Raw genomic sequence first — 1,153,433 nt, 5'->3', positions numbered from 1 at the left:
ACCACATTTGTGACTTACTATTTGCATAAAGGACCCAGTTCAAGAAGCAGATCCCTGACATTACTCATGCAAGTAGGGCCCTGCAAGTCCTCACTACCTTTTATTTGGCATTTTTTGTTTTATTTTATTTTATTTCCATGAGATTACAAGGATGCTTAAGGTAAGGATGCACCTCCATGCTCTGCAGAAGCAGGTCAGTCATCTGAATATTCAAAGCTACTTTTCAGCACATAGTAAGTGCTTAATGAAAGATACTAATTCTATTTTTTTTCTCTTTTCTTCTGCCTGCTTATTTTTCCTGCAATTAGGTACTCTGTGTAAAAAGCTTCACCAAGGAATCCACTGCAGGTTTCACCAGCAAGATGTTTGACTCATCCTACAATGATGGCACTGAGTATTTTAGCATCTTATCTATTCTCAGTTTGGCTTTTTCCACTGCAAGGATAATTAGAACTTACTCTAAAACCCCCAGATCCTGGAGCAAAGAGGTTGCCACCTCTTCTGAAGTTGATTTTGTCTGTTTTTTTTATTAATTTTAATACAGGAGGGCCCTTGGAAATATGACTCCATGGCACCCTAAAAAATAAAAAACTGGAAGAGAAAATGATTTAATTTAAAGTAAGAACATTGATCTGTGCAGACCAGCCTCCTGACTTTTAATGCTGGCCATATTGCAGTCATGCTAGGCTGGAATGACAGACATGCTCTACTTTTACCATGGAAAAACTTTCCCTGACTGCAAAGGAAGAAGTAAGATTTGCCACAAAATTGCACAGCAATCTAAGTGTTTAAGACTTTCTCTAAACCACTCAAAACCATCTCCTTTCTGTCTGACATTTCCAGTGTGGGCATTTTGCAAGAGAATACTTTTAATATATAATTTAAGGTGGTCAGGTAAGTCCCTCTTACTATATGTCAAATAATAAAGGTTTAAAAATAAAACCTGCGGTCATTTAGGGGTTTTGACTGACCTTCTGTTGAAATAGTTTTATCAGAAAACTGCCTTAATATGTGTTGGTGATGTAAGGACACATCTTCAGCTGGTAAAATCTGTAGCTCCACACATGGCAGGGGGTCTTTGCCAAGACACAAATTTCCCCTGATGATTTTAGAACTCTTTAATTCTTTAATAAAGGATCAATTTGATAAAAGTTTAGCAGAGATGTGAGTAGCAGAGAAAATAAAAAAATGACACTGAAATAGGAGAAAATATTTTACACTTAAGAACCCTTGGCATGCTACACAGTACTATTTGATTAAGTGAAGTTGTAATACAAAGACAAGGATTAATCACACAAAAGAGCAACATAATTAATTGCAAAAGCTAAGGGAGAATTTCAAGAAAGATTGCATCCTCTCATTTAGCTTACAAAAATACAATTAGTAATTATTACTGATTTCCTGGAGAAAGTCCAGAACAGAATTAAAAATATCTTGAGTCACAGAGAAGTTCGTGGGTCCATGGGGACACACAGGCTGGGCTGAGGGAAGCTTATATTTGTTCAGCAAACTTCTTGTTTTTAAAATGATCTGTGCTGAATTACATATCAAGACATTCATGATTTGGTCTATGCTAGGACTGGGGAACTCTTATTTTTAAATGACCATTATCTATTTTAAATAAAAAGTAAATCGGATTCCTGCCTGAAAATTTTGTAAGAGCTGCTGTTACAAGTAATACTTAAAGGTCATTGTTACCCAGAAAAATCATTACAAGCAATCAGAAAAGCCATGAGCAGATCAATTTTATCTAAATTATTTTAGCTCACATGGGGCAAATTGATGTATTTCAGAGGAACAATATCCTTTAAAAATCTATCTACCTGGGATCATCTGACCAGCCTTCACATTTGTTCCAGGCTGCATACACACGAGTTCTGCTCAGCCACAGGCACCAAAGCAAAGCTTGTAGTTGATGTTACCCATGCAGGGGGCTTGTTTCAATTCCTCCTTTCCCAGGACAGAAACAGCTCCTGCATAGGAGCTGCTGCCTCTGCAGGGATGTGGGAGGATGCCACAAACACAGAATCACCACACACCTGAAACAGTTTTTAAACACCCTTTTAAAGACCAAACCCTCCCATTTGGCTCTTTTATCTCCACACTCGCTTGCAGCCTTTACTTCCACAGTGAGTGGCAGTAAATATTGATATAAATTTATATATATCAATATTTATATATGAATATTATATATATATTCAGCAGCCCTGGGGTCAGCAGGCAGTTTTCCAGTCGACTTTGCTAGGAAATGAATCATACCATAATGACATGACTGGGGATGACCAGCAAATCACCCAGCCTAGCATCTCAGATTAATGAAAAATGCTCAGGATGAGGAATTGTTGTCTACTGATAGTAGTGGGAAAATATTAATTGATGTCAGCTAAGAATCTGGTCAGGCAGTTTCCATGTGCATGGAATATGCCTACAGAACAACACTGGTGTAAACACCAACAGATTCAGATAAAAAAACAGAAAACAGTTAGTCTAGGAACACCAAGACTGCAGTGAAATGAACCCATTGCCTGGACTTTCAAGCCAAGCTGCATGTGAGTTAGCTTTCAGACTTGCTTCAGACACTACCTTCAAAGGCACTCTCAGACAATTCTAATGGTGTATCTCTATAACACTGTTAAAAAAGAAATCAGTGCCAAACTTGATCCTAAATTCATAGTGAAGCTTGGCCCACTGGTTACAAAGAGCTAGATTGTGGTCTATAGCCCTAATGTTTTGCTGCTGATGAGAGATACCCTCTGCTTGAGAGAACCTTGATGGGAGCAGAGCCAGCACAGTCAGGCATGTGTCATTGACTCTCACACAGACCAGCAGAAGGGATAGAGAGGGGGAGAAAAGGAGCAAGAACAAATTATTTTGGGGGCTATTCCCTAATGGGAGCAATCTGAGGAACTCTAGGGTTGTTGTCGCCTACTCTTTGGGTGAATATGGTATAAAATAATCCCCAAAACCTGGCAACCACAAACACTTTCATGTGCACCTTTCCCACTGAGAAGAGTCCAGTTTGTTGTTACCCAAAATTATTTTATTTCACTGTAGCCAAGCGTCATCCTTTGCTTACTTTCTATGCTGCTGTTGAATACAGGAACAATTTATACATCATCTGTGGTTCATGAAAGCAAAGACAACCCATTTAAAGTTCCAGGACCACAAGTGTCTCCAGAAGGATGTTGCTCTGGAAGAGCAGAATTGATGTGATTCTTTTTTCAGGCGAAGAACAGATGTGGTAGTTGTTGTAGTCATCTTAGCAAATGTCTATGTGAAGTGGCACTGATGAAAACACAAAGTATTGAGCAATGAACTGCTTCATATAGAAATTGTCAGGGAGATTCCTGTACTTACAGGGAGGTGGACTGGGTATTCTAATAGATCTTTTCCATCTCAGTTTTTATCACCATGATTCATGCTAATTGTTAGTGGGAAATCACTTAGTGTCAGTAAGAGAGGTGACACATTCATTTCTTTTTAGTCATTGCACATATATTGTATTTGAGGTGAAAGAAAGGGTTTATTTCTCTTCTCCTTTCCCCAGAAACATGTTTGGATTTCATGCATAAATAGTCTTTCTTCCCTTAATCTGATTCACATGACAGTATGCATTTGCATAAAGCTTCTTCTTGGGAAAACCATTCAAATCTTAATCTAGAGAGAGCAGACATGTCACAGAATTATGTCCTGCTTTACAAGACAGCTTTTTTTTTCCTTTTTCTGATGCATTATTTGTAGCATATGCTAATTTATTATAATGGTTATTAAGAGCACAAGGCCTTGCCTTTCAGCTTTCCGCATTTCCCCAGGCATACCCTAACATTCCTCTCCTTTCAGCTGTGCTCATCTTCTCCTGTCAGGAAGTAAAGAACAATTAATACATACTGCAGATAAAACTGTTCACACCAACCCACTCATTATTTGTTGTGGCTACAGCTCCAGTGTGCTTTGTGCTTTCTAGACACCCAACCTGGATCTGCCCCAGCAAGAATGTGAATTGTAACATACCATAAAGCTGCTCATTTTTACCACACCACCTGTGGCTGGTCAAAGGGACAGTTAGTTTAGCCTAAAATGTATTTTTGGGCCAAATAAAGCTCAGATTCAGACCTGGCACTTTAAATTCTTCCAATCTCTGCTTCAGAGATGCCAGTTGAGAGGGGATGAGGAGTTAAGTCAGGATAGCAATTGCTCCTGCTGGCTTTCTACAGTCATGAGTTAAAATTTTACACCTGGCTGCTCTACCTGGGAGCCCTCTAGACCAGGAGTGAGTCTCCCTTTTCACTTCAAACACAGCCAGGTCCTGAATCAAGAAGGAAACTTTCAAACTCCCATCCTACCTCCTTCCTAAATTCCATGTGGAAAAGCTCCTACCTATGGGGGAGTTCATACTCTAAAGCTTTGAGCTGCTAAATCAACAGAGCTATGCTGGGATTAAGCTAAGGCCTGACTCTCTCTCTGGCTTCCATTTTGGCCCCTTTTTAGTTCTGGGATTCATGGCAATATCATTCTGAACTCTGACCTGATGTAATGCATACAATAACTCATATCTGTGGCTATGTAACTGAAGGAAAAGAGACCCAGTCTATGCAATCTCAGTTTTGAAAAAGTGTAACCTAGATATATTAATTATATATATATAAAAATTATTATAGATATAGAGATTATATTTCATTCTAATCTTTATAATCTAGATGTATTTTATGTTTTTTAATAGATTATAAAATTACACTAGTCATTTTTATGAAATCAAGTTTATTTTGTCCCAATCCTGAAATAAAATTCTAACAGAGCCAGTATCAATATTTTGCCTCATGATAAAATATGATATGTTTTAGAAAGCCAAAATCTATAAAAAATTCTCTAAGATGTTACTTTCCATGGAGTCATAAAGTCTCAAGTTGAAACAATTTTTACTATCATAACTGAATTTTAAAGTGTCTTCTTGGGAAAGAGAAGCATAGATAGATGTTATATCAACATTAAATCAACAGTTAGAGTAAGAAGAAATTAACATCCATTGAACAGAGAGCTGGAATTGTGTCAAAGGGTTTGGTGACACCATAAACCACAAAACCACAAGCCAATTTTCCTCTCCTATGGCAAGATTTTGAATTTGCAGCTCAGCTGAAGTGGCTCCTGGTGATCTAACAGAGCAATAAACATAGCAGTACATCACTGTACTATGTGCATGTTTAGATACCCACATAAAATAATTTCAAATAAGTCAGAGGAATGCAGGTAGGTACTTTCCAATGAAATAAGTGAAGGTAACACTTTAAATCAAATTGTCAGTATATTAAAATCACAGATATTTTTGCATCATTCCACTTAGATAATTTGTAATGGTAATGGTTTCCAGAAGGGAGCCCTGTATTTTCAAAATGCAGCAACAGTCCCTAATTATCAGGCATATTTAAAGTGCATGCAAACTAAAGAAGGTGAAGGTTAAATATTATGTTGAAGATTTAGTAATTGGGAAATGAGTCCTTCAAAGAGGGAGAAATGATTCCGTGGGAGGCAAGTATTGTCCTTCTGCTGCTCAGTGCAACCTTTCCATTCCTAATTATTCCATGTTGAGTATTATGTTACAAAAAGGAGAAACCATTATGTATGTGCAGATCTAATTAATTTCTTAAGGACAGTGGTCTGTCTCATCTCCAAAGAGGTGCTTTTTGAAGGAAATGAGAAGTAAGGTAAATCAGAGAATTCCTCCATTATGAACAAATAGGCATTGAAGTTTACAATTCCGAATCACTTTGGTACCCAATACTGCAGTATTGAGTTATATCTCCTTGGTTGATGGAGATAATCAACCACAGGAAAACTTTGTTTAGCTTTTTGAATCTGGAGAGCTGTCATGACCACAAAATGCAGTGCTGTGCTGCTCAGACAGAGCTAATGGCTTGTCTGCAATCAAGTCATTCTGCTCAACAGAGACACAAATATACTTTGAAAGAAGAAGTGCTCACATACTTACCACACTTCCAGATTCCTTACACCCCATGGATCTTCCACTCCTTGATGAAGCTGGGGTTTTATTTGATGCCTGCAGTGTGTTCTGTCGTAGACTTGCATGTAGAGAGTGCACAGACTCCTCAGTAAGGAATTCTTTCCTTCTGCATCCTCCTAGTCTAACTTCATTCAAGTCCTAATGAGGAATTAGATGAAGAAAAGAGGGGGAAAATTCACCAAAAGGGAGCTCCTGATAAGCATACCTCAAACATATTCCTTTGTATCTCCTGTAGTGAATGTGTACCCAGCCCTTATGCATAAAGAGATATGATAAACTAACATCTTTCCCAGAGGAGCTAAGGCCTCCACTAAGGTTCAGGCTGGATTTCACCCCATCCACTCAAACTTCTCTCCTGTTTTTGCTATCACTGCAGCCTTCACAACTGTAGAAGATGATGTACAGGAGTGAGAGTGCCAATGAAAGGAAGAGCTACTGGAGGTAACCTTTTTTCCTTCCAACATGCTGGATCTGCAAAAGATCTGCATCATTTCCATTTAAGGAGTGTGCATGTCTACATGTTGTTCTCAGTCTGTCCTATTCCACAGGGTAAGATCCAGTGGCTGAGAGACATCTAGGAGATGGTGACAACGCTATGCTATCCCTAAATTTTCTTTTATCACAGTATATTCCTCTCTATCCTTTGTTATTAATTTATTGTAGAATAGGGAAAAAAAATACCTGAACCAAAAGACAAAATTCTCAGTTTAAGAGTTCAATCTCTTAACTTTTAACTCTTAGTCTCTCAATGGGACTGAAATATATCACATCCTAAGGCAGGAAACTTTTGGAGAGTGTTGTACACAAGGGCAAACACTGACAAAGAGATGGAGGGGTCACCTTTACTCTTTGCACCGTTCTGTCTTTATTGTTCCAATTCTTCATGCAAAATCCCTGCTGTGGAAAGATTCTTCTGCTTTTAGTATGCTGTGGTTAACAGAAGAAAAGTGTGGCAACGAAAGACATTTATCTCCCACTGCCCAACATGCTTTCCCACTCTGTCTTCATATTCAAACCCACTCCAAATTGCTTTTTTATTCCTCCTGTCCTGTACATGAAGTCAAACTGAGATTCATTTGCAGAATGGTTTGAGTAACCACTGCTCTAAAGCATAGAGGGACCCAAACAATAGTACAGCTGTTGAGAGACTTGCCTGTTCTTTGCTAAAGAGGTGCCAGGGAACAGTGTCTGGAATAGGATAGCTGAAATGAGCAATATGACAGTGAGGCTCAGAAATCTATTTGTGGATAAGTCCCTAGAGCCATAGAATAATGGCAACACTGTAGCAATCCCTAAAGATTGATCTTCTCACAAATATATATCTACTATACCAGGAGAGCAGTGTCTGCTGAGACTGCTTGTGCTGCAAGAGGGCACTGATCTTTGGTGTAACTCTCCCAGAGGTCTCCCAAAGCTAAAATGAACCTGTAACTACCAAAAATCACATAAACCTGCCTTAGTGACCAAAGTAAGGTCTTGGGTTTCTGGGGTGAAGAACGGCTGTTTTTTCTTGCTAAGATCACTAACAGCTGAAGAAACCCAACAACCTTTTTTTATGAGCCCCTAAGAGCTTGTAAAATGGTATTAGCTATTATCATAGTTAATATTGCTTGATGTGGAAATATAAACTTGGGAAAACAAGTACTAAAACATTTGTGTAAATGTAACTCCTGACATTTATGTTTATTAATTTGCTTTTGAACAGTTTTCCATGTTAAAAAAGAGATTGATTACTCTGAATGTGGAAAATACCACGTTGTCACTAATATATATTATTTAATTACAAAAGCAATAGAAAAAGGGTTTTAATATAATTCTCCAGCACAATTCAGTATGCAAGATTTTTAAAAAATCTAACACACACTTGACAAGAAACAGATATGTTGAAAGACATCAATAAATGTACTGATTAAGAGTTTGAGACACTTGCTTTAAAAATGTGGAGCAAATGCCGACTATTCTAATTACCTGAGACATGTGACGTCAATTGCCCTTAATACTTTAAGAATGACAGATTACAAATGAATAGATATTAGGGCTTTCTGCTCTGTTGCTTGCTGAAGAATCTGTTGAAGGACAAGTACTTGGATATGTCACCTTGTGTCTGGGGAGGGGAGGGGAGAAGAATGAAAGGATGGTGATGGGAAAAGTGAGATTATCTCAGTGTTGCATTCTTTCCTAAATCCAAAGTGGGAACTGATTCTCGAAGAGAAAACAATGCTTTGTGTTTTTCAATTAGAAATACTTAAAGGTGTATGTAGCTAAGCTTCAAGCATTAGCTTCCCTTCACAGCTCTGAGGAGTGCTAAGAAACTGCACAGACCATATTTCCCATATAAATAAAAAGAGGAATAATTTCTCTTTAGTGCTGGACATTGTCTGCTGATCAAGTTGTTTGCTGCTTTCAAAAGGCTCAAAACAAGAATTAAACCACTAATGATGTTAATACAAACTCTCAGTTAAACAAATATTATGTCTTTTTTCTAAGCAAGTCTGTGAGCATCTTTGTCCTCAAATAGAAAAGGCATATCCAGGATCCAGCCCTGCTCCTCTACAGTCAGGAAGAGTAGGCTCTGAAGTTAGCAAGTGTGGTGTTTCCTTAAAGTAATGATTTTTACCTGGAAACAGACTGTGAGGATTACACTGTGATGCCAGAATTAGCACAGCAATCTAGTGTACATCTCCTGCCTAAAATAAGCCATAATTTGCTTCTTCCAGCACGTAAGCCTGGTAAGGACCCTGTGCTGTTGCATTTTACACACAGCCACGGGAGGCAAAGAACACCCAGCAGAAGTGACACAACAAACACAGTGAGTGCTATGGGAGGAGGTCCTCTCAGGACAGGCACACAACGAGCTGCAGCCCATGGCAGGGCACAGGGTGACCCTCCCCTGGCAGAGGGTCCCACGGCAGCGGGGCCAGAGCTGACCTAAGTGCCACAGCCTGGTCTTTGCTCCTGTGTGACAGAAAAGGGGCGTGCATTCCCCCAGTGAGCAGTGCTCATGCATGAACGCCTTCCTGCCACTCTTGACACAACCCCATTGAAACTGCTGACCTCGCCAGGGAGGTATTTATGACATGTTCATTACCCAGGGTCTCAACACCTGGAAGAGAAAAGGCTCTGGATTCTATTACCAATCCTCTAAGTTGTCCTGTTTCACTAATTACTTTTAATTATCATTTATTACAAATAATATAGCTATTTCTCTGCCCATCTTTCTTTCTACTCAAAATGCAATATAGAAAAATTATTTACTCTAAGTCACCAAGTAAGAAAATGAGACAATATTTCTCTTCAATTCCATGAGAAAGAAAATTGCTTTAAAAAATGCTTTATGCATAAAATAATAATGTTTATTTATGTAAATACATATTGGCATCTATTGTCCCCAACACAATTAACATTCATTTTCCAGAGAATAATTTACAGGCAGTGACTGAATACAAAATGCAGCTCTTGAGAAGGAAGATTTCAACAAACACAAATAGCAATGCCCCAAAATATATCAGCATGGTTAAGAAACAACAAAACCAATAAACCACTGATAGGCATTATAAATTCAGCAGTGGATCAGTTAATATCAGAGTCCTTTGAACACATTTACCCTGTCTGGATGTTAGCAACACAACCTCCCTTGTAGATACAAAATGCCATTTAAATAGAGGCCTGTTCTCCTGTGGCTTTCCCGGAATTTAACCCAAGATGAACTCTAGCTAGTACATCCATGCTGCTATCTGGTACTCACACTGCACATGAGACTAATGATAAATGGTTCTGTAAGGATTTTTTTTCTGAAAGACCAATCCCTTTAGAGTGAAGAAAGTAAAACAGCAGCAGACAAAAAGCACACATTTTGAAGTCTCAAAATACTGACTCCTTATTTCCCCAGTGATATGCCTAGAAAAAATTGTGGGTAGCAGCAGTGCCCAAAATTTTTATCAAAAAAATTATGTGGTTTTGCTCAGAAATACTTATTAGAAGTACTCAAAAAAAAGAGGACTCAACATTATTTGATGGTGTTCTCCTGAAAACATATAAGGTAAGAGAAAAAGGAGAAATTTAAAGGCAACAGGACAGTACCCTCTGCCAGGACCAGAAAATCAATTGAAGCACTTACTATAAAACACTTACTTATAACATGAAATCAGTGAAGAGGTAGAAATTGAACTGGAGAATTGACTTCTCATCCTCTCACTTTACTCCCTCCCTGAAAACAATCACAAAAATGTGAAGCAATTTGGCGCAATGGCCCATTCTCCTGTTAGACTCCTTAATGCATTTCATTTCTTCTAGTTATTCTTAAGTGCTTCATTAGACAAACAATTATATGATTCATGCACATCTAGGAGAGAAAATATTTTAGTGAACTATTACAGTTCTAAACTCTACATTCTTATGGTCAAAACCACAGGGAGACAGGACAAATTTTCCTATAAAACCACACAAAGCTTTTCACTTTCCCTAAGGTATAAGAACTAGATGTAATTACAATTAAACCTTTACTTGAATGAAAATATTTCCATACTGCTTCTGTCCAGGTGTGACCAACTCATTGGTGAAATAAGAGTTCTGAGACAATTGAAAGACTTCAAGAGACTGAGCCTACAGAAAACAAGGTAACTTCCTTCAACAAAAAGCATCACAATGCAGCTTTTCAGAAAGAAAATTCCCAGCTTGAAGATGTTCCAAAGCACATTTTCTCCCAAGAGTGCTTGCTAAAGGAAAGAAAATACAAAAGGAAGAATATTGCAAAAGAGAAGAAAATCCACCTAACTCGAACCACAGCCATTTTCTTGTCTGATAAGTCCAAAGCCAGGTGGCTAGAATAAAAGATTGGTGTTTATCTGTTAGAAGATCTGGGGCTGATTCATTCTATTTACTGCAGCAAGCTCACCTGTGAGGCTTTATAGATGCCTTGGGGGAAAAAAGCTCAGCAGGGGTTAACTTTTTGTTGTGGGGGAAGAAAGGAGAGGTGAGATTTGAGTTTTAATTGATGCAAGGGGAAATCCCCTCTCTTTTATATACCTGGTTCAGAGAAAAACACAGGTAATAACAATAATAAAAAAAAGTCTTAGGAACACAATTCTTTAAGTATTTCCAGGTCATCTTGGAGGTGGGGGAAGGGAGTTATCATTATAAAAGCTTCCCCTGAGGTTCAGTAGGGAACTCAGTTTGTGAGATTTGTAGGAAGCTTTAACTTGTGTGAAATCTGTGAGTTTATTGCTTGAATTAACTCTGAGCTGAGGAATAAAGTACACTTAATGCACTTTTAAAGCACTGTTTTACTTCCCCGTTTGTTTCTATAAAAGGATGCTTTCCAAGCTGATCTGTGCAGTATATTTGTCCCTCTGGGTTTTACCTTAATTTGCTTGCTTGATCCAGAACGAAGAGACTTGAGTATCTGGTCCCAGAAGTTATTCTTTCATTGTCTACTGCTGTCATTTCTGTCTTGCTTTTCATTTAAAAGATTCCAGCTTCCAAGGTTGCAGTTTTCAGGTACTAGAAACCTAAAATGGCAATGCTTCTCCACAGTGTAGTAACTGCAAAGATAAAAGAAATCAGTTAAAAAAACCAGAACAGTAGTTTTAGTCCAATCTGCAGTTGATGTGGGATAAAACACCAGCCTGTTTAAAACAAAAAGTGAGAACAAAAAAACCCCTAACTTTTACATATGGCTGCAAGGCAGTTTATTTTGAGCAAAAAAACCCTCTAAAGCTATTCCAAAACTACTTGCTTGTAGAGGCAAGGTTTTTCTGCAGCAGTAGGCATGTGGAGGTGTGTTGCCCTCTGCTCTGCAGGGTTAGCAGATCTGCTCCCACCAGCCCCCTTGCCCATCAGCTGAAACCCCCATGGATTTCTTCACTGTCTAAAAAAATATCTGAAAACTTATACTGCACTTTCTGGACAATTTGATCAGAAAACACTGCAGGCAAATAATAATGTTTCATATTTGCAAATTTGCCTTTTTTTTTTTTCTGCATCTAGCTCCTTGTTAGGGTAGGCAGCTGCCTACTTTGTCTACCCTTAAAACTGGTCCTGACAAATGCTGTGTTGTATTCCAACTGAGCTTACAAAGTTTACAGAATAACAGGGCTACTTTAATGTGGCAAATGGAAGGGCCAGAGATAGGCCAAAATTGCTTTGACATTTAAAAAGTCCAGTCCCTTTTGCTTTACACTTTCACTTAGTGCTGGAGTTGAGAAGCATTTAGAAAAATAAAGCTTCACAGTTTCCTGTTAAATCTAACTATTTCATACTGTGTAATTAATTGTGCCCTTGCTCTTTCAATCCTCTCAAACTGAAATTAATAACATTGTGGGAAGCCATGACTTTCACAAAACTGACTTTTCAGTTTAAAAACTGAAGAAACACTGATTCAAACAAAGTGAGAAACATAATAAACATCCTGTCTGGGTAAGAAATGAGCCTGTTTCTTCATCTCTTGTCAGCTGGAGCCTCTGAATTCCCCCACCCTGGTACATCTCATGAAGTGAGTAATTTGGAGTACATGACTTGTGCATGTACAGTATGGCAACACAGGAACCTTCTGGCTCCACAGCACTTATGTACCTTCATCTATTATGCTCTGTCAGCTGCACAAGACACAAAAAAATAACCAGTTTAACCTTCCATCCCATTTAATATCCAGGATCCATTGATGATGGAAAATTGAGGACTGAAGTAATTTGTCCTTAGTCCATCTATTCGTTTCACAGAGTGGGAAAAGTAGCTGCATGCTGTTGATTTTACTGTACTGTAACTCAAAAAGGAAATACTACTGTGGTTTTTTCTTACTATTTTTCTGCAGTCTGGCCTGACCTGAGCCACACAGCTGCTGGCAACAGCACAAGGCCAAGCAGTGGGATAAAACATGGATGGCAAATGTTCTTGCCACTGCTTGCCACACAGGTCTCTCCTTTGGGGTCATCCTGTCTCTGGAGGCACATGCCAAAAGGAAACAAACAAAGTTCACTGCTGCAGTGTCAGATCAAAACCCATATAGATCCTAAAGGTCAGAAGGGTGATAACTCCGCAGAGCTGGCCATCATAACCTCATCACACTGTAGAAGGATTGAACAGTATAATCCTAATTCAAATGCCTGGTGTTTGGCCCTCTTATTCCCTAGTGAAGCAAACAAGAAAACAAAAGAAACCTGAAGTTTCTGGGGAATGTGGGCATGCCAATAAAATATTCATACGACCAAATATAAACCCTGCATGAAGAAGGTACAAAAGAAGTTGGGAATTTTACCACCAGCTCTGGTGGTAGCAGCTGTGCCTGCATTGGGGCAGGACAAGATATAGTTGGTTTTTTCCCAGGACAAACTAAGCAAGGACTAGGAGTCCAACCAGCTTCCTCCAAGAAGCCCCAGAGAGCTGCACCCAGTGCTTCCCACCAAGAGGACTGGGACATGGCCAGTGCTTCCATGGATATGGGCAGGGGTCTCTCGTGGGTGCTGCGTCACCAGTCCCAGCGGATTGCGGCGCTGACCGGGGATGAGATCTCCTGTCACTACCTTGGCTCTGCACCTGACTGAAGTGATTTTTCCTGGCATCTGCCTGTATGTTGAGTCAAACCCACCTGCAAACTTAAAGTAGAAAAATGTAGCTAATAATCAACCAAATCCTTTCAAAGAGACTGGAGGGCAGGAAGAAGGAATAATTGCAACATGAATAATAGCAAAGGGAAGAAAGTTTTGGCTAAGATCTAAAAAGGACTTGTGAGATGAGTATTTGCTGTGGTTAGTGAAGTATCTGGCTGCCTGCATGGGTTTACTACCCTGAATTAAATACTGAGGATCTTCACAGAAGTTGCTCAGAAAAATTAAAGCAGTTAAAAGTAGCTGTTCAACCTCTGGGAGTAAAGTCCTAAAAGCCACCTGTTGGAGGAGAGAACTGCCCAACCTAAAGTAGTAAAGGCCAGTATTTCTAATTTGTAAAGAGAACAAATTCTATCAGAGCAATTATCACTCTTTTCTTCATCTACAAATACACTGACACCCTTACACTGACCTGAACGTGCCTGTGGAGAACACTAACCTGGATTTAACCAAAGCTGTTCCCAAATTGCAGGTAAAAAGAAATTCAGAAAGAAATGTTGATCTGCCTCCTCCATTTGTTGTTCTTTAAATGAGGCATGAGCCTGCTTTTAATGAGTAACTTGAGAGACAAAAGGAGGGCTCTTAACTTAGGTGGGAAATTCTCAGGAATTCAGGAGCAAAATCCTGCTTTTCAGTGAGGTGAAACTATTTTCTGAATTTTTACCCCAAGATAGAACAACTCATACATTGAAAGTCTGTATTGCTTAGGGAATCAAATCACTTGCTACTGCTCCTGTAGTAATTTCCCAAAACAAAACATATTTGTCTTTTCCATTAAAAAAAATTTAAGATACTCAACACACATGCCATGCTAAGGGAATTCTTGTTTGCAAAAACAGAAAGAACAAAGTGAGATCCAAAATACTCCTCGTGGTAACATACAGGAAAACAAAACCTCTGTTCCTCAGATATTTTGATGTTTTGGACAGAAAAACAGCTAACACAAATAATTTTGCTTTAGCTCACTGATTATCTTCTCAGAGATTCCAAACTCTATGCACCAGGAGTCCATTTATGCACTGCACCAGCTTTTGCTGTTTCCTTTTCCCCTGTCTTTCAGAGTGATCCCTATTTATCTTAATTCCTACATGTCTTTTCTTAAAGTTATTGTGTGGGAATATTCTGGGGCAGGATGTACTTGCTACTTTGAACCAGAGATTGAACAGAGAGTGCCCAATTGCTATTTTCTTGGCAATATCTCACTATCCCTACAGAAATAATAGGTTTATTGGATGCCTAATAGTCATTGCTACTGTTAATGATATTATTAACATATTTTTATGCCAGCTATTGTTATTTATACCATCTTGATAAAACCTTAACCTGTGTAAATTAATAAAGTAAAAATGCATACTATTGTACAGCACACCCTTTCAGTTTCCCTTCTCTTGGCTGCTCTTTACCTACTGGAAGGATGCAGCCAAAGGATATGGTAGTGACAAAAAATATTTCTGAGGTGGGAAAATCCTTCCCCACTGGGAGAATTCTTTGCCACAGCTGGCTGTAGTAGAAGACACCTGGACCCAAAAAACTTAGGACATTCAAGAAAGTCCTGTATTTAGAATTTTTCAGTAGTGTTATGATGTTATTTTCTGACCTGCAGGACATTTATGGGCTCAAATCTGCACACACAAGTTGTTTTAATCACAGGAGTACCATGTGAAGCATGTGCAGAAATGTTTCCATAAAGTCACTTTATACACTGCCTTGTAGCTGCTCTCATTTTCTGAACACGAGCCAGCTGAGGGTAATCACCTTCCCATCTTACTTCTCATGAAAAAGATATTCCAAGGCAGTAAGTCTCAAATTATATATATATTTTTTAATGTGAAAACTAAAAACCCTTTCCAGGAAAAAAGGGGATCAGGCTGAAATCTGTTAACAGTATGACTGCTTTTCACAGAACATTTTGCAGAGTCCCTCTCTCTTCTCCTTCCTGACTGTCTCAGACTATGGGTTGAAAAACATAGCTCTGAAGTTGGATTCCAAATGACAACATAAAGGAATGAAACAGAAATCCCTCTGGCACTACTCTACTATATTAGAATATTTTAGAACTAGAGGGGAAAAAAGAATTGTTCATCTAAGAAGGAAAAGGTAAGGTCATTTCAGAGGGACATTTTTTCAGAAAGTGTAATTGAGTTTTCATCTATTAGGCAATTTAAAAGCCTGTGATCAATTAAAGATATGATTTCTCTGTGGTTGCATAATGGTAGGAAAATCGATTTCTTAGACACAAGACTGCAAATGCTTAACCTGGGTTACTGTGCTGTGTTCCCTGACAATCCTCTGGTGAGACTGAGTTTTTGAAGCAATTTTACTTTTTGCTGTGCTGTTCTTTAGATGTGAGAATCAAAGTTGTGCAGTCCTAAAGTTACAGGTGTGAAGATCCACTCCTTGTATCCTTCACCCCTATAAACACTCATCAGATTGAGAAGGGCTGGTGACCAGTTTTTTATTTTGGTACTTTTGTTAGCAGTCTAACAGGAAAAGTGTTGGGGTTTGAAATTGTTCTGTGGGGATTTAGACACTCTCTTCCTTCTGTGGCATTTTATGGGTAATTTGGTGGTATCTCAGAGGATAAAACAATTCACTGTGGATTTCTAATGAGCTGGTTATCTTATTTCCCTTTGCAAATCAAATTAAAGAAACAAACAGGGAAATACCCTCTTTGAAGGATGGCAAACAGACAAAGTATATAAAAGCTGATATTAGCACTCCTACATTTAGTTCCTGTGACTATAGACATAGACATTAACCTGTTTAATATGAATACTGTCTCAAAAAATGCTGGTAATAAGAGCTAAACAGTGCTGTATTTCATTTCATTCCTGCTGATAGCATTTATCAGCAAAATCTGGATTTAAAACCCCCCAAAATATGCAATTTAAGCCTCATCATAACTGGACTGCTGAGGAGGAAAGTGAGGGGATTATCTGGAGCCTGGAAGCACAAATATAAGAGTGTATTGTCAGCATGGGATATAGGCCTTTTAGCAAATGGTAGTGTAAGCTTCAGCTGACAGGCCTTTTCACAACTGACAGATGAAAATATGAAACTTAAATTCTTCATGACAGATAGCTGTGCTGAATGAAGAGGCCAATGGGACAGTGCTGGGCTGGGGGAGAGTGACAAATACAGGCCCAGTGTCTACAGCTTGGGATGGCTCTTTGTAACTCACACACAATTCATTCCTCAAGTCTCTCCTATTTTGCCAAGCAAACTGTTATAGCAGACTGGGTTTTTTTCCCTCTCTTTTTCTTTCAGATCAACATCTTTTTTTTCAGTAGATGAATGCCAAGTCTTAAAAGACAGGGGTGGAAGATTAAATTTAATGTGCAGGCATGAAAGATGTTTCCTGGATGCTTCTCCATTGGACTTTTCCACCCAATCTAACACACTGCTATTGTAGGAAGATTACTCACTGGATTATGAACTGTGCCTAATCCTCAGTGTTGCAGAGCTTTGACAAAATTCTTTAAAAATTGTATTTTGAAATCACTGCTCCTTTCTGTCAGCGCTCCACCTCTCCAGCCCTGCCTGCTCATGTGGTTGCATTCTCAGCCAGGATGCTCCTCTGTGCAGGATGGGACTCCTGGCAGGAGATGGAGGTCCTGGGAGTAGAGCCCAGCCCAGGCCCTGCCTCCAGATGTGGTTTTGTAGCAGGAAAAGCACAGGGAAAGGTTGTGTGCAGTCAGAGGGGCCCTGTGCAGCTTTGCTTGCAGAGCCAGCCCCAGTCCTGCTGCCGAGCTGTCTCATGGCTCCACCAGGGGTGCCTGCAGCACCTGCCCACAGGGAGGTCACTGTCCCCTGGCCCCAAGGGACTCCTGAGGTGCAGCTGCCTTCCCTGGACCTGCAGCTCCTGCAGATGTTGCTGCCTCATCTGCCAGCAGCAGTTTCCAAGTCTCCTTCAAGCCATGCTCTGTCCAGGACGTGGCCTGTATGGTTGCCAGACGGTTTCCTGGCAGGAAAGCTCCTTGGCTTGGTGTCCTGCAGGGCATCACATCAGATGATGGCATAGGTCTCCTCTGGCCCTCAACTCTATGAAAAAGAAGAAAACAGCCAGGCAGGTTTTGTTGGTTTGTTTGCTTTTCCTTTGCAGAGGGAAGTGCCCAGCTATGGAGCTGTTACGGTCTCTCCTGTGTGCTCAGCCTCCTTACTGGGCTATAAAAGGGAGAGATGGGAGCCAAAAATAACAACACACAGTATGGCCTCTGGCCAATCCCAGAGTCATTACCTCCACAGAGTTCCCTCTGAAATCAACGGTGTGTAGGATCCAATCCTTAGTATTTGTCTTCTTTTATACAATTTGTAATTAGCAATACAAAAAAATAGAAAGCCCTAAGGTAATATGTTAATTCTTACCAGATGTACTGTATGTATCTTTATATGCTAGAAGCCTGGCAGGACTGCAGTGTCACAACAGACATTTACTGAAGTACCTGGGGAAATGTAACAAAAAGTGTTAGTAGAAAATGGTCTTTCAGCTAAATTACCTAATATATTTGCTAATGGTATCTGATTTAAAAGCCATAAAAATACTAAGTTAAAAGCACATTAGAAGATGTGGTGTATTTATAAGTGTTTGTCACCTTGGCAACAAAAGAGAAATTCCAAATCTAACACTAGCTTTCATGGGCCAAGACCTTTGAAAATTGATAAATACCCACTCTTTATAGCAATGATTTTCTCTCAGTGAAGAAATGCCCCACTGTAAAAGGAAGTTCTTCATTGCATAACAAGATTTGTGATAGCTTTCAGCTATGCTTTTGCCCTGTCTACCTGCTTAATATAATTCATAAAGCCTCGACAATGAAACCAATATGTTTGTAAATATGGTAAAGCACTGATCTTTCTGAGACCAATTTTTTTTCATACAAGCCAGGTTTCTTAGAATCTTCCTGAGCTCTGGGTCAGTTTGCAGATCTATAGCTCTGCTCTGATGGCTGTGATGGGGGCTCTTTTTTCCTGCCTATGAATAGCTGTGCCACAAGCACTAAACTATGCATGCCTTGATAAATGAAGTACCAGTTTCAGCTCTGCTTTCCTACATAATATATGGTCCCATAAAACTGCATTTTAAGACTAAAAGGAAAGCTATTTGCTCACTTGTAATGCAAATGTTTCCAGAATATTACCTCTGCATACAACTGAGTATAGATCCTTATTATGTTAATTCTCAAAGCTTCACTGGTTTGCCCACTGATCATGGATGAAGATCCTAGGGACAAATCTACACAAAGAATTGACAGTAACAAAAAAAAATATTCATGCTGTCCCGTGGGCCCCCCCAACACTGAAAAGCTCGGTTCTATGTGATGACAAGAAGTTTCCCTGAGGAACAGGGAGTCAAATTAACCATGAAAAAGAATGTCCCCAAAACTAAGCATTACCCAGTGTAATTGCCCTTTACCTGTATCCTCACATCTAAAGAAACTGACTAAACAACTTGATCACGAAAACAAAAGCAAAATCTGTTGTATGTGGGTAATTTCTCAGCAGAGGTGAAACCCTATGGATTCAAAGCTCCAAAATGCCTTTAAGGATTAGAGAAGCCTTTAGAGAGCTTTAGGTAGCACTAGATTAGATGCTGCTGAGCATCTCATACCCCTCTTTTTCTTCCTATTTCGTAGATGCTTTCATTTTTCTTCTACTGTTGATTCATGATGTTGACAATTGGCTAAATTGAATTGACAGCTGAATTGTCCATGATCTCAGGAGACACTGAGCCAAGCTGTGCAGAAACCCTATATTTGTTCTTCATTTGAATCAAGTATCTATGGGAGAAGGGAAATTATCAAGATGAATCAAAAATTTGGATGGAAGGAAGAACTTTTCATTTCAGAGTTGTTCAGGACATATCAGTATTAGTGTATAATTCTGCTGTCTTGAGTCTAAAGTTTGGGGATTTTTTTAAACAGGAAATTTGAAACAACTTTTTTCTAGTCTGATTTAGATTTCCCTGTGCAAGTGGTCATGCTTAACTAATTTTCATCATAAGAGCACCTTGCTGTTGTTAAAATTAATGAGGACTGAGAGTGTTAATCAGATTGGACCTCCAACCTTGCCAGTGTTTCAGTGGATTGAAGACCAAGCTCACAGCTCTATCCATCTCTATCCATCCATCCATCCAGTTGTGCCCCAACACCTCCTGAGTGAACATCTCCAGTGAACCATAGAACTGACCCTTGTGTTAGGGAAATTGCTTTTTTAGCAAAATACCTGCAATTTATATGGAGCTGGTAAAGCTTCTATTAAGGCACTGGTTAATAGATGTGGTCGGAGCTATTTTTCAAGTATTGATAATAGGGTGGAAAAAGGGTTTCAATTAACTGAGGTTGCAAGAATCATACAGATAGACATGTGCTCTTACACTCAAGTGCACAATTTTCACTGATTGATAAACCTAACACACCACTTGAGACTATATTCTAGTTACATCACTTCACCATTAAATTCTTCATTTACCCCCAAATGAATAGATTAACATTAAGTAAACTCTATTGAAAAATTGTACATTTCAGTGAAGCTTCAATATAAATTTGTATCATAAAAGAAGATTACAATGTACCCTTTGAAAATCATTATTTAAAACATACAATTCAAGTTTTCTATGGACTAAGTGTTTCAGATGTTCAATAAATTTATGCAAATCTGCAAAAGACTAGCTAGACCATGTATATAATATATATATATGTATATAACATACAAAAATATAACACATTTTAATAAATTATTAGTGTAAAATTAATATTAGAAAGTGATTAAACTGTATTATTATGGTGATAACCCACATTATTTTAGCAAATCTGTATTCACGGTTGCTTGCAAGCTTTTCTTGCTCTTATGTATGTCTCAGATTGGATTTTCATTTTGTTCAGAATAAATAAGGTAGGTCATATGGTTCTATCTGTAGAATCAGCATTTTATATACTGGATAAAAATTACCATATTATAAGGACATTCCAAAAAGTCACTGAAAATGCAGAGTAGATGGAATTGCCTTAAGAAGAGGTGTAAAATCAGTACTGTTAAAGGATTGTGAAGACTGTGGGCCAAATTTTGAGGAACATGGAGTTGTGAAAACCAGATGGCTAAAACCCACATTGCAATGCCTCAAAGAATCAGGACTTCAGTACACAAGGCTTGGCTGCCTGCAGAACTAAGGACCAATTGCTACTTGCTTTGTGCTTTTAAGAGATGGTTTTCCATTGAACCCAAAAGGCAGCTATCATGAGCCCTTGGTGAATATTTGGAGCTCCTCAGGATTATTAGCAGTAGGAAAAGATATGATGTTTCTAAACAGTCTTGTATAATTTAGGAATTCTTAATCTCTGACAGCATAGGGGAGATCTGTCAACTTCTTTCTCTTTCTTTCAATATTAAAAATAATGCACTTTTTTTCAATTCTCTTTTTAGGTTTTGGTTTAAAGTCCTACAACTGAAGAGCCAGCCTTTTGGATGTATTCAGTTACACTGTGTCAATAAACCATGCATGTGATAACTGGTTGGGATATATAATTCTAAACTTAGTCACATTTTTGGGAATTGAGGAGTCATTGTTTCAGTTGCCTCTCAGACCTAGATGTGATTGTTTAAATTTATTTTTCCTCATGGTTTACACACCGCCTGCATAAACACTGAACATACAATTTCAAACCTTATTGTTTTTCCTTGGTTATACTTCAGACTGCAGCCACTTCAAACCACTTCTGAGTGAAAACACAATGGCAAAAATGGACTTTTCCCTCCAGATGACAAGGCAATGAAACACAAAGAACAAAAATCTACTTTTTTGAAGTACTGACTTTTTATATGGCCCATGAATCATCTACCATTAATGTGCAAGAACTTTTGTGAAGATGGTGCCATAGTCAGGCAGAATGATGCAATGGAAAGGATCTAAATGTCCCAGCATTTCTGAGACTTTGTTTTTTAAATAATTGTTGTTGTCTTAACTTTAAATATATTATCAGTTTCCTCAAAGATTGGAAATTGTTCTGCTGACCAAAGTTATGTATCTTCCTGGTAAGCTAAAACTGTTGACTTAAAACATAAATATCTGTTCTGAATGGTTTTAATAAAATCTGGATAACTACAAAAGAAAAAAAAAAATCTAGATTTGCAAGAACATGAAAACAAGATTATAAAACAACTGTCCAGACCTCAAATATCTGACCTGCAGAAGAGCTTAGCATTGCCATTTCTGGGTGTTTCAGATTTTTCAAAATCAGGCCCAGAGCCTGAATAAGAATGTCACCACAAGACATTTTCATGCTATTTGCAGATTTTCTTTACAATACCTCCAGCTTTTGATTGTGCTGAAGGCTTAAAAGCAAATCAGAGAAAAGACTCCCCTATTGTGTATTACAAAAGATACAAGCCAGAAACAGTAAAACTGAGAGTACTGTTTCCTAATGCACTCCTTCACTTGACAATCAGTTTAGATCTTTTACTTTCTTTCTCAGCCAACCTCAATAACCATGTACTCAAATCTAACTTTTTTTGCTGTAATACACTGCTGTAGGTGATCCTAATTTACTTTGTATGGTAGAATAATAATTACTATTGTATTAGCCTGCTTAATGGTATAGTTTATCTGTACAATAAGTACTGTACAAGGAAATATTTAAACTTATCTCTGTGTGTACAATGTAGACAAAAGGATTTTAATATACATTCTCAATAAAATAATTGTTTTTTTAGATTCATTTGACATATGCTCACCATTTACTCTGATGCCATTTGTGTAGCAGGTGTTGCTGATGCTTCTATATTTGCAATGGGGCTAAGAAAAATAGTTAAAAAAGATTTATGTTCTTTGAAAAGCAGAGTAGGACAATGAGATTTTGTTTTATATTGTTTTCTTTAAAATATATTTTATAGAAAAATATTTTTCTATAAAGTTCAGAATAAGTTCCTACCTAACAGAAGCAAAAATAACTATCAATTTTTCACAGTTGTACATACAGTGGCCCAGAGCTGGCTGGGCCAACAGCTACACTCATGAGAGCTGGTTGGATGAGTGGAATTAAGATCAGGACTTGCCCAAATTGCTCCTGTGGCTTTGATTTGACACACTGCACCAACTTCACTTGGTAATCTAAGATAAAAAGAAGACTAAGATATAAAAGGTCTCAGGAGTGTCCTTGTTCAGAAAGAAATTGATGCCTCTGCTGGTGGCACAGTGTTTCTTCATTCATTTCTGTGGAAAACCACTTGATGATTCATCACAACCTCTATGCTTGGTGGAGAAGACATGGCAAGCAAATGGGAGCTCTGAGGAAGAGGTATCCTCTGTTTTGCAGAGTGGATGAGGAGGAGCTTTGGGCTCTATGGGTTTCTCCATGCCATGGGCACCACTGTCTGTTTTCCAGCAGCTGGCAGCACAGGAGCTGGGGGGTTCAGTGTGGTGGTCTCACTCATGCACTGGCCCTGCACTGCATCTCCAGGAGCTACACACAGGCTTCAGGATTAAAACATACCTTAGGCACCTTTCATTAACTGCATAAGTCTATGTGATAAATAGACCCATCTTGTTTTCCTGACATGTTTGCAATGAGGATGTGTCTGCCAGCATAGGAAGTAAACCAACTGCACAGCACTTCTTCACAGGCCAGGGATGGGCCACACTGGGGCACAGGAGCAGTGAGAAGTGAATTGCAGGGGCAGAAACCAACATACCTGGACTCCAATTGCACACTGAAGGGACTGGGAGGGAGGGAAAGTGGGAACCAGCAGTGAAAACAAAGGCAGCTGAGGTGAGAAAGGAGGGAGCAGAGGTGTTTGACTGAAGGAGAGCCTGAAGAAAAGTAAGGATAGGTGATTCCCTGAGTTTTTGTTCAATTGTGTATGTCTTCTTTTTTCCCCTCAGTACACAAACCAGTAATTAAAAGGCTGATTAATTTGCAATAAATTAAATTGAAATTCCCTGCATTGAGGCCGTGCTGCCTGTGACACTGCAGAACAGCTGAATGACAGCCAGGCTGGTGACAAGCAGATCCCAAGGGGCTGGAGGGGCAGTGAGTACACTCTTGCCTTCCAGCACAGCAAAGCCAACACCAGCAGCATGCTCTGAGTGATGCACACTGCTGGTGCCAGCTCCCACCACATACACTCAAGAAGCTCCTGGGGGGATTGCTGAGCTCTTAAGTGAGCTAAACAGACACATTTTAATGCCCTGGAGGAATTTTGCCAAAGAAGTGTGGCCAACAAGGATGACTGCTCTTACTTGAACTTATAAGACATTATTTCCATCTCCTGCCTTCTCATACATAATTATGGGCAAGTCCTCCTAATATAGTCACAGATGAGATAGGTCCCTTCCATTTACATTTCAGGGCTGGTATTTAAATCCAGGTGCTCTGAATCTCCACCTTGAACAGCCCATCTATGTATTTTCTGAACTGAAAGTACAGAGGGGCTGTCTGAGGAAGTGCCCTAAGATGAGGCTGGCCTCAAGTTTGGTGGCCTGACTCCTGCTCTTGAAATAATCTAGGTATCAGTTAAGTCCCACAGCTTGCCAGGATTGCTAATGAATAACCCTGCTTACCTATCAGAACATCAGAAATAATGCTTAATAATCATTCCCAGGCTACAACATTTGATTTTATTTGGGTTGAACTTCATCCTGGCCCCACCTTAGATATGTAAAGGTAGAAGCATATTTGAGGTGGAAAAAAAGGCCTACTCTGTTCACCAGATTCCTAAAGGTCATACTAACCTATGCAGTGACTACCTCCTGTTGAGGCTACCACAGTGTACTGTTCTCAGGGCAGCCATGGCAGGATAAATGAAGTCAGGTCTGCAGTAACACAAAAAAGATACTTGAGAACAAAACACCATTATTTCAAAATATGATAGGAATTCAGTCATTTATGCATAGGCAACTGATGCTATTTTGGAAACCTTGGCATATATTGCCCCTTCTCCAGTTGCAGTTGGGAAGGGCCAGGGTCTCCCAGGTTACATCAAGTGGCCCTGTGTTCTAGGGCATCTCAACTGACCTTAGAAATGTTTGTTTAGGCAATTGAATTCTACCTTGACAATCTTGACACTTGCATGGAAATTCAAGTCATGGTGAAAGGTACCTAGTGATGAATAGCATTGTGGTTACCCTTTTTATGTTCAGAACATCCTTACAATTTGCATCAAGGTTCCTCAATAAACATTCTGCTGATACAGCTACATGGAATATACAGTTATCCCAGGGCTACTTGGCTTTGTAAAATCTGGTTCTGGCTGTATGTGGTACTCATCCAGGGTGTAGAGCTGAGAGGTCAGAAATCAAGTGGCCAGAAAATGAAAGGGGAACAATATTTAGGAAGCTTCCTGCATCCTATACAGTGGAAGAGTCAAAGGAAAATAATGGTGAAAATTTGTAATGATGGACTGAGAGGAGAAGAAAGATGATACCAGAAATGGTAAACAAAGGCAGGAAATAGCCTGCTGGTGGTGTTAGTTCTTGATTAGGAGCCCGTTAAGTTTTGGCTAGAGGGCTAAACCCAAGGAGACATTTTGTCAGCCCCAATGTGGAGAGAAAACAGAAAGACAATAGAACAATTAGACAGAGGAAGAGAGCAGAAGTGAATAAACATATTGCCCCTATTACAATGACACACAGCTAGAGCTTTGCAGCAATACTGCCCAGCTGCCTTTAGACTGAGTGAAAATGAGAAAATAAATCAAACTCTCTTCTGACTGTCAAAGGCAAAGAGAGAACTGTTTCTATTTCAGCCACTGGTAACCCGATAGCTTGCCACAGCATATTTCACATAAGGAAGTCTGCAAAGCAACATCTAAGTGCTCCTTGTGATTAATATTCCTTATGATCTGCAGCCACCTAATCGCATCCTGACCCCAGAGAGGGTCAGCTCTGAGAAAGGATGGCTGTGGGAGCAGGGTGGGCTACCAGGAGGTGCTGGGAAATGATGGAGCATATGGAGAGAAAAAGAGGACCTCTGCAGACATGAATAAATAAATAGTGGCAAACCAAAGGCACTGACCTCAGGAATAATGCCATGGGTCCAGAGCTGTGCAGAGCTATTGAAAGAAGAAGGACAATCCGTTCCTCACTTCCAGATGTACTGAATGTAGGATATGTTTTTTTCCTTCAATTTAATCCAAAAAAACTACACCATGAAATGCAGCACTGTCCAGACACATACAACACTACCTCTGAAGAGATTTCTGGGATGCATTAATCACTGCTTGGACTGCCCAATTTGCTACAGGACACATATTCTGTACCATAGAGTAATTCACACAATCTGAATTGTAACAATGCTAATAAGCTTTCCTGAGGTTTATTTTTGCCCCAGGAATTAGATGCATTCCTGGATATCTAACAGCCTGGACCATAAGACCCTCTCTGACCCAGACAAGCTTTGCAGGCACCAATGATCTGAGACAGATGTGTCTAGGCTGGTGGGCCATTGGATGTAGGTCTCTGCCCAGATTTCACATGATATTGATCCATGATTGCATCAAACACATACAATGCCAATTTCCTTTGCAGCACAGGGTTTTTCTGAATAGGCACTCTATGTGCCTGGAACCATGCAGACATCCAAAATAACAGTTTACTCAATATATCTAAAACACTTCATATGGCTTTGAGATTTTTTTTCAACAGGATGCCTTTGACTGCTTATAAGCAAATTAATTTCCATTATTTTCTATTGTCTCTTCTTAATCTTATCTTCAGAATATGCTTTCAGACATTAAAGCATCCAAATCAAAGAAAATGGGTCCAGGCATTGAAATGACTAATAGTCCACCTAAAAAATCTGGAAATCTTAATGAGTGTACTACGCACAATTTTTGTTTCACCTTGAAGGAGAAAAAAAGGCTTTAATTCTGAAAAAAGGGTTTATTTCCATTTTTCATTTATGCAAATTACACTCTGAATAAATAAATCTACATAATCCACATCTCTGCTAGACAACTTGCAGCAACATTTGCCAAGAGAAAGACAGGCTTTTCTGATACTAATGCATAAAACATGCTGAATAAAAAAATTAAAACAAATCATATTGTGTAAATAGCTGATGTGCAGCTCTGGAAAGAATAATAGAGGTACTGATGAATTACTCAAGATTGTCTTGTTCAATTATTTCTAACATGTAACCAGTTGGGGTATATTTAAGTAAAGGCTTTAATATAGACAGTTGTGTTCCAAACCACTGAAATCTATAGGAATTTTTCCCCTTTAATTTCCAGGCAACAGGCATGTAGATCTCTCTGCTGAAGCACCCACTACTGTCAGGCTGTTGGTCTTGGAAAACCAGCATGTAGCTGATGTGCTGTGCAGGGGCTGCAGGTCCCTTATACTGCTTTGGGAATGTAGGGAGGGCCTTCCCTAATCCTTGATCTGTGTGTCCTGTGTCCATGTGAAACACATGCTTGGTGACTGTAAATGTTGCTGCCAGTCTTGGGACTGTCACAGGGGAAGGATCCAACAAAAATCACTGTCAGTATTCTCTTCAGAGGTATCCCCACTCCAGCTGCATAGGGTAGATAGTGAAATGCAACTCTTCTTCTTTATGGTCCATCCAGAAACTATCAAGCTCTGATCATACTTGGAGCTTGGACAACCTTCTGTAAATTTTCCATATTGGAAAATCTGTTCTGGACAGCTGAATCCTTATGCTATTTTCCCTAAAGAATTAAAACTATTCCATGGGGCTGGGTCCCCCAAAAGGCTTGAGTATTATGAATTGAATCACCACATTTTTGCATGCTGTGATGCTTTGTGGAATTTGAAGATATCTTTTCTCAGTGCAGAAATGTGAGTTTCTCACATGCTTCCTGGAGACAGTGAAGTTTGGGATATACAAAGCCTGCAGACTGGAAGCTACATAAGAAGGCCAGGAAAAAACCTTAAGAAAACATGATTTAATCTTGTGCCTCTGCTAAGAAATCCCAGCCATAAGATTGTAACTAAAAATAGTGGTTTCTAACAGCTATCTACAGGAGAATAAGTTTTTTCTGTTTGCCTACTGTATAGTCTGGTTGTTAGGAACATATATTTGGGATATGGTATGTCATACCCATCCACCACCTGCCAGGAGAAACTCCTTGGTAAGCTATTTGCTGTTGCAGACTGAGTTGTTCACTTGTCAAATCTGCTCCACCATGAATGAAAATACCTGAATATACTTTGGAGGGGTTTGGTCTCCAAACAATGAACAAACAGCCTGTTGGTTGTGATACTCAGCATTCTCACCAGGTCAAATCCAACCTGGACACAGTGGAAATCTGGAGGTAAGCCTTGTTGCTTTGCCTTCTGGCAAATTTGTTCCTGCAAGATCTAGCAGGCTGGTTTGGAGAATGCTTCACAGATCAGATCCTTCAGGCAACAGAGGACAGGCATACCTTGATGAGAGAAACACAACACTGCAGATATCTATGCCCTTGGAGACCCTACTAGCAGAGAGTTAAAGGGTTTGGGGAATTATAGTGAGGTCTGCATTCATGCATCCATCTCCTAAAAAGGCTGGACAAGTTAGTGAAATTCCAGGCTTACAAAACCTGGGATATTTGATTTAAACCAATGGATTTAGAATTTTTATTTTAAAAATCATTATTTTAAAGCCATTTTACAAGTTAAATAGGTAAAACAATAGCCAAGCTCCTTATTTAATAACTGAACTCCAGAAACCACAAATTTAAAAGAATCATCAAAAACTTTGAGATTTATAATAAAAGGAGGAGAATTTGACACTACAGATTTTTGAGGCAACACAAGATTACTTTTGGCTAACTGATTTTGGTGATACAGGAATGCTTAGCTCCACGGGTGGAAATGCATAGGAGTCCTTGATTTTCCTTGTTTCACTGTGAAGTGGCTGGCCATATTCCCTTGGGAAGTACAAATTCTTCTTTTCATGGGCATTCCAGGGCTTCCTAACCAGCAGCTTGGCAGAGAAGGAATAGAAAGAAGGAGTAGAAAAGACTCTTTACAGCAGATATGTAGGGAAAGTCTGTGAAACAAGTTCAGACTGCTTCCTGCTTCAGAGATACTTGAAGCTACTTGTCCATTGGAGTTTCCAAGTTACATTCTTTCTTAGATAATCTAGGTGCAACTGAGTATCTCATTATACCCCCTGTAATCCAGGCTTCGCAGTTCAGTCAAATTCTAAATTAGGCAAGAACTAGAGGGCTTGAATATGAGCCTTAGTAACTGAATGATCATGGATCATTGCAAGCTTTTGATGTGACAGACCCCTATCCACCTTATGACTTTATCTTGTACTCTCTTAGAGCAATATAACTATTATTCTAAAATGCACGGCTCGCTGAAAATCCCAGCTAAATTGTAACTAGATTTTCCATACTGATCTACTAAAGCAGAGTTTTCATAATTTCAGTCATCACTGTCAGTCAGTTCTTCTGTCACAAAAAAACCCTAAAATGTGACCACTTGATTAGACCTTTCAGCTGGCAGAGGGCTCATTTCCCACCTCGCCTTACCTGTGGCTGCATGCCAGAACATGCTTATGATGGGCTGAAACTCATTGATATATGAATTCCCACACCAGTTTTCTGGTTCCCCTGACTTTAAGTCCAGGACACAGCATAACCCAGCTGTGCAAGTCATTGCCTTGTGAATCAGCTTCTCACAGAGCAAGGGAAAAATCCCAGCTCCTCCACTAAACTTGCAGTATTGTTGTAAGATGATTGCTGGGAGAGAAGCCACCAGTGCTGCCATGCACTCAAACTTGTTCAGGCTAGTAAGTGCTGAACTTTGACTTTGTTAAAATCATCAACAGAATTCAGATTTAAGTGAAATGAATACACTTTGGAATAATAGAAGCCCATAGCATTTCTACTTTTCATGTAACAGCCTAAACTCTTAGTGAATAGCTCAGTCAAACCCTCTCAAGCTGCTTGCTTGTTTCTCTGTGATGGACAAGGAATTTAGAAGATAAAAAATTATTTTTAAGTTTTCATGGAACCACAGAAGCAATTAGGTTCGAAAATACCTCTGGCATCATTGAGTCCAACCAGAGCAGGGCACTGAGTTTCCTTAAACACCTCCATGGAAGGCAGCCAATTCCAACGTCTCATCACTCTTTCTGTGCATGAGTTCCTCCTAATGTCCAAACTAAACCTCCCCTGGCGTTTTGAAACATAACATTTAAAAGCCACAAGGCAAAAAACTGCAACACCACCACTCCAGACACTGAGATTAAGGCAGATAGAAGGCTGATACTCGAACGCAGAAACAGCCGCGCTCAGCAGCGGCCTGTGCGGTTTGGTGTGTGTGGCAGGGAACTCGCTAATCCTCCCCACAGCACCAGGCAGCGGCGGCGGCGGCGGCGCTCCCCGCGGGTACCGGGCCGGGCCGGGCCGGGCGGGGCCGGCCGTGCCGCCATCCGCAGGGCGCAGGCGCGGCCGCAGCCGGGCCCGCAGCCGCGCAGGCGCGGCGGCGGCCGCGGGATCCCAGCAAGCTCGGGGCGGCGGGACGCGGTGCGGGCCCAGCATGTCGGAAAAGAAGCAGCCGGTGGATCTGGGGCTCCTGGAGGAGGATGACGAGTTTGAGGAGTTCCCGGCCGAAGGTGCCGGGCGGGGGCGGCGCGGGACGGGGCGCCGGGACGCGGCAGGCCGCGGCCTGCAGGCGGGACGTGCGCGGCCTGGGCCGGGCGGGAGCGGCGGGGGGAGCGGGGCCGAGAGCGCCGGGCCTGCCCGCGGGCGCTGCTGTGCTGCCGCTCCGCAGGGCCCGGCTGCGCCCCGGCGGCTGCCCCGCTCCCGCGGGTCCCTGCCCAGCCCCGCCCGGCAGGGGCTGCAGCCATCGGAGCCCCTGCAGCGCGGTCGTGGTGCCGTGCCCGGCTCGGTGCCGCTGTCACGGCGCTGGAAGTGCTGTGTCATTGTGCGGGAGATACTGGCTGCTTTCTGGCACTGGAGATGGGAATCGCAAGGGAGAGCGGGGATGAGGGCTGGAAACTGAGCGCAAGGTGGAAAAACGTGTGAAAATGAAATACTGCGCTCTGCAGTTACTCTGAGTCTCTTTACCTATTGAAGCACGGATATGTACATGCTAGTTTGCTTTTCATACAGATACGCTTAATAAGGAAGTTAAATTCAATAAAACAACTCACTGTCTCTTGACAGAGATGGTCTTGGGAGCATCTCTATTAGGGCTTCCCTATAACGCCCTTAATTCTGGGATTGCCTTAAGTTGTGGAACATGAGAAATTATATATATATATATATCATCATGAATGTAACATCAGGATTTTTTTTCTCTAATGTGTTTATTGCATGTGGTTTCTCTGTGGCCTTAAAAGCCTTAGGTGTTCTGAACCCTTTAGTACTGCTAAAATTAATATTTTATGCACCGAGGAAGTTCGTGACATAGTTAGGATATTAGCTAAAGTAAACTTAAAAGATCATTCTTTCTTTTTCATAAGTGTTTCCTAAACAGGAAAAAAAAAGTTTCTTATTTAATGTCAATTCAATATTCACAATAGGGGAAGTGTCTGAAGTTTCTGGAGCTTGGATTGGGCAGAGCCCTGACTTGCTGTTACAGAAGGTGAAATTAGTTTTGCTTGACTCTAGCTGTAATGCTAAAGCAAAGCACTGTGCAGGCTTTCTGGGTGAAACAGAGACTTATTAAAAAGTTACCATCATCAGGCTTCTAAATATTCTTTCCTGAAGAAAATAACCTCTAAAGGGGTCCATTTGAATCCTTAAGTATGGTCATAGTTTTGAGATGTTGAGTCTTCAGACCACTTTGTTATCTCCAGTACTTAGGAAAGAACTGTGATAACTGGGCTCAAGCCCATTCCAAATTATTGTTCTTTCAAATTAAAGCATCACTTCCTAGCAATAGAAATATTACCCAGTTTTTATCCAAAGGAAATTAGATAATACAAATCTGTGTTAAGTGATGAAAACACAGATTTTTGGTGTTTATTCCAACCTAAAAATGTACTTAATTCATGAAATCAATTTATATATCAAAACCAGACATACCCAATTTTTATAGGATACTTTGAAGTATAGCATAAGTATACTATAGTAGATGAAAATACATGTAAATGAGTCACTTAAGAATTTTTTGTATAGTACATTTCAGAATATTAAAATGCAACATTGATAGAGCAGGGAATAAAAAACTCTGAAAATTGATTTTTGTTTTCCAAGTGCAAAATAAAACAATCACTGATCAGCATATAGAAATATATTTTTAAGGAGTTCAGTCATGACAAGCTTATAATTTTGGTGTATATTAGTAATACTTAATAGTGGACTCTCAAGTGATATTAATACCTTCAATCCCAGATAATGCTCTACCTTTTTTAACTTTTGTTTACAAAGTAAACAAACAACAAAAAAAAAGTCACAGGCCTATAATGTAGCAGGGAGTAATAACTGTATTGTACAATTGTGGGGTAATAGTATCAATATACAGATGATATAGAATCTTGTCTAACAGAGATGAGAATGTTATTTAGGCTTTACTTTCACTCTCCTCCCCACACCAGCAAGGAAGGTGACATGGGCCTTTCTGGCTCCTCTTTCCTCAGTGGATTTAGAGCATCTTTTTGCAGCCTCCCCTGCTGATCTTCTGTGACTGAAGCTGCAGTTTGTTGTGCTGGATATGAGTTGCTGGCAGATTTTTTTTCAAGTTTGTAGGTAGAAAAGTTTGACACTGTGTTAATTTTAAGTTGGTTAACCTTTGTTTTTTCTCTCTTCAAAATCCAGATAACCAGTAGAGTTTTTTTTGTTTTGGAATGGAATATAAATTGGCAAGGGCAAAGCTTGTTTGGGATCCTTCTAAAGGATAAGCCCTTCCCTTTGAGCGACTAGCAATACAACCAAATAAAGCATTTTTGTATGCAGCATTTTTTCTTCACCTTCCCAGTTTTTTCCTTTGGCTCTCACAGCACAATTTCTGTGCTCCTTCATCTTTTCCCATTATATAATTTATTTGAGTAGGGAAATTTAATTGTAATGCCTTCCACACATGTGTCTTTAATCAGTGACAAATGGATTTTCCTGTCCTGGTGAATCTCAAATATTAATTTTGTTGCCTGTCAGTGTTAGAAGAAGGAGGAGAAAATGCAAAGACCAGGCTTCATTCTTGGAAAGCTGGCTGTTCACAATGAAATAGTTTTTGATGTTTTACCCCACTAACTTTGTCCCCTGCGTCCCCCATACCTCCATGAGTGTTTAATGTTATTTAGGCATTAGTCCTCAAAGGTTTCTGTGCTTGGGCAGCAGATGGCTTACTAGAATAGAAGGGGAAGAACAGTGTTATCTCTTTAAATACACTAATAGACTTTGAAAAATAAAAAGTTGCAAGTGTCAGAATTAGAGGCTTCTCTTTATTTTTAACATTTGAAAAACTGTGTGTCATTGAGTAGGAATAAACTGAGAAACAAAAAAAAATCAAGTAAACTAACTTTTGTTTTCATAGTGATTCTGAGCCTCTTATTTTTATTATTTTTCTAAATTTTTTAGCTTGGTTTTATTTTTTTTTTAATAGCGAAGCATTAAATGTGTGATCAGTAATTTGTCAAGGGTGGTGTACCAGATAACTTTATTATAGGAAAAATACAGATAAGGTTAGTAAAGGGACATAAAGTATTTCCCTACAAAGGCAAGGCAGCTTCTGCTGTCTTGGGAACTAGAAATAGCTGATTAAAGGTATCAAGTGGTTTTTGCAGATGCTTGTCTCAATTTGCCTTTGCTTCTGCATCACAGATAGTTTTATGTCATTTGTCCATAGACTGGCTGCATCTGATTTGAGGGAACAGAGAATGTGTCTGTGTTTTGGCAAAAGCATCTGATGCATATTTAGTTTTGTAATCTGAAAAAGGTGTTTAAATACAAATCTGAAAGGATGATGCTACAGTTTATCTATAAGTATGCAAAATATCTCTTAGGAATGTTTAATCTTGCAAGCCATTATGTGTGTGTAACGATTTTTTTTTCAACAAGTTTCATTTTTGTTGTAATTGCAGAAATTGGGAGATGTTTTAGATCTTTCTGTCTCATAAACACTTGAATGTGGTCCAGACTTCTCTGTTAAATTTACCAGAATTCCCTGTGGCTGAGCTAATTGGTCAGTAAGACATGGTACCAAAGCAGTGCAGCATACAATATTTAGACCTCCTTTTCTGTCTTTAGATTGGACTGGTTTAGATGAAGATGAAGATGCACATGTGTGGGAAGACAACTGGGATGATGACAATGTAGAAGATGATTTCTCCAATCAGTTAAGGTAATTTTATTTAAACTTACTGTTCCAGAAGAGAGGTAAAATACTTAAAATGGAGTTGATTAGTTAATATCTGAAAGCTTGAAATCTGCTTACTTGAATAAAATAAAAATCTGAAATGGAAATAAATGAAAGCTCAACTTCTTGCTTTTCTATTTAAAGCCTTAGATTTAGGGATTCCAGAACTCTGGAGTCTTGTAATGCTGATCAGCATTTCATTTTTTAATAATTCTACTGAAATGCGTCTTAGGGCATTGTGGTGACAGAATTTTGCTCTGTTGTGCAAACAATGCAAAGATCATGGAAAGCTGAGACACAGTTGACACTGTCAATTTAACAGGAGTGGGTCCTTTTCTAATGACTTTTCTATGTGTGTGTGAAAGTTCTGAATTGTACTGCCAAGATTTATGGCAAGGCATCCAAGATTATCCCTTTGTGCTCTGTGCTGTGCAAAGTGTGTTACCGTTTTATGTCCGTGCTTTAAAACAGCACTGCTGTTCTTTGTCCAAATGGGCAAATTTTCTGGAGATTAGTGATCTGTATTATGTTAAGGTTCTTTCCTATGTGATGAACATACTGTTTATGAGCAACAATAGCAAAGTAATTGTTAATTACATGCTTTAAAAAAAGTGATAGCAATTTGTGTACCTCTAAACCAGTTGCTTAATCCTCTTTGTCACTTGTAGTTTCAGTAATCCTTTACTGATGCATAATTATAACTTAAATTGTTTCAAGCATTCAGAACAAAGCCAGATTTTATAATTAATCCCTCAGTATGTTGCATGAGGAGCAAACTGTCAGTAATACAGCCTGCTTAAACAGTTCCTGGGTTGATTTCCCTTGTACTCCAGGAAAAGCAATTATTCTTGTGTCTTCTGCATAAAAAAAGTGTTGGTATAGTTATTTTATATATGGTTCAAAGACTGCTAAATGGTAATATTGGAAAACATGAAATGAAACAGATTTTCAAGAAATAGTATATTTCTTGGTAGATATAGACAGACCTTCTGTAACTGGCCTTAGTTGCAGCCTGTGGTGTTGGTGACTGTATAGTGGTTTGCAGTGTTGCTGGTTGTAGCATGTTTCTTTCATCTCTAGAAAGCAAATGCTGCAGTCCTCCACTTTTAAAGTCCTACTACTAAATGTGCAAACTAACCCAAAATATTTGTAGAGCTTTGTACTTCTGTATCCAGATACACATATGCTAAGACTAGGGGATAAAACAGGGTGCATCCTGGCTGGTTCAGAGGCAGGTGAGAAGCAAAGTGGTGACAGGGCAGGAGTGATAATGGCCAGGATGGCAGGAATTGTTCCCTGCAAGGTGTATTGCACCAAGACATTAATAAAAATTCCAGACTGCACTATTCTAAAAGAAAAAAAAGCAACATACAATTGTTTTGGAAGTATATGGATTTAAGTAAAATAGAATAGTGAGCTTGCTAAAGTTAAAGAAATCTTGAGAATAATGTATAAGATTCTTGAGAATTTGTATAAGATGATATTTTAGTTATTCTAATGAGTTTGGAGATGTTGCAGGCATATAGGTGGTGCTTTGTGCCATATGGTGGGTGCCATATAGAGGGCAATAACTGTGATTAAAACAAATACTTGAACTTCTCACTGAGAAGACACTTATAGTGATCTAAGATAAAAAACTGGGGTTCAAGAACTACAGAGTAAGTAAGGTTGAGGTTATTGGTCTGAATCAAAAAGCAGTTTTTGATTCATACCAAGACATTGCTATTTAAAAGGATTGTATATTGTGTAATATATTAAAAAAAGATCAAGCATCTAGCAGTATTGTATAGGTGTTTCAATATATCTGTCTCTTTTCTATACAGAGCTGAATTAGAAAAACATGGATACAAGATGGAAACATCATAGTTTTTGCAGAATATGGAGTGGTTTAACACTGAACTGTGGATAGACTTTATTGAGAAAAGAAGAAAAGATGGAAAATGAGAAGACACACTTAGTTCATTATCTGCTTGGATTTATTATTGTTTTGTATAAAAAATAAAGTTTTTAATCTTAGCCTAGTCATACATTCAGCCTCTACTCACCTGGTACCTTGTATTTTGGTTTTGAAATGTCTTGTGTGGCAGAATTCACGGACTTGCCTAAAAAGCCAGTAATGGTCTGTCAGTGGCTGATGCTCTTGCACTGGCTGGCTGCTGTCATGGGGAGCTAAACAGGTGTAACCAGAATGAAGACTAATGAATATTGCTGTCACAGGAAATAAAATACTTGTGTATTCCAATTAAAATGCAGCAAGAGATGGAAAGCAGTATTAGGGAGGGATAAAGCTTGTTTTGCCTCAGCATTTTATTTCATAATGACTTGGGGTTTTTTTTCTTAGTCATTTCGTGTGAGTGCTGGTTTAATAAAAAAGACTTCAAAGTGTCTTGCAACAGCAGAAATCCAAACTCTCCAATCTGGCCCTATCATTTCTCAGGACTGTTAAAGAGGAGACTTCTCTGGAGGCGAAAGTTCTGTTCTTGCACTTATTTAATCCTGGGAATCTCTGCTGAAACTGCCTCCAATTTGCCAGTTACAACAGTTCATCTGTATCACACAAACATGCCTGCTGAGAACGGAAATCAAACTTCCAACTCATTTCATGGAGGCCAACCAAGATTTGCCAGAAAGATATCGCAGCAGTGACTGGATTCAATTACTCTCTGAACTAGAAAACAGAAAGTGGAAATTACCACACCTATTACCACTTCCATGAACACTCCCCAAAGGAGCTGTTAAAGCTGGTGTATGCAAAGACAGAGGGATATGGCAGCCATGGCTCCAAATTAATTTAGGGTTTTTTAATAAAGGGGCAACTATAGTTACATACTCCTGGAATTTGAATGAGCTACTTTTTAGGTGTTCACTTAGAAAAACAGAGGCTTGTTACTTAAATTTAACTTTCAGAATAAAGGTATGGTTGAGGGACATGCTGTTATTTAAACTTGTTAACTAAATAACTGAGTATCTTATAATACGTTGATTAATGCAAAATGTGAGGAAGTTTCCCCTCCCCCAAATTATTAGGGGGTATTGTTTTAATGGTGAAGGGAAAATTCAATGCAACCCTTACTGCTTTCTGAAGATAGCTATGTATAGACTGAGAACTTCATTGCCATCTGAATGGTTCTGCGAAACTAAATGTTTCAGATGGTGTTGGATGTTGTCAGTTTGTCCAGTTCTGTGCTGCTTGGGAAAAGAAAGGGAAGGTTTTTCAAGTAGGCTTGCCCTAGTAATTTAAAATTGTTCACATGGAGATGTGTGGCTCATGCTGTCCCCTGCATTAGAATACAAGTCCTGGAGTTCATATTTTGACACTTATCAAGTCTATGTATTGAGTGGCAAAGAGCAATACAAATGTCCTCAGTTTAGTGTTGGGAGTTTAGGAAAAAAATATGTTGAGTACAGTTCTGGGATTGCTGGTATTATTAACACAGCAGTACTGGGAAGTTGAGTAACACAACTGACCAAAAGAAGAAGACAAAATAATTGTGGAGATGTCTGGTGCAATCTGGATAGGGACAGCTGCTTTCCATTACAGGACTCTGGAAACCTGACTAAAGCAGCCTTGTCCCATTGATTGCAAGCAGCAGGAGAAAACTCTGGAGATGGAAAAGCATCTTTGCTGCAAGAAGGCTTTGTTTTTGCTGAGCCTCGATTGTATTAGTATCTTTATCTTTCCCTCTTTTTCACAAAACCAGAATTGTAAGAGAAGCCTAGGCTGAGGCAGTGGCTCTGCACTCTCAGAGTTTTAACCTTCAGCTGCTGGACTGATATGAAACCCCTAGCTGGAAAAAAAAAAAGAAATCTGCTTTGAAGGTCAGTTTGCTGATACTATCTTATAATGCTGTCTGCTTAAGAGAATGTATTGCAAAGGAGTAAATAAGTCACATGCAAAGTGCTACAGGAATGTAGCTTACTGCAAAATCAAACATTTCATGGGGGCTGATGGCCTGTGTAATTACCACTGGGTTTTTTTACCACTAGATTTTCTCTCCTCAAGTTTATTTTGTGGTCACATGGTTCCTTTTATACTTTCTAGTTTAAATATGGCTTGGGAACCTTTCTACTTCTGATTTCTTTCTAAAAATTTTAAAATTCAACTGGTTTTGAGACAAGCTAGAGATTTTTTTGCCCATTTTGGTTCACTTTTGACAGCTTTGGTGTTCAAGAAGGAAGTTGAGGTGGTTGGCTAGAATGTCACAATATAATTACCCTAATGTACCTGCTAGTCACCTTTAAAAGGAGCTAATATTCCCATGTGCTTGTAGACTTGTTTTTTAGATTGGTCTTGCTGGGAGAGGTTTCCTTCAGAGGTCATTCCTGGAGGTGTTGTAATGATCCCTGTTAGCTGAGGAATGAATGAAGTGTGGGGACAGGAATACTTTGGGGTTGTGAGGAGAACCCCCTGATAGAAAACAAAGATTTTGGAAGGAAGATCTGCAGCCTGTCAGGGGTGGGAATGTGTTGAAGAGAGGGAGGTTTGGCAAAGATCTGAGCAGAGGAGAGGTTGGGCTTTCTGGTTAGGAAAGTAGGACAGCACGTGGAGTGTGTGTGGTGATGGCTGGGTGTGGGCTGCTGGGTAGTCTCTGTTCCCTGCTGTAGGAAGATGTAGGTTGCTGTTGTCCCGTGTTTGGGGACCTGTCCTCCTCACTAGCCCATCCCTCAGCCAAGCTGTGGGACTCTTGGCCAGTATCCTTATCTGAGCCAGGGTATGTGGCACACATCTACAGCTCTCTACGTGCTGAAGGAGGGGGTGTTTTGCAGCGTGGGGAGGGTTGACTCGCTGTGACCTAGATGCTGAGGATGTCTCAAGGCAAAACACTGTTCAGCTAACTTGGAGAAAAGCTCTGGAACGTTCATGATTGCCAATGTTTGGCACTCGTGCTTTGCCTTGATCCTGGAGAAACCATACGCACCTGAGAAGAAATGCAGAGTCACAGATAAGCACACAAAATGGAGAGCAGTCCGAAGTAAGGCTGTTTGGGAGGCCTTAAATTCAGCTCTTTTGTTTCAGAACAGAGACTTTGCTGTTTCCCCCTGGTGCCTGCCTCCCTCTGCTAGCTTGTGCAACAGCACCAGCAGCTTCCCCACGCCACAGTGCCCTGTCCTGCTGCACCTTGTCCACGTGGTTCTGGACAGAATGAGTAAATGTGGGTCTCCATAACACAGCAGTCTGCCTGTTTTGCAATTGCTCAAATACATTTTCCACTGTCCTTGGGAGAGGGAGAAGTGTTTTTCCCTCTTTGAAGTGTACGGTTATTTGAAGTGTGAGACCCCAGGACCTCATCTTTCACTGGATTTGGTAGTATGTAAAATGCTCTGCACGTTCAAATGTTTCTTTAGCTTCAGTTACTGCTGTGCATATTCAGCATTTCTGCCAATCAGGATTTATGGGGTACCAAGTCAGCCACCCAGAAAAAGAGGCACATGCATTACAACCTTTGCAGCTTTTGTAAGGAATGAGGCAAAGACTCCACAAATGGCTACCTTTCCCTGCTAGTTTTATTTTAACCTTTTTTTTTTTTTCTCATCCTGTTTTTTCTTGAACATTAACAAGGACTAATAAGTCCCCTAAGGGAGGGAGTACATATAATAAAATATGTGATCATAAAATTAAAGACTATGAGAATACATATATATGGGAAAAGGAATTTATATTGCTGGGAGCCTCAGTTCCAGCATTTCCTATCTTTTAACTGTCTGACTTCACAGCACTAATAATAATCTTTTAATGCAGGTATGATTTTTTTTTGTTTGCATAATGATACAGCTAAATTTGATTTAATTTCAAGGCATGCAGGGAAATAAGAAGATTGATGCCCAGAAAGTTTTTGTGGTGGAATTTTACTAAAGAATAGATGTTATGTAACATTTCAAACACAGTGAGATCCTTCAAGATGAAGTGTGTGATATAAATGTAAAATATTTGCAAACTATAATTTAGCAACCGTTTTAAAATCACAGTCAGTATTCCAACCTCTTACATGTGGCGGGTGAGATCCTTTGTTAACTGCGAGCTAAGGGCAGTGAATGTGAGATTCATTAAGTAATTATATAGGAACATTAATTTCAAATTAATTTCAACAGTTGTTTTAGACATTAGCAACCAAATTAGAGGACCAAAGGCAAACAGTAATGCAGCTTAATACTTTTAATAAAGGCATTTGAAGTGATTTGCATAAATCGGATGATAAGTTCTCATTTAATGGGCTTCCAAATGCCCCCGCCTCCCCTTCCCGTTCACCTTCGAGTGTTTCCAGGCTGTGTGTGCTCTGCATTTACCCAGCTCTCGTTACATCGTGCTTTTCTCAAATCCTTCCTACACTGGCTTTATAATAAGCAGTCAGACTTTCTGGAATTTGTTACCGTGAGCTGGAACCCTTTAAGGCTTCTGAATGTACAGCGCTGGGAGGCATGGGAAGGGAATGGAGCCACTACTGACAGGGCTCCTAGGAAAATAAATGGTGGAGAACAAAAAAAGCAGATTAGGTTATTGGGGGATGCTTGCCTACAGGCAGGGCAGGGAGATGAAAACCAGCCCATCAGCAAGTGAATGGGTCACATGTAAGGGATAATGACCAGCCCTTTTCATCTTTCCTGCAGTGAGCTCAAGGCTCTTAATGAAAAGGAACAGGCTTTGCTCTGGATTTACGCTGCACCTGATGGAGGCAGGCAGCTCGGTGACTCACCCGGGAGGCAAAAGCAGCCCTGCCAATGCTCCAGCCACCTCACCTGCCTTGGGTCCCTCCCGCCAGGAGGAAAATCAAAGCCCTTCTTCAAGAGGGAGCTGTAGTAGATGTAAAGGGCAGAGAAGGGCAGCTGGGGTGGGTGGGCGATGGGCTGTGTTTCCTTTCCTTGTGGTATTGGTTTGCAGTGTCCAAATAGGATGTGGTGGAACTGTGCAGTGCAAGCCTCTAGCAAAGATTCCTCTAACATAAGGAATTGTCCCAGTCACCAGGCTGCTCAGTGATACTGTCCAGCTGGCAGTGATGTTTGAACCCTGTTTTTCAAGACTTGGGTAACAAACTGATGCTATCAGCCACTTCTCCCTCAGGAAAAGCAGTGGGGTGGCTGGGTGGTAACAGCATATCCAGAAAACAAAGGTGCAATGATTCTGTTTGTACTGCTTCCTTACACCAAAGAGATCCAGTTCAGGCCAGAAATGCACAAAGAAGAGTTTGATCAATCTTACTCTGAAGTATTTGAGATGCTAGTTTTCCTCCTCCCTTCCCCAGCTGCCTGCTGTGCCCTCTGTGCAGGTGAGCATGAACTGGCAGAGCTGAGACCCAAGCACATTCTTTTTTTGGCTGGCAGTTAGCCATGGAGGAGGATCCCAGAAGGATATGAGGGCAAAGAGGAAACCATGGCAGCAAGATAAAAAAGCCACCTGTTTTCTTTCTGAAGGTTAAAAGGGGAAAGGGGAAAAATCCTTCCTAAGCAGAAAGAAGCATCTGAGAGGGTATGTGAGCACATCACAGGTTGAATCACTGTACAGGGCAATTCACTCCAAATTACATGTGTGAAATGGCAAGACCTCGAATGTAATAAGTCACGTAGATGGGTCCATTTCAAGACTATTGCTTCAGTAGCTTTTTAGGGTACATTATTTTTTTTCTCTCTCTCTCTTCTTTTTTTTTTTTTTTTTTTTTTCCTTTCCCTGGGGCATATTAAAATTGCAGAGGATGCTGTGCAAAGTGGACTTTTCCAACAGGTTATCTTAGTTCTCTGGGTCTCCTGCTGCAGGGCCCAGCTCCTGAATACTCAGTGCTGCAACCAGATGTGTCTTTTCAGAGCCAGGTTCCAGCTGTAGCTGATCCCTGGTACCTCAGATGAGAAATGGGCTGTGCAGAAGTGGCAGAAATGGGTACTAATGTGTGTTGCCCAGAGGAAGCCTCAGCTTCAGCCTAGGAATGTGATCTCCTCCCAGCCTCTGACACGGCATTTCACACATGAAGTATTAGCTGCTAAGAAATTTAAGGGATTTCACTAAAATGAGTGCTGGATTCTGTTCCTTGCTCTGCTACTCTATAATCAATGTCCATTAGAAGAGAGAGCACAATGGTGTTTCATTGCCTGTGAGCACGAGTAAGATTACCATGGTAGTGTACATGCCTCCCAGGATGTCATTCCTAGGCATTTCTAAGCTGAAGCTTGCCTTGTTAGAGCCTGTCTGCTCCCTCTGTAGGTGCTTGCTGTCTGTACCACAAAGAGGGTCTGGCATGGGGTAAGCCAGCCTTAGAGGAATTAAAGCAGTTAAAAAAGTTATTAAGAGTAATAAAACCAATGAGTAGAGTTTTGATTGGAGTTGATGGAGTTGAAGAAACTGCATGACTCATCTTAAAACGAATATATATATATATATTACATTTATAAATAGGCTTCTTTATTTTTGTGGTTCCTGTGAAATATTTAGCCATTGCTGTTCTTTTTAAAAATAATTTTGATGTTACACAGATATCTAGGGCTTGCAGGTTGGGCTGTTTATTGAGAAAACACACCCTTTAGCAGTAGGCTTCTGTCAGAACAGGCTTACATGGTGCTTTTACAAGCACAGCATCAGGCATGGCCTTCCTACCCTGAAACTGTCAGTGAGACTGAAACAATACTCAGGACACTCTGCAGGAGAGAATGGAGTGGGTTGTGATGGCCATTGGTAAAAGACCATAAATAGGGGATGCTCAGGGTCAGGCAGAAGGAAGTAAAGAGGAGTCTCCTGAGTGAAGAATTTAGGAGGAAGCAAGGAACACTGGTTCTGCTTCAGCGGACAAAATGGACTGAACCCAGGTTGCATCTGAATTGAAAAGGCTGATGTGAAATGAGCTCTCTTCCTAACCTGAAAGGCATAGGGAACTCAGCTTGTTTCATCTAGGAGACAGTTGAATGGTGATCTGATCACAGTTCTCAAGCTCCTTTCTGAAGAAAATTGTCCCATTAGGAGATGGGTTTTTAAACCTCACTATAAAGGTAGAGAGAGGTTGAGAAACTGGAAGCTCAAGTTAGACAAATCTATATTGTATGTTTTTGTAACAACTGTTGAAGCAGATTCTGAACTGAACCACTCTCAGATTTAGGTCTGCCCACCATGGAACTGGTAATCAAGATTCTTCCTGATGCTTTGTGATGGTTGAGAGAGACATGGGAGAGATGCAATGCAGGAATGGCAGGATGGAAATATGAGTATGTTAAAGGGGATAAGGACAGATGAGTGTTTCAGTCTTTCCTCACCATAGCTTTCCTGTCTTGCTTCTGCTCAGCACTGCAATGATTTTTGCTGTGTATTAATGGTGTGTGACGTGAGTTCATGTTGTGCCATCTCTAACCTCTTCCATGACAGAAGGCACTAAATCAGGCAATTTGCCTCCCAGGTCTTTGTCTCTTCCTGGTTTTGCTTCTTTGATGTCCCAGGATGTTTACCAATTTCACACTGATGTGGGATCAGGACCTGGAGCCTGAGAACATGGGGCAGAACTGATCTTGCAGCCATGGACCCAAGGAATCACCACAGGGTTGTTTGTGGTGTTTGTGGAGCTATTTCCCAGGCCTCACTGGACTACTGGTTCTTTCTTTATGTGGGGGCTATGGGTTTCCTTTCCCTCCTCCTTCAGAAGGCTGCAGAGACACAGATGCAAGGTCATCACTAGATTCAAATTCCTTATAAAGTTTCAAAATACCGAGCAAGTATTCTCAAATATTCAATATTTCCAAAGAGCTGGAGTCCAGTGGCTGGAGTCTATCCTGCTGGGACCATATTGTGGGCTTCAGCTCCGAGAATTGGGAACACAAAAATTATTTTTCCCCTAGGAATTCATATTAGCAAGAGCACTCAGGGAGCTTCCTCCTCAGTTTTGTGAAGCCAGTTCCAGCAGGTAGAAGAGTCTCATGCTGGGCTCATGTTTGCCATTCCCACAAAGATTTTGAAAGCAAGAGGAGTCAAGGAAGAACCACATAGCTAAGTCAAGAGAGATTCCCCACAGTAAGACTGTTGTGCATATTGACAACATAGCACAAAGCTGTCACAGAACAAAACCATCTTAATACAGGGAAGGTGCCACATGCCTGAAGGGCAATTTGAGAGGTCAGAGCAGAGACTGTGCCCAGAGGTGTCAGCTGCAAGGAGAGTCTGGCTGGGAGGAGCATCCCTGCATGCCACTAGTGCTGCTAGCAGGTAGACACAGGGGTCCTGTTTTGAGTGGGAATGTGGTTGTGGAGAAGCATTTTCACCTTCATGTGTGGATATCTCCATGGTGCAAGTGGTGACTTTCATAACCACGAGGAATGACCAGCAACAGAGATGGTTGAGGCACTTCAGCATCAGCTCTGTAGTGAGCACCACTAATCCTCACCACTGATGGCTCTTACTGAAGCTTCAAGTGATTGGAGAAACTGCCCAATATTCATGGAAGAAGTTGAACCTCTTTAATCTACCTCTGGAAAATCTTGAAAACAGGTATATTGATTCGTTTGGGAGGGGATCAAATACTGTTTAATGAGTTTGAAAAAAGAAAAGTGTAATTGTAGAGACAGCAAGAGAGATGTGAAAATGCAGAAGAGCTAAACCCCTGAACAGCCACTGAACTGAAGAGGGTAAGAAAGAATGATTCCAGGCTGTGACCCCCTCAAAGGCAAAGGATCCAGTGTGTCCCAGGGAGGTACATGTTGCATCAGGATGAACACTTGTGCTCCCCATGCCTGAGTGCTGTGTTTCACCAGTGCCTGGTATGCAGAGCAGCACCAGGGCCTGGGCTGTGCCTCTCTGTGTCAACATACCTGCTTTAGAAAGTGATGGCAAGCTCCCAGTTGGATGTCCTGTCTGGAGAAACCTTCCCATGGGTAGATACTCCTCCTTCAGGAGGGTGTTCTGGTTTTGCTTGCTTTGAAATGCTGGAAATAGTTGCTGGTTTTCCAAGGACACTGTGTTGCGCAAGCTGTTGCATATCCCCACCTGGGCACACCCTGTGGCGTTAGCCACAATGTCTCTGTACAGAAATTGGTTTTCAGAAAATCTTTAGTTCCTGGAGCCAAGAGTGTCTGCAGGAATGTGACTTCTTGAGCTGCAGTCAGATCTGTGATCAGGATAAGCAAAGAGAGCAGGAGTCTCCAGGGTTACTGACAGCTCCTTATCCAATGGAGGGAGTAGCTGGGTGGGTGGAGGTCCCTTCCACACCCCTGCCACCACCCACCACCCACCAGTGGAGGCTCTGTGCTCTGGGTGCAGGAGTGGCAGCCAGAGCCAGCAGTGATTCCACCAGGCAGGGTCTTTGCCACTTGTCATGCTGAGTTTGTGAATTCCTGGGTTTATGGTGAGGAAATGGTAATAAATGGAAAATCCTAATCCCCACTTCCTTTTTTTTAATTTTTTTTTTTTTTTAATCCCACACCACCTATTCACCTATTTCTGCTATTTTAAAGAATTCATAATCTAGAACCTTGTTGGTCATTTTTATGTTATAAAGTTTGCTGAACTTATAGCAGCACTGTTCTCACTATATTTCAATCACCCAACACTTAGGTATCTGAAATTTGTACCTTCTCATAAAAGATGCTTCATCTTCTACTTTCTTCTGCCAAAATAGTTTTTCCTGGGTTGCCATAGCTGTCTTTTCATTGGGTGTGAGACCACAGTGGAGCTTTGATCTCAGTGCAACCCAGATGGGTCCATATATTGTTACACCTCCCATGGACCCCACATCTTCCAATCTGCCATCTGCCCTTCCACTTCCATTAGAGAATGTGGTGCATGTATTTGCCCACAGATTTTTTCATTTCTAGTGTGCAGATTAAAAACTGTCCCCTGCTCAGAAATGGGAGAAATTATGGGAAGGAGTGTTGGGCTGGAGGAAGGGGCACAGAAGTCCAGGACCCCAAGGAGCAGAGGAGAACTGCAGGCTCCCCTCAGCTCCCACTCTGAGCTGGTGAAGGCATTGGGGTGGGGAGAAGAAACAGCCAACCCTGAGCAAGGTTAGCACTAGCACAGCACACCACTTTCTGTTTTACTACTACCACTGTCACTCTTATGATTTGCAAATAAGGAAATTACATGCTATTAATGATCAGAAGAAATTGCTATAAGACTTTCCAATTATAGTGGTCTTTTATGTTATTGGAGGCCAATGTTCCCTTGCATAATCACCCATTGCTTCAAGGGCTTTGAAGTTGCATTTCCATTTCAATTGACATAAAACTGACCAAAGACAATATTATAGTCACAGGCTTCTGTTTATTTTCATCAGGAATGCATTAGCATTTCAAGGAAGTAAAATCTGCCCAAAAATCGCTGGATGATCACCAGATCAATGCTCAAAAAGACTGCAAAGTCACAAGGTGGAAATTCACACTCCCAGTAATGAGATGGAGGTTGAGTAACAGCAAAGAGAATGTCCATAGAACAGGAGGTGTGCACAGCTGCATTCCTACAAGGGCCAGCAAATCACACACATGGTGTCAGGGAGCTGGCAGTGCTGATTTTTCTAGAAATCCAGCAATTTAAGTAACCTAATCAAGTGTCATAATTAATTGGGTGTTCATTTCCTCTCTTGGAAAATATGGAGGGTAGTCATTACTTGCTAAAAACAAATTAACCCTCCCCACAGAGGATGTTTCTCCCTCTTTCCAACAGAATTCCATTGGCAACCTGTATCTGGGGGACACAGTGGGCAGCCTTTTGGTCCTTAAAAAGGGGTGCAGTGCACTCCCACACAGAGGGATCCCTGTTGGGAGGATGTTTCATGACAGCATCACCATCCATCAGTGAGCTGCCCTCGATGCCAGAGGGGGATGTGTGTTGGGAAGTGATGGTGTGTGATGTCACTTTCTTCTTTGCTGCATTACATGCCAAAAAGAAGTCTGAGTGCAGAGGTGCCCAGGTGTGCCCCTCACACAGGTGGCAGGCGTGGCTGTTGTGAATTCCTGCTCCTTCCTCCCAGTAACACCTGCAAAATGCAATCAACACTGTCTGGAAGAGTGCAGCTCCAGCAAAGGGATTCACCTCTGCAAGTGCACTATCCAAACCACAGGCAAGTCCAGTGGTGTTAAACACTTCCCATGTCACACATAGAGAGCCAAGCATTACTTCTTTGATGTCCTTTTAAATAGCTTTTCTTGGATTAACCCACAAAAGAGATAACACTGTCTCCTAAAGTTTGGCAAAATGAATATCTCAGTCCATAAGAAAAGGTTTTGCAATTTTATTTTAAGTAGCACTTGGAAGTTAGTTTTGTTTTCGAAAGAAGTGTAAGCAAAGTTAAAAAGCTGTCATCCTCATAAATCAGAATTTCTGACCTCCAAACATACAATATAGTTTTCAGTGAAGAGATTTCTGTGTGCTCTGCAGAAGTACTTCTCCAGGCAGTTCTACTATTGTGCCAACTTACAGTAATCATTGTAATCAGACAAACCAATTACAGAGCAGCAACCTACTATACACATAATATTCTAGGTTTATATTAAGGATGTTCTGTTAAAATTGGTAAAAGTCCTTTAGTAAGAAGAAAAGCATTCATCACTATTTTTTTTCTGTGCTTCATTTTAGTGAGGACTTAAATGCAGTAGCATTTATATTTTTTTCACCTTAGAAAATATTTGTACTCTACAATAATGCATTAAAGCTTTGAGCCTGAAAACACTAATGCACAAGAGTGACTTTATTTATACATTAGCAATATTTTAGTCAAATGGTCTAATGTTTGCAGAACCAGATTCTCAAAAATAATGTACTATTTTATTTTGTATTACTATTGGTTCAGAAATTAATGGATGCTTTATTTAAATCGGGCATTGTAACTTGGCTGTTTTATGCTATCATATTGTTGGAAGAAACATGTAAATAAAATATAAGGGAATGGGAATTGAAAATAGAGGGAATGAAATGAGCACACATGAAATGTTCAAGATGTGAGGCACACCTGCTTCAGTCTGAAATGTCCCAGATTCAGAGCAGAGGCAATTTTCAACTTCTTCTCTGACCCAGGATTTAGTAAAACTCTTGATCTGTCTTTTCACAACAAAAAAAAAATCCTTTCATCATTTTGCTCTCCATCAGCCTCAGAGGTTAAATCTTCCCTTTCAGCTCCGATTATCACAGATGTGGCTTTGTATGAGTGTGGACCCCAGGCTTATCCAGGACTGGCCTTTGCATTCAAACTCAGATACCTTTTATTCTAAAGTTCACAAAGACCAATTTGTTTAATGCTCTGGATATTAAGTGTAGTCATTGCAGAGAGTAGTTGGGACTTTTTAATAGAAGAGTGAGCAGTCTGTGGCTTCAGTCAAGATGGAATGAAGAAGCTGAGGTGGACAAGCAATGCTGCTAGAGGAAAGACAGATAATTCTACACACAGATATCCATATTCTTTTCTGGCAGTAATCCTTTAGACCTTTTATTAAAGACGGTATTGTGCTGGTAGTGGGAAAATACAGCACCTACCTCCATCAAAACTACTTCTTGACTCTTTTAGGATTAGATTTTGACCCCAAAGTTCAGATACACTTTGCATTGCTGTTTCTGTTACCCCTGAGTTCCTGGTGTGGTCTTGTGCCATCGTGATATCTACAGGAGAGGTCCCCAGGTGCTGACTGGATCCAGTGGGTGCTGAGTTGGGTGAGCTGTAACTCAGAGCTCATGTAGGGCTCTTGGGTGGTTAAGCAGTTTCTTCCATCATTACCATAATTTACTGGTAGAAAAACAAAACCCCTATTAAAAAACCCAAACAATCATATAGCTAAATAAGTTATATCCTGTCCTGTCACTTTATATCCACAATCCACAGTTTCATGCTTGAGCCACCAAGGTGTGGAGACCAACCCTTCTCACACACTCCTGTGGCAATACATGGACATTTCACTCAGAGGAGCACCTGGGAGTTTCCCAAAAGCAGCAGAGCTGGTTGTGTAGGGAGGCTAGGAGTAGAAATGCCAGCGAGAATGAGGTAATGACAGTCACAACCCTCCACCCAAAATAGAACATCAGTTGCACAAACTGTAGTCACCACAAATGTAACTCCTTCCCTGGCCTAAGATCTTCACAGAAATGGAGAAGAGACAGAAAGAGACCCCTGGATGGGATATTTCATGCTCACCAAAATGGGCTATTGCTTTCCTGAGTAAATGCAATGTGGACTTGTTGAGAAACAGAGCTGAACTACTTCAACTTCTACATGACAAATGATTTTCTACTGCTTCATGACCCACAGGAACTCAGCTTACCCCTGTGAAGACCTGGGCATCTCTTTTATTTATTTATTTATTTATTTATTTTCCTGTTTTGGCTCTCTGTGGTTGTCCAGCTCTGCTTTCCACTATAAACATCCCTGTCTAAAACTTCATTATAAACCTTGTGGTTCATATGTATTTTTAGACTAACAGCATTCAAAAATGGTATCAGCCTTTTCTTCCTAAATAGACCCCTTTTACACAATAACTACCATGCATTTTTGGTTGTGAATATGTAAATAGGTGAAAAAGAAAATGTATCCACTGTCACAAAGAATAACATTGCAGCCTTAAACTTCAGATCCATTCAGAATCATTTGCTAACATTTGGTCCACCAAGTTGAAGTTCCAAAATTGCCTGTCTTGTGCAATTTTCAAACATTCCACCTGCACAGAGTGAAGAAAAAATAGCTATTTCCAAGAGAGAGAAAACTCCATTTAACATGTTTTACAAAGTACTAAATAGCTTTCATATTTCAGATGAAGAGCAGAGAGTACATCCTCTGTGCTTTACTTACTGAGTACTTACAATATTGTCTATTCCACATTGTCTAGTTTCAAAGACACTATAATATTCTGCATTACTATGGTTATTTATCAAAACCAAAATCATGTACTTATTTATGAGTCAGGAACTCAGTGGGGAAAAATTTAATTTTGCTTTTAATTTCTTAATAAGAAAGAATTTCCATTGAAATAGTTTTGAGAGGCTAAAGCTTTCTCTAGTCTGCTGGTTAAATACAATTGGGAATATAAGGTGCTTTGGGTATCATTAAAAAAAAGCTGAATATCTATTCAGCTATACCTAGTCTTAGGACTGGTACTGCTTTCTTTATTCTGGGTTTTCTGCCATTAGTGTTTTTTATTGACACAGGAGATTATTTTTCCATATGTAAAGACTTTATGGGATGTACTTCATAAAATAGAACTGCTATTTAATCTGACAGGTGAAGGGTGACTCCCTACAAAGTCTATTTGTCTGCACAATTAGTCACATTTTCACAAGGAAAACCTGATTTATACAAATGAAAACCTGAACTACAGAGGAGAGTAAAGAAAAGGCCCTGTAAGACTTGTGCAAGAGAATCTAGACTCAGTGGGGGGCTGAAGGTGTAAAATTATTTATTTCAGATATTTGAGCTGAGGGCTGCCCTTACAGTTTGCAGAAACCTAGCCCATGATCATGGGCAACTGCAGAGCATACACATCATTTTAATTTATACTACATTCTTCCAAGAATATTGATGATTTATCTCTGGTTTTTGTTAACAATTGTGCTTACAACTTTTCTGAGAAAGAACCATGTTTTCTCATCATGATTAAAAATTCAGAAACCTCAGGCTACTTTGTATTTGGTACCTAAATACCCATGATTCCTAAAATATCTGAAATATTCCTATGCCTTTTAAATTGTTAAAATCAAACAAAATTTCCTTCAAACTAATTAAGGGTTCCACCTGAAATTTTTGCTAATTTGCAGTTGATTTGTATGTGATGCAGGGTACCTTGGATCTGGATACAAAGGATTGTGTGATTTTTTTCTGTGGACTTGATGTGTTGGAACCAGGTCAAAACTTGTAGTCAGCAACAACTGATGTTAAAAAATAGGGAAATTTTTATGGCAGAAAGAAAGCAGCCTTTTGAATGGGGGATGCCTAATTTGTGGATATGACACAGTGCAGACTTCCTTGCCATATTTCCAGCATTTTGTCCTGCCCTCTGGGCTTGAACTACCAGGAGAACAATTTGTCTTGTGGTGTTTGGCATTTGTGCTGCTGATGCCAGAGTAAACTAAGGAGAGAGAAGGCAAGTGGAAATTAAAAGCCTGTCACATGGGACTCAAAAACTAAGGTTAAACTTTAGATGTCTTTTGTTTTAGCTCTTCACTTCTCTCTAATATGACCTCAAATACACCACAGCTACTCGTGAGGGTAGGTCTCTGTGGTATTTGCCAAAACAACCAAAATCACACAAACAGAGGAGGTAGATTAGATGGAAGGACTAAGGAATAGTCCTGAACCAAAAAAAAAAAAAAAAAAATTCTGTGATGTTAAAAGACACCTGGAAATTAAAAACACATTATTGATCTACCAGTACTGAGTAAGTGCCACAAAAGCACCAGCTCAGTGAGAAACAATGAAGATGATGATTATGTGCTCTTTGTGAATGGGAGGGTGTTTTGTGGCAGTGCAGGAATCTCCAGCACTGGTGCTGGAAAGTCAACAGGACTTTTGTTCCCAGTGTACTGAGCAAACACCAACACAGGGTCTGCACCATGCAGAAAACATCTCCCAGATCAGTTTCCAGCATCTTAGGAAAAGTTCACAGCCAACTGCACAGAAATAGTAAATATTTGGCTGCACTTATGGTAATTTCTCACTGTCTGCTCCCTCCGTGTCAAAATGATTATGTATATTCTTCAGAGTCAATAAAGTTACTCAGCTCCAAAGCCAAAAACATGTGTTGAAAAGCCGAGGTTCATTAAAGGCTCTTTTTTGATTCCAGCCATTTCACAGACATTTTCCCTGAGCTGTGGCAAGCTTCCAGCATAGCTGAATCCAAATGTTGCTCCTCTTACAGGCACATAGTTTGCCAAGACTAAGGTTATTCCTTTTCCTTGCAATGCAGTGTTTCCTACTCACCACTGTTATTTAAAAGGAACCTGATGGTACTAGCTTGGCTGCTGCATGTGAAAAAAAATTCTGATCCCTCAGTTTTGGGAGTTTTGATGTGTTTTATTTGCACATCTCTAAGCATTATTCAATTTTCAAACAATCCTTTTGGTGCTGAGAAGTCATGTAAACTGTAGAAATGAATTGGCAAGATTTTAATTTGTAGCAAGTAATTTGTCTCGTCTATAATACACATATATATTATCAGGTTGGAAAGAGGAGCCTTCTCAAGAAATCAGAATCAGATTTATCAGCTCAGTTTCAGAGTCATGTTCACTTGCTTTATTTGCATAGCATACCAAAGAAAATCCAGCTCTCCTGCTGTTTTCTATTTCCCAAGAGCCCCCTTCACCCCTCTCACCAGTTCTCCCTTTGCTAGTCCCATGGAAATAGAAAATGGTGTCAGCATATTTTGCTATGCAGAAAGGTTGTAACCTTCCCCCCTGGCAATTCCCATGTGCAGCCACGGGAGTCTAGATAGACACATCATTGCCAGAAGGGCATTTCTTCCTAGGGGCTTATGATCACTGCCTCTCTTTCCTGTCTTAGCCATAAACCTGCACAAAAAAAAGTCCCAGGTCACAGAATATTCTGAGCTGAAAGGGATTCACAGAGATCATCAAGTCTAGCTCTACCTACCCCAGGTAAATAGGATGCTTCTCTCTTGCTTTGCCTTCTCAAGGCCCCAGTCTTGGTAAGAGTCACAGGGCAGAGTCTGGTGACATGGAGGACAGTGTTGTGCTGGCTCCTTTTGGGGCACACCAGTCAGTGGGGCTTTTGGCTCACATGAAGAACAACCCATGTCTGGGATATTCGATGTTACAACAAAGTGAGATTCCCAGACCATCCCTTTAATGCTGTCCCATTTTTCTTGCTGCACCTGGAGCTTGTATCTTGGTTTTACTGGAATTGTAACTGGTGTCAGGACTCTGCAGCCACAGCATGGCTCTGCTAACTCTGCTACTGAGCCATAGAATGAGTCCTTTAAATAAGGCTTGTGAAACCATCCTAAACTGGAGAGCTGTCCTTCATCTTGTGACAGCAACAGGCTCATCACAGTGTCTCCATTGCTGCAACACCTTTTGCATTAAAAATTAGTTTGGAGCAATGAGACAGCAGCAGCCATGTTGCCAGTGGGTACAATGAAGCAGAGCAGAGGGGTGAGTGTGACAGAAGAATGACTGGAGATGCCAGGCCACAGCTCTTCAGGTATTTTCAGAATAATTTTTCTGGCTTTTATTTTTGGGTTCCTTAAAAAAATAGCTTTTTGCTTGTCTGGAGCTTCTGCTTCTCAGTCTCTGGAGGCTGTGCTGCTTCTCCTGTTCCACGATGTGTCAAGCAGTGCATGAAATATCACAATTACCCCAAGGGTGGCAGTCCCTGGGGAGACCTGACAGCACAGTTCAGATCAGCAGAGACTTTGAGTTATTTTCAGCTAGCTTTAAAGATCATCCAGTAATTCCCTTTTATATTCTGCAGATTCTGATCAAGATTTTCCTCTTGCAATTTTTTAAGTCAAGAGCAAAAATCAACCCTTATTTTCTTTTACAAGCAGGAGCAAGAGGACTCTTCATTTCAGTGATGCAATGACAAACTATGAATTAGGTCACCAGGCTTTAGAAGTGGTAGCCCAAAGGAAGTGTATCTGATCTATGTTTCAGATTCAAAAAGACAAGACCCACTGCCATTGATTTAAAGGTACTTTTAGATATCCTTTCCCTGGTCTCTTCTTTGCCTCCTTCTTCCACAAGGCATTTCCTCTCACCCGACCAACACCACTACAGATTGTGAAGATTTCAGAGTCCCTGAAATGCATTGATTCTTCTCAGTCCTTGACAGGGAGGTTCAATCAAGGGTGTCTGTGCAGGCTCCATCCCAGGAGAGGTTAAAAATCTGGCTGGGTAAAGCTCTGACCAACCTCATCCCATCTTGAGCTGACCCTGCTGTGAACTGGAGGCTGGATTGAGACCTGCTGAGATCTCTCTTATCCTAAATTATCTGGTGGTCCCATAGAGTACATCAGGTAAGTATAATATGGTCTATTTAAAACTGCAAAAAGTTAGAGGTTTACTGGGACCTAAGAAAAAACCTTGGGTAGAAAACCAGAAAAAAACCCCATTTCTCTCCCTGTGAGAGGTAAGTGTTAAATGTGTGGACACACAGTGTGTCCCTCTTCATCCTGGAATAGTAAGCTACTCCACAGTCTAGCTGTATAGGGTTTGAGCACATAGCACTGGCACAGAACTTTGGAAGACCTTCCTCTGGCTGTAGAGGTTATCCCACAGAGTGGCACTGCAGAAGAGACAGAGCCATTCTAGAGTTTACCATTCTTGTGCTGGATATCTGCTGGCACCTTTGTTCTAGTACCTTGGGCACTGCCACCCTTTGGGCACCCCGTGCGCCTCCAGCTGCAGGCTGGGATGAGAAACCCAGGTCTCTGCAACAGATGGGTCAGGATGAAGCCCTGCAAGGATATAAGGTATAGGATATAGGCTATAGGATATAGAATATGGGATATAGGATCCAGCTGTATTTGTATCCTAAGAGAGGCTGGAAGGGCAAGGAAAGGGAGACCCAACTCTCAACATTGGCTGTGAGGCTGTTCAGAGTTTTCAGCAATTTCTCAGAGGATGTGGCCATGTCAGTAATTTGCCAACATCAAATAGCTACTCAGAGCAGCATGGGCTAAGGATGACAGAGCTCTAAACCCTGAGAAGCTTCAGATCTGAATATGGGACATGACACTGAAATTTGTGGTTTGTGTAGCTTCTTGTGATTTTTTTGCTCCTATATTGCAACTACCACATAGCTGGTATGATTGCTAGCAGAAATAGCAATTTCTGGACTTGTGGAAACCCTGATACCATTAGGATGTTTTTCACTGTCTCTATCATAAAGGGATCAGATTTGTAACCAAATTCAGTGTTGCCAATTTTTATAAATTTGTTGTGACCATGAAAAAAATATGTTCTACTTACAGCTCTGAACTGCTCTGGCTGTTTCAGAACTATAACTTTTTGTTTGAATGAAGTGTGCATTTTGAGTCCTTACTGCTGGAGATGAAAGCTTGAGGTCCAATAACCTGTGCAAAGACCAGCAAAACAGATGTGTGACAACCTATGCATTGTCTCCTTCTTGCTTCTAATTTTGTCCAGACTCAACTCACTGCTGCCTATGCTATGTTATTGCCTACAGGATTTCTTCCAGCTGTTGAACACAACTGGAAAATCCATTTTTCTATTGATGGTGCCTGCATCCCAAGAGCCATTTGTTACCATAACACATTGCTGAACATTGTCCTTCAACTCTGCTGCCAAAGAAAGGGCTTGGGCACACCTGAAGTGCCTCTTTGGCAAAGCCAGCTAGCTTGGATTAAGAGCTGAGGATGCTGATCTGTGCTTACCCAGTTAGCTTTGCTGGTTAAAGTCAGGGTAACTCCTTTCCACCCACACATGGTAGGATGGGCACAGCAGAACTGAAAAGGAACCTCAGTGTGTGGCCATTCCCCCATCATTAAAGCTGAATGGAAGTCCTGGGCAAAGTTCTCCACACAGGCACAGCCTTATCCTTCCTTCACAGCAGGGAGGTGATGTCTGGTATTTTCCTCTTTTGGATGCTGTAGCAACTTATTCTGTAGAATTTCCTTTCTTGCACTCAGGAAACCTTTTTAATTCCCTAGCTTAGCACTCCATTATAATTTTACTGTGGAAGGAGGTGGCAATTTTTGTGTCAGGGTTGCTGGGCACAGAGTAGGATCTGGGTGATAATGCAGATACAATAAAATGAAGGTATCAGATAAACACCTTTGCAATATCTTTAGAATTATCTGATATCCTCCTTCCACAAAATGAGGGTGTTTCCTCAGTCCATACTTATTGATCACTCGTGTTCACTGACACCCTACTGGCCAGAGAACTGCCCAAGAGATCCCAAGGGCACATGCTTACAACAACAGCACTTAGTGTATGTGCTGTGTGGGCAACTCAGGCAGTTAAACCATCCTGGTTATCATCCCTTTCACTCACCCCCTGCCATGAAAAACCACTGAAAGAAAGGAGAGGTGGGGAGAGGGAAGGGGGAAGGGGAGCTCTTGCAGGAGTTTTCACCTGGATACAGTTGCTATAGGAACCACTTACAGAGCATCTCAGTGCCTCCACTATACAAGGAAATTTGCTTGTCCTTAATAGTAGGCAAAGTGATTTACCCATAGGTGTAGACATTTGGCCTCTGCTGACCCCTAGCAGGACAGGATTTCCTTGTCCAGGGCAGGAGGGACCACCAGAATTTGCAGCAGGGGAAGAGGGTCTACTGTTTAATGGAACAGGACATGGAAAGAATGAAGCTCCCTCTGCATCTGCAAATGGCCATGGTGATGCTCAGAGGTTAATGGACAGAAGTGGAGGTCTGTGGTGGACAGGAAGGGTGAGAGGAAGCCAAGAGATAGGGACAGAAATCTGGAGTTTTATTGCAAAGGGCTCAGGAATAGAAAAATTGTATGTAAGCTCTGGAAGAAATTGAGTGGAGGAAAAGATGAGGAAAGAAATCAAAGCTGTAGGAGAGATGGGTGGCATTAAAGGCACGAGCCTTGGCAAGTGAAGCAGCATTAGTGGAAAGTGCCCAGCTTGGTATTTGTAATGTGCACTGGGATCCTGGGATGAAAGACCTAAGTAGAAAGAGCAATACTGTGTCCTTTAATATAATTTTGATAGCTTTTGCAATAGCTATTAGTTTCAGTCCTTGAAACCTCATCTTGATGAAAACTGCAGCGGCGGCTCCGTGTCATTATCCCGCTGCCGGGTGTACATTTGTACTTGATGGTGTGGTACAAGTGCAAAGATTGCAGCTGCTGGAGCAAGGGCTTATCAGCTCTCTATTAGGGCAGCTCTTGACCCTTGGTTTGTGGGGAACAGTTCATTGGAGCCGGGAACAGACCGCAGACAAAAAGTTAATGACCTCTTCCCACCAGTTCAATGGGAAATGTAACAGCAAATGTGACATTGCTGGCAGAGCCTGTGTCAGAGGAGAGCAGTACTAATCACTGCAGAGCAGTGAGGGGAGGATGTGAGGCAAGGAAAAGATTAAACCAAATTGCGTGAAGGATGCCCAAGTTCAGCAAAGCACTTGAGTAAGCTGCCTAATTTTAAACCATAACTAGCACAAAGTATGAGCCAATTTGGAGTGATCATAGAAGGAACAATCTAAGGATGGATCAACAGAGCAGTGTCGCTTAGCAGGAGCTCAAATGAGCAAAGAAGAGCAGAGTCAAACTTTAAAATGGCTCAGAGTAGGCAACAAGTAGTGAGCAGAGGTCAGGTGAAGAAGTGCAATGTGACAGAGGAGGAAAGTGGCAGCAATATGAGTGAATTATAAGCTATTATGATAAATGACAAATGGATTATGGTAAATCATCTTGATGGCCTATTTGTAGGCTGCAAATCAACAAGGAACCTATTTACCATGAGATGCACTTTAACTTCACAAATTAATGATATAACCCTAAACAACTTCTGCTAAATGCACCACTTCACAAAATTACACAATTTAGGTAAGGAAACCTGAATTTCATATGTCAAGTAATATAAATACAATCTTTATATAATTGTATTTTTTCAACTATATGAATTTAAAAAAAAGCACACACAAATTGAGCAAATGAAAAGTTTATAGACTTTATGCTGTAAACGTGTGCTGCTTATGCACTACCAGCAGAACCTGGATTGAAAGTTTTTCCTGTAGTTAGCTCTGCAAAGGTTTGCCACCATGAAGCTCCTGATCTCAACAATTACATATGTTTCTAGGTAAGTCTTTATGCATCCTTTCAAAAATATCCTGCCACTGCTGCCCATATTTTATGCCTGATCTCACAACAGGCTCAAAAAAGAGCATTTGGTAAAAGCCAGGAGACTGTTTTACACCAGCAGTAGACATGCACTTCAAGTGGTGGTACTTGAAAAATACTGGCAGTGGTGGTCTGATCCCATCTGTCCTCTATACAGGCTACAAGTCTCCAAAAAGTGCTGTTTGTGGTTAGTGGATTCATTGGTTTGAGCTCAGAGCTCTCAGAAAACTGTGCCAACCATTTCTCCTGTGATCTGGGTGGGTAATACACACATCTAACAATCAGGTCCCACAACCAATCTCCCAAACATCAAGGAGAGAGGAACAGATTTTAAATACCTGTAAGTCATAAAGGGCAGGAGTCAATCAACAAAACACAATCACTTAATGGGCTTCTGTAGCCAGAGAATAGGATAGGGAAGAGAAAAAGTGGAGAAGCATTCAAAAATGCCAATATTCAAGTTAAAGAAATAGGCTGAGCTCTGAGTAAGGATGGCAAAGACCAGTTGAAAAGTTCTACTACTATGTGTCAGGCCAAAGTATATTTTGCAAGGGGAAAAGGTTGTCATAGGAGACAACACCAGCCAAAGCACTAAACTAATTCTAAATCTCACCAGTAGGGAAAGTGCTCTTTTCACTGGGACAGCAGAGATTGGAAGCAGGAAGAGATGATGGAAACATCCCATGTATTTCAGTGTGGAAATGCTCCTGACAGCCAGGAGGAGGATGCTGGGATTGAGGAACTGGAGGAGAGGCTAGTGGCAAGAGGGGTGCAGCTGCTGCCCCTGTACTTGGTCCCTGAGCATCCTTCAGCCTGAGCAGACTGGCAGCTCCTCCCAGGCAGGAGAGCTGCTCCTCTGCCAGGCAGGGATTGCCTTCCACAGGCTTCTGGGAAGAACTCCGTTGCATTAAAGCTCCTCCTCTGCTCTGCTAATTAACTGTTGACCTGATTTCTCCTCCAAGAGATCTGTTCTTCCGTTATTTTTATCATCCTTCCTTCTGGTTATTCTGGATGTGTTTTATATCCATACAAATTTGGGAATCCTAACATCCCAGGGACCTGGTGATGGCAGGGAGATCTGAAGGCTGACTGCACACTGCAAAGAACAAGCATTTCTACATTTTCTAGTTCAGTAGTCCCCCTTATTAAAAATTTTAAACTTTTCTTTTTCTGTCTTTTTGTCAGAGACAAGAGACTTTCCCACTGTAATTTCTCTCATACATACCTTCCTCTACTGCCTCCTTTTCTTGTGGCTCCTCTTTATGTCTCCTATTGAAAATTGACCCCATTTTTCCATTCTGTCTTCAGAGGTGAGTTTTGACAGCCTGCCTCCTCAGCTGTCTCTGGCTGGCAGGTTCCCCTTCTCTTCTGAGTTGGAAGGAAGAAGAGCTCTGCCCATCTTTGCAGATGGGGCTCCTCTCCTGCTTTTAACAGAGGCTCTATGTCTGAGTGTGCTGTTCCCTGCACAGCAAAGCTCTTGTTTGCTTTTTGGCCCTTAGGCTGGAGTCTTCCCTGTGCTGTCAGAGATGGTGTCCATCTCCCTCTCTCCAGTTGCTAGATTTGGTGCAAACACTGTAGGATCTAAGAATCACTGTGTCTGCCTTCCTCCCACCCCAGTGTGTGACATTTTGCCTGTTCTAAACCAAAATTTTTTATTACTGCATTGCAATCTCACTGGCTTCCCCATGCTTCAAAAATTATTATTATTGCCAGGGTTGAGGGACATAATAATATCCAACACATTGCCCCACAGGATTTTTATCCTCAGATGTAAATTCCCAGCTCCACTGATAGATTTCAACTTATTTTCAGAATTTTGTTCCTTGTAATATTTATAACACCACTTCAAAACTCATGGCAGCCCAAAGAAATAGATTTAGTAAAATTCCAGTTGTTCAAATGAACTAAGATTGGCATGAAATCAGTGCTAAATAGTAAGAGATCATGTCAGAAATATTCAGCATTTTAGGTTATCTTGGACTAGATTACATAACATTTTGAGCATTTCAAAATTTTGCACTGTTGACAGAGTGGGCCACAACTTTGTCTAGTTCTGTTTTTCTTTTTTTCTCTGGGAATAAGGCCACATAAATAACAATAGATCCAAGCCATTTCTTCCTGTAAAATAAAAATGAAGCTGAAACCAATTTTTTTTCCCATGAAATCTAACAGAGAAAAAATATCATGATTGGCAAAAGATTTTTCAGTCCTTTCATCACGTGAAACCTATCTCTTGAGGCTAAGATGTGAGACACTGATTTATTTATTTATTTATTTATTTATTTAAGGAGCCTGTCCAGCTACAGATCTTTGACAGGCTTGAAACACTGCAGCAACCTTTAATTTAGTGAAATTATTTCCAGTAGGGAAAGTGGCTGGTCATGTGCAGGACTCAAATTAGAACCAACAACAACACCCCCCACCCCCAGGAATCAGGATTCATAATACCATCCAGGCTTGGCTTAGCTCTGAGACTGATTTCTGTTTAAGCAGCAGCTGCTCAAATAAGAAGCTGCCCTGAGGAAAGATCTTTACTAATGACTGTGCAGGTTTTGGGGTTGGGGTTTGTTTTTTTCTTCTTTTTTCACTTCAACCTCTTACCTAAACAACTACCTGCCCTTATGGTGGATGATTATAATAATTATTGGAAAACAATTGAAGTGTGATCAGGCTTGGAGGGTGGTAATTGAAATATTGACAGGTGTAGCTTTGTGCCAAACAGGAGTTTTTAAGATCAACTGCACTTTGAAGGACTGCCAGCTATCATGCTTATGATAAACTCTTTAATTAACTGTTACAGATTTACTACAAAATCTACAGAAAGACCATAAAAAGACTCACTAGAAGAAGCTCTGAATCTCATACAAATAATCTTCTCTTAAGGAATGCTTTAGTACATTTATTTTAATATCAGTTTCCCTGATTATTCCACCTTTTAATTTACAAGGATGATACGTAAAAAAGCAAAAAGTTTGTCTATCTTCTCTGATAATAAAATACTAATGACACATGATGTTATCCCAAAACATCACTGACACGTGATATTATCATAATAGGGTCATACTGAGGTAATCACATCATGGAGCCCCAAGTAGGAAGGGTACAATATATTCCCAGACAACTATGCCAATGCCAAGGGGATGGCTGATTTGTAAGGATTCCATGGGTTTATCTCAGACCAAGAGGGCAGTTGTTGTGAATTACTGAGAAACTAACAATATTAAAAAGTATGTTTTTTGTTGAAGTATTGTTCCTAATAGAATAAAGAGAAGTGTTGCCAAGACAGTAAGAAATATATATTCCTTAAAACTTCCTGGTAGGAAAAAAGTACTTTCTGGAAGGATATCCTGAAAAGATGCTAAATTTGAACTTCCTCCTGGAGCATTTGCTCTTTATTAAAGGTAATTTTGTCAATTATCGTCCAAGAGAAGATTTAAACACCCAATCTTGCAAAAGTTTCCATAAATATAACCTTTTGTGAAGCATGAGATTGAAGACAGACACTGTCCATCATTTTGGACCCTATAAATGGTGTATGTACTTTTCCATCACCTGGTGAAATAGGATCCATTATTCAGCCAGCAGATAAAACATCCCCAAAAAAGGGGATGTGATCAGGTGTCATAAAGGAGCAAAACATGGGGGCAGAGAACTGCAGTTCAATTTGCACAGGTAAGTGGCTTACATATACACACTGGATGAGCTTCCTGCATCAGCTGAAGTACCTTTGTTCTTGCAATTGATATTTCTGAGTGAGCTGATTATTTGTAATTTAAGGCTAGTGATCTTCAGTGAACATTGTGAGTAATTGAACTCTCTGTTTAACTGCCAGTATAACTTCTACCATCTCCACAATTAAGTTGGTTGTTTGGAAGCATCTCTGCAGTAGCATTTGTTGGTTCATTTCTAACATTTAGAGAAGGGAAAAATTCAGGAAAGGCAAAACTTATGGGGCTTTCCCCTCTATAAAATCCCTTATATTTCTAAAATAAAATGTAGCTTTGAATGTTTGATTAATGCCACTCATTATTTTTTTCCTATGAATAAAAATACCTGCCCATGGCTTCAGAAACACCTCACTTTGAGTGGATTGAAAGTCTCTGGATTTTAATAACATTTGCACTACATCATTACAAGGTGACTTGGAAAAAAAAAGGAAGTAAAAAAATTCTGCAAATCCTGTTTGCAGCTGGCAGAGCAGGTTGCTTGTGCATTCTGATGTGTGGGTGACAGGACAGACATGTTTTGTACCACGTCACATGGAGTGCATGCTGTGGGACCTGATGTGGGAGATGCTGCACCAGCCCACAGCCCTGTCCTCCTCACAACATGATCAACTGCACGGCTAAACCCCTGCAGGAGCCTCTTCCTGTGCCTGGCAAGCTGGAACAGATTTGCTAGTCAGCACCTAAGTCTTTCTCCAGTATGTAAATGTAATTCAGACATACAAAGTCTTCTCATCCTTCCTTTGATCCTTCTCACAAGTACTTGGCTGGAAGAGCCCATGGGAAACAGACCAGGTCAGCTAATGTTCATTCAGTCCCTTCTCTTCAGTTTGCTCTTCTTACCTGTTTTGGTTGCCAGTGGCTATAAAGTACATCTTCAGGAAAATCAGTAATGTAAAGCACTAAAACCAGTGTTTCAAAGCTGGGCAGGGTCTCGAGACCCTGGTTACATTTATTCCAGCTCATAACTGGTTCTAGAGTGGCTGCAACTTTGATTTTGAGTGTCAGAAGCATATAAGTGTTCAAGGACAGGTTGAATAAGGCTTTGAGCAACCTGATCTAGTGGGTGGCATCCCTGTCCATGGCAAGGAAGGTTGGAACTAGATGATCTTCAAGGTCTCTTCTAAACCAAATTTTTCTATGCTCCTATGAAGTTTAGATATTTAGGATAGGATAAATAAATAAATAAATAAATAAATAAATATCTAGGATATTTATTTAGGTTGCAAACTTCAGCCAACACACAATCAAAGACATTGGCTTCTGTACTTTGATGGCACCTTTCCAGTGTAGGAAAGTGTTTTATGGTACAAGTTAAAGCTCTTTTTGTCCTCCAAACATCTCACAGACCTCGGCTGCTGTTTGAGTGCACTTGGTGCTTCACACCTCTGCAATGCCTTTCTCTAAAGTGTGTAGTGCAAAAAAGACCAAACAAGACTAAGCTTGTGATGAAACTGAATTTTTAAAGTGGAACAAATCATATCATTGTCTGACTGGACCATAAGACATAAAACTGCATAGTAGCTGTACCTATCAATATGTGGTGAGCTCTTAATTCTCATTTAAAACGCACAGGAAAGAATCCAGAACAATGGAAAGAAATTAAAAGCTTCCAAATAATATACAGTGTAGAAGATGAGGGTTCAGAAATAACATCTTTTAATTGATTAAATTTTCTGGAAAGATTTAAATATGTCAGAAAATGAATACAACAGGGATACCAAGAAACTAAAAAAGGCAATACTAAACAGAGCTCCTTGTGGCAATTTGGAAGGAGTTCCATCAAACTACAGTGCTCTTTTAGAGCTGACTCCAACCGGAAGATTGGACATCTGCATATAGAAGGTAGCCTTTTTTTGCAAAGGTAGAAGAGTAGGAAACTCATGAGTACTTTGTAAATATTGTTCTTTTATGGTCATGTTGAGTCTATCTACTTACCTAACTACCTACATACCTACCTATTTAGTAAACAAGAGTGTACTTAATAAAAAGACAGGATGTTGATTGGAATACTAGGATGTTGTTGAAATAATTTCAATCAGTGTTTATTTGAACAGCACTAACAATGATTTTTTTTTTAACAAGCAGCTCACAGTCTAAGAGTATATACAGAAAGCCCTGATCTAAACAGCCATAAGAGGGGTAAATGCTCCAGTTTATAGCACGTGGCTGGGGATGCACTGCTGGGAATGACAATAATGCTCACAATGCACCATGCCAGCCATGCTGGAAGGAGAAGGACACAGGGGGGTGAGGACAGGGGAAGGCAAGCCTCTCCTTCCCCAGTCCTCCTCCCTTGAATCCAGTAAACTATTATCTGACTTATTTGTCCCTAATTTTTCCATTCTTAAAAACTGGGCTAAATCTCATTTCCTACTGCCATCTAACAGTGTTACCTTCAGCACCTTATTAATATGGCATGGATCAGAGCATCACTTTTAAAAATGACCACAGAAAATGACTAGTGATCTTACCAGATTTGGGTTCTGTTGGTCCTGTTGGTCAGTAGCTCACTGGCTTTGTGTCTCACTTTGTGGAATAGCCTTTCTGGTCTTTGTGTAACTGCTTGATTCACTGGTGTTGCAGGAGCTGCTGAAAAATGCATTCTCTGTACCTAGAAAGAACCTGTATAAATATTCTCAATAAATAAATAACAGTTGTCATTTTCAAAATATGACAATCTCCAGTTGCCTGTGCTTAAATTGAATGACATGTCATTTATCCTAATAGATGTGAATACATGTATAGTACATATGAGTGAGTCACCTAATTCTTATTCACCTCAGCCTTGGTCTCAGTTGGGGGCAAGTGCCTCTAACAGGGTTTGGATGGATCAAATCACAAGCAGAAAAATCTTGGTCAATTATAGATGCCTAAGGCTAAAAGGGCTAAAAGGTCTTTTTCTCTTCTTCATTTCCCACCCCCCCCCCCCCCCCCCAATCTCACCAAGCACAGGATGCCCCTCCTATCCACAGGTTTACTAAAGGAACAAGTCAATCTCTGATCTGTGGAACTTCTGTGAATATCTCTTCTCCCTGTAATTTAACGTGACTCAATTCTCCATCCTGATAATACAAGTGGTGAGAAAAGCTTCTAATCCTATTGGCATACCCTCTTGTCAGCACCTCTTTATTTCACTGCTTTAAAGGCTCAACATGTTTTCATTTACAATAAGCACTAAGATAACGGCAGGTGCCCTCTCTAAAAGCAAGGTTAACTCACCTGAGATGAATTCTTTTATTGCAAACAAAAGCAACGCATGAGCAGGAAATACAATTAATACAGGTGCTTCCCTGAAACTCAGCAAATGCCATTTGTCTTGAAATGACATAAATCCCCATTATATAAACAGGCCCCAGAGGCTTGATTTGTATTACTTCTGGAGAGGAAGGATTTAAGCAAAAGATAAATGAAGTGGTGATGGTGGGGAGAAAGAAATCCTTATACTTAAAAGGTATTTATTTGACAGTAAAACTACCAGTGTGCTATTTTGTGACTTTATTTAAAAATATGCAAATGCCTGAACAGAGACAAAAAATCCCAGTCTAGATGGGATTTGCAAGTTAACTGATTTGTACTGATGATGTGTAATATCCTGTGTATTTGCAACACAGAATTCAAGCTTTAATCTGACACACAAATCTGATTATTTGCGGTTTGGTGATCATGTCAGATCCTTGTGAACACTGCCAGATGCTGAGCACCTTGGGTCTCACAGCAGCAGAAGGATGCTCCTTCCCAGCTCTCTCAAGGAGGATGTTGCAGGGTGCAGCCTGAGCTCTTGCTCCAGCTCCCCTTGCAGCTCCAGGAGTGCAGCTCCAGGCATTCTGGAGGCAGGGATCAGGGACAGGTCCATGGACCTGCCTCTGCACCCACCACCTCCAAGTCTACTGCTGTCCCCAGGGATTCTGGAGCTCAGGATGCCTGGTGAGTGCATGCCTATGCCCTAGAGATGGACTTTAGGCCATCTCCTGGGCACCTCAGATGTTTAGTTTGTGATTGACACTGAGGCACTATGTTCTAAAACAAACTAGAAATATGCCAGCAAGGAAGCAGACAGGGAGGGCAGCAGGAGGTTCTGCTGCTGAAATATTCTGTTTTCTTTCCTTCACTGCCAATGACTTATACTGAGCAACCTCAGAAAACAACCTTACCTCCCCAAGACTCCTCATGCCCCTTTCCTCTGCTGATTTTATCTGGCTAATCTTTCACTCCAGGTAGACCACAGGACCAGGGTTTTAGATTGAACAGCTATTGTGCTCTGGACAACAATCTGTATTGCATAGTTTTCTGAGAAATGTGTGTTGCTTTCCTGAGACCCTGTACCTTTCTTCCCTTTGCAATTACCAGGATGAACTCTTGGTACTTATAAACAGGTAGGAGGAAGGTATAAGGCTGTCATCATAGCTGTTTACACTCTTTTACACTGTTTAAAAGGCCACTTCAAAATAGAACTTAGGTAATAATTTCTCTTACCCATTTCCTTTGTAATTCACATGTAACTACCTGAAAAACAGACTCCGAAATTACCTAAAACAAATAAACAAACAAAATCTGGAAGAGAGAAATTGTAATACTTAATAGGATCATCAGACAAACGACTGCAATTATGTTGACAAGTATAATGCAGTGGTTTAGATATTCAACAGTATCATCACCAAATCCAGTACCCCCTCTTTCTTCACCCAAATGCTTTGCTTTGTCTAGTGAGTGCTCCCAATCAGTTTTTAACAACTGAGGCTCTGATTTTTGCAGCCAGTTCTGCTTGGTTGGATTTATACAGCCCTGGGGAAACTATTGCCCTCAGATTAACTATGACCCCAACAGGTGTCAACCTACAGAAAGAAAACTGCATCATCTGGGCCAAAGCTGAGACACCAAGTTGGACTGATGTCTTTCCTCTTACCTATATTCTTACAAGCCAATAACTTGCAGTATCATGATGTCAAAGGCATAAAAGTTTATTATTTCAGCCCACATCTCTCCAGGCTTGAGCCCATTGCACACCCCAAATGTCTTCCATTGCCCATTGGAGCTTTAAGTGTCAGAAAAATACTGGATCAGTCCTTTTCCCTGAAAATTCAGTATTTATTCAGACAGCTACATCAACATTTAGCAACCCCAGTCTGCAGACACTACCTTCATCAGGAATGACAAGTTGACATTGTTGTATGCTCAATTAAACCTTCTCTTCCTTTTTAAACAAATGCATTAGGCTTCTAAATTATGTGCAAGCTTTCTTGTACACTTTGACTACATTAAACTTCAGATGCCAAACTACAGTTGTAAACCTTCAGTTGGTTATTTGGAAAAGAAAGACTTTTTGCTTTTTTTTTTTTTTTTTTGACAGATATTTAAGTAAAATTAAAATTACTTTAGAGCTTTTTCAATTTTCTAGAAAATGTGCAACTTCCCAGAAAACAATTCTTAAATGTATGAGGTATAAAACAAACTATGAAAGCCCTACTTTCCAGAAGTCCCAAGAACAAGCAATTCCAGTTAACAATGGACATGGATAACCATTACATGAAAATCTAGCCCTAATGTTCAAAAATAAAAACTGCTTTGGAAACTTTATCAACTACTCAACTCTATATTTGGATGGCAAGTGTGTCATTTGCACTTAATTGCTCCTTTCTTACAACCAGTCTCCCATGAACAAGCCCTTTCCTTTATGTAAAACCCCACCAGGGTCAGCAAATGATTTGCATCTAAAAATAGAGGTGTAATAATTTGCAAGAATTATATTCTGGACTGGCTGACTGGCCTGTGTATGTAAATATCCTTTTGGGAAAATCAAACATTTTTATAAGAAAAGCTATTTCTACTGAAAGCCTTTAGGATTTTTATCATGTGATAAAAGAAAGCTTAACCCAGCAGAAGCATCAAGCTTCTCCTGGTGTTGTTCTTCTTGTCTAGGGTATTGTAACTCTTTCTTTAACAGAAGTCAGACACTAGCAAGCATCTTTTTCTCAAAAAAAAAATGACTTCTAATTTTCTCTTAAATGGATGGGTATTTTTTTCCAAGGAAAAACAATGGACAGCCTACCTGCATGAATATCTGTCATGTCCATTGCCTCCACCATGGTGTGGTGGTTTCACCTTGCCACAGTTCAGCCTCTGAAGCTGGAGATTCCAAACTCGTCTGCTTGCCTGAGATACCAAATACTGAATAGGAAGGGCTGATGCAAGAGTAATATAGAGGTGAAGTGTTTTAGATGCATTGACTTCACTGTAGGAATCAGTCACATTCCTTGTCTTCCCATCCCACCTGAGAAAATGAGACAAACCTCTTCTCTCATGAGCATTGCATTGGGCTAAGGAGGAAAGTACACTTTCAATAATGATTTGACATCTCCACCACTTTGAAGACTCAGAAAAATTCCTCCAGAGGAAACAATAAGGAATCATCCCATCCCATCCCAATGATTCTTCAGTAGCTGTTAATATGGTTTGCAGCCACTGGCTTTAAACGATGTACAGAGAGTCAGAGATGAGGATTTATCTGTAGTACATGTAATTTTCAGTTTTCTCCTCCTATGAAATATCCTCCAAGCTTTGGATTCACAAGAGATTGCAGTTAAAGAAGGTTTCTCTTCAGACAGCACAGGAGCAGAAATCTCTTGCAGGGCCATGCTTTTCATCATTGCCAGAGGGCAAGACCTTCAAGCCCACACAGCAGAAACACAAACCCTTCACTAACCTTACAAAGTCTGTGGTGAGCCAAACGCAGAACAATGGTGTTCTCCTGCCACAAGCAAGAGAAAAGACTCTGTTCTCTAAATGAAAGAGCAAAGAACTGCTCAGGGTTGCGTCAGAGGAACCTCTTGACCCAAAGGGTGATACCAGACAAGACTATGGGATCCACCACAAGGAATGTGTGCAGCTAAAAATTTTAGTAATAAAAAGACCAACCAAATCTTAAATAAAATCTTGCATACCCACACTCACAAACTCCAAAAGTCCATAAGAAAAACAAGAAAAATCCTCTGCCAAAATGTTCTTATAATAGACCTGGGAATGTATTTTATTTCCTGCAATCTCTAAAAGACTCCCAGAGATCAAGGCATACGTATTTGAGACTCCCAGATTTTCAGGAAGATTTGGGTGCCTTTGAGACCCAAAGGATGATAATATTTTATATATCAATGTTTTGATTTGAAGTGTTTGCAACTGAAATAAGAAACCTAATTTGTTCCCTTATGCCAAAATTTTCTGTTAGATAATTTCAAGTTGGAAAATTTACAGTCCAGACACACAAGCATTTAAAAATGCCATGTTTAGGGATTAATTAGAATGGATCTGGAAGATAAGAACACTATTTCAGTTTGGGTACTGAAAGAGGACTGCAAATTCTGCTGGTTTGGAGAGAGGGGGGAAACTGCATGGTCTGAATGAAACACTGAAAGACCAACAGTGACTGAAAAATTGAGAGCCAGAGGAAAACAAGGCTGTAGACAAGACTTTCAGTAGATGGGTCGGGCAACATCAAAACAAGTTAAATAATTGCTAAGGAGGGAGTGGAAGTAGCAGATATTTGAAGCAGGACAGGTCATTTGCCATAATATTGGATCTGATTGGATAGAATAAAGGCAAAGAAAAACAAGGAGTTTGAGATTTAAAAAATCATGGTTTTCTCGGATTACTCTTCTACAGCTTGAAAATTATAAATATGTATGTCTTAGGCATGATGTGAAACTTATCTACCAACTATTTGTGAAGAAATTAGACTGAGAGGCACTATTATGTCAATAAAAAAATACACTTTGCATCTTCAAAAACGTTTTGTTATTTCTGGATATGATTTGCTGATGTGCCTGATCCCCAGCTAGTATTGCTCTCAGTCAAGTGAACTTCACTGTAAAAGTTTGATGTTTTTTGAAAATCACACCTAATAACCTTTCAAAAGTTGCAAGTGAAGTTACTTTAAATCTAGGGAAATGCAGTACGTGCAATACAAGTTGTCAGGATTAGATATAAACACTGTACATGCAGATAGAGAGACACAAATGCTCATTTGCAAACAGACAGAGCCTGCACCCAGGTGCTGGTGCTATTGAGCTGCTGTGGTAGATTTGGCATTCTTATCCATTCTTGCCTCAAAGTCCAATTGTCCTCACAATTGTTGTTCTGATTATTTATCAGAGCACAAAAGTAATATTGTTCTCTGTGTCACTGTACTAAGAGATGTTTTTCATGCAGGAGATAAACACATTTCCTTCCTTTTAAACTCTCTCTTCTCCCCTTCACTTTGTTTATAAGCCAAAACGTATATTAAAAAGTTATTTGTCCCCCTATTCTTCTAGTTTAAAAATCATGGGTTGTGGCAGATCTTCAAGCCTGATTTGACTCCTATGCCAACACCACTTCATACACTGCACAAGCAGAAAATAAATGGTAGTTCCCTGGTGGGATTTTTTCCATCGTGGCAGATTTTCTGAGTGTGCAGAAGGAACATGAGCATGCCCATTGCAGTGTCCCTGCAGCCTCCAGCAAGGGAGCAGGATGTGGCAGAGGGGCCAGCATGTCCCAGCCACAGCTGGGGTGAGCTGCAGCATGCTGGAGCTGTGGGGAAGCAGGAGGCCAGGTCTCTTCCCAGACCCTCTGCTTTCAACAGGCCTTTCAAACAAAGCCTTCTGCCTGCCCTTAAACATGCTGAGAATTCTGAGGCTGAATGCCATCCCTGTAAACTCTATTTTACATGGGGGATGCACATAGGTCAGAGCCACTGCCAAATTTCCAGTCTTCTGTGAATGACATCAAAGTGATAGATGTCACATGAAAGAAAAGATAACTAGAATGTGCCCTGCATTCAGAACATGCAGAGAAAATGTGAAGAGAGGTAGTAGCTAGCTGGCACTATTTTCATAATTATAAGTAAATAGGCTTTTAGCATCAGCAAAGCCCCCATAATCTAATACTCATAATCTAATCAAAGACCTTGTGAAAAACAGATTCTATATCCATATGATGATGTGATGACCTATAAAATGATGATAGATGTTCCTAGCTGACATTGGTAACTAGGAGAGAAAACCAGGTTTACTATGTGAAAATGTAAATTCTTTAATTATACACTGATCTGTCCACAGAACCCTGGAGTTGCAGTTGTTAAGTCTGTAGATTGGTTGAATCTAAATACTTAAAACAGGAAATACATTACAATATAGAATAGAATAGAATAGAATAGAATAGAATAGAATAGAATAGAATAGAATAGAATAGAATAGAATAGAATAGAATAGAATAGAATAGACTATTTCAGTAGGAAGGGATCTATGATGATCATCTCTTTCAACTACCTGACCCCTTCAGGGTTGATCAAACCTTCAAACATGTTATTAAGGTCATTATCCAAATGCCTCTAGCTCTAACAGGCTTGAGGCATTGATCACTTTTCCAGAAACCTTTTTCCAGCATTTGACTGCCTTTTTTCCAAAGCTTCTAAAACATCATTGCTGAAAGTCTATGCCAACAGAGGCAACCCATCTCCCATCTATTTTCTCAGTAACAGAGAATATTAGCAAAAAATTTTGCACCATAGCTAGCAGAAATCAATCTTGCCTAGCACATGAGAAGCAAGCTAAGACTGGCAGAAATAAAGGACCAGCATCTCTAATGTTATCATGATCTTTCATTGCAAAGACAGCATACCTTTGGATGCAGTATTCTGCAAAATAAATATGTTTTAAATCTCAAAGGTTTAAAGACAAGACACACTTGGTATACACTTCTCTCTCACACAGCGAGTTTTGTACTATTCACGCATTGTTTGAAGATGTGAGATGCTACAGTGATATGTAACTGGCAAACTATTAAAAAATTGCCTCCACAAAGATTTCAAAATATACAGTAATATATTGAAACAAAAATGAAAAATTAATAATGGGACTAACAGACTGTGTTGGGTTTGTGTGGCAAGGTTTTTGTAGCAGGAGGTGATAGGGATGGTTTCTGTGAGAAGCTTTCAGGAGCTTCCTCTGTGTCTGATGGAGCCAAAGCCAGCCAGCTCCAAGACAGACTCACCACTGTGGTGATGCTTCAGAGATATCATATTTGAAAAGGGGGGAAACAGCTGGACAACAGCAGCTGAAGAAAGGAGTGAGAATATATGAGAGGAACAGCCCTGCAGACATCCAGGTCAGGAGAGGCAGGATCTGGACCAGGAAGTGGAGCTCAGATTCTCCTGCAGCCCTTGGTGCAGACCATGGCGAGGCAGCTGTGCTCCTGCAGCCCATGGAGATCCACGGTGGAGCTGAGACCCACCTGCAGACTGTGGAGGACCCCATGCCAGAGCAGGTGGGTGGCCAAAGGAGGCAGTGACCTTGTGGGAAGCCCATGCTGGTGCAGACTCCTGGCAGGACCTGTGGCCCCAGGGACAGAGAAGTCTGTGCTGAAGTTGGTGTGCTGGCAGGAGCTGCAACCCTGCAGGGATCCACCCTGGCTCTGTTCCTGATGGACTGCACCCAGTGGGAATGAGTTCATGAAGAACTAAAATGCATGGGAGAGAATCCTGTTGGAGAAGGTAATGGAGGACTGTCTCATAGGAGGGTTCCCATGTAGGAGCAAGGGAGAAGTGTGAGGAGAAAGGAGTGGTAGATGCAGTGTGTGATGAGCTGACCTCAACCCCCATTCTTTATCTCCCCTGTGCCCCTGGCGAGGAAAAGGTAAAGAATTTGGGAGTAAAGTGAAGACGGAAGAAGGGATGGGTGGAGGAAAGTGTGCTAAGATTTGATTTTAGTTCTCATTATCCTATCTGGTTTGATTGGTAATAAATTAAACTTATTTCCCCAAGTCAAGCCTTTTTAGCTCATGACCATAACTGCTGAGTGATTTCTCCCTGCCCTCATCTCAACCCATCAGCCTTTTGTAATTTTTTCTCTCCTCCAAACAGAATAGCTTTGGTGGGCAGTGGGTGTCCAGGCAGGGTTAACCCACCACATGACTTATCTTAAAGTCAGCTGGGGCTCAGATTAACGAAGGGGGGATTTCATCTATGGGAAGTATATATGAAGGAACTTCAGGTCTTCCTTCCTTTAAGTACAGAGTGTATATTTAAACGTACCAAATATTTCAGTGTTTGTGTTAAATCCTCTTCACTTCTTTATTTCATAGCCACAGTCTTTCTATTTTCCATTTGCTCAAAGGAAAAAAAAAAAAAAAAAGAAAGGAAAAAAAAAGAAACTTTGCGTTTAAGAAATCCCTGCTATCCGGCACCATGCAATTAGCATATATGAATAGGAAATGAGTTCCTGCTGCTCTGGACCATTGTTAATCCATATTGATGGGCTAGAAAACATGACATCAACTGTAAAATCCAAGAACATTCCTTAAAATATTCAAATGCTGTACCTGGTCCTGTATTCACTCTGCATCTCAAAATCTCATTGACTTTGTGGGTGCCTGGAATGCAGGAGGAATGCAGGATTAGGTACACATACGTGTGGTATGCCTACCTTGACAGCAAAAACAGTTTTTGATTCTGTCTGAAATTTTCTGAGACACATATTCAGGTCAAAGGAACTGGACAAAAAAACCACACAAATTTTGTACAGCTGCTGTTTCTTCTGGGCCAGATGCCACCGTGAGCTCACTGGGGCTGTGTTTAACTGCTGCTGAGGTGGGACATGCACACTGAACTTTGCAGTGCTGAGAACTGTGAAGATAACCACATTTTGAACTCCATTACTAGATCCACACATGCTTGCTCATTGATCTCTCTTATTTTTTACAACCTTTATGCAAACTGATAGCATGTAAAATTTGTCTTTAATGATGGGAGAAAAATATCACCATAGTGATGGTTGAGACACTGAGCAATTTCATATTTCCAGGGAAGTTCTCAAGAATTAGTGCTGTGGAAGTGCCCTGAGAGCTGCTGAGTAAAAAAGAATTAGAAGTCATCCCAAATGGTGTCTATTAGAGCAGCCCTAAGGTTGGTCTTAAATGCAGCCAAACCCAAAATTAGCCCTTATGGCACTAAAGATAGAAGTGAAGATGTCACAATCACATTCAGTTTCACCATTCTTCCTCTTTTTCTTCCTCTCTGTGCAGAGAGAAGTGTCCCCTTTCAGCCAGAAAATTGTATCTGTGTATCTTTGCCTCCATGAAAAAATGCACATAGAAAAACCCTAATCCATAAAGAGATGCACTCTGAGTTCAGATCTGTCTGTAAGAGAATATCTGAGCATTCCTGGAGTCTCCAAACAACTGGATCTACCTATCTAGTGTCAGCCCATACATGGTTTGGGCTGGCTCAAAGGTTTTCTCTCAAAGCCCATTTACTTAAATTGTTGCTCATAAATTGTTGGCCTTATCCAATTTAATGGCATCTTCTGAACCATTATCATTGAGAAGGAAAGTGTGTGTCTTTTCTCTCCCAACAAATAAAGGCTCAAAAGTTTCAAGCACCAGCTAGACCTTTACTTTTCAGACCAATCTTTCTACCCCCAAAAGTCAAAGCCATTAGTCCATTTTAGAATTTGCAGGCTGTGAAATGTCATTCTAAAAAGAACAACCTTTTTTTGAGATATTGGAGCACAAAAGCTGCCTTATAAAGGTATCATAGTACCACTGATAATAGCTTTGGCAAAGACCTTTCAGGTCACTTAGTCCAAACCTCAGCAAGGAAAAGTTATACTAACCTTTTGTACAAGCCTTGTTTTGAACACCTCAAAACCAATGCAACTCCAGGACTGAAAACTTGGTTCCAGCAACAATTCCCTTCTCCTGTAATCCCCTAAAATTCACCCTCTCTTTCTTTGGAGTTAGGCCTCCAGTCTCTTTTTTTAAAAATTTTTTTAAAAGTTTTTTAAATCTTCAACAGCACAAAATGTTTCTTTTCAGAATACTTGTCAGTTTTCACCTTAGATGAGTAGGTCTAGATTGGAATCAGTGAATCAGTGGGTTCTACAATTTTTATGGGGCTGTTTTCACTCTCCTATCATTCTGCTGGGCTTAAACTTTTTAAACTGATGCTTTCCTGCATCTAAGTGATTTCTTTGAGGGTACAGAACTCAAGCTGAAGGATCCAACAGTTTCCAAAATCAACAATAACAAGAAACATGATGTTAAGATATTTGGGTGGTGTTTTTTGGCAGAGGGAGCTTAAAATACAAGAGGGACAACTTTCTGTGGAAAAATAAGCTTTTTTAATGGGAAAGAAACCTGTTCATCATAATATTGTGTTCTGTAAAAGCTGAAAAGAGTAGGTTGGGACAAGCAAGACAACAGGACCATCTAAAAAACTCTCAGGCTTTGGACAATGTGTCCTGAGTTGAAAATGCCACAAAATAAATGTTGGCATCAGGAATAAAATAAGCTTGGTAGTTCTCACTTTCTTGGGATACCAAACTAAGTCTCAAATAACTCTGCTGCAGAATGGTAAAAGAAAATTTCAAAGTATTTCAAGGGGAACAAGAAAATCTTTAACTAGGAATCTTCGCTTTTAATGGACTTTTCTTGTGTAGTCTTGTGAATAAAGCATAGCGATTGCAAATACTCACTGGTTATACTTCTAGAACAATTATTTAGTTTTCTGTAATCACCACATTGCCAATCAACTAATTAGTACTGAATTTCACCTGAAACATCAGAAGAATCAATTTTGTCATGATATTTCAGTGTTTTTTCTAATGCATCAGCCATTAAGTGGAGAAACATGGAGTTTAATCCTACCTGAAGGATGGAGCAGAGGTCAGTGGGTCTGCAGGACTCAGAGCCTCTGATGCAGAGGATGCTGTGGCTCTGGAGGTGGGTCACCTGCCAGTCCTCATCTGCCAGAGCCCTGCCCTGTGTCCCATCCCTGCAGGCAGGTGGGCAGGCACAGGCAGGATGGTGCTGCTTCCATCTGCCCATTTCCTCGTTGCCACGACAACCCACCAGAAAGTACCTCAAGAGCTGCATCACCAAACATGACAGAGCCATGGCAGGAGGTGTGTGTCACTGCAGCCTCTGGCTGGGGCAGGCTGTGCTGGCAGTGCTGTCCCTCTGTCCCCATGGTGGGGCAATAACTGCACCCTGCTCAAAGCCAGACTGGGAGCACCAGACATGCAGCAGCTGGATCCTTGTGCTCCTAACTGCAGACAATAAAATGTCTTCATGAGGTTGTGTTTTCTACCCTCCCTATCTAAACCTGGGGTGAAGCCTATGTAAAATGAGAATTTTCTTTTATTCCTTGCTCCTTTCTTGGGTTAGCATATTCTTTCTTCCTTAATGTTATTGGTGTCTTTCCTGTTTTCAAAACACATCTTTAATTGAATTATTTTTTTAACTCTTAACAATGAGGTATCTTTATTAGATATTGGATTCTTTGCTTTGTGCTCTTGGCTGTGTTTTGGAAATGAAGGCACAGCCTACCACTGTTTCTCAGTATGTTAAAAGATCAAAGCATCACAGAAGCTGTGTCACATAGTGTATTTTCTTGCAGTGTGTGTTATTAATTTTGTTTTTGTCAGCAAAGCGTGTCATTTCAAATCAGGAGAGGAAGGGACAGCTTCCCCCCAAGTAGGTGGCAAGGCTGCCATTGGTATGTTAGACAGTGGGGGAGTTTTTCCCATCCAACCTTTAGGAAAAACTGGGGAAATGAAAGCCTCTGTAGTCATTACCAGATATCAACTCCTAATTTTAGCCACTCAGCAGTGTTTCTGAAGGTAGATGATTGCTTTGAAAGGCCATTGTGATGTTTCCTCAGCCTTTCAAAAGCAATGTATTATTTTTAACTTGGGGCATTTTATCATCTTCTTGAACACCAACCTGCCTGGATTTCTCCCTTATTATGACTCCTACACTGGAAACATTTTCTTCTCTCATTATTTGAAAAGCAGAAGTTTCCAAAGCTTTATAAATAATTCATGAGAAAGCATGCCTGCCATGTGTGGGAATAAATTGTATGCGAGATGAAGAGTTCAGAGGGTACAAAAATTGGAACAAACAAGTGCAGAAGATGCTAAAACCAGGCTGGATTAGTGGATAATCTCTACCAGGCCAATAAAATGCAACAGAGAGAAAAGCAGAGAAAATGGGCTTGAAGTGATGACCTAACCTGGAAGCAATTTGGGGCCAGGACAGCATGTAACATGTGTGTACAACATCTGAGTACACTCTGTGTAGAGGAGGAGTGTAAACTGTTGTCTATATATGAACCATAATATGGCTAACCACACTCATATTCACTTCTAATGAAAACCAGCAAGTTGTACCTTTTACCTCCCTCACAGTAAAGGGGATCATGCAAGAGGATGTTGAGAGATATTCTCATTTCAAAAATTAGAAATAAAACAAATCATTAAAAAAAAAAAAAAAAGAGCTACTTTAAAAAAAAGGTGGTTTTTTTTTGTTTGTTTTTTTGATTTTTGTTTTTTTTTTTAAAGCTACCTTGATTTGGGTGCATTTTAACTGACTCAGCATGCAGGAAACTTTACAGACGTGTTAGCCTTTGGAAGAAGCATTTTCTTTTTCTTTGTCCATGCCATTAGAAAAAAAAGAGTTGAAACATGGATGTCCATCCACTTCTAAAGATAAGGAGAGGGCTCAGTGCTTTGATTTGAGATTAGCCTGAAGTACGAGTGATGCAGTTCTTTCCTTACTAATTTCTAATACATTAACTCCATGAAAAAAATGTGTTTTTTGAAAAACATTTTCAAAAGTCATAATTTACAAAGTGTGTGTTGGGTGCTGGGATTCTTGGCTCAAGGACACCAGTCCCTTTTGCCTTTACCATGAACATTTTAGGCACAATAAGAGTGGGATATCTCCCTGCAGTGATGGATGGGGGCATCCAGCCCAACGAGGTAGGAGCTGCACTTGGTAGTGAGTGACCACTTGAGAGAAGGCTGTGTGACACTCCAATCCCCCCCAGGACTAATTTCCTGGCTCAGGACAGTGAGAAATCTCTGCAGAGTCCTTGTGCAGCAGAGGTTCCCATCTGAGTTTCTTGACCTGGTAAGATGAGGGACATTTTAGGTCCTACAGTTTACAATTAAGAATATGCAGAATGGATTATGCATATTTCCCAGGGATTTTTAATGTAAGAACTGAAACAAGGTCGAGAGCTGCCAAGCTATTGACAGGACAGCCTCAACAGGAAGCTCAAGGTGTGCCTGGGAGAGGCACAGGTACTCCTGCCTCCCTTTCCTCTACCTACCAGCTTCACCCTGTGTTGAGTGACATGCTTCTTGAATCCTTCAGATAGACTAGGTCCCAGCAGAACTCCCTCACTTGATGAAGGAGCCCTTGACACATCTGAATGGGATGGAGAGCCAGTTCCAGCTCTTCAGGGCTGCCCTGGGTATGGGGTTTGTCCCACAAGTATGCTGTCACTGACAACATCAGCTGAATTAGGCCCTCACAGGACCAAGGTGAAGAGAAAAATGCATTCTGTCTGGAGGAGCAGTGGGGTGCCAAGGGGTGCAAGCTGAGAAGGAAATGTGAGGTTCATGGGTTAATTTCAGGCTGTCAGAGAGAGGTGTTTTGGTTAATATCTGCCTGGGCTCCCACTATAGCCAGTGGAGATAACTGGGATAAGGCATGCCAGACAGACACCCATTTCCTTCCACTGACTATTGCCATTGCTTAGACAACTTTCTTGAATGATACTTGACTTCTGGTTACTTCTAGATGGCAAAAATGAAGATAACTGTATCCTCTTCTGGGTATCTGAAAGCAAAAATAAAGAAAGGAGGTACTGAGGCATGTCTCACCTACTCTAGGAGTTAAGTGGCCACTAGAAATAGGCTTTTTTGGCTCACAGCATTTGCTTTAAGTAAATAAGCCTATTCTGCCTAACTCTTGCTTCCAGCAAGGCTGTTGTATTCACTTCCTGATGGCAGGCCAGAATACGTAAGGCAAAGAGAACACTGAAAATCTGGCCCACTGAGCTTTAAAAGAACTAGAGGTCCTCAAGAGCCAGTGGACTCAAGTGCAGAGACATGTGGAATGCATTGCTAAGATGAGCTTAGCATACTCCTGTTGTCAGTATGTACATCACCTTTGACACTGCTTGACAAAAACCCGTCTTCTAAAACAGGCACGTTCCTTCTCCACAGCTCATAGAGATACAGAAACTGAAATCATATTTTATGAATGGAAAATGAAATTAGCCAGAAATTACAGTGATAAATGTAGCTTTAGAAAATCTTAATTCACTTCAGTTGAGTGATTAACTTCTGCCACTCCACAGTGCTCAGTTATTGCAAAGTCATTTGGTGACATTAAACAATTAAACTTTAGACCTGGGAATAATTTTGCAAATCTTTATAGAACCATAAAGTTCATTATTGTTTTACATGCTTGCAATGAAATACAGTGCACAACTCCAGCTGTTTGCTCTAGCATAAAGCCAGCCTCTGGATAGAAAATGATAAGCTCTGGGCAAACTACCAACTCTCCATCAGTCCAGCTCTCCCAAATGGTTATTCTCTGCAGGGCAGAGACTTTATTTGTTTCTTATAGTGAAAAGTTCCTGCAAAATAGTCTCTGCTGCAATAATCTGACAAGAGTGAGAACTGTGGGCAACAGTGGTCAGAAACAATCCTGGTGCAAATGGGCTCTTGCTGGGGCCAGCTCTGCTGCTGGCGAGCACTGGTTTCCTGGGTGGTGGTTTAGAGGCTTCAATTCACTCACCTGGCATTCAAAGCACTGGAAATAAAGGTGTTTTAACTTCTCTTTGCAGCATTCAGCCTGGTGCCTTTCTTTGTGTCATTATTCTACCACAACAGGAACATTTTCATTGTAAATAGCCCTATTTCTGAGCAAGAAAACTGGGGCCCTTAAGGAAGAAAATTGTTGTTTTACTAAAAACACATGTGAAATGTCATGATTTCTCATTTTTTCACCACCAAATTACCATTTTGTGTGACACACAACAAAACCAGAACATATGTATGGGTGTGAAAATGGGTAATAACACAGCAGAAAAAATGTAGTGAATGTTCTCAGTGATTTTTCAAGACTCTGCTCTTTTTAACAGAGTAGCTCTAGTACACATTAAACTAATAAGCAATATGTATTTGATTTCCATAATGTCCTTGTTGACAGCAAAGGCAGCTAATTAGTGTAATTGATATTTGTATTTACTTGGCTGTTCCCTTGTGTAATTTTGGAGAATTGCTGCTCATGCTTGTTCTCCAAGTGCGGGGTGTGGGGACTAACCATGACAGTGGCATTAGGTGTTTTAGGGTTGGAGGAGGATTCAGTGAGGCTACAAAGCCTTGGTTTGTCACTGTCACTATTGTGACAAGCTGGGGCTTTGTGGCCTCAAGATAAAAACCTCCCATTGTCCACCCCAGCCACCATCCCCACATGCCCCTACCTCATTCCTGTGGCCACCATCCAGGGGCTTCAGCTTGGAAACTAATTTTTGAAGCCTGGAAATGCTCATTTCCAAGCAAATGCTTATTTCCAAACAGAAGCTTAATTTTAATTTTTTTTTCCAGGTTCTGGCTACCAAATGTTATTTATAATAAGCTGCAAGGCTACAGAGGTGATACCAGCAAGGCAACAAATCGCTGCATGACAGTCCTACTTACTGTAGCAAGAAACAGCTTTTCTCTGTGACCGCATTTCTAATTGGGCTGCAAGAAATAGCATTAGAGCAGTGGTGTATGAGAAGAATCATATTTGTATGAGGCTCATGGCTTGCTGTGGCTCATCCAGATACCACTTTACAACTTCAGTCATCAAATCAGCAGAACCACAACAGGCTCTGGTACAAGCCAAAGGGGAAAGTGCCATTGTAAAACTGAATACATCTGCTTCCATAATAGGACTAATTGCATATTGCATCGCAGAGCTAAATTAGTAGTGAAAACAGTTATAAAACCAACAGACAGTGAAACATGACTCACCAAGCAATTGCTGCCAGTTCGGCGAATTCTCATTGGCCCCAGTTCAACAGCCCACACCTGCATTTTCTGAATAGTAAATATATAATAAGGCATAATTACTAGAAAAATACGCAGCACTCCAAATGTGACAACACGCTACTTGTTTATTGGGATAGTGAATAGTATATAATAAGTTTGACCCAAAGTACTTCTGAGCCACCTGGGGTCACAACGCCGAGAGGAGACAGACAGCACAGTCCTGAACTGTGCCATGCAGGAGAGGTTATCTGTAACATAGCTGATGGCAGATTCCAGCTGACACACTGAAGTGATACAAACCTCCCCGTGCTACTAAATCAAAGGAGAGTAAATAGGAAGAAAACATAAACAATAATCACTGTTTAAAATCCCAGATATTTATAGCCCAGCTTAAAAATTCAAGCTGCAATCACTTGGGATGTCTCAGCTGACTTTACTCACAGCAACAGCTCCCTCAATAAAAAACAGATGTGGAAAGTGAACTTCATCTGTTTCTTCTGCTTATGGGCCCTTTCTCCCCTCTCTTTCCAGGGGTTTTTGTGACTGTGCTGCCCAAAACTCTGTGTGAGAGGTGGAAACTGGGTGCAGGGAGTGAGGTGTGTGAGGTGTGGGATATGTGTGGGATGCGTGGGGCAAGTGCAAACCTCAGAGCTGGTGCTGACTGCCAAGGATAGAGCCCTGCTCAGGCTCTGGGGATGGCAGTACCTGGGCACTGCTCCAGGCTCAGCAGTGACTCCTAGTTTGAGCAGGGATTTGGAATGACATAGAAATATTTGGGTCCTGCTTTCCCTCTCTCTCATGAAATTCCTTCGTCACAGATTTCTGTAGAGCGTAGGTGGAAAATCTTTGGTTTCCTCCATCTTTATCAGACAAAAGGCATTACAATGCTCCAACTGCTTCTTTCAAAGTCTGTTTTTACACCTGTCTCTGGACATAATGGGGGCGCAGCTCTAGAACAGGCACATTAGCATTTCTTGCCTCATCTCCAGGGCAGCAGCTATTACTGAAAAAGAAATTCAGACATCTAAATTCATTTTGCGTTTCCACTAGTGCTTCTACATGTAGCTCACAGAACTAATTTCTGTCCTGCAGCTCAGCTTTCAGAGGTGCTGGAATCTCTGTCCTGAGCCACTTCAGACTCACAAGTAGTGTGACCGTGATCAGGTCATTTGATGTCTCAAGTCACTTGGTGAGCAGCTCTCAAATTTAATTTGGGTGCCTTGAAGAAACAGCTCTCCCTGCTTTCAGCAGTCTGATATGGCATCACTACCTCAAACTAACCTGTATTATGCTTTTTACTCCCATAAGCACTTGAAACTTTTCCTTGAGCAGACAAAACTCTTTATTATTTCAGGGTTGTCCCCTTTAGTAGAAAATAGAGGAGTTTTTCCTGTGCTTCAGGGCCATGTGTGCTCCAGCTGAAACATTTGACTGTTAACAGGAGCAGTAGAGCATCCCCACATCACTGGGTTCTGGGTCTCCAAACAAACCACTCCCTGTGCATCTCCCTCCTTCACCTTGCCACATTCCTAATGGAGAACAACAAAAGGTTGTTGGGTGGGTGCCCCTTTAGCTGGACATGGTTGGTGCTGCTTCTTCACAGGTTTGAGGACCATCTGGAATCAGGGAGTTTCATTGCTTGACAGGGCACAGGACATTTTGCAGTACACCACATCTCTGCCATGACTCAGAAAAATTAATCTGTTTCAGTAGTGTACAAATCAAAAGCAGATATAAAATCAAAGGCTCTGTCTATGGGATGATACTGACCTGCATAGATACATCATTATATATCAGGGTTTCCCAAGCATTTCTTCTCTTTCTATCCAGAAATTTTGTCTTGGAAGGATTTTATAATTTCTAAATTCTAAAATTGTCCGTGTTTATCAGGGATTTCCAGGGATCTGGGAATATCAACTGGCACCCACACTGATTCAGATCTACTGTGCATGTACTGAACTGTATGTAGTCTGGAAATGCCATACAGGGATAAGATAGATTATTCCTGCACAGAATAAAGCATCTGATTAAAACAATCAGGGATCTATTAGTGACACAACAGGGCTAGGATTTCACTCCACATTTTGATAAAACATTTTAGGAAATAGGATTTTGCCTATGATAGTTTAATTTGAAGGAATATTGCCTACAGTAGCTTTTTTTACTTCTAGAGATCCAGGTTCAGATTTATGTTGTAGAACTATAGATCTTGCTCTGGTCCCACCTCTCTAAACTGGCTTTTAATTTCCATACACACAATTTTCAGGGACATAGTCCTGCTCTGGCAAGCTCAGATTAGAGCAAGAAGAGATTTTATAGTTCAAGACTGAAAGACATCAGGACCACCATGAAGAGAGCAGCTTGCCTCAAGTTTTATGCTGGCAATTAGACACAGGAACAAAAATTTTCTTAGATCTGAGTTAAAACTGTACTACCAGGAAGTAAAAATGAAGAATGAAAGGGAAGGGAAAGAATGCTTCAAGTTCGTGCTTCAAGTTCTTCCTTGGTTTAAGACACTGAGAAATAACTATAGTGTAAGTGTAGGTCAGCCAGGAGCCTAAATCCAACTAAGATGTTAATCCATTCATGTACTGCAGGGGAGAAATTAGAATGCAGAACAGAAACACTTATCTTACTGTGTACATTCAATCTGAACATCTTAAACTTTAAACATTTCTTGCTCAATGTCAGTTTTCTTCTCCTTTGTATGTCTCTGTGTGGGGCGCTCGCACAGATTTAAAGCCACTTTTCTCTGGTAAACTTTTAAGAGCTTAAGTGTCAAACATTATGCAAACAAGTATTTCTGTGAAGCTTTGGAAGATATTCAGAAAGCCTTGTTATCGACTTCTTGTTGGCAGGCTCGTTGGTATTGCTTAAAACCCAGTGCCAGCCAGCACTAACAAACAACCTTTTATTCCTCCACCACATCAGTTCCTCAGAGCTGAATATTTCTACTCATATGGCAATATTTTAACAAGTTGTTGAGTTTTACTTCAGTGTAACTTCAGCAACCAAAGAGCTGCACTTTTTCAAAGTTTCAGAGGAATGGAATAAATTTAGGTTAAGTAACGATGATTATTCTAGGCAAAGATTTCCTTCATTTAATCTTCCCATAACCAAAAAATGCAAGCAGCATTACCACTCATTTTTTTAAAAACTAATGAATTTCCAAGGGAAATTAGAGAATGAATCCTAAAGCATTTGGATTAAGGAATCTAATTCTACAGCCTCTTTGCATATGAAGCAAAAAACAGAGTGAATGAGAGCCACATGCCATGCAGTTCCTCAGCCAGCCAGATTTACTTTTCATTCCTCTTCTCTCTGGCCAGAACTTCTGTTTCATTCTCTGCATCATTCTTGCTGCAGTAAAGTTGTTTTTCTCTAATTTTCCTAGGATTGTTGTAAATCCAGACCTGTATTTAAGCTTTTGCAGTCTGACTTTTGTTCCTGCTCTTGACTTCTGGTGCCAGGACTTGGCCTTCCCTACAGAAATTATCTGAGTGCTCATTCACCAGCAGGTAAGTCCTGGGTGCACTTTGCATGAGGATACACTGTCTGCTTTGCTGTTGAAAGAGACCTTTGCATGCCTACAAAACACACTTCCTAGCACAGGGTACTCCATCTTTCAAAGATTTCCCCATCTCCTTTTAATTTGGAAGCGTTCCCAAGGAAAGTCAACAAACCGAGACCAGATGTCAGTCCCTCAGACCTCAGACGTGCAGTAGGAAACCAGTGAATGATGTTTTACAACAACTATATATCTGAAGGACACTACTACCACCCCCAAGGCCCCTTTGCTTTCCTACAACACCTCTACAGCAAGTCCATCCTGCCTGTATAACCTCCAAACTGGGCAGTTGTCTTCAGACATTCATGTTTTAATATTTTGGTACTGCTGCTGGACCAGCCAGTCTTTCCCCAGTTACAAGTTAGCTTGACTCTATAAAAGTAATCTCAGGATCAGATAAAAACAGACCATGCAGAAAGAGAGGGCAAGGGGAGGAGGGGTTCTTTTTGGCTATGCTGCTGGACAAGGTCTAAGAGGTCTGGTTTTAGTTTATCACCAGACCTAGGTTTGCCTGGGTGTTGTTTAGGACTTTATGCATTTTGTACTGATCCTTTCCACTGGTTTGGATATGACATGAGTAGCTCTACCTTAGCTCCCAAATTGCCAAACAAAATTGCTTCTCCACCTCCTGAACCCACGTGCCACATTGTCTATTCAAACCATAACAAGTTTGAGAAAATAAAAGATGTTTTGGTCAGAATCAGTGTGCCAAATTTTGCTTGTGAGATGGGATCTGCAGGTCTTTGACAGGTACTGTGTGATCCCTGATCTTCCCATAATGTTGAAGCATGGGAGGGGGGTGGTGGGAGTGAGGATGGAGAACCAGGGACCTCAAGGAGCTCTACACCTGCCACCAAGGAAACTGTGAACTGCAGCCAGAAGATATTTGTAATGTCATTTCGAAGTGATGTTCAGGTTCCCAGAAATTTGCTTCTCTTCAGAGACATTTGCCAGACAGCAGAACGTGACAGCATCCTTCTAATAAACTGCTCCTGCAAATTACTCACCCAGCTCCCCCATGTGTGCCTGTGTGCACACATATTGGGCACTGAGTGTCTTTATTTAGGGATATGTCAGGCTGCATCTTGAATCCCTGAAATATGATATTGAAATTCTGGAAACTAGGACAAAACCAGAAATGGGTGCAAACACAATTAGAATGTATGGTGTGCCGTCTGCATCTTTAATAAATGTTTGTCTGCTCTGAAATACAATTAACATGTAAGATAATGCAGTTTACCTCATTTAGCTCTTCACTGGTTTATAAACAAATTCTGCCAGTTAACTGTCCTTGTTAAGCAGATGCTCTCACCATACATGAGCTAAAACACACCGCAGACTGCAAACTGGAACAGGTGCAGGGATTATAATAAGATGATGAATTTGTCAATTTACCAGCTCTACACGTTGACAACAAAGAATGCATTTTATTTAAAACACTCGACATTGAAAAGCAGTTTTTTCCCTTAGTCTGGCGGGTCCAAGGTGAAGGGAAAAACATGCAATAAAACTCCATAATGCATTCTAACTTCTAATGCTGGTACAGAAGGTATTTCAGATAAATTCTATGTACTCTATACTAATTAAGAAAGCCAATTATGCCATCGATTTTGAAATGGAAGGATTACTGAGAACAACATAAGGAGAGATTGTGATTATTCTAAGGAGGTGTTGTGAGCAAAGAAGATGTGGTAAAGAGGAAGCAGTATAGGGAGAGCTGCTGAGGGAGAGGGCTGTGCATAGCATGGGACAACCTCCAGAGAGAACAGACTGCTTATGGCAATATTTTATTCACTTCACAGTTGATTCCAGTGTTGGTTTTGTGTTCACCCAAATTACCATCCAGTCTGATGTCCACAGGCATCCTGTGACCAAACAGTGTTCATGGGCACCTCTCCAGTTCAGACACACCAGCAAAGGTAACAGTTCTAAGTAGCAATCTATATCTTTGATCACCTCAACATCTTCAAAACTGGGTTCTTGTGCCCTGATTTCCAACATTCCATCAATGCTTCCTGCTCAGTCTTGCTCAGAAGCATCCTGAAGGACAGTCGTCTGTTGTCAAAAATGTCTTCTTGAACCTCATGCTTTTGCTTTTCTAATTTTAGCTCATGTTGGAAGACATTAATTGCTATTAATTGTTTAATCAGTTTCTATGATTTTACTTAGCTCTTCAAGAAAATTCAGCTCAGGTGAAGTTTTTTCATCTTTGCTTTCCAGTTAGGGCTGGATTCTCACCCAGCATAAATGAAGAAGTTGAAGGAGTTAAGCCAACATATATTTCTAGGGAACATCATGGCTGTATTATAAATAACAGCTGAAATGTTAGTATTCTCAGCTACTTTTTCCAATAAATTATGCTAGGTTTGAGTGTAGATAATGAAAGCCTGGAATCAGCCTGGGTGTAAAAGGGTAAAACTCCTTTGACAGCAAGAACATTGCATTTGGTTACCCCACAGCTGAATTCAGCCCAGTCAGTTCAGCTTGGCATTATCAGTGGGAAGATGTGGCTGTGAGTTCATGAAATGTCACAGCCTTATAGCTATAAAGGTGACACTTTAAATTGTCTTAAAGAATAAGTGTGCATTTAATTTACATTTAACAGGATGGTTACTGTATTTCATTTAAATACTAAATCAGTCTGAGGTTTAGTATATGCACTAAGGTTAAAGAGTTACAGCAACTGGGGAGAATGGGCCAATTCACCTCTGATGAAAGGGTGGGTGTTGGCTCAGTGGAGCTACAAAAGGGAAAACATTTTGGTTTCTTTTTTTTTTTTTTTTTTTTTTTTCTCAGAATCTTTCAGCACAGAACATTGGAGAAGGCCGAGACAAACTAAACACTTTCTTGCTCATGTTTCCATCTATGTGGTAAATCTAAAGAAAGATTCTTTTCTACTGCTGACACAGTATAGAAGCCCAAGGAAGTTGTGGCTGTATTCTTCAATCACGTTTCAGCTGCTGATGCACCTTTTGAAACTGCATATCTGGGTCCTAAAGGCACAGGATAAACAGCCAGAAATACACAGGGTTTTGTGGGTTGGTTTTTTGGGGAGGTGGTGGGGTGGAGGGGCAGAAGGAAAGCAAGATTATTCATTTTGGGGTGAAATGTCAAAGTGTAAAAAGTGATTGTTCTAGAATAAAGCAAACTCCAAAGCATTTCTCAGAAATGGAAATAGTTGATTGATATGCATATTCCAGTATTTCAGTCTTTGAACTTAATAATATATCATTTGATTTTATTTTAATATCATTAAGCCTATTTTGTTGCAACATGAAATGAAAACTCTTACAAAGAGTCACCTTTCTGGGAAATGGAAGTGCTGTGTTCTTAGAGGATAGAAAGATTTATTTTGCTCGCTTATATTTGTAAACAGATTCTCATCAAAGGTCAGAAATTTCTGCAAAATATTTTTACCTTTGGCAGTTTTAGTCAGGGAAACCGTTTGCCACTAGCTTTGGCAAGCAGAATATTATCAGGGTACACAAGCTAATTGTTTACATGCACACAGAGGATGGATGTTTTGAGTGAAATTGTGCCTGCAGTTACTTTAACTTACTGCTAGAATTCTATGCAGAAATGTTCTTCTTCCCTTCACCTTCTTTTCTGCCAGATTTCAAATGTTGCTGGATATTAAAGGGAAAAATGGAGAGGAAGTAAAAAACATCCTTTTCTCCTTTTAAAGGCAAATGTCATGGCTTTGTATTTGAATTCTTTCTCTTTAAGGAATTTAAGGCTGAGGATTGCTATTCCTGGACAAAGCAGCAGTTGTTCTACCCCAATTGCATCATTTTAGCAAGAAATGAGAAATGTACCTTTACAGTTTTTGAAAGTGTATACCAAAACCTCAGAAACAAGAATGTGACAGTAGAATCTTCCATCTAAAGGAGACAAAGGAAAATTCTCAGTACTTATACACAGATGAAACAAGCTACTTTGGGACTATTGGCTGTTTGTTTATGTTTTACATAAACCTACATTGCTAGACAGAGAATATCAGATTAGATCATACTTTCTTTGTAAATCTGAGTTTTGCTTTGATTCCTATATTTACTTGTGTATGTGACAAAAAGAGTATAGCAGAGAATAAGTTCAAGCTCTTGGCATTGAAGTGAAAATTGTCATCAATTGAAAGTATGTTACAGGCAGTTTAACTGATAAAACAGTAAGTCTAAGATGTGTTTGATTAGTGCTTCTTTTTTATACCTTTGGATTTACAGGAGGTAGTAATAATCCTGTCAGCCACTGATACAAATCTTGACCGTTTTAAAGTTCAGGATTGAGCAAGACAATGGAGGGACAGGCTTCACTAAAGCCACTGAAAAAACACACACAGTCACTTCACTGGAACCAAAGTTTCATCTGAAGCTTGGTTCAGACTGATCTCTAACACTACATCTTCTGTGTCAGCCTGACAATTAAGGCTGCATTTTTTTCTATTTATAGGATAAAGCCCAAAGTAAAAGCACTTCATGCAAATATCATAAGGAAGTGATGTATTAAACAGAAGAGGTTTTTTTAAACTCTTTTGGCCTTGGACCATAATAGAAAGTTTGGGAAAACAGTGCATTTACATACAAGGTGACATTTTTTTGCATTCTCTGGGGATTAAACATCCAAGGATCATATTTGATTTGCTAGCTGGAGAAAAAGTCCTATGGTTATTGAGAGTTACTTACAGTCATTCCTGCTCTGTAGAGTCTGTAATTCTCACACTTTCACTTGATGGTATGTGGAAAGTCTTCTAAAGTGGTTTACCTTGACTAGATTGTCTTTACATATATACATATATGAATATATGCATATATATGTGTGTGTGTGTGTAACTCTGAATATATATATGAATACAAAAATAAATAGGACTCAAGCTATTTTCGCTTAACTAACCCTGAGAAAGTGTGGGGTTGCCTGAGACTGAGAATCACCAATTCTGTGTATGGTAAATAGCTTTTCCTCAGCATGATCTGGAGATCATCAACCTTTGACGAACCCCTACATTGTTTGGCAGCTCACCCCATGCTCAGTGCTGGCTCTGTGACTCTCACTGTGCTTCCCAGGCAGCAATTGTTCGTGAGGCAGCACCTCACCCTTGCAAGGCAGATAACTGCTACAGAAAGGCCTTGCCAGAGGGTTTAAGTGCCTTGTTTGAAGTGGCAAACAGGGGCCATGCCTGAGTTGGAGCCCAGAGCTCTTCCTTCTTGTCCCTACCTTCAGCCCTTAGACTTTCCAGTGCCAAGAAAGAAGATGGATGATGTGGTAAACTTCTTCCTTAGCAACTTATTCTGAATTTTTGAACTTGTGTATCTTGGTGAGTAGCTGTCAAATTAAACAAAATAGGAGTGGAGGAGGAAGCATTAGATGTCAGAGCCCAACTTAATCTGCTTCCATTTAGCCTAGTTCATGCACTGACATTTCCAGACAATGCATTCAATTTTTTTATTCTAGAAATGAAAAAGCATATTTTCCTCTTTCAGCCTGTGACCTCGTCTTTTGCTGATGACTTCAGTCATTGTTTGTAATAGTCAAACCCCTGGGGCAGAGAACAGAGTGATTCATTGGTACTTGGGCCACTTGGATTTATAGACCACTAAACAGACTGAAATTATTCTTACTTGACTCTTGCAGGAGACAGTCTTCAAAACTAGAAATGTTGCCAAACCGAAGCCCTAGATCCAGATTCAGGTTTCAGTGGGCAGTGCAACCTGTTTCCATAGCAGGATGAGATGTATAGCAAACTTTTGGAAAGATCTCTGTTATGATTAGCCAAATTTATGAGCATTCACTTATGAAGGAACCCACCACTATGTAAATACTAGACAGCTTTACTAACAATTAAGGCAAAGCTTGGTGTAAATCTCAGCCAACATATATATTCTAGACAGACCATAACTCATTACTCAAAAATGGTACTGGCTTAAAATTCTGAAGTGTCCTCTGCCAGCAGCTGCTGACCTCTGTAAATTGTCACCCTCCCTGGTGGCAGCTTATCTGGGCACCCCCACACCCACTTCATCAGCAGCTTTGCTTGTCTGGCTCCTGTAGCCACATGCCTGGCACTAGAGTAGGCTTAAACAAAGGGCAAGCTTTGGTAGCTCAGAGTGCTGGGGTGGGTGACCATCCTACAGCACCATCCCTTCTTTGAAGTGCCATCTTCTGGGAGATATCAACTAACTTGTTAATGAGAGAAGGCTAAAGCCAGGATTATAAACTCAGCTTCACCCAAATCTGAGCCAGCACTGCTTTTCATTTTGCAAACCAGGACCTGACAGGTGAGGATTTGCAAATCCAGATCTCCTTTGATTTTTTTCTTTAATAAAGATAGGTCAAATGTAGGACTCGTTGCTACCTCTGAGGAAAATTTTGAACTAAATTGGAATTAGCCTGACCTCCCTTCTGGATTCAGCTTTGCAAAACCAACCTCTGACAGACAAGCTCTTGTGAAACCCAAACATCTCCAGTTTGGTCATTTCTGCTATGCTTATTTCAATAGCTCTTTGCCAGCTACAGTGCTTATGATAATAAGAATAACAGAAACCAAAGTGAAACCACAAGTTAAGCTGCTTATTATATAATTTAATTAGACTCCACTGCACTTTCTCTTCCAATTCCCAACTTACAAGGGTTGAATTGTTAGGTACATTTTTCACATTGGGATTCTGAAGAGTTTATTTTGACCTGGCAAATGATTTTAAGTCTGAGGAAAAGCAGGTCAAGCAGTGGTGAAATAAAATAGGAAGTATGCAGTTTCTTCTCACCAAGCCTGGTATCTGCGTGACTCCAGCACACAAAGAGCTGGTGTGAATTTCAGGTCCTGTGCCTGCCTTAAATCAAGGCATTTGCAGAAATTAGTCATGACATGGTTTACCCAGTGGTCTTTGCTAAAGCAGCATTTTGGGGGGGAACTTTTGCATCAGATGCTCATAACTTATTGGCTTCATGAGGTCACATGTACCACTGAGTTAGGAAGGAAGCAAAAAACATGTAGTTATTAGCAAACCCCTCACCTTCTTCCCCCCTTCTCCTGTCCCCCCTCTCCTCCGCCTTCTTCCCTCTCTTTATGTCTCTCCTATGAGCAGTTTCCTTCTCAGTATCTGCTAAACCTGCACAGGCAGGACAAAACGGTCCCTCTTTCTCTCACAATGTAAGGACAGTGTTCCCTTTCTGCGAGTACATATATTGATTTATACCCTTTCAAGCTGATTGACTGATTGTCCCATAACACACCATTTAACTTCTGTGTCGCCAGGACATTTGTTGTCTCCCCTTCATTCTTCTTTTCCCCCCACTTTGGCTTTAAAGGCCACATTTTCCAAGGGGGAGACAATCATGAGAAATAATGTTTTTTTGAAAAGGGACTGATTGTCACTGAAACCGATACGTCTGTGTGATAACAAAAACTGTCATTGCCTCACATGGAACATGTGCCCCAGGGACTGGGAAGAACAAAGAGATCCTTAGAGAGGAGCAGCGAGCCATGTGCGTCCTCTCATCTCTGTGGCACCAGGCAGAGCCCACAAGCCATTTTTCTCATACACCACTGGGACAGACAAATGAAGGAAGCATTTGAGCAGTTTCCATTTAAGGAAGGAGTTAAATAGTTGAGTCATTCTTTTCAGCTATGTTATTCCTTCTGCAGTTTAGAGTACCCAGTTGCTAGAGGAAGGACCAGGAGAAGCTGTCTCTTCTGAAAGCTGGGGCTGATCCTGCAAGTTCTCCATTTATTGATAGAAATATCATCTTGGGAATATGGTTTTTTCTCCTGTTTTCTTCCTAAGCACCAGCTCTTCAATTCTCTGGAGGGAAGCAGGTCACCTTCTTCCCATGTTTGCTTTTTTAGCAGACTGAAGCCATAAAGAGAACTTTTGTTTCCTGAAGTATTTCCTAGAGAACAGATGAGAGCAATATTCTGAGTTTGTAGATGGCAAATGTCAAGCTTACTGCCATCTGTTTAATCAACTGATCTGCTGCTATCTGCCAGCTATTAGCTGTTAATTCACTTTACTGCATCAGCTGCACAGTGTCACCACTCACATCCTTTGTGTTACTTTTCTCTATTATCATGAGATGCAAAATGAATAAGTTGCAAAATGGTAACTGCAATCACATTTGAAAATGGACCCTAAGCAAAATTAAATAACATTGGCTGTGCTGATCAATGATCACTATTAAGGCTGTGCAATAAAAGCAAACACAGCTCAGCTCTAGTTGGAAAAAATAGGACCCTGTGGGCCACTCGGAGGTTAGTAACTTTTCCCTCTGAGGGATTCTGTAGGCATTCATTCCATCAGCTCTATTTTCCACAGTTTACCTGACAATAAAAAACAGGGCTTTTTTTACTGATGTACAATGTGACTGAGCTCACAGACCAAGATGTGGCAGGTCTGTCTGCAGAAGTTTACATATCCAAGCTGAAGGGACAGGGAGATATGTCTGGCTTGCCTAGGCTGAGCTGGAGACACAGGACTAAGGTGAAGCTCAGGTAAGTCTCAGGTTCCCATACCTTGGGAAGTGTGTCATGGTACTGAGGTACAGATACCATCAGAGGCTTTCTGGCTGCTTGAAACAGAAAGTACCTGTTGCAATTTCTGCTGCTGGACAGTGTAACTGATACTTTTGCCACTGCTGAGAGTGCACCTAGCAAAAAAATATCTTAGGAACTGGAGACAATTATGTTTTCTAAATTTGCTTTCTTACTGAAATCAGGAATCAATACTGAAATCAGTACTGAATCTTATGAATTACAGGACATGAAATTAACTATTTCATTGACAATGAGATGGATCCTCTAAGTTTTCAAAGTTCTTAAATACTATTCTTCAGCCATGACTTCAGTTGGCTTGTAGTCTGTGAGAAAGATCTGGAATCCCAAGACCTTTGAGAATTGAAACTAAATGAGTATAATCAGGTGAGAAGCAGTAATTCAGTATAACATAAGAGAAAAAAAATTCTTCAGCAAACCTGTTGCTTGTCTTATTTTCTCATATGGTAAAATCTCCAAGAGGATATTATGGCTCATTATAAGATTGTGTGCAAAATGAAATATAATCCTGCACTTATTTTCTACATTGCAAGTCCCAAAGTTAAGTTATGATAATGTTCAGCAGCAGCACTTGCTTACTGTTGTCAAAAGGAATAAAGAGAAATGTTTATATTCTGCTGAGAACAATATAAAAAACTCTATCTATGTAGGGGGTTAAACCCAGAGATCTTAAACATGTGCACTAGGAGAAAAGAACAGAGTGAAAGGCCTTTGCATCTATGCTTGTACAGAATGCTGGAAGGTGTTCATCTAGAGCAGTCACAGAAAATCTTTCCAATGGGCAACCCAAACCCACAATAAAAATGATCTATTAAAATCAAATAGAGTTTGTGCATCTAGCCCCATCCTGCTGTTTTGGAGTGCCAGCAGAGCTCACATGGCCACACTGGGGCTGCACTGGAGCTGCCCAGGGCAGCTAGATGGGAGCTCTTGGCTCCCCCTGCAATGCTGCTAGACAAAAGACCATTATTCTGAAAACTTCCATGCTGTAGACAGAAAAACAACAACAAGGCAAGCTGAATGGACATCAAGAGCAATTAAAATCACAGGGCATATGAAGTACTATTGATTTTATCTGTTTCTCTATTAAAATTGCTTCAGATCGTGTTTGTTTACAAGCAGTTTTATCAGAACCAGGTAAGGTTATTTATAAATTAAAAAGCAGAAGTGTGCTCTTCACAAAAGCTCTCAGGGCATGAGAAAGTTCCTTCCCAAAAGCTCCTAAGCCTTGGTGGAGTGCATACCTGAGAGCTGGAACCAGGAAGGGGAAAGCACAGGATTTTATGTGAATGAGAATCAGAGATGTTTTGCTTAAATCCAAATGGAAGGATTGGTGAAATAATTTTGCAATACCATAAATAGAACGTTTGTTCCATGTTGTGGGTTTAAAAGCAAATCTAGGTTGCTGCACATAGGTAAGTAAGTCAAACAAGGCTTTGTTTTGTCTCAATACCTACAGAAAAGAGGGAATCAACTCTGCTGTTGCCTATGGCTGTAGCACCCATATCTCCCTTTCATCAGGACTTGCTGATTAATGAGTACACAAGCCCAGTCAGAAAGCAGTTTGTGGTGCTGGACCAACATCCAGCTCCCTCCTCCAAGCCATAGGTGATGCCACCAGTGTCCCACCATAGTCTACTCGCCATGGGTGCATGCCAGACAAAATGTCAGTCCTTGCCCTGAAGGGCTCATGGCATCAGAAAGCAGACACAAGTCATACAGAAAAATTACATGAAAAAGAGTCCAAACCTTCAACTATTGGAAGTAGTGCCCTCTGTGAAGGCATGGTCCCATTCCCACCTGTGCCACTGAGATGTTCCTCTGAGAGTCCAAGGTGAGATGGAAGAAGTTCAGGTGTAGAGAAACTGGGCTCTATCCTCTTACACACATTTATTTATGAATTTGCATCTATTAAAAAAAACCCAACAAACCATTCCGAACTTGCTGGCAGCTGCTAATCACAAGTTGACTGATTTTTTCTCTTAGATGCACTTCTGCTCATTTACCTCTCCTTTAAAATCCAGCTCTAGGTCTGGTGTTACCAATTATCCCCTACACTTTGTCTTGAGTATTATCTGCAGATAACACTATCATCTAGCCCTGTGATAGATGGCTTTCACAGCCTGTCAGAATTCCTCATGCTGAATCACTCACAGGAGAAGATGCCTGTACTAGCCTTGCTATGTTATGGTTTCTGAATGACTCTGTGCATGTACAAGAAACACCCTTCCAAAACAAGCAGCTTGTGTATCCTATAAAATTAGTTCTAAATCTTACATTACCCTTCTAGCTCGTCTATTATTTGTGGGGAAGGTAGAGTTTCTTCTTACTCCTGTCTGTCTTCCATTAAACTAAAGAAGTCTATAAATCAATAATAACCTTTTAGAGATGAACCTCTTTGTAATTATGTCTCCAAAGCCAGGTAATTGTTTGCATATTTTTATAGAGAAATAAAGAAACATGTGTTCAGTACGACTGAAACAGAAAAAAAAAAAAAAAGAAGAAAAAAGTAATTGAAACTGGTTATCAGAATTCATTACATTCACACTTTTCATCAACATTTTATATTACTCTTAGACAATTAACTTCTTTTGCACAAGAATCAAATCACTCAATCAAACAACAGTACACACACGGGAGAAGGGAAAGTACAGTCTCTCAATTGGGATCTGATTTGGGTTTTATTACAATATGGTCTTTATTAAGGGTAATAATCTACAACCTCTGAGTTAAGGGAATGGTTGATTTGAGTCAAATCAATCTTTGTGTATCTCTCTGATGCGTCACTGACATTTCCCAACAGGAAGGGGCTAAGAGCCCAAACGGGAGTGATCTCCGATTAAGAAACAACACAGACATCTTGAAGGCACTTGGTTTGTAGAATAAGATGACAGCAACCAGAGCGCCCTGGGGCACTTTTCCAGGATGCCTACTCCCTGTGTGCCAGCCATCTGGGTTCATTTAAAGTCCCCCCAGCCCTGCATGTGTGTGTGCACACACGCATGTGCCAGGGGAAGGTGGGGAGCAGAGCTGGAGGGGTGTTTCAGGTTGCAGACTTCAGTGTGGGCTGTGCTGGGGGCTAAACCCTCCCTCCTGGACCTCCTCAAATCCACCAACATCATCTGCTGGTCCCTCCAGAGGAGCAATTTCAGCAGGACCAGCTGCAGGGGGTATGTTTAGCATATCTTTTATTCAAAGTGAAAGATGTTAAGCAGGAAATTTCAGGAGCCCTCTTGTTCAGAGAAAGAGAAAGGAGGATCAGGGGGAGAAAATAGAAACTGGAAAACATCCATGAAATTAGTCCCAAATCATTGCCTATACTGAGCATTTCCTGACAAGCTGTCTGTCATATATTTGCAGCAGGTTATGCAAAAGTCTCTGGTGCCAGTAGCACATCCACATGACGAATGCAAAAACTCAGCTACCACTGTTCAGAAACTGCATCCGCCAATGTGTTTTATTTGGAATTAATTTTAAAAAGAAGCATAATAATTTTTGAAGGGAGAACTCACATAGGATATGGCCAGCAGACAGCTTCAAGCCTTACATTTCCTCTCCTTATTACCCTGGATTTTAATAAGTGTATCAGCCTGAACAGACGTGCTGCCCCAGTCCCTCGCCTCTCAGGCAGTTCAGCAGGGGCAAATAAGGTTTGACATGGCTGGGGACTCTCCAGGAACTGCACAACAGGGAGGGATGGGAGGGCTGGAACTCTGCAGCCTCACAAGGATGAGAAATAGGCAGAAATTCACCAAGATTAAATCAGTTCTGAAGATATAAAACCAGAAAATCCCAGGAAAAGAAATCCAAGTGGATTCATATCATGCTAGACTGATTAGCACGATACCAGGATGAAAGAAGGACCATGCAGACCACATATACTGGACATACAGTATTGAATATATAGCAGAATGAGAATTTTTCTTTGTGCTTTTATGCATTAAATAGTAACATAAATTGAATAAACTAGATAATTTTGATAATGAATTTTCAAATTTTATTTTTAAATGTTTAATTTTAAAATATACAGATTACTTCCAGAATTTTCAGACTGGTTTCACTGAATTTAGTGGTTTTGTCTTCACCAATCACACTCATAGGGCTGAATTTAAGAAATACTGTGCCAGCAAAGAATAGGGCTGTGACAGTAGCTATAGCTACAGCGTGTGTGGCACAAAGAAATGACCCATCTCCATGCAAGAGCAGCCCAAATTATATATTACAGAAGACAAAGCTTTTTAATATCCCAATGGATAAAACACCTACAGATAAAGATCAGTGCTGCAGCTCTTCCCAGAAATGGAAGGTGTTTCTTGGTCAAAATTTTGTTGTCTCTGTGTTTGTGCTGACACCAGATTTCCCAGTTTCAGGTGAGATCTGCAGCTGGTGGCAATGGTTTTACAGACAGGTTTGTACTTCTGGTTGGGTCACCAGCATATCTCCTTGACATGTTCTGCAGGATAGATGAACAGGAGAAAATATCCAGCTCCTTCTGCCCTTTACCACTCTGGCTGATGGGGACATCCACCAAACCCACCACATCTGCAGAGCTGCAGAGAGGCCTCTCCCCCATGTCTGGGCTCCCAGCAGCCACCTCCTAGCAGCCTCAGCTCACCAAATTGCTCGTAATCAGCTGCATTATGTACTGACTCCAGCAAAATATGGTCAAAGAAAATGGTAGCACATAAGGAAATGTCCTCCTGGGACTTCACAGTAAGGCTGTGTTTGTGTATTCAGGTGTATATGTGTGCATTTTCTGTCTGAGCCAACATTAAAAAATGAATGAAGGAGGATTTAGCCAGATACTTGCTGAGGTGTGTCCAACTTTTTTAAGCAAGAAGGTAAAACCAAAAAGAACTGGGGAATTACCTTCTGGTCCCATCTGCATCCTCTGACACCATGTAGATGAGGAGAAGGGCCAGCTACCTCAATCTGAGCAAAATCCAACAGGAGAGCAGATTGCATGAATTCTGCTGACCAATCCTCTGGCTAATTTATTATTCTTTCAATGTTAATTGCATTTTATATGGCCTTTCTAGAAGTCTTTAAGGAAGTAAAAGCCTGAATTTTTTGGTGCAGCATGAAGATAAGAAACAGTTACTGCTCCTCAAAGTGTGGAGCTAATGGCAACACATTAGAAATAGTAATTGTGACAGAGGCACAAAGGAAGAACCAGAAACAATACACAGGTCTTTGTAATCCTGTTTCTCTGCCATATCAGCTGGACCATATTGAATAGCCCATGAAAATTAAAAATGTTTGTAATGAGGTGGTGCTAAGAGAAAAATTGCAAATGCATTCCTTGAGTAGCCCCTCTGAAGCTGGTGGAGTTGCCCTAGGGATGAATTTGGTCAGGTATATGTCAACTGGCCTTAAGACATAAATTGAACTTCTACCTTTGCCAAATGAGCGAATATACACACACCATTTATTGCCAGTTCTGTTGGTTTAAGAGGTGCTCTGTGTTTCAAAGCTAACATTTGTACCACTTGTTGCTGTGGTTGTCTCTTATTAACACAGCAAATAGCTAATGAAAATCTATGACCTTGGAAAAAACCAGCTCATAAGTTAGGACTTTTAAATAAGTCTGCCTGACATGTACACACAGCATGGTACCCTGCTACTTTTTGTTTTATTCAGTCAGCCCATTTATAAGGACACAAAATCATGGGGTACAAAAGTTGCAAGGAAATTTTTTTCCATGAGGAAATAAGCCTGGCTCAACTGCAAACAGCTCATGCTCTATTTAAAGCCAGGCAGTATTCATTTCTTATGCCAGAGAACCTGATTCATCCCGGGTGTAACTCCACAAACACCAACAAACTTCTACTACAGAATAATTCAGTGCTTTAAAATCTTGTTTAATTTATACAGGTTTCAGTTTGGCTTTAAAACCATCAATTTCCACCACCTTTCCCCAGGACCAGGTGCCCCTGTGCTGGCTCCCTCAGCAGAGCAATAGGGAGATGGATGAAATCTATTTCCTTTCCTGGGTGCTCTTCCTCCAGGCTCCTGCTCAGCAGAAAGTGTGACATCAACCTGCCTATGATAATAATGTGACCCATCCAGCAGTCACGTGCATCCCCAGTTCTGGGCAGGCATTTTCTGAGATCACACTTCTTTCAAGAAAGCTAATTTGTTTTTAATAAAAAGGTGACAGCTCTTACATAGGTCACTTTAGCACAGTTTTGCATTGCTTCACGTGCAAGGGTGCACTCCTGTAAAGCAAAAATAAACTGCATAAAGTTCATTTAGCAACATCTCCCTGTCCTGCACCAGGGATTAGATTAGCCTATAACATTTAAACATCAAAAACATGGATTTTCTGGAGTGTCCTTTACCTTCCTTTGATCTTGAGTATAACGTGTCCATCTCATAGCAGGAAATTTGTGTTGTGAATGCCCACCCTGAAGAGACCACTAACACATGGAAACATGGACCACTGGCAAGGGGATTGTACCCCAGCTGTAATCACCAGACTTTTCCTAATGGGAGCTATATGGGTTGGATTTGTAGAAGCTCCTCCCAGAATAATTAAAGCACTGAGCTGTTAGGATTTTTTTAAACAAGGTTTCTGGCTCTTTACAAAACATGTGTGCTATATATCCTTAAACATGACATGTTTTCCTCAAGGAGTTCCTTGTCAAGAATCTTTGTATTTAATAGTGGGTGATGATGAGAATATGCCCTAAATGAAACGTAATTGAAAATGAGATTATGTAACTTTACTTCCTCCATAAGTAGACTTTCCCTTGACATATTGTAGTCAGGGTTTGCATTGAAGTCTTTAGTGTTAAGCAAACTGACAATACAAGATTCCTTTAAGAAATTTAAAAAAAACCACTGAGATCTGATTAACATCTGCTGGTTTTCTGCAGCAGGAGGAAGCAGAGCTGTGTTCCAGAAGAATAAACTTAAAAGAATAAAATCCAATGGTGACAAATTAAAAAAAAAAAAAAAAAGAGTTAGTTTAGAGTGAAAATCCTGATGTCACTCAAATAAATCAGACATCAAAACAAACAAACTTTAATTTACTAATTACCCTATTGGCTGTCAAATAAAATTTTAGTCACTCATAGTACAGCTGTATATCCTCCACTTAAAGAAAATGGACAGAGTTTTTGTTTTATTAAATACAGCTAAACTGAATATTTTTTTTACATGCAGGCTTGAGAATGAGGCAATATTTTGCTTGAAAGTTTCCATGCCCTTCCAGCAAAATACAGAGTCTAATTAACTGATTCTCAGTGAGACTTCAGTAAGAGCTTGGCTGGCAATTCCTCTTCAAACCAAAAAGTAAGAGTCAATTTATTATTTTAAATAATTCAAGAATGCCTACACTTTAAATGTCCATATGTTGTCTAAACAATAATGGAATTCGTTACCTACAAAATACCAATTTCCAAAAATACTATGGAATAAAAAAGGTGCACTACCCTTTTGCTATGGATTGGCTGTGATTCCACAAGTGATATTTCTGAAAAAATCTGTCTGTGGGGAGGTCCCTTTTACATATTTTTTTTTAACTCTTGAAGACTTGTGATTTACAGTGCTGAGTGGTTACATCAGCAAAAAAGTATTCTTTTTTCTTGCAAAACTGACAGAAGTTACTATGAGTGAGTAGTTTTGCTCACCATGTTTATTTGCCTTGCTAGGTTTAGTTGAATTAGTAGGGATTTTTCTCATATAGCTTCTTTCTGAAAATGATGCTGGTATCATCTCCATTTTTCCCATCTTTGCCAGGTGAATATCACTTCTGTCCTTGAGGGCAGACCACGTGTGAATTAAATGATCAGTAAAAGTAATTACAGTATCAACAGGAGCTAAGCCAATGCTGCTGCTCCCATCTCAATTTTCAGTTAAATCAAATCACTTTAGGAAGTGTCTGGGGATGAGATTTAAGCATCTGAGATTAGAAATGGAGATCAGAAATATCTTTTTGCTGGGGGTAGTCCCTTCTGGCCATGTGTTACATACATTACATACATTGCATACATCCATCCAGGTGGAAAGAGGCATCAGTTGGAGTAAAGCTGTTGCTCCTGCTGTGCTGTAGAAGTTATGATAATGCACTTAAAGGAATCACAGCAGTGGTTGAATGGCCAAGGAGAGGAAAGAAACAAAACAGCTATTGATTTTTGAGCCAAACAAATAAACAACACTAAAATGATGCTGCTACAGCTTTCTGATTCAGATCCTGTACCTGAGAAACTGTAATATTGGGGTCAAGCCTTTGTGAGAGTGAGCTGGCCTCTGATCTGAGCACAAGTGCACCAGGTTGCATGGAAAGAGGAGGCAGTTCTGATAGCAAGGGTCATTGTTTTACTTCCTTCTCCATGGGGCAGCTAAACGTGGACAAAAATTCTTTCTGATAAAGTGGATTTGCATATCTGTGTGTCTGAACATTGCAAAAGATGAGTAGAATGACCTTTAAGTTCAGGGAGGGCTTCTTATTAATGTTTTTTCATCTGCTTAGGTTGGTTTATTGACCACAGTTTCATTGGGGTTTGGGACTGTCAACAAAACAGAATTTTATTCACGTGAGAACTAAAGAGGACCCCTATCAAATATTCCTTAGTAAACTAATAATTCCACCAGTGTATCCCCTTTTCTTACAGTTTGCATGAGACATTATAATTCTCTTACTCTATTACAGGATAATTTCAATTTCCTAAAAGGTTGGGTCTGAGGCTTGGAGAGGAAGCAGGACACAGGCAGCAGCTGCAGGGGGTGGAGTGCAGCCATTCCAGCCATGGAGCCTCATTCCTGGCTAGTTGAATGCCAAGAAGATCCTGCTGAGGCATTCCATGTGCAGAGCAGTCTCTTCATGCTAATGTGGTGGTAAAAACACATGTGAATGGGGCTGCAAGTGCTGTGAGAGATTAAGAGTCTGGGGAGCTGGTACCTGTTACTGAGAAGCTGGGGCCTTCTGTGATCTCCTGGCATCAGTTTTGACCCTTAATGTCCCAATTTGGGTAAACAGGACATCACAGTAATGACTCAAATAACTCCAGACAGCACGGGCTTGATCTGCAAAGGCACAGTTCAACATGAAGGGCTGGGACAAGCTCTGTCCTCAGACTCCACACCAGGACTATGACAAGTTTGGCTTCAGCCTGACAACAGGGGCCAAGGGGCAGTGTCAATGTGCCCAGGGCTCTCCTGGTTCTGAGGCTGGCTGGCATGGGATGGCTTGTGTCCATGCTATTAAACTGTCAGTACCCCCCAGACAATTTAAAAGGCTGAATGATTGATTTCTAGTGCCTGGAAACATTCTTCAGGGCTATTTAATTTATTGGTGTGGACAGAGTCAATGTGAGCCAACAACCAAGCCCAGACAAGGAGCTGCAGTCCAGCTGTGTGGAAGGAACATCATCAGCTGTCCTTAGCCAGGAGGCAAGGGTGGGGAGATCAGAGGTATTGCTCCAATTTACTACCACATTCCTGTTTTTCTGTGTTTGATAGCCCTTACACCCCTATATAGGCAAATTTTGCACTCTTGTCCTTTGGGACTCACTGGTTGTGAGTGGAGAAATATTGCCACCTGTGAGCAGTCAGGCATCTCTGTGTTCCTTCCATGGGATAGAGATTGAGTCCATAATAGCTAAGAAAATGCTTAGGCACATATACATCTCCAACTAGATTGTTGCTGTTAAAATTTAGAACAAACACCCTTGACATCAGAGAACCAGATTTTTAGTGTCAGTAACAAAATAGGTTGAAAAATGTGGAAAACTCACAAATCTCCAGCCATATAATAATTTCACTGCATGCAAATCTGATTAATAGTTTTTTAACTAATAAAAGGAATAATGCATTATGATGCAGGGCAGTTTGTCAACAAATTCTTATCACAAAGATATCAAAGCCTAATATAGTGCTTTCTCCACTAAGATGTAATTTTTTAGCAGTCCCAGTGAAGCCCTCCAGCCTTTTCATTTAAATTAACATCCAATTATTTTATTTTATTTGAGCTGGTCTGTTCCTTGGACTCTTCTTATCATGCACATATGCCATTTTCCAGCCTGATTCTCCCTTGTAGTATTCAGCTGGAAGCTCTTCCACTGAAGCCACTACCTAGGCGTGGTGGAAACGGGCCACAAAATAGCCAGGATCAGACAAAACACTGAAGTATTTGAAAAGAAACTGAATAGAGAAAAAGAATATTACTGGCTGAAACTGGGGTGAAAGTTTTGCTGTCTCTTTCCTTCTGGAGCCTTTTTGTCCAGTGTTTGCTCTATTTTTATGTTGTTCCCTGCACTGCTTTATCCTTGCATCCCCAAGATCCCTTTAGTTCTGTCAATGCTTCAATGTCCTTTCCTGCTCTGTACAGTATATTCTTTACTTTTCCATTTTCCCTTTTGTTTACCAACCCTCATGTAGCCTTAATGCTTTAGAGAAATTGACGTAAAATTCTTTTTTGTTGCCTGTGGCTCATTTTCTTTTTATGACTGCCACATTTTCTACTCCTTATCTGTATTTGTATATAAACATAATCTTGGATTCCCTTCAGATATAAGAGGGCAGCTAGCACAAATGGCCAGCAGAGCTATTGAAAAGCCACCACAGGACATAGATCTGTATGAAAGAATACACTGCTTTTTGATACCGGTAGTTGCAAGGTCATTAATGGCAGGAATAGGAGACAAACAGTGTTAATAACAGGCTAGTGAGGACCTGAAGGATCTTCGTGCTTCCTATGAAAGCTTTCAGGATTTTCTTCAAATCCTTCCCTGACAGGAAAGGAATGAGAGGACTGGGAGATTTCTCCCTCCCTGGCTGTTTCTTTGGGACACTGCAGCCAAGGCAGGATGCCGTGAAGATGAGTGTTTCCTACCTGGCCGATGAATATGTGAGACATGGACCGTGGTGGCAGTGCAGCTGCCTTTACCTGCCCTCTTCTACCTGCAGTCTCTGAACCCATAGAGGATTTAGATCATATCTTCCAGGGTAATTGTTCAGATCCTCACTCAATGGGGAAAACAGAGAGGTTATGAGAGATTAGGAGGTTGAGAGGGCACCTGAAGATGTTATAGTCTGTTTGTTTAGATACTTGCTCTATTAAAGCTTCCTAGTCTCAATACTCATCCACCTGGATGGGCATGAGTGAGGTGGCTCATTCCACGTGACTGTGAACAAGAATCTGGCTCAATGGCATAATTAATTTTTAAACCTGGGAATAGATTTCCCCCCAACAACAGTAAAATTAACAACAACTACTTGGGATCTGGCTTTCATTTCTGCTGTTTACAAGTTTAATTTAGGTTGGGTCAGACCTCTGCAAACTTAAAAATGAGCAATTGCGATCAGCTGTTCACTGACCAGCTGATCAAGAGCTGCTTGCTAAATTAGGGGAGAGGAATAATTAGCTTGTCAACATTTAAACCCCAGAACTCTGTAGCAAAAGGTTGCTTTGAAGGATTCCTATCACCATATTTATTGACCTTTAAACTCTTCATCTCTTCTGTCATTGATGTTTAATCGAGTCACTTAGGCTGTCAGGCTAATAACTAAGATAATGAAGTAGTCTAGGACCTTGGTTTACTACTTTGTTATTCTAATGCTAATTTTAGAATGCTAAAAATAGGTTCACTAAAAATAAGACATTGTGGGTGGGTTTTTCTCCTGAAACAATTGAGCTTCTGTTACTTCCCTTCCCAAACTATTAAGATACCATTAGATTTCAAAGAGGTTATTTTGTAGTAAAATTTAATTGTAATTTTTGCTGTGAAGGGCTTTGTAAACCAAATTTCTGGACAGGTTATATTTGTGGAATAAAGAAAGATGGATTTATTACTTGTTTACAATTCTATATTGCTAAACATGAAGAGAAAATAACACTTATGTCAAAGTAAGTGCACCAGGAAGGTGAATCATTTTATTAAAGGACAATATATTTAAAAAACAAAGTCACTGAAGCAGGAGTGATTGGTACTAAAATGTTTTAATAGTATGCTGATTGCATGGAATGTCTGTAAGGACAATTTAGGTTATTCAGACGTTTACCTGAGCTGCTTTTTTTTAACCTTGAGTTGCTCAAAAATTTTTTTAAGGGTGATTTTGTTTGGCAAATTTCTGTGTGCACAATACCTGAGCTTTAGATAATATTGATATGGCTGCAATTTCTTTATTTACCCCTTGGTTCCTGGTATATATTTTTGCAGCCATTTCAATATATTTGTATTTTGGTATAGCTAGCAATAGGCATAGATGAAAACTCTGTGTGGAAGCACTGTGCAAAAAACCCCACAGTACTGATACCAGAATCTGAGAAAAAAAAGAGAGCATCTAAGTATGTTTTTAAGAATACTTGCTTTACACATGTTTTTCACAAATCACCTTCTCAGAAAACCTTCCTCTTTCTTTTTGGTTTTATATGCAGATTCCCCCCACCACCACCCCTCCTTCAAACAAGAGCCCCATCTATTCAGATATTCTGTTATGTCCAGATTGTTAAATCAATTCATGAGTTTTTGCTTTTCTTTTAAAATAAAATAACTCTTTTTCTTTGCCTTTCCTTTGGACAATAATGTGCCCTTAAGACTCGTAAAGGGTTCTATGAGATTTTAGACAATAAAAAACATTGAGGGGTGTGTTTTTGGGAAAATGTATTGGAGACTGTTTTACATATTGGGAAATTGTGTTTCAATGGGATTTTGCTTAATAACAATGAAAGAAAATAAATTGCTTACATTTTTTTTCCCCCAAGGTGTTAGCTCATCTTCATTTTAAAATCCTCTGTTTGCTTTACTCCACCAGTTTGAACCTACCAGCTTTGCAGCCATAAGGACACTTGGCTATTTTATTTTCTCTGAAATTCAAGTTATGCAGACAGCCTTAGATGTCCTATAGCCTGACAAATTTCCTGCATTATTACTTTGGAGGGCACAGCTGACTGTGTTAGATAGGGGGAATAATGCTGCCACTACTCCCTGAGCCTGTCAAAATCTCTGTTTTTCGACAAGGAAGGGGCTTTCTTTCCAACCCCCTACTGACTCGTGTTTTAATGCTGTGTGCTCTGTCCTCCAGGCTGAAAACAAATCAGTTTTATTTGTCTGGTAACTACTGTGCACATGTTAACATGTGCACACACGAACAACAGTAATGTCTTTGAGGCTGGTTACATTATTTACTGCACCTTCATACAGGACTTAAACCTGGTGGCTCCTTTAGTGCTAAATAATTCAGAAGAACTGCTATGATCTGGCATGGTTTATTCCATCTTCCGGGACACATATTTCATCTTGTGGATCCCTGGCATTGAATGAGACAAGATTTTGCTTCTAATGAAAAATCTTTTCTGGAATTCCTTTATGATTACTCCACACCAGAAAGGCTGTCAAAGGCTTCATTCAGAAACAAGACTTTCATCCAAATAAGCTAACTCATGCTGACCTCCTTCAATAGAACATCCTACCAAAAGTACATTCTCCTGCATCACAGTACCTTCTGACCATGCTTTCCTCCAGCCCTGGCTGGAGCACCTGTTGAAGCTGAAAGACAGCATGGAGCATCAGTCCTACTTTTCTATTTTAAGTCCATAGCAATCCTTCTGTTAGCTTTGAGCTTCCTGAGTTGCAGTTTTGGGAATGAGACAGTTCTGGGTTAGAGTCAGTATCAGAGATAACCACACTTCACAGGCATTCTGACTCACCCCATGCTCTTGGGATTGCTTACTGAACTTCACACTGATAATCTGATGCTGCTCCAGTGCCTGTTTTTTAGCTGCTGATAGAAAGCACATGGGAGCACACTTACCTGGGAAAGCAGTTTCTGCATGTCAACACATATCTCAGTCACAGTTTTGGGGAATATGTAGCAGAGTGTTTTAGCTAGTCCTTCCCACAGAGAGAAGAGGTGTTTTGTGTCATCAAGTGCACCACACATAGATCACAGCACTGCTGTAGCCAGTGGACTTGAGGGTTGCTATTTCAAATTAAGATACAACCTTATAGAAATACATATACATATATGTCCACTAGTATGCCAAGAGAATAATTCTATTCCCATAATTTTCAAGAGGGGTGTAGTATTCTACCAATTATGAATTTTGATTTTCCAGAAGATTTTCTTTATGCAGAAATGTTATTTCATCTGCATCTCCAAGATATTCCTCTGATGAGCATTCTCTCTACTCACTAACTATTATTCTGAATTTGTTCTTGGCAGATACCTGCTAGCATCTGAGTTCTCATTGCTCTGGGAAAAGCCACTGCACTGAACTTTAAGAGCTGCTTTGGCTCATAGACAACCATTGCTACTAGAAACTTGCTGCAGATTTCCTTAGGCAAATCTCCTGGTTGCCTCCAGGCATTTCTCTGGCCCCTGAATCCTGCCCTAGATGGCAGTAGTAGGACAAAGAGAGATGCAGAGCACTTGTGTCCAGTGGGTGCCCTACCTTGGACATGGCCCTGCAGTATTGCCTAAGCTGTGTTCTCAGTGAGCACATGAAAACAAAAGCTCATTGATGTTGCATGGCCAGCTGTAGCTTGTAGGCACACTAAAATGGAAAAAGACCTCAGTATTTCTACTCATATTCAACCAGAGCCTATTTTTCAAGGCATATTAAGATTTCTCTTGCTAGTTATCTTCTATAGAACACAATTATATGAGCTTGTCATTAACAGAGAGACCTCCCTGCCTGATGCTGCCCCATTCAGGGCTGAAGGTGCCTGCACACCCAGCTGCAAACAGCACACACTGGTGCACTCAAGACTTGGGCTAGTGCTGCTTCAGCACTGCCCTGAGTAAACACTGCAGCCACTCACCCAGCCTCCTGTTTTTGCATTCCGGGATATTTCAGGAACACATTTGAGTTGCACGCTTCACCGCAGCTGTATTGACTCTGAAAGAGAAATGGTGGCCTTAAAAAACATTCTACATCTCTAACCCACTGAGGGGATTTCCAGATTGTGAACTGAACTTCTTGGTGTCAGAGATATTACTCTTTGGCTACTCAATATACTTGGATGAGTTGCCTGTTTGCTGTGCCCTTATGGGCTTTGTAAAAATTTTCCTTCCATTTAGAAAATACCTTCATTACACTCTAGGTGCCTGAAAAATATTTTGCCAAGCGACTAAAAACTTCAAAGGAAGCTAGAGTCTTTGACACAGAAGCCTTTAGTGTGAGATGTAGCTTTGCTTTTATTTGTACATTTATCTTATATATGTGTAAATATGTCTGTGCATACATATATGAAGACATTTATTTTAGAAGGACTTCAAATTATTTAATCAGGTTTTTTTTTCAATATGGATTCTTGTTTTATGGTTATGCTCATTGTACTTGAAAAGCTTATTAAAAAATGCTACCAAAAATGACAATTCTGAGTTTTTAATCTCACACATTTTAAAAATAGCTGCTTTTCCCTTTGTGGGAATGCAGTGGCATTCTGCCATTGCCCATGCGCACAGCTGCCTGACTGTGGGATTTGTTAAACAGGAATAGCTCACACACAGTCTCAATGACTGCATGATTTAACAAATTTGACTCAGAGGTATGAGAATATGAAAACAGTGAATATGCAGCTGATGTGTCACAGGGGATAAAGGTTTTGCTAGATACCACAGTAGTGGCACCACATTTTCCTGACAAGAGCATGATGACTGCATTTTTGGGTGTTTGAGTAAAGAAAGGGTTTGTATGTGCATGGAGAGATTGGTTTTCCCTGGAATAGTTTGAAGTCCTGTAGGTGCTGAGCTCAGCTCACATAAGATTTTTCTCAGAATGCAAGCTGAGAGTTGGCTTTATGTCCACAAGTCAGTGTTTGTTCTCTTCTCTGTGCCAAATCCTTCCATCTCCTGTGTACTGAATTGATCATTGGTTGATTATTTTGAAAACAATAATTTGAGTCCATATTTCAGCCAGCAGTTTCTTTTTTCTTCCTTTTTCTTCCTCCTCCTCCTAGTTAGCCACCCTTTGCCTCTGTGTGGTGACTTGCTGTGTTTGGCCCTGGACATGTTCCAGGCTGTTAATGACACCCTTCCTACCTCAAATGATTCACCCTTTGCTTCCAAAATGGGAGGTCATCTCTTTTCCTTTCCTACTGAGTCTCATATAGTGCTGCTGGAGAAAAACTGTCAGCTATATTTAAGTGGTATGCATGGTTATATTTCACCAATGTTTGAACAAGTCTTTTCAGGATTGCTCCAGATGAAAGCACACGCTGTTTATTCCTGTTATTATTGCCAGAAATGCAACCAAAAACTTTCATTTCAAAGTGGATGCAGACATTGCTCCTTAAGCAAATTTCTGGCATGCCATCCAAAGGATCTTGGTGTTACTTGTCCTCTCCAGCCTGCTACTGGAATAGAAAAGCTTGGCTGTAGCATCCTGAATCAGATAATTTCCAGAGCAGCCTTGATTTTCCAACTGCCACCTCTCAGAGCAGGGCCATGCCACACCCTTGTAGGGGAAAGGACTTTTTGAAATTCTGTTGCCACTTCCCATGCCATCAACTGGGCATACAAATACAGAAGATAAGAGATTTTCCAGGGTAAGTAGGATCCTTTTAAGATGATATCTGACAGCCATGCGATTTTTTAGAACAAAATTTTTGGTCGATAGATCTTGTGGCAGAAAAGTTTTAAAAAATTTGCTAATCTCAACAATAGGCTCTCATGAATAAAAACACCCACTTCATTAAGCAGAACCACAGTGCCATGACTCCCAACTGTGATTTAGTAAGAAATATTTCAAAAGTGTGTGTCAGTGTAATATCTAAACACTCTTCTGGGAATATAAAAATGCAGAGACCCACTCAGAAGGACAGTATATCAATTCAGAGATGAGAAGTCATATCATATTTCATCAAATATAATTCTATTCATGTATTCAGTCATACCCCACTGCCAGCCATTGTAGGAAGTAACAAATGTGTTATTCAAAAGTCTAGAGGCTCCTCCTGGAATAAGTGAATAGCACTGGCTCAAACCCCACTCCAAAATTCTGGGCTCACTAAGCAGCCTCCCAAGGGGCCCTCAGAGGATGCCATCTCACTGTGTGTGACTGCAGAGGTTATGCACCAGGGGACTTGCATGGGGGAAATGGTGCTTGGCTTGGGAACACACACCCTGTCACAGCTGGGGCCACATGCCAGTGTCACTTAGAAGGAACATTCCTGTAGGGAAGTGCTCCTTCATTGCATCACTTCCCATGAGATGAGTAGTTTTACAAACTTAGTCTGATGATGTCTGACTTGCCTTGAAGTCCTTGAAGAGAGCAGCCTTCTGCTGTTCTGCCAATTCCCTGGACCAGCCATGGTAACCTGGAGCACACAGAGGTCACTCAGCTCTGCCCCTCTTCTCATCTCTCTTCCCTTCTGGAGCCCTGCCAGTGTTAGGGGCAAGCTACAAACTCAACTTTTGAACAAACCCCATATGCTTGTAACATGCTTGGAAGTTCAGGAGGAGTTGGAAGAGCAACAGGAGAACCTCAGGGTTGGGACCACTGCCTAGAAAAAAGGTGATGTGATATTGTTGGACAGTCAACAAATAGGTGATCAACACTGCATGGCTGTGCTGAATCAAAGGAAGCATCTCATCAGATTTCATTGCAAATCTTGAGAAGGCATGGCAGGTGAAGCAAGAAGATGGGACTGCTGCATCACACCATTTGTTACATCCCTTTTTTCAAATCCCACCAATATATCCAAAAGGTATCTAAAGACCAAAAGTAGTTTAACTCAAGCTTGGTGCAAACTATTAGGAAAATAACTGCAAAAAGTAGTAAATTTAAGATCAAACTTTAAAGTGTTCAGAAATGCAAAATTGGACAATGGGAGAACTAAAAGTTTAGAATTTTTTTAGTAGTATAAATTTTAAATATGTTAGCACAGAAGTCTTCACATTAAAAGAGGGCTAATAATGCTGCTAATTCTTGCAATTTTATCATGGATTTTAAGCACTTTAAAAAATCTAATGATAACATAGCTCTTCAAACCTCATCTTTAAAGATGAAGGCAAACAGCACAGAAAATAAAAAATCTTATATTGTTCAAGGATTTAACTCAATTAATTTTTATTGGCCATAGTGAGTTAAAACAGGATATTGCAACTATGCACATACCTGCTTTTGTTATGAAAGACATCAGGTGTAAATACAGAGGTCAAAAATCATCCCTCATTCTGGAGATGGATCAAGATGTAGAGATTTTGATCCCACTTATTACAATGTTTTAGATCCCATTTATTGCAATGTTCCAGATCCCATTTATTGCAATTTTTTTCCTACTTTAATGAAGTAATGGAAGTAATTTCATGGGCTCTAAGCCTTGTCTCTGCTTGAATGCAAAGAACACAATAGTCTCCCTTAACCCTCAACATAAATCAGGGTAGTCTTCCAAAAGAAATCAGCCAAATGATCAAGGAAAAATGATTAAGTGGTTTCAGCAGAGGGATTTATATGTTTTCCCTGCTAAATAAAGAATTAATGGGGATGGAGTATCAGCAGCTGGGATCTGCCAATATATTTGCTCCTGGTTTAATGACTCTTCTGCAGAAGTAATGGGGAGCCCTTCTCATTACTATTAAAATTCTCATTGACATCAAAAGAGAACACCATTGGCAAAAACTGAGTGGTTTTAAAAATCCCAGTAACAGTATTTTCCAATTAAACTCAATTTTATTGGCGAGTTGTGCACTATCATGTAATATAATAGGCACAAATATATTTCTTTGCTTAGGGTGTGGGACAAGAAACTAGAAAGGGAAGATTATTTACTTTCTGGGATGATGAAGGACATTTCCCATGTAAGGTGGAGCACTCTGCACTCTATTTTGTCCATCTGCTAAAGCAACATTCACTATTTTGTTCTGCTTTTCCTAATTCTTCTTTACATCAATACCAAACCAAAGTTTGTTTATTTTGTCACCATAACATCTTTACCCCAGACAGAAACACACCTAAATAACCCCTGTGAGTGTGCTGCCAGGGCTGCTCTGTGAGTGAGCTGGCAAGGATGCTGTGGGAGGCAGGCAGCCAGGACACCTTTGCAGGGATGCTGCACCTCCTCCTCATGCTCTGCCTGTCTGCCCTTGCTCACCATGGGACACGACCTCCCACCTGGATGGTGGCTTTTGGCTTCCAGCAAACAGCACAGTGGTGAAGAAGCCCTTTGGTTGCTTGACCCCATCCATGGACTGAATCCATCCAGGTATCATCACCCACCAAAAAATTGTTTATTTATTTCACATCTTGTACTGGCCCCATGGCAAAAGCTGTAAATACTGCCTTTTATCCCTCTTAAAAGTCAGATGAAATGGGAATGTTGTCTTAGTACATTCAAGACTGAACTCCTTGGAGAGAAAAACAAAACATGTTTTGCCTTCATTTATTAAGAGCTTTCTCCAATATGTGTGAAGGGCTCTTTATTTTGCAGAAATATGAAAAGGAAAAGGTCTGTGGTCCATAGCTCTGCTGATGTGGAAGTGCTCATATCCTCTGCCTGTCTCAGAGCAGCAGGAGTGTTGTTTAGTAATCTCTCCCCAAGAATGGAAATTTCTGCATCTCCACTATATTTAAATCACTTTTGATGGGATGAGTGGGAATTCAGGTAAAGGATTTGTGTTCAGCTATTGGAAGTACAAGAGATGAGGGAAGATAGAGAGGACAATTATGTCCATTGAGGGATAAGGGGGCTGGGCAGGAGAAGTTTGGGCTGACCAGGTATGAAATCAGGACTGCAAAGTGTGGGGCTCAGACTGATGCTCATTTCAATACAAGATTTACTAAAAATATATAAAAATATATAAAAATATAAAATGAGTGGGAACTTAAGGAACTTGGCATTTCTCTGTTTGAAAGGTCTCCACAGTTTGGGATAACCAAGACATGGTTGACATGAAAAAGCTACTTCTGGACTGTTGCAGAGCTTTTGCTTTCTCTTTTGCTTTAGCTGAATTTCATCAGCAATGCCATAGCAATCTATATGTTGGAATTAAAAGAATATATTTGCTAATTTGCTCAAACACAAACTGGTAACTCTGTTTCAAAATACAATATCCTTCTATTCTTGGGGCAGAAGAGTGACAGGAAACAATAAGAGCACAGAAATATGCACCATCATTCTACTATTTTGCTTTTAAATCTCATTTTAATATTTTTCAGTTTTTGTTGTCTGACTTATCTGCACACATTCTCTCTCCTCCTTGTTTCTGAAAAGTGACCTTTGGGTACAAACTCTTTTTCTCCTCAGCAACCATTAGTGCTGTGAGAAGAGGTGGACTGGGCAGGGATGCTGCTATGAGCCCCAGCTGGTGTGACAGCCCCAGGCACACCTCTGCTGCCCTTTCCTCTTCCACACCTCCATTGCACAGCTACAGATGCTGCTCTTTGTTTTGGAGATGTCCCTGTTCTCCAAGCACTGATGTCCTGTCATTTACATGAGGTGAATAGAAACACTGATTTCTTTTGTTGACTTAGCCCCTGCTGCTCAAGTTTGGGAGTCAGATTGTGGTTGGAAGTCTCCATGAGTAAGTACTGGGCTAAGGAAAAGCTCTTTGCATATTGCAATTGTAAAGGCTTACATGGAAATTTGAGTGATTGTACACACTTACAGTTACTAATTTGTCCTAGTAGGTAAACAGAGATGTCCATGGTCAGGGAACAAACAGGTTTACACATCCTGTGTGGAAAACTGAAGCTGCACCCTTCTTCCATTGTTTGCTATTTACATTATAAAAATCTAATTGACAGTTAAGATGCCAGAGGTTAAAAATATTTTGCAAACTGAACCGAAAAAACCCAACTGTCAAGAGTTCAGGTAGTTTCTGTTTCTTTTTTTTTTTTTTTTTACATGCTGTCAGTAGTACATTCACACTTCAAGAGGCTCCCATATAAATATTTGCTTGCAAATGCCACCAGAAGAGAAAACTACATAGTGAGTGCTGATGCTTTGAATGAGGACCTTAGCCTAAATTGGTTTTATATAACCTGCTTTGGTAAACCTGCTGCCTCATTTCCAGATGATCTAATTTATTCTTTATCATCCAAATATTTGTGAAAAAAATGTTTACTTCTAATTTTGAATAGGCCCCTATATTTTCAAATGTCTTCTGAAATATTGTGTACTTAGAGGACTTCATCCTCAAATGTTGCAAAACAGAATAACTACAGTGAACTTGAAGGAGGGAGCTTGGTATAAATGAAGATCTGGCCAGCCTGACTGATACAAAGAATGAACTGCTTTGTTTTTAAACTGTTGGTAAATTAAGTTAAACTGAGATGTAGTGGTAATAATGCAGTTAGCAATTGGCTTGTAAACTTTACCAGATTCTTATCATAATAGCTGTTAGAAGGCAAATCAATAGTCTTCACTGATGACTTAAAAATACATTCTGTAATATCTTCCTCCCTTAGTCATGGATGTTCTGAGGTTCAAGGTCTGAAAAATTAACTTTATCTTCCTGGTGGACCCCTCTCTGAAACCCCAACTGTCTAGAGATCAAAGAAGATCCCTTGTCTGTGTTGTCATTTTGAGTGACAGATCAGCAATGTGTAATTCAGTAGATCAACCCCTACTATGAAAATAATAATACATCTTCCTTAGTTAGATCGGTAAAATCAAAGTGATGGTCTAACACAACTTAATTTCATCCTTCAGAAAGAAGTCATTCTTGAGCTCCCAATAACCTCAGAGATTTTTTTTTGCAACTCTTTCCTAATTAACTCTTTCACTGCCCAAGCCCGTGCTTGTCTTTTATCACTATACCATGTATTTTTGGGGTTTTTTTGCTTCTTTTTCCCCTCTTTTGCTTCTTTCCCCCCTCTTTGATAGCTATTTTAATGAAATAGCTCAGAGGAAAATTTACACATAGAGGCCACAAGGAAGCAGTGAATTTTTGTGTTAGCAGTGTCATGAAACAAAATTTCTGTAAAATCTGCCAACAATGTAAATCAAATTCTCTCTGAAGGTCTGCGTGTGTCCCACAGAGTTCTTCTTGGGACCATAAAAATACATTTCTACTGCTGCAAGGGAAATCTGGTAAAGCTCAAAACTGATGAAGGTGAGAAGCACAAAAGAGCTTTTGGGATGTAACTGGGAGGTGAGTTGACAAGGCATTTGTGGAGGACCACATTTCTGTTTACAGGGAGAAAAAGGACACAATCTCCCTTTTGGCAGCTGCTTTTCTTGCCAAATTTGCAGTTCAGTTTCTCCTAATGTTTGCTTTTGGACATACTTAATCCTGACAGTAGAGGAGATGTAAATATTTGAATGTACACTTGGAAAATTTCTATCACATTGGCACATGTTGTCTAACATTTGCAATCCCAACATGTACAGCAGCTGGTAATTTCAGGACAGCCACATGGCATCAGCTGGTTTGCTCTGCAGCAGTGACCAGCCCCTGCTGCTTCAAAGGAAGATGCACAAATCCTTGCAATAAGCTTTGACAGCATAGTTGATATCTAAGGTGGCTTCCATCTCATTTTGGATTGTTAAGGATGGTTCATGAGATGGCACATAAAGGATCAGAAATTTTGAGTTTCTTGCAACTCTAACACTGCTAAGGAAGTATGGGAAGATCAGGCACAGAGTATCTGTGAACTTTGGCATGAATAATTTGTTAATTTTCCCCTCCTCAAACTAAAAGGCTTGCCAAGGCTGAAGCAGAGGCACCTCTCCTGCATTACTAGTTCTGATTGTTTGCTCTGCCCCCTTTCCACTGCAACCTGTCCACATGAGCCCCAGTTTTCACCACCTTTCCAGTTTCCAATCACCCATGCCTGCAGTGGCTGGGAGGAGGAAAGGAGCAGCAGCAGACACAGGGTGTGGTGTTTCTCAGTCCCTCGGGACAGACTCTTCACCTTTGCTCAGTGACACCACAGACATGCTGTACAATGGCAATATGTCATGTCAGCTGGATAATAAAGTGCCACAACCAAACTTGAGGCAGGGCACAGGATACTCTTTGTCATTCCCCCCTGCCCTGTCTGATGCTGCAGGTAGAAATGTGTGTTGCCTGTGATGCACATTGTGTGAACTGCCTGACATCTGAAAGAGAGGTGGGATGATAAAACCAGCATTATCACCACATTAATCCACTGCTTTGCTTTATTGATGATGTTTCCTCACTGGATATCCTTCCACAGGCATAAACTGCTCTGGCATTTTCAGACTCCTAGACCTAAAATACCAGGATATTCACTTCCATCTGATGAGAACAAGAGGCTGTTTCATGTCAAAACATGGGATTTACTCAATTTGCCCCATTGAATTAATGTCAGGATTTTATGTTAGAAGTTCAGGATGCTTATTAACTTATGGGGGAAAAGACAAAAGCTCTATTATATACCTTTACTGTATTAAAAAACCCCAACCAATCTTTGATGTGTTCAGCATGCAACTTTTTGAAGTTTCAAATAGTACAGCAGGCGAAGCGTGGAGCACAGTGCCTTTGCTTTGGTCCCTGAGTCTATTGACCTGTGATCTCAAGCAATCAGCAACTAATAAAAGCAAAATTAAGATACTGGAACAGATTTTCTTATAAATTTAGGCTTTATTTTTTGTTTGTTTTAGCAGTCTCAGAGTCTCAGCAGCATCTGCATGCTAACAGAAATAAAACTGCTATCAAAGGGAATAGCAAGCTGTACAATCAGAGAGTTTAAAACCCTTCACATTCATTAAAAAGTATTTGAAAGAAGATAAATCTTCCCTGCATGTCAGACAGCCATCTTTTCTGCTTTATTTTAAAAGCTGCTTCCCAGAGATCTGAGAGTAAACAAGCATGCAAAGACCTCTTTAACTGCACAATTTTTACTTTTTTCCCCCTCTCTAATAAAATAGTGTTTATGACTTCATACACAGGACTGGAAAGAAAAGGATGTGACTAACAAAGATTAAAGGTATAAAATCCACAGGCTACATTTAAAAGTAACTTTGAGAATCTTTATTTAATGTTGTATATGAAAATAAATTATTTCCCCTGTCTGTTTAAACCAAACCATTGCAACCTCCTTTTTTTTCTCCTATTTTTGCACTTAGATAACTTTATTATTTGGTATCAGCTTTTATCTGAATCTAATGAAAGTTTGGCAAAGCCTAAATACAACATATCCTGTGTTAACTGAACATACAGCATCAAATTATAAGTTTTAGAAACAGTTTCAGCAAGAAGAATAACCAGCTTTATGCAGAGAACATTGTAATAAACTTTTTCTAATTTTCTGGTGTTAAATGTGATGACTAACCAAACTGATGGTGTGGCTATTTTCATAAACACAGATTATTTAGAGAGAAAAGGGAAATCTTCAAGGACTGTAACTGTCATCTTTCATTGGTCTAACTAAGGCAAGAACAATTTACATCAGCAGTCACAGGGTTTTCTTTTCAACTTGCTTACCCACAAAATCATAAAGTGCCATTTCTGTACTCTCCACAGAGAAGGAAGGACTACATATTCAATATATTTACTACATATACATTAAAAATGCTCTATTAGTTTAGTTGAAAGGAGACATAAACCCCATTTTATATATTTTGTAATTATGGCAAGTGACTTTGTCCATTCCCTGTGTTCAGCCATGCCTCCTAATCAGGAGCTATGATGCTCTTCACTCCCTTTGCTATGTGTCACCTATTTTAATATTGCTGTCAGCTCCAGATTGTCCTCTCACCTCCTGTTTCATTTGCAGTTGCCACAGTTGGGAGTATCTCATGCTGAGACATCCTAATTCCACTCCTGATGCCCTCTGACCTTCCAGCTATGATCTTCATGCAAAGCAAATGCAGCCTATATGATCAGGAATTATGCATTTTCTTGCCTCATCTACAGAAACAAAAAAGCCTTTGGATGTAAATATCTACACATTTTTGAAAGCCATCTTTCATTTGCTCTGAAAATAAGTAAATTCCTAATGATTGTCTGATACATTTTTGAGCAGCAAAATTCTACAATTCACCAATTAGCTTATTACAACAAAAAAACTAATTTTTGGGGAGAATATTCAGAGAACATTATCTGAGGATATCACCTAATTTCAATTTCTTCTCTTATAGGCTTTCAACATGACCCCAGGACACTCTCTTAGGATAAAATTTCTGAGACTGATTTGTACATTAAGTCTTGATCTAGAAAAGGGCTTATGTGATTAAAATGGAACTTAGGGAGGTTTTAAGTACCTGTGACCAAGACTGAAATCCTGCCAATTCCTGCTCAACTACAGCTTAACCTCAGAGGCACTGAAGAAACATATGGGTCTGAATTTTTTATTTTTTGTTAAAATGCTTTAGAGGCATAAGGTACTGCAAAACACATTAAACCATTCCAATGCACAATATTGTCCTTTAGCAATGTATATGGAAAATAAATCCTAATGAAAGGTCCAGTGGTTTGACTACAGGAATGGGGTACCTGTTTCCTTCTCCCTCTGGGTTTGTAACTGATAATATTAGTGATGTTCAATTAACAAGGCTATGGTATTCAGATATTCCCAGGCCTAATTTCTGATTATTTTAGTAGGAGCTGACAGCCCAGAAAATTCTGAGGTTTATTCTTTGCATGCATATTCTGCTTTTGAAGATGTGATTTAGATATTTTGGCAATGTGACTCGTGGTATCACTGGATCTCAGTTTATCATCAGTGAAAAGGGTCAGAGGTCCTTCCCTGATGACTGAGGTGATATGCTTGGGAGTGTATTTCAAAACATTTAGCTCCTAGGTACTAATGCAAATCTATACTAAATTAGTTCTGGTTGAATTGTATTCAGCTAATTTTATGTTACATTAGAAATAATTTTCAATGCAGAACAGCCCCAGGATGTGTGAGGAATTAAAATTGCACAATGGGAAGTGCTGGAATTGCCATAAAACACATGCCTTAATATTCCAGTTCTTCTTTGAAATTCTAAAGGAATTTGGGCATTATTATTGCCTTTTTTCCTTAAGCTATTAAAACAAATTTATCAAAAAAGCAGAGCAAACATGCTATATGTCAAAAAAAGGCTCCTTGAGAGCTTTCAAACATCTGACAAGATAGTGCATTTTTTGTGCTATGTGACAGTTATTTGTGCAAAGTTGTGTGCTGGTCACAAGGAATGATGAATACTGTAGTTTTTAAGAAATTACTATAATTTGCAAAATGTCTCATTGCTGGTCTGTAGAATTTATAGAAAGAATAGGAGTCTAAATGTTGCACATATCCTCCTTATGTGAAGAGACACTGACCTCTGATACAAACACATTCTTAAAACTGGAATATTTCTTTTTACTTTTACATACTTGAAGTTGAATTTGTTTTGTTTTCTAGGTATTTTTTTTTACTAAGGAAGAAACTACTTTTATTATTTTATGCATAAATTCCTCCCTGTTTACTTGTCCACTTTAGTTTAAAATAACTCTTAACAATGAAGTTTTGGGAACAATTTTTCTTTGGAAATTGTTTCACAGTCTCACAGATACTTCTGCTTGAAATATCCTGAATAACTTACTCCTGTTATTCCTTCCAAAAATGTAATTTGCTAAAATAATCACATTAGCTTTTAATCCATGCAACCATTCCCTTCAAAGGCTTTTCAAGGTAACAGGCAGTGATTAAAGCAGCTCTCTCCCCTCCTCCCTCTGCAGCCACTCACACATCTAATTCTTCATTTGCTCTCCAGGATTTCCAGCCCCAGGTGACCATCAATACCAGGGAACACTCTGAGATAATCCTGGAGCTCAGCTTCAGGCTAGGCAGTCTTTGCACACCTTCTGCAGAACTCCTGATCCATGATCACTCAGTGAAAAAAGCATTGTCTTGACAATATGCAATCCTTTGCAGAGCCAGTTATTCAGATTACATCACTGCTGTGTTAACCCTGCTTCAGATTAAATATTCTTGCCTAATTTTTGCTAACTTAAGCAACTCCTGCCTGCATGTTCTCCTGTTTAGCAATAGCCACTCTCAGCTGGCAGTCCTGGCTCTGCATCTGGGAGACTTTTTGGCTTGCTGTGTATACTGAGTTGGATGTTTGGTTTGCAGGGTTTTCCATATCTGAGCTCAGCTGTGTGGTTTGTTTAGTTCTTGGAGACTGGGGTTGGCCATCTGAATTCCTAGGTCTTGTGTGTCTGGAGCAAACCAGTTTGGTTTTACAAAAATATTCTCTGGTATGACAGGCTCTTGAATAGCAATCAGTGTTCAGCAGCAATGACAGACAGCAGTATCCACAGGAACTGGGTAGTCTATGGAGACTCAAGTAATTGGCATGCTAATGGTAAAAAAAAAAATTAACTCATTCTAGGAAAATGAATGGCATGGACTCATGAATGGTACTTTTTTTTTGAAAGGTTGTGATGTCAATATCAATAATTGGCCCTTGGAATATTAACATAATGGAAATATTAGCAATGGCTGTGTTCCACAGGGAAGAAAACAATCTGTCACAAGGAAACATAATGGTAAACTAGTCACAGTATAATGAAAACAACATATACTTAAAGCCTAAAGGCTTATTTGTATGTTATAATTACTACTAAACCTCTTACTGTATAATTGCTAATGACCTAATCAAGTGTTTGAATTATAAGTCCTCTCCACGACAGCAAATTAAGACATTTTGAAACTGGAATTTTTTTAGGGCAGGCAGCTATATCTGAGAAAGGGCATGTGTACCACATCACACTAGCCCTCCCAAAATTCTGGTCTGAGGATATCTCAGGAATGTGAAGAGACATTAGAACCAGGATTAGACCTCTCAGGCATTTGAGATGAAAAATAATTAAATGTCTCATCTTATAAGGGGTCACATGGTGTGTAACATCTTTCTGTAAAACACATGGCAATCTATGACAATTATACCATATAATCTTCCCTTCATTGGTCATAGCATAACTTTTATTTTTTGAAGTTATTTATCATAATATATGAGTATTTTCTAATTGTTTGAAATGGCCTAGGTCTGAAATGACAGGATTTTCCACACCTTGCCAGCAGGAAGATATCAATAAAAACAAGTAATTGGATTAAGTTTTATGGTGTTTTCTATAAGCTAACTGATAAAAAAGGTCTTCACTTGTCCTGTTTCCAACTTTCTATAGGAAAGGAGATGCTGGTTTCCTCAGGAGCTCTACTTGCTTTACCAGAAGAATCCTCTGTTACACATAAATTAGTCTGTATAAACACAAACCACGTTTGAGAAAGTGACTCCCAAAATGCTGATGTCTGACAGCCATGCAGCCAGTGGGAGCAAAGATGTATAGCACTGCCGTTTTTCACAGAGGGAACAAAGGGACAAGCTAAGTTACTATGTTTCTTCTTTGTTGATATTGGACACTTACTCTGGACAAAGTGATCCAGAGGAAGATAAATAAAAAGACTTTGATTTTTCAAAATAGTGACTTTGAATTGGCCGGAAAAGAAAAATAAAGAAAGCCAGTACCCTGTTACCACATGCCAGGAGACAGTGGTGAGTTTTTATTTTTATAGCACATTCTGGAAAACATCAGGGAAGGAAAAAAAAATAAAACAGAATCACACAATTATAATTCTCTGTATTAGGAACTAAATTTTTGTATCACTTATTTTATGTTACCCTTTAGGAGCATTTGCACATTTTAGATAATTTACAATATGAACAATTAAAGATATTAATAAAGAAAGAGATCAAAACACGTCTGCATTTCAATGGCAGGAAAATATCAAAGTGAATCGGTCTCAGTTTCTTAGCTTACACCTTCCAAAGAGATCTTTGATGTTTCTGTTGGCTGGTAGTGAGCCTCTGGGTGCATGGGAAGCTCTCTCTGTGTCTGATTGCAGGACTGGGACTTCATGTGGTAGGTCTTTGAATGTTCACCACTTTACACAAAAAAGGCTCTGGTCTGCTGCTTACCACAGTGTAACCAATGCGAGTCTAGAAAAAGGGAAAATGGAGGAACTGCATAATTTTCATCCTCATGTCCAAAATAGCAAACCCATTGAGATGACAACTCTATAATATACCTTCTGTTAGTTTCCAGTGAAAGTGGCTTCTGAGCTTTTGTGGAAACCTTCATTCTTTCTTTTGAAGTTTATAAAAAGCTCTGTCATTTCCATATAGAGATCTGATCCTGAATGACCTCTGAGACCTCAGTGCACCGCATACACGGGTTCTTCTGCCCATTTGGAGACCATTTTGCCATTGCCTTCAAGATTTGATGTTGTAAGAAAACAATTTTTTGGGTCTGGCTAGCTGGACCAGGCTGTTAAAATCAGTCTGACATTTCACACAGAGTGGTCCTTATAAATAGCAAAAAGCAAAAGCTGAGGCTTCTTGAGGCCAGGGAGGCAATGAGCCAAACTGGGGCTGCACAGATGTATGGCTACAGGTGATCATCTGGTGTGATGATGGAAAGGCCAAAGTGTGCCTGAAAAGGGCACATCACAACAGCTCCTCATTACTGGACACAGCTATTAGCACCTATTTATAATTTCATGGAATTAAGTCTCTTTTTAGAGTCTTAGACAGCAGAGAGTTCCCTGCTTGTTTTGAACAAGGCAGCTCTGACATCAGAAGAAATACAACCATATTTCCCAATGCTGAGGCTGTAGCAGTGCAACATCCCTGTCTCATCAGTATGATCAAACACAACATGGATTGTATAAAAACTGTAACCAAACGGCCTGACACTTCACAAGAGTTATTTTGGAGTGATTTGCAAAGACTGCAACCAGATCTCTAGTATTTTTTGACAGGTCAAAATTTTAATTTATTAATTAAAATTATAATTTTGCCTTCTACAGAAACAAATAATTACGTGTTTTAAATCCTGTTTGATTATAAAACATCTAACACAACCAATCTCAGCTGGAGTCACTGATTCTAACATAAAATTAATAAATGATAACACCAATAACAAAGAATGGCTGGAGACCTAGACTGGAGCACCCAAATCCTAGAAACCCATGGGCTTTAGGAAAAAGTGGAACCAAAGAGAACAAAGAGTTAAAAGCTCCTTTGAGGAAATAAAAGTGTTTGTAATCAAACTCAAAAAGAAGGAGGTCAGTAGCTGATGAACAAAGTGTTCAAAAGAAGGGGAAAATGATGAAGCAGTATAAAAAGGGAGATTCTTATTTCAGGATGTATGCACAGCAATAGAGTCTTTCCATCTCAGGCAATATAACATTCTTATTACTCAAAAGTAGCCATTCTTTCAAAGCATAATAAAAATTACCCACAGAACACAATTCTAAGTTACAAAACCCCCCAAACTTCAGCAAAGTTATCTTTTCTTGGATCCAGCAGCTAAAATTCAAACACAATTTGTGGATTCAATATAGTTTTACTCTAGTAAACGTAATATAATGGATTCTTAGTATTCATAACAAAAAATAATAATCTGCTTGGTCTTGAGCACCTTAATGCAGCAGCATTTTGTAGTGGTGTCTTCAAAAATGTAATTATGTGCAGTGGAAAAGGACATATCTTTTTGTAGTTTTAGACTTATTGCCTTTTGATTTCTTTGAAAGTCAGTCTGCTCTTGTATTTTTGAGAAAGTCAAGACTACTAAACTCATTTTTTTTTTCTAGAGTAATCCTTTTCTTACAACAGAAATACCATCTTCTTCAGGAAGCAAATAGCTTCAGTTGTTTTCTGTGTCCCCTCAAATTCTTATGCTTTCTGCCCTTCATCCCTTAAACTTTTGCTTGCTTTTGTCTGATCAATGTTTTCAGATTAACTTGATGGAAATTAAATATGATATCCCCCATCAGATACCCACTAAATGCAGCTGTGTCAGAAATGCCATTGTTGTTTACTGCTATAATTCCATTATGTAATAAGGACTAATAGCTGCCTTTATTCTTAATAACATATCACGCTCTTTGCTCCTGCTTTCTGTTTTTTCTCTGGTGACTGATAGGTATTGTAGGACACCAAAATCAGTCTAAAGACTGCGTGAGTGGTATGGGCTAAAAGGAGCAGGTAACCTTTCACAACAATTTTGTGCTTTTCTTTTAAGTTGACAAAGTGTGTGAGCCTGTACAGAGACAGTGAAAGTACCAGCATTTTGAAATACATTCCCCGTGCTCATGCTCACTACTTTGTCCTGCAGACACTAAAACTCAAGTACAAAAACTTCTGAAGGGATTTCCTCACCATTGCCTGTATGAACAAATTATTATCAGTTTCCAAGGCAAAATTTGACATTTGTATCACCTGAATCCATTCCAGCTGGACTAGAGAAAACAGCGAAAACCCGAGCAAGGTGAAAATGGCTCAAATACCCTTTGCTGTGTTCACATTCTGGTATTTACTGATGAGTTTTTAGACAAGGAGACATGATCCTACATATGAATGTGGATTTGTCTAAGCAAAGCTCACAGCAAATAATCAGAGAGATTCCAGAGTTCGTGGTTATTCAATTGAGGAGACAACTTTTGTAAATTGCTTCCTGAATCAACTATGACTACAGATGTAAATGAAGAAAACACCTCTGTGCCTGCATTCTGTAGATAGGGATCAACTACTATACCTGTCAAAACATCCAATGTGGGCAAACATCAGCTTTGCCTAGAGCTATAGACTATACAGAGTTTGGATCAATGGCTCATTTTTTCTTAAGAGTGTTCTCCACTCCAGCAAATACTGCTGTTGGCCTCAGAAGGATTTTCAATCATGTGATTCAAGGCCATTAGACCTACTCTGGAGAATGTGATTAGTTTCTTCAACTAAGTCTTGCTCTGGATTTCCTTAGTTGAAATCTGAATTCTAAGCCACAGCTTATGTTGTCATACACCCTTGGCAAAAATTGCCTGCGTGGGGCCTTAAGGAAAATACACATCACAAAACTGACCCAACAAATAAACATGTTTGTGACCTGAATCTACTTTTGCTTTCTAAAGGCCAGTTTGAGAGGGCTGCAAAACCTCAGACTCCCCTGGTTCATTCATTGCAATTGTTGCTCATAGTTGTGGTTGTTTTCCTTCAGACACTCGTTCTCCTTTTCCTGCTTCGTGGCCTGTTTTGCACAGTTCACTTGCTCAGGCAATGGAAATAACTTCCCTTGGAAAACAACACTGGAGATCTGCAGCTCAGAAATGTCATAGCAGTGCAGAAAGGATTGCAAAAAACATTAATAAGAAAACGACAAGTTTTCAGGAATATTCTTCAGATTGAAAAGTGGTCCTTTACAAATTTGGATGCACTGAAGATAAACTGAATTTCTCAGAACTACCAATAGATCTCTGTAATGGAAGATTATTTTTTTATATTTGCTTTGCTTCAATGAGAAATAAGATTTACAGTTAATGATGACTTTAGAATAAAACTAAAGCATTGTTTTGGTTCGTTTCTTGAAAAGTAGTGAACATTAAGAATTTAGAATTAATTAATCTGTAATTTAAAAAAATCAAACCTTTCAGTTCAGCCTTTGGTTTATTCTTTATAACTTTGTTCTTCAACAGCAGTATCTTTAACCAGTTTTAATTATGCATCTATTAAAAACCTTTTCCCTCAACTTGCAGCTAACCCAGCCTGAAGTCAGCATTTCTTCCAGGCATGAGATGAAAGCAATCATGTGTATGTAACTTCCACTCTGAAGAATTGTAAGGATATACTGCAGCACATTAAAACTCCACTAAAGTTTTAGTTTCCACTAAAAATGAATGGTGCATATAGTCGATGCAACCTGTTATTTTTCACTTAAAAAAACTGTGCAAAGCTAAAGGTGGGATCAGTGATCTTTATTCACACTACTTCCAAATTCAGGAGTGCACTACACTCTACCATAAAATATTATGTTTGAGGGTACTGATCATCATGAGGCCTGAAATTCCTGAGAAAATTATTAAGAAACAATGTATTTATACAGAACACTGCCAAACCATGAGTGTTGTAATAATATCTGTAATGTGGAAGTTTTTTTAAATCTGGGAATCCTAACTTTTACATCAAAAGTTGCATTCAACTAAATTTTTCTATTTTCTCCAGTAGAGTAGAATTGATATTTCTTTTTCATTTGCAAATATAAATTTGTAACCCACTTTCACCCTACATCTGCAATTAGTTCCAAGTTAAAGAATAGTTGCAGGAATAAAACTGGGTACTAGCTGAAGCAAAAGACAACAAAGAAATCAATGGTTTTTATAAATCCCATTTCTAGTTGGAATGCTTTCTACTGTTGCACGATAATTTCTACAGCACTATCAAAAAGCATTTTCCTCCAGAAACTTTAGTTCTGTTTTGCCAAAGTAAATATTCTTAATCCGTTGTAATTTTCTGTCATTCTCTAAGGACCAACATACCTCTGCTTGAGGCTGATCAATGATTGTTTCAAGGAATGTCAAGACTTCTATATATATTCTGTGCAGGCATTTACCTTTCTAGAAGACTGAACATACAAAGCATTTTAATTCTGACAAAAATAGTGCATTTAATCTGAGCTATTTTTTATAACCCGCTCCTTTCTTCAAAGCAAGAGGAATCTCTTATCTAGTACTTCAACACAACAAGCAATCACAGTTATTTTTCTGCTGTTCTACCGCTTTTAATTGTAACTACTTACATTCTGTCTCATAAAAGAAAATAATGCAATAAAGAGAAAATGATATTACACAAATAACCTATCCATCATACAACTGGGAAAAAATAAAGTTTTTTTCAGCTCTTTATATTATACGGTTTTTTCAATTGGCAACAGATTAACCCATCTCACTGGGCCATAGTATTCAATGGAGCTGACTGGCTCAAAGTGACTTTTTTTGAAAGTCTGAGCAAAACTGATGCAGTCATCCTGAAGAACAGCATGCAAAGGATGTATTTTCAATGCTAAACATCTTTTCAGACAGTTTGCTGTGGCATTCACCCTATTCTGGAACAAATGGATGAAAACTAATAGAGAGCTAATACTTGTATCAGGGAGGTGCCTTTTTATTACTGCATGCCAGTAAAATGATCTAATTTGGATGAGATTAAAACTTTGGAAAATTTGGAAAAGTCTGCAGATTGGCAGTAACAGTTTGCTCAGGGCTGGTACTGAAATTCTTTAAATATTTGTTTTACATTGAGTCAGCAACTGAAGGATGCTGGCTCCCCACATTTCCATAGAAAGGCTACTCTTTGATGTTGTTGGATAATGCAGCACTTTAGATCCAAACTGCAATTAGGGAATTTCTTTTCTGCTTCACTGCACAAGAGAGGATAAAATGGTCCAATTAAGGCACAAGAGAAACAAGTCAGAACTGATATACTAGGTTACAGAAACAGAGTTTGTAGTAAGAAAACTGAGGCAGAGGAAGAGGAGTCATAGAAAAGTCTTAGAATGGCAAAGGACTTCAAGCACTGGGCTAGGAAAGGAAAAGTGGTGAACAGAAGAAGGATGAAGTTTCAGGTACCCAGATTAGAAAATAGTCAGATTGAGCAAGGCTGCTCAGTGGCAGAAGGAATGAAAGGGGGCAAAAGGAAATGAATGAGAAAAAGAGAATGAAAGAGAAAGGCAATTGGCCAGAGGAGTAGGTTCATGTGGAGCAGCTGTTGGGGAAAGACCAGGATATTTTCTGCACCACAGCATAATGAGTTAGGAATAAAAAAAATCTACAGACATCAAGCAACTGAGAGGCACCAGCATTTCTGCAGATATTTCCGATGCTTTCACTGCCTGTCGTGTACCCAACTGCAAGCCACACTGTGTGAAAATTTGTTCAGTGTCCAAAATCCCTGCTGGATCAAGTCCTCTAAGGAATGTCAATTCCTGGTCCTGAGACTTGCAGAACCACACATGGTGGCTTCTCTGAGGTTGTGGTACCTCCTGATTTGATTGAGGGGGAAAAACCAAAAAACAGCTCTGGAATAACGTTCCCAACTGTTTCACCACATGTATCTGACACAGAGAAGTCAGGATTTCTCTTCAGGTGTCAGAGGTTACAAAAAACACCTGACTAGGCATTTCAGGATCACTTACAAAAGCTGGATGCAGGTTAGTTAAGCAAAGAGAACCTGAGGTACTGACCTCTGAAAAGTTGGCAGGAGCTTTTGCAGTCACCTTCTGATATGCAGCAAGTAGTTTATGAGTAATGATTAACAGATTCCATATATCAACTTTAGACCATGTAGCTGTGGTCAGAATAAATGGTCCATGTTAATGATTTACACAAGCATTTCAAACTCCCTGGCACCAAAGTGAGTATCTTTGATTTTAGAAACAAGAATATAGAAGATCTGCCTGAAAGGAATCTGAAAGCTCAGCTATTGTGATACTTGACCTAAGCATCTAAAGTTCCTCCCTGAAACAGAAAGTGGTACCTTAGAGGCTTAGGCTGAGATTGTTTTTACATAATCACTCATGGAGTATTTTCTTTCCTCCAGAGAAAAAGCTCTGACTGGGACTCACAAGATTTTCAAAAGGTGTGATTTGCTAAGTTTCACTCAGAATGTGCCAATGCAAAGTTAGATAGGCACTTCCACAGAAGTTGATCAGGACTCATCTCCTCAGCTCTTGTCCAGAAATGTACTTAACAACAGACTCTGCAACAGGCACTGCAGGTCAGCAAACTCAGGCCTTCCAGAATTAAAAGGAAACATATTTTGGAGCTGAAAGTAATTTATATTGATGCCCAAATTTTACAGGATATGGATCTCCTACTTGATATCAAGTGCAACAAAGAAATACAGATAAGGCTGTTAGTTTGCTTACTTTTTAAGAGCAAACAAACCAAGACCAAAATCTCCACTATATACCTAGGGAAATATTTGGGAACCAATGCAAGATTGACAGAGTGGGAGATAAGTATTGCATTTTGCCAATCACCCAGTCAAGATGTCTTAAAGATGTGTCTCATCCACTGTAAGACTTGCAACTATAAGAGTTGCTGCTGCAAAATGCTCTTCTATATAAATTTCCAAATGATGTAACAATACTTATTGGCTCCTTTAGGCATCTCTTAAAGACACAATTCCTCCAATAAGCCATAATATTAAGTAGCCACCAATACTCTTCTGAAGTTTCAAATGTTTTTTAGTTTCAACTTCTGTGTGGATCTCATAAAGCCCAGTTTCAAACAGGCAAAAAAGAAACTGAGTGGATTCTCACTAAATAAAGTGCCAGTCCCTAATGGAAAAACAACCAGCCTGTACATCTTCAGTTCTGGTTATCACCTTAGCATGTGATTCATGGCTGAGGATTCAAGAAGGGTAATCAATTCCTGGCAGCAAAAGGAGCATGTATCCTCTCAATAAATGCACCCTACTTATTTGAATTCTACCTGGCTGAATCTAGTAATGAGTCTCACAGTGATTGCATATGCTCTGTACTGACAGGGATATTCTAGAAAAAGAGGAAAGTACACAGGCTTGAGTGCATTTTATGACTATTTTTCTGATGCCCCTGCAGAAGGCTAAGGCAATGGATTCTCCAACCAGGCAATGAATATTTCTGTGATGTGCACTTTATGCCACTCTATATTAATAGAAACAAGAAAACAACACATGACAAAGTTGTTCTCCTCACCACAGCAGAGATGAACATTTCTTTTTTCTCTTTGCAAATTTTCCTTTCTCTATCTGGAAAAGGACACTTTGCTGACTCACATGTGATTAGCTCTGTTGCTGTAGCAGAAGCAGTGCAAAAGGAGAAAAAAAGATTAATTCTTTTCTGCCTCATACACCTCTATCCACCCACAAAATATAGTAGAAGATAAATCATAATCCCAGGTGGGAATTTTCCTACTGATTTCAGCAAGCATAGCAGGGGATTTTCTCTATCTGTTGTTTAAGTCTTGCTAACTACAGAAATAGTGGATGAAACAACTAAAACATTTGTCTCAGTTAAACTTTTAGGAACTTACTTGAATGCCTTGAAAATCTCCTTCTGATATGTAAAGTGTGGACACTTGGCTAGAAATCTCTGAGACATAAAAACACAAAAGTTGCACATCTCATTTTTACTAAGTCACCACTGATAATACAACTCATCCTGAGAAACATCTTGCCTGCTTCATGAAACCACAGACTCAGATGGCTTCTTCCCACCTCACCAAGGCTAATTCCAACCAAACTGAAAACAACAGGAAACAAAAGGAAAAGAGAAAAGAGGAGGGAAACAATCTACCAAGCAAGCAGCAATGCGAGCAGAGCAACCTAGAAGGTCTGATCTCCTGTGGATTCTTCTGGAGCTTAAAGAGATAAGTAGCTGGGCTGATGTGTTCCTCTGGAGTTAGGCTTTCCTAGTGCCCCCTTAAATAGGAATTCTTTGAAATCAAGAGATAAACCTACAGTGCAGTCAGTTCTTCAGTGGAAGCAACAAGAATTCTTTATTCCTTATCAGGCTGCTGGTTTTTACAAAATGTAGAGGAATATAATTCCTCTGAGAGTGCTGCTTTTTTCTCAGGCCTGTTTGAAACTGGATGCTAGCTGCCTTTTGACCAGATGCATACAAAAGCAGTGTGACCTGCATTTCTTGGTAATGAAATTAAAAACAAGTACTCCAAATAATTAGAAGTTACCATCTTCCCTAGGTAAACACACTTGCTATCAGTGGTTCCAATCTTGTAAGTAATTAAAAACCTTTTGAACTTTTGCCTCAATCCATCTCATTTTAACAAAACAAATACCAAAAGCTGGCACAAGCTGATAACAGAGAGCTGTAAATACCATAAATACCGAGGTAGGTGATAGTCTTCAGCTTCAAGCAAGGCACTGAAACTAATAAAAACTCCACTTGGCTTTAAAGGCCTTTGAGATGGACCATCTTTCTTGTGGAAAAATAATAGCTCACAGTGGGTCCTTTGGAATGTGTATTAATACTTAATAAATACTTTATCTCCATGGAAAATAAAAAAAATTATGGGGTTTGGATGGAGAATGAAAGAAAATATTGAGTTTCAAAATTTTTTATATTTTTAATCATGTAAGTTTGTTGAAGCTAAGAGAAACTCAGTGCTTTATACAAAACTCTGCAGAGGTTCTGTTACTTTCTGCAAAATTTTGGCAAATCAAAGTCCAGCAGTCCTGTTGCACACAATGCAAGTTCAGCATATGCAGACATTCGCACTTACACTTTAAACACCTACAAATATTGTTAAATGATGCCTACACTATTCTGAGAGTAAAGTCTGATTGAAATAATGTGTCTATTCAATGAATTTAGCAACAGATTTCCATCTATCTTGTTAGGGGTAATACTTTATATTCTAGGTATTTTGGTGACTAAAGTTAACTTCATAAATAGCAAATTAATATAATATATTAAAAATCTGATCTACTAGTACTTTTTATTTTGCAGTGATTGACAGATTTATTATAATTTTTCCCTCTTCATAAATGCTTCAGTACTGAGATGATTTAATCCCTCTTTTGGTATTTTAACCTGGAGTTGCAATTTAGTTTAGGTAATAAATAAAACTGCAGAAAAAATAAGGTAATTTACCTCTTGATAAACCTTCCATCTATGAATAATGGCTAGTGAGTGTGCAATATGCCTGGTACTGGTTGGGTTTGGTGTATGGTGAAACAATTCTGATGGAATTGTTAGGATCTGCTATCTGCACTTATGCAAATTTTTACTGGTCCAGAATAACAATGATTTTATGCAGCAGAACAGTTCAGCACTTGACATGCAAACACAACTGTTTTAGACTTTATTTCTTTTACATCCCTCTTTTTAAAAAATCCCAAGAAAATATAGGTAACTCCTATATCTGTAATATAATTTGCATTCAGTACTTAGCTTATAAAATGTGATACTTAGCTTATAAAATGTGATACTATTAGTGCACAGTATGATAAATATTCTAAGCATACACAACTTGCACTAGGTGATAAAATATTCTGAGCATGTCCTAAAATGATTCTCTCATCAGAGATGGCTTGTTACCTCCACCATCAGCAGATACTGATAATTAATCAACTGAAATGAATCTTTACAGAATAAACAAATCTGTTATACATGAAGGATGATTATGTTCTTTTGGCTGTGAAGATTTTTCATAACTTATTCATGCCAATGATGTGTCTGACTTACGAAGTATTTTTCACTTATGAAATAAATATAGCATCTTTCATTTGTCCTGTATCCCCTCTATCTTTGGGGCTTTACCAATGTAAATCAGCACAAATCTACCACCTATGCTGATTTACACCAACAGAAGAATTAACCCCTACTCATCATCAGCAACAATGTTTCTTTAGTTATTTCAGGTGCATTTCTAAACCATAGCTTTGGTAAAGCATTTTCAGCAGTTTCATTTTTACAGCAATGTCTGAGTAAATGCCATTATCAGCTGTAGGACAGAATCATAGTTGTCTCCTTCCAACTTTGTGAATTCCACTCTCCTAGTAGATGTAATACACACACTGGGAGACAGTGCTGCATTTTGAGATGGGAAAACTGTGAAAATATGCTACTATTTGTAAGGATTTTAAAATGAATTATTCATACTTCAACATGCTGCTTTTATATTCACTTTTCATTGAACTATTTCAATGACCAGTTTGTTTTTTCATTGACAGAAACACTGATAGAAAATCAATTCTAGACATGCATGTAAAAGTATTTGAAAACCTTGTTTTAGGAAAGAGAATAAGATTATGTTTAACTGATCTTCTCAAAAATCACAAATAAACAACAAAATTAAAAATATGTGTGACTTTAAAAAGTACAACAGCAAAAAAAAAAATATATATATTGACAATCATTAGACAATGTTATAAAATAACCAGAAAAACAGCAAATATATTTGAGGAAATCGTGACCTGCAGTGAATATCCTTCAAACAGAAGAATTGTGAATGATTCATTCAGAGTGAGTCATATTTTATTAGAGAAATTCTCACGGTTAGGTCTACTGTGCAAGCACAAATTCCTGGCAAAGAGCCACTAAAACTTACATGCTAACTCACATCAACCAAACATCCTTTATTAAGAAAAAAAATCCAAACAAACCAAACCAAAAAACACAGAAAGAACAAAAATCCACACCAAACCCTTGAGCTAAGGAAGGGGATACTGCTTCATTCCTTTCCTTAAGATTTCACTGAAGAAGAGAGGTCAATAAAGAGTTTCAAGAAAAAAGATCTGCTCAGGAAAACTTTGTGCTCATTTCTTTTTAACATCCAGCTCTTTAGGATTAAGGTTCCTTGGTTTATTTGGCTATCATCTGTACTTGTAGGAAGATGTACTTGGTGCCAGTTCTGTGGTAAGTTAGCATACAGGAAAATATCCATGCTGCTGAACATACAACCTAACACAGAAGGAACCATCTGGAGGATAGTTTCTATGTTGTGAGGCAGAGAGAAGGTGTACTGAGGCAAACAGCTCAGTAATTTGGATAGCAGCACAGATCTTGAGGTCCTTGGGTCAGTCTTCACTTTGTTGCAGCCTTTCACCAAGACAGTTTCACCAGATCTGTCCAGTCTGGCTTGCCCAGCTCCAGTCCTTCCAGATCTCTCCTGACACTCTCAGATCTTTCTAGAACCAAGAAGATATTTATTTGCCTTTTAGCTACATGCTGCAATGCCTACATTTTAGGCATATGTCTGCCCATACAAAATCCAGAACTTTGTTAGAGAAATCATAGAAATACTAATCATAGTTGTAAGAGAAACAGTAACAAATAAGATTCAAAATAGCCAGCATACAGAGCTCTGCCTGACACTGTCCATAAGTAAATGTTAATCCTTTATCAGTCATTTAGCAAGCCTAAAAATCACCATTCCCAGGCTGTTGGAGTTTCCAGAGTAATTGTCAATAATCTCAGTGAAGATCATATATGTCTATTGAGATATATTGCCCTGCTATACAATACCTCATTAAAACACCAAGTAGTGAATCAGCTCTCATTCTGTCTTCTACATGAAAACTATCAAAATCTAATTTTTCACCTCAAGGACAGTGTCCAGATACTTAGTTGTGGCTTCTTTTGGAAACAAGCTACAGCTCTTCCTGCAAAACCCATCCCTATGTGTACAAATTCAAGATGCCTTATTAGAAGAAAGCACAAGAAGGAGGAGCTAACTCTAGGCTGTTTCTCTTTGTAGAAGGGAGCCTTGAAATGTCTTGACTTTTCTAAATAATTGTATGGTTTGTAATGAAAACTGACTCAACTTCACCCTCATCTTATTATATTCTACTATATAAAATAGTCATGTCTCTCTCCAGTCCAGCTGATCTTGGGTTCTCCTCTTCACAATGATATGTCTTCACTAGGAAGAATGAAATATGTTCCTCCTCTCTTCCCCAGAGCACTCTGAGGCTTTGTGGTTAAAATATACTGAAATGAGTATGACACATGGACTTGAGCCTAACCTCAGTCAACAATGGACTTTGAAAACAAGTTGATTATGTGACCAGGGAGAATGCTGTAGTCCATGTTATATTGCTTGTCATCTAAAACATCAACAGTATTAGCCTTCACTGCCTTTCCTATGAAGATAAGGAACTTGGGCCTGTATGTGCATGTTGGTCATGATCAGAGACCTTCCAGTCTTGTCAGGACCAAGGCAGTGCTGAAGGCATGCTCAGGTCTTGGGGAGGGCTCTTGAAGAATGGGAAATGAATGTAGGCTAGATAAAGGACATTTTTTGAAACACTGGAACAGGTTGCCCAGAGAGGTGGTAGATGCCCCATCCCCCAAAATATTCAAGATCAGATTGGATGGGGAATCCACCCATCCAAGCTGATCTTGAACAAACTGAGTAAACTGGTCTGATTGAAGATATCCCTGTTTATTGCAGAGGCCTGGGACTAGATGATCTTCAGAGATCCCTTCCAAAGCAAATCATTCCACGATTCTATAATTCTATGTATTAAAAGAGGTCAGGTGCTGATGTAGTTAGGGAATAGTTGAATAAGGCTTTCCAGGACTATCGTTTTCCCCTTGTCTCTCTGAATTTCACCACCAGTCTACTTGAAACATAGGCAGTTTCTTGACTTGTGCCTTTCCTTGGCAATTAGCTCAAGACCATGTGTGAATATAACCTGAGAATTCTAGTAATTTTCTTAGCAGTCTTGTCTGTTTTCACAAAAATAAAGCTCAATAGGGCTGACTTTCAGGCTCATATCTAAATATCCTGACTTATGAATATACACAGAATGTAGTATTTGTATTCTAAGACAATCATTATGCTATTTTCTCTATGTAATTTCTCTCTTCTTAGTGGTGTCATTAAAATAATCTAAGATTGTTTTCTATTGTTTATAAATGGACTGCTGTTATCTATTCATTTATGACAAGGTGACATTATTTACTTATCTAGTTTGCAGATAAGCACTACATAATGTTTCTTTCTTTTTTTTATTTTTTTTTTTTTTTGGTGTTTCTTTGAAAAAGTGGGGTTGGAGGAAGGCTTCAAGTCAGCTTTGATCTAACTGCTATTTTCTAGGTCAGGGAGATGCAGCAAGAAGAGAAAAGCTGTGCTGTCTCACAGAACAGCTGAGCACCTGCAATGGGCACACATATGTGGGGCAAGTAGAAGAGAATCCAGCAAATGGGACGTTTTTACAAGAAGCTGTGGCTGGGAGGCTGCTGAGAAGGGGATATATCTGCTGCTGGGCTTCACAGGTGATGAAGAAACCTCCAAGGGACACAAGGGAGACTACAGTTTGCTCAAACACCAGAATTAGTTAATCCGTTGGACTGAAAAAATAAATACATTCCTCACAGATTTGTAGTTGGCAAGTTCAGGTTTATTTATGAGTCGTTACAAATTTTCTAGAGAGGGGATGCATTTAGGAATCCTTATCATTCCTCTACTGTCTCTCTAGGACAACTAATAGCAATTAAAGAGTTAATTGATTTTGGTTTATAATATAGATGTCTCTGGGATCCTTTGCCTTTTTAGCATCTTTACAAAACTCAGTTTAAGGGAAAGTGCTGAAATATCTACCTCAAAGCTATGACTAACTTGATACAACATTACTAACTCTAAAACTTGCCCTGGAGCTGTTATTGTAACAACCTTTTAGTCACAGGCACGTGGCAAGCTCCCGGCCTCCACTGCCGGCCTCGGTCCATCCAAAATCCCTCCAGAGGCCCGCGGGCACCTTGGGCACAGCCCTGCACGGAGCGGGGCTGCTTGTGTGTCATGCTGACTTGGAAACCAGCGCAGCAATGACAACATTTGGTCGAAGGCACAGCTCGCTCTAGGCGCATCCCAGAATGATGCTGGGGATGCTGCAACTGGATGAAACGTCCCTCGAACATCCTTGGGGGGAGCAGCACTGGGCAGGACAGCAGGGTTTGATCAAAGTGAAGGTGTTGCCATCCTTCTGCTACCCGCCCCGGTGTCCTCCGAACACTCCAGGGGGATTCCCCGGGGTCAGCAGCGCAGTCACCCACTGGTGACACTGTCACCGCCAGGAGCTCGGAGTCCCCATGTTCCCGCTGGGCCACCAGCGGCAGCCGCGGAGGAGCCGGGAGGGCAGCTGGGCCCTTCGCTGGCATGAGGCGCTGCTCGCCCCGCGATGCGTGCCCGAGGCCGCATCTCCCGCCGCCTCGCCCGGCGCACAGCGGGGCCGGTCCGGACCGCGCCGGGCGATCACGGGGCCGCGGCGGGGCCGGGCGGGGGCGGCGCCCCGTCCTTGCCTGCGAGAGCGAGCGGTGACGGCCGGCGCTGGCGGGCTGGTGCGCAGGCGGGGAAGCTGCGCGCCGCGGTCGGAAGGGAGGGGAGCGGAGGAAGGAAAGGGACGGGAAGGGGTGGCCGCGCCGGGCACAGCATGGCTGCCAAGGTAAGGCACCGCCGCCGGCGGGCGGGCGGGCGGCGGGCGGCGTGGGGAAGGGGCCGCGGCGGGGCGGCAGCCGGGTTTGACCTCGGGCCTGTCCTTGAGGAAACGCGGCGGTGGCGCCTCCTCCTCCTCCTGGCGGCTCGGCCGCCGCTCGCCGCCGGCCCCGGGGGAGCGGGAGGTGGGCAGCGGGCGGCCCGCGGCCGGCGGGGCTGGTGCCAGCGCGGCGAGGATCCGCGCTGCCCGCGCCGGCAGCGGCGGGCCTGCGCTCCGCGGCGATGCATCACCGGCGCCAATGACACTGCACGGCGCCTCCCGCGGCCGGGGCCGGGGCTGGGGCCGGGGCCGGTATCAGTGCCGCTATCAGTGCCGGTAGCAGTGCCGGTAGCACTGCCGGTAGCAGTGCCGGTGTCGCTGTCGCTCTCCCCGGCGAGGGCCCGGGCAGCCGTGCCCTGGCCCGGCCGCGGCTCCGCCGAGCGCATTTGGGCCCAGCAGCGCCCGAGTGAGAGCCCCGCCGTGCCCCTTGCTGCACAGGTACAGATGCATAGGGATACACGCACACGTGTCGTTCATGGACACACACCTGCTTGGGCAGGACATGCAGCGGGTTCTGCGGACGGCGGCTGGCAGGTCCCGGAGCGGGCACAGATGCTGGCCCTGTCCCGCTTGCAGGCCTTAGCGCGATACTCCCTTTTTGATTTTTCTCCCATTTTCTCCATGTATCTTTTTTTATCTTCTGTTATCATATCTGGCTGTCATTTCCAACCGTTTTTACTTCTCAGTGCTCTCCTGTCAGGTGGATACCTGCCATTTATGCTTTTTTGCTGATCAGAAGGATAAACATAGTGAAATAATTTATTTAATTGCCTAATAATATACTCCCATCCCAGAAAAAAATTTAGCCATTTGCTGGATCAAGGCCATATCTAAAGGGAGATAAAATTAAATATAGCGTTGGTATTTCAAAACTTACTACTTTTATTAGGTTTCATATTTGAATAGTGACACTTCAGAAAGAAATTACTCCATGTCGTTCTTTTATTGAAGTCAGTGATGAAACTTACATACACAGAGGAAACATCAGGAAATAAGGCTTTCCCAAACAACTCAAGGCAGCACATGGCTCAGTGTGGCCGGAGTTATTCGCTCCTTTATTTCAGCTAGAGTAGGACAGAGCTGCTTTGGTCAGCACCTTTCTCAGTAAGAACTGAGGTTATCTGAACTGCAGGCTGTTTTAGTGGATTGAGCAATATTTGATCCCTCATTGCTAGTGCCCTCAGGCATCCCCAAATACTGTGTTCACTATTTGCGAATCTCACCTATCTAGCCCTTTTAAAATTTTTTTGATTGCCCAGTGGTCCATTCACACATATCCGTTGCATCTTACCAAACTATTGGTGTGTAAAGACTTAAAAGCCTTCTATTCTCTGGCTCTTTGAACCTTTTACATACTTTCTTTTCTCCAAGCAGTGGCTTGTGATCTGCAGTCCATTTGAACCTATGCTAGTCAAGTATATTTAAAAATACTGTATGTGTAGTTAGTGTTTGTCTAATTGGGTAAACACGTGTGCTCCATGCTACACATTTCCATGGTATCTTTTTTCTTTAAGCTAGATTTCTTACACAGTTCAGATCCCCAAAATCTACACAAGCATATGTTGGAAAGACTCAACACTTAACGAGACACTTAATTGAATATTGTATATGTCAGGTTACATCAAGCTTGGCAGAGAGATACCCAATAAAAAGAATAATGACTTAATTGTCGTGTCATAAGCATTCTTGGTGTATTGCAAGGCAGAAATACAGCTCTTTGTACCCCAGGGTGTACAGTCCTCACATAGCTTCCAAGGAATCCTTCTGGTTTGTAAGCCTAAACACGTTCTGAGAGACTTATGTTAACAACAAACAAGCAAACAAAAACTGTGAGCAGCTAGAATGGATTAATTATGTTACCTTGCAAGACTTCAAGAGGGTTTTTGTCTTTTTCAGTTGAAACAGTTAAACACAGGTGAATTTCTGTTTATACTGAGGTCAGTAGCAAAATGTGCATTTTGTACTGTCTGAGCTTAGGTTCTGCAAACACACATATGAATAACTTTGCCACGGAAAGAGCTCCTGGGCCTGAAGTTATTCGCATGTGCTTGCAGGCACGGGCCTTGATTTGTGTTCTAACTTCCTCACTGATGCATCTCAGTAATGTTTGCCTTTTTCACCTCAGCCAAACAATGGACTGGTGAGTTAAATGCTTTTTCTATAATTTCTTTAGTCATTTTTTCCTTGCCGGTACCCTGCATGACCGCTTCCTTTTATTTTTTAATTATACCCTTTTAGGCATATGAGTTTTTGAGATTGGATGTAATTGGTCTTTGCTTGCAAGATTTCAAATGTTGACATTTTAATCAAACTCTAGGAATTCGGTCTCTCAAAAGGAAAACCCAAATGGGATACTGTTAAGGCTGCATAGTTAAGCACTCAGGTATTAATAAATGGGCAATATAGCCCTATTTAATTTCTTTCATTGTATATAGCTCAATGTTTGCAACTTATACAACATTTTAAACAATGTGTGTTACACATCAGTGGCTTTTCTTAAACTTCAAAAACATTTTCTGAAATGTTTTGGGAAAACTCCACTGTAAATTATATTCACACAAATTTCCAGTAAAAACCAGAGGTGAGATTTTCCAGTAGATTTTTACCCCATTGATAACTAAATTACTGTTCTAGGTACTGGCTTCTTTTTCTGCATTGTGCAAAAAAAGAGGCTGTGTGGAACATCTTTATGGCAATGCAGGTACAAAGCACTAATGTTTTAGCTAGTGTGTCCTGCTTATTTCTTCATTTTGAGTGTTTAACGATGCAATCACAATGTTGTTTTTCTGCCCTTTAGCCAGATAGTTCTGAAAAGAATTGACATAGTCTAGCTAATGCCCCTTGCTGTTCACCTGGTGTGTATTTTACAGCAAAATTAAATGTTTGTGTTGAGTGAATGTCAGTTACCCTTGATCCCTATTCTGCTACAAGTTCTGGGCATAGCTGTTGTCTCATGCATGTGCAAAGTGTGACGTGCTGTCTTTTTAAAGTTCTACTGCTTGGTAAAATATAAATGTATTTTCCGTAGAGGTTCTAAGGTATGTCTCAATGAGACTTCTTTCTGTAGTTGATTTTGCTTTTGCTACTATCTGTTCAACTTAAGGTCAAAAATTGGTATTTATAATGGATGCTAGTATAGATAATATTTTTGAACTTTTTATTTCATAACCATTTTAACTGTCAAAACAGTTAAAAATTGCATTAATGAAAATTCCAAACTCAAAATTTTGGTAGATAAATCAAAGTCTAGAAAACTGTAAGAACAGTGGCTTACCATGGGAGCACTTCAACTCCATTAAACTTTATCTCTGGATAGCATGTGAATAAACATCACTAATTGTATGAACAGTGTAATAATGATACAGGAGTTGATTTTGAAACATTGTGGAATATCTCTGTTTCTAATGCAATTGTTTTTTTGTGTCTCGTGTGTGAATTTTTATCCATTGGGCATGAACTGGTTGCCTGTGCTACCCAGAATGTATAAGTAATTTTCAAATTTTTGTCTTATTAACAAAGTGTTCACAAACATTGCATGCTAAAAAAGCAAGCTGTAAAATGACTGTTCAAATGAAGGCATGAACCTTACATCAGTACCCAATGGGACTGCTTGCATGCTTAATTTTAAGTGCATGTGTAAGTCTTTCAAAGAACAAATGTGTGTCAGAACCACATCAGTAAAGTAACAAAAAGAAATTTGTTGCTAGCTTATGTGACAATATTTGGGACATTTATAATGCAAGGTAAATAAATTTGGTTATGCAATTTTCATGTATTTAACTTTTTTTTTTTTTAAATTCTCTTTTCTCTATGTTTTTCTATAACTATTTCTTAGGGAAGCTGTGTCAGTGGAATTAAATGTTGTTTCTGGTTACTGCCACATCTACATTTAAAATCCTAAATCCTTGTCACATCAAAAATAGTTAGTCCCTAGGCATGGGCTCCTTGTATGTCTTGGTGTTACTATAGTCAGAGTTCTCACACTGAGCACCCTAGTCCTGCAGATGCATCACCTCAGCTGTATTAATTGGAGTTCTGTGAGGGATTGATACCACTGGCCCTGTCTCTACAAACCTTTTTGTCTGCAAGTGCCTGCCCTGGATGATGTGGATTAGTGAGGTTTGGGTAAGCAGTGGTTGAAATGCAGGCACAATGGCAATGCAATTCTAAATAAACGTGATTGCAAACAGCACCAAGTCTATTAGATGCTGACACAACCATGCCACTTTGGTTATTTTGCTGCCATGCACACCCAGTGTGTCCCTTTGTGCATCATACAGCTCCATTTTGCCTCTTTGTTCAGCTCCTAGTGTGCTTATCTCTCCTGTGCTAGCATAGTGTGGAGTGTGCCTGGAAACAGATTACATTCACTCTTCTTGCCCTCAATCGTGCCATTCTTCCCTTCCTCCAGCAAAATGGAAGAGAAGAATTGCATTGCATTGGACATGGATTTGTTGGGCCCTCAGAAAAGAAGAGGTGAGGGATTCTGGCATCATGATGGGCTCCTGTGTCCATGAAAGGAATGGAGTCCATTGTGGACAGGCTCCAGCCACTCAGTGAGATCAGTTTTGGAGAGGAAAGTGGTTGGTGAGTAAGGAGAGAACAATCTGTTTCCCTGAAGCACCTCTGAGTTTATGTACTAGAAATTTAATAGTGTTATGGCACTTAATGGTACCATGGTAATTTTTTGGATGTGATAGCACTATGTAATATCCACGTGGAAAGTCCTGTTGCTAGTCTGTACAGGTCCAGCAGTGCTTGCTCATGCATAGTTACATTTTGGATCTGTGCAGAAATATGTAAATTCTTAAACACTCTATATATCATAAGACTCTTCTTTCCACTTTCCCTCAGAAAAAAACCCTGTGTATTTATGCTGCTTATGACTTATTACTGCATCTTGATTTCTTAAGAGACCAAAATTTGCCTGATAGAGGGACATTGAATTTGTATGAGTGCTGATAACTTCAGACTTTTTCTAAGTACAAAGTATCATGACTGATGACTGCAGCTGAAACAGAGTCATTTACTGCACTGTCCTGCCTGTCATAGTTCATGTGTTTAGTTTCATTTGGTTTCTTTTACTGCATAAATCTTTGCTTATGATGCATACCCTCAGGAGACTGATTGAATCCTAGTCTCAGAAGACTCACAGCACTCTACAGGGCCCACTGGCAAGAATAATCCCAGAAAAGACACTCATGGAGCAGCTCAGCTGTGGAAAATGTCCATACAGCTCTCTTCTGCAGTGGACGCTGAGTTACCCTGAAAAGCAGCTTTATTACATTGGGGATTTTGTCCCAATTGTGTTTACCTGTGTCTTTGTACTACTATTTCCTCTCTGGCCCCACTTTTTCTTATCCAGAGCAAGGTGGGGGCAAGAGGAGGTGGTGGAAGAGGTTGCTCTATGTCTTTAGTATGTTAGGTACTGATGGCATCACATGTTGCAACTGCCAGTGGTTTTGGCAACTTTCTGAAACTTGCTCCTTTCCATTATGGTTCCCCTGTAAGAGGAACTGCAGGGTGACTTTGCTTCATGCCTGTGAGAGGCCTACTGGACCCAACAGTTATGTGTATACCTTGTCTTTTGTGATGCCTGCTGAAAAGTATTTTAAGTTATCTGGATTTTATCACGTTGGGAAATAATTTGCTCTTCCTATGCAGCTTTGTGTCCCAGGAGGTTAGAGAAGCTCTTCCAAGTGTGCCTCAAACCGCATGTTAAAGGCACTCCTCCTGGAGCTGTGTAATGTAGACAAGTTTACAGCCCTGAGGGATAACAATGTCTTTCTGACCAACTTGTTTAGGCCAATATCTATTTTATTTGTCTATGTTGTCCAAGGAATATGACATGGAGGTATGTGATACTGTATTTCCTGGAAGATGGCATGAATGTGCTGCTAATTTTTAGCTTAATTTTTGCTTTCAATCTATGGAATTGCCTCTGCTTTGGCTGTAGAATGGCTTTACCACACTGAATAAAGCCTGTGTGTTTGTTTGGTGCCAAACCTGAACTTGCATAAGTCACTACTTGACTGTACTAATCATGCTGGTTTTGCTTTAGCTACAACATAATCTTCAGGAACAGAGCAACTGATGTTTTGTGCTGCTAGATAACTATGGCTAGTAAAATGTAAGGTTGCATATTTTCTGGTGCATTTTCTTTCTGAAAAGTATCTATATCTCAGTCATTTGCAGAGAGACAAAGAGGTCCTTATAAAAATAGTCTATATTCAATTGCTTTGGAATAAAGCAATTTCAACTGAAACTGTGTTAAAACACTTAAAGGAACACTGTAAATGCATTTTTCATAAGTTTTTAAAATAGTGTCATGCTATTTACAAGATCTTAGAAACAGGCAATTGCAATTATGTTCTTTACCAAAAATGTTACTTGACCTGAACAAAATCCAGTGTGTTAAAGGATGAAATTGCTCACAAAGAATGGGTTGTTGGCATTTTTCTTTTCTCTGAAGAGGAAAAGAAGAAACATTTGAAAGAGAAAGTGGCAAAGTGACTGCATGTACACCAAACTACATGCATTTAGAGAAGAAACAGCTTGTTGGGAGACTAATCACATTCCTCTTGTTGTGGATACATGTGAGATCCCTAAACATCTGCTGCTGGATTCATGTATTTATGGCATCTTGCATGCCTAGGCAGCCTGCGAGAGGTGATTTTATGCTGACCAGTATGGTCACTCTTTCAGTCTCCTAGGAGATCCGCCATACACTCTGGCCATGTGAAAAAAGGATGATTTTTTGGTGTTCTTTAGATTGACATCTCCATGCTTAACTTTTTTACCCACTGGACTTTGGAATTAAGAAACTTACCAGAGGTGTCAGGAATCAGTACCAAAACAGTCAGTGTGCTGACTAGGGAGCATCTAAGGCAGCCAAGTGGGACATGATAGAATAGGGATGAAGAAAGGAAAGTCCCTGGAGGAACTTTAAACCACAAAGTTTACACCTCTGTTTCAGGCAGGGCCATTCATTGTCTTGTTATAATGCAACAACACAAGGACTGGAGGCAAGAGATGTGGGCCAGAACCTGGTTCAGTTTCTAGAAATTAGGGTGCCCAGATGGGAGGGGGAAGATTTGGGTTTCTGATGCCAGCAGTGTTGATGCATTTTGCATGAATGATGCCTCCAGCTGCCACAGTTTCAGAGGGTTGCTGCTTGGTGCTCACTGCCAAAGTGCATTAGGCGTGTTGCATGTGTGGTTACTGGTTGCTGGGTGCCTGGTCAGCGGGTCTGAAATGTCTATACATGCTCAAAGCAGGGCTGCAGCAGTTCTGGATGTGGTAAAACTTCTGGAATCCTAAAACCTTAAATTGCATGTGACTTTCTGCTTGCAGAAATGGAATGGGTTTTGCATCATGCTGTGACTAGAGGTAGTGAAGCGTGCTAATGGGTCAGACCCTTAGAGGCTGAGCAAAGTGGAATTTGCAAATACACAAACACGTTTTATTTGTAGAGAGTGCACGAGATGGGCTGATTTGTACCCACACATCCAAACTTTTAAAAATACTTCTAAGATCTTAGTATCATCAATACTTCACAGCTTTAGGATCTTACTGGTTCTTTTTTGAAAGCCAGGGCTAGGCGAAACCAGATCTCTGGGACTGGTTCTTTTCCTTCCTGATACTGGGCTGATTGTTTCTCTGCTCTGATGCCAGGGCTGAACTTGCTGTAGCTGTTCTATTGGTTGGGTTGGTGTGGAGAGGTACCTTGTTGTTACCTAAATTGCCAGGTCACTGCAGATTTTAAAAGCTGGTGCTAGCTGTGAGGTTGTGATTTCACTAAATAATGATTCAGTGGCAATACTGGGGTAGTGTAATGGTGTAGGGGTGGAGTGAATAACTGACTGGACAAAAAGTGACAAATTTTTTATTTTTCTTTTTCAGTATATATAAATTGGTTTTGTTTGCATCAGAACAGATCAGTTCCCTAATACAGTTTCGAGCAAAGCAGCTTAAAGAGTTATGTGGATGGCACCAAGCACAGAAATACCTTAAACTGGAAACTTGCAAAGGGTTGTTTAGTGTGACCACTATAGGACTATTTACTGCCTTGCATTTATAGATACTTCTGCATTTTCCACTGCTCAGCAGAGAAATGAGAAAGCAGGGTTTTTTACTGTTGGTAAGTGGTTTGTCTGTTGCCACCCATGGTTCAGGCTGGGATAGCCATAGAGGTTGTAGGGATTTTTCCCTGAAGGTAGGAGGCATGGTGCAAGAATGCAGCCATGCAGATGTAATCATAATATTGCATAGACTAAATTGTGAAATTGTCATAGAACTAATTGGTCAACTAATTACCCACTAGTTATTTACATGCCAGTGGGCAAAAATTTAAATTGAAAGAAGGAAAGTAAAAAATGGGACTGAAACACCAAGAAAGCTGTCATAATTTTTCCTTTAAATATTTATAATCAGCTCTTTTAAAATATTTTGTCCTGTTTTCTCTGTATAGCCAAATACCAGGACTGATAGAAATGTTTTTAAAAGAAGTTTTCTGAGAAACAGAAGTAAAAAAAATAAGACTTCCCTTGCAAACAGTTTCTACTGTTGTGTTCTTTTGTTTTTGTTTTTTTTTTTAAGATGTGTCTATGATTGGCTTATTTAGGTATTTAAAAGTGACCTGACTTTATTGTAGAAGGAGTAACTGCCACTTGCTTTAGGCAAGTTTGTGGTTGGTTTTGCCTTGATTAGCCTCTCTGGTCCCTACATGTTTTTCTAGCAGTGCTGATGAGCCTTAGCTCAACACCACACACACAAGATTACTGCAGCCTTAGTCTGTAGAAGTGGGGCAACTGGTGAATTCTAACTCTGAGAAATGAAATACTAACTCTCCAGAAATTTGGGAAATTAAAGGATGACTTTGATGACAGATGACAAAGGTGAAGGAACCTTGAGTGCAATAATAAGTTTTATTTTCCTTTGGTAGTTTTTGAATGATTGATACATATGTGAATTGTTAAGCACTTTGTCATTTTATGAATAATCCATATTAAAAGATATAAAGGTCAAAATGAAAAACAAAGCTACAGAGAAGTTTCATGTATTTGTGGTTTAGGTTACTGTTGCCTTTATAACTTATGACCTCCATATGCCCTTGGTCTTGCTCCCTGTCAGCCAGTACATGTTAGCATCAATAATATTGATTTATCTCTTGAGCAGAAGACCCCTTCTCAGAGGCTGTGGACCAGAGTCAGAGGAAGGGTACTCTAAGACCTTTTTGGGAATTTTTCTTCGTGGGTTTTTTTTTTTTTTTTCTGTACTCTGCACATCTCCATAGTCTTTTCACATTTTTGGCAGTCATAGTGTTCAATATTTTAGGTGGCTGTGATTGCAATGAACAGAACAGGTAACCACTCTTGAGACTGTTAATTCTCGCTCCACAAACTGTCCTTGTGACACATGAACTCTCCCCAGCCCTATTAGTGCTGTTTCCATTATTACTAGTTCTCTTTGATGAAAACCCAGGTGCAAATAATGAAAAAAATTGTTAACACCACATCTTATCGCATACAACTGTATTAATTAAATTTGATGTGATCAGTCATATATCTATTCAGACCTGTAAGATTACTTTTTGTGAAGTGCAGTGCTTTGCAGAAAGCTGATAATGAATGTATTCCAGCACCTCATTTGGGACAGGATTGTCTGGCAGCAAAACAGACTGATCAGGGAGGCAGATAGTTAATGATATGTTGTAATTCAAAGAAGAATCCTTTAGAAACAGAGCATTTTAAAGCTCCTTAAATGCTTTTTGACCAGCAGATATTATTTGATAGAAGGTGCCAGATTACAGAATTAAATTCACCTGCTAAGGTCCAAGTTTTGGTGAGCTGGCAATAATAGTCATAAAGTTGTAGTTATCTGTAGAACTGTTGTTAGATTATATTGAGATTAGCCACAAATTATATAGCTGCAACTTGATTGTGTCATCTTTTCAAGACAGAAATATCAAAGAATAGTTTTACTTGAAGGGTATTAGCATTACACTTAAAGGGTGCAGTCTTTAAATTATTTTCTAGTCTTCAGGTCCCACTGTGAATCAATCCCCTGTGACAATAACGTACCCTGTAACTCTTAATGTCTATTTTTTTAAAAAAATCCCATCAGTTTAAAAATTTCAAGGCTTTTAAAGGTTATTTTTGCAATTATGGGGACCTATCAGAAGAGTAATACATGTGCTTTTTACAGCTATGATTGTTATGGCCTTGATGATTAGGGTAATTGAAGGATTGCAAAGAGTAAATTTAATTCCAAAGGTAGAATACCCAAGATGTTGTGTAACTAGATGACCATAGTTATTAGCCAACCTTATAAATACATAGAAGCTGATTTGGTTTTCCTTCCTCCCTCAGAAGAGTAGACTGAGGAAAGACCTCATCACAGTCTGGAACTTCCTTGTGAGGGGAAGAGGAGGGGTGGACACTGATCTCTTTACTCTTGTGACCAGTGACAGGACCCAAGGGAAGGACTGAAGTTGTGTCAGGGTGGTTTAGGTCGAATATTAGGGAAAAGTTCTTCACCCAGAGGGTTGTTGGGCACTGAAACAGACTGCCCAGGGAATCACCAAGCCTGATAGAAGTTAAGAAGTGTTTGGAAATGCCCTCAGGCCCTTGATGTGACTCTTGGTGATGGTCCTGTGCAGGGATTGGACTTGATGATCCTTGTGGGTTCCTTCCAGTTCAGCATATTCTGTGATTCAGATGTTTTTGTGTAGTGTTTAGTATTCTGAAGTATCAAGAACCATGGCTGTTGAGCATATCTAAAAGATATCATTCCTGCACAGGGATATAAGTGTTGAGAATCAGTCTGAGTATTTCCTATATAGTTGGACAAAATACTTAAAGTCCAACTTACAGTTGGACTTAGACTAAAAACATTAAGAAAAGAATGAGAACAGAGATTTGATGTATTTGAATTTCACTCATTTCCCCAACAGAATTTATTCTTTCTCTATTTATGACACTGTGATCTTGTTGGTACTTCCTTTGTAATTGAAATTGATTTGCTGGAATTCAGATTGTTATATAAAATGCCATTGACCAGAGATTTTTCCATGCTAAATTGTATTTGCCTTTTTGTATCTTTCAGTTTCTGTAGGTGAATACTACTTGGTCTTTATTCACTGAGGATTTAAAAATGTTCTCTACTGGAGCCAAGCTTCATTTCTGTCTGAGAAGATAAGTTTGAACTTAATAGGAAATGGAAGGTTCAAGGAAGGTTCTGTGGCAGGTTTAGAGCTGGCTTTGCAAGGAGATGAGGAGAAAAAATTAACTAGCACTCGTTGTGCTTTGTTTTTCTTTCTGACATTGTGTACAGAGAAAAATGCCTGTAGATTTCAGAATATGGAAGAGCATACATTTTTCTACCTTCCTCCTGATGATATTTGCCCACTGCTTAAAAATGCACTTAGTCAACAGGGCAGGATGCTTTCAGAAGGATGATCCTAAACCAAATGCCAATCATCCAGCTAGTAGGAGGAAGAAGTTCTAATTGTCTTTATATTTTAGTTGCTGTTCCTTATCCCAGCTTCCCTGAACTCTCTCAGCCAGCAGGATCATCATTTTTGGGGGGTTTTGAGTTTTTGCCTCAGCCAATGGATATTTAATTCTGGGAAGTTATCAAAAGTGCCCACTTCATCAAAGTAAAGCAGTAAATTAGAGTAGTTTTAAAGGAATAAATTAGAGCAAATTATTCAGTGTTGGAGTAGCTTGAGCGGCATCTGACTACATCTTTCGTCAAAGGTTGATGGGTGTTAATCAAAATGCAGGTAACATATCCAAAACATGAAAGGCCATCAGCAGGATCATGACATCAGATTCTGTGTCTGTGCATGCAACTCTGGTTTAAAGGTCTGTATTCAAATGTGGAGACACATGGTTTCCTATACTGAGAAATTAAACCTCTTAATTCCTTGTAGTAGTGTATGTTTATGGTGTAGCTTTGCTGCCTTTTTTTTTTGTTGTTGTTTGTTTGTTTGATTTTTCCCCCCAGTTCTTTTATGTCAGATTCCCTCTATATCTATTTACTCAACTCTGGGGTCTTGTAGGAGAAAGACTGAGATATTGCCTTGTATCAGTAGCAGGGCAAGAGTCTCCCTACGTAAAAGACTTAATTGGAAGATACTTTCTGCCATAGCAGTCATGCATTATCATCTGTCTTTGTTATGTGACTTCCCTCTCATATCTGCCCATTGCATGATGTGTGATATGTAGGCCTTATTTTAGGATAGAAGAGGTCTGAAAATTTGTATTACTGAATACAAACAGCAGACTTCATTACTGTTGTCATTTTTCTGTGCCTTGGAAATACAACCTATTTCCAGTCTTCCTTGGATCCTTGTCTACTAAAACCTCTTGGTCACGTATTTTATTATTATTGTAGTTCTTTATCATGTTTGACAATTACTATTTGATGAAACATCACTGATTTAACAGATCTTTGACAGAAGAAACCTTTAAGTGAGGCACTGAGTATGAAAAGCCATTAGAAAAACATGGTATGTAAAAATACTGTGTCTGCATGATTCCTTCTCTCAGCCCATTGTGCAGTCTGAATCTGACTAGAGAAATCTTCACGTGTTTAGGAGAAGAAATTTTTGAATAATTTCACATTTCCATTAAAATAGTTTTTGTCACTGACATCAAGTCAGCCTTCCTCCTTCCTGTCACTTCACCTGTCTAAGACTGCTTGCCATTGTGTGTCAGTCTAACTGGAAACTACTTTCTAAAGATCATGAATTAGTCCCATGTTGCTGCTGTTCAAAAGGAAGAAAAACATGGCAACAACAAACTTTATAGAATTGCTTTTAGTGTGTTCACAGACCTAGATCAGTCACTTGGTCTGAATCTTTGCTGTCAAGACTAACTAGTGTGAAGCAGCAGGTTCAGTCTTTTCTGCATTGTGAAGATTATACGGCAGAAGTTTTGAGCCTCTTGTGTCTCCATGAAGAAAATAGTAATGTAAAACTCCTAATGACTGTAAACCTCCTGCAATTTGCTTTTGGTTTTCCATTACAGGTAACCTATAGATTCAGTATCTCAGGTATGAGAATAGCCCAAACCAGAATACTTAATTCTCAACTGTGCAAGCATTCAAATCCTGTATAATTGAAATAACACTTAGTAGTTCCTTATTCTGTGTGCCTTTGACAAGTTAAAGATAATATATCAACTTTTTCCCTTTTCCTATGGATGTGTGGGGAGAGAAACAAATAAAGAGAACACTGAACTCTTGAAAATTATGGAAATGCCTTAGCAAAATAAGCACAGAAGCACTGCCAAACACACTTGTTTTTCACCAGTGTTTTTAGGTTTAAACCTAAAAACCTTCTAGGTTTAGGTTTTTTAAGTTTTATACAGAATGTGTGCCTACAATCTTTTGTAGCTTTGAAAACCTGGGGCTTTGTGTTGTGTATGACCCACCATTTGATCAAACAGGTATGTGCAATGAAAACCAGTGTGCAATCCTCTGACTTCTCTGTTCACTGCAGACTTTCTGGGGTAGTGCAGGTTGTGAAAGCTGTGAGGTGTGGTCACTGATTGATCATCCAGCTTTTTTTTAAGGTAAAGCATTAATTTTTTTATGTTTCAAAATGCTGGATCAACTGGTCAGAAAGAGTTTTTTGGAATTCTGCTACAGTTTTGACTGTTGGGGCTAAGAAGTAGAATACTATGGGATGGCAGACATGCTGTTCTGAATTCATTTGGTGATGTTAGGGTGTTGACATCAACCGAAGTATCCAAGCAATGAAATGGATGAGCTCCTGGTTACTGACACATTAAAAGAAAAGTGCTAGATTTTTCTCTAGTGTCTTAAATACTGCTCTATGTTTGTTAATACGACATTTTTATAGGCAAACTGCAGTGCCCTCAAAGCAATGGAAATTACTTAGAAAAAAAAATGGTTTGATGCTTATTTTTCCTCTTTTAAAAATGCTTTCCTGAAAGTAATTTTAAGGATTTTACCTTTAAATTCCTGTCTTTAAATCAAAATGTTCAGTTTGACATCATCATCATTATTTCCACTGCAACCAAGTGATCTCAAAAGACATTCAGAGGGCAATGCAGCAGAAGTAAATTTAATGTTTTAATGAAACAGTTATTGCTTTATGCAAATATCTATGATAAAATAGACTCACAGATGAGAAGCCAAAATCATTCAAGCTAAAATCAGAATAGTTTGTAATTAAAATGCTGAAAATGTTTCTGCAGTTTCTTAAGGAGATGAGAAGATTTTAATTATTGTTGTCAGGTATCTTGCAACTTAGGTTAATTATGGAGAGTTATTGTGAACTCTTTAACAATTTTGACTGAGGTGTGGCAAGTCAATGGCAGATATACCCCTAAGATTACAGTGACAGCATTGCATAAACAATATAGTTCTTCACTGGATTATTTTATATTCCCTGAAACTGTAAATTATTTCCAAGTACCTTCTTTGATAGCTTCACCTTTCAGTTCTGATCTTTAGCAAGAATGAAGGTCAGGCAACCAGAGTGTCCTGTGGCAACTGTGTAATCTGCTAATATTTAAACATCAAGCAGTTGTTTGTTGTTAATATTGAAGGTAAGAATTGTGAAATAAAATGTTAAACTGCCTTTACTTTGTACTCCCTGTGTTCAGGGAGATTATGTAATAATTTTAAACTAAAGCCCATATGGTGCTAGTTGAGCAAACAGTGATACCTTTGTTTATAGGCAAAAGAGAGCGTGTTTGCAAACACATATTTTGGCATATGTGTTTTGAGATGACAGGTAAAAATCCTTTAAGGGAGAGGGATACTTTGTTAATGTGGAAGTCCAGTTTTTTGGTAGTCAAGGCTTATTGGCATGTTTATATGGAAAAGGTTGATAGTTACTGTGACTCAGCTTTCACAGACCATGGCCATGCTTCCCATGACCCAATATGTCACTCTGTTGAGTGCTGCAGGGATAGAAAAAAAACCCCCAATAAATAACACCCTTTTTTATTTCAAGTAGCAAAGTGTTATCATTTGCCCAAATATGTGCTGGAATGCTCCTGTTATTTTTGTTATCTATGGGGAAGAGTTCCTGACCCCAGGACTTCAGCTTTTCTTTGAGTCTCACATTTACAGCCTTTTAATAATTTTATTTGGTGTTTGTGATTTCTTTCCATTGTGCAGGTGTCATTTGCTCTTTTTAAGGTTGTAGATTGGATCCATATACACATAAGGGTTCATGCCCACTCCCACACCCTTCCCAGTTTGCTGTGCTGATGAGATGTAGCATTTTGAATAGAGCTGAATAGGTGAAATAGATTATAAATATGATCTTGAAAAGTGAACTTCTGTCTTCAAAGAATAAAACACCACACTGAAACAAAACACATTTACCTGTCAGTTATTCCTACATAATTCCTGTCATGCAATTATTAGTCGACATGTAATGTATAGGAACTTTTCTCCAGCACATTTCCTTTATTTGCTCATTAACAAGCATGAAGTCACAAATTACAGATTACTCTAGCAACACCTTAAGATGCTGCCTATAGACTTTACAGAAGTTTGTGGGGACTGATTGCACACAACCAAATTGTTCAATTTTTTTGTTATTATAGAATTAGTAGTTGCTTAAGAGCAGGTCATTCTGATCTTGCTTACTCACTGGGACCTTGTGTTGACATCTGGGAGAGAAAATTATTCACAACCCTTTTATAATGTTGTTCAGGGTGTCTATTCTTGCCCTTGTTGGTTGTGTAATTCATGAAGGTGTGAGGTGTAATATGGAATGCCTGTTCTTAGGTTTTCTTGTACTATATGATGTCAGGTGCAGTTGAAAACTCTCAAGATGTTTCCAGGGAGTGCAGCATCATACCATTATTTTGAATCTTTGGATTGTGACTTTTCTTGGTGGAAGGACCTCTTTAGGCTGTTATAGCTGCTTTGTGCTATGGCAGGGGAAAGTGAGTGTTTGGGTGGTGTATGGTGTCTGAAGCTTGAAGCCAGGTGAAACAGGAGTGATTGTCTCCATTAAAGCTGTGAACTGTTGGGAGCCTTGAGCACCCTGAGCATGGGAACCTTGGAGAGGCTTGTTACTATCCTGTATGCTGCATTCAGAGTTGGATCTCTCTGGACTCACTGTTGCTCTGCACAGCTGTGAGATGATGCTTCCTGAAGGTGCCACCTCCTGAGAGCCATGGTGTTAAAAGGCCTTTTGTCTTGTCACCTACCCATTGCTTTATCCTGGCTGAAATGCATACTTTATGTTAGTAACATTAAGTCCCAGGTAAGATTCATGCTGCCCTAATAATCTGCCAATTCTCCCTTATAGTTTGTGAATGATAACAGTATCATTCAATATCTTCTCTGTCTGCCTTCTTCAGAAACTGCTTTCAATTCTGCTTGTCCTAGTCTGGAGGCTGACTACAAACAGTTTGTTCCTAACTCCATTTTCTGATAAGTGCTTAAAGTTTGGAGGGGTTTGTATTGGCCACATTATGGTGCTTTTTCCTTTAGTTAAATGATTTTGCTGAGCAGTGGCAATGCCTAGCTATTTTACCTTTGTATTGGGGTAGTACTATCGTCCTTCTATTTTCCAGGTCTTTAAATACAAAAATTGTGGAAGTACACAGTCTAAATGTATTTTTATGTAATATTGATTAGCTAATCTTGGAAATTTTTGTAGCAGTTTTTCTTAAGATATTGCTTGCCACCTTGGTTTCTGTACCTACTTGCAAGTATTGGACAAACTGGAAAAGGTTTTTCCTTTATGTATATAGTTAGTAACTGTGTGTTGGTCCCCATTCAGTTTGTGTGCCAAAATACTATGGCTCAATGGGAATCTCCTTGTGTGAGAACCATCTTATGAACAAGCCATCTGCATTTGTTCTGTGACTTTGAAAGTAGGATCAAAGCTAGAAGGTAATTACACAATAAAGTAGGTTAGCTTTGATGCACTTGGGGGAAGTGAGGCTTCCCCCTCCCATAGTGCAGAAGACTGAGAATTACCCCGAGATTTATAATGATGATGGAGTGAAGATGGATGTGAGTGGTTTTGCCTGAGATATGCTGTCTTTGTGAGCTAACAAATTCATTTGTTTTCACCAATCTGTGGAACAGACTCAGCACAACTTTCTGGTTTCAACAGTGTTTATTCTGTATCTCTTCATGCTGAACCATCTGAAAAGATCCTATAGAAGACTGTTGATTATTGTTAATAGCATTCATTTATCTTAGCTTCTCTAGGTGTTATTAGACAAAGGAGTGCAGTAACTGCTGCTTAGTGTAGGGTTAGACTTTTGCAAAGAGTAGTTGAAATCATTGACTGTGAGGATCAGAACAGTTTCTAGAAAAGAAAGGTTTTTGTTTCAAGGCTGATTGTGCTCAGCTGGTCAGACTGGCTGTACCACCTTCTTGGTAGTTATCAACTTCTCTTGCAGTTCTTACCCTAAGCCTTTGAGCAGCTATGCCAAATGCCACCTGAACTGTATTTTCCTAGGAGAAATACTCGGTTTACTGTTGAGAAGGTCTGTTGAGAAGGTTTTTTGATCTGCATTCAGTGCCAGCTCTCCTTACAGTTGTCTGATTTTCTGCTTGGTGAGCTGGTCCACATCTTGCTTGAAGTCGTCCTTGTCATGTCAAGTTCTGTGTAGTTGACTTTTCATTGTAGATCAGTCAAATTCTTTTACTGCAGAAGGAATGGCAGTTCTTTAGCTGAGGTGAGAATATGCATGTTGGACTAACAGAAAATGCTTATTGGGGCAGCTAAAACAGTTCTTGCACAGATGCTGATGCAGAACACTTGCAGCTTATGATATGGGTATGATGATGGAAAGTGACCGAGGAGAGTTGCTAGGTTAGAAGAATTATTATATGTGTTTATGGTAGTATTAGTCTAAATGTGGAAGACAGGTAATTCTCATCTACATGGAAAGGTTAATTGTATTAAAATAAAAACTGGAGTGCTCTTTTAGCGTAATACTTTAACAGTATTAATGGGCTTCTGGTCTGAATTCAGACTTGGCCAGTAACTGTGCTTTAGCTGGTTTCTTATATTCCAGTCACTCATTTGAACAAGAATGTAAGGTCAAACCCCAGTTTGATCTCCTTTGGAGTTGCACATTTGAAGTGTATCTGTATACTTTTAGCCAGAAGGAAACATTACGATGATCTAATCTGACCTCTTACATAAATTGGGCCACATGTGTTTGAGTCTTACAGGTGGACTCAATAACTTGTGATGAAACTAAAGAATATTTCTACAAGACATAAGGTTTTGATTTTAATTTGAGGTCTTTTAGTGGTATGAAATACATTGCATTCTTTAGTTGTGTTTAAGAATGGATGAACTTCTGAAAAATAATCTTAATTTCAACACAAGTTCCAAGAGTTTGTGATCACTTGTTGAGCCTTTCATCAAACATCTTTTCTCTGTACATGACTGTAGATGACTGAGCTCACTGCTGTCAGCCCTGCCACAGCTCTGGCTCTCTGCTTGGAGAAGGACTGCTGTCCAGCATCTTACCTGCTCAGTGTCACAGGGTTTTGGAAGATGCTGAGGTGTAGGGGGTCAGCCTTACCTCTGTCAACTTTTTCCTTCACATCTCAGTTGTACTCAGATTAAACCAAGAGAAAGAAAGAGTATGAGCTGTTTATCTCTTTATCTTCGGTGAGGACTTGCTGTTGTTGCAATAAACTTTCTGGAGTATTGTAGTAATTCCCAATTCCTGGATCATAAGCACCTTTCTACTCTATTCAGACTGTGGCTTCTAAAGTGATCTTTGCCTTAAAGGTGAAAAGATCAGATACTATATTTTTGCCATTAGATTAATGTTATATGGATATTAATTATGATTTTCCTTTTTCTTTTTTGCCCACCCATCCTGTTGTTCTTCACTATCCTTTTTCTTTCTTGCCCACCTGTGTTGTTCTTTACTGGATGGAGCACACTCACTATGTTATTAGTCTTTTTGTGTCTTTTAATTTCATGTGGTCTTTCACAACCTGTTTCTTCTACTTTGTGTGTGACAAATATATTTAATAGAATTGGTTGGAAATGCAATATAATCTTCTCTGACTCTAAATGGATTCTGTTTTCTTGTGTTGCACAGTTATATTTTATGGAAAGACTCTGCATTTAATTTTGAGTAGGAAGTGACACTGAAAATGCATGTCTCTGTAAACTGAGTATAAGTCAATGAGGAGAAAGATCTGCTGGAGAAAATGGGCTGAAATTAAGGTCAAGGTGCAAGGGACTCTAAAGATATGATGAGCTGCAGCCTGCAAATCAGTCTGTGTTACTGTCTCTCACAGAGTTTTCCCTTTCTCTGTGTGCCCTTTGTTGAATGTTTTTAGTAATGGGAGGGACTCAGTGTTTTAAGTGCAATTCTTTTATTGCCTGTTCTGTTTCATTCTTCATATATAACACACATGTACACGCACTGTGTTGCTAAAGACTTTCAGGTGTCCACCTTAGGAATGAAAATCCCTGCTGATATTTTCTATACATTATCCCAGTCTTTCCTGTAGAGTGTTCTAACTTGATTATAGTCCTTCACTTCAATTGATGTACTCTGTTGTCTCCTGGGTTTTTTTTAATAGTACATGTTGTTTGTTGGAGGGCTTTCTCTGGTGAACCTTACTTAATAGAAGTAGCTGTGTCTGTTACATAGTATTTATTTGTAAAAAGCAGTGACAACATTATTTCCCTCAGATCTCCTTTATCAAATGGCTTCTTATGCCGCTAGAGAGGCGTTAGGCCTGCCAGCTCATCGCTGGTTTTATCTTTATGGAGAAAAGATGGGAGTAAAATGGAGAAGACTTTCCAGTAACAAAACACATCACCTAAACCCAGTTATGTGGGAGTCAGTGAATATCACTTGAGATGACTGGAGGAGAAGCAGCTTTTGTCTGTGGTTCACTTTCCATCAAACATGCTACCTGTCAGCTTGCAGTCTTGTTGGCATCAGGTTACTGATGACATAGCAATTTACAGAATGGTATGGAAAGTGATATTTTGACCTTTTTAAGAGTGGGAATCTTCTAGTAACACCTGTCATCAGGATCTGTTTTTAAGGTTGTGTGTGCAGCTTCAGCCTTGCCCATATCTGAATATGGATGAAAAACTGAATTAAATACTTATTTTAGCCTCTGCTATGGCTGCATTAGCATCAGTCTTCCTGAAGTTCTCATGTAATGTAATAGAGGCTCTTTTCTTCAGCTGGGACCAGATGCACCTTTCAGAATGCACACTGGTAGATGTCACAAGGATGCACCAATTAGCATGGTGTTAACCATGCCTTTCCTCTCCTGTTTGCTGAGGAATGGAAGAAGGTGGAAGTAGACTGTGGGAAATGGAGAAAAGCTGTGGTATGCAGTGCTGTTTGGGTTTCCAGTCTGCAGCTCTTCTCTGCATTTATTGACCTAACCAACTTCAACCTGTCTTTCAGTATGTGGCTTTAAGAAATTGACAGTTAAAAAACACCACTTAGCTTTCTGTGATGGTATAAAGTTTACACTTTAAGACAGGTGAAGTATGATACTGATTTATATTTGCTGGCTAAAGGTGTTTGAAGTGTCTTTCCTTTGCCTGTATAGTGGTATGACTCTGGACTGAAGTGACATAGAAATGCTATTTTTTTTCTTTCCATGGAGTTCCCAGTTGCTCTAGACTATCAGATTTTTTCAAACAGGGTTAAATTAAATCTCTGCTCACAATAATTATATTAAGGACAGCTTGCATTTTAGAAAACACACATTTTTGCATTCTTTGCTCCGTAACTACACTTCAATCTTTTGTGACTGTTTTCATGTAGATTTCTGTGCAGGCACAGAACTGGGACTCTATCTGTGGGCTTTGTCAGTTGAGTTAGCATAGGTGTGGTTTTTCCCTTTTAAAAAAACTTCTAGATTTTTATAAGACACCTTAATCATACACTTTTCTTAAAATACTCTGGGTTCTGGTTTGTTTTTTTGTGGGGATTTTTTGTTCTCCTTTTTAGGTTTTAAATGACCCATTTAGGGTGAGGACAAACTTACTGAAGTTTCATCATTAAGTGTATATGTGAGGATGTAATGCTGTTGTACAGACTTACACAGACTCCTTCAATTTTCTGCAGTAGGTCAGTATGCTTCTAGAAATGCATTTGTCTTTACAGTCTATCATTGCTATAAAGAGTTAGGAAACTGAAGTAGTGTTTTATTGGTAGCATTTCTGATGTTTCATTCTTAAATGAAGGTAAGATTGTCTGTCTTGTTCTTTGGCTGTTTATTCCCCAGTGCAAATTTTTTTTGGAAATCCAGGTTTGCTTGCAAAGTATTTGCTTTTTTAATTTTGAATTGATTGTTCTGAATTGACTTGTCAGATGAGGTTTATTTTGTTAGCAGGCAAGATTTTATCAAAGTGTCCTGAAGAAGGATAGGGAAATTATAGTAGGCACAGACTGAGGAGACCCATCCACCTACTGCCAAAAGCAGCAAAAGGATTGTATGGTATATCAACCAGGATAATACTGATAAACTTAGTCCATAGTGGGTTGAATATTTTTGTGTCAGGTTTTTGAAAAAAAAATCTAATTATTTTTGGCTTGTGTTGTTAAATGTAACTTAGATTTTAGTTTGAACTTGTTAATTTGATCTGTAGAAAAATCTAGATACTCTGCTTTCTGAATTAATCTCATTAAAAATATCTACACTGTGAGTTTAAAATGGTGTTAGTAATAAACTAAATAGTTACATTGAAATTCAGTTTTTTAGGGAGCTGCTTTCTTGAACAAGTTTGTGAATCTGAGTATTTAATTCTTGCCATTTATCACTTAAGGACTGCATCTGGTACTTTATCTTTAGGTGAAAGGTGCTGAAAGTGTAAAGATCTATGGTAAAAATTGTATAATGCTGAATCCCAGCAGAAATATGCTATATGGATTTGATTCTTGGATGTTTATGACTTGTTAATGTATGCTTGTGTAAGAGTTGCATAAGAAAAGCAGAACAAAAATGTTGAATAACCTTATGTAAGTGTGAAATGCATAAAATGAGCATGGCCAAATAAAGCAATTTATCTAAGATGAACATTTATTTTTATCACTCATTCTGTTGTTTATGTTCTTGTTTTTAAATGACACTTTGACACCTTTTGTGTAAGTTATGCATATTAATGTAATTGTATTTACTTGTAGGTGGCTCTAACCAAAAGAGCTGATCCAGCTGAGTTGAAAACAATATTTTTGAAGGTATGTATAAAGTAAATATTTTACTCTCTCTGCTTAAATTTTTCATATCTTTTGCTCCATTATTACAGCATACAACTCTTGATAGTTTTTTTTCCAACCACTAATCATTCACCGTATTATTACCATGTTAGACTTAAATACCATTATCAGAATTGAACAATGCTCACCAAAAAGTCAGATATATTCCTGAGTGATTATTGTACTGACTCAGAAGAAGTATTGCTATCTTAGAAAAAACCCACATTGTTCAGAGAATGTGGTAGGAGTTTCACTATTGTTCCTACATGTGGAAAAATGTTCATGTAGACATCTTACTGTTAGATGGTTTGGTAAACTTTCTTCTTCCATTCTTGCCATCCTTCCTTCCTTTGGTTATCTCTGCTTTTGTTATTTGTAGAAGTGTTGGGAAGACCATCTTGTGAAGTGCTGATCATATTTATTATTTAACTGAAATTCCTTCTCTTTTGACTTGCTGTGGAAAGCATGCAAGCAAAGAAATTACTCACCTACTTGCTAATATACTTGAGAGAAGTGTGCTTTAGTGTTTTGCTGAAAACTGGAAGGTGATTCTCCAGCCCTACTCTGTTCTGGTGAGACCCCTCCTGCAGTGCTGCATCCAGACCTGGGACTCCCAACATGGGAAGGATTTGAACCTGTTGGAGTTAGTCCAGAGGAGGGTCACAAAGATGATCAGCTTACTGGAGCACTTTTGCTTGAAGACAGACTGAGAATTGGAATTGTTCAGCCTGGAGAAGAGTTGGCTCCAGGGAGATTTTACTGCAGCCTTTCAGTACTTCAAGGGACCCTACAAGTAATCTAGAGAGGGATATTTTACAAATACAGGGACATTTTACAAAAACATGTAGTGATAAAACAAGGGGGAATGACTTTAAACTGAAAGAGAGTAGGTTTAGGTTAAGGAAGTAAGGAAGAAACTCTTACTGTCAGGTTGGTATATGCCCAGAATAATTAGCCCAGAGAAGCTGTGAATGCCCCATCCCTGGAAGTGTTCAAGGCCAGATTGGATGGGGCTTTGAGTAACCTGGTCTAATGGAACATGTGTGTGCCTATGGCAGGCAGGTTGGAACAAGATGGTCTTTAAAGTCCTTTCCAACCCAAACTACTCTGTGATTTTGTGAAAGTAGCTTTCTTTGACCCATTTCCTAAATTTAAATCACTATTTCTAGCCTTCCTAAGATTTATTAGTCCAGTATCTGAGTAAGTTTGTTGTTCTGGTATTAAAAAAAAACAAGTAGAAAAATTTGTGGTTCTGAAGAGTAAGTATGAGGTAAATGCCACAGTGCTATTAGAGAGTTGTTATATCTGAATTATTTCTGTGGAGGTGTTGAGGGCCTGAGAGAGCTCATATCTTTCCACTTTCTTCCCTCCATCTTTGCTCTCCAGCATCATGCCCCACTCTGCAAGTAGTTCTTGGTATTTTTTCCATTGTCCCTTGTGAGCTATTATTAACAATATGTGTAGGTGTCACAATGTATATTGCCTGTATTTATAGTTTTATTATATGTCAGTATTTATAGCTCTGAAATCAGATTTTCAGTTGAGAAAGTCAGGATTTAACTTCTTAAGTCCTGGAACTTGTGTCTCTCAGGAGAGCAAAAAGACTCTTGGAAAAGAAGGGATTATGTGGTTTGCAGAGGAACATACTTGTAGAGCAGGAGCACAGCAGCAGAAAAAGCAGACAGGGTGCAGACCACTAACCTGAGAAGACAGGAACATAGTAGCAGCATTGAGGAAGTAAATAAGCACACTGGAGAGAAGGCTGATTGCATCTGAACTATGAGGTGATCCTCAGCTGGAGAGTGGGGAGGTTGGTTAGTTGGTTTGCTGAGAATAGTGTAAAAATTGTTTCCTACCTGCCTGTGGGTGTTCATCTCTCTTGCATTTCTTAAGATTGTAGCTCCCTCAACCTTCTGATTTGGTGGATTGAATAGGTTGTAGTTTAGCACACTGAATGCCACCTCTGACTTCTTTTTCTTCCTCTTTTGCTTTCCCTTCCACTAAAAAGAAGGGATCCCAGTAAAGTGGAGTAATGAAATACAAGCTAAATGTTTTGTTCAGTGTAATGCTGAATTGTCATGTGGCTTACTCCCAAGAAGGAAAAATGATGAGTAAATGTGTTATGTTATTTCATGGTCTACAGATGAGTGATACTCAGAGTGTTAATTAAGCTTCTCCAGACTATTTTAAGTGGTGAAGCCAATACAGTTGCTTCTGCAGATTGTGGAATGTTCACTTACAAAATAATTTGACAGTCATTCTTTCCTACTTCAATTAAGAATTAAAGAATATGATTGCCATTTAGGAATGGTACCCACAGTGTAGAAATAAATGTGAAATTATCAGTTTCAATGCTGTGGATTGCAGTCAACTTTTAGCACATTTAGTATGTCAAATCCCCAATAGAATGTTTGCAAATCTTACTTAAAATGGGGTTAAACTTGTTATTACTTGACTATCTAAAATGTATGTAAATAAGTTACCAAAAAGCCATTAAGTACTATTATATAATATCAAATTCTCTGTGGGTATAATTGTCAAAGTGGGGGGAGATAAAATTGTAAAGAACCAATTTTTAAATGTTGCTCCTCCAAAACGAATAGAATTGATGTTTTTTTCTTTTTGTTATGATAATTTCCAAGAGTACTTCTTCTAAGTCTTGTAATATAACCCCTAAGAGATTAGATTTTAGTCAAAGTGATCAAGCTGACATTTTTCAAGGTCATTTTCTATATGTAGTATAGAGTACGTGATTGGATTTCAAATACTCCTGAGCAAATCACAATGACAAGAAACAGGGGGACACTGAAACCTTGTGCTGTTTTCTGTTATTGAGTGCCCTAGCAGGGGGTGAGCCTGGATGAAAAAAAAGAAATATAGAAGCATAGGCTGTCTGACTTATTTGATTTGTTTCTCAATAGCAGCTGTGTTAAAAGTTTCCGAGGCTGGGATTTGGAATGGTTCTGTCTTTCTGCAAATGATTACATTGAAATCAATTGATCTGTTAGTTCTTATAAAAGTATACAATTCAAAATTCCTTGCAGTGTAGCAAGTAGAAAGCATGTGTTACAGTGTCTATTGAAACAGGAATCCTTTAGCACTAACCAATATATAGATACCAAAGTGAGTTATGTTTTGTTGGGCTTGCTTCTCTGAAGCCTTGTTTCCTGAAGATACTGCTTTACCTAAAAATGGTATTTATATAGCACTAGAAAAAAAAATAATCTACTTACTGTAACATTTTGGCATCCCTCTGAGAGTTATATGCCTACAGCAGGTGTAACAGTACACTGCAGGCACCAGTATGAAATGAGAACTGGCAGTTTTTGTCCCTTAGCAGAGCATGGTAATGTGAAAGAAAACGTGTTTGAAGTACACTACAAAATAGCCATAGACATCTAATTTATTTATTATTTTAGTGTAGATAATGCTCTGTGGGAAGCTGCAGTGATAGTTTATCATCCTACTTTGCCTTAAAAAAAATTAAAAAGAGAAATCAGCAGTTTCTTTCCTATTCTCAGTGCACATTTGTTACCCTAGGATAGACCAGTTTCCCTTAAAACTAACACACAGTTCTGCATATCTTGTCTGAGATTTCCTCTTAATGATTATCCTTACCCTTTCACTTTCCTTGAAATATGTTCTTCAGGGTTGATTTCATATTTGATCTTCAGAAAGTGAGGACTTTAAAATTTGAGGAATGGCCTAGCAATGAGGGTAGAGGTGGTAACAAATGAAATTTTATGCATTTATTTAGATGTTATCTTCAAAAATGTAAATACTACTTTTATTTGTAACATATTACTGGCGACTTCACATGGGAGCAAATATGCTTGGGTCTGTCAATAGCTGTTTTCTGGAGAAGCATGCTAGTAACTGTGTGCAAAGCATGGATAATGTCTGGCAGTGTCAGAACTCTTTCCTTATTTCTGTAATGTGCTGAACTGTCAAAGTTTGTGTTTTACTGCTACATTTTTTTCTGCAAATGCTGTTCTTCTGCCTCCTTTCAGCAATTCAGCAAAGGAGAAGTGTCTGTAGGTTCTCTTTTCCTTAAGGACCAGCCGTGGCTGGAGGTGATGCAGTGGAGTTCTTCAGAACAGCACCCTCAGGTGGACATTCCTGTGGGATCATTTGCTCCACTGGCATTTTGTGGGTGTCACCAACCCTGTCACTCACCCCAAAGTACAACAGCTGAACGAAGGAGTTGCTTCACATAAATAAGATATGCTGCAGTACCCTACTGCTGTCAAAGTTCCAGTGGGCCTGAGATGCCACATGTGTGCTTGCAAATGTACTTGTGTTTCTTTTTCTACTTCAGAAACATATTCAGTATGGAGCATTTCTAGATTACTATGGAGAAATAGTTGACATGATAATCCAAAAATCCTGTGTCAGCCATTGGTTGTCTGGGAAGCTGAGCCTGCAGCTGCTCAAGTATTCCCTTCTTGCTCTTTCCAGTTTGGGTCCAGGCTGTAGGTTCACTGGAGCAGAGCTGTCATCTGCTGTAACAAAGGCCTGCTCATGGTTGGAAATTATGGGGGTGGTAATAAATGCCTGGAGAAGGATGTCTTGAGGCACTAAATATTGTATTCATTTAACAGTATGCAAGTGTGGAGAAGAATGGAGAATTCTTCATGTCTCCTAATGACTTTGTCACACGGTACCTGAAGATAATTGGAGATGATTTGCCTAATGCAAACACTGTACAGCTCCTTGCAGGTGTGGTGGATCAGACAAAAGATGGGTAAGTGGTTTTTTGTGGTTTTGGTTTTGGTTTGGGGAATTTGTAATTGATTGGTTGATTTTTGTCTTTTTCTGTTGTTCCTTGAAAAAAATATAAAACCATTTTTTCAAACAGTCTGATCCTTGAACAGTGTGGGGAGTTGTTTTATTTTGTTTTGTTTTCCCCTGCAGATCCATAAAGGAATACAGTATCTTTTAAGTGAGAAGAGTAGAAACATTGTTTTCAACTGCAGCTACCATTTAGTGGTGCAAACAATTTTCTGTCTACTATGTATTTTTAATTCATGGAACCTTTCATGTTTGTTGGCTGGCTCCCCTAACTCCTGCTTTTCTTTCCTTCCCTGAGTCTTTCTGTCTCTGTTTACTTTATGTATCTGTCACAAACACATTCAAATAGAAATCCAAAATAAGTTTAGATGGTGTAGGAAGAGATCCTAGAAAAAAGTGCCCCTGCTTTGTTTTGGCATGGTGCTGTTAAAGGTTTTTGCTGCTGTGTTTTTCCTTCAAGAGGGAGGAGCAGCACCTAAGGTATTTAGGGAGCCACTCTGCAGTCTTGGAAGACAGCAGTGAAGTTGGTTGCACATGGTTTGCATTTGAAAGGCCAACTTTGCCAATAGGCAAGATTAGCTACCCTTCCATCTTCCTTCCCCTACTTTAATGAAATCCTAGCATTTGCTTTTGGTACTTGCCCAGGCAAGCTGTCTCTTCATGCCTGTGAATTGTTGAATGCTCCCTTTAAAGTATCTTTAGAGAAACTTGAGAATAATTAGCTATGGACTTGAAGTGTGTAGTTGTGGCATTTTTAGAAACCAGAAAACTTCAGGCATGACTCATATCAGTGGGTGCAGAGAGTAAAATGTGAGATAAACAAAGCATGAGTAGAGAATGCAGTCTTCGTAGAGAACAGATGCAGGATACCTGAGAAGTTTTGCAGAACTTTCTGTGCTCTCTTTTCAGTTCAGTCAGTCTCATGTATTTGGCAGCTGGGCACCTTAAACCTTGCAGATGAGTTAATGTGATGATTGCTGCCCCAGTAAAAGGATTCTGTAAAAGTTTATGTTGGTAACATTGATGGCATCAAGAAAGCCATGGCTTCAGATAGTGTTTGCCTGAAAACATTAAACATTTCTCAGATTTCTTCCCTTGGTTTGATGCCTGCAAAAACAGCATTTTCCAAATTACGTGGCTTCAAATCCGTTTTGTAATAAGAAGATTGAGAACATAATCCATACCTTGTGATTTGGATCTCCCTCACAAACAGAAGCTGGTGTCAGGAAGAACAAAATATGAAACTGTAGCCTATGTGAACTTGTTGACAAGTTGAGATTTCGTAACTTGGGTGATCTTGGAAGAGTTTTGTGGTGTAGTATCGAGGCTTCTAATTGCTGCTTTCTGCCGTGGGTAAGGACTGTTTCTGTAATGCACACTGTGCAGTGGCAGCTGGTAACGTGTCTTTGGAGAGTCTCCTCTGCTATTCAGACTTTCTGTTTAGCTAATATGTGAAAGAATGGAGAAAGTTTGGAAAGTGATTGTCATCCATCTCTCTAACATGGCATTGTAGCATTTTTTGCCACGTGGCTCAGTGTTTGTACCTTGTTCACCTGGTGTTTAGAGTTATTTGCAGAGCAATCATCTGAGGCAAGGGTCAGCTGCTTTTTGGTTCCTGTCATGAAAACTCCTGAAGACAGTAATAGGACTATTGGTCTTCTCCTATTGAATACTGCCAGCTTGGCAGTCCAGAGCTCCCAGTTTTACAGTGAAGCACAAATCAGCTTTTGTTGGTGTTCATTTTTAATAGGCTTGTAAGTGTTAAAAGACTTACACATGGTTAAGGTCATGAGAGTCTGTTCAGTAATTTAATATTTCTTCTGTTATAAAATAGAAGGTATTTTGCAAGAGCAGTGACCAGTTTTTTACAGTGTTGGTGACTTAAAGTAGTGCAGTTCTGAAAATACTGTAGGCTATTTCCAGAAGAATTTATACACTCACTGTCTTGGATCCCTCTTTAATTCTGAAGAAGCATCTGTTGTTCATGACTGTTGAGCATGACCACTTGTCACTGAAAGGGTCAATCTCAATTCAATAAGTGGTTACTGTTAATCTCGTGTAAGTCTAGCCCAATGCCTGCATTGCCAGAGATTAAGGATTTGAGGATCTACCTGAGCTACTGTTGTGACAAAGGTATGAGACCTCTTAAGGGATACTCTGTTGTTCAGTGAATATCTGTTGCCATGGGAGCAAGTTTTGCCTCCATCTTAAGCCAGGGCAGAGGTTTGTTTATTTGATGGGAGGCTTTCCTGCTGTTCTCTTATGGAGGCATGTTTTTAAGGTTTCCTCTATGGAAAGGAAATACTTTCCTTGCTGATGGCCTGACAAACCTTTCAAAGTAGTCAACTGGTAATAACATAGATTTTAATAAGTGTTGTATTGCATGGTTGTTATTGATATGAAACAGATTGAAGAGGCTGGTTCTTGGCCTTAAGCCTCTCACTTCTAACTTAGTTAAAAAAAAAAGAAAAAAAGAAAAAAAAAAAGGCTTCCTTTGGTCTCAGCTGGATCAGAAATTTCCCCAAAATACAGTAGTTTTCTAAAGGCCTATCAGCAGCAGGCCAGGCATTTTCCATCCTGCCTACTGTAATTTCAGATTTTTTGTTGTACTTTTAAACATCTGCCTAACAAAATAAGTATTTACTGCACGTCTCTGTTTGGACTGTAGTAACTAACACTTTACTGAGAAATACCATATACTTTATTTTTAGAAAGGACAAAGTATTCAAAAATAACACTTGGAAATGCCAGCATTTTCCATTATTATTGAATATAAATTTATCCTCTAATGCACCAATTTACACTATACTTAGTTTACCTAGCTTGCAGTGTAAAATAATAGATGTAGCTTCAATTTGTGTCCCATTATGTTACCATGTTTAAATTGCTGATACAGTAAAAACATCTGCATTGATTTCTGAAGAAAACCTCTTCATCATTGCATTTGTATGTATTATTACAGCAGGTGATGGCTTTTTTTCTCTGTGTGGCTGCATGCAGACTTTCTCTGGTGGGAATGTGTTGTGTCCATGGGGTGTCCAGATACCATGGGTGTGAGCAGTGAATAGTGCTTTTGCTGCACCATACCCAGTTGTTCTGTTTAGACTGATGCTCTTGTACGTGGATGCTTTTTAAATATCAAAATTTGAGCCTTCCTGAATAAATTGTGCAGTATTGGCACTGGTAATTGAGGATGTGAAGCTGAAGGAAGACTTTGGCTTATTTGAGTGGAATATCTTCAAAGCTGAAATAAAATTTCGTAAACATTTCAGCTTCCTCTCCTTGTGGTGTTCAAATCACTAGGTTTTTCTCTGCTTTTGTAACATAAATGACTACTTGTTTAGGTATATGAAATAACTCTTAAGTAGTATATTGAAGTCCATGTTAACATGTGCTGTTTAATGACACCTAATGATATTCACTGAAGGGTTATGCTAAACCCAAAAGGGTGATGCTAAACCGGAGAGAAAACGTGTTACCCAGGCAACTACCCTTGTGCAGTATAGAGAAGTGAGCATATGGCTATGTAGTACACATTTTTTCAGCTTCTTTAAGCATTAAGAATCACACGTGTAATTGACTGAAAAATTACTGCTCAGTTACTGTATTGTATGGTCATAATAGAAGTAAATGAATACGTCGTTGTTAGAATAGATCTGTTGGGAATCACTAGCAGGCTAGTCTACTTAGGGAGCAAAAATACAATAAGAAGAAAATAGCTGGTTTAATTAACATGTAAAAATTGGGTTAATTTGAATTCAGCTGGCACAGCAGATATTAATGTCTCTTCTTTAACAGTCTGGCTAGAATTACACAATTCGTACACTTTTAATCTTCCTAGTTCTATGAATAATTGTTTTTAAAACTGAATATAGGGTTATTTTAAGCATTTATCTGAGACTTACTAGGGGGGTTATTGCTTCCTAGTACTGAAAAAAATGCTTCTACCAGTATAAAATCTTGTAACAGTGTTAATACATGTAGTTTTAATCAAACCCAGGCCTAGTAACATAAAATATTCTCTTAACATGGTGCTGGGATTCTGCTGGGATACATGCTGTATTTCTCTTCTATATGTGCTGTCATCACTGTATTGTGATCTATTGATAAGGATATGTGCAGGTTATTTCATATAAAAAGCATCTTTACCAAAATGGTGTTGGCAGAGATTTTACATTTATAATTCAAAACAATCCTACTCTAGAGTCATCTGCTTGTCTTTTTTGTTTTTTCTCTTTGTGTGTATTATAATCTTTGGGACAGAACTCAGTGCTTTGGATCTGTTTACTGCTCTGTCCAGTACGTAGCCAATAATAATAAATGCTAATAGCCTTTTATGGCACTAAGTCACATTGTAACAGACGTATTGTATTGTAACAGACATTAAATTTGTGTAAATGCAGAGCTGAGTAGGTTGTGATATATTGGTTTGAAATTGAAGGAAATGTTACTTTTGAAACGAATTACTTTGGCTTAGTGGGGTGGAAGTTTTCTTCCTTTGAAAGACAGTATCTGTGTAGTCTGTGTAACAGTGGGGAGTACTGGGAGCTCCCAAGGTGTTTAAAGGACTGATGGATTGCTCGTGTGCTAACATGTGCATGTGTAACAAGGCACAGACTTCTTTGCCAGTAAAGCTTAAGGCATTCTTATATGTTTGCTGACATCATTAATTGTGAGTTTAATCTTAGGAATACCTGAGGAGGTTTCTTTTTATTGACTTCTCGCACTATGTTATAATTTATGGTGACAAGCTCCCAGAGTTAATTATTTGTTAGACCATTTCATAGTCTACATTTCTTTTAATTTTATTTATTGCATGTATTTTGAGGAAGGTAGTGTAGAACAGCTTTTAGACCTTCTCTGTTTTTTTAAAAATAAGTCCTCTTTTCTTCATCTTCTCATGTTTTTGTGTTCCTCATGGAGGTTGGCTTGTTACCCTGTGGATGTTTGGCTGCTGATGTGCAGCAAGCTCACTTCTAGTGTTGATCTAGGAGAGCCAGTAGATGTAATCTTTTTACACTTCAGCAAAGCTGAAATACTGTCTCCCATAGTTCCTTCTGGACAAAATGTCCAGCACACAGCTGAATAGCCCTGTGGAAATTGCTGTTTAGTCATGGATCATCATACTACTGTATGATTCTATGCTATACTAGTATAGTATCCAAGTACTGTACTACTTGATGGAAAATTTATTTTTTCCAGCTTACTCAAACTCTTAGTTCTTCACTGGTATTGCATACTGAATAGAAGTTTTCATTGAACTGGCTGCAGTGTCACTTTGGATCAAAGTCCTAAGGATGTAGTTAGTTTCTGTTAAAAATCCCCTGGGTTTTTGTATGTTTCTTGACATTGGATACACTGAATTTTGTGCTTTTCAGAAATAATCCTGGTTCTCCAGCTGCTGCCACATGAACCCATTAAAGCTACATGCCTGCTACACTGCCATAAAACAGCTTGAGAGACAGCAATCTGAACTATCCCACACTGCTAGCAAGCCCTGCCACCACATATTTGAAGATGATTTTAAACTCTATAGCCTAGATGTTAAAGAAACAGCAAAACAGGAGAATAGTTGGCCTTTGCCTCTTTAAGAATAAGAGTTTGATTTCCTTTTGAACTCTTGGGTATGATGCAGAGAAATCAGAGTGTTCAAGGTCTTTCCTGTTATCAAACCTACTGCTGGAAACAATGCCAAGTTGTCTAATTATGTATTTCTGCTTATGAACTAACTTCTGGAAGGACAATTCTGCTTTTATCTATATGCCCTACTACTGTGCTAGCACATTAGGAATCTGGCTGTAATGATGAATTTGAATAAACTGCTCTTGGGCTGAGGAAGAACATGCAGACTACTGATTGAAATTTGTGACTCAACATGCAGGACTGGAGGGCTGTGATGGATGACTAATAAGTTGCTAGCAAAGGGATAACACATTCTGATCGGTTCCTCCTGAAGTGAGTGGCAGCATGTAGGTCTTGAATGGATTTGCTTTCCAAAAGTGCTAAGTACTGAGTCTTGAGGGAAGTTACTAATGTCTTTATTGGCTTTGTCTTGCCAGTGGAGGGAGGTAGGCTCCCCCAGAGGGCAGTTCAGTTAGACATTAAAGCTGAGGTGAGTGGCCATACTGAGTGTTTTGCTTGTTTTATGTTCTGTTGGGACTTGCTGAGAAGGATAATGCCTTGTTCAACAGACATTTCTGTTTAGTGATATAAAGGCTTCCTGACAGCATTTGGGATAGGGCATTTTAGGATAAATTTTAATCCCTACAGAATACATTTTAAACACATTTTGGTTATGGTCTTATTTCTTTTGTATAATCAATATTGTATTTCAGTTTTCTGCAATCAAGTTGGTTTCATAGCTATTGTTTTTTCCTTCATCTTTTAGGTTGATATCCTTTCAAGAGTTTGTGGCATTTGAATCAGTCCTGTGTGCTCCAGATGCATTGTTCATAGTAGCCTTTCAGCTGTTTGACAAGACTGGCAAAGGAGAAGTTACTTTTGGTAAGACATTCTTTGTGCATTCTTAATGTAAAAATTCCTACCTATGCCAAACTGTTTCACCTTCTGTTACTGTAGGAGACAGTGATTGGTAGTGGAATTACACTAATGCCAAGCAACTTTGTGTCTGCACTTTTTAAATCATTCATTTGTGCACAGTATGAAGCCAAAGTCATTGTCATCATCATGGTTTTCCCTGGAGGTCTGGTCACTTCTCTTTTTCTCTTCCCCAACATGCTTGTACTGGTCCAGGCCAGCAGTGATAGGTGACTGTAGGAAATGATTGTAAAACTGCCAGGAAGTTGCCAGAAGACCTGAGTGAATGTTGGGTTTATTTGGTTATTTTTTGTTTGTTAATATATTTATTATATTTCAAGCTGACTTTTAAGGCTTAAAACTGTATTCTGTGAGATTTTACAGTAAAGAATTCATTATTACATTCTCTCTGCCATTTCTTCCCCCTTGAAAATTCAGCTGAGCATTGGAAGTGTGATGTTTGCCCTAGTAATGAGATACACTCAGGCCAGTTTAAAACTGATTAAGAGGATTGTTTATTTCTAGATGTCCTAGGGATAGCTTTTGAGATCTTCAGGACTATCTCCCACCTGCCTAATGAGAAGAGCCATTCAGTATGAAATAAGTATTTAGAATTTTGCAGTTTAGAATAATTTCTGATATTGAGCTTGCACTTGAAAAAGTATGGTATTTTTTTTGCTGAGTACCTACACTGGATAAAATTGCTGTTTCCAGTCTGCTATATTGTTATGGTTATTCTTATACATGGTTATTCTTATACATCAAGTTTTATTGTTTGGTTGTTAAACAGTTCTAAGAAAACGGAAAATTTGATGAAATTGACTCTGTCTTCCCATAGTATATGATTCACACATCCATTGTGTTTTACAAGTCTTTCCTGCACATCTTAATGCTCATTTAAAAATTCCTTCTCTTTCCATTTGAACTAACAATATTCTGTAACCAGTGCTTGAAGCATCACTGTATTCGTTCTACTGTCTCCAAAAAGATTTGCTGTCTATTCTTGTGTCTATTTTGGTTTTTTATTATTTTGGTAGTGTGATGAGGGTGTGAAAGATGTGCCTTATGTGTGCAATATTTCCAAAGTTACTAAAGATGCTAAAGGATTTTCAGAAAAAAATTCTGCAGATGAATGAATTATTGATGAATGGATTATTTTGTGCCTAACATTTTTGTGTGTGTGTGTGGACAGAGAAGCAGTGAGAGATGCCATGCTTTTAAAACAGGAGGGAATGCATATTTTGCTAGCATTTTGTTCCAGTGAAGGCAGACCAGAGTTCCTGGAATGCCTGTGATGTGCAGTTTCTTGTCTGCGTCAGAGCCCGTGGTTGCTTGGAGCACTCATTAATAATCTAGGAAGAACTGTATTCGTTTGATCTGAATGCTGAATCAGTCCAACTTAACTTTTTAGCTCTTGACATTCTTATTCCTATTTTTCCTGCTGTCAAATGCTTCCCTTGGGGTTTGACACAGCGAGTCAAAGGATTTGTTTGGCATTTGATGTCCATTGAAGTCCTTCTAGTGATGAGAGAAAATCCCATGCCAGACTGTATTTAAGGTATTTGAAAGAGGAGACATCCCAACATTGGTAGAACCTCAGATAGCTTTTGTTTAATTCCTTCATCTGAGATCCCTTTTGAAACTGTAGATGTGTTTGTAACTTCTGTGTAGTACCTTGTGGCTACCACCCCAGCAAATGCCCAGGCTGGGGAGGATGGAGGAGCTGTCTCAGTGTTGTGCATTCTCAGCAGAGATGGTTGACCTTTAGAGTTCCTTATTTTCTATCATGAGGACGAAAAAAGAGTTCTATTTTCCTGCTACTATGAAAAAACCCTAATATTTTCATCAAAACATTATTCAAATACTATCCTGTAACTTGGCCACTCAATGCCTCAGTCATGTGTCTTTGAGGCTAATTATGAGATCTTTTTCCATTGACTTGAATGAAAATGGTATCAAGTCCTTATCAAGATTGGGAGATTTAAATAGAGGTTTTGTATGCTGTGGAATTACAGTGTGAAAGGAACAGAAGAATAGGGAAAGGATAATTTTTCAGTATACTGCTGTTAGGTGCAGTATCTCAAGGCTCTCATTTTAAGTTTGTATCTCATTTTATTGTTGTAAAGAAACAGCATGTGTTATCTGTGCAGGCATTGTTTTTCTGTACACTAAAATAATGATCTAAATATTTTAGCTTATAACAAGCAGAATAGTTCCCACTAGTGAATTCCAGTCTTACTCTTTCACAAGTGCACTTGGCTTGGCATCTTTGTTAAACAAATTAATAATGAGCTTTATGCCAATGAACTTTTACACCTGAATGTGAGATCCAGACTGTGGATATTCAGAGAAATGTTCTGGGTAAACTGTTTAACACTTTGCACTTAATTTTCTTGAAAAATGCTGCACTTTTACTTTAGCTTCTGGGTTGGAAATGTATTTGCATTTTAGCCATATGTTGACATCTACAATTTTAAATGTTTCATTTCTTTCAAGTTGCAAGTTAACTGTACCTGATTCTTTGACAGAACTATTACCTATTTAAAAAGGCTGATCTGCAAGCACTGTGGGTACATGGGGGGGTGGGGTGGGAAGTATTTCTAGTTTATTGCTTTTTGAGATGAATTAAATGGCCACTAGTAAATTAGTGGCTAGTGGCTGATTGAGACTACACCTGGCCATTGCATCATGTTGTAGATTTACTTTCTGCTGAAGTGTCAAAGCTTTGACAGTTTGTAAGGAGTTAAAGCTCTCAGCAGGAAAGTGAGAGGAAGTTTAGCTGGCTTTTAAATTCGAGGCAAAGAGCAAACCATTGCTTCTTACTGTTGAGTGTTGACAGGCACATAAAAGCTGATAATGTAAGTCCAGGGGTTTAAGAGACTTAGTAGAGTTGCTTTTTTGTCGTATGACTGTATTTTAATGCCTCATTAAAGAAGCAGAGCCCTTTGAAATTCTTTACTAGATGGCATTTGAAAAAAAGGTGACATGGTTGGGTAAAAAAGTGTTTAAAAACTAAATAATTTTAACCTTCACTTTAATTTTGGTTGGGTAAAATAAATTATGGTATCTAACAGTCTTGAGTGGTGAATAACACAGCAGTGATACCCAGGAACTGGAGCTTCCCTTTTCTGATACCAGTTCTCACAAGCCCTAGTGAAAGGGCAAAATAAGTGTTGTCCATGTTGATTTTTCTGAGAGAGTAAGGAAAGGCACAATAAGAGCTGTGGTTGCCTGAGTCTGTGCTGCCAACCATTACTGAACCTGCTTTAAAGATTTTAATTCTGATTTGTATTAAAGTAGAGTTACCCACCAGACAGAATTCTTGCTCTTGTACTTAATGAAATGGAGCTGTGGTATAGTGTGTGGTTTTATGGTTTTGGTTTTCTTTTTTAGAGGTCCTCTAATTCAATCTGAAGCTGTTTCAAAATGGATGCTCTGTTGTGCTGCTTTGAGAAATTTGAGTATGCTATAAAATGTCAGTCCTTTAATTAAAAAAACCCCCAAAAACAAAACAACAAGCAACCTCCCCTCAAAGCCAGGAAAAAATATGAAGGAAATTGGGAACCCAACCCCCAAATTTTTGCTTGTTAAGTGTAGCAGCTGCAGATTTGAGCATTGTAGTTTGCTTTTGTCTCTAAACAAGACTTTATTGGCATGCAGACAGCAGCTGCTGTGGGTCTCTGCTTTTGCTATTAATTATATCAGTGCATTTCTTAGATACACATGCTAATTAAGGATACATCTTACTAAGTGCTCCTGTTTGCTGATACCTGATACTTGAATTGCCGGAATACTTGTTTGTAAACTTTCTAAAAGGACATAGCTCTTAAGAGAGGTTTAAATAGCTCTGCAGCTATTGTGATGAGCTTCGGAGTTTTTCCTTCTATAATAATGCTCTGATATTTTTTTAATATGCAAAAAATGATTGCAGGAGTTTCATAATTGCTTTAATGACCAAAGAATTAGCTTCTGATTGTGTGACATAGCTCTTGCTTTTGTTACAGAGGATTACTTTTTTAATGCTTTGCACTGCAATTGCTGGTGTGCCTTGGTTCTTCTTATGGAATCTGTAACTCTTTTTATGTCTTGCACAATACCTAGCTTGGTGATGCCCAGCCTGGTACACTGAATACCATGTAAAGCAATGAAAAGCTAAATCTGAGCCAAGAAAATAAGTTGCTGTAGCTCTAAGCTTTGATCTCTTGATAAACTGCAGTATTTAGTGTGTATCAGTGATACTTCCATTGCTGGTTCAAATTGCCTTGAAACCAGTCGTAGCTAGTGATGTGTTAGCTTAGATGTACAGCTTCACATATACAGTGAAACATCTGCTGATTTATAAATGACAGCTTCCTAGATATGATGGATCCAGAGGCAAATCTACAGGTGCAAAATATGTTTAATCTCTGATGTTTTTTGTTACTTGTACAATATTGGATTTTGTTCAAATAATTGCCATTTTTAATTATAAGAGAATGTAAAGTAGACTTATTAGTATATTTATTGTCTTCAGAACATTTTTAAAGTCTTCTCCAACTATTTTTCGAGAATTTAATTTCTAGACATATGTCAACTTGGCAAGTTTTTGTGTTGCTTTTTTCTTTTAACTAAAATGTTATGTAACCAGACAGACCTGGATGCAAGCATCTTAAATAAAAGAGAGCCTGTTTAGATACAAAATGAATCTGTCATTCTAAATATTAGGAGAAGCTTTGTCCTATTACACTGTTTGATTTCATTTGGTCTAGAAAATGCAGCTAGGTTTTCCAAATCATCCTGAACTGAAATTCAGTGTTTTGTTTCGTTCTTTGTTGTTGGTTTTGTTCTGTTGTTTTGTTGGGGATGGTAAGACAATCATCAAACAGTTCAGGTTGGAATGGACTGTGGCAGCCATATGATTCAGACCCTTGCAGCACCACCAGCAAGACCAGTTGCTTGAGGGGAAATATCTAATCAATGTTTTAAATCATCTCTGAGGCTGGAGACTCTGCAGCCTCTATGAGCAAGCATCTCCCAGTGTTTGATCATTATTATAGTGGAAAACTAAATTCCTGAGGCCTGGTTGGGATCTCCAGTGTTCCAGCTTGCATCCATTGCCTCTTGTCCTTCCACTGTGCATCTCTGTCTTCCTTCACTGTTGGGTAGCTGTAGACAGCAATGAGCTCCTCCTTTAGATCTGCCATCTCCAGGCTAAGAAAACCCCATTCCATGAAGCTCTCTATGCATGTCACATGCATCATCCCCAGCTGCCTTGTATGGAAAAAACAGAAATGATATTCTTTTCTTGTTAGCAGGTTGTGCTGTTTACCTTGGTCAAAGTGATCCAGTTTTTTGTTGTTTTTCTTTTTAAAATTTATTGTTATTATTCAGGGCAAGAGGAATAAATGTATTTTTAATGCCCACAGGGGGCCTAGTACTTTTTAAACTTGAGGTCTTAGACTGTTGGCAGTTTGTTGCTAACTTCTAATGAGGTCAGGAAAGGTAATTAAAAAAATGTAAGGCTGTTGCCAGTGAACTGAAATTATGGATAGCCACCGATCAAGTAGAAATATTTTTAAGGGATTGCATTCTGGAAAATTTCTACAAACATTTTAAATAAGCAAATTATGTCATATTCCATGTGTAAATTCATGTTATTCCCCCTTACATACAGTGGAGACAGAAGAAGCAGACAAGGTTGGCTCCAGAGTCTTACTTGCTGAGTGTGATGGTACTTTTGGAAAGAGCAAAGAACCTGTTTGGTTTTTTTTTTTGTGGGGGTAGGTTTTTTTTTTGTTTGTTTGTTTTGTTTTGTTTTTGTTTGGGTTTGTTTGGTTTTGTTGGTTTGTTCTTTTTTTTTTTTTTTTTTTTTTTGGGAGGGGGTTTGTTTGTTTTTTGGTTTTTTTTTTTGCAGTGTTTAGCACAGGTAACAGAAGTGCACATGCATCTTAGTCAGAAATTAGGGCCAAGTTGAACAGGATGCTGTATGGATATGTCATAAGAAAGTCAATTAGTAGTTTTCAGAAGTGACAAGAGCATAACCAACCAGAAGGGGGAAGGTAAGAGTGTTAAAAAGAACAATTTCAGCAAATTTGTGAAACTGAAGCTTATAATGGATCTTCTGGATTGGGAAAAATTATAAATGTGCAAGCATGTGCTGTGTGACAATATTTTCATTAATGTGCAAGCCTGCTCTGTCCTTGTTGAAAACTTTGGCTAGGGTAGTGAATTATGTTCAGTAGCTAGTGTCTCTCTCCTGAGACAGAATGCATGCTGAACATTTTTTAGGATTGGTACTGGACTTCATAGTTTGCTGCAGGCAAATTGGAGTCTCTGGTTGTTGTTTTCTTTAAAGTTACTTGACAACATTTGATAGATATTTATTTATCAATACTGGTCTTCATCTCACCTCTGTGTGCAACAGGTGCTGTACAGCCTTTGCTGCTTCTTCCAGCCTCACAATGATTGTGGCTCACATCTGAGCAGCAGTGACCAGTTTTGGTGGCAGGCTCCAGCCTCCTGCTTCCCCACCCTGCTGTGGCTGCCTCTGAGGATGCTGGCACTGCATTGGGGCTGTCACAGTACACTCCTTTTTAATGCCTGAGGGTGTGCCTAGTTAACCAATGTGTTTTCTAAGAGCAGCTCAACAAGGATCATAAGCTTTTGCTTCTCACTGTTGGGCTCCAGATGTTGGTGTGTTATCTGGAGGTGAAAATTTCTTTGTGAGGGTATCAATTTATATATGTATATGTAGACTTTTATTGCACTTCTTTAATGCTCAGCTTTTTTTACAAAAAGAACTACCCTGATTTTTGGAACTTTTAAAGTGATATATTTTCTGAACAACTGAATGTAGGTACATGGGAATATCAGATTGTCATGTGTGTGTTGTAGGGTATCTTGTCAGAGATCTGAAGAACTGCTTGGAAGATATTCCAGTTCAGTGGGTTAAAAATCCTCTTTTTATTGAAGACCAACTGTAGATTTGCACAATTTACTGTAATGGCTCCAATTTTAAAAGATAGAGATAACAGAGAGCACTTCCAATTGGTGGGATAGTTCAAGAATACTTCATGCTCAGATGGCTAAAATATTGTGCTTTCTACTGCTACTTCATGCTAGTTAAAAAGGAAAAAAATAGATGTGGAAAAAGGTGGGAACAGGACAATTTGAGAGTCAGTTTCAGCTGTATGAGGTCACTCTTTGGTTAACAGAGTAACTCTTTGGTAAGCTGAGGGTCAGCCATCTGTAAATCCTGTTGGAAAAAAAAGCCCAACATGAGTAGTAGGCAGCACCTGGGGAGGCACCAAAACCTTCACACCAGAATATATTTTGAACTGTGTCAGGAGCAGCATATCACTTTGTGCTTGATTTTTCTTAAGGTTTTTTCCCATCCAATTTTCAAACTGGCCTGGAATTGCAGATGGGAGAGTAGAAGCTTCAGCAGGTTCTAAGAGCCAGAAAAGTGTTTTGTTATTACAGATTTTAATATGAAATTTCAGATAGCAAAATACACATATTTTTCTGGTGTGTGTAATTTAGTTTTCTAAATTGGAAAATCTGCTGTTACCTAGCAGTTAATGACTATTTTTTCCTAACATTTGGAACTCAGAACCTGATTTGAGAAAAGGATAAAAGAAAACAAAACTGAAAATATATTGGAAGTGCTCAAAGTGAAAATTACAGTTTAGATAGGTTTGAGGGTAGATAGTTAGACATTTTAATTGAACTAAAATAGTTTTATACTAATACAGCACTGTTGTGGGAGTACATTTTGTGGTGTATTTGAAATTGAGGTATGTAAGTGAGAGAAAATGTATGTTAATGCTTTGCAGGAAAGTGAATTTTTTTTTTTGTATATCATCTGTGTAAGCATAATAGCTGTTAAAGACATAGAGCTCTCAAGTCTGTGCTGGAAAGTAAAGTGTAAAGTTCAGGGTTATTTCTTTGAGTCACGAGTTTGCTTTTATCACTTTGGTTAGTATATTAAATTGCTGTAGGAAACAAAGATGTGAATCCTGAAGTAGTTTTTTATTGCTGGAAAACCTCAGTGAAATTAGCCCATGCCAGTGTGGAAAAAAAAAAAAAAGTGTTGATTCTGTCTGGATTCTGAAAGTCGTGTGTTTTTACATCTCCATGATTGTGATAACAGAAATGAGTCCAAATGATAATTTAATTTGTCCACATGGGACACTGAATTGGTTATTCAGTTAGTTAAACACGAGCAACACTGGCTTATGTTAAGCAGCAAAATTCATCACTAGTCCACAGTTGGACTGGCTCAACATTATTAATTTGGTTGAAATTCCTTTTTTAGTTTTTGAGTTAAATGTAGTCTTTGGGATTTTTTTCTGGATTTGGAGGAACCAGTCCTATCAAAAAATAAACTGCCATTTACACACACAGTTATCAAAATAAGTGAATTCTGGGGGTTTTCAGGTGTTTGTATACAAATACATATGTGCAGCCACATTTTTCAGGTGTGTGTGAAATTGATATTAGTCTAAATGGGTCAGGTGGACTAAGGCAGGGTTTTGCACTCTTTTGAATGAATTTTTTCTGGAATGGTAGTGATATCACATGATAGAGCACAGATAAATTGCACTGGCCTGAGCTGCTTTTTTCAAGCCATCCCCGCCTTTCTGAGTCGTGTAATACACTCCCATTATCTTCAAATGATATGCTCTCTTTCTACTCTGCCAACTTCATTTTGAGTGTTCTAGTACTTTCTTTGTAATATTTTAAAGAAGAAGTAACCTAATTTAATTTTTTAAAACTTTTTGTAATTCGCAATTGCAAGAAAGGTTGCCCATGATTTGTGAGGAATTAAGAGGAAGTGAAAATACAGCATTAGTTTATTATTTCAGGGCTTCTAACCTGTGGATAAAGGTGGCTGTGACAGCCCTTCCTGCTCTTAATGCTTTATTGAGGGAAGTTGGAGGTGTGAGTGCCTTTCCTTTGCTGTCCTTAGTAATGAAACTATTCCAACATCAGGGAGATGAGGAAGGTGATTGTAATGCTTGTACTTCCAGACTGTTGCTCCTCTTCTGCATAAATGGGGATAAATGGAAAACCAGTCAAGTACTTGCCTATCATTCCATATCTTATCTGAACTTATGTGATGTTGACATGCTTTTCCTAGAATAAAAGTCATCATTATCAAGGATGGAAATAAATTCAAACTTGCTGTGAATTTGAAGTTCACGACAGTTAATAAAAACTCAAGAAAACCAACCAACCAAACAAACAAAACCAAACCAAAACAAAAAAAGAAACCGACACCAAAAAAAACCAAAACAAACCACCAAACAAAAATAAGCCAACCAAAATCTTGGATAAATCCCAACAATTCCAGTAAAACAAGATAGTACATGGTGTGATTCTTGGGGTTGCTCTGTTCAGGGCCAGGAGATGGACTTCAGTGATCGTTGTGAGTCCCATCCAACTCAGGATATTCTACTATTCTGTGATTTTTCTGTGTCCAGGAGCAGCAGGAGCTGGCTGCTCCACCAGACTGACACCCTGTGTGAATGAGGCTGGTTCCTGAGCACAGCTCTCACTGACAAGGGCTGCAGTCCCACACTACCTGACATGGGCAGAAAAGCTGGTCTGGGGGCAGTGATCAGGGTCAGCCAGACATGCCCATAGGGGTGAGGCAGGTCCAAGATAAGGCTGGGAAGTTAAATCAGGGGTTGGGGTCACTGAGGTGTTGGCATCCCTACAGCAAAGCTCATCAAGAGAGATTAGGACCTGAGATGATACTTCTTCCAGCTCTTCCTCCTTTGATGCCTGGACACATATTCCTCATGTTTGTACATGAGGAAGAAGTTGTCTTGGGGAAGAAATTGCAGAACCTGGTGGTGTACTCAGGAAATTACCCTCTCCAAAACAAAATACGTAGTTCTTATTCTTTACAGAAGTTGCCTTTACAAATATAGGGTAATATAACTTCTTCTCAAGTCCCAGGGCTTTGGTACATATTTTCTATACTGTGTTCAAATAATTTGTGTAAAGGAATAAGATATATAAAATGTATAGATTTTATATAAAATAGAGCTGAGGATAACAGGTTTTCTGCAAAAATGTTGTGACTATTTTGTAAGATCAGCAGATTTTTGCAGATGATCATGAAATTGTTGAGTTTCTGTTGAGAATGTGTTGACTTTACTGGCTTAATGATGACAGCATGTGAAGAATATATTTGCAAAATATATTTGAAAAATATGCTGGAAAAATAAGTAATTTAAAAGAATTTCAGATTTAATTTGTCGGATACTTAGGTTCTATATCCACTAAAGATTTTAGTAGCTTGTTCTGTTAAGTGACTTTCCTTAGATACCAAAATACAGTGGAATAATGACTTCCAGAGTTTTTCTTTTAAAATCTAAAATATATGTCCAAATTTCACTTGAAGAATATTGGTGGTCCTTGTTGTGTCGAGAGTGTCTGTAGTTATTCCAAAGCATGCTTTATTTCTGTTTTACTTCTTAATCTCAGGAAATGGAATGCCATAGGAATGAAAATGGAATGGAATCACAGGAATGAAAATGTGAATGCAGCATGCTTGTTTGTGCAAAAAGCATTTAAACATACACATCAGTACACTGCAGAGAAGAAGGTCCCCAGGACTTAAAGGACCAAAAACCCCCACTGTAAATCAGCAGGCAGATCATCTTGAGGGAAGATTAAACAATTCTATCATACAGTGTGATCAGAAACAAATGGCAAGGTATCTTTTTTTTAGTTAGAGACTGTGGAGGGACAAACAATTATTTGTTTTAGAACCTTGCAATTTATTTAAAATTGAATGTCAAAGTTGAATTTTTAAAGAGTTTGATAAAAGCAGCAGCATGGATTTCTGAAAATGAATGCTTAAAATCTTCAGTCTGTTGTTTATTTTGCTTTCTAACAGCTCTGGTTCAAACAATGCAGACACACAAATGGTTATATCTTTTGCTAGCTTTAGATTGATTTTGTGTAACAGCACAACACCTCTTGACAGTGAAGTATTAGCATTTCGCTTTTTCAAAACTAAAGCAATTAAACAGTGTTCTGAACTGGATTTTAAAGCTTTCATTTGTCAGATACTTTGATTTAATACTTGTTTAGGATCAAAGCAAAATTGCCCAGAGAACTCCAGTCTCTGTTGTTGGAGGTATTTGCAGAATCGCAGATTGGGTTGGGTTGGAAGGGACCACAGTGAATCATCTGGTCCAACCTTCCTGCTTAAGCAGGGTCATCCCAGAGCACACAGCATGGGATTATGTCCACATTGTGTTTGAGTGTGTCCTGTGAGGGAGACTCCACATCCTCTCTGCTTCAGTGCTCAGACACCCACACACTAAAGAAGTTCTTCCTTGTGTTCAGGTGGAACTTTCTGATTAAACAATCCTGGGCCCTATTGAACCTTGGGGAACACCACTAGTGACTGGCCTCCAACTAGACCCTGTGCCACTGATTGTGACCCTCTGGCATTTCAATGTTCCCTTACCCTGATGTCCTGAGTCAGAAATTCATGGGAGGGAAGGTTTTTGAACCTCATCTGACCATGACCCTGAGCAGCCTGTTCTGGTTGGACTTTGACTGGTGGCTGGACTCCATGAAATCCAGATGTCCTTTGCATTACAAACAATTCTGAAACAGGTTCCTTTAAAAAAAAGTCTAAACAGACATCATAACTCCTGGCTATGGAAACATATCTCACCTTCTCTGTGTTTTGATGTGTTTAGTTAAGGGACTTGTGGATAGCTGTGGAACTTCCAGCTGCAGGTTTAATGCAAAACTGCATTTTTTTCATTGTCCATTTTTTATTTTAATACTGGACTTAGATGATTAGGAGATTATACTCTACTGAACAATAACTTGAGATGAGTTCTGGTACATAATTGGATACCTTTTTCTGGTTTAACACTTCAGATTTTTCATGTAGTGTGAATGGTTTTTAATGCCTGAATTGGGCAGTCTGCCTTCAGATGAGACTTGAGTCAGTGACGTGGTGGATGGATGGGTAATGAGACCTAGCTAGGGAAGAGGAATAAGATTCTACACTGAGCATATGAGTTTGTGCACCATAAATAGTTGCAAAAATGAAGTATGGGGTATGTGTAAAAGGTGGCAAAGAGGATACTATGTCTCATGCCATCAAAAAATCAGTAGAAGCATAGTAGGCAATCTTCCAGTCAGCTGCCTGCACTGTATAATCCAACATGCATTCTGTCAGAAAAGCATCTGGTAGTAGTTGCCAAGTCATATTGACATCAATATACAGTATGATTGGGAAAAGATTAAGTTTTGTGGATTCTCTTACTGTGTCTACAGTAATATGGTAGTCTGTGTTTTCCAGGTCATAGAAAAAATTAACAACTTTAATTTGGGCTGTTTAGAGCAATACTTGTACTTACATGAACTTCTGAGACATGCTTGTGGTCTTTAATCTCTAAAACAGACAAGAGAATGCAAATGGTCTGGATAGAGACCTTATTATATTCCTAATTGGCTTGATGAGGTTTCCACTTTCATTGCTGTGCGCTCCTTTGCCTTTTGTAATGCCAATAATTAAACATTGTATTTAGTCTGAGGTTACCATTCTTTTCACTTCTTGACATTTGGACATGTCTGGGTAATGTGCCCTTGCAGCCCAGAGAGCCAAATGTGTCTGGGCTGCACCAAAAGCAGCGTGGGCAGCAGGGCAGAGAGGGGATTCTGCCCCTCTGCTCTGCTCTGGTGAGAGAGACCCCAGCTGGAACACAGCACCAGCTCTGGGGTACTAGCTCAGGAACAACATGGACCTGTTGGAGCAAATCCAGAGGAGAAAAACCATGATTAAAGGGATGGAGCACCTCTCTTCTGGTGAAAAGTGGAGAGAATTGGGTTTGTTCAGCCTGAAGAAGAGAAGGTTTTGGGGTGACCTCATTGCAGCCTTCCAGTACCTAAAGGGAGCCTATAAGACAGGACAAAGGAGAATAGTTTTAAACTGAAAGAGAGTACATTTTAGGTTATATATATGTAAGAAATTCTTTACTGTAAGGGTGGTGAGACATTGTAACAGGCTGCCCAGAGAAGTTGTGGATGCCCCGTGCCTGGGATTGTTCAGGGGCATGTTGGATGAGGCTTTGAGAAACGTGGCCTGGTAAAGGGTGTCCCTTCCCATGGCAGGGCAGCTGAAGCTAGATGATCTTTAAGGTCTCTTTCAACCCAAACCTTTCTGTGATTGTATGTTTCATCTTCTTGAGATGGAATTTTAATTTTGGGCTCCAGCCAAGGAGGGTTTACAGGATACAGAGCTGGTGGAGCAAAATACATTGTTCCTTCAAGGTGGCTAATGTGTGATAATAAATTAAAATAAAATTACAGGGGCATATTCAAAGGAAATTCTGCAGCTTTCAAATGTTAATTTAAAGTAAGAATTGTGTGGACCCTTGCCCCATCAAAACAAATTTGAGACTCATTTTATTCTAGCTAAGCTGGTGCTATCTCTTACCATTCATCAGGTAGGAATGTACCTTTTTTCTCTGACAAAGGCAAGTCTGGAGTCCAGACAAACTCAGCTTTTAGTAAATGATGATTTGTTCCTAATTTCATCCTCACAGTATCAGTGCCTTGCTCTGGGCAAGGTGGAGGTGGGGTGAGAGGGAAAGAGGAAGCAGGTGAACATTTGATTTCTCTGTGAATGTCTTTATTTCTCTGGAAAAGCAGTGGCCACTGCCAAAAAGAGACAACTTTTATTTCTTCTTTTATGCAGGCAAGACAGGCTGTCTTTTTCATGCTGGTTGCCTCCTTTGAAGAAAGTCTGGCAGAAAGTAGGAGCTTTATAGATGTGATCTCCAGTGACATGTGGCAAGGTGCCTTGAGCTGTGTCAGTAGGAAGCACCCTAAATGAAAGACTTCAAGTAGAGGGATAGAACCTCACCCTGAACCAATAGACTTTCTCTCCCACTGCCTTGAGAGCAGAATTTTGCTCCTGGAGAATGCTGGCAGACAAGATCCAAGCTGGCTGTGATGGAGCTTAAGACATGAATGAACAATGGGGCTGTCCTGGGGGCATCGACTTTGCTTGGAGAAAATTCTCATAGGACATTAAGACTTGGAATTATGAATTTTATGAATTTGAGGTTAACTGGGGTTAGTCTTTCTGTTTGTAAGTTAAATCCAACTTGCTCTTTCACCACTGATTTCCTGGCATCAGTGAGTGCTGTGTTTTTAAAGCTGAAAATACAGACTGGGTTGTGAGATGAGAAGAGGTCTGAAGTTTCATTTCTGCTCTCTCTGTGAAGCCTTCTTGCTTTAGAACAAGCTATTTTTGTGGGTTATACCATCTGCAGGGCTTTTGGATTGGTGCAGCAAGACACCTGCCCTTTTCATCTCTTTGTGACTGTTTTTTTTCTATGTCTTTATTCTTCATTTACTTTGGCTCTTCCTGACATCTTTCTGGCTATCAGCAGTGCCACTTCACTCTCATTTTTTCCTGCTTCCTTTCCTAAAAGAGGGATTCCGCTCTGGTTGGATTTCCCCAAGTCAAGGAGCTGCTGTGCCTGCCTGGCATGGACTGAGCCAGGAGCTGCAACTCAACATGCACAGGAGACACGACCTCATCCCCCCGAGGAGTCAGCTCCCACCTCTGCTTGTGGCACTGCAGTGAGCTGGAAGGTGGCTCCCAGTCCTGCCTGCCAGGCAGAAGCTGGCTCCAGTGGGTGACTCCCAGCTTGTTCTGAGCACAGACAAGCACTAAGCTGTGCTGATTTCCTCAACCCCAGGCACCAGCCGTGCTTGGGAACTGGCTTGCAGCTCTGCTGCTCCAGAGACAGACAGGAGCTCGTGGTTTGGACTCCTGGTCTTTCTTCCACACAGCGTGAAGGGAGCAGACCAGCTCCTGGCCCAGCCTGAGGGTAGGGAGTGACTCCTGGGAACCATCTCTCTAAGCTCACAGGAACTCACAGGAGACAAGAGCTGCCTCTTGGCCTGAGCTGCTGGCAGAGTCATACAGCAATTAGGAAGGCATATAGCAGCTGGGAACCTCTAGCCTTGAGCTTGTCTTCAGAGCATATCTTTGCCCTATTTTTTTGGCTGAGATAAAACTATCAAATTGAAGTGGGCTCTCTCCTCATTGGTGTTTTCATTACTTACAGTATATGCTGTCTACTTGCAGAAACGTGTTGTCCTTACTGCTGATCCTGTGTCAAATAGTTGCTTCTTCATGGAAACTGCTGTGTATACCAAGTGTGTAGTAAACTGTTGCCCAGTTGTGACTATGAAATATGAAGCTTGTATTTAGGTGTGATCATACTTGTCATGCTGCCCCCTTCCTTGTGGAAGAGATTTAGGCTTAAAGTCTGCATAGTGCTGGTGATAAGTTTTTATTCCTGCCTGTCATTCCCTGTCCTGCTTGTCACTGCTCTGTAAGTAACTCCAGAAGAGAGGGTCTTGATATAACAGTGTTTTTGTAGTTGATTTGTTTGAATGTGGGAAACTCTGGGAAAAATTCAAAAGACTGAATTGTAGTGACAAAATTTTCATTGCTAGCAGCTTGAAAAGATTATGCTGAAAATATGTTAGCTTTAGCCATCTTTTTATAAATTATCCTTTAATTTTAATCTTTCCTTGTTAGAATTTGAAGCTTGAAATTTCTTTTAATTAAATGCAATATTTTTCAGAAACTATTTGTAAAGGTGATGATTTGGGTGAGCAGAAAAACATTGGGTTTGCTGTACAATATGTTACTAATTTATATGAACAGGGTTGCTTTCCTGTTACAAAATATCCTATTTGTTTATATGTTTGTCTCTATTGTGATTTTATTTTATTACTAAATGAACATTCTTCTTTTCTTCCCAGAGGATGCTAAACAAGTTTTTGGCCAGACCACGATTCATCAGCACATTCCTTTCAACTGGAATTCGGAGTTTGTACAGCTGCATTTTGGAAAGGATAGAAAAAGACACCTAACATACCCAGAGTTCACTCAGTTTTTACTGGTGGGTCTAATACAGGATGGTTTCTCAAGAGTAATAAGAAGGATGCAAGAATTTCAAGTATTTGCAAACTTGACAAATACCATGCTTGTTACAAAGCTGAAATATATAGCAAGTGTAGGCTTTTACAGTCAGAGTGCTGGACTTGTATAATATGTTGATAAATAGGATGTGCTATTGGTAAAACAACTGATTCAGGGTAGCTGGGTTTTTTTCTCCTTTTCCTTTGTTTTTGCACCTGTATGCAGAAGGTTATTTTTTTTTCTACAGAGTTGTGTAGACTTAGATGTGAAATTAAAAACCTAGACTTTGATGTCTGAAAATCCCCTGTATTTTTTAAATATACAAGCCAAAGAATGTTAAATAACAGTATTGAACATTTTGAACTCAACTTGACAGACTCTTATTAAGAAGTACTTACTCTACTGTCTATAAACAGCATGTTTATCAAACATATATTTAATTCAGAGATTATATCCAGTAATATTTTTACAAGCCATTTCCACATACTTTAGTTTGATCTTTTTTGAATTAAGCTTGTCTTAGAGAGGGAAAATTTGCTTGTATCATATAAAAAATAAATTCTAGTCTTTGCAAGGAATTCTTGGCTGTTCATATTTCTGAGTATTTTGTTACAGGAAGTAAAATATTATGCTAATAAAATAATAAACTGATCATCTGTATTTCAGCAGTACTGTTAAAAATAGTCTTCAGTAGGAAAAGAGGTGAAACATGTGAGTTTCTTATTTGTATTCCTCCTGAATACTTAATGCCTGTATTAGTATTTACACTAGAGAGTTTTAAGATGGGAACCTGCTTCAAGACTGCAAGGTTTCTTTTTTCCTTGTTTACACAAGTATGTTAGTTCACAGTAGGAGGTGGTATCATTTTGATGAGGAATAATTAAGATAATGCTATTGAGACAAATGTTTCAAATTGACTTTGTAGAACAGAGCCTAATTAACTTTGTATGAAGAGGACGTCAGGTATCACATGATTAAATCATATTTCCTTAGGCTTGTATTGACTATTGTAACTCCTAAGTAGCTAGGACATAAACCAGTTTTGTGACAGAAATAGGAATCAGAATCTCTTTTGAATGAAAAAGCAAATGTGCTACTTGATTAGGAAAAAATGCCTCTGGCAATGTGTTCTGGTATCTCCTTCCAACTACAGAATAAGCCTTGGAAATGTATCCTGATATTGGTGGTTTAATGTCACAGTTTTAACAAAGTGCCAGTCCTGTTTGCTTCATCTGTCTATTTGTTTAGAGATCTGAGGAAAACCTGTAGAAAAACCTCAGAAAAAAAGTACTACACTTTCTCACAATTAAAAAAAAAAAGAAAGAAAAAAGAAGGATGTGTGCATGCAAGGATTGTTGAGAGAGCCTAAGAGAGGTTAGAGTCACAGACCTAAAAGAACTTGTAATGTTCAGGCTGGGTATTTAGAAGATTTGAGTTCTTTATCTGGGTTCTTCTGTGTTTTTAACTTGAATTAGGAAAAACAAGCACTGAGGCAGGAGCATTCTAACTTTAGAGATTAGTCCTAACTATTAGGCTTTCTCATCTTGTGGAGGGATATTCCTCTTATCTAAAAGGGCTTTTCTTGGATGGGGTGATACTGTGGGGATAATTGATTGTGATGGAAGATGTCAGTGGTCCTAATGCACCAGCTAGCCCTTTTGGTGATGGTCCATATAGGTCAGAAACATGGGAGGAGGAGCATAAACCAGGAGAACAAGGATGACAATTCTGTGTGTCTCCAGAGAGGTGAGAGGTACTCAGGAAAAGTACCTGAGTACTTTTAATGCTTTTAATGCTGCTGATAAAGATGCTCTCAGCATTGGTGCAGGCAGCAAGGATTTTCAAATAAATTAATTGTCCTAAGACTGCTGGGGCTGCCTATTATCAATACAATCTATTAGGATGCTCAGTCAGTCACAGTAATTGGATGCATCTGTTTACCCACTTTCTAGAACTGTAAATCCTTGAATCATATAAGTTTCCCTGCTGATTCTTGCCTTGCAGCATTGTATTACAGATGCTGCAGTTTGGGCACACAAATGGCTCTCAGCACAAGGTGGAGAGTTACTGTTCACAGGCATGGAAATCTTCCTTTAAGCTGTGTAACCTTTGGTACTCAGCCTTTCCTTCTGATATTCTGCCTGGGCATGAGTCAGTCTTTTTTTGGTCTGATGTCTGGACCTTGGACCTTAGACAGCAGGAGACCACAGTGGATACCAAATTACCTTTCGGCATTCCTGATGTGTGAATGCACTTTACATTGCACTTAACGTGGACCAGATGGTTCTGTAAGGCGCTTCAGGTACTGCTTTGTAAATACAATGCAATTTGCAACTTTTAATGGAATAATCTAGCTGGATTCAAATTCCTTTACATTGGGTCCTATTATATCACATAAACTTGTTCCATGATCATTATCTGTTGCAGCATTTGGACTAATCATCACTTCTGGCAAAGCTCGAGGTAGTTGGAAGATAACATTAGTATGTTTTATCCATGCACAAGATGGATCTCTTGTGGCTTTAAATATGAAGTGTTTATATGGGATTCTGAATATTTATATCCTGCCAGCACTTTTTCTGTCTGCAATAACAGAGATGCCTGAAAGTATAGCCTCCAAACTCCTTGGCTCTAATACAGTTAACAATCTATTTGCATCAGCCTAGAGCTCAAGGTGTGTTGCTTTACCTTGCTCATTTGCTACCTTAAAATTATCTCATCTATCTATGTCTGTATCCATGTATGTGTTTGGATATGGTCATGTTCCATCATCACTTAAGTGGCAAGTCTGCCTTATGAAGAGCAACATTAGCCTCTTTCTCAGCATGTGAAATCTATTCCACACAATGAATGATAACATATGCTTATATGTGGGCCTGGTAAAACAATTTCTGCATTGTCTGGGAATGTATTTATGCCCAGAATATTAGTTGATGAAATAGTACTCTCTTATAATTGAACCTTGGGATCTACTCCAGTGGCAAAGACTGTGTTGAATCTGATGACTTGTAGATCCATTGGGATGGAATGCAAACATAAATTTTTATCTAAGTGGAAGGTAAAGAAGCTTTTAATGAGCTGTAAGGGAAAGCTGAGGTAAAATCTCTTGATTGGAAATAATTTCATTAGAATTCTGGTGCCATGATGTACAAATTAATTTTTCACAAAGTCTTATGCTACCCGGGGGAATTCTGGACTTCCAGCATCAAGGAAGATGTTTGTTTTCTATGTATATCTAAGTCTACAGAAAGTCTAGTTGGAGAAGGTTCTTTAGGATGTGTAATTTGTATTGCAAAGTAATGAGGATTGTATTTCTTTAAACCTTAGTCTGTCTAGGTAAAATAATATGGGACTGAAATAAAATTTATGAATATAAATAAAATTATAAAATTATTGCAAATCAGCATCTCTGAAGACTACAGCTTTGCTTTATTGTTTTTCAGTTTATTTTAAGGTGGTTTTTTTTAATATTAGCTGCATATACACTACATGTTGCAAACATCTCATAGAGAATTTCCTGATAAATTGCCAGTAGCTACTGAACTCATTTTGAAACATAGTTATGCTGTGAGTTGTCTCAGCTTCAGGCATGGAGGCTGAGGGAATGTATAGCCTTTCTTTTGAAGTCAACACTTTAAGGAGTTTATTTCATTGATATGTGCTGTGCAGTGATTAGAAAAGTGACATATGTCTGGTTTGTTTGTGACAGACTTTGTAGGTCTGTCTGGAATTTAGTTCTGAGTTTGTTACCGTGTGATTATTCTCTGTGTTCTTGTGTGCCATACTGCTGCCATCCATGGTCATGGTTTGGGAATGTCCTGTGGCTGAAGATCCCTGTGCTTCTTTCTTCTTGATGTAACTGGAAAATGTGTAGCACTGCTCAAAATAACCATAGCCTAAAAAGTCTCTACCTTTCTGAGGTCAGTCTTCTTTATCCATGTGCAGTGTGTATAAACCATTTTGAACTGGAACTTAGTTTCTGAACTAAGGAGGAGGTATGAATAGGGAGTTTCAGAAAACTGACATTATCCCATTCACAGTTTTGTCTTGCAGTCTGTCTACAGCTAAATGGCTCTTTTCTGGCTGACAAGAAGATGGGTAAATGGCAGCACAAAGACCTTGACAATGTGTTTAACCAAGTGGGATAATTTTCTCCAGTGGGTTCCAGTTTACCAGGGAAATTGGAAAGAATCACATTAGTAAGGAGTGGATGGGGTGTTTTGGCTGCTTCTCAGCTGTAGTACTAGCAGCCTTTTTGCAGGTACCTGAGTGATGACAAGAAACATGCCCTTGATGCACCTCTTTGGAGCACGAACCCTGCTTTGTCCTGTGGCTGAGACATTACTGTCAGCCAAGGTCACATCAATGGTCACTGATGGATCTACACAGAAAGGAACATATTGGACTTGTGCAAGTGCTGTCCTTTTTTTACTGCTTTTTAATGCTAGATTCTGCCAGTGAAACACTGCCAGCAGTTTCAGTGGTTAAAACAAATTGAATGAGGGAAGGAGAAGAAAGCAACATTCATTGTTTCCCATGTAATCCTTCTGCTAAATACAACTTTTTTTTCTGATGGTGCTTCCATTTAATGGCAAACATTTTTGTTCATTTGTTCATATGTTTCTACCTGCTATATGATGAGTATTTGGGATACAAGCTTTTTTATACTTAATACCTCTGCAGAGCTCTCTGCCTCCCAAGTGTTAGCCTATCTCAAGCTGACTAAGTCTTTTTATGTTTTTGTGCTCATCTCACCATAAGCATTCCAAAATTGCTTCCTTCAAAATTTCTGTTGAAATGATAGTCTCAATTGGAGTGAAGTAAGAACTTGCATGGCTGCATCCAGCCAGAGTCAGTATTATTGCTGAATTGTAACACTTCAACTTAAGGGTCTATAATATAAAGAGAATGTGGCTGAACTGAAATTGTGCCACTTCAAATTATAGCCCCCACCAGTGTTTCCCATCAGAGAAATTTCAGATTAATTCTGGAGTGAAACATTGATCAGTCTTTTCCCCCTCTGCTTAATATATTAGGAAATTTTCATCATACAGTGTACAGTGTTATAATTAGAAATTAGGACCAAAATTAACAAAGTCAGAAGGCTGAAATAAAAACACAAGCATGGTTTGAGTGGCAGTATGAACTGAGTGAATAGAAGGAGGGAGGAATGGCATCTGCAGGCCTGCCTATGGCAGGTCTGATCCTACTCTGAATTTGCCTTTTGCCTTTCACTCTTTATTTCCTTGAATGCGGCTGTGACACAAATACCAACTTACAGGAGATCATATGTACTGTGAATCCTTCATGATGGTGATTCTTGACTAGCTCAAGTCTTCGATTAGTATTATAAGGTGCATATTTGCAAATATAATGGAAATAGTTGGGTAGTGTCATGGTCCACTGCAAGACTTGCTCAGTATTGCTGACATGGTTTTGCTCTGACTCTATTTTCTTAATAGCTGACTATGAATATGTAATCAGAATAAGCACTGTTTTTCCAATGAAAAAGTTTTTATAATCCTTGAAAGTTAAAAGGAATATATGGCAATGTTTTGTGTTCCTCCATTCAGTTAAAAAATACAGTTGGGAAGTCTAACTACATCATCAAAGATGTTTCATTTTTTTCAAGCATGTGGAACTGAACAATAATTCATATGCAATATCCAGTTACTATCTGTGCAGGATTATTCCTTTTAAATGACAAAAAAAAAAAAAAAAAAAAAAAAAAAAAAAGAGAAAGTTGCCCAACAGTAATTTAAGAAGAAAGGGTGAAGGTCACAGTAGGAAAATATACAACTTGAGAGCTTATATACCTTTTTACTTCTCTTATCTCTCAGTAGTACATTTGAATCACAAATTAAGATTATCAGATGGTTTTATCAGGTGTTTATGCCTGTTATTACTACTGAAACACTGAGAACTGATCTTTAATCAGTCATGTAACAAGGAGTTCTAAATTAAACTGGTGTTGTCTTATGTAAACAAATAACTTTATGTTTTAAATGAGGATACTCTCTGGGGGAATCCTTGCCAGATTAGTAGGTGTCTACATGGAAATCTCAGATGATTTCATTGTCCTCGTTCAGGAAATAGTGAGTGCTTTTACAGAAAGGATTTTGACCTGCTGTGACACATGCAATAAACTGGATAATGCACATCATGAAAAACTTTAACGTTCATGAGTGGGAGATTGTCTGCACAGGTATGTTGGTATGTGTTCTCCATTTCTCAGTTAGATGAATTGGATGACAAATGTCCAGACAGCAAAGAAATCATGATGTTGTCCTAGGTGCTGAGGTCAGTAACAGAGACCATAGGAAAGGCTGAGTACAAAAGTCAGAAATTTACATAAAATATACATGCCAATTAAAATTAGATTACATGTAGTCATATTTTGTTAGGTATGATAGTCTTGTAGGATTGCATTACTTATATTAAATGTAACTGTTAAGGTGATTATTTTGAAGCTGACTGCTTTTTTTTTCCCCATATGTTTTCAGGAGATACAATTAGAACATGCAAAACAAGCCTTTGTACAGAGAGAGAATGCTCAGTCTGGAAGAGTCACAGCTATGGACTTCAGGGACATTATGGTCACCATCCGGCCACACATGCTGACACCATTTGTAGAAGAATGTCTAGTAGCTGTGAGTAGTTCTGGTATCCCAGCTGGCAGACCTGGGTTACAGATGTGGGATTCCTTTTCTTATGTACCTTGACCACTACAGGATGTGTAATCCAGCTTGAGGATGCATGTTTGGAAGTCCAGCAGTTATTATCTACACTTATGAAAATTAACTGTGATTGCTGAATATGTGTCCTCAATGCTCTTGGTTTCCAGATAAAAAGACAAAGCATGTAGATGGACCTTAGTAATGGCCTACAAATGTAGAGCTTGCCTTTTCCCAGCCATTCCATCATGGTAGACTGCCAAATATCTTTGAACACCATTACATCCCACTTAGGACATCATCCTCAAAGAACTTGCTTTGTAATGTAAATTCTAAGCTCCTGAGTGTAATTTCCAAGTACCTGGGACAATGAATGAACTCAAACATCAGCTAAGGACATTCACTATATCTTGACTGATAGTTGACACACTTGACTGTATATTTTGTCTCAGTTTGGAGTGCATAAACTGAGTTAAATACTGCAATTCTGCAATTTCACTGAAGAAAGAAAAGAGGTACATTTGGTTTTTACCACAGTTTATAATTTGGGAACTTGCAGAAGCACATTTCAAGTAATCCAAACCTTGGCTATATTCAGGTTTGAAAATCTTCTTAAAGGTCTGTTCTGCTTTGACTTGCAAGGGAGAGTTTCAGAGGGGTGTATGAAGTGAAGTGCAAACTCTGTCCAGAATATTGGAAGATGCATGCAGCAAGAAGCATAGCCAGAAGATTTAGGGCCTGACAGTGAGACCTGGTACTTTCTTCCATGGTTCTCTCACAATCTTGTTACCAGCCTTCCTGGGTCATATACTTTCTCATAAAACATCAGATATGATTTTTGATTATCCCTCAAGGTCAGTTAAATTTTGGTAAGCTTATGCATATTTTTTTTTGGGAAGTTTGCTTGATCATTGATCTTAGAACTTAAATAGTAAATTGATCCAATAATTTTTTTCTGCATGCAGAACCAACACCACTTTAAAACAAAGGTTTAGGCTCAGTTCTCATTTGAAAATGAGGAACTGTTTGAAGGTTACTGTTCCCATTATGTTTGACTGCCTGATATAAGCCTGAGAGCTTACTGCTGGTTTTCCATGACTTGAAATGCCTGTGAATTTAAAGGTTTCAGTTGACCTTTTTCAGAATGTTTTGGTTTTGTTGAAATTTTCTATATAGTAATATGCTTTACATGTAGAAGTAGATTTCCTCATTACTAGAAATAAGCCAACTTATGAAACATTTCCAACTGAAGTAGTACTGAAACTTGAACTTTTTAAATTACTGCTGGTTATGTTGTTATAATCCTGCATATGTATTTGTTTAGGTTTGTGGAGTGGGGAGAGTTTTATATTCTGGTCATGATTAGTTTCAGTAACATAAGAATCTTTCATAGTTTAAAGTTCTTTATTTTTTTTGCAGGTTTTTTTTTTTTAAAAGCAAGCCAGTGCTACTGTCACTCTTGTAAAAGAATATTGTTTGAAAACTTTTATTTCAAGGTTTTCTTAGTCTTTTAACAATCTCTTTTCTCTTTTCCCCTTTTACTGTCTGTACTCTAGGCTGCTGGAGGTACCACTTCCCATCAGGTCAGCTTTTCCTATTTTAATGGATTTAATTCTCTCCTTAACAACATGGAGCTCATTAGAAAGATCTACAGTACTCTGGCTGGAAATAGAAAAGATGTGGAAGTCACTAAGGGTTGGTAGAAATTTATAGTCTGGAAGTTTCCTTGGGTATTTGGATGGAGGGAAGAACTCATCTGTGTGCTTTTAAATCAATGGTGGGGGGGGAAGCTGCCTTGTTACCATTCCTTGGTTTGCCACTCGGTTTTGTACAGTCCTGTTGGAGTCCACCCTCCAGCTTTTTCATTTTGTTTCAATCAGAAAAAGGTCCTAGTAAACTGGTGGTGGGGGCAGGGTGAGGAAAGTATGTAAAGATACTTAAAAGTTTAAAAAACTTCCTAGGACTCCTGCCAAATTGGCAGCCTATTAAAGTGACCTTCAAGGGTAGTTGAAGAATTCCATAAACTTGTATTGGCGGCACAGTAAGCTGATCTACAAGCTTGGAACAAGATGTTATCTGCTATATCTAACCACTTTTATAGAGAATTCCCTGTGCAACACCAGAGTTTCATTAATGTGGCCTCCTGGGACTATGCATGAAAAGTTCCACATCTCTTGACTCCTGTTTTGGGGGTTTTTCTTTGTTTGCTTTTTATTTTATATTTTTCCCTCTGACCTGCAGCTGATTGATACCGTATGTCAAATATCCTAAATCCTGCTGGTAGCACTAAGCTTTAAGACCAGAGAGTTGTACTTACTTGCATGGAAGACAGAGCATTTAAAGCACACACTTATGTAGTGACAGAAACACTTCTATATTGGTAACTTACTCCCCTTTCACCCTCCCCAACCAGCTTCTTGTACTTTATACTGAAATATAGTGCAACTTTGGGATGCTCTGGATTATTTCTTCTGGTTTGATTTCATTTAATTTTGTATTTTTGTTCTGTTGTAGAGGAGTTTGTTCTGGCAGCCCAGAAGTTTGGTCAGGTTACACCCATGGAAGTTGACATCTTGTTTCAGTTAGCAGATCTTTATGAGCCACGGGGGTAAGTGGAGAATTATCTATCCTCCTCTCTTTCCTCTTCTTTTCTCTACTTCTTGGAAGGAGTGGGAGGTTGTTTTGGGGAACAGGAGAGTGTTGTGTAGTGCCCATGTGCAGGTAATTTTTAGTGATCTGAAAACCAGCCTCTAAGCAAACACTACTGTGAATTACTTTCCTCAGGCGCATGACGTTAGCTGATATTGAAAGAATTGCTCCTCTGGAGGAAGGGACGTTGCCCTACAACCTGGCTGAGGCTCAGAGACAGGTAAGAGCAGAAGCCAACATGATGCTATTATTTGTTTCCAGTGCCAGGTAAATAGACAGCCAACCTCTTCCTGTTGTTGTCATCTAAGTTACTTTTCTCTTGTGCTCTGTAATAACTCTGAGGAGTAACATCTTGTTAGGATTTATTTTTTAACCTATGTCACGTTCTCTCCATCTCTTCTTTGTGCCCCTTTCTCTTGGGCTCCATTTTGGCACGTCAAATTTAATTTACTTTGGAAAGATAAAATGCATAAGGGTGTCATCCAGCCATTCAGTAAATATTAGATGCATGACTAATTAAGTTGCTTATGTTTTGTGATTCTGTTGTTCTGTGTTCTTTTTAATGAGGAAAAGAGACTTTTTACTTGGAATATGGATGGTAAAATTCGGCATCTAGCCTATGAAATTGCAGCCCTTGTTCTGAGCACATATGCATGTTCCTGGCTTCACAGTGTTCTCTGCTTTGCTTTATGCTCTGCTGAATATCAAAGTGGGAGAGTTTATGTATAGACTAACATCACAGTTTCAGTAGAAGCAATAACATTCTCTGCATATCCAAAACCTAAAGGATATTTTCTTTCAGTGGTATAACCACACAGACTTTTTTTTTTTGGTTTTGAGGCAAAAGGAAATAGGAATATTCTTTAAATATCAAACCTGTTGATCTTTTAGTTTTCATATCATCTTATCATATTTTGTATTTTCATTGACAAAGTTTCTATACAGATAGATTTAAAACTAACCCTTCTGTTTCTCTCTGTCTCTATTTTAAGGCAGTCTTAACTTTGTGTCTTGTGAGACTAAGGGTTTTTTGTTGGTTTTCTTTTTTCCTGCTCTGGGTCTGTGCAGAGACGCCAGTTTGACCACAATGAGTTGATCCAAGCTACATTTTTAGGACTACCAGGCCATAAGCCAGGCCTCTGTGTGTGTGTGTACACATGCATCTCTTTTCCTTCTCTTTTTTCTTCTCCTGCCTCCCCTACATGTGAACACCCCCACCACCACTCCAAGGCAGTATCTGGGGTGGTGGTTTTCTGTTTGTTTGAGCAGTGAGTAAATGGTAATGATGCTGGGGTGAATTCAAATGAGTTGGCTCCTAAAAGCTCACCATCTATTCCTAGAAGACTCCTAAAGGAGTTAAAAGCATTTGCATTGGGCTGGATATCAAGTAAGTTACAATAGGTGGCAGTAAAAGGTAGACAAAAATGAGTGATGAAAGTAGCAGCTTTGACACTTTTTGCTTTGGGGCCACTGTCTCTGCTACCATGATTTATATTGTTCTGAGGCAAGGACAATAAAACTGTTTAAATCTTACTATTTCTTCTTAGTGTATGTATCACTTTTCTATTTTTTCCCACCCAATTCCTTTCTAATGTCAGCTACTTGATGATGAGAGTGAAATGACTTTCACCTACATTGATATCTTCAATTTCTTTCTGGTCAACTCCAGCTGTGTTGGAATTAACTAAAATGTAAACACAGGAAAATGCATCCATATTTTTATTTTGTTGCTTTACTTGTAGTATCCTGTAAAGAACATACTGCAGAAAGTGCTAGCAAGAAAGACTTAATGCCCCTGCAGAACTTTTGTTTTCTTTATTATTTTCTTTCATTAGATAGCAATTTTGAATCCAGAACCCTTCTGAAATTTTTTTTTCACTGGGTTGAATCTAGCACTCACAGACTCTGAACAAAATAAAATTGTGGGGGTATTTTATGAAACCTTATTTTTCTTTAGCTAATCTTTGTGAATGCTTGCATACTTGTTTTGGTAGCCTGGTAAGTAATAGGTGTACCTGGTTTTGGTGACAATAGAAATAAATGCCAAGCTGGAGTTGCTTTCAGCTGTAGAAAATTAATGACTTAAGAGACAATGTGTAAGCCCTCATTTAGACCACATTTAGACCATTGATTTTGGAGTTGTATAATTTTGTTGTAGTATCTATTTTCTTTGATATTCCAATCTGAAGAGGCTGCCTTAGAAATCAGTGGAAAAGAAGTAATAATTGAGAACAAAATCTCTAGTGTATTGTGGGATTTTTTCCAGGTATCCATATACTTGTATCTGTCTGATCATGAAACGTTCTCTTGGGAAATGAGATGTTTTGATTATTTTTCTTGTCTTTCCTTTTGTTTTAAATCCTGCCTTGACAGAAAGCTTCAGGCGATGTGTCTCGACCTGTTCTCATCCAGATTGCAGAATCAGCGTATAGGTTTGCCCTTGGTTCCGTTGCTGGAGGTTAGTCACAGCTGAGCAAAAGAATATTCATCTTCACTGTTTGGGTTTTTTCTTCTTTTCTTTTGTCCTTCTTCTCCTCCTGCCTCTCATTTGAGTGTGGGAGGTTTCTCACTCTTTCCCTTGGAGCTGTGTCTAAGGGATGGGATGACTGTAAGATTGAAGGGGAAAGGATAATCTGGTCTACAAGAATTTTGGAATTCATGAGCTGTTGGAGTTTCCAGGTGGTGTTGCTATCTGATTTGTCCCCAAACAAATTTCAGGAAAATTAAATTAATAATGAGGTAGGAGTGGAAAGTGCATTTGGTTAAAACTGTGGGAAGTAGTTTAATGTATCCAGAATATATAATGAAGAAAAAAAATATAACTAATATGTTAGATGTAAATGTGAAAGTTGACAGTTACAGTCAAACAGTGCAAATGCAAAATCATGTCTTCTTATATCTTGAATTTTACTTGCAGCTGTTGGAGCCACTGCAGTCTACCCAATTGATTTAGTGAAAACTCGCATGCAAAACCAGCGTTCTACAGGTTCTTTTGTGGGAGAGCTCATGTATAAAAACAGCTTTGATTGCTTCAAGAAAGTGCTACGTTATGAAGGTTTCTTTGGGCTTTATCGAGGTAAGTTTAAAAGCTGTTGTATATTAATGATAAGATGCTATTAAGAGTTTTGTATGACTGGAATTTTAAGTCTTTTTAGTTCAGATTTCAGGTTTGCTTCTTCTCTGTTACAGGGGAGGATTTGCGAACTTCTCAATAATTAAAACTTCACTGTAATGAGAACATTTCTGTACAAGCTCTCTGTCCTTTCCCTTCTCATCTGCCATAGGGAAATATTAGCAATTTCCTACAGCAAAAATATATTGTTAGTAAAGTTCTAATTTCCTTAGCTGTTCTTAGTGTCAAGAATGTTTTGTCCTGTTTGGTAAGAAGTTACATCATCTGTGGTTTTTTGTTCTTTGGACTACTTTTTGTTGTGTTTCTTTTGAGACAAAAAGGTCTCTGTGAGCCAGTTGTAATTGCTTCAGTAATCATTGGAAATAGTCATCTTTATCAAGTTTTATGTATAGATTTTCTTTGGCTATCACTGGAGTCAGCCAGAGTGATTCACTGGGTTTCAGCCCACTTAGCTTTATCTGTGTAACCAATACACCCAAGTTACAAAGTTACCTGTTCCAACCTGCCTTTGTAGACAGTGGAGAAAGCTCCAAAATATATTGACCCTGTTCAGGATGTAAATCATCCTCACTTTGGATATCTTAAAAAGTTCATGAAGTGAAATGGTGGTTTGTTTTTTTGTTGTTGTTTTTTTGTTTTTTGTTTGTTCTATCCTTGTCCCAGTTGTGGCATCAGTGGTGTCAGTTCAGATAACTCAGGAGGAATCATAATCAGGAACCTGTAACAGAGTTAAAGTAAATCATATTTCTGTTGTCCCAGTTTTTGGGATCTTTTATCCCCCTTGCCATTGTCATAGGGGAGAATTGCATGCTTGCATTACAGACTTCATTTTTAGCTAGCTTGCTTAGAAACTTCTTTTCACTTGTAAAAATAAAAATATTTTAATGAAAGAAATTAATTGTTAAAAGGTGTTGAGTAAGAAATGAAGAACTGAGGATTTTGGTTACATTGTTATGAACTGGCAAAGCTATGTTCACCTTGAAAAAAAGTAACAGTTCATAAGACAATGTGGGAAACAACGTTAAAACTAGGTGGTGTGGTAGGTGTGCACACTGTAGCATATGACCTGGGTTGCTGGGATTGGCTAAGTAGCTCCTCTGCAAAATGCAGGCTCTGTAATTATTTCAGCATAATAGGAGATGGGAAGACTCTCTCATTACATACTGAGTTTGAGGACATTTTTAGAGTAGACATAATAATTTAATAAAGACTACCGACATGGTCTCTATTTTGTAAGGATTTATAGCAATCAGTCTTTCCAAAGTCCCAAATTACCTAAGGAACCAAATGTATTCCTTGCAAATTTTTGTCTGCTTCTTCCAGCGTCCTGAAAGAATAAATATGCAGAATTCTACTATTGCCTCCTTCAGTCTTACTAAAATTCTGAAGAACAGTGATTTTTTTTCACCTGGAAAAAAAAAGAAAAAACAAAAAATCAGAAATGTCATAAATGCATGTACTTAACTCTGTTTGTTTGTCCTGAATTTTGAATGATTTTTTTCATTGCCAGGTTTAGGGAACCTTAGGAAACTTTATCAGTATAACTTGCCCTTCCATTCCCCATCATCTTCACTAATTTTCAGTTTTCCAAGGAATACTGAATAGTGAAATCTCAGATAGTTTGGTGGAGCTGAACCTCTAAGACCAGGCCAATAATCTAATTTCTGGATCATATACTAGAGCACCATCATTTTAGAGGCAATTTGAGACCTGTGCATCTACAAATTCTCTCTTTAATGAACACCCTGACTTAGCTCTTTTTAAAGAGGCAAATAGAGAAAACTGCTTAAAAATCTGGAGCTCCCTCTGTGCAGTTCTGTAAATTTGAACTTTCTAAGGAGATGTTGCAGAAGGTTACGGAGCTGAGTGCAGAAAGAAATTTCCAGTTAAGAGGAAAGGGCAAGAAGATTTGAAAGGAGCATTTCATAGATTAGTGTAATTACCCAATGTAATGCAGTAAACATTTAGCAAGAGTCATCTTATTCTTGTCTTGAATCCTACACTGGGTAGGACACACTACAGAGTATATTACTTTTTGCTACTCATCAGTCACTGCTATTCCTTCCTCAACTGATTTGTTCAGGGTTAAGTCAATGTGAATGGTTTTGTCCCCACTGAAGGAGGGAGTAATCATTGGGAGACTTCTCCTTAGCTGAACAGATGCAAAAGCTTTTTAAAAATTGTACTAGAAACATTTAGAGCAGTGGTCTCTTTGTCATGATGCACTTCAAGGAAGAAAGTGGAAATTATAAGCCCCACTCTGAACTCAGCCATTTCAGATGATATTTTTAATAAAAGGCTCATATTTCCATCCAACAAAGTGAACTGATTTTTCTTTTTTGTATCACTATTTTTTCCCAAATTTGGAAACCATGTTTTAAACCACCATCTCAGATAAGGATAAATTACACCATCTTGTGGATATATAGAGAGCACTAAATTTGATTTGATGTCAGTTTGGTTCTAAGTATAATCAATGTTTCCACTGAAAAGACACTTGGATTTAAAAAAAACAAAACAAAACAAACATGATATGAACCTCTGTAGAGTCTTTATAATAAGCATTGTATGAATGCAGTGTTGTTAGCATTTTTTTAAAGACTTCATGTCTGAGATAAATTTTTCATCTGTCTCTCAGCATGGCTGAAAAGAATGCTTGTCTCATATACCAGGAATTTACTGTTGTGTCTATGTTTATACCTGAAGTGCATATTTAGAAACTCACAGGTATTTTTATATATGCAAATTTAAGAAAATTTTGAAAGCTGTCATTTGGCAAGGTCTCTTCCAACTGATGAGGTCACCTACATGTCATAATAGAATTTTAATCAGAAGTCCACCTGATGAGTCACAGAATGCTTCACAGACCTAAGCAGTGCATCCAGTAGAGATTATTTCACCCATACTTGGTAGAAGTTTCATGGGAAATTTAGTACCAAAGATAAAATGTGGTTTAGGAAAATGTTTGGTAGCTATGCTGTTAATGCCACTTTGCCTAGAGGATGGAAAAGACAGGGAATGCTACTGAAGACCCTGTCATCTGTGTTCATTAACTGTTCAGGAGCTCGTTTGTTAGTTTTATTTCTGTTGATGGTGCTTCTAGCCCTGCAATGACTCCAAATGCCATCTAATTTAGACTTTAATGATTTGTTCATCATCCAACTTCATTATCACTGATGGGCTCCCATGCTAATGATGCAAAAAGACTGTGGCAGAAGCTTTCCTTCCAAATTATGCAATGGAATACCATTTATATAGACTGGAATTATAAGCCTATTGTACCCCAAGTTCTGTCAAAGCACAAAATTTTGAGGAAATGCCCCATTTCCAGTTTGCGGGAGCTATATTTGAATGGCAACTGTGATTAATTGTCTAGGTTATTGTGTGGATCCTGTAATGAAAAAATGTGTCAGTATTCCATTACTTCCTTTAAGATTCCTTAATGATTTCAAATATTTTATCTAGACCGAGCAACAAAACCTTCAGTCACTGTTTTTTCCTTATATAAAGGGAAAATCACATCTGTTACACAGTGTGAAGCTGAAGCTTCTCTGTTAGATATCTAAAAAATTACTTTGGCCAAGTAAGATTTTTATTTCTCGGTGCCATCAATACAGCAGGGCTGGACAAGCTGTTGTGTGTGTATTCCCAATGAATTTAGACTGCTTTCAGAAAATAACTTGTAGGGTGTCACAAACTGAATGCAGCTTTTAATGCTCTCTCTTGCACACACCTTCCCCTTCCCTGAGAGCCCCACTATGACAGTGTGTCAAATATGAAGTGGTACATTGTAATTGCTGCTAAAAAGCCTTGGATATAAAAAAGGCACTGAATAATGTGTTTACTATATACTATACTGCAGGCTGCCTATGTGCAAAATGTAATGCTCTGATGTTATAAAAGGCATGCATTTTTAAGGCACTGTCAGACATTTCTAAGCCTGTTCTCCATCTGTGTATGTCATATTGCTGATCTGCTAATGCATAGTAACTCTGAGAAATTCCCACTGTGTCAAGATAACCCCAATAGAAACATGACATTTTCATATGGGGCCTTTGATGTGCTTTCTTTCTTTCAAAACTTAGCATCTTTATCATGTTTAGAAATTTTTCGACAGTATTTCAGGGCTCCCATCAAAACAATAAAGAAAATAAAATTTAATTTTGATGGTCATAGCATATAGAATGCACAGGTGCCACTTATGAGATAGGTATGAGATCAAATGAAGGGTCCTTCTGCCTTTTTAAGATGCTGGAGACTGTAAACCTAGCTGGTACCTGCTGAGGCTATTAAACCCAGTCTTAGAATTCGTGCTACCTTTTATAGAATATTGTCTGCTATCTTGCAGTAGATATATACAGCATTATCTGCAATTAAACTTACAAAACACTTTTATACTATAAATTCATGTGAAGTATAGGCAGGAAAAGAGAAAAATGTTCTAGGTTTTGGTTGTTCAGTTGGGTTTTTCAGGTGTTAGGGTTTTTTTTAACTGCTACCTATTCTATTTAATCTTTCTCTTCTCTACCTCGAAGTTTTATGGAAAGCTTTGAGTTGTAACAGTCCCATTCAGATTTGAGTACAAAAGGAATGAACCAGATGGAAAAATACTTGTGCCAAGATAAACCTGATTTTCATATGACTTTTCAAGTGTTTTTACAAATAGTAAGTTTTAGGAGCTGAAAAATGGTTAAAGGGACATCTCCAGATTGATTCAGAGAAAATGGATTTGATTTGTCCTGCTAATGTTGTTTCTAAGATTGGAGGTTTATCAACTGAGCTATTTTTATAATTTTCACATCTTTATATTTTAGAATGACTTGAAAGTCATGATATATGTAGCTTGGGTGTACTAATATAGGTATTTGTGATTTTAAAATTAATGACTTTTGTGTTTGGAATAGTATCTGTTATATCAGACCTTCTTAATTTTACTGGACTTGGCTTAGGATTCAGTAATATGCTTTGAAAGTATATGGAACATTTTTTAAGTCTCTGAAGATATAAAGTCATTTGCCATAATGTTTATATAAAGCCACGCATGTCCTATAGCAAGTTGTAAATATTATAGCAATTACAAAGAAAATTTTGTAATGGAAAAAATCCTGTTTGTTTTATATTAAGTGTTTCCCTCATAGTGCTGCAGATAATGTAATATTTAATTACATAATTTTGAATGGCTTAATAGTTTTTCATTGAGGTCTGGTTTCAAGTCACAGGTACAAGTAAAACTTTTTAAGAAACTCAGATTTTGAAATTTAACTTACTCAGCAGAATCTCTTGGTTTTGAGCAACTGAATATGAACTTAGTGCTACTGTATTTTTTAAATTTGAATATTCAGTCATATGATCATAATGCAGCATAGTTATCTTGGGTAAATGTTGCATGTATATGTACATCAGCTGTATGAAGACATCAGTATATAAATATGGTTGGGTACCACAGACCAAATGGTGCTTTTCTTCAATGTCTATTCCTTATCAGGAGCATCAGTAGGAACCAGCAAACCTGATGGATGGTAGCAGGATCGAAGAAAATACTAAACCAGAGCATATGCATTTTTCTCTGTGTTATTCTGATATTTAGTTCTTTAAGAAAATGCTATTCAGCAGGTTTACTTTTAAAACTTAATTGTTCGGTTTTTTTCAACAAAATAAAACCATGGAGAAGTGAAATGTCAGGCTTTGTAGAAAGTACCCAAACTGTGCTGCCTGAGCTGCTAAAACAAAGGGTTCTGCACCAGGAGCTCTAGCTGGGGTGATTTTCTCACATTTTTGAATGATGTCTTAATTTCATTATGCTGATGAATGCTTGCAACACCATTCTAGCTTCAGCCTTTGTTGGTAAGCTTTGCCTATTTTTAGGCTGTGTCATTCAAATGTTTGCAAAATATCGACCATTCACTTCAAACAAGTGAAGCTGACAGTCAGAAATTCACACTTCCAGTTCTGTAGCACATCTCTTCTAACAAAATAAAATAGAAAATTCCATACCTGGGTAGAAAGCAACATAACTTCCTTTGTTTTAAGAAGTGATGATTTAGCTGGGCAAAGAGCTCAAAAAATGCAGTCATACATGCTTGAATGTTTTCCATTATTTTGATTCCTATCCCCTTCAGTCCTGCTATCTAATGCCATTGTCTTTACTAGAAAAAGGTACTGGGGTTTTGACTTTTGAATTGGATGCATTGTGTATCTCACAAAATTAATTAGAAAGTCTTGATTTTTATGTGAAGATAATAAAACTCAGTTTAGTACAGTACTGAAACATATTTGGTAAATCTGTATTAGTGTTTAAACATAAAATGAGCTAGTATGAATTAAAAAGAAAAAGAAACAAATATGTATAGACAGTGGTAGCAGTTGAAGTGGTGGCACCAAGTTTGTTCTCAAAATTGAATGTTTAAGTACTCTCATTATATATAATAAGACAAAATTGCTGTAAAAATGGCTTGTTTCTAGGTGCTGGTCTCTACATACATTTGTTGATTTGTTTATTTAATACTGAGTTACTCAATGCCTTGAATTCTCTATTTCCATGTTACAGGTTTGTTACCACAGCTATTAGGAGTAGCACCAGAGAAGGCCATAAAACTTACTGTAAGTTTATAAATGGATTTTTTTCACATTTGTCCACATTGTAAAATGCATCAAATTACAATTAGCAACTATTAATAGCTGACTTGTGAACAGTACAAGTGGCACACAAGTCTCATCCAGAGGTGTACATGCACATTTTAACAATCTTACTGAAAACTTTTTTTTGGACTCACTCCAAAATTATAAAAAGCTTATTCAACTCGTTCAGCTCATCTTCTTGTTTGTAAGCAGCATAGGCCTTTGGTTTCACATCTTATCAATTCAGAATAGTTATTTATTGGAGGGCTTTTGTTTTTGTATCTCCATGTGGCTCCTGTATGCATGATTCTAGTGCAGCAGGAAATAGTTAATATGAGCATGTAGTGAGTTGTTGATAAGAAAGGTACTTGTCTGTGGGATGTTTTTTTCTAAATGTTTTATTTCTGTAATTTTGTTATTTCTTTAGAGTTTGTAAGGCACTTAAGAATTTCTTATTATAATCCAATCATGATATATTGTTTATTCACTGATAAGGTAGTATTCATTGAAGCTAGTAGTATGCATTAGAAAAAAGGCACACAATGCAACTAATTGAATTGCCATTGTGCTAAAGCTTAGTATTGAATATTCTGATATTAATTTGACATTTTATTTAATTTTTTTAATATATTGAGTGTTTCTAAAATATGAATGTATTTTGTAATTTTCTGATTTTTAAAATTGCCTTATTAGTGATGATTTTTTTTTTTAGTAGTAAGTATTTGAATTATGCTGCAAATTCTTGTTACAAGGAAGAACATAGCTTTATAATATTTTATATAAAATCTAAGACTGATTTCTGTGATATCTTTGTAGTTTGGGAGCTTAGTGGGTGTATTTGCATTTTCATTTGCACAGAATTTGCAGCTGATGAGTGTTTTCTCTGACCTTTTAATTTATCAGCTTTCATAAATGTTTGTCTTTTAAGGTTAATGACTTTGTGAGAGATAAGTTTAGGACTAAAGATGGATCTGTCCCACTGGCTGCAGAAATTCTTGCTGGTGGCTGTGTAAGTATCTTTAATTTCCTTCATATGACATTCGTGAAAGTGCATTTAAGATTAATTGTGTGGACTAAGGCTTCTGTTTAACTACAGATCCGGTTCAAGAGCAGACTCTCCTAGAGCATCTCAGCTCTTTCCTAGATAGGCCAGCCTTGATGAAAGGGTAAATGTTTCTGTGCATCGTGCCTTTTAACTGTGCTCTGTAATTCTCACAGCTTAGAGTTTGTTTCCTTAATAAAAAATGTGTCTTTATTCATGTTGGCTGTAACTTATGGCCTAAAGAGGATTCATGCTAACCTTTCCAGAAGTTAATAATTACTTACTACTTTGTGGCACCCACTCTACCACGTCACTTCTTTCCTGATGTGCTATTGCACCCACTAATTTTCACTTTTTGCAGTGATACTGGCTTTTTGAAATGGCAAAGACTGCTCATGCTTCTTTGAGTTCATAGGAGACGTAGGCTGTGTAATGTTAACTCAGTGCATAATGCATTCCTGAATGTAGGCTGTATTTAAAACCCACTAAGATTTTAAGAGTGTTTTCCTTGCACAAAGTAGTATCTTAATGAACAACTGGCATATTACTGGGTAAATGATAATACTTCACTATTTGGTCTAGTTCTGTCTGTTCATATTACAGCTTACTGTATCTGGTGTATTGATTTGTTCAAGCAAATGTAAATACTTCAGGAAAAATGAATAGTTGTTCAAAGACCAGTGCGTTTTGCAGATAAAGAGCACTGTTTATTTAAAACAGCTTTGATCACTGGGGCAGAGCAATGTTGGTGTAGTTTTAATCTATCTTTGTTTCTGCTGTCATAAGACAGATGAGGTCACATTTTCAAGCAGCTTCTACCTGTGTCGAAAACTACAGCGAGCAGCAACTTTATAAAAAGTGCTTGCGTGTTAACCTCAGTAGGTGCAGAGATTTGTGCTGTGTGTGCTTGCAGAAAGTGAACTACGATTATCTGAGCCTCAGGGTGCAGTGGCTCGGTTGCATTGCAGGCTGAGAAGCCCTGGCTTTCTGTAATTCTCAGATGGGGCAGGATTTGGCTGCTGTCTCACTGCTCCTTCTGTTTGATCACTGACCTGTTGTAGACTGCCAGGTAGGATCCCCTTGTTCTGTAACTTTAGGAGCATTCAGGGAAGAAAAAAAGAAGGGGAGGGAGAGAAGAATGTGGGTCTCTAAAGCCCTAAATAAAAAGCATGCTGTAAATGAAGGAAAAATGCAATAAAGCGCTTGCAGAGTAAAAAGCATTTGCCCTTACACTAATAAAAAGTCTCATGAACATAACAGCCATAGAGAATTCAGCAAAATTTTCATTTAAAATGTCATTTGATCTAGAGTTTTTATTTTACAGACTGCTGTGAATTTTTTAATGCAGTACAAAAAGCACTCTTTACCGAGACCTGTCATTCATGAGAATGCTGCAGCAAGATTTTTGCCAGCAGTTCATTGTAAACTAAGGATCTGCTTTAAGAGATAGGTGGTTTGAGATTTATTTCAAATGTGCAGTAAATGTTGGCTTGTCCTAAATTTATATTAACAGTGAGATGCTGCATGAAGTTGTAGCAGTAAACGTGCAGTGGCAGAATGCCCTGAGTTTTCTTTTAACTGTACTGCTCCACTTAAGGGCATAATTTGGTGCCAGGTAGATAGGTTGCAACTTGTCTCTTCTGCAGGTGGTCTTTGGGTTCTTTTGTAATTTTAAACCAAATTCAGACTAGCAACAGAGACTCTCATTATAGTGGTGCCTAGGCATTTTGGGGTGAATTTTTCTTTCATGGTGTAAATATAAGTGTTAATATGAGATGGCAATGACATGCTTTTTCCTCTGGCTTTCAGTATTGTATTGGCCTAACTTTTTGTGCCAGCTTAAGCCATTGTGAAACCTGTGATTTCACTGTGGAAGCAGCACGGGCAATGTTGAATGCTCAAAAATAGTCAGTCTTGGATGTTTACCTTATTTTACAATGTAGTAATCACTTATGTGGGAGGCAAGAAGACAGGAGGGCATGATGTGTTAAAGTCTAGAAAGGGGAAGTCAGCTAAGATGAATTTTCTAATACACCTGCCCTATCACCTTTCTGCTTTCCACATATAATTCTCAGCTGGGATTGTTTTACAAACACAGATTTAAATTTTTCTTCTGTTTCTTTTGAGAGTATTCATTGCTTATGCAAGAGCTGAGTGCTGGGATGCATGCAAGTTTGCAATGTTTTAAATAGCAGCCCTGTGAATATGGTATAGTAATAATACCTCAGAAAGGGAGAACAAGCAGATACTTGGATAGTTTGTGCTGTTCAGTAACACAAAGGGCTTTGAAGGGTCAGTATCACCTGAGTAGCTCCACTCTGCTGTTTGCCCAACCATTGCCAGGCGTTGACTTTTAAGTCTCCAAGGAGTTCACTTTGCATCATAATTACTGTGAATTAGTACACATGGCTGACTTTTGCACTTGTAACTAAAGCTGATTGTTTCATTGAACAAGTCTTTTTCTGTTTTGTAAACTGTTTTCTCTCCTAAAAAAAAAAGAAAGAAGAAAAGAAGAAAATAGATCTTTTATTTCATGACCTTGTGACACTTAATTCAGTTAACAGCCTGTTTCATAGCATTTTATTACATGAAGATGAAAGCGATAGGTTGGTTGAGATTTTTTTTTTTTTGAGACCCCCAAGAACACAGTTTAAAGTATAACCTTTATACTGAGGAAGGCTGTTATGTAAATTACTAACACAAGATTTCCATCTCCTTTGTTTGTAAGAAATTTTCCTAATGACTATAGTATTTGTTACCCATAAAAATGCATGTAGCTTTCAGATTTGCACAATGCCTGACACCCACCACGAACTCTGATCTCTGCTGCACATTTCAGACTCACATCACTCATGCAAATCCTAGATATCCCTTTTCATTATAAGCCTAGTAAAAAGCTTCAGTTTCAAGGCACGGTGTAATGATGCTGTAGAGCTAAGATCTGCTGAGCATCTGAACCACAAAGCTGACTTAACCTTATTGAATTAAAATGGGCACAGACATGCTAGGTTTGATTTCTGCTAACACTATAACTTACCTTTGGAGTTCCTTAATAAAAGGATGTGTAAGCTGTAAGTACAACTTGAAATATATATTTTTTTTTTACAGTGGCAATAATTTTGACATTTCTGGAAGCTTTATTTCATGGTCTTTTACTTGATTTTATATTTAAAATAAAAATAATTTTAAGTCATACCAAATTTAGCTGCTTGATTTTTTAATCTTAATTCACTTATGAGCATCTGTTGAAAGTAACCTGATTTTTTTAATCTAACATTATATATTTTTCTTATTTTTTAAATTTATATTAATACATTCAAAACTCTCTCTGTGAAAGTGTCAGAAATACTATATTTGGGGTTTTGAGACATTACCTTTAATACTAACTTTTTAGGTGACAGTCATTTTGCTTAATATCTTAAATTAAGCAATTCAACATTTAATCAAGTTTGTGTAACTGGGAAGGAGATACAAATATAAAAAATGAAGAGCTATATAAAACATAAAAGAATCATAAGAAAAACAGAAGAAGGATTATAGCATGAAAAGAAATCACTATGTAATGTATATTGCCTTGTCTGCATATATTAATACAATGATATTGGTAAGTAGGAGGCGTAATTTTCAGCAAGAAAAGAGAACTGCGTTTTGCTTTATTAACCTTTCCTTCTGCTCTCCCTTCTCCTTCTGAGCACAGTCTTTTCCTTCCCAGCTGCTCAGTGTGTTCACTATTAGCCAGCTTAAATAATGTAACACAGTACAATTGCAGATCCCATACAGATCTGCTTTTGTTTAAATTATAAAGGCAATTTTAGGCGTATTTTGAGAGACTTTATATGTATCATAATAAAGTTAAAATGTATTGGACCTGCTTGGGCAGCCTCAACTCTGCTATGGAACATAAAAATTAGATATGGTTAAGATGGAGTACAAAATCCTGCCCAGAATTAATTTTTATAAAAGAATGTGATGTGGAATTCCACATGAATTGTGCCAAATAACAGATCCAGTGCAAATAGTTTTATTAAGCTACTTTAAACATTTATTTTATGTTTCAGAGAGTAATAAAGATAAGTCCACATCTGAGCTACATTTTCTTTGTGGCATTGCAGTGGAGACAGAGGATGTATAAACTGTATTTCCCACATTTAGATCTCTTGCTTGCAAAAATTCAGATATTTGGAAGTTGTGGACTAAAGGAGACTGAAGGTGCCATTCTTGCTTTCATTATTAGGAAACCTAAATATGTTAATGCAAGGGAAACTGAGCTGTAAGTAAAATTAAACTGTATATAAACTGTATGTATTAAACAGTATGTATGCCAGGGGAAAAAAATACCTGCATGTATATGTGGGGAAAAAAAAGAAAGCAAACAACTGCTGTCACACAGAAAAGTTTTGATCTAGTTTACTGAGATAGTTAAATGAAGATGGTCATCTTGATGATTGCTCTTGTGACCTTTGAGTACAAATGGCATATGTTTCTTGAACACTTAGCAGATTTATTCTCAGAGGTCTGTTCTCCCTGTGGTTGAGGTTCCATTACTTCAAGGGGGAGTTCTACCTGCTTGTGTATGCCCAACTTTCACATCTACTTTAAGGAAAACTTCAGAATATCCTAATACATGCTTTTTTCCCTTGATTAAATTTAAAGCTTTTTTTATTTCTTTGTGCATAAAATTGATGTTATTTAATAAATTAATTAGATTTAAATTCTATTTAACAAAATTAATATAATATAATTAAAAAATATCTAATTAATTGCAGTATTGTTCTCTGAACCACTGCAATTGTACTTATTTTCAGCATGCTGAAAATCATGTAAACTAATTGTAAATTTTTGGTAAAAAACTCCAGCTAGGTCTGGATTTAAATTTTACTTGGCATTTGCAAACTCACTGTATTTCAGCACTGCTTTGTTTTAATTGAATCTGATAAATTTTCATCTAAGATTTAAGCCTTGTCATGAGGTTTGGGAAGACAACATACAGTAACATGATAGCACTTTCCAAGAGGTTTCCAAAGGTGGGAAAGCTGCTGGTGTAATGTTCCTGCTTCTCTTTGACCTCACACCATATTTCTTGCAGGTTTGGATGCTTTTAAAATAATAATAAAATAATAAGTTTGCTGAAATTTTCACCTAGTCATACCTATTTGGACTGGTCTTTCCCCAAATCAGTAATGAATTTTGCAGAACTTGATTTCACTTCATTTTGAATTTTCCTTTTGCATTTTAACTTTTTTTTTTTTTTTTTTCCCAAAAAGTATTTTTTTCATAACGAATTGGAGATACTTTCCCATTTTGCTTTCCCTCTCCTCTTTCTTTTCATTTCCTTTCCCCCTGAATAAAAAGAGAGAGAGAAAATTTTTCAAACTGAGGGGATTTTTCAAAAACAAGGAGGAATCCCTAGCTTTAGGTTCATAGTTTTCTGATTCCACAACAAAACAATTTTGAATGCTTAAAAGTGCATTTTTCCCCAACAAACTTACTTAATATTAATTCAATTTGAATTCTATTGGTTTTGCTCTTGTTATATTAGAAATAATGGCTGCAAAGTTTTACATGAATGCACACTGCAGTTTAAACATGGATTTGTTTTGACAATTTTATTTTATTATACATCCATTTCTCCTTTTACTTCTTTTACTGGCAGTAAAATATTACAGTGTTTGCCAGTGAAGGTTCAAAAAAAAAACCCAAATCCAAAAGCAGCGGCTCAAACTGAAATCAGGGATTAAAATCTAGCTTTCTGTGAGAAAAAGGAAGATATTTATGATGTCACAGTAATTTATGATGTGACCAAGAAATAATGGGTCACAATTTTAATACAGCTACCATGCCTTAGGATTTGAAAGGTCTGTAAATCATTAAATGATTCTACAGCTAGTCAAAATAGACAAGTAGAGCAGACAGAGCCAAACATTAACAGATTTGACAGGTCTGTAAGTTAATTGCTTTTATAATGCCAATCAAGTAGGCTCCACTTTGATTTTTTGGCTAGGCTTCTGAGAAATGAATTGCCTATAACGTGGAAAATGTCCACAATTTTAATTTTTTTTCTCCTTGCAGACTTGGTCAGTGCTTATAAACAAACTGTACTCCTGTTTGTTTCTATTTAGACAGGTCTTTAATGTTCTTTTGTAGGACAGTCCTCACAACTTGTATCTAATTCTTAGCAACCTGGTGCAGTAGCAGGAATGTACTTCTGTTCAGACTAATTGCAATTCTATTTATGAGCACTTTTATGTGAGGATTTGACAGAGCTTGCTTTACATTTTATGTACACGTGAACATTAACAGGACTGTGATTCTAGCAGCGTTCACTGTTTGAGCTGCACAAAGTAAAACCTGAGCCAGACCAAGGGAAGGCTGTCCTCAGAAGACAAGAAAGATTAGCTAGAGAAAACCAGAATTCTACCTGAGCAGCATGAAAGCTGTTTCTGTGATGGGCTGATCAGGGTATTGAAAAGCAGATGATTGAGGGCTCAGATAATCTCGTGATCTGGAGGAAAGGTATTTACTATATGAACTCCCATTTTGCTAAAGAGCATTATCAGAATGCTGTGTAGATAAGACCACAGAGGAGAGAACACAAAATAGCATGAGGTGGCTTGTCTAGATTTTTGAGGCCTGGCTTTATGGAATGAAAAGGTAACATAGAACCAAGCTTTTGAGAACCCAGTGTGCTTTGTTCTTGAATACAGTACCACATAATTAAAGTTGTCACCTTTGAGATCTATAAGAAAAACAGTAATTTTGGACTGCTGTCTGTTCCTTGGGAACTTTTCTGGTAACAGAGGAGTCCAAATCCCCTCTGCAGCAGTTTGGCATAATTCATCTAATGCTCTTGGGACCTACTGCTATACAAACACCAAGACTTTAAGAGGTGTTTTGAAGCCCTGCAGTGGCACTCTGTAAATCTGGCTTCTAAGCCTTGTTTTGTTGTAGAGTTGGCATGTGGTTTTGTGGTAAATCGTTGGACAGTTCTGTGCTTTAGTTGCCCTTTATTATACAATGAGGGTAGTAATTCTTCCATTCTTGAAATCATTGGTTCATTTTAAATTTAATTTTTTTATGACAAAGGGCAATCTTTATTTAGTGTCTGTACTTTAGGAACCTTGGCTTTAATTAGGATTAATGGATGCTAGGAAATGCACAGGAAAACAAACTGCATCTGGCAACTGACAAGGAGCAAAGGATTGGGACAGAGTATGATATGCAGTAGGACTGAATATGATAAAGTTGACTAAAAATCTTGGAATTTGCACCTGCTTGTCTTTTGTAGATTAAATAAGTAACCAAGATATTGTAGACAATTTCTTTTGCAGAGCTTGATTTTTGGTAATTGTATAATATATTGCTTATGTATTTTTATGATTGCCATTAATTGCTATAATTGCTATCCCTGGGTGATATTGTTGAAAAACACTAACACTCTAGTAGCAGTAGCAATCTTTTCATCATCCATGAAACCATAAAAGGGAATATTTGATAAGTTGGATGGGATGAAAAAAGATCTAGGCTGAGCCTAAAAGCTGTTACAGAGATCAGGGAAGGGGCTACAATTTGAAATAGGTAATAAGGTTAATTAAAGGAACAAGAACATTTGATGGTCAGTAGCACTGAAAGGAAAAGAATCTAGTACTTTCTTCTGGAATGAAAAACACTGAATTTCCTTCTTTAATTGCAGGCTGTATTCTCTTCAGAACATACACCAAAGCTTTCAAATGGAGATGTGAAAGCCCGAGGACAGTTGTGTCTGGTGTGCTCATTTCTTAGTTAATCTCATAAGGGCACAAAAAGCAGTTATATTAAAAAGAACAGGAATTTCTTCTCTCAGTGTAATGAGGGGAGTGAAAATCTGTTTATTTTCCAGTGAGTTTATTGCAGAGTGATTTGAACATGAAGAAATAGAAAACATTTTGACTTCTTAAACTGAAGTGTTGTTAAGTGGTTGTTACTAAACCGACTTTTTTTTAGTTACAGAGTGGGGCTTTATTTCTCCATGGACAAAAAAATAAACCAATCCTCAACTATTTCTACTTTTTCCTTCTGCTCAGTAAAGGAGGAAAGTACCAGGAGATGTGATCGACAGTAGTGTATTACTGTGCAAGACTATACTGCCATCGAGAGGTGTTGGGTGATATAATACCAATTGCAGAGTCAAAGAATTGCAAAAAATGGGGGAAAACACTGCTTATTTTTAAAAATTCACATGTGTATGGGTGCTTAATTGACTGACTTTGTTGAAACACATTTAAAGCCATGCAGATTTCTAGTTAGGCATGTATGAATTGTGCTTGGATGACAGTGATATTTCCCTTTTATTTTCTTGCTGTAAATCAAACAAGAACAAAACTGCTAGTGATTAGGTCAAATGTTAAATTCTTTCACAATAATATGTGCCCTTTGTGGGCCCTTTGAGATAATTATCTATGCAGTACCTCTGGTTATCTGTGCCTATAAATAACTCAAAATTGTAGTTTTTACTTTAATCATGTGACAATAACTGAAAAGTAACAGATTTACTTATACAGTCAGATCATTTGTTTAAAAAATGATTGGAAGATGTGATAAGGATTTCAGAGTTAAGGGTATTCAAGTTTGCAACTTCAGTACAGAAAAATTTATTTTATTGGGAACCGTCTGTATTAAACAGTTGATGTATTTGATTTTTCTGACACTTAGAGGAAAAATCATTAAGCTTGAGCAACCTGAGCTTAAATGGTGTTTATTTGGGACAAAAAGAAAAAAAAAAAAAAAAGTAGTTTTCAAATTCTTCCCTTTGGGAGTTTATTTCAAAATTTTATAATTAAATACATTTTTGACTGCAAAAGCTAGCAAACCAGAAGGAAGTATTCTTCAATATTTGGCCCAACAAAATGAATTGACAGGGTGACACAATGTGCTGAGGATGTTTTTTCTGGGCTTTTTTTTTTTTTTTTTCCCATACCAGTTTATACCAGTACCTTGAAAAGAATGAAAAAAAAAAAGTCAAATTGATGAGATTTCTTTCATTGCATTCACTATGCAAAAATGGAGAAAGAAGACAAAAGCCATGCTATTGTGATTCAAGCTACTTCTTTGGAGATGAGGATATCTGGAGACTCTGACAAGTTGTAAATGTTTGAGCAGAGGGGAAATGCACTCAGTGGTCATACAATTAAACTGCTGCCTCAGAACCCCTGCCTGTAAAACCAAATTCATTGTACTTTCCTCACGGAAGCACTGGGAGGAAATAAATTAATATTTATGAGCTGCTTGCATTACTGTGATGATGAATAACACAATAGGAGTTACCAGGACTAGATAAGCAAGAAATCATTTCATTAGGGAGTACAGTAGCCATCTCCAGTTCACTTCCCCCCTTTTTGAGAGGGGAGCTGCAGTTACCAGCACAGATGCTCAAATAACAGAATGATCAAAGCTCCCCACCAGGTGACTGTGCTTGTTACCACTGGAGCTGCCTCTGCACAGGCTGATAAACCAGCCTTCCTCTGCACCACGAGGCTGGCAGGTGGTAGAAGCCTCTTACTGAGACCTCTGTCAGGTATTGTCTGGCTCATTGCTTTCAGTTATTCACCGTTTGATTTTTGGAGTGTATCTTTGATCCAATTCAGAGCATGGCAGAGGTTGTTCAGGGAGCTCTGGGCCGGTATCTGGACCTGGAGTGTCTGGAAACACTTCACTGGAAATGACCAGTGTCTCTCTTCAAACCTGCTGTGTCAGCAGCAAAATTGGTAGTCCCTTTAATACTGTGCATGCAGATCTCAGTGTTTTTAAAATGTTGGATGTAGCAAGCTTGGTTGTATGAAGTGGATAAATAATAGCATCCATGTTTTTAAATAGCAAGCTGAAGCAGAGGAAGTCCCATGTGATTTAGCCAGAGCAGAGAATGTCTAATGCTGGAAGTGTCAGCACAGCCAGGTTGGACATGCAAACACAGGCAGTTATATGTGCTAGCACCTGAAGTATTTCCCATGGTTGTATTGAAATAATTTTTATTTAAATAATTTGCCTTTATTCTCCTCCAAAATCAGAGATATCTTTCTACTTCTCTTCTTTATAATGGTACTTACTCATAAACACTTTTATAGATTTTTAAATTGTTCCATGTCTTGGTGCACTAATAGTAATAATAATACTAATTTTGTACTAATAGTTTATTTTGTTGTAATCTTTTAAAATTTAATACGGTTTTCCTGTAGTGAAAATTAAAGGAACATTTCTCATGGAGTCATGGCACAATGAACTGCAGGAATATCATACTGAGGGACTGTAGTTTAATTCTGCTAATAGATCAATTGTTACGAGTTTTTAAGTGATGTCTTTTAGAGAATGGCTGCTGTATAACAAACTTTCAAATAAACATTATTACCTGCAATTCAGATTTTGTAATTTTTAAGAAGAAAATATATATATGTTGGCATGTGAAAATGCCTAATAATTGTAATACCTAGACCAAAATTCTTATTATATAGGAATATGCAATTCATCAAATAATCTTTCCAGGATTTTTTTTATTTATTTTGAGACTTTGCAAGATGAGTAGACAAGTAAAAGAAAGAATTTTTTATTTTGAATGCTCACTTATTTAACGTGTTTCAGTTTAAGTGCAAAACTGAAATCAGCATATGTGCCAAATAATGTATCAGTCTAATTTTTGATGGCAAGAAGAATAGCAGTTTTATATATACCAGGATTCTGGTTTGGTAAAAGCAGTTAAATTAAATTATGCCAATTTGAAAGTCAAAACCAGTTGAGTTACACAAGAGTATGCTTTTCCTGGTCAAAATAGGAAACACTTGGGATATTTTGGGGGTTATGTAAAGACTTTAATTTTTAACCACATTGTGTATGCTCACTCTAAGTGGTAGACAAGAATAGTTGTTCGTATGATTTGCCATTTCTTCAGCACATTATTTGAACCATATTACTGCATGTATTTTTTATTTCGAATGATAGTTAATCTGAACTGCAATTAATTATTTTAACACTGGGATAATTTTAAAAATGTGTGCATGTGGTGTTTGCATTCTAGACATCTCTACATGCAAGTGCTTTTAAATTCTTATTTTATTTTAGTCATTACCTTCTAGAACAAAAGAGTTGTTTTGTTGTAGGGAGGGCAAGGGTTGCCCTTTGCATAGTTCGTGTGATTTCAGAACCAGAGAAGAGTGTAGCTGTCATGCCACAGAATTACATACTTTACAGAAGTTGGAATGACATTCTGTTGAGTTTGAGCCAAGAGGAGTTTGAATGAATATTTTTTTAATACACTTAACTAACCTTCACATTACATTTTTTTCTGCTTGCAAATTTTTAGCTCAGGATCTGTCAGTGTAGCAGAAAGGTTATGCCCTAAGTTGCATATGATGAATGAGATGAACTTTACAAGAACCAGAGGGAGTCCAAAATGCTTGCTTGCCACCATTGTGTTTTAAAGCAGACTTTCAGAATCAATTAAGTGGTGTCTTCCCAAAAAATGGAGACTGACACATTGAAAACATTTAACTCTTCTTGATTAATAGAGTCCTTCAGTCTGTATACCTTCTTTTCTTTAATACCTGGTACCTAAATAATGATGTAGAGCTCAGACTTTTGAATCAAACAGCATTTAATGGCACTGAAACTGGTAGTTCAGAGGGTTTTTTTACAAAGCACAATATACTCGCAATTCTGTTTATTGGAATCTATGTGTTCTTTGTTGCATGAACTCAAGCCAAAATTGGAAAAAGTTTCTGCCAGATTTCTACTCTTCAACAGTATGCTTTCACTTTCTATACACTGCACACATCACAGCTGCTTTACTAGTTACTAATATTTCCTTTTACTTCATTACTTGTGTTACAGTGTTCTTGGTTTGTCAGTATTGCATAACTTGGTGTTGGTGAATGTGTTCTTGCAAAAAGAATTGAGCTAGCATCTCTCTGATGTACTGCAGTGTCCTGCAGTGGCTGACCTGCTTCCTCTGTTTTTCCTGACAACTCATCTCGTGGGGGAGTAGGTTTCTTAACTTGTGAGGTGCACTAATATAAACTCTTGACTGCTAATAGCTTAACCGAGTGCAGCAAGATTGGAAATGTCTTTCCTTGAATGTAACAGCATCCTCATGACAAATAATGCAGCAGGTCAACATGTTGATTTCTGCTTTTAATTTCAGGCTGGAGGTTCTCAAGTAATCTTTACCAATCCACTGGAAATTGTCAAGATTCGATTGCAGGTGGCTGGAGAAATTACTACTGGTCCACGAGTTAGTGCCCTCAGTGTATTAAGAGACTTAGGTTTCTTTGGTCTCTACAAGGTATGTTTTCTTAAATGTTAAAAATAAGCCTATTAGAAATCTTTCAAATCAACATATAATTTCATTGTTCTCACAAATCCTCATAGGTAGGTACAATTTTGATTATGTGATATTATATCTTCATTTTTGATTAAAGGAAGAAACTGTCTCATTTTTTGAGCATATGGTTTTTGTAAATCTTACTGAGAATTCTTTTCTCACTTCTGCAGGTTTAAGGTTCTTTGAATATTAGTTTGTGATTCCTGATACTCTGTCTGCTCTAAAAATAAGCTTATTTTCATCTGCTACATGATATAGAGCTTACAGTTTTGGAACTTTGCTTTTGCTCTTCTGTGTTTGATTCAGTAACTTTCTCAGATGTCATCATTCATTTGGTGATGGGAATTAATTGCTACACAATAATAGTGAAGAAATACAGACAGTGGGAGCCCAGCATAAAAATAAACTCCTAAAGCAAGCTTTCTCTTGCTTCTTTAGAAGAGTGTTTCCCCAAATAATACCACAAAAAGCTGCCTTTTTGAGCATATGCTACAGACTCTACAGTTCTGCTTGCTGTATTAATTGTCTTCACATAGATACATAAATACATTGAAGTCAAGTTAGGTTTAATGATGGCAGCAGGAATAAAAACATCTTCTGAATGTTGGATCTAATGGGATATATGCTACAAATAATTTAAAGGATCAACATAGTTTTAGGATGTCTTCTGCTTTTAGATGGAGATTAGATATGGGGGAATATGAAAGGTCTTGAAGTACTTTGAGACAGCCAGTACACTCAAGAATTGAAACAAAAGCTGTAATGAATACCATATACTTCATAGCACCTTGTGGTGTTTTTTCAGACTCTGCAGCCTACAACTCGGGGAAAAAGCTTGCTAACTTCCAATATATCCCAGGATTTCCAGTGAAGCAGGCATATTCCTGTGTTTCTTATTTACATCAGTGCTGCCATAAATTGAAGAGCCCCAGCCCCCTTCCCCCCAGTATTTAAATTCCATCTGCTTTTTTAAGCATCTAGTCTTTTTAAATTGTCCTGTTAACATTACAAAGAGAGACCCTGCCCACGAGAACGTGTCTGTGTGTTTTGGCCTGGAGAGAAGTTGCAGGTCTGAATAGGATTTAATGGGGAGTAGTTTTTCCCTTTAAATTGACTTGCTAATTTTTTAGGTGTTTTACTGAAGCTGAGGCTATTGTATAAAGTCCTAGTAAATGGCATTATGGTGTTGATCAGATTAACATTTACAATTGAAAATAGGAATTTTGTAGAGTCTGCCTCCCTGAGGCTGTGCAGGAATGAAGGTCAGCTACTGACTTTTACTTGGACTAGCAAAAAGAAAACGCAAAATGAGAAGCAGTGATGAACTATTTTACTAAAGTAGCAATTTTTGATTTTTTTTTTTTCTCCCTGAATACCCTGCTCTTGGTGTTTAAGCAGAATTTGCTACATTTTTCAATTTTTTTAAATGGCATTAATGTCTTGAGTTGTATCATGAATTATTTCTATCCACTAGAGTAAATACTGGTGGATATTAGTCAGCACTACACATGAAGAGGAGCTAGTTACAGCACTGTGTTGCATTGAAACAGATAATTTAATCCCAAGACACAGTTTAAGTGCTTCATTTATTGAGTCCATTTACCTCCACAAAAAACAAACAAACAAAAAACCGAAACAAAAAACCACAGGAGGGTTTGGGCTTGTTTTTACTCAGCTGTTGTCTCTGTTTCTGTCTCTCTCTACCTCTCCACCCCACTTCGTGTCCTTTTGTATGACATTAGGATTCTTTGCCTACAAAAAACTTGAGTGATTTGACAAAACTAGAGAATTTAGCTAGGCAATGACAGGCACCCACTGAGCACAGACTGTGTTACAAGGCTTGTGTCCAAGGGCACCCTTAGTCACACCTGGGTCTGTAATTGGCCAGGTTTGTGCTGTTTTCTACCAAACATTTGGCACTGCAGCCAAAATAAAATGGCAATCCTATCTGCCCTCTTTCTGTGTGCCAGTCAGAGCAATGGTGCACCCCCATGATGATCTGGAACAAGAAAGTCATTAACTCCTCCTCCTCCTCCTCCTTAAGGCTTAGTTAGTTTTGAACCCAGACCAGCTCACTCTGTAGCTTCTCAGGATGGTTGTACCCAGTCAAAGGGAGGAATGGCTGTGGCATGGGGAGCCAGTCTGTCTCAGAATGGTTTTAAACTGCCTTGAGGTGCTTGTGGAATAGCAGTGTTGGAGGCAAAAGCAGCCCTCTCCTATACTTGAATGCTGGTGCTGGAGCAGGCAGTGTTTGTGAGGCCAGGCAGATATTAATAACTCATTGCATCAGTCACAAGCCCCAGTAAATGTTGCCCAGAGATATCAATGGTTTTAAATGAATTTCAGATGAGACTAGACTTGGTAGGTGCTGCCTTCTTTGGTCGTGCTTCTAAATTAATTTACTAAGTATAATAACCAAGTGGACATCAAATAATAATGAATCTTGTACTAATGAGAATTGAAATATCTTGGTATGTTTGGAATGTTCATACTCTTAACAAGTCAAATTAGCTTTAACCTATGAAACAGGAATGAGGATTTTATGACTATCTCAGTACTTCTCATGTTGTTCATTTTAACAACTCTAATTTGCATCTGAAGTCTTTGCTCTGGCTTTGTCTCTCCTGTCTCTAGACACAAGACTTGTATGTCAAGCCCTTAATATACTTATTTTAGTAGATCTAGTTATGATTCCATAGATACTGCTGTGGAAGAACAAGAATAGATAGTTTTTCTAGAAAATAGTTTTATTTGGTAACCTTGAAGTTTCTTTGTAAGCTTAATGGGTCTTCATGTAAGCTGTTTAAACGCTTGTCTATCTTAGCCATGACTTAAACTTTAACTGATTGACTTCCTTCTGCAAGTGTTGAAAGCAGAATTTTAGACTTTTAATTGCAGGAATTTTAATTTGAAATAAATAAATGTCTTTTTTGGTTTTAAGTTTTCTTTACCACATGGCAAGGATTGCAGTGAAAATTCTCCTTTCCTAGTTCAGAGAAAAGACATCCCTGAAAACTGTTCTTACCACTACAGATCCATGTGGCATGTTCTGCTTGGCTCCCATGAGTTTTTTATGCTGAAATTCAGGTGAAAATGTGTAAGAGTCCCATATACTAGTCAGCAAGGAAGAATGTATTAATTATAAGTGCAGCCAGAAGATGTGAACAGTTAGTCTTAGCTTCACGAGGCAAATTCCTGCATGTCTTAACAAGATCTTCTGCTTGTTATTTGAATCCTTATATTTTGTATTATTTTCTACCTATGAAGCACTTCATGTGGATTTTAAAATAAAATGCCTTCACCCCCTGATACAGGTAATTTCAGTGCTCCTGTCTTGCATTAACAGAGAAAACCAAGGCACAGACAGATAAACCTTATGTCTCATGTCAACAAATTAACAAAGGAAATGCTATGTAAACCCTTTTTGCATCCAGCTGAGTGAACCTTGTATTGATTATGATCATAATTATCCCTGCATTCTAAACCAAATTAACATCCTTGGAGGATCACTGAGCAGAAGCTGGATTGCACAGTTTTGGTGCTGCTCTGTATAAATGAGAGTAATATTCTTTAGGGTCATTCATTGGTGTGCTAATGTGCCACTTTACTGTGCTACCAGCAGAAACAGTTCACAGTAGTACTGTGCTGAGATCTCTGCTCTGTGCTTTCTCTACTTGCAGACTTGATGTTAGAATAATTTTTGTTGAGAGCCAGTCCTGGAGGTCACCTGGGAGACCTGGCCAGGTGTTTGACCACCTTGATGGTTTAAAAGCAAACACAGAAAAGAAAAAATCCCACACCTCTTTTCTTATGCCTAATTGAATTGGCTATGTTCAAGCTTCTGATCCTTCAACTGTGCTCCTCCAAGAGTAGTTTTCTTTCCCTGCACTCTCCTTTAAGTGAGCAGTAAAGTCTCTCCCTAGCCTGCTTCTCTTGGAGCTGAGCACAGTGAGTTCCTCTTTTTTGTGCCATGGACTACACAACTGGCTTGACTGAACTGGACTCATTTCAGCATAAAAACATCTTTCTTGTATGGAAGAGACCAGAACTGGACACATGGTTGTGGTCTCAGTGGTCTCAGCAGTGCTGAATGAAGGGCAATCATCACTTCCCTTGCACTCTTGCTACTATAGCCCAAGTGTGTCTGTCTGACTTCTCTGGAAAGAAGCATTGCTGACCCATACTCACCTTAGGCACAGTATCCTCCAGACTTTTTATCCAAAAATGCTTTCAGCCTGTATTTCCATCCTATGAAGGTATGTCTGCACAGCAGCCTCTCACCATAGCACACTAACTATTTCCCCAGTTCAGCATCATCTGCTGAGAGTGCAGCTTATGTTCCACTGGTTTAGCTATGGGATATGATGACAGACCATCTCAAAAACCAGGCTTTTAGTCAAGGTGACAATATCCATTGCTGTCCCCTTACCCACAGGTCTGGCAAACTGGTTGGTCAGCTGTGATTTGGTTGTTCTCAATATCTCTTTTGCTCTTTATATGCTTGGAAAAGGCTTCCAGGGACATTTGCTCTATAAACCTCCCAGGAGCAGAGCTGTGCCCAGACATCTTGTAGCTCCCCAAATCTTCTGTCTTACTCTTCAAGATGGGTGTGATATTTGTCTGTTCTAGTTACTAGAACCCCCTGTCTGACTTGACCTTTTGAAGGTAATAGCAACCTCACAACGTCATCAGCCAGCTATTTTGGCACCACTGGAGGTATCTGTTCTGGTCTCAGGAATGTGTATGTACAGATGGCTCCAAGTGCCCTGTCTGCAGGTAATGCAGATTTTCTGATAAACTTGTGGAGCTGAGAGGTCTGGGGACAGTTTTTACTGGTAAAAAGCAAGACAGAAATAATTTCTCTGCCTTTTCCATGTACTTTGTCACTAGGTTTCCTGCCCCCATTGTGCAACTCCCTCACAATTTATTTACTTACCCTTTTGCTGCTGATGTGCTTCCAGAAACCTTTCTTACTCCTCCTTCACATCCCTTACTAGATAGATCTCCAGCTGATCCTTGGCTTTTCTGTCTCAATTTCTGCACACCCAAGCAGTGGTTCTGTATATCCTGGGTAGCCCATGCCCACCTCTGCTTCCCCTTCATTTTCTGCATTTGAGTGCAATCATGAGTTCCTCTGTGCTGTTCAGCTGACTCAGTTGCTCAACCTCCTGCACAGTGGAATAAACTTTCCTAATGCTTTGAGAAGACTGTTCTTGGTGGACCTTTGTAACTCTGAAAGTTTTTATCTGGGGGAAAATTTCTATCACAGCAAATAGAGGTCTGGGTCAGATAATTGATATCCCCTTCTTTTCCTTCCTCACTCAAGAACTAAAGAACAGTAGGTCTGGGATCATAATAAGTACAATTTACAGCCAGTGCTTCCTCTTAGACTCCCTGTGCCTTCACTGGGTGGTCAGATGTCATTTCGTAATGATATGCAGCTTAGAAATAAAATGCATGTTAATTCCAGCAATAAAAAGATTTGACACATACAGCTTGTTAAGCTGACTGCTGGGTTGAACCCCTGTAGCTCTTTAAAGCTAGAAAGCAAATATTTTTTCTGTCTTTGTCTAAAATTCTGAACTACTTGTTTAAATAAGTATTTTAAAACACTGTACTTCTCAAAATCCAGATGCTGCTGTGGGGAGGCACATAGCAGCACTTTTGCAGAGGGAATTTATTTCCTCTATTTGTGTTCTTTCTGCCAGTAATAGTTACTGTGAAAGCACCAGGGCATGGAAATTTGTGACTAGTAAATTCTTTAGCTGCAGATACTCTGTAGATGACAGGTATTCTTAAAAATTTAGACAACATATTGCAGTCAGGAAAAACATCACTTAAAGTAATGCAAAATATCATTTGTGTTGGCATAAATGGGAAAGGATACTTTTCTGGTTTTCAATATTTTTAATAGATTTTATGTAATTCCTAGTCACAACTGAATATTGAAGTAATCATCCAAGATTAAATAATAAATTTTCTGTCTTCTGCCTGTCTTACACTTTAACATGAATAAAGTTCTGTTAAAGTCAGTTGAATTTATATTCTGTTGGTTTTGAAAGACATCTTTTGAAAGACAGTAAATAATAGAGTGGTAAATGATTCTTCAAGGAAAGGGTACTTTTTTTGTGGTAATGTTAATTTTTATAATCACTACAAGGTATTTAGCTCAAATTTGTGCTTTGGCTGCTATTGCCAACACAGTTTTCAATTCCAAAACTAGTCAGAAAAGCCTCCAAAAGTCTCCTTTTCCCCCTCCTCTCCCTTCCCCCCAAATACTCCATAAACCAGCTTCTGATGTGTTGACCTGGAAAGTGTAATCTCAAGTGACAGGATGTGTACCAAGCTCTCACCTGGTTCCTTTGATAACAGCTGAGCTATTTCATGTCATGAAGCTGAGGGTTTACAGCAGGATGATAAACATGTGAAAAACAGCAGTAAAAGTTTTGAGTTACATTTTGCATCCACCATGCCTATTTGTGACTGTTCTTATATAAGAGAACCTGCTTTTCAGAAATTTCCTTTGAAATTAACAAAAAAATGCCCTTCCAACTAAAACAGCTATATTTTTTTTTTCCTGCAAACTGAATTGAAATTGCTGGTAGAGTATTTGAAACTACCATTTTATTCCTCTAGCATTATGTTCTAAGTGAGTTTCATATTTTGGTTGGTATATGTGAATAAAAACCTATAGTAGCTTTAAAGGCAATGCCGTTTTACTATGGGAAAAAAAAAATGCAGCCCTTGAAAGCAAATACCAGTAATATTTGACTGGCTGTTACAAAACCTGTTAGGTGCTGCTAGGGCTTCGATTCCAAAGGGTTAACTCTGTAGTAAAACCCAAAAAGAATGCAAAATGATCAAGAAATGACATGCTGCCTATTGTTTGTAGCTATAGGATCAAAATAACAATTATACATGCCAAATAAATTCTAAACCTGTAAAAGAGAAAAAGAGGGGGTGGCTGTAAGTACAGGTGCCAGAAGCATTAAATAACTCTGGCAGACAAGGTGCACCACTGTTGTCTTGAATGCTGCTAGGTTCCCCCAGTCTGGCATTTTTCCCCCTGCACCAGACAATGTGCATTCACTGCAGGAGACTAGGCTAAGCCTGCGTCTCCCAGACCTGCCGGCTCCTTCTGCCCAACCCGACACAGAGGTGCCTTTGTCAGTATAATTACCCTCCCCTTGTAGTAGAAATAGTTTGTTTAGAGCCTTATTTGCAGGTAGAGCTGGTATAAGCAGGAATTAGCATGCTAAAGAACCTGCCCCAGCACTGACTTGGGTTTATTTATCCAAATCTTTGACAATCAGGGTTTTTTTTCCCTCCGTTGGTTTATTCAGTGAGATACTATCCGAGATTAAGAGCTTTAAGGTTATTAAGGAGGTTGAAGGTGGGAGCCAGCTGGCTGTTGTGCGGGGAAGGCGCATGTCCCGGTGTGTAGGATCTCCCAATTTCATGCCTGGCAGCTCTGCGCCTCGGCTGCCAGGATAAACTCGGGCGGATGCTCCTCGGCGCTTTCTGGGCACTGATTAAAGCTCCCTCGGGCTTTCAGCACGTTGTCCACATCAAAAAGGTGCGAGGAGTAAAATAGATGTTCCTTTTGCTTTTGGAGATATTGTGGCCGATCTCCCTAAGCCTCCTAATTGGCCTGGGCTGGTTGCGGATGATTAACTTGAAGTTAAATGGGGCCTGCTTTTAACCATGCTTTCCCAGACTTTAAACGGAATGATGGGGGGAAACTTTAGACTGTTGCAATGCTGGCCCAGAGCCAAGCTTGGTTATTATTAAAGTGGATCCAAGTTTTGATCCAGGTTTTGTTTACACTGAGCCAACTAAGTTGATGGACATCCCTCCCTCTCTGCATACCTGAATGTATATCATTAGTGATATTAACAATATGCCACTTCTGCCCCATGAAAAAGAGCTTTTTAATGAAGGGGGAGGAATATTAGCAGCTCAGGCTGAACTGAGAGTTGCTTGCATTTGGATTTTATTGATTTCTGTAAGTTATTTTAACTGTATCAGGGTATTTCAGGGTATGCAAAAAATGCAAAGAAAAAAAAATGTGTGCAGCTTTTAATGACAACATTGCAAAGAAAATAGAAGTAATGTGCCCTGAGGGCAAAGGCAGCAAGGAGATTTGCTCTGAGGAAAAGCATGCTCTAAAAATAAATCTTTGAAGAAACCATGTCAGTCTGTGAATGTTTCAGTAGTGAGTTTCATAATTTTTCTATTAAGTAAATACAGTGCAGACATTTGATCTTTAAAATGTTGGATTTTTTTCATGCAGAGGTTGGTAAAACCCTAATTTTGTCTATGTGAAGATTAAAGGTAAATTGTTAAATGGGCTTCTGTTGCACATGAGAGTCCAGGGTCCTTGTATCTGTTGAATACGAAAATTTCACCTTCTCTGTGTCCTCAAGGTAGAGCATAAGGGGCAGGGCAGCACAAGCAGCAGTGCTTTTTGAGCTCCCTTATGGAATTTTGCTTAGTGTCTCTAGGAAGGCATAACAAGAACCAGTGATGGGCAGTTTGAGTCAGACATCCAACTGAGTGAGAAGCCAGAGGGTCTGAAGAGCAGAAGTCATTAACTTCCAAAGGGGGTGTCAGGGGAAGTGGTCAGTGCTCAGCCTGAAAACATCAAGAAATAAGCTGAGAAAGTGGTGGGAAGCACTGGGGGCTGGAGCAGAGCCTGCTGTGCTTCCTGTGTTCAGTAGATGAGCCTGTGACACACAGAAACTCTGACTACAAGATCTAATGGCTTTTTTAGATAGATCTTTATTTTCTCAGAGGCATTGTCTGACTGCAAACTGCTCTAGTAGAGTCTCCTGAGAGACTTGCAGGACCTGGTTATCTTGTGACACATCCTGCTGCCTTTCCCTGCCTTGCCTCGTGGGAAGGCAACTTTATGTTTCTTCTGACACCTTGCAGCTCTTTTGTCTTTGATAACCAGCATCCGACTCGGATAAGTGCTGTATTTTAACTGCTATTATAGTGCAAGCTAAGCTTGCAGATGTGTCCAGGCATATCATTGGATTTAATTAAATTATGTAGATATTAACATGTCCCCTGTGAAATGTCTGGCATTGAGCCATGTGCTGGTAGACCTGTGAACAAAAGTACAGTAACAAGGGCACCTCTTGAGGGTTTGTGGATGAACCTCAAGCAGTTTCAGCAGGTCTCCACCCTTCCTTCAAAGAGAAGAGGCTTAGGCTCATCCATGAACCATTTCTTTCTCATGCTTGAAAGATTTTACCCATTTTCCCAAGCCACCTCTTGTTTGTGCTTTCCTTCTGGTCTTAGTCCTGGCAGGCTCTGGTGTCCTCTAAATCTCCATTCTGAGGAAAGGCAGACTGCAAATCCCTTTTGCTGCTGGAGCATGGATACTATTGGATATTTTATTTTGATTGACCTTCCCTGGTGGCCTTTTTGCTTTTCCCCCTGCTTGAAAAACATTACATTGCTTGCCACTACCCCAAAAATTTCCTTTCCTGTTCGCTTTCCTCTTCTATTTGAAACCTGCTGTATTGCTGGTAATTTCATTGGCTGATTGGGCTGCTTCCACAAATTGATAACAAGGCAAATTTAACAGTAAGAGATGAAAGTTACTGAAACAAACTGTATCCCAGATAATTTGTACTTTAAAATTCACAAGCAAATCATGCTGTTACTGTTCTGCAAAAGATGTTATGCTGTTATGCCCCTACTCCCTCAATATATGTTGCATTATCAATTATAGTGCCTGCATAGAGGTATGGACTGTTTTCCCTTGAGTGTTAAGTGGTAATGAGATGTAACAGACCTATTCTGTGGCTCTTTTCAAACACTTCCACTACAGGTTCATGGCTACAGGGTCAACTATTTAAAGTTCTCCAAAGGTGTTATCAGGGTTTGCTCAAACACATGGTATTTTCTCCATTACCAGTATGTAACTACAGTACCTCAAAGTAAGGGAGAGCAGGTAAACAAGATACATACAATGACAGAAATTACTGAACCAAGAAACAACACAGAGACACTCCTCAGCAAGGTGAAATACATTAATTTCTCAAAATTTTAAGGGAGAAACTGCTTTTCCTATAAGCCCTTTGCAGCAAAATGAAAAAATGCAATGTTGCTCCATTCTCTGGTATTCATGGCTCATCATGGTAAATTTGCTCATTTTCAAAATTTGTTCTCTTTTTCAAACAGGGTGCTAAGGCATGTTTTTTGCGTGACATCCCCTTCTCTGCCATTTACTTCCCCTGTTATGCTCATTTGAAAGCTTCATTTACAAATGAAGATGGGAGGGTTAGCCCTGGAAATCTGCTCTTGGCTGGATCAATAGCTGGTAAGTGCCCAGATTTCTTTTTTCATGGTTCTATACTGCTCTGGCAGCACAATAGTTATGGCAGTGACAACAATTTTAAAAAATGCTCAAAAGGACAACAATACTGTATTTTGCAGCCTTTTGCAGGAACAACAGAGTTACTATGCTGTAGAGTGAGTTGAAGGTACTGTAAATTCCTGGTATAATCATAATGTTCAGGAAGCAAAAGAAAGAGAAAAGAAAGTATTTTGGTGATGATTTTTTTTTTTTAATAATTTACCATCATTCCTTGTGAAGTTACTGTGCTGGTTTTGGCTGTGTCTCACTGACAGTGTTTTGTTGAAATAATTTATAAACTATAGCATTCATAAAATTCTTTATGATCAAATGATTCTTGAATTTTGGTACATATAGTCCAGAAGCCACACTAGAAGTACAGCTCTCCAAACACAGTGATATAACAGGTGACAGAATGATGACAGTATTTGCTTCCCTCAGTATCCCATTGAAGTTACTTGGCTTCTTGAGGATTTCACCTTTATAATTTTTTTAGTATTAGAGCAGAAGATCTTGAAAACATTGCTGCAGTGCTACAGGTTGATAATTCTTCACATACTCAGATATGACAGAGATGCAGAGGGTGATCTTGAGCACTTGGTTGTTCTAGTCTGCTCCATGGCAGACAGAAGAGTCCAAACATGCTTAACTTCTCACAGATGAATTTAGCTTGAATGTGCCAGAGGCTAAAGGAGAACACAGGGGCTGTGTAAGCCTCAGCCTGCCCTTGTGTCTGCTGCATGGCTGGTTCTCACCTTCTGCACCCAAAGGGGATCAGCACTTGGTGGCTGTGTGCTGGAGGGGGCAGCTGGAGAGTCCTGCTCCTGCAGTGTCCATGGTTTCCCCCCCAGGAAACAAATAGACTTGCAAATTTGTGCAATAGGACCTTTAGGGGAGGGTGTAGCAAGCAGGAAGGCTCAAATCAGGTGGTATTTCCACCATGCTTATTGGGGTCTGCTTGGTCTCTCCAAGCTGCAGCCAAGTTCCTCTTCCAGCATGGCCCCTGGCAGACTGCTGTGACCTGCCAGGTGAGAAAAATTATGGAATGGCATGAATCCAGTACAGAATGGTGGTTTAGCAATGTTTTCTCATTTAATTGTAAGCTTTCTCCTCCCTGAGAAAACTTCTTGGTCAAAATTATGCACAGGGTTGTGTCTTTTGTAGAACAAGGCCCTTTTTTAGCCAATATCTGGTCTTAGAGAACAACTAAAATTGGTTGGTTTGTTGTGTTGAAGCATATTGATCTCTATTCAATAGCTCATAGTCAAAACTAATTGAGCTGGCACTATCAATGCCAGCTGTGTTCCAGTGAGTGCTGCTCAAACGCCCTTGTCCTCTCCCCTCCCCCACCCCATTCCAAAGCCAGGCTCCAAACCCTCCAGCAGGAGCTTTTACAGCCAGCTCATTTCTTACCCATTTTAATGGAACAAAACAATTCTTGAACTTTAGATCATATTTACAGACTTGAAACATAAGATGGCATTTTTAAGCCAAGTAATTTCTTAGATTTTCCTATTTTTCTCTTTCTAGCCATTGTCAGGTGATTGCAGACCGAGATAACCCTCCCTTTGAAGTTCAGGCACAGAAGCAGTCTTTATTGTTGCTGATATGGCTCACCAATCTAGCTATAATGTGAATTTTATCCAGTGCTTCCTGTGAATCCCATCCTAGGTTAACTCTCATGAGCAAATTGCAGTGTTAGAGATACAACACTCTACACTGTTTATAAAAACAAGAAATTTGCTTTATTGGGTACATGTAAAGCGTGATGGGGGTGCACGTGTCCACTGTTTTGCCAAAAGAAAGTCAAGGGAAAGATAGAACAAAACACCCACCACTTGTGAAAAGCTGGCTTTGGTCTCTGGGCTGATGTCTCCTCTCCAGCCAGGGATCTCACCTGGTTGTCAGACTTCAGATGTGTACATGAGCTGTGACTGCATGTGGGGAACTCCTGCTTCCCACACCCAGCCCGTGGTGCTGGGGTATTCATCTAGCCATACCCAGATGTGCACCTGTGTGCTCTGCCAGTGGGTGTTGCTTGTACTGCTTACATTATCTTCATTTCCACTGTGGTTGGGGTCACAGGCAGCACATGTGTCATCTAGTTTGATCTGCTTCTGTTTTTCAGATGTCTCAGCCTGTTGTGCTGTAGCATATTCTGAAATGATTCTAAAACCATCTGCAGGATCTCTCCTTAATTTGCTCTGTTTGCTTATTGCCTCCATGAAGTTCCTTCTCCTCCCCTAGCTCCTTTTTATTCTTGTCAGCTCCTGCTGGGCTATTTGTCACATTCTGATTGTAAGCTTCTCTTGGCAGCAATCTGTAACTTCGATTTGTCTGTAAATGCTTTTGTCCTATACACATAGTTCTAAAGAAAGGATTTTAAGTATCTCAAGTGCAAAATATCCTCAATAATTTGGAGTGAGTGATAAGGAGATGGAAGTCACATGTAGTAAGCAGAATTCTTTCTAAGTAAGTTCTTTGGTTTTCTTGAAAACACTGATTATTTTTTGAAGGGCAAAAGTCTGGCTTCAAATTGAAGACTCAAGCAATACCCTGGTGTGGGTAAGGCTAAGCAGAGGAATTTCAGTGTTTCTGGAGTTCAGAAACCTTGAGCAGGGTTTAGTGCTTGCCTGTCAGACAGCCCATGCTTGCACCGAGTGCACGCTCAGTGTATGAGTTTTTTGAGGGGGACAAGAAGGGGAGGAGGAAATCTTTTGGTGATATGCACATGATTTGATCTCTTGGAGCAGTCTGCAGTAAAGGTACTCTGGAGCTTGAGGCCAGACAATACTGGTTTGGACAAAATTTGTTACAGAATTATTAAGCTGGGAAAAAAAAATGAAAGGAGATTTATGCATCTACATCTAACCAAGTTGGTTTGGAACAGATGCAGAATGGAAAAGTTATAAAACCATAAGAGACAGTGTCTTCTGAGTACAGTCTTGATGCTTTTCTTTGCTTTTTTTTTGGCTTTTTTCCCCCCAATTCTAAACATGCCCCGTTTGGATAGGAATGATTTGAGAAATACCACCCATTGGTAATTTGCTTTCAGTTGATTATCTGCCAGGGTAAATTTAAATCTTCCTCCACATATTCTGCTGAGGATGTCAGCTGTGGCTTTGCAGCTGAGCAGTCTGCCATTCCTAATGAGAAGAATGACCCTTTTTGTAAGCCTCAGCTCCCAGGCAGTGCTGAGCATGCATGGCATTATCTGGTTCCCAGTGACATTGCTGTGTGAGGGGTGTTTGTGTGCCTGTGTTTGTGTCTGTGTACAGCCTATTCTAGCACAGTGTATGCCAGGAACCACAGAGAGGAATGAAAAGGAAAGGGAAATATCAACCTTCCCTCCAAAAGCTTTGTGTTTATTAGCTATGCAAGTTTCTGATTAGCACTGGAAACTCCAATCTGTGCCTCCCAGCTTGCAGGAAGCATATAATATGGTTTTTCCTCTGGGAGAAGCACTCTCTGGCTTAAGCCACAACAACAACTCTTGTTATTTGCTGTTTGTTCTCCTTCCTGGGCTCTGCTTAAATCAAATGTGGCTGGATTCTCCTATGTAAGGAGGAAAGACCTGCTTCCCCCTGGATAAACGAGGTGTGAGGCATATGTGCCAAGCCAGTGGTACCCACCTGATGACTTTTGTGTTGTGCAGGTATGCCTGCAGCCTCTCTGGTCACCCCTGCAGATGTGATCAAAACAAGGCTGCAGGTGGCAGCCCGAGCAGGACAGACCACCTACAGCGGTGTCGTGGACTGCTTTGCCAAGATCCTGCGGGAGGAAGGGCCGAAGGCTCTCTGGAAAGGAGCAGGAGGTGTGTAAAAGAGCTTTGATTGCCAAGTGATTTCTAATTGTGGCATTTGTCACTAAAGAACTCTCTTCTTTTCTTTCAAGCTCGTGTGTTTCGATCTTCTCCTCAGTTTGGTGTAACTCTGGTGACTTATGAGCTACTTCAGAGATGGTTTTATGTGGACTTTGGAGGAGTGTAAGTATGTGATGCCTGAATATAGCAGGGATCCTGAAGTTACCCCTGGTTCTGTTGGGTCTTGATCCTCCTCAATACATCAGGGACTTGCTGGGAGATGTTGTAAAAGCTTTGTAAATATTATTTCAAACACACTTCACTGGTGGATGTTGGGATGCTATTCCAGTACCCATTTCTTAGCAAGATATTACCACATTTTATATCACAGTTTCAAGCAGGGGACCTATGTTAGTGTAAACAGAGACAGTGGGAGGCTAAATAATGGGCTGAGGATGTAAATGCAGGAAAAATGTGATGCTTGCCAAGTCAGGATACATTCTGCATTAGTCCTCATTATTTGGTGGAGGAGCTGTGTCCCTGATTAGACAGGGCATTTGACATCCAAAAAAGTATAGTGTTGTCCCCAAGGTCAAAACCAATTTGTTGGAGCTTCAGCTGTGCCTCCTGCCTTTGTTGACAATGCAGGTGGATGTGCCTGTGGCTGTTGAAGTTAATCCCAGAGCAGCTGCAGACTCTATGCATCTTTGGGGACAGCAGTTTGAAAGCAACCACAAAAATTACTTAAATTCTGCTCTGTTCCTGGATTGGCTGCTGTAGCAAAGACCTTTGATCCCCTGCTACCTCACACTAGTTTTGATTAATGCACTGCAAATTTTATCTGGATTTGATTGTAGTCAATCAACATGAAGGCTCCTAACTGTTCAGGAAGGTTTTAAAACAGAGTATTTCTTCTTACATTGCAGCATTTAATTTAGTTACTTACAGGAAAGTATACTCATATGTCTCATTAAATTTACTTTATGGAGGAGATTTTTGTGAATACTGATTTTAGTCTATGAAAGTTAATTTATTATTTTTATTATTTTGCAGAAAACCAGCTGGATCAGAGACAGTTCCTAAATCTAGGATCACGCTCCCTGCTCCTAACCCTGACCATGTTGGTGGTTATAAATTGGCAGTTGCCACTTTTGCAGGGATTGAAAACAAGTTTGGACTTTACCTACCTCGGTTTAAGCCATCGCCACCTACCTCAAAGGCTGCTGCAGCAGTAGGACCCTAAGTTCATTGCTGTAGGGTTTTTGTTATTAGTTGGGAAAGAGCCACTTTTCTAATTGGTTAATACTTCATTCTTTTAGCTTCTCATCATATAAAAGATTAGCTTCATTTGAGTTTTAAGGTAATTTTCATCTTAAATGGAATCATTTGTCTTTGTGCTTCCGTAACCAGATCACTGTGAAATTCTTACCAGTTGTTTTAAGTTTGGGACCATGAATGTATTTGTCCACATCTGACATGTGCTTGTGTTGGGAAGACACTAATTTTAGGTTCTGTTTATTGGGGAGGGCTGGGTGAGAGCTGTGAACCAGATCATTTTACAGGCAATGCCCAGTTGCAGATGACCAGGGCAGATGTCACTCAGATGGAAAACTCATGGGATATCCCGGCGCTCAAGGCAGAACGATTCGGACTGCGCCTGTAAATTGGGTTTGAACTCGGTGCGTGTCTGTAGAGGTCAGCAAACCTATACCTGGTACCTCAGTATGCCAGCACAGCTTCAACTTCTGAAATCTGGACACGCACAAGTTCTGTTTCTGGATTGTATTATGGAGCTTTTATGTGGAACATGTTTTTGTAATGGAAACCACATTTATAAATGTTTAGCCGTTGTATTACGTTACTGGTATCAAAATGCTCAAAAGAAAGTGTTATTGTCCATAGTCTTTGCACTTTATGGCAGAACTTTTGGCATTCTACTACACATACAAGGAAGTTTCATAACTAGGTGCCTATCTTGGGTTGCTGGTGTTTGGAATTCAGTTTGTATATGCACTTCTATAGTAAAACGCTGCTTGTTTAAATAACTGCAATAGAAAATTCATGCACTGTATCAATGGTACCTGCCTTAACTGCTGGCTTGTAATTGGCAAATAGGTGGTTTCAGATTCTTATTTACTTCATTGAGTCAAAAGAGATTAAAATAGTCTAAAATAAAAGAATTTTACTTAATCTTTGGTGCCTTGCACAGTGTTTAGAAAATTCTGTATTTATGAAGATAGAAATAAACTTTTCAAACAGATGCACACATGGTATTCTGTTACAGAAATAGCACAGTACATCAAATGTCTTGTTCAACTTCAGTGATAAAGTCAAGTTAGGATGAAGCTAATATTTGCACTTGGAGGCTATAAAAACACCTTCAGCTTGAGAAGAAATTACTACAATTCTCCTGCCTAGAAAAGACGTCTCTTGGTGGAGATGTCACTCAGGAAAAAAGAGCAAGTTTCTCCTCAGTCAGAAGCCAGGACTGAAGCTTTGCTATTTTGATCTTTACTTTTAGAGGGAGGTTATGAACAGCCTGATCATCTAGTCAGTTGATCACTGCTGGGTGATCTTCTGTGTTGGGTGTCTTCTGTGTTACCTCTCAAGATGAGGAATTTGGCCTTGCTTGTCTCCTTGGAGAGGGGAGTGTGAGGGGAGAGTGCCTTCAACTTTGGCTGTAAACTGAGGGAATGCACAGACGCAGCATCTCTGCAGAAGAACGACTTTGCTGTGCAATATCACACTGTGCTGTAATTTGTGGAAATACTGAAATGGAAACCACTCTGATTTTGCATTTGTATTTGGGTCATCATGAAAATTATTCTCTTGGACTAATTTATATTTTGAAGTTACTAGTGAAATGGAGCTCGGGGGTAGGAGTAGCAGCTTCACTTGTACATGTGAAGGTGAGGGGAGATGACATTTACCTGCAGCTGTGTCTCGAGTCTGGCTAAACCAGAGACTGCACTGGGCTCTGACAGACAGCAACTTCTTCCTCCCAGCCCTGTGTATCCGAGTCTCCCCAGATAACAGCTCCCTCATTTCAGAAAGGGGGAAAAAAGCTCTCACTTGTGATAACCCTTCAAAATCAACCATCAGGATTTTTGGTTGAAGCATATCACAGAAATAAAACATTCTCACTGGGAGCTGCCTGTGCTTCACACATAAGAGTTTAGACTGTTTAAGAGCTGGTTTTATACTTCATCCCTCAGATTTGTCTGACATACCATGTCAGGGGGTTCTGTGGGAAGTCAGCAGCTCCAGGGAAATGTCTGAGTGCAGAGCTGCACCTTTTCTCTGATCCAGGAGAGGAAATGCCTGGCCACTGGATGGGCTTGGCTGGCAGCTGCTTCCTCCTGGTTCATTCTGGAGAGGGACATTCAGGCTGACCCACCAGAGCACGTCCCTCTGCTGCCTGACACCGAACCCCAGAGCTGCCGGGGCTTTGCAGCCAGGAGCGGAAAGGGAATTAGAGCTGGGTTATTGTAGGGCTTGCACAACTCCTTGGCTCGTGTCATAAAGACCATTCATCGCTTGTGTTCCACAAAACCAATTTCTCTGCCTCCTGGTGCCCTCTCATTCCCAGACCTGGTGGTATATTTATGACTTTTCTTTATTCTGGGGATGAAGGGCAAAGCTCCCATCCCAGGAACAAAGCACAGGCACAGCTCTCCTATGGCAGATCCATCTCAGAAGGCCACAGCTTTCATCTTCTCTGAGCAGGGCTGGACTGATGACCCCACCCCACCCATGGTGGCTTTTCCCTTCACCATTAACTTTCCTGGAGGATTGTTCTCTCCTGCCCATCTCTTCAGGGTCAGTAGACAGGAGAGGTAGGGGCAGAAGTGTTAAAGAGCCCATGGCTGCTTTGTTAGCATGAAGCTGAGTTCAAAACATTCCAAATTGTCCTGCAGCTCTGCCCAGAGATCTTGGGGAAGATCTGTGCCCACAGTCAGCTTCCTCCAGACACAAAAGGATGCATTCCTGCTCTGAAAAACTTGCAGGCCAAGGAATTGTCAGACTGCCTTGCAAACAAACAAAATGCCCTGAGGACAATGTTTGTCCTCTCTTGGTTTCTGGGTGAGTTATGCAAATGGGTAAAAAGTAACCTCACTTGCTTCCTGCACTCCAACTAACTCTCTGACAGCACTTCTAGAAAAAAGAAATGGCCAGATACTGGTGATGTTACCTGTCAGACTGAGAGTGGGGCAGGGGTGTCCCTGAAGCAGCTACCTTGTGTGTTTGTATTTCTTGGTCCAGCAGAAGACAGGAGATGCTGTTCTGCCTGGTCCCCAGGGAATGGGTTGGGTTTAAGCTGACTTAATATTGACAGTTTGCAGGGATGTTTTTGTGAGCAAACATACCACAGGCTTCAAAAATAAATTGAGCAGGTTTTTCTAAATCTGCTAAAAATACAAAACCTGACAAGCAGCTCTGCATCATCTTAGGAGGGGACAGCCTGCTTGGAATGACCTTGTCATACATGTCAGCCTGCCGCTGAGATCCTCTCCAGTGGCACAGGGATGATCAGGAATCCTCCAGCTTTGCTGTTTAAACACTGCTGTGAAACTCAGACTCTGTTTTTTGTTTAAATATTTGCCTTTTATGCATAAGCTAGAAGGCAATTTTCAGAGATAGTGATCATTTGTAAGTTATTGAATTGTTGAGAATATACAAATCTCAAGACGTTTGTATTTTAAGTGTCTCCAGACACCTTTGAACACATCAAATAACACAGAAGCTGCCTGGGATGAAGTGGTTTCTTTAATGTCACGTGCCATATGGTGGTTCTGCTTTCTGCATGGTGGGCAGCAGATAACTCAGGCTGTGTGACTGGGCAGCCTCCCCTAGTGCTGAATGGGGGGATGTCATCAAAGTGTCTGTTGCCCTTCAGAGAGATGACATTTGAAGTGTAGTAATAATTTTAACTGCTCCTTGCACTGTTCCTTATCACACCAGGAAGCAGTCCTATTGCTAGATTCATTCCAGCTGCTGTAGTTGCATTGCCTGCCCTTCCTCACACCCTGGGCTGTGCAGACACTGTGTACCAGACATGGTGGTGTTACTTCAGAAGTACCTTTGCTTATGACTGAAGGACAACCGGTCCTGTAAGCTTCCCAAGCACAGGTGGCTACTCTATAGCACCCTTGGGCTCTGAGTCCTGCCTTAGGACTGGTGCTGTCCTGGTGACAGGTGTCCTTTGTCACTAGTCAGTGGAGACCATCCCACTCCCTGTGGGATGCTGTTTTGCTCTGTGAGAGGTTTCCATTCTTCTGCTGTGTGTTCTTTTTATCTACAGTTGCTAAAACTTCAGAGCTTTTTCCACCTGTCTTGTGTGAAGGAACCTATTCCTCATTGTTTCCATAGAGATGCAGGCTTTAGTGTGAGATGATCATATTCTAGGGTGTGGTACGGACTCTGATGTTTTCAGAAGTAGCAAATGTTTGGGGCAATTTTTTTTTTTTTTGTGAGATCCAGGAGGCAACACCTTCCATCTTGTAAAATTTATTATGGAGCACTTGCAGACTGTGGCTGCAGCTGCTGAATTGTTGCAACCCAGCACTGACTGCATTTGTCCTGCCTGCGTTTTCTCTTTGGAGTAATAAGCTACAGGTAATTCTGTGGAGTCTAATCTCAGCAGCAAAGACTTGCTCTGACAGCCTTTCCATGGACATATTTGTGGTGTTCCCAGACTTTTTCCACTTCCAGCTTTTTCACTTTCCAGCACTTGGTTCAAGTACTGTTATTTACATGATGGACCTGGCATTCTAGCCCCATGCTCAGTTTGTGTATCCTGTCAAATTCCAGGTTGGCCAATGCTGTGCACATGTATACCCTTCAGTATACCCTGGCTATCATCTTTTGCTGGGTCTCTTGAACAAAGTACATGTAATAAATATGAAGAATCCTGCTTCACCTTTCCACCTTTCAGCTAATGCCTTCAGCTGCCTCCCCCAGTGCCACCTGTCATGTCTCCCCATGTCCTTCCATAGCTCCTTTCAGAACAAATCCAACATCATTCCTCTGCCTCTCACCTCTGCTGGCATAGCTCTGATCCTTGGCATTGAAATCAAGGGAGATTCTGGACTTTCCTTCAATAACTACGGGGGAGTTGTCCCTTCCACATGTACCTCACAGTCCTCCATCCTAAACCTCAATTTAACTTCTTCCTGCCACTTGCCTACTTCTGCTGTAGTTGGGTTTGCTTTTCTGACCTCTGTAGTTTGGATGTGCTCTCCAGCTCAGTCTGAGCACACAGTTTATATCCTTCACAGAAAGCTCACTTGCAAGGGCCCTGAAAGAGCCAGGCTGTCTTCTGACCTGTTCCACACCCAGAGCAGTCATGGCAGCATCCTGGTAGTGCTAGAGCATAGGACATAACCCTTTATGTTCTTCCTTCTATTCTCGGGATGTTCATGGGCAAAAGAGACAGGAGAAGATGATTTCTTTTTGCTCAAATTAAAGTATAATTTTATATTTATTTCCTTAGTGGACAGATTCTGAGTAACATTTTGTCATATGGGCTGTTTTAGAAAAGTCAGTGAAATGCAGCTATTTGTTTAGCAGCAGAAAAATCAAACAAACAAGAACTGTTGGAGATTCCTGGAAGGGCAGCAACAAGGGCAGGTCAGGAACTCCACTGCAAGATAATCATGAGCAGAAGGCAAGTAAATGCCTCTTGCTCTCGTGTGCTTTTCCATCTGCTTCAGTTGTGTGAAATGGCTCTTTCACATTATTTCTCTGTGTATACAAACCTGATAATTTCTGTGGAAATTCAGTTTTTTTCCTTGCTCCCTCTGTGTACTGCTGAAGCCCATACACAAACACAAAAAAATGCCCTTCCCATTACATCACAGGCACCCCCAGATAGTGTCCTCATACTTTGTGATGTGCAGCTACTTCTCTAGATAGAAGGGTAGTGGGTTTCCCACCTCTGCCTCCCATGACAGCAATACTTTGCTATGTATTCACCTGGGCACATGTTCCTGGTCTTGTGATCCACTGAGAACTAAGTGTGCCTCCCCCTGTTCCACTCAGCACCACATCTGCCTTATCCATGTACAAAGACTACACTAATGGTTTTTGAAAATAAAACAGGGCAAAACTGGGGAAAAATGAGAGATGATATCTGAACTGCTCCTTTACAGTCATCTCACCTGGCTGTTAGCATTCACCTTTAAGCTACAGAAGTGCTGCAAGTGCTACCCTGGTTCTTCAGGACAACTCCCAAAGCACCCAGGGAAGCAGCAGAAACACAAAGTTCTCTAACACATGGCTTCAGTCTCAGGGAGCCACCTGAAAATGCTTGATGTATCTCTGCTGTATCTCTTCTGGGAGCATCTTCTGGGAGAAGATGCTCCCCACAGCCACTGGCAGGACACTTCCATGGACACTGGGAGATAGTTGCAGGTTCCACCATGAAGATGAAAGTAGCCCATGCACTCTCACTGGGAATTGCTTTCAACCACCAAGATCAGGGAAATGCAGCTTTTCCAAAGGATTCATTTTCTCAGCCTGCTCTGGCTTTAGCAGTGCAGACTTCCAAGTGGTTCTGGATCAGGCCACAGCCTTGAACATGATCAGAGGATGTGTTCATTCCCCAGTATGACTGCCCAAAGATGAGATGTGACAACAAGACAAGAAACTTAATGTACAAGATCTTTTTTGTCAGACTCAATGAGTTTCTTGCTAAAGTGGTTCACTTCCATGCCCCCCACTGCTAAACCCAGATGTCAGAGCTGTCCTCTGGCTCAGCAGTGTTGTGACATGGGCATATCAAGCAGCCTGACCACCAACATCCATCTGGGCCACAGCACTCAAAGAGACCACTCTGCACTCTTTCTTTGCTCAAGCCACAAGAGATTGTCATAAAGGAGCCTGTTCCTTTGTCCCCTGTCCCAACCTGTCTCTCAAGTATGAGGAGGTCCTGTCTCTCCTGTTCCTTTACTTTCAGCACATATGGCAGCATGCTGCAGTTCTGCATGTGCATGTGTGTGCAGGTAAGCATGCTAGGGATGGAGGGAAAATAAAAATTAGCCCAGAATGACACCCATTAGTGCTTGCCCATGTAAAATCTGTAGCAGAGTTTGATCCATTGAGGTCTATTACTGGGCAGTCCCAATGCCAATGTATCTATTTACAAAGCAGCTGTCTGAATTTTCTGTGAGTCAGGGCAGTAACATGTTCCCAATGCCTCACCAGTGACTGGTAATGAACATGTTGAGCACTGCTGGCAAGGAAAGATCAACCACACTGCAACAGAACAGGCCTGATACATTTTATTGCCAATACTGGTGTCATACTTGGGAACCACGACCCTTTGTCAGACTGTTAGTGTTAACTTGCATGACAAGTACAGTGATCAACTGTATCTGAAATATAGTTATAGTGCCTAGAAATAATAGGCATCTTAAAAAAAAAAAAAAAGGAAAGGGAATTCATTCCATCCACTCAAGCCAACCTTTATAGATCTTACATCTTAAGCACAACTGATGTACTGTAATTGTTACGTGGACTTTAATGTAACCTCTACAGCAGCACACAGACAATGCAGTTCTCTCGTTATGCACATGCTTTAGGATCGTTTATTTTAATGCTTTCAAATAAATATGTTCCATGCAGCACACCGCAATAAATAAGGAGCAGCAACTTTCGTATAGTACATCCATTCATAATGTAAGTCACCATGTGATACACCACATCTAAAGTCTTTGGCCCAGTCCCATACAGTGAAGCACACCACATCTGCACATAATCATATCTGGCTTCATATGGATTTAATAGGACTATGCCAGAAGGGCAATGTGAGCACAAGTTTAACTAGGGGTTCCTAGCTATTAAATACAGCTACTAAGTAGTTAAAAGGCAACAACTAAACCCATAAAGGGTTGATTTGTCTTTTCTTTCTTGCTTTTCAGACAGAAATATAAAGTATGAAAACGCTCTGGATATTTTCAGCCTTGTGTAAAGCAGTGTGATTAATATGGAACGCTTTGAGCAATACTGGCATGTACACTGGCATCAAAAGCCACAGCAAGACTGACTGTGACGCTGCACACTGGCAGTTCTGGCGGGGGAAGCTGCTGTTCTGGCGCTGCTCCTGTCCCGCTACGCCGCGAGCTCCACCGCCCCCTCCTCCTCGCTGTCCGCTCGGTTGGCGCGGATCTCCACCAAGGTGCGGGCGAAGCGCGTCCACTCGTCGTTGTGGGGAACAGCCAGCTGCGGGACAAGCCAGCACAGAAGAGATTAACACACTGCTGCTGCAGGAGTGGTTCTTGCTCTGGCCCAAAACTGAGGCACCTCCTTGGAGGAGAGCTCCTAGCGCGATCCTGCCGCGTGTGCAAGCGTGGCTGTGCACAGTGAAGCACCAAGGCATGTGCTCACCAACCCGCTGGGGCCGGTACCTGGGAAGCATGGCCAGGTTCTCAAGGCACATCTGGCAGTTTCCTATTCAAGTACCAGCCAGGCCAGAAGGAGCCTTTAGTCACTGGCAGAGCAAAAGGCTTTAAATTCTTGATTTTGTGGTGTTACTGCAAAATCTACCCCTTGGTTAAAATATTTCAGACTTTATAAACTAGAGCAAGGTCCTTGATCTCTACATGTACACACATGTATGTTTCACTTTACATGCACAAGCTGGCCATTGGCAGTCAGCAAGGCTGTGCCCAAGTGTAATTGTTTGCAGGACCCAGGTCAGTGTGCACAAGGTAACAGAGCTTTTAAAACACTGTGCTGAAACTATTTTCCTGAAGTTCATTAAAGCTTTAAGTAGTAAAGTAAGTATATTTTATTTTAGCTACCCTCGTCTATGTTAAGGAATTCACAGTTACAGGAAATGCATTACAATGGAAATCTTATACCAATGGGATACTGCATTACTAGCCTGATTTTTTATATCATCATGCAAGATCTATTTCCATTTAATACCATTGATGTTTCTAATGAAGAACTCTTGAACATTAGGCTTCAAGAGGAACGTGTAATCTAAATAGCTGAACTTCCAGACAAAATGCTTTAGTGCTATGGCAAAATAATACTGCAGTCATTTCCAGCTGGATCCAATACTGAAATTTCTGGAAGATAATGCAAGCTGGGATTGAGATAATTAAAAAGAAAAAACAGAAACAAAAAAAAAACCAAAAAAACCAAAAAACAAAAAACACCAAAACAAAACAAAACAAGCACTTTTCTCAACTTTGTTTTCATTAAGCCAAATTCCAGAAAACAGCAACAAGCATCCACATGATCCATGCAAGTTTTTACTGCCCTCCTGAAGTGCTGTGATCACGTCCTGCATATAATACAAAATAAAAACTGTTTCAAGACATTACACAGTGCTTGGTACTGAAGAAGGCAACTTTTTTGGAAACTGTAGGAAACTATAATAAACTGCTGTCCACCTTAGCAAATGGATGCCTTTGGACTGAAGAATGGGTATAACCAAAGCTAATCCTGTCTGTATTCAATCTGAACTGATTAAAATCTTTTAATACACCACAAGAAGTGTCAAGTAGATGGTCAGATAATTATGTCCATGTGGCACTAGTAGAACCTAAGTGCCCATGGAGCATATGGTACTGGAAAACAGTTAAATTATTGTCTTTTCCTTACATCTCAACTGGATACACAGAACTGGATAATAAGAAAGGCATCTTTTACATGACCCAGCTGGGAAAAGAGCTTGTATTTATATCCAAGATAAACTGTGTGTGAAAGCTCCACATACACTGCTGCAAGTGCTAATCTTATGGACAAGAATTTGCAATACAAGATCTAAACATCTCCATATCTCACTGGTGATTATCAGGCTTTTTTCAATTATTTTTTATCTAGCTTTGCCTCCGTATCCAGTATTTTGCAGAAAACACAGTGTGTTTTTTAACACTTCCCATGTATTATACATGTATCAGTGACATTATGAAGGGCTGGTGTGCAAGTTTGGGTTTTTGCCTGTTGAAACACCAAATATAATACAGTTAGCATTAACTGAGGCTATGGACTGAGAAGTGCAACCTGTGAAAAAGCCATCTCAGCCCAGTTAATATAGGCATCACTGCAATCTCTGGGTTTTCCCTTCTTTGTCTTCCACTTCTGGCATTTTTCTCCTTTACTTCTTTCAGGAAAGGAGACCAGAGCTACAAGAGTAAATAATTTCAGACAGCTGTCTCTCACACTCACATGCACAGATGTGGCTCTGGGATGGCCTATATTTGAAAGACCACTCTCTTCTTTCAAAACCCTTCAGCAAAAGAAACTGGAACACCAGAAGAGAGAGTACCTGTAGCACACGTTTGGTGACTGCCACACACCTCTACCAGCTTCTGTATAGTACTAAGGGGCAGTGCAGAGACCCTTCTATCAGAGATGGAACCAAAGCCAGCTGTGCAACCATCTCCTTGTTATTATTACATCTCCTAAAAGATTTCATTTCTTCTGATGGGTACAGCACTACCATTTGTCAAACTCTTGAATGAAATGAGTCTCACTGATTTCAAGCAGAAAAATATTTAAAGTGGAGCAATATCCTAAGCAAAGGACTTTCTGAATTTAATAAAGCATCACTGCTCCTTGTCTTCTAAAGTCTTTAACATCATTACATTGTATTAAGTGGTTGAAAAAGAAAATATGTCATTCTAAAGAAAACTATTAAATCTATTTATGACATTGAGATAATTTAATTGCCTGGCACGGCCACAGACAAATAAAATCAAAATCCAGGCTATTAAAACAACTTGGTATCTCGAAGTGTCTCCCTAGGAATACATGTATCACATGCTTTATTTTTAGCTGATACTGTTAGCAAGGTCTGGGCCACTTCTAGTGACTCAGTTCACCAGACAATTACTTATTGAAGTCAATAGCTTTAGAGGAAAAAGTATTCAGTGCCCACATGAAATTCCTTACAACTTCATCTTATTTTTACCTTATTTAATCTCATGCACTGCATCAAGCTTTCAACAAGGGGCCAATCCTGCTAATAGACTGTTAGTAGAATAAACCTCTCTAATATAAATTCCTCAGGGATGCAAAGGGAAACCTTGGCAACAATAAAGTCAAAGGAAAAATTGTCTTTTATACTCCAAACCCCTTCTTTCTGCAAAGGCCCCAATACTAAACCACAATAGTTATACAGGAAAAGACCACAAATATAAACAAAAGTGTCCACAAACTCCAATTCAAATTCTTCTCTGGATTAATGCTCCCCTTCCAGTCATTTTCCATTCAAGCTCCTTCATCTGGGCACACCAACACCCACAAGTGCTGGAGACCTGGGTCTATCTGTGGGATCTCCTTCTCAGCTTTTCTGCACATGTTTTTTCTGAAAATACCAAGGCAGAGGTGGAAGAAATGAGGAGATATTCCACAGAGGAAGGGCAGAGGTTTAGAGCTATCTGGGTGTTCCTCATGTGGCAATTTTTCTGCTCACTTCCAGTTACTAGAAAACAGCATGTGATAACTTTCCCATCAGGATAGAAATGTTCACCAAAGCATAAAAACTTATTATAACAACTTACTTGGATCAGAAGGTTATTTGAATGAACTGATGCTAAGGTATGGAGCAGAACAAGAACATAAAAGCTATTAAGTGTTTTCCTCTGATCCCTTTACAATGAAACACAAATGCTACCCACACCTAATTAATTCAGTGAGTTGCTTTAGCTTTAACATCATAGTATGCTTAGGCTGCATCAGACAGCAATTCTAATGAGGAAAACCAATACTATCTACAAAAAATGGCCACCAGGATCTTCCTGACAAGCACCTGTCCTTGCCTTGCAGATGTGTCACTATTCTATCTGATTTATTCAGTACACAACCAAACTGCATCTCAGTGCTACCCCAGAACCCTTGAATCTTCTGAGGCTTCTGTTTCTTGGGAGATCACTCTAGCCAAGCACTTTACTCACCTGCCAGCTTTCCTGCCCTAAAACATGCCCTGCTCCCCACTAGGACTGACCAAGGAGATGGTTTATGTGTGTGACAGAGTGCTCCCCTACTGAGGCTCACCAGGGAGCACAGGCAGCATGAACTTCACCAAAACCAGCCTCCTCCACCTTCTCATGGAGCCAGAGACTTCCTTGGATTGCAGACCTTCCAATCCATACACCAGAGATTTGACAAACACAAGCTGTATTTCTGTGATTTCCTAGAAAATATGCAACTTCATTGAACACAACTACTCTGAAACAGAACTCAGGAAAAGGAGATGCTCTGACCAGACAGCCCTTGATGCTGTCCTCTGAGTCAGTCAGTGCTGGGCTCCCCCAGCAGGCAGAACAGGAACAAAAAAGCCAGGACATGAAGATAAAAATCAGCATAATTTTCATTTTCAGATACATTAACACCTTCTGGTATATTTGCTCTTTAAAGTTAGGGAAAAGAGAAAAGGAAAAGGAAAAGGAAAAAAGGAGAGAAGGAGAAATTTAGAGATAAAGCCCCCCAAATCTTTGAATGTGCCTTTTAAAGGAATCTATCCAGATGGATGTAACAAGATATTACAACATATTTCAAGACTTTTGTGTATTTCCCTCCTATCCATCTTTTTTATGGCTGAGAGTGTTTCAGCTGAATTTGTTCAAATCCCTGTATAGCTTCAGTTTCCCTAAAAAAACACTTTCCAGCCAATGAATTATTCATTGAGGATATTTCACTTTATTTCTGGCTCCTTGCCTTCCCTGATGCCTCTAAATCTTTGGGATGGGAGTGGACAAACTCTTCCTGCCTTCATCCCCACAAGCTCTTGTCCATCACAGCTCTCCTTTGAGGGCAGTGAACTCTTCTGAGAAGGAATCAAAATGCAATTTCAGCAGCAGCAGCCACTTCCACTTTGGATGAAACAGTGTCTGTAAGCTCAAAGGGAGCACAGTTGTCTATGTTGAACCTGTTCCATTTCCTTTTAATGACTGTACCTCATGGGTTTATTTACCTGTCACTGAGACACTGGCTCATAACCTGCAGCACAGAACACTGCTGAAATAATTGTGTGATCCCAGTTTCGTAGTCACAGTTTTTTTTTTGCTTCACCTAGAGTTCAGAAGCCTCAAAGCCAAAGCAGCTGTGGGAAGGAGCTCCTCAGCAGGGTCAGTGGCAGAGGCTGCTGTGAAGGGGCAAAGCAGCACAGCCTGTGACACCTCTGGCCCCCCGTGCCACGGTCACAGGTGTAAGTGGACACGGGCAAGGAGCAGCTCCTGCCGGGCTCGGCAGATGTGCCGGGGCCGGTGCCACGCACTGTTTCCAATTACCAGTTTGCAGACGAGCCGGCATGGTGGTCCAAGAGACACGCCAAGGGTGATAGCGGTTCCCAGTTCAAGAATCTGTGACCCATTCAAACGTTTTGTTGAGGCACAATGCTTTCTTATTTTTTGTGTTAAGAAAGCTTCTTCTGATCTAAATTGATGGTGTTCGTAGAGCTAATCACTGTGCTCCAAAAGGTCAGACACGTTCTGATTAACACGCATCTTTTGTTAGTTCCATTTGGGTTTGTTTGGAGGCAAAGGGGGATCTTATTTTAGACAATTCTGTTTACTTGTCTCTACTTCCACAGAGCTGTATATCCCATAAAAATGCCTATCTAGCAGGGAAAAGAAAAACTATATAAAAATTAATGATCTAAAATTGCCTGTTACTATTACAATTTTTTAGAAGGGCAAGTTAAACACTCTTTGAAAAGATAACTAATTAAAACTTAGAAAATACTCAGATTAATCTGAGCTTGTGGACAACAGCAAGTCCTGGTGAACTAGTGACTAAAATCTCAGGCTTCACACTAAGTTATTTGTGTATGTGGCTTATCACCATTTTAATATTCCTTCAATTCAATTTAACAAAATCATCAAATAAACATAGCTTCAGGCAAATGTAGATTTAGCTGAATTTTCTCTGAGCTAAATTTATTTCAACCTATATTGTCTGTATCTCTAAGCGCTGAGACCTGCTGCAAATATTTTGAGCCATGGATTAACATCTGAATGCAGTTATGATATTGCAGGTAAAAATGTGTTTCATGATGATGAACTATAACTACTTGAACTTGATGATTTCTAAAAAGTAGAACAATCACTTGGTCTCATTTTCTGGATAAAAGACAGCACTTGCAGAATGAGGATCGCAATACAAACAGTAATGAACGATTATAGTCCCACTTTCAGAACTGATCCTAACTTCTGGAGTTCAACAGATGGCTTGTCACTATTGTTGAGGTGAAAACAGACATGAAAATGTAAATATTAAATATCTTGATACACACATAGAGCAAGCAGGAACACACCTATTCTGGCTCTGGTCTTGCCCCCCAGAATCAATTACAGGCTGCCTTTGATATTTTTCTCAACCTATATGGATATTTTATTTCCTGAAAAAGCCTATATTTTTTCAGGCAACACCCTATGCCACACACATGGATGGAAACAAAGTGGGAGGTAATATGCAACGAAATGGCCACCAAAGTAACCAAGAGCACCCTTTCCACATAACTAAAGTACCACTGTGTTTAACTCTTGGGAGAGCTGAGCATCACTGTTAACAATGGATGAAACCACTGGCAGGAACTCAAACCCCACATACTGCATGCAGATGATTTTAATAAGATACAGTGTTTTCACCACAAAGGATACACTCCAGAGTAGCTCTATATATATTTGTTTACTTAATTGAAGGGGTGGAATACCATAGGCAACCTAAATACTGCATTTATTCTATGCACAGCAGTCAGTCTAGTGTCACAGACACAATATACACCACCCTTCTATGAAGTTAATTACTTAGCCCTCATCTAGATTAATGTCTGTTGTGATTTATTTCTTTGCCATTCGCCAGCAGGGTCTGATTTAACTAGTGCTGCCTTAGTAAAAAAAAAAAAAAAAAAAAAGGCAAAAATACTAGCTTATATCAAAACCCTCCAACTTAAACAAAAACTGAATTAATTTTCAGCAAACTCTGACTTTTTTTTTTCCCTAAGTAGAACAGTAACTTCTGAATTGTTGATACCAAATTATGTTTTGAATACCAAACTAACAATAGTGTTATTTTAATAATTTATACTTAATGTGCAAAGATATGCTGTACAAAGGGCCTACATAGGAACTGAACATTTGAATGCCCATTAATTCTTTTCTAAACTTAGTCCTCTTTGTCTGCATCAATCTTGATGCCAGTCTAACAGGAGAACAAAATAAAATGTAGCTCGTAAATTATACATACATGACACATAAATGCATGTTAACAGAACATTAAGACTGCAGACTGTAACACTTCAAAGGTAGGAAATGTCAAAGTTAAGACTAACTCGCTCAATCTGAGCATGTTGTTAATTTTGTGTTGTGGTACTGTCTTTAATAAAAAAAAATAAAAAAAGTAAGAAACAACAGAAACTGTGCTAGAAGCAAACACCAATTATGGAAAACTTCAGCCTGAAGGATTACAACTTAATAGGGCACATAGAAAAGAAAACAAGGAAGTGGGAAGTATCTTTAATTGTAGACAATGCTACAGTTCCACCTCTAAAACCAGAGTTGGCTTAGGCTCTCCTGAATTAACCAGCAGGAATGATGTCCAAGCTACCAAACAGATTATGTCTCCATTAATGAATTAATGAATCCAAGTGGTGCACTTGATATCAACTACAGAGGACAAAACATTCAGTAGTCATCAGTAATGCTGAAAGAGTTGACTTCAAACTGAAATTTCAGTAACTTTATTGAATTTATTAAATAAAATACTAGACTGACCATAAGTTTATAGCTTGTTCTTAAGCCCACTAAACTGCTTTCACTGGTCATATTGGGAGGAGCCAATGCTCCCTTGTGCATCTCCCTCAAGGGATACTTTCAAAGGCAGAGAGTATTGGCCTGTAAGTCCTTGGAAAAAAAAAAAAAAAAAAGAGGTAATGAGCAGAATGAGTGGAAAGAGCATCTGCCATGCTTGAGGAAAGCTCACAATTTTGCTTCAATAGAGGTGGTGGTGCCCTAAGCAACAGAGCTCTTGCAGTTCCTGCCATTCCACTTCTGTAATGCCATCAGTTTGCAGGTGGATTGAGAATAACAGTGAGGCATGCTGCCTGCCTTCACCTCCCATGGGGATCTCAGCCCTGCTCCAATTGTCATTTCCCAAAGTCATTGAAAAGTCCTGGAATTTTATTTCTATGCATTTCAGGACATTTAACATTTGGAGCTCAGGGATCAGGACTCCTAACAAATTATGTTATCAGTTGGCATCCTTGCACAAAAAAGCCTAAAAATACCAAATTAACTAAACTAGAAGGTAAGGAGCCCTCGACCTGTTCTTTCCAATATCTACCTTTTTTTTTTTTTTTTTTTTTTTTTACTGTCAACTGCATAGATTGGAAGAATGGGCCCATCGTTCTCACTTGAAATACCAGAGCCTCAGCTTGTGCAGTAGCTGCACTGGCAAAGGTGCCTCTCTGGAAGTTCAGCTCCATGAAGGACTGTTGCCTCAGGGAAAAAATAAATCAAACTCAGCTCAGCTTGCTTCCCATCCAGACCAAGCTGGCCATGTTCATGCCATGATTCATGCCAGGAAACCTGGCAGAACAGGAGCTGTAAAGGTCTTCTGCCACAGCTTTCTGGCTCTCAGTTGGCAAATATAAACTTATAAACTGCTTAAAGATTTTTTTTAGTCAGCAGGGAGTTGCTGCCTTCTCTGAGGTTTTTTACACATTTGTCTGTAAGAGTTCATCCATCATGAAACAGCAGTGTGTTTCATTTTGTTGCTTTTCTTTTTTTTTTTATTATTTCAGACATAGATTCTTCCATCACTTTAGGCACTACAGTATAGATGTCACATTTAAATTAAACACAGAAAATAGAATTTTAGCAGCAGAACAGGATGTATTAAGGCTCAGAGTTATCCTCAGTTTATATTTTAACTGTTACTTCCCAAGTCATGAATATAATACTTTTTAATGTTCAAAATACAGACCATTCTACAATCCATAAAGATTAACAACAGTTAAGGATTCTCAAAATGAAAGCTGCTACTGTATGTGACAGGTTGAAACCACAGAAGCCCCCTGAAAAAAAATTAATTATACAAAGCAGTTCTTGTCTCAGAAATGTTTTAACACTACAATGATAAGTCACAGACTTCTATGAAATTTGCAAATTGCTGCACACAAACTGAGCTTAAACTAAATTTCATGCTTGGCAATTTTCCTCTTCCATACTTTCTGCTACTTAAAGCTATGGACACTTTTCAGTAACATTTATTTTTACATCAGAAAAGGGGTAAAAAATTTCAGAGTAAATGTGACCCAACAGACTAGCTGGTTATTTAAAATACATAGTCTGTGACATTAGCAACATGCATTGACTGCAGCTGTGCTCCTCCCCAGTTTTCCACAATACAGGGTTAGGATGGGGGCAGACCAGCTAAAGCTGAGACCACAGTCTCAGCTACAGCTACCATAGAAAGCCTGGACCTAGATTCTTTTTTCCACTAAGCCTCTTGACAAGTTTTCAGGAGAAGCAGTAACTGAGGAACTAGCAGTGAAGCCCCCAGCAGTGCCCATGTGGACAGACGGGTATGTCTGATCTGGGCTTCCCTTTGCTCTTTTTCTCTTGCCCTTTACAGTGCTTCCCAGCTCAGCAGGAAAATACCAGCAGGAATACTGTCACATAGAGCTCTCCCTTTTCCCCCTCCTGCAGGCTGCACTGTGCAGAAAGGGAATGATCTCTTACAGATTCTCTTCTGCTGCTCTCATCACTTCGTTATCTGAGTGCTTTCCAATAGTGCATTAAGCTACATGATTAACTCCTGTCACATGTGGCTTGTTCTCTCTGATCCTCTCTGCAGGGGGAGGATCTGGGTCTTTGCAAAGGAAAAGGAAACATAAGACAGCTTTAAAAATAGTGTGCAAATGAATAAAAAGGACTAGGGCCAGAGTTTTGTTGGTTGGTTGACTGTGTTTCTTAAGATTTTTATTTCACATGATAAAAAGTTGAATACTGCTTCTAAAATATATTTGTATTGTATTGGAAACTCATGTCTTTTTACCCCATGAAATTCTCTAGGGAGCTGGTAAACTGTCTCTGGAGAACTGCTGAAGTATTTCATCATAAGCAAGTGGAAGCTAAGAATAAAGAATCAACTGAATTTTTAAGATGACCATTTAAAACCCCCACCCTTTCTCTCTGTTTTAATTCATTTTAATTTAACCCATTTAATTTCACTGTCTGATCAACAAATGAGAAAAAAAGGTACTTTCATTAAAAATCTGACACTTCCTCCTTTAATTTTAACAAGCAACATTTGGATAGTAAAATGGAAGTAGAATTTTGTGTCCATTTATCTAGAGAGAGAAACAGAAGTAACTGTTGTTGCCAGCAACAAGCAAATATCCAGGCATGGGCAGCAGAGTGACCCTGTACACCAGGTGGGGCCCACTTCTGCATCATGCACAAGCACATCACAGAATCCTGGGGACAGGCTCCACTTTGAGAGGATGTTTGTCCCACCATCTCTACCCACTCTGGGACTTCAGCATTCTGATAGTTAAAAATACTCTTTTAATTTTTGACTCGAATACACAGCCAGCTTGCAGCCACATGCACTAGTGGCAGCATGTCCTCAGCTCCACTAGGTCTTCTCCTCTGGCCCCAAGCACTCAGCAAGAACATGAAACATCTATATTGCACATCCACATCCCCCTCAGACACATTTCAAGAGCTCTTTTTTAAGAATAAAATACTTTTTTAAACTTAAGAGTAAGGGATTTTGCACACACAGTGCAAGTAGAATATGACCTGGAAGAAATAAATGGGGAAAAAAAAGGAAAAAGAAAAAATAGAAGGTGGATGAGAGGCTGCTTTGTTTACAACCAAAGGTGCAAAGAGCATTTGCAAAGTTTTGATCTTTTAAAAATCAGTTTTATGAAGTTTTATGCTTTTTAAGTCTGAAACCCATGATGAGGGAGACTGAGAAGGGCAGAGAGCCAGTGATGCCACATGATACACAAGAGGTGGCAGAGAAAGAGAAGCACAAGGGCCAGGCTGGTACTGGAGATAAAGATCTCCAATCCTCAGCTACCAGCCTTAGGTAACTCAGATTAATTAGATCATGGCTCAGTTTTCCCTCTTGAAAAGTACTTCCCTAATAAAGATTGTTATTAGGAACATAAGCCTCCATTTCAGCTTCCAAAGTATCCAAACAGAGTGAAATAACAAGGTAACTCATATCCCTTTCCATTTCTTATCAGACTAATACAACCTCACTGACAAGCAAACAGCCATCAATAGGTGTGTATAGGGAAATTTATACTCAGAGGTATAAACTTATGCAATTCTTTGTATGGATGTAGCTAAGCCTTATTTTAAACTGTTAAAAACTAGGCTTTAACTTATCAACATAACATTGTTTTTCTACAGAGGAATAAAGCAGTGCTTACATAAAGACCTCAAAGCATTCACAGTAACCTAAAGTAATGAATATTGTAATGAGAAACACAAGTATTTAGGGTGATAATGACTGGACTTTGCTCTACTTAGATCAGCTCACCCCCTATGGAGGCTACCAAAGCTTAAAGATTTTATCACCCTAGTAATCAGCAATGGGTAATGGCCTTCATAAAACACAGTAATTAAATTGACTGATTTCAAACTAGTGTGTTTTTTTCATTAGGGTGTTCTTATTTAACCTACTTCAAAAATCCCTTTGTGAATACAGACTGTATCAGTCAAAATTGAAATTATGAGGGACGAGAAGCTTGTTCTGCTCAATATTTCAGATATTATTCAAGTAAAAAGCTGAATTCCTGGTATTTTTGTAATCTCTAAATGCTTCCAGTTTTAAAATCTTTCAACTTATAAAACTGGGGGAAAAGAGGAAGCAAATCAAAACCTTTACATTTTAGTTCTTTTAGTTCTTTACATTTTCCAACAACTCTTAAGATATTCTGCTTTGTTAAAATATGTTTTTAAAAATCTCTGAGGCCAGGGTTCTAACCACCCTAGAAGAAATATCAATTAATTTAATTATCCTTTATGCCTCGATTGTGCATGTTGTTGTAACTACTGTGTCTTACTTAATCTTTGAATGTTTTTGAATAAACTTGGTTGTAAGCACAACCCCTTAATATTGCTCAAATTTGCCTTCATGATATGTGTGTGAGCCATTTTTCTGTGTTCCAAGAATACTTGTAACTCAACACAGGTTTTCAAATCAAATATTTTATGGCGAGTCTCAACTCTGCATTTGTGGCAAAAATATTTCCCAACTCAATATATGCTCTACAGAAGCTTTATGATGGCAAAAGCAAACCTACTGGAAACTCTGCCTGGATAACTACATGACACAAAACATAGCTTCATATTTCTCTCTCTGAGCTACAGCAGTTTTTATCTGCATGAATGAGATGCTGGATATGTGTTTTCTGTACAAAATCCATAGTGAAACACGGGGATCACAAGACAGGAGTACAAAGTACAAATGCTTCCCTACTCTAGACAGAAAAACAAGTGACTCAGTAGTCATGCTGAAATGTGAGAGCTGGTCACAAACATACTTTTGTTTCTGTCTAGAACCCCAAGAATCTCAGAGCAGCTGTTAAAAGCTGCTGAAATCAAAGGAAATTATTTTATAGGCACCAGTGGGATATCCTTACTGTACAACTTCATCCACATACTTCAGGGCAGTTACCAGCTCCTCCCTCACTGGTCATGCACTTGAAAATGAGATATGGGATTAACACCTATCATGGAGCAAATGGGGAAGTACACAAGGAACCTAACACAACAGCCCTAAAAACGCTTCAGGCAGTATTAACTCTGAAACATAACAAAGTTACATAAACATCCATATGATTCTGATTTCACTGCAAGGAAACAAGGGCAGAGGTAATAACTGTACAAAGAATCCCAGGTAACTGCTGTGTTGGCAGAGCCAGCTTCCCTGGATGGTCTTGAAAAAGACTTTTTCTTACTTCTGTCCAGCCCACCTGTCATACTAGTTGCCTTTTAAAAGCACCACTAGAAGTAACTGTCTGAAAGACTGCCAAAGAGATGCAACAGTTTGTCCTGTAACCACTTTAACAGAATAATATATTGCATTAAACTCCTTGTGAATTCTGTGATACTATGCTGTGAACTTATTTTATATTTTATTAAAATCAAATAATAAGTCATTGACTCACAGTTTCTATCTATGTACTCACAGTGCAAGCAGAATATGATCTGGAACAGATAAATGGAGAAAAAGAAGAAATAATAGAAAGTGGATGAGAAGCTGCTTCTTTTACAACCAAAGGTGCAAAGAGCATTTGCAATAAGCCAGGTAAGCAACAAACATGGTTGTTAGAGAATATTTATGACAGCAGGCACTGTGTAACATCACTGAAGCGTGCACAACTGGAGCAAGCTTTCTAGAAAATGTGTCTGCAAAACAGACATGCAGTTAGGTCTAACTATCAATCACCTGATCATGTGAACAAACCTATAGGCAGTGGTCCATGTTCTGTTAAAATCAGCTTCTACAGAAAACTTGCTGCCCAGTAAATAAGCCAAAAGGCCACAGAAACTAAAATACATTATACAAATGATCACAATGATAACATCACAACTACAGCAAAAGTATGAATATTTAGATCTTATGGAGACTAAAGTGTATTTACAATGATTGGTAATATCTACTAGCTAAGTTATTTAGCTTGAAGATCCCATCACACTGAAACAATCAGATTTTTTGCATGTTTGGGTTTTTATTTCATTTTATAATTCACATTCTTTAAAACAGTGCTTACTGATCCACAAGAGCACATCTATATGGACTGTTTAAGTCTGCTCTCCACTGGAACTGTGTATGTGTAACTCCCATTAATGCTAATGGGCACAAAGCACACGCATAGAGGAGAAAATAGACCCCTCACTGTGAAAATAAATGTGTTCAGTTATTTTCAGATGCGATGCCAAAATCAAACAACTAAAAGTACATAGTCAAAGGAGATAACACTATATAGCCTAACTGGAAGTGTCACCCTTATTTTTAACTCCCTGGTCATGGACCCTGCCATGTTCTTCATGTGTCTGACATTTCTTGTTGTCATCAAGACCATGACTGGATAATGTATCAACATGGGCCAAAGTGAAAACACAACTGAAAAACAGCCCCGATCCCACACTGCTTACCTTCACAAAGGATGCAAGGTTAGGCCTTATGTCTTATGTTTTTCACTTAGGTCATATGTTTTCTTTTTATATCATATGGGTTATTAACAGCAATAAACTTTACAGCTCTCTAGGATAGTTCCTTAAAATTGTGATGAATATATCAAAATTAAAATTCCTACTACTTAATTTTTTCCTTAATGGTTGATAGCCTGATGCATTCTGCTCTGATCACAATTCACAGAGTCAATGCTGTCTAATAAACAGGTAATAAAAACTGTTTATCTAGTAAGGTGACATTAAAAGATACAATGCTGTATTAAAATACAAATACAGTATTTTTTTCTGGTGGAACCAGTGCTTTATGAGTTTATAGCTGATCTAACATGACATTTGGAATAGTCAAAAGAAAACAAAGGTTTTTAAAAGGGTGCAGTAAAAGTGAAGCATTAATGGTTTTGGTGAGTGTATTTAGGGTCTTTGTAAAGTGACCTGCTGACTTTCTAGTAATCACATCCATCTTCCCAAATCAGGGAGATGCACCTTCAAACAAGTGGATGCTACTGAGTTATCAGCCAGGCAGAGATGAGTTCTTCCAGTGATGAGGCCTTTTCAAAAGCTGATGTTATAGGAGATGAGGAGGGTGCTGTTGGTGAAAGGTCAACTTACACATCTTAGTATCAGGATTTGCAACAGTGCTGGGTCAAAAATGAAAGTTAGCTGCTGTACAGTCTAGCTCCCAGCTCCTCAACCCCAGCCACATGCCCACTCATCTACTCTCCCATGAGTCAATTCATGGAGAAAAACAGCCCAAACAAAACAAACCAACCAAATAAATAAATAAATAAATAAATACTTCTCTCCTGATTGTCTCTCTCTGCACAATGTGAGTGATGACAAGCACTGCTACCTGCACAAAAACTGGGCAGCAAGGGATGCAGCTAAGGATGGCTGGGAGAAGAGCTTTTCTTTTTAAACTGTCAGCCCAGCCCCATCAGAACCCAGAATCAAACCCCTGCAAAAAGGACAGTCAAAGCAGGACCCCAGCTGAGCCACAACCTAGCCAGTGTCTGCACAGTGAAGTAAAGCAAAATCCTTAAATGCTGCCATATTTCTGTGCCAGACATTTCCAAAAATGCATGTGCACTGTGAATCCCTTGTGCGCCACGCCTGAGGACAGCTAAGGATGGAATCTCTCATCAAAGAGCTCTTTACAGACTGGCTTAATGACCCAAGAGGCTGCTGCTCACTGTTACATGTCCTTGGTTCCAGGCTCTTGATCTTGCAAGGTATTTCTGCATCTCACTTCAGTGTTTATAATGAGAACACTTGGGCTAGAGAATATATGACCACCATTCTCTTTTAAACCAGAAAAAGGCATTAACAACACAGCAGCCCCAGCAGTGCTGCAGCCCAGATGACCTCTCCTAAATTTCATGCAGGAATTACTGCAAAGACTGATACTGCCTGACTGAACCAGGCGACAAATTAATGAGCTCCTTCATTCATTAGAGGAGGATTGGCAGTGGTCTGTCAGGGGCCATGTGGATAGACATCCATTGGTTTATTTAAGCATGTATGGAGCTGAGCTGGAGACACTGAGGCTCTGCATGGGCAGGGTACACAACATTCCTGAAGCAGAACCCTTTATGTAACACTGAACTGGACTCACACAAATCAATACAGTTGAACAACTCTGTTTTATTTTTCAAGTAATAGAAGCCTGTCTTTATTTTTTGAGTGTATCACTGTGACTCATTTTGCAAGATGACGTCTTATTATGCAGAGGAAAGGTCAAAAACTTCAATATTGCTACTTCTGCATAGAACACAATTTTCTTCTGGGTGAGTTTGCAGAAGTAAATAGTTCTATGAATGATTTGGTGCATGATATGCAAAAAGAGACATTTCTACAGCCTGTCTAGACTCTCAGACAAGATCAGACTGTGCTGTCATCAAAGACATTTCCACAGCCTGTCATATCATTTGAAAGACAGAACAGTCATGCAAAATGAAAAATAAATAAAAACAGCTGACCTGCCAATGTCAGAGTGGAAATCTGAGCACAGTAACCTTAGACAATTTAGAGATTATGCTAACAACATGGCAAGAAGTTTCAGCAAACATTTGTGAGGAAGGGCAACTCCTGCACTAGTGAATGAAATCCAAAAATGTGAGTCATGCACAAGCAATTTTGCTATGGGCCATAAAATCACTTTATGAGAATTACAGATAATTCTGTATGCATTCTATAATGTTTCCCTACTGTGTAGAGATGGGTATCTCAATATCCTATCACAGATAATGATGGAAAACAAATTCTCTACATAAAAGCTGATTGCTCAGAGATTCACCCTTAACTGTTCCAAGGGATTGTAATGCTGATGGAATACTTTATACTGCATTCATCAACAAAGAGTTAGATTCATCACTGCCAAACACACTGCAGTTTAGATGCTTGATATAAGATGTAGCAGAGTGAATTGAGAGCAGCCTTAGACACAGAGTATGCATCCTGCTATAGTCTATCACACATGCACCTACCATCCTTCAAAATGACACTTCTCATTTCCTCCTCTTAGTATGTTTTGCACATATTCAGACATATGAAGCAGTATCAAAAGAACAGATGCACTCTGTGCATATCATACTGACAAAAACTTACAGCAATAAGCCAGTCATAAAATAAGAGATACTGGAGGATAAAAGGTGAATCCTTTAGGACGAATTTTAGAAGAGCACTGCCTCTTTTCACACCTGAATTTTTTTCTTCATGTTCTTTTAACTTTTTCCAACTGTACCTACAGGATCATTATAAAAAAAATAGCTTGAAAAACACTGGAAGCTTTCAGAAGAGACTTCTCTCATGAGACTTCAACAAGCTAATTCTTTTTCAAGGTAGCTTTACGACTAACACATTGCAGGCAACCCAAATTCAATGAGGATTCCGCTGAAAGAATATGACGGATTTCTTTCTTAAACTTAGATGTGGCAGTCTCCAGCAGCTGAGCTTAAAAACAAAACACAAAACCCCAACAAAACAAACAGACCATGAAAGAATCCCAAAAGAAGATACCTCTCCAACATCATAGACCCATATGCGGCCTTCTGAGTCACCAACTGCTACCTCCTTCCCAGCCTGAGCCCAGCGGACACGGTTGAGGGCAGACGCTCCTTCTATGGTGACACTGGCTGTGGGAACCTGTTGAAACAATAGCAACAGGAAGGACAATAAAATCACACTGCCTACAAACCCAGGGGTCAGTTTTGAATGTCCCAAATGAGTCAAAGTCCCTGGGCATCGCTGGAAGAAGTAAACAACTCGCATTGGGTTGGGGTGAGAAAAAAAAGCAAAGGGGTTCATTGTTTCTTTGATCACATGTGCTAAAAACAGACGAGTAAGACAAGAGTAAGAGATTGCTTGGAATTAACAGTAAAAGGCAGTAAGTGAAACAAATTTTTCCTCTTTAGCCCTGGAAACATGCAAAACCAAATATTTTTTCTCAAAAGTCACTAACATGACCAAGAACCAGTTGAAAGCAGGATTCTGTTTCAGTCCTGCCTTGGCTTCTGACTCAGGCCCAGATAACCTGACAGTCAGCAGACACATCTCTGTATTCATGCTGACACATCCTTTAAATCCATACTCACCTCTGTGGCTAGATGCAGAGGTTGAAACTTAGGTATTCCATCAGAGAAGTCCTGAGCTAATCACTTTAGAGTGAGGACATGGCAGAAGTAAGAACAGCTGAGCCAACATTTTGGAACTCCTACAATATATTCCACAATTCTCTTTTACATCCTCAGGATATTACTTCTGCTTTAAGTACACCTGGATGCTAATTCCTAAACCCCCTCCCTGCCCCAAGTCAACCAACTTAACAGGTGATCCACAAGAACACATAAAGATCCTGGTTAATGCGTGGGATGAGTAAAGCAATAAACATGATCTTAAGAGAAGCATTTGCCATGTATGTTGGAATGAGGGCATTCAAAGATGCTGCAGGAGGGAGAAACTGTGTGGGTGTTTGTCCCAGATAGGTGAATCACTCAGTTGATTTAGGTCACCTCGTATGACAAATGACAGCAACCTGCAAGCCTATTAATGCTCCACCCAACTGCCTTTAATAGGAGAGAGAATCTGCCTAAGCAAGGAGCCTGAAGCTTGGCATAACAGTCTTCCAAACAAGGTTTTTTAGTTTCAGTGCCTTTTAGGTCAAGGCAAATGGGATAGGATAGCTGCAAAAACAACCCCTCCACCAGATACTTCTGGTGGGAAAAGATTTTGGTTACATTGTGAAATGACAAGGGAGCGTCCCAGGATCTATAAATGGGCATAGAATGTACAATAGTCTAGGTAAAAAGAGGTAGTAGGACAAGAACCAGAGTCCAGGCTACTCTGGGAGGAGTGACAGGTACTTCTTCTGTCCTCACTGGCAACATAGTGCAGCAGAGGAAGGAAGAAAGAAGCTCGAAGGTCATATTAAAGCCTGGCCTGAACATTGACAAACTGGCAAGATTAACAAAACCAGTATTTTGCTGACTTCATCTCGGTTCTCTGACCGTAGCTTTACATTTTTGTTGTGAGACAAGTCCAAAGATCCTGAAGAAAAATAATTTAAAAATGAACACTGCATGGCTCCGATGCCAGTCTCCTCCTCAGCTCTCATGCCTGCATTGTGCCACAGCAGATGAGTGACAGCAGGAAGCCAAACCTCTGCAGACTTGCTGAGAGTCTCGTTTCAGCCGCAGTGCCACGCCAGCAGCCGGACAAGGACCGGGAAGCAGGGCTGCTTCCCTTGACTCTGCCCAGGGGGAGGCTCCTGCTCCTCCTCACCAGCCCTGACACCAGGCTGCCAAACCAACTGGCACCTCCAGCACAAGGATCCTGCCAAAGCATCACCTCAGCAAAGGGCTTCACAGAAGTGTCCTGAGCCCCACACAAGAAATGCAGGAGGATTTTGTCTGCAGAATGATGAATGATGTAGAAATAAAGCTGGATAGCAATCAGAAAGCAGATATCATCCTCCCCCCCCCTTTAGGAAGTCATTCAAATGCAAATAATTATTGGACTCATCTCCCCATTGTGCAAGGCCTAGGTCCTGTCCAAGGCAGCATTACCCAAAAAAGCTGGCATGAACCAACTCCTTGTCCCAAGTCTGTTACCTAAGAAGAGTCAATGGCCTTAAGCTGACATGGAGTCATTGATCCATGATAAAAATCACAGTAGAAAACAAGCAAGTTTTAATGCTGCAATCACCGATTTCTGAAAAGAAAAAAAAAAAAAAAAAAAAAAAAAAAAAAAAAAAAAAAAAAAGACAAAAAATCCATCCAAAATCAATTTCATAACATTTGGGAATGGGTTTTTTCAAACAGTTAAATGCCAGATTTTAGAGGACTAAGCCACTAACCAGCTATGTTCCTTAGAAAACTGTAGATCACAGATATGTATTTAAAGTACAAATATACAGTGTATATTTAAGGCATTGAATTTTCACAAAATCTTTCAGGAGGCTGTAATATAAAACACTAGAACTGGGGTTAGGTTTAGGTTTTGTTTTTGGGGGTTTGCTTTTTGTTGTTGTTAGTACAGCATTCTTTCAGTGTTCCACATAAAAATAAGCAGCATGAATGCCGCAGACACAAGGCACAGCCCATACTTTTTTCAAAACCCGATGGTTTTGAAAAACTCTGTTACTAATCCACAAAGCTATATAACAAAATAAAAAGCAATACTGAAACAGTCTTCAAAAATCCAGAGAAAAAACCTTTTCTCCAGTGATATGGAGAAAAATATAGTCAAACCATAGTATCTTAAAATAGAATTGACTGCTCTCAGTAGTGATAGTTTAAATTACACGACTATTTTAGATTTCAAGGTTAGAGTTTATTTATAATGGTGACATTATGTTTTTAAAATCATATTTGAAATACTTTATAAATTGTCTGAAGTTGGTGCTTGTCAGATTTTAAACATTTTTGAAATGAAATTTTAACAGATAACAGATTAAGAAAGATGCAGTCAGAAAAACCTGTATGATAAGAATATAGCTTTTTATTATTTTTTTTATTGCCTATGTAGTATCAAAACCTACTTACAAATACATCTGTTACCTGTTTCTAGATGTAGACACCATCCTCACACTTTAACAGCTAAGGTTCAGCATGCAAAAAACCTGAGAAAAATCTGAACAGGATATAACACAGAAGAAATAAGCGACTTTGTAAGTCAGTTTCGTATCAGTTGATACATAAATAAAACTCATCAAGCACCAAAAGACCTTCTCCAATCTTGATCAGAAAATAAATGTCACAGATACATAGGTAAAAAAACAGTATTTGTAATCCTTAAGTTGTTTGCAAACCTCACTACACTTATCCATAAAAATAATATTCAGTTTGCAGAAGAATGATGGAATGGGTAAGGACTTTTTGCTTTTCAGCTTTTTTTTATATGCATTTATCAGGTATGAAATAAAACGTGATGAATTTCCTTGCTATTACAAAAATAATTTCTGATATGCAGAAATAAACATGAAGTACACCGATAGTCTTGCAACTTTGCAAAGAGATTTTGAAAATAATTATTACAGAGATTAAATCTTTGGTACAGTCCAATGATCTAAGTTATTTGATCAGAAAGAATCTCAGGAAAAATGTTTTCAATAAATCCCGAGAGCAACGTCAGTGGAAACCTTGTTGCAATGCAAAAATTTGAAGGTAGCATATTGTAACTAAACCCAGGTGTTTTCTTAATTTATTTTCAAAATAATACCTAAATATTCATGTGGCTTATCCCCCAAATTAAACAAAGCCAGGACTCATTAATAACAATCACATATAGTTCTTACAGAGATTTTTATCAACAGCTAGCAGTTAAACACAGTAATAGACCTGTCATTTTCTACTGTCTTCACAAATACTTTGACATCACATATCTGACATCTAAAAGTAGTAACGATCTAAAATATAGGTGTTTTGAGATCTCTTATTACAAAGGCAGAAGTGCTGACAAGGAGTTTTTCTTAACAAATAGCTGTATAGACTTAAACGGCATAATCAATTACAGAAATCTGGAAAATTATTAGCTAATTACGACCTACCAGATAGAGGGTAAAAGCAAGCAACGATCACTTTCAGCTACGATGCTTAGAAGAACTGTTTGCAGTTCTCTGTTTCAGAGATACTTTTGTTGCTTCTCCCGTATAACAAACTTCACACCTATTCAGAACCTGCCAGTTTATCATTTATAAAGATTTTTTTTTTCATTTGTTTCATCACTGCTCAGTAAGGAAACCAAATGATTTTTCTGTGTCCAGAGACCCAAATTTTATTCTCATAAAAACACAAAGCTCGGATACCATGGAAATAATTCCAGTCTGATCCTTACAGGAGAGCTGATTTTGACCCCTCAGAACGGAAATAATTTGTGAAATCAGGGGGTGGCCTTGCAAGCAGAATAAAAGCAGGATGAAGCTTGAAATTAATTCTTCTTTTTGATGTTTCTATATATTTATATGTAAACACACTGAAAAACACCCAGTGGTTTGGTACGTACAGCCTTATTATTGATGGGAAAGGGATCAAGCAGTCCAGACTAATTTTTTGGAAAGAAATTATGGTCTCCTTGAGTAAAATGGCAAAACATCAGTTGATTTCAATTTAAGCCCTGGTACATAGGGGGGAAAGGATTTTTTTTTCTTCTTCTCAAAATGCTGGGTTTTATGCTCTGTGTTTAAGCCTGCATTAATGAGAACACCTGAAGGATATGTCCCTCCCTTCCCAAAATAAATTCTTAGGAGACTCCTCCTGCATATCCTCCAGCTGTATGTGCTCTAATTAAAAAGGCTGCACTGCTTCCTGCTCAGGGCACTTCAAAAGGCCTCGCTGCTCCCCTTGACAGTGCACTGCCCCGTGCTGGTTCCTCTTACCTGTCCACTCTTATTTATGGCAAGCACCACTCACTGGAAGCCATAAACTGTGCCCATATTTTACTCTGACTGAAATGCATAGCAGGTTTATGTGAAAAGTATATTAATGATCCAACCAATATTTGAAAAAAAAAAAATTAAAATAAGACGTATGGAGGAAAATACTGTTGCTTACTCTTCCATCTTCTCTTTTTCAGACATAAAAAAGGAGCTCACCAGCTAATATGTGACCTTTTATTTTCTTACAGTCTGTTTGTTCTTAATTTTAACTTGCATTAAGTAAAAACATGGAAGATTTCGTGTGTGGAAAAATAATTCAATTTTGCTGAACACTTATTACTAGCCATCAATGATTGACCTCAGGTGATGACAGGTTTTCTGAAAATCATTTTTGGGTGAAACCCAAGTTCAGAAAGAACAGTATCAATTTAAGCCTCTGGTGTTTTTAAAAAATTGAAATAATAAAAGAAAAAAGACTGGGGTTTGGCAAATTTAGAAAGATGCTTTTGAAAAAACACAGTGTATCAATCTCGATCTTTGCTAAAAGTGATCTAATTAATCTTTTCCAACCATTGAAATTCAAAGAAAAATCCTTTCCTTTCCAATGGACCTCACTATTTAGCTAATAGCGGTGAAAACTCAGTTGTTATTTGCATTTGTACCTTTACGTTGCCCAGCAAAGTTTCAAGAAAAAAAAAAAAAACGGGTGAGGGTGTAAAGCCCCAAATAACAGGTGAGAGAGATGCCCTGTGCTTGAAGAGACTGAAGCAGGGTACCAAGCGACTCAGAGGCAGGATGCGAGGGGAGATGCAGGGGCACACGCTCAGCGTCTGACACGCTGGAAGCACTGGCACGGGGCTTCCAAGTTACAATCCCCAGAGAATTTGGGGCAGAGGATGATGAATTCAGAGGGAGAGGAAGCCTCGCAGTCCCCGCCGGCAATCAGTGGAGGGGTGGCCGGGCTGCCAAGGTGTGACCCCTGGGAGAGAGCTGGAATCGCAAACCTGGCGCTCGGAGCATCGTGCGCCAGAAACGGGGTGCGGGGGGATAACAAAAACCCGCAGAACGGGCGCGGTTTTAAAAGTGCACCTTAAAATAACAGAGGGGGAAGGAGCCTCCTCCCCGAGCCGGCACCGCGGCATTTAATTGCGCTGGCTTTGTGCCGGGGGTGCCGGAGCCGGCGCTCCCGCCCCTGACAGGTACGGAGCGCAGCAGCCCCGCCGCAGGGGAGGGAGCGAGGAGGCGGGAGCGAGGGAAGGAGGGACGGCAGGCGGGGGAGGGGGACGGGCGGGCGCCCCCGGCAGCGGGACCTGCCCTTCCTCACCCTCCCCTCCCCGCCGCGCCCCGGGGCCGGGCGGCGGCCGACGCCGGCTCGCCCCCGCCCCGAGGGAGCGCGGCGCCCCTCGGAGCCCCGGCGGGGCGGATGGCGAGCGCCGCCCGGCAGGACCGGCCCTCGCGGGGCTCAGGTCTCGCCCGGCGCCCCGCTGCCCGCCCGCCCGCGCCTTCCCAGGGCCGCCGAGCCGCCTCACCTCGGTGTCGTTATTCAGGTTCCACAGATCCAGGCGCCCCATCCCGTCCACGCAGGCGAAGAGCGCGGGATGCACTGGCGACCACATGACATCGTAGACATAGTCGGCATTGTCTTCAAAGGAGTAGAGCGGCTTGTTGTGCTGTAAAGCAGAGAGCGGCATGAAGACTTCGTGGCGCTAGTGCTGCCTGGGGCTGTCTGGCGAGTCTAATTAAAAACTTTGCACATTTACAAAGTGTCATAAAACTTCCCCAGATGAAAGGTCCTCCGAGAAGGGCGGGACTGCGCTTTAATGGGGCAACAACTGTCCGGTGGGATAAATGAGATGCCCGGTGTGAGGGGTGTGGGACGCGCGGATGACGGGGCGGGGGGAGCGCCCGCGGCCGCTCCCGCTGCCGGCCGGCACCCCGGCGGCGGGAGGGCTGCGGGGGGCGGTGCGGGAGCAGGAACAGGAGCAGGATCAGGAGCAGGGGCAGCGCTTCCCCCGAGCCGGGCGCGCTGGCGGAGGCCCCGGTGAGGATCGGGCGGCGGGAGCGGCGCCCCCGCGGCCCCCCGCGCAGCGCGGGCCGCGCCTGACACCTAGCGGCGGGCGGCGGCAGTGCAGCGGCCCCGCGCCGCGCCGGCTCCGCAGGGACGGACGGACGGACGGACGGACGGACGGACGGAGGGAGGGAGGGAGGGAAGGAGGGAGGGAAGGAGGGAAGGAAGGCTGTCATCTGCGGCAGGCGGGGAGTCGGAGGGAAGTTAGGAAGTACACCAGGAATAAAGTGTAATTGTTCCTCATAAATTATTCATCGCATCTGGCTTGCCTTTAATTTTTGCATAATGGCTTCGCTAATCCCCGATCAATTAATGGAAAATGAAATTTGAATGATAATGAAAACTCCAGAGATGAAAGAAATTAAGTGTTCTCGTGGCTTGTGACAGAAATCTAAACAATGGGGCTTCTCCGAGGGTCTCCCTCGGTGCCTCCCTCCTCCTGCCGTTCCCGTGCGGGATGAGCGCTCCCCGGCCCCGGGAGCTGCAGCATCACTGCATCCTGAGTGCCCAGGATGTTCTACACTCCCGTAGAACACCTCAGTCAGGTCCCTCTGCGATGAACCCTCGTGCATTTTACATAGGAAACATTGTCCGTAGTGCCTCAAAGCATAGCCATGAATTATTTTTCCGGAAAATGGAGTGACTAATCGCAATTATTATATAGCTTGCGTCTCGTATATTATCAATTTAAAGCAATAATGCAGTCGGTTTGACATCTATTCACAGACGGGTCCTTGCTAGGTGTGGTTTTTGTCCCCTTGCATCCCATGGTGCTTGGATGGATGTTGAGGCTGGCAGCACTGCAGGGACAGCACATGGGACAGGTGTGTGTCCATTTATATGCTGCTATGTCTCTAAATACTGATGAGGTGTGTTGCTGTTGCAGCACTGTATTGTAGACAATTCCATAATATTTCTGGCCATTACAGGTATCACCAAAAAAAATACTGGAAGTATTCAGAGATTTAATTTCATGACTTCGTCATTTGAAAACATACTGAAAATAAATAGGGATTTATTCCAGAGGCTGGATTTTACTCTGCTTGAAAGATCTTTAATTACAGGATCAGGTCTCAAATTTTTGTAACAAGCCTAATGGTTTTTGTCCATTTCTTAAGCCTAGCAAACATTTTGTGTAACAATGAAATGAAATTGGAGCTTGGCCTTATTACCTCGAATTTATACAGCATTCTAATTTTTTTTCCAAGGCTGGGGTTTTGCAAAAGAAAATTTAAAAATTGCAAAAATATTTTCATTCCCAAAGTCTTTTTATCCAAACACATATATGTCTGTTTAATATATTATCAGTGCAGTTACTTACATGTGTTAATGGAATTACTTACACACCTGGCCTTAAGCTTTTCCAGGGTTTAGGGCCAAATGAACACCAAACTTTTGAAGTGGCAGAGGTATTCCACAGGAAATTTCAAAGTGAATCTTTACAACAGTGAGCTAGGAAATGTTATTTAGAGAGGGTTACATGGATTCCCAATGCTGCACTATGGATTTTCACTGAAAACATCTAATTTAGGTTCAAATATATCAAGTGTCTAAATACTGGTGGGCATTGAAGACAGTAGTATACCAAAAGAAAAAGAAATCTGGTCAACTGCTAGATGGATGACATTTTTCTTATTCATGGGAAAAGTACCACACATATAGCACTTTAACATGTAATGTCATGGGAGAAGTAACAAAATTCCACAGAAGTTAAGGGTCTATTAAGATATCAATCAATCCAGGGCAGATTTCAATCAGCATTTCCTTTTTGTCAGCATATCAAAACTTGTTTTGCTCTTGAGTAGGGCACTTTTTATTTGTTTGGGTTTTTTTAGTTCTGTTTATTTTCTACTTCATGCCTAAAGACCATGGCATTAGAAGAAAGGGTCAGGAGATTTGGTGCTAGTTGATATCTTGCTGTACACATGTTGTGTAGTCTCTGGCAAATAGCTTTGGCTGATGTTCCTTGTTATCATAATAAAAACACTTTCAAGGTGCTGGGTGCAAGGTGAAAAGCCTCAAATACCAAAAATCAAATGTCTTTATCATAACAGGGAAAATACTCAGTCAGATAGAAAGTTAGAGGGAAAGTGTGGACAACACAAGGAATAATATGGTTTTTGAGAAAGGTCTCAGACACACAAGGAATGACACACAAATTAATGGAGAAGAATAGGGTGTGGAGCACAGCAAAAAAATTGCAGGATTGTGAGCAGCCCAACCAAAAGGCAAGATGAGCAGCAGTGTGGTTGGGAAATCAGGGAGAAATCATATGGTAGAAATCAGGCAGTGGTAGTGGAACTGAGCTACACAATCATACTGCCCCTAATGTCACTGTCCTCCCATCCTGACTAGCTGTCAGTGAAAAAAGAGAAAGTATTTCCCGTATACCATCTTGTCTTCCTGCACTTTTTAACCAGAGAAGAACACAAGAACTGCATAAGGTCCACCTTGCTTTGTGTCCTGTCCTCAATATTAACAGTGTTAGTATTTTCTTAAAAGTTGACATTTCATCCTGATCTGAGAGCAGTTATTTTGATTTCATTGTGAAGACTCCATTTCTTAGTTTGTGTACAAATGTTCACAGAATTTCCTTACTGTGAACCTGCTTCCTTACTCCTGGCCCAGGCCTGAAGATCTTGCAATGCAACAATCTATGAGTAAGGACTGATACCAACTGCTTTTAGAAAATGTTGAAATGTGGAACCATGTACAGGTCACTTTAAAGCAGTTTTAAGTTACCAAAACTTCAGACCTCCACAATCCATAACTAACATATGGCTATTATTATAAAACAACTGAAATTTAAACTTGATGAGCTTTCATTCTTAAATATCAACCCATCTGTTATTCAATAGAACAGAAGAAATAGTTTAAAGCAGTATCTTTACAAAAACTTGGGCTAAATCTACTTATTACTGAAAAAGAAGAGTGTAGGGTGAAAATATGGCCCTAAAGAATCATTGGAGTTTTGCCATGGATTCCAAAAGGCCATGTTTTGAGAATTTAGTGGAAAAGGCAAAAAGTCACTTCCAAAACGTGTGATTTTTTTTCTCATTTATTTAAACATGTTATCAATCATTTATCCTCAGTGTTTTGTATAGAGGCACTATTTAAGAGGACAATGAAGAGTGAACATTTTATGTACCCGTTGGCTGTCTAGGATGTAATACTTGTCTATGAAAAAAGAAGTTCACCTAAATAAATTCTACACATTTATATAAAAGAGGGGTTTTTTTACACATATAAATTTGACCAGTCTATTCCACTTATTTGCATAGAAGAATTTTCTTTAATCCAGGAGGCGCCACACATAAAGTAGCTAATTATCCATATAAAGGAATGTATACATATCCACAGGTTTTAACTGGCATCTGACTTCTGAAAAGCCATGGAAAAAACTATTGGCTTTGCCCATTTTATGAAACGAGCATCTTTTTACACGTTGCCACAATTTCTGTGTGTGTCAGCTCCACTTGAAGGTACTTTCCTAAACTGTACATTCAGCAGTACAGATGTACCACACACTCTACTGTTTCCACTTCTTTCTTTCTACTCAATTGTCTTCTATTCTAAGGATGATAAGCCAAACACCAAACTTCTGTCTCAGTGTTAGCCATCAGTGTTGTGCAGTATTCCAACTTGATTTAGGCTGATTTGGTTTTTCTAGGTGTGCAGTAAATATGACAGATTGATTAGTCCTTGGCATAGAAACTTTCTGAACAAGCTAATGTTGTTTGTTTAGGTTCAAGCTCAGGCTTTCAGGCACTTGGAAAGAGCGGAGCTAGAGTGGTCCTGAGCAGAGTGTCTGTTCCTCTGTCTGGCCCTCGAACAAACCAGGGAATAGGAGTTGGGAATGAGATGATCCTTACTGACCCTTCAACACAAACCATTCCAGGATTCTATGAAATTGGTTCCTATGAGACCAAGTATTCTGTAAATAGTCTTTATTGATTAAAAAAAAAAAAAAAAAGCCCAAAACCACAATGGGCAAAATGGTGTCAAAGAAAGACACCTCTTTCAGCAGAGATAACACATAGGGAAGGTGCAATCTTCTGTGTTTCTTTAAAGTGAGTGCTGCAGTGTCACCCTGACTGGATGACGTGAAAGAAACTGGGACAGGGCATAGCTTCTGCTCAGGATAGGATCTGAGCTTGTTCAGTGTTTTATAGGCCCAGTCTTCTCCATCATGAAAGAGACCTCAATATTTTGCTGAATCCATGCTCATTGTTTCCCTTCTGATGGTGCCAACTCAAAACATGCAGACAGTATAGCAGAAATTAAAAGCTGCCAGGAATATTGAGGCAAATTCTCATCAAATTGGCTTCACTGTGGTTTTGACTTTCCCCCCCTTCAATGGTGTCCTTGTTGGGACACCAGCAATTAGCTGTTTAGGGTTACTTGTCCATTCCTCTTGTGGTGAGGAGTTAAGTCCTCTGCTCTGCAAGGCTCTACTGCTCTTGCAAACCTTCATGTTCTCTCTCCATTTGTACAGAGTCAAAGAGGCCCTGGTTTTCATTCAGACTGACTGATCTTCACAGGAATTTTGCCAGTTCTGGACTACCATGTTTCTTCCAAATCTGTTTTCCAATAGTTACAGTGATCTAGGATTATCCAGTAGCTCCTACTTGGATTCTATACTTGTGGGACTTAGTTCAGTTTATGCTTTTTAAAAGTTACAGTATTCCCAGGAATTGTTACTAGATGTCATAAATGACATCCCTCATGGCTCAGCAAAGCCTGTCAGCATTCCCACAAAGGGTATCATTATCCTACAGACCCCAGTACTACACAATTCACAATTTGTAGCCTGCTCCACCTTTTCCAGAACTAGCCAGACCTTCAAGGGATGTCAATGGGAAAAGGGGGATGTTCAGCTTTAGCCACCCAATGTTATTGGCTAACTGAAGTACTCTGAACTGAGTTACATGAGTAAAACCTGCCTTAAAATTCCTTCTGGCAGTCAGTTTCAGTGCTGAATTGCAGATGAGCCTCTGGGACTCAACATTTCACTGGGCCATGACCTATCTGTATGTTGTGTCACCTCACTGTTGGATAACTACTAGGTCACTGAATCAAGTCTAAACTGACTTGATGGGCAAGATAACAGGCTTAAATTTTAGACTCAATAGCAACAGGGGGAAAGATACGAGTGTGGAAATGATCCCTGCACTCTTCACAATCCTTTTGTTTAAGTGCTGTAGTGTTGTTACACTGATTGGGCTTTGGCATTTTAAAAGTTGTAGACAGACAAGGCAGAAAACTGTTCACTTTTAGAAATTATTGTTCTTGAAGAGATGCTGAAACTTTCTTAATTGTCAATAATAAAAGAAAGTCCAATATTTTTGCATAAACATGTGGGAATTATTATGGATGGAGGAGGGGACAAGGGTAAGGCCGAAAGGAAAGGGGCTGTGAGAGCAGACCAAGTCTGGAGATAACCTGATGATTACATTTTTGTGGTTTCCTTCAAACTCAAAGCACCACGAGTGAGTATAAAAGAAGGAAGCAAAGGAAAAAAGGTCTGATGATTGGCACAGGAGGTTTTAATGAGAACTGATCTTAATGTCTAATACTATGGTATGAAGAAAAAAATAAAAGAACTTGGAAAATCAGACAGCACTTGTCGTTTAAGAGCATCAGAAATTCAAACAGCACAGCCTTTGAAATCTGTGGAGATAGCCTGGAAGCTAGTTTTACTGACAGGTAAACTTATGTGGTTAATCCTTCTTAACTCTTTAAGTACTGAGCAGAGGTACAACACATTCTGGCTGTGCTGCTCTACTTCAAAACTTCTCTTCTACCATGCCTTTCCACTTACCCAATGGAAAAAGACCTTTTTATTTTCTAAAGAAATAAAGCAGAAAGCATGGCATTCCTCTTCACCACTGCATATTAGCTGAGGAACTATTTTCAGTGTGTTTGATATAAATGTGCATTACGTGATGCCTACTGTAAATTTAAATTATTTAAAAGATTTGATTGCAATGGATGAACTTTGAAAACATCAGAATGTATATAAGGCAGACTGGCTTAAAGTGTTGCCCAGCTCACTTTTGTCTCTAGTTCCTTCTGGCCAGGCTGGTGTATTCTCGTTTCTGCATTTTAGAACATCCAGTTTAATTCTTAATCTGGAGCCCCTCTTACTCCACAATTACAAAAGTTGTGCCTATGGGTTTCCACTCTGTGAGGTTTAATATTCTCTGTTTCACTCACCCACATCAAGCTGGAGGCAAGTGCAGACAGCAACACTGGAAAAGCCTATACAGGTATCTGCCATTTGTTCTGTATTTCCTCAGACTGCTGACTTCATCACTAAATGGTAATCAAGTTTTCCACCTTTTATTTAAAACATGCTCTAAGCAGGGCAATGCTTCTTCCTAAATTACCAACTATGCATTTATGTCAAGAGACTTATTTAGAAATACTTATTGTTTCCTTTTTATTGTTTACTTCTAAAAATGGCTCAATTTCTTTTAAGAAGCTCAAAACACTATAGAAAGCCTTACTGTCCTTGCCTAGCAAACTGGTTCACAGTTTCTGTAGTTCATACTCCTGCCTTTCTATTACAATATTCCTGGATTTTTTTTCAGAGCAGCTCTTGAGGGATTTGCTGAGAAATATAAGCAAGGCATATTGAGAGAAGTATGACCAAATCCTGGTCAGAGGAAACACAGAGTGAAACACTGAAGTGCAGATTTGGTCTCCTACTTCCAGTTGTCACTCCCTGTTTATATCCCACACAGGTGGGACAAGAAGCAGAGGTGGAGAATGAGTGAGATGATTTGGGAGAAGCTGGATCAGTGCTTTCCTGTCATTGTCTTCTCACTGCAGGAGAGGCAGTGGCATGCACTGAGGTGCTGTAGGTATCTCTTCTGGGGTCAGTGGGACTGGTCTCCCTGCTTTGGGCCTCAAATTGTTAAAGAGAGGTAGTTCAGCTCAAATTGCAAGGCGAGGAGAGGAGTGGGATAATGTAGCTGTGGTTTGGTTGTTTCCCACCCCTGTGATTCTGACAGGAACATACAGTATGAGGCCTCTGAAAATTCAATTTTTCTTTTTAATGGAAAATGCTGCTTCATCGCAGGGTACCTGGCCCAACATTGCGTGTGTGCTCAGTGAATTGCCAGGCTTTCAAGTGACCCTGCTGCTGCAGTTCAGCTGCCAGCAAGCAGAAGCATGAGGAACATGGCAGGATGGCTGACACAGCCTGATGTTACAGCCCTGTCTGCTAAACAGTCAAGATTAGTATTTGTAGCTGCTGCCCCCAGGATGCCCGCAGAGCTTTCATGGGTCAGCAAGCAATGATTTTGAGACTAATTATTATTGAGGACGACTTCATCTTGTAGGACTTTGAACACAGTTCCTTTTTTTTCCACTGATAACAAAAGTCACATGGCAGAGAAATGATGGCTGCCTGAAGCAGGTGGGAGAAAATTTCCATTAGGGAAGAAGTCCTGGGCTTTATATACTGATAATTGTCCTGAAATGCTTCACTGTTCCATGTGTGCTTGATCCTCCAGTGTAATTCTGCAACAGAACTGTCAGTGGGAGGTTTGCATTTTGATTTCAGGGAAAAAAGGAATGATGACTTTGTTTTGCACAGATTATATAAGCTCCTGAAATCCAATTCTGCTTTCCATGTGCAGATAGAGCTTTCACTGCTACAGCTGGATTTATATTAGGGTTTTCTGAAATACAGTTTAGCCCACTGAGTTTTTGAGAACTCAGTATTTTAGATAACTGCTTTATTTGTGTGTGCCCCATTCTTCATGAAATGTATCACAAAGAAGCACCATGTGAGTAAATTAAGTATGTTGGCCAGCTGATTAATATTTTCCTAACACTTATTAAATATGGCTACACAAAAAACCGAAATCAAGAGAAGTATTTCAAGTGAATTACTTGGGACTGATTTTGAGCCACCTGACTTCACTTTGGTTTTGCTCTTTAAAGTTACCTAGAAAATACCTTTTTATTTTTTTTTTTTTTTTTAAATACTGCTGGATGAGAGCCAGACCTCTGGCTCCAGAGGCAAAGGGCAAAACCTAAAAAAATCCTGTCTGAACAGGCAACTCCACCCTCTTCCCCAAGTCAGCTTGGCCTTTTGACAAAAAGTGTGCTCTGAAGCAAATTCATTCATTGCCTTGTTTTTGGACCAAACTCAAGATTCTGAACTCACACCACAGAGAGACCATTTCCATGAAATCCCAGCATGCTATTTTATCACCCTTTGTCATTCCCTATAATGAGATAAAATTAACATTTGGACAGTGATTGATCAAATTAATAATTTTAATTGATTTTATCAAAGAGAAAAGAAGGAGCTTTGTGTGGTAATGCAGCAGTGAGGGAGACCATTCTAGCCAGGTATCTAAAATAAGAAGAGTGAAACTGTCCCCTGAGACAGACATTTGAGCCCCACCAAAATCAGTCAGAGGGAGGAGTAGTAAAGGATTCCATAGCATTCTGGCTGCAAATCAAGGTGCATATGTGTATGTGTGTGTGGTGTGGGATAAAGAGGCTGATTCCTTCCTGGCAGTGGTTTGGGAGAAGCCAGAATAAGAAGACAGACTTGGGACCTCAGAAGTGCTGACGCGTCTGCCAGTTTAGATACGGCCTGGGGCTGTCCAGATGCAAGAAAGCCACCAGAAACTGCAACTGATCATCTGCCAGACTTGGGCTCCTGCATACTCAGTGGTGGGCAGGAATAGCGGTGTCTCCAAGAGATGTCTAATGTATGCAGCACAGCTACTTCTTTCCAGTGCCTGCATAAGAAACCAAAGGGTGAAAGCTCTACATAATAAAAGATCCAGGAGGATCCAGGAGGATCCAACTTCATAAGTAAGAGTCATCTAAAATGCCTTTAATGATAATAGGAGAAGACATGGCCCAAAGGTGACCATAAAGTGCTCTGGTTCATTCTGCAACGCTCTTTCCCATCACAGTAAATTTGGACTATTAAGTGGATCTTATCAAATCCTAACAGCAGGGCTTCTGGGGAAGAGCAAAGGTACCTGCCTGTAGTAACACCACCACACCACATGCTTCTTTGCATTATTATAGAGGAATCCTTCAGCTGGACCTTGGAGGAGATGGTGTTCAGCTCTAGGCGAAATGAAAACCAGTGGAATCTGAAGTTACATGCTGATAGGAAGGTATGTCAGGTAAAATAATTTGCTTGAAGAGACAGGAGGACTGATCGTATCTAGGTTGTCAACAAGCACATTGGCATAAGATATTCAAGATACAGAGATGTGTATGTGAAGGCACATAGCATAGAAATGAGAATGTTTGCTGTTTAAAATGTGATTTCTCAAAAAAGCTCAACAGACTGCAGACTGGAACAGCACAGCATACCAAAAAAGAAGAGCAACACGTGAAGGCATAAGAAAAAAAGAGAAAGGAGGGGAATGAGGAAGGCACTGCCACTGAAGCACGTGCTAGTAGAGCAAAGCATAGACACACAATGGGTAGTCACTGAGGGCACACATGACCTCTGGCTCCATTACACCCTGCTAATGGTTATGTGGTGGCCCTACTACCAGTTTGCTCACCTCTGAGCTTCTTCTGGTTATGGCATTACCACCATTATTTAAACATTAGGCAGAGGGAGACAAGCATGGATATAACATGCTGTTACAATTATTCCAATCTCTGCCCATCTGAGCATGACTTAGGCATAGGTGCAGGAGGAGAAAACTAGTCATTAGCATCTCCAGTCAGGGGAAGGATAAGAGCTAAAGAAAATATGTGAGGGATGAAAAAGATAACAAAATCCAGCTGTCTGTCCAGATCCTTATTAACCCCCTTAGCAGCAAACAAGCCACCTTCTAGGCTTTAGCTGAAACCAGCTTATGTTTTGCTATGTTTTAACAATTCCAAAACAGCTTCCATCTCTTGACACAATATCAAAAATTTGCTCTCCAAAGAGCAATTGCTGTAATAATAACAATACTTACATTTCATTATTTAACCTCATGCTATTCATTCATGAAGATTAGTGTTTAATTAATTAACAACACTTAGCATTTCCACTTAGCACTTTACCTCTTCAAAGCGTCATACAGACACTACCTAATTAAGGGCAGAGCTCCACAGACACTTCACATCAGGACTTCCCTTTGACAGCTCTGCATCCAAGACTTGCTTACATAGTATAGCACACGAATTCAAGTTGAAAGTCCTTTTAACTTCATCAGGAGCCAGATAATGCTGTGGTTATCAAGTAACTATCTTTGCAAATTCTGTTTATTTTCCTGTTGCTTCTGGTTGCTTGCTATTCACACAGGGATCTAATTTTTGGCTAATGTGATGGATGATAATATGAACCTTATATTAGTGTTATCTACAAAACACTTACTCATCCACCAGTGAAAATCTTATTCTCAGTCAGCTGGTTGAACAGCCTTTAGCTAGAAAATGTGTTAACCACAAAAACATCATAAAATGTAAAGCAAGAGTTTTTAAAGAAGATGGTGCTTTCAATCCATCAGTCAAATGCCTGCTATGAAAGTGCCTTTCTTGTAAGCACCCCAGGATGCTACACAACATCAATAGACAATATAAACACAAAGCTTTTATGGTTCACTTTACAATTGGACATTGACTCTGAACCTGTGAAACAGAAAGGAATTGAATTTCATGACCAAAGAGGATAATGTGCACAGGATTAAGTAGACAAAGCTGGTAGAAGCAGGCAAGCAATATGGCTTTGGATGCTGATAGGGAGATTAAATTTACAAATAAGAAACTAAAGGAATAAACCAATTCTGACTAAAATCTTGTTAGCCAGCAGAAGCACTTAATACTTCATATCAATCTGCTATTTTTTTTTCAGAGCCCACTGATTGACTGAGCCTTGACTGTGAGAACTGAACAAAGAGAGCCTTAAATATGTAGTAGCTCCAGCCAAGAAAATTATTCAGACAATATGGAAATAAACTTCTGATGCAGTTGAATGGGGAGAAAAAGAAAACATTCATCACAATTCAAGAACTTGTCTAGTGTCTCCGAGGATGTTTTCACAGGGCAGTGGCTGGCAGGGCAGCAGCCTGGGGCTGCTGCTGCTGCACAAACCTGCTCCAGAAGAAAGTGAGTGATCCAAAACAGCAGTGTAGCTTCCAGCTCTGCGTGGTGATGTGGTGTGTCACATGTACATCACAGCTCGCCCAACTCGGTCAAACAGCTTTCTCAGGAAGCCCTTCTTGCCAGATGGGCCACAACTTGATAGATATCAGAAATTTAAATGGTTTGGTTCTTTGAAAACTGATTGCCTTAAACAAAATCAGACCCAACCATTCTGGCACTGAAATATTCCACAAGGATAACTGTGTATTACTATCTGCAGTGTCTTTGTGCCTAAAATGTGCTGTGTTAGTGTTACTACTAACTTCTAAAATCCCAAGAGTTTAAAATAAAAATCAGGCTTTGTTATCCCTTAATGCAATTTCATTTAAGCTGCAGATGAATGAGACCCTTATTGCCATATTCAGCTTCAAGCTGACAGTTAAACACCAATCCAAGACTTTTCTGTACATGTGTGATTGGAATTCAATACTTGCCTTTCATCTTCCCTGCACTTCCCACAAATTCTTCTCTCCTTACTCAGCTTCAGCTACAACACTGTAGTATTGCCTTGCTCCCTGTCACCACTGCCCAGGACTCCCTTGTCTCACACACCAAATGGTCTATCTGGCCCCGGTGAGCCAACACCTAATTTATCCATCCCTTGGCTACCCTCCCTGCAGCCTTTGCTAACATTTACCACCTAGGAAACCATCCCAGACTCATTCCAGCCTGCCATGTCCACTCCTCTGGACTACTTTTGCATTGGTTAAGGCTAGTGATGTACATAGTTACATGTGAATTAGGTAAATCATGGATCCTTCTCATTACCAGTTTCCTGAAGTATAATGCTCAAGACAAAACCAGCAGCTGTGGTCACTGTAATTCAAGTTATCATCTAGGTAACTGCTTCTTTTCCCAGCATAAGGCTGTCACATGAGCCCTTCTGATCACTTGCATATTTACATTTGCTGTCCATCTGTTCTAGCATCTCTAAGCCCTGATGTCTTGCAGGAACACATGCTGAGAGACTTCCTGACTGGGGTCAGCTTCCAGTACTGGAACTCTGCCAGGTGCAGCTCAAGATGTGAACCAAATATAGGCATAATATCAACTTGGTTAAGGCTAGAACCTGACATTTAGACCACAGTTCTCAACTCTGGTGTACTCTGGTTCTATACTCTGGTGCATTAAAAAACAACAAAAAAATTAGATTACTTATAGAATTAGGATTTTACATCTCAATGTCCTGTTTGACTCAGCCTCTACAATAAACCAGGTTGGTCTGTTTAGTCTGTCCCATGGAGTATTGGGGTTTCAAAGTTTCACAGGACTGTGACATTTCTGCTGCTCTCTCTGAAAGAGGTTACAGGCAGATATCCACAGAGTAATCAGCAACAGATCCCTAGTGGTCAGTCATAAATGTAAGTTCCAGCATGAACTTCCTCCCTGCTTCAAATGTCTAATGTCATTGGGACTTTTTATACCTTTTGGCTATCACAGCCTCCTCCAGCAGTGAATTTCACAAGTGATATTGATTGCACTAAGTTGTATATGCACTTCCCCTGTTGCTTCATCAGAGGAAAGTGTCCCTGTTCCTGTACCACCATGGTGCATAGCATTACCTTGCAATTCAGCCTTCACAGGGAGTGCTGAATGGATTGTTTGATGGCTTGGAGTATAAGACATCCTCATCTCCTTGCCTTGTGAAACTGCTCAGCACTAGAGTTAATACTGAAATGAAGGCCCCCTAAAGTGCAAGGCATGCTCCAGGGAAAATATGATTGAGGGTTACATTAGCTATGTATTTTACTTACAAGTCTATCACAGTGCTCATTCTAACCACAGCCTTTCAACTAATTGATCCTTAGGACTTGATAGACAGTATTAAAATATTTCTGACAACAGCATTTTCACAAGTAGCATTACTTGTCCCAGCCCAGCTTGGATTTCTTACCTTTGTGGTCCACAATTTTACTGTCCAGTCAAACGATGATGTGACAAAGAGATGGGAAAAGTCTATTGGACCCACTGCCATGTGACAATTGATTCCTGTGACAGGTCCTTGGTGGCCTTCAAAAATTTCACCAATGCCAGCTTTACTGCAGGAAGAAGAAAGATTTACATGCAGAGAGATTTACTACCTAATGATTTAACATAACTTTACTATTAGGTTCCTGCTTACTTTTGAAGTCCTATTTAACCTGCAAATCCCTCTCCTTCTGCTGAATCTCTCTCCTTTTGCTAAGGCCTTTGCCTGCAGAGGTTTACTCCAGTGGGCAAAATTAATGTTCAGAATCAAGCACAGAGAGAATTTCTCTTACTTCTGAAAACTTACCTTAATCATTTCTACATACACTGTCTACTCCTGTAGAATGAAATAACATTTCTGTATAATTATAAAATAACTCTGAATTGTAATTATGCTATAGCTTATGGCTATGAGTAAGCCATTATCACAAGGAATAACCATTAAAATAAAAATGCAGATATGTTAATGACTTATCATGAGCAATTCTTTTTCTCTTAAATATCTAAGATAACTTTTCATAGCAGTCAATCAAGTCAGTAGGAAGCAAATGCTTTTTCACAGAAAGTGAGGGAACTGATCCTGTGATCAGGTATCGTACAGTCATTACTTTGAACAAGGGGAGATGTGCATTTCATCAGCCAGAGACTAGAACAGCTATTAGGAAGGAAAAGTACAATGCTGTGTAAGAGAGGATGTGCAGTTTTCTTCTTCCTGGAAGCAAATGATGCCAGATCAGTTGTCAGTGCTGTCTCACACCATACACAGAAAAGGGAATTATGAAATTACCCTTTTAGCTAGATTATAGAAAAATTGCTAGTGGAAGAATATACATTAAAAATAGCCACAGCTCTGATGAGCCTGTCATCCCTGTGCCAGTGTGAGTACAGTGTACTGAAAGGAGATATGGACCTGTGCCAGAGGAAACTGGTCCCTCATCCAGTGGGGCAGTGTCCCTTCACATCTCATTCATATATTTATATATATGTATATAAATATATATATAAAACAATATTTATGAAACTTTGTGGATGTGTAATAGAAGCCCTACAATCTTAAACCACTGTATCAATGTCTTTTTGGTCAACATAAACTCAGAATATGATAAAATATGAAATCAGAGAACATCGGATACTACTGCTGGAGATGAGCTCCAAGTCCATCAGTGGAAAAAGTTTGTTTTTTACAAATGCCAAGTTTCTCAGAGATAGAACTACCACTGGAGGCTAACAGAACACAATAGATCATGTAGATTTGCAGGGTGCAAAACGAGGAACTTGCAGAATCAGACTACAGCCTGGGTTATTTTATGCATGAGTGAGAGAGCACAGGATTCTCTAGAACCCATGTGGCACACTGTGGCTGCATCCGTGTTATTAAAAGAACCAGGCCCATGGTGGCTTTTCTCTGATTTGTCCCTGTGGAGACTGAAGATGGAGCTCAGAATGATGAAAAAAAAAGCAGATTATCATCTGATATTGGTTTAGGCCTGATTACTCTGCAACAGAAATGTCTCCTAGGACCTCATTAGATCTGTGCAGACATAGACACCTGCATCCCAGCTAGGTGTATAACCTGTATACAGCTGTGTAAATCTCCATCTCATCTCATCTCATCTCATCTCATCTCATCTCATCATCTCATCTCATCTCATGGGTGTGAAAGAGTTGTTTCTGAGGACCCAGCCATCTTCTCTTCAGGCACATGACTGGAAAAGGTAAAGGAAGTTAACCTAAAAGTAATCATTGCTCCCCACCAAGTACACAGGGAGCCTGGGGTAACTGCTCCAGTGTAACAGGCTGTAGCACAGATGCTCAAAGTCAGGCAGCTCCTGTGCTGGTCACAGGAACAGTACAGACATTGTTGATCCAAGAGAACAAAAACATTGACCACTCTCTACACACACTTGGCTATCTCTCACTGACACAGGTACACAATGCTTTATAAGTACAAAATGCTGAACTTCACCTTCCATGACGACAGGCTGTGTAGACTGTTCCCTCTTCACTGCCCACGACAAAGTTATTGACATCTCCAGTTGGGAAAGCCATTCCTGTGACCGCCACTGGTTTGGACTTATTGTACACCAGCTCCATGCTCTCCTACCAAAACAAGTTTTTGTTATTATGCTGGGATGCTCCTTTTGTTAGTCTGGGTTGGGGCTTTTTATAACTGATTTCTAAATATTACATGGGATAGCAGGAGAGGAATAATTTGATTCAGTCACAGGACTTTGGTTTCTATATAAGATTTAAGAAGATGCAATGTCACCAACCAGGATGCTCCTGCCATCCCCAGTGCTGTCTGTCACACATATGAGACTGTCAGGAAGGCACTGGTCTTTTTTGCATCATCTTAAATCAACCAGAGATGACAGGTGAGAATTTAAAATCTAATGGTGCAGAAACTAAAGATAATACCTTAATGGTTACATTTGCCAGCCTCAGGCTTTAATAAATCATGCAATACCCTTCTATTTACATTCTGGAAATCAGTTGTCAGGAAGCACATATAGTATTGTGTGCATGTGAGGCATTTATTGCACTACTGTGTCATTTGTCCCTTTGCAGAACAAAAATTGAAAGTTGGGGTCCTGTCAGTATCACCATTCTAAGCATTGCTTTTTAGGGATTTTCTGAGGTAACCACAGACACTCCCTCTAGACTCCACCATCAAGCTACAAACCAGCAGGAATGTTTTCTGTTTTCATTTGGTAGCTATATTTTAAAGTAAATCAACATGCCCATTTTTGCAATTGCAAATACAATCACCATGCAAGTTTGTGGCTGTTGCAAGATGCGTATGCTTTGAGCAGATTTTGCACAACTTTTTAGTTTTTCAGCCTAAATGATGTAACCCAAGAATCCACAAAAGGTCTGAATGATTTCACCATTTTCATTTTTAGCTATTTAAGTGGTTATCTTCTCTATGTTTAAAAAGTCTATGCTGCTGTTTCTCTAGGGCCAAAGCCTGTAGGGCTTTTCTCAAAAGGGCTTTTTTGCTGTAAAGAAAATGGGTATACCTGTGGGAGGAGACCAGTGCAAATCCACAGTTTAAAGAGAAATACTTCTGCTTTGTTTATGCTTTTCTTTGAAATAAATTTGATTTTATTATAAAGGCAAAACAAGGCATAAAACTTGCATTGGAGACCACCCCATATTTCTGTAAAAGTGTGAGTGGGAGAAGAAATTCTGTTAATATGGGAGAGAGACCATATATTTTTGTTACAGTCTTCTGGGGTGAGATCATCATTTAGTGTCTCTGCATGGCCACAGACTGTGGTGGACTCTCTGCTCCCAGCACCCACACCATGACTATACACAAGTGCTCTGGAGCTGTGTCTTTGGAAAGTTTCAGACTGACACACATCACCAACACTTCACTCCTCCCAGTTTAAAGCTATGGCATGCAGCTTGATGTCAAGTCCTGGGCCTTTCTTTTCTAGATCACCATGAGCCGTGTGCCAAACTTCAGTGTAATGTGGGGTGTGTTCCCATCCTTGTTGAGAGCCAGTTTTGGAGCAGGGAAATTCCATTTGAGTGATGAGGCACTGGAACTCAGATGTTCACAGATTTGTGCTTCAGACTTTAGTATTCCAGTAAGTGAATATGCAGGGATGGGATTTATCTTCTTGATGTTTAGGTGAGAAACTGTGGAAGGGATTAGGGTGCCTGAACATAGATGCCTGGGCCATTTTAGATGCCTCCATTTCTACTGCAGAAGAGTCATGGTTTCTTACAGTCCCAAGACACAACTACCAGCCCCACACTGCTGCCTCACATAAACAATATGGTCAAACTTTGAAGTTGGCCTCACTTTGAGTAGAGATGTGATGACTTCCAGAATCCTCTTCCACCCTAAGATGGAAGAGGATTCTTCCATCTGGGAAGTTCCATGTCCCAGGGTGGGTATCTGAAATGGCTTTTCACAGTTGGATGGAGTGAGTCATTCTCCAGATGTACCAGCCTCTCTCTACCTCAACTGCACAGAAAATTTGAATTTCTAACTTAGAATTGACACATCAACTTTTAGAGGGCTGAGGTCAGGATAGAGGAGTCCCACCTCTTGTGTCAACACTGAAAAGCAAATAATTCAATAGCAATTGCACATTAGTGCATGATTAATGTAATCATTATCAGGAGTTTTTATGCAGCATTTCGAAACAAAATCAGATCCCATGATGTTTAGTAAAAATGATATTAATTTTTTTTCTAAGAAATTGTGTATAAAAATGAGTGATGTGTTAGAATAGAAAATGTACTTTTTCAGAAGATAGCACTTAAAAGATGCTTCCTGTACACCTCTTTCAGCATTGGATTCTTTGTTTAATTTCCATTATTATAATCACTAGTGGTTTGGGCAATTTTCCTGTGTTTCCTTTCATTTCTGATACAAAGGAGAGGAGGGGGGAACAGACAATAGTAACAAACATTTCAGAGGGGGAGAATTAATTCAAAAACTTCTGATTTGCATTGTTTGCTCCTTTGGTTACTGAAGGCTGCCAGCAAAATAAGTTTCTGAGTTTCTGACTGTGTGCCTTGGAAACCTGCAGTGCCTTGGGTGTGTTCAGCAGCAGTGCAATCTAGTCCATATTTGTTAAACAATGCTGTAGAATAAGTGCAATTTATACCACAGGCGACTTCTGTAATTACCGTGCTTTAAAACGGACGATTTCATTTTCACTTGAAACTGACCCACGTATTAACGTATTACAATAATTACATGATTTGTGGTAAAGGAAATGGGGTTTGGCTCTTAGCAGAGACTGCTGGAAGCAAGCTGTACTCTTTCAAGTGCATCCATTGGCTTTAGTTTGTATAGGATGTGAGATTTTGGCTTTTAGGAGCTATGTTTCACTACCCAGGTATCCTGCTCTACCAAAGACAATTTTCCCCCATGTGTAGGTGAAAACAAACCCACCTGTGGAGTTGAAAGCATGTCCAGGCTCCAGGAGCACATTTTGCCATCCGTAGAGACAGTAATAAGATTGTGTGCATTCTGTGTTCCAACTACATTCACACAATACACAGGATGCTGAAAACACAGAACACTGGAAGTCAGAGAGCCATTCTTACATTTTCACAAACAAATTTCTAATGTCTCATATGTTATTTTAATAAATGATTAAGTAGTCACACAATACTTGGAAAATATAAGACTCAGCTTTTGCCAGATAGGAATTGTTTTGGTTAGGTTTTTGTGTTTCTTTTCCATTTAAATTTTAAGAAGTACATTATGGAGGTGGAAATGTTTTCAAAGTTTCATTTTCCTCAAAATAAAACAGCCCAGCTGAGTAATGCTGTGAAAATACCAAATTATGTGGATGAGATTTCACCCACAGGGACATGTGTCATTCTACTGATGGCTTTTGACACTGAAAATAACCAGCAGAAAGAGGAAAACTGTCGAAATGGAATCAAAATGAAAACTTTATTCATGAAAACAGCTGCATAAAACTTGAACTCTTTCAGAATTTGGCTCGCATGCTAAATATTTGCAAATGTACTGCATTTGAAGAACATAAACGAGCCCATCAATTGTGGATGATCTTCAGAATTTGCCAATACACCTTTTAAGATCTGTCATTATAAGTGGGGAGTGACTAAATTTAGGGTGTTACACGTGGTTCACCATAGTGCAGTCATTCCATGGAGGCTGAATTCCAGTTATTATGCATAATGAAACTTGGCCTGCTCCTTTTCCAAGGAACCTGGTAAGATTTTGAGCCTAAAGTGTCATCTGATATCTGATGGTGACATACGAGGGATGGGTCAAGTTCAGCAATATCCAGAGTGCAAAATCTGTCTAAACTGAACAATAAGATTTAATTTCTTTTGACTAGTACAAGTGATACTGCTAAATTAAGGGTTAGATGTATAAAAAAGTCAAGCCAAGAAAAGTTTAATTTCTCTGCTGCATTTACCAATAAATAGAAGACCTGCATCTCCAGAAAGAAAAAAAGCATTTTTCTCTAATACTTTGCTTAATTAAAGAAAATTAGGACCAACTTCCAAGAGATCCCTAAGGAACTCCTAAGCCAACTCCATGTAGTGTTAGGAATGCAGCATTTGGTCCTGCTGAAAGGAACTGCCACTTATGTCAAGATCCAGCTGCAGGTCACCTACCCAGCCAGTGGGGAATGGCAGAAATCCTCAGGGCTCTGGCTCTCTCTCAGGTCTGATGGGCCCAGTAAATGTGCCCTCTCCAAGAGCAAAAGGGGCAGCACCTGTACACACAGTGTCTGTGCCCACACTGAGATGGACTAAGCAGCTGCTGCTGAAATAGTACCTTGTGCTTGGAGGCAACCTCTACACACCAGTAAGTCACAAGGTCCATTTGATGCCAATTTTTTCTTTTCTCTCAAGATTGTCAGGCAGCCGGTTTCTCCCAGATCATCAAATGGACCCCAACTGGTCCCTCCCGTGTCTCACACTTTTTTCCTCATGTCACAGACCTTCTTGCTGCTTAGTGTTAGCTAATGACCCCAGTGCTAAACACGATTGCTGCATACTGATGTGTGAAATAAGCATAGACCTATTTTTTCATGGTCTTTTGACCTCCAGTAGTGCAAAGAGACAGAGTGGGTGGGAAGCAAGCAGTGGAATATCTAGAATATTTAGTGTGGGGGAAAGAGTGAGCCATGTCTTTCCAGCAGCACCTCAGTGTGTCAGGGCTGGCTTTAATCAGGGCTACCAGCCATCAATTTCATGCACAATAAAACTCATGGCAGAAATGAAAAGATGTAAGGAAAGTGGATGAAAAAGACAACCAACTGTATGTAACAGAAAGTCTAAACAGGCTCCTTCCTTTCAGAGGGTTGCTGCCAGCTTGCTTTTATTTATCTTGGAAATGAAATCATCATGCAAAAAGGTTTTGTCTTAATTAAAATTTCCTGTTGTCCCAAGTGCAGATGTGTGGTGGGTGTGAAAGGAAATTAGTGAGTAAGCTGTGGGTAGAATTCTCTTTCCTGGTGAATCCAGACAGTAATCAGTGATACAAATTTCAGGAAGGTTTAAGTCAGGGAAAACAACATAATCTATCTGTTTCAAATAAACAAAGCAAGACAGAGAAAGGAGAAAAATCCTTTTTTCCCCCATACCGCATGATTTCAAATTAAAAAAAGACTATTCAGGTCACGTATCTAGCAGTACAAAAAGTAACATCCCTAACATAGCATTGTCTTAATTTTTTTTTTTTTTCTTGGCAGCAAGGATTCAAGCCAGCCTTTCGCAACCAAGTTTTTTGCAGCCAAACCATTTAAAGTTTATGTAAGTAATTCCTATGTACTAATATAAAGTAAGCAACTCTTATTGCAAAATCTGAGCACTCCTTAAAACATCATGCTTTCTCATGTTAGACTGTGTAAACACTTATTTATGCCAATCCATGACAGCACATAAAGTGCCCATCTACAACTGAAGATAATTTATTTATATTTTTCAAAAGCAAAATATTCCATATTGTTCTATTGCAATAATAAAGCTGCTTTAATAAGTAATTCCAGGAGGTACAATTTTGCCTTAAATGATTTTTGAGTGTAAACAAATTACTTCCCATTAATCTTTGCTTTTCCACTAGATTTTGAGTCCCAGTTGTTCAATTTTCAGTGACAGTCAGCTTCTTGCCACTAGTTTTCTGGTCTGCTACATCTCTAAATTGCACTTCCAGGAGAGACTGTTTCTTTTCATGCAGATTGAACAACATTACTGGCAACAAAATGAGCAAAAACATTAGGGAAACGAAAAGCAATGTTGAAGTTGCAACCCATAGCACAGATCATTAGATAATTACATCAACATTCATGATAGTGGAAATTTAGGGAACAATACTTGTATTGCTTGGGCCACTAAGCATATCTGTGCACACCTGTAATTTTTAATACAAGAGACTTGCAATCATAATACTGGCTCCATACTGAATCTTTATCAGTAATTCACATGGCATGGCTTCTGAGGTTGTCTTTTAACTCCAGGGATTTACTGTCAGAGTCAACTGAAAGCTGAACCTTGATCTGCAAATTCCAAATATCAGAATCACAGAATTGTAAAAGCTGGAGCTGCAAAAGCACTATCACTTTGTCTGATCCTTCATTCTGCTAGAGCAAGATTACCAAGTTCCTTATGTTACAGAAAATCTGTGTTTTTCTGCACTCTTATATCATACTTTTGCATTTTTTTTCCTTTTCACTTTCCACTCAGGAATTGCCCTAAATTCAATCCCAGGATGAGCTACTCCACCTTCCATCTCTCCTGAAGAGTCTGCCCAAGCCCAGACTCCAGTGGAGGAGAGCTCAAGAATGCACAAGGTGTTTGTGCAGGATGGGCTGGATGTCAGTGCCATAGCAGAGTGAGGCCACTTTAGCAGGCAACCCAGGCTTGTCTCTTTCTCCAGCACAATATGAGTACTTTGCAATGTAAGAGACTCTCCTATCACAGACATCATCCTTGGAGCACAAAGTCTCTTCTTTCTCAGCATTTTGTGTTACTGCCCTGCCCTTTTATCTTCCAGACATCACCAGAGCTCACTGCCACCATCATTAATTATCTGCAAGAACCTGTGTGTGTCAGCAAAATGCTCTCCTGCATCATTCTATTGAAACAAACTCTCCCTTAGTGTTCAAACTCTGCCCTGTGGCTCTTGTCTGGAGCAGAAGAGCATGGCAGGGATTTACATATTGCTCTATTAGAAAACAGAAGCAAATTGCCCCACTCTTCCCAAGGGCATCAGTGTCTACTTATAGGAATCCACAATGAGACCCTCATAGGTGCCTAATCTGGCTCAAAGGAGAAATTTGTGTACATCAAGACAAAAATAATGACTTGAATGACCTGCCACTTTGGCAGCCTCCACAGTGGTCTGTCTCTCTTTACAGACAATTGGGACAAGAATCACAGTGCCACTGTGCTGGCACATAGGTGCCTCACTCAAATGTTATACTCAATCCTGCCTTCTTCCTTGGAAAGGAGAATAATGTCCTGACTTGACTGTATAACATATGATGGTTATGCACTTACAGGAGGTGGTTGTTCATGTCTCATATCTACTTTTTTCCCTTCAAAGGCCACACTTCTGTTTTCATCTGTGTGGCAGCTAGCATTGTAGACACAAGCAGGCAGCTGCCTTTCCCTGCTGACCATCTCCTCTAAGGAGCAGAGGAGGTGATTTTTATGCTTACCGTGTGAGCAGCAGCAGATAAGGGAGTTCTCTGAACTGGAGTGCGCCTGTGGCTGCGGTTATCCCACAAGACAATTTGGCCAGAGTATGTTCCACCAACAACCAGGTTTGGGTGAAAGCGAGCAAAACAGACTGACATCACGGAGGACTGGAGGAAAAGAGGTAGAGAAGAGAGGGGTTACATGGTCAGCCATCTTCAGCTCTCTCCCTAGGGAAGCACACTATAAGTAGCATTTTGTATTTTAGGAATCACTGTATGAACTTTATTCACACTCCTTGCACACCAGCAATTCTACTAAAGCCAACAAACACATGCAACTTTGACCCTAAAATGTGTTGTTCCACTAGTCCTAGGGAAAAGATAGGATGAGTCTGAGCATCATGCTAAAAACCTAAGATAACCTCTCCATGACAGTCATGGTAAAGTGCTTAGTTTCATTTTCAGAAGTGAGAACTTAAACTAACCATATGCCAACCAGAGAACAGCATTCTGGCCCATGATATCCCATCAGGGAGAGCTGTTTCTTCCCCTGTTTCTCCTCTAACTTTTAACTCAGGCAGCTTGAGGCAAGTCTGTGAAATACCCTCCAAAGTTCACCTCAAGGTGTGCAGTCTTGAGAGCATCAGCTGACAAGCTGTGTCTCATTGTTGGATAAATGACTGATTACTCTGCTACCAAGGTCTTCTAACAACAAAGGAAACAACACTTTACAAATTCAGTTTTTCCTCATCCTAATGGCAACTGAGTTATCTTTGTATATTTTCTTTAGTTGGGGATGCTTGGGAGCCAGACTGATGTAATTCTTGATAGCCAGACTGGCTACCTGATAGAGTGCCCCACAAGCCAGTATGGATGTTGTTATCTATCCTAACTACTACTTTTAAACACCTTTAAAATAACAACAGCTGAAGTCCTCAAGGGAACCTTCATATGCCAATAAGCTACAGTCAAGATCAAGAACCAGTAACTACTTCAAGTCTTCCATGCTCTTCTTAAATAATTATTTCCTATTTATATAATTGGTTCTGGATGTTATGTCATTGTCTTATGCAAATCCTTTTATATATTTTAATGATTGGATATTTTGTAGTGTTGGTATTCCTATTTGAGAATACTCTTCACTCAATGACAAAGGGTTAACTAAATTACCATATTCCATTTGTATAAAAACCATGGCAGACATTTAAGCAAGCTTTGTTGAATTTGTTCAGCTGCCAAGCTAAACTAGACCCAGTGTCTACCCAGGTAATGGTCCTGTCTCTGGGAGAAGTGGATAGGGCTGTAAAACCTTTGACATAGGCAGATGTGTTGAATCGTTTTCTTACTGCTCCTCATGATGATTTCTCTAGTGGCTAGAGACTGATTTGAACTCACAAGAGACTTGAAATCCTTTCTGAGAGGGCTAGAATAAATTATGCTAACTCTTGATGCCTATAACTAGGTTAATAAGAATAAAGTAAAATGGGAAGTTTAAACAGTTTTTATTGAAATCATGTGTCTGCCTAATATAAATTGTTTAAAGCCAGATTATATGCTAAGTGAACTTAATAGATATACTTACAGCATACAGCAGTATATTTATTACTGGGTTCTTTTTTTACTTTATCTTATTAGGATAATCAAGGCAATGAAAAAAGCTGCCATTAATTTTTTTTTTTTGCTCTGCTCTCTCTGGATCCTCTTGGCTGTTCACTTGACATCTTTATACTTCCCCCTCTTGACTAACACTTCTGCATACAATTCTCTGATGTTATATAGTCTAGCACCTAGTGACTAGATGATTAGTGTACATAAATGCCTATTTTAGTCCATATGTAAGTGTGTTAGCTCAGCAATTCCATGATGGTCAGTCATAGCAATGACAGGTAGCATCCAAACACCATTTCCAAAGGACCTGGCTTTACAGAAAAGAAACTCCACCCCTAAGGAACAGGATGTAGGTACTATTAAGAGGGGTTTGAAACTCAGCTACACTGCAGCTGCCATCCAGTTTCCACAGATTTCCCCCACACATTATAATTAAAACGACCCTACAGCACATGTTCTACATTTTATCTCTTTGTTTAATGGCTTGTTTTAATCAACCCCTCTCATTCCTTATAACTAAGCTGACAGATATTCTTACATGAAGTGAAATAGCCAGATGATTTTAAAATAGTACAGCTCCACCACTGTGTACACCCCACAGCAGCTACAAGGCTCCACATGTATTTTAAGAAACCCCAATTCAAACAGCCATTCCACAACAAAGTTCCCAAGTTTGTCCCAAGCAAACTTGGGAGACTCTAAAGCAGGGCAAAGAAGCCAAGTGGACAGTGTATTTTTAAAAGTTCTGCTTTCATGGTTAGCGTGTTTTTGCATTTAGAATGCCAGAATACAGTTGAATGGTCAGGATATAAACTGCTAAAGTGTGTTTTTCATAAAGTTCAGAAATAGCCTACAGACATGACAGGGGCTTGAGCTCCCTGCACTGCTTGTACTTTTACATCTTGCTCCAAAGCAGTTTGCAGTCTTCAAAAGGTGAAATGTTCACATCCTTCTAATTATGTCAGCATTATTTTTCTATCCAATAAAAAATTCTGTCAAATATTAGGATTTAACAATTTAAAGATTCCATTCCACAGCACTTAATATAGTGATTATTTTCTTAAAATTAATGGCAGTACTCAGATGAGTAAGGGCTCTAAGATCAAGCCCATTCATTTAACAACTTGAAAAGCATTCATTTCTTAGTCTTAATGGGAGAGAGTGGCTGACAGGTCTCCAGTCTGTCTGAACAGCTCTGTGCTCAAGGACAGCAACAGAAACCATACCCTGTAAGCCTCTTCTGCCCCCAGGCTGCCTCTTGTTTGCCTGCTCAAGTAGTCTTGCTCCTCAGAACAGCTTTGCCACTGACTTCAAAGAAGGAGGAACCAGCACATGGTCAGGTTTTTAAAATAACTGCATATCCTTGGTTGCACTTCTACCACACCCTTCTAGGGAAATCTCACAGCACTTTCCAATAGCAATGGTAAAGCTTCCCAGTTTTTCAGATATTGTATACTGTAGGTGCTTAGTTACTTGTTGCAGAGGACAGAAGCAGCTAATTTCATAGTATATGGCAAGAGCACATAAAAAAATGTAGGAGGAATCATGTCAGAAGTCAATTCCACAGGGAGTTTAGTGTTCACAGTAGAAAAGTAGCATTTAAAGCTAGGAGATTCCCAGCATTATCTTTTTATGGATGCCACAAAGCATCTGTTTGAGCAACAGATGGGATCCACAAGAGACAAGCAAAATCTCAGTCTCTGGTCATCTGGATTTCTCTGAATTGCACTGTGCAGTGAATCATTTCAGTATTAACTCCAGCTTAATGCACAGGTGTTTTCTCCTTCTATGCAAATATGGTCTACTGGATTTTGCTTTTTCTGTCTCTCCTTAACTTTCTCAGTGGCTATATTAAAGTATTCCTGGTACTTCTGGCTTTGTGATCTTCCCCCCAGGTGTTGCACTCCTAGTGGGGCCACAACAGTGGTGCTGCTGCCTCATCCCCTGAGCACAGGTGAGCAGATCTCCAAGGGCCAGAGAGGCAAACCTGAGTTAGTTCTACGTGGGAGCACTGCCAAGCATAAGCGAGAGCTCAGGATGCTAAACCTGGGGATTTTGCCTGGCAAACAACCAATCCTGCTAAAGCTTCTGCTCCCAGCTGCTGCTGCAAACATAATTAAGAAATAAAACATGAGATGGCCATGCCCTTGTTACAGCAAAGAGAGGGCTGGGTCTCACAAGCAGAAGTGGTGTCCAGCCCTTAGAGAGGTCTCAGTTGAGGGGAGGAAGGCAGCACTCTTTGCCCCCTGCCTTGGTGGGGTCAGGTCCCCTCAGCCCATGGGGTGGAGCACTGTGGATCTGCCTCTGCCTCCCTGCTCCTTCCCTCCTTCCCTCCCTCCCTACTAATGCACTGATCCAAACAGGCCCCCAGCCCTCTTCAAGTGGCTGGCAAAGCTGTTTTATATTTTAGAAGCTTAATACAGCCCAGATTTGGATTAATGGTGGCATATCCCGTCAACCACAGGTACACGTGCTTGGGACAGACAGCCATTTAGCTTCTCCCCACTGGGAAGCCTGACCTCAGCAGCCACATCTGATGTGTGCAAGGCCCTGGAGACTCGGCTGTCTCTGCTCATGTCCATACGCTGGGATGGCACTCTGCCCAGCCACCAGTCAAACAAGTTCACAAAGACCTGGGTGCTAAATAATAATAACTCTCAATAGGCAGTGACTACTGCCTTCAGCCAGAGCTCTTCTGCAGGAAACCACCCCCGGAGCCAGCATTGCCATACTGGTGCCATATGCCTACGCCTGACACCAGATGTATCTCAAAACAATACTTTGTCAGTGGGAAGAAGCAATCCAAGGAGTTCACAGGGATTTCTAGGCTCCAGAAGACCAGGTTATTTTGCAGCAGGCTCTCAGGAAGCTCCTGGGTGTATTTTCTAGCTGAGCACATGCATGGGATAAAGCACTACCATCAGTGGCATGCTGCTGTGGGTCACTCTGACACAAACAACTGTGGGCAATGAAATCAACTGCAGCTGAGATCATAGAATCATAGAGTTAGAAGAGACTCATCAGGATCATTAAGTCCAACTCCTGCAAGGACCCATTAAGAATCACCTTGTGTTGAGAGCCTTGTCCAAACACTTGAACTCTGTCAGGCTTGCTGCTGGAACACTCTCTTGGGGAAGCTTGTTCCAGTGCTCAATCACCCTCCGAGTGAAAAACCTTCTCCTGATATCCAATATAAATCCCTCCCAACACAGCTTCATGCCATTCCTTGAGTCCTGTCACTGGTCATCACAGAGAAGAGATCAGTATTTGTCCCTCCTCTACCTCTGAGTGAGATCTTCCCCCAGTCTCCTCCAGGCTGAACAATCCAAGTGACCTCAGCTGCTCCTCACATGGCTCTCCTTTGGACACCAATAGTTTAATGTCCTTTTTGTAAAACTGCGCACATTATTCAAGGTGAGGCTGCCCCAGAGCAGAGTGGGACAATTCCCTGCCTTGCCCAGTTGGCAATACTGTGCCTGATGCACCCCAGGACACGGCTGGCCCTCTTCCAGAGGCAGATCCTTTTCCATGCTTGAGGGACTGAGAGCAGAGGGACAAAGCTGTGGTACTACTCCTTAGCTAAAACCATGAAAAGGTACCATAATCATAGTCCTTCATCTATAGCAACTGAAGAACAGGGACTGAATCACTGATTGCTTATGTCTGCCCTCCTGAGGAATAAATAAATATAGAGGGAAGCCAGAAGTGCACATGCAACCTACTCATAACATTTTGTTCTCAGTCCTGCTCATCAAAAGCAGCATTTACAGAGTCTAAGCACTCACAGTCCCTCAGAGAACTGCCCAGCCTTCTTCTGACCAGGCAACCAGGAGACCATTTCATTCCTGCACTGTTATACACATGTATATCTGGCCCCCTACATCATAGGGATGATATACTGTAAATGTGGATTAAAAACATCATCCAGAATTAAAACAGCAACTGAATTATTAAATAGAACCCCTTTTTTTGTCACCAGTCATGGGCTGAGAATAATCATGGAAAGCAAGGCAGTATCAGATCTGAACACTCTCTGGTTTAGGGACCTTTCTCTGGTTTTGCATCCCAAAAGTGCAAGATATCTTGAAAGAGGAAAGTTTAGGGTGACTTTGCTCTGGCTACAGAGATACCTGGTATTGTACACTGAAATAGAGCCTGTGTTCCTTCCAAGAGTCCAGTTTATTTTTAGTACCTGCTAATGTGAATTTGGATATTTCCATGTTTCATGTCACTGTCTCAGTATAATTAGGAGTAACAAGAAAACAGCAGAGAGAATAGCAACAGAATTACAGCTGGTTTTGAAATTAAATTTGAGAAGGAAGTTAAAACATGATTTATGTGTACAAAAACTTTAACCAAAGAGGTAACCTCTTAATTCTAAAAGCTTCAAATTCCAAGACTTCTGTACTGCTCTCTTCCAACTATCTTCCTATTAAACCGTGAAATAACATCTGAAAGATTTTGTGTGAGAGATTATTTGCGGTACCATACAAAATTTGTCTCTACTAAAAATAAAATAAAAGCAGTTGACATCTTTCATATATTAAAAAAAATAAATAAAACCAAACAAACACTTCTTCAAACCAAATGTCAGAACTCTGTTTAATTAAAAAAAGGAAGTTTATACTTGGTTATGGTGTGTGTCGACATCTACCCCTTTGATTTACAGGAGTATGGAAGGGAAAGAACAGATTGCTTTATTCAAGAGAAAGAAAGGAGGGAGGGGGCCCAGTGTGACAGGAAAGAGTGTAGGCTGTATTAACTTCAGTGCTTGTTAAAACATGAAGGATTAATGGTAGAAAGGGAGGGAAGAATTGTGAATGTCTCCAGCTTAGGATCTTCAAAAATGTTTGGGGATTCTAAGAATGTCTCACCAGACCACATGAAAGCTGCACAGAGAGACTCAGCCACACGACTGCTCTAAATTCAAAGCTGGTATTGCTCCACTTATACCATCAAACCAATGGAGCTGAAATGTAGCCACAAATTAAATTTATTTTTATTGAAAAAGTACTAAGTCCTTAAAAAGAAGGAAAAGAGTATGTCAGGAAATGCAGCCTTTCTTAGCAGAGTTTGCAGTGTAGGTAAGTCTGACATCTAGCCTCAGTGCTGACATCTGAGTATTGCAGTAGAATCAGAGCACTCTGCCCAAGTTTGCAGAAAGGCAATATCCAGCCTTATGACTTCATTTTAAATAGAGTAGAAAACTGAAGCTTTCTGCTTTCATCTCTGTAACTGCAGGTTCAGCCCATGTAACTACAAGGGAAAAGTAATCAGGAAAAAAGTCCACAAAGTGCCTTTGCAAAAGGAATCTACACTTCAGTACTTCTGCAAAGTGCATTTGCTGTTATTATTAATTCAGCAGTGTCATGGTGACTCGGAAAAGCAGCAAAATTGCTTGCTGCATTGCAACTGTAGATAATCCTGATATTTCTCAAATTTAACACGGGGACATCCTGCATGCTTTTATCCATGACTGAAATAAAAAACTGATTCAGTAACCCTGAATTACTGCACACACATGCAAGTCTGAGCATACAGTCTTTGCTGAGCATCATACTGTCTTTGTCAGACTGAAGATGAGATGATTAAAGCCTGGAGAAATAAGGAGTAATTTCATAACAATGGCACACCAAAATTAAGTTTTCTTTCCACCCAACTACTTAGTGCTAAGTACCCAAATATGTTTTTTTTTTCTCTCTGATTAGGACCTAGCTGCTTATCAGACTCAGATTCAAACAATTAATGTCTGTGTGCCTGCATGTTGGAGAAGCAAGCACTTCCTTGGTTTGTCTATTTTATTTAGCTCATGATGCTCTACAGTTATTCATGGGCACTCTTAATTGTTTTGATTAAGTTATTGACAAGCTTGAAGTGATGAGTGCACACCACCCTTTCAGACCTGGAGCCTGAGGACATGTGTCTGTGGGTGGAGTGCAGAGACCTTCTGCCGTCCCCGCTCATTCCAGAGGCTGGCCACAATTTGGAGCAGATGGTAAGTGTCAGCTCGAGCATGGCAGCCTGGCATGCAGCTTGCATCCAGCAGGGCTCACTGGGCTCAGCTGAGCATTAGCCAAAGGCTTCTGGCCCAGAGCTACTGTACATGTAGGGTCATGGTGTCACTGCCTGCCACCAGTGCTAACTATAGCTGCAAGTTTTGTGGCACAGAGACTACTTTATTATGATTGCTTTGTAACAAAATCCCTACTAAAGCATCTCAGTCTGATGAAGGCCTCTAGAATTGAGCAAGTAATGGCATTACCTGAAAAATTTACTTGGTGGAATGGTTAGAAATGCCAGATAAGCATCTTATTTTAAGCACTGCAAATGAAATCAGATCTAGAGAGGCACATACTCAAAACGTCATGCAAACCAAAGCCTTCTGTAAGTGTTGCATCTAAAGCATCCCTGAAGGTGAAGACACTTCTATCTAGAAATTACCTGGGGAACCAGGCTGTGAGAGAAAAATCCAGGAATTTTGAACATTCTTTCTGAATTACTTCTGCCCATTATGTCTCTGATATTATCTGATACAGAACATAGGTGTAATCTTTGCAGTCAGCCCCACACTCATGAAGTGCCCCAGACATTTGTCTCAAGATTGAAGCTTCTTAGTGCTGTACACTTCTCCAGGCAGAATGTCCTTCCTGCTGCAACAAGGACCAGGCCTCAGGAGTGAGGCTTGTGTCCCTATCCAAAGGGATTCCCATCTAACACTGTGCAGCAGTAGAAGAGAACCCCTAGAGACTGAGCTTAGGCTGGAATTCTGGTGTCCTGGACTGTTCTCCTCACAGTGAAAGCACAACAGATAATCACTTGATGGCCAGTTCTGGAAATACCAGGATGAGACTTTAGAGAGCCCACAGAGATAGCAAATTCCAGATCTAGGGACCAGGAATAGAAACAAAAGTTATTCTTAAGCTGTGGTGACGGTTTTGTGGTTTCTATGGCAGCAGTTTCTCAAACCAATGCATTTGATCAACCAAACTATGTGAAGCCACAGATGAATTAGAAATGAGTACAGATGCTGCAAGAACAATTATCTACAACTCAGCCTGTGAAGCTGGGTGTAGTAATCACAGCTGCTTGCAAGAGAGTCACAGATAAATCTCAAGTGTCCAAATCTCCACAAGAAATGCAAAGGCCATGAGAACTGAGGCACAGTCAGAAAATTGTATATATTGAACCAAAAACACTTTAAAGCCCCAGGCGAGGAAAGAACTTATTTAAGTCTGTCTTTTCTCAGGTGTCCATGAACTTAATTGTAATTAATTCTTCTAAGTTCTCCATGATTTTAATGACTCCGAAGCCTGTTCAGAGCCAAGCAAATCAGCAAGTGCTTTCCTAAACAAGCAATTTTTAAATTCAGGCTTTCTGAAAGCTAATAAGCTCCATTCTGTGAGGAAAGAAGGATGCCTGATGTTCAGATGGTCCTGGGAAGACTCTGTGGACTTAGACACAGCCTCAACTCAGAAGACTTCCACGTCAATATCAGAGACAGGGAAGGGAAAATGAGTATGAAGTGTCAGAGGCAGACTCACTGGAATGCCAATTTTTGGAAGCACATCTAGAGATTGTCTAGTCCAATCCCTTGGTCAGGGCAGGATCAGCTGGAGCAGATTGTTGATGACAGTGTGTAGCTGGGTTTTCACTGTTTCCATGGATGGAGAGCCCATCACCAGCTTGTGTTGAGTTTCTCACTAACCAACACCCCCAAGTCCTTCCCCTCAGGGCTGCTCTCAATCCCTTCTCAATCCAGCCCGTATTTGTGCTTGGCATTGCCTCTCTGCAGGTGCAGGACCTTGCACTTAGCCTTGTTGAACTCCATCAGACTTGCAAAGCCCCACCTCTCAAGCCCTGGAAGTCCCTCTGGATGGCATCCCTGCCCTCCAGTGTGTCAGCAGAACCCCACAGCTGGCTGTGGTCAGTGAACACACTGAGGGTGCTCTCAATCCCACTGTCCACATTGCTGGCAAAGATGTCATAGAGTGCTGGTCCCTGACACCTGGGGACACCATTTGTCACTGGTCACCCCTTGGACATTGAGCCATTGACCACAACTCTTTGAGTGCAACCATCCAGCCAATTCCTTACCACTGAGTGCTCCAGCCATCAAATCCATGTCTCTTCATTTGAGAGACAAGGATGTTGTGCAGGACAATGTGAAATGCCCTGCACAAGTCCAGGTAGATGAGGTCAGTCATATGAAGACTAACAGGCTTTTATATTTGCCCAAATCCATCACTTTCACTGATGCACCTTTTATAAGCAGTGTCACTATGTAATTGGAAAAAATTGTAAATAATTGAAAATTAATTTAACATTGCATATAAATGTGGAGACTGAGAGGCACAATAAACAGCTATCTGTGGAAACACAGAAGATACCACAGCCAAGTCTGTATTTAAGAATGAGAGTGGAAACATGAGTTGTTTTCACACTGTTCATATCTCCTCCCGTAAATTACTGCAGGGATTCTGGTATCAGTAGCCTGACTCTGCACCCACAGAGCATTAGGAAGCAGCTAAGATCACAGAAGAATTAATGAAAAATATAACAGACAATTTTTAATTCCCCTTTCTCTGAACAAACATCAGTTTTCTGAAAATTCACATCCTGCTTTCATCACCTGCAAGGCTATGCTGCTTGGTTTCTACAAGTTTTTTCCATAAGTAGTCTTGTAGAGGAGAAAGGATTGAGATAAGTGTTTTCCAGTCTCAGGATGAAAGCCTTAGTAACACTAAATCAGCATAGTTGTGTCATCTTACAGTTGCTGAGTCCTGGAGGATCAGAGGACCACCCCTTGCTCAAAAAACAGCATCCCTGAGTCATTCACTCCCACCAGTGATGGGACATTTCATAATGCATCTTTATCTTGCCAGGAAGAATGGATTTATCCCAGAAAACCAATGTTGGTAGTTCTGCACAACTCTAGTCTAAATTTGGCTTAGACTATTTATTTACAGATGTAAACATGAGATAGCAAATGTTAAACATGTTTTTCTCTCCAAGAAATGACTGATGATTTAGTATATGCTCATGAACTGTATGGAACTGAAGTGGGACTGTTATTTTTCTTAGCTACAAAAATACTAAATGGTGTTATAAGAGCAATTGAATTAATCACAGGTCCTAACGTGCTCTGGCACATTCTGTAGAAGAGATAATGAAAACACTCTGATCTTTCCAATATGACAAATTGTTAAAGGCATATTGCTTCTTGTATGTAGGACATTTGTTTGTCATTTTACACTAAAATAAATGTACTTCAACTTTTCTTTTTCTTTGCCCCATGGGAAACATCTTCCAAGGATAATATCAGCATCTCAGCCCTGCAGCACGTGCTTCTGCTTTCCCTCTGTGGGAAGCCAGGAGTGTTAATCATCGTTAAATCAATGCTGTCCATATACAAAAGTTCTTTTTAAGGAAGTACTTGTCAGTCATCCAGCCACGGGGGCAGAGGGTGGAATACTGTTGATTTTAGACTTAAGGCAGTGGACACTTGTATCCTGGGCTGTAATGATGGATTCCTTGGTTTCTGGGGCCTTTTACAGCAATTTAGAAGAGTAACTGTTTTATATTTTGTGCCAGGTAACACGAAAAGAGGCTTCACTCCTCACATAGAGCTCCCACAGAGACAAATATCATGAGGTGAAATAATTTTCTTGAATTTGGACCAAATGTACTCTTCATTGTAAGTAGCTTGCACTGAGAACAGTTACATAACCCAAACAGAAAAGTCATGCCTATGGCTGTTTATCCATCATTTGCAGTGCAGCTAGGGAATTGCATGGTATTTTACATCCTTTATGGAAAAAAAAATCAGCGGAAGGATCTCAGTGACTTATTGATTTCACATATATTTCTTGTTCACCTAAAACCGTTTTAGCACTGGGGGTTTCAAATATATAAAAAATATATGAAATGTAATGTTCATTTCAACAAAGGAAAATTGGGTTCTTTTTTCCCTTCCTTCCTTTTTACACTAGGTTATGTTGAAATGTAATCAAATCAACAACTTCTAAACTATAAAGCAACCCCAGGAACAATTGCAGGATTTGGTGATTTTTTTTTTTCTCTGCAGTTTTGGGATAGTGTGACAAATCTGCATTTTTTTATCAACAGAGATTTTCAAAATTCTGAGTCGAACGAATAATGTCATGTGTTTGTAAGTATCAATAATCTAAGCCATCTGCAAAGGAATGGTTTTGCAAAGGCATCTCTTTCAGGACACTGTGGATTTTGTCACTGCTTGAGGTTTTGGCAAACCATCAATATCACTATAATTTTCTCCTATGAAATATAGTTTTTGACTGAGATATTTTTTTTCCCTTAGCTAGCTAAAGTTTAAAAATATTGCATGTCTAACTCGGCAAATTCAAAAGTTAGGCTTTCTCTGAACTGGACATTAGATGCCAGTAATTCAGAAAGGTATAATGCAGGTTATCAGTGGAATAAAGAAACTTAAAAAAAATTAAAACTGAATGCTCACTGTTTCACATAGCCAACATATTCTTTCTATTTGGTCTGAAAGGAAGATTATGGAACTTTAGGAAGAGAAATGGCATCTTTAAGTACAGGTTCATTACAAATCTCTATTTTCACACTTGCAAAAAGCACAATGCTATTGCTAGTAGTGACAGTTCATCATTTAAGTGTATCACATCTACCCCTTCCAAAAAGGGCTTAGATGTGAGAACTGCCTGAAATTTTCTATCCAAGACAAGCAAGGTTGTCACTTCCTAATTATTTGATTTATAATTGAAATCTCCATTTCAAACGAGGAAGATGATCTGTGTTAAGCCTTGCTCTAAGCAAAGAAGCATTCTGTTCCTAGCAGACTTTGTGTGGATAAACACAGTCCTCAAATAATTCAGAATGCTAATCACTAATAGGGGAAGTACACCCACCTTTTGTATAAGCAGTCATTTCACAAACTGACATGGTGTACAATTATTTTGTTATACAAAATGGCTTTGATGGGTGTGTTGCTCTTCAGGGTTCTGTACAAGACAGCAAGAGACCCAAGTCATCATGGAAAAACCAACTTTGGTAAGGGTTTGTCAAGACACAGTTAAAACCCAAGGGAAGGTACAGAACTTTGTAACATCCCTTTGTCTAAATAATGGTGCTTACTTGCTGTATGACCTCACCTGGAAGAAGGTTTCCTTCTCCCACTCTTGTTATGAAAAATATAATGATTTGAGTTTTGTGGAAATAAGTCAGGTTTAAGAGATTTTAGGACTGAAATGTGAAGGGCTATGTGGCAAACATGGCATGGTTTTGAAGTGCAGATGCTTATAAATTCCATGCTAACCGCTGTGGCATTTCAGCCACAATATACATTTTCACATTTTCAGTATCTTTTCTGTCCTCCCCCACTGCTGTCTTTGACAGGGCACAGGAGACTCCATCCCTTGTACATGTGGTCCTCTTTGTCCCCCTCTACAAATCACCTGCATGCAGGTCTTTCCTCTCACCTAAGACACCAAAAACCATTTTCCAAGTACTACCCTTAGTCTTTAGATGTGTGAGTGTAACTTCTACTGACTCACACACAATCTCTCCACAAGTATTGGGGCACTAATCTTAGGCCAAGTGATAGTTACTTTTAATCAACAAAGGCTGGAAGTGATGTAACCTCCAATGGGAAGAGCAAAAAACCACAACTGGTATCAGCTGAGAACCGAGGGAAGAATCTAAAACAAAAGTCTAAGAAACAAGACATGGGCTCTTGCTTACTGACATCTTCATAGTATAAACTGTGCTCTGTGTTTCCACGTTCCAAACAGAAACGTGGCAGAGGACAAAAGTTTTGAAATAGGAACAGAGTAGGTATGTCTTTCTATGACAAACTGTAGCTGAAACTCTTCTTCTCCCCAGTCATACATAGAATTAGAACTTGCCCCTAACTGTAATTCAAAATGGCACAAGTATGCATCTGCATTAATTATTTCAGTGTGCAGATAACCATGTAGGCACAAATGTAAGAGCAACAGAGTGTCCCAGAGAAAAGGCAGAGCTTTACACAGCTCCCCAAAGATCATCCTACCAATGCTTCACAGGAGGAAACAAAACTGAAATGAAAAGAAAACAGCTCCTTTACCTCTGAAAAAGCCCTTCTTGGTATGATTGACAACTTTTTGGTATGTGCTATAGAAGTCAGCAACAAATTTGGGATCCTGGGTGCTGAGGCATTCCCACTATGACATCTGCCTCAGTATCTTCACAGGCAGACATTCAGAGGCCCATTTACCAGTGAACTACCATGAAAAAAAAGCAGAATCAGATTCATGTTTAGGATCATAGGGTCATGGGGAAACTCGGGTTGAAAAAAACTTTCTCTTCCAAAGAAGGGGTTTGTGGTTTTTTTGGAAAAATTTGCAGTCAGCTCAAAACCACGTCTTCTCTGACATTTACAGCCCTTTGAAGACTGTTCACAGGTACCCTCTCTCACTAGAAACTGAGGAATTAGGTAAGTCAGCTCTGGAACTTGACATGCTGGATTTTTTTGATTGATTTTACTTAAGAATGTGAAGCTTAGAGAGACTTCAGGGTCTTTCATTTCTTGTATGTCTCTGAAGAACTGAATCCTTGCTTGAAACTTTGTGCCAACAAAGTGAGGAAGTTTTTGTGGAAAAGCAACATTATAAATACAAGAGAAAATTTTATTCATTTTTAAAGTATTCCAACTGTACTTTTTGGACTTTCCTAAACTTTTTGTAGTATTTCTTTTCTTTAGAAGCTCTGGAGGGACTGAGCTCTAGTCTGGCTTCCACAGAGAAGGAAACTCAAGGACAAGAGGAAAAGGAGGATATTAGTCATTCAGGCTTTTACCTCAGCCTGTTCCACACACAAGTCTTGTGGATTTGGGCGCTCAGCACCTTTAGCAGGCAGGCTGCTGGAGCAAAAGGCACATCTAAAGGAATTTATGTTGATTTTGAAAGAGCAGACAACAACAAAGGAACCAAATCAGGGGGAAAAAAATGAAGCAACTCTGGCCAATATCAGCCACTAAATATAGCCCTTCCCTTACCTCAATGCATCTAATTCTAAGATATGCATTTATGACTCCATCCATTTAGTTGAAAAGGGAAAGACCACACCAGGATAAGCAATGAAGAGTGGTCAAACACATAATTTAATGGCAGTGTATGGAAGCCACTACAAAAAAGCTAGGGGAGAATGAAACATTTTGTGGTGCAGCTGAGTAGCTGATTTCTCTACCCAATCCACCAATATTTTCCAAGCATGGACAGCTTTTTTTGAAATTAAAATAGAAAACACAAATCCTCTCTCCCACAAAAAAACTGACAGTTTAGTAAAAAGATGGAACTAACCAAGTAAATCTGACTGCATAGCATTTTAGGAAAAGGACAGAAATAGCTGCATCTACTGAAAGTGATATACTGCTGAAATACTTTTGTGATTATACTTAAAGTCAATCTAACTCCTTGAACGAACTCTTAAACGGTTACTGCTTCCTCAAATAAAAGCTACTTCATATGAGCTCTCCTTTTTTAAAAATACACTGAATGTAGTTGTTTCTAAGTGTCAGATCAGTACTTCTCACAACCTTTTTGAGACATTTGGAAAAGACATAGTTGACAAAGAGGAAATTAGAAGATCAGGAAATAATCCATAATAAATCAAAAGACAGTAAATGCAGTAAATTTTTGTTTCTGTTATCATTAGACTGGGTGTAGCAAAGCAGAATTCTTTACTTTCCAATAACAATGCAGAGTCCTCCAAATCAGAAAGTAACATTCAATTTGGTTTATTTGAATGAAACTAATATCTTTAGCTGTCTTCCTCCTCCACCCTTCTCTCCTGAAATGATGGATGTTTGAGGCTGAGATCCAGATACCTCAACCAACTTTAATAGCCCCTCTTCAGTTCCAGAAGAAAGGAAATGGTTTGTAATACCCTCAAGTCCCTTAGATACACAGATTATTTATTTTGCTTGTGACTTGTGTCTCTGCAGATCAGCTCTAACCCAAAAGCTGTGAGATCTGATAGAAGAGCAGTGCTGCATACATGTTAACAGACCCTGCTGAAAGAAGGGATATAAAGCTCAGACTTTTATCTACTAGCCCATCTACTGCAAACTCTGAAGCCTCATTTTCCTCACTTGACCAGATATGTTGCTGCAAAGTTTCAGATACTTCTTCAGGTCACTCTGTCTTAGAAAGCTTAGATCACACCACCATGAAACAGAAACAACATCAGGGGCAGAGATGATGAGTAGTACAAATAATCCTCCTAATGAATGGATAAGGTAGATTTTTATTTGTATGTTCAGGGAAAAAACACATTAAGAACACAGAAGTACTTTCTGACACAGAAATACTGAGAAATATGGTTGGTGCTACTCTATCAATCAATAGTACAGGAATGCACACATACACAGCCAGCCCTGTGCATTGCAGATCAATGCAGGGTTGAGCACATGTTGAGTCAGATCATCAATAGCTGTGAGGTACTATGTCTGTTTCTGTCACCCCCACCTAAACACAAATCAGCAGTAGCTGAGAGAAGCAGTGTGAACCACTGCTTAAAATTCTCCCAACTAAACCAAGGGAGAGTCAATGTGATTTCCATGTTGTTGCTGGAATTCATTCCATCTCTGGATACTGCCAAACCAACCCAACTAGGGATGACTCATCTGCATGGTTTCATAAAGTACTTCTGAAAGGCATGTGTCTTGCCTTTGGAATGCTCTGGATTACACCAAGAGTATGTGATGCTCCAGCATGGGGGAAGAGGACACCCCTGACTCTTCCCTACAAAGATATTCCCAGTCTGCACTCTGCAGCATTAACTGCATACTCAATTTATTTCTCACTGCCTAAGGAAAGAACTGAGCATTCATTCCTTTGGCAAATGATATCACCCTCCCATTCCAGTTCTGCTTCTGAGACAACAATTTTTGCTTGCATAGGAAAACAAATGAACAAATTGCCCAATCCCTCATTCTTCCCTGTTTTCCTATTTCTAACCTTGTGGTAAAGAAATGTATGATGAGCTACAGAGGAAAAAATTTGAGAGTCACAGCTAAAATACTGTCAACACATAAAGCAGAAATATAAAAACCCAAAGAACGGCAAAAATAAAGTGCACAGAAAAAAGAAATATTCCATAGGAGGTGGGAGTAGCAGCCATCAGGACTATTTTAGAAAGCACATGATAGAGCACATGGCAGTACACATGAATTAATGAGTAAGCATGTCCACTTGGCCAATTGTGATTTTTCCTTTAATGAATACTAACTAAAATTGAACCCAGTATTTGCAGCACAAAACATTGTAGAGTGATGAAATTTACTACTACTTAAGTTGTAATAATGGGACAATAACTTAATATGACTATAAATTGGGTAAGAATTTCATATTTATAGAATACACTACCCCTAACATTTGAGGACTGAAATCAAGTGTTTTGTTGACTGGAGTTAGGCAAAAACACCCTTGCCAGTAGATTTTTACATCATTGGCTGTCATGGCTGATAGACAACTTCAGTTGAATCCCCTTGTTTCTGGCAACTTTCAGCATTTAAGTCTCCTATGTAAGATTAAAAACAGTCTCAGAAGGAAGTAAAGAAGATGAAGAAATTCCATGGTATGCATCTGGATAATATATCAGGAAAGACAGGAAAACATTAAGGGTTCTAGCTTCAAGAATTTACCAAATGTGCAGAACTGGTTTTTCCTGCTGCAGTCCAGGCAGCTCTTTAGCTGTCCAGAGATGCTTCACAGATCTATTTCTACTGATGTTAGCAGAACTCTTGAGGGGAAATTTCTTAGAAGCTTCTCAGAAATGCCTTCATAAACCTATTTATTGATTTGGCTTCTCAGAAGTGGCTTGCAAAAGCTCATTGACAGTCAAACCTGAAATGAGTTTCTACTTCCTTGTGTCTTGCTCTCTGAGCCCCAAAAATTGAAAGGCAAAAGGTGTGTTAGTCAGCATCTTGTGGTATTTATTGAGACAATTTTTTATAGAGAGTCTTTGGGAAGGAAAATAGAGGCTGGTTGGGGAAATACACTCAAAGTACTGTGTTTGTCATATCTGTATGACACATATAGCTATAACAGTAAGGTGTGTGTTTCTAGCTGTTGGGCTGGACTGTTGTAGGGTTTAGTGAAACAAAATTGGGTGTCTCTCTCAGAAGGCCTACAGAAATGACTGAATCAGGACTGAACAAGGGAATGTTTCTCTAGAAATATGGTAATATAGATGATATAGGGCTGACTGATTATACAGTTAGTTTCCACTAACAGAATAATATGATGATCTATATAACTGAAATCCAGACTATGAGCTAAGATACTACACTTATTTTTCATCTGAGTCAGTTACAACAAAACTTCTGTTCAAGAGACCAAGTTTTATACTTTTTGCTTCCCCATTTAACCACATATGGGTATCCCCAACTGATCTGAAGATATGCAGAAGATATTCCACATCAAAAGCTTTATAATGGTGGTTCAAAGACAGATCCAAGTCAGAATGGACTTATAATGCAAAATATCTATGGTCAGTTTGAAAAGAAAATAAATATTTCCCATGGGCAGAACTGCTGTTCTTTAGCTGAAAGAGAGTGAATCCAGGATACATGTGTGAGCACAGTGTCATATATGTGTCTCAATTCACCAGTTTTAAGGTTCCATTTCTAAAAGGGAGCACATCTAACAATATGAGGATTCGACAGAAGTTGAGTCATGCCAAATCCCTGGCCACCACTTTGTCCTATGTGAATTTTGGAGAGTGTAGCCTGTCTCATTGCTTTCAGTGGAGTTAAGTCATACCTCTCCTTTTTAAGTGCATCTAGTTAGAACTTTAATGGAACAAATTGTAATGTCTTTTGTCAATCTTCCTCTGTGTATGCAGGAGGGCTACCCTGAATCTGGTCATTATCTTGCAAAATCAATCTAGTTTAAGGATTATACTTCCTAGAAATGCCATCTCTTCTCTTGGAAGTTTTGTTCAAAACATTAGGCTGCATTTACATCATAGAAGAATGTGAACATGGGATCTGAGCTAAGACCTTAAGCAGTCTGAAAGAACACATAGGCTGCCAAATATGATATGCAGGAAAATACAAGTCCTCTTTCAAAGGTAATACACACACACACACACACACACACACACACACACACACACACACACACACAAACATTTATGTATATAAATCTGTATGGCATATTTGCAGGCCTGAACTGCTTGTGAAGTTGTTTTTCAGTATAGCAAATTAGAAAAATATGCCCAGAATTAAAGGTTACTTAATCGGGTTGAAGCAGCAACTTCAATTCCAGCAACTCCCTCCCACTATGTTACATCTGATAATGTACCCAAGTCCAAACATAAACTTAGTTCTAAAAGATGCTTGGTCCTCAAATGTAAAATGACACTTAGCTTACACAATTAGCCAGGTAATACATATCCTTCCAAGAGAAGCAATTTTTACCACAGAATTATCTGCATTTTACTAATCTCTGATTGTTAAGTTTTACTTGCTGAAACTTTTCCATATGGGAATACTACTGTCCTGTATTTAATTACCACAGAGGGATATTAATGAAAAGGTTTCAAATTTGGCCCAAGCCCTGTTCCACAGTTTGGACAGTTTGATGGAGATAGAGCCAGTGAGCTGAACACTTTGGTCAATATGAGGCTGTGCCATTTCACACACAAAAGCAGTGGCAGAAGAGGAGTAAACAGACATACAGAAATAAAACACTCAACTATTTTTGAATTGTCCATAAACTTCTTAGCCAGCATAATTGTAATGTAGTACTGAGTGAAGTGAAGCACTATTTTGCTGACTTAAAGGGCAGTCAAATTGACTGACCTAAAGGAATTGGTGGAGTAGCTCTTGAAATCGAGACCATTTTGATCAAGCTGGAAGTCAGACACATGTCCAAAAATGCAAAGTTTACCACCCAATTTTAAAGGCAAAACATGATATTGAGCAGAACCAAGGCAGGGGTAGGCAGCTTGAATGCAGAGGATGCGAGGAAGTGAACGTGGGTGGGAAAGCATGTGTTACTGCCTGGATGAGGAAGTGGTACACCACAGTTACTTCATAAGTGCGAGGGATTTATGAACTAAATCTCCTAGGGACTGTTTTAAATAGACAAAGAATGACACGCAGCCCTGACAGGCTTTTGTTTGAGAAGTCTGGCTGCCTTCTAAAAACACTGGACTGTCACTTGTACTTTTACTAAAAACGTCCATTTTTAACCTTAACCTTTTCATATAAACAGTGGGGAGATGCACCATGTAGTAGTTTTGTCTACAGCATAAAACTAATGACCTCCTCAGCCTTACCTGACAATGGAACACATATTCTGGTGTGGTTTTCTTGAACTTCATGTTCCACACCAAGGCTACCCCATCAGGCTCATGTGGAGCATCTTCATTATTATTATAAGATGCAACCATCAATTCGGGGTACTAGAAAGGAAAAGAAAATGCAAATGAAATAATATGGATGATGAAAAACCAACACAAAATCATATCACAGAGAAATAATCTTCACTTAAATGTGCAGTATATGGCTTTAATTAAAATACATGCCAGTTCAATCATATTATTCTGCTGCATTTTGGTTTTGCATTTTACTCGTCCCTAACAACCTTAAAGCCCCTGATACATGCTCCCTATCACTTTTCTCAAATATCACAATGGCAATGTTATTTTCTACAGGTAATTCTTAAGAAAATACAACTAGAAAAATATTTATAAAGGGGATAAAAAGGAAGGAAGAGGAAAATTCCAAAGCTTGAATAATTTTAATGTATTTGCTTAAACATCTCTTCAGGGTCAAACTGATCTCTTAATTTATTTTGATAATAAAACACTATGACCATAGGGTTGACTTGCTTTTATTCTGAAATTCACTTTTTTTCAGCATTCCTGAAAACTATTCTTTCTTATTTTCCTGAAAACTATTCTTTCTTATTTCATTGTGCACTCTTATTCACTTATGCACAGAATCAACTTGAAAGCTCTTCTTGATGATTCAAATGACAAATAAAACATTTTCTTCACAGAAGCTCAATTTTGCAAGATGCTGAGGTCATCTTGTAAAGCACAGGGTGACCTTGAATTCCACTGACTCAGTAAGATTGATGCAATGAGAATTCTAAAATCACAGCCACACTTCTTTGTATTCCCATTATCCACTTTTGTATAGTAGATATGCAACATCCATACTTATTTGCTTTGCTTATATATATGTATCTATATATATAATATCACATATGAAGAATCATATTTTCACACTCTTGATGACCTTGCATCATTTTAAAACACCATAAGAAGTAACAATTTATCCACAAAACATCAGTTACTTTCTGTCTACATAGCGGAGAGTTGTCCACTCTCACATGATTGACAGTAGGCACCTCTGGTAACCTCTGTCCTTCCCTCTAAATGTTTGCTATTTCAAGAGATAAGGCAGTGGAGATTATGGCATGTCCATAGAAAAGTATGTGGCTTCTGCAGACCAACAACTCAGTAGCTCAAGTTCTGCAGGACACATACTCTCCTCTTGTAAATTAGAATGCTTTCCCTCAAAATTTCTCAGTATCTGCAAATTATTGTCACTTTTGGTCTTTCCCAGGTAAGTTCCTGCCAACCAGCCACCACTTTACATGAGAACAGTGTAGATGGTAGGTTCAAAGGAAACAGGACAAAGAAACTCTCATTTGGGAGTTGTGAATTTGATCCAAAGGCACTTTAACAATAAAAAAAACCCAAACCATCATCCTTTCTATCACTCTTATTGAGGTCTGAAGCTCTCTGCTCTCAAAATCCATTTGGAAGAAATAATACACACAGCTGTAACTTCTGCCACCAGCAGCTGCTGCTTCCCACATTCTGTACACTTCCATGGATAATGTGTCACAAAGCTGATGATTTTTCTATTCAAGCTCATCACTCCAAATGAGTCTGGACCCATGTGTGGAAGAATCAGCAATGACACATGGACACCACAGCCTGCCCCTTTCCCCTTTTAAGGAAACTCTGACTCGTTTGTACCTACATCCCTCCAGATCCTGGCTGCTTGTAAGAATGATTTAGCACCCAATCCACTTGTGTGGATTTAGAGGATGCAGCAGACCAACCATGTCTTCTCCCTCATCAAGACCTGAGGGACACCTGAGGGTGGATTAATCCCACACCTGAGACACCAACTCTCTGGACACATCTGTGCCAGCCCTGCCCTCAACTGCTCTCATCCATCTCACCCCTCTCCTCTCTCACTCCTGCAACAGAGCTTACAACCACATCTGAGCAGCAAGCTCAGCTTCTCCTTTGAACCTTTTCATCCCACACTGGTCCATGTCCAAGTAAACAGAGTGTGCTCTGACAGTGCATCACGTTTTGGCTGAACAGGTTGGGGACCATTCACACAAGTGGCTGAGCCTGCAGTCACGAAGGGGCAGGTACCTGGGCAGGCAGCAGCCATGGGCTCTCCTGCCAGCATGACTACAACCAGCTAGGGTGTGTGAGCAGATCCAAAGCACCAATTTTGAAGCACTTTGAGGCTCATTCATGCTCCTGGGAAGTTCAGTGGGCATGGTTTGCAACACGTCTGGCCATAAACAAACACAACTCAAATCCAGCTGGTCTATTGGTAGGTTTCACAATCATTTATGTATTTGACTAAAACACAGTTTAAAGTTTACACCTAGCTGGATAACACCACTATGAGGCTTTTTGACTCTCAAAAAACCAGATCTAAGTGTGGTACCCTAAATTCTCTCTAGCGCTTCACACTCCAATGCTCCACTCAATCTACTTCTACTTACACAGTTTCAGTCCTCACAGGTACCCAGATGTCCTGCACCTGAAAGCAACATAGAAATGGTGCTGTGCAAAACCTCAATCACAGCTGCTGCCTGAGGGTCAAGAAAAGACACATCACTGTCCCTGAGACCATGATTTTCTTGGCATTAGGTTATCTAAGTCGGCCTCCATGGACAGAGTAACATGCTATCATTCTTTGTATTTGCTCAGTCTGTTGGGTCTTTTCCTAAGATCCTTAAGCACCTTAGCCATTTTCCTGTTGCTCTGTGAAAGAATCAAGGAGCTAGAGGGTTAACTTGAATGGTATGAATGATCCCACATGTTTGAGACTGTATTCTACATGTGACTGGGAACAGAGTAACTTGTTTAATCAATGCATCAATGTCTTTTGTTTGATTAAGCTTCTATTTGCCTCCAGGCTGTTTTGCAGCAGCAGTTTTATCGCAGAAAATTGAGCAATGTGTTCTGCAGTTCCCATGATTATTCAAGTTATTCTTTGGCACAGTGGACACTGTCATGTCCTGGAGCATGTGTGAGCAGCAGAGCTAGTGGTTAGGTGAAATATCTCTGTCTGGCTCCAGCTCTTGTCTCATGGATACAACTCAAAGCAGAAAAGAGAGGAGGCAGCACCACACTCCCAAGCTACTGTAGGGCAGCCTGTAGAAGCCCCCCACACAGAGGAGCCCCTGCTGGGGTGCCAGGGAGCTGAGCATGAGGAGTTAACAAAGAGGAAGGCAGGAGGGGCCACCCTGGAACAAAGAGGTGGGAAGCAGAACATGCCTTCAAGCCCCAGGGGCTGAACAATTACATTTGGCAGTGCTCTTCTGAGGCGGCTTTTTTTCTTGCTGCCCTGGGAATACAGTAAGAGCTGCCTGTTAGGAAAATATCAGATAAGAATTCCATGTAATTTCCAGCCCCTGAACAAGTGAACAACCTAAGATAAGTGTTTCCTCAGGCTTATATTTGATTTCTATGGAAATCCATATGTGCTTAAAGGCCACCCACATCACAATAGTGCATACCTGTTGCTAGGCTGATATTTTGTATGAAAGCAAAGGTATAAATCCTTCATTTCACACATGGGGTGTAGGCTGGCTATTACAAGAAGCCTCTCTGCAGCTGATTGCTGTGCACCACCCAGACCTCCGAGGCCTGGCAGCTGTGCTCACTGGGACCCCCAGCTCTTCTCTCTGCTGCTTCCACATCCTCTGTGCAGGCAGCTGCCACCTTGCCTGGGAAGCACTCAGAGCTGCTGCCATTTCAAGAGCATGGATTGAGTCCTGTGCTCCTCATCCACTGCATCTCTCCAGCCTGCACACCCCATTTATGTACTTGACCTCGAGCACTTGCTCTGTTCATGTGCATATCTAATGTGGGGCAGAAACAGCTGCTCCCTCTAAAATTAGGCAAAACTTCTTCTTAGCACAGGGCTGAGCTACATCTGCAGCACCTCTGCTACCCACACCAGGCTGTACCAGGTCTCTGGAGACACTGTGGCACATCTGAGGCTGGGCTTGAGGCCAAGAGAGCAGACTGGCTTGTGCTCCTATTTTCGAACTCAGTGTCCTCTTGGAGCAATTTTGTTATATCTGTATGGTGGATTTAGGAGCAGAGTCTCCTTGGTTCTTTCCCCAGGGAAACTAGATGCTTTGCTCCAGGCCAGAACCCAGCAACAGGCTAACAACGATGAAATAGGACAAGGGGAGCTGGAGTAAAACCAGAACCAAATTCATCTAACAGGACCTGTGATGATGTCTGCTAATCCCAGCTCCCCAACAGAGGAACTAATTAAACTGGTTTCTGTACTTTGATGATGTGATTGCATTGGTTTTGGAGAGATTAAGCAGGTCTATCATCAGTTTTATTTTCCAATGACAATGCTTTGCAGTGCAGAGAAACTGGGTACATTCCAGGCATGCTGATTTAGAATGAACCAGAGCAGTTGCAGCCTCTTCTTCCATCACTTGAAGAAAGGGCCCAACAGTTTTTGGAAGGCTTCTTTTCAGTCTTTCCAAATTTTTCAAATACTTTCACACTTTTAGTTTTAGTTTTAGTATATTAAAAAAAAATTAATTTTATTTCTCACCGATATTTTATTTTCATATACTACTATACCTAGTTATGCATATTTAGTAAATTTTTTTTTTTAGTTTAATTTTAAACCTTTTGTCCTAAAAGAATGTCCACTTTTGGCTGAAGTAGTGAAAGGGAGAGGAAAAGTAAAGACTTCACCTTGGAAGGTTTGTTAACCTAGGGTTTTAACACAACATCCTTATTTTGAAGACAAAGTAACATATACAAAAAAAAAAAAAAAAAAAAAAAGACAGCTTCATTATTATCCACTACTCTCCTTTACAGAGAAATGTGCTTCCACTCCCTCAGAGCCCTGCAGTCAGAAATAACATCCTGCTCTGCACAAAGAAGAGCAAACAGAGGCTGGCCATAAGTTTTATAGGGAGAATGGAAGTGATATGGAAATGTATCTCCCACCTTCACATCTTACCTGAAGAGACCAATCCATGCAGGTGACCACACGATGCTTTGACCAGTGCTCATCGTAAAACTGCCGGTTAAAGGAAAGGTTGGCTCCCGCTTGAACATCTCTGTGGGAATTTAAACACAGTGACAGATTTTCAAGTACCAGGGTTCAAATGCTGTGAAAAGCAGTGCAGAAGTTTTTGACTACTTCTCAGATGTCTGCTCAGCCTGGGGAAGTCTGCCACCTTGTTTTAATTGCTCTCACTGATTGTCTGGCTGAAAATGACGCAACAAAAACCAAATTTTAGATCTGTTTCACAAAACCACATTTTTAAATTTCTCACTGCCTGCCTGACTCTTCTGAGTCACCCTAGGCCATCTCTGCCCTCTTTGTCTCTCAGGATGAACCTAGTCCTGGTATTCAGCTCCTTCTTTTCTGAACCTTCACCTCCAAGCTACAACCAAACCCCTTTTTCCTTATGACTCCTGAAATCTTAAAGGTTCAGCACCTCCTCCCAGAGATGGAGACAGCAGGTGCTGTCTGACACTGTAAGAACAGACTGAAGCCCAGTGCTGGTCCAACACTGCCACACTGATGTACTCAGCTGGGCCATAGGAATGCTATTCTGGGTTAGCCTCCAGTAACTTCCACACAATACAGGTACTGATCTGCCATGAGGCTTCAGCAGACACATAGCTGTTGCAACCTAAATATTTCCTCTCCAACTAGCAAGTTTTACTGCTTTGCTCCCATATCAATGGCTGAAAACAAAACTTGTCACTTCTCGTCTTAGCTGTTTAGATTGCAAAGGCTTTGGGAGATCCTTTTCATCCCCACAATGCATGGTATAGTGGGATCCATTACAGACCTGAGGCAGTAGTGGAATATAAACAACACTAGTTTGAATTTGTGAAAATATCATAAGCACACACGGTTGGAATGTACACATTTACATGTATATATGTATACACACATCTATCTCTTTCAGTTATTTTTCCAGAATTTTAAATTTCATCCTAAAAATGAAACAAAAAATTAAACCAGCTGAATAATACATCAAGTTAAAAACCCTGCCAAAACCCAGATCAGTAAAGCACAAAGCTATTTTACAGTATCATTTCAGAAGACAAAGTGACCCAGACCTTCATGAAGAGATTATGATCTTTTCTTAACTATAAAAGTGTTAAATTTTGCTTAAGGTTTCCTGTTATTTGAATTATCTTTTTAAAACTTTTTTTCAAAAGCAAAAAAAACCTCCAAACTGACCCATCTTTCTCTTCTACGTCTCTGCCACTATAGTCAAAGAAGATGTCAGAATCTTCAGCCAAGGCTCGCTCAATTACACGTATTGTGCGGTCAAAAAATATCAGGAATTCTTCTGAATGGAGAACTTGTTGCTTTTCTTCTTCTGTCAGTTCTCTAGGAGGAGCTTGGAAAATGAAAAGATGTAGTTAGGAGGATGACATTTCACCCCTTTCCCAATGAATCAACATCTTCAGTGGGTTTCTTTTGACATGAAAGATTGCTGTGACCATGTCAGGAGAAAAATCAAAGCTTTACTCTTAAAATCATGACTAAGAAGTTTTTAATATGTCTAAACATACTCTTGTATATTACCAGAATGTAGCCTTTACATAGAAGAGATCCTGTATCTTATGTATTTATTATTCTGAAATGGAAAATACTTAAACCCCCCAAATTAAATAAACTCAGTGCTCCTATTTCAGGAAATGGCCGTGACTGACGTTTAAGCAATACCTAACTGGAAAAAGCAGAACACTTATGTAACAGGGGACCTGTCAGAGGAGCTGAGGATAAAATAATCTTCTTAACTTATACTACAGTTCTTTATATTAAAAGGTCTCACATAATCTCTTCCTTCAGTTCTTCCATTTATACGTGGTGTCACTGATAAATTCTGTCTTAGCTGCAGAGCTTTTGCAAAGTAATGAAGTGAATTACCAAAGATATTCACTGAGGCAGCAAAATTGAAAGCAACCAGCCAAACAGCAGTTTCTTTAAGGCAGTGTTATTCTTTGCAGAGAATCCTAAGACCCAGGGCAAGAAATGTCACTGAGCCAGGGGCAAAGCTGCCCTGGGAGGGGTAGGGTTTGTCCTGGGCAGAAGTAAGAATGGCATGCCCCCCACAAGATGAAGTTGCTTCTTTGCATGTACACACAGATGTAAACCTTTACTTCCAATATATCCAGTTGGGCACTTCATTAGAAAAATACTATCTCAAAAGGATGCACCAATGCAACCTCTCCATCAATTTGGTAAATAAAAACCAGGTAATTTACCTGTTGGTAAATTCTAACTCAAATGTGTGCATCAGAGGGCATGAAAGTAGGGATGCTGCTGTTACTAAAGTACAAAATTTTGTTCTCAATTACACTATCAGGGTCATATTGATATTGTGGCAGCATTGTATATTGATTATGCATTTGCCCCCATGTAGTTTTTAATCATCATTTTGGTTATATTTCAGAATTACTTTTATTTCAAGAAATTACTTTAGTATCTTCACAGTTACCCCAAACAAATCTTGTAACTAGCCTAAATTCCCAACACAAAAAGCTCTATTTGACAGAGAATTTTGTTCCAAATGTATAATTAGGAACACAAATAACATATCATAAGCAGAATTACTGCAAAACTACAGACTGCTACATAAGAGTTTAACAGGTGATCAAAGGTCTCCTGGATTTGGCTTTACACTACAGATTTGAGATGTTTACCTGTGAAAATGACCTTGCAGCCTCCATAGGCCATATTGGGTTAAAACATCAGCTGACAAAAAAGGGAATTCAGCAGTTCCGAGAACACCCACCACATAGCAAAGTTTAACTTCCAGCCCTGTCACAAGTCTCAATGTTTAATTAAACAATGAGTGACACAGTTTCAAGCTACAGCTCAAAATTATTTTCTCGTTTCTGTGCCATGCCACACAGCTTCTTCCAGTGATCAGGCAGATGTGGCCCTTGCTCTCCATCTCATTTTCCTGTGCTTCCCATTGGATTCATGCACTCCAATGCCCAACTGGATGGGCACGATGCCAGCAGCAGCCCCCAGGGCAGGAATGGATGGAAGGGCACAGCAGCAGGCAGGAGTGACATGGTCATCATTCCTGCAGTACTCAGCTCCCTGTTTTCAGCATTCCTGCTCTCAGAGTTGCTGTGGCTGGGAGAGGCTGATATCACCATGCTTTGCCTCAAGTTTCCCTCAAAGCATTAGTCTTGAAAGACAAAATCTCTGCACTACACCTGAGCTAAACAGAGAGGGCAGGAGAAATGCAAAAAAGGTGGAGGAGCAATTTGGCCCTCAGGAGACAGAGCAACTAAGAAGTTACAAACTTCAGCTTTTGGTGATCTCCTATGGCCTTGGCCCTATGTCTCCTACCAGCAGGCAGTGGTCCCTGTGGAGCTCCACACATCCAGAGAATATCTGCATCCCCTCACCTGGTCCCCCTGAATGGCAGAGTGACAATCACCAAGGCAGGAGCACAATTTGCCCCTAAGTGCTTTACACAGAAGCAATGCATGTGAAAGAAAAAGAACAACTAGCAAAAAAGTGCAGCTTGACCTATTGCAGCATCCACTGCTGAACAGTAATTGGCACTGAGGGAACTCATCTGGCAAGGAAGGCTGTAATGAGGCAATATCCCATCGTCACCACTAAAGCATTGCTTTCCGAGAGTCAAACACAACAAGCATGACAATGCAGCAAAATGGCATAAAGAGGGGGAAAATAACTGCAAAGGCAACTGGAAAACTCATTTTAAACTGCTCCAAATGGAAAAAATTATTTGCTAAATCAAATCCTCTCTACAGCTTGGAAATATAAATTTATTACTCGGCCATTTGCTGACTATAGCTGCAAAGAAAAATACAACCCGAAATCAATAGAAAGGGGAAAGGCAAAAAATAAACAGCTTGGGAGCTGTGGAGTGCTCACAAGCAGTGGAGACACACATGATTGTAGTTCTACCTCAGCAAAATCTCCCTTGCAGTTAGCAATGATCTGTGGGAGGCCAGCAGTCTATTAAACCATCAGGAACACCTTGGCTAAAGTTTTGAGGGCATAAATCAGCTTACCTCATTCATCTGACTGACACACCAGATGCCCCCTGGCAATATTAAGCTTCATATTTTAGCCTTATTTTCTTCTTTCATTCGGCTGCCTCTGAAGTTTTATTTGAGGCAATCTCTTCTTACAAGAATGTTAACATCATTACTTTTTCCAGTGTAAAACATTGCTATAACCACTGTAAATACATGAAGTATACGCAAAAAAACCCAAACAGACAGGTTTGTTCTTTCAAATATGGAGGCTCTCTAACCATTTATCTTTCAGAGACATTTCCATTTTCTCCTTGTTCCTTCTCCCTGTCTGTCCATTACCTCAAATAAAATAAAAAGAATCTATGTAATTTTCTGCTATTTTTCTTCCAATCTGGAAGCTTACAGTGACTTTGATCTCAGCTTTCAAGAAACACTAAGGAAACAAGGAAAACAGTTTCAAGAGAAACCGAGAAACAGAAGTAGCTGATCAAAGTGGTTTTTTGTTTTGTTTTGTCACAGAGACCTAAGTGATGTGACAAAATCTCCAGAAATTCCCTGTAAGAATACAGCATTTGTCTTCAAGTGCCTGCTCTCCCTGGCATAAAACCCAAACCAACCACATCTAACCTTCAGTGCTGAACAAAGCTCAGTGCAGTGTGGAGTTTACCACTGCTAAAAGTTACGTGCTTATTGCCTGGAGTGCAATGAAAGCTCCAGCTAAGAAAGCTCCACAGTTTGCTCTTGTTTTGACACCATAGCTTCTTAATGGACTCTTATGTCTGTGCTCTGATCCCACCCAAAGGAGCTGAACCCATCTGTGGCCCTGCACAGCTCGTGGCAGGAGGATGCAGCCTCCAAATCCTGCCTGACAGGAGCACCACACATCCCATGTGTCCAATGAGAGCAATGGGACCCTGCACCCAGCAGCAGCTCTGCAAGGGGCTCTGGGGCTGTGGTGTCAACAACACCTATCAAAGAAACCCAGTGTTCATGCTAATACTGTACAAAACAAAATCGAATTTGCATTTAAAATTGTATTGCTGTACAGATTAATATATGCACTGAGAACACCACAGGGAAAGAAATTGTGAGGTGTATCTGTAATGAAAGATATTATATACTTGTGCTTGAAGGAAGATCTGGAATATGAAAAAATAGTTGAACATGATGTGAAAATAACAAATTTATTCAAGACTTATTTACAAAAATAGGAACATTTTATCATTTAATGTGACTTAACATAATCCTCGGAAATACTGTATTTCACATCAAGTCCTTTGTCCATAAATTTCTTTGGGCAAAACAGAAAGAAACAAAAAAATTATATTAAAACACCTTCTTGAATCTTTAGGAGCAAAGATAAAATTTCTGCAGAGTTGTTCTTATTCAGCAGAAGCATGCTTGTAGTAAATACAACATAAATAGTGGGGATAACAGTGCAGGAATAAATTTAGAAATATTGAAGTACCAGGATCTGAGTCTTCTCTCAAGGGAGTTAAAAAACCATGAAGAAAAAAAATGAAAACAAACAAAAAAAATCCCATCCCAAATCTAAATAAATATAACAAAGATTCTCCTAGAATCTCAGCAATTCTAAAAACCTGACGAGAAATGAAAATGAAATCCATTAAAGGAAAAAAATATCAAACCAAAAGAAAAAGACCAAAAAGAGTTAGTGAATGAAAGAAAGGGCAAACTAATAAAAACAGTAAAGCAGGAAGCAGCCTTGTTATCAACCCAGAGATATAATGAGGGACAGAAGGAGATTATTAAAACCCCTTTAAGAGCTGTATTATTTCTTTCAGCATCTATTTAAATCCATGTAAACTTTAGATGTGCTGACGATGGAGGATGGCTGAAAGGTATGTGGTGAGAACTGCAATGTGTGAAGTGGCTCTCAGCAGCTTTCAGTCCTTGCCTGCTGATACCTTGTGATCCTCCTGTTTTTCTTGTGCTTTGCCCTTTCATGTCAGGCTTGATTTATGCCATATTCTGCTTTGCTGCATGCCATACCATGGTTTGATATATGTCATGTGTTTGTTGTACTGGCAAGCCCCTTCATGGCATAACCACTGAACATAAAAAGAAAGATTTCAAGCTTTATTTTGGGATTTTTTGATTCTGGATTAGCAAGTTGGAGAGCCTTAAATTTGATACTGTGCCAGGCAGGGCTGTTCCCAGTGCCTGTGCTTCTCCAGGGGCCATGCTGGACACCATCCCTGAGCATTCCTGAGCTGGGTGCAGGGAGTGAGCACACCTGCACTCACTGTGGCATTGGTGGCAGTGGAACCCTGGTATTTCTGGCCATGACGGACCTCACCACAACCTGTCTTGCTTTTCCAATGCTGATGCCTGAGCTGTTGAGAGTGAAACCACCCCCACCAGCCCAGCCTGCTCTGTGGAGCCTACACTGGAGCCCCGTGCACAGAGCCAGGGCAAGAGCAAAGCACAGCAGGTCTTTGGAACTGCAGATCCCAGCCTTTCCCATCACAGCCTTTTGTGCAAGTTTCTGTGGACATGCCCATGGCTTCAGATAAATGCAGGTTGATGCCCACTTTCAAGACCTAGCCCGTCCCAATGTTCATGTGGTTTCTACTAACACAAAGAGGAGCCTTAGGTGGAGCTCCAGAGCTCTCTGGTGGTGGAAAACCCCATCCCACTTGGTGCCACAATTTGGGACCAGTCTCTTGTTTATGTGGTCAGGAGAGGCTGGGAACAGGCAGAGCCCAGCCCAGTTCACTGTCAGGTATCCCACACAGTTCTTCCAAAAACAATGGGAAGAACATGCACTGGAGACATGGATGGAAACAGGCAGCCCTGGAAGGAAGGTGGTCCCAAGGCTACATACACTTCAAGTGGTCACTGAGTCACTTCTTCATCTTCCACTCTACTTTGAGGGGCTCAAGCTGCTCCTCTGCCCTTCACGCCTCCATGGCAGTGGAGCTCTGCAAGAGGTTCCATGCCAGACAGACTGCCCCAGTGCAGGTGCCTCACAGGGATGCCATGTCCAGAGCCAGGGCCAGACTCTACAAACACCCCTGACTGCTGAATAATCCCACCAAACCTCACAGAGCAACCCTGGGGTGTGCGGGGGCAAGATGAGGAAATTAAGCATGCAGTAAATATCCAAAGAATTAAACTGAACTACCTATAAACCACATAGGAAAAAAAAAAAAAAATCACATTTCCTCTTAAAATACCATTATAAAAATAGAGCACTCTTGTCCTGTTGGGTTGGAGAGAGGGAGACTGAACAGACTGCATCCAAACTTTATTTTTTATCCCGACCAATTTTTGAGTTATATTCATGAAAAAGTGGTCTGCCTTTCTCTCCCTGCACTTCTCGCTCCCATGGATTTTTTCTTAACACTCCTATAACTCAAAAAAGGCCATGCTGAATTTTTTTAATCTGTTAAAAAATGTGCTCCCTGAGCTGAAACCAAATTTCAGCCCAGAGCAAATTTTTACGGCTGGGTTATAAATCCCTGAAAAACAGGATTCATAATGGAAGTGCTGACACAGCCTTAACTACTATATAGCAGTGTGAATGGCGCCACTATAATGTCTATTAGAGATTCTTTAAAAAGTTTGCAAAATATTGTCTTGCCTTGCAGAGAAAAAGAAGCCAGAGTACTTAATGCCAACATAAACATGCTTTTAACCCATTATGTGCTAATTTGCAGAAAAGCTATTAATTCTGAGTAGGCACACAGAATGCAGCACTGACAGGAAATGTTCTTCTAAACTCCTGTTTGACTTGTAACATGGTTTTAATCACTTCCATGAAACACAAACGATGGCTTCAAACTCTAAATGTTGCTCAGAACATGAGAAGGGTGATTACAACAGAGAGGAAAATGGGATTTTGTAGGCAAAAGGGCTAAAGTCAACAGGGACAGAATGATACCACATATTAAAAAATGGGACTCCATTCCATGTCAGTTTGGGAACGATGGCTTCATTGGATTCACAGCATTTAATGCCTATCAGCAGCACACCACTATTTTATCCATCACATACCAAAAGTATTTTATCCATCACACATATCAAAGGTCAAGTTCACTTTCTATCAGGCAATGAGCATGTTCTCTTCTTCCGTGAACTCAGTCAAATGTTAGCACCTCACAAAGTCAGCTCTGCTGAAACAGGCTGTGCCTTGCTTATACAGCCTGCAGTTTGTGTGCCTGAGACCAGTGTTAAACCAGCCCAGATGATCTACTGCTCCTGGGGGTCTGCTAGGCAGGGAAGGGGAGCACTTCCCTCTGACTGAAACACAGCAGAGAAATAAAAGATGTTGGCAGTGGTGGCTGGTGAGCAAAGTACATAAAAGGCTAACTTGAAAGCCTATTAAAGTAGTGAAATAAATGAGTTCAGGGGTCTAATATGATTTTTTTTTCTTCTCCTCATCTTTCAGGAGTTTGTGTTTTCTCCCCATGTATAAGAATTAGCATCACTTTTCTGTGGGAATAAATGGGTGTAGGATAAACTGTAAATTGAACTACAGGGACATTCAACTCAGGACAGTGCTCATGCATGGTGTGCAGTAGTAGAGGCTTTTATGGCTTTCTGTTGCCATCAGTAAAAGAGATATTGTGTTAGATCCAGTGACTTTAAAAGCCCATATGCAAGTTGACCTCACAGTTGGAAAGAAGAGTAATCTTATGAAAATTGAAGTTTTTCTATGTTGCCTCATTTCTTGCTCACGTCCTCAGCTCTGCCTTTGCAGACTTGCCTGACTTCCTGCTGTCCCCACTGCTCCTCTTTGCCCTGGCATCAGTGGCTGGGACCAGTAGAAGAAGCAGAATAATGAGGAGCAGGAGGACTGGGTTTATATCTCCACATTTCTACAAGGACCTAAACGAGCAATGAATGCTGCAGGATTTATGGCATGGGTGATTTCTGTGATGCCCCTAAAGAGGGAAGAAAGATCAATTTATGATCAACATGGTATGGTTGGTACTGCAACTCACTTCAATGGGTGAGGATAGCAAATGTGAGTACTGTGTACCAGATTAATTTTTTTGGATACTGATGAAAAGGTACCAGTTTCCCCTGAATGAGAAATAAGCATTGACTGCTGTATTCCCAGTTGAAGATTTCATTGGCATCTATGTAAAGTGGCTCCCTATTTTTCCCCTAGTGACCCCTAGTGAGATTATCTTGGGAAAAACCAAGCTCACAGAATTATTCTGGTAATAATCACCATAGCAAGAAATAACTTAGACCTTACCTGAAGAAGTAAGCTACCTTTCAAAAGGCTAAACAGAATTTTGAGCAGTCCTGGCAAAAGTAAGAAGTGCTAGAGAAGAAACCCATTTCCTTTCACCATGGAGCTGCTGCTATTTCAGTTCCTTTTTTTTTTTCTACTTAACACAGGATTGAGCATTAACTGTTGAAAGCATTGACATAATAGAATAGCCAAGACCCTAGTAAATTTCTAAATGAGGAAGACCAAATTTCACATCCTTCTTCTAATTTGAAAGCTAGAACAGGTCCAAGGAAAGGAAAAGAGACACCAAGCATATCTACTACATCCAGTGTTGACATGTATGACTTAAGCATCTCTTGTCTGCACCAGAAGCAAGTAGTAACCTGAATTTTTGTCTCTCATAACCATGCAGAACACCTCAATACAAAATAAGGGACAGAAGGGCTGGGCCTGTCTGGCTTCAGGGGGGTTTTTTAAGTTCCTTGAAGTAGTTCCAACAAAGCATTTTGATTTTGACAGAAAAGATGTTTCAAGTGAAATTATTTTCTGCTGGAAGATTTCTAACTGCCACTAGGTTTAAGTTTGTTCCTCTCAAGCAGGCTCTCAGTTATGGGCTCTAAGTTTGAAGACCAACAAATTTTACAGAGCTACTGAAATGCCTGGCATTCCCATTTTAAATCTTTCACATAAGCAGGGTATTTGAGCCAGAGGACAAATTAGTGCTGGCACTGGGATCCAAGATCCCTACTTTGTTTTCAAATTATAAGGACATGTATCTTCTTCTAAACAAGTCTCATGCCTTTCACAATCTTCTCAGGCCTACTAGATGGGTCTCTGGGATACAATTCTCTGCTTTTATGGTTTTGAATCAATAAAACTGGTGACTGTTTCAATTTCAGTGGTCTCAACAGTGGAAACTACTTAAGAGAGTAACTACTGGCAGGATTCAGACCTTTAAACATCTAACATCATCCTTTTCATTTTTTAAAGTACCTTCTTTCACTTCCTGCTTCTGGTCTTGATTTTCTGTCTCTAAGTCATCCTGTGTTTTTGGCTCCACCATCTCTTCGTCATCTTCATCCTCTAAAAAAAAAAAGGAAAAAAAAAAAGGAAGAAAAAGATTTGTGAGATTCTCCTCTTTAAGGGGCCTGGAAATTGTCTGACTACTTTACAATGATAAACTGGTAGTAAACCCAGGTAAAGCAAAGTGCCCAATCCATTGAACATATACATTTATGCTCAGAGTGACATTCTCAGACATTTCCCCCCTGACTGCAAGATAATCTGGGCACCTGCCACCTCTGCCCCCCATAACTTCCCATCTCAAATGTCAACTGAATATCTCCCTGACCTCGGATATGACTTATTGAATGGCATGAGGACAGATACAAACATGTTTCAGCCTGGCAGCTATTCCACAGCTGGACACCTGCTATCCAGATACCTCATTTCCAATTCAATTCTCACCAGATTAATTTGTCTTTTGACCTACAGGAATAGGTTAAACAGAAAAGTGACCTTAGGTCAGATGCCACTAGCAAGAAAACAAGCATGGCACAGTTCTGAAAAGTCATCACCATCAACTGGGGGAATACAGCAACCAAAAGTGGCATTTGGAGCTTAGGAACCATTCTTGCATTAATGCAAATTTAATGAACACTAAAGTTTGACACATGTCAGCTACTACTGCCAGATGTTTTAATGACCTTTCCTGACCTATGCAAATGCATCTCTCCCTCCCCCTCTCTCCCCACACTCACATGTTCTCATTTTATTCAGGAGGGCAAACCATTCATTCCTTGATGTTTCTCTGAAGTTACAAGGGTTCTGGTTGTACAGACCAGAACATAATACAAGCAGAGCTGGACAGACAGTGATGCACCAAATTGTCTCGGTGTCTACCTAGCTCTCATTACTTGTTACCAGCTTGTTACAGCAAAGTGATCCATCTTCCCTGTGCCCAGGGCTGGCACACAAACCACTCAGATTCCTGAGCGGATAAAGACACAAACAGCTTTCTATTCCTGAGAGGATAAAGACACCAACAGCTTTCTAGATTCTGTGATCTACGAGGACTGAAAATAGGGCTGGTCCTATAAATATTTAACAATTAGAATGAGTAAATCCACAGCCTGTGGAGGAATTATTTTGCAGTTATTTTGGAGCTTGACATACCACCAAGGCATAGCAAGCATCACTGGTGACCTGTATTGGTCCATGGCATGAAAGAGTACATGTTGTCCTGGCCCTGGGGCATCCAGCCATCAGGAAAAACACTGCAGCTCCTCCAGGAACCTTTCCGAGCAACCTGCTGTCACCATGCTGAGTGTCATGGTGATTCTCCAGGCACACTTCATGCCCTAACCTGCCACGTTAATGGGGAAAACACATCATGCCTCTCCAGCTGGTTGGTCACTGGCACCTTCTGCTGTGAAGGCTGGCTATAATCAGCCCTGGCTTCTTGTGAGATGGTGGTGCTGACAGGTTGCATTCAACCAACAGAAACATGCAGCTGTATCTTGTTTTCAATAACAAATAGGCACTGTGCTATTCCCACCACATTGCCTAGCCTAGGACTTCTCCCAGAAGCCCAGAGGGGACATGATGCCAGCTGCCATATGGGCCATTAACTTGAGAGCTGGACTCAATGATCTTTGTGGGTCTCCTCCAACTCAGAATATTCTGTGACTCAGTGATTCTGTGAGATCTTGGCTGGAGATCATGGCTTAGCCACACAGTGTAAGGAGGTGTCTCAGCATGGACAGATATGCTTCTCCCTGTTGGGAAAATGGGGAAATTTTGACATAAAATCTGCCATCACTCCTCTCACTGCTAGTGACTGCAGTGGGGAGAAAGGGAAAGCTCATCCTCCCATTAACCAGGGAGGAGGGATAACCATGTGCTTTACAAGCTGGAAAGGGAGGAGGAATCCAGCATGGAGGAAGAGGCATTTCCAGAATTAAAAGCACTACTGATTAATGCCATTCCTTTATCAGGGATGTATTAGACCATGGAACTTGAAGTGGAAAAAAGGTAGGGTACTCACAATGCCTCCCTTTGGTGCCTACTTTTCCCTAGGTACCCTACACAGACGGACTAAGGAAGAACTTTCAGAGAGCAAACCAGGGTGGTTCAGTTTGACAAGGTAAATACTTTGCTCTGTCCACTGGTTGAAAGACAGATAACATCCAACACAGTCAGCAGAGAGTCTGTGAGAAGAGCTCTCCTGCTGTAAACACAGGATGGGTAAAAAAAGGTCCTTCTGCCACTGGTCTGTGGCACTAGTGGAGATAGGAATCATGGAAGAGAGGGGCACTCCCAGTTCCAAAGGACAGGTGAAAACTGTGAGTGCCTGGCAAGGCAGGGAGTGAATCCTCTGCAAACCTCAAATACCATGCACACACAGATGGGATCACAGTGCTGTACACATAGATACACACAGACAGAATTATGGCAGATACTAATAAAACCAGCTCCTACAAAAGTTTTGTGAGTCTTGAATTAAAAATTTCATTCCCTAAAGCACCAGCTCTTGGAACCAGCTGTTTAAATATAAATTTCTGCTTCATTTTCCAACCTGTTTCTAACCTGCCAACTTATGCAGGGAAGTTTCAGAAGAGGAAGGGCTTGAGAAAATTTTCAAGCAGCAAACAGAAACTATACAATATTCAACTGAAGTGTTTGGGACTTTTAAGACTTCTTGCACTGTTTTTAATGTTTCACTTGCAATTTGGTAATGGTTAGGGATGATGTAGCAAATTTAGAACTTGAGATTTAGGAGCAGGTTTTCAGGTTGAAGTGAAGAAAATTTACCACTGTTTCTAGAAGTTCTTAATCCCTCTGATTTTGGCCATCAAATTATTTGACTATAGCCCTTTTCTGCTTCTAAGGCAGAGCAGGGATAAATGGAAGTAAGTAAAGGTTATTAAAACACATGCCATGCTTTTTTCCAAGGGCACAAACAACAATAACTAAGTTTTACTGAGGAAATAGAGCAAGAGTTTTTAGCAGCTTAGACACAGTTTAGATGTCCCTTTTTATTTTCAGAGAAATGTATACATGTGCACAGAGAAACTCAGCTGAAAGAATGATAAGGTTGTGAGTAAAATGCTGAAATCTCAGCAAATGCCAGAATTGGATTGTCTGGGCATGATTAGTTCCTTTCCCCTCCCCATGTGTAGGTATGATGACATAATTCTGGAATTTCCTCCCTCTTGAGTGGTTGGCTTCATTTTCTGGGTTCTCAGCAAGAGACACCTGGGGCCTGAAATGCAGAAGTGCTGAGAGCTGAAGTCAACTGGCCCTTTACTTTGAGTGAAGAAAGTCTTAAGGAAATTCTACACATGCAAAGGCTCCCCCAGCTCCCTCTTTCAGCTTCCACTGAAAGGTGTCAAGGTGACATTTTTGTTCTTTCTTCCCCTGTGCTTAAGTGCTTTTGCAAGATGGCAATAATATTGCAAAAAATATTAGAATTCTCACCCTGCATAGATGTTTTGCAGAGATATGTTCATTAGGATTTGTGGCACAGTAAGATGCTGGTGGGGAAGCAACAGTAAAACTAAACCTTGGAAGTGGATTAATGTGTTTCTGTATTCATTGTAATAATTTGATCATGTGCACTAATATGAGGTCTGAGGCCAGAGCACTGAATGGAACAAGATAAGCAGAAAGGTTAAAAAACTGCCCCCCCTATTGACTGATTACAGCAAGGATTTAAGGAAAAAAGCCTTATATGTGATCATGCAATTAAACTTGTATCATCCTACATATTCAAGAGGGCTAATTAATAATGCCCAAGAAATCTGCAGTCTGGACTAGCCAATGTTGCTTGGCTCTGCAAGCTAAATGATTATTTGCCATAGTATTTATAGATATATATTGCACATTATTTAATGTATGCATCCTTACACGTGCTCATAGTACATACATTTATTTTTGTGTTAAGCATAGTTATGCATTTGTACATTTGACTGCACATACACATCCAGTAAGAATAATGGGTAATGTTTCAGCATTCATTTTCCCACGTTTTATTTAAAGGTGACAAAGATAGCTTTTACTGCACATTTACTGGAGAATCTGTGAACATCTAAATAGTTATTCATTTCCACATATGCCCACTCAGATTGCAATAATTTTCCAGGGTGATGAAGAAACTTGTGTAGTCCCTGAACATACATAGCCTTTCCCTGTTACAAGCATATCTAATATTAGGAAGTTTAGAGAAATGACTTTTTAGCTGCTCACATCACAGCAGTAGGAGCCTTCTAGTCACACTTGGCAGAGATGCCACCAGCACCAGTAGTAGTGTTACACCCTGCTCAGAAGAGAACAGGGTGTAACACTATCAGAACTCAAATGTCTATTAAAGGAACCACATGAAAAAGAGCCAGTAATGAAGAAGTGCATAACTGCTGTGCAACACTCCTTTGCAGATATAACAGGACTTTGCAAGGCCAGTTTTGGTGTCCTATTTACCACACAGAAGCTGACAGATAGACCCACTCACTGCACATCACTCAGTAGACCAGCAGCTTAGAGAAGAGAGAGATTCAGATTTTCAGAGAGGCTTCAGATTTTCACCTAGAGTCCTGCCCACTAAAGCCACCCTGCCTCTTACTGTAAATAAAAAAATCCTCAATGGAAATGATCATTAAATACTTGGATAATGATGTTTGTCTGCTGAAGCTGGTGGAGCTATATGTGGGATTAATACAGATGGAGATAACTGGACCAAAACCCTTTCCTTCATAACTCAGTGATTGATAACTCTCAAGGCTTTAGGGGGTGGCCAATCAGTGTGAATAGTGCTTGACAAAGTAAAAGTAGAGTAATTGTTTTCATCTTGTTTGTTGATCATCTTGTTTTCAAGCTTGAACACTTGCTTCTGTTCTAGACCAGAAATGGTCTTGTCTGTCTAAAAGCTTGTCTGTTTTTCCCAAATATAGAAGTTGCCCTAATAAGAATATGACCTCTCCCTACAAATGTTTTGCTTTGGTTTTTTTTTTCTTCATCTGGGTGTAAATATTAATTTTCAAATATTAACCAACTACTAGCTCCAGTGAGCCTGCTCTATGCCTGTCTTTGCCTTGGCCACCACAACCACTTGCAGTAGGTGGTACAGGGGAAAGCCCAGTGAATACACAGCCAACTCCCTGGCAACTGCAGAAGAAATGCCCAGATGTGCTGAATTGCATCAGATATTCACAGACAGCCTAGATGATCTCAGAAAATCAGCCTCTGCATTTCTGCAGTGCTGAACTATTTAATACCTACTTGGACTTTCCAGGGCTTTAAACCACAGTATTTATTTTTACAGCATATAAAAACATACCAGGCACATTCAAGACAAACTAGAATACTAGAATAAATAATTGCATCTGAGAGGACTACACAAGACATGGGCTTAGGGTTTTAATTCTTGAGATGAATACTGTTCTGCCATTTTTGGACTGCCAGTTTTAGGCAATCAGCACTGGTACTGCTCAAATAGATTAGTAAATAGCTGATTTGGGGGGGGGGGGGGGGGGGGGGGATTTATGTAGTTATAGGTCCCTGCTCTGCTAATACATGTAGCACCAATCAAACAGGCAGCATGTTGTACATTTTTCTTCAGTGGAGGATTTACACCTCCTCAGACCTGCACCTCTGAAGCTAAGAAGTTGCAGCTTCTGTGCATTGTTTCTAGAATTGACAGCTATGCTGAACTAGACTGATAGCTCTGGTTTTAATTCTCAGTAGGTACAAACAATTCCTTTGTTAAAGACACAGCTTCAAAATCGCAATTTAATTAGCATCACAATTATAAATTTTATTGACTGAGTCAGTGATATATGAGAAGCCAGTGGGTTATTATATGGGGTTTTATATCAGCATTGACATTCCTTCAGTGCATGAGAAGGATCAGCCATGCATATGACACATTCAATAAAATCAAGTGTCTTCACAAAAAGCAGACTCCATATTTGCAACTATGAAATACCAGAAAACAGTGTATCAGTTTTATACTTACAGCTGTTCAAAATAACTTTGCAGCTTCTGTTACAAAAGAACTACAAAAAAGGACAAGGACAAATATATTTATATAGGCATAAGCCTGGACCAAACAAGTTGAATACTGCTGGCATTATCCTTAGTAGGAATTAAAACATAGTCTTTCCTTTATTAATGTGTTCTTTCCATCACTAGCAAAATATGCAACAAGCAAGGCAGGACATATTTTTTCAAACAGGACTGCCTGACATTCCACATTTTTGAAAATCTATGACTCGCAATCTGGCTGAATGACCTATTTTTTTATATAATGTCAATTTTTGAAATATGTCCAGTTTTTCACTTTCATCTTTTGACTGCCCTTTGAAGCAAGAAGAGAATTAATTCATCAGTGGATCTTGTTTGCAGAGTGGGATGTGAGACTGGATGTACATTGGGCACATGTTAGTCATCCCAGATGGAAATATCCTTGCATTAGGGCTCTTCTTGGCAATGGGCAGCTGCCTTCTAAATGTACTTCATTTAGCCAAAGCAAGGAACACTACTCAGGCCTCAGTACTGAGAAAAAGCCCACAGGTGAACAGAACTTGCCCAAAAAAAGTTCCAGGTCATCTCTGTGAAGTTCCCTATCCTTGTTGCAGAGCACTCCCAAAAAACCATCTTGACCTTATGAACTAGCACAGTGAGTTGTGCTTTCCAAAGGCCATCAGAGGAACAAGAACATTAGAAAAAGAAAGGATAGAACTGATGAATGAATTTCTGGAACAATCTTATGTCCACAGCACCCATAAAACTTGAACAGAAATATATGATGTTCTTCCTTCATTTTCCATAAACATGATTTTAATCCTGAAGAAAATGATCTGTCTGTTACTTGACTGAAGTTCTGCAAAGCAAGAAAAAAATTACAGTGCTACAAAAACATACTGCCTGGCATCTTCAAACTCCCTTGATTTTTTGATAACAAAAACCTGATATATTTTTTGTCATGTTTTGTTATCAAAGTGCTGTGGTGTTCTTACGCAAAAGAGAAGCTTTGCATGTTGGTAAAATACAGGCTGCAGGAATCATACAACTTTTACCAGAATCAAGTACATTGACTGAGTAATTTTTAAGAAAATATTGTTCTAAAATTTATGTGTAAAAAACAGTATAATGCTTGACATATGTATAAATTTAATCCAGAAGACTGTAGATCAGTTATCCACGGGATTAATTTATTTAGCCTAACACCTCCCACAGTAAGTAGACTAGCAATGATACATCAGTTTTAAAAGTGCAAGACTAAGGCATAAATCCTAATTTTCTTGGTTCTTGTATAACTAAATACATCTCCCATATCTCTGACAAATCTAAGAAGGGTTTTCTGATCTCATCCCTTATTCTGCGATGCAAATTTGCAAGACTTCACCCCTCATCCCATAAAGGGCAGGTGTTATGACCAGCCATTACAACCAGATCCCCAGAGTCCTCCTCCCAGGCTTCAGCTGTCCTTGTACAAGAGCAATGAAGGAAATACATATTTCACCCCAAAAACAAACACTTAGCCTGGCTGACTGAGAGAAGTCATTTAGTTGAGAAAATTTATTTTGCCTACAGCATAGGCCGTGCCTGTGCTATTGCCACTTAAAAATTTGTCCTGAAATTTACTACACTTCCCTCTTAAAACAAGCACACCATAAGTAATTTTTACTCAACATTTCTTCTCAAAGCTCTCCTTAACAATTACCACATTCAATTCTGAGGTCCCCAGTATATGATTTCTCATAACCATCTCTTGATCTAGGGTTACACCACTCAGCTCTTGTCCCTATGCCTCTTCCTGACTTGTGTTTGCAGTCAGCTTTCTTTTTGGTACATTATGAAGACAAATCCTATTTTTCCATTTTGTGACAAATAATAGATTAACAGAGCCAAACAGCAAGAAAATGTCACAGAAAAAATTGTTTTACTCTAGCATTTCACTAAGCTCTTCATAGAGTTGACTGCAAACCTTTGCACTGTTTCAAATGTTAGGATCACTGCTTCAGAACACAATAATTTCTTTACCAATTAAAATGGAAAGCTGCTTCTGACTCTTCAGGGAAGCATTTCTCTAACCCAAGAAACTGATTTTCCAGCTCCTTGGCCTGAACAGTTTTCAGTTGTGGTGAGAGTCTAAGAATTCAAAGTGTCCCTTGTTTTCAGTTTCTGGTTGGTTTAGATCAGACGCGGATTTTTCTCTCCTCTTTTGGACTGTTGCAACATCACTGGTTGAAAGCATTTTCCAGTCCCCAGAGAACTAAACTGCAAAGTACCCCACTGGAGTCATCACCTCTTGTAACTGACTCCCTTTTCTCCTCTCTTTCCTTGTCCAAAGCTCATGTTCAATTCTATTGTGGTGGAAAATATTCCAGTGGAAAGATCTAACACAAAAAGAAAAGTACTGAAGTTTCCTTTCCTTGGCCATGGTTGGTCCTTCAAATAAAAATGCCAACATGAAATAATGTTTGAGCAGCAGAAGTGTTACAGTAACATTTACAGACATCCAGCTCCAAAACCAAATAGTATAAATTTAAAATATCCTGCTCCAGCATAACTGCAGTTAACCCTGAGGAAGAAAAAGAAGAAGACCCTTTATTTCTGTGGATGAAGAAAGGGGTTGCTAAACCATGGTGATTTTCACAGCCTCTGAAACCTGTGAGGATTTGTTCCTGCTGTGCTGCTGGAGGAAATCATGTCATGTCAGCAGTGTGAAATGACTCCTGCCCTGGGAAAGGGCACTGAGACACGTGGCAAACTTCTGGACAGGGCCTGCTCAAGTCATTTTCAAACATCAGATCATGCAATAGTGTTAAATCACAAAAACTTAAGTATGTTAATGAAAACCAGTCCCTGCAAGCTATGGCATGAGCAGCAATTGTAAAACAAAAGCTGCTTTCACACTAAACACACACACACACAGACACACACACACTCATGGATGAAGTATCTGGCACTTACACTGTGCCTGATACAGAGGTCAATCATGGTTGTCTCAGCTGGGCACTGGGTATTTAAAGACTTAAGTACAATGTAGACCAAGTAAATTCTCTGGGATTGTTACTTCTGACATATAGGGGACTAGGACTTCATTCATATACTCATTTATTCCAAGTGCAAATGACTTTAGACTCCACTCCTCTCCTATTTTCCACTCTGTTTTTTGCATAAGCAAGATTACAAAATCTGGCTGTTGTAGAAGAAATCAATTTTCCACTTCCATACTGTATCTCTGCTCATACTAATATCCCTTGGGTCAAATTCTGCAGCCCTGACTCTGGGTTTAACTTCTCCTTCAGGTATTAGCATGAGTTATGGTCTTTCAGAGATTTTCCTTCATTTTTGAATACAAAATAAATTTTCAGTCCAAGGCCCAGAAATCATCTGAATTGCCACAAAGTTTTTTGTATGACCATGGTTTAACTTTTAGTGCCATCTTTTCCACAAACCTCCCCATCTTAATTCTATGGCATTTTATAAATAAAACCTAATGCTCAAGATGTAGCATTTGATTTTGTAACTGAAATATCTGACAGCATGAATCTCTACATTTACACACAAACCTCAACCGACAGAAATGGAGACAAGGCTGCTAATATATTAAAACTGGAAAGGATAATTGTAAAAAACAACTATATTCATAAACAATTACCACAGCAAATAGAGAAAAACTCCCTCTCTTTGTCTTCTTGACACACACATGCATTCTCTCAGCACTTTAAAAATAACCATTAGTCATGGCAAATGCATTTTACATGAGCAAAGATTAATTTCAACATTTTTCTTAGGAAAAGGCAGGCAAAACATACTTCATTAAAAATTTCTAAACTACAAAAGAAATGCTGGGTCAGGGCTGGATGAGTGTGTGCTTATTACTTTTATGGGCTCTAAACAGACCCCACTTAATCCTGTTTCCCACTGACGCCACTTCACCTTAGTCACTGGTGTTAGCCATGATTTGCATCAGTGTATGTGAAAAAGGAATTCCCTCTGACAGTTTTGAACTTGCCATATTTTAATTTCATTTTCAATTTAATGTTTTTGTTCTACCACACTGGAAGAGAAGTTCCACTTGCAGGGTATCCAGGAAAGCAACATCTTTTGGTGGTAGAGAAACCAGGGCACAAGCAAATCAGCTTCTTGCCCAAAGTCACTCCTGAAACAGCTGCAGATGACAGAATAAAATCCAGGTCTCCTGATTCCTAAACTGATATTTCAGCCACTGCTTCCCCTGAGGCATGTGATCAGGGCTGCTTTGGAGGCTGCTCAGCCCTCATTATGTTAAACCAGCTGTTAAAAAACACAGCCAGTTTCCCCCAGCTGCTTGTTGCAGCCTGTTGGGAGAGCACCCAGCTCCACTGCTGCTGTCCCAAGGGCTAAGAACCCCCTACTCTGACCTTCCCCAGGGCTGGGCACCCCTTGCTTTCGACTCCCCAGGGCTGGGCACCCCCTGCCCATGCCCTCCACCCCTGGGAAGGTCTCTTCCTTCCTCCTGGCCTCTCTTCAGCCTTCCTGGCATTTGGTCTTCCCAAGGCAGATATCAAAATTCCCCTTCTTGCAACCTGGGGCTTTCTGCACGCCAGGAGCACTACCACCTGCAGATACCTGTTTGACACAGAAATGCCCTCTGATTTGGATTCTCAGGTGAACTTCTAGGTTTTTATCTGAGAACTTGAGTTGTAAGACTAATTTAAAAAATAGAAGACAAAAATCAACCCACATTACCCAAGTTCACAATTGCTATGGTTAAACAGGGTTTTCCCTGGATCAAGCATGTTTTTCTGTGCTTAACAGACTTCAGTAGATTCAGACAGAAATAGGTTTAGATTTCAGTCTAACCAGGCTGCACCTGCAGTTAAGGTACATGGGAAGATTAAACTGCACCACAACCACTCACTGGAATACGCTGCCTTTTCCCCACTTCAGAGTTCAGACTCATCAGGAAAACAATTTCTGTGGCTACTTTATATCTGTCCCTCTTAGGAAAATGGATGCTTTGAAGTGCCATACAATGCCTGCCTGTAAATTAAAAGCCCTCCTTTTCTCCCAAAATAATGCCAAGACCCTCTCCTGCAAGTTCTTGGAAGTTCTGAGCTACAGACAGGAGCGTTAAGTCAGGAGAACTGTACGAAAGCAGATAAAATAAACTGGGTTATGCTGCATCTTTGCCGCCTCTTGATCCTTTACTTGAAGAAGCACCTCTGTATAATTTTGGGGTTTTTTTCCCAGGAAAACAAAAGAAAGAAGTTGCTGGCTTCAGCCCCTATGTCCTTTCCCTGTAACACAGCTCACAGCTGTGATTTTACATGTGTTAACTTGGGATGCCACAAACCAGGCAGCAATGAGGTTGTCATCCTGATCTGAGGAAACACAACGTGCATACATGCCAGTGAATTTACTGCAAACGAAGCGTTTTGCTGTGATAATTCAAAGCACATTATGTTTCATCTGTTGACTCTTCCATCTATAGCCAGATCACAAATGCCAGCAATGCTGGAGTCATATTCCATCAAAAAGGTGCAGCTCCATCAAAATCTTGGTCTTTTGCAAAATGGTGCCACTTTCTCTGTGCAAGTGGGAAAATTTAAATGAAAAACAAGATAAAGAGACAGTCCTGGAAACATTACAAAGTCCTGTTCTCCCATTTTCTGAGGGGATTTTTGGGGCCTTTCATTAAAAAGTACTCCTTGGATTTTTTCCTTTTAGACTACTTTAAAATATGTGGTAAAACCAAGTAAAATTGGAAGTTTTCAGTTTAGTTAAAACATAGATGCTTTCAGTAACCAGGGAGGAAAATAAGGAAAAATTTTACTTCGGGTGGAGTGCCAGTGCATTGGAGTCTTCTTTCAAGCTGGTACAAAATTATATTTTGAAATTTGAAATTTCACAGCTCTGCAGGGAGATTCCTCCTGGGTCTGACTTTAAAGCAGTCATTGCCTAAGGGATGCAGTCATACTCGAGTGGCAATTTTACAATATGATATTAAAGCAACATAGAAGCACACACTGGGTTGGGGATAAGGATGTCTTTCATCACCATAAGATGTCTCTTCCTGTGATCTAAGATTCCCTCTCTTAAGACTTCAGGTTAATAATTTTTTTTAGATGGGACAAACTTCAAGTCCAGCTTTTAGTTCTGAGTGCCTGAAGGCAAATTTCACATCCAAGTCCTGAGAACAAGATAACAGATAGTGGTAACAAACTTGATGCACACCTGAAACAGAGCCCAGTACATCGAACAGGAAATTAGTAAACAGGTATTTATTGCTTTTGAGGCCTGATCCTGACTCTTTATATTTGCATGCAGAACTGAAAATGAACAGGACAAATGCATTATGAAGCCAGAAGAGTGCTACCAATTTGTCTTGATGGCTCTTGCATGGGGAAAAATTGCACAAGCCAAGTCTGACCAGCATCTTGGAAACCATTGTTCTAGTTGCCTGTACAATTACATGGTTGGATAAAATAGGAAAAATCACCTCAACAGAGGTGTTTGTTTTGGGGGTAGGTACTGGGGGTTGTGCTAAATTCAGCAGCCACAGCAGAACAAATAGAAATTGTGAGCTTTCCACTACATTAATGAAACTTCATTCAAAAGGTGGAGTGTAATGTTCTTCTAAGATGGATAATTCACATAAGCTGTGTGATTCAAACACTCATGTCTCCACACCAGTTCCACACCACCTTGGGATTTATGTTTTATTTCAGTTTTCATCAGGCTGCTTATGAATGACCAATGACAAAACAGCATGTGTGCATTTTTCTTTTTCACAGGTCCCTGTTAATGAGGACTCTGTTGCATTAAGATAGTCAAGATTGTCTCTGGCAAAATGTGTTGAACCAAGGTGTTTGTGCCTGCATAAAATTAAGCCACAAGTAAAGCACTTACTTCTGACAGCAGATTTATAATAGGAAAATCCCAGCAGGAATGAAGAGTTACAAACCCCCGTTGTAGCCTTTTTCATAAACTTCACCTTGATTTAGTATTTCAAACAAGTAGCAGGAAAGGCTAACAGCAGAGGTAATCCTATCATCTTTTTTCCAACAGCACCATTCCATCTTTTTTACTTCCTCATGCTGCTAACATGAATTCAAATCATCTGTGTTTAAAGTTAAATACAGTGATTGACAGATCTTTGTAGTCTCAGTTCATACTGAAGATTATTCTAGATACCTATCAGTTATTACTACAAGCCCTGTCTGATATTCAATACCTACAGGGAAAATTGTTTTTAACAGTGTAATGTCTGATCTATTTTGAAAGCTATTTTAAAATAAGAAACTAACTATAACCAGGTGGCTAAAACCTAGACAGTTTTTTTTATAGCTTGATTTTTTGGGGAGAGAAGGTTGAAGATAACAGCAGAACTGTCTTATACTGCTGTAACAACCATGATACAGAGCAAAACAGGCAAAACAGGCAAAAAAAGCATTTTGTTTTGATCCCATGATATCAGTTTCTGCAAAAACACCTATTCCAATTGCACAGGACACAGGAAAGTTAGGGGTTTGCTCTTAGAACAGACTCAAGCTGCTACAAAGCAATTGCTTCCTTTTATGAACACAAGCTCAGTAGCTGTGCTAGAAAACTGGGATGCTGGAAGTGACTTCTGGATGTACTAAAAACCTTCCTGTGGACACAGATGTGAAACAAAATAGCAAATGCAGTGGTCAGGGCAGTGGCTGTGCTCAAGGACCTGCGATGCAGAAAGGCAGAAGCTCCTCTTCCATGGACACCTGCTGTGCTCAGCTCTGCCAGCCCAGCAATGAGCACAGCCCTGCTGCCCCAGGACAGCCCCACAGAACAGGCTGCCTTGGGGCACAGGAACATCAGCCACTTGCTGGGAAAGCACTCTGGGCTGTGCTCACAGGGAGCTAAGCAGAAGCAATGCTCTCCCACATGGTGTGCTGGTTTGGCAGCTCAGAAAAGGTGAAAGGTGGAGGAGGGTGGCCAGGCAATGTCAGCTAGTGCCCATCATTGCCTCCATGGGCTGATTGCTCCATTCCAAGGCAGGCTGTTCCCTGAGTCCCATTCTTCCCCACCACTCCATTTGCTGCTGAAAGATTTTGACTACGTCCTGGCCTCCTTCTCTCAGTGCTTTCCTCCACAGAACTGAAATGTAATAGCAGAGAAAGAAGTACAAGAGAAGCAGCTTGGCACGAGCAGCAGGCAGGATGCTGCCTCAAACTCCACCACTTTTCAGAGCTCCTACCGACATGACTGAGATCCCACACAGATCTTTGTGAAACTTGATTAACTTTGTGCTCATGGTTAAATGAATCTGAAACTGTTAGACAAGGGCTTAACAGTGTTGCTCAGTTCAACAAAGTCTTTTCTGGTTTTGTCACTGGGATGTGAGGAGCAAGCACAGCTAGTGTGTTTTGGCTGTAAACCATGGTAGGAAAAGAATAAACAAAACTGGGGAACAGAGCTTGTGTGTCTTGGGTTGGTTGGGATGGTTCAGGCTGCTAAAAATTCCTAGTGGCTTTTTCAAGATTGAATCTACCCCTCGTTATTATTCTGTGTGCTTAGCAATGAAAAAAGAAGTACAAAAGAGTTGAAAATACAGACTTTATAAAGCCATACCCAGCCCCCTAAGACCAAAGGCAGTAATGGCCTCAGTAAATGCATTAGTAGTTTTGCCAAATGAGAAAGTTATGAAGATGGGTAAATTCCATCAGCAGAATGACAGCTAAAAATAGCCTTGCATGGAAATGTGAACAGAAGTTCATTTTTCATGCACTGGGTAAATAAAATCCAATTGGTTTTTGCATTCTCTGTATTACCCCATTACACTTCATGAAAACTTGAAAGAAGACTACTATTTAAATAAAAAGATCCTCCCCTGTTTGTCAAGTTGTCATTTTTCCATCTGCAAATAATGAAACATAAACTACTCTAAAAGGGAGAGAGATGGAAGGGAATGTGTTCCATGGATCTGTGGAGAACCACATAGAAACATATACAGAAAAAGAAGCTGCAGCACGGAGCACTTCCTGACCTCCTCTTGGCTACAAATCTAAAAGAAGTCTCCAAGGCAAGAAGCATGAAAGAGCTTAAACAAGAAACCCTTCAGAAGTACAGCTCTTTGCTGCATGAATACCACAACACAGGGAAAATCTGCTGTGTAGGAGTACAGTCCTCCCACTTGAAAAGAGCTGGTAATGCCATCATGTCACGGAAAGATTTTCTTCATGGCTTTTGTGCATTGAAGGCATTAGCAAAGTGGGAAAAGTGTGAGCTGACAACTGTGCGAAGAGTTTCTTAATTACATTGTAAAGCATGTCTCATTTAAGCATGCAGCAGAACTAATGTTAAAAATACATGTCTTCCCATATAAATGGATGGGAAATCAGTGCAGGTTAATCTACCAGATAGTGCACTCCAGAGCTCTTTACAAATGGTAAGAAGTTAAGCTTCATCAACAGCACGTTAGTATAGCTACCACTCCAGCTTCTTCCTGCAGTGTTTGCTGCAGCAAGACTCACAGTCCATGGCTGCACCTTGATATAAATCTGTCCATGCTTCAGGATTTGGCCAAACGTTTTGTCTGTCCTGCCCATTCATAATTTCTCAGTTCACAGACTCTCAGTTTGGGATGTGTTGACCCTTTCCTGTTTAGCCATGTCTGAATGTCTGCTCATATCTCCTGTGCCATGTGGTTTCAACCAATTGCACCCAACGAGCTGGTGGTAGTGACATTGGAGCTCAGATCAGTGTCTTGATGTGCTCCCACCCAAATGAGTTTCTCCACCTGAGGATCAGAGCTGGCTCCCAGGTGTACCAGACTGCACACCAACAGCCAGGCAATATGGAGCACCTTTGAGCAAAGGCTCAAACTAGGAACCCTCATGACAACAGAAAGAAATAGTCCAAGTGTCAGAGATAAGAGTTGAAACCAGGGCTCTGTGTTTGGGTCTGATACCTTACACAAAAGGCTGTCTGAGTAATCAAATTAAAGTGTTTAGCACCTGGGATGTGGGTGAGATCTGCTGGCTTTTGGACTAGGACCACTGCCTGAAGACCCATACCACCATGATGGGCTTTGCCATTAATGCCTGACTTCCCAGATGTACAGGAAATAAACATGTTTACTCACACTATTTCCTTTTGCTATGTGTTGGGGAATGGCAGCCTCCATTTCTGTGCATGTCATTTTTCTCATTTCAGCTGGTATATCTGTCACTCTGCTGAGCCTGCCTAGCACTGTAAGAACCAGAGAACATCCTATACAAATTTGTGACAGACACTTGTACAAAATCCTTGCATTAAATAAATGCCATAGTAAACTTCCCCCCCCACCACATCCCATGTATGGAATTCAGAATTAAAGGCTAGACTTGCTTTCTTTCCCTGACTTAGGAAAACTCTAACTAGCATTATTCCCCTACTGCCCAGAAAATGGCATTTTCCTTCACTAGCATGCATTTCAGTTTGGGGAACCCTTTCTTCCTTTCCTTCAGTTGCCTTGGAAGCCCACTGTAGCACATCCAGAGCACAAGCCCTGGCTGTTGTGATGCTTGCACAAGGTTGAACATGCACATGCAAGCTCACACATGCATGTCCAAACACAGGGAGCTGGCAGCACTGGTGCAGCTCAGCACCTCACCCTGCTTTGGGCTATGCTTTGATACCACAGGCACCCGAGCCTTGCAGCCTGGCAGCAATGAGCTGCTCCAAACACTTTGTGTTTTGTCTCCAGAGGAGGTGTGGTGGAAGCACAAGGGATACTTGATCATAAAATGCTGAATATTCAAGTCCTATTCCACTCCCACCACCCCATTTAAATCAGCAATGCAGTTGGAATGAAATACAACTCGGCTTTCAAACATTTTCTTATTTAATTCAATTTACTACTAGATTGATAGCTAAACTCAAAACAGATTTTGCCCCCTTTCTCCTGGATGGGGAAATAGAGATGACCGAGTTCCCTTTGAACTTGGTTTAAAATGTTTCTGTTTTTTCCTATTAACTAAAAGCAAACAAACAAAAGAAAGCAATTATTAAAGTGGTCTGTACTCTATTTCCAGTACAGGATTCATTAACATAGGGTGAAGAGCTGAGTGTCTCCAGGCCCAATGGACAGGTGTTTCATTGGGTGGCTGTCTCAAAAAAAAGAAAAAGATCTGGAACGAACATTTTATTTTTAGGAGCAAACTTTCTCTAAGTTAAGGTGTGCTTTGGGTGGTAGGAACTATGGTTTTGAGGGTAGGTAGCTCCAAGAACTACCCATATACATAAGGAGAAGGCATGTAGGATCACAAAATAAGGCTGAGAAAAGAACATACTCAGTCATCACATGTGTTGTGCTAGTTGACTTTTGGGAGGAGTAACACCGAAGTAATAATTGATCACTTATTTTGGGAATGCCATGAGTAAAGGAGAATGGAAATTGATAACAAAACCACAGTTTCCAGTTATGTAAATGCTAAAATTCACCAGGTAGAAAGTTCTAACAGTCTAAACAAGGAATAGTGAGACTTTTTTTGAGTGATCCTTCAGCAGAACAGAAGATTTAAAAGGCTGTGACCAGGGCACACTGTTCACATGGGAAAGGTATTACCTCAGCCCAGCTTGGACTGAAGTCATGTTGCCAACAGCTCTGTTCTTAAGCAGAGATGTTTAATATTCACAGATGTCAATTTTGCCTCTTTCATAAACATTCATTACATATTAATACTCTTTTTAAATGTCTGTTTTGTTTTTTTCCAAGTCTGGTTTTGGTGACTGTCCCAAAGTTCAGATATTTCCCCAAAGTTTGGAGGACTTCATTTCAACATCTATTTTTTTCTGAAAGTACATTGAAAATACAAGAAAATCTTTCTGCTCTCAATTCTCCACCTCTTAAAGATTTAACTTAGGGCAGTATTTAGCAGCTTGCTCACTTTTTTTCATGGGTTTGCTCAAGTGCGAAAGGTAATAGATGTAATGTGTAGATGATCCCTGAGATTCCTTATGGCCTCAAGCATTACTTGAGTCTGTAAAAACTGACTAAATTTACATTACCTGGGTCTTCCAACATATGAGTTGTTTAGATTTTGGACAGACGAGATTTTTTATTTGAACATTCCTATTGTCAGCATTTACTAATAAAATTCTAAATCCATTTCTGAACAAACAAGAACCATCACAGTGTTTGTAGCTGAGGCCTCTATTCAGTTCTTTTTGACAGCCTGAGACCAATGTGCTCTCCCTGCAGTTGCAGTTACCTGTATCTAGTAGGGGAGCAGAAAGGGCTGTTCTTTAACTTGTGTGATTCTTCCAGAGCCTACAGTAATGAAACACATCTAGAACCTCGTTCTACATTTCATTTTCATTCAGAGGCCTATTTTCTACACCCCAAGCACAGCTCTATTTCACACCTCTCATAATTTCAGTGAGTACAAGTCCAGGCAGAAAGCAGGCCTGCTTCTGAAGGACTCAGTCCAGGGATGTCTGCTCATGCTCAGCTCTGCCATGATGTTTAAAAGCTTTCCTTTAGAAGTACTTTACAATTAAAAAATCAGAGTGAATTGTTTTCTGTTCAGAAAACTGCTCTGTCCTCACTAGTAGACCCAGAATTTCCTCCATATGCACAGGAATGCAATAAACACACAAGGAGGAAAAGATCCACGAAGAAAATAATTTAGAAATCAAAGGGTCGTAATATACCACTTAAAGTATTTTGTGGATTGAATTACTGAATAATAATGAAAGATGAGAGATTAATGACAACCTGGTCCAAAGACCTCTATTTATACCCAGGCCAAACAAAATGGCAGGCAGGTGCACTATATCCTGGAATCCATAGAGAACTTCTGTCTGACTCTCACTTTTCAATCCCATTAAAGTTATTATACATGCTTTTGTAAAAAGACAAAAAATATTTCCCAGAGTTTACAACACGTGTATTTTGTCTTTAGTATTTACCTCTACCAATTACATTTTTTGGCAGTACTATAAAACAATGCAGGGCAAAAAAAAAATCTCAATCTATTCTAAGTAGAAATCCCTTCAAAATTGCTTTCATCTTTCTTAAGAGGAAATACAGAAAGACTATTAAAATATCTTCCTTTTTTTGTTGTTTTTTCTTTCTTCCTAGTATGAACAATCTTCTGGCATTTTTTTACTCTTTTAAGAATTTGGTTTGCTCTCTGTTTTGCCATGGCAGTGTCATCACAAAATTGCTAGAACAGAAAGCTTTAGCACAGCAGCGAATCATTTCTAGAAAAATCCCCAACATTTATTTCCTGCCTCCAAACAGTTTTTTAAAGTTCATCTTAATGCCTCCTCTAGTTCCTGCTCCAAAGGTATTTCTATTCTTATACAACTTTTCATTACACACTCGTACTTTTTTATGCTACTTGTTCTGTAACAAATAGAAAAGCCCCAACAAACCAATTTTTCTGGTAACAAGTTTGCTCATTTATGAATTCTTTTAAAAATGGGGTGCTGAGGGGGAAGAAGGGAAGATGCTCTATTAGAAATTTATGAAATGAAATAGTTATTTAATTTCCCTAAGTTATAGTTCTTTGTGACAAAGAACCACATGAAATGTACCAACGAAGATTAGAAGACTGAACATAATGGACTTTCCAAGGTAAATCATGAACAACAGCACATTTATTGCAGTAGTCAAGTTTTTAGGAAGAGTAATGACTGGAGAAATGAATGATATCAAGAAATGGTCTTGAGGACTTCTATGAGTCAAATTCTGTCTGATGGCAAGAAACAATTGCTACCTGAAAGCTGTTCACCAGAGTATACAAAGTACAAAGGTGACTTTAGTCTAATTCCTAATAAACAAATACCAAAAACATGTTTTAATAACATGCTGAACATCGAAGCATGGCTAGCCAGGGTAGACATAAAGAGTGGCAGACATTCAGGTAAAAACTGGTTTGTTAAAGCACTTTGATGAAATTAAACTTTTGTTACAGAAATACATCATCTTAAGGCAATTGCAGGATACCTGTAATCTTAAAACTCTCTATGAAATGTGTTTTAGTGATTGTCTCTGCAAGTGACATAGAGCAAATGCAGCAGACATCACTGCAAAGTCAAGCCCTATAGAGAGGAACACAGTTTAAACCACTAAAAAGAGTGGGAGGAAAGGAAAGAATGGGAGCTCAGCTCTATAAGCCTTTTCTAGGCCAAACCCTAGAAAATCAACCGGAAAGGCTGCGTGCTCAGCACTTTGGGTAACCAGGCTATTTGTTTAAGTGCCTGTATACAGATTTATGAGCCAAAGTTTCAGCTCTTTATAAATCCTTAAGCTCAATGGCAGAGGGTTAATATTTCACAAGTTCTCATTTCTTAATTACAGTAAAAAAGATTAGGTGCAAATCTACATTGTAGAGATTTTCAGAAGACCTCAATACCAAACAATTCCCAGTATGGCCACCTTGAGGCTTGTAGAGAGTCATTACAATGTCTACTTATCTTAGACCTAAATGTATGACCCTAGGACTCTCTCCCTAAATGCTGTAAACCAGGTAATTTCTGTGCCTACTACTATTAGATGGGCTGTGTAAGACTTGCCCCATCTTTAAGGTCTCAGCTCTGCTCTTTCATCTCAGCTGAATTTCCCTATGACATGGTGGTTTTACAATTTTTACTTTGTCTCAAAACTGCCGTTGCTATGTTAGAGCTGAAGACACGGGTGTGCCAGAGGTGACCTGGATGGGCTGCTCTTCCCCAGACCTGTCAATTGTCCACCAGACCACTCTTCCTATGTGAATCCATGGTCTTCAATACATCCTCTGATCAGGACCAGGTTCAAAATACTGGGTGCTGCTCACACAGCTTTTCTCAGAGGAGACTGTATCACCATTTTCCTAAGCACCACAGCTTTCTAAACAAATGCGTTGCTGAAAGAAGTCTTGAGAAGTGGGGTGGAGAAAGGAACTGGGGTGAGGGGAGAAACCAAGATGAGGGGGATTGACTAAAACCAACCTAAGGAATATTTTTCTTATTCCAGCATGAAATGTTGACAGAATTAAATGTGGGATTAAAAAAACCAACTTTCTAACGCACAGTTTCATGTTACCTCCGCAAGAGTTTTGATTCCACTTATGAGACTTCCCGAATGAAAATGCTGGCTATGTGCCTGCCTCAAAAATACATTTTTTCCTCAGCAGAGTGGGTTTGCCAGTTGTCAATGCCATTTCTTTGCTAGCCAGCAAAATATGTTCATACTCACAGCAGGCAATTACCATTCTTTTCTCTACTGGTAAGGGGCATGACTTCACTCCTAGGTTGAAGATCCCTGGATCCTCTCTGTACTGCACAGTCTAGTTAGCCAGTGTTATTAACCCTTAAAGCAAATGGAATAATTATTTCCTTTCTTTTTAAAGCAAGTTTAAATGGTTTCATCTGAGAATGGTTTTGCAAAGAGGTGAATCTGTTTTGCACATTTGTGTCTAGTTCCAAGGGGCAGCAGTTGCTGGGAACAGATTGAGGATGCCTCTCACCACGGTTCAAAAACCTCTGTTACAGGCAGCGCTCTGAAAACAAAAAACACCAGTGATCGGATCCAAAACTTCTTGAAGTTAATAGGAGCCTTTTAATTAGTTTCAGTGTCTTTGGGGAAAGGCCTCAGGGCAAATATTCCTTTTTGAAACTTGTTCTCCAACTCGTGGGGCCGGGAGGTGGTATTTTTCATGCATACACAACAGTGCGGCAAATGCTCCCAAAGTGCTCTTATTACATGCCCCAAACCATACCAGGAAAAGAAGGAAAAAAAACCCCAGAGGTCTCTGGATTACAGGTCTGATCTGCTTTGTCTGATAAGAGCAATATTATTCCAGTGAACAGTGAATGTGATAGTGCTAACAGATCTGGACATCACACTCACTTAGAGCCAATGCGGCTAATTATTTTTAGGGTGCTGCTCAATGTGAGTAAAGCATAGCACACTAACCACTGACAGAGGCCACAATTATATCAAGAAAAAAAAATTAAAAAGAAAAATTCAGGATCCTTATATGAAAGCAATTGTGAATTCAGCTGCAGAAACCAGCTGCTTAAAAATGCCAGGCAGAGAGATTTGGTACAGTCAGGCAGATCTTCCATATCGCAGGTGGGAAGTTTGGGGATCAAACCACTAGATATCCACATTCATTTACAGAATACCTGGATTATATCTTGTCAAACAGAAGCACTATTTCTTATTTCTGCCACTGCATTGCACACACTCAAAAGCCAGCAATGTGCTGCAGACAGAAAGACATACTCCAAAATGTATCTGTCACAGCTCATCGCTCAAAGGAACAAAGTCATCAGCTTTTCCCCATGTTTACACAAAAAATGGGATCAGGATTGGCACCACAGTACATAGGGTGTGACTTTCCAGACCATATATGGTCCTGGAGTTATGTACAACAACCTGTCTGTATCAGAAAATGCAGGCAGCTTCTTAAGGGTTACATTTCCTTTTTACATATTTCTACATCAAAACCATATTGCAGCACAGCCCAGGATTCAAACACATCCTACAAAAACAGGCAGCATAACTCTGATATTGAACTCCAGCCCAGTTTTATTTGACTGCCAGCTCTCAGCCACTTCCTAAAGCTCCAGATAGCCAATACCAATGTTGTAATTTCTAAATGTGTGCTTCTCTCAGCTGGAGACAAACTCTAAGGGCTTTAGCTTGCTTTTTGAAATATAAACGTGGAATCTTAACTCCCACAGTGGAAGTCCACCTTCAACACCTTTCTGAAGGGGGAAAAAACTTAAGAAGTTTCAGGGAGGCAGTTACTTATTAAGAGGGTATCCTTGAAGTACAAACAACCTAATATTTTCATCATTCATTGACAAATTATTTACAGTGCTGCTGGTAAAATCCCATATAAAGCTCTTCAGGCACTGGCCAACAGGGTAGACTGATGAGTATTTTTAATTAATGCCACTGTAATAATGTTTTCCATATACTTACAATTATATTCTCATGACGATCATTAACAGTAAAATGGTTTTCAGTGCGTGCTACAGTTCCCAAAAGCATGAGTCTACAAAACTCAGATGCATCAGACTTGGGCAAGAGAAATGTTTAATCATGAGAATCTAGGTGAACACTACACACTGTACATTGCTACTGGCTGACAGTTCACAGACATTTTGTCCTAGCTAGGTGTCTAAGAGTATTTCTAGGCTTTTCATGCTAGAGGCAGTTTAGGGAGCAAGCCAGTTGATGAAGTAATTTGGAAGCTCTTGAGTCCTTCCCTTCTTCAAATGGCTATTCCCCACTTTGAATGTCCATATTTTTCCAATTCACACTTCCTCTGCAGAACCTTCTCAGGGGAATGGTCAACAACATCACAGCTCTTCCTTTCAAGTTAGAGTAAATCTTTAGGCAGAGACAGGGGCAAGACAGCAACGCCAAGGTCTGGAGGGCTCACAGCATGCTAGCAGTAGCACACAAGGAGAAGCAATTTTCTTTATTTGTGGGATTGTCTGAAAGGTTTCAAAAGTCCTGTGAAAAACATAATGTCACTTCCTGAAGCAGGCATAAGGACATATGAAAACATGTTTTCCAGCCAGCCAGAGAATGCGGTTTTGGTAGCAGCAAGGAAGCCGCCTCTGTCACTCTGGGAAACATGTTTAAAAGAAAGCTGAGTTCCAGTCCTGGCTCACAGTGTAAGGGAAGTGGTGATTTAGTAATTATTTCTCTTGCTCATTATAGCATCTCACGCCTGCAAAGCTTGCAGAATATTGGCACTATCCCAAAATATCTCCAGCGCTGATAAGACATCACAAAGCACCAGAGTGTAATGATGCATCACCACCTCCCCACACAGCAACATGACATGAACATCACTGAAGAACGAGACAGTGACTTTATCACTGAGTAATTTAATTGATGACTTGAGCTCTAAATAGCCACTTCCCTTCACCTCCTCAGCTGCATCCCTACTTCTAAAGATGTCATACACACTGAACTAGCACTTACTGTTGTTGTACTGATTGATGCTTCATGGCAGCAAGTAAAAGGAAAGAGCTCTAGTGGAAGTTCATTAAGTTTAAGCTAATGCATTTCATGATAAACAACAAACTGAATCACTGGGGGAGGGAGAACAGCTTTGATTAACAGGACATGATCTGTAAAACAGCAGGAATGACCAAAAGCCAGATGGAGCAAAGAGTGAAATGGAGGAAGATGGAGAAGCTAGAATTGAAAAGAATTCTGTCTCTCAGCACAGTGCTGGCAATACAAAACCCCCAGGAGGGGGGGGTTCCCTAAGTATATATCAGATAAAGTAGGATCTCTGTCCCAACTAATATATAGGGTGTTCATTTATTTTATTCCTTTTCAAGAAAAAAAAAAAAAATACACAAAGAAGCTGAGGGGAGACCTAGATATGAAACCATGTTTATTTCACATACTCTGGCTCCCATGATCTTTAAGGTCACCATCAGTTTCAAGATAATTTGAGTGATCAAGTTTCTGCTTAGCCTGAAGAGAAGCTTGGACTCCACCTCAAACTTCATGGCTGTGTTGGTTTCTCCATGAGCACATACACTGATGGACTTTCTTTGCCTTTCCCACCCAGTCCCTACTCCACAACTGCTTTCTTTACTCATGCCTTGGACAGACCCACTTTGTCTCTTTGCAATATTGTCTACATCCTGCACTCAAATGCTTGGTTAAAAGATTCCCATGTGGTCTGGACCAAAACAAATCTTGTGACCCTCTCCATATTTCTAGGTGTCATTGCTTACCAGGACTGAGATCTCTTGAATCTCCTGGACTTGGGGAATGCAGGCAAATTCCCACAGCTAAGCAACTCAGAATTGCACAGGCTCCTAAAATTCCTCCAAATTTCTTCATTTGGTCTCTAAACAGAGTAGGGATGTGGAACATGTTGGCACTTGAAGCTTCGAACTACCTCTTGGTTAATTATATAGTTGATTACGCAGGACTCTGTTGGCTGACATACACAAAAGTTAGAGCATTCCAGTTAAAAAAAAAAAAAAAAGTTAAAAAAGTAAAATAAATAGAAAGACCTACTGCCACAACGTGGCAGGAGCTAGGAATGATGAGAAACAAGGTCCTCTGGCTTCATGTGTGGCATTTACAATATGGAAAAATCAATGCCACACATGAAGTACAGTAAAAGTAACAGAAACAACAAAGTAGTTCTTGGTTTCCTTATTTAAACACTTCAACTACAGCTGGAAGCTCCCCTTCTGCAAAAGCAACTCAGTCAGCACAAGCCCTCTGAACTTTTTCACCCGACTTGCCTGGTAGAGAAAATACAGTTTCTTGCTTCTCTGTAACTGAATTTTTAAAATTATGTGTGTATATTTAGTGAGGTTGTTGAATTATGGAAACCAGAGCTACACCCGGCAGATACTCCTCAAAAAAAGAAAAGCCTTTTGTGCATTTTGATTGGAATGACTGCTAAAAATACTCCAATGCAGCTGTTTAATTTGCTATAGCTGGAATGCTAGTTTTACACTTTTAATTGCTACTATACAAAATTCTTTGATTGCATTTGATGAAATTAAGATTTCCAGTGTTTAGTGATTAAACCTGGGGAAGAAAATGTAACCACATGCTAGTTAAAATGTAAATTGTCTGTGCTGGGAAACCTAGGTAAAAACCTATTCAGATGTTTGTCACAGCTCTACTTATACCTAGCTTGATAAACTTCTCAAAAAACAATAGTTCTACAGTCTCCTAAGGGTCAAAAAATGTATCATATGTCTCTTATTAGAACACCTAGATTGCACAGCAGTCATGTAATTTTTCACTTATTTCTGAGGATAAAAAGCCTCCCTGAAACAGCAAATGCCACATTTTTAAAGACCCAAGACAACCTGGTTCAGGTACAGGTAATTTTGTGGGTGCAGTTTTTACGTACTGGCCCCCAGGCATACAAACACTGGGATTCACATGGACAAAACCTATACACTGGGAGTGCACAAATATCATGTGTATAAATAAGAGATGTTTACAAGAACACACAGAGCTTAGTGGTTGAGGTGTTTTGCTATACAGACACACGGGGTTTGAGCTCTCCTGGACCAATGCCGACAGCCACCCGCATTTAACCACAGGTTCTGTTGTGTGTTGTACCTTGACCACCTCAGGCAAGAGCCTGCTGGGGAGAGAGAAGAGTTTCCACCTTAGTACATCAGAGCTCTCACTGTACAATCACTGTTCAACTGTTTTTTCCTTGTGTAAGATGCATCCCACAGCCCTTCTCTCTCTCTAAAATTTGAAGTGCTCCAGATTGTTTAGTTTTACTGTAATGATGCTGTAGCAGTCGTGCACTTAATCTGATATATTTCCTCTATCTGACATAGGTGACTGTTGTGTCAATATCTGGGATAATGAGGCTGGTGTTCAGATTATCCTCTGGGAACTCGTCTATCACCCCAGACAGTGTTACTCAAGCATAGCTCTGTCAACAAACTAAATATATAGTGTTCTTTCAAACAAGAGCAAGCCATATGAAAGGGAAAGCTCAAGTGCCAAGGAAAAATACAGTGGGTGTTATTGGAAGCATGTGCCACATGTCTATAAGAAAGTCTGTAAGAAATACAGCAATGACTAAAGCATGCTGCTGTCTATTGCAGAATCCAAGTCTTGTGCAAATGCACCCCAAGTACTGAACTTTGCTGCTGAATAAAAACTGCACACCTACTGCACAAGCTGCACAAGGACACAAGGAATCTAAAGAAGCCTCTACTCCTATGCATGCATGCAGCAGGCTGTACTTAATTCTGGCACACCACTTTTTTTCATGCTGTTACATTTTTACCCAGTAATTATATTACAAAGGCACATAGGGAAAGGACAAGCATACAAAGCAACTCTCTTTCCTCACTGCAAAAATGCCAACATTTGAGATGAACTCTGACTGAATCTTACAGTGCTAAAGTCTACCTTCTTTTAGGAATCTAGTATATTTTTGCACTATGGAATTTTACTTAACCAAAATATTTTATGTCAGGCACAGCTCCTGAGCACCATTGTCTAGGTTAGAAACTCTAGCCATACTTACATACAGCAATCTGCAAAAGCTTTATAAAATCATTTCTTACAGTACCCCAAATGAAAGAAGCATGAAATTCTATATTCATGTCAGTATGTCAGTGGTGCATCTCCCACGGATTAAAGTGGCATGTACATCTTGGGTTTTTTAGTTGGTATTGGGTTTCTTTTGCTTTTGTTTAGTTTGGGTTTTGTTTTTTTTTTTTTTTTTTTTTTCAGGAGTGTGGGAGAGGGGGTTTAGGATGGGCAATAAAGAAAAACATTTGCACGAATACTTGCAGAAAGAATTGGAGTAGTTTCCTAGCCCAGAAATCTGAAGGAGGTGCTGTGGCAAAGATTCGGTGCAAGACTGGGGTAAAAAAAAATAAATTGTAAGCTCTGTCTCTGGCAAGGAGTTGATCATGGTGTGCCTGCCTGACATATTACTAAGGGCAGGAAGGGGATAACTGTGGGACAAGAGCTCCCATATATGCCAAAATTCCCTGTTCATCACCCATGCTGCAGCATGTGCTTGTGTATGACCCAGAACGTGGAAGGGGGAAAGCCTGAGCTCCCTTTACCCTGTAACAGAGCATCCCTAGGTGTGTCCCAGAGTTCACACTATGAATAGTGGGAGCACAGGTAGGGAAGAAGGCTGTGCTTTGCGGCTCAGCCCCAGCCCCATGTACCTGCACACAGCATAGGTGTTGGTTTCAGAGAAGTCCCACACTTTCTTTGCATTGCTTTCCCCACTAAAGAGAGTACAGGAAAAGCCTGACTTGTCTGAGTGTGCAGCCATGGCTCGAGTATTTTCAGGAAACCACACCAGAAGTATTTCCCCTGTATGGGAATAGAAATGGCACCTGTATTAGGCAGTAAAAACACTCACATTGATTTTGCTACATCCTCTGGCACTGATGCATTTAGGCCCTTAAAGGCTCATTATGACTTAAGTCAGTCCACTCCTATCCTGCTTAATATATGGTTGCAGAAGTTAAATAAATGTCATTAGAAAAGCTGTGATCTTCCCTCAGTCATCTCAGGCATTTGCTAAATCTGCCTTTTTCCATGGTGTTTTCTGTGATCATTTTGATGCCTGCAGCTCCAACAGAGGTAGTAACAACAGGAGCACTTGTTTATACAAGCCATGAAGAGCTGTCTACATCAGAGTACTGTTCTCTTTTGAACTTGTACAAACTTACAGTTTCAACCATTGATTCAATTTTTTAACATTTTTTTAATTTTTATTTTTTTCCCAACATTTCCAGAAATCTCAACTCGTTAATGTTAAAATAAAATTTCTTCTGATAGACTGATTTTTTTGATGTCAATAAATACAGAAAAAAATCATGCTTCTAATTAAATAATTAAGATTGTATGAATGGCACAGTCTTGTTATTAGGACAGACAATGTTTTTTTATACAAAGCCAAAATAATAATCTGGAGAGATCCTGCCTCATTAAGCCTGAAAACAAGTCAGATTTTGAAGTGTACGCTATGGAATTCAGAAAAATAAGGGGTAACCTTGCTGTTCATTGATTTTTACCAGAAATAAAGATTGAGAACTACTACTATGTTTTTTCCTAATCTTTGCATTGAAGATAGAGTTTTATTCCAATTATAGTGAGCAGCAAAACCCATGCACTCTGAGGCATGACTCATGTTTTCTTCTTTGAACTTACAGTCCAAAAGCAGCATGCGTGGTAGAAGGCATGGGCTCATTTGCCAACGCATGACATTTTTCATGCTGTCACAACACATCTGGTGCCAGCTAATCTGCCAGCCAAGAGTGGCACCCACCAGCTGCAGAGGATGCTCATCACCTCCATTCCCAGCTGGTGGGAAAATGCCATGTAGGAAAAAAGTCTGGACACATTGAGCAATGCTCTTTCTAATAAGTTATTTGTAAAAAAAGCAAACAAAAAACAACCCTTTATGAGAACATTGTAAAAGATAACATAGCAGCGACACAGAGTCTTTCAGGAACAATTAATTAGAATATAAATATTTATAAGTTATAAATATTTAAATATCCTTATTTAAATATATATATTTAAATATTCTTACGCATGCTCTGGCACTACAAGTACTGCAAAATCTGTATAGCCAAAGCAAAAGGTGATGAAAGATCCTGTACAACCTCAATTCCCCCTCCCTATCCCTCCCTCTAACACTGAAGTTACCAGGGTTGCACAGATGTTTTGAGACCATAACACAGGGTCAGAGGATAACTGGTAAGGTCAGATGGAAAAGGGGGAATGTAAACACCCTTTTTGGAAACCTTCATGAATGGGACTCTCAAAATAGGAACTTCAGGCTGGAAGAAAAATAAGATAATCTGATTCCAATGCCCTCCTATACTGTATTGGTTTGGGGCTATCAGTGTCTTCTACACAACTCAAATTTGTTTTACTTGCTGATTTTTTGAGTGCCACTCCAGAAAAGGCAATGGAAAGGATCGAAAGTCTAACCTGGCAAGAATAATTTTACATTAAGGAATAATAAATAAAAAGAAAATATATTCTGGAGGTTTTAAGCAATGCAACCAAATATTTTCTTCTGTTCCTTCATGAGGGAGCAGCACACTCTACTGGCTGCTTCCTTGCAGTTTTCTAGATAAAGCCCTACACGACTATAAATCAGGATCTTTTACTGTTCCACTGATACTATCAGAGAAAATATTGTGCAGCTGGAAAAAAAGAAAACCAAAGGATATAGACAGCAAGTCCTGCTTCTGGTGCTGGTTCATGTTGCTGAAGGCAAATGACAACTTGCAGCTCTGCAGTTTCCATGTTAATAGAGCAAGAAGAATGAAACCAACCACTGCAATGCACACTGACCTTCACAGTCTAAAGGCACAGACTGAGAGAATTAGTACTGTTTCAATATTCACAATGAAAACACAATGGTAGAGGTTTATGTTTCATCTTTCATACCAGCTCAGTAGTTCAGGATTCTTCAGTGCTGTAGCACAGCACAGTCTCAAGAGAATGATGTCTGTATACTTATCAAGATGTTTGTGGTTAAACTTCCTCTGTTCTTTCATTTTGCATCTCTGTGCAAATACACCATTTTGCCTGGGAAGTCTACAACTGATGAAACTGAAGACTGCTATTTTGCTGATTTTGCATGGAGTACATTACAAAGAGATGTCATTCACTCTCATGAAAAGTCTCTCTCAAAGGCGTGTGCCCTACATGCCAAGTTGTGTGTCAGACCACAAAAACAGTTAAACTGGTACTCCAGTGTTGTGTGAGGTTTCTGCTGTTAGCACCCAGTACACAGAATGCAGTTTCATGTATCTGATGGGTTTAATGTGTTATTCCTTTCAAAATATACCAATTCAGTACACTCCCAAAATATTACAGTTAAAAAAAAAAAAAAAGCTTGCATACTTAAACATCCTCAAAGTCATATACAGAGAACTAACTCTTCTTTTTGATTGAAATAAACTAACTTATTTAAAAAATTCTCAGCTGCTAAGGCAAAAACAATGATTTCACAAACAACTATCAGTAGTCATTGGTGTGCTGCAAAAGTTTGAAACAAATACCTAACTTCAAATGTATGCAACTATTTGTAGAATATCACTGCTACTGATACCTTTGCTTCCTTATACAGATTACACTAACTACATTAATTGCATTAACTTCTTTGTAGCTCAAAATAATATTTCATTCCTTAACTACTCCTTTGCATATGTACAAACTACTTAGAAAACTATTTAAAGAAATTTCTAAACTGAAGATACAGAATTACAATAGAAGAAAAAAAAAAGTAAAGAAACCCCAGATCCTACAAACAATTCTGTTAACATTTACATAGCAAATTTTTTTATTAATGGCCTCTTTCTTTTCTACAAATTCACTTAATGATTTTGCCTTTTTCTGATTGCAGATAAAGAAATACAACCAAACTCTTACAGAGTCTACAAAAAAATACAACATGATTGCAAGAGACTTGCATCCTTTTATTCTATATTGAAAGAAACAATTCCCTGAGGGTCACTGAAAGTCAAACTGGCTCTTATGTGCAGCTGCAATTTTTAGTTTATATGAAAACAAATCAATATCATGTCCACAAAACTCTGACTCTTTCTAATAGCACTAAGCTGAACTCCCCTTTATCAAATTCTCAGCAAAATTTCAAGTTTATTTTTCTAGGTTTAAAAGAGATTACATTCAACCAATCACACTTATGAACAGAGTATCCATCCCTTTTATTTGAAAAAACTGGACAAGAGCTTGTTTCATGAAACTACTTCAGTGTGTACAAAAGAATATATGATCATGAACAGTATCCCAGGAAAATAGCTATGATGGTTTTCAGAGAAATTTTCTTTCAGAGTAATGGGGCAACTGGCACTTTTCACACACTTCTTTCTGTCTCACAGCTAAGGAGGGATGAAATTTAACCCTGTAAAAGAAGCTAAATCCTTCTGGTATTATAATTCAACCAGTCAGACTTCAATTCCTTCGTCCTTAGGGCTTGATTCAAAACCTTTTGAAGTCAATAGAAAGACTTTCCCTGACTGCAGTAACTTTGGCTCAGGTCCTAAGCCATGCTTCTGTACCTTTCACTCACCATTATGCCTTCACACCCTCCCAAGCCTTGGAACCAGTGTGCATGTTTCATGGCTTAGAGCAGCCTGCTCTAAATTACTTTAGCTAGTATTATCTCCCAAAGAACTAACTGGGAGGGACACAGCACCAATCTATTGTACCTTCTCCTCTGCTGTATCTCCATAATGGCCTCAGAAGAATGGTTGGCTTGAGACAGCTGAGATTTTTAGTGTGCCAAAAGAATTCATATCCAGAAACTAATTCAGCTGTTTTTACTTTAATGGCAGAAAATAATGCCAGATTCTGGCTGGAAACAACTACAATTCATCTCAGAAAACAACTTTCTCCCAGCCCTGCATTCCTTCCCAGCAAAGGGGACCTACTCAGAGCTGGGCTCTGGGAGCCCTTCACTGCAGGGGAGTGCATGGCTCAAGGCCCTCCAGATCCCAATAGCACCAATTAACAGAACAGACATTTATAATAGTAAGGGTCAGATGCACAAGGACTCTCCTATGGCCATTACAATCGGGCTAAATTTATAAAGGTAGCATTCACAGTGCCCATCACATGTTTTTTAAGTGTCTCTAAATCTGGCTGAGTCCTAGCAGGATGGCATCCAGAACCCTGGGCTCCTCTTGGAGAGGTGCTGCCTTTTTTTCTCTCTGTAATCTCCATCTCCATGGTATTCTAGGCAGCCATGCATTATTCAGCAGAGCATTGAGTAATGTGAGTGACATTTGTGGGTCCTTTTTCCCTTCATATTCTCATCAGAGAGAATTATATTTCATTGTTATCAGGCATAGAGTAATGGTCAGATGGTAAGGATTGTTGGCAGAGCCACTTGCCAAAACCAGCTCTCCCATTGTCATGTACATGTGTCAAAGCCATTTGACCACACAAGCATTTCATGAAATCCCATTTTATCTCACTGTTACTGAAATTAAGGTACACTCCATATGTCTAAATGAGCAATACAAAGGAGCTGACTGCTGAACTCCATAAAAATGCAGTCAGTGCAATTATGAATGAGTCTAACAACAGCAAAACCAGGATAAAATAGAGGAAAAAGTTCACTGAGGATTGGGATAATGGGACATAGATCAATTGTGCTCAGTTTGTACATCTAGGTAAAAAGTTAACTTCATTAATAAAATGATATAATTTTCAAATCCAGAAGAAGTTTGTAATTTTCTGATAAAATAAGAAGTGCAGACAGCTGAAGTGCAGATTTTACTGCAGAGAATATTATATACAAATATCTCACTCTCCACAGAAAAACCAAAAGTGTATTACACAAAAATTCAATCTACAAAACTACAATCTACAAACCACCAAAGCCATTGCCTTTTTTTCTTTTTTTTTTTTTTTTTTTTTTTCAGGTTCCTCTGTCTAATTTTCAACCTTACTTTTAAGTGCAAAAATAATATTGAATGGGTCCATTTTATTTACTTACCTCCTTTAAGATAATGTGGCAGTCTACCAACATGTCTGCATGCTCATACATTCTCCATTTGAATTAATGGATTGCCTAAACTCTACAAAAATGACAAGCTAAGTTCACTCTGTACTGTTTGTACTTTTTACTATCTCTTAACTAAATGTGTTAAAAAAAAAAAATTGTGTAATCCCTGACATAAATTCCAGAATACTCACAGTCAGAAAATTCCTCTTCAGGATTTTAAAAAGCATGTCAATGTAGAGAAGAAATCTAATGATCACATCAGCTCATCATCAACAGACACATATCCTAAAACAGACTCTGAATTACACATTAATAAGCATCTAAGCTCTGTGGAGTTATTTCTATCTTGTGACCTAGTATTTTTGAAAGCTTGATAAAATATTAGCACAGCAAAAGAGAAAATTTGCTACAAACTGCAATTGCATGAAATAGGAAGTAATCAGGGGTCTGACTAGTTTTAGCTGCACTGTCTAAATGTGGAAGGCAACTTTGACCACTGGGAAGTGATTACTAAGCACACAGCCAGCTGCATGGATATGTTCTCTTTCCCAAAGCATCTTTCAAACTCTTTGCCCACTGCAGAGCCTGTCAGACAATGTGACATTCATGACTGTGTTTGTGGGCCAAGGGATGTTCTCCACAGCTGCTGCCAGCTGACACAGGTGGGTTTGCTCCTACCTGACCCCAGCCCAGTCTAAGCAAGCTATCTGGGCTCTCCATGTGGCCAACAGGCTGTTTGATAGAGGCATTTCATCCACCCTACATTCCTATGCTGCTGCTCTCTAGAGATGCTCCTGACCACACAGACTACTCCAGCAAACAACAGAAATGAGGAACTCCATAACATCTGGGTAAGACAGATGCTTGTTCAGGAATCAGGCTGCAGGTGGGGTCTTAGCAGGGTCTGGCTCAGACAGCAATAAACACAGCATCCACTGAGGCCTTTGCTAGGTGCTTCTGGACTTTGGGAGAATCCCCCTAAATAACCACTGGGCTGCTGAAGAGTCCCTGCTGGGCATTAGCATTCTTACTCTGTTCTTACAAGTGGTGGGTTTTGTCTATTTCTGCTTTTATCTACATGGATTTGATCCACAGGTAAATAAGAGAAAACCTTGTAGTATTTGGACACCCAGCTTATGATAAGGACATTTGAGGTACTAGTGTATTTACAACACAAAGCTGGAAATTCCTATTGCACTGTACAAGAACAAGAGAATGGCCTGTACAACTGAACAGCAGCAAATTCAAACTTGAAAGGAGGAAATCCTTTTTTCTAACAAGGTGTAATTGGACCTTGGAGCTCATTATGACAGGATGTTACTGGGTCTTATGAGAGCAGAGGTATGTACTGAAACAGTAGTAATATCCAGGCTTGTAATAGTTAATGCTTAAAGGAAGAGTATGGGAACAAAAATGAAATCTTATGCTTCAGGATTTAAAGCTATCTCAATTTACTAAGAGAGATCTTTTCTGAGTGTGATGAAAAGAGGGAGGAATTATCCACCTCTGCCTGCTCTGAGCTGCTGAAACATTTCTCTGAAATACCTCATTCTGGATGTTGTTGAAAATAAAAGTACTATATTGGATGGATCTCAGATTTGATCCAGGCTGGCATTTATGTCACCAAATATCTCCTGTATATTGCACAGTTGATTGTATACCACAATAGAATGTATTGTATGCAAGGCAGCTTTCCTTAAGGACAGAATACTCAGATGGATTAACTAACTACTTGTTTATTTGTTTACTTTAGTGTCAGAGATATCTTTTCAAGCCACATATATATTTATTTCACATGAAGTGCAGTTAGACTGTGGAGCTCGTAATCACACCATCTCCCTGGGGTATATGTATGTAAGAAAAGATTTTGTACTTTTAGCTGTCTCTGAGGATCCCAGGGATCACAGTTCAAGCAGATTAGGCAAGGATATTGCTCTGGGAAAAGTGGTAGGGTGTGAACAATTTCCACTGACACTGTCAGAGACAGTACATGTAAAATGATGGTACATGCAGCCCAAAGAAAATGCTGAGGGCAACAAGGGAGGGTTGCACATACCCACAGAGCTTTCAGCCATATTAAAATAAGATGGGCAATCGTAAGTATGAGGTGAGAAATTTTCCCCTCATCAATTAATCGAAGGCCTGGAATACAGAATATGCTGAGTTATATATTTTGCTGAGGAAATAACTGGAAATATTTCCTAAATGAAAAGGAGACAAGTGGATTTAAAACATATCGTGTTTTTCGACGACTACATTTCCTCTGTATGGAAGAAGAGGTATAAATATTGCATTTGAAAAACGTCATGTTGATAAAAAAGCTACAGTTTCACCAATATAAAATATGAATGTAAACAACATGTCTGTCACACATGGCTATAACATACTGCTTAGCACTGCTAACTTATAATATGCACCTATAATTGTTAGTTCTCTTAATGAAAGAAAGACACTGCATAAATTCTTGAACACATGTTTCACTTTTCCAGCTGCCTTGTGCTGTAGAACATCATGCTAACAAGAAGTGATGCTAACAAGAAGCTAAAACCAGTGTAGCAAATGGGGCATTTAAATATATATAAACATACAGACATTCATATATAAATAGAAACTAGCTATTTTGGGGAAATGAATGGATCCCTAGACAGACATATTTCAGTTTAATATTACCTATATTTTCCTACATGGTAACCATTACAGTCTTGCTTAATCAGAAAAAAAATTGTTATGCTCACTGCTAAAATGGAAAGTCAATATTCAGCTATCATCTCTTTTATATTCAATATGAAATTTTGTCTGTCAAACACAGAGAGGAAAAAGTATATGACTTTGGACATTTTTCTTCAGTCACTCCAAATCGAGACTTGACACCTATATGTGTTAGTAAAAGGTGTATTTGCTCATGTCCAGACCAGTGTCATAAAGACTGACAGGTTGCAATGGCTAACAAGGTCAGAAACCCTTAACCTGTGTTTTAATGATTAATAACAGAGAATATTTTAATACCATCTTCAAATGTATTGTATTTGCATTGTCTCAAAGAGGTTATTCTTTGTTCTTTCCTGTGCCAAAATCCACATCTTCTGTTGTGATTTTCAGTCTTGACTAAAGTACAAAGCATCAACATCATTATTTACTGAGAACTGCAGCCCAGTGTTGCTGCAGGGTGGCATAGTTCTATCTAACCAGCACATCATAAAAATGGTATTCTGTTTGCACCATGCACTAAACACTGGCTGCATGGTCACATGCAAGCATTAAGCGATCGTCTTCTTTCTGAAACAGAAACAAAACCCTAAAAATAAACCAAAGGGACCTACATGAAACAAGTTGAGATGTCCAATACCTGATGATGATCGCTAAATCTGTAAGCTTGAGTATCTGATTAAACAGAGAGGGGAAAGTGACCCTTTGAACTTACAACCTACTGGGGGTGGTTTCTACTGCAGTAACACCCCATTTAAACCCTGTGGCTACGGTACATCTGCGGTTCACTGGCTGTAATTACAGCTTTAATACTGTAACTGTAGCAAACAAGTCCCATGGTGTATTAGACTAAACACATGAGGCATTTTGTCCTCTCGACTACAGCCTGTTTAATGGCATTTCAGGCTCCAGCACATAAGTCTGCTCTTGGCCACGCACTCCCGAGCAGTTAAAGTTGGCCTGAACTAGTTCCAGAGGAACACTGATCCAGCCCAACTGGGCATTGGACAATTACTTGAGAATATCATTTAGGGCTGAAACTGATATTTATCTAGTGATTGAAATCAGTTGGGAACTCAGATACTGTTGTGTCAGCATTATGTCTTTCCTGGAGCCTTCAGCACTGTTGGTTTGGCTTCTTCCTACACTGGGCATTTACAGCTGGGCTGACGTGGCAGCTGAAGAAGCAGCACACTGAGTGTATTTGTTTGTGTTTTTTATTATACTTCTCTCTTTATCCTGGCCACTCTCCTGAAAAAAAACAACAAACACAACCCACATCAGGAGAACTGAACTCACTTTGACTATACTTTCCCTTCCTTTTAAGAAGTCTGCCCATGTTCCCCTCTCACCATGCATTGCAGGCAGGAGTCCAGCCCAGAGTCAGGGATTCACTTTGAGCCTCTTTTGTTGGAAATGTTGCAAAGAGCAGCCTCATCTCTGTAGCTTCCCAAAGAGAAATTGGTGTCTACTTAGGGTAAGTGACCTGGGGAAACACTTTAAATGTGATGTTTCCCTCTGTCTTGATCAGTTCTCCTGGCTTTACCTCTGTTTTTAAGGACTGTCCACTGGAGCTACAGCTACCATGTCTCATGATCCATGTAGACCCCTGTAATCCTCCCTTTACTGAGAGGTTCCATCCAGCCAGCCCTGTCCAGAGGACCAACTTTGAAAAGCTCGAGTCTTCCTTAAATTCTGCACTAAAATGAGTCATTAGCAGTCATACCCTTCTCCTGACCTTCAGAGCAAGAGCCAATTTTACTTTCCAAGTAGGATTTCACTTTTGCTTTCCTTCACGAAATTACCATTTTCCAGTTTTCTGATTATATCACTTGGTCAGTGAAACTTCACGGTCCTGCCAATGTACCTGCCTATCACAGCTGGACATTTCTCTTAGAGACTTTTTATCTTCTTTTTTCTTTTCATCTTCTTTCAAAACCATTATTTAGTATTTTGTCCTACACAGTATATTTTTCTAAATGAAGAGTGACCCTGAATAAAAAGGAGGCCTGACGTTTTGCCTGTAAGCTGGAAAGAGGCACCAATCTTTAAAGCAAGACCCTTCCTTGGCTTTCCCATCATCCATCCTTGAACCTCTCTTCCTCTGTACCCCACTCTCTTTCACAGCTCCTCCCTCTGTCCTCTCCCATCACCATGAAACACCTGCATCTGCATTCCCATTTCTTCAGCTGGAAAGCCCAGGGACACTCTTCTATTCCTACAGGCACTGCAGAGGCTTGCAGGAGGCATGCTGTTTACTTGTCTGTTTGTTAAGTAATAAGTCCAAGCTCCTGACCACAAAAAAACATGGTGAATATAAGGCAAGTATATTCTTAGGGCAACTATTTGGAAAATAAAACATTGCTGGGTTTTTCCTTTGTTGTTGCTGTTTATTTGTTTTTATGTAGGAGAAACAGTAGATTTAATAAATATGCAACAGCAGCTTACACCACAACCAGGGTCTGGTGGGAGCTGCTTCCACCAGCTGCAGGTAGAGAGCGAATCAAAGAGACAACTTATGGCCTCACACCACAACTAGAAGCCAAAGCAGTCATGGGCATTTCCTTAAAATCCTGGAAGAGTACTTGGGGCTCAGTTTGGTCAAAGGAAAGAGCCTGCACATGAATATTTTGATGCCTACTATATATCCTCAAAATAATGTAGGTTAGAACTTTAAAAATAATATATGACCTCTAATAATAATAATGGTAAGAGTTCACAGGATTGCAAGCACCTTTCAGCCTAGGTTATCAAAACACTTTACAAAGGCAGTTAAGTAAGTACCATTATATCTATTCTACTCTGATGTGACAATGACTTTGTGTCAGCTATAACTGAAGAACAATCCAATACTTACCCATTATCCAGCTTCCCAAAATAACCTGCAATTCTCTAAGCAGCTCTAACAGCAAAACGAAGTTACAAATGGGGCAACTGAATGATTCATCCAACAGTAAATTTAACAGTTTATTCTCCTAATGGACAGAGCTACCACCTCACTGCACTTACACTGCAAATAATGACAACTTGTATCTACACAGAATCTTTCACCCTGGATGTTCCCAAAGCCCTGCACAAACTGCAGTAACATCAAAAAACTGCCACATGGCAGCACAACACAGCCACCTCTGGGAAGGAATGCAGGCAGAATACTGAGGCAGAAAATTAAAGAAAAAACTCACACAAACAATAGCTTTTTCTAAAAGAAATATGAAAAGTAGCATAAATTCTCAGTGTAGAAATATAGCAGAGATCTTTTTGGTAGGTAACATGAAAGCTGCAGTGAGCCAATCAGTTGAAGTATTCAGGAGTTTCCTAAATAAACACAAAAGCCAGGGCCCCAGCAGGTGGCCAAGTTTGATATTCAAATCTAACATTTTACATGTGGAGTTTTCATTAGGACAAGGTTACCACATGATGGACAATCTGTATATATTTGCAGATGTGGCATGCAGCGAAGTCAAACCTGGGCAAGGAGCATAATTCACAGCAATCTCTCTGCCTGAGAATAGCTGAAGGCAATGTCCAATCAAAGTACTGTCAGTGCAGCGCTCGGCGAATAAATGAGTTGCTTTGACAGGAAATTCCAACAGCAATTTTAATTCTGATCAGGCTTCAGGAAGTGGAAAGAATAAAAACACATCAATTATAGTGACAGGAAGTTTTAAATCACATGGCAAGCAGCTGCTGCCAAAGGACATGTCTGCCAGCTTTGTTAAGAAGTATGGTATTTTGGTGCAACCAAAATTTTACACCAAAGTTTTACAGGCTGACATCAGTCTCTAATTGCATGTTATCCCACTGCAAGGGTAAGGAAAATGACACAGTGCAGACAGCACACCATGATTTCAACAAATCAGAGAGACCACTTTTTTTTTTTTTTTTTTTTTTTTTTTGTCTAAAATACTGACCCAAACTGAGCATATTTATAACAACTCCAGAACACACCACCAGTAATGATATGGAGTACATGCACATCTACCTCAGCAAAGCAGGCAATCCCAGCAGCAAGGCAAAGAAACCATCCTTTCCTGAGTCAGCCTCAGGCTGCAGAACAATCAGCACTTTAATCATTCTACATTGCACTGCCTTTTCCATTAATCCATGTAGTAAACAGTGACCACTGCAATGAATCAGTGGTGCACTGAGAGCAGGACTGAAGTTTGCTACCAAGCCTGACATTTGTTGATGTTCTTACTGTATGTTACAGGCTCAGTCTGCAAACAGCTTCCTTCAGTTAGATGGGTGCTTTTCCATGTTCCCTGTGCAGTAAAAACAAATGAATTCTAGGCTAGATTTTTCATCCAGAATCACAGTCACAGAACACTGAGGGTTGGAAGGGACCTCTGGAGATCAGCCCAACTCCCCTGTCAAGGCCGGGACACCTAAAGCAGGTTACTCAGGAATGCAGCCAGGCAGAACCTAACTGAGCTGGCCTGAGAATGGGATGGTGGGACTTGAGTGGATAGCAAAAAATCTCAGGCTACATTGCTAATTTACCTCTAGGGGATCATGCTTCAAATGGCTATCACTTCAGGGAAAGTCATTCAAATGGGTGCAAATAGTTCTGGCCTCACTATCAGGTACACTAAAGCTGTTTGAAGCAAAGTTTGCCTCAGAAAAAGAAATGTTCATGAGTTTTGCTATTCACATGGACACAGCATAGTACTTTCTAGAGCACTTTCTAAAATGCAGAAAGAAATAATCAAAAGTGACAGAAATATTTATACAGATTTAGCAAAGGTCACCAAAAAGTGTGTCATTTTGACAATACTGGCAATCTTTGTATAAAGTTTTGCTTTTCAAAGAGAATACTTTTCAGTATAAAGACTACTGGAGGAAAGACTTTAGCTCTACATAAAATTTTTCATTATGCCTTTGGAAATAGTGTGAATATCGGATTCCAAAACAAAGAAAAAAAACCTGTCAAGATAAGACATGATATATCTTTTTATTTCATTTTAACTTCTACTTAAATAGCAAAAGAAGCTAAAACATGAAAGTGCTCATAGCTTCCTGCATAATTATCCAGATTCAGATATCTCCTCAGGAGAGATTCTGTGGGCTTTGATCCAGGGATTTTGAAGCATTTAAGGGAGATAGAGGAGCCAAATCTGGTATTTCTTCTGAAGAAAATATGGTATAATTTGCTTATGATTTTAGGATGTTCCATGCATGGACAATCTGGACTGAAGCCAGGGACAAGGAAAAATACAGGCAGACTTATTAAATGTCCATTATTTTTGTATGTCTGTTTCTATTATTTTTTATCTTTTTAAAAAATATTTTAAATTTTTTATCTTTTTTAAATCTCATATCTTTTTATCTTTGTAAAGATTATATTCGGACAGAATCAGCGTTTCCAATCCAAAGAGCACTTAAGGATATCCATAGTGTATCTTACTAATTGTCCATATTTTTAATCAAAACCAACCTATTTCACTCTAAAAAGACACAGATTAATGATGAACACAGTGGTGCTACAGGGTTGATGGTTTGACTTGATGATCCTAGAGATTTTTTCCAACCTTAACAATTCCATGATTCTATGATTTATATATACAGACAGGTATGTACAATACCTGTAAATGACAACTCTGGCTCAAAATCCCTTTGTGCTTCAATATCTAACTTAAACAGGCAAGAGAGTAAGTGGCACAGTCCTGCCAACACTTATGAATGTCTGTGTACAGACCTGCTTCCAAAATCCAGCAATGGCCTTAATCACCCTGAAGTTTCCCTCTTAGATCACCTAGAAGTATACCTTGAAGGACAAGTGTCCTATGGCACACTCTTGGATGTGTGCTTGGCTACCCCAACTTCCTATCAAAATGTTCACAGTAGCACTATTTTCTGAATTTTCTGCATTTTCACTCTTGTTCTGCATAAGGGCTGGGGCAGGCAGTGCTGCACTTCAACTAAGCTGAGAAAAGTCTCCTTTTTTACTCTGAGAAGCCTCTTCTGTGGCAGTTTCACATGCCAATAAAACCTTCTACAAATCAGATTCTCATGCATCTTCTTTCTTTGGCAATTAGCCACTATGTTCAACATAGTGAAGCATGGGCAAGCATGGGGAAAAAAAAATCTTTGGTTTCAGTCATTGACTTATTTCCAGCTTGATTTCTTCTCTGTTTTTTAACAGTATGAATACAACCAGCACCTGGACTGCTACACTTCCTTAGGGCCCTGCCTTTCTGCTTCAAAGGTCCACTGGTTCACTGTCAGTGTTCACAGGCTAATGAATGACTAACAGTGTGCCATGGGTGTACACAACTCAGCCCTTGTAGTCCCAAACTTTAGTCCTTCTCAGGTTTCTTTTACTTTGTTCCCAAAACTGCTTATCAAAAGTACCTCCAGGAACAAAGTGTACTAGTTATACACAATATTGTTTTAGAGCTGATGACCACAGGAATATAGAACAATGCCCCCATGATGTATGATGAAATTACTCATTGTTAGAGCTGTGTGATCCCTTCATGTGGCTCTGCCTATGTCCAGAGACACTTCCACACCACAATGCACAGGGTGGCAGTTCTGAGACTGCCACATTCATGCTCACACTCAGTGTAAGTTGTTCTGGTTTACCCTGCACAGAATCTAGTCCACCTGCTGACAACAGACCCCCAGGGACAGAACATGACACTCAGCTGCTGGTACATTTAGTCCAAGAGGTCCCTGTGTTAAGTGACAGGAGCTCTACCTTCCCTGAAGGGTATATTGCAGCTTATCAGAACAAGTTTATTTGATTTGCTCTAATGAGCAAAGTTCACTGGACACTGCAGTCAGAGCATCTGGAATCAGGAGCAATGCAACAAGATGCCTCATTAGTCTGTGGTCAGATTTTTTCCCATGTAGGACAGTCAGCTCCTCATATCCTTTCCTTCTGTTACCTTCAGGAGCATCCTGTTAATTTCTTAGGAAAATACCAACATGTCTTTATGGTTTTCAGGACTTCTTCCACCTTCTTCAAATTATTTCTTCATTTAATTCCTTTTCATTTCTTCATTCTTTACAATCTATCTATCTACAATTTATCCACCTTCTTTTTCTGTTCATCATGCTTTATATTTCATACCTATCACCAGGAAGGTTAAAGTATTCACCAGGAAGGTGAAGCATTCTTCAGCTTTTTTTTTTTATTTATTCTTCAGCTCTTCAGCTCTTTTTCATTCCACCAAGTGCCAAATGCCACAATTTTCAGCATTTTCTCCAAAGACTTTTTCTGATTTAGCTTGTAACTGGTTCTCTCCAGTATCATTCTGTTTCTTCGTCAGATGGGGGAAAACAGATATGGTGAATTACTGTTGTTATTACTATTGCCAAAACCTTAGAAAACTCTGTAAAAGATCACAGGTGGATTCAATACTGAAATCCCCCTCCCAAGAGAACAGTCTCATCTCCAGGTAACCACTGACTGCTTTCCAGCTGATACTCCTGGAAATCCTCTTCTTTTAGTCACCTTCCAATGAGAGAGTACAAAGGGCTCTCCCGACCTCTGTGAGTTGATCAATGATATAAAAGGGTGATGCTGGCACAGGGTGATTTTGTAACCAGTTTCCTATCCAATTGCTCACAACTAATATAACAACACACATTATTTATGAAGATGCCTTTCAACATTCCTCTCAGTTTCCCAGTCTCTGCAAAACCACTGGAAGTTTGTAGCCTTCATTGCAAACACTTCTCCAGGGATCTACTCCCTGTAGAGATGTGAGTTGTTCCTAAGTCCTCTTCCTCTGGTCCAAGACATCTTGTTTCATTCCTTCCTTCCCTGAGGAACTTGTTCAAGATTCTTGCACAACTGAGATCTCACCATCCAAAGAACCACAAAAATACAGCTCTGTGTTTCAGCCTGGCCACACCCAGTCTCAAGATTTTGAAAAGAAAATGCTTAAAACAAATGAAGAGCCTACCTCTTTTGGCAAGAGCTTACTTCACAACAGAAGGAATGCAGCTTACAGGAAAAGGACACAAGTCACTGTCCTTTTTGGAGACCTTGAGTACAAGTCTAACACACAAGAGATTCAGAAGACTAAAATTCCACTAACTCTAACCAGCCATGGGAATGACCCAGCTTGTTGCAGTGTCTCAGCATGTCTCATAAAATGCACTGAAATATTTGCTAACGAGGCTATCTGCATGTTGTTGTTCATTTTTATTACAGCAGCACTAGGAGTGCCCATCAATATCAGGACCTTGTGCCTGGTACAGATGTCAGTGTGTTAACCAAAGGAGAACACATCATTCAACTTTCTACCCCCAACAGAAGCAGACAAATAACAAGAGCCTTTCATGTCAGTGTGCCATTTGTACAGACAAATACTCAGCAGAACAGGTCATAAAAGCTAGCCCACAAGGACTGTTTCAAGGGGAAAAAAAAAATTAAATTTATTTTAAGATTCATATCTATGCATCCACGCCTGTGCATTTAACCACATAAATAATTCACTTAAGTGTAAGAGACCTGCTTTTAAAAACTTCACCACTGTGTCATAGCATGGAAACTACCTCAGGGCTACTAGGAAGGGGGTTCAAACATCCCTCTTATAAAACACATCATTATGCATTAGAGGAAACTTCATTCAACAGAGAAGAATGGCACACCAGCTGGAGGTGAACACCATAAACCACATAAAGTTTTAATTAAATTCATTAAAAATTCTTTGTCTCTCACTGTGTTTGGAGGCAGATAGAACCCTTTAACAATGGCCAGCACACAATCAGGTTTGTCAAAACTAATAATAATACAAAAGCATTTGCTTACCCTGGGACATTTTGAAAAAGTTTGAGTAACTGTATTATTTTTAATATGGGACATTTATAAATTATTGCAAGATGTGGCCAGTATTGAAGCAGAGCTGCTCCTTCTATTGTTCATTGGATTGATAAAAGGTGTTAATAATAAAATGCACATTTTTAACATTGCCAAAGTGAATCAACCTGGAATACAGTAAAGAAGCATATTTTCCCCTTAAAATGCACATATATATGTATATAATACATACATTTAGTAGGGTCTGTTGCAACAAAACAAGGGGAATTAATTTTAAAATAAAAGACATAAGGAAAAGTTTTTTTCACAAGGAGAGTGGTAAAACACAGGTTGCCCAGAGAGGTGGCAGATGCCCCATCCCTGGAACCATTCAAGGTCAAGTTGCACAGGATGATCTAACTGAAGATACCCCATTGAAGAGTGGTTGGATTAAATGACATTTAAAGCCAACCTAAAATATTCTATGATACATCAACACGTTTTTCATGATCAGTATTTCTTTACAGCACTTTTTCTATATTCTGTACTAATAAATATGAAAAACACATTTCCTGCCCTTCCAAGCCTGTGCAGTCCATCATCAAAACAGAATACAACAAATGAATGTTGCAGCACCAGATCCCCTCCTGCAAACACATACATGCCTGATATCAGACAGTCAAATATGTCAGAGGACTAATTATGAGCACAGAACATGCAGAAATATTTGCAGGATTAAGCCTGCTAACCAGGGTAAAAGAGGATAGCTATTTGGTTGCCTGGCTCTTATGTAAATGACTTTGTTTTTCAAAGCTGGAAAGCCCAGCAAAATACTTTCGTATTTAATCAAATACAGATAAAATGATTCTACAATGTACTGAAGGGCTTCACATGATGAGTCACTGACAATGTCAGCTATTTAGACTCATGGCAAGCACTTCATTTGGTCCCAGTCCAGGCCCCATTTTAGTCAGTGGGAGTCTTTTCCCTGATTGCAACATGAGCCTTTGTTACTAAATTATCTCAAGCTGATGAACCATGAAACAGAAAAGGTACTTTTACTAACCTTTTCTAATCTAGATTCATTAAGGATAATCACCAGTACTAATTCAGTATTTAGAGCTGAAAACATCCTTGTTGCATAGCTAATACCTAAGGGTTGGGTATTATTTTTCATACTTCATCAAGACACTCTAATACAAAAAATACTGCAGGTCAAATGAACAGTCCAACAACCCATGTGATATGATTGAAAGTGATGAAAGAAGAGAGGAAAGCAGATATTCCCCATGCTACACCTCAGTAAACAAAGTAGTGGTTTTGCCCATTTCACAGTCATGGTATTACAATTTCTAGATCTAGATATGTATCCACCTGATGCTCAGCACTCTTTGGGAGAAGGAAATTCATGGGCTTTACTGTACAGCAAAACCCTTGAGCAAAACACGACAGAAACACACGTTTGGGGAGCTACACAGTATGCAAACTAAACTGATGTATCAAAATAAATGTTAGCACATAAAGTGTAGTATTGAGTTCACACAATAAAGTCCTCTGAATAGTATAAAAACACTACTTAATTGAAGATATAAAAGAGCAAACTATTTTTTCTATTTTTTCTCTATCCTATTGCCTTTATCAGCTGGGAAAGTGCTGTCCTCAATTACATAGGTTTCAGAGGAAAATAAGTTGCCTGATTTTTCCCTTTCACAGAAGCAACTTCAAAGGGGAATATCTAAGAGATGAAGGAGCTCAAGAAAAGAAATAGCAATAACAGTAGTTCTAAAACTGGTTCAGGGGATGACAGTAAAATACTTCATAATGCATATGCCCATATTCCCATCAAAAAATAGTGGGAAACATCTAAACTCAACCATCTAAAAATGAAGGTTATACTTTCAATGTAGTGGCTAAGACCTGCAAGCCATGGAGAAAGGCAGAAATAGAAGAGGATTTTTCCAGTGTTATGATAAATACAGTAGATAGGGTAAATTGCCTTCTGGGCAGTTCTTCCTCACTCTTTGAGCATGGAAAGTTTACACAAACAGGCCAGGCTGCTCAAGGTAGAGCTATTGCATGTGATTACACTGAGCTACTGAAGTATCCCAACAAGGATGCAGCTAGTTAGCTTGGGTACCAGCACTAGTCATGCTGCCAGGTCAGACAGCTCTGTGACAGCTAAAAATCCTAGTAAATCAGGCTGTTGTGAGGTCACTTAGTTTGTGTTTAAGTTTTTAGAGGTCTCTGCTGCAGGGAAATGAAGAGGTGGGACTATGTCTTTGCATTGATTCACACCATTGCTCTGAGCCCAAGGGTGTCAGACAGTGAGATCTTGTAGAGGTCAGCTTTGTGTGTGTATCTACAAATATCTGTACATCTACAGATATCCTACAGATAGGTAATACATTATGTAAACATTGCATCTATAGCTGTATACTTAAATAACCATATAAATGCATCTGCAACTATTAAATACAGTTCTGTCCATAGACTAGAGATACAGTAAGAGAAAAGAGAGATCAGATTCATCTGTTCACTCTCTGCCTCCATCCTGTTACAACCCAGGAATGGCAGAACAGATTTTTACCAAGCACAGTGTCATGGTGCACTTGTGCCTGCACACTCCACCCTAACTCTGTCCAAGGCATTCTTGAAAATGGAAGCTCACTGTTCACTAGACACCTTTTCATGACTGCACGAATGAGAAGCAGATGTAAATTTGTTATATCTTTGCTTAAACAGCAATCCCTAAAATGTATGTAAAAATGCCTACCTTTTAGGAACCCTGCCTACTTGGAAATCCTGAATCCAAGCTTTCTGCAATACCCAATCTAGCAAAGAGGAAAAGGCAGATTATAAGAGATGCTTATTCCTAATCAGTACAAACTGTGAGCATGTTACAACATACCCAGTTCACATCTGGACCAAATTAACTAGGTTCCACTGGTCTGGAAACTTGGGCACAGACTGAAGGACAGTCTGGGCTAGGGTCCCTCACAAGACTGTGTTGGGTTTGTCTCTTTTGGCCTCAATTGTCCCCCCATGTGAATCCCAGCAAGTCTCATGTCACAGGTAAGAAGTCTGTGAAACATGCAGGAGAAGTTTGTGCTGTCTCCTTGTGTAAGATTTCACTGTGTAAGATTGTGCTGTGTTTTCAACCTGCACATTATCAGTGATGCAATACCAGCACACAAAGAATTCTTCAGCTAATCACAGCTGAGATCCTTAGTGCCTTCTGTGTTTGATAGCAGATGAGTGGCTGTTTCCAGCATGCTGTTGTTGAGTAATTGGTGCCTAGGAGAGGAAGAATGAACATCTGAGTGGAGATGACAAGAAAGAAAATATGAAACAATGACGATTAAGGGTTAAAATTTCAAAAATTTTCTGGTTGTGCAGCTAGGGCAAAACCTTCAAAGAAGTTCAGCTCCAAACCAAGAAATTAATTCTGAGAGAGTCCTCAAAACCCAGCAGCTGCTGCTGAGATCAGTGAGTCTATTCATAAGTGCAGAGATTTGCTTGTGCCAATCACAGGGGAGCTCAACCCATACTGAGCTTGGACGTGGCAAACTTCACAACACAATTGGGGTGAGGAAAAGAAAGGAGTATCCACAGCAACAACATGCAATTATAGACTTAAAATAAGTGTGAAGCTTCATGGCTCAAGCTCAACATATTTCAGAAAAATAATGATTATGTTTTCACTTCCTGTGTGCTTTAAGTAGGGTATTAGCCTGCAGAAAGAGAGAGTGCTGGTTTGGAGGTTTATGGCTAGGACATACATCTGAAGTAATTGTGGCTCAGAGCAAATACATGCTAAGTTTATTTTAAATAAGATAGATGGGCAAGTGACAGCCAGGGACTGGTTGAAAAGTGACATTATTTGTGGAGACAGTCTATTGTATTGCAGCAAAAGAGAATTCCATCTTCTATTAATAGTGGCCAGTGGGAATTCATGCTGAGACTTTTACTTTACTGACATATCCATTTCATTAAGTGTTTCTTCATCCAGAACCTTTCTTCAGTTTTCAGAGTAACTCTTGTGTGTGAGCAAGCAAAAAGATTCTCTGGAAAGGATCCAGCTACTACTGATTTTGAGCAGGGATTCTCCAGTATTAAATACAGATGAGATCTACAGTTTGTCATTATACTAAATAGAGCATGGCTTTACATGACCTTGGAGCAGCTCTTGGGAGGGAGAAGGGGGCCCTGGGGTGCCACCAGGTCTCTGCCCAGGTGCTCAGGTCAGAATGTGAGGACACACCTGGTGAACAAAGACCCAGCTTGAGGTGCATCCCCATTCATCTTCAAGGCAGGCAGTCCTGTGGGGTGTGCCAAATTCTCCACTGCACCCAGCCCAGGCACTTGGCTCCCTCTCCAGTTAGTCTGAGGGCAGGCAGCTGACACTGCTCTATCCAAGGCAGGTGGCCTCTCCTATGGAAATGAGCCAATTAAAGGGGACTAGAGGGGGCACAATTAGCCAGCTTCTTAGGCTGAGGCTCAGCTATAGAATTGAAGATAGAGAGGTGCTGAACAGGAGCATTTTCAGCTGCATAATTTTTGTCCCAGTACATTAGTACTGTGGGTTAAAACAGAGGAGGGGATTTTGGCACGTGAATCTTTTTCATCTCTTAGAGTGCAAGTGCCAAGGATCAAATTGAGAAGTGTGCAGTAACCAAGCAGTTTTCTGTACATCTTTTTAGCACCACTAATGAAAGCCTTTCCACATTATGGCTTGTGTCTATGTCAGCCCTGATTTTGTATCTACTTACAGGATTAGAAAGATTAAGTGCTAATTAGAGCACTGAGGATTAATAACTGCTACTTCTGCAATGCACATTTTTCTTAATCTTGTCTTAAATTCTAGTGGAGATTGGTCCATGTTACAAAGCCAGAATTTGCCAAAGGTTACTAAACACATAATAGAAGGTGCTGGGTATTAGTTTTCCTCTATATACTGAATAGGCATCACCCATTAGTCTAAAGAAGGAATTACAGGAATGGCAGGAAAAAGCATGCTTTGTTTCTGAAAAAACAAAAAGGCATGTCTTCCTTGTTCTGTTGGAAGCACTGTTAACCCAAATTTCACCCTTTTTACATTTTCAGGTCTGAGCCTTCTCATTTGAGCATTGTAATATGTATACACATTGCTAATTTAAAGCATATTCAAACACTGCTGAAATTATACATAAAGTGATAACTAGGAACATGTGAAAACAGCAAACAGAGAAAAATTGGCCACTGTCATTCCACTGATTGTTGACTGGGGAAATCATGGTGCTGTTCATTAGTGGGACAATTTCCTTGTTCTTGTGTTAAAGCTAAGTTGCAACATTCTAATAGTCATATATTTTCAAATAAGTTTAGAAATATTTCGTTGTTTGAGGGGAACATTTAACAAATCAGCTCAATACAGCAGTTGTTCATGTGTAAAACATGGCCAGGATATTTTCCAGAGAAGAAAGACTCAGAGGAAGGTTTTCATTTCCAGACAACAAAGAATTCAATTTGCATACAGGTGTTACAGGGCTTCTCTCTGAATTCATGGATCACTGCTAGTTTCAGATGTCAGGACACAGAGATGGGTCAAAGGCACTGTGAGATGACTTGCAGCTAGTTAAAGGAGTCTGGGGTCAGGGCTCTCAACATCAGCTCTCTTGTTTTCCATCAAGCAACACCAGATGTATCAGGATTTCATTCAATTACATTATTTCCTACTGCAACTAAAGGAGCAAGTTGGTTTCCCCATAAGGAGACTGACTACAGTGTTTTTTGGATTATTCTAAGGGAGAATGGCTTCCCCTCTCTTGGGTGGAGGATGGGATCCACTTGCTTAAAAGCAGAGAGCAAGGATCACCCATTAGGATGGAGAAGGCACAAGGAGGGGTGGTATAGCATAGTCCCTCTCCATGAAGGCTGCAAAAGCTCTGAGGCAGTATTGTTTCCATGCACAGAACAAAATTGCACAACAGCCCCCTCCAAGGCTGCACAGGCCAAAAACTGGCTCCTTGTTTCATCAAGAAGGCAGTTAAACTTGGGTTTGTTCCTCATCTTTTGTTGCCTGAATGGTTTAGAGAAGGCACAGTTCAGCAGTGACAAGTCTGCTGTTCTCTCCCCACCCTCATAAAGAATTACCAGATATACTTTCTTGGCTTGCATTTAATGCAGAGTTACCTTGTGCAAAAGAAACCAGAGTCTGCAGAAAGTCAGGGACACTTTGGAGCAAGAAACTCCTACATGTATGTGCCTGGTTTTCAGGAGACCTCCCCAAAATTTTTTTAAGGTTGTGGAGGAGCTGCAAAGAGTCAAGTTACTTGATCCCTGTGTAATGAAATGATCAAGAAGAAGTCTAAGATCTCTAAAGAGTTTTCTTTATTCAGACCTCCAACTGTGCGTGACCAGAGGCAATCTTCTGTCTGTTAAACCAGTTCTTAGTAGATAATTCCCTGAGAATTACTGATGCTTAATAAATTGTCAGATCTGCTTGCTCAAAACAGTTTAGCATTAAAAGGGCTCTCTGCATAAGACTATCTGAGAACCATCTTGAGAAAAGCACTTTTCCAGAACTCTTTAGAGAAAACTTGGAAAGAGAAACAGGGAATGGGAGCTAATACTGAAATAATGACTGCTGATTAATATACTGTTAGGCCACCTTTTAGAAATTGACTGGGACAGTCTTGCAGAAATCCTGTTTGAGCCCAAGCCTGTTACATATTTTAGGAGAACAGACATTTGACAGACTGTCTCTTTCTGCACTCAAACACCAAAATATCCATGACCAGACTGTGGCCTCTTCATTCTTCCTCCAAGAAGAAATCCTTAAAAGTGTCAAATATATTTGAGAAACACATTTCTAAAGCCAAGTCTATATTCTAATTCTGTAACACATAAAGTTATCATGAGCCAGATGGTCAAGAAAGCCTTCAGAGGCTTCATAGATACAGTGTCTGTAGCTTGCTAGGAGTGGAATAGAGAGCTACCACACCTGGTAGCTGCCTGTTATGGCTGTTCTGGAATATATATATCTTAACAAATGGTGGTTTACTATTTGTAATTCAAAAAGGGATTAGCAATAACAATGGTTTGCACTAGTGCATTATTGCCCTGAATACCTGTGACTGTTTTTTTTTTTTTTCTAAATAATGTAATTTATTTTTCTAAATAATGTAGTTTATTTCTAAATAATGTAATTCCTCCCCCCCTCCATCCCCCCCCTCACCCCACCCCAATTTCTGTGTAATGCCTTGGTCTCTTCTCACACTTTTTTCATCAGCTCTTGCATTCATACATCTCATTCATACACATCAAACACCTTCTGTTGTGCATAGTTCTTGCCTCGGACAAAAGGAATGTTTTTCCTGGGGTCACCCCATCCCTGCATCCTCCCTGCCCGCGTTCCGCAGGCGCGGCGCTTCACGGCTGCACCACCAGAGGGCGATGCCTGAATGCCTTTCAAAGATTTTTATGTCAAATTTAAGTTTTTTTAAAAAATTAAAATCCACTTTGAAAACCTTGTTATTTAGAAAAAGTGATGATGTTGTAGCAGGAAGAAACAGGAATTATTGAAAGATTGCTATACAATACAATGCCTCAAATCTTTGCACTGCTTCATTCTATCTCATCCCATCTTGAACAGTCTGGTACAACAGTACAAATTAAGCTTTGTTGTTTTAATCAAACAAAGCCATGTTGAATCAGAGTGCTTATGGCAGCTATTGAGATCCATGGTACAACCCTGCTGGACTGCAGTCTGAGAAGAAAAGGCAAAATGGATTTTTATAGCTTACTAACAACACCTAGTGATACATGGTACCACTTAGGATGGAGCATAGTATTTTACAAAATTACAAAACATTTTTACAAAATAAGTGTCCATTAGTACAAATCCTAAGGCTCTGTCTCTTTAAAAAGTCTCTCTGCTTTACTACTGGTTCATCTTTACTTTATCTTCTCTTTTTGGTAGTGATTTCTACCCTAGTTTTGCTTTCCAGCACCTCCTTTTGTTTTACAACAGAAGGTCTTTGTTTTCCCCCTAGTTATGTCCACTTTCCATCACACATTATCATGTATCCTGACACATAAGTTGCATGCATGGTAATGCACAAATGTGCATCTGCATTTCCCATTAAATGAGGCACTCAAATCTATCCTTGGTTCCAGACTTGTCCTTTTCAGACTGAAGCTGAGCTTACAATTTTCTGGAAGGGAAAAGCCAAAGTAAGCTCTTTAACTTAAACCCCATCTTCTGATCCATGAGCTCTAGCCAGATTGGCCATGGGAAAGTTCAAGTATGATCTCACTTAGTTCTGGGACTGGCTTTTCCAAAGTACAATGTGCAAAGCTAAAGCTGAGTTAGTCAGGCACAGCAAGGCACAGCAGGGCTGGGGCAGAGTTTGCTGGGTTAGAGGGTTATAGGTCTGCTGCACAGTGTCCTAAAGCATGTACAGACAAAGATCTCCTCACTGATTAAACCTGGAAATCTCAGACCTTGACAAGCAAAATATAAATAGGTTTTTCCATGGATTATATCATGGAAATTATAAAATTCCAGAGGCCTGACTTGCTTTAACAGCACTGTAGCTTGTCAGTCCTAGTCACAGATAATTTCCCATTCAATCACCAAAACTCAAAGTAGGCCTCAGGCCTCACCTGATGCCAATGTATCTTAGGCATACGCATTTTACTCAATAATGACAAACCTAAATCAATATGGCTATATAAAGTGCTCTCTTATCAAGTTTGTCAGTGAAGAACTAGCCAATGCTATCAGTGGCACCCAGAGAATTTTAGTTCAGTACTGCCTGCAGCAGGCACTCAGCATTTGGTACCACACACAGATACCTGAACTCAGGTGTCTCATGAGCCTGACTGTGAGCAAAATTCCCTTCTCTTCCCTTACTGCTTAAAAAAGGGGTAAATTTTTAAGGAAACCTTAAAAAGGAACCTTAGTTCAGAGAATTACACTGTCAGACACACACAGAACTCTGGAGCTCCAGCTCCATTTTGCCACTTCATTCCAGCCTACTTCCAGATGGAGTAGAGAGCTTATTTTTCTTTTTTCTCTAATAGTCAAAATGCCCTTAGTGTTTGAAAATGTCAGATAAACAGATGGATCACAGGTCTCAGTTGTGTTCTTTGCCAGAACTGGGCTACATTTGTGATGTAGGATGAGGTTACCCTGCTCAGGAGGTGAGTATGGCAGATCATTTGTTTTCCCCCCACAAAAAACATCTGTTGAAGATGATAAACTGATGACGTGCACATGACTTGTTTTACAAAGTCAGATCTTCTCTTGGACACAGGACCTACTCTTTCAGGAATGCATTTCTGACTAACCTATTTGCAGTGACAGACTGTCAAGCCAGAATGTGAGAACATCTCATTTTATTGATGAAGTAGTTTCTACTCCACAAAATAGAAATAACAACACTCCTGACACTGGACAGCAAAGCCAGAAAACTCACAGAATTTCTTCTTCTTGTAGCCCTCAGTTTCTGAGGGATCCAGGTCAGAGGATATCTCCCTTCTCTGAGATTTTACCTCCTGGCCCATTAAGGAGCAGAACATTAAACTGGAGATGAGGCAGGCCCCTAGCAGAGCCTGGATGAGCAGAGTGTTTTCCTGTTTGAAAAGGTGGACTGCAGGCAGTCATCCTGAGCTCAGTCCCCTGCTGTGCAGCAGGCAGGGACCCTGGGCAGAGGCCAGGCCATGGCATTTCTGTTTCCTCCTAGGTGCACCTTTAGCAAACAACAGGTCTGCAGTGCTTTGGGGGGTCCAACCATTGAAGGCTGCATGGGGCTGCCATGCCTGAGGGGATGTTAGATCCTCTGCACAATGAGGTCCCAGAGACCTCTCAAAATATATTTGGCATGGTCTAGGTCATAATCAACTCCAGAACGGAAAAAACAGCCCAAGTGAAATTTCTCTCAATCCCTACAAATATCTGAATTCAAGTTCAATTATAGCAGAAGGAGGGGGAAAGTAAAGAGCATGATTTTTTTTTCTCAGGCTCCAGAGCCAAGATCTGTGTGTTTTTGAAGTCATCCTGCAAGGAAGAAAAGGCTGAAGCTGACTGTGACCTAAATAAAGCAAAAGAATTAGGTACTTGTGATCAAAGGATTGAATGATGCATATACACATCTCCCTAAATAATAGAGTTGGTGGGGGAAATGACATGTCATTATTCCTCTGAAATAAAGCGAATTACCTGTTCTGAAAAGAGGAGGTAATCTGTTTTTTATACAGTGAAGAATAAGGCTACACTATTTCTTCTAAAATTAGTAGCTGACAAGCTTAGACTCCAGTGCACATAGCATCTGGCTCTCTGGCAGCACATGGACTTATCAGAGTGAACCCTTCCTTTTCCAGTTTTATAAGGCTTGGTGGGCAATAGCCATTACCACAAAGAACATCTGCTGAGCTCCAGAACAGCAGTAGGTTTAAAGTACCTCAGAGTTTCTCTCTCACTCTCTAGAGCACCAAATGCAGAAAACCTGAGGAGGATACTTCAAAAAAGCTGAAGAACTTTGAATGGAGTCAAAGTTCTCTTTTCACCCATCTTTCCACTCTTCATTAATTGTCTTCCAAACAAGAAGCAAGTATGGGACAATCTCATCCTAAAATTCTGCATTTTAACATTTTCACTATTTAAGGCAGGCAGTGAAAAGTGAATTCCAAACACTATAGTCAGACACATCCAAGTAAATAAGTTTCTTATTTTCTATTCTCAAACCCTAAAGCTTCAGATGCAAAATAACTGAGCTCATAACCATAGTAATGGCTGAACAAATTATCTTGAAAAGATAATGGCTATATTTTATTAAATAAATGCATAGAAACAGTGTAGGGACTTCTTCTTTAAGCTGCTCTCCTGAGGAATCTCTCTCTACTGTTCATGTTTAGACTGACAGTATGAAGGGCTCAGCCTTCATAAAGAGGTTTGGGAGATTGGAAGCCTAAGAATTCATTTCCATCAGACCTGGGAGATCAAAATCACAGTGGTTATTTATACCCTACAGAATTTCAATTAAAAAGCCTCTCAAGAAAATAACCAAAATTTCCTGAATCTTCTTCACTGGTGCATATCCATAATCATATCCAAGTTATATGCAGAGAATTCCCCAGGAGCAGATTGGAAAGGAAATGTAAGTTACACTTTCTCTCCCATATCTGAAGAAAGAAACTGGGTGATATTTCCTCTGTGTTTCAATATGGAAAACACCATTATTGTTGATGTTTCTTTCTTGGCTGTGATGACAGAGAATAGGGAAGATAAATCCAGTCACCAAACCCACGTGTGTGACCTCTTCCATCACAGTCCTGGCCCAGGCAGTTTAAAGTGCATGATCTTCTATGTTTGCACTTATATTCTTTCACACAAATGAGGAACAAGTGACTATCCTCTGTGATAGGAGGACCAATTCAAACCACACTTCCTCTCTGCTCATTTTCCTGATTGCCAGGCTCTATCACACTGTTATTTGGGGTTTTTCCTTTGAAAAGTAGGAGATGGTCCTTCTGTCTAGCAAGAAAAGGCTTTTGTAATAGTTGAAGAGGCCCTTGGGAAAAAAGCAAGATCTTACTGAAAGAAGATGCTTCCTTAAGTGAGCCTGTCCTTTTCAGAAACGCAATTCAGCTCATGAGTGCTGGAGTCATAGGTCTGAGGGAGGCAAGCACAAAACCATGTCTTAAATTCCCCATATCCATAGATTCTTGCACTGGATAAATTCCACGTGTCAGAGAGTAATGACACCCTCTCCATCTGATCTCACAATGGATTCGTGACAATGCTCCAGTGTTGAGCATCAACCAGTCTTAAGTAAAGAAGACAAAGACTCAGGGGCAAAACTGATTTTCTCGAGGCTCCAGCAGCTCACAGAGACACAAGCAGAGAGAGAAGAGCTGGATTGACCCAGGGAGGCTTCTGAGACAGCTTCTCCCTATGAGCAGGCAAAGCTCCCTGGACACGCTGCTCAAGGAGCATCATCCAAGCAAAAGGGCTGTCTGAGTTTGAAGGCACTATTTCAATCCACAGATGACCAGGGTAAACTTGTGTTTCAGAAAATCTAGCTCAGCAATTTCTATTTCTGCTTCTTAAGGCAGAGCTGGTAACTCAGTTGTCAAAAAAACCCCAAAAACAACAACAACAAAAAAGCTGGCCATGCTTATCACTCTATTTTCCCTGACAGTAATTTATATTTAGACAGATTTATCACCACCACCTACTGAACTTACTTGACTGTTTTTCTTCTCTGAATGAAGCCTGGTAAAGTTCTACACCATCTTCTGCAGAAAATTACACAGTTGCTGAACTTTCCTTGATCCTTCATTAACAGTAAATATTATGGTCAAGACTGCTATGAGTTTTTCCTCTTCTATCTACTTTGTTCCAGTGCATAGATAACATCAGGCTAATCTGCAGTTCTGCATCCAGTTTAAATGGCACCACTGACCTGCAATCAGCATTCTGTGGTACAACACTTGCAGATCAGCAACCCCCTGCCACTCTGTGTGTTTACTAATCAACAAGAGAGCCAAACAGCCAACAAACAGCCCCATGAGTACAGCATGATGTCAGCAGAGAGAAAGAAAGGCTGTCCACACCAAAGTATGCAAACCTCCTTTTTCAGTACATGGAGCCAGGCTGCAACTTCTCCCTAAGCTTCACCTACAGCAGAGACACAATTACCCTGACCAAACAACCACGGGCAACTTTCCAACACTGCCTCTTTACAAAGCACAGAATTCACAACTTCCTTGAGAAAGCATTAAAAAATTGAATAAAGTGCAATTTTAATTACATTCATAATGATTTATTTTTTAAAATGTTCCCATTAAACTGCTATCTAAGCAGAACCCATTGTAAATCAGAAGTAGTTTGGTTCCACCTGCATTTAAAGTGGTTTTTTAAATTATTCTCATCAGAACAGCCATTAATCACATAAACAATAGCTGGCTTGCAGAAAATACATGATAAGCAGCTATGTTATGACTTACTATTATTTTTATTACATTCTTTATCTCAGATGCAAATTTCCTATTTTTTTTTTTTAAAGAAGACATAAACCTTACCTTCAGACTGATGTGTGGCCAGAGGTGTCTGTGTCTCCTTGGAGTAGGATACCACCTCCCGAGGTAAGAAATCCACCTGGGTAATCTTTGACACCCCCAGCTTGTGCAGTCTGCGTCTAAGGTGGAATACACAACATCAAAAGGTCAGTCATGTGAAATGGAAATCAGCAGCAGGAACAAATGTTTGCTGTTATGAACAGGATAAAGATACTTCAGTGTTTGTTAAGACAAAACACAACACAGTATGCATGAGAAGTATTTCATTGCAGTGAAGAAAATTAACCTGGGAACCATTTATTGTAATAAAGTGCAGTTGTTGAACCTCTAGATCATGCTGCTGAGAGGGACTGCAGATGGGAGAGAGAAATGGCCTGCTTGTGTCCCTATTAACATGCAACAAAATTCTCTTTCATACCATCATTATTATGATGTTCTGTCTGCTCAAAGGAATTCATCCTCAGCCTGGGAAACACAGTTATGGAAAGGGTACAGTGGGTTTAAACCAGGATGGATTAGACTGCCAAATGTTCAGCTGGGAACAATAACAGTCTTTAACAGCCAAGGGGGTAATTGCCATAAAGAGGGACATTCTTTCCCTTCCACAGAAATTGTTAATGGTGGCACTGAAGTAGGTTTATGATAAGTGGAGTCCTAATGCAAGGGCTGGATGAGAGCTAGAACACTGGAACTGGAGCAGAGAAAGTATAGTCTTCTATTTTGTCCACTTCCATTAATTCAAATAAATCATATGAAATAAATCTGTGAAGCAAACTAACTGTAGGTGGGTAAGGGAAAAAGTAGAGAGACATCTGAGCATGGTTGTGAACACTCATAGTTGTGCACAGTTCTCTCAGCAGTGGGGGAATAAATCAATTTATGTCCTGAATATTATTTGACTGTTGGTAGAGAGTGAATAATATGAAAATGGTTACTTGGAAGTGTTTTACCAGAAAAAATGTCAACTTTCAGCAGAGAAATAATTCAAACACAATAAAAAAATGAACTAAATAAGGCCAGTTACCTAAACCAACAAGTGTGAGCATGCTTGTGTATTTATGGGGAAATGAACTCCTGTACACAAGTTTCTCAACTTGCCACATTAAAGAAGATAACTTGGAATTTGGAAAGGCAGAAAATAATTACACATTATCCATATCCTCTTCGTTTTCCAGACTATCAGAAGAACAGAAGTCACAGGAGTCTTGAGCTAATTAATTTACAGTGGTTTAGGTATTCAATTAGGACTGATATCTGAAAGGAAACAGGAGTCTAAAAAGGAAACTGTCATCATTGGATAACACCTACTGAATTTTTCAGCTGCATCAGCTATATTTTTTTCTAATCTGTTTTACTGTCTGGCTTTTTATTAAGCTGACTGCAATTACATTCAGCAGGTAATCAGTACAAATCAGCTGTATTGTGCAACAAACCACTAGAGCAGAAACACTTAGTGTAGCTCTGAGTCTCTCCTCCTTTCAAAGAAGAAAAATGAAGAAGTCTCCCTCCTGACAACTATCTCTGACTTTGCCAATATGAACAAAAACTACAATTTCTACAGAAAAGCTTTTACCTCTTTATTGGTGGCAGAAAAGTTTTTTCAGCTAGTAAAATTTTATTAGTTTTACATTTTGTAGCTGCTTTAACCTATTGTATGTGTGAATTCAATCTTTAATAAATATCTCACTCCAGCAAATTGTCACATGCTTTTCCCCTCCCAGTACATCAGCTTTTTCCACCTCTGTACATCAGCACCAGATGTACAATCTCTGTTGCCTACTTGGTCAGTTTGACTTCCCTGTGTATCCAGTCCCCTGCTGCCCCAGGCTACTCTTGCCACTTACTGAGGTCCTTAATCCTTTGCATTGAGAGCCTCTCTTGAGCGTGTTCTTGGTTAAGTATAATTCCTAATTAATCATGTGTCTAATCTGGACCTAATTAGAACCTCCCCGAATTCTAAAACATTTTCACATGAGGTCACTCTGTATCTCCAGGAGTGCCTGAGGATGGGGAACCTGACCCTAAAGGAGAGCTGATTTAACTGCTAGTTAATAGAACCTCTTTGCCCACTGTGTCCCAGAAGTGAGCTGTGCTGAGACAATGCATGGAATTCTTCATCCACAACACTTCAAATCCAGCAGTTTGTACAGGCTGGTGCCTGTGCAAATGCCTTGTGCCACCCATATCCTGTAATTACTGGTGAAGACTAGGAGATCCTTCCTCATCTGAAGGATTGTGATCTGTTTATTGCTATTTGCCTTTGTCAAGCCACCTCTAATTGTTCTCATGCTTCCAAAAGTGGGCCTAGCCTTTGGTCCCAAGCACTCAGGAACAACTGGAGCATCCTTTCAATATCTGGACTCTACCAAATATGTGCTGTAATATTCTAGTCTTTAGTTCTTTTCAGGGCAACAATAAATGGTTTATTGTTTTCCCATCCCCATTTTTCATCCGAGGTGCTCATAATTCTCATAAACACAATGGATATTCATCTTAGAGAGCACATAAGTGTTGAAGGATTCCTTTCCAAACTGCCAGAAGTCAGTAGGAGGAGAGTGACTGAAACCCACACACTAAAACTAATTCTTCTGTCCATAGGTATCATAAGAAAGATGTACCTACTGGAAGTGTTTTGTGACACACATCATTTAATTGCTGACTGTGGGATTTCTTTTGCTTTGGCTTTGTTGAGGTTTTTTTGCTCTAATCTCAGGACACCAGAGGAGAGTTTAACTCTGCCTTGGGTTTGAAGACAGTTTTCTTTCAAAAGAGGTAGGACTTCCATTAAAATTTATCCCTGTGGATTTGCTCTTTGGCATGCTTCTTTTCTGTCTTTGCACTGACCACTAGTAAATGATTGAATAGCTACATACAGAGTTATCTTTTCATGAGTCAGATAAAGGAACTTGCCTTGCACAGCTATTTGATAAAACTTGATCCTAGGAGTTCTCATCTTTTAATCCAAACTTCTGCAAAAAAATCAGCTGGTGTCTTTAGGTTAAAAAAGCTTAAAAAAAAAAATCTATCTTTTTGGTATAGCCCAGGTAAAGTTGTAGAAGTGTGACCTATTTGAAGACACATTCATGTGTAAACTACAAACATTCCTAGGAGTTATAGATATGGAGAAGTATTTCTGTTTGGAAAGCTCTCTGGATACCTTTTTTCTGGATCTTTCCTGGTGAATAGACCTAACACACCTAACTGCAGCTGGGAGCACTGTCACTCAGCAGCTGAAGGGAAGCTGTTGTTTTCCTTACAGAATGGTGAATGAAGCAGCACATGAAGTCAAAGCACAAGGCACTTGCCTGGAGACTCAAAACAGGCAACCCTGTTCATTGGTAGAGCAAATTTTTCAGAGTAGTGACTTGTTTTCTTCTATGACTCATGCTCTGAAGAACTTGAGGTACTGCTACCCACCCTTTTAGAAGAACAGGTTATCCTAAATACCTCTGCAGGCAAACATTTGTACATTATTTAAATTTTGTTTTAACTTGTATGGGGTAAAGAAGTTCCATCCCAAACCATCAAATATCAAATTTAGCTAAATGACAATTTTTTAAAAGCTTCATAGGCCTGAACTCAACTAAGATGGCAATTATTCTTGGACTAAGATCAGCCTTACGTGCAGAATTTTAAGCACATACACAGCTCCCAAGGGACAAGGGGACATTGTTACTGCATGTGGGAACAGTGCAACTATTGCAGGCAGAAAGGAGATGGGAAAGTATCTTGCAAAGGATTCAGAGAGAACAGTCTGAACCTACAGATACAAACAAGATCGATGTAACTATACATGCACATATCTGCCACAATAATAACATTTCATCTGAAATGAAATAGTTATTTGTATTGTGTTTCAGGCAACAAAAATAGCAATTTATCTTCTCATAAGCTGGTTTAAATAGCTGGGGTTTTTTTCCCACAAAGATGACTTTGGTGAAGCTTCTTATTTATGAAACTAAAAAAAAAAAAAAAGGAAACTTAAATTATGGTCTTTTTGAGTCAAAAAAGCAAATGAAAATCACATACAACCAGCTCAACTAGGAAGCATTTTCAACATAATTCTTGCAAAGAAAGGATAACAAAAAGAGCTGACATATACCCAAGTTCAGAGTCAGACTGGAGTTGCAGCACTGAGGGGTCTGTGTCCCATTGCAAGGTCCTAGGGTGGTAATCAGCCGTGCAGCACGAAGGGGAGGGAAAAAAAGAACACACAGAATTAACTGAAAGGATGAACAGAACCCCATCTCTTAGTTACATGCTCTATGTAGTACATTCAACCTCCAGGTGCAAGCCACAGCCACCATATGTCAAAGAGGGTTTGTATGTCAAACTGAGACAGGGCAGGCAATTTACTGAAATTACATATTATTGATAAACAGAGGAAAGAAGCTGGATTTTCTGTTGCATATTGATTAATGAAACATGGGGTTGGTTTTCTTTTTCTTTTTCCTGAAAAAGTCTAACTCCTTAACTTAGGTCGATGGATTCATAGTGATTTGTAAAATCTGCAGACACTATTTATTTATGTTTTCATGATAAGGTGGACTGAGCACTTGCCATGAACTCCACTGAAGAGTTTACCCCTTCACACACTCCTGAGTCAGACAATAATCCATCCTGTACAGCACTGCTCTGGGCAGGAACATCACACAGTGCATATGATAGCAAATGGCACACTGACACCAGCTCTGACATACTCTGAGGGTATCTGGGACAAAGAAACAAACTCCTCTTCTTTTCCTCCTGATAAAATTCCTGGGAAAGAGGGCAAAAGTACATCTGAGAGAATCAGGTCTATGACAATCTCTTGTGGACTGCTGTCAGATGAGGCTGTCACCAAATGTACAAATGTTCCAGGTGTGGTCTGAAGTGAAGATGTTGCCCCTTGCACTGCAGTGCAGTTTGCCATGAAATCAGCTCTAAAACACCTTGCCAACACTCACAGAGCCTTCAAAGAGTCTTGTGAAATATTCAGAATCCTCCAATTTAGAAATGCAAAAACTGACATATCGAGGCCAACATTTCAAAAACACCTGCTCCTTCCCTGTCTCTTAATTTTATTTTATTTTTCCACACTCAGGGAGCCACATCTTATATGCAAGAAAACTGCTGGAATCCATGACAGAATCAGGAGCACACTACTGGCTCCTGAGCACTTTTTCCTGCAGTATGAATACCAGATTATGCACTGCTATTACCAGCAGAGGCTAGAGCCAAGGAAAGTGCTCCTTCACTAAGCAAGCAAGTCTTCATGAAGACATCCTGGGTAAAGACAGTTGACAAAAACCCCCCTAATTTCTTTTGAATACAAATGCTGAGGATATAGAGATCATAAAACATTATTATCAGGTTTAGCCAAAACCTGCCAGCTGTGGTAAATATACCCAAGTCTTACTGCAACAATAGCAACTTCTGCCAATGAATCACTGATATAAACTAACAAGGTACTGAATTAGTTCAGAAATAGACATGTTAAGGCCAAATAATTATTCTACCTCCTGTCCTTACTAAACTCACCCATTCTATTACGAATTTTAACTCACTCTCTGGAGAGATAAAGGCATGTGCTGCACTCTTGTCATAGAATTCCAGAATGAAAACAATCAATCTCAACACCTTGTGCATACAAAAATAATTAAAAACTGTAATGCAAATCTCCTTTCTCATGCAACAGAAGGGCACTCATTTCCCTCAACTTCTTATGATCTATAGCAACATTTATCAGGATAAAAGACTTTATACTGACAAAGAAAAGCTTCTCCAAAATTAAACTGTATTACAAAAGGTCAAAAATAAAATAATACAGAAATAAAGAGCAGATTTTTCCCTTGTAACTTGACTGCAGTGTAAGTACAGTGGAAAATGTATATAAGATCTGAATGCCTGATGCAAGGCAAAGGCATCAATGACTAATGCATTATAGATACTCCACTAAAAATGCTATCTGTGTGAAGATTACTCTTGTAATGTCTCTAAGGTCAGTTGCATATATTAGGACTTGCTATATAAGAACCAGTTTCTAATTTTACTGCTGCCTAGGGGCTACTTATACATTCATATTCAGGTTTTCCAAACTCTTAAAAGAATATACATGCAACTCATTTCAGTTTCCTCCTCCCAACATTCACTTTCAAACCTACAGGATTTGTAGGGAGATGAAGGCTATCCATCAGAAAGAACACCATTATAATCTGATTAAAGCAAGAGCTTGCAACAGGTCTCTAGAAGTATGGTGCCTATGTTCCACCTCCAGGAATCCTGGCCAGGTGACAAGTGTCACCTTTACATGGTACCCAGATAAAAATGTTGAAAAAAAAATTAATTACCGATCTCCCATACTCAAGACAGCATCAAATCCCAAAAATTATGAGAAGAGCAACACTTGTGGTTTGGACCATCACATGCAGACATGTATAGAAATGTTCTTCCCTTTAGTATTTATTAACAGGGATCTCACATACAGCCTTCACCACTCTGGACACTGATACCTACTTTTAATAGCAATTCTCCTTGACTTCTAATTATACCTGTTTTCAACAGCTTTAATGCATCTGCAAAGCATTTCCCAGATTTGTGCTCCACTGTGCATTGCTGTGTTACCACTTGCATAGGTGTGAGAAATAGATGAGGAAGCAATCTGCTGAATTGTCCTCTCCAGCTTGGCCAAGCAATGCTATCACAGAAAATGAGGCTGCAGCTAACAAATCCTCATGTTTCAAGTTTCTTGCCCTGGGAGATATAAAACAAGTGGCTACACTCAGGTAATAGAGGCTGGAGAGCACAGGGAGTGACTGTTTCAAGGAACACTGTTGATTTGTTCTTTGTCTCTTCCTGGCACCTGAAGAATGTCATCAGATCAAAATGAAAATGAGTGAACAGTGAAGATGTAATCTGGACCTGTAATTTAGCCAGTTTCCATGGCAATAACATTAAAAAAGAAAGGAATAGATTCTTTGAGGTTTAGCAACCCAAAAATGATGTTGAATAGCCTGTGCTGTCATCCTGACTAGAAAATAAAAGCTAATCTGTTTGTGATGAACAGCCATTGCATCCCTTGATCATATGGATGAGCATCACAATTACACTTGTTCTCCTCTGGACACTCCTCAGAGGTGATTTTAAAATGCCACTTGATCTCAGCAGAAAAGCAGTTGCCAATCTTTTTCCAACTAGTGCATGAGTTCCTCCCCCAGATGCTTCTTCATGAGTAAAAGGATTAGGTGCTGTTATTCTTTTTTTCTTTCTAGCTTCTTCATAAGAGAAAACTGCAATGGCTTGACTCAAGTCACCCAGAGACAGAGGTGGAGAAGGAATGTCACAGACCCTGAGGACAAGTGCATGGCCTAGGAGTCAGCACCAGGCTGAGGTGTTCCCACCCTGGACCTTTCAGAGAGCACAAGTGGGTCAAGGTTCCTCTAAATGGATTCAATGGATTTTGGCACAAGTCTATGTAGAAGAGATGCAAAACCTTTTAGTTAGCATTTTTATGGGGAAAAGAGAGGAGAATTAGACCAAGCAGGTAAAAGAAGTGCTCCCAGTCCACCCTCCCATGGGTGAAGGGACTGACACAGTCATGGCAAGCACCCCTAGAAACTCACTGAACAGCACAGTCAGGGCTAAGCCAGATCAGTTTCCCCCACCCCAATAGCACTGACACTATTTTAATCAGTTCTACCCAACATTGTTTCAGAGCAGGGTGCTCTATCAGTCTCCCACACAGGGGCAAACAATAGCCCAGTGTCATGGTCCATCCCCCTTTTACACGTTCAGTGCACAACAGCTGACTCTGGCTCACTGGGGGGCAAAAAGCTGTATTACTAAATATCAGATTGTTGTAAAGCAACAAAGGGAATAAGGGCTGTTAGCTGCACTAAGAAGACAAGGTACAAGTGTTATTATTTCTCTTTAAACTGATCTGCTTTCACTCTCTTTAAATAGGCATCTCAATAACCTATTTTTTTTTCTTAAATTTAGGATAGTATTAATACTGGTGCTATTTCAGCTCTTACTACTGAAGAAGTAACAGATAACTTTGACACATCATATTTTAATAACCTGAAGAAAGAAACCAACAGGAGGAAGAGGCCCAGATGTCATACATTTACTAAATGATTGGATGGTCAAACAACACATATCTCTTCTGAATTCAAGTCCAAAGCATTAGGAAGATATTCAGAGAACAGTTCTAAAAGGTCAGAGAACTGTTGCAAAATTTAAGGTGGGAGGAATTTGAATAGAAGCATTCCTTTTTCTGTAACATTATTATTATTACCATGGAAAAAAGCAGGCACTGCCATATGTTACAATGCTTAGCATAACCTTACCTCCAGAAGATTTTATTCTGATTGCATAATGTCAATTATGTGGATTAAAAATATGGAAAAGACTAAAATAAATAAACTAAAAATAAAACAAAACACTTGAAACCTTTTGGAAAATTCCCAACATCAGAATGCATTGATGAAGCATTGATTCTGACATCTAAAACTTTCTGGAATCCATGAGAACTTCTCAGCTGATTTAAGAAACTTTGGGTCTGGCCTTAGCAGTAGTGTATGAAACACAAAAGGCTTCAGTTCCAATACATACACTTAATAATCTGCCATCATAAAATGATATTTAATATCTGCAATCAAGGTCATATCACAGTAGAACTTGGCTCTGGGTAAGTGCTGCAATCCAACACTTTTCATATGCAACATACTGACAGCTTAGTTCTGACTTGGCTACCCTGCAGCCACAATCAAATCCTCCCTCATCTGTTGCTGATGCTGCAGAACATGTGTTTTGCATGACTTCTTTTCTCCCCCTCTTCCCTTCCCGGGTCAAGAGCAGCCAGGCCTGAAAATCCATGCTTTTGAATAAAAGGCTCCTCACAGGAATAACAGCAAATTCTGCTTTCCCAGGGGCTTCTTGCAGGGCAGAAACCTCTTTGCAGCATTGCAAATCACACATTCAAAGCAGAACTGGAGGAAAGCAAACACCATATTCTGGCATCTCCTGTCACCAAGAGCTGTTGTGCTCTCCAGACCAGGAGGAAACTGCACTGACAGTGCTCTGAGACCCGAGGTATCTCCTGAACTCAGATATCTATATGTGTCCTTAATGAAACACCATTAGATCTGACAGGCCCCAAAACAGCATCTCCCCTTGCAGCAACAACAGTGTCCCAAAATAACCCTTCATATGGGAAATAGCAATGCCCTCCTAACCCTAAAATTCAGTGGCAGACTGTGCCATGACTCCACAGATTAGGCTCTGCCAGGGTTTTACAGTGATTAAAGGCCAATCCACTAAGCAGAGCATTGACTGTTGCTAAACTGAAACAAAGAGACCAGAAATGAAGGTGGGACTCACCCAGAACATATGGACTCACCTATCCTGTAGGAAGTCTCAAGGCAACTTTGCTTAGCAGAGCAATATTTCTAAAATGATGTGATGGTGACCAGCCCCATCCTCCCCATCTGTGGAAGGCAACCCTGATGTTGCAGGGAGTATTTACACAATCTTCAGGCACCTAAATTAAGGGCTCCACCAGTGAAATATTACCATGGACTCTGTCCATACAAAGAGAAAGGCAGGAGGTTGCTCCATGCAGCACTTCCAAGCACCCAACTCAGACTCCAATTGTGAGTAGGTATTAGAGGAGGTTGGTATCTTTACTGTTCACTCACTTGGATCTGCTGAGAATTAGATAACAAAGCAATCAGCTGCTACTTGACAGCCTGCAGGCTTCAGTCTCCTTCATGCTTTCTTTTCTTCTAAATTCAAATGCAGCTAGCAAAATAAATCAATTAGGAAAAAGAAGCTAACCAATAAGCCCCAAACTGCAGAGAACACAATTCTTGCTTCTGACTTTGATGTAAGGAGGAGCCTCATGTTTAAAATCATAATTTTAACCCTGGATTACAATGTCCAAAATATTCAGAATTGCTTACATTAGGAACTTTGCACCTTCATACTGATGGCACACTGAAAAACATGTTAGACCCAATTCATACAACCTTAAAAAATACTGGGCATAACAACTGTGAGATAAGAAGCCTCTTTCAAATCAACAACAGAATAAAATGCTAAATGCTAAGATGTGAATACATGCATTTTTAAAATATGAGGTATGACCAAATATTGTCAGTAAATTGCAATCCAGTAGTATTTGCAGTTTCAATGTGTAATCTATCATATATCTAGACCCTTTTTAAAAAAAAAAAAAAAAAAGTCTGAGTATTGCCAGAATGAATTTAAGGCTAAATAATTATTTAGCTACTTTAAAGAGTTCTACCTAGTTTGTTGTGTGAGTTTGTCCAAAGCTCCTAACTTGCTGCTGATTAAATAGAAAATCTGAACAAAGAAACTGTTAATGAGAAATTACTGCAGATGTTAAAATATGTTTGTACACATAAGCCATTTCTTTTTATTCCTTTCACTCTACATTTTTATAATTTTAATTCTCTTCACTGTGATTTTTATTTTCTGATATCTTTTGTACTTTTGAAATTTGTCTCCAAAACTATATTTAAAAAAAGAAGCTACTAGTCAGAGATGGAAAAGTACCACTTGCCTCAATGGATGGTTTGCATCTAAGCCACTATTCTGCTGCCATCTGTGCCCTGTTTTGCAGATCTGTTCCACTTTGAAAGGATTGGCAAAAAGAAAATACCTTCCTTGTGCTGCTTGTTTTCTGAAGCACTCTATGACAAGATGGCAATGGGCAGTTAGGGAGGATTTGTGCCTCTCAACACGATGCTCACTTGTGCTCGTGTGCTGCTCTGACCTCCCTGTGTGTTCTTGTGCTTAGAGCTGGGCTGCTGCTGCTAATCATAAAATAAAATACATTCAGAGACAAGGAGTTTGGCACTGCTACTGGAGCACAGCCAGAAGGTTTTGCTTGGGTTTGCATTTACACTTCCAAGCAGGCTGACACCTCTGACTTCCAGTCTTCACCAATAAAAAGAGCAACTCTGACCTCCCTGAGAGCAGAGCACTGTCTTTTAGCTGCCTGCCTACCATAACAGCCCTTTTCAGAATGGCATGAGTTTAAAACACTCCTTTTTCTAAGGTATATTTATGAAAAATAACATACAAATAATATTTAAATCACATGTATATTTCAAAATTCTTCTTGAATCAAGGCTATGATGCAGAACGGATTTAATAGTTTTCAAATTCCATTTGACTTTTAAATCAGGATGAACAATTCTGGCAAGCCTGCAATGATAAGGACATATCACAGGACCAACACCTTGCTGATTCCCATTTCACAGAATTCCACCAATTAAATCAGAAATTTAATTCATCCAATCTGCTGAACTTATCTGCTATATTTGAAGTCTGTCCTATGATTCAAGTCTACACTACAGATCTCCTGGTAATATCATACTCACACTTTATATTCTCTAGCTACAGAAATCTTAGTCTGCAAATTTATGCTGGTTTATCAGGAGGGGCACTATGGGCAGCAGCTGGATCTGTGAGGACAGGAGGTCAAATAGTTAGAACTGACACAGATTTACTCAGAGTGCCAGATACCAAAACGATCATTTTAAAAGTGCAGTAATAAAAAACAGGTTTGGGAGCAAGTCACAAGTTGTTTTATTCCCTTAGCAAACCCTGAAAATTCTTTTTTTCAAACATTATTTTTGTCTTGGTTTTCATACCAAGAGTAATTCTGTGCAGCAAAACACAACTCAAAGGATCACAAATGCAAAGAAAGAACTTGGCAGGAGAAGTTTTATATGCTATCAGCTTGTGCAAATGCTTGAAAGGAACTGCAGTACTCACATTAGGGGTCTTTGATCCAGACCCCATGGATATGCATATGAGGAAAGTTTTCTTATAAACTTCAAGGGGATTTGGGTACAGTTGCATAAAAGACAAAATCATATTTAACAGTCAAGTCTAGGCAAGGCAATCCACAACCTTTCAGAGGAATCAAAGAGGTAACACGAAGGTTGGAACCTACAACTTTTAGGTCTGGTATTATTCAGGGGAAAAAGAAGGCAAAAGATTTCAGCAAATTTTCCATTTTGCTTTGGCACTAAAGTCCAGTAACTACTAGCTGGAAGAAGAGCTAGTGTTTCTCTTCCTTAATGCAATTTATTTTGTGGTAGAAAAAGCAAAATCATTCCAAAAGGGGATGAGATTTTTTTGCTGCAATTAGGGTTGCAACAAGAACTCATTGTATAAGAGTTATTAAAAATTTTTCATATTAACATCAAAATGTCAAAAGTTTTCATGACCCAATGATCTGACATCTAAGAAATCAGCTCAGAATTTTTTTTTTTTTTTTAGTTTGAACTATTAAAGTTAATAAGTGCATCTAAAATTTATGAATCAAAATCAGTACTACATGGAAAACCATTATTTTCATAGGTTCTGTTTATGGAAAATTGTATATGACCTACTTAGACTGTTCCAAAACTCCTTGGGGGAAAAAATAAATTTAAAAAAAACCAGCAATATGTCACCAGAGGCAGCAATTCCCACTTAACATATTTGAAGAAAAATCCTAAAAATTGCATTACTGAAATAGTTACTCATTGAATCTTTTAATTTTTCCAAATAAAATAAAATTGTGAATGGAAATTTCCTAAATCCTTTTAATAGGCTAGAGAAGTAGAAAGCATCAATATGCACTAACTGTATGAGTTTAACTATGTTAAACAGTTTAACATAGGACGTGATCTTACACAATTAAATTAAATCAAGATGAAATTCAGTGCAAGAGAACTGTTAAGCTCAGCTGGCCTTAGCAAGTAAGTTGTTTTGTTTTAAGAGGATTAGTGTTTTAGTCCCTAAAATCATCTGACTGTCTGACTAAATATATGATGATATGCCTGTAAATAACTAAAGAGAACTAACTGTAGCTGGGCTGATAACCTAAATGGTTAAGTGGGGCTTTATATATTAATATTATTTTCTTCTAGATGCAGCTGGGGCTCAGGTTTCCAAGGCATTTTATAAGCACCCTGGGAATGGCAAACTTTCCTTCTCCTTTGATTTATAGCATGGAGATGTTTGCTAATGAGAAAAATAATCAAAGATCTGGAGGACTGAACTCTATCAATCCTTTAGGAAGGAAAGCATGAAAATCCTTAATGATGCCAGAGGCTCACATGCTAAAAGGATTGCAGATGATTCTAATTAATATGGACCATTCAGACTTTGTAACTGGCACACAGTGAAAAACACTCCCTACTTTCTAGGTCAGATATACAGACACTTGAAAGCAACTGCCAAATATCAGTCCCTAAGGTGTCTGCTTCTGTTTATGGACTGAAAAAAAAACCGAAATCAAACCACCAAAAAAACTGGCAGGGAAAGGCTTTAGCTATCTAGGATTAAATATTAATTGAATGTAAAGGAGAAGGATTGTGGTTCTTCTTGTGCAGGGAGAAAAGGAGAGAAAACAATGTAAAAAATCTGTCATTTTTGCATCCTAACCTATGCAGGGCAAGGATTCATGTGATGTGCAAACAGCCCAACACAGTCACCCATTGCTATCCTTCAAACAGGGTGATGTTGGAAGTGTGAGAGATTGCAGCATCACTTTAAAAAGCAGTAGAGTTCCTAGGCTAAAGACAGCAGAGACAACCAGGGATCCCCCAGGCCAGGGGAGGAAGTTGACACTGTCACTGCTTCACAGAAAACATCACCATTCAGGTCAAAACGGCTTAAGGCACCATTTGGCCTCTAAGTCTGCTGGAAACTGTAAAATGAAACGTGTGCCAAGCAACCCTGACAATGGAGCTGTGGTAAATTAAATGGAAAAAAATGTAACAGCTGGGTGTTATTAATTTCTGTCCTACCATGTAATGGTGCACACCCCATACCAAGCCCAAAGCCACTGAAACAGAGTGGCAACACAGCATCCAAGAGGGTATCCTGTTTATCTCCAGCCACCAAGCAGAAAACTTCTCTTGACTCTGTGAATGAGTACACAACAGTTCCTAGGGCTACAATCCCTCTTTGTCTGAATAAAACACCATGCAAGCAAAGAGTGCCATGAAATAGTTATTTTCCCTCAGTCTTTCCTGTAGTTCCCTTAGATTCTTTACATTGTTCTGTACTTCCCTTTGGCTCAGCCCATTTATGAAATAAGTATGCCACTAAAGCAGCCATTTAGAAAGCATTTTGTACATATAAATTGATCTAAGGAAAAAGCACCATAAAGAAAGCAATCCACCACTAATAACTGTTACAGCTGCTGCTCCTGAGGCAATACATCACAGGCCCACTTGTCCTGGAACAAGTGAAGAAGGATCCCTGTCATTTCTGGATGTGGTAACACAATGAAATGCTGGTAATTCAAGGCTGAGTGGCAGTGATGAAAGAGCATCATTGCACAGAACCTGTCAAATGCATTTACTTAATGAAAAAGTAGCTAAGCCTGAGGCAATACAGTTCTGTTGGCTGTGGTTTCAGCAGATCCTATAGAAACATGGTTTTGCTAATGTCTGTGAGGTGTTTTCTGCAGCTAAAGAGAAGATAGGAAATATGATGTATGGAATATTAAAAGTCATCTACTACAATAATCCAACCTTCCTGTACAGGTGAAATAGAGACCAGAATCCACCTTCTTTTGCTCTCTTTGTCTGTCTAATTAAACAGTAGACACTTAAAAGGGAGAATGACATTCTGATACCTTTTTCAGCTTGTTGATGCCTTGTATTACTGTTCTAGATAAGAAACTGTTTGAAAATTAAAGCTGAGTTGCCAAGTCTGATTTTTCATTAATAAAAGACAGAACCCAAATATTTTGATGACATGTAGATCATGAGAAATCATCAAACAAAAAGAATCTTTCTGAATTTAAATATTATGTAGTAAGTACACACTGGCTAGAGAAAGTTTTTTTCTGTTTTTTTTGACTGACAGTGAACAAGATTAAATACAAAACTGTAAAGTAATGACATGCTTTGACTCATCTGGAGCCCAGCTACTCCATAGCTCTCTCTTTCCTTTTGATTGTGTATCTGAAAAGCATGAAATGTTTATGTTTGACAGTCAGAGATGAAGTAATGTGGGATTAACACAAGACTAGTGTGTGTGTTTAGATGCTGCATTATAAATCAGAACACCTATTATTTAAACAAAAATGAGTAAACAATATGCTGCAGAGAAAAAGGACTGGAATCACATCTGTTTCTTCCTGCACTGGGCCAATACAATCTGGTAGTGAACATCAATACATTGAAATAAAACATATCTCAGTGTATTTCTTTTCATAACAAAATGGCTCAAAGTGGCCATGGTGGATGGAAGGAACACAGAATCGCACCTGATGAAAACATACACAAATGCAGACTAATACAGTCAGCAAACTTCAAAACAGAAAGAGAGACAAGAAGGCATGCTCTCAACTCTGTATCAGTAAGGACATCCAACCTAATGTGACAGCTGCTGCTATATTCTGAAATACAACTGGGAACATTCAGAGGTCACAGTGACTGCAAGAGGAACTGATGTAGTGGACAAAAAACCCATGCTATAAGCCAAAGCCAAAGGTGATACTGCTCCTCAGAGAAAAGTGCTCCAGCATTGCAGACAGCTGTTCTATTTCTAGGACTGCTCATTTAATGTATTTTAGGCAGAATAAAAAAACTAGTGATGATGAAACAATCAGGACTCCAGAGTGATCTAACTTCTCCAGCATATCACTGCTACAAAATCTCTTTGAGAAATCCAATTTCCCTTTATTTTTTGTTTTCTTTGCTATCTAATGCAATGCTCAAATTCATTCTCACAGGAACAAGCATTAAATATTTAGAGCTTCATCCGAAAAAGGGCTAATCCTGCTTTACTGCAAGTACACTTCATAGACTGAAGGAAGTTAATCAATTTCAACACATAAAACTTCTCTCAAAACCTGTGATACCAAAGAAACAACAACATAAATCAGGTAGGAACCATTTAATCCAAGTATTACATTGGACCCTAATCCAAATATGAACAATAATTACAGAATGAGTAGCAATAGCCAAACAAATCCACAGCACAGTCCAATGGGCTATGAGAGAAATAGTAGAAAATAATCCAGCTTACATTATTTTACAGCAGACAAAGCATCATTTTGAAATAACCATCCTCTGAAAGAAGCCACCTGAAGATTAATGTCTTTGTCTTTATGTGAGCCCAAAAATAATCAGGTACCTAAACTTTTGCACAGCAAAATATACAAGTTAGAAAGCAAAAGAGCACTGATAAAATTTTTGCAGAAAGAAGGGCAACCATTAACCTTTACACATCCAAGACAGCTGAGCCTGGTGCAGTTCACTGAGCTGATGGAAGGTAGGAAACCTTACACCCAGCTTAATGGGATTCTCATGTTCCCCAATGCACAGCAGGAAGTGTTGCACACATGGGACTCCACTGGACACACACTCACACAAACACAATTCACAATAAATGAGATGCTACTCACAAACCTACCACCATAGGAGAGTGAGGCTAGCTGAGAACATGTAGGATGTTCCCAGCCAGGAATACATAGGGGCACTGAAGGATACAGGGCAAAATGGGCCACAGAGATAACTCACACCTTGGTCCCCAAATGGAACTCCTCCCAGCCCAGTGAACATGCCAGGTGAACACAGGATGCCCTGCAGGGAGCACAGGATGCACACCAAGGCAGGCTGGTGTGAGCCCTGAAAGCCACCCAGCCACAGCAGCACCTCCTCCCAGCACAGGTGTAATTCTGCTGTCTCATGTGGGGTTGGCATGCTAAGTGCAGATGAATTCTACCTGAGCCAGGAAACAAGGTCTGTCCAGGGAGCTGCTCAGCCCACAAAACCTTATACTGCACTGCCTGGCTCTGAGGCACTCTGCAAGGTTTGTCCTTGTGCACTTCCTCAGACAACACAAACCCAAAATTCATGGCTGTGAGTGCTGCAAAGACAAGATTTACCAATGTCTAAGCTATGCTGAGTAGAAGAAGATATCTCTCTATGGGCATGCTTCAATTATATTAGTTAGCATCCTTTCTAGCACACTAGGGTAGCAAAAGTTCAGATTATCCACCAGGGAGATGCATACAGTTATTACAAAGGCGTTTTATATTAATAGAGGCAAATTTGTGCTTCACAGTATGCTGCAGCACAGCACCTCTCAGCAAATGCCTTTTCCTCAGCCCCTTCCTTCACATGCATTCAAATCCACATTGAAGCTGTGCATGTCTGTGCACGTACAAGCTGACTATCTGCAAGGGGGAACCATCAAAATGCTTACAAAGTACTAGACAAAGCAAAACACTTATCCTGAAAGAGCCAAGAGCCATACTCCATTCCAAGGAGAAGCTCCATGCAACGCTGCAATACTGTCTTACATAAAATGAGTCATGTCTGAATACATCATATAAGAAAGATCTGTGAACCAATGACCCATCTATTCAGGCATGGGTATCTGCTCAGGCTGTGCAATTTTCCCATCCTATCTGTGTAGCACAAGCAATGCAGGCATCCAAAAAAGCCAAGTGAGATGTGTAAAGCAATGCGGAGATAGGTAAGTTGCTCTCTGAGCAACAGCTGGACTCCAGTGACTTGTTCAGTGTAGTCTGGTAAGAGCAGCACCAGAATCAAGTGTAACACACTTTTGCCTACCCAGAAATGATCCCCAAGGCCACAAAAAAAAAAATTAAAAATTGGCTCTGCTGTCCAACTGAAAGCATTCAGTCAGCAGTTTCTAGAACAGTTATCCATCTAACATCTGCTTATTCTTACAGTTTCTGTCATGGCTCAGAGGGAAGCTGGAATGCTGCTCAAACCTAATGTTTTCCTCAGTGAAAATGTTATGACACATAGCAAAATGGTACTAAAGATTAAGCAGCAAAAAAAAGCCACCATAGAAACCTGGGATACAGAGGGCAGAAATAGTTCCACAATCTAGGGCTATTACAAAGTCCACCCCACCTCTTCTCCTAATACACTGAATGGCATCAGAGGAAAAGACAACACTGCACTGGCTGTTGTGCTGGAGATAATAGACAATAGTCCTGGAGGACAGCAGCACTACTGGTCTGTAGGTCATGGCAGAAGGGACTACTGTGACCATGCAGCTTTTCTTCCTGTGCAACAAAAGGGCTGTACAACTTTTATGAATGAATTATTGTTCGACCTATTATCTGCCTGTTTGCCAGGCACATTATCCTGGATGAGCAACAGCCAGAGATGGAAGATCCCACAGAGTCTTTAGGTAAATTGCTTTAGCAATGAATTTGTCTCACTATAGATTTTTTTTTTCCATTTCTGCAGCTTCAATACCAAACACTTTGCTACTCTCATCTTTTCTGCTGGAGGAGCCTGTTTGTTCCTGTGTAACTATTACACTTGGTGAGCAACTTATCAGCCAGTTTTTATCTTTCAAAGTAAAACTGAGATCTCTGGTTCCAGGACTACAGCTATCTAAGTGTTCAAACTTTCCAGTTTATCAATTTTCTTTCCTAAAAAGCAGATGTCATAAACCTGTGCTTCTGGCTGAACTACATTTACTTTTATATAAAAAATCACAGATGCTTGCTGATCAAAGCATATCTGAAGTATACTTGGTGATATTGGGACCAACAGATTAAGTCTGACAACTGCCAGTAGTACCAACAACTTAAAGAAGTATGAACAAACCTAGTTCTGGACCAGAATCTGTTCCCTCTTATAGGAACATACAAAGATCTCCTGCATTCTTCAAGGCTTTCATCAGAGCCTCTCTCCTGTAACAAGCCAAAATCTGTGACCTCACAGTTTTTTTTATTTTGTTGTTTTTTTCTTTTTAATATCCATCATCTTCCTCCAGGGAACACTTCAGCAATGAGTAATCAGACTGCCAGCAGGATTTCTGCCAGGCTCTGTGAGCTTCTCATTTCTGCAGCATTAGCAGCAGCAACAGTGGACAAGCTGTGATCACTGAGATTGGGGCATTAGCAGCTTTGAAACTAATCTGTTCTCCTCTAAAGCCTGAGCTCAGCCTAGTACAGAAAACTGAAAGATTCTAACAAGCATGATAGCATAACAGGGGATCCAGCAGAAATGTACCCTCTATCACAGAAAGTGAAATGGAAGAAAAAATTAAACAGGATAACCTTGTTTATAGAGATACACAGGCAATAATATATGCAGTAGACAAAATCTGTTAGATGCATAGTCTGGGCACCTCTCAGAGAAAACAGCTGAGGTGGTTTCATCCTGTTTACCCACTGTGATGACAGTTCTACCAATATCTTCCTTGCCTGACCACTCAATCACACATGCAGGCTTGAGTGCACCTGTTCACACAAACACTGAGCACATCTAACTGCTCCCAGTGACACTAATTCTACTAATTGCCACTCAATGCTATCCACTGCTTACAGACATTCCCCAGGTCCTGGACCAGACATTATCTTATTTCCATTACCACAAACCAATTGCTCCAGGCAAAGAGCTGCAAGCAGCCTTCCTAGCACACAGCACAGCCTTTTCAATACCTGAGAATTTGCCAAGCAAACTGGGACACTACAAGCATGGCCTTAGGATTCCCACTGAATTCCTAGTATGGCCACAAGAAGCTGGAAAATGGACCCAAAATGAAAGCCCACAATGCAGAATGTCATGAGCTCAGAAGAAGGAAATAAGCTCCATTCTCCTCTGAAAGGACACGTGGTCATGTGCTTTCATTGCTTGTTGCTGACAGAGAGCCAAAGTGCTAGCATGGGTAACAGCCAAATAAATTCCTCCAGGAGCCTTTTTTTACCTTAATGGTAAAAAAGTTACACCATTGAGAGTCAGAGGAAAAGCAGGAATTTAGAAGTCTCTACCCAGCTTTGTCAGGGCTTCATGCAGAACTGTGGTAAATAGCTTCATCCTGAGCAGCAGGCTAAGCCCTGCTTAAAATTATTTTTGTTCTATTCAAAGTACTCTGACTTGCATTTACTTATGAAGGTAGAATTACACTCTTTTCTGTATTTTAAACTGCTACATCCTACAAGCTTAGGGCTTTTCACTTAACAATCTCCATTTCTTCTAGAAGGTAAGCCTGGGAGCAGGGCTGAGCTGATTTAATAGCTGCTGTGCAGCATCCACAATGCAAGGGAGAGTGTCTGCATCTGGGTGAAGGGGACACAACCTATTCTCTGCTTATGGAAGTGTGGTTTTCCTAAGCAGAAGGCTGGCATGGCATGAAATCTGGTGACCTGAAGCTCTGTCACATTCCAGTCTGTGTCTGGAGAGGTATGATATGATGTCTACTGAGCACTGTTAACTACAGAAAGCAATCACCGTGCTCCAAGCCATTAGCACAGTCTTGGCTCACAGTCTTGGATGAGCTGGCAGCTCAGCTCCATGTTGAATTAGTGTGATACAAAAAGAGCTATTAGGATCCATCTTTTACATTTCTCAAAATATACAGTAGAGCTGCTTGCACCCCTTCTTACTTGAACATAGCCTTGTTTACCAGCAGCATCCTCACATTCTTCTGTCTTTTCTATTCCGGAGAAGGAATTTTTTTGGGAATTATCACTTCATTTTTTTATTTCCCCCATGGAAACAAAAATAAGAAGATTACTCTTGTTTCCATCCCTCACACACATTCCACTTTCCAACAACAATAGAGCTGCTTCCCTTCCATTCCAATATCCAGAGTTTCCAAGGCAGAATTGCCAGTGGGTCCTGGGATGTTTGAGCCTGTTCCTGTCCAAGCTCTTCTCTGCCACTGTCAGTGCACACACTGCAATGAGCAGTCATGGGAACCATGAGGAGGAACTCCAAGAGGACTGGTTATGTGAACAAAGATAACTCTACATGAATAACAGGTTCTACCCCATGGCACATCTCCCTTTTGTTTAGTGCATTTCCAAACAGCATGAGAGCTTTCTGTTGCCCATTTTAGACGTGTAAATTCAGCTCTTGCTTCCACTACAAGGTTTGGGGCTCTGAGCTTAAGATCCACTGGCTTCATGCATTTATTTGCCTCACATCTGAGACCACTCTTACTGGATGGTAACACCCAGTGGACAATGCAGGAATGAAAGCACACATTCAATACAGCATGTTATCATTTACAGCAGAGAAGAAAAAAATGGGGAAGAGCAAAGTGAAAAAACCTCCCATTTATTCAAGTGTGTTAAGTCTGTGTCTTACCTTCCTATGGGTCCCAGGTCCCCTGAGTCCTGGCTGCCTGCATCACTGGGTGTGCTCACTGATTTCGAAGAGGGAGACATAGGGGTTGGGACTAAATAATGAAAATAACAGGTATCCCATGTTAACACATGCAGCGACTGCACTGATGAAGAGCAGTGTCAGACAAATCAAAACCAATGGACCAAAATGATAGTGGATGAATGAGGAGGAGAGTTTGAAATGGTGAAAGCAAATAAGGAAGGAAAGAAAAAGAAAAGGAAGAGAGTCAAGTGAATTTTAAGTCTTCTGGAAGTGTTAAAACTGACATGTATTTAGACAGGATTGAAAGCCCAATGGGAATCTACAGCTAATCAGTAGAGAAGATACCTGTGGAAATAAGATAGCACTTGTTCTCTTGAGTCTGGTTTGAAGTTGACTTGCAAAAGATTTTAAAGGTATGAAGAAATATCAGGGGCTTGTTTTGCCAAAAAAACTAAGTGAACTCTTCTGGTAAAGTCAAGTAGGCAACAGAACAAGCACACTTTTCAAATTCTGAATTTAGATGAAAAGCCAGTCTCCATTAGGTATGCTCTAAGGCTGCAGTGTGGAAATGACATCAAAAAAAAAAAAGCTAAATAAGGAAATCCAGCTAAGTTAAAATCATTTCCCAAAGATTCTGAGAATACACATTAGTTTGCTTGGTGATTGTTTTCTTAAGTAATGTAGGTCATACAAAATTTCCATTTTGGGTGGGACATGATTTCAACCCTCAAGGAAAAGTTTCCCTTGGTTTAGACACTATTTGCCCAAGCTCTTGAAATGATTTTTCTCTTTGCCTTGCCAGGGCTTTTGAAGCATATTTCATGCAAAGGCAGTTTTGTTTCCTGAAACAGGAAAGGAAGTTCATAGCTCAAGGTCAGCCCGAGTTAAAGCTCTTCAGCAAAGAAATAATAAATAAAAGAGTAAAAAATATCCTGATTTCTTTTAAAATGGTTTCTCAAAAATATTAAAAATTAAGAGATGGCTCCAGTCAAGATTTAAAGCAAGTAGTCTTCAAAGCAGCCACATTGAATAAAACACAAAAAGAGGATTTAATGCAAAAAGCAACGTTTCCATTTGGTTTAAATCATGTGCATTTCCTTTTATAGATTTAAGAGAGTAAAACTTAAAAATACTTTGTTATGCTTTACAATGTGTAATGACAGACCTGTCAAGAGATTCAGATTTTCCATGTGGTCAAACATTGAATGCAGATTCTGCCTAGAGACTGTCACAGAAATGACTGCAGCATGAAAAGTGAATTCATCTTTGTGACAGCCCTTTGGCAGGTTACAGGTATGTCTGGTTGTTTACATATTCCATATTCACAGTGAGACCTGGCATTGTGTGAAGGTGGAATTAAATCCTCCTTTGTATATTAATTGTGAGTGTATGTAAAGGGAACAAAAGAGAACAAAATACTATTCTTAACTAAAAGAAATTATCTTACATGTAAATTTTCATGTTCTTTTGACAGTATTAAACATAAAAATAATTAACTAAGATAAAAACGGATAATTTGCAACATGAATATATGTGTTTGGTTAATAAAATCATAAGGACAAATATACTCATTCTTATCTAAAAATGAGTATTTTAAATGCTATACATTAAAAAGATATCTGATTTTATCTTTGATCTTACTTTTGTATCATGGTATAATTTTAAAAACATATTTTATTACACATAAAAATAACCTAACCATTACTTGTCAGACAATTCTTCTGAGAAGTGGTGTCTAAAAGCTTCAGTCATTCTACCATAACTTATAAAATTAGTAATTTTTCTCAATAAATGTTGGTTGGTGCAAGTAATTAATTCAAATTCCAATTCAGAATGTCACTGCCTACTTGCATATGCACCCAGGCGTCTGTATAAGATGCTTTCCTAAACCAATACTTTAGTATTTTGTCAAATTTGAAGTTTCTCCTATATATTACTGGCAAAAATGATTAGGGGTAAAATCCTATGTATGTATTTTTAAACTGAAGACTTCAGGTTCTAGAACTGAAACATCAAAACCAAAAAATATATCAAGCACATGAAACCAGAATAAAAATCTACAACAGTGTCTGTTGATAAGTGTTTTTCTATTTATGATTTGGGGTTTTTTTAAAAATTTTCCTTCTCTAGTTTTACTTAATTTTAAAAGAAACTTAGTGGGAGTTCCCACATGACTATGCTCCTCCTTCCTTATACATGCTTAATTTGAATTTTTGAAAGAAAACTTGAGGCTAATGAAGTACATACAGAGCTTACATTTTTTGAGTGAAAAGATAAAACAGTCCATCAGAAAAGAAATCATGGCTGGTATGCAAAACCAACCTGCATTATGTTCATAAAAAATTCTTGAAGAAATGAAACAGATGTTTTTGGCAATGACAAGTACTCAAAATGCCATGAGCTTGTTTATGTGAATGGTATGGCAGGCATTCAAACAGAAGAGTTCACTTCACTAATACAGCCAAAAACCAAAAAAGCCAAGCATGCTCTAGTAGAAAGAAAGCATTAGTTGTGGCAGAGCTGAATGCTTTGCAGTGTGCTTCTCTTAAATACCTAGAGGTGGTTCTGGGGATATACCAATGCTCTGTAACAAAGCTTCTGTCTCTCTTCTTTTACGGTCTAGGTCAGAATCCTCCTGAGCTGGCTCCTTCTTCTGCTGTAGATCAGCCTGAGTTAAACCAGAAGAAAACAAAAAAATTTAAATTTCGTATACAATCAGCTCCAGAAATTATATGTGTGAAAATATTTGTATGCACTACTGCATATGTACAATTTGAAATTCATTTTGATATTTTTAGGTAAATTATAACTTAGATAATTCATACTGTACATATCAGTAACGGTGTTTTTCCCTAAATGGATGGTAAAACTGGTCTTTGCAAGGATATTTGCAAGAATTTTTACAGGACAACAATGGGAATTTTCTAACTCTCGCTCATTAGGTGCAACTTATTCAACTAACATAAAAGCTGACCATAGAACAACAGGTAGCATTACCCTGAATAAAAGTGATCCTTTCCTACTTACTTCAGGATCAAGAATAAAATTCCATTGCATTTCAGTGATGTAGCTTAAGGTCCTACATTTGGTTCTAAGCACTTGTTGGGAAAATAAATATTTTCTCATTAATTTCAATATCCAAGAGGTGCAAAGGAAAGAACTGGCATCTCTAAACTAGGGCTTTGGCAGCCCTTGGTCCACTAAAGGTCCACAAGACCCTCCCCTCTCTGCTATCTCTACCTCCTTGGAGCTTCCACACATCAGACTTCTTCCACTCTGATCTATGGGCATCCAAAAACAGTAGGAGCACCTGCATTAGCCAGAATCCCACAATGAGGGATTTCTGCTCAAACCAGAGTGTTGGGAAAGAGGACTTGTACAGTTCCTCAGGCTGGTGTTGATTTTGGTGCAGGCACAACAGAAAACCTGGAAATTCAGAAGCATCCCCATGCTCTCCAGTTCAGAGACAGTTAGGAAACATTGATTTTATAGTCAATGCCCAGGCATATTCCTGTGCTCAGCTGTTCCCATGAACTATCTCACAGTATGTAGGGCTGTAGACAGCTCTCCTGCACCAGTGTGAATGGCCAAGCACCTTTGTGAGTGCCAGCCTTACTCCTGCACCCACCCAGCACAGCCCATTTACACAATTATGCACTGTAGTGTTATCTGCAGACATGGTCTCAGAAATGGAAATGTTTCAACCACCACAATTCTCCACGAGGCATGAAGTCAGTCAGGGGATGAAGAGAAAGGAGCTAGTAGCTCCCTTGAGCCATTAGCTCAGCCCCCTTCCCTCTGGCTCTTTAGTAGAGGACTCTGAAAGTGTCACCATTTAAAGCTCTGCTCCTGGAGCACTTCCCCAGCGAGTCGGGAGCCCCACTGGGGCCTCTGCTGTAACTGCACAGTGTGGCTCAAATGAAAATAAAGATTAAAAAGACAGCCAAAACTGGAATGCTGATTTCTTGGATCACATCACAATTCCACGGTAATTCCATGAAATTCATGTACAATATTAAAGTGTCAGTTTAAAAGGAAACCAGTTATTAGTAAAGGATAACAGGTGCTTTAAACTATAGTAAGTGTTGACATTTGAAGGAAAGGAAGCATAATCACTTAATGCTTCTCTGACTTTGCATGAAAATGAATATCCACTCCCTGTCAATTCTCACCTCTATTCCACTAAGTGACTGAATAAAAAGAAGTACAAATCCTTTAATGATAAACCTAATGCATATTGTCAAGGACAAATAAACTAATATGTCAATCAAACTTTAACAGAACTGAAAGATGCACCCATGCCAGAAGATGAAAATGCAATTGCAATTATGTTTTACTTTCCTGGAGAATAATAATTGTAAATCTGTTACCTTAGCTAGTAATCAAACTAGTCTTCAGAGTACAAAAATACATATTTAGATTGTAATGGTTTGAAACAACGTGAGTCCTCTTTCAGTCTTTCCCCACTCTCCACTCCCTTTTCATTGAAGGAGAGCCCAGGAAAAAGCATTGTGGCAAATCAATTTTTCTTTCTCCATACACATGCACATCATGTTGTCTAAACTGTTGTCATTTGACAGTGTGGTGGTTTTAACAGCAATTCCCTCACCCCAACGTTCTTGACTGAAAATAAGCTTTTTGATTTTAAGGTTAGTCTGATGTGGGTTTGAGTATCTCATTCCACGTGACAGATACCTTGGGGCATACAGTACTGAGATGTCAAAACCTCAGCAAGCCCCTTGTGCAAGCATGAGCTATCTAAAAGGTGGTTTTGCAACTTTACCTCTTTTTTCTTCCTTTCTTCTTCCTTCCGTTTCTTTTCTTCTCTTATCTGAGCCAAACGTTGTTTTTTGCGCTCAAGTTCTGCTTTTAAATCACTTTTGTCTGACATTTTGACTCTGCTGGAAAACAAAAATATGGAAATCAAGGTGAAAATTGAATTATTACCCTATTTACTGAAAAAGAAATAAAAGTTAATTATATCAAAAGGAGGGCTTCTAAATCTGTAACAAATACATTTCTATATAAAGACTGGTCCTTGACTATACTGACAATGTAGAAAGTGGAACATTTTCTTCGCAATTTTCATTTCAAGAAAATAGACCAGATGTGGAATATATTTTCCAACTGCCTCTACTACAAAATTACCTTTGTGAAGCAAACCTATTACTGTTCAAAATACTGCTTTAATGCTTTCAAAGTGAAGCTGAAGCCTTTTGATTTCCATGATCTTCAGCAGCTCTGCCAGACTGCAGAACTCAGATCCACAAACAGATCTCAAGTACCAGAATCAGAGCTGCCCCAAACAGCCCCACACTTCTTAGACAAGCAATAATTTTACTTGCAACAAATGGAAACAGGAGAGCTTTTGCTTCTGCAGGTGCTATCCTGCCCAGAAATCCTCTTCTCCCTTTCCAGGGAAAGCTGGGCCATTCCCCCAAGAAGCTGCAGACAAGGCACAAAACCAGGCAACCCAGCAAATTGGAGTTTGTCTCTAATGAAGCAGCACATTGCTCTGCCAATAGTCCTGTGTTCATCTTTCCAAGAGGCAGAAGACATGCCTAACACTCCTGATTTTATGCCATCCACACAAACTTGGCAAAAACATTTCTTCTGAAATACTGAAAGACCTCTTCCACCGTTTAAACCCACTTTTGTTTAGAATAGTGATGTAAAGCCACAGATACTCCTTGTCTTTTAAATCTCTGTCAGCCTTTGCTGATGTACATGAGCCTTGACAATGAAGGGTAAGGAAATAAAAACAGATATAGAGCCAAATTTTTGAAGAGAAGATGATACCAATCTTTTTCTACAGTTTTAAAACCCCACCAGTGTTGCATAAATCTGTAACTTAAATCACAAATTATTTATTGATTTTCTAACATCATAATCATTACGAACTGTAATCTAACTGTATCAATACTGATTTTCTTATTAGGACTTTGAAACAAAGACAGTTCTGACTGATATAGACATTCATGAAAAGAGTTAACTGTGCCTTTCCTGTTCACACATCACTGACCATATCCTCTGCTGCAACTCAAAATCAATCAGATCAATGGCAGTGCCATGTATATGCAATGGAAATCTATTGTTCACTGGATGCATGGGAAATTTGAATGTCAGCTCTCTGCTACTATAATGAGAACTCTACTCATATTACTGCCTGGATGGGTGGATGACCAGAGAGTAAAGTTATCTAAGCTAAAAATCACAGGGCACTTTCATTCATCATGAATTTTACTGCAGACACTGGCTTCCTCTTCAAAATGATAAAAGCATAATTAGCCAGTGACATAAAGGATATTGCCAACAAAACATCACCTGCACACTAAGCACAATCTCAGCCCCAAATTCTTTGTTGTCTTTGCAAGCATTTTCCTTAAAGGAAAGAACAGAATAACATTTGGAATCAGACAAGGAAATGATTTAATGAAATGGACAGGCATAAGAGCAGCTAAACTCCAGCTCACACTGTCACAGATTCTGCACTTCAGCAGAGCTGCCCATGCTGGCAAGGCATCCTTTAAAGGCCAGGGGACTCTGATTACTCCACAACAGCTGCCAACCAACAGGACCACTGGATACACTGGCTGCATGTGAAGGACTACCATTTCTTTATTCCTCCACCACTCTCATCCTATCCGTAATAGTATTGCTATCAATCAGAGAAAATCAAAACTGTCAGAAAAAATCCCATTTGATATCAAGAAAAATAAGCAGCAGCACCTTAACATTAATCTGTGTGATCAGCTGACTTCAGTGAGCTATTTTTTATATGAGAAATGCCCAGAGGAAAAAACCCAAGCATTTTAATGGCAGTGCAGATAGTGTTTTGCCTACCAATGTGTTCAGGATTTCTGTTTCCCTCTTAGATATGGTTGAAATCCTATTTGAAGTAATTTTCCTAATCTGTTGCACACATTTGAATTCTGAGTATGAAGTCACCCCTCAGAGCCCCTTGGACTAGATAGAGGTTTTGCATCCTTTTAGTTCTGCAGTTTGGCAACAGAGAGAGAGCTCCTGTTTCTATGCAAAAAATATGCAAATGCATTTTAAGGCTACTGACAGAAACCCCGAGGGTTTGGCATCCCTTTCAAGCTGTTTGTCAGATATCAATGAATGGCTTTCTAAAAATTCATTCCCTTAATGTCAGGAAGCTAACTAGCTTTTCCCCTGATTTGAGCATCAATGGTTTAGTGCCTGGCCCCTTTTTGACAATGCTCCAGTCAGGGGGACCAAATCCTATTATAACTTTGCTCTATTTTTAACAAGATAGATCTTACACACAACAAAGATGATATATTAAATTTCCTTCAAAGAATGTTGCCAGAGCTCAGTTATATATTTTCATTCTGAATATATTATGATCATGCCTGAGCCCCCCAGACAGCTTACCAACATGCAGACTGGCTGTTTACAATTTTAGCACAAATTGAGCACCAAGGGTATGTAACCACCCTTCTCAGATGCCAGCAAGGTGGCAGCAAGCAAGGAGATAAATGTCCTTGTCACTCTGCTTGGCATTAACCATGCACTTAACAGTGTTCATTACTGGCAGCAAATTTCTAATAAATGCCATTCTGAGTGCTAGAGGGATGAGGGCAAATAGTAAGAGAGATTTACTTTTTACATTCTCTGTGGTGCAGAATGACAGCCCAAGGCTTATGCACAACCTAATCTGCAGCCTGGGAGAAAGCACTGGTCAGAGGAATCACTAAGGAGCACATTTTGTACTGAAGAAATTAAATCCCCTGTGTGGGAGAAGGAACACATAGGAACAAACACACTGAAGGTTGAGTAAGTGTAGAAATAATTATCATAGCCTGGGGCTCCCCTCTTTGAGGGAAGCACAATCTTAGATCAATTTTTATTTGTTTGGCTCAGTTTATTTTCATGGTTTTAAAATGGGAGAGACAATCCTCCCACTCCAGAAGAGCTTACCACACATGCTAGCATAGGTTCTTGTTATCAGGACCTGGCACAGAGAGCAGCTGCCTGAGCTCCCAATACTTGGAGAAAATGCTCCTTCCTTTGAGATACTGAAAAAGGAGCTGGCTCCTCACAGCATGCCTTTCAATGAATTGGAGTTCTCCATTTGAAGATGTCAGTTTTTCCCATGTGCATTAAACATGGCTCAGAATCCCCTCTTAGGCTTGGAAACACAGTTAATTAGACTTACACACCAGGCCCAGCAGGATGGCAGCCACCCAGGGCTGTGCACATGCAGCACTGGATTCCAGGCACTGATTTTGGGACTCCATCATCTACAGCACCCTGGATGCCCACAGTGCACATGCACAGCTAGCCCTACCATCAGTACAACTAAAATCAAAAGCGACTGGGTACTCTAGGACGTGATACCACTTTTCCTAAAAAGCAGCTAAGATTAAGCACACCCCAAAGTCACCAATTCCTCTTTAATGATGATAAAGGGCCCTGAGTGATCTGCATTAAGTTCTAGAAATCTCCATTGTAAATGTCTCACACAGGGTGAGAAGAATTCTATTCTTAAAATGTTCCAAACAGTTCCTGGTAGCTTGTCATTGTATGAAACAAGATATTTGAATGACAATTTACATTAATCTCAAAATAATAATGACATTTGCACAAACTTCTCTGCTGTACACAACATACATCAACCTACCCCACTAAGCTCATCCCACAAGTGGTAACATCTCACAGCCATTTCATTTGCAGTAAGAATATAAAAATGCAAACAGCAGCATCTTATCCCCAACAGGACAAAAAGCCATGCAGTGCTTTTACAGATGCAAGCCAGTTTTACTGTAGCTTTACAAGCTACAAGATCTATATCAATGATCAGTATTCAATATTTGAGCAGATATTTTTTCAAAGCATTTATATGAACCCTCAACAGCAGAAACAGTCACAGGTATTTAAAAAGGTTTTACTTGAATTTCAGTACCAATAAGTTGATACTTATTAGAGTAGTAAAACCAGAAGAACAGGTACAAAGAGTTGCAAGATGTGTATGTAGGTAGGACTAAATATAGGAAAAAATAAGCCCAAAATGACCAATGTATATAAAAGAAAATAAAAAGACAATTACAACAGTGCAATTTTTAAAGTAGAAAAGGTAAACAATATATAAGATCTCGCTTCTCTTCAAGCCTTTCTTTGCATTTGCTAGAAGAGCATTTTGCCTGCATGCTTTTACCAAGCTCATCTAAAAAGGAACCTAAATTTCCAAATCTAGTAGCACATTTAAAAAGCCTACAAATTTTACTGCTTTTTGGTGTTTGCAGGATTTTTAAATGCTGCTCATTCAGTAGGCTGCACTAGAGTAGGGGTTTTCCAAAAGGAGCAGAAATTTTACTCTTCATGAGCCTTGAGGTCTTTCCTGGTTTGTGACTTCCTGTGCTGTCCTTTTCATTATTATCTCCATTGCAATTATCAAAGGGGTTCATTAGATACTGTTACATATGGCATTAGTCACAGTATATAACTAATCATAAATAATTGATTCATTAATACACTTTTCCACAGCAAATAGGGAGATTCTAGCATTTAGACATGCTGTACATGTATTATTAATATGCCTTCATAAATAGCCAGTTACTTGAGTTCAAAACTGCAAAATGTATTGGTATGAAATGCAAAGGATTTTAAACAACAAAATATATTACTCTGTGGTTTTGGCTTTAAAGAATGGCTTATAAAGTAGGAGTACTGCTACTATTGAAACTCTGACATATGAAGTGTTCCACTGGAAAAAAATTATTCATTTCTATCATGTACTGTATTTATGCCTACTTGGCACAAATTAGCATCTTTACTACAGTGAGGAATATTATATATTTTTACAACAGAAAAAAAAATCCCATGAGATCTACCTATGACTTCCACAGCTGTAAAGTGTGCTTGCAAAGTAAGAAACAAAGCAGATAAACAGCTTTGGTCTGCAAGAAACCAGAGGGAGTTGCTACCCTAGTATAAATGCACTCTAATACATTGCATTCATTTGAAAATAATGTTTGAAACATACTTCAAATGGGCAAGAGAGGCTTGAAGCATCTCAACAGCAATTTTTAAATAAACATGAGTGCCTCTTTTCATCATGCATCAGAATTTGTACTTGACTTCAGTAGAATAACATAAATAATTTTGCTAAATGGGCATATCAATGTTTACAAAATCACAACAACGAGCAAATATTTGCAGCTGCAAAAACTCAGCATTCGCAGTGTTTAAAGGAATCTCCTGTGTGTGTTGAATTCAGGAAAACACTAAGTAAAATTGGAGAGACAAAGTATTTTTTCTACATAACCTTGAGGCAGAATAGTCAGGCTTTTTACACTGCATCTCTGTATTTATCTATAAATAAAAATGGTTGTCAAGTGTTACATTTCAGGGAATGTATCATTTTTATCCTTCAGCTTCTGAACATTTCTTGCAGATGGGCAAAGGTTTTGTACTTTGCTCTGTAAAGGTTTACAAATCACAAGCATCCAGAGATTTGGTTCTGTGCTTCCTCCTGGTTGCTATGCAACAGGTCAGCACATCTCTAGCCTATTTATTTTGATGCTGACAGGGTGTAAGATATGTACCCACAACTGCTCAGTTACACATCCCTTCCAATCTATCACCATTTAATCTTTTCACTTTTGTTCTTCCATAATGGCCCTACTACAAAGTGAAACTCAGTTTCAGCAGAATTGTAGGGTCCCCACAAAGCAGCATGTGAGCAGAACTCTACTACTGCCCATTCTTCCAGCACCATGAGTAGAGTCAAAGAAACACCTTCTTGTCATCCCTTGCTCTCATGCTCCTTTAGTCTCTTAAATTTACCATGATCTATTCAGTTCCAACAAACCTAGTGCCATGGAAGAGCCATCAAGGTTGAAGGGAAGAAGCTGCTGTCAACACTGGAGATGAGCAAGAAACACAGAAACTTCCAGCAAGGAGCAGAATGAACTCAAGGACTCATACTAACATGTCACTCCAGCAAAACTGCTGCATGTTTTGCACCAAATATGTTCCCTTTATATTGAATTCCACAGAACCAACAGCACATATCACCACAAAGAAAACTGAATTTTAAATAGGTCTTTTCCAATGTCTTGGATTTTCTCTCAATAAGCATTAAAGAGCACACTTATAACTACACAATGATCTCAGATTGCTGCTGCATTGAGCAGGACCATTGAGATGCTCCTCAAGGATGCAGCAGCCAATACTGATTTGTACTTCCCAGGAGTCTGACTGAGGAATTGTGCCCTCTGAATCTGTTACAAAGAGCAAATGTTTTCAACAAAGCAACCACTTGCTTGCTTGACAACATTCAGCTGTTGTAGAATAGAAGATTCCTAAGCATTCTTGGCCACTGCCCTCTTTATCAGCTTCTGTCTGTTATCTTTTACTGTTTGGCTGCTGTTATACCCAGGACTCCACATGTGGCTCTGTATACAGCTGGGAATGGACATAAAAAATTCCAAATTTTGTGACTCTACATTCCCCACACATTAACTGGTCTTTCTTGTTACCCTGTGTTATTTTCTGTGAATCTCCCAGCTTGCTCCAGAGAGAAATTGCAGGATAAACAGATCAAGAGTAGAAGCCCTTCTGAGAAGGACTTAGGGGTGCTGATGGATGAGAGCTTGGACACGACCCAGCCATGTGCACTCACAGCCCAGAAACTCAAACATGCCCTGGGATGCACCAAGAGCAGTGTGGCCAGCAGGGTGAGGGAGGGGATTCTGTCCCTCTGCTGTGCTCCAGTGAGACCCCACTGGAACCCTGCACCCAGCCCTGGGGTCCCCAGCACAGGAAGAACATGGACCTGTTGGAAGGAGTCCAGAGGAGGCCACCAAGTTGATTAGAGAGATGGAGTACATCTCCTGTGAGGAAAGGCTGAGAGATTTGGATTTGTTCAGCCTGGAAAATAGTGGGCTTTGGGGTGACCTAATTGCAGTTTTCCAATACCTGAAAAGAGCCTGCAAGAAAAAAAACAGACTTTTTGTAACAGCTTGAAGTGACTGGACAAGTGGTAAGAGATTGAAACTGAAAAAGAGTAGGTTTAGATTGGCAATTAGGAAAAAAGATTTTACTGTGATGGTGGTGAGGCACTGGAACAAGCTGCCTAGAGAAGCTGTGGATGCACCATCCCTGGAAGTGTTTAAATGTCAGGTTGGATGGAGCTCTGAGTGAAAGGTGTCTCTATCCACTGAAGGGGACTTTGAATTAGATGATCTCAAAGGTTCCTTTCAACCCCAGCCATCCTATGATTCTGTGACCTAGTAAGGTAATTTAAAGCTGTTTTCTGACATTAAAAGACAACCAAATGCAAGCTGTAAATTGGTAAGATTTTAGAGACTGATAATGTGAGAAAGGTAACAATCTAAACCTCAAGCTGAAGGTCACTTACCTAGAAAAGTAAGATCCTTGTGTTTCATGTCTTTGATTTCAATTTCTTTTGTATGTATTTCTTATACAATGATCAGATGTCAATGAAATCTGCTGCTATCATTGATATGACCTCTTCTTCAAAACCTATATAAAATATCTTGTTCATCATAACAGTGCCAAAGTTCTTCCCAGGGGTAAATTTAATGATTTACTAAAACCTAACACTGAATTTTGCTTCAGGATGTCTGCTAGTCTCCCCTAAAGTGGAACAAAGACTCCTTTTCTCCATCCCAAAAATATTCCAGCCATTAAAACGTGTACTTCCCTTCCATATGGGGGGTAAAACTGACCCCTCTGACTTTTCCACCCTCCTCCTGAGATAACCCTAGTGGTACATGGCCAGCAAAGTGATACTCAAAGACATTTACCCAAACATGAAAAATACATGCTCTAGTTTCTGCTTCTTAACCCAGTTATGACAACTGCCAGAGAGACATCAAAGAACAAGCTATGCTGCCATCACACAGATTTTTCTGGAAGACTTACCCAGATACCATTTCTTTCTTATAACAAAATACGCTTTGCTCTGCTGCTGATGTCTTTAAGGATGTAACTAGGTTAAAAATATTACACATTGATTTTAGCTCTGAAGTCAAGACAGCTAAATATTTAGAAAACAGGCTGTAAGAAATACACAGAAAGTTCTCAAAAAGCAGGATAAACAACACTGCCATTCTCTTTGTACTTCCCAGGGCTTACTTGGCAGTACTAATAAAGCAAGATGAATGCTCAGAGCCTGCCTTAGCCAAATATCCCTGCTGACTGACAGAAGAGAAAAAAGGTATGTCCAGATAACAAGGCAAAATTATGAAAGCAGATGTCTAACAACATAATTTAAGGGGCATATGCAAAGAATTTGAATATGAGAGAGGACAATGAATCAAGAAATCTATGCCTTCCATTTATCTTTTCTGTGGTTGAAGCGTTCCACCAGAATAGGAGAAACATATTTTGGGGACTGTTTGTTTGTTTATTTGTGGTTTGCTGGGGGGGTTTGGACTTTTTGGTCTTGAGAAGACTGAAACCCACATTCTTAGGGTGACTGTTTGCTAATGAGTGAGGACTGGAGGAATGGAGATTGCATTCTTAATCATTGAAGCTATTTTCTATTAATTTCTTTTCTGCAAAGATTCATTGGACCAGAAGAAGCAGATGCAAGAGAGCGAACATTAATCCCTAACAGAGGCCCCTGGGTTCTAGTCTTTGTTTCAGGGTTAGTTTATATTACACATAGTGACTGTTTAGTTTATAATACAGTGCTGTATTTAGTATCTGGAGCCAAAGACTCCTCTCTCTTCCTGAGCATTTCAAGCAAGGTGCTGAAGAGTCCTTTCTATTTCTCCCACATGCTCTGTTACACCCAAAGAAACTTCAATACTTTAAATTTATGTGAAGCAGGCTCAGCAGGGAAGACTGGAAAGGTACTTACTGCAGAGGACATATAGGTTACTGGTCAGAGCACAGATGAAGGCAGAGATCTATTTAAGCAAAAGCAAAAATTACCTGAGAGTCCTTTACTTTAGGTGAGTCCCATTAAAACCAGGGTCACTAAAAGCAGGAGCAGATGCTGTCAGCTGCAGCTCAGAGTGGAACAGTCTGGCATATGTGAACTATATGGAACAGCCTCAGAGAGACAGAGAATGGCTGTTGAGTCTGGGGGTTCACAGGTAAAAACACATAAGAAAAGGGCAAAAAAGGAGAAAAAGTGAGATTTTAGAGACCACCTGTGCTTCAGGAGCTAGGTGAGAGCCAAGCTGATTTTTTAAGGACAGCAATTTTAGTTTCTGTTTCCACACCATTTTGTCAGTATAAATGCAGCTGAGCTTCCCAGGCACTGTAAGAACTTCCAGTTTGGGGAATTCAAGTATGCATGCCAGGTTTCAGATGTGCACATGCTCTGCACTTCAAGCACAGCCCCCTACAAAGGCAAGGCTGGCTGCACATGGGCTCTTCTCTTCCATACATACACATCTTTCAAATGGCCTGGCTTCCACTGGGAAGAAGCTTCACAACTGGGCTGACTGAGAGCAAAAGCAAACATCCTAAATGGTGGGGCAATCACATCCCTGGAGCACAGTGCAGGATGCCTCCAGAAAAAAGCCTTAGTGCATGGCCCAGTACACCAGGACTTGGCTCCAAAATTTGAGACCAAGGCATTAGCTAGAGACCACCAGTTCTCTTCAACTGGGGAACACAATGCAGATAGTTTTGGAAAATATATCAACACTTACTAGTGGCTGTCAAAAAAAATACTGGACCACAGAAGGTCCACAAGGAAATCAGAAATGGTGCATGTCTGGTTTTCAGCCACATCAAACTGTTAAACTAGTAGTATTGAGGATTAAGATCAGAATACAGTTAAAAAATTCTACAGATCATTGCAGTTTCAGAACAGAGAGCCAGAAAGAACCCAGGAGTAATTGGGTAATAGTTAAAGTTAATCCTTTAGCAAAACTGGATATTATATTATATTATATTATATTATATTATATTATATTATATTATATTATATTATATTATATTATATTATATTATATTATATTATATTATATTATATTATATTATACAGCAGTTACACACATACAAAATACATACATACATATATATCTATATAGACAGACACAGTTCCTCAAGAAAAATAACACAAAAAATGGGAGGCAACCAACTTTAATCATACTTACTCCTAATTCATCACTTCTTTTATTCAGATCAGAAACTTTCTGGGGAAAAAATTGAACTTAATTAAACTTTACTGAATGAATGCTGAGGAGGCATGATCTCCATTTAAAGACTTCAAAATCAACACTAGTATTAAGTGATATTACAGATGCATTTTATTATAATTTTGTTCAAAAAGACTCTTATGTTTGTTGACGTGGAAGTCTAGAGACTTTTACTTCCCTGTCTCCATAATCACTGGTGAGTAAACAATAAAACCCAGTAAGTGTTACGTACAGAAAGGCTCCTGTATAAAGTGTAGACAAAACCAGAAGTAAGGCTGAAATATGGGATTTTTTTCCATCTTAGCCCCTAACAAAGAATATAATTTACTGTCATCTTTTGAGTTCTGTGCTTTAAACATATGGGTAAAATCCTAAGGCTCTTTAATTTATGATTATCAGATAAAGTACTGAATTTGCACAAGGTGTTTTTAAAATATTTTCAGAGGCTTTTAGAGGCTGAGAAACTAGGCTTTCCTGCATTTTCTTGCTATTCAGCTTTCTGTGAAAACGAAAATACTGTGGGAAATAAAGGGACAGTTTTCCCACAGGCTCTTTCAGTACAAAGAGAGAATGGCATCACTGTTTTTTTAATTTTGACTCCAGTACAATACCCTCCTATCCCATCAGCACAATTTTTCTTGTATTATTATTACTACTGTGGAGATAGTGAAAGGCAAGGATACAACATTCACAGGCTTTGCCAAGTGCAGCAGATTATGTACATTAATAGCTAACTGCACACTAGGGGGTATGATTTAGGTCAAATTTCTTGTTTCATTCCAAAAGGTTATAGATTTTTAAGCCATTCATTATTTAATGCACCACACAGTTTACAGTCATAAGCACGTATATTCTGAACTATCTTTTCTCTGCTTTTTGCAGAAGTAATTTGTTTTCCTAGGCAATGAAGACTGGCAGAAGTTGATAGTCTGTAACAAAGTGCTGTAAGCGTGTGACAAAACTGTGAGCAGTTTGAGCTAAAAAGGACAAAGAATTAATTCACTAGGGGTGAGCTAAGATCTGAAATAAATCAGAATTATGATACAAACCACCTTCTGGCTCAGCAATTGCTCAAAATGTAACTAAAAACAAAGAGATAAAAGAAACAACATCATACGACTTTGAAAAGTGAGATTAACGAAAATGGCAAATCTTTTATATTACTTCAAGAGAAGATAAACATGTATTATGAAATTAGTCACATGAGTTTAGATAGTCTCCCAACTTTGTGCTGTGAGAATTGGAGAAGAAATTCTTTTAAAAGCTCAGTGTCAGTGGAGCAGTCTTTAAACCAGAACAGATAGGTTCAAATACAAGAAAATATTAAAAGCAGTCTGAGTTGGTTTGTTGTTTGTTTTGGGGGCTTTTTCCTCTGCAACTCTGCTTTATTACATATTTTAATTTCTGGAAATATATAATAGCAATCATTTGAAATGGCTTTGCCCCAATTACCAAGTGACCTGGTAACCACTGTGATCCTAACAGTGGAGGCCTAATGTGCAAAACACGAAACAAGGGCATGCCTTGAATAGTAAGGATTTAATACAGCTGTCTATGTTCTTTAAAAGCTAAGATCTGTTTTAATGGATACAAAACGGAAGGGGTGAATAGTTTAAGGCAAGAGAAATCCATATTTTCCCTGCATGTGGTCTAAGACCTACAGTAATTAACTTTCAATACTAACATGGCATAGTTTCAGTATAACATAGCACAGCTTCTTCTGTCAAATTCAGCTTGAAAATATTAGAATCAAGGAAGGTTTGATATAAAGTGATATAAATAGATAAGAAAGATATCCTCCATTATGCTTATTTATATTTAATCATACTAGGCAGTTTTGTGTCTTTGCCTTACTATAACTCCCTATTGTTTGAACACAAAACACACTGCATCTTTCTGCTGGACTGAAGTGAAAAATTAATAACTGAGGAGTAGGATTTGGATTTATTTGTACCACATCACAGATGGAGAGAGAAAAGAACAAAAAACTAATACAATTTCTCTGCTAGGGAGAGAAAACAAAGCTGAGGGGAGGGAATGTGATGTTAAGACAAGTATTGAGGAAAAGAGAAAAGGCTAAGCCTCAAAGAACGATAGAAAGAGGAAAAGGAAATGTGAAGAAAAAATATCACTGTAAACAAAAAGTTAGGTCCTTAAAAGATTCCTTCTGTAACTGTTTTCTGCTGAGTGGCAATAAATGAGCCTTCTCCTTGAATCAAATTATTGATAAATTATTCTAGCATCAAGCAGGGACAGTGAACCAGCACTGGGGAACACACAGGGTAGAACTATCCTGCTCCAGAAGGGATCCTGTTCCTCAGGTTGATGTAACTTGTCTCTCCAGATCAGCTGATTCACATGTATGGGAGCATGTTAAACACAAAACGTATACTTTTCCTCTAAGATTAAGAGCCAAGAATCACAGGAGACATCTAATCAGTTATTATTCATCAGGTAACACTGATATCTGCACACAGGTCAATGCAGCACTTAGACGGGATTCATATAAACTCTGTTAAGTTATTGCAAAACTCTCATTTCCTCCAATAGCATTTGGAGAGGTATCAAACAATTTCAGACAATGAGGGCAGCTGACTTCTGCCATCTCTATAGGCTGAGCTCACCACCAGAGAAGTCAGAGAGAAACTCCCATGACTGTCAGCAGTGATAGGGCTGAGACCTCTGTCCTTAAACCTCAGTATGGAGTTACAGTGTGCTGCCCATAAAAGGCTTCAGGAAAGCATCACTCCTGCTCCATGCCTTCTCCATGCTGCACTGCACTCTCAGATACTCCTCAGAATGCTTTTGCTTCAAAAGGTACAACAAAAATCACAGAAGAAGCACAGCAGAAAATGAAGGAGTACAGTTTTAAGCTCAGTAAGAGTTAGTACATCACCTGTCACAGATTATCAGAGATGTCCTGTATCTGTAAGATCTAGTGGCTCACACATTAGTGTTCTTCACAGTTTCCTGCAGCTCCTGCCATCTGCCTGGAAGTAGCCATTTTTCCCAGAAAAGTTGGCAAGATGATGCCACCTAAAATGAACAGCACTGGGGGAGCAAGCTCCTGTATACTGTCTTATTTTGAGTCTTGCAGATGGCCAAGTGAACAACAGCTCTCAATGCCATCTCTAACTAAAAAAGAGCTAGCACACTTTTAGAAGGATTATTACCAAGTAGCAAATGGACATATTGCATCAATCTGAGATTTAGACTGAGTCTGGGTCTTTCTGTTAATGTTAATCATTCCTGCATTACCTTTCTGCCTGCTTTCAAACAGCTTAGGGGAAGGAAGACCATTCGAGCCCTCATCTGAAAAGCAAGCCCCCATATGGACATGTAAATATGACTCACCTGCAGGACTTATGTTGCTCTGATGAACAGAAATAAAGCTACATTGGCAAAGCACAGTTTTACTAACACATGTTGCATCTCTACTAAGGGCATTTTGCCATCATATTCCATCAGTATTTTGGCTGGAAAATGTCGCTTTTAAACACAGATTGCATCTAGAGTCATTATGCTTTTTTTTTCATTTAAGGTTTTTAAAATAAAAATCTGTAAGTATCAGAGAGTATTGCACTGAGAGGTCATTATATCTGACTATGGCAGAGAGCTTGAGGCTGTATCTCTGTGGATATGAATAACCCTGCGCACCTCTGTGAGGATTTCAGAGTTACTTCCCTCCAACTTATCTGAAAATTAAAGCCCATGGAAAGGACAAGGAGGATCATTCTGTTAACATACCATCACCACCTCCAAGAAACTTATTTTGGCACTAGGTATTGGTAATGCTAAAAGATGCCTAATTACTACTTCTGCTGCTGGTCAAACCAAGCCAAAGGAGCTCAACAGGGCACTCAAGGCATAGCCCTGGTTAATAAGCCTGAGTAGTCCTAGAGTGACCATAAATATGTTTAAAATCTCTGTAAGAACTAAAGTTTGAGGAGCTGAAAGATACCAAATGATTAACTGATTCACAAGCAAGAGTAAATGAAGCTTTCAAAAACAATACTGCCTTTCTATACGCTTATGATTTTTCTATTTAAATCCCTTATCTTTTTCCCTTCCAGCCCATTTCACATCATTGTCCAATATCCTGCAATGGTGGTGCCTCTAACACAGCATGTTAGACAGAGCAACCAGCTCTATCTAGTATTTCCCCTCTCTCTCCTTGCAGGCTGGAAAACAGAGGGCAGCAAGGAATGCTTTTGGAAACCTGCCTTACAAAAGGAAAAATTACAAGGGACTAAATCTGTTCATTTATTTGAAAATAAGGCATGTAAGTTCTTGTTGCATCATTCAGAGAACCTACACTGAAGACAGCTGCTAAAGCAAAGCTTTTACCAATGGGAGGCATAACAGGAACCAGAAACCTGAAGTTGGAAAAATACACTGGAAAACAAACATATTTCAATAATGAAAAAACTAGCCACTGAAAGGCATCACAAAAGAGGGCAGCTCACTGCCCTTCCTTCTATAGAAAGAGCTGGAAGGTCAGCTTCTTAATTTAGGATCTGTAGGGTACAAAATAATATTTCCCTGACTATTCTTTGAGTAGCTAGATTTCCAAACTTCCAGTAATTACTACATGTGTAAGGTGTGGTTTATTGCTGCTCCTTAAAAGATTCCTCTCCTAAACTGTGGATAAAGCAGCACTACAGTAAGTGCACTTTCATGGTAGACTAATTAGAGGCAGAGGTGTTTAGAGCTGAGAGAAATCTAGCCAATCCAACTCTAAACCATCTTTTGGATCTCCACATACCTGGCCCTCAGAAGTCTCACTTATCAAGGAAGATAACAGATAAGTCCCAGTCTTCAAAAAAGTCTGTTCACAGAGAAGATACAGAAGAGACCACACATTTTGTATTTTTATGGACTGTAGGTGGATGATTTTGGGAAAAGAAAATAAAGCAGAGTATGAGTGTCACAGTGAGCACTCCCATGGGGAGAAGACCTGGATGCAGACCCAAGGTACTTAGCAAGAACAAATGAGGCACTTCAACAAAGCACATTGACAGTAACAGAAATTAAATTCCCTGATTGCTCTGATAACACCATCTATCAGGAGACAGGCAGTCCTGGGACCCAGGATTTCCATTCTGAAACAGGTTTTGCAGTCCCATGCTTCATGATACTTAGTGCCATTCCCAAAGCAATTTTAAGTCCTCATGCAAAGCACTGACAAAATCCTGTATGTCAGGATAAATTTCCAGGTGCAAACACCAAAGTCACATGCCAACTTCATGTTGGGTCCTTCCATCTCATACCCTCTATATTAGCAGGCTAGATTGCTTGATCTGCATGAATCCTTATGTTACATGCATTTGTAGCTCCAATCTGTACTTTCTGTCAATTGCAATATTGACAGAAAAACAAACTTTGTTCCAGTCCATAAAACGGGGGATTTGTCCAGGAAATCTGGGGATTTACATTCTCTGCTGACCATGGGGGATTCCCGGGATGAGGTAGCTGCAATAACATCCTTTTGAAAATCTATTTTACTGGACCACCAGTGCAATAACTCCCTCCCTCCCTCCTTGTTTCACCCTTTTAGGGAACTACCTTAAGAAGGGGGAAAGATCTATGTGTCTGCTGTCGACCCGGACTTGAGTAAACCCACTAAGGCTCACACTCTGCTAAGAATTAGAGATGAAAAACTTTTATCACTCCCTTTTAAGCTGTTCGGCGCTCAGGCACCAGCCGGGAGCCCTCGGCCGAGAGGCGCCCAAGGGACCGGAGCAGGTGCCGAGCCTCGCTCACCGCAGCGCTCCCGCAGGTGAGCCGCGGGCTGCCGGAGCCACCGCGGGCAGCGGGAGTGCCCGCTCGCCCAGCCGGGATGTCCGCTCGCCCGGCCGGGGGATGCCCGCTCGCCCGGCCGGGGGATGCCCGCTCGCCCGGCCGGGGGATGTCCGCTCGCCCAGCCGGGATGTCCGCTCGCCCGGCCGGGGGATGCCCGCTCGCCCAGCCGGGATACCCGCTCGCCCGGCCGGGATACCCGCTCGCCCGGCCGGGGGATGCCCGCTCGCCCAGCCGGGATACCCGCTCGCCCAGCCGGGGGATGCCCGCTCGCCCAGCCGGGATGCCCGCTCGCCCAGCCGGGCCGCTTGCCCGGGGAGCGCCTCCGGCGGCCGCGCCAGGTTCCGCGGTCGATGCGCATCCCGCGGAGCGCTCCCGCCCCGCTCCTCCGCCGGCAGCGCCGGGCCCCAAGGGCAGCCCGCACTCGCCGCTCCGGCACGGCCCCGCCGATCCCGGCCCCGCGGGAGCCTCACCTCCGCCAGCGGCCGGGAGATGCGGAGCGGCTCCCGGAGCCCTGCAGCGCTCACCGACCCTCGCCGCCGGGGGAGCAGAGGGATGCTCCGCTGACTGAAGGGAAGCTGAGCCGAGCCGAGCCGAGCCGCCCGCCGCTGCGGCAGGACCGGCTGAATCTGCTGTCTCACGATGGACAGGCTCCTCCCGAGAGCTGCTGCTGCCGCTTTCCTCCTCCCGCCTCCTCCTCCTCCTCCGCCCCGCGCCCCCGGTAGCGACACCCCCGCCGCCCGCGGGGCCGGGGCGGGGCCGGGGCCGCGGGCAGGTGGCGGCGGGGCGGCTCCGTGTCCCCGCCCGTTCCCCCGGCTGCTCCGGCCTCCAGCGCGCCCGCTCGGCTCCTCCGCGCTCCCCTCGCTGTCACCCCCACAGCGGTGCAGGCTGCGCCCCACAGCAGCCGAGCCGGCGCTGCCCGGCGGTCAGCACAGCACCGGCTTCAGCCCTACGACACGGGGCAGCATCCCCCGGAGCTCCGCAGCATCCCTGACACCGTCCCATGGCTGCAGCCCTCAGCCCCACGGCGGCCGAGGCAGCAAACCCACCACCATCCTCACGGCAGCAGCTGGCAGCCCCACAAAGGCTTAGCCACCACCCCCTAAGGTACCCAGGGTATTCCACCCTGGCCATCAGCCTCGCATCCTGGCACCAGACTCCTGCTTAGTCCTATCCCTTTCTGGGAGGAAAGGAAAATCTGTGCCCTTTGGTACCATGGTTTGTTCATTAAAAATGTGATGTCCTGGACATTTGACTCACTGTTGTCCATCCCTCTGGTCCAATAGAGCAGGAAAGGTACCCCCTAGAACCTTGTCCCTGCAGCCTATCTCTTGTTTTCTTTTGGTGGGAAACACTAATTCCAGCCACTGTCATTGGAGGTCCAGGTCTGTCCTGGGAAGAATGAGGAATACCCAGCCCACTGAAAAGCCAAAAAGTGTTCACATCACCTCCAGTTCCTGCCACGCCCAGACAGACACCCGGCCAGGGGACAAAGAATCCTGAAGAGCAACAAAAGCGTCCATTGCTCATGAGGATACAGTGAAGAAATAACAGTTTCTCAATTTAATTGGAGTTGAATCAGGAAAGATTCATCTTTTGCTCTCCTGTGAAAGTCCTTAAAGAGCAACATCTGCTTCTGCAGGTTGCATATGGAAAAACCCCCTATGGTTTCAAATGGACAATCTGAATAAGTTTTGAGTTTGGGGCATTTGGTTTGCAACTATTAAAACAAGGCCCTTTCAAATATCAGACACCCAAAACTGAACTTCAGAAACTGACTTTTGCTTTTGAAAGTGTTAGAGTGTTTGCCTTAGCTTTAACATCAATGCCATAGGGTTTGTTTAGGTTCCTTTGAATTGCATGTCACTTGCAAATTCCCTGCAAACTCAGATTGCTCTAAATGATTCCTGACCTAAGAGGGCCTTGGAGTCGTTTAGTCTTCCTGAACTGACAGATGAGGCTGGCTCTCCATGATGAGATCCTGATATTGTTAACATGCTGCCCTATCCATATAACCATGATGTCATGGTATCACTCAAATATCATGACATCACATGGTATGATGATACCAGGCATACTAAATATGTCATAAATGGGTTTCTAGAGCTTGTTAAGCCCTACATTTTTTGTTACAAAGTAATGGTATTTTCTGTTCAGCAAGTACATGAGATATTTCTTTATAAAATTCTGTAAACCCCGGTTCAATGGGACACAATTTTGATATCTGTTATATTCACATTTGCCAGAGGTGATTTAGTCTTTTGAAAGTTAAAAAAATAAAAGAATGAAAATGCATAGGTCAAGGAAAAACTGTTTAAAAATCATTAAACATAATGACAGAATTAGTAAAATTATTATTTAAAAGTGGGGAATTTTATACAGAGGAGTTCAGAAATAACTTCAGTGGCCAAGAAAGTATATTTAAAACACACGAATTTCTCCTCAAAATCAACTGTTGTAAGGAAATTTGGAGAGAAGGAATCCTAGGTAGTATAGGTTAGGTGTTCCTACAAGTAACAACCTCCAGGAACCCAAGAAAAATTTTTGAGCAGGAATAACAAATTTCCCTACAAGTGATGCTCTTAAGGTCCTCTTTGACCTTAATCTCACCATTGTCTTCTCTAATCTCCTATGGCAAAAGGTCTCACCTTTTTTCCCATTTTTGTGGATTTCTTGCTTTAGTATGCAAATTCTGTTGTCAATAATTTTACAAGGCAGGGATAAAACCTTCATACACCAAGAAGATATGATTGTATCCACTTTTCAAAACAAAATATTTATAATCAATAATGCCTTTGTAACTACTTTAAATGAAAAGTATCCAGTCATTTCAGTATACCCCATTTATTTTATATTTTCCCATCAAAGACAAACCCATAATATTATTCAACTCAATATATTCTGCTAGTAGCATTATCTACTTACATATGTCGTAATCATCAGATGAATGTGGAGTAGCACAGAGTTAAGGTTTCTTTCCAAACTTTTATGTTTTCATTCTGTGAGTTCAGAAGGTGGTTATTGTAGCCCCAGATTGCTTTATGAGAACAACAGAGAGCAAACTGCAAACTAAGCAATTACAGATGTCTGACAAGCTGCCCTCCCTGCTGCAGAGGTCAGTTGTACATGGACACAGAGCCACCACGCTGTCATCTGAAGAGAAATCAAAGATTAGAGGAAAGTTTGAGATCCATCACAGACCATGGATTGTGCAGAAAAAGCCTATTGTTAAAATTACAAAAAATCATTGTCTGCCTGTCTCCCCTCCTCTAGCCTACACACATGTAAAATGTAGAGGTTTCCATGCACATTAATAAGTGCAATATTTTGTTAATTGCTAGATTGGAAAAGTTCAAGGGAAAACAACCTGACATGTTTTCTTTTTGAAGTTACTTTATATAGAGTGGTTCACATTTAAGTTATTAATGAAGATGGGTTTAAGTTGCTCTGGCAAACGAATATATGTTCATGATGCAATATAAGAAAAATAATTAGTAATAATTAGTAATGCATTGCATTTCCCTGCCTCAGGCACCAGCAACTCCTACATCACAGCGGGCATTAATAAATGAGCAAACCCTCTAGGAAGTTTGTGCCACTTGAAGATTAAAAATTAATTTCAAAGCAGACATTTCTAAGGCTTAGTGGAAATGGCAGCACATTTTAAACACTTTGTATGGTAGGCATAACCTAGGCTTGGCAAATAACAGAGGATGTTGCAAAATGCCTTCCAGCTTTTCAAAAGCAATAATTTAAACAAAGGATCAAAAGACAGAATGGAAGCAAGGTTTTGAAAAAGTGAGGAATATCACTTCTGAAGTCAGGTTTACTGCTACAGCAGTAAAGTCACTATGGGGCACTATTCCACATGGCTTCAGAAATCTTTCCTTCACAAGTGAACTAGTTAGTTATCCATGTAAGAAATGCATGGGTGGTTGATCAGTTAAAAAAAAAATAGGAAAGTATTGGAGAGCTTTTTGCTTTTTTTTGTTTGCTGAAATCAGTTAGATCTCTGAGAAGATCCCTAGTTGAAATTTCTGCAAGTCTGAATATCCACAATACATTCGGGAATACAGATGAAGATTTCAAAGGTATCTGGTACACAGTCACTAATAATTCCTCTGTCAATTTATTTCCTATTGGTGAAACACATGTACAAAGCCAAAAAACCCCACGTATCTTAAAATGGACAAATTCGTTCTCAGAAAAAACATCAATAATAAGATTATGTATACAAGTAGGTAGAGGGAGATCTGTGGCAGATGGGTGAGTTCCATATTGTTCTGGATTTGGGTTACTCTCCAAACACGTTGCAACTGTGTGCTCTTAGAAACAATTATTTCAGGGACAGGCCCTTATCTAAGCCTCTTTTCTTGCTTTGTTCCTCATTTTCCTACAACATTGTCACCAAAAAGTTGCTGTCCTAAAAGTTGTTGCATTTGGAACCAAGGTACAAGAAATGGCCTGCAAGAAACAAAGGCTCCAGAAATTTTGTTACTACCTTTGTAAATAGCAGATGCTTGCCATGTAATGAAACCGATTCCTTTTATTTGAAAATATTCAGAGTACTGGGAAGGGCTTAGAAACATGACAGCAAAGCAGCCAACCTGGGAAGGAAGTGGAACATTCTGGGAGATGCTTCCCCAAGTTCCTGGCAATTGTCACACGGAGTCTGCAGCATGGAAAGGACTTCAGGCTTGAGTGGTTTTACTGTTCTGAATTACTGAGGAAGTTGCAAAAGGAGAGCTCCACAGCTGGAGTGGCAGCACCTGGAATTGAAATAGGCTTTGGACAGGATTGGACAGTTTAGGGAACAGAGACTCTGAAGTGCTCTCCTAAAAACCAAGCTACACAGTTGTCTCCATTCACCTCTGTTTTGAACTCCTGGGAGCTCAATAGTTTTGTTGGAGAGAACAAAAGAAATGTCTGAGTATACAGAATTACCAGCAGCACATAGCTATCTTTGCAATTATTGTGCTCTTTCTATAAAAGGTTGTCTCATTTCCCCATGCCACCTTTGGTTTGAAGTCCACACCTTTATGTTTGATTTAAAACAATAATAATTTGCATTTTTGCAAACACCAAAAGATGCTACTCCTTTATAGGATTCCTGAGACTTCCCAAATATTAACTTGAAGCTTAGCTTTTTACATACAAGGTGATTCATAAATTTCATGCGTCATGAAAATGTATTAAAATGTATGAAAGCAGACAAGTGCTATTTTTGACAACAAATTGAACCTTATGGCAAATAATTCATACAATTGAAGGTAGAAATGCATTATATAGAGAAAATTCTTAAGGAAAGTGTTTATCTAAAATGTCTCTTTGAAATGTCCCTTATTTTTCATGTTTTGTTCTGCCCCAGACAGTCATCTTTGCTCACTGTTTCATTATGCCTTAACCATGAACTGGATGAAATAATTGGTGTGAATTAATAGAAAATTCTAGCCTTAATGTCTTATCTACAGACACACCATCAGTAGGTGCTAATTACAGTAATGATCTGGATCTTTGTGGAAGGTGTCAGTGCACAATGAAAGTTTTCAAGCAGTGACCTAGCTCTGAGTTTATGGTGCAGTATTGGAAAACCACTTACCTGGGGCCTGAGGCATCCAGCCCTGGCCATGGCTGCCATTTTTTAACCATGCTCTTCTCATACATACCCACTGCTTATTGACAAATACATCTGTAATTTTTCTTTTCCCTCACCTTCATTTTTCCTGACTTAAAGTCTCCAGATGAGGATAAGTAGCTGTGCTTGCCTGGAGGCCTGGATGCCACTCACAGAGGGAAGATGAAAGCAGCAGCAGAGAAATATAACAGTTTAATCTTCTTAAAAGGGGATAGCTGATAAAGCAGTTCTGAGGTGGTCTTGTTCCACTGCTTCAAAGTGCTGTTTGGTTAAGGGAATTTATTGTTGCACTGTGTGAGCATGATTATTTCAGCATTGCTTCTGATCCCGAATAGCTGTCATTGCCTAGAGTTGTAGATGGGTATGGTTTTTTTTTTTTCATTGAAATCTAAAAATAAGTACTGGAGGAGTTGGGGAAATTTTCTAATGAATGCTATGAGCTTTCAGACACAGCAACCATGGTAGCAAGGAAGCCTAAAGGAAAAGATATGGCAGCACTGACTGTTCCACCAAGGCAAGGCAAATTAAAATTCAGCATACAAGAGGTCTTCATACCCAGGCTTTTAGAAAATCAAATCAACTATACATTTCAGTCCAGAGGAAGGAGGCTGCTTCCACACACGTCAAAATGAATAGGACTGTTTAGCATGGCATGAACAGGGCTATCTGCCCTCACTTCATGGTGGAACAGAGTGCTGCAGGTGTGACATATGGCAGGTAAGGTGATTTGGAAACCCTCAGCTCACAGGACACTGAGATTATGACTTGGAACTGAAAGGAGACAAGCATCCAGTGTCAGTTTAGACATTGTGGTGCATGACAATGATTCTCCTTGATCTCCCCACAGTTTTTAACACTCCCATGTCCTGAAAAGGATGTCCGTGCTTGGTCGGCAGCACAATTCTGACATTTTTGCTTTGAGGGATGCCTATGTCACTCTCATGTAAAAACAAGTAACACATCTCCACTAAACCTTATTAGGTAGACATCTCATGCCCTGTACCATTCTCAAGGACTGGCTGCCTGCTCTGTCCAGGCATGACAGAACTATGCCTGCATCAGAAGGCATCTCTAGAATGAAGTGCCAGGGATAAGACTGAATCTTATACACTGAGAACAAAACCTCCTGCTCACTCTTCTTGACATGGAGGTTAGTGAAGACTGCAGAAGAGATGGAGGCAGAAGGCTTAGGAAATTGTACACTAGATGGTTATAAAGCCAGTGACAATTAGAGTAAATAGGGATTAGGAAAAGTTAGGGCCTGGGAGAAACTTTAGGTCTGGACAGGGTCAGAACAAGCAGCTCTGCAAGATATAGGCAAGAGTCCAAAAAGCTATAGACCTGAAGGACTGGGAGGGTCTGAAAGTGGCACCTGCCCTGTCTACTTGGATTGTAGTAGAGGAACTCACCCCTAAGCCTTTTGAGGAGGAAAGGTCTGGCAGCTGCTGCAGAGGCTGAGGTGACAGTAGCTCCAGGGGTAGTTCTCTGTGAATAAATGACAGCAGTCACAGCACAATCATTCCCCAAGTGGTAAAGGGAGAGGTGGTGAATGTCAAAGGTGTTTCTGCTGTGATGTCAAGTTTAGATGTCAATCTAGTACAGCCCAGATGATGTTGAGACAGAAATGGAAGGAGGAAAGATGCTATGTCTGTACTTCCACCCCCAAAAAATGAGGTATCTGCCTGAAATTCATGGTCCCAAGCAGCAGCAACTTGTCCTATCTCTGGGACTGTGATCATCAAGTACAGCAGGGCCTCACCTGATAGTTGGCTTCCCTTTCCTACATCAGCTTGACAGAGCTCATTATTTGGAGGGCTGGGATAGTAATTGACAGTAGGAAACATATACCTGACAAATTGCACAGTTACAACAGTGCTGTGCAGTGCCAAAGAGCCTCAGCAATTTTTTGTGGAATAGTTGTATCCTCTGTTTACTGGAGTGCATTAAACACCTTTAGAAAACAGCCCAAAATATGAAACAGTTGATTGAGAAGATTAAGCTGATGCTAGAAGAATTTTTTTTTCCTGGGAAGCTGTATGCTGGAAGTGATGAGCTACAGTGGAGACTAGGGAGAGAAGGGCAGTATAAGGGTGGTCAAGGTTGATGTTTCTAGGTCTCTCCTACCTCCTGGGCTGTTAAAAGTATTCAGACTGTGGTGGCCAAATCATCTAAGTTCCATATTTCCATGTAGCCTATGAGACATCTGGCAATGGTCTGCAGAAAGAAAGGGAAAACGTATAATCTAGTCAGAAGAGAAGTACTGTGCATTGGCTTGGTGGGGTCTCAGTGATGAGCAATCAGCACAGTCATTAGTAGACACCTTGTGTTTGCATTGATATCTTACTGCCTGTCATGCTGGATGCAAAAAGTCATGTTAAAAGTCATGACTTGTTTCTTGCCCTATGAACTTACTCCCTCACTGAAGCAATTTTGTCACATCTGAGAGTCATCCCAGAGTCAGACAGTGCTTAGCTCCTGGAAATGGTTGTTTCCTTGTGGAGGAAGAAGCCATGGTAAGACAGGAACTGATTTCATACATGTGCACTGTTTGACCTGCTTAAAGAAGGGCTACTGAGCCCCATCCATCAGGGCTGATGCAGAGCTGCCATGAGTCTAACTGGCTGTATGGTGTCAAGAATCTGAGGAAAGCATGAAAAAGGACCTCAACATAAACTTAGGATCCCATTTTCCCCATAAAACTTGTCTATCTAAATCTGCCAATGTTGTCTTGACTTTTTTTGGCAGTATTTGCCCAAGGAACTGCTGTGCCTTGCTGCAAGTCTGTCCTACCCCAGCTACTCCTGACATAAGGTATTTCTTCTCAACATATCACATAGCAGAAGGTAGTGATTGACTGAGGTGTGGGAATCCTCCACTTGCGGCTGGAGATCTGCTGTCCCTAGTAGTGCTGCTGTCCTCCAGCCCTGCAGTGATGCTGGCATTTCTGGGACCTTGTGTTACAAGGGGAGGGTCTCATTGTTGGGAAAGGGCATGGGCTTCCAAGGTCTTTTTCACAGTATTGCAGTATCACAGTATAACTAGGTTGGAAGAGACCTCCAAGATCATCAAGTCCAATCCACACACCAACACCTCAACTAGACCATGGCACCAAGTGCCACATCCAGTCTTTTTTTAAATACATCCAGGGATGGTGACTCCACCACCTCCTCAGGCAAAGCACAATAATACTTTATTATTCTTTTCATAAAAAAATTCTTCCTAATATCCAACCTGTGTCTCCCCTGGCACAGCTTGAGACTGTGTCCAATCGTTCTGTCAGTGCTGCCTGGAGAAAATGCAGGACTCAGCACTTGGACTTGTTAAAATTCATCTTATTGGACTCTGCCCATCCATCCAACCATTTCAGGTCTCTCTTCAGAGCCTTCCTACCTTCCAACAGATCTGCAGGAGAGCTATGTGTGCTACATGGGAGAGGGGTCCCAGCCCTGCGGCTGCCTTGCAGCACCTTGGCAAACAGCTCAGGGATGCTGGAGCACTGAACAGCTCCAGCTGCAGCCTTCAATGCCTCCAGGCTTCCCTCTAAATAAGCAGGGGAGGGAGGTACCTGCTGCATGACTGAATACAGGCTTTGGGAGATGCCTGTAGCCTAAATGAGGATGGCACCTTTTAGTCAGATGAACTACACATCAACTATACCCATCCATTGTGAAATCCCGGGTAACTGCACATTGTGGGAGATTCACTCCTGGTCACAGTCTGCAGTCACAGCTAATGGCAAGGCAGGGGCTTTGCTGCAGCCTTGGGACTGTGTACTGCACATGGTGTGCCACCAGCTTGTATCTCAGCAGCCCTCCCTGTTTCTGTGTCAGTGGCTAGTGCTGCCCCTTTCTCCCTGGGCTGCACCTGCTGTGCCGTGTTACCTTTGATACCTTCCTTTACATAATTGCCTGACAGCTGCCAGCAGTCCATATCTGCTTCCTGCATCTCACCATTTCCCAGCAGCACAGCTGCCAGGTCTGGCACTTCTTGCTAATGCCTCTCCAAAATCATCCAGGAGTAGTAACTCATTAGCAGGATTTAGTTTTTGAAAATTAACTGTCAGACTTTGCAGTACAGTACAGATGCAAAATCCTCTTCACCACCAGCAGCTTTTATTAATGTGTTATAAATATGATTATAGCAAGGCAAAATGATGATTACATGAAATTATGTTGAAAGCATTGTAAGCAGCTTAGGAGTAAAAAGTTTACAGAGGTGCTGCAATTGTCCCCCCATGGTATTACACATCCTAAAAATCCTGTTCCAGGGTTACATAGGAAAAGAAAACACAGCAGACCTCATAAAGATCTAGAAAGGCACTGCTAACTTTACACTACATTAGTATGATGATGGAGTTTTGTGTTTGTAACCACTAATCAGAGTAGATAAATTTATGAAAGCGTACTACTTTTCAACACATCCCCTAATAAAAACAACCCTTGTGGTATTGCTATAAATGTGTCACAGAGCTAATAGAAAAGTAACTCTCTGTGAAAAATGTCCAGCTGAACCAGAGGAACCATTACCTATGTCACACTCTACACTAGGAAGATGAATATATCCTCACCTCAGCATGGTTCTCTCATCATGACTATGATGAAAATAAAAATAGTTCTGTGTATGTGTCTAGACAATATACACACAAGAAGATATTATCATAAATGCCCTCCAGGAACCTCCTGGCTCGTTATGTTCTACAGTGTTGTTATCACTGTTTCTCTCCAGTAAATAAAAATATTTTTGGAGCATGACCAGATACTTTGCTTACCATTGATTCATCCTATATACATACTTTTTTTAAATTACTATCATGAAGATAGCTAATATTCTACCTTTTAATAAAGATTTTATCTTCCTGGTTTACCTGAAGAATGTTTTTCTATGTATAACTGGAAACCTCATTTCAATGAATTTCAATGCATGCTGAGATAGTTCTATTATTTGATTCAATGTATTTTGATTTTTCTGGGGTTTATTAATATTTGGGAGTATTCTATCCTTGTCCCAGAACTTCTGACAGGCACATAAGCTGTGACAAATTGTGCAGAAAGTTTCAGTGAGCTCTGTGAGACATGTAAGTATGCAACATTCCAGAGACAAGCCCCAGGCTCCTGTCTTTGTACAGGAGACAATGATGACTACATAGAAATCAGTGCCAAAATCCCCCTTGCTCAGAGTGCATGTAATGTGCATGTGCAATAGTTAACACTGAACAGATATGTACCATCACCCTCTGGTGTCATGTTGAAGGAGAAGTTTTTGGATTACATACCATTGCCCTGCCTCTGCAATCATTTCAGATCACCACCCTCCTTCAAGATAAGCTGAGTTAGGTACAAAGTGACTCTTGAGATATGGGATCAGTTGAGCATGGCCATTTGCACAATAAGAGAGAGGTCTGCATTTGGGAACCTCCTAAACAGATCCTCAGGTTTGTGCCATTGATGTCTGTCCCATGTTCTGCTACCCAAACTGCAGCTTCTTCCACATTTTGTGATCTCTCCCCACAGAGATGCTCACTGTAAGACTTCCACTGTAAGTGCTTTTCCTACCTCTGTCTAAATAGCTCATTTTCATAATCATTTTCAGATAAGTCAGGGTCAATCAAGTTGGTTGATGGGAAGCACTTGGATGTTCAGTCTCCAGATGAAGTGGCTGGGATCTTCAGAAGGGTGATCTGCAGCTGCACAGCACCAGTTCCTGAAAAGCCATCAGCTCATCCATGTGATGATCCTGCTCTCCATCACATAAACCTGAGATTCTGCTCCTGTACGCTAAAGATTATATATATACCATATATATATAAGGAATACTTCCTTAGTACATGAACCCATCCCTTTAGTACTTATTGCAAAAATAATTTCACTCTACATTGCTTTATTGAAAAAACTTTTCAGGAAGATATGATGGGTGAATGAAAGGGTATGGGTATATTTTATGGAAAAATATATACATGATATAACAGTGATTGGGACAGCCATCACTCATTTTTAATTTCTCTCCATTTCAATTCTCATCTAATAACTAAGTTTTATGTTTAAATTATAGGAGATATGAAAATCAGCCCTAATAAGACATTACTTGTTACAAGAACACCACTTTTGTTTCCTTACTCAACTCTGTATTTTGAATTTGTTCAAATACTCACGCTTGATACACTGCTAGTAAAATACAGTTATTCAGTATTCTCAGTCCTCCTATTTATTCAAGTTTCTCATTATATATGAGAACTTCCATTAAGAATTTAGACATTGATTGATGCTTGATCTTCCATGCTTGATCTACATGCTTGATCTACAATGGGGGTTAATACACAGAAAAGGAAAATAAAACACCTCCTTGAAGTGTAAGCATCATAATAAAGGGAGTATCACAGACTCAATTACTGCTACACAGCACCACGTTGCCACTAGGTGTCAGGAACACAATTCACTCTGCCCAGGCAGCAGGACTGACTGCAGGACTGCTTAGCTGTGGCTCACATGCCCCAAGGATACAGGGATAATTTTGTCTACATTCCTACACTTCTCAGTTAAAGGCCCCAGTGGAACTGCTCCTCACTTTGAGTTCACTTTTTTGAAAACTCTGTGTACTGGTGCACTTAGGTCTGCCCTGGTGAGCCATAGTGAGGGAGTTACAAATACAAATTAGAGGCAAAGTATAAAGAAAGCACAAGACAAGGGAGGAGTGGCAGATATTGTCAGTCTGGATTGCTGTGAGACCTCTGACATCGTCTCTCCTAAGAAAGTCACACAGAACCCAGTGAAGCATGGCCTGGATTGACATACACTGAAAACTGTCTGAACATCTCAGGCACAGAGTCTAGCCAGAGCCAGGAACCAGAAGTGTACTCAAGGGTCAGGGCTAGGTCTAATTCTGTTCAAAATCTTCATCAGCAGTCTGGATGGGGCAGAGTGTACCCTCTGCAAGTTTGCAGATGACACAAATCTAGGAGCTGGGCACAGTGACTGATTCACCAGAGGGTCGTGCTGCCATCCAGAGGGATCAAGACAGGAATGGGTGAGCAGGAACTTTAGGAGGTTCAGAAAAGGAAGGGACAAGTCCTAAATCTGGGGAGGAACAGCCCCATTCACCAGTATATGTTGGGGGACACCTAGTATATAAGGATCTTTGGAGGAGATTTGGGGTCCTGGTAGATGCAAAATTGAACATAAGCCAGCGATGTGCCTGTGCAGCAAGGAAGGCTGAAGGGAACCTGGGCTGTGTTAGGAGGAGTGCTGCCATCAGGTCAAGGAAAGTGATCTTTCCATCCCACTCACCACTGCTGAGGCCACACCTGGAGTACTATGTCCAGCTCTGAGGTCTCAGCAGAAGACAGACATGGACACACTGAAGGAAGCCCAGCAAAGATTTCATACATCTGACCACCGCCCCCTGGGCCTGGCCATTCTGCTGGTTTTTGACCTACCTTACTGCTCATCCAGCTCATATATCAACTGCTTGTTTATCAGGATCTTATGGGAGACAATGCCAAAGGCCTTACTAAAGTCCAGGTAAAAAATATTCACAGCTCTCCCCTCATCTACCAGGCCAGTCAATCATTCACAAATTTCTCAAGTTGGTCAAGCCCTTCCCCTAAGTCATGCTGATTGCTCCTGTGATTTTTTTTTTTTTTTTTTTTTGATTGTTCATGTGCCTGGAATTGGTTACCAGAATTAGCTGCTCCATCATCCTCCCAGGGATCAGGGTGAGGCTGACCAGCCTGTAGCTCCTGGGGTCCTCCTTCTTGCCCTTCTGAATGATAGAAGTGACATTTACCTTCCTCCAGTTTTCATTTACTTCTCCCAGGCATCATGAACAATCAAAGATCATTCAGGAATTATTGAAAGTGGCCTCACAATGACATCTGCCCACTCCCTCAACGTCCTGTCAGGATCCATGGACTCATGTATGTCCAATTTACTTAAGTATTCCCTGATCTGATCCTCTTTCACCAAGGGTACATGTTCCTTCATCCAGTCTTTCCCCCTGGTCTTTGGGACCTGGGATTCCTCAAGGCTAGTAAAGATGGTAAGAATGCAAAGAAGGCATTCAGAACCTCAACCTTTTCCATGTCCTGTGTAGCAGATGCCCACCTCATTGAGCAAGGTGTCCACATTTTCCCTACTTCTCCTTTTGTCACCTATGTAATTACTGAAGGCCTTCTCTCCATCACCCTGGTCTGATTCAGATCCAGCTGGATTTTAGCTTCCCAAACTTCATCTCTCAATGTTCAGACAATGATTCTCACAGGTATTCCTTGCAGGTTAGCCATCCTTGCATCCTCTTTGTGTTTGAGCATGGCCAGGAACAACTTGTTTATTTACATGGCCCTCTGAAATTTTTGCCTGAGTTTTTATTCATTGCGACAGAACAATCTTGAGTGTGTAGGAGATAAGCTTTTAATATTAACCATCTTTCTAAGCTCTACCTTTCCTCCAGGGCCTCATCCTACAGCATTTTTTCAAGATCTCTGAAGAGGCCAAAGTCTGCTTTCCTGATGTTCAGGGTTTTGACATTGCTTTTCCACCCTCCCTGCCCCTGGGATCCTGAATCCCACCATCTCATGGTCACTGCAGGCTAACCTGAATACAAGGCTGTCTTTGATCTTCACATCCCCAACAAGCCCCTCCTTGGTGAGCAGTGCACTTCTCCTAATTGGCTTCTCTATCACTTGAGGCTTGGAGGGAGAAGTTATCATAAATTCTTTCCAGGAACCTCCTGGCTTGTTATGTTCTAGTGTTGTATCACTGTTTTTCTGCAGGCAATACTATCTAAATCTGTGCTGTATATTGAACTTGTTATGCAATACATTTTACTCTGTTGATATAAACTGACTTCAGTGGCTCTGGAAGTTCATTGTGCAGGATCCACAGAACTATCCAAGATTCCTTTTGCTATGCCATCTGAGGATCTCTTTGTGTGTAGGGACTGGACTTGGGACTGGACCCTTTCTATCATGTTTTATTTTGTATGCTGTAGATAAGATTCCTATTTCATTTTTAACCATCACTGTCACCATCAGAAACATGAGATAGCCTGCAAATAATACAAAAAACAGTGTGAAAAATGTTCAGGAAAAAGAAAGATTATTTTTCAGATATCTGCAATAAAGTAACCTCCAAAGTACTTACAGATTTACTACACCCTGTAGAACTGTCTGTTGGTAACATATAACAATACTGTGAAAGGCTGGTTTGGTAGTAGTAGCCTGAATACTTTTCCAGAAAAATTGTTACTCTTGCTCAGAAATCTTTAATTATGATTCAGAGTAACACAACTAAATAATTCTTTAACTAACACCAAAAATATTCAAATGACCGACTATACACACTGAAAATTAATAAGAATAAAAATAAATAGGAATAAATAAGAGTCTTAAGTATGACTTTGCAACCAGGAGAAAGAAAGGATCAGCATTATAAGAAGAAAACATTTCAGGATCTCAGCAGACAGCATTCTTGAGCTTAGACAGTGCCACACAGGCAAATCTGACCCAGGCTGGGTTAGCTGTCATGACATCCTGCATTGCCACAGAAATCTGCTGGGGGGCAGTCTCAAGGAACATAGACAGAATTGATCAAATTCAATAATGTCTACTGCTCATTTCAAAACATTTTGCTTTCTAGACAAAATAGCTCTGGTTTTACAACATTTTGCTTTTTTTTTTTTCTGTCATTTATTAGAATATCATTACCTTTAAAAGTTTTTCTCTGATTATTCACCAAGAATGGCTACAACACATATTTCTTTTAATAGTGACATAAATTATGTTTGCACAGCGTAAGCAGGATTTCAGGAGCAAACTCCAGTTAAAAGCACTTAGCAGAAACTTACTTTTTCTGGGTCAGGAAGAATGAGCCTTTCTGTTTTGTAACAGCTTCCCTAGCAGATATTTTCACTATGCCAAAGTTGGGATACAGTAGTGTCTGTCTGCTCAGTGTCAGTTTGGAAGTCAAATTTCTGAAAGAAACTTGGGCACATAAAAGGCATTTTTTAGTTCTAAAATAATTTCCTTTATCTGATTTTAGACAGAAAACTTGAATGTATAGAATAATATCAGAAGAATTATTTTCAATTCAAATGAAAATTTTACTTTTAAACTCCATAAAATTTTCCTCCAGAGTATTACAGAATGTCTGTGTTGAATGAGAAAATAGGTTTAGCCCTCCCAGAGGACTAGATTAGATCTGACAACTTGATTAGAATCCTAAATACCCAGTTTATTTCTGTACACCTATATCATGTTTTCCCTTACCACCTCTGCTCAGAGCCAAAATAAAAACCATGTTGCATGTGGACACTTGGTCACGTGTAGGCATGCCAAGCTCTCAGACAGTGCCAGTGAATGAGGAATTGCTTCTTTCCATAGTGGGAAAAAAATTATGTGTTATGGAAACATTGACACTTCACAAACAAGAAATAGAATGTGTTTTCAATGAATTCAGCCATAAGGAGGAGAAAAGGTCCATAGAATAGCAAATATTTATCATTTTATTGTGTTAAGTTACAAGATGATATTTAAGTACTGTCTGCCAGAGTAAAATAAGAATGCCATACTGTTGCATGGCTGCCTAGTTTCCATAAACAGGATGTTTCCAATGTACCACAACTGCCATGGTTCTCACAGAAACTAGGTTGGCCAAGCTATGTTTATATCTCTTTCATATCTTCCTTAAACTAACAAATTTCTATTTATGTGAGCTAGTAGCTTCAGGTTTATGTCATGCAGCAGATATAATCCAGGCTCTAATTATGTCTAGACTTAGTTCAAATGCTCACAACCTGCTTGTTTGGAAAGTAGATGACAATAATATACTAATATACTATCTTGTTCATTGTCCTACACACTTTGTATCTTTAGTGCGGAATTGTACTGAAGTTTCTTGTAAAACCAGGGTCAGTCTCACCAGTATTTTGCTAAGGGACAGAAGTCATGTGAGTTCATACTTATGGAAAATTGATACCCTCAAAAATCTTACTGTTCACTTTGTGACTAAAGTTTTCACAGAAATCACCAAACCATTGCCCTGTATGCATATCAAACCTCATTTGAACTCTAAATTATATATGTAGTATAAAACCACTTAGTTTCTTTCTGTCCCTAAACATAAATCTGAAATAATCCTTGAAGTAAAAATAGGAAAGTGACTAGTACCCACTAAAAAATACATGACCTGAGTACACTGATGAAGGTGTTGTCTAAGTGCCTACTAAGTACACTTCTTCTTTCACTTTCCTACCCTTTTCCCAATACCAAAAACCCTGCAAGATCATCTCTCCTCAGTCACTAGCTGTGAGGTACTTTAGCATAATAGCAACAGCTAATCAGAATCCTACATGTGGTGCTATGAGTGCTAAAAAGGCCTTGTGGGATATCCATCCTAAGAGTCTACACTGTGTGGACACGGGTGGGATGGCTCAGTGAAGCGACCTAACATGTCAATCACACCTTTCACTGGCTCACAAGAGCTTTCTGACAGAGCATGGTGGCCCCACAACTGACTAAAATACCAGGAGGCTTTTTCTACTGGGGTCCTGGATAAAGCAACATTCAGTCAATTAAAATTTGACATGAAGAGCTCCATCTTACCTTTCTAATATTTTCTTACTACATCTGGAGAAGAGACAGGCAGTTCCAGGGTTTGGTGTCCTTCACTTTGCTCCTGTCACAGAGTGCTCTCAGATGTTGGTCCTCACAGCTCCTCCTTTTCGGCCCCCTGGTTGCTGGCCAGACCTCTCCAATGGTCTCTCTCAATTCAGATATCCCATATTTCTTCTGACAGTTCATCAACAGTGATGGACATGACATTGGCAGAGCACTTTTAAATCAGAAATACTGTTTATTTTAGCCATAAACAACGATGCGCACAGGGAAAAGCCTTTCAAAACAAGAATATATTTTTTCTTGTTACAAAGGTAGCCTGGTTGTGGAGGCCCAAGGGGCTGGCCCTAGGGTAGAAAACTGCAGGCCCTGAGGGGCAAGAACAGGCAAGGAGAAACACCCTTCTAGGTTGAGGTGAGAAGTGCCTCCATCCCATAGGTCTTTGCAGGTACATGTTAATATCTTGAGTTTGATTGGTCAGCACAGTTGTTCCACCCCTGTTCCACCCCCATTCACCTTATATGTATCTATCCTGGAAGGTTTTCCCCACTCCTGACCCCCATTGGCTATGTTGTGTTGCAATGCTCCACCCCTGTCACCCCACTGGTTCCCATTGTTGGTTGTCCCTCCTCTGCACCATTTTTTCCTGTTCCCATTGGACCTGGGCTCTCAGACCCACCTCTTCTGTCCCATATTTAACCCTGGCTCCATATTTTGCCTTCGAATAGTTTTATCTTTGTCCGTGGATGCTCTTTGGGACAATAAACTCTTCTTGGAGCTCCTTACAAAGTCCATCCTTCGCCTTTGTTCATCAGCAATTCAATAAGTGTGCTCCAGCCTTTGAGAGTGCTGGTCACTTGGAGAGATCTGTTGAAGTGCACTGCTTCACCTGGTCACTGACTTCCTCAGACAGTCACAAGAAAAAAATTTCAAGATATAGAATTTAACTATGCATAATGTAGGAAACTGCACAAGGGGCAAATCAGACTTTAAAAAATACTTTCCTGGAAGTCTTTAGAAATTATTGAAAAATTAAAATATGAACCCTAAAACTGACTTTTCCCTTTCAGTGTGCCTTTTGATATCTCCAATCTTAAAGAGAGAGATTTGATCCAGTTCTCACTTAAAACAACAGCTGAAATGACTGGAAACATTTAACTGAATGCAGTGGGCATTGGATTAGGACTTCATTCACACTCATTTACATCCTATCCAGTAGCCAGAAATTATGTATGTACAACTTCTCTCTGACTGAGAAGTTAACACATCACTTCAAGGATATCCCAGCAATCTCCTCTAATATCTCTTACTGCAGTAGCTATCCATAGTACTTAATATGTGCAGATGGCAAGAAGATTTTCCACCATTCTGCTGAAAATCGTCCACTTAACTAATACAACAACTCATGAGTTACTATCTGAACTCTGAGCACAGAACATTACAGCCAGCTCTTCAGCAATGCAGTAGTTAGTAAGCATACCAAGCCTGTCCATTCATCTCCTTAATGCATTTTCAGACACAGCTGTCAGATCCCTAAATACTTTAAAAAGCATTTGAAAATCTGGGTTGCATCCTGCTGGTGACAGCCCAGTTTCCCAGTCATGACACAGAATAAATATGTTCTGAAAGCATATAGGCTTTCTCTTAGGCCAAATCAAGGTTATGTACAAATACGCATAGCAGTTGAGATCAGACAGTCCATATATATTTCTGCTAGAACTGGGAAACACATCCTTTTGATGATGCTGTAAACAGTGCATCAGTCATAAAATTAAATTTTTAAAAAATTCAAATGTCAATACCTTCCTTAAAGGAAAAAAAAAAAAAAAAAGGAAGAATAAGGCATTTGCATATCTCAATGCTGGTCGTGTTGCTCAATATACTTCTGAAAAACATGTTCATTAAAATGAAAACAGTGAGACAGGACAGGACCAGACAGGGTCCCTTTCCAAAGGGAGCTGTGGAAAAAGTAACTCAACTGATGTGATTACAGGGGAGTTGTTAGGGGATATTTACATCGAGGAAAGCAATCCTATTCTGGCTGTGGTCTGGGCCCCCTTCAGCATTTCCCACTTCAGCACACTCGGGCAATGTCTGTGTCATAGGGTGATATGCTACTGCCTTTTTGGTCCCTTATCTAGATGACGAGGGACACTTAAAATGCCACCCTCAGACTACTGTGGCAACTGGCACACTGACTCAGGACAACTGTGAGATGCTCTTAAGGAGAGTTGAAAGGTCATTTGCACAGCTAATGCACCAGGAATGTTAGCTGCTACAGAGTGCTGTAATGCCAGCAACTGTGACGGTAAGCATTTGCCATATCCTGCAAACTGATCAATACCAGTACAAGTTTTGTAAAGCTGCCAGGAGCTTAGATTATGTTAACACTAACAGCAAAGAAAGAACAGCCAGAAAAGACACTGAAAATAGGAAAGATAGCAAGGCACACAGCCCTTATCACAGCCCTGAGAAAAGAATCAGGACAAACAGCTTTGGATGATCTGCACGTGTACATCTATTCCTTTGAAATGCTGGGATATGTTTCTTTACCATAGAGGGGGAAGTTAATGGAAGAGGTAGTGAATGGATGGAAATAACATGAAGTGATTTATGTTCAGGTGAGAGTGAAGACTCACAACTCCCTTGAGCAGCAGCATTCAGTCTTTAAAGTATATAAATTACATAGTTGGAAAGCTGCAAGTTGCAGGTTGTAGCCTTGTTTTATTTGGCTGTCCTAACTTTAACTGGGGTTCAATAGATCCAATTTTTCAATTTCAGACCATTAGAGAGAAGAAGGAAAGGAGGTTGTAATTTTTTTGTCTTTACTACCTTGTGATCTTTTCAGCACATAAAGGTCACCCACAGCTGATGTCAATAATCACAATCTTTACAGTTTCCTTAAAGTTCATAATTTTACAGAACTATTTCACAGGTTACTAAACCAAACCAAATTACTTCTCAGTGAGAGTGAATTGGTGCCTTTCCTATATAATTTTATGAGTTCCCTCTGGGTCTTCTCTACTCCAAGGATTTCAGCATTTGGCACAAGATTTGAAACATGAACTGACTGTAAAGGACTAGAATTATCTGGATGTTTCAAAAGTGCAGTATTAGATACTTTTCTCCAGGAATGGTTAAATAGAGACACCCTTTTTATTTGAAAGAGAAAATCCTTGTAGTCAAAATGCTCTAACAGTTCTCTTTGAGTGATTTCAGATGGAAATTTATCCCATGTTTTCAACAGTACAGTTTAATTCAGCATGTTGGTCATACCTAGCACCTAATTTCTCAAGGTGCTATGGGTTCATAACTCTGACTGAAAACCCTCAGACCTGCAAGGTCTTGCAGCCTTTATTAAGCAGCTCACACAAAACTACAGGCTGATTCTCAAAATGCAGTCCAACACTTTTTTGAGTCTTTTTCATGGAAAGGGCAAATAATACCATATTCACTTACTGTATTCCATGAAAAGAGGAGAAATATAATGAAGGTTTGACTAAAGGAAATGTGATAGAAATGTCTTTATTTGTTCAGTTGTATTAAATAGCTGGGTTTTTTTCTCTTCAAGGCCTTGAGAAGGTAATTTTCAGCAAAAATTACATCCTAACTAGGATTCTTGGCATTGATTTGATTTGACTTCTTTTAACTGAAATGCTTAGAATTTCAAAACTCTTTCCATACATGAGAGGTGATAAGCATGTACACCATTTGATGTGCATGCTGTAAGCCCAAAATTCCAATAAAAAGAAACACACATGGCAACACTCCCATGCAATATCCATTTCAGTATCTTACTCCAATTAAATCCCACATTGCTTCTTTGGTAACATTCTTACCTCTCCTTCCCATGCATCAGCATATAGGGAGGGGAGTTGCAAATAAGGAACTGTTTTTCAGGATTCCATGTAGAATATCTGGAGCAAAAAGAAGGAAAACTTGTTCTCCAACACCCAATCCAGGGGAAAGCACTTCCCTCCCTCTCAGAACGTGCTGAAAGCTAGTAAAGGCTCTTGTAGTGATTACCAAGTTTTCTCTTGTCTAGATTATCTTCAAGGTTGTTTACCTTGGATTTATTTCTTGATCTGAATAATACAATTTCAAAACATTTCTCCCGTACTGTTAACACAGAGAATAAGAATCTTATATTTCTTTCTGAGAATGAGGAAATGCCCAAATGTTCAACTTCTGTTAAATATGTATTCATAATGAGTATCCACAAAATGGAAGGTTTAACAACTCTCACTTCAACAATAGTTGTGTGTGTAAGAAGAAATTACTCTGCTTCTTGTATAAATGGAGATCCTTCACATTTTAGTGAATCTGGTTTTGTGCAGTGAAAATATGTCTTGATTTTTTTTCAAACTAAATTTGTAATTCAATCAGTCTCACAACAAAGATATTTTTCATCTCTATTTCACAGACTGTATCCTCCTGTGAGTATGTTAGAATATTTTCTTTCAAAGGTGGCTTTTTGAGACCAATGCCTGAAAACTTATTGCTGATTATTTTTACCCAGATATTATGACCCAGATAATAGAGAATCAAGACTTGTATTTGAACATAATTTTAACTTTTAAATAGGTAAATATTTCAGTTCTTTCTTCCTTCAGTATTTTTTGATATCTAAGGATCTTTTCCCATATAGAAACAAAACGAAATATATGTTCAATGCCTGCATATAAATGTAATTACCACAGTAAATTTAGAATATTGGTGTAATTTCAGTAAATGAAACAAAGAAATATTGAACTAGTGTGGGTTTTATGTCACTTTAGGTAGAAAGAAATCTTGGAAATCAAGTACCACCATAACTCTGATGATTCTGTTTTTCATTTCAGTGACTAATAGATAAGCATTACATTGAAAATTGAATTTGAAAATACCAAAGTGGATAGAGTAATAAATAATACTAAAATAATTACAGTAACAAGAAAACATATTTAATGCTGCATAACAAAACTGTGGATTTTGTCTAATATACCACAAAATTTCGCCAGAATACGTGGAGAAGGGAAGAGTTCCCTTGTTTAAACTGTTGTTAAAGTTCCAGCAATGTTGCACTGGCAATTTACCCATTACCTGTTAGTCACAACACAGAAATATTTTGCACCTACTCGGATCCAAAAGCAAAGCATTTTAATTGTGCAGTGCAATTTTTTATTGTACTGGCTCTTTATCAGGAATATTTTAATACACAAGCTACTCTTTCATATTTAATTGCAGTTATCACACCTTAGCCTGTGGCTATACATTTCATTAAATAAGAAAACTCCCATAGACCTACTGTGTAGAGAACTCCTGTATAGTATGTTATGAAAACTCAGTATTTATGAGAACAACTGATTAGTATCTGTGAATTCACACTTCAGCAATAATAGTCAGCATGTTGCAAACAAAAAACAAACTTCCCTTGGGTAATCCAAAGCACTAAGGAGGAGCAGCATTCCAGAGATACCATGAGCCTTTGGAAGAGTGGCCAGGTAGCACCATAGACAGCCCTTTTCTAGATGATGTCTTGGCTTACTATTTCCTAGACTAAACTTCTCATTCAAGTTCATATGACGTGGACAGTAAAAGAAAATAAACTCTTCCAAATCTGGTGAAGGAAATGCTGAGAGGGAACAACTGGGAATGCTTTCTAAGATCAGTCTTAGACAACACAACCTGAAGTAAGTTTCAGGCTCCAGTCCAGAGCAGAAACTCAAGCCACCACATCTAATTTACCAATTGTCCTGCTACAGTAAAGAGTATCAAGTGCATCTGATAGAAAACTTAGCAAAAACATCTCCTCTTCACCCTGAGTGATCTACTCTGAAAAACAAAAGCAGTACCAGTTCAAAGCCCCTGACCCCATTACAGGTGAAGCTAGAGCTCCTTCTTCTCAGGGTGAGGTGTTTCCTAAGAAGTCTAATCCAAAACTTAATTTTAAATATCTAATATAAAATATCCTGTGCCACTAACCCCATTTCCATAGTCCTACAGAAAAAATATAACTGTTCAGATTAAATATATTTAGACCTTAGAAGATACATTCTATTGGTAACATCGACTTTTTCCCTGACTTTTCATAAGGTGTCCACTTTTTCCCAGGTGATTTTCTCCAGAGCAGGGCTGTTCACAGTAAAGGCAGCTATGGCCTAAAGTGGCAGCTGTCCTGATGATATCCTTCCTCTTTATTTCCCTCTGCTGGAAAAGGACATTGTTTTGTGTCTAGCTATGTACCAGATCAGCACCAGCCCACCCTGAAAGTCTCCCTTTATTTCCTCTCCAATAGCGTACTTGGCTGAAGATTACTATTCCCCTACTTAGTAAGCAGCCTCCCGAATTGTGACAAGCATTTCAAGATAAACATTTTTGAGTCCTACTTTTATCACAGTTTGAGTCCAAGCTTTATTTCCTGAATGGTACAGCTGTAGTCCAAAAGTTTTTTCCTCTGGATATCTCCACACTCCCAGTTTAAACACCCACAGTTAATCTTGTGCAAGCCTCTAGCTATTCTTTGGAGAAGCAATTTTGAAACCCACAATCCAGTCTCATTTTCCATGATTTTAAAGGAGTTAACAGATAATTTCAGACATGGGTAACAAAGGCAGGGAATGAGGAAAAAGGGTGTCTCCTGTTTAGGGCTGCTGAGTTGCCATGTTTACAGCTCCAAGCTGTAAAATGATCCAGCTACTGTACTCTTGACTTTTGCAAGTTATGAGCAGCCGTGGGAGATTGTGTAAGTGCTGGAGCAGCTGCAGAACCTTTCCCTCACTGAACTACTGAAGAGGCACGCCAGCTTGTTTGTGTGCTCCTCCATAACCTTTCACCTACTTTGCCTGTTTTGGCTGTGCTGGGAGCCCCCAGCAGCTCGACAGCTTGTGTGGCAGCAGCGTCGGGTGACAGAAAGATGAGAACGGGAAGATATGACCCTTGTTTGTAATGCTATTTCTGTCTTTTTTTTCCATGAAAAGGGCCACATAAATATTTAGAAAACAAATGTATTAGTAGGTTAAAGTATCAATCCAATTCCATAAATGCAGACCCATGTGCAGGCAGAGGGTGAGCGATTTGCCCTTGGTACTTCTGGAAATTTAACAAATTGCGAAGATGACTCATACACTTGTCACCAGACTGCTCCTTCCTCTTACATTCATAACTTCCTAGTGCTACCATTAATTTCCACCCAGACTCACTGCTCCTCCTGGGTTATCATTTACCCTTCCTTACAAAAGCTGAGTTAGAAGTTGCCTTTGTCCCTAGGAGAAAATGTTACCCTGGTTCCATAACAGAAAAAACTTTGATGATGTTGCCTGTCCACCTGTTCACCAAACTGTCCCTCCTAAGAATTTTAACCAAATTTGAATAGATAATCAACTCCTTACAAACTTTGTACAAACTAGCAGGTGGTTTAGGAAGGAGGAGTTATTTGCTCCACCCTGGATAAAAGGGAGGGGAAACTCAACCAGACTTATTCTACTAGAGAGCAGCAACCTCACACACTTTCTGGCTGGTCAGGAGAGGGCATTAATCCCAGCTCTTCCTGTTGGGGTCTCCAGTAGTTGTTGGGTTAGGAAAAAGAGCCTTACATTTTTGTCTCCACAGAGAAAAAGGTAAGGCAAAAGCAACCATGATACCCTCTATGAGACATCAGCAACGAGGTCAGTTATTGCACATGCTGGCTGACCAGGAGCACGGCTCTGACATAAGTACAGCACAGTGTGTCTCCAGCAGGGGCGAGGACATAAGAAACATAAGGCCAGAGATAGCTGATTGCAATGGAGAGCTATTAGGAGACAAATGGACAGGAATCCAGGCTTCATTCATTCCACTCTTCTGGACCCATCTGTTGTGGAAAAAAGCAGAATGTTAACGCAGATCCATTTTCTTAAGCATAGTCAGCAAAACGTTACTGTGACCAAGCAACTGCAAGTGTTGTTACTGCCTTTTCAAAACTTGCCCCAGGGCAATTCAGAAGAGGAAAGTTATAATATCTAATCAGCAGAAATGAGACCCCCCTCTGATGAATACTGCAGTTGAGAATTTGGCAAAGTCCTTCACAGTCATTGTTCTCTGACACTTGCACTTAAAACTGTCACGTGTTTCAGGAAGGTGAAATGGTGGTTTGGAGAGGAAATAAAGTGAGAACCCTGCCAAAGATAGAATAGATGGAGGCATTATATGAAGTGGTTACAATTTTCACAGCCTAGTTCACCTGCAGGTTGGCTGATGATGAATCCTCACAGCTTGTTACATTCGTGCCTAAAACTCAGCTGTCTTGCTCAACCTTCAGGACATCCATAACAATTACTTCACAGAAATATATAGCTTATATATGCAAGAATGGAAATTTATGTTGTTCAGAACCTACTGTAACATATAACCATCATACAAAGAGCAAGAAACAAGTCTGAATTATGAAGGAGATGTGCCTCTTTTAGAAGCTCATCTGAGTAAAAAAAAATCTCAGTTGTGCAGCTGATGCGTAAAATTCTTGTAGAAGTTTGTTTTGATTTGAAAAACACACAGGCTTTGAGATACCAGAGACTTGTCCTTTAAACAAATGGAGAAGGCAATATGTTTCCTGTATTTCCTGCAACTACAATTTTACCTTTGTTCATAGTGTGAGATATTTGTTCATACCTTACTGCATATAACTACCAGGAAAACAATAAGAAAACAAGAAGAATAATGCAAACAACAAAAATTGTTCTTAGTAGATGATTTCCCTATTCAGACTACTCACAAAGGATATTCGAGTTACTTATGTTAAGCAAGCTCAGCACAACAACAGATTAAATGAAATTCATAGGGATTGATAAATGATATTAGTAGGAATAGAAATAGTGACCTTGTATTTCAATAACTGCCTACTGCAGAGAACTTCCCAACCCAGATTTTATTGCAAAGAGTTAATTTTGAGGTTCCTGCTTGTCAGTGATTAGCAGCTTCAGGAAGAAAGTGGAACAAAACAAATGCTATCCTACACGTTTCATGGTTTAAACAAATTTGTATGATATTTTCACTTCTGTGACTCGTCTGCAACTTGCAGGCAAACCAAGTTGAAACAGTGAAAAGCAAATCCCAAATTCTTAAATTTGTAACTTCTGGTAAGGACAGGAAAAATCAATCACCACATTTGCTGCTATTTCATGTCTAAATTTTGCTTCATTTCACATTTCATACGCCAACATTCGATCACTGCAGTAAACCAGAATATATCTCATGGAAAAATAACAGAATAGCTCTCCCAATAAAATAATAAAACAGGGAGCAATAAAATAATAAAACATAAAGTACAGTGGGAGTAGAACCATAAGTAGGGTTAACAGATATACTAGAAAGACAAAAATGAGATAAAGTTAAAAAAGCAGTCTAATGGCAAGCTAAAGTATTTTCCTCTGCCTATTAAACTAAGTGCACATATTTCCTGTGAGGAATTTGATTTTCCTTCCCTTGAAAAAGAGTTTACATATGTGCATGTGTAAATACATGCCTATAAAATTGCATTGGGGAGTTGTATATCAGGGCATAATTATTTCATATTATTTTACTGCCACACACTCCTGCTGTTACAGACCAAGTTTTCGGATGTCCAAAAGCCCTCTGCTGACATTAATTCCATTATTCAATGCATTATGCAAACCCTGCCCTCAGTGAACTGGACTTGGCATGTTGGGAAAAGTCCAGGCAGCACTGGAGATCCAAGCTCCTACCCCAGCAGAGAGGAAAGGTGAGGGGGCTTTTCCCAGATCGATGGTGACCCTGGGAGATCAGCTGTCCCTGAGAGCACTGTGTCATCCCCTTCTTAGGTCAGCTCTAGTGACAGTAAATAAAGGCCACATGCCACATGCTGATCTGGGACCCAGTGCGTCACCAGCACAGCTGTCCTCGGGGATTTGGTCACTTTTAACCAGGTCACAGCCATGACCTACATGTCGACAACCTGAACCCTCCAGCTGGGATCTGATTTGGCTCCCTTTGCCTTCCACGAGCCTCTGCGCCGATCCTGGACCTATCCTGTCAGTACCAGCACGGCCAGCACCCCTGTATGAGTGCACACACACACACAAATGTGATGGGCAGCACTGCCAGCATCACTATATGAGTGCACATATACACACACCGCTCAGTGTGCAGCATTACCAGCACTCCTGTGTGAGTGCACACACACACAGTTCCATGGGCAGCACTGCCAGCACTCCTGTGTGAGTGCACACACACAGCTCCCCGGGGACCCCCGCTCCCCTCACGCCGGGCCATGGCGCCCATCGGGTGCCTGTGCGCAGCCCGTACAGGGCCGTGAGGGGCGGCAGCAGCGCGGGCCCCTCGCAGCCGGGCACGGCCGCCCTGCCAGCCTCGCCCGGCCCCTGCCCGGTGCACAAGGTCACCGCGGGCGGCGCAGCGGCAGCTCCGTGTGTCCTGGCCCGCGGCTGCAGCCGTGCCGCTGGCGGAGCGCCCGCCGGGCCGGCACAGCGCGCACGGGGAGCGCCGCCAGCGCTGTCACGAGGCGCCCGGCGGGGCACGGCCCGCCCGAGCCCCGCCTCCCCGCGATTGTAAATACGGGCGCCACGTGAAGCCCCCGCCACAGGCGAGGGGACAGCGACAGTCCCGGAGGCAGGGCATCCCGCTCCCTCACCGCTCGCACCCGCGCCAGGCAGCGATGAAGGCCGCCCGCATTGCCCTCCGCAGCGCCGCCCCACTGGCGGGGGCCAGTGCCGGCAGCGGCCGGCTGCCGCAGGAGGTGGAGCAGTTCTCCCGCTTCTCCCCCTCCCCGCTCTCCATCAAGCAGTTGCTGGATTTCGGTGAGAGTCGGGAGGAGCGGGGGAGGTCGGGGCTGGGTGCAGGGGCTCTGGGGCTCGTTTCCCCGCGGGATGGGGAGGCGGCGATGCCGCCCGGAGGGGTCCGCGCTCAGCAGCGCTGAAGCCGCTGCCGCCCCTCGGCTCGGCTGCTCGGAGGAGGGGAGCGGCCCCGCCGGGTGTTCCAGCCCCGCTGGGAATCTGCCGGCCCCAGCCTGGTGGCGGCGGCGGGGCGGTGGCCTCGGGTGGCAGCCCCGCCGCGGTACCCGCGGGCCAGGTGCCAGGGCTGGAGAGCTGCGAGTGCCACCATCCGAGCTGGAGATGCGCTGCGACACTGCGTGGACGGTGTTGGTGGGGTGCGGGCACTGAGAGGGACACGGGACACGGGGCACGGGACACGGGACACGGGACACGGCTGCGGGGCGAGTTGCGCGCTCGGAGTCGGGAGGAGCCGTCGGGCGGAGCGAACGCGCTGTTCCCAGAGCCCATTATCGCTTTGGCAGCCCTGTGCGCACATGATACTGCCAGGCGTCACCCCGAGCAACCTCCTGTTTACAGAGGCCCCAGAGCTTCTTCGGGGATTGCAATTAAGTCTGATGTCTAAATGGGAACTGAACAAGTATTCCGTCCTGGAACACGCTGTGTCTTATTGTCATGCAAACAGCGTTCAGCACAAACATGTAACACCTAACACTCAGGAGAGCTGGCCGGTAAAAGCCTCATGATTGCAGAGAAATGGAGTCCTGAAGTTTATGGAAAGTCATCAATCTGTATTTGCATCTTGAAACTTACTTAAACGAAAGCTTTATTTTTTTTTCCTAGGCTCGACTAATGGATGTGAGAGAACTTCTTTCTCATTTTTGCGACAAGAACTTCCTGTGAGGTTTGCAAATATCCTGAAAGAAATTGATCTTCTTCCTGATAAATTACTAGGCACTCCATCAGTAAAATTAGTAAAAAGCTGGTAAGTATGCACTGCTTGAATCCAGCATGCAAAGTAGCACAGCTTTGAGAACTGTTGTTACAGACTTTTCTAAATAGTAGAAAGCATAAGAAAATACAGTAGAATTGCAGTTCCTTCATCAAATCTGAGTTGCAAGCTGTTACAGGCTGCCCTTTTCTAGCATACTAAAATTAAATTGAAAAGCAATATGGTTATATTCTTATCTTTAGATAGGTGTGGGGGGAGGGAAGCTAACAGTTTGAAATAGCTAATAGAGCAAATTTTACTTCTTTAAGAAGGGGAAAAGAGAACTTGTTCTGTTTCCACACAGCATTACAGACTCAGACCCACACAGAATGGAAAAGCAGGCTATGTACTTGTTTTGATCTCTCACTGATGGAGTTACTAACAGAGCTTCTATTCCAAAGTTGCTGGACCTGTGCAGCAAGTGTTTGAAATTCAGTTTACATAATCTCTGCAGTTGACACAGTGGTTGAATCTGATTTAACCTTGCTTACTGGCACAGTTACAGCATTTGCCAGGATGGCTGACATAAACAGCAGAAGTATTAGAGTGAAATCTAGAAACTCCTCTTAATATAGCAAACAGTTGTGCCTTTGCTGTATGTGTCAAGGCTGACAGATGTTAGTGCAAGAGGCTCAGCTACTTAGCTTATGCCAAAGCTGATCAGATTTGGAAAAAAAATTTGCTTAAGTGGCTTCCTGATTGGCATTGTCATTTGGATCTGGTTTTGAAATGCATCTCTTCTCAAGAAGGGGATCCTTAAGTGAGGGGTGAGATTCCTCTCTGGTGGCAGGCACAAGAAAAGACTTAAAGCCTTCTGGAGTTCAGGCAGTCAGGAAGTGTCCAAGTGTCATTCCATTGTTGGTTGTAACTTGGATATTCAAAGATACTTAAAACTAAAGATGACTTTTTAGGACTAATGATGTGCACAAGACAAAGTAGTTTTCATAATGCTAGATTAATAAAAATAAAATTAATAGCATATATTTCTTGTGTTCTTTTTCAATAGGTACCTCCAAAGCCTAAAGGAGTTGATTGAGTTCCATCAGAAAAGCCCAGATGACCAAAAAGTCTTATCTGAGTAAGCTTTTCATTTTTTTCTTTGAACTTTTTAGTTCACATTCTACTTCTCACAATATATTGATGTCAGACTGATGGCTGTGATGAGCTGAATTTGATAATTTAACAGGAAGAGCTGAACATAGAACAAGCTGGTTGAAATCTCTGACCATGTTTAGCAGTATTGCAAATAGATATGACCTATTGCAGCCTAATTTCAAGGTCATATTGCCCCTTGAGCTGTCATGACAGAGAAATAGAAGAAAAATTACCTGTGAAGTCATATCTTTGCTTGTTTCCAGGGTGTCAGCTTGGGATCTTTTTCCTTTTCTTACATTTTCCTCTGCTCAAATAAATGAGTGAACAGGTGGTGAATTTGATATGGCTCATTATACCTTTTGTTTTAAAAATGCCAAAGACTTCTTTGTTAGGTCAATGAGGAATTACTTTCAAAAGAGCAAAGAAAACCACACTGTATTTTAGAATTAAGGCTGTTAAGTACTTACCTGTGCTGGTGCTAGATTAGATAATTACATTATACAAAGCTTGCTTCTATGTAGTCTAGAATAATGTTCTAAAAAGATCTCTTTTTAACCTAGCTTTATAGATACTCTAATTAGAGTCCGAAACAGACATCATGATGTGGTTCCTACAATGGCACAAGGAATAATTGAATACAAAGACACTTTTAAAGTAGATCCTGTCACCAATCAAAACATCCAGTATTTTTTGGATCGTTTTTACATGAGCCGTATTTCCACTCGGATGCTAATGAACCAACACAGTAAGTAGAAATTTTTACTTGAGAAAAAACTTTAACCTAATGAGTAACATGTTAATGTAAACACTTCTTAAAACTACTGGAGAACTGCTTCACATGATTTTGTGACACTGAAAAGTTAGAAACTGAATCTATCACTTAAGAAAGCAATGGGAAAACTTGTTTTCTAGCCTACAGAATAATTGAAATAACTCTTCTGTGGAATATGTAAAGAGGTATCTTTCTTTATGTCTGAAAAACCTTTAGATGTGAGCTACAGAAAAGCCAACATAGTTTGCTGACAGTAGATAGCATTTTTACTCATAAAAGCCGTAAACAACATTCAATATTTTATGTGATTATATGTTGTGATCACACTGTATTGGTCTCAGTTTGGGGGCTTTTTTAAATAACACAGTATTTGTAATTAAATGTTGTGTTGTTCTCATGTCAAACAGCTCTTCTTTTTGATGATAAATCTGGCTCTGGGCACCCAAGGCACATTGGAAGTATTGATCCTTGCTGTGATGTCGTTGAAGTAGTGAATGGTGCGTATTCTCAGAGCTTTAACGTTCCTCTTCCTGATCAGTATCTGTATCTGATTGCAAGCAGTTTGGGTAGCCACCTTCTGTTGTAGAGGATGCTGACTGGCTTTGAAATAGCTGAATGCAGTCTTATCAAAGCATGAGCCTTTAGAGGACAGAATTTACGATACAAAGTAGCAGTAAAAAACTGTGTTGGAATAAGTCCTAGCAAGTCACAGATTAAGTAAGAATTGAAGTTGTCTGAGGTGTTGAGGTTGGTTTTACCTAGTGGAAGATAACAGATGCATCAGTTCCATACAATTCTCAAACTGTTCAAAGATTTGCTCATGCTTCTGTAATTGCCCATTGTTGATTTTTAGTGCACACAGTGGATGCAATGTTGTCATTTCCTTGACACACCTTCCCTGTGTCTTAGAGTGTCTAACACGAGTCAAAAGCTGCATTGCCATGAATTAGAATGAGCTTTTGCATTGCATGATATTACACTTCACATCATTTATTTAAATATTTATTTCAGATGCTTATGAAAGTTCCAAGATGTTGTGTGACCAGTATTACTTAACATCTCCAGAAATGAAACTTACTCAAGTGAATGGTAAGATGAGAGCTTCCTATTGGTAGGCAAACTGCTTCTTTTACTGAGTCAAAAGGCTCCCAATTCTATAACTTTAGTGCACATACCAATTGATCTGACTCAGGCTAGTTCCTCTTCATTTTCCATTACAGGCACCTCATTTAACTTCCATGTTAGAACTCAAATGTTGGTGTATCTTAAACACAACATTTTTGAGGTACCATTTATAAATCTGAGAAAATATTGTACTTAAAATAATTTGAGAAGTTGCTAGAGAGGACCTCCATACCTGGAGTGAGGAACTGGGATTGCTGACTGAAATGCTGGGTCTGGTCTGAGCTGCCTGCATGTGTCTGATGACAGCAGTCTGCTTAATGTTTGAAATCCTTTATTTATAAAGGGGAATAAATACTTGGATTTTTTTGTTTATTAGAAAAGAAACTTACAAGCAAGTGACAATTGCAATCTAAACGCTGCTATGAATGCGTAAAGCTGTTTGCCAGTTTTGGAGGGGGGGAAAACAAAAAATTGATTTATTCTTTTGTTTGTTTGTGCAACTTGCTCATTGTAAAATTTGGATACCATATAGAAAAATGTTGTCATCCTTATAAGTGTTTTTACTTTTCCTTTCCTCTAGGGAAAGCTCCAGGAGAGCCAATTAGCATTGTATATGTTCCATCTCATCTTTTTCACATGCTTTTTGAGCTCTTTAAGGTATGTGAATATAAACTGAGAGAGTGAAGTGGGATGTGGGGTTGTGACCACCAGTAGCCTTCTGCTATTAGAGCTTACATCTGCAGCTTTGCCCTACTGCCTTTTCTGTGGAGTGGACAGAATGTCTTTAGGAATAGTGAGTGCAACTGAACTCCAGTACTGCCAACATGATGTACAGAAATCTGGCAGCCTTTAACAGCTGCTGAACTTTGCTCTTCTCCAGAAACCTGTTGACTTTAAGGGAGTTATGTTATTTAATTTATTGTGCCTGAGTTAATGTTGGTCAAGAACATTGTAATCTTTCACTCAGAAGAGTCTTGGCTATCTTTAGACACTTTTAGGTGTGAGACGTCCTCTGGTCCCATTATGCCAAAATGCTAAGTGTGTCCATTGGAAAACAGGCACTGATAGGAATAGAGGATAATTTTGCCTGTATGTAAGAGGGATATGGTTTGAAGTGCATAGATTCAACAACCTCTGATCGTGGTAACCTTCTTTTCCCTAGAATTCAATGAGAGCAACTGTTGAATTCCAAGAAAACAGTCCTACCCTTTCTCCAATTGAAGTGACAGTTGTTCTAGGGAAAGAAGACCTGGCAATCAAGGTATTTTGTTGGCTTACTACAATGGGCTTAATGTAATCTTTGTTATTATACATGCTGAGCTGGTTCTACTAAAAGATCTGGCCTCGAGAACAGGTCAGAGACACTATGCATGAGCACAAAAGCTCACATCATCTCTGGATGACAGGAGCCTCTGTGTAGCACCGTTATCTAGTTGAAAAAAAAATGTGCTGCAAAACAAATGTTTGCATTTATGACTGCTGGAAAGGTGTGTTCAAATAACAGCATTTTAAATACCATTCTTAGTGCCTGCTTGTTGTTAACTTCATTCTCTCTTAAACCAGATCTCAGACCGAGGAGGTGGTGTTCCCGTGAGGAAAATTGAGAGGCTCTTCAGCTACATGTATTCCACTGCACCAAGGCCAAACGTGGATGATGGTCGAAATACCCCTCTTGTAAGATACTCCCAATACTCTTGTTGCAATTAGGTTGTTGTAAGTGTTGGTGGGTTAATAATGAAACACTACTTCCATCCAGCTGCTCTGTGGGGTATGCAGATTTACTGAGCCCCATAAGTATAAATTTGCACTTTCTGAAACAGAATTTTAGTATTTAGCTTAGTGGACAAAAAAATATGCTTTTAAAGGCATAAACAAAGAAGAATGCTCCAACCTGAATCTAACCGCCTCCTTTTTTTTTTTTTGTTTTGTTTTGTTTTTCTTCTTGCATTCCAATGACACTAATTTACTTTGTCTTCACTCTTCACTCAGTCCTCAAACTTGCTGTAGATCATGCAGTCTTTCTGGAGACAAGCACAACTGGAACAGTCTTTTAGATGATTATGTTTATTTCCCAGTAGCAAGCTCCTTTTACTAATCAAGCTCTACTATCAATAACAAAGGAGGGAAAAATATTGAAATATAATATGTAAAAGTGGGACATATATATAGACCCTCCCTCCTCCATGGAGATCTTTTTTCTTGTGATTGGGTTGTTAATGGTCAGCTTCAGCATTCTCTATGAAACTGATTAGAATTTATGATTTCTTCTAAGAGAGGAGGAAATGCAATGGATTTTTTAAGAGCTTAAAAATCTCTGAAGACTCTCCAGCTATTTAACTTTAGGCCATTAGAGCTAGTAAAAAATAATTAATCTTATATTGTACTTTATTTTTAGGCTGGCTTTGGGTATGGCTTGCCAATTTCTCGTCTCTATGCTAAATACTTTCAAGGAGACCTAAATCTTTACTCCATATGTGGTTATGGAACAGATGCTATCATCTACTTGAAGGTATGTATTTAAATTTAGTTAAATAAAAGATTGGTAACATTAATGCAATGGGATAACTACTTGTTACCATTTTAAGGTAAACAGATTCTCTGCTCATGAGTAGCTCTTAGGTTTTTTTTGAGAAATGACAGTTTAATAATTGTTTTTTAACTGGTATCAAAAAAGTCACTTAGCTTTAACTAGTCTACTTGAACAACTCCTAGTGAGAGCACTGTTGGTTTTCAGATTGTGTTAAGAGGTTGTCTGCTTTTTCATGGAATACAAAGTACTTGAAGAGAGCAAAGTAAAGGTGTGAGCAACAGATCTGGTTTATTTACTTTGAAAACCAGAAAGTCTGTATAAACTAAATCCTGAAAGAGTCACCTTAAGGTGCTATTCAACATCTGCCATATAGCCCCTCTGTGGGATTCACAGACCAGTAATTTTGAACATTGGTCATATAACTTGCTCTGCTGTTTCTATAAGAAACAAACAGCAGTACATGTTCTTTTCTACTTTCTGTGCCTAATAATTGGAAAAACTTGCTTTGAATTTCTCTTGCTAAACTGAAAACACTGAAGTGCAATCAGAGAAATATGAAAGGAAGAGACAGTTCAGCTATGTGTATGTAACACTTTCATTGAAAAATTTTCACTGGAGTTTTCAATGGAGTTTTACAAATCAAAGTCCTTTTCCATGCACTCCTGGACTATCTTGAAAACATGTTAGAGGGTACTGCTTAAGGCCTATTAAAAATGCATAAATAGGATGTGATGTTACTGCCTTTGTCCTACCAAATTACCCAAAGCAATCGTAGATACTGAAGCACATAAACTACCACATCTATTGTAGAAACATTTGTGGGAATCACTTTGTTTTGTAGTGTCACTGGCTAACACTTTAGGCATGCTGAATGCATTTTTACTAAGGGACATTTTTGAGATATAGTAACCTGTTCCTTCTTGATTTTTAGGCCTTATCAACAGAATCAGTAGAAAAACTCCCAGTTTTTAACAAATCAGCTTCCAAGCATTACCAGGCTACCTCAGAGGCAGATGACTGGTGTGTCCCAAGTAAAGGCCCAAAGGATATGGCAAAGCAGAGTGCAGCTTCGTGAAGAGAAGTTGGTATTGAGACACCCCAGGGGATCAAGCTGGCTTCAAGAGCAGCATTTGGAAGTATTCATCTACCTTCAAACAAGCAAGATTCAGGACTAGCAGAGGAAAAAAGAAGATAAGAGTATTATAAATCTAGGCTGTATGCACTGAATCTGAAACCTTGCTGTGGACTTAAGGATGAGGAAAATAGGAGCACATATGTCTTTAAAGAAGAGCTGTGTATAGAGAAAAATGAAGCTATTTTTTTACTATGATCAAAGACTTGGCGTGGTAGAGGTGTGCAATTTTTAAATCCTGTTTAATGCTTGAATTCTGACTACTGACTGATAAACGAGTTATGCTGATGCATATTTTCCTGTTAGAATAGTTATCAGCAGTTTATCTTATTACAGAACTTCTCAGGTAGATAGATAACATCCATACATTAAAGTTGTATTTATAACCTTTGGATATATAACATGGCAGTCTTGTAGCAAGATATAAACAGCATTCAAGTACAGCCTGACTGCAAGAAAGGGAGCCCTGGGAGGTAGGGAGAAAGGGTTTGCCATATATAAGGAGGTCCCATTAAAAAAAAAAAAAAAAAGTTATTCCAGGAATAATTCTTATGTGGGCCTTGCTCTGTGAGTCACATTGTAGATATTTTATGTTAAACTGTCCATGGGAAATCAGCCAAGTAGGGTTGCTATCCATAAGGTAATGAAGAAGAAAATCAGGATATTTTTAAAAGCTACTGGAAAGAAATGGAAAGCTGCTTGGTTGTAACAGCTCTAGCATTAGGGTACATCTAACCTATGCCCCTGTATTCTGGAGAATGTGTGCCAGCTCCGTTAGGATTTTCCAAGGGCTGAAGTCAGACATGCAAGTTGAACAGAAAGGGTTTGGTGATATGTATTGTATAAGCATGTTGTGAAAAACAGCATGTTTAAAACACAGTCTTGTGGTTTGTTTCTGTTCTGTTAGATTAGTGGTTCAATACACTAAACCAAAATCTGCAAATTGTATTTTTCAAATTTGTATTGGACCACATCAGCTCCAAGTTGTACATAGGGAATCTATACCCTGAAAGCTGTGGGTGGGCACTGAAGGTCTGTTGGAAGGGTTTTCAGGAGTGGTAAAAATTTATTCTAAGAACAGTTCATTGCAATGGAAAAGGCTTAGGAAATGTATCAAAATATAAACAGCACTGAAAGCTACAGGAAAGCTTTTATGAGCAGCAAAACAGGGGGAATTCCCACAGGAACAGTGCCAGTAGGAAAGAGTTGTTCAGAAAATACTCCATTCTCAGTAGGCTTCTTCCTTACCCATCTTCTTTGTGTGTTTTCCCTTTTGTAAGCAAGGTAAACTTAACAGATGTTAAACTATTGGATGTTGCCAAGCTGGCCAGTCAAAAGTTCATCAGGGCTGTAGAATATTACTTGAAGTTTTTTTACTAATTATCATATTATCTTTTGTTTATGTGATCCTTTGCAAGAAGCTGCAAATACAGTAAAGCATCCAGCTCAGTATGGCAGTTTTCTATTAGAGATTTCCATTTGTTGGACAGAAAATGACTCCATATTCCACTATGAATCTAAAATGGTTTTTAATAGGAAACTTCCTTTCCATTCTTGAAGTCCTGTTGAGATATATTTCTCATTGAAAATAAAAGAGTATTTTTATATGCCTCATTTATTTTAAAAACTAATTTTAGATGTATTAATAATAACTGCTGGGCATGATGACTTTAGTACTGCATCTAGACTGTTTTTATCCTGGTGAATAAGCTGCAGTCACCAAGAGTCACCAGATCATGCATCTGAGCTCAGCTCATTGAATGAAATGGCTAATAAAAAGGAAATACCTTTGTCTACAACATACAGGTGTAAAAAAGCTGCTTTCACTGTCATAAAGTAATAGAGTTTTTGTTGATTTTTTGAATTGAATACAAGGTCACAAACACATACATAGGTAGTCATTGTTGTCAAGCAATCACAATTTATACCTTTCTGTGTGCATCTAGTAATGCTTGGACCTGAGTTGTGATCTGATGGTACATGTGTAACACAGCTGCAGCTGCTCCAGTTAGTAATTCCTGTTTCAAAGCAGCTGAGGCACATGGGTGCTGCAAAAGTGTTTGTGATGCTGCTTTTAGAGCAAAGCTGTGGAACATTCATGATGCAGGCAGAGGTTGTGTAGCACTTAAGGAACACACATGAAATCTGTGTAGTATTATAAATGACAGCTATCTACCTAGATAATGCAGCACCTTTTCCAACGTTCACTGACATTTTATTCAGAAAGCAGAGCTGTAGTTTTAAGTCTTTTACTTGGTTGTAGATGTTGAAATAGTTTTATAATAAAATCTTTAAAATGGTTGTCTGTATCTTTTTTTATATTTAAGAAGTCTAGTGCAAGCAAGGGCATTTTGTTTTTAAGTCTCATCAGGTGGAGTTGAAAAAAACAACACTCATAGCATGTCAGGTACAGTAGAGGGAAGAAAAGCTGGAAGAATGATCTGCTTATGCTTAATGTTGCATTGGTTGAGAGGTTACATAGTACCTAAAATCAGAGCATCACCTTACCCATCTACTTAGTTTTTAAATTAGGATAGTATTCATTTTGAGATGAGAATTGGAAATCTTCCATCAGTGTGTGTTCTACACTCTAAAATAAATTGTCTTTTGTTCAGTTTTAAAGAATATGAAAATGACCAAAAAAAGACCAAAAAGAAAAAGAAATCCATCATTGGGTTTATATCTAACAGAACGTTTTCACACAGGCTAAAGGGATAGCTCTGAAGCAGTGGGACAGCTGGCTTTTCATAGCTGGTGTGTTAGAAAATGGTAGTGATGATGATCAGCAGTCCTGTACCACTGGTGCTTTTGCAGCCTTGTGTTGGCCTGGGGCCATCCTGCATTTCCCTTAATTTTAAGAAGTTAGAGTAACAGTAAAAATATATGTAGATACTTTACCTGAAAGAGGAGAGATAAAAACCAGCCTGACTCCAGGTGTCTGGCAGCAAACCTGGAAGTGACAGCCTTGTGTACTGAGTTTACCCTCCTTGGCAATGAGGGTTTCACCTTCCTAAGGGTTTTTACTTGCAATGCCAGGGAAGCAGATTACATGGGATCCCATTTTTGCATTTTGAAGTTACAGAAATGTACCACTCTGATGTGTACCGGTATGCCAGGTGTGTTGGGATAAACAAGCCAGAACTAAATTACACCAGGGACTCCAATGAGCTACTACAGCAAACAAAAGGAAACCACCAACAAAAAGACCCTTTGTGTTTTCCTATCATTTTTACTCTGCTTCAGTCTCTACAGACAGGCCTTGCTTTATTCCTGTTAGGTTTTTTGAAGCAGAAATACACATACATGCATTCTATACCCTGCCCATGGCAGGTTTTGGGGGCAGGGATGCCCAAGTACAGCAGGATGGACTCAAGCTGCTGTCTGTCTGCTGTTGAGCACATGGCCCCAGCAGACCCAGGTCTGTCTGCAGCACACTGTGCACAGACCATCAGTCCCAGCCAAGCTCCTGCAGTCTAGAATACAAAATGTGGGTTTTTACCTTCCCCTGCACAAGCCCAGTGGGTAAGAGAGGCCATGCACCAGCTCTGGTCACAGTGTGGGGCTGGCTTGCTGCTGGCATGTCAGGGGGGCACTGACATCAGCACTAACCCACAGCTGAAGAGTGCTCTGCTTCCACAGGAGATAAGCAGGTGTTGCACTTTCGCCCTTTGCCCCCTGATTGGGACCTTACACTGCCAGGTTCCTCATGTCAACAGAAACCACGCCAAAGCACCCTGTGTTTTCTCTTCCAGATCATTAGCTAAAAAGTGTACACTGATTACTGGTTAGTGTTACTGGTGCCTTGGGCACATATCCAGATTAATCTCACTGACGCCTCGATACACAGTTGTTCATTATCATCGTTTCCCTATCACTTAACCAAGTTTTTAAATCCGCCAGACTTTGCCCTTTATATGCAATTATGTCCTTCCCAAAGAATTATTGCAAAACAAGCTTTGCTACCTTTGATAAGAAACACTACTGGACTGGAAAAACAGTTGGGTTTTTTTCCCTAGTTATAGCAGCAATGGTGACTTTAGAGGATCAAGCATAACACCAAAGAATTTTCTGCCCTGAAGTTCTTTAGCAGTTAGCAAATGGGAGGTAGAACATGGCAGTTTATGATCCCTCAACTCAGCTAATTTTTGGGGGTGGGGATGGTTAAGAATAAGGGGCACACTTCCATGTTAACATCTTTGTGTTTGTATTTCCCAAGAACTGACAACACAGTTTCAAATGCTTATATCCTGACCCTGTATTGCAGGTTCTAAGGTGGCTTTGTGCATTTGTGCTGTCCTACATATCCAAGACAGAATGCCTGACTCAGTGCTGGCTAGATGCTGCTACTCCTACAATCAGCAAAGAGAAGGGACCTGTTGGTAGGCAGCTTCAGTCAGTCCTGCTTCTCTCCACTCACCTCACAGGGAAGAGAGGACACAAACACCCACAGGTCTTAATTCTTCCCTGCTGTCTCCAATGTGGGGTGTCAAGCAAGTAGATGGAACACAGTCCAGGGTCTTCAGAACTGTGATGGAGAAAACACAGCAAGGGGAGTGACCACCAATCCCACTATTTTGAGCTGCTGAACATTCTCCTGGAACGTGACAGAGAGTTTCTAGTTTAGAACAAGCATGCTTTAAGTTACATTAATGTGATACAGTTCTGCCTGCCAGGCTCAAATAAGAAAATCAAGTGGAAAAAAAAAAAAAAAAAAGACACTTGTTTTCATTGCTGTTATAGGTTGGGGTTTCTGTGCACTGTCACATCACTGGACTGGGCCTGAAAGCTGAGAACCTTGGCATGGAATTCAGCACACCAAGTACAACACCTTATCATGACACTGTGTACTTGTCTCTGTGTGTGCTAAGGTGTGAGTTGGATGTCTCAGCTGCCCCTCATGACCTCTGTCAGTGTATCCAGAGAACTCCAGAAAGCTTCTCCTGAAATAGACTCCTACTTCTGGTGCCTGAATAGCAATCCTCTCTCCAGTGGCAGAGTTCAACTGACTGTAATGGGACCCCAGACACCTCTAGGCATCTGTGTTTAGATGGCTTCAGCTGTGATCCAGCTCCCATCTCATTCAGTTACCACAAAACAGACACCTGGTCCCATATGAGGAAGGCTGGAGTACTCTTCTTGTCTCTCATCTGTCACTCTGGCAGACAGACATCTTCCACAAGTCCTTTGTCATGCCTGCCAGTCCAATGCATGAACCTTGTATGAACAATTCCGACTTTAGAAAGTGTCAGTGAATATTTATGTTTAGATAAATGACTCAAGTCCTCTTACTCAAGTTCTGTGTGGTTGTGGGAAACTGGAAATACAGAACTCAAACTTGCTGTTGTGTCATTGCTGGCCAGGTTGGATATATAATGGAAAGTCCCAGGCAATGTTTATTCTGCAGCAAATGCCAATGGGATCATTGCAGATGAGCTGGCTGCTGGCACAAACTGTGTCAGCCTGGAGCTGCCTCTGATCACTGACACTGCTGATCTGTCTGAGCCTGGGACTGGTCCTGGGGCCACGTGAACACAGGAGACAGCATGAGACATCACTCTGCACTCCACAGGGCAGCAGTGCTGCCAGACAGCTCTGAACCATGCTTGCTACTCCTGGGACAAACAAATACCAGTTGCTGAGCAGACCTTTTACTTAGAAATGTAGAAGCAAACTGTAGCTGATGCTGAGTGTTAAATGCCACGGGGTATACTGAGAAATCAGATCTACTGAAAGCTCCTTTTTCTAGTGTTTATTCCTTAGAGAGGTTTTCTCTTCCTAGCAGCTTTACTGCCCACAACACTCTGGGTTGATTTTTAACAAATTAACTGGGAAACAGGTCTGAATACCTGCCAGGGCTACTTGTGGTCTCCTCCAATCCCTGTGGCATACAGCAGAGTTAGTAACATGCATTGCAAAGACTATTGGTGACCCAGAGTCACTCCCCTGCTTACAAAGGGCATTACAGGTGGAATTCAACCTTCACACAGGGGTGGATCAGATGGTTTGGACCACTCTCAGTGTTACCAGGGTTGTGTCATTGCCTCACAGACCACAGGAAGCTGTTTGCTCAGGCATAAAACTATGTTTGTGTTGACACAGAAGCACTTGTTTCTGCTTAGTTAGGGCCTGTTATAAAACCTTCTGATCTCATAACTTTCCCTTGCTTCTAATCAGCTTTGGCTCAGGTTTTACACAAATACACAATGAAGGAAGCTTCATTTTCAAGCATTGGCTAGGGACACCTGAAGTTTTCATTATTCATGTTATTAATGGAGATGCCCAGAAGTGTTCTGCTGGTACAAACTCATTCATGTGCTTCTCCTCCATGGCCTTGCCGTCTTGTTCTTGTGTCCTTCCTACTCCTGCTACTGATGCCTGGCTCTGCATGCTCTGAGCCTATCTCCTGTAGCCAAAGCATGGGAACAGTCCTTTGGAGACACGTCACACTTCCAAAAGATTCTGGTGATTTTTTCAGGGCCACTGCATGGTCAGCTCACTTGAGGGGAAAAAATATGTAACATCTTCTGCATATTCCCAGGCTTCTGTCTTTTGAATGGCAACATCCATGTAAGAACAGCTGAAACAATGGAAAAATTATTCACTGGAGTGCCACAAATTGATGCAGACAGACCTTGGAAATTGTATTACAGTACTCAGGACTTCCTGAAAGAGATGTTACCATCCTTCTCCAACTGATTGTTCTTGCCTTTTCCTTTGCAGCAGAATGATATTTCTCACCTCTGAGTATTGACTTTAAGGAAGAGGATGTGTCTTGACTTTAAATCTGAACTATAATAGTCAAACAAAGCAGAGAAGAACTGGGAATCCACCCAATTCTTCTAGGAACAAACATATCCACTGCCTTAGGAAATGAGAGTTTTGGGGGGAGGAGGTCTACCCTTATCAAGAGGCTGTTTCAGAAGAGAGCAGTTTCTTCTCATAAAGCAGAAGATTCCAGCTAGGCTGTTGACATTGAAAGAGTAAAATAAATATTTTTCAGCATTTCTTTAAAGTATGTTTACACTGGAAAATTTGGGGTTTTAAATAATATAAATATATCTAGGACAATAACAGTATATTGGTGTAAACACTCACTTGTGGGGGTATTTTTTAATAATGGATTCAGAAGCAGTTATTCAGTTGATCGTATTTTAATAGTGTGAGAGTATGGAATAGAGAATATAGATGATGGATCAATGGGTTGTCTATAAGCATGCCTGAGAATTGCTGATCAAATTCCCTGTTTTTTCTGTGGTGTTTCTAACATATGCTAACTCTCAATCAACAAAACAGTGTAATATAATGTGGGATCAACATATTAAACAATATGATAGATATTAGGGTAGTAATAATTCACCTTTAGACTTCACACCATGTCCACTGAAATCTGTGACAAGCTTCCTGTTAACACCAGTGAATGTTGGACAAAGCCAAAATGGTTTGAGCTGCTGATCTGTAAAAGAGACACTCCTTTAAAGGCTCTAGAAAACAGCAAGCAAAGTAATTTTTAAGTCCTTCAGAGTGCAAGACCAGACAAGAGGTTGACATCGCTCTGTTACCTGCCATGAGATCTGCAAGATGGCACTTGTTGTGCAGGAGGAATTTAAAATGAAAAGCCATACCTAGGAGAGGAAGAGAAGCATATGACTGACATTTAGACCTTCAAAATATGTTGACCAGAAATGTGTGTATGCACATATGGGCAATTTAAATGCACTGAGCTGGCTGACAGCTCTTGCTCCAGCTCACCCTCCTTACTCAATGCAGAGCAGCCCTTATACTGGAGAAGCCTGAGATCCAAACAGCCCCGAGCAGAGGGAGGTCAGCTCAGCCTTTCTGTTCCAGCCAGGTGAGACCAAAAGCCCCAGTACACCCTGCAGAAGTCTGGGGGCAGAGACACCTTTGTGTCTGAGGTGTAAGTGTGTCCCTGTTCCACAAAGTGGGCAGTCTGTCCTTGCCACCAAGAGCCCCACTGGGATAAAGGGATTTTGCCTATGCCTGGAGAGAGAGGGACAAAACTCTTTAACAGCACACAACAGTGACTAGCTACAGCTCATTTCACACAGCTGAGGCTTTTTTTAAAAAGGATTAAGAGTGTCCAAACCCCAAACAATGTGAGGGCCTGCTTCAATACGCCTGGAAGATTAATCCAGCTGTTTAGGGCTGGCCACCTAAAAAAGCAAAGCCTGCCTCCCATAGTTAGTGGAACTCCAGATACTAGGACATGAATAGCTTGGTTTAAGCAGAGGGCAGACTGGTAGCTAGTGCTAGATAAAAGGATACAAACCAGCACTGTAAATAAGAAGTGAACAATTATAAACCTGTAAAATACCCTTCAGGAAACACATGACTGCTGGAGGCTAGATGCTTTCAGCTTGTTCTGCTTATAAGTTTCCACTTTTTTTTCCCCCTTTTATTCTTGTAGGGACAAACTCTGGCTGCATGCACAGCACAGCCTGCTCCAGCCAGGACCAGAGGCCACAGGGAGCAGTGGTGCCCTGGCCACTGCTCTGGCAGCCTCCTGAGCCAGGGGAGGGACCCCACGGGCACAGAGTGTTCCCTGCTGGCTGCGCTGGGAGCTTCAAAACATGTTTATGTCGAGTCAGCAAGAACCGCCCAGATTGCTGGTGCCACTGCTCCCTCTCCCTTTCCAGGCTGCTGGAAGGAGCTGTGCCAAAGTCTGAGCCCACATTTAAGTCTGTTTCAGGTGCTACCTGCAGTTGGCTCCTGCCTGCCCAGAGTCACTTGCCCCCATCTCACCAGTGCACCCAAGGTCACCTGAAGGTGAAGGGCAGACAGGGCTGCCCCTGTGCCCCTCTCCCTGCTCCAGCTCTCCCTGTGCTCCAGCGAGTTCCAGCAACGCGGCATAATTAGATATCAAACCCTTCCCCACCCACAGCAAGGCCAGGCAACAGCAGACAGTGTGTCCTGGTCAGCTGGAAAAGGAGTCCTCCTGCTTGGTGTTCCACAGGATGCACCGCTGTCAAAGGCTTGAGGGGACACCCAGCTCATAACTCAAGTACGTCTCTAAAGCACAGAGGTGCTGTGTGGGGTGCCCTGCAAGAGGGGACCATGACAGCTGTAGCACAGCATGTCAAGCACTTGGTGGAGTTTCAATCAGCTGGAAATTAGAGCAGGAGAGAGCTGGGTAAGGAGACCTCCAGCAGCAGCCAGCTCTCCACAGCTGTGCAGGGTCTCTTGGATGCCTCCATCCAGGCTTGCTAATGCCATCTGTCTGCCTGGGATGGGGCTGTGTATGGGTCTGTTTGCCCATTGTTAAGGCTCCCTGAAGTGCAGGAGACAATGTTTGGGTTTGCCTTGACCTTGCAGGCACTGCAGTGGAAAGCTGCTCTGCACAGGGGCTGCAGCCCACACTGGTGCCTTGTGATCCTTGGTGCCAGGATCAGACCTTTGGTGTGCCTGGGGGGAAGAGCACTCAGGAACATTGTGGCCAAATGGAGACTTGTGTGCATAACAGCATTGTCAGCTTCAAGTACCACGAGTCATAGTTCACAGCCCTTAAAATGCTGATTTGGGTTGTTAAGTAAACAGTGTTTAATCCTCTCGTTTAACATTAGATTTTTTTTTTTTTTTTTTTTTTTTTTTTTTTTTTTTTTTTTTTTTTTTTTCTTTTCTAATTTGCTGTAGAACTTCACCTCAAAATGTGCATGGCACCTCTCCCAGGTTTATTGAGACAGTATACACCACGTGAAAACCTATAATATAAGTTCTAATTCTAATGCCAGTTCTCCCCTTTCTCTCTCAGTCCTTTCCCCCATGCCATGGGCTCCTGCCTCTCCCCTGCACAGCTCCCTGCCACATCTGCCCATTTCCATCCACCAGGCTGAGCTATCTTGACCAGGGAAGGGTGCAACCTCTGCTCCAGTGCAAAAAGAAGCTGCCAAGGTCATTAGTTTGTATTCTTTCCCACACCATTGGAGGATGCAGAATTTGATTTCATGGAAAGCTGGTAGAACAAGGAGTCTCTGCCATGTCTCTGATTACAGGGTGGAAACCTCCTGCCATGCTGGCAGGTGAAATGTGTGAGCACAGCCCAACTCAGCTGGTGCTTAGCAAGGCAAAGCCAAAGCCCCTGCCTGCCCCACAAAATCCATCCAGCATTTGGGTTTCAGCCACCTACCACAGGAATGAGGGGCATTTGAGAGAAGAGTTTGTTCCAGCAGACTGAGTAAATGAGTAAGCTGCTGTGGGTTAGGAAATCCAGATGTGGTGGAGGATGGTACAGACCTGCAGAACCACAGGGGCAGAGGGCTAGTGGCTCTGCTGCCCTTGCTAGAAAAGGGTGTAGTGAAAGAGTTGCAGTGGGGGTCAGGCCCTGTGTCATGTGCCAGAGGCAGTATAGCCAGGGAGGCGAAGGGAAGGAAAGAAATCAGTGAAATTCTGTGGATTTATGGTGAAGGGAAGGACAGGCTGTAGAACAAATGGACCCATATGACAAACTGAAGTCAAATTTCCAGCAAGAAATTCCAGAGCTGCTGCCACCACAAGGTGTGCTCACCATGGATACAGGCTGACAGTGTGCCCTTGAGTTCAGGACAGCCATGCCCCTTTTCCCAGCAGGGAACTTGGAAACAGCAGGATAGACTCACCTGAGGGTTGGCTCAGCCTTTGGGAGGTAGAGGTAATTCAGTGGCCTCTGTTGCCATTGGGTCTTTTGGGCCAGTTTTACTCTGCATGAATGTTAAAATACCTACACTGCTTTTTGCCATGAAATGGCTTTGCCCTGACTGCAGTGATATCACTTTGCCTGAGCTTTCCAGCATGCTGTGTGCCTGTAGCCAGCTCAGGCACTGCCTTGCCCTTCAGCAATGTTTCCATACTTTATGAACCAATGGCCATGTATTTATAAAACACACAAATCTGTCCCCTCTTTTGTAGCATGCTATAAAGTAGACTTGCTTTGAGCATTCCTACGCTTTTGTTCCTGCATTTTCTTCCTCAGACCTTAGGAGTTTTTTATCCTTACATCCTAACCAACTAGCAGTTTTTGTAAGGTTGCCAGGAATAGGTAAAGATCTCCATCATTGACCAGAACTGTCTGGATTCAACTCCCTTCCTTCCCACAAACAGCCAGCAAGCTTATGGCTATACTGAGACAGTGCAACTCCCCACTGGCAGACACTATTGACATAAAATAATTTGATGCTGCTTGCAATCCCAGCAGCCACATCAATTGCACTGTTACAAAGCTTAAGTATGGTGCCACTCAGGAACCAGGCAGAAGGCTGATACCAGCATCCCCAGTCAGCCCCAGCTGGAAAGAGCAGAACTGGATGGTCCATCACTGGTACAAAAATCATCATGTGCCCACGTCCTCATTTCAAATGCCTTAATTTTAATTTAGAAGCACTCCATAAGGTGCCTCTGCAAGGAGAAGGGCAACAAACAGCTGGTACCTGTTAAAACACAATAAAAAAAAAAAAGTTAACTGTGTATTAAAATCGGTCAGGTCATTGGAATGCATGATATTCATTGTCACTTCTACACCTTGTGTCCCATGAAGTTTAAGATGTATTTGGAGAAAGAGACAGAAACAAATTTCTGAGCAGCCAACAGATTTAATTTGAGAGTTGCTGCATACAGCAATCTTCTCTGACCCACTCCTCTGCTGTGCCAGAGGTCCCTGCCTTTCTACAAAGAGAGACCATGTTAGATCTTTCCACTGCTTTAATATAACTCTTGGGGAGGTTAAGATGTCAGACACTAGCCAGGCTTTGGCATCTCTGCTAACAGTATGTTATGCACTGTCATTTAGCAGAAGATCAAACCATAGGGATTAGAGGGAAATTCTATTGACATATCCTGGAAGTAAATTGAAATATTGCTGTGTCTGACCTATGTGTACCTTGAAGTGTTTAAAAAAAAAACCAAAAAGCAGCAGCCCTTCAAGAGCCCTGAAAACCTTCCAGTGCTGAAAAACCTGGCATGCCTCTTTGTCCTCAGGGAGTTTAATAAAGATATATAATAGCACAGACCACCCCAGACTGTTTTAATCTTCCCTTCAATCTCAAAGACTGAACTCTTGTATGTTTAATTTAAAGGTATTTGTCCCATGAGGAAAATCTGCTGCCAGAAGCATTAGTGCTTTTCCAAAGGATGTTCCTTAAATATGAATGAGCTGAGCCTCTGTGATCATTTTAATTGATCCAGCAGTGCTTGCAGCTAAAAAAGTAAAGCTGTCACCTTTCATGGCAGACCAGACCTTTTCCCCTGCTGCCTAATATTTGTATTCCTGACACTTTACAAAGATAGTCAGTCTTGCTCAGCCTGGGAGATTTCTATAAATTCATGATCACAGCAGTTAACTTGATTCTGTCAAAATTGGTATATAGGCTGTAAGATTTTGCCCCAGAGAAAGATGAGAAATTTTTCTTTTAAAAGTGGTTTTGAATAAATAAAATGTCATTGACACAGAAACACTTACAGGCACTATGCCATCAGGACAGGCAGCAATGCTGGTGAGATAAACCATTCAGGCTCTTTTAGACTCCTTGTCCTAGTATCTAAAAGCTGACCAAGTAAGAACAAACTTTTAAAGTTTTTGCAGAGAAATACAGTCCTGAACACTATTAGACTTCAGTTTCACCTACAGACTCTCCACAGATAAGTTACTGGAGTTTTGAGCCAAGCTGGACACCCAGCAGACATCAGGGGCTAAGTTCAAAATTATTGCAAGGGCACTTTACAAAGAGGATGCCCATATTTCCATGAACAGCTGCATTTGTCCCCAAATACATGCAGAGTGTCTTTATGGTCATAGAATGGGTAACTCCTTTGTCCACAATGCATGTGGCTTAAGAACTTCTCTTTATATGCAACTTCTAAAAAACAGGAAGACCAAAATCTAGAATCTCACTGTTATCCATTGAGAAGTCATTAAGGGAGCTCTGGGAAAGGGCTGCCAATGGGAATGGGAAAGGATCATTCATTCTTTGTGCCCATCTGTGCTTTGAATATTCTAATAGGCCATGGAATGCAGTGGAAATATTTCAAACATGTCTACATCTCTACTAAGAAGCCAAAAGGCAGAAAGCAATTTATCTCACAGGGGACACCAAAAAACGCTGAAAATAATTTTCTGTCATTTTAGGTCATGACTGTGCTCAGACTTGTGGTACAGAGGTCTCTCTTCCAGGTGAACTCATCCAACCTGGTGTGGCTTTGCAAATGCAGAAGCATTGTCAGGAATTGTATAATAGTATGAAATTTCAAGACATCTCACAGAATCACAGAATATGCTGAGTTGGAAGGGACCCAAGGATTGTTGAGTCCAGCTCCTGTCTCTTCATTGGACCACTTCCAAGAATCACAAGAGCCTGAGGGCATTGTCCAAACTTCTTGAACTCTGTCAAACTTGGTGCTGTGACCACTTCCCTTCGGAGCCTGGTCCAATGCCCAACCACTCTCTGGGTGAAGAACGTTTTTCTAATATCCGGCTTAAACCTCCCTGACACTTCAGGGTCCTGTCTCTGGTCACTACAAAGAAGAGATCCTTCCTCTGTCCCTTCTTTGTGCATCCCATGAATTTAATAAATGATGATTTTATTGTCAGGTACTCCCACACCTCACATGAGCAATTCCATCCAGTCTGTGAGAATAAAGTACAGTAATAGAGGAAAAAAGTCTAAAAAGGAACAAATACTAAGATTTGCATACTCTTGGTCTTTCTAATTTCAACAACAGAAGCAATTAAAGTGCATCAATCGGGTCTTTTTTTGTGATAGTGATGTTCTTTAGTGTTTTTAACAGCTTGCAAGTTCCTATAACTATAATCAGCCTGATCCCACTGTGCTCCCTGTCAGACACCACAATGGCTATAATCTGGCACCTGCTTGGTACAAAGCTTGGAAGTGAGCCTGGGTGCCCACAGAATAAAAATTAGTGTGTTCAGTGCAGAGGGAGAGGATCAGAGGGAATTTAGGAACACTGGTGACAGCCTTTATTTTTCTCTCTCAGCAAGAGAGTCCTGGCCACGACAGGTCAGAAAACACTGCTATTGTTCTGCCTTAAACCTTCCTTTTCCAGATGCAGAATTTCACTTTCAGAAGGAGCTGGTGTGGGGATGTGTTTCCAATAATATCAGCTACCTCCATCTGTCTCTTCTGGACTGCCCAGCTTGCTCTATTGTCAGACTGTTCAGAAAGCAACAAATATTTTTTGCCTTGACCAGCTGGCAAATCCTCTTCCTCGTGCCTGACTCACAGAGATGAATCACCTAGTAAAGCAGTGGGTTTAGATAGCCTATGCTTTTTCATCCTTTCAAATTCACTCTTTCTCTGCAGTGCAGAATCCAGTGGATCCCATTGACCAGGAAGTGTCTCAAGCAGATTTTTCTATAGAAAACCTGTCTCAGATGCTGATTGTTCTCCCCAGTAAATTACTTTAATTTCTCTGATAGAGATATCACTGAAGCTGTACAGAAATCTCTCATTGGTTTAGTGAAGTACAGGGACCTATATTACAACTTTATTCACATAAGAAAACATTTACTCTTGGTCTGTGTTCACTTTGAAATTCCTCATTGGAATGGGAAACTGTTAAATAGCAATCTTCATTGCTGCCTGGTTAAACACAAACAGAGCCATGAATTGGATTCTTGTACACAGCATACAAGTTTTAATTAATGAAAAGTGAGAGGAGAGGAAAGGGAAGTGATTTGTAACACTAAACAATCTGCACATTTCTTCAAATGCTATTGTTGCCTCTTTGTGAGATGCAGAGACTGGCTGCTGTGGTCTGGGAAGAGCCTGCTGTGCTGTGGGCTGTCTTGCAAAGAGATAGCAATAACAACATGGACTGACAGCTTCACAGCCAGAGATGCAGTGAGAAGCCAGGAGTTACTGGCTCCCAGTGGTGGCCTGGCTTACCTCTCCTTTCACAGAGTCCAGTATTGTCAGGATCTAAAAAAAAAGTGCAACAGCCCAGATGGGTTGCATCAAACTAAAAAAAATGGAAAAAAATAGAGTTTACCTGTAGGTCAGATCACACACCTGTGCTTGCTGTGGGATACTTGCTGTGGGAACTGTTCTGCATTTCATCCTCCTGGACTGGAGAAGGTAGTTTGGAATAAAGGAAACCAGTGCTAGCAGGTCCAAAAGCACAGGAATTGTAAATCAAGTGGCCTGGTAGTTCTGTAACAGCACAGTCAACATATCTTTATCTTGGAAACACCTTTTGGTTAATGTGGGATTCCTCTCACCTGCTCCAAAATGAGGTGTACAGTTCATGCTAGCAGTATAGGTTCATTTTATAGTCAATGGAGAAAGGTCATGTGCTTCCCAGATCACATCCAACACGTGAAATATTAGGGATGGGTACAAGTACAGGGGCAAGTGTTTTTTACCTGCCTTTCTTGACACCAGGATATTAATTTTTTCACTGGTCACAGTGAGGGTGGAAACATAGACAGTATGTGCTAAAAGCTACCCAGGCTTCAGTATCAACATACAAAAATTTCAGGGCTGTATGTTTCTATCTTGTTTACATACTGTGGTTGATAAAGGAAAAAAAAACAACTTACAATTAGAAAGGATAATTATGACAAAGCTTCATAAGATACAGACAGGTAGTGCACAGTGAACTAACACTGAATTGAGAGTCGGGGCACAGGAAAACAGAAGCTACTGAAGGCCTGTCTGTGGTCACAATCCAAAGCTGTTTGCCCATTTCATTCTGGGAAAGCATTTCTGTGACTTCTTTTTTGACAACATCCTTTCTTTTATTCCCAAAATGACAGCTGAAGAAAATCATAGTGAAAGACTATCAAAGTTGCTCAGATTTAATCTAATGCTATCTAGCAGGCACTGAAGAAAGCAGCAGCATGGTTTAAGCTAGGCTGAACAAAGCAGTGTGTGTGTGCTGGGTGTGTTTGGAGCAGCTTTTCCAGCTCTGCCTCCCCAGTGCAAACTGCAGCCTGCAGCTGTGGTTTCTCAGTGCAGGGAAAGAGAGCAGCTCCAAGGAGAGCCAGTGAATGCCAGCCCAGCTTGCAGGCTGGCAATGGACACATGCACAGGGCTGTGTCAGGATAGTGCCTGGATCTCAGAGGTGCATGGATCCTGGAAGGGACACACCAGTGCCTGCTCTGGGGTGGCTCAGTAGATGATTCCTTCTGGTTCCAGCAGCAAGTACTTCTTCATAGACAGAGGGATGGAGAGCAAGGGGACCTCTCGATGGCACCTTCCTGACAGTATTGCCCGAATAGCACACCTGCACAAGTGCATCAGTGACCGTGGTGAATTGCTGCACACAGTGAACAAAGACTCATAGAAATCCTGGTGCCTCTGTGAAAAAAACCCAGAAGTGTGTTTTAGGGCAACCAGAATATTTGGAGTAAGGATTTTTGAGTTAAAATGATAATTATGTCAAAGCATGTAGTTTGTCCCACAGTTTTGCCTTTTGACCTCATATTTTCCTCTTTAATTTCTTACTTTTAACTTAAATTCTCCCTTGCATTTGCAGCTAACTCATCCTGTTCACAGAAGTCTGACCTATGCAACAGAACCTAGAGGTACATAGTCATAATCATGTAATATGGCACTTTAAAAATATTTGCTGACTTAAAAAAATTATATATACACATCAATAAATATGAAGAAACACTAATCAGAAAGAGCCAAATCTTTTCATTGGCTGAGTACAAGGACAGCTGAGCTCCAAAGGATAACGTTGCAATTTAAATATCCAAAATATGGGATTTTTTCAGTGAGTGATATGCTTTTGCCAAATGTGAGATATTAAGTGGGGAAGTCCCCATCCTCTGAGATGTTCTTCTCTTTCTTATGGTTTGGTATGGGCTATGAAAATAATAAGCCTGGATTTTACTCAGTTATGACTCATTGAGAGCTCACCTCCAAGACATCCTCAGGTATGGCTGCCTTCCACTTTGATGTCGAGTTGATGTGTTCATAGGAGTTCACCACTACCTCCACAGCTCTGGGGTGGGAATGACAGGCTTGTAGCACCTGCAGGCAGGATGCATGGAGACCATGAGTACCCCAGGAAGCTGGGGCTGGCCCGGGTGCTCAGCACTGGGCACAGCAAACTGAGGCAGGCACAGCCAGTTATGGGAGGATAAGGCTGGAGATGCAAAAGACACAAGGACCCTCCACACCACTCTGTGCAAGCACAGCAAGAAACCCCAGGCTCATCACCAGTTTAAGACAGAAATGCTGGCTTAGATCTCCACAGCAGTCTAGATGGGGTGGGGTTTATCACCTAAATCTAGAGATAGCTTGTTCTTAGCTGGGTTGAGTCACTCAACACCAGGTAAAGCCATGCACAAAAATTCTTGCTTCAGCACATGCAGCTGAGGAACAGAAAAAAATATCCCATCATATGAATGAAAAATGCATTCTTAAAGAAAAATTTAAAATATGACCAGAAGAAGAGACAGTTCATAAGCAAGGCTTTCAAGCCAAAGAAGGCTCTTGACACAACTGTTCTGCTCAGTAATTTTAGCTCAACAGGAAGAAAACTCAGTCTATTGTCACTCATATACAGGGGTAACATTGCATTCACCCAGTTTTGTCCCATGCAGTCTCCAGGTTTTGTAAACAAAACTGCAGAACATCCCTCTGGGATAAATGCCCTATGTTTTTACAGGTGGGCAAATGGTAGTTTGGAAGAGAGACCCACTTCATGCAATAGGATGCAGAAAGAGGAGACTTCAGGCCTTGCTCTCAAGTGCCCTCTAGGAGACTAAGCATTGTTCTGCTACAGACAGAGACTCCCCATCCCTGGCTCAAGAGGACACAATTAAAATTCTGGCCTTTTATTCAAAGGCTTCTGGTTGCTTGCCTTGTTATAATTTTACATATACAGTTGGAGAACTGCAAACAGTTGCTGGATGAGAGAGGATAAGTCCTGACTTCATCAAGCTCATTGAGTCATCCAATATATCAACACCCTTAGGTGCTTCTGTCAGTGTCTCAGGCTCTGCAGGTGCTTAAAAACTTCAGGAGGAATCCTGCAATACTTTTTCCTTTTTTTTTTTGGTCATTAGCTATGAGCCCAGGGCCAACACTTTTCCTTAATTCTCACATTTTCTGGCAATAATCCAAAGCTTTATTGAGATGCATTTCATTTTGAATAGATTGAATAGATTTTTAAATGTCAGATGTGACAAACTGAATCAAGCAGTCTCATCTCTAATCTTTGCTGTAGACCATGAAATACACATTTCATATAACTCAGCTGTATGAAGCCAGGTTTGACAAAGGGATGTGGTTTTTCTGAAATAGAAAATTAATTTGCTATGAAAAATCAGGCTTCAACCAGCATTTAGAGTTTGGTATTTCAGGTTGGTTAAGAGCAAAAATTAGGTCTGTGTCTGATTTCTGGTCCAGGCAACTTTAATTTCACTTCAGTTAAATTATATCACTCTTACAGTAGGTCATCTCACAGTGTTTGGGGAATCTGGGCCCACACTGACAGGACTCCAGCAAATCCAGAGAGCACTAAATCCTGAAGTTTGGATCTCTCATCCATTCCTGTTCAGGACACCACGCCTCTCCATAGCCCTACTGTACGAAGACATCCTTAACCTTGTGGAATTGCAGAGGGTATATCCTGGCTGCTCCATGGTTCAGTAGCAGCTGGTAACAGATGTCAGGCTGAGCAGCTGGCCGCACAGATGTCACTTTTATGATATACTGGAGGGGTGCACAGCCATTGACATCCATGATGTTGGCTTCTGCTCCTGCCTCCAGCAGCATGTGCAGCAGGACATGATCACAGTTCCAGGCAGCTTTGTGCAGTGGTGATTTGAAATCCTCATCACGAGCATTCACTTCAGCTTTATAGTCCAGGAGCATGCGGCAGATGAGGTGGTGATTCTGGCTGTATATCTGATCCTTATAGTGAAGGGCCCAGTAGGCTGCACAGGCCAGGGGAGTCTCCATGTAGGCATTGAGAGCATCCACCTGTGCTCCCTGCTCCACGTAAAAGGCCACCAGCTCTGGGACTCCCAAACGTGCCACGACGTGCAGGGGAGTCTCCTCGTCCTTGTTGTTTGTTCTTATGTTCACATTTGCTCCTGCCAACAGAAGAGGATGGGGGGAAATGAAGGCAATGAAACACTTGTTTGGCCATCATTCTGTATGTCTGGCCAACTCTCTGGCCTTTCCTTCCCAAGGAAAAGGTCAGGGTTTGAAAGGCACATGTAAATGCAAATAGCATTGATCCCGTGTTAGTTAAGTCTCCAAGAAAACTCTCAGAATCTTAAGGTTTTTAGCTCCAGCTTCAGATGTGATGTGCTTGAAGACCTTATCTGAACATTCTATTTCAGAGCAGCATGCAAGCCCAGATTTCTGGGTAAAAATGCTTTTTCCTGTGTATTGAGAACTGTGGAGAAAGTAGAGCGTTACTCCTACTCCGGAGAGCAGCTCTGCTCTGCTCTGTACCCTGAAAACACTTCCTGCAGCACCTCATTAACTGGAGCCCGGATGAAAGGACATTTTACAGCAGACCCGTGGATGGTATAAAGAACCCACTGCCAGCGGGGTGCGGATCCCGTTTGCAGAGCGGGTCTGGGCGCTCCGAGCTGGAGCAACAGCACCATCTGCTGAGCTGAGAGCTGGCACCGGGGAGGAGAGCCAGGAACCGCCTCTGGGCCGGGAAAACCCGGTGCTAATGCTGCTAAGCCGAGCTGAGTGCCAGCCGTGTCCCCTGTCCCCGAGACAGCATCGGCAATCCGAGTCTGGAGGTGGCGACCAAACGTGGGATCAGCGCTGCTTGCTGACCCCGGAGGGGATAAAGTGCAGGGACCTGGATGGATCCCAAGGGATGCCACTGATGGAGATGGCAGGTCAAAGATGCATTTTGGAATCTTTTGGGGCAGGAAATTACCTGACAACCTGGCTTCAGCTCCTGGGGATGCTACTCTGTGCATGTGCACACCCGTGGTTTGCTCCAGAGCTTTCCCATTATATTTGGAGCCTCAGCATTCAACTCACATGGAAATCAGAGTTTAACGAGTGCTTTGGGAGGAAGGGTGGATTTTAAAGTACTATTATGCTGTTGTTGATGGTGGGTGGAGAAAGCCTGCAGAATACATCCTTTCACTTGCATTCATCCTATACTGTGTTTCATAAGACTTTTAAGCTTTTCTATGCTAGCAAATTCAACTCCTGCTGTCAGGATTGTTTGCTTTGGGCAGGATACAACTGGCAGCATTTATTTTCCTTTCTACTAAACAAAATAATATGTATCTTTCCAGCAGAAGAAAAGCAATGTTGTTATTCATTTATGACTGCAATTGCCTGCCCACGAAGCATGGACTTTGCACTTGGGCTCTGTATCTCAGGAAGAGCTTTCAATAACAACCCATGTAACAAAACCAACCCAAAATTATTTGTATTGTTGTGGCGCAGTGTGATAAATAGGGGAGTCTCTCTGTAACTGAAGACTTGAACTGTGTTTCTTTTACTGTGTCCTGTGTCAGTACCCTTCTGTTCAGGAAATAGTGTGTGACAAATATATTTATGGAAGAGCTACATCTATTCACAGCCTCATTTGTTGCAGATGACCAGCAGCATAAGGTACCTTACTTTGGGAAAACCAGAATATCATATAATACCCTTTTTTTTCCTCCAGGCATGAGTTTGGCTGCATCCATGACAAATGAAAAGACAGTACAAAAAACTGCATCAAATTTTTAAAGGCCAGATCTCAAAAAACAAGTGGTGGGAAAAGTTTTACTCAGGTCCAGGAAATTTGAACAAGAAATAAGATGAGGAGTGCTCTTTCATGTGGAAATAGCTCAATAGTAAACCTACATGAACAAGACAGGAAAAGAAGCCAAGAGAAATAAAAATTCCAGGATTCAGAGGAGCTCTGCTGCTGATGGACTGATTAGGCAGTAGGCTAGTGAAACAATCTTGGAGTAAATACCAGTGGCCAGAGAAAGGGAAAGATAAATTGAGAAAACGGAATGGGCGAAACTTCCTCTGATCAAAGAGATGCCAACGAGGAGGCTGAGATGAAGACATGAGTCACCTGTGAATGGAAGGGATAAACACACATCTACTTTGAGAAACTGCCTTCTAAGAGAAAGCCCAGAGCATGGCCACCGTCTTTGTCCATGGAGCGTTCCCTTACCTCTCCGCAGCAGCTGCTGGGCACAGGGCATGGAGGTGCGCGTGGTGCAGAAGTGCAGGGGTGCCTGCCCGCTCATGGAAAAGCAGTTCAGCTTTGCCCCGTGGTTACAAAGGATCTTGAGACACTCAACATTTGCCATTTCACAGGCTATGTGGATGGCAGCTTTTCCATTGGGCCTGCAGTTGATTGTAGCTTTGTGATTGAGGAGGACTGAAAGACTCTCCAGATGTCCATACATGACAGCTAGATGAAGTCCAGTTGCCCAGGATATTTTTAATTTGTAGCTGGGAAGCCAGTATCCTGTACAAAGTGAGAATGTGTTACCAGCCTTGGCAGAGACTTTTCTTTGGACTATCCACCTACTGAGAATAATTCAAGGGGAAGAAAGTGTTGGAGTTTTTAATGTAATTTACTGTAATTTCACCAGCATAGTGCACACAAAGTTCTCTCAAGCATAACTTCATTTTCATTAAGCACTGTTACAGGCTGAATAGCCTGCCTTTTGGAGAGATAATTCCCATGTAGATGTACTCTGAAAGAAGCTATTAGACTTTTTTGTGACTGGTATAGATTAAACAAAACAAAAAAAAATATTGCTTAGAGAGTTTGAAATGCCACCAGCTAAAAAATATGGGGGAAGTGGGATCTCCTGCCTGCCAGCAGGTGAACAAAGGTGGCATTGGAATAAGACTATGGCATTTAGTTAGGACGGTGACTCAACAGACAGCTCATCCTACTGTTTCTGTGTGGGAGATGGCAGGATTTTGTGTGTCAGGGCTGGATTCAGACCTCCAGGGATGCATTACACATAGATGACCCCTGGCAATGTGGCTGCAGCTGTGTCAGGGACCTCCTGCCCACTACTGCCCTGAAGAGCACAGAGTGAGGAGATTGGATGCTGATGTAAATTAGGCTGAAGAGCCAAATAGAAGCAGTGACACTTTAGCATGAAATTTTGGCTGCAAAATGTTTGGATTTTTTCAAAAAATGTCACCATTTTTTTCTTTTTTTTTTTTTTTATTTGCAAACAGGTGTAAAGCCAAATATGCATAAATACTTGTTGCCAAATTAGGACTATATGCTTAATGACTGCACAGATACAGTCTCAGAACTGATTACTACAATCACTTGTTTAAGAAAAGTAAAGCATCACAATAATGTGCAGAAGGGCAAGAGAAGTCTAAATTTATTTTTTTTTATACAGTACCTGCATCTTAGCTAGAATGTGACCATAAAATTCTTTGGGTTGGATTTATCTATTTCTCCTGGTTGAAATCTGTTATCATGTAAAAAACACAGAAAAATATTAAAGATGTCAATTATAGTAAGGTCAAATTAATTCAAACCTTCTTTTAATATTTTCTGGTTTTATGCAGTTTTTCAACACTAATGTCATATATATATATTTTTTACAGTATTCATGAAGTACAAGCAGAAAGGAAACAAAGTGCAGGTGGCAGGGAGAAATTAATTAAAATTTTTCTTTCCTCCTAGATAAATTACAAGTATATTTTGAGATAGGGGCAAGAAACTGAAGACCATGTAATCTACTCTAGTACTAAATTTTTGGGAATGCCAGACCCAGGAACCCCCACTGTAAATGGCAAGAGCAGCAGCCCTGAGGCCCCAGAGTGCCTGAGCAGGGTGACAGGCTCCTGTGAGGACACTCAACCTGCTGACTGTGCAGGTTACACTGGCAGCTCTGTTAGGGCAACCTCCTCATCATACACCCTCAAACCAGGCACAGAGAAGCTGGGCTATATCCCAAAGTCTCTGCATACAGCAGAGCAAGCTTCTTAAATCCCCTCCCTATCCAACTGTACGAGTGGTGCTTCCCCTTGTTACCAGTGAACTGTGATCTACTTCCAGCTTATCCCATGTAGGGCTGGGTCTCCCATTTATGGCCAGATATAAGCCATAAATTATACATTAACAGCAGGAAAGTCATACCTAAAAGCAAAGTTATCACACACAATTATACCCACGATTTTCCTGCATGAGTCCACAATGTATTTCTTTACCTGTGCTGCTTGCAGGTGAGCTGTGCTCAGACATCCCCAGGGAGCATCTCCCATGTCCTCTGCCCAAACCTGCCAACATCTCTGAATTTGGAGGGACAGGGCAACCCTGAGCAGATGTGGGCTCCATGGGAGACCTCATTCAGCTTACCTGTTTCCTTGTTTCATAACATTAAAAAAGCCACGGTGCAAGGAAGATCAGCACCTTTGAGAGCACTCAGACTCTTTGGATGAGAGGAAGAAAAGGAACTGTCATCTATGCCATCTCTTTTCCACTTAATCACAAAGGGCTATGGCAAAGCTCAGACAGTCAGAATGGTGGGGTGGTGAATTTTCCTCCCCTCTTCCTCCTTGAGGAAACCCTCCTTTCATATCACATCTCTCTGTCATTCAGAATAAAAGAGTTGATAAAAGTTATTCCTGCCTCTCAGACAAATTGAATACAATTTTGTGATTTAGGCCATAAGGGTGCCTTTTCCTCTCTCTACTTTTGGGAAAACAAATAGAGACTTCTTCGAAAGAGCCTAGATAATGATTTCCATCACATGATCTGTGATTAAAAATCTATTCATTAATCCTGTAGTCTCAAACCACAACTAGATTGCATTTCAGCCTGCTGAGGACAGAAGAAGATATATTTTAATATAAATTCAACACAGTGTAGCTTAGTTCATACATTGTCCCTAAGGTAAGTACATCACAACTGCACCATCCTCACTCTGAAGAAGTCAAAAGAGCAGGAACCAATCATTAAATAAGGGGAAAACACAGAAAAAGAGAAGAGGTGAGATAGTTCCTTCTTTATGCCACAGAAGAGAAAGTGCATTTGCTGTGCTGCTGCTGCTAGAGGTGTTTATCTCCACATATGATCAACTTCTGGCAGAGACTGGTCGTTACTGCTTTCTAAATGCACAAGAAGAGTCTGTTAGCAAGTAGGTCATGAAGTATGTTGATTTTAGCAAAGAGAAAACTTGGTTTATTGCTTTAAGTTGTAAGGTTTTGGAAACTCTTTCAGTGTCTGTCTGGGAAACAGATGTTGTGTTGATTGTTCTGGTTGGTTTTTTTTCCACATTCTTTTTTCTGTTTTGATAAGCTAACACAATAAACTTTCTCTCATCCAGCAATACCCAAGGTCCACGGGATTTCCTTAGCTCCCCTGAGCTTGGGAGAATCCACTTTACTTCCATTTAAAATGGAAGGCAGGGGATATTTTGTGTTTCTAAACAGCCTGTATATGTGACTGGGTTCAGGCAAGAAGTGCATACACCCCATTTGGCCTGCATGTGGCCTGGGCTCTGGCCTGCCCTTCAGCAAGCCCAGGGAGCTGATAAACTCCCTGCTCCAGTGGCCCTGGCCATGTGAGCCCACTGGGACAGTGCTGCCCCTGGATCAGCTTTGGCTGCAGCTTCAGAAGAGATAAAAGTTCCTTGAAAATCACTCAAACCCCTCTACTTCCTGTCTGGTGAGTGCTGCCACATTTACCTTGTTTGTAGGATGCCAGAATCAGGTTTTCATCTTCGACTTCAAACACTGTGTCCACGTCTATTTTCTTTTGGCTCAAGAGCTCTTCCAGTGTTGCAAAGTCATTGGACTTCAGGGCTTCAAGAAAAGCTTTTTTCACCAACTTGGCAGCTGCAGCTCGAGTAATTTTCCCCCCTGTGTTCTCTCCCTCTTTGTAGGTCTCCTCCAAATCCATTTCCAAAGGTATCTGTTTGTGCTGTGAAGAGGGGCACACTGAGGTCCCTATAGCACAGTTGCATGCTGAAGTTTCTGAAGACCAGAAGGTAATTTTATCACTCAGTCATGCTGATCTGCTTGTTCTATTTATAAGAGGAGCATTCCAGGCATCGAAATGTCACTCTTAGATATCACCACACTCTCTTGATGAAAGAGAGGACAGACACACTAGGAATTAAAACAAAATAAGAGTTATCTCCATGGGCTTCATACACCTTAAGCTTCATTAACCACCTGATTGCCTTCTGGTCCTGCCCATGCCCTTACATTAGAAGACATTAGTTCTGAGTGTTGTTTCTCAGCTGCAGAAGCACCCACACTTCCTTTCAGAGTTGCCATGGCTCATTTATTGGCTGCAATGGGATGTGATGCTCTGCCTGCAGATGCCTTTTAACTAGTGCAATTCAGCAAAAAGAATCTAAAAAAATCTCCAAGGCACTCTTCATGTGGGAGGTAACCCACTCTCCTCCAGGACAGCATTCTGCTTGCTGGTGCTGAGATCAGGGGCAACAAGCAGGAGAAATGGAAGGAGAAATGCTGGGACATGGGGGCTGCAGGGCTGTACAGCCACATTATGGGTAGGAGATCTCTTACACTAGTGCAGGGGGTTAGTGTGTGAATTAACTCAGCTGCAAGCACAGGAGGCTGCATGGGTACATAGGCTCTTCTCCTTCCTCTGCTCACCCTTCATCTAAATTCAGAATTTCTCTCTCACAAGCCCATCACTCATGAACACTGCCCCCTCCCTGCTTTCTCCTACAGTCTTTGCCAGCCCCATCCCTGTACTGACAGCAGTCAGTGTAGCTAGCATGAACTTCTGCCATGCATCACTTAGAAGTGGTTCACACCTGCCCCCACTTGGGCTGATGGATGAGACCATAGCTAAAAGGACACTATTTACCCTTGATTTAAATCACCCATCAAAGCTCACACCACTACAACCATCATTATAAAGAAATCTTCATATTTTTCCTTCTTGTGAGCTTGGCTGCCAAGTGGGTTGATGGAGAAACATGGTGACAGTGGAAGTCAGAGCAGCCTCTCTGCTTGGAGAGTTTGCAGAGGCCAGGTTCCTCAGGCAGCCCCATCAGCAGCTGCAGACCCCTGCCCATGGGGCTGCTCACCAGCTCTCTCCTACAGCCCGTGCTCAGCAAAGGTGGCACCAGACAGCAGTCCATACCTGTGAGTTCCTTCTACCTATGAATTTTGAATGAAAGATACTGGATTCCCCAAGGTAATGTACATTGTAATAGACACAAGGGGAAGGAAAATGGCTGGCCCTGGTGCTATAGGTCCCAGGCAGCTCATCTGTGTCTTTTGAGGCTTAAGAGGAGAGTCAGCATCAGGCTTTTCATATCTTTACATTCCCTCCTGCAGAACCACTTCCTGCTTGCATTGCTACTTTCAGTAGAGGATGACTTCAGGCTATTAAAAAAAAGTATTGATGCTTCTCTGGTATGAGCAGAGAAACAGGAGGTGAACTCCAGATCTTACAGGCTTCTTGTAACCTGCAACTTTATTTTTGAACCATTATATTCCTGGAAAGACGTGGATGCACAAAGCACTGATATGTGGCTGTAACAAATTGTCCACCTAGCTACACATTTGATTTGGAGCTGATTAGCTTTTTGTCTTTCATCTTTCATAAGTGGTATTATATGACATCCAGTCTGGCTGAAAGACTCGTGCTGGGCCAGCTCTATGCCTCTGCTGCTCACAGGTTGGCATGCACAAGCACGCAGCTCTAACAGATTGCTGCACATCCATCGTGCTTGCTCTAGGTTGACAAGCAAGCTGAAGGAATTTGTGCTGGCTTGGCCCACAGTGAAAGAGGAAGGTGGTTAAAATTACCTTGCATTTGTCATGGTCCACGAGCATGCACAGGAAGGAACAGCACCTCATACCAGATTATTCATTACAACTTGCTCACTTCAGCAATTTTTGTGGCCTCTGACTCCTACAGAAAATTTTCTTAACATCATTAAGTTTAAAAAAGAGAAAATAAGTAATTATAGATATGTATATAGTCTATAGATACCTATGTGGCCTTAGTAGTTAGCATTTTCCTGTAAGGAGTGTTTGGGTTTAGTCTTGAAAAAATCCACTTGTATGTGTGGTTTCAGTGCAATTACACACAAGAATAAGGAAATGTTTCTATATTTTGAATTGACAAAGAATCACTTTTTAAAGCACTAAATATTCTATTAATTTGCTTAAAGCATAGTCAAAACATATTTAAGAATACATAAATACTGTAAGGCATGGGGGGGGAACAAAAGGGACCAGTTTTTACTATACATCTGTGTTTTTGTTGGCTGTATGATTTCCTGCAAACTTCTCCTTCTTCCACCACGAGGTGGCAGTTTGATTTTGAAAGTCGACGCCGATGTCATCCAATCTCCAGGTCTGCTAAATATGCTAAACATTGTACTGTGCAACAATAGCTCATCCCTTGGTTAATATAAATAGCAGTTACAGTATTTGCAATATTTATAAGTTAGACTTGAGGCCACTGTCATGGGTGCTGTGCATTCACATACTGTATCTAGTAAAAAAACATGGTTTCCATATTTAGGATCAATTGTCTAAATTACAGAGCTAATGTTAAGTCAGATTTTTCCCAGGGAGACAATTCCTGCCCCCAACTCAGCTCCACACAGTGCCACACAGCACAGGATGAACCACAGGCACACAAACACCTGCACCTCTGGGGGCAGCTGGATCTGCTCTCTGAAGTGTTACAGAGGGTCATAAGATGCAGGTGTGAAGGTTACACAGCAAACAGAGGAGCAGACAAGCTCTTGAGGTGCACTCTGCCTCCCACTGCAGGGGATGGGACTGTTGTCCCTGGCTTTAGTTGGGTTGCTGGGGACCCTCTCCATCAGCATTAACACAGGCTTATTCTAAGGTCCTCTGAAGTCAAGGGAAGTATTTCAGTGCTGTCAGTGGGTCATGCCCTTTGTTAGGCTGGGCACCAAGCAGCTGAGCTGAGCAGGGCACAGCTGCTGGAGGTGAGCACATGGGCATCACTGGGGTGGTGTTACGAGAAAGATGATGGGTGGCATGGGAGTGTGAATGAAAATCAGAGCTTGGGACTGCTCACAAGAAGACAAGGACAGGATTAAGCAGAGAGTGAGAAAAGGCATTCTGGCAGACTGTGCAGAGTGTGATTCCTGAGGAGCCAGCACCCCTTCATTGGCACCTGCTGATGTAGAGCAGAAATCTATTGGCAGCCACATAGCTCACAGCAGCTGGGAACAGCTTGAATGGAACGTGGAGGTGAAAACCAACATCCCGAACTGTATGCTGGGTGGGCAGGACACCAGCAAAAGGAGAAATGCTCCCAAAGGATGGTGGTGATGCAAGCAGAGCCGTGAGGCTGCTCCAGGTTGCAGTAGTGAATATCCTGGCAGTGCCCTGGCAGTCCAGCCAGCCTGTTCTGTAACAAACCTGCCTTGCAGCAGTGCCCCAGCACACCTGGCCAGGGGGGTGGTGGCCAGCTAATGGGGTTGGTGGCCAGGGGATTGGTGGCCAGCTCACAGGGGTCACTTCAAGAGCAGGAGGCTCCCTATGAAGCAGTCTGCTCTGCTCTGGAGCCTTACACACTAAGGAGGGAAATGTACTGAATGTCAGATCTGTGGGCCTCAAGCAAAAAACAGATCCTTGAGCTAATCCCACAAAGAGAGCTTTGATCTCTTGTGAACAGCTCAAACTTGTAGAAATACTGTTGCAGCAGTGATCACAGCCCCTCACTTTGCCCTGGCCCTTACAGCATCTGCAGCATCAGACCAAGTCTGCCACGCTGCTGCCCACTCTGTGGGCATATATCCCTTGTGTATCCCTTGTTTCTTGTCAGCTCTCCTTCCCAAACTGGATTAAGCACAGCTCTCTTATTCATTTAGCACATTTTTTTCCTAATATAAATATAGATTTTTTTTTAAATTTTTTTTTTTTTTTTTACTGCTGCACATCTTTCTGCCAGCTTTAGCCTTTATTATATTTTATCTGATTTGTTTTCCAGGATGCTGACTCTGAGTGTGAAGATTACATAAATCATCCCCATGCTTCTTGCTTTATTTCTTACTAGGAAAAAAGCTCTTTAGCTCTGCCAGGTGCAAACTACCTTCTGCAAGTGCTCAGCTGTAAATAATCTTCTGAAAACAATAATCCCTGTAAATTCATCCCTGTGACTGGCTAACCTGAAACCTTCTTAGTTGCATTAATTTGGAATCCTCCACTTGTTCATTGTTACATTATTTCACTTTTGTTCGCATTTGCAAGGGATGGAAAACAGTCTCAGAGACTGAAAGGTATTTAGACATAAACTTCCCAAGTCAGTGAATACAGTTCCTAGGAAGTGGGAACCTATGTGCCTAGGAGAGTTGTAGCTTTGTTTTCTGTAAAGCAAGTGTAATTTAGAAATATGGAGCAAGTGGACATGCTTAAGCCTTAAGCTACACATGTTACAAAATCAAAAGCTGATGGCAACAATCCAGAATTTTGTTCTCATGGAGTGTTTTGTCTTTGAGGTGAAAGCTTAGCCCATCCTTTCACCAGTTTTGTTTTGGCTTTTATATCTGCTCTTTCCATCTTCAGCCCCAGGGATCCATTTCTTCATTCCTGCACATTGTTCCAGTTCCTGCTATCAATGTATTTATTAGCATGTTCAGAGGCTTGGTGTTGGATTTGCCATTGACATTGGAGTGTTAGCGGTTAAATTTAGGGTATTTTACATTAAAGAATAGGTTTTCAAAAATTACTACTAAGACAATTATTATTTTCCTATAAAAAGTTTGTACAAAATGCATTTGTTCTACAAAACTGTTAAAAGAAATACCATAGATACCAAGCCAGAATGAAGGTTCTCTCTGAGCCAAAGGTCATGAGTGTTTTAAACACAAAGCATATACACAGAATTTAAAATCAAGTGGACAGTATTTCTAAGAACTGGAGAAGTCTTGCCTATCTATCCTTAGTGGAAAATCCTCCTCATATTTTTTGCGGTTTGATGTCTGAGTATCCACCCAAGAGTATGTAAAACAGTAGGACTTTGCAACCAAGTTAAATATGAATGTGAATTTACACCTCTTCTTTCCTCCTGATGCAGTGAGGCATGGACTATGGTTTCAACGAAGCCTGTGACAAGCAATTCTTTCAAGACAAGTATTCCTTCAGAGCAAAAATAATTCATTGCCCATAGAAAGTGCCCTGCAGGCAGCTGCATCTTCCCTACCCACTCTGATGTGGGGCTGCTGCTGCTTGGCTGGGCTCCCTGCAGGGGCTGAACCCTGGCAGCAGCTGGCTGAAGATGAGACACTGTCATCAGGCTCCTCTCAGCAAATTTCACCTTCCTGTCACAGTGAGGTTTGTCTGGAGCTGAGATGGTATTTATGAAACGGCTTCTATATATTAAATTAGTTCCTTGATATTAAATATATACTGAATAAAGTGACAGGAGTTTTAGGACAGGCAAACAGCCGAAGTGTGAAAGGATCTTCAGTTCTGAAAATGCTCTATAATGCCAGTTTTCTTGGATCCAAATGCTGATGTATGAAAATATAAACACTTCCAGCAGAAGCAGTACTGGTATTCTTTAAGCAGACACCATAGAGCTGGCCTGGGAATTTAACTGCTCGTGCTCTGAAGGACTGAATTTGAAGCAATGCTGAAATAAAGCATATGGAAGAATCTGATGAAAGGGTGAATATGTGGAGAGGGAAGAGGAGATATCACAAATTAAGCAGTGCATCACAAACAGGGCTGGAGGCAGCAGAGAGGCAGGGACAGTGCAGCTCTGATGTGGCTCCGTAATTGTCCTACACCCACGGGGTTGTGCCAGTGTTTTTGATTAATGTTTTCAATCTCTGCTGTAGCCTGTGTTTCCCAAGCATTGCTGATAAATCAATCACTCAAGCACGGTGGCTGCTTGCTACATTTCTAAGCAATGCAAGCTGTTAATCTTGCTCATCTGGGGTATTGACCTCTACCTTCCCCGAGCACAACAGATCAAGTTCAAAGGTGCAAAGTGACAATATAGCTGTGTTATTCTAAAACAGGATATGCACATCATCTTAGATGTTGGTTTTATTGGTATGGACAGGATAAATCCTGCTCCAAGTGCAGGAATTCCAGCTCTTGTTGACAGACTTCCAAAATATGCATGAATGATGCAAGGCTGGCTCAGCTTTGATGCTGTTGTGTGGGATGTGGAGCAAAGGGGATGAGAAGTGAATTATCTCCATCAGTGTGGAGTTGAGGGTGCATGAACAAACTCTTGCATCATGGACTGGAGCTTAATATGTTTATTCATCACCCTGAGACCATTAGTATAAAAGCCAAGAAAATAAAAGCAAATATTTCTCATTTAAGCTTACAGTTGCCTTGATTTACACCAGTTATTAAAATATTCTCTGAGGAAAGAAAATAAGTAATGTTACCATTTACCTCCTGAGCCTCTGAATGACTGAACAAGTAATATGGTAAAAACACGTCATCTTATAGCTATTCATATTTTGGTTTTCTGTGTATTGCTGTTTCCAACATTACATAGAATATACATTGTAAAATTATGTTCACTTTAATGAGTCTGAGCTAATTTACTAGATCTGTATAGACAAATGTGCCTGTGGTATTAAAAGCATTTTATATCCATTTAAAAATCTGTTGCCATAGTGACCAATCACAACTTTCTCAGTAGCTTTGTCTAGGCATTGGATGTAGGCTTTATTTTTGCTTTGTTTTACTTTTTTCTCCTGCATTCTTTGGGCCAAGTCCTCATTTAACTCATTTTTAATTCTTTTTATAGTCTATCCTTTCCCAGCCATATTCTCAATTAAATAATTTCAGCTAAGTTTAAAATAAAGATCACAACTCAGCTCTCCTTTTAAATCATTATGCAAGAAACAGCAAAATGCAGTGCTGTGCACTGTGGGCTTTCTTTGCTGCCAACAGATTACCCAGACCTAATAAAGAAGTCCTGAAATATCAAAAGCCCTAGGAGTCTGACACCATTTAGTATCACCATAGTCATGTCAAAGATCTGGTGAATTGCATCTACAACAGAAAAGCACTTTGAGAAAACTCTTCAGTTTCAAGATATTTCAAGAAGATCCTTTAAACCTTTAAAAACATCAACCTACTTATCATTCTGTTGCAGCACAAATCTTGTCAATAATGTACCTCCTTCTGAGAAATGGTAACTTAGAGTGTTGTTTTTATTCCTGGTTGAAATATATAACTTCTCCAAGAGAAGAACAGGCTAAAGAGCCTTTGCACATTGCTTTATCCTCTCCACCTCTGGCTGGTGGAAGGTTTTTCACATGGAGAGAAGCACGAGGATATTTCTGAAGCAAGGATAAGTGTAGTTCTGAAGCAAGGATAAGTGTAGAGAGAGGATCTAGTTACTCACTTTTGCCATCAACTTTCTCAAGATAAGACTTTTGTTTCCAGGGAAGCAAATAAAACTACTTACAGAGACACAAGCCAGAGTGAGATAGTTTGGAGGATTATGTGACTTTTACAGCACACCAGTGCTCAGCTCAGACAAGAAATATTATTATTCCTCCTTTGCCCAAACATCGATGCCTCCAGCATAAATATCTGAGTCTTGAGTTTGTCACATTGTTCCCTGCAAGAGCTTGTGGAAACACTTGTAGGGTGCAATTTCACTGGTCTGAAGATGGAAATCAAAATCAGATCAGACATACTCTGGAAACATTAAGTGTAAAATAAACCAAATATAATCTGTGTTATAAAATCTGGTTGTAAAGTAAGCCAAATAAAAGAGGGCTACAAACAACCCTCTGTAGGAGAGTAATTTTAGTAGTAAATTATAGATGTTTGTCAAAGGCAGTAATTTAATCAATATTTAGATAAGTGAGTTGACATTTAGAACACGTTTAGTAATAATATGCATAAATAAAAGTTAATTAATAAACAAGGTATGTGCCATAGTGATTTAGAAACTGTTTTCAAATACAACACAGAAATAGAACATTACTGCTTTTCTTTTCTAATTTAAACTTTTTGCTTACTTAACACTGAAATCAAATTATGATACAATATCTGTTGTGCTTTTCAGAAAAATACTTTTTTCCCACTCTTAATCCATCTAATTTTTCACCTCTGAGTCAATGGAAAGTGCACTGAAAGATCTGGTCATCATACAGATATGCCTGATTCCTAGAGCAGAGTCCACAGAAGTCAGAGAATTCCCTTTAGAAAAAAAAATCCAGCTTTTCCTTCTAAGGACATTCTGGTCTTACTTAAAATGATCCACTAAAACACAAAGTTTCCTAAACCATAGTTATTTAATTCTGACTTGTTTTCTTACAAGTGATATGCATTGTTCACATGTTAAAAACACTAAGAAAGTTGTTACTGCAAGAAGTGACTGTAAACACCCAAATTTCTTGCAATCGAATTAATCTCTGAGGAAGCACTTTGAGGAATGTTTCTGTGATGATGTGCAGTTCTGTGACTGCTGTTTGATTTCCAAAGCAGGGTGGTTCAAAGAGAGAAAAATACCCCAGGATGAAGAGGTCTAAATATTTGGGTTTGCCCCAGTTTGGCCATTGATGCCTGTGATTCTGGGGAATGTGAGAGGTGGAAGGAGGCTTTAAAAGAAAGTGCTGAAAGTTCCAACTATGTGCAATTTTATTGAATTGTGCCACTATGTTATAATAAAACAAGAATTCGTGAAACTGCTATTATGAAAAAAACCCAAAACCAACCACCAAACCCATTAACAGAGGTATTAGAATATAGAATTTTAAAAGTCAGAATGTATATATTGAGATGAGACCTTACTAGTAGATCATAAGAATGTTCTAACAGGTGGTACAGAAGAGCTCTACAGCCTTCTGAGCACTTTATGTAGGATTGCTGAAAGGTGAAGGTACATGCTGTATTTCTTGTTCCTGATGCTGGTATTTGTAAGTCAAATTAATGTGGTCAAAAATTGGAACATGGTCAGCACTGTGTGTACCTCCACACTTTGATCAGAAATGCTGAGCTTCTTTCAAAGTTCCTAATTAAGGGTTTAAAATATAATCACTTCTGCTTTCTTACCATACAATAGAAATCAGCTGTTTTCTTTTAAATTTCAAATTTCTGCTCGTGTTAGAACAAAAGAACCACAAGAAAAATGTGTGCAGTTTCCTAAAAACTACTGTCAGCCAGATTCTAGTGGTTTAGATGAGACATGCTCAAGCTGTATGCCTGTTGGGACCAGTCACCCAGGGCACTCCAAGGAGAGGAGGAGAAACACAGTGTTTCTGAGTGTCAGGTGCACAACATTCCATGCTGGCTGCTCTCTAGCTCCACTCTGTTTTTCTTGTGATGATTTTAGGAAGGAAAGACAAGTTGTCCCTTCTCCTAGAAGGGAGATCAGAGCTTTGTGAGATCCATGTACAACCTGCTCCTGGCTGAGCTAGGTTGCAGTGAGCTAGATGTTTGCATCTGACAGTGCTCTGTAACATCCTGTGGTGCCTTCTGTCCTGGCCACCCATGTGACACCTCCTCCACAAAAGCAGAGTGAGGAAGGTGGGGGTGGAGGGGGTTGTTTTTGGCTGGTACAAAGGCTCAGGCACAACCAAGGCCATGTTCTTTGCTCTTTGGCACGTTTGCAGAGGAGAGGCTGATGTAGCAGCTCTCAAGGATTTCAGCATGTGTTGGATTAGATCCTGGAGTCTTTTTCACATTATCTGTTCATAGTTTATGCTTAAAAGAAAAGTTTAAAACCTTATGATTCCATGAATTATATCTTTATGTGGTTGTGTTGGACTGTACTTTCTGTCCCAAAACACAACAATGTGCAGCACATATATGTGATACATGCACCAATGCTCACACCAATGTACCTAAGACTGCAATAGTCTTTGGCAGTGGTTAATATTTGACAATTTGACAAATCTCAGCATTCAGGACACTGAATTTTTGGATTTTTTATTTGCAAATGCAAAAAAAAAAAATAATAGTGTACATAGAGTGGGCTGAGAGTCAGAGCCATTTTTATGTATTGCCTGAGAGTCCTACTGTACAGAGGAGTGATAATGACAGGAACATGCTCTCCTTTACTTGTCTTTGAAGTCAGGAACCTCCTTGCTTTTGCACACAGCTTTAATCTTTCAAAAGCCACATGGCTGTCTCCCTCAGCTGAATTATCAGCCACAGTGTTTGAGGAGCTTGCTGCCACAATAGCAGAATGTCACCTGCAAGACTGAAGGATTGTGCTGCCGAGGCACACTACTGGCTCAGCATGATTCTGGCTGAAAAAAGACAGCATTATTCTCTTAATGCTTGTGACAGGGCTGAGTTGTGGCAGTGCAGTGAAAACCACCAGTGCTGTCCTGCACACCCAGCACCCTGTCAGCACCAAAGGGCAGATTGCCTGGGAGTACCTCTCTGACTTTTGATTTAGCCTGGCACCTCTCCAGTTTAGCAATTCTGCCACCTATAAAATAATTAAAGCAGCTTGCTTTGCCATTGCTTCCAGATGCAGCAACAAAATCTGCTGCATAAAGGCAGTACAAAAAAGCTGGGCTAGGACATAGCCTTGCTTGGGGCTGTTTTTTGACAATGACATGTTCTGACATTTTGTCATCAGTAAGAACCATTTCATTACCTCACATCATCATGAAAGAACCAAAATATACTCAGAATTTTATTTGGATCCTCAAATTTATGCAGATGCCTCTGGGCTGCTCATGGCTTGCAGTGCTGGAATCTTCACACAGCTCTGCAAAGGCCAGATAGAGACTTTCACTCACTTTGGAGCAGGACAGGGCTAAAAGCCAGACTGTTCCTGCAAAAGCCTTTTCAGCACCCTCACCCAAAAATCTGCTGATGTCATTGTGACAGGTGTTTTTCCCAGCAGCTGAAAAAAAATTAATATATCTTGGTGTCACTGCAGGAATGTTTTTACCTTTTTCTTTGTGAAAGGTACTATGCATCTGTCTTCTTGAATGCCTTGAGGTCCAATCTCTTTATTAGGTGATAGTAGTGAACTCATGTTTTCTAAATGGTTGGTGACACTGTATTTATGAGCAGTGGTAGGGTGTGAGCAGGGACTTTGCCTTGTTCTGTGGCAATGGCACAGATGCTGTATGAATCTCTGCTTCAGGTTTTTGAATAGGGAGCTGAGAAGTGGCTTTTACCTCTAACAAGGCTAAAGAATGCAAGGTCTAAGAAACTGCTGAGATATTTGAGCAAGCCTTCTGCAATTTCCCTTTGATCAGCTAACAGGGCTAAAGTGGTTTTAGGCCACAGCATTTGTAGAGGATCTTGTCATTTCCACAATCTGCAGCTTTAGAAGCATTTCCCCTCATCTTTCAGTTGGCAAACCACAGGCTTTGCTTGTGATTTCTGCCTGTTTTTTTGGGAAACAGTTTTCTTGCCTGACAGTTTTTATTTTTACTTGAAGCTAGTTCAGCACCTGCATGTCAGCAGCAATATGATGGATGTGGCCTTTACATCAACTCAGTTTTAAGATCTGAATTCAGCAAAACCAGTGAGTTCAGTTCAAGATCCCATTGGACCCTCTCTGAACCTTTCCACCCTGTGTTGACATCTGCTTGTTTGTACAGTTAAACTATAGCAAAACTTCCTTATCTGCACACCCACATGTCCCCTCCTGAATTTCATTCACGATTTGTAGAGCAGCCCTGGATCACTGAGCACTGCCTGACTCCCCAAGAACTGTCCATCAGATTTGCCCTCAATGTCCTCCAGAGCTTGGGGCCCTCAGTGCCCCCCATGAACTGAAGGATCCACTTAATATTATCACTCCTGCATTGTAGGCTTTTGTATTTAGTCAGATAACCCCCCCAAAAAGTGCTCTAGAATCATGGTCTGACCTTTCATTTTTAGTGTAAATTCATTGTAAATACTTTGGCAGTGCAGATATCAGTGGATTTACCTCAGATTAACATCACTATAAGAGAGAGTAAAATCTGGATAAAAAGAGAGTTTTGGCTGTAAAAGTTTGTTTGGTAAAACATATTGTGTTTCATTTATGACTCAAGAATGATGCATTTTGAAATAGTTGTGAAATCCAAATCTCTGCATACACAGCATTTGTATCTTACCTGTTGAAAAAGATAGAGAAGCACAAGTAAAGGGCATAATCTTTTAGAAGTCAAAGATTTAAAACTTCCAAAAATTTTATTAGAAAAATTTCGCTTTGCCTTCACTAATTTAAATGCTCCCTTTTATTTTCTCAGTAAGCTGTCTGATTTCCATCAGCTGGGAGAGACAGGGAGATAGGAAGCCTTGGCATCTTCAGACTGCTACTTGTCCTACTTCATGTATGCTTTCCCAGATGGGATAAATCCACCTTTGGACTTGTTTACTGAGGGTTTCTTTCCTTTCAGTGACTTACAAGAGTCTAAATGTCTAAATTAGCATAAGACTTTCCTTGTCTCCCTGCTCTGCTCACTTCCTCCCTTACCAGGCTTGGTAGATATCCCTCTCCAGCTGGTTACATGCACACAGCTCATTCCTGCTTTTAGTCATTATGCTGTGTGGCAGGAGGTCACCCCCAGGTGTCTGCCGAGTGCCCCAAAGCAAAGACCACAGACAAAAAGGCAATCAAGAGTTTTCCAGCATTGCTGCATCCCCTTGGCCAGCCAAGGTGCTGGTGAGGGAAAGCCAGAGCAGATGTGGCAGTGCCAGTGGGCAGACCCCAGGCTGGCTGGGATGTGCTGAGCAGGGGGGCTGCTGAGAAGCCCAGAGTCTTCCTTCAGTCAGGGGTGACTTGATAAGCAGAGACTTCAGGGGATATTCATCCCATCTACCTTCAGGCACCTACAGAGCAGATTTCTGCACTTGAATTAGTCACTGAAGGCTCCTTTCCAATGAATGCAGAGAGATGTCCACTTCCTAGGAAAGATTTCTTGATCTATTTTAGATACCTTATATATGAATTGCTGCCTTAAAGTAACTGTTTTCTGCAGTGACCATAAAGGGGCCTAGGTGACTTGAGACCAGCAAAAGTATAGTGAAAGCACAACTCAATTCAAAGAAAGACAGGAAAGTACTTGAATGGTAACTCTATTACTGAAAAGGTAAAGCTCATCATACTGAGCTAAAAAGAATTAAGAGCTAGGACAGAAACTTGGGGGATTTATCTAGCTTGCTCCCCACTTCCTTACTCTTCCTAAGCCCACGCCTTTGTTAGCAGTTGAGCTGAACCCTTGATCTGACACAGTGTGGTCACTTCTGCAATCTTATAACCAGCTCTGATGTCTTCATCTCCCCTGCAAACACTGACATTTTATCAGATGAATTGCACTCATTTTGTCTCAAAACTGTGTTCACATGCAGTAAACAGTATGTGCTTTTGCAAAATAAGTGCAGTGTATATAAATAAATGAAACCTACTGTGCTAGAAAAGTGGTCTTGGTATGAAACCTGAGATAAGAAACCAGAAGAATATTTTTTTTAATCATGGTTCAATCTATGTAAAGCAGGTCTGTTTGTAACAGATGGGATATGCCTGATCTCAAAGATCTTTGCCCTGTTAGAAAGGCTCATTGGGAGAGCTTTAAACTAAATTTGGAGAGGAAAGGGGATAAAACCAGTCTAGGTAGAGATAAGCCTGGAGGCAGTACATCAATGTTTGATGGATGGTGTGCTAACATGCTCCTTTAGCCTGCTGGCTCAGTGGCAGGGGGATGGAGATGGATGGAGATCCACATGGCAGCAAAGGTGCAGGTGTCACTGGGGTCTTAGAAATCATAGAAGTGTGTGAAAATGCAGGACTTAGGGCTTCTACCCCAGCAATAGTCCAAACCAAGTGCATCTGCACACGGGCATACAGCATGGGCAGCAAACAGGAGGAGCAGGAATTCATTATGCAGCAGGGGAAACTATGACACAGTTGCCATGATGGAAACAGGGTGGGGAGGCTCACACAACCCGATTATTCTCTGGCTCCAGTGCCAGAGAAGGTCTTGGCACAGATCATCTTGAGTGCCATCAAATGGAATGTGCAGGGGATCAGGCCCAGCCAGCTTGGGCTTGTGAAAGGTAGATCCTGCTTGACCAACCTGGTCTCCTCCTATGACAGGGTGACCTGCCTAGTGGGTGGGGGGAAAGGCTGTGTGGGATGTGTCTACTGAGACTTTTAAAATCCTTTGAGACCATTTCACAGAGAATTCTCCTGGAGAAACTGCATGTGGTTTGTATGGGTACACTGCTCACTGAGTGAAAAAACTGTCTGGGTGTCTGGAAACAGAGAGTGGTGGTGCATGGAGTGAAATCCAGCTGGGGCCAGTCATGAGTGGTGTTCCCCAGGGCTCAGTATTTGGGTAGTCCTGTTTAGTATATTTATCTGGGTGTGGGGATCTAGCACACCCTCAGTAAGTCTGAGGCAGCACCAAGCTGAGTGGGAGTGTTGATCTGCTGGAGGGTAGGAAGGATCTGCAGAGGGATCTGGACAGGCTGGATCCCCGGGCTGAGGCCAATGATATGAGATTCAACAAGGGCTAAGTGCCAGATTCTGCACTTGGATCACAACAGCCCCATGCATCCCTCCTAAAAAAAACCCTCATCTATGATTTAAAAGTAATCAAGGACCAGAAAAGGGGAAAGGAGTATTCCAAAACTGAGGGGGAAAAGTATTTTAGAGTTCCTCCTCTTCCTTGACACACTTTTCTCGAACACTACTAAGTGTTGAGCATCTGCTTGGCCTCAAGGAAAAGGTCAAGAAGAGCAGAAAAGCCTTTTTAAGTGATGGCTCAGACATTCAGAAAAGTGCAAAGGAATGTGTGCAGGTGAGGACACTCACAGTGCAGAGAGGGAAAGATCTGCTGAGGAGATCATTAAGCTGCCAAGTGTGTTCCTCCAAAACCCAGAAAGTACAGGGAGACCAGCACTGAAGATGATACAAAAGCACTGAAGGAGATGCATAAGCTGCATGGAGGAAGGCTGGAGCCCTGAGGTGGCTTCTGCAGCCCTTCTCTTGCACAGAGGAGGAAGATATGGATGGGAGGGTGGCAGTGGAAGAAACATCATTTCGGGGGAGAAAACTTCGGTATGAGTGTACACATAATAGCATGTACGAGGTGTACCTGAACATTCCGCTCCGTGCGAAGTCTGACACGCTCACTTTTGCACAGCGAGTCTATTTTTATTTGTATTTATAGCGGAGCTGGGAGCTGCCGCCCCGCCTTGCCCACGGCACGGGCAGCCTGCCGAGCCCGGCCCGGCCCCGGTGCGGTGCGGGCCCGCCGGGCGGGGCGGGGGCAGCGGGCAGCGCCGGGCGCGGGGGCGGGACGGACGGACGGACGGACGGGACGGGACGGGAGCGGCCATGGGGAAGCTGCTGGCGCTGGCTCTGGTCGGGATAGCGGCAGCCTTGGCGGCGGAGCGGCTGCTGGCCTTCCGGTGGGTGAGCGGGCTCTGGAGCTGCGGGGCCCGGTGCCGGCGGGCGGGACGGGGCACGGGCGGGCTCCGGCGGGATCCCGGCGGGAGCTTCCCCGCCCTCCCAGCGGGAGAACACCGCAATCCCGGTCTCGGGCACAGCTGAGCCAGCACCTGCCCTTGCATCAGCGCGGGGTCAGCGGAGGGGAAGGGTTCTCCAGCAGCAGCACCGTCCTTGCCGTCAGCGTTATCAAGGGAACTGTATTTTCCCGAGAAAATACAGGCGCTGTAATGCCCTTTTCATCTGGTTTCGGTACAATGTAACTTCGGCACCATGTGTGCAGCAGAAATGCCCTTTTCGCTGAGTGGATGTGAATCCTCCTCAGGATGATGTTGGGAGCAAGGGGGACCAAGGGAGAAGGTGCCCTGGGTCGGGAGGGTGGCTAGTACTTCTGTTTTTATGGAGGTATATACCCCTGCAATTAACAGGGGTGTGCCAAAAGCACTGTCTGAATTTACCTCATCTGCCGACAGTAACCCTAAATCAGTTTGCCAGAAACTCGGGTTATGTTCTTCCAAAGCTGACCTCTGGATCACAGTACCTGCTGTGTAGGTGAGGCTTCCTCTGATGGAGCACAGGCTTTGGGGATCCTAACTTGTGACCTCACCTGCTGTGAGCTGGAGAAACCAGCCACGTCATGCTCCACATCACACACCTCATGCCATGAGGTAGGAATGTGAACACTGCTGTTACAGCAGCTTCTGTCCTGAAAGCTCCCAAATGTGTAACCAGTCCTTTCAGGTCACAAAAGTGATGCTGAATTACTGTGCTGGAAGATGACAAAGTCATTATAATTTTGTTTATGCTCACAAGGACTCCAAATGCCTGATTTCAAAGCAATGGCATCAGCTAATTGAACTTTGGGTAGATAGTAATTGTGTCCAATTACAAAAGGAGAGCTTTACTGCCTAGACCCTGGTACCTGGCATGGATGAGTTTGTGTGTTGCACTAAATCCACCACGAGTGTTACTGGGGACAGCCACGGAGGTAACGGGGCCCTCCTGCCCTGGAGTTGCATAAGCTGGGACAGCAGAACTGGGAGATGCTCCAGGCTTAATGGGGTGAGCCATTTCAAAGTGCTGTGAAGAGCAGGGGGCTCCACCTCTCCTCCAAACTGAATGAACAAATGAGACATTAGGAATCTGGTAAAGGAGAATCTCGTGGGGAAACAGGATCCTCCTGCCCCTGTACCTCTCTGCAGGTTTTCCCTGTGTACTGTGTTTTCTGCAAACTGCAGTGTACCAGCAGTCTTAAGACAGTTGCCAAGTTTGGAAACACACAACTTCAGACCACAAAGTACTCTAAAAGTAATTTAATACAGTCTTGAGAGAAGAAACTGTGGGTGGTGTTAGCTCTTGCCAAGGGTCTCTTTTATTCATCCCCTACCCAGAGGGCAGGAATCCAGCAAAGACTTTCTGCAGTTCCTTCTGAATTTTTTAAAAAATCCCCAGAATTAAATCCCAAAAGACTCATGATTGGTTAGTCTAGAGACGAGGAAAACTAAAAGAGAGGTCGGTCTTTGAATATACAAGGGATTCCTTCTGAAGGAAAGGGGAGGCCTGTGGTCTGTGTCCCATGAAGTAGGACAGCAGGTGGAGGACTGAAACTGGAAAGAGAAGCTGTGAGGGAAAAGATGCCATGCACTGGAGTTGCACCAAGTAGCAAAAACTCTTGCTTTCTTTGAAGTTGCATCCTGCACATATTGCAGGTCCTCCTGCAGTATTCTGGGCCATTCTTAGTAGGGCCAGTCAGTAATCTAGGCCATCTGGCTGCGTGGCTGAGGCTGTCTGAGCTAGATAAACTGACACATTTTGGAAAAGCCTCTGTATGTGCTGCAGGCTTGTGACTGGTGTCCTTTTGAATTATTCTCATTCCAGCCCATGAAGTGTTTCCCTGGGAATGCTGTCGGGATATCATCATCCCTTGCTGGCTGCTGGCTGAGTTCCTGCTGTGCTTCTGGCTCAGGGCACTTGCAGCCTGCCTGGGAAAAGCTGATGAAAATAGGGAAGGGAAAGGCCCTAAGCAGGCAGCAGTGCAGCTTCAGGCAAGATCACCCTGAAGCACCCTGGAGGGCTTGGTGGGTTTGGCTGTGCCAGGATGATGGGTAAGGGGGCAGCTGATATCCCTCCCGTGCTGTTTGTGGGCTGGGAGCCAACATGATTCTGTCAGTTCCCCTGTGCTGGGAGAGAGGGCTTGGGAGGGCTTAACTTGGCTCCTTTCCCTTGCTGTCGTCTGCACTTTTTGCTGTTTATCTTCTTTTCTTTTGGCCTTATATTAACAGCCTGTGTCAATGATACAGCACTGAAGCAATTTACAATTCATGTTTAAGTGATTAAAAAAATGCAGGACTGATATACCATACAGTGCTCAACCCTATCACATATTTTTCATATCACTGACTGATACTGCTGTTTAGTTTATGTTTATGCCTAAAACTATAACATAAACATGGGAAGGTTTTGCTATGGGATCTTTGCGTTCAGAATTTCCTGTGCTTGCAGCAATAACCTCAACACATGCATATGACAGTCTTGCAATGGAGTTACACGTTAGGTTAAATACTTCCTTCTGGACAGGAAAAAAAAAAAAAATTCTAGCACACCAGAAAACATAGAAATGCAATATATTTTCTTGTGTCACTGTGGACCAGCATGGTCGAACCTCCTGGCTGTGAGGTGTCATTCATGCAGATTTACAAACAACTTGGAATTGAGAAAATGGAGAAATACAAATTTGTGTGTGCCTGTCTATATCTTTTTGTCCATTGATATATGAGCCAGAGGTGGAATTTCATGTGCATTCATGAATGAAATGAGTCCTGATGAAGAGTAATGCTTGGGGTGGTTACCAGGAGGGAAGAGGAAAGGACAAGGTAATTGCTAGAAACCATACTCTTAGGTCCTGCTTGTTGTAAGGAAATGAGTGCTCCTGCCTTGCAATAGTGCCATTGCTGCCTTTGAATGCAGACAAAAAATGAAGCAAGTGCAACTGCTGATGTCCCAGTCACCAAAAATAGGCTGTAGGTTGTACTAGGATATTGCCCTCATGTGAAATGTTGGTCCTAACTGCAGGGTGGTTCTATATTTAGGTGTCTGAAACCTGAAGAAAGTGTGGTTATGTTATTTTATCATCTGAGCTGCGGTGGGTCATGAAAGCTTGTTGCTGAAGCTCGTGAACAAAATGAAGTTTCTGAAGTTACTCAGAGTGGAAGAATCACTTAATCCCTGGTCATGTGTAACCACTGCAGTGATTCGGAGCAGTTGCTGTTGTTGGTTCTGGAGTTTGCTTATTCACTCATTTACAGCTGATTTGTTGCTGCAATATGGCAGACAATAAAACTGGAAGCCGGGGCATTTACCTGTTCCAAAAGTGGCTGTGTGCTGTCTAACCCTGTTCTTCCCTCTTGCAGGAGCAGGCTCAATGCTTCACGGGAAGTGCCCCCAGTGAGCCTCCCGAGCTGCCGGCTCATTAAAGGCATCGGTACGTGCTTAAAATAACTGAGTGCTTTGCTTTTGTCCACACTTCTTTTGTAGTGGCTTCTTAAAGCCAGCTTCCCAAAAACAAAGTGTTGATTTGACTTTCATTTGCTGCTCGGACTTGGAAATAGGGAGAAGCTGCAGGAAGAAAATGGTACTGAAAAGTTAGTTTGGTGTAAGTTGGTTTTTAGTTTCTTGTCCTTTTCTTGAAATCGAGTACTTTGCAAACACTTGCCCATTGCTAAGTCACTTAGGAAATGATTTGGCTTTTGGAGGAGGGTGGGCTGGCTCTTCAGGCAGGTGCCTACAGGAGGCTGTCAGCTGGTGGCATCTTGGGGATGGGACATGCTGCAAGGGTGGGAGCTCTAGGGGAGGGCCACAGGCACATGGTGAAGGAGCAGCAGCTAAATGCCAGCCAGGATGTCCCTCCCCAGTGCCACATTTTGGGGATGTTTCAGAGGCAGCTGGTGCCGAGCGGGAGCTCGGCGTGGTTGTGCAATGCAGCTGTGCAGTTCCAAAGAGCAAGGGGTCATGTTTGTCATCTTAGTCTGGTTTGCAGAGAGGCTTAACAGAGTGCCTGAAATGTTGACTTTGTACTTTGGGCCATGTGTTTAGCACACAGCAGCATTTCTGTCTTGGCTTCTTTTTTCTCCATTTAGGATAACCAGTTTATTAAATGGATAGCTTTTTTGTGTCTCCCTTTCTCCCAAAAAAAACCTCAACAACAGGCTTGATGGCTAAGGATTTCCCCCTCCTTAGTATTTTTGGAAATATCTTAAATTAGCTTGAATTTTTTTTTTCCTGTGTAAAAAGTCATAGGATGAACTTTTACAGCCTTGCCTTTGAGCTTGCTGAGTCAGTGAGTTGATTTCAAAAATCTAGTTTCTTCCTTGTGTCAGGATTCAAACATCCATCTTTATAAAGCCAAATTGCTGCTATGAATAAGTATATGCAGAGTTCTTGTGCTTGAGAATAGGTACACAAAAAATTGCATTAAAAATAGTTCCAGGTCTTCTAGATTAAGTTGTAATTTGCTCATACAAGCCTATGAATGATGCTTGTTTGATGGTGATGAATATAAAATAATTTCTGAGTAATTCTTTAAGCATATCACTATTGCAATATTTATGAATTTTTTGCAACATGATTATTCTGTTGAGGAAAGAAGGAAACTTGGAAAAGACAAATAGAGTTGTCTTTCATTTCTGAACAGTATCTTGGTTTTTGTGCCTGGCATTTACATGCGGATTAGGTTATTTCTGAGAACCTGTCTCTGCTTAGAGGCAGTGGATCCATTTACAGAGCTTCATTTCTGCTTCCTGTTGGCTCCTCTAGTTCTGTCCCTTCACACAGAGAACTGCACCTTGCCTTGCAAAAAAATGCCAAAGATTAGTTTAGCAGGTCCAGTGTGGCAGAAAGAGAAGTAACAAAGGTTTGTGCAAACTCAAAAGTTGGCACAAAAGTTCACTCAAATGTCTTCTAAAAACTCATTTGCTGTGACTAGGGGGCTTTTATCACTCAGGGTGACCAAGGATCCCTAAAGCTCAAATACTGCCTAGGTAGTGCAATTCAAACATGGGGTTCTGCTGTACTCAAGGCTGCTTGTGTGGGTGGCTTTGTGTAAGGATGTCTTTGTACATGAACATCTTGGCCTCCTGGGCCTTTTGCCTTTAAAATGCAAGTTTAAAAAACAATCTCCCTTTATTTTAATATTTAAATCAGTCCTTCTGAACTCTTAAATGCTACATAGGTCCCAGAGCTGGATCAGCTGGATCTGAGCAAAATAATCTTAAACTATCCATTCTGTACATAGAAGAACAGACCTCTGGTACAGCCTGTGAATTATAAGTGATAGATCTATAGTAAGTGAAGCAAACAGAGCAAATGGAAGACTTCTCTAGTGGACCCTTTTCTTTCTACACAGTTTAATCTTTTCTGTATCTTTGTGAAGACTTTATTCTGCTTTGCAAATATTGTGCAATATAAGCACAGATGCAAACATTGAACAAACAAAAATTGCAGCTTGTCCTAAGCCTCATTCATAAATATGTAGGAAAGGCTATATTTGCAGAATAAACACCAGCTTCTGAGTTTTATTGGTGGCTCATCATGTCACTGGTTTATAATAAACTAACCATATCTCCTGTACTAATTCCTAAAGTTCAGGAAGCTACTATAGAAGTTTCTAGAAATACTTGTATCTTGGAACAATTTGTGGGATAAAGGCAAAACGGTGTCACACCTTTGGATATGAAATCCAGATGAGTTTTTTTGTTAGATACACCTGCAGAGTACATCATACTAAGATAAAATCAAAAACAGCAAAAAGCCAGTGTTTCTAAAGTAGGCAGCAGTTTTTCATGCTGTCTTTTAATTTTTCTTAAATGCCACCTCTTCAGATAATCCCATGGACAAGCTGGGCTCAGTGATGCAATTAAACAACATAGTGCATTTGAGTGACACCTGAGGAGTCAGTTCCTGACTGTCCTGGCCCACAGAGCCCTCCCAAAGCAGGGCATGCAGGAGAGTCCCTGTGTCTGCAGCCCCTCCTCGGTGTGCTGGATCAGCAGGGCTGTGCTGAGTCAGCATTCCACTGCTCTCCTGACACCACTGCCTTCCACACATTCCAGGACCAGCCATGGAGTGCCCAAAATGTGCTTTGCTGGGCAGTTTCTCTTGGGGCAGTTGGGTGCAGGGCTCTCAGAGTGCTCCTTCCACTTGTGGTTTTTAATTATCTGCTCCCAATTAGCCTGCTCATCTTTCTGCTTGGCAGCCTCACTGATTCAGTAGCGATAAATGATTGTATCTCTGTTTATGCACTCACCAGTGTGTGCTGCCAGGAAAAGCTGTCTGTCCAGCTCATGTCACCATGGCAATTGAGCCTCTCAGCATTTATTTGTGCTGTTATCCTCACAGCAATCCTGGGAAGTGGAGAATTGCCACTAACCCCATTTCATAAATTAACCCATATTTCAAGAGACTGGGGCGAAGGAAAGGAGTTTGTGGCTTAAATCAGAGTGTAAGCTGAGCTGAGGAGAAAACCCCACTCAAACTTAAAACAGCAATTGGAAAATACAGACTCTAAATGTCTCTGGACACACAAGTGCAGATGTTGTTTCTTGCTTGAGTAAGTCAAAATTCGGAACCAAAACCCAGGGTGGGAAACAGCTGACTCCTCCCAAAATGCATCTTCAGACTTTTTGCTCATCAGAAGGCAGGGATACTCTGCTCATTGCTGTCATGGGATGGAACAGGAACTTACTCAGGCTGAGGAGGAGCTGCTCCTGGCCAGAAGTGAGAAGTTGTGCTACTGCATCCTACCAGGGCTGAGCTGGGGAGGAACTTCCATGGATGTGTGGACTTGGGATTCTGGTTCATCTCCACAGAGGCAGTCAGTGATCCCAGGATAAACTGCAGCCCAGCCAAGTGCTTGGATAAATAGGAGTTGCTTAAAAGCAAACAGTAAACCCAGCTCAAATTTGCAGGTGCATCCTTGGGAGGAGGTGTTGAGGAGTGAGGGATTGTGTGACCCTTGCAGGCTGTGGCAAAGCAGGACAGGGTGTGGAGACATGGGACAAGCTGGGTGGAAAAACCTTGTGTTGATGGCTCTGATAAAGAAAACCTGCAGAAGAATTTTCTTTAAGCAAATGCTCCTGAGTGGTTTCCCTCATCATCTGGCAAGTGGATTGTGAGGAATGCTGTTTTTGCTGGTGATTTGGAAAAGAGAGGGGAGGCTTCTCAGGGGAGTGGTGGAAATGTGGGATGGCAAATGGGCTCCAGCATTGCACTAAAAGCTCTTTGGAGAGTGCTTGATGAAAACCTAAAATTTCTTTAGTGTTCTTACTAAAGGGATTTTATTTTCCTTTCTTAGCAGGGAAAAATATTAGGAGCTACAGGAACTGGCAATATTGGAAGTGATTACCTGTAGTTGAAAGTGAGGTCTAACTATGAAAGCCCTTAGCTGTTGTAGATATAGTTGGTTCTCTGTCACTTGAGAGCTTTAACAAAATATTTGGCAATCCACCTTTGTGAAGTGTCCCAGCTCAACCAGGAGAATTAGTGTGCACAATTCCCACAGCTGCCTTATGCAAGCCTGAGGCCTGAGTCACAGGTATGGTCCTGCTCTGGAAATCTCCATGCCCACACTGATTGCTTGCTGCAGAATATCCTCAGGAGCTGGTGATTCATCCCACACCTGGTGACTCATCTCAACATCTGGGGCACATGGAGCTGGTGGGAGACAGCCTGGCCACTGCAGGGGCACCCTGGAACATCAGTTCCTAACTGTCCTCTGCTACCACTTTTAACACTGTGTGATCTTTTCCACCAAACTTCCTCATGTGCACAGTCACATCAGAAAGGGTCATTCATGGGAGCTGGAATTGTATTTAAAAGGAGTTTTTCCAATGGGAAATACTTAATGTCACCTGAAAGCCCCTGTTTTACTCTGTTTTGCAGAAACTGGTTCAGAAGACATCGATATCCTTCCCAATGGACTGGCTTTCATCAGCTCTGTAAGTTCCCCTGCTACCTCCCCATGCTGGGGCTCACCTGCTTCCTTATCTGCAGAAGCCACAGGTGAAAACAGCAGCAGGGGCTCTTTTCCACAAGGCTGACCTGCTCCCAAAGAACAGCCTTATGTTGGCTTGGCTGTCATTCCCCTCTGTTTGAGCAAGCATGCTTCTTGACTCTGAAGTGGTGTTGGTGGCTCTGACATGGATATCCTATTGCACTGACTTACCTGGCCATGTAACCTTGACTTTCTTTCATGCTACTTCACTGAAATGTTGAAATGTCAATTCTCTACCATGTTAAGAAGATGTATTAATTCCCTAACTATAAAAAAAAAAAAAAAAATAAAAAAAAAAAAGTGATTTTATTTGTCAGTTTTGCTGTTCCTGGTTTTTGGTGTTTTTTTTTTTGTTTTTGTTTTTTTGTTTTGTTTTTTTGGGTTTTTTTTAGCCTTTATGAGATAGGTTTTCAACCTTTTCTTTGCCGTTAGGATGTCTGGTGATTATTTTATAAAACAATAGCTGATGTTCTCATTTCTGTGCTCTGAGCACTGAGGTAATGATGATGTTAAATCAGTCTGTGGTGCTGGACTGCCAGTCTGTCCCCACGGTGTGGCAGTTTGCAGACACGCCAGGTGTGGCTGGGCTGTGGTGCCTTGGGCACAGCTCCTTGTGTCCCCACAGAGCCAGGGGCAGCAGAGCCATCCCTCCACCTCCCTCACTGCTCTGCAGTCTGCAGCAGAGGCACAGACATCCCCTGGGTGCTTCCAAGCCTGATCAAAGCCCCAGCTTCTTCAACCCAGTGATGCTCTTGTGTACCTTTTATCCAGGAATTCTTTTCTTATGTTTGGATTCTACAGGGCTTGAAATACCCAGGATTAAAGAGCTTTGCTCCAGATAAACCAGGTGAAATATTTTTGATGGATTTGAATGAAGACAACCCCAGAGCAGTGGAACTGAGAATCAGCCGAGGGTTTGACCTGGGATCGTTTAACCCTCATGGAATCAGCACCTACATAGACAGAGGTAAAGAGCTCGAGATGGTGGCAGATATCAGCCTGCAGAGCACAATCAGGAATCCCTTTGCAGCCTTGCCCTGCACCCCCAGTGATTGTTCTTGCTGGGACACAAAAAGTTTTGGGTTCTTTTTCCTTTGTTTTGTTCTTTTGTAAATGTCAGTTGCTAAAGGAAACACAGTTGCACATAATTTCAATCTGTCTGAAACAGAAAGATGCCCTGGATATTAATAGGAAAGAAAACATGGTAAAAGTTAGAGTTGAAAACCACAGGAAATTGATTGTTTGTTTACATCTGCCTCACACTGGGCTCAAGTGTTTTGAGGAGATACATCCTTCACCAACTAGTAGTGCCCAGAATGGAAACTTTTGTGGCAAAACAGTAAATTATCAAATCTCTGTAAATTACCAAAGACTGTTACTCTCTGGCTAAGCCAGGTTCTGTTCTCCTACAGGCTCTGATTAGCAATAAAGTATCTTTTCCCCTGTCCTTTCACTGGGGGTTTTAGCAGAGCAATTAGAATTCTGCAAATAAAAGGAGAATTGCTGCAGTTTGACCTGCATCCCCATCACCCTGTGTTGGAAAAATCAGTGGTGGCTAAAGTAGGGTCCTGCTAGCAGGGCTGGGCAGATGGGCTGCAGCCTGCATAGGATGCAGGAGAAGGATGCTCCTTTTGCTCTCCCAGGGGATGTGGTGACAAACCCAAGAGCCCAAACTGCCTTGGCCACAAGCCCTTCTTCTACCTGACTGGGGCTGTTTCACAGACTGCAAAACCCAGTGCCTTGGGTATAAGGATGAGGTGGTAATTTCTTTCCTCCTTGGAAGAAATAGCTAAATTCTAGTACACACACAGACTTTGCAGAGAATTCTGCTGTTTCTGTTTCTTTTCCAAGATGACACCGTGTACCTCTTTGTTGTGAACCATCCTCACCAGAAGAGCACAGTAGAACTGTTTAAATTTGTAGAAGATGACAATTCTCTTGTACACCTGAAAACCATTCGACATGACCTTCTGACAAGGTACTGGACTCAAATACAGTCTTCCCCCACATCAGGCTGCACTGGTGAAATCCAGTGTAGGATGAATTTTGGGTCTAAGCTGTTATTAATATATTTCCTTTTTAACCAGCATCCCTGTTTCTCTTATTGATTACTTCTTGTCTGTGTAATCAAAAGCAGTGTTTCTCCAATCCCTTCTCTAAATTAGATTTTTTACAGCTGTATCACCAGATTAGTCTTAAGCCCTGCTGTGATTGATGCCAGGGAATTAGCTTGGCATCCATTTCTCCTTTGTTCATGTAACCCATGCTCAGGTCATTGCAGATATGAGTCTCCAAATTTTTATTCTCTGGATTTCCTACACTGTGACAAACCCCATACATTTAGCTTTTTTTCTGGGTTTTTTTAATACAAAAATTTTTTTGGTCTGTCATGCTGCAATATGATTGTGCAAATATACAGCCAGATTGATAAAGTTGTCATAACACCTACTTGTTCTCTGTGTTCTACTTGAATGTAATGCAAATAGTTATGATAGTAATAAGAATGATAATGATAATAATAATATTAGTAATTTCCATGTACTTACAGACAGGTAGCCAGATCTCTAGTTGATGCCCTGTGATTCTGTTCAGGTCTCAGCATTGGACAGTCCTGGCTCATAGAAAATAGAAGTAAAAAGGTCTAAATAATTTGATGACTACTTGAAGTGCATCTATAATCGCAGCCTCTTTATGGGTATTGATGACCATGTCCTGACTCTATTCTGGGCAGTCCTAAAATGCTCCTTCATACCTCTGTTTTAATTTTTTTTTTTATTTTTTTATTTCTCCATCTCTTTATTTATGTTTTTCAGTGTGAATGATATAGTAGCCATGGGACCAGACAGCTTCTATGCTACTAATGACCACTACTTCACTGACTTCCTCTTGATGTTCTTGGAAATGTTCTTGGGTTTAACCTGGTCAAATGTTGTCTACTACAGTCCAAAAGAAGTTAAAGAAGTAGCATCTGGGTTTTATTCAGCCAATGGAATTAATGTTTCACCTGATAGAAAGTAAGTTTTTCCTTACATTAGGTTTTGTTTGATCACACAGAAGTATCTGAGATCCTAATTTGTGCATGTGATACCCCTGTGGTTGGGTGTGTGAACTGGTTCATGTAAGGGAGGGTGCTGCCTGTGCAACTCAGGTGCTGCAGTGCTTGTAGCACAGTTTTGTGTCTCAGTGTTTAGCAGCATTGTTTGCTGCATTGTGTGGTACTTTATAGGCAATATAAGTGAACAGTTGCTGCATTTAAGCAGCTGATACAGGAGTTTGTGTGTCTTGCTTGCAAGGATTAATGGGGCAGGTTTTCTGCAAGCAGGGAGTGCTCTACAGTCTTAATCTGACTCAACCAGTCCTGTGGTGTGGACAGTGATCTTAAAAAAATAAATCATTAATTGTGACTTTCTGGTTCCAAGGCTTATTTCAGTGTTGTAATGGAAAAGCTGGCACAGTGTGAAGCTGCACTGGCACCTCAGCAGGTTGGCTTCAGTGCCCTATAGCCAGCTTGAAAGATCTGTCTGTGTGTGTGTGTTTGCACAGGAGGAACTGCCTAGTTTTGGTGTTTGCTTGCTCATATACATTAAGAGCTGCTTTTCTTTCTTTTAAAGGTACATCTATATTGCAGATGTATTGGATCACAGTGTCTATGTCATGGAAAAACATGCTAACTGGAGTTTAACCCATGTGAAGGTAAGGTGCTGCTGTTCTATAAAAAAAGAGGCAAATATGGATTTTGGGCAGAGTAGGTTTGATGAATGACATTCCAGTGTGATCATCTGTAAAGCTGTGATCTGAGTGGCTCCTGCTGTGGGTTTGCAGAGGTGCCCACCCTCTTCCACCCTCCCACCAACAACCAGGGAGGGGTCTTGGGTCTGCTGTTGAGCTGTAGTGGAAGTCTGCCTCAGACAATGTGGATCAGAGACCTGAAAGCATCTACAGAAGGTGTAAATGAGCTGATGGAGGAAGCTCAGAGCAGCAAGCAGGTTTCTCACAGCACAGGGGTGGGGATGATGCATACCAGGGGAAAAGAAGAATAGAAGTGGGGGGGAAAGTATTTCTTTAAAAAAAAAAAAAAAAACAGTCTAAGTTATGTCAGATGAGACAAGTCTGTTGGTTATCTTGTAGCTTACTTCCAGGATTTGTGACAGATTTAACTTTATGTTTTTCCTCTGTGCTGGACAGACTCTGCAGCTGGACACTCTGGTCGATAACTTGTCTATTGACCCTCGCACTGGAGACATCTGGGCAGGGTGTCATCCCAATGGGATGAAGCTCTTCCACTATGATCCTGAGAACCTTCCTGCATCTGAGGTGCCTTTTGAGAGACATCATTGGTCTCTTGGCTATGTCTGTGCCAGAAAGTTGTTTTGTTCAAATTATGCTGGTATAACTTAACTGCATTTCATAGAAAGTGTCTGGCACAAAGTGCCTTTGTTAAAGCAAAGACCAAGCTGGCTTCTGCTTTTGAGTGAGAGCCTGAACAGCATATACTCACTAACAAACACTTATTCAGATCCTTGGGCAGCAACTAAATAATTTCCAACCAGTAGCTCAGTCACTTTGGACTCCTTAGGCTGCTTTCTGTGCAGCTGGGGACATGCACACAGATTCTGATGAACTGTATTAATTACTGGGCCAGCACCACTTTGTCAAACTACATATAATTGGCTGAGTGCAAAGAGTGACCAGAAATGTGCCCACAGGAATGATTAATCTATGCAAATGTAGGTTAGACTGTAATTCTGTGAAATCTGTGAGGTACTGACATTGGGGTGATAGTGACTATTTGATTTCAGCCTTGTCTGAAGCTCCCTGTAAGATAGTTCTCAAAATTGCCATGTTCAATAGCAATAGATTTATGATACTAGGCAGTTGTGTACTCTGTCTGTCTGGGAAAAACATGAAAATGGGAAGATACTAACTAACTCTTAGTCTGGAAAAAATGTGCAGGTTCCTAGTGGTGAGGATGGCTGCCTTTCTCCCTTACACATGATGCACAACAACTTAAAAAAATCATTGTTCATGGATGGTGCTTCACTAAGGCCCTCTCACAGGAATCACATGGTTGCAATTATCAGCAGCTGTTCATTCTCACTGATTTGTTTACTTTAACATGCTGATGTTCCCCTATCCCTGGAGCTTTTTCACCTGTGGCCATCTCACTAGCTGTGTCCTCCCTGGGCAGGTGCTGCGCATCCAGAACATCCTCTCGGAGGAGCCCCTGGTGACACGTGTCTACTCTGACAATGGCTCTGTGCTCCAGGGAAGCTCAGTGGCATCCATCTACGAGGAAAAACTGCTCATTGGCACAGTCTTCCACAGAGCTCTCTACTGTGAGCTATAGCTCCTCACGGGCAAGACCTGCTGCTGTGGAAAGGATTTGATGCCGTGGGAACTCACTTAGTTTCTGCTAGACCTGCTAACAAGAAGACTGTTCCAATAAAGGTTAACTACAGTAATGGAAATGTATTTTAGCCTTCCTCTCCAAAATGAGACTTCTATGCAATAGTAAACGAAATGGAAGTGAAGGTGAGAACTTAGTTTATCTGTGTAATGGGGAGGACCCCACGTTGTTAACACAGGGTAACCTTTGAAGTTCAATTTCAGATTGCAAATGACTAAACTATTGGACACTGAACTATGTGCTGGCTAGATTTCTGGTTTGTTGTTTGGCTGTTTTTTTTCCCCCATGGGAAAAGTGATTTTGTAAATGAGAATTGCTGACTACCAGTGTGGTGTGCATTCTTGTCACAACCCCTGGGCCTTCCCAGGGACTCTGCTAGGGGTTTTTATTCTAAACCATGGTCACACGTGTTCTGTGGTTAACTTCAGCTGGTGTGGATTCCCGGGCACTGCTGTGCACCAGGCAGCCCTTCATGTGTACCTGGCATCAGCTACTGACATGTTGCACTGCCAGAAGCCCCCCAGGCTTCCTTCAGCTACTGTTTTTAGGATGATGTTAGCAGTCATTTGCAATGACTTGCCATATCACCTGCTGGCCCCAGGAAGCCTCTGCTCCACCCCAAGCCCCCACGCTGCCACTGACTCACTGGGCACAAGAAGTTGTGTGAGGCTGAGAACAGCCAGTGGCAGGTTGGCCCTTCAAAATGCCAGCAGCCTCCTACACACCCACTACCAACAGTGGGCCTGGTATTTGTGATGTTTTGTATCCACCTAGCACCTGCTGCAGGGGCCAGTGATGGCTGGAGGGGCAGACTTGGGTGTCAGTTAATCACACAGTTAATTGATGGTCTCTGGGGGAGTGGCTCTGCATCAGCAGGTCTGTGCACAAGCTGCTTACGGTGCTCTCCAAAATGCTCAGTTGATCTGGGGACTTGAGCACTGGCCAGGCTTCACTGTCTGCCCATGAAGGCTTTGGTGACAAGGACTCATCTGTTTGGATCACAGCCCTGAGTCTTTTGCTGCCCAGGGCGTGCAGCCCTTCCACAGAGCAGAGCCAGCCCTGAATGAGGGCAGCTTTTGTCTAATCCCTTTGCTGTACTCTGCATTACCTAACTCTGGTTTTCCCACTCCTTCTTTAGTAACTTCTCTCCCTGCAGGACACTTCCAGCTCCCCTCCTTGGTGTACTTTTCTACAGGAACTTGTAATCCATTTTCAGCCTTGAAGAGCAGATGTCATTCCCAGAGCCCAAGCTGAAAGAACTGTTCTGAAGGGAGTTCTCACAGTAGGAGAGGTTGGGCTATTCACTCATTTGTGATTAGCCATCAGTGGCTTGCACTAGCATTCCAAAGTGATAATTCCAGTCCTGTGTCACTTTTTGTTCTGAAGAGTTACATCATGTATCAGTGGCAGTGACACAGCTGAAATGCCAACCAGTCACCCTGCAGGTCCTGGATTTACTCTCTGGTTGTAAAAGTGCAACAGTCACTTCACTCAGCAGTGCAGAAGTAACCCATCAAAACATTATTGTCACATTTTACCGTTGCTTAAAACATCTTCAAATGAAAAAATCAACATGTTGGATCTTGTCAAACTTCCATTTTTTTATTGGTTTTGGCCTTTCAGAAAATCAAGACTGTCTTCACTTGCTTTTTTTTTTTTTTTTTTTTTTCCTGTTGTAACCCACTCCTGTGCTGAAGATTTTCCCATCAGATTGCCTTCAGATGGAACCTGGACAGGCGAGGGGCGTTATCTTTTCCTACAGCATTTGAGAGGAGAGACATCACAGCATCTGCTGTGACTGACAGGGACATTCTGACCTGAGTGAATGGGCAGGAAGCCCATTGCCAGCCCATTGCCAGCCTCCTCCTCCTCAGCTCTGCCAGCCTTGCAGAGCAGAGGTGGGAATGGGAGCAGGGCCACCAGTGTTCAGGATGTGCTGGGCAGGACACAGGAGGAGCCAGGCTGGGGACAGCTTCACCTCCTGGCAGCCTCTGCACAAACAGCAGGTGGGAGATGCAGCTCAAGCCTGGCCTTAGGTATAACCCATCCTGTTTAACATGCTGTAGAGACTGGAGCAGTTCTGGGCATTTCCAAAACCCAGCTGCAGCTATCTGAGAACTTTTGCAAGACAGATGTGTGTAGATGGCTCCAAGCCTGGGGAGCTGCTGAGCAGACACATTTTTCATGTCAGTTGTGGACCTGGAGCCTCTTAGTATCTATTTTAATTAAGACAGCAATTTTATGAATTGAGAATTCTTTTTTATCTTCTTGCAGATGGTGGATGTATTAGTGGAAGGTAAGATTTATGATTCAGTCGTTGGGAAACACAAACTGGGTTAGACAGATTAAGTGCACAGTATTTGGCCTAGATTCTGCTGGATGTAAATCCACTGAAATGACTACACAAACTGCACACTCTGTGCCCTTTGTTTTGCCTTAATGTTTTCCTAAATCAAATAAATAAAAGACATATTAAATACATTCAAAGAACTCCTGTACTTTGAATGTATAAAATGCTCATTATAACTAACCTGCACTTGAGTGTAAAATGTTTTTCTGTAACAAAATCAATCCAGATCTTTTAAACACACCAGCATTGACCAGTATCAATGTGAAGGCAGCCTATTTTTACACCAACCTGCAGCAAAAGACTGCATGCTACATTTCATCAGCCTATGAAGAAAAAATATCATTTTTGCCTTAAACTTTTTTTTACTTCTTTCCACACGGTTACAGAGTGCAAATGAGACCCACTTGGGGGCTTGTGAATCATGCCAATTTGGCCAAGAGCAGGGATTAAAATAATCTTTGGCTGAGCAGAAGAAAGCAAAGAAAAAGTAGGGCAAGGTACATATTTCCCTGACCCATGCAGCTGTCAGGTCGTCCTCATCATTTATCATTTTTTTCTGGAATGACCAAGAAAAGGGTAGAAAAATGAGGACTCATTACAAATTCTAATAAAGATTCAGGATTTCTCATTTTATTGCATTCGTTGTCTAACAACAATAATACTCATTGGCAAGAAATTTATTTACACTAACAAATTAACTTTAAACCACAAGGCTTTGTTGTTTGTATTTCAACTGTAAGAAAACAAAGAGCCACCATGATGTTTTCTTTTGATGTCTCCCAAAAACTAAATATTAAACAAAGTTATCTTGGGGAAAACTCAACAATCTAGAGAAGTTCATATCAACCAAGCACAAGAGAACAAGCTCAGACATGGCACTACTGTGTCCTTCATGCAGGTGATCAGACACCAAGATGAACAAACAAAAAGTTCAGGATAACATGCATTTCATATACATTTGACCTCTTTAAAAAAAGAACAGAAAAAGGGAAAAATCTGAAGCACAACTATCTCTTTAACCATATAAAAAGAAACAATGTAAGAAGCCAATTTTTACAGTAAGCACAGTGCATTTTAGTCTTTTAGCTGCCTGGTCTTCTAGCAATATGTGTAACACTTGTCAGTGACCAGTGAGATACCATTACAACAGGACTGGGAAATATGAAAGCAGTTGTTGAGTGAATGTGTATGGGCAAGTAGAGAGTCAGAAGATGTTTACTGTGCACTCTTCACTTCCAAATGGGCTGGTTACTCCTTATCCTTGGTGCCCTGAGATCCTCCTTTCCTTTAGACACTTCTGCACAGGGCGCAAATCCATTTCCACTGGTGGCAATGGCAAAGCTGCCACTGGAAACCCAGCAGGAGTCCCAGGCTCCTGGGTTGCGTGGGTTGGATCCAATCTTGTGAGCTGTGACCCCTCCTCACCTCTTGGGAAGAAGAGACCTGCCCAACTCAGCAGGTTTCACAAACCCTACAGCCTGTTCTTAACACAATCCACACCTTCCAAAGAAACAGGCACCCAAGGCACCACCACCAAACCTTCCTGTAAGATGTGCACTTTTAAAATCACTACTTAATGCTAAAAGCAAAAGTACCAGTTGGTACAGCTGGTTAGTAAGAGAAAGCTCATTTTATATGGAGGGTTTGGAGGGCTCAATGTCATGACTAAGACATTATAGCTTTTCAAAATCAGTTTCACAGGTACAGAAAAAAGTCCAGTAAAATCCACAGGGAGTTTAACAAAAGGGACTGTGCCATCTGCAGATGACCCACACTCCACTCACTCAGTACTGAGTGGGTAAGGCTCCTTGGATTTCACCTGTCATCCTGCTCAGAAATGAACTGCAGAAAGTGCTCCAATAAAAATCAAAGCTGGGGTTGAAACCACACAAAAGAAGTGTTTCCTTGCCAGAACACTGACACCCATGATGATCCTCTTCCGTACTACTGTAGAACAGTACTCTGCACTACGTGCAAGAGCGGCATTTCATTCTCTTCTTTCTCTTGGAAGTGGAATACAATTCATTCTCAAAAATGACACTGCCCACCTCTTACAGTTCATGAGCCAGGAGGTGAAGGTGTAGCAGCTGAGGAGGACAGGAGGCTTTGATGGAAGCAATGAAGTATGAGGAACCCTGATCCAAAGGGTCAAGCACCTCTGAATGTCAGTGACAGCTAAGGGCTGGCAAGTTTTAGAGGAAAGCTGCTCAGTAATTCTAGTAAAAGCTCAATTCTTGTGGTATCCCTGCAGCAGACTACAGTCATAGCAAAAAAGATGTCATTGCAAAAAATCTCTGAGAAGTTGAAAAAATACAAAAGTATTTGTATACACTGAAATACAAACATCTAATGCCATTCAGCGTTTTATTACTGGCTTCTGTTCCACAGTGTAATTCTAACCCATGATCTTGAACAGGTTCCTCTTCCAGCAACCCAGCAGGACCTGCTTAGGGTGGTGGGTGAAATGGAGGCAGTGGGCAACTCTCTGCATTGCAGTGAAGGGGTGCAGCTCCTTCCTCACCCTGGCCCTGCTCTCCTTGGGCAGACTGAAACCCAGCAGGGAGTTTTAGAAGAAAGCTGCAGGAGTGCAACAACCCACCTGTGAAGAAACAGGAAGATACAAGCTGGAATGATTAATGTCAGCATGTCTGGCTGATTTGAACAGAACAAGGAGCCACTGCTCTCCTCACAATCAGTATAAGCACTAGGGGTTTTGGGACTAAAATAACCTGCAGTGTTGTATATTTCATTTTCTGGTTTTGAGACTTCCACTTTTTCCTCACTCTCCGTTCTTCACCTTTTTGGAGGCTCTATATATTCACAACTTGCAATACTGCTGCAATGAGCAGAACTAGAGTTTACAGAACTGGCCCACCACCCTAACCAGGGAGAAAATAACTTGGGCCAGTCTGTTGCAGTCACCAGGTGTGAAGATGATACAAGCACATGTCTTGAGGTGTGGAAACACCACACTGCCTGCACAGAAGCTCAGTGGTGGCCAGGCAAGTCAGCCTAACAAAAAACAGCTTTAGCTCCACAAATAAATACACAATGTAGGTGACATTAGGCCTACAGGTGAGCCAAACCATGAGAAAGGCTGTCCAGCCACTTAACACAGAAAATTTGTTTCTTCTTGTTACATTAAGCCCCACATTAGTCTGACTCAGCATTGGTTTACAGGAAGTTAAAGTTAAGAATGAGACATCCATTTTCTGTTTCTTGTAAGTCACAATACAAGGGAAAAAAAAGTGCAACATAACTTTAAAGGTCCTACAGAACAGCAAGAAACAGTTTCAGACTGTGCTTCATGTCTATTATCCAGTGACATTTCTGTACTTCCCAAGACTGAGGTGCCATACTTCATAAAAGGAACCACATAGATCCTTTATAACAGAAAAAACCAGCAAAACTCTTGTCATTGTTCCATTTCCTTAGTTTTCACATGTTGATCAAAATGCATTTTAATACTTTTAATTTAAATGTAAGCCACTAGGTTTTTTTAAAGTTAGATTTTTGTTCATGTTTTTAGTCTGAGAATAACAAAATAACACTATCACAAAGCAGTAAAAACCCTCTGAATACTTAAAGGACTTAAGTTGAATGAGTTATTCTGCAGAGTAAGAACATGATTTACAAAGAGATTAACTAAGCACCATTCTAAGAAGCAAGAATGAAAACTCAATATATAATACCAAGCAGTCTGCTCTGGTTTCTAAATTTAAAAAAAAAAGAACATAAAATAGAGACACCACCTTAGATTATTATATACAACCACTTAAACATTACTACACTGTAAATATAATTTAAAAAGAAAATCATCATCTAATGCATTTATCAACATTGTATTTAAAATATTAAATTTCCAGTTTCTTCCAGGTTTTTCCTCTTACTCTAAGAATGCTAGTTTTATGAGGCTGTTAAACATTTGTAAATTTTTTCTCCTATGAATGAACACAGAAAGTTTTGCTGCAATGTGTAATCTTTGTTAGCAGGTGTATTTAGCTGCTGGTGGTTTATCTCAAGAAAAGTATCACAAGCCTTTAGAAATATCAGCAAGTATCTTTTTTTGGCAATTTCAATTTTAGATCTGAATCAAATATACATCAAAAACTTGTAGAAATTGGATTTGGAAGGAAAAATAAAGCTAATGCTAAGAAAATCTGTTGTGTATTAATTTTGAATGAACTAGGCTCTCTCAGTTTACAGACCATTTTACATGTCAAAGAAATTATTAGAATCAAAAGAAATGCAACTATTAACTGCACCCTAAATGTTCCAAATCCCAGTTTCAGAGAACTTTGCAGACACAAATCTGAATGCCAAAAAGTACAGAGCAGAAGAGAAGCCAAACCAAACTAAAACATGCATTTTCTTCAGAGGAATTCTCAATTCCAGGCCGGTGCATTTTCAAGTTCAAGATTCTAATTTACTTAACATCTCAAGCAATTTCTGGGTTTGCACAGCTGGATGAAGACTGCCCCTTGCAGGCTGCTCGAGTGGGAAGTGACATTTCTCAAGTGCACACAGCTTTGGGTGCAGAGCAGTCAGCTCATGCCTGCAGCTCCTCGTTGTGCAGATCTGCCCATTCTTCTGAAGCAATACTGTTTAGTTCTGTACTGCTGTTGAGGCAGTAACATCTCACACTGCTTCTGTCACAGCCAAAACTGCACAGCAGGCTTCATTCACAGCCTTGCACACCCCAGAAATCCCTGAAGTATGACCACTGCTAAGCCATCAAAACATTGTACAGCCAAAGCCCAAAAATGCAGGTTTCAATTGGATGTTCTGCAAATGTATCAATCAAAACAGTTAAAGCTTGGGAGCTTTGGATTAAGTAACCATCACCTCCATGACATTGACCTTAACAGCAATGCACTGAATTTAATTTAACCAGAATCACTCATCTTCCTCTTCTTAAAGTGCACTTCTGTAAAAACTGAAAATCTACAGCAGACTCAAGTTGGATAATTGTTTCCAATACCAGCTTCATAATAGCACAGCAGAAAGCCTATTCTCCCAATGCTTACTGACTGGAGAATGAATTTGAAGATGTGGTGTTTTTCCTGGGGAAAAACCAACTTGAAACAAAATAAACCCAGTTTCCTGCATGAAACACATGAAGAACAAAGTGGAATGTGCTATAAGAAAGTTGCCTACACACTGGGAGCACAATAAAATTTATACAGATTTGTACACTGTGCTCTAGTTAGAAATTTATCCTTGCTCAGATATCTAAAGGATAAATGTTATCCTCAGATTTCTATGTAAACCCACATAACCATTTAAGGCTTTGCCTCCTTCCTGGATTAACTATTGTACAGTTAACAGAAAGAGTTTCCACCTCCTGTCCTTTACCCAGGGGGAATATTGGCTCTCCTGTCTTTATTTCCAGTGTATAAGAAGTCACTGAACAGTTTTCAGAGCAGTGTTGCTTAAAGGTACTGATGCAAGATGAAACTTACTCCAGCAGACTGAACTGAGTATCCAAACACCGTAAAGAAGATGAAGTTCCAGTTAGAAAGTTAAGTCAAATCTTATCAGATAGAGCACAACTCCTTTAACCCAGCTGAAGAAATGTCCCCCAACCATACTGACTGGCCATCCTGTTCAGAAGAGGTGAAGCAGTGGACATGCTCCTCGGCATCATGCTGGTTACTGAAGTGACCAAACACACAGAGCTCAACAGAGAAGAGTAGTTTGGAAGGAAACACCACCACACAAAAATGAAATCTGTTAGCTGTCAACAAGAACAGAACAAACCGAGGGGCTGGGATTGTTTCACATGGCAACAGCAACGAGCGTGAACTGGATATGCAGGAAAGAAAACTACACAACAGAAATTTCCCCAGTCCTTCTATGTACAGCCCCGTCTCTGTACACAGTCTTGGGCAATGAACACAAGGAAGCTGAAGGGGCATCAGAGTGGATAAGAGTTTCTCTTTCCTTGACATGCCTCCACTTGCCAAACACAGCAGCACTTCTGCTTATCACTGCTCATTAGTGCCCTCTGTTGCATCTGAGGAACACTTGTCTGTTTTCTTTGATCTCCTCTGCAGCTGCTCCTGCTCCTTCTTTCGAAGCTTTTCCCTTTGCTTTTCCATTTTCTCTTGAGCTTTGCGAGCCTTCTCCAAGGATGCTTTCATTTCCTTTAGTTTTCTTTTAATGATTGCTCTGTCTTGGGAAGATGTCATGCCGAGAGCCTGAGGTGGGGAAAACAAAATTTAGAAGAATTTCTTATGGTTTAATCAATCAAGTTTTCATATTCTAGTAATAAGTCTCCTTAGAAGATTGTAATGACAAAGTGGATCTGTCAGAGACTCAGATACATCACTGACATGCAAGTACTACACTTCATGCTTTCCACTTCTACAATAATTGAGACCTCATTGCCACCACCAGTGTTGATTTCATTGATCAAATAAGGCAAATAAACTACTTTATTGAAATCATCTAAATCCACATAAAACAGGACCTCCAAATTCTCACTGCTATGCCTCAGTCAATAGTTCACCTGCAGTTTTCTAAGACAATTATAGTTAGTGAAGTGCCACCAAAAAATTCAGAAGGGAAACGCTAAACTTGGACTTTCAGATACACTGAACTTCCTGCAACCCTGTATTTTTGACTGAAGTAGGTTCATATTTTTACTACAAGAAATAATGCTTACTTTATATATCAAAATCATATTTAGTTCTAACATACTACAACTAGTATAAACTTATGTTTCCCATATCCCATGAATCCATTATTCCCTTGCTACTTCTGATATGTGTCTATTAATTGTCTTCTCAGAATCACCCTTTCAGAAAATAGAGCTGGATGAGAAATATGTGTATGCAAATACCACTTTCACACACTGCTGTATGATTTGCACAAGCAAACATGGATATATTACCTACACCAAGAATTTTCACAAAGCAAATGCCTTGTACTTCTGCAGCTTCGGAATCCCAGTGCATATGGGAATTTCTTAAAGCGTTGCTGTGGCTTTATACTTTCTGTTTATTATTCTGGCCTATCACAACTCCATGCACAAGGATTTGCAGCTTTCTGGATGAATTCTTAATGTCTTTGAGATGATGTAAAGTGACAAAAAATACTGTAGTTAATCTTGAAGCCCAGTCAGTTAATTACCTTGAGCTTACTGCCATCCAGCTGAAGGAGATGCTCCCCATTAATGTTCTGGGCACTGAATTCAGAAACATACTGTTCAAGGTTCAGGCTCATCAACCAGTGTGAAACCTGCTGCACACTCCACTCGTGAACAGCACGACTCTGACACTGACTGTGCTTCGGGGACTGTCCATCATCAAGGATCTGCGACAGAAATATTTCTTGTTATTAATAAGTGTAACATAGATGAGTAACAACATCTTCCTGCACAAACCACCAGCATCAGAGCAAGGTATCTGGACTATCAATGCACTGCAGTAACAATTTCATCCTGCTATGTTACATCTCTATCTAACCAGGCACCTAAGAATGAATCATAGAAGAAAAAGGAACTATTGAATCACAGAAGGTAAAGGAACTGGCATTCCTTTTAACCCAAGCAGGGACTAAAATGGCCAGGTGGCACAATTCAAACCATGTATATTCCCATTCCCTCACAAGATTTTTTCCTTCAAATTAGCAGGTTTCTAAAGGATGCAATGAATTGTACATTCCACTTCCTGGGCTCACTCACAGATCTTTATTATTTTTTAAGCTAGTAAAAAAAATCAGGGGAAAATAAAACCCTCAGAAAACTGCTGAAGAGTTCAAAGGGATGATATCAAACAGACAGTGAGACTGATTCTGTCTATGGAAGAAGACTTATGAGATGACACAGAGGAGTGGTACAGAACACACAGTGATCCCATAGCCCTGGCCCTGCTCTCACCACGCTCTGCTGCTGTGGGTTAGAGCACAAACCCACTAAAAAGGGCAAGTGTGGCATCAACTGCAGGAGCAGACCCATGCCCCCGCTCTGCCACTTTATTCCACCCACGGGTATGCCAGTGGGGCCTGAAACAAAAGCTATTCTGTCCTGGCTGTAGTCAGCAAAGCAGCTGCTACAGGCTGCAGCAGCTGTCTGCTGTTAGAGCAGCTTTTACATTAGGCTAGATGATGCTGGGAGCTCTCTCTGCTTCTGGCTGTCCAGTTGTAAGGGCTGGATGCTATCCTTTTCTTCTTCTATTGCCAGCATGAGCTCAGCACAGCTGATGCCTGGTCTGGTAGATTTGCTTTGACAGTGACCCTCCTCCTGCTTCCAGCACACCAAAAAAACTGCAGTTTGCTATGGACTTGAAAACTCTCAGCAAAAGGGTGAGGAAAACTTAAGACATGGAAAGAGGAGCCAGTGACATCTGTGTGTTCTGTGCCAACAAGGGTGTTTGTCACATAACACCACAAGACAAGAAATGTGACTCTGGAAGAGACAGTACAGTGCTACGCGATTCACCACAACAGCACGCTAGTATCTCACCTCATCATCAATCATATCCAGGCTCTGAGTGAGGGAGCAACAAAGAAATGGGAAAGAAAACCATTATAGAAACAAAATACCAAACATGTAACAGCACGTAAAAGTTCAGGCAATGGCAGCACCAAGGTTTGCAAACAGATATGGCTACTTAAAACCAACAAGATTCTTTTAAAAATAATTATTTCCAGAAGCAAAGAGATTATGTTGAAAGCTCAGCACACACACAATTTGGCAGCCAAATCTGGCACTGCATTAATGAAACCCCTTTGGAGTTCCTGATCTTGACACCCTAGAACTGGTGGGTACCTCTCTGATGGTTCAACTGGCACACAGCAGAGGATGGAGAAAACACATTCATTTTTATGGGCCTGTTCCATAAAAGGCTTGGTATTCAGAAGTAATAGAGAGCTGAACATGCAAAATGAAAGGATTTTCAAGCTTTTAATTCAATACCATTCTGAATAGGACATTGCCACAATCAAATATGTAATAAGAGGAATTAAACATGGTAAGATAATGAAATGCATTATCAAGATAGTACTAACATTAAACAAAGTGCAAGTGATGATGCTGCTATTTTCAGTAATTCACAGCATATGCAGACCTCTGTGCTGTCTCATTTTGTTACAAATTTTTGCCATTAATTAGCTGCAGTAAAAGCAGCCTCAAAGAATGGCTGGGTTTGTAGGGATTTGTAGTTTGGAAAATTGAGTTGCACAGAACAGCTCTCATTCTTCAAACCCAAGTAAACCATGCAGACAGTAATAAAAAACCTACCTATCATTAAAATAACAAAAAAAAAAAAAAAAAAAGGTATAGAAGGTACAGAAACTTCAAGTTTCCTCCTCTCTAGTAAAAACTATTTGGCTCAAATCTCACATGAAAAATGTGAAGTTCTTATGGAGTGTTTGTAAAAAAAAAAAAAAAAAAGCTAAGTTTCCTGACTCCACAGGATGTGCAGTCAACTACTGTCAAATCATTCAACCTCACCCAAAGCTGAGTTACAAAACTAGTATTTTAAGAAGAGCATTTTCAATACATTATATTCAGCTCAGATATGTCACCAATTTACAGGGTTAGGAATGCCTTTTTTCTTTATCATTGGATGAAGAAACTCTGGTTTGGAGCAACTGACTTCAAATCCACTGTGCAAAGCAAGCACAAAGAATGCAAAGTGGATTAAGACATACACATTATAATAATCAATACACGTACATTCAGGTACAGTAACACACAATTACTGCATGTACAGGTCATTCCACCAGGGTAAAAACTGGGGTAGGTGAAGGTGCCTTACATCTCAACTACATTTACCAAACTGTTTCTCTATGCTTAGTATATCAAAATTCTCTCAGGCCTAGTTTAGTGCATTCAGATCTGTATCTATGTCTATTTAGAAAAAATGTATTGGCACATGTGAGGATACAGCATCTCTTAGGACACCAACTGCATTCCACTTCCCTACAATGGTACCACAGGGCATTATTTTAAGTCGCTTTTATATGAACAAGAAAAATCTTAATTTAGAAATCAAGATTAATTTTCTTCTCCAATCCTACTGCCTAAAACCTTTCTTTTATTATTTGAGTAATCCAGCAAGATTCCATAGGAAAAAGAAGCAACTATTCCCCAAATTAAACAATTTCATCTGCATACCTCATCTGATGACAGTGCTAAGGAATGAGAGAAGCCTGGTGTTTTAGGTTCTGCTCCCAAACCACTCAAATCAGCTGAGCTTGTGCTGCTGGGACTGAAATCATCGTTGAATGTGAAATTCTGTGGAGAAAAAGAGGAGTAAGGATGAACAAATTGTTATCTAGGTGCATCTAAAAGGGAAATTTGCTTTCTGTCTTCCATGTTGGCATAGCTCAGGAGTGATTTCAAACATTTACCAAACCAATCACAATACACAGGAGGAAGCTTATTGTTTCACAGTGTTACTATTTATAGAATGCACAGTATTTTTACCACTCTGCACTTCATGAGACACCTTTGCCAGCTTAAAGCCTCAATAAATAAAAAGGTGTCTAAAAGCAATTTCCAGACTCTTAAGATGCTGGCTCTCATCCTGGAGCTAAATTACTGCTTCTGCAGGTTAATCACTGGCATTTACTGTCCTTCAAACACTTAGGAGAAGCGTAGCACAGGCAGTAGCACAAATAGGACAGAGAATTAATAACAGAGAGAAGTGAAAACTCCTATTGAAAGAGCAAGGAGAATATCCTGTAAATACACTTCTGAGTCCCAAATAAACTCCCTGAAAAGTGAAAGGATCCTCCCTCTTTGCCTATGCCTTCAGAAAAAAAACTGAAACTGAAAGTAAAAAGTATCTTTGGATATTGAGTATTATTTACTGAACTAATAACCATAAAACAAACCCTGTTTTTTCTTAACAATGCAATGAGACACATCACATCTTACAGCAAATAACAGCAAAAGCAGGCACATATTTTTCAGGAATACAACACAATTATCATTAGAATAAGACAAAAATTAACAAGTAATTCACACTAGAGGGAGAACAATAAAGAAAACAAAATATATAAAAGATTAAGGACACCATGATATTCCATTTAACTTGCATACACACCTGACAATACACCTGACTCTACTCTCTAACATCTAAAAGAGTATTAAATCCATTTAATCCTTGACCTTTACTTTAGAAAGTGAAACAAAAAACACTAAAAAAAATTATTCTTCTATCTGTTCCCCTTAAATACTTGACCTGTCTTTCCTGAAGACATGAAGGCTTACAAAAATACCAAGTGTTGGTCCTCTTACTTTTGCTGGAAATCCAACTAAATACTGGTATCATGCTGTGCTTTGAAAGCCTGAATAGCAGTACAGAAACTCTTAATTTAAGAGCCTGTGAACTTCACAGAGAACATAAGAATACTTTTGTGACCATTTTTGTCTCACCTACGTTTAGAATTCCTGTTCTGCTTTTCCCAGCTCTTTATAGAGGAGAAGAAAATCTAACCAGCTTCTTTAGCTGTTTCCTTAGCCCACACAGCATTCTTAGGCCAGGAGTTCAACAGCTCTACCTCCTGTTGTGTGAAGAACATATCTTTCTTTTTTAAGTACTCTGATTTTTCTTTCACCTCTATTTTGTGCAAGCTTCAGCTCTACAATGGCAGCAAAACTGCAAGATAGCCAAGGCCTGGAAATAATTAGGATAGCCCCCACAACCTCAACCTAATACGATCTAAAAGGGTGTGCCTTTTTCCCCCACTTGAAAACTATTTTTAAACAATGTTTGTTTAAATACATATACAGGATTTATGGGTCTAATTTTTTTTTTTTTTTTCATAAAAATGAAGAGGTAAACAAATAATTTCTCTTCAGAGATTTCATTGGTGATCCTCTCTATCAATCTGATTTGGACTGCTGTAAGCTTGTTTTGCTCTCCCTGCCAGGTAACACAAGAATAGCTATGAACTAGCACAGCACAGAGCCTAGTGCACAGCACAAGTAATGTATCACCAGCTTTTGGCATCAAAAAAGTAATAAAATGCCTGTGCAAACTGCTATTATGAACATGCATTTAGTGGTAGAAGACAGAGAAATGAGATTTCTGATTCATATTCCTATACAAAGTTGAGAACCATATCTGCTTCTTTTTACCAGAACAATATAAAAAATCAACTGCTGTAAGTCATAGGAAGTTACAGGCAAAGAAATATTTTCCAGAAGTGAAAACAAACATGAAAAAGCTAAGTATATTACTATAAATAAGGGTTATTTAAGGATTTTTCATGCTGAAACATTCATGCACATAGAAAGGAATCACACAGATGTATTAAATTGCAGTATTTCATATTTACAGTTCAAGCATCTTCATACAGAGAATTAAATCCAACATCCAGCATGCATGACAAACAGATTTCATTACTGGGGGAAAAAAGCAGATGACTGACAGCATACAGCATTTCTTCACTTGCAAACAGCTCATTTGAACATGGGTAATCCCACTACCAGTCCTGAAGAATGGAGAAAAGATCTATAACTGAATACACAAATCTAGCATTTGTTCAGTGGATCCAAATGCTAATTTCCACTGGCACCACTCGTTTTGTACAGCACACCACAGTTAGTTTACTGGGATAATGTACATTAAGACAAAGTAAAGAAGGTAGACCAGGGGATGGTGCAATGACAGATGTTCCATCTGGATGGGCTGTTACCATACAATGAACACCATGCACTGGTTACTGGAGTAGTCACATATTGGCCTGTTCTTGCTTCCAGAATCACCAAGCCAATTATGCTACTCGACACAGTGGGAATAAGGTAGTTTTTATTTTCTACCTTTGACCCTTTTTTAGCTGGGCTTAAATTTTCAGAGGAGGGTTCAGTTGAGCTGGTAGGCGACGGCAGGTTGCTGGAAGAATTGGATCCCTTGCCACTCTCTCCATACCATGTGAATGGTACACAGTGTGGGAGAGAGGAGGATCGCTCTGCTAAAGATTTAGTGTTTGCTGATTTCTGCAGCATCTCTCTGACAGTCCTGTTTAGGAGAAAGGAGCAGGAATATGCATTAGATTATAAAAGAAGGGGAAACAAAATGCCACAGAGGCAGTTAATTGTAAAGAGTGACATTCCCTGTAGTTGTGACTAAAGAACTGAGTGGCATGCAGCTGGTAGGGGCATGCCTGAAATCTCTGTCAGCTAAAGAAAAAAGGGTGTTCTTTTGATTCTTTTTCTAACTCAAGCTTTCTTAAGACAACATACACCCAGCAAATGGAGACAGATGCCAGCTGAAAATGCCTACACCCCCAGCATTCAGATGAGAACCAGCTCCTGTCAAGAAGCCACACGTTGTGTGTGTGCATTTCTGAGCCCCAGTGGTACCTCAGCATGATTAAATCAGACTCAGCACTGACCCAAGTGGGCCCTGGCTCCCAGAGGTCTGGCTTGGGTTTTGAGCACAAGCAGGATAAATCAGATGCATCTGTGTCCATCTATGGAGCTGTTCCTTTATTATAACAGCTAAATACACATGAAGTACCATTATCCTGCTTTAAAATTAATCAAATATTAAAAATATTAATGTAGAAAAATGAAAGAGACATCTATGGGACTTTATCAGATTCTCTCTTCGTAAAAACAAAGACTGCAGTAATCAAGGCAACACAAATCAAAGGTAACACTTATAAACAAAAATGTCCAAATTTTATTTCCTAAATATATCATTAGTACAGTATGTAAATTGAAAATAATTAAACAAAGTGTCTGACTCCAAGAATTTATGTATATGTCATAGAATCATATTATTTACATCAACATATATATTACTGTTTCAGAGCATTAAAATCCCACTGCTCTTAGCAGCTATGTATAAATGGGGAATGGGTAAATCTCCCTCAACACCTATTTTCTGGACAGCTGCTAAATCATTATTAGCATAATCACTTGACGACATATTTTGTGAAGGCTCTTTTCTGCATGGATGGAAGTGAGGGTGTCAAAGGACCCCCATCTATGGAAGCAGATGGAGAATCCTATCCCATTTAGAATCTAAAAGAAAGACAGATATATCTGACCCAGTCCTTCACCTCCCTCTCATCCTCTAATTTTGCTTTCATGTAGAAAGTAAATACAAATGTTGTTGCCCAAATCATCTAACTTCAGGCAGGGAAACACATGCTCCTTATTTAAATGGTGTATTTTTTCATATCTGTAGCATTAGTGGTAGTTTCAGGAAACAATTTGGCACTTTGTTTACACATCTTGAGTGCTACTTCCTGGAAATGGCAAAATAATGCATGCAACACTCATCTGACAACATGATTAATCCTGCATCAATCAGTTGCTGTAATGGACATAATTATAACAGGATGCTGTCTTTTCATCATCTTCATTCTTTCAAAGAGCTTGTACAGTTTTGGACTTGTAGACAGAACATCCTCACATGTCTTATGAGGCAAATTCTTTGGAGTTAGTAACAAAAGAAGTGGCAATACTGTTTAAAAAGTTATGCTGAAACAGTTATACTCCAGTTAACAGAGGTTGAGTAAGAATGACAAAATGCTCACAAATTCCAACTCTGAAAGCAGTACCAAACTCTACTTTTAGCAACTGTAATTGGGATATTGAACTATATTCAATATTGAGAGACAACACAAAGAATTATCACAGATTTATCAGAATCTTTCAGATTTATCACATGGACTAATAAGCAACTGATCTCTACACTGAGATTTGCTCTCTCTAAGGAAGACACCTATGAGATCTCACAAACATCAGCAACAACCTGTGCTGGCACAAGGGCCATTCAAGTTCTTAGAAACAAGTACACATTCATTTCTCTCACCCTGTGGCTTGGTATCTAAATGCTGCATGATGTCTATCACCCTGCTAAGGGCACTAGCTGCCTCACAGCCACACAAAGTGCAGAGATTTGGCTTTAAGAAACCTCTTGCTGTCACTAGGGAAACCAGCAGTGAGTATCAGACTCCATGCAAGCAGCCAGGAGACACACTGGGACAGGTTTTCTGACACCAGCAGAGAGGTGACTGCTGCCTAAGATCACTGAAGATCCTGCCAGATATTTGCAGAATACAAATGTACAAATGTATGCTGAGACAGAACACTGCACTTCAGCAGTGTGCCTGAGGGAGCAAGGAAGGTTTCTTTTGCTTTTCTGATTTTATGGAGCTACACAATGTACTTGTCACTGGTCTCCACACACCAGACTGTCAGCAGAACTACACAAATGGCTGCATGCTGATTTTCCACCACAATGCTGTTTTGAATAGCATTCAAACTTTGCCTTCTTCCAACAGCTCTTTTATCATGTATGTTTTTTTGCATCGTTTTATGTGCAGAGTTTTTGAGTTGCTATATCCTTTCCAGACTTTTGGAACATATTAAATTTGCTTAGCCTTCCTGACTTTGTATTTCATACCTGGAACCAGGTACCATGCTGTGATCTTGTCAGACTCATAGGTATGTAAGGACAGGCCTTCAGTAAAAATCTACACTAGCTTTTGCAAAGATTTCCTCCTGTTGTTGTGAACATTCATTTATTTATTCAGAGTTCTGATGCTGGTGATGTTGTCTCATCAGATCTCAAAAGGAATTCACAATTCCTTGCCTACAAGTTGGTGATGTGACATGCAGTCAGCATTTTTCCTATTTTTTAATTTCAGATGTTTATCTTCAGAAAAGATAAAAAACCCTTCTGAAAGCATTCCTAGTGTGGGTGCTGCAAAGCTGCAGTGAACAGCTGCTGCTCAACCTCACCCCCAGGGCTTTAAAAAGGAAAAAAAAAAAAAAAAAGTGGAATTGTGTCAAGGTTTCTGGTTCATGGATATTATTAACTGGCTGGGTGCATCTTATAGGGCTGCTCTGAAAATCTATTTCTGCAAATCCCATTAGTGGATGCAACAGCAGCAGTGATCGAGTTGGACTTGATGATCCTTGTGAGTCACTGCCAGCTTGAGAAATTCTATGATTCTATGACATTATAAACCTCCAATTACCTTTGGATTATATGTTAGCCTTTTGTGAGCCAAGGAATCTAGGTTTGTAAGCTCAGGTTATCTCAAAGCTTAACACTTATTTATGAAGTCAGTGGGACTGTTAATATTCCATCTGCTAGGATGATTAGGTTTTTCCAATGTTTCTGGCACACAATTTCTCACATCCTCAATCTTTAGCCATACCTACTGCCACAGGTCACCCTAACAGCTTCCTTCTCTTTCCTCTTCTTGCCCTTGCTCGAACTCCTTCTCAAGGGAGCCCTACAAGAATATTGAAAACATCACGAAACATCTTAGAAGTTTTACTTTCCATCCTTTTAATGAAGAAGAAAATGTATTTTAAATAAGAAAAGGCTTACCCAAGATCTGCAAGTTTTCGCTTTAGTTTTTCTGTATGCCCCATAGTAGGGCTAGTTGTTCTTGCTGCCTGAGCACTTGTGGCACCATCTAGGACACATTTGTACATGGAAGAATGTACATTATTAGTTTTAATTGGTACTTTCCATCCAGAACACTTTGTGTGTCTTTTCATAATTAGATACCCATGCATGAACATGTGTGTGAGTACACAATTTAATTAGGAGAACTCTCATTTTTAGGAAGACGGTGTGAACAGGAATAAAAATAAATAATTTCAGAATTCAAAAATACACAAAAAATTAAAGGAAATCCAAAGTTAATATTATGTTTTAATGCATATGCAATAAATTGAACAACACAAAGTATTTATAGGCAAACATTCCAGTGAACCCATTTTTAAAATCAGCAGTAGTTTGATGATGCTTATTTTTTACATAATTCATTTGGTATGCATACTTTACTTCCAAAATAACTCCTAAAATTATTTTTTCAATTTTGGAGCTAAGGGTACCTTTTATGATAGACATGCTACAAATCAGTTTAGCCCAAACATATTTGTTAAACTCAACATGTAACCTAAAATCTAACCATTCTGAATTGAAAAACAAAATACAACCCTCCCAAAACCTCAAAGTAGCTTAGTTAATAAATTTGCCCTGAGACATCTATCAATTTTTTTATCTCTTGTACAAATGCTATTAAATCCTAAAGAGGAAACAGGCTGCAGTACCTATAAAGCCAGAACAATGAATCTGAGTCTGGCAAACATCCTGTGAAATCTATATGGAAGCTAAAAGAAAACACACAGCAGTTTAAAAATTCAGATGCTGTAACTCTTAAATATAAAGTGTGTTCCCAAATACCCCAGAGGAAGTAAATGAAGGTCAGTCATTCATGTCACTTCTGCTTTGGTGACTTTTGCAATGTGACCTCAGATATACACAACTTTTAACTGAAGCACTGCTGCATTTGTGGATTTCTTCTGGTGTTTCTGACTTAAATTGAACCCCCAAAATTAACCTGAAGTACCCCAGCACTATCACAGGACAGTCAACTATGTGTATGGAACTTTGTGCATTGCTTTGTAGATAATATCTGCCCAAGTTTTCATTTGAGCAAAACGTTCAATGTGGAATTAATTATTTTGTTCTTAAATCCTTTCAAAAGCAGGAAAATAAGCCTTTTGCAATACTCACACTCTAAAAACCATACTATTTCCATCAAAACAAGTCCTTACGTTAAAAAAATTAAATTCCAAGAACAACTAACAAGTAATCTCATTCCAAAAAAGTAAACAATAAAAAGTAATATGAAGAATGACAAAATCAAGGTGAAGTCTGCAAAGAAGAAATCCATTCCCCAAGGAAATTGAGAACAGCTGGCAATGCACACTTGGCATCAACCCCACATGTGCATACTTCTTTCCCATTTCTTCATACAGTTCCTCTTTCACCTTTAATGCACACTTCTCATTTATCCACTGCCAAAATTGTCACAAGAATTAAAACTTGCAACATTTATTTTCATTCTAGCTATTCACAGGCAACTGAGGCTTCAGGGCAAAGGGAAGTGGGTTTTTTTCGAGAAACTTCTTAATCAAAGTCAAGAAATCAAAGTACAGTGGTTTTATGTTAGGAAAATAATTACAGCATTTAGCAGATAGAAGTTTTGCTGCTGTAATGCAAAAAAAAAAAAAAAAAAAAAAAACAAAAAAAAAACCCTGGAGAGCTCAGCTGGAATACACAGCAGCTATTTGGAATGGCAAATTTCTGTTTGAGCTCTCATATCCCTATGATCCCCCTCCCACACAGCTGGGGCCAGCCAGGGCCCTTTAAACAAAGATGACTTGCTGAGGAAAACATTTGTGCTGGCTATGGCACATAGTGGAAAATGGATAGGCTAACTCCCAAAATCAGCTTCAGTGGCAGTGTGGATCTGAATCTTGCATGCAGGAAGTACTCAATGCTTGCCATGGCAGTGACCAAGAACCAGAGCCACACGTGCCCTTCCTGGCAGGAGGGGACTTTGGCCACCCTGGATGGGTGCATCTTCCCCAACTTCTTGCAGTTTTTCAGAGAAGGTAAGAGAAAGCTAGTTTCTCAGAATAAATCACTGTTTAACCCATCACCTCCAGCTGCAGTGATGTGTGGCTGATGGATGTGAAGACACCTCATGCCCTGCCCATGAGCACAAACCCTTGCAGCAGCCTCACATGAGTGAGCACTGCCCACCACAATCACCTCGCTGTCTTATCAAAGGATGATGCTGCACAAACCAGCAGAACTGAAGAAATTAAAGGCACCACATATACACAAAAGAGCTGTGGTTACAGGCTCATCATTTTGCAATGAAACTGATCTCATGCCACTTCCCACAGCACTGTAGGATCTCACAACAAAAAGAAGACAAATGTGAGCTTGCTAATGCTCACTGCTATTCTGCTATTGAGAGACTAACCCTTGGTCATGTGTGTGTCCACAGAGGTGCTCTCTTTCCATCTCTAAAAAACACCACCTGAACACACAAAACAAATTTAATGTCTTTTTATTATTTTCTGAGCTGTATGAGTTTAACAGCCAAATTAGCAATCATTTAAAATAGCATTGCTGCAACACTTGTTGCCAAAAAACTGCTCTAGTAGATTTTTTTTGTAGGACTTATTAAATACGTTTTTTTCTACTTGAAATTTTATTGCTCTGGTTAATTCTAATGTATTACTCAGCAGAACCTGGACACACCCAAAAGCATTGGCTGTTTACTTAACAGTCACAATGAGGAAAGCATGACAGCAATATTTAAAAATAAATTATTTTTAAACCTAAAATGGAAAGAGTGATGCAGTGGGTGGAATGCAATGCCCTATTCCTTGCACTACAAGGTTAGCTCCCACAGATTCTTTCTTTTTCAAATTTTTCGTATTTTTATATTTTTCATACATCAATTGGAAATGCAGGACTTAGGACTTTCCTGACAAACCAATCACACATTCAAGCTGAGTTTCTAAAGTCACAATCTTAGGTTCACACTGTTATTTTTACTTGCAAAACTCAAATATTGAATTTACATTGGAATCCTTAACAATTTAACCCAGTTACAACTAGCAATTTCAGAACTCATGTAAAAATTCTTGCAATATATTAACCTATCCTAAATTCAGTAAAGTTTTATAACGCTGTCTTTTATGAACTTGTGTGAAAGCCCTGCATAAAGATGAAGAAAAAGCAGGCTTTAAATCAGTAGCAAGTCTTTTCAGACACACAATCTTCCATAAATTGTTCTTTTCAGTTAATTCAAGCAAGCCCAAGTCTGTTATGAACCTATCTAGACCTCCTCCTGCAGAGCTCACTTAGGAATAATTTTTTATTATGTATTTTAGCCTATCTGACAGTTTCAGAATGCAAGGTGCATTGCAAAGAATGCTGAAGGGGTGCCAAATGTTAATTCTGACTTTGAAATGCATCTGAAAAGGCCAGCTCAGTATTCTGTGACATATCATATAGTTTATTTCTATAATAAACTACTGAGACATATACCCGAGCTACATCTGATTGCATCCTGTCTTATCCACCTAGCATTTCAAGAATCTGAATTAAATTAGTTACAATGAGGCAAATCTCCCCAAAAAAATCTTTTTTTCTTGACATGAAAAATCTCCAGGCACTAACCTCTCATTAAAACTAGACTTTGCCTTCTCTCAGCAATTAAAAGCTACAATCTGTTGTTCTTGCTTTACACTCCTTTCCACACCCTCCAAAAAAATCATCTAGCAGTGCCAAAATCACATTATTTGAGTAAGTACACTGTGTTAAGCATGTTTCTAATACGGAGGTGTCCCAAGGTCAGGTAACTTTTTTTTTTAAAAACACAATACATTTTCCTAAAGGCAATTTCCCTGTTTTTCTCAGTTCCAAGAAAGCCAGAAAAAAAAAGCAAGCCAGCAGCTCCCTATCCCATTTTAAATTTCATCCTTTTCTTATACCACCATACAAGGTTATTTTGAAGTTTTTGACTTTCAGGCAGGCAAAATAAATTACAAGATGATGACCTTCTAGTTGCTAAGGTACTACTGCACAACAAAAGGTAATAAAGTAGATAGTTGTTAAGTGAGCAAAATGATGCATCAATTTATTGTAAAAGAAACAGTAATACCTTTATCCTGTAAAATATTCCTGCCAGCTGGGTGATGCAAAGGAGATGCTTCAGAGCTGTGCCCAGATTTTGAAGGAGAGGAAAGTGGAGTGTCTCCCCGAGCACATGGGGAAAGGACACCTCCTTTGTGGTGCTGTTCTTCTTCTTGGTTTGCAGTTAGGTTGTCAAGTGAGATTGCTGCACTGCTAGCCACGGGGGAGAGGGAGGAAGCACCAGAATCTGATGCTGGTGAGGATGCTCTCATGCATAAGGGCAGTGGTGATTTTGAAATGTGCATGGGACTACTGTAACTGTGTGATGGCTGTTGGTATAAGAGATTATAAAGCAGGTTATACCACTTAGTAAGCAAACAGAGCAAGATTTACTTCGAACATGCAATTCTTTTATTCATTACTTAGCTTTCTATTTGTATGAAATGCTGTAGCAGTTCAAGGCATTACCCTTTGATACCACACACAGTGCTGTTTATTGGTATTTGCTTTCAGACGAAGTCAGAATAGCACAAAACAATGAGCAAATATTGTACCAATCATGATAACAAATTAACAAATAGAGAAATGCACAATTCAAGCTTCTTTCACCTTCTGCATAAAAGACCCACTCTGCATTATAAAGCACACATACATCAGAAAGACCAGGATTCCAGTTAAAACACAACAGAACCAAAACCAGGAGTCTGACTCAAAAGGAGACTGGACTTGCACATCACTCAAGGACATTCACAGCAGACCGGCCACAGAGGAATAAATACTGCCTGTGCTACAGTGAAAGGATAAAGACAGAGGATGAAATGACTTACAGGGGCAATCTAGCACTCCACAGGAAGCCTGAAAGAGAGGGCAGAGTCCTTCTCACCTTCCGTTCCAGGCTGTCCTCCCCATCAGTTGAGCTGATGCTGTCGTACAGCCGCGTTCTCGAAGGTCTCTGCCGCTTGTTCTTCACTGAGAGCTGGGCTCGAGTCCTCAGAGCTTTGGAGTCCAGCCTCTCTGTTTCTGGAACTGCTTCATTGAAATCTGTAAGAAAACATGATTTGAAACTGTTTGATAGAAGGATCTTTCATTACATTTTCCTAAGAGAAGGAACTGTTGTACAAACAATTGCAAGTACATGCACTTTGCACAGAATCACAGAATCATTTAGGTTAGAAAAGATACAATTTTCTTGTACCTCTACTTTCATAACTCCTATAGTACCCCCAGAAAAAGTTATTTGCATAAATGAGTTTATCTGTACAGATTCAGCAAGGGTATCAACTGCAGATATTTAAGAATTCAACAAAGTATTCCTGCTGTTACACAGATGACCACACAAACCAGCTGTACCAGCCCAGAAAGTTCTTTTTCAGTTGTCACAGTAAAAACCAAATCATAATCCATTGGATACATTTACCTGTCCATATACTGCATTCAGAATACACTAATTAATTAGAATCTGATCTCACAGGTATTTTTGCTTTTCTTCTATGTGTAGAAGTTAAATTTTATTTCACACAATACTACAGAAAAATTAGCACTATCTGACTTGCAATGATGCTTCTGCCCTAAGTACTCTACAGGGTAACTGCACAGTGTCCTGGCTTGAACTGTTTGTATTTTTTCTTTCAGGTGTGCACACTTCCATACATCCCTCTGTTTCACTGCTGGAATTATGCAAACTATCAACATAGGACTGCAAAAGGTATTCACAGAAGTGCTCATATGGGCCTTCTTAAAGCAAGAAACCACCTGGGCCTGGAGCCTCCTACTTCCTCAGCCCACCTTGCCCTGCTTTGTTGCAGTGGAACTGGGCTGCTGTCAGAAGGTCTCTGCCCCAGCCACATGTGCTGCCACCCCCAGTCCCAGCTCCCTGTTCTGCAGAGACTGGCTGGCCCTAATAGCTCCCAGCAAAACACCACAACCTCACATGATGCTCTAGCAATCTCCCAACTCACTGGGGTGTCTGGAAAATCTCTCACATAAAAGTCATAATAGTTCTTATTTCACTGTCATTGTCGATGCAATAAGATTCTCTTTCATCAGACCTCCAACCACTTAACTCCAACGTTCTCCCATCTGAACTATTTCAGTACCACTGCGAAGCAGGAAAGAGCTCGCCTGTACTCCCACTGTTTTTCCATTAGACAAGCTGAGAGAATTTAAAATCTGCTTCTGTGAACTGATGCATCCCTGGGCATCTAAACACACCCAGAAAGTGCAGGCACAGAGTGGTCTGAATGGGCACTTGCACAGAGATGCCAAAGACTGAGACTGTCAAAGTCAGCCTTAGCTCTGAACTGTTTAGATCTCAAACCACTGACTCCTGCCAGTAAACAGCTTGATTGCCTGCTGCAGACACAGCTCATGATCACTAAACCAGAAAGCTGCAATGCACTTCTGGACTCTGAGAATAAACCAGATATTCATAAAGGAAACACAATCCGTAGTCTAGGATTCCCTGGCAAAGCAAAGGAGGAGTTATGTGGGCCATAGTAGCTTTGATTTTCTCTTTTTGACTTGCAGTGATGTTACTGGCAGCCCCTTAAGCTTAGTGTGAGGTTAGGTTACAGCTGAGGAGTCATGCAGTCTGGCAGGATGCTGAACACAGCCAGAGCACTGCAGTGTCAGGAACTGTTGTGCTCCAATGTTTGCAACCACCAGGCTGCACCCACTGCTTCTTCCCAAGCCTCCCACCATGCAAGAATGCAATAAACACCTGGGATCACACTGAAACAAAACCAACAACACACTTGACACCATTTTAATTAAAATATGGTATTTTTACATACCCTGATTTTTTGATGGAAGACAGACCTGCAGCCCTCTAAACAGAATTCTGGGATGTGCCTGCCTATACACAGTCCTACCCCAGGAACCTAATGCAGAAGCTGGATCAAGAAGCATGTGCTATACTTGCCAAACACGAGCCAGAAAAGAGACTGGAGCACCTGAGTGAATCCACAAGGGCATTGTGCACAACCCACAGTACCCAGAGGACTCTACTCACTTCCAAAACATCATGGACAACTCCCCTGCCCTTTATAGCTCCTCTGCAAACATCTATGGGGTGATGGTAAAATCTTTCATTAAAAGGTTTAAACAAGAGTAACATAGAGATGAAGGCTCTTTGCAGAGCTAGTATCTCTACATAAGAGTCTGATACAGACCTCAGAAATTGACACAGAATTTACTGGAAAAGGTAAATGGGAGTCAAAGAGTGCTACAGCACATTAAAGGACATCCTTATTTTTACAAAGGAGGTTTTCTTCTCTCGTTACACCAAAAATGCAGCCTGGAATCTAAGGTCTAACTATGCTGCTTCTGCTTTCAAAAAATCATTGCTAATTATCTATTTTTCCTAGCAAATAATTTGTGTGTGCATTCATGTTCCTAAACTTGGGTGTTTAAATTCAGAGATCATCTAGTCTAACACTCAGAAATAATTTACACTGGTAACATTTCTCCAGGAAAACATTTTTGCAATGAAAAAAGGGAGCTCTGAAAATTTTTATGCAAACGTATTCATTAGAAAACATGATTTGGAAGAACTGACATGCAGATTTTTAATGCTATACTAAGAACTTCCAACTTTTTAGAATTAATTTTACAATTATTGCTTTTACATGTAGAAATTTCTTGATTTTAGCTTTTGAGCCATAGATGTGTTAATGTTGTTACAACACTAAATGTAAGCATCATTTATCTGAGTCAAGTGAAGAAAACATACCTTCCTCTTCTGAAACAAACTGCTGAAAGGATTTGTATTAACAGCACTGCTGAGTATTAAGTGTTATTGTTTTATAACACTTACTGAGCCTCTATGGCAGAAATACAGATTTTCTTGTCATTCTGCTTTTCTGAGCTTCAGAGATTCCATTACAATTAACACTTGACAGAAAAAGAACAGGTTGGTGAAGATTTGTGGAAACCAATTGCACAAGGTCTGCATATCACCTAATACCATTTCAGCAAGATAGCTCTTTTTTATACACATAAATTGTGCAAAATGTAATTAATATTGATTTGTAAGGCAATATTGTTGGGGTTCACACATGAAATGACTGCTAAAATATCGATTTTAATAAAACACCTCTGTGCTTGCTAGAAATTAATTTATTTCATAATATATTGCTTTTTTTTTTTTTCAATGGAGAAATAAATAATATTACAGTTTCTAGGAATCCTGGGCTGCATCAAAAGCAGGGTGGCCATCAGGTCAAAGGAGGTGATGCTGCCCCTCTGCTCTTTTGAGACCCCACCTGGAGTACTACATCCAGATCTGGGACTCCTGCCTAAGAAAGGAAATGGAAGTGCTGGATCAAGTCCAGAGGAAGACCATGAGGTTGATAAGGGGACTGGAGCACCTCTCCCTTGAAGAGAGGCTGAGAAAGTTGGGGCTGCTCATCCTGGAGAAGAGAAGGTTGTGCAGAGACCTCAGAGCAGCCTGCCAGCATCTGAAGGGCCCTACAGGAAGCCAGAGAGGGACTCTGCCAGAACTGCAGTGACAGGACAAGGAGTAATGGCCCAAACTGAAAGAAGGGACATTTAGGTTAGATATGTGGAAGGAGTTCCTCACTGTGAGGGTGGTGAGACACTGGAACAGGCTGTCCAGAGGAGCTGTATCTGCCCCATCCATGGAAATGTTCAAGGCCAGGTTGGAGGCAGCTTTGAGCAACCTGGTCTAGTGAAAGGTGTCCCTGCCCATGGCAGGGAGAGTGGAACTAAATTATCTTTAAGGTACTTCCAATCCAAACTATTCTATGATTCTGTGATTCATACAAGTTATGGTTTGCTTCAAACAAACCTTGACTTAAGCCATCCAGGCAGGTCACTTGCTTAGTATCTAGATTTTCCACTGGATCTCCTCTAGAAACTTCTCCAAACGATGTCTGCCTTTCAAAAATGTTGTTGTTATTGTTAACCTGGCTTCCATTTTGCTTCATTAGCCTGAAAACTTCTGCTTCCAAGTCTTGTATCTGAAAGAAATACAATGCAGTATTACCAAAATATTCACCCCAATACACCTTCCCCACTAGAGATGTGATTTTTCCAGAATATCAGACAGAATTGTCTCATTCTTCAAATATAAGAGTAAATGCTACTCACACGAGCTTGTAAGCCTTGAACCTCTACAAGGTGTGCTTTCTCCAAATCTTCTATTTTCTTTCGTTCAGCTTCCTGGCGTTTGATGAAATCAAGTTCTCTTAGGGAAAAAAAATAAAAAAAAAGATGCGTTTGCTGTCATCAAAGCAATCAGAGTGAAACAAAAAATAAAATGTTTTGTTACTCATCAGAAAAATCTGTCCTTAGAAAATAATTTATCACTTAGTAAGAGCTATGAAACTGCAATCAGGACAAAAGCCTAAGCAATTCGTCTAAATGAATATCCTAGCCAATGATATAAAAATGGCAAGACCAATTTTTGTGGAAAAAGAAATTCTCAGTTCTTACTAATAATCAGTTAAATCTGTTTCTTTCTCACAAACAACATAGTTTAGTTTATGCTGTTCTCTGTTGTAGGTCAAAGTTTCTATTGTTGTAGAGCAAAGTTTCTATTTTACCAGAGTCTGACTGTGTTCCTTCACAGAAAGGACAACCTGCAAGTTTGCAGGTACAAATTGAATTCTCTAAAGGAAACCTGTTAGGTCAGTTAAGGAGTCTGAGGTATTGAAAAACAACTGACTAGGTCTTTTACTAATATAAAACAGAATGTCAATAGCAAGCTATCCAAACTCATTCTAGTGACTTGCCCTATCTCTTTTTATTTTGAGTATCAAAGAAAATTGTGACAGAAAGCACACAGGACGCAAACTAGTTTTGGAACAATCACGAAATTCCAAGATAGGTAGTGACAGTTTAACAATCTAACCCTCTTTTTAATGGGACAGAATATTCATTTTCACAATCCCAGTTATCACTTGACATTGCTGTATGTCTTTGAGTTTTCCTCTTTAAATAAGTATATTTCAGCAGAAAATGAAAAAAGCTGCTGTCAAAAAAAAAAATTAAAAAATTATTTGGGGAATGGAAGCTCTTATAGAAATGTAAGATGTTATTATTCTTGCTAGCCACCAGGGAGAGGGGACCACATGAAACAGAGGGGGCCAGGAAATCATCAGTTAGCTCAACTCAGCTCAAACATTCTTGGCATCTACGAGAAGAAGAAAAATAAAATGTAAAATGTAACAAAACAATATTCTTTTTGATGTTACATTAATACACAGCAGGAAAGAATCCAGCTGATACAATACCCATATAAATTGCAGCAAACTTTGCTAATCATAAACTTTCTGTGATTATTCTTAGTTGTTTGCAATTACATTGAGCTATCTCCTAATTCTGAAATACACCAAGCTGGAATATTACAGACTAAGTCTTTATTTAGGTACAGTATGACTACAGCTTGAACACTAGCATTTTTCCATAGTAAAGAGTCCATGCTTTGAATGAATAAAAAAGTGAAAAATAGTGTTTACCTTACAGATGTTTAACAGTGGGTTTCATATTTCAAAATACATCACATACATGTTTTCTATCTGGCCACTAAGTAATTTTCTGAGCCTGGTGTAGCTGCTTACTTTTGCTGAAAATCCTTGATTAATTTCTTTGCCTTGTTATATTTCTTCTCCAGAGCCTGATACTGGCTTTGCGTCTCCTTGAGGTGCTCATTCACTGTGTGGCACAGGGTTTGTGCCTCAATCCAATAACTCTCTAATTTCATCATCCTTTCCTTATTCTCCTCAATGTTCTGCTGGAGTTGGGTCTTCTCCAATTCCCACCTCACCTTCTCATTCTCAGCAGCCTGGAGCTGAACAAAGGAGTGGAGATGCAGTCCATTGGAAGCAGCAAACAGTTTAGGATTAATTCAAACAACGTAAATAGAGAGGATCAGTAAATCAGTAACTATGACAGTAATATGCTAGCAGTGGGCACAATGCTCCAGGACAAAGAAAACAGGCTGATACATGTATTATTCTTCCTCATAAAACCAAGCAGAGTTTTTGCTCAGTGTTCCATGCTGCTCTGGGTTATACTAACCTATTTGACTGGCTGACATTTAAAAATGTCAATAGTGGAGTACTCAGGCAAACTGCAGGGTTAATCAGCCATCACATGGGATGTGTTTTGCTTTGTGCATGTGACTCAGGTGCTATAAAGCATTCACACATTTTCAAAAAATTATGACATTTCTTATTTTGGGAAGGGAGAATTTGATTTCCAGAATTTCTTTTGTGCTAGGGTTCTCATTTCCTAACTGAAACTACCTGCAGGTTTCAGTGTTTGGTGCTGGATAAGGATAGGGGTTATACAGCAGCTTGTGTGATGTACCTCCTAGAATTTTGTGAAAAAAAATGCCATAACATCTCTATTTATTTATCAAGAGTTTTGAATTTGTTCTAGGCAGTTCTGCTAGCATCAGATACACACCAAAAAAATTAACTTGCTTTCAGTTTTATCAGTAATATACCTAGATTAGTCACATTTTCTTCAGCTCTATTGAAAAGATGAGGTAAAAAGATCCAACACTAAAGTCACATTAACCCTAATTTTGCAAATGGATTTGCACAGATGAATGTTTACACCCACACACTGATGCCATCAAGTCAATGGGCCTTGGCACAATCCCAAGGGATCGACAGAGTGGCTCCAGTTGCTAGATTGGAACTGGAAAGCAGAGGAGATTTTTGACTTTCTGGACTGAGACAGGACAATATAAACTGTCCTTACAGAAAACAGTTGCATTCTGATTTTTTTTTTTAACATGAATTATGCAGATTTGATAAACAGTATGCAAAATACACAGGGAGTGCAAATGCTGCTGGAAAGAAATAATAATCTAAAATCTTTTTCTGAAGTACAATTTTCTCTTTTTCTTATTTTTATTTCCTTTATAATGTAATCAGACTCAAAGAGAAAGATGTCATTATAAAATATAGTATTGCTGAACAACTGAATGATCAGTCAGGTTCCCATAAAGGTTACCCTGGTACAAATAAAACCCAATTCTTTTTATTGCTGTAGCAAATTTAATTTATTAAATAGCAGCCGACTGTGAGATAATGTTTTCTTTTATACTGATCATATTTTTCCTTTCCTAGACTATCTTTTAAAAAGAGCTGAAACAATATGAAACAACACCTTTTCTTCTGTGTATAAAAATAATTTCTATTAAATACCTTTAAACAAATCAGGTTTTTAAAAAAGGCGGATAACGGAAAATAGCGTAGGGTTACTTTAACATCACTGGTAAATAAAAACCTACTAACTTGAACTTGAATATTCAATCCAAATATAATTTTAAAACCTGAAAAAATGCATCAGAATTTTAAAACTAGTAATCTGCCATTTAGTCATTATGATAGCCCTCAAAACATGTTTAATTGAAGCTACAAAAGTTGGCACTTTCTTTTAATAGCAGCACTTAAGATTTTTACTTGGAACTTGGAATAAAGAATATGCACCAAGACAAAATTTAACTGAACCACTGTGCTTCTTAATCAGCCTTTAAGAAGGATGTTGACTTCTCCACCCACATAAAGACACATCTTCAGATCTGATTTTGCAGAAAGAAAAAGAACATCACGTATTAACCATATATTGATTCTTACCTTTGTCTTCAGCTTCTGAATTTCAGCTTCTGTAACTGCATGTTTGATTTGCAACTAGAATTGAAAATACAAAATAAACAAGTGAAGTCACAGAGAGTACTCCGGTATTTTTAAAGCCTGTGCTGCAAGTGGAATACCTTATTACACAGCAGAAGGCCCCGAAGAGTGCTGCAGTGCAGTAGATTGTAAATTAAAATGTCTAGCTTGCAAAATGACTCAGACTGTGCAACCTAATTAAAGATAGGATGCCGTCTAACCACTCATAATTTGAAATCAGAACATCCAATCTGTTTAGCAAAACCAAATGTCTTATGTTTTTAAAAAAATAGATGTTATCCTGCTGGGCTTTGCTCTCCTCTGATGTGAATGTGAAATATGTCCCAGTGCTGACAGTCCCACTGCACTGATTAAAGCAGGCACATTACAAATAAGCAAATATGGAAATAAGTGATTTAACAACTCAAGAAGTCAGGAAAACCTTGAGGGAAGATTCCACACATTTATTTCATGCAAGAAGAAAGGTAAACTGATGTTATCCTTCACCAATAGCTGCAGTTATTCTGCTCAAGCCAGCTAATCTCAATTGAGAGCAGTTACACAGGGAAACTGTAAATAACAGCAACAGCATTCAAGCAACAAAGCAATTGCAAGCAGATTAACAGCCCAGGCAGTGTGCTAAAGGTTGTAGTTACATCACCAAGCAGCCACAACAACAGGGCATCTGTACAGGGAAAGGGTTGGTGGGGAGGACCTGGCACCCACCTGCACACCTGCTGTGTTTCTCCTGTACTAACCTACACTGGTCTGTTCCTGTGAACAGCCACTACTGAGTGTATTAGGGAATGTCCTGAAACACCTTTAGTTTTACCACAAAGGTCTGCTATTCACAGGCTTCAGGAATGCTCTGAAGGACAAACTGAACCACAGCTTCAACAGCATAGCCCTAATCCAAATGGAAATGACCATGCACAAGTACCCAATACTGGCCTGCACCCCAATCCCTGCTGTGCTATCTAAAGCAGCCAGCATGGACACCACCGAGAGGCCCCAAAACCTAACACTGCATCAGTGACTTGGGAATGTTGGGTATGGAGCTGAGGGCAAGGGCACAAAGTGAATTACTGAGCCAGCATTGCAGTGGAGATAAGGCATCACCCATTATTTATGAATAGAAGGAATAGTTATGGAAAAACATGTTTTACATGTAGGTTACTTCTTTTACAAGACAAACATGAGCTTTTGGGAATAGTTTATGCAGAGCTAAAAGAATATATGAGGTCATTGTGCTGAACCAGAAACCAACATTTCTGGTGAAGCAATGGCTACATGCTTGAAGAACCAGTTGTTAGTAAGAAAATATGCAAATTCTGGAAGAGAGGAATAATTTTCAAAGTAACAAGAGCTACCCCTAAGCTGACCAGTACAAGCATCTCTGATAAATTCTAAGCTAATTTAGAAATTCCCTCTTCATGAAGTCTCCTGAATGCCCCTTCTTGTGGCCTAGGAAATGCACACTCTCAGATACATTTTGGTTTGCATATCAGCCTTAATAAATCTAAATAAATCTAATCCTCCAAGGTGGAGAATTGCTCAATTTCTGCTGGACAGAAAAAAGGAGACACTGATTCACTGGCTCCATTTACCTCTTCGTATAAAAATGAGAGGAAAAAAGAAGATATTTTAATTAGCATTTGCAAAAGGCTACTTGCAATTTTTGAGCTCAGTCATCCCAGCCTCTGATCTACACTTTTCAGAGACTGAGAACAGTTTTTCTCCCTATTGAATTCTTGTTAATAGTGAAAAATTATTAAAGAACTTTCTCAAAACATCATGGTATTTAAAAAATGCCCAACCCTTTGCTGAGTTCTGCTACACTGTTCTGGGATGAGATAAAATCAGAGGAATAATAGATGAGCTAGATTTTCCCCTTTTCAGACTTAATAATGAGATTGAAAAGCCACAACTCAAAGCCTTAGGCCACCTCCTGACAGTCCACTCCCATCTCTTCTAAAACCCCACAAACCCATATGGAGCACTTAAAGAGCTTATTATTACATACAAATAAACTCCAAATTGTTGCATAAATGCCAATCTGCTCAGGTACAGATGGTTTTTAACAGTTATTTTTCTGCTCTCTGTTATTAGATTTAAAAAATGAATACTGAGTACCCAGTCAGATCATTGAATCAGTACATGGTACAGCAGATCCCACTGAGGCAGAAGGAAGAAGACACTTTTCTGCTTAATAAAAAATGTTAGCTGGATATCTAATTTTTCTTTTTTTTTTTTTTTTTTTTTTTTTAAGCATTAATTATGTTTGTAGAATAGATGAGAAATACACATTTATAGGTTAGACTAAATAACAGGCAAGATCAACTATTTGGCATGAAAATCTGGACTCCATAGCTAAAATTTTTAAAGCATGTTTACTAACAGGAGATCAGAAATCTTTATTCCATGTCCTATTTAATGCCAGACAAATTCTTGGCAGATACTTTTTTTTTGGTTTTTAAGTGAATATAAAATCATGAAGACTTCACTTTAACAAAGACATTTTGAGTAATTTTCTGGCACATTTCCTATTCAAATATGTCTTGAAAAGCTGATTAATTTTCTACAAAACAATAAAACTTGTTATAAAAGGTAACTTTTACAGAGAAAATGGATTGAATTCATCAAGACTGCAAAAGGTAGAATGGGATGAAAGTCTAGCAGATGTTAAAATATCAGGAGTACACTGGGAAGGAAAGTATGCAATAGAATCTAACAATCACCTTGACAATTTTTATGTAACATCATTATATATTTTTATAATCATCCATTCTTGATATATTTCATTAAAACATGAAATAATGAATTCTTACATAAATGTCCCTTCTCCCTACAAATCTTGTCTCTCTTCAATCATCACAGTTAAAATAAAGTTTCTTCCTCTTTCTCTCAAAGCAGTTAAGAAAAATCAGTCCTATTTTTCCTGCTTTGCAGCCAAGAAAACAAGACTTTCAGAAGGACAGTGATTCACCCAGGAATGCCCATCTGTCTTCTGACTTTCATTCCAAAAGCAAGGTATTTTAAATAAGAGTGCTCTCAGAGTATGGGAACACATTTTTTGTTGCAAAGACTGAATTCTACTAATTAGGTCAAACTATTATGCTTAAAGATTATGTCCTACCCACTTGCCTAATACTTTCATTAATCTCTGGAGTAAGAACAAGAAAGAACAGTTATTCTTTAAATACAATTCCAGAAAACACTGTGTGGGCTTGTGTAGTGTGACCATGAACAAGTCCTCTAGCGTTGAAAGAATTCAGGGCAAATACCAAGAAAAATACATGTACTCACTCAGCATCAGCCAACAAAATGCAGCTGTGCACTATTAAAGACAATCAGTGAAACAAAAGTGGTGTGCTCAAATCAGCAGTAACTGTGTGGGCTGCTGAAAGAGTCCACTCAGACAAGAGGAGCATTTCATGTTTTCTTCTTAGGCTCTCATCTACACTTAGGAGCCCAAACCTTCATCTGGTCTCTCAAACAGCGTTTTAATGCCGTAACATGCAAACAACTTCAAATCAGTCTGGACAAGCTTGAGTATGGCAACAGCCTGAGTTAATGGAAGCTGTATTCAGGCAGAGATTTAAAGGTAATTTATTCAAAGGTGAGTTTCCTGCCCATCACTGCATCTGTGTTTTGCACAGCCTTGGAAAACTTGCTGGCACACGGACAATGGCAGCATCTTCCCACTGCTTTGAGACTGTATTTCCATGTATGATGCTAAGAACTAGAAAATGAAGTAAAATGTTTTGCTAATTCATGTAAGACCCTGAAACTCAAAATATGGAGTGAGAAAATGATAATTTAAGTAATTTAAGGAACCAAAACTTAGTAACAGTAGGCACCTAATGTCTGCAAGGGTTCTCAGCAGAAAAGGCAAAGAAAGGCTGGTTGCTCATTACTGGCTGATTACTTCCCACACATGACTCTCACTAGAGGGTAGCAAAAATATACTTATACAAGATAAAATATCTGGTTTGAGTGATGGCAAGAGGATAAGTGAAGAATACAAAGGGAGTCCTGGTGGGCCCAGGTTCTGTTATTTAAATCTCCTGTGAGATTCTGGCTACTTTCAACCCTTCCATCTTCCTGTGTTAAAAATAAGTAAGTAAGTAAGTAAATAAATAAATAAATAAATAAATTCTTTACTGCCATCACTCAGCTCATTACTGTAAGTTTAAGTACATCCATTGTTTCATATCTTTATTTGCATGAGAATTCAGGAAAGCTTTAAAAGGAAGCCACATCAAATGCACAGCCTAAAATGCAGAAGAAATGTTCCTCTGTACTTTGGTATGTGAAATTATATTAATTCCATGAACATCACCATACAGGTAGATGCTATACTCCCTAACCATAAACTTGGCTTTGGTGAAACTTTGGTAAAATACCATCTTGAAGTATGGCTGCTTCCCCAATAGAGTATCTTTCTAAACACATGGCCAAACACATGACATGGCTGTACACTGATGAGTTACTATGTAAGGGATAGGATGAGTTTCTCATGTCTCTCTTCACTGAAATTTAACATTTGTTGTTGGTTTTCCCTATCACCTTTTACTGGAATCTTACAAAACCAAAACAAACCAAATCAACCAACAAAAAAACCAACTCCAATCCCCAGCATTCTGCTAGCGATGAATTAACTCGCGTGTTGTCTGTGTTGTTAGACTAAGTGCTGAGGCAGAATAACTCCTGTATTGAAAAATTAATTTGTAATACCCTCATCAATACAGCAGTCACCAGAAAGCTTATGCCAAAATACCTCCAAAGGACAGTTCTTCTTTCAAGCAAAAATTTTAGAAAAATTTCGAAGTACTAAGCATCCAAAAAGCTAAAAACTACTCTAGTTTTTCAAGAGAAAAAACCTAAGCACTGAGCACTGAGATAACTAAAAACTGAGTTCAGTGAGTATTTTCTGATATATAACTTACTTCTTTGAATTTGTGAGCAAGTTTGCTGGTGTCCACATCACTGGGGGAGAACATGTCATCATTTTCAGGGAGATCGAACACTTCAATAGCCATGTCACCTCCTGGAAGGACAGGTCCCATGTCTTCATCTTCTTCATCTGTAGCATATTCTCCTGTCTTAATTTTATAGCATTTAAGAAACTCCAGTTATCCTCTTATTATGCAGAGACTGTTCAAAGAGCAATTAAGATACTGTGCAATCACAGCATTCTGCATATGAAAAAGGTTATCTTTGTCTTTAGCTATAACTCCAGTACTGATCAATTCTACCAGACAAAATATAACTCCACAGTAGTATTTCAGCACATTAAGAGAAAAAACAGCACTAATAACTCAGTTCTCAAGCATTACTGGCCCTGTATTTTGATGGCTTCATCCTTTTTCAAGTGAGACCTCTTTTCCATTGGAAGAACTCTCCAAATTGATTTCAGATTTAATAAGGAATCTTTTCCAAACACAAAAAAACCAGAATACAACCAACAGGATCTTGATTACTCGTTAGTAAAGTCATCTGGATGAAGTAATTCTCCAGTGATATTTCATGCTGAATTTGAAAATTCATCGGTTTGTTCTTTATAAACAAATTAATGATAGAAAAGTCACACCCACGCAGAAAGACAACAGTAGGAAAAAGAAACCGAGTGTCAGAGACAAGTTCAGAGTCTGAAGCCACATTTCACTCAATTTTCACCCTGAAAAGCTGCTTTGAACTAGTTTTGAACAAAAAATGTGGGTGTTTCTTTGGCTGGTAAACCATGAGATGCAAACAATTTGCTGACAAAACAGAATTTTGAAAAATTCATAAGCTGCAATCAGTATCTCAAGAACAAACAAAATAAAAGAAAACAACACCATTGAAAAGAAAAAGTTTGCAGTATTGAACCTTGAGCTGCTAACTCAGCACATGTCTGTGCTCACCTTTCCCCACCCTAAGGTGAATGGCCCCACCTTGCTGCTGCAGACTCCCTCTGGAAGCTGGAGCACAGCCTGTATGGATCACAAGCAGCCTGCTGGCTGTGCAGAGGAATGTGCAAACACATTCTAAAGCCAACACTTCCCTCAGGACCACATCTGGATTTGTAAGGTTTGGGACTAAATAAATACATGGAAAAGGAAGGGCGGGGGGTACCAGTGCAGTCTTTTTCATGTTTATACAGTAACACCACCAAAATTTTGACAAAACTATTCAAAGCTTTTCTTCATGAGCTTTCAGCTCCTGAGTCAAAACTTGTATTATTTTTAGAAGTATTTTCCCCATAGTGCTAAAATAGTTTATCAGTGTCATTTTTATGACAAAGGGACTTCTCAAAACAAGAGGTAAGAACTGAGATGTTTGAACAACAGTTCAAACCTCAGCTTCCCTTTCTACCTTAATTCAGTTTCTCAGCTGTTGTTTAGGCTTATGTGAATCTATTTCAACTAAAAAGTGCATGCAAGATGTTGACTCTAGGGGCACAGGTATACACAGACAGCACAGAATCACAGAATGGTCCGGGTTAAAATGAACCTTTAAAGATCATGAAAAAGCTACATTCTTCATTCTTTTAACCACTTACATTTTAAAAAACAAAGCCAAAATGCATGGAAAGCGTAAAATGGTTTTGTAAAATTTTATGATGTTGAAAGAACTATTAAAAAGAAGGTAAGTCCCCAGCATGCACATCCATACTTTAATATAGTCACTGTAAAGCAAGGCACATTTTTGGTGAGTAATTGCTGCCTCTATAAATAGTAACATAATCTCCAATGAAATAAACAGTAACCATTTATTTTATATAGTTCATACCTACTAAGCATATATGCCTAAGAATCTCAATAGCCTTCTGCAAAAAAAGCTAACAGCTGGTTTTGCTTCTTCTTTATTTAAGAGAAGTAAAGAAGACTCAGTCCATCTCACTGGAGTTTTCAGGTATGCAAGCATTACAGCTAAACAAAACACCTGAAATTGTCATTCTGTATGTCTAGATCTCATGCACACACAAAAAAAAGTCCTCTGTTACACTACACTTGCAGTTACTTCTGTTTCTGTTTTATTGTCCCTGGCTATGTGCAGTAGATGTCTAAACTGAAAATTTGGCTACTAACTTTCCTGGTTCTTTCCAGGAGCATGCAACACCCCTTCACACACCATCAGGGCAAGCAGAAGTAGAAAGACTAACTCTTAAAATCAAACTGAGATTTCAGAGAAATTAACTTTTGTGAGGATAAAGAACTAACAGTCCATGTGCTTTCCATTTTGCAGTCATTATCCCTGAAAAAAATAAGGTAATACACAACAGTAACTTCTGCATTAAAAAAAAAAAAATCCTGGCAGGTCCATCAGTAGTGGCAAGCAAATCTCTGAAGCATGCAAAGAGGAGGCAGAAACAGGATCATTAACCAGTAAACTCATGCCTTGCTTATATAAAACAAAACAGATATGGCTCAGCTACATGTGCAATTTAAAAGAGTATTGTAATACAAAATCCCAATTACATTTACCAATTTTCTCAAGGAATAAAACATATGAATTTAGTTAAAACTGATTTCTTCAAGGACTTAAACTAAGAAGAAATAATGAATACAGAAAGAAAAATGAACACACATGAAGGAGTAAATTGTTGGGGAGAAATTCAAGAGCAGAAAATATTCTACTGGCCTCAAGAGCCAATGTTTGAAGAGGAACATCAGGCAGCTAAAAATGAACACATAGGGAAATATTTCTTCAAATTGTACATAATGAGTGTCAATGAGCACAGGCATTTTTGTTTCAATTAATGAAAAAAGTAGCTGTCAAAGCAAAGCACATCTCAAGTAAACAACACACCAGGACAACAAGAACACATTACTGAACACAGAAATAAATGAGACTTTTGCTTTTGTCTTCCAATTAAAAGGATTTCATCTTACAGTCACATGACAAACAAATTACAGGTTCGAAAGAACCAATGTTTATATTGAGGAAAAACACATTATATACTACATGAAACATACTTTCTCTGAAAAAAAATCATCTTTGCTGACTTTTGTACCACATGAAATAACCAAAAGGTATTTGTTCAGACACTCTGCCAGTCAGCTAGAATGTGAAATTCACTATTTTACAAGGATGAGCAAGGCACAGAAAAGAAGCTGTATTACTTCAAGTAACAAAGCCCTGTGAGGTAAGAGTTGTCATTGTAACTCCCTGAGGTTCCCTGCAATATCTTTTGCTTCCTTAGCTGGCAACAGCAATAGTATTTTTTTACTCCACAGTCAATGAAAACTTACATGCTCTTGAAGGAAAATCTCAGACTCTCCATTCTGTGCTGGTGAGCAGAATTCATCCACCTAAAAGCCCTCTTTCCCATTTCAGTAGCAGCCAGGGCTTAAGCTTATCCCATCCAAAGCAAAAGCTTCTGCTATTAGCCATTCCATTCTGCTATATGCTATCACAGCTAATAGCATGAGATTATCAACATGAGCTGCAATTTTCCACTTCTAAAGGGAAAATGTGTTACTTGCATTGTTTAACTGCCTTAACAGAAAATTTCTGAAATGTGCCTAACACTCCCAATCAAAAAGAAGGAGCTGCAGCACCAGCCAGGATAATGCAGACAGACCTTCCCCAAATCATCATAACAAAGGCTGCATCAAGCTACAGCTTTTGTTCCTGCTAAAACTCTCCCACAATCAGGGAACACTATTTGAAGAACTATAAAAATAACTCAAGCCCAACTCTTCATTTGCTTTTTTTCTTTGATGGCTTACATTAATTCTTTCAAAAGAGTGAAGAAAAACACAATGGTATAGTAATAACCATTGCTCTTACAGGAGGGCATTGTATTAATGGTGTTGGAAAAAATTACTTTCTGAAAGATCTGGTTCAGAAAATGCACTCTTTGGATTTTAGACATTCAAGTACATTGCCACTTTTTTTTTTTTTTTTTTTTTTTTTTTTTTTTTTTTTTTTTTTTTGCGTGTGTCAAGATTTTCTTCAGCGGTTCTAAATGTTGCTTTGCTCTCAGCATGTCCTAATGAATGAGAATTTAAAATGAAAATAATATTCATTTGACTATTAGTGATATTAAAATAGATTAAAACATCACTTGCATTTAGCTACTTGTCTGTTGTCACAGAGTGAACAGAATCCTGAAATATATTATTCATTTCACATTTTGCATCACCCCATGCAGCCTTCTGGGGAACAGGTCATTTGCCTCATGTGACTTTTGTCATTTGCTGTAGAACATGAAAAACATAATACCAATTCAAATCAAAATTCCAAGAAATGTCAGAATTTGACTCATGTGCACAGCACATTGTGAGAACATTGTGTTAACACAGGGAATTAAAAGGTTTCAGTCAAAGATAGAGATTCGGGTCATACTTAGCACTCTAAGTAGGAAATACAAAGACAGTGCCTACTTTAAAGCCTTTGAGTTTTATTTTCTGACAGGATGCTACAAATGAAAAGGGTGTGGGATTTTAGGAAGCTAGACAAACTGGTGATGAGCAAACTGCAGCAGGCTATCTCGAGGCAACATACTCTCCCAGCTTTACTGTGATGAGCAGAGACTCACTAGGAAATGCCACTGCTGCAATTGTACATAACACTTGAGAATCAGCTGATACTACTGGCTCAACTGCTTGACTTGTGGGGGCTTAACAACAAATTAAGAGCTGATGCACACTCATCCTGCTAGTCTTTGCTTGGACTCCACTGTGAACATCCATTTTCTTTTAATGTTCATCAGTTCTCCACAAGGGCTTTATGTTTCCATGCAAAATATTAAATGAAGAAGCATCTGCAAGCATCCTGCAACCCTGTGATGACCTGCAGCCCATGGTAACAGCAGATTCTGAAGTGCAGGGTATTTATATAGTAAATTATGAGTTTTCAGTATTACTTACACAGTAACTTATGTATGTTTTAGAAACACTATGTATTAGTGCAAATTTTTCCCAACAAATAGCTGTCAGGGAACATTCCTGCAAGGCAATGGAATGAAAGGGTAGTAGGTTAACACTGCATCTCTAAATTTAGTATCTAACTCAAGTCCACTGCCCACTAGCTGGCAGAAATAAAAAGTGTCTCAGAATACTGCTTTTTAAAAGAACCTGGATCCTTCTAAAATACCTACATACTCCTTGGGCTGTAAAGATTGTCAGAAGTTCCAAAACAGAGGAAATCCAGCCAGCTGGTGACACAGCAAGATAAAACACCACAACTTGCACATGTCTGGCATGCATTCTCTTCCTGTGATTTAACCAGCTCTAACAAACACGAGTCGTGTGCCCTGACTCCAGGACTCCAACAATATCACTGACTTCCTGTTCTGGAAAACTTAAAATGTTATTGCTGTCCTTGTGGTAAAGCCTCTGAGCCTCAGAATTTGGCAGTCTCAATTTTCTTTTTTATTTATGCAGCACACTACCTGGAGATCCATGTTACCATATTTTAAATTGGTATAGGAAAATGAACAGGATGGGCTTGACAGCTCTGAGACTGAGCAACTCGTGTAATTCTGCACTGCTTCAATGCCAAGCTCCTTACACTGGCAATCCAAATACTCCTGAACTCTATGTGTTAGAGCCACTAACGCCACCTGTGTGGTGTGTGAAGGTAGAAACACAAACATTTGAGATTTTTTTGCAGGTGGATGTGTCCCACAGATAAAAGGTGTAATGCATCAATCACACACAGCTCAGCCACACACCCCTCCACATGCAATAGGCAGTGAGAAAGATTTGATCACCAGGCATTTAGGACACAGCTCTCTTGCTGTATGAAAGCCATCAGACTATGCTCATCACAAATGGTTCTGGAGGTCTTGAACCCTGACATCTACAGCACACTGTGATGAGTTGTGGGAAGTCTCTTTTCACGAAGGTTAGGTGCTCCAGTTTGTTTTTGAAGAGCTTTTAAGAGAGTTCCTTCAAGAAACTTCTCTTGAATTTAATTCTAGACTAAAGATAAGTTAGAAGACTTGCATGTTTCTGTAGTTTGAGGAGGGAACAGAGAGGATATGGATTTTTCATCCTTCATGGTCTTCCACAGGCACACCTACACATGCATGTAATGTACAATTCTTATTTATGAGTGACATACGTCCCCATGGCAGGATTAATTCTAAAACATATAGAAATATTTTATTCTTAATATCAGTGGAAATTACAGTAAATGAAAGCAATACTGGGGCTAGACAGGATTTTTACTTGTCTGTTGGGACACTTTTGATTGTTCTAATATATTGGTATTTTAACAGCGTGTTTCAAAATCTGAGTATATATATCTCTCCTGATTTTATACTGAGTATTTTTTTTTCCGGAAAGAAAAAAATAACCTGAAATAAATGCATATAATGAATTCTCTATCTCCCCCTATCTACTGTTCCCTTACACACAAAAACCCCAAAAATCTGGCTGAGGATGAAAACACACTAATACATGGAGTCTAGCATTTTAAATAATATTACTCAAGATGATGTGAAATGATGACAGTATGCTTGAGCTGTATGAAAGCAGTTTAACAAAACCCAGCAGCTAATTTAGGAAGTAACACAGACAGCAGTAGTCTCTAAAAAAGCTCTCAAAATAATCTTTCCAAGTATCTTGGTATTTAGGTATACTAGGAATTTTATAAGAATGAAAGAAATTATGGAAATTTTACTGCACAGAGTGGTTACTTTCAAAACCTTTACACTGGGACATCAGGCACTAATTGTAAGCATAAGTACATACTTCAGACAAGGTAGTCTAATTCTCCATCCTGAGGAATACCTATTCACACAGAAACAAAATCATAATGTGTAGAAGGAGGGGTCTCACCCAGAATTTCAGAAAACATTCTGACTTAAGAAGAATATAAATTCTTCTAGAAAAACAACCCAACTTCTTCAACCCCTCTAAAAGTTAGAAGGCAACTTTTACCAGTTTTCACAAAATTTTTAACATTTCAGTGCACAACCAAACGAACTTTAGTCTCTTATTTCAGAAAGGTATATGCTTATAGGAAGAGGAATGCTTACAGAAGTATCAACAAACTTGATATTTTCTCTTCTGGAACAAAACAAATACTTTAAGTGCTTCTATAAATTTCTTCTTCAATTAAGAGACATCATCAAAATCTGTAAAAATCATCAGCAAAGGTAATGGAAAGGTTCAAAAGTTGACCTCTGAGTGGTAAGTAAAGAAAAGGAATTAGGGAGAGAAAACAGAACATTAAAACACACCAAACAGTGAAATAGTGGACAATCTGTTACCTCATCATCATCAGCATCATACTGTGCATAATGCTGCTCCAGCAGCTCTCTCTGGCGCCGTTCCTGCTCTAGAGTTTGGCTAATCAGCTGCGCAACCTCACTCACTTGTCCCGGCTTTTCTCGTCCAATTACAAACCTATACAAAACATCAGTGAAAAAATGTTACTCCTGGTGTTTACTGAAGTTCTTGGGTTTTAGCCATTTCTAGTACAGAGGGTAGCCCTTTTCTCCAGTTCTGTGGATGTGATCTGTCACAAAGGCGCCGCGTGCAGCAGCAGCAGTGATCAGACCATGACAGGTCTGGTCACAGGACAGGAGGGGTAAATAAAAGGGACCATCCAAACCTCCACTCCAAGTTTCAGTAAAGTATAATCACTTCCATGCCCTTTAGAGCCATGCATTCTCCAGGAGCCTACAGAACACCAGACTGTTATGGATGCACAGTAGGAGCATATGCACACTTATGGCAGCTTATAGTGAAAGGAACATGCATCAGAGTAATTCCTTCCCACCCTGACTTAGAAATTATCTTCCATTTTTGAGCTTTTATATTTGTCTTCCTCCAGTTTAGAAAACAGAATCTATTTCCACATTTTAAAATCTGACAGACGCTATTTCCTTAATTTTAAGCTGCATTTAAATCTGCCTTTTATTCCATGAACTTCTGTTGCTAAGGAACATTTTCTCCACTGTTAGCTACTGCAGAACACTGGGTTCACATTTCCTTGGCTTAACCAAACACAAGGCAAGTGCCTCTTTCTTGGTTGAGACTTACAAGAATGCTTCTCAGTCTTGCTTTTAGCAGCTTGAACTCAGAATTGGTTTGGACTGTAACCCCTTTCTTTTTTTCAGCACAGTGGCATAACCATATTTAGATATGCTGCTCTCTCCAGAACTAATAATAAAAACCCATTACACAGTACCAACACACTGTGAACTACTGAACATAAGCACAATTTAAGGATGTCAAGCTGAAGAATTATTTTCTTAGAAGGCTAGAAAGATAATTAGGTAATTACAGATGAAAGAACTATTATGTAGAGATGAAAAGCACAGTAAGGTGACACTGAGATACTGGATATTGTAAATTATTTGTTTCCATAACATTTGGGTCAAATGATGAATTCAATTCATTATTTGAATGAGAGGCAGAAATGTGCATTATATCCCATGCATAAAAATTATTTTCATTAGTACTGCCTATCACCATTAAAATCCCTTGGGATTTGTCATCCATGTGTAAGCCAACCTCCCAACAGCAGATGACCCTGGGTCCATTTCCTGACAAATGATTTTTCAGATTCTATGAAGTCAGGCACTACAGAAAGGACTGAAATTTGGAGATTATTTCAACACCATCAAAATATCCAAGGTACTAATTACTTCTAAAAGGATAAGAAAGGTGAGAATGAGTGACTCCACTTGAAATAATGACACAAGGCACTCTGAAAATAATTTGCAATAAGGTGTCTTAGCTTAAAAACATCAATATCAAATACAGCAGTAACTAGAAGAGAATCAAGGCAGCAACATCAACATTTTAATCCTGATCAAAACAGATCACAGTCTGGAATTCATACCCTCTATTGCAAAATACAACATTAGTTCTCAGTAATGATAAAGACCTCAGGCTGAAAGAAAAATAATGTTTCTTCATGGCTCCTACACTTCATCTCTTCTGCATACTGACTCACAGACAGATCCTGTTTCCTCTAAATTTTGATTTTAGAGCCAAGTATTACAAAGATTAAACCAATCATGTTTTCAGACTCAACTGGGAGGAACAATGAACTTTTGAAATTACTAAAGGAAGAAAGAAGCATTTAACCCGTATCTGCTATTTGTTTGTATCCTCTAATGTAAAAACAAATTAAAAGTAAATACTAAAAAAGTGTCAAAAAACCACAAAAAACAGAAAAACCAAAAACCATTTTAAGCAAAAATATGCATGAGTATATTACTTACACACAGTAGAGTGAGCACCACATCTGTAAACATGTGAGGAATATCCTCAATGTGTAAAGTTATGAAACCACACAAAATGATGCAAATATTGGATTCCCTCTGGCCCTCTGCCTGGTAACTCACCTTCCTTGGAAAATACAAGACTCAAAATACTTCATACAATTATCTTTTTACCCTGAAAACTTAGCATATATAGCATACAATGCATCCTAAGCCTGGCAATTCCTGGTAATTTAGAAGTGGGTTTTGACACATTAGACTGTAATGCAGTAAATTTTCATACAGACAAACAAAACAAGGTAAAATGTAAAAATATGAAGCCTTATTAATTGAATTTTTCTTCTCATGCCAAAGCCACTTACAGTTCACAGTGATGTGATTTTCAAGGCTTGAATCACATGTAAAAATGAAGTTACTCAGTGATACCTGAAGCAGTTAGATGACGTATGAATAAAAGTAATGACAAAGTTTAAAGCAAACGTTTTCCAAAATAGAAATATACTAGTAATGTTCTGACTTCCTAAAATGTATTGCTTTAGAGTGAGACATATCCAAAATGTCTGAAAATAAATCCTTAGAAGCATTCAATCTACAACTGATATCAGTTCTAGACAAAGAATTGTAAATTTGTAAAATCAAATACTGTATTCCCAGGAATCACAGCTTTTTCAAATTAAACCAAGCTTTTTGTCATTTTACATTCCATGATCTTAATACTATGCATATAATTATACTTAACTTGTAATTGAGATAAATCATAAATTATAAAGTTACATTTTAAAGAGAGAACTGAATAAAAATAACTTAGAAAACCAATAAAGCAGGGGCAGTTATTAAAACTCTAAGCATGAATTAGATATTTATTCACAGAATAGCTTTAAATATAAGAACTATCATAATCTGAAGTGTTTAAATATGAGGAAGAGACATAAGGCTGTGATTCACTGACCAAAAAATCAGTCATGGAACTGTAATACACCCATTTCAACAAAGGGGCTAATTATATATTTCAAATCACTTTTGTTCAACAAAATAAATCACATGCATTTCAGACTTCATTAATTAGTCTTAAGAGCTAGAAGTATTATAAGAAAGAACCATACATTCTGTCAGCAGTAATTGAGAAGCTGGTCATGTTTCTCTATATGAGACAAATGAGCATTTTACAGCCTTTAACCACATCACAATAACATTCACCTAGTTTATTAAAGCCAGCAAATGCAAAATAAACCCCAGAAAACCTGTGATACAGTCATCACTGTACTAAATCTCAGGTCATTACTGATTTTTTCTGAAGTCTGCAAAAAAGAAGGAGAAGGAGAGGTAGGGCATGAACTGCCCTTGATACTCAAGTGTTACATGTAATTTAGTTAATTTAACAGCTGTGAAATGTTCTTTGTGGTTGTGGCTAAAATGAACAGGGATGGAGCTAGAAATGTAATTAATATTTGACTCTATAATGAATTTTAGAATATCTAAAAGAATTATGTATCTTGAGAAACTGAAAATTAACTACAGTAGTCGTAGTTAAGAAAAGCATTCTACCAAAATTGGTAGCAACTCCTACATCTCCTGCAATCCATTATTTAAATATTTTACAGCACACTCGATACATAGCCTTCTGCATACATCCAGCTTTTATTACAAGAGGATCTGTAAACCTGTCCTTCTTGAAATAACTTATTGATTTTTTATCAACTATGGAAACCAGAAACATTATTACAAAAATCGATTAAATTAAAAAGTATATTTCCACTCTGAAAATAACTGGTACTAAAAAAATTTTGCAAAGGCACCAAATCTGTGATCAAAACTGAATTTCTGCAGCACACAATTTTAGTGAAATGAGTTAATGATTTCTCCTGAAAATACTTCAGGAATTATGTGCTCAGTTAAAAATACATTAGCATGGTTTCCTTAAGTCCAACAAGAATCAAGTAAGAATATAGCCAACACAATCTAAGAAAGAATGTGGGGTTTGCTGTAACAGTATTCAAAATATTCTAATCTTTCCTAAAATACAGTGTAATCCATAAAAATGTATACAAATTCATTCAGGGAGTTCTGCAGCCAGCTGCCTCATCCCTGGAACTGTTCAAGGCCAGTGTGGATGGGGCTTTGAGTAACCTATTCTAGTGGAAAGTGTCCCTGACAACAGCAGAGAGGTTGGAATTAAATGAGCTTTAAAGTCCCTTCTAAGTCAAACCATTCTATGATTTTAAAACTGGTTTTCCTCCAAGCTTTAAAGTCTGAAGCTGCTTCAGCTACCATTTATCTCATTTATTTCAAGATGTCTTCAATTACCTACTCTGGCTGCTTCCATTAGGTTAACAGCCACATAATTAATCCAAAGTGCTAAAAGGGGTGTGAAACCTGTTAAGAAAGATGTTTTATTTAGTCACAGCAGCACAAGCTGGAATTTGTGTGGTTTTAATGAACAAGATCATCCTCTCCCAAACAGCACTCTCAAATGCAGAAGTCACTGACTGCACATAGGAATTCACCTAGCTTCCATTGCACTTCTTGATATTAAATTGTCTGAAACTCATAAACACTCTTTGAATAATTTCAGTTGGAAGGAAACCAGTCCAACCTAAGCCCCTGACTTGAAAAGATGCCCAACTTCGTTCAGAATTACCCTTGCTGCAACTCCTGTTCATTGCCTGTTATTTTGTCCCTTTGTACTGGGAGTACAAAGAATCTGGGTTTATCCTTCCTACCTCATGGGAGGTAGCTGAGGCAGCAGTAAGATACCTGACATCCCACTCTTTTCTTTCAACTGAAGATGTTCTTTCCACCTCTTCCCAGGGTGCCACCTGCACATCTGCTCTCTAGCTTACAGCTGCACAAGGATGCTGCTCCAGATGCCAAGACTCACATCAGCCCTTGCCTCATAAAGTTTCTGTCAGTCCATTCCTGCAGGCTGCTGAAGATCCTGTGATTGCAGCCCTGTGTTACCCTATCTACCTCATGTGCAAACTTATGTCAGTAAATGCACCAGCCTGCCCCTGCACCAGAGACAGGCATGTGCACTGCAATCTTTAAAGCCACTAGCTGGAACCAAGAGGACTGGCAGGGGGAAATAAAAAATGATTGCCTGGAGACAAGTGATAAGTGACCCAAAACTGACAAAGAAGTGAAGAACTGCTTGGAGTTCAGCACCCAAATTAACACAATGAAGTGACAACCATCAGTGAATGAAAGTGGCAATGACTGAGTGAAGCTATTTAAGGTCACATAAGAAACATATAAGAGGGCAATCTTTGCAATATCTAGTGCAGGATGCTGCTATGTGAAGCCAGTACAGAAAAGCAGATTTTGGGAAGAGCCTCCAAAGACTCCGGAAATCAAGTTGCCAGTAAGATGAACTGTTGTGCACAAGTTCTGCAGCCTCTATCCCTGTCCCCAGATCCAGGATGAAGTAAAGTATCCTGAATTTAAAGACAGACAGCAGGACTTGGAAGGGACATGAGCAGGAACATCTTCCACTAAATTAGGTTGCTCAGGGCCCCTCACTTCAACCTGACGTTGAACAGTTCCAGGGATGAGGGATCCACAGATTTTCTGAGACCTGTTTCAGGGCCTCATTACCCCATGAGTAAAGAACTTTCTAATCTCTAACACAAATCTCTCCTCTTTTAGTTTAAAACCACTCCCCCTTTCCTCTCTGTGTAAAAAGTCACTCTACCTCTTTTCTAAAAGCCCCCTTTCATGACTGGAAGGTACTATAAAGTTTCCTCAGTAAAGTTTCCTTTGCTTCTCCAGGCAGAACAACTCCAGCACTCTCAACCTGTCTCCAGGAGAGGTGCTCCATCCCTCTGATCAACTCTGTGGTGTCCTCTGGCCCCACAGTGACAAATGCTTGTCTTTCCTGTGCTGAGGACCCCAGAGCTGGATGCAGCACTGCAGGTGGGGTCTCACAAGGCAGAGAAGAGAGGCAGAATCACCTCCCTCACCCTGATGGCCATTCCTCTCTTGGTGCTAACCCAGGATGTGGCTGGCCTCAAACTGTGGGTATCAGAACTGTGGTATCAGTGGTACTGGTGGACAAGCAGCAAAATCCCAGATCAAGCATGAGAAAAGCCTCAGCAGACTCCCCAGAGCATGTTGGATAGAAGCCCCTGATAAAATGTGCTGCAATAACACTAAATGGATGTTGAGTCAGACAATTAGGAAGTCACGTAAAAAACCCACACAATAATATCAATGCACTTATATTAATTATTCCTCCAGAAATCAATTCTAGTCTAGGGCCTCACTGACACATTAGCTTTACTCAAGAGTACTTCAAAATTAGCCAAGGGATTCAATGTTTTGGCACCTCTTCAGTTTCTGGTCCTTACATTGCTCTGTTCTTCTAAGAGTGCACATTAAGAATCAATTCCATCTCTTTCCAGACAGCCTGACAGTATTCCAACACAAGCCTTGCTTAAAAGGTTTCCTTGAATACAGGGTGATAATTTAATCAGCATTTGCTATAGCACCACATGATTTGTATGGGAATGGCCACTTCAAAAAAACATATTCATAAATCTGTGCTTTAACATACCTGAATGCAATCACCTCTGGTCAGAATATAAAAGTTCCAGCAGGTCATGCTTCTAAAAAAAACTAGCTTACTTTTTGAGGTGAAATCTGTCTTCCCTCACCCTTGCTGGTATCCACAGGGAAGAAATCCAGGAAGAAAATACAGACAGGTCACAAGTAAGCTTGTGAGTTCAGACCATGTCCTTAATCTGGATGATTGCATGATCCAGATTCTAGGCTAGGTAGACCATCCTCACAGCACAGTCCAGCTAAATGCTCCTACAGCACCATCCATATAGTTTGGTGAGTTATCCTGCCAGGATGAACAGCAGGAATTTCTGCCCAGCTGTCCCAATATTGTATCCCATAAATCAAGGTGCACCAAAACTGTGTGGGAGCTTCGACAAAACAGTATCTTGGATGAAGGAGTGAAAAAAAAATAGCCAAATAAATACATATAACTGATATTTCAGTTGCAGGGTGAGTAGTTTATGTTTAGATCCAACCAAGTTGAGGATGAACTGATTCAAAACCTGTCAACTTGTTCCTTTTTCCAGGAAAAGAAAAGAAAATCTGCTCCTAATGGAATTCAGCCCCACTGAACCTTATCTATTCATGTTATACTTGCTTTTAAAAGCCATGGTCTAATACTCAGAAAAATAGTTTATAATTCAGACAAAATATTTAAATTAAGATTTCTTTACATATTTCACACTCAAACTGTCCAAATTTGCAAATATTTTGAGAAAAAAATTGCCATAAAAAATGGAGAACTGAGGACACAGGGGCTACGTTTATACCAGTAAACTACACAGTGCCAGGGAATGCTTCCAAGTACTAGTAACTGGTCATCATATTAAAATCACATTACATCACTGAAACAGTCTTGGCAACAGTTTGACCCAAGTGAACTAATATTCTGCTAAAGAATACTCAGACACAGTCCAGGAGTTAGCAAAGGCTAGGAGTCAGCTTGGATGTTTCCAATGGACAATTTGGATATGGCCTTTCTGCTCAGAAAGGTACAACTCTTTAAGGGTGGGAGCACTGACCACTCTGGTGCCAGCTGGCCCCAGCACAAAGAACAGTCCAAGGCACAGCTTGTCTACTACACAGGCAAGCCAAGGAATACAAACCAGCTAAGCAGTGATGAATGCAGTCTTACCTCACCCATGCTAAGGTGTCAGAGGACTCTTGAGTAATTTTTCATGTTCAGCACACTACTCCTAGTAGACTTACAGGACAATTACCAGTGCTTGTGGGAGTACTTTGCAGAAACCAGAAAGAAGACATATTATAGAATCTTTACTATAGTCACAGTGGATTAAACAGGAGAAATTTACACTACTTTGGCACACAGCACCATCCATTTCTGTGGGATCCACAGTTCAGGTTTATCCAAGAAGCAGAAAGGAAAGGAAAGGAAGAACAAAACCACAACCCCCAGCCAAAAAATAGATAACGTAACCCAGCTCTCTGAAGCAGACATGGAGTGTGGTATCTTCTGGTTAGGGTCCTGTCTCAATATCCAGTAATTAGCAGTCCTGCATTTACCACAATGTGGATCTGCACTGTGGAGAATGCCTGTGAATTTTAAAGGACCCTGCTGTTTCACAGGGTAAGAGCACAGGCAGGCAAAGTCAGAAGGAGCAAAAGAAAATCTGCATAGGAAGAGAAATTTGCACAGGCAAAAGAAAATCTGCACTGGGAGAAGATTATTACCTAGACAAAGGAATCACAACAAAGATATGCTGTTTGGTGTTACTGTCACCAACAGCATCCCCATTGGGGCACACTGCTGCTGGTTAGGTCCTGGGGCAGAGTTCATCTGTCCCCTACAGCCTTAGTTCTTGCAAAACCCTGACTGTATAAACTGCCTTTCCAGATGCTGTGGTGGCAAACAAAACTAACAGAAGGCATGCAAATCCTATTTTCAGAAACAGCGTATTTTTCAGAAAACATTCAGCTCAAGATGAGGTGAGGAATTAGCTGAGGAAGGAACAAATGACATTTCAAGTTGATGTTAATGAACAATCAATTATTTTTATTTTCACTCTTTTTCCTTTTGCTCCTTGTAGAAGACCTATATAAAAGTAAAAAAAATTGTGTGAAAGATTGCATTTTCAGTTTACTATGAGATAAAAAAATTAGGCTGTGAACTAACTGGGAGTTGAGACAGAACCCTGTTTTGAATTAAAACTTTCCGGATAAGAAAAAACAAAAATTGGCAATAAATTATTCTTTATTAGAAGAGAGAATAGTTATCAGTGAAAAGCCAGAGGGCTGGATAGTTACACTGCTGCTGTTAGAACATACTCGTTAATGATCTAAAAGATTAATGAGACACAGTAAAATTGGCTAACCAATTATTAAAGATGGAAAGACTTTGATGCATTTTAGCAGAGCTTAAATAAACAAAAGCAGGTAAACTCATTGGCAGGTTAGAATTAAAATAATTAATAATTTTTGCAGTGGTATAAGCCATGATAAACCAAACAGGTTTTGCACAGGTTCTGCATGGTTCCCTAAAAAAAGTCAATAACTGAGTCAGAAAGCACCATGAGAGCATCAGCTCAGTGCCTAGCAACAGTCTGGAAAGCCAAGAAAATGTTTAGTCAATTCATACAACAGGATACGGAAGGAGGACACAGAATTTAAAATTTGCCTCTCCAGTAAAACACTGAATTTGGTTAACTTCCTTAAAAGAAACCTTTCAGAGAAAAGCAATAATGCTAAAAGCATACAAGCAGCATACTTGCAGGGCTGGGATTTTCTGATGGTTCTCTCATGCAACACCCTTTCTCCTAATCAATGCAGCAAGTTTTGCAAGAAACATGTCCTGCTTTCCTGGGACCCTGCCTTTCCCAGAGCTGCGTGTGCAAAAATCTTTGTATCCAGTAAGTATGATAAAAGAATAAAGTTTTCTCTGTGAAAGAACTAGATTTTTTCTCCTGTAAGTATGTTCAAGAAAAAAAAATAAAAATTCATGGAGGCATATAGCTCTTTGAGTGCACTTTCTTTGGCAGAGACCATAGGGTCTCCCAGAACCCTCCCATTATTATGAACAGGGGAAGAAAGTGTGGTCACATAGGCTTAGCATGACCCAAGCAGCTTCAAAGAACAGGTCTGATACTCAACATCACAGTCCATGGGGATGACTGCAAGCAAAATAACACAGGAGAAACTCCATGACAGTATAGGATTCCCACTGTCAAGCTGCCTCCTTATCTTATCTTTTTTGACTGCAGGCACCACTTGCAAACTTCAAGCTGATGGATTACATCCTAAATGGGGTCAAAAGAAGCACAGAACAATTAGTGGTATTAGTGTGGCACTGCCCTCTGAGCCATTAATCTTAGAGCAGGGGCAACACTTAACAATATTGAAAACAACACATGTTTCAAATCCCTCCTGTATATAATCAAATTCTAAAATCCACTAATATGAGATATTAGTAAACCAAACTGTTATGTAAAATTATAAAAAAGACTTGATATTTACATCAATTGAAATAGCATTCATAGTTGTATTCGCCTGATTAGAGTCACGAGGACACTAATTCTCATCCTGAAAAACAGAAGCTGATTGCCAGCTGGGATTATGAAAGAATTCCATCTCTTTCCTTTGCCTCACAGGCTACCAGAGTACATCTGCTGGATAATGATTATCTTTCTAGAAAACATTTTAAGAAAGAATAATTTAATTTATAGAAGTCAAATTGGTTGAGCCCATGATCTTTCATTATGGTATGATGACTCTGCTGGATAATCCAATGCTGCAAACAACGGATAAAATAATCGTAGATGCTTATGCTTGTTCTTCTTTCACCTCCTCTCAGCCTCACCTGCAAGAGTTCAAAAGGTAAAAGCCATGTCCTCATTTTCACAAATTCTTTACTATGTCAGCTACAGACAGTCTGGATATATTTTTTCTGGTAGAAAAATTGCAAAAATCTATTCTAGGTCAACGACTTCCACTGTCAGTATCCTTCAAAGTGTTCAGAAGGCTCAAAGGAGAAAAATAAATCAGTAAGTATTGGTGTTATGCAAGTTCTCTAAAGAGGTATTGACTGCATTTATTGCAAAGAATTAAGAAGTGGCTATAATGTCATTCTATTCATGAGTGTCCTTTCTTTACAACTGATCTCACATAATAAACCCTGCTATAAATCCAGCATGCACTTTGACTAGATTAAGGACAAAAACGACTTCACATACATAATGCTGTGGGATATAGACGTGCAGTAACACCAGGGAAAGGCACAAATCTCTGTGTGTACAAGACAGTAGCCAGAAGAAAGGTACAGATTTTGTATGCTATGATCACAAAGACAACTGTGCTTATTAAAGCATCTCTATAAACCCCATCAAGCTGACACTATTGAACAGCCGATTCGTGAGCAAGTGCGAATGTGATTCCTCCCGTGAAGGAAGGATTGAAGCTGCCTCACCTTGCATCAGGAGAGGTGTGCCTGTACACTGCCTACACACCGGCAGCTCAGCTGGGACAGCCCCCTCAGGAAAGGCAGGAGGGGATCAGAGAGCAGCAACCTCTTCCCCTGCTCCAGCCTCCTGCAGCGACAGGGATCACTAACGGCAGCTGCCATGGCAATGGTGCACCCAAGGGCAGCACTGCTCCTGCACTGCTCCTGCACTGCTCCTGCCCGATCCTGCACTGCTCCAGGACTGCTCCTGCATTGCTCCTGCCCTGCTCCAGCCCTGTCCTGCTCCTGCCCTGTTCCTGCACTGCCCTGCTCCTGCATTGCTCCTGCCCTGCTCCAGCCCTGTCCTGCTCCTGCCCTGCCCTGTTCCTGCACTGCCCTGCACTGCTCCTGCCCTGCTCCTGCCCTGCTCTGCTCCTGCACTGCTCCTGCCCTGCTCCTGCACTGCTCCTGCTCCTGCCCTGCTCCTGCCCTGCTCTGCTCCTGCACTGCTCCTGCCCTGCTCCTGCCCTGCTCCTGCACTGCTCCTGCTCCTGCCCTGCTCCTGCACTGCTCCTGCTCCTGCACTGCTCCTGCACTGCTCCTGCCCTGCTCCTGCCCTGCCAGCAGCAGGAGCTGACAGCTGCATGCTGGAAATGCCAGAAAGGCATTTTGCCCCAGCAGACTCTCCCACTTTGTCCCTAACATTCTGGAGCACTTCAAGTGCAGAGGTTGTCACTGCCAAAGAGGGTGGAGATGAGGGATTCTCCATCCTAGTTCTAACACAGCAGGAAAAAGGATCTGCCAGAAACCAATTGTTCTCCGCACAAAACATGCAGCAGGCAGGGCTCTTTTGTCACATATCAAAGAAAAAACAGTCATGAAGTTAAAAATACATTATTTCCTTTCATATCTAAAATCATCACTATTAGCTCTCACTTTCTTTACAAGCAAATGTTCAAACCTGTATTGAAGCCAAAACATCAAGCATCCTGAAATATCTGTCTCCAAAAAACAGCTTTCTGGAACTATTTTTCATTTTGTGCAACTAAAACCATCAGGCAACAAAAGTGTCCAGGACTGCAGAAGAAGCTAAGCAGGAGACTGTGCCACACAAAGCCTGGCTATCTTTTCAAGTCTCCCTCCCAGCCTACCCCAAACCAGAGAAAAAATAATGCATTTCTCAGCTGGCTTGCATAAAGCAGAAACTAGACTTCCTGAGAATTTTTCCCATGAAGTTTAAAATAAAAAAAAATAAAAAAAAATTAAAAAAAAAAAAGGAAGTTGCACCAAATTCCACCTGTTTCTTTCCTCTAATTAGAAATACACATTAGTGAGATACTGCCAACCACACAATATGCTCTTTATGTATACATTATTAATATTTTAGTAATATTTTATATTGTAACTAATTCAGTATTTAAAATTTATTACTAACTGAATATTATTTTATGCTTTTTTAGGTCTAGTTTTGACACTAACACACTGGGTCATTTTTTCCATGAAAACTCAGTATCTTAATCTTACAAGGAAAACCACAGGAACTCAAATATCTCTCTTTGGTAAATGAGACCTGTCAGGAGGCAATGATTCCAGTGCACAGGATACACAGTACACTTGACAATGTGAGCTCAACAACAATGAAGTACTTTTTTCAGCTCCCTATTTTGTGACAAGGGTCTAGATTGCAACCAGTCTCGCTGTAATTTATTTCCTGAGAGAAGACTGTGGGAGCTCTGTGTGAAAATCATTTTATGTTTTTTCCCTCCTCCGTTATTTCCCCATGGAAGCAAGTATTCTATTCTATTCTATAACTTATGTAGTAATAATTACACAAACTAGCTGATTCTAAATGTATACAATACATATATTTTATGTGAACACTTTCTTCTTTTCCTTTTGAACTAGAACATCAAACACAGAATATACATAACATTCGCTCTGTGTACCCAAACACAGGAACACATTATTCTCTGCCATCAGGATTTTATGTTTGAAGGTGTCAGCTGTAGAAAACCTAATAAAGTATATACTCATTTTCATAGTTTAGTCAGTAGGAACACTCACAGCATGTACAGAAGCAGTAATGGTGTAACTTCAAATGTAAATGTTACACAAAAATATACTCACCTATAATTACACTACAGCTCCTATTTAGACTGATCAACCACCCCCATGACTCTTTGCAGAATCCACACCCCAGCATTATTTCTCAATGTCATGCAGGATCAGCTGTGGAATTACAGTGGAAGTGTGCACACCAAGATACAGCACCACCATCTGAGGGGGTCTGCATATATTACCACCCATAGTTTAGTCATGGCTCAAAAGAAGTCAGCTCTGAACTCATTAATTAAAGAATTCAGTTGTACTCCCTGGAGAAGATTCTGAAAGAGAACCTAAAGGCGACTACAGAATGGCTGCTGTTTTTACAATATCAAAGATATTTCTGTAGAGTAGAATCTTTACTGAAATTAACAATCTATTAAAAAATTATGTGACTGCACAGGGTTTTAAATAGAAAGCCATTTCTAGAAAAACAGTGTTCTTCTTAATGACATTTTACAGCTTTGCACTCACTTTCACACATGTTCAGAAGCACACTTGCAGTATATGTTACATTTTCTAGTCTGTTCATTATTCTATGGATTTTTACAGGGACACCTTTCAATGAACCACTGCATAGGCACAGAGAGAAACCCACAATCGGTGCTGGGAGCTCAGTTAATGAATACTGGTTACTTTCCTCAGTTTGGTAGCTGTTATCACTGCTGCATCCAATACTCTCTGCTCTGTGCTGAGGTGGCATCTGAGGGAGCAGAGGCCTCATCTCCTCCTGCCCCAACCCTGGAGCAGGAGCGTGGTCAGTGTCCCCACGGGTGGAGCAAGGAAGTGATCACTGGCAGCAGCTCCCATCTGACCAACACCCATGACCCTCATCATCCCAACTAATACAAACATCTTGAAGCCCATGTACATCTAGACCAGTGATCAAGAGTATAGTCATCATCTGTCTTCTATTTCAGCTTGTCTTGGTTGAAATATTTTAAAAATCTAAGCCAAAACTGTAATACTGCATTTGATCCCTCTCTTGGGATCAAAAGAGAGAAGACACAGAGGCCAAAAGCCCCTAATTCTACCTGGGCAAACTGAAAGTCCTGTGAAGGAAGCCAAGTAATTTTAAGTATTAAATTAAAATTTATTTTTTCCTTCTAAAATACTCACCTGACTTTATCTTTGGTGTTTCTAAGAACAGTTGCAGCAAAATTTTGTGTAACACCAACCAGACTGATGCCATCAACTTCCACAATTTGGTCATTCACTTGGATCCTTTCAGGGGAAAAACACAAATGCATAAATAATTGTATGAATTCTTGTGAATTTTCAGCAAAACTTAGCAGAGAGAGATCCTTCTAGTTTGACCTTAATCAAAAGCTCAGTCATAAAATGATTGAGGTAAATCTGAAAAGTGCATCATTTCTTGTACAGATATCTCATAAATCCAACTTCAAAGTTACCATTACAGTTAATATCATCAATTAATTTTCCAGCTTCTTTCCTTGCATAGAAATACAGCAACACAACTCTTGAATTTGTCATATGAATTAAATTAAATGAGATACTTTAACAGCTCTTATATCATTCTTTCCTAAGCCAATCTTGAAAAAGAGCACAAGACATAGCTCTGGCATTTCATGCTAATGGAAAAAAAACGTAGTATTTAACTAAAACAACCTGCTCATCTGTGGAGAAAAGAACTCATGTATCAGATCCAATTGTGACATAATCTCTTTAGATATTTCATCTAACTTGTTCCAAAAGGATGAATTCCCAGTTTAAGTGTGATCTTGCTGCACACAATCATAAAACCTTGGACTGTGTTAATAGGGACTCTTGTTTTGAAACCAAACATCTATTTACAGCTGCTACACTGTTTAATGCAGAAAAAGTTAAGACAGAATTAAAGCCATGCTGCTTTTATCTAAAGCAAGCACTGCTGAAAAATCCCTAAAGCAGGCACTGGACTCATCTGGATGACAAATCCCTGGAAGATGACTGCTACACTATGCTTTAGAAATGCAAGATCTCTAATAGTTTCAAAATAAAAACCAAACAAACACATCCAGAACTAGTCAAAGGGAGCAATTTTCAAGTACTTACATGGATTCTATTGATTCAAACAACACAATTTACTAAGTAACCAAGTCACAGCTAGGAAAAAACCCTATTTAAATTACATGGAAATACCTAAATTAATATATTTAACATCTTAGGATATATTAGTGATAAGGTTTCTTTCCAAAAAACAACAGAGGCTTCAACAGAATGCTGAAGCACTTGGACTTGGAGCATAAATTTCTTTGACAAGTCTGAGGAAATGCTTTGCAGTTTTACTTGTGTTCAAGCAGCATCTTCCATTCTTTGGATTCTAGTGGTGAGTGAGAAATACAGTATTCATTTGGCAGCCTCACACTACAGAATGTCACTGTGTTCTAGGCAGGATCTCCCTTGAAAAAGGCAGCCTATAAACTCCTGCTTTGAAAATCATATTAGGCATTTAATCTCAGAATTTAATTTCAATTTTCACTAAAAAATTTGATAATACAGCAATCATTAATATTTATATAACTTTTTTTTTTTTTTTTTTTTTTTTTTTAACTTCAGCAAACACAGGGTGCAATCACATGTCTCTCAAATCTAATTTCAAACACGAATGAAAAATTAGGCTCAGGTTGACAAAGCCTGAATTACAGACATTTTATTGTTTTTATAATTCATAAACTGGTAATTCTTCTACAATTATTTTCTAATGTTCATGACTTTAAATTCTGCCTGCAGATAACAATAAAGTAGCAACTACAGAAGTGAACCAACTAAAGTTGAATAAATTATTTGCACAATTGCTATGTATGATTAACTGAAAAATATAATCTGTGCAGAGACAACCTCTCAAATTCAGGTTAAGAACTATGTAATGTTTCAAAACTGTCCCAATGCTATCAAAATACTTTAAAAAGTGAATGACTCATCACTACAATAATTTGAAAGAAGCAGCTATAGATTGATTGATTCAGGAAAAGATTACATTTTTCATATTCAGTCTAAGGACTGATTTCATATTTTCCTCACTATTAATAACCTCTCCTTACACTTATCTACATGCTTTTGGATTCATCTTGAAGCACCCTCCTTAGTTAAATATTGCACACAAGACCTTTAAATATGGTAACTAAATGTTTCCTGTTTGTCAACAGCAACATGAATCAAGCCAGTGGTGTTAAATCACTGTGAAACCCCTTTGTACAGATTTTGTATTGCCATGAGAGACAAGTACTTCATATCACAATTTGAAAGGTCTTCCAATAAAAAATAGAACAACTATTCTACAGACACTGTAGCATTTTAAATTGTAGCTTCAGAAGAATCTGGTTGAAGATTGGTATGTGATTATTCAGAATACTTGATGCAACTGCTGAAACAGTTTTATTTTCTGGTAGGAGACTTTGTTTTGCTATCAGTGTTAATAATTAAGTAGGCTTTTCATAAAGATGAAGTTTAACAGGATCCTTCACAGTTGATGCACTTTATTATGCAGAACTGTCTGGTCCTGACTGAGAGGATTATATATCCCTCTCCCAAGTGAATGATCAGGGTCTCAAAGAGAAAATCAGAGTCCTATTTCTCAGCTGACTGAACATTCTGCCAGTTGAAAACCAACACAAATATTAGAACGGTCAAAGAATGATATTATTTTTTCTCAGCTGACAAGTTCCTTTCAGATGTCATCTAGGGAAATGAAAGAAGAGACTTGTGATGGAACATTAACTTCTGTAGCCCACTCAAACATGTGAATAATGAAATGAAAAGAAATTACAGATCATGACAGAGCAGCAGTGAGTGACTGATTTTCAACCAGAGAATTTCACAGAGAATACCAGTCGTGAGCTAAATGCCTTCTAACTGAGGTCAAGCATATCCTTCAGAAAAACATTCCCTTAAATTTAAAGTGATGGATAAAGGCATGACATCTTGAGGCATCAGCTTCTTCACTTACTTTCATAATTTTTAAGCCTACACTAAATCAGAATTTGGCCTTCAACTTGATATCTTATTGCCAAGATCTGCATAGGTATCTCCAAGCCCAATCTAGAAGAGGATATACTTCAGTAGTTTCAGACCAATGTTACCCAATTTTGCAACCCCCTGCCTTCTAGAGTCTTGTTTAAATTTTTGTGGGGCTTCCAAAGCAGAACAACTTTTTGCCCAGCTGAAAAGTTATTGGTGTTCAACAAGGAACATGTTACTGCAATATATTTTTCAGAAGACAGCATCAACATCTTAAGAGTTTATTCCCACTCTTATTTATAAACAATATTTTCATATTGTTTATAACTAATGTAGCAACACTACTGGTTAAAATCAGAAAAGGAGATGCAGGTAAGTTGATTTAATTGCTTACATATCAGAGAAGTAATATTTTATTGGCATGAAAATTTACAAAGTTAAACGCTGGGACAAAATGAAAAACTGTATGGGTTGGAAAATTTTTAAGAATTCTTTTAACTATTAAATTACTACCTATTTAAGTTTTTTTTATATCTTCTAATAAGAAGAAGTTGGCTTGGTTCTGGCAGGCATTGTGTAATGCACAGATTGGCAGGTGTTGTATAATACACAGATATGACAGAAAATATTTTATGTTGAAAAGGAATTCTTTAGCCTGCACATACCAAATAAGCATCACATACTACATACACCAATTCACTTTAGTGGGCAAGATTTATGGTACAGCTTCCTATTCCAATTAGTTAACATACTTTCAGTGATGTAGGTGTGAAAACTAAAGAGCACAGTCTCCAGAGCAGAAGACTATCCAAAATAAAAAATAGAAAGTCTGTGTTAGTAAGGTTGAAAGGAGTGTATTTAGTGAAAGTTTAAACATTCAGATGCACAAATTATTGCCTTAATCACAGAATAATCAAGGTTGGAAAAGTTCTACTAAGACCAGCCAGCTCAGCCACCAACTAGGCAGATCAATCACTCCTAAACCACATCCCAAGTGCCACATCCAGATGCCTCTTCAACACTTCCAGGGACAATGACTCCACCACCTTCTGGGCAGCTTATTCCAATGCCTTTTTCACTAAAAAAAAAAATCTAATTTTTTATCTGAACCTCACCTGACAGAATTTAAGGTCATTTCCTCTCATCCCTTCCCTTGAGACATGTCAGAAGAGACTGACCTCCACCTGGTTCCAACCTCCTTTCAGACCAAATAATCAAATGTTGAATAGAAGTCTTTTTTTAAAGTATTGCCTATCTAAAGCTGGCTTGAAGCCAATAGAACAGGTGGGAGCTCAACACCTTTAGAACCTAAACTACCTTCAAAAATGTCACAGTTTTTGGAATTAGTAGCCTTACTCATGCTAAAGCATCTGGGCTCTCAGTAGTCACAAACACATATCTTTGGTTAAATTTGTTCTTCCTTAAACTCATGATACCACTTTACTGTCTTCTCATACCCACATAAGATATTTGGACCTTACCAATGAAGTTTACAAACTTTACAGCTTGGATTACCATGACACACATTAAGCAAACAACTATTCCCTATGAAAATCATAATTTATAGTAACTATTGCTGATAAAATTTCCAAATACAAAGTCTATTTCACCTGCCATCTCTTTCTGCTGTCCCACCCTCTGTTACTGTTTTGACGAATATTCCCAGTTTTTCAAGGCCTGCATCAGCTCCAACTCCCATTCCAATAATGCTTATGCCAAGTCCATCTTCATCTGTGAAAAAGGCAAGAGAAAGCAGAAACTTTTTACATTTATCTGTAGTTATTTGGTAGGTTAACATTCATGCTTTGGGTCCTCTTGGCTTTCTGTGTCAGTAACAGTAATATTATTTTGCTTCCTTTAAAAAAAAAAATTACTACCATTTTAATTACACACAAAAAGTATCATCTGCAGCCTTATGAGAGGCTTACAAAAACAGAAATGATTTTTACTCCTCCAGTGAAGAATGAACACATCACATCAAACGCTGTAAAATCATGTTAATGGAGTGTCACAAACAATTCTCTTAAGATGGTAAAATCTGCCTGTACTGAGCTACTTGTTTAATTCCTCACTGAACAATTCCTGAAATATAAAAATCCAAGGTGACTACAACAAATTCATGGAAATTCAAGATAGGCTGTGCAGGCATGTGTAGACTTTCTCAAACTGGTAGGTCAGTGTCACAGAAGTGGAAATGGCACACAGACATGGTACCTTTTTCTAGCTCCACTGGGAAGAGCTCCAGCTTTTCCACACGCTTCTCAAGTTCATATTCAGCTGATGCAGCCACTGGGTCAACTTCATCATTTCTCCTGTCATAGTCCTCATTAGAGTATGTATTGAAAACCTGTGGAAACAGATCAAAATCATTCAGCTGCCCACTCCAAAAAGACTTCCAAATTATTAAATTAGCTACTACTTCAGTAGTTGTATTGCAAAGTTTGAAAAGACTTTTAAAAGAAAAATTTCTCCAGTTCATTCAAATGTCAGGATTTTAAACTTACTCTTTTTTTCATTCAAGGAAGCACAAATACAGTTGCAAAAGTCAACTGAGTTAACTGAGTTTCTATTGTTTTTTATTAGAAATTCAAAAGGTGATCTTTAATGTCTACCTTTGTCTACGCTTATGAATAATTAAAATACTTGACTCATTAAAATTCACTATTAATAAACATTAACAGACTCAAATACATTGAAATTATAATCTGTATAGTGTTTCTGTATTAGTCTTTAGGCCTTATGACATTCCAGTTCATATTCACCTGAACAAAGCTCAACCTGAAGATTACTAACTCTAAATTTATATCACCTATGGATATCCTAGGGATTATGTTACATATTATATATTCATATTTTTTTTGAAACAGCAATATACACAGGCATGGGTACTTTTTTAACCAGGTTGACAGGTTTATTGCATCTTTAAAGCATGAATTTAACAGTGACTGTATTAACCTGATTATATTAGTTATGCTACTTACTGTCATACTTCAACATGGGCTTTAATCAGTGATTATTCAGACCTTCAGAAACATTAGTCAGGAAAAGCATATTTTCATATTTTAGACATCAGAGTTTGCCAGCCTAATTTATTTAACTGTCACTTGGCAGTAAGGAAAGAGTATATACTACTAGTGCTAATAATTTTACTGAGCTTCAGCCCCATGGATGTATCATATTCATCACTTCAAATAAAGGAAAACAACATTCCACATTTTCTCTTCCTCTTTCACAGACAAGCCACAGAAGACACCACTGTGTAACCACGTTTTCCTTTATCACTGTTCCTCTTACAATATGATACACTGCACCCTGCTACACAGCTATTCCAAAACTCCCCAGAAGCCTGCTCTTTTCAGCCCTGCTTGGAGGCTCTGTCCCAGTGTTCCTGGATGGAGCACATGTGTCAGCTGGCTGCCAGTGCAGTGACAGGAGCTGGGCCACTGCCACCTGGGGTTTCACCTGCCTGAAAAGTTGTTAGTACACAATAATTTCTTTTAAATAGTAAATGTATTGAAGCTGAAATAGAAAAATACTTTTGAATACTATTGTAAGTCTATTCACTATGTTATGGCTACCATAAAGTTACCAAAAAGCCCTCACAGTTTTACATAAAGTAGTGATCGAAACAAAAAAACAGGAGTGACTCAATGGGAATTTTAACTCCTGTATTTCACATCAATGTGAAATGCTTAATTAATTTCCTCTTCCAAGAAGACTGAGATGATAAATGTCTTATAAGAATTCACAAACCTATCTCACATTGATTTTTAGCTGTGATGCAAGAAAAAGGCTGCTTTAACTAAATTATGCTCCTAGAAAGCTTTTATAAATTTATGCAAAGCCTAAGTAAAACAAGACATATAATTAATGGTGTCCAGTGCTGCTGAACTTTTTATGCTGCTTTAGTATGTATAAGACTGGGGAAAAGACACTGATGCAGAAACAAGTAATGAGGAAAGATAAAATTCATGGCCACCATTCCTAGCCTGAATACAGAATAGACAAAACAGCTGAAGAGTCCACCCAACAGCAATGAAAAAGTGTTACGACCTCCCGGGCAGCTTCCCTTCCCTGTGTTTGGCACCAAAAGCAGCAGTTTTTCACACTAAGGGTTCCATGTTCAAGTTCAACCTCATTCATGCTGACATCAACTAAAATAAGGATCAATCAATGGAGTGAGTCCCAACTGAAACATCACTGAGCTTTGACCATAAACCTTTAGGTTTGAAATGCAGCAGACAGGCAATCAAGAACAGGTTAAAAACAACAGCTGTGAATTTAGCTTGAATCATCTCATTTATTAACATGATGAGAGAGACCCATGCCTCAAATATGAATGGAGAGGAACTGCATCAAGGTAAAGGGAGATACTGCTTGCTAGAGACAAAAACAGCTGAGAGAGAGGTACAAGGGAAAATTACATCACAAAATGAGTATATTTATTTCTGGATTTCTTTACAGTATGTTAACTGGCACCACTCTTTCCCTTGTATTCAATGACTGGCATGAGAATATTGTGGAAGCAGTTTGAGATTTGCTGTAAAATGACTGGATATGCTTCAGAGTAATTTTCTTTGAAAGCATCAAATCATACTGAACTCAGGTTTGGGATGATCTTTCTTGAATCAGATTAGACAGAAGAGAGAGTCTCCTGGATTCTGTTCACTGTTTTGGAGTATTTTGATAAGCTCACTAAAAGGAAACTAAATATACTGTTGATGATGAAAAGTTGTCATTATGTCTGCAAATACACTACTCTCATGTAGTACACCTCACCTAAGCCTTCAATCTGAGATTGCAGATCACTCATGGCACAAAGCTCTATGTTTCCTACCCGGCAGTAACTCACTGCCTTTTGTACACTGGTCATAAAACTTTGTCCACTGCCTTCAACAAGGCATTTGTCTCCTCCTGACTAGGGAAAAAGAAGAAGGATATTCTTCTGTGTTATTTATCTCATTTTGTGCAATCACATTTCACGGTTGACTGATTCTATTAAATTAATTTCTAGGTGTTAAACTGAAGAAATTTTTCTTTCTTTGTGAAACAGTCTATCCACTAGAGTAATGAACTGCTTGCTCAGTACAGTCATGAGAACTGTCACTCAATATTTTACTGCACTAAAAATAAGATAAAAATGTATAACTTCTTCTCCAAAGTATGGTTAACTTGATTTAAGTAGAATTATTTCACGACGTCTGTTGCTGTTGTTTCCCAAAGTGTGCGTGGGATCTCAGACTCATGAGAACTCTCTCATTCTCTGTCATTTGACAGATTTGGTTTTACTGCCACTCTGGCCAAGTAGTCAGTCCAGTAAAGACACAATCATAGAATATGCTGAGTTGGAAGGGACCCACAAGGATCACGGAGTCCAGCCCTGGGCCCTGTACAGAATCATCCCCAAGAGTCACATCATAAACCATTACTCATAAAGCAAGTTCTTTTTCATGAAAATCCAATATAGTGTCTTAATCTCTGATTTTACCACTAGAAGTGTTTATAAAAATAAAAAGCTTACATAAAATTCACTTGTGACATTTTCTAGGATTCACAACAGCACTTGTGGAAAACAAAAAGCAGTGACATGTTGAAACAAGCCCTGAAGAACTGCTGTTAACAGAACATACTTCTGTGCTCTCTAAAGTGACAAAAAAAGGGGTCATCAGTGATTCATCCAACACCAATATAGTAACAAACTCTAATATGAAAGAAGCAGGTATAATTGTTAGGTACCCTGGGTGGCATCCCCAGGAAAATTATACAAAAGCACACAGATCATTTGCTTCTCTTTGGCAGGGCATAAGCTAGAGAAGACAAGTCACATAACTACAAAAATATGGTGCTGACTAATTCAGAAAAAAACCCTACATTTTTGTTTTAGTACTTCATCTTTAGGAGTAAGATCAGAAGGATGAAAACTGATTATTCTTGAGAAAGGCAAAGTTGCCTAAATTTGGGGTGTTTTCCCATAGCTCTTAACTATCAATAATTTACAAAATTCAGCTAACAGTAACCAGTTGGCAGTGAAAAGATTTTTTTTCTATTATTTTTTAAGCAAGTCAGAATGGAGACAACTTTAAAGAATCACATGGGCTATATCCCCCCACCATGGGCTAACCAGTTTGGTGCTACATAAACCACAATATCAGTGTTGCATACTATAAACTGTGCAACATAAAAATTGTTGCATCTGATGCAAGGCTGAGAAAACTGGGGTTGTTCAGCCTGGAAAAGAAAAAAAAAAGGCTTTGAGGTGATATAAGTGTGGCCTTCAGCACCTGAAGAGAGCCTACAAAAAAGGTGGAGCGAGACTATTTACAAGAGCATGTAGTGACAGGACAAGGGGGAATACATTCGAACTGCAAGGGAGCAGATTTAGATTATCTATAATGAAGCACTGAGGATAACCTCTCTGGCTGTGCTGAAGAAGCTAAATAAGGAAAAGAAATCACACTGTGACCATTACCTTCTGCTTTAAAATCTTTATAATGTCAGGAAGGACGTTATAAAGAGAGAGGAAGCTCTGGCAATGCCTGAATCTGGCAACTATTTTTTTAAAAAGTTCTTTTCTCTGCAAGGTGGTTGCGTTGTCACAGTCAAAGGCAGTGAGTCAGTGAGGAGGCTTCCTCCAGCTTTCCTGGCTTCATGCTCTCCTAAAGCCTGCGTGGGCATCAGCCGTCACTAACACTCCAGCAAGGAAGCAGCAAGAGAAATCTCCCCAAGAAGCAATTGAAGGAAGAGACACAGAAGGGAATTAGACATCAGCAATATTGAAAGAAACTGCATGTCTGACATCAAATCTGTGCCTGGGGTTTTCCTCGGAAAGCTCTGTAGGAGAAAGATCTGTTTTAAGTGTGCAGAAACTCTGGCAAAGAGACCTGCACAGCAGATCTGTGTTTCTACAATGCTAAATTATCTGGGCCCTAGACTTCTCCACTCCAGAGAGACCTCTGCAGATATATGACAAACCAGGAGCAGCTGCTGTGACTCACAGACAAACTGCTCAACTGTTGAAAACATCTCTATGTACTCTTGTTTTGGACAACTGGAAGAAGTTACCTCATTTTCTACCTGTTGGAACATCATGAAGTCCATTTGTAGTAGAACACCACAGTGTGTCACTGTCCTGCAGCAGTGCCTACAGATCTCAGTTTGGATCCATACACCTTTGTGCACTACAGCATGTCCTCCTAACCCCAAATGGTGACACAGTGGCATTTCCTGGTGGGACACAATCATTACAATGTATGGGTAACCACGCACATTCATTAATCCTGTGACATGAGGGTGTGTTTGCTTCATGGTGTAAGTGGTTAAAGGACCATCCATATTTCTCTGTTAGGCTTCTTTCACTGAAACTAGTATCTTAAATTTTATACACTGGAGTTTTGGGCCAAAACATGGAACCAAAATTGCCTAGGTGGTACAGCACATGGATCATCTCCTCTGTTCCTTCTACTTGGCTCACTTTTTGGTGCAAACTTTTTAAAACACTTGTTTCCATTAAGTAGTTTCCTAGAATCACTGGAGATTATTGCTTATATCCATGTATTATTTATTCAGTGTGTACTTGTTTATTGCTGATGTACTAGTTTTATTGCAATTTACATTGCTACTTGCCTGCATAGCAGAGAGAATATAAAATCACTGTAGCTGTAAATGAGATGCATGCCCCATGTAAAAACTTCATGTTGTTACTCTTAGTTAAAACAGGTCAGAGTAATTAGCAAGTAAAAGTAAGCTCTGTTACTGAAGAGTAAAACCTCAGCTCACATGGAACTTGTAGCTCTGTTAGGGCTGTTGGCTGTTTGTTTTAGTTAGTGAGTAAAACAGCAAGGTACACTGAAATCTAGAGTTGACAAAGATACACAGACTTATCTGAATATTCCTGTCTTGCTTTTTTTTTTTTTTTTTTAAATCCAGTGACAAGTTACAATTCCATGAGAATTTTTCTTCCTCACATTTATTTTTGTCATAACCATTATTATAAATGGGAAATTACAATACTGTCCTGTTTTATATGAATGGTGCAGGTTAAACAATTTTCACTCAATTCTCTTTGATGAATTTTGCAGACCTGGGTCTAAATCCTCTCTGATAGTGGGTTGGCCTTTCTAATGCAGCAGCTTGGATGCAACAGTGTGATGGGAGGTATAAATGACTACTGAGGTGACTTGGTGGCTTCCCTGAGTTTTACTGATCATATAAAAAAGTCTAGTTGGACAATTGCAGTAAAAAGAGCACAGAGGCACTCTTGCATTCCCATTAGGCTCAGGCTTCCTCCAAAGGTCCCTCCTGCCAGACTTTCACAGATCCTAGAGAGATTAGAGATGTGAGTACAGCAATTTAACACCTTACTATTTACAGCAGTGTGGTACTGACCTACAAACTTGAATGTCTTTAGCTGACTTTTCCTGCTTCAGGGAAAAGTAAAAACTTTTGCCTACACATTCAGAGCATCTCCATCCAGGAGAACAAAGAAGAAGTTGCAACAAGAGCACTCCAGTACCCATGCTATACAAAAAAACCTATAAAAATATGAACAAGAGTATTTAAGAAGAACATGAATTTCCAATATGACAGCAGATGCATTTTATCACTCTTTTGGCACTTCCCTCTATTGCCAAGGTAACAAACTAGCATGCTTAAGAATTCATTGTAGCTTTGAACATTGAAATAAGCAGACAAAGGAAAATGTTTGAAATGAGAAGAGTTTGACAAATTAATTAAAATGCAGTAGAGGCTCAAATATGGACTCTGGTGACCAAACAACTTTCAACAGGAGAGCACGAAGCAAAGTTCCAGCTTCTGTCCCTAGACATTTATTCCTGAATCTGCTGCAGTATTTCTTCCAGATCCCTGCACTGCTGCCAATCTACATCCTAACTGATGGTGCTATTTTTCTTCTGCCTGTAAGTGTGACACACGAGGCAGCCAAGAGTAAATGCTGCTTTTGGTACCAATTAGTACAGACTGCCATACAGTAGCAAAGTCACCATGAATCAACAAATCAGTGTTTCTTCTCCCAGCAATTTCATTCTCCCTCAGCCTACAAGTCAAGAGGTCTAAATGCAGTGTAAAAATGCCACAAATGTTCTCAGAGGGAAACACTTGAAGCAGAATATTGACTATGCATAAAACATTCTATTTAAAATAAATCTCAACAGGGATACATTGCATAATCTGCATATTCACTAAAAATTACTCCACAGAAACTTCCATAAGCAATTCCTTTTATTCCCTTACAGAAGCTACATATGCTAAGAAAATAATCTAAAGGAAAACAAGGACACAAAAAAAGTAATCACAGGCATTAATTCAGAACATTTGCTGTGTAAATACAGAGAGAGAATTCATCCAATGAATTTTACTGTGAAATTATACTGTTTTATAAACTGAACAAAAATTAATACAATTATCTTATATACATTTATATAAAATATTTTAAATGTGCTGTAAATAGTACACATTGCTATCTATCTCTTTACTTCAAGCAGAGAAAAAAGCAGAAGAAACAGGCTAGGTGGAAACTATCTGCCTTGGTGTCTGATTTTTCTCAATATTACATCATCAATAGAAATCCTATTGGGCTTTTTAAGGGAGCAAAATTGCAACTACCCCAAAGATTTTTCATGACTCTCTCACCTTGTCTAATGCCTAGGAGCTGTGACATTTGGTACTAATTGCCCACCTTAATAACACTCCTGCAGACACAGCAAAGGCTGCATGAGCAAGAGAAGCATCTCCAGTGACAGAAACCAGAAAATTTTACAGCCTCACCTCAGAGCAAGTGATAAAAAGCTAATATACTTCCACTCCAGACCATAGCAGTAGCCATTATAAATCTCTAAAGTTGTCCCACCATCACTCTTCACTATAACTAATTTCTCATAAAAATTGCAAGAGAGGCTTGCATTTTTTTTTTTTCTAATGGGAAGCTCTTATTTAATTAAAGTTCTCATCTTTAACTGAGATGAGATTACTAAACATAGTGCTTACAGTCTTAAGATGAGTTGGGGAAATTCTTACTAAGAAAAACTCATATGTTCTTTAAACATATACTATTAGCTCTGTAAGTAAACAGCTCATGTTTAACATGAGTTAAAAGAATAGCTAAGTATGACATTCAGTATTAGACAGCTCTTCAGACAGTCTTCTGTACAGGGTAACAATATTTCCACAATTTCAGATGGCACATGTTACAGAGGGTGTCTATTTAGCTTCTAGTACTAGCAGATATTCTTCTACAGTAACAAAACCACTTCAGATTCTTTGGAATCTAAAGCCTTTAACAGCCTATTGCTACATTCACATTGACATTACCATGCAGTGATGTAAAAGAGACCCATTAGGGGTGTTGCATTAATTTGGTGGGAGTGTTGCAGCCCTAGAGCCTGTTAATGCCATTGCCTGTGTATAAAAATGGACAAACAGGCGGAATGTAAGAGGATTAACAGAAAAGCTTCTGTAATACAGCAAAAGGTTTGCTGTGTTTTGTAAACATCTTTCAAACAGAAAGGCCAATGCCACGTTCTCAGTGCCAGACCACTACTCAATTACTTTATATTGTAGACTTACCAATTCTTTAATTGCACCTGCAGGCAGAATTCATTTTGGCTGACTGCATTTCTGCTAATGGTAGTTTCACATTCACACTGTTTAGTACAATGAATTGCATCCTAGTAAGATGTAAAACTGCCTACAGTAAGCAAAAGAATGTTTATCCATTAAGCATTCATACCAAGTGTATTACATTACATTTAATCACACCAATGCTTCAAAAATGAGACAGTCTGTGTTTCCAGAGGAATTTAGCCTTCCTAATGCCTCCTAATATGGCAGATGGGGTAACAGACTCTAACACAAGCCAAGAACAGGCGTTCCCAGGTCTGACAGCATAACTGGTTCTAACACACCAGCTCTAAGTGCAATTTAAAATATGGTATTAATGCAGCAAGAAGCAAGGCTACAAATGTGCACACAAAGTATATCCAAACGAATAGACAAAGAGAAAGATGGATCATGGGGATAAGCCGGTATTAATGAATAATGCTAGCTTGGGATGAGACTACAGTAATAATGCCTCAAAGTGGGGATTCAAGATAAACACTTTTAAAGTGATTCAATTCAACACTATTTTTGGACATTTTTCAACTTCAACATTTGCTATGACATCAGACACAAAGATATTACCCCCCTGTAAACATTAGCAAAATTAACTTGATCAACGCCAAGGAAAGTCTCTATTACAGCTGTTTTTCACTCTACCCTGTATAGTATGGAAAAATTAAATGAGCAGAGAAACTTCAATGAGTTTTGCTCATCTGAAGATTTCACACAATTCTACTCTTTGTGCCCAAATTTACCGCATAAATTCAGTTTATTACAGGCATTTTCTATACACAAATCTGTGATGGATTTGAAATTTTGGAGAACCAAACATGAAGTGTAGCACCCAGTGCTGTGGGAAATTGGGAGGATGCACTCATACATGTATATTTGGGGACTGGGGTTTTTTTAAAAGAGTTTTGGTCTATTTGGTATATTCCCACCGGAACACCTTGCTTTACTCTTCTAGGATTGACCAAACATCTCTCTGTGCATGCCCTTAATAGACCCTGCACGCTGCATTTGGGCAGAGTGGCAGGTAGGGCACCATGTCCTTAGACCTCTGTTACTGGATACAAAGACAGGGCATTAAACCTGAGCTCAGTGCTGCTCCTGCCTCATGCCAGCAGCAGAGATGGCTGTGGAAGCTGGCAAACCCCCAGGTCTTTAGAACTGACTTGAGACCTCTGAGCTTTCTGTTTTCCAGATGCAACCTGCTCCAGACAGAGAATTGAAGCTTGAGACAAACATTTCACCTGTGTGAGGGAAACTAAAATATGGGGCGTAGTTTTCTGTCCAGATTTGTTCAAGCAGAGGAGGGAAAGTGCTGTTTATCCTGTGCAGTGACACAGAGCTGTAAAAGCTACAGGAGAACCCCTCTATATGTTGTGTCAATGCAGGGAAGAGAGCAGGGGCACCTCTGAGTTCAGCTACTCCGGTAGCTGAAGTGTGCAGCACACAGCTGGAATCGCTGTCACTCACAGTAACTCTGGCTACAAACAGCTGCACATTTCTTTTAGAACAGACACCATTTAGCAGAAGCTGGACATACTCCAGACAGCAGATTAAAATGGGTGTAATCTGTGTATGACAGGCTATAAAGCCAATACAGTAAGCCTTTCAGTTATCTTAGCATGATTCTAATGGGTACCCCATTCTAGTATAATGAATGAAGAGAACATACCCAATGTCTCTGCAAAATACTGACATTTAAATATTATTCAGTCAGCTAGAGATCATCATCTAAGGAAACTGGCAAGGCTGTGACTCTTGCCTAAAATAAGAGCTGTGCATGAACAACTAGAGGAAGAGAGCAAGCTAATCTTACAAAACATGGTTAGAATATATTTACATGTGCAACCTTTGCTAGTTTTATGAATCCCCAAGTAAAAAAACAATGTACATCCCCAAGTTTTTTAGAAGCCTATCTTCTAAAACAGTATTTTATAATAATGGTTTCAAGAATACCCATCAATACTGAAAGGCTCCTTTTCTTGGGTATGACTATTGCTCTTAATCAACTCACTGTAGATCAAACTTAAGGAAAAAGAGAAAACAATTAAAAAAAAAAAAAGCTAATATTGTCAAGAAAACCAGAAATTATAATGTTAACATTCACTGGAAAACTGCAGGACAGACAATTAGTACAAAATATATGTAACTCCTGGCTGCTTTTTAACCCCCAAATAACATCCCCAGTGGTGAATAAAACCACTGTCTTGGATGAGGGAGTTAGATGTAAATGGTGTGGGAAAATAAACATACAGTTGGACATCAAAACAGCCAAGCTAGTGAAACTTCAACCTTGCAAACTTTAATTTTAACCTTAGTGTTACTGATTAAACACTCTAAGATTCTAAAAACAAACTTAACAAAAGAGCACCTTTTCCTCGCAAATAAAATAATTGGAAAATAGCATGGAACAGCAATTTTTTAAAAGCCTTTTCTACAGTACTGGTGAACTAAATAACCACAAACACAGTATCATCTACAATCAGATAAAGTTTTAGCTTTCAATTCCTAGTACTAAAGTATTCAAAAGGATGCTATCAACCATTTCAGTCTTGACAACAAGAAATGTTTTCACAGATTTTTCAAGAGTAAAACCAATAAAAGTGCATGTCAGAAGGTAAAGTATTATCCAAACATGTTCATTGCTCATGACCAACTGCATCAGCCCCAGACACAAGGCAGCAGCACAAAGGAATTCTTGTAGCTTGTGCACAGGAGTCCATCCACCCTCAGGTGTGAAAGTGCAGCCTAAGAGCCACACACGGCCAGGCAGGCAACTCTCCTGGGTCAGCACCAAATAACACTATGTGTTGGCAGGATTGTTAAATATAAAATGGATTCCCTCCACTTTTTCTTTCTGAAGAAAAAGGAAAATTTTGCCTCTTAAGAATTCAAAAATCTCTAGGAATATGAGCACCACTTCAATTGCAAGAAGAACAGAATTACCATGAAAAAAGGATAACAGTGCAGAAAACACTGGAGCAGAAAAAGGCAGTCAAGCTTTAAATTATACAACTACAACTCTGGACAATATAGAGCTTTTAACATTTTACTTAACTTTGCAAATGACAATGTAATCCTAAGGTCTAAATAGTTTTGGTACCATACAGAACATCAACAATAGATGATTGTCACAGAAAGGGATGCAGAGAACTGGTAATCTTATGACAGTTAATTGAAAACTGTCTGACAGCTCTTTTAATTAAAAGCAACTTGAATATAGCAAGCATGTTATTGTCTATTTACCCTGAAAGGTACAAGACATTGCTTCAACTCAAATTTTTAAAACTATTTTATCTGATCAGGCAGGCCTCATAAAAACAGTATTAAATTAATCCTACTTTACTTACCTTTCGGCTAAAAGCCTGACATGCCAAAAAGAGTCACTGTCAAAATGTGTCTTAAATTCAATCTTTTAAATAGTGAACATACTCCATCTTCCATGCCCCAAGCTTAATTTTACTTCTGATAAATGTCATAATGTAACTCAATAAAACAGGCACAATGAAAATACAAACAGTAATTGTTGTGCCTTAATGTTATGACTTCAAACTAAGAAAAGGCAAATTTATGGAAAAGCCATCATGTCTCTGTTTATGAAAGAATTTGTATTTTATTATCTCAACAGACTTTTCTGAGCTTTTTCAGGGGTAGGTGCTTGAAAACCAGATGCACAAAATGGGTTCCTTGACATGTACACAAAAGATGTTTCAGGTACAAGAGTGGCTCTTCACTCAAGCTTTTTCTCTGTTCTACCAAAACTTTGTCTAAGAGCTTATATTGATTTCTGCTAAAACAGATGAGGATAAAAGTCCCTCCACCAAGTAGTAAGAACAATGTAAAGGTTGTGGCTTGCCTCTCAAAAATGCTCAGTTAACTGAGGACTTATTTAAGGAAACAGAAATTAGTAAGCAAGAGACTACTGCTACATGATAACCATCTAGAAGAAAATCCCTCTGTGTGCAATGCAAAATAATTAAATCCACATTAACTCTCCCTTATGGAAGGTACCTCAAACTGCTGTCCTCCTCCTACCACAAGAGCTTTCCACTGACAGCTACAAAGTCAATCTGTCACCACCTCCAAGGCTCACTGCTGATGTGTTAGAACCTTAATGCAGGCCACCAGAGTGTGACAATATCCCACCTCCTCCGTGGCTTCAGGCATGAACCTTGTGAGCCTCATTAAATGCCAATGATCCCACATACAAAATCAAGAGCTCATATTTTTTTTGAGAGGGCTTTGTTACCAAACCAATGTGGTGCATGTAATGCACCCAGGACAATCCCTGTGCAGGGCTCTCAAATGCTATCTCAATGTGGAAGACTGAAAAAAGCCCTTCTCAAATAATGGCTGTGAAAAACCCAAGAAGATAATAGGTAGTAAAAGCAATCAGTAGTTTTACAATAAACTATGATCTTCACTACTTTTTAATCCATTACTAATAATATGGTAAAATAAAACATACATTAAATTATGGTGAAAGAAATGGAAACCTCAATCTGGCAGATCGAAGGTAAGAGAAAATCTGGCATTCTTGACAGACTCAGTCCCATTCACTTCTCTTCAACAAGGTCAAATTATGTTTATAAGAGAAAAGAACATTTAATCTCCTTCAGAGCATTACTGCAATGGTCTTCTAAAGGCTGGAACCTTACAGCATGACTTTGTGGTTTTAACATCCTTTTTTTGATGGCAGTTTGGTTATTCAGGTGGGATGAGACATCCCAGCAGTCCAGTGATGTGGTTTTGTGAAACCCTCAGTAAGTCATCCAAACCCTGCCTGACCTCACACAAATTACAGTGAGGACAGATCCAGTATGTCTATCAGGGTACCAGCTGAGACTGAGACTGAAGAGAGACAGTGATTCCAGGGTAAACCTTTTGCAGGATGGCTCAGTACCAGAGAAAAGCAAAGATCACGGCTGCAGAAGTCAGTTTTGGCCAGAGGGGATGTAGCAGCTCAATTTGCTGCATGAAGCTGAAAATCAGAAAGCCAAAATTACAACTTCAAAAGAAGAAAAGCAATGGGAGCTTTTTTGTGAGATACAGAAGTACTTCTAAGAGAAATTAAATTGGAGAAAAATAGTATGTAAGTCTAGCAAAGTCAGGCAGATGGAAATGCTGAGCATTATCTAACAGCAAAATGACTGAAAGAATCATACATGTCCTGACACAGCTGAAAAGTCAGACTTTGGATTCTAGGTCAAAACTGTACAGATTAAATAATATTATAAAAATATATTAAAATATTATTAAGTAGGTATATTTCAATTATATCCCCCACTACTTGAAATCCAAGGTGCTACATGCTATCTTACCCATATATTCACTGGTTACCAGATATCCTTACCCAGACATTCACTGGGTTACACAGGGTGCAAGAAACAGCAATGATTTAACTAAGGCACAGATCAAGAACAAAGATACAAAGCCAAAGGACACTCCTCTACTCACCTGAAGATCCACAGCACCCCTTCCTGAGGGAAAGGGCTGGCAGGTCATGAGCAGGGGGAGGAAAGCAATGCTCCCCAGAAAGCTGGTAGCAGCTGCCCATCCCTCCTGGAAGTTATTTTTAGTGCCCAAAATTCACATTTCGGTCACATTTTAAGCCAAATTTGAGAATTAAGGAAGAACAGGAAGTTGAAATCAGAGGAAACTCTGTATTTTCACCTCTGAATTCTGATACAGGCAGTGAACTCCAAAAGTAGATGTTCACCAGTTCTACAAAACTTCATCAGTAAAATGATACAGTTATAAATTTCTGCCAGATCATTATGACCTAATAACTATTAGAATAGCAACTATAATGCATAATTTGTGTTATTAGTGTGTCTCACTGCTGAGGCTCAGCCTTTCTTCCTTTCAAAGAAATGGATCTCAAATCTAACCTTGTTGCTACACTTCAGATGTATCAGAATTTAACACCCAATGTATTTCCCTTTTGGAAAGAAGCATTCCATCATCCCACAAGAAACACAATGGGCTCAATGTCCCTTGTGCTGCACAGAAAGTTAACCATGGTGGACATGCATACCAAGAACCTCCCTTCCCCTGCAAGTCCATGACTGTAAGCACTGAAATAGATAAAATGGCATCAGAAACACTTAAAAAGAATGTAATATAGTCATATATTATACACATACATGATATATAGTTGATATAAGCTCAGCTTTGATAAAAACAAAATTAGAAGTGTCAGACACCTCTGTTATGTAAGTTTTGGTGTGAACTTAATCTAAAAACTTCTTTCAAATAAAGACAACTGAAAGAAAATCAGCTACAAAGAAGGGATTTTGCAAGCCACCAAGTCACACTGAGAGATTCTTAAACTATTGCTTAAACTATATGCAAATACACACAAATCACATAATACCCCATTTTGGTCTATGCAAGTATTAAAAAAGACTGTGCAAATTGAACTGTTCCTCCAAATAAATCCCTTCTAAGAAATGTAGGCAGCCTGAAGATGCAAGGTGTAGGTGAGATGTCTATGAAGAAGACACCACTAAAAGTACAAGGCAAAGGAATAAATTACCAGAAATAAAGTCCAAATTTAAAATGCAATTTTAGAAGCAAATTGTCAGTGGTGCGTACTAAATTAAAACATTTACAGATTTGGAATCAGTAAGCTTTTGCTGAGGGAAAGCATATCTGATTGGTATGGAAATGCACAAAAATGTAAGTAGGAATGGGTACAAACAGGCAAGAATTCATAGATCTGATAACTCCTTTTGTTGCCTTTTTGCTGCTTCTCAATACATTTTGCATACCCAGCAAGAAGTATAAAAAAGACCGAATCTAAATGAATGAGACTATTCATTAACCAAGTAGACAGATCTTTTAAGGAAACAAATTGAATGAGAAGAAACAATAGATCAGGGAGATGTGATACACCCAAGCAATTGTTTTAAAAAATCCTGTTCCTAAAATCCTAAAAAAAGAGCCCATATGGATTTTCCACCCACACAATTCCAGGCCTATCTCATCTTTGTCCATAAAAAATTATAATGATAATCAGGTATTTGACAGAACATCACTGAACCATTGCTATTTACAGCCCTTGGGGTCCTCAACAGCTGAGTAAAACACAGAAACTAGACCAGATGTAGCAACAAGAGTTTAAGGAGACATTCAGACTATCATTTTTTTCTCCATCTAAAGTACTCTTATACTGCTGTACTCATGCAGGCACACTGAAACAAGCTCAATCCTCTGAAAACCCATTAACATCAAAATGACTTTAAAGGCACTCAGAGCTGCTTTCCAAACATGTCATGGAGAGTTCCACAATCCATTTCAAAACCATCAGTATCAGGACAATATACAGAAGCTGAAAATTCCTGCTAAACTAGAAGGGTTGGTTTTTTGGTTTTTTTTTTGTTTTTTTGTTTTTTGGTTTTTTTTTTTTATTCTGGAACCACGAGTAAACACTGAATTGGAAGATGTTCTTCTAAAGGTTCATCACCAGCACCAAAACAACCCCAAAGGTTTCCAGATAAGGCATAGCTGTATCTCTTTCCAAGGAATGTCTCTTCTGAAGTATAATTGAGCTTTGCTGGCTCATGAATTTCCTAATTGCTAATATATGAACTGCAAGGACAAGGCAATGATGTTCAGGGAAGGAAAAAATATTGGTATATAAACAGGACAGGTACAAAAATCTCAACAAACTCCTTGTTGCTGTCTTGCCACATTAGCCAAGCATGCAAAGGGACCATGACAAATAAAATATTCCTGAAATTATCAGTGACTGCTAATTAAGAATTATTTTCTGTATTTTTAACAAAAAGATAAACTAAGCAAAGCTATGTCACTGCTCAATCTCTCCATCAATAAATAAGAGGAAAAAGTTAGCCCTTTATAAAGAATCATGTTATTTCCTCATTTACAGTATGACAGAAGAACATACTCTTGCCTCTTCTATTTTCCTTTTTTTAAAACTCTTCTCTCTTAGTACAAGTTAATATTCATTGATGCAATTTAGAACAGATGCTATTTCTGTTCTTCAGTTATCCAGATAATCACTTAATTAAATAGCTGCATACAGCATCCAGAAAATTTAATTTATATTTTAATCACACATTCCTTCCCTTTGTTATTTTTCTCTTACTTACTCTGGCAAGTGGATTTACTGCACACAGCTGTAAAAAACCCTGCATGACTAAATTCCGTAACACAGACTTCTGAAAGCAATCAAAGAACAACTTAAATATAAACAGTTCTGATTCTCAAAACCAACAAAATGAAAAAGGGTTTTACAAGGTCATAATTTAAGCAATTTTATTATACAGAATGCTTGTGCATTCTGTATATGTTGTATATGCATTTATATATTACAGGTGAAAAAAACTTAATTTCTCAATAATTTTAACAGCAGTATTATCACAGTTATAAATGGAAGCTAATTCCCAAAAGTCATTCAGAGAGCAAAAGCTTAAATGCTGACCAGCAACCAATCCTCATATACTGAGTCCTACACTCCCATTCCTTATACAAGGACTTTAAGAGAAGAGGCAAAAACCAGGGTGTGATGCAATGCCTTAATTAAAAAGCATCATCTGTCTGCACAGCAACCTGAGCACTAAGACAATCTCTATTACACAAGCATTCTTCAAAATACACTTCTAGTATGACATTACTCCATCTTTACCAACTTTCAACAAAAACATTTTTTTTCAAGAAATCATTAAACATTCATGCATTATGGAACAATAACCTCAGCATTGCCTGTTATGGACAGAAAAGTTATTTAGTCTTCATGTGGGAAAAAATTTCAGAGCTCTAGTATCCATCCCTCAACATGCTTATCTAAGATAAAACTGGATAAATCTCCCTTGACATGTTTTTAGAAGGAAGGAAGGAAAGAAGGCTGCAGGATTAAGTTAACATTGCACTATCCTTTTCTTAGGCATCAGACATTAGCTAATAGCAATGCACTGATTGATTTATTTACCATGTTAAAAATGCCATATCACCTGCACTTACCAGGGAGGAGCCCATGGCAATCTGTGCAACTGTTTATGGCACTGACCAACTTCTGACTGTGATTTTGTGCTCACCAGCTTTATCACATTATAATCTATGAAGTAGAATATTCATTAAGTGAGAGAAGGACAAATATATTCATCATGTTAAACTTTAAAAAAAAAAACCTCTCTCAACAAATGAAATATGTAAAAAGAAGCATACTGAATCCATGTAAATATAACATAGGCTTCTCACATTAATCTCTAGCATAGTTCAAAATTGTATAGGTATGTTCATTTTTGTGCTTTAACTTCAATTTCGTATATTTATGCATTATGTATAAATGTTTGACATTTTATAGTGATAGTTGCTATTTTACTATTGATATATAACATGTTTACTACATATTTACTAAATATGTAGATTAGATGTATTTACTATTGATATTTACTATTTTACTATTAATATATAACATGTTTACTAAATAATATATTATATGTATTACTAAATATTTAAATAAGCCATATATAAATACAGCCAAAAGTGAAGGAAAGTTTGGAATAAAAAAAACTAACAACTCAGTAATCTACCTAAAATAAAAGGTACTATATCCATTAGATTTTCTGGTTTTGAGTTTTGGCTGGAGTTTTTCATTGTTGTTGTTTTGTTTTGCTTTGTTTGTTTGGATGGGGTTTTTTATTTAGAATGTGATCATTTGAAGAGCTTCCCATCCAGATTCCAAGGTGGAAAGGCAGGATCTCCCCAAGCAGCAGAGTGAACTCCCTGCAGCCAGAGCAGCAGCTGTGTGCAAGGTGCGTGGCTGTGTCATCCCTCCCACCAGAGGGATTACCCCCAGACCACTCCAGGGGTGACAGCAGGCAAGGGCACACCCCAACACCACCCTCAGCTGCCTTACAGCAGGGATTAGAGAGGGATCAGGGCTCCCAAGGAGACACAGAGGTAAGAAATGCAAGAATTTTTTGTTAGTAAGAAAGATTCAATGTGACAATGCTCAAGTGTGGGAACGGGGCTGCAGAATCTGCCTGGCTTTGGGAAGATGCAGAATCAGATTGGGCTGAGAGCTGAGCAAATTGGGCTGCCTCCACCTGCTGAGTGAGGGCTGGATAAATTTCCTCACATCCCTTCTAAGCTCATATGCTGGGACACCATTCCATGCTCCTGTGCACCGGCACAGGAAAATTTTGTGTCGATGCATCAGGCAATAAACATTTAGTAAAACATTGGTTATCAAGATCGAGAGAAAACCACAACTGACAATTTTAAAACACTTTTCTGAAGTGTTTCCTAGGAGTAAAGAATTACATTCATAAAGTTTTTATCACACAGCTCCTACCTCCCTTATCACCTCTGCACTTCCCTGCCCTTTCAGCTTCTTCCCTGTCCCTGCAATCAGGGTGGTGAGTCTGACACAAAGATCCATCCTCTGCCCTGCTCCTCAAAACACACAAACATTTTGGCCCTTGTTCTGCAGTGGGGTGTTCTCCTGAAACTGCTTATTTTTAACTCCTTAGTGCTAGTTACAGATTTGCTAGCAAACAAACAACTTTAGATATATAAATACCTTAATCATGAGGCAAATGAGGTGATCAGACTGTAAATATCATGTTGGTGTAACTGGAAAAACAATTTTATACTGTCAGCACTCAAAATCTTTCTATAAGTGGAAAGTTTAGGTTCATAAACAGCTGCAAGGAAGGGAAACCAGGAATTTTCTGCACAGAACAGTGTCATTCTATCTAACAGTTCCTCATTTAAGTAAATGTTGTTATTACTTCTCCTTAAAGGAACTTCATATCTACACTTGAATTTTATTTTCTCTTTCCATTACTGTGCAACAATTTCCATGCATAGTTCCTGTACTACATCTGCTGGTAAACACTATGTCCTAAAGCAACTAAAAATGCACACCTGTCAAAAACATTTAATGCTGTAATGAATGGAACTCATCAACTCTTATTTGACCCACTTTTTCCCCTGTGAGTCCTTGGACAATCCCTTATTGTGATATGGTAGCTTTAATGGAATGTAATGAGGGATTCCTAATTACAAAACCTTGTCTCTTTTTGAACAGAATCCTGCAAATACTTCCTGAAACACAAGACTTAAGCACAACTCTTAAATAACATGTATCAGGAAACCTAAACTCTGTCTTAGGAAAGATTTTTATTACTGAAATATCTGAAGCCTGTATAAAAATTCAGTGTGCCATTTCTAAGTTGAAGGTTACAGAAATGGGCCTACCAATAAAAAGAAAATCTTCCATGAAATTTCTTTTGTATGGTTTCTTTTGCTGAAAATTCTATTTAAGACAGCAGTATTTGGAATTTGTTGTTATGTTTTATATAGATATTGCTGGAATGAAAATATATTTTCAGTGAGCGGTATAATTATTTAAATGTACCTGAAAACGACAATGAAAAACATGGGAAACTGGGAATTTTATGTTTCAAAGAAACACATTAGGGATTCACACAAAGAACATTTCCCATTACAGACAGCATATTGCCCAAATCAGCAGACTGATCAGCACTAAAAAAATTTGTAATTGTGTCCTGTAGGTTACTGTGATCTAATCAGACATATAACAAACAAAAGCCTATCTTTAGTCCAAAGTGAACCCTATTTGTTCAGTGAAAGGCCATGATATATCAGGAACAGTTTAACCTACTCTCCCTCCATCTGTTGAGTCCATAAGTGGCTTAGCAATTTAGTTCTTCCCACAAACAGAATCAAATATCGTGTACACAGTTCTCATTGCACTTCCTTATACTCAGGAATTTAAAGCTTGCTAATGATTTGTAATCCAGCTATAAACAGAAAGAAGTGGATAATCTCTTTAGGAGGTACTCCCCTAAACATTAACAGATGAGTAGATTGCAGGAATATTAAAGATTGAAAGCTCAATGACAGTAACTAGGTAAAGGTTTGTCTGTTTTGCCTTCCTTTCTTAAATGCAGGGCAGTGATACATTCCTTCCAATTAATTAGCACTATTTCTTATGACAGATTCAAGTAACAAGTGTAAGTTATAGACCAAGTTTTGTCAAGAAATGGAAAGAAGGAGTTTCTCACATTTTTCTGAGTCTTTACACACAGAGAGGACAAAAGACAAGAATTCAGATCACTGTTTTTCTTAATTACCCTGTGAAGCATTCCTTCCTTTTTTCCCCTGGCTGTTTGGGAGAGCAGGGATATGAGAGGTTGTTGGCTGATGGCAGTATTCTTGATTACCCTTCTACAGTCTCCTAATCTGCATTTTACATTATCACTGCTCAGAGAAACACTGTGCCTTTTCAAATGTTACTGTGGCTGGCTACTGCCATCCCAGCCGGATGTCGAGAGACACTTGTGGGGGAGTCAAGTGTTTTGCATAAAATTTTAAGCATTTATTTTGCATCATCACTGATGCATTTTCCCCAAGGAACACATAAAAAAAGCATGAACTTTACTGTCTTTCAATGGTCTATTCCAAAAATTACTCAGAAGCCAAAAAAAAAAAAAAAAAGCTAGCAACACCCCATCCTGCCTGAGTAGGATATTCGCTGTGGATAGTGAGATGAAGTACAAAAAAAAGGGAAGACTATTAAATAAAAATTGGACATTGAATCAAAGGACAGAATAAAACACTATACAGAATTTTTAAAAACAGGTTTAGAATAATCCCTTCAATCTCATATTGGTAAAGATTGTCCCTGAACAATATTTTGTCTTACAGACTGACTTTTCTGCTTAAAATATCTAGAAAAGTGCAAATTTTCCAGTTTACATGCATTTCAGCATGAAAAGTCCTTTGCACAGCACAGCCTGGTTAAGTGCTCACTTACACTTTACACTTCCCCTAGGCATGGCATTTTTGCTCCTTGCATTATCACAGCTTTTTGCAATGCTACTTCTTGGGGAAAATCCTCCCCTTTTGCAGAAAAGACTCCCCTCAAAATACACAGGAAGAGCACAAAGCATTAGACTCTTAAAAAAAACACAAACCAGGTCCTCACACTGTATCTGTCTATTCTCCAATTTGCAGTGCTCCTAGTTTTTTCTGACAAGCTATAAAAAGTGCCTGTTTTGAAAAAGTTATTGTACGAAGTTTATTGTGTGCCTGCACTTAATTTCAAACAATAAATGAAACCTCTTTCATTTTGTAAGAAGGTATCTAGTGTCCTGGGCAGATACCAAGGAAACAAAAATAACCTAGATTAGAGTTAATTAAAGCTGCTACTCTGGATCTTGTGACCTTCTGTCCCAGACATGCTGCTAAACAAAAGTTCAGTAGAAGTCCTTGTGCTGCTACTAAGATTCAGATTTATTCGTGGAAGTTTCACATTTAAGCCAAAATTCTGTATACTTGGGACGATATTCTGCCTTTGCTGAAGTAGTAAGAGAAGACTGGAAACACCTGCAGGCCTGCCTGCAAGCTCCTCCTGGTGCTGCAGTTCTGGCACCAGTGGACAGTGCTGTGTCCCTACACCATCACCAGCCCCAGGCAAGGAGGAGAGCCAGAAGGTGGGGACAGGAAGAGATTTGTGAGGTCCCTCTCCTTCTAAACTGCCTGGAAAGGCAGTGATGGGACAAAGCACAGCCTCCGTTCATTTTCACTTCATCAGCTGTCATGTGAGCCCCCTTTCTTTAAGACAACTCTCAAAAAGCTTCCTTTGTATCCCTCTCTATCAATACCCCTTTCTGGGCCAGACACATGAGTCCCTTCCTCTACCTCTCAGCTCTTAAAAATCACTGCAAACATAGGCTGGTGACCTGAGATGCCACTGTTCATTACCAGAGCTGGTACTCACAAAAGGGCTGGGATTTCAGGCTGCATCTATAGTGGTATATAGCTAACCCTGGCAATTTAACAGTAGGAATGACTGCATCCCAGGCCTCACATCATGCTCAGTTTCACAGGGCAGATACAGCTTTGTGGAGAAATGTTTCTACAGACATCAGAGCAATTTAAAGGAAACAAAGGCATACCAAAAGTCTACTTAAGACTTGTAATAACAAGGGATGAGAGGGACAGAAAGATCAAATGTAATTAACTTCCATAAAAGCTCTATAAAATAAAAGAAGAGCTGAACATATGCAGAAAAAGAGGTGCCATAAACCTAACCTTGAACTGAAACAAGCTAAAGCTGACTTCCAGTGCATTTTTACATGCTTCAATGTCTCTAAAGGACTTTTCACTCTCTACAATAGTCCACTGTAATTGTCACAGGGTAACCAGATCTGTTGAGTATGCAGGAAGTCACTCTCTTTCAAAATGTTACAGTGCTTATAAAGGATTTTATTCATTAGACAGATTAATAGCTGTTCTTTGAACTCCCTCTCCTTCACCGAAGTCTGTGCCAGTGATGAGTGTCAGTGCTGCCTGCAGGACATGGGGAAGGGCTTTAGGAACTCACCTGTGAGAGGAAAAGCAAGCTTACACAGAAAATCTTACTGGGAATTGTAATTGAAAATAAAATTCTCAAACTAGCATGAGTCCCTTAATTATTAAAATAGACTAACCATAAAAACAAATTCTCAGAAGCAATACAAGATGTATCTGATTTTGATCTTACTCATCTTCCATTTCCCCCATTTCAGGATCAGATAATTCTGGTTTTGAAGCCTATGTCTAGCAAACTTTTTAGGTACTATGATAAAAATATTATAGAAGTTTCTGCTATGGACAAGTGCATAAATATCTTGTGCAATACACAAATAGAACCTAAGCACAGGTAATCTGCCAGAAAGCAAGCAAGGGCATACTTATATCACGTTGATACTTACTCATTATGTGCTTTTAAGAAAGGATTATTAATGTAGATGCCTTAAAAAATAGTTATTGCTAAAAAAAACACAGAAATGCTTTGCTGCTTTTATGTTTTGGCTTTACAAATGTTTTATTCATCAAAATTCTTAAATTGCATTTTCAAATCACAATTAAAATCTGCTGGAGGACCCAAATATAATAAATTTTCATTTATTAATTTATTATATAATTCTATATACGTTCTTATGTTCACACGGTTATTAAAAAGAAACAGAAACATTCATCTCAAGCAGGCTAAAATGCCTGTATGCTTTGACATATGTATTGCTAATGCATATTTAAATAATGCTTGAAAATGCCAGTATTTGTAACTTTCTTAAACATTCTTAAGATGTTAAATTAATTTATTCTAAATTCAAACCCAAATAAATGATGACTAATACTAGAGCAAGCTTGAGAAATGTTGTCCCAAGGATGTATTTTCCCAGGGATGTTTAACATCTGAAAATGATAGTTCACTGCAGAATTAATTTTCTTCCCTCTTTCTGTAACTGTAGTATTGCTACTCTGATTTTACTTCAACATTTAGGGTAGCCTGGGACTCTCATTTTATATGAAACAGTCTTGAGAGATCAAAAGGTTACAAAACCAAAAAAATCCCAACTGCATTACTGTAAATTGGTGGCATCCAGTTTAATGGACTGCCATCTGTGGTTTTATTCAATTAATCTTTCCCATAATTTTCACTAAAGGGAATGAAACAGATCCTGTGTACATCACCCTGGCAGAGAATCACCAAAGGACATCTGACAGACACACTAAAAACTTGGCTCAAGGCTTACAACAGGAGCTACCATCTAAATAACAAATTCATCTAAGATGAATATAGGCATAACTGTGTGCATGGACACAGTAATAACTATATTTATAAAGAAATAAAACATCTGCCTGATCCATTTCTGAACTGTCCATGACAAAATAAAAGCAGCTATCAGAGCACCAACAAACACACAAATGAACATGAAAGCAAAACTGCAAGTGTAAAGCTGTTAAACTCTCAATTCTCTGATAATCTTGCTGGACCCATTTATGCAGCCTGTGCCATGACCTGAAAAATGTAGTTGCTATGTCCAAAAAAAAGTAAAATACATATATACAGATAGATAGATAGATAGATAGATAGATAGATAGATAGATAGATAGATAGATAGATAGATCAATAGATAAAAGAAAAGGGACTTCTAGGATAACTTGTGCAGTTGGCAAGATCCTTCCTGGCAGAGCCAAGGGAGGGTAGTCTGAGGTGGTACACTGTGGTGGCAGGCTCATTACAAGCTTTTTTAAAGTTCTTTAAACATATGGAATGCAAAGGAGGGCCTGCAGGGTCTCATTTCCTCTTAAGGGACAATAGGAAGCTCTGCACTTCAGACTTAATATTCATAGTACAGAAGTAAACAGCAGTCAAAATATTTTAAAGGGATAAATCACATTACAACTAAATCCAAGACAATAGCCAGTTATGACTTCCAGAATAATTACAGTCATGAGCAACAAAAATAAGGGCACTTCATATAACAAACACACAAATGACAGCAAAACTTTACTGGTAATTTCCCATCTGCATCACCAGCCCTTTCACATCCTTACAAACTGTGGAGTGATCACAGGGCTTGCACTCATGGGCAGGAAGGCTGGGGAAGAAGAATGGCTGCTGGCCAAAGGAGGCAGAAAAACTTCTTATGAAAGAGAATTTGGTGAGACAGGCAGACAGGACACCTGTAAAGTAGATTTTCTCCCCTGCTAAGAATGAATTCAGCTTCCGTTCCAACTCAGTGAGACTTCCCAGCACAGAAAGCTTGCTTAATTTCTGTCTGTTTTAATGTGTTTATTCTAAATTAGACCTCAACTTCAGAATGTTTTTCTCCCTTGAGCATGGAGAAGGAAGTCCATTGATTCCCTTCAAGTGCAGTAATAGATATTCAATCTCAGAGATGTAATGAAAGATAGTTTGTTATTTCAAAAAAAAAAATAAGATAAAGGAATCCTCTCTCATGTAATGAACCACTAAACCTTGCTATAAACACTGTATATTAACTGCACTTCACTGAAAATTTCAATTAATAGCAAAACAATCAAGGAGTGGTATCCCCCAAACTAGAAATAATTTCACAGACTGCAAGGATCCTGTCAGTCTCACACCCCAGTGTAGAAAGGATTACAATTATGAAGAGCAATTGCAGCAAGACAACCCAGTCTCCCTATTGTTTCACCTTATGCTCTGCCCTCTCCTCATTCCTTTCCCACAATCCAGTTTCTTTCTGCCTTTTCTCTTAATGATTTTATCCACCCAGGGAGAGCAGCATCCTGTCAGGGATGCTGCTGATGAACATGTCTGGATGCCACACTGCTGGCTGCCACCCTGGAGATGGACCCATGAATACTGGCCAGACTTACCCATATTCCAGTGGGAAGAAACTGGTTTTAAATCAAAGGTCTAAATGTGCCATTCAGTCTTAGCAGCAGCAGCAAATAAGGTTGAAAAAAATATTTTGCAGATGTCTGTTGCACCAAAGGCTATATCAAGGTGGTAATCCCAACCCTCCTCTAGACTCCAGGAAGCCAATGATGCCACCATGAAGGGATTTCCACAATCAGGAATACCTTAACTCAGAAGAGCTGTTAATTTTGTTCTACTAAAGCTGTTTTACTGGCTCTAATTTTCCAGCAGTGCGCTCCAATTTATAAAATCCTGATGACTCCCATGAACACAGTAAACCTCAAGTAGCTGACAAGTGCCATAGCTCTAGTCACCATTTCTCCTACCCACCTTTCTTCTAAAATCTTTGTTGTTTAAAGCCAGTGTAGTCATGCAGTAAACATCCCACTACCCAGGCTGACAGACATGCTAAAATGTCTAGAAGCAGCCCACATTTCTATTACGGTAAGTGCAGCAAAACTGCTGAAGGGTTGGCTGGCTGAGGCAAGGCTACACACCCCACATTTTCTTTCCTTCTATTGTCAGCCATTTAAAAAAAAAAAATCACAACACATGCCAGGGAAGGATAAGGGATATAATTGGGCTTTTAAGGTAGATAAAAAAAGAACAAGGAAGCATAACGCACAACAGAAGGAAACAAACCAGCAAAGGCATCTCAAAATCTTTAACAATGAACTGCATTTAAGGAGACAATAAGACAACCAAGACATCAGGTAAAGATGTGAAAGATTGATAAAATTTGCCAAAATAAAATATGCCACTAAATCTCTGGCAGGAAAGCAAATGGAATCTATAAACAGGAGTAATTACACTAACAAGCAAGTTACACACTAGAAATACTCAATAAAGACAAATAATAATTAATTCTTTGTGACAGCTGTCGCTAGATTATAGCAATCACATTAGCACTCGGAAGCAGAACTATGAAAACAGTCACTAAAATGGCCTTTATTTCTCAAATGTTTTAATTAACATACTAGTTTTGGAAGCTGCTTAAGTCCATTCCCAAATTAATTACAATTCTGAGCTACGCATACTTCAGTACAGGCAAATCTCACACCTCTCATTATGTCAATGAAATAACAGTAACACAATTAAAATCTAATTTAGAAAATCAATTTCCTGTAAAAAAAAACAAAACTATTTGGGGGAGTTTACTTCCCATACAAAGTACCTTCAAGATCTTGTATATCTGGCTTTGGTTATGCATGAGTCCTGTAATTTCCCAAGCAGAGTGGATTCTTTTTCCCTTCTTTGAAAATATTAAATGAATTTCATACATATTTGATGTTCTTCCTTCACACTCACAGAAAAGGAGCATGCCATGACCTCTGCTGCTGTTCTTGAAAGACATTTTTTACAAGGTAATTGCTGTACAATGCATCAAAATTTCATGTTTGGAAGTTTAGAAGTCTTTTGCATTGTAAAAGCAACTGAGAAGACTTACTGTGACAATTTACTAAAGGCAACCTCTCACAAAAAGAAACTGTGCTTCCTGTACGTCCTGTATGTGGCTTCTACTCTGATGTTTGTGAAAAGAGGGAATTACTCCAGCAAAGAAAACAAAGCCAAACTCCACATATAGATAACACATCAATGGATACATTAAACACTCCTCTTCCCTAAGAGTTTTGTCAAGTCCACAGGTCTCATGGAAAGGCGGTAAAGAACAATTATAGCTACTAAACCATCTTCTGAGGTAGAAGGGGCTTGGTTAGATAAAAGAAAATTCTACAGAGGAATCCTTTAACATGCTCAGTTATACTGATATCACTCCTACCTGCTGAAGATTTAACAGAAAAATGTGATGTTGCAGAATTATCTATTACATAGAAAACATTTATGGAAAGAAATTCACAAATGCATCTTGAGGGAATGAATTCTAGCACAGCTTTCAGAATCACTGTTTTACTCTAATGCAAATCAGCTTGAAGTTTGCTAGCTTTACTTTTAACACAGCACATTGTTAATTTCTAAAGTATTTTAGTCTTTTTCCTATCTGCTTGTTCTTTAAATAGCATTTGGTGGCCTGGAAAGATAGGGAGTCAGATTTCCTGAAAAGGGACTGTGATTTTAATATTGGCAGCATCTGATCCTGTGTGTTTCCGGCAGATAGAGCAGAAACATCACCTGATTGCTGCAGTTCTGCTCTGGATGTTAAGAATCATCCACAAGCCTAAGAGAGCAGGAATTTGCTGCTTTGTGCCAGGTAAACCAAGCTCCAAGTGTCTGTAATAACTAACTCCTCTTTTGGCAAGGTTACTTTTTATTCAGGTGACTTCAGTGGCTCAGATCTGCCTGGTAGCTAAGAGCAGGCAGCTGTAGCTCTAAAAAGATGGACTGAATGGCCTGTCAAAGTGGAGAGATAAAGAAGCTTCTTCCAGCCAGCTGAACAGCATCTGCAAGAGCAACCCAAGCAATACCTCCAGGGTCCCACTGGGAAGACCTATCTGCATTAAAAGAATTGCTATTTCTGGAATACTTACTGAAGTCTTACACAACATCCCTTACCAGATGTGTTACCTACTTCAGAAACTGTAATACTGTGCACTACAGCATACTTGAAGAAACAGGGAAAATGCTTTTTATAGTGCAGCATAAACCTTAAGGGACCATGCTACAGCTGGGACTATGTTCATGAGTCAACACAGCACCTGGTGCCTAAAAAATAGTGACAGTGGCAACACATAAACGATGATGGATTTATCCAAACCCTTGTGTAAACAGGACTTAGAAGAACAATCTTAAACTGACTTATATGACTTGATACAATCAGCACTATGCAACACTGCAGCATTGAGCGGCATCCGTAAGCTCACACACAGGTTACTCACCTCTAGCTAAAATATCAATCCTTCTAAAGGTATCAATTTCCTTAGCTGTTTAAACATGGTGTTAGCAACAACTGAGTATCCAGCTCAAGTGGTCTTCCAAAACCCCAACTGTGAACCAGAATTACAACTGACTATTTTTGACAACTGAAGTTGCACGTAAGATTATCAAGATTTTGGATGTTAATGCGGTGGGGCAAGAGAAAGACAGACCCTTGTGAAAACTGTTTTGCTTCCCTTCTGCTCCTGTCTTCTCTCACATGCTTTCATCTGCATAACCTGCACTGACTCTGCAATCCTCCACCACTCAGCCTTGCTGAATTCCTCATGGCTCTTCTCTTTTATTCTAGATTTTCCTCTTCTCCTTATATGACATTACAGGGGAGGAGTGCTCCCATGTGCTGTTCCCAGCACATCATTTCAGGTGGGAAGCTGACTTTCCCACAGCAGAGACAGCAGTGCAGGGAGCCCACGCTCGCCCAGCAGAGGCTGCCAGGCAGCCCAGCCCCAGCCCAGCAGGCAGACGAGCCCATTTCGGATACCTGAGGGCAGGCAAGGCAACCTCCCACACCTCAAACCCACTCTTTGAGCAGGACTGAAATCATCTTGAACAAATAACACCTAAAAAAAGGAAATATCATTGAAATAGATATTTTTAAACTACTGTATAACCCTTCAAATGAAGGACTCACTTCTGCTGCCTAGAAGTGGAGAATGGCTGAACAAGCATTTGCTCTCCACATGACATGAGCTCTGCACACCAGTGAACACAGGGAGGGCATTTTGCCATTCTCCACTGGCTGCACTAAAGCCAATGTGAAAATCCTCCTGGTGCAACAGCAAGGAGAGCTGTGGGGCTAACAGAAGGAATGCTCAGAATGGAGCTGCAGGGGGCTGTACCGCTGGCAGGAACTACAACCAAGATGAGGGATTTGTATGTAGACATGAACACTGTGTGCTGAACATGCACCTGTTCCTTCCACAGGGCAAGGAGGCAGGATAAAGCATACACTACTGCTGAAAACCACAGCTAAAGAAAGCAGAAATTTACTGATCACAGTGAAAGGCACAGATAGGAATATTAACCCAAGTAAATAATTTATTTATTTTTTAGGAGGGGAAAAGAATTCTGATCAACTCATTGATCCTGCAAGACTCACCTGTCTGTATAGTAAGTGATCAGGGGAAAACTGATTCAGAACAAGTTGATTATAAAGCATTCACAAGAAAAATCAGTTCATACTCTTTCAAGTCTATAGCAAGACTGTCCAAACCATAAATAAAGCACACTGAACACTCTACCTGCACTCCTGGACTTTTAATGTAAAGGTAATTTTCTTTCCTACTCATGCTGAGCAAGCAGTGCAGCACCTCACACTTGGACCTTAGAATACATTTTCTGTAGAGTAGCATTTGCTCCACAGACTTAGCCAAAATCGTTAAAAATATATTACCTATTTTTCATTTTAAAATAATTATCATTTGCTCATTTGAATCAGGTCTGAACTGAAATCTTTTTAATGCTGGATTGTATTGACTTGCAACCAGGCTTTTATAGATTTCCTGATGTCAGCGGCTTTTGTAATGTTCCTGAAACTCAAAACCTGATGAACCAATTTCTGTTGGTTCTCACTTTGACATACTGTATTAAAAAAAACAAAATCACAGCTTTGCAGCTTGAAGCAGTTTCTCACAACTAAATTAATAGTTCCTGGACAGAGCTTAAAATGAAAAAAAAATCTGCCATGAGCTACATTACAAACATCAGTGTTAAGTTCTAACAGCATCTAAGCCTTTCAGCAAGTTTTTTGCTCACAAATGGTTTGACTATTTTTTCAATGTCCAGTGATTTCCAAAGCCTTTTTGGTACACATGTGCTAGTTCTTGACATTTATTTTCATATGAAAGTGGTTCTTAAACTAACATCACCATTCGTCTTACCACCACTAATATTTTTGAATACTTTTAAAGGCAAATATGCTTGGATTCAAAACCAGAAAGAAAAAGCACATTGTTTCACACAGCTATTTTCATCTTCATTGACAATCACAGAGAAGTTTTTTGTAAGAAAAACTGCAAGTTTTACACATCAAAACACATAGAAATAAAAACATATTTTCCTCCTGTACTGACATTTTACACCAGCTCCTCTCTTGTAGTAAAAAAAAAATTATTTGAGAGAAATCCTTCTCTGTCCACCCTCCCACAAAAAAGTGGTGAGATTTTACCTTGTGGTGAATATAATTATTTGTCTTGAGTACACAGGAGAATTTTAATTTAAGCAAGATGACATTACTTAAGTATTATTTAAGAATTAATACCTATTGAGTTTGCCCAAAGATACTTTCTCTCCATGCACTTCCATGTAAAATCCCTAAAGACACAACAGTCAGGTATTCATCATGGTTGAATTCCACAAACAGCAGTAAATATTCAGGCTTGAGTTTAATGCAGAGAATTCTATATGATCTATACAGACATTTTCCACCTGTTTTAAAGCATAAACTGCATGAAGTTCTCTACTAGCAGATCCATTTGCCCAAAGGATGCCATCACAAATTGTTCTTATTTAGGTTTCACTTAATGCTTCAATAAATCCATGTATCTATACACTTATCCTACAGTGCCTTCCAGGTATTTATGTATAATACACAACTATCTGTGTGCATGAGCATGCACATGCTTCCTATCCTTAATTTCTCAGTGCACTTCTTAAGTGTTCCAGCTAAGGTCTTAAATTAAAGAGAAAAAGTTCTATTGTTTCATGCAGTATTCTTTCAAATAACTTCAAAGAGTTATTTAGCACTTTTTACCACCTAAATATGTAAGAATTATTTCTTGAAATTACTTTTTCCCAGAATTCCTGGAAGTTTTCCAGCAACAAACTTCTCTTACCTCTCTTTAAGGACTGCATTATTACTTTCCTTAGATACAATTTTCTCTGCTACAGGCTCTTTGGCTTCATTTCTCCATCTCCAAGTAAAAAGCATCAGGAATAGAATAAATCTTCCTTCTCCTTGGAGGAGACATTTTGCCTGTAGCAGTTGGATCACGGGATAGCTCATGGCTGATCCCAGCACCATTCCCTGCTCATCAGCCTCACCACATCCACAGATTCCAAGGGGTCTCAACACCAATTCACAACACAAAAGATCTCCCTCAAGGTTTTCTTTGGCAGGAGAAGGTTTAGAAGAGCATTATATACTCTGCAGTGAAGCACGTGGAAAAGAAAAATGGTACTGTTATTTGGAAATTTCCAAATGTTATTTAGAAAAATGTCACAGAGCTTCTCCTGCTTCCCACTGTGCCATCCACAGCATTTGAAGCTTTTTTCCATTTCAAACAATTAAGGTATCAAGATCAAGGTAGTAGTACATCATTAGTGTCTACTAGAAGCTATTAAGAACCAGCCAAACAGCAAAAGCCAGAGAAATACATCTGATTCATAACAAGACTCACTCCTGTATTCTAAAATTGGCTGTGTGAACTTCTAAAGAAATTCAGAATTTTTCCTTCTTCTGATATACATTTTGAAGAACTCATAGAAATTATTTCCAGAGAAAGAGCAGAAGATGTGCCTTCATTTGACTTAAAAGAGCAACTTTTTACAAAAATAAACAGCCAGATCCATTTTTGCTTTTTCTGGAGCTTTTTTTTTGCTTTTTACTGGAGGGATAAATACTCTAAAAGAAAAGAATGCGTTTCTCAAATGTTTGAAGAATACTGAAGACCTCATTTAATTTATCTGAATTGTCACTTATTAAGCCAGCTGTAAAACCTGAAGAATGATGAATAGCTGCACTCTCTGGGATTAGTTTTTCATTTTACTTAGCATCTATGTCTTCTTTATCTCCCAAAAACCATGGTGACACCAAGCTAGACATATTTCTCATTGTTTGGTAGTGCCTTCTTTTTTTAAATGGAAGTTTGATTGAGAGCTACTTTATTTCTTTTAAGCCAATACATAGTAATATCTCTATAGCTACTAGAAAGCACTTTGGGAAGAAAAAGAAAATGAAAACAACTTTGTTTTGGTTTTGCTCTTTTTTTCAACAAAATCAATGAGGATCTTCTGACAGCAAATTCTTCTCTCCAAAATTGTCTTCCCTGTCAGAGAAATATTCTTTCTTGAGAACTTAAGACACAAACAACAAAGCAACAAAACACAACAAACTCCCCAAATTCCTTCTGCAGAGGAATGAGGCTGAGACCTGTGTGATGCTTCCAGAAAACCTTCATGAAAACCAGAAGGTTGCTGCCAATGAGATGCTGTTCTCTTTCCTAAAGCTTCTTTTTCTCAGTTCTTCCTTTGCATTCAGACTGGCAACCAAGCAATTGTGTGATCAGTTATCAACAATTCAGAAAGAACTATGACTTTAAAAGGGGAGAAATTACACTGCTTGACAAATAGCCAATTCTCTTTCAAGGTCCTGAGCTACTGCAGTTTAGGAAGCTGAGCTGATTTTAGCACCTCCAATTACTTTCCCCTGCTGAGCTGTAACTTTGGAGCTGGATACACTGAATATCTTACTTCTCTTAGTTATTCTTCCCATGTTTTCCAGAGAGTTCTCTCTTGGAGGCTTTCTTGCTTTAACACTTCTAGGGGATAAAAGAGCAGGTGCCAGTAGCTTGTCTACTGTCATTTCTGGCAAATGAGCACTGCACTGTTTAACATCAAGAGTTGTCACCAATCTGTCTTCAAACCTGCACTCTATCTCAACTCCAGGGAGGGTTCAAGATAGAAAACATGGCCTTACAGTTCTTACACAACTTTTATTGAGTCTGATACTAATGCAGTTCAAATAAACCAAAGAACTGACAAAGATGTTAGGCATACGTGGCATTTTAATATAAACCAGAAAGCAAGCTGCTGTCTAACAAAATATTTAAAAAATATTCCAAGGAATTAGCAAGTTGTCCTTGCAAGAAAGAATGAAATATCCCCAAAAACCCAGAAACTGAAATAAATTCATTGTATTAGAACACCCTGCATTGAAAATAAACCTGAGGGCATGCCAACAGATATGCTAACAGGAGTTTTAATGAAACATTTTAAATTCAGTTTCCACGATAAACTCAAGTATATTATGAAAAGTTTATTTCTATTCTGCTCTTTCTGGCAATATCTGGGAGTTGAATTCATGCAACTTGGCTAGACTATACTATAGTAGTAGTAGTGGGAGATGCACCCACTTTCTGCTAGCACAAATCCCTGGTATCAGCAAGTGGAAAAAAATGCAGTTTAGAGCTATGAGAGCAGCTCATAGTGTGTGATAGATGCTAAGTAATAATTACAGGCACATGCAACCTGAGGCTATATAGTTGCTTCTCACAGAATTTTTTCCCACTCCACGTGAGGTGAAATTCAGGGGTTTTGAGCAATCATGAATTTAATGAACTTTTCTCCTTGTCTCCTTCAAGACAAGGGTGAAATAGTAGCAAGATACAGTGACAGGCTCCACTCCTCAAAGTGTTTGCAGCACAGCAGTTGCTCTGAACTCCTTGAAGCAACCAAATCATGACAGAACATTTTATATCCAGCCTTTCATTTACATGTACTCATAATTCAAGAACTATATACTATTCCATGCAGACAGCTTGTGAGCATGTTGGCCCAATGAGACAAAGTGCCATTAAACTAGGTCTGCAGAAGCATGCAGATTGAGTAACCACCATCACAGACTCCTTATCTATTACACCTAAAAAACTTTATAACAGGTACAGTAAATATATTTATCTTGCACAAGCTTAAGGCATCCCCATCACCCTATGGTGACTAACAGAATAGTGAGCCTGAAGTTTAATAAAACAACTGAAGCTTTTTACATACACAGTCAAGAAGGGAGAATCTGAGCTAAAACACATGCAAACCCAAACCAGAACCAGCTGGATATTCCAAAGAAATAGGCCTTGATGGTTTTTTTAAAGTAATACTGTTTAAAAAAAAATACCCTCCCTCAAAATACTGGTTTAAGACATGACATTTAAGTACATATGGATTTTTCTAAATTGGATTCCTCTTGTTTTGCTTTACACTGAAAAAAATATCTTGAGCACTGTAGTCAATAAAGAGAGGGGAGTGAAAACAGTTTCTTTTGTGCCAATAGAATTACATGGATTTTGAACCACTGCCTCTTTTAGATCCCATTTATTATCAGTCATAAAAATGATTTTTCTCTACGTATATCAGCAAAGCTTCTACTTCTATACTGCTTCATCTGCAAATTTGGTACCTAGTGATTTTTACTTGAAAATACATCCACATTGTACATCCTGTTTTATTTGAATTTGCAAATATTCAAGAAATAACTGAGTAACAGATTACTAACATTTTTTTTCTTTTTATATGAAGGCCCAATACTGAGAATGTATCCCCCTCTGCTATTTGAGACCTTATACTGAGTAAATTCCTGCTTTCCTAAATTACATTTTCTCATGATTCAAGTACATAACTTCACTGTGTAGGCTGAAAATCTGGTGGGGGAAAAAAACATTTTATAAAAATGTCGAGTACTATCAGATTATTATTTTGTGGCAAGTTTTCCACCTACATTAAAACCCACAGATAGTAAAAGTCAAAAGGAGCTGTGTTACACACCGGATTGGCTCCAGAGAGAATGGAATGGAATGGTTTTGTACTGAATTCAGTGTGTTTTTTTAACCACTTCACATTTTCAAAATTGAACCTGGAAACAACTGTATTTTAAACTATCTGTGCTGTATTAGAGTAGATGCTTCACAGCAGCCAAATTTAAATGGCTTTAATTTTCCAAGTTACTCTGGATCTAATATTCCCAAATACTCTGCACATGTAATACTATTTTTGGTTGAAGATGAGTGCTTGAAGATATCTAAAGAACTCCCTTTTTTCCTTTTCTTTTCTTTTTTCTTTTTTTTTTTTTTAATATAACCTTCAAATACCATAGGTCCCTGAAATAAAATGTAGATGTTCGAAAATGCAGTTCCTCATCAGCAGTTCAAAGTATGCATGAACCTGCCCTAAAGGACTTTATTTTTAGGGGATCTGGGCTAAATTATCTCTGAGAGCAAGCTTCAGGGTAGTGTCTTATTTTGACTTCTATTATACAACATGTTCTCCTGCAAATAATAGCAGGTTTTTCTTCAAGGCAACTATACATGTTTTAAAAAGAAACCCTTATATAAGCCTTTCACAATTGAGGAAAGAGTAATTAACTTGCATAATTGTTAGTTGTGACCTGTAGTTTCAGTGATGCAGCACAGCAGGCCTTTAAAATGTTCAGGCACAGGCTGCTAAATAGGATATGTGAGGAAAGGAAAGGGTGCAATTAGAGAGTCTCACTCTCCTTTTCATCTATACATATCCCTGTCATGGCAGCAAACAGAGGGCACATGTAAAAGGAGATGACCTTCAAGAATAGATCTCAGATATCAATTTTATTTCATAAATTTTATTTCTTCCCTCAAGGCAGAATATTTCTCCAAGGTATTATGGTTGGCTGAGCAGAGCAGGAGGAAACACAAATTAAAAATCCCATCAGAGTGGCATACATATGACTCCAGACAAGTAATGAGAGAGTGGAATTTCCATACAATGGCTAAACAATTATCAAGAGAGGTTATAAATCCAAGTTAAAATGCATATATTAATTTTACGAACAAAATAGAAAGTTTGAATGAAAAACCCCAGAAACTTGAAGTAACTGAATCAAAGAATAACTATGTGAAACCTTTGTGGGAAAGAATTCCTTTCCCATCACTTCAAAATTGACAGGTGGCTAGCACTGCAGTTTACAACTCAGAAATGCTGTAAGCATGATGCTGTACTAGTCCTATTACCTCCTCTCCACCTTCAAGCAGGAAAGAAGGCTGCTACATCAAACCAACTCCTCTTGCTCACTAACCTTACATTTCTCAATTCTACATTCACTACTCTCCTTTTGTTACTTCTCTTTTCAGCAGTTAAAATATGCTTTATTTTAAATGACATCTAAATACATTATTTAAATGCCAAAGTAAAATTAGCAGATGCATGGTCTTGCCTAGAAGCTCTACTGTACAATTAATAATTGAAAATCTGGTAAGGAAAAGCAGGAAATCCTGGATATCAACTTCTCATCTTTCCTCTCCATTACTGAAATCCTCCTTTTGATAAGTACCTTAAATTATCATCTCATGTAGGCATGCTACAGACACCAGGCAGGATTCTAAAGAAATGCCATTCCCTTGCAACGTTACCAGACTCTGGTGCTCAATAAACATTGCACTGACAAGGTTTATCTGCCCAAGGAGCTCTATGTAAGAGCAGATCAGTCCTAACATACACAGGGGCTCTGATGGGTACAATCTGCCAAGAAAACCAAAGCAGCCTCTAATTTGAACCTGTATCACCATATTAAAATATGGCATTTTAAACAGTAATTTATTTTCATCTTTTCTGTATGTATAAGGGCTCTGCTGAACCCATCTGCAGTGGATCAGCCTGCACAGCCAGAGCCACAGGGCACAGCCAGGGCACTCAGTCACAGCAGGGACACCAGAGCAAGCAGTCATGGCCTGGGCACTCCTCTCCCATCCTCCATCCACATTCTCCTCTCCCTGGAGCATCCATGCCTGAAACCCACCCTGCATACCCACCCCACTTCTCTCAGTGAAACTGATTCAGAACCAAACTTAAAGGGAGCAAATTAGCACCGCAAAAAACCCCACTTCAAATATAGGACTGTGCTTCCAAAAGCAGCCTTCCATTTTTAGAGCAACAGCTTTTAAGTCCTCTGCTTGAGACATCTTGACTGCTATTTCCATGAAAGCTGAACATTTCCAGCTCCCATGGAAATTAGCAAGTGAGGTGGGTGCTCAACATCTCAACAAGCCATGGCAGTACTTTTGCAAAAGAAAAATGTTAAACCTGAATCACCTACAATTAGGAGATGCTATTCAATTTTAGAAATCACGTAAAAAAGTAATGTATTGGAAGTAGGAAAAAAAAAAAGAAAGAAAAATTAATTCAAAAGACATAGTGAAAAAAGCAGCATTTGAAAATGCATTTAATTCCTGCATCCCCAGACTGTGGATTTTTAATAGCCTTGGGGATGTGCCAGCATGCTGAAAAGATGGAAGTTAACATTCTTCCAAAGGGGTTACACAGATGACAGGCTTTAGCCCATCAACAAAACAGTAATTACAATGGCCTTATATTTATTTGAGAATATTTCTGACTAACAGAGTTCCTTAAAAGACTGTTAGATATTTTGTTGTGGTGACATTTTTACATTGTGTGCAATCTGTACTCCACACAAGGTCTACAATTTTAACACACCCAAAGGCTCCACTGGAACTGGGTATTTAGGTCATTTATATTACTGCAGTGAAGCGTCAATTATTTCGTCTGATACTCCTCGCCATTCTGTAATTTGCCAAGAGTAATGTTCTCTGTCAGGAAACTCTGGCAAGTCAACAAGCACAGGCTTGATTTGACTTGAACTGGCATCAAGGTTAGAAATGGAGAGGGCAATGTGAATCTTCACTACAAAACTAAATACTCTGGTTTGTGGGTGGTTAGCCACGCTTCCTGCTCCTTCTCCTCACTAGCACCATTCTCTTAAAAGATGCAAGAAACATAAATAAATAATTTTTTGCTAGTTAATGAAAATGTCAATTTAATAAATGCTACACCGTGAAAAATTAATACACATAAGAAAAATATGCAGGGCAGTTAGCAAAGGGTTTCAAGGAACAGAAATCACCACTGAGACAAATGCTGAATACAACAAGAATGGCAACATTTGGTTTACATACACAAGAGAATAAATCAGGATTTTTTGACTCACCCTTTTCTTGCCAGAGGAACACCTTGGTCCCTGTATGCTCCAGGGTATCCAGGGTCTTCCCCAGTTCTGCTCTTGGCAGCTGCTGAATGGTTGCCTAACACCTGTCAATTATTTTGTTCCTATGTACATAAGAGGAATAGAAACCCCTATCTGTCACTTCAGACCTTCCTCTTCCCTTTTCAGGGAAAACAAGGATGGAGAGGTCACTGACACCATCCTGTCCATGCTGACTTTGAGGCAAGCAGAATTCAGTCATTGCTGGATGAACCAAGAATAACTGATTTTTATTTACCCCTATGTATGAGGTACAAATAATTTTGGAAAAGACATGAAGGTTACAATATTCAGCTTTTTTAAAAAAACTGACGTCAGTAATAAATAGCAAATAAAACCAAACCCAGGAGTTCAAAAATCTAAACCCCTGAATGTTAACAGGTAGCTAGAACTACAATACTTACTCTAGAAGCTAGTGACTTGTGTATTGTATAATTTAAGCATCAGCAACTAAATTTGCTTCTGTCTGATTTTTGAGGTACAATTTAATGTGCCAAACCACAAACTGTATCTATGTGGGACACGAGTCTAAAACAATTTTAAAAACATAAAACAAATAATGGCATATATGTTTAAAACAGCTGGCCTACAAAGTCTTCGTTTTCATTACTCTCAAGACTTGACTGTGTGTAGATGGCTGCTATTTTTCTTCTGCATTTTGTTTCTTCTGTCAGTATCAAAAGAATGTCATCATCACAATCTGCCTGTGTTTTCTGTCACTCTCAGCTAGTGATCAGACCAATCTATACTGGCATTTCAGTTAGCAAAATTACTGAAAGCCTTTTCATTAATGGACAACCAAATAAAAATTTTTCTTAGGTAGTCATACTCCTTGTCAGTTCCCAAGAGCCCTGCATCCATGTAAGGAAAAGGGAAAGCAATGATACATCCAAAAAGGTAAGAACATTGACAGTAGATCAGTAATACTCTTAATAATTGTCTGCACACTGCTTTCTTTTGAGCAAGACAAAACAGAAGAAATTCCTTTGCTCAGACCTTTCACAAACTGCACATTTTGAAATTTCAAGTCAAAGTAAGGGACACAGATGCTGCGATCAAAGAGCAGCTGCTTCCTTAATCCATCAGGAAAATGATGCAAACAAAAGCTTAAATGAGTGAAATGACGAAAATTCAAATGTTGAGGCTATAATTCTTATTAACTGAAAAACAGAGTGTGCTTTTCGAATAACTGCAGAAAGGTAAAATACTATGCAGACATGAAAATGCTGATGGATTCCCAGCTTCAAAATATTTCATTGGCAAAGCCATTAAAATCTACCATATAGCAAATAGAGTGTCTTCCTGGTGATTGGAGCTACTATCACTTCACAGCTGCTACAGAAACTGTCAGATTGTTTGGGTTACAGAACATAGAGAGTGCAATTTTTTTATTAAATGGCTTATGCATCTAATCACTTATTTAATACAGCCAATGGTGCAAGCAGCCAAGTGGAACAGGTCTTATTTGCTAAATTTAATGAGGTAATTTGTTAGAAAAAGTTATTGTGAAATGCCTGAATGAAGAATGAAGTAAAATTACAGGGTGAGAAGAACAGGTTATGTTCAGCTCAGATATATAATATCAACCAGACGAACTGAAGACTTTCCCCAGGCTAGCACTCGAATTTGAGAGCTGGGTCCATTGCTAAAATTAAATAAAATAGATACTCATAGCAATAAAAAGTTAATATTTGAATTGCTGCAAGTGTAGTTACATCAGCAAAAACCTGACACACTCAATCTACAAAGCTGGGTCATTTCTGTCAGCTCTGTTGAGCCTTTCATGTTGTCAGTGCAATGTAAAGTACCTGCCAAAATACAGAAAGAATTCAACCTAAACTAATGGTTTAAAACCTCCTGAATTTTACGAAAATGGCACTGTAAGAGGAGAGAAACCTTTGCAGTGGGAGACACAAGTAATTTCATCCACAGGCATGTTAAGCATAGAGCAGGAGTCAGACAGATAACTTGAGAAATATATCCTTAAATTAAAAGTACTGAACACTGATAAATGGCTTGCTGAAGTATGCTGCACAGGGAGTTTTACAAATTACATGCAAAACTACAGGCAAGGTTGCACCACCAAAAAGGTCTCCAAAAAGAGATCTAAACTGGTGCTTGACATTTTGTCTGCCCAGTGTATATTCAGTGTCCACTCCTGACAGCAAAGTAGCATGTCCAGCACAAGCTGAGTTTAACTCCAATCAGAAACAGAGGTCAACAAACTATATTTTTAACTATAAGACAGTGTTTGCATATTGAGCACTGGAAAAAGGAATAAATATCAAAATTTCCCTAGAGAAGATCATGCAAAATACAGCCATAAAAAATTGTTTTCACCTAAACATAATAATTCATATGTAAAATTCAAAAACTCGACATGCAATTTAATATTCTTGGGCAGATCTCCTATGGTACTTTGGTCCTCCTACTTCGTGACTTGCTACAACAAACAAGGAATCACTTGGCAGCAGTGAAGTATTAATTATCCAGTCCAGCTGTGTAGCCTAAGCCATGATGGAGGAGAAAGACATGAACCATCTAACTAAAGCTGCCTTGGGACAAGAAAAAAGGCTGATTTAATCCTAAATTGATTCAAAACATTTTTAACTGGAACTAATACAACATTCTGCTATTTTACATCAAGACTAATGTTTCAGTATCTCCTGGACATTTCAGCTATACACTATTTTCACAAAAACAAACTGCAGATTACTTTTTTATGGGGAAGAGGCAATTACCACAGCAAAGAAAGGAAATACTAAATGTATCATTTAGTATAATTTAAAGTATCAATGTATAATTTAATATAAAAATAATTAGGCACAGCTAAGACAGCAAAGCTATGAAGTCTCTGATACACAGTGAATAGGTGAATAGTTGCTTTTATGTCATCATCTAAAAGTAGAGTAGCAAACTTACAAAACCAATCCAAAAACTATTCATCCTTCTAGGATTAATTCTCCATCAATTTAAAGCTAGCATTGAATAAGACTACCAATAAGCAAAGGTGGTCTTTGGCAGGAGAAATCTGTTGTCCACCAGAAGATACAGCTGAAGAAAGACTTTACAAACCAGCAATTCACAGACCATTCCAGACTCTAGGGTTGATGGTATTAATAGCTGGCATGAACAACCACACAATGGAAACTTTTAATGGTTCTTATTGCTCGCTATGCAGAATTTGTAGGTTTTTTGGGGCACACAAAACAAACAGATTTATACTGAATTTGCTTTATGTTTTCATGCATCTTTTATTCTTGCTTTTTCTTCCATTGCCAGTGCTACCTCTACTGAGAGCCACCTCTAACTAAAAAGCTCATTTTTCCACTCCACTCAGCATTTGTCAGCTCACACCTAGAACACTGTGCTCAGGTTTGATCCTTCTTATGCAAAAAAGATGTGAACAGGCTGGAAAGGATTCAGACAAGGATCACAAAGATTACCAAAGTACCAGGAAGCCTCCTGGTTGAGAGAGCTGGGTGTGTTCAGCCTGGAGAAAAGAGGGCTCAGTGGACACCTTATCACCAGTTCAGTATTTAAAGGGAGGCTACAAAGAAAATGCAGATTAGAGATTCTCTTTCTGCAAAGAGTCACATGGATAAGCCAAGGGCTAATTGGTACAAATTATTCCTAGGGAGATTTTTGACTGGACACAAGAGGAAAACTTTTCACAATAAAAAAAAAAAAAACAACCAGTCATTGCAATAATCTCTCTAGGGAAGTGGTGGATTACTCAATGCTGGACACCTTGAAGATCCAGCTGACCAGGGTGCTGGGCCATCTTGCCTAGACCGTGCTTTTGCCAAAAAAGGCTGGACCAGATAACCCTTGAGGTTCCTTCAAACCTGGTATTCTATGATTCTATGATAATTCAGCACTGAAAATCCATCATTTCAGTGTACAGAATGTTTTCTTCTGATTTCAGACATCCTGTTTTTTTCCCAAGCAACAGAAGAGTACAAGTCTTAAAATCCACACACACTTTCTCCCAGAGGTATGAGAAAAAGAAACTGATTCATCACAAAAGAATCCATGCACACTTGCCATCAAGATTCTAAGTTTTTGAGAGATTTTCTATGAACCCTAACAAAATTCCCTCCAAAATCCGGTCCCCAAATCTTTTGTCTCTAATTATTAGAATCTTAGCATGTAACCATAAGTAGACTAATTAGACAAGAAAAACTACATTTCTTTTCAGCTAAGTATATAAATCCTGTTCTCTCATGTTTTTCCTCCCAATTAAGCAGTTTGCAAACTTGATAAAGCTTTGGGGAAAAAAAACCCTATTAAAAATTCTAGAACTCATTGAGTCTACACAAATTTTCAGGATGAAAATTTGTAACCTGAACTCTGGAATAAACTTATGCACCAGTGTAAGAAAGCCCTCAGCACCCTCAGGAAATTCTTCAATGACCTGAATGTGTCAAAAAGAGGGAGAAGCAGATGACCATACTGACAAAAAGATACATGAATGAGAAATAGTAGATCAACTACTTACAGTATCATGCAAAGAGAGTATTTTTACCACAATTCAGTATATGCTTAAAAGTAAGGTACTTTCTAAAAAAATCATTCATGAAACACCATGTATGATTTTGCTACATAAGCTGTCAGAATCTGAAATACACCAGAAAACAAAAGCATTGAGTTCTGCTTAGAAAACATGACACCACAACAAACTGGTGTCAGATTGTGCTTTCTCTTATGAATAGTTAAATTTTCAGAAAAGATCCCCAGAAATATTCAATAAGTTTACACTGATAATAAAATATTGTTCTGTTTTTTCAGAATAAAATTATTCCATTTCCACATCCCAAATAAAATCTTAAAAAAAACCCCTTGATAATCATTACAATGAATTTTTAGAAGATAATGATAGAAATCTATGGCTTTATGTTGTGAGCACAAAACTGGATACAACTTCTACTGTTTGTTATAAAGGATAAAAATTGAAACTTTAATTGTGTGGAGATTAAAACAATTCCAGTAATTAATTACAACTGGAAAACTAAAGAAGGAGCTAAAGGCAACAAAGAATTATATTTTTGTTACGTTTTTTATCTCCTCTTTGTGATTTAACAGCAGCTATGCACAACTGTACAAGGACACATTTTTGAACCATCACCAAACAGTTAAATGCTGCTGCTGCTACACTGAACAGCTGCATAAATTAGCCTCACCCATTAGTAAACAGCTGTGTGCCTCTTCATATTTTTTTAATTTTTACTTGCAAGCAGTTAGTTTTAAGAGATACCTACTTCTTCAAAATACAGGATAAGGTTAATTCTCTTTGCCAGGTTTTCAAGGACTACAAATAAAAACAGGTACGACATTTTACTTGAAAAAAAAAATCTCTGAAATTCTGATACTTCTGTAACAAAGAGATTAACATTCTTCAATTAAGAAAGGAGAAACCTTTCTCCAAACTCATTTGCAAGCACTACACAATATTTCATCAGTTCAGAGATTAGATGTGCGGGTGAATCAGTTTCCAAGGTAACTGGGCTAACCATGGGCAAGTCATCAGGGTGATAAGGAACTCAAAACATTTAGGAGGCACCACACGGAAATAGAAGAGAACCTGATGAACTGTACCTATTTAGATAAGCCTAAAACACACTTATTTTACACAAGTGAAATGGGATAGATTAGAAGAGTGTTTCTAATGTTTAAACTGCAAATTCATTAACAGTGCCTGAACACCTGATGTGGGGAGGAGATGGCTTTTCTCCCTGAGCACCAAACTCTTCAGTGCCCATGCAACCCTCCCACATTTCTGCTGCATGGCTACTGGGAAACCAGGGACACGGATCCCAGCAGCAACAGGAAACCTGGACAGTGTCTAGAACAAATGACATGGCACAACTGTGGGGTTCTGGTCTCCACAGGCCCCTCAGACTAGTTCCACTACAAACGCCACTGAAAATAGGTAAGCTCAACAAGACTGAACTTAAGAAAACTGTTAAAGGTGTTTTTTCAGGCAATTCCATTTCTAGAAATACACTTAAAACAGAAAAAATTATTTATTTATGTTTATTATTGTTGTTATTTATTATCTATGTATTGCTTATATTTATTTCTGTTATTCAAATTATGCCTTTTGTTACTATATGCAAACCTTATTATCACTAAATACAGTATTTAAATACAGTACTTGACATTTGCAATTTTTTAATCTGGATGTCATGATTCAGCAAAACTGTGAAACTGGAAGGTGAGAGTGTTTCAGCCACAGAGAAACCCATAATTAAGAGTAAATTAAAACATAACATAGAGAAATAAAAGTATCTGGCCTTACATGCTGCCTTCTAGGTGTTGTTGACTTTTTCTTCCTGCACAAATTGAACAACATACATCCATTTATATTATCAATTCCCAACGAAATTTGAACTTAAGGCAAAACACAACCAATACATGTTCGTAGGTAAGGCTTTTATCTTAGGGCATTCACATATGCATGCAAGCAAACTGAGAAAAAATTATTTTGTATGCAAAACAGGCAAATTATGCCCAGTCTGCACAGGGAGGAGATGACAATTTTCTTCTGTGAATGTGGAAGAGAGGCTTTCTGGAAAATATGCTGAGTTGCTGCTAAACATCTGCTGTTCCCCAGATGGGGCAGAAACTCTTGATGAACAGCCAGAGCCCAAGGACACAACAGGGTGGACACACGAGAGACAGTTCGTGTCAAGACCTAGACTTTGTAATTTATATAATTTATGTTAAATACATCACTGTGATGTATTATATGTAATGGATTCACTTGGACTCACTTTTATTACTCTATATTATAGGAAACTGTTAGTTTTCTTTTTCAGTGCTCCAAATAGCATTTCTGAAGGCTTTTGAAAAAATCAAACAGGAAAGACCAGCTCATAATATCTGAAATACTTTTCAGAGCTCAACCCTATAAGCTGCTTCTCTGCTGGAAACACCATCACCTACTGCAAAAATCCAGGGGGTTTCTGTAAGAATACAGAAGATTTGCATGCAGTGCAGAGAGTCCTAGATCACACAAAGTTCTCATATGCTTCTTGTGCACGAATTTCTTGATTTGCAGTACCAGAATGGTTTGATAGAGCAGTAAGGTAACTCCTCATAATAGCAAAAATACCTTCTGCAGATTCAAAGACAAAATCCTCCACATTATATAATGAAAACTACTGAAAACTCAGAACACAACACAATACAGAACACAACACAATACAGAATACACTTAAGATATCCATAAAAAAGGTAACACCAACTCCAAACTTTCAGCTTGACTAAGGAGAATTCACTGCACTGGGGAAGAGTTGGTAATTAGTGCAGCTCACTAACAGCAGGATGCTACTGTCCTGTAACTGCCCACAATTTAGCAAAACAAAGAAAAAAAAAATCAAATCAAAGCCTGTGGGACACAGCAGCACAAAAAAAACCCCTCTAGGTCTTCTCATCCCATAAGGCACTTAAGAGACTGTCAGTCCAAAGAGCTTCATGATGGGATGGGGTAATTATGTCAGCTTAACACGTCTGCATCAAGGCTCCCAGCACCCTCAGTCTCAAGCTAACACAGGAAGAGTCACCACACAGGCTGTGTAAACATGCTGCAAACCACCACAGGAAAAAGAATAGACCACTATCTGTAAATGACATAAAACAACATATAGCTGCCTCTTCAGAAGGACAAAAAAGTGAACCAGCCTCCAAAATTTAAGAGAAAAGCCTCTGATTCTCCCAATACTGTATTGTGAAAAACAGCTTACAGAAACCTACACTTGCATCCAGTGATATATATAGAGAGCAGGCATTTATTTAGTTGCACGCAGAATCCTAGATACTCATCTAATCATGAAAGGAATTTTGTCTTCAAATTGGAAGCTTTCTAAACTACATCCTTGAACTACCATAAATAAAATTCTGGTAAAGCATCAAATAAGTTCACAATCTTTTGTTGTGAGCAGTATATAATTATAAACAAATTGTGTAACCACCCATCAGCAATTAGCATTTGGAGAGGCAGGCTCAGTAAAGAAAATTTACTTGGCTTATTTTATTTAACACATAAAATAAGAAAAAATACATTACTACATAAAGTAAATTAGCCTTTTATTTGGCACCAAACAACTACAACTAGACTGCTTTTGGTACCAACCTGTCTTATTTAATTTTAATCCAGGTACACCTAATTTATACTGTTGCCTGCAGCAGTATATACACATACTCCCCATGACAGCCTCTTAAATCTCTTGTTCCCAGATCATAACTTGATAGCGTTACAGCAATGAAAGGAGAACAGATTCTGGGAACTGTAATTTGTTGCCAAATTTTATTGGCCAAGCATATAATTACATCCATGAAAGACAGTCTTTTCTTCTTTTCAAGGAAGTATCGAGTCACATTGAACTGCTGCAGAGAAGAAAGCACTACCATAAAAACACTAGGAACTCAAAGCACGGGTTGAAGCCACTCTTTTGCTTCCTCTATATTAATTTCAGTTTCAGTTCTGCTGAAGATACCATTGACAACAAGCCCACTCTTGTCAGCCAGTTACATGTGAGGTAAAATTCTTTTCTTCCTTCTCATCATTTCTGAAACCCAGTTTTACAGGTGGCAAACAGCTACAATGAAGTGGGATGTGTGTTTTGGAGATGCTGAGGACTGCACAGAAGCTCTCTCAAATCACAGTGGTGCAGGAGAGAGTAGCAGTGCAGGCAGGAGGAAGGGCTCCAGTACAGGGGGCTGCAGGTCTGGGCTCTTTCCCAAGATTGCACTTGTACTTCATTTATTTGTAAGTATGTGAGCTCATGCTGTAAACAGTGAGTAGTATTTTCCTTCTAGAGTATTGTGACATTAATTCATCAGTTTCATAAGACACCCCAACAGTTGTTTAATTTTTTAATTTTTAATAGTTTTCTTTTTCCATTAAAACTTGAAGGTTTTAATTCTACTCCTCTCTCTTCCACTAAACCTTGTTGCATAACTGAGCACTATTTCATCTTGTTCTGACTGTTTCTCTCCCTTCTACCTGTTGTGCTCATTGATATTCATTATGCAGACAAAGGGACATTCTAGCCACGAAGTGAGTACCTCGATAAGGGCCTGACTGTGTCTTCAAGACACAAATAAGAAAGCCTATCCTGGTTAGCCTGGTTTTAGAACTATTCTAGCTTCTTTATTCATTGATGTTTTATTTATCTCTCCCCCAATCCTAGCCCTGGGGAATGCTCTACACTGAAAAGACTTTAGAGTAGTGGAGTTAAATGTTAGCCTTTCTCACCTCCCAGCCACCACTTTCAAAGAGCATAACAGGAGAGACAACCAAAAAAAAAAAAAAAAAAGATAGAGAGGCATCCAGATCCAGAAGAGGATTCTGGTTTGAGAAAAATAATATCACTAACTGGAGACTCCAATGCAGTAAAGTACTTATGTTCTAATCAGTTGGTCAAAGAAGAACATATTTCATGTACAGACTAAATCAAAAACCCCCCACAAAATCCAAAGGGAAATGAAGTTGCAATGGTGGTGCTACACAAAGTAAGCACAAACGTTGACCAAGGCCATGCCTAGGGTCAAGAATCAATCTATTGAGTACTACAGACTCTCTCACATCTTCCAGCTCAAAGCCCAAGTCAAAGCTGCAAACAGATGCCTCTCTTACTCAGGGCTCAAAGCCCACAACTGCCTACTGAAGGCAGGCGACTGTCGCATTTGATCAAAAACCCAAGGAAGATCTGACTCTTTGCAAAAGCCTATCCAGGGGATGAAGATGACAGTAGTGACTGCCATATAAAAGGGCAGGTGCCTGTAATGCTCATCCACTACATGGGAGTTAAAATTTAAATCCCCTTACAAAGAAGAATCTCTTCTTAAATCTAACAGCTCCTCAGCATTTCATTTTAACGAGTCTTTCAGCACATGTCAGATCCCAAAGTTGCCTCCTCAGTGCCTTAAGGAAACAGTCTAAATATTAAGCTATGCAGTCTTCTTTGCCCTTATGTTCTTTATAGTGCCAGGACCTACAAAATTATTCATTACAGACAGTTCTTTTGGTCCCAGATTGAAATGAAATTATGGAAGAACACAGTATAACCCACGGCGTAGCGCTTAGGTAGATGCTCTTCTAGAAAATTATGGAAGTCCAAGTCCCCTTCCTATGCACTTCTTCCAAAGATGGTTAGCCCTCTCCATGCTCTTTTATTAATTGTATGGACCAGCCAACGTTTTTACTAAGATGTTACTGCAGATTTCCAACACATCTGAGAAGTTGCTAGCCTTCATGAGATGATGTACACTGCACTCCAAGATCAGTAAGAAATCTCATTAAGTGCTAGCAAATAGCTAAACATAATATTGATCAGCTTAGAGGTGTGATGTGATCACACAGAGGAGACTCACTGGCTAGTAATTAAACTAAAAAACTGCTTCACCTGAAGGCACTACAGCCTCTTCCATGAATCTGTGCCACTTGCTATAACCTGTGAAGCAAAAACTACACGATTTTTTTCAGTTATATATGCAATGTACTGAGAATTATGAATTTTAAGTAATTTCCTTTTATTAATAAAACAGCTTTGCATCTCCTTGCTGAAACTACTTCCAGTAAAGCATCAGTTCATGGCTTCATTAGAGATCTACCTGAAGCAGACATTTTCTGACACAATTCTAGTAATTGGATGAAGAGACCATCCCACCAGTACTTAGCATAATTAGACAGCAGACTGCATGTTCAGTGCACTGTTTTAGGCTCCTTGCCTAACAGACTACAATTCCCAAGGCTGGTTGCTTTGGAAAAACTAAGTCAAAGCACAGAATAAAGGCCCACAATTGTTGTTATTACCTTAGCTAAAAAATATCCTACAGTCTCACTGCTAGACTTCTAGCACAGGTGGCAAGCCCACTGGCAACTAATGCAATGGTTCAGTCTCACCTTCTAGTAATCATAATCATACTTCCAGTTTTAAGAAAAACTCCCCTAAGCCATCCCAATTTGAGAAGCCTTTTACCATTGTCACCTGATTTTGCAGTATTACTCTACTCTCCGAAGTTCTGTTTATTCCAAACTTTCCCATTCTGTTAAGTTCACTTGCTGTCACACACCCAGGAGAAAAGGAAGTATTTTCTGTTTTGCAATTTCCCTAATGCCCACTCTGTTCAACACCACTGAATGCACCATAAGATCAAAAAAATTAGTAGCTGTGCATTTCTTTAGGTCACTGCCATCTTTCATCTATCCAGGTGCCCTGTTACAAATGCACACTGATCACCTATTTTTTACTCCAAACAGTGCAGAGAATGACACAGGACTCAGTGATGCTGTAATGAGGGTTTCCAGCACCACTGCCTGTTATTCTTATGCAGTATAGTTTGCATTCTGTAGTACAGGAGCACCCAGGAATTCCTGCATGCAAGCTCAATGTTCTGAATCAGCCAGTGGTGTAATCCCTGGAAATCCCTTACCAGTACTACTAAACTAATTTACTGATCAAGTTCCTGACAGCAGCATGACTGTCTAGCAATCTCTAGGAGTCCCAAAAATATCTTATTTCTGATGGTGACACTGATATCTACACCAAATACACAAATATAGATGTAAGCAGAAGCAGTTCATTCAAAGCAAGATGTTTCAAATGTGATTTATTGCACAATTGCATTTTTTTCACTTTGGAAACGTAATAAAATCTGAGGTCCAAAAGGAGTATGAGGGATAATCCTCCTTTTCATGTACTGCTAGTGGTTTTTTCAAGCAGTGAGACAAAAGATAAAATTTTGACCTTTATTTTCAAAGTAATCCTAGCCAGTCATTAAATGACAACTATTATTCATCAAATCACCAAGCAATGTAGTATCTTGGAATTCCAGTGTTAATAAAAGAAAAAGAATTTCATCTAGTATTTCACGATTATAGTACCACTTTTGTTTAAAAGAGAACAAAAAATATCTAATACCAGAGAGAAGTCATGACATGCTTACCTTTAACAGACTTTTGCTACGTTCTCCTGGCAGGTTTATGCTGCACTGCAAAAATTCTTGCAGTTACAGCAAGCCTCATGCCCTTGAGAGCATTATGTTTGTAAAGTAAGAATAAATTACAGAGTTTTTACGACAAAATTTATCTTCCAAAACATTTTGATGAATTACCACTACAATATTTTATTTGTCAAGTATCTGCATACACAAGTAAGTTCTTTTAATTCTTATTTTTCTAGGTGTACAAGTGTAGCCTCTAAAAAGTGGTGGCCTATAAGTTGGTCAGATGAAACAGATCCTCCACACAACACAGACCAGAGAAAACTTTCTCTCCTTCCCGGTGTCAGCCACAGTTTTAAGGAAAACTGTGATAGAACATATGGCACATGTAGTTTTTGTTGTCTCTCACACAATAAAGAAACAAGCTATCAAAACCAAAGCCTGAGATCAGAACAATCTGTGGAGAGACTGTATGGATATGAAGCTATATATTTTACACATTATTTACTCATTATCAATAATAAAATACAATAAACAGAATCTACATATAATGGTGCAACAAAAGCTCAGTGGAAAAGGTACCACAGTAAATTCTTGACTCTACTGATGAACATGATCTGCATATAACAATGAAAAAATTATAAACTAAATTATTAAAAAAGCTTCTTTGTTGTCTTTTCAATTTTTAATGCAACACAAAATGTCAAGTATGTAGTCCTAGAAAACAAGCAAACTGAGGATAGAAGGGGAAATTCTGTCCTAGGCCATCACAAAATTGCAGTCCTGGAAATGTCCAGAATCAGTGGGAGGGGGGGGAGGAAGGAGGAAGATGAGAAAAAACTACATTTTAAAACCAGAAAATCTCTTCAACGCTCAGGCAGCATCATGCAGTCAAGTGAGGCAAAATGGTGAAGGAAGAGTTCAACTGTGTATTTTGGATAACACTATTCTGAAGGACTACTGATCCAGCAGGGAGCATCTAGCTCTTAAAAAAGGCCCAAACCATGCCCTGTGGCTTCTCTGAGTCCTGAAGGCTGCAAGTGCAGCGCTGCCAAGCACCACAGGCTCCTGAAAGCTGGAGCAGGACCCTGCAGGGGCACAGTGCCAGGTACTGCCCTGACCCAGCACTGCTCCCAGCCCATCACCCAGCTGGGCACGAGACCCCCAGCACCCCAAGGAGCCCCAGCTTCCCACTGCTGGGCTCAGCTTCCAGCAGCACAGCATTCCCAAGATAAACCCAGCTTTCTCAAACCCAGAAATTTGGAGCTCTTAATGGATAGGATTAACTACAGTGGTTCTTCAGGGCTTAGAGACTCAAGTGACCCTTTGCACTAGGAAAATAAAATGAATAAAGTAAATCATATATGGGCACAAGAGGCTTGCTTTAATAGAACCTTTTAAGCCAAAGGAGAGAAAACAATTTATGTTATTCAGTATCTTTTATTACCTTTTTTCAAAGTAGTATTCAAAACCTCCTCACTAACCCCTCTCATGTTTCAGAAATGGCTGTGGGTCATCTCCAGACACACACACTGGTCTCTCTTCTGGGAGTTCTTAAGCTTTACAAGACCAGCAAAATGCCTCTCTCACTACAGGAGAGATAAACTAGATACACTAAACAAAATCAGCAACTTGGTACATTTCACAAAGTGAGTAATTCACAGATTTCACTTAAGGTATACAGCCCAGGGTGACATTATTTATCAGTTTAACCACAGTTTTTGTGTATTTGGACTCAACTGGGCACTCATATTCATTCCCATTCCAATCAAGGCTTACCCCAGCAACAGCATCTAGACTTCAGCTACTGCTATATGCAAAATGTTGGTGGGCTTTGCCTCTGCTGTAAATGAAATGAACACAGCTCCTCAACAGTTTTATTTTTGTATAGGCAGTTTTAAATTTTTCCTCTTCATCATAAATACTAAACTCATATTATTCTTTTAAATATTTCCCCAAAATCTTTCGCCTTATTAAATGTTACTTAAAAGGTAAGGTCAATCTGCTTATGTATACAATAAAGTGTGTCCTAAAAAGCTCCTTTAAAATACTTTCTTAGCTGTTTCAATTAGCAGTGGTGTGCCTAGCTTCTTATTAATAAGAAAAATTAAAAGTCTAGTATCAATCCTTAAACTTCACTATCTGTAATTACAAAGTAAGAACTCAAGCTTTATGCAATGAACTCTTACTAAAATATTCATACAGATTTAAACAACTTTAACTATTGCAATCAAACCTACTGAAGCTGCTGCACCACTTTTGGATTTGCAAAACATGCAGTCTTAAAATCTGATAAATAATACAAGAGGTCACTTAATAAAATTTTTCAAATAATGAAATTAAGATAATTTATCTTACATGCAATTTAGTTGCTTCCTTTACCAAAGTTCACTAGTCAGAAAATATTTTTTCCCTGATCTAAATGAAGCAACAGAATTGACATGACAGGTCAAACTGGAAAGGACCTACAAAGGTCATCTGGTCCAATCCCACAGCTCAAGCACAGCACTCCTTGCCCAGGACCATGTTCAGAGAGCTTTTGAGCATCTCCAAAGACAGACCACCCATAGCCTCTCTGGTAACCTGTGCTCAGCCATCCCAACAGTGAAGTTTCCTGATGCTCACAGGGAGCCTCCTGTGCTTCAGCTGGTGCCCACCCTGTCACTGGGCACAAGTGGAAAGAGCCTGGCTCTGTTTCCTTTGCACCCTCCCTTCAAGTATTTATATACATTAACAAGACCACCACTGAGCCTTCACTCCTCTGGGCCCAGCAGTCCCAAGTTCTCCCAGCCTTTCCTCACAGGAGAGATGCTCCAGACCTGCAATCATCTGCAAACCTCTCTGTTCAGCCCATTTTCAATCCACCTCACTGTCTGCTCACCTATACCATACTTCACAAGCTTCTCTACAAACAGTATGTCAAAAACCTTACTGAAGTGAATGTTGACAATAGCCACTGCTCTCCCCTCACCTATTCAGACAGTCATTTCTTTGTAGATGGTTATAAGGTTGATTAGGCACAACTTCCCCTTTTTAATGGTGAAGACTTATTGGTAATGACTGCCACATGCACTTGCAGTAAACCACAGTAAGTCTCAGCAGTTATTTTGGATCTACAGCTGTTAAGCTTGGCAAATTTTTCACTGGCCATATACAAAGAAAGAGAGAAAAGAAAAAGAAAAAAAAAAAAAAGAAGAAAATAAGGGTTTAATGTGTTTCCCCCAACTTAAATATGAACATGAAAGAAATGTGCAAATCATCAAGGAAGTATTTTTTAGACAACGCATTAAATTAAGAAAGATAAAACTGAGCAACTACTTCAGAGGGAAATGGCTGGGAAAAGGGTAATAAAGGGCTACATGGTCTGGTAGTCTCTTCCTATCAAATGTCATACAGAAACATTCTCATTTGTGTTAGTGCACTTTGCTACACTGCTAAATCACCAGCTTTTTTCATGAGTGCTCTAAACCTCTGGATTAATGAGCTCTCTCTCTGGTTTGCCCTTGCAAAAAAATATAACACTAACATATTTTGAGTATTCCATTTATGCAATCCATGCACAATGAAATCTACTGGGCAATCACTCAAGCCAATACTAATGAAAAAAGTATCTTTGGGCTTTTAAGAAGGCAGAGTCTTAGATTCTACATCTAAGAATCTAGAATATGTCAGTACCTAAATATATCACCATCCATCTTAAAGATGACTGCAAGCTTATAAAGATGTAAAGATAATCACGAGCTAGATTAAAAAAAAAAAATCCTAATACTTTATCATAAAGGCCATGATCTCGATGAATTAGAGAGGAGTTTGATAGCATGACTTTTAAAAGCCTCTACAGTTTATTGTTTCAAATAACTAATGTAAAATACAGTGATTTCATCAAATATAAGTCCCTGGGTGTACAGGCAGCATAGACTGAATACCAGAAGATGTCCTTTCAATGTGAACCAGCATCTTACACCCTTGAGATTATTCACTGAATATTAAGGCAGATGGAAACTGTAGAGTGGAACATCAGAAGTCACAGATGTGCACAGACTAACAAGTGCAGCTTTATGTATAATAGCACAAATGAGTCTTGGAGATAAATTCTGTATTCACACCTTCCACTAACTTTATCATATGGAATTATCTGAGTGATCTGATGGACATCCTGAACCAGCTCTCATAAGTAACTCGAGTAAAATCAGCTTCTCCCAATAGAACACTCTCTATATAAAAAACAACACCACGGAATAACATCCATTGCTTTGTACCATTTAACTACAGGAATGTCTGGTATTCTTTTAATAGATTATTTGTGGCCTTCAAATTCAACAGAGCTAAATGTAATTACAACACTTTAAAAAATTAACAGACACTACTAGACAACACTAGTCTATCAGGAATGTAGGAAGAGTGCCTGCTATTAACCTGAGTTGGAAAACATTTAATTTCATCTTAAAAGTGGAATGTTGCCCCTTAGCTTTCAGATGCCTTTTCTTTTGAATGCAGAAATGCAATAATCGTCCTTTTCAGGCGTTATGCATCACTCAAGAAGCAGATAAATTTCTTAAGGCCCCTATTTTATGATAGAATTAACCAAGAAAAAGACACGTAAGACCATCAAGTTGCTACAGCTTTTCCTGCAAACACACTTGCCTCAGGCAGAATCCATCACACAAGAGTCCAGATGAAGTCTTCTTGGTGCATTATTATAAAATGACACCCATAATTCCCTACTGCTTCCAAAATATTTTGCTTCATGTTATCTGGAATGCCATTTGCCTTCCTCACAGCCGCATCACATCATGGGCCATTCTGCAGTAGCAAGTCAGAGTGGCCTTCTCTTTAGCTGTCATCCCCTACAAATGAGTCACTAGTTTACTGTGAAAGTTCTTAGCTCATAAATTCATCCCCACTACTCAAGTCCTCCCAGTCACCCATATTTTACTGCAATCCTATGCAATGATAAGGCTTCCCCACTTTCTGTCAAAAGCAAGTGTCATTACTGTGCTCCAGCTTCCTGAGACAGAGCTACTGAAAATTTTAACAAGGTCTTTTATCTTATCAAAGGCAGATCCTAATTTAGTCTGGCATATACGACCTCTGATAAATCCATTTACATGTATTCCATTTGCGTCTCTGCTTTTGATTCTTTAAAAGGTGTTCTCTATTGCTTTGCTATGGGGAAAAAAAAATTAAAAATTTTCAGGCAGCCAGAATCACCTTGTTCTACTTTCTGAAAAGCAGCTATTAAATTTGCCCTTCTGCAGTTAAATACCATCTCTACTTTGATAGTGCTCTTTTAGTTTTGAAATATTTGCTACAAGATTTTCTAGAATACAGCTTCTTTTACCCAGTCCCATGCAAACTCAAACACTAGGAACCTGCAGATTTCTTCTTCATTTCACTATATGAATTTCCACAATAAACTGGGGGTGATAACTCTGACCATAATTTCATACTCAGTGCATAACACCCACATTCCTTTCTTGTTGAATTTTTAATGGATGAATAGCTTTTTACTACTTGGACTATTTTCCTTTATGAGGTCAAACTCAGCTTGCCTCCTGGCAGCTTTTTAGTCACATTTAAGACTTCTGAACTCTATGACATTCTTCATTTTTTCAACAACCACTTCTGCCACTCCTTCCAAGTTCTTGGCTAACTTATGATGTTCTCTTTGGCTGGCTTCTTTTCTGATTAGGTCTGCAATCATTCTGCTTGTGTAGTCTGCTTTTTCTTAGGATGAAAATCCTACGCACTTTTTCTAATTCTGAATCAAAGAGCTCCCTTTGCTCTTTGGTTCAGCTAATTTCAAACCATTTCCCTACAGTTTCTCAGTCTGCATTTTTGAAATTCAAAACCTTTAATTGGAAACCCCTTTCAATCTAAACCACATAAACCTCTGATACAAATTAATCTAAATTCTGTTTCTACACACAGTCCTTCTAGAATGACCTCAATACTTATGAAACCCTGTTTTTAAGCAACATTTGTTTTTAGTTCAAGAACTACATATGTGAACTCTGCACCCAGGAATTGCTGATCCCCAGAATCAGTAGTGAAATTATAACTTACATGAGAGTTAAAGATGCCACAGCATATTGTAACAGGGAAATAACTTTATTCCATTTACTGTTGTCCAATAATTCCATGTATACTTAATACAAGAAAATCTTTTTGCACCTGAAATTGTGTGCAAAAGACTCATCAGCAAAGGCATAAAATTCCACAGTGATGATGAGGTATCTTTGTTCACCACAGTGATTGAATCAAAACAGTAACTTCTGAAATGCTTTATCCTTCACTATTTGTTATCTCAGGGCTTCCAGGGCTTTGAATCCTTAATATTTACTCCTCACTCATTTCCTTGACATATAAAAGGTTCTGCCTTTCGTAAAAAGATGTTTCATAAGAGCATATTACCAGAGCAAAGAATCTGGTTTTTTACACTGTTACTTTTTTTTACAAATGATCAGACAATCCTTGCAGTACAACACATTCTATTACTAAATCAGTAGAATTCCCCATACTTGACAATACCTGGAATAAAGTAACTTCATTTTATGTGGCAGAATAGACATGTTCCAAGCTACCCAGCCAACAGCTCTGCATGCCAAACTACTTCCCACTTCGAGATGAACGAAATTAATTACCAGCTTGCTGCCCATTTTATGAAATTTGAATATGAGCATAAATGTTCAGTGATACATTCGAACTACAGCAGTCCGAGACTAAGCCTACCTAAAACCTAGTTTCATGCTTTAGCCAAAACTATAATCCACTCTGTAAACAAAGCATGGGCTATGGTATTCCACCCTTATGGGGAAGGGAACACCCAAGATTCAGGGATACTCGTGGTCAAAGGAACAACAAATGTCAGGGGGTCTGCAAGAGCTTACAAAATTTTATTAGTAAATTATGCCCATCCTGGAGATACGTTTCTCACTTTCTATGCCAATTAGCTATCATGGGCAGTCTGATCTTCTAGACCTTTCTGGAAATGGGTTGCAGGGCTTTACCAGTCTTTAGTGGTCTTTATGACCACCAAAAGATGACCAGTCTTGATGACTGGGCTGGCCTTTAATCAACATTTCAGGCCCAGTTCCCAGCCTCATTCCTGCATTTGTGCTGTACAGTGTTGTGCCTATCTCCAGGAGCCCAAACAAGAACATCAGTCTCAGCAAAGTGCTCTGTACGGCCCCTTCTCCAGAAGCATCCTTATCTTTCTCACATAATGCTATTACCAACAATCCTTGGTTGGCTCCACAGCTATCTGGCTATCAGTGTTTGAGGATACATATTAGTTCTCTTATCTCCTAGGCTTCTACATGGACACAGGAGCTGAAGTAGTAAACCAAATTAAGGGAAAAGAAAATATTCTTCCAGGGATTTCAGAAAGAGCTATGCATCTTTTTTTTTTTTCTTTTGAAGCTTTCATAATTAACCCATTCAAAAAGTGGATGAATTTCTCAGATTCCATAACCATTTTAAATCTCACAAAGCCTCAGGATCTTTCTGCAATTCCTGTCTTTCATACTGGCCTTAAATAACAAGTGTCCCAACAAGCACTGTGACTACTTTATTTATAGAATCACAGGCTCACTGGGGGTGGATAATGTGGAGATCATCAAAATCCAGCTCTGTATTCATTTAAGTAAAACACACATGGAAATTTGGACTGCACACTGTTTGTGGATGGGTAATATCCTCTTATGATTCCTATGATCCTAAGTAGCTCATCAACATTTTAACAAAAATACTGAGCATCGCATCAGGCAAAGAAGTACTCCTTTTTCACACTAAGACTTGAAAATATTTTCACCCTACTTTATTATGATGGCTATTATATAAAGAATAATGATATTTTAAATTAAGTATTTCCAACATAATTAGTGCCAGATTGTTTCAGATTATTTTGCTGCCACTATTTACATTACTAAATATATTTTGCTGGGGCAATCCCTAGTAACAATATAGGCTGGGGGACTGAAGAGATCAGGGGCAGCCCTGCCACGGACTTTGGGTGCTGGTGGATGAGAGGCTGGACATGACTGAGCCATGGGCACTCACAGCCCAGAGAGCCAAGCATGTCCTGGGCTGCACTGAAAGCAGCGTGGGCAGCAGGGCAGGGAGGGGATTCTGCCCCTCTGCTCTGTTCTGGTGAGAGAGACCCCACCTGGAACACAGCACCAGCTCTGGGCTACCAGCACAGGGACAACATGGAGCTGTTGGAGCAAATCCAGAGCAGCACCACTAAGTTGATTAGAGTGATGGAATACCTTTCCTATGAAAAAAGGCAGAGGTAATTAGGATTGTTTAGCCTGGAAAAGGGAAGGTTTTGGGGTGTCAAAATTGCAGCCTTTCAATAGCTGATGGAAGCCTACAAGAAAGGAGAGACATTTTACAAGGACTTGTAGTGACAGGACAAGGGGAAATAGCTTCAAACTGAAAGAGGGTAAGTTTAAATTACAGATGAGGAAAAGATTCTTTACTATGAGGGTGGTGAGACACTGGAACATGCTGCCCAGAGAAGCTGTGATAATCCATCCCTGAAAATGTTCAAGGGCAGATTGGATGGACTTGAGCAACCTGGTCTAGTGGAAGGAGTCCCTGCCTGTAGCTGGGGGGGTGGAACTAAATGATTTTTTAGGTCTCCTCAGAAATGAGGAATAATTGAAAGAAAGACTTATTCCTTGAAATGATTTTTAGAAGAAGTTTGTAACAAGACCTAGTTCATAAAAAAATTGAAAGCAACTACTAAATACAAATTTCATTTATGTTCTATGCTAAACTATAATCACAGCACTCGTAAATTTTCTTCAAAGGAGAGAGAGTACAAGTTCCAATTCCTGAAGACCATTTGAATAAGACATGATCTGGAAAACTGAATTGTTGTAGGGTATAAAATTCAGTCATGCTGCGTGACAAAAGAGAGAAAGCACAATAGGAGGCACAGGCACCAGTAATTACATTCTCTTCATAAGGAATTAGCTGAAGGATGGAAGAGCCATATGCTATATACCTTCCTTTCATGCTACTCTCTCTCCCACCTAGCCACAAAACTCAAGAGAGGTCTGCAGAGATATTCCTTCACCAACTGCCCCTAAGGAAGCATTACAGAATGCTAAAAACTGCAGCAGCAGCTTGGGCCAAACCCCCTCGCAGCACCACAAGTCCCCTGCTGTCTGCCATACGGTCTGACCACATAATACCCAACCCTTGGCTGGCAGGGCAGCCACTGGAGCAGAAGGTTGCAAAAGGAGGCTCAGCAGGAGACACAAATTGATGTAAACAGCTTTAAATGGTTTAACATGTACCTGGTGCCAGAAATCAGGCACTAACTGAAGATGGAGCTATGGGCTTGGAAAGGGAAAAGGTGAACATTATTCTTCATCCTAATTCTACCCAGCATGGAGGAAGCACAGCTCAGAAAGTGACTTATGATTCGGACAATCAAGACATTTCCATTTGCTGGGGTGTGGAAAGCCATGAGCTAATGAATTTTGTATTACAGGCAAATCTTGCCCAATTAGCCCACCAAGTCTGGGAAGCATACATAACCCAACCCTCAGGAAACCCTGCAAAACCAATGAAAGACCAATACAGTGAGTGAGTGGTGGGTTGGGGGGAGTGTTGTTTTGCCTCTTTGGTAGAAAAGTATCCCTGGAAAAACCAGGGTACATTTTTCCTTATCCCATTTACTTAATTTTTTCACCTTGTACACTTGCCCTGGAGAGCTTCAGTTCTATCCCTGAGCACAAACACAATACCTCAACACAAGAGCAGGCCAGTGCTGATAAAGGCCTCTATATCACTACATAAACAGTCATATGAACAGCTACAGAAATGCTCACATCCCTTATTTACCAACACACTCCTGTCCACTGCCACTCCTGGGCCCTTTTTGTGCTCCATTTTATTAACAGCACCAAGCTGATTTAAACTCCCACAGACGCACACAGCTGCTCACGTCAGCAATACCACACTCCAAATACCTAGAAACTCTCCAAGCCTGCAGTGGCCTCCAGGCAGTCACCTACTCCTAAAGAGACTTTCAACTGAGATGAAATCAGCAAATATATTCCATAATCCTAGAGCACAGCAAATGGCCCATGGAGCATGGAATCTGATGGCAAAATTACAGACTGTAACACAGTAGAATATCCTGTATGCATTGACTTGAGTCTTCCTCTTGATAGTGAGTTTTTCAATCACTGAATCTTTTTCCTGAGACAAGCAAAATTCAGACTTTATCATTTTGGTAAGATTTTATTTATTTATCCTTCTGCCTCTACTTCACTGCTTCTCATATTCCTCAGTATTTCCCTTAAAGCAACACAAAAATATCTTACACATCTGCCTGAAGAAATCAAACAGAAAAATAGTCCAAATATGTTTACCTAAACCTACTGAGATCTTCATGTAACAACTTTATGGCAGTAACTACCCACTGATTCCAGTTCACACATTCAAATGCCAACTGTTAGTTATTTCAGAGTTCTCCTGTAGGAGGAAAGTGAAGGTACAATACTGAAATCTATGCTAAACATGTAGAGTTTGGGTTGGACTTTGTCCACCATTATCTAGCAGAATAGTTAAGTACCAATTGTATCATTTTCATAAAGACAGATCAGTTTCCAACAGTTCAGAAATACTTCTATATTGCTTTGTATTTTCCTCTCGTGCAATCACACCACGCATGAGATGATGTTCAGCTAAGTACTAATGAAACCAGCCATGCTAACACACAAAATTGTGTAGAACAGAAAAATCCTTTTGCAGTTGCTGTCTGTTCAGTCAGAAGCAACATCCCCGTGGACCAGATGGGCACAGGCAGTGACTGGGTCAGTCCATCAGCTGGCACTAAGTGAGAGGACACAAATCCCCTTGCTGGCAGCAGTGCTCCCTGATGGCTGTGCTGCACAGAGCCCTCCCCAGAGCCATGCCCAGCCTCAGGACAGCCTGCCCCAGGGGCAGCACTGCCAGAGAAGAGAGCAGGAGCCCAGGGATCTGGACAAGGAGCCTGCAGGGGACTCCTCAGCTGCCCCTCTGGGGTCCCTGGCAGCATGGCTGGGATGCCTGATGCCTGCCCTGGCTTCCCACTGCCCAGGGAACTGCAGCCAGAAGGCAGCACTGCTCCAGAGGCAGCTTTCCATTTTCCACAACTTTTGCTGCAGTTCCTCCTGCTAAGGCCAGCCTTCCACATGGTCTCACTTCTGCTTTCCCACATGACTAACAGATTGCATGCACTGGAGGCACCCAGGACAAAAAGCAGGGGATCTCCCAAACCCTCCTACACACTGTTCTCTCCCAGCACAACTTCTATTCTTTTTTTTCCCTATCTACAATAACGACACTAGAATAATTAAAGCAATGATTCTTTTACTATGGATAAGCTTGTTAAGAGTGCTTTATGCTTAAACCCATGACAAATGTGCTCTTTTAATTATTTACAAAAATTACTTTTAGAGCATTTTCCTGATGGACTGTTATTATTACTGCACAATGTGTAATCTGAAATGAACATAGTATGAAAAACTTGAAAAGAAAAAAATATAAGTAATTGAAAAAATACTCTTGGAGCACTTGGCATGACAGCATGGTTCAGACAGACAACAGCTACACACTGAAGTAAAAATGTCACTATTAGCTCTTTCAGAAACAGCAGAGAAGCCTGACCATCTCAAGAATAAAACCAGTGGAGTCACTTTCTGGATTCTCATCTGTTGGAACCACCATAGTAACTCTTTCAGAAGAGAAAGCATCATCTTGTCTATTAGTGCATCTTGTCTATTAGCTTGAGCAGGAAAGCAGTGGAGGGAAAAACTTCCTTTGCAATCAAAGTCTTCCCCACTCCACCTTCCCTGGAGAATTCAAGAAATCCAGATACTTTAATCACGGGAACAGTCAAGAGGGAACAAAAATACTGAGAATTTTCAGTTCATTATGTAAGCCTGAATAGAACACTAACAAACTAAAATTACCAAAAAAAATGCATTATCTTGTCTTGGAATATTTTCTTTCAGTGTAAAAATGTTCTTTTCAAAGCATGAAGCAAGACAGTTCTTTTCTCTCCACCCCATGATAAACAGATATAAAAATCTGGTTGTTTTATTCAGATGAAAACTTCATAATACAATATACATCTCATCCTACTTTAAACCACAGGCAGTGGGAATGCAGATTTTGTAAATCACATTACTTGGAGTTTAACACTGGCACTTCTGTTCATTGACTTAGCAATTTTCACTGCTAAAATCACACAAGGAAAACAGGCAACTTCATTTCTGCAACAATTGCTATGGTTTTGAATTATCTATTAGAGACGTGGCATCTCCAGCCAGAGTCAAACCACCACACACGTGCACTAAAACCAACTTGGAAGAAAAATTCTTTCATATTCAACCCTGAGGCTCAGAAGTGAAAAACTGGTACAACAAAACTTAACAAGCCATTAACTAGTTATTACTTTCTGAACTGAAAAGGACTGGAAACAACATAATTAGTGGTAATTTCAAGGTACTTCAAACCAAACCATTAACAGCTCTGCAAAAAGCACACCTTCCACTAGGTATTTCAGTCAACTGACTTCACACTTGTGTAGCATTAAGATATACTCTATATATACATAAATGCTTTAAGAGTTTTAAATAAGTGACAGTGCTACTACAAAAGACACTCATTGAGATGTGGAATATGAACAGTCTTCTGCTACAGAATCACACTGTACTTCAGGACACAGTCTTTAAAGACAGGTACTTTAAGAATCTGCTGAGAGCTGAGGAAAAGCCTTTCAATCTCAAGAAGCTGTCATTTCAAACAAAATCAAACAAGGAGCACGAAAGTCACCAAATACCCACACTGACTTTGATAGTGTGGTTACAGTGCAGCCACAGAAGTCAAAACATGCACAGTAAAATTCCTGAACTTCACAAGCCCAGCTGTCATTCTCAAATTTTGCTGGTTTAGTCAGTCACCAAGAAATCTAGGAAATTACACGAGCTCATCAGAGCTTAGCTGCTTTACTTCATTTAAGATCATGTCCAATGACTGCAATAAAAACAAAAGATTCTCTGAAATCTTTCTGGAGACAAGATCAAATGTCAAAATCTCCTTCAAATAAAGCTGCATTTGAAAACAAACCAAACTGTAAAAAAAAAACCAAAAAAAAACCACACTTAAGAAATTTTACCTTAATTGGAGCCCGGCTAAACTGTATTTTTCTGTTGGCTGGGATTTCATCTTCATCTGGCAATCCATTAATTTCAGAATATTCCATATCAGGTTCATAACAGTTATTTTCATCACTGTCATCCAGATCATCCTGCTCTGTACCTGTCTCTCCCCAGTCAGAGTTATACCTGGACCGTACCCGATACACATTGTAGTCAGAGTGCATGTACACATGGGAGCTCTGAAAATTATTCACATCATCATGTCCATCTTTTTCACTTTCCTCATCGTAATGCGACTCAGTAGCATCTGAAATTGCATCCGTGGCAAAATCACCACCTGAAGCTACATTTCTTGTTAACTCTGCAGCTTCAGGCTGATTAAAGATACCTTCTGTATGCTCCTTCTGTTGCACCAACACTCCTGTCTCTGTTTTTGACTTACTCCTAGCACAGCTGTCCACAGATCTTTCGCTGTCAAGCACGCCCACCAAATCCCGCTGACCTGCTGCAGAACTCTCAAAAGAATCAGCACTCGCCTCTGTGCTCTTTTTTACTTCTTCAGTTGTTTTTGAACCTGCTGAAGTGCCTGTGGACACCTTCTGTCTCGGTGTTGAAGGCGTGTTAGTCTGCTGAGAGTTCTCAACAGCCATCACGCCTGTACTCTGTTTGGCTGGGGCAGACCACGTGCTGGCCTCTTTCAAAGGACTGAAACCCTCCAGGTTTGCAGCTGGGGAGGAGATATTTGTGACAGTAGAGGAGAGGTTTAGTGGATAGTGACCAGTTACAGAGTACTCTTCGTTGTTTTCCGACTTTTCTACTATTACATTGTGTGAGTCAGTGCTCTCAAAAACTGCGCTGAGCTGACTCACAGTTGGAGAGACAGTCTCTGTCCTTGGGCTAAGACTGTCCAGTGAATCAGTGCTGCCTCTGTGAGACTTCGAGCTGCACCACTCATCCGGAAGTTCATTAGAAATTATTTTCTCTTTCTTTGGGGAATAGCGATTTGAATGTCCCGTTTCATGAGCATTTCGCTCAAACATCTTCCGCGTTTCAGTGAACTTGGAATAGGAAGGACCATCATGGAGAGTGTCAAATCTACTAATCCTTTCAGAGACGGACGATTCCAACTTTACGATTGAACCGTCCGCTTTTTCTACAAATTCTTTGGGCCTAATTCGCCTTTGAGGTGATGGAGGGCCACCTTTCCCCCTGGTTTTAGGGGCAGCTCCAGCACTTTCAGTGGGCTCCATGCCCATCTGCATAAATAAGTTTTTGATCCTATTGACATTTGAGCCATATTTCCTTCCTCTGCTCTGTGAGGCCTCTCCTTCCTCTTTCGCTTTTTGGTCTCCATCTGATTTCGGTTTGTCAAAGGTGCTTTTCAGTGCCTGGAACTCAGTTCTGTAAGCATTTCTGTGAGGAGAGGCACTTCGGAGGGTGGATCTTTCTCCTGAGGACTCTGTTTTCATCATGTTTACTTCAGGAGTGTGAAACCTGCTTGCATAGTTTCTGTGGTACCACTCTCAGTAGTAGGTCACAGCAGAGATTCCACCTGAGGACTGGTTTTCCTCAGGAGCCACTGCCCTTCAGCAGGGCCATACTTGACAGATCTGGAGGCAAATGTCTAAATGCACACGGTCAATTTTGAGAAAGCAGCACGACTGAGGACTCTCGAGTAAAAGGGCTGATTTAACCTGCAATAGAAAGGAGGGTTTTCTGAAACCATGTCAAGTACTTCAAATCTGTCACAATTTCCATTTACCATTTTCTGATATGTTTACAAAAATATAGCAAAAAATAAACAGAACTAAAAAAAAGAAACAAAGCAACACTGCACATGTGAAAATTTGCCATTACAAACTTTTTCAAACTGACTTGTGAAATTTACAATCTGTAACATCACGGTGAAATAACAAATAATCGTATCTTTCCATTCACAAGTATAGTAACATGGCACAAATACGCATGCAAAGGAAAGGCAATGTGACATGAAATATGAGGCACTGCAAGACAGAGAAACATAATGGCAGAAATACGATCAAAGACATTATGCTCAGAAAGGCAAATTAAACATCAGCTCGAGGGAATACAAAAAAATGCACGCAAAGTTAGCATCTTCAGCTGACAGGGTAAAGGAAGTGAAATCCCGTTAGAGAAAGTTGCCCCTTGTCACGGGCATTGGTTTTATGGTCTGGGAGATGCTGGCGGCAGCACGAGGAGATGCAGACGCGGAGCCAGGGGCTGGTCCGCTCGCCCGCCGCGGCCCCAGGGGCTCATCCCCGCTGCCCGCAGCCCAGCCAGGGGCACCGGGGGCTCTCCCGAGCCCAGCCCCTCTCCCTTCCCCTCCGCTCCTGCTCCCCAGCCCTCGCCCCGCCGCCGCCGAGGCGCGGACGCCTCACTCCGGCCGCTGCACGCTCGGTGCCACTACCGGGAGCCCGTGGCCGCCGCGCCCGGCCCCGCTCCGCTCCCGCGGGCGACTGGCAAGGCCACACGGCAGAGACCCTCGGCGAGCCGTGCTGCTCTCCCAGAAGGCAATAAACTCAGCCCGAGAGGGCAGCGCTGGAGCCCCCGCGGCGGCTCCTCCTGGGGCGGCTGTGCCGTGCCGTGCCGTGCCGCCCGGCAGGCGGGAGCCGCGGGGCCCCGGGCGGCAGCACCCTGCGGCGGGGCACTGCTGCCAGGCGCCCGCCGCCCCCGCGAAACAAAAGCCCGGTGCCAGGCTGCTCCCCGCGGAGCCCGGCGCCTCTGCTCCGAGCGCGCACGCTGCCTTACCCAGCCGACAGCCGCGACGGACGCCCCCGGCCGCCCGGCTCAGCGCTGCCCCCGCGCCTCCTCTGCGCAGAGCGGCCGCTGCCGCCGCCCGCCTGACAGGAGGCAGCAGCCGCCGCGTCGCCTCAACGCCATTGCAGGCAGCGGCGGCGGGGGCACGGACGCGGCTCCGCGCGCACACCCGCGGCGGCGGCGGGGGAGGATGAGGCTCCCTGGCCGCCGCGGCCGCGCTCCCGCCCGCCGCCCGCCCCTCCGCCGCCGCGCGGCCGCCGCGCCCCCCGCCGCGGGACGCGCCCCGAGCCGCCGCCGCCGCCCGCCGCGGGGCCGCCCGCCGCCGCCGCCCGCGGCTGACAGGTGCCTCACCTCCTCGGCGAGCCGCAGTGGTTCGCTCCGCCGGCGGGGCGGGGGAGGCGGCCGGCCCGCTGCAGTCCGGCCCCGGGCGGTGACTGGCGAGAGGCGGAGGACGGGCCCGGCCGCGGCCACGCCGCCAGCACTGAGTCCCGCAGGCTGCCCCCGGCCCGGTTTGTCCCTTCTTCCCTCCTCTGCGACGCTCGTTCCCAGCCTGACCCCCGGTCCGGGCCCGCCCGGCAGCCGCCCGTGCCGGAGGAGGCAGCGTGCCCGCCCCCCGCGGGAGGGGCAGCGTCCCGGTCCCGGGGAAGCCCCCGCTCCTTCCCGCTGCAGGAAACCCGCGGGTGCCGGCGCCCCGAGAGCTCCCCGCAGAGCGGGAGCCAGCGTGCTCTTCCCTCGCCGCTGAGCCCGCAGCCGGGCTGCCCGAGCGAGCAGCGCGCTGGTGACAAACCCCCGCAAACCGCTCACGGCTCCGTGGGCATGGCTTGCTCTGGCAGCTGCTGACAGGGACGGAGCAGCACCCTTGGAGCACAACCGCAGCGCCTTTGTTGTTTGTTAACTGGTTCGCCACAGCTCACCACAAAAATGTTTTGGCTTTATAAAGGTAATAAGAAAACTTAATTCCAGAACGTGAAATCTCTAGGTGATTTGTGAAATGGGCAATCCGGGAAGGTGATGACTGTTAATCGCATAGCAACTCCTAAGCAAAGTTCGTTAAACTAACCGCCTAAATATCCAGAAAGTGGCCTGGGGACGTACACTTGCAAAGTCTGAAAACTAGTTTATTATGTATACAGAAGCAAGACAGTGGTGAACGGAAATTAAAAAAAAAAAAAAAAGAGATCTGTAGATCCACAAACTTAATTCATCACATTTAATGAATTTTATTTATTTTAATGAGACTGAAGCATGGGTACTGCATACCATTGACGTGTTCACAGGTGTCGTTGTCTACCTAATTTGTACCAAAGGGATGCAGTACAAAACTGTTTGCCTCAATAAAGTTTAAATAACAAGCATGAATATTGACAGGTGAACAACAAAACTCATAAGATAGATTGAAAACCAGCATTTTAATAAATATATGCACTAGAGGCCAGGAACAGAAGCAATGGCATTCAGAATTTTCCCCTGTCCTGGCGCTCTGCACAGCCCCTGCTCGGGCTCCTGGAGGCACTAAGCAGGACATCACCTATTAAATTCTAAATATCAGACATTACAACAAATCTGAGGCCCAGCCTCTCTATCAGCATCTTTCTATTGGTATGACTGTCGTATACGTGAAGCTCTAGGAACACCTAAAGAGCTGCTTGACTTTTGGAGATAAAAATATATTAACAGAACTTCAGGTGTTATTGAAGAAGGATAGAGACAAAGCAGAAATTTAAACATTTTATTTGCTTTGTGTTTTTTGGCTAAGGATGTGGGGTGGTTGAAGACCTGAGCATGTACCAGATATGTATCCGTAAGACTTTTGTAATTCCCACACACAACCTAAAAAAGGGACACAAACAAACTTTAAAAAAATCAATGAAGCAATTGAGACAATCTTAATGAGATGAGTTCACATCTAATTATAAAAAGATAATTAGAAAAATATCCACTACCTTATCTGTATAACTGAAGACACAAATGTAATGAATGTAGCAGGGCCAAGGCCTTTATTAAACAGCTCTTTATTAATGGGGGGTCACAGGGAGTAGGCCCTACGCCTGCTGCTGCTGCTGCCAGGCAACGCCGGGAGGAGGTCCTGCCGAGCCCGACGAACGTAGGGATGGGAGTCTCAGCCTCATGGACACGTCCGAGATCTCAATAGTGGCTCATTGGTCTGGGGGTGTCATTCTTCTTAACTGCCCTTAAGGTTGTGGTGATTAAACAGTTACAAAGGACATATTGCAGGTGACTTGGCTTGTTAGTTGAGATGATCTGTGAACTTGGGTTTGGTGTTGGTTGACTATTTTTGTGAATCTTTCTTCAACAACAACTTCCAGTAATGGTGGTACTGGGAAACTTCTGGAGATTTACATATAGGGTGTGGCTAACTTGATAGGCAGGCAGCAGCAGGCCGGAAATGAGGTAAGGGAAAGGGCGGAAATGGTAAGGCCGGAAATGAGGTAAGGGGAAGGGCGGAAGGAGGAAGTAACTGGGATAGGGGAAATACAATAAACCAGGGTTTGAATTACATAGGGACTACATTTAACTGGGGAAAAGAACATAACAACTTGATCAAAGAACCAACAAACGAATGAGTGGATAGAATGATAAGGTAAGCAACAATCTTTTTAACTCTTCTAGCAATGTTGTTTTATGGTTTTCAGCTAAGACTTTTTACCACAATCCCCCCTCTTTCTCTTTGATCGGGTCTTTGACCCGCATCAAATCACAATTTTCGGTTTCTTGGGGGTATAATTTTTGTAGTTCTAGAAATTGGTTTAAAATTTCTTTAGCTGAATCATGTTCTGGGTTTTGGGTTCCGATCATCAAAATTTTAGCTCTCGTTTGATCAGTCATATTTCTTATACTGGTTTGTATAGTGGTATTTATAAGCCTAATTAGGCATGGGAGTAGGCATGGTAAAAATAAAAAGCTTATGACTGCACTTGCAACTAAAAAGACTACTTTTTTCCACCATTTATTTTTTAGGGACCAGAAGTCATCCCACCAGCTAGTGTCCATTAGAGGGGTCCATTGTTGGTTTCCTACATATGCTATTTTTCGGATTTCTTTAGATATGTTTCGTATTACTTCGCTTTTATCATCAATTTCCAGGCAGCATTCGGATGTATTAAATTTTCCACAAATACCTCCTTCATCAGCCAATAAATAATCTACTGCAAGACGAATTTGATAGACCACTGCTCGGGTCTGAGTTAACTGTTCGGTAATGTGGTCTAATGCGAGGGCTGTTCGATTAGATATTATTTCTAATACTGCTTGGAGTCTGATGATTCGGTTCAGCATATAAATGGGAGTACGGTATCCCCACGACCCATCCTGTGCCCACGTAGCTGGCCCATATACTTCCATGATGCGTTCAGGTGTCCACACTTGTCCCTTCCATTTTTGAGTACTTCCTAAATTAATCATACTCTTTTTCTTTCGGTTAGCCTTTTTCAAATCATCGTACAAGGGAATTCCTAATTTAGACCCCGAATTTTTGGGAAGTAGGAAGAATGAAGGTTTTATAATCCCAATTGTACAGCTCCCGGCCCAATCTCCTGGAAGATTGGTATATGCAGTGTCTCCGCATATCCAGAATAGATACTCGGGTGCTGTCTAAAAGGTTTGGTTGGTTTCGGTGGGACATGACCAATACTTGGATAATTCCTCTAATCCCCAAAAGGGATTTATTTTCTTTCCAGCACATTCATGTAAATCATATCCTTCGTGATAAACACATCCTTTTTCCTTTTGGTGTATTGTCCAATATTTGTTTGGCTCCTTAGGTATCCACCTTATAATTGACTTTTTTATAGTTAGGTACCTTTTGCAGGGCATAGTTCCTACAAATGTTCTATATGGGTTTCCAACTCTTTTAATACATTCTTCTCCAATAGGTTTATATTTTAAATTCCATTGTTCTTTCTTTCATTTTTGCTTAGGTAATTGAGATGTTTGGTTAGTTTGCTTCCATTTTAGAATTTCCAATGGGCTTAAACTGATCCCTTCCCATGGCCAAATCTCAGACATTTGTGTATTACCGCATACCCAGCAATTGGTTATATTTAATTCTTTACTAATTCTTTCAACTAAATCTATGAATAAATTTTTCCCTAAAGGTATTTCCAATTCGTTTTCCTTTTTGGTATTTATTACTAATTGTTTTTCTTTGATCAAATCTATTAATTTTCCTTGATTATTCTCATGTTCAAAGCAAAACCAGGCTTCCCCTATAGGACATTCTCCGAGCAACCGCTGCCGAAAAGTGGCAGTATTCTTAGCAATCCAATACGTTTTTCCACTTCCTTGACAAGTGGAGATCTGGGAATGATTGAAACAGCTGGGATTCACGTTGGTGTGAATTCTTATTAGGGACTCTTGGGTCTCCCCATCATATATCCGATGGTAACACTTGCTGCATTTAACCTCTTCGCTGCTTATCAGGTTATTTGTTAGCAAGGCCAGCAACACTCCTCTCAAGAGTCCGGTATGAACTGCTTTCAGTCTCACCCGGGCTTGCCTCTTGGAGGTGGGGGTCCCCTTAGGTAAGATTTTACTTTCCCAGAGTTCTCTCATCCCCTTTTTATACTAATTTAGATGTTTTTAGAAAGTGTTCTGTAGGGGAATTGGTCTTTATGGTTTGGCAAACTTCTAATTTGAGGATTTTGACAGAGGATTGAATGATACTTACAATCGGAGAAGGATGTATGATACAGCAATTTTGTAACAACAAGAACTTTAGTGAACTACTGGGAACTTGAAAGACTACTGCAGGTGTGCAACAACAACGTTATAACAACAACTAGAGTTAACATAAACTGCGTACAGTAACACTTTGCTTTCAAATTGGAACTGTCTAAGTCTTTTCAGCTGTCTTTTTCTTTTCGCTTAAACTTAAGTTGGAGGTCTGTAGTTCCTTTTGTAATGGTCCATTCAGGTGCCTTTGGCTGAAATACTGTGGAGTCCGATTCACCAGGGGGAGGTGGAATGGTCCTTTAATTTGTGATATGTGAGTCCAACCTTTTTCTTTTGTTCTTACAGCAGTGTGTGTAGTTAGGAGGACTAGGAAGGGGCCTTCATACCTAGGAGATAGAGATGTGTGACTTAAGGATTTAACAAGAACCCAGTCCCCAGGGTTGATCTGATGAGCATTTGAATCTAAGGGAGAGGTTTGGGGCAGGTATCCTTTTTTCTTTAGTTGCTCTATTGTTCTTCCAATGATTCTTAAATACTCTTGGGTGGCAGCTTCTCCTTCTAGATAGTTTGCAGAGCTAAAAGGGGTAATTAAAAAGGGAAGCCCAAACATCATTCATAGGGTGAAACTCCTATGTCTGCACGCGGTCTGGTCCTAATGCGTAATAGGGCAAGAGGTAGGCATTTGAGCCAATTCATTTGGGTCTCTTCAATTAATTTTGTTAATACATTTTTCAAGGTTTTGTTCATTCTTTCTACTCGGCCGGAACTTTGGGGATGCCATGGAGTATGCAACCTCCATTTCATTCCCAGTGCTTCAATGACTCGATGTAATATATGTGACGTAAAATGTGGGCCTCTATCAGAATCGATGTGATTAATTAATCCATATCTAGGAATAATTTGTTCAAGGATTATTTTTATGACCACTTCTGAGGTTTCTTTAATAGTGGGGAAGGCCTCCACCCAATGGGTAAGATGGTCCACAATAACTAATAAATGTTTATATTTTTGAACTGGGGGCATTTCGGTGAAGTCAATTTGAACACTTTGAAATGGTCTTAATGCTAATTCCCTTCCCCCATATTCAATTTTTCGCATAACTTTTTGATTAGCTTTTTGGCAGATTAAACACCCTTTAGTTATTGATTTAGCCAGATTATATATCCCAATACAAAAATTTTCTCTGAGGAAGTGGTCACATAATCCTTGAACACCCCAGTGGGTCAGTTCATGGATTTCTGCCAATACCTTTTTGGCTAGACTTTTGTTTAAAAATTTGCGCCCATCTTTCATTACCCATTCTCCTTGATTTCCTGATGTATTTTTAACTTTTTATTATCTTTAACTCTTCTTCACTAAAAATGGGCTTTGTAATTTGTGATTTCTCTGGTGTCTCATTTAATTTAAAGACTTCTATAGGCCCTTCGGAACTTAATGAGACTTCTTTGGCTATTTTGTCAGCATACCGATTTCCTCTTTCTTCTAAGGTATTTCCCTTTTGGTGCCCTCTTATGTGCACAACTGCAATTTCTGTTGGTTTGAGCAAGGATTCTAATACGGATTTTATTAAGGTTTTATGTACCAAATCTTTCCCCTTTGAGTTTAAATACCCGCGTTCTGCCCAGATTTTTCCAAATGTGTGGACTATTCCAAATGCATATTTTGAATCAGTGTAAATGGTTCCTGGTTTTCCTTCTAATGAGTCTAGACCTCTTTTTAACGCATAGATCTCACAACATTGTGCAGACCAATTGGATGGTAGCTTCCCCTTTTCTATCACTTCTAGCTCTTTTCCTTCTGCTCTTTTTACTACTGCATACCCAGATACCCTTTTTCCATCTACTACTCTAGATGAACCATCGGTAAACAATACTTCTCCATATGGCAACGGTGTACTTTGTAGATCTTCCCTTACTTTGGTTTGGAAATTTATAAGCTCCAGGCAATTGTGCTCTAGCTCTGGCAAGGGTTCCCCTGAGAGAAATTGAGCCGGATTAATACTTTTAGAGGTGGCCAATTCTAAATTACTTGCATTCATTAATATAATTTCATATTTTAGTATTCTGGCTTCTGTTAGCCATTGCTGGGCCCCTTGGCTGAGGATAGTCTTAATATCATGTGGAGTATATACTTTAAGTTTTCCCTGAAATGTCAGTTTTTGTGCGTCCTCTATCAAAATTACTGCAGCCGCAATTGCTTGGAGACATAGTGGCCATCCTTTTGCTACTGGATCTAATAATTTAGAGAGGTAAGCTATTGGCTTTCGACAACCCCCCCATTCCTGAGTTAGTACACCGTAAGCTACTCCCCTTTCAGTGTTCGTGAATAGTTCAAACTCCTTTGTGAGATCTGGTAAACTTAGGACTGGGGCCGAAGATAATTTCTCTTTTAATTCTTCTAATTGTTTTTCGTCTTGTGCAGTCCAATTTATGGGTTCAGGGTTTACTAATTTTTCATAAAGAAATTTTACACTTTGAGTATATTTGTCTAACCATAATTTACAGTATCCAAACAAGCCTAAAAGTTTTCGAATGTCATGTTTAGTTTTTGGGGTCGAAATGGCTAGTATGCCCGAAATTCTTTCGGGGCTTAACTTTTTGTATCCATTTCCAATTATATGACCAAGGTATGTCACTTCTGGTTCAACGAACTGCAATTTGTTCCGGGATACTTTTAGACCCTTTTCTCCCAGAAAGTTAAGGAGTTTTATACTAGTTGTTCTAACTAGCTGTTGTTCTTTTCCAGATATTAACAAATCATCTACATATTGGAGGATTCGTGTCTTATTTTCAGGGGTGAACTGGTCTAATAGTTCTTCTAGAGCCTGTCCGAAAAGATTGGGGGACTCAGTAAATCCTTGAGGTAGACGGGTCCACCTTAATTGTTGTTTTCTCTTCCCTCCTGGGTACTCCCACTCGAATGCAAACCAGTCACGGCATTCTTCTGCTAGCGGACACGCCCAAAAGGCATCTTTTAAATCTATGGTGGTGAACCATGCATGTTCCCTGGGAATTTTACTCAACAGAGTGTAAGGGTTAGACACCACAGGATGTCTAGCGATGATTTTTTTATTAATTTCTCTCAAATCCTGGACTAATCTATATTTTCCCTCTGCCTTTTTGACTGCTAAAATTGGGGTGTTATGGGGGGACATGCATGGTTCTAACACACCTTCCGCCAGAAGGTGGTCTATAATTGGGGCTAGTCCTTCTCTACCCTTTTCTGATATTGGGTACTGTTTTACCTTGACTGGGGTAGTTCCTTCTTGCATTTGCACTTTTATTGGCGTGATGTCTAAAAAGCCAGTTTTCCCTTCTTCTGCCCATACTTGGGGATTGATTTCACTTATATCTTTTTCGGTCAATTTCATAATACGCACAACCATCCTCCCATTTTCTGGAATAACTGCTATTCCTAACTTAACTTGTAAATCTCTCCCTAACAAATTCTTTTCTAAATGTGGTAAATAAATCATCTCTGCCACACACTGTTTAAAGTTTCCTTTTAACTCTACTCCTTCAATTATTGGTGCTTTGAAGGGTGTTCCTTCAGCTCCTATTACTTCGCACGTTCGATTACTAATATGGACTCCTACTGGAAGATCTTTCAAACTGGACCGATCAGCTCCCGTGTCAACTAAGAACTCAAAACTTAAATTCTGGGGACCAACATTGAGGTTTATCAAGGGCTCATCTAGATGTTTCATTGGGTCCCCTAAAGGGAAGAGCCCCTGACATCCCTAATCTTCCCCTCTCAGAATCTTTTCTAAATTTTCCTGTTCTTTTTCAATTGCTTCATCGATGGCAATCTTTTTACAGTACCTTTTGAGATGACCCACTTCACCACAGTAATAACATCTGCCCTGAAATTTTCCGACCTTCTGCCAAGGGTTGGCATTAGAACCTCCTGCGCCTGGCGCAATCTTAGGTTCTCCTTCTCTAGATCCACATGGCTTCTCTAGCTTATTTCCAGTTGCATTTATACATTCTCTAGCTATCGCTACCATCACTCGGGCGTTCGATTTCGCTTTCTCCTCTTCCCTTCTCAGATACACCCTTAGAGCCTCTTTAAGTAGTTCATTTATCCCTTTTTCCTGCCAGTCTTCCATCTTTTCTAATTTCCTTCGGATGTCAGGCCAAGATTTGGTGACAAAATGTACTCTTAATACTGCTTGACCATCCGGACTATCAGGATCTATACTAGAGTACAGCTGAAAATTCTTCCTTAACCGATTTAACCACGCGGATGGGGTTTCATCTTTTTCTTGTACTGCTCCAAAGGCCAATTTGGTGTTACTTTGGCGAGGAACAGACTCTCTTATTCCCCTAACTATTAAAGCTCGATAGTCAATCATATTCCGCCTCCCCTCTTCTTGGTTTGGGTTCCATCCCGGGTCTGTGAGAGGTAGTTTATAGTCACCCGGTGGTCCTTGCCGGTTTTCCCTCTCCCATATGCGTAGGCCGGCTTCTCTAATCATCCTAACTTCCTCTGGGTTGAATAGTATATTTATAACTGAATTTATTTCTCTCTAAGTATAAATGCTAGGTCCTAAGAACTGATCTACCTGTTCTGCAATGCCTACGGGATCTTCCACTAAATTCCCAATTTCTTTTTTTAAATCCTCTCACTTCTGAGGCCGTCAACGGTGCGTCTACAAACCCAAGTCTGCCCTCTATTCCTCCCATAGGGACTTCCCTGAGTGGAAACATCCTTTCTGCTTTTGCTGCCCTTGACCTCGTATTATAATATGGTCCCTCTGCTTGTGCCGGTACAGGGTTCTGTTGATTACTGGAGGAAGAGCTACTGTTGGATGGAGATAGACTCAGTTCCCAATTGGAAGGAGGTGAAGGGACACCTATTGGTGGAGGGGCCTGAACCAAGGCAGGAGGAATTGGGGTTTGTGGAGATACTAGGGGTGAAGGCAGGTTGGGAAGTGGGCACATAGGTAAAAAAAGCTGATTTGGAATAGGGGTACTAAGGGAAGGTGGTGACAGGGGAGTTATGCTAGATGCTTGAGGAGGAGGAGGAGGAGAATTGACAAGTGGAACAGAAGAAGGAAAGTAAGTGGGGGTGTTGGTGGGTGGAGAGGAGGTAGGAGGAGAATTGACAGATGGAGCAGAAGGAAGGTTATTGGAAGCATTGGTGGGTAGAGAAACAGCAGGGGGTTCGAAGGAAGTAATGGACGGAAGAGGAGGAAGAGGAGGTTGAAGGGGAGTGACGGTCGGAGGAGGAGGAAGTGGGTAATCGGGGTTATTGACAGGCGGGGGAAGAGGGGGAAGATAATCAAGGGGGTCCCATTTACTTTTATTTTTCTCTTCCTCGTTCCTTTGTCCCTTTTTCTCTACTACTTTACATATCTTTATTGGTTCTTCTTTTGCTCTACTCCCTCTCCAACAAGCTGCGTATTCAAGTTGTTTCACATTTGATCCTCCCCAAGTCTTTAAATATTGATTCAGCATTGTACACATCCATGGATCTTGGGTACCGAACCATGGCCATGCTCCTGGTAAATCTAACTTTGGCCATACTTCAACACAATAATGGATCATTTTTATTTTATCTAACTTTTTAGTAGCTTCACAAGTATCCCACTTATTTAACATTATCGCCAAAGGGCTATCAGGAGGGATGTTCTTTACATTTTTGTTCTCTTTCGCTCTACTCTTTTGACTCATACAAGACCCCATAGTGATTTTTTCAAACGGGCCTAACAGAAACTTACTGTGCCTCTACTCGAAAGGAAACAACTGACAGGCAACTAAAGACACACTCAACAAAAAATTTGGCCCTTTCTAACTTAACGTATAATTTCTTTCTTTAAAAAAAAAAAAAAATATACGGTGCCCCTACTTCAAAGCAAATTTAATGACGGGCAACTAAAACAGGGCAAAGGAAAGAGCTGGTCACTACTGGGGTTTACCTATATCCCCCTCCCTATGCTCCTTCCTGGCCCACAGTTAAACTGAGATAGAGCCGGTCTCTAACGGGGCCCCGGTCGCCCCCTCCCTCTACTCTTCTCAGTTCCACCGGTGGGAGTCAGGTAAGGTCCCAGCGGGGCCCGGATACCCCTTCCTAAACCCTCGTCCCTGGGGGGCTCGGTCCCAGCGGGGCGCCGGCTGCCCCTTCCTGCACCCCCCCTTCTTTGAAAATAAACACAGTGGTGGGTCCTAGTGAGGTTCTCTCCTCTTTCCCAACCGACAGAAACCTGGGTCCTAGCGAAGGTTCTCCTTCTTCCCCAAGCAAGAGAAAGCTGGGTCCTAGTGAAGGTTCTCCTTCTTCCCCAAGCAAGAGAAAGCTGGGTCCTAGCGAAGGTTCCCCTCCTTCCCCAACCGACAGAAAGCTGGGTCCTAGCGAAGGTTCCCCTCCTTCCCCAACCGACAGAAAGCTGGGTCCTAGCGAAGGTTCTCCTTCTTCCCCAAGGAAGAGAAAGCTGGGTCCTAGCGAAGGTTCCCCTCCTTCCCCAACCGACAGAAAGCTGGGTCCTAGCGAAGGTTCTCCTTCTTCCCCAAGCTTGGGCCTAGGCCCCAAGGAGGCGCCTCTTTCACGCTGTAGGCCTTGGTAGGCCTCACTCGCTTCCCCCTTTTCCCGGCCGGCCCCCTCGCGGGAGTCCGGAACCGCGGTACTCAGGGGTCCACACTCGCTTCGGGGGTCTGAGCTGCCAGCCCCCGTCTCATCCACACCACACTCGCTCGCCTCCCGTGCCCGCCACCGGTCTACTTACCGGTGCTCCAGGCGTTGTCCTGGTTCCGCGCAGCTCCGGGTCCGGGGTGGCCAGCTGTCCCAGAGGGCCTCTTCGGGGTGGCGCCTCCCCCTCCGACGTCCTCTTCTGGGCGTGGCCTATCCCGGAGGAGCCCCCAAGTTGTAATGAATGTAGCAGGGCCAAGGCCTTTATTAAACAGCTCTTTATTAATGGGGGGTCACAGGGAGTAGGCCCTACGCCTGCTGCTGCTGCTGCCAGGCAACGCCGGGAGGAGGTCCTGCCGATCCCGACGAACGTAGGGATGGGAGTCTCAGCCTCATGGACACGTCCGAGATCTCAATAGTGGCTCATTGGTCTGGGGGTGTCATTCTTCTTAACTGCCCTTAAGGTTGTGGTGATTAAACAGTTACAAAGGACATATTGCAGGTGACTTGGCTTGTTAGTTGAGATGATCTGTGAACTTGGGTTTGGTGTTGGTTGACTATTTTTGTGAATCTTTTCTTCAACAACAACTTCCAGTAATGGTGGTACTGGGAAACTTCTGGAGATTTACATATAGGGTGTGGCTAACTTGATAGGCAGGCAGCAGCAGGCCGGAAATGAGGTAAGGGAAAGGGCGGAAATGGTAAGGCCGGAAATGAGGTAAGGGGAAGGGCGGAAGGAGGAAGTAACTGGGATAGGGGAAATACAATAAACCAGGGTTTGAATTACATAGGGACTACATTTAACTGGGGAAAAGAACATAACAACTTGATCAAAGAACCAACAAACGAATGAGTGGATAGAATGATAAGGTAAGCAACAATCTTTTTAACTCTTCTAGCAATGTTGTTTTATGGTTTTCAGCTAAGACTTTTTACCACAACAAATATCTTTAAATTAATTTCTAACAGAAATTGTGCAAATAAGATGGTCACTTCTTACCCATAATATCCACATGAAATAATGTACCCAAGACAATAGTTGTATTATTTCATGGCAGAATAGTGCAATCTACCTCTATATTATACTTTAGTAGAAAATAAGGAAATGAGACAACTCACTGGTGCTGATAGAAGCAATGCACATTAAATCTCAAGTTTTCCACAATGAGAGATAATATATTACATTTATGTTTTCCCTAAATGTGCTGTAAGTGGACAACATAAATGTTCAGCTTTGAAACAGAATCTAATGCCAAATTATTTTAAGTGATGTCATGTTCCTTCAATACCACCTCAGGTTCATTACAGCCAAGATGTACAGAAACTACTGGAAATTTTGGCTGCTTTATCAGAGACAACTGAGACCCTGTTTAAATGTCCAGCTTTGGTTGCTGACATCTAAGTTATTCAAACTTACATTATAGTCACAAAAAATTTTCAATCTTATTTACACATCCTTATTTACACAGTGTCAATGTGAAACAATATTATTATTATAACGTCTAGGATAATAAATTGCATTTTATTTCAATTATGTTGCTTTTTATGACAATCTCTACATATATGTACATGGCCATGCATCTAACCATAAAAATCGTAACTGTGTGTCCTCTCACATTTTCAATACTTTTGTGATACTCCATTTGACTGGAAAGTAGTTTCAGGCTCTGCTAAAGTATGATTGATATTTCTGTTAATTCCTGAGCAATATTAAAATGCTGCACAGCATATTTTAGAGAAGCTAAGAGACCAAGGGCCTCCTTACTATGTTAGTATAAAATCAGAGTAACTTCACTGGAGTTATATAATTACTCTATTTCCCAACCAATGGGACTTTAAAATCTGTTCAGTTTAGTATTTACATATGATAGAGTATGACTGTCATTTTATTTGCAATGCAGTAACAACTCCATTCAAATTATTCTGAATTCTCACATCTGGCAGGGAGAGACCCAAGTTGTTTAACTATACTGGAATGAGTTTAAATTATACCCAGTATCTTTTGCAACCAGTTTGGTGCAGTCCCACAACACTGAAAACAGTTGATTTTCTGTTTACTCTATATGTGTGAATTATATTTACTTGCAATATTTTACTTGCTATATTTACTTTGGATGTCACTGATGGGTTGTTTCAAGTCACTTCTCTGCTTTTAAGCCACTATTTTATTCTGATAGCAATTTATTTGAGCAGCAGAGCAGCAATGCAAGTTTTTCCATGTGGCTCAGGCAAAGGAAATGTCATTCCATCATTTGTCTCATGTCAGTGTCTTTCAAGTCTTACAAGATAATATCTGTCTGTTCACATAGAAATGGAAAGTATTTATTTAATCTGATCTTTGGCCAAGAAATCCTCTCTCTGCTATCCTGCCAAACCATTGGTGGGGAGGAGGTTTTTCTTTTTTGTATACATATCACAACAAACACAGAATTGAGTTCTATTTTTTCAAAGTTCCCATGAATTCTTATTATGCAATCCAGCTTGAAGAAAACGATCTGGTCTGAACAAAATACTTACATTTTGGCAGATAAGGTACATTCTCATCAGGGCTCCCCTGAACCAGAGTAGCAGAGACAAAAATATACAACAAACAGCTCTAATAATAGGTTGATAACCTGTAGTTTCAAACATGAGCAATCTGTGATTACTGTAAGTGTAATTCTTTTATATAGGAAGCGTTAATAGTTAAAAATAGGAGCTCATTAATACCACTAATTTGGCAACTTCTGAAGATTGTGCTGTTTTTACATAAAGCACATCAAATTACTTGAGAGATCAAGAATAGCATAAAAAAAAAGAACTTTCTCCTGAAAGATCTGAAGAAGATCTTCTAATGATAACAAAACTGCGTATTCTAGCAGTTTATCAGAAAGGCAAATATTAGCATATGAAGGCCTAAACTAAGACTAGCTAAGCCTTTTCTCAGTTACTCTGAGGAGACTTTCACATCCATTCTTAAACATTCTGCTTTTAAATTATTCAAGAAATGCACAGCTATGGCTAGAATAGAATCAAAATTTCAAGAGGGGAAAACATGAATTATACACTGCTTACAACTGCTTACTTTGAAATGACAGTTGTGCCTTCATTAAAAGCTAGAAATCTTAAGAATGGTCAAAAGAGCTGTATTTCACACAACTTTACCTCATGAGCCCTCAATATTGAACTCTGCCTTTATACCACAACACAGACAACTTATTAGTTACCAGCCTAACTAGAATGATGGCAGCTAGTTGCAGAAAACACATGATCTCATGGAAAAGAAAAAGACAAAATGTTTCACCTGCTAGGATTTACTAAGAATCAGTCCTGGCAAAACTCATTTCATGTTTTATGCAGGAAAATTGTTAGGAAGCATCCCATAGAACAGATCAGTTGACAAAGTGAGTAAGACCCTCCAAGGTGAGTGGTAGCTGTCACATACCTTGATTCATCAGGTCAGTATCAGATACATGGTATAGAAAACTCTCCAACATCATTGGAAAAGATTCAGACTTGGAAATGTTACTAATTCAACTATTTCTAACCAGAAGAGCAGAAATAAGAGATAATTGAGAGCCTCACCATAATTCAATAAGTATCTCTTCATGGAAATATTTTCTTATTTTAACACTAATTTTCTGTTGGAAATGCAGTTTTCTTTACAATCTGAATCTAGAATACAGAAAATAATGGGGTTTGCCAGTCTGTGCAAAAGCATTATCTTAGAGTATTTCTTGTTGCAGTAAATATCCATTGTTACTCTTAAAGCTCACTTAGTGAGCCAAAAGTGGGAGGAGAGAGAGAAGTATACTAGAAATGTACTTGGTAATCAGAGCTTATGAGTGTGCTTGGCACTGTCAGTAAATAACACACAAGCAAATCTGATTAGTGAATTCAGGAATCAGTGAATTAGTGAGTTCAGTGAGTTGGCAAATCAGATGGGCCATGAAAAACAGAAAACAACAAGTTCAGTTTTCCAACTCACTGTTCAAATTCAGATACCTTGGAGCCTATACTGATATTCTCAAAAGAGCAGAAGATGACTTCTTGGAGAGAGAAACAGAGTTCACAAATGCAGCACACCACTGCTGCCTTGCAGTGTGCAATTTATTGCCAAGTCAGAAAAATTTGCCTGGATTGCTCCACCCTGAAGCTGATGCTTATGCCTCTATTGAGTTCACACTTTTGTAGTCTGTGTTCCACACCCTCTTGGTAACATGAATGTAGGCTCATTATTATTGCCTTTGTGTAATTTGTTTCTCTTTTTTTCCTTTACAAAAATCTAGTGATTTGAATAAAGATAAAACAGCTATCTGTCACTTACAGAATGTAACCCCAAATTTTGTTTGCCATACTTTGGTTACCTGTCATGTACTTTGATTCTCTTTTCCCTTATCTTAGGTAGTGTCTTGCTAACACACCACCAAGTGAAGGTTCTCTCTTAAAGCTATATTTGGTAGTCAATTTAATTTAGTGCATAAAAACACTTAATTATTAAATTATTATTATTTATTATTAAATTATTTAATAATTAATTATTAAATACTTAATTATTGTGTTCTGTATAGCATCAGATAATGAACATAGTCCAGCCAAAAATATTTCATTATTTTGGAAAAGCTATGTTCTTTGCCAAAGCATAGAAACAATATCACAGTGCTGCAGTCACTGTAGAAATGCAGGTTACATTAGTTCTGTGCTAACACTAAAGCACTGGAGTAAGAGAAAGTGAAATCAAGAAGTGATCACTTCATGATTTAAAAGAAAAATGAGAGCACTGCCACCAGGTTGAAACACAAAATGAGAATTAACAAATCAAAATCTACAAATTTAACTATGCCATGTTTAAGAAAGGAAGGATCACTCCCGTTGATTAAGGTAACATGATGGAGGAAAAGGATTACATAAATATTTGCATTAAACACAGCAAGCAATTGCACGATTCAGAAGAGAAAATCTTTTGAAGGGTCTGGGCCATTGCCCAGGACAAGATCACCCAGCAACAGCTGTGTAAGGTAGCCAGTTTTGCACAGGCAGAACCACCAAGCCGAGAGGGTAGCAGAAAAGCAAGCCCAGGATCCCAGGTGCTGAGTCGCGGGTGTGACACTGAACTTTGGGGGTGTTTTACAACACCCGAAGGTTTTACACGAACCGGGGGCTCTACAGCCGAGCCCAAGCGCGGCGCTGGCCAGCGGCTCTTTGGCGCCTCCTGTCGGCTGCAAGGGGCGCTGCCACCCCCGGCGCGGCGCTGCCCGAGCTCCTGGAGACACCGTGGGGGGAAAAGGGGGGAAAAGTACTGGATGTCACTATTGTTCTGCGCGGTTATGTTCCCTTAGCTCTGCAAGTACATTATGCATCTTTAGACAAGCCAAACCTCTCGTCATTTCACTGTCAAGTCAATGGCTAAATCCACATAATATACCTGGATAATGAAAGCTTCCACTTTTTGGAAGCTCCACTTCCTGTCCTTCGAGAAAAGGGCTGCATTCTGGAAAGCTCAATTACGTTACAAATATTCCGGTGCAACGCATATTGCTGGTAAGAGCAAAGTAGATGCACACTCTCTCAGAAGGGAAGCAGCCCTAGAAGAATGTGAAAAGCTATAACCTGGATTGACCTGCACATTGAGTTTTGGTAATGGATCCTGGTCGCCAGGAGAAAGTTCTGTTGAAACCAGAAGCAAACAGCATTCTTGCTACCAAGGCAAGGTATATTTACATACAACCTGCCCATCCATTTTCACTTAACAAATAAACTCTGATTTGGTCATTTGTATCTTAACTCTGAAATGACAAAGAGACCAAAGAGCTCCAGGGTATATCTGTTGAATGGCACTTTGGCCTGAGAGATTATTCCAGTGCCCCCTGTTAAGGGTGAGTGTTTTCATTTATTCAGGCATAGAGTCATGCACACTTCAGCAGGATAACTTAGTAAATAAGCTGATAGTAGGGTTTTATATATATGACACTATGCCTATTTAGGATAGGAGCTAAATGTTTTTATGTGCTGGTGTTAGGGCAGCAAAAGCAAGTACTGCAAGCAGGCTGCCTCATAGCTCAGTAGAAGCATACACGCCAAAATCAAGGGAACAGGAGGGAATGCAGAATCAAGAAATAGAATGCAGAATTTTGACCAATAACTTTACATAAATTCAATTTATGGGAAAATTCTGTGTAATGAGATAATGTTACTCACTTTTCCTCTGTGTTGTGTGGCATCGCTTTAGGTAATACACCTTATACAAATGCCCAACCTCTCTCCTAAGAATTGTCTTGTCATCTAAGAAAAATGGCTGTAAAGAAAGGGGGGGAGAGGACTGAACTGAAGGATGAATGAAGGGAAATGTGATTACTAGTTTAGACCTACTACCCAGTAGTCTTCATTAGTTTCATATCATGCAGTGTGAAATAAAAATCACATTTGGAAATAGATGGTGAGGAGGGAGAGGCAGAAGGGAAATACAGGTGGGTACAAAGCTGCCAATAACCTGTCAGATCTGAGAGGGAAGTCATAAAGAGTGCATGAGGAGCAGAAGTACTTGACCCTTATTATTTATCTATTTTAGATGTAGTGAATCTTTCATATAGAGGGTAAAATGACAGAAACAAAAGAAAAGCTGCATGTGCCCATGCCTCTGTATAGGCACCTTTGAGAGTTCTACCAGTGCTTTGACTGTGATACTTATTAGGCATGAAATCACTGGCTTTGGTTCATGTAGGTTGTATGACAGAGACACCATCCAATCAGTCCCAGGTAATCCCAGTTGCAGGTAAACAGTTTTGCTGTATATTGCAGTAACTCCAGCTTGCCCTGTAATTGGAACAGGAAAAGAAGTTTTGGGGTTTTTTTTTTTTTTTTTTCTTTAAAAAAAAAAAAAAAAAAAAAGAAAAAAGCAGCTCAGGCAGAGCAACAAGGGAGTGATTAGCTTGCATGGCAGTGCTTCTCCCAGACTGCACAGAGAACTAAGAACCCAGAAGCAACAGGCAAGTAACTGGTCTGGGAGAGGGGGAGGACTAGAGAACATTTTCCTTGCATCCTACACTTGAGAGCTTACTCAATTAGCTTTGCACAACTGCTCTACAAAAGCATATACAGGCAGTGAAGAGACATCTCATTACACAGAGAAATTCTTTCATTATTTCACGGGAAGGGAAGGGAAGGGAAGGGAAGGGAAGGGAAGGGAAGGGAAGGGAAGGGAAGGGAAGGGAAGGGAAGGGAAGGGAAGGGAAGGGAAGGGAAGGAAGGGAAGGGAAGGGAAGGGAAGGGAAGGGAAGGGAAGGGAAGGGAAGGGAAGGGAAGGGAAGGGAAGGGAAGGGAAGGGAAGGGAAGGGAAGGGAAGGAGGGAAGGGAAGGGAAGGGAAGGGAAGGGAAGGGAAGGGAAGGGAAGGGAAGGGAAGGGAAGGGAAGGGAAGGGAAGGGAAGGGAAGGGAAGGGAAGGGAAGGGAAGGGAAGGGAAGGGAAGGGAAGGGAAGGGAAGGGAAGGGAAGGGAAGGGAAGGGAAGGGAAGGGAAGGGAAGGGAAGGGAAGGGAAGGGAAGGGAAGGGAAGGGAAGGGAGGGAAGGGAAGGAAGGAAGGAAGGAAGGAAGGAAGGAAGGAAGGAAGGAAGGAAGGGAAGGAAGGAAGGAAGGAAGGAAGGAAGGAAGGAAGGAAGGAAGGAAGGAAGGAAGGAAGGAAGAAAAATTTAATATAGTATGAGATAGTAGTAACTCATGGTGCTACTACTGGTTATGCTCAGTGCCATTTAGAGAAGGAAAAAGAACACAGTGCACCAAATTTTCCAAAACAGCTGAGAGAGTGGGAGTTTAATAAATCCCAAATTCACTAACACTCCAGCTCGCCCATGCATGGTGTTCTCAGCAGTTTAAGTGCTTTGGGGAGGCCATCTGAAGCTATACATAGATGCATGCCTGCAAATGGGTACCACATTACTATTTTACTATCTTTCTAAAAAATAAGAGAATGCTAGGCGTAAGTTTAACTACGATCATTTTTCACTTCCCACAATTACAAAGCTGCCAAGTCCGTGCCAGATGCCTGAAGATTTGTGGATTGCTGGAGGGAGTCTGCACCTAGTGAGTGAGTTTGAGATTTTGCTATTTTTTGTTTTCATTGCTCTCCATCCTCCCTGGAGGACAGCAGATGGTGGCATTATCATGAATGGATCATTTGTTAAGAAGAAATTTCTCATGATTTCTCAGTATAAAAATCATCTAAGTATCAGAACACAGGACACACTAGTGTATTACCTGTTTTTAGTTTAAAAGGACAACTTTTTCCGAGCTTATCAGAAAAAAAAATGTGGAAGAAATTATTTTCCACTGCAAAGAGAAAACACTGAAATTCTGCTGCCTTAACCACTACTAACTTACTACTAACTTAACTATTACTACTACTACTACTACTACTACTAAATTTATATTGTATCAAGACACCAAATCCTGGGTTTTTTAATCAGGATGAAAATTCTTAAACCATTAAATTATGCTACAGCTTTGTTGAATTCATTATGTTTAAAAATTAGGGGGCACTCAAGTAACTCTGTGATTCACTAAAAAGAATGGCAAATGTCCTTCTGACAATACTGAACTATCCTGACCACTAGAAAAGGAAATGTCTGCTAACTTCCCAAACTGCAGAAAGCACTGGCTTGTTTGAAAGGTACGTTCAGGATTCTGAACCTGTACTGTAAAGGTAGAAATATAGACAATACATGCATAAGGCTAAAATACTTTTTTTAGGTAGGCCTTCTGATTGTTTTCCAGAGCATTTCCTACCACGCTTAAATGCCCCAAACATTTCTTACTTACCTTTTTAATAGATTTGCTGAAGCTTGCTATAATACTGAACTCACTAAATAGTCAGCAGAACTATGTGTTGGAATAGAACAAAAATTGGGAAATGTATTGAATAGTTGGGGAAGTAAGGCAAAAGAAGTAAAAGATATTTTAGGGAAATATAAATGTATATATTACCACTTAGACCTTTCTTATAATATGCCAAATAAAACTGGGATGCAGTAGCAATACAAAAGCATAAGTATAAAAGCATCCTTCCAAGGACACCGTATCTAAAGGTACTAAAGAAAAAGAAAAAACTCTTATGATCAAAACACAGTCTGGAAAAGTCATTTTAGGATCTCAATGCAACTAATCAGCTCCCCTCACCCTCTTAATTTTATGGGCCTGTCCATAAAAAGTTTTATAAAAATTGCCTATACTATTTTCCCCATTTATACATAGCACTCTTTCTGCCATTGTGGTCTGAAGTCTAGCAACCAATGCTAGCAGGAAGTTCAAGGATTCAGAATATCAAAATTGAGGCCTTTACATTTTTTCTGCTTTCTTTCACTGAAGGTTTTGCTCTATCAAACCATCTAATTGCTCTTTGAGAAAATAAGCCTCCTGCCCACTTCTATTCCTTCTCCTTCTTTGTCAAACTGTCCATCTGATCCAGCACTGATGGAAATCACTGACCATGTAGCCTTGTATAAAATTTTGCCTTTTCCCTTTCATTTGTAGTGAGCTTGAAAAGCATAAACTTGAAATCAAATATCCAACCATCTGAAATTAATACCATTACTAAGATACACATTATTTCTCAGACTAAAACTCCCTGTAATACTTTGTACCACAGAATATTTGATTACCCATGATACTTACCAGCTGTGCTTGTACTCAGACTGCAGTGCCAGAAATCTTGAGTTTGGTCATGCCTTCCATTTCAGAAATAACTTAATACCAAGATCCTCGTGGATGCAATATCAAAAAGAAAGTTAAGAACTTCTTGCTGATTAAATGAGAAAGCTTGCTAGGACATAAATCAGAAGGGGTATGACCCTCAGGCCACATAGGTGGGGAATTTAAGTTTTTTTCTAGGAATGAATCATAAATTTTTCACTAACTGATTCATCTGTAACACAAGAAATTTTAAAGAGGAGGCATACAGAACAGTCTGTTTTTTCATGGAAGGCTCAAAATTGGAGAAGAAAAATAGATGCTCCAGAAGAGAATTCAATTTTTTTAATTAGCATGCTAATCTTGGGCATGATTATGACAATGTTTAATTTAACTTTTTGCCTTCTGAGAGCTGAACATAACTCATCACAAAACAGACTGTTTTTAAAGAGTAATTGTTGCAAGCTATATTAAAATGTTCTAATAGTAGCAATTCATGTTAATTAGAAAATTGTTAATGCCTCATGAAGAACCACTTGTTCTGCATTGCTTTTTGAGAAGGGAGTTGGTCTGTTTATTTATTTATTTTACATATATTATGTGGGTGTAACTGTTTCTGTAATTTCAAATTTTTGCAGAATTATGTGTGTAAAGTAACAAAGTAAAGTGAGGTAGTATTTTCTAAAAAAGCAAAAAAGCAGAAGTCTTAAAAATTGGTCTATGCCATAGTTACTTCTATGTACACTTTGAAAGCTGATTGTGTATATTTAACCAATGGCAGGTAGTAGGAAATTATTCTGATGATGCTGATTTTTATGTTCTTATTGTTTAGCCAAGCCTGTACAAACAAATTCAATGAAGTCCAGATCAAAATTCTACATATTTTTTAACTCTTTTCAAACTTATTGATTGAAAAGGTTTTAGAGCAAAATCAGGAGCTCTGCTGGGGAGTTGTGGCCTTGTAGATTGCTACAGTATCTGAAATGCCCCCCATCAATAAAAAAACAGAAAACATAAATTTCTTCACAGTAGGTAGATGTAGAAACCCTCCTTTTCCCCTGCTTCTTAGTTGAGTCAATCACAGTTCATAATAAAAACACAGAGAAAGTCAACTACTAAGCCCTTCCATAATCTTATCCTACCACACAAGCTGTGGTCTTTTCTCTACATGGTGACAGAGAACAACATGCAAAAGGTTTCTGCACCTCCCACATTAGAATGCCATGTTTAGATACAGAAAACAAGGAGAAGGCCATCTCCATCCCCCTTGACTACAGTCTCTAGCTTTGCTTGCCTAAACAAGGCAGAGCAGAGCTCCCAGTTTTGTTCTCTTTACTCATGCACCTAACAGGCAAGTAAGTTAGTTAAGTACCTAGGTGCACAGGGCCACTGAGGGAGGGTAAGCAAGCAGAGCATTGTTCCCTGGAGCCATTGTTCTGAGACATCAGGAAGGCCTGAAACATAGTGGTTCAACTCTCCCAAAATACTGCCCCAAATTCAGTCTTTCAAGAGTTTGCGTGGGAGTGCTGGTGATTGACCCTGGCTGGACACCAGCTGCTCCTCAAAGCCAGTCTATCACTCCCCTCAGCTGGACAGAGGAGAGACAATGCAACAAAAGGCTTGTGGGTCAAAATAAGGGCAGGGAGAGATCACTCAGCAGTTATGGTCATGAGCAAAACAGACTCGACTGAAATCTGTTTGATTTATTACCAATCTAATCAGAGCTGGATAATGAAAAAATAATAATAACAAAAAAAAAATCTTAAAACACCTACTCCCATCCCTCCCTTCCTCATGGGTTCAGCTTGACTCCTGAATTATCTGCGTCCTTCCCCCTCAGCACAGTGGGACTGGGAACAGGGGTTGTAGTCAGTTAATCACACATGGTTTCTGACACTCCTTGCTCCTCTGGGGAAGGACTCCTCACACCCTTTCCAGCTCCAGTGTGCACGCCTTCCACAGGGTGCAGCTGCTCAGAACAGCCTGCCCCACTGTTTCCCTCCCCAGCAAAACTGCTCCTTTGTGGGGGCCACAGGTCCTGCCAGGAGTCTGCACCAGCATGGGCTTCCCACAAGGTCACTGCCTCCTTTGGCCACCCACCTGCTCTGGCATGGGGTCCTTCACAGTCTGCAGGTGGGTCTCAGCTCCACCGTGGATCTCCATGGGCTGCAGGAGCACAGCTGCCTTGCCATGGTCTGCACCAAGGGCTGAAGGGGAATGAATCTCTGCTCCAGTGCCTGATGCACCCCCTCCCCCTCCTCCTCTGGCAGGGATTTTTCTCTCATACATTCTCACTCCTGTCTTATCTGGCTGCAATTGCTTCCACCAATAATTTCCCTCCCTTTCTTAATTATGTTATCCTAGAGGCTCTACCACCACAAGTGATGGGCTCAGCCTTGGCCAGCAGCGAGTCCATCCTGGATCCAGCTGGCTCTGTCAGATGTAGGAGAAGCTTCTATTAGCTCCACATTGAAGTCACAACTGTAGCCCTCTGCTACCAAAACCTTGCCATGCAAACCAACTACATTGTGGGAGCACAGTGTTAATCCCTGTCAAACTGCTGTGTAAGTCACAGTCATGTTTCCAAGGACTAAAACATAACCCTGCTTATTAGAGTAGATCCTCTTTTAGCCTAAGTCAGCATTGCTTGAGTCACGCTGCAACAGCCTAACTCGTGTATCACCAGGGCATCTCCCGAGCTCTTGTGAGCCTAACTCCTCTGCTACAAAAACTGAGCAGAAGACAGCCTTTAATTTCAGTGAAATCAGGAACAGATCAGTCCTGGGGAAGGTTATGCTTCCAACATACTGAATTATAGCTGTTTCTTGGGTGCTGCTTTTACTCAGTCCTGAACAAATTCCTTGCCAGTTGCTCTAGGATCTTCTGATCTAGTAGCCCATATGTTTTTATGACTTCAGTAAGTTTAACTCAAGAAGTGGTATGGCAAATGGAATACCTGATATTATTTCAGACACAAACAGTAAAAAAGTAAAAGTAAAAGTAAAAGTAATCCTAGGCTATGTCATACACATTGTAAAATCTGACTAAGAAATGAAAAAGGAATGTAGCAGTTCAAGCAGTAGCTGGAAATAATGATAAATGGACTGTAATTCTTGAGCTGCTCCCCACCATTGTAAAAGTAGAAGGGGAAGCTGTTTTGACACTTACCACACTCTTTTAGTCTCTTACTTAACCATACTTACACTCTTAGGCTTACTTTCTATAAATGTGACAACTTGCAGAAAAAGAGTCATCTTGTTTGGAGGACTACTTAGTGGTCATGAAGTTACTTCTTGCTGAATTATTGAATAATAGCCTCAAAGTTTTCTGTAAGTAAAATATATTCGACAATCATAATTGGAAGAGACAACATAAAACATATATTGTATCTTTTAAATAAACAATCAAAATACTTTTGATTTGCACAAGACTACATAAACAAGTAACAAAGACTTTGCTGGCAGAATTTTCTCACTGGGTGGGTCATTAAAAATAATTCTGCTTTCATGCTTCTGCCCTTCTATAGGAATCAGATTTTTCTTTCTTTTTTTAATTTAAAATTACTACCGTTATCCTTGCAGATAAAAACTTACCCCAGCATATTGTGTTAGACATGAATATCGTAGTAACAAGGTTCTTTTAAATGACTCTTGTGATATTGTGAACAGTGCTTTTTCTAACCTAAGCTACATTTTAAAAGTGCCTTCAAGCTTTTCATCTCACAATGCAGTTCAAATAGTAAAACACAATAAAACATAGATTGCTGAAGATCAAGCACACAGAGAATAAGCACACAGTGGATAGATTTTTTTAGTGATTCTAAAGTATTTGATGCTTGTATCTCTTCAATGAAAAGCATACTTACCAAGAAAACATTCATTCTTTCCTTGGATGTGTAAGAAAAAAAATGTAGATCTGATAGTTCTGCCTTCTGCAGGAATTCTACACTTTACAAGAGAGTGAATTATCCATTAGCATTGTTCTACCAAGGTTCTTACAACAGGAAGAGCTATATCATGAACTCTGGCTTGTACCATATCAAACTTGGATTAATCCCAGCAGTGAAGCCTATCTCCTGCAGTTTGAGGAGAGGATGGCTGTACATTCACCAGTCAGGACTATACAAGTCCTTCTCTAATCTCTAGAAATATAGGCTCTCCTGGGAGGGGAGAAGATGCCTGTTGCTTCACTGAAAGCTTTCCTAAAACACCTACATTTTTATAATAACAGAGGGAGCTGAATGGGTTCAATATAAAGAAGACCACAGCATATAACCATAGCTACAGTAGAAAGTCACAGTAAATTTGATGAGATTTCAAAGCAATTTAGTTAGCAGCACACTAATCTGTACAAAACATTCATTTCAGTGAGTGTGACAGTAATATTTACAGAAAAAAAGTATGTCTCATGCAAGTCTGTAGATTAGGCTGATCACAATGAATTAACTTAAAATTTCATTTTAAGTACAATTTTTTCATGAAGACAAGCCCACTTCCTTGGAACATTGCCTGCATTTATCACACTTGGACATTTTGTTCAGAGCAGACATAACATTTTTGATAATATTCAGCATGTAGAATAAAGCTGCAGTAGTTTGTCATGGGTGGGCTGATCCTCGCCCACTCGAGTTAGACAGGTTTTGGAGGACTTGTGAGAACAGCAGAGAGCTTCTCTCGTGATTAATAGGCACGCAGTGCTGCTCCATCTCCCAGGAAACCGTGCTGCTGGATTGGGGCATGCTATGATGGAACAGCACTCGTGTCAGCCCTGTCCTTTGTTCCACTGTCTCCTATCAGATGTTTGGGAACCACCACCATTTCTGCTGCTCCCATATGAAAATCATCACATTCTTCCTCACCACATCACCCAGACCTTCAGAAAAAGCAACAGCCAGCCCTGATGCCTTTTTTACCAGAAGAATAATTGACAGAAATTTATGATTCATCAGTAGTAACAGTCTTCAGTTTCTCCTCTAGCAATCATCTTGCCTGCTCTCTTTGGTCAGCAGTTGGGGATCCAACTCAGAGAACAGTAGGGAACAGTGTTAAGCAGCCTACAAATACTAGCATTTCATGGCCTGTTACACACCTCATCCACAGCACACCTGTTTCACAGACTGGAGGAAAGAGGAGGGTCTCTTTCCCAGAATAACTTCAATTAGGTCACCTAGTCACAGGAATGAAGAATTCTAGTGATGCTCTCTCCTCAAAGTTGAGGAAGGCATAGAACTGGGTAAACACAAGCATTAAGAAGTGAGTAAACTCTTCTAGGCATTAAAAACAAGAAATAGTCTTTATTTGTGTTTATCTTTGATCACCAGAGCTGCACAGGGCAGTAATTTAACACAAAAACATTATAAAACATACAGTAGAAAATCTGATATTAGAATTCAAGAACAAAATCACTACTTCACACACTTAAACTGCACAGCTCTGGCTTGCAGGGTCTCTTTGTGCCTGGCTAAGAGGGCCAAAATAAAGTGACCCAAGGACACAGCATAACTGTGTTTCATCTGCCAACCCATCCTCTTCTTGTATTCTTCAGTACTACCAATAATATATTTGGGGTTGTTTTTCTCAGAAGCCGACCAAAATACATCTTTAATGTAGAAAAATTATTTTCATGGGTTTTTTTTTAATGCAAGAATCTTGTTTTATCTTAGCTTCATCTTAGCTTAGCACAAGCTAAGAAAAATATTTTAGAATTTGAGTCCTCATTTTTCAATACAGTAACTACCATCAGTGTTTAAAACACAGTAATTACTAGTAAGAGACAGAAATGGGATTTCTTAATTTAATCGCTGGATTAGATCATTAATCACTTCTATATCTGATATATAGACAATACCAAAATAACAATATTCCCTCAGGTTCTATTATTTCAACTAATTGCAAAAAAGAAAAAAAAAATCCAAACACTGTCATAATAATCTATGTGCACTTTTCTTTTTCTCTCTTTATGTTTGTGAAATGAAGGTCAAAATAATTACACAAAGGCATATATTAAATACTCAAAACCAAAACCACTGAAAAAACAAATTATGCTAAAGAATATAAAAATTAGTTTAAGATAAAATACATGTTTAAAAAACATACCTTGATATTTATCCTCCTATAATTCAAGATTAAACTGTGCTATATTAAAGCTCAGCTTATTGGCCAAATTTAATTCTCTGTCAGGAAACACTTCTGGTCTTTTCTGTGTATCAGCAACTTTAGAGAACTGCAACCTGGCTGCAAGATTTGTGGAACTTGCTTTCTTCTCCTTTTGGAGGTCATCTTTCATAGCAGTATCACAGATCTAAAAGAGGGCAGACAATTCTCAATAATTTCCATATTTTTTTTTCTCATAGGAATGAAATGAAGTGTTCTCTTCTCACTATTTCGGAAAATAATCCCAATTACTATGACTATGGCAACCAAATAATGGCCAGGGATTCTTCTCCCTCCCACAAAATTGCAATAAACAGCTCCCATTGTAGCTAATACTTGGGCATGGTAAGAGGGCACTCAACACTGTGCAAAACCAGCACGGTTCAGTTCTGGAGACAGGTCAGTGCCAGCACCTGGAAAGCCTTCCCCAGGGATGCCTTCTGCAGGATCATTCAATAGCCTCTAAAACGTTGCATTCGTGACTGTATCTCTGCCACACATATAATTAACTATCTCTGCTATACATATAATTAACTCACCTTCTCATGGCCACTACTCCCTCCTCACCTTCCCTGGACTATGAACACTTAGATTTAACAGGGAGTTTTCCTTTCTATCATTCAGGAGTCTACAAGCAGAACACAAGGAATTCAATGCTGCAAGGAGAACATAGTGGTTTTCCCTTTTAATACAGCAAGAATGAATCCTTCAGGTATACAAAGCAGACTTGGTGTCCTTCCGGATGTCTTGTTTCTCCCCCTCATTCAAAACATAAGCTCTAGTGCCTTCCATTAAATAGTGGAGAAGTACATCTTTGCCCACTGTTAGAAAGGAAGATTATTATTTGACTGTTTCAAGACTCATCAGTTCTCACTCTCTCGTTCCCATGGAAACTATCCCCAGTGAAGTTTGAGAGGGGCTTTGTGTGCAGCAGAAATGACAATAATTATGTAGAGAATTAGGTTTCTGCAGGGGAAAATCTTAAATAATTTTCAAAATTTGTCCAGACCTTAGACAGTAAATCATCCACTAGTTTCACTTTTGCCAAATAATAAAGTTTTAATGAGTATTTTGCCACATTGATTTTTAGTTCATTATGTTTCCTAGGGAAAAAATTGTACTGAAATAAAGAAGCATATTTTATCTGAACAGAGACCAATGTTGATCAACATAAAATAAAGAGTATATTGTTAGGCTGAAATTAGTCCAACAATGTTTTCTGAGAGAAGCTGTATCTAAATTTATGGATAAATTTATGTTGTGAAAGGTATATCTACCATCTCCCTTGAAACAGAGATTGTTTCACTGTATCTCTACTATAAATTAATTTGATGGAGCGAGAAGTAAACTGGCCCTGCATCTTCAACAGAAAAATAGAGGAGAAAAAATGGGAGAAAAAAAGGATTGACTTAAATACAAAATTTTATAAGATGCATGAGCGTGTTTTAAATTCTGGTGCTTGATGAATGAAAAGCAATAGATTTAATAATGACAATATTTCATTAAAAACCCTATGCTTATAATTGAATCTAATTATGTTCTGTAGAAAGAAGGTATACAGATTTAAAACAAGATAGATGTTAGAAAGAAGTAATTGTAATGATGAGCAAACTTACAGAGACATAACTATCAGGTAAAGTATTACAGAAATTATGATTAGTTACTATTCTATACCTTTTTTAAAAATATTTGGAAATAGAATAGGTAAAGAGACAGGAAAAGGAGTGTGGACACGAACATGGGGCCCTATTCAGTTAAGACCACATTCAACAGAGGGTTTAAGCACCTATATAATTGGATAGCAATTCCAAAACCATAAACCAGGCATCTACAAGTGCCTACTCTAAAGGGCACCTCTCACTTGAACCTGAAAGTTTTCTAAAAAAATTGCTTCTGGACAAGCCAAAAATGAAACATCTTGGCAGTTTGTGTCTATTAGGCAGTTTGCCTATTCTAACTGAAGACCCCAAAATCCCAGGTGACACTGGCCCCTAAGGAGTCAATGTCTGTACTCAAAACACACCAAGCCTACAGCTGGAGCTCACAGTAGTTCACAAAATGAACAGGTAAACATTTTCTTTTAAAACACAGTCAGAGAGGACAAAATTGTTGCAAGCTTTTATTTTCATACAGTATCCTGCTGGTTACAGCACACATTGGAAAAAAACAGGAGACACCTGGGTTTAAGATCTCTTCAGCATGAGGAGGCTCCTCTCACCTCCTCTCTTTCTGCTGCCTTAAAAACATGCTTAAATACAGGGTAGACAGCAGAGAGGGAGGGGAGCAGAAGACATGAAAAAGTATGTGTTTAGCACTGAGCAGTTTGGGCTGTCATCTGAATAACAAAAATACAGATTGGACCCCTTGGAGTTGTTTTGGAGTTGTGTTTAAAATGCACGAACGAGTCTGGAAGATGGAACTCTGCTGCCCTCCCTGCCAGAAGAGCCAAGTCACCAGTCATCCTCCTCCAGGCCCCAGGACTCCCAGCTTACCTCACACAGACTTGCAGCACAGCTCCCTCCCTAGCTCCAGCCTCCCAGGCATTCCCCCAGGATCTGGGAGATGCAACTTCAACCTGCCCAAATGAGCAGTAAGCCTTCTCAGTCAATGCTTATGCTACTGATTTGCATATAGGAGATATGAGGAAGAGGAGAACCACCATGGGTTTGATGGGGGTTTGTGTGTTGGGTTTTGTTTTTTTTTTTTTTTTTTTCTTTTAAATAAAGACATAGAAGGATAAGAACATGTACCAAAGCTCAGAGCTTGCATGCACTGGCAGGAGAGGCAGTGTGCCAAAGGAAGGAGGTGCTCCAGCCCACAGAGAGCTAAATGCCAAAGCTGCAGAAGGAGGCAGAGGTCCTGAAACATCCCTGCTCCTGCTAATTGACTCTCACAGCTTCCTGCTGAGAATGCCAATGCTTTCTGATCACTCCTCCCCATATGTAATGTTCATCACCCCAACTATTTAACAGAGGTAATTAGGGTGCCAAACACCTGGAAATCATGCACAGGAGCTTGCTATTTCTTCCCTCTGAAGGCTAGATGAAATTCTAGTCTCTATGAACCACAGTTTTTCCTTTGTTAAAAATAGATTAAAAATAAGCTTTATATTCCACTGGGTTAGCAAGAATAAATGTACTGAACATTGAGGAGCTCAGTAATGAGAGTTGTAGCACAAGATAAACCTTGTAGAAATAAGATCCCTGTCTGAAATCTTACCTATGCAAGCAATAAACATAACCAAGAAGAGTAATATGAATGTGATACAAAACTATTGGAATATTGAGTTGGTTAACACAGAATGATCCTCTCAACATTGTGGGAGGAAAATAACCCTGGGGGCAATGCTAAAATCACAAGCTTTCTGAACATAAGCAGCAAAATTCCCTTCAAAATTCTCTCCCAGTTCTGCTACAGATAGGAAGGAACCACAGTAATAGCTTAGGCCAATATTTACCCCTTCACAGCAGCACAGTATAAGCAAGGAACTGGCACAACCAGAGAAAAAGATAGAATTTTCTATCTCTGGATTGAGGAGGGATGAATGATTGCAGAAGTGAAAAGCTTTGCATAAAAAGGAGTGGGGCTCAGATTTTGACCCTGCTTCTAGGGCTGCTTGAAGAAAGACATTTCTGCTTCATGAAAGACGAAATTTCAAAATCTGGCTTTAAGCCAAACCAAGATAGATTTTTCCAAGCTGATGGTTTCCAAACATGACTTTTGGAAAATAAGCAAGATGCTTGATTTTCCATACAGCAATGATCCTGTAATGCAAAAGCAGCATTTTTCATAAAACCACAGAATTCAGACTTCACCATCAGAATTTTTTAGTTTTGTCAGTGAGATTCAGTTGTAACTACATAATTTAATAAAAATTTTTAAAATAACTGCATTACTTGATGAATTTCTCTGTGAAGTTTCTGTCATTAACTACTCACAAGTAAGATTCATGGTGAACACAAAAACACAAAAAAGGCAGGAACTGGACACAAAGATCAAGTCAGAAAACAAGTACTAACCAAGAGAAAAGATGGATCTTTTAAGGCATAAGAAAAAAGGCAGCATGAAGGCTATTTACCTTATCTTGTCTCAAGAGTGTATCTATCCAGAGTTGTGCAGAGTTTCACAATGGTAGTGATTGCCATTAAAGGTAAACTGATTCAGGCAAGACTAGTGGACTGTGTGAAAAAAGCCTTAATAATTCCATAAAACAAGAGCAAGTTGACTAAAATCCATCAAATTAAATAGTTCCTTCTTAATTTTTTTCACCAATTTGTTTCTGCTTTATCATTGTGCCACAGAAGCTTCAGCATAGATTTATAGCAGAGTTTCACTCCTGTATATAATTGAAGTCAAAGTCTGAAACAGATTGTAGATCTAAGGTTTCCTAACTTACCCTTCCCTCAGGCACAAAAATTCATTTGAGAAGTTGCCCATTTTTCAAGTGAATTACATATATTCTGTCTTAATGTAGAAATATATGAAAAATAGAATAGATGGATAAAAATAAGCTCAGTCTGGAGCAGCACAGAATTTTCAAACATTCACCACTGTGAACTGTTAGGAGCTGTAGAGCTTTTTAGCAGGGGCCCCAGTTTGGAAGCCTAAGGTTGCCATCTTTTGGAATTGCATGTGAATTGTGTAGCTCCCACATAGTGCCATTTCATGAGGTCAGGAAACAACAGCAGCTTAGTGAACAAAATTTTGGATCAGACAAATTGCCTATACTGCTAAAAAGTCTTTACCTCAAGGTGTTTTAATCACTAGTAGCATCCAAGGTCAGAAGAAATTTCCGTGCTTGTTACCAGTTCCCACCTCACCCAGGTAAGTTTAACAATGATTCTACACAGGTCAGTGTGAAGGACCCTAAATCCACCTCCAACTTCTGTGGAAATGACACTGAATCTACATTTGAAGAGAGCATATAGAAAGGCTTTCTATTTTAGCCTCCACCCAGTTCCCCTGCCTCCTCCCTATGCTCCTTTAAAGTGTCTTCCTCCTCATTCTGGCTGAGAGCTGGCCCAGGGCTTACACAGCAGCTTTCCCATCTCCCTTCTGGTATGGAGTTACACCTTCCCTTCCATGTCCCACTCTGCACTCCAGCCTCCCCAAATCATGCAACTTGCTTTGTTCTCCCAGAAGATGCCGTCTTTGCTCTCCATCCAGTCCCATCCAGGAGATGGGACAAGATTCTGTATTCTCCTCCTGGCCAAGATGCCTCCTCCTTTCCAGCTCAAGATCTGGAAAATTAGCAGTCAGCAGATTAAGCTGTTTTCCAGAATCATGAGATTCAGTATCCTCAGCTTCAACAGGAGTTCTCCTGAGCCTAATGAAATTTTCACTTAAAGAAACTATACCAAAGTCATACACACCACTCTAGTGATGGAAATAGCATCTGTATTAAGCAATCTTCTTTCCAACTCCTCATGGTGGATATGCTGGTACAGCTGGTGACTGAGAAAACAGGATTATGAATGACATAGGGACCATACCATCAAAAATTCACTATATTCTTACTTCAACCCTCTGGCTTCTGTCAAGCCAAACATTGTAGGGTGTTGGCAAAGATGGCCAGCATCCTTCTGGGCTATATTAAGCAAAATGTTGCCAGCAGGTTGACAGGTTCCTCTCTCTCCACTCAGCACTGGTAAAACACTCCAGGAGTAGGGAGTCAAGGTCTGGCCCCCACAGACATAAACATCAAACTGGAACAATTCCAGTGAAGCGTCATGAAGGTGACCAAGTGACTCAAACAACCCTCCCAAGAGGCTGGGAGAGCTGGGGCTGTTCTTGGAGAACAGACTGGAGAACAGAAAGCTCAGGGGTATCTTGTCAGTGCATACAAATATTGGATGGGAGTGTGTAAAGAAGGTGGAGACAGGCTCTCTTCAGTAGTTCCCAGTAACAGGAAAAAAGCAATGGACACATATGAAAATATAAGAATTTCCACTTAAACGTAAGAAAATACTTTTTGACAGTGAGGGTGACCAAACACGGGAACCCTGCTCTAAACTAGGGTCTGAGATTCCATCAGTTCCCAGTGACCATGTATATACTTCCCATAAATATGTCTCCATGATCCTTTTCCCTCAAAGGCTCTCCTCTGAAACATCCCCACAGTTACAATCCTATCAACCTCCAAGTCACATGGTAAAGCTCTTGTTTACAAAGTCTGCTAAACTCTCAGTTATTATGTGGTTGATGATTGTGATTACTATTGACCTAGGCACTCTCACTATCCTTTTAACTCCTGTTTTCTGCTTTCTTCTATCATGTTGTTTTACAGTGTGCAAACTCTGAGAGTTAGGACTGGCTTTTTAGTCTGTGATTATACAGCCTCAAGCACCTTATGCATACCTAGTTTTCCTAGATACTATTGTAAAAATAAGTAGTAAAAAATTGATCTGTTGATGTAAGTTTAAAAGAGTACATTATCTATCACTTCCATTTTCAGATATGTATTCAAGAAGATTTTCTTCATGGAAGATGTTAATTTCACTTGAGTTTAGCAATTTAACTGAGACCTCATGGAAAGACAGAGAAACACCATCAGAAAGGCATTCATCTCACCTCAGAAGACTTCTCAGCCTGGTGTCATCCTGCCTCTCTCATTATTTATTAGAAAGTGACCATAGAAACATAAAATTCAGCCAGCTGAGTTGATGTAAAAAGGCATCTTTTTGACTAGACACAAACCTACACACTCATCAGTAAAAATCTAGCTTTGAAAATGTTTATCTACATGGCCTGAACAAAATCTCATCTTTTGTTTTTCCCCCAAAATGTTAGAAAGTAATACAAGATCGCTTATAACACATCATTCATATAATTCAGTTACAGTACTATGCTTTACTAGTTGCTATCTTTCTTCATAGAAGCTGAGAGGATATTCCAGTGTGCATCTACTTCTTTGTGCACTGACACTGTTTTTTGAGAAAAAAACCCATTTTTCTTGTCACAGTCTGTAAAGCAGCTATGGAACACAAAAAGCCACTCAACTGAGTTGCTCCAGTTTCAGTTAAACCTGCTAAAGATCTGGATTAGGCATTTCTAAAATGTCCTTCAATGCTTTGCAACTTAGATAAAGCTTAAGTAGCACCAATAACCTAAGATTGTGTTGAGGAATCTGAAAGTAGTGCTAGACTAACTGCAACAGTTTTGGTAATTAAGTGCTCCTGCAAAAGGCATTCAGTATTCTGACACTTCTGTTAGGGTGAGGAAAAGACTTGTTAGAAGTAACAACGGATGACTGTTGTGACACAAAAACTGCTGAACTCCAGCAGTCTCTGATTAACAACTTACAAAGCCAAACAATTAATTCCTGCCTTTGCAATATAACTTAAGTTACAAAATGCCAGTGAGGAAAATTAATTTTATTCCCCCAACAAGCTGACCAAGGCTATACAGTCTCCTACACAATCTGAATCTAATTTTGAGTAAAAGAGATTCAGAGCGAGAACTTTTTTTCCTTTGTTGTGAAATTCAGTCATGTGAAGAGAGAACAAGTGTTTACTATTCTTTCAGAAAAAAGAAGTATCTGTGATGATTGCCAAGAAGAACTCAATCATTTAATAATGTGCAAAATCTTGGTCATGGGCTGGAAATATTTTAAGTTGCACTGGAGTTTCAGAAGGAACAGTGCAAAAACTACTTTGTGCATATATGGCAGTCATCTTCAGGGCTACTTAAAGGAGACAGAATTAATTCTGGACCTTGCTGTGCTTTGTAAGTTTATAATAATACAACTGAAGGATTGGCAAGCATTAGATTTTATCATTTTTGGAAGGGTGTGGGAGGCAAAAAAAGACAGGCAGAATTTAGGTTTGCTTTCAGCCACTTTAACTCATATCTAACCATGATTTCACTTATTAAATAGTTTTAGTTATCTTTACATTTAAGTAGTTACAATAGAGTCTCATTTCTCATAAAAATGTATAAGGGAGAAAAAACAGATCAAACAGACTTTTGAACCTAGATATCAATTCGAGATTTAATGACATTTTAAAATCAAACAACTTAGCTGGCTTCTCAGGATTATTCTACAGAATCTAATTTTGAATATAATTTATGTTGCTTTTCTTGATATGAACTCAGAAAGCCAAAGCTTTGCTAAAATGTGTAAGACAGAGTTCAAGTTCCAGACATTAAAAAGGAGGCTGTGATACAAAATCTTTCATCTCTGGTAAAATTGTAGAATCATAGAATTATTTAGGCTTGAAGAGACCTTCATCAAGTCTAACCCTTAACCCAGCACTGCCAGTTTCAGCACTAAACTATGCCCTCAAGCACCATATTTACATATTTTTAAATACCCCCAGGGATGTTGACTCAGCCACTTTCCCAGGCAACCTCTTCCAATGCTTGGCAACTTTTTTAGTGAAGAAAATTTTCCCATATCCAGTCTAAACCTCTCCTGGCACAACCTGAGGCCATTTCCTCTTGTCCAATTCCTTGTACTCAGGATAGGAGGTCAGCCCTGAACTGCCTAAAGCTCCTTCCAGGTAGTTGTAGAGAGCAGTAAGTTCTCCCCTGGGTCTTCTCCAGGCTAAACACACCCTCAGTTCCCTCAGCTGCTCCTTGTTGAATTTGTGCTCTGTATAATACTAAATATTCTCATTAATAATGGCTAGTTGAACTCAAAGTAAGCAGTTGAAATAAAACTAAACTTCTTTGTCTTTACTTCTTTAGCAGTTACAGTAGTCTGTAAATCAGTGAGATCTTTGGAGAGAGAATCTGCTATGTTCCATGAATATTCCTGTCCCAATATTTAAGGCTTTAAGACAAAGCTCAGCTATACTGTGACAGTTGCATTACCAACATCTGAAGTCAGTCAAACAGCAATTTGATCATGTCAGCTCTTATTGTAAGCCAGGGTCTGTCTTGTCACACTTAAGCATATCTGCTATACTTCCTGCACACACAAAAAAATAGGTTTTTTTTTTTTTTTTTGTACAAGCCAACTTTTGTTACATGATTGTCAAAGGTTGGTTGTACCTTTTCAAAAGCATAAACAGGAAAAGCACAAAAATGCCAATTAAAAGCCATAATTTGCTGTCACACCTACATAAATATTAGTGTCTTCAGTCTGTAAATTTCAATGGGAATATTCAGCTCTGTTCAACTATGCTTAATATCTGACTGTGTTTATAATCTTACAGCAGTTGCCCCATTCAAAACCACTTTTCTGTGCTTTCACAGCTCCAGCATCCTCCTGTTTGTCAGAACAACATAACTATCATTTTGTAGTCATTATTCTCTCCCACTTTTCTGAGTATTTTGCCAAGCCCAGTTGATTCCCCCTTAATAATATGTCCTTGAAAAACAAGCAAGTCCTTTCTCTCACTTCCTGTGGGGGAAACCTTGGCCTGAGTTCTGATTGCCTGTCTTCTGAAGTTCCTAAACTACTGCTACCTCCTCTGTTGCCTTTTCTAACTCCTACTTGGTACTCCCACAATTGCTACAATTCCTTTCATAAAAGCATCCCCTCTTACAAACCATGAATTACCTTACTAGTTTTCTTCATTCTAGCAAGAAAATATTTCCAGTTATGCTTATCCTGTTCTTTCTGATCTTTCATCTTTTTCTTTCAGTCTTACATTCAATTCCAGAATATATCCCTACCATATAGATCATTATTCTACATACATCCTTTGAGCATTTTCCTCCCCAAGGACAGTTGAGTTTGAGTATTCCTGAGTCAAACAAGAACTTTTGCACACAGCTTTCTACACTGCCCATGTGACAGGCTCACATTAGAACTTCACAGGGAATTAAATACTGTAATTTCTATCTTAATGCAGCTGATCTGCTACTTGAAGATCCTCCTACACAGTAAGTTCTCTCATGCAGAGATTTTGTCTTTGTTCTGACACTTTGCTGAGAACACACGTCTTTAGCTCACATAATACAGGATATCTGGTCCTTGTAAAAGCAAAATAAATCCTTGCCTTTCCCTTCCTGCCAAAAATGCAAACTACCCTCCCTTTCTCTCCCTTAAAAAAAGTCAATCAACAAACCTCTAATTAAACTAAAGGACTTGTACCATTACCTTGTCTGGTTGCATCAATTTTACAATTCAAGGGATGGCACATGCTGGAAATGGAATGTTACTTTTTCAGGGAAAATACTCAAATTTTATTCCAGATAGATAATTTGGAGTGGTTTAACCTTTATAAAATTGTGTATTCACAATAAAAAATATGCATTTATCTTGTATTTTAACTAAGTTCGTAGCTTCACATTCAGCTACTTCTGCCTCACTGAAATAAACTGAAATAAACCAACCACCAAAAATCTCCTGTATATGACACTGCCCTAAACTACCCATGTTTGGGAAGGCTGTCAAGGATGCAAGAACTTTAGAAAAAAAGGAGGGAAGAGGGCTCCTCTGTCCTATGGCAAAAATGTATCTTCTGTGTACAAAGTCACTTTTTTGTAACTTGTCTGGAGTGCAAACACTTCAGTTCTATTCTCAGTCTGGACCCTCACAGTGTAGTACAACTTCCTGCAAGTAAAATGACTGAATACCTCTCTGCTCTACCTTCATATACACTGTGGGATCTCTTCCCTGTAGTTTTTAACACACGTGGTTGCTACAATAGGTAGCAAAATCCTGGGCTTTGCAGAACTGACTGATCTGCTTCAGAGTATCTATTCTCTGTACACTTACTTTTAGGATTCCATTTACTAACTTCTAAAACAGAGCTGAAGGAAACCATTTTGCAATCCCTGCTTTCCTTGAGTTCTAGAATATTTCACTGGTTGTGTACAGCTCATTATTTCATTGACAAAGCTATTACAAGTCTGTTGGTCAAAATCTTTTCTCCTAAAGATAAACAGAACTGTCACCTTCAGTAGGGTAAATAAACACTTTTGCCTTGGCATATACAAGGTGCCCAAGATTTTTCTTCACTTAGTTCCCCCCCTTTAGGCCTAACTAACCAGAGTGACAGCATATTCACAAGAAGATACAGAACAGGAATATATCATAGAAAGGATGAAAGTTACAAACAAGTCAGGCTAACCCCCAAAACCTGGACACTAATCCCTCCTGCCATCATTCTGGGTATACAACTCACTCCTCCCAGTAAGAGATTGAAAAAGGACCCACAATTAAAAATTGGAAAATTATTTTAAACCTGTAAAATTGTCTGCAGTAAAATTATATTCAAATATTAAGATTTGAAGAAAAGCAACTGAGAGATTTAAAGATAAAAGTTCTAATCAGATTAAATAGGAAAATACAGGCTAAACAAAAACTTGAAACAAATCTTCAAAATATTTCAGAGTTGCTGGGGGAAATGGAAGTCTGGTTTAAATATGAAAATTTTCAGAATGTTAGCAGATACATCTATAATATTAAATCAAGGAGTTTTATATCTATGGTCTGTATTTGGCATAGAATTTGCTTCGCAGGAGAAAATGGCACAAAGATTTTCATTCTGCAGAAAAACACGCCAGAGTAATGAAACTCAATTAAATTTAAAATGTAGATTTGCCAACAATGCAAAAACCATGGAAATGATAGATCACAACGACAATTTGACTTAAACATCTGTAATAATGCTGCACTTAAATTCCATCTCTTTCCAACTACTTCAAATCAAAAGACAGCTAGGATTTATTGGAAGTTAATATGTGAACACTTTAAAAAAATCTTATAAAAACCTGAGGAAACATTATGGGGCTTAATTTTGGCAGGACTTGTGAAACCAGAACTGTCAGGTACTAATGATTTTTTATGGTCAGATTTATTAGCCTGATGTGTTTGTAAGAATTTACAATACTCAGCTTTTTGCATTAAAAAAATCCAGAAGAATGGTGCATAATAATATAGGTTCATATAATACAAACACTTTGCATGAAGGCAAAACCAGTGGGCTGTCAGAAAGCTGTAGTTTATTTCCACATGACAAACAGAGGAGTAAACCTAGAAGAAGTAAGAAATCACCTTCCTTCTCCTACTGCAGAGGAAGCTGAAAAGAAGAATTTTGAATCCTACTGATCTGAAGCAGAACATGCCAGCAGCATGTATGGAAAGGACTAGGCTCAGAAATCTGACAGATAAGGAAAGCTTTGCCAAATTTTCAGTCCTGCACAAACCCCTTTTGAAGGTGAGGCTCACAGGACTTCTGAGTTCTACATTATCCCTTCCTTCTCCACCTCCCTATGATTACATTTTACAGCATTCCCAGTTCACAGTGGTACTGCCCACCTTCATTCATAAAAAGATAAAAGCACTATTTACAGTCTACTGTAATAACTATACTCTTCATCTATCTTGGATATTTTAGCATTTGCATGATTTACTACCATCAGATAGAGAAACCTTACCCAGAGAAAACTAAAAACCTGTCCAAGACTGCTAAGTGAAAATCTTGAAACATGAATACTCAAAAAAAGACGAATGAATTATCTTTTTGGGCACCCAGATTTAAAATTATCTAATTTTCCAGAGTGCTAAATTCCTTCTGAAGTCAATGAGAGTCAGAAAGGGCAAGACCCTGTCTAGGCTGTTCTTTCCCAGATTAGTTTCTCTGATCATGTTCCTTTAGCTGACTGGTCCTCCACCTCTCCAGATGAAACACTGCAATTCAGTAACTCTCTGTTACATTTTTCCCCTCAGGATCTGTAATATTTCATAAACTTAGACATCTGGCAAGTACTACTTACTTAATTTGAAAGCCAAACAACACCACAACACAGTGATACAGGATTAGCTTCTCCTAAACAAAACATGTCTTACTTGCCAAAAGATGTAAGCAGTCCATGTGTGAAGACGTGGCAGCAACAGCCACCTGAGCACAGCCTTGCTTATATGTGGCATGTTTTCTGAAAACTGAAAACATCTGTCTCCTTTGGTACTTATTATCTGAGGGAAAAGTGTTAATGTTTGCTTCTCTCAGTCAATACACATCTCACAAAACCACATCTATACAAGACACAAAACTAGGCTAAGATCCTCTGTATGAACTCCACACTACTCAAGACTAGTTCTGATGTGTTTAGATAAGGCACGCCTTCAGATCCCAGTTAGACAGAACCACATTCAACAATCCTGAAGCTATAGCTGCATTCCAGCCTTTCAGCCTCCATGTTCTCCTGGTTGTAAATCTGATTATTGTACTCTGTGGCATGCTCTTTATTTTCTCAGTCTTTCTTAACTGCTACCCTCAAAGAGCCACTTTCAGCCTGCATTTCTCCATATAAGGTAACATCTCACACAAAAACATTGGAGAGTACGTGATACTTATTTAAAAAAAAAAACATATAAGTATTTCAGTGTTTCTCCAAGCTTTGCTTGTTCTGGAACAGAGAGAAAACTTGTTCTTTGTTCTGTGTGAGCCTTGGCCCTTCCTCCTAACATCACTTTCAAATTTCATGTCTTCAGGAAGAAAATCTTCTATTTTTCATTAAACTGTTTTCTTAAATCTGTGCGTAACACACTTGTCACAAACTTTTGCTCTGCTTCTTTGAGGTGTTTCTGCAACTCCTACACTCTTGGCAAGAGCTTATTCTAAGTAAAAATCCAACACCCTCCACTATTCATCATCTAGGATGTATGATTAGCTTGTTTTTTTCAAAGATGTTGCCTTAAGCTCTGGGTGTTGCCTACTCCCATAGAAAGAACTACACCTTGTTCAGTGTTGGCCCATGTTTCCCCTTCTTTGGGCTGAGAATCCCTAATGAAGTTGGATCTGTGTTATGTAACTTGGCCAACATGATACTGACATCCAATGTCTGGCATTTGCAAGAGTTCCTGCTAGGTGTGTTCCATTCTCCAAATTATTCATAGATTCCATCTTGACATGGGAACTATTTCTCCCAAACACCACTGATTTATTGCGCCAAACATAATAGAAGACTTCAGTTACAGATACACACAGTCTCACCTGTGACAATGCACAAGAAACCCCTAACGAGAGCATGCAGCTTTCAGTCTAGTTTCACTGACTAGTTTCACTTTTGGTTTCACATTTCACAGACAGTTGTTTTTGCTACAAAAACTGGTTCTAGGATAATGCCAGCCCTTTCCAGTAAATTTTGTAAAAAATTATTTGGTCGAGGGAGAAGAGATGGACATTTTTGCCAGAGATTAGGATTTACTCACTCTGCATTTGCCAACGTGCTCATCTAGCCCATTGTTTTCTCTAATAATTCTTTCTGAGCTATTTCTGTGTAGCAAGGGAGTGTATCATCATGCAGCTGCATTCCAGGGCCTATGCTCTGTTAGAAAGAAAACAACAACAAAAAAAAGTTAATTCAACCTATAAATAGTATCCTGTTTCCACACAGAGGATCTCTGAAGTATAGAGGATCTTAGTTACATTATCCACAAAAGGTGAACAGCTTTGGTAAACCACATGCTACCAGAATTTAGAAGCTCTAATTTTTCAACCATTAACTCCAATAATTGTATTTTGAAAATGCTTTTGAACAGACACTCACCTTCCCAGGTGGGGGAGATTCATCTGGCTGAGGATTACAAAAAAGGCTGAAACAAGGAATTTTTGTAAGAATTGCTAAACAATGAAGAAGCAAAAATTAGTTCAGAATTTTAAACTAATTTTAACTAATCAAACTAACTTTTCTATGGAGAATTTACAAGAAATTAAGCCAATTTAAAACCTAGCAGTTTAGGAATGGCAGAGCTTACAGAAAGGATGAAGAAAATATTAATTTTGTCCTACTTATACCGGACTAAGAAGCCTGCTAGTCTGAGTACTACAGACAGACATTTGAAGAGATTCAGATGATGCTTCTGGTACTATTTTTCTCCCCATGGTAAATCATTATATGTACAGTATTTATTCTCTGTGCAATTTTACAGGATGCAGCTTTCCCCAATACAGAGCAAGGAAAGAAAAAATAAACTTATCACTGTCTATCCATTTTTGTATTTTTCTAGAATAGCAGTTTGAATCCCAGATAGCAATATTAATTCTTTAAACCAACATGTTCCCTAAAAGCTTTGACCACAGGAAAAATTGGGATAGAAACCACAGTCAACACTTTTTTTTTTAACTACAGTATGAGCCATCAGTGAGAATCCAGCAGCAAATATGCTTGAAATTGAAGCTTTTAATAAAAGAAATGCACACCTCAATATTATTTTACTCATTGCTACCTGGCAGTGCCCTGAAGAATGAGAGAGAGGCAAATATGGGTTATGTATTTGTACATATAAAGATGTAAAGCTTGCTATAATGTTGACAAGAGCCAGTATTTCAGATGCAGCAGAGCATGTCTTAAAAGCCACATGAATTAGGCAGGCATGTGAAACTATAACCTTTAAAATAAAGCCACAGTTACTGTCACACAGGGCTGCTGGCTATACAAGTGCTGCTTCAGCAAACTGAGGTCACTTGTGGGCTGTTTTAACTTACAGTGCACTTCTTGTTTCTTCCAAGTTATTTTTTTTTAAATTTGTTCCTCTTTATCACTCCCATATTTGGAGATTTATAATGTTCTTTTTCTAAACACATACTGTTTTCCAAACTATATGCCAGATTCTAGAGGTAACTACTACATTATATAATTTGATAATTTGAGCTCCTCTTTACACTTTAAAATTCTAGTAAAAGATGAAACACATGGGCTAAATCACATAAAACAGTTCATAGGTTAACTTCTGTTAAACTCTGGAGTTTTTGAATAATGTGCTTTGCTTCATTCAATAAGCATCTGTTGGATGCAGTAGACATAATACCAAAATCCTTAACCCCCTAATTTTTTAAGAACTCTTTGTTGTATACAGTATCCTGTAGCATTGCTGCATATAAAACATTTAGTTAAAATAAAACAAATAATAAATATTATAATAAATATAATAAATAAAAACTAATATAATAAAAACAAATAGTGTAGTCACAAATTACTACATTAACATGACAAAAGGCTTTCAGTAAACATTAGAAAGACAGAAGTACAAAAGAAGTAAGAATCCTTGGAATGCAATGAAAGGTGGTATTATAAACTCCTCAGGACTTGCAAACTGGAACCAGAATTGCAGTTGTGTTTATATCTTACATAATGACTTAGTATACTAATTGCTAACCTTACTGAAAACTATACACCAATAACAAAGTATTTTTCTCACAAGAGTGCCTGAAAAAACAGAAGTAAAAAATAAAGACTGCCCTTTCTTCTTCTGCTTAGGTGGGCTGATCTCCAGAAACACCAAACACTTTCAAGCATTCAGTACCTATAAATATCAAGCTGGAAGAACCGGAGCTCTATAAGAAAGAGGCAAATGGATTAGGTTATATTCCTTCTGCATGAAATCAGACTCCTAATGTGTCTGAACATCAAAAAAAACCCTTCAAAGTCACAGAATGCATGGGGAAACAGTAATTGCCACTTTTGCATCACTGAAAAATGAGGGGTTTATACTCAGGAATTAAAAAGTTCTAGCTAAAAACTATTGTAGTGTTAGAAGCCAGCTCTTCTTCTTGCCAAAATAAATGCAGTAAATATGGAATACAGAACAATTCCTGTAAAAATGTCTCATCACTGTTCCCTTTTAGTTAGTTTCAATATAGGCAGCCTATTAAATTACAGAAGAAATACTTACAGAGGGAGTATTTCTAATCAATATCAAATCCCTGGTGGCTGATTTAAATGAGCTGTTTTGTCCATATCACTTTATTTTAGGAACCTAAGGGTAGGATTATTAAATGCACTGCATTAGCCAAAGTTTCTCAGGTGAGTCAGTCTGTCTTGCAGGGCTGGGTCAGTGATGTGTGCTTTGGAATGCCAGCCTCAAGATAACACTCAACAGAAAAAGACAGAGATACCCACCCACACACAAGTGCTGCCAGGAAGGAAGCAGTGGGACAAGGCAGGCTTTTGTGGCACTTCTTTCCATGTCCATGACACATAACCTTTTTTTCTCAGGCAGAACATCTCACAAACATGTTTTAGATAAACAGAGCCTCCATTCTGTGCAAAGGTGGCAAAGCACTGAACATTGTTACAGTTCTGCTACTACATTAAAATAATGCTGACTGTTATAGAGTACAATATTTCAATATGCAGTACTTGGAAAGAAAATGGTGATTAATAAGCTGATGAGAGTACAGATGTTTACAAAAATCAGACACTTCTCTAACATAAAAATTATTGTTGGAAAGCTACCAGTATATTATATAGACTTGTTAGTCTAAACATTTCCACCACAGGGTGAGCTGGCTATCCCAGATTCTTATGGCACAGCTGCCTCTGCGTGGCTTTCTATACTTACATAAGGGAATGAGCAAAAAAAATCACATTATTTTCACACAGGAAATAGGCCTACTCAGACTCATAAAGTGCCATGAAACAGAAGAGCACTTCTAGGCACAGGTAAGGGAAGGAATGTAAATTCTGCTCTTAAATATCTTTTTAGTCAAATTAAAATTTAAATACATTCTGAAAGTCTCTGTGGAGTGAGAAGAAAAAAGTCCTTTAAACAGGAGAACGAGCTCACTGACTAAAACACCAGAGTATTTTGCATCTTAATGTCACGCAGAATATTTATATTGAAGAGCCATTTGCTATGTAAAGTTCCCCTTCCTGAGATGGATTAATGGAAATTTAGAGCTGCAACAAGAATAAGGCCAGATAGGGCAAAGTCTTCTACAGTTGTCTTTTTTTCCCCAGCTTATAAAGAGTTCAATGAGGTCAATACAATTTGAGTAAGGAAGATTATATTTCTTTCTTCCAAATCTCAAAAGCATACAATTACTATTACTTTTTTGCAAATATATTTGGCTTGCTAGAGTGGAAATGCTTATGAAATTTCATGAGAAATCAAAATTCTCTATGAAAAATGAAGAAAGGTTATTTCCATGGATAATGGAAGACACTGCAATTTTCAAATAGCAAGCATGACAGTCCACTAGAACGAGAAAATAAAAGTAAACACTGATTTACTTGTTGAGACGGGGCTTTTGTTGTGTATAATATGTATAGCAATATGTAGTTCTAGTGCAGGGACTACTCTTAACCATTCAGAAAGCTGAGAGAGAGAGTAGGTCCCTGAAAGAAAATGCAGTATTTACATAGCACTGTGTCTTTAGCAGTTATATATGACATATACAGACACCTACTCTCAAAATACATCACCATTGCCAAGAAGTGCATTTGACAATATTCTTCCATCCTCCTCAGGCAGATTTGCTTTCACAGCTCAGCAAAGACTGCCATAACTTTTGGGCTATGCCACTGACATTAAATGACAGTCAAAAATCAGTAATAAATCCAAAAAGTATAATGCAGATAGTGGAAGTGAGACAGCATGGAATGGATGGTCAGACCTGGAAACACAGGAAATTGGATGCAAGCCTCCATGCACAGGTGAGCCTGGAGCTGGGACCTTCACCAACTCCTCCAGACACCCCACTCAAAACTCCAGCTGCAGGAACAGCTGCTAAACACTGGAAAAAAAAACCAGCTTGGTGTGGAGTAAGGATACAGGCTTAAAATAGGGTAAGTTGTTCAGAAAACTGCAGTTGCAAGAGCTTTTGCTGTGATGACTTCCAAGAGCACACATCTGTGTGCACCAGGCAAGCCTGCAAGGTGTCCTGTCCTGCCCTACTGCTGGTGTCACAGAATCACAGAACTGTTAATGTTGGAAGATCCGGAGATCACCCAGTCCACCCCCTTGCCAAGGCAAAGTCACCTAAAGGAGGTCTGCACTGACAGGAATTGGACACAGGAATGTGTACAGGTGGGTTTTCAACATCTCCAGAGAGGGAAAGTCCATAATCTCCCTGTTCCAGTGCTCTGCTGCCCTCCGTGTAAAGCCCTTGCGAGGTATAACTTCTCGTGTTTTAATTTTTGGCCATTGCTCCTCATCCTGTCACCGGGCACCACTGAAAAGAGCCTCTTGGCACCTGCCTTTGAGATATTTATATGCATTGATGAGATCTCCTCACAGTTTTCTCCAGACCGAAGAGGCCCAGTTCCTGCAATCCCCCCATACGAGAGATGCTCCAGACACGAAATCATCTTTTTGACCCTCTGCTGATTCCCCCCACTTGTGGACACAAGCAGGAACTGCAGCTCGCTCCTCCAGTCTGATGGGGTAAGATGTTCAACATGTGTTATTGCGAGGGCTTTCGCCACGATGTTTTCCGGGAGCACAGCACGCTAGTGTGCCCCAGGCCTGTGAGGTGTGGGATGCCGCCCTCCCCTGCCGGTCTCCAAAGGAGAGCGCGGGACTAAGCTGGGCTGGGCGAGGCACCTCAGCCACTGCCTTGCCCCCTCCACCCGGGGCACCGCGGCTTCGTCCCGCCACACCTGCACCGCGGGGCCGGGCCGGGCAGCCCCCGCCCTGAGGGGAGCCGTGTCCCGCGGAGCCCGCTCCCTGCGGAGCTCACTCTCCCCGCCATGGCGGCGGCAGGCCCCTCCCGGCATGCCCGGCATTTCCCGGCCGCGCTGCCTGGAGACGGCCGCCGGGGCGGGGCGGGGAGGAGCGGGGCGGGAAGGGGAGGATGCTGCGGCCGCCGCGGGGCGAGGCGGCGGCAGGAGTAGCGGTGCTTGGCGGCATAGAGGATGCGGCGGCGGTGGTGTCGGCAGCAGCAGGCGGAGGAGCGGGGAGCGATGCGGTGCTGCGCGGCGGGGCCGTGGCCGCACAGCGCCCTCACCACGCTCCTGCTGACAGGTCGGTCACGGCGCGTCTCCCCGCGGCGAGCGGTGCCGGGCCCCGCTGCTCCGCGGTGCCCCCTCTGCTCGGGCTCCGCGTCCCCTCCCGGCGGAGCCGACCCCCGCCTCGCCCTCCGGCTGCGGCTCGCTGCGCGCCCCGTTCCCGCCGCTCCGTGCCCCGCCGGGCGGGGCCGGGCTGTCCCAGCATCCCGGCACGGCGGGCGCTCCGCGGGCGGCGCGGGGGCGGCGGCCTGCGCTCCCCGCCCCGGGCCCGCCACAGCCCCTCCCGGCACGGCGGGGCCGCGCTGAGGGCCCGGGGCCGGCGGGTGAGGCCGGGGCGGGAATACCGGGGGGCCCGGAGCCAGGCCTGGCCCAGAGCCGCTGGATGGCGCGGGAGGCTCCGCTCCCGGGGCCTGGGCCGGGCCCGCTGCGCTCCTCAGCTCCCTGACCTGGCGCCTGGTGCGAGGGACGGGCTGTTGTGACTACGGGGGTGTCTTTTGTGTTGCCTCTCTTCTCCCTTATTTCCAATCTTGACCACTAAGTCGAACCGGGCCAGAATTAGGCATTCAGAAAAAGTCTTGATCCTGGTCCCTAAAAGCGAAATAATAGCTTTCATGCGCTGGGCAGGTTTTTGCCTACAAGATTCTTCAGAGTGAAATACATCAAACAGCTAACGCTTAATGACAGCCAAGCCACAGGACTGCCTTTGTGAGACTTGTTACACCAAGAGTAAGGTAACAGCAAGAAATCTATTCGGGTTCTTTTGAGTTCTGAGAGGTCAGTGCTGTGTTATCTGCAAGCACTCTGCTCTATATCCTCTTGAATAGTATCTAGGTGCCCTCCTAGTACTTTTACTTGTGACCATACTTGTCATAGGTCATTGGCAGAATTGACGGGAGGCACTGGATTTGTTAAAGATGTGGTAAGAACTTAAGTGTGAAGTTGTTCAATGAGAGGATGGAACTTCATTTGTTAGATGCAAGACACTGCTTTCCCCTTACATGGAAATTTTTCCTGCCTCTTTCACCTTCCCCTCCATGACTGATCATGGGATAGCAACCAAGCAAGAACTAGGACAGTTTAGAATAAACTTTCAGTATCAACTGAAATAATGTGTTTTAAAAATGTCAGCCAAATGATCTTCTAGAAAATGAGTTGTGAGCTTAATCCACAAGTCCTTTCCAGGCTGCATGGTAAGGGAAGAGGTCTTAAGGTTTTTTCATGAGAACTTTTCCACTTAGACCTTTCTAGGGTTGGCTCAGTAAGATTTCAGTAGTTAAAATTGAAGAATACATGGTTTGAAACTTAGGTAAAAAAGAAGGCATGAAGTTTAGTTCAGTTACATTATTTTAAGAGATATCTATATAAAATTTATTCTTTGGCAAGGTGGAGATTTGTAGTATGTTCCTGATCTGAATGAAGCTGTCCCAGGAGCTCACCTGAGCTCTGCTCTATTCTCCCTAAGTAGAGAACTTCCAGCCTCATCTGCTGGCTCCAAGATGAGCCCAGCATGAAAATCCTTTCTTTTGAATCCTGATCTTAAGTAAACTCTCCAGTACTGTAGCATTACTTAACAAGGCAAGAGACACCTTACAGACAAAATGGAACATGAGTAGTAGCACAGGACTTGTAAATAGATTTCTTTTAGTTCTCCTCAACTGATATGGATTCCTTTTTCCCATTTGTGTTGTAGCACTTGATCTACAAAAGAAAGTTGACTTATGCTTTTTGCATTTCTTAAAAATTTATAAAAAGGCTTTCTGGAGGAGGATACCTGCTGGTAGAAGTCAGAAGGGTTGTCTGCCCTATCCTCCTTGAGGAAAAGCATTATTTCAACATCCAGGGATTTCATGAGAATTAAGAATTTGGAGGTTGAATGAGTGATTTCAGTTGCTCCTGGGGGTCTAGTATGGGGCTCAGATTGAAGGTATTGACTCTCAAATGCAAGCTGATGCTGCTCCACTGCTAGAAAACATGGGACTTTGCTGTGAGAGTGACATGTAGGATTAAGCATTTCTACTAGAAACTAGTTACTTCTTTGATTCTAGCTTTATAATAGCAGACTTCCTAGAAGTTTGCTGAATTATGCTGGTAGAGCTGTCTGTCATATTAGGTTGGTAGTGCAGTGATTTGCCCCCATATTGTGTCTCTGCAGAGAAAGTGGTTATCAAAATGTTGAGTGACTGTGGCCAGTGGTTTTGCCCTATATTTCTGCACTTAGAGTTCATTGTCAGTGCCCATGTTGTCTTTGGAATCTCTGTTTCATCCCAGGAATAGGGAGTTGTAGAGCAATGGAGCTGTTGTCTCCTTTCCCTATAAAGGGGTTAAAATAGGGAAGAAGCTCATTAGTTCTCACTTTGCAAGCTGTGGTTATGTGGTCACATTAATTTGTCATAAAGCTGCACTGATGCCAAAAAGCATTCTCCAGTCCTTGCACAGCTAGGGATTATTTGCTGCTTCCATTGGTGATGAGCAGCTTGTACACTGATACTGGGGATTGGGTCATCTGGCTCAAAACCAGTCGACCCACAAAAATAGTTCACTGAAATATGTGTACTGGCCAGGACTGGTATGGGATTGTTTGTGCTGGTGTGTGCTAGGTGATGAAGAATGTGCTGGAAATGCCCCCTTTGAGCAGGGCTGCAGACATGCCCTTTTAAAACAGCTGTGAAATCACTGGCTGGGGCAGGGATCCAGGAGGCTGAAGCACATCCCTGCGCTTGTCCTGCTGTTGACAGCAGAAGTGCTGTTGGCAACACTCCTCTGCTCAGCCACACCCTGTGCAAGGAGGCAGAACATTTCACAGATGGTCTGGTGTTTTCAGACTAACACCACAGCACACCTGCCCTTTTTCCTGTTGTGGGTGCAATCATAAGGGCAGAGAAGCAGGTTTCCTTCAGGGAGCCTCTGGATATCTGTCTGCCTATGAAGATGCTGCCTGTACTACTAATCTGAGCCAGGTCAATACATGCAATCTACTGTCAATAGGTACTTACTTGAATAAGTAATTACAGGAGGGGGAAAGTAGCCATTCCATTAATATGCTTTTCATTACAGAAACACATTATTTATAGGCAGTACATGGAGACACATAGAGAGGTCCTAAAGCCAGACAATAGGAAGTCAGCTTTATAATAGAAGATGTAACTGTTCAGTGTGTCATTTTTGCTCCTTAATGTTTTTAGGTTGGTTAGAACTTCATTAAGGTACTTCAGGAGTTGCAGTGACTGAAGTGAAACCCTTTTTATAGAAAAAAAATTATTTCCAATCAAACTAAGAAAAAAATATTTAAAACCTAGACAAGAGGTTTTTTTCAGTATCTGAAGAGCTTTTGGATTCTTCCTGAATAGGTGATAAATTTACAGCAGTCATTATCAGTGTACTTTCCTTGGCAGGCTTTTAGAGGAAAGGAGAGAGAGTTTCTAGTTTTGATTCCTTAGGAATTTTGTATCTAAATGTTGTTACAGTTGCAACACAAACAGCCAAAATGTCTTTCAAATCTAGGTTATTTTAGTGACAGTCCAAGCTATGAAAATGAGGAGTTAGAAAGAACAGACTACTGAGCAGACAGAAATCTTAGCTTATTGAAATCAATGACTTTTCTGAATTCCTTAGTCTTTGAGAACAATTGCCACCTCAAAAATTTGGAATGTAATTTCAGGGATACCCTGATAGTTCATATGAAAAGGTGATAGAAATGTAGGAGACATCTTGGAATAGCAGGCCACCACGTGGTCTGGTCATACCTCTTGGTAACACCATGGGCCTACTGAACAAAGGTGAATAAAAATAGAGCCAAGAAACATTTCTAGGGTTGATTTGGGCTTTTAAAGAGTAATAAATGGAATGTAGAGGGACCTGAGCGATCTGCAATGGAGAACTAACACAGATTAATTCCTGTTTCTTACATTGTAGCTATTTTTGAAGAGGGTTAGAAAATATCCAGTCTCAATGTGAATTTCCACTGGGAGAATCCCCTTTAATTCATAGTGAATTTCTGCTGTGTTCTACAAAGTAGGCAAGAGGACAATGCATGGAAGTTGGAAGAGGAGGGAGAGTAGGAGTGTAGGTGGGTGCTGCAACTTCTGCCTCCTTTATTGGATGATGTGACCAACTGGGCAAGTGTGCATTGTGGACACCAGTGGATCCTCAGTATCTGCCTGGCTACAAGCTCTGATTTCAGCTGTGGCAGAAAGCACCTTGCAGATGTTTCTCTCTTTACAGATGTTTCACTTCAACTTGTATTGTCAGTTCCCAACTGTTCTGCTGTGTGGTTCTCAGTAGTCCTTCAGAAAAATGTGGTGTGTGTGGATCTGCAGTTCCAGCTCAGAATGCAGGAGGGAGGGCTGGCCAGATGGGATTTGTGATAGAGGAATGCAAAGGTAGCGTTTTGGAGCAGGGTTGTGCTGAAAGAGAGAAGGGGCAGTGTAAGCGTGGCTGAGGCTCTGGTCTGTGGCATCAAAGTAACAAGCATGTGTTTATGTCAGGACCCAGGGGGAGGTATAGGAGAGAGGGGTAGTGGCAGAGTTTGAGAACTGGGGCTGTGTGCTGCTTTAATAGTGGGGGAGATGGGCTTGAGATCCTACTTCAAAGAAGGAATAAGAGGATAGGTAGAAGTGAAGGATACTATGTAGAGGTCAGAGGGCAGTGAAGGAATGGGGAAGGTAAACTTGGTCCATGATACTTGGGCCCTTTTCTGATTGTTATGTGGTCAGAAACTGCTGTGGGTCTACTCTCTGTTAAATATTCAGTTGTTAAATATTATGCAAATACACTTTAAAAAGGGGGAAAAGTCTAAATTAATATGTGTGATTTTTATAACCAACACAATTATAATTAAAGAATAGTTAAAAGAAAAGATAATGGGAGAAAGAAGAAAAAACTGATATGCTTCACCTGGGCATGTTCAAGTCCCAGGCACAGAGCTATGAATTGCTCCTGCTGTTGAAGGCAGTGGTGGATTCTCCAGCAAATGTGGCAACATGTGTAACAGACTGAAGAGCCTGACACTATTAATATTTTTTTCATTGTGAGTACAAGGTTGATTAAATTAATTCTAAACTGTCTCTTTGATAAAATGCATAGTTTGAATGCCTGCATTCTGTAGTATAAGGTCTCTTTTGTCATCCTTTAATCATATTCAGATGCTCCCAGAGCCTTCCTTGTGTTGTCAGTTGCTTCTTGAAGCTCTGCTAGACAGAGCATTTGAACAGTGATCGTTTCTGTGTCAAGTACAAAAATAAAGTCTGCCTGTTCCTCCTTGATGTTGCTGTTTGTGTCAGCTGTTCTAGTCAGTGTTCTGGTGAAAACTCTGTTCAACCTGACTTACATGTCTAGGTTGTTACCCAAGCTGAGCATCCCTGAATTGTGTGCTCACTGTGTATGTTTGACATGCTGCTGCCTTTGTTCCTGGTGTGCAGTTTACATTTTATTCTATTGAACTGCACATAGGTATAATAATTTTGACAAGAACTGTGGTAACTCTAATGCTATTCTCCATTTAATAATTCAGTAATCTAATCTTGTATTAATTGTTTTGTCTGGTACTGGTGCTAGTTTGTAGCTGATAAGCTTCTGATTGCCCATCTCATCCTTTTGGAATAATGGAACAACTTTATTTGAGCTTTTTAGGAATTTCTTGGGTTTTCAAGAATTACTAAAATTTACACAAAGTCCTATGCAGTACTAAATTTCATAGACCCTGAGATGTTATTGAATTAAGACTTGCAATATATGCAGATCAGTTCAGCAGGGAAAAAGTTGTTAGAAACGTTATTGTGTTGGTATGGTAATTATTGCATTAATCAAATTATTACTTTTAATAAATAAAATTAAAAACACGTTAAAAATGCTATTTTTAATTATACTTCATCCTCAATTCAGTTTTAGATGTTTTATGTAAATTATCAATAATAAATATCTGTCTTACATGTATGATTGAGTGTGGTGTATCTTTATTAATTACTGGCTAAGCCAGATCTGTTTGATCTCCTGAATTCTGTTTGGAGAATGTCTTGTTGCTAATTTAATAGCTACCTAGTGTAACAGGTCAGAAGCCTTCACAGATGTTTAGGCTCCTTTCATGTACTGTTCATGTTTTCCAATAAGTGTTCTTTTCTTCATGCAAACCAGTGCATCTGTACACAAGTACTGCTCCTTGATGTTTCAGGTATTGCCACTTTTGCAAGGACATTAAGATGCTAATCCAAAAACATCTTTGATCCAGGATTTGACATGACTTCTCACTCCCAAACTATTTCAAAATTAAAAAAACTACTCATCATTATAGCCACTTCCCCTTTCCTAGCATCTGACTGCAGTGCCTTCCCTCTCCACTTTCAGCTGGCATGTAACTGTACAGCTGGTATACCTCTTATTCATCACAGAAGAACTGGAACAAAAAGTGGGAAGTGAGGAGGGAGCTTTCTCAGGCACCTCTGCTGCTGGTGAGATGGAGGCTTTCTGCCAGCTCCACAGCTGATTTCTGTCTCCAGCAATCATTTGCTCCTTCTTGCATTTAAAGCTTCCACCTTCAGCTGCATGTATCCAGCTGATTCCTGGCTGTTTCTAGTTGTGTGGGAGGCAGGCAGCCATTTTTAATGGGTTCTTCTTTCAAAATTGATTGTTGGTTATGTCTGCAAGGTAATCAGCCTCATGTGTCTTTATATAAGCCTCATTATAAAAGCAGAGCTTGCTTATATTACTTTTCCTACTTTAACCAAAATAGACTACTTCAGTGAAAGCTACTTTATATATTTCTGCCTGTATGTGACGTTTTGCCAGTGCAAATATATTTATTAGAGAATGTTCTTCTTCATCTTTGGCATCAGTACAATTATGTGAACAGAAGTGTCTGCAGAGGTTTAAGAATTTAGTGTGAACTTAGCATATTTGGAAAAATGGGTGTCAAAAAGATTATTATATATTTATAGATTCATACCAAGGATCTCTGTTTTTTTGACCTCTTCCTAAATTCTAAAACCAAAACATAGTGTAGAAGATGTCTGATCCCATCTGATCAGATTGTTTGTGGAAGTCTGTTGATCTGACTAATTTTTTTGCATTTGTTTTATTCTGAAAAGCTTTTTTGCTAAGCTCTGCTGATGGCAATAATGGAACAGTTAACTGGACGACTAAGCGAGCCCACAGTTATGTTATCAGCAGAATAAAGGCTGTTCAGAAGAATGGTGAGTTTAGGTTGTAAATTTAAGTACCCTGTTGGTTCAAGCAAACCTGCTTTTAATATTACTCTTGCTTTTCCAGTCATGTCCTTGTTTTAGGAGTAGGGTGCTATTTTACGGTAAGTAATTTGGAAAACTTTACATTTCTTCAATCTTCAGGTATTCACAGACCTGTGTGTTCTTGTTAGTCTTCCCTGACTTTTCCTGTTCCTGTAGCTTTGCTTGAAATAATGGCTATTTGTACCTAATACTGCACATTTTCTTATTGTGGCTGATTGCTTGAAGGTACTTCTGCAGGTTGCTTAATACAATAACTTCTCTGTAACAATTTTTAAAAGTCTTCTCACACATGAATGTAAAAAGACTGTTTTACTGTCATTTATGCAAGTACACGTCAAATACCGTGAAGAAGCTTTGCACTGATTGCTCATCTAGGCAGACAAGCTGGACTGGCCTCCAGATCAAGTTATTTCTGGGATTGTGCTCCATCTGCTGAATATCAGTGGGGAGAGGACTAATTGAAATTTCTAGAAGAAAAAACAACCTCCAGATGAATTATTTCCTGAGGATCATCAACATACAGGTTGCAATCAACATGGAGGTTGATGAAATGAACCTGGAAACTGGAGATGGGGGTTTTCTGTTTCTGGTGACAGGCTTTGGGATGCAGGCTGATAAAATCCTGTCTGAATTCCTGCTTGTGCCTGTGTTCAATACCTATAAGGAGATCTTGGGATCTACAGAAAGTCCTCCAAGCAATCTGGAAACAAGAAAGAGGAAAGCAGTGCTGTCAAGGTAGCTGATTCTAGCAGGGATCTGATGTGATCCTAAATAATGAAGATTCTTAATTTCCTGTTATTAGTTTTACAGAAGCTTTTCACAGTCCCTGAGACTTCTATCTACCACAGGGAATTTGCCCAGACAATTCACAGCTGGCAGTCTGCTGTATTAGTTTAGTATCCATTTGTTAAGTATATTCAGTTTCATCCCTAGATCACCCAAGGTGATAATTACACATTCATCTCCACTCTTGGGAAAATAATCATGGGTTTAAAAGCTTGTGAAGAAAGTAGCATTTCACTTGTTTCATTATTTCACTTGTATAATTATTTCACTTGTTTCTTTATCACAGTAGGGGTAGCTGTAGTGGACTGAAGACTCATCATTTTCCTTCTGATTTTGAAGAAACTTCTTGGGGGAAAAGGAAGGCATATCTGACAAGGAGGGCAAGAATTTCTGAGTTCTTAATCACCATACTTTTGTCATTATGTGTTGGTCATTACCAAATAAAGCAGGTTTCTGGGTTTTTTCTTGTTTCTTCTGAGATGTTTCTAGACTACCACCGAGATCAGTGTTTTATATCTTCATCAAGTCCTTACTGGCATACTTGTTTCAGTAGCAGGGAATGTCTCATTGCTAGGAGTGAGCAGGCTTTTAGTGGTGGGAATAGGTTTCCTAAAGCAGATAAAATAAGTGTTCTATGGGGTTTTTCAGTAACAGTACTATGCTTGTTTCTTTCTGAAATAGTTGCTTATGGGAAAAAATTACACATTTTTTCACTGTTCTTCCTGTTTGAAATGGATTTTCATTGTAGAGGAAAAGCATGAGAAATGGAAAAATGAACTTTTCTAGGTATTTGATGCATTTTCAGCCAGTCACCATATTTTTGTCAGCTCTTCTGTTCTATTAATGTTGCTTTTTAGCTTTTCTTGAAAATATTTTGGAGGAAATTAGTTAACTTCTTTGTGCTGTTTACAGCTCATTCACAGAATTGAGTGCAGAGGTTTTTTGAATAATAATTTGATAATTTTAAGTAAATAAATCAATGATCTTACTGTACACAAGTCTACATAATGATAATTACAGTAACTGTAATTAACTACACAGAATTATAACAATTCAAATTTCAGGATCATTTTAATTTTGTCATTAAGATGAAATTATTAGAAAGGTTCAGTATTGTGTTAAAAGTGGTTTTCAAACATGGGAAAAACCAAGTACTGTGGAATATGATCAGTATTATATCCAGACCTATACATTCTGCAACATTAAGCTTGAAGAGTATGTAATTAAATGTGGATATCCACATTGCAGATGTCTGCATCTCCTCTCAGATGTAGCCTGGAATCTAGGACATGATTCAACTCATTTTACAGGAGAAATCAAAACAATCAACCCCTAGAAGCGTCTGTTTCTTCTCCACTGACTATAAAAGGAGCCTGACTAACTTAGGGGTGGATGTTGTTTCTGTAGGCATCTAAAATTAGGTGAGAGAGATTCCACTCAGAGTACGTGGTGCAAGGGCTGGAATGCCTGTGATTAATGCCTAATTAGTGGTGCCTTTTTAAGCAGCTCTCAAGTAAGAAAGTTGGTATAATAAGGCTGGAGAAATTATACCAAGATTTAAAAATTACACCAGCATTAAAAAATTATGAGCGTTTTCTCCACATTTCAAATGTGTCCTGCTTATTGATCCAAGTGTTGAAATTAGCTCCTCTGGGACCTGCAAGTGTGTTCCTATGAGTTTGCTACAATGACTCTGAAGCTTTTGGAGTCTGTTTTCCCAGCACCTCTGTGTGGCCTATAATTTGTTTTTGGAGATGTAGTTTCTCATGAATTTTTTTCCAGTTTGGCAAGCAAGGCTGGTAGCTGTGTGTGGTATCTGTGGCTTACCATCTTTATCTGCTACTTTTGTAATCTTCATCTCACTGATAAAATCTATTAGTAATGATCAGTTCTTTCAGGCCGCTAAATTAAAATTCTGTTGTAATGAAATTAGTAATACAAGCTACAGTCAATCTTATTAAGACACCATGAGAAACACCTATTAAATCAGTATTCTTACAGTTTGAAAATGGTTGGCTTCTTATCCATCTAATTTTTTGTAATGATTTCTTCATTCGTCTAATTCATTAAAATATGTATGTAGTTCTGCATCAAATATGTTATATCTAAAAAAACTATGCCCTTGTCAATCAATTTTGTACTAAATAAAAACACCTATTGTTTTTACATATGCTGATTGTTCTGAATTAAGGTTTCTTTAGGTTTTTGATCTTCAGTCCTGTTAAACATGGCTTTACTATTTTTTTGTTTGGTAGAAGTTTTACCTGACTGGCCTATAAATAGGAACAAACTTATCCTTTTATTTTATCCTTCTACAAGCCCAAGATCTTCAGTAAAGAGCTCTCTCACCAAAGTTTGAGGTGTTTTTACCCAGGTGGTCTGAGAAAGTCTAGCTTTAAGAACTCATAAAAATCAGCTGAAATAATTTTGTTGTGTCCTTTTCTGCACAAGAAGTGAAAAATCTGCCATTTCTGTTCAGTGGGGAATGAGAACTGTCAATTGGTAAGGTTCCTCTGTATTCTCTGTTGCTGTCTTTATGTAAAATATCAGGAAAACATGATTGTATAATTCATTTAGTGTACTTTTATTAATGTAATATTACAAATAAAGCAACTATAAAATTACAGTAGCCTTCCTCATTTTTTAAAATTACAATAAAAATAAAGAGCTTATAACATAGGCAGTTTTGTTTATTGCAGTCTTGGAAAGGATCTTGTTGGGCTAAGAGGATTTGCTCTGTGTTCTGTTCTTAAATCTATGTAACCTTTTAAAAACCTTATTAACAGGTGTCTAATATTTGTTGCTTTCCTTCTCCCAGATGCCTGCATTCCTGTTGAAATGCATGAAGTTATCTAGAGCATGTCTCATTTTTGCCTTTTTTCTGTCTCTTATCTCTCCTTCTGCTTTTCAGTGTACACAATTCTGTCTAAGGTGCACTCTGATCGGAATGTATACCCTTCTGCTGGAGTTCTGTTTGTTCATGTTTTGGAGAGAGAGTACTTTAAGGGGGAATTTCCTCCTTACCCAAAGCCTGGTATGAGATGCTAAGATCTTCCATACTATATGCAAATACAGAGAAAATGTTGTTATTAAAATTGAAGTCTATTTAACATACCTTGTGGTTCAACATGTAAGATAAACAAGACAGGTTTTAGTTTCTATTGAAATATCTTCAAATGAAATAAAATGTGTAGTCTTACACTTCTAAATTATTCCAGTTTGTGATTGTTTGTGAAAAGATGAATATAATAGTATATTGTGAAGAAAGGTACTTAATTTGGAAAGGTGTATATATACATTATAGATATCTGATGTTAACTGTTTCTTCACTTTTGCATTAACTATGAAATTGGCATTGTAGAAATGCATTAATTATGTCTGTTAAAAATGCTATTTATCTGGTCACTGTTACAGACATAGTATGCAGGCTATATGAAGGAGCAATTTGAAAGCATGTAGTAAATATAAGGCAAAATAGAAGATTAAATCAAATATGAGACTTCATAATACTGTTTTCTTTCATTTTAAAAAATAGTCCTTTTCCCTCACCTTTCTTTGTGTATTTAGGAATAGTTTAATGTTAGTAAGCAGATCGGTTTTAGAGAAGGAGCTGTGATTTCCTATGTATGGTTGTGCCATACACTTAAGCTAAAACCTGGTCACTACAGGTTGGAATGTGTGTAAGCAATCTGGTAGGGGTGGAAGAACATTCAGCCACACATGCTTATCAACAATGAAAAGGAATAAATGTATTCAATTTATATAAATTACTATTTTTGTATAAGAAAAACCTATGTACAGTGCATGCATAATCAAAGCCTATTTCATTAATAAACTTTTAAATTGATTTGAGGGTGTTATTAGTAAGACTCACTTTAAGGAAAAAATAAGCTTCTGTTAGCATTGGTTAAATTCTGAGTAAATGTGAGTAAACTCAAATGTTTTTAAAATTTCTTCTCATTGTAAAATATGTATTTTTCTTGACATGGATACTTGAGTGTCTCACAGGTGGCTTTCAGAATTTTCCCTAAATAATTTGTGGTGCTGGGAATTTGTCTAGAGCAGGATACTAGTAATGCCAGGCTGTGGGTTTAAGCTCTGTATGCACCATTTACTTAAGAGCTGGGCTCCATGATCCCTGTGAGTCCCTTCCAACTCAGAATATTCTGTGATTCTGACTGCAATGGATTAGATTACTGGGACATCCTGAGAGAATTATGAGGGAAGTTGTGTTACACCCAAGTAGTGGTTTGGTCTGGTTCTGGTTCATTTTACTCAACCAGATGTGTACCTGTATAGTTGTTACCCTTGAGCAACACATCTCAGTCTCTTTGTCCCTCTCTGGAGGAGATGAGAGCTGTTCATTCTTGTCTGGGCTTGCTTTCTGCTTTCTGTGCCAGTCTGGCTGTTATCTTCTTTCATCACTTGTCCTACAGTGCTGCTGCCCTCTCAAAGCCAAGATGGTGTGCAGGGTAGAGGTGTCTGTGAAGGTTCAGAATGGATTTGACTTGAGTTTTGTGCCTCAGCTGGACACTGCCTTGGTGGGGGATTTGGTAGTGTACAGTCCTGATTTCATTTACAAAAGCTAAAATAAACTGAAATAAAATCCAGACTTTTATAAGAGTATCAATAAGAGCCACAAGAACTGATGTACTGGTTTTACTTGAGGGGCTTTTACAGATTTCAGCTGGACCACTGAATTTAGTAGCCATCTGTGGTTCCAGTTCACAGGAATGTCTGACCCTTTTGTGAATTAATTTATCCTCTAAATTAAAATGACTGCCAGACTATTGATGCCGAAGACCTGTACGTGTATCCTAATGCTAACAGAAGCTTTCAGGCATTATTGATTACATAGCCACTTTTTAAAGTGCATTGAGGACTTGGATCCATCATTAAAAACATAAATAAAAGTAAGTTGGGAGGGGGAATTAAAAGGACTGAAACCTTTGTGTTTTTGTAAGGAGGTTAGATTCAATTTGAGGTGGAACTGAACTCTAAAAATCACATGTGCTAGTTAGTGAACGTGAGTACTCAGCCAAGACTCTAGGAAGTACCTGCACATTGTGTCTGCAGTTGATTACACCTTCCAGGTACAAATTTCTTAATAACTGTAAGTGCTAAGTGATAGTTCACTTATTTCTGATATGGTAAAGGTTAGCAAATTTTAATTTTTTTTCTTCTTAGAAAGGTTCAGAAAACAAGTGCAAACATAATACGACTTCCTAGTTGAAAAATTAAAATCAAAGCATTTAGCATTTTCTTGTAAATATTCTAACATGATTTCTTTTATCTAGGTGAAATAAGTAATGATCCTATAACGTTTAATACCAATTTAATGGGTTACCCTGACAGACCTGGATGGCTGCGCTATATCCAGAGGACACCATACAGTGATGGAGTGCTATATGGCTCACCAACCCTAGAAAATGTGGGCAAGCCAACCATCATTGAGGTATTTGCTTTCAAAAGTTCAAGAGTCCCTCCTTGTTTTTGAGTAGTTAATTTCTATTCATATTAAAGTTTTATTCAAAATACAGAGCAAAAAACCTTTGTAAACATCTGTACTTGAAGAAGAACTGAATTGTAACATTCAACCTAGATATGAGTCAGACTTTTCCCCACTAGAGGAAAGTGTTCAGTCAATAAGCAGTTGTGAGAGGGGTTTTTTTGTTTGGTTTTGGTTGGTTGGTTGGGTTTTTTTATTTGATTGGTTTGGGGTTTTTTTCAATTATTTTCCATTAAATATCCCCTTGTGACTTGCTCATGATTATTGATAGGTTTTATTTTAGCAGTTTTTTGAATTTAATTCTTACAAGTGTGACAATGACAAAACTGTATTTTTGAGAGTTAGCTATTCAAATGTTTAAAATCACTAGTTATTCATGGAGCAGCAATTCAGAAGGGAAAAGGGACAGTATTTTCCACCATGTATTTCACAGACAGCAGACTGAATCAGATACTGTGCAGTTCAGTGCTGAGAAATCTGCACATTAACTTGCTCCAACCATTTTGCTGCTTCAGCAGTATATTTTTCTTAAACCTTTGAGTATTTTTTTTTCTAAATTGCATTTGATGTAGTTTTTCTTTCTCAAGAATGACAGCTCTGAATGTTAAATTATACTGCAGATAGTTTCACCCATGCTTAATTTTGTATACATGATTCTGTTCTGATTTCAGTAGGACTAATAACATCTGAGAATTGATCATGTGCAGAAGTTCTTGCAGACTTTGCTTATTTTTATTTTTATGTAGAGGAAACAATTATTTGAAATTGCCAGTTTTTAAATGGCTTGTGCTTTTAGATTCTAGGATCAATATCAAGACCTCCACTCTAAGCATGACCCCAAGCCACATTTGAAATACAGCTTGCCTGGCATACAAATTAATTCCTTGCAGTTCCAGTCTTAGATGTGGGTTTTGAATTAATTTTCTGGTATGTGAGGAGGGCAGATGGCATTTGATCTTCTTCCTAGAGCCCTCTAAGAGGAGTGATTACATATTCCTGGCTTGAATATAACTTCCATTGTGTTGTAATTCCTGAGGGGATGTCATGGGGAGGTCACTTAACTGGAGGAGACCTCATGATTAGGAGAGCCTAGCATTATGCATAGCACTGCAGTAGAGCAGGTAACATTCTTGAGCTCAAGCTCCTTTGAAAGCAGTGCAAAGACAGTTTGTGTTTGGATGATTGCTTCTGTCCTGAACAATCTCTGCCATTCCATGGTGTGGTTCTTGGGCTATGCTGGCAGCTCCTGCTGAAATGCAGACTCACAGCAGCCCTGCTGGGTACTGCCCTGCTTCTGTACAGAGCTTGTACAACCAAGGGGTTTGATTTTCTGGGTGCTAGTGGTTCAACTGCTGTTGAAGCAACCCTTTGAAAAATTAACAGAATTAGGACTAGAGAAATCTCAAATTTATTTTTAATTTAATTTATTAATTTTATAATGAAATTCTAACATTAAACAAGATCTGATTTTCCCCTCCCCACTTAAACAAACCTGCAGTGGATACTCCACAGCATTTTACCTTTTCATTCAAATCCTTTAAAACATGTGCAATATCTATTACTTTTATTTAATAGTCAGTGTCACAGTGGTTTGTGGCTCTGTTTGCTGAGAAGCAACATAGTTCTGTCACTATTGTCACTCTTGTGCCTCTCCTTTGCTTTCAAAATGAGTCTAAAATTAGAAAGAAAATTAATCTTTTCCAGTTTGTTTCATGAAAGATCTGTCACCTTGCAGGGATAAAAAATGTAGAGAAGATCATACATAATTATACTAATATCCAGGCTTGTTCTGTATTTCTTACAAATGAACACTTAATCATAGTAAAACCTTGGAGTACAGTAACCACTGAGAAGAACCCACTTGCAGGCAGTTCAGTTATCCTAGATATTTTAACTTTTAGATTAATATCCTTGTATCCTTGCATATTTTATTCATGAAGGTGTATGTTTCAAAAAATAATGTCACAAATGTTGCATCTAGCTCCCAGTTTTCACTTCCCCTACTTTTACAGATTCCAAGATATTCTTGAAAACTACTTGTGTTGTAGCATTTTTTAAATTCATTCATGGATTGAGACTTCAATGGGGCCAGAGCTTAAACTAAATAGTAGTCTCAAAGATGAGAATTCCTGGCATCCCAACACTTTTTCCTTCAAAAAAATGTAGATTACCATGTAGATTTTTTTCCTGTAGATGAATTTAGATCTTACAGTATTGATGGAGTGTGGTTAGAGCCAGCATGGGGAAATGGACAAACTAATCTGTCCTTATGGTGGTTCTTAGAGATAACAGAAGAGAAAGAATACACATGTATGGCAGAACACTTCTGTCAGAACCAAAATATATTATTTTCACATATATCCCTTTTTTAATTGTATTCAGCTATAGACTGGTCAAGAAAACTCTAATATCCTGACTTGAAGGTAGTACTGCATTAATTAAATTGACCTTACTTTTGAAATTTTACATTAGTGACTTTACCTTTCAAATTTTATATTAGTGATTGAATGTTCATCAGTTTCAAAATAAGGAGGCAAGGTGCTTAAAATGGATAAGTATTCCTAAGTTGCTAATTTAACTTTCACTGATGTTTTGTTTATATAATTTTCATTTTTGCGTTGTTTTGTAATTTTATCTTTTTTACTCCAGATCACTGCATATAACAGGCGTACCTTTGAAACAGCAAGACACAATTTGATCATTAATATAATGTCAGCAGAAGGTATGTACAGAATATAACTGGTTGTATTTTTAACTGAATCAGCAAATCCTTCTTACAGGCTCCTGCTTTTGAAGATAATGCTGTAAAATAGTTGTCTGGTGTTCAAATCAAATGCAGGGGCACAGGGGAGAAGTAAGAGAATTTTTCCTGCTTTAATTAATTTTGGTTTTATAATCCAGATTATTTCTGTCATTCAGGACTGCTTTTCTTCACTCACAGTAAAATGTTTGTTTTTCATTAAACTGCTTGTAATTCAATATTCCCCTTGTCTTTTTGAAAAGATCTTACATGAAGGATTTCACTGTCTTTCTGCATGTTGTTTAGTTTTCTCAGATCTGTGTGTGCCTTATGCAATGAACAATTGTGTAGGCAGAATCAGAAAACAGCAGACATATTGGACATTTTGGCCTTAAAATTAGTTCTCTTTATTACATTTACATTCAGCATTGTCGTGAGCTGGAATCCATTGCTGTAGATTGGTTTTGACCCCCAAATTAGCATAAATGTAATTATATATCTTTAATGAAGTTTTACCAGCGGAGACTCTAGTCTGCTTTTTCATCTCCCTGTTGTTTTGTAAATGACTAAAGGTTTTCAGCTCAAGTAGCAGCTAGTGGTACTCTCTATTGAATTAAACATAATCACAGTATTAGGTTCAAATCACTAGTAGTAGGTTCAAAATGAGCTAATTGAAACACAAGATTTTTGGAAAGGTAAATCAATCTTGAAGTAATATTATATTAATTCATTAATTACTCCAGATATTGTGAAGATTTATTTTTGGACTTCTGGAGCCTTATTTAATGGAACACTCTTTTTCATCAAAAATAGATTTTCCTTTACCATATCAAGCTGAATTCTTCATAAGGAATATGAATGTAGAAGAAATGTTAGCAAGTGAAGTTCTTGGTGACTTCCTCGGAGCAGTGAAAAACGTATGGCAGCCAGAACGCCTGAATGCTATAAACATTACTTCAGCCCTTGACAGGGGAGGGAGAGTTCCACTTCCAATTAATGACATGAAAGAGGGGTAAGCATGTGTCAGATGATGTTTTTTAATCACTTATTTTTTTTTTTTTGTTACTGAGAAGCCTAATATTTTTTCAAGTATTCTAGAAACTTTACAATTGCTATTTTATGTTTTGGAATTAAATATGTAAATAATGTTCTGAACAGTATTTAACTGGAAAGTAATAAGGATTCAGCTCTTTCAAATATAGTTCTCACAGTGCTTTTCCCTGGTGAAAGGAAAGATGCCTAGTTTTTTTAGATAATTTTAGATATTTTGGGGTCAAATATATAAGTATAGAAGAAAGGGATGAAGGTTCAAAATATGGGATGTGTGCTGAAAATACTGTTTTTTTCAGGATCCTTTTGTGTCTCTGGAGTTTTCAAACACATTTAAAGAAGGAAACTGAATCCTGTACTAGACAAAGCAATAGCAGTGTCACATAATATGAATAGCTAGACTTCAAATATTTAGTTAGATAATGCCTACTGTAGCAAGTGGCAACTGGGGCCTAATTTCTGTTTCAGAATCCATTGGTACATTATTACCTGGTGCAGCAGATGTATTTTACAGCAGTGTTCCATATACCTAAATATGTCAATGAATAATACAATCAATGTAGTAGTGCTTATTTTATGTATGGTAATGCTAAATCAAGTATTAGGTTTACCTTCAGCTTTCAGTGTTCTGAAGCAAATTTTGTTGGCCAGACATAGCTACAGTATGGAATCCTTCAGAAGAAGCTGAGGATTAGCATGTTCTATCTGTATTAGGTTTAGCAACAACCAGTCATTGTAAATTTATTTTGAAAACATGGGAAGAAATTCTAAAAAATCTATGATGAGTAAGATTGCAGGTTTCCTTAAAATAAAATGATGCTATTTTAATACATTTTTCAAAAATAGTACTGATTACTTACATGAGGAAGCCACACTTGGAGCTCTTTGACTTCATAGAAATTGGCTCCACTGATGGTAATGAAACATTTACATTAGCAAGCAAACCAGAATATGTTGTAATAAGCAGCTAAGAAAGTCCTTTTGATTTCAGTCTGTTACTTGTATGCTTAAAGAGATGAAAGTATGCTACGAAGGAAAATTATTTTAAAAAGTAATTTCAATCTTTAAGTAACAGCTGAATGTTACTGTGCACAATTTGGATGATGTTTGGAGGAGTACATCATTGTCCTTTGGGGATTTGTGAGACATCCTGCTGGTCTGTCACTGATCTCTTTCTGCAGTGTGTATGTGATGGTTGGGGCAGATGTTCCTTTCTCTTCATGTTTACGAGAAGTGGAGAACCCACAAAATCAGCTGAGATGCAGTCAAGAAATGGAGCCTGTAATAACCTGTGATAAAAAATTTCGTACTCAATTCCATATTGACTGGTGTAAAATCTCTTTGGTAAGTTACTTTACTATTGCATAAAAGTGATGTTTGTAGAAGTACAGGTAAGAGTTTTGCCAGTCTGATCAGACAGCATTGCCAATTTCACTTTACTGTGACTGATACTTTTTTCCACCTAGCAGACACTCTTAAGATTGTGAAAGGATTTTACCATGTAGGCTAAATTCTGTTAGAGTTGAGCCCCAGTGAAACTACTGTATTTGTTTTCACTAGCAGTGAATTCTATAAATGGCCAGAGAACTCCAGGGCTTAAAAAATTCAAAGTAATGAGAAGTGTAGTTCATTAATTCAGAATGCTGATACTGCTGGTTAGACTCCCTAAAAAGTGTGTGCACATATATATATGTGTTTTTTCAGATACTGATTCTACAATGACCAGATAATACTTTGCTGTCAAAAAACTGTTTCTGAAAATTGTCCAGAACATATTTTAGAAATAGAAACATAAATAGAAAAATGAATTAAAATAATATTGACTAATTAAATAATAAATAGGAACATTCTTCTCAGCCAAATTTAAAAAAAAAATGATAACCACACACTGGAGTATTTGCCATGAAAGGAGAATAATTCCCAGAGAGGCATTTTAAGGTTGTTTTTTTTATTTTAGTTCCTGTAAGGAAAATCAAGAAATAATACAGTATAGGAAGAGAATGTTGCAGGTAAATCTAAACAATGATGGTGAAGGTATATAAAATAAACTTAGGCAGTTATTGAGCTGCTTCAGACATTACCCAAGAGAAAGCTGAAAGGGAGATATACACTGGATGGAAAAAATTTATTGATTATAAAAAACTCTATTCATACACAAAATTGATTGGATAACTTCCAGTCCTTTCTACTTATACACTATAAATTAGGAAAGGTTCTAGAAAGTTGGAGAAAACTTGTTTCTAAAGAATACCTAGATTATTTGCTTTTTATTGGCTTTCTGTTGAGAAATTGTAAAAGGCCCAAGTGTACACAGCAATACTTACCAGCACCTGAAAAGTAGCAGAAGGCAGCTGGTCTTTGGCAAGAACAAATTATGTCAAATCTTCCATTTCCTTCTACAAGGAAGAAGTAGAACCAAAGTAGATCAGCAAATGTCATTCCTTCTTGGTAAGGTTTTTTGATGCTGTCTCACAAACAAGCTCAGGAATATGATCTATTTGAAGCTAGGAACTAGTGGAGAGCTGGTTGGTAGCCATAGTCATAGCAGAATGAATAATAATTCCTGTCTGTTCCTCATTAATAGCTGGATTACAGAATATGCTTATTGAATGACATTTGTAGTTCCCCATGAAAGTGAAAGGATCTGTGGGTGCGTTGAAGACATGATGGAATTCAGAAAGGTCTTGAGAAATTGGAGAAACAGTCTTGGAAAACAGGATGAATTTTAAAAGATGCAGGAGAGGGATAGTGCACTAATGCAAGAACAGTCATCAGTGCCCATGCAGAAGGAAAAGAAGCTGGTTAGGAGTACTTCCTCAGAGAAAAACGCCTGATAGTGGCAGTGGCTCATAAACTAATCATGAAACAGCATTGTCATGCTGGTTTGAGAAAAGCAGAGATCACCCTGGCATGTGTGACAGGAACAGGCTTTCAGAGAAGTGTTATTTTCTGCAGCAGCTATAACACAACCTTCTGGAATTCAGCACTTCTTTTGGCGGTGTGCCACAGTAACTGAATTTAAACTGTCTTAAGGGTGTTTACTGTTGCCAGCAGCATTTCTGCTGTAACCTGCAGCATCAAAGGGAAAAGGGAGCCAAGCCTCTCTCTATCTAATCAGTCTGCTTTTCACAAGGCAAGTTGAGAGACAGGATCTATGGGCTGGGAGGGAGTTGAGCTCTGTTTCCCATATCCACAGTTTAAACAAGTGATAGAAAATAAAACCAACATATCCTCATCCTCATACTGTTTATGAGGTGGTGTTGGCAGTTAGCTGCCAATCAAAGAGTGGATTTAGTTTGGGGGGTCCCACATTCTGCAAGGATGGGCAGTGTAATAAATGCTCCATTTGAAGCTGCTGTCTGACAGCTTGGTCTCATATGGACCACCGTCAGTCACATCAATAAGTGCATATTTTTTGTGTGTTGTTAGGGTTTGAGATTCAGCTAAGCAGCCAGGTGGAACTCAGTGTCCCTAACATAAAAGATACTTGGGAATTAATGAGCAGAGAATATATAAATTAATTTTTGTTTAACAAACACTTACATATATATGTGTTTGTGTATGTGCACATTTGAGGCTCAGCAAGATTTCTGGAATTTCATAAAAATCTCTTCACCCATTGCCTAAGCTCTAATACAGCATTTTATGACTTGAAGTGTGAATTTATGAAGAAGTGACAATCATTTGCAAGATTTCTCAATGAGAAGTCAGATGAAAGGTCAAGCATGTAAGCAAATATATTTTATTTGTATTAATGATCTGGAGATTAATGGTCTTAAAGCTTGCACTGATAAAATTTGACTGTAATATCTAACTGAAGATAACAAAACAAATGGATGCAGAAAATTAAGTCATCTGGGAATGGCATGTAAAAGCAATAGGAAATCTAGTAGCAAAACGGGTTTGTATTTCTAGGATCATTGGGTACACACACACACACACACACAAATCATTACCAGGAATGCAGCTTTTGGAGGCTAATTGAATTTGTGTGAGGGAGACAATGAGCTGTTTTCGGCAGCTCAATTGATGGCTCTTGATTTTTTGAGCACTGGATGTAAAGTGTGATATGAAGGAGCAGGAGGAACAACATCGTAGGTATGTGAGTCTTAATTTTTGCCACCTTTATACAAGAGAGGACAGTCTTGTTATTTAGGAAGATTAGTAAGAAATGGATTAATTAATCAGAAAGAAATCAGAATCAGTTAATTAGTTTGCACTAAAGATGTTTCTGAATTTGTAATCAAATACTGTTTGTGTGAAATGTGCTTAAAATTAATCTGTAAAAGACATGGTATTTCTAGTAGGCACAAAAGAGAGTAGTAATATTATAACATTACTTATCACACTGGTCAGAAGCTTAATAAAATGTAAGCTTCTATTATATTTTAAAAAGTGGTTGGATTAAATTGTATAGAATTTGTAAAATGTGTAATATGGATCTTTTTATGTGTTCTAGTTAGTTAAATAACTGCCTGCTTTTACATTCTGTTACTTTGTTATTTAATTGTCTTTTTTTCTTCTTTTTTTTTTCCTGGGTATCAGGTTGACAATACCAAACAAGTTTCCACCTTTCAGGAAGTGATTCGTGGAGAGGGAATATTACCTGATGGTGGAGAATACAAGCCACCTTCTGATACACTGAAAAGCAGAGACTATTACTCGGATTTCCTAATTACACTGGCAGTGCCCTCGGCAATAGCACTGGTGCTTTTTCTAATTCTTGCCTATATCATGTGCTGCCGACGGGAAGGAGTGTGAGTACTTTAACATGCTAATAAGTAACTCTTGACTTTTCTAAGATTATAATGCATAGAAAGTTATTTGTTAGAATATCTCCATTCAGTTCATTATAAACATTTGAAACAGGCCAAAAGGTACCTGCTTGTAATACTGCAGTATTGTACACTTAAGCACGTGCACTAATTTCTAAGCAAGTGGATGTAGGGCCTTTAGTTGTTCTAGAAAGGGTTAAAATACCCACCATATGCACAAAACTCCCCAAAATCTCCACATGTGCACAGGTCTCCAAAATGCCCCCTGGAAATAAAATAGTAATAAAGGATCATTGATTCAGGAGAATATTAAGTAATTTCTAAAATGCTAACTTTCATAACATAAACCTGGTTGAGGAGATTAGCTGAATTTAGACATATTATCAAAGAAAAACACCTAAAAAGAAAGCAGCAAGTAACGTGATTTCTGCCATTTCTTACACAAACTACAATTTCATTTTGTCACAGAATTTATTTTAGCCAGAAGCTTGTTCTTTAACCTGCATTTTTCATTTCCCTGTGTGTCTGTGTGTCTGTCACCACTATCACCTCTCTACGTGCGCTCATCAAGGCCTCACCATAAACCCCGTTGCAAATGCTGCCAAGTTGCATTTAGCAATAACCCTGTCAGCATTTCTACATCATGTACTGTTTCCATCATCAGATAGATTAATGTTCCAACTATCAATGCTATTATTTAATTCATAAATTTTGTTTTGTTTTTAGGGAAAAGAGAAACATGCAAACACCAGAGTAAGTGTCTTCTTTCCTGTTATTTTTCTTTTACCATTTAATTTTCATTCTCAGTAGCTCGTCATGCTTCATACATATGTGTCATAATCTTCTTTCATTCTCTCTAATTCATGGTTTTAATTCATAAATGTGAAAGCTGCTTTTAAATCAGAGTCTTGGCAAAGATAGAAGACCACAATAAAAAGGGTTTGAAATTAGAGACTGTCAATTCAAAATAAAATAGTGCTGTTAGAATAAATACTTTAATATGCAATTAATACTCCTGGTTATTGGACTCTTGAACCTGTCTCTTAAAGGCAGTGAACAGGAAAAGAAACATCCTGGAAGGTATCCAGTGCCTATAACATGGAGTGTTTTAAAATTGATTTACAAGCTTTAATGAATCTACCACAAGAATCAGGAGTTAACCAAAACTTTAGCTGCAGCAAATAAATGGAACATCAGTCACAAACTGCACAGTCTTGAATCCCATGTAAAATATCTATTCAGAGAGAAAAATCTAATAGAATAATTACTGCCTTAAAATTAAATAAATTAAAATTTATTAATTTAACTATGTGAAAGTTGTAATTGTTGCACTGTAGTCCGTAGCATGCATCAAAGTCCTTGTTCTTTAATAATAATGATAATTGAAAAATTCGTTCTGTTTTGATAGAGCACTTAAAGTATGTATTCACTCTTTTATTTCCTTCTGACACAGCATCCAGCTGGTGCACCACAGTGCTATCCAGAAATCAACCAAAGAGCTGCGTGACATGTCCAAGAACAGGGAGATCGCGTGGCCGCTTTCCACGCTGCCCGTGTTCCACCCGGTGACGGGCGAGATCGTCCCGGCCCTGCGCGCCGACAGCTACGACAACACCAGCATGCCTCTGATGCAGACACAGCAGTAAGTGTGCAGCTCCCACAGGCCCTCCGTGCTCTCTGCTGCAGCACCTCACTCTGGGCTCAGTGCTTGTCCTCCGAAATGTGCTCCTTAGGGGAGGATTCAGTAGTTCTGACTCTCTAGTTCAAGGTTGCTCTGCTCTATTTTAGACTGTCTCTTGACCCGTATCTTTGGAGTTTGGACCACCAGGTTGTTGGTAGTTTTATACCAGAAAGTCTAGACTTTGTAGGTGGTTAGTCATGTACCTGTCACACAAGGTTGGTGTTTGAAAAGTTGACATTGAACAGAAGAGCATACTCCATTACATAGATAATAAATTCAGATTTGCCAAGAAAAATAACTCATAGCTCTCTGCTGCTTCCATTGTTACCACTCTTTCCAAGACAGAAACCAGAAAAATAATTAATTGCTGTTCCTTGGAGTTCATTTGTTGTAACTTAGTGCAACTAGTGAGGCAGACCCAACGCTTTGCACGTGTTCTAATTCAGACAGATCCATAGAGCTGTTGCAGAGAGGCATTTCTGGAAAGGTTTGGTTGAGGTGCCTGGGGCTGGGCAGATCTGAGGCAGTGGTCTCAGAAGTGGCTGGCATTTTTCAGTGCTGTGCTGTAACACCAGCTCCATCTGGTACCTCCTCTGCTGGCAGGCCTGCATGGCCCTGATGGTACTAGTCCTTTGCCAGCTCTAGCTCAGCCCTAATTTACACATGCTTGTCCTAAATTCCCTCCACAATGTAGACCTGTGCTGAAGGAATGTTTTCTGCTCCCTGTCCCAAAAGCTCAATTCTCCATAAAGGACAGCTGTATAAATTATTCCTTGTACAAGTGCTGCAAAGTGCTCTGCCCCCATCTTTTACTGCTTCTTCTCTATTCAGAATAGCAGTATTTATGACTGAGGTGCCAAATCCTGTACCAAAGGCTTTCTTGAGTTGTACATAGGGTATTTATCTGCTTCACCAACATTGTAACCCTTAATTCCTTTTTGTAAAAACACCTCTATCTGGTAGCTGCTAAAATAGACACTTAAGCAGGGCACAAAAATGCAACTTTGCCTTTATAAGTGAACTGGTCTGACACGTGGGAGAGGCTGACCATACATTCATTCCACAGCCAATTACTACATTGCAAATGCTGTCACCCTTGCTGTAATCATGGACAATGGAATGTTCACTTACAGAAACCAAACTTTACTTAACTTCAGAAACCCACAGTGACTCTTGTTGCCTCTGGCATTTCACCAAGTCTGAGTCTTTGAATGTAGCTGACAAGTGGAATAATAAGAACTACTTTCACACTAATTGTCTTTATTTCATGGTCTTGGTTAACCTTTGGACATCTGTATTTGCATAGTGAAAATAGATTATTGCTTCATTAGCAAAAAAAATGAAGTGTAAATACTGATCTTTCATCATAATACACTTCAGACTTTGTATGGAAGCATTAAAGATATTAAATGGTTTTTTATAGGAACCTGCCACATCAGACTCAGATTCCACAGCAGCAGAGTGCAGGTCAGTACTCAGAAACTACTGTAATTATTAAGTGACCAACATGGAGAAAACACTAGCCAAAATGTATACAGTCTGTGGACAGTGGAAATAACTTTCAAACAGAGTAAAATATTACAGAATTGTCATTCCAGATTTTTTTTTTTTTGACATCTCAGTAAAAATTTTGGCATGGGATTGATTAAACAAGGAAGAAATGCTGTGTTAGGACTCTGCATGAGAGGCTGGAATTTGGTTCAGCTTACTTAGAAACCTCAAATGATTTCTGTTACAGGAAGCTACAGCCAGATTCCCAAATGCAGTTACATGGATTGGATTCTGACACTTGATAGGAAATCTAAATTCATAATTCCCACCAATATTAACTAGCTTTGAAGAAGAAACTCTTGATTGCAGTTATTAGGCATAAAGTGTTGATACTGGGGAATCTGTGGTGAGGCACATCAGGGTTCAGGTTTCCTGTGTCCTAATCATCACTTTTATATCACTCACAAATATTCATGCACTGATTGAGGTCAGGAATGACCCATCAGACAGACTGTGGACTAAGACTGACTGTCCTCTCTACTTAGCATCTCAGGTTTGAGAAAAACCTACAGCCATAGTCATGTGAGGGGGCTTAAGGACTACACAGGGAAAAAGGAGAGGCCAAGTATAATTTTTAAATATTCAAAGAGATATTTAATCAAAACTCTAGAGAGATACATATGCTTTGAACATAATGTGAGAACTACAACTCCAAGTAGAAGATTTGTTTTAACTTAGGAGTTACATAAGCAACTCTTCCTTTTCACTGAAAATCCTTCTTCTTCATTACTGCTTTCGGGGATTAAAGGAGAATTTCGTATGACAACATTTCAAAGATTTGAGGCAAGTATATCAAAAATGTTTCTCTCCATGTAGGTTTTGTTATGTGGAAATTAAAAACACAGGTATAAAAAGTCTGACAGCAGGTAGCTTTGCCATTTGTGTTCTTCACTGTACATGACCCTGGCAGTCAAAGCTGTGATCCAGAGCCTCCAGCATTGGTTTGGGTTGACATTTAGCACAGCTCTTCTCACTCACTGCTTAGAAGGCAGAATAAAAGTATTACACAGGTGCTGCTTTTCTGATATGACTGTTTCATTTCAAGAATTCCAGTCTATCTTGCAGCAAATAGGATGCAAAATCACCAGCTAATACTGTACAGTGACAGAATGAGGCATTTTTGCAAAGGTGTGAAATACAAGCTAGCATGGGTCTATCACTTTTGAGTTGCACAGAAAAACTGTCCTAAAATTAGATCTTCTCCTGTGTCTGTATTTTCTGTAGTACATTTTTGTTTTGTACAGTACAACTGTTCTTTCATATTCATCACAGATCCTGCCTGTGGCAAGATCTCAGAAATCCAGGGGGGCAGAATGTATTTGGGACAGAGGGTGTCTCCTTCCCTTGGTTTATAATGACACCTTGCTTTGTAGCTCAGACGTACAGGTGACCCTGCAAGCACTTCCATGAAATGATGGCATGTGCCTTTTGCAGCTTTTCTGAAAGGATATCCAGACTCCCTTGCCAGAATGTTAGATTTTTAGAAAGTTATGATTTAAAACAAAATTCAGGCACTACTAAGAATTTTTTACTAGCGTAAGTACAAACTTAGCAATTGATTTTATTGATCTGTTAAAGTAAGAAATTCACAGAAATAGAACACTAAGCCAAAAAACCTATAGAATGAGACATTGTTAAATTTTCTTATTTTCCTATAGAAAACTCGCAGTAATATGCTCAGGGAATTTAACATACTATCAGTAACAGCTGTGAATAGGAAATTTCTATTTTAAATCTTCAGTAGACCATATTTAGTAATTTGAAGAGCAGACCATGGATAATAACTGTTGTCCATTTTGGGATCTGTCTGAATCCCCAGTAAGGAATAGTTTTATTTTAACCTTATATTAAAAGGCAGACTTAGTAGCTGACATAATACTTGACTATTTCACAAAGTTAAAAGTTAATTGGTTAAGAATTGTGTGAGAGGTGACCACTCACATCTAATGTTTATTACACTGATGAAAATTGCTACTGGTCTGCAATATGAACAGATTAATTAGGTTTCATAATTGTCTGTCAGTAGGCAGAATTCATGAGGACTGTTTAAGGTGCTTAGATGAAAAAGCTTATAGGGTATTCCTCTAATGTAAGAGACTAAATATTGCATGTACACCATGTGCCACCTTTTCTGTTTTGTGCCTCAGCCTCCCTATGAAGTCTCTTACATCCCAAATAGAAAGATAAATTCCCAGTTAAACAATCTTTTCTCAGACCTCCCCCTTCCCAGAAGAATGCTTTGTCATGTATATGTCATCTTTTAATCCAGGTTGTACTTGTAGCATTTCTTCAATGTGGTTGTTGATAAAGGAATAATAAATACTATTTATGTGCTGTGCTCATACTTTACAGTTGAGTACTGTTGAAGCATCATGTGCCACTGATGGATTATATAAATTCTCATCTATTTGCAGGTAAATGGTATTCCTGAGGAAAGAAAACTAACAGAAGCAATGAATTTGTAATCAAAGGCGGCAGCAAATTGTCTCACTTCCTTATTTGTTCTGGTTGATGCATGAGTTTTTCTGGTGTATATTGTGCATGCCCACAGTATTATGATGCTTTCAGTGCCAGGAGTACAATCACTTCCATATAACTGATGTACTGTATCCTTTTGTACTTTGGACATTTTTGACAATTTGTAAACACTGATAACTTTTTATATTTGTTACATTCAGAAAGTAATCTTTAATGTATATATATACATATATGTATGTATGTGCATATATATATGTATTAATAAATATCAAGCTTTATTCTGTCTTGTGATCTCTCCTGAAAGTTTTAACAGGGAAATCAAAACTTCAGAGATTCAAAGGATTTCAGACTGTTAATGGGATGACATAATTGCCTAACATTTGCACAGGAAAAGGAGTAGTGTACAAGTATGAAAACTTGTGCAACATGATGAGGCTCAGAAATAGTATTGCACATATATTAGGTATTAATTTTTTAGAGATTACCAAATATAATGAGAAAAGTTATTTTTGAAAAATAAATAACCCTCCAGAGAAAATAGCTAAAACTACTCACGATAAAAATTGGATTTCTGTTCTTTTACCACATATTTATGCTATTTCAAAACTTGCAAGCAATAAATCATTTAAAATCTGTCCATTCATTCATCTGGTTATGTTAGAAGAAACTATTACAAACTACTGTAGGGAAAAATTAATGTCTGCAAATAAGCAAGGGTTTGATACAGTATACCTGAACTAACTCCTTAAAAACACTCTTTGAATTTTTTTTTTTTATATTCCTAATAAACAGCCCCAATGTTGTTTATTTTTTATATCCTCCACTTTTTTTTTTTTTTTTTTAAGTGAAACTGTTGTGGGAGAATTATGTACCCAGTAAATCAAGGATTATATTTTTACATCTTAAAAAAAAAGGCCTTAATTAAAGGCATGCTTTGCTGGGAGGTGGTTTCTTGGAGAGGCATTTGTCCATGCAGCTGAAACTTTAAAAATATATGGACTTTGCTAAAAGGATCTGTACTGGGGTTTCCATGTTTGTCAACAGACAACAGTAATTCATCTACTGACACTTCTCACCAGATTTTAAATGAATTTCTGATGCTTCTTTAAATCTTCAAATTTAGGGACATCACACAAGACTTCAGGGTCTGCAGCTGTAACAGCTGACTCCAAGAGTTCTTGGGGTTTTACCTCAAAGCATGGTACTGTTTTAAGCTGACACTTACCCTTTGTCTTTTTTTCTGTAATATTTTCTCTTTCAGAAGCTGTATGTTCATCAGGACATTGCATTGTAAGCAGAAAACTGCGTCTGCTTTAAAATTGCTAAATGATGGCTACATTTCCTTAGCTGAGGTTCCTGAAGTCTCTGCTAAGAGAAATTTGAGTAATTTTGGAATTTAAGACTGAGGATAAAAGGAATCTGTAAAATTAGGTCATTTTGTAAGAAGACCAAAGTAGTTGATCTTGGTTTTGTGGTTTTTGGTTTGTTTGTCTTTTTCTCTTTTTACAGTTATGACCCAGTTCTGTCAAAGCACAGAACCTTAATTGATGTTAATTTTTAAGCATCAATGGTGGGTTTGTAGGCTTGGACCTGAATGCAGGATCTCAGCAGATAGAACAAGTCCTGATCTGATTTTTAGACTAATTTTGAGCACCAACTATGATAATTATGACAGCAAAGTAAATAAGAAGTGCTCAGTTCATGGTACTTACTTGTATCTTGTCAAACCTTCAGTATCAGTTTACAAAGCTGCTCTGCATGCTCAGCACAGCCCACAGGATGTGACAGCAAATCCTGCAGGTGGTTGTTAGGCCAGGAGAGGTAGCTCAAGCTACAGGCATTCAAGTTGAGAAATTGAAGGCAGTTCCTGAAACAGGTGGAATACAGAGCCATTCCTACTCACTTTCCAAGTGGCATCCATCATGCCTTCCTACCTCATCCAAAAGCTACCAGGGAAGAGACTTCACCAGTCAATCAGCTTCCTCAGAGACACCCCCTTCTTTCCAGCAGTTTGGATGCTTAGCAGTGAAAAGCGAAACACAAAACTGCACACTGAGGTTTATAGTAAATTAAGCATTTTTATCTCTTACCCGAGGTGTAAAAAAATTGAAGTACAATCAGCATTTGGGTTCAATTAGTTTATACACTATTTTCAAATGTATCAGCTGTCAGTGTTTTGAAACCAAAATGAATGGAATGGATTTTAAATAATGATTTTTAATGCAACCTAAGATTAAACTTTGTAAATAGTTCTGGGTGTGGATCATAGTAATTTCTGATAATTCCAGGATGATATGACAATCAATGGATCTACCAGTTGAGCTGCTCCCACCTTATTTGTATTAATGTAACAGTGCCAATATACATAAGGAAATAAACTGTTACATACATGCATAAAGAATCTGTTTGTAGCAGAGGAGGCTCCACCTATTTTGGAAAGAATCTAATGATGTAGGTCACATGGGTATTAAGAATACCTGAACTATTTTATGATTGAAATCATCATTTATCTGAGGTAAGTTTAATAACAAATTATTTATTTTTACTTATTAAAACAATTACTCTGAAAGCATAGATTTATAAAGCTGGTTTAAGATGCCTAATGGCTAAAGAATTAGTAATAATTAAGACAGTAAATTCACAGTCTCTTTTAACATTATATGGTGGCAATATTAATTGATATTGTACTAAGTTGCAACCAAATTAAATAGAAAGCTCTACAGGTCTCTTTGTACATACATGAAATGTATCATCTAATAAAATGGAAAATACAGACTAGTGAAGTTTTTGTCTAATTATTTTACAAAAGTGCCTGAACAACATTGTTACAGCTTTTAATGTTCCAGCCCCAATACTGTATGGTTGGGTCTGAGACCTGGGGTGGAGTTAATGGTGCAGGTTTCTTTAACTGGGGATGATGCCTAAGCAGATGTTCTAACTGGAGAGGAGGGAGAGGATTTGCCACACCTCATGTGAGCACCTGAACAATGTATCTCCCTGGTTATAAAATCAGGAGCTTTGTGGATCACAGAATATGCCTAGGTGGGAAGGGACTCATCAACATCATGGAGTCCAACTCCCAGCCCTGCACAGGACCATCCCCAGGGGTCACACCAAATGCCTGAGAGCATTGTCTAAACGCTTGTTGGACTCTGGCAGCCTTGGTGCTGTGACCACTTCCCTGGGGAGCCTGTTCAACTACTCTGGGTGAAGAACCTTTTCCTGATATCCAGCCTGAATCTCCTGACACAGCTTTATGCTGTTTCCTTGTGTCTTGTCATTGGTCACAAGATTAAAGAGACTGGTACTTCCATTGCTGAGGAGTCCCTTCTATTGAGAGTGGGATTTAAGTAGCTCAAGTAGAACCTAAATTCCTTAACTGAAGGAAGTCTTAAAGATGGGTTTGCTTTCTTGATGTTGCCAGACCAAAGAAAAGCCGTGTCAGTTGCTCTGCTTGCCTGCAGAGCTCTGCTGCAGAGTTCCTGGCAGGGAACAGCATCTGGCACCTCTGCTGCAGAGTTCTGCTGAGGGCCCCTGAGCTCCAGGCTGGCTTTGGCTACTGGAGCTGTAATTCCATCAGAGCAGGGACAGTGCAATTTACTGCAGAGCCATCTTCCTGCATTGCACCTGCCTTAGTTTGTGACACAGTGAACTGCAGCACAGCTACAACAAGCAGTAGAGAGTTTTAACTTAAATGACACTGCTCCCATTACAAAAATAAGCATCCACAGCACATTTATTTAATGTTTAAATTACTTCATATTTTTACATAACCTGAAAAGAAAATATATTTATCCCACATACAGTAATAGTAAACAAGTGCAGTATTTCAAACATTAAAAATAAATCTTTTAACCAAGTCTGTACAACAGATAAATAGAGTTATATCTACAATAGTTATGTAGTGAAGAACAAAACAAAAATTATCCCTCAAGCTCACAGTTCCCTGTTGCTGATAATACTGGCATAGATGAAGGTTATGCTTGCTATCCCCCCCTGGTGTCCTACACCCTTTCCTTCAATCACTCAGGTGTATTGATCAACGAGGTTCAATTCCCAAGCATTGGAAGCAAGATGCACACAGAACAGTGGAGAATCTTTCCAGTATCTTGAAAACAGCTGGCAGGTTTAGTAAGATTGCTGAATTTGGGGGAAGTGAATGATTAATTTTTTGGTTTTTATGATGAATGACTGGTTATTCTTTAAAAGAAACTGTCCTCTGCCACACACACACACACAAAATTTGAAGTAATTATTTTCATAAATTTGTTTTGCATTCATTCACGGCTGCAAGATTGAATTCAATGTTTTACCTGGGATAAGAACAAAAACATGCATGTGATAGTATATATGGTAAAAAGTAGGGTTCATGTTGTTTATAACTATACATAATTGCACATATGCTTGGAAAATAATATTGTGCTCATGTTTTTGCCTGCTAACAAATAAGCAGAAGAAGAGTAGAATGAAAAAGCAACCAGAGGTCAAACTGTTACTTGAAACAAACCCACAACCAACCAAGAAATGTCTATAACTTCACTGATAAGTAGAATGTAAACAGCTTGTCACTGCCACACTGAAGGACTATTTCTTTCAATTATAGTTTTTGCTAAAGGAAAAAATTAGTAAGAAAATTGGACACTGCTAGAAAGGATGAAAAGAAGTGTTTTTTTAAACAGCCCCAATCTCATTTCACTTGTAATTCTGAGACAACCACCTGCATGCGACAAAGTTGACCATTCAATCCCTCCTCATGAAACCATCAGATTAACTTGCATCCTCTTAAATGAAAATGCTATTACAGCATAGAATATGGCACCAGTTCCCTAATGGGAACTAATTTAAGGTCACCTACAAACAGGGAGATGGTCAAAGATCGTCATTCCTTAAGATTTCATGGAGTGGATATGATGGGATTCCATCTGACTGAAAAATGTTGGAGGGTCTTCCAAAAATTTCCCATCTTGAACTGAGTCTCTGAAAATTATTCATTAGTTTGTTCACTGGGATTGTACACAGAACTACACACAGTTAAATGAATTAGTGAAAAATTTATGAAAAAGCAAACAATTTCAGGAAGAAAACCCAAATCCTCTTTGTAAAAAAAATTCATCTCGGAATTCTCCATATTTGCTGAACACATCTTATATATCTTAAAAATCCCTCATAAACATTATGTAAACTTATATATAGCCAATCACTGAATTGATGATTACTCGTAGCTTCCACACATGAAGGGTTTCACGTGACATGTATTACTATTTCCACCCCAAACACTAATTTCTAACCAGCAGGTTACCGCTTTGCTCAGAGCTGTGCCCAGTGTCGATGTCTCAGCTCCCGGCTGTGCTGGGCGGGCGCGCTCCTTGCCGGGGACGGCAGCGCTCCGATCTCCGTGCTCCGAGCTCCGTGCGCTCCGAGCTCCCTGCGCTCCGAGCTCCGAGTTCCCTGCTCCGTGCTCCGAGTTCCCTGCTCCGTGCTCCGAGCTCCATGCGCTCCGAGCTCCGTGCGCTCCGGAGCAGCCCCTGGCCGTGCACTCGCCCAGTGCTGGCTGAATCCCGTGATGTGCCCGTGGTGCTGCTCCACCACCGCACTGCTTCGTGTCTCGTTTCAACAGATATGTAAACAGAAACAAACATCCAGTAGAAAAGACTCATTTTCACATGCAATTCTGTACAGTGCACTCTTGTTTCTCAGATTATTTGAGAAGGCTATTTCCACACAAAATATGTACATTTCCACAATATACATTTTCCATACGCTTAATTTAAATGTCTTCTTGTACCTCCAGTTGAGAATTTTTGTTCAGGCAGACACAAAGTAAACCTGAAGAAAGTTTCTAAGCTAATGCCTTGACTGATCTTGCATTGCTGAGAAGAAGTGTAGTCCAGAAAAAAATCCAGCTATGCATAGCAACCTCTTCAGCAGAGTTGAGTTATCTTTAGGAACCACAATCTGTGCTAGATCGTTGGTGATCTGAGAAATCTCATGTGCCACGCACACAAATATGAAAGTGCTGACAAGAACATTAAACATTGGATATCCAGGAATGAGCACCAAGATCCCCTTCGTGTCTGCTGCCAGCCAAATATGGTATTGGCAAATGAAAAGCTAAAAGAAAAATTTAAAAAGTGTTTAACAGTACTTACACATGTAAATATTTTTACTTACCAAAAACAATATAATTATTACTATTACATCAACTGACACACTTCTGCTTAAGTTAGAAGCTGTTTTCCACATCTTTGCTACAGAACAAGACCATGAGCTTGTTAAACCACACAGTGAAATGGGTTTGCTTGGCCCTTAACCAAATACAGCTCAGGGGAGCGTTGGATACATTCCATCAGAGCAGGGAAGAATCTGCCTCCCTCAGTACTGTCTCTCTGGTGAGGGTCTGAGCTGACATGCCTGCAAATAAGAGATAATGCTTCACCTGCTGATGAATGCACAGCTCCCTGGAGCTGATCAGCAGCTAAAGACCACTAGGAACGGGAAGAGTGAAATGTGATCCTTTAAAAAACCCACAAAATCCTGTACTCCATATACCCTATATTGCAATGAGTTCATCCTAGAAATGTATTTTAGTAATACGATAAGATGTTACATTTAATATCAGTAAACAGCAAATAAAATGGGAAGCAAGATAATTCCTACTGCTTCAAAATACACAATGTCACAAGGTAACACTTGCATTAAGAAGGGATTTACTTGCAATGGTACATATTTCTTAATTAGTCACAAAAAGCTTTCTTGGGCAAACACATTATTCATGTACTTACACTGGTAAGTAAAATTAATGCAAATTCTTCAACTGACCTAAATTTTTATCTTCCAGCTGCATACACCTCACAGCATACCCCAACATTTAATCCCCACTCTCACAACCTTAAATCACCCCATCCCCTAAAATAGCACAAGAATTAAGCTTGGTACTGTGAGACTGCTATTTCAGCCATGATTTTTATGTGCAACAAAAGCTATAATACTAAGAGAGATCAAACATGACAGCCAGGTATTTAGTAAGCCAATAAATGTTTTCTGTGTGTGTCACAGTCCAATCTAGACAATACCACCACCTGACATTTTTAATTCACTGTCCTTCTGGTCATGCTTACTTACCTCTAAAGAAATTTTGCCGAACCAGGCGAAGAATGAGCTATACACAGATCGAACATATCCAGGAATGTTCCTGATGAGGATGAAAGCTAAAATCTTTGTTTTTAAAAGAAAAAAATAAATAAATAAAAACAAAGAAAGTGACTGTGGATGACAAGCCAAACAAACACATAAAAGTTGTATCCATTTTCACTGCACTAAGTGAAGTGGATCACACATTAAAATTTCTTTAACAGCTCATAAAAACATTAACCAAACAAAAATAAAAATCCATGCAGTTTATACTTTACAAAGTGGGTATTGAAACAAAAAATATTGTACACACATTCTTCCAGCATAACAGGTCACATTTGCATCTCCAGTAGAATCTTGGCCTTGATGCTGACAGGTTTTACTACGTGCTTCCTAGGCATGGTCACAAAACATGTTACACCATGCCAACCTAAAATTATGTTGGCCACAAATCTCAGTTAACCCTCTATTTTTAAAGACAGGGTGTCAAGATGAACAAAATAATATGAAAATATTAAGTTCCTCTTTCTGCCCCTCAAGAGAGCAGGAAAATTAACGAGAAAAGAAACAGGGCACAAAATGGAACAGCTGGGGTACAGTGGGGCAGGGAACCCAGCAAGAACATCTAAATTGAAGAAAACCACGTGCATGGCTCTGTGGCCCACCTCTTCTCTGCCTGGAAGTGACTACAGGGTCCCACACATTGCTTCCTACACTAATACCTCCCAAACACTCCTGCTTTTCTACACCTTTCTTCTCTTCCACAGCTTTTTTCTTTTCCACTGCTATGCAGTGTCAAAAGTTGAGTTTGGCTTTAAATGGTGCATATGAAACCTACACATAGGACACCCAGATAAATCAAAACCACAATCACAGTGTTCAATTTCAGGGCTTAAAGGCAATTAAGAACAGACTAATGTAGTTAAACTCTTTTTCACTTTCAGACACAGGAATGAAGCTCAATATCTGGCATTCCATGCACAAGCACAAATATTTTAAAAAACTTTTTTAAAAAAGCTGAAATAAGAACAGACCAAATTCTATCACTGTACTCAAAAGAACTAATAATTACCTGCACAACAGAAACAGAAGGATGTAGCTCATTGCACTCTGTCTTGTTTTTACAGCTACTAGCCCAAATAGAGTAGGTCTAAAAGATATTAAAAAATTAGTCTGTGTAGTAATTATATGTAACATTTAAAAATTAAACAAGAGCATGATATTTTGAATTGCTTAAGTATTAGTTGATTCATTAAGATGTGGGACACTAAAAGAAAAAAACTACATGACTTAAGTTTTGTGGTTTTTTCAAATTCTTTGCAATTGATGAAAACTTATCTATGAATAATTATTAATACAACATTTTTTCATCAAAAATAGACATTGTGGAGATAAGAGCTAAGAGCTAATAAGATGTTATTTTTATGATCCAATTTTCTTTTAAGCTTTGCAATGAACTGAAAGAGTAATAATGTTTTCATCTACATCTGACAGAACAGAAAAATATTTTAGTGAGTAGATAGACCTGTACAGAAAAACCCAGCTGAAATATCTCCAGATAAAGATTTTTTTTTGAGGTTTGTATTAGATAATATTGACTAAGCAAGAACTTCAGAGAACTTATTTTTCAGATAATTACAAACCTGATTATACTAGGCTGTAAAAGATACTTACCAAAAAGGACACAATTGAAATAAATAATAAAACATTTGAAACTCTGTTGGAGAAAAGTGGATCTCCTTTTCCTTCTGATATTATCTGATGTTTCTGCAATGCCAGATAAATAAAAGCAAACAGCATCCCATGAAAAACCACCTGTAAAAGACGAACAGAATGCAATTAGTATTTCATGACTTTTACAAGTACTTCAGGTATAAACACTTAATAGAAATGCTACCAGATAAAGTAGTTCTAAAGCTATGTTTCACAAGGTCCTTTCTCAGATTTACTGAAGCAAACAAAACTAGACTTCCTACAGAGGATATCCATAAACTGCATTTTAACTCAACTCAAAACCTACAAATAAAGAACCTTTACTAAATGCTTCAGAGAGCATTAAAGTGAAATTTCAAGAAACTTTCAAGTACCTACTATCCCCTCTTCTATCTATGTGACCACTTCAAAAGGCTTTCTCTGGGGAAAAACCACAAGTCTCTGGCTTTCTCCAAAACTGCCAGGTGAAAGCACCCAAGAAGCAGGACAAGTGCATCCCTCTTTCCCAGACACAACTCTTCAACAATGTTTTACAATCTTATTCCCAGCTCTCACCAGCTGGCAACATGAGGCTGTTTCAGCCCTTGTCCTCTGCATTTATTTTGAGCTCAGCTCTTCAGCAGCACCACGCAGCCCACAGTGCTCACAGCAGCTGCCAGGCAGGGTGTGCAGCTGCTGGGCAGCCCCAGGAGTGACAAGACTCTGTGACCCAGAGTTCACCTCCCAGAGGGACACACCAGTGTGAGACTGATCCCATTAAGGGTAAGTTCAGCACACAAAGGCTTCCACCTTAAAAACTCCACTTACCTTTGCCCAGAAGGAAAGGAAAAAAGACCAATGTCTCCCTGTTCTATTCCCCCACACTGCAGGGTTAATAACTGGAAGGAAAGCACTTTCCCAGTGGAAGCAATTTAAAAATATGTACAAGAGTAGTCTGGTCTGGGCACCAAATCCCTGATTTTAATGTTTTAAATGCTACCTTAAAAGAAATACAACCTTAATTGATGCAACTTCCAAAACACATTATTAAGAAAGCTACCACCGTAATTTGCCTGAAGTGCTACAGGTGTTAAATTTTCACAGTAAAATTTTTAAAAAAAGAAAGATCCAGGATACTTCATACTTTATACCAGAAGCAAATAAATCAACCTTAATCTTTTAAGCAAGGCTTCAGTAGACACTTTCAGAACTAAAGTAGGTGCAGCTTAGTCTTTTATTAAACACTGGGGAAAACTCCTGTCTTCTCTGGAGGGAAGGAAAACAACCTCTCTCTACCCAGAAATTTAAATATACATTTAAAAGACAAGTAAAAATTTATGCAAATGTTACATACATAGCGATCCAGCTTCCACCTAAACCACCATTCATAGACATTTCCATTCAGTTCAAAACACTTGGACAATGGCCAAAATGAAAATATCTTCTCAAATGCACCCTGTAAAAGACAAACATGGAAAAAGCATTAACACTGATGTCAACTATTTACTAAATTTAAATCCATAACGTTCTTAATATTATGCTACCCTTATTTCATTAGCTACATGGCACTAGAAAAGTAACAGGATTCTTTGAAAGCCTTTCCCCCACCAAAAAAAAAAAAAAAAAATCTTCACATGAGAGATTTTGAGTTTTGCCTCCCCTTAAGTTATTTGCATGCCTTCCATTTTGTACTCCTCAAAGGGAGATCCAGTGACAGGCTGTGATAAGGAACATGCATGCCACAGGCTGTGATAAGGAATATGCAGTCCTAGACTACAGCTCAACAGCCTGAAAAACAGTGAGGGATTAAAACCACACAACCCCTGTGTTGATCCTGGAGTGACAAACTCTGCTCTGACTTGTGCCAGCTGTTCTTACAGCATGCAGGGAGTCACTAATTTAGCCTGAGAACCAATCTTTTGATGTGGTATCAAAGCCAAAGCCAGGTCTCTAAGAGACACAGAACTTCACTATCACCCTATCACCATATGTGTCCCCATTTGCTGGCAAAATCCAGTAACTAAGCACATAAAAAACCCACCCCAAAGACAAAGCATTCACAGTATATTGAAAATACATCAGACATAATAAACCAATGAGTAAAACACACAGCTGTGGGTTTTTCCAGCACCCACACCAATTCAAATATGAGAAGAAATCAAAATGTTCCCTTTTTTTTTTTCCTTCTGTACTTATGATACTGGAGCAAATACACAAGTTATGAGCACATCAAAAAGTAGACACAGGTAATAATATACTCTTAGGTCATTAAGGATAAATATAGTCAGGATTTACAAACCTGAGAATATGACAGAAAATATATACATGTCAGTAAGCAAATCAGTTTCAGCAGTAAACCAAAGTGCCACAGGCAGTTCCCTGAGGAAGAAATAAATTAATCATTACACTGTCATTAATTTTTCAATAGTAAACCCCAGGACACATTAAATAATAACTGACATTTATTTAGTGTAGCTATACTTTGTAATAGATCCATTCATAAATAAATATTCAAATATTACCAGCAATATTTTATAACTTAATTTTATAATTTAAATATTACTTTATGCCATTATAATAAACATTCACAGCAATTAAAAAGCTATTAAGCCTAAACTAAGCCTCATGTCTAGGACAGGAAGAAAATACATAAAGAAGGGAATTTAGGTGTTCAAACAGAAACAGTTTTAAAACCTCTGCTTTACCAAACACTCTGCACAGACAGTCCTTATTCTAGGTGAATGTAAACAAATATATACATTAAAAATGCCTTTTGTCATGTAAAACAAGTAGATTAAATACTACTAAACTTTGAAATTGCAGTTTTACTCCAAAGTTCAACTGCAGGTCATTAAGGACAAGTATCTAGCTGAAGCAAACCTGAGAGACTACTCTCAAAGCTGTCGACTGATATTAAGCTCTGCCCAAGCCTCAACATTGCAACAGAGATCATCTCCCCCTCCTGCCACTTAAACTGCCATTTACAGCTGCCTAGCAGCTGCAAACAGGGTCACAGACACTGAAAGTTATCATTGATTTTCTAGTTTCACAGTGCACTATTGCTCTAAAGTACAGAAAAAAAAAATTGAAGATATTTGCCTTTGAGATAGCTTACAAAACTACTCTTTAAGTGCATTTTTGCAGCATCTGTTCTTGGTATATATTTGGCAAATTTCATTGTCATATCTTCAGGCAATGAGGATTTAAGACTCTTAGGGTTTTAGTTCCAATTTAGGCAAATTAAACAATAAGCATTTACCACATACTTTACAGCTTTTTAATGAACAGCAACCCATAAACTGGGATTTCACTTCAATTTTTATTTAAAATATTTGTACCACAAGACATACTTCTGATAGTTCACTTAATCCAAGGTATTAGGATAGCAAGCTCCACATTCTTATTTGGCCAGCTAAGGCAGAATTGATGCTCAACATGGACAGACACCTTGGCAACACAGAACAGGAAAGTGCAAACACTCCCTGCTCACACTGCACCCCAAGCACACAACAGACACAGCCTCACCAAGAACAGACAGTGCAACCTATGGTTTTCATTTCCATTCAGTAAAATTACAATTCATAAACACATTTATGATGATCAAAACCTATTCAAAAGTATTCTAATCTGACTGTAACCAGAGGCAGAGTTTAGTTACATTTTCCAACTGACCTAACTCACCTATGACAAACTGTATTTCTGTGAGAAGCTGTTTGGCATATTTTGACTAACAAAGAGACTGAGATCTACAAACAGTGCAATTTCTGTATGATTATCATTGTAGTTACATGCAAATGTTTTGTAGCAGAAAGAAAAAAAGAAATCTTACCATTTGCTTTCTTCTGGACGACCTGAGGCCATACAGCTAAGGTGGCATAAATGATCATAAACCAGACAGTGACTAATGGCACAAAATAGTAGAACTGGTAAGGTCGATCCATCACTATGCACAAAACCACAACCAAGAAATTGAGACGGAACAAAACCTGGGGGTGTCAGAGGAGAGAAGACAGAGGATATGTAAACTGGGAGGCAAAGCTGAGAAAGATGTTCCTTTAACACTATACAAAAATATCAATGTATTTTACATCTCACATGCTGATTGTATTCCAACTGAAACACAGATAAAGTGACACAAGGAACAGCAGCAGGGCAATGTAAGACTGCAGGCTGGTTATGTGGTTCTGGACCTGCTCTACCCAGGTGGAGACTGCAATGAAAATAAAGTTAACCTGATCTGACTATTTCCCAGGCTGGGACCAAGCACTGCAGTTGGATGCTGTTAATGTGTCTCTTTCACCCCCACAGCTACCTGGGCTAGCTCAGTTAAAACCAGGGTAATGCCATTACCAGGCTGTAAACATATGTTTAATAAACACAGTGACCTGAGTCACAGGACAATGTCAGACTTAACAGCAATAAAAGATATGCATAATAAAAAAAACAAAAAAAAACCCTCCCAACAATTAAAGTACTACTGCATATACTGCAAAACCCAGGAGGGAAGCCACAAAACCAGGTATGTTCTCCAGTATTGTTATGGTGTGAAAATTAATTTTTTTTATTAATAAACATAGGCTCCAATACATTGTCTTTGGAAGCCCACCTGGCTCATTACTTACACATTGCTATATACTGCAATATAATAAAACTGTAATGGATTCTCCATTGTTTTTTATTAGAAAATATTTGTCTTGATATTCAGAGTGTACATACTTGCATTTTTTTATCTTGTAAGAATCATTTATATGGTTTCAGTTTGTATCAGATAAACACTACCAACTAAACAGATCAGATTACATAGACACAACAGCCATTTTTATTGTTTAAACCTTGGTAAAGTGATCTGATATCACATTATTTAGAGAGTATGGATATATTATGGATACTTTGCCATCTGACAAATTTATTTACAAAAATAGTAGGCAAATATTCTTACCTGACACACTCTGTATACACCAAAGTCCCCTTTTATCCAAAAATATGAGAAGTGCCCATAACCTGTTTGAAACAGATATGCAGCAACCAGAACTCGAATGTGCATGTACACAGGCAAAAACTGTTGAGAAAAATAAAATAAATGCCCGGTAAATGTTTTTGGCTTTCCTTTTCCCCCTCAATTTTATGCTATTTCTGCATTACAGTAAATCAGATTTAATTAACAAACACTGTGGTATATTGCCCCGTTTCTTACTAAGCTCTTTTGGTGTCCTAACCTCTGATATTATAATTTTTATTTTTTTTTATTTATTGCTCTACACTTGCCATATTCTATTACTAGTTACAAGAGACTTAAGAAGGGCTCTTTCAAACCTCACCTTCAGCAGTTTCTAGCTGCTAGCAATTAAAAATTAAATTCATGTAATATTCTACACAAAGAAACACTTTTTTCACTGGTCAGGTAACATATATAATGTTTTTATGAACCAAACCTATACTTAGAAAAACTAACTCTACTACCATCATGTTTAAAACTTCAGAAACAATAGCATTTTTATTCATTTTATTCAGTTCTAATGCCCATGTACACTATCTTCCTTTTGAAATAACATACACATATTGCATTCCCCCTAAAAGTAAAAGAAAATCAAATCACTTACAGTGCTTGCACCAGAGATATGATAAATCAAAATAACAAGTTGCATCCAGCCCTTCCATTCATCAGTCTGTTCTCTATTTAACACTTTAGTCTAATGCAAAACAAAACAAGAGTGTTGCTATTCCAAAAAGAACAAGGAACATCTACAAAATGAGGAGAAAAAGTTCAAAACAATAAACCACTTTATGGGTAAATGGGTCTCAACTGTAAAAGTCTTGTCTAGTGGGCACAGATTTAACATGATTTAAATTCTCTTATAGCTGAGCTCTGATCAATTCCAGTTTGAAAGAGTGAGAATGGCTAAAGTGGTGACATTCATATAGCTTCAAAAAGCCTTTGTATCTAATTCAATGCAAACATTATACTGCTTGAGAAGGCATTTTTTATAGGTGAGTTATGCTGACTTTGAAAAATTACCCTTGAATACTTAGAAATCAGTTATTTTACATGCAAATTGGAAAAACAACATTTTGAACAAGATGTCAAAGTGATCATTACCTCTTTGGTGTTTTCAGTATAAAATACCCCCAAAACCAAGATATAGATGATTGGTATGAAGAAAGATGAATGTGTGTAAAATTTATTTTCCTTCATGAAAAGATTTGCTCTGTCACACAGATAAAAATAGGTCATGATTAGACCAAGTTTGCAAAAGCAGTGTAAGAGCATCTCTAAAGTAGAAACATTAGGTGTGCTGATGACAGGCTTCTTCTCCTCTCCACTTTCCAAATCAGTGCATGATTTGTTCTTCCGATAATTATTCCGATGAATTAAGCTGATAATTAAATATCCAATGATGGACAAAGTAAAAAAACAGAAAGCTATCTTCTGTATCAGAGTGAGTGGAGGCTGAGGCTGGCAGCAGGAGCCATCAATGGGCTTCACTATTTTATTGCAGTAGACATTCATAAGAATCATTGCATTCTGTAAAAAAAAAAAAAAACAGTTTTGGTAATTAATTTCTAATGAAAAAGTTAACATTTCCATCAAAAGAAATTTTCTTCTGCATCATGTGCTGACATAAGACATGCAATTCTCCCTTATCATTACAAAAGTAAAACCTTCCAGCTCCACCATATACCCAGTTGCATCCAATAGTTCAGTCAAAACACTTCTTTCAAACAAAAAAATACTCGAGCTTCTAGAGGTAAGCAGAAATGGCTAATCTTGGAACAGAAGGGTTCTCTCTACTGGCTGTAGGTCTATAAACAAAAAACAGCTTACAAACATGGGTTCTAAAGGGGCACAACAATGCATGTCTCTAAAACATGACAGTGAGACTGAAACATGTGGTAAGATGACATTTAGTTCATCCAGCACTTAAAAGCAATTTAACCTGCAAAACTATGTAACCAAAAGTGACATGAGAGCACGTTCACAAAAAGGGCAGAAAAGCTCAGAGAGGCTCACTGTATGCATATACATATTGGTTAGTAAAAAAGAAGAAATAAAGTCAGAGGCACTCCATGCAACCAGGGAGGTCTATACTGTGTGTTTATCTTCTTCATGCTCCTTAAAAAAAACAAATTTTCTGGACACATAGGGAAAAATTTAGGACATACTTCTTAGCACTGCTTACAAGTCACTGCCACCTTAACTCATTCATACACATGAAAGCACAAAGTTTGCACTCGGGATCTAAAGATCTAGTGCATTAACAGCTATTTTAAAATAGTTATGCTCTAATGTGCTTGCTATTATGTTTTATAAAATGCCTATAAAACACTGCACTCCCACACACTGGAATTTTTGGAACAAAATTCCCTGATAAATGCAGTCCTCATTACATCCATACTGTTTGCAGTTCCACAACATTCACTTCAGATCTTGTTTTACTATTAATACTTTTAATGCTGACCAGTGATAAAAATACTTACTGTATCTCTGCTTGATTCAGGGAGATGCAGTCCATCCACAGACTTCATGATAGTTTCTTGTGCTATCAGTTTGGATACACTGAAGACTTTAACTTTAGCTTTGGAATTTCGGGAGCTGCTGTTCAGAATACGAACAGCTGCTTCATTATAAGCATCTATTTTCTCATTAGTGATCATTTTCCGACTTTCACTCAGCATATCTTCATAAACAGGATCTGAATTTGAAAGGACAAAGAATGAACACATTAATCTTCTACATATCAAAGAGTTTCCTTAGCTTAAGTTGCATGGGCTACTTTCATTTAAGAGGTCACAATTGCTTAATTGTACAGAAAAAAGGTACAGCATGGAATAAATGTTATAGTTACCAGAGCTGTTTATCGTGAAATTTCCTACCACAATTCCCTATTAATATATATGTAGTTATAGGTTAGAAAGCTCTAGTCAGACATCAATGTTTGTTTAATTTCCCTGAATCCAGGAAAAGCACATAATGCTAGAGTGCTTATGCTTTCTCTCAGTAATGGAATCTAAATGGAAGAAAAGACTCCAAAGCAAAAAGGGCAGAAGACAGGCAGCAGAATAGACATATGAAAAAAAATTAATTCTCAAACCCTCTTTTTTCCCGTGGAAAAAAAACCAGCTCCTCATTTCTCATAAGTCATAGGCCATAAACATATTCCACTTGCTCCTGTTCATTTCAGTTTAACTTATGATAGAATCTCAGTTTTACAGATAAAAAGGTCAACTTAATTGCCTACAGACTTCAGAAATTATGTAAAGCTTTAAAGAAAGTGATAGGGAGTTCTAGATCAAAAGGTCAGCCAGAGGCCTTTAAATTCCTGTGAAAAGCTCCTGCTGTGACACACCTGTGAGATGCAGATTGATTTACTTTGGGTACCTCATGCCTATGTTTGCATAATCAATGTCTTGACAACTCTGTACACACTGCTTCTCCTCCCACTTGGGCCATTAAAGAGCTCAGGGATTACATAAATGGACTAGGTCCTTAGCAATACCATGGCAGGACAAGTCTGTCAGCTAACTGCTTCTGGTATAAATAAACATGGTTTGAAAGGAATGGAAGATTGATTTGTTGATTCAGATTTATCTCTAGAGCCATCTTTGATAGGAACTTTGATGTGACTGCAAGGGTACAGCTGGGTATATTGCTAACAGAGCTCAAAATCTGCCTCTGTTTCTACCTAAGGTGATGACAATTTAAAATTCTGTGTCCTGTGGCAGAAACCAGAAGAACATTCTATCTCATGAGCTCATTGTTCAGTTTCAAGGAAATACTTTAGTTTTATTGAAGAAAAGCAAAACAATGTAAGCTTGGTGCCATAATAAAAAAAACTCATTAACTCATTGTGAGTTATCATTTCTCGTCACAGCGTAGAGAAACAAGTTTCACTCTAGAGACTTAAATTCTACATATTCTCAAGAGTGTGTCTATTAGTTCTAGATATACACAGAGGATGCACTTGTTCAAACTCTTCTGTTATTAATATAACCTGAAAATTCAACTGAATGAAACCACAGGAATACTGCTGTTGCATGCACCTGTGCCCTTGACTCCCAGGAGGTATGCATGCAGCACAGCACAGGGAGAATAGACCTGCCATGTTGAGTCTGAGAGTAAGCTAACAAAGAATTGGGAGTTCATAAGGCAAAAGTTTTTCCTGGCAAAGCTTTGAAATCTCTATCAGTTGCAGCTACTTAGGTATCATCTTAGTTAAGACTGCAAGAAAGGAGAGACTGAAGTTCAACCAACGCATTTCTCAAATCTGCAAGTAAGCAGTATGAATTACGTTTTCCTTATCATACAACATATTCAGCAGACAGTGAGGGTAAAAATTGTTACCTACTGTTCATTACTTTACCTTGTAAGACCCAGTAAACATCACTACTTATTGCTAATTTTTCCAAAAGAGGTGCAATTGAAGTGATATTGATTTTATATTGTGCAAGAGCTTCGTTGCTGCCATTGTGAATCTTGATAGACCACTGGAGAAATAAAGAAATAAATTCAGAACCTGTATGTCTGAGGAACCTTAATTAATTGACTACCTTGCTTCTTTTGTAGCATTTTTCATTATTTCTATACAGATAGATTTCTTCAGTTTTCTATTCAAAAGTGCTAAAAAATTCCAAGCAGCTGTCCAGACAGATAATAACATTCAATCACATCATCTAAATACAGAGTATTTAACATTCAACTTGCATGTCTATTTCACTTTTCATAAATTAAATAACTCAAGATGCTTTCCTTCAAAGTCTCCTGGCTTTTTCCAACAATGAAGTAGAAAAGCCAGTCTTACCATTGAAAAATCTTGGCCAGTTCAGTCAATTCCACTCTAGAAAAACTGACCACAGCAAGAGATGGAAACAAACGAACTTTATAGTGGTATAAAGTTCCATTATTTCCATCTGTTTTGCAGATATCCACAAGGGGAAAAAAAAAAACCCAAAAAAAACCAAACAAGAGCCATTTTAATTTCTGGTTTCATCTTCTATACTAAATCCCTGGGAGAATGCCATAGGTGTACAAGAATTCCTCCTAACTTTTGAAAATTATTTCCCACACTGTATGAAAAATTGGTGCAGCATTTTTTAGTGTTATTGTATCTACTGACTTAGTAAAAACTAAAAAAAGCAAAACCAAAACAATTATCCTAAAAGTAGCAAACTCTATTTATCTCTAAATAGCTACATAAAAAATTCATCATAAGACAAGTACACTGATTAATGCACTTCCTGAAAATATTATTCAATACACAGTAATACTTCATGAAATCAAATAACATACAGCTGCTCTGAGAACTCACACTGGGAAAAAAGTAGCAATTTCTCCCAGCAGCTAAATACTTACTTTGAAACACCAACAGTATTTAACAGACAGTTAAAGTAGCATACAACATGTTCCATACAACAGGAAGTCAGGAACTAAGAAGCAGAGCATGGTAGTGACATTCTCAGAGAAGCTCCTTTTCCCAAAATAAGCAAGCCTGACTTTTGTATGTGCTGTAGTTCCTCCAGCTTATAAGGCTTTACTTCTATTAATAAGCTGTTAAGCCACTGTCACTTTAAGACAGGTATGTCCAGGCCAAAGTAGCATGACCAGCTAAGTTAAATATATAGGTAAATTTCAAAGTGCAGCAAAGTCCAAGAGCACATAACAGTTTAATCTAGTGGCAGGTTACTACACCAGGGTCAGCTATGGTGAGATTGCTGATGTCTCAGCTTTTTGAAGCTTTTATTTTTTTTGAAGTCCCTTAAAACAGGGAATGTTTATTTTTGTCCCACTCTAGATATAATATTAAATGTTTTGTACAAATATACAAGTGTTAAAAGAGCAGAGCCTCCCCTGTATATTGTTAGCTTCTATCTCCTGCAGTCCATGAAAGGCAACAAGATATGGCTAATGCACATATATGAGTAAAGGGAATTATTTAGCCAAGTGTCCTGTAGTTTTGCAACCTGGCCTTCTGCATGCCAGAATATTATCCATATATAATGGCATTTTCTGTATCAGATACAATGACTCATCCTAGTAATAAATGCTACAGTCTCAGACTGAGAAACAATATTTTAAGCTTACTGCAATTCCTAAAGCTCAAATATTTATGTAGATCCTACAGAGGAAGGGAAATGAAAAGTTTACCAAAAGGAAAAGGAGAATTTTTGATGCCTCAGGAAATGTGTGGAGGTCTACATACACACGACCTCACCTTAAAATTGAGGGAATTCACACTTAGATGAGCATGCCCAGAAGTTTCCAGATTGGTAGAGTGCCTCAACTGTCTCTAAACCAAACTGCTTTTGAAGGATTTTGTTTTAAATGCAACATATTTTCCCCTCTTTACATTTTAGCTGGTATGGAAATATATTAGCTAAATCTTTCCAAATTCCAACTCCCAAATATTTGGAAGTAATGGACATTAAATGTGGAAATAATGAGATGAGCACTTGTTTAACCTGACTGTGTAATTAAGGAGGGGGGCTGTTGAATTCCATTCTTGGAAGTTTTAAAGAATTAGTGGACTTTTGCCAAGTGCAACAGATAGAAATGTCCTGCCTGGTGGCAAACTGATAGGTTAAGGACACCGTTCCTTGTCAGCCCTGTTTTCTGTGATGCTGCAACACATAGTGGTGGAGTCTTCCAGTGCAACAAGATTCCAGAACTCCAATCTCTTTAGTTGTTGAGTTACTATTTTTACCCAAATATATATATATATATATATATAAAAGAAATATGTGTGGTGAAACTGACCATCCCAGATTGGGCCTTGCTCAAAAGTAGAATTTTGTGGCTGAAAAATGTGTATTAAAAATACATCTCAGTTAGTATGTAATTACTTTATTTAACTTAATACTTTGCTTTCAACTATATCCACTTTATTAGCTGGGTCAAAGAAAATTAATGCTTATTAACCAGCATTGCTGACAAAAAACAAGTACTGTATATCACATAGCTGTAATAAAGTATACTTAGTATTTTAAAACTACTTTTTGTAACAGCAAATTTGCTGAGAATAGATATTTTACTATAAACTGTGTTTAATAACTTGATCATGTAGCCAACTTGAGAACATTAAAGTCATCCTACAAGAACTTCCTTCATTACTAAAATCCCCTATATATGCATAACTTACCGTGGCAGCTCCTACTACAATTATATGAGGTTTTGCCACAGAACCCTAAGAAACAACAAAAAAAAATTAGTTTTAAAATATTCTTAAATTATATTTATTGTTAAGAATGAGATCTTAATTAACTGTGACTCATATGCCCATCATCTAATGGCTACAAAAGGGTAGATTGCAGATATATTACAGAGAACATACACCTGATATATGCAATATACCTGAATTTTCATGTAATACAATCTACAAAAGCCTGAAGTATCAATAAGCACCTACAATCCTGATTAATTTAGCAGCAGTTCTCTTTAAAAACTATTTGAATATCTTCTCCTAAGGTCAAGTAGATTGTAGATCACACTACTGCATTTTTATCTCAGTATCAGCATTGTCTAACATCTGTTAGAGCTGCTGCACTGACCATTGTCACTCCAGAGATCTGACAGTTCTGTGTAGGACAAGGACAAGAGCACAAGGAAACAAAAAGCCCTGAGCACCTCAGTACCAATTTTGTCCTGGCACAGCAAGAAAAACCAGCAGCTCTCAATTTTTGTAGAAACCACAGAAAAATAAAACCAAATTATAATTTCAGCTATCCTGATGAAAAGTGTTGTGCAAGTGTGATCAACAAGACAGCAAAATTATCACTGTGAGCTACTACTAAATAACTCCAGGCTATTGAAAGGTCAACAAAGGAAGAAACAAGAAAAAATTAGTTGCCAATCTGTAAATGTATTACTTGTTGTCAGAGTTACATATAGAATAATATGACAACCTGCATCATAACTGAAACACATAAAATAATTATTATGCAATTGCAGGAGGTAGTGAAAACAAAATCAAAGAATTCTTGACTTTGCAAATTACCTTTGCCCTACACTCTGAAACACTCAAATTAACATATATACAAAATCACAGAATCATAGTACATCTCAAGCTGGAATGGACCCATAAGGATCAAAATATTTGGTCACATTAAAGTGAAGTCATTGCAGCCACAGAGGAAGCAAAATGCCAAACCAGACTGTAATTCTTTTAGCTCTTAATAGGATTAATTAACCTTGGAAAAAGGGTTTTTCTAGTTTGCTTAGGAGTTTTTAAGGTCCAAGTGATACCATCTTTGGAAGACCAGGAGATACCAGAAACATATATACCAGTAAACAACCCCTTTTTACTACACTGAAGTCAAATCTTATATCTCTTAAAACAAACCTCAGTCCAAGATTTGATACGTTGCCTCATAGAGCCATTAACTTCTGGATACCACAGAAAATCCTGTAAAATAAAGGCAGAGTTACTCTGCAAGCTTAAAAAACAATCAGTAGACTAAACAAAAAAAAAATGCAAAAAACTAAACTAATTGCCATCAATTCAACCATAAATAAAAAATATTTGGCTCAGAGTAATTTCCATATAGTTAGCATGAAAAGCCTGACATCTTACTCCAGCACGGAAATCAGAAAGCAAAGAAAAAAAAGGGGACAAGAAACCCACAAAATTTTCCCTCATGAGGAACACATTTTTATTTGTAGTTCAGGTGTTGGAATTTCACCAAGAAGGTATTGCCAAATGAGATGTCCTTGGGTTTCTAATGCAAGCAGAGATAAATCCAAGGTCACATCTATAACTTATCAGAACTTGCTTTTGGCTCAGATTTCCACATTTTCACCAGCAGGTTTTCTTTGTTCCAAAGCTTAAAATAATTGACAGTATGAAATCATAATTTTCAAACAAAACAAAAACCTAACAATTTACCTTACAACTTAATAAATAATCAGCTTTTTAAATCTAGTGTCATGGCTATGAAACACATTACCTACCAGCATTCTTTTAGATGCCAGGAGCAGTGCTCAACTTTCACCTAGAAGGACAGTCTAGACTAGTGCTTTTATGTCTCCCAGGGAAAGCCATGACTTCCTAGCATTTAATTACTCCTTAGGACAGCACTATTGAATAGTCTAAAAATACACGCTGAAGGGAAATGGCAGGCACTACACACGCAGAAACTATTGTGAGGAAACTTTGTAACAGAATGCTGAAACACTATCAGCAGAGAGGAAATCTCTATCTTTCACTCCCCTGGGTTGTTATATTTTCGTAGTTCATTTGAGTACTGTCAATTCATTATTTGGCTGTGGAACTTGTGAGCAGTCATGCAGTCCTCTGCAGTGCCTGAAGGACAGAAGAATTACTGTGATGACTAGAAAGGGAAAAACTAAACTCTCCACTTGTTCCCAGTAATTATCTATTTTGATGGTCAAATATTTTCCACATTTGGATTATATTTCCCAGCCAGTCTGAATATAGAAATTCAGCTACCATGCCAATAATGTCAAAGAGGAACATTGCATCAAAACAAGGAAGCAACAAACTGGGAATATATTAACTATCAGACATCTCCCAAAAGCCCAGATCTGCCATCTCAAATGTTGATGGTGAAGGAGTTTTGAAGATGTGATCCTGTCAGGCTAGCCCAGTACAAATCACAGCCCCTTTGTCCTGCCTTGTGCTCTGTCTCATCTTTTCCAGCATTCAGTTAACCACATGATGAGCCACATCAGACCTGATTGAAAAGGAATCCTACAAGGCAATTTTTGAGATAATTGACTCCTGAAAAAAACCCACTCTACAGCTTACCAGTGCTAGTTACAGCACAAACACAGGAACATACTGTGAAGGCCAACAGAGTAGGTCAGCATATGCCTAAATTGCCATGGCCTTACATCCTAAAATGTTATTCTGTACCCTAAATCTTAACCATGTACACAAACAAGTACTGAAAACCCACATTCAGACAACTCAAACACACTGGTTCTTTGGTTTTGATGAATAGAGAAAGATGTCTTCAGGGCATAAATAAATACATGACTAGCACAATCCCAGCACTGCTGATAGCTGTCATGGGAAGCAAAGAAAGCTATTGAGGACAGCATTTCCATTGCCAGGGCAGAGAAGAACAGAGTCCTTCAGAAAAACTAGTCGTTTGTTTTTTTCTTTTCAATGTCCACATTATAATCTACGTTGTGTTTATTTCTCCATGCAAAAACAGGGAAAGGAATACTTGTTGGGATAACAGAAAATTCAATGGAAATTACAACTGCCAATCCAAGGAAGACCCAGATACATATTTTTACAACATGAAAAGAGTAAACTTCCTGGCAAAAGGTATGATTGGAAAGACCAAATTGTAAGATTTGACAAAAAATTATACACAGTTTCAGGGCTTATGGCTAAAACTAAGCCACAATACAAGTACTCCATGCCAAATTCTCTTGAAATACAGAATGTTAAGAAACACTCTGAAATGCCTGTAAAACATTTATAAAGAATGTTAATGGTCTTAATCTTATTTTAACTTTTCAGCTCTGACAGCATTTTCAATTACATTGTATGAAATAGTATCAGGATTATGGTCTCCAATTTTACACTAGATAAAAACTTACCACTTTAATTGAAGCAGATTTATCTTCGAACGGGATATTTCCATGCTGTCAAAAAAAACCCCAAAACAATAAAAACAAAGTAAGAAAAACTTTCAGAACAAAACCAAAATATTTACATACCTATGCTAACGTGCTCTCACTCAATAATTATCTAAGTGGAAAGGATTTTTCTTGTATAAACTTGTCAGTGTACTCACACCAAATATTTATGTTGCTTTCTTGATAAAATAAGCTACCAAAATAAACAGTTATTTTTCCTGAAAGCAATCTAGCCAACAAAGTCTGAAATGCTTTCTGTTCACTCAGTTACAAAGGTATCAAATATTTTCCTAAATTTAGCCTCACAACATAAGAAAAACTTAGGACTTTTCCTGTTTATTTTCTTACACTGCCATTATCTAGCCATCCTTTACATCTGTCCATCTCCTTTACACAAAACAACCAACATCATTTTAATTAGGAATAAAAGAAAATCATCTCAGGCATAAAAAAAATCCTAGATGCGTTATTAAATCTTCTGAGTGAAAACTGTAAGAAACCAGAAAGGAAGGAGTCAGATATGCATATACAATACTCCTTTAAAATTATTAAATACAGTATAATAATTTTGGTTCTGGTCCATAAGAACAAAAACACTTATCTTCTTCAAACTGAGATCTTGATTTCAATAACACTTGACAAAAAAACCTCTCAACTCAAAATCCATTACAGCATTTTATCATCTCACCATTACTTTTGGCAGAGAGAGTGACCTAACCAATAGACTAGGAAAACTAGACTTCTAGGGCTTATCAAACATCTTGTTTTGACAGATGGAAGTGACTGCATGCTGCATGCTGGATGAGCTGCCAGCTTGCACTTCTAAGTGACAGAATTGCTAAATAATTGACAAATCTAATGTACTGTTGAAAGTGAAAGTGTCTTTTCCATCACATATGTACATACATCTATGAAGACACATGCCCAAGAAGTACCACACAGCAAGAGAAATCAGCATTCTGTTCAACAAATTATACAACTAAATCCTTTCTTCCTCCTTCTACCTGGCTGCAGTTTACATACTTCACCTTATAAAATTCAGACAGCTCTTCAGTGATTGAAAAGAAGGTAAGACCTGAAGGTATTTTTAGTTTCAGCTTCAAGTTAGACCTGGAAATCTGTCATTGCCCCAAGGATTTTTATGAACAGATTAGATCAGCAATTTAACTGACATTTTAAATGACAAATTAGAAGGCATGAATTACTACTATTTAAAAACACACAAAGGAGCAATCATTTTCTCATCAAGAAACCAAATACAAGTCATAAATTGCTATGGGACAAGTCAGCTTCATTAATTTATTCCCTGGCTGCCACAAGCTTCCTCTTGAGCTTCCAGTTCTCTTCTCAGATTTGCAATTATCTCATCTGTACCCAAACAATTATTTTGGTCTAATCTTGTTCTTCTTCAAAATACTTTTCTGTGCTGCTCCTTTCATATGGCTAGGCCAGCAAAAAGTATTTGCTTTCCTGAACCTCAGACAAGAATTATGAGGTAAATTTGGAACAAAGAAAAAAAAAAACCAAACCAACAATCTCACCTTAATTCCCTCTTCTTTGACTTGAGGATTTATCAGTTTTATGAATGAGTAGAACAGCTGTCGAATTCTAGAATCTCCTATAAACACAACATGTTTGTCTATGAGGCAATTTTTTGCTTCACTGTAAAACAAAACAGCAATGTTACAGAAAATATGTATCTTAGAAAAAGGTATTCTGAAAATCTGCAGAGCTATATAGATAATTCTGAGCATTATATCCAGCTCTAAGGCATGATAATTTTTTTAAACATGCTGAATTAATAACGAGTTTATTGCAATTTGCATAGAATTGAGAATGAACCCTACTGCTAATGGGATTAGGCAAACTATTAAGTAGGTTTTCCCATTAAGTGTGCTACAAATACAGTAATTTCAAAATGGTAATATACAGCATAACTCTTAAAAAAAAAAATTCTCTTACCAGTGAAGTGAAATGAAAAAAGTGTTTGGTAATTTTATATTTTTACTTGCAATTTGACACTTAAGGTCAGTAATCTGAGAATGACATATGCAGCCTCATGAGGTTCTCCATAACTTGTGCCAGTACCTTCACCACCAACATTTACTTGTATTTTTATACAGAAATATAACTATGGTAAACAATGTAGACAGATAGATAAAGTACTTGGATAAACTTCTTTCTGATAAATGCTGTATATTGTTGAAAGCCTAGAGAATCAGATATAAAGTAAACAATAGATGACACTACAATTAATTCAGCTGCAGTCAAACAACAACTATTCTTTCCAAATGAACAGAAGAAATTAGTTTCCTTACCTGTTTTTATACTTATGCATCATACAACTGTGAGGTTGCCATACTTTTTCTCCAAGAAATCTCCCACTGGACAGAAGGTACTCACATGTATCACCACCTTTAAAATGTTGTATTAAGATTAGAATTTAGACACATGAAATGTAAAACAGAACCCTGTTGCTATTATAAAAAATAATTTGACAACATCTGGAAGCCAGAAATTGAAATAATCAACAGCACTAAAAAAATTTGATGGTAAATACATCTTGCATAAGTTTCTGCAAGTTGCCTTCTCACTTACTATATACTACTGTTCAGAAAATCCGACCCCATCCACAAAATGTTAGTGATCCCACTTCTGCTGTCAGAAAGATGTTGTGATTTAGAATGGCATTTCCTTTAAGAGACACCAATCCACTCTGCTATCTACTGTCCAGAATACACTAATGTAAATTAAACAAATCAACTGTTGAATAATATAATCTTCTACACAGAATCACCATGCAGAGCATCTTGTATAGAACACAAAACTGATCACAAGGTTTGCAAGCCAGTCTGCTGCATCTCCGTGCTTAAGACATACAGTCATGTGGTCACCTTAGAACAGGAGATACAGGTTAATACATCAAAAAAAAAAAAATCAACCCAAACATTTACACATAAATTTGCTGATCATTCTGAACCACACTTATCTTTTCCAGTCAATAAGTTTTATGCTAATTAAGATTCATCACTTTACAGGTGCTGATGTTTCAGGTCATGTTAAATTTCAAATATCTCACTTATTAAATCAGAGACTGTTATCTTCCCAACTCCATGTTAGTTCTGCTGCTTTATAACTGAACACAACTGAACTCCATTCACTGCAAGAGAAGTTGCTCTCCAACATTTTTGTCATACTTGGCATTTCGGAGCACGGACAAACAGGGAAATGGTTGTGAATGAAATGGTAGGGACTTGTTCTAGCTTGTGCAGAAACAATGTACCACTGCCCATACCCAACACTTTCTGTGAAACCTTCACTTCATTAAACTCAACTCATACTCTGGTTTTCAGGCAACACAATTTCCCTGATCCTCAAACTTTCAAACTCATGTAAACTGTCATTTCAAGTGAGTTACATAAACAATGAAACTGTTAGGAATAATAAAAAACCTATCTAACCAAAAGCAATGTGAGTTGGACAATGAGGTGGCTTAGAGTTATTACTGGTAAGAAGTCCTCCACTTTGCAGATGAGAACAACTAGATGTATCAAAGTGATGTAAAAGTGAGCTTTGTAAAAGAATATCCACTACTATCTCCCTCTGACATTCATTAACTTACTGAAAAAATCTGTAAGAAAATCAGGACAGTTATTCATGGTCAGATCAATGGTCAGTCTAGCCTGGTATTTCACCTTCAACAGGGGCCAAAAGCAGATGCTCAGAGATGAAAAAGAAGAGGCCAAAAAAACATTATGTTCTTGCCTAATATTCATCCCAAGGACTTACTGAAATGGACATGCAATCTTCAAACTCTTAGCACCACATAATCCTTCCTATCTAGAAGATGACATTTTGGATATCAGCTATATCCAAGGCTGATGCTTGAAGAATCATCTGCCTTTATTTGAAATATGGTTTCTACTATATTTACTTGGGGCACTCTCTGGTTCTTCCATGGGACAATGCAGTTTGGACTTATGTCCATCATGACTTTAGACCACTATCACTTCTCTCTCAATCAAGAGAACACTGGAGTATATCCTTCTATTAAGTCATGACCCAAGCTGGGTACTCTCTACTCCACGGCACTCCCATCACAATAATTGCCCATAAATAGATCAATCCTTCATCCTACAATATATTCACTGAAGCAACATTCCAAACATCACACACTGGATAAATTTCAAACAGAGACAATATTTCATGTCAACAGGTTATGCCTTCTTTCCCAGCTTTACGTACTGATTATCTTATTATTGCCCTGAGCAATATTACAAAGCTTCTAAAACTCATTCAGGCCATTACTGATGTTTGATATCTCCCTTTAAACATAATAGTAGAAAATAAGGGGAGAAGATGAGGCAGGGGAACAAAACAAAAGTTAAACAGCAGCCAAGAAAGTAAAGTGGAGGTTACATCCCAGACAGTGCCTCCAGAAATGCTCAACTCTGGCTTTAGCAGATGAAACAGCAGCCAAAGAACTACATCCATTTAAATACACCACAACAACTTCTTAAACATCAATGAGATCTTAAAAGAAAAAGCCAAACATACAACAAAAAAACCAACCAAAAAAACCCAATCCAAAACCTAAGAAAAAGAACTGCAAGTGCCACTGTATACACAAAACACAGATGATTCTTTTTAAACTTTATTTGTGTAAATTATCCTTCCAACACATAAACTTTTATGTTCACTTAGATACACAACACTGTATTTATACAAAATGTATAGTTTTTCTGGATTTTATTATGCTCGTTATTCTACATTATAATTCCTCAAAATTGTGGTTATTCCATTGAAATTAAGAAATCTCTAAGTCTTCATTCAGCACCAGAGCAGACTAAGTTCCACAAAGCTTTCTCTAAAATGCATACTCTCAAAGAGCTGGAAATTCAATTGTTCTCTATTATTCAAAGTAAAAAAATGTAGTTTTAAACAGAGTCTACTACTGATTTTAAGAATGCAAAATTTAAAAAAAACCCTTATTTCCAAAAAGATTTAGGACTACACCTTTGAAATACAACAATTGAAAAACATAAAGCACTAACTTCACTGAAGAGTATGTAAAGATTCAATGTGCATAACTCTTCAAAAATTAAAGGCAGTCTGTACCTACTCTTTATTCACATTGTTTTGCAAAACATTGTAGGTGACTCTTAAGTACAACAGTCTTCTTGAACATAAATCTGACCTTCCACAACCCCAATTCAGCATTTTTTCACACCAGTAAATTTTATACAGGCATGTTTGACTGGGAAGTGCACTGGGCTGCTCCTATCTGTAATATGCACTTGCATGGCTGTAGCCAAAATTAGCTAAAACCTTCACATGTAATGACAATCAGACAATAGGAAAAGTACAAAAGCACAACAAGCACAGCAATCCCTTACGTGACATGGCCTGGCTTTCACAGCCTGGCAACTTTGAACCTATTTGCAGCCCTGCCTCACACATCCCCTGGAAATCAGGATGACCCTTTTTGGGATATTTTTGATCTAAAAATCTTGCTGTAAAATGTCTTATGTGTAAAACACAGTTCTTTCTTGTGATCATTTAAAATGTATTATCTAATTTCATTTGGTACTTTATGTGTTATGGCACGGTAACAATCAATTTATCTTCCCCCAATAATTCTTAACATTTCAGATCATTAAGAAGTTACTAGGTTTCTGTCCAGGCTATGGAATTTTAATCTAGTTCAATATTTCTCATAGAGAAGCTGTTTTATTCTTCTGCCATGTGTGTTGCTCTTCTGTACATACTTTCCAAGTTCTATTATACCACTAGGAGTGGGTGACCAACACCCCTGAGAATAAGTGAGGTGCCAGTGAGCTTTAGCTGTGCACTATCAGTCAAAACCTCTGTTTTTTCATTGCTTGTCAAAGTATTGTGGCATTTCCTGAGTTTCAACTGTTGGATATCACTGCAGGTTTGCAGAATGGTATCTTTGATAAAAGCACCTCTGCTTCTACCTATCCTAAAAATTCTTCTGCTGTAGTTTTTCCACCTTCCTTTTCTAAACTACTTTTTTGAACATTATATGTTCAAAGAAGCCCAAAATAGAAAGTCTATTTTCACCATGACTCCATACCTTTTAAACCTCCTACCTTTTAAACCTTACCCTTTAATTGCTTCAAGAAACTAAAAGCCTTAGGTGAAAAAACCTGAAAGGTTTGTAACAATTCATACTCACTGTATCAATTTGCATAAAGGCCAGCAGATTGTCACCATTTTACAATCTAAGACCCACCCCCCTCATTAACTCTCCCAGAATATACTGAAATTATGCATATTTTATTTTCCTTGTAACCTGCTTTATATGTCAGTCCTCATTTTGTTAGTCTTGCAATCCCTCTTTAAAAATTTGCCACCCTCCTCCTATCTAGTTTTGTGACTCTCTTGTGTCTCAAGGAACACTGCACAACAGGCAAGTTCAATTACCTCATGCTTGAGCTACGCTAGAATTCAGTAAATGCTTCCAAGTCTTCCAGTTTAATACTAGTCAGTTTCACTGACATGCCAGCTAGAGGGTGAATCTAGGGAACTGTAAACATAAAGATCCCTTCCCCTTTTCCCATTTCCACAATGAACGGCCTCAGCCTTGTCTCCCACGAACGCTGGCAGCCAAGTGTTAGAACACGACACCAGCTGTGCTACACCAGAGCCGCGCTCATCTCCCTTCGTTCACCCACAAAAACATGCCACATTTTTTAGCGCGACACAAAAACAAGTAACTATTTCCTTCAGCGGCTCCGTTTGCATTTACGGATCACGCCAAGGTTCTGTGCTTCAGGGCCAAAAGAGCCGCAGCGAGGAGCGAGCAGAGCCCCAGCAGCCGGGCACGGCCTCGGCTACGCCCGCTCGCTCCCCAGAGCTTGTCCAGGGCCACCACGTGAAACCAAACAGCTCCAGACCGCGCCTCATCCGCCACAGCGGCTGCTCTCGCTGTTTGAGGCGGTGGTTCCAGGAGTGAAACAATGTGTACCAAATCTCGTAGCAATTAAGACTATAACCACTAATTGCCAGGTAATTACCCATAAATCATGCCTTACGGAAACAAGTGACAGGGAAGAAGTCACCCTCTACCCCTGCAGCTTCACCTGCCGCAGGCCGGGCCCCCCGAGCTGCGGAGCGCCCTCAGCGCAAACGCCGCAGCCCCGCGGGCCTCGCTCGCTGCCCTCACTCCGCGGGGCCTCGCCCGACCGGCGGGGCCTGCGGCGACCCCCGGGCCGGTCCCCGCCGCCGCTGTCCCCCAGGGTCGCATCCCCCGGCAGCCAGCGACCCGCCGCGCCACGTTGCCCAGACCGCCCCGGGCGGAGGGACCCGCCGCTCTCCCTGCGCGGCCGCGGCTCCCGAGCTCCGCCGGGGCTGCACCGGGGCTCCGCCTCCCCTGCCCGGCAGCCGCGGCCCCCCGCGGAGCGCCCGCGGCCGCCCCCTCACCTCGGTAGCGGCGGGAGGCGGCGTGGCAGGCGGTGAGGAGCAGGACGGCGCCCAGCGCCAGCGCCTTGGCGCTCCTCACGCTGAAGTAGTAGTTGATCTCCCGCTTGCCCCCGGTGTAGGCCAGCGCCGCCATCTTGGCTCCTCCATGACAACAGCGTGCGATGGGGCGGGCGGGCGCGGCGGGGCAGCACTGGGTCCCCGCCGGCGGCCAACGCGGACCCCGCCGCTGCCGCCGTCCCCGCCGCCGCGGCCGAGAGCTGCCTCACACCCCGCGGCACACGGGGCGGAGCCGCCGCCCCTCTGGAGGCGCCGCCGCTTCCCCCCTGCCGCCAGCGGGCGGCCCCAGCGTTCGCCTCCCCGCGTTCGCCTCCCCGCCCCGCCGCGCCGCGGGGCTGCGGTGGCTCCCGGTGGATTCAGCGGGATCTCTCCGCGCTCGGCCCGAGCCCCGCAGCTGAGGGAGCGGCGGAAACTCCCCGGGGACTGCGCTCCGTGAATGAGGAGCCGGGCGAGGGTCTGTGCCGCGTTCGATCCCTATCGGGCACGGGACGGGGAGCGCTTCGTCCCAAGTAATGCGGGTTTTAAACACCTGTCACTCATCTATTGACAAGGAAATGGTCATTCCAGGCTGGGAACGCGCTCACTCCCTGTGAACGCGTGTATCTACAAGCAAGCTGACACTCTCACAGTATCAGTCAGGTTGGAAAAGACCCCTGGGGTCGTCGAGTCCAACCTGTGACTGAACACCACCATGCCAAATGGATCGGGTCACTGAGTTTAAGGAAAGACATTCAGTCTTTCCTTAAACACCTTCCGGGATGGTGACTCCACCACCTCCCGGACAGCCCTTAATCACTTTTTCTCTGAATAAATTCTCTCCAGTGTTCAACCCAAATCTACTGTGGTGCATCTTAAGACTGTGTCCTCTCATCCTATGGCTGAGCCGACCCCCACAGATTTAACTGGATTTGGGGGATGCATTAAACGATTGCTGAAATCAAACTTTGCTAAGATTTTCAAAGGGAAATTGTGCTCCTCCACAAGCAGCTACCTGAGCTGGGCAGGAAATCTGGGCTCAGAATCCAGTCCTTCCTCAGTGGTGGGGCTGGGAAGCTGCCACCAAACCCGGCAGGGCAGGCTATCATGGGAAAGACATTTCCACAAAATAAAGTCACCATACATAAACCGTTTAAACAAATTTTAAACTGTTATAAATACGTATTATAGTATTGGCTATTTGCAAACATTAGGGTGGATACTATGTGTGTGGTGTTGATACGGTTTTTAAGATATAATTTTCTTTAGGAGTGATATAAGCTGATAAAGTGTCTTTGTAGTAAGTGAACTACCTGCTTGGTTGGATAATACCCAGTGAAGACACCTGCTTCTGATATATCAGTTACCAGCATCAGCCATCTGCAGAAATTGAAGACCACAGCCCAAATTAAAACTGATAAAAAAATAAATTAAAACCACAGCCAAGAAACACACATGCTCTAAAAAGGTGGACTGAAAGAGTGGCCATGTAAAATGGTTCTTGGAATATAAAAAAATAGTTTGTAGAAAAGTTTGAATATGCATTACAGGTCTATGACTATGCAACAGGCTGAGGAATTTAAGGGGTGTTTCCAAAGCAGCCAGTGTGATCTTGGCTGAATGCCAAGCACCCAGCAGTTATAACCTTTTGCTTTATTGTTTGTCTCTTATTGTTTTTATTAAACTTTTTAAATGTTACCAGGAAAGTGAACATCGTTTTTCACAAAACTTAGGAAATGTGTGCAGTATGTACTCGCATAATGTAATGTAAGTACAAAATTTGAGTCCTAAGTATTATTCTGATGTGTGCTGTTACTATATATTAAATGCATATTCCATTTCTATGCAACCAATCTCTTTAATCTCTGCCAGCATATAGGCTATACTTCTTTTCTATTCAAGTCTGTTGATTCATTCACTTTTTCAGTATTCTTTTTAAATAATAAAAACACTTCACTTTTTAAAAGTGCTCTGGTTTATTCTCTGAGGGAAAGAGAGGGAAAAATGGTACCAAGTATACGGATGGGTGGGTAGGTACTTAGCTATGTTTTTTCCAGAAAAACCCTGACAAAACCAAACTAAAAGTGACAACACAAATCCAAACAAACCAACCCCCCCAGTTCTGGTTGGAATAGGGATTCTTTTAATCCATAAATGAAAAATTCTCATTGATGCATTATTTTTTTCTCATGCCTCATTCAAAAAGCTAAGAATTTTCAAAACCTTCTTGCTGTGAACAAACCTTATTGTTTGTTAAAATGTTCCTGTTAATGCTTCCGTTTCATTGTCTTTATTTCATATGCATTATGAGTTTTAAGAAGCAACTTAAACACTTTTAGCACTTTATCTAGAATATTTTGTAGCTTTTTGCATTGTTGCTCATTAATGTTTCTTTACAATCTTGTGAAATATATCTTTCCTGCAGTCGCTGAGGATCACAAATACTCTTTTTCGTCTGTTTATATAACATCTGTTTATGAACAAGTGTTTTGCGAGATTTTTCATCCAGCTAAAACATGTTTACTTCAGCCTGTCTCATCCTGCAATGTAATTAAGTTTGAGGGCTGTGTGGAAAGTCTGCAAGGTGCATTTATGACCATGATTGAAGCTCCTCAAAACTTACCCAAATTACTGCTGTTATAGTAAGCAGTGTAGATGCAGAAAGCATGGGGTTATGCCAGAGCTCCTGGGGTCTTGACTAAGTTTCTCACTTAGGGTGGTTACAATTCTTAAGTGGGGAAATTTAATTTATTATTTTATTCTCAAAATAAAAAAATTAATTCAAGTCTTCACAACAAGGTTGTTTCTTTGGAGAATTTCAGGGCTCTTCAACTAAATCATCTTCTCTTTCTAAAAGAGCAGCAGGAACTAAAATGCTATCAAAACAACCATACTTCTGTTTATAGTCATCTCAGAAAATTACAACCCTTAGAAATAGTAATTCTGTCCTGCAGCCTTTGGAGGGCTCTTTCAGATCTGCTGCCTGCTGCTGGAAGTCCCTGGGCATCCTTCACTTGCTGTTAAGACTAACAGTGATCTACAGTAATGCCTGAAAACTCCATGTGTGGATTTCCACTGTGTTATTTTAAGACTGTGCAAATACATGCTAATACTGTTGCAGGTTGAGAATCTTAATTAAGACAATCCCCCTGTGTATATTAAATATTTATATGGATGTGAGTAAGACATCTGCTTTTGCTTCCTTGCTTCTTTGCAGACGTGGCTTAGGTGTTTGATAATTCAGATCCCCTTCATTCAGTCAAAAGCTTTTGGCTGAAGTGCTGGGAGTTAGGAAGTGGTTTGCATGCATGTGGTCTAGTTTCTAACAGGCTCCTCCTTGTTTTCCCAAAGGTAATTGAATTTGGCATCATGACATATACTAAGAAATTCACACCAAAACCACTATATAAAAAAGGCCTGATAGAAAAGGCTAATTAGGGATTGCTAAGTACTGTATAAAACCAGCTCCAGACATGAACTATTACTACCTAGACGCAGCTTTGTAAATCATGAAACTTCTTTATTTTCCTGTCTGCTGATCAACTTAGTGTGCTGGAAGTAAACCAAAGGTCTGCTAGCCCTTCTGATCAGCTTTTGGTTTGCAAATGCTACAGCTTCCTGTTGGCTTTCTGCTTGCTATGCTGGAAGCATCAAGGGCTGTCAGTGGGAAGGGAACACTTAGAGCAGCCACAGAGAGAAGACCCAGAGAACTGAAAAGTGTTTCCTTTGACAGGCAGAGATGTGGCACTGCTGTGCACATGGGGTAATGTCTATGAATATTGAAAGTAAAATGCCTCTGGAAGAATTTCACATTTGTTTTTTTCTACAGTATAGCCTTGGGTCAACTGGGTTAATTATTTTCATAAGAGGCTGTGGTTTATATGGTCACTAATGACTGATACTCTCATTACTGTGGGTTTTGGTTTCTCTATTTCCTCTATGAGTCAATCTAATTGTCAGGAATTAAGGGGTTCATGCCACCTAATTCCACTCACTCACAGAGAACCAATGTATTTTAAACTAATCACCCTCCCTCTGTAGAACTGAGGGAGCAAGTAAGGTGGTAATTTATGTGTAAGTTAGAATAAGGTGAATGACTTGCCATGATTGGTGACTTTTCTGTTCAGTTTAGAAAATAAATTTTAATTGGACAGATGTCATTTACACAGGTATAATTTAGGTGAGGTAATTCTTCTTTGAATGCTCCTTGACTTTGCTTGGCAGGCTCAGCATAAATGGAAGGAGAACTTTGTGCCATGGGCCAATCCATGCACATACAAGTTTTCTGATAAACTGAGTTCACAGGAGAGGTCCTTCCTCCTGTTTTCAGCAGGACAGCCATGTGTAGCTTCTCGAGTTGGAGCTACTGTCCTCAGGCAAAGGCAGAATGTAATCACAAGGACTGGGAGTATGTCAGAAGACAAAAGGTCTACTGTAGTATGAAGTCAGATGTAACACAGAACTGATACTTAAATATTCTCAGTCAGAGGAATAGTAGGGCATTCTCATTAGATATTTTCCCCTTTGTGTATGTTTGTAAGAGTGCAAATAATTTTTCACAAGTATATATAGCAAGGAATATAAGAAAGGAAAAAATTATCACTTACTTCTAACATTGAAATTTCATAAGAAAAATGATCATATATTCATAAGGAACACACTGATTTTTATATAATAAGTAGAATATTCCCTACATTATCTTACATATTTAGTGTGGACTAATTAATTAGTAGGATCTGCCATACCCCAAACCATATCACTTGTTACTTTAAGTGTTGCAGCACTGCCAGATTGCTCTGGTCAAATTGTAATTCCAGAAATAAAGCTATATTTCCAATGGATTCATGGGCGGTGTAGTATTTTCAGTTACACAGCTTTTGGCTGGGCAGCTTTTAGGTACCTGCCAAATGATGGCATCAGACATTTCAATTGCTGGGTTTTCAGCCTTAGAATGATAATCAATTTTCCCCTAAAAATCAAGTTTTTATGTGGCATGTGTATGCATGGTAGCCACCTATTGCAAATATTTGATTGCATTAATGAAGAGGGAGTACAATTTATAAGAAGTCTTTTCCTCAGTGGAATTGTTCAATCAAGCAATGTAGCCTGAATACTGAATTTGTAGCCAAATGCTGAAACAAATATACTTTCAAGTCTGTAAGATCCTGGAAAATCTATCAGAAATTACTGCTTTTACAGGTTTCTAATTTTGTAACTGCTATAAAAACGGTTTCTCAATAATCTGTACTAAAATTAGACTGATATTAAGTGAAGTAATTATGAAATCACCTGTTCAAAGGCCATATTTAGCTTTATCACTAAGAGATAAATACTTCTGCTGTTCCATAACGTGAGTGGAAACACATAATAGTGCTTTCATTTCAGACTTCTGTGAGTCTGAAACAAAGATTGATCAGATGAAGACAGGGAAGAGAAATGGGCAGATAGCAAATATTTAAGTCATCTGTCATTAAGTCATTTAATTAAGGGCAGTTAAAGGGCTGCACATTTCTGCATCATGGGATGTGACATTGCTTTGCAGCTACACAGTCCTGAGAAAGGGGCTGTGACCCAGCTAAACTCACTAATACAAATTTTCTTTCAGCTGTTTGCATTTTTATCCTCAAAGCTTTGTATCCATCAAAGTAATGGGTTAAGAATGGTTGATTTAGATGAGTGTTTTGGTATGCAGGTGTAAGTTTTTTCTATTTTCCCCCTTTCTTTTCTTGACTCCTGGTTGAGGGAAAATGGCACTCACTGTTAGTAAATTGAGTTATTCTTTTTTATCACGAACACTTTGTTTCATATTTTCTTTTTCTGGTTCTCCTTTGTGCTCCCTGTTGTGCCTCCTTAAAATTCAGAATTCTTTGTATTTATAGGGCAGCCTTTGGAAGCCTACACAGCCACAATGCAGGCTTTGCTGTGTTTGTGCAGCATTATGATATTGTGCATCATACATTCCTTCTGCTGCCAGCAATACAGATGCCATGTGAGGACCGTGTTCTCTTTTAGCATCTCTGCACTATATCCCTGCTACTTGAAATCAATGTTTTTGGAAACATAAATATATTTTGGGTAGAAAAATTATTTTTTCTTGTGCAGATTCCAACACCAAGAGAGTCTCTGTGGCGCAATCGGTAAGCGCGTTCGGCTGTTAACTGAAAGGTTGGTGGTTCGAGCCCACCCAGGGACGTGCTCTGCCTTTTTCTCTGCCATGGCAGGGGCTTTGAACCAAATGACCTCCTAAACCTAATCATTCTATTAAATTTTAGAAATTAAAATTCTCTGTTTAGCCTCAGATTCACTGAAACCCGAGTTTGCTGAAGTATCAGTAATGTATTAACATATTAAAATATTTCCATGCATACTTATTTAAAAATGAAATTGCATAGGAACAGTTTTATTTTAGCCAAATATTGCAAAATTCCCTTTCTGTTATATTTGTTTGTCTGTATGGTGCTCTGTTGTGTTGCTTGTGAGCTCTAAAGGAGCTGTGTTATTTTATGATATTCAAATGTAAACACATATATGCAAAATGTCAACATGGGCTTCTGTGCACTCAGCCTACTCAGGCTTAGCAAAGATTTATCTTTTAGGAATTAGCAGGTAACTGAACAGTTGTGCCATTTCCATCAATTTTGTGTAACTGGTGAGTTGGAATCTAGAGGAGAACTATTGTTTTTTGCTTCTACCTTTAAATCTCCTGTGCATATCACACTTTAATAATTGCTCAGATGACTGGCAGGTAGATCTAATTCTTTGCTGTGTCATTTTTTCTTATGCTTTAAAAATAATTGAACTGAAAGATTTAACTAACAGTGTATGGCTTTCTCTAAAGTCCCAAACCAGAACAAATCCACATGCAGTGAAACCACTGGAGCCCATTATCCTTCAGCAGCATTCTTGTGGACTTGTTTTTGGGAGCTATAGTGATAGGACAAGGAGTAATGGGTATAAATTGAAAGAGGAAGATTTTAGGTTAGATATGAGGAAGAAATTTTTTACTGTGAGGGTAGTTAGACACTGGAGCACATTGCTCAGGAAGACTGTGGATACCCCAACTCTGGCCTTGCTCAAAGCCAAGCTGGATAAAGCCTTGAGCAATCTGGTGTAGTGGGAGGAGCCCTGCCAGAGGTGGTCAAGACTAGATTATAAGGTCCATTCCCACCCTTTAAAATGCAATGATTCTATGATTCTGTTTTTGAGCCTGCCCTTCTCTCACTGAGCTCTATTTCCACAGACCTGTTTTCATGGTACATGCAAAGCAATTTGGAAATGGAATACAGATCCCAGCTGGTTTTCAACACGCTAGGTCTAGATCATATCAGATAATGAATTAAAAATGTATATATTTTTAAGAGGCACACTGTCCTAAAATTCAGAGTTTCAAGTTGTAAAAGGCTGCGAGTTTGACAAAAAAAAAAAATACCTATTAAACTTTGTAACCATACTAAGAAACAGATGAGGGAGTCAGTAGAAATCAATGCAAGTAGTCTCCATAGTGTTTCTGGGCAGTGCATTTTCATCTGAGTGGAAAAGAGGTAAAGGAGTTGTTCAGACAGAGCCCACAGAAAACAGCTACTGAGTTGCTGCATATGGAATTTCCACTGTATTTATGTAGAGTCAACATAGAGAATGGATATTTAGACCAAGCTTCTGCAGCAGAGAATAGGTAGAATGTAAGAACATTGCTATGGACCAAGAAAGAAGGTGTCAGAGAAGCTCAGTTAATCCATAGATCAGTCCTTGGCCTATAATTGTATTAGCAAGGTGTCACACCTGGAATGGATACCCAAGTTTTATTACAATGAAGAGATCTATAAGATCCTGATGTACAGACAACAGTAAAAGCTATGGAGATGGTAATGTCATTGTATGTAGGGCCAGAGAAACACTGCCTTAAACATGAGCAAGGTGTTAGGATCAGTATCGTTTACTGTTGGATGTGCATGTCAAAATACATATTTAATGGTTAATTTGCTAGAGGGATGTGAGTGGGGGATAAGAATGTAGTTCTTGAATCTCCAGGAGAGTGGAAGTGCTCATACTCCCAAAGCAGCTGAGGGCATCCCAGCACTGGAGGAGGGAGATGAAATGCTGGTTACTCCCACCTGGAGTCAGACAAGCACACTGTCATCTGTAGGCACAAACCACCAGCTCATCTTGCACTGGGTTAATTCTTTAACTCTTAATCTCTCCAGAAAATTGGAGACTACTAACAAAAACAATAGTTTCAAAAGCTACAGGAACAATATTAAATAAAATTGAAACTGTACTCCAGAATCACATATGGAACTGAAAAATTTCAAAGAACCTCTTGTATCTGTCTGTATCTTTTGTAACTCTCTTGCATCTATACGAGAATTAAAGTAGATGAGAGAAATGAAGTAAAACTGTAATTCTACTCTTTGTCTACTGTAAGGAAGGTGCTCTTCATGGGTGTGGTTTTTCTCTCTTTGCTGTTCCTGAGAAGAATAAGCAGAGGTCCCTTGGATCTCAGAATCTGGAAAGCAATAACTTTGGCTATGGGCAGCTTCTGTAGGAATTGAGATTTTAGATTACTGTGGTAAAGCAGATGTGGTACAGAGGCAGGTACAGACAGCCATAATAGCAATGGATGTTCTTTCAAACTGAGGAATTAGAGCTAGTCTTACTCCCTGTTAAATGCTGAAAGATGAAAATAAATGAGAAGGTAGCTCTAGAACTAGAAACCGTAATGAAAAACATTTTTCACAAATTAAATCAGGCTGTGTGAGCAGAGATTTACACCTTGAGACGTTAAGTATCTTAACCAAAAAGTAGTGGTAAATCCCTTTGGATAAAATTGCCCAGAAAAACAGTCGTAATGGAGTAGGGATTTTATGAAGAAAAAAATTCCTGTACTTTACACTACTACATCCAGAAGATAATTTCAGATTGACAGAATCTGGCAGCTAAAACAGTAACTTTAATTATTGTCTTTTTTTGTGACCCAAGTGAGCCTGCAGTTTGCTGCCAAGAGCTTTCCTGTTTAGATGAGTGTTCTTTTCATATGTTAGTGCATATTTAGGGTAGGTTCTGATGCTGATGTTTTGAAGGAATAGCCTATAGGTTAGTCTTGGCACAGAAGATTTTGACAGCAACAGCCCTGAAATTAGCTCAATTGCTTAGAGCATGGTGTCAATAACACCGAGGCTGTGGGTTTGAAACCTCTATGAGCCATTTACTTAAGAGTTGGACTAGGATCCTTGCAGATCCCTTCCAACTTGTAATATTTTGTAATTCTGTGAATGACCGTGAATTCGGGAGTAAAAGCCCTAGAAAAACAGTCTTCAGGGGCTGGTAATTAGTGTGTGAGTCAGTAGGTGGTGCACAAAGCCTGTGAAAATGCTGGAGAACTGCTCTGCTGTTTCATTGTGTCTTCCGATTTGGCATTTGGGAAAAGTTTCATTTCACCTGAAGGTCCAACTTTCAAACTTGAATGCAGTAAGATACTGATAACAATTTTTGGAATTTATTATATGTACTTCAAATGCTTGTGTTCAAAAGAATAGTTCAAATGATGTATTTGTTTGTTTTGATAGTTATATTTGCCTTAATGAGAATCTTCATTTCCTGAGTAGTTGGAGTGCATACATAAGCGTGGATTCATGTGTAGGAAATTTTGCTTGTGTAGTATCCAAGCACAGGTTTTACATGAAAAGACAATTGTATTCCAGTCTTAGAATACAAACATACAGTGATTTCTTTCTTTATGCACTGTAGATTGCATTCATTATCCGAGATTCATGGGAGAGACCTATGGAAAATAGTGGACTTTTAATGAGCTCAGGATGAGGCACAAATAAAGCTAAATTAATTACTTCTGTTTGCATGTCTAATAGCTTTATTTAAGCTTGCTGGTATCTCATTGGAATTGGATATATTATTCTAATACTGCAAAACACTGCAGTATCAAGAGGGTGATAGGAAGGCAGATTCTAGGAGATCCTGTCTGAAACCACTGCAAGAAAAGTAATCAAAAGCCACGTAAAAAGCTTTGACTTAAACCTGAGTGGTGGAAGTGTAGATACATTGTCTGTTAATGTTCTTTTTCATTCACCTGGATTGAAGGGTATTTGTCTGTAGCACAGTATTCTTATTTTAGACTGACAAACTCAGATCCTGAAGATAATTGGCGGTAGTTCTGTTTCTCCCTATGGGGCTGTGTGGTTACAACTGCCCCTTCTAGAAGCGTACTACGTGGTTTGAGTTTCCTTTTGCTCCATGTTGGTCCCATTGATGGGGTTCTTGCCTCTTCTTTTTACTTGCTTAGGCCATATTAATGCAAAACCACATGCTACAGAGAGCCCAATGTGCAGCCAGCTGAGCCTCCTGCAACAGGAAACTCTGCATGGATACAAAAAGGAGTATTTGTGCTGGAGACATCAGAAGTCAGCTTAGATACAATTTGAAGCACATAATGACAGGAGCCTTTTAATCTCTGTCCATCTCCTGGGGGGATGGTGTAAGAGAAGCTGATAGACAGAACATATTTATTGACCACACAGGTGAGGGTCATCAGTCCCACAGACTCCAGGGAGGAAAGTGGTCTGAATGCTGCAGTACTTTGGTTTGCACAATTGTGCAACCAAGCACTACACAGTTGTCTCTCTACCCAGCTTTACAGAACTTCTCCTGCAATGCTGTTCTGGTGCAGTACAGCCAGGGCCAGCTGCAAACTTTGCCTTTCACTTAGTTACTCCAGCTGTTTTCTTTTCCTTCCAAGATTTTTTCTTGTTACAAATATAAATTTTTTAGCCAATTTATGCTGATGCTCTGGACGTATTGCTGCTGATAATGAAATTCACCAAAGATAATGCTTATAGGGAGGCAGAGCACTCCCAAAAATAATTAAGATCACTTTACCAGAAGTTTATTCAACATCTTATATTCCCAAAACTAGACAATATTAAGGCTCTCTGCCCTGTCTGCCATTTATGTCTTATTTTCACCTATGATCTTTTAAAGACAGTTTCTTCAATATTGTACTGAGCATAAGCAGAACACTTGATCATGCAGTAAGTTCTGATAAACTGAAAACCTGCAAGGCAGAGTGAATATCTTTCCAGTGTTAATGAGGCTGGAAACTGTGAGGTAAAACAACACTGTGTATTTTTCCAGGTTCACTTTCCAAATGAAGCTGCTTTTGGGGCAAAGATGTGAAAACATATAATTTAGATGTTATCAGTGAGATGACAGAAGGAAAATGTTCTCTGCCTAGCAGGACATGCCATGGAATAGATCACAGAGAGCAAATGAGAAATCAGAGAGGACAAAAGGAGACAGTGTTTGCTAGGTGTAGTTTCCTTTCTAAACTCAAGTGTTCCTTTAACTGTGGTTTGGAGTTTTTTTTCCTCTCCAGGCAACAAAGGTCCACCTCCCTATCCTAGCAATAACCTTTGCATTCCTCCTAGTGAATTGCATAACCTGAGGGATGATATTTTATCTTTTCAGTCCTTGTAGGAACTTACTGTCTTGTCGTAAATCTATAAAAAGTCTTTACTGTTTTCAAATATTGAATTACTGTTTTTACAGCAACAAACTTATTTTGAAATGGTAAAACAATGCTTAAAATAATATTTTAAGAATCATCATAGTCTAATGAGTAAATGCAGGTATTTACCTACTGTATGTTTTACTCAGTGGAGAAAAAATGGGCTATGTTTCATCATGGAAATTCCCATTTTACTAATTCAGCACACAGCTGCATGCACATAGCAGCTGCACTTAAGATCATGTTTTAATATTTTCCCTATTTTCCTTAATCAGTTCATAGCAAGCAAGAACAAAAAAAAAGTATTTAGAAGCAGATTATAGTGCTTATTCCCCCTTGCACCATTTGGAGCTGCCTTCAGACTCTTAGCTGCTAATCTTTGGAATGGTGCTTTCCTCAGGTTACAGGGACTTTATGCTGGAAATTTTCTTCATGCCTCTCTTTGGGGTTCTGGCTGACCATCTCACCTCTTGCCTTATGTGCTTTTCTGCTGTCTTCATGGTCCTCTGTGGGTTCTCTCAAGCACCTTCCCAATCACAAAACCATAGCTGTTGGGATTGCAGTTCATTTAGGGTTTTCAGCAGTCTTCTCAAAGGTCTCAGAGAAGAAGTCTTTGCTTCTCATGGTGGTTTGTGTGACAGTAAATTATTAAGATTAGCAAAAGTAAATGGTTCTGTGTCCCATACACAACTGAAAAAACTGTAAGGGCCTAACAAACACTGACCTTCCTGACAAAACAACTAAATTTGAGATTCTTGGCATAGACTCCTGCACATCCTTTCTGAAGTGCACAGGCACAGTTCTGCTGATTACAGCACAGCATCATCCAGCAGAGCTCTATCAACAGCTAGGAGCTTCCTGTCCTCAAGTGAAAGACAGAACTTCATTTTCCTTCCACATTTAAGTGAGATGATGATTCTTCTTGCAGCCATTAATCCTGCTTAGTATTTGGAAAAAGGAAGGAATTATTTCTGCTTCTGAACTTCTCGATGAGGCATAGAGTTACTGAGTGATTTTCTTGAGAACTTCTCAAACGTTAGTGTTGAAATGAAGAGTCAAATAGACAATCACACCCTAAGAGAGTTGTAGAAAACCTTTTAAGGCATTAACAAAATGTTTTATAGCAATGTGCTAACAGTATTGTAAAATCTGGGTGTGAGAAGCTCCAAGTAATTAATTAAATAGTTTCTTTTGGAACACTGGACATGCTTTATTTCATTTTTTTTCACAATTTATTTAAACATCTCACATATACAAAATACATTTTCTTCTTTTTTAGAGAAATGATGATTTTCTTTTTTTTTTTTTACCCATAGTAGGAGATGGAAATGAAATTTGAAAGCAGGAAGACCTGATTTTGGAAGAAGAAGACAAAGAGGAAGAAAACTTATCCACATGCTTAAGCTGTGGGTGAGACAGGACATCCTAAGTTTTAAGATAGACTTCAAAGAAACAGAGAAGCAATACTTTAAATGCTACTAGCACCATCAAAGTTCAAGTATTGGAAAGATACTCTGTAATTATACAATTAGCACCACTGTATTTTGAGTGGAACTGGAAGTACCTCAGATTATATGGAGAAGTTCCTACACAAGATGTGGATCACTCTTGATTTAGTGTATGAGGTAGTTTAAACCTTTGGAAGTCATGGATTTAAACTTCCTCTGTGGAAGATATTCAAAGGCCACAAGTGGTGCAAACTTTCATGACTTTTTATTTTGTTTTTTTTTTCTTTACAAAGGTTGACATTTCCCAAAACAAGGTGTTAAATCTTGAAAGACTTCCAAGTCCATTTGGGGCTGTATTAAATTTCATTGCACAATGCTCCAATCAATTCTTCTCCTTCTCTTTCGCCCAGAGTTTAAGCAAGTAGATGAACAGAAGAAATGGAAGGAGTCAGCTTTCATTATAAAAAGAAATGACAAGAGAATAATTTGGGAGAGGCTTTAAGTTAATTTTAGTTCATTCATTTAAAACAGACTGGGCCAATGTCCAAACCGAATTCTTGGTCAGCACCACCAATATCCAAAGGTGCAATGTCAAGGATGGGCAAGCGGGATGGTTTATTTGTTCTGTATTCAATGATTGTTTTGCCCCATTCGTTGTTCTTTCTCTGTAAGAGAAGATTGATTGCAATTGTTATTGCATTGTTCACAGTAATAAGAATTGTTTGACCTAAATTGATAGTTTCTGGAATAATTTGCTTCTATTGTTTGCAAATCAGATATGCACATACAACTATTTAGATTTCTAATACAGAAATCTATTTGCTTGAATCTTCTGTATTCCTTTATGATGCTATATGCAAGCTACCATATTATTCACACTGATGTTAGATCCTAAGACAACCCTGCCTGATTGTTTCAGGACTTAAAGACCCTGCCCCTCCTATAGCTTGTGTACTGTTTTCTTATGAATCTTCTGCTTACATAGAATTTGGATCTGGTCCCCGTGAAAACTTTTTTTTTGGCCACACGTGCAGTCCAAGGTAGGATTTGTTTGTAACCTCTTCCTCCCACTTGTTAAGGATCTGCCATGGTTGGGTTTGTAGGCTATGAATCTTCACCAGGCAAATTTTTTCTGGTTTGACCAAAAATCTAATTCTGAATTAAAGCAGAACTCTATCCCTAATCACATCTCAGGCCTGGGCAGTCACCTCACTGTGGTTTCTGCATTACTTACAGAGCAGCCATCCTCGAGAACACTGAAAGTGAATCTGCTGTTGCCTTCAGCTCGTAGCTCAACGTCGTTGGATCCCTGCAGCACAACAGCCTTTTTCAGGTTTCCAGTTTCTGCATCCATGTAGGCAATGCTGTTCTTGCAGTGGTAGGTGATGTTCTGGGAGGCGTGGTTGGCCAGCAGACGCATGAAGGCGAGTTGGGTGGCCATGTCCTTCGAGGTCACTCCTTCACTGTTGTATTCAAACTGAAAAACACAGAGGAACCCACTCAGTGGGATTGCTGGGGAAAGGAGCATATTTATAATGAAAATGTGTGCTAGCTGCTCTAGTGTCCTGGTTTCAGCTAGGGTAATTTCTTCTCAGTTGCTGATAACAGTGCTGATTTTTGGATTTGGAATGAGAATGGTGTTGGTAACACTGACGTTTTGGATTTTTGCTAAGTCATGATTATCCTAAGTCAAGGACACATTTTTTGTCTTGGGTTTTTTTTGTTTTGTTTTGTATTTTGGTTTTTTTGTTTTGTTTTGTTTGGTTTGGTTTTTGTTGTTTGGGTTTTGGGGTGGTTGTTTTTGTTTGTTTGTTGGGGTTTTTTTTGTGTCTCATGCTTTACCAGTGAGGAAGTAGGCAAAAGAAACTGGGAGAGAGAGAGCATAGCTGGGACAGGTGACCTGAGCTGATCGAAAAGATATTCAACACTATAAAAAATCATGCCTGGTGCATAAACTGGGATGAAGTAACCCCAAAGGGCAACCAATCTGTATTCAAGAAGCAGGAGCTTCTGGCACCAGTCAGCAGGTGGCTAGCAATGACATTGTGCATTACCTGTTATTTTCCATCTTATTATCATTATTATTTATCATTGTTATTCTATTTTTTTTAATTGTTAAAATGTTTTTATCTCAAAATGCCAGTTTTATTTTGATTCTCCTCCTCCTTCTCATAGGGTGGACTGGGGGGAGGAGAGAGGGAGTTGAGCAAGTGGCAGTGGTACCTAATTTCTATCTGAGCTTAAATCTTTAAACAAAATAATTGCACTTTTCTACTGCCACTCCAGAACTAAAGTGGGAGGAGATAGACTAACAACCAGACATGAATGGATGTATTTAAACTGTAGAGCTCTATTCCAAGATAGGGTGTTAACAGTGTTTATGGATTCAGAGACAAGATCAGATAAATTCAAGGAAGACAATCTACTATTTCCACAGCTATGCACAAATAATGCCTGTCTCAATAAAATCATTAAACTTCTTTGAGAGAATTTTGAAACTTTTAAAAATATAATAGTATCCGTGAATTCTACAAATGTTTTCTTCACTCATATTCTTTTTACAGCATCTGCTTTTAGACCCTCTAAGAAACAGAACCCTCGACTGTTCTGTTCCAATGTGATTAAATCTCATCTTAGATACTTCATCACAATATCAACTCATTTTCATTTAAAAATTATGTAATTAAATCTCCTTAGCTGTACAAAAGTGATGTATTTGCAATTTGCTGGGACAGTTTCTGACATGCAAGCAGTAGTTCTTGTTTTTACTTACACCAACAATTCTGAATGTTACAGTGGCATGCACTCAGAATGTGTGATGTGTAATGTAAGTCTCTTTCCAGGAATAGTGTTGTATATATATTATGTAACAAACATCAATTAAAAAGATTAATGTTTTTCTTATTTTTTCAGACATTTTCTGGATTGTCTTTATATGTACCATATTCCAGGTCCAGGTTTCCCTTAGCAATAACCACTAATCAGGCTGAATTGATCATTTGCAGACACCAAGAAATGTTCAAACAATACTGAGAAGTGCTCTTAACAAACTGATTTAAAACAGAATCAGAGCTCTATGTCCTTGAGATAAAAAATAGTTGGGTTTTTCATATTTCTCCCCTAAGAACTTAATTTATCTGCTTGCTTCCTGAGAGTCAGTGAATTGGTAACTCTTCAGACAGCACCATAGGAAACAATCACCCTGCCACACATCACTTACCTGGCTGCCACCATTGATAGTTTCACCAAACCATATGTGCTGCTTCTTGTCCCGGGGATTCTTGTTGATATACCAGTTCTTAGCAGGAATATTGTCTGGGTTGGCATAGATGCAAGTCTCACCATTGGAAAAATCACAGTATGCTCTAATGGCATCTGCAGTGCAGCCTTGGTTGGGATCAATCCAGTAGAAGCCTGCCATTGGGGAAAGAAATGTGAACAGTGGTTCACTCAGCATAAACTGTGCATGCAGTTCACATTCAATTGTTTGATACAGAAACTCAGGCCATAAATAGCTCAGTGCAATATTAAGGTGATGAGTGGGACACAGATATTTTTGATTTTTAATGTAAAGGAAACTGTATTTGAAAGCAAGGGTTAAATCTTTTTGTATTAGTTTGGAAAATTATTGCAATAATGAGCAAAAGTATCTACAAAGAGCTTTTCAGGATATAAGTGTATCTCTTTTCAGCAAAGACAGAAAGAACTTCTTCATTGGTCATTTAGTATTTTTGCCAAGTGGCCAAGGATACCTTTCACTGAACAAAGGCAATGCCCTGGGAGTGCTCCCTGAGCCAGAAAGGGCAAACATCTGGCACTAACATACCGCTGCTCCATTCTGGGTGGCTAAGTCTGAGGTCACGACAGGTGCGAGCTGGGTTCTTTCTGGAGCCTTCTGGGGTCAGCAGGGTCTCAATTTGGTTGTTCAGTGTTTTCAGAGTGGCATCAACTTCATAATCCTTAGGTCTGAGGGAAGGCTGATCAGCCCGGTAGTATTCTGCATCAAAGCCAACTTCATATCCACCACCATTGGGACCAGGGGGGCCAGGGGGACCAGGGGGACCAGGAGGACCCTGAAGTTTTCCAAAAGCAGAAGACAAAAAGAATTCTGTTAGAGATATGATGCTTTTAATGAAATGCTTCCACACATGCATAGTCCTGGTTAGCTCCTGGCACTCTCAGCTCTAATTGGAGGCAGCACACCTGGACTCGCCCTGTGGTGACTGCTATGGTTGAATCAGTGGAAGATGCACAGATGCACCACATCTCCTTTGTGCATTTGCTCCCTGGCCATAAGGAGTGAACAAAACATTTTAGCTCAGGTCTGTTAAACATTTGCCTAATATTAAATATATTTTTTAAGAAATAAAACCATGTGCATTACTAAACTGCTAGGTTTCTGAAGTGATGTATTTTTTAAGAAATAAAACCATGTGCATTATTAAACTGCTAGGTTTCTGAAGTGATATAATTGCTTGGTTTATAGTGTAACAACAAAAATGTGTTAAATCCACAACAAAGAAAGGTTATACTCACAGCAGGACCTTGGCTACCATGAGAGCCACGCACACCAGCAGGGCCAATAGGTCCAGGGAGACCATTGCGACCATCTTTACCAGGAGGACCAGAAGGACCAGGTGGACCCTAAAAGGAAATGTGAACAGTTTAAATGACAGTAAAAATGCCACAAGTAGGGATTCATATGGATGGGAGCATACATATATACTGCACAAAGAGACTGGGAGTTATTTGAATATATTCTGAAATTCACATACCCTTGGGCCGGCAGGGCCGGTGTTACCAGGAGGACCTTGATCACCATGTTGGCCCTATTGGGAAAGATACACAGTCATCACAAAAAGAGCAGTGGAACATGTTTGTGTTTGCTTGATTCAAGAGGGAGCTGTATGTAATGTGTATCTGGGCTCAGAGAATGGGAATCTAGGGCTAATGACATTTATTAGTGGAGTTAGGGTATGAAGTGCTTGTTTTGGGAAGAGAGAAGAGAGAGCATCAAGATATACTTAAGAGGATGACCTATAAAATTCTTTACATTATTTTGCCTGATCTTTAGAGAAGGTTTCAAAATGAAAGTCTGAGTTCTTAAAATTGATACACAAATTTAAAGGGAAGAACATCTAAAAATTACTTCAGCTTTTCTGACATAAAAGTTGTACAATTTCTGGCCAAAATAAAAAATAATATTAAAACAAAGGAAGAAGACTTTTAAATTCTTTGTTAGCCAAATGCAATTGAGCTTTAAGGAAACTAATGGTAGTCACAGTTCTAATGTCAATATCAGAATTTGCCATTTTGTACAAAAAAAAATTAATGTTATAGAGACTACTTATGATTTTTCATTTGAAAGATGCTGCAGAGTGGAGTAAGTGCTATCAACATGCTGTATTGCACATATGTAATTCCTTTCTAATGTGACCTTATTTTGGTTTTTTTGCTCTTTATGTTCAAAACCCAGAAAATCATTTACTTACAGCAAGACCAGGAAGACCCTGCAGTCCATTGTGTCCCTTCAAGCCAGGCAGACCTCTAGGCCCCTTATCACCAGGCTGACCTTTCTCACCACGTGGACCTTGTGGGCCCTGGGAAGGGATACAGGTGTCAAAGGAAAAAATTAGAAGGCTTCAAGAACATACTCCTGCCAAAGCAAGAATGAAGTGTAAATATTCCACATTAAGACATATCCCAATGTATATTATGGACATCCCCTTAGCACACCCTGGAAGAGTGCCAATCCCAAAAGCTTCAGGATAAAAAAGAATGCTAACCGAGATTCTAAGTTCCTAAATATTTTTGGGCCTTAAGTATTGCTTTTTGGGCCCCTAGATCACAGTTGTGAAAAGTCAGACTTACAGCAAGACCTCTTGGACCAAAAGCACCAGCAGGACCAACAGCACCAGCAGGGCCCTGAAACAAGAACAGAGAATACATGTCACTGCTGTATATTGTTCTGATGAAAGTTCCATGCTCAACACATCTCTGGAGAAAGTGTAGTAATTATCTATACAGTGTAGAGGTGGGATGTACTTTGTATATATGATAGACAAGTCTTAGTCCTTGTAGACCTTAATGCAAAAGGTTAAGGCACATCATCATCTCAGTGACTTACGGGTTCACCACGGTTTCCAGGCTTTCCAGAAGGACCAACTTGGCCATGAGGACCAGGAGCACCCAGAGCACCACTGGGACCAGGATTACCAGGAGCACCACGCTCACCCTGGGAACAAAGGAATGCAACAGAAGACATGTTGTGTTATTCCTGACTTACACATATTGGAATATTTCTTCCATGACAATGAAATAAAACAAAAAGAAACAAGTTACCTTGAAACCAGGAGCACCATCACGGCCTGGAGGACCATCATTTCCAGGATTGCCCTATTAAAATACCATGGAAAAAAATTGCTAAATTCCATCACCTCACACAGAGCTGTGTCTCAGTCTAATTGCTTACACTGAGAGTAAGAAGATATTGAGATAGGATATTTAAGATTTAAGATTTAAAAAAAATCTTAAAGAGAAAAAAATTTCTTCCTTATACATGCCATTCTCAAATGCCTTACATATACTAATGTTCTCAGAAAGCTAAAATGGTCTTCAAATATTTTAGGTTTTAGAAGTTCAGTAAAGAAAAACCTTACTGGGTTTTGCAACATTTCTCTAAATGAAAAGACTAAGACAATAGTGGTCTTCACTTGCTTACACTCTTAAAAAGGAGACTTTCTTTTTAGATGAAAAATGCCAGTCTAGGGAAAAGAACCTAAACAATAGCCACAGCTAAAATATTTTGTTGTGGTACTTTACAAGGTTAAATGGTTTCCTTTGTGATTCTTAATTTCACTTCAGCATTTAGGTTGTGTCCAAAAAACCCCCTTTTCCTTCAGAAAGTTTCAATGAAATGAAGTTTAGGATTTTTAAATTACTATTCTCTGTTCTCTTTGAAATCCTGGAAAGTCTCTGCAAGATTTTTATCAGCAATGTATTAACTATCCTTCAGGTTATCCAATAAGATTCTCTGATAAGGCTGTCACCTAGCTGGGCGTTGGAATCCATGTCTATAAAAATCCTGATAAAATTTTCTCTGAAGATATTGCACAAGTTGGCTAGAAGAACAGCCTCTGGTTCCATCCACTTTTTGTGAGTGTTTGTATTTGGAACAAAATAAAGGAAAAGCAACCTGAAGAGGATAAAAGACAGCTTACATCACGTCCAGCTTCACCAGGAGCACCATTTGGACCAGGAGAACCCACAGGACCAGAGGGACCACGGGCACCAGGAGGACCAGAAACACCCAGGGGACCAGGTTCACCCTAATACAGGAACAGTTGTGACAAAATGTGACATTATAATACAACACAAACCAATCTTACAGAACTTTTAGCCTTTATCTAAGAGCAACATTTCTCTGCAATAAGTGCAGGAAGGAAAAAAGAATCAGGACACAAGAAACATACCTATTATATCACATGTTAATTTTATTCTAAATGTTACTATTAGAAACCTCTTAACACTTCTGACATTTCTGACATTCAGAAATTTGCTAGCAGATAATTCTGGTTTGCAACAAGCCTTAATTTTTTCCATTGGCCTAGGTCTGGTAGGTCCATATTCTGTTTCCAACAGCAATGGAAGCAGCGTCATCTGCATCTCCCTGGCTTCCCATAAGACAGGACCTCAAGTGTGTGTGGGTTTTTTCTTTTTTATTACATGTTATCTGTTTAAAGCAGTTAACTGATCATATACTCACTGTTGCTCCAGAGATGCCTGGAAGACCACGCTCTCCCCGAGAGCCAGGCAGACCAAGGATACCAGGAGCACCAAGGATACCCTGGGGACCTGGGATACCAGGAGGACCCTATGACATGAAGGGAATAATATTTATATTAATAGACAAAAATAAATGTAATGTACACATCAGACAATGATAGTGAAAATTTCATTCTGGGTTGCAATTTCTGCAGATCACAGAAAAAATTTCTATAGTTTTTTTGTTGAGTAACAGTTGTGGTATTTCACACAAGTGCTTACTGCAGTAAGATGGAAATGTGACTTTTTTAAAGAGTCAGTAATTCTGAGTGTGAAAGCTTAAAGATACTCAAAAGTAATTTATTTATTTGCATAATTCTAAGTCAACCTGTTGGCAGACAACTTTAACCTTGTGATCCCCAAATCAGAGTTTCTGATGCAGCTATGAATTGAGGTTGTTCTAAATGGACATTCACAGGTTCCTTCTTTTGCTGTCCATGAGGATCAATTTCAGAGCAGAAGATGTGCTTTCTTTTCTCAGACTAAATGTCAATTTCTTCTGTACTTAGAGAAATATGCAACTCACCACAAGAGAAAAAGAGGAAGAAAACCCTGACCCAGGGATCAGGTTCACTGGTGTGTTTATCAAGAATGCCTGTCAGTGGAACTTCTACTTAAAGTCTTTGCTAAATTTGTGGATAAAGTAAAAAAACCCTTCCCAAACACCAAAAGTACATCAGAAGATGTAACATTTACATGAAGAGGAACATATTTAATGAGATGTGATACTCAGTAACTTACAGCAGCACCAGCCTCTCCAGATGGACCCTTCTCACCAGCAAAACCAGGTGGGCCAGCAATACCCTGCTCACCAGTGCGGCCGACTGGTCCAACGTCACCACGCAGACCTCGAGGACCATCTTTGCCAGCTGGGCCAGGAGGACCAGGGGGACCAGTGATGCCCTAGGATTGAGCATGAACATGATGCCATTATCATATAGATCTGGGGATAACATAGATAAATTTCATTTTAAGTCCATGTGAAAAAATAGTGCCTTGCAATAAACAGATCATAGGCTGCTCCAAAGCAGCAACTTCTATTGCTTTGTTAGCAGTGGAGAGCTGGAAGCAGTAGAATTATTTGACTGATTATTACAACTATAAAATCCATGATGAAAAAAACCCAGTATCTTTCAATTTAAGAGGATTAATTGCTTTGGATACTGGGTTTTAAAGTTTATTTAAATCTAGAGTATCTAAGAAAAAAAGTGCCCTTTGGTAAAGGCTGGAAACACTTTCAAAAAGGAAAAAACTATAAATGTCAATCTAGAATGAGAGTTTCTTCCTGAAAAATAAAAAAGATTCACATTCCAAAACACAGTGAATTTGTCCTGCTCAAGACAGGGGCTAGAAGTGCAGGTACATTAGAAAATGTAGATATATGATAACCTTAACACTCTTCTGCAGATTGGATATGACCTTCTTATTCCACCATGAGTAATTGCAATGCCATTGATTTGAACAAAGGCAAATGAACACAAATTTTTGGAAAAGAGGCATAGGGATGCTTGATGGATTATAAAACTCACAAATTAAATGCATAGGTTGTACTCCGGGAGTTTGAATAATTAGATTTTTTTCTCATCCAATTCTATAAGGATCTGAGGTTATTCCAGTGCAGTTACGATTCACATCAGTGAAACAAAGTTAGGATTATCCCTAAGCAGAGCAACTTCTGACTTATCTCCCATTAGAATTCTTCATTAATTACTTACAGCAGGGCCAGGAGGACCAACTCTTCCAGCAGCACCAGGGAAACCAGTCATGCCCTAAAAACAAATTTGAAAATGAAGATTAGGTTTAAAGGAAACAAAAACTTCATGAAAAGCAACAATGTCAGTACTAAAAGCCTGAAGACTTACAGGAGGACCAGCATCACCACGAGGGCCAGCAGGACCAGCAGCACCAGCAGGACCCTAAGTGGGAAAGATTGAAAAAGGGATGGATCAAGCAAAGACAATTAATGCTCCCTGTTTAGAATAAGGGCTCAGTCTCACTATTGTGAAAGCTAAGGGTGATTTTTGCACCAGCAGGAGGAGGACTGGGCCCAAAACCATGCTGCCTATCCTGATAATAGGGTATTGAATTCTCACAGACATTTTGAATTGGTGTCATAAGGCCTGAGAAAAGTTGCATAAGGCATTTATGATTCAGATTAATTTTCTTGCAAATGTTACAAACATCTAAACAAATCTGGAAATCAAAATGTGAAAGTAGGGCAAAATCATCAAGTCCTCTGTTTGCACTGTGTAACTAATACAGCCACATAGTGCAAGAGTCTGGTATTGTCTATTAAAATCATACAATAAGTAACCCAAGCCACATTATCCTGCAACACCATGGTATTTGAAGTATGTGAGTCTGACTTTCTGCATCATTTCAACCAGTTCCCCAATAATGTGCATGTGAAGTAGTATACAACTTTGGGCTATAAAATGTGTCAGCCCATGAAAAGCATATGTGCAAATGGGTGCATGGAAAAATTTGCTTCTGGAAGAGTGAGTCTGAAAATCAGACTGTGATAGCACATCCCATCTTTGAGAGAAAAGTGTCAAAGCCCTCAGCTCAGAACTTACCCATAATCACCCCCTGAATGCTCCAAGACAGAGTGATTTTGCTGGTCTTCAGAGCAAGTTGAAAATTAGTTATTATTTTCTCTTCATTCAGTTCCAGACTCACGATCTGAGCCCACATTAATAGATTGATAAGATTTACATAATGTGTGAAAATCAGCATGGTAACTTTTCTCACTGCCTAGCGTGAATTTTTGTTTTTTTCTTTCATTACCTTTTCAGAATTTAATACTTTCAGGCTAATATATTGCTTGCATGGCACAGTTGAGAGCTATGCATTTCACAAAGACACAATTCACTTACTGGTGGTCCAGAAGCACCAACTGGGCCAATGGCACCTGTTGGTCCAGTTTCACCCTTGGGTCCTTTGGGTCCACGCTCACCCTTAGCACCAGGCTGACCAGCTGCACCCTGTGGGCAGAAAAACAAACAAAATGAGGAGCTGAAACCTTGCAGAGGAAAGAGATGAAGGTCATGGCAATATGAGGAAAGTGCAAACAGTACTCACAGGGGGTCCAGCAAATCCACTGGGACCTACAGGACCAGGCTCACCACGTTCACCCTAGAGAGAGGATAAAGAAGAGACAGCTGGTTGGAATGGTCTTTAAAGGGGCAATTTTCTGAACATCATGCCTTTGACACAGGAATAGTTGTAGAAATTTCTACTTACAGGGATACCACGGGCACCAGCAGGACCAGCAGGACCAGCAGGACCTCCTTCTCCCTGAAAGAGAGCCCAAAACAGATTGACACTGGGAAATGGTCCTACTGCAGCCAGAACAGCAATGCTCCTGTGATACAGATACATAGAGTAAGCCTCCTTGGGTCTCCAGTGCAGAGGATGCTACTGAAAATGCTTCTAGTTTTGATCTACCCTGCATTAATAATTTCTAATGATTCTCAGACAGCATAAAGTATCATTTTGAGCTACAATTCATCATTGTATCAAAACCTCTCACAGTGCAAGTAGGATTGTGGAGTTTAACCTCAGCTGGGAAAAATTCAGCCCAAGGCTGAATCAGAATCCTCTCTAGATATAACCCACTGCCATACAGATGTGCATCCTCTTTCCTGCCCTTTTAGAAAAAGGTTTGGGGTCCTATGGCAAGCTTCACTGGATAGTCCCAACAGCCCTTGCTTCCTGAATCTGAAAAACTTAAAGAATTGGTGCAAACTAGAAAGATGGAGTTGATTTTTATGGAACTCATCTTTAATATTAATGTGTGAATAAAAGGCATTTTTTCATGCAAAGAGTAAACTCACCCGATCACCAGCACCACCAGCAGGGCCAGGAGCACCAATAGCACCAGGGAGACCCTACAGGCCAAGAGAAAGGACACTGTTTCAAACAAAATGAAAATAGGACCAACTACTTTAAATAAGCTTCCTCTTTCCTCCTGGAGAAAGGTGTGTAACTAACTTTCTTCCAGGTGTTCTCAGTATAAAGGATACATGATTTTATAAAACAAAATTTATTCTGTTATTCTCCTTCCCAAAGTATGAATTCTATGAAAAGCACCTGAAATATCAAATTAAGGATAGTTTTGTGTAACTTTGCAGGCTGCCTTTAAAATTAGCTCTCTGGGCTGAGCCCATTAAATTAAAAGAGAACACTGTCACACTGAACAGCTGTGAAATGTCTGTGCAATACTCTGCTCATGTAATTTCTCTACTTGGATGCATGAGAAGTGATTGCTTTTCTTTCTCTCTACTCCTGAATTCAATCATCCTTGGACAAGGGGCAGCAAAATTACATTGACTTGTATCAAAAATGAGCAGATAGAAGCAGTAATGCAATACAGTGTTCATAAGCAAGTTCTGAACATTGTTCTCAGTTATTTAAGTTCTGAGGGGTAGCTAGGTAAAGTCAAATAGAACCAAAAGATACTCACACGAGCACCATCTCTTCCTGTTGCACCTGTATCACCTCTCAGGCCTGGGGCACCCTGGAACACACAGAGGGAAAAACTATATTGGTAATGAATACAACAGTCTGTATGAAATAAGTCTTGAGCTGTTTGTTGAGTATCTCTGCATTACTTAGACATCATACAAAAAGCTCATCATGCTAGGTTTTCTGGAGAAATGAGCGTTGATTATTATTTTGTTCTTATTGCTGAGTAGGCACTGACTTGCAAAGTGAATGTCTGAAAAAGGGACTAGCATGCTTTTCAGAATAAACCTGATTTTGTCATGGGAAACCTTGGCTTTTCCCAGGTCCCAAAAATTTTGAATGGAATTAGAAATTGAAAATCATGTCCATGTGTATTACAAATGATAAATATCAATCTCCCTCAAAATATTTTTCTTTTGGTCAAGAGACATCCACCCATAAAAATTATTCTGGATATTCATGTCATACTTTCTACATGAAGCAAGAAAACAGCTATTCAAAACAATTATGTGATATGGGAGGACACATAAAATGCCACGTTTCATATAACAAAAAGATATTTTCAGGCCATCACTAGAATCAAGAAATCAGATCAGCACCCTGTTCTCACTTTTTTCCTAATACAGCCTAGTGTTCTGCATTAATCTGTAAGTCAATACATAGAGTTTTTAAAAAAGTTTTAGGATAGCACCTTAGAAAAGACAGTCAGTCTGTTAGACTAACAAAACCTCTGCTTGCTGACTACTGAGCAATACAGTTTCACAGTAAACAAAAGTCACATTGGGGTAACCTGCAGGTCTTTACAAATTAATGACATTTAGGCATCTCAAACCTGCGCATGCCAGTTGTCCACCTTACCTTTTCACCCTTGCCTCCTGGAACTCCAGCAACACCTCTCTCTCCTGGGATTCCACCAGGGCCAGCAGGACCAGGAGCACCAGCAGCACCAACATTGCCAGGCTCACCCTAGCAGCAACAGCACATCATGTAAGTCAGGGTCACATCACTCACACAATTTGGAACAAAATCATCATTACTATTCTGCCCACCATTCTACTTGGTTGCAAACAGTGTGAGTAGCAACATTTTTGTCTCGAGCTGTTTTTACTTTTCCAGCTAGTGAAGATGCTAGATGTGAACACTCTGATCCTGTGGGCTCCTGAGGTGTTAGGTCTGTTTTCCAAACTAAACTTGTGTAGAATAGCCAAGGAAATCCAGAAAACTAAGACCCAGATTCACTTAGCATCAAGTTGACACCATCATTTGCTAGATAATCACTTACTACTGCCCTAATATTTGGGGGAAAATATTGCTTACTAGACACAAGAGCTTCCTGTGTGCAAGTAGGTGTGGGTATAAAGAGAAATCAGCATGAATTTTGGTAAGAATCTCAGATGCTGTCTCCAAACAGAATAACAGCATACCCAGCTGACAATCTGTATTCAAACTGACTTTCCCTCCCATCATCTATAGTACTGCATATAAACCCATTTAATATTAGTGTGGACTAGCTGGGATGGAACTTTACCACTTGGAGGAAGGGTTTGGATTGAGTTCATCAGGAGTTCAGCAAGGCAATGGCAGCTGGAAAAGGCATACCTTGTTGCCATCAGGGCCTGGTGGGCCAGAGGGACCACGGCTTCCAATGGGGCCAGCAGGACCAACAGCACCGCTCTCGCCGGGGGGACCCCGCTCACCCTGCAGGAGACAGCCTGACCTGAGTGCCCCCTCAACTGCTCAACCTGAGACCTCTGGCTGGGAGCAAGGACACATTTTCTTCTGAGCAATCTTTAATTAGAATTGTGTAGATGTTAACTAAATTGGTCATAAGAACTGGCTCTAGCCTTTGACACAAACATATCAAAATGAAGCAATAATGTCTTGCATCATGACAACAGCTGACAAATAAATAATACTTCTTGAACAGGGATTTTGGCTACTGTGCTTGTTCTGTTAACAGTGTCTGGCATTCTACTGTCAAAAGGAGATTCTGTTTTAGGATAAATAATGGATTCTAGTGAAATTAAGGGGATAGTAATTGGCAAATAAATATTTTTACAGTGGCAAATGCCTGGTGACAGAAGAATAAACACCTAATGCCTACTAATGTGACCTGTACATTATAACAGGTATAAGGATGAATTCTGAATCATAGATCTGGAAACAAGGAAGTAGTCAGAAACTTAATTTAAATGCACAATAGATCTACCAAAGGTAGAAACACTAGTTTTACTAAAGATATCTCAAATTACCTCAGTGTGATGAAGATGGACATCAGTGAATAATCTGATAAAGTATAATGGAGCTTCTAGTTACGCTGGAAAATTTGGAATTTGTCTAAGAACTATAAGGTGGTCAGAGAACAGACTTAAGGGGAGATTGCACACCAGTAGAAAGCACCAATGATGCAACAGATTAATTTACATTGTAGAGAGATTCCTAAATTAATTTTTTATACATTTTGTTTATTACAGAGAGGCAGAAAAAGAAGAAATATGCAGATATCACAAAGGTTTTGTCAACAGGAAGAGGATTGGCAGACTACACAGGAAGAAGTGAATAACCTGCTAGGTGGCTGTCAGAGCAGTGACAAAATTCTAGAGTGCAAGTACCAGGCCATTTATTTAGGCACCAAAACTGAGTTCTACTGTAAATGGGGGTTTCAAATGTGAAAATTACTGAAAGGAAAAGGTGATAGCCAACAATATGACACAGACATGTAAAAGGAAAATGTGATCTGGCACAGACAGTGGGGTATTTTTAGGAAGTGTTAGTTTTTTGTATAAAACGTCAGTAAGATCTAATTTGGAGTACTGGATGAAATACACTGAGGGCTGGATATGTGATGCTTAGGGCAAAGTAGAGCAGAGACAAATAACTGCTACTACCATGACAAAGGGAACTTGGCTTGGATGCATTGGCAAAATGGGAGTTTACAGCAGACATGGTTTTTATACAGATTCAGGGCACTAAAACATAGGGAGCAAAAGTGCTATTTAAACTGATTGAAATAACTTATAATAGTGAATGGGAATATTTGTCACTGGGTACATTTGATATGGAAGTCAGAAGAAAAGAAGAATCAAGAGAAGTAGGTTAAATATCAATCTCTATGGAGATGGATTTGGAAAGCAAATAATTAATTGAGACCTTTATAAATTACTCCTTGCTCTGCATAAATGGGGTCTTCCTGCCAGGCAGGAAGGCATCCACACAAATCTCTTTGAGGATGTTTATTGACAATTTAGAATTAAAGGGAAGTGGGAGGCAATACCTTCTAATGACTATTCCAATTTCTGAATTCAGCCCACTATTTATTCAGAGACAGTACTGGGGAGATAGGAGCTGCCTAGTAAGGCATAGTAAAACTGAATGATCAGGTTAAAAAGGCTTGTGCACAGGCACTGAAGATGAAAACTCTCATATTCATCAGGCCTCAGTGTAACACTGCAGGATCAGCCCTTTATCACCCACAGTCTTATGGTAAGTTTAATGCAGGACATCATTCTTTGGGTAATAGTCATACTTCTTATACAGAAGTTTACTAACACTGGCAACTGTGTTCACCCTAACTTAAATACCCTGACACCTGCAAAGAGCAGAGAATATTAACCTTCATTCCTGGGAGACTGCTGCAATAAACTATTCTGTGACAGAGAAGAGGTTTTTGCCTTGAGGAACATGGAAATGTGTACAGTTACTATTATCATTGAACACATCATTAAGACAGTCTGTGTCAGATTTCAAATGAGTTACTCACTCTTGGGCCAGCAGGACCAGGGACACCAAATTCACCATGAAGACCCTAGAGGAGAGTAGATATAGTGGTAAGGTTAAATTGTACTTTGTTACTTAGCAACAAATGGAAATTCTCAAATTGCAGCAGCATATTGAAAAGTTTTGGACAAATTTTCAGACAATCTATTACATACAAGGAAATAAGCCCTTTTCTTCCAGCTGCACAGTATCACAAGGTATACATTAGATAATATTTTTTCACCTTAAGTATTAGTTATTAAATTACAAGCTCTTTTTTCAAGTGTATGCAATTTAAACCCTTTTACAGGGACAGAGATATAACTATAAATGTTAAATGTGATTATGGCACAAAGGATGCACAATTTGCAGACTACATCTCACACTAACTGTGCAGCAGCTAGAGCATGAATTACAACTGAACCACCTCAGTTAGATGCCATTGTACATTCCCTGAAATCAGTTCAGATGCAAAAACAAAACTGGAGTAGTGCAGGTTAGATTGAGCCTTAAAAATTTTTAAAGAAATGTGAAGTAAAATATTTTTCATGCACTGTCTCTTCTGGGGGAAGAAGCATATTTTATTGCTACCTAAGGCCCAGAAAACAAAGGACTACCTTTGCTCTGTGTCATACCAAAACTTTGAAAATGTTGATGCAAAAGGGGCTATTAAAGTTTGCATGTTACCCTGATGGCTTTGTTTTGGCAAATAGATTCAACAGGCTCTTGCTCCACCTCGTGTGCCACTGCAAGCACAGCCATGCAATGCCTGCCCCATCCATGGGATGCTGTGTCTGCCACTCACCCTCTCGCCTGGTTTACCAGCCTCTCCAGCAGGACCTGAGGGACCTGGCAGACCCTGAGTGCAAAGAAACAAGAACACAAACACAGTTAAGGCAGAAGCTCTTCACTCTTTGAAAACCATAGATAAGATTGAACAGAGCACACAGCTGCTCACCTGGAAGCCAGGAGGGCCAGCAGGACCTGTTTCACCCTTTCCACCTTGGTTGCCCTGGATGGAATGAAAAACAAGTGATTAACTTGGAAGAAGAAATACAGAGAAGTAGATTTTGAGATGGGAAGTCCCATTAATGAAAAGTAAATCACGGATTTGATTTGTGTGGAGGTTGTTACTTACAGTGACTCCAGGAGGACCTTGAGCACCGTTGTTTCCCTCTGGACCAGGAGCACCCTATAAAGGTTGAAATAGAAAGCTATTATCAAAGTTTTGATTTTATATGAGTAATATCTCTAAATGATGAAACCAAAAGTCTCTGACTATATACTTTGAACTTAACCATTTATTTGCAAGTACTTCACAGCAAGAGGTATTAAAAATGTTAAAATCTTATTTTTTCATTATTGTTTTAGTTATTTACATACTAAAGAAAACTTATTTTTTAATTACAGAATATAGAAACCTTGGTGATAGCATTTTTCCCACAGCAGACTGCTTTTTGGGTCCCTTAAAGAGAAGAATTAGTAAGTTTCAACTGTTAGTAAAAAGTTGGAAATTTACAGGATGAACAAGAAACCATACACTGTGCTCTAAAAAGGAGGACAGGGAGTGCTATTTTTTCCTCTTTGTAGGATAATACCCTATGATTAATTACCCAGCTACTACCCAAGAAGGGGAGTTTTAATTTATCCATGAAGTAATAGGCCCCACTGACATGAGGCTAAAAAGAATGCATTCCCAAGGGCTTTTCTAATTTCATCATCTATTCAGACTTGCACAAGCCAGTGGAATCTTATTACAGAGGTCTGGAAAATCTACTTTTTTTCTCTCTCTGGAAGGTGATAAATAAAATATATCCACATACCCGGGGGCCAGCAAGACCAACATTGCCTTTTTCACCAGGTTTGCCAGGTTCACCCTGAAGTTGAAAACAAAGATAAAAAAGTTAACCAACACTTCATATTAGATTCAGTTTAAACTACTAAGCAGAGACTTATACTCTCACTGCCAGAAGATTTACTGTAATATTTCTTTAACCTCTAAACATACTAAAACACACACAAGCTCCATCTGTCTTTTTGGATCACTTAGATTAAAATATGTGCTTTTCTTTTCTAAACTCAATGCCTTTATGTTTTGAGATTTTAATTCATGGCACTCCACATAGTGTGCTATGCAATACACTGCATGTTTGCATGTGTGTGTATGTACAGAAACACCAAGTCCAGGACATGATTGGTATCTGCTATCTGTGACCTCTGTGAGAGATGTAAAGAACTCCACTGAAGCCACTGGTAGCTTTTCTTCTAAGCTGAGTGAGCTTTGGATTGTGTTCCATAAATAACAGTACTCTGGAACAGGCTGAATGGCCAAACTTGACAGAACTTTTGCAGATGTGAATATACAGAAATCATAAAATGGACATGCTGAAATCATAAAATCTACATATATTATTTTAATCACTTCAATGTCAAAATATCCATGAGCTAATTAATTTTTCATTTCTTTAATCATATTTTAGATAACTAGAAAATAATCTGAAACAGAACTCCTGAATGTTAGCAGATGCAATCTGATGAGCATCAGAGGAAGATACAGGGAGATGTGTTGAATTAATGATATAGTTGGGACCCTACTGATTGGTCTGGAAATACTTTCATAATAATAGAAAGTTTCTGTACTGTACTTACAGTGGGACCTTTTGGTCCAGGGAATCCAATGTTGCCAGGCTCACCTCTATTACCAGCTGGACCAATTGGCCCAACTCTTCCATCTGCTCCAGGGAAACCCTAGAAAAAGAAATCATACTATTAAATGGCTGAGGTAATTTAATTAGAGGTCAGCTTTAGGAGAAATATGTACTGACAGGAAACAAATGACATTTAACATTTCACCATTGTTGATACATAGCATGCTCATGCATCCCTCCCTTTTTCTCCTTTTTGTACAACCCTATTCTTCCCCTTCCAGGACACAGGACTGATCTGAGACCCACAAAAATGAATGGAAAGCTTCACACTGATCTTCTGAGCAATAAAATAGAAAATCTTGCTGGTTTTACACAGCTATGTTAGAGCTCAGCACTGAGATGTCTGCTTTATGCAATTGTATTTCATTCTTTCCCATGCAATGGGGGAACAGAAGAAAAAAAAAGACACTTACAACAGGACCTTCCTTGCCAGCAGGGCCTGGGCTTCCAGGCTGACCTGGGAGACCCTGAGAAAGGAAAAGTTTCATGTTTTTAGAACACATAAATACCATTTTTTCTACATGCATGCATGTACACACACAGAGGTGCCAAGTTATCAATGTGCACTGTTTAAACAGGACTGTAGGTGCTATCACATTTCCACCTGAAGCACACAGACTGTTAATTTGGTGGTATGTGCTCCCATGCCAGTTAAAAATCAGTATAGGGAAGAACCTCTTTTATCAGAGAAACTAATTTAGGCTCTGCTTTGGATGATAGTGTGTTTCAATGTTTGCAGATGCCTAATACTCATGTGCATTGCAGATTTTCAGTTCACAGGGTAGGGTAGGAAGAGAAAGAAAAAGGAGTTTAAATGTAATGAGATTAACATAATCTGGCTGCAGCCAACACCATTAATAGTGTATGGCTGTTTTCAGTGAAATAATTTGCAAAATTAAAATTCAGATCTGCCATTTCACACCATTTTAGTAGAGGCTACTTTTCTTTGAGTTCATTAAAGAGAACACACAGCTTAATTGTGATCATAATGATCACATTCTGTAAATAATCACAAGAGGAAACCCCTTACAGAAGTCAGTGCAGTGTCCTGTACAAGAGGAGAGTGCTCCCTCCTAAAACAATCAAATGCTACCCTAACAAAAATAACTAATTTCAATAAACATTTTGATGCTTCTTAATCATTCCTAATGTTTTGGTTTTTTTTCAGTTGACTGGTGGAAATGCTCTAACTGTGGTTAACACATGCTAAAGTTTTGCATTTGGATTTCTGAATAATTTTGTCCATTAGTTGTAAGTAATTTTCTTTCTATGGTCTAGTTCAAACTTAATCCACAGAGCTCGAACTTACTCTTGGACCCATAAGACCAGGCTCACCAGGACGGCCAGCATCCCCATTGGGACCCTTGGCACCAACAGGACCACTAGCACCACGGTTACCAGCAGGTCCCTACCAAAGGAAACAAATAAAATCAGGCAGAGGTAGCAAAAAGCATCACACAGCTGTGTGTAAAAGGTGGTTCAGAAATAGTGACCCAGACAAAGGTCTTACCATGACACCAGCTCTGCCATCAGCTCCAGGGAGACCACGGGATCCAGGCACACCCTGCAAGTCAACACAAAACAAATCCAGAATGGGAAAGAAAGAAATCTGTTCCTGTGAGGTGTATAGTGCCTACTGGATTTCAGCCTTCCAGGCAGGTCTGCTGAATTTGAGGTAAGTGCAGCTTTAAGCACATCCCTCAGTGCAAACAGGTATTGTGAAAGAAATCTCTCTCACTTCCTGTAGATTTCTTTAAATTCTGATCTGTTTGTATAATTTTCAGTGTTCACTGTAACTGATAGTGGCTCTAGCCAGCAGCTAGGATCCCACAACCTGCCCCACACAATTCCACATTCCCTGTAGAGAGTTACTAACTCTGAGTTTATTATCTCTGTCCAAAAAAAAAAAAAAAGCACCACTGCTTTTTTTCTTATTATTTTCCTGTGAATTCTTTTTCTTCATGAAGCTACATGCCCCCTGAAGTCCATGGAGTGGTTTTCTCACCCAGTGAAAAGTTTACTAGGCATCCTTGAAGACAATGAATTGAAAGCTTTCCCCCCCATTATGTGTGAGCCCATTATCTGTTTTAAGCAGTTAAATCCCATCATGAACTTTTAAGAGTAATCTAAAGATAATTCACTAAATATTACACAGTGGATAAATCAAAGCAATCTCTAAATACTTGAGGGATAAGACAGTACATAAGCATTAATGCAAAACAAAATATGGGTTGGGTCCCAACTGATTAAAAGGCTCTGAATTTAAAATTATCAGTTTAGCAGCATTAATGCAAATTTAATTACTTATAATTTTTAAATTTGCCTGTGGGACTCTAGATTGATTTCCACTTTCCTTTTTGCTTCTATGTCTGGAACATGAAAAGAAAACCTACTCTGAGTCCAGCAGGGCCTGGGGGACCAGCAGAGCCAGGTTCACCAGGGCTGCCTCTCTTGCCTTCCTCACCACTAGGGCCAGGAGGGCCAGCAGGTCCAGCAGCACCCTATTTTGGACAAACAGGAAAAAGAAGACATCAGAAGCCTTGTTGTAGATATTATCAGGCTTTTGATGGAAAATGCCTTCACAGTTTGCCATACTTACAGGCTCACCCTTCATACCACTTTCTCCCTTGGCACCAGCAGGGCCTGGTTCACCCTAGAGCCCAAAACAAAAAGAGATGACAGAATTAGGCATCATTCCAAAAACCTCTCTTCTATCTGGAGAGCTTACTCATGAATCAAAAAATTCTTTCAGCATCTAATGGCATGCCTCCCTCTCTTGTGGAAATGGTCAATGAGCACAACTGTATTTTTGACTTAAAAGGCACAAACCCAAAGATATTAAAGATGCCTAGAAATGACAGTATTGAATGACACATTTAGGGCTGGTTCCTCTACTGAGGATACCCACTGAGGGCCTAGATGTGAGATATCAATATGGGCAGAGCTTCACAGTCACATAACATTCTGCATTGGAAGGGACACACAAGGATCACTGAGTCCAACTGCTCCTTGCACTCATAGGGAGTGCAAAGTGAACCTTCTCAGTCTCAGCATCTAAAATTAACAAATTAACTACAATGTTCAATTGCAGTGCATCAAGAAAAAATGTCTGCACCATAACAAAAACATATCCAGAGGAAATCTTTTACAACTGTGGACACTGTTCTGATTTTCAAAAACATGCAATATAGGAGGTCACTTACAACAAGTCCTCTAGCACCACTAGGACCAGCAGGGCCAGGAGGACCAAGAATACCACGGGGACCAGGCAGACCAGGAGCACCAGCAACACCAGGAAGACCCTGTCCAACAGAGGGGGAAAAGGGTGCTGTGAACCCATTCTTCATTAACTGAATGGGGTTTTTTTGGAGCAAGCATGTGTCAGTGTAGTTGTACTTACAGCTGCACCTTTAGCCCCAGGAAGGCCATTAGCACCGGGGTTGCCCTGTTAAGAAGATAACAATACAGGTTAATTCAGAATCAAAAGTGCACCCATCTGACAATAGATAAAGTCTGGCAAGTTACTCACTGGAGGGCCAACAGGACCACTAGAACCAGGAAGGCCAATCTCTCCTCTTGGGCCAGCAGGACCACTTGGACCAACATTACCAGCAGGTCCAATTTCACCCTGTTGGAGAGGACAGAACCCTCCATCAGTGTACACAGTCTTATGGCAATCCTGTATCAGCCTGGCACTAAGGTAATCATTGTGTATTCCCATCTCAGAGGCCAGGAAACAAAACAGCTGAGAGATTTTAATGGATTTTAAAGGCATTCAAGTTGGGATGTCTAGTTAGGTTCAATTTAAGGTAATGGGTAAGACAGGAAAAACAGATGCTTACCCAGAAGGTTGACCAAAAAAAAAATCAGAATTACAATTCCAGTCTCATTTGCATCCATGTACCTCCAGAACTGGCCTGAGGTACATGAGACCTAATTGACCATTATCTTGTACTTTCAGATGCCATTTGCATAGATGCAAAATGCAAAATTATGCCTGATCAGAGTGCCATGTGACAGTGTTCACAATGGAGTAAATGACAAAAAAAATTCTTGCTTTTATTTTCAGAAGGTTGTATTCCCAAAGTTGACTACAAGAACCTGAATATAATGACAAGTTCTCTTCAGCAGTTCAGAGTTCACCCTGGATATGCAGACAGTCTTCTCTTGAAACTACATGCTTAACCACACTTACATCTGCATTAAAGAAGACTTAATGGTTTTCAAAAGTCTTTCTTTTTGAAAAGAATAACCAGAATGGAATCTCAATTTTTTCACATCTTCCCTGCAGATAAAATTATAAGGTATAGAAAGCAATACTTTTTTTTCTTTTAAAAGTGGATTAAGTTTTGTCTGACACACATAGATTTTGTGCTGAATGGTGAGCAAAATTTGCAAATTAAATCTATGCAATACTCTTTCCGGCTCTTACCCAGGTAAAAAATGCTAAGATTTGAGCAATAAAGTGAATAATTTAAATTACAGTTTGCAAGAGCAAAATGGTACTGCCCTAAACCTGAAAAGTTTTAATGCAATTTCTGCATTACAATTTCAGGGACTTGGACTGGAAGTAGCCCAATACTCAAATGCAGCTTCTTTGTCCTCCACTATTTCTGTAAAGTGATGTTATTTATCATGATTCATGTCAACCTTGGAAAGGGTATATAAGTGCACCTCATGGGAAGCAGCAAAAGGGTTGTGTGTCTTCCTGAACCTGCCCAGCTTCAATTGTCAGCTGTGAAGTCAGTGCTGTGTTTGAAATTAGCATTCATATCTGATGTTCTCCAAATACAGGATGAGGATGAATTTCTAGAGTAACTAACAAGAAAGCACTCTTAATTCATAGAGGGTGGGGTTTTTGTTGGTTAGAAACTCTGGTTAGTACATTTCATATTCTCTGTCAAGTGTACCAGTTGAAGCAGAAGTTCATACCTTAGCACCAGGAGCACCTGGGAAGCCTGGAGGACCAGCAGCACCAATAGGGCCCTGGGAAGGGAAAGGGAAACAGCTGTGTAGAGGAATTCAGTGACAACAGAAACAGCATGCTTGTTGAAGTTAACAGAATAAAAAAATGCACATTTACTTATTCCACATTACCACCTCAGCACATTAGCTGCCTTTTGCAAACTGAGAGATTTGGTTCACTACAAACAGTTAAGAGCCAGGTCAATGCTTAAACAACACTTGCAGTTCAAATTAAGCCAAGAATTGGCAAAACCTTGCCTTGAGGCCAAGCACCTGAGAAAGAACAGAGGATGAGCAGAGGCAGGCATCTGCAAGGCAAGATGATTGATTCTGCTATTTACCTATTGCTGTGAGATTTATAGTCACATTGGGAGAAAGTTCCAACATACCAGACATTACAAGAGAAGATACATTGATGGATTCATAGCCTTAATTTTTTAATGCATACAAATAAAAGGGGATAGTTTTTCTTCAATTAGTAATTTAAAACTCAACTATTTTTTGTGAGCTAACATCTTTCAATTAGAAATATTTATAACAAAACTGCCTCACAAATTCAAGGTAATAAAACATGTCAGCTGGTATGACAAAGAGGAATTGGCTTCAGACATTCTATAACCTACTATGTTATAAAGGGGGTACCTGGAATTGTCACTAGTTTTGCATAAGCAAAAAAAACCCAAACAAACAAACAAACTGAATTCCCTTTAGGATATGTTTGAAAGAATAACCTCCCAGATTTTTCGTTGCAATGCCTTTTTTACCTTTTAAATTTCTAGTGGAAAGAAGGATTAAGCATTATTTCTGTTTTAGTTTTAAAAAATGAATGTTAATAACTGCTTTGCAGAATATTTAAGGTATCATAACCTAAGTATGTGAAAAATAGCTTCAGCCTGGGACAGACACTGGGACATAATGCAGCACTGTGCCCATTTTGAATACCAACCTATGCAATCAGCAGCTTCAGAACATTTTTCCTATAGCGACTCAACTGACTTAATTCAAAATGTCTTCAGCTAAAATGCTTTGGTTCTACTACATCAGATGTTAGCTGTAAGATTTTTATTTGCAATTTAACTGCCTGCCCAATCATGTATTTTTTAAATACTCCCCATGGGAGAACTTAGGGGAAAATCACAGCCATGCTCACATTCTACTCTGTTAAAACAGGTGTTTGAAGTGACAAGGGGTATTAAAATCAACTTTGGCAAAACAGAACAAAGTACAGCTTCGTCACAGACTCAGTTTTTGAAGGTGAGAAAAAAAAACCTATTAACTGTTATTATTACTGTTCTGGTGCATTCCAGATTTGTTTTACAGTTTCAAAACTATATCCTTGTATGCATATTTATGTGGCTGAGATAAATGAGGTTTGCTGAAGTCAAGGGTAAATTATGGCAATGCCAACTCCTTTTATCAGACAAATCTGCATTGGATTAGCTCCTATTAGAATAGTTACTGTTTACCAGTCAGATCAGGAGAGCTGGATCTTGCTGGCCTTTCATACAGGCTCACAACTCAGTGATGAATTGTATCAGTGGTAAATTAAAAAGATCAGGCCTGTTAGGCTGATAGGACAATGTTGCAGGTGCAAAGTTATGTCCTGTTGTGCATATATAGTTTACAGGATGTATATCATTATAACCATCTGTAAAATGTGCATGGTATGTACCTGTTACAAAGCAGAAAGTCTCTTTAGCTTTTGGATGAGAATTATTCTGTTAGACTGTTGGAAATGAGAACTCTATGCACTGGGTATTTCCCAGTGAGACATGCTGGAAAACCTTCTCATGAAATCACCAGTGCAAAAAAGAGAATATTTGGTTCCTTTGATATGGATGTGTTTAATATGCATCCTGAGGCTCTCATGGTGCTGTCTGCAAAGGATTTATGTTTCACTAATTCTCTCTGTGATGGCCTGATAAGCAACAAAGAACTATATTTAAAAAATCAACACAGTCAACTTCTTAAAAGCCCAAGAAATCCTCTGAAAACAAGAAGAGAAGCACAAAGCCTTATGGAACCAGGCTGTCAAAAAGCAAGACTGAAACTTACAGCAGGTCCAGTGGGGCCAGCGCTGCCATCACTTCCACGAGCACCCTGTGAGGAAAGAAAATGGCAAACAGTTTGAAAAAAGAACTAAATATCAGAGGAAGCCACAGTAAGTGGCTGGTTCATGATGACAGACAGATGGGAAGCCACTTACAGCTGGTCCAGGGGCACCTACTCTTCCTCTCTCACCAGGGAGACCACGAGCACCCTTGAAAGAAAAATTAAATTAACTCATTTATATGTATTCATTGAACACAGATATACAGATAATTTTTCCTCTGCTAAGTCATATTACTATTATATTAGAGTATCTGGGTATCTGGAGTGTCAATAATGACAAATATTAAAGAAAATGCTGGCTGAACTAAATCTGTCAGATTATAATTTCCCACAGCAGCAGTGAATACTTACAGGTTGTCCTGGGGTACCATTTTCACCAGGGGCACCAGGCTCTCCCTATGAAGAAAAAATTTTGGAGGCTTAAGTTACTTAAAGGCTGCTTTGAACAGACAGCCTAAGACTATCAGAGAGATTTTCAGCTACTGGATCCCACTGTCTGTGTCTCCTGTAGCATTTTATAACACAGCACTGTCCATGTTTCTGCATCACACTGCACAATAATAGCACATCAAGGGTGCAGAGACTGCAATTGTCCCTGCATATACTGGAACACAGAGGGGAGGGACAGAGAAAGTTGTGTCATTTGCATTTTCTTTGCCCCCTTTCTTTATGCTGACATTTACTGTGTAGTGCACATTAGGAGATTGAATCTGGATAGTCAAGTACAAATCCAGGTAAATCAGCAGCTGTTTTTTTATGTAGAGTAGAAGCAAAACAATGCTTTCTTTTGCATTAATAGAAGTTGTCAAAGTCTTCTCAAATGGCTTCAAATAAGGATCTGCCTCAGATATTTTTAACTTAAGACCTGTAATACTGAGTATTTGAGTAACAACCATTAATTCATGGCTCTTGTCCCTTCAGTACTGTATTTTCAACAGCCTCTCAACTGGTCTAGACGGATCTACAATGACAAGATTTCTTAAAGCACTTGTATCCTGAATATACCTGAATGCACCTAGTCTTAAATGCTTCAAAGAGAGCAAGTTTTTGCCTTCATTGCTGCTTTCAGCACTATTACATCATGAACAACCTTGATTTAATATGGTGGTGTTTTCTAGCACTCCTACTAGTAACTTTTCTATCCTTTACTTATGTGCTTTATCCGCTTTAAATCTCCAAAGACTGGACAGACTTTGCCATTTAAACTTTTTCTGAAGGTTAACAACTTGCAGTGATATTGAAGAATGCTATGTTACAACTAAAAACCCTATAACCAAGTAGTGCTAAGCTCTTAGAAACAAGCAAGATGGAGAATTAATATTTAAGGTTTTCATTGTTATATTAGAAGTCTATGAATACAAATCTTCTGTAAATCAGCCAGGATTCCCTATAACACAATGATGCAATAGTGAATTTTTCAAGAACACTGATATTAGGCAGTGAGGTGGAATGGGAGAAAAAAAACCAACTGAAAGACAGAGTTTACCATAGATGTTTTTAGACTCTATTTCAGGATCTTTTTTAAGGTGTTTTTTCTAAGGCTAGTGATCAAATCTGCACTAATATGAAGATGATAACAAAGCCTGTGAGGATCAAACAGCCTTAACTCAGAGAAGCACTGCATGTTTTCAAATTTTTAGCAAGACACACTGACCATGTATCTCACAAAATAGAGTTTTGTAGAAAAATGAGATGTTTTCATTTTAGCATGTTTTATAAAAACCTACCTACCCAGATGTAGAATACAATCCAGAGAAGAGCAGAGATAGCAAAATCAGTCTGAAGTGCTGCTGAATAGACAATCATTAAGAGCCCAATTCTGCACCTTTATTCACTGAAAGCACTAACTTGCTTACAGCTTGATTGAGGGCTCAAGCCCCAGGAATGTTTTCTCATGACAAGGTGCATGTATTTGCTCTACATGGATCCACTGACGTCTAGGTTACTGCAGTTGGGCAATGTTTAATGGCAATGTGGAAGACTGACTGGATGGGCCTTCACATGTCTTTTGCTAGGAAGAGCTATAAATGCATCCTACATTTCAGGTTTTGTCTTTACCTTGTTGCCAGGAGTACCAGGTTGTCCCTTTTGACCATCCAGACCATTGTGTCCCTATATTGAGTAGAAAAATAAATCTTGATACATATTTTCTCTCAAATGACTATATGCAAATTCTTAGTCTTATAACATAAAAGCTTCCTCCTACACAAAATTACTTCCTAATACAATCTTCTGATTTTTCAGAAATTATTAGTCTTTCATTCAGGAAATATTAAAAACTTTGAAGAGGTTCATGCACTCTTCACTTTCAGAGGATTTCAAGGGGTTTTCAGTATGCTGCAGTGATGTTAGTCTTAAACATTCAGGGAAAAGTGTATATGTACTCACCCTAATTCCCTTAAAGCCAGGCAGACCAGGAGTTCCAGGGAAACCACGAGCACCCTAAAAACACACAGAGCATGAATGATTGTCTCTCATATTGTACAGTGCAGTTAAAAGGAAAGATGATGAATAAGTCATTCAATGGAATTAATAAGTAGATTTGGGTCATTATCATTCAAGTAAGGAATAGAATCTAGATCCTAACCTCTCAGGACCTGACTTGTTTCAAGACTAACAGTAATCAACCTGATTTTTTCCAGTTCTGAATCTCAGAAATTTCATGCATTGCCATGTTTTTTTGCCAAGGTGCCTGCTTACCTTCTCCTGTGCAACAATGCCACTTCTGTTACTCATCACTAGCTTTAATGGCAATGGGGTAGGGAAACAAATTAAAAATATAACTATATATAAGTACAGGTAAGGGCTGAGATTGTATTAATCCATATAAGGAATATTACTAGACTGTTAATGTGGTGATTTCAGAAAGGTTGTTAGGTTTCATTGACTGGTTTGTATTGTATCCAGTGGATCACTACACACCTGAGGGCCAGCAACACCCCTCTCACCAGGTCTTCCAGGTTTGCCAGGGTGACCCTAAAAAATCCAACAAAGATGCACTAAGAAGGAAAGCTTCTTTTATAAAACAGCAACACAAACCATTAACAAAAAAAGAAAAGACATTGGCAAGGCTTCTCTTTTCCCATAAATACAGGGCGATTCTTAACTTTCAGTTTTCTTCTCCCTGTATTCAGGAAGTCAAATAATGTATTTGGAGTTGTTTGAATGTTATCTGATTTTCTGTGCATTTCCAGCATGATACATCTCCTGTGCCATAAAATAATTAGTTCAGAGGTTTATTTATTTATTTAATGTAAAATTCATTTATTTAATGCAAAAAGTTTATTTAATGTATAAAAATATGGCAAATAGAATGCTTAGATTAAGAATAATCTAGTTGTTAAAGTTGAATCACCACCCCAAAAGAGATGAGAAACATTTAATAACCACTTACATCTTCACCAGCCTTTCCTGGAGGACCAGGGGGACCACGAGGACCCTGGGGACCCTGTTAAAAACAGATTGAGAATTACTTAAAGCATCAGTCCTCATATACATCTTTCCACTCTTTTCTGACTTGAATTGGGGCAGAGGTAGAGCTTAATTGATTTTGCACTTTATGATTCCAATTGGAGAGAGCTGGAACCTGAGAGTTCAGCTCTGTTTCTGTAACAGGATCAAGCAGGAGCATCCTAAAATTCAGAGAAGTGCACATGGATAAGAGAAAAAGCCCTAAGCATTCCAAGCCTACTTTTGTGAGCTATTCCTAATGCTAGCAGTGTCTGTATGTGATCTGTACTTACTGTTTGACCAGGTTCACCAGGCTCACCAGGAAGACCTTGGAAACCAGGAGGACCCTAGAAAATGAGGGAGATACTATTAGTTTCCAAACAAGATAACTTGTAATTTCACAGGATGTCAATGTTGTAGGAGAGAGAAGACTGTACTCACAGGGGGTCCAGATGCTCCAGGTGGGCCTCTGGGTCCCATTAAACCCTAGGGAAGAAAAATCACAATTTTACAAACTCATCTATAGCACCAATCCCCAGCATTCCTAAAATATTAGTTGGCATCACAGTTTTCATTGTGCAATGTTCAAATGAAATTAGAGGAAGTTAAAAAAACTGCATGAATTTGCACAGGCAGTCCAAGTGCAAACATCTTCTAATGGCCAAGAATAAGCACAGAATCCAAGGAGATTATTAGAAATGTACCCACATGTCTGTGAACTTTATGATTCATCTTCTTAATCTATTCTGTCTTGTTAGCAAGTAAACTGGTTCATCTCTTTTTTAAATTCCTCCCTCACCATTCCTGTGCAAAAATGTCCAGAGTTTAAAGATGAGGATCATAATGCATCATGAAAGACTCTTACACATATTGTGTATACATCTATTTCCATTAATTATCTACTTCTATTTAAATATTTCATTGTTTTCTGTTTTCTTCATATCACTTGCAAAAGAAATCACTAATATAGTCTCCTTGACATTATCTACAATTTATATACATCTTGAAAACACAGGGTGAGAAAACCACTTCTAAAAAGGAAATTTCCATAGACTGGTGCTCTTTCTTAACAGTTACCTTAAGGTTTACTAAAGAGGCAAACAATTGCAAACTGAAATTTTAACTTGGACTTCTGTAGACCAAACAAATGGTTTAGGAGATGTTACAACAGAAATTATTATGTCTTAAGTAGGTTTTAAAGCTTTCTCAGAAAGTATTTTAGATTTTCTCACTACAAGATTAAAATTATATGCCAAATTTTAAGCAGTTTATGTAGCTTTCCCATAAGACTGAAAACCTTTTATTAAGAGGAATAATTGCCCATTAATTACAGGCATATCCTCATGAAGCTAGAGCAATGTTGTGGATATGAAAATGTGCAGTAATTCAAGGAAAATAACATTTCTAGACAGTCTGAATCATATGTGCTGCATAAACCCTGTGAATTTCTTCACAAATTATATTCTACAATTACTTTTCTGTCCTGATATTTTACATACTATTTGTGAAACTTAAAACTTCCTCACAATACTACTGCTACTTCTGTCAAATGAACCTAATGAACAAAAATTGGAACATAGAAATGGTGACATCTCAGATAAATCCTCATCTGTGTTTTTTGATTAATCATCAGACACTGAGGGCAGAACTTTCAATCAAGTAACTAAATGGATGTCAAAGTATTTTCCAAAATCCATTTAGAGTGTTTTTGGAAGTGGTGACAAGAGTGTCACCCAGAACAGTCCTGGTCCTCCTTCATCCTTGCTGCTCACCCATCAGCTGCACTGTGATGTCAGTGTGTGTGGTGAATTTAACCCATATTCTGCTATCTGTGGACACTGAAAAGATTTGCTAACATAAGGAAGGGTTAGAAATTCATGTGGAATGGCAGTAGACCCCTTAAATTTCATTTGTACACAATATACAGTGTGCTATAAAGATTCTTCCTCAGAACAGCCTTACAGTACCAAGTACTGACATTCAGATGTTGAGAACCAAATGCAGCAACCAAATTCCTAAAAACCTGTGCAATCCCAGGATATCAAAAGAGCTGTACAGCCATAGAGGAAAAATCATAACCAACTGGAGCCAAGATGCTGAGTTGCTTTCTAGGCCTGTGTCTGCTTTAGAGAGCAGCTTTACAGTTAATCTCATTCCTAAAACACAATTTCCTGTCTCAATATGGGTCAAGTAGCACTGTATCAAAGTACATGTGTTATCCAACATCAGATTATGATATTCATTGACTTATAAAAGTGTGGTCAACAGAGTTAAAGCACAAGTCTCAGCAGTGCTATATTGAGGATAAATAAATAGATCCAAGACCATATTTCAAGTCCTATTCAAAACACTTATCATCATCCTATATTAAAGGATCAGTTTACAGTCTGAGCCAATATATGGTCAAGCCACTAATTTTAATGCTATTTTTTTTTTCATCAAAGCAGCTGAATTAAAGGAAAATCCTAAACACATTATTCATGTGAGTTACCAAGTGCTATGTCATATACCCACCATAGGTCCTGGGCCAAAATCTGCTGCTTTAGATGGATCATATTGAGCAGCGAAGACCTGCAGATAATAAAAATGTTGACATCAAAATATGAAAAACTTGACTTTAAAAACTATTTTTAATCAACATTCTGTATCTAAATATCATCTGATTTTTTATACTTGCTACAAGGTTTGTTAAAGCACCATACATATAACTCAGTAAATACAACCCTATTATAAATATATTTATATTCACTAGTTTCCAGAAAGGCTTGATTTTACTGGGAAGGCCCTTTCAAACCAAAATATCTCTGCAGAAGTGACTCAATAGTGTGAACTGAAAATTAGGAATGTAAATTCAGTGCTCACTTAAAATTGAAAACTTTTTTGAAACTCTCAAAATATTCTGCCTAATTTTCAATGAGGGAAATTAAGCAATGCAGTAAAAAAGGATGCATAAGGAAAATTAATGTACCAGCCCTGAGTGGCTATGGCATGAGGTGAGCCCTTCAGTTTCAGAAACATCTGAGGAGTATGCAGCCTCCGAAACACTGCAATCGTTTTTTGATATTTTATCAAAATAGAAAAAGATTCTCCACAACACAATTAAATTCCACTTTCTTTCTTGTTTCATTAACATATTAAAAAAAAAAAAAAAAGAAAGCAGTTTGATATTTGCAAGAAGCAAAACAAAATATTACTATTCACACTGAAGCCAAGAGTATTTTTCCATGCAGAAGGATTTAATAAACTTGATCAGTACAACACTGTCTGTGTCTTCATGCTCCCTGTGCAAGCTTATGTCAAGCAAAGAGTTAAATTCTGCAGAGAATACATGATGGGCACTGGTGCACAGTGTGTACTGAACAGCCCATTTACAGTTCTGAGTATGAATAGAGATAAAAAGAAAAATTTCTAAAGGACAATACTCTAAAATTCTATAGCACTTTTAATTGATTTTTAGCTTAAGGAGTCGTTTTCTTCACCTATTCCAATACAGCTGCTGTCTCTTTAATGCAACCACAAAAATTTCCTTTTCTCATCTACTTAACAGCCCTGGTTTCATTTAGTTGATGCCTAACACATTATCACTGTGTAAGTTTAATGCTAAATAACAGGGTTGATTTGCTCTTCTTCCTAAATCCCTGTTGAATACAGAATCCAAATTTTCCATGGAATATGTACACCCCAAGGAGGGTTTCACTGGAACTGGGACCATTGATTTCTTATGGCTCTCAAGAGAATGTTTCTTCCACTCTTCAATTCAACAACAGTGTTTTCCAGCAAGTATAAATTTCATCCTGGTCCCAAAGCACAGCTTATGAGTTCTGGAAATAGAAAGTTTGGATGCCTTACTCCGCCAAGACCTGGAGGACCAGGGGGCCCTGGAGGACCTGGTAGACCATCTTCACCATCTCTGCCTGGTGGACCTGGTGGACCCTAGAGTTAAAAAGAGAATTATTTGGTGAAAATTAGAAGTGGCTGAAGAAATCTCTGATGTGGTAACTTCACTAACAACCAGGCACCCACAGCACACCCTACAGCAGTGTTATATATTCCAATAAATAGTTTCAATAAATGCTTAAGTTGAGAAAATAAACAGTCTGATTTAATGTTACCCTGCTTGTATCGGATAGATACTGGAGGCTCATATTTGAGAAGATTTATGGGAGCAATACTGGATTTATGCTACCAAAGCATAACATTCAAATTGGGAAGTTTCATCTTAAGTGACAAACTTTGTGAACCCCAAGTGACCCATGTGGACCCACACAGCCTGGCAGATCCTGTCAGTGAGAGCCTAAAATTTGACCAGCTGAGGATTAGAAAAGTTCAGCCCTACTGATATGAGTTAACATGGATCCAGAGTAAGCCCAACACCAGTTTTTCATCACTATAGACAGTTTGCCAGTATAATTACAAATCGAATTAAAATTTAGCAGTTCTCTTCTACAGATTTTTGATACTGTCTGTCTGCTAACACTGTCAGAACTTCTTACAACAGGTTGAAATTACTTGTGTTCAGTCCAGCAACAATTGCCCCTTACATTCTTTCATCCTCTGTACTCAAAGCTGGTCAAGTTTTAGCATCATGGCAATTGATGTGAGGTATTTAATTTGTTGAGTTTTTTGAACCCAGTTCAGTACTTAATGAAATCCATAATAAATGGATTTCTAAAGGAGCAGAATTAGGCTTGTTGCCTTCAGAACAAAGGAAGATCTCATTTCATTAAACAAATTTAGTTAGTGGCAGCCTAAAGCAAATATCCATCTGACCACATGGATATAGTCTTCCTAATAGTTTCCATTACATTTGTTAGCACACTATGATCTTGGTAATCTTCAAGAGCTCTCTCATCTGCACTATGGAATTTTCATTTTCAGATTATAGAAAAAGTACACATAACTACACAACCAGCAAAGTACATGAAGTTCAGAATACCACTTTACAAAAAACAGCAGTTATGCAGAAGCAAAATAAAACAGCAGATATCAGCAATATTAATTAATATTACAATTAAATTATTCATTTGTCCTTATTTGTGGTTACTTTTATGGTAGAGCCTCCTGCTCCACTTTGACTAGCAGAAGTTTGATAGGAAATGCCCAGCTACTCAGAAAAGAGCTTTTCCAAAATATTTTTGGAGGCACAGAAAATAAATTATCTTCAAAGCAGGCTTAGTCTATTCAGATTGTATCTAGAGAGCTTACCCACACACCATAATATCCAAAGATTACATCTTTACATATCAACTTTTCCCTCTGCATTTCAATGTGTTATTTCCACTGTGAGCAGCTGGAAAAACATTTTTCAAATCATCACTTGAAGAGCTAGGCTGCCTATGATCTCAACCACATCTGCTCAGGCACAATGACCATAATTAGGCTGAATTTGGTACATAGGTAATTTAGTTTCTTTTTAAAATGAAATTGTACATGCAAGCTTCTATGGGTACAATCATTTAATCTCACAGCAATGCTTAAACTTAGTTTTTTCCTAATGGTCTTCCAACAACTACTGTTCAAAGATCACGAGCAAACGTCAGTCTAATTCCTCACCCTTTCTCCCTGTGGCCCTTTGTCTCCTCTGGGGCCCTGCCGGAAGAAAATAACACTCAATGAGTTACTGTGGAAATTTTCCAGGAAAATACATGGAAACAGATACATTAAGAGTAACTAGTGTACATTGAAAAGGAAAAGAAGGTTGCACATACAGGTCTAACAGCTATTTTTTTCAGCCAGTATATTTTTGTCCACAACAATCTACTGGAAATAGATTAGCCACTGCCACTGCTGGGTAAATTAAATGTGTCACTGCACAGACTACAGAAGTACTTGCAAAACTGGGGTTTGTTTCTACTAAATAACTAGTTCTAATTTAACAGTAGTGACTTTCAGAAATAATGTAGAATCAATTTAGCCTTTTAGACCTGTGTGGATATTGCTGTAGTATTCAATCTGTACAAAAGATCTCTGTTTAAGCAAGAATGATACCTTGATGCCATGTAGGTCTTGGTAGGCTTAGTTCTGCTCACAGGAAAAGCACCTTTAATTCAGTATTTTAATTTATCCTGGAGTTAAACTGCTGCATTGATCATTCCCCCTTTTTTTCCCCCTACCTATTCATTTCAGTGCTACTGCTATCTTCAGAGAACACTGAAAATAAGCAGTGTAGTCAATTTTCCTTTCATCCAATATTCAACAAAATATTAATCTGCTGAAGACTACCTGACATCATCTTCATTTCCACACAACAAAAATAAAAATGCTTACCTTGCGCCCTGCAGGTGCCTGGAAGAAAATAGGGAAGAGAATTTAAAAAAAAGAGTTACAACTTTTGCCAGTATTTTAAACTAAAACAATGCATAAACCTAGACTCATTTTCTTATATAACTATACCTTTTCTCAGCCCAATATATTTAACTATGCCCTATTAAAATTGCTTTGAAGGCTAAGAGATTATATATAGCAAAGATGCTATATATATATATTAAAATGTTGTGTTGAAGACTGAAAATCTTATAGCTATTACAGGCTAAAATATTATAATTTAAAAAAAAAAGTCACACCTGAGCTCGTTCATAATCCTACTGTGCAATGAAATTTAGAACTGGCTTTAAAGAAAAATCATTTCCAATCCAAACTGCCAGGTAGAATGTCCAAAGAGCACTGTGCTGTGAATTTCTCCTCATGGTCTCTACACCTATGAAGGCAGGCTCTTAACAAGGCCATCCCACTTGTGAAATTGGGGTGGGTACCTTCCCAGGCAGTGCCTTCAACATTCAATCGCTTCTTGGGAATAAATGTTAGAAAATAATACTGCCACAAGAAGAGAAGCCTAGCCTGTTAATTGGAGTGTTAAATATTAGATAAAAAAATTATACTGACCTCACTCACATCTGCAAAGAGAGAGAAAGAAAAAAAAAAAAAGAGATCATTAGAGCAGGGATTCAAATGTTTTACAAGTTCTAAATTTTAAACTTGATTTCAATTTAAGATTAAATTTGCTGCTTTTAATTTGAAATGTAATTTTGTTGGTTTCCTTAATGCAATAAACATTTTCCTAATGTAATCTCTTACTGTTAAGATGATTCTCTTAGATTGGAAAGACCCACGGGTGAAATTGCCATGTATTTAAAATTCAAAATGGACTTACTAATTAAATGTAGACAAGTAATATGGCTCATATAGCAAAAAGGCAGATATCAACTACAAACCTACTCTAAATATGTTGCAACATACTGAACTGAACACCCCCCATACCTATGTATTTCAACATATGTGTTCATTGAAGAGATTAATAAATCCAGGCAAAATGACACGTATGAAGCTACTAAATTGTAGGAGTAATTTGAAATTTTCAGATAAATGGCCCTAAATGGCCCAATCCCACATTTTAGGGGGAAAGGTTCTAGCCAAATATTCCTAGTTCCACATTTTCCTGCAAAACTGTGTAACAGGGAACAGTTTGAAGCTTTTAAACACCACATTGCAAATAACTATCTGTATGTTATGCACTGCTAAATGTGAGTATGTGTTTTTTTCATTAGTTGGAGAAACAAATTTTCCGAGTTTCTTAATTCTAATGAATTTTATAAAATCTATTTTTACTTAAACTCACCACAATAAAAGAGTCACATCACACTTGAATGCCATCAATTTGACATTAGCACTAACTAACAGGTTGTTGGATGTTTTTCCACAACGTGTCACTTTGGCAGTGTATGATCACACTAAACTTGGATAATTCGTGCAGTCCAGAAAAAGGGCTGGAACGCTGAATTCGCGGCAGTACACACAGCCAGCCTGTGCCAACCCGACACCAAACTAAAGCCATTGCTGCCCGCAGCTGACGGTGACAGCGACCCCAACTCCCTGCGGGAAGCGCGGGGTGCTCGGCTCGTGGACCCACACGAACCGCTCCGTGTCCTTTGCTCCCGTCACCGGGGCTGGGGGGATTTCCCCAGGATGCCCGTCCAGAACGGCCCCGACGCTGATCCCCGCCCCGGCGACACCGAGCATCATCCCGGGAGGCATCATCCCGGGGGACATGCACCATCCCGGGGGGACATGCACCATCCCGGGGGGACATGCACCATCCCAGGGGCTCCCAGTGCCAGGAGCGGCAGCGCACGGCTGCTCCCTCCTGCCCCCTGGAACACGGCCAAACCCTGGGTCAAAGCCACGGTGGCCAGGGGCTCGGGGGGCCCTTCACGAGGCGCTGCCCTGCAGGAAAGCTCCGCTTCGCCCTCAGCCGGGTGGCGAGGCGCGTTTCCCTCACATCTCAGTGTGCGGGGTTTGTGTGTGGGCGCGCTTCGCTGACCGCGATGAGGGGCACTACATCCTCATCCAACGGGAGGCGGAGAGCTGCACTGCGCTCCCTTTCGGCACTAGAGCGGAGCGCTGCTCCTTCCCTGCCTCCCCCAGCCCCACACCTCCCCCTCCTCCCCTCCGCGGGCTCCCGGGGCCGCGGCAGCTCCGCCCGCCGCCGGCACCGAGCGGCCCGCAGGGGGCGCCCCGCGCGCGGAGCCCCGGAGCGAGGACGGACGGGCGGACGGACGGGCGGACGGAGGGATGGAGGAGCCGCCGCTCTCCCGCTGCCCCGGTTCCCTGTTTCGGAAAGCACGCCTCACGCCTCACAAAAGTACAGCCCGGGTTCCTCTGCTCGCCGCAAACAATGTTCTCCCAGCCTGTATCTGTATCTGCTCCCATCATATGCGCCGGAGCTGAGGCTTTGTGTCCTCCCCTAGGTACCAGCCCGTCTGGGGGGAATCTGGTCCATTTTTAATTTTTTTTTTTTTTCTCGTAAAGGGGGATCTCGTTGGCCATTTGCCATCTTTTTCTGAGGGAAAGAAAGAAAGAATCTAGTCTGATCTGGGACGGAGGTGGCAGTTTATAAACTGGTCTCTATTGCTTGGGAAGCGGCAACTCCCCTCAGACCGCCGTGCGTGGGGCGGGCGCCGGGACAAAGCACAGAGCGCAGAGCCGGACAGCCACCCCGGCCACCACCCCTGCCACAAACAAGCGGAAAACACTTACGTTGGCCTGTTGCTAGGTATGAAGTTACTGCGAGCAGCAACCAAATCCGTGTATCCACAAAGCTGAGCATGTCTAGTTGCAAGACATGCAGACTCCTTGTGGTGCCGAGTCGGTTGGTTAGCTATCGCCTGTGGGACGCAGGCATAAAGTCTCGAGGAGTAACTCCAACCTTAGCAAAACCTGCAGCCCGGGACGCTAAATTAAGCCAGCCCCGGTCCGCCCTACTTATACCGCAGGAGGGTCCCGGCGCCGCCCAGCCGTGACGCGCCCCGCATCCCCAGCGCTCCGCAGCCGCCTTGGCAGCGGCAGCGCCGGGGGGGCGGCCACGCTAAATTGGTTCCATGCTTTGAGGACGTGGACACTGAGGCTTTCGGAAGGAAAATCTGACTCGTCGTCTCGGTTTTTTTTCCCCTTTTCTTTTTTTCTTTTTCTTTTTTTTTTTTTTCCTCTCAGCCGTCCCCCGCCCCTCTCCGCCCGCTTTTCAGGGAGCGCGGCCGGGAGCCGGGCGGGCAGCGGGCTGGCAGCGCCCCGACGGCGTTCAAAGCGGGAGCTGTCCAGGGCCTGCGGCGCCTCCAGCCCCGCGGGGAAGCGGCCGGGAGAGCCGGGGGAGGCTGGATCCCAGCTCAGCAGCCCCACAACCTGATCTCTCCGCGCTCCCATTGCAGCCAAAGGCAAAAGGAGACGCTCTCCCCATCCCCGGACTCTCCAGCACGACCCCTCTAGCACGGTCATTCCATGCCCTCTCCCCTGGCGTTCCCCGCGGACGGGGAGTGCTGGGGACACGCACAGCCCCTCATCCCGGGGAAGCACCTCGGTCCGTCCAGGGCGCGGACAGAGCCCTGCCATCTCCCGAACCGGCTTGGCGGCCGCTCGGGCTGTGTGTGTGTGTGCGAGGGGAGCCCCGAGCGCACCCGGCCGCTGAACGGGGCTCTCGGGGCGCGGGGAGGAGGATGGGCGCTCCCGCAGCTCCCCTTCCCACGGTCACCCGCCCACCCGGCCGAGGGAAAGCTGGCGAGAGTGTTTGCCACGTCTGCCCGGCAGACGGCTTCTCCCTTGGCGGGGAGGGGACCGGGGTGGGTGCGAGAGGAATTGCCCGTGCTGTGCCCCGAGGGCGGCCGCCCCATCGCTGCCGTGCCCCGGCCGGACTCGGGGCTGCAGGCACTCGGGGTCGCCCATCGCTGTGTGCCCCGGCCGGGGGCTGCAGGCACTCGGGGTCGCCCATCGCGGTCCCCCGGTTGCGGGGAGCTGACGTGGTGCCTCCGGGCCGGCCAAGCCTGCCGGGCCAGCCCGCCTCCCCGCCCAGGGCTCTTCCAGGGCGGGCTGCCCCCTCCAGGCCCCCTCCTCGTCGGGGGGAGTCCCGAGCGGAGGGAACGGCGGAGGCAGATCGAGCCCCGCCTCAGGGTGGGGGCGCCTCTCCGGGGCGGAAAAGGCGAGGAGGGCGCCTGTCCTCGCTGCCCTCCCCTCCCCAAGGGAGCCGAGCAGGCGGACAGCGAGCCGGACAAGCCTCCGGGAGCGGAGGGGGCAGAGGGGTCCCGGCAGCCGCCCCGCACCGCCTGCTGACCGCCCCGCAGCACAGAGGGTCGTGTCTCCTCAGCCTGTCCTAGGGGATGTGCCGGGGGTGTACCCAGCCCGGATTTATCAGCTGCCGTCGGGGCAGGAGTACGGCAAGCGTGGGAAAGATGGGCCATGGGTGTGCGGGGATCCATAGGGGATGTGTCTCAGGGCACTGCCGGCACCAAAGCTGCATCCCGGTGCCTCGCACCCACGCGTGTCCAGCCCTTCCCGGCTGGACAGCCTGCCTGAAGCTGCCTCCCTGGACAGGTCCTTGCTAACAAAAGTGCCGACGAAATGGAAAAACATGCAGTGTGGATAGGAAAATCCACAGCATGAGGAAAAGGTGATCCAACCAAGTGCGTCTCACCGCAAAACAGTAGCACAACAAGTGATGAGATTGAAACGTTGTAATAAAAGTATAGGGCATAAACCGTACATTCTCTCAGAGAATAGTATCAGTTTCGACCAAGAAAGGTTTTGAATTAACCTGAATAGTGAAGATAACTACTTGAAAGTTTATACCATCATGAACCTAAAGTAGCTCAGTGAGCTTCAAACAAGTTAAAATAATAAATAAATAATTATTATTATAGACCCATAATTCTGTGGCTCGAGTCCAAGTATTTCTTGATACTACTTTCAGGGAACAGTTACTTTTTTCAGACTTGTTCCTTGAAATCAATCATTGAGTGTGCAGCCGGTTTTTCTTTATTTTGACTCTTATGCAACAGCAGAATAGTTACTGATTGATTATAATAGTAATTAGAGACTTCTGAAATAAGCCTGATATAATTGCATATGTGTAAACCTATTTTACACTCATTTTCAGTAAGTGATAGCCCTTTTCTATTAATGAGATATGTGGAAGGTGCAAGGATGCAGGCACATTTATCGTGACCAAATCAAACTAAGTCACTCTTCCCATCCATCCTACCCATGAAGTTTCACACAGAAAATACAAGCTCCCACCCAAAGAACAGAAAACCCCTGCAAATATGTGGATTTTCAATCAGTATGTCTCCCATAAGGCAGGTGGCTGACGGAGACTGAGTGGAGCAGGAAGCTCAGTAACACACAAAAGCAGTTGAGATGGTATGAGAATCTTCAGGCTTCCAAAGTGATGAATTTTTGGTATGCCCCAGCCATTTCAGGATTGCTGCATACGGATAGAAAAAAAAGAGATGAAGAAGAATAATCCATTGATACGGCTCTTTCCCCATGTCTGTCTCTTTTCAGCAATCCAGCATGCTGAAAAATCCATTATTGAAGCTCTCTAGGGCCGACAGCTTTGCCACAACAGTCTCAGATGCTTACCTGACCTTCAGAACCTATGGAGCCCTTGGCCACTTTCTTCACTTTCAGTCATCCACTGTCTTCATATTTCAAGGAAAGATGAGGAATAAAAAAGAGGAATCTTTTCTCATCAGCAGTTATTCAAGCCATGCCAAATGATTTTAGGGTAAGTGACAAAGGTCTGTTAAGCCGATCTTCCTGTGAGATATCTCCATCATACAGGCACTGTCACAGTTGCTTTTGTGAAGAAAGGCTACAGTGCTTATGTTCTCTACCTAAGCATGCAAAAATAATCTTAAAAACTTGGGGGAAAGGAAAAAAAGTATTTCTTTTAAAAGGTAGTTCTATATTTGGTTCTACAATGTGAATTCAGAAATACTTTTTCCATAAAATACAATTACAGCAAATGGTTGCTAGTGTGCAAATACCATTACTAGTACAAGCATTTCTGAAGTAACAGAAGTAATATGAAAGCTTTTGGAGCCATTAGCATACCAGAATTCATTTGATCAGCCAACTTAAACGAGTAAACATCTAAGAATTGTTTTTCCCTTTGGATCATACCTGTTTAAAGGAATTATTTCTCACTAAAGCCAGTAATGCCTATGGCACAATTTAAATTGAAACTTTCATAATAACAAAAAAAAAATCCTCTGCAAGATTTGCTGTTAGGGCAGGCTTCCAAAGAGAGGAGTCTCCAGGTGATATTGACATAGATTTATTTCTCATTATTTTGAAATGTTGTCAGAATACAGATCAAAAATTATGAAAACTGTAACTTTTTAATACATACACTAGGAAGCATTTTCCCTGTGTGCTATTTCAAAACTTAACATCCAACTACTGGCCCATTATCTTGGAGTCTTAGAATGGTTTGGGTTGGAAAGGACCTTAAATACCATCTAGTTCCAATCCCTTTGCTTTGGAATGCCTTTCACTAGACCAGATTGGATGGCCAACCTGGTCTTGAACACTTCCAAAGGTGGGGCATCCCCAACTTCTCTGTAACTGTTCCAGTGCCCCACCAACCTCACAGTGAAGAATTTTTTCTCAGCATATAATATAAATCTACTCTCTTTCAGTTTGAAACCATTTCCCCTTGTCCTGTCACTACATGCCCTTGTAAAGACTCTCTCTCCATCTTTCTTGCAGGCTCCCTTCAGGTACTGGAAGGTCACAATTAGGTCAGCCCAAAGTCTTCTCTTTTACAGGCTGAACAAACCCAAATCTCTTCATCTTTCATTATAGGAAAGATGCTCCATTCCCCTAATAGACTTGGTGGTCCTGCTCTGGACTCACTCCAGCAGGCTGATTCCTTCCTGGGCTGGGGACCCAGAGCTGGATAGAGTAGTCAAGGTGGGACCTCACCAGAGTGGAGTAGAGGGACCCAACAATTATCCAGCCAAACAATTTAATACTGTCTGGCCAGCACCATATTACCAGAACACACAGAACAATGCCAGAATTTGGAGAAAAATCTGCAAATTTTTTGGCTGTCCCCAGACCTCATGTCCCAGGGTGGATTTGGTATGCATTTGGTGTGCTCTCAGATCCAAGTTCTCCTCCAGCTGATGTGAATGGAAGAGCAACAGTGTTTGTGGTTGGCACAAACAAGTTATTAATCTCTTTTCATCTGTTCCAACACAAACTTTCACACAGTTTTTCAGATGATGGATGCATGTCCCACCATACAGCAGCTGTGGGTGAGCAACAAAGGGAAGTAGCTTCCCAAAGGGACGAGTACTGGGGCTGGTTCAGGGACATGATTTGGCTTCAATCTTACTTTTGTAGATTATAGGTCTTTAGTATGCATATATGAGGGTCTATATGATTTCATGCATCACTAAGCTGATCTTTGGATAGTTTTTGCTTGATGTCTGCTGTGACAATATCAGCTTCCTTAGAGATATCTTTAATGGAATTGTTTATGATTCTGGACTTCACACCTTAGCTTGGTTAGCCAGTATTTTGCATTAACAAAGAGATTAGTACATTGTCAGTGGAGAAAATATGGAAGTGGTACCATATATCTCCATCACTGTAGCTCATATCATGCTTGCTGTTTTCTTTTTGACTGTTTTGTTAAAAAAAAAAAAAAAAAAAAAAAAAAAAAGCAAGACCAGAAAATAAAGAAAAATAAAGAAAAAAAGAAAAAAGAAAAAAGAAAAAAGAAAAAGAAAAAAAAAGATAAAAATGTTGTGCTACACTCTTAAACAAATCCTGCAGAGAGACAAGATACTGCAAAGAACTTCCAGGAGTCCTCTGTACCCAGTGTTGAAGGGCAGGGTGTTCTAAGGCTCCTGCAGCCTGTCCTACTGCTCCTATATAGCAGTAGAGGTGCACATAGATGTAAGAGCATGGCACAGGTACACAGAGTCATGACTCAACTAACAGTTTACAGCAGGTGGGAAAAGAATCAGGTTTTTTTTTGTTATCTTCATGTCCTGAGTTTCAATCAGCATAATAATAAATGGTATTTTTTCTTATCAAGTGGTGATTTTCAGCTACAACAAAGAGCATATAACCCACAACTTAATGGAAAGAAATCTGTCTCAGTAAAGAAAACACCTTCAACCTGATTCTTCATTATATGGATACCACTGGTATGCACACTGACTGTCAAAAATAAGCAGCAGTGCAAGTAAAGGCTTGTTTCAGATAGTGCAGATCACTGAAATTAGCTTCTGAAGCAACTAAATTGCCACAGGCAGTGGGGATAATTTTCAAGTGCATTTAAATCCTACTTTGAAAAGTGAGGCAGCATGCAGATTTAAATTGCATTCAGCAACAGCATTGCCTGGTAAGTCCAGGCTTTTCCATGACTAAAACTTTTCACCAATTGTCGTCCTGAATTGCTTTCATCTCCTACAGCAACTGTGGACAGATCTCTGTTCTGCTTCATGTGGAGTTAGAATCCCTCATTCTGGAAGGAGAAAGCACAAGAAATCCTATGTGTTGATTATTTTTTATGTCCTTCTCACAACTTTCTGTTTCCTATTCACTGAAAAGATAAACAAATCTATTGCTGCAGACTAGGGAAAAAATGTTATAGCATCTGAGTACAAGAACTTAAGGTGTATATTTATGTCACACGGATGCAAATGTAAAATCCCCACAGCTGAAATCACTCATTTAAGGCTTGACTATGTATATCATGTTGCTGTTCCCCAAAATTGTACACCACAACCTTCCCATTTTTAAGTGGTAGAATCAATGAATGGCATGCAATACAGTTTTTCTCCCTACAAACATTTTTAAAGCTGATTGTGCTTTGTTAAAAGCACTTAATAGAGTTGAATGGGCCATTGTTTGTTGTTACAGCAGTGGTTTTGTAAAAAGCCCAGGGTGATTGCATGAGGGGTGGAACCCACAGACCTTGCAAGAGATTGGTCAGAGCATGGAGCTCATAACCAAGCCAAGGTTCCGGGTTCTTCACTTAAGAGCTGGACTCCATAGTCCTCGTGGTCCCTTCCAGCTCAGAACATCCTGTGTGTGGGATACTGTGTGATACTCACACACCTTCAGAAGAATAGATATGGCAAAACATCCTAAAAGCCTCAGACTCCCCTTTCTCCTAGATTACCCTCTCACATCTATGCCTGCTCCTGTCACTAGGCTCAGGTTCCTATTCTGCAGCTATCAGCTGGGCAAAGAGATCCCACACCAGTGCTGACCTCAAGCATGCCAGCATATTTGTACAGATTACAAAATAGACAGTTTTGGACTCACATTGAAACCTTTTCTTCTTGGAGTTGCTGATTTTAGTCTTTTCCCTCTATCTAACCTTCCAGTTTCATGAAACTTGCAGAAGCTTTATATCTTTGTGTATTCTTCCATCAGTTCTGCTGAAGTGGGCTACAAGGTTATGGGGGAATGCAGTGGGCAGGCAAGTAGAGAGGATGCAAGTGTCTCCTTGCTGAAGTCTGTTGGGCTTCAGACATAAATGTATTTTGTTGAATGTTGTTGGCATTCTTTAGCATAAGATACCTTCTTAGTATTAACTTTGCTTGTTAGTAAATACCACTAAAAGATATAGAGTGGCAGATCTCCATTCTCTCTTCCACAATATTTTCCTCTCTTTGAAAAAGGTTGCTCCTCCTTTCCCTGGTGTACTCCATAGTTTTGTGAGATGATAAGCAGCCTTGTAGTGCTGTACTCCACTTTTTAAATGTCATACAGCATGATATTTTCACATGTCAAACTTTAACAGGATATTTGAAATATTAGGCAATAGATGAGTGAATTCCTTGAAACTCTACAAAGTGCAAATTTGCAAGTAAGAGTTGAGGCTGTTCCTGGACCATAAGAAGATAAAGGCAGTGAGACTATTTAAATAAAATATCATCTCTTATATTTCTTGTTTTTAAGTGTTATTTATTGATCACCATTGGAGACAAGACACTGCATTACACACCAGTGATATGACCTGATAGGTTCCAAAATACTTATGAATAAAAAACCCTCACAGTATTGAAGAAAGTTGGGTTCTTTAAACACAGAGTCACAGAATCATGGAATATTCTGAGCTGGAATTGCCCCATAAGGATCACTGAAGTCCAGTTCCTTGCATAGGACAACTACAAGAATCACAGAATCACAAAATAAAACCAGATTAGTTAATAGAATCATTACATTTTTAAAGTTTTTATCAGTACTGAGGCTGTGTATTTAAAATATTTTTTTTGTTCCCTATGTAGTTTGCAGATTTAATTTTTTCTCCTGGACCTTTCTTCAGAAAAGTAGATTGTGACTTTGATAGACTGCTATCGAAAAATTGAATGGAAAATCTTGACAGGTATATTCATGGGACTCTGAGAAAGGTAGAGTCATGTCTACAGAATCTATATTACTGACCAGGCTGTACATGAGACTAGTTAAACTGTCTGTGCTCAGTCTGATTATGTTAAACAGATATGGTGGAGAAATTTGTAATCTGTAAACTGCTTTTTATCTGTGACAAGATGCTCAGTAGGGTATATGGATAAGACCTGGACAGAAGAGCTCCCAGTGCAAGCACACACAAAGTGTGTGTACAAATGTCAGCTGTCTTACAAATGACACCATATTGTAAAGTTATTCGATTTTTTATCATTTTAGAAATTACAGAAAGAGTGATTAAGGACTAGGATGTCTAGGTGAAATTTTTGTGTGGGTGAGAGTCCTACTCCTGAAACAGTGTGGTGGAATTCCATCTCAGTGGATTGGCCACAGGAAGCCAACAGGTTTTGTCTCAGGAAGGTGCTGGGAATTTAGCACTGTCTGCAGTGGAAATGAGGCTCTATTGCCCTGCAGGAAAGGCAGTGGTGCAGATTGGGGTTACATGGTGAGGGAGCAGACTGTTCTGCTCTGAGCTGACCACAGCTGGTGTGCATTGAAAGGAATGCTGCCTTGTGAAGCTCAAGGGCATGAGCATGGATAGCTCAGAGTGTAATGTCCTTTCAGGAAAGTTTAGGGTGCAGCCTAAGCAGCCTGCATAGCCTCAGGAGGCTGGATTCAGCAGCTGCTTTGCCTCCCCTGCAGTGGTCACAGAAATGGGACTACAGGCTACCATAACCTCATAGATTATCCAGATTGAAAACAAAAATATTTTCTTAAATTATTTCTACCCAAAAAGTCTCATTGAGTGGAAAAGGAGCAAATCAACAAAGGGTTAAAGTGCTTTGAAAAAACCCAGACTGGCTAATTAAGTGAATACTATTTGAAAGATCTTTGGCTTTTGGAAAGCTTCTCTGAAAGGTGTCAAACCACAGGGGATGGTGCCTCTGATATCAAACTGCTATGGAGAAAAAATATGGGGTTATGCTTCCTACACTCCCCTCAAGCACAAGAGTGCCTTTCAACAATTCTGCCTCATGAGAAAGGCAGAATTTTCTCGGGGTTAACTTGGCTTATGAGACCTTCTCTGGATTCACAAATTTGATTTAAAATAATTAGGTAACCTAAAGAATGGTGTAGAGGTTCCTTCCTTGAGGCAACTCACAGTTAGAGAAAACCTCCAATTTATTTAGCTAAAAGAAGTATATAATTTTATTCTAGGAAATAGGTTTTGATTATTGTTTGCTGATCATACAAGGAACAGCAATATTTCACCTCTACTACAAGGGAGGTACTAAATTATAGAAAGTATTTATGTAACATGTAGGTAACAAACCCATCACATATCAGATACATGCTGGTGGAATTGAATCTGGGCTACAAAAGTTTGAGTATTTTTTCTTTTAAGCCTCTGTCTCTGCAGCTTTGATGCACTGGATTGTCTTCTTCCAACAACAGCTCTCCAACTGAGGTTTGAGGCCAATGCATCTGGGTTCTATAAGGAAATACTGCTAAGTAACTAACATGGAAGAGCTGACATGATAATTTAAGCAGCTACATTTTCCCACCATAATTCAAAATACAGAAGCAATGCCTGGGAAGTGTTAATATTTTGGAGTTTCATTTGGTAAAGAAGAAAACACATTGCAAATTTGCTCCTACGCTGTTAAACTTCAGTCTTTAAAATTTAAGTTTGCTCTCTGTTCTTTTAACCTAAGGTTGGAACAGTATATCAAAAATAAGAGAAAATATGTACCTTGATGTCAAACATTTCAGACTCTGTATCAAAGACTTCAAAGCATACTTCTTATTAATGAAATCCAAGTCATTTGTTTTTATACAGAGCTGCATTTCACCCTTGCAAGGTTGTTCATTAAAAATCAAACTGTACCAATCTTAGCACAAATTTCAGGTTCTCAGTTCTTACTTCTCCAAAGTAATAAGTGCTCCTGAGCTAAGGTCAGAGCAGGAGAAGGGACTCACTTATTACAGTCTCAGAACCAAAGAATGATTACATTCATACCTGGTGGAATCTATTGCAGCACACCAGAAAATTTCACTGGTGCAAGAATAACACTGCTAAAAATGACAGCACTTTGGCTCTCATTCTCAACATCCTTGTCAAAATTAGGCAGATAAAAGTGAAGAATACCTTTCCACTCACTTGCTGCAGTGTGAGTTTCATAGTTTTCTTCTCCTGGAATTTAACTTACTTTGCTGTCTACCTATTATACTCCAGGTTACTGGTTAAATAAAATTTTACTTAGAAATCTATGAGTTACATGATAAGCATGTTGCATGCACCAATATTCAGTTTCCAGGCCATTAATACAGTCGACAGACTCAGGTCAGTTAGAGACACTATTTGCCAGTTTAACAGACCTTAGAATCTCATTATTTTGAGGGGTCATTTAGCTCCCAGACAATTTCTTGATTTCCAACAAATGGAGTGTTTGCATACAGATTATATGAAAAGGCAGCATGATGGCATTTGCCATAAGACAGGCATTTATCAGCATTTACCTGAAGCCACAGATTTGGCAGCTAACCTCTGAGAGTTTGCCTGCTGGGTCCCTGTTTCTGCCCCTGCATTATGCATGCATAAGCCTTCATTTACATGCTCTGCAGAGGTGTGATGCATGCTAATATTTTCATGCTGGTGCAGACTTTGAAGATATGTAGTTCAACAAAGGGGCTAAATATTCTTCTTTTAGTCAGTCCAGCCTTAATTTCATGTGACACAGAAATGTAAGTGTTTTGGCACAAGCAGACTTGTGGCTGAGCCCTAATACCAGTCAGAACCTTCATTGCTGTATCTGTTCTCTCAGCCCTGGCCATTACATCTCTTCAAGTAATTAATATTTCAAGAGCTATCTTTCAGTCATCACCTGTACACTCCTGTTAGACTGCTCACTACCATTGTATGGGATCCTTGTATGGGATCTAAATATTCATTTAGACTTCCACCCAGTAGGATTTCAGGCCTTTTTTATGACTGAGTTAGTATAACAAGTTTGGGAAAAGCCATTCTTGCTATCTGAATTCAATAGTGCATATAATTCAGCTTTTCAGTCATCTTCCTGCTACAAATGTGTCTGCATTGCTTGTCTGGCCATTAAAATGCTACTTAGATGTTGTCTTGATGACCTGCTCCTTATTAGCCAGTTCTAAAGAAAATTGTGGCTGATTATAGTTCTGAAGGCCTGAGACATTAGCTTTGATACAGCAAGGTGGTTGTGCTCTAGAATTTTTTTATATTTCTTACATATACTTCTTAATGAGTTTCCCAGAAAAGGATTATGCTGTCACTTGCAGAGGCTTTGCTCATCAAGTAAGGCTGTAAAAGAACCAGAGCAAACAGGAAGCCTCTGTCTTCAAGCCCTAATTTGAACAACATGTGTGTTTACAGAGAACCACTTAATAACTATTTTTCTATATGATCAGCCTGATCAGGGATTTACAGAAGTCACTTGGGTAGGCATAATGTGAACATATCTGGCATTTCAATGCAGGAATTCCTCCACAAAGAGGAGGAAAATGATGCAAGCAGAGACCTAGAGGGGGTATATGGTCAAAGTCAGGACGTGTCTTAAGGCAGCCCCTCTGCCTTTTAAGTGTGCCTGTGTATATCTAAGGATGTGTAATATAATCTTTCTGGAGGTCTGGTCCTGCTTGTATTACCTCCTTTCAAAGAAAGCAGCACTTCAGAAGTATCCATAACACTTGGATTTGTCCCATAATAAATAAATTAATGTTCCAGGACTTGTCCCATAATTAGCTGACCTGGGTTCTCATACACTTCCTGCACTGCTGAGTGTGTAATTAATTGGGTTCTGTGTGGTGGGAAAACAGCTAGGCTCACTCAGCATGGAAAACAGGGGGAAGGTGAGGAGCTTTGTGAAGTGGCTGCTGTTCATTTGGCACCAAATATCTGCCTCTCTTCTGATGGTCTAGGAGTTGGGGCTGCAAGAAGAAGGAACAATTTGCTGTGTGGGAAAGAGTGCAACAGGTCATGAGAGGAGCTGCAGTAGCAGGCAGAGGTGAGGAGTGGATGCAAACACTGCAGTGCACAGGGTCTCACTTTCCACTTCATTTTTGGGTTGTTCTCTATGATCTGCTTAACAACTCTGGCTCTGCACAGCTGATAATTGACAGCTGCAGGTCCTGGGTGTAAAGTGAATTGGCTTGCTCCAGCTCATGAGCAACATTCTTCACTTCCTTTCCTACAGGCTCTTGCATTTTGCTGTGTCTTGGGGTGACTGGACTCACTGTTATATTAAAATTTCTTTACCACACTGCATGACCTTTGATGCAGATGAAGCATATAGTACCCCTTGGAATAAAATACTCTGTAGTCACTGCAGTTGACAAGAGAAACACAGAGTTCTATCTGTCTTCACAGGTCTTTATATACAGTATAAGCACAAAGATGTGAATTGCTGCCTACAGGTGGTCTGACAAATGATCTGCCACCAGCTGAGCTGTGATCAGTGTCTCTGAGCATGACAATTGTGACAAACATGGCCAAATGAGATTACTTTATCTCTACTCCCTTAAAGGGTGTGATAAATTGTATTAATTTACAGTTTACATGATCTGAGTGCATGTATATAGACAGTGACATAAACAGTTGATATGTAAACATATCTTAATTAATTTGACTCTTTGTATGGATCTGTACCTGTGTCCATCTAGAACTATGTCCCTGTGGAAGTTAGTTGCTCTCTTATGAGAGAGAAGACCTAATTTCAATGTCAAGAAAACTCCCTGCTACATCAGAAGTTTTCTGTTGCTGTCTGTATGCAATGGTCAGCCTTTCTTTCAGAACTGGTTGAAAGCTACTTTTTGATGGATTGGTCCCAAAATCTTTAAAAAAAATAAAGCTGGAAAGCAACAGTTCTTCATAGCCAGCTATGAATCATCTCATATCCATCTGAGAGTGCAATTAGGAAATCTAGGAAAGAGCCCATGCTTCCTCTTCACATGTCATGCAACAGCCAGCACCCAAAGTGGTGACTTACTTTGGACTGGGCTCCCTGTGCTCAAGGAACTGAGGAGTTCCCTTTTTTTCCCCAGCAGATCAGGCAGAGTGAAACTTTTGTCCAGTTGCCTGGCACTTAAAGGTTCAAAAGCAGCAGAGAAATCGTGAGTCAGAATACATGCAAGGAATGTTTTCCAACCAAATAGTTTATTTAAGAATAGTGCAGCCTGGAGAGTGGGGGCAGGGAGGGAGACGGGACTTCAGCTCAGACATTCTTATGATTTCAGCTGAAGTTTTTCATGTCCTGGGAGGAGTTAGTTTTCTTAACCCTCTCATTAGAAGTATCAGAATAACTTCAGGCAGTATCATAGACAGTCAATTAATCTTTTTGTTTCTACTACAGGGTCAGTGTTATTGTGGAGAGTTAAAGAAAGAGAATAAAGACACAATCTGACTATTTATACTAGTTTTAATCTGGAGTAACTAGTAATCTAAATGTAATTTCTTCAGTGCCACTAGTCAGAGTATCAAAATTATCTACATCCTTAGATATTCCTTTACATCTACTACTGTTGCTATTAGTAGATTAATACTGCAATTGACTGCTCCATGAATTCTACCCAAAAATCTCAGCATGTAAATCACAGCAAATGGGTAACATATGACAACAGCAGCACTGCCAGCTACCTGTATATTTACAGATGCATACATACACATATTGGCACAGGGTAGGGTTATTTTTCTGTCCCCTTCTCCCTCCTGTCTTCTACCATTAAAAAAAAACCCAACACCCAAACCAGCCTTGTCTGACTTTTGTTCTCCCTGTGTTTTAGGGAGCTGCTGCAAAACTATGTTGTGGTTTGCCTTGATGCAGTGCAGCTGTTGGGAAGTACAGGATATTTCCAGCCCTCCAAACACTCTTTAAAGCTGCAGCCATTTCCTCCTCCTCCTTTCTCTTACTAAAACTGCTTGCAACTCCTCGATTTCAGTATCCAGGCAAAGTTCATGCTGAATATTCCCCCTATTATGAAATAGTGAGGAGGGAGAGTGAAAATGAAAAGAAAGGAGGGAGAGAAAAGCTACTAAAACCTTGTATTATGAAAAATGAAGAGATAGTCACGGACTGAGATCACTGACTGCAAATAATTGCATTTAAACCACTCTTTTTTTTTTTCTTTTTTTTTTTTTCATGCAGCCCTTCAGAAGTAAATGGCTGTTAGAGGAAGTCTGAGCAGAAATGCTTAGCAGTATGCTGGGCTTATCTGAAAAGAAGGAGGCTTATAATAACACAGAGATAGTTTTTTAGAACTCACTTTTGACAAGAAAGCCTTTTGGTTTTTCTGCTTCTCTAACTCTTATCAGTGCTGTGCAGCATTTCACAAGCAGTGAATCTTGTGTTAACTTACAGCATATGAACCTGGACCCTAAAGTTGAAACTCAGAGAAGGGCACACCCTTTGGTAAACATAATAACTATTTATCATTCAGCAAAATCCACAGGACTCATAGTTTTTTTTAAACACACACATTAAAGAACTAAATATATCTCTTACTCTGACATAGATTTGAACAGCAGCAGGGAAGGACTGGTTCAGCTGCAGTCTCTGTCTGTGGCATCTAGCAGTTCTCTCTTATTTAAACTCGATAACCAGTGAAACTCCCATTTTAGCCTTCAGTGGCATTTGATTCAGAGTAATTGCTTTGTATGAAAAAGATTTGTATTTGCTTCTTGAATGAAGATGTGAATTGTTGGAGATTAATTTGGAAAAATGCTTGAACAGGCGTCCCCTTTTTATGGCATTGTATATCAGATAATGCTGTTTCCTTTTGCCTGCTTGTCAGCCTGGAGTAAATGCATGATAACTATCACCAAACAGGCTGAAAAATGAAGAGTGCTTTAATTTCTAAAGAGAGGCATGGTCAGAAGCACCTGTCAGGCTCATAAATCTAGTGGTACAGATGCTGAAAAGAAGCCTAGAAAAGATTGTTCTGGTTCCTATCAGCATAGTCTTGGAGTGCCTTGGCAGCCAGCCCCTCAGAAAGGGACTTGCAGGAATGAAGCATGACAAAAAGAGGGAGGGAAAAAGCAAGGAAGTACTTCTGTAAGAAAGCCTACCAATCCTAGGCAGTTTCCTTGAAATGCCTCCATCTGAGAGCAGGATTTGGTTTGGAGAGTTTGCTGCTGAGCCACGTTTACTGTCTTGAGGAGGGGCCTGCAGGCAGTGGCAGATTGGCTCCAGCCAGCCATGTGGCAGTGCTGCTGCAATAGGATTCCTGCACCATTACGTTTCTTCCTTGGGCTCCACAAGCTGCTCAGCTCTCACAATCTATGCTTAAAATTATGAGGTCTCAATAAAAAAAAAAGGAGAAAAGCCACACTGTGCCCTCCCCCTCCATGGTCTGAACATTAAATACTTGCAGTAGCCACACAGCTCCCACTGAGCAGGCAGGGGACTGCTGCATTAAATCAAGCACAAAGCAGTGCCTGCCTCTCTAGAATAGGCTGCAGAGCTCTGATGCTGTGCCTGCTACCTCAAAAGCACCTGGCAAGCTCTGTGGGTTCACCTGGGAAGCCAAGTTCCCCAGGGCCTGGGGAGAGCTGGGCTCTGAGGAAGATTCACAGCTCACAGCTTGATGAGTGGGGCTTTCCTATTCTGGCTAATAAGGCACAAGTTGGAAAAAGTTTGCCTGGTTTTTTTTTTTTTTTCCCTTCCCATGTGGTAGTAGGATTAATGCACTGAAATCACATCCTGGATTTAACCTCCTATGGCTGTCTCCTTGGGACTGGGTAGTTGACTTGTGCATTTTTTTTCTGACATGGGAGTTTCTGCTAGATGTGCAGATTAACCCTAGCTATTTCTGCTTGTTCCTGGGCAGTGGTGATGCCTCAGAAGGATTACATTGTATTTTATCATGTGTCAGACATGTGCTGAAGCAAAGCCATATTTTAATCTATGAAAGACAAATTAGACACAAACTATTAATTTGTCAGAAATGTATTGTTTTTCTGTATTTTGTAGTTTGTTAAAAGCTTTTAAACCAACACATATAGAACTAGATGTATCACAAATATGCTGGTGTTTCATATAATGGTAAATTACTTGTAGATGAATGACACCTTCCTAAGTTTTTTTTTTTTTTTAAGGGAAGACAAAAACTTCTTTTTCTCTGCAAATTCTTTTGACTGGCAAGACTAAATTGAAAAAAAGCTTGAAAAACCAAAAAATCCAGTCAATTAAACTAAAAAACCCAGTCTCTGGTTCTAGTAAATATTTAAAATTTATTTCATTGATGTCTCATGGTTTTGTGCTCACTGTGTACTGTGTGCTTTCATACATCTCTAAGACTCTGAGAAAACATAAAACTACACTACAGACTGGCACATTAAAAATCTGTAGTTATGGAACCAACATAAATTTAAAGTTTATTCACTTAAGTTAAAAAAACTAAAGTAGAGGAGGATTTTTTGTGATTTTTTCCCTCCAAAGTGTCTTGTTTGATATGCAGATGATACTAGAAGCAATTGATGCAGCATGATGCTACTTTTACCTGTAGGTGCCCATGTGTTCTATCTGTCTAAATAATATGGGCTTTACTACTTTTAGTGAGATAGACTTTACAGAACTTCTCTGTTATGAGGACAGATGAAACAGTTTGAATAAAGGGCTAAAAATGAATTCTTTACTATTTCTATAGCACTTCTATGTTCTTCTTTTTATATGACATTTCCTTTTAACGTGGCATCTCTGTCTGTGTATTGGCAGCATAAATCATGGTAGGTTTAGCAGATTTTAAAGAAAAACAATTTGAAGGACCAGGTGCTGTTCCTAGTTAGGGTACAGTTGCATCTGATGGTCTGAGCTGGTCAGAGATCTCAACAATTGCTAAGAAAATGTGACTCCCATGTGGTCCTGACTGTGTTGTACCTTTTTTACAGGTTGAGGTCTTATCTAACTTTTGTTGAACAAGCTCTGTTCACTAAACCAGCTGAAAACCACTAATTTTTAATTTTTTACTTGTTTTTAGGAAGTTTAGTAAGCTGATTTGCCTCAGAAAGTCATCAGACAAACTTGTACTTTGTACTGCAAAACTGCCCCTTTCAAGCTGCAAGTTCTCAGCTTCAACCAGTTCATCATTTGAATGTCCATCTTTATTTCATATTATTTAATTTGCATTTGCAAAAATCAGACTAAAAATTATTACATTGTAGTCTGGAATTTCTTACTGGAATCTCTGCTTAGGAACTTTCCACCTTCATTTTACATATATGAAATTTTCTACTCAATCTGTCACCTTCCTATCCCTTTGCTACTTGTATTGTATTAAAATTAATCAAAGCTAACCTGTACTAAGGTCTTCTCTTTTAAGAAAGATTGTTATTGGGAACTTTTCCTTTCCATTTTCTCCAAACATAGCTTTACTCCACCATTATTTCTAGGATGAATGAAAATTCCTCTTGTTTGGTGTTCACTATTTTCAGTCTTTTTGAATTCTTCCTAGGAATATAGAAACCCAGTCACAAAGAGACAAAGAGAAAAATGAAGATCCTGAATGAAATAGAACTGACATGCAATAAAACCCCTTAAGCTGTGTTGGACTTAAAATGAAACTTACTGAAGAATTCCCTAAGAAGGTTGCCATAGGTCTGATTTTTACTGTTTAGTAAATGCTAGTACTGCTTAGTTGATGGTGGATGTAAAAATGGAAACACTATTTTCCTAAATAGTTCCAATCTGTTTTTACTAATCACTTAGGTAACAAATACAAGAAGAGGATGGATTGTCCTGTAGTTAAAAACAGTGAAATGTATATTCCTGGATGACTATGGATTTCTTGACTGAGTGTGCAGCTTCTGTGACTTACAGTTACTTTATTTGTATTCCTGGCTGTAGCTGCTCCCAAAAGCTACACCTCTGCTTTGTAAGGGACAGCTGCTGGGCTGAGCTGCAGGGTGATTTTACTGCACCCAGTGCTGTTTGTCCCAAATTATAAAGGGACCTAAACTTTCAGTTTAGGTTCAAGAGCATTTAGCCACCTGGAGAGGAGCTCTGTTGTGCCTCTTGCCCACATGCCCAGGCAAGAGACCTTGCTCCTGATACCTGCTAGTGTGGGTGCTGCTGGACACAAATAGCAGGAAACATAGGACATCAGAATATGACCTAAATTTTGCCACTCTTCCAGAAATTAAATACCCCATTGTGCTTATTTAGGAGCTTATGTGAAACTGGGATTTCCAGGACAAAACTGTATGATGACACCTTAGTGCATCCTTAGTGTCATTTCATCATTCTTGTGTGCAAAATGTATGAGGAATTGCTGAATCTGCAGAATCTGTCTTGTGAGATAAAATGCTGAAGCAATTTAAGATACAATTTTTCTCCATTCTTCAGTTTATTCATACAGCAGCATGAGAAGTTACCTACTTAAAGGGGGAAATGTAGCTTGTTCTGGTACAGGAAATTATTTGGTAAGGAATTTTCTGCTTACTGAGTTATTTTTATATGAAAGGCTTTTCACACATACAAACATATAATTAACATGTATGTATGGATGTGCAAGCACACACACATCACATGGTATTCCAGCTTCTGTACTAATATATATAAATGATCATCTTAAATGCAAAACTTACCAATCTGACAGGAACATGAACTCTGAATTGAATAATGTTTAAGTACTCTTTTTTTTTGGCATTACAAAGAAGTTCACATACAGTTATAGAACTGAATCCTAAGGTGGGGACCCTATTTTTCCTGTGTGGAAGAGTTGATTGGACACAGAGGAAGGGAAAGGGAAGAAAATTCTAGAAATACAGGTCTCCAGAAATGTAGCACCACATTATTAGCTATATGGATTTAGCTGCACTTCTCTCAGTGGAGCAGCATCCATTTACCCCAGTCAAGTCTCAGACCCAGACTTACTTCCACTGCTGCTCTTTGAATCTATGCCAGAGTGAGGCATAATTTAAACCAGAAACAGATGTGGGTGACTGTAGCTGAGTTGCAGAATATATAAAGGCTGCATATGTGCTAATTTTCCAGGCATTTGTAACAGGATTGCTGAAATAACTGTAAAAACTTGTAGCTAATGGACCCTGAATGGTAAGAAAGGCTTCCTCTTCCTTTGCTGCAAGTTATCTTTCATTTCTGCCTTCCCTGTTCAGATTGCACTACATTTATTTTGAATTGTTTTCAGCCTTTTCTGCTAAGGATCATGGGAGAGCAAACTAAGTGATTGCAAATGTTTCTGCAGTAATCATTTCCACTGGAGAAGCCAGCTGGATCATCCCCCATATGCTGGCTGAAACTTCTGTCCTTTTCTTTACAAAAAAATAAAAATGTGGTGGGATAAATATTTTAATTTTTATAAATACAGTCCCGGAAATGCAGGGTACAGGTATACAGGGATGTTTAAAGTGAGCAATCCTTGAAGCAGAGTGGCACCAGAGGAAGAATTCTTTTTCAGCTCACTATGGTTTTGGAAGGCAGACCAAAAGAAAAATGAGAGGTTTCCAGAAAAAACAGAGTTATGAGCCAAACTAAGCAAAATGCTTAAAGTGAGCAAAGCAAAGCTCTGCCTGCTAACAGTTTGTAGCAAGGGAATGTATTTTCTTTACCAGCCTCCTACCCCAGGATCTTTGTCTTAACATCAAATAAAAAACACAATACGAATAAACAGATTTCTGGTGATGCCCTGCTTTGCAAGACCAGGATATTCCAAAGCTAAAATATTCACTCTTTTCAGAGTCCATTTTTAATGAAAGGTTTGCTTCTGTTGTTCACTTATGAATCAAGACCAAATCACTGTATATTATCTTGTCTTAACTCTGCTATCATTCTATCAGACTTCCTGTGGTTTTTTTCCAGAGAAATAACCTTTATTTAATAACAATGGGTGCAGTGGCAGTTACTTCTTGAACTTCAGGAGTAAGTAGAATGTTTAGGAAGATTCAGAAGTCCTTGCAGGTTTTTTTTTCCCTGTGATATTTTCAGTCTCAAATGATGATGGAGAGCCCAGTTTCCCCACTGCTGAGAATTTCCATGGCTGCATTTCCTGCCGAGTCCTCACAGTGCACAGTGGCTTCTGCAGCTTTAATACTAAAATCACTTGTTCATTATTCCATTTCTCCTCTCCATTACAGAGCAGTTCTGCAGGGGCTGTCAAATGGACTAAGCTTGCAATCAAGACATTCAGCCTCTGAAGTTACCAACTGATCTTTTATGTTGAAATTTGCTCCTGGGCAGAACACCAGCACAGTGCCCAACTTGCCACGTATGTCCCATCTCTGTGTGGATCATAGGAATGTGAAGAAGCTATTTTGGCTCCCTGTGCTCGTGGAAGTGTCATGGTGGTTTGCATACTGGTTTTGCATCAGAAAAGAGCATTATTCTCACTATGTCTATAGCGCAAGAAAAAGGAAATGCCTCCAAATTTCTGAAAAAATTCCTGAAGAATGTACTGTTCTGCAGAGGTGACATTGCAGGGCATGTTGTGGGAAGGCTGAGAAAATTGTCTATTTTGTTTCTTTTTGGACTGTTCAAAGCAGTGGCTAATGAGACACACTGGATATATTCCCAGCAAAAATGTCCTAATTCTCTTCCACAGTAGGAGTGCCTAATTCTTCAAAATGATGAAAGTGATCTCAGACAATGGGCCATGCAGATGAAGTGAGGAGAAGCCTGAAGAAGGCATTTGTCAGGACTCTGGCAATCTCACCAATCTCTCCATGGGGCCTCCCCCCTCACCTGTGCTTCCAGGAGCCCCTCTCAGCACAGCCTTGGGCCCTGAGTCCCTCCCTGAATCGTGCTGTTCTCTCTTCAGCCCTGCTTCTGGTCCTGCCTCCTGGATGTGCTTGGGCCCTGTGCAGTAGGTAACTCGTGTCTTGCAAGTACATTTTCCCCACAATGCAGTCTTGTCTGACCTGTCTCCTATTGCTGGTGACAGAACTTCCCAGAAGGATCCTGGACCTGATTCTGTGTGTGCTGAAATTCCAGCTCCTGATGGACCACCTTGCCAGCACCTGACTCTCTCTGCTGTGTTGTAGTCATCCACTCCTACCCTTCTTCTTAGACAAGCTTTTAAACATTTCTAAGTTATATTTGATTATGGAATAAAAAAAGGAAACACACCTGAGTGGCAGGTCTGCGCGTGGTTCCAGGAGAATTGCCATATTGTGATATCTCATCTCAAAATATTTTACTTTAGTTGGCTAAGGAAGCAAGGAGGTATCCATAAGTAGAAAAAATGGTCATAAGATATTTAGGGAGAAAAGAAAGGCCTTTACTGGGGTACCACATCCGAGATGATGTCTAGAAATGAATACACACAAGCTAAAGACTCCCATGATACCCTGCATTGTAAAGAAGCCATCCTTTGAAATTCTGTGTTGTGAAACCATATACTCATTAATAAAGTGCACTATATTATATCTTTTTATGGAACTTGTGTTCTCACATTACACATACATCTCTTTTCTTGCTCTTAACTTCAGTTTTCTTCTGCAGTAAGAAGTACAGAAAGTCCTAAAGAGGCCAAGTACTTTAGAAGAATGACATGACACCTATTTATCATCCTGCTAATTACTAGACTGTTTTGAAATAATTGGATAAAATCAGAAATGCAAAAAATATTTTCTTTGACTGTGAAAATGGTTACTGTATTTTTTCTCAGCAGAAATTCTGCCTGATCATCAGTTGTTCTAAAATAGATATGAAAAATAAGTTGAAGAGAATGCTGTTTGAGTGAGTTCATCTTCCATACCAACTGCAGCTGACCAGTGAAGACATCAGTGTGACTGGATGACAAGAGAAGTGTGCCTGCAAAGTGTTTGTGTGCTACTAGAATTGAAGTGATGAGCTCTCAGGTGTGCAGTTCAGAGAGGGTGGCAATGGACAGCTGAACCAATGAAACCCTTCCCAGCCTCCAGGAACCCCACTCTCAGAGCAAAGCCAAAGATTCTGAAATGGGGAATCCTCTGCAGTGGTGAGGGTTCACTCCAGGCAAATCCCTGTCCATACAAAAACAAAACTTCTGGATGCTTAGCAGAACACCTGGCTCCCCAGTCATAAGTGGCTTCACTTTGTGGATTAATGGCACTGTAGAGCCTCCAGCTGAGAAAAATCAATATAAACGTGGGACCCCCTCCTCTATTTCATAGCCATAACAGCAGCAGTCATGTTAGAGATGGAATTCCTGCAAGGCCTTTCTCATTAACCTACAAACTGCAGCCAACTGAATGCCACAGCCTGATGGATGTGCTTCAGTGTATAAACAAAATCCTATGGAAAGAATGACCATGTATCAGCCTGCTTAGCTTAGCATGGTTTCTCAAAGTGTTTTTTGTTTTTCTTAAAAGAAAAAACCCTTTTTTTTGGTAAGTTCTCATGATGCTGTTATCTTCTCTGTCTTAGATAGGGAGAAAGAAAATATTTAAATTGCATTTATTGTTGTTATTACTAGTTTGAACTGCAGAGAGAAAGACCAAGCAGGAAGCCATAGGAAAACATTTTAGCCTGGCAGTTTAGGGCTGAACTATGGTATCAATGCTAGCCAGGTCCTGAGCTCCTTGAACATACTGTGTGTGCAAGAAAGCAGAGCAAGTGTCCCCACTCTGCTACTGTCCAAGGGCTCTGGGTCCTCTGGTCTCCAGTCTTGGGCTTGTTTATTTTGCAAACCACAGTGAATCCCATTTCTGCAGCTCCAGCTACACTAATGACCGTGACACCAGCAGGGCCTTTAGCAGGAGCAGGTGGAAAAAAAATGGTTGAAAAGACAGAGAAATTTTTATGTTTGAATTCATCATTACTGTTGAGTTGAAAATACTTTTTTTTTTTTTTTTTTTTTTTTTTTTTTTTTTTTTTTTTTTGCCTTTCAAAGGCAAATGGTTTTATTTTGCCAATAGGACAGTGGAATAGTTTTGTTTGGATATTGTCTGGTTTACAATAGGAACAAAAGCATGAAAATTCTCCGTATGTGGTATAGAAACTTTAATTATAACATTTAATAGTATATATAACATACTGCAAAAATTGGGCTAGGAATGGTATTAAAGTCACATACCAGGAATTAATGTGTAAGGAAAATCCAGGTAAAGAGGGCTGCTTGGAAAACCTTCACAGAATATTTTTCACATTAATTAGAATGCATGGAAATGTAAACAATTGCATCTTATGTTTGTCAAGTAAACTAAGAAATAAATGTTGTGAACATCTAATGTACTGCCAGACTGTGGTGCATACAAGGAACTGATATCTTTCATCTAATAGGTTGGTGTTTAAAGCAAATGCTTGCAAGGTGGGAGTCTTAAACCCTTCCTCTGTTTTTTCATCTCTCAGAAGGAACTCACCTTTCAGAATTGAGGGTTTCTGTGCTCATGGTTTATTCTTTGAAGGTTGCTCAGTTTGGGCAGTTATTAATCAGAGCTGTAATTCAGAATGTAGATATCCACCCTTCGTTTTCTTTCCCTACTGCACCAACACAAAACCTTTACATACACAAGTGCAGATGGACTTGCAGTCCTGTTGGACAGGGAAAGAAAAGGACAGGGAGGATTCCCTGCAGTGCAGAAACATTTTTTGGTACCTCACTACATCTCACACTAGTGATCCTCCTCACTTCCACTTCAGCCCAATCCATTCCAAGTCTGGGGTTTTCTCCATCATCTTTGGACTGAAAGACTTCACGTATTTCTTCCATGTATCACTGCCCAGCAGAAGGAGCCCCAGCCCCTGAGCACTGAAGAGATGGGGATTGCCTTCAGCTGGTACTGGGACATGGCTTGAGTCTACTTTATCTGATTCAGCACTGAGCATCCAAATGTCTGGGCACACCCCTGCCCTAGAGAAGAAGGAAGGTAATTGGCTCAGAAAAAGAAAGGAACATTTCTAAAGATCATCCCTGCACCCGAGGAACTTCCTGGATTTCATCTAACACATCAGAAGAGTGCATTAATGTTCCTCTTACCATAAGTTAAACATGTCTTATACTGATTTCCATTACATTCATTGCAGGAACAGGTAATCACTGCATTTCTCTTTGTGTCATGCTGCAAGATGTTCAACAGACCATCAGAAGCACTTGTAATTTCTATGCTTAATGGAATATATAGCCTTCAATATGTTGATTGACATCATTTCAGGCAGGCAGGCAATTTGTATAAGATGTGCAATAAGTTCAAACTATGCAGATGAATTAGTGTATTGGTTGAGTAGAAGTTCTGAATTTAGAAATCCACAGTGATTTTGAGCTCATGATGAACTTTAAGCTTGTTCTTGAAAGATCACTTCAGAGATAATGTGGCATTTTGATCTCTATTAATTTTTGGAGTCAGAGAACTTTGTGGACTTCATTACATGTCTGTGGTAAAGCTTCTGGGTTTTAATCCTGGGTCCTACTGAGGCCAGTTGTTTACCCCTACAGGTGAATATAGGCTATTCCAGTTTGACTCTGCTCTATTAGCACCTTGTAGGGCTGCACAATAACTTCCCTTAGTATCAGCAAAAAAGAGACCAAAAGCCTTTTTTGCTGAATTTTGGATCAATTTGACAGACCTAAATTGAACCAGAAATGGACCAAACCCCTGCTTCTTTTTTCTCTGCCACCTAAGTGGAGTTATTAATGCATTTTTTCTTCCTCACTGTGCAAAAAGTTGGAAAGAAGTAAGAAGCTAGGAATTTTTAATTAATTTTTTTCTTTTTACATCCAAATGTTTTCAAATATCCAGTGGGGAAAATCAGGAAGTGTGAATAAAGGCATTGTTAAGAATAGGCTATTATGAGTGGAGCACTAAATATGGTGTGAGGCAATATTGCATTAGTAAATCAAAATTTCAGTTTCCTACAGAAAATTGCAGCTAGTCTAAAACAATCTATCCAGAGCTGTGTTAGATATCAAAAAACATTTCTGAAGAGAAAAGAATAGCAGGTTTTTTGACTCTGAATATTTTCCACACATTTTTAATTTTTCCAATCTTTTCAATTTGGGTGCTTGACATTTTAGCCTTAAAACACTCTTTTAATCTATGTGTTTAATATGTTTTATTTTTTATTAAGAACAAAAATCTTATAAATTGGATAAACAGTTTCAGAGAGACTGCACAGATGGTAACTTGCCTGTGCTAAATTTTATGTAAACAAACATACCATCTCTTTTTCCTGTCTGAACTGTAGGTGTTTTTAAGCACCTACTTCAGGAGAGGCTTTGCTGAGGTTGCACAGATCCCACAGTATCACTAAGTCCAACAAAAATAGTTCAGGCTGAAAGAGCCAGTCATTGACATGATGGGCTTTTTAAGCTGTCCACAGAGAGCCTAACCACATAAGGGACTGGGAACCACCAGCACAGCCACCTGTGGAGCTCATTAATGAGCCAGATGTTGTTCCACAAAAATAAACACTTCCTCTACCCTGGCATCTAAGTCCTGCAGGTCTGTCAGAGGTGGGGATTAATGTAAAGGAGTTGAATGGCTGCTGTCCTGCCACAACACTGCAGCCACCTCATGTAACTTTCATTTTTGCCATGAAATAGATATCAGTGCACTAAGTTCATACCAGTGCTCAGCACATAAACATGGATGTGTGTATAGCAAGTATATAAAACAGAGAGATTAGACATCAGTTGGATTGGTGCACATTTCATTCCACAATTCACACAATCACAGAATTTGTATGGTAAATAATATGCAAATTATTCAGTCATATCCATTCTGAAAAATGAGAAACTGCCTCTATTCCCCATGTGAGGAGATTATATTTACATGATTCAAAGTGCACTTGGACTAAGCAAAAGAGATAACTGAACATCAGCCACCATCTGAGAAAAGTCCATAACTGTATTTATTTTCTAGATGATCTAACACTCACCTGTGTAGTTGTATTTATGGTTTCCTTCAAACTTTTCAAAAATACTTGGAAAATGGGGCTTGAAAACATTAATTTCCACATTTAAACACCTAAATCAACTTGCTTCTGTCTAGATAAGATATACCTTTTGGGCAAACTTCACTTATTTCTTACATTTTACTCTGAATTCTGCTATTTGCTTCTCATTTTTGCTCCCAGCATAATCTTTTTATTGTCCCTGTTGAGTTGTTATATATCTCTCATGTATTCTGCATGTTTCAACATTACAGATCAAATACATATGATAATAAATGTCAATAATCAGCATAGGATGCCTGCTCTGACAGCTCCAAGGATGGTTTTTACAGCAGATTTCAGCAGGCTCTTCTGTCTTCAAATACATCATGTCTGAGATGGGTAGGGCCAAGGCTGTGTGAACACACACTCTTATTTCAGATATATGGTTAAATAGGTGTAAAAAGGTGCATGAATAAAAGGTTTTCTTTAATTCATAATTTGCTGCTATCAGGAGCTGAGCAGATAAATGAGATGCTCTTGCTTGTGCTGTTACCCCTGGAGGGAGAGTCCATACAGGTGGTCACTCTTTGGCCTTGCTAATAGAGTAGTGAATTTTTCCTGGATCATTTCTTCATAGTTTATAGAATTGCAAATACACTTTAGTGTTTATAAATTAACCCAATGGGTCCAAACCCAGGTAAGGTGTCTTGTACATGTGGCTCAAAGACCCTCTCCCAACCTCTAGAACTAAAGAGCTTGACTTCCTGTACACTGCCTACTGAGAATGTGAGCACTATGGAACCAAAACTAGCTAAGAATGACACTTATATCCTCATCAGTCACAACATCATAGACATTCCTGAATTAATCCTAGCGCCAGAGTCCATGGGGAGCTGGGGCTGCTTAGGGCAGGAGCAGCATTGGCTCCCTTAGGGAAGGAGCAATATTGGCTCTCTCTGTTAGGCTTTGGCTCCCAAGTCAGGTCAGGTACATGGATGTGAAATTGCACTGCATGGTCTTGATATATCCTCAGTCTCTCTGTGCCTCAGCTCTTCCCTGACTCACAGAGAAGAGAACTGAGAGGGTTTTGGATATAGAGGTATGAAGTTCTTAATGTATTAAATGGAATTAGGCACTTTGTTGTAAACTGAGGTTTGAAGCGTGTACCAACCCCTGCTGGCTGAGATGCGAGGGGCAGAGGGGCAGATATCAGCAGGCATTTGGGCACTTTTGTGCCTTGAATCCCTTCTGTGGTGCATTTCATTTCTGCAGTGGCTGAAGAGCTCTGTGCTGGGCTGTGCTCCTGCTGATGTGGCACCGGGATTTCCAAGTTTTTCAAGTAGAAGGTATTGCTGCTACCTCCGCCTCCCTTTGTGCGCTGCAGCCCTACAGACGTGGCAGCTCCCTGAACTGCTTCCCAATTACATGGTATGCATGTTGTACGTCCCCTGCGACCATCGGGACACGAAGAGAGTCAACAATTCCAAATTAAGAGCCACAGAGCACAAGAAAAACCCCAAACGAAAACAAAACCAAAAAAAGCCCACCCCAAAACTGAGAAGTCGGGAAGAAAAACAAAGACTTTCTCTTCTTATTTTTCTCTTCACAAGAAATTTTTATAGTGGCACAGCCTGATACACTGAGACTGAGAATCGCTCGATCTCAGGATCTAATTTTTGTTTACTGCAGTTCCTCAGCAACATTTAAAAATGCTGTTATGATTTGACTAAAGCTTGCAAGTTTGAGACATTTGCAGGGGAATCTTTCAGACATTTTTGCCTGCTCTTTCTGAAAGGGGAGAAGCTGGGAGGCAAGATGACTCACTCCATGGGACTTTTAATTTTAAAGTGTCTAGAGCTGCTGTGAGTGAGGCCAGGCTGTGGAACACCCGGAGACTCGAAGGGTTTTATTACCCCTTTCCACGTCATCCTGCAGTTCTCAAATCCCTGGAAGAAATATTCAAGCAGAGCAGGGGGGAAGGGAACCCTTTGCTTTTTGACCTGCAAGTTTTCTTGTTAAAGCACTTGCATCTTTAACCCACAAGCATAAATTTTGTCAACGTTCTTTCCCATGGTGTTTCTGCATCCTATGGGTTTGTTTGGAACACCAGATAATTTAACATTTTCCTTCTCACCATGCAAAAGGACATTTTGCCCTCTCCTCACTGCCTGTGCAGAGAGGCAGAATTTTTCTGTTGGTTAGAAGTTGCCCTATCACCTCTGAATCTTTCAATTTTTAAATGCGAAGATACTTGGTTGTAAAATAATTTTAGGGGAGTACCAATATTTCTGAAAAATCACAAAGGAATAACATAAAGGGGGAGGACAGTTCTCAGTTCCATACCTTGAACAGGATGCAGTTTTTCACTGAGCTCATGAGGTAAATAACAAGCAATTTGCAGCTTAGCATAGGGTGCTTGTGTTTCTGTTCAGAGAGCACATGGAGCCTGAGCTACTATGCAGCACTTAGAAGAGCAGTTTTAATGAATGGCAAATGTCTAAACTTCCCTGCTCTCCCCCTTTATGCCTAAAAAAAGTTTCCCTGCTCCTTGCTACAACATAAACCCTGTATGCTGTGTTATATTTTTAACTTTGTCTGAGCTGATTCACATATCTGCAGCAAAAGAGTAAAAAAATAAACTGCAGAACACATGGAGGACAGAGGCAGGGCTTCAAACAGTCTGTGCACAGCAAGATGAAAAGAATCTTGTGGGGAATCTCTGCTAGGAGAAGCTGGCCTGTTTCACTTCATGACATGTCAGGAAGATACAAATGACAGACCATATCCAGGCTGAGCACAAAGCCTGGGCAAACATCTAGGAATAGCCTTTGTTAAACTGCCCCCTGGATCCTGAGGAGGAGGTGCACCAGGGCTCAGGATCATGTAAACTAAGGAGAATATAATTTATGACAGAAGTGCCTGAAATTACTGAGATTTTAGAAAATATGAAAAATGAGAGAACAGTACTGTAAAATAAGTTTTTTAACTACTTGTTTTTTTAATAAAGAATGCTGAAGAGTTTTCTACTTTTTGAAAGTTTAGTAAATGCTGTTTTACATGGCTTGAAAAGTTTTCCATATTGCTTTTTGTTTCTCATAGTTTTGGTGGTCAACATTTTTACTAAAAACACCTATTTCACTTAAAAAGAAAGGATTTTAATATTCTTTTTAAAAATTGCTCTTTTTTTACAAAACCTTTCAGTATATAGTATGACACATGGGGAGGGGATTGATAAACAACAACTTTCAAAATTTGCAAGCAAAATCATTACTGAAATGTTTAAAAATGTCCAGTGTTACAGTAAAGCTGATTAAACACCAGGGAAAATTTCTGATTTGAAAAAAAATATTTAAAAAATAGTTTAGATGAAAAATTTTGGAAAACTTTTTCCAGTAGTAGCAAGTACCACTTGACAGAGTCAGGTATGTTGAGTATGATCTCTGGAAATCAGTTAATTCAATTTCCTGCTTGAACCAGCAGAGTTGCCAATGCTGTATCAGGTCATCTGTGACTGAAAAGGTAACTCACATCCTGGGACTGTTACTTTTTTGTCTCTGGGTTGAAATTTCTCATTTCCCAAAGAAAGGGCAAATGAGTAGAGAGTGAAGATGTTACAAAAAGTTTTGCAAAAACATCTGCCAAAAATAGATCTGCATGAAATAAAATACTCCCCCTCTACATCTAGTCTGCATTACATCACTGCACTTAATTCTTACAGTTTTAGGGAGGGGGAACCCTATTAATGAGAAATCACTGAGGGTGGAATTCCTAAAGGATGGACAAAAAAAGAAGTTGGAGACAAGTTTTAGAAATTAGGTATGGTAACTGTCTTGCAGAAGGACAGTCTTAGACAAGGTCATAAATATGGTGTCCTATAGCCTTTCATTATAAATATTTGATCCAGGGCATTTTTTGATGTCAAAAGGGCTATGTGTGAATTCTGCTCTGCCCAAGAGTCTCAGGGCATATTTTGACAGAACAGGAAGATGTTTAAGTGTGACACCACAGTGGGGGCTGAAAGCCATTATCATTAGGATTCAGAGTGATCTTGACAACCTGGAAAAAGGGAGAAAACCCATGGAATTCAATAAAAACAAACACTAGCAAAATAAACTTCGGAAGGAAAGCAGATACACAAATATGCAAAGAATAGTTAGCCTGAGTGGGTGATAACACCCCAGAAAAGGATCTGGAGAATACAAAGGAGGTTAAACTGAGTGTGAGTCAGGAGCACAGCATCTTTGCAGCTTTGTCTGTGTCATTCAGAAGTATATTAATAAAAACGTTGTGTTTAAGCAGTTAAATAACATTTTTTCACACTTATGAGGTCTCAGCTTTTTTCACTCTTGAAATGCATGGGGGACAAATTGGAGAGTCCAAGAGTGAGGGCAAGCAAAGCAATATGCTGTCATTCTACAAGGTAGAGGTTTAACAAATTAATTTTGTGGAAATTAAGATTGAATGAACATATCATCTGCATCCTTTCAGCATATGAAAGGTTGCTCACATTTCATTTGGGACACAACATGCAATTTTTTTCATTCTTCAGAAGACAAAAAAATGGTAGTTACCTACTGCCACTCTTGAGACAGAAATAATTTCCTTAGAAGTTTAAAAAGGATATTAAATATGAGTCAGCATTCATCTAGAAACATTTGCCCTTGATTAGAATTAAAGAGATAAATTAAGCTGACTTCTTGATTTCTCAGCCCTACATTTCTGTTATACTTAATAAATTTGGTTTCTTAAATTTTAAATGGGTTTGAGTTATTTCAATGTCTGCCCAAAGAGTCCAGCACTGCACAACCTTGGCAGGAGCTGGGAGCTTTTCATGACAAGAGTAATGCTGGTGATCAAGGACTGGAGAACCTGGCAAAGAAGAGTAAATCTTAGAACCACCTGTCCAAAATTATTGAATACCTATGGACAGCAAAGGGTGTGGTATAGATTTTCTGATGTGAAACTTCTGATTTTGCCTCAAAGCTGTCTGAAACTTTTCTGCCAAGTGTTACTTTGGGTGTGCACAAAATTGCTCCATCCCCCTCTACATCTGGGCCATGCTGGCTATGACCACATTGGTGAAGTTAAAGAGGGGTCTCCCTGGACACTGTAAATGGTCTGTATTTTCAGAATGGTCCCTGGGCTGCTTTTGGCCCATGCCAGCTCATAGTCTGCCAAGCAGCTATGAGGTACTGTGCCTATTCCAGGTATCAGCCCCAAAATCATTCTTGTGTGCAGCACAGTGCTCTCAGGAAAGGTTTCCTGGCCCAGAACCAGTACCTGGTTGAGTACAGAATCCTTCTGGGCATGTCTGGTGTTCTGCTATGGACATACTTTGTCTTCATTGTGAATCCAAGCATGTATCCTCATTTATATTTCTATGGGCAAAGAGAATGTTTCTGTTTCATAGATGTTGAGATGTTGTAAGAGACAGTAAAATATAGGTTCAGAGTCTTATAATTTAAATATAATAAAGAGTATATTTTACTAGGATTAAGGAATTATTAAACCAGTTCCTCAGGAGAGATCTCTGCCCATCTCCTAGATTTAATTTTAAATCCAGATTGGTGCTGTCAGTTGCAGAGGGAGGCAATGTTCTTTTCTTCTTACTGATTAAAATTTGCAATGTTCTCTGTACCATTTTAGATACCCTCATGGCAGAGAAATACAAGCAATTTTAATGTTGCTTTTATTAGTAAATGTTTTGTATAATAATGAACTGTCATAGATCTCCTCTGTCTAATATAAACTCATTAACTGATGAAAAAGAAGAGATAAATCAAAATTGCTTCTGTTACCATTGACTTTGTTGTCCTGCTGAGAGTTGCTGGTCTTGGACTTGCAGTTGGTTAGTGTGCTGGTTACTGAAATAGGTTCTTTCTCAGTACCTCATAACACAGAGATTCACCTATTCTACTACAAGTCTTCAAATTAAGCAAAAATTGGATTGCAAAATTCCTTAGCTCAGTCTAATTCTGGCCAACACTGGCTTTACTTTTACATAAAACAATGTTACATGAGAATTTATAATCAAGAAGGTTGATTGTCAAGAAGTGCTTGCTGCTTGGAGACCACCTAGTCTATTATTGCTTGAAGTCTCTCTGGAACACAATGCAATTAGTCTCAGGGTAATTATTTATCTTGAGGAGTGGGCCAATGGGAACTTCATGAATTCAGCAAGGCTGCACCTGGATCAGGGCAACCCCTGAGGTATCAACACAGGCTGGGGGATGGATGGATGGATGGATGGATGTGGAGCAGCCCTGCCCAGAAGGACCTGGGGGTGCTGGTGGATGGGAGGCTGGACATGACCCAGCCATGGGCACTCCCAGCCCAGAGAGCCAAACGTGCCCTGGGCTGCACCAAGAGCAGCGTGGGCAGCAGGGCAGGGAGGGTTTGTCCCTCTGCTCTGCTCTGCTGAGAGAGACCCCACCGGGAACACAGCACCAGCTCTGGGCTACCAGCACAGGGAGGGAGGGCATGGATGGGCTGGAGAGTCCAGAGAAGGTCAATAACATGATCAGAGGGAAGGAGCCTCTCCTAAAAGGAAAGGGTGAGAGAGTTGGGATTGCTCATCCCAGACAAAAGAAGGCTCTGGAATGACCTTATTGTGACCTTCCAGTAATTAAAGGAGATTTTAATGATGGAGGCAGACTTTTCAGCAGGACCTGCAGTGATAGGAGAAGGGATAACAGATGTAAAATAAAAGAGGATATATTCAGATTGGATAGAAGGAAGAAACTTTTTATGATGAGAGTGAAGGAGCACTGGAACACGTTGCCCAGAGGGGTGGTGGATGCCCCATCCCTGGGAGCTTTCAAGGTCAGGTTGGATGGGCTCTGAGCAACCTGATCAAGATTGAAGGTGTCCCTGCTCATTGCAGGAACTCCATGGGGTTTTTTCTAGCCAATGAATTTCTGCTGGTGCAGAAGATACCATTGCCTAAAACCCAGACTTCTTGAGGCAGTCCAGGACTGATAAAAGGATATCTTCTTCACAAGATGTAGCAATACCTCTTCTTCCCTTGTCATAGATGGGAGGGCTGGAAGACACAGCAACTATGGGGGTGGACAAGTGTTAGGGGAAGAAAGAATGTCTGAGTAGAGGAATGGTGGGATTCTCTTAAAAGATATAGAATAATCTATATCTTATCTATAGATATAAAAGATAGAGATATATAGATATAAAGATATAGAATAATGCATCCAGGTGGGGCTGGTGAGATGCCTAAGAAGGAGGCAATGGTTTGCTGGTTTTCAAAGACAGAAGTTCTTAGCACTAATATTTTATTTTGTTCCAAGGGGAACAGTGTACTTTACAAATACTTGGCAGCCTTGCATGGGCATCAAACACACCCCTGGAGAGGGAACTGCTGTTTTGCTCTCCAGCTTAGCAAGTGCACCATGACTCTTGTGTCATCCCCTGGGTGTGTGAGAGGATGCTTTGACCCTACCTTACAAGGTAATTTCCATCTACAGACCATAAAAAGTTTTGGAATTTTGGCTAAACATCATTGTCTCCATTTCAAATGGGGGAAACTGAGGCACTAAGAGGCAAGATGATTTGCTTTAGACAACTCAGCAATGCAGAGACAGACAGTAGCATGGAAATTATTTTGTGATGGGAAGATTTAGGTTTGTGGCATTAATGTTTTTTAGTTTATTCAACTTCATGGTGTTTACATAAATATCAATAGATTCTGTAGAATCTGCTTTCAACTCTTTCCCTATAAGGTGTATTTTTCTTTCACTCTATATCAGACATTTTACTGGAGATTGAAGAGAGAAAGCAACAGGCATTTTAATTCTTCAGTTCATCACACATTTATATAACCAGGGTGAAATCTGTTTTCTGTTAGAAGAGAGGGGAGGGCAGAGTTTTTCTTTTTTTTTTTTTTTTTTTTTTTTTTTTTTTTTTAACAGACCCAAAAGTTGTCTGGAAACTGTGCCAAAACAATGGCATAAAAAGAATGCATCTGGAAGTCATTAGGGAGGCTCAGAGTGGGCAGTGATTAAAGCAGGATGGAATTTCTAATTTTTTTTCCTCCCGTTACAGTTTCTAAGCCAATCAAACACAGCACAACTTTAGAGCCAATCAAAGTCCAGCACTTTTTCAGTGTTATGAATATGCAACCAAGAAAACTTTCCCCCCATTTTCCTCCTGAAGGCAATTCCAGTAAACCCTTCTATAATACCTCTGAACACAGCTCTCTGCAGTATTTAGGAGAATTCAAATAGCTTTACTTTTGCTCTGCCTACTTTTCCTCTTATAATTTTCACTGGAACATTCTAACTCCTTCCTTACATTAAAAACAACTGCTAGAATATTATACTGGCATTGTAAAATACAGGGCTATAATCTGACATTAAACCCAAATCTCTGTAGAGAATTAGAATAATCAAATTATGAATGAAGATCTATCTTCTCTTGAGCTTCTTCTGCTGGCAGATCTCTTTGCCTGTGGATAACCATTTTCCTCCTGCAGACATCAGCACTGTGGGCCAGGCTGTTGCAGTCTCTTCCCAATAGTTTCTGCCAAATTATGCCTTGAATGCAGGGATTATTGCCAGCTAAATAATGCCAGGGTCCTCCTTTCCTGCCTAGCTGCACACCCCTCATGGGACCTCCTTCTGCTTAGCATATCTGGTGATGAAAAAACTGAGGACTTTATCCCTTACTATTCTGCCTAAAGTATATTTTTTCCCTTGCATCTTTAACTGTCTCTAGCAGGGAATCTAATCTACTGTAAGGTTAGAATCAGCTGCAGTCAAAAGTGCACAAGTACTTTCAGCCTCCTACTGCCTTAACACCAGCCAGTAAAATGTTGCCAACAGGAATGAACCTGTGTATTATTTTGGACTTGACTTCTCCATATGTAAATGTATATACTTAGCCTAAGATCAGTGCTCTCCACTTTACAATCCCCAACTTCTTTTCTTATTTGAACTCTGAAGCTGCTTATGTACAATTTTCTTTCTGTATGGGAGTTGTCAGTTTTATGCAGAAACAGTGATGGTACCAAGGGGTCAGCTGTCAAACTATTGCTTCCTGCTGTGAGTAGTATTAAAAATCGACCATGTGGGGCAGAAGAGGTTTTGAAACCAGCTGCAGATGCAGTAGAAAAATAAACAGTATTTCCCAGTGCTTGCAATAGCACTGGGAAAAGAGTTTGTAAGAGCCTGTTTCTGTAACATTTCTCTTAATTTTCTAACAAAGCTGAAAAAGCAAGTGAAAGAATCCAAATGGGAAGAGATGTAAGAGGTAAAACAATGGGAGAAACCTGAAAACACAGGGAAGAAAATTAACTCTGGCCATGTGGGACCAACTCCAGATGTCTTTCTGCAAGGCAGAGTGTTGGACTCTCTCCCATGCCTGGCTCCACCAAAATCAGTGAGTGACCTGGGTGAGTAGAGCATGGGAATGGGTGAAGGAGGTAAGCCTCCCAAGACAAAGAGAATCACAGGTAAACAGGCATTAATGATCAGAGTAGTTTTCCAAAGAAAATATTAGGAATGTCTGTTTAAAGTTATTTGGTAAAATCTCTAAGAGCAGCAGTAATTAGCAGCACTTAAATTGTAATGGATGAAAATTATAGATTTCCCAGACATTGGTATATGAGAACTACAGCCTGAGGTGGGTGTGGGGATGTCAGATGTTAGAAGAAAACCATGAACATCTTACAATTTGCTGCTCTGTAGCTATAGAGATTTTATTTATTCCAATTTTCTTTTCTAGTCCATCTCATATAACATTAATGTTATTACTTATAGAGGTGAAATTCCCTGTGAAATTAATATCTTTCTGTTAGTATACCCAAAGGAGGCAGAGAAAACATGTAATTAATGTAAATGATAGCTTCAGGAAGTTTATTAACATAGTGCTCATTTATTCCCCCATTCTCTGTGCTTTGACCTTTCCCAAAGGAAATGGAACATATTTTGAGGAAATAGAAAACATCTTTAAAACAGCTTCATGTGTATTGCCTTGATGGCATCATCCTGATCTTTGCAATCAGGTATCAGTGATCAAGTGAGCAAATGACTACAAATTTTCCTCCATTTGAGCAGAGTTATCCAATTCCTTGGGGCCAGACCTGGAAACTACAAGAAACAATGGACATTTGCCAATATAACCAGCAGTTCTGTCATCAGTTCAGAAATTAATTACTCTGGGTTACCCACTTTTTCACAGAGGTGAGATTTTTCATGTCAGGTAAGAGGAACAGTGGAAGTGGGGACTGCTTTTCCAGTCCTGAAGAATTAGGGGGTTTGATGCACTTCAAAGCATGCAGACCAAAAATGGGAGGGAGAAACAGAAAAAGTGATGCAGGAATAAATGTGCAATGTAAAATAATTCTGTGGAGCTGGACATTTAGCTGTGATGTGGGAAACAAAGACCCAGATTCTTGCCCAGGGTCAAAACAAACACTTGGATATTGGAATCCATCACTCCAAATTCTTGTTTTCCTCTGTTAAATCATCCCTTTCCAGAAGGAAATGGCAGATTAGGGAATCAGCCAGTCATCAGCCCTTAATCTTCCCTCCTGTCACAGGATACAGGAAATAAGGAAATAAGGGAAAAGAAAATCAAGATGCTGAGACAAAGTGATAGAAATGTTGTCTTCTGTGCATGTTTATATTACAAATATAAACCTAAATTTCTAAGCAAAAATATTTTTACAGAAAGGTAATGGGAGAAATTCTAAGAGTATGGGAAAATGCTTGATGCACAGCAGAGGATATTTCATCCTATATGTTAGTAAGAGACTTTATGGATAAAAGTAATTATGCAAAAAAGTAAGCTTTATCCTGTAAAGAAGGGGAAGGAAAATGGAAGGGACAAAAATGAACACTTTATCTTCCATATAGGGAATGATCTGGAGGAAAAAAGAACCCTGAAACATATCTGAAGAATCTTTAAGTTAAAGTATTTTATTTAAAAGTACAAGAGAGAGATCTGGGGAACTCATGATTTCTAATTTGAACCTCAAAGATGACCTAAAAGTACTGAGAGGAGTGGAGTGGGAGGAGAAACAGAAAATGGGTTAGATCCTAAAAAAGCTGATAAAATGTCCTCCAACTATACAAATGAGAGATGGTGGCACAAAACAAGAAATGAGCTAGTAAGTAGGTGAAAGAAGAAAGGCAGAGAATCACTTGTAAATCAGTATCTAACTTTGCTCCATTTTTAGCCAAGAATGTTATGCTTTTATTTGCTGAGAGTTCATAAAAATTTCACAGTCACACTAAAACTTAAAAAAACCCCAACAAAACAACAAAACCCCAAGAATTAATACAATCCATTATTTACACTGTTCAATTTTCTGGGCCTGCCTTGTCATGACACCTAATCTTATAGTGAAGCTTCCCAGGTCTGTACAGACCCCCCCCATAAAATTGCTGCAGATATTTTATTGGAATAGAATGTAACCCAACACTTGGTAAGGAAGAAATATTCATAGATCATATCTGAAAAACTTTGGAAAAAGGGTTAAAAGTACCCTTGATGGACTATAACCTGGATTTAGCCAGTAGTCTGTTAGCAAAGTTTTGAGAGTTTTCTGAAAACAGAAAATGACATAAAGGTGGCATAGATACAGAAAGCACAACAGAAGCCTTGTCCTTAACCCTTTCACATCCCTGAAGGTCTCCACTTGCTTAAAACAAAACATATCCCCAGATATGTTTTAAATGTGGACACACATTTCAGCACAAAGTGTGTGGGCAGCACTGATGAACAGGTACTTTGTGTGTAACAATCTCTTTCCCCTATTCCAAAGGGAATATTGTCCCTTTGACAGTAGGTTTTCATGTAATTTCAATCAATATCTTTCTGCCTTGATAATAAAAGCACTCTGGTCTTTCTGGAGAGGATCTGCTGTTGTTGTCACCATCCCATTTATATACAAGACCCCCTGGATAAATCTTGGTGGCCAAAATGAAGGGGCTGTCCTTTGAGAGTATTGCAAGTAAGCATTGCAGTATGCTGATTTTGGCTCACTCATTTCCCATTCCACCCTAACATCTGTAAATTAAACTCCTATTTTCAGATTTCCAGAGACTGTTCCAAAGTTTGATTCCTTTAATTATGGCTTGAAGTAGAGGGTAGTGCATTCCAAGAAACCAATAATTACCTGCAACATGTTATTACAGAGAGACTTGCAGAGAGCTGCAGCTTTTGTGAAGCTCCATCAGACATAACAAAAAGAAACTGCTGAAGATGGATCCAACTAGGTTGCAAATAAAGAAGTCTCAGAAAATGCCTTCTTTCAGTATCATAGCTGGCATAACCAAATTAAACTGCAGATAGAAGTGTCATTTGAAAGCCTCACGAGGCAAATAAGCAGTGATTTTTGTCAATGAAAGGAAGACAAGGAATTAAATTTATTTATTTTTTAGACTATCACATATACACTTATCACCTATATTGCTTTTGACATAGGGAAAAATATTTTCAGCAGTCAAAAAAACCTGAAAATTCTATAGGAAATACTTTCTTTAGAAGGGTTCATGTGGAGTGATTGTTCTGCAGATCTTCCTGAAACAGAAATCTGCTACACTGCAATTTATGTTTGACAACTGGGTTCATTGCGCCTGATGATCCCTTCCTATACTCTGTTTCCCTGTATAAAACTCAGCACATTTTCTGATTTGGAACTCCCAGAGTAGAGTGTGTTTCTCTAAAGGTAGATGTCAACAACAAAGGAATTTGTGTCTGAACTAGGCCTCCAGCTGTAATAGGAGATCCAAAGAGACATCTGGGGCTGGTATTTCACATTTCACTGCAGTGTGTTATCAGTACATCATCAGTCAGAATCAGTGTGAACTATGACAGGGCTACATCTGCAGAGGCTTCAGAATTGTCTCCACATTGGTAAAGCTGTAAAGTGAATGTCATAGCTGGTAAAAAGTAAAATAAATCTCAGTGTCTATCCCAGAACATCAGAGATGGAATATAGAGATGAGGGCTTCTTAAGCAGAAATTGTAGAGACAGGGACAGGAAAAGAGACACACCAACAGGTTGCCACATTAGCTGAGATGGTTCTAGCCTTTTTTTTTTTTTTTTTTTTTTGGTCTTTTTAGAGAACTGCTTTCTTTTGTAGAGCAGAAGTAAATATTGTTGTATTTCTAAAGTACAACTGATTTTCAGTATTGGCCAAATTAGGACAAACTCCATATTTAAGACTAGGTTTATAATTTAAAAGAAGTGTCAAGAAAGAAATTTTGTTTAGGGACTACTTCCTGAAGGCATCCATTGCAACAGATGTCCTGTTATAGATCTGTGGTATTAGAAGTGATCTTTGCTCCAAGACATTTAGGCTTAGGATATAGATCTGTGTAGATCACACCTTCTCCTATCCCCATGGGCAGATGGGTGTGCTGCCTTGTGGAGCACATTTAAAGAACAGCACTTCTGGCACCTGGCTGGAATTCTATGTTGCAGGCAAAACTGCCTCATTAATTTGCTAAAAAGAAATATGGACACTGCTGGATCTTGCTGATCCAACAGGATCTATGAGTTTTGAGTTTGGTTGTGAGCACCCTCTGTCAGACTGCAGTAAAGAGCAGGGGAATCGTGGCTGTGCATCTGCCATGCCAGAGTGCTGCAGAAGAGAGGGGATCTGTGGCTCTGTGCCAGTAGTAATGAAAACATGGCACACATAAAATGTCTCTGATGGCAAACCCAAAGACAAAACACATGCAGTTCCCTAGAGAATTATGTACTTTGTCTGGTTCCCTAAATGTCTTTACAGAGCATTGTCCCAGACACCAAGCAAGTGCTGTACATAAAGAGTATGAAATCAGAAAAGCAAGTACAGGAATGTACATCAGCCAGTGGCAGAGTGTTTTCAAAACACAGGTGATCTATTTTTGACCTATCAGTTCTGATCATTGAGAGGGGCTGATGGGAAAGTTTACAAAAACCTCTTTGAAATAACAGACTGGGAAATGCAGTCTGTGAGGGTGTTGTCTGTCATATTAAAAAACTCCAGTAGAGATATGACTTTACAACACAGTATAATTTTTCTTATTCTTCATATATATTTAACTGTTCATTGATACACAATCACCTTTCCCCCTCATATATGTAGATAAAAGGCTTCTATTTCATCTCATGGTAACATCCTCTTTCTCCATAGCAGTACTTATTCTTCTTACCTCAAATTGTCTAATTGATTAAACTAACATTTCCCAATCTATATTTACCACGGATATGCTAACAAAATATATTACCTCTTCTATAAACCTTACTTCATAAATGGCTTCATAACAATATTCTAGATCTAAGGAACCACAAAGCTGTCGGTCCCACTTGAAATTTGGAAGTAGAAACACTGGAAAAACCAAGAATAAAAAAATATCAGGGATGCTTAGAATTCTTTCCATCCCAGTTACCAGCAGACTGTGTTTAAAGTGACAATAACCTGAGGCTACATTATTTTTTATAATGACAGTTTGTATAATTTTCACACATTAAAATTCAACCTGATTGGAATTAACATCTGTAGAGTTACCTGCAGCCTTTCTGACAACAGGAGAGTTTTGTTCAATATTATGAGGTGGAAATAATTTTTATTCCTATCTGGGAGCTGAGGAATGAGAACTTGCTTGCCAGCTTGCCACCTATGCATCATCTTAAATGTTCTAAACAACTATAAAATGACATTAGAGATAATATTTTATTACCTAAATCATTCAGTCAAAATATTTCATTATTATGTTCCAATAGCAGTATCATCTCTTACAGTTCAATCCTGTACATTTTTCTATTTCACCTCACTACAGCTTTTCCTCTATTATTTTCTTACTTTTTTGTTTGGGTTTTTTGTTTGTTTGTAATGGCTCTCATATTTAAAATAAAATAATTTCCAGTCACTGCTTTTCCTAATGGTGCCAAAAACCTCTCTTGAATTCTTTGTTAAGCTCTTGCTGCCATGAAGCACTTTCACATCTACTGATATTAGCATTCAGTGATTTAATTCTACTGCTTCAGTCACAATCTTTAAGTTCTTACAGAAATAAGTAATGGTAGCATTGCAAAAAAGAAATAAAAATTTACTGCTTCAGGGAGACCAAATTTTTCCTGCAGAGTGACTGAGTTACACTCTAGAATGAAGTTCTAGCTTAGAAGGTTGATTTAAATCCAGCTAAAACCAATGCTAAGAAATTAATTTTCCCATGTTTCTATTGGCTTAGTACCTAGAATAATTGATCCATGATATGTATAAATGAAGCCAGCAATGAAAATCACATTTTCAGTTGTGTTATCAGTCTACCTTAGCTCCTCTGACATTTCAAATGTCAAGGAAGTACAATCTGTCCTACCCTAAATCCACAGAGAAATGCAACTTAATTAGGTTTTTCTTTATTAAGTAACTATTCTTTAGAGCACTAGCAACTGAAAATGGAAAGAAATTAAATGAAAGTGCTTTTATCTGCCTGATCCCCTTCCCTGGTGGTAACTGCATCACTGTATGTGTCAAGTACAGGGTAAACCTGACCATTAAAAAAGTCAGACACTCAGCTGTAGGACAGACTGTGGATTCCAGAGGAGCAGAGAAAAAAAGGAATCTACAAAAATATGACCTTAACAGAAAGAAGTTTTTAGGAGCCTCACTCTTAAGCTATAGGAATCTGGAGCTCTGCACAAGTGATTTCATCTTCTGAATGGGAGGCAAAATGAGATGATGCAGCTGGTATTTGGATTAAAGATGAATGAGCAAGATGCCTGCTCTTACTACTTTTTGCACAAAACTACTGCCAGAGACAATGTAAGAGGGGGGTACAGTTCACCCTTGCTCTTTTGAAAACTTCTGTACCCTTTTCTCCCCAATTGATTTCATGTCTTACAGAATGGGAGGGATTGCTGACTCTACTGCAATAGACAGTTTATTTTCCCCAATTTTTTGCTTTTCTCCAATTTCCTTGCATTTTTTTCATGAATGCTAAAATTCATTTGAATCAGAGAGGGGAAGAAATGAAACTTAGAGGCAGTAATGCAAAACTCTGCTTTAAAGTTCTCCATATTCTCTCCATAGGCCAATATCTCTGCGTTCGCTTCACTTTATATGAAACTGATGGAATTCATGTGTAGCTTTTCTAGTTTGGTAAGTATTTCCATAAATGCAACAGTAATTAAATTCAGCTATTGGCAGAAGTATAGAAAGTGCAATGCTGCCAGAATAACTGAGTGTGCTATCCTGAAAATTTAACCTTTTGCAAACACTTTGAAAGTCCACACAATAGCTTCAAATTTCACAGCTTTAAAAGCACTTTAATTTTAGTCTGGGAGAATCATTCACCTCCTGCTGTATATACATTCATTGTGCCTAGCAGTTCTTCCCAAAGCAGCTCCAGAGATTTCTGGCTTCCATATTAGCCTGGTTTAGACTACTGTGCCTTTAAAGCAAAACCAACTGCAGAATCAAGCTAACATTTAATTTAGAGAGATGTGACTTTTGTCTAATGCAAACAGACCTACAAGGAAAATATTTCCTAAGTGCTTTGCTGAAGCAAGGCAATGATCTGTGGGATGAAGATGACAGGGAATTTTCTGAAATTGAAAAATTCAGGCTGAGGTAGGAGACGTGACGTGGCTGTCAGTAGAAACAGCTATTTAGGATCAACCAGAGGAGCTCAGGCCTCAGCCTCTGCATGCCAAATACAGCTCTTCTAAATGATAGAGTGGGAATTCCAAATGGGCTCTGGCCAGTCTGCTGGGATCTCGCTGGACCGCAGTGGCAATCAGGGTCCCCAAGGAAGGCACAGAGGGGAGCTCCTCTGTCCAAACCTTCCTTTGGCCACCTGTGGGTAAGGGGCTTGCTTCATTCACTCACCTTCCTACACACTTTGTTTCACTCATATAACAAGGTGGGACCACTGATTTTTGTGCAGCTCCTGTATCATAACAGTCTCTTGTAGCTGGTTTACCAGAAGCCCTAAGGGGTTTCTGCTCTTTAATCCCTCAGCAGCCAACATGGTGTGTACCTCATATGAACCCACTAAGTCCACACCAAGGATTTATACCAAATCCTCTGCTGCACAACTTCTGCAGCAAGATCACTTTCATTTCATGACTAAAAAATCAGGTAATTGATCACAAAAGATAATAAGGAGGGTAGACCTGATCATTTTATCAGCATTTTTAAAAAAAATGCTCTGTACAACAGTCTTTCAATTTTCTCTCTCTCCATGTGGAGAATATACATTCAAATAATCTAAATATAATTTAAAGATTGAAGGTTTTATGTGAACTTCATGTGAGGATATGTGTGAACTATAAAAATAGATGGAAAGAAAAATGGAAATAAAGCAGTTGAATCTAGTATGAACAGACTTTAAGAGCAGTGTATTCTCCTACAGCTTCTCTGGTAGAAAGAAACTAAAATTAGTGGGAATCTGGAAAAGTGCAAAACACAATCATAGCTCTGCTTCCTGCTCCTCTGCCTGCCTTCTCTAAGAAATGGTTACTCCTTAGTCCAGTGCCACAAAACCAGGGTAAGAACAAGAAGGATAAAGCACTGAGTCCTTTGACCCTGGCTATAAGGATATATGGCATACATGTCACCCTTAAACTCAACTTGCAGATTTTTTATGGAAGTTATTTCTGTTATTTTGGCCTATATTCCAACAGCTATGTTCTGTTAGAATGACCTTTGTCTAAAGTGCTATGAACAAACAACTGAGAAACAATTTTTATGAGAGCATGTCCTAGGTATTTGCGTGGTCCTATAAATACATGTGTGTCCCTACCTATAATTATATGGATGCATGTCTGCTCTGTGCCAGCCCTACTGATTATGACTATGGAACAGTATCTTTTCCATAGGTGACTGTATTTTAAAGATGTTACAAAAATAACTGCATCCTCTATAGCAAACACTTGAACCCTGAAGAATCATGAAGTGGTTTCTTGTCCATCCAAAATCAATCGACAAGGCAAGAAACAGGAAGGCTGTGTAGCCTAAATAAACTATTCCAGGTTGAAATAATGACTACACCAGAAACAGGTCGATTCCAGAGTGTTCAGAACATTTCCTGTGCTATGAGACTAATCTAGAATCAGAATAGATCATTAAGTTACAGATAATTTTGCTGCCAATTGTTTCCATTCACCACATTTTGAATATGTGGTCAGTGCTTTCCTTCCAAGACTCCCCAGCTGCTGCTTACTTATGCACTCATGTTTTCTTTTCACATTCCCTAGCAAGAGGCAGAGAGCAGAGAAGTCTGAGGGCTGCTTTGGGTGAGCTACAGTTGTAGAGGGAGGGTTGTAGAGGGAGTGGGTACCACATGCATTGCTGCTGAGCTCTAGAAAACTGGGGAAAATGATGTTGAATGCAAAAGAAACAGATCTCTGCCAAACAGTTTTGACTTTAATGGGTAAGAAGAGCTTTCAGGTGAGTATGAGGGCCAGCCTTCCCACCTGAACCCGACAATTTTACCTCCAGGGTCTCTATTTCAATTTTTGTTGATTTAGGCCTGAAGCAGATTTTTTTTTTTAAGTTTCCTTCTTCCTAGACTGCTGGATTTGGCATTTATTCAAAGGGAAAGGGCCCACCCAATCAGCCTGCTGGGACCTTTCCCAATAAAAACACCTCTCTGCTGCAAGCCTGTACTCACTTGCAAGTGAGTACATGGCTGAGGAAGCAGGGGGAGAAAAGAATTCCTCCAGATTTTTCCCTTTGTAGCTTTCCCTTTAACTACAACTGTGTGTGCTTCGTTTCTTCAAACATTTTTGTTTCATGCAGCAGGAGAAGGCTGTGTCTATGGAAGTAGTTTGTCACAACAGCAGTTTTTCTTTTCTCCCTTTTACTAAAATAAAAATCATGAAGCTCTTTGCAGTCAGTCATCATACCAGATGAAGAGAATGAGAAGCTAATCCAGAAGCAGGAGCTGTATGGCCAGCACCATTGCTCCAAGCTACAAAGAAAAAAAAAAAAAAAAAAAAAAAAAAGAAGAAAGAAGAAGAAGAAAAAAGAAAAGCCAGAGCTCTGGAAAAGTAGTTTGGAACAGTTTTCCCAGCTATCCATACCCCTCCTCCCCTGCTTCCAGGCTGTCTTGCTCCCAGGGTCTGGGATTGCTCAGCAGAGCCTGTGGCCACGCTGGTGCTGGTGTCTGAGCTGTGACTGGAGAGAAGTGAGGATGACTGAGAGGAATTAGTCCTGCTTCATGCAGCTTTTCCTGAATTGTTTTTGCTGTCCTTAGAATGGGGTGAAGAAAAATTATGCATCTAAGTAAGTGCCTCGCTGGGCTCCTCCCTCAGCCCATCCTTCCTTCCCCTCCTTCCCTTTCATTTTTTTGGTGTGCAGCCCACTGACTACGTGGACACTGCAGAGCAGAGGCAGGGCAAGGGACATGGAAAGACACGTCCTCTGTCAGAGCTCTTCTCCCTTTTCAAAAAGCAATTTCAGATCTAGCAATTCCCCTTGCAGCTCTGCATTTACCAGGGAAAGAAAGGGAATTTAAGGAATAAAGATTCAAAGTGATGCAAATCACACTGAAACTCCAGTGATTTCCCACATCTTCAGCCTCAGTTAATTTCAGTTTGACTGTATGGCAGGAACATTTTCTTAGCACCATTTTTCACTTTTTCCTTAGTCCTTAATCTCTTAGACAATATTTTTGGAAAACTCAGATCATATCCCAGCACTGAAAAACCCTGGTGATTATTTGATGCATAGCTTTATATAGTTGACTTCACCCAAGGTGAGAGATTGGGAATCAGCCTGGGCTTAATTATAAACACACACACACACAAATCATGGTGAAAGTTTTTATGTAGATGTTGTGGTGCACTAAGAGCACTTTTAATTGCTACTGTCTGTCCTTTTGTCTTAGTCTCATCACCAAAAAATATATGTGCTGCATGATGAGGTAAGAAATGCATGTAATGTGCACAGGAGTCTCAGGGGGCTTGTACTTGGAAAAGCAGAATATGAGTGGGAGTGGACTGTGGATGATTGTGGGGCATTGGAGGATGAATTTGTGGTGGAGTGGTATGGAAGAGCAACAGAACCCTCCAGCCTGGGGGGTTATTGTCCTCAGGATGTTCAGTGAAATATTTAGAAAGGTGCCAAGAAGGAAGAGCAATGTAAGGGTTTGGCAAGTAGCATAGAGAGAATTGATAATATGCTATCAGATGCAGGGGCCTTTCAGCACAACTGTGAATGTCACTAGAATCTGTGGAAACAAAAAAGCGATTGCCAAATAACAGTAGAAGTTTCTCAGAAATTCTGAGAAAAGGCAAAAACAGGTAAAGAAAAATGCTTTAAAACATTTAATGTCTGTCTCTGTTGGATATCACTGAAGCAATGAAAATAAGAACTCAGCCCTGTCACTGTGGCTGTTTTGTCTTTTATGAGAAAGTAAAACCAAGAAGGGATTTTCATCAGGGACCATCAATTTTTTTTCTAACATTATTAGTATTTGTTCCTCTACTGGAGGTACCTCAGGATTAAGGGCCATCTAATTTTCTTAAAATATTCCTAACCAATATGGTTGGTGGAATTATGTGAACTTCTTGCTCCACCTTCCTTCTGCAGCTGTTCCTCCATCCTTATCCCAGGTCAGTTCTCTTTGCAGCTGGGGTAAGCTCAGGGAGCATTCCCCTTTAAAGCAATGATGTCTTTTCCACTGAGGAAGTGGGACACCCACACCAAATGGATCCAGTCCTTGCAAAGTTCCTACCCACCTTAGTTTTCTATGAGAGGGGAGGGAGGACTGGATTAAACTCCCTGGGCAGCTGATACATAAAGGCTACAATTAAATAAATGCTTGAGGAAAGAAAGAGAGTGAGAGAGCACATAATAGAGATAACAGAACTCAAACTGAGAAGAGTAGGCGGTGGAAGGGAAGGGAGAGAAAATGCTGGAAAAATGCAGAGGCCAGTATTGGGGAAGACCAGCTACATTGCAGAGCTGCTCCTGGGAAGTCAGCCAGAGTGTCTCTGTAGGAGTCTTCATCTTTCTGACTGTAAAACTGTGCTAAGGCCTCACACAGCATCCAGTTAATGAGCTTAAGCAGTGGTAAGGGGAGCATCAGCTCAGATATGATTGGATACCAGCAAATCAGTTCCCCTAACTGTGCCAGAATGGAAGATGCTTGTTGGAGATTCAGACAATTCCATCTCCTTCCCTGTAAAGTCTGATGGCTCTCATTAACCCCAAATTGTCCCTAGTATTTTTCACTTTTCTTTGTGCTTCAACACCTGAGAGTACACCCACATCACCAAACTCATGTTATTGCTTTTCTAGCAATAGTCCTGCTTCAAGTTTTGACATTTCTTTTTATAACAAATATTCTGAACTTTGGGAAGTCAAAGAAAGACTGTAAATTTATTTATTTTTCAGGACCACACCTCTTCTTCCTTAGAAGAAGATCCTGCTTACTTCCATTTGAGTTTTACCAGCAAGGATTTAAGAGTATGAATGAGCAAATTGGCCCACAGAGGGGTAACACTGATGAAATGATCCAGAGTCTGCAGATGTTGGAGTTACACCCTGCAAGTACAGCTTTGTAGTCTGAAGACCTGTACTTTTTTATTGCTTTGAGCCTTGGGGCAAGTCAGAATGGAAAAACAAGATGTCATCTAGATTCAAAAAAAGGACACCAACATTTTTCTGTGCCTAAATTTTCTTAGTCTTTAAATGCAGAGACACAAAATAAAGAATTTTGAAATTTATAGCATACTGCTCGAAAATATAAATATTATTATTTAAATAAGTTTTGAGTTGAATCTTTGCATAAATCAGAGAGTAGTATTTTATTTGTATTTATTTTTAAGTATCTTGAATCTTTTTCTGATTTTCAACATGGACCCGCCGGCTCACTCTTGGATTAATTTTTTTATTTATTTCTCAATACCACATATACAAATATTTTTTTTAATAGCTTGTAATCTTAAGACAGGTCATCTGGTAGGACCAACAGAATGGCTTAGTGGACTGGCTGCTCTCTAGGTTCTCTGGATAACATCCTGCAAGTGTTACAGTATTACAGCCATGAGACCTTTCAGTATTCAACAGGTTCCTGTTGAACATCCACACATTCATTTCCAGATAAAATAAAGAGAGGTGGCAGAAAGAACAAGCCTGTAAAACCAGGACATTGCAAGTGTGTTGGCATGTGTGTGTCTGTGAGTGCATGGTGTATGTTTGTATGTACATGAGGTACAAAGAGCTGAACACCTGGGAAGGTGCTTGAGACCACACATACTCCACTGTGTGTGAACAAAACCTCTAAAATTTAGCCTAGAAATGCTTCTTTTGTTAATAATGATACTCCAGCCTTTTCCCTGTCAGAGAAAAATTATCTATAGATCCACATAAAAGCATCTGTGTTTTCTTAGTCACCATATATGGGAAAGTGTATTTGCATGGTAGTGTTTGTGTCCTAAATAAATGCAAGTGCTCATGAGCTTATGAACCAAATGTAGATTTAGAGGATTAAGACTTGATGTGGATATGTGAAGACCTGGCAACTATAATAAATATTAATGGTGGTTCAGCTCTTGTGCTCTTTCTGAAATGCCATGTACCATCTGAGCTTCCACTATGGTTCACTATCCTATGCCCTAGCTGAAATTCTTGTACTGGACCTGAGATATGCAGCTTATGTGTCTTCTCCCTGGCCTTCCCAAGCTCCTACCCAACAAACAATGCAGACAAACTACAGACCAACCAAAGCATCCTCAAGCAGTTTGTGCAGAGTGCTGAGCCTCTAGTTGGATGTACTCACTGGATGGTGATGAGAAACCAGAGATGTTCAATGCCAGGGCAATCAGGACTAGGGCAAGGCAGGTGGGAGAACCCAAAGAAAATCACCACACCTGGAGGGTCAAGAATTACCCTCCTTAGCAGGGTAAGATGATGGAGGCACAATTCAGGGCAGGAAGGTGTCACAGACAACTCACTAGCAAAGGAGAACAGTGAGCTGGCAGGAGGCATGAGCAGCTTGTAGGGAGAGGTCTTATAAAGAAGAAGCCTTCAGGTAGTGGGAGAGGAAATAATCAGAGGAAGAATGACATGATCCAAGGAAGAAACAGGTCAAAATTTTAGGGTTGTGACACTAAAAAAATGCTGCCTATAATATGACCAAAATTGTTAACTGGAGAAGATCTCCCAGATGTAGGTTATACTTTCTGACTGAGCTATTTGTGAAGATATATCATAAAAGGGGTGGCAGGATATAGCCTATATTTTCCAGTTCTCCAGACTCAGAGACATAATGCTGACCAAGGCAGTTTCTCCTCTCCCAAGTTCAAAGGGATGTTCCTGTTGTTTGTGAGGAAGTCTCAGCCACTCTTGGTACTTATACAACTCAAGGTACCCATCACCTTTGGGTGGGTCCACCTGGGACCCCTGTGGTGGCTGTCACTGAGGCTGGGGATGTTGTGGCAGAGGGGGGCAGCTCTTTCCAGGCGAGACTTTTCCCTTCCTGTGGTGCCCACGTCAAATTCATCCACGCTGGCCACAGCCTGAGCCAGAGGAAATCCAAAATTTGGAGACATCTCTTGGAGCTGGTGGCCAGCCCTCCTCCCTCCCAGGCAGAGGAGCAGCAGTGTGTCTGTGGTGTGCAGGGCTGGTTTCAAGCAGGGGGAATGTGGCTGACAGGGAGGTAGGAAAGCAGGAAAGGGACAGGCTGCAGGAGCTGACAGCAGTGTTCACCATCCTCCCTGAGTTTTGATACTCACACCACACGGAAATAGAAGTAATTCCTCACATTTTCTGACTCCTCTCATTCCCAAGCAAGCTAAGGGGGGGACACTTGCTTTCATAGCCCATCCCTTTTTTCATCATCAGTCTGGCTCCTTCGCTTTCACAGTAGCAAGGCAGCAAGCTTTTCCACCTCTTTCCAGGCTCCTCCTGCCTGACTTTTTCTGTTAAATTTGATGGTGACCCACTTAATAGAACTTGCTTTAGTGTGTCTGGAAAATTTCAGTAAGGGTTGACTTAGGCTACCTATTCCTCATTAACCATTGAAAGACACTTAAAGTGTCTTTCAACATAGTGCAAATGGCTTTCAAATATAGTACAATTGAGATCAAGAATGACTTTGAATAGAAATTGTATGTGATTATTACAAGGACTATAGCTTTGAAAAATAACAATCTTTTAGGACTTCTCACATAGTCGAAACCAGGAGATAGCAATAAAAAAGTGTTTTAAACCTTGAGTAGGATCTCTGCAAATAAATCTGACTAGAAAACATAGACAAAAGATCATTTTTACAAGAAATTAGGCTCAACTTATTTTTTATTCATTCCATGGCTTTAATTCTAAACACAGGATGAGAAGCTGCTGCTTTTTAAATTAAATCCTTACCTTGATCTGCACAGCCTCAAACTTATTCATATGAGAGTAGGAAAAAAACCCCACATACCATTACTTTCAAAACCTCCCCATTGTATTTTTATATCCTCTTGTTTCATCTAGTCTTTTTCAGTCTAACTGCCACTCTGTATTATAGGGTGTATCCAAATTCAGGGAAAACCTCTGGCCAATTGTTTTTGAGGAACTTTCCGAAGGACTGCGCTGCTCTGCTTGGGGGAGTGAGAGTGCCACGTTGCTGCCTGGTTATAAAGGCTGAGAAAACCATCATGGTTTCTTTTGCAGCTCTTGATGTGGCTCTGGGTGGTAACTTCCCAGGCCAACATTGTTTTTTTTTTTCCCCCTTGGCTGCAAGGATGTGGCAGGATTGTACTTGCTGAGAAAGCTGTGGAGGCTCTGAAGTGTAAAACTGGATCACAGAGACCATCTAGTGTTGTCAGCCTGCACCACCACAGCAGCAGTGTCTTGTTTCTGCATAACACAGCTGTTAGCATTCTGCAGTCTGCTGGATTAAATATTTCAGAGAAAGAAATCAAATAGCACTTGAATACTATAGGTTAGCACAACCAGTTTTTAGCAGTTCTAATTGAGAAAATTAGAAAAATACATTTGAGTGGTCTTTTTAGGTGTTTAGCTCTAAATAAAAGGAAAGCTGTGTTTTTCAACATATTCACAGAGAATCTATCCCTATTTTTCAACTAATATTTTTTAAACAAAGTAGAAAAGGTATTGGGGGAGGAAAGGACAAAAGAATCTTACTTTGGAAGGTCGAAATTTTTCATCTTTGATACATTCACCACAAGGCACCATAGCCCAAGCTCCACTCTGCACAGGGTGCTTGGAGAGCAGCAGATGTGATGCCTGGGCATGAGGATCAGGACATGCAGTGACAGAAAGCTGAGCTGGACCCCACCAGGAGAGATGTGGGGCTGCCATGAGATTTAACAAATAGACACAATAGAGAATTAGAATTTAGTTTGCAGATAGGAAATTCCTCAAAATAGCATCTAGAGTCAAAGGATGGAGGGAGAGAGGGAGGGAAAAAGGAGCACACTCCCCACAAGTCAGGCTAATGGGGATTCTGCTGCACAGCAATTAATTTGTGTGATTTTTTTTTCACTGAAACAATAAGCCTTTGTGCAATCAAAAAATTTGTGAAAGCATTTTTTTTTCTCCAAAAGGTACAGCCTACCAAAAAAAGGAAGAAAAAACTGGCAGAATATCTGAGACAAAGATGTCCAAAACCTAAAAAAAATTTTATTTCTTATCAATCCAAACACTTTTTCAAATTAAGAGGGATTTTATGCAGTTTTTTCATCTTATGCACCTATACTTGCACCTTATATTTGTGCACTAGATGTAAGCCCTGTTCATGTGTTGATTATCTGACAGAATGAAAGCCTGGACACGTCCTAAAACCCCACAGGTAATAAATAGGAGAGACTAAAGTGAGGAGAAATCTGTGAACTGCTATAAGAAAATCTCCATGGAATAGGACAGCAAGGACATTTGTCCTGTGTGATATGGAACAGTGTAAGGAATACTTCAACATTTTTCTAAAGTGTTAAAATATTGGCAGAATATTCAAAGTCTATTCTTTTACTTCAGCTTTGTGAAATTGAACTTTCTGTACCTTCACTGTTCCAGCACATGCTCCTGAACTGAGAAAATTAACTAATTTAAATGAAGACACAGTTTTCATTCCTAGCCAAAATATTTTGTGTTCCTTTATCATGAGCAGGGCAGAAAATGTATTGTACTAAATTCAACATTAAACACATTAAGGTGTGATATATTCTTACTGTAGACATTGTCTCTACTGTATGCATTTAGCAATCCAAAGGGTGATCTTTAATTATAGCACAAAAACAAATGAAACTGCCTTAGTGATGTGTGAGCTAACAGAAAAAGTTGATACTTCTTTTTAAAGGAGCCTGGGAAATTAGTAGGGTTTTTTTCCTTTCCTTTCCTTTCCTTTCCTTTCCTTTTCCTTTATCCTTTCCTTTCCTTTCCCTTTCCTTTCTTTCGTTCCTTTCTCCATTTCCTTTCCTTTCCTTTCCTTTCCTTTCCTTTCCCTATTCTTCCTTTCCCTTTCCCTTTCCCTTTCCTTTCCCTTTTCCCTTTCCTTTCCCTTTCCTTCCCTTTCCCTTTCCTTTCCCTTTCCCTTTCCCTTTCCTCTTTCCCTTTCCCTTTCCCTTTCCCTTTCCCTTTCATCCTTTCCCGGGATCTCCCTTTCCCTTTATTTCCCCCTTTCCCCTTTCCCTTTCCCTTTCCCTTTCCTCTTCACCTTTCCCTTTCCTTTCCATTTCCTCTTCCCTTGTCCCTTTCGCCTTTCCCTTCCCTTTCCCTTTCCGCCTTTCCCTTGTCCCCTTTCCCTAGTTCGCCTTCCCTCTTTACTCCTTTCCCTCCTGTTCCTCCTTTTCCCTCCCGTTTCCCTTTCCTTTCCCTTTTCCCTTTCCCTTTCCCCTTTTCATTTCCCTCCCTGTTTCCCTTTCCCTTTTCCCCTATTCCCCTTTTCCCTTTCCTTTCCCTTTCCCCTTTCCCTTTCCCTTCCCTTTCCCTTTCCCTTTCCCTTTCCCTTTCCCTTTCCCTTTCCCTTTCCCTTTCCCTTTCCCTTTCCCTTTCCCTTTCCCTTTCCCTTTCCCTTTCCCTTTCCCTTTCCCTTTCCCATAGTGATAGAACAAGGGAAAATGACATTAGACTGAAGGAGAGCAGGTTTAGATTAGATATTAAGGAAATATTCTCTACTGTGAGGGTGGTGAGGCACTGGAACTGTCTGCCCAAAGTTGTGGGTGCCCCATTTCTGCAGTGTTCAAGGCCAGGTTGGATGGGGCTCTGAGTAACCTTGTCTTGTGAAAGGTGTCCCTGCCCATGTCAGAGGGATTGGAACTAAATGGTTTTTAAGATCTCTTCCACCCAAAACCATTCTAAATTACTTTCCTTTAGAATGAACAACAAACTTATTTGGAGAGTAATATTTAAAAGTTAAAAAATATTTCTCTGGTGAAGTGTTTTGATTCAACTTAACTTTCTTCTTAAAGTTATTTTATTTCTTAATTTATGACCTTTGATTTTGCTGTGCTTAGCACTGATAGTCCATCTATTGTTAGTTTTAAGCTGGTGTGCATCCATCACATTATAATGAATAGGTGTGACTGTTCTGCACACTTGATCTATGTCCATGCCCTCCCTTTCCACCATCACAACAACCCTGCCTCCACATCCTTTATCAAGAAAGAAGCAAATGGTTTTCAAACCATGCAGGGTAGCCTGTGTTGACAGACTCTGCAGGGGTAAATACCTCCATGAAGGCACTAATTTAAATCTTCTTCCTCTAGGTGCTTTATCTGTCTCTCTGACATAGCTGCTATTTCTTCAAATCTTGCAAAGATTAGTTAGCAGTTCAGAAGTTATTGGGGGTAGACACAAGCAAAGCAAAAAGCCATTTCACAAAGTCATTGCTGGAGGTGTTTAAATGATGTAGAGGTGGTACCTGGGGACATGGACTAATGGTGGACTTGGCAGTGCAGTTAAACTGTTATTGTTTAAACTCTTGAACTGGACTCACTGATCTTAGAGGTCTTTTTCAACCTAAACCGTTCTATGTTTCTGTGATTTCTCACCTCCTCCTTTTGTTTGCTGGCACCTCATGTGAACAAGGTCACAGAGGTGTGAAAGCTGAAAACAAGCTTGTGGTGTGCTGAGTTAGATGCCCACGGCTCTCTAATTAGCTGGAATTTATTTCAAAAGAGCTCTTTGCCCTTTAGTGGCCATGTTCTGCCAGACCAAATAACTTGAATTTTCTTCAGTAGCATGGCACAAGGGGCATTTCTGGACTATGAAGTTCACACACCTCCATTCATGTCACAGCTCTGTGACACTTTGGGAAAGTGTCTGCAGCCTGTGTTGAAGGAGGAGGAAGGAGCAGGGATACATCTTGAGGAGGGAAGCTCTGCTGAAAGGAGGTTGGGCACAGCCCATGCTGCAGTTTTGCTGCAATTTTGCCTTTTGAGCAATGAGGGCCCCTGGAGGCCATGGCAGCAGCCCTCTTTAACCTTTAATAATTGTAACCAGGGATGAGATGAGGCTTTCTGATTAACTAGATAATAAATACAAAGAAATTTGTCCTTCAGAACTGCTGCTCCTTAACTTTCCAAGACAGCAAACTTCCAAAGCCAGATTTGAAACAACTGCACTAGTATTTCCTAGCTGAGATTTCTTTTTCTTCAGACTTCAATGGAACTGGAGTCCAAACTTCTGTGCTTTAAAATGCACAACTTTCCTATTAATATAGCTGCTGTTGGGATGTTTGTATTCTAAGACTGTTTTTCAAAAACAAACACAATGTTTTGTAGCTGTGGCTGCTGGCACCTTAATGTACCTTCAAAGGCAACCAATCTGTCTGTCTTCAAGAAGAAAAAGCTAGCACAAACATAAAGGTCTCTATTAATGCTTGTTTTCCTGTTTTTCTTATGAATTTTGTATTTTTTTCCTTTTCATCATATAAAATTGTGGTAAATGAGAATGCAGCACATGGTTTTCCTCTGTATATGATGAATATTAGCAAATAAAGTACAAAACATCAGTCTCACAGGTAATGGACTAGTGAAAATCACAGGGATTTAAATGAGGAACTTATTACAGCAGCTATCACATACTGGGATATTTTCTTGCTTGTCTCCACACATTAATTATTTAACACAAATCAAGGGAGTTCTTCTAGATTTTAAGTCATATTATGAAAATCTAGATGTTATCCAGCATCAAGTTATAATTATAAAGTACTTGCAGTAATGAAAATTATAGAATACTCTTTTGTTGTAAATATAAACAACTTTCCTCTGTGACTTTGTTCTTTGCAAAACATTTAAGGAAATTATGTATTTGAAATTCTGCTGGTTTTGGAGCTAAAATGCCAGAGAAAAGTGCATTTTGTAAAAGAGAGGACTGACTGAGCCTCTGGCCATGTAACTAATGAAACTCAGAGTAACTCCAAACAGTATTTATTTAACTCTCCTGGCAAACATGATGATTCCTACCTTTGAATCTCAATCTCTTTCCAATCTTACATGGTTGCTGGAAGAATTCCCTTTCCTGACATGCAGAGATGTGCATAAAATAAACCTGCACAGCTTCACCAGTTTTAATCTTGCCATAATGTATTCCTAACAGCACAGTGCTATGAGAGTTCATGTAGTTATCAGCAGCACCACATGGTGTCTGTAGTGCTAAAGAAAAGAATTCAGATGAAATACAGCTTGAAATATTTTAGCAGTGGATTTTTTTTTCTTTTTGGAAACTGACCACACTCACACAGTGAGAAAGAGGGAGAAAGTAGTGAAAGTAATACAACATTTGCTGCTTTCTGACAGGTGCATTATAAGAAAGTGTGCAGGCATGAGAACCTAGAAACATGGAAAGATGGGACTTGGAGGGATCTCAAAAGTTTGTCTGGTACTGCAGCTCTGTATATGTCATTCTTGAAAAGTATTTGAGAAAAAGACATAAAAGTAAGATTTTATTGCCTTTTCAAAGAATTTCTTCCAGGGTTTCACTAGAATTAGCACAGGATTAATTTTTTTTTAAACTCACTCTTTCTTGCTCAATGTCTCATCACTAATGGACTTTGAGATCAAATCTTTCCTTTACTCTTTCTCTATATTCCTGTGAATTTTGTCCAGCTGGTCCACATCTTTCTTGAAATACAGTGCTTCAGACTGAACTCAGCTCTTCAAAGGAGACCTAATGAGCTCTGAGCAGAGCATAGGTCATGACTCTTGCTCTTTGCTGGCTCAAATTATATGTTTCATATTATGGTCATATTTGTATTTCCTTAATATTTTTAATTTTTATTCAGCTTTCCACTTCTAAAAAAATCTCCCTTCTGTTTTTCTGTGTTACAGACAAAAATTTGTCTCTTGTCCAATTAATTTTTCTGGATCAAATGACGCACCTCCTTGTCCCTGCACCATGACTTGCCAGAGCTTTAACTCCAAATTTCAAGGATATTATTAACTCTCATCTTGACAATGACTGGTGCTATTCTCCAAGCAGTCATGTCTTCAGATCCTGAGCACTAGGGGTGGTATTAAAGGTATCTGAATGCAGCTGAGACCTCTGCAGGACTTCACTCAATGCAGCCTCCCCTTCTTACAGCTGATCACTCACAGTCACTCTCAGGGGATGACTTCCCACTCACTCTCCAGTAGTATAATCTAGACTACTTTTACCTAGTCTGATGGTGGATTGATTAATGCTGAGTGCAATTTGTTTCCTGGTTTGCTTGTTTCTTTGGCTTTTGGTTAGTTTTGGGGGAATTTTTTTTTTTTTATTCCCCTCCTAGAGATTTGCAAACAGGTTGTTGGATCATCACTGGCATTTTTCTCAGGTTAACTGAAGTTTTGATACCAGGCTCTTTCTTTTTATTTATTTTTTTAATATAAGCTTCATGTTTTATGCTGATGAGTACCACATTTCTCCTTGAATAACTTAAAATAATTGTTAGCAGTGCAGAGAATTATCCAACCATTTTTAGATATTATATTAGGTATTAAGTAATGAGAACCACATTAATCAAATGTATTAAATACTTGAAGATGAGGTTGTTCTTTCCTACCACATATAAATTATGCTATGTCACTTGATAGTAGTCTTTTTAATGAAGAATGTCTTAGTGAAAATCATTATCTTATTCTTCCCTTTATTTGTTTTTAATGGTTTGTGTTAATTGCAGCTCATTCTATTCCTTGCCATTCCAAGCAGTTGTGCTATAACTCTGTATTAAGCCTGGTAACTCAGCCTTTCTTTTTGTTTTTGTCTTATAACTGAACTCCATGACTGTTCATTTTTTTGTCAAAATGATCTTATACTATACTTCCTATGCCCCTCCCCAACTGGAAAATTAACACCTACCCTTAGTAATAATTACTTATTATTCTTGTTCCCTTCTAAGTTCTTATTTTAGCACTGAGAGAAGGTGTTATAAAAAAATCCTTGGAGTTTAATGGTGTTTGCCTTTCTGAAATCTGTAATTCTGGCTTTTCTTTCATTTCTTCTGTCCTAATGATCATGAACTTTGTCATTTAATGGCCATTCTCACCTCGGTTACCTTCTACTTTGAGAGAGGAATTTTCTGCTCTATCAGACTTGTACTTGACAAGCCATCCCTTCTTGTTGCTCACTCCACCTGTTGATCATGGGCTGGATGGAAAGTCTGTACTGCATGGCTAGTTTGTACCTGAGTGATGTCCACTAATGTCAACTTGTAACATGAGAGATGTTTCTCTAAGAGCTTACAAAAAACATCCTCGTGAATATTATCTTCTTTATGTGCTCATCAGCATCATGAGATCTCTATTTTTCTCTTTATTAATCACCACTGAGAAACTTTCAGCAGAACACACTAGCAACTAAATCAAAGCATTTGTATCTATACTTGACTTTAAGGGCAAAGATTGCTTCCTTTTTGCCTTCCATCTAATTTCTGGACAAGTTGTTCCCTTGTGGAACAGTATTTGTTCACAGAGGCCATCTCACCAATTCTCTGCCAAGCCATGGCTGTGAGCAAGTTCAGGCACAAATGGTTAAACCTGAAGGAAAGCAGGAATGGCTGGCACAGGCTGAAGGCCTCTTACAAAATATGTATCTTATTCCCAGGCTGGATTTTGACTCAGTCTCTATTCCAAGTCATGGTTTGGTATCTCAACTCTCATCTACATTTCTGATTTGTGTTGGCACTTTAACCATGTTCATGCACTTCCCCTATTTAACAAGACTCTCAATATAACTGTTATTCAAAAAGAAATTTATCCCTCATTTGGAAATACACTTGTAGTTCTTGGGCAAATTATTTGCATAGATAATTCACACATTATTTAAGGCCTGTGTGAGTCTATTTGAGATGTGCAATCATTTAAATTATAAGTAAGGGATTAAAATGAAGTGAAACCTGATCCTTCCATTCTTAATTCCTGTAAATAGCATGTATATCCTCGATCCATGCTAAGAGATGCAGAGAAAGGCCTGCAGATTTGCAGCAGGAATTTTGCTCTTTCATGAATAGTAATAAAAGTATTTGTTTTACTGGTGAATTGGTGGTTGAATGATTTTCTTGCTGATCCTTTTAAGAAGCACATTTTCTTTTGGGTTTTTTCTGTCTTTTGGGGGTCCTTCTCTGGTACCTGGAAGATAAAGATTCAAGATTGATTATCAACATTCTTTGTAAGAATAGATTATTTAATCAGCCACCCACAATACATTCACAGCTAAAAGCTTGATTTTGGAGTGGTGTGAAAATAGTTATGAGGAGAATTATAATAAGAAAAGAAATCACTGACAGTAAAGCTCTACTTAAAAATTCCCAGAAGTCAAGGTACTAAGTTCTTCCTGTCATACTCCACTGCCTTTTTAGGGAGGTTTTTATTCTTTGGACTATTTTCAAGAGTTGAAATTAAAGATTAGACCAGAGGCCCTTACAATGACAGACACAGTATGTACCAAACCATTGGCTGACTGGGATGTTTGGTGGGGACATGAATTGAGTGTAGTACTGACTTTTAAATTCTGGGGGTTTTGAAGAAGCACTGAAATCACCTCGAGGGGGATGGATTGCCAACCTTGGAAGATGTTTGTATATCCCACAGCTTTTGATTAGATTGGTGACCTTTATTATTTTATTGCAGCTTTACCCACGGACAGTAGTGACAAATCCCTAATAATACATTATGTCTCCAAAAAAATCCCATACTTAACAAACAAAAGGTGAAAGAAAATGCCCATATTCTTCCTGTCAGATGAAAACAGCTAGCCTTGTTTCAGTGGTGATCTCTGAGAAACAAAAAAACACATTGCAATTGTTAGTGATAAAAATCTGACTTCTCTGCCCATGACTAATTCCAATGGGCCATCAACACACCAGGCAGCAGCTTTTGGGAGCAGATGGTCCTGGCAGCAGCAGGGGGCAAGAAGGATATTTCTGTAATGCTTATGGCATGAAATAGCTGAGCTCTGACAACTTTGAAAATACTTTTAGATGTTTTTTTATGTCTGAACTGAGGCACTGGAAGACTGAAGGTTCTGTTGAGCAGTCACTGTTTTATGCCTTTACACATTCTGTAGTGCAGCAGAGCCATTGGCAAATATTAGATGGTTATGGCACATTTATGAAACCAAGCCATCAACAAGACACAGCTATCAGTGCATGGACACCTGAATCAAAATACTTCAAAGAAGGAGCAGAAGTATTTAGAAAAGAAAAGAAAAGAAAAGAAAAGAAAAGAAAAGAAAAGAAAAGAAAAGAAAAGAAAAGAAAAGAAAAGAAAAGAAAAGAAAAGAAAAGAAAAGAAAAGAAAAGAAAAGAAAAAAGAAAATGTTTGGTTTGCACTCTCTTTCCAGTAGTATAATATACAAAATAAAGTCTATTTCCATTCTTATAAAAATGAAAGCAATAAATTTTTAAAAAATCAACACAGTACTCACAGAAATTGAACGGAGCTGGCTTATATCTCTTGATTTTAAAATGTGCTATGTGTACTCTGTTGTTTATGCCATGAGAATCTCACTACTTTTCAGAGCTGAGTTAACCTGCTGTAAAATTTGCAGTCTGGTGTATCTCACACTACTTTAAGCATAGTATATTTTCCATAAATTCATATGCCCTTTAATTGTAGAATTAAACTAAGATCTCATATAAAACAGCACAGTGGCAAAATAATACCAGGGTATTTTTAACTTTCATATTTTATGAGCATTTCTCTCACATATCTATTTGAATGGTATCACTCTACTTTCTAAAGGCAAATATACAATGATGGAACTGTGGTTGGGACCCATCTTCACACAGCTTGAATAGAAAGATGGCACATTCATCTGGCAGCACTTTTACCAGGATTTCAAAATGATGCTGTGAGGAACAAAGAAATTTCAAAATGACTAACTACAAAGTTCAGAATTCATTGCTCATTGTCACCATCATAGTGATTCAGAAGTTGTTTATAGCTATTTCTTAAATTTTAAATTAAATTAACCTGCAGGTACAAAGCACATAATTAAAACACCTCAGATATTTATGGTTATAATGCATAGTTTTGCATACAAGCAAATCTTCCAGGATTTTGAGGGATACAGCGCAGTCAGCAGAAGGACTCCTCTTATTGTTAGAATGCTCAAATCTGGACCACTTGGAAATTTAACTCCAAAGTGACTGGATGTAACTCACATATAGTTTTATGAGAGCTTTATGCTTAACTGCCTTCCTAAGGCTGAGAAGATTGATTTTTATCAGGACTTTACCTTGCCCATACAGGATGTGCTGTGTTTGAACCATGAGAACTAAAAGCAGAGTCACCTACACTTCAGAATGCCTCAGAGTAAAGATTGCTCCATCAAAAAGTAGCCAAGTAGATTAGGATAGTAATTTAAACTTTGTGAGACAAGATAAAAATGACTGCACTAAGAATTCCAGGTACTCCAGTCAGCAGGTTGGGATCTTTTGATCCTGGTGTAAGTCATGTCTGATTCAATTTATTTAAGATGCATACACTCCAGGTGTTTAGAGTCTTTCCCATTTCCTAGTAGATCTTAATGTTGCCCCTGAGAGTGCTTAATGAACTGTGTGTTGGTCTGTGCTTAATCTTTACCCTGCAGCTTGCCCTTGGATGTTGGAATATTTTAAGCATGATTTCATGGAAGCATTGATCCTCTCTACATAACAATTCACATTTTGCCTCAAGAACCTTCCCTTCCTTCCCATTCTCCTGCTGTCTTTGCTGTCCTCTGAAAAACCAGCTGTAGCCTGGGATGTTCTGGGAGGCATCTCAACAAAAAAGTCCACCAGTTTTGTACTAAGCAACGAAATCCACAGACACCACAAATTTAGATGCCTGAAAAAATTATTTTTCTGTCACCAGAATTTGATTTTCTATAATCATGAGCCAAAAAGTTGTTGTTGTTGTTGTTGTTGTTGTTGTTGTTTTCCATATCAAAAGGACTCCTCTTGGGTGACGGAAGTTTTGCTTTGGTTCCTTCTTTCCAGAAGACACTCTTTTCCCAGAGATCCTGAGGTGAACAAGTTGGCAGTGGAAATATTCTATGGGACATATTTTTATCTCCTGATGTCCTCCAGTTGATCATTTTGCCCAAGACATAGTGACACGTACCTCAGGGTGAAAAGCTGTCTTCTCCATGGACATGTGAGTGTTTTGTTTTTTTATAAAAACCTGACCATCTGAGACCTATTGCAGTGTACCACAGGATCCCAGACCCACAGTGAATTTCAAACTCCACTCTGGCTTCTTGGTGGGTTTTGCTTTTATTTCTAGGATATATCGCTTCAGAATAGCTGCCATGTCATACCTCTATGAGCCATCAATAAAAAAACAAATCCTAGATATAATCATTAATTGCCATATGTGATATTAAATGACAAAACATCTCTCTCCTATGGAGTAAATATTAAAAAGAAACCTACATTTTTTGAAGTTGAAATGTATATTTTGCTTTTGAATTTTTAACCTATTTTACTGATTTTTTTCAGCCTTCTCAATGCAACAACCCCAGGTCCTTATCAGACTCTAGGTTGTGCTGCTGCACTCCAACACTTCTGAAGTTTTGGCCTTTCACTCTAGATTTTCTTAACTCCCATTGTGAGTTATATCTTACTCTTGTCGTAAATGTAAAGAATAAATTCTATTCATAACTAAAATTTTAACTTTTTCTCAAGCCATCTTGAAAAATTGGACCTATAGCTCAAGAAATTTCACAGCAGAAAAATATGCAATCAAATGGATCCTTCCTGTTGTATGACAGCAATACCAACACATTAATTCTCTTTAATGATGCATAGCTGCTCTTTGAAATATTTGTGTGGGGCTTTTTCCAGTGAACATTATTTATATGATAAATACCATCAACATACATATTTTAATTGGATAATTGGCACTTTTATTGGTGAGAGTTTACACTTGCCACACATTTTTTTTTCGCATGAACCTCAGACAAGTTCTGTAAGAAGCAAAGAGGTATCACTGGCCTGATTTTGTGAGGTGTTGAGCACTTGATTTCAATGAGAATTGCAAGCCCTCACTCCTCTGGAAGAGAGGAAGCTAAGTGGATTTTGGCAGATCTTGGCCTGCTAGGGAGACAGATTGGCAGAGTCCCTTGGGACTGAGTCCTGAGGAACAAAATAGTCCTTAGAAGGCTGGACATTCTTCAAGAAGGAAATCTTAAAAGCATGAGAGCAGACTGACCCCAACACTAACTGTGTTCAAAGTTGAGCCATCAGGGAAGAAGCCCAGCCCAGCTGAAGAGAGAATTTTGGCTGGAACTCTTCCTGAGCTGAAAGACAGGCATGGGTAGAAGAATGGAGCTGATCCAAAGGGAAATAGAGACACACACAGAAGTCTATGGATGTGGGTGGGATCCACCCAAGGATACTGATGGCACTGGCAGAAGTGTTCCCTGAGCCACTTTCCATCATTTACCAGCAATGCTGGCTAGCTGGGGAGGTCCCATGACATCCATCTACAAGAGGGGTCAGAAGGAGGATCCAGGATGCTCTCAGCATGGTTTCACCGTTGGGAAAGCTCATGGAGCAGATTACCTTGAGAGCCATCACATGGCACACACAGGACAGCCAGGGGTCTGGGAAAGCCAGGTCCTGCTGGACCAAGCTGCTCTTCTATGCCAAGGTGACCACCTTAGTGGATGAGGAAAATTCTGTGAACGTGTCTACTTGGACTTCAGTAAAAGTTTTGACACCACCTCCCACAGGTGGAGAAACTAGTCTGGAGAACAGGAGGTTATTGCAAGGTAGTGATTGTTCTATTGTCCCAAGTAACAAGTGCAAAAGGAAATAACAAGTTGCATGAGGGCAGGTTTAGATTGGATGCTAGGAAAAATTTCTTCATGGAAAGGGTTGTCAGGCAGCAGAACAAGCTGCTCAGGGAAGTAGTGGAATCACCATCCCTGGAGGTGCTCCAAAGATGTGTAGATGTGGCACCTAGGGACATGGATTGTTAGTGGACTTGGCAGTGTTAGATTTGCTTGATGATCTTAGAGGTCCTTTCCATTCAAGCAATTCTATGATTCTACTTTTGTCTGCCACTAGCTGGGATGTGTAAGACATTTTAATATAAAAGAAATAAGTTATGCAGGTACAGAGAAGTTAGACAAGTTAATTGCATCCTTCATTTTTTAGCATTCAGGTAGGCCCTAATTAAGCAAACAATCTTCTTTCTGGAGGTTCTGATGTGAGGGCTGGTCTCATGTGATACTTTGAGTAAAATAAATAATTTGAAGATTTTTGTACTAGTAATTGGAGCACAGCTCATTTCCACCTGCAGATCTCCCAGCTAAATATGAGGGACACTGAAGTATCTGAGGTGAGGATAGTATTCACAGTCATATTCAAACATGACTATTTGACAAGACCTTAGGAATACTTAACAAGAACCACAGCAGAAGCAGGGACATGCTGTCTTTCCAGGGGACAGTAATCCCATCTAGAAGAGACCCCACTCAGTGCATGTGCCTGGGATGGCCTTGTAAAACATCTCTCTCAGCTGCCACTTTCCTTTCCTGACATATTTAAGTGAACCTAATATGCTAAGCCTTTTTGTGCTGGAAGTTGCTGTTACTCAGTTTTTGTTAGAAATGTTGTGTGCTGAATGTGCTTTGCTCAGTTAGCATAATGCCTGGTCTCCTGTGCATAGTGTGTTTAATATTCCAGACCACAATATTTGAAGTTTCTCATACAATGGAAAAGTCACAAAAGCCCTACATTGATTTTATTTCCAGTCAGGTATATATAGACCATTCTGGAGGAGTTATGCTGCCCAATGTAATTTGTTTGATCTTCCTGTAGGACAAGATGAAACCAAGCTACACTAATTATGTGTGCAACTGGGAAAATGATAGGGTTTGTTAAACTGAAGGATTCAAAGCAGGGATCATAATTTCTACCTTCTAATGAGCAACTAGAAAATAATGGTGAGATATTTAACAATATGTTTCTTATGTGAAGGAAATTAATTGCTATGTTGACAGTGATTTAAGGCAGTGGTTTATGTAATGAAATTTCCTTAACTACAGCTAGAGAGGGTCTTGCTGCCTTATCTTCTCTTTTCAGTCTTACTGCTCAGAGAAACTGATGCTCCCCTTCAAAGTCTTAGCTGAGATCTTCCATGGCCTTTCATCCCAACACAAATGTTTCCACACTGACCTGTGGGACCAAGGGTTTTACTGAGCCCAATTCCTGGGTAACCTGATAAACAATCCCAACAGAATAATGTCAGAAGTCAGGACTGGAAGCATTTGTTATCCAGATGACAATTTTTGAGGCCATAGAGTTGCCATTCATGTCTCAGATGTTTAACACGTGGAACTTAGGGGGAGGTAATGCCCCAGCCCCCTGCATCCTGCTCTCTGAGTAACCATCCAAAGTGCTTCTTTAGGTTTGTAAAGCCAGAATTAAAAGTTTGCTTGTGTTTACAGGCTAAATTTTGTTTCTTTTACAAAAAGGAACATTCAAATGCTCTCCATTGCTGTTATTGACATCCACATTACACTAGTCACCTTTTTGTAAAGTTAAAATGTGAACAGTCTAAGTGGGTGAAAAAATTTCTTCAGAACAAATGAATCACCTCAGACATGTATGGTTTTATCTCTGTGGCTTTGTCTTTTTCTCTAACACAGAGGAACCTGAAGTTATTCACTTGTAAAAAGCAGCTTATTAAAATGTAACATTGAAAATGCAATTTGCCACTAAGAAGAAAATCAAAGAGAAGGGAAGCAAAGCACAGAGGAACGTAAGACTGTGATGTACTTACTGAACCATTAAAAGCAAGTCCTCTGAAACTGTCTACAATGTTAAGTGTTTTCCTTGACAGTGTTAATTTGCTGCAGAGATAATGGGGTGTGAGACCCTTTATGGAGTACTTGTGTTCTGGTATGGGCTGCATAAAAGAATGGTGGTGGGAAGATTGAGGGAAGTGATCAGTGTTGGCAATGGTCCTGTATCATATCCAAATTTAAACTTAAACCCTCCTCCAATCAACACTTCTGTTATTGCATATGTGTATATGTTATACTCTATATGTGTATTTGTATATATTGTTCAGCACATTCTGACTTGCTGCCCTGCCTCCACTGGACCTAGCTTGAATAGCCATCCAATAGCCAGTCAGTGCAAAACACTTGCAATGCTTTCACAGCTAGTCTGTAATGTCAGTTTTTAATATTCACAAAAATCTTACTTTTTAATGCCAGAATATATTTCCATCAAAATTCTGTTTCTATTTTTTTCTGGAATAAAATGCTGTTTTGAAAAGCTGATATGGAATGGAACCAATATCCTCAGGTTACTGTTCATCCTCTTGCCTGATTAGTAGCTCTGGAATACTGGATTTCAGCATTTGGTTGTTGTGTTAACACTTATGTTTTATTTTTATTTTTCTTTGCATTATCTTACTTTGCAAGGCTGTGTAGTAAACACTTCTGGTTTACAAAGCACAAAGCAAAGTTATGTTGCTATAGAGATTTTGCTATAATGGTAATATCTTATTATGTATTAAGATAATGGAATATTACAGTCCCTTAGAGGAAGACACACACAAATTCTGACAAATGCAAAAATCAGTAAAACATGAATATTTAAACAGAGACGTAAAACATTAAAAATATCCAACAACATCTGTTTCAGAAGAATTTTAGGGATATGGAGTGTAACACTGAACATTAAAGAAACATTGCTGATGATGCTATTTCAAAGTTTATGTAATTTATACACGTTGAACATTGATGTTATGGTTATGATGGTGTGAAATTAAAAAGTGAGAGAGAAAAAGCAAAGGATAAATTTAACCATAACCAGCATCTGCAATGAACCTCAGCATTTTACAGAGCCTCTGTGGATAGATGGGCACCTCAGGATAGATGCTGAAAAACTTGGATATTCTAAGCTGCATGGTTAAGGACTTCCAGTGAAATAGCAGACATCTCTATGAAATGGATCTGGCATAGCAGAGGGCAAACAGGGGTGGAAATCATCTTGTACTCCAAATCTGGTCCAAAATAAGCGGTTCCACGCAGCTGAGATTGGCAGGTTCAGTACTCACCACATCTAGTGACCTGTCTGAATATTTGTGCTGGAAATGGAAGGCATGGGGGTGTTAGGAAGCCTTTCCCAAATCATCCCACCAATGCATCACATCATCCTGCCTCTCTGAGTCCATCTGGCTCACCCAAATGTTACAAGAGTAAAACCCTCAGGACCTGTGCGCACCTGTGGAGCAGAAAAATCCTGTTTTTATTTATCACTTCTCCTTCACTTTCCTGGAGTGCAGCACTTAGTAAAACTCTGTGTCACCAGCTTGCTTTTAGGGCTTCTGGGTGATCACTGTATATGTGACCCTAAGGGAAAATCTGTCTCTTTTTGAAAGCTATTTTTGAAAGTTGTTTCACAGCAGAAGTCATACACTGAGTATTTAAATTAGCTTCACAGGAAATGTGAAGGAATGGAACAAAATCACTGACAGTGTTGAGGTACAGAGAGGTACAGACTGTTTAACTGTAGTCATGAGTTTGTGTGAATTCTCCAATCCAGCTGTTGCCTTTCTCAGTAACCACAAGGGAACAGAGGTCTTCCTAATTGTTACCCCTCATGAGTCTTGGTTGTCTGGCTCTTCAGCATGACCATTTTCCTGCTAGCTGAGAGGGCTCAGGCTGGAAAGCACAGGAGAAATGCCACTGGGAAATCACACTGCAGCTGAGTTAGTGTCCAGAGCACTCGAATCTAGAGAGTGTGACAGCCTCCTTGGTAGCAATGGCTTGTTGCATTCCCTAATCACCAGGCAAGTTCTGTTCAGTAGGTCAGTAAAAGGCAAGAAATGCATAATTTTCCAATAAAAATTAACACAGTTTCAAACTATAAGCTCTTCAAATCATGAGCACTGTCGCACACTGAAGGGGTCATTCTATCTGGAGCCAGGCTTCAAACTGTAGTCCAAATAATGGAAGTATAAAATGTATAGTGCTGCCCAAATGAGGAGGCCAAAATCAATGCAGATGCATTTTCACTCTCTAGAAGAATGAGACTGCTGTGCAAAAAAATCCAAACTGGATCTGAATCCTGCCTTTCTTCCTCTTCCACTTTGGAACATCTGTTCATACACATAACCAATGTTACTGTAGAGCACACATCTCCTGCTTCTAGCAGTACCATGTAAAAATCCTCCAAACTGGAGGCATTGTTTAAGTAATGATCATCCTAGGGCTTTCATACAACTGCACTGAAGGACAAACTGAGTGGTATATTGGCTCTTGTTCAAAAGTTTCCTAGCAACAAAACAGGTAATGAAGGAAGCAGCAAGTTTGGCAGTGTACTCTCAGCATCTACAATGATGAGTTGTACACAAAACATAGTACTTTTCATATAATAGATATGTGTCCTAAGACTGAAAGTTGCCTGCAGGACTGCTTTGTGTAAGTGAAGTCAGGAATACCAAAGACTGTGGCCCTCTGCACTCTGTTACAGCATTGTTATAATCCTTAATCAATAGTTTACAATTTTTGCATAAGAAAATAGGGGAAATTTGAACCAGAAGGGTTAGCAGCTGCTGCTTCCTTTGGTAATGGGTTTGCTATGAAGAGAGATGTTCATACTGTTAATAGAGCATGAAGAGCAAATAGGTGTTATGAACAGGTGTTAATAACATCAATATTCATGAAATAGGTGTTAAAGTCTAGTCACTGCCATGCTTTAAAAAGATCATTAAATCATGACCACAAGTAATGTAACCTGTTGTTCTGACTCACATATTAAAAAAGCATCAGCTTTGCTTTAGAACTTTGGGGATTTTTGTTTTATTTCCAGCTGGCAGTACTTTGGGAGCAGGACTCTGTTGGTTTTTAGAGTGTACCGTACCAGTCCAGTGGAAGCCTCTGGGCAAGCATTTTAGTCAACTACAGTGCAGACAGAAAGAGGTTCACCCTAGTCACCTCCTGCCTCCTCTAGGCATTCCCCCCTCTGCTGTGTGTGCTTTACACCTCTTTGGCTCTGACATCCCATCCATGTTTTCCTTCTATTTAAACAGCATCAAGTGAAAGTTTGGTCAGGAAGGGGCTCTCAGAGAGAGGTGACTGGATGCGACTGAGGAGGCAGAAAGGGTCCAGGAATGAGGAGGAATGAGGAGCTTCAAATACAGAAGGAAGAATTTTTTTCCGGCCATGCAGGTGCCCCTGAGCAGGAGGGGAACTTTTCCATGCACAGTGGCAGAAGAAGGAGAGCTCCCTGTCCAGTGTGGATCCTGTGGCTTTGCTCAGCAGGTGAAATCTCTCTGCAACTCCAGTTCTGGCTGCTGCCCAGGCAGTTCAGTGTACCACCAGCTCACCCACACCACAGCTGTGCTTCTCAAGGATTAGCTGTTAGTTCATCTCACTAACATCACTGTGATTGACAGTGATTGGACAATATTTTAGAAAAACCTGAAGTGCTCCTGTGAAATGGGAAGGAAGTTCCCATGTCTATTTATCACCTTCTCCGACCCCTTCATGTAATTTTGTGCAACTACTTCAGACAACTTTGTTATTAACTTTCAGTATTATTCAGTGGTTTCTGCTTTTCCTTGTTTCATGTATGAGATTAATTTTATATTTAATTACCTAATGTATTATTCACTTTCTAAACCTTAGAGCAATCATATTTCATTTTATTAATCTTCCTCCAACACTTCTCTCCTGCCTCCAGCTTGGAATTTGAGTTTCACAGTGATTCTACCATAAACAAGCCAGTTCCTTACACTCACACTGAAGCCATCTTTTTGTTCCTGTCATGTTCTGCTCTATTTGACAAAGTCAGCACACTTCCTTGTATGCTCATCTTTCTTGAGGCTGTTTGTCTCTAGAACTCTCCCTTAAAATTGTTGGAATATGTTTTATGGAGGAGGAGATAACTTTGAAAAATATTTCAATTGCAAGTGAAAAAAGCTCCAAAGTCTGAGAGAATCAGAAAAGCCTCTGTAAGCAGCAGTGAGACTCCTGGATATTTCTGAAGGGAGGGAGATGAAGCCACATTTGCCAGGGCTGTGACCCTGCTCTGGAACTTCTTCCCAAGCCCCAGGAACTGGGGCAGCTGTGGTTGCTGTTGTTGTTTTGGATTTCTGAGTATTGGATATGCTGAGGAGTTTCTAGCAATTGACTGAGCAGGGGCACCAAGGCAAGAATCATTTCATGCCTAACTTTGGGTTCCTGTGAATTCTTCTCTCATTACTGATGAAGGCATTGCCTTGACAACTACAGTGGTGATGATGCTTAATTTCACAAATAATTATTAATCAGCCACTCATGTTTGAGAAGACAACAGCATGATACATCCTCAAGGTGACTTGTCTCCTGGTGGGACTTCTCCTGGTGGTCCATTTACAGTTCAGCCCTCTAAAATGTTCTCCTTTGGGTAACATCATGGGGTTTTCTCACATCAGGCTCACAGAAAATGGAGAGGCTTGCAATGAGTCTAGAAATAGAAAAATGTTTCGTAGCTTCAGATGGTGAAGATGGGACTGGTCTCAGGTGACATGGGATTTGGTCTCAGGATTTTTGTGAGAACTGTGTTGTTAAGCATTAACTCAAAACATCAGCAAAAACAGCAGGGTTTCTAAGTGCAGCAGAAGTAAACCTGCCCAGTCAAGGGAAAAAAGAACAATCAGAAATGCAACTGCTTCCTAAAAATGGCATAGTGAAACCACAGCACCAAAGAAAATTCCTTTAGCAGCTTTAAATTACACTGAGTGCTGAAAAGGCTATTCCTTGCTGACAGTGATACTGATTTAGAAACATAAGCACATTGTCAGTCACTAGATTTTCAGTATGGAATCTGCCAGCTGTATCCTAATGTCATTTTGTCCTTTATTCTTCAAATCAGTTAGCATTCACATATGTGCCCTGAGGAGGCAGCAAGCAATTTCAGACTTCTAAGTTTCTGCAGATTTTGCACACAGATTTTTATCACAGGAGATGAGGGGTCATACTTTGAGAAGTTCACACTGGAAGTGCTAAATGTAATACACACATGGCAGATAATAGAACAAGTACTAGCTTTGGGAAGACTTAGCTACCTCACATTGTAGGGTGTGGGTCTTGTGGGTCAGAACAGCTCTGACTCTCCAGCAGATTATTTTCTTTTGAATCTATCCACTAAATTAGTAACAAAATCTTATAATTCCTACCTTTGTATTTTTCAGGGTTACTCCTAGATGTTCATCATGACCAGTCACAGTGAGGGTTTGGCTACTAGGACACAGAGTCAGACAGACTCTGAAAGGCAAAATAAGCTAGAGGACATGGTGAAGTCTGGGGGAAGGGGCAAGGGTTATTCCAGTCAGTGATTTTATGCATTTGCTGAGGTAGACTGAAATCAGGGCTTTTCTCTGACAGACCTATGAGCCTATTACTCAGTGCTGCAACTAGCACTCTTGTTACTCTTCTCATCTCCTTCCTCATCTGAAACCTTTCCAGGCTGCACCTAAGGCAGCAGCCCAGGCTAGGGGCTGACCTGCTGGAAAGCAGCTCTGAGGAGAAGGAGCAGGGTGTCCTGATGGACAGTGAGCTGTCCATGAGCCAGCAGTGCCCTTGTGGCCAAGAGGGCCAGTGGGATCCTGGGGTGCATTAGCAAGAGGAAGGAGGTGATCCTGCCCCTCTACTCAGTGTTAGTGAGGCTGTGCCTGAAGTGTGCAGCATGTCCAGAAAAGAGATACAAAGATGATTAAGGGGCTGGAGCATCTTTCTCAAGAGGAAAAGCATGTTAAGTATCAGGAAGAGATGGATGAGAGGGGACCTTGTCCATGTCTGTCAGTATCTGAAAGAAGGGTGCCAAGAGGCTCCTCTCAGTGGTGCCAAGCAACAGGACACGAAACAATGGGCAGAAACTGATGCACAGAAAGTTTCTCCTGAATATGAGGATGAACCATTTTACTCTGTGGGTGACCAAGAACTGGAAGAGATTGTCCAGAAAAAGTGTGGATTCTCCCTCACTGCAGATATTCAGGAACCATCTGGACACAAATCTGTGCAATGTGTGCTGGGATGACCCTGTTTGAGCCAGGAGGTTGGGTCACTGTGGTCCCTTCCAACCTGAACCTGTGATCCTGTGATCCTGTGATCCCGTGATCCTGTGATCCCGTGTCTGGCTCCTCTCTGCAGTACAGCCCAGCTCCACGATAACCAGTGAAGAACACACAGTACAGCTCCATCTTGCAACCCAGGGAGATTAAAGCAGCTTTTAATGTCTGTGGCTCACATGCACACGTTCACATGGGGTTCACTTAGATAAGAAGTCAGTTACACCTTCCAGGGATGCTGTCTATACAAATAAAAGTACTCAGAGCATCTGGAAGACCAAAGGTCTCTGTGGTCTCTGCTGAGGTCAGATGAAAACAGGTGGTGGTGGCTGGACATCAATTCAAGCTGATAAAAATTCAGGAGTGTTCTGTAATCCAAACACAGAATGGCAACAATCAGATGTGGCATTCACACTAAAGATATCACCAAGCTTTGCACAGCAGTGGTAAAGGATTATAAAGACAGCAAAGAAGACTTGAAGTGTAAGGACACATGGTGGCCGAGAAAGAGGGCTCCTCATTCAGCAGTGTTTGAGGTTTACCATCCATCAGCTGCAATAAGAAAATTAAAATATTGAAGATATTCCTGAGATAAATATTTTTCTGTTAAATAGGACTATATGTAGGCCAAATAATTGGTATTTATATAAAACAACTTGTTTCAACAGGTTTAAAATGTGGCTTTTTAAGTATAAATCAATTGTGCTGTATAAACAAGACATTTTAAAGTGGATAATAAGAATTTTCCCCTGAAAAAGAGTAAATACATTACATTCTGAGGTTTTGTCCATTTTTTTAGGTTACAAGATTCTCAGGAACAATTTAGTTTTCAGTAAATATACATTTTGCTATGGAAAAAATCACAGTAAAGAAATTGCTAGTCACATCCTGAGACAATTATGCAACTACAATATTAAAACATGACACATTACTATTTTATTAAAGAAATTAAAAGCCAGAGGCAAACAGACAGTGCCATATTATCATGTAGGAATATTAGCATTAGAAGGCAGTGTGGGACCCTTTAGAGAATACTGATGAGGATCAGCATGTGCTAATCATTCACTAGATACACAGAGAGGAAATGTGGGCTTGTGTTTGAGGTTGTATAACCTGTTAGATGCAAGATTCAGCCTTACCTTAGAAAAGACTTCATGGCTAATTAAATTTAAGATGCAGTACAGGGGGTTAGCAAGTGAAGAGGAGTGGTGTACTGGAAGAGGAGAATGTATGAAATTAAATGTCACAGCTTAATTGTGAATCCTGACTGATGGGATCAGATTTGTGATTTTGAGAACAGACATCAAGGGTGCATAGCTGTCAATAAATTATCATCTGGATATTTAAAAATCTGTAATGATGCTATTTTCGGGGTGATTGCTCAGGAAGGAATCATATTAATTTGATAATAATGTAGGTTATTGTCCTTTACTATATATACACTGTATTTTACTATATTTTCATATTTACATGCATTGAACCTACACATATTTGAAATTATTACTGACTTCAAGGAAGAATATATTTGCAGTAAGATTTAATTATTTCTGAGTAAGAATGTTGCTGAAATGAAAGTCTTAGGAGTTATTGTAATGGAAAGAGAAGTCCTTCACATATGAATTGATATGGATTATAAAAATTCAAGCTTCTTTCTTCTTTTACAGCTGCCTTCAACTTTCTTCTAGAAGTACAAAATCTGCAATTTAATTCACTTGCTGCAGAAATTCAGTTCAGCTGCTGAGGTATTTCAGTACTTGGCAACAAAAACCTAAAAATAAGGATCCATTTATTGATACAAATTTGGCAAAAAGCTATCTGGAGAATTGGTGTGATTGCTCTATGACACCTTTGTTTTTTAGATTTTGTTTGCTATACAGCATGGTGTGAATAGCAACAGTCCATTCCATTTTGCTTCTCTTTATTTGCCTTCTATCCTCACCAAAAAAAGATGAAAGTGAGATGCAGGATGGAAGCAGTTCTTTCCCTTCACAATTTCAGAGAATAGTTTTATGGTTTGCTTACTACCACTAAAAGATTTGATACAAAATAAAATTCTGTCCAAAGGTGCTGGGAAAATGCTTTCCTGATCTGATCAGTTTTAACTGAGAGGTCTGTATCATAGCACAAGTTTCCTTCTTTCATAACATCTCTTTGTTGTTTTATGGCTTTTCCAATTCATTGACTGCAATTTTTTTTTCTTCATTTTCTGCTTCCATTCTTCCTTTGTTATTTTATGTCTTCTGGCTTAAGAAAATGTAAACACAGTTGGCATTTTGTAAGCAGTGAATATAAAATAAATGGTAATAGTGAATTTTTGCTGAATACACCCTTGACCTTTTTTTTTCTAGTTCATGGAATACAGCTGTCTCTGAATGTACCTGTAAATATCATTAGCACGTCCAGGAGCTATCAAGTAATCAGGGAAAATGACATTTTTTCCTGAGTTCTTGTCTTCTGAGTATTAATGTTATTTATTCTGTTGTATTGAGAAGTCAGGAGCCTGTAACACTCAAAAGTAAGTTTTTCCTAGTAGAGTAACCCCTTTTCTAACTAATATTTCAGTATTTCATCTAGTTAAGAACCTTGGTGACATTACAGACACCTTTGCAGTTAATTTGGTGATAAATATGATGATACAATTTTCTGGTCCTGATTAGGAAAATGATGCCTAAACAGCTGAATTATAGCAGAAATCATTGCCATGGTCAAGCAAGGGGTGCTTTCACCAGCACAGAAATCTATAATATTGTTGCATCATTCTATTCTTGGCTCCTAAAGTGATATGTGTGAGTTGAAAGAAGATATCTATATAAACAAAAAAACAAAAGCAAGTCTTAAAAGGTACCAACAATGAATGAAAATGATGAAGAGACTCGGTAGCTTATCTGAAAGATTACAAGACAGAATCATCTTTTGAAGTAACCTTGCTTTCTTTTCTGTTGGAATACCTCATTCTCCACATATACTCTGCAGTTACCTCTGGCTCTGCATCTCTTCACTGTCGCCTCTCTGTCTGGCTGGACCAGCTGCTGGAAGCATTTGAAGCCATTTGGCAAGTTCCAGCAGGCACCAAAGATTATTCACTCCAGAGGATGCATTCAGCATATGTGACCTCCAGAGTCCATTGGGCTTAAGAGACTGGGCCTGCCTTTCAGAAATATGTTACATACACAAGGAGGATTTAACAGGAAAGCCCCTGAGGAATGTAAAGTTTGATGCAAGGAACATCAATAATGGAGCAAAGAGACTGGCAGATTTTCTGGGTCGTCCAAAATTGAGAAAACACATTTAGCATACAGGTGGTGAATAAATGAAATTCTCCCAAGAGACAGAACTCCTGCAGGTTCCTTGAAACTAAATCAAGGCAGATTTGTCTCATTAATTCTTATTAGTGGCTGGTTACAGACAGTGTGATTGAGCAGGAAAATGTTAATGGTTACAATGGCGACTGTGCACTAAACATAATGGAAAGTTGATGCTGCTTAGAAAACTGGTTCATGCACTTAGAATCAACATTAAGGTTATTGTATTTTAAAATCAGTTGCTAATTCCTTCTCATAGCCCAAAGGTCTTTTACATCTTAAAAGAACAATTCTAATCAAAAGCATACTGCTTTCTTTTAATGATGGAAATGTAGGAAAGCATTCCCTGTCTACTGACTTGAATTTGTGTTATTATTTTCTCTTGAATAATGTGGATACTCTTTTAATAGTTTGTATGTCCATCAATCCATCAATTCCTGTAACTTTTTTTTTTTTCGTGAAATCTTTTGAATTTGATGGCCATTTTAAACCAGCTGTGGCAGCAGGATAATCCTGTTCCTAAAGATTTTGTGAAAACAGGTATTATTTACACTTTGAAAGGCACATGAGGTGACCAGGCTTATGAGCGCTGCATGGTCTCGCAGCAAGACACCACTTGAGACAAGCAGGAGTGGGCACCAGCACTTTTTGATCTCAACAATAAAGCAAGAAGAGGAATCTAAAGTGTCGTGAAGGGCATAGAGAAAATGGGAAGAAGAGGAGGTGAGTGGAAAGGGTGTGTGCTAGGACCTGGGATAGACACAGTCAAATAAGAGACTTTGTTCTATTATATCCACAGTCAGTAGGATTGCTTAGCTTTCTCTGGGTAGAGTATTGCAAATGAATTTCAAAATGTAAAATAGCATATATAAGAAAATGATTTCTGAATATCTCCAACACATGCACAACTCATCTTCCCAGTTATTGTCCTTTTCCTCTATTGCCTCTTCCAAAACCATTTCCAGTATAGATTAATGTCACTGAATTAGCTTTTCCAGAAGTAGAGCAAAGTGTGGTATAATTATATAATACCTAGCACCATATAAGACAAAAAATAATTTGAATTCAGGGGCTTCTTGATCAAACAGCAAAATGATTCAAGAAACAAAAGACTTTATAGAAGTCTCCAGCAATATCAGAGATAATGCTTTGTGCAACTATTATCAACTTTTAAAATAAATAGCATCATGATAATACCAAATATTTACCCAGAATTTCATTGTGTAAGTTCAAGAAATTCAAGTGTTCCTGTTTGGGTTTGACAGTGGTTGGTGCTCTACTGCACCAAGATCTCCTCACCTGTTGAACAGAGAACATAAAGAAGAGCAAAGCTCATCAGCTCCCAAAGGCTTTATCCTTGTGTATCTGGCTGGAGATCAGAAGCAGAATTAGAGCCCCATGGTCACAGCTGAATTCAGGGAGTTTTCTCTTGTCCCCAACCCCTGCATTCAAGGACAGGATGTGAAGATATGTTTCAGGCTCCTTTCTCTTATTTCAGGCATGAAATTATGATATCTGGACCTAGGCCCACTGGAGGACTGCACATTTTGTGATCTAAATAATTCCTTCAGAAACAGCTGTTGTCTTCCATACAAAGTTAAGGCTATGAACCAACTCATTTTGGTATAATTATATGAATCAAATTGTATTAATAAATTAACTCTGCTCTGTTGGAGAGATGTTGTGATTTGTTTCCTTTTTTACAACTTTTAATTGCATGCCTGCATTATTTTTGGATTTTTTTTTGGTCAGTCACATTCTCTTGGTCTACCAGCAGAGTGTGCTGACTCATAAGAACAGCAGTTTTCAAGTAAATGTTAGGCTAAGAGGAGATTTGAAATAGAAAAATAATTAGGCTAGTAAAAGGGGAAAACAGCTTCTCTTTAAGGTCAGTTTTTTATCTCTGATGGCCTTATAAATTCTTTTTTTAGTCACCCAAGCTGACTGGACAACGATAAAACTCAGAATAAATATCCTAACTTTTAAATTTGGGTTTAAATTTCAGGATAAATGGAAAATAAATAAGTTTTAGATTGAGTGAAACTCACTCCAAATGTTTCTCAGGCTTTGTTTCCTTGAAGTATTTTGGTGCGAAGGTTCTAAATTTTTTTCATAACTTCTCAGGAATCCTCTGCTTGTTTGGAAATGCTTCTCTATTTCATGATGTGAAGATACATGACTATGGTGCAAATACAAGCCATTAACCACTTTGTTATTTAATACAAACTGGAATTAGTTACTTCCTGCTTTCAGATAACCACCCTTGGACTAAACATCACTGTAGATGCCCCAGGGCTCCTTGTGGTAGGTCTGGAGAGAGCTGTGGAGTCCAGCTGATCTTACTGGGTGCATGTGGCATTTGGGCAGAAGCTGGCTGGGGACATGTTGCCACCTCAGTGATAAACCTTTAGCTAGAAATACAACACATTGACCAGCCAGTGCTGAACTGGATGCAGGGACAGCCTCTGGTGCAACAGCAGCTGGGTAGAAGTCACACCTCCCTGCACTTAAAGCTGAGGGGTTTTTCCTGCTTTATGGTGGTCTCTGTGGCACAGCTCGAAATTTTCAATTATTTTCAAAGTTTGAGGCTTACTAAATGTGCACATGTGCTTGAGATGTTTTGTGGAAAGAAATAAAATGAGCATAGCATTTTATCTCAACTCTTTCTGCCTGACTAGTCTGAAATCCTCTTGGTCCTGAATTATAAGGTGTGGGCTGTCTTCTCCAGCTAAGAAGCTTCAAGCTTAACCACCAAATCTTCCTCCTCTACTGCTTCTAGGCAACAACTTACTCCAAAGAAAAATCAGTGCAGTTATAGCCCACAAGATGCACACCCACATGAATACGAGACTTTGCTTGAGGGTTTTCAAAACACAGAAAAGAAATCTGAGTGACTCGATAAAGAATTTGAATTGCATATTATTTCAACTTATTGACACTTCCAAGTAAATTTTTATTCCTAAACTTTTGAACACTGACTGTGAATAATATGCTTCAGAATACTATCCCAAGACTAATTTATAAACTCTTAGGTATCTGAAGATTTAGTTGAAGTGTCAAAGATGCCTTAGGCACTGATCTTTATACAAATGATCTTCTTTAGACCCCAGGTTTTCACCAGAAAAGCACTCCCAGATATTTGTACTTGACATCTATTGGCATGAGCTAAGACTTATTCCATCAGACTGAAGCACACTGACATCCCATCCTCTTTTATTCTCATAAAATCACAGAATCATGAAACCTTCTGAGTTGGAAGGGAGCCACAAGGATCATCAAGGTCCAGCTGCAGGTATTGCACAAGACTACCTAAAGAATCACAACATGAGTTATTGTGAGTCACATTCACACTGTGTGTTAAACAGAGGGCAAAAGTCAGGGTTTACCTTCTAAAGCAGCTTGCATTTAAGCTGAAAAGCCTTAAATTGAGGCCCTTTGTCTGGCCATAGTTTGACCATGGAACAGACACTGACTCAATCCATCATGTGTTGAGGTACTTAATACAAAACGATTGCAGTAATGTAAGAATGGTCAACCTTATTCTACCTGAAGATTTTTTTCTGCCACATTCTGGGCTGCTTTTGCCATGACCTTTTTCTGATCCTCTACTAGACACTGCAAACAAGTCAGATTGTGTGGGCTCAGGGCAACCTGGCCTAGCCTAGAATGGCCATGCTCATTTCAGAGGGGTTGGACTAGATGACCTCTAAAGGGCCCTTCCAACCCAAACTCTTCTATGATTCTATCCTAGACACATTTTCCCTCAGGCAATCTTCATACCCAAGTGTCACTAGCACACTTTAGAAGTTGTTAAATAGCTATGGAAGTATGCAAAAGCAAATTAGTAACCAAATGTTCCCTTAAGGTTTGCAAAGCATAAAATTCTAACTAATGCCAAGCAGGGATTGCTCTCTAGTTGCAATCTTACTGCTGCTGGTGATATAATAAGAACATTACTACTTTAGCCTGTGGCCCTCTAATTCAAGAATCAGCTGGAGAGCAGGAGAATGACTACATGACACAGCTGGTCTCCACCCTGACCAGCTGTATAAATATATCCTGTATGGCATATATTTATTGAAATATCAGCAACTGCTTGAATTTCTGTGTTTGAAAGCTAGTACCTGACAAAAAGACAGCTAAGGGTCATACACAAAACATGAAGAAATCCACACAGAACACATGGCCTGGATGTGTTCCAAATGTACCTTGGGACATTCAAAGCTTGGCTGGACTGGAATCCCATTTAGAGACGCATCTTTCTCTGTGTCAATTATAGAGATGGAAGTGTTACATTTAAGTATCCTGACTAAACACATAAAGTTGTAGGGGTGAATCAAGCCAGAATTTAGATAATCTTCCTTTTTGCTATGAAAAGCTCACTGGCATTACTGCATGGGGTTTGGCTGGAGATCATAGCCATAACTCAATCTCAAACAAAAAAAAAACCCAAAACTTTATGTGTTCATATGTCTGCATAATTTTTCTAGTTTTCAGTCTGATCAACAAGTTTAAGAACAGCATCTTTAGGGATATGCTGTTCACAGTTGAATAGGTGGATTTTTATTAGGAATGTCACACTTTATAGAATCTGTCAGGACCCTAAAGCAACCAATAAACCTTAATGGCCTTGACCAGCCTCATTGGCAGCACCCTACCACCCTCTCTGCCCACTGCTCCAAGAGCTTCTTTTAGGTTCACCTGGAGCCCTTAGATCAGGTTATCCAAGTATTTTATATTTTGTAATGAGGGACATTTCACAACTTCTCTGCGAAAACTTTTCCAGTTTTAAATTGCACTCATGATGAAGAATTTTTTCTTATATCTCACAACAAAGACTAGAATGGTAGAAAAATAGAACCCAAACTCTTAAACTTTTTCAGCAGTGGATGTTTGTTTGCTACTATGTGTTTTCCAATTGGTGCAGCTGTGTAGTTTATATGCTTAATCACATGCACAAGTGGTAAGATCCTGACTTACACTATATTGATGATTCTTATTTTTTTGCTTTGCAATCTGCAACTGGAACCTTCATTTTCTCAGCAAAGATATTGATTGGCTCAAGGTGTGCCTAAACTTCTGAGGAGGAAGCCATCAACAAAAATTAACTACATTTCTTTAGAAAAACATTTAAGAAAGGCTACTGTCACATCTGCTATAACACAACATCCTTATCAAGTTATGGAGGTCAGGTCAAAACACAGATCAGTCTTTCCATCCAGGTTATTGGTGTAAAAAAACCCTTGAGAAACACTCAATTTTCAGACCTGGGAACATGTTAAAACCTCTTTTATTGCTGAGGTGACTAAGAATGTATTTGTATTCAACAGGTGTTTTGCAATTGTTCTCCTCCTTTTTTGTTTTTGTATTGTCTTTTATTTTTATTTTAAATGAGTACTAACATCACACAGAAAAAAACTTCACTTCTGACAATAAGCTGCACATTATTCGTGTCACACTGTGCTGTTTTTGTGTGCTTAGATGAAAAGAGCCATAATAAGTCAGACCTTACTTTTAGGCACGTTTCCTGGTAGGCTGGGGTGAAAATATCCCATTAACATGGCTGGATTCAGGATTCAGGTGATGCAGATAGTGATCTCATGGCATCTTGTCCATATCTCAACCTATATAAGCAATGCCTATTGAGCAGTTCAAAAAAATCAGATGATTGATGAGCCATTTTATCTTTTCAGATCGAATGATAATAGAATAAAGAGTGTGCTCAAAAATCAGAGCTTTCCTACAGTCAGCCTGTAAGTGAGACTAGTAGAAATATAGAAAATGAAAAGAATTCCATTCATGCACTAAATTTTGAATTGTATTCTAGGGGAGGAATCAGTTGAGTCACGGTTCAGCTGGAGAGTTGGGAAAGAAATGTTGATTGCTAGAAATACATATTTGATTATTCTCAGTTTATTTCCTTTTTCCCAAAGAAAGTTTTGTGCAAAATTTTCAATAAACCTGTACATTTTCATCCACAGGGAGGAGCTCAGCTGAATTTCTCTTTTCAGACCCTTCTAATTTACTCTTCTCACTCTGCTGGGTCAACTATATTGTTTGGCTCAGTTTTTCCCTTTTCTGGACTAAAAGAATTTTGTTCTCCTCTTCTTTTGCCCCAATTTCTATGTTCTTCTTGACTTCCTGTTGTTTTGCCCAAGACCATTCATATCTCATCTCATTTCAATTTTTTTCACATGCTCATCAAAATTTCTTCCATTTATACAGCACTTTCATGAGACAGATTCCTATAAGATTTCTCCAAGCCCACTCTGAATCTTTGAAAATATTGAAAGGGAAATATGAAAAATTGTCAGCACTTTTGAAAGGATAAGTGAAGTATTACCAACATTCTGATTATTTTAGTTTGGGTGGCTGGAAGACTTGTCAGATTCACACAATGTCCTTTGGCAGAAATCCTGAAGAGCAGCATCCCAATCTGAAATCCTGTGGCTTTTGTAGGAATGAATCAGTGAAAAAAAAAAAAAAAAAAAAGTTTACATTAGTGCCATAAACTTACAGCAGTAATGTGCACATGCTGAACACTGGAAATTCCAGCCCTTCTAAAATCAGAGATTGCTAACACTGCACTGGTGGGAATTTATGGATGTCTCCTCTTCCAAAGCAGAGATAGGCCTGGGAGCACTCCTCTGAGAAAGTTCATTTATGAGGCTGCCACAGTATTTTTGATGGGTGAATGGCTTATCTTTTATAAGTAACAGGTTCTCTCAAGTGTTTGAGATTAAAAAAAAAAAGTAATATTATCCTGGGGGAAATGAGTAGGCAGCCCAGCCACATTCTCACCTGAAAAGCCCAAGGTCTCTCCTCTGTGCCACCTCAGTCAGGAACAGGGGTCCTCACTCAACTTTTATTTTCTGAAGTGGCCAAATAATCTCAAAGTTCAGCCAATTCTCTACAAAACCTGCAATTTCCCACAAGCTAAAAATCCATTAATGGTTTGGCCAGTAATAAGCTTGAAAAAATATATATGCAGTGTTTATAAACAAATTTCCCCAAAATGCTGATGCTAGGGAGTTCTAAATAGTGGAAAGTTGTATTACAAGAATTTGTACATTTTTATTTTAAAAAGAAGTCTCAATAGTGTTTGCTATCCTATATAGAGACAAGTCTTTTTCCAGAGAAAAATAATTTCTTTGGACACAAGACTGAATTCTGATGGGCAGAGAGAGAGGGAGAGGACAGTCCTGGGAAATGAGAGTGATAACCATAAATGAATCATTAGAGCATTAAGAATAGAATAAGAATGATGTCTCACTTTGATGAATTCTCTTGTGGCTTTTGCAGGCAATCACTTCTCCTAACCCTCGCTAATTCCATTTCTTTGAATTCAAAACAGGACTAAAGCCTTTTCTGTCTCAATTTCTCTGTTCAGTAAGCAGAAAAACACAAGACATGGTGCAGGCTGCTGCTCTGGGATGTGGTCTTGCCGGGGTTCAGCTTAGCTGAGGAATTATTCCAGAAGAGAACATTCCCAGCATCATCTGTGCTGAAGGCTGGTGATACAAATGGGCTCTTTCCTCACTTGTCCTTTCTATTCTCCTAGGAAGTGGCAAACTCCTGAAAAATTGAGGTTGGGATCTGCAGCCTTGGTAAATGGGAGCCAATGACAAACAAGGCAGCCCTATAGCTGATAACTTACGTCCTGCCCTTGTACCTGGGCTGGTTTTGGCAGGGATACAGTTAGTTTTGCCTTCCATAGGTGGTGTATAGCTGTTTTATATTTGTGCTGGAAATAGTGTTGGTACCCCAGCAATGTTTTAGCTATTGCTGCGAAGAGCTTGCAGAGTGTTGAGTCTGTTCTGCTTCTCCCACTGCCACACAGCAAGTGGGACAGGGTGCTGGGGGAGCTGGGGGAGGGCACAGCAAGGACAACTGACCCAAACTGACCCAAGAGATATCCCAGATCAAATGGCATCATTCTCAGGTTATGAAGCTCTGTAGCAAAGAGGGGAATGTTTGATGTGATGACATTTGTGTTCTAAAAGCCACTGTTATATGTGCTGGAGCCCTGATACCTTGGACAAGGATCTTTCCTTTCCTGACCATGAGAAGTAGTGAATGAATTCTTCTTCTTGCTTTGTTTGCCTGCACAGCTTTTGCTTTACCTATTAAAATGTCTTTACCCTAAACAGGATTTTTCTCACCTTCACCCCTCTGATTCTGTACCCATCTGAGCTGGGGAGGAGTGAGCAGCTCTGGGGGGCTGAGCTGCCAGCTGGGCTTAAACCATGACAACACCTCAGAGCCATTTGGGAAGTGATGGCCCAGTTTGTCTGCATGTCAACATCAAATGGCAGTCCCTTGGTGTGAAGAGTTTACTATCAAAATGGACAAAGATAGAACACATTTTACTGTTCTTTCCATTTTGCCAGCAAGAAGTGCATTTCCTGAGAATGGCATGCAGGCCATTTGTAGCCTGTGCTGAAATCAGCTAAATCTGCACCTCTCCACCTTCCAGCAAATGCAAGCTACATCCTTATTCCAGTGGCAGGTGCCAGTTGAGTCACCACAATATGGGAGAATGAAGAAGCTTTATCAGATGAAATCACAAGAAATTAGATTTTTCTAGATTGAGTGTATGAAATAAGATACCAGTGCGGCAAATAATTCAGAAATGTGCCCAAAGGTTTATCATGTATTTGAGAAATAAGTGAGGGTAATATTTTTCTTTATACATGTCTATGTTACATAATCACTTCCAGCTTTGAATGTTCCTAGCAGATTTCTTTCCAGTATTCTGGAAAGAAAAGAAAGAATTCAAGCAGCCAAACCCATAATTATTTATCAATAAATGGCAACATATTCTGCACCGTGTATTTTCCTGTTTAATGTCTTCCTGAATCCACATGCTTCATCCAGTTGCATAAGAACTTTAATGTCTTCACAAAACAATTTCTGCATTACTTTATTTGTGTTCCTGAGGGTCTCCTTATTCTGCAGCTATTACCAAGGCTAAATAATGACAGTTTGTTTTGGGAGTTTATATATTTATTTGTTTATTTTCCTCATTAATGGTCATATATGACAACAAATTGCCAATTTATTGTAGTGGAAATGGGATTATATAAATATTTCTGCCTCCTCCCTGGAAACTTTATTACAATTACTTTGCAATAATAAAGTCTCTTAATAGGAAGATGGCAGAAATACTACAGATTATTAGCAATGGAAGGACAACATGACCTTCAGATGGTACATACAGACATTTCACAGTATTCTTCCAAATAAAAATACTGAGCATTGAATGGAAAACTGCAATGCTCAGATCCCAGGAAACTACTAAAAACTACTGTGACCATTTCCAGGCCATTTTTTAAATATGTAAAGATAATGAAAAAGTAATTAATATCCTTCTCAAGAGTAGGAGTTTTATTCTCAAGATGCCCTTATATTTTAATTGAACAGTACATTTATTCACCTTTGGGAAAATCTTACTCTGTGAGCATTTCCAAGAATGTCTGTAATTACTTGCTCCAAAAGCACCATCTAAAATGTGTAAAGGTAAAAGGGACTTTAAGAGAAAGATTTGGATTCTTTAAAGGTGGCTGACAGTTTTTCATTCTTTAATATGTTTTCATAGCACTGGGTTGTCTAACCAGGTTAGATTTTATACAGAAGTCCCATCATTCATAAAATAAAAAATACTATAAAATAAGAAAGTGATTTTTCTCTAATATTTTTCAAATATTATTTCTGCTGCACAACAGTATGAAATGATATTTTTTATGCTGAGTTTCAGTTAATGATACCAACATATTTTTATAAATATTACATATTTCTAGAGATCAGCTGTCATATTATTGTTCAGAAAACTTTTTTGGGGGTCAGAAAATTTGAAGTTGAGCATGCACCATTCCTCTTTTCCATGATTCCAAAAGCCCTAGCTGAGCTCTCCCATCATCTCCAGCTGCATCTGCACGTGCTGCTAGACAGGGCTTCACTGTAGACACCACTTCCAACAGAGTCTGCCAATTCATGAGGCCCCCTGCAGCATCCAGATGTGTTCAGTATTTCTAATTTTGGTCTCCTTTTCTGTTACTTCAGGCACCACCACTGTCCATCACTTCATATTCTTAGAAAACTTTGTCTCAAAGTTCTCCACAAATGGTTCTTACACTGATTTATGTTGCCTCCACTGTAAAGAGTGAAATTTTCCTCCTGGATACAGGATCTGTCTGTCTTAGGCGTACTTGGATGGAGAATCATGTATTGTTTGCTCCCCAAGTCCTGTCTAAATATTCATTACATCCCTTAAATCTAATGGATTAAATCTGGTTTTCTTACACAGTTTGATGTTTTTTAGTACTGCCAGCAAACACTTGATCTATTGTTGTCATAATGTTCAGAATGGGCATTTAATTTGCATTAGGCAGAGCAGAAAGTGATGCTCTTTGTCCCTTAACTGCAGTAAAACAGCAAAGAAAATAGTGCCCTTATGTCTGTATCAGGGCATGACTGTGAAAAGACCAAATGTAGGTTTTAATGCTATCATTATGTAGAATAGAAATATGGAAAGCGCATCAGGCAATTTTCAGCATCCAAGTCTATTTTCTGACTGTCTTTTTAGTGCTGGATAAGCAAAGCTGTAGTTGGAAGTCTAGGGAATCTGGTAAACTTGTGGTCAAGTATAAAGAGACCCTTCCTGTTGTTTTCCCAATCAAAAAGCAGATGAAAAAGCAGTTAGCCTCTTGTCTACCTTCACTGTGGACTCTTTTGCCATTCAGTCATGCATGAGCTGCATGGCTTCAGCACCAGCTGGCACTGTAACTTCTGAAGTGCCATTGCTGTCATGCCTTAGACACTGTTCTTCCCAAAGATCTGAGACTATCTGAGCACATGAATAGTGATGGTCAGGACACCCTGGTCACTCTGTGTCACCTGGACAGCTTTGCTGTGACACCCCTGCACCCTGCATGGAGTCATGGGCCAGCACTGGGTTCCTCAGAGCAAAACCCAAATCTCCACTGCCCGGGCTGCCTGTAGAACACAAACCAAGGTGAGACTCCTGCTGTGACTCAGCACAAGCTGGCCAAAGACTAAAAGTCAGTCTTTTTTTCTTGTAAGTTTTAAGAACACAAGATTTTTTCCTAGCAAAATATTTGGCACTTTCTTTGGTAAAGAAAGAAAATGCCAGAAGGATTGGCTGTGGTAAATATCAGAGCATAAAAGCAAAATGCAGCTCTGGGCACTGGGCAAGGTTCCCATTGCTCTCTGCATGATTCAGAGGGAAGGATGCGTGACAAAGGCTGGGTAAAGATATTTTTATCTTTTGTGATTGGTGGATACTGGTGGCACATTGGTGTCTGGGATAATTTGGAACACTTTGACAACGTTTCAAAAAGATAAGCCTTACCTGCGATATTTGATGGGGTTTTTTTCCTATGTGATGGTGCATGAAACTTTACTGATTATTCCATACCTCAGGTGAAATAAAACACTTGGAGTAAGTAAATTAAATTTAGATATAAAAGACTGGCTCATGCTGTTTTATGAAAAACACACAATTCTCACAAAGTCAGAGGAGTAACATGAGGGAAAATACCTCAAAGAACAAAGCCAGAGAAGAAAAGGATTTGTCAAAACACTACTGGGCATAATTGAAATAGTTGCCAGGAGGCAATTTGCATGCTTGCCTTTGAAGCAAGCAGATAGGCTTCACCCAATGTTACAATACTTTTGAACATGATAACTAATTTGTCTGAAAAAACCCAAAATATTCCAAATTTCCTGTTTTAGTATAACCTTATTTTTCGCTCTTGAAGATTTCTGAGTTTTTCAAAATTTTATCTAACTTCCTTGAATGCATGAATTACTGTAAGAATAAGTTTGAAATTAAATGATTAAATGAATAAAAGTGAACAAGTATACATTTTAGTTATAAAATATTCACTTTTATTTAGAATTTATGTTTTTTACAGATTTTTTTTCCTATGAGATGTAAGACTCCCCAGAAGAATTCTAGCTTTTGTTACTCATGAACTTATTAAAAAAGCCTTGACTTCAAAGATGTTGGTATTTACTTATTTTCAATAGAAAAAATACCTGTGTTTTCTCACAGTGTAAACACAGCATTTTACATAGAGTTTTTATAGTATATGGTTAGATTTAAACTAAAGGAATATTGCTGTGGTATTACTAGTATGTACATGGAACTGATATGCTTTTTAAAGTTGTACTGTCCAAATAACTTTATTTTCCAATCTTCATTGAAATATGTTGCTTGGTGACTTGAATTGCATGAAAGGAAAAAAAATCTTTTGAAAGATTTAATTTTGCACATCTAGGGACAATGAACCATGCCCTGAGCATAATTTTGCTTTAATTGCAGTGAAAAAATTAGGTTATATATATATCATGAGTCCTCTGAAGAAATAATATTCACTAACATGTCATATACAGAAATCTGCTAAAATATCATCATCCAGAAAGTAGCATGAGTGTTGATGCAATACAATGATAAATAGCACAGTGCCTATCTTGAATTTGTGAGCTGGCACTTGATTTTAAATGTCACGAGCCATGTTCTCCAAAAGCATCAGCCTTCACAGCACAGGTAGTAAAAATATTGCTAAGTCATTGATGTATGAGTAGTAATAGTATAAGATTTATTCCTGCTGCCTTTTAAAATTATCCTTACATGATCCATATATGACTTTCACTGAATGGCCTTAAAAACTGAATATTGCATGTGGGAGCTCTTCAGTGATGTCATGCATGTCAGCCTGAAGAGACACCAGTAGAAGACATTTCACTGGGGCAAGTGTTTCCACAGTTTTTGCCTTCATCCTACACATATAAACAAAGAACTGTGCTCATTTTTGCTGCTCCTAAAGTCAGTGAATATTCTGTCAATAAACTTGGGTACACATGGGGTCAAGTTGATCAGAAATAGGTAATATGAAAGTTTTACAATAGTTCTAAATATAAAATAATAATTCAACTCAGCATAATTTTTGGAAATTATATGTGATCAAAAGAAAACCACCGAAATTTGCCTAAGCCTGCCTCAGAGCACTGAAGAGAGAAGGGAATGATTCACTCCATGTCATTGACCAGCACCCTCAAAGGATGAAAACTTGTTCAAGTGTCAAGTAAGGCTCTTCCTGACCCATATTTTGACTGCCACCCTCTATCACCATCTCCTACCTCTTCAGAGCTCAGGAGCCTTCAGTCCTGATTCGTTTTTATTTTAACAGTTTTGTTGCAAATAACACCTAATTGCTGTTTGATTTTTTTACCAAAGTTAAAAAACATGCAAATAACAACTCTTTAGCTTTCAGATAAGACTAATTACAGATTCCATCTACAATTACTTATTTTGATTTAAAGGATAAAGTAGTTCCCTTAATAACATGCAATCATATGCAGCACAAATGTTTAAGGGATTTATCAATCCACTCATTTGTAGCATCTTCACAAACCGTGCATCCCAGCTGATTCTAAGATGTTCCTGGATAGTTTTCCAAAGTCTGCAGAACAGGTATGTATGGAAATGTTTGTCTGGAGTTGTCTATGGATGTTCTGCACTGGCTGGGGTGAGGGGAGTGTCTGGGCAGCCTCTCCTTAGAAGGGTGACAAAAGCACACACCACATGGTGTGCCATTAACGTGTGGGTGGGTAAAGTTGCTGTAGCTTCCCTCCCCAGTGGTTTCCTCACTGACACTTCTGCAAGGACAGTTTGTTGCTGAATCCTGGCAGGCTGAGCTCCTCCAGCCCTGCTGCATCAGTGACAGGAGCATTACCCTGCAGAGACATCCCCAGCTTGGCAGAGGGCACAGCTCTGTCTCCTTGCCCCCAAACATCAGAAGCTGACAGGTTTTAAAGCTGGCACTCCCATCTCTCTAACACCTAGTAAACAATCAGAGTGGAAAAGAAGCATATTTCATTTAGAGGCCTCATAATACCATAGGACATAGGTTTGCATCTTAAAGCTGCCTGATGTCTGCTATTTAGGGTACCTTAGAGGCACTTTTACAGAGGTGTTGAGCACAAAGAAGTCCCACTGAGTGACTGACAATAATGTGGACATGCCAACAATGTTCTTTTATCTGCAGTGCCAGATTGACTCAGCAGTACTGGATTAACAATTGGACCAAATGATCTTTCACGGGTCTTCCCCAGCCTAAATGATTGCATGATTCTGTGACTAATGAGCAAAATGAAGCCTAGTTTTTATAGGCTTAAAGACAAGTCTTTTTCTAAAAAGTTTCTTAACAATTTGTGACAGTCTGACCACATATATATGTGCACATTTAAACACAGAAAAAAAAAAAAAAAACCAAAATCCCACAGGAAAAAAACCAAAAACAAAAACAAACCCAAAGCAAAAAGAGGAAGGCTGCATGTGAGGCAGTAAAATTCAGCATTTTAAATGAAAAAATATTCATCCCTCCCTGGGCTGAAAGAGTAAAAGCTTGGTGAAGATATTTGTGCTCTGAGTTTTCATCTGCCCTTGGTAAACAAACATTAGATTAGATCTAAAAGCACAAATGGTATTAGTTTCTCCTATGTGGAGACACAGACTGCTTGCATGTGCTGCACATATTGATCTACAGTAAATTATTTTTAAATTAACTTTCATTTTAAAAACAAATAATATTTCATGTATTTAGCATATGTTCTGATCAGTACAAGTAAATATTGCACATGAGAACTATTTTAAATGAGAAGTTCTAAAGGATAAAAGTTTAAAATATCAAATCAAATTATTGGTAATAATCATCTTTGTTATTCCTGTTTACACAATTATTAATCTGTTACATATTCTCCCTAATTTTCTTGGTGAGGACCAAGCCAGGCTCTTCTTCATGAATTTGAGACATTAGTAATTTTTCAGGATAAGAGTAATTTAATTCTTTATGAATTAGTGAATACTGCCTTGATATTAGAAAGTGGCAAAGGAGCAAGTAAAATTATAAATTAGCATACAAATTATTCTCTAATACCAAAGCCTGCAGAAAAGCCTGTAGACAAGTTGACTGCAAAAACTTAACTGCAGACCAGCCATGTCCATATTTATAATTTTTCTGAAGTGAATCACTGCTTCTACTAAGGTCCATTAATGCATAATTAAGAAAAATATTTTATATTGTGAAATGGCTGTACATTAACAGCAACAATCATCCATTCAGTTAGCCATTCTGAATTTGATAATAAGTATGTACTAAACTGTTCATTCAATTTAATAGTATCCTATTGATCTAATTCAGATGTCTTGGGAGCTGCTGCCTGCTTTATAAATGTCAGGAAATAATTGCTAATTTGATCTTTAATCTGATACTTGCTAAATTTCCCTATTATGTAACTCTTCCATTGTTTCTATCTAGAAAATGAAAGTGTTGATATGATAATGGGATGGAACAGTCAATTACAATAATGAAGTGCAATGTCTTTTGCCTTCTGTCTTTCCTCTGCAATGGAATGGAAGAATGTTAGCTCAGCATACAAAACAGCAGCAGGATTCCAGTTATGAACTCCAGGTAAATAAGAAGCAGCTTGTTAAATATCTGGCTCAGATATTGCAACTTAGTGGGATTTTTACAGTAATCTACCTTTACAGTCATGTTATCTTTTTTTCCACCATACTAATTTTTCATTCCTTTTTCACTATAATTTTGTACCTTATACCCACTTTAAAATGTAATAAACATGCACAGACTGTAGCTGTCACATTTTGCTGAGTAGTTTAGAGCACTAATGCACTTCTGGCAGTTTTGAGGAGCTGTGATAAGTGTGAATCTTCTCTAGACTGATCTCAGAAACTAATTACCATGTAAGTCTGCAATGTCACATCTTCATAACTATGCCAGAGATGAACAATAACTGGGATATATTATTGTAAACATTCTCTTGTAAATATGTTAATTTTTTGTAAACTTCTTTTTATTTGTCTCACTTCCTATAACTTGTTTGTATATGACATTCTTCAGAGACACAATTTCATCCTCTCTGTACCATATTTGTACAGCCATATGTGTAATTGTTTTTCTTGAGTTTTTAATGTTTAAATACATATATCCAGCTTCAAAAGAACTGTTGCAAGAGAAGCTCAAAATCTTGCAGTGACTTAGTATTTAAATAATGTCTTGGTCAACTGCTGGATCTGGAAAGGATGAATATTTCTTACTTGGATTTCATCCTTCCCACCAGGCAAGGAGCAGGAGTGGGGTGGGCTGTGACACTGGATTTTGACAGTTCTCCCAGGAGGTCTCAAAGCTTTGGTGTGAGTTTTCTTGCTCTTGAGCACCTTAGCACTGACACAGCTGTCAGAGGAGCTCCCCAGCCCAGTCTGCACTCGGTGAGCATGCAGCAGCAGTGTTTCTGTTTGTTTTCTTTCTGTTTTCTTTCTGTTCTCCTGTTGCTTCAAGAGTGTCAGACAGTCTAATAGATAATTGTCTACTAAACACTACAAGCATTTGAAACGTTTGAAGATATCATGCATGAAAGGGAACATGGCCTTTCTGACTAGGGGAGAATTAAATCACCATATTCCTATGTTGTTTTCCTCATTGAAATAGGACTTTACAGTAATACCATAATTTGGTCTTCTCTTTACACACTTTATGAACCCTTTCTGTTTGTTATATTCAATGCATTGTAAAATGTAAAATCTATTTACACATAAATTGCTCTACTGACCATATTCAAATCAAACACCCCACCATTATTGTTACCATGAGACTTAATAAATTTTAATTTGATCATTTCAGAATGCTCTGCTGGTATGTAATATTATGAAGCTCATTTGTAATGGCATTAAAAGAAGAATAATACTTATTTTTGCAAGTTCATGTTTTGGATGTGAACTGGAAATGTTATAGTAAATTTAAAGTCAGATGAAAGAGTCAGTTCAAACTGCATTTGCCTACATAAAAGAAGTAACTACTCAAACAGTAACAAATTGCTTCCTTCAGTACGATTTAACAAGGGTTTGTATTTCTTTGCCCCCTAGAGCAGAGACCAGACAACCACATCACTGAAAGGAGGCAGGTAGTTTCTGCTTGATTAGTGATTACATGTCCATGGCAAAACACCAAGAGACAAATACATTGATTTTTCTTCAAGCAAGCTCTCAGTAATTTTAACAGGATGTTGCCAGAGGAAGGATGTGTGTGTGCCAGAGACACACACAGGGAAACCCCACTTAGATGAGGAAACTTTTCATAAGTGTTGCTGGCCTCTGATCCTGGCTCTCCAAAGAAAATATTTTTGTATTTTTTGTATTTAATGACTATGAAAGAAAAGAATTCAGCAAAGCATTTTATTTCATTGATTGTCCAGCAAAAATAGTCAATAAACTTATTTTTATAAACATTGCACTTGGTATCTTCTGTAGGAGATTTAATGCACACAATGAGACTTTTGTAAGTAATCAATATCTTGCGTGAGGCCAAAACTCTAGGAATAGTTTTCAATTTATTTCAATCTTTGCTGCACTATTCAATTTTATATCATTAATTTGGTTTGAAATTAGTGAAATAAGATGCTTCAACAGCTTCTGAGAATCAATCATGACCAGAGTCCTTGAAGACTCCCTCTTCAAGCTGGCAGTGTGTCAGGCAGCAGGGCTATTTTATCTCCACAAGAGCAAATGCCAGTTTGTACTATGCATGGCCAGAGGCAGTAAACATGAAACCACTCTTAAGGTTTTCAAGGTAAATGAGCTTTAAGAGTCAATCGATGGAAAATTGGACCAACTGTTCAGGATAAATAAACCTGAGGACTTTATTAATATGATATTTATTAATATGCTATACTTAAAAGCTTCTTTATTTTACATAGTTCCTTTTATTAGCATGATGAATTGGGTTTTATTGGATCCATGAGCAGTGTTGGAATAAAAGCACTCCAGTCTTTAAATGCTCACTAGAGAACAATTAAATCTCTCTTCAGAAAACTTTACTTACCTTTGACAGAGATATCTTTTACAGAAAAAAAAGTGTCATGAGATGACCTTTTATCTATTGCTCCCTTTCCTCCTCTGTTTTGGTATTGACTCATTGTTAGCACTTGTTTCATGATTTGTGGGCAGGAAGGATAAAGAAGGGAATACAGGGACCTCAGTTTAGGTAAACCTATGGGGAATGCTTGACAACCTGGACAGGGACACCTGGTCCTTGGGAAGTCAGTACAAGGAAGAGGGGAAGAGGTGCACACATTATGTCTTGTCTTCATTGGAGGTTAAGGTTTCAATTTGTATGTTCTAACCTTGATTCCCTCATTATCTCCCTCATATGAGCAAAAAGACTGCAGCATGCTCAACCTCCACCTCTTCTCTGTGCCCTACCTTTATTCTACTTCCTTTTTGTCTCCAGGATTTCAGCAGGAGCTTCTGTCCAGGTCCAAGGTGTGTTGACAAGGAGTTTGGGACAGGCCATGGCATGGTGTCACATGGGTGGAACCCTTGCAGTCCTGCTGCAGTGTGCCTGCAGTGGTCTCCACTCACCTTACATTTCACAAATGCTTGTTTGCCTGGATTCTAGGAGAAAAGTGGATGTTGGCTTAGCTCACTGTTCTCTGCAGATCAGTCTTGGGAGAGTTTTCATGACATAACAGCAAGCATTAAATAGGAGGATTAGGCATCCCACCTAAAACACATATTTCATACAGAAAATAACTTATGTCAAGGTAAAAAATATATAAGAACTAGATGATACGTTAAAAACTATTCAATGTATTTGCTTTACACATTTTTCAAAGCTTATCTCTGGCCTATTGAGATATGACATTTTAAGGTTGGAAATACTTTATTAGCATAGCAAAAAATGTTAGAAAAATAGTGAGATAGATAGACAAGGTAATGGTGGAAAGTCTGATAAGAGTGAAACAAGAGTAAATGATTGCCATTCTGAAACAAATACAGCTTGTAGAAGGAAGTGTTGCCTCTAAAACTGGCATCCACCCAGAGAGAACTGAGAATGAACATCCTGCAATGAACCCCCCTCAGAATTCTCAGGTCCATATCTTAGAAAGTAATTAGGTCAGGAGCTTCCATTGATTTCCAATTTATACATCCTGAAAAACCTCTGTGCCTAATTTGGTACAAGGAAAGCTCAGCATGCTGAGGAGCCTGCAGGAAATTACTCTAATTAGTTTTGAAGAAATGTTGAAGCAATGCTGAGATGCTGCTTTTGTGCAGCAAGCACAGCAGTGCATGCAAAATAACTGTATTTGCTTTGGCAAATATTTCTAGGCAATTAAAAACCACCAATGCTGATAAATTCTTTAATATACCTGTGAAGTCTAAATTTGAACATTTGGGTCACAGGCAAATACTGAATATAAGCAACCATATAACAAATATAAAGGATACATTTTTCTTGAAGTTTCTGTGCAGATTCCTTACCTCATCTTTATGATATAGGGATGGTTCATGTGAGAATTCTGGTATCAACTATTATTCTCAAAAAAGCTTCATGAATTTACATTAGGAAATGCTATTCTGTATTTGGATTATGAAGAGAATGGATCTACAATGTTCAGGGGTCCCCTGAATCAGCAGCATGTTACCATAAAGGATGCATTCCTCATGGTGGAAACTGCTTCCAATACAAAGCATTGGATATTGTTGTCTAACAAGCTACTATCTGAGTCTAAGACTATAAGCTTAAAAAAAGCCTTCCAATGCTTTATTCTTCTGGTCTATACAAGAATTTATATTTTCATTCATAATTTTCTGATTTAAAAAATAATTAATTATTAAAACAACCGAATAAAACTATTGAGGGTCCCCAGCGCTGTGAAAAAAAAGGAGTGTTTTATGGAAAATGCATTTATTTACTGTACTGTTTATCAATTTGTAATGGCACTTTCTATGCTCTATAAACTTTATCTGCCAAGGACCAATTAATTTTTTGAAAGTTATTTTCATATCTTGAGAACAAAATAATGAAAAAAGGCCCCCAAAATGTTGAATAACTTAAAAGTTTCTAAAGGTAATAATTCTAGTATAAACTTGCAAATCTGATAAACTAATATGTCCATCTATATCTGTGCCTGCATTTGGAGTTTCTTTTTTAATTGAAAAAATCTGAACTTAGATCCTCAGTCTTACTGGCTGAAACTGTATTGAACTAGTAGGAAGTAGAGTCTCAAATACTGTTTCTTTCATGATATCCTGTCTAAAAGCACTTTTTATCCATCTGTTTGGCCATATGAGGTATTCAAACCATCTGGAAGGCACCAGTTTGCAGGTCTTTGAGAGGGCTTCTGGATCATATTAACTCGACACAATTAATGAAAGCATCTCTCCAGTCACTCACACCCTTGTGTAAATTTAGCTTAATTGCTGAAGATGAGACCAAGCTCACAGGCAGTAAAGTGAATTTACAATTCTGTGAGGAGCACAGGTTAGGAAAGAAGCTGCAGTGAGACACAAACAAAACTCACAGGTGAGATGTATAACCAAATGCCCAGAGTTAACCCTCAAAGGATTCTTCCCTTCTGGCCTGGAAATTCTCCCCTGGAGGGGAGTAGCTACAGAGAGCAGATGGTGTATTGGCTCTTGGATATTTTACTGCACTCTGGATTTCTTCTCAAATTTTGTATCTAAACAATCCAGCTCAGATCTTCTGTTCCACATCCAAACCCCTTATCTGAAGCAATTTTCTCTCTTGGCAGTTCCCATGCAGTGAGGGAAAGCATCATTTTCAGCTGTAGCTCTCCTCCACCAGCGAACAGATCTCTTCAGCCTCAGCCTCCTGCATCCATATGGCAAGTACCCCCAAATGCTCCTTGCTGGGATGCTCCTGGAAAACCTTCACCAGCTGAGCTCTCAGCTGGCAGTTTTGAATGCAGCATCTCAACACACCCCGAAGGAAAATTGTTCCCAGGAGGTTGATCTCTATCTCTATTCAAGATGAAGGATTTAGGAGATAAATTCTGTGACACAATATGTACTTCCTTAGTTTCCCAAAAAAGTGAGTTATCTAGAGGTCCTGAAACAGAGAATAAATCTAATCTTTAGTTTTGATAGTGCCCCCCAGTGGTTTTATTTTGCATTTTCCACAGCCGGAGTACAATTTCAGAATTTCTGAGCTTCTCCATATGTTCAGATTGGGTGTATGAAATATACCACAACCTCTGCAGTTCCTAAACCAGTGAAAATTCTAAAAATTTATTAAGCTTATATATATTTGTAGATATCAAAAATATATAAGCTTTAGTAAGTCTGGGAGGTTATTTAGTTCTATTTAAATGCAGATTGCCCAATTACTTGCACCCTTAACCATGAGCAGTTCACTGTGGATGTCATGAGAAAAAGACTTTCACTCAAGACTTTTCAATGAAAAATACACAACAAAGCTGCCTGTAAACCCTAGATCAAGCTAAAGTATAAGTATAAAGTGGTCAACAAACTGTCTAAAGAACACGAACTCTTCTAGATTTTGTCAAGTTAACGCTCACCAAAAGAAATAAAAGCAACATCATATGGCTCAGTCCAGCTTTGATCAATATCTCATCTCCAAAGAATATGTAATTGAGGAAAGCACTGCACTGAATGGAATACTACTCAATGTTTTTATATTTTTAATGTGCTAAGTAATGTGCTTCAATAAAAACATCTATAACATTGCTCTAAGAAATGTGCCCAAAGCAAAGCTCTTCAGTTTTGAATGGACCTAAAATCTGCCCTACAAGGAATTAAATCCATGGAAGGATATCACTTTTCTGTCAAAAGACTTAGAAAGGCTAATTTAAAGTAAGAATGATGCAATTAGGCTTCTGATTATGATGAGAAGAGACTTGAGCAAACCAGGAGTAGCTCCACCCTAAGCTCTTCCCTTTGCCCATCTATCTGCTCCCTTACAGCCAAAAACATCTGGCAGTATTTTCATTCTTGCCCTGTCAGGGGATTCTCTCCACCTTTATAAGTTACTGCCCTTTTAGCTTTATTTTAAATCACTGCAACATATGTACTGCTTGGCTTTGGTTGAAGTCTTATCGCTTTCCTTTGGGATGTTCTGCATTTGTTGTTCAACCAAGAGTTTGGGTTTCTGCACCTCTTTTCCAATTTAATATTTACCCAATATAAGTACAACAGCTTTTGCTCCTAACCAAAGTAACATTCTTAGCAAAAGCACTATCATCTGTTATAGCCATAGATTTTTATAAGGGAAAACCCTCACTCTATTGCTGAAATTTAAAAATCAAATTTCTAAAGAAATTGTCCCCCCTTTAAAGTGTTTTGCCTGAATGCAAATGGTTTAAAGACAATTTTTCTGTGCAATAATACCAAAGATACTTTTTATATGCAAGCCTAACATCACATCAACAATTAGAAAAAGTAAATTTTTGCCAAATGGCATTCTTGTGAGGAGATAAATATTTCTCCAGGTTCAAAGACCAAAATATTGAAAACTGTTGTCCAAGACCACACGTTGTGTCTATGGTATCTGTGATGCTGATTAATGTTATTTTAAAAGCAGTGGTTTATACTTGAGCAGCTTGCAAAAACAGGGATAAAAATATTTAACTAAGTCCCAAAATATCTCTGAGACCAAAAAGTGGGTGGTTTACATGTATGGTAATGAATGCATGTCTACATTTAACTTTTTGCTTTGAAAGGGAGAAGAGTTTTCCAAATGCTGCAACACAAGCACAAATAATGGAATGCTTCCTTTGCTTATTGTTCCAGCTTAGTTAAGGAATGCAATTTTTATAAATTAACCACTCTAATATTCCCTGGATATTATCAGTGACCTGACTTGTGATGGCAAAATGCTCCTCGTGAACTATCAGTTGTACAAGCTTGTAAAACTTAAAACCCATGGACTTCAGCCTTAAAAATCTTTGGAGAAAATTCTAAAACATCCTAAAAGCAGAGATAAAAGTCTAAGCATCTCTTTTCTTGGTTTGATGCTTTACCTGGAGTTAAGGTGTTTACTCTTTTCCCGACCTTTTCTTTACCAACCACAAAGCAAACCTCCAGTAAAGGTCTCATCTTCAGATTCTGTTATTTTTAAAAATTCCTCTGCACTGCAAGAGCTAGCAGAGGAAGGAGACCAGGAATCACACACCTAAGTCAATTCTGGCAACACATCTTTAGTGGAAACATGCTGCCATGAAACAGGAGATAGCAGGGTACCTTCCATCCAAAGCAAGGAACCAATCTTTCTAGTTTTTCATTTACCACGCTCCTTAGGTGCTCTGGAAGGATTGTGGGATATGAAGAAAACAGACTGTTGTTTCCTCTGTGTGTATGTGGGCACAAATCCTGTCCCTTGGAATGATAAACAGAAGTTTTGTAGGATCCTGAAAAAATTTAGGATGAAGGTTGTAGAATATAAATAAGCCCATGGCCCTTGTGTGAGTTCTCTCCCTTCAGGCAGTGACTGGTCCCTGGCTATTAGTCTGTACTGCTGCACAGACATGTTTCATTGCATATCTACACACTTCTAGCCCATGAGTACGTTTTAGAGCCTCTGAAATTATAAATGTCAATCTTCTTTGATGCACAGAGAGCCCCACTTTAATTTGTATGTAACTACCTACACTTTCCCCAAGGCACAACAGGCAACTGTAAAACAAGTAGTTTGGAGGGGTTTTTACTATGCTCAGTGATAATTCACAAAAAATCAATGCCATAACTATCCCCTAATGTAGGGACCATGATATATTGCAATACTTAACCAAATGTTCCTGTGAGGGAGCTCTTCTTGAGTTATTCATACAGAAGCATTACTGTCACCATGGTCTTATAACTTCAGTGTGACCAGGGTGGAACACCTATAAAAGTAGTGCCCTGAGCTGTATTTTTATCAGTTTTAATTCTCAGTTTTGAAATGTATTTTCAGGGTTGATGAGGTTTTTCTCTACAGGAGAGAGCCATGGACCTGGCTTGCTCTGCCTTTGCTGGCTGACTTTTGCTGCCCTGAGACTTTTCACCCCTCTTTCAGCTTAGTTATGAAATTGTCCCATGGAGCCTGAAGTGAGCTTGTTGTAAGGAAGGTTTTGCCAATGTGCTGTTATGCCCTGAGTGCACCCCCTGTGCTCAGATCCTCAGTTGTGTGACCTGGGGAGAGCCCTGGATCTGTGGTGGGAGGCTCATGGGGGACATCAGCCCAGGGAGCCCCCAGCCCACGTGGAGCCCTGATGTGTACACTCAAAGGAACAAGTATAAATGCATGTGAATAATAAAAAAAAAAAAACAAAAAGCAAAGCAAACAAAACAAAACAAAACAAAACAAAACAAAAAAAAAAAACAAAACACCAGCCCAAAATAACAAACATCTGTGAGATTTATTAGCCTTATAAATATAATCTGTAAATATGCCTCCAAGGTGCCTGTCTTGGGCTTTTTCTCTAGTATTCCACAGAGGAGATGGGGAATTCTCTGTTAGGTTTATACATTCTGCTGCTCTACAGTGAATTTGGGCCTTTTTAGCAACAGCTTATCTCTGCTGCAGCTGCATTTTCTAAGCCCCTAATCACAAGCTGGGATCAAAATGCTCCATAAAAATGAGATACTTCTCCAAAACTCATTTGCAAGGGATATGAGGCAGTGCAAAAGCCAAAAGCTGTCTAAGAGTTTAGTGTTAGCTTTAAGACCCCACGCTGCTCTGTTCTTCCAAATACCAGGGGACAGAGGATGTTCATTCCCTCGTGCTCAGCTGTGCCTCTTTCAATCCTAGTAAATGCTGTATCCAGCCTGTGGGCTAATGAGAGCCACAGGTATCTCAGATATGCAGCTCCAGAGCACATTCTTAACTAGCCAAACCCTGCATTGTTCTTTTGTCTTCTCCCCAAGTATTTCCAGATTTCAGGAATCTTTGAAGACATAGAGAAATTTTCTGTGCGCTGTGCAAAATACAGAGGAATGAGAAAAGCAATCTTCTACCTTTTTACATAAAAAGAGGGAAACAGAGTTTTTATTAACCAATTTTATTTATAAACTGAAAGGTGATATGCCAACGTTCCTACAGTCCTTGATAATCTCTTCCTTCCCTCCTAAAACCTATGGGACTATATCAGGACTCCAGATATCAACTAAGACAAATATGCTAAGAAAGAAAAAATGGGTTCTCTTTAATCAGGCTGGAAAAGGAAATGAGTAATGATTTAAGATCAATTAAAATAAGTTCTAAATTGGGTTTATCCAAGTCAATCATGGGGAAAATTAGGAAGAAAAAAATACCAAAAGCAATGAAAGGGGACTATGCAGCCATATATTCTGAAATATGATGGCTCTTGTATGCAAAGAGTGAACACGGATAACAGACTAACTCCTATGATCAGTGGATGTTTAGGAACATATTAACTTACAGACATTGCTGACAGAAACCTTTCCTTTAGAGCTGTTTGTGTGGAAAGAAGTAAAATGAAAATTTTATGATCAGTTTCCTTCTTTTTCCTCAGTTCAAGACTCAATTTGTGAACACATGAAAGCCAAGCACAGCTAAGACAATTATAATTCTTGTATCCCTTTTCTCCTTTCCCCACCATGGTATGCATGATTAATAAGCTTCAAAGTGTACAAAACTCTCCCTAGATACATGTTTTATATAGAAACAGGTTTCAAATTTTCATTGTGAGAAGTTAGGGGAGGTTCATGCAATGGCACGTAACTTCATTTTAAGTATAAAGATAAAACGCAAATTTACTTTTTTATGTTTTGTTTGGGATTTTTTGTTTTTGTTTTGGTTTTTTTTTCCTTAATTAATGGCAAGGAAAGAAAATATTCTGTTTCAGGTGTTGCCTATTTCCAATTCTAATATGTTTACTAGAAAAAGTTTGGAATACGTTAGTATTCTGTTGGTAAATCAGTTCTTTTTTATCCATAACTTTTCAAATGTTTTCTAACATTCTCACAAAGTCAGTGGAAAATAAACTGGCTAAGAAAATTGAATTAGAATGGACTGAAACTCAACTTCTTTACAGATTTCAAGAGCATTTAGTGACAGAATAAGGGAGAATTTGTTCAAACTGAAAGAGTGTAGGTTTAGATTAGACATTAGGAATGAATTCTTCACTATGAGGGTTGTGAGGCACTGGAAGGTGTTTCTCAGAGAAGTTGTGGGTGCCCCATCCCTGGAAGTGTTGGCACTCTGGGCAATTTGGTCTAGAGGAAGATGTCCCAGCCCATGGTAGAGTGTTGGAACTGGATGGTCTTAGGGGTCCCTCCTGACCCAGGCCATTCTAGGATTGTATTATTAGCTCAGATGTGCAGCAATCCAAGAAGTTGTGAGTTCCAGATGTGTTTGACCCCACACATGTGCATGGTCACAGGGTTTCTAGAGTGAGACTTGCTCACACCTGTGACTGTCTTGTCCTGAGTGTGTCAATGGCCTAACACAGGTGGTGGATCCCCAGGAAATCCCTTTGGTTTCTGGAGAAGCTGTGCTGCAAGCTGTGTGAGAAAGCATGGCTGAAAAAGCCCTGCTATGGTATTCAGTACTTTCCATACAACTAAAAAAGAAAAGAGCAAGAAAATTGTTGGAAGTGGGAGCTTACTACTTTAGATTTGCTGTAATCTTTGTTTAGAATTACAGATGAACTTCACTTTTCTGAAGATAATGAATGACATAGAAGAAACTTCAGCTCCCACCACCATTTTGGCTGTTTGTGTCTCGTAAGTTTCTGACTCATGACCAGACCAACATGATTTTATTTTGTCTCAGGTTGAATAATTTTTCTTCCTCCTTCAGCCTCTCAGGAACTTTCAAGATAGAGGCATATGCACACATGAATATTCATGACTCCTTTAGGAAACATTTATGCAAATAGATATCCACTTTCTGAAAACAAGAACAAAGAGTTCTAAGTGGGAAAGTAAATTTGCATTTTGGTTTAAATAAATAGGTGTGGATTTTTTTTTTTTTTTTTTTTTTTTTTTTTGAGTATTCAATCAATTTGACGAATGCAGGCTGAGATTTAGCCCTGTTGCTTAAATCCTGTGTAGGCAGAGATATGCATATTCTCCTTCATGGCTTACTGGTAGATCATAGTGGTAGTAAATGGAAAATTCTGAGATCATCTTTGCATTGTAGTGACTTTAGTTAAAAGGGCTGAAGAGGGTTCATACAGGCTAATGAGGAAATTTGGAGGGTTAAGAGCCATCCTCTGATGCAAAATTGTTAGAATCCCTTGGTGTGAGAGAAACTGGCACACCAAACCAGCATGACCATGCAGACATGCAATACAATCCTACTGTTCAGTGCCTCCACTAATCTACACCTTCCATCATGGGAATAACACTGGGCATAAAGGGTAAATTCCAATTTACCAGGTATCCCACAAAGCAGAGCTATGCCTGCTAAATATCTCTGAGGGAGCTCATTAGCTCAAAGCCAACGAAACATGTGCACAGCAAATGGACCTATCATGACTTTTATTTACAAAGGAAAAGCCATGGACTTGCAAGAAAGATTATTTCATTTAACACTTTTTTTGTTGTTGGTTTTTTTTCTTTTGGTTGGGTTTTTTTTTATGTTTCTTCTTTGGGCTATTGGAAAAAAAGAGGAAGAATTTCAAAACTCGAGACTAACCAAAAAACATGTATACACCTTCTAACTAATTCTCAAAGAGAATTGAGAAAACATTTAAATTTAAGGAATTTTTGAAACTGCTTTGCAGTTCACATAATCAAGTTTCTTTGCTACCACACACATTATGAGAACACTGAACAAAATTTTATTTTTATTTTTTATTCTGCTTTAATTAAAACTTATCCACTACTTACATAGTGCTTCATTAGCTCTTCCAGCATATTCATATTCAGGCATAACCAGTCTTCAGAAGCTTAACCTATCAATGTTATTGATAACTTTGATAACTTGGTGGTGGCTTTGTTTTGAAGTGGCATAAAAAAAGAGAACAATTCAAAATTTCGGTAAGCAATCTGCACTTGTATTATTCTGAGCTCCCTTCTGCTGACCCTAGGAAGTTATAGAATACAGGAAATATTTATGCTGGTTGACCATCCTTTTGTTATCAGAAAATAAACAAAAAAGGAAAGCAGTAGTTAAATGTGGCCTTCGATCAGTAAAATGTCAACCAATGCATACATTTTAATGAATTCACTCATTAAAAATTGTTTAAAAAGAACTTAGATTAAATATTCATGGCTAATAGTTAAGTATTAACTTTTGATTCTTCTGCTCTAAGTGTCACTCTTGAGTCTAGAGATTCCTGAAAATCTTATTAGTTTGAAGAGGGGATAAAATTAGTGTGAAGGTAGCAGAGCTTCTAGAGTGTGACAGAACTTAAGCAATAGTTGGCAGTTAATTTCTAATAAAAGTCAGCAGAAATACAAACTGTGATGGGAGCAGGTTAACACCAACTTAATGTAGAATTACCTCTTTTCTTTATGGAAAGGGACCATGTTTTTTCTGATTCAGTTACTCACTTAAAAATATTACTTCCATCTTCTAGGATTTATTTCAAATACTTTGTGAAGCTGACAGTTCTCTTTACAATATAGCTAGGAGGCTTTTTTATTTCAGAGATATGCCAGCCTTCGTTTTACTTCTTTGCATTTTAGCAATTTTTTAGAAAAATAATTTAATGACTGTACATCTCTGCACTGAATATAAATAAAAAAAACCCCTTAGTGATTTGTTCAGGGGGCCATTGTTTTTCGGAGTGCACAAGCTTGGAATCACTGAGTTTAGGGAAGCTGAAGTTCCCTACTAATATCATATAGCAGGAGTAGAATTCAATATGATTCAATCAGTATAAAGTGACTTCACACCATCTATTTAAATTAATGATAAATCAAAGTTTTGTTTTAAATAGAGACTAAGACACAGGGATGCAGCAGGGATGTTAAGATGTTCTGTTTTGGAAGAATTTTTAGGTGAATTTTCCACCAGAAGTGAACAAGGCAAAAGCTGTTTTCTTGACAGGTGCCAGCATATGCAGAGGAAGACACAAGTATATGATCTGACTTTGAATGGGCCCATAGCAGTACCAGAAAAATCAGTCATGGTGCCATAAAAACAAGTCTAAACCAATTCAAATAGTGAAGCCAGTAATTCTAGCTTCACTAAGCCATAAGAATATGAGAGACTGGATAATGCTAATCCAATAAATGCTGATGCTTTCCTTCATAGACCTCAGAAGTTTATGCAGAGGAGCATCTACCTCAAAACTTCTTCAAAAAAGAGCACAATTAGATGTACTCTGAGCAATTCTACATTTAATGACACTAATTTTGTAACACCTTGATCTACATCAGTGAAAGATGGAAGATAATTAATTACTGCTCAGTACAAATCAAATGCTATATTTGGATCTTTTGCATTGAAATAGGAAGAGATTTGCTCTTTGGTAGGAGCTGTACATGTATTTAAGGCACTTGAGCAAATGAACAAATCCATTTCCATGCAGTTCATGTCTATTGTGTCTTGTAGAGCTTTAACTCATATGATCTTTGCCGTGATATTTTCTGCTGTGATACTGGAAAAATTAAGGGGGCAGAACAAATTATTATCATTAAAAATAAGTACAAAAACCCACAGCTGTCTTGATCTAGTTTTCAGTAGTTTCTCTTCAAGTGGGAGGTTGGATTACAGACATCCAGAGATTATTCCTATGACTCACACTGCTCTTTCACTATGAATAAAAAATGCCATTATTCTTCTTGGATTTTTGCATTATTAAAACCTTTACTATCTAACCATTAATTATTGACTCATAAGAATACATTTATATGCATAGGAAGCATTAGGGCATAAGAAGTTTGTTAAATGTTATTTTCAGGACCCTGTGTTTTCAGTGGTATAACTACAGCCAGTTAGTTTCCTTTCTGATATTATTTCCTCAGATCCAAGACATTTTTGAGAGAATTTTTTGTCCTATTCCAGCCTTTTTTCTTCCATTTTAGTATTACTTGATAAGTACTCCTATGTTCCAATAAGAGCTTCTCAAGGTCTTTCTTGCTAATTGCAACTATTTCGAAAAACCCTACATTTTTTTATAATCAAGAGTGAAAAATGAAGCCATAAAGTATGCAATAAGACATAAATTTAAGCAAGATAATATTTACTGAAATATTGCATCTTGAAGATCAAGACATGGCAACTGATGAACTTTGACTGAAATGGAGAAATTTGATAATAGTCCAGTTTGCCATTAGGACATAAAAATAAAGAGGTGGTCAAGCTGCAGCACAATAATTTCTTTTGGTGATGAGTTACAACAGCTGAGTAGGAAGCAGCATAGAATTGTGTCCTCTGCTATCTATTTGCAACAATATGTCCAGCCTCATTTAATATGCCATTACTTTAGTTACAGGAAAATCAAATATCACCAAAATGAGTCCAGCCTCATTGAATATGCCATTACTTTAGTTACAAGAAAATCAAATATCACCAAAATGATACTTAAACAGGTTTCATAAACAGCCACATACATACTATAGCTGTGCATTCAAACACATGAGTTGATACACACAGGTAGAGAAATAAAATAATTTCCTGTTAGGATTATTGTTCTGCTCCATAGTTTTGCAACATTCCTCAAAACCAGAGCGGTGTGGTGATCACTTGTGCTTTCAGTAGTGCTTGCTATTTTGTACACATTGCAAGTAGATTCAAAAGGACTGTTCCACACTCAAAAGAACCCCTTTATTTTTCATCAATACAGCTCCTGACCTTGGTCTTACAGTTATTCCACAGTAGTGATAGTTTATTCAGGTTCTTCATCTGAACTGCAGCTTTAACAAATGGGAATTATACCTGCCAGTAAAAGCTGCCTATGTTTTATAATAAATAAACCTGTCTGGAGATCAACTGCATCCCCTCAAGAAGAGCTTGTGCAAATATTTCTTTTGTATTTAGTTTAGAAGGGTTAGGTGCTTCCCCCTGACTCCTGCCATCAGCAATGTTAGGAAATCCTTAAGCTCTATATCAAAATGCAGTTTGAGAAGAATTTCATTCAAAAAGCAAAAATAAATCACTTTGAGGTTCTGACACCTTCTGCAACTACAAGAAGCTGCTTGTACACCTTTTGTGGTCTCAGCTTCTCTTATAAACATTATAATTAAGCCTGTCAGATTTTCTAGTACCTGTTTCAATATCTGCATTTAAAGTTTCTTACAAATAATTTTTTGGGTTTTCTTTTTCTAGGAAGAGCATTAAGAGATTTTTCAGAAGTGTAGTCCTTACCCAAAGAACTTTTTCCCTACTCAAAACTTAAGGCCAGCATTTTATTTTTCCCCAAAGGGTAACATCTTGCAATTATTTTTAGGTTTCAGAATAAACCAACTATTTCTCATTTATTTCTTTGACTTCCTGCAGTGGTGTCCTGCTTTCCTGTTTTGGAGACTTAGTCCTATCTGGCCTCTCAGCTCTTAGACATGGGGTAAATAATCTCCTCTCCAAACCACTTGCACCTTCTTTTTGCCAAAGGTTCTGAACTTAATTACAGAATCACAGGATCACGAATAAAATTGGTTTTAAGGGACTCACAAGGATTATTGAGCTCCTCTCCTGGCCCTGCACAGGGTATCCACAGTAATCACCCCAAGTGCCTGATAATGTTGTGCAAATGCTTTTGGAACTCTGCCAGCTTGGTGCTGTGATCCCTTCCCTGGGCAGTCTGTTCCAGTGCCCAATCACCCTCTGGGTGAAGAATCTTTTTCTAATATCCAGCCTAAACCACCCTGACACAACTTCAGGTGTGACACAACTTCCCTGATCCTGTCACTGGTCACCAGAGCAAGGAAATCAATGTCTGCCCCTCCTCTTTCCTTCATGAGGAAGTTATAGGCAGGAACGAGGTCTCCCTTTTGTCTCTTCCAGTCTGAAAAGACAAGTGACTTCATTGCTCCTGATAAGGCTTCTCCTTCAGACCCTTTCGTATCTCATTTGCCCTCCTTTGAATGCTCTAATTGCCCTGTGTTCAAGTTCTAAAAAAAAAAAAAAAAAGTATTTATATGTGTTGTCTTTTATTTATAGGAGGGTTCTTCAACAACATTTTATGAACACTCTTCTTTATTTTTACCTTTAAATCTCCCCTTCAACTCATGAAAAATATCTAGGAAAAAGAAAAAAGAGGGGGCGGGGAACAGAAGGAAAAAAATAAAAGAACATAACTTGGCCTAAATTTATCCTGCCAACTTTGGATAATTATTCCAATTAGGAGACCAGTCACACAGGGTTGTCTTTATCTGTCAGTGAAGAGAAACAGTGATCAGCATTACTATTGCCACAGGCAATAACAATATGAGCCCAGGGCAATAGAAGTGGCTCCTTTGTCATGCCATACCTGGTAGGCAGCTGCCACATGGTGGGTACTCTGGATTTTCTATTATAACCATTCCACTTCAACTTGGCCTGACTCCATCTGCTTGAATCCCAGCTGGTGATTGTCCTTAGTAAAGCATGTTTGGGCCTGTCTTTGTGGCTCCTCTGCAGAAGGGGCTGGGAGCTGCTTTTAGAGTTGTAATCCAAGTGCTAGAGAACTTCAGCTGTGTTCTGGCTCAGCATATGCATCTTAAATGGTTTATGTTCTCATTTCCAAACTTAATGCCTTTGAACTCATGGGGCTTAGATCCTTCCCATGTCATATGAAAACAGCTCAAAGAGCTAATAAATACGTTTTGTTGTCTTGCATAACTCAGAAATTACCGACCCTATAAAAGAAGATGTGATGTTAAAGGAATTATTTTTCATTTCACATGAAAATATCAAATTTTTGCTCAATTTTGGAAAGAAAAAAGATATCAAGATGTCTCCAAGTCTCCACTATGCTTTCAAGTGATTATTAGTTCCAGATTTTTTATGCCTTAGATATTTGCATAAGACCTTTGCCTGGAATTTATAATGACCAGACAGAAGAACAGGACTAAACTAATAACCCTTTTTACTTGGTGCACTATTTGGAAATGTAGCTAAATCTTTCTTGTTTTTCTGCTGATATAGAGAGGAAAAAAATGTGGTTCTCAGATAGAAATATATATTTCTGTGAGAATCTTGCAATGTCTGGAATTGGGAAGGAGCAGATAGGAGTGGAAGAAATACCATGGAAACATCTGCAGTTATAACTATATACATGTTTAACTGCACCATCACTCTACTGTGAAAAGTCTTTCTTGTCAATTTAACAAATCTTCATGTGCTACATTTAACCATTGCTCTTGGTTTTTATTTTTTTAGTAGCAGACTAATTTGAATCACAGTAATAATATATAGGAAAGCATAACATACAGAAAAACATCTGGATTTTGGCTATAGACCTCACTATCTTGTTTTCTTATCTTTATTTTTCTTTAGCTGTTCTCCACTTTTCAATGTTTTTGGTTGAAATTTGCTTGCTTACTAAATATCACAATAATCTGAGGAAAAAACCTCAAAATTCAGAATTTCATACAATTAGATACAACCCACATAGATAATTTTCTGAAAAGGATAATGCTTGAATTTCCCATTGAGTCAAGGTGGTTTTTTTTCTGTCATGGCTTGATGAATCAGGATTTCTCTTCAAGCTAGTGGTACCTCACAGCAAGGAAGAATTTTCCCCATTAGTCAGACAACAAAATATTTACCAACTTTGAAGCTGTAGTGGCATAGCAATGAATGCCAGAATGAATGTCAGCAAGATTTTGAGGTGTGCTGCACACTCAGCACTGGAAATGTCCATGCTTGGGCAAACTTTTATGTTTCTGATGATGCACCTGGCAACACAACAAGTGGGAGGGTTGTGGTGTTGGCAAGTTCTTTCCCTAGCTGGCAATAAGCAACAGCCACCTTTAGCTAGTGTCTGTTGTACTTTCCACAGACTTTTGACTTCTCTGTTTTACAGACACTTGAGCTTTTTTGGGGCATTTTTCAGGTGTCTGGTCCAATGATTCCTGTCTCCCTAAAACTGTGAGTTAAATCAGACAAAAGGAAAGTCCAATACTGGGAAAACAACATTTTTAGGGTTTCTTTTAGATGGGTATCAAGTTGCATGCATTCAGGAATAATGCAGACTTCAATAGTTCTTATAACTAAGATTAGTTCCATTTAAATTTTTAGGAACAAGTTTTAAATCTAGGCAGGTACTGCTATCTGTATCTTTTTATACCAGTGCCTTTTTCCTGTTGTTTTTACTTTGTGATCTGGTGTCTGAGTGGGGTCTTCTTCAGTGAGGTTTCTGCCTGTTTCCTCTGTGCATTGCTTAAGAGGCTGTTGCTGGTGAGATGCATTACTACAGGCTTTTCTTCATTTTGATTACCACAATCTCATGAAGGTGAGCAGACAAACAGTGTCTGAACATGCAGGAGGATCACAACATCACAGTGAGAATATCACCATGTCACATCATAAGATAGATGCCAACTTCTCCTGGTCTGTGACAGGAAACTATGAAACTGTCTCAACTGCTGTAATTTAAACTGTATAATGCTTTCATGACAGAGGTAAAGTTCTGCAAGCACAACTGGTACCATGTGCTCCATTTTACCTATGTGTACTCTAAGCACATGGCTATGTACAAACTTTGTACATCAACAAACTTTGCAAATCAACAACCTGTTTCTCAATCTGAAATTAGAAAGGAAATAGGATATGAAACAGACTCATAATGTTGGACTAAAAAAGCCTTACAACTCACAATCCAGAAATAATTAATTTATCAGACAGCATTTTTTTCTCTGTGCTGAGGGAAAATCTCCAAGAAATATACTTTGTGCAAGATCTTCCCTGCCTGTGTCAGAAAAACAACAAAAACAACGTTTCTGGTGTCTTCCTCACAGTCTCAAACAGTGCAGATATATTTAATGATATCTACACTCACTGTCCACTTTGTAGTTGTAGAAATTCTACTGCTGTTTTTTCACTCTTTTTGAACCTTGCAAGGAGTGCAGTGTCCAGAACCATTTATTGTATATGAAGATGTACACAATTTTTCTTTTCAGCTAATCCATTTCCAGTATTTCCAAATATATTATGAACATTTTGTACCTTCTTCTAGGGGAAGACAAAGATATTGCAGAAACATTTGATCCTTCATATTGCATCCTGTCTTTGCCCAAAGGAAAGACAAATGACAGGACTCCTAGAAAGATAATTTTAATTATTTTTGTTTTGTGAAGCCAAATTAATAAGTATGTAACAGAAGTGATCTTATTGATATTATTTTAGACCTCCTGCTGTCCCATTAAAATTTTCTCTTTGCAATTGGTTTCAGTATATTCATTTCATGGTGCTGATAATGATGCTGAGCAGACCCCAGAATGGAGTGGGAGAATAGCTGGTCCTGCTTCAATGATTACAAGCTAGAACACAGATCCTGTCTGCTGGGATCAGTCCCATTTCCAGGGCAAAGGTTTGTCATACCCCTCTGTACCACACTCTTGATCTGAGCTGAATGTTATTACAGTGGACATTCCATAGCTCCCAGAACTTGGAAAAGGTAATTGCAAATAACAAAAGTTTGGTGTCAATGAGCTTTGAATAACTAAGATTCATGAAGTAAACTGACAAAAATCTCAAAGGATTTGAATGTTTCCAAATTTGAATCTATTAATTAAAGTAATTAAACTTGAATTAGTAAGCTGTGCTGCAGCCATGAGATTTCCAAGATGAACACAATTTAGTTGTATTAGTTGGTTAAATTAGATGCCACTCTATTACAATGTATTTATTATAATGATGTTGGATGGTTTGATTCAAACAATAGCTTGTTTATATGAAGGACAATACTTTTATTCCCTTCAGAATGATCTTCTACCTGAAAAGTTGCTAAAAGAAATTACACTTGCCACTTCTATCACACAGAATGACACAGCCCTGCTAGACTTCCCTCTCCTTGAGTTTATGTCCTCTAATGCACCGAAAAAAGTTTCAATAACCTTTTACTTCATCTTATTTATTAACATCTAATTTTGAAAATGGTAATTACACAGGAATGAAGAGCATGAACAATTTTAACTGATGATTAGAAGCATTTATATGGAAATGGAAAAAAACCACAATATGCCAAGGAAAATTAAGTTTATCTGGCCTTTCCACTTGTCCTACAAATTATTTACAAATTAATACCCACTGACAGTTTCTTGAAACAGTGTCAATCTTCATGATGTCTGGCTGCTGTTCAAAGATAAATGAGTGCATAAAAAATTGTATAGGCATTTTCTGTTCAAAAGCAAACACAGAGAGGAAGGTAAGACAAAACAGTGGAAAACACTTACACTAGGTTTTAGTTTACCAACTGAACTATTCTTTAACTTATAGCAGCAGAACAATCTGGCTACATAAAAATTAAAATAATGTAACAGTTTACCAAATGAGTTGAGAACTGATTAATGTAAAATATGGTGGGTCTCCTTAACAGCATCACTGAATCCCAGCCATTAAAATTACTGTGGTTTAAAAGTTTTTTGTGAAATCAAATTTAATATTTCCTTCATATCCCTTTCCACACAGAGAACATTGGAGCTTTAGGAGCTACTCTACCCTGTAAGTCTTAAGGTTTAGTAATAGAAAGGACTTTTTAAAATTTCACTGTAAATCAAGGTGATGTCTCAAGATTTTTTGTCTAGAGTAAACTTTAGAAAGGCTGTGCACTTTTTGTCTATGCATCCAAAGCTCATCAGTTACAACAGGGAGGCAACTATGTGCATTTGATACATATTTTAGGAAAGGGCTACTTATATGAGCAATACAGTAATTACCTGAGCACAGAAGTAATGTTCTTTCTGCTATGTTGGCTTTTACACCTAAATCTTTCTATTTCCAGCTACTTATCCCTTTCATTCAATTTCCTTCTAACAGGTCATTAACATGTCTAACAAAACGTCTGAAATTATTGTGAACCATTACAGTATAGTGACTATTATCTTAATGAGGACCTGGAAAAGAGAACTCACTGTGGGAAAATGAATGCTGGAAAATAAATGGACCTTTCATGTACAGTGATTTCTTATGCTAAACTTAATCACTGTCTCAGGACATATTATTTCAAATAACCCTGTGACTGAACTGTAGCAAGTGTTAAAATTTAGAAGTTTCACTATAGTTATATATTGCATATAATCACAATAAAGACCAGAGTTTCCTAACAATTCCACCCAGCACAGCATGTATGAAAGCATCAATTTAGACATTGCATACCAAAATGATGTAATAATATCTTTATAGTGATGTACATTTATGTGTAGGAAGAACCATATTTAGTAATTCCAATCATTAAAATTTTTCTCCATTTATGGCTAAATATTTTACTAGTTGAACTTGAAAATTCCAGTTGAGCTCTGATCCTTTCACAGATAACCCAGGTCAGCCTGGGTAGGATTCATCTCCGCCCAGCTCTGAGTATCTACGTCTAAACTAGCTGTTTTAGAATCCCTTTAAATCAACACAAGTTCCTGATTTTCATTAGTATTCTTTTTCTCAGCACAGTATTTCACATATATCCTCACTTAAATTCATTTAACTACTTTTGAGCCATGGCATGTGAATTTTGAGCCTGTTCTCCAAGCCCTTCTTAAAACTTAGTGACAGATGAAATCTTTATAAGCCATGCTTTTCATTCCATTATCCAAGAGCTGATGAAAATGTCAACCAGTTGTGACTCCAGTTGGGACCCTTGTGGAGCCTCACTCGAGGCATCCTTCCAGGTCAACATCAAACTCTGCCACAAACTGTCCTCTGTGCATCTGTTTTTGTGATCGTTCAATTCAGATCCCTTTGCTGCATTGCCAGCAGCTCCTTTTAGGTCCAAATGCATAAAAGTCTGCTACTGACACAATTCCAGCTGAGTTATTTACCCTGTAAATAAAGAAAGAAATTGTTTTGACTGTGTTTGTTTATGGCAAACACATTTAACCTCTGGATTTCCACCTTATCCTCTAAGTACTCCTAACTTGACAGCCTAACAACTCCATTTTATCAGATGTCTAGCTGGCAGACAATATTTTGCTCTCAGAGGTTTTCAAGGTGGTATCTAATTACAACAAAATGCTAACTCAGGTATCACTGTCTGCATGAATTGAAACACAGGGAGCCTCCAGGTCATGCTGGAACTAGACCAACTACTGCTGAGTGAGCTGCTCTGGAAATGGCCCCAGTATAAAGCTGCACAATAACAGAGCAATTTTGACCTCAGCAGCTGCTCCTTAGACATGGTCTTTGTGAGAAGAAACATGTTCAAACAACTGAACACTGCAAAAACCTTGAAAGCACTCCCAGATATTTTTCTAAAGCATGCATTCCCAGTTCAGCATGGATTTCAGTACAGCAGATACCTTGGAGGAAGACCAATTTGGAGATAAAAATATTTTCTTGTAGTCAAAAATTGTATAGAACCCAGAGGAAACAAGGTAGGGAATTAAATTATCCTCAAAACGTTTCCAAGTCAATGAGTTTTCTTAGGTAATGGTAGTACTGATAATTGATGATGTCCCACATCAAATAAAAATATCTGAAAAATATCCTGGTTATCTTCTAGGCCTGGACGTAGTCTTAGACAATGTGACACATTTCCCAGCAAAGTTAATAAGGGAATTCCACAGGGCTGACACATCTTTAATGGAGAGCATCTGTCTCTGAATACAGCTAATTTTAGTATCCCAGAGAAATGTTACCAAACATCTGCATTTTTTCTCCTGAAGATGTGGTTTCCTTGCTAATATAATATTCTAAGCTTTTGTTTCCATAAATTAAAACATGATCTGTGTCTTGCAGAGGGTTTTCTCTTTTCCTTGCTGCCAAAGATATTACATGGCTTTGCAACTGTGCAGCAGGTCAGTAAACACTGATAGCTTAGAGTGCTCCTAGTAGACACCTCAGCTTTCCTTTTGCACATATGATTTTCTTGTAGTTCTGAATGATATTTGAGTAAAAAAACCATGTTTTTTGTGTTTTAGTGGGGATACACATTTTAAAGATATCTGTAGAATCCATAAAGCATTGATTGTGATGTCTTGCAGACCTTCCCACTATGCCAGCCTTGAGATGGATCTCCTGAGAGCCACTTTGTGTCATTAGGTGGCACTGTACAGCAACGCTGGCTGGAAGTTTTAAGACTTCCTCAGCTCAAAAGGGACTTTTTGATTATTTAATCTGATTTCCTACATGCTGGAGGCTATTGAAATCCAGCAAGGAGTTCATGCCTTACTCCAAAACTGTGCTTCAATCAATGTGTGTTTCTAGATAGAGGTTTTGACCTCAAGAAAAATTAAAACAAACAGTACTGTAAGTGCTTAATTTCCCTTTCTGATAACAGAAAACAGTTTGTGTTTCAGATCTTAATCTCTCTGTTAAATAATTTGGACCTCTTAAACATCACTGAGATGAAGTATCTGTTGTAACTCAGAATAAGCAAAAGAATGTGTGTTCCTAGCACAGCACTAAATTCAGCATGACATTATAATAAAGTGTCTCCCTATGGCAGCACCCACCTCAGAAAGGAGCATTTGCTTTATATGAATGCTGATACTCTGATGTCCCTACAATTTCAGTTCCATTTAAACCACTTTTACTTTTGACTGGCTTTATAATCTCCATCTCATCCTTTCTGCTAACAGCCTATTTTCTACTAGCTGTGTAGAAGGTTGTGGCATGTCAATTTTTTAATTTAATTCCCCCAAGTGTGACTGCACACAATTTTCCCTCGTCAGAGTGGCATCAGGCAGTGACTTCTTGCTTTCCACCAAGAGCTCTGAAGCTTCATACAGAGGAGCAGATGAAGTTTTGCTTTTATATATTGCTCTTTCAAATCCACAGTTCAGGCCCTGTCTTTACATAACTGCATTACAAGAGTAAGTGTGTGCTAAAAGGTCCTCAGTTTTGTCATAAATTCAGATCTTTCTGTGTTTACTGCCAGTCTCCAATTCTCCAGTTCCAGCCTCTTGTGGAAGTAGGTTAGGAGTGCTCATGGACACAGTTATAGCTGGAGATTTGAAGAGCTGGTTCCTTTGGAAAAGCCAGTGGGACACCACAGGCTCCAAAGCTCAGTAGCAGCCAAAACTCCCTCCAGCCTCAGCCTCATATGACTGCTAAGGCAGCCTTGGTGTCCAGACCTCAGAAGAGCTTCAGAAAATGGCTTTTGGGTGGAATGATGACCAAAAGGCATCTGATGCTATGAGACAAAAAAATACTCTCGAGTTCCTCCCGCACATCAGAGATTTGGTATGTATTTATAGATAAGCAAGACCTATCAGTGACACTGGAAATTGGACTTGCTCCTAAACCAATTTTTCCTAAATTGAGATAAGCTCTAAATCTGTCAAAATAAATAGTCAGTATTTTACAATAGGCATGTTTTAAAAAAATAATTTTAAAACCAGTTTGCAAGTGTAAAGATCAAGGTATGGCATTCTGGAATGATAAAACCCAGAACATTTCAGGGCTTGAAACCCAGATAAAACACAAAGTTCAGGGCTGTTCTTTTTTTCTCAACTAGAAATTAGTTCTGCCATAACTGGCATGTATGAAAATATAATGATATTTTCCATCTTGAAGTGCTTTTTGATGTCTACTTCCAAGTCTTAATTTTTTTCTGTATATTTTAGAGCTAGGTTAATCAGCTTTTATGACCTTCTCACATACAAAGTGAAGAATTACCTTTGATTTCCTGCCCAGAAGATATGAAAAGGGTTCCTCCCTCTGGTGATTATCAAGGGAAATCAAAACACTTTGAGTTACATTTTTTATTTCTTCAAGTGCAATTTCCAGAGCCACAGTCTATTTTTATATGGAGTCCCTGTGGATATCTATGAGCTAAACAAATACACATTCAGAGCTTGCTTATTGTCAGTAATGAAGTAAAGGTCAATCTTTATATGAAGCCAGTGCTGGTGATTGTCAGAATGAAAAAAAAATGCTTCTATCATGTAATATCAAAAGTAAGAGATGGCAAATAAAAAGGTGTGCTAGGAACAAACACTGTTGCTTTCACTTGACCCAGCACATTTGTTTCTATTAATGACCCTGGCCCCATCAGAAATAAGGGAATAGAGCTGGCTGATGACAGAAGGTGAAAGATCCTATGAATACAGATCTTTCTACAGGAACTAGATGACTCAGAGTGCAAAAATAATAGAAATTATAAATGTAACAATGCTGCTTGCAATCCCACAAATTTAAGAATAAAATTTTTTTGCTTTAAGTAGGAGAAGCTTATTAGCTGAGAACAGCAAACTCAAAAAAATCAAATTAAGTGAGTTTATCAAAAGATAGCCAACATTCATAAATATGATGTTGTATGAAAAAAGAAAACATGATAATAGAATGTAGAGAAGGGTTTCTAGTAGAGCCAGGGAAGTGATGGCACATACAATTCCAAAAGCAGAAGGTGGAAGGGAAGAAGAATAGAAAATATAAAGATTGAAAAAAATATAAGCCCACAATGAAACAAGATCTGCAAGGAATAAATATAGAGACAAATTACATCAATGTAAATGAGAATAGTTATTCCATTGAATTCAGTGGAGGATGGGTAGGTCTCCAGACTCACAGATATGGCTTCCACATGTCACATATGTTATATGGAGAAAAATCTCATTGTAAAGTGTTTTAATCATCATCATCTCTGAGTTATTTTAATCCAAAGGATGCTTAAATCACAATATTCCAATAGGAAATACAGGCTGGTTTCTTCAGTCTTTCTATTAATCTGACTCAGTTTATGAGAAGTTTATGGACGTGATGTCCTGGAATGCACTATGATATTTATAATGGCTCATGTTCTTTCTTTCAGCACTTGCAATTTATCAAGTAATAGCAAACTGTAGAAGGAAAGATCACTGATGCTCCCCCAGCATATTGACTGACCTTTATGTCTACTTTTGCTATTTATATTGGCAAGGAAGTATGCAGAACAAAAGTAGGCAGGAAAACTCCTGAATTTTAGGAAAATCCTTAAAAAACTTGTGATTATATTGATGTCACCTCTTACCTTATCTCTTCAATTTGAAATTTACTTGGTAATTTCCTATTTGTAAATATAGAAGTTGTTTGGTTGTTGTGTAGGTTATATTTTTCTACATATTGTGGTGTTGGTCAGATAAATAGTTACTAGGATAAAATAAATAATAAATGGCAGTTCTATTTTCTTGGGCCAGAACAGAGAAGAGTACATTCTTTTAAAGCAAAGAGCAATGGAGCAAGCTATGAAAGTGTAAAGAATTTCATAATCATTATTCCATATTGTTATGTTCTATTTGCCCTCTACACAGATATTAAGCAGAAAGACAAAAAAAAAAAAAAAAAACCCAGAAAACCAGAAAGTCACAAAGTTAATTTTCCATATATGTGAATTAATATCTATTAGTACCAATGCAAATTTTAATTAATTTCTAGGTCACTAAGATTATAATAGCTTTTATCTAAGTAACTTGTGTTTCACTCTAGGGCTTGGTCAGTTCAACTAAGTAGCAATTGTGGCTTCATTAAAGAGAAATGTCTGAGTGAATATCACCATAGATTTCCCTTTCTCTTTTTGTCATTTCAATTTTTGTTTTCACATTTAAGCTGGTGATATTTGCTTTGAACAGTGAGCTGGTACACATCTTTTCTTGCTTTCAACTTCTTCCACAGCAGATGAGACTCTTCATTTCCCTGAGCAGTCTGAGCACAGCAGTTGTGGAACTGAGCCTTCCTTGCTGCTACTGCATTGATGGCTTTGGATACACAGACTGTAAGGGAAAAGAGGAGCCTCCAGAGCTTGTCTGTAAGGGATGAGTGCCAAAGGCAGAGTGGAAAGCAGGCACAGGATGGCTGAATTACTTTGACAAACATCTGGGGCAGTAGGGAGCAATCTGATGGGCTGCAAGGATGGGTGAGGAGGAAAGGAAGAACAAAAGGAAATTATACCTCTTCATATCTAACTTTAAAAAATGTCTTAGTCTTCTCTTAAATTTGTTTACCCTTATGTAGAACTAGTGTAGATTTAACAGGATTGAACAAAGAAAAGGCCTCTACCTGGTCACATGGAAGAGGATGTTATGAGAGCCAGCTTTAGGCTGTAGCCTATGTGACAAAAAACATGAGAAACTGTGAAGTAAAAATGTTTGTGCTCCCAGCAAGCCAGTTTGCTTTTATTCCTGCAAGGTATAAACTTGAAGTGTGCCTGGATGGGCAGGAATAGGTGCTTCAGACAATGTTTATTAGAGAAGCCCTCCAAGTTGCATTCTAAACTCCTTCTCTGTCAGGAGTCTAAGTGTGGCTGAATTCAGTATTAGACTCAAACTTTTTCAATGTTATACGTCTAAAGGATTATATGGGATTGTATAGGCGTAATTTGTCCTGTATAAAACTTTTTATTCAGGATTAAGGATGACAAACCAAATATATTTAAATAAAAATAAATTATTTATTATGGTAAAGACTAGACTAAAATATCATAACCAGAATTATTTGCTGCACAGCATAAGTGGCTATAATTAATAGCATAGTGCATTCTTTTTGAAGTTGTATTGATGCAATTATATGAAAGCTAGAAAACCCAACTATTAGGTGGAGATTGATGATATTCACCCATACCCAAAACCATTGGAAAATCTCCTTCACACAGCCTTGAGGAGTAACCTTGAGGAGCATTCCCACTCAAGGGAAGAATCTCCACTCTCATTCCCAGAAGGGGTGTATTAGAAGAGCTCACCATTAAAAAGTGGGAAGGGATTTTTATAGTGTAAAGTGGTTGACTGCCAGTCAGGTCCCTCTGAGCCAGCTGTGTTAGCTCAGCATTTCTAGATGAGTTAACAACAGTACCAGATCTTGGTTCCTTTATCAGGTGCTTCACCACTTCTGAAAATCTTCCCCTCACAGTCAGGGTGCTTGACTTGGGAATTAAATCAGGCTGGTTTCAGCATTATTCAGCACCAGAGGCAGCAAGACAGCCCTTTCTCCATCCACCACTGACAGCTTTGCAAATAAAGTGTTATTTGGGTTGTTTTACCCTCATTCCAGGCAGAGCTTACTGCTACAGTGGCTTATAGTTTAATTGCTTTAATTTGCACATTTAATTCTGAAAGAGTGATTCATTGCAAATTTATATCTCTCTAGGGCTGTCAGTTTTGTTCTTCCACTTAATGAATATACAATATTAATATAGCTACAACTTTCTCTGTTCTTATGAGATTTCAGTAGATTATGTAAGCATTTTTGTCTATACTTGCTTTTATAAGAAGTTCTTAATTGCTGTTTAGAGGTAGATGAATAATACAAAATTACAGTATTTCAACTTCTATTAAACATGTGGATATTGGGCTGCAATTTTCTCAAGCATTCACTGCCAAAACCAGTCGTGCAGTAGCTGAAATGAGTGTATGTACTCTGTGCTTGTATCAGATAGCCAAGGTATTGGTTTGTATATATGCTACAAGCCATTTCAGCTTCTATTTTGTTTTGTAAGCAAGTTTATGGGTTTGAAGGCTTTGGTTTTTGTATGTGCTCCAGCCAGACCTCACCAGCTGAGTCCCTCATATTCAGTCTATAAGGTTATATTGCTAATGATGTTCAGAGAGTGACCATAAAAGTAGCCAGAGCACAACAAAGTGCAGTCCTTAACACACCCACCAGCATTCTTCAGCTCCTCCTTTTACCTCTGCTTTGATCAATTACCAAATCATATATTGTGCAAATATTTAGAGGTTTCAGGCTTTCATTTTTTTCTTTCCTGAATTGTCTAATTTAGAGCACTAGAAATCCAAAAGAATTTCAAAGTTTCAGCACAGTTTTCTGTACCCACATCTGTGTAATACATAGAAACCTGAGAATCTTGTGTCTACATATAAAAGTTATGAACTTGCACATAATGAAGAAAACCCCAAAAGCTATTGTCACCATTGGTAAATATGATGTTGATTAAAAATAACTCATTCTTCTAAATGTCAATGCACATTTTCACTGAAGCTGAATAATTAGAAAGGGCTCTTTTTTTTAAAATATAAATTCTATTTCTCCCTACCCATTGATTTGGCTGTGCTAATAAGATTCATGTGCTAAGACTACAATCTCTTAGAAATTTACAATATAGTGATTTTGTATGAGTCAAGCTATGAAAGAGCTGAAGAGCCTCACCCAGATGCCAAATATTTGATATCAGGACTCAATCCTGCATTTTTCAGCAGTCTTTTGAAAAGCATTTGGTATTTGCCACTTTGAAACAGGTTCTTTCCATCTTGTATCTGTAGGTCTAGGAAGCTACTGAAAATCTCCATATGTGGGAAAAACAAGCACTTAGAATAAGTCTGATTTCAAAGTATGTGCATTGTGTTTTCATGATGTTCACTGTGACCCCAGCTTCTCTGTTAATAGAAATATTTTGTAATAACTAGATGAACATGTACAGTCTGGAAATTCTGTTACCTAAATTAAAAAAAAAAAGAAACCCAAAGTCTGTTTTTTGTTGGTTTTGATATGAAACACTTAAACTTTACCCATCATTTTTTTCCATTCTGTTTAAGATTTCCCTTCTTGCTCCAGGTAAAAATACAGAAAACTCAACCTGTCTGTTTTGCTTCTGTTTAATTCCCTGTACCTTGTCATGTCATTATTTAAGGGCCAGGACATTTCCTGGCTCACTTAGCATGAGGTTTACAAGGCAGCTACATATCACAGCATCCCTCTCTTGGGACTGCAGCTAAGCTGCTGAGAGATCTCTTTTCATTAAACTATTAATATAGTACAGCACTGTGATGGCAAGAAATTTCTCAAGCTATCTCCTTTGCAATTTACTTTTTCAAATTTTTGTGCTTCTGTTCTGAAATTTAATATCATTCATATCAGGCATTCTATTATTTTCCTTTGCTTAAAATGGCTCTTTTTTTCTGTGACTAGTGTCAAAACATATCAGTGTAGATAAAAATAGTTATTTAAAATATAGAGGGAAGGCAGAGGTATTTTTCAGGTTAAGTAACTACTGTGCTTTTCTGGACTGAGTCCTTATTCACCTTGTATCAACAAAGATATACCACAGAAATGCTCTATAATTTGAGTTGTTGGTTTTGTTCCAAAAATATTACTTTGCTACAGCAAACCCAATAATAAGTGCCAGGGGATATGACACGATTTGTGTTGGCTGAAATGAATATTGAGGAGGTGGGTGTTGAGTGATAAATGAGAGTGGAATAAAGGTAGCAAATAAACACATTTTCAGGTGATACTGACTGAATGAAAGGGATTGGATTAGCAGAGAGTAAAGCACAGCAAACTTCTCAAAATTAATAAATCACTGTTCTTTAACAAAGCTGTTTTACAGCATCCCACTACATTACCAGAGAAATGAACCCACAGGTGACCTGGTGAGCTCGTTGTGACAAGGACATGTGGCATGGGAAGCTATTTCTTTTCTTTATGCAAACAATAATATGCTGTGACTCCATGAGTGGAATGTGAGAAAAGGCAAAATTCAAGGAGAAACTAATGTTTAATGTTCATTCATTTTAGCTTTAAACCTAGAAGTTAGGGATACTAGAAAAAAATAGTAAAAATTGAATAGCAGATAGTTATGGAATACAAAGGAATTCTAATTCTACAAATGAAAAACTGAATTAAAAGTATTCATTTTTATTCCAAATTCATAGAGTGTGACATTTGAGGAGGGATCTGGCCACACCTGGGACTGTAGTTCCTTTTGGGTTCAGTGTGCCCTATTGCAAACATCATATGTCCTTGAAACCAGGTTCACATTGGGCAAAGTCTGTATCAGGCAGAGCAGCACCACCACTGATAATTCACCAGATTTGTGCTACAGATGTGGCATATGCCAACTTAGGCCAACTTTTTAATTGTTGACCATCATATTGGAGATTTTTAACGGTTTCTCTAAGGAGTTCTTTATACAGCATCTGCTGAAAAGGCCTGTTGTTACAAAATCACTTTCATATGTGGCTGATACTTGTTGAATATTCATTTTCTGTCTGCAGTAAAATTTGCCTGCCTGTTGCACTGCACTGCATGGCCTCACCTAAAACAAGCTGTCAGCTTGACTACTACAAGCCCTAAAGTCATCTTAGCTATGTATGTTGCTCAGATGTTGCACTGAACATCATGTTCCTTTCAGTGTTTAACTTGTCTGATTTAGAAGCACATTAGGTACCTCTACACTGTTATGCCACATAGACAATTTGTCAGTACTAATGAAGCTGTGGGAAGTGTCAATACTATCTATTAAACACAGGTATTTCTAATGTTTGTGTTTTTAGAGGTGACAAGACACTACAGTTAATGCAATGTCATTAAATACAGAGATAGGAAGGTAGCTATTTTGTCATTCAGGGTAATTATTGTGTTACTCTCTGCTGCTCCACAGAAGCAGGTTGGCTGCACAGTCACTGCACCATGCTGATAGCTGGTTGCATGTGGTAGGCTAAAATCATGAAAGCAGTAAGGCTTTTAATAATGCAAATGGAAACTGCACACAGCTCCTTCAGAAGTGAAATGAAATACAGCTGTGAGAATTTTTGCAGAAGATGACAAACCTGTAATCAAGTTTTTGTTGTAGAAATAGATGTGGTTCACAGACATTTCATAGAACCATTAAAAAGTTCAGGTTGAAAGGTACCTTTAAATATCATCTAGCCCAGCACCCTGGCAATGTGCTGGGACACCTTCAACCACATCTGTTTGATCAGAGCCTCATCCAACATGACTTTGATTGTTTTCAATGATGAAGCATCCACTCCCCTCTCTGGGAAACCCATTCCAGTGTTTCAATGCCTCCATTGTAAAAAAATATTTCTTTTTATCTAGTCTAACTCTACCCCTTTTTAGCTTTAAATAATTTCTCTTTGTCCTTTCACAACAGGCTCTGCTAAAACATTGTCCCCACTTCCTTATAAGCCTCTTGTAAGAACCAAATGCTGTGGTAAGGTCACCCTGCAGCCTTCCCTTCTCCAGACTGAACACCCCCAATCCTGTCAGCCTTTCCTCACAGGAGAGGTGCTCCATCTCCTGACCATCTTTGTGTCCCCCTCTGGACTAGCTCCTGTGCAGGGCCCAGAGCTGGGAACAGCACTGCAGGTGGAGACTCACCAGGGCAGACTGGAGGAGCAGAATCACCTCCCACCTGCTGGCCAGGTATCTTTTGGTGCTGACCAGGACACATCAAAAGCTTTCTGGGCTTTGAGCACATCTATATGCCCAGCTATAATCTGCCTTTTAATATAAGTTTTAGAAGTCAATGCTTTTCATTAAAATTAATTTATTATCCAGACCATGCATAACACATTTTATATTAAATATTTGTAAAGGTTTTCAGAGGCTTTCCTCTAAAATCAAAGGTTCAGAAATGTGCATAATTATAACTGTGTATAATATTATGAGAAAGTCCTTTCAGGATCTTGGGTTCATTTCAGGCTAGATCAGGTCCCTAGGTCTTAACTTTTGTAGGTCTTCACTTTTGTAGGAGATTGTTTTCAACAAAAACATTTCCAGGAATGATTTCTTCACAGCAGCTTTTTCCCCTGCAGTTTCATTCCTTCTGGTATCTGACCTTGTGCTGTCTGTGTCCTAAAAATCCCCAAACTAAACCCCTCAGACTGATTGGTAAGCTCTGGTAATCAGAGATGGTATATGACAAATTTAATTGTGTTGCTAGCACAGTTTTCTGCAAGAGGGATTGTACCCTCTCTTATTATACTGACATGCTCTGATTTTTTTTCTTTTTAGACTAATAGGGGAGATTAAGAAGTGTATAAACTATTGCATTATGGGGGAAAGAGCAAAACCAGGTGGTAGAAGAGCACTAGACATCAGTGAACAGCTGACTTTACAGGCATACAAGTGTTTTGTACAAGGGTTTTGCAAAATTAATTTTAAGGGAACACTCAATCCAAGCTCATGGTGAGGTACCTATATTGATTAATGTCCAGCTACTGATCTTTCCAAAACCTGGCACTTATCAAGGCATTCAGAAAAGAACTCTTCCTGTCAGAGGAGGCTATCACTCTTTGCATCTCTCAGGACAGTATCAGCACTTCTATAATCACATTTGCACTCGTTGTTTTGGAAGAAATTAACTATTTATTCTGGAAAAGGAGAAATATGTTTGGGCATGTCCAGTGAAAATTGGAGTTTTATCATCTGTTACAGTGAAGTGAGACTGCCTTCAGGCACCAGTGACACCACCAGTAAATTTACAGTCAACATGCTGATAAGATTTATCTGCCTTGCAGAAGCTGATGAGAGACTACAGACCATGCTTACTTCTATTTTATTTTACTGTAGAGAGCTAAAAGCCAGAATCTTAATATTCTGTGGTATCTTTTAAAAAATAAGATTAATATTTTGTTGAGCTTGCTGCCCATTTATCACAGAAGTTCCCTTTCCTAATGACTGCTTTCCACAGCTCTATGGATAATTTCTTTCTTTGGTATTATGGTTTCCTTATTACCAGGTTCTACTACTTTATATAGTCTTGGAATAATTGGTAAACCAATCTTGCAAATAATGGGCAACTGTATAGTTTCTAAAGGTCTTATATTAAAAAAAATTAAAATACCTAAGAAAAGCAAAAAATATAATTGCAAATATATTTCCTCTTTGAGTGAAAATAAAATGTATTTGTTATTTCATCTGTGAAAAGACAACTCTTCCTAAAAGCAGGAAAATCTCCTTGATTATGTTATAGTGAGAGAGCACTGTGTAATTTTTTAACATAGGTATTTTGATAAGTTTTCTTTCTGTTCATATTTTCCCCTTCCTCCCACCACTCTCCCATTATTTTAATATCTTAATTGTTTGGATATTTCTGTCATTGAGTGACTAAGGAAGCACAGCTTGCCAAGAATCACAGATACAAAACTGATGAATTCTTTGAAGTTACTAGAACTTCAGTTCCAGAACACCTGAATTTTTAGTGTCCTCAAAATTTACTGCATTCATGGAAATAACTGTGATCTCTTCAGAATATCTGCAATGGATATAAAAGCTTAATGATGTTCATAAAACTGCATAGAAAACAAGGAAGAAAAAATTGATTCTTTTATTTTTAAAAGGTTTCTGCTGGTCCCAGAATTATCCTGTCATACTTTTTCTTCTTGGTTTTTTCAAGGTAAAAAAAAAAAAAAATTGATTTTTTTAAGGATTAAAGTCTTTCCATGGAAAGACAGATACCAGTTGCTAATATTTGATTATTCTGAGGACTTATCTTTGAGGATGATCAAGCAGAGGAGATTATAAGAAACTGGTTGGGGAGACAATATATCTCTCCTTCACACCCTGGTTTCAAGAGGAGGAAGCTAGGAAAATTAATTTAGCTTGTGGTACATGGAATAATGAAACAGAACAATATAATAACAAGATCAAGTTATTCTATAAGGCATGGTAATTATTTGTAACCTCTGAAAAATATAAAACCCACAGAAAATAAGAACTTGACAAAGCACTGAAAACCTTTGAATGTTAACAAATATTCACATTCTAGTCTGAAACCACTTGTATTTATGAATGACCAATGAACTATATTGCCCTTGCAGCATAATGAATATTTCTTGGTGTTATCTCACAAGGGTAAAGGATTGATGGGCTTCTTTGGTGTCTCTTTATACAGTTACAGCTTAATTGTTCTGTCTCACCTACTGAAACATTTTTGGGTCTGTTTCCTTCTGCCATTCTGAGAACCTCAGAGGAAACTGAGGAGAAATGAAAAATGAGGCTGAGAAGAGAAGCAGAATTCTTGACAACAGGAATTCCCCACAGAGAACTCAAGGCAGAACCTGCAGCCTCACCAGTTACTTCACAGACTGCCTGATAGACACAAAAACAACAAAGCTTGCTTGAAGTTTGCCTGTAGCCAGTCACTCTCAGATAACATGGTGAAAACCAGCTGAAAACAAGCCCAAAATTGTGTATGTAGGTACATCCTTTACATGACATTTTAATACATTATGTGTCTTTGTATGAAAAATAGCCTTGCTTCTTTCATTTTAACTAACAGCCAAGAAAAGTATATTTATTAAGAGTGGGGTATGAGTGATTACTAGCTATGGAAATTTTACACAGTAATTTTTAGTCCTTTTCCCATTGATGGATAGATCTAGATTTTTCTCAATGTGTAACAAATCTCTGAATGGTATATAAAGGCAATTTAATAATTTGTGAGGCTTTTGAAATTCATCCACCTCTTACATCTCTGTGCATGGCATAGTTTTTCCTCTGACACAACTATTAATTCTAATAAACTTGAGTATAGCTACTGTCTAAATGGAATATGAAAGATTTTCAACGGTTTGTTTATAACTTAGCAGATGAAAATCTGAAGTTCATCACATTTCTAGGATAAGTTTCCTAGAAAAATCTGAATGTTCATGCATATTTATGCTTGCATCATGTTGTTCCTATCAACACTTCAGAAGCAGACTGATCCTAGAGCAAGACTAACATAAAATATTTTTCTGTTCTGTCTCATCTGGTCTGAACCACAACAAGAAAAAATCAGGGATTCAAGGAGAAATCAACATAGCTCAGTGCTAAGGAATCAGAATGCTCTGTATATGTAGAGGGTTTCCCTAATGGTGACAGAAGTTTTCAGAAAATAATGTGAGAATTTGATGAGAGACTTTATGTGTGCTCTTCACCATCTCTCTGGGAACTGTTGTACAATTAGCCTTTTTTCATCATAGAATTCTTCACCCATTCCTATAATTTATGTAATGACAAAAGACAAAAGTGCTAGACAATGAATCATCACACAGAGTCAAAGATTAATGATGACAACCTACACAAATAACTCTACGAACCTTCTGTAATGGGAGGCTGATCAATGATAACATCACAGAAAAAATAAACTTGTTGATTTATTCCTTGTATTAAGGTAACACCTATGAGTTATAAGGAGCTGTAAAACCATGACCCCAGTGTGTTCAGCAGGTAGTAAAGACTACCAAGTCTGGCCCAGAATGCCCTGTGTGAGTGATATCTCATAAGGGCTACAATGCTGTCAATAAACCTGGTTTATATCACTCCACCTGTCTTACTACTGATCTTTTTTCTTTTCCTTCAACAGTCATGATGAAACTGTATAGCAACAGGTATCAGGTATCAAAAATGCTCAAGGTATTACCTATTATACTACCTGTAATCTATGAAAATTACTTATAATAGGCATTATAGGTATAAGTAACACTTAACATTCTCACTATAACAGTAATTTGCCATTGAAAGGCAACATAATGGATGTATAAAATACATGTACATTCTCATGGAGATATCCTCGTGTAACAGCCCTTCTGAAAGCTGTCATGCAGGTAGGTGTAGAAAGAATTGTGGACTAAGACAGATATTTGAAATTGAGCTCTGAAGAGACAGCAAAAACACATAAACTCTGATTCCATGACTCTTCTTAGGGACAAAATAACCCTAACACCAAAAATCAAGCAGATGACTGTGTCAATGAAGATCACTTCTCAAATTAAAAGGAAAGCATTGTTCCTCAAAGTCTCACCAAGAGACTGACTCATCTTGTTCTGAGCAGAAGCCTCTCACACCAAAAGGAGACAAACTGGAAAGGGACTGGAAACCATAAAATTATCTCTCCTGAAGCACTGGGGACCAGCTTCTATTTATTCTTTGAGGAACAATCTGACATTCATGATTCTTGTAGTAAGAACTTACTGACCTGCAACGCTTGACTACTGTGCCTGAAGCTCTCCATGGGACTGAGGAAATGAGAAGCAGCCAGCAGGAGAGCTGCAGTCACTGCCAGAGCACAAAGGGGAACTCAGCTCTAAATCAGATGACAGAAAAAGTAAAGCCAGGAGTACAACTTCAGAATGGCAAGACTTCCTGGAAAAGCTGAAATAGAAAATCCAGTTGCATTAAAAGTGCTGCTGCAAAATTGTGAAAGTTGAGCTGTTCACAAGAGACACTTCACTCATTTGAGTAATGCAGTGTGACATGTAATATTACTGATACTCATCCCATGGGCTCCAGCATAAAAAAAACTGCCTGATGGAGAAATTGCATAATTTTTAGCATAAGGTTTAATAATTCAACTGAAAGGAATTACCTAGAAGGCTACTATTTTACTTTTTCCCTCGTAATTAGAAAAGAACAGGTGTAGAAGCAGTAAGGATAACAACAGTCTGCTACAATTGGGAAAATCCCCATTTACAGCTCTTATGTAGTATCAGTCCTAGAAGGTGAGGCTATTTTCAAGTCACTCAAGAAAAAAACAAAAACGTATCTCAGGCAATCAAAAGAATACTAATGATAAGTTATTTAAGAATTTTCAGTATAAGATGAAAACAAGAAAGAAAACTCAAAGGGGAAAAAAGTCTTCAATGTGTTGGCAAGTGGAAAAATGCAAAGATTAGAAATAAGTGTGGGTTTATTTGAGAAAAGCATGCTATTCAAGAGAGGATACCCAAGACTTCTTTTCTCTAGAGAAGCAGAAGCATAGCAAGCAGACCAATATCAGGGCTAACAGAGATGGAAGTAAATGGAAGAGAAAACCTTTGGCTCTTCCCAAGGCAACCCCAATTACCAGAAGTATTCATGAAGGGAAGACAGATCTCCAAGAGAGAGGATGTACTTGTCTTGGACTGCAATATAATGAGCCCAAGCTGTGACAGTGACAAATACATACAAAAATTGTTCTCTGGGAATTTGCAAAGAGAAATCAAACTACATTAAATTTTGAAGATGACACATTAGGAACCAAAAGGCATTTATCACTGTGGTCAAAAAACCTGCTTCCAGATTTCCAAGGCCCTTCATGACTTCCAACTCTTTGATTAAGATGAAAATTTTTCATCTGTGTCTTCTGTCTTCAAAGCAGACCTTACAGAATTCAGTGTGTGATTCTCTCCAGGAGTCATAGAATGAAGGGCTGGTAATCCAAGGACACAGAGTACTTGCTTCTCTATTTGCTTTGGTTTTTAATTCAAGCCTTTGAAATAAGTCTGCCAACAGTTTTCCTGAACAGAATTTTTTTTCTGCACAGCAAGAAGTGGGACATAAAATAGAAACTCTGAAAATATATTCTGCTTTTGATTGAAGCATACCTTAAAATTACTGTTGTTAATAATCCATAATATGTACTCACTAAATATAAAAACTAGTTAGGCTACTTATGTGACAAGTCATGGCATACTCCTCACAGCTTATTCCAAAAGGGAATAGTCTCTTTATGGTGTCCTGAACCCTATTTTTAGAGCTGTCATCTACATATCTTTAAATCCTTTGATATAAAGTAACAACAGTGGTATTGTCTTCCCATTCTTTCTTAATCCTTACAGGGTTTTTCACTTTTATAACAAAATTTAACCCCTAATAAACTAAAATATTGCTATTTACACCTTTCATATAGATTTTTATGGATTCATGCCAATATGTCTTCACATCCTGCAGTACTTAAATTAACCTACACAAGGTGTTTGCCTTTTCAGTCTCTTCTCAGAGGGGCAATCTCTTTCCTTTTAAACTAATTACTCAGGTATTTATTTTGATAGAGAAGGGAATAAAAACTCTGTGATGGTGCCCTGGTTTCAGCAGGGTTTCAGGAGGGTTACTTTCTCCTCAGAAGCTTTACAGTGCAGTTTTGGATTTAGAATGAGAATGGCATTGTTTTGGTTTTTTGCTGTCATATTTGTTGTAAGTCAAGGACTTTTTATTTTTGTGTCTCATGCTCTGCCAGTGGGGAAGGTGCAAAAGAAACTGGGAGGGAGCACAGCTGGGACAGTGACCCAAGCAGGCCAAAGGGATATTCCACAGCATAGAAAGTCATGCCTGAAGTGTGGCTGATCTGGATTTGGGAAGGGGTGTCTGGCATCTGTCAGTGGGTGGTGAGTGACTGCATTGTGCATCACTTGTTTCTTTCTTTTCCATTATCATTATTATAATAGTTTACAACAATTGTTACTGTACTTTAATTGTTGAACTGTGTGTGGTGCTCAAATTCCATCAGGGCTTAGATCTCAACAAATGGTCATAAGCTGCCTGGGAACACCATTCAGTCTTAAACTAGAACAAATGTGACAGGCAATGTTCCGGCAGAAAACTTAATATTGCTATATTGCTATTATTGCAAGGATGCTGATTAGACCTATGACTGATGTTACGCAGAAGATTACAGCATATATACATAACAAATATATAATATAACAAATATATATTATATATATGTATAAATTGATATATATACATATGAAACAAGTATTACTCATTATTCTCTGTTCCAAGTTTTCTTAGCTGTCTCATCAAATATGAAATATGAAAAGTAAATGGAATAGCAATTTTTATCAGATACAGATGGAGACAAAGTAGTCAAAACAATACACCAAGGACATTACACAAGGCTGTGTAATAAACTAAGGCATTCATAGGCTGCAAAGTAAAATAAAACTGAATTATATAATAATTGACACATGACAAAGCTGCCCACGATGTCTTAGGGAAAGTGGAAGAGAGTATTTCAGAGCTTAAATATTTCAGTCAAGAGCACAGAAATACACTTGTAGTATACATTTGACTGTTATCAGAGCCTTCATTCTTGGTCCAGTGAGTCTCCTGACATCCTGTTGATGTGCTCAGGCCATGACCTGTGGCTATGCCTCAGAAAGCTGGCAGAGTTTATCTATTTGTGTGCAGCTCATCAGTCTCAGCACACACCAGGGAGATCTAAATACCCCCTCCCTTGTCACATCTCTCACGCAGGGTGGACAGTTTGGCTAATACTCTGTCCTTTAGACATCAAGCTTTTCAGGAATAGTCTTACAGAATGGCAGAGGACACCTGCCTGAGTCAGGAAAGTTGGCTATTTCAATGTCTCATTAATTACAGCTTTAACTTGGCCATGAGGGAGGGCCTAATTGCACTTGATGGCAAAAATGGGGCAGTAATTCATTGGACAGCATTAACCTGAGCCCAAAAGTCATCAGGAAGTGGAATAGAGAGTCCAGTCTCCTCACTAGAGTATCAGGCTCTACTTTTCTCATCTCATAGTAGGTGCTAAAAGAGTTTACCTAACTGTCTTGACTATAAACTGAGCTTAGATGGAAAGTATTATATCCAAAGTTAAGCAAGATGAAAGCCACTCCTAGTTTCAGAGCTCAAGAAACTTGGTGGCTGATCTGTGCTTAACACAATAGTGTTTGATTCAAACCCAAGGTCTTCCCCTTCTCTACAGCCATGCACACCTACATTACTCATTGAAAGGACATCCTCAGCTCCATCTGAGTTCTCATAATCATCCAAATTTTCTCCCTGGGAGGTATTCAAAATACTCTGATTACCTCTCATAATTAAAAAAAATCCCAAAGACAAGACAGGGTGGAAATTTTGATCTCAGTGTCTCACGAAGCAGAGAAAACCCTTGAATGGTTCTAAAGGCTCCTAGAAATGTTAAAAGCAAAATAGACAAGGAAGTACTTTAAGTTGTAAGAACAAACCCATGACTACTGTGAAGTTCTGAGCATTGAAAGTACCTAAGACTGAAAGGCCTGAAAAAGAGATGTTTTCCAAACATCTAAGCTGAATAAACTTTTATTCAAAAAAATCCCTGTTGAAGCTTGCCAGGGAATAAAGAGCAATTTACCTTGTTAAAATGTGAAGGTTTGTCTTTGCATAAACTTTTTAGGATGACTGTGAATGTCATTCTGGCAATGTCCTGCTCCATTCTCTAACCTGTCTTTCTCTTTTACAGCCAAAGTTTTTTTTAAGTTAATGTTATGTTTAATCATCTGTCTAATGCTTATATATTCCTGTAGCAATGCTGTAGTCATTATTGCAAAGTATATTTTAATAAGAAAACCTATTTTCCAAATACATAATTACGTACTCCACCACCTTTTAAATTATTTATATTATTAGGCAGGTTTTGCCCTTATGGTTTGTTTTACTTACCATGCTTTACTTCCACTGCAACTTCTTGAGAAATTGCCCGAGTTTTTTGAAAAGTTAAAACAGATGTGTATTTCAAATCTCTACTGGTGAAGGATTTCTAGTATTTTGTGCCATGTTACTCTCAAAGCACAATGTTCTGACACTGTTTCTTTTTCCATGTCTATTTTGTTGAGAATTGGACTGTGACTTTGTCTTATAGTTCAAGAAGGTTAGGAATTATTTTATACATTCCAAACTCACTCCACACACCAGTTTTCATCCTGATCCAATTAAGCTACCACTTAAAATTCAGTGTATTTTTAAGCATGATTGCTGTACTGGGATGTCTTTGACTATTGCCTCTGTACACCTGTGTAATACTTTCCACACTTTTTACACCTTTTCAATTTTTTTCAAATCTTCTGTCAGATAAAAGACAGTGGAAGTTTTCTCATGATGGCATAAAAAAGATAGTGAAAAAGAGGATTCATTCACAAACATCTTGGTTCCTAAATTAAAAGTGAATTAAAGAAAAGATGTCTCTTGTTTTAAAGATTTATTTCAGGCAATTTCTCTTTCCAAAAGTAGGATTAAAAAAAAAAGAAATCCAAGTTCTGACTTCAGCTCAGCCATATAGCATGCAATATATTCATGAAATACAGCATCATTTGAGCACTAGGTTATGCTTCCCTAGTTAGTTTTAAAATCAGAAATTCTCAAAGTCATAATTCTTTCACATTCTATATTTATTTTGAATTAATGTCTATAAGCAGAGCTTGCTGCTCTGATTCTTTATAATTATTGGACCTGCTTCCAGACACCTGAATATAGTCAGCTGTAACTTTGGCTTGCTGTAGGTCTTAAAAATGTATGATGATTAACATTTATAAACTCAGATGTTAGTGAGATGCTGATGTTGAAAAATGCAAATATAGAGCATAATTAAAGTACATCCAAGTACAATGACTTTCAAATATGTAACTGTTCCTTGCTTTTAGCAGAAATTTGTGGGGTTATTTGCCATAATTAGTATTTTGTTGTAGCAGAGTAGCACAGAGTACTCTGAGAACTCATGTAAGGTCAGGAGTGACCCCATTGAAGCTGAAGAAACCATGGATAGCATTATGTCCCTTTGAAGAAGAGGCATAGTAAGATTCTATACACTTGTATTTCTAAGTTATCTATTAGTCCCCATTCCTACTAGAAAGCCCAATAGACAAGACTAAGTGGTGTTAGCCCAAGGCAATCCAGTTCAAGAATCATTACTGAATAATCTCACCCATTCATTAAAAGTTTTCTAACCACATAGCTAAAGGTAGGCAGCTTTTTAAAAGGAGAGTGTCAGGGGTTGTATTGTATCACAATAGAAAGCAGTGATAATAGCTGCTAGTCTATTGCTGGCTATTTCCTATGTTTACCAGGAGATTTCAGAAAAAATAAAGATGCTGATAATAATACCTCCACTCCTCTGTGTATTAAGAAAAGAGGAGGATTGGCTGGAATAAACAAATCATAAATTCCAGAACAAAAAAGAAGAGTTTTTCATCATAAAAGCTGTTGCAAACTGTCATTACAGAATGAGGCTTGAAAAGATTGACTTCAGCCTTTCAAAATGGCAGTGACCTCTCTTTCCTGGAGTCTGCCTTCAGTTTCCTTCCATGCAGCCAAGAGCCCTTGCAGCCTTGGCAGCCTTGTTCACATCCTCTTGTGCTGCCACTTCAGGGGAAGGGCTGTGTCTTGAATGCTAAGGCTGGCTCTACACCATAGAGCAGCCTTCTCCCTGGAGCCTCCCTGGGCTCCTGGGGCAAAGGGAAAGGAAACATCTTAATGCTGCAGAATATACACAATAATAAATTATTGAAATAATTTAACTGGAATATTCTTAATCTGCTGTAATTAAAAATCCCTGAAGTACATCACAACACACCCATAGAGGTAATTTTATTAAACTCTTTGTATTTCTGGGTGAAATGTACTATTACAAGGCTGTACTAAATGCAGCTTAGACAAAAAATCCTGGAATCACTACAGAAACATCCAGAGGAATATATAATTCTTCTGTATGAAATGGACTATTAACCAGATTCTCATCTAATCCTGTGTTGGCTTTTGCTACTTTTACTACTACTTATTTTATCCTGCAAAAATAGAGGACGTGTGAGATGTAATAGGAAGCCAAGTTCTCCTGAAAGCAGAAGGAATTCAGCCCTTCTCAGAACATCTGGCCCAGGAGCAGTGGATCTGTGTTCTCTCTTCATCCCAGTAACATCCTCAACTGTCCTTCACATCCCTTCTGCTTGCAGAAGTCCCATGGTTTGGAGGAAATGCTGGTTTTGTTCACTCCTCATAATTGCTTTGTCCTGAGGAGTTTCATCCACAATGATCTCCTGCTGCAACATGCCCAGCAGTGAACCTTGAACACATATTATCCCATTTAGGACTCTTTTATTGTAGTGTGTGTCTGTGTGTACCTTTGAAGTAAAAATAGGCAAATAGGACCTGGCAATGCTTTAAAAAGCAAATATGGAAAGAGAAATGTGCATAAATTTCCACAGCATCAGATTCTGCTCCTCACACTGTTTTTCCCAGGTCTTCAGCTCAAACCAGTTGCTCTCTGCCCTTTTCACCCTACCTGTGGGCATTCAGCAAAACTACTTTTGCAGAAAGAGGCACCTCTGAGCTTCTGTGAAAAGTATCCTAGGAAACAGCAGGATATCTCCCAGGGCATGAAAACTACCTTTTTTTAATATGGGAAATGGAGCCACAATAATACTGATAAACACAGGAACTAATTGGAATGGCAGAACTCAACTTCTGCTGGAAACTAAAAAGCAAACTGATAAATGGGACTTTTCTGGCAAGTATTTTCAGAAAACTAACAATTACAGCACATAAATGTGGAAATGAGATTTATCTGAATAGCTCCATGTTCTGTGCAAATACTCAATACCATGTCTCCTTGCCACATGTTCCAAACAAAACTCAGGTCTTCAGCTAAAGTATTTGAATGTAGAAAGACCAGGCATAAGGCAAATAGGAAACCCAAAACATGCACAAACCCAGGTTATTAGCTGTCCAGTGGGAAAGAGCTGTTTTTTCATATTAAATTGGGTTGGCTTCCTGCTGTCAGGTTTGGGGTCATGCAGCACTATGGAGACACAGGGAACTAACAGTAGATGCAATGCATGCTTTCACTCTAGTTTTTGTAGACCTGTCTGAAAGCAGCCCTATATATTCATTTTGAGTCTTTGGCTGCAGGTTTATTTAGCCTCTGGGGAATCAAAGAGATTGCATTAAATATAATGAAATGAAGCATAGCAGAGTCAGTACTTCAGCAAGGTCCTGATCCAGAGCTAAGGGAAACTAAATAAATTAAACCAGCTAAGTTTGGAAGCAATGCTCATAATATGATTATAGCATTTTAAATATGAAAGGGAAAACTGCACCATGGGGAAGGGATTATAGCACTGGTAGTGAATGTAAAAAGAATTCAGGCAATGGTACCTGCTAAACCATTGGATCTTGGATAACTTTTCAACTGTTCATTATCCATATTTGCAATACCACCACAAGGCAACATTTCACAAGATAGGCCAAGATCCAAAGGGGACATGGAGAAAGCATATATAGATATTTTATTACTAAAAGAAAGAAGATAAAAGCATTGTGTGGTCTCTTCACCTCATCTATTAGCATGGGCTGCTGCCTCTGTGGACCTAATGATATCTCAGTTTACACCTTAAAGAATGATAAATCCAGAATTTTTTCCCACGCCCAGTGCTTTGTTAGTGAGATTCTCTATTCAACTATTTTCAGATAGAACAGGCATAAAATTCTAATCAGGTGTACACTGAAACAAGTTAGTCTGTGTTATTGACCTTGATTTTACTTTACAGATGAATTGCATGTGTTTCACTCCATAACTGAAGGGATGGTGAAAGCATCATCTATCAGCTACTGGAGAACTCAAAATCTTTGCTATATAAAGACCAGACTAACACAGTTTATGGGGCTATTAATAGCAAGGAAAAATCAGACACTACCTTCAGTTTCCACTAAAAAGATTTTTCTCCTCAGCTGAACTTTAAATAAAAGCCAACGTCACACTTCACAAAGGCCCAAGTGGGAGGTTTTTCTTGCTGTCAAGGTTACCAGTAGTAGAACTGTGTTTCAAATGAAACTAAGTTCTGAAGCACAAAGTAGATAAAATCCAGAAAACCAGGAGAGTTACAATCTATATTTTATCACATAGTGAACATTTTGATGTCAAGTAAAACAAACAATTCAACTCCAGTATAGACATGATTTTAAATTCCATTGCACGCAAATTATATCCACAACAGATATATCACTGGCCTAAATATTAGAAGCTACATTGCAATCTGCCTCCATTCACACCCCAGCTAAATGTTTCTTTTGCAAAATGAAAAAAAGAATGTAACAGCAGAAAGAAATTAAATTCCAGTGGGGAAGTTGTTATAGGTTGGTTTGGGATAGTTCAACTCAATGAACATCCAAGGAAATTAAGAATTTAATATTCTAGACATATTTGACCACTGTTCAAACTTATTTTGAAGCAGTATATGTAAATACTGTTAAAACTACTGAACTGAACTTTTTTGAAAAAGGTTTTCTTGTTTTCTGCCAGAAGAGTGGCTCATTTCAAGATTTTCTCCACTGATATAAATCACTCTTTTCTGTCTACATAGTCAACACTATTAACTTTTTATTATTCTTCTTGGAGGTTAGGAGTCAAGGAAATGCAATCAAACACAGGAACAATTCATTTTACTAGGATGCAAAATCTGAAGTGCCAGTCTCCGGTATTCAAGTGGTATTGGTGAGGTGCATTAAAGCAAAGTGCTCAGGAGAGAGAGGAATTCTAACCCCAAGTGCTTGTGCATTTTCAAGCAGAAAATTCAGAGAGCAGTCCCCAGGATTCAGGCATGTCTGGATGCAAAGTGGGCTGCTGAGAAGCCAGCAGCAGCCTCCTGGCTCCCTTTGCCCCCTCCAGATGTTTCAGCATATACATTTCTGTGATGCTCACATTCCAGCTGTGCACTGACTCCAGGCCTGCTATAGCAATTCAGGATTTGATCTTGAATGTTAGAGTCAAATGTTTTCCATTGGATGGAGGCTTGATCAGGCAGCAGTGAAACATTAATATAAGGGTTAAAAAAGACCCTTAGAACTTTATGTGCTGTTAACTTCACTTGAGGCTGAATAAACCTCAGGGGCAAATACGAACATGACTTAGGCAGCATGTTTAAAATAAGGCACAGTAACAAGTCAAATGCAGTATGTAAAATATGAACAAGTTCAATTCATATGTTTCTCTCCATTAAATGCATGCTATTTCAGCTTTCCAGTTAGATACCTTTATATATTGGCACCATTGATAGTTTTTTATTCCCTATAGCTGCAGAGAATCTGGATGGATAAAGCAAAGGCTATATTGTTCAAAATTACAAACTCATGCTTCCTAAGATAAATAGTATGAGACTGCTGCAGGAATATAATCACTCACTTCTCTGAGATTTATTGTAAGCTGCCAGAAATAGTATCTCAAAGTCAAAGAAGACATACTTACTCCAAGTCATGTAAAAAAAATTCTATCAAGTCTACTCGTAGGTATCTTACCACTGTGAATGGACAAAAACTGCATTTCAGAGGTCCCAGCACTTTAGAAGCATTAGATAAATTAGAAAACAGAAGAACCTGTCCAGTCAAAGACAGAAAGGTTAAAGCTTCATGTCAAAGCAAGAAGCTATCTTGCTTCAGAGCCAACATAGTACAGCCAACAGGAGCTCTTTTCAGAGTGTTCCTCCTCTCACCCACCCAACTGACATCAGATACTCCTCAGTGTCAGACCCTCAAAACAAACTTTCCAAGAATCTCCTAAATAGCCCAGAAATTGGTTTATTTACCTAGGACTGATTCAAGTCACCTATGGTCTTCAGGTACAGAATTAACCCTGAATCTCCTACAAATGCCAAGCTGTTAGTGGTTATAAGTAGTAGTTTTTTGATCAAGATTCTTAGGGCTATATAAAGGGGGGAAGACTGTAATGTAATGATTACTACACTTACTTTGAAACATGAAGTTAAGAGATTCCTAATTAAAAATAGCTGTCAATTACCTTTGTAGGCATTACAGAGTAGTTTGATAGCAGTTCTTTAAGCTAAATACTCCTGAAAATATTCCTGATAACGTAAAGAATAACTACATCCAATATGCATATCACCAGGAGGTTTCTCTGGATAGCTGTAAAATAATAAGCATTGTAAAATTTTCTTTATTCTGAGGCAGTGCACTCTGTTGGCTGTTCTATGAAGCACCTGGGAAGATGAAGCATTCAAACAGAGCCAGGTCCATAGGCCTGCATTACCCTTCTCTGCAGTTATCTTCTGGAAGGAAATGGTTCCTGCAGTGAGAACAGCTGTCCCCATCCAGGGGAAGCACACCTTGAAATGCTCTAACACGACAAAGGCAGCCTCCACATGTCTATATGCTAACTAGTTTCCCTCCAAATTCAGTTTTCCTAGAATGATGCAGTGGAAGAGGCCAGAGCAATTTCATTCATCTGAGGTCCTCTTTTATTCTTCATTGCAGTGTAAAAAGCTCAATGTACTGGCACCAAGCCACAGTCAACATTCAAATTAAAGGGAATTTCTCTGCAAGACAGAAGAATCCCTTTCATGCTTACGCATTTCCTTCATCTGAACTTCTAGAGAAACATTGCAACTCAAGACAAATGTGGAATCATTAAAACTCAAGTTTCTGGAAAAATCCTCTTGCCTTGTAATGCTCTCTTCCTAGAAGCTATGCTGAATGACAGGAAGTGTTGTAAGAACAGAGCAAATCACCATGAGAAGGCACACTGGATCCAGAACTTTCTTATCTTACAAGCCCACATGAAGAAAGGCACAAATACCACTAAGATGAGAGAGAGGCAAGGAGAAGGAGGTAGATCTATACAGGCAAAAATCCACAGAGACTACAGAACAATTTTGGGACCTAGCTGGCTTGATTGGCTGTAATAATTTAATGTGAGATGCAGTTTTCAAACTACAGCAGACTTTCCTTTAAAGATGGAAGAGCTTATTACTCATCACAGAACCAGAGGATCATGGACTGGGTAAGGCTGGAAGTGACCACAGTGGGCATATGGTTCAATCTCTCTGCTCTAGCAGGGTCATCCTAGAACACATGGCACAGGATTGTGTATGGATGGCTCCTGAATATCTCCAGTAAGAGAGACTCCACACCCTCTCTGGACAATCTCTTCCAGTGCTCAGTCACCTGCACATAAAGAAGTTCTTCCTTATATTCAGGAGAAGCTTCCTGTGCATTAGTTTCTGCCCATTGCTTCTTGTCTTCTTGCCTGGCACCAGAGAAGAGCCTGGTCCATCTTCTTCACACCCTCCCTCCCAATACTGATAGACATGAATGAGGTCTCAGCTGTCTGTTGTCAAGGCTGAACAGACTCAGTTCCCTCAGCCTTCCTCCAAAAGAGGAAAGCTCCTGTCCCTTAATATTCTTTGTTGCCCAGTGCTCAACCTACCCCAGGAGCTCAATGTCCCCTTTTTACTGAGAAGCCCAGAACTGGACACAGCACTCCAGCTGTGGTCACACTGGGGCTGAGTAGAGGACAAGTGTCACCTCCCTGGACCTGCTGGCAGTGCTTTTCCTAATAAACATCAGGATAGCATTGTCCTCCTTGGCCATAAGGGCACTGCTGGATCATGCACTGCTTCTTGTTCACCAGGACTCCCAGGTCCTTCTCCACAGAGCTGAAGTGCAACAACATAACTCAGTCAATTCTACTCTTTGACTGAAGTAGGTTTGACCTATTATGAAGGAAGAGGTTTAAAAGTGTGAGAGTTAGCACCTACTGCTCACCATCAGATGTTCCTTTATGCAACAGGAGAATCACCTGTTCCCTTTATGGGAACCATATCTGCCCGCTCCCCACTTTTCTACTGCTCTGTATGTTTTATAACTTGAGGGCTTGTTACTTGACTTATTTCATTTGAACTAGCTAGTTCTTCAAACAAGAGAACTTCAACTTTGGGTCTATTTCATGACTAAGAACCTGTACTCTGTTGTGTGCATGGACTAGTATAACTCCAGAACATCTGGGCAGTCCAGAACTTGCACTTCTGGTTCTTCCTTTTGCCTTTTCTCTATTTCCTCATAGAAACTGGAAAAAAAACAAAACAACAAAACCTCTTTAGAAAGGCTGCTCCAGAAAGTATTGAAAAATGGGAACTTCCTTGTTAAAAACAGATAAATTGAATCAGATGGGCAAAAATTGCAGAGAGTATCAAGCACTCAATAACATGAAGTGAATCAGCTTTCTCCCATGAGCTGAGAGAAGTCAGGAAAGGCCCTTGGCAGAGGTTACACAAATATGCTCCTACCCAAAAAGCACTTGCTCATGCAAGATGCATGGTTTGGCAGATAACAAGACATTACCATACATAATTATCACTTTCATGCACAAGTGCCTGTTTGTTTAGGCAGTCATTACACACACACAAATAAATTGCCTACATGCAATCCTGTTATCTTTGCTCTTATTTGTGGAGCATTTAAGTTTATTTGCTTAAATTTCTGTGAGCAATCTTAAACAAACATTCACCATTTTGTAAGAAGCATAAGATTGAAATGCCAATTTTCTTTTGAATGATTTCCCTTAAAACTCTGAATGGCTTATAATTTCTAAGATGCCTCAGTTGGTACATGTCAGAAAGCATAAAAAAAACCTCAAAGAACCAACCAACCAACCAAAAACAAACAAAAACCACAACAAACAAACAAAAAAAGCTCAAAAAAACAAAGCAAAAAAACCCAAACAAAATAACAACCCCCTCCCCCCACTATTCTGTCAACTGAAGGGATGAAGGATCATGACTTTATTATTAACTGATCAGGAACTTATTACAAGAGCATGTAGTGGTAATTCACAATCAAAAATTACTTTAAACTGAGAGAAGGTGGATTTAGAAAAATTATTAGGAAAGTATTCCTCACTGTGATGCTGGTAAGACCCTGGAACAGGCTGACCAGGGAAGTTTTAGATTCTGCCTCCCTGGAAGTGTTCAAGGACAGTTTTGGTGGGGCTCTGAGCAACCTGGTCTAGTGAAATGTGTCACTGCTCACCATTCAATGGCAATTAAGAAACAACTTCTCCAGGATGTGACTGCAGTTTATGGGATTTTGGACTACAGCTGTCTCTTTAATATGTTCTGCTGAGTTTACAAATACAATAGTATTATTTCCAGTATTAAAAAAAAACGACTTCAGGTAGTCTTTAAATTTGGAATCACAGTCATTTTGTTGTTCTACAGAGCAGGTAGGAAGAAAACAGCTGTTTAAATTCAAGAAAGAGTTGAACCAGTAAAGCAAGGCAAGTTAGACAACATTTTAGCCACTAGAAGAGTGACACTCTATATCCTTCTAGCTCCTGATGGGATCAAAACTTCCACCTGAGAGCCCACTGCATTTGCACAAGGTGCACAGCTTGTGCTGCTCTCAGCACTCAACAGTGGGAATTGGTCTCTGTTTAGAGCAGCTAAGGAACATAGTCTGCCCCTTAAGTCACCTTTGCAAGCCTTCCTTGCACCATTGGTATCTATATAAAGCAGTTCTAGAATTAGAAATACTGGAATGACTTTCAGGGCCAGTGAACACCTAAGGTTTAAGAATTTGGTGAGGAAATGGCATTGATTTTGTACACACAGGTGTGGAGTATGAATTTTCTTCATGGGGTATTTATTTTGCTGCATGACTGCACTGATCAGCCCTGTTGCCCATCCCCTTTTTGTCTTTTGATTGATCTGTTAGATCTGGAGTATTTTTAAACTTTTTTGGAGAATCAGGTTTAGTGACTACCAAGACTGTATCTTCAGGACCCATACTTTGTAACCAGTCGAACACATATCCAGATAATGTTGACTGGAAAAAGTAATTTTGCCATTAAATGGTGTTTACTGACTCAAAGTAAGCCATTAGTGTTTCTGCACATGGGTCTGCTTTGCCAAGATGCTGAGCACCTTAATCTGTTAGCTATGATTTCAGTGCTTTGCATTTAAAAACCAAAATAGCCCAGGTATTTCTACTCTAAGTAGACACTAACAGCTTTCTCAGCCATCAATGAATCTCAAGGGTGCATTATCCTGATGTCATTGGGTTTTTCTCAATTGGCAGTAAAATTAAGGACTTTCTGGTGAAAGAGATTTGGATTAATGTTTTGAAAGCTTATTGAAACAGGCACAAGTGACTGTTTCCCAGAGACACTTGAATTGTTTATCTTGAACAGTTTGGAGGAAACTATTAATCTCAGTAGTTTTTTTCCACTGCTGGCCACAGTGTGATCATGAGCTCTGCAAAGAATCAGTTACAACTGACTTGCCAAAATATGTTTTGACATTTGAACTGTTTCATTGCTTGAACTTCTCTCTTCTTTGTCCCACAGGTGATAGAATGAACCTAAGACTGGTCTCTGGGAAAGTGCAGTTCAGGTGAAGCACAATGAACACAAACTCACTGCTGAGAGCACAATCAACTTAATACTTTTGATGCAAAGTGGTGAGCACAATGAAAATAATTTCTTCATATAAGTTTCAAGCAAGGCACCTTTAGAAAGCTATAAAACCCAGCTGATGACTTACAATGATCCATGCTTCAGCACAGGAGAGGAAAGCGCTGAAAAAAACACGTTGCATCACAGCCCATGCTGACAAACAAGAAGTTATTTGCTCAAGCAGAGTGTTAGTGAGAAGTAAGTAAATACAAGATGATGAAGTTCTGCTCTCACTGGATCTTGTGGGAAGTCTTGAATTTGGGTTTGTAGTTTCTGATATTGACTGGACTGAATTGTGAATTGCAGCTGTAACTGTGTCAACTGTAAAACTCGGTGAGACTTTTCCATGTTTGACTGAACATCAAATATTATGAAAATTAGTATCTTTTGAAGTAGGAATTCTTAAATTATAGTTTTCCATTGATGCGTGCTGAGAAGAAATTACAGCAGAAGAAACAGCAAAATTGTTTACACGAACAGTTAAGTACTACTAAAAATTTCCATGGAGATGCAAAACTGCTTCCTTCATATGAACTAAGTAGGCTATACATACCATGCTTCAGAAAAATGAAAATATTCCATTTACCAGCTCTGCAAGGTCAGCAACAGGCCATACTGTCCAATACTTCCCCAAAACCTACAACAATTAATTTTCTTCACAGTACATAAGTGAACAAATCCAAGTACATGCTGATTTCAAGTAGTCAAATTTGAATATGAGTCTCTGTGATCCTCTGGACTTGAAAGTAACAGAGTGTTTTGTTATGAGCTCTGTAGCAAAAGAACACACATGGTCTTTCAAGTGTAGAACATACTCCAACACACTTAGAGATCTTAAAGAAAAGCAATGGATCTCTTTCCATTTTATTATATAAGGTTTTTTTTATGAAAAATGCACCATGAAAGCTGATGCACTTTGCTAAAAGTATTTAATTCTAGTAAAATAATAAATAATTTAAAAATATGGTTTGGGGTCATCAAATACATAATTTTTTAAAAAATATTTCTGTAAACCAGAATTCAGCAATTTTTATGTTTCAAACAGTTGTTTCTTCTATAAGTCAGACTATCATTACAGCATGCTTAGGAATAAGGTAAAAATATCAAGCATTGCATAAGGCAACAGCTTTTTGATCCCAAATAATTTTTTCCTGCCTCTCAGTTCTGGAAACCTTCATGCATCTCTGCCTCCAGAATGAGAAAAGGAATAATAAAAAAAAAAAAGAAAATTTCCCTCTAAGACGTGGTTTGTTCTGCTTCCTTAAAGTCTCTGTAGAAATGCTTACTCTACACCAGTCTGTATCCAGGGGTGGCTTAAGAACCATTTTCTGCTTGCACCAGTGGCTCTGGCCCTCTAATTCCCCTTCCTCTATCCAGGTTCCCAGTCAAGACAAGTTTCTGCCTCACCTGCTGGATTTCCCATAGTCTTAATTTACCTTTGATTTAGTTCCTTCTGGCTTACAAAGTATCCAGTAGTTTATAATTATTACTTTACAATTACTCCCAGGTTTAACAAGGGCCAGAGTCTGCTGTTTTCCAGCTGCTGGCTGGCAGGGTAAGCACAAAGCAGATGTTGAAGGAAAAGGTGACAGGGGACAGTGAAAACCTGCAGTGTAGCAGAAACACCAAATCAAAGCAAGGCCACATTTATTGCTCTGTCTTGACTAACAACAGAAGAAATCACTTTCCCCTTGAGCTCTCCCCAGAATAATTAATCAGTTTCCTGCTTTGCTAATGTGTTTATAGACACGACATAGAGCTGAGTCAGCCATGGTCCCACTGCCAATCTTGAGGATTACTCATGGGTTTTGAAATCAGCAACAGAAGATTCTCCTATGTATCACAAACTTTTCCTTAACACATTAAGCAATTAACAGTCATCTAATTAGGCCCCAAACCACGGTGGATTCACAGCCATTCTTGATTAGAGCAGATGAAATCAGATCTCTTCTTTGCTTGCTGAGGGCATGTATGTCTCACTGCAGGCACACCTCTGCCTGCCTGAATTATCATGGGTGTACATTCCAAAACCATTTTTAGTTTTATTAGTATCTAGTTGAGGTTAACAAAGGAACTTTATCAGCTAAAAAAGAACAGAGAAAGACTTTATGAAAAGGCAGCTAACAAAGGAATGAATTAAGCCCCATTAGTTGAACTCTTCACCCTATATTCATTGTTCACCTTTATTGTTTTTACTGGAATGTTAGGATATGAAAGCATAACAAATTAGCATCTTTATTTTTATTAAAGAATACACAAATTATGCTTAAGCAGTCCAGGAAAAGTATCTGGTTTGAGGGTAGTCTTTCCTAATCACAGATAATTCAGCTAATTTGGTAAAAGATAGGTGCTCTCTGTTTCTGAATTTTATTCTGTTTTCCCCTGTGACATTTTAAATGGGCCCAAAGAAGTGATTTGCACATTATGTGCCTTAATTTACTGCATCCATGGAACTCATATCAGATACTGTCAATAATATTCCTACCACACAATACTTGGGCATACTGCAGACATGAATCATGGTTACAAAGGTGTAAATCACTCTTTAGCTCAGGCTACTACAGAACTTCTACACAACTTGGTGAACACTGGAATTGTGAGTCCAGATTTTGTATGATTTTTGTTTACAACAGACTCTAGTGTCAGAATTGACATCAGCTGAATCTAGTCCAGACTGCAAGTTATGAAATTTGGCAACAACTCATTTGTCCTACATCCCATACTGTTTCCTGCTAATAGAGAGGGAAGCAGTACACCCAGGAGGAAAAAAATACAGAAAGAAAAAAAAAAAACAGGGTAAAAGCTTCACCTTCAGCCCTGAAAACTCCCACCCACAACCAGCTGTCTCAGTGTTAGATACTTGGAATTTTTCAGGAGACTCAACACTCTTCACACATTCCTGTGGCAAAAGAAGTGCAATCATAACACAGTCACCAGATAATCACACACTGTGGTCACTGCATGTGAGGCTGGAAGGGACCAAATCACAGAGCTGTGAGGAGCCCAGACTGAAGTCTGGTGACACAGTAAACTTAGCACTCCTAGAATTTCACAATATTACTTCTTGTGAGTTCTTCAAGCCTCACATTTTTCCTCTCTAGAGCAACTGTTCCAAGCAATGCAGAACCATGTGGCTCTTTACATGCATTTAATTTACCTGCTCTTAGCTCCTAATGACTTGCTAATAGCCCCACCTTGGAAATGATAAGCACATTGATGAGAAAATAAATAAGCTCAGTAATCACAAACATGCACCATAACACTCAAGGGAAAAGCACAGGCTATTTTATGGATTCATAAAACATACACATAGACAAAATCCCAAACTCCCAAAAGCTGGACTATGTTTTAGTGGTTTCTCATTTGAATTAAATAACAACAATTTTTTCTCTTCAAAAATAAAAATCAGCTCCTAATACCATCTAGTATTTCTTCAACATTTTAAATCTACAGGAGGATGTCTCAATAACAGTACTATCCTTTTAGAGTCAGCCATTTGACAAAAAACAAAAGCACTATCTCTATAAGGTTTACTAATGCCTCTCTGTTTCCAAAAACAAGACATCTCTTTTGAAAGTGAAGGCTACCCATATGGTAGCTAAAACAGCATTTTTTTTTCAACATATTTACATGAAGAATGATTTTTAATAGCTGTTTTCACTTTTTTTCTTCACAAGTGTCATATCTTTGGAACTTCCCTTGCCCTAAGGTGCAAACATTTATCAGAGAAAAAAAAACCTTCTGAGTCAGACTTGACTTAAAATTTATTATATGCCCACAGATTTTGGAAGGTGTTCAGGATCATAATATAGAGAGCTGTCAAATATGAAATATAGTTAGAAGGAAGTGGAAAAAAGTGGTGGATTCAACCAAATTAGAAAATATTATTCTTTTTCAGTATCTGACAGGAATACATATTGTTTTTTGGGGTATATTTCTGACTTTGTGAGAAGATACAAATCTTGATCATAATTAGGAATTTTTTCATTCAAAATTTGAGGTACTGTTAATTTTACTCTTCAAAGCATTTTTAATTTTTTTTTTTAATGAGCTCTCAGGCCCTGATACATTCAAGAAAACCCAGTTTTTTTATCCCAGTGATTTGCTGGTATATGCCCCAAACTGGAAGAAAGACTGTATGAGGGGACTTCTACATCTAGAAGATTTCTTCACTGTGACTAAGATTTCACCCTTACAGCAACTCACTTTTTCATAAGTGAAATCTGCTGTCTTCATAATGACAAATCCCTATGTTTTATTCAGCTTATTAAAAATCAGAATACCAAAAATGATACCTATAACCCATGAGTAAAACTTTGTCAATATCAACAACAACTGCTAAGAAAAATGTGGGAGGAAGGAACCTTTGTGTGAGCTCATATATTAGCTAATATTTTCAAACTACTGAAGAAGCAATGATATTTTATTAAAAAAATCACACTTATTGGTAAACATCTTCAGAAATCATGTCAAGGATAAAAACACACAAAGGCAGGGGAAAAAAAAAAGTAATTAAATTAGATTTGCTATAAAACCTATGAGTGATGAGATTGAATAATCCATACAGCAATCAAAAGAATTAGCCACATCAGGGTATTGGCTGCTAGTCAGCAAAACTCTTATATATCTGATCTCTAAATTCAAATATCATGAGAAGGCCACCTTGTCCAAGCAGAAATGCTTTTGAGTCTGTGTAGGAGGACTTAAAGAGTCTGGAGGACTGGGAGCCTTAGGAGTTTAAGTGTGTGCATTATGAGACAGAAGATGTGGAGAGGTTTTTGAAACTGCAGTTTGGGAGTTAAAAGCTAAACAGTGCCTAAATCCCTTTTCTAAGAGACACAGTTTCTTTTACTTTTTTAAAATATCCCTAATTAAACTTTCAGTTTTTTATTTTCCACCACAGTACAGAAATACCAGAGTTTCTTGCATTATTCACACAAGGTGAAGCAAATTATTAGGACTGCAAGATGTTTCAGAAGCAGCTGAAACCTGCTCTGTGTAAGGACTGAAGATGAGCCAATTCACCCAACAGCAGCTCCAGCCTTACAAGCATCTCAGATTTAGACACTCACTTGAACATGTGATAATGCATGAGCAATCCCATGTGCAATAAACTTGATGGTCACTCTGAGCAGACATTTAACGCTCTACAGAATATTTGAAAAAGGCCTCAAAAGTAGTGAACCCTAGAGAAATAAGGTATAATTTACATTTAGAGTTGAGAAAAGCAGTGATCTTTCTGACAAAATACTTAATAAACATTTACTTAGATACTCATGTATGAAATACATGTGTCCTACATTCTTCATTTGTTCTGAGATTGTTTCAGTACAGAATAATTGCCCTTCCATGTGGAAGCTGGCACCCAGAAGCATACTGCAATAGTTCTGTAAACCACACAAGAGAGATTTGCATCCTGAACCCTGAGCAGACACAAATAATGAATCAGCTATGATTCCTGAATTTACTAGACAAACTGAACAGGCACTGAAAAGCCACACAATGTAAATGAACACAAACCCCCAATATTTAGTGGACTCTAACAGCACATCCAAGCATATCTCTGATGTGTAAAATAGTGAGATTTTAAATATTAACAGAGGAAACAATGTATTTCCTTTTTGACCAAGTAGCAGGAAAAAAATCTTTATTCAGTATAGATGAAAGGATAAACTTTTTCACTCCTCTGTCTAGGGCACTACAATCTAGGTTTATAATTACTTCTGTAATTTTTTAGGACTCAGTAGCACACTGGTAATTCTACATCCTTTAAACTGTCCATAGGTAAATGAATCATCCTTGAGGTGCTCATTTTCATAAACAATTATTGTTGCCTTTTCTTTGTTGAATACTGATCCAAAAGAGATTTTTCATGGTTTTTGTTAATTCTCTCTTCATCATCCTTAAATATACTTCAAAATATTATTAATAAAATTCATTTATTACTTATGCAAGTACCAGTTTGGGGATTTTTCCTCATTTTAAGTGGATTTTTCAAACTAAATTATATCCATTAGTATTTTGTGAGTAACCTGACAACAGCCCCAGACACTTTTCACTTGCTGAGCCATGAATATGCTAGTTTGCAGACTGCTTGAATGTATAGGTCACAGCTATGGGAATACAAGAACCCTTTTTCTCTGAGCACAGAAACTGTTCCCAGAGCCTCCTTTGTGGTTCCTGTGCAGTCACTGTTGCACCCTCACTGCTGCTGCTGGCTCCAGCCTTGCCATCTCTTGCTCTGTGTGAGTCATTCTGCAGCACTTAGCTGCCACTTTCTAACTCTAATTGTGTGTGACAACTCAGGAGATTGCACTTGTGCAAATTCAAAGACCAATACACTCATAACTAACTGAGAACATGGCCCTTAATGAGTTAAATTAGATGGTCAGTGCTGAGACAACCACAGGATAATCCACCTCATCCCCTAGTCTATGGACTGGAGAACTGCACAAATTCTGCCAGGTTGTTTCATAGGAGGCATGTGAAAAATGTGATGGTAAATTCTCAGCAGGTTTTTTACTTCTACCACTTGCACTGACCATGTGGATCTTTGTAGTCCATGGATCTTTGTGAATTAGCAGATGACAATGAAACAATTGTTTATGGGAGATGTAACAGACTCATCCCTGCTAGGATACTATACACACAGTATAAAAGGTCCAAACCTGTCCAAACTAAATGTAAGAAAAGAAAAGAAAGGTCTGATCCAGTGCTAAGAAACAAACAGCCTAACAGTCTGATTTCCCTTCTCAATGTGCCATTATTAAATGACAAACCCAACTAGTTTAAGAAAAGCAGAAAATAAACTACATACAATAGAATTGTATATTAAGGGCTATTTATTTCTTCTCATTGAAGAAATCCACTGTCCTAAAATCTGTGTTTTTTCTTGATGCTATCAGAAATTGCTGCTAAATAAGTTTTTGATTGCTAGATTTGTCTGGTATAATAGATGTGTGCAAGCTTTCTATTTGTTGCCATGTTGACTAATACATACTCAGTATTAAGAAAGCTTTTTGGTATCTCAGATTAAGTGCTTTCTAAAAAATAGATAAAGCATCCAGCAGAAACCAGGTGATAAGTGGAGCATTTGAAATGAAGCAGTGAATTCTGTCAACAACCTGCTGTGTGTTTGATAAAAAGGCTGGACTGGAAATACAATTGAAAACCCAAATAAAAAATATAGCTGTTTATAAAATTCCTCAGGATATTTCTCCCAGTGTAACATATGAAACACAGTAGGAGGCAAATATTAAACGTAAGATATAACTGAACCATACCAGTGTGTTCACTTGAAATTCCAGGAATTCTCAACCCAGAGATCAGGTAACCCCTCTGTACAGCAGTGTAATCACTGTGTATTTCACAGCTCTGAAGGATTCAAAAATGTCCTTAAGGCTTTCTCAAAAATGCTAAGCCTGCTTTCAGAGTGTTTGTAGAGTCATTGACATAATCAATACATTATCCCCATCCTTGGAGATATTCAAAAACCTCCTGGACATTGTCCTGGCAGCCTTCTGGCTGTGAGTCTGTTTGGGGTTGGACCAGTTTCCTCCAGAGGTCCCTTCTGAATTTGATACTTAAGGAAATTTAACATAACAAATAATTTGTGTACTTGATGCAATATCTCATCTTATCTGGGAAATTTTCATACTGAAGATAAGGAATACATCAACATGACATATTGAAACAGTGAACTGACAACTTCTTTAAAATGCTAACAAAAAATTTAGAAGACGAACATATTTCATGAAATAATAATTATTAAGTGGCACTGGCCTAACAAAGCTACTGTGATTGTCAGCCTCTAAAATGGCTACAATTTGCTGTTTTTATGTACCTCAAGACAAACTATGATTAATTTAACAAAGTTCTCAGCTTTTTTGAATCAATAGTTCAAAAGAATGAATACATCTTTGAAGAAAGCATCTAGGACAGAGTCACTATTCCTCACAGATGAGGAAGGTGTGTGCTAGAATTGAGGAAGGTGTATCTTTTTATTTATGCTATTGCATATGTACAGGCTAAAACCTAAACCTAAATCTGCTTCACATCAGAAATCTTTCTGGTCCTCTTTCAGCTACTTGTTTTCATTTCAGGATCAAAATTCTGTGTTCTTTAAGGGCAATTATACCTCTTAATACCTTTTAGGTCAGAAATTCCACCCAAGTTGTATAGGCTAAATAAAGTCTGTCCAAGTAGCAATAATTGCAGATTTTACTGAGTTAAACCTACTGAAAGGCATTGAGTAATAACATCTCACATGACCTTATGTGAGAAATTAATAATCAATGACTAAAATTCAGAGCAGATGCTCATGATAAGCCTTTAGTATAGCAGATAAAATAGCAAATATTAATGAATATTCAGGAAGGAAAGAAAAAGGAAAGAAAAATATTTACATTTCTTTTTGCCAGTCTACCAGCTTTCAAATAATTCAAAGTGAAAGGTTTCAAAGATTTTTATATTTCTTTCCAAATCTTTATAAGACCCAGCTACCACTAAGGAGCATGAAACGTTAATGTCTTAATTTAAAATCGATTTCTGTTTGTAGTAAGGTTTTTCCAGTCAGTGAGGATATATTTAAAATTATGATTCTTTTTACATGAAAGGAAACATGCTGAGAATGAAAAAAATAAAAGGAAAGAGGAGATGTCCTTCTCCATCCCTGGCACTCCTGAAAATGTTAACAAGGTCTCTTTTCCTGCCTCTGGTGGAACTCAGCTGATTCTCCAAGTCATGTTTTTCAATGCTTCCCAACACCACTGAGTTATTTATTATACTTCCAATCTTGCACACTGTGGTTCAGGTTAATTTGCATAAACCATTTCCATTTTTAGGACATATTTATAAAGTCATTTACATAGTTGACAACTGCATTTCAGTGAAAGATTCAGAGCATGGCTTCTGATCTCCTGCTAATTGAGGTTAGAAAGGCATTACTGATGTAAAAATAATAATGATTCCCTGCAACTCAGTATAAACCTACTAATAATTCAGCTGTGGAAAGAAAATAGTTTTTTAAATCTATTAAATGTCATTTAAAATCCTTGTTAGTATTCCATTAAATAAAATCTTAGCTCTCAGTGCATTATGGTCTCCCAGAAAGAGGTTTAATTGTTTTGCTGATCGTTCACAGTATGTGTAAACAGTTTTATTTGACTTCAAGGTAATATTCTCCAGAGTCTCAGAAAAAAAAACCTCTTAAATGATTGAAGGCAGTGAGTTGGACTATTTAAAAAGTCTTGTCAAATAGAATTGATTACTGTCAAAGTTCATATAAGAGATTCCTGAAAACCAGTTTTGTACAAAAGAGTTTGCTGAAGAAAGTCAAAGTTAAGACGTAAGAACTTTTTAACCTCTTAGCAAAATCACCCCTACAGAAATATACTCTTATTTTCAGCTGCCTACAATATTCACATCCTTACATGTAAGTGTCCAGCAGGATTTTGAGAATTCTGCTGGGTAGGGACAGTTGAATATCTCAGCTCCCTCAGCACATCTCATACACAGCTTCTTTGCTTTTGTGTTTGTACTGATCATGCACAAGGCTTTAAGAAATTTCTACCCCTCCATATATTTTCCTCCAGTCTAAGGAGGTCTCTTTTCCTTCTTCCCCATCACTTTTCCAGGTGAGGAGTCATCCCAGGAGTCTCCCAGTGACACTACATTCTGTCCCTGAATCCATTTGAACACAAACCCTAGCTAATTGTTGTCTAATTTGAAAAGTCTTCTGACCTTACTGGTGTTGAATTCCCAGAAGTGTCCTGCAGACACTCAACTATTGAAAAAAACCCTAATAACACACCAGTGGAGGGAAAGGTGTTTTGCAAGTTCTTAAGCTTTTTAGGCTACAAAACCAAACCAAACCAACAAACAAAACAGAAGAGAAAGATTTCATTGCTTTCATTGCTCACAGGAAAGCCTGGAGTAGACTACACGTCAGGCAACTCCCAAGGTCCCTCTGTTGCCCCTTCCTTCTCTCTCTGTTCCCTGGGATCAGCACCAAGGCTGCTGCCTGACTTGGCCAAGAGTGGAGACAGCAGCTGTGCCCATCGCAGCACCCTCACCATGGGCACCTGAGAGCTGATGCTGAACAGGCTGAACCTGAAACAGCAGAGAAACGTGCAGCTCTTCTGCCTTCAGCTCTCCTTGCAGAAACCCCTGTGCCTGTGAGCACATCAGGGTGCAGGGATCCCTCTGAGTGCTGCTGGCTGCTTCCCTCCCTGCTGCCAGTGCCACAATGAGAGATGGATTTTCACTTTGTGGCAATCACTGGGTGCAGGATGCAGGGAAGGTCAGGAGAAAGCTTGGAAAAATCAATTCATTGTATACAATAGAACAAAGCTGCTTATTTTTATCTGTCCTCATCTAATTTAAAAAAAAAAATTATGAATCTGTTAAAGAGTGATTGAGATCAAATACTTCTTTATAATTCATAAAATGAGCTCTTGCTCCATAAATTATGTGATTCCTAAGAATAGATTCTTCTCACTAGTTAGTGCACACACAGAATTTGTATTTATTCCATAATAAAACATGACTTTGAGGAGCCTCACATGAAAGCTCCTTGTATATGGCTGTTTGGTGATGTGTGTGAACACAATTTTGCAAACTTGTCTGCACATTCTGTGTTTTTTTAATAAAACTGGAAATTCCAGTGCAACAACATCAAAACAAAGCATATAGCTTCTTTCATCAAGTGTACATTGTTTTTAGCAAAAAAATTCTACTTTATTATAAAAAAATATATAATATATCTATTTTATATACTGTTATTCATGTATTTCTATTCAGTTTGCACTTCTATATATATTTTTTTTCTCAAATGGCTTCCTTGTTGCTAAAGTGAGGCATAAATTTGATGCTCACAGTAGGACTACATATTACAGGAGTCATAAGAGTTATAAGGCATCTAGGAGAGCTGTTGTGCTTTTCTATAAAACATACAAGATGAACAAACCATATCATCTGACTCTATTATAATGCAAAAAAAGGATCATTCCCACTGACTCTGAGGAAGGAATCATGTCTCCCTATGTAATCTACATGATAGATCAGGTCATTTCTTTCTACTGCAACACAAATAGTGGACATTATTCTTTCATGACTACGAATAACATTTCTCTTTGCTAAGCCACGTTTCAAGGCATTAGAGCATATTAGTAAAAATGATTAAATAAACCTCTTAACAACCTTGGCAAGAAATCAACGTTTTAGTGACAGGGAAAAAGAGGAACAGAGATGTTTTTCACTCAATCCCAGAATTTATTTTCCAAGTTTAGTATCCAATCATTCTCTTAATCTTGCATATGGCTTTCTAGGAACATTTTCTGTGCTGTCATTTGTGTTTCAAGAGAAAGGAAATACTGCCCCTTTCCCAGCAGCAGCATGTGAGCACACAGTGAGTCTCACTTCTCATGTACCACTATGTCAGGAGGCACAAACCTGGAATTAGAGCCAGAACTGCTCCCCTGGCAAGTCACCAAGATTTTCTCTGAGACTTGGCCCAGGATATTTTGTGTTTCCTATGATTAATAAGACCATGAGTCATATCCGAGAGAGGCGGATACAGTGCTGGGTGCACACACACTGACCTGCACACACACACACTGACCTGCACACACACTGACCTGCACACACACACTGACCTCCACACACACAATAACCTGCACACACACTGACCTGCACACACACTGACCTGCACACACATTGACCTGCACACACACTGACCTGCACACACATTGACCTGCACACACACACACATTGACCTGCACACACACTGACCTGCACACACACTGACCTGCACACACACATTAACCTGCACACACACACAATAACCTGCACACACACTGACCTGCACACACACACTGACCTGCACACACATTGACCTGCACACACACAATAACCTGCACACACACTGACCTGCACACACACTGACCTGCACACACACATTGACCTGCACACACACACAATAACCTGCACACACACACACTGATCTGCACACACATTGACCTGCACACACACTGACCTGCACACACACACTGACCTGCACACACACACAATAACCTGCACACACACACACTGACCTGCACACACACATTGACCTGCACACACACACAATAACCTGCACACACACACACTGATCTGCACACACATTGACCTGCACACACACTGACCTGCACACACACATTGACCTGCACACACACACAATAACCTGCACACACACACACTGATCTGCACACACATTGACCTGCACACACACATTGACCTGCACACACACACAATAACCTGCACACACACACTGATCTGCACACACATTGACCTGCACACACAAATTGACCTGCACACACATTGACCTGCACACACACACATTGACCTGCACACACACTGACCTGCACACACAAATTGACCTGCACACACACACATTGACCTGCACACACACATTGACCTGCACACACACACATTGACCTGCACACCCGCATGGCACACACTGGGTATGCTACACTTACATCAAACCAGCTGCACACCAGCAGTGGCTCCAGTCCTCCACCTGGTACCTGTTGCAGGATGAGCTGACCTGTATGTGCCAAGCAGATGCCAGGCACAAGGGCCAGGTGCCTCAGACCTGCCTGTTTTGCTATCTGGCTTTGCTGGGTTTTCCAGTGTTCTTTCTATTACTAATTTTTAAGAACTGTAGTGTCTGGAAATGGTCTGCAGCAATTTGGATAATGCATTTGGACAATGTTCTCAGGCATGTGGTGTATTTCTTGAGGCTGTCCTTGTGGGACCCTCTTAACCCAGGATATTCTGTGATTAATATACAGTCAGTCCCATTGTAGTTTGTCATGATTTGTCAAGATACAGAAAACTGCATCTTGTAAAACTTGAACATGTGGCCGGAATGATCCCTACTTTAGCTATGGTGTGTGATCTATGCTGACCTAGAAAGGAGGAATGTGGTCTGAAGTTTATAATGCTGACACCACTGAGCAGGAAGCCATCAGAGGAACTTTTGAAGCCAGATTCATGACCATGTATCCTGTCAGGAATAGGGATTTTAACTGGGGTACCAGTATGCTTCATTTAGCAATTCCTAAAGCACAACTTTTATACATATATGGAATACATAACTTAAAAGACAGTCATATTGAGTAATAACTTTTATTTTAATGAATTAGGTTATCCTAGTAACCTCATTCAAACAAAAACTATCTTTTTAACTAAAGATTCATGAATATGAAATGCAGATATGCTGTCTAAATTTTCTTTTGCACCAGTGGAGTATATGGACATGCAGGATTGCACTAGTAAACTAACATTTGTATTTTAACTCTGTGAATTTCCAACAGAAGTAAAAGTAATTAGCGTTTGGACTCAACTCAGAAACATCACTCTGAGTAGTTTGTTGTGTCTAGTGCCCTCTCCATCCTTCCTGAACCCTTCCAGGAAAAGACATTCTCTAGAAACCACCAGCCTGATTCAGGATTTCAGGGAAGACATTTTTATAAGAGGGTTCAGTTAAATAGTTGGATTCTAGGTAAAAGGATTCAAAAATACCAGCCCATATTTACTCAGCTGTGAAGAGCTACAGATTATTCAAGGATTATCTGAGCAGTAGGGATATCAAACAGTGTTGACTAGGATGGACAAACTGAATAAGGTCTCCTTAGCAAAGCATAAAAGGGAAGGAAAAAGTATTTAAGAGACCTGCTTAATTTGTCACAAGTCAAAGAGCAGGGGATGGAGTTCCAGCACTGAGAGTAGGAGACAGAAGAGCAGTCCAGCATAATTTGAGCTGTAAACCAGGACCCAATCCTCAACAAAACACCAGCTGGTGGACCTTGAACCAAGGAGCAAGGGCTTTTAAGTACTTTTTCCCCTTTTATGCTTTGCTAAGGAGAAGGAGACCCTATTCAGTTTGTCCATCCTAGTCAATACTGTTTGATATCCCTGCTGCACCGCTGGACACGGTCTGCTGGATCTCAAGCCATCCACAACAGGATGCAGGTTTCCTGCACATGAACTGGAATTTAATGGGGTGGAAACCTTTAACACCCATCTCCAGTCCTTTAGCCTAACATGGTCCCTAAGGTGACAGAATATGGTGATTATTGTCTAAATATGTGTTTCCAAGTAGTATTTGTGTCAATGTAGATAGTTTGTGTGTGATGGCATAGATGTGTAGAATATCATTTGAGTTCATAAACCATGTCCCTTTTGACCACACAAGTGACAACGACTTTTGAAGTAATTTTCAAGTTACACTTCCATTTTGTTACAGTTCATCAAGCAAACAACAGAAATACAGAAATTAAATATGTATTCTTGTGGCCCAGTGTAGTGCTAGGCAGAAACACACGAGAAAACTCAGAATGAGCCACCACAGGACAGTAAGTCCCATAGTCCCATTAGCACTGTTCTCTGTCCAGCACAGGCAATTAACCCAGCTGCTGCAGCCCACACAGCAGTCTAAGAAAATTATCTTTATAAAGGTGCTTTGAATGGGCAATTTCCTTATAATGGTCTTTCTGGAAAACAGGTGGCTTTCAAGACCTTTTGCAGATTTATGTTCAGGCATTAGCTTCTGTAATTAGTCATCAAATAAATTGTTTTGTTCATGATTTGTTGACTTGTGAGAAAACTAGAGAGTTCTCTTAGGAAGAAAGTACACGATGGTTTGGTTTTTTTCTTCTTAAGTAATTCTTCAGTGGCCAAGCACAAAGGTAGAACAAAGTTAGCTCCAATATCCGGGAATCTTGATTCACATTCTCAGTTTTGCCTTGTTGGACAAAGAAACAAGCATGGTGTCTGCTTGAATGCTCTGCAAGTCTGCAAAGCAGTGCTCCCTTCACTGAAACTCATCATGCTCAAACTCCCTGTCTTCATTGAATTCTCTGCTTCAACTGGTGAAAGCCTTTCCCACATATTTGAAAGGTCAAAATAAACATAACACAAAACATCAAATTACTATTTAATTGCATCTTACGGAGGATTGGGATTGTGTGCTCCATTCATCCCTTTTTTTTTTTTTTTTTTACTGAAATGAAAAATTACTTTGACTTCTATTTTTTATTTTAATGCATTAGTCCTCCTCTTTAGACATTACAGTTATTAATGCTCAGGCTGCTGCCATGGCTCTGAATTCTTATCACTCACTCAGCTGATATTATTACCCAGTCAAAGCTGACATCAGAAATGGTACCTTAATATTAGAGAAAGAAATCATGACTGGAATTATTCATAGATTACACAGCATACACTACTTGGGACACAAAGAATCAGCAGATGTGGTTTTATAATAAAAATTTATAGCCTGATCCAAAGTCAATACAAAAATTTTCCATGACTTCAGTAAATTTTTATTTTAGCCCTATGTAATGAAATTTAGGAGGGAGGCAGCAGTTTTGTCCATAACCTCTCTTCTCTATTTTGATGTAATTTAACAGCACTGACAAGAAATTTATTAAAAAAGGCAGAGATTTCTGGGTGTGTTTTCTGAATCAAACAGGAGCCAGGGCAGTTCACAATAACAAAAAGAAACAGAAGGAGAGAGAATAAGAATAATCACAGTATTTTGCAATTAGGTGAACAATAATTATAATTAAATTATATTGTGCATGAGCTAATATAAAGCTCAATACTTCCCTAATGCAAATTATATCAAGGTGAGAAGAAAGATGCCTTTGCTCTTAACAAATTCAAAAAACATGTGAAGGTGAAAAAGATCATACTTTCTCATGAAACACTTTCTGCTGATGCATATACAGATATTGTTTCTTTCTCCCAGGTGGTTCTTCACTGCTGATGTGTGTCTGACAACCAAGCTTCCTGAGGGATCTCTACTATGATTGCAAAATGGAGATAATACCCAAATCAGGAACAAGAAAATAGTGTGGAATGTCACAACTCTGTATAAATGCAAACTGGAAATTTTGCTCTAAGTATATTTACTGAGTTGTAAAATCTTATGATAGGTTTATGTGATTTTTAACCTGTAATCATACACATATGCAAAGCTAGGAGATAGAAAGTCTTTATAGCTACAAAGTGTTGATGATCCTTTGAACCTGTGTTTGGAAAGGCTTAGGATGACTAGGCAGGGATAAATATGATTACATATATTCAAGGAAGCTCCTCTGATTCCCAGCAACATGATTTTATAAAAGATTACAGGAGTTCTCAGAATCTTGTCCAGGTAGATATCTTCTTGGTTATCTTCTAAAAAACAATAAAAGGCTATTTTGGCAGATACTTCATAACATCACCAAAAAAATCGTTAGAATACAAAATGAGATTAAATAAGTCCAAACCCTATTCCAGAAGGAAGGTGCCAGCAATGATGGAAATGCTTTAAGACCAGAAACAGTGATGGTTCTCTTTGGCAGTATTTAATTTTGTAGCATCATGATGGGTGACACCAACAGGTTTGTTGGTACTTGCACTGATTTACATGTGGTCTCATCATTAAAGAATGTTAATGACGACTGCACATAGTATTCCTCTGATGACTTGGATGTTTAATTCTTTGCTTGACAATCTGGATGGCAATGAGCAGAAGCCTCTTTCAGCCACTTAAAGTCTTACAGAAGGTGTGGTTTTACACAGTATTTGGTTTTCTTTACAGCATTATTTGGAGAATACAACCAGGAAGAACAAGGCTGATGACATACTAAGCCCACTATCAACAACTAACAAGATGGGGTCAAAGTCCTAAATGATTTGACTGGGTTTACTGGAACAGAAGCACTTTGAGAGTTCTCATCTGCTAAATAGTCTTAGAACAAACCGAGATATTAATTGGCAAGGGTACTGATGAAAGATGCTGACGTTATTCCTTTTGAAGCCATTGAGGCTAATTAAAATAGTCTGTTTTCTTGTGCTGCTTCTCTGTCAAGAATGTTTTAGTTTTATTTAGAAATGTCAGCTGTTACTTATCCATGCACAATGGATCAAGATTTAATTAGCAAGTGGGTTTTTAAAAATAATTGAAGCTTACTGCTTAACAAAACATTGATTGAAATATTTGATACCAAACATTATATCATGTGATATCTGCTTTTCAACTTGCTAATGATGCCTGTGATTAGTCAGGCTGTTTTCACAATCTATAATTACTGAAAGTAGCAAGTTAATAATGAAGACTAAAAAGCTATTTTTTAAACATGTAAAAACACTGAAATTATTGTTATTTATTTAATAATTTGATTAAAATCATGTCATTATTGTATCATGTTAGTATGAGTCATGGGTTATCAGTTGCTCATTGGAAGACTGATTTTACAGTATGTTTGAATCATATTCCCCGTGTTTGTTTGTTTGTTGTTTATTTTCCTTTTTATTGCTTTTGCAGTGGAGTCATGGAGTTATCTACTAAGAAAATCTATGGGATGTTTGCTATATAAATGTATTCATCTAGTTTAATTTGAGTCATTAGAGAGAACCAGTAGAAGTCAGTAAAGAGTCAGTAAAAATGGCAGCAGTGATAGGACATTTGGTAGGACATGTGGAATGCTCTTCTTATAAAAGATATAATTTTTATTTTTTTAAACAGTAAATTGTTCATTAAAATTTTGGGAAAGGAGACTGACATGCACATTACCTCTGCAGGATCTCTGACAATGACACACCTGTAGTAGGCTACAATTAAAAGATTGTAAAAGCATTGACAAGACAGGTAAGCTTGCAGGCTTTATTTATTTATTTTTATGCGCTTTTTCTCCCTGTGTGTTGTCATTGGCTAACAAAACACTGATGAGTCACTCATTTAAACCACTTACTGACTACTCATTTAGGCTTCCTGGCAGGAAGCAGTGCAGATGCTATGGAGCAGCTGCAGCCACACCTGCCACCTGCCCATGCACAGCTGGCTTGCCAGGCTGAGGGGATCAGGGCACAATCCCACACAGGAGCTGGCAGGGAATGTGCCAGAAAGCCAACAGCAGCACAGTTAATCACAACAGAAAAACTGTATTATTTCACAGACTTGTTCTGTGAAATCATTAACAGGAATACAAGCTGTTCCATGGAAATAGAACATAAACAATGTGAATATTAATGACACCCAGCTGACCTCTGTGTCCAACCTCCACTGTGAGATGGAACCATGATTTCCTTATTGTAATGCCAGGAGATCCACAGAATTTCCTATGAGGTACTTCCAGTGTATTAAAAAAACCATGAATTCAGTATGACTAAAATGGATTTGAAACATTAATCATGTCAGTATCATTTTCATGCTTTGCTGTAAGAAACTGTAGAATTAAATGTGACATTTATAAATTGCATATAGACTCAAGATGTTATTTCACACCATAATAAGAAGATTATACATCTAACATTATGAGTTCTGAACATCTTACATGTGGTTTATTGGAATTTACAAAAAAGTGTAAATAAAAATGAAAAATTAGCCCTTTAACATGAATTATAACTACAAGCATTGTCAAGAGATAGACATTTTACCTTGTTATGTATAAATCCATGTTTACTGAAAAATTGAAGATGAGTCATATGAAAGAAAAAAGTGACATAATATGCAAATACTGTAAAGACAAATCTTTTCATATAGCAATATCACAAAATGCAATAATTTTCTTGGATGATGTATGGAGAGGAAAATGTAAATAAAATTGCACCTAACAAAGAGAGAGAGTCAGGCCAGCTGTTATGAAAAGACATTTCCTACTGCCTCCTAAAATTTCAGTTTTAACTCTCTGATTACTTGTTGTAGAGACTGTCACACTAATCCTTCTTCAAAAATTGTGATGATGAGGACATTGCACCCCACAGAGCCCTAGTTCAAATCTGAAGCACTCAGGAAGAAGGTTTTCTCAGAATCTGTTTATTTTCTGTAAATTTTGCAATATCTAATTTTTTGCTGCTCTAAGCATATAATCCTTTAAGAGACCTTGTCCCAACAAGGTAAGAAATGGGGCTGTCTCTGAACTTCAGATGGTTTTACCTCAAAGGACTAAATCTTCGAGCTTCAATCTGGTGATAGCACTTTTCCCTTCTTTGAAACAACTGATGCATTTCCCTGAACTTCTGTAAATCAAGTCTCAGGTTATCAATAATGGCAGCTAGCAAATTCCTGTAAGAATTGCTGAATTCCAGACAGAATCCCATGGAGAATAACTTCACAGTGAGCATTTGGGTGAGCTCTGCAGCTCACTTCTTCTCCTTGGCCTTCTCCTCTGTTTTAGATGTGCAAATGATGCTGTGCTTGAAATTCTGGATTAACTGTTTAAATTATCAAAAATTAAATAGAGACATCTTCTGCATTAACTAACTTTACTCTTTGTAATGCTGTTTGAGACTAAGGCATCCAGAGGTGACAGAGAAGTAAATAAATCATCGGCTCCTCAATGTCTGTCCTGAAGTTAGACAGACACAAAACTGAGGTCTTAAATACACTGCCACAAATGGAGAGAAAAGAAATGCTGCAATTATTTGTGGGTTTATTCACTGCAAAAGGAGACTTGTGGTGTCTTATAGCAATTACACAGGAGGTCACAGCATGCTAGCAGGATGCCATGGGCTTTCTTATTGACCAGAACTATTTTATTCTTCCTTGTACAACTCTTACTTGCCTAGGTGGGACTCCTGGTGTGCTGTGAGCTTGCTGAAGAAGGAGCTGTGGGCTGTGTTTATTTACCTGGTACAATGCAAGTAGGTGCTGGTCCAATACTGAGGGTCCTAGTTCCTACCAGAACACAAACACCAGAGCAACTAATGACAAGGCAGCCTGTGGTAGTTGGAATGGCAGATCAGGTTCTTTAGTGCAGTGGACACCACACCTGAAATAGCAAATTCTGAATGGACTCAGTGTGTTTGCTTTACATTGGAGTACTGATAAATCCTTCCGGTATCATCCTGGCAAATAAATTAAATTCACTGGAATACAGTGAGTCACATCTTTCATATTAGCAGACAAAACACGTATGACCTAAGGCACTGCAAGAGGTTAAAGAATGAAGGAGAAATGATCTTCCAAAACAACATTTAAATAATTCAATAATAATGTAATCTTCAGGCTTCTAGTATAAGTTTCTGTATGCTGCAGCGGCATGCCTGTTACTTCTAAATAAGCGGTGGAGGGGGCAAAACAAGTGAAGATCTCCTGTCAGCAGAGATTTTTAATGTTTTCGGCGGTCAGTTTCGGCCCTCGGCCGGGACTACAGCTCCCAGCAGCCCCCGCGCGGCTCCGGCGCGCTCCCAGCGGGCCCCGCGCCTTGCGCTGTCGTGGCGCTGCGGGTGCAGGGTCCGCGCCAGGCCCGCCTTGTCCCCGCGGCGCTCCCGGCCTCCTCCTCATCCTCCTCCTCCTCCTCCTCCTCTTTCTTCTCCTTCTCCTCGTCCCGCTCCTCCCGCCGCAGCTCAGGGCAGAGCCATGAGGCGCGCGGGGCTGGGTAAGCGCGGCGCGGGGCCGGCCCGCCCGGGGCGCGGGAGGCGTGAGGGGAGCTGTGGCGTGGGGCAGGCTTGTGGCAGGGCTCGGGAGCTTTGGCGGGGACCCGCCGTCACCCTGCCTCTTCTTCTGGCCCTGCTGTTACGGAGCGGCGCTAGGGTTCGTGTTTTATCATAGAATCATAGGATTTCGTTTGAGAGCGACCTCAAAGGCCATCTGGGTCCATCCCCCCGTGCCGTAACACCTGCCTCTAGTGCAGTTGCTCAGAGGCCCATCCAGCTGGGCTTGAACACTTCTAGGGATGGGGCATCCACAACATCTTTGGGCAGCCTGTTCCAGTGCCTCACCACCCTAGCAGTAAAGCATACTTTTCTAATATTGCGTTTAAACCTACTGTCTTTCAAACTGAACACCTTCCCCTTCTCCTGTCACTGCATGCTCTTGTAAATAGTCTTGCCCCATTTAGTTGTGCTGTTGTTTAGTTGCTCTAACACGTTAGTTTGGTGTTCCCATGGATAGGCAGATTTGTTGCTCTTCTGTCAAGTCCTTTTGTTTGGGTTGGTTTTTTTAAAGTGCTTTTGTATGTTTTCCTACCATGTTTAGGGAGCAAAAACTACAAGAATCCCAACTGTTATAGATTTATTACAGATATAATCTGATGCAAATTGAGAAATCCTTGCAGAGTTCCTGCTGAGTGTTTTGAGCAGCTCAGGCCTCATTTTTCAGCCAGGAGTCATGTTGATGACTACAAGGAAACTTTGAACTCCCACGTCATGTTGTACAGCCATGTGGGTGCTGTGACAGCACTGTAAAGCTTAGGAGATGTTTACACTTCTGAAACGTGTGACTGAGTTTTGGGCTTCCTCCTAGAAAGTATTCAGGGCTAAACCAGCTGTGTCTGACTCTACCCTAGAATTACTCCTACAGTTCAGATTTGTATCGTGCAGTTGTATTTTCATGAAATAAAACAAGTCTTGGGAACACTTCTTAGTGAATCAAGAGAGGTATTAGGATGGGCATTTGATAGTGCTTGGGTCTTCAGTCTTTTCCTTTGTAGACTTACAGCTCCCTCTTGGTTGGAATGGAGGTCACACAGCTGTGTGCTGTTATAAAGAGGGGATGGATGTTTATGCAAGGAGTTGTGAAGAAAAAACATGCCTGCTTTTAGGCTGTTTCTGGCCAATAATGCCTTAGGGATCATCCTGAAACTGCTTTTATAAAAAGTCTTCTGGACGGTTAAGCAAACATCAGCTGCAGTAAAATTTTCTGCTTTACCTTGACATTTCAGCTGTCTCTAGAACTATTTTTATTTACTAGGCTGGAAATAGAAGCTGGGTACCAGCACCTCTGCAGTTGTCACCAGCTTGTCACCTGGTACCTGCAATTATGTTTGCTGTGTCCCTGTTACAGTGTAGGAGCACAGCCACAGAACTGCCACACTGAAGTTTCTGTGCTTCCCTTGAAGAGTTGTAGCCAGCCTTCCTCCTTGTGCTTCCTATGACACAAAAAGAAGTAGCTGTGCCTGTTGAAAAGCTTTGGGGTGCTTGTTCATGTCTGCATTGTCACAGTCCTTTTAAGAACACCCAGTTGTGGTGTTTTGGCATGAAGCTGTATGATACATTAACTTACTATCAAGATCATGTGTCACTTGGTAGCCAGCATTATAGTTAGATCCACTTGTAAAATCAGACATGGTGAGAACAACCCTGACTCTATAAATAATCATAACATTTTAGTTACATTTCTGTGTTAAGCATTTTAATTCAGGCCAGGGTAAAAAGGCTTCTTGACTCACTGTGATGAAATAAAAACATGCCTTTCATTGCAGTCTACAACTTCCTTGTGAGGAGGAGGGGCAGGCACTGATCTCTTCTCTTTGGTGACCAGGAAAAGGACCCAAGGAAGTGGCCTGAAGTTGTGTCAGAGGAAGTTTCGGTTTGATATTAGAAAAAGATTCTTCACCCAGAGGGTTGTTGGGCATTGGACCAGGCTCCCCAGGGAAGTGGTCACAGCACCAAGCCTGACAGAGTTCCTGAACATTTGGGCAACTCTCAGGCATGTGGTGTGACTGTGAAGATGGTCCTGTGCAGTGCCAGGAGTTGGACTTGGATGATCCTTGTGGGTCCCTACTAATGCAGAAGATTCTGTGATTCAGTCTTGTTGAAGATCTGTCCAGCTTAACTTAGAGAGTAACAATTTACAAGTACAAATAAAAAAAATCTTCATTACTTAGATCTACAAGTTGGCTTAATGGGTAAATTTAAAATATCAAAATAGCATTGTAATGCTTTATTTTAAAATGTTAATATTATGTATGCCAAGCATACAATGAAGCTTTTTGAGACGGCTCTCAACGTGAATGTGGTTGGTGTCTCTTCGCTCCTTTTTGCTCAAAAACAAAAAATCCACCCAAACACAAAATCTTTAGTGTATTTAAAAGGTATTCAATTTTATTGTGTCATTCTCCCAGTGCAAGAAAGTATTTATTTATAGTTAAAAATATTTATTAATGTTGCAATAGGATTATTAGTTGAATTAATTTAAGTGGGTTCTTTATCATAAATCTTATAGTAGTTCTTTTCTGGTTGCCTTTCTACATTTTTATCTCTCTTCATTGTTTTCAATTATTAGATTGGAGGTCTAAGACTGACTTTTGTCTTAACTGGATATGACTTAATTCTCCTGTGCCCATGCTGTCCAACTGTGGTCTGTAGGAGATCTTTATTAGAGGTTGGAGAAGGTGAATGTGTGGGGCTGAGCAGCTTTCATTCCCTTCTGCCCCCATCCTGTGCTGACTCAGTTGTCTGGATGACAGTCCTGAAGCTCCATCACCCAAAAAAAGGCAGGAATGAGAACAGAACTGCAGAATGGTGACTGAAACAGCAGTGCTCTGCTCAGAGACCTGGCTTCTGCTCTGAGGTTTTGTTTATAAAGAAACTCACATGGTCATACTATAGTTTCTTCTTTAAAGGTGTGATTGAATTATATTTTTCTTTGTTAGAGAATGGTCTCAACTTTCCTATTTTCAGTTTGATTTACTACGTGTAATGACCTCAATGTTTCATTCACATCTCCATGAAGTGCCTGGATTGATTTCCATAGAACTCATCTGAAAACACTACCAAGGAAAAAGAAAATTACAGCCAGTCCTCAATTTCTCTTCTTTTTTTTTTTTTTTTTTTTTTTTTTTTTTTTTTTTTTTTTTTTTTTTTGCATATGGAAGGGTAACTTACGCATTTAGAAAAAGGTTTATTCCCTGCTGCAGGAACATGCAGGGAACATTGCTCCAGTGGTGTTGTCTGTCTCTGACTACTGACTGTTGTGTTTCCAGGTGATGCAGCAGCTGCAGGGAGCTATGGCTATACCAACAGTGGCTACAGCGTTTACGAGGAAGAGAATGACAGACTGACAGAAAGTCTGCGTACAAAAGTCAGTGCCATTAAATCGGTACGTATTCAACTATGGTGGTATCACCACATTGGTTAAAACAGAAATTTAAAACTGATGTGTTAACCTGGTTGGATGTCAAGTGACCAGCAAAGCTGCTTTGTCACTACTCAGGTGGATGGACAAGGGAGGAAAAAGTAAAATAAATTTAATAATAAAATAAGTAATTTAGTGAAGAGGTTCATGCATCAAGATTAGGGCAGGGAGAGATCACTCACCAAATACCATAATGAGCAAACAGACTTGACCTGGGGAAATGACTTTATTGACAGTCAAATCAGTAGGGTAATGAGAAATAAGACTTAAAATGCCTTGTCACTACCTTTCCCTTTTTCCTGGGCTTAACTTCACTCCCAGTTTTCTCTACTTCTTAGCCCTCAGTGGTGCAGGGGAATGGGCAATGGAAGTTGCAGTCAAAAAATATGTAATGTGAAAACAGCTCTTAGAAATAGCATGCTAATATCCTCTGAAGGAAAAGTTTGGTGTTCTGATGATTCTGATTCAGAGATTGAGGACGTCTTTCAAACAAGTCTAACTGAAAGATAGCTCTGAGATTAAAGTTGTATGGATTTCTTGTTCTTAAAAGTTTAAGTTTTATAAAACACATTCCAGTGAATTTTTTAGGCCTGAACTTACTCAAAGTCTTACTCCTAATACTGTTGCTTAAAATTGGTTTAATCTCAAAGAGAAATTAAATGGGTTTAGAATAAGAATTTGGAGCAAGTTAAGGCATAAAAAAAAAAAAAAAAAAAAAAAAGCTTTGACCTTTGTTATCAATTTCATTTCTTGTCTCCTGCTGTGGTATGTTACATTTCAAAATCTGTATATGTCAACAGAATAGTTGATGGTGCCCCAAGGAGCTCTTTCTGGAGTTGCATCCTTTAGTGCAGTGGGATAATCTTGGCATATGGAATAGCCTTCACATAATCTTCCAAGAAGCCTCAGATAAAATCAGTTTAACTCTTGAGTGAAATGCATCAGTATGAGGTAACGAGATTCAAGTTTTGACACGTGAAAACAAACAAGTTTTGGCTAATCCAAAGCATGGAGTGCATCTCCTCCATCCCAGGAGCTGAGCAGATTGTTTAAGGCCAGTGTGCTGATAACAGAGGAGCAGCTGCTAAGAATCAGTCTCAGTGCCAGTTCTCCCCTGTTTAACTCCAGAGCTGCTTTAAGCCAAGGCTCCTCTGGCTGGCTCAAAGGCACCACCTTTGTGATATTGCAGCTCCAGCTGTGCCTGGTCTCATACCTCCCTGATTCCAACCCTAATCTGCCTTCACTTTCTGGCTTGACCTGGGACCTGTCTCAGGCTTCTGCCCAGGCTGTTGCTGGCTGTGGTCACTGTCTCAGGACTGGCTCTCCCTGGCCTGTGCAGCTTTCCTCCTTGTCCTGCAGTGCCCTTCTGCTCTGTGACATAAAGCAGAGGATGGCTACACAAGTTCACTGAAGAAGGTTTCATTTCTAGCAGAGCTGCAGCTTGGTAGAAGAGATGTGTTTGCAGGCTAAAAGTGTCAACTCCAGCAACGCTTTTAGTCAAACCTGTGCTTATGGTTCTCTCTGCTGTGTACCAGCAGTTTTAACAGTTGTTCCAGGAAATGGGTAATTGCTACTTCAGGCTTGACTAGATCTTGAGTTTTTAAAAAGTCCATGCAATAAGTCGAGTAAGACATTATCTGAAAAAGGAGAAGAGGAGCATTGCGTGCTTTCTGTGACTCTTTGGACTCATCTAGTTAGATGAAAAATCTTTGGTTCCTTAAGGGTTATTGATAGAATACTGTGCATGTTATTTTCTTTTTTGAAAATATCAGGCATTGCTTTCACTAGGGAAATGCTAGTCATGTCTTGTATTTTTGACTGAGTTCTCCATGTATTAACTGGTTACTCATATTTAATACTTTTTGTTTTTTGGTGTTGCTTTTTTTTTATAGCTTTCTATTGAAATTGGAACAGAAGTTAAAAACCAGAATAAAATGTTATCAGAAATTGTAAGTATTGAATAACTAGCTTTCTTTAAAATGGGTGAGGATTAGAAGTTAATAATGTAAAGCATCCTGTTGTTTAGTATGAACATTGGTATTAAAATGTTGAGAGCTTGTTGTAACATGTGACCAATTTGTCAGTAGTATCATTATTTCTGTTCAAAAAGATAAGATATGCAAATACATTATGCTTCAGATATGAGTACAGGTTTTCAATTAGCAAATGTCTAGTATCATTGAAAAGACACTTTTATATTTAATTGTATTCAAGCATAGAAGGAAGCAAAAAATAAGGGAGTCAGAAATGCCTTTTTTTTTGCTTACACTTTGCTTTGGCTTGGGGTAAAAATAGCATTGGATAAATGGGTGAAAGTTTTTCCTGTTTAATTTTTGCCTCTAAAATAATTTTAGTTTTGGAAACTTTGAAGAAAGAGGGAAAACTGTATTTAGTGAGCTGTAAGGGTATTTATTTTCTCAGAGTAACATGTTTTTTGTTCTTTTGTTTGTTTTGTTTGTTTTTTATTAATGTAGGAGAATGATTTTGACTCTACAGGTGGACTTCTAGGTGCAACTATGGGCAGACTGAGAACACTCTCCAGAGGAAGCCAGACAAAGCTGTTATGCTACATGATGCTCTTTTCATTATTTGTTTTTTTTGTAATATACTGGATTATTAAACTGAGGTGATGCATGTTACCTCTGGTTTACATTGTGTAATTTCAACTCTAGTCTTAGTTAATGAAGACATTGATTTAAAGTGGCACATTTTGTGGATAAAACACAGTGAAATTGTTGTAAATTGCATTAACAATTAATGCGAAGTTTATATATAGTTTTCTTAAAGTATCAGAGTTTTTCCATCATCCCCTGTTTTGGGGGGATTATTTGTAAATATGCAGAGAGTGCTGGCATAGCAGGATGGATTTTTTTTTTTTAGGGAAAAGTAGTTTTTAGAATTGATTGAAAAAATTCAAAGGACAATGGTTATTTGAAAATGAAGTAATTGCAGAATTTCAAGGCTTTCTTTTTCATTCTGCTTTTCATTCTGGGCCATGCTCTAAATTAGAGCTCCAATTTCAGGCATAAAGTAATTTCAGTTGCAAAAGCACAAAGAATATATGGATCTTTCTAAGTATATTTTACCTGTGGATTTTTAAAAGGCTGGCCTGAAGCTAGCAAGTGTAATAGTGTTACCCCCAAAAATTACTTTTGTGTTTAGATCTGATAGTGTTTAAGTAGTTTAAACTGCGTGTTTTGACAAGAAGTTACTTAAAACTGGATTTATATTTTTTAATTTAAATCTGACAGATCATGTTTACATATCTACTCTTTTAAGTAAATGCCTTTCATCATTGGGACCAACCGATATGGACACAGTGCAAATATTATCTTTATATTTAAAGTATCTAAAACTGAAATGATTCCATTGAATCACTCGATCTTTTACCATTAGTATGTTTACTTTTCAATTAGTGATAGTCCCTAAATCTACAGCGCATGATATCTGAAATACAATGGAAGATATTTTGAATTTTATATTAAAGTATATTATAATTTGCTTTTGTTGGCGGTGAAGTCACATTAAGACAATTTATTTTGAAGACTTAGCTTTAACTCATCAAGTAGGTTCTAATCATTGAGGCTATTATACTGCTGAGTTTAAAATTTAAAATAAAATTAAGTTTCTTAGATATTGAAATTGTATCCACAGTTTTTGGTAAACTTTTCTAGAAATACTGTATGATGTGTTACCATTAATAACCAATTATGAACTTACAAATAAAATCTCCTGTAGTATTATCCTAGCTAGTGTTGTTTATATACATTTTTTTCTACTGTAGAATACTATTGTATTTTTTTTTAAATGGTGCTTTGTTTAAGGGGCAATTTTTATTTTTTTAATCAACAATATAGGCTGCCTCTTCCAGCTTAAATGGCTGTTTTAGGAAGGCTTTAAGCAATTCTTCACAGTTTTCAGATTAGCATATTTATTTTTTTATTTTATATTATTTTTATATTAACATGCTTATTTTAATACTTTTTAAATAATTATGCACAAAACATGATACATTGCTGCTGAAGTTCAGGCCTCCACAAGCTTCAGATTCACTTAAACAGTTGTTTGTAGACTTCTTCAAATAAAAATTTAACACTACTCCCATCACCTAAAGTCCATGACAGAGTGGAGTACAAATAGATATGGATTTGGCAAAGATGACAGAGCTCATTTTGATGATTGCTTGCTAAAAGGGAAAGATAGGAAAGGTACCTGTAATTAGAGAGGGGAAAAAAGAGAAAAGGCACTGTTCTGGGGTTTGATTATGGAATCATTTGTGACATAACTGTTCATCTTGAAAGCAAAGCTATACTGAAATGAGATTAAGCTACATAGCTTCTATTCATATGGAAGTTCTGTTTTGTAATTGTCAGCTTAGATGCTCTAAAGTGTTGATAAAGCTTGACTAAGTAACACGTTTTTCTGTGTGCTTAGCATGGGTCACTGGAAAACTTAAGTAACCCACTGAAAAAACAGAATGCAGGCTTTCAGAGTGCTTCATATCAACAAAAATTTGACACTGGAAAACGCAGAGTGATGATGGTGAAAGACCTTGATGTGCATTTTGCTGGCAAAATTACTGATCTCTTTTCAGCTTGAAGCATATTGGCTGCTTGTCACCTTCAGTGTGCAGCACAAGTCATCCTCTTGCTTTCTTCATTTTCAAGGAAGAGTGGAGATGCATCACTTTCTTGGAAGCGTGTCCATGTATTTGCATATGATGGAAAGCATGGTTTCATCTGAGCCACCTCCTATTGACATCAATCTCAAGTCCCTGCAGAAATACAAAGGGTAGATTTAAACATCTGCATGCTGTTCTGATGGTGCTCTGCTTGCCCACTATTACTTACACATTGCATATGAACTCCACATGCCTGCAGAACACCTCATCCACTGGCTCCTGGGCAGGTGGTCTGTGATGCTTCCCACAGCACTCCTGCTGGGCCTGTCCCAAACCTGTAGGTGCCTAAGCCTGCAGTTGAATTGTAGGAGGGGAGGGAACTTTCCCAGGGCCAGCAGCAAAAAGTGTTGCAGCACTTAAATTTGCTTAACTGTGGTAAACGAGTTGACCAGCATGAGTTACTGGAGAATTGCACAGAAAGGGTACAATTTCCATTCATGGTTTTTAACTAGTCCATGTTTTCCTAATGGCTATGTTAGATCTGGTAAAAGCCTGATTAGTGTTATATATAGTGCATAATATAATACAAGTAGTGTTGTAAAGTAGTCTAGTATAGTTTTCTATAGTTTATAGAGCTTTTGTGCTTTAAAATGAATCAAGAATATTTATACTTGATTTGATATTTCTAATCACACTCGTTTAAAACCTGCCATTACCAGCCCTAAGTCATTCCTCACAGTATTGCCTAGGTTCCCAATGCTAGCCAGAGTGGTAGCTACTGCAGCCTTGAGCAATTTTACTCACAAATATTTTAGCTCTGAGGAGAAGAAAAAAACCAACCACCAATAAAACTACCAGAACAATTCTAAACTACCTCCACTTAGTAACCTCAAGATTCCTCACCTTCCTATGGGCCTTGCTGAATGCAGTAGACCTGGAACAGTGGTAGGTTGCTTGTTCTTAGCACTGTGGTGCTGTCTGCTTTGTCAAGGTGCAGAAAGTCCCTGCCAGTGCTCAGCATTTGGCATCTTCACTGTAGTAACAGCAAGTAACAAATCCTCAGAACTCCTCTGTGATGTCAATAGAAATCCTCTCTATGCAGCAGGAATCCTGGACACATGGGGCTTGTTTATATGAAGTTATAAACAGACAGTGGTAAGATCTGGCTTTGGTGGTGTGTGACAGACAAGTCAGGCTATCACATAGAAAGACACATCTCAAAATAACAGAACACCTTCCAAATGTTTTGTGCTTGTGTGTATCTTTATGAATTCGCTGATAATTATGTTTTTGTCTCTGTGGGTGAGATAAGGAGTATTTCTTACAGAATCTACAGCCAGGTGACTAATGCTGATCTCCCTGGGGAGACAGAACAGAAGGTTTCCCCCTAATTTAAGAAGATTAAAATGACAAAAGACTCAAAGGATATTAATCTAGCAGTTCTCTTCTGGGAAAGAAACTTGCTTTCATCATAAGAAAACAAAACCATGGGATTAACTATCCTGCCAGAAACTCTATAAGGAAGCTGGGGAAGAGAACATATGAAAGTCTGCTTGTGTATCAGTTATTTAATGTATGCTTATGGTTTGATAGTTTATATTGTATCAAGAATGCATTGTTAATACAGCATATAAATATTTCAGTATATATAAATGTTGGAATTTAAATGCTTTTGTAAGGGATATTGTTAGTCTACTGCTGTAAAGGCTTTTGATCTGGCACAGTAATATTTTGCTTTTGATTTCTGCATCCCCTTTTTGTTGCCACATGACAGAGCAGCACATCCTGAACTACCTGCAGCCCTACTGAGGTGAGCACCAACCTGTGGTGGCTTCCCCCTGACCAGCAACCATGAGGAACCAGCCAGAAGCACACCAGCCAGTTTGTAAGGTGTCATTTTGAGGGACCAACCTGCTGTTGAATGCTGTTTTCTTTAGAGAGTGGGAGTTAACCTGAGGGAGGAGAGAAATCCACCTATTGTGTGTCCCTCTAAAATATTCCCTGCAAAGCACTTCCTTACCTTCAGGAAATCCCACATGTCTGAAATACTCACTGTAGATTATAAGACTTCACTCAGCCAAATCAAGATATATAAATGGTAAAAAATAATCCACATTTAATGAATAAAAGTAAAAAATTCTTCAATGTCAAGGTGAGAAACTGCACTTAGGAGGGAGAGTGAGGAGCCATTCCCACTAACCAAACACAATCAGGTTGTCAATAACTTCAAGTTAGGTAGCAACAGGAAAAAAAAACCAAAAACCTTCCACATTCTCAAAGTGTCTTTCCCATCTCCACAGAAGCCATATCATACAGCTTTCAGAAATGTGTCAAGCACTGCTTCAAGGAGAAAAAAAAGCTCATTTTAATCTTGGACTACCCTAATTTGAAGGTCATGAGATAACAAAGTTGTTCAAATTATTAGGAACCCTCTAATTAACAGCCTGAAAATGTATTTCTGAATAGTGCAATCCAAAATAGCCTGCAGTTTAACACTCCTCTGTTGGCTGGTGTTGACCCCTCAGCACCCTGAGTGACATTTGGACCTTGTTTTGCACTAGCTAAGCCATGCCTATTACCCTGCCCCTAAAAATTTTGGTCCCAGTTTTCCTGAAACTCAGAGCTGGTGCTTATCCTGGTCTGAACTCTCCCTTGTGTGCAATTTCCCTAGCCATAAAGCAGGGACAGATACCCATTCACAGCACAAGCAAAGTTTTAGTTCTTATAAAATCTCTTGTCTGTAGCTTCAAGCTGGTAAAATGTGATCATGTTTGCAGTTGTGCCTTCCAGTACCATTTATTACCTACAGCTGAGAAGCTGGGCCTGCTGTGGGAGCTGCTCTACACTACATTTTCCTCTGGAAAACCATATGGAATTGGATTGAAGTCCTTTCTGTTCCCAAACAATCTGAGAGGAGCCTGCTGCACTATCTATGATGCAGGTGTCTTCACAAAACTTCAAACTCCTGCCAAAATAAACAGGAATTTTCTTTCCTGTTTCTGGCAGTGATCAGTGATCAGGTCAGACATGGGGAAGAAAGTGAGTTTTGCAGGCTTAAGCCCTGGTTTCCCCTAAGAGCCTGGTTTTATGGCACCAGTCCCTTAGAGATGCTGCTCTCTGCTTTTCTGGTTAGAAATCCTTACCAAGGTTTGCATGGCTCAGAGTAGCACTGCTTTCCAGGCCATTTATACACTGCTTCTTTTCAACACAAAACCTTTACCCTTTTTTCCTCATAACTAAAGAATTTTAGGTTTTAACTATTTTAAGGTTTTATTCCTGGCAAGAATTTTCTCAAAAAAACATACTGATGACCCCTCAAGCCTAATATTTTGTGACTTCTTCCATCTTCAGACTCAGCTAGATTATAGGCTGTCTAAATCAAGCAGAATCTGAAGGAGGCTTTGTTCTAGAGTGGAGAGTTTGAGCTGGTGCCACCCAGTTCAGCAGGCCTCTGGCCAGGCTGGCACAGCCCACAGCCCTGCCTGCCAGTTCCCATGACCCTGTCCCTTCCCCCTCAGGGACATTCTGAAGGTCAAGATGAGGGAATGGGCATCACCTTGGCCTGCTCTGAGCATAGAGCAGGGAGTAGAGCACAGCTCTGCTTTAAAGTCATCACTGTACAGGTATCTGCTTTGATTTGCTGTCTTAAGGGTAGATGTCATGTGTTTTATCTCCTAAATTCCTTCTCAAGGTACTGAAAAGTCAAACAAAGTGGTAGACAGGCATCTGTCTCAAAGCCTCTGCAGAAAAAGGTGGAAACTGCAGATTTAGTTTCACAGATGACAGGAATTGGGATTGTCTTGTCTCAGCAGTTAGCTACGGACTTCAAATTGTTTTTGTCAGCAGAAATGGATAGGTTTCATTTTGTTTGGTGCAACCATAAATTGCTGTAATGATAAAAATTGATTAAACCCCCGAATTGTCTGGACTGACTCAAGTTTAGACATGTTTTGTAAAGAATGAAAGATTATAAACAATGAAATAAAAAATGAAACTGAATGAAGTATTTGAACTAACTTTTTAAATATGTGAAGGAAAAAAATCTAGAAGTAAATATATTACTTATTTTAAAAATCCACTTAAAATTATGCAGCAGTTTGTTTTTAACTATCCTCAATTACAAAAGGACCTTCATATTGCAATAACTATATGACAGTTGAAGAGAGAAATGAAAACATGTTTCTTCTGTAGCTATGCATTTGCAATGCTATTTACCCTTCTGTTTCACATGAGTAGTCAATTTTTTTCACTATTGATTTCTTGAGTCTTTGACAATGTAGCAAGTAAAGAAATTATAGCATTCTCTCCATCACAGCCCACAAGAGTAAAAGTTGTAAGAACTGGAAGCAGTTAGACATGGTGTTAAGTAATAATCTTAATTTAAAAAAAAAAAAACAGCAAACCAAATTCTTTTAAGAAGACCACATAAGTTCTTCCTATAACAATTGAAGTGCACATAATTACTATTAAAATATATGGATCACTACCTGTGACCTTTTTAACACTCAGGAAATCTGAAAAACTGCAATAAACTTGATACTAAAAGGTTTCTTTCCTCTGATCTCTCATGACCTGATTTTTTCATACAGATGATAAGTTTGTTCAGTAATTGAATTTTGCCAAGTCACAAGCCCTTTAAGGCCTTTCAGACAGAGGAGAGAAAAATAAACATGCATGACTCCAGGCTAGTGCTTTCCTTCTCCAGAATCCTGCTGTTAGGGTACAGTTTGGAAAGTCCATTCTTTATGGGTTTTATATTGGCTTGTATTTTTCTATGAAACCTTTAGAGTTTTGGGATATTTTTAAAACCTATTCTCCTTATTAGAATCTGTACAAGTAAGACATTTACATATATGAAATCAAGCCAGTATAGACACCTACATGGAGAAGCATCTCTCTTCATGCCTTCTAGAGAATAGGCACTTAAGAAATGCCAGTTGTTCTACTAAGTTTAAAATGTTAATGATTAAATGACAGGTATGAATAAAGTAATTTGGCAAAGCTTTGTGCCATTTCTGTTCATGATCTCTAACTGACACTAATAACTAAAATTCAGAGACTTCATTCACTAACCATGTGTTGTACTGTGTGTTCTTTGAGGAGTGACTAACAGCCTGATATGTCGAAGACTAACCAACATTTATTTGGAAACTTCATAAAGATTAGGCTACAAAAATGTTTGTACATTAGGACTAGATGTCCTGCTGTGCAATTATACTGCTGCTACTGGACAAACATCACACTGACGTGAATGGTTACTCACATTGCTGTAGTAAAAACAGCAGCTTTAGGGAAGTTGCTACTTTGCTTATTGTTACAGATTAACAACATTCTGACTTGAACCTGAACTTGAATTATTTATTTAGGTAAAACTCTCCTTGTCCCTTCCTGGAGCTTTGGTTACTCAATGGTGGAATTTTAATGATTCATAGAAAATTTCAGAGTATAAATATCACACTTTGGCCTTATTTATAACAGTGTTTGTTTTAGAGATAGATACATTTCTTTAGCTGATTGTGGATGCCAACAGGAAACACTCTGGATTTCTTCTAAGGAAAAATGTGACTGTGCTGGTATACTTGGAAACCACTCTGGTGGAATCCACACAGAAAAGCCCTGCTCACAGTTAGCACTACTGTACTGGGCTAGGAAGTCTTAAAGCTATGTAAAAGCACATGCACATTAATCTGTACAGACTACAGCATTTACAGTAAGTGCTGCAAAACAGGGATTCATTTTATTGAGTGCTTACTGCAGTAGCTCTTAACATCTCCATCATCCGTGACCATTGGTTGTTAAAATAAGGCTGTGAAAAAAATAACTAAGGAAAACCATCAGATTGACTACTGGCTTAAAACCACCATCATAAAGCAGTCTGTACCTTTGTAAGAAAATCTGGAGAATCCCTTGTCAAAAATATTGAGGATCTCTTGACTTATTGCAATGGCATTCTTGTTCATAAACTGCTTTTAAAAATAGAAAAAGTAACTCAACCTACCTAAGAAGAAATAAGCTTTTTGCAGATTTTCTCAAGTGTTCTACTCACATTTACCAAAACTGTCAACTAACTGAACTACTGATTTGGCTAACTTTGGACTGAGTATTGTCTATGTAAGGGCTTTCTGCAGTAACAGAAAGCTGTTACTGCAAGAGAATCCAAGATCAATTTTGGTACTTCTACAGAATATGAGACACTGAGGCCAGATACCAAGAAAACGGTTTCCTTAAGGAGATTTTTGCTCTAAGTAGATACAGACAAAAATTTGAAGGTACTTCAGCTGATTTGCAAAAAGACCTCTGTACCATTTTAATGATCTAAAGACTTTCTGGAAGCAATTACATACACATGGTATCTAATGTGACTAAGAGGGTGGAGACTGCATCAGAACAGACTACTGCAGAAGTGGGGAACTCCAGTTTCACACATATCTGGGGAAAAAGAGAAAGCTGATTTTCATTCATATTAGAAGAAATCTCCTGGTTTTAGTTCTGTCCTTGTAATCAGGATTACAAGTAAATCAAAGGCAAAGAGAAAATTAAGTCACTGATTGGTAGCTCTCAATTTCCCCCCCTTTTTTCTACTCTGTGGCAGATACCAGAGGGCCATCAGGGAAAATACTGTTTTCTGCTTTCATTTGACATTTAAGCTAACCTGTGGGTACTTCAAATTTCACAACTGTAATGCAAAGCCAAGACTTGGCCAAAAAATAGTAACCTCTGACACTTAGTGTCCAAAGTTAATTGCACTGGGTGTCCCTGCATCCACAGCCCACTTCAGTGACATGCTGTGAAGTGGAACAAGGCCATTCACACTGGTGAGGAGCTGGTGCTCTTTTCAAGTAGGTGATTGTTTAACAGGGCATTTAAGAGGCTGAATTTCTGTTAAAGCCACTTTGTATTTTCATCACTCCCTTACCTGTAAAACCTGCTCACAAGAACTTCACTGGTGAATCCCATTCCTCCCCAGTACTGGAGACAGCTATCAGTCACCTCACGGGTCAGACGACCTGCCTTTAGCTTAGCCATGGAAGCAAATTTTGTCACATCGTTGCCTTCTACATAGAGAGCTAAAGAACAAAAGAAGAGATAAGACAGCAGTCAGTCTGGAAATCAGGCGAGGTTCTTTGCAGCAGAGCTCATCTGGCAGAGCGGAGCTCACCCACGGCGCGGCGCAGCAGCGAGCGCAGCAGCTCCAGCTCGGTGGCCAGCTCGGCCAGGCGGAAATGCACGCTCTGGTTGTGCAGGACAGGCTGCCCAAACACCTTCCGCTGCCGCGTGAACTCGATGGTTTCTTGTATTATGGTTTCCATTGGTGTCAGGGCTGGAAGAAACAAAGCACAGAAACAAAGCATTTTAGAAATATCTGTTTAGCTCCTTGGTGAAAAAGAAGGTTTTTTTCACATTGTACAACCAACACATTAAAATACAAAGCAAATTGTTCTGTGTACTCATTTTGGAGTGAAGCTTCAGTTCTGAGAAGTCTGGTACCTCCTTGTACCTTGAAGACATCTATCTCACTTGAAACCCAAACTGCCAAGACCTGGAGGAGAGGCAAGTGGGCAGGAAAGAGGGAGAGTCTGTGCTGGGTTGATGTGGCCAGAAATGTGTATTCTATCACCATCTGTTAAAACCGGGTGGGGCAGTGATTCCTTATCTCCATGGAACATACCATCTGCTCATGGTCCATCTTTAAGACAAGATGGGGCAATCATCTTTATCTTTTCCACAACCCATCCTCCCTCCAGGAAGATATCATCTGCTACTGGGCCATTCAGTCCCACTGTGTGACTGATAAAATTACATCATCCCACTGGGAGATGCTCCAGCCAGGGGGAGGAACCAAGCCTTTCCTACCTAGAAAAAATATGAGATTTTGGACAGCAAGTTATCCTTCTTTCCACTGGATTCCAGAGGAGAAGCCGGACCTTTCTGCATCATCCCTGGACTTGTGGAGGAAGGCTGCACCCCTTAGAGGAGCACTGCTTGAGCTGAACCACACCTGCCACTGCAGGAGGATGCAGCCACCATTGAATGGGACTGCTACCAACACCCTGACTGACTGACGGGGTGTCAGGCTGTATTCTGACTCTGTCAGGGTTGGGACTGTTTATTGAAATACTGTATTTCTATTTTCATTTTCCCAGTAAAGAACTGTTATTCCTAATTCCCATATCTTTGCCTGAGAGCCCCTTAATTTCAAATTTATAATTTCGAGGGAGGGGGTTTACATTCTCCATTTCAAAGAGAAGCTCCTGCCTTTATTGGCAGATAACTGTCCTCCAAACCAGGACAGAGTTATAGAAAGCAGTAACAACTTGATGATGGAAACTTTATGCTTAGTGTCTCATTTGGAGCCCTAGCAAAAGCTTGTGGCAACTCCTACTTTCCATGCTACCTGTGTCCTGAAGGTTTGTTAAAATCCTGAAAAAAAATCTGTAGGCAGACAGTGCAGTGTGCTTGTGAGAAACACTGTAGAAATGTAAACTAAAGGAAGTCTTGAGGGAGAAGGCAGAAACCTATTCTGAGATCAAGGAATACAAATAGACTGCTTATTACATCTGCATTCTGAGATCAGATCCCAGCATAGAGAAGAAAAAAATCACATCCACTTTGAAAAAAAAATTCAATAATTCTCCTAAAGAAAACAGAATGAAAACAGGGTACTGCTGTAAAACAGGTGAGAGAGGCAGCAGACAATGCCTTAAAGCAGAACTAGTTTGCTGCTTTTTTTGTGCAAACTGAGACATATCCCATTTTAAACAATAAAAAAAGGAAAAAGTTTATTTTCCAAGGTAAACCAGCCTTGAAGTGAATGACTAAGCTATCAGTCTCTTGCAGTGTAGCTGAGATAACAGCAGGTACAGAATGTGTGGAGAATTTTGTTTGGCAAATGTGGACCTATCTTACTATGACAAGCAGCAGGGCATGACTTCACAAATCTACCTGTATGAGAAGGGTCATATTTCCTCTTTTCAAAACATACATATCCACATCCATTTGCATTTAGAGTCAAAACCACAAAACTCTGAATGTGAATGTGAAATAAACTCAAGCCTTGAACTACTATGAAATCCCTTTTACCTGGAGCAGTGCAGGCTCTGGGGAGGCTTTACTGCAGCCTTTTGATATATAAATGGATATATAAGACAGATGGGGACAGAGTTTTTACCAGACCCTGTAGTCAAGGGGGACTGGTTTTAAATTAAAAGAATGTAGATTTAGATTGAACATAAGGAAGAATATTTTGGAATTGGAACTACATAATCTTTAGGGTCCCTTCCAACCCAAATCATCATTCTACCATTCTAAGAAATTTCTTATGAGTGGTGAGACACCTGGAACACTTTGCCCAGAGAAGCTGTGGGTGCCCCATGACACATCCATTCCCTGGCCATGTTCAAGGCCAGGATGGATGGGGCTTTGAGCAACCTGGTTTAGTGAAAGGTCTCCTTGCCCATGGTGGAGGGGTTGGATGTGATGAACTTTAAAGGTCCCTTCCCAAACCATTCTGTGATGCTAATGACAGGAATTCAGAGCTCTGAGCACAGCTCTAACATAGCAAAGCTTGGCTGTGCAGCAAACAGCACCAAAATGCAGCACAGCATGAATACCATGACAGCCAACAGCTGTGTTCAGCAAGATAACAGCAGACAATACTTTGCCAGTCATACAAATTCAGAGAAATGCCATTCATGATATGGAACCCCCTTCTTTTTCTGTGTATTTGTTTCCTTTTTTATACAATGTTCCCCACATCCTCAGGCAAACTTAGCCCCATGGGTTTCAACTGACAGCACATGCAGGAAATGTCATTTTAGAGCAGCCTAAGGAATGTGTGGCCCACCACACAGCTGAGAATTGTGAAAGCACTTGAAGTTGCCAAAGGCACAATAATCCTTTCCTGGTATCTCCATCCAACTTACATTATTCCACTTGAAATTTCTGCTCACTGTAAAGACACTTTGTCTTGTTGCTATGTTTCCTCTCAAAAGAAAAAGAAATTAATATATTTTTCTTACGTTGTGGCTGATCACTCTCTAATGAAACATACAGTGAGCTCTAAGCTGAGCAATCTGATTCTTGAGGACATGTGTTGTCCATGCAAAAGGATCTGTCATCCTGCTTACTGGCCATGACTCAATGGTGCTCATAAAAGTGAAGTCTCAGGAACAAATAGTCATTAGAAAAGTGCCATTCTGCTCTCACATGCACACCGAACTCCCTCTTTGTCTCTGAGTTAAGTAATTCACAAAAAAACTGTTTGCTTTTTTTGCCATAGCAACATTCTTTTCCTGTGATCAGTGCAACAGGTTCTCAAACAGCATTTACCAAGTGTCACAACATGGGAGACACGTGGCACCTCTGTTCTTAAAGAGAAGCAAAACCAAAGTGACTTGGACCAATGCCTTTGATAATGTGTCACTCAGAAGAAGAGACCACACCTGGGACCAAATTTTGCAATTCCAGGAAGTTAGTTTTACATTTGCATTTTAAGCCTGTTTGACTGAAAATAGATTTTAAAAGGGAAAAAAAAAAAGTGAAGAAAGATACTGACCACAAAGAAGATAATTAATAAACAAAAAGAGAAGTCTAGAACATGTGATACTTGAAACTAAAATATATAAGACCCCCACTAAACAAAGAGAAACAGAACAAAAAATACAACAAACACAACAAAATAACACCCAGAAAGGAGAAACAGACAAGAATGGCAGTCAACTGCCTTTTCCAAATTAAAGGAAGCAGTGAAACTGAGGATGCCAGGACTGGTCCCTAAAGCATTTAAAAGCAGACTGATGGTTTTCAATGTCACAGCCATGAACTGGGAAGGAACAGAAAAGTCCTGCTGAGGGGCAGAAGTGAAGACCAGGATTAAACATGCAGACCTAATCACAAAACTACTGAAGGCACTTACATCAGTTCACACATCTGAGCCTTAGCAGAGCAGTTGTGTTGAACATATGTGAAACCATTTGCAGGACTGGAAGTTAACACCTCTAGATGTTATGGTACAACAAACTGCCCCCATCAAATACTGGGCTCTCCTCTGAACACTGGTTACTCTTTTTCTTGTTTACCACAACTGGTGATCTCTGAAGTTTGCAGCTTGGCCCAAACCATGGACCCACTGTCCCTGCTGCCAGTGCTTTTATGCATTTCATATCAGATAGATGAAGAAAAGCCAACCCAAGAGGTCCAGCAAGGTTTACACAGTAGGCAATGCAGAAAGCAGCTCCCTCTCCTTGTGAGCTCCCAGACTCTTCCTCCCTGATGGCCCTGCTGGCCATGGCAGGGGAGGAGTGATGCCCTTCCCAGGCTGCTCATGCAGGGCATGGGTTCATCTGCTCCTGCTGCATTGTTCTGGACAAAAAAATATAATTGAAACCTGGTGTTCCAGTTCCTGGCAGAGCACAGTGACAGCCAGGCAGTTGTGCAAGGCTGGACAGTACCAAGCTGCCCGTGGTTTTAGCAGGAGTGATCTAACCTGCCAGGCTTTGTGCATTGGTGCTGTCAGTGCACGTCACTCTTGCTGGGGCTTGACTAATGCTGCTGGCTACTCTGCTGCCTGGGAGTCTCACTGCAGCCCAGAGCTTCTGATGGTTTGCTTAATTTAGATTTCAAACTGAGCATAAAAATGCACAATGCACATCCTTACAGTCTGTATACACACCTTAGTTAAAGCAGAAGCAGTGGTAGGATCACAACTCCTGCTTGCCTGAATCTGCAGTGACATCCCTGGCAAGTTTAACCTCTTGTCCTTTGCTAAAACTACTCTCACATGTACTATTTATCTCAGGTTGAACTAAGAACTTTGTCTCAAAAGTCTATTTTTTAAAAAAGGCATTTGAACTCCAAAATATTTGGTCTTGGATGAACCCAAAATAGTGAGTGTTTTTTAATTTGTTCACTGAATCAAAACACCACTTCTTAGAATGCTCCATTCCCCAGCCACACACAGACAGTGACAGATAGGGAATGCACAAGAGCATGAACACAGTGACACTATTTAGACAACCCTGGAATCTAAAGAGGACCAATCTTCTTACAGTGAACCACATTATATTTAACTTGAGAAGCAAACACTGGGGGGGTAGAGAGAAAGTTTGCAGACTGCAAGTACACAATCCAGACTTGGATGTGGTTTCCTGGAATATCGAGAATCCACATAACCCAAATACATGGATTTGAGTACAGCCTGAGTTCTGAGTAACATGAACTCTGTGACAACAAAACTTCAGGGAAAGAAATATGGTGCTGTACCACTTATGTCTGAAGTGTACAGAGGTAAAACTGACATCCTGCAAGAGCCACTTCTTTACACAGCCAATAAATTAATTTTCTGAAATCCACGATAAGCATCATAACTCACTGTACTACAGGAAAAGTCACCCTCCTTCTGTTTCATGCCAGTATTTTGATAGCCTTTGCACTATATTTGTAATAGACACAACATGATGCCTTATTTTCTTATCAGCAGAGAAGCACCAAAAAAAAAAAAAAAAAAGAAAAAACAAACAAGGCAAAAAGAGCCTCTGCAATGGCTCACAAAATATTTTCTGCTTTAGGTTTTTCTACAGAAAGGGAATGTCGTACCCAGGCCATGACGTATTTCAAAAACAGACCCTAGAAGGTCATCACAACTCACAAGGAAAGAAAAGTGCTGTTTGTCATGCAGAGAGTGACCCCTGTGTCCCTGCCCTGCTGCAGAAGCAGGATGACTTACCAGTGGCCACTCCCCAGAGCCGCTCCTCTTGGAATTGCAACATCTGGTACGTGAAACCTTTTCCCTCCTCACCGATGACGTTTTTGCAGGGGACCCTTACATCTTCAAAAAAGATCTGAGCAGTGTCCGATGACCTCATCCCCAGTTTGTCTATCTTTTTAGCAATGTGAATGCCTGAAGAGAAAGGCGTATGAGAAAGTTCACAAAAAATAGAAGCACTATGAACAAGTACAGTGTTTCTTAAAGAAAAGTCTGCAGATGTGAATGCATGTTCCAAGACAACAGTGAAACCTATATTTAGGAAAAACATGGCAGTATTCAGGTGTAAAATGTTTTTAGTGTTTATAAAGTTTTTCCACTTCATTAAACCAGCAAATCAGAAACTTTAAAAGTCCCACTTTTCATTATGTCCCCAAATAATAAATATTTACCAGTCGTAATAATCTTACTCCACACAGGTCTTCAAACAATGCAATGTTTATTTGTTTATGTCTGATTTTCATCTATCATTATAATAAAATGCTGAAATTCAATTTGGCAGTATTTGCCAAGTGCATACACTGCTGTGAAACACTACACAAATATTCAGCAAAAACAAAAAGAGAATTATGTTTTAAGCTGCAGTTCTGAGTATTTCTCCTCCTGGAAATCCTCTACCTTCCCTCTCTTCTTCATTCATCCTCCCCTTTCTAGACTACACTGATTTTTTCTGGTACAGTGATCACTCTGAGTTTTCATGTGTGTATGTGAGGAGGGTTTGCTTCCCCACAGACCCCTCTACACAGCAGTGACTGACCCACCTGCACTGCTCTCTTGAAGATGAGCCTGGTTGATTCAGGTCTGGCTACACAAGGGTTCAGCTACCTCGTCACCGCAGGAAGGACTCCTTCCCATTGTTTGTTTTTTCATAGCTACAAAGTTCTTTTTGTTCAGATGCAAGCATGGCTTACCACTGTGCCACGAGAGTTTAACAGGCACCCACTGTTTTCCCATGGAAATTCTCCTGTCTTCAGCTTTTATCTCCCTGTTGATCTGGAGTTAATTCAAATATTCAGGGTGAAAGTCAAGAATGTTTCAAAAGCAAAAGGAGGACAACAACCAGGCATAAGGATTTGTGCATAACAATTTAATCACATCTGACAAGTCTGTATATGTAGCAAAACAGTCCTCCAACTCAGCATCTGTATCTTTGCCAGAAAACCAAAGCTTTTTACTACTCACGTCCATGTTATTCCAAACAGCTTCATGATGAGGAGGTGCTCTGTTGTTGTTTTCCCCTTTATTCTTTTTCAATCCTCTATTACCCTCTGGCATGGCTCAGTAGAAGCTGATGGTCACCACACAGATTGTTGTGGCCCCTCTGTTCTTTTCATATCTTGCTGTTCTTCACAGCTTTCAGAGAACATCTCTTACTGAACTAATACAGATGTCTCAACTTCTACTCACAGGAGGCCTTCAGCCATATGAAAATTACTTTGGTTTTGTGGGTAGAAGAAGTTGGCAGCAATTTCCTTCAAATTTACTCTCTCTGGCTGCACTAAATAAGGTTATGGAAATTTTAATCTCTTCACAGAGATGAAATACTGACAGTATTTACAAATGCCAAAACTGCCCTGAGAACAAGGTCCACATAAATTTCCACAAGTTCTGCTCAAGATTTTTTTCTCCACCACCCAATCTGTAAACAGATTATGTATTACGAAGACTTGCTTTGATATATGATCAATGCAGGAATAAAATCAGGACAGCTGTATAAAAATTCTTGACTCTTGAATTGAAAATGATCAAGCAATTTGTACTCAGTCAGCCAAAAAAGCATTTGTGGCTTGTTTCCATATTAAAACAGAACTAAATAACCACACACTGAGCAATTTACAAGCCCAGATGAAATCTGGAACATTGTTTCCCATTGGAACATTGCTATTTGGTTTCTTTGAGAGTTGCAGAGATCATGTATGGTCTAAAGCCAAGTGGCTTTATGCAATCACTGCTCCTCACCCAAGCACTTAATGCTCTTGTTAATGGGTGGTTTAAAAGGACTCTCCTCAAGAAAGCACAACTGCTGCCAGTTTATTACATTGCTAAATCAATCCTGTTGTTTACTTCCCAGATCCACATACAGCACCAACTGTTGAAGAAAGCTCTCACAGGCTTGGTTAGAGGAGCTAAATGTGCTACCTGTAATTCCTCCAGACTGGGTGGTGTGTTCAGTTTTCCTGGGTCCAGCAGCATTCCCCTTTGTCATGCCCTACCAGTTTCACTTGCTCTTAATTCATGCTTCTCACCTACAAGGAGACCAAGTGCATCAGTCTCATGTGATGCCCCTTCTGAGGCAAGAACATGCTTTACATCATGGAAGAAAATCTTACACAATCATCTCTTTGGCCACTGTGGAGCTCAAAATCTCCCTTCTTTTAATTATCTTCCTTCTCTTCCTAAGGGATACTACAAATGAAAAATTACCAGCAGCAGTAGAAATCATGGCCCCAGATAACTCCTGGTGTTTGTCTGTGTTAGATAAATCACACACAATAACTCACAAACCTCAATTTAACAAGGCCAAGTGCCTGACTTACTAAAATCACTCTAACAGCCATTTGAGACACTTGCACCAGCATCACTCAGATGGATTGCTATTCCTCTGCCTGGGCAGTTCTTCCCAAGTATCTTTGATTTTAATTTTTCTCCCATTCCTCCAGCCTTCTGACAATCTCTTTTATTTCCTATATTCTGTCTTGAGAGAAAGGCAGTTGGTCCCTCCTGACACCATTTAGTGCCATTACAAATGGAAACAGACACATTTTAAATTGCAATCTAAGAAATACACTCTTTCTCTTTTCCTTGTTGCTCTTCTCTTTATTAACTCCTCCTTGCAATGTCCCCTAGAGCTATCTGAGGATTCAGAGGACAAATAGTTACCAGATCAGGGCTGCCAGCCATTTGTCTATGTACCTTACACACAGACATTTTGCAGCTTGTTATATTCTCTTTCATTATACAAAAAATTCAGCTGCTTTTTAAACACACAGTTGTTCTATGAGGAGTATTCACCCAGTCTGGATATCTATTGTGGATCCATGGTCCTGTTATCCAAATTTCCTTTATGAGAAATGTATTCAGCAGTGTCTGTCAAATCTAGACCTTGATTTGCTTCAACCCAGATTAGAGAATATATATACCTAAAATTAGAAGAAGCAAATCCTACTTTGTCTATCCAACAAACTACCAATTGTGGAAATTAATAAATGATTTTTGGACCTGGAATCCTTTTCTCTCTCTCTCTCTTTTTTTTTTTTTTTTTTTTTTTTTTTTAATATACGCACTATATAGATACAAAACAACTAAGATTTTTTAGCAAAAATACATCACAGATCCTTCCTTATCCAGCCATATAGGCTGGTGCCTGCAGAGGTGAGTCAGGCATAAGACATTTGCTCTCCAGTGCAGTTGTTTTTGAGCTTTGACACACACACATCCACAGACGTTTGAGAGCGCATCACTCGGTGATGTCCCCCAGACATTTCCTGCACAGCCTGGGTCTGCTGGCCTCCACAGAGCACAATCTTTACAGACAGACATCCTTAGGATGTATCAAACCAGATGGAGCTTCCTGAAAAAATCTCACTTCTGATATGACTCACCCACTGAGCACAATCACCAGCCTTAATACTTCATTTCAAAAGGTCACCAGTCCTGGTACTGTGAGCCCTTTGGAGGTAAATATGCATATCATCACAGAAGAATTGAAACACATGCATTTTGAGGAGCACAAATTTTGTTCCTAGGAAGACTTCTACACTTCTGCAGATCAGCTTAAGGTGTCTCAGGCAATTTTTCTACCCTAAGTCTATTTAATGCAGGTAAAGGTCTGTGTGTAGGCTGTGAGATCTAACATTTCCCCTCTCCTATGACAATTTGTGTCTTTTTGGAATAAGCCAAGTATCTGGAAACCTCTAAGTCCATTTCTATATACTTTATCTGTCACCAACTGTGGCTGCTGATTTGTTGCTTTAGGAAGGTTGATCTCAGAGAAGTAGTACTGCATTCACATGAAAAATCACAAGAAGGATTTAATTCATTTATCAGCAGATGGCTAATAAGTGAATTTACCTGGAAATTCAGAGAAATTCTGGCTCTAAGTTAAATGTTTGCTCATCACTTCTCAATAAGGATGAAGTTCACAACTGGTGAAGCAGCTCAGGTCTGCCCATGAGCTCCCATTCAAAGCCTGGCTTGCATGAGCAGAGGTAGTAGAAGCTCACAATCCACTCAGAACCTGCTTGATTCCCAAGACAGCTCACTTGCTCGACTTACTCCATGCTGAAATTCACTTAAAAGACATTCCCTTAAGAAGCTTTCATCATTCTCTTTTGCAACACTGGAAACCTAGGTTTTGTTCTCACTCTAATCCTTTAAGTGTACATAGGGACATTAACTTCACTGCTGTGGTGGTGTTCCTACATGTGAAATGCAAATAATGGCACATATTTAGTGTGTAAAATACCCTGAATTGAATTAATAAAAGAGCTCAGAGTATAAATATTTTATATATAAATGCATTAATATACAGTATTCTAGATTTAATTAATATTAAATTGTATTAAACTGCTTCTTTGCATAAAATATTTTTTTATTAAATATATAATATGTAATTATATATTATATATTACATAGTGTATAAATGAATGTGTGGCATATTTTTAAATACTGAAATGAGTGACAACTGAAAAGGTTTAAAAATTTCTGAGCATGTGTCAAAACTGCAAAAGATTGCCACCAGCACAATCCTAACTGCATCCTCTCTGGCTGATGTTCTTTATGCATATAGCACTCATGCATTCTGCAAGGTCTGCAGATTATTTACAGACACTGTGTGGACTCTCCCACTGAAACTGGTACCCTTAGCTCAGGATGTATTTCTTCCATGTCTTCACCTCAATTGCTAGTCTTAGTCAAAACCAAATCCCTACTTACAGGATATTTGAATCTTTTACTCCAACCCACATTTAATTTAGACTATTTTTATAATTTAACTGGTAGTAGTGCCTTGGTGAAAGGATCCCTTTGCCCAGCACAGCCACTCTGACTATCCTGCAATTCTCTTCAGCAAGCCCACTAGACTGAAGATGTACTTCCCAAGTCTGAAATCTCTAAACCTTTTATCCTTTTACTTTCATAGGGTTATGAATCATTGCCATGAAAATGCATCTGAACAACTTCTCTAAATATATTTTTGGTTAAACACCTTTCCTTCTTGTATTAAGCATACCAAAAAATCAATAAAATCAAATGAGTAGACACAGAGTTCTGTGTTTTACCAGGTAGATTCATGGGCAGGCATATGAGGGATTTGTTTTGATGTGGAGGTCCTTGGCTGGTGTTGGCCAGCAGGCACATCCAGTCTGCCTGGCTCCCAGATGTGATCCACATCTTGCCACCATTAATGACATACTCATCGCCCTTCCTCACAGCCGTGGTCTTGATATCTGTTCCAAAACACAGAAATGAAGGGTTATTCTTCTCAATGAGGGGTATATTGGTCCAGGTGTGACTGGCAGGCCACTCCCTGGCTCTCAGACAGAAAACCATTTGGTTGTTCCTCAAACCCCCCTGCCCAATAACCCTTCCAGGCCATTAGGCAAACCAGTCTGGACACCCCTTGGAAGGCAAGCCAGGGAAACAGGACAACTTCTCCCACCTTCCTTTAGACAGAGTCTTATTCCCAGTGGATGAGAGCTGAAAACTTCCTAAGTAAATGTGGTAGTCAAAAACTTGGGACAGAATCATTTCACTGTGAGGTGATCTACTGGAGTTCCTCTTACCAAGTACCTTAGTCCTGAGGAGGTCATTAATTCAGAGTCATGACTTAAACACAAGCCTTGGTACCTGTGAATGCATGAACATAAACCAACATGCATGTCCTGTATGCTCTTGGTCACAGTGCTGCAATACATCCAAAGCTGCTTTACTATTAAAGGCCAAGTCTGAATGCAATGAAGGACATGAAGGAGTTCCAAACACCTGCTATTTATACACCCTGGCAAAAAAAAATGTTATTTTCATCTGTGATGGTTCACATTATGCTGCAGGCAGCCTTAGCTGCAACAGACAGCCAGAGAGAGTCATTAGTTATTATTTATTCTCCAGTAGAGTTTCCAAAGGGCTGCCTTCTTTTCCCTGCAATTGAACTTCTTTGACAAGAACCCCAGCTGATGAAGACTCTCCAACTGATATCCAGCTATAAGTAGGTGATGGTATAAGAGCACCCTACCACACTCCTAATAGCACCTGTAAATCTAACAAGACTATGAAATCCATGAGATCATCCACTGAAAGAGGGACAGAGAGGGTAGGAGTCAAACACCAAGCAGAGTGGGCAGGCATGTTTAATTCATCTGGTTACACTTCCATACACAATAACCTCAGCCTGCACGTGCACATTGTTCCCTAGGGCTCTAAACATAAACCAAAAGCAAACCCAAGTATCTGATCTTCATTTAGGAGATAAACTGGGACTGAGGTGAGCATGGCTGAAAATTAGTCTTGTTAATGAAGGCACAGGAGAAAAATGATGGGAGAAAACTGTGTAAGGTATAAAATAAGGAAGTATGGGATATAGCTATGGCTAAAGGAATGTACTAGCTGATAATGATGAACAGCAAGGGAAAGAGATTGCAATCATGTGGGTAAAACCAGCAGACACAGAGGAATTCACCCAATGAAAGAACAGTGACAAATCTGTCCAAGGGACTTAAATCTGTATAATGATGAATGCCAAGAAGCCTAACTAATCTAAAGTACTGGCACTCATAATACATGGACACAGACATTGGACACTCATATACATGGAGACTAAATACTAAATTTAGGACATACAAGAGCTGGAATAAGAAATACAACTGTACTGAAATGGTGTGACGAGGATGGGAGCATACACAGGGATTTACATCACATATCCCTTTGTTGGGGAACAGCTACTGAAGAGATTAGATAGAAGACCCACAGAAGGTCTGCAAAGGAACAATGAGCACTGTGATGTTACCACAAATGCAAACAGTTCTTGCAGGCATGGCGTCACAGGGGCCTAACCACACAAATACAGATTCAAGAACAAATGCCTTACTAATGAGAATGTTCAAGAACTCCAGATTTAATTGTTCACAGTTTGCTTCAAACACTTGAGAAACAACTATTTTAAATGATCTTCTGAAGATCTGATGCTCTTTAATAAGAAGAAAGATGATCAAATCAATACATAAGTTTTATGTTTAAAATACAGCAGGCTTTGAAAACCTCCTTAGCAATTTACTATGGTCAAGTGGACTCAGGAATACAGCTACAAAGATAATTTTGAATATTTGACTCATTATTTTCCCTGACAGAGCATAGCTCTGGGAACAGGCTACTTCAGTGGGTGCTCCATGACCCATTTTTGCAGACCCACATCACTGACAGCATATTCTGAGGAGCCCTTTTAGGAAAGAAAAAGCACCAGAGGAGAATGATACAGCTGGTGTCATATAAACAGCCAGGGCTGGTCACGTCACCAGAGATCACATGTACTCAAACCTCAATTTTCTTCTCCACTGCACTCAAGTCCAGCCTTGCATCTAAATAGATTTGACCAAAAGTAAGGTTGGCTTCAACTTTTAAGGTCAGTATTACAGTCATAGACAGCCAGCACACATCCTTAAGTAAAAGATGAAGAACACATATCTGAAATTTACATCATCAGCACAGGAAAAGAAAAACAAACAACAAACCCAAACTTTAAAGAAATACCTTCAAGTCCAACTGAATGAATAATCACTTCAAAAACCAGGAAATGACTTGCAGGAAATGAACAAGATTAATCATGAAAGTAAGCTACAATTTGGAGGTCAGAAGATAAGGACTGCAACAGGTTGAACTAAGTTAAATTTTGCAGATGAAAACCAACAAAATCAAAGAAGATTTGGTGGCAAACAAAATTTTTTCAGCCATAGAAATGAAAAAAGGATGGGAAAAAATGAGGCATATGGAGGATATTTCAAAAGAAGAAATTTCACAGGAGATTTCAGACAGATTCACAATATGATTGACAAAACAAAACACCTACAAGAAAGACTGCACAGAAACAGAAATTAGTGAAAACAGAGGCTGCTGGTTTTGGCCATCTGCTCAGCCTCAAAACACATTTGGAAAAAAAGAGAATTCAATAATAAGATACTCATGGTATCTTATTTAAACCCAACCTGATTTATTATAAGATTGGATTCTCTACAGAAAAATCCTATTGGACCCAAGCAAGTAAAATTGACACTACTAGGTAACTATGAGTTAAAATTTGGAAAGATAAGAATTAGGGCAAAAGTGGAAATGTGTAAGGAACTTGGCAAAGTAGAAATTGCATCAGATTACATTAAAAGAGGAAGTTCTGATATGCAAGGAGAGTATTAGTTAAGCCCTGCCTTGGATATCAGCCTCTGGACAAAATCTACTGAATATTTGCATTAATGATCTCTAAAAGGATAGGAATACACTAATCAAATTTGTTTGTGACAGAAACTTGGGAGACAGCACCAACACAGACAACTGAAGTATGGCCCAGCAAGAAATGAATGATCTCAAATTTTCAAATTCAACATGGCAAATACAAGTACCCAGACACAAAGCAGTAAAAGTGATTGCTAAATCCTGCAATGTTTTAATAGTAAACTGGTAATAAAGATGATCCACAGGATTCACAATGCTGTGATTAACAAAGTTAATTAATTGATTAATGAAAGTATGAGAGCCTTGGTAATGACAGGATTCACAAGTCTTCAAGCTGTTGTGTAACATCATGTGTTGGAGAGTAATACTTCTACTAGGTTGGAAATGTACTTGTGCCATTATAGACACCATGTGTAATTCTGGGGTTTTATGCTCAGAAAAGACAACCCCAACCCAGAAGAGCAGAAATTCTGGATTCCCCTGAGACAAAATGGAGCAAGATATTTATGTTGGAGAGGTAGACATGAACAGTGTTACTAGTTGCAGATACCTGGACATAACTTGAAGAAAGAGGACAAATTTTCCATTATGTGTTTTTACACAGCCCTGCAGACTACATTCTATAAATTGTGCAACTGGAATGAGATAGAATGAGACAGTATCATTCAAACTGACAAAATGTTTATGCTACATTTGTATACATATACATTACATATACATATACATATACATTATGTAGTACCAGAATCCTGAAATTAGACGCTTCCTGTACCATCTGTACTGTTCTGGCTTTTCTTCCCAAGCCAGCTCTGTGCTAGTTCAGGTGCACATGGTCACTACTATGGACAATATAGAAAAACTACACTTGAAAGCAGACAGGTGTTCCTTCAAATTGACATGAATTTTGTTTTAGACAAATATACACAGTCCTTTGTGTTCTGTTGAATTCTGATTAAATTAGTTTTGAGACACATTTCTGTTCTCATGTAAACATTGTTTTTGTCTTCTGTGTTCACATTCCCTTCAGTAACTTTGGAACTATAGGAAAAAATGTTAGAGATACCTTACTCTGTCATTCTTCATTTTAAAATCCACTGGCTCACATGGCAGAAGCACATCCCCAACCTTCACATGTGAACAGCTGCTATGTCCCTTCACTTCTCTTAGGGAGACCAACATCCCAATGAGCAACAAAAGAAGCACCAAGTGCAATTTCACACAGCTCACTCTACTTACAGCTGGGCCATCTGGAGATGCTGTGAATTGGTGAAACTCAGAACACAAGCTATTGTTGCTCATACCTAGGTTGCCCATTTAATCACCCTTCAGAAGCACTGTAAGCTAGATTTGGCATTTATGTCAGGGATCAAATATTCCAGGACAGGGCAAGAAGTATTTTCATTTCATCCCCCAGTGTGTCACCAAGCTGCAGCACAGGTTCATTAGATAATCCTCTTGCATTTCAAATTGGTTTTTAATTACATTAATCTAAGTGTATCATACCACATTTACTAGATGATAAACAAGATGTTGCTGAAGGAATATTTATGTTACTTATTATCTGGAACACTGCATCAAAAAAAAATTAAATTTCTATTTAGAATTTTCCAATAATCATCTGATTAACTGGAGGGATATTTATTAAAATAAATGATGTTGTGTTTCTTACATTAGCAAAATTCAAAATTATAATTATTTAATAAATAAATAAATAAACAACGACTATTGTAAGATTTATCATTTGCATATTAATAAGATTTAAATTATAAAAAAACAATAATGTTCATTTAAATAACACTGAAAACTAATATTTAATATTTATTATTTGTAATTATTAAGTATTATTAATAAGTACTACTTAATAAAAAGTCTACTAAAATTATGGGATTTTTCTTATGAAAAAATTCAATTAAACCTGAAAGGAAAATAGCAATAAATTATGCAGGAATATTTAGTCCCATTATTTCATTATCCACATTAATGGTCTTGAAATCTACCTGCTGCACCCTTGCTTGAGCACCAGATGTTTATGTACTTGCCTTGAAAAAGCAATGGGAGTTTGGTCAAAGAGATGGATAGGAAAGTCCTCAGATAAAAAATGTCTGTCACACTTGGCAAGTTTGTCTGCAGGAAGATGTCTCAGTAATTTGTAAGAACATGATGTGTTCAACAACTGCTCTGTCCAACAACTAAACCTCTAAAAGTGGCCACTTATCAATCCCTTTCCTGTGAAACCCATGATTCATTATCAGAGGAGACATATTTTCTTTTTCTGCTGCAACTGTTTTGATTTAATTTTTCAAATTTTCTACTGCCTCAGGCACTTCAGAGTAATGGTTTCATTTATCCTGGTTTGTAAACATATTCTTGCACTAAACCAAGAAAAACAGTTGCATGCAAAGTAACTACATCATAAAGATAATAGATTTGACATGGCAAATTCTTCATAAGCTCTAAACAAAGTAATCACCAGTTGAGAGATATTTTTCCTTCACAAGAATGACAGAAGGGGCTGAGGTGAGGTAAGGATGAACAAGAGGAAATAACTGTGGAAGTGATGCCTTCAAAGCAGTCCAGGTACAGGTTATGAGCAGGTTGTGTTCCCTGCCCTTGCAGCTGACGAGGTGCTGGAGTGCCCTGCCAGTGGTGAGCCTGGACCAGCAGAAAGCTGGGGCCAGCATAAAAGCTGCATTACTCTGTTGTGTTCAGCCTCTACAAGGTTACTCCATCAATTCACCTGACAAATGTGTTAAAATTGGTTGGTTTTGGATGCATGAGAAATATGTGTTATGTTCCTGGAATGTCACTTTTTGCCCTCACCACACCAGACTTTCCTTCCTTTTGTTTCTTACAAAGGATGGGGGCAAAGTGAAGGGTCATGAAAAACAGATTCTTTCCACTAAAGCATCAGGCTGTCTAAAACTGGCAGTTTTCTAATTTAACTTACTTGCAACATCTGACCCAGCTCCAGGTTCACTGATTCCCAAGCAAGCCACAAAATCACCAGCTATAGTTGGTACAAGGAACTGTTTTTTCAACTCATGAGAACCAAACCTGCAACAATATAATCAAAAAGATTGGATATTAACAGCTATGAAGGCAAATTTTATCTAGAAGTTAGTTACAAATTCTGTTCTACCCACACAGTGATTGATTTTTCTATGACCCGGTAAAAGCTGCCCCAGAGCCAAAAGATAGAATAGATACACTTCAAAGCTGTGACTCAGAGTCTTTACCAGAAGTGCAGTCACAATAATTTCAAATTAGTCTTAAAAACTATTCAGGCATCTTACTCCCACAGAAACGTGTGGTCTAGATGCCCCAAATCTATCTTTATGACTGTTGCTTTAAAAGATCCAGATGTTAGTAAACACACCCCTGAGGATTCCCCTCAATTCTCCTGCACCACTCTGCAGCCAGCCAGGATGGGGGACCTGCTCTCTGTTCGCCTTCTGACTTTTGCACCATCTCTTTGCCAGGTTTTAGTGGTGACTGAAAAGTTTTGACATGTGGTGGCCACCATCTGCAAATATCTGTATTTAAATTATTTATATTTCCCATCTGCATTTAAATCACACAGTAAAATTCATTAATGCTTCTTCTCAGCTCCTATTTTATCTCCACAAAAATAAAAAGGGAAACAGCAAACTGTTGATGGTATTTTAACACAAAAATTTCACTTGGCTGTATTTCAGTTCAGTTAAGAGGCACACACTATTTTCCCATTGTTTAGAAAATCCTATCCATTCAAAATTTGGTCCATCTCATTTTATTATTAATGTTCACTGATTTCTTCTTGCAGTGGTGAGTTCATGGTCTAGTTCTCAAACCTCTCTTGTGTGGCTAAAAAATTCCTTGAGTCGTGAAATGCCTTCTGTGTCCAGAAATCCATAAATTCAAGTTCCTCCTCAGCCTCCTCCTTGTTGTGAGGCTTCTCAGGTCATCATCACCACTCAGCTCCTTGGGCTCACTGGGGCCTCCTCCTAAAACATTGTCCCAGTACTTGAATGTCCCAGTACTTCCAAAGGAGTGTGCCATTCAAGCTAAGGCTAAGCCAACCCTGACTCAAAGGACATGGGACAGCCAGAGAGAAAAGTGGGATCTGGCAGACACTTCCATTTGGTGAGCACAAGGAGCTCAGCTCCTGGTCCTGTCCCTGCTGACAATCACAGCAGCAATCCCAAATAAATACAAGGAGCAAGTTTGGAGTGCCTACTCCTTCCTCTAGCATACTGGAACCAAGTTTCCCATGTCTGTTAGGCAGCATATTTTGTTTCCTAATTTTCCATGGGACAAGTATGGCTAGCTGCACATTCATTTGTCAAAAAAAAAAAAAAAAAAAAAAACCCAAAAACCCAAACAACCCAACCAACAACATGGAAAATCAGATTATAAGAGTAGATAGTGGTGATTTTTGGCAACACTTTCTGATGCTTGAAACTTTGCAAACCTTTAGCATTTCAACAGAGGATTTTCACAGCAAGAACTTTGCTTAGAATAACATTTTTGGTTTGATGTCTTTCTTTGTTTTGAGTTCCAGAAAACAGTTCAGTTCTATCCAAAAACGTGGCTATCTTTAGAAGATGGTGGGTCCCTGTGCCTTGCAGGAGACAGCTAGCTTCTTGCTCAGCTGCTAGCTTTTGTGTTAGAAACATGTCACTTCTGTAAAATTCTACCTGTCTGAAAGGCATCTCAGAAAAATCTCAGGTTTGCACAAATACAAACACCCACTTCCTTCTCAATTTACAGATCCAGAATTAGAAAACTCTGTTTTCAAGGAGATCATGGTCTGGCTCAATACAGACCTGACCATGTTTGCTTTCTGGTTGGGCCATACTCCAGGGGATGGTTTCCCATGTGATTCCCTGTGCAGCCTTGGCATCACTATACAATAGATTTCTATGCATTTGGGTATCTATACACACACACAAGTCTACAATGAATCATGTGGTCCTGGGTAACACAGAAGTCCCAAGTGTGAGATTCTGACACACTGACTTACATGAAAGTGGTTCATCCTTTCTTGCTCCATACTTTGCAGCTAACACTTGTGGAAGGTCATGAAAAGAGACAAAAACTGCAGTGGTATACAGTCTCATAATTAGAGGGTAAAAGGAAAGTAAAACCATGGCAAAATGCACTTCTGTGATGCATGCAGTTCTGTCTATATGTTCTAATTGTCAGCTGCAGCTTCTCTCCTTTACAGCAAACAATAAATCAGATAGTAAAACTAACTTTTTTGATATTGATTCCCAGCTGTGCTGTTAATAAGGGTGGAGAAAGAATCAGTGATTAAATAGAAAAGAACTCTCTTCCCACTAAATAATCATTATCCTTGCTATTTGCCTATAAACCACAGGGGGAAAAAAAAAGTAAAGTTCACTGCCTACTGCAGAGATAAGCAGCTCTAAACTGATCTGGTATCACTACAGATGTGAGACCCTGCAGGTCTGTGTGTAAGCTCTGGGAAATGCACTCACTGCCTCAGCCAGGAGCTGCTTTCTCCACTCTGCAACCAACAAGGGAAGCATTACATCTGAATGCATTTGAAAGACCTGGCAGAAAGTTATGTTCTGAATCATCAGGTGTCAGATCACTGCTGAAAAAGCATTTTGAATTTAGTTCTTAAATTTATAAAGTCCTATGCTTCACTTAGGGGATTCTGGGAATTACAGGAATCAGGTTCACAGAGTTAGTTTGTAGGTACACTCAATATGTGCTGGATGAATGCTGAACAAAGCCCAAAGTTATGAAAGCCAACAAAGAGCTACAGAGGCTTTTTAGGGGTTGATGGTTGATTTCCACATTGTTGTTTGATTTATGCAATGCATAGTCAAGATGCAAAATCTGACTTATTTCTATGAAGATGTTTAGAATCCCCACAGTGCACAGACAATTTTAAAGAAACCATCCAGGACATGGGTGCAATTTGAATCCATGACCCAGGACAGCAGCTGGCCCTCCCACCACACAGCATGAGGTCAAGATGCACACAGGCAAAATTTCCTGTAGCAACCAGATTTCTCTTTTCACTACCAAGCTTCATTTTTACATGTGTGTGAGTGGCATTGCACTGTATAAATAGCCAGTGGAATTGGCTTAGAAAAGACTACATGAAGAAGTTGGTAGCTGTCATTTTTATTGAGGAAGGAAAAAACCCCAACAAATCAGATTAAGAAAATGCAGGAGCCTGAATGGTAGTAAGTGATTAAAATGTGAACACTGGCATAGCTGGTGAGAAAAATAAAAATGATTAATTGTCTAGAATGGATGTAGGAAGCATGATATATGTGCTACAACTTCAGGATGGACACCTTGCAAAGCTGGAAAAGGAGAAAGTAAATTATAAAGCAGAATTAGATTGATCCTAATCACTACAACTAATTGCATCCTTAGTATTACTGCACCGGAATATAAGAAAATAGACAAACATGAACAAACTGGATTCTGGAATCAATTTTTTTTCAATTGGTTGTGGCACCAAGATTCTGTGTTTGTAAACATATCATCTACTACTAAACAATATGTTTTAACATATAATTAATATAACTCTAGCATTAAAAGAAATGAAGAAGTATTTTTTCCCCTAAAGCAAACTGACTGAGAAGTAGAGAGTAGGATCTTACCTCAGGCATTACTGAATAGCAACTGGACAGTAAATCTACACAGTATTGTTTTTTTCTATTCATGACAATGGGGTTTTAGACTAAACCAAACTCTGAAAATTACCTTGTAAGGGCAGGGGTAGCCATGCCAGCTTGCACTCCAATAGCCATGGGAATGCCTCCACAACGGATCCTCCCCAGCTCTTCTGCCACTGCAATGTTATAGGAGAAGTCCAAGCCCATGCCACCATATTCTGAGGAAAAAAAAACCACAAATCTGTGATTCTCATATTCTAGACTGGCATAAGCAACAAGGAAAACAACAAAAAAGATGTTGCTACTGCAGGAACTTGCCAACTGCAATTTAACTGCTAATTTTTGAGTACTTGACAATTACCAGCTTCCCTTTCACAAAAGTGATATCACATTATTCTCCACAATATTGAGAACTGAATTGAGAATGGCACCTGTTATAATTATCTATGTGCACATCAGTCACCTCTGAGTGTCCTAAGCAGCCTCATTACTTTTACTGGAAACAGCAGGAAGAAGCAGCACGCTGTTGAAAATGATACCAGAAGGCAAAATTATTCTTTCTAACAGCAAGGTCATGTGAACAAATCACACCACAAGGTAATAAGTGCTTTTATTTCCCCATGATAACACCTGACACCCGTTCTCATCACACAGTGCAATCATCTTTCTCAGTCACAGCAGTCAAGTCAGCATGGAGCACGACCACATGCAGGTCATGTTTCTATTCTAAATTATTGTTGGAGCTCAAAATTCATGTTAGACACAGTTACAGTAGTGAACACTTTTATTCCATACCCTGGCACCTGGTCTGTGCAATGATAAAAGCACTCTTTGCTCACAGGGAGTGGCAACCTGGGCTGATGGCCTGCTGCCAGCACAGCCCACTGCTCCCCCTTTCCCCCCACGTTTCAATTTGAAAATTCAATTAAAGAAGAAATTATTCTTCACCTCATTCCCTTGCCCAGTGCTGATAAACCCACTACATAGTGAAGCACAGAAAAAGGCTGCATTGCTATGATGGATGAGGTAATTTTTAGCTGTATTAAATAGCTTATGGTCCAAAGGAAATATGGTGAGAAAGGGAAGGTTATTACTTGGCATCATTAGTTGACTGAGCAGCTTTGATTAGATAATGTTCCCTCTTTTATTTTTTTTTTTTTAGCTCCTTTGAAGACCAGCTAAGAAATTTTCAGACAAATAGATACAAACCCTCGCCCCTCACACACACAATAAGGGATAGATGACCCTCTTCTGTTTCCACTTGCTGACCTCAAACACTGAGTGCACCCCTTCACTGACCTCCTCTGAAGTTTTCAAAAAACACCATTAAATAAAGGTCAAAACACCACAGTGCATATAAACATGGGGCTTTGCATGCTATCATCTGTTTCCTAAACCCACAGAAACTATCTTTGTGCATCCTTTCTCTGCTGAAAGGAAAACACAATGGGAAAGGCTAAGCATAAAGTTTGCTTTCCAAAAAACATTATTCCTTAGGTCATACTGAATCATCTGGACAGTCAGAATTCAAAAACAACTACTTCTCCAAACTTTTTGATTGAAAAGAATGTTTTAAAAAAACATACACAAAATTAAAATTCCTACTGGAAGCTTAGACAGTACAATCAAACAACTGTAATATGGGAATGTGTTTTTAATATTTTTAACATAAGAGATAATCTAATTTTCTTGCCTTTACACAGTCAATAAATAAATGCTCTGATGAGCAGTAAGGAATGTCTGTGTACATAAAGGCAAGACTATTTAAAGTTATCTGGCATGAGAGAGATTTTGCTAATTTGGTATGTATCTATAACAGAATTATAATAGATAACCTCAGCTTTGCCATTTCAAAAACCCTTTTCATTAGATTTTTTTTTTACTTTCAATAATAAAGTATTTATTAAATACTTCTATATATAAAAGTACTTCTATTGCCAAACTTCTGTTATTACTGAAATAATTCTGTTATTTTATCTTTGGTCTACCAGGCAGTTATATTCCTATCTTTCACTTAAATTTCACAGATCAAAACCTTAGTCTCTTGATTTATCCAAAGTAACTTCCCAGGGGAAATGTCATGCACAAAACTGACCCAAAGAAGGGCAACATTATCCAAGTACACAGATTAGAGACATTCTCTGTCCACACCACAATCCCTTGAATTTTACCACATAACAGACTCTTCTTGCTCTCATTTGAGATAAATTACTAAGCAGTACACCTTAAAAACAAAATACTGCAAAAGGCCAACTTTTAAAGGGATAACAATGACAGAATTTCTGACCAAAGAGTGTAAAGGAGCAGAATGAAACTTTGGGAGCTGGAGGTAGGGAGGGAATCCCTGTCAGGCAAAAAGATTATAAAATCCCAAGATTTTATAGAGACAACCACAGATGCAGGCAGGAAGGGCAGAAGGAAAAGGTAAAGCCATTAATCAGACCACACCTAAGCTTTCATCAGTTCTGTTCCAGGAGGCAAGAAGCTAAAATGTCATGGAGAAATGTGAGTGACTTCATGGACAATGACAGGCAATGTCTTTTTGAGCCTGGAATATGCTGGTGGTAGTAGGTTTGTATTTGTCAGTCTCATCAAAAACCACCCCTTTCTGGAAGTATCTGTACTATGATATAATGCTAATAGGTCAATTAAATTTTAATTCAGAAGAGCAAACACCCTGCCTAACATAGGAGTGAAAATTTCATGAAACTTTTGGTGAAGAATCCATAATGAAAGAAACCAAATCAATTCCAGATTTGGTTGATTTACAAAACATACAAACAAACACATACACACCCAAACAAAACCCTCAAAAAATAAACAGCAAAAAACCCATACAAGAAAAACTCCACATTAAGAATAATAAACTATATTTAAATATTCACATGTAAAACATTTCTGTGGTAAGTATTTCATTTTATTTTAAAATGAGATGAGGGATCTTTAGAGAATTATTTGGCTACATTACCATTTTTAATTTGAAAGAAAATAAAAAAACAAAGCACAAAGTAGATTAAAGTAGGCAGAAAGTGTAATGCACTACTGCTTTTATAGCTGAAAACAGGCAGAAAGAGGCAACTCAGCTATATTCAAATGCTTACAGTTTTGATGATAATAGCACAACTTCCAGCTGTTAAATGGCCTAATACAATATCTTATCCATTGCTGGATTTCATTTACAATTTCCTTTCCTCTGCTTTATATTGAAGGAATTTAAAGAATTACCCAGCCTGTACTCTCTGTCTTGTACAATTTCCCATAAACCCATTCTGAAAAGTTGAGACTGATGAAGTTCAGAAAACACCTACTGACTTCTTGACTATTTGCTTCTGGCTGGGTGTAGAGGAAAAAAACCTCTCATTAAATGTAACACAAACACTGTGAGTCCACTTTAGTCTTGTTGAGATGAAGTATTTTTGGACTATTGTTTCCCCCCAGATCAATTCACAAAAAAAAATCAAGACAAAAAACAATCAAAAAACCCAAACCAAATAAAAAAACAAAACCTCCAACAAAACAACAACAACAACAAAACCAAACCAAAACAAAAAATAACAAAAGAAGAAACCTCCAGACACAAATAAACCCTTGTAACAAAGTTCCTTTTAACAGAGTACCTTAGTAAGAGAGACCAAACTTCCTCAGTTTGAATGAAATTTTGTCCCAAACCAGGAAAAACTATAGTGCTTCATGATTTTGTTTGGTTGATCCTAGAAAGACTGCAGTCACCTTCAGTACTTGCTCTCTCACAGAGACTACTTCATCCAAAAAATTCAAGACAGGTAAGGACTTACTCTGCTAACCAAACTTTTAGTATCACTCATGACCCAGTAGCCCTTGGAAAAGGAAAAATATGGATTGGCTTCTCATTACTTTTCAAGCACTCATGGTTAGAAGTACAAGTACAATCCCAAGAGCAATTAATGCAAAACGTGTTCCTGCTAAACTCTTTCTGTATTCTGTATTCTGTATTCTGTATTCTGTATTCTGTATTCTGTATTCTGTATTCTGTATTCTGTATTCAGTATTCTCTTCCTTCTTGCTACAGAAGTCAACGCAGTTGCCACCACAGAAACTAAATTTATTGAGACAAATAAGGTGATTGAGTCTGTCTAGGACTGTTTCAGATTAAGACAGATCTACACTGTAAAATAAAGGAGAAACTTCTCACACAGTGTAAGGATAAAAACTCTCCTATTACACCACAAATAAAATACCACAGAGGAACTTGGCAGTGCCTGCCACTGAGCAGATAAATTCTGCCACTAATCAGATAAATGCACCACACAGACCTGGCCCCAGATAGGGAGAGCATGGACACATTTAAAAAGGTCTCAAAGCTGTATAGGACACTTTAAAAAGCCAGAGCAGTATATTCTAAATCACCAAGTTGCCAACACCTGCACCCTCTGATTTTTAAAACATCCCTCAAAAATTTGTAAAAGTTTTCTTCATTTTCTAAGTGGTTATGCAGAATCATATAGAGTTAGTAATCATATCTGCATAAAACTTTGAACTCAGAAGGTTGCCAGAGCTCTTAAAAACAGTATCTCACAAACCCCCAAAGCTGTGTACAAACAGTGTTATGGGGAAGGAAAAGCTAAACTGCCTAGTACTATAGAATAAAATTGTTCACATGGCAACATAAGAAATATTAACAATGTAAAAGATGCAATAGCCAAAAGAAAAGAGAAAAAAGAAGTTCCAAAGTGCACACAGCCCCAGGCACCAGCTATCGCATCAGCTCCAAGTCAGAGAAAAACTTTAAGCAATGCCTGGTCACAGACTCCTCAGCTGTCTTTTGCTTGGAGTTTTAAAAGGAGCTTGTGCACCCCTCACTCAGCTCTGATCCAACTTCTGTTCCAAAGAAATTGGAATTTAATGAAAATAGTTAGAGCACCTTACAGCTTTTTCTTTAAGGTTAAAGAGCACAGATCTCGATTATTGTACATTTGGAAATGTCAGTCAAACTAAATGCCACAGCATAAAGAAAATGAAATAAACACCAAACACATAGAAAAATGAAGTCAAGAAGCATAAAGGCTGAATATCACCCTTCCTGAGCTTCATGTTACTTCTCATTTGGCATCTCTTAGGGCAAGCTCAGAAACAGACCATAGAATTTCAAGGATATCACCTTTGCAACCTGCCTGCTGCTTGAGATCAGTCACCAGCACAGCTGCCACTCCTTGCACATCCAACACACACACACTGACCAGCTCGTGCACAGGGCCTGCCCTAAACTTGGCTTGAGGATGCTCAAGAAAACTCTCTGAGTCAGGCACATCCAGCAGAGAATGCTGCTTCTCTCAGCTTCAAGGTGGCCACCTTCTGATGGCCAGGGCACCACTGCACCAAATCCTTCAGCACAATGTGTGTGCCCTGCAGCCCTCCTGACAGGTCACCTTCATGTGCTGCTGGTGCCTCTATTCAGGACTCATCCTCTCACATGAACTGCCACAAACTCCTACAAAATGTTTCCTTTACTCTGCATCATGGAAAATTTTCTTCCAGGAGGACCTTAAGTGTGAACACACAAGTAGATATTGTAAGGAATATACAGTAATGTACAGATATTCAACCATCCATAGGTCAACAGGGAAAGAAAATGGGAATTGACTTATCAATATGTAACCAACAGAGATATCCCAAAAAACATACCCCAGGTTAAGCACAGGTTAAGTGACAGGACTGAATACAAATATGTACATTTGTAAGGAATTTTAAAAAGCTGGGTGAAAAGGAGTCACTGTACTCAGTTTTGTAGGACTCTATAAGCAAAAAGCAGACTTACTGCTTTCATTTCTTTAAGGCATCCAATTAATACAGTCAATATGACAAGCATCATTCTGTTTCTTCTGAGTTCCAAATTAATAAATAATTAAACTGAGAAACTAAGTGATTTAAGGATTACAGATTTATTACATTTGCTACTTATTAAAATTTCTATGCTAGGATTTAATACAAAGGCTAAATATTTATCAGCTGAAAGCTATGTTTAATTTTCTTCCCTGCAAGATCTTTTATTCCACTCCAAGCTAATAAATAGCTTGCTGGAAATTCACATTTGTCTGACATGAAAAGCTTTAGACACTTAATTCAATATGTCATACCCAAAGACATAAATTTTATTAGTTTGCACTTTCCAAAAATTGCAATCTATCAATGGAATTATAAATTGAGAATTGGAATTTTGGGCATGGGGGGAGAAACTTGAAAAATCTTAATTTTAAATAACTTATTAAAAAAAAGGGGGATTTCAGCAAGTGTGCAGTGAATAATGAAATAAACTTTGTACGTGCTCTGGAGCTAGCCTGGCCAGCACAGGGATTTTAGCTCAGTAGCACCAAACTTGGAACAGAAGTGCACTGCAGGAGGTTTCCACAGGAATTTCTGATTAGCACAGACTTAAAGGACTAAATGAACTTCCAGTGGCTGACTTCTTAAGTCCTTGAGATGCTGGGTCAGATACTGAGAAAGATGTAACAGGCCATCCACACTGCAGGTCAACACAGTCCCAGCACAGCCACGGACAGCAGATTATAAAAGAGACATCTATCAGGCAATCCTGCAGCTAGAAGCACATCCCTCTGTCATTAGGTAATTTCCTTGCTTATAAATTCTCCTCAGCTGGCAATTCTGCATCTGCAGCCTCCAGCATGGGCAGGGCTGGGACCAGCAGTTCCACAGCTCCTTGTCTCTGGCAGCTCCCACTTAAGGACAGCCCACGGTGCTGCTGGAGCATCTCCAGAGCTTTCAGCTCCCAAGCACGGCAGAAACCAAAGGAGACCATCTCCTGTATTTGTGACTGTTGAGAAACATCACTAATTTTGAAACTGCTTTCTGTTAGTGAAAGGAAAGCAATAAAAAGTGTATTTCTAGATCTGAGCAATGGATTGCGGTCAGCTCTTCGAGACAAAACCCAAATTTGCAGTTTTCCAGGAAAGGCAATGGGTTTGATCTCAAACTGGGAACAAAATTCAAATAAAAATTAAAAATATGAGTATTTTCATAACATTAAATTGTATGCTTCTGTCAGGTGACTTTGTTGTTTTTTTAAAGACACACAAAGGAAAGATCACAATAAAAACCATTTCTGGGGTAAAAATGAAAGCATTTTTGCAATGTCAAAACAAATGCCTTTCCCTTCATTTTCTCCAACAAAGTCAATATTTTAGTAAAACTGATACTTTTATTTGGTTTAAGGAGTGTGGATAAATGTTTTAAACCATATTCTAGAGCTGAAAATATCTCTCTCCATTCTCATTTTTGCCTGTGATTCTGTGTGCATCCTTATCCTTGATATTTGTCAGTCAGACCATATCATGAAACAGATTATTCCTCTCTGTTTGTAGAAGAGCTGACACAGTGAGATTCTAATCTGAACTGCAATCTCCAATGTGAAATATGCTACAGTGCTAATTTTATTTATGCTGACATTAGAGGGTGTGCCTTCTATGTACTACTGGCCGAAAATGAAAGGATTTTCAGTGTAGTCCAAACATACACAAATAAAATTCCCCATTCATTATTATTTTCTTCAAAAGAACCTTCTACTCAGAGTATTATATTATTTCTATAAGCATTTCATCACCCAATGTTGTCTCCTCCAAGAAATTATTATTCATCAGTTATCTTTTTCTTCTTCCAGATTTGGTTCTGAAATCAGTAGCAAATCAACTCACAAACCAATGAAAAGCAGGTTGTTCCAAGGGGGAATAACAGCACCTTGCTGCAGACCAGATGAAGTTATAACACATATTATTGCATTTAAAATCACATCAAACTGCCTAATACACAATTACCAGAGTGACACACTGAGGTCCATAACATACCTAGAGAGTAACCTAGGGCAAAAGGAACAGTGACATGGCTAAAGGTGTCTGTAGAAGACTGAGACACAGAAAAAAACCAAAACCTCCTCCCCAGAATATCCCTGTCACCTTCCTTGATTCCCAATCCCACCCGAATTACAATGAATGATCTTAAGAATTCATGCACCCAGTAGTAAAAATACCCTTTTACTATACACTTTAGCTGTATTTTTTTTACAACAGAAATAGAAATTAGATTTAACAATAGCAAATTAAACTCTACAGGAAGGATGCCTTTGCACCACTGGGTATGTAAACATTTAGGACTAAACTCCAACCTCTCCCAGTTGTGAATATTACCTGTTATTTACAGACCATTCAGGAGCCCAAGAAGGGTTCACTGCTCATCTCAGAAATTTACTTTTCATAAGTAGCTGTACAACAAATTCTATTTCAAATTCCTGTTCTCAAAATATCACTCTAGACTTACATAACAATAAATGTGTTTTTCAGGGCAATAACATATTGAATATATGGTCACATAGTAAATTTGTTAAGGAATTAAATTTCACTGCATTCTCCAAGAAATTCTGAAAGGCAAATTATATTAAATGGACACATGTATTGTATTGTTATTGGATGTCCATGAAATAGAATTTTAAATACTTATATTTTAAAATAAAAGAAGCAAAAAAATTTTTATTGAGAAAAAAACCCCCACCTTCTTCATAGAAATCCAGAAATTCTTCCAGGAGATATTTAAAAACTAATCTTAGAAGTATTGCCAAATACCTGAATTATTATCTTCATGGCTCAATTAAAACAACAACAACAACAACAACAACAACAGAAAAAAGAAAAACCAACAAAAAACCCCAAACAAAACCAAAAACAAATACCAAAAAAAACCCCAAAACAAAACAAAAAAACCCCAAAAAAACAGGGAGACTGGAGTCCCCTTCAACTTCCACTTCCCAAGAACACAGATTTTCCAGAGTTATCATGCTTCCCCTATCTCTCCCACACATCTACATGTAGACAAAAAGTGGGGATAATGGGAGAAGGAAAAGCAGCCTTTTCATGCAGGAAAAATCTTGTGTCAAAACTACATATTACTGCTAATTATTTAAATTGGTCTTGTGTGTTGGACTTTCCATTAGATCCATCTAATTGCAAAGAATTTTTAAAGCATTTGCAACCATCCATCAGACACCAGGTGTTTACTACAGTGTTGTGTGTACTGTTTCTAAATGAATAACTGAAACATCTGGAATTAAAAAAAAATAAAATCCCATGCAATTTCTTGGCAAGCAGTGTAAGAATCTCCAGAAACAAAACACACAATTGGAAAATTATTTTAATATATTAAGGCTCTTTGTCATGTTTTTGAGTTATATAACTTTTCATCTCGCAAGAGGCACTCTTTTAGAAGAACACTCAATAGTCACAAGCTATTTGCCTAATTTTCACATGCCCATGTATCACCACAGGTTTCTGTGGCCATGAGACCCCAGGGACAGCACAGGCCTGTAAGAAAGGGAACTGAAGGGGATTTTATTACCATAGGCACTTTTTATCACAGTCAGACATCTCACTGTGCAGCCACTCCAAGATTGCTGATGAATCCTTTATTTTGTGTGGTCTCCTGGACATTTCTGTTCAGAGAGAGAAATATTTTCCACCACCTCCTTGTTCCTCTTAAACAACATCTCCAAAGAGCTTGCTGATAAGCTTTCCAGTTTTTCAGAGACACCTTAAAGAGGTGCTGGGCAAAATTTGTTTCCTCATTTATGCAGCACATGACATAGGAGGTGGCTTCTGCAATGTCTCAAACAGAATTATAATAAATGTATTACAAGCTTCATGATGCTGAGCATACTGCACATCCTTTCAGTGCTGCATTATTATAATCCTTTTCCTCCTTCAGAGCTGCAACTATTTGCTAGCTTATTATGATTAGTCCAGTGCATAGCATCTCTCAGCATCAGGTAGTCCCAAACTGAGTGATTCTGGCAACAGCAAATTAATGGTGAGCAAAGCAGCAGTGACTGTGCCTCCTTTTCCCCAGCTACATCTTTACACAGAACCATGAAGAATGATAAATCCCACACCAAAGACATCAATTTACACACAACTCTCACCCTGTGTTTAAAATAGTTGAGGAAAGGACACATACAGTGTTCATTGAATACTGAACACTCTAAATTAGAAATAAGGTTTAAGACCATGCTATCCATCTTTGAAACAATGAAAAGTTACATGAACAATTCCTCACTTGCAAAGCTGGAATTGTCTTTCCATCAGAAAAAAAAAAAAAAAAAAAAAAAAAAAAAAAAAAAAAAAAAAAAAAAAAAAAAAAAAAAAAAAAAAAAGAGGGGGAAGTGAGATAAGTTACTCTGTCTGGAAAAGATCACAGCATCTTCCAGGCTACAACCTCATCACTTTGAGTCAGGTGATATAAAACAAGTAAAACATGAACTAATGTGTATCTTCTATCTCAAAAAGACCCCAACAAAGAAGCAAAGGGGAAAAAAGAGTTTATTTATTTTTCTCTCATTTATGCAAACATAGTGTATATATTATGACTGAGCTTCTGTTTTTCTTACACCTCCAAGCATCAATAAATTTTTTTTCTTGTTCGAAATTCAACTCACATTGTGGCTAATCCTGTTTTCTAAATTTTGGAGTAGCACTGATTATGTATGGACTGAGAGCAATTAACTAAAGCAAGACATGAAAAATGCAGCAAATACAAATTCACCTAAGCAGCATGCTAAAAGGCAGACTTCAGGAATTACATATTCCAACCTAAACATGTCACTATTCTCTGCATTTTAAGGAGATTCACATGAAAGTCTAGATACATATTCCTGCTGCACAGATTTTTCTTACGTGTTAGAAGTATTGCTATGGAAAGAAATAGAAAAAAAACCACAAAAGAAACCCCAACCTTTTACCATTTTAGGGAAATTGCTGTTTGGAAGCTTTGCTGCTGCAGACTGAGGTCAGCCACACTAATGTTTTACCACTGGAAAATATCTTCCAATTGCAATTTAATTGCAATTCACTCTGTGAGATTTGGCTTGCTCCTGACTTTATGTTGGAGTGGTTAGTGCTGTTGGAGTTTTGTATAATCTTGCCCTGCAGTTGAAAAGATGTGTGCAGCCTGTCAGCTTCCAGAAAACTTTAGGCTAAAACTTTAAGCAAAAGAGAAGAACCATCAAGTTTTACTGTGTTGGAACACAGTTGGTTACTCTTATTTGAAGATGAATATGCTCAAGTAATCAAACAACAAACCTTGAAATGATTTTTGTTTGTTTTCCATCTCTCAGTGTATCCTTCCATGCCAACTTTCCAGAGCTAAAATGTGTCTTCAGACACATCCCATTCTCTGGTTTGTGTTTTCCATTCTAACCTGGGGTGGAACTGCTCCCTAATTTCTTCCTCAATGAAAGGTCTATCAGTGGAAATGCAGCTTTGGGCACCCTGCTTCACTCAGTCCTGTTTCTCATGATAATGAAGATTTATTTTCTTTATCCCATGTTCAAGATGGAATATCTTAGCAAAATGAATGGGCATTATTGATGTGACTGTTTTGTTGACCACAAACACAGAAAAGATGAAAGAATCCAAACCAAACTCATAGAGATTTTACAGCTGGATCAGGAAACCTCTTTGTTTAGCCTGCCAGCAATGGAGAATGTGCTGCAACAAGGTTATATAAAAACTAATCATATTGGAATTTAATTATTCCTAATGTTTCCCTGTTGACTCACTTTATTTATTTTTTTTTTAATCTGACCTCTAGCTAAGTTTCTCAACTGCTGTCAACAACAGCCACAGTGCTGTGCTCTGCCAATTCCTAAGAAAAACCCCTCAGCTCCCCACACTGCCTTGCTGCCTCCCCATTTCTTGATGGTCAGATTTCACTTAGAGACACAGGCACTACCTGCTATCAGGTCTTTCCTGCTAAGGAACAGAGAGGTCTAACAGTTGTACTTCTTATCTTTCATTTACCCATTCATCTACCTGCATTTTCTTATCTCCTTGCATAAGCACAGAAGTATTTTATATGTCTTCAAAATAAATGGCCAGTGAGGCAATAAAGCCCTGGTATTGTACTATGAACTTTCTTTTAAATGCCTTACTACTGACTGAAAAGATGAATTTTTTTGCTCTTAATGATGACAGCAGGATTTACAAAAGCAGTAAAAGATATGGAGGTGGATGGTGTGGAAGGACAAAGTAATTTAGAAATATTGCATTGCCTGCAATTTACTATTGTGATGTTTCTGGTCTCTGTGACAAAGTAGATGCTGCAAGATAAGCAACACAAATATAATGAGAAAGTCTCTTGACACACAAGTTATGGGGGTTTATCACAGTCTTGAAGAAGCCAAAGGAGAAAAAAAAGAAACCCTGAAGCTGAGAATAGTATATTTAACTAACAAGGAACACAATAGAGGAACAATTTCAGGGAAGCACAGGGAAAGGAAGGCAGACATCTGGGAAGAGTGATGCTCACCATTGCAAAAACAAAGGAGAAGGAAGTTTAAGAATAAAAGTATTTTATTTTTAAACCTAATTCAATGAAGCAAGGGGTGGAAGGAAATATGAATCCTCACAACCAATTTTGTATTTGCTTTAACTGGAGATTCACCCTGGAAAAGGCAAACAATGAGAAAAACAGTAAATCTCTACCTGCCTTCTTTGGAGGCAGGAAGAGACTGGAGAAACAACCCACCTCCAATACTCAGAAGAACTCAGCTCTAACAGACTAAGACTTTTTATTGCCATCCCATAATCTTGTCTGGTAAAAGAGTGGCCTCCATGGAAATGGGCATGTACAGGACCAACCTAAAAACTGGGTGAGGGCTCACAGCTGCACAGAGACTGCAGCCCAAACAGGTAAAGGTAAAGGTAAAGGTAAAGGTAAAGGTAAAGGTAAAGGTAAAGGTAAAGGTAAAGGTAAAGGTAAAGGTAAAGGTAAAAGTAAAGGTTTGGGACTTTTACCAGCTGGGACCCTCATTTTCCTTATCCCACTGTGAGGAGTGGTTTGAGGATGACAGACTGTCCCCAAGTGTGAGCCCCTGCCCCATCTGCAAGCAGAACTCAGCAGAAGGATTTGTGACTGCTGGAGCTGCCCTGGCATCACACTGGTGCTGCCAGCAGCTCTGCTGTTGTTCCAGCCCAAGCATCATTTGTCTCTGTTTCCTCATCCCTCTGCCACACAATCACAACTGCCTGGAGCAACAGAAGAGTTACAAAACAACAGCACTGAAAAGTGGAAGATTGTTATAAATTATACCACAGTGAGTTTTAACTTTTAATTATTAGAAGGATACCTTCTAAAATCAGTTTGCAAAATTTACACCAGATCTTTAAGAATCTTTAGGGCAAGAAAGTATGCTTTTACTTTAAAAGTCCTTTTTTTTCTAATTTGAATGGCCACTCTACACATTTTTTAATGAGTGTCACCAATCCAAACAGGGCTGTCTGAATAATGTAAAACTAAACTAGATGTGTATGAAAAACCTCCTGTCCCATAACCAAACTCTATAGAGAAGTTTTATATTTGTCTGTTTAATACTCTGAGTTTTTTACATGACAGAATGACAAAAGACATGAATGAAATTAAACCAGTTTTGGTTGCTTGTTTCCCAAAATTTGCTTTAGAAGTCTTTCCATATTATATACTCTCTAACTGCAATGTGACTTAACAAGCTGTCTAGAGGGAGCAGCATGAAAACTGAAGACTGATGGTTTTCTTACTTATCTTTTTCTGTTTACAGTTGAGATTATTTTCTCATTGGCATGATAAATGACTTAACATTTTTCACTACTTTCAATGATGACATAGGCCAGGCTTATTTTAAACAGAAACAGAGAAAACGTTACTATAAAATAAATATATATGTGATTGAAATGTGTATAGCAAATAATTTGCAGTCAGAAATGATCTTTTTGCCTGTTTGCCAATAGAAAAGAAACTTATAAAGGTGCTTGAAATTGTTTAATAAACATTTTTCCTGAAATGTATGAAAATTCAGAAGACAAACTGCCCATTAGCAATACTAATCTGATTTTTTTTCATTATTTGTACTCTTGCACTGAAAAGAGAGTATCTGTCTTATCTATAAAGATGCTCTTTATTTATATCTGTCTCATCTATAAAGATGTTCCTAATGATGATAAGAGACGTGAGGACATGAGAAGGGAAGCCAAGAACCTCTGCAGAAGGTCCCAGAAGACTGAGTCCCATATCCTCCCCATCAATACAACTGCTATGTCTTCACCAGTAAGGTTTCCAACTTTTGGTGAAAAGTGATAATCTCAGCATTTCATTTGCTGTCAGTTTTTCAGCCTATATTTCTAATTTTCTTCCTAAACAGGTCCTCATCTCCTTGTTTATGCCAGACACTTACAATGTAATCACATGACTCTAATCACTCCATAGCTCAACTAGAGAGGTCTTAAATTGTTCCTACAGATCAATCCTTTGAGCTTTCTTAATTTCTTCCTTGACCTCATTATTTTGCCAAAAATTTTCAGGCCAAGACATGCCCAGCTAATAGCTTCCATCCCAAATCTGGCCTCAGTTTTAGTAAAATATGCAGTTAATTTAGTTTCTGTCCTAAGAGTTGTAGATGAAAATTCCCTGAAACACAGAAAAGATTGATTCCTCTTTTTTTTGAGGTTTCACTGGTAATTAAAGTGATGACCTCTGCAACACAAGTGGTAAAGAGATGCAGAAAGAAAAGCAGCCTTGTAGCAAAGAGAAGAAAGAAAACAAATATTTAAAATAAAGAATGGGATCAAATTCTGCTCAAACATAAAAGAAAACTGCAAAATTCTCACAGCAGAACATGGTTCAGTGCTACTTACTGAACTCAGGTCTTTTACTGGCAGAAGCAGTCCAGCACCACAGTGAAGTTATTCCAACAGTCAAACAAGAAGATCTCTCAAAAATGTCTTTCTAGCTGATTAACAGATGGGTAAAAAATATAAATCAGAATCACAAACCAAATTAAACTAGATAAAACACATTACTTGTCTCTAGCAGCATATAAAATGGTAATTTTTCAGTACTTTGTATTTGGGAAAAACAAAAGAATCATAGGAAACTATGGTGAGTTAAAAAATTAAAAACAGATCTAAGTTTATTGTTTATTATTATTATTATTATTGTCACTAGACATAGCATGTGCTGGAAAAGGGCTCTGTTTTTTTCTATAATTTTAAACCAATTAACAACAGTTTTTCTAGCCAACAATGTACACTGCATTAACTATAGATAACAGACTGAAAGACACCTTACTTAGGAATATTGTCAATTGCTGCTTGGGATTTAGAGCAACCAAGTGCATGGAGATCCAATTTTACCCCAGGTAAGTCATTTTACTGTCATTCAAATGTCAAGGGTGGCAGCCAACTGCAGTAACTAGCACAGACTCAAGTTGTTCAGTCTGCAGCTCCTCACAAATATCCTCATGGAAATAGAGACCCTTCACATAAGAATGTACTCCAGCAGACAGCACTGCTGCTTTCATTCCCTCCTGCAATGGGAGGGTGGGAGACAAGCATGAAAGCAGGCAGAGTTTGGATGTCAATGTGAAGAGCAAACACTGAAAGTCACAGTGCACGACTGTGATTTACAGCAGCTGAGGGTCCCTGGACACACGGGGCACCTGCAGCAGCTCATTTGGAACACCTACTGCCACCCCATCAGGAGCAGTTGCAAACACAGAAATAAATCCTGCCAGTATTTTCCTATCAGTTACTGCTGTACTGACTTGAGTCAGGCAGCAGCAGGGGTCATGCTGCCATTTGAACCAATGATGGACAGAAAAGTCTAATTCCCACTTTGGTGCATAACCAGACCCCACAGCTGCACAGTGGTTTCCCAGACAGGCTCCCTGCTCTGCCATCCACACTTTCTGCTGCCTGGCAGGATTGCAGGGACAAAACTGGCTGGGCAGGATTTGCACAGCACGCTGCAGCAATGCTTCCATGCCTGAAATCCACTGCTAACAAGCCACATCCAACCACTCAGTAAGATGCAAGACTAAAGTCTCAGCTGAGAACCAAGGTACCAGCAGGAAAAATGGACAGCATTGCTTTGGAAAATGTGAAAAAAACCCAACATAATTTTCCTTTTTATTCTTCTAAGAGTGAGATCTAAGCCTCTGTGTCTTTACTGAAGTAACAGACTCAGGTATGCTGCTTATGAAAACTCAAGACTGTTTAAGAAATGTTTAAACAAAACCATAAGAGTTACAAAGCATGAGTAAGCTCCCTCACTTCAATCGAACTGGCAAGTTTCCAAATTTCAGAATGACACATTTATTGCAAGCTTACAGTAATGCCCATCTGCCCAGAAGCAGGAATGGAAAACTTAAGGGTTTGTAATGCTTCACTGCAGTTTCACTTGCTGATTAACAAAAGAGCATACTAGTAGTATGTCTACTTTAGGACATTGAACCTCTGAAAAACAAGACCTCCTGCACGCACTCCCATATCTGTAAATCCAGTCAGGAAAGAGCCTCAGAAAAATATGATATTCCACAAGCAATACAATTATTCACCCTTTAAAACCATGACAAAATAAAAATTGTTCATTTATTTAATGACTGGAAAACACATATATCTGAATGATGCTCTTAGTCATATGGTTTAGTTTCAGACAGTCCTGAGAGGGGCAGGGAGCTGAACCCCGTGGTACTGGTGGGTCCCATCTGACTATAATTCTGTGACTCTGTGATGTGTCAGGACATGCATGTGCACACACAAACATGCATGCACCATGAGACACACACACGTGGTGCACACATCTCTGCCCCATCTGCCACTCCAGCTCATGTTCCAGACACCCTGACTGAGCACACTGCCTGGGGCTGGCCTGCTTCTCCTGCAGGACAAAAGCCAAGCACAACACTGAGGTTGCTCTGCCACTCCCCTCTTCCCTCTTTCAAAGGACAAAAGGAGTACAGAGAAAGCTGGAGAGATTTGCCTACATTTGTTCAGCCACACCTGAGATCCAGCCTTGATATAAAACTGCACCCCATGTCTTCACATGGACTGATCCATCTCCTACCACTCCTACATCTGCAGGGCTGGGTAATTAATAGCCATTAGATTTGGTCTAATTTGTTTCAAATTAAATATGTTTAAAACTCACTGAGAATACAGTGAGTAAGCCGTGCTAATTAAATATTGAAGGAATAAGTGAAAATAAGCATCAGGAGAGGTGCCTCTCTGCCCCACTCCCAAGGCACAAAGGATTTAAGGGCATTTACTAGAATTCATTAATTGGATCTGTGAGCTTCTGCTTGACCCCTGACTTTTCTTCAACATATTAAGGCTGTGTAAAATATGTATAAATGCATAAATATGCAAAGCACAGCTACTGAAAATGGATTTATAAAGATTTTATTATAAAAACCAAACTAGTGAAGGTTTTGATAATATATCCAAAAGGAAAAAAAATGTCTCAACAATAACAATGTACCATCTCAAAACAATACAGAAACACTCCATTACCAGCATGCAAAATATATAGTAAAAAAGCACTCCTGCAGAAACATTCTTCTCACAGATACCTGAATATATGCACCATTACATTAGCCCACAAGAGTAGAGTGATGAAAAATGAATCAGCAAACAGAGAAACAGTGAGGATAAATACCTCAGTGAAAGTGGAAGATGGAATGGAATTTTTTTTCCTATAAATATTTATGGCATCAGTGATGATCACTACCCTGGCTGGTGATCCAGCAAACAAAAAATAGATTGTGGTATTTTTTGCCATTGTGTAGAGGGAAGTCCTGTGTGAGCTCCAGGTGCTCTGCTCCCCCTGTTCTGCTCTGTGCTCAGGCTTTGCACCACCAGCTCCCCACTCCAGACCCTCAGGCTGCAGCCAGGAAAAAGGCTGAGGGTGTATGGGGTGAGCAGCTCTAAATGCAGCTGCCCCAGCTGGGCCAAGGGGGTGGACAGCTTCAGCTCACACCACATTCCTCTTCTTGGTGGCACACATTCTCTCTCTCTCCTCTCTCTCATTAAGCCCTTTCTCAGGTGCTCAAGAACTGGTTATCTTTGGGACTTCAAAATTAAAATATTAATTTAACCTCTTAATTAAAAAATTGATCTGGTTAAGCTTTGCAATATCCCAAAGTATTAAAGAAACTGAGCAATTAATAGAGAGATTTTTAGGAAACCAACTCAAACCACATCAGGGCTCCATAAAAACAGCTTTCAGTGCCCCCCTTGCTAGCAAAGGCCACTACTGCAGACCAGGTAGCATTGGTGTTACAACAGGTATCCCCCTGCCCAAACTATAAACTGTTCTGCTCTGGACAAGAAAGGGGACCTGGTGACCATTGCCCATCCCTGGGTGACAGCTCCATGAGTGGCTCAGGGAGTTTCCCCTGGTTACAGACAAGTTGCATCAGACATCTCCTGCCCTTTAATCCAGGGTTTATTAAAGTCAGTGAGGATGCTGCCTTTCAAATCAGTGCAAGCAGCACTTGTCACCTGTCCCATCATTGTCCTGCAACCATCAATCACTCTGGGAGCCAGGGGAGCAGCCCAGACACACCTGGGACAGACAGACCGAGCTGGTTACAAGGTTCCAGGCAGCTTCAAGGCTTTAGTAGAAACCAACAAAGAGTTCTAAGGAGGCAAACAAAGAGGAAGCATATTTATCACATCATGTCCTTTCTCTCATTATAATCTCAGTTTCCAAAAAACTAAAATTGGAAATATGCCCCCAATTCTCATTGATGTCCAACAGAGCCAAAACCCAACAACTAGCACTCAGGCTTTTATTGCACAGAGATTATTTTTTAAAGGTGATATTTGACCCATAGCAGCTAAAAAGACAGGCAAGGCACAGGGATGCTATGTTAAATTATCCAAGTCTCAGCCAGCAGACCCAGTGCTGAAAACACTGTTGCAAGAAGACACACATTGACATGCAGTTTTAACAGAGGATCAGTTTAAAAGCAATCTTGAATATAATCCCTGCAGTTACATCCTTTGCAGATGACACACACAAAAAGAAGAGCAACGTTTTGATTGTGCTTTTTCTGACCAGCATCACAAACATGGTGAGTTCAAAGCCCATGTTAAACGTTGAATGATGTTTTCATCTGGCCCTGTGCTTTAGAATGACTTCACATCATTGAGATATTTTTCAGTCTAAATGATGCCCTGATTCCAATTTGTTACTTATCTTTAAATTGCAGCTGACCATTAAAAATACATTTTTTGTGTTCTTCAGATTCTCTGGAGTCAGCTGAAATAAAACCACCCCTGCAAATGGTTTCACAGCCTGATGCTTGATCAACAAGGCTTTTCTACTATGTTTTTAAAACATTCCTCTTTTTTTCTGAAATTTACCACTCTCACAACAAAAAAACCAAACCAGTTTGACTCAGAAACATCACAGAAAAGAGTGGGAAGGGTGGTTGGAAGCTGAGCAGGGATGTTGGGAGATGCTAGAGGCAAACACTTTTTCACAAGGTTCATCTGTTGGGATCTTTCAAGCCCTTGACTACAGTAACTCCCTCAAGATTTTCTGAGAGCAAGAACATGCCATCCTGATCAGGAATCACTGTCTCCCACATTCATCACAGCTACCAGACTCCCAAATTTGGGGTTCATTTTCTGGCTCTGCTCCAGACTTTGCCATTTCTGTGTTCCAGCTCCCAGCTGTGAAGCCTGGCTCCAGGTGGGTACCCAGCATCATGGCTCTGGTGACACTGGTGGCCTCCAGATACAAGAAATAAGAATTATGACCATGTGAGGGTTTTCATGTCACTGTAAAAACCCTGTACATGTAGCTCTTGGAGCAGATTGTTTGGGGTTTTGTTTGGATTTCTTTCTTTGTTTTGTTTTTTTTTATTTAGTCTGGGGTTTTTGTTCTTTACTTTTAAAATAAGCTGGCAAAATTAGAGATAAAAAGGAAACATGTAAGGCTTTGTGCAGCTCCAAAGCCAGGGATAATTGCAAAACACAAGCCTTACCTCATCACTGTCCATTACACATTTTGCAACTTCAGCCACAGACAAATTGGTGCTTGTGCTATGTTTTGATTTTTCTCTTATTTGCTGCTTATTTTTCTTATTTATTTTTAAACAATACATCAAATATATGACAAGTATTTTCTTTGCAATCTTTTATTTACATTTGCATGTCTGTGAAATTAACTATGTAGATTCACAGAATGTTTTGTCTTGACCTTTAAAGGCCATCCAGTTCAACCCCTCCTGTGCTGAGTATGGACTCCTTCAACTCTGTTTCACCTGACCTTGAATGTTTCCACAGCAGGGAAACATCTACCACCTTCCTGAGCAACCTGTCCCAGAGCTTCAGCACCTTGATTGTAAAAGATGTTTTCCTTACATCTATTCTGAATCTGTTGCCTTTTAATTTAAAACCATTACTACCAGTTCTATCACTACAGACCTTGCTAAAGAGCTTGTCCTCATCTTTCTTATAAGCTCCCTTAAGGCACTGAAAGACTGTATTTCACCTTTTCTCACCAAGTTCTGTTATGACCAGAAATTAGTTATTCAATTACTCCCTCTATTATTATTCAGTAGAACTTATATTTAAATTTTCTTTGCCCCCAAACTTACTTAGTATGCTTCAACAACTACCTTTAAGGACACTCCCTTACAAGAAATTAAACTCCAAAGCTTTGTTATTCTTTTTGAGTGTTGTCAGTTCAAATGCAGTATTCAATTAAAAGCTGTTTCATAATGTTAAAAAGAACGTTCTGTATAATAATCTACCTTCTGATGGTAATTTTGTATAATTAATGCCACCTTTCCATGCAATCTTTTGTGTTCTAAAGTTTATTCTGTACTCCCACATGGAAAATTAGATCATTCAGCATGTGGAGGCATTTACAGAATACAGCTCACAACTACCCATTGAATAAATAAAATAGTGAAATGAAGGGAAAAATATGTTAAAATATCAACTATTTTTTTCTTTCAAGCACTACCAGTGTCTTCATTCAAATTACAGGAAAGGACATGATAGTAGCCACTATTAGAGATCACCACCCTTCATATGTGCTGCTTCCTCTCTCATCAGGACATGGAAAGTCTCTACCAGAGGTTTTTTGCACCTTTCATCAGACACAGGCTAATTAAGAGCTCCCTGTAGTGGTAGGAGAGGGAGCAGGTTCAGTCCCCAGATCTACAGCCATGTCCACATGCCCACTCTTCTTTTTATTCAGAGTCTCCTTACTAAATCCATCAGTGACAGACTGTGCACACCACAAACACAGACTTACCCAAATCCAGGCAAAATAATTTAAAGCCATGCTGGACAGCCTATCCACAGAGCTCAGCATGAATCCCACACAGCTTGAAACTATGACAGAAGGCTGAGGATGCCTCCTGAGTGCCCAGCACGCAGGCACAGCACGTGCCCCCCTCTCCAGCCTCCCCACTCTGCTGTGCATCTTCCTTTCAGAAACCACTCTGTGCTATGGATATAGATACTGGTTGCTGCAATGGCAAAAATCTCCTATAATCATGTCATTTTAGTTTTTGCCTCTTAGGTTGTTTCAAAGTCCGTTGTCTGAAACCTGGGAGCAATTAAAACCTGTTAAATCTTCAGCAAGATCAAAGTTGGAAGAGTTTTCTAATCCTCTGCATTTATGTTTTAAGTTTCTGACACCTAACTAAACTACTTGAAAAACATCTTTAGAGAAAGTCCAATTCATTATCTTCCACTGTTTTTCCACTTTCCTAACAGAAAATGGGTATTTTCACTCCATTAATTTAGAAGGCAGAACCACAGAATCTGTGCAATGGCCAGACTCTGATCCATCTCAAAGAGGTGATATTCTGAAAAGTCTGGAGCTGCTTATGGGTTACACAATGCAGAGATTTTACAGATCAGGCCAGTTCTTGCACAATCAGTTTGCAGAAACATGTTCAGTGGACACCTCCAAAACTGATGTTGTAAAACTGAAATTCCTTCAGTTTTAATTGTACCATCCAGCAGAATGTGTAGCATCTTTCATGTGCATTAAAGATCTGCTGGCGACTCTAAGTTGATGATGAAGCAAACTTTTCAAAGACCAAAATACTCATCTCTCTTCTAGGAAAAAAAAAAGAAACTGGATTCTCAGCAGCAAGAAATAAAGACAAAATTGGAATAAAGTGAAATTAGTATCTTGAAAATAGTTACAAAGTTCTGCCGGAAGGAGCAGAACATTTCCTGTCAAAATGAGCTGTATGTAAAGAATTTTCCTCCTGGTGTTTGTTTCCTCTTGTATTCTCCTCTCTCCACATCCTCCTCTGGGGCTATGGGATCTGATGAGACACAGTTTCAACCTGGGCAGAGATAGAGGATGGGATTCCCAACATTGTGTTGTAAGGACATAGGGAGAAAACGTAGAAAACTGCCTTTATTCTTGAGAGAATTGAGTTTATCTGGCCATCTCATAAGTGTGGTGCCAGGGAGTCCAGGTAAGACCTGTCCAAAAGTAGCAAGTGCATAATTGTTTCCTTTTTAGGTCTAGCAGCCCACAGGTCTTACAGGAACAACCTGAATGCACAGCTTACAAAACCTTTCCCATGCAGAAGTGTGTAAAAGAATAATACAATCCACAAAGAGGTCAGAGGATGCACTGTGATCAGCTCAAACACCCTCCAGAATGCAAAGATGCCAAAATCTCCTCCTCTGAAATGCAACACTGCTACAAATATCTCCTGCTGTAACTACACTTTTTTTTTTTTACTTTTTTTTTTTTTTAACAATGCAGAACCTGGCATGTGCAGAATATGAATTAATGTAAGGCTTTTAAAATAAATAAATAAATAGACAAATAAATAAAAAATTTACATGGTTTCTTTTTGCTCTTCCAAACAACCCCAAGCACAGTATCACTGTCCAACCAGCAAAACTGTCCTCCCTCCAGGGTGCCAAAGGACCTGGTTAAAAGCAAAATAAAAAGCAGCCTCGGCGCAATTTTTTTTTTTTTTTTTAATCATGTGCCAAGTATGACAGCAGCCTTGTGCACAGGAAGCATCTGGACACACTGGAAAGAATTTCCTGACCAGCTTTGGAGTGACAAACTCAGCTAACAGCTCCTTTACACCAGATACAGAAGAGCAAATTGCTCCCAGGCTATGGCTCCTGGGAAAAAGAAAAAGGATGGGGGGGAAATGCCCATCAGTATTCTACCTAAAACAAACAAACAATCAAAGCCCAAGAAGCCAATAAAATGGATTCAGAGGATTTTTGGTTTGGTCTGTAAACATGGAATTCCATGATACCAGGTGGTTCAGCCTGAACTGCTCAGCTAGAAGAGAAACTTGGAAAGCAAAACCTCGTTAAAATGCTGAATGAATAAGATAATCTATTTACCTTCCAAAAGATAACTCATAAAAATATTATTGAGCAAAAACAAACAAAAGACCAGGTAAAGGAAACACAGCATGTTACTAGCTTGAGGAAAGAAAATGCAATTTAATCTTTCATAAGCTTTTCACATAGTGCAAAGTCTATCTGTCTAAATTTCTCTTAAATGGCACCAACTTTGAAGAATAAATCCACAGCTGGTGATTTATGCTGATTAAAAAAGCCTCAATATTCTCAGTCTTCAGGACCTTGAGGTCTTTAGTAATATCAAAAATATCTGATCATAAAACATGATTCCCCCCTCCTTAAACCCAAATGTTCATTACTTTTTTGCAAAATATTTTTATTACCTTCAGTCCTTCCAAAGTCAGTTAAAACAGCAGAAGCAGCAAATTGAAGTTGTTAAGAAAGTTACACAAGGACCCACCAGAATCTTCTCAAGAGGGAAAAAAAGCAAGAAGAAAGAGATGAGGCTCAGCAGGAAACCCAAGTAGATAGAGGCAGCTGAAAACAACTGGTAAGGCTTAGAAAATACATATGGATAATAATGACTTGTAAAAAACATGCTCACAACCACAAAGACAGAGAAAAGTACAAAAATTAACTTGGCAGTGCTGGGTTAATGGTTGGACTTGATGACCTAAGAGTTCTTTTCCAAACTTTATGGTTCTGTGACTAATTAAAGGCTTCCTGTCTTGGGCTGTGGAAGGATCCTGGACAAGTCAAAATATGTATTGTGAGTGTTTTTGTCAGGCTGAGACTCCAGCACATGGAGCAGTGCTGGATGTGCTATCCAGGGGGGAGTTGGTGAGGCACAGAGTACAAGAAGCTGTGAAATGATGTATTTACCTGCTAAGTGAGCAGCTGATGACTAGAAATACAATTACACTCCCAGTATTAACTGTGCTTGGGGCCACCATCTGCACATTTATTTAACATCCTCTGGGATTCCTGTTAAACTTCGCTCCTTGTGATTTCTGTGAAATGAGTTTCACAGGCTATATATACATCATGTATAAAGGAAAAAAAATTAATTGCTTTCAGAAGGCTTATTACTCACTGACTTGTTCTGTTGGGAGACCCCTGTTCTTGAATAGTAAAGCAAGGATGAGAACAGTCCCATTCATTTCCTCTGACACATAGTATAGGAAACAGAAGAAATGCTGACTCAAGTCACCTTCAAGGAATTTTAAAGCATTCAGTGATGCTATGAAAAACTCAAATGTCTTCCTCTGTGATACACATTCAAGGAAATTTTTCATTAATTCCATCTTTATTCCCTCTTTCAGGTAGACAAGTGGAGCTGATTTGTAAGTGGTTGAGGTTCTGGGCAAGTGCTCATTTTCTGTCAGTTCACAGGCTCAAGGGAAGTGCACATAAACAGGTCATGGTGTTCCAGAGCCCCACACAGGGAGTGCCTGCCCTCCTCCAGAGTCATGCCACATTCCTGCCCTGCTACCCAGCACTGAAGGTATCTCCCAGGGCAGGCAAGACCACAGAGAGGGTTTGTAGCTTATGGAAAACTGCAGCTACTGCACTAGAGATAACAGAAATCAGCTATTCTAGGTCACCCAGGAAAGGCACAGAGAACAAACAGACCCATTCTTCAGGAAATACATTTTCCTGCAAAAAATACTTTGTTTATCACAAATGGACTCCCATGCCTCTGCTTAAAGAACAAAACAAAGAAAAAAAAATCCAACAGAAAAAATCTGACACTGAGGTCTTACTTCATAACTTTTCTATAAAACAGAAAAATTAAATTAAATTTCAGTGTACAATTCTGGTGATTTGAAGAAGACTTTCCTTAGCACTTTGTCTCTCACAGTTGGTCCACACTTCAAATATTTAACCAGACACTTTTCACAAGTCTCTGCACTCAAAAAAGGCTCCAACCTCCTTATGTTACTGAAAAAACCTTACAAGATTAAGGTATTTAAAGGGTTTCTTGAGTGCATGGAAGGAAAATAATTTTTAAAAATAAAGTTGTATTTCAACTTCTTTTTCACATTTCCTATTTTTTTCTCTGCAAACAGCTGTATTTCCTCCAGATGATCATGACTTTGAAAAGACAGCACAAAACCAAGCACACCTGGAATAAAATGTTAAACAGATCTTCACCCTGTCCTGCAGCTTCTTTTCCATTTCCTCCCAAATCCTGTGCCAGGTCCCCAACCTCTACCCCAATAAACTTCTGACACCTCTCCTCCCAATGTTTCTGTCAACAAGGTCAGCTGCAAAATAACCAAAACAGCTACTGCAGTTTTACTGGCACCACACTGCAGAAGCAAAACTCTCTTTTTACAAGAAATCATGAGAAGGAGATGAGTGGTAATGGGTACAAGGAACTCCTGGGGAGATTCTGATCATACACAAAAGGAAAAGTTTTCACATGAGAGCAATCAGCTGTGAGAACAGTCTCACCAGAGAAGTGGTGAATTCCCCAGTGCTGGACACTTTTAAGATTAAGATGGACATAGTGCTGGGCTATTTTGTCCACCCCATGTTTTTGCCAAAAAAGATGATGGTTGAGATCCCTTCCAACTGGTATTTCATGATTTTATGATTTAATACAATGAAAAGAATCAAAAAATCATTCTCTTTCTATGTATATGCAAATTATGTATAAAATAAGACAACTTCCATGCAATATATGCAAAAATTTACAATGTATATTTAATCATGCTTATCACTAAAGTAAGAAGCAGAAGAAAATATTACTTTTCCATATGGAGTATATATTACATCTGGAAATAATGGTTGTATGCACCTGAGCCTCTGATTCAGGGAATTTACACATCCCTCAGAGTTGCAAAGCACACAGTAAATAATGCAATTCAAGTTATGATGGCCCCAAATACCCATTTGCCTCCACACAAATAAACCAAGCACTTGCATTGCACAATGCATTAGCACTTCAAAAAAAAATTCACTTTTTTTTTTAAATTTAATAATCAACCAAGAAATGGAGGGTACATGGGCTTATTTTTTTATATCTCAAATCTACAATACAGTGCATTATTTAGATAAATCCTATAAAAGATGTTCAACAGGGTTATCCCAACAAACCAGAGTGTAGGATCCAAATGCCTCTCAGCCCAGTTCAATAGACTTTAGAATATTTTGGAATAAAACCAATTTTCTCACTTTCTAGTTCACTTAGTAAAAGATGCCATGCACTCTCTGATGTGCATATCAGTATTAAATGAGAGCAAAAAAATTAATTTCAAGTAGACTAAAAACAGTATCAACATAAGAGTCAGGATGAATAACAATGTACAGATAACTTTCAGGTTTGTTGTGAAATGATCTGTTCCCCACAATAGAACACAATTAAATCACACATTTCAGTTCTCTGCATCTCTGCCTACAAACTCACTTGTTCCAGTCCACCAAATAAGAAAACCATAAATGACCTAGCCTTATATAAATGATGAGCCCCCAGGAGTTAAATTCCTTGTGCTACTGTCCTTCCCTGGCATCTTTTTGTTACAGTGCAGCACATGCAGCTCCTGAGTGTTGTGTGCACTGCTTATCCTGTCAGCAAGCTGCCTGCCACATACAGATTCACAAATACTGTCTCTGTGCCTTTCTCTGTCCTCCTTTCTACAGAATTACAGAATGGTTTGGGCAGGAAGACACCACAAAGATCATCTAGTTCCAAATCTCCTGACATGAGCAGGTGCATGACCTGATTTTCACCTTTATAAAAAGGCACTTTTTTTGCGATAAGGACCTCTGAACTTCCTTGCACACACTGGACTAAGGACTTATGCAAGATCCCAAGGGATTAGATTAATAATGATGCTTAAGATTTTGCATGAAGTGTGTCACTGGGGATTAGAAATGTCAGAAGGAGAACCAAAACTAAATGCATTTCTTGTCTGGCTATTTTTTTTTTTCCTTTAATTTCATCTCATTTGGCCAGGCACATGTTTAGGTTTGCACAGCCTGGACTCCAATGCTGGGAATAGAAACACAGCAAGGAATAGCAAACTTTTACTGTAATCTTTGAGAATCCCCTCTCCAAGACAGATGTCATTCAAAATTTGCAAAATGGGATCTGCGAGTGTTGACAAGCAACAGCTTTTCAGAGATTTTCCATGTCAACATCAAAGTGACTTTTTAACAATATTCTTCCTCATTTCAGCCCCATGGAAGAAATCAACCTTCACATCCAGCAGTTCATAATGCAAAAGAGAGTGGGTAAAACTTAATCAATCCTACATATCACAAAAATAATTTTCTCAAACTCACCACAATTAGTGTACTGACAGGGAAGCATAGGAGGTGCACTTATACTTTCAAAAAGCTTTTAAATTACACCATTTATGTATATGACAGACATCAAAACTGTAGGAACTGGAGGAAAGTCAAGTACAATACAGGTCAGACTCTCCTGCACAACCCAGAGTAGAAGAGGTGCAGAAGAGGGACAGAATAGTGACAGCTGCTTGTAACACTCTCATCTGCAAACAGATTCTAAGTGCTCCTAGTCAGATTCAAGACACCACGTGGGTCTGACAGTTTGTGCAAAGCCTGTGGCACACAAAAGTGAATTTTGCATGGCAGGTCTGCTGTGACAGAAATGTGTGTGAAGAGCTCAAGCATTAATTGCACATACATGGCATTTGCTGTGAGCATTTGCTCCCAGTTAGATGCTTCTAACTTCCTCCAGGAAAGAGACATTTTAAATTGCTTTCTCAATGCAATTTTGACATAACCTGTAACTACCTGTACACATACCAGATTTCAGAAAATCCTAAATCTGACCCCTAAGATAATGTTATTAGCACACCTGAACTGCATGAAGTGCTGCTGTGTTCTGCATTACAAGCCACAAGTGTAAGGATTTGCCTTACCTGAAGCACAAAAGCAGAATCCCAGGAACTAATCTGATCCTTCTATCAACAACACATTTAAAAGAAGATTATCTCTTCTGCAAAGACTGGGTGTCCTTCAGTAAATCAGCTCTCTGCTGGCTGCTATTGATAGCTCAACAAGCTGTTCCAAGAGGTAGCACTGCATTTCCCAACCAGCCATGGAAAAAAAAAACCACAACCATATCCCAAGTCATGTGCACAGCTGAGGGAAAAGCCAAGGAGGAACTCAAGTGCTCATTTCCCTGTCTGATCAGAAATACAAACAAATTCCCCCCTTACCATTTTCAACTGAATTTCATCATGCACTTGCAAGATAATAGATGGGACTTGGTCAGCATTTCACAATCAGGTGGAGGAGAGGGAAAAAAAGTCTCAACAGAACTCAGGTGTATATACACATACAAAACCTTGTTCTCCTGAGATTTCAATACAATCCACCAAAATGAGAGGTCCAATAAGCACCAGAAATTCCTTCCACTTATCTAATCAATGTCTCCAAACCCCTGCCACACATCACAAATTTTGTCATCAAATTGACTCAAATAAAGCAGTGACTGATTTGGTCTGCTGTTTTTTGGAGGCCTATCAAAATTATTTCTTGATTGCAAAACAGGTATAAATTACAGCTGTTATATACATATACATATATACATATATATATACAATATATACTTCAGAGTGCTGATTTACCAGTTCATTGGTGTCTGAAAACAAAAGGCTTCTCTTGAAAACCTTTAGAGTGCAACTATTGTTTATTAACTATTATTGCACTCTCTTTTAAGTGGGAAAAAGGTCAAGCAGTTAATTCAGCTGACTATATTTATATCTGCTAAACCAAGAACAAGCACTGCAGCTGGTCCTACTGCTATCCAGAAATGGTTTGGGGCAAATTAATTCATTTCTGACAAATATATCCCTCCTAGTTCTATCCACAGAAATACCTGGCCATCTTCCATTTACTTTCTTAGATACCATCAAATCCTGTTTCACCTGAACTACTAAATCCCTTTCTAATTATTGCTCTTCTCAGGTCCTTCTATGCTCATTCTATATAATAACAAGGCTTAGTATTATAGAAAGTGGAAAAAAATGACCCCATACAGTCTTTCCAAGTGACTCTCCATGCCCAAATTCTCACAAGGTTTCATTTTACCAGACACTTGTGAAGAAAACAAGAATTAACCTTAGAGGATAGTATAGATCTATATTCCCTCCCCACATTCAACACAAACACATTTGTAATAAACAGCCTTTCTGAAGAAAAGCTATTGTGTCATCTTTCAATTGCAGGGCACTCAGTCACTTGGAACACTATTTTTGTTTTATTAGATGCTTCTCTGAAGTGACAAGATGGTACTGATTATTACTTTCTCCAGTCCCAAATCTGGCATTTGTCCCAGCAGTAGGGGAAGGGGTCAGACACTGAAAAACTACACTTTCCCACTCATGTGCAAATTGTACCACAGTTACCTAAATTTCCTGAAATATATAAGAACATATCTTCTAAGTTCACTGCTAGGCTTCTGACAGTAATAAATGAAGGCTACTATTTGGAAAAACTTGTCATAATTATCTCTAGATGCTAATGCATTCCACTAAATATTCCTACAGTACTGCCAGTGCAAACACTAATGAAACACCCAGAGCAGGCATCCTTAACACTCATGTTTCACAGTGATGCCACGTGAATATGCAGGAGGGAAGACACTGCCCTCCCACAAACCTTTCCCTCCCATCCTTTACAGGATTCCTGTGCTTTTACATCAGCTGATAAAACTTTTAATCATCTGCATTGGCATACGCAGACACACAGTACATTTTGAGCCTGCATTTTTGGCAACACATCCTAAAATTTAGCAACAGCCACAGCTTTGATTCATAAACCATAAAATCACAAATAAGCACATAGATGCTTCCAGCTTTTAATCCAATATCGATCTAATCTGCCCATAAAACTGTTCAAAGAATATGTCTTGCCCACTTCCCTTAGCAAAACAGACAATGGCAAACTACCAAGGCTGGTTAAATATTTCTGCTGCCTGCCCTAATATTTTCTGCCCTTAGTTTTGGGACTGGCAATAGCTCAATAATTCAGAATTTTATAGTTTATGGAGAAATACACAGTAAATGCAAATGAAGAATAATAAGTATATAGAGATGTTGTTTTCTTCTTCTAAATCCTGAATGAAATAATTCTCTAAAACACATTTTGCATAGAGCAAAAAGACATTTTTTATGCATAAATTATGTTCACATTTCACAATGTATTTTACTAGTAGGAAGAATCTTGCAATGAAACAAAACACTAACTTTTTCCTAAGGAAAACTAACATATGCACTATTTTCGAGTCATGTAAAGAACACCAGAGCAGAGAAATAGTTCAAAGAGAAGATTCTTTCTCTGGCAGAGAACTGAGCAGACAGTAAATTAAATCTACTGATGATCTTAAAAATTCTCTAATTATGGGTACATGTCTGAGCTTTGCCCACAGTGTTTACATGACCTCCAGTGAACATCCTGAACTACAGCCAATATTCACTAGAACCAACTACTGTGTAAACAGCTGAGAAAAAATATACAGGAAAAGCTTTGTCAAGTTTGTAGCCCACAACTGCATAGAGTGGGAATTGAGGGAGCCTTTGTAACACAAATAGTGCCCCAAATCAGTTCTTCACACAGAGAAAGTTTCCAGTGATAAGGGACACATGTAAGGCACGTTCTTTTAAAAATCTGACTCCCATTAAGCAGCTCATTGTTCATAAAGGGAATGGTGCCTACACAGGAAAAAGCCCACTTTCAACAAATCTGAAATCCAACAGATGTTTCCTTCTATCCAAGCAAAACAAGTTAGTGACCCATTTCTGCCCAATCAGAAAACTTAAAAATTATTTCGGGGAAAAAAACCCTCCATACTTGACAGAATGATCTTGGAAAAGAAATTCAATAAAACTTGTATTTCAAAATTGCAACTATTACTAAAGTGAATTAACCTTTAAAAAATCAGTTTTCTTTAAAGAGAATGTCAACAACATGATAATTTTGGTTTGTGGAAGAGAAAGTAAGGTAGACTGTTAACTCACAAGTGCTCTGCATTGCAATTGCTCTCCTCAAATCAATTTAACCTCCCTTCTTCAGACCTCCTGCAACACCTCCCCAGAGCTCCTGGCTGCTTCTGGCTTCTTCAAATCTCATTAAACTTCTCTTCCTCTGCAAACAGCAAATATGTAACAGAAGTGGCTGGCCAGAGTATAAAGGGTTGATCTTTAATTTTATTTTACAATATATACTAATCATACAGCAAGCCTAAGTACTTTCTAGATGTGTAGAAGATAAAGAATTTCAGGCTTTGCCAAAGTTGTGCAGTTTAGGCTGTGCTGTTACATACCTTACTTTGACTTACATCAGGAGAAAGTTTCAGGACTTTCAGATGTGCCTGGTGGCATTACACCATTACAGAGCAAAGCTGGATCTGGTGACACTCTGTTGCACAGCTGAATTCTGCAAAGACAGCATCTTCCAAGGATTTGGTGCACTTTCTGTGCTCAGCAATACTGAACTGAGAGTGATCACCTATTGCTGAGGATTTTATCAAATTTTTTACACCTTTTATAAAATGTAGCTGCAGAGGTCAAATAAATTAACAGCTAGATATAAACATCAAAGCCAAACTTAAAATTGTCTTAAACATGAGTAGGATACGCATAACCTTCTGTGCCACCTTTACCTTCACACTCCTCTTCCCTAGATTTCACTCCAGTTATTTCTTGTCCAGCTATTTTGTGAGCATTATACAAAGTTCCCACCTCTGTAATGTTTTATATGCAGCACCTTCAGCACTGAGGTTCCTTACCCCACTGAAGCCTCTGCATGCCCTGAGATGGATATAAGAGGGGAGAATTAAATCTGTCAGCCACACAATGCACCATTGCTACAACCCACACAAATACCAGCAATGCAAAGGAGACCCACTGAGATGCAACTCAAATCTGCCTATCAAACAAGTACAGCAGAAAGTAGAAGTCTTCTCTCTCCCCTAGTAATCCTATTTGTCCTTTAAATGGATCTTAAGCATAATATTGAACTGCCAGCATTTCTGTAAAGAAATACCAGCTCAGACTTAATTGGATTTGTCAGACGATCACAGCCCAAGAGCTCTCTGAGATCTAACAGCTGAACAGCTGGGGGACAACCTTCCACATTGTAATATAAGAATATGAGTTCATTTCAACAAGGAGTATTTCCTCTCAAATTCAGGGATAAAAAGACATAATTTGCTGCACAGAACCCTGTGCCTTAGCAACATTATGATGTGGTGTGACATAGCTAAGGTTTTGTGAACTGCTTCGTATAGAAAATTATCTGCAGTTAACTGTCCAAATGCAGTCACTTCAGGCTGCTCTGAATGTAGGAAAATGGGGGTAAAAAAAGTCACCAAGAATTCTGAATTGAACATGTAACAGTAGCATTTGAAAAGAAAACAAGTATATCACACAAACCCCAAAAAAGTAGAATATGTATCTTAGCTGAAGAGCAGAAATACTTTCTATTCCTCTGGACTTTTTGTGTCACCTACATATATAAACATACACACAAAAACTTGTTGTGTGATCAGCTTCCTGCTCTGTTCAGGCCTCCATGGGCTGGAAAAGCACATTTTAAAGACAATCCAGGGCATAATGGCCTAAAGGCCACACTACCCTCAGCCTTTAAAATGATGGAGAGGTTGCATATTCAGGAAGTATAATAAGCCAAATCTTAAAAGACTTCCAATGCCTACAAATGGTGGTTTCTTTAATGAAGATCTGAATTATTTCATATGTATCTGAACCCAGAAGAAAATTTATTATACCGATTTTATGTTGAAAATGGAAGTGATGTTCATATCTCTAATTTTAAAATAACAGTCATAGAGGTTTCAACATTTGTGTTTAGAAGAATATCAACTTAAGTATTCAAAAATGTTATTCTGTGTATTTGCAGAGTTGGTAACCAGCAGGTATGTGACTGAGGAATATAAGTAAACTTTGTACTGAATTCTAATCCATACTTAGACCTGGGGCAAAAGCTAATCAATGTATTGAGCCCATCACTATCAATAGGCAGGAGCCATACACTCACCTACCTGTTGGCTTATCCACACCAAGGAATCCAGCCTGTCCCAGGATTTTAAACACTTTATGTGCTGGGAACTGTCCTTCTTCTTCCCACTTGTCCACAAAGGGATTAATCTCCTTGTCAATGATCTAGATTTGGAAAACAAATTGTACAAGTTAAAAACACAGGCATCCTACACAAAAACTTTTGACTACTTTCACTTAAAAACTGCAATTCATAAAGAAAAAGCAAAAATATGCAGGGAAAAAATTGAAAGCCCGCTAATTTTCTTACTTCCTGTTGGATATCCTTACTCTCCACTCACCCACAACTATTACAGCAAATGTAATGAGTCAAATGTAAATGATTCTTTTAGCAATTACTACTAGAACAGGCCATCATGGCTAATTTAAGACTCTCCAAGGTCTATGAAAATGGATGTTTCCCTTATTATTTGTTACCTTTTTGGGTACAGTTTCTAGAAAGTGACAGGAAGTAAAATCTGGATAATCCTTCTTGGTAAAAAAGGTTGATCTGTTCTTGATGACCACACACAGTACCAAGAAAGTCAAACAGAAGAGATTCATTTCCTCTCCCCTTGCCTGAAACATTCCCAAGGAAGTCGGTGCTGTTTGGGACATGTCTAGTCTGTATTTAGACTTCCCCACAAGTCTGACAGAACCTGTACTGGAAAAGTGTCACCTTTCAGAATTTATAATATTCCCAAATCTAGTCCCTGAGCAACCCTTGACTGCTAGTGCTACTGCTAGTGCTGCACACCTTCCAAAAGTCAGTGTCCTAAGCTGCCTGTCTGCAGTCCTTACACTGCTCAGGCTGCAGCGTTCACCTCCAGCCTTTGCAAGCAAACCACACCTGGGCTACAGACACCACATCCAGCAACACCTCCAGGTTTCAGGGCACAAGAGCTGGAGGTTTCACTCCACCAAGCCCCAGATTTCCATGGCCAAGGGAAAGGAGCAAAGTGGGCAGCCTGCAGGTATCTTCTTGCTGCCTCCCAGCTCATCAGGAGGCAGCTGGATGGTGCCACCTCCCCCTGCCCTGCAGCCCAAACCAGACCCTGGCACAGGCTGCTGCTGCCAGCAGCCAAGGGCAGCACCTCAGTCAGCCTCACAAGGGGGTCCAAACAGCAAACATCCTCCCCCCAGACTAAACCCTACCAAAACAAACCAGTTCCCAATAGAAAGGTAATGCCATTAACGTGTGACCATGATTTCACTGCTATGCTGTTTCATGAAGAGAGAATTTGTTATGTCAAGAACTTACTCCTCTTAGTCTTCTTTCCCCACTAAATAAACAAGTCCTGTGGTGCTAACTATTTCTTGAGCTGGAAATAGAATCCTCTCCCTCCTAGACTGCTGTGCTTTTAAGACCCTGCAGAACCTTCTTCCAAACTATCTATTTATTGCACATTCTTTGGAGAATTTCAGCCCATATATGGCTGCTTTCTGCCTTCCAGTTGGCCACAGAAATAAGCATACTTGAATGCTGGTAACAGAAAAATCAGTTTTTCATTTCTCTCCCCAAATTCTGATAAATTCATATACTGAATGTTCAGTTAATTCAGTAATTATTATCTCTCTCCCTCTGTTATATTGATTAACACAGGCCTAATGATCAACAGTAAAAAAAATACTTGGCAGAACCCTATCTAGGAGAGCTCACATTTCTCTTCTCTATAGCCAATTCCACATGCTCACATCCCAAGATGCTGACTCAGTGTTGAAGGTGGTGAAACACCTTTTTTGGCTGTAATAGCATCTGGTAATGCTCACTGGATGACACCAAGTGGAATACCTGACAGAGCATACAAAATGTTATTCCAGTGTTTTGATGGATCTTGGCAAAAACGTGATGAATATACCAACATAGAGTTTTGTTTGCTGTGGGCCAAGTGTTTTGCAGCCTGATGCAAAGCTACCTTTGAAGTTGAGCAGAATCTAAATGACTAATCCATGATTTCTGCAGTGCCTTCGAGTAAAACTCACATTTCTTAACAGAACTGATTTATTAACAGGTGAGGTTGGCCACATTGAATAAAACAAGATCTTCCTTGCATGACACAACAACAAAACCCCCAAAGACAACCTCACTGTACAAACCATAAATTGTGTATGGCTTTAAAAAAATTTTTAAAAAAATCACAGTCCAGATACTGATAGCTACCATTTCTTCTTAGATTTTGGCTCATTCACTGCATTTTTGCAAAGATTTAAATAAGTCCTGTCAAAAGCTTTTATGCTACAGTCACAAATTGCTTGCAAAAAATCACACGTTATTTTCTAATCATAAGGGGATTGGGGGGACATCTTCCCTTGTACTACCACATGCAAACATAATCCAAACTGCTGGAGAACTGCAGTCCTGCTCAAGTGGCTGGTGCTTCAGCACTGATTGCTGGGTATTGTCACCCCTTCCTAGAAAAACTAACTGAAACAAGGAGAGGTATTTTTAATGGGTCAAGCCAGCAGTGACTGAACAATCACAAAATTTAACATTTGCTTAAATCTTGCAGAATATAGACCAAATAATGCTTTGTACTTAACCATCTCATTTGTCCCTTCCCTTGGCTTTAGCCATTTCCTCATATTTGTGCCCCCAGAAAAATATTTGACACTTGAACTGCAGACACATATTATGTAGGCACCTTAACTTAAACTTAAGGTACCCATGCAGCATTTGGCAATTATACAGAAGAGAGTGTTCAGCAGTATGCAAGCAGCTGGTCTGCTTATTTATATATGTTTTATCATGAGAAACATGGAAATCATGGGTGCCAGCATTTAGACTTACATCACTAGGATACCAACTATAACAAGATCTAAAACTTCTACAGCAGAAATATTTAGCACTGCATACACAGTTACCATCTGACAGATATTCCCAGCCAAAAAAAAAAATCTTCCCACCTGATCTACTTTGCCAAAACTCAGTGGCATTTGGGATGTAAAGTTGATTAAGGAGCCATATAACTTTCCCAGCAGTAAGCCACAACAAAACCTGTTATTTTCCTGACACCAAGGGCACAGTAAGTCTCATGTGCGAAAACCTGTGTTTTTCTCAGGCTGCTTTGTCTGAACCCTGAAGATGCAAACCCAAAGGACTAGGCTCTGGAGGCAGCCTTGGTTTAGCCTGCACCCCAGCATGAGCTCAGGCTGCTCCCTGGGGAGCCTCTAAAAATGGCCTCAGGGCTGTTATCAGCTGTGAATTATTAAAAACACTCTGGATACTCGCCCAGTCGGAAATGGATCAAGCCAACAAATCCACCTCATGTTGAGTGATGCTAAGAAAAATAAGTGTTTTCATTAGAAACTGTCTTGACAAAGTTTTGCGAAAACAGCACCTGTAGCTTCCTGCCCAGCACTGGGGAAATGCCATGGCAGGGTTGGAGAGGGGACAGAGACATAAATTCAGATTTTTTTAGAAATAGGTAACATTAATTTTTCTACGGAAAAGAGCAATGAAAATAACCCCTCAAGCCACTGTCGTAGTTTTGACTATTTTCCACTGAAACTCAGTACACAACTTAAAAGAAAAAAATAACAAAAATATATGATGCAGATGCTCAGTATTTTGTGTTGATATTATACTAGCAACAACCCAAAAACATTGGCAATTGCCATTTAATTCTGCATTCTAAAATAAATGCATCTTACAACAGTAGAAACTGTACTTGAATTAATTTGGGTACTAAGAGTATGTACAGATGTCCTTTACAGCAATTAAAGATCAGTTATCATTATTTACCAGTATGTTTTTCTATCATGCAATTCAGAAATGAAAGATCATACCAGTTCTACACATAATACCTCTTCTAAGTACCCCATTAGACTGTACAGCAGTGAGCACACTATTAGTAAGATGATGACTTTTGAAACAATAAATTGAATTCTTAAAAATTTACACAAATTTTTACTAAAGCTTCCTGTGAGTTATACCTCAGCTGAGATTAGACTAATTTACTACAGAAGCAGGAAACAATATCTAAGAAAATTTATTTTGTATTAAGAAGATTAAATGGAGTCTATGGGGCCAGGATTAGATTAGATTAGATGTTAGGAAAAAATTCTTTGTTCAGAGGGTGGTAAAACACTGGAACAGGTTGCCCAGAGAAGTTGTGGATGCCTTTTTTCCTGGAAGTGTTCAAGGTCAGGTTAAAAGGGGTCTTGAGCAACCTGATGTAGTGACCAGCATCATTGCCCATGGCACGGGGGCTGGAAATAGATGATCTTTAAGGTCCTATCCAGCCCAAACCATTTTGTGAAATAACTATTCCATATTATGTTAGGAGCAGCACTTTTTCCCTTTAAATCAAGTTACACCAACTGAACTTAGCTCTATTAATATAATAACCAAAGATGACACAGTTAATAGGCTCTTTAATGTAAAAAGCAAATAAATAAACAACAAACCACTAATGACAGTTCTTGTGTGGTTATACCCAGACATTAGTATACCAATGACTTGAACAGGAGGTAATAGACCAGAGATTCCTTTGGTTTCCATACCAGCAATAAATAAAGCAAATCATTAACAGCCTTCAAAACAACATTTGTCCTTTGGTTTTGATCAAAACCACAAGCAGCAATGGTTGCATGGTGAGACAACTCAGCATTGTAGCAACACTGTGTTGAGGTCAAGGTGGCACTTTAGAAAGATGCAAGGCAAAGCTGAGGTGGGCAAACCCATGGGCTATATGTGGGTTCTACCAACCCTGGGCACCAAAATCCATCCCAGGGGTGCAAGGCAGCCAGAACCCCACTGGTGAGCTCCTGTGTGACCACACATTCAGTCTTCTCAGCTGCTCCCCAGCAGGGCCTGAGGAAGGTTTTCCATTATTATATTGGGTTGAACTAAAAAAGTCCAATTTAAAAGCAGACATCCACTCTATAACCCTGTGAAAAACGTGAAAGAAAATGTCCTAAGTCCAAAGAGCAGCTGCCCACATGTTGATCTCCACCTAGGTTCCCCCAAGGCACGTATCCCAAGCACACCTGAATGAGTTTCTCAGAATGTATTACTCATTTCTTCTCGTTCCTGGGCTTGGAGGTCACAGTCCTCCTTGACTGTCTCAGGACTCTTCCAAAGCCCTAAATAAAGTTTGATGGAAATACTTCCCCAGTAACATTCTTTAGAAAAAAGTTAGAGAAAGGGCACAGGGAAGGAGACTGAGGTGTGGAAATTCAGGACAGAACTAGGGAGAATAGAAGTGCATGAGGGAAGCAGGTCAGCTCCTTGTAGCTGCTGTGAGAGAGGCAGTGGAGAGACTGAGCTTCTGCCATGGCAGCTCACTGATGAGATGTCTATAGCATGTAGTAGGCAAACCCATGTCCTGCTGTCCCTCCTGCATTCATGAAGTCCCTCCACCACTGGCAGGATGGGTGGCAGCGCTGTGCTCCCAGTCCCCAGGATAAATGACACTGCTAGGAGAGCCTAGCAGGATCCAGGAGCTGCCCACGTGCCTGGATCACCCAGCATGGTGGTGGCAAGCCTGACCTGACAGGCTCAGTGCCCCAGCAGAAGAGGCAATCGTTCAATCTGTTATGACATCTGGTGCAGAAGCAGAGACAGTATGTGACTTAAAAGACCACAACAGGCTAAAAATAACCCCATTAAACAAATGTGATTTAACCACACAGCAGCCAGAAAATGTTCCCTGCAATGCTAACCCTGCCTGCTCACACAAAGTTATTTAGTGCACTTTATTCTGGCAAGTAAAATCCATTATTACAAGCTTGCCTATGATTTGCAGTTGTCTAGAGTGAAACTGCAGGCTACTGCTTCCTCTTTCAGGATGCACCACCAGCACAGGGCAAAGGTCTTCAGGAAGTTCTGCAGGACTGTCTTCTGGGGATTGTTTTCTTTGTGGGTGTGTGTTTTTGGGGTTGTTTGGGTCTCGCTGTTGTTGTTTTGTGTTTCTTTTAATACCAATTGAAATAAGGGGGATAGCCCTCACTCCTCCTATTACTTAGGAGCTCAACTAGATCTATGTAAAATATAACTCACTGCTATGCCAGGGGTCCTGTCCAGACAGTAAATGTCCCAGATGCTGCCAAAACACTTCTCTGTTTCACAGACAAGTCTCCTCTTGCCCACAACATAGAAGATTTGGCATTTGGATATAATATGCATCTTTTACTCAGTATTTCCTGTTGGGTACCCAGCCAAATATATCGTGTGACACACCTGGGCAAACCACCAGCTACAACAGTTGCATATGGGATTGGAGGCTGGGCCTCAATGATGATACGGAATCTTTTGCACTCTGACCTGTCATCAGACTGTTTCTGGAAACAAGCCAAGAAAACATTTTCCATTATGATATGGGGCTGAATTGAAAAAGTTCAGTTTAAAAGCAGACATCCACTTCATGACCCTGTGAAAAATGTGGTGGAAAAAAAAGAGTCCAAGAAGCAGAACATCCTGGTTACAAAAATAGAGAACAAAAATGAAGTAACTTTGACTTAAGCTTTTTAAACATTTGATCTCCCCAACTTTTCATACATTTCATGTGCAGAAGCCAATGGCTGCACTTGGTGCCTGCTACACAAGATATAGCCCACACAAAGAAAAAAGCCTGAAGAGGACACTTCAAACCAGCTGGAATATATCACAGAGAAAGAAAAGAAAGTGGATTTCTCCAATGCTGTTGCACACAGCTGTTGCCAGAACTGACCTTCCAGAGAAGTTTCCAAAGGATTTTAAACCAATATTGAGTAGGCTTATATAAGGAAAAAACACAGAAAAGAATCCTAATAGTTGGAAAATATAGTCTTAAATGGGAAATATATGTATTTAAAACTGATTAATTAGAGCACTGCAATTCTTTTTTGCACCTTCAATCAAGCTGTGCCACAGGCAACAAAGCAATCTGCAATCTGCTACTGTACTGGGTACCAAAGTCTGCATTGATGGCCAAAAATGGGAACAGTTGCTAAATGAAATCTTCCCTTTCTCAGAGGAAAAAAAAAATAGTGGAGGGAAAAACGCTATAATGTAAGAGTTGGCAGCTTCTCAATGTGTAATAAAACATACCTGCTCTCATCTATTTTTACAAAATCTGATTTTCCATGGGAAAAAAAAGCATGCACTTTATAAGTATTCTGCAATTGTGCCTGGTCTATTAATTCGTCAGTATCTAGACATGCTTCTGTTTAAATCATTGTATTTCTTCCTTTTCACTGCAATGCAGTTCCTTGCAACAAACCTAATAGAAAAACAAGGCAGATTACTGGTTCAGAGATTTGAATACTGATTGCTTTTTGGTCCCATACATCTGGCTACAGGTTTTACTTTGGGAAACCAAAAAATCCAAACCCTGAACCGATTACAAAGGTTTTCCCAACACTTATTGAAATCTTAAAATGCTACAAGTTCACCAGGGGGTGCAGAAGGATGTTCTGCCCTCTACCCTATGCTGGCACATCTGGGGGCCCCACTGCTGAAGCAGAGAGGGCACACATCATCACCATACTAAGAAAATGAAAGGTTTAGCCCACCACCCTGAAGCTGAGCCCTGCTCAAGCATTTCCTGAGGAATGAGAGGCTAGAAGGCAGCTCCAGCTGGGAAGGAATACACATGATCCCAGCCAACACCTTCTTCCTCCTTATGTCATTTTTCCAAAGACAGTTGCAAAGACAAATCCCTACTGTACAGACCTGAGTGTCTTGGCAGTCTCTGCACACTCATAATCACAATCCCTTCAAGTGCCCCATCCAAGAGTATTGCAGAAAAGGGAGGATCCCAAAATTTGTGAAAAATCCTGTGCTGAAGGCACAGCTGTTCCTGGGATCTGAGAGCAGATGCTTTTGAGCCAGGGTAGTCCTACGAGATCAAAAATGTGTGCTGTGCAGTCTAGGCACTGATCTGGGACAAGCCTTTTGGATAACAGGGAGCTCTGGCCTGGAATAGTATCCAGTCTCCTTGTATTGAGTTATAAAAGAAATACAGAACAAGTGACCATCTTTTTTTTCTGCTCCTGCAAATCATACTTTCCAACACAGAGATGCTGATGAAATATATCATAATGTCCACCAGAGACTGGGATGTTGGGGTTTGGATCATCCTTCTGACTCTCAGTTACATCCCTGTAGGAACAAAACAAATTCTCTCACTGCAGGCAAAACCATCACATCTGAACTGTCAGACAAAACCTGTATCAACCTCAGGTGTTTTCTCAGTCAGAAACTGCTTATTAAGACCCAGTTTTAGTTGTCATAAATGCATAACTCTATTGCCTAACCAAATGTGGCAATGATAAAGCAATATAATAGCTAGATCTGAGACACAAAAAATATCCACTAGGCACAGTTCTACTAAAACCTGTCCACTGAAAAGTCTAACTAGATACAGTGGAAATTTGTTTAACATTGATATGGGGCAGGAAAAAAAATCCAGCATTAAGACGCAACAACTAAAATCCCAGATGTATGCACCACTCTGACACCAAGTAACAAACAGGAGCACTGATTACAGAATTGCACTTTTGCTACACAAGGAAGCGATTGTACACAAAGTGACATTTTTCCTATTATGAGAATTTTTTTTTACAGAGCTTGCTTTTAAATGAACTGAAGCTCATTTTTCCCCTCCTGTTCTCCTACACTGATTTAAAAGCACTTCTTGGTAGGGCACTAGTAGGTGTACTGGAGGGTCTCCCATATAACAGTGGTGTATCCCAGCTACCTATTCCAATAACAACACAATTCAATTATGATGATTTCCTCTCTGATAAATTGCTACCAAAAATTCTGGGCACCAGCAAGAGAATTTGCCCCTAAATGTTTGTGTGATGTTTCTGTCAGACACAAGATGAAAAAGGGTACTGCAGTAGCCGAGAATCTGGGAATACATTTTGCTTCCCTTGGACAGATGGGCAGTCAGTGCAGAATCTGTGAGCCTTACCAGTGTCACATCTAACTGTTTTCCTCCTGAAGCTTTTAACTCAAGCGTATGATAAATTAGGTTTTAAAATTACAGGTGCCAGTTATGTGTTGTTCAGATTCAGCTGCGTGTTTTCTCTCTTCCAACTTAGTGGCAAACTAGCATTTAAGTGATTCTTTGTAATAAAAGCAAGCTATTACTTCACCATCCTGTGACAGGGGTTTATGATTTCTTATAATGATAAAAAAACCAACTCCATCCAAGGTGCTCCAGCATTAATAGTGGTCACCTTCATTGTTTTGCAGGTAGTCAGTCAGAAAGTGCAATATTATTTTAAAGGAAAATTTACAGAAATTTTACCAGAGTTAAAGGAACTATCAATATTAAATTCAGATTCTGCATGCACGAATATGAAGAGACATTAACTGCTGCAAATATATATATATCTTAATAAACAGAAAATCATGACATACAAGCCAAGAGTGGCAAAGTACCAGTGTCCTTTGGTGGAGTCACAGGGAAAATTCTCACCCTACAGACACACAACACAGTGTAACTATACCCAGCCACCACTGGGCATGAAATGAAATGTCATTTCTCAAATTTTCTTACTACTGATTCCAGAGAAAAAGAAAAACAGACAGCCATATACATTCTGTATGCATATGAATACTGTTGGACATAAACATACGGAATAAGTTAAACCTTTTTTCTTCAAACCAGTTGTACTAATTACTGAAGCGAGCTGTAGGATACCAGTGTACTTCAAGCATTGTTCAACAAGTTAAGGAAAAGTTACATTTTCAATTTCCAAGAGGAAGGGTGTTGACCTATAAAGCTGTAAAGGAAACCACTCACAGGATTATTTCAATACCCTTGCTAAAAACAGCCCCCTGGAATTATAAGAGTCTCTTCCTCATCCTGCCCAGAACAATTGGGAAATTATAGATCACTTAAAGTACGATAACTTAATATACTAAAAAATAAATTTAATGCAACCAACCAAACAAAAAACCCAGTTCTCACTCAAGGAATTGCACTGCTCATTTCTCTGATTTCTCTGGTACTCATGTCTGGATTTAGCTACTGGAAATTGTGCCCCAGAATATGTAACACGTATAATTAAAATGTATTGCAGATACTTAATGGTCATTTTCTCCCAAAGACTTTGTGGACACTTTTCAATTTATCCTAAAGGCATTTATAACAGGCTTAGCTTAATCTAAAACAAACAATAATTGCTAGAAGCTTTGCATGAACAATATCAGACTGGATATGACATAAATAATGATTTTTCTTTCTTTCCAATATGATCATAGCAAATCCAAAATAAGCACTACATAAGCATTTTTTAAAATTCAGGACAATGCAAAAAGCAAGTTTATATTGCCTACTGCGATTTATTCTACAATATATTAATCACAGGGCATTATGTGATAAATGTAGCATGAAAATCCATCTTAGCCTATGATGTAATAATCTGAACCCAGCAAGGTAGAGCATATTGTAATCTGCACTTCAGTAGGCATGGCATGCATAAAAACTAGGGAGGGGAAAGTTTTATTTAAAAAAAGTATTGTGTCACACAGCAGAGTAGCAAACACTGCACTAGCAGACATTAATATATCTATTTCCCCCATCCTCAATAGATACACAGCTGCAAATACTTGAGATACAAAACAATGTGTGCCTTAACCTATTCATGACAAAGAAGCAGGACTTAAAATCTTCCAGATCACCACCCTCACCAGGTCTGGCCTTGCCCTCTGTGTTTCAGGACAGTAGTTTTTTATTAAGGCAGTTGTTGTCCCTGGGCAGCTAATGAAGAGCAGCGTGCCACGGAACAAGTTTGTTGGGCAGATAGTTCTGCAGATACACAGATATATGAAGGCTCTCTCCAGCACAAATTTGACACAATGGTAGTAGCTACAGAATTCTACACTATTAACCCAGGTGAGAGAGGAGGATTCATTTCCAGCTTCTTCTACCAGTTCTTTCTGTATCACCTTATTTCTTCTTTGCAGAGTCCAGGAATGTAGAGTAATGAAACTAATTTACTAAGAAAGTGGCAGGTCATGTATCTCTTTCCCTTCTTGCTTGGGTTTCTTTTTTATAACACAGAAGATGAACCCCCTCCTCCCAAAGCTCAATGATTACAGATCTCAGTGATAGAAAACCTGATTAATTACATTGGGTTTGGGATATTTTAACACTGGAAGTGTGAAAGTTAATGCGCAGTAAAACCTGAGGTAGGTATCACTTCACTCAGAAGTAACTGCACTATCTTTTGTCCACAGTGAACTGGAGGAGAGGTGAAATTTGGAAATTATTACATTTATCCAGGGAAATATAGGATTCTGCAAGTAATTTTTTAAAGCATCCATGAAAGATATGACAATATAGCTCCAAACTCACTTAAAAATCAGTATCTGGCAATACAGAGCATACCGTTTAAAAAAAAAAACTACAGCAGAGCACTGTATGACCAGCCAGAATTTGGAAACTTGCCTACAGGTCAACCTGAGATAAGTCCTCACATTCCCTTCTTTTGAGCCCATTGCATGTTTGTTCTTATGTGTTTGAATGCTGCTTGCAGCAGGTACCGAACTCCAGCACGGCTCTCAGCGGTTCATAGGTTAAAGGGGAATTTTTTCAGTCTGTTTCCCAGCGCTGCTCGGCCCCGCAGGGCACCGCACCAGGGCTCCCTGCAGCCGGACCGGCCGACTCCCGGCTTCGCCAGGCGCCCTTAACAGCACCACGAGACCTACAGGCGACACCGACCTCGCTGTCGGGAATACACAGAGCTCGCCAGGCAGGGGGCACACACACGGCTCCGTTTCTGCCCTTGGCGGAGGGAAGTTTACTCGTTGAAGCCGTTCTGTCGGCTGTGCCCTTGCCCGCCGCTCCCCGTCCCCCCTCGGTACCTTCCGGAGCGCCTCCCGCAGGTCGCGGTGCCGCGGGCTGTCCCCGGCGTCCCGCAGCGCCGAGCCCGGGTGCGCCCAGCGCCCGCCGGCCCGCAGCGCCATGGCCAGGGCTCCGGGAAAAGGCCGGGACAGCGCCATGGCCAGGGCTCCGGGAAAAGGCCGGGACAGCGCCATGGCCAGGGCACCGGGCAAAGTCCGGGACAGCGCCATGGCCAGGGCACCGGGCAAAGTCCGGTCAGCGCCGTGCCCCCACCTCCAGCCCGGGGCAGCCCCCGCCCCGCCCCGTCCCGTCCCTCCTCCCGCTCCTCTCGGCCCGCAGCAAGGCACGGCAGCTCTCGGGTTACGGGCAGGTTCTCTTTAATGCCAGCGAACAGCCATGAAGCGACCGACAAGCGGGAGGCGAGCGGGCCCCGCGCAGCGCCAGGGGCACAGCCGGCCCTGCCCGGCGGCTTTCGCGCGGGTTTCTGTGTTTCTGTAAGGAGAAATGGAACATCAAAAGGAATCCGCTCCTGTGCTTGTTCCACACGCACCGGCGGCGGTGGGGACACGCTAGTGACTCCCTAGGGGAACGGGGGAATGTCTGCTCCGGGGCAGACATCGCTTTTCCTAAGCGATGACACAGCCTCCCTTCTCCTTGAACGGGTTCTTGTCCTCGGGAACCCCCTTCACCAGCGGGTCCTCTCCCGACCGCTCCTCGATGTAGTTCTTGATCTCTTCGGAGCACTTGGACACCTCGAGGGAAAGGACAGAAAAGTGGCTGCGTTACGGCCGTGGGAAATGCTCATCAGAGGAGGAAACCCGTGAATTTACATTCTCTCTTTTTCACCTTCCCACCAAGCATAGAATATCTGGCCACAGAGCACTAAGCACGTGCAGACTCAGCTTCCTTCCTCTCTTTTCACTGCCCGATATTGACAGAACATGTGAGTATCTCTGAGAATGTAAACGCCACCCGGAACACCAGTTGCTTCACAGTTAAACTTGTGCTCATAATTCGCCAGTCTAGTTTTATTGAGCTGCAGATCACACTCTCCCTCAGCACCAGCATGACTTACAGTCGGTACTTTCAGGGTCAGTCACTTTCAATTCAGTTTCAAAGTATTTATGGCTTTATGTGTTTTTCACAAACGAAACAGTCAGTGGTAATACAAATTCTTACTTTGCAGTTCTGCAATGGACTTTGAATGAGAGTCTAACTAGGAAAGACAATTTATTTACCGGGTTTTTTTCAGACAATGGCTATTAAAAGAGCCTATTGTGTTATGAGACCATAACACTTCCCATGGCATTAATACCAAACTAGCACTGATGTAGGTAAGACTGCACATAACCCACCTATGTAGAAGTGTGTTTAGTTGCTGTTCACTGATACAGGAGCACATGCAGCACATGTGGTAATGGTGTCTGTGGAGCCTGAGAGTGCATAAGTGAACATCTGGGGCTCCTGAGGTTCCTTGTGCACACATATCTCTTGATTCCTGTGCCAGCATAAACTGTCCTTAGATGCTTGAATACCTGACATGCCTGAGAACACACTCCTGCTCTGAGCCACACTCCTACCTGCAGGCCCTGCAGTGGTAAAACTGTGCAGAGACAGGAGCAGGAAGCAGCTATTGGCCAGGCCACTAGACAATTAGTATTTCTATTTTAAGGCCCCTTGCTTCCTCTGTTAATTATATTTCATTTTAAAGGTAAAGCTACAAAAGAGAACCAGTGAATTAACCCACTGTATCACAGACAACAGAGCATGGCCTGTGCAAAATTAAGCTTTAAGCCATCAGAAAGAAGAGTTAATTCCCAATTAAACAATGCACAAAATAAGATCTAGATGCCTTAGAGCAAAGAAGCTGGACCTACAAATCCCATTACGTGTATCTTGTTCTTCTGTGCCTTGCAAACTTTGTTCCCTCAAACTGGAGCACCTAACACCACAGTGAAGCTGCACACCAAAGTACATGAAGGACCAGAGTTTGTTTTACTTCAGTCAGCACTGCCAGGATTACTTTCACTTACAAGAGAAAAAGCCTGCTTAAATACCCATTCAGAAATTTTTATTCATTCCAAACGACACTTCCTTTTCATTCGGTAAAATTGTTAGTGGGGGTCAAGAAACTTTTGGCTGATGTTTGATTTTGGTACCAACAGTAATGTGGTATTTGTGCATTTCCCTGTCTGTGTAACATCCATACAGGTACCAGGGGACTGTGGCAACTGCAACACAGATTTCATTCTCACAGTAAAACTTCTGTTACTATGCACTGGTAAACTGAAAATTGAAAAATACTCATTTTCCTAAAGTAATCAGTGTTTTGGTTTATTACAAAAATGTTGATAAGTATTTAAAATTAATATTATTATTTCAAAAACTTTACACCCTGCAGTGTATTTCAGTTGCCTAAGAACCCTGTGAGAGAGGATATAGGTATCTACACTAGTTGGATATTGAGCCCTCAATACTGCTGGAACTTTAGTCTATAACGTAACATCCACAATCACTAATACCTAACTCACAGCTAAAACATTATTTTGGCATTTGTATTTTCTCGACTAAAACCTAGACCTTCAATGCAATGAACATAACTGATGCTACTGATTCCCACATATAAATGTATTCTTGGTCCTAACTAGGACCAAAAGCGAGTTTTTAGGTGTAATTTGCTTCCACTGACATGCAGAATGAAAAAAAAAAAAATTAAAAAAGGACAAAAGGAAAAAAATTGTTAGTTTCATCATGGAGCAGGATCAGTTCTGCACATCTTTCGTCTCCAGAAAATGTACAAAACCTTTGAGGGGAAAGTACGTGTGGGAAGGAACAATCAGTGTAAATGCCTAAATATTTCATGGAACAAGGCTGGGTGTCGGCTCGGCACGGGCGATGCTCCGGCTCCTGCCCCCGCCCGGGCACTGCACCGCACGGGAAGCGGGCGGGGGCGGCGGGACCCAGCTGCGGGCCAGGGCAGGGTGCAGTGCCGCGACAGGGCTCCCAGGGGAGGGACACCCCTGCCCTGGCACCAGCACAGCACAGGGGAACGGAGCGCGACGTGCTCCTCCCTCGCCTGGCAAGGCTGCCTTGTGCCGGCCTGGGGCGCCAGGGACTCACGGGCAGGGGAAGTTAAGGGCTGCCAAAGCCACCGGGAACAGCCGCGACGGGCAGGCCCGTGCCAGCCCCTCGGGGCGCTCTATCCCGGGGTGGTGCGCTCCTTCCCCCGGCTCCACGGTGAGCCCCGGGAGGGAGCGGCGCTCCTACACGGTGCTAGCGGTGCTGTGCCGCCAGCGCCGTCCCCGGCCCCTGACCCAAAGCGGCGGCAGCACCCGTCGGTGCAAACCGCGGCCGTCCCAAGCAGCCGGGGCTGTACGGACGAGCGGCTCCCGCAGCCCCGCCGTGCCCCGGCCCCGCCGCCCGAGCCCCGCTCCGCCCGGGCAGGAACGGGCTGCTCCCCGCTCCGAGCCGGCCCCGCCGCCCTCCGGGCAGCTTCGGGCCCCTTCTCCGTGCCCGCTCACCGGCTGCCTTTCCAGCTTCACTTCTTTCCGCAGCTGCTCCACTTCCATTTTCAGTTTGTCCTTCTCGCTCAGGTCCTCGATGTTGATGGCTGGCATCGTCCGCACTGCCGAGGCGCGCAGGGAGTGAGGACAGAAGGTTACGTCTGGGCAGCGAGGGCGCCGGGGCCGCAGCCCCCGGGCGGTGGCGGGGCTGTGTGACGGCCGCCCCCGGCCCGCCCCCGGCTCTCTCGCTCGCTGCCCCGCTGCTCGGCGGCCGCTCCCTCCCGGCGCGCCTGCACCCCTGCCCCGCGCCGCTCCGGCCCTTAAACCCGCACGCTAATCCCCTCTCGCCGGATTAGAGCCCTCCGCCCAACCGGCCCCGCTGCCGGGGCGTTGACACGGGCCCTGCCTGCACGGGGAGGTCCGGCCGGCCCAGCAGCAGCCGGGAGCTGGAAGACCTTCCTGTGCTGAGCCCCCCGCCTCGCCCTCTGCAGCTCCAGTGCGGGGCAAGAGCAGCGAGGTCGGCTGGGGTTTTGGGCCCAGCAGTGAGATCTTTACCACCTTCTCCTCATGCACCTCCCGGCCACACAAGTGACTCATGCTCCGTGCCACCAGCATCTTCGGGCTCTGCGTTCTTCTGCCCAGCGGCCAAGGCAGAATCAGCTGGTGTGCATGGGTGCATTCCTCAATACTTGTGCATTGCAACTACAGGTGAACTGGACTTTACTCCTGTGTAAAGTGCCCCAGCAGGTAGGCAGCCCACCATTGCCAGATATTGCAACTTTTTGGGAGGTATGTCTGCAAAGCAGAATTGCAACACTGCACTAGAGGGTTGTTGTGCTTGGCTTGCATCGAGGGTCTGTGGACACAAGGAGTCACGACAGGTGGAGTACTCAACATAAGGGAAGTGATGCATTCAGAAGATGCAATAAGGAGTTAGGAAATTCTTCTCCCCTGCTTGCATACAGTTTTGAGGTCTAGATCCCAAATAGAGTTTTGTGCTTTTAGGAACACAGTGGTCCTTCCATGCATGTTTGTACAGCACCTGGCATCTCTCATCAATAGCAATGAAAGCAGAATTCAGGACTCCTGAGACTGAACAAAGCTACAGGCCATCAAAATGGGCTTGCAGTCCTTCTGTTGCCTGCCACTTCAAAGATCTTTATAGGCCCTCTTTCCTCCTCTGTTTTTTCCCATTAATCACACTCATTTTTTCTCCCCTCCCTACTCACCAGATGTAAGCAGCAGCCAGCAGCATGTAAAATTTACATGTTCTTCAGCACTTGCTCTTGGGGTTTGTATTCGTTTTACTTTAGCCAGTTCACTAAAAATCAGTTTCTCTTCCTCTCACTATTTCCAGCTCCTGGTATGTACTTTCTACATCCCCATAACCTACACTGACAGCTGCATTCCCAAACCCCACCAGCTGCTGGTCCTGGGCCAGTCAAAAGAGGTGGAAGGAGGTGGCTGGCCAGTGTCCCAGAGGAGGCCAGGCTGTTGGTGGCAGCAGAAACACTGTGGTGTGGGAGGCAGAGAGCATGTGATGTGGTGGAGGCAGGTGTAGGGTGCAGGAGTGAGGTGAAGGTGGGCTCTGCACACCACTGACACAGTTAGGGTGGGAAGCATTTGGCTCTGTAATGGAAAGCCTTCACTGACCTGTCTGCTGACGTGACCAGCTCTGCAGATGGCAGTCAGCATTGGACTTTCTACCACTCACTGTGTTAGCTTTTATTGTGGTTCATATATTTTTACAAATATTTATCTGATCTAAGTTAAAGCAAAGGACAAGATGAATAGCAGCATTGATGGATAGGTGGCTTTAACTCAGACTTTGATTTCTATGTCTCTGTGCACAGAGGAGATGGAAAATATTGAAAATGCTGTTTGCATTACAGCATTCACTTTGCTGCTGTTGTTTAAAGTGCTATTTAAATTTCTTTCTTTGCAATTCCAAAGAATGTGATGAAAACTGAAGGACGTCAGTCTAGGACAACATATTAAAGAACATCATATTGAAACCACTTTAGAAAAACCATACTAGAAAATGAGTTTTGCTTTCTTTGGAAATAGAAAAAGTATGTGGGGTTTTTTTTTGTTTGCTGTTTCTTTTCTTCTGGAGTGACATAGACTTTAACACAGCTATTCTGCCTAATAAACTGAACAAAATCCTCATAAAATGAGGACACCTGTTAGTACCAGTTGTAGCTGTAAGAATCTAAAGCAGGGGAGATATGTCCCATCATGATGACTCAAGCTGCACCAGGGTTTATTCTCTTGTCACTAAAGTACCCATTTGTTCTTTAGCTACTGGAGATTCTGAAAAAAGGAACAGTTCTGAAAAAGGAGGGAAAGAGGTGCCGTTCAGTGCCATACCCTTTCAGATGGCGTGTAGATGGCGTGGGGATTAGACTTGCTCCTTTCTTGCTTTTATGAAAAATCAAACTATGTCAGGAAACTAAGCTCCACGACATAAAGCACGAAGCCATGGAGAGAAAGTCAGTTCAAATAATGAGTGTGCTTTGAACTCCTCCTGCTTACAGCCCGTGTAGTCTGTGGCTTCTTTCCTGCAGGCCACAGATTCCCAGGGCCCTGTTTGCACCCCATCCAGGGCAGTGCCTGCCTGCAGGCCCACTGTCACTGTAAAGGGAGCAGAGAAGAACAATAGGAGATCAGATTAGTTTGTTGTTATCTGTGGAGAACACGCCTAATTGCAGTCAGTCTTATCTCTCTTACTATGTTCAGTCTGGGGTAAACACTAATTAATGCAATGTGTCTAATAGATTAGAGAGGGAAAGTGTACTGTTTGCTGCTCACCCCCTCCTCCCCAAGATCACACCCCATTGCCTGGTGGGGTTAAAATCTACAGAATAAACCAGGTCATGATATTTCCTGAAAACCATCTCTCTCTGCACTGCCAGAGATGTTATCCATTCAGCCCCTCGGGTTTCCCCAGAGTCCAAGCCCTCTGAAGATGCCTCTGATTTGCTCAAGTTCATCAGCATTTTACACTACAGAGATAAACTAATGCCGCGCGTTTGTCGCGGCGGCACTCGCTAAGCAGCCTGTACTCCGCCCGGCTGGACCGGGACCTGCAGCATCATCAGCGTTTGATTTTCGGCGTCCCACCGCCCTCTACCCGGAGCCTCCGAACAGGGAGCGGCCTCGGGGGGGCGAGGACGACGGCGGGAGGGAGAGGGGGCTTTCGCTGAGTGTCCCGGGCTGCGGCGCGGTTTACAGGAAACGCTCTCTGAGCATCATCCCGTAAGGCGCGGGGGCGGGGGATGGACCCCATCCACCCAGCGCTGCGGGGAGGCGCCGCGGCCCGGCCCGGCCAGCTGCTCCCCGATGGCGGCGGGGCGGGGCGGAGGCTGCCCGCGCCCCCGGGCCGCGGCACCGCTGCGGCCGGGCCAGCGGCGACCTCCCGTCCCTCTGAATCAGATCTTCCCCTCCCACCACCTGCGCAAGGAGGCGGCCCGGGGAAGCCGCCTCGGCGCATATAAAGCGCTGCCGTCGGAGCGGGAGGCGCCGTTCGCCGCCGGGACCCCGCCGCCGCCGCTCTCTCGCCATGACCGCCGGCCGCCGCCTGCCGCTGCCCGCGCTGCTGCCGCTGCTGGCCTGCGCCGCGCTGGCCCAGCGCCCCCTCACAGGTAGGAGCGGGGCCGGGGCCGCCCCGCCGTGCCCGGCCCGAGCCCCGGCCTGAGCCCCGCTGCCGCTGTCTCCGCAGAGAAGCAGCGCGAGTGCCTGCTGCCCCCCGACGACGGGCCCTGCCGCGCCCTGCTGCCGCGCTGGTACTACGACCGGCACACGCAGAGCTGCCAGCAGTTCACCTACGGCGGCTGCTTCGGCAACAACAACAGATTCCTCACCTTGGACGAGTGCGAGAAGCGCTGCTGGACCATCAAGAGTGAGTGCGGGGGCCGCAGAGCCCCGGGAGGCAGGGGCCGGAGGGGCACCGGGGAGGCCGCTCGGCTTTGCGGGACGCTTTGCACCCACCCGATACATCGTAGAGTCATAGAATTAATCGTTTAGCTTGGTAAAGACCTTTCAGATGATCGAGTCCAAGTGATGACCCTCCTGCTTGCTGCGGCTTCTTGCTGGTGTCAGTTTCAGGCAGAAAATGCAGTGAGTTGCCCCGGAGATCATGTGTGGAATTTATCTGTTAGTATTTTAAATGTGAATTAATATTGCACTTACTCTCTAATTGATGGCTTGGATTCCTCTATTAAAAAGCAGGTGGGACAAACTGGCCTGCAGCTGAAGTAATACCATTTTGCCTACACTGCCGTGTTATTCTGTATGTGCAGTATGAAGGGTTGGCTTTACAGAGGATGAAAATGTTTTTTCTGCAGAAGTGCCCAAACTGTGCCGGATGGAGGCTGATGGAGGACCTTGCAGGAGTTATCTAAGAAGATATGCCTTCAACTTGAGCTCGATGAGGTGTGAGGAATTCATCTATGGCGGCTGTTATGGAAATGCCAACAACTTCAGAGATTTGCAGTCTTGTGTGGACCACTGTCTGCCAGAAAGAAGTAATGGTTGTTCCAAATTTTTAATAAAATAGATGGTTTGAAAGTGATATGAAGATGATACTTCATTTAATATTTTCCTCTGAATACCCCTACAGTGGTATTTTTGAAGACTTGTGTAAAGCAGATGTTTTTACTGTCCACTTTAATTTTAATATTCTATCTTAGCTGTTACTGGAAGAACAAAAATGCTGAGCTCTTAAATACATCCACAACTATACCCAACCAATTTCTTGACTTCTAGAGAGCTGTACAGGTGTATCTTAAAGCAAATATTAAGATTGAAGATCTGTGTTAAGGCAGATGTGTCAGATTGTGGCATTTACATCCAGGGAAGTGGTGGTATAATGTAAAGCAGAAGCACCTTCCTATAATTCAGGCCTGAGAGATGGTGGTAGGTGGCTTGAGTTTGTAGCACTCAACAGCTTCTGTCAAAAGTGTTTTGCCTGATGTGATTCTTCACTGTCTCTCCCTCTGAGCTTTAAATAAGAATGGTGGTAATTATGAGCAGGTGACTGTAACTAAGTTTTGACGTGAGCACCAGGTTAATATCCAGTTCTAGACAGGCTCTTTGAAGATCTACCAGAATGTATAAAAGCTGTCACTGCCCTAAGCTTTATTAGTGCTTGATGACAGTTATTTGTGGCTGATGACAGATTGTCAGCATTTTCTTAGGTGAAAGCTGAATTATTTCTGTTGCACGTAAAATGAGTTGATAAAGGGACTACAGCAGGAAATATGAAATATTGTTTGGGCAAAAAGAAACATGCTGTTGAGGAAATTTATTGGATTTGTACTTTTTGCTGCAAGCAGAATTTGCTGGCAAAATCATAGCAAAGTTGTGTCTTTTTTATTTCTCTATAGATGTTGTTCTACCAAAATTATTGCTATATTCCTATATATATGAAATAAGATTATGTAAAAATCTCAGCTGCCATATGTATAGCACTACAAATGGGGAAAGCTGATGAATTTCACTTTTGGGATATAATCCTGTTTTCCAGGATGATCTGTTACTTTCTCAAATTCACAGCTCACAGGAATAAGATGTGGAAAGTCTCCGAAGTCATCAATAATAGTGTCAATTCAAGGGGGAAAAGAGTTGTTTAGCCACAAAATTTATTGCAGGTTCAATTTTAAGGAGCCATGTACAGAGATTACATTTATGTAATTTTTCTTGCTCTCTGTTTTTTTCCCTTTGTCCTTTTCTCCCCAAGCTGGCCCCTCGCTGTGCTATAGCCCAAAGGATGAAGGACTGTGCTCCTCTTCTGTGCCTCGCTATTACTATGACACCAAGACTAAATCATGTAAACTGTTCAAATATACTGGCTGTGGTGGAAATTCCAACAACTTTGTCACTGAAACTGATTGCTACAATGTCTGCAGAAATGGTAAGGGTTTTTTGTTTGTTTTTTTTGTTTTTGTTTTACTTTTACAGTCACAAGCAGTTAAAGCAATCCACATGCCAGTAACAAGTGTTCATAGTGTTCTTTTACTGACCTTAGCTTGCTACAGGGGTATGCATTTTGCATTTTGGACTCTTATGTTCTCAAGGGCAGGGAAAATTGAAAGGCACTGCTAAATCCTTTTGGAAAGATCAGTGTGATGTGAGGTGGTTGCACCATATTTGAATGAAGTGTAGAGAAGGGCACACAAAAAGACTAAGCTTGCTCTCTAGAGCCCACATCAGTCTTTAAACTGTTCAGTACCTCCATGACCCCTAGTTAAAATATCCTTTTATTCTGGATGGTTTTAAATAGGATTAAAGTCAGTTGTGAAATCAATTTACTTTTTTTCATTTCAGAAGTTACCGTTCTACCTCAATTCCCTGTTGCCTACTCACATTTCCTATTCCCATTACTAAAGATTTCTTTTGCTCTGTCAGCTGTTTCTCTGGCTGTGGGGGAAAAGCTTGGAATGCTAACTGATTTTTTTCAAGCTGTGCTTGTAAATCAAAATATTTGTGCTTTTATTTGCAGTCAGATGTTCATACTAGCTATTACAAGTTTTGATTCTCTAGTTTGATATGAAAATAAATGAGAGAGAAAAGCATAATTCTATGTTGTTGCGCAGAACATTTAGGAAGCAGACATAGTGCAGTATTTTAAAAAATTATACTAATGGGGAAAATATTTAAGGCTGTATGAAGCATGTACATTGCCTTTGGGAAAAAGAAAAAGGAAAAGTAGCTCTGTTTTATACATCATATGCACAAGGTTTGAGTACTTCAGTATTGAAGTTGTGTAGTCAGAAGGCTTATGTTGGGAGATGATGCTTCAGTTCTGAGCTGGAAATCCAGCTGGAATTCTGGGCTGGGGCAAGGATTGTACCCTGGGCACAGTTCTCAGAAATAAAAATATTGCCTGCCAGTTAGTCATGACAGTAATATTTCTGTGGATGGCAAGTCTGAGTGTGTCTCTGCCATTGTATTATGAGAGAGTCTCTAATAGTATGTTAAGTTTATCTGAGATGCTTGTGATTATCTAATTTGCATCCATTACTACCTGTGAAGTGGTAGGGCCAGGCTCCAGTGTGGAGTGTTGGGGAGAGGAGGAAGGAAACTGCTTCTTCAGTGTCTGACTCCACACTGCCCCTGCCCACACCCAGATTCACCTGGGGGTTCTTTCTTCCTCACCTTTTGTTGTTGGTCTTGTGGAAGAAAGAGCCAAGGAGATGCTGTCTGTCTTGTAACTAGAGCACCAGATAGCCACATGTAAAGTATCAGTTACAAGCTTTTTCATCAACTCGTGGATTTTGCAATTCAGTGAGGCTTGGTACAGCCAAAGACCAAAGTTAAGGGTATGATTAGTGCTAATTAATGTTGTGCTATACATATTCATTTCTATAGCTTGGGAGTGCACAGCAACATTAGGCAAATAATGCAGGCAACTCCTCCTCTCCTGCTTCCATTTTTTTCTCCTCAGCATCTTTCTTCTTACTTCTTGGAGTCTCAAGTTGGATTCAGTTGACCTTCACTGTGTAAATATACAACTGTTTATTAAACTGATCTGTAGTGTTTTGAGTGAAAAGGTTTGTGATTAAATTAATTTTAAAAAGTTTATATTGGAAAGGAAGGCAAATGCATTGGAGTGGCAGCAAAAGAATTGGAAACTGGCCACAGTGGCTCTACATGCTGATAAATAGGTAGCATAAAGACAAAGATTTTCAGTCAAAATTGCAGAGTACTTGTTTTCTGAATTCCTCTCACACAATTCATGCAGCCTTTGAAAGCATGTCTGGAGTTAACTCTGCCTTAGGACACTGTAGCTTCTGCGAGTTTTGTGCAGAAACTCAAATACTTTTGTCTTTTTGTCTCCCAGAAGTGCTGACTATATTTTAACATTTGCCTCACTTAAGAATAGGTTGTGGTTTCTTCTTTGTGTGCGTGTGGTTTTATTTTTTTTTTTTGTTTTTGGGTTGGTTGGTTTGGTTTTTTTTAATAGGGGGCAGTGTATTTAGTTCCATTCTGCTGTTGTTGCAGGACAGCTAGATAAGGCTTTGATACCTACTCAGGAAAAGGGCAGCAAAGTAGGATTCAAGTGCCAAAGGTGAGCACACTAGAGACCTTACAGTGTGAGAACAGGGAATGCAGAACACGTTACAGTTTCTGGTATGTTTGTTATTATTGGACAACTGCTTGAACAGCATAACATGAAAAAAGTCCAAACAATAACAAGTAGTAACAGTTTTGTCATTTAGTTTCCCTAACTGCTTCCTTTGTTTTGTTAGCAGGAAATGAGAAACTGAGAACCAACAAGCCAACAAATGCATCCCGCAAAAAATTAGTGAGAAAACTGATTAAAAAATCTCAGCTGTATAACCCAAAGTCATAAAGCTGATGTGCACTTGGATGTTTGAAACACTTTTTGTCAATTCCACTTTGTTCTTTTTTAAGGTATTTTTCACAAAGTTTTATACTGACATAGTTCTGTGTTTCAGAGCTGCTTTTTATGCAATTTACTTTTTGATAATGGACTGCATTTAATAGAAGAATGAACCTAAGTTTGGTTCTTTTGCTCTGTTGTCTTTACAAGAATATTTTGGAAAGACTTGTTCAGATTTCCATGTTTTTATGGGGGGAATGTTGCTACTGCTTGGGAGAACATTTCAGCTGTTGCAAATCAATTAAAATTTGAAAAATCAATTGTCTGTTATTATAACTAGGGAGAGTCCAACACTGAAAATCTACCATGGATTTTTAAATTTTTTTTGCATCCTCTGCTTGCTAAAGAAAAGGAACTTTTCACAAGTGTGTTTTATTGCTCTGCCATTTACATACTTTGGCCCTATAATTTAAATGGATTGTCATTTACAGTTAAGTTCATAGTGAAGGCTTCCAGAAGCCTTCATAACAGTAAAAAAAGTGTAAACTTAAATGCAGTCATCCCACAAGAGAGAATTTGGAATAAGGATGCCTTGATAAACACCCTGACAGAGGCAATGAAGAAGCTAGTTGAGTATTAAAATAACAATGTAACCATTACTTTTTCATGGTATTTGATATTTTTTGCTAATTTACTCCAGATCCTCATGTGGAATTAATCAGCAGTTTTACTGATTTCAGTGGAGCTATGCTGATTACATCTGCAGAGGATCTTGATATTTGTGATAATGCAGTAGCTGTTGAAGCAGAGCAGCAGAAGTTTCTGCAGATTTTATCTACAAATGTGTAATCCCTCTTTTGAGGCACTTTTATATTTCTTATGGTATGTTATGCCTATGGTGATACTTTTGCACATTGTTTTATATTTTGTATTTCAGTTATGTCTGAATTTCAGTTAATTTCATCTGCAATATTTTCTAAGTATAAATTCATAAATAGTGTTAATAAAATGTTTTTTGTGAAAAAAAAAAAGCTTGTTCTGTCATTATCCTGAATGTGTTGTGTAGACCAATATGTGTATTGGAACCTGTAATTTGTTAATTATGACTCTAACAGGGTTTAGTTGTCTCTTCAATCATTTCCTTACACTGAGGTCTTTATTTGAAGAAAGCCAATGAATTGCATTGATGTTATTCATCCCCAGCAGTTTTGTAGCTCAGCTGGCTCTCAAAAGAGCAGCTCTCAAAGGGGTGCTTATTTAGCTTATGGTTTGCTGCTGGGTCTCCTGTTTTGATGTTGCACTCTCTGAATACCTTTTGTGTGGGCAATAAGATATTTGTTTGAAATTACATTTGCTTTCAGTTAGAATAATTCAGGTGTGTTCTTTAAACCTATTTGGAGATGGAACATGATGGACAAATAGTCAAGGTCTGGTTTTCTTACTGATGTTTCTTTCACTGACAGATTTTCAACTAAAGCAGTTGTCTGTGCTTGCCATTGTCTTTCTACCACTCCATTTCCCATTCCTGGTCTCAAAACCCTTTTTTATTTTAATAATCTCTTGTTTAGTGCAGATGAATGAGGACACTCTGGCAGACAACAGCAGGTAACTAGTGATGCAGTTTGGACTGCTTGTCCCATGCCAAACCTCTTGGTATCCAGCCTTCAAACAGAAAGGGACCAGTCTAAACTCCCTGGTGGAGCCAGAGCACAGTGCCTGTGGACATTGCCCATATCCCTTGTTGGTTGTGAATTTTGGCTGTGCTATTTAAAGCAGCAGCCCAGAGTGTTCTCTGAATATTTTTTTTATACCTAACACTAACGCTTAGGGCTGTGCATTCATTTCATGCTCTGATCATGACTTATAAAAATGTGTGTTTAGGAAGTCAAAGTTCAATTTAAACACAGATTATAACTGTAAAGGATGGCTGCCTTTTATCAGCAACTCCATGGGTTATATAATAATATCTATAATCTTTGGGATCATGTTTGAGAAATTACTATTGCTCCTTATCTCTGTGTCTTTGACTTTCATGGGAGCATTTTTGGATGGGATACAAAAGTGGGCCTAGAATTTAAAGGGAGGTCCAAATCTGAGAAAGCTCCACTCTAGTTTTTGGTCTCAGAATTGGGTGCCTTCTCACACATCATAACATGCCCTGAGTAGTGCAATACCCTGCTCATGTCCTGGAAAGGATCCAAGAGTTTGGAACTCTTCTGTTCATGCCAACTCAGGGGCTCAGCAATAGCTGTCATGATGAACTGGGGTAATGAACCTGTGCATTACCTGTGTAAGGCACTTTCTTTTCTTGCATAAAAATATAATTTGAAGCCTAAGGGCTTGCTGCTAAAGTACTCAGTGAAATATCACAGTCTTGGGTTTTAATCCTGTATCTACCTGCTGTCATATAGAAATTCAATGTAAACCATGATTTTCACAGGGTCTCCTTGTGAGCAGGCTGTAGAGTATTGTAGGAGAGGTGGGGCAGGGAAAGGAAGTGCTCCTGGAAGATTTTTTTCAGTTCCTTATTGAAGCTATTACATAAATGGTACTGTATTTCCAGGTAAATGCCTTCATCTCTTTTTTTTTTTTTTTTTTTCTTTTTAGCCACAAAGAATTTCAGCTGTCCCTGTGCTGCTCTGCTTTGTGTTCTTAGGTTACACTAATATCCCTTCAGACTGCTGTGACTGACTGATCTAAACACTTGTCATCTAATGCCTTTTATATGATTCATTTCTTACTTCCTTTTTCAGTTTGCTGATGAAACAACACTGGCCCAAGGTTGGGCCAACTGTTAATGTTTTGCCATGTTGAAAATTAATGCAGCCCATACCATCCTGCAAATTAACTTTTATTATAGTAGCCAGTGTCCAGCATCTGGTATTGTGTGTCAGTGCAAATTTCTACTGCAGAGGAGGGAAGCAGTGATTATAATCAGTTGGGTTTGCATAGGCAAGCTGCCACTGAAACTCCTGACTAGTGATTTGCACAGGACAGTCATACCTGCCACTGAAAAGTAGTTGCTGGAATAAGCAGATTTGAATAAAGTGCATTGCAACATCCCTGCTCTTTAACTTTCATTGTGACCTATAATTCCAGATAATTTCTTAGTGATATCTTGCAAAGAACTGTATAAAAGTTGTAAAAATTAAAATCTGCACTGATTCTTTATCACTGGTCTGGGACAGTACTCAATGATTTGCTTTGTAAATTATTTCCAGAGTAGAAGATTAGCTTCATCTTCATATTTAAATGAAATTTTAAGTGTCAAAAAGAGAAAAGAAAAAATCTATGTGGAAGCAAATAGCATTTTTATTGATAAACTACATGATGGCAAGAAAAATTTTACCACATATAATTTTAACAGTGATTTGCCCCAATAAAGGGCTTTCTCACAATTCCATACTTTAGTAGCTAACTGACAATGAGTTCAGCTTGTGTGTCCTGAGTCAGATTTCTGTTTACTGGAAACATTCCTGTTTCTCTGTCACTTTTCATTAGTTAAGGAGGTAGAAAACATGGAATTTTTTTTTTTTTAGTAAAAAGCATTTTTTTTTTTTAGAAATAGTGGGTTGCAATAAAAAAATATAATTTAAAAATCCCTAAACTTGTGTCTCAGATCAGAGGTGAGAGACTTTTATCCTGAAGCTTGCAGTGAGCCATATGGCTGAGGGCAGCTGTTCTGACAGACAGGGACAAGAATTCTGTTCTACTGGAGAAACACAGTCCAGCTATGACTCTAAGTCTGGAACAGCCACACTGTGGATGTGCCAGAATTATTATGTATTTATGACAGTGTTATTGAAAGCAAAATCTGTCTCATTATCTTTCTAGTAAGAGAGGCTATCACTGGCAATATTTAGCACAGAAAATACACACTTCTGTTGAACTAAGCCTTATTTTTCAGTGTGTGGTGGTCCTGTACAGTAATGTCTGTCATCTGATAAATTCTGTAAAATAAATCTGTAGAAATACAGCCTAATGAACAGCAGTGTTATTTAAAAAGTAATCTATGTAAACAAGAAGCATAAATGCATTAGCCACTGGTGTGATCATGAGCTGTGATTTCCAAATAAATGCTAGAGAAATGAGTGTTCCCAGCTCATGTGTGAACTATTAATAAAAGAGAGATAGTTCAGGGAAGTTAAAGACTAATCTATGAAATATAGAGCGTCGTCTCTATTATGTGGGAATAAAAGAAGTCACTTGTAATGAAAGTTCCCTTTGTACTGGCAGTGCTGACTGTAATTTCAGATGAATATGGACAAAACTGGTGCTCTTCCAGACAAATCTGATTAGGTGCCTAACTGCTGTTGTGTGAAAGAAAGGTTTTAAATGCAATTGCAACTCAAAGCACATCACATTGTCTGGTGAGGCTAAACTTTGAGGGGTTGAGCATACAGGAATCTTAAGCCTTATTTCTCAGCCAGATTCCCATGAAATGCCTTATATATTAACAACAGGTTAAAAACTTTATTATATCTGCCAGCTGAACTACAATGGTTCTGCTCAATGAGCTTTCTTGGAGGTAGGGCAGTACCCAGGAAGTTGTAGCAGCTTTTCTAAGGTGGCAATGCCTGTTTACATTTTTTAAAGCTTAGAGTGAAATGCAGTAATAAAACTCATAGTATCTAATAAATGCATATGAATACTGCTGTCTATGAGGTTTTTTTGCTTTCCTGTGTGTGGGAGGCAAGATAAAGAGGATTATACAATTAGATTATACTAATAAAAGCTATTTAAATTTAGAGTCAAGAGAGTAGAGGTTGAAAAATATACCCCACAACCAAATCAGAAAGCTTTCCATCATTGCAGTAATTTTTAACAGGGAGAATCTTGATTTTTATTGGTGTTAAAAAAGAACACTTTATAGAAATGCCTCCAGCAGAAAGTAGCACAACTGGCAAGGCTTCTCTTCACCTCCTTTTTTTTTTTTTTTCTGAAAGTGGGAGGGAAGTCTAATGAGAAAAACAGTGATGACAAATGGTGTTTACTGCTCTCTCATGGATCCAGATTGCTGCACTGGAGCACAAGGAGCCTCCACAATTTCCGCTGTGCCAGCCAGAGGGACTCTGCCACGATTTCAACAAGAGCTGGAGTGAATCCAATGACTTCAGTAACTTCCTTTTAAGTGCAGAATCATGATCTTGCACAGAGCAGCATTCCCCTGAGCGCATGCATCTTCTTTACCTGAGATCTGCTTCACCAGTGTTTATCCATGGGTGCAAGCAAAGGCTAAAAAAAAAGTTCACAATTTTTATTTCAGTGCCCACAGAGTTGCTGGATGTGATTGCTTGATCTGGTGGGGCAACTAACTCATTGCTTTACTCCAGTATGTCTTTACATAGGATTAGAATTAAAGCTACTGTGAAGCCTATTCTACAAAAAACACTGGGAAATATCTGTTTTAACATTAAAGGAATCTCCTAAATTAGGTTTTATCAGGATTTGTTCTTTCCACCTTTGTCAAGACCTCTTTTAAAATCTAAACCAGTATTCAGATAGTTAAAGATCAGTTTATATTGAAGGAGGAATTTAGTATGGTTTAAATTCATCAAATAGTTTGGACACTCTTCTTTCCAATGTATTATACATTAGTAGACACCTAAGTGCCCATTTGGCACTGGTAATTAAAATGAGTTCCTTAACTGGTTTCATAAGAACAATTTTGCATCTTTCTAGTGTGAATTAATTTAAACAATACTCAAACAAAACTGTACTGTATGAATCACATAAGTTCTAATGATCATAGAACTTATTAAAGCCACAAACACTAAAAATTAAATGGGTCACTGAGTTAGTGCTCACCTCATTTTTGTTTTCCAATTTTCTATTTTTTATTTAACATGAGACTGAAAAAATTACCGACTGTACTCTGCAGTAATGCAGATGGAAAGCTGCTCTTGAACTCCAGGTATACAGTAAAGCTCTTTATTGCCTCATTTTTGTACAAACATCCCCAGTTTTTCTATCCCAGAGAGAACTGTGCCTTTAAATACAACAGTGAGCGCTCAGTTGCATTTAAGTTTTAGGTTTCATTTTTTCTCAGTTTTGAGAAATCAGATTTCTCAACATAGCTTTCTGATTTCATCCCATAAAGTGTTAGGGAGGAGTGTGCTGAGTCTCAGCTGCAGAGGGTGAGGCTCCAGATCTCAAAGCCTCAAAATGCCCTCAAACCATTTATTGCTGAAACTCTCAGCTCTCTGAAGAAGCCACTGGCAAACAGTTCAAATGGCTTTCCAGAGAGAAAAGACTTAGGACATAACTTAAGCACTTGAGAAAAGTAAATCAGAGGAAAATAAAATAGTCCCAGCTCTTGCAGGCTCCCTCCTAATCACAAGAGACATTTTTGCAAGTTGTGTGGTGATGATCATTCCTTGGCTAAGGAATCCTGGGCTGGAAGGAGGAGGAGAGATTTTCTGATTCACTGCACTTCCTTCTGCTTTGCCCTTTTGAACAGCCTCTGCCTTCACCGTGTTTTTGAAAAATCCAGGAGCCACAGGACCTGACCATGCTGTCTGTGCTTGCTAGCCAGAAGGGCTGAGCTCCTTTCACTCCAAATTTTCCTGTGAGTGTGAGCAACTGTCTCGAGTGAAGAGTAATGTAATGCTGGAAATGCAAATAAGTTTTCTGAAGACATCACAGAAAAACTAAGGATACAAGTGTGTCCATCCACCTTTCTGGGCACCCAGGGCACTTAGGATTGCTGTTACCTGAATTCCCTATTTCCAGGGCAAGTCACAGTCTGTTCTAGAAGTATCACTGATTTGGGGAGGACATCTGTCCCAGTGCCATGCAGAACTAGGGGAGCTGACTGCAGGGAAATGAGCTGGGAGCTACAGAGCAAGAGGAGCAGGGCCTGAGCAGGAGCACAGCCCAGGGTGCATCCCTTGGGATGGGGATGGGGAGTGGCTCTGGAGACCGGGAGAGCAGGAGTGAGCAGGGGGCTCCCACCACATGGCCTGGCCTGCTGGGATGCTGAGGCTGGTGACAGAGCCCTCCTCTTCTGGCAAATCCACCCCCCTGTCTATTCTGTACAGTACATGATAAAAGCTGCATGTTTTATTCCAAGGAACGATGTTGATTTATGTTCTTTGGGAGCTACATTGTAAATTTGTTAGTCATGTGGTCATATTACAGCTATTACACAGTAGCTGATGTACAAAATCCAAAAGGAATTTAAAAATAAGCTGTCTGGACTTTCTGGGAGCACAGGGTATTAATAGAGTTTTGAAATGCATCCCTGTACTCAGCAACAGCCTAAAATGCATGTACTGTTTATCACCATCAGACAACTGAAAGCATAAAATAATGATACTTGTTTTCCAGCTGATGCAAAAAATCTCAGCAGCAGTGAGAGCTCCATAAAACACACTAATGCATGATTTTGAGGTTTTTGGAACTGGTGGATGACTGTGATAGCTTTCGCTGTTTTATTCCTTTCAAAAAAGCAGGTATGAAGAGAAATTGCAATGCATAACTAAATCCATACCTAGCAGTGGTATGGATTATTGGTAGCATTCACTCATGGTTTGATAATGCCTCTTTCAGGTAGTTGTATGGTCGTGCTCTGAAACATAATTAGGGCTCAGTCTTTCTGTGTGTTATTTCTGCTAAATTTCCATTTAAAAGTTAGTCAATATTCAAGAAAAATGCTTATTTTCCTAATTAATGGTATGGGACTCTGCCTTGACTCAGTGCATGACCTTATGGGATATGCTAGGGGTGTACAGTGACCCCTGTAATGCAGATTTTGCAGTCTGTACTTGGGGCTCTTACATTTCTTCAGCTTTAGTAATGAAGAAGAATGGAAAGGAGGTTGTAGGTGAAGGAACTGCACAATCCTGTATCTGCACAAAGAGTGTTTGTACAGCTGAAGGTGGAAACAGAAGGGATCAGGAAACAAAGATTGCATTTGCAGAGGTTTGATTTGTGTGATTTTAATAAGTGCTTAACTTTCTAACTCCTACTGATAGAGATCCCAAGAATTTCCCAGGAGCTTTTTAAAAAGTGTCTAGGGCACCTTATTTCTGTCATTGGACATTTATTTCTATCTTTATTTATTAAGTTAAATACCTTGGAAAATCTGGCTCCACCTCTCATTTTCAAAGTGGTTGAAGAGCAGGTGGCTCAGAATTCATGCTAAATATCCTGCTCAGAATCACACCACTTGGCATTGCTGAGCAGAAGACTTTCCTTTTTTGTGTGCCAAGGGCCAGGATCTCACCATGCAGTGCTCAGCAGGTTGGATCACCATGAAAATGATGGGCATAATTCTACCCATTAGGTGAGCAGTTGTTTAAAATGGGAAAGCTGAAAAACAGGAAAATAAGTGAAAGGTACACATATAAAGGCCTGACTTGGCCTTAATTGGCCTGAATTGGCCAGAAATGAGTGGCCAGAAATGGTCAGAGCCTGAGCCAGATTCCAGTCTCTGCTGCCTTCTGCCTTCTGCATGTAAATTTTGGGTTTGTGAATTTTGGAATATTAGGAATTGTCAAAATTTAATTGATTTGAATAAAGGGGAAAAAAATTAATTCCATAAATGCTGCAGTAGAAGAAAGCATCAGAATGTGAAACACTCCTGTTTTCAGATTTGCAAGCCAGAAACCTGTCTGACATTTTGTGCAATCAAAACCACACCTTTTCCATTCAGCTTTGATTTCTTAACCAGAAAGCTCCCATATCATTCCCTCTTTCCATGGTTGCTGGTATTATCTGCAGTTTTAGATAACAGAAATGAAAACTGGCTGTGCCAAAGATGGCAGTGACTATCACACTCATTTTTTAACACAGTTATCATTTTCACATTTCTATTTTATGTGTTTTTGAGTTCTGAAGTGAATCATACACGGAAAAAATTAAAACACTTTATATTCAATCAGTCTCAGAATGCCAAGAAAAAAACATCTACCACACCCTGTGATTAATTCATTAATCCATCTTTCAAAACAAGCAATCTAATTAGCTTGCAAACAAGAACATGACGCACACGTGGCTCTTCAAACAGTGTTGACATACTGAATACTTTGGATTCCAGCAATACACATCCTTTCACTGCAAATCCTGCAATTTCACAGCTACTTCCACTTCCAGTAAGACCCAGAATCAGAATATTTTTGATCTCTAAGTTTACTTGATGCACTGTGAACTCATGGTCTGAGGCTGGGACACAAAGAACAGGTTATTTGAGGAAAGCTGAAATTTCAAGTGCATCTAAGCAGCAGTCCTGAACCAAACAGTGTTGAGTAAAAAAAAAATATGCAGATGTTCAGAGTGCTGTTGTTTGGCCTCTGCATGAGAACTAGAACTCCACTGATGGCTCATGCCATAGATGTGTTTGCATTCATGGAAGAGAAGAGTTGATGGAGGCAGGCTGTGAACATTGCAAGCACAGATTGGTCTGTCACCTCAGTTCAGGGAGCAATACCACACCAAGAGGCTTTACAGTGCTGTGTAAAGCCAGGGTGGTAGTTTCAGGGGGGAAGATGGGGCTGAAGATGAATTTCATATGTGCCTCTCATCCAGTTAAAAGGCAATCCAGAAAACCTACCAAATAAAACCGTTACCATTCTATTCACAATTATACAATTACCGTTAACTATTTCTATAAGATCAGCCAGGATAAACAGGCTGATTTTAATATCTGTCCTTAGGTAGTAGCTAATTTTACTCTATCTGTGCTGCTCCTATGTCACGAAATCTCAGAAATGGGGCTGAGATGAGCATGTGGTAACCCTCAAGGTTTCTGCCATGGCATCTGCAATATCAGTCCTTTTAGCTAATGGAGGTACTGCTGCACTGAATTAGTCCCTGTTATCATCCAACACACCTTCTCACACTGACTTCTTGACTTTTTGCTAACATTTTTGGCCTAGACTGCAATATAACTGGAAATATATGTATATATATATATATATATATATATATATATGTATGTATGTATCTCTTTTATATATTCAACACAAAAGAGAGAATTAAGTTGCTAGATATGTTATACAAGATTTTGTTTATTTTGAAAATCTGTAAGGAACATAATCAGTTTTTGAGACTTAAATTCTCCCACTGACTGCTGAAAAAAGAGGAAAGCTATAATCCCACAGCAAAGACAAGGAAGATTAATGATCTATCACATTTACCCATGGCTGACAAGAAGTCTTCTGTCACACCTAAAGTTTGGTTAGTGGCTGGGATGGGTGAGGAGTGATGAGAGAAAATACACATGCACCTTAAGTGTTGTGAAATGGTTCTTGCATTGGCTCCCTGCACCAGCTGAATCAGAAAGCTCTGACAGGGTGGCCTTGCAGCAGATTATGGGAAAGGCCGGGGATTTGGGTTCATGTGAATCCAGTTATGCTAGTGAAACAGCAGGGAGGTTCACAAATGCATTGATGGTTGAGAATGACCAACATATGAGTAAACCATGAACTGATGGAATTTCTCCTGTAGAAGCCATACTGTAAGGAACTGGTTTGGAAGCAATCAGAGCACTCAATATGTGTGAAATTCAGGCCTGGTAAGCAGTGCTGCTTGTTATAACCCCAAATTTCTGTCCTTTGGGTAACCTCCAAGTTCCAAATATTTTCTTTTACTGCTGGTCTGGAACAAAAATAAAAATATAAGTGTCAAGCTTTAATGAAATATTGTTTTTATAATATTGAATTGCCCCTTAAATGTATAATTTTTAGTAAAGAAGTACAAGAGTAATCAAGTCTAACCAAAAAGTCCTTCATGAAAAGAAGCAAAATGCTTTGTTCTTTTCTGCCCTATAAAATGTGTGGAGGAGTATGTTGTCACTAAACAGTCTCACACAGACTGATATTTCTTAGCACAAAGTTTGTTTCTTTTGTAATGCTTTGACAAAACCAAGTCAGAGATTTCATATATACCCTGTGCATATATAATTTTCATATCAATGAGAAGTTTTGGAGGCCTGGTATATGAAAAGTTGGTATGAGAAGTGACAAGGAAATACAGGCAAACCCCAGTGTTACATTTTTTTAAGAACTGCAGGGCCTGGTTGTCCTCTCAGGGTGCTTATACATCCCCAGTGAACATTTATCAGAGGTGCTTAATCTGCAGAGAGGTGCCCTTTGTCTGAGACATTGAGGCTAAAGCTGAGTGGGTCAGTGGACACACAGAAAGTGTTTCAGCTTCTGCAGCTGCCCAGATCCTGCAGGGCCACATCATCCACCTCTGTGCTGTACCCCAGGGCTGCCAGCCTGGAGGAGCCAGCCCAGCCCCAGCTTTGCATGAAAGCACCAAGGCTGCTGCTGGCCTGCATGGCTGTAAAAGCTGCACTTTCTTGGCACTGCACATGAGCTAGGAAACCATCTGGAAAACTGGGAGCATCTCAGTACCTGGCTAAGCCTCAAGGCACAGTGTCCCAGGTTATACATTATCAGCTCTACTCACAATGCCCTGTGAACAAGGGAGGTCCTTTCATGATCACTGTGCTGAGAGGGAAGAGAAGTCATGTCCTGTAGCAATTAGACATTACACAAAGTTTGTGAAAATTGCTTGCAAGTTGGATCATAGAGGACCTAACTGATTTGCCTAAAACAGAACAGAAAGACTGGGATGGCAGGCAAACTTCAGTACCTAAGGCCAAGAAAACCAACTCTCAGATGGGCAGGTGGTTTTAGCACTAATACAGTCATGTACAGCCAGACCACAGAACAAGCAAGGAAAGGCTGGGCCACCTGCAAAAAGAAAGATGGACATAGTTTTAGCTTGTTTAGCCAAATGTTTCATATGCCAATGCAAATTTTTTATTATATTCTGTTATCTTAGGCCTAAACATTTCTTTTTTCAAACTCAGGTATCATCATGTAGCCTGAAAGAAGCTATTGTGTCCCATTTAGTTTGCTACATAAAATATTATTTAGTTAGAGATATTTGGAAGAAACACAGACGTCTCCTTCACTTCCAAAATCACATTTTCCTCTAAAGTTAAAACAGAAAGATTGGTATACAAAGTGTTTGCAGTTAGCTGCTATTATGCACTGCTGGTTTTATAGCCCACTGTTTTATGCTGTTCTGTAAAACTAACCCAGAAGCATCCCACATGTTCTTATTAGCCAAAAGTCTAACCCTCCAGTTTTTTTTTGAGGCAGTATTCTTACTGAAATTCTTGGGAATTTGGGTTTAAAACATTCTTAGCTAATTTGATATTTCTATTTGCTTCATCAGTTTTAATTTCAGGCATGCCCTGTAGCAACCAAATATGATGACAGCATCTTTCAGAAAATAATATTAGCTTTGCTCCACTAGTTTGCTTCCCTAAAATTTTGCTTTGCACTCTTGTACCCTTTGTAACTCCACCTTTTTTTACTGCCTTTTACTCTTGATAGAGAGTACTTTACAATTCTTTCCACACATTTGGTAAATAAAATGAAAACCAGATAGCAATGACAATCAAACCAGGAAATGTTCTTAAAAAACCAACCAGGAAAAATGCTAAAGTACCTCTTTTGTTAGCATAACAAGGATTTCTTTCCAAGTGCAAAAAGTTCTTTGAGTTGTCCTGAAGACTGTCCATTTTCTTTTCTTCTTCTCCTCAAAAATGTAAAATGTACAGTCTCAATAAACACAACAGTTGTGTCTGTAAAATCATTATTGACTGGTATTGTTTTTGAGAAAATATTTTCATGGCTCAGGAGGGGGATAAGCTCACTTTACAAACTTGATGTCCATCAGATTTCCCAGCTCCTGCTGTCACAGTGTGTGAAGCTCAGCCCTTGTGCTACCATTTCTTTTGCAGGGATTTAGCAGCAGACTGAGCTGAGTAAGGGATCACCTTCTGTGTTATTAGAAACAAGGTTTGGATCATGCTGGGCTGGATTTGGGTAGAGAATTCATGTGGCATTGCAGGACAACCACACAATCTGAATTTCCACTATGGAGCAGATATTTCCCTGTCCTCGATATAATTCCTCTTTTTATTCCATTCTGGTTCAAGGCCACACAGAGCTGACATACCCCACAATGAAGTGAGATTCATTTCACTAATTACTGGAAAACAGAATGGAAAATTATACTCAATAAGGTTGACTGAGAAGTTTTTAAAAACACAAAATATAACTCAATTTGAAAATCAGTTAAAAAGTAGATTCATATCATTACTCATTATAATCAGAGATGATTGTAATGAGACACTTCATAAATGCTGAACAGCTTCAAAGTGCAAATTGTGTCATCTTTCAGGAAAGCCAGTTTTCTGAGACCCAACCTGCACATTATAACACAGCAAGAACCTCAGAAGTATTTAGCTCTCCTGTCCCCAAGCTAGACACTTTATGTTGTGCCTCCCTATCAGCCTGCATGGACTTGGAAACTTTCCAGAGTGCTGGGCTGGGCTGTATTCTTCCTTTCCAGAGCAGAATTCTGAAATGTGCTGTTTGACACCTGGATAAATCACTGGCCCCAGCTGCAGTGTCCCTGCTTTGCGCACTCCAAATCCTGATGAGGAGATCCTTCCCTACAGCATCCACAGCTCCCTGCTTGCACACAGGCATGCAAGCCATAGGACCAAAGCCCAAATTCTCTGCGTCCTGAAGAACAGCAGCTTGAAAATGGGGATCAAAAAGGCAAGATTCTAAGGCAAAAATTTTCCCTATTCTTCTTCTAGCCTGTTAGGAATGCCAAGGAGTTTATCTTCAGAGCTCCCAGAGCCTTTGAGGTTATTTTTGCCCAGACAAATTAAATTCCTCTTTTCAAGTGATGGATATTTGTCTCATATGCAGGTGTTCTGAAGAAATAAATATTTCATAACCATGAAAATTTACGAAGAGCCTTGATCATGACCTGTTAATGCCATATAGCAAGTGATTAATTTTGCCTATCATTTAGCAAGGTACAGCATTTTTAGGCTGCAATGCATGCACCCAACAAGCCTTAGTTCTTAAAAAAATCACAGCTCAGTGTCCATGACAGCTTTTTACTGCTGTGATAATATTGCTGAGAAAAGATCATTACACCTACAAATTAGCACTGGTCAGCTGGATGGGCCACCTGAAAACCTGTACCACACCCTTAGTGAAATAGTAGTAGTGATCTCTTTTAAGCAAATTTTCTGATTTCATTGTCATCTTTTACATAAGAGCTGTTTTTTTTCTGCTGATGAGGAAATTAGTGACTCAGTGGCTTAATAATGCAAAGAACTGTTTTGAACCATTTTGATTTCTTTTGAATTGGATAAATACCTACAATATTATTTGAGTTTCTGCCCGAGTCTTATCTCAGATGTAAGTTACATTTTCTTTGTCTCATGGACCATTGATTTTCTGAGTAACTACACTGGGTATCTCAAGGAATTCCCCAAAGACAGATAGGTAAGAGGATGTTTCCTTGTTCTCACTTCACCTCAACTTCTTGAATGCTTGTTTTGAATGAAGTAAAAGGAAAGAGAAGGAAATGTTTCAATAGAGTAAGCTATTATTTTTAAATCTAATCTTGTCTGTAAACATCCCACCTGAAGATATTCTGCCAAATCTGTGCCTGTTCAATGAAAAGTCTTTGCCTAGCTACAGGGTCACTAATAGAGAGGATGAGAGGATAGGAAAATATCAGGTTAGAAAGGAACAGTGAAGAGAAAAGAGAACAGACACTGCTCTGGCTAATGCTAGAGTGCCATGAGTACTATGAATATGACATTTGCTTAGAGGTATTAGCTGCATCTCTGTGCATGCTACTTCAATCTCCTTTTTATCTGTAGCATTTAGCCTCAGATCTCATCAGATCTCTGTACTGAACAGATAAATAAACATTTATAAGGATATTCCACCTGAACTGATAGAAAACATTATTTCAAGCTGTAAAAAGACCACATAAAAAAAAAAAAAAAAAAAAAAAAAAAAAAAAAAAAAAAAAAAAAAAAAAAAAAAAAAAAAAAGGCTGAAGGGCCTTGTGACAAGCAGACATACAGAATCCTGTGGGAGTCTTGCCTTTCAGTGTCACCATCAGATTTCTGCTCCCCAGGAAAAAAAATCTGGGAACATGTAGAAGCTGATTTAGATAGTTTCTAGAGAGATGACAAAAACACATTATGGCCATGGGCCAAGAAGTGCTGGAGCACTCTTGGTTGTTGCTGTTGAGGGAGTCTACATGTCCCAGCCTCCTGCCAGGAGCAGGGTGCCAATGCCATGATGCATGCTTGTCTGGGTGCCAGCAGAAGCTTAGAAGTGTACAGGAAAGATTCAGCTATGTTCAAAATTCTCATGATTAGCTGAAGATGATTCACCAAAAGAAAAAAATAAATCTAAGCATACTTATTTGGCCTCCTCATAGCTGAAATGCAGAAACCCATAACCTCCAATGGCATTGTTAATGCCCCTAATTTGTGATGGGGAAGGTTCACTGGCAGCAAGTGCTATCCATCATTGCTCACATTTAAGTTGGCCAGTAAAAAGCAGTCTTCAAGTGGGCCAGTGGGACACAATTCATTGTTAGCAAAGTACTGGCCTGGAATTCTGGCAAGGAATCCCCCACTAGGCTCCTCCTTGCAGGGAAGATTGTGCTGGACAATATTGTTCCTACTGTTTCAGCCATCAGCTCAGTGGTTACAGCCCTTACATACATGTAAAGACCCAGAGTCAATTCTTTCCTCTGCTAAGATATTATAAACCCACACATTCCTCTTAAGCACTCTGGCCTCACAATATGGCCTATCTCTTCCAATCTTTCTTGTTGAAATCATTAAATAATTCAGCATACATTGGAAGAGAAAGGTGTTCTTAAAAATAGCTATATTCCAATGGAATACAACAAAATGAGAGCTGCATTCCAGAAACCTGCAGCAGTGAATATTTTGTATGAAAAATTAAGTATTTTGCATCTGAATTTCTGCCTCTTCAGAAGAAAAGAAAGCAGCTTTACAATCAGATTCCAGCATTTGATTCATCTCCCATCTCCTGTGGCCCCTTTGTGTGCAAGGCTTTCTCATGTATGTGCTCTAAGGATGCCAATGTCTAGATGATTATGAGAGTGAAAGAACAACAACTCAGTGAATCTCACCAGGGTGGTTATGAGAGAACTGTTTGTTTACTTCTGACCATGTTTGAAAGATCTTTATTCACTCTGATCTCTGGAGGAAAAAATATAGGTATCTATAGAATTGAGAATCTCTTAGGTCAGCTGGAAGTCTGAGGACCAAAATTTGGAATGCAGAATGCTGTAGAGCACAAACAAACAAATTATTTTTCATGTGCATTTTAATTCTGCTCTTCATAACAATTTCCTGGTTTTCCTTGTTGCTCCTCTGGAGCCAGCACTGTTACAGCAGTATGCTCAGCTGGTGGGTAGGTCACAGCTGTTTCAGTTGTGCTTCAGCATCAGCCTATTTTCAATATTCTCAGGCTTTTTTCCATATTGCCAGGCAAATAAAATCATTCCTGAAAGTGCCTGTGTAACAAAGTGCAGTTACAGATCCAGGACTAAATTACAGAAATTAAATGTTCACCATTCCAGATGAATTACTTCACCCTAAATATTTCACATGTATCTCTAAGTAACTGCATGTTCTCTCCAGAGAACTGACATAATTTTTTACAGGCAACAAATCCCATAGGTTAAATAAGTCCAGCTGCTAAGCAATCCTGGTTTATCTGTTCTAACTGGGCATTGCATAATGCAGAGGAATACCCAAAGTAATTCAGCTAATCATTTCCCTGTGGTAAGGACACCTAGGCTAACTTGAGGACTCCCCATCATTCTCTGAAGATCTGGTTTTTATGGCAGTATATCCAGACCAATTGCTAGATTGATTCCATGGAAAGAAAGTTGTCATCTTGTGTTGTGATTTTAATTATTTTACACTGCCACAGCACCTTTAGCATCTCCATGAGTCCAGATCACTTTGTGAAGATAATTAACTGCTAAAAAAGTCTTTGTAAAAAAATTCTTTATTTTGTTGGCTGACTACATTTAAAATTCTTCTTTCTCAGTGATTTCTTATATTATACATAAGTCTGAGCTGTATTTTCTGAACAATCAGGCAAAGAAATTATTAAATAACTCAGAAAATAATTCTGGCAAATAAAATATTACCATGATAAGGTAATTAAAAAAAAAACCTCTATAAAGACAATACAAATAATGTCCTCATTTTTTTTTTCTCAAATGAGTTTTTAAAATAAAACTTAGTAAAATAGTGAATGTATTTATTGATTCAGAAATCAGGTCATGGAGGAAATGGTGTTCTTACTGGAGTCAGAGGATGATTATAATCTACCCAAAGTGTTTCTAGTGTTTTTCTTCATTTCTCCCTGCTTCTTGAAAAGTTGATCACCTCATCTACCCAAGTGGGTTCCAGGTATCTTCTTGTAAACGAAATCAATTTTCATGTTAAAATGATTGCCTGAACACATATGAATAAAATCTCCAGAGATGAATGATCTACAATAATACACTGATTGATTCCTACTGATTGATAGTGACTGTGTGTAAAATGGTCAGCATCTGATAGACAAAAAGTGGTTCAGTGCTTATCTCAGGAATGGCAGAAATTGAAATATCTTGCTAGAGGGTTTTATACACATTTATGCTATTATGTTTTTACTCTAGCTGGGTCATCTGTTAAAGGTTGAAGACAAAGAAATCAAAGAGGAAATTACTTAAATTCTCAATTTGTGTCTGCCAACTGGACAGGCTTAAATAACTAATGAGACTTAACCTGTGGATTCAAACATTTTGTGAAGCTTTCTCCTTCAAGAAAACTTGCACTCAGCCACTAATAGACTTGCTGGCCTGGGGGACATCTGCTGGTGTCCAGCAATACATTCTTGGGCAGTTCTTTCTTATACTTATTGTGTCTTAGTTCTCTTTTCTACTTCATTTTTATACCTCTCCCCAAAAAAATGCAACATGTACAGGAGGTTCCATGTGTTGCTTCATGATGTCCTAACAGTTTAAGGAATGAATTAGAGGACAATAGTAATATGAAATTGAAGCCCTTTTCAAAAGAAAAAAGCAGGTCAAAACACTTGTTTTCTTCTATTCTATAAAACTAAATAAACTTCAAGGTCACTGTTGAAATAATAGAAAATAACAACATGGCAACACTCCCAAGACCAGCAAGAATTATTACTTGGAGACTACATGCACTACTGGGGGAGTTAAGGGAGTAAATGATGTGTCTAGATGTGGGAATGGTTAGCAGAGATAAGAGAAATACGAGAGGAGAGGAGAGGAGAGGAGAGGAGAGGAGAGGAGAGGAGAGGAGAGGAGAGGAGAGGAGAGGAGAGGAGAGGAGAGGGAGAGGAGAGGATGAGAGAGGAGAGGAGAGGGAGAGGAAGGAGGAGAGGATGAGGAGAGGAGAGGAGAGGAGAGAGAGGAGAGGAGAGGGAGAGGAGAGGAGAGGAGAGGAGAGGAGAGGAGAGGAGGAGAGGAGAGGAGAGGAGAGGAGAGGAGGAGGAGAGGAGAGGAGAGGAGAGGAGAGGAGAGGAGGAGGAGAGGAGAGGAGAGGAGAGAGGAGAGGAGAGGAGGAGAGGAGAGGAGAGGGAGGAGAGGAGAGGAGAGGAGAGGAGAGGAGAGGAGAGGAGAGGAGAGGAGAGGAGAGGAGAGGAGAGGAGAGGAGAGGAGAGGAGAGGAGAGGAGAGGAGAGGAGAGTGGGGTCACTATTGCAGAGCTGACCCAGAGCTGACATTATTCACAGCAAGGTTAAAAGTGAAGGTGACTAGATTTTAATTTTCTCAGAGGTAATTTCACTAGTTCATTTTTCTTTTTTTTCCCTTAAATTTTGAAAATATAAACATGTTTAATGTGAACTTTATTGCTTAGCTTTCTCTTAACTTTTGTTCTGTGCTTATTCCAATATCACATTTACATTGGATGACGTGTGAATTATGTAGGATGTTCAAAAGTTGAAAAATGGTAGTTTATCTTTCAAAAAATTACCTTTTATCTTTCACAAGAGCATTTCAGTGGAAATTTCCTTCAGGTTCCTTAAAACAATTTGAACTAATAGAAGTTAAATAAAATCTAAACTGGGAATTTTATGTGAAGATTAGCAAGGTGAGTGTCTACTACCAGTGTCAAGTTAAAGAGACTGTGAATTATGTCAAATATAGATAAATTATTTTCAGTGTTAAATGAGGTTAAATGAGGCAGAAGTAAGCTATCAGGCAATCTCTGAAAATGAGCAGGACACCTGCAGAGTTCAGACAGAAGCTGTTGGTGTACCTGCATCTGTCAGCAAAGCCTTGGCAGCAAACTCTAATCTGGGCACCACTTATGTTTCAGAGCCATAATCTATTTCCAGAACCCACAAGCAGGGAAAGCCACACCCCTACTTTAACACCTGAGAATTGTAGAATTTCTCCAGTGATCCCAGACAGAGGTGATGGAAGTCCATTGTTAGCTTTATCTTTAAAACAAAAAAAGAAACCAACAAAAACCTCTAAACTCTTCAACTCGCAGCCATTGTCACAGGCTCTGATCACAGTTTCATCCCTTTGGGGCAGTGACACAGTGTCCCTGCCATGTGCTCTCAGTTTATAGGGTGAGTGGTGACCTGCTGGATGCTTTACCCAAAATTGCTGAGGGGCTTGGCCCATGGGTTTGAGAACTGTGGCTCTTGCCTTCTGGGCCAGAGGGTGCTGCACTACAGACCTGGGAAGAGCCCAGGTCCCCTCTGTGTGAGCAGAACCCACAGCACACTCCTGAACTCATTTACAAGGGGTGGTTGGGGTCAGGATGGATACTGTATCTTGGATTTGCAAGTGCAGGACTCTGAGCAAGCACCAGAGGTGAAAACAGGACTCAAAGTGTAAGAACCATGAAAAGAGCAATTTCAGATGTTAATCTTGTCTTAGTAAAGGGGTTGTATCCCAGAAGACAGAATTTCAGATGCACAGGAAGCATGAAAAAACCCTGCAAATAAAATTATAAGCAATATAAGGAAAATCTGTAAAGAAATGCTCTTCCAGACTTTTGAGTAAGAAAAAATAAGCAATCTTAAAAGCATTCAAATTTTTAGAAGGTTGTGATCCAACTCTTTTGTAAATTAGGGCTCTTTATTTTGCAGCCTGTTTCAAAATCTGACAAAATTATTCTTTAACCTTAACTTGTTTGGATGTTGCAATAATCTGAGCAAAAGCAGAATTTATTAAGCAAATTATTTTACAGAATAGTTATGGGTGAAATACATATCTGCCCATATCACTAAATGTTTCATCAAGATAAGATGGGGCTTATCAGTAGTAATTTTAATTTGTTCTTAAAAGGACAGACAAGATTAAAAGATTGCTTCCTGTTGCATAAATTGGACCCTTAATAGCCTCCTGCTGGGAAATAGTAAGTCAACAATAGCTTGAGAAGCCTTAGTAGTTTCAAAATAAATTTTTTTAAACCTGATTAAGAGAGTGATGTGACACATTTGGCTGTCCTAGCTGGGATCCAGAACATGGGTTATATTCTTCAACTGAGTTTTGACTGTCAGATATAATGGTGTCATTGCTGCTCCCCCCATGGGAGGAAAATATTTTAGTTTTTTAGAAAAGTGATCAAAGTAGGAAGAGAATCATCATTTAAACTGGCAATAAGGGAGGTGCCCCTTTCCATAATAAAAAGTTCAGGGTTGGAGGGAAATAGTGTTGCTACAAAGTGCAGCTCCCTTGGGGACTGTGAGTGCTGAACTTGCTCCTTTTTGTGTTGGAAAGCAGCAAGGAGAGAAAGAATTGGCAGTGTTGTTATGATGACTCATTATTTCTCCAGCTCTGACTTTCCTCTGGCATCTCCTGGTCATTCTTCTCCCTCATGTGATTCTTCCCACAAAAAACCCTTATGAATACATGTCAGAGGATCTATAGCCACAGAGCAGCACAGCGCATTTTTTGGCAGCTGCTGGAGTCTTCTCTGGTATCTGGGGCCTCTAAGGAGCCTCCAGTTCTTGCAGGCCAGTTCATGATAACTTAGGCTGGACACAACTGGGCCAACTGAGAATTTACACCAGTTATACCTGAACTATACTAGAACAGAAGCTAGACAGTGTTAAAGGAATAAAGTAGGGATTTATTAAATGGCCTTACAAGGATATACCTTGGGGGATGTGGATGGACTCAAAATGGACCCAAGATGGATGGCATGCCACGAGTTTTCACACTTTCACAAATTTTGGTCCATTTACATATTGGGGTTCATTGTCCAGTTACAGCTTCAGGTTATGCAGTCCCACTCTCCCAGTCTGCTATTCTCAATTCACTGTTGTTTACTCTTTTTGTGACCAAAGCTGCAACGGTGTCCTTGGTTCTCAGGCTGGAAAAGGACTGTTTTGTCTAACTAAACTGTGAGGAGAACTTGCTAACACTTTATATGAAATTCAGAGTTACATACTAATGCAGTACAGAATCTGGAAAATATGAAAGTAAAACCTTAAGGCATCACCAGCATTTTATAACATGAACCACATCCTCAGTCCCACCAGGTATTTGCAAAAGATTCTTCTGATGACTTTAGTTGTTTAGGTTTGTTTTGACTGCCAAAATTCTCATAGGTACAGAGCAAAAGATTTGTGAGCAGAGAGTGACAGGTTCCTTGGAAAAAGCACTCAGAAAAAAAAAAATCCCAGCCTTCTTTGACCTTAAAGAAATGTAAAGCTGGAGTATTTCTGTCATCCTAAAAATCCACAGCAAGGAGTGGTCAGGAAGTTTCATTCACCTCCTCAGGTGCAGTTACACCAGCTGGTGGTATTATAGATCTGTGGGAGGACAAGCCTGGATGGTACACAGAGAATACAGAACAACATAATGCATTTCTTGTACATCATGGTGCAAGTGCATTAAAATTAAAAAAACCTTCAAGACATAAAGAATATTTGCTCAAACACAGTGAGGTATCCTGGTATGTACTGTCTGTGTCAGGAGCTGCCTTGGCAGATTTTCTGCACCTCATGGTTAGTCAACACCTGGAGGGATTTGAAAGAAGGGAGTAACTTGTGCATCAGGGGCTGATCCAGAGTTTGATGGTTGGGAGGAAATACAGAGCTGGCAATCTCACAGGGATGTTTTAGAATCTCTTCCCTCTGCCTGTGATCTTTATGTGCTTAAGCTTAGCAGTGATCAGTCAGCACCTGGAAATGCATCAGTAAATTAGAACCTGCTCTTCCTCCCCACCTCAAAAGTTAATATTTCATTCTTTACATAGTATTGCTCAGGCCTGCAGATCTGTGGGCTTTCTCTGCTTAGCAGATGACTGACAGTTCATACTGTTCTCTAAAAACACATTTTTCATGTCAATCCAGCTGTAGGAAAGACACTATCTAGTGCAAACATAGAAGTTTATACTATAAATTTGAAAGATTGTCATATATAGATTTTCACCTGTACAACAGTGGTATATAAAATTTGCAAGAATCCAACCAATCCATGGCAGAAAACCAAGCCCAAGTGTTATCTAAAAGAAGATCAAATGTTTTATTTTAATTATAGTGGGAGCAGAAAGAAAATGAGAAGCTTGGAGCTCTTCCACTGGGTGCCCGTTATTCATAAGAGCAATTTTTTATTATTTTAGTGATTTTAGCAGAAGGCAGGGAAGATACATAAATGACTTTTCTGTTTGTTATCAAAGGAAAGTGATTTTAATTGGCCAAGAATATACTATGCTCCTTTTTAGGCCCAGACATCATGACAGAATCTTATAATAGTTTGGGTTGGACTGGACTGGACTTCTAAAGGTCATCTTGTCCATCTCTCCTGCAATGACCAGGGGCATCTTCAACTAGATCAGGTTTCTCTGGACAACTGGATCAACCTGACCTTGAACACTTCCCAGGATGAGGCTTCCACAACTTCTCTGGGCAACATGTTCCAGTGTCTCATCACTCTCAATGTAAAAATCTTCCTCCTTAGCCTAAATTTACCATATTTTAGCTTAAACTCGCTACCTATTTTGTTATTGCAATAGGCTTTCCTTAAAAAGTCTTTCTCCATCTCTCTTATAACCCCCCTTTTAAGTATTGAAATGCTGCAGTAAGGTCTCCCCAGAATCTTCCCTTTCCAGTTTGAACAACTCCATCTCTCTCAGCCTTTCCCTCTGATCACTTTTGTGCCCCTCTCCAGACCTACTCCAACAGGTCCATGTGTTTCCTGTGGTGATGGCCACAGAGCTGGACATTACTTCATGGGGGTCTCATCAGTGGGGTCTCATCAGGAGAAAGAAGAGGGGTAGAATCCCCTCCCCTGACCTGTTGGACTTCAGAAGCAAGTCATTCTGTTTTGCTTTTCTGGGGCTTTTGTATGGGTCTCACTGTTTACTGATAACACTAATTGGACATTATAAATGTGGTGTCACCACTTACTCAGTGATGCTGAACAGCTCTGGGACAAAGCCTGAAAATACTACTGTTCTGGGAGCCACAGTCCTTTAGCACTGTGCCAGATATGCAAATAGGGATCAAATAGCCCAGTTTGTGTTTGCATTGCACACTGCAGCTGGCTTGAGGGAGCAGAATCTGAAAATATTAAAGCTGTTATCTGTGCTGTCAGCAGTGTACAAATCTTTAGAAACAGCCTAAGATAAGAAGGTATTCTGTGCTAAAGGTGGAGAAGAGACTCACCTCAAGAGCAGCTTTCAGCTACTGCTGCCTGTGTCCACTGTGCTGAGCCTGAGAATGACAAAGCACAAGTGCACCAGGACATGCACTTTAACAGTCAAATTCCTACAGAACATGCAGTTTCTGACAGGAGGGGGTGCCAGACATGCTGAGGAAGAAACTTGACTTAGTTACCTTACAGAGATTTTTCCTGAACATCTTTATTTGTTAAAGGATGGAGTAATGATGCTGAATTTTGCTTCCCATCAGGATCCAGTATTTGCCTATTTACAATCCTGTGGGCTGAGGTCCAGCTTGGACTGTATCTGCATCCAAACAAGGCAGGCTTCTGATGGAAATACAGATAGATTCTTGCATTTATTCATCCAAACATCCAGGTACTTTCTTGGAATATTGCAGCACTTAACTGTGGCAGTTTGTTCTTCAGCTGTCAGTCCACAAACTGCATTCCATAGAAAATTGTTTGCTGATATTTTATCTCAGGGATGTTTTCTTGGGTGCATTATTAGATGTTGTGACTTGTGGTAGATCTGGCAGTGCTGGGTTAACACTGGAATAAATAACCTTAAAGGTCTTATCCTGCCTAAATTATACTATGATTCTGGTCATTCAGCCCAGATCTCTCCTCTGCCTTTTCAGCTTTTCAAAATGGTTATGTATATTCACAAATTACTGACTTTATTGCATTTTCCTCTCATTCACAAGGAACTGGAAGCACACAGAAAGGACAGGAGCACAATTTGACTGCCTTCCTGGCCTGCCATCCTGGATCTGGTGACTTGCAGCCCTGGTGCTCTGTCCCTGGAGGTGATCTGAATGCATGCTGGTCATCAGTCATGCAGGATCAGTGTAACACTTCTTGAATAATGGCTTGAGAAATGAGCCAGAGCTGGTTCCATAAACCTTGTCATATTTCATGCAGACAGCTGCCAGTCTCTGCACTGTTGGCTGTTGTTTGTCATTTGTATTTTATGTCACCTGAATAAGACACCACCAAAAATAAATACCTGAAGAGAAAAAATGATGGCTCTGCAAAGATTTCCGTGCTTTTGCTCTCTGCAAAGATTGCTGTGCTTTTTCTCTCCATGTATATATATTGTGTTATTCTTTTCAGAGGGCTAAAAAAAAAAAAATTAACTCTTCCTTTAAACAATCTATAAGAAAAATATCACTTGGTACTCTTAGTCCAAATGCACATAGTCAATTTTTAAGATAAAGGTTAAGTTTTGGTTTGAATAGAGGGTTTAAAAATCCAGGATCTGTAACATTTATTCTGTGTCTTTTGAATAATATTTTCACTGCTTTAGCAATGGCCTTATATGTGCTGGGAAAGGTGTTCAGAGAAATCAGGCTGCTTTATGCAGAGCTCATTGCTAAGAAAAATGGTCTGGTTTTCTCAGACATCAACTGGCTGCAGCTTCTGAGGTCAGAGTCTGTGGCTGAGCCTGTATTTATGTGGGTATCTGTGTCTAGATTTTGGAATGCATTTTTAGCAGCCAAATGTTAAAGTTTCAGAAATATAAAAATTGCTGCTGGCAAGAGGTAGAGATGAAAACATCTGAGTTTTATCAGTTATCAGTGAGATGTAATAGAAAGACTGACCTTATTATTTCATCAAAAATCATGTAGGGACTGCCTACATCTTGTAGCAATGCAGATAGTGTTACACAGAAAAGCTCTATCTGCAGGATAGGGTCAAGGAAATGCAACATTTGTTCTTTGCTGACTTCTCCCCAGCTGTTTTTCTTCCATGGAAGAATATGAAGCCGAATTAGAAGCAGGACAGAACTGTGAATTTTTTTCTCTGTCCTGATTTGTCTTTGTTAATAATGTCAGTCACTGACTCAAAGCCATGCTGCATGTTTCCTGAGAATTACAGAGCTGCTGCTCTGGATGTGGATATTGGATCAAGTTCCTGCCAAACAATCCTTGACTGGATTTCAGCCACAGCACGTGGACTGCTGATGGCTCCCCTCATCCCAATGTCTCAGGGAACACCCAAACCCTATCCCTACCCACAGCCCAAATTCACTCTTATTGTGTTAATTATCTCATAACATCCTCCAGAAAAAGCTGAATGATCCCAGAAATGCTATCATCACTCTACCCCTTCCACTGACACTGCAGCATCAGCCCTGCTTTGACAAGCCAGCTCCTTCAAGCATTACCACAGGGATTATTGTGCTGTGTATGGTTCTGAAAGTGAAGGATACTTGTCTTCCTCAGATAAAGAGCAAAACAAAGCTTGAAACAGGATGTGGCTCCTCCCTAACCAAAAAAATTGAATGACATTGCCAGAAAAGGACCAAATGAAATAGCAAAATACTGTCAGTTTAGGATAGAAATTCAAAAGTGGTATGGATAATGAGATTAGTGAGGTTTTGGAATAGCTGCCTAGAAAAAAAAAATGAAGCAAAAAGTCCTTATTTATGAGGGTTTTTAGCCCTTTTTTAATAAAATAGTTTTTAAGATGTGGTTTACTGGGCAATCAGAGGCTCAGTCATTTCCAGTCAGATGTGCTGTGTTGGGAGATCTCTCTTCCCTCCCAATCTCCACTTTTACATGGCCATTTTCCAGATGAAATTTGCCTGGTGGTCCAATAAAGCTTTTGTTCATGTGCAGAAATGGCACATTCTGCAGACAGCCAAGGCTGTCATGGACCTGATCACTGAATATGTGTCATGCTGCTGCTCACTCCTTGCACAGCTTTAGCCTCCCTTGGAGGAGCTCAATTAAATATAATTCTGCTGACAAGGCTTAAGTATTATTTTCTGCTTGCATCTCAGGCACCTGAGATTTTTTAACTGGGTCAAAGCAAACCCATTACCCTCTATATTTGGTACATGGCAGGAATATTTACCGAGAAGAAATCATAACTCTCTAATGTTTCCTAAAGGATATATTGATTCACCTAACCATGAGGTCAGTCTCATTTCTAACTGCAGATGAACCATGCAACACTTCTTGTACATTGATACAAGCAATGTTTCAGGACCAAAAAGAAGATGCTCTGATGTGCAAAACCCACCCTTGGGACTTTCCTTGAGTTCAAGACATGCACATCAGGGCTATGGGGGTGCCAGATAATTTCTGATGTAGGACAGACTAGAGCAAATTGTGTGGGCAGATTAAGAAACCCTTGCAGGCTCACCTCTGTCCAGACCATTCCCAATGGGCATTGGTCTGTTTGAGTATTGACAAATCTGAGAGAGATTCCCTATGAAACATCTATTCCCATTTCAAAATTAAGTAACACAGGCTGAGGCAACCCATCTAAGTTCACCTTGCATGGGCAGTCTGTGGGAAATTGCTCACACAACAAAGTTCACTGCTGGGAGGTGTGAAAGCAGAGTTTATGTAGGAAAAGGCAGATGGTTGTCTTCTTCAGGGACTTTGCCACTGCAAATTCTGCAACCTATTTTGTAAATGATACTACCCAAACATAAATTTGTCATTTGCAAGTTTGTTCTAAAATCTGATGTGTCTTCTCTGCCTGTACTTAAACTGAATTTTTGTCTTGCACTATCCCACAGGCTGTCTAGATAATCACCATCTTTTCATATTGTTCAGTAATGTCCTAATTTAAATATCTATTTCTATACCACATTATTACCTTTTTCTCATTTTTAGGTTTATATATTTTTAAAATTTCAAATAATTTCTATGGCCATTTAAATATAATTTCTTCTAGTCTTTATGGGTGTTAAAACCAACCTGCCTAAGGTGTAACTCTCTAGGTCACAGTTTCTTCCACTTTTAAAAATAATTGTTCTCGTTATGGTATTTCCCCTTCTCCAGTGTCCTGGGACTTCACTATTTTTTGGTAAACTTTTTTTTTTCTTTTGTTAAAAATAATAATTATTATTATATATAATAATAATTATTATATAATTATAACGTACATACAGTTTTGCCAGTTCTGTAAGAAATCAAGGATATGTTCATCTTGTGCTTTCAGTCTGAATACATCCCACTCACCTAAACAGTCTTTAATCTGCTCTTTCCCCTCTCCTGGTGTGGACTTTCCTCCTCAATGTTCCTCAATTGTTTAAATAACAGTCACTATTAATCTTTTTGTGAAAGTGACACCTAATAGGTTCTAAGCAGTTTAATCCTCTTCCTGATGATTTTCTCTCCTTTTCTCATAAAAGATATATAGATGAAAACATAGCACATTATTCAATTTTTTATGCATTTAGTCAACACTGGTTTTACTTGGCACCTTTCTGCGGCTTTCTCTTTGAAATTAATTTCACCCCCTTCGTATGGCAATCAATTACAGATATTTATAGTTACTAGCATAGTTTTCCCTCTTTATTTCTCTTGGATTTTCTCGTTTTCCAGGTATGCCTTATCCAGTCATTATCAATTCCCCACCATAGCATTTTCCTGGTTACATTCCACAGGAGGACAGAATTATGTTGTGCCCTTGATATTGCCTCATATAGGAATTAGCATTTCTCCTGAAATACTTCTACCCTTTGGGATTCTCCTCCATGAGCACCTTGCAGCCTGCTACATTGGCCCTTTTAAAGCACAGTGCTAATAATCATCATCTCAGATTCAGTCCTTCCTCTTAAAACCACAAACAGGACAAGATAATTTTCACTCAAATTATTTTTTGTGATTTTCTAAAAAATCCTGATCAAACACAATAAAAACCAAGCCAATCAGGGACAATTAGAGCCTCTGAATTGTAGAACAGTGAGTTCTAGAAGGGAGAAGAGGAAATGTGCCAAGAATAACAACAGATGTTCAGCTTACAGCTGTCAGCATTGCTAAGGGAACACAAGGCAAGTGTGCTGACTGTATAGAGGAATAGCTGTTACATGAATTCCATTCTCAGAACAGTTAAGAAATGCAGGACTCTTGTGCTGATGAAGCAAAGTGGGGGCACAGTGGATACAGCAGCATCAGCATTATGGGCAACATCATCTCCCTTGCAGAACTGACTTCCCATGCCCAGCCAGGCAGCTGTCCCACTGAACTGTGCTCATCCAGCCACCCTGTCTCTTCTTTTCCAGTCCCCTTTTCTGTCCTTCAACACTCTTCTAGGAGGGGTTGCTCATTTTCCTACTGACTATGAATGCACAGAGTGTTGGGAATGGTTTGTTCCAGCCTGGAGAGAGGAAGCCACAGGATGGCCAGATTGGAAAGGACCTGGGACACCTAGAACAGGCTGCTCAAAGCCTCATCCAACCTGGCCTTGGTTGCTTCCAGGGATGGGATATCCACATTTTCTTTGGGCAACCTCTTCTGGTGCCTTATGGCCCTCACAGTAAAGCATTACTTCCATAAATCTAATGTAAAACTACTCTCTTTCAGTTTGAAGGTATTTCCCCTTGCCCTGTCACTATCTACTCTTGTGTAACAGCTTCTCTTCATCTTTCTTGTAGGGTCCTTTAAGGAAAGCTGGAATTAGATAATTTTCATCAGATATCTTTTTTTTTCCTTCAGTAAGTGCTCTCTGTTACTGCAAGAAATACCTTTCACTTGAAAAAAATGAGTCACACCCCAACCCCATCAGTAATTGCAGAGACATAAGGAAAAACTACCTTTAGCAAATATTTAAATTTGGAATAAACAGCAAAAACTGTTTTGCATCTTTCTTCTTCCTCAGGTGTCTTCTTTCTAATCTCCTTCCCTCCCCACCATCCTACCTTACTTGTTGCTCATGGAATAATTTCATGGCTGCAGGTAGCAGGGCAGCTCTCTGGTAAAACATCATTAACTCTCTCCTACTCCAGTTTTTACATAGTTGAGTTGTGTGGTACCTGAGTAGAGCCAACAGCATTGAAACACTATGCTGGTGCTCCAGGAAGTAATCTGGAGATAAAGGATAGGAGGTAAAAACTTTAGATCTTGGGCAGGGTTTATTTCTGGTTTCAGTTATAGATTTAAAATGCCACTTTTTCAGGATTGGCAACAGCATCAGGTACAGATGATCAAAAATTCAAAGAAAACTGCTGAAAACCTGTGAGTTTCCTTTCTGGTGAGGGCTGGCTGGCAAAGTCATGAGGTCCATAGCACTGAGGCAAACCCTTTCCACCTGCCACGGTCTGAAGCCTGAAAGACTTGCATTTATCTCTATCTTGTTTTGCTGGAAATCGATACTGGATCATTTTACATTCCTAATGCAGCTACAAAATACTGTAATTTAGCTTTTTTAGATCTTTTCTAGAAAGAAAACAGGTCGATGGGAACCTGCCATGCTTTGTCAAGGTATCCACACATAACATTCCAGGATTTTTAATAGCTGTGTAAGATAAGCAGACTGTCCCAGTGAAAGCTCCATTGGCACAGTGCTTTTCATCATGGATGCAACCCAGGTGTTTTTATTTGGTTTTATAAATAATTTGTATAAACTTGTATGTGTGTATGCCTAAGATATATTTACTAAAGTGGTTGCTGATGATATTCATCCTGCTAAACATATTTTATGTTTTGGCATAAGAAATTATTTTATGCAGATTACAGTCTCCAGCTTCAAACCTCTTATAATAAGCATCCTGATATTTAGAAGGAGAATAAAGATGTCTGTGAACACTGTATTGTCATAGACCTTAGAGAAAGTATAAAATATTTAAAAGGAAAAGGGATAGCTGCTTTAAACTGGAAAGGTGGAAATTAGTTCTTTTTTATGTGATTACCTTTAGGCAATAGTTTCTGTGTGCTGCATTGCCTCTGCACTAGACTATAGATCTTAACTCTCAGTGTTAGATGCCAACTGAGTCTTGGGCATTGCTTACAATTCTGATGTACAGCAAAATTTTCATACCACAGAGATATGTGTGTGTGAAGGAAAGTCAATTTCAACCATGGTAAAATGAACTAAAAAAAATTTTTAATGAAAAACTAAAATGAGCTAAAAAAACTTTAAAAATAAACTTTAAAAAAAAAAAAAGGAGAGAAAATGTTCTAAATATTTACCTTTCAACAGTAACCACAAAGCATACCCTGACACAGAGCAGAGAGAAACATGCCACTACAGTAAATTCCTAGCTATTGTAGCTTTATAAACTCTGTTGTATCCAAATGACAAGTTGAAGGTTTTACTTGCTTACAGATGGATAAAAGTGTGACTCGAGCAATAAAAAAGAAAAAAAAAGAAAAGAAATTTATTCAAGTTTCGAAATCAAAATAGTGAATTTTAAAATGAGGTGTGTATCTCCATCTCACTGAACCTTGGAGATACCTGGGTTCCTAAAGGTCATCTTCTGAACAGTGCTAATGTAAAAATCAGGCTCCTTTCTCTCAAAGGACATTTGTACTGGTGACATTTTCAGAACTACTTTGTGGGCAGAGGTCAACCAGCTTGTAGGCCATAACATGATGGATAAGCTTGTTCTTTTCCACTGACTGTCCACAAAAGCATTGTTATTTCCAGGCTCAATATTTTCAGAAGGTCTCTTGCATTTTACCAAATCACTTGCTTTTTCCCCTTCTTCAACATGTTTCATGTGAATGTATTTTTTATTGTTCACATCTTCTTCTGAGAACTTTTTTCTAGTCTTATAAATGCAAATTTTTGGCAGTGATAACTGACACCTGAAAATATATTTTCCTTTGACTATATAGCATCATTGAACCTTGGGGGAAAATAAGTAAATAATCATGTATTTTAGCTGACTACACCAATTTATGCAAAGCACACATGGTTATTTATATATTTGTTTGGCAGGACAAAGAATTCCTGTTTTTGAAGCTTGAGAGAGATGGGATGTTACTTCCTTTATTTGTAAACTCTGTACCAGTCACTGGTTGTCTGCCACTTCCTCCCCACCACTGTGCAAAGAGCAAAGAATTGAATTTAGGTCCTTCAAGGCCTAAGGAATTGATCCAGGATGCCTCATTCCTACAGGTTATGGCTGAGTTTTGGTCCCAGGAGACTGACTCAGTAATGTCAAGGGAGGGAAAAGACAGCCCAGAAAGCAGCTACTATTACTGTGTGTCAAAAAATGAAAACCTGACTATTACTGTGTGTCAAAAAATGAAAAGCTTTCGTGTATGTAAAGGAGAATGTGAGATGACATACCCTGTCTTCAGCACAGGTCCCTCACTCACTCACTTTTGTGACAGCCTGTGAAAGGAGAAAGTTGGCATCAGAGATATGAGCTCAGCCCACGGAAACAGCAGACTTGAGACCATGTGTCAAAAAGTTTCTTGATAAGCAGTAGAGCCTAGACTCCACATTGGAGATTTATTTTTATTTTCTCATGTCTGACTGATGATTGCAGTAACTTGCATACTTCAGCAGTTAAATGAGTCTTGGAGACTGTTTTTTTTAAAAAGACATTTATTTAAAAATATAGTATTCTTTTTATTGATTCTTCCTTTTGTAAGCCCCTTTGGGTCAATCACAGAAGTGCAGTTTTTTCCTCCCAACATTACACACAAAGGAAAGGAAATTTTCCTCCTTTTTTATAATAGCAGAATAAACACTGAGAAACTCACCCACCCAAAGTTTTATAATAAATCTGCCATTTCCTCCAATTAAATTGCAAGTTTTCCCCAGTCTGCAGAATTCTTGAATATATTCACAGCAAAGTTGAGAAGTTTAGCTAATGACCTATCAAAAAAAAAATCACTGTCACAGAATCAGCTGTAGTGGAGGTCTTTTTACTTCATGAGGAGGCAGTGCAAGTAGTCATGGATTGCCTGTTTTACAGTGTACTGTTTTGATCAGGACATTGGATATCCTTCTGGCACTCCCATAGTCCTCTGTGCATCATTTTCAGCTGCTGAAATTGTCCCCATGCCCTTGAGATGGCCCCTCTTGCTCCCTCCCTCCCTCCCTCCATTTATTTCTGACACCCATAGCCTAACCCAACCTCTGTGTTTCACAGGGCTTTTAACTACCAGCCTGAGGCAAGCTGGAAGCAGCAGAGGAAGGAAAGGAGTAGATCAGGAAGCCACTAAGCCAATTTTCCATTAACTAAATGAGCAGAGTCCTGTGACTTTGCTTTGAGGTAAGGAAAACTGAGAAATGAAAGTCTCTCATAGCCTTCTGTAGGTCACTCATTAATTCACAGCTTGCTGCACCTTTCAACTGTCCAATACTGATTTTTGCTATAGCAGAAGGACAGGAATGAAGTGCTAATGTGGAAATAAATATTAAAAGTTGAATACTGAAGGCTGAGAAACTGAATGCTTGAGTGTTGGGCTGTCCCTGGTAGAAGGACAGAGAATGAACACAAAAAAATTAGGTTATTAAAAGTAGAGTCCCAGACTAATGAACCAGATTTGTAAAATGTTATTATTTCTTCATCTTTAGTGAATTCTGAGAGCTATTATTGACACCAGACTTGTTAAAAGAAAGCAGCCATTATACAGGAAGGTACACAGGTCAAAGTGCAGCACTCTGAAAGTAATAGCATGATGCCATTTATATCCCAAGGGCTACAAATTATGGCTTAATTTCCATGGTAATCTTTGCAGTCAAACTTAGATTGTTTTTTTTTCCCTTACCAAAGGGAAAATTCTTCCTCCTATCCCTTGGGTACAAGGATGATCATCCACTGTATAACAAAGTTCAGAGTTTCATAATAGTTTCACTATGTAAAATACTGTAAATTGTTTCATTATTGTAAAATGACTTTACCTAGTCATCTGCTCAGCTGAATATGTTCAGGAAATGTAGTAGGAGATGTCTTGAGTCTGATTCAGGAGGCACAGCAAAGAGTGATGTCTGAACAGACTCACTGTAGGGAGGTGAAAACACTTTGTAGGGAGTGAGGAAAATCAGATCTCACAAGTATGACAGAAATTCTCAGCGCATGCAATGAGCTAAGCAGGAGAAATTCTCCAAGTACAGCCTTGTGTGAGTCATTCTACTTTAGCAGGTGACTGATCAGCATATCCCCAAGGCTTGTCTGTGCCTTCAATAGGTGCTAGTTGTCATTAGACACAGCGTCCCTGAAATGGAGGATAGCTGGGCTCTTATTCCCTTCCCTCTTACATCAATGCACACCAGGAGCCAGAGGAGTCACAGATGTGTGAGGGTGTTAGTTCTAATTCCCAAGCTTTCATATGACTAGTCTGTAATTGAACTGTTAGAGCAAAATAGATTATTTTCAAGTTTTGCCCCCAGGATTATCTCCTCAGCTGCCCTTCTATCTCTCAAAGAATCTCATAGATTCAAGCAGGAAAAGGTAGGTTTAAGAAGCCACCTAAAGCTCCCTGCAGAGATCACTGTCTGGATAGATATAGGAAATCATTGTTTTTTTCTAGCTGCAGCCAGTAAGATTTGACACTGAAGATGAATCATTAGGAGCAACTGATAGGCATAGTAAACCTGGAGGTTGTTAGTCTGCTGATGAGCAGGAGTCAAAGGCTAATAACTTTCTCCATGCTGGGGAGAACTTTGTCCAGCAGGCCTAGCTTGAGCTCTGCCTAAAGAATTATTTTCTTTCTGTTTCTTCTGTTTCATTTCACATTTTTGGGGTGTCTCAAATCGCACAGCTGCCATGAGGAATGTTTATAAACAACCTCATCCTGGGGATTCTGAAAAAAACACCCAGGTAACACCCTCCAAAAGAGGGAGAGAGTGAGCAAGAGCTCTGAAAGGAGAGAGAATCACCATGATCTGCAAGCAGGGCACAGCTGTGAGACACTGAGATGCACAGGAGGATGTGGGTGCCTGCAGCTTAGGCACAATGGGGCAGGAACCCATCCCTGTTTCTGCCCAAAGGGGGCTTAAACTCCACTTTTATTAACAAATATGAGAAAATGTCTCAAAGTGTAGAAAAGAGGAACAGATTTAACTCTTCTTCCTGAGATTTTTTTTTAGCAACTTCAGGTCTCATCCTCAGGAACATTAATCTCATGGATCAGCCCAGAGCTCTTTATGGCACTCTGGAGATGCTGGACATGCTCCACTTCCATCTCAGCAGCTCATCTGCTGGTGCCAAAGCAACAGACAAAATATTCTTATTGCACTTAGATTTATTCAACATCTGCACATAGAGATCTATCTCATCTCTTTCAGTTATCCACACAGCTACAAAGGCAATTACAAAGTCTTTGGTTTTTTCCTAGGATTACTAGGTATGGAAATTGGCCTAGGATTTGGCCTAGGATTATTAGGATTGACTCATCTGTAGCTGGGATACATCAGAACAAAAATTCTTTGATGCAAAAGAGATATTTGTGACTGATTCAATAGGAATTTTCCATCAGCAGTGTTTCCCTTCCAGTGTGAGCCCTGAGGACACGTTTCAAGTGCATTCTTGACACAGAGAATGTCCTTAACCTCTGGGGACAGCAGTTTTATCATCCAGGACACAGGGAAATTTCTGAGATGGACTCATTTTTTCACTCCCAATATCAGAGAGACAGGTAGCAGTGCCTTTTTTCTCTCAATTAATGAAATGCAGATACAGAGATGTGAAGTACAAGCCCACAAAAATGGTAACCAGCATTGCTTTGGAGTCACAAATCTGATTAAAATATTCCCATTTTTCCAAAGAAGGTTTCCTGAAGCACAATTTATTATCAGTTTTAATAACTTAGAAGTATTGTGATATTGGCCTTGCTTTGTTATAAAAGCACTGAAACACTAAACAAGACTATAGAAGATTAGGGATTCCTTTTGTAAGAAGAATATCTATTCTAGTTTTATGAATAATGTCTAGGAAGTTATTTTTTAAATGGCCTTGTGGATCTTTCAGATTTTTTTACATTGTGTTAATGGAATGAAACTAATCTCTAGAATTCAAAAAGGCAGGAAAAATCCCTCATTTTCTTATAACAGCAGATATTTTCTCAATAGTAACTAGTAACAATAGAAATGTGAATATATATATATACACACATAAATAATATATATTTTAAAACAAAAAATTCTTTGAAATATATAGCCAAGATTTTTGGCACTGTCCACAATAAATAGAAATTTAAAGAGAGGGTGATGCTGACACTCCTGTGTCAGCAGTCTTAGAAAGGGCGCAGAGGCATAGCATTGTGAAGGAATCTCCTCACATGTGCATGATGCTGAAAGATGCAGAGCACAGAAAGAGTTAAATTCATGGAGTCTGTGTTTGAATCCATTTGTTGTAATAATCATGAAAAAACAGAATAATCAGAGAATTATTATTACAAAATATTTGCTGATGCAAATGACCACTTAGTAAAGTATTGCTGCAGGACCTCTAGAAATCTTTGCCATATCAAGTGAAAAAAGATTCACAAGTTCCCAGCTTTTACTCTAATAAAAATTCTATACTTGATGCTGGACACAACCCTCACAATGGGTTAAAAGCCTGGGTCTCTTATGTGTTCTATCCCCTGAGCTCTGTCTAGACAAACCAACCACTTCCTTTTGTCAAAGATCTTCATACCACAACAGGGAAAGCCACAAGGTCCTGGTCATCTCCTCTTCTGTAAAATCCCACAGCAGAAGAGGGACTGGGGTGAGGGAAAGAGCCTCTGAGATTTTCCCCTCTATGAGTTAATACCAGCTTGCCTCTGGAAACCCAGGAATGGAGCCCTACACTGTGCATGGCAATTGGCCATCCCATCACTGCAGCTCCCTATCAGCCATAGTCCTTTCTACATGCTGTGCCAAAGGATCCCATGAGTGAACTTGAAACCCACTTTTTCTATAGCATAGGTCCTGGAGAAATCTAATAAAGCTACAGGTTTTGTAATGTTTTCATACACAAAAGGCAAACATTTGTTTTATGGCTCCCTTCATCACATCCAGCTCCTCGTTCCCTAGATTTACTCGATTTTTCTTTAGGTGAAGAGATGGAACCTCACTGTCTCTTTTTCCACATCCTGTTAAGAAAAGCACTTTTTCTAGTATATAAGAGATTAATATCCATTGTTTGTTATGCTGTTATTACCCTCTACTCCCTCTATCACTTTAGTCAAGGGGGACCAATACAGGAGTTGCAGAGGCAGATAAATCATAAAAGATGCCAAGTATATCATGTAGCAAGGGTTGAGAGAGATATGAATAAGCAAGCAGTGTTTTCTGTGAAAAGTGGTGTCATGATACTGCATTTCTCTTATGAGTGTTGTTAAGAGTGTTTCTGCACTCATTGGCTCTCACAGAAAAGCCCTTTTCCTCCCTGGGACACAGGAAAATCCCATTTCACACTCAGTGCCTCTCTCAGGCTCTCAGCACTGCAGGCATCAAGGAGAAGCCTCTCCATGGCTGCAGCACCTCCTCCAAGGCTGCAGAGCCTGATGCTGCTCCAGCTGCTCCTCTGCCTCTCTTCAGAGCTGTAGCACCCCAAACTCATCAAAATCATTGATGTGGGAAAGGTTAAATATTAACTTTTATATGTTAGCTAGAGCCTGCTGGTGCACACAGATGTAGCTGAGTTTGTAACTGAGCTTGGTGATTCCTACTGACTAGGAATGCTAAATGGGGAAAAGACAGAACTTCAAAGCCTCAGGTAACTTGCTAAAATAACCCAAACAGGAAACAACAGTGCCTTCATCAACATGGCCCAAAGAGGACAGGTCAGCCTTCAGACATATTTCTACTTAGGCATTCTTCTCTAAGTTTGGTTTACACCTTTGACTAATTTGAAGTGCAGCCTCTGCAGATCTATGGTGTCAGCTCTTGATCTGCTTCATGCCTTCTCTATACTTTCAGATTTGGGACTCTGCTTCTCTTCCCTTCCTCTGCCACACTGACTCTTAACAGAGTGCTAAACAATTCACATTTAATTAAAATTAAATCAATAAGGAAAACTAAGGATTGAAATCCATGAATGACCAATACAGCTTCCTGATGCTGCTTCAGGCATATGCCACTACAATATTCTATTATAACTTAGGTTAAATGATGAAGAATTTAACATGACAGTAAAATCATTGCGACAGAAATTCAAATAAATGGGCTCCCCTACCATGAGCAGGTGAGGGGCTGAAGTTATCTGGCTCACCATGCAGGTGGCTTCGCTGTTCACTCTGATCAGCTTCTGTGCCTGTGCCAAGGCTGAATTTAATTATGCTGCACACTTGTTTTGTGAACAGATACAAAGGCCAAAGAAAGGGAATTTAAATGCAGTTGAGGTGCTTATGAATAAATACAGCTCTGAGCATGGCATACACCTCAGGATAACACATCTTATTAGTCTCTTCTTCCAAAATGTTATTTATTGTAGAGTAGATTGATGCAGCTTCCACAAATGTAGGTGTGACTACAAAACCAACATTTTGGGCCCAGCAGGTCCTGCACAGGTCTTTGGAGCTTGTCCCTTCTTTGCTCACTGTAATTAATAGCCAGTTTTTGGACTGACCATAGCTTTTGGTATCAGCAAACAAAGGGACTTCTACCAATTTTTGGGAAGCCTCTCCGGGGTCAGTGGGCTAATTAAATACCAGCACTGGGAGTGACAGATGAGAAAAATGAACACTTATAGATGAACATGCCTTTTGTATTCACAGACAGGGTCGAACAAGTCTGATTTGTTGGCTTCTGTAGCTGTTTATAATCAGAACTAGGCATGGAGAGAATAAATGTTCTGATTATATTTTCTTCTATTAACTAAAAATAAGAAACAGCAGCATCCTCTTCAGTTGCAGAGAGTAAAAAGTGAAATACTGTTAAAACTAGGACCACTGCTTGTCATGCTAACACACTAATTTGCATTTATTTCCCACCTTCCCCCGAAGTACTTGGGTACACTTCCTTACAACCATTGAGAATTTCACCCTTTTACAGGATTGAAACCTCATTGAAAGCCAAGGAGGCAGCAAGAATTGATGAACCTTTAAGCAGAGAGCAGGATGTTTTCAGGAAAGAGGTCAGAGGGAAAAAGTAGCTTCCAAGTCAGGAGGTGTTAAATGTTGATGTGCTGAGGTTTACAGCTGAGCACATGGGTCCTGCCAGCTCTATGCTGGAATTATCTCCATGGGTGAGAACAAGAGATTGCTGAATCCAAAGGGGTGTCAGAAGAGGCAGAATGAGCCCACCATGGGCAATAGGTTGTCACTCTCACCCCACCAGTGTTTCTGGTGAGAATGCATGGCCAGTGCCAAGCAGAGAACATCCCCCACCAATGGGCAAACCAGGGTTCAGGGCTGCACAGACAGAGCTAAAAACCTGCCAGCACTTAGCACCTCCGTGCCTGGCAGTGCCTCAGAGAGGGCAAAGGAAAGGTTTTCTCCTGCCTTAATCAACACCAGACTGAGGGGTCATCCAAGCAAGGCAGAATATATAAGATCCACACATGGGTTTAATGCTTTTTTAACCACTAGCACTCACTGTTTCAAAGTACTAACAAAGAGAAGAACTAAATACAATTCAAACTGGATTTGATATTCTAGAAACCATTGGATTTTTGGTACCATAAAACTATAAAAACTTTAGAAATGTGGTAAATATCATACTGTTTCTCTGAGCAGGTGAATGTAGGAGACGGTAGAGGAGCTGGCAAAAAATATGTGGGCAGATGATTTGGTAATTATTTATATGAGTGTTCTTGTACTTCCCCTCAGAATGTAGCTAGTCCTCTCCAGAAATGAGGTATGAAAACACACTGAGCACTAAATTGTTCCAGTAGGTCAATTTTCTTGCACTTAAGAATCCTCCAAAATTGAACTCAGCTACAAATTTTCCCTCAAATCTTCTATTTTTCACTTTGGCTTTTAACACTTAAAATTGCACTAAAAATTAGACTGTAAAAATAGTTTTCTAGTGGCTGTATCACCACCAGTTTTTTATATCAGGACAAAATTTTTTAAAATCAAATTGCTTGGTTCCCTGCTTAATAACTTGTTTGGGGTGGCCTTTTTTCTCACTTTTTATTTGTTTGTTCACTCATCTGCTGCTCTGTAGTTGTTTGGTTTTTTAAAAACCTTCTAGTTTTTTATTTTTTGTGCCCCATCCACAGCTATAAAAATTCGTATGGCAGGTTTTGACTTCAGAGGTATTTTTATTAATTCACTGCTCTCATAAGCGTATGAACCCTCCACAGTCTGCCCAGCAGGCTGCCAGAAGCAGTCCCTAAACAGGAATAAGCAGTAAGTACTTCTAGTTATTTATCATTGATTTTCACTGACCACTTCTTGCATGACAGTGATTTTATTTCCCCTACCAACCTAAGATCTCCACAATCTGATTATATTTTAATTATATGAACAAGAACATCCATATTATAGGGTGGAATTCAGTCTGGCTGTTACTATGTGTGTGCAGCAGCCATAATCACTTTTAGGTATTGTGTTTATTTGTTTCCAAATGTCTCCTTAGATTAACAGTATAAAGCACCGACTGCCATTTGATATAATTTTGAACAATGTTATTTGGAGGGACCAAATGGCCAGTCATCAAAGCAGAGTGGGGTCAGAAGGTTGCATTTTATCAGTATCATAATAAGTCTACCAGAGGACATCATCAGCACCTGGTAAGATAAGAAAACAAAATGTATTTTTTTTACTGTAGGTAATAATAGCAGTAATAACAGCAATTATAGTACTAATAATACACAGATGTATATGCTATTTCACTCCATTGTTCTCAAAATACTCCTACAAAGACAGAGGAGATGCTTTAACTCCAGTAAAAGATAGAGAGATGGAAATGCATAACTGGCAACCAAATATCTTCTTTTCCCTTCTTAGTTAGGGTCACACTGTATCTTTCTCTCACTGTACTTGGCTATTTGTTGCTTTTGGTTCTCCAGTTCCACAATATGTGTAACATCAAAAATAAAATTTTAAAAAAAGTTGTAGGGAAGCTAGACAAATTTGCAGCTGCTTTAACCCCAAAGTCATGTGAGGAAATGCCTTATAGCAGAGCTGAGCTGTATCAGCAATTTTACAACTGTGATGTTGACAGCACTAGAGTTAACTAGTACTAGATTAGTGCTAACCAGCTAACTGATGCTGGATGTGCATATCATAAGCAAAGCTATAAGCTGAACTGGAGGCATTTGTTCTACCTCCTCTTGTTGAGATTAATGGCTGGTTTGTGTATCACACTCTGCTATTGCAAGGTCACCACTCATCACCTTTGCTGACACTGCTGAGGACACAAATGGGTGGCAAGCTAATGGAAATAACCTTCCCTTTTTTTCCCCTCTGATAGCAAGTTCAAGGGAGACTGACAGTTTCAGAGAAATGGAAATAGGTTCAAGGAGAGGCCATATTTTGGACAAAATTTCTAATACACTAGTCTAAAAGGGACACATACATGTCATGCTTCTGTTTGGTCAAAACATTAAAGTCCTGAGATGTGGGCTGCAGGTTGTGGGGCAGGCAGATCCTCCTCATGCCCAGTACAGGTGAGGGAAGCTGGTCCCACTGGTGGGATACAGCATGGGTTGAACACTAGCCCTGCAGTGACAGAACCACAGTCAACAGAAAATGTGACATTTCTGTCCATCTCCTCTTAAGGAGCCACAGACACCAGGCAGTCCTGGTTTGGGTATAATATCTGGAACAATAGTTGCAGCAGCATTTATTATTATTGGTGCTACAGCAGCACCTAGAGACCCATCCTGGGACTGGGGTTCCTTCCTCCTGGCAGTGGCAAAGAGGGGCTGGAGGAGGGACCCTGCAATGAAGAGTCCAAATGGAAAAGACAGACAACAAACAGCTGGAGGGAAGCAGCTGAGGAGCAGAATAAGGGGTTTGCCTCTGCCAGCAGCTACCCTGGACCACACTTGGATTTGTTATCACCTGAGCACAAGGGGATCCACAGCCTCCTACGGGATGGCTGAGCTGACACACAGTGTTCCAGCCTGAGGTTTAATATACAGGGTTATCTTTGAGCTTGGCTTAGCAGGAAAGACACTGTTAGAAGTTGGACAATGCGAATTGTTTTATGTCTGTGCACCAAAACAAGAAGTTTCCGGTTCATTGAGATAATTCTGACGTTGAAAGAGCTGCGGGTGAGGCTATATGGAAAATAAATATTAAGATACCAGGGTTTATCAAAATCAGCTGGCCTTTTGGAGTGTTGTTACAGTGAGCTGGAAATCAGGCATTCTGGACTTTATCCAAGCTGCTGTAAGAATAGATCACTTTTTATGCCAGTTGCCTGAAATAAACAAATATTACCGTAATATTTAATTTTGCCTAATTCAGGAAATGGATAGAAAACCACAAAAATCCTCATTTTCTAACACTGCATTGTTTTAATTAATTATAAAGACCATATTTTTCAAAAATGTGTTTCTATTTTAGAATCCTAAAGTCTCAAGTCTGGGAAGCTAAACACAAAACTGGAAGCATAACTAGAGACATCCATGAAAATATTTGCCTTATTTCCTTCTGATCTTTCAATACACTTTTGAAAATTGTGTATTCCACCACTAGAAATAAAGGTTCTGTCTGTCTACAGAAAAGAGGCATAGTGTTTATTAATTGTCATTAGAAAGAATATTTTCCTAAGCATGAGTTTATATGAGTTAGGAACCTAGTAGGACCTAATGCAAAGTGAATATTTCCTGTGTCTTGCAGGCAACGCTTTCAGGAATCACCATCTCTAGAGAAAAGTATTTTTAAAATATTTTTAAAAATCTTTTCCTCTTTTATTTTTAAGGCCTGCGTATGAGTAAGAATGACACACAGCAAAATAGAGCTCTCTAGAAAAAAATAAAGGCAGAGATTCTTCTGTGTTTATTTTCCTGTGACTTCCTCAAAGCAGTATACAATAGATAAATATATAGAGCTTTCTCTGATGCTGAGAGTGTCTGCTCTGGGAGAGGGGGTCTTCACCACTCAGTCTCTTTGTACAGTCCCTTCAAATATCTGCATTAGCACAAATTCTCAAAATCTGCTTCCCAGTGTCAGATTATTTCACTAGGAGAGGAAAAAAACCAGACACTTAATAACAGACACTAAATACAAAGTTTCCAGTCCAAAACCCTGAAAGCACACTAGAATAAGATAACTGTATAATTTTACTGCACAAACTGTTCCCCAATCAAACAGCATTCCCAGGATACCCCTGGGAATACAAACTATACTTAATTCCTAAATCCCTGAGAAAAGGCTTCTGCAAAGAAATAGGCTCAACTAGTCCACACACTGGTTTTTAGAGGGTATATCTGTCTTCTAAGCAATCTTCCTTCTGAGTAATATGAGTTGGTTCTTGTTAGAAAAATAAGAAGGACCTTCCAGGGCCAAAGAAGGGGAGTTTGGGAGTTTTGCAAGGTTTGGAAGTGCAGGGCTTTTTCCCTGTGCCACTCCTCCTGCTGGACACAAGCTGTGGGCTGGAAGAGCCAGCAGCCCCCACCAGGGGTGAGAACAGAAAGGGGTGAGCACAGAAAAAGGTGAGAGAGCACAGAAAGGTGGCAGCACAATAAGGTGTGAGCACAGACAGGGTGAGCACAGACAGGCGAGAGCACAGAAAGGTGAGAGCACAGAAAGGTGAGAGCACAGAAAGGTGAGAGCACAGAAAGGTGGTTTGAGGGTGATGGAGACCAGAATGCTGTAATGCCACAGGTGATGTGTTGGCTGCCTTCATGCCTTGACATGTGAGTGCCTCATCCTGTTATATTCTTTGGTCAGAACCTGGCTTTTGGTCCTTTTTTTCTTTTTCTTTTTTTCCTGCACAGATTTCAGGTATAAGCCTCTGTTTTCCTGGCTATTAACTGTTCTATCTTAGACATTTAGAGAGGTTGGAAGAGCTTGATAAGACCCCATTGAGCATCTCTCCCCATGGCAACCCTCTGTTAGGACACAAAAGGAGGCAGATGAGGCAAAGTGCTCGTGTTTCCATTGTGCTGGTGGGAGCTGTGGAGGAATCAGCAGGATCAATCAAGACCACGAGATCTTAGGTACAGAGATCACAGTCCCCTCTGCCATGGCACATGGATCTCACCCTCCTTGGGAGGCTTCCTCCTAAGCCCCAATGTGTGCAAGTGTGCAGATCATCATCTTGTCTGTGTTAAACATAATTTTTAATAAACTCGATATGGAGACTTCCATTAGATCCAAGTTCAGCTTTAAAAGTGGATGCAATTCTTTCAGTCAATGTGATTTAGCCATACAGTCATTCAATCGGACTTTAAATAAGATTCAAAGTGATGCAGTTTAAGTTAAATTCTGTTTACACAAAATTAATAGATGTGAGGTTATTCCTTATTATTTACTTTAAATTTGCTTGTCCTTCCTCTTCCAGCTTAGTTGTTTTTCTACTTACATTTTGATGACTTTTCTATGTTTAGAATTTTAGTACATTAGGTTACAGAGTGAATGAATTCTTCAGTTAGTAAATAGGACAAAGCATTGTGCAAAAGCATGTACTAGCCAATGTTTAAAACAACTCTTAGGCTTCTGTTTACCAAAACAAAACCTCTTCCTTATATTTTGGATTTTCTCAGGTATGCCCAAAGTTATCCAGGGCAGATATGCAGAAGAATAATGATTAGCCCAAGGAAATTGTTCCTGCAAATTTGCTGTTGTGCACATTGTTGGTCTTTTCACCAGGAAAATTTAAATGGAAAAAATATCAACAGCTTCATATACCCACTTTATTTTTTTTTTTTTTTAGCTGAATAATCTGAGCTGTGGAAATAATACAGCAGAATATGAACATCCAGCATTTTGACTTTACATAAACCAGGAACATCTTAGCTGTGATTATCTCAGCTGTAAAATAACAAATAGGAGTAGGAAGCAAACCTCCTGAAGTTGGGAGCTGGCCATTTTTTGGAATGGGTGGGGGGTAATTGCAGAGAATGAGATGGCACCTGGGTGACTGGTGAACACTGTGCTGGCAGCAGCAGCTGGGTTTGCTGTTCTCCTGCCTGTGGCTTGAGGGAAGGTACCAGGAAACACTGGAGTAATTCTGATGAAGCTCTCTGGTCATAAAATACAAGATTGTCTCTCTGAAGAGCTAAAGATAAGCTTATTTAAATTGCCAGTGTTTTCCTGGATGATTGGTACTTTAATGAAGGGAAGGAAGATTTGTGGGGTCCAGATGAGAATGTTAAAGACACAGCAGGAAGAGAGAGGCAGCTGGCTGCAGGTGAGCTCTCTCTACTGCAGGAAAATGACTGGCTCCAACCAAGAACTGAGCAAAATGAAACAAAGCAGATGACACACAGAAGAAAATACAAACTCTTTGGGGAATCCAGAATAAGGACAGGAATATTGGTCAGAAGTTAAAAATGTTTGGAGTCTTCCATACATTTTGGGATGTTTATGAGAAAACTGATATAAGGGACCCCTGCAAGGAGATGGCAATGAAAACAGAACAGATAGTAGGAAAAAAATCAAAAAGAATTGAAAAATAATGGTTTGATAAAGATTGCAGGAAAGCAGCTGAGATTGACATATAGCAATGTTGTAGCCTTCAGAATCAGAATTGACCTCAGTAAGAGAAATGCTCTAAAGCCAGAGGGAAACTCATGAGGTCAGCAGCAAAGGGGAAAGGCAATACTTCCATGGCTTGGGGGAAAAGATGAAATTAGGTTAGGAAGATTAGTTAAATAAACACATTTTATAAGGTTATCGATGCATGGAAGAGTGGATATTAACCGTGTCTGTGTCTGATAAAGAACAAATAAGGAATCCTTTTCATTATAAAAAACTCAATTACAGAAGAGCAAGGAAAAGTACTTTTATGTGTCCACTACAGGGAGATGTTTAATAGTGAATAAAAAGTTGTCTCCCAGACACACGAGCTATTTGTGGAAGGATTAAATTATGAAGTGATTCAAGAGGCAATCAGGAGCTCAGGAACAACAAAACACCAGGTGCTGATAATTTTACCACCAAATTATCAGACATGGGAAAGAATATGACAATTCTTTTCCATGGTTTTAAAAAGGTTTTAAAAAGAATTCCAAGACAGAGAAAGCAGGTAATGAGGCTGCTGTTGGGAAAGAATAAAAGAAAAAAAATAGGAACAACTCCTTCATCTTATTGCCCTTAATGGCAGATAGTATTCTCTTGTTGATATTTTTTATCATCATATTCCTTTCAGTGAGGCTGTATATGAAATATATATATATATATATATATATATATATATATATATATATATTCTGGGAAAACATATCTTTTATTAATTAGCTGTTTTCATTTTGCCAAAACATCCAGTTTTTGCAAACATAGATGCTGCTTTAGCAATCCTGTGAAGGTAAAGCAAAGACTTGAAGAGCATTAAGATGAAACTGAGACCAAAGTGCAATGCAGACAGTTGCACTTTGCTCAAATAAACAGGACAGGGAGAAATATGCCTTTAAGAGGAAAGAAAGTGCAAAAGTTGTGAGAGATATAAAGAATCCCTAGTCTTTAATACTATGATTTTATGATAGTTTTTTTTTTAATTCAAACCATGATATAACTTTAAATCATCACATTCACTAGACAGAGGCATAGATCTGCAAAAATAAGATTTCTTCTGATGTAATTTCATTTAACTATATGTTGTGGTTTTAAGCCCAAGTGAAAAACAAGCACCATGCAGCCACTCTCTCCCTCACCCTGGTGGAATGGGGAGGACATTTAAAATAAAACTTGTTGTTTTGTGCAGGTGATGCACAATGGAATCTCTCACCACCCACTAACAGATGCCCCTTCCTGAGCCCAGATCAGCCACACTTCAGGCAACTCCCCCCATTTTACATACTGGCCATGACTTTCTGTGGAGTGGAATATCCCTTTGATCAACTCAGGTCACCTGTCCCAGCTGTGCTCCCTCCCAGTTTCTTTTGCACACCTCCTCAGTGGCAGAGCATGAGACACACACACAAAAAAGTCCTTGCTTCAGCATAAACACAAGTTAATAGAAAAGCAAAACAACAGGGTGCCATCAACACCATTCTCATTCCAAATCCAAAACACAGCACTTTAACAGCTACTGAGAAGAAGTTGACCCTATCTGAAACACAGATACCAGAGTAAAATGCTGCAAACCATCTATTTGAGTGGAATGATACTCTGTATTTCCAACTATGTGTTATGGCAAGAATAAACCATTATTGAACAACTATTCCTTGGTCTTGCATTATTTTTTAAGTCAATACAGAGAAGTTCTTGTATAATGTTCAAGTAGTATTAAAGAGTGTCAGTTATTTGAAACCAACCTTATATCTAGCTTTAAGGATTTAAAGTTTCCCATTTCTTATATTCCTGGTGGTTATCCAGGGTCCAAGCATACAGGTGCAGCACAAGTTTAGCAGCTTTGATTTAACAGAATAATCAAATCTGCACTATGAGATGTGCAAATACATTTATTTTTCCAGGCTTTAGGACTGATCCCACAAACTGCATTGAAGATTATTATCCCACCTTTTTTTTTTTATTTGATTACAGTACACACAGCATAAAATTATTAGCAAACTCTCTGTGCTGGTATATTGAGCTCCTACCTGCACCTAAGAAAACAATGATCATTTGGAGGTATTTATTATCCCCATCTTGGCTGAGAGTTCAGAGCAGCTTTCCATTAGAGGAAACAAGAAATGACAACAACAGACACAGATGACACTCTTTGATGCGAAACTGCCTAGAAAAAAAAACAAGCCCAAAAAGATGGAAAATATAATGGGTACCTACATTCCAACAAAAAATACAACTCAGTTTCTCAAAAAGGATGTAAAATTGGATATCATATGTCTTCTTCCTTCCTGAGGAACCAGTTGGTTTTTTCCCAATATCCAGATCTGTGGGGAGGCAGTTTGATTCCTGGCTCCAGCCCTGTAGCTCTGCAGGACTGAGCTGTGCTGCTGACCTGGCAAAGAAGGGACACCCATCCATTGCCTGCAATGCCATCTCCTGCTCTTAGGCCACCTGAAGGCACTGAGGAGATCCAATTTTTAATTTTTTATACTCTGCTTGGTGCTGTCTAGAGCAGAAGCTGGGTGAGCAGAAAATAAAAACAGAATGTGAAAATAACTATGGGTGAAAAGCCATAGGTTGCAAAGCCAAGTTTCAATTGCTGGTGAATTTGCAGTACTACCTTCAAAGAAAATGTTTCCATGGAGGGTGCAGGCCAGGATTTCTCCTAGGGCTGATCCCAGTATGAATTGCACTGAATGGGAAGTCTGGACAAAGCACATAATGTGTCCTTGCTGTGCTGGAGAGGGAAATTTAATTCCCAGGATGCCACTTGGTGTTCACACTGGGCAATTCCTGCAGGACCTTTCTTTCCATCCAAAGAGCTGCTTTTCAGTGTATTTCCCTTGTGTCACATTTGTAATTTTTCATTAGTATGCTGGGATTTTGTTTCTTTGCTCTATCAGAGGCAGTGTGACTGCTGCCTTCATTGTTGCATTTATATTTTCTCAGATGATATAACTGCAAAATACAGAGCACAACACATAGCAAAGAGTATCACACTGCTTTGCAATCCCAAAGTAGGAAGCCAGAGAAGATTAAGTCTGTTCAGTTAGAAAAGCTTGTTTCTGATGTGTTTTTGTGGTTTGTTTGTTTTTTTCCCAAGCCAGTTATAGGTTGAGATCAGAGAAGTGCTGTAGGTAAACCAAGGCTCATGGAACAGATTACTGTCTGTTTTTATACTTTTGGGACAGGGAACTGGAGAACACTGAGCTGAGGTGCCCTGGAGGGGAATCTTGGGATTGCATTTAAGACTGAAGGGATGCATCCAGTCAGTTGATTTCTCTGCATCAGTTTTGAACATGTTTCAGGAAATATTTCTGCCTTGTTGTGGTTAGATGTTAGATTTCCTATGTGAAAAAATTGAAACTGTCACTGTGGTTTTCCCTTGGCTTTGCAATTTGGGGCTAGCTGCTGCCTGAAGCTTTCTGTGATGAGGAAAAGAGAAAAGTTTATAAAGGCATTTATAGGCATGGCTGAAAAAGCAGAGCTATCAAAAAAAGCATCAGAATTGGGCAGTCATGAAGTGAGGGGGGAAAGTTATGAAAAAATGCAGGAAATATGGAAAAAGTGAGAAAAAAAAGGTGAAGTCCTTCTACACTGTACTTCTCAATTACAGGCTGATCTCCTCACAGCTCTGTTGCTGGAAGAAAATTAAAATTGCTGCAACACAGCCTGAGTGCTCTAAGCCTTGATAACACAGCAAGGCCCTGGCCAGCAGCATCTGTGCACCTTGTCCATGGAAATACATTCCTGCTTTGTGGACTTTCTGGATAAAGGACTCCAAAAGTCCTGGGTCTCCTGATAGTAAAAAAACACAGTCAAAAATTAGAAAATTATTTCTATTTAGACAGTGAGAGAAAGCAGGACAGATTTGCATGGATTCATTTTCTGTATATGGAAACATTTAGAATAGAAAACTGCAATCATTCTATCCAGCATCTAAATAACTTCTGAAAAGTCAGAGAGTAATCCAGTTGCCTAAAGGTTAAGGGAAAATGTTGTACTGCTGAGAAAAATGATCCAAACCTTTAGTGGTAACAGAATGACTGGCAATTTCATTTCATTTAATAGTATCTAAGGAAGATATTTTTTCTTGCAGAAGTACTGTCTTATTTGTAAGCAAGGTAAACTCTTTATCCCATTTTGCATTTGTTTTATCTATGCTTATATATATACCTTGAAAAGCAAATGAATGTACTTTTGTGTTGTAAGATGGAAGATAAGTAGACAGCAGAAAAATGTTAGAAATTTTTTGGGTTTTTCTGCTAGTGGAAAATAAATTTTTCAGTTAAAACATCCAGAAAGTAAGATTCTAGGTCTATTTTTAGCCATGAAATTGGAACCTTCTAAGTAGTTCTTTCAAGCAATAAAGAAATCAAAACTGCCTGCAGAACACAGTTACTCACAAAACTACGGTTTTGCTGAAAACTTAATTTCACACCAAAATCAGTTTTGAGAGAAAGCTTTTCATCAGTCAAAGAGCCCACCATGCTGTTTAATACCCCAGCCAGCCCCACAGTGTCCCCCTTGCTGGTCCTGCCATCCTCCTGCAAGTCTCCCCCACTGCCCCACGGAGCTGTGGGTCAGTGCCCAAGCTGCAGAGAGCAGCTCTGCCTCCAGGGCATTTCCTAGCAGGGAATGGCATCTGGGGAAGGATGCTCCTAGAGGATAAGTCTTCTGAAGACAGCTGTGGATCCACAGGATAAATTATTCTCTCAGTCCTCCCCTGAACAAGGATTGCAGCTGGTTGAGCACCTCACATTTTTCAATAGCTCTTCACGATTTTTTTCAGCTGTTTAAGCACCAGCTGAAGCTGCAGTGAGTGTCAGCTGTTCAGCACTTCTCCCATCACTGGTTATGAGGAGGATCCAGTCCTGGAGCTTGTCTTCTCCATCCTTCTGTCATTTCACTCTAGTTTGGTCTTCTTGTGTCTGCATATAATGGTTTAAAATGTATAAAATGATTCAGCAATGTAACTTTAACTGGAAAAGTGATGGAGTTCCTCATGGGGTAGTCATGCTGTACAACCCTAATGCTGGTGGGAAGGTGTGCTGGCACACCTGCTGTGTGACACACAGAGACAGCAGAGAAGATAGCTGGGTCTATTTGTCTGTCCATGTCCAACTTCACCTTTGATATCATGCTGTTGGCACAGAGATATTGCCACAGGATCAATAGCAGGCATTAATCACCCTAATATGAGAAAAAAATAGAAGAGAAACCAAAAGCAAAAATAAAAGGCTAGCTACATTTTTCCTCTCTGAAAGAATGGATTTCTTGCATTTATTTACAGAACAAAAAAATGTCTCCTAGATTTATATCTGCATATTAGCTTGAAGAATCCTTCAAGGTTTCTGGCAGCCACCTTGGAAAATGCTGTCAGAGCTTTTCAGACATTGTCTCTGAATGAGAGCTCTGTTAGCACCCCTCATCACTGAGTCAGATTGTTCAGGATATCTGAGGAGGCTTGTTTATCTGAAACCACTGCTTTCTCTCCAGCTCTCAGTGTTGGATAGCAATCACTTCTGGGGGTTTTACATCTGAAAGAAAGGATTGCTTTGCTCATGGTGTGATGACTTCTGGATAATCAACTACCAGAACAAGCCAGACACTGCAGTTTGTTCCTCAGACGCACCTCCATGAATGAGGAAGATTCCATCCTGCTCTTCCCAGGTGGAATGTGGCTACACAAGTCTGTTGCAGAATTACTGTGGCTGGCAACAAGAAGTGGATTGCCATGCTGAGGGCTTTAGAAAGGGACATGAATTAGCAGAGCTGCCTTCAGAGGCCTGACACGAGATGTTTGGCCACTCTTATTAACCCATTGAGGCAATGAATGAAAAAAAGCAGCCCTCAAAATGAATTTAAAAAAAAAAAAAAAGGATAAAACTGTGGCACACTAAATGGTTGATTTACTTGCTTCTGGGTAAGTGCTAAATAGAATAGAAATACTCTGGGTTTCATGCATTTATCCAAACTTGTGAAATCTTCCAGATACTGATCTTTCAGACATTAGATATATATAAAAAATTGCAAAAAGTCTCTGGTCCTGGACAGATAGAATTTATGAGGCTTTCTTAAATGAGGAACAAATAAAATACTTTACGAGTGATGTGTCTGTGCAATGTTTTTAGTCATATATCTATATATTCATTTTAAAGCAAGTTTCCATGGCTGGTCTTTATAACCTTCCCATTATGGGTCATAAAAAGTTTAAAATTCATATTGAAGCCAGACTCTGATATACTGATTGGTTTGCCTAGAGCCTGGATGGTCTGGTCATGTCAGGATATGTCTGAGGCTTGACACTCACCTATACCACTGCAAAAAAACTTCAAAGCTGTTTCTGCATTGTTCCCCCACTGCTTTCATTCCCACTTTTTCACAGAAAGCATAGCCTAGATGTATTTTCTTGACAAGCAGGGAGGATTTTCCCTCTAGGAACCTGGCTGTAATATGAAATGCAGGCAGAAGGGCAGTGATTATCATTCTGTGTGTGAGATTTGGGGGCAGTGAAGAAACTTTCACTGGCTTGAAATGGTGCTTTAAGATATTTGAGGTTCCAAGAAAACATTTTTGCATGTTTTTAAAACAGATGGGAAAAGGTAGAAGGATAGTGTCTGAAAACTCTTCTTTTTGATTATACTCTGCAAACACACAGCACTGTGAACCAAGTCAAGGATCAAGGTCACTAGATAATGTAAGACTTTGTTGTAATGGTATTTTTCAACTAATTTTGTCATTATCTTTGCACAGAATTAATCTCCATTTTTAGAGGGGAGTACAGAGAATTTAAAAGAGAAGTGCTTCACACAGTGCTTGCCAAAAAAAATTCAAATATTTGTTCATACTGGATGGGTAAATGTCTTTTAACAATTGATGTCATTATTGATCTGCACTGCATGAGATAGCTGAGTAGGAGCCATGGGCTTCATGTGTAACAAACAGAACAGGGAAACACACATAGAAAAGAACAGGGTTTATGTTTTACAATAGATTTATTAATAATCTCTTTGTGCTGGGGAAGGAGGAGGTGAGACCATATTTAAAAGTACTTAGATGTTGCAATGCTGCTCATTTAAAAAAAAACCAAAACAATAAACAATTGACCTTATGAAGAAACAGCATGTTCTACCTAAAAGCTCTTAAAACTGTAAACTTATCTGTGACTTTGAGTCTTGCCCTGTCTGCTTGTACAGCAGTGCTGTGGGCTCATTCAGCCTGAATGAGGGTAGTAAAATGTGGTCCATTGTGTTTTTCTCATGCCAGTAATTTTTGATGGAAGATGAAATTAGGTTCATAGACTAAATAAAAACCGCTTACAATCCACATAAGAAGTTAATTTTGCAATTTCAGAAATACAAGACCTCCAGAACTCTGTTGGATGTAGCTGAATTGATTAAGCCTATTGGGCAACTATTTGGACTGATTTTTGCTTTGGTAGAGGTAATTTTCTTCACAGTAGCTGTTTTGGGGCTGTGTTTTGGATTTCTGCTGAGCACAATGTTGGTAATTCAGAGATGCTTTTGCTGTTGCTGTGTATGGTATTGTTAGTGCTTAACAGAATCAAGGGCTTCTCTGCTTTCCACACCACCCCACCAGGCTGGGGATGCACAAGGAGCTGGGGGGGGACACAAGCAGGACAGCTGACCCCAGATGACCACAGGGATAATTCAGACCATATGGAATGATCAGTGTAGAAAGCCTGGGGGAAGGTTCAGGATTTCACTGCTCAGGCACTGGCTGGGCATTAGCCAGTTGGTGGTGAGCAATTATTTTAATTTCCATCACTCGTCCTTCTTAAGCTTTATTTATCTCTGATATTTTCCTTTTCATTTCTGTTATTGTTACTGTTGTCATTGTTGGCTTTGTTTATATGTTCATTATTTTTTATTGTTATTGTTATTATTATTAACTGCTCTCAACCAAGAGTTTTCTCACTTTTCCCCTTCCAATCTTCTTGCCCCCTTACAGCCTGGGGGAAGGTTGAATAAGAAGATGTGGTGCTTTGTTGCCAGCTGCAGTTAAACCATGACACTCATCCATGTCAAACACAATGTTACATATTTTTTACTGTTGTCTTGAGCTGTTTATGAAGCTTGTGTAATTCTTGCCAGACTGGTGTCCTTACAGGATGTGCTCTTACTGTGTCTGGCTACAGTCACAGCTGTGACAACAATGTTAGGACAGAGGGTGGAGGTACAAACATCCAGCAATTACTAGGAGTAGTTTTATTCTTCTCTCAGTACTACGTGCCAAAAATATGTTCCAAGTTAGGTTTTGTGGAATCCTAATGCACATGAGACAGATGGAGATGCAACTGCATTCTTCTGCATTATCTTGGGTACACTTAAGCCTAATGGACAACTATTGAGTTTACTAGCTTGGAACATATACAGCACATCTTTAAGTTTTTCTGGTTTATATTAATAAATGTTTTTGTAAATGATTTTTTTTTTTCCAGATAAACTCATGTTGCAATTGAGGGAAACCCATTCCTGTGTAGCAGGTATTTGGCAGTCTGAAACTCTGCAAGAAGTAATTTGACACAAATCCAGCTCCCTATTCAAAGAAATATTAACCTTTCATAATAAGCTGTAATTCCTGCTGAGAATTCAGTGCACACTTAAAAGGGGTTTCTTGTATAAAACTATCACTTTAGTTGACCTCATAGATGAAGATCTTTGTGCAGATCCAGCAGAGGTTATGACTGATCACCAGCTTAAGTACTCTCATCTATTAAAGGACAGTGGAAAAGGTCCAAGAACTGCTTAAGCTGAAGTACCAAATTCCCTTAACAATAGAGTTTCACTGAAAATGGATCTGCCTTGTCTCTATGAGGCAGAAAAACAGGCTGTAGTTTTACCTTCAGGAATCTCAGACAGCATGCAAAAAGGATCTGTGGTATGCCAAAACAGGATATAGAGGAGAGCAAGGTGACTTGGAGACTGCACCTCCATCCAGGTAATCACTGCTTGGGAGTTCTGGAGCATGTGGACATTTCCTTTCCTCTTGCAGTGATTACTGGGGGCTACTGAGGACCCCTTGGTGCTCACAAGAATGCAGTGCTGGGACTGTGTGTCATGACTAGACAGAAAAACACATGTAAGCAGAGAAACACATGTAAGCATGACTGTTACATTGAAACCTGTCAAGAATTTGTAATTATGGACCAATCTGCAACCTGTATGCATTTTCACCTTCTCTGTTTTGCAAGTTTGGTGCTCAAGAAATTACAGCTCCAGCAGTATTTTCCTGTCTAGAATTAGAGGTGGTACATCAGAAAAGGCTCAAAGAGCCAAGGCTGCTTTCTCAAACAATAGCATCAAATACAAACTGAGCTGTCTGTCTCCACTGGAGTCCATCTTTGGAGTGTCCAGGGAAACCCAGGATATCCTTAATCTGCAAAAGTGGGATAGAGAAATTAGAAATGCTTGTAGGCTGCCAGGGTGACTGTACATAGCTCTTTTCTGTAGCCTGGCTGACCATAATGACCAGGTAGCAGCCTTGAAACCAGGATGCAAGTGAAGATTATCAGAAAAATGAAAACATCAATGGCATTTTACTTGTCCATTAGTAAAAATTATGCAGAGGAGAAGAATATAATGATATGCCATTCATCTGCAGCTTCTTAGTAGTAACAAGATTTTCAGAACTAGATCTTTGAATCTAGACTTTCCAGAGGAGACAAATGGATTCAGTTGAGAGCAGAAAGTCTGAAACAAGCTGAGAGTCATGCATTGTCTCTGCTAATCACCATACTATTTTTCTGTGATAATGAGTGACAAGGTCTGTGTCCATCAACATGGAAAAGGAGAAGAATTACATCATTAATCACAGTGGTGTCAGTTCTCTGGAGAGTTGAAACATAGTTATGCACTAGATTTTGTAGTTTAAAGTGTAATTCAATTAATTTCTTTAGCTAAATGTGTATTCAATTAATCCTTATTAATCTTACATGAAAAGACATTGGAGTGGATCTGAGGGTAACGATAACATAATTGTATCTGCACAAATAAAGAGATGACATAAACAGGCATCATGATATAAACATAAGGATAGAATAACTTTCTTACCAATATAACACCAAAGGTCATTTTGCTCAACTTTTAAGTCTCCACCAGTGAGTAGCAGTGGTAGCTTATGGACAATAAGAATGGAGGTATGTCCAGCCAGTGGATTATTGATTCCTAAGCTAAAAGTAGAATTGAACTCTTGTGCTTACTAAGCAGTAAAATAGCCCTTACATTAGTAATTTTGCCCAAAAAATAATTCCAAAATTTTAATTTTGTCGTTTCTGTTTGCAAACACATCTTATGAACACTGGCAGGACTGGGAAAGCACATTTGGCTTTGGGCTAGACAAGCTTTCCAGGACTGCATTTCCTTCAGACTCTGAGGAATTTGGCAGAATTTGTTCACAATCACATTGCTGTCATGAGATCTCAAACAACATTAGGGATTAGTGACAAAGACCAAAAAGAACCCTTGCCCACCCAGTGTTCTTGTGTCAACTGATATCAGTTGTTTATTGCTTCCTTAAGAATATCAGTAGATAGTAAAACTGAAAGTGGTTGCCTGAACCAGCAAACTAACCCATCACTAATGCAAATACTACTGACAGAACTTTGAAAAACAGTGAGGGATGAGAAAGGAAAATGAGAGAAAAAAAGAAGAAACTCTAGGATTTCTGACTCAGTTTTGTGTGATGTCTCTTTTGGGAAAGAAGAGGCTTTGGAGATTAGTGGCTGTAACCCTCTCAAGCAAAAGATTCAGAGAAAAAAGGTCTTTACAAGGCAGTGAGCTGGCACAGGACATGGGATAATGTTGCTTTGATAGATGCTGCAGGGTATCATAGGATTGTACTGTCATGGCCTCTTTAGACTATGGATTGGATTAAGGGAAAATTAAAGCTTGGTTTTCTTTAAAGAGAAAATATTCTTTCATGTTTCAAAGAAAAAACATTGTTTACTGTTCTTCAAAGCTTAAATTAATCATGGAATGCTGACTGGATTTTTATTCTTAATTGGAATCCTTTATTTTAGATCGATGTATTTAATTTTCAGTTGAGTTGAAAAGTCATTTAAAAGACAAGTATTTTTCTTTTGTGAAAAATTGCCTTTGTTTTTAATTTTCCTTCTTTTGAAAGTCCCATTCAAATATAAAGACAAAAATGAAGCTACAGGCTTTGCTCTTAAAAGTGCATCTCTATCACTACTTTTTTGATGCATGAACATGATAAACTCTTTGATGTAGCCTTGAGAGGATCCAAATGTTCTTGGATTCATGCAAACAAAATGGACATATCTTCAAAGCAGAAAATCTTCCAGATCTTTTTTGTCTAAAACAGATAAATATTCCTTGAAAAGAAAGAAATGGGAGAATTTATACTTAAAAAAAAAAAAGGATAGAGTTTGAAGATATATTTCATTCTGTTTACTAGTTGGTGATGCAGGCTCTAAAATGATTTGGTTTTAAGAAATAAAATTTTTATTCCAGTGGTGTTTAGTTGCCAGGATATTTTTGTATGACCCTTATGTACATTTTAAAAATCAAATATGGCTTTTTTTACTGGTCCCCAGCTGGGGAGAATGCTTCTGCCTTTGCAGGAAGAGAGACATTCAGTAGTATGAACATCACAGAGCAGCTCAGGATCTGCAGTTACATCATCTCCTACTGCTTTACTCTTGGACTACTTAGTAAATGAGTTCAGACCCATAAATGCAAACACCAAGAAAATGTATGGCTGGACTCTCAATCTATATTAACACATAACATTATTATTGATATCTCCAGACAGTGTACAACCTCAGACAATATGCCCTTATTAAAATGCATTGCACAAAATGAAGCAGTTGTAATTTTTGTTTGTTTCAGCAGCTGGTTCATGTCAATCAGCCATGAAGCAATGGAAGATCAAGGATTTTGGAATCACAACTTCTAGGAAAAAAAGGAATCAAAAAGGAGATTCCATTTTACTTCATAAGTTGCTTGAACATATTTGAAAGAAATTGTTTGACAAGAGAGTATAGAAAAAAGAAAAACTGAAGAGCATAAAACATTTTGAAATTGAATGCTTCAGTCTTTGTTGATCAAAGTATTGTTTAATTTTCCACTGCCTCTTTCAATGTCATTTGACTAAAAAGTAGGACAATCCTGAGTATCTAACACTAATCCATCAGTGTTCCAATCATACTTGGAAATAACTTAATTCGAAGTTAAGATTAATTCAAAGTCTCATTTATTCTCCAAGACTTCCTACTGTGGAATAAAGTTTGAAATTAAACAGTTTCTTTTAAAAGAAAGAATATAGATCTAGACTGAGATTTCATTACAAAGAGGGTATCCAGCATTGATCAGTTTTTCTTGCAGCAGGGAGGGGATAAAACATCAAAGTATCATTAAGCTTTTTGGTGTAACATCCTTGAGTGACCTGTAGTGAGCTCTGATATTAGGAATTTTCTATCTAGTGCCAAAACATTGTCTTTCAACTTCCAAGAAGTAACCAGTGCTGGTACCTTCTCTACATGACAGGGTGGAAGCTCCCAGAAAAAGGGTTCACAAGATTTTGTGTTCTTAAATATAATGTCCTTCTCTTATCTTACTGTGTGGAACACACAGTGCAGGAAAGAAGGGGAAATCCAAACTGTTCTTAAAAAGTCATAATTCTCACAACAAAATAAGACTATGCAGAGGGACCTGCCAGTGTCCTTCAAAAACTATGACAATTTTGTCATTTTGTCTCAGTTTTGTAGAGAAGTTCTAACTAGCTTTTTGATTGGAGATATATGGACAGGAGATGATGAAAAAGAATGTGGCAAATGAAAAATAAGTTTGTATAAACCACTGGAAAATGAGTTTGTTGCTTATGTTGTTTTCTGCAAGTGTCTCAAGCTGGAGACAAATAGCTGTCTTTCTTGAACACAACAGTAAAACCAGGATGCTTGGAAGCTGATTTACAATTCACCTACCATTGCCACAGCTGTGATTCAGAATTTTGGGTTCACTCTCTGAACTGTGTGTGGTGCCCCAGAGCTGGCTGATCTTGCAAGTTTTCTGCTTTCCTGTTGATGCTTGTAAAGCTACTCTCAGCCTGCAGATACTGAAGAGCACAGGTCTGCTAAGAACTATGAAAAGGGGAGAAATGTTTTATCCTGCAAGAGTAAAGAGGTATCCTAAGTGCTTGAAGAGGTACTGATGTGCTACAACCTGGAGAAAAACTGAGCCATTTTCCATGCTGTTATTTAGACAAGAATGGTTGAGTCCCTCTTTAAAAAGTTAAAACATTTTCCTGTCTTTTGGGTTTTTTTGGCTCTGTTGCTGACATTCTGAGCCTTGCTGGTGAACTTCCTCTGCTGATCCAGAAAAGAAAGCTGCCAATTGCCTGGTTTGAAACAGAGGCAGTTTGTTCTAGCTAATCCAACCAGAAGTGTCCTTGTACACATCATTAACTATTTTTTTTCATACCAGGCAGGGAAAGCAAGAGGCTGATAAATTATTATTCTCTTACCTGCTGGCCACATCTGAATGAACAGGATTGCAAGCAGCTGTTGCAAAGCCTTAACAGAAAGCACTCTTACTTGGCACTAAAGACTTTTCCAAAAAGCAGAGTAAAAATGTGTGAATGCCTTTTCACTCAGCATCATACTAGAAAACTGCTAAAAGTTCCCTGGATCCCACTGGTGATCTGCACTTTTTGCAGCTTAGTGGAAAATAGAAACTGGCTGGAGCCTTTCAGCCACATTGGTTTCTGATTTCTGTTCCCCTTTCTGTTCAGCATTTTTCGGTGCCTTTTGGTCTGCGAACATGAGTTCAACAATCTGCCACTGCTGTCCTAGGAAAATGGGGTATTTTAGTACTTCCTGCATGTAGAGCCTTGCCTCCTGGGTTCAGCATCTGCAGACAACAGCCAAAGGCTATTAGCATTACTTTCTATATTGTTACAGTGCCCAAAAATTCCAGGCAAGAATTAGGCCTGATTGTGATGGGCGTTGAACAAGCACAGCTGGAAAGTCCTGCTCTGAAGGATCCATGGACCTTTCAGCAGTAATCCTGATTATAATAATTTACAGACTTACACTAGTAGAACCTAGGGCAATTTGCCCTGTAAAATATATAAGTATAGTGTGGAGTAACTCATGAAAATGGCACAAAGGCATATTCACATGAAAAGCTTAATCCATGTGCCAAGGTTTAGGAGACTAATTTCTTCCATAGCCACTGGATGATGGGGAAGATACAAGCAGCAGGTCAGTGCCCTGCCCTGAATTGCAGCCTGGAAAAGCTCTTGCCCCATATTCCCTGGAAAAAAAAAACAAAAAGAAAATCACTTCTGAGATGGACACATTTGCTTTCTCTGAGAGGAGACAAAAAAACCCAGTGCTTGCCAGCTTCATATTATTAAGGTGATTCCTAAATATGATGAAGGACTGTGAAAATTCCCATTAGCTGCAGACACAAAAAGCTTATATTTCATTTACTTATAAAAACTACATTCCACCATGTAAAGCAGATTTGAAACTTTTTTAGGACATTTTGGAGTCCAGACACTTAGTGTTATAAAGGAGCCTGAATGGATTAACTCAACCTCTAGTTCAAGAAAGTTCTTATGCATGTCCTAATAGTTCATAGGTAATATTTCATTAAAACCCCACCTTCCTGTCATCTCAGATTGTTTGCTATTATGAATCTCACAAATTCTGAATATACTTTGGAAACATTTTCAAGCATCTTTCTCCACATAGCCCAAAATTATGGCAACTCCAAAGGCTTGCTGACATTTTTGAAGCTACTGAGTAGCACAGAGGTATCTACATGATTCATCTACAGTCTAAAGCAGGTGGGGCAACTGAAGACAGAAATACTTGATTTGATTGTTGCTGGTTTTGGATTGTTGCTCTATACAATGTGGAAACTGAAGGCATTATGGAAAAGAACAGGGCAGGACAATTGGGGATAATTTTGTAATTTATGATGCATGGAGTCACTATGGAAAATTCATTCTTTCATACTTGGTAGGGATACCATTTGTTGTCAACAAGGCTTCAAGTAAATATTGCACCATTATTTGCTGTTATATCAATGTTATGTGTTTCAAGTACTGTCCCAGTCTGGGGTTCCTCCCACAAAGTACCACAATTTTGCATTTTTTTTTTTAATATTTTAGAAATCTGGAATATTATGAAAAAGCAGCAAATTTCTGCTGAGGAGTGCTGGAAGACCTTTACTAGATAAAGATGCTCAGATTTGGGTAACCTGTCAGGTAACACTGTCAGGAGCTGGAGACAGAGGGCAGGGGCCAGACCTGGAGCTCAGGTGCTTGCACAGGAGATGCTGCTGGCTTTCCTTGGCTCCCAAGGAGCCACATGTGGCTCTGGGACAGCCTCAGGAGATAGAAGAATTAGCCAAGTTATAGGCAGAGAGGCTTTCCCTCATTTTTTCAGAAGTCTGTGGTGTGTTATGCTAGCAATTATTACTATTGATAGCAATGTGTGCTATATCCAGCACATTTATTATGCTTAACATTAACAACAGATGCCGTAGGATAATAATACTAGTGCAAAAGGAAAAAATCAAGCAACAAGTTAAACAACTGTGAAATTGTTCATTGCTTCCTCAACACCCCATTAATCACACAGCTCACTGATGGATATTGGCTGAGAAACAATGTGACAGATGGTGAATAAAAATCAGTGTCTTTTAAAACCCACAGCAATATATTTCAGATTTACATTTTGGGCCTGCATCTCTTCTCCTAGCCATGAGGTAGCACAGCATAAATACATATCTCTGTGAATAACTTCCTCCTTAAGGAAAGGAGGTCAAAATCATCTTTAAGACAAAATGTGGGGACACTGCTTAGAAATATATAAACTTATTTTGGAATTTATTTTCCAATCCATTATGGAATTTATGTTACCTGATAGTACTAATATAAAATGTAATTGATTGTGTATTTAAAAGTCAAATGGAAGTAAAGGATTGTCATTGAGAGATTGATTTCCAGGTGACACAAAGAGTCATATTTGAAAGTTTTTATAGAGATTGCATAGAGGAAGGTTAATTCTTTTATCCTGTACCCACTCTTCACTACCATATTTATTCTGCAGTCCTTATATGATGGCTTCTTCTATTGCCAAGACCACAGCTGACATAAAAGTCAGGTGGATTAATCCTCTCCTCTTTCAGTAATTTTCAAATTTTGCTAATTTAGTAGCATTTTATATGTGGTGTGGATACCTTTAGAATTTTCATGTGTTTAGGTGTATAGATACTATATTTGTTTTGAAAATAATAAAATTTAAATAATTAATTTATCCTCAATCAAAACTACTTGGGAATCCAAGAAGAATAGCTTTAAATATTTTGGATAGAAAATAAACAAATTTCAACACTTCAAATGTTTTGTTTACAAAAAAAAAAAAAAAAAAAAAAATCTGATTTCCATTTCTAAGTGAGGTTTTTCAGACTTCTAGGCTGCACAAAGATTTTGCCTTGTGGCATGTTGTCAGGCCTAGGCAACAAGAAAATACCTATGAAAATTCTCTCTCTGATGAAAGTCACCCACTGATTTACACTTAGTTTTCTCCCTTCCATCTTGTTATTTCACTCTGTGATATCTGACACATTTGCTTTCGATTACTGAACTGCTTTGGGCATGACCCTTATCTAATTTTCAGAGCATCTGTCTCTTTTCAAAGATATACTTATCTAATATTCCACTTATGGTGCTTATTTAGATTAAATATGGAATGTGAGCACAGTGATTCATGTCAGTGCCCTGGTTCCAGCCAGGACAGGGTCAAAATTAACCCTGCCCTGGCCAGTATGGGGATTCAAAGAAAACCCTTTTGCTAGAAAAATAATGATTCTGAATTCCAACAGGATGAAAAATAATGGATGCAGGATTCCACTATGTCTCTCAGCTTGCAACCACCTGGGCAGAAAGCAGATAACCAATAATAGCTCTTCAGATGCCTTACCTGAAATAGATGTGCAGGCTGCAGCAAAAAGCTACACAGAAAATGTGGCATTATGACCTGAGCAACAAAGCAAGAGCCTGGGCCAAAAGCCAGGAGGAAGAATCATGCTCCAGCTGGCAGCTGCAGCAGCAGAGCCCCAGCTGTCCTCAGAGGTGCCAGCTCAGAGCAGGGCTGGGCTGGGCTCACGCTGCATGGACTGGGGTCAGCCCAGCAGCAGGATGCTGCTGGCCCTGAGCAGTTTAAAGGGCTGGCATCATGTGGGCAGCTACAAAAGTCAAATCAAGAATTTTAGCCTTTTTCTTTAGTGGTTGGATATATTAATAAGGCAAAATCCAGCAGCCAGGTTTGGCTGGCTGAGTGTAGTTAAGGGCACATAACATTGTCTTGCCAACCTAAGTTTTAGATCCAGCCTTTTTCTTTGCTTCTGGTTTGGTTTTTTAATTGGATATTTTACTGCTAATATTTTATGTTTTATTGTTGCTGTGGTTTTGGGTTTTTTTTCCTAGAATTCTTTCATAGCAGTACTCCTAAAAGAATAAGCACAGCAGCACTGATGAAACTTCTGGTTTCCAAAGAATCCACAATTAAAGCCCATTATTTCAGTTTGTTTTACAAGATAACACATTTTGGAAAATCCTATTAAAAGTTAAGTACCAAAATACTCATTAAAAACCAATTAAACATCTTTGAATGTTTAACAGCTGTAAGAATTTTATATTGTGACTGAACTGTCAGCAATAACATTTTATTAGCAACTCTCTGCTCTGTAAAACTGCAGGGAGCAGATGCAGTGTATCTGAAGCATATGAAAAACAACTTCACAAAGTGTAAAATCAGAAAATCTGGATATGTTTTCATTAAATGCTTTGATGGTCATGAGCTGATTGTAAACAGAAGTGTCAGGTTAAAATCTAGCATGTTAAACATCACAGACACTGTATACTACAAGTAGGTCTATGAGACAAAGATCAAGTGTTGAAGACTGTACTTCTAAAGCAATTGCAGAATAAAATAGGTGTTTACTAACAGAAACCATGGATGGTCCCAGTCCTGAATATGATCCAAGCATATGTCATTCAAAAGTTAGCATCAACATTGCTTATTTACACTGGGCAACACAAGCAAAGGTGAGTGGAATTGCTGCATCTTGCAAATGAAAAGGAGAGTTTTCAAATCTGCCATTTTTCTAATCATATGATCCTTTAAATGTGCCCATATAACTACTTAGATCAACCTGAGGATGAGGCTCTAACCTTGCATCCTTACAATCATTTCTTGGGAAAACAAGTTGCCATAGGAGAATGACCTGCTGCAGCCAAATTCTTTTGTTCATCTGTTTATATCTTCCACCTGAAAGACACAAGGCAGCTGCCCACTCACCCTGTCTCCTCCTGCTTAACATGTCCTGCACTAATTTATACTCTGGTATGGGTTCTCAGTGCAGACAGAAAGGACACAATTGTATAGACAACATGAATAGCTGTGAATTAAGTCTAAATTACAAAATAAGAGGCATGTGAATATGACATGCAAATACACCTGCATGTCTCTAATTTCAAACACCACTTATTCATTGTATCAGAGCATCAGCATCCCCTTACCACAGAGAGATACCTTCCTGAGGGATGGCAAACCCAAGGTATGTTTGAATATTTTCTGGGTTATGCAGCTCAGGTGAAAATAAAACTCGCTTACCAAGTAAATTTGATCTTACTTATCTATTACAGGGTTAAGACAAAGATGTTGTCTTTTAACCAGAAAAAAAGTCATACAAGTTTTAATAGCAGATCTAAAATTATCCTAGATCTGCATAATTTTTATTTGGGTTTTGCAAAAAGCCTTTGCAAAGTCTTTGGGGAGATATACCTGATATGCAGTCAATTATCATTCTTCAGAGGAAGAAAAGTGTAATTTTTTTATATTTCTGATACTGGAGCTTGTAATGAAACAGAGCACATGTTTTTCTCCATTCTGCTGTCAGCTATTTTTTGCTTCTCTTCACTTGATGCTTGGCAACAACAGAATTTATTTTCCCTGCCTGCATTGACTGAAGTGATGTGATCCCTTCCTTCCTTGCTCTCAGCACTACTTGAACATTACTATACACTAGCAGAGGGTAAGACATGCCATTAGATATTAACTTTACAGACTGAAACAGTAGCTATCTTGCAAAGTAGAAGTATGGGATGAGAGAAGACAAGTCATATACACCCTGGTATGTGAGTAGTCTAAATCAGAGCAACATCACGACACAAAGGGGGAAATTTCTGCAAAACTTTAATTCTCTTTCTGAAGCTTTCTGAAGACAAAAGTTGCACATCACATGGCTGTTACCCAAACAACTTTTCTGCAAATTAACCAGTGATTTTCACCTCCAGTGAGGTCGATAAAATATTTCAAACCCATCTTTTACAAAGTATGCTCATTAAACAAAATAGACATGGAATCATTCTGTTCTAAAGCATATAAAGTATTTCTCTAGAGCCTTTTTTAGTCCTCTTTTCCACTCTGGTAATAATTAGATTCTAAGAGTGAAGTGCCATACAACTTTGTTAAGGATGACAGAATGACTCCTTTTCTGCTCATTGCAAGGTGCTTGCAACAGCACACAGGTTCATAGCAGGAGGGGATGAAATAATACATTACCTCAAAGGTTCTCCAGGGACAGCTTAGAAACTCTTCTCCCTGAACCATTGCAGCCAGCTACATTTAGACCATTCACAACCAAAGATTTGGTTTAAAGAGTGTATCCAACAGGAACTCATCAACATCTGTCACTAAACAAGAATTAAAAGCCTTAGAAAGAAACCTCTTCTCTGAACCCAGGCCAAAGTCAGTAGAATTGCTCTAATTTCAACAGCCTCAAGCAATCACATCCAGCACCTGCCAGGACAGCCACCCCCCAGCCTGAGGAGCTGGACTTCTCCAGATTTCTACCCTGCTTAACAACTGTCATCTTTTAAGACAACAAAGGCCAGGAACTCCTCTGCATGTAGAACATATGTTTTGCATTTTGCAGGTGTGATTTGAGCCCTGGATAATTAATTTGCTGTGTGTGAGCTGGCAGGCAGAACAGGGACATAAGGTATTATTATCATTATAAAAGGGGGAATTTAGGCACAGAGGAGTAAAGATAAATATTTATTAATTTGAATGTCCTGTTTGAAGAAGTAGGGTCTGAGTTTCCAGAGAGCTTTGTGCTATTTAGAAATATGTGCTCAAAACAAGATGAATTGCAGAGACTCCAGCTGTGGTAGCTATTTATGCTTTTATAAACCAGAGTTCCCAAGTCAGACAGCTGGGAAATGGGTAAAAAGAAAACAATCCCAAAGACTGCCTATGAAAATTTTGGTTCACCTGACCTGTCCAGGACTATTCAAAGCACCAGTGGGTAAATTAGAACTAGGCCCCAGTGTCTGGGGCAATGCTCCCTGCATATGTGACTCCTCTCCCTTCAGTACCTGCCTCATCCTCAGCTCAGTGTCTGTTCACTAAAAGAAATTGAGTTTCTAACTATTCCCAAACCAGCTCTATGCAACCTACAAGGAAGTCCTGAAGTTAAAGACCACAATGACCATGCACAATGTAACTTCTAAAATTGTCATTTTCTCTACAACAGCTCTGTTTTGAAAAAAGAAAAATTATTCCATTAGAAAAAAACCCCAACCAACCAAAAACACAGTAGTTATTTAGTATAAAGGAGTCTCAGACTCTGAAATCTGGGCATGTGATCTATTGCTTGTTCATTGGGGCAAACTGAAGAAAATCCCATAATTTCATCATATTGATGAATATGTTTCCTATCAGAAACATTCTGGTTCACTGTTGTTTGAGCTAATGAACCTCCATTAATGGACTGCCATTCTCCTTGAGGCCCAGCCCTAAAGAGGGAAAGAGATGTTCTGAGACCAAGTTATGAGTCATCTACCAGAAAGAAGTGAACTTTGGAAACCCTGTTGGCTTTTTACCCAAGAAAAGCCAAAATATGATCATGATAAAATCATCCTCAATCCAGCCCTTTCCACCTCTGGCTCTTCCTCCCTCCTTACTGAGCAGTCCCTTACACCAGCTGAGCTTTGATGTTGAGATTGGTAGATAAATTTTGGGATGAAACCAGTAAATTCTGGATCTAAATGAAGCGTACCTGGCCCTGTGCTCCCCCATGTGCTCCCCTCTTGCTTAGCCTTATTGTTAATTTTACTTTCCAGGAAATATACCTGGCAAGCTTTAGTAAATAACTAGTCTGTAAAAAATACATGAGCAATGATAAGAAAAGTTATATCCCCATTGTATTATTTCCCATGTTTCTTTTTTTGGCTTGAAAACAAGCAAAATGAACAAAAAAACCCAAACCTAAAATAAAATGACAACTTTTTTTAGATAATTAAGATATTATATTTTATATTGGCCTGCATCTTAAAAAACGGGACAAGTATATAATCAGAAATTAAATTAAAATATTCAGTCTGTGGTAGATGCTTAAAAAGAGGATTTAAATTCAAATGCTTAAATTCTAGAAAAGTTATATAACTGAAAAAGGATTAGTAGTGAGAAATATTCAGTAGGTTTAAAATAAAGCTGGATCTGGAAGTAAAAATTTTAATTTCACTCCTTTTTTTTTCCAAAGTAATGAATATACCAGTTTATGAAAATTATTCATAAATTCATGCTATATTTTGATCTTTTGTCAACAAGAAAAATAATTTTACAATGCAATTGAGGAGCATTTCTTAACACATTGAAATTTTTTCTTTTACTCTCTTGACGTGACATTTTGATGAGTGATTTGCCTAAATTTGAAAGTTTAAAAAGAAAAAAAAAGAAGGTAGGAGTCAGTTTACCTTTCCATTTCAGGAGTTAAAGTTTAGTACTTTTTTCAGGTGAGATCTTCAGGAATTACTCTTTTGCCTGGTTACCAAATTGGAAAAAAAAATTCTCATACACCTCTAAATATGTGTCATATCATTCCTTCATTTATCAACTTTCATTTAAAAATCTGGAAGTGAACACACACACACACTTTGGCCCTGATCCAATCAGAACATAATTACATATGTAATACATATGTAATCACATCTTTATTCACAAAGTACCTGCATGGTTTTAGCACAGGATTAGGTCCTCTTGGAATTTAAATCTTCAAGAAGATGAGACAAAAAAAAGTACCTCCAGAATATTTATTTTAAAGCTGAATAGGATTTAGGATAAAAAGCCGAAAAGGTTTTAGGATAGCAATGTCTCCCATTGTTATTCTAAAAATCAAAACACTTCCCAAACCAGAAAATGGACTCTTAGTAAGAGGATTTCTTTTCAGAACAGCTGATGAACCTGTGACAATTTGGCATTTAATTCCTATTAAACCAAAAAGGAAGAGATTGAGCCCATGATGTTATTTGGCAGAGGTTTCTGCACTAAAGGAACAGTTGTTCTTGCAAAGGTTTCTGTCCCTCTGGAGTCTCACTTAAAGGAGTGGCTTCATGTAATTTTATGCTACTGAAGAGGGAAAGAGGACTAAACAAACCAAACAACCCATATCAAACCCCAGGTGCTTTTATTAATAAGTGAACTTTGTACCTCTGGAAGATCTTTTGTCACAGTGTAGAGATCAGTAATTTTTAACTGGCTGCCATTAGCCCCATTTGGTAAAGGGGACCAAATAATCAAAATTATACCACCCAAACAAATCACATAAAAATCAAATATTTCATCAAAATGCTGACATATTCAGAAGAAACTACTGGAGTGGATGAGAACAGAAACATCAGGTGTTAGCAATATATAGGGAGGGACCTGTATCCTTCACAGAGTTTAGGCAGTGTTAGAGCAATGAACGAAATTCCACATGAGCAGAGGCAATTGACCTGCTGTGTCAATGTATTCATCAGCCATACAGTCCCTGGAAAAGATTCTTCCCCAAAGCACTGCATTCAGCTGCTGCTTGCTGCTTCAGGGAATTCTGGCTGCCTCTTTAATTTTTATCAATCAACAATTAATTAGCAGTTTCTTACAGGAAACATCTGATAAACAAACATAAAATAAACTCGTACAGAATTCCCTAATGATGGTCTCCTCTTCAAAACACACTTGAAAAGAAAAGCTGGTATAAGATCTTTTAAAAAAGGAAACCAAATAAACACTCTTTAGTTTCAAGTGATTTATCCAGGGTGGAAGACGGATGGTCTTTGCACATTTGCCAATTGTTGGTTTATACTTGGCAAATGCAAGGACCTGCAAAAAAGACAAAGACAGCACTACAAAACTACATTCCCTCCTTGCATAGGTTTGCAAAAACCCTTTCAAACCTCAGGGCTAGGAGTAGAGCAGAGAAAAACTGGGTAATTTAAGGGAAGACTAAAAGGCACTTTTGTGTGAACTGCTTTAATAGCTACTTGAAAGGCAAATATAAAATTCTTATTAAGGTTATTTATTAATCGGGTCTCATTCAATCTCACCCCTGGGTCTTGCCTGAGTTTCAGCAGAAATTAAGCTCTTTGAGATGTAAAGAAAGAACAATACTACTGATTTTTTCTCTCTCTTGTTCTCATAATGAGTTGTAACTTAGAAATGTTCTCATCTTGCCAAAGAACACAACAGCAATAAGAAACAAAGATAGTATAAACAATAGTGGAAAAAAAAGCTACAAGTTTTATCTCTTTAGTGCTAAGGAGACCGTCCACAACCTCAACTCCTTCATTTGTGATGTGGTGATAAAATTGCAGGATGTCAAATTTGCTGGAAAGTTAAAAAAGAAATGTTGGGATCAAGTATGGTATTCTACAATAAAAAAGTGGACCAATAAGGCAAGGTGTAAGAACTGTGAGAACTCATCATGCTATCTTCTGAGCAAACACGGAAGTTTGGACAACTCATTTTCTCCTTTTCAAGACAGGGGGAGGAGAGGATCCAATTCAATCATAAATTTGTTGTCATTGCCCATCTGGAGCAAGAGCTGGGAGACAGCTCCAGCTCTATATTCAGAAGAGGCAGGCTGGACAGTTTGACCTTTGAGGTCAGGTTTTGGAAAGCCTTTCAGAGGATGTTTTTTTTATGATAGATGGCGGATGCAAACAAGTCTCTGTTGTCACTAATGTGTGCTCATGGCCTTGAGCAGAGCATCTTGGTGATGTGAGCTGATTTGATCCTCCTGACACAACAGACTCTGAAGAGGATTGAGGAGATTTCCACCACTTTCTCAGTATGCATTTCTCTCCTCTTTGGCCAGTTGTTTTCCAGTGCCTCCTCTTTCATCCAGACTTAGAGTCATGCACAGGAAAAGGGACTTGTAAGAACAGTACCTTTCTGGTACTGTGGCTTTAGCCATCCCCAGAATTTGCTTCTCTATAAACACAGAAGTACATCTGCAGGACTCAAGGGTGATGTTTGGGGACATCCTGATGTGCTGCAGGTGTGCTCTGCCCAGCTGGGAGCAAATCCCAGGAAGGAACCAGGCTGCTGCTGGAGGCAGAGAGCTTCTGGCAATCACAACTGCAATCATTCAAAGTGAGAGGGAGAGGAGAGGAGAGGAGAGGAGAGGAGAGGAGAGGAGAGGAGAGGAGAGGAGAGGAGAGGAGAGGAGAGGAGAGGAGAGGAGAGGAGAGGAGAGGAGAGGAGAGGAGAGGAGAGGAGAGGAGAGGAGAGGAGAGGAGAGGAGAGGAGAGGAGAGGAGAGGAGAGGAGAGGAGAGGAGAGGAGAGGAGAGGAGAGGAGAGGAGAGGAGAGGAGAGGAGAGGAGAGGAGAGGAGAGGAGAGGAGAGGAGAGGAGAGGAGAGGAGAGGAGAGGAGAGGAGAGGAGAGGAGAGGAGAGGAGAGGAGAGGAGGAGAGGAGAGGAGAGGAGAGGAGAGGAGAGGAGAGGAGAGGAGAGGAGAGGAGAGGAGAGGAGAGGAGAGGAGAGGAGAGGAGAGGAGAGGAGAGGAGAGGAGAGGAGAGGAGAGGAGAGGAGAGGAGAGGAGAGGAGAGGAGAGGAGAGGAGAGGAGAGGAGGATCCTGCCAGCCCTAGAGGAACCTGGGATCTCTTATGCACATGTTGATGTTGCTGCAGTTCTCCTTTTACTGAAAGCTGGGTGTCCAGCCTGGCATAGTGCTGGCCCAAAGCTGGAAGAACTGAACAAATCCACAACAATTAGAAATCTCATGCAGCCAAGCCACTGGGCTTTGTATCATGAGTTGTAAGTCAGCTGCTGCTTTGAAGAATGGTTTTGGACTGTCTTGTATGCCTGTATGTTTTATCAGCTTAGCCCAGTGCTACTGAATTTGTCATTTTTCCATTTTGGAAGAAAGGCTGTTGAAAGGCAGCAAAACTGTTAGTGCTCTGGAGGATGTAGCCCTGCCAATAGCAAGAGGTGAGTTTCAGAACAGGAGCTTTAAAATCCTCCTGCCACAGCAGGGCAAAGAATGATTTGATTTGCTCTGGTGGATGATCAGGCTGTACATACAAATTCATTATCTGCATTCCATGTGTATGGGGAGATTAGTAATGCACTCGAATGTGTCTCTGGTGGCTGAGGAGTACATCTGAATTCCTTGCTATGTCTCCTGACTTCACAATTGGGAATGCAATCAGAAACACTAAGCAAAACCTTTTGAATGACAGTGGTAGGAATTTGTCAGTCCTGGCTTGCATGATATGATTTTTAAACCTTAAAACACAAAAGTCTCAGGCCTGTATTTCACACCAGTGCCTGGAACAAGGTAGAAGGGGAATTTAAGGCCCATGAAAAACAGATTGTTGTCCCAGACAGACACCATGCAGTTATGAAATTAACTCCTTGGGTTCCTCCCTGACTAAATCTCTCCTGGTTCCTAGACCTACTCTCCAAAACGTCCCCATCAGACCAACTTGCAGCCTACCCCTAAGCACAGCCTCTAAGCTTCCTGTGGGATCAGATCAGACCTAGACCACATACAGCTGTTGGGTCAGGCTGCTCTGAACATGCAGTAACATTTGTTGCAAGGTAATGTGGCTGAGTAGCTACAAATCATTTGCCTTAAGGAGGGATATGTGGAGATACTTTTCCTTAGTACAGTTTATACAAGAATCTGTCTGACACATTTTCTTTTTGATGTAGCTCTCTTGCTTCACTTCCTAATTTTTAATTTCCAGAATCCAATCCTCTCTTGCATGTTCTCATGCTGGCCCAGTGGATCTTATATTTTGCAAAATGTAAAGAAATAAAAACAATCTCACTTATAAGCTTCTCTCAGTTTCTTGTCCGAACAAATGCTTCTGATATGCCTGGAACCTTTGATTTTACTTGGTAATTACACAATGTTCTTAAAACATTGATAGTTGACTGCTAAAATTAGAAATTCACTTTTAGGGAAGAAGCTCACCAGTTAAGTAGCCCTTGAATCAGATACTTTCCTTCCAAGCTCCAGTCCCAGCAGTGACCATGCCATTATCATCACTTTGCTTGTAGAGATTAACTAACTGCACTTGGATCACAATTCTCTCCCCTCTGGACCCTGCCCTGCTACGAGTTCTGTGTGAATGATGCTTCAATCTCTACTGAGTCTTGCTAAAGTCATGATGGTGCCTGAGGATGAGAGATGACCAAGCTTCCACATTTTGATATTTTATTAATAAAATTTTTATTGGATGAATATAAATGAATTTTAATAGCCAGCAGTGAATATTAATGAATAGGGGAATAATTTTTAGTTTCAACTAGGGCTAATAAAAATTTATAGACCCTTTATTTTTTAGCAAAAAGTAAAAAACACAATTTATGTGGATGTTTTTTGAACTTCAAAATGTGCCCAAAGGTACATGGAAAGATTAACATTTGAAAGAACATCTTCCTTTTGTTTTGGTTCTTTTGCAAGCAAAGTCTCAAATCCATACTGGTAAAACTGGCTGTTTTCAGAAATCTGTTTGAAGAATAAGACACTGTCAATAATCTATGCTCTACAATTGAATATCTAAATACCTAAACACATACATATAACATGTTTTATTTGCCTTTTCCTAATTTAAACAGGAACAATTGAAAAACCTCCAAAGGTTCTTAGCTTCACTGTGTTTTAGGTTGAATTTATGAATAAATGAAATTTGCTAAAGGATTCTGAACAGTGCCCACTCATTATTAACATTTTCCCATTTATAACTGTGTGTGAATCTCAGTTACAATTTTCTTTCATTATGGAAAAGTCCTTTTCTTTTCTATGACTTTATGGAAATTAGTATTTTAAATACAATCCTTTTTCCCAGCTCCCATTGTGAAAGTAACAGAAGAAATACATACTGTGCACTGCTCCCTTGGAAGTCTGGATTTGTCTTTCCTTTTATTGAGCACATTTTAGACTTCATATGGTTTTTAAGAAACCCAGTGCATCACCTTGTTTAATGGGCAGTTTTCATACAGTTCTTTTTTATTCTCATGCCTTGATTTATGAGTGATGTGACTACACACATCTTCTGCTACTCAGACCCCCTGAGAAGCTCTTGGTATTGATGTATTTTATAAACCTCTTGTATTATATTGGCCCCCAGGCATTTGAAGTAATTAAAGGCAAAGGCTGCTGCTGGAGCAGCTCTTTTGGGGTGTAGTGACTGTGAGCAGCTTGGCAAGGGTGCTGCTGCACCTTTACCAGGTTCTGAACATTCACAGCCACAAAAGTCACACTTTGCCTACTGTGGAAAAGCAAGGGACTGTGTAGAGAAAAACTGATAAAGGGGGTTGTGAAGGTTAAACCAGTGAGAAAGGAGTTTGTGTTTTCAAAAAGAGTGGATCTAGATAATGGTAAAGGGAACTTTAAACATGATGATCAATGAAGCAAACTCCTGTATAAAGAAGAAATGAGAACCTAAAGGGTGCTAAAAAGTGAGCACTCATTCATTCTATACCATATATAAACTCTGACATCCCACAGCTGTTTGAAGTCTCCTCTCTGAAAGATTTCTTGTAGTAAAACCCTTGTCTGAAGGATGAAAAATATTTGAAGGTATATAATGATCATGAACAAAGAAATATTATTTACAGTAACATAGAACAATAAATAATCTATTATCTTGGGGTTTTGTTGTGTGGGGCTTTTTGTTTGATCCCACCCTTACCCTCCTCCCCAGAAAGCTAAAGTTTGTCCACAGATTGGAAAGACATCCTCAAGATACAGATAAACAGATGCAAAAACTACTACTGGTAGAATGTCAATAAATTTGTATATCCCTAAAAGCTCTGACATTTCTTCAATATTTTGTTCCATTTAAAGGGGTCATTAAAACTAGACTTTTTCCCCTCAAAATTTTGTCCCAAATGTGAAATCCAGTTATATGATTGTTATATTTGACTTCATTAACACTGCATGATGTGCTCAGTGTTCTCCTCACCTGAACAGAGATCAGGAAGGTGAAAACAGCTGCATATGATGGAGAATTTGAATTTAAAAAACAGATTAGCCCTCAGAAAGCCTGTTAGTACCCTGTATAAAGAAAATATGATTAATTTCTTCTGAATGAACATTGTGTGCTAGTTAATGAAACTATTCATTAATTGGTTGTTGCAGAAACATCAGTTTTGTTTTTGTAACATGAATTTTTTACTAGGAGTTCTCTATATTAAGTGCACAACCCATATGTAGTTTGTACACTGGCCTATCTGTAAAGGATTTAGGCATTAATATTTGAAAACTGATCCTGTATTCTGTTCAAGCCAGGAAATGGATTTTATATATTTATGTATATGCTGCTGAAAAGCTTGTATTTGTTACAGCTAAGGAGAGAATCCTTCTATCAGAAACTCCATAAGGGCCAGCTACAATAAATTACTGCCAGCAGGCTTCAGTTCTAGACCCAAATTGAGCATCCAATGCTTGTGATTTGGATGAGTTTCTGACATGTGGGATACAATAAATTGACTGGAGTCTTTCAACCACAGTATTTATCAAAGTATTCTGTTTACTTTTCTGCCAGTTTTACAACTAATAACCCATTAAATTACCTTATTAAAAAAAAAAAAGAAAAAAGAAAAAAAAAGAAAAAAACAAGGCAAAATCAAAAGCCATTTATTTTCTTTGCATACATTTAAATGAAGCAGGGGCTTTTCTTGCTTTGGTCCATGACTTTCTGTGTGGAGGAAAAAATTCATCATGCTTTTGCATTTTCACAGTAATTTCCTAGAACCCTATTATTATTTGGTGGTCAATGACTCTTAACACCCTTACCAGTATCACTAAGAGATAGTTGTCAGCTTCTTTGATAAATGGCAGCATTTTTTATAGCAAATCTGTAAAATGCCTTTGGTTGCCAAATCTAATAAAAGCTCAAAAGGAAAAAAATTTTCTTCTAGCTGTAGGCAGCCAGCCATAAACATGTAAGATGAAGAAGAAACAAAAATGCTTTATTCTTTTTCAGTGAGCTCAATCTCAAATTCATCCTTGATAAACAAATCTTAGAAATATAACTTATGTCTATAAGTGGATAGAACAGAAGGCCAGCAAATTACTGAGTTTCACTTTTTAGTTTTAAGTCATAGAACTTATAAGTGTTTTTTTCCAGATTTATATAGCATATATTCAGTCAAATTTTATACACTGGATATGAAGGTTCTAACTGAAATAAAGCAAACAATGAGCTGTAAGCAATATGATCAATACAAATTCAGTGTTTAAAGGTTAAGGATCTCTAAAACACAATGGAAGTAATATTAGGTAAATTCTGATAATAAAAAATATGTAGTGAGTTGTTAAATAATTTGGAATGGAAACACACTTACTAGATGTTTACTTTATTTACTACATAACCCATAGATATGGTTATATAATATCATGAGTCAAAATACATGGATGGGAAATCCCAAACTGAGCTCCCTGACAAACAGATGCTACAGTGACAAGGACATGAGTGACATTTGGAAAGGAGCTTTCAGATCAGGAGAAGACATACAGACTTTGAGGTGCTGAAGCTGGCACCAAAAGTCTTAAGAGTTTGTCTTTGGTTGTGACCTTGTGCAGAGATGATGATCTTACTCAGGATCTTTAATTCAGATAGAGATGAAATAGATTACAATGCAGATGGTGGGATCAGTGAAACTGCTAAAGCTGAATTAAGCCCTTGCAATAAAGTTTTCTACAGTATTTCTGGAAATATGTCACAGTTTAAGCCTAGCTGAAAATTAAGCAGCACATAGCAGGTCACTCAACCCTCCTCTCCTCAACCAACCTGATGGAATTGGGAGGAGAATCAAAGTAAAACAAGTAGGTTGTAGATAAAAAGGGTTTAATAGGGAAAGAAAAAGCCACACACAAGCAAAGAGAAACAAGGAATTAATTCAGTTCTTCCCATGGGCAGGCAGGTGCTCAGCCATCCCCATCACATCTAACAGTGACTTGTGATAACTCCAAATGTCCCCACAGCTCCTCCTTCTTCCCCCCACTGTGTGTGCTGAGCATGATGCCAGGGTCTGGAATATCCCTTGGGTCAGCTGGGGTCAGCTCCCCTCCTCCCAGCCTCCCATCACCCCCAGCCCCCTCATCAGCATGGCAGAAACAAAAGCAGGAAAGGCCTTGGCTCTGTTAAACTCTGCTCAGCAAGAACAAAATCATCTCTGTTTTATCATCAGGTGTCCAGCACAGATCCAAAACACAGCCCCGTGCCAGCCATCATGAAGAAAGTAACTCTACCCCAGCCAAACCCAGCATAAAATGGTAAGTAGAGGTTTGAGGTCTTGCCAAAATGGAACAATTCTGTCATTCCATTTGGGGAGTGAGATTCTTCCTACCAAAATTATTATCTGAACTGATTAACTGTAAGAAAAGCTTCTGACTCACTAGATGAAATCAGTCTCTGATCAGCTATTTACAGCTTGCAAGCAGAAGCTGGCAGACATGCTTATCTGTAATTGCTTTTTTATTGAATTTCCATATTGACTGTAATCTGTATATACATCCCCATAAGTCACTGAAATAAAGGCATAGACTTCATGGCTTACTTTAACAAGTGTAATCAGGAAGTGACAGAGAGGAGAACACAAGAGCATGACAAACTAGAACAAAAAAAAAAATGATGATAAACATTCAAATACTTCTCACAGTTATTTAGGATTGTATTGTGGACTAACTGTAACTCACAGACACTCCTATTACAATGGGAGCCTGCAGTTAGCTGGCATTTTTTTCCTCTGCCATAGAAGTATGAGCCTGAAACACCTGCTGAGCTATTAAAATCATCAACATGACATACTCCCTTATTATACAGAGGAGTAATGCTATTTGAAAGCTCCTTCCAGCCCAGTCTATCACTAAACACTCAAACCAGAACCAAGGCTCCATCATGCTAAAATAGAACTACAGCAGAGAAAAACAATATAAGTCACAGCATCCTATTCTGCATTGCACAAACATCCTCTTTGATTCAAATACATATAAGTATTTCTGCCTCTCTTAATTAGCATAAAGACTTATTGCAGAATAGAAACTTGAGGCAGGAAGGAAAATAGGCAGGAAATAAAAAGACCATTCAGAAATATACAGTTCAGTAGTTTCCAGAATGTATTAGTATTTTCTTTGCTTTCCTGTTCCAATCCTCCATGAATCTCTACATTATTTCTTTCAACACAGGTGGCTATAAAAAATTCAATCAGTACAGGAAAGCATAAGCTTCCACTCCCTGCCTTTTTCTTGTTTTCCATGCCTTGCCTTGACACTTAGGGACCCACCATTGGGATATTGTTGAGACAGATATGGATATAAAATGAATTGTCTTGCTTTAAAAATAGGAAGTTCAGGCCTCCCAGATTTTAACAGCTTATTTTTCTGTGCCAATTTGAATTAATTTATTGTGTCATGGGTCAGAACTAGAGGCTACACTTCTGCCATACCCAATTTCTCCTGCAGTTGGTCACAAGATCTCCTGCCAAGGGAGGCACTTGTGAGACTGACAGCACCATTGCATTGCAATTTGGAGGGGCTACTGCAATGTACCTTATCCTAATAATTTCAGTGACCTTACATTTATTTTCCATGTCACTCAATTTCTTTTAACTGCGAATTATAGTAGTGATTACACACAGGTGCTTTGTCATCAACATTTTTAAGTTTTTTAAAAATTTATAGTTTTTCTGTGGAAGATGCCAGATGTGCTAGAATAAAGAGTGAAATAGTGTAACAGTAAATGCTATATTTATTACTATAGCCTGCACTTATATGATATATATATGTGTACATAATAAATTTATAAATATATATAACTGTACAGGTGTAACCACATGCCTGTTCCTTTTGAAAGCTGGTCTATAGCTTGATAATGAAGTGTTCAAGAAGTGAATTATATGGGCACCTTGTCCTTTGCTATGGAATTTTGGATTTAAAATGGTTTTGAAAATCTAGCGCAAAATGTGAGCAAAATCCATCCCTACCTGACCTTTTCCAGAAGTAAAAAACTTCTGTTCCAGATAGTAAAACAGGTACAAATGCATACAGAGTTAAAGAATCTAAGCTAATGTTAAATCTAATTCAATATATAAAATCTTTGTTGTAGTATCTTGCTATACCTATTTTTTTCTTCTTCTTCTATTTCCTAAATGGTAACAGTCTCTTTTAAAAAATTGCAGGAGTAGGATGGAGCAGCATGGGGCATTTGCTGTGCTACATCAGACCCTGTTTTGGAGCATTTTTAACAGCTCATATAATGATTCTCACAGAAATTGCCACTGCTGCTGTAAGATCTACTTGATGTTTCACAGAATATCTTGATTATACAAGTAGAGTCTAAGCACACTCATATTTGTGGATCTGATCTCCATGTGTCTAATCAGTCTATACTCTTTGCATTCTTGATTGGCAATCAACTTCGTTAAAGCAAAATTTGAGAAATTACAGGAAGTCTAGTTGCTGGATCAAGGAGAAGAAATATGAGCCCACTGTGAATACCTGATGAATGGAAGGAGCCTGTGGGACAAGACAGATGTGAAGAAATAATTCACCCTCCACAGAGAGTAATGAAGAGGAAAGTAATTCTGAGGTCCAAAACAAGATCAAGAAACAGAATAGAGAATTTTTTGAAGACATCAAAGAGGAAGTTAAAATATCCATGGTTCATTAATATTTGGAGCATAACGTTCTTTGAAAGGTAAAACAAAAACTTTGGTAAAAACATCTAATTACTGCAGAATATTTGAAGTCAGAGACCTTACATTAGGCTGGAGCAGACAGCCCTTAACAGAGCTCATCTATAGTGAGCCAGTGAGTCTCATGTCTGAGCAGCAATAATTGTGGTAGATAATAATAACAATGCTATACATAATCTAAGCAATCTATACATAATCTAAGTAATCCAAGGCAGGTAGTGTAGCACTAAAGAGTGGCCAAGAGCCAATGAGTGTGCCTTTTGGGAGACTGCAAACACTCTGGCAAATAAAATGTCAATGTTTTATTAAGAGCAACATGCTCTTATTAGGATCAAGATGAGCTTTGATGAAAAAATATCAGTTTTGAAAGAACCCCTCAGCCTTGCCATAAAATATGCATTTCATTTTAACAACTGGAAGAAAAGAAAATCAAATTACTCATCACCCCATTGAAAGACAAAACAGCAAATTCATCCATATTAAAACCTCCCCAAGTATGTCTGTGGCTTTTAAAATGAGCACACATTGCTCCAAAAGCACAGTGGGTGGATTGATGATGCAAGCAAACACCATCAATCCACCTTGCACCCCTCCAGGCCCAACCTCCCCTCAGCAGCAGAGCAGAAACTTGCCAGAGGAAATTCTGAGCTCCCAGAGCATAAAGAGGCTTTCAGTTCTTGGGTATCAGTGTCAGCTTGCAGCATCTGAAAACTGGAAATGCAGTATAAGCTGAAAAAGAGACACTGTGGCATCCTGCTCCAGTAGTACTGCAGGATGCTAGTTTGCATGGAATTTCTCCCTAACAATATCAGTGTTCACTGTAGATTTTAGATCTGTTTTTGCTGTGAGAGCAAATCTGAGTCAAAACATAGAGAATCCTTACACAGTTGTTTTTAAAAAATGCATTGCAAAGTGCCATTTTTCTGTGTATATCAGCCAGGGAGTCACAGCCTTTATTTTCATCTCATTTTATTGATTTTTCCAAAGATAGACCAGAGAAAATTGATATAATGTGAAAATTGCTCCACTGTATCTTTTATATTAAAACAAAGCAAATACCTCTGAGAAACAAAATCATTTAAAAATTAATAAACCAACAGGTAAGGAACAAACTGGTAATAATATGTTTGTCCTTAGTTAATGCACACAAAAACTTGTGAATTGACAAAATTAAATAACAAAATCCCCTGACCCCTGAAATAAAATATCTCCTCCTCTGCAATAAATGTTCAGGCATTTTCATGTCATTAAACCAGTAGTTAAGGAAACTGCAAAGTGAACAGGCAGGAAGAAAAATGCAGTCTAGACACAGCTGTACCTCAGCAGAGGAATACCATGCAGTCCACTTTAGATAACACTGCATAATATTATGTTTCAGATAATATATCAGAGAATCATAGAGTTGTAGAATAGAAGGAACCTTAAAGATCATCTAGTTCTAAACTCTCTGACAGCAGGGGCACCTACAACTACACCAGGTTCTTTAAAGCCCCATCCAGCCTGGACTTGGACATTTCCAGGGATGTGGCATCCATAACTTTTCTGGGCAGCCTGTTCCAGTGCCTCATCAGAGTAAGAAATATCCAACACAGTAATTGCTATCTGAAGACATGGTAGCAAAAAACCTGCTAAGTAAAAAAAAGCAAATCCCTATTTGCACCAGTTTGCAGTTGATATTCTTTTTAATTTCTCTAATTTGAGGTTTGTTCCTTTATTATCAATGTCACTGTTTGCATTAGGGAGCAAGATATGTCCCTTCATTGATTAAAGTTCAGCAAGGGAATAAACAGAGGCAAGTAGCCTTGAAAAATTGTGTTCTTTGTAATTTAAACAGAAGCTTGAGAAATCAATCTTTTTTTCCATTGTATTTGATGAGACTGTTCAGATTTATAGTTCTTCCATCATCTGACCCTGAAAGCCAAAATAAATAGTTGAATATTGAAAAATGGAAGAATACAAGTAAATATTATGGTGTCCTGGAACACAGTGCCATCCTTTTCAATGATAAAATGTGACCAGATCTGCAAAAGCAGCACCTGCACATGGTCCTTAGATCAGTACCATCAAACTGCACACAGTTAATAGGGTCAGCTGGCAGCAGGATGCTCACATGAGACAGAGAGAATTGGCACACCACAACAGCCTGTGACAAATGGAAGCTGAAAATGCTTATTTTAAGCTAATGCAACATGAGAATAAAGGCATTTCAAACACGTCTTTTTGTTGTCCCACCTGCTTTTTCTTTCATCACTGATCACACAATAACGTGAGCAGCATGACACCATCATGACACTGGGTTTCCTAACAAAATGAAATGAACAGAAGATAAATTGGACATAAACATAAATATTTTGGTGGTTTCTTTCTAAATAAAGTGAGAAATCCTTTATTTGAGGAGTGGCATTGGTATTCAACTAGCATTTTAATCTGAGATTTTAAAACTGCCAAGGCAATGTTGTCAGACATGACAGAGTTAATTGATAGCAAATACCCTACAAAGTTGTTCTAAAAGCAAAAAGTCATTATTCCAGTGTTCCTTCTCAAAGTGGTGAGCTGCTTCCTGGCCTGTGCTGTGAGTGGAAATCCATACTAGAAGCTGCAGACTAGTTTGCTTACCTGGAAATGCACATTTGAATTAGTACACTGGATAAAGAGCAACATGTGTGGATTGATGTGCATGATACGACAGATTCTCAGTGTTTATGATCAGAGATTCAAGTAGGAGTAAGGGGAACAGTTTGTAAGGGCTTCTTTCTCATGTTATTATGTTTATAGGATGCTTCACTTATAAAAGGACAAGTCCTAAATAAAACATTATTAATTGTCCAGTCATTTTAAGTTTCATAAATATGTAGTGAAAATGGCTTTCAGAAAATATAATTTTGAAGGGAAAATTAATAATAATTATTAAAATGTTTAGAGAAACCTTCTAAGGCAACCTTTATAAACTATATTTTATATTAGACTAGATTGGAAAAAAGAGAATGCTTTTCTATGTTTAAAGAAAATTACATATTATATGAAAGAAGAAACATTTTTTGAGCAAAGCACAAATTATTCTGAGTTGAAGGGATGATGTTAATCAAATTAAGGCAGTTTGAGAGAGAAGGATACCTAACATTTGGGGACATGGTGTAGAAAGAGTTTACAGAAAAAAAAAAACCAAAACAGAATGTAGCTTTTACATAGTAAGCCCTGTGGGACCACAGGATGTAGCAATTTATATATAAAATGTGTAAAGAAAAATGCAGTGCCAGACTGTATATCTCACAGAAAAAAAGGCCCTTATGCATAATTTTATTATAATACTTTTGGTAAAAGTACATCATGGCAATACTTACTTTATCCCTAGAGTACAAACCCATTGAACAAGACAGTATCACTTACCTGAAATCTGTGAAGTCAGATTTAGTCCAAGGTATAAAACAAAATAAGATTCCTATCCTCATCCAACATTTTAATTTTGGGGCAAAATGCACAAATTACTGGTTTAACTAATTAGAGGGTAGACTTTAATTGCATTGTATGAAAGCAGAACTCTCACTGACTAGCAGCTGTATCTCCTTTTTATTTTTTTTAACTTCTATTAATTCTGAAAACAATTGTAAAACTGAATGACTTAATGTATCATTTCTGCTGCAGAAAAGTCAGGATTATATAAACTTGTGACAGATTAGATAAACATATTGCAAAAGCTGTTCTGCAAGTTATCAAATCTTTTTCTGATCTGCTCTCTGTATTTAATAAGTACAGCTGGACAGGAAGACTTTCCAATCCTTTTGAAGTGTATCCTACTCCACACATTTCCAACTGCCCAGAAGAGAAAATCTTGTGATACATTTATTACAAACTTTGAAAACCTAATATCATTTACAGACTTGCTTAACTCATATAGCTGAATAGTATTTGCTTCTACATTAAGATCCAGACAGGCAGAATTCAGTGTCACTGAGTGTTTGACTCTCAGATCTCATTCTCAAAGGTATTTGTGTCTAAGGTATCAGAAAAACTACAGATAAGGATTCTTAGAGCAAAAACACTAGCAGCAACAATTAAATTTAAGGCAACATTATGTTTACTGTATTTCTCCTTTAAAGGATTTCTCCTTCAAGGTATTTCCCCTTCAGAGCATTTCTCCTTCAGTGTTCCAGGGTTGAAGTATCAAAAATATTCCACCCATTGTCTATGGACAGTGGTAGCAAGAGATCCCAGTTCCTACTGATGCCATTTCCTGCAGCTCCTGTGCATCTCCACCCACACACAATACCCCTGAAGCTTTTCTGAGTCCTGCCTCCCAGATCCATCAAATGCTCCACACTACTGAGATGAGCAAGTGAAAACATAGTTAGGACTAGTTCAAAGCTTGAGCTGCTAAATGTTCTGCTCCTCTTAAGGATTTATATTTGACTGAACTAAGTAATTTTCTTTAGTGGTATGATGCATTTGGATCTTGTCTGTCTATCCAGTCACTGGTTCTCATCATAGTTTTTAGAACTGAACATTTTGTAACATGCTATCCACTGTCGACTTTAGCTGAAATTAACTAATTACTTTAAATACTGCAAAAGGTAGAGAAATGGGCTAATGAATTGAGAAACTGAATCTTCTTCTCTTAGGAAAATAGAAGAGAAGTTATAAAAAACATGCTCAAGCATCTCCACACTGTTCTGTTACAATTCACTTCCTCTGACTGCATCTACAGCTCAGCATCATCAGCACAGAAAATTTTGAAGTGCTAGAAGCATCTTTTGCTGTCCTCCAGACTAGCTCAGAAATCAACAGTTTTCACATCTTCATCCCATACAAAATATTTATCCAAAAAAGTAACTTTTGATTGCTAGGCCAAGGACAGAGGCTGAGGACCAGACAGCATTAGTTGCTGTTTATACATTGCAGATCTTGGAAAGCACTTGATTACTGACTGAATATCTAAGACAGCATAAATCCCAAAGGTGACTCAAGGCCAAACACTTTCTAACTTGAAGAATCAGATATACAAGATGTCTCACAGGCACAGCAAAGATAGGCTCTGGCCTCTCTGAGCACCCTGTAATGGAGATAATGAAGACAGAACAACAGCTGGAGGCAAAATCTCCAAAGAATAAGAAAATATGACATCTACTGATTTGTATAGAGGATGCTTTTCTTAGAATTTTCTTCATTATGCAATTTTTTCTATTTACTTGAGATAGTAGCATGTCCTGAACATAAAAAAATGAATGATAAAAGGGGTTTGATGACAGTATTTTGAAGGACAGAATGGAAACTCTAATGACAGAGGGCTCATTAGAGAACAGTAATATGGAGAACGGCTCAGAAGTACTTATGGGAAAAGGAAGGGTGATATGTGAAATGAAATTATAATAAATAAACTGAAGGTGGCTGAAAGTACCTAGATGGAGCTAGGGCTGTGAAAAGGTCTCTGATCACAAAGGTATGTGCTCTGAATGCCTCCTTTAGTGTCACAAACACCAATGGGTCAGACTGTGTGCCTTGTGCCACCAGTGACAATGGCACATCACCACCAGATAAGTATTTAACTGCTCAACATCAGGTACAAATCCCTACAATGCACTGAAAAGAATTCTTTTTGATTGGAGAAGGGGACCTTTGCTGCCAGAGGAGTTGCATCTATGCAGATAGACCTATGCATTTTATTGAGAAGCCAGAGTCTGTAAAAGTGTGACTCTGGGCCATGTTGTGCAACTCTCCAGCTGCCTTCAACATCCTGCTACAGCTCAAGCACTGCTTCTTCCTTATGGAATTACCACAAAGCTGAAATAAAAACCTTTTAGTTAGCCTTTCAGTCTGCACTGATTCAGGTGAAAGCTGAGAAGAGAATGAATGTATGCATCAAAGTTAGAAACAGCTCAAGATCTTAAATCAGCTGTGAAAAAAAGACAATAAACCTAAATGAGCCTGTTTTGAAAGGGGCACTACAGCAAACCCTATGCAAAGAGCACTGGCTACACACATCCCAGTCAATGAGAGGGAGTCCTGCTTAACACTGATCAGGATCTTGTCAGGAGGCTCGTGGGGGGAACATTAGAAATCATAAGAATCATTAGAAATTAACCCTGAAATGGGTCAGACCATAACTTCAATGTTTATAAATTTAGAGGAAGGAGGAGGAGGAGGAGGAGGAGGAGGAGGAGGACCATGGAAGCAGACATCCCCCTGCAGCAGGGGAGACCCCACAAGGAGCAAGTGGATGTCCAGAGGAGGTTCTGACCCCTGGGAAGCCCAAGTTGGAGCAGCTCCTGGCTGGCTGTGAGGCTATGGAGACAGGACTGGAGGAGATTTGCTGGCAGGACTTGTGACCCTGTGGAAGGGATTGGAGGCAGAACAGTCTCATTCTGAGGAAGTGGAGCCCCTGGAAAGGATCCATGTTGGAGCAGGGGAACCCTGAGAGGAGGCAGCATCAGTAATTATATAATGGATTGACTCCAGCCTCCATTCCTCATCCTCCTGCACTGTTGAGAGAATCAGGTAGAGAATCAGGAATAAAGAAAGCCTGGGGAGCGGAGAGGGGTGGGGAAAGGCATTTTTAATTTTTGGGTTTACTTCTTATTAAACTACTCTGACTTGATTGGTAATAAATTAAACTTATTTCCCCAAGTCAAATCTGTTTTGCCTGTGAACGTAACTGCTGGGTGATCTCTCCCTGCTCTTATCTCATATACACATGAGCCTTTTGTCATATTGTGTCTCCTCAGTCCAGCTGAAAAGGTGAGTGATAGAGCAGCTTTGGTGTGCAGCTGGTGTCCAGACAGGGGATCCCCACCACTTTCCTTTCACAAGTTGTAAGAGAAACTACACTAATCTTCTAGGATGCTTGTTAGAAACAAGCACTTAAAATCTGGTGAAGAGGTGTCCTATCTGTGGTACTTTGACTTGGACAATCATTGTCAAATCAATTCTTTTTTAAAATGTCTTATATACTTAGATGTATAAGTACAGACCTGACAGGTCTGGTTCATGCAATTCTTATGAGAAATGAGATGAGATCCATGTTGAATTAACTTCAGTAACACACAAAATAGTCAATGTAATTCCAGGTTTTATCCTCAGCTTGGTTGTGCTGAGGGCTGAAATATGAAGCCTGCAGAAGCATTACCTGCACAGCTCTCCTGCATACTGTTCTCTGCCTCTCCATGCAAATGCACACATTTCCTGCAGCAGCTCTAGAGCACTGCTCAGCCACCAAGGGAGATCAACATTCAGCAAGGCCCCATATGAGCCTCTGCAGCTCTTATAGACCCACACTCATAGAAACAGCCTGAAGAGAACTAAGGAGACATGAGGGAAGATGTCCACCACAGTCATGTTCTCATTAAGCCCCTTATCCACCTTTTGTGGAAGAGTCTCTGGAGCCAACACAGACTAGTTTTCCTGTCCCACCACGTCCTGGGTGTGAACTAAGCACAGAGGATTCTGTCTATAAACCAAAACCTGTTAGGTTTTCCTCTCAATATAGAAATGCTACCCTGAGAAGGAAATTTTTCACTGTTTGTAGACTATACATCTGCTTTGCTGCCACTTCAAGGACTGGAATATTTATTTGCATTTAGTATTTGTACACTTTTGCAAGTTAGGTTGAATATGTTGCAAGAAATGCAAAATCTAGATATATAGCAGCCTCAGAAAAAATATTTTAGCAACAGGTAAAGCTAAGATTAGTTATAGAAGAATCAATTCCTCATGTTAGTGCTGTCCCAGCACTTCTTGATTACCCTATATGAAAAGAACTGTACACTGAAGGGTGAGCTTAACCTCAAACTCTTGCATGGCACACAGGATGCTTAAGTGGATCAAGCTGTAGACTAGGATAATACTCTAAATCCTGGAAGTGCCAGAGATGGATTTATTATGAAAAAAACCCAATCAGCTATCTGATTTTTGCTGGGAGCTGACAACTTGATTCTGCCATTCTTAATATAAGTATTTTATTTGGTAGAACAATACAACTGAATTGAAGCATGTAACTGGAGAACTTGAAAAGATAAGTCTTGATTCTGCAAAAACAATGTCCTTTCAGTGACTACAGACAAAAATTTTTCAGCCACAGTTACTACCATAAAAATGAGACTAGGAAGTATAAAGAGGTGACATACACACATCTGATGAACACAGATCTTAGTGTTTACCAAAGATACACACTTCATATACTCACTTTCTACATAGCATTTTTTTCTGTTTGACAGCATTTCTGGTTTTTTTTTTAAAAGGCATTTCAGCTTACATGCTGAATATGAGGCTCTGGAGACCCCCTGAGCTCATTGTATGTGCCTGTTACTGAGGGCAAAAGAACAAACTGCATGCTCCAAATATAATGATATAAATAAAATTCACATTCTTATTCAGAAAGAGGTTGATCTGCATTACTTTTAAAATAAACAAAAAAATAAAGTAAGAGGATGGCAATGAACTAAAAATTAGCTGTAAGTTTATGAAAGATTTGTTAGTACTCCTATGAGAACAACAAAATTAGGTGTTGGGATACCATTTAATGCAGTGGCAAATAAAAAAAATAGGGAAAGACTGTGGATCTTAAGACTAGGATTCGACAACTTTTTTTTTTTTCAGAAACATGTGCTTTTGGTATTCATCCTAAATGCCCAGATATAACAATCTTTGGGCAATACAACAATGGATTTTTGGCAATTAACATCCCAGAATATCATAAATTGGAAATAATTTATTTCAAGTATATTCTTACCTCTCATGAAAACAGAGATGGAGAACTACTTGAAGGAATGAAATAATTTCATATATTCTTCAGCAGTATCTATTTCAATCATTAATTTTGTAAAGCTTTAACACTGGGACTGACAAAGAGGTTTAAAATACGTATCCCATTTCTAGCAAGGAATAGGCTGCTAGCTTCTGCTTTAGATAATGCAATTCCATTATTTAAATGCCTAACTATTTCCATTTCTTTCAACTCAGCTAGAAGCAATACAGTGTATTCAGTTTCTCCCTCTCCTTGATAGGCATTGTCACAGCACTGCAATTTAAAGGTTGCAAATATTTCAAGAGCTGATTTAGTCTTCTCACAATGTACAGTTGCCTTGAGTATTTTTTTTCACTCCTGTAGGAAGCCCTGCAATAGATTTTCTGGGCAGATAGTATATTGTCCATCATAAGAAAATTTTCAAAACCAGACTAGATGAATACAACAGAATCACAGAATTGTTCACAGGAAATGTAATTTCTAATTTAGATCTGGTTTTGCAGAATCCTGACTAACAGATGTGCCAGTTGGAGGCAAGTCAAGTTTCACCTTCTCTGTAATAGACTTTTAGATAGTTAGAGACAAATATCAAGTCCCTCTGTGGTCTTTTCTTCTCCAGGCTGGGCAAAAACAGCTCCCTCAGCACTCCAGACCACTCTAGAGGCTTTCTGCTGGAGCCTCAAAATTGTCATTTTGTCTCTTATAAACTCCACTTTGCAAGAGACAGACTTGAACACAGCACTCCCAGTGTGGCATTGGAAGTGCCCTCCAGCCATGAGCCCATTTCTTGACCTGCTGTTATTTTCATTGCTGCAAGGACACACTGCTCACTGGTGTTAAACTTGCTGCCCACAGAGGCACCCAGGCCTGGTCCCCATCTGCCCACCTGCACCCAGCTGCATTTTTCTGTCACTATGGAATTATTCACACACACTCATTTATTAAATATATACAGTATTGCATAGTCTGTATACCATATTTATATTTAGATATATGTGCATGAGTTAATTTGGAATAAATAGGTTGTTTTGTGGAGCCTTTTTATGACTTTACTCTCCTAACATTCTTGCTATATTCTTTGGTATAATGCTGAACACAAAAGCAGATAAGTTCTCCTGCTTTGTATACAGAATTAGGTGAACCCTTTACAGCCTTAAGTGAATAAAATATTTTCACCTGGTTTTATCCTTGAATGCTGTTGTGCTTTACAGTAGAATAAGAAAAAACATGGGCCATTTATTATATACATGGACCTGAGCATCTTTAATTATATTTTAAATTTTATCAACCAGTCCTTGAAAATCAGTTTTTCTGTTAATGGAGCCCAAATGTGACATGCACGTCCTAACAGTTCACGGACCTTTGGAGGATCTCAGAGGGGTTTAAATGCAGTAATCAATAGTCAGTGGCAAAATGACCTGCTCTTACGCAAAGCATAGCTGAGTCACAGCAAGTTTTATCAGTGGCAGCTCTGTGCTGGAAGTCTTTAAAGTCATCAGCTTTTCTAAATTCTGCTGGCAGATGATTTTTTTTTTCTTATGTCTAACATACAATGCATAATACTCAGAGCTGTTTTTTAAAGGATTGATAGGAAATGAGACTATTATTCTGCATGTTAATTCAATGCCTTATTTTTTACATATGACATGGTTATGGAAAAGTCTCCAAGAGCAGATACTGGCACCAACTCTGAAGATAGCATTTTGCAGCTTTGACACATATTTTTCAATTTAGAATCCCAAGAATTTGTTATGTTTGGAGTCAACTCCTGAAGTAAGGAGGACAATGAAAAAGAAGCCCTTGGAGACATTTCCAATGGCACTAGGGGACCAATGCCATTGCTAAAGTATCTGAATGCTTCATATATTCATCCCTCTAGAGCTGGTGGGCAGGCATGAATTTGTCAAGGGAAAGAAACAGAGCAAGAGAAAAAAGGTTGAGCAGCTCAAGGCCTATCTTCCATTGGAACTGCCAAAATGAATTAATTTCTCACTCAAGAGGTAAAGTTCTAACAGGAGAGTATGAAGTTGTTTTATCAAGTGTCTCCTTACCCAGGCAAGCACTTGAGAAAGTTTGCAGTTATCTGTTCTGTTCCTATCACATAATCCCCAGGACTATCAAAGATTCACATAACATTTGGCATTTGGTGGGTCAGAATGACACCTGTGCTGCTAGGTATCTAATTCCACAACTGACAATACATTTTCACCTCCACACTGTTACATTATGGAGTATCAATATTGTGCTGGGATGTGCTGTCCACTCCTGAAGGAGCATGATGGTGATCAACCAGTTTGGCTGTCAGCTCAAACATGTCTCTCATTATTTTCTGCAGCAGATCTCCAAAAAATAGGTGATCTATCTACTGAAAAGAACCTGTAGAGAAGCCAAACAGTTTATCTCTGTGATGGGAGCTGCCAAATATCTGCAATCTCTGATGGAAGTTCACCACTGCACCCCCCCATACCAGCTGAACCACGGATCTGCTGAAAGAAATTGCTATTTCTATACTTTGTGGCTTACCCCTTGTTTTACTTCACCTGGAAAACAGGGTAGGGAATGTGAAGGAGATGATTAGGAAAGGGAAGGAGATGATTACTTGGTGTGAGATGATTGAGGCACAGCAAGGACTTACCCAGTCATGGGAGACCAGACTATACAAACAATTTTGCACTCTATGGGGTGCTCTTCAGAGCTTCCAGTGAGAAAGATATGACACCTTACAGGTAATCTATTCCTCTCTTTCACCCTTCTTACCACCAGAAAAGCCTTCCTGATATGAATCCCTAATACCATGACATCTGACTTCTTACCTGCAGCAACTAAGTGATCATCATCTGTTTTCCTTTTCAATAGGTCTTCCCTTGGTATTTTTCAGACTGAACTGATTTTCTTACATCTTCTTAGACCATTATTATTGGACAGATGATCACTCTCACACCTTACTGTTGGTCTCTTTTCTTATCCAGCTTCTGCTTGATGGTTAAATACAGTTCTTCAGAAAGAAGCATCTGTCTTATTTAAAGCCAGAGCCACAGTCCTCATTGCCTCCCATCTGGGTCTGAAATTTGAAAGCTAAATGAACATGGAAAAGTGATAATTCCTTACTACAGTAACCATATAGTTACAGTTGCTTGGCAGCCTCTTTTCATTGTTGCAGAAATGTTTGAATCCACTTATTTCTTAATGAAATTTTCCCTAAGTTAAAACAACTATTACAAATTTTAGGGGTTATTCAAAAGTTAAAAGTGCCTACTGAAATGCATTCACCAAGAGAAAATTCTACTTTAAAACAGTTAACTAACACCCAAAATTTGAAACCAGGAAATCATTTGATTATTTGCACTAGCTGAAAAATCGTCATGGCCACATGCCTCTTAATATTTTAATGAAAAATTTTAAAAATCTAGGAAATTTCTAGTCACAAAATTATTCTGAAACAAATTTCAAATGTCATTCTTTAAAACATCCAATATATACATTTAAAAAATATATATTATTTTTAAAATGTATCATATGAATTACGCAGATTTACTAGTGATTTGGGAATGAATTTTCTTCACAGCATGTTGATAGCACATTCATACCCTATGAAAGACCCTGATGTCTCCACATTTCTGATTATTTTTTACTGAAACAGGACAGATATTCATAAATAGCATTTTCTCACTCCCCACACAATAATTAGTTAACCAAATCTGTCTCCAGCCCAGGGCTCTAGATATGAGGCATCACTTGGGGTACAACAGCATTACTGACTATGTGTTTGAGATACTGCATGTTCTATGTTCCTTTTTTCCTCCAATCTCTCACAAAAACCTGTGACAATTGCTCCCCTAGCTGACTGCCCTTTAAACTAATTCTCTCTCTTTTTTTTTTTTTTAATTGCCTGGATGCTTCAGAGTCTGCTTTGCTTAAATTGGGCTGGCCTTTTTAATCTTTTACGTTTGGTGCTTAAAATGTGAGAGTGAGTGTCCCCTCCATTTCCAGGGACAAGGGGCATGAGATATATTTGCTGCTGCTGGCTGTGAGCCAGCACCCCCTTCCTTTTTTCAGGTCAGGACCAGCAGCATCCTGCTGGTGTGAGAGGAAGCAATCCAAAGCAAGCAGCTCCACAGCACCTGCAGGAAGCACCTGATTGCCTCTATCTTGTGCCTGAGAGCAACACCCCCTGCTGAGCTCCTGCTGGCATTCTGAATGCTACCATGTTCTCCTACTGCAGAGGGTGAAAATAGGTCCAAATTCACATTGAAATGGGTGGTATGATATGCCACCCTGTTCTGCTTCAGTCTGCTCCTGCATCATGCTAACAGGAAAGTGTTATATGGTATTAATTCAGGGAGTGAGTCTTTCTTCTCACTGATACAAATGAGATTAAAACCCTTGGAAGTCACACCTAAATAAAACAACAATATGAAGCAGGATGAGTAACCCCTACCAAATAACTCCTGAATTCCATTCACAGAAGTTTGGACAGCCAGCAAGCCATCAGCACCAGGGAAGAAAAAAACCTGGCAGAGATGCTTTTCCAGCTGACACATTCTGAGATGCTACAGGTAGTGAAAAAAGAGCATTATCAAATGTTTGTGGGGATTACATTTTTCTGCTGACAAGTACTGCAAAGATGTTTTAATGCCACTTGGTTTTGCATATACTTTGCTTGGAAATGTGTTCATGGAGTACACCAATTAAATGCTCATTTAGAGATTTTACTATGATACAAACTCTCTGCATTACCAGTATTTTTCCTCCAAATAGCAATAAATCTCTCTGCATGTACTGCAGTCAGTTGACAGGGTACAGCAAGGCTAAGGAGCAACCAGAAAGAATTGTACTTGTGAATGACAAAACACAAGTGTTACACAGCTAATTTTGAAGGCCAGGGCATGATGGGATGGCCAGAAAGAGAAAGACCACATGCTGAAGGCAGCCAACAGAGGTGACAAATGCATTCATTTGGGCTTTCAAAAGTAGGAAGAGTTGGGAGACCTCTAGAGGCAAATACAGGCTGGCTGGAGCATTTCTTGGGCTCTCCCTGGCAGTTCCCATACTAACTGCCCATAGCAGGACACACAGAGTAGTTGTGGGTCAGGAATCACAGGTCATCTTCATGTAGGAACAAAAAATACTTAACCTGTAAAAAAAAAAATAAATTTCTCTTACTCAATTCTTAACTTTCCCAAGAGCTCCTCTTGCTCATTGCTAGCACACCCTTACTATTGATCTCAAGCAGCTCCAAAGGACAGTAGGAGAGAAAAAAGTGCATAAAAACAGCTAAATGAAAAATAATTTGAATAAAATGACAAAGAGATTCTAGAGACGTATTTGGGGAAAAGAAAAAATTAAAGATGATGGGTTTTCAATCTATGAGTGCCAAATTGAAAGAAAATAAATTTTGATTTTAAAAGCATAACAAAATCTACCACAGAAATGCCAGAAGTAGAATCAGAAAAAGGCTTTTAGGGTTCTGGAGAAGGACTCACAAAAATTCCCGTCTAACATTTCCAGATTAGGACATCAAAGCAGATGAGAAGATAAGCACCCTCCTCAGTGTGAAACAGCCTTTAACTACCTTTCAGGAAAATACAGATTACTGGGACAATTTCTAGACCTTTTTGCCAGATAACTTACTGTGATTTTATAATGGAGAGGATTGTCTTGCCTTTTGCATGGTCTACATGAGTCCTGAGGAAATCAGTGTATCTAAACCTAGAAGTGAGTATTTAGCACAATGGGTACATCAGATGAACTTTCCTGCATGGTGGGGCCAAGGCAGCATCCCACATCATCCTTTTCTTAGAAATTACCAGGAAAAGTGTTTTGATTTCATCTCAAAGTTATGAAGCAACAAAATGGTGATGGATTAGGAGGAGATTTCTCTCCTCCCCAGTCCTCCTTCTCAAAGTAGTATTTTGTCCAGTTTCTCATCTAGTACTCATATTCCTCAAAAATTATGAAATTAGCAACTTCAACATAATTCTTTGTTACAACTATTCTTTCAGTTACTTAGATAACTATATAGTACAGCATGTATGCAATTAGAACACTCAGCAATAAGTTGGTAAGATATATTAAAAAAAAAAACCAACCAATTTTACTTTCCATCAGTTTCCTAGAAACAGAATAATACACACAAAAGCATAGTAAAACTGCCCAGCATTTTTGCTTGCCTCTTTACACTCCTCTCTACAATTATTAAAGAGCACCAGGAGTTATGTTCCTGTGCAAATATTCAGTAGGGTACTCAGACCCAATTTTGGGCAACTAGGTAAGTGCCAGATATTTTCAGAGGTTACCTAGCAGTGATGCCAATGAAAGCATCACTGTCATCTTTCACTGAGCTATCCTAGTCAGACATTTTTCATTCTGCCTCATGAGGCTGATGCTATCTATATATCCTTCTTGTAATATTTGCTGAATCAAAAGATAGTCTCTGGACCTGAACATTGTGAACTCAGAGAAAAGAGTCCTTTCTTTCCAAGAGACTGTAGACATGGTTCCACTAAACAAACCTTCACTATTTGGATTGCTTTATTGTCTGAACTAAATACATTCTACAGTAAGAAAATTCATCTTGATAAAATGGCCTTTCTCTGGGAACAAAGATCTCTAGCAGCTTCATAATAGCTACAAAAAATAAAAAGACAAATAGAGAAAATCTGTATTGCCATCTTTCAAATGTTTTTGCATTCTCAACCTCATCCTGAAAGAAAAAAAAAACCATACAGCAAAAAAAAATCAATCAAAATACATAGTAAAAAGAGCAGAGTCTTTGTCTTAAAGGAAAAAGGTTTATTAACTCTTGAATAGCTGAAAGAATATCACATAAACATTTTATATCAGGTAGCAAAATGAGCTTGCAGAAACTTTTGTTCAGTCCACTGGACATTATGTGCTTTTTGTTATTAAATTATATATATGACACTGTGACATGTGACTGAAGTTACTCTGGGAAGAAGAGAGTTACATCCTGTCTGACTGTCCTTGGAAGGGATTGGAAACACCTTTAAATGAATGTCCCAAATCTTTAACAAGAATTGCATCATCTGAAATATACGACTCATACCACACACCATCTAATGCCCTTCCAGTAAATAGAATCACTGATAGAAAGAATGAAACCCACAAAGGTTTCAGTTTTCATTATGGTTTAATAAATAGGAAAATAGTATTAAACACTTTATTTATGTATTAAAAGTTACTGACCCTCAGTTTCCAGCTCATCTTCTAGGGACCCATGCTCATAGAGAGGTGTGGTGAGCCAGGTTTCCCAATAAAATTTGTCCATCACTAGGAAAGCTCACCATGCAAAGTGAGTTCAATGATGTTACAGGGAGAAAAAGTGACACCAGACTCACAAAAGATCAGGATTTGCATAAGATTAACATGCAGTCCAACTGGTCCCACCACATTTCTAATGATGTCCTTAGAATTCACCCTCTTTAGAAAGGGTGTATGGAAATTATAATTATTGAATTCACACCATGTGCTCAAACTGGGACCAGAAATTCTAAGCACATCTCTTTCAAATTTTTTTCTGTGATTTGCAGCCTTCTTTCAGTATCCAGCTAATATTTAACTTGTGTTCATAGTTCAGGGGGGAACATTACTCCAGACAACAAATGGATTAATATCATTAAAGAATAAATATGTAAGAGTGTACATGTGTATGCCTGAGTAGTGTGGAGAGAGGTGACAGTCCTGGATATATTCACTGCCTGAATTTAAATTATTTTCACATTCTGTAAAACTGTAAGTGACAAAAATCAGGCTATGAAGAATTTGAAAAGAACCTTGTTAAACCCCTGTGTGAAGAAGCACAACTCAACAGTATGGAAAATTATGCCATGTCTTTATTTTTGGAGCTGGAAGTAAAAGTAGCAGTTTAAGAAAGGTTTCAGCATAAAAAAAATGCTGAAACTACATCATACAGGAAGTTACAAGAGAACATTGACTTTCCAGTTGCAATTTATTGTCTGAGACATTTGTTATTTATATACAAATTTCAGAGTTTCACCGTCACCTGAGAGAAATCTTTAAATCCTTTTCCAAATCTGTTCTAGAGACAAGGTCCAAAACACAAACAGAAAAGATGTTGTGGGCCAAGACTGAAATGCATTGACAGTCTTCTGATTGAAAACTTGTAATATTCTTGCATTTTGATATTCAGCAATAACAAAAATTACTGGTTTGGACTTGTGAAGGTGACAACTCCTGCATCTCCTCTCTTTCTGGAATTTATTTTCCTCTTTCAAATAGGGGAGTGTTTAAAAACAAAACACAGAGGAGTATTTCAGGGATGACTGCCTGAAAAGTCTTCAGGATGATAATATTGGCTAAGGAGAGGGTTGTACCTCAAAGCCATAAAATATACCAAGAACAGAAATAGAGAAAAAAAGTGGCAGACAAAATGAGATTCCTCTGGGAGACCTTGTTATTTTAAATGTCTGCACCCTTTAGAGCCAGACACCTCTCATCCCTGTATCTGTTTCAAATGACTGCAGAAGCACCAGCCTCACTTTGCTCTGTCAGGAATACAGGACTGATCTGGGACCTCTTCATGTGACTTCATTTATGTGTCAGGAGGAAAGGAGGTGCAGCTAAGGGAGACCTCAGATGCACAGCCATCTGTGCCTCTGCTGTGCAAAGTGAATCATTAGGTTCAGATGAAGGTAAGCAGCATTTTCATGCTCAGACATTTCCCTCAAGACTTGTGTTCTGTGATTTGCAGCTCTCTCAGAGCATCTCATCCTCAATAACTACATTTAGTTTCTATTAAAAGTTTGGTTGGTGAGATTTAAATGGGCAGCTGTTGCAGGAAAAACAGCATCTAAGATATTCAATTACTAACCATACTGGAATAAATATGTCACTTGTGTGCATGTGTGAAGAGAAGTGAGAGGATAATAGCACTGAAAGTGAGAAGGTGAATTTGTTATGTGAATCAACATGATAAGCATGAATTTTGTTTCCAGGCTAGTGTTTGGCCCCAACAGCATACAATCACCTACTTGTTTTGTCATCAGAACCTAAATTTAAGTCCTTTGACATGCAAACATTCTCATCCTACTTTCTTTAATATGCTCTGTATATTTAGAAATCTACTCATAATTATGCTCCCCATTCATTACAGTAAGGTAGCTACAAAAGTAATAGCTGATGTTCTCATGCTAATCAAACCCTCTAGACTCACATGGTTGTAACTAGGATGCTGGATGAAATGCTGGAAATTAGTTCCTACTCTGCAGATTCCTTACAGACTGCAGAGTAAAGGAGGAGAAAAGACTATAGGGGAAATCAGATGTATCTGGACAAAACTATCTGAAGTTTTGCCTCTTGAGCTTCTGTGTCTCTAAATATTGCATAAAGGTGGCTACCCATTGAAATTAATTCTACCAATTTCATTTTCACTTAAAAAGCTGATAAAAATCAATTACATTTCTTCTCTAATGTCTCTTTGTGGTAGTGATAATTTGCCATAAAGGCAGTAGAAACATTTCCCAGCTCCCCTGTACTAGATGTCATTATGTCCAAGCATGGTAAGGCCCCTCACAGCTCAAGTGCATGCATGGATCTGTGATCCCAAGGCTCTGGCAGGCATCCTCTTGGTGGGAAACAGCAGTGCCTCCCCCTGAAGACTACAATTAACACCTCCACCCTGCAAACATCTCTGCACCCAAGGAACTTCCCATGACAGTCACTCCTCCTATTGCTGTGGGAGAACTATCACACCCAGCATGAGGAGATTTCTACACACCAACTTGTTTGGAGGGGCAGAAGCTAATTTTGCACATGTCAAATTGAGTGACAAACAAATGATGGTAATGAGAATGATTAAGCCTACGTTTACTGTCAAGAGCTGGGGTTTAATCAGTTGTGTGTCTATAACAGTTATATTTTTCAGGCAGTAAGACTTTTTAAAATACCATGCTAATAAGAAATATTAATTTCTGTCTAGCAGAGTAGGGATTTGAACCAAAATTCACCTTTTTTCACAAAATTAGTTTTAGCACACCTCTAATTTCATTTAAAACATATACTGAGGTGGTAAGAAAAGCCTTAATGATACATAGACCCCAGGCCACTTTTGCAAAGACAGAAAATTTAATCTGCATGAGAATACATAGATGAGTCTTGAGTTTTAATAGATTCTTTCATTACCTGTAACTCCAAACAATGTGAAATTTCTTGTATTAAACTACATTTTTGAATTAAGGTCAAAACTTCCATTGATGGGATTTTATAAGTGTGTATGATTTATAAATATGCCTGCTGATGGTTTGTAGATATCTTAGAAGGCTCTTGAAATAGTTTCCAGGGAAATTTTGTGTAATCTAGACTATCATATGATTTATATACTGTACAAATACCAGAGAGGGCATTTCTTGTAACTGTCAGTGCATTCAATTCTCTTGAAGAACTCTTCTTAATGAAGCCTGGGGTATTGGATTCCAAGTGAAGATTGAAAATACTTGCTCATTCTGAGCAAATCAGATGCCCACTCTTTGGAAACATTCCCCAGATTGTCATTATGTTGTTTGCTTTCCCTTTCCCTCCTCTACACAGCACAAGCAAAGCCCACTGTGTTTCTGCTACAATATGGATAATTACTGAGTGCTCTACTAATGAAAACATGTATTGCTAAATTAAAATAGCTCTTCCAGAGAAAATTGAAAGTGTTATAAATACTAGCAACTGGAATGTCTCTATTCATTTTTGTTTATTCTTTAAAGACTTGAATCCAACTAATTTTCTTGTACTATTCATTTTCTATTTATTTTTTTACTGTCTCCAAACAGAGTGACTGAATGTATTGTTCTTTAAAAATAAAAAAAAAAATCCCCTAATACCCAACAAATTATCTTTTAGAGGCATTTGTTGGGATTTTTTCCCTTCACTTCAAAATGTTTTGGAGATCCTCTTAAAATGCCTTGAGATGTGAACTGAAGAATCAATACTTGGATAGATTAAGTAACATAACATAAATTAAAAATAGAAATTTAAGCAAGGAGGCAAATGTAATGACCCATGCCTTTTTTGTACATTAAGAAAGTTATTGAGATTATTGTGCATTAAGAAACTGATTTAAACAAATCTATTGGGATATTAAAACAATTTGTAAATCATTCTAATGAGATATGATGTTGGGATAAACATACAAGTCTTGATTTTTCAGGTTTCTACAAACAAAGTTAATAAAAAATAAACACAATCATTAATTTTGAAAGAGCTGCCTTTAAAAAAAAAGAGTTCTTGGATAACTTGACAGCTTCTGGGATTAGAAATAAAACACTGTTTTCTTCACTGTTCATATATCATAAGAAGCAACTAGCAGTAGTTTCTTAAATATGTTTACTTGTCACTCTGCAAATCCCTCATTCTGAAGTGACCTCTTTTATTCTTAAATTATATTTATTATTTTATTATTGTTTAAAATTTAAAAAAAAGTTACCTCATTAGGCACAAAAAATGATCTCATTAGGGATGCATGGTCTGAACAGCAGCTTTATTCACTGCATGATTTTCCCCCTCACAGAGCTGATGTGTTTTCCAGCAGGCAGGTTTTGGAAGTGCTGGACCATCCCAATGCTGTAACTATTCTCAGAGTTTTCAGTAAGGTCACTTCCAGCAGTGAAGACTACAAAGGTGTATGTAAAATAATTAAATATTCTTATGGAAGCATTTTAGGGACTGATGTAACTTGTGCTAAAGCTAATGGCAAATTCCCATTCTTTTGACCGTGAACTGGATTAGGATGAATGTATTACCCTTCTTTGTTTAAACGCTGTCTTTTACTAATTTCAATCTTGCATCCAAATTGTGAATGTAGCCCTCACTGAAATGTATTATTTACAATCCTTTTATCAAAGGATACAACATGCCTCCACAGTCTTCCATAGATAGCTCAATGCTCACACTTCCCATGCTTCAAACAAACTAAATCTGAACAACCCCTTTGATAATACTATGCTCTGGGTAATTCCTGGGTACACCATGCCAAGCAAGAAAGATAGAGAAATTATGACAGGAAGTAGCTTGACTCCAAACAGCTTGCAATGCAGGCATCTGAAAAAAATATTTGGAAGTATCTCCACATAAATCATGGAAAGTTTATAGGTCCAGCTATAAAGTTTTCTTTCAAATTCTTCACCTGACCAAGAAAATTAGGACAATGGCTGTTTTACAAGTAGCATCCTTACTTCTAGTGCCATTAACAGCAAACAAAATATATTTAAAGAATAAAAGATGGTGTAAATGAGACAAACCACAGAAACTGCAAAACTTTCCATACTGTGTGGAAAAATGCTTTCCCTCAGAACAAAATCACTGAAATTTTGGAAGGTTTGGACTTTCTTCACTTTTCATGTAAAAAGCAAAATTATAACATCACAACATCCAACACTAGCTCAACCTCTTCTCTACAAAATACAGTGTTGTAATGACTCCTGAACACAAGTGGAAATAAAACCATTGAGGTACAATTAATAATAATTTTCTGGTGTTTATTTATGGGTGGAATCAGTATTTCACACACATTCTAAACAGTAAGCACTCATGCTTGCAGTCCCATGGGGCACAGGGGAATTGCTTATAGCAGAACAAATGAGAAAGTGCTGCTTCTGTGTCAAGGTAATGGTTAACAAAATGGGAGTTTATAAGAAAACCACCCAAACCTTAGGAAAGCTATTTCCAGATTATGGGATGACAGATTTATACTTAAGCAGATGAATACAATTCACTAAGAAAACAGAGCAATATGCAATCTGTTTTGAAATAAATATAAAAACCTGTCAGTGAAAATGAGATGTGTTCCAATCATAGAATGAAGAGTATTAGCTGGATAACATACAAAAAAAATCCTAAATGGGCTGACCTTAGGATAAACTAGCTCTCTGTTTCACTTCTTTCAATTTACTGCTGCAGTGTCAGGAAGGGGGGTTCTCCTGCTTTCCCCAGGCTTCAGCATAAGGTTTTGCCTTCAGCAGTTTCTCTTCCAGAAACATCTGAAGCATTCAGAACTGACTCACCCAAGCCCACCTCGGGGCAGCTGCAGCATGAGAGGGACACGACTGCAGTGAGTCCATGGGGGTGCTGCTCTGGGGTGCCAGACCTAGTGCAGCTAATGAGAACCTCCCCTAACTTCACTGTTCCTGCCAGAGAATGCTGTGAAGAGTGAAGTGTGGCACTGTGAGAGCTCACAAAAGCAGCTTCCACTGTTTCTCTTTGTTGTCTCCACGAGTGAAGGATAAAACCTACATTGAAATTTTAAACCCTAAAGGCAAAACTATTTATACCAGTATTCCTTGAGTGTCTCAATTCTTATTATGGTTGTCACCCCCACCCCAATATCAAGGAGGACAAATTTCCTTTGATGGTATTATCTAGAGGAACGCTTTTATCAGCTGCTGGGGAAAGTGGCAAGAAGTTCCTTTTTCTTGGACCTTGGTGCATGCTAAGCCCAGCATCTCCTTCTGAGCTACTTTGTTCCTGTCCCTCCCACCCTTCTCAGAATGGCCTGAGCTGCAAAAGGGATGCTTTTGCGTGCAGGTTTCTGTGAGAAAGACAAGCTGTAAAATTTGGCTGTAGTTTGTAAGAGAAAGTGGCAGGTGGAAGAAAAACAACTGAGAATCACTTCAGTAGGAC

The 1,153,433-nt window shown here is 39.5% G+C and overlaps 14 protein-coding genes across 32 annotated transcripts; 7 read left to right on the top strand and 7 right to left on the bottom strand.

The window, feature by feature from the left end:
• The first annotated feature begins 30,010 nt into the window (after nt 1–30,010).
• Nucleotides 30,011–35,881, top strand: SEM1 (SEM1 26S proteasome subunit). The gene is made up of 3 exons (XM_079300465.1): nt 30,011–30,179; nt 33,757–33,850; nt 35,689–35,881. Exons 1-3 carry the CDS (start codon nt 30,104–30,106, stop codon nt 35,729–35,731), a joined length of 213 nt encoding a protein of 70 aa, XP_079156591.1. The 5' UTR covers nt 30,011–30,103; the 3' UTR covers nt 35,732–35,881.
• Nucleotides 35,882–135,749: 99,868 nt separating this feature from the next.
• SLC25A13 (solute carrier family 25 member 13) lies at nt 135,750–234,399 on the top strand. Of its 2 annotated transcripts, none has more exons than XM_079300638.1 (18): nt 135,750–135,894; nt 158,136–158,189; nt 162,809–162,951; nt 169,387–169,502; nt 185,346–185,485; nt 192,009–192,155; nt 193,736–193,874; nt 194,694–194,787; nt 194,964–195,048; nt 197,202–197,286; nt 197,746–197,904; nt 204,509–204,561; nt 205,508–205,588; nt 217,785–217,925; nt 228,159–228,297; nt 231,989–232,147; nt 232,228–232,318; nt 233,189–234,399. In XM_079300638.1, the coding sequence occupies exons 1-18, from the start codon at nt 135,883–135,885 to the stop codon at nt 233,376–233,378; spliced, it is 2,028 nt and encodes a 675-aa protein (XP_079156764.1). In that variant the 5' UTR covers nt 135,750–135,882; the 3' UTR covers nt 233,379–234,399. The 2 variants fall into 2 exon arrangements, with proteins under 2 accessions (XP_079156764.1, XP_079156765.1); XM_079300639.1 differs by lacking the exon at nt 135,750–135,894 and adding an exon at nt 138,044–138,124.
• Nucleotides 234,400–240,399: 6,000 nt separating this feature from the next.
• DYNC1I1 (dynein cytoplasmic 1 intermediate chain 1) lies at nt 240,400–422,981 on the bottom strand. Of its 4 annotated transcripts, none has more exons than XM_079301007.1 (17): nt 422,745–422,981; nt 406,104–406,221; nt 403,874–403,988; nt 401,300–401,390; nt 384,295–384,354; nt 380,196–380,311; nt 322,662–322,751; nt 313,665–313,827; nt 312,423–312,522; nt 307,433–307,558; nt 287,519–287,665; nt 283,264–283,377; nt 280,312–280,445; nt 278,272–278,416; nt 264,712–264,852; nt 258,328–258,453; nt 240,400–241,357 (listed from the first exon to the last, which is right to left on the bottom strand). In XM_079301007.1, exons 2-17 carry the CDS (start codon nt 406,209–406,211, stop codon nt 241,247–241,249), a joined length of 1,887 nt encoding a protein of 628 aa, XP_079157133.1. In that variant the 5' UTR covers nt 406,212–406,221; nt 422,745–422,981; the 3' UTR covers nt 240,400–241,246. The 4 variants fall into 4 exon arrangements, with proteins under 4 accessions (XP_079157133.1, XP_079157135.1, XP_079157136.1 ...); XM_079301009.1 differs by having other exon boundaries at nt 401,300–401,357; XM_079301010.1 differs by having other exon boundaries at nt 401,300–401,357; nt 406,104–406,218; nt 422,745–422,913.
• Nucleotides 265,299–718,074, top strand: SGCE (sarcoglycan epsilon). Of its 12 annotated transcripts, none has more exons than XM_079301015.1 (13): nt 265,299–265,308; nt 687,364–687,509; nt 694,573–694,677; nt 698,429–698,551; nt 700,815–700,972; nt 703,676–703,748; nt 704,580–704,778; nt 705,998–706,160; nt 709,362–709,573; nt 710,318–710,344; nt 711,045–711,233; nt 712,696–712,739; nt 716,563–718,074. In XM_079301015.1, the coding sequence occupies exons 2-13, from the start codon at nt 687,401–687,403 to the stop codon at nt 716,616–716,618; spliced, it is 1,458 nt and encodes a 485-aa protein (XP_079157141.1). In that variant the 5' UTR covers nt 265,299–265,308; nt 687,364–687,400; the 3' UTR covers nt 716,619–718,074. The 12 variants fall into 12 exon arrangements, with proteins under 12 accessions (XP_079157141.1, XP_079157137.1, XP_079157144.1 ...); XM_079301011.1 differs by having other exon boundaries at nt 704,577–704,778; XM_079301018.1 differs by having other exon boundaries at nt 704,577–704,778; nt 715,238–718,074.
• Nucleotides 449,956–460,220, top strand: PDK4 (pyruvate dehydrogenase kinase 4). Its single transcript, XM_079300414.1, has 11 exons — nt 449,956–450,301; nt 451,118–451,259; nt 452,272–452,343; nt 452,921–453,105; nt 453,540–453,629; nt 454,144–454,221; nt 454,838–454,914; nt 455,420–455,518; nt 455,821–455,931; nt 456,653–456,766; nt 457,719–460,220. The coding sequence occupies exons 1-11, from the start codon at nt 450,160–450,162 to the stop codon at nt 457,860–457,862; spliced, it is 1,254 nt and encodes a 417-aa protein (XP_079156540.1). The 5' UTR covers nt 449,956–450,159; the 3' UTR covers nt 457,863–460,220.
• Nucleotides 469,365–482,823, bottom strand: ASB4 (ankyrin repeat and SOCS box containing 4). The gene is made up of 5 exons (XM_079302454.1): nt 482,537–482,823; nt 479,037–479,336; nt 476,483–476,973; nt 474,788–474,901; nt 469,365–474,220 (listed from the first exon to the last, which is right to left on the bottom strand). Exons 1-5 carry the CDS (start codon nt 482,748–482,750, stop codon nt 474,032–474,034), a joined length of 1,308 nt encoding a protein of 435 aa, XP_079158580.1. The 5' UTR covers nt 482,751–482,823; the 3' UTR covers nt 469,365–474,031.
• On the top strand, nt 498,035–511,903 carry LOC306800386 (serum paraoxonase/arylesterase 2). Its single transcript, XM_079302450.1, has 9 exons — nt 498,035–498,178; nt 501,626–501,696; nt 506,151–506,206; nt 507,064–507,229; nt 508,114–508,240; nt 509,076–509,276; nt 509,874–509,955; nt 510,448–510,576; nt 511,451–511,903. Exons 1-9 carry the CDS (start codon nt 498,105–498,107, stop codon nt 511,607–511,609), a joined length of 1,065 nt encoding a protein of 354 aa, XP_079158576.1. The 5' UTR covers nt 498,035–498,104; the 3' UTR covers nt 511,610–511,903.
• Nucleotides 514,622–641,429, bottom strand: PPP1R9A (protein phosphatase 1 regulatory subunit 9A). 3 transcript variants are annotated; one of them, XM_079301003.1, is made up of 20 exons: nt 641,092–641,429; nt 637,980–639,656; nt 574,506–574,638; nt 573,902–574,022; nt 569,451–569,555; nt 555,314–555,449; nt 548,052–548,207; nt 543,067–543,120; nt 541,036–541,265; nt 539,564–539,660; nt 539,262–539,433; nt 535,338–535,495; nt 534,483–534,783; nt 530,333–530,420; nt 530,157–530,234; nt 526,798–526,996; nt 524,143–524,262; nt 522,487–522,510; nt 521,154–521,336; nt 514,622–520,219 (listed from the first exon to the last, which is right to left on the bottom strand). In XM_079301003.1, the coding sequence occupies exons 2-20, from the start codon at nt 639,432–639,434 to the stop codon at nt 520,007–520,009; spliced, it is 4,023 nt and encodes a 1,340-aa protein (XP_079157129.1). In that variant the 5' UTR covers nt 639,435–639,656; nt 641,092–641,429; the 3' UTR covers nt 514,622–520,006. The 3 variants fall into 3 exon arrangements, with proteins under 3 accessions (XP_079157129.1, XP_079157130.1, XP_079157131.1); XM_079301004.1 differs by lacking the exons at nt 522,487–522,510; nt 641,092–641,429 and adding an exon at nt 640,732–640,972; XM_079301005.1 differs by lacking the exons at nt 522,487–522,510; nt 526,798–526,996; nt 530,157–530,234; ... (1 more) ...; nt 534,483–534,783; nt 641,092–641,429 and adding an exon at nt 640,732–640,972.
• A 945-nt stretch (nt 718,075–719,019) lies between the features above and the next one.
• Nucleotides 719,020–748,071, bottom strand: CASD1 (CAS1 domain containing 1). The gene is made up of 19 exons (XM_079301006.1): nt 747,172–748,071; nt 742,044–742,140; nt 741,267–741,387; nt 739,687–739,731; nt 737,456–737,518; nt 736,256–736,300; nt 733,484–733,607; nt 731,601–731,815; nt 730,222–730,647; nt 729,725–729,814; nt 729,064–729,183; nt 727,954–728,110; nt 726,424–726,503; nt 725,479–725,580; nt 724,107–724,247; nt 723,505–723,582; nt 722,424–722,516; nt 720,805–721,412; nt 719,020–720,685 (listed from the first exon to the last, which is right to left on the bottom strand). Exons 1-18 carry the CDS (start codon nt 747,302–747,304, stop codon nt 721,146–721,148), a joined length of 2,397 nt encoding a protein of 798 aa, XP_079157132.1. The 5' UTR covers nt 747,305–748,071; the 3' UTR covers nt 719,020–720,685; nt 720,805–721,145.
• Nucleotides 748,072–760,413: 12,342 nt separating this feature from the next.
• COL1A2 (collagen type I alpha 2 chain) lies at nt 760,414–798,681 on the bottom strand. The gene is made up of 53 exons (XM_079302825.1): nt 798,384–798,681; nt 797,879–798,053; nt 797,125–797,596; nt 795,717–795,734; nt 795,003–795,038; nt 793,299–793,382; nt 791,964–792,020; nt 789,891–789,935; nt 789,743–789,796; nt 789,394–789,447; nt 788,922–788,975; nt 788,388–788,441; nt 788,058–788,111; nt 786,351–786,395; nt 786,094–786,147; nt 785,943–785,987; nt 783,855–783,908; nt 782,452–782,550; nt 782,323–782,367; nt 782,126–782,224; nt 781,522–781,575; nt 781,316–781,423; nt 780,433–780,486; nt 780,232–780,330; nt 779,336–779,389; nt 778,864–778,962; nt 778,038–778,091; nt 777,353–777,406; nt 777,173–777,226; nt 777,020–777,073; nt 776,219–776,263; nt 774,058–774,156; nt 773,317–773,424; nt 772,457–772,510; nt 771,828–771,881; nt 771,235–771,288; nt 771,073–771,126; nt 770,868–770,975; nt 769,854–769,907; nt 769,707–769,760; nt 768,733–768,894; nt 767,933–768,040; nt 767,388–767,495; nt 766,510–766,563; nt 766,295–766,402; nt 766,039–766,092; nt 765,660–765,767; nt 764,943–764,996; nt 764,704–764,811; nt 763,994–764,240; nt 763,388–763,581; nt 761,402–761,644; nt 760,414–760,832 (listed from the first exon to the last, which is right to left on the bottom strand). The coding sequence occupies exons 1-53, from the start codon at nt 798,550–798,552 to the stop codon at nt 760,686–760,688; spliced, it is 4,830 nt and encodes a 1,609-aa protein (XP_079158951.1). The 5' UTR covers nt 798,553–798,681; the 3' UTR covers nt 760,414–760,685.
• A 161,559-nt stretch (nt 798,682–960,240) lies between these two features.
• On the top strand, nt 960,241–966,553 carry BET1 (Bet1 golgi vesicular membrane trafficking protein). The gene is made up of 4 exons (XM_079301028.1): nt 960,241–960,435; nt 963,763–963,878; nt 965,807–965,863; nt 966,389–966,553. Exons 1-4 carry the CDS (start codon nt 960,417–960,419, stop codon nt 966,542–966,544), a joined length of 348 nt encoding a protein of 115 aa, XP_079157154.1. The 5' UTR covers nt 960,241–960,416; the 3' UTR covers nt 966,545–966,553.
• A 580-nt stretch (nt 966,554–967,133) lies between these two features.
• LOC306799670 (putative acyl-CoA dehydrogenase 6) lies at nt 967,134–1,041,606 on the bottom strand. Its single transcript, XM_079301025.1, has 9 exons — nt 1,041,378–1,041,606; nt 1,029,580–1,029,700; nt 996,464–996,593; nt 992,682–992,788; nt 986,578–986,745; nt 981,260–981,433; nt 975,695–975,856; nt 975,452–975,602; nt 967,134–968,688 (listed from the first exon to the last, which is right to left on the bottom strand). The coding sequence occupies exons 1-9, from the start codon at nt 1,041,585–1,041,587 to the stop codon at nt 968,598–968,600; spliced, it is 1,314 nt and encodes a 437-aa protein (XP_079157151.1). The 5' UTR covers nt 1,041,588–1,041,606; the 3' UTR covers nt 967,134–968,597.
• A 111-nt stretch (nt 1,041,607–1,041,717) lies between these two features.
• LOC306799673 (guanine nucleotide-binding protein G(I)/G(S)/G(O) subunit gamma-11) lies at nt 1,041,718–1,045,239 on the bottom strand. The gene is made up of 2 exons (XM_079301029.1): nt 1,044,879–1,045,239; nt 1,041,718–1,042,109 (listed from the first exon to the last, which is right to left on the bottom strand). Exons 1-2 carry the CDS (start codon nt 1,044,972–1,044,974, stop codon nt 1,041,984–1,041,986), a joined length of 222 nt encoding a protein of 73 aa, XP_079157155.1. The 5' UTR covers nt 1,044,975–1,045,239; the 3' UTR covers nt 1,041,718–1,041,983.
• Nucleotides 1,045,240–1,048,285: 3,046 nt separating this feature from the next.
• Nucleotides 1,048,286–1,054,238, top strand: TFPI2 (tissue factor pathway inhibitor 2). 2 transcript variants are annotated; one of them, XM_079301027.1, is made up of 5 exons: nt 1,048,286–1,048,504; nt 1,048,582–1,048,761; nt 1,049,207–1,049,386; nt 1,050,601–1,050,774; nt 1,053,116–1,054,238. In XM_079301027.1, exons 1-5 carry the CDS (start codon nt 1,048,423–1,048,425, stop codon nt 1,053,214–1,053,216), a joined length of 717 nt encoding a protein of 238 aa, XP_079157153.1. In that variant the 5' UTR covers nt 1,048,286–1,048,422; the 3' UTR covers nt 1,053,217–1,054,238. The 2 variants fall into 2 exon arrangements, with proteins under 2 accessions (XP_079157153.1, XP_079157152.1); XM_079301026.1 differs by having other exon boundaries at nt 1,053,113–1,054,238.
• Nucleotides 1,054,239–1,153,433: the final 99,195 nt, after the last annotated feature.

Source organism: Erithacus rubecula (genome assembly GCF_903797595.1).
Source record: "Erithacus rubecula genome assembly, chromosome: 3".
In the NCBI taxonomy this organism is placed as follows: Eukaryota; Metazoa; Chordata; class Aves; order Passeriformes; family Muscicapidae; genus Erithacus; species Erithacus rubecula.
This window is presented reverse-complemented; position numbering and strand designations above follow the sequence as displayed.

What these genes read in the sequence shown, in the direction of transcription:
- SGCE (XM_079301011.1), top strand. Translation starts at nt 687,401, where the DNA reads ATGCGGCGGCGGTGGTGTCGGCAGCAGCAGGCGGAGGAGCGGGGAGCG. An exon ending in CCTCTGATGCAGACACAGCA is followed by an intron (nt 711,234 to 712,695) that starts GTAAGTGTGCAG and finishes GGTTTTTTATAG; the next exon opens with GAACCTGCCACATCAGACTC. An exon ending in TCCACAGCAGCAGAGTGCAG is followed by an intron (nt 712,740 to 716,562) that starts GTCAGTACTCAG and finishes TTTCTCTTTCAG; the next exon opens with AAGCTGTATGTTCATCAGGA.
- LOC306799670 (XM_079301025.1), bottom strand. Translation starts at nt 1,041,587, where the DNA reads ATGGCGCTGTCCCGGACTTTGCCCGGTGCCCTGGCCATGGCGCTGTCC. An exon ending in AGCTGGGTCAGATGTTGCAA is followed by an intron (nt 986,746 to 992,681) that starts GTAAGTTAAATT and finishes GTTTTGGAACAG; the next exon opens with ATATCAAGACCACGGCTGTG. An exon ending in CCTGCCCATGAATCTACCTG is followed by an intron (nt 981,434 to 986,577) that starts GTAAAACACAGA and finishes CTTTCTCTTCAG; the next exon opens with GCATTCACATTGCTAAAAAG.
- DYNC1I1 (XM_079301007.1), bottom strand. Translation starts at nt 406,211, where the DNA reads ATGTCAGACAAAAGTGATTTAAAAGCAGAACTTGAGCGCAAAAAACAA. An exon ending in GACCTGGGACCCATAGGAAG is followed by an intron (nt 384,355 to 401,299) that starts GTAAGACACAGA and finishes TTACCACCCTAG; the next exon opens with GACCTTGCAATGGGACACAG. An exon ending in ACCTGAATAACGACACCGAG is followed by an intron (nt 258,454 to 264,711) that starts GTGAGGCGGCTC and finishes TTGTTTCAACAG; the next exon opens with GTTCCCACAGCCAGTGTCAC.
- PDK4 (XM_079300414.1), top strand. Translation starts at nt 450,160, where the DNA reads ATGAAGGCCGCCCGCATTGCCCTCCGCAGCGCCGCCCCACTGGCGGGG. An exon ending in ATGGTCGAAATACCCCTCTT is followed by an intron (nt 455,932 to 456,652) that starts GTAAGATACTCC and finishes CTTTATTTTTAG; the next exon opens with GCTGGCTTTGGGTATGGCTT. An exon ending in ATGCTATCATCTACTTGAAG is followed by an intron (nt 456,767 to 457,718) that starts GTATGTATTTAA and finishes CTTGATTTTTAG; the next exon opens with GCCTTATCAACAGAATCAGT.
- LOC306799673 (XM_079301029.1), bottom strand. Translation starts at nt 1,044,974, where the DNA reads ATGCCAGCCATCAACATCGAGGACCTGAGCGAGAAGGACAAACTGAAA. An exon ending in TGAAGCTGGAAAGGCAGCCG is followed by an intron (nt 1,042,110 to 1,044,878) that starts GTGAGCGGGCAC and finishes CTTTCCCTCGAG; the next exon opens with GTGTCCAAGTGCTCCGAAGA.
- SLC25A13 (XM_079300638.1), top strand. An exon ending in AGATGTGGAAGTCACTAAGG is followed by an intron (nt 193,875 to 194,693) that starts GTTGGTAGAAAT and finishes GTTCTGTTGTAG; the next exon opens with AGGAGTTTGTTCTGGCAGCC. An exon ending in CCTTGGTTCCGTTGCTGGAG is followed by an intron (nt 197,287 to 197,745) that starts GTTAGTCACAGC and finishes TTTTACTTGCAG; the next exon opens with CTGTTGGAGCCACTGCAGTC.
- ASB4 (XM_079302454.1), bottom strand. Translation starts at nt 482,750, where the DNA reads ATGGATTTGGAGGAGACCTACAAAGAGGGAGAGAACACAGGGGGGAAA. An exon ending in CCAGCAGCTGCTGCGGAGAG is followed by an intron (nt 476,974 to 479,036) that starts GTAAGGGAACGC and finishes TTCTGTTGGCAG; the next exon opens with GAGCAAATGTGAACATAAGA. An exon ending in TACCTGAGGATGTCTTGGAG is followed by an intron (nt 474,221 to 474,787) that starts GTGAGCTCTCAA and finishes TTTTTTTCACAG; the next exon opens with AGGCACCAGGATTTCTATGA.
- CASD1 (XM_079301006.1), bottom strand. Translation starts at nt 747,304, where the DNA reads ATGGCGGCGCTGGCCTACACCGGGGGCAAGCGGGAGATCAACTACTAC. An exon ending in TCAAAGAAGAGGGAATTAAG is followed by an intron (nt 739,732 to 741,266) that starts GTGAGATTGTTG and finishes TTTTTTTGACAG; the next exon opens with CATGGAAATATCCCGTTCGA. An exon ending in GTGTATACAGAGTGTGTCAG is followed by an intron (nt 728,111 to 729,063) that starts GTAAGAATATTT and finishes TGACACCCCCAG; the next exon opens with GTTTTGTTCCGTCTCAATTT.
- TFPI2 (XM_079301026.1), top strand. Translation starts at nt 1,048,423, where the DNA reads ATGACCGCCGGCCGCCGCCTGCCGCTGCCCGCGCTGCTGCCGCTGCTG. An exon ending in GGCCCAGCGCCCCCTCACAG is followed by an intron (nt 1,048,505 to 1,048,581) that starts GTAGGAGCGGGG and finishes CTGTCTCCGCAG; the next exon opens with AGAAGCAGCGCGAGTGCCTG. An exon ending in CCACTGTCTGCCAGAAAGAA is followed by an intron (nt 1,049,387 to 1,050,600) that starts GTAATGGTTGTT and finishes TTTCTCCCCAAG; the next exon opens with CTGGCCCCTCGCTGTGCTAT.
- PPP1R9A (XM_079301003.1), bottom strand. Translation starts at nt 639,434, where the DNA reads ATGATGAAAACAGAGTCCTCAGGAGAAAGATCCACCCTCCGAAGTGCC. An exon ending in ATCAAGGATTTTCAGCAAAA is followed by an intron (nt 539,661 to 541,035) that starts GTAAGCAGCTAC and finishes TTTTTCCCTAAG; the next exon opens with AGAACTTGATTTCATCAAAC. An exon ending in CGAAAACTTGCAGATCTTGG is followed by an intron (nt 530,235 to 530,332) that starts GTAAGCCTTTTC and finishes ATATTCTTGTAG; the next exon opens with GGCTCCCTTGAGAAGGAGTT.
- LOC306800386 (XM_079302450.1), top strand. Translation starts at nt 498,105, where the DNA reads ATGGGGAAGCTGCTGGCGCTGGCTCTGGTCGGGATAGCGGCAGCCTTG. An exon ending in AATGTTTCACCTGATAGAAA is followed by an intron (nt 509,277 to 509,873) that starts GTAAGTTTTTCC and finishes TTTCTTTTAAAG; the next exon opens with GTACATCTATATTGCAGATG. An exon ending in AGAACCTTCCTGCATCTGAG is followed by an intron (nt 510,577 to 511,450) that starts GTGCCTTTTGAG and finishes CTCCCTGGGCAG; the next exon opens with GTGCTGCGCATCCAGAACAT.
- SEM1 (XM_079300465.1), top strand. Translation starts at nt 30,104, where the DNA reads ATGTCGGAAAAGAAGCAGCCGGTGGATCTGGGGCTCCTGGAGGAGGAT. An exon ending in TGAGGAGTTCCCGGCCGAAG is followed by an intron (nt 30,180 to 33,756) that starts GTGCCGGGCGGG and finishes TTCTGTCTTTAG; the next exon opens with ATTGGACTGGTTTAGATGAA. An exon ending in GATTTCTCCAATCAGTTAAG is followed by an intron (nt 33,851 to 35,688) that starts GTAATTTTATTT and finishes TTTTCTATACAG; the next exon opens with AGCTGAATTAGAAAAACATG.
- COL1A2 (XM_079302825.1), bottom strand. Translation starts at nt 798,552, where the DNA reads ATGCTCAGCTTTGTGGATACACGGATTTGGTTGCTGCTCGCAGTAACT. An exon ending in CAGGAGGCAAGGGTGAAAAG is followed by an intron (nt 772,511 to 773,316) that starts GTAAGGTGGACA and finishes TGTGTGTTCCAG; the next exon opens with GGTGCCCCAGGCCTGAGAGG. An exon ending in CTGGTGAAGCTGGACGTGAT is followed by an intron (nt 766,564 to 767,387) that starts GTAAGCTGTCTT and finishes GTATTTTAATAG; the next exon opens with GGCAATCCTGGAAATGATGG.
- BET1 (XM_079301028.1), top strand. An exon ending in AAGTCAGTGCCATTAAATCG is followed by an intron (nt 963,879 to 965,806) that starts GTACGTATTCAA and finishes TTTTTTTTATAG; the next exon opens with CTTTCTATTGAAATTGGAAC. An exon ending in ATAAAATGTTATCAGAAATT is followed by an intron (nt 965,864 to 966,388) that starts GTAAGTATTGAA and finishes TTATTAATGTAG; the next exon opens with GAGAATGATTTTGACTCTAC.